The following is a 1,044,132-nucleotide window of genomic DNA, read 5'->3' on the forward strand; positions in this document are numbered from 1 at the left end:
ATAGGCCAACTAAGAAGCCAAAAAGAACTGTTCTAGCACATTTATTTTCAGAAATTATGTTTGGGTAAATTGTTTGACGTAACTGACCAAGTAACTTGAAACATGTGCAGCTTTGTCTCAATGTGCCTCCTTTTTCAAACCCTGTCTTCTTACTTAGCATATTTCTTCAAGTTGCTGGAACTTTTTGTTGCCCTTTATTCTTACATTTGGACCACATTTGGACACAGGTGTTTGTTTTATGTTCTCCATGGCGTTGATGGGTAATGCATGGGCTTCTGCCTATTTCAGAAATGCAGGTGGGCACCACGGGGACACTCAGAACACCAGAAGAACTCCCCTGGCTGCCTTGTGTGACTTGATCACTCTCTCACTGTGTCATTGTGTTTACATTAAAAATTCTTCCATTTGCTCCTGCCAATAATATTATATAGATTCTTGGATGACTTTTTTATTATTATGTAACATCTTTATAAAACAATATTGTCTAATTTCAAAGCCTGATCAATGAAACCAGGCAGAACTAGATCTGAACTTTGGATATTATCACCCATGAGTTAAATGACCTTGATCAGCTCTTAAACCTCACAGGTCCTCAATTTTCTCATCTGTTAAAGGGTGACGATAACTCTCAGAGGGTGGTTGTGAATTAAATATGGGTTTATATGGGCAGCATCTGGCAGTTGGTAGGGAGGTCTTAGGAAATGGAAGTTTAATTATTAGCACACAGTCACTAATGACTGTATTCTGCGATTTTATAATAACTTCCTTATTTTATTACAGAACTTTGTAGTTTACTTACCTTTTTCAAACTCAAGGTCTCAGCCTTAGCATTATACAATTATTAGGCAAAGTAGGTATTATTTTCATCACTCAGATAAAGGGGTCAAATCTTATATATTAAGCTTTAAATTATAGATAAAACATTATGGGGGATCCCTGGGTGGCGCAGCGGTTTGGCGCCTGCCTTTGGCCCAGGGCGCGATCCTGGAGACCCGGGATCGAATCCCACGTCGGTGCATGGAGCCTGCTTCTCCCTCTGCCTATGTCTCTGCCTCTCTCTCTCTCACTGTGTGCCTATCATAAATAAATAAAATTAAAAAAAAAAAAGAAAACCTTTAAAAAAAAAAACAAAAAAAACAAAACAAAAAAAAAACATTATGGGTTTGGGAAACTAGTAAAGCAAGGCCCAAAGCCTGGCCTACCAAGTGACAATATGTCTACTTACGGTGATAGTGAAAAGAAGTGATGATAGGGGTAATGTTGATATATGCCAGGTGTTTGATAAACCTTAGCAACAGAGTTGGGTAGATTTGCTAAGACTTGTTTAAAGCAGATTGAATTCATCGAATCATTCAAAAGGTAAGTACCAAACATATGTATCAGGCACCAGAGGGAGAGCAGAGAACAAGAAAAGCTCAGCTAATGCAGCTTAAATTCTAGAGGGTAGACAGATGACACGTAGATAAATGATACTTATAAGGGTTATCACTACTCTAAAGAAAGCCTGGATAACAAATGACCAAAGGAGAGAACTACTGTAGATAGCATGATTAAAGAAGAATTCTTTAAAGATCTGACATTTGAGCAGAGACCCAAGCAATAAGAAACCAGACAAGTAAAGTTGTAGAAGAAGGGAGTCCCACCTCTGGAACTGTGTGTCTGGGATAGAGCCTTGCTAGCCCATGGTGGGGAGTTTGCTTGCTACTCAAAGCGTAGTGGAAAACTGGTTCACCAGATCTGGGGTTGCATTTAAAAATATGAGTCTGCCTCCTGTGTGGAAGGCAGGAGGAGGATGGGTTAAGAAGTTACTGCAGTGCCCAGGTGAGGAATGGTGACAGGATGATCTGGGGCAGCAGGAGCCGACGGGAAGAGAAGTAGTCTTAATTCAGGATCCGTTCAGGTTAGGAGCGGGGGTAGAACTGATGGTATTTCCTGACAGCCTGGATGTGGGATTGAAAGATAAACCAAAATATTTGGGAAGTAATTGCAAGGGAGGATGCTGAACTACTTCTAATTCAGGCCAGTCATTCCTGGAGGGATTTCCTGCCCTCCACAATATAAAGACAATCCATTTATTCAATTTAAGCACATGGTAAATGCCAGAGAGTTCTAGGGAAATAAGACAGTCTTTGACTTTAAGGACCCCAAAGCAAGACTTTCTCTGAAAGTTCAAGTTATCCTCTAAGAGGAAGAGAGAATTAAAGCCAATAGAGGAGAAAGTTCTGGCAGAGAAAATATCCAGGGGGAGGTATGGTTTGAGAATGGAGAGGAATAGGAAACACCATGGGTGCCATTGGCTTTTATGAATGTGTTCCCCTATAATCCATGGAGTGAAGAATAAAGTTACTTTTTATCATCTTTGTCAAACATTACATGTTTGAATTATGTGGATTTTTTACATCATATGCTTATATTTTTGTTCTCTGTACACATTGGCAATGATAAAGCTTAGAGATGCATGTCCTATGAAATGTACAAAAAGAAGGAATTTACATAAATAATATTTCAGAAAATTAAAGTTGAGAAATATTTTCCTCATCATTAAAGTTCACACTATTTAAAGTAAATCAAGCTTTCCCCCTTGGATTTCATACTATATTGTTTCAGCAGAAAGTGGTAAAAATCTAATCAGGAATAAAATGATCAGGTTTGTTTTTTATTCAGTACATGAGTATGATACATTGTTTTGGTATCTGGTATCTGCTTGTGTGCTGAGGTTACTGCACTGCTTCCACCTTAGCCCTGGACTAGGTAAGGCCATGATTGCCCTAAAATAGGTTTTCAATAGAGAGAAAGGTATTACCAGCCATAATAGAATTTCAGTATATATGCTGTGGCCAGGATGATGCCTCCAGTCAACTGCTTGGCCCCCTGACATCTTCTGTGCACTCTGCCTCAATGCCTGGAAGTCTCTGGGTCAAGATTTGTCTGTCTTCTGAAAGCACAGATCAAGGTGGACCTAGCAATCTGTTGAGAGATTAATGCAACCAGCGGGGAAGAGAAGCAAGAGTGGGAAGGGTAAAGGTGCATAGGAAGGTGTGCTCACAAATGCAGGAGCTGGGGAAGCATGGGGAGGCAGGGTCCCAGCATGGGCCCTTCTGTGGCTACTGTCTCCTATATGTCGCTTCCCAAGTGAAGAAAGAATTAGGAGCCATGGGCGTCACACTGTGATAAAGAGAACTGACCTCGTTCAGCTGCTGCAAATGGTCCAAGAGGTCCCAAGTTTGAGTGATTGCTGCAGCAGTGAGAGATGAGGCTGGACAAGGAGATGTTTGAATCTAAGCAACACCTGATATAGTCTGGGGAATGAGGTTTAAATAAAGCATCTCTACTTACAAAGATTTGAGGCAATACATTTCAAACCATGTACTTGAAAAGCAGTTGTGCTTTATTTGCGTTTTTCTTAAGAAGTATGTCTTATGGGGCACCTGGGTGGCTCAGTGGTTGAGCATCTGCCTTCCGCTCAGGATGTGATCCTGGGGGCCTGGGATCAAGTCCTGCATTGGGTTCCCAGCAGAGAGCCTGGTTCTCCCTCTGCCTCTCTCCCTCTGTGTGTTGCTCATGAATAAATAAATAAAATCCTAAAAAAAGAGAAATATGTCTTAAGAAAGGGAATATAAGGGAAGGGAGAAGAAATGTGTGGGAAATATCAGAAAGGGAGACAGAACATAAAGACTCCTAACTCTGGGAAATGAACTAGGGGTGGTGGAAGGGGAGGAGGGCGGGGGGTGGGGGTGAATGGGTGACGGGCACTGAAGGAGACACTTGATGGGATGAGCACTGGGTGTTATTCTGTATGTTGGTAAATCGAACACCAATAAAAATTAATTTATTAAAAAAATAAAATTAAATTAAAAAAAAAAGAAAATAAGTTCCAATAACCTTATCCCTTGCTCTGCCAACTAGCTTTGAGGGCCTTCCATGTGTGTCAGGGCTGAAGATCGAAATTGAATTATTTCCTCACGGAATGTGTACTTCTGATATTGGCCTTGTTAAACACTTGGAGAGCTTCACTGGTGATTTGTCTTTCTATTCCTGGATCCTCTGGATTGTGCCTCTCTAGGGTAAATGGGATGGTCTTTTTATTACTGGTGCTCGATCCTTTGTTGCCTGGCTATCTCTTTGCAAGTACTGTGTATTTCACTTTGCTGTTGGTACATATGTCAATCCACTATATAGCAGTTCAGCCATTGCTGTGATTATTCACATGAAAGCAGAAACTGCTCTTTCTGTGAATGGAAAAATGGAAGTTGCAACCAGGGCACACTAGATCTAGGGACCATGGACACTGAGATGGGGTTAGGAGTAGAAGAGGTTTCTAAGGGGCAATGCCTCTGAAAGATGAAAGTAGACGTGGGGTGGCATGGGATTGAGCTGAGAGAGCCTTCTTACAGCAGTGTTGATCTGCTGCCTGTCACAGAAAAGAAGGAAGGCAGCAGAGTTGGTATGGAAGAGCTGTGATGCTGGTCCAGTGGGAACCTCTAGAACTAGGCTTGGCAAGTTCCAGCCTGTGGGCCTGTCACCATCTTACTGGCTTGGACTAATTGCAGAATTTTAAGAGCTATTCAGATCTTAGTCACATCATATTTACTGATCTTTTGGAGAGCTATTTTTTTGTGGGCCTTTCCCCCCATTTTATAAGTCCACTTATCTCCTTGCCAAGAGGTCTATTTCAGAGGAGGTCCCTAAATTCTTTAGTGGTATGGTCCCTTGAATAGTGTTCTCTCCCTCTCCCCAACATCTTCAGCCACAGGTATATATAGAACTGAGTTGGATTGTCAGCAGAGTAAAAGGTAATAAAAGGAAAGCCCTGGAAACAATACAGGATTTTGGTTGTGACCACCTTTGCTGCTAATGCATCGGCAAAGGATTTGCAAGCGGAGTATGCCACAGAAACTTAGTTATGATCCAGGATTGTATGTCAGATGTTAGTGAGAACTTGGGATAATTCTGGCAGGTTTTTGTACTACTCAGTCTATTTAAATAATGCTTTTGGTAGGTTGAACTCTTGTCCAAGAGTAGTATGTAATGCTTTTATTACTTGGGCCTCAAATTCTCATCTTTATAGATAATCTTATCTGGTCATAAGGATATCCTACTACACAGGTAGTGTATTTGATTGCATTGACTTTACAATTTAATAGTCAGTTGTGAAGATCTTTTCATTCAAGGGGGAACTAATTGCTTAAATGGTCAGAAATCCATAGGTAAAAAGGAAGAGCAGCAGAAATTGGCAAGCCTCTGGTCTTTCCTTCTCCTGTCATCCAGTCACTTGCAAGGCTTTGTTCATTAATTTCTTTAATCTGCTTCTAAAATCAGCTGTTGTCCTTCTGGTGCCCAAGGCTCACTAACTGACAGCTAGAGACCCTTCCTCTGTGTGAACACCTTCCCCAATGTGTAGCTCTATTACAGCATTTTTTACTCTCCACCTGTGTACTTTTGTATATGTTTTCACCACTTGGTCATTGAGCCTCTTACACCTTGTCTATCAAAATGGTCTTTCCGGGGATGCCTCGGTTGTTTAGCCCTTGCCTTCGGCCCGGGGTGTGATCCTGGAGTCCCAGGATCAAGTTCCTCATCGGGCTCCCTGCATGGAGCCTGCTTCTCCCTCTGCCTGTGTCTCCTCTTCTCTCTCTCTCTCTCTCTCTCTCTCTCTCTCTCTCTCTCTGTGTCTCTCATGAATAAATAAATAAAATCTTAAAAAAAAAAACAACACCAAAAAACAAAATGGTCTTTCCATTCCCTACTCTTTGCTCTGGTCTTCAGAGACAGTGTTGTATAGGGAAGCAAAACTAAATGCTATTGTTGTTCTTCTGTATCTGTCCAGGTATGGAGGGGAATAGAACATAATCCTAAGAAGACATCCCAGAAGGCTGCATGAATGCTGCTTACATCACATATTTACCCATGGCTTTGTCTTACTCTGTGGACGTCCTTCTCCATCGTTTTACCCTTTAGAGTCCTTTATATAGAGCTCAGTTGCTGGCTTTTCAGTGAGAGACCTCCTAAATCTCTCCAACCAATACCACCCCCCTTTCTACTCCACTCGGAAGTACTAGTCTTTCTCTTAGGCCCCACATACCCAAGTGTTCACTGTTCCTTCTTTCCCTCCCACAGATGCTGAGGATAGTAATATCAACAAGTCACAGCCCATACTTTTCCAGTTGGAGACCTTTCAGTCAGAAAGATCCATAAACAGTGATTATAACATGGAAAATGCACAAACTAAACAGTTGCATATCGTAATATAGGTTGTGTAAGACTGAGAAAAATGCCCTCCTGGAGGAACTGAATTCCTTGCTTGTCTGTATCTGAGGAGGGGCATCTTACCCAACCTGGGGATGTGTGAAGAGCGAAGACTTCTCAGAGGAGAGAGACCCTGAGCTACAGCTTAAGGATGAGTTGTTGGCAGGTGGAGAACACCCCAAAAGGAAGAAAATCCAGGAGAAAGGAAACCGTTCACATTGTGCACTGTGTTACTCTGCATCCATTTGTTTTCATCAGATCACAAGTTCTCTGAATGCAGGGAGAGAGTTTGACATTGGCATTGTGCACATAGAATATTCTGAACCTTGGATGTATGAATGACTTCCTGTCTGCCTCAATCTTTTTTGCTTGCCTGCTTGATTTACTGCTTTCTTGTATATATGTTCCTGCCTTTGGGGCACTGGAATCTCTAGAGACTTGGCTTTCCTAGTTTAAGCACCCAATCTCATAATCACTATTGTCACCTCCATGCTGCCTGTGAACTTGGCATTTGGGGGAGTTTTGTTTTGCTTTGTTTTATGTATAGACTCTGGGGATGTACTTTCAGTTAAATAAAAAAAATAATAACCCAAAATCTATTCAGGGTAAGACAGTCAACAAATATTTGTCTATTTTAGGAAACTCCTTGAAGCCCCCTCCCCAAATTATTTACAAGTTAGGTCCAATAAATGACTCGTATAGTAGGGAACAAAATTCAACTCATAGATACTGAGCTAGTTGGTAAATTACCTCATTCTCATTATTTCCAAAAGAAACACACTCCTCATGATTGTTTTGAGAATTATATGGGTTAACACATATGGAGTGCTTAGACCAGGCTCAACAAGATATTGTTGTGCTTCTTACCATAACTATTTATGACCTCTCAGTGACATGGCAAAGACAGCTGATTGGTTTGGCAACACAAATTGGTGGAGGATGCTGGGGATTTAACGGACTCCATCTGCATTTCTTTGGCATTACTCCTCCTTTTTAAAGATTTTTCCGTATTTGGAACTTTCTCACTTCTGTGTCTGAGAAGAAACGTGATACACAAAATGTCACATCAATAAGAAAGTCAGGAAAAGCCATCACACTGGAAAAGAATGTTGTTTTAGTGGAAATAGGAACTAAGTTGGCCTCTTTGTTGGCTCTTCCAAATCTGATTGCGGGTAATTTTGAAGGTTACATTAAGATTGTTGATAGAAGTAAAAGGTGTGGGGTTCACATGACCAGTGGAGAGAAGCAAACATGACAGGCAGATATACATGTGAAGCAGGATAATAGTTGGAGCAAATGAATGTGCCTTTCTCTTGTTCTTGACATTTGATTTCCATGCACTTGGAGCCTCCATCACCAAGAGAAATATCAAGGTGTCTTCACTTTGTGCAGTGATAAGCAAGCTAGCCTTTTGTTTATAAAGAGACTTAAATAAATTTTTTAAAAAATATTTTATTTAAATTCAATTTGCCAACGTATAACACCCAGTGCCCATCCCGTCAAGTGCCCTCCTTAGTACACGTCACCCAGTTACCCCATCCACCCAACCTCCTCCCCTCTGCAACCCTTTGTTTGTTTCCTAGAGTTAGGAGTCTCTCATGGTTTGTCTTCCTCTGTAGTTTTTCCCCACTCAATTTCCCTCCTTTTCCTTATAGTCCCTTTCACTATTTCTTATATTCCACAGGAGTGAAACCATATGATAATTCTTTCTCTGATTGGCTTATTTCACTCAGCATAATACCCTCCAGTTACATCCACGTTGGTGTAAATGGTGGGTATTCATCCTTTCTGATGGCTGAGTAATATTCCATTGTGTATTTAGACCACATATTCTTCTGTCTAAGGACATCACGGCTGCTTCCACAGTTTGCCTATTGTGGACATTGCTGCTGTGAACACTGGGATGCAGGTGTCCCATAGTTTTTCTGCATCTGTATCTTTGGGGTAAATACTCAGCAGTGCAATTGCTGGGTCATAGGGTAGCTCTATTTTTAAATTCTTGAGGTTTTGTAGATTAATTTTCCCTCTTTTTACAGTATTTAAAATAGAACTTAGAGGGCTTGACTTTGAGCATTTTCTTCATTGAAGAAGAGCTATCTCAGTGGGTTTGTAAAGGATTGTTTAGAATCCAGAAAGAGAATGATGTCAGGGATGTACACTAAAAAGCTTGCCTGTCCTTTTGATCTTTAGGAGGTGAAAGAACGAAAGGTGGGGAGAGAAGAAATCAATCTGAGAAGAAACATCTTAATTTTTTCCTCTCTGAGGGAAGTTTCCCCAATCAAAGGGGAGACATATGACATTCATGGGGATAAAACAGGAGTAACACGAGCTCTCATTTTCCTGAATTGGCCACCTATACTTCTCATGTGGTCTGGGAGCAGATTTAAAAGCCATTGGGCCTTCCAGGGGCTGATCCTGTCAGGGCTTCTGAGGTGGCTGATGACCTCAAGCAAGAAAGAGGTTGGTCACTGATGACACCGGACAGGTGAGCTGGCTGTGAGATAATGTTCAGTGAATCTAAACACCCCTGGCCAAGGTGTTGTGTGTCTTCCAAATGCTGTGGAGAGGCGAAGCAACTTCAGAGAAAACTGCACCTCTCCTAGGATTCACTGTTCAAAATCTGCATTCATGCATACTGAATTGTGATTTTTAAGGTTGGTGTCCTTAATTTGCACCCTGTTTCCTGGCCCCAGGAGTAATGAATATCTATCCTAGCAACACAGGGAGCTGCTACAGAGAACCCACTGGGCTTGTATTTTTGAGCCGTAGCCAATCCAGTCCATACAGAAAAATCCTCTGAATTGAGTATTGTAAAACCTAGGATGTCTTGTGGGTTGTTTATGCTTTTAGATATTAAAGATATTTCCTTAAAAACACATTTGCCTTCACTACATTAGAATTCCTCATTTGTGAATTATCTAAGGTATAGAATGGGTTTTGAGGAACAGAAGGCTGATTTGTTCTCCTGTACTTACTGGAAACAAAACCTCAAATTACTGTGGCTCCACTTTCACCCATGGTGCTGAAGCCAATGAGGTTGTAAATAAAGTATCGCTGGCACGTGTTTTTGCTCACATGCCATTATTGCTGGAACACTCTTTTTCCACACAACCAAATTATACCATCATACTCGTTTTTGTAAGCCCAGTTCAAGTGCTTCATCCATGAAGTCACCCAGTTCTTTGGCCCTAGATGGAACTGGCAGTCATCTCTGTCCCCTGGATTCTCCTATTTCTTGGTCTCTCTTGTTTCTTTTGCTTCTACCAAAGTGTAAGTCCATGGCTATGCTGTGCACCTTTCCCTCCCACTACCTGGCAAAACGCCCTAGATCTAGGAAGGGCCCAATATGTGCTTACATAAATGTAGCAGCCAACAATATTTCAAATCCTAAGTAATTCAGGGCCAGTTACTTCCCCCTCTCACTTTCTTTATCCCTGAAAAAGAGAAAAGAGAAGCCAATAAGTATTGGCAGTAAAAAGTGTCCCTCTCTCTTTGTTTTTCTTTTCAATTCTTGGGTGGAAATGGATCACAGATGCTATATTTGGAGAGATGTAGTTTGTGCAAAGTGGTGTCTAGAAAAGACCTTTGAAATGTGTCCGCCAGGGCTAGAATAATCACATCTTGCCTTTGCACTGCATTTTCATTTTGTTCGTTTGATTAGGAGAAATAACCAGCTCAAGTGCTTCCCCAGCTGCTGGACTGCTTTGTGTCTGTGTTCTGAAGGATTATGAAGCATCTTTGTAAATATAGAGTAGAGGCCAGAGTTGAACTTGAAACCCTTTTGGGAAAAGGAGGTGTGTGTGTGTGTGTGTGTGTGTGTGTGTGTGCATACACCCACACCTGTGCACACACACGTGCTTCTTGTTATGAAGCTCTATGATGATCATACTGTTTTTCTGGAAATTTTTCTGGAGGCAAAGAGAATAACCTTTTACATACCTTTAAAGTACATGCAAAATTAGGAGATAATGCATAATCAACTTAACTCCAGTAACCAAAGTCCGAAGAATCTGTTTACTAGGAATTTTATGCTCTGTTTTGTTGATAGGGGAGATATTTAATATTTCCTTAAGGTATCAGTTAGGATATAATCGTGTTGTTAACTGTGAAGAACTTAGTTTATGTGAAGGTTCAGCAAACTATGGCCTGTGGCCAAGTCTGGCCTGTGAGTGAAGAATGGTTTTTATATTGTTAAGATTTTTGTGTCTAAAAAAGAGAGGCTGTATGTAGCTCAAAGCCTAAAATATTTACTGTCTGACCCTTTACAGAAAATTTGCCAACCCTTGATTTATATCATTGATTTCTGTTTGTGGATGAAGAAGCCAGGGCTCAGATGGTGTCCTGACTTGCCGAAGCTCATAGAGGCAGCCTGTCCTAATGGAAGGAGCATTGGATTCAAGTTTCTGCAGATCTGGCTTTTAATCCTATCTTGTGTTTGACCTGATATACTTCTGTGATTATTCATAAAGTTTCCCTTTTTGGTTCTGTCATTCTAGAGTTCACAGAGAGAGTAATGTCTGCCGTTCAGTTGTAATACTAAGTACCCAGAGTTAGCTCAGACTTCACAGGTTAAGGGCATAATTTTCTAGAAGACTTCCTTCACTTCGGACAGCAGCTTCAAGCTCTGGGATGCCTAGACTTTTTTTTTTTAATTTTTATTTATTTATTCATGAGAGATACAGAGAGAGGGGCAGAGACACAGGCAGAGGGAGAAGCAGGCTCCATGCACCGGGAGCCCGACGTGGGATTCGATCCCGGGTCTGCAGGATCGCACCCTGGGCCAAAGGCAGGCGCCAAACCACTGCACCACCCAGGGATCCCGCCTAGACTTTTTGTACTTGTGGCCAAATAGTTACAAATTCAAGGATTCCCATTACCTCTTCAGTTTGAATAATAAGCTAGAATAACTGAGAACTCAGAAAAGCACTATATTCAGGATTACAGTCTTTATCCTAAGGATACAAATCAGGACCAGCCAGATGAAGAGAGACACGCAGGATGAGGTCTGGGAGGATCCCACATGGGAAGCTTCTGTGTCCTTAGGGCATCTCACCTGAGCTTTGGTGTCCATAGTTTTTATTGGGGTTTCATTACATAGCATTATTAATCAGATCATTGGCCACACGGTTGAATTCTAGTCTCCAGCCCTCCTTCTCCCCAGAATTGGGAGGTCAGACCCCAACCCTCTAATCACATGGTTGGTTTTTCCACGGCATGGTCACCCCCCATTCTAAAATGGTCTAGGGGCCCACCAGGGTCACCTTATTAGCATAAAACTGAGTGTGGTCCCAGGGCCTCACCACAAATAACAAAGACACTTGTCACTGGGGCATTTCTAAGGGTTTAGAAGCCTCCCCAGAAAGCAGGACAGAGACCAGCCAAATTCTCTATTCTACAACAATGTCTAGCCAAGGTCTGACTTCCCACAGAGCTAGTTATAGAAGTTCTGGGGAAAGCCTCCACACTTTAATGGGTTTCTCATTTAGGAAGCCTAGAGCATTTCTTTCCCAAGAGTTTCTACTGTGAGATAGTGAGACTTCTTTGCAAGGGATGTGGACTAGATAAGTCACCAGTATATTCTGAGTTAGAGAAAAATATGGCAGCTCAGAGTAAAGGATTTTATTCCTATGTTGCTTAAGGCAATGAAATGCTTAGTAAAAATTGACCTTATATTAACTCCCCTTTTGTGTTTGACTCTCTGAAGTTCTTAACTCCCTGGATCAATTTCATTCACACTGATATGTATAATATATAAATAATCATAAAATAACATATAATTAATTAGATAGGAACAAATTTCAGAAACCTGTTAAGATTTTTCCTTCTCTTTCCAGAACTCTCTCCATGGAATTAATTTATGTAATGAGTAGACATGAGGCATTGTCCTCACTTTTGTCTGCTGCCTGCCCGTGGGAGGCCTAGCATTGCCCTGCTTCCTAGCTAGTGACTGCCCATCCCTATGTTATGTGAATGAAATGAGAAATTTGGGCCATTTAGTAAAATGAAAATACTCTAAGGACATGAACAGAGTGAGTAGGAAGAGATTAATAGGCAAGCTAGAGCCACAGTGTGGCTGGGGCCTGTGCAAGAGTTGTTGGTGTCAGTGGCCTATGTATTAGAACTAGTCTGGTTTTCTCTGCCCCTTCCCTATTCTTTATCCATCCTCCTTGAGAATGCCCTCCACCAGGAGACATGCCTGTCATCTATGTCTGTTTCTTAGAATTGTTTCTCCTATCTTGGCAGAAAGTCTGAAGGGAGGAGGGTCTTCTTTATTTAACCAGTCACCTTCCACCAATTTCTGGGCCTTATCCAAACCAACCAACTTAAATGTTGCCATGAAGATGTTCCACTGTTGGGTCTGGCTTCCCTGAGTGTGGGTTGTGGCATCTAATGGCATCTGTGCTAGAGGCACCTAAAACCTTGTCCCCCACCCTAGGGTGATCTGTAAGTGAATACATATTTATTCTTCCTCTTTAACCTTACTCACTCATCTGTCTTAAAAGGAAAAAATAGGTTCTCTGTGAGCACCCTTACAGTATTGGTTGGCATTTCTGGTTATTCAGGGGTGAGTCATGGAACCCCTGGCTAGGGTCTAGGAGGGGATTTTACCCAGAACCCAGGGAGTTGTTGGGATAGTTTCTGTTGCTCTCCATGAAATTGCTTCATCTTTATTCCAAAAGAAGGCCTTTATTTCCCTGCCTACTCCATGGGTAGAAGATGTCCATTAGAGACCTGGAGTGTATATATTAATAGAGCAGCCACATGTAGAAACCATCTTCCTTAAGTCCCCCTTCAAAGTTTCCAGAAGACTCCTAATGGTCTAGCTTGGGCCAAATAATTGTCCCCCGTGCAAAGAGCTGTGAATGGATGAAGGGGACTGCATTTTTAGACCTGTCTGGGGGCTCCCTGGCCTGTATGTAGGAGGGGAAAGGTTCAGTTACCAGACAAGGGAGTCTGAGGTTCATTAGCTGGGTAGGCAACCTCAAAAGGCACCTGCTACATTAGCCCTTTATCTGTGTTTACAGACTGCCTACTGTGTGCCTGGTATTTTATTCAGGATGATGGTGCTAGAACCATGAGCAAGGCAATATTCCTGCCCTCGTGCCCTTGGTCAGCAGCTGTCTTGTCTGCATTTCTATTTTGTAACAGGCAAGCTTAGTGCTTGTCCATTTGCCTACTCTTGTTTCTCTTTATCCTTTTTTCTTTGGTTTCTTTCTCAACAGATATTTATTGAACTCCCACTGTCTGCTGACACTGTGCTTGTTTATATGGGGGAGTTGTAAGCATCTCCTCTAATTTTGCATGGTGGTATTTTCAAAATGCATTAGCTCAGAATTCATCTCATGAGTCTGAATTTGAAACCTTAGTCATAACGTGCTTCACTATATATGGTATAGTGTTTTCTTTAGGCGATACATTTTCAACAGATGTGTGATATTTTGAAAAGATTAATGTTTTTCTCCAAAGGAGGATTGGGTCAAGATGAGGCCACTGAGGTAGAAGACAGTTATCAGAGTCTTAGGGAGGGGGGAACTATAACAATTGCTACCTAGAATAAAACTCTAGGGCTGGCCCTGTTGTAGTGTAGAAAGGTGAGCTGGCCTCATGCATGGTAGGTGCTTGGGAGATATTATTTCATGTAATTCTATCACTAATTGTGTAATTATCTTGCACCCCAATATTTGTTATCCAACACTTAAATTCTTGTTTGGGAAAACTGTTTCCATTCTCATTTCTATCAGAAATGCTTTTTTTTTTTTTTTGTCCCAATCCTCTCTTATTCAAATCCCAATTACCCAATGTTCTTTTTTTTTTTTTTTCTGGCCCACACATTTAATCCAAAAAAAGTCTTGCAGGGTTTTCTTTTGAGATGGTTCTCCTATTTTTTTTTCTTTTTACCCATTCTCCATTTAATTTTTGCTTTTTAATGTCTTGCTTCTAGATGTAGAATTAATTTCCTACCTGGATCTCCTTATCTGCAAATTCTCCCCTCTTTCTGCTCCTACTTGTATATCCCTGCCAGGTGCACTTGTTCCCTGCTTGGAGACTGTCTGGGGCTTCATATGACCTTCAGGATGGAGTTGAAGCTTCTTTGCCTGGCATTGAGGTCCTTCCCAATCTTTCCCCCCTCCTATCCCTCAATGGCCCTCCCCTCTCCTCCCTGCCAACCTGAGCTTTCCTTCTATTTCCCACTCTGGACCTTCAGTGCTGATTTTAAGTTTGTTTATTTTAATTGGCTTCTTATACATCCTGTCTACTTGGGCTTTGGCTGAAGCTCTTTCTTGTTCTGACCCCAACTGTCTTTGTCCTCCTCTTTCCTAATAGAAACCTTACCCATACATTAAGGCTTTTATATCCGTCCTCAAACTCTGTTCTGATCAGCTCCCCTCAAGCACAAACAGGCTGCTGACTCCTGACCCTCCTTAGTGCCTTCAAGCCTGATCTTAGTCACTTGTCATAAACCGTGACTTACTGGTAACCATGGTTATGCTTTAGCACCTTAAAGTTTTTGAGAGCAGGAGCCAGGTCTTTTATTTTATTTTTTTTTGCGTTCCCAGCAGCATTAACAAGTGATTCTCAACTGTGGCTGCCCACTTATAAGCCTTAAGTAACATTATTATTATTATTATTATTATTACTATTTTTAAGTAGGCTCCATGCTTTTAAGTAGGCTCCAGTGTGGGGCTTGAACTCACAATCCTGAGATCAAGACCTGCGTTGAGACTAAGAGTCAGCATTAAACCAAGGGAGCTAAACTGAGGGAGCGACCCAGGCCCCCACCTCTTAAGTTACTTTATTTTATTTTATTATTTTTTAAAAGATTTTATGTATTTATTCATGAGAGACACACACAGAGAGAGGCAGAGACATAGGTAGAGAGAGAAGCAGGCTCCATGCAGGGAGCCCCATGTGGGACTCCAAGATCACACCCTGGGCCCAAGGGAGGTGCTCAACCACTGAGCCACCCAGGCATCCCTTAAGTTACTTTAAAACAGAGTAAAACAAATCGGAATCTGTGGGGGTTGGGCCCAGGATCTAATTCATTATGGGAGCTCTCTTGGTGGTGATAATGTGCAGCCAGGATCGAGAGCCACTGAGTGAACACAGTCTAAGCAATGAACTATTCTGACCCATACGAGTATATGGCATTTGAGCCCTCTGTGCATATCACTGCATCTCTGCCTGGAGAATTCAAAGTGACCCTTGATAAGACTTGGGTGCAAATGGTTTATTCAACTAGCAAACATAAATGCCCATTATGTGTCAGGCACTGTTGTAGGTGCCGATATGACTGTAGCGAACAAAACACGTCCTGTTGTCCTGGAGCCATGGGAAGACAGATAGTAAATAAATAATGTCAAGTAATGATGATAAATGCTGGAGATAAACAAAGAGGGATAAGTGGGCAGGGAGAAGAGCAATATTTTTATATAGGGAATATTTTGAAACTAGCCTATCTGCCTTAAATCAGAAAATGCTTTAAAACAAAAACAAAAACAAAAACCTAACCTTTTCTGACTGAAGTGAGCTCTCAGGCCAGCCAGTCTTGAAGTGAGGACTTCTGCTCCCTGCTGCCCCTTGTCACTAAGCAGAGGGCAGAGTAGTGCCCTGTGAAGTCAGAGGAGCCTGGGAGAGTGGAGGCTGGAGGCAGGGAGTGAGGATCTGAGGTTGGAGTCCCAAAATGGGGAACAGCCAGGGTGCTGTGACCAGGGACCTAGCTATGAATACTCTTCAGGATACTATGTCAGCTCTCAACCGATTTCATGTTTTGGTTGTCCCTCTCTTGTGATAAAGATTATAATAGGATTATAATCTCTTTAAAACGATGACATACTTAACTAGCCAAGACATTCTATTATTCCAAGATTTTTCTCTCTCAGTGAATATTCCTTGTAGCTGTGAAGTAGATGTTTGTTGAAATGAGATGTCCAATATTAGAGTGAAAATACACGCAAGGAAAAGGAGAGAAGGCTGCCTCTGCAGGGGATTTATTTTTCTGTGATCCTGTACTTCAGACACCCCTCCCTGAAGGTCCCTTCTAGAGGTGGGTTGCCTTGTGAGGAGGGACAGACGTTGTAGCTGAAGCATGTGTGTCCTCAGGTGTGGTAGTGTGAGTAATGGGGGTGTCATTATTCTCCATGCAGACACCTCCCTACCTGAAGGTTGTGGGGACGTTGAGCTCACCGAAAGCCTTGACTATAGAACTGAAATCAACTCTTAAGGAGACAGACTTGCTTGTATCCTAACCACAGACGCCTCACCGGAGCCATAAGTGAAAGATCCCGCATCCCCCCTGAGCTGGGATTGGTAGCGCTACCGCTCGCTCGCAGGTGGCCCGCGCCCCTGGGGGAGAGGAGCTGGGGCGCTCGGGCCCGCGGTGCAGCCGAGCCCATCACCCTGAGGGGCGGGCATCTCTCCTTTGTGGGCACGGCGATGTGCTTTCTCCATCCTTTTATGCGGCGACTGAAATGCAGGGCGCATCCCCTCTGCTGGTATCTTCGTCCTAAGCGCAGTCGAAGCCGCCCGAGAACCGGGCTCCGGAGCGCAGTCCCTGGACCCAAAGGGGGAGCCCGCCCGGGCAGGTGGGGCGTGGGGGGAGGCCGCAGCCCGCGGCCCCGCCGTCGCCCCCAACCCCCAGCCGGGCCTCGCGCCGCAGCCGGGCGGGGGGGGGGGGGTGCGGGGCGGAGTCGGCCGCGGGAGAGCTCCGCGCTCGGCGCCCCGGGGGCCCGGGCGGGGGCGGGGGCGGGGCGAGCCGGGAGCAGCTGCGGCGGCGGGTCTCCAGGGGGAGCCACGGTACGTCGGCGGCCCGGCCTCGCCCGGAGCATCCTTCCCCGGGGCCCCGCCCGCTAGCCCGTCGCCCGCGTCCGCCGCTCGCGCCTGGCCTGACTTCTTTGTGTTTGGTTCTCTGCCCGCGCCCCGTCTCTGCAGGACCTGTTCGTCCTTCTTCGGGCTACAGGAAGGCAGAGGATGAGATGTCCCGGGCCACGTCTGTTGGAGACCAGCTGGAGGCGCCGGCCCGCACCATTTACCTCAACCAACCGCATCTCAACAAATTCCGTGACAACCAGATCAGGTAGGGGAAGGCGGCGGGCAGACGCGGGGCAGGTGGCCGCGCCAGGTGGACGGGCCCTCCCCGCCGCGCGGCCCCCGCGCCTGTCTGCAGCCCCCTCCCCGCCCCCGCCCCCTGGCGCCCCGCGGTCCCTCTGCCTGCGCTTCGGTGGGGTCGGTGGGTGCAGCCTCTATCTGGTCTCCGTGGGATCCCTTCTGGGCTCGGGCTCGCCGTGAGCCCCGAGGAAGTTTTTATTCTCGCGCTCCTGACAAAAATGAGGTCTCTTATCTTTTCATCCCTGGGCTCCCTTCCAAGAATTTCTCCTAGACCTGTTTTAAGCCAGATGATAGCTCTCCTTATCAATTCGCAGACCATAATAAGGGGGAATGCTTTATTTTTATTTATTTATTTATTTATTTATTTATTTATTTATTTATTTATTTATTTATTTTGGTGGTGGTGGTGGTGGGGAATGCTTTATAAAGGAATCCCATAGGTCACGAGGACTCGCATTCAGCCCTAAATGGACCCCAACATCGGTTATGAGGTCTCTGTTTGCTGGGAAACTTTGCCCAGAGTTACCTTCCATCCATCTTTCTGTTAACATGCAAGTGTCTGCTTTTTGCTGGCTACTGTGTCCAATGCTTTAGTTTTACTAGATCAAGGAATCCTCGTAACCTCTCGAAGGCATTACCTTCAGATCAGGAAACTGAGGTAGAAAGATGTTCAGTAATGTACTGGTCATGTGGTCATGTGGCTACTAACTAGCAAGCTGTGAGTGGCAACCACCTTTTCTGACTACTATAGCTAAAATTCTTTCTGCTGTGCAAAGCTAGATCTTTAGGCATGGGTGTTAGTACTTTTTCAAATTTCATTAAACTTTCTGACTTAGACAACTTTATGTGAGTGACTTCAGAGGATATACTTCTGTGAGTGGCTCAGAGCATCATGCTCAGGTGTAGAGAAGTTAAATGATCAGGTTACACATAGATTATTGACAAGCTTGAATTTCAATCCAGTGTTTCTTGAAAGCCCTGATTAAAACTTCATTGCATGTTTAAGTATTCCACTACAGCATTAGCGCTTACATAGGCTGCTTAGGCTGACATCTTTATTGAAAAAGGATTGGCTACTGGGCATGACTGTAGCTTGATAGAATTTATGGTAGAATAATGATGCATTTTATATGGAGATGATACCTTCATTTATTAAGGGAGTATTAGATTATCCTGGCTTTATTTTGGGTTTTAGGAACGACCATTAGGGCACATTCTTCACCTAAAAGTGTAGCCTAGAAGAGTAGCTGAGGTCCCATTCAAGAATGTGTGGGCTTGGTTTAAAATACAGAACAGCAACCACAATGAGTTACTACTTCACACACTCACATGGCTCTAATAAAAAAAGATAACAGGCATTGGGTGTTGGTGAAGATATGGAGAAATTGGAGCCCTCCATATCTTGATAATGGGAATGGATAATGGTGCAGCTGCTTTGGAACACAGTTTGGCAGTTTCTCAAAAGGTTAAATGTAAAATTACCATGTGACCCACCAATCCTCCTACGCATGTCTACCCAAGATCAAGGAGAACCTATGTGCATACAAAAACATGTACACAAATGATCAGAGCAACATTATTCACAATAGTCCTGAAGTGGAACAACCCAAATATCTATCAACTGATGAATGAATAAATAAAATGTGGCTTATCCATGCAATGAAATACTATTGGCCATAAAAAGGAATGAAATACAGATACATGCTACAATAGAGGTGAGACTTAAACATTTATAAAATGAAAGAAACCAGTCATAGAAGGCCTCACTCATTCCACCTACAGGAAATGTCTAGAGGCAAATCCATTGAGACATATATTAGTGACTTTTAGGGCTAGGAAAGCGGGAAGAGGTTGAGAAATGGGAGTGACTGCTAATGTACATGGGGTTTCATTCTGGGCTGGTGATTGCACAACTCTGTGAATACACTTAAAACCATTTGGAATCCTGCATTGCCAATACAGTTCCATTTCTTCATACCTTATATATGTTTCAATTACTTTTAAAAAGATGGAAAGGTTCCTTTAAAAAGGATTTTATCTTGTCTCTTTTTTGCTCGATTTTGGGATTCAAGAGATTTATATGTAGTACTGCTTTTTTCACTGTCTTATATGCTTTATAAACAGTAAATGTATTAGGCCAATTTATATATGTATACATATATGTATTTATGTACACACTACATAAGAAGGATATAGAATTGAAGATTTTTTAAAAATCTTAGGATATTTTCTTTTTTTTTTTTTAATTTTTATTTATTTATGATAGTCACAGAGAGAGAGAGAGAGAGAGGCAGAGACACAAGCAGAGGGAGAAGCAGGCTCCATGCACCGGGAGCCCAACGTGGGATTCGATCCCGGGTCTCCAGGATCGTGCCCTGGGCCAAAGGCAGGCGCCAAACCGCTGCGCCACCCAGGGATCCCTCTTAGGATATTTTCAAGTAGTATTTTATCTTAGTTCTTCTTAATGTCTTTGACTTTGGTATTCATTTAAGCATGCTTAAAGTTGGGAAAATAAGGGTCTTTGTTTTGTTTGAATTATATGGAAGATAAAGATGTGGCTGCCCTACATTAGTGCAAAGCTGACTTTTGAGGCTGATTTTATTATCTGACTTTTTCAACTGGCTACCTGTTGTATAGCTTCAGTTGTACTTTTTTGGAGTCGGGGGAGGAATAAGTATGGAAATAGACATACAGTGGGGTTGGCCACGAATAAAATAGGTAGACACCAACTATTCTATTTAAAGTTTTGTATAGGAATATAATTCCATTAGTTAAAATATATCATTAAATATTAAAATTCATATAGTTTCTAAGTTCATGGCTTATACTGTGAACATGACATACTCAGACCCACTGAATAGGGTCTACAAAATTAAAATGTGGCCCTTGCTATTTTGTAAAATGGCTTTTGAGTATTCACTTCACCTCAACTCTATATTTAGGGGAATTACTAATGGTAATGTGAATTCTAGTTCATTAAGGAACTGATTATAAAACTTCTTGACATTAAAGCATAAGGATTTTGCAAAATGTTGAGCCACATTATTTTTGTACTTTAATATTGCTGAGGTCAAGTCTTATAAAAATATTGTCTTTTTTAAAAAAAAAATATTTATTTATTTGACAGAAAGAGTAAGAGAGCACAAGCAGAGGGAGCAGCAGAAGCAGAGGGAGAAGTGGACTCTCTGCTGAGCAGGGAGCCCAATGTGGGGACTCAATCCCAGGATCCTGAGATCATGACCGAAGCCTAAGGCAGATACTTAACCGGCTGAGCCACCCAGACACCCCAAAACATTAATTCTTTTAATGACACTTTTAGGGATCCCTGGGTGGCTCTGGGGTTTAGCACCTGCCTTCTGCCCCGGGGCGTGATCCTGGAGGCCTGGTCTGAGTCGGGCTCCCTGCAGGGAGCCTGCTTCTCCCTCTGCCTGTGTCTCTGCCTCTCTCTGTGTCTCTCATGAATGAATGAATAAGATCTTAAAAACAAACAAACAAACAAACAAAAAAACACTTTTAGTCTTGGCCATGAAAATTTGCTAAAAGTTGATAAAGGACTATTTTCATAAAAGGAAGTTGATAAATTTTTTTTTCTTAATTTTTCTTGAGAAAGGGTTAAGGTTTTGTTTTTTTGTTTTTTGTTTTTGAGGCAGGGACATGGAGTATTTATCCTGGATTTTTTGCTTCTAAATCAGTTTTTGAAAAGAAGGGAACCGGGGGGACATATTAGACTCATTCTAGTCGAGGAGTCAAGGGTGCTGACTTTGTGGCTGCTCTACACCTCAGGAGGCTGGTGTTCTTACTTCCACACTCCAGGCCCTTTATGGCTCAGAGCCTTGGATCATGGCAGTTGCTCTGTGACTGCATTTACGGGCACCTGGCACTTTGACTTCAGAAAAGAGATCAGAGTTTGCTAAGGAGGGATGTGGTTGTCCAGCATTGGGGAAGGTTGGTGAGGGGCTGAATGGTACAATTTAGGACAGGCAGTGAAAATCTAGGGCTATTGTTTCAACTAATGTATCCAATAAAGAGGCTGGGTCTGATGAGGAGGAGTAAGGTCACTGCTGGAGTTGACTGTGGCCTTGGCACCCCTGGGGGAATATCAGACACGGTAACTCCAAATCCCAAGCAATTCCTTGAAATTCCAGGAGGATCTGCCCTGTGTCAGTAGATGTCTCTTTAAACCCTGTTCTTGACACTGAAAATAATAACACTAGTGATTGATTTGAAGCTGTGGTAGGTGTAAGGTGTAAGTCAATTTTAGAATTATTGAAGCCAGTGAATTTTGATTATTGTAATCATGAGAAAATAGGTCTTTTTCTCCTAAGCATTGATTTTTCTAGGGCCTTAATTATGAGTAGTAATTAATGGAATTTTATAATGTACATACAAACATGTGTAGGATTCTGTATATGTCCACCTAACAAGATCCCTTTTTTTCTGGTGTACAATCTCCTTGTAAATATTTATAATAGCTCTATTGAGATATGGTTTACATACCATGTAATTAATTTACTAAAGTATACGGTTCATTGCTTTTTAGTGTTTTTCAGAGTTATACAACCATCACTACAGTCAATTTTAGAACATTCTCATCACTTCCAGAAGAAATCCCATACCCTTTAGCTGCCCTCTTCCTACCTCTTCTTCCAGCCCTGAGCAACCACTCATTTCCTTTCTATCTCTGTAGATTTCTCTATTCTGGACATTTCATATGAATGCTATTATTTCCTCTTAAGTGTTTTAACTTAAATATTAAATGCTTATGGAAAGCTTATTATTTAGAGCAACCCGGTGGTGAATCTTTAATTTCGTATATCTAAATTTTAAATAATGATTAAGATCTAAAAAAAAAATTTTCTGGAAAATACCTTGAAACTTACTGATCAAGAAACAAGGATTGAAAATTGTTTCAATCAAGATCAGGTGTATGCAGTCCTTTTATGTGACTATCAGCATGTCATTTGAAATAGTTCCAAGGCTGTGAGGCAGTTTGAAGTGAGATCTTCAAAGCCAGTTAGGAATGTTTACAGATACTCTATTTCAAATGAATCATTTAAGGTGGGAGTTCTAGCTAACAAAAATCTTCATTAAAGCAATAATTTGAGCTTTGTCAAGCTTTGCATTTCTTCTTGGTTTGTCTTAAAGGAAAATTGCTTAATATTGTTTTTGCTAAGATAAGTTTAAAATGGAATTTTGCCTTTCTAGAAAAAGGAATTGAGCATTGTGTGGTAGGTTTGAGAGTATCAAAGTTTTATGGTATTGTGCTGGGATCCTAATGTTTGAAGGTGCATGTTTGTCTTAAGGAACGAGGGGCACAGAATCTTGAGATGCCAGTTTATGCTGGAATAGCCATGATAGATGACATACATTATTCTAGATCTAATATTACTGAGTGCTGAAAGGATGGAGGATTCTCTTCCAAAGCTTGAAGAATTTAGGTAGCATCTGGTTGCAACACTTAAGCTTTTAAAAGCTTAGTGGAAACAATGCTAAGGTCCTAATAAGAATTATAACTTCCTTTTGATTCATGTAAAGATGATTGTTTGAAAAAAAGCAAACTTTAGTATTTATTCCTGTCAAGTTTGGCAAAAGTAAAATGTGTAAAATATTCATCAAGAGTAATTTGTGGGGCACCTGGGGGCTCAGTCGGTTAAGCATCTGCCTTTGGCTCAGGTCATGATTTCGGGGTCCTGGGATCAAGCCCCATATCAAGTTCCCTGCTTGGCGGGGTTTCTGCTTCTCCCTCTCCCTCTGCCCCTCTCCCGACTCATGTTATCTCTCAAATAAATAAATAAAATCTCTTTAAAAAAAGAGTAATTTCTGTTGAGGGCATTCCTGTTACCTACCTCGAAACAGCTTCAAGGTGTTCTGTGTACACTGTTTTTATTGACTTATTTATGTATTTTTAATTTGTGTATATTGAAGATGTACAACATGATTTGATGTGTGTATACATAGTGAGATGTTTAGTCAAGCTAATCTCATCTCCTCACTTAGTGACCATTACTCATTTCTTCACTTTTTAGTTTAGAGGTAGATACACTTGGTTAATCTCCAAACCAGGCACTGTATTTTCTGCACATGAATGTCACTGCATGTTGGGAGTTCTTAATTTGTACATACCAGCAGCAACTAATGCTGTAGAAGATTCTTGCTATTAGAATGTTATCAAGTTTACACCCTTGGACGAGGCTTTTGAGGCATGGTACAGGTAAAAATATTCAAATTGAGGAAACTTTAGCACTGTATTTCAGGTAACCATTGAAAGCATGAGCTTTCCTGAAGTGTATTTTTATTTTTATTTTTATTTTCATTTATTTATTTTTTCCTGAAGTGTATTTTTAGAGACAGAAATGCGTGTCAGCCTTGGGCCAGTTTTGTATTTGATGTTTGTACAGAAGCAGCACGTGTCTAGGAAAACAGACTCACATGATAATTTCTTTATCAAGCTGACCCTTGTATGGATGGATAGGGAGCATACCTTGAATTCGGCCCAAGACACGTCTATGCCATTCTTATTGATGAAAGTATGTAAAGGCATTTGGCTTGAGAGTTTCAGTTAGTAACTTATTTCCCTTCTCCTCTACTCTCAAATTTTATCAAGTCTTACTGCCTTCTGTGAGCTTGTGAGCATTTCTGATTCTTACCAATACAAAGAATTGAATATCAGGATTTGTGAAAAAACAGGTTAAAATTGAACCAGAAGTAGAGGAGACTAAGGACCTAGGGCAACTAAATGTAGTGTGAGTTCTGAATCAGATCTTGGAGCAGAAGAAGTACATTAGTGGAGAAACTGAACTTTGAATAAATGGTGTAGCTGGATTAGTATTGTGCCAGTGTTATTTTCATATTTGTCTTAGTAATTTTTTTGAGGTAGGTGACATCCAGTGTTATTAGTTTTGATCCTTATGCTTATGGTCATATTAACCTTGTGGGGAACATGGGTGAAGGGTATATGGCAACTCTTTGTACTATTTTTGTGACTCTTCTGTAAAGACAGTTACCTCAAAATATTTGAAAAACTAACCAGAAGTGTCTGGGAGAATAGGAACTGAATACTATAGTCCTGTCTTTGTGTTGGTGCTTTGGGACCTGTTTAGGTCCTCTATTGGAGACAGACATAGCTTTGAAGGGTTGATGGTCAAGTATACTGGACCCATCTCTTGACATGTTTGTTGTGCTAATTAGATGGGAGAATACTTACTCCTTGGGTGTCAAACAACATTCCTTTGATGACAACACTGAGAGTCTGTTTGCATAGCATCTGACTTACTTGTAACAGAAGTTGAAAAGTAGGTAGCAAAGAAAATGCAGAAAAGTCTGTGGTCAGAGTTTAGTCACGTGAGCCTTTGTATAGTTCTCTAGAAAGTAGCATCTAAGTGCTTATTCCACTTAGTGGCTGAGTCACTCAACAGACAGCAAAAGCTTACTCAGAAATGCTAATCAGCATCCCTTTCAAGAGGGACAATGCTTACAGAGAACAAAAGGAGAGGTCTGACCATTGTTGGGGTCAGACATGCAGGGCTGTTTTACAAAGAAATTTCCTGAAATCCATGAGGTTGGGTTTGATCATTTAAATGCTGATCGACCCTTTTCTCTTAAAGCAGCTCTTGAATTCTATATTTTTAGCTACCCTTATTGATTTCTATTACATACAGTTAAAAAAGGATTTGGGGTTGAATTTGGGATTTTGCTGGTCATTTTGAGAATTATTCTATATATCTTTGGTATTTGTTACATAAACTATCACTCCAAAGAAGTGTTGGCCAGTTTTAGTTTCAGGACTGCCTGAGAGAAGACATCCACTTGAGAGTGGGCTTAGTGTTCTCATCGAAGTTCTAGGTTTAGGTCCATGGTCTCCAGACTGTTTTGATCACATGTCCCATTAGTAAAACACTTACCATGAAACTTTAATATGTATATCAAGTATCTGTACATATATTACTATCGCTAGTTTTTATCTCAATACTTAACATGTATTTGCGAAGGTTCTCAGTTAAGAATTAGATGTAAATCTATGTTAATAATTTTGATTATTTTGAATACTTTTGGGTGACTTAATCAGATTTCATTAAATTGTCCCAATGTTTAACCTGGTAGAATGGATTTGAAGAGCTTTTATTAGAAAAGGGACTATCAGGTCAGTTTTTGTGTTTTTGTTTGTTTGTCATTTGCTTATTTTCAATCTGTGGTTAGTTTCATTGCATGATTCTTAAGCCACTTGTCCTTGTGAGGGTTAGTTGAGCTGAAGTTAGCTAAATTACTCCATATACACACCTAACTGGACACAGAAATGGAACTATATAGTAATAAGTGGAGCGAACAGACAGGAGAGGGTACCACTGTCACTCCCTCGTTAGTCCTCTGAGGTTGCCGTGAGTATGTCTTCTGAGGTTGCCGTGAGTATGTCTTCTGAGGTTGCCGTGAGTATACATAGCCTAGGTGGCTTGAACAACATTCTCTCCTGATAATAAGCACTGTTTTCCCTGCAGTTCTAGAGGCTTGAAGTCCAAGACCATGAGTGGCAACATGGCCAGGTTCTGGTGCATGCCCTCTTCCTGGTTTGTAGATAGCTGCTGCCTTGCCATGTGCTCATGTGGTGAACGAGAGACCTGGCTCTCTGGTGTCCCTTCTGATAAGTGCATGAAGCCCATCATGGGGCCCCACGCTCATGACCTCAGCTCCACTTCATCACCTCACAGAGACCCCATCTCCAAGTTCTATCACATTGGGGGGCAGGGCTTCAACATATCAATTTTCAAGGGACACAATTTAGTTCATTGCACCACCAACTCCCTCTCTCCTCCTTTGAGAGCTTTCCCTCAAACCACATTACATAAGACCATGTTGGGGCACCAGTGCCAATCCCTTCAATAAACGTTAAATCTTACTTGTTTGGAAGTGCATATACACAGAAAGCTGATGACCTCTTCCTGCCATCTACTTAGGAACCACCAGTTTTAGGTTATCTCCAAAGAAGATAGTCTATCTGGTCTGACCCATTCTGGTTTTGACTTCAGACCCCAGCAGCACTGAGACTGGTCACAGCAGTGAGACTTAGCACCATATCTGGCCCTGCATTTGATACATACTAGAAATGCACCTCAGTCCCTTTTACCAAGCATACTTAATTGGGGCTGGGTGCTTGACTGTGCTGCAGGGAGAGGCAGGAAGCAGAATGGGGGGAAGCTTGCAGGTGGGTGATTGGTGAGCTGGGCTGGAAGAGAAGTTTGAGGTCAGCCTGAAAGACAAGGTGTGGTTCATGTGGGGAGGGCGTCCTTGGCATGGGGCACAGCACATGTGAAGGTGCAGAGAAGTAGAAAAGCCGAGTGTGTGTCTTTCCAGCAAGGATGTGGAAGCAGTCAGGGATGATGGATGATATGCTCTGAGAAGCCTGGCTACTAGAGATGGGTTAGGTGTAGCCAGGAGAAGCTTTGAAAAGCACAGTAAAGTATTGTATTTGTGTTTGAGAACCTTTCAGCACGCTGTGGTATTTAGGGCAGAGTTTAGTGTTGTAGTTGTCCTAGGCGAGGTGTGGGGCTGTAGTGTCTTAGAAGCACAAGTCACTAGGGGTGGTCAGATGGGAGGTCATGAGTGTGTGGCGGAATAGATAGGCATGGTCCTCAAGGTTCCGGTTTAGCGACAGAGAAAGTGCTAACAATGTTTCTCATATTCCTGAGGGTTTTTTTTTTTTTTTCTAAACTCTACTGAACTGAGTTAGGGCAAGGTCAGTGACCTCAAAATAGCACAAACTTCCCTTTTGCTTAGTTACTCCACTCCAGGGGATCAGAGGTATATGTGGTGACCTCTGTTGGCTGAGTCAAGGCATAGAGCTATCTTTTTGTCTCCCTCTTTCAGCAAGGTGGGAGTGGCATCAGCTCTACCAGAGTCACTTCAGCTTCTGACAGATCTTTCTCTACCTTGAGATAATGTTTGATTCCAAGATATTTGACTCAGTAAGCAGAAAGTATAGTGCTGTACCTCATAGACTGGTAGGAATTTGATGAGAATGTGTGTGTGTGTGTGTGTGTGTGTGTGTGTATAAAACCCAAAGTGTATATAGATATACTGTGGTGGTAACCAAGGTGGTATTTATACCTAATACAGTATACCTCTGTGTGCAAAGAGTAGCTGAAAATCTTAGTTATTACTAATGTTCTTTTATACAACTTATGTTGCTCACTATCCAATTATTTGAGAGCCAGAACATAACTGGGGGGGGAGGGGAAGGAAGGTGTACTTGAGTTCTACCCTACGTAAGGGACTAACGGTACTTGAGGAGTGAACATGCAAGTTAAAGAATAACAAGGTGGATTTGGGGTGTGAGGGGCTTCTGTATATGTTTCCTGGTCTGCAACTTCTACAGGCAGGCATGCTGTCCTGAGAGCATAAGACAGGGCTGAGATGTGTTCGTGTGTATGTGCATGTGTGTGCGCGTGTATATCATCATTACATTAAGAAACGACAGCTGCTTTTGGCTGTATGGAGAGAACAGAGTCAGGTTCTCACTAAACTCATTGAGGCATCCACCTGCAACCAAACACCAATGAAGATTCTTGACCACAGAATGGCGAAAATCATATTCCTGGTCCAAATGGAGAAATAGAATGTTACGGAGTTATGAACATAGAGTCTGTATCTTTCTCTCCCTCCCTTTCCTTCCTTCTTTCCTTCCTTGTTCTGGACAGTCAGCTTTTCAGCCATTTGGACTCTGCTTCGAGTCTCCCTAAGGAATGCTGTGTATCATATTTAATTTGAACACTTCATTGTTATTCAATTATATAAAGGAGTATTCTTATCCAATCAAACATATTACTCCTTTGTTTGTATTCCAGGAAAGGTGGAGGTCTTGAAAATATTACTGTCTCATATATGAAATGCGTTTCCAAAGCCCTGACAATTTAAAAATAGGGCTCTTTATTTTGAGACAGTTAGGTTGTTTGCTGAGTAGTATCGTAATTACTTACCTAGTATTCCGTCTTTGTTAAAACTGCCTCATATTAATTTTTAATGTTACCTTTATAAATTAGAGTTCCTTAATCACTCTATTGTTGATGTATCAGTTTAATTATTTCATATAATGACTATGCCAAGGGCAGACAGAGACATTCACTTCTCTCAGTATTACTGTTTTGCCTGCTACCAGTTGTCAGTTTCAGTGACATTTATATTTTTATAAAGTTTTGTTTACTACATAAGCCGAGACATTATGAGAGAAATAATTTTAAATACAGGAGGGAGTGTGTGTACCATATCACTGGTATTCTCGATATGGAGATCTTGACCTGGGTTAGCCATATTTGTAAGCCAAGCATTGTAGAGATTATAAAGTCGTAGAACTACAAAGCAAAAATAAACTAATGAGAGGTTCCTACTAATGCTTTGACCAGTTTTCTTCCCCCACTGTTTAAATGTATTCCCACATTACATACCCTGAAATTCTTAATGCTCATAATTCGTTTGTCCTACAACATGAACATGTGTCTATTTTGGGAATGCATTAATTTACCTGGTAAACCAGTCTAGACCATGCTCAGCTGATGGGGAAGTTCTTCCTTTACAGTGAGGCTTCTTGTGATTCCCACGTGTAAAAAGCAGCAACTGGCCCATAAGCAGCCATAAATAGTTTTAGTCACTATAATAAAATATTCTAATACTACATCTGAATTAGTATTGATAAACTGTCATGCATTTAATAGTGCCCTTAATGTTTAGTTAATAGTCATAGACTCATCTGTAGAGATAAGGTTTTTAGTATCATTTGATTTTTGGGAAAATGCTGAGACAGCTGGATATGGTCAGTCAGCAACTGACAATATTTCCGTGTGTTTCTCTTCTAGTTTCTCAGGACCACGTATTTCTAGTTTTGGGTCCATTTGCTAGTATTTTCTTTGGGTGGTACAAGGGCACAGCACAATGTTTCAAAAAATACTTTATCATATGTCATATACTTAATTAGACAAGCTGTTTTTAATACAGTGCTAGCATTTGCTTGAGAGTAAAGTAAGTGTCTTATAGAAATCAGCCCATCATATTTAAGGATTTTGGAATAGTAGACTACTTTAGAAGGAACTTAGACTTTGATTTTAAATCCTAATACTTACATAAATAGTTGGAAAATATTGATTTAACATTCTTCACAGTCCAATGTTTTCTCACACAGCAGTTGAAGATAAATTGGTTTTTGAACTATTGTGCCAAGAGACCTCATGATTTTTGATATTTTGAGATATTACCAGTAGAAAAAAAATATAATAACTGGGGTACTTGGCTCGCCCAGTTGGTGGAGTGTGCAATCTTGATCTTGGGGTTGTGAGTTTGAGTCCCATGTTGGGTATTGTGATTACTAAGATCTTTAAAATATATAATATCTGGCCTTTTAAAGAAACTCCTATGCTATTTATTTTCTGAAAATACATTGAGTATTTAAAAAAATTAGAACAGCCTACAAGTGAGTCCATATACATTCATGGAATAATTTTTATGAGATAATAGAGCTGTTGTTGAGTTCTATAAGAGTGCTGTAGCTATGTAGTAACTTCTAAGATGTACTCTCTGCTTGTTGAGGTTAAAGATAGTATCTGATAAAAAGTGCATTGTCTTAAAATCTTTTTGCCAAGGTTTATGTACCTAAAAACTATCAAGCGTATTTTTGTGGAATCCTCATAAAATACTATCCATGCTGATTATTCACTTTTGCCCTCAATTTGTCATTCTTGTCATGTTTGCACGCCACAGGCTGTGCTGTGCTTCTCCTTTCCTGTTGCATGAATGTAAAAGTCACTCGGTTGGTGAGACCCCAATTGATGGTTCACTTTTTCTAAACCTTGCATTGCATAAGAAAAATCTAAGTTTAATTGGTCTGGGGCAAGGCTGATTTCTAGGGGAAATTAACACTCTAGGGGATTTTGTTAAAGATGGTCCTCATTTCTAGTCATCTCCGTCCTACAGTGCATATTTCATAGGATTATTGTGAAGATTAGTTAAGTGAGTTAATATGTATAAAGCACTTTAAACAGTGCCTGGCTGAGTGCTCTGTAGCTTTTGAAGTTACTGTCATTTGTTTTTTATTTATTTATTTATTTATTTGTTTGTTTGTTTGTTTATTTATTTATTTATTTATTTATTTATTTATTTATTTATGATAGTCACAGAGAGAGAGAGAGAGAGAGGCGCAGAGGGAGAAGCAGGCTCCATGCACCGGGAGCCCGAGTGGGTTTTGATCCCGGGTCTCCAGGATCGCGCCCTGGGCCAAAGGCAGGCGCTAAACCGCTGTGCCACCCAGGGATCCTGTCATTTGTATTTTAGATTACATGTTTGGCAATAACTCTCTCACCAAACTTGTTACATATCACTTGAGTTAAAAACAACCAGGTTTTGGAAAGCATTCATAGGGATTAAAAAATAATGTGCAAATTGAGTAGAAGGAGTGTATTTAAGGAACAAACACATTCTCTTTTTGCAGCAGCTGGATTAACTTTAGTATTTGCCTGAGGTTATCATGGATAATTTTAAATTGTTCAGTATTTACTGGAAAAACAGCAGTGGAATAAACTAGCAGTGTAAACTGTTTTGTTTGTTTCTTTTTTTTAATTGCCAGAGGGGGAAGGTAATTGGGTGAAGTAAAAGGGTAAAGGAAAATTGGTGTAGAAGTCTTAACTCCACCGGTGACTAGCTGAATGACTTTTCACTTGTAATTTCTCTGAGCCGTGTTTTCTCACTTGTTGAGTGGGAAGCAGACTTTCTTTGATGGCTTATCATGTAGTGAAATGAGGTTATAAATGTGAAAATGTCTAGAATGTACTGTACCATGGATATTGTATATCCCATCTTCCATAACCTGGCAGATAGGATTATTGTTCTTTTTAATGGTGGTAAATACATACGACATGAAAGTTACTATCTTAACCATTTATGAGTATAGAGCTCAATAGTATTAAGGACATTCGCATTGTTGAGTTACCAATCTTCAGAACCCTCTTCATCTTCTCACAGTGAGACTTAATGTCCTTGAAACAAGTCCCCATTCCCCCATTTAGCTAGCTGCTGGTGACCACCATTCTCCTTTTGGTTCCTATGAACCTGATACTCTGGTACCTCATGCAGTAGTCCTGTTGCTTTTTGAGATCGCAGTTCTCCACCACTATGGGGAGTTCTGGTTCTCTAGCAAGTGGTCAGTTTCTATCCTTTAATTCTTGTTTGATTTATCTCCTTGCTTGCTGTGTACCTCAGTAAACACCATTAAAAAGACAGATCTAGGGGATCCCTGGGTGGCGCAGCGGTTTGGCGCCTGCCTTTGGCCCAGGGCACGATCCTGGAGACCCGGGATCGAATCCCACGTCGGGCTCCCAGTGCATGGAGCCTGCTTCTCCCTCTGCCTGTGTCTCTGCCTTTCTCTCTCTCTCTCACTGTGTGCCTATCATAAATAAATAAAAAAAATAAAATAAAAAAAAGACAGATCTAAAGGTTTAATGGAAATTCATATTATTTTTTCCCTCTCCACTTCAGCAGTGTGGTTGATTTTATCATGCCCATCCTTCCCACCCTCCTGGGAAAGGTGAGAGATTCTGGGACCAGGAGAACCAGAGGGCTGAGGAGGGAATGTGGTGGTAGGGATGGGCAGGGGGTTGGCATGGGGTTTTAAGCCAGATCTGCTTTGTCAAGTAGGTGATTTCTATGGCACTGCTTCAGGCTCTGACTTCTTCACTCCTACATGACCACTGGCCTCCACACCCTTTTCCCTTCCATCTAGATTGTTGGAGGTTACGGGTCTGCAAGTGGTCAAGGTGCTATGCTTGTCCCTGTTCAGTGACCATTGCTACTTATTCTTTTGTCTTTGGTAAGACACATGAGGCTGGGATGCCTGGGTGGCTCAGTGGTTGAAGGTCTGCCTTTGGCTAAGGTCATGATCCCGGCATCCAGGGATCGAGTCCCGTATCGGGCTTTCTGCATGGAGCCTGCTTCTCCCTCTGCCTGTGTCTCTGCCTCTCTCTGTGTGTGTCTCTTATGAATAAATAAATAAAATCTTTATTTTAAAAAAGGGCACGTGAGGCTGTTCTCCTTCTATCCACATTGACTGTTCCATGTCCCCATATCCCTACTCATCCGGCATTCTGGCAGCAGGGAGTACCCCTGGGCCTTGACTCACAGTAATTTCCCTAGAGTTCTGTCTTCTTCTACAAAGCTTTTCCACCTAGTAAGATCTGTCTTTTAAGGCTCAGGTTTCCTATCTTGTAAGCATTTTCTTCTTGCCCTGCATCCACATCCTTTACAGGTTGAGCAGCTCCTATACAGCTGCGCACAGCTTTGCACAGACTCTTGTTGTGGAACTTAGCAAGGTGCATTGTGTCTATTTTTATGTCTCTGACTCGCCAGCTCTGCTGTATCATCCTTGATGGCAAAGTCTGTCTGTTTTATGTTGTGTTCTCCCAGCACTGAGCACAGTTCTGGCCAATAGGAAATGGAAAATCTTGGCCAAATGACTTTGCCCTACAGGTGAAGGTCAGAATTGCACAGAAAATAGGACTTGGCTTAATGTGTTGTTCTAAGATTTCCCTTGACACTTAATTGCTTATTGAACAAAGCAGAACCCCCAAAGCAGTTACTTAAGCCTCAAAAAATTGATGTATTGTGTGGTTTGGATGTGCTTTTATAAATAAAGTACTCTTGCAAGGGGGCCACTGAGTTAAATGCTTTTAATGTCATTTTTTCAGATTTAACAGATTGATGTCTGCCCTCAAATGCAGGTGCCTTTGGGACTTAATGTGATTGCTGGCATCCTTAGTCATTTGTATTAGTAGAAGTTTAAGATTTGTTCATTCATCAAATTTATTTTTAGTACCTAGTACACACCAGTCACTGTGTTTGGTCTTGGGGATATGGTAGCGGGAATGCAAGGCAGCTGTATTTATGATCCTAATTCTCTTGTTACTATTTTTTCTCCTCTTTCCCCATAGTTCTCTAGCTTTTTGGGTAGGTTCGAGAAAGAGAACTTAGAGAACACATGTGTAGCCACTCCCCCCTCCCGCTTTTGAGCCCAGGCCCTCAGCCTCTTAAAAGAGGAGTTACAGTACAGAAAGAGCAATGTTCAGGCATGTTCTCCTCAGCCATAGGTGGGGCGTGCCATTCCTCAAGGGCTTGCCCTGTTTGTACTTTCATTCCCATGGCACTTTCTCTTAGGCTGACTTTGGGACGCAGACAGATCCCAGGCTAGAGAGACAGGGCTCCCACACCTGAACCTGCACCCCCCTAACAAGAGGTCAAAAGGGAGGCGTGGGCTAGGCTGAGCTACTCTTGCCAGCTGGTGTTCTCACCTCACAGCTGGGGAAACTAAGAAGAGGTTACATGACTTGCCCAAGACCCCACAGGCTGCCCAGGACTTGGGAGTGACCTACCTGAGGTGTAAACAATGAAACTGCCTGAAAGTCAGCATGCCTTTTATTATCCTTGTGCACCAGAAACTGTAAGCAAGGTTGGCAATAAAAATACTCTCCCTCAAAACGTCTTCAGTTGAACTGAGTTAAACCATTGCCCTGGTTTTTTTGTTTTTTGTTTTTTTGTTTTTTACAGATTTTATTTATTTATTCATGAGAGACACAGGGAGAGATAGAGACATAGGCAGAGGGAGAAGCAGACTCCCTGTGAGGAGCCCGATGTAGGACTCAATTCTGGGACCCTGGATCACTACCTGAGCCAAAGACAGACACTCAACCACTGACCCACCCAGGTGCCCCAATTGCCCTGGTTACTGTTAATATGAAAGATTTTATATGTACGTGTATAGTATATACATATATATGCTTCAAATGAGTATATTTTTATTTTAAATAGGTTTTGTACTCTAGATAGAAGTCATTTAGCAAATCCAGGTAACCCTCTGGCCCCCAGTATACATAGACTATGTGTAATAATCTTAAAATTGGGGCACTTGGGTGGCTCAGTCAGTTAAGTGTCTGCCTTCAGCTGAGGTCATGAACCTGGGGTCCTAAGATCAAACTCCATGTCAGGCTCCCTGCTCAGTGGAGAGTCTGCTTTTCCTCTGCCCTTCTCCATACCCAGTCTTGTGCTCTGTTTCTCTCTTAAATAAATAAATAAAGTTTTTTTTTAAAAATCTTAAAATTGAACTTTTTTTCATAATTGTTCATGGTTTTGTTTCATTTCATTTTTACTTTTTTATAGAGAGGGGAAGTGGGGCAAGGGAAGAGAGAATCTCAAGCAGGCTCCATGCTCAGTGTAGAGCCCGATGCAGGGCTCAGTCTCCCAATCCTGAAATCAAGATCTGAGCTGAAATCAAGAGTCAGATGCTTAACTACCAAGCAGCCCTATTCATGGTTTTAAAATAAAAAACTCAACGAGGGCAGTAAAATGTAACATTAGTGTTATTATTTAGTAGTTGTCTAAATTACACCTTTTGTAGACATTTTGGTTTTGTTAAATTTCATTTATTATTTTCTTGATAGTTATTGACATAAATATCCCAGTAGACTATGACCAAAGGATTAAAGTTTGAACTTTTATGGTAGAAAGATTTAATAAATCTTTTATGGTAAAAAAGATTTCATAAATAGTTTGAACTTTTATGGTAGAAAGATTTAATAAATCTTTTATGGTAAAAAAGATTTAATAAATAGTTTTGCTTTTTTTGGTGCTACAATAAAAATTTATTGATATGAGTACATAAAATTTAATATAGACAATGTGTGATATCTGGTCTTTTTTTCCTGGTAAAGTTTTGTTTTTATTTCACGATTGTTACTGAAAGTAATTTTGTGTATTAAGGAAGGGAATGTTTTAAAAGAAAAACAAACCAAACCAGTCTCCTCCAGGTGTCAGACACATTGGTAGGTGGATCACTGCCTGCAGCTGACATTATGGTGAGCCAGCCTTGAGCCTTGACCTGGCTCTGGACTTTCATTAACTATGGAGCTGCAATTCCCCCTGCCCCTGTGTACGTATATTTATATGTAGCACCCTATCTTCCAGGCCTCGTTTTCCTCCAGACCTTTTCAAGGCCTCTTCCAGTTGTGAAGTCCTGTGGCTGAATGGATCCTAAGCTGGGGGACATGGCACGAGTGGAACAGTGTTTAGGTTGACCTGTTGGCCAGCTCTTGCTATAACACCTTCCACTCCTGCTGATCCCCAGTGTCCAATGCAGTGGCAGCCAGTTTCTCTTGCCCGTTGGCAAAAGTTCAACTTAGTTCATGGATGTGGTCATCTCTTCTCTGCTGCTTTAATCTCTGAGACTAAGCGTGAGGGAGTTATTCTAGGTTTCCCTCTGCACTTGGCAGGAAGATGTATTCTCTATAGGATCCAAAGTTCATTTGTCGAGGCTTCTTAATTACATTTTCCAAGTCTATATTCTTAGTCTATTCAGTTAGTCTAGTAATAACATTAGTCTCTTGTTACAAGGTTTTTGGTCAATTTGCTTATCATTTTTGTTTTACATGCTTTTCCTGCTGCATAATTTAATACATAGAATTTGTCCTGCTGGTGGTAACATGGCTATAATTAGTATTTTGGCCTTTGTTTGTTATTTTGGTCTTAAATTTGATTGTATGTTAATATTACTATTATAGCCTTTGCTTGCTTTATTTTCACATTTGTGTTGTATGGTTTTGCTCATAAATATTTCTGTATTGAATAACAGAATCCCTTCAGAGATCCTTTTTCCATTCAGGAGGGGCACTTGACTTATTTTCATAACTTCCTGACCATTCTGTTATTTTTGTTTGCTTACTTTGTCCTTGACTCTTGGGCTTCGTTGATGGAATTCATTGTGGGATTACTAAACCAAGAAACTGCGGGCAGAGCCATCCATTTTGGCCACATTGACCTTGCATTCTGTGAGCTAGGACTCAGGCAGCTATGTCCAGAGAGGCCTTGTGGTAGAGGTTGGGATTGGAAGTGGATTCAGTGACCGTGGGCATAATAGTGGTAATTTGAACTGTGGAAGTGGAAAAGATGGGTTGGGATATTGAATAAAGCCAAGGGCAGAGCCTTAGGGAAGATCCCTGTTCAGGGATCCAGCAGTGAAAGAAAAGGAGCCATCCAGGATGGAGGTGGAGAAAAAGAGGGCTGCAGAAGCCCAGGATGGCCCCTCAAGATGGGAAGTAATGGTGTCAGATGTGGGCAAGAATCCCTCCATTGTGACATTCTGGTCATTGAGTGATTTCTGTTAACAAGAGTGTCCGAAGCCAGGTCGTGGTAGGTTAAAGGTTAAATGCTAAGTGGAGAGAGGGCAAGGTAGAATTGTCTTCTTGGATGAAGTTGGTAATGAAGAGAGATGTGGAAAAGCTGAAAGAAGCAGAGAAAGGGAGATATTTTAAGAACTGTCTTTTAAAAAAAAGAACTGTCTTGCTGAGAGTGGTGGACTAAGGATATTGGGCCTGGGATGTCAGATCCAGAGCTTGGGTACAGAGTGGATTTGTTTCCCTTTCAAAGATAGGGTGGCTCAGTGGGTCAAGCATCCAACTCTTGGTTTTGGTTCAGGTCATGATCTCAGGATTGTGAAATTGAGCTCCATGTTGGGCTCCGCACTCAGTGTGAAGTTGGCTTGTGATTCTTTCCCTCTGTCCCTCACCCTTGCTTGTGCTTTTTCTCTCTTTCAAATAAAATAAATGAAATCTTAAAAAAAAGGGGGGCACCTGAGTGGCTCAGTGGTTGAACGTCTGCCTTGGGCTCAGGTCATGATCCCAGGATCCTGGGATCAAGTCCCACATTGGGCTTCCTGCGGGGAGCCTGCTTTTCCTTCTGTCTATGTTTCTGCCTCTCTCTGTGTGTCTCTCATGAATAAATGAATAAAACTTAAAAAAAAAAGATAAGATGGAAGGAACTAAGGCGGAACATGCAGGCAGGTTGCATATATTATGGGGATCCAGGTGAATCACGTCCAATTGACAGGTTTCTGTATACACCAGACATGGGAGGGGGTACAGATTCTAAGTGAGGGGGGTGAGGGTAGGGTGAAGAGTTTGAGGAGGTGGAAGGGTTGGATCAGTGATTAGTGATTGAGAGAGGGAGCTATCCAGGCTCCTTGGCACAGAAAACTTAGGTGATGTTGGAAAATAAGCATAGGTTACTCTATGTGAAGGGGCCCACTTAATTTTGCTTTGTTGAATAATATACTTTAGTTTTAGGATCCCTGGGTGGTGCAGCGGTTTGGCGCCTGCCTTTGGCCCGGGGCGCGATCCTGGAGACCCGGGATCGAATCCCACGTCGGGCTCCCGGTGCATGGAGCCTGCTTCTCCCTCTGCCTATGTCTCTGCCTCTCTCTCTCTCTCTCTGTAACTATCATAAACAAATAAAAAAAATTTAAAAAAAAATATATACTTTAGTTTTTAATCTTTTGGTGGGAGGAAAATACCAAATGTAATCAGTTGGAATCTGTTGCTTTTTTGTGTATTGTAGGTATAATCTCCAAATGGGGACTTTGTGTATATTGGGGTATGAGTGAAAGCTTTGACCTTTCTGCCATTGAAGAGAATTCTTGCTGCCAATATTGAATCATTTATAAATATTTTACTAGGTTTCCTAGGAGCAAAACCATGCTTCAAAGGGTATAAAAGCTTGTTTGGCAGAGATGAATACAGGAAGGATTTATGATAAGAGGGGGAGAATGTAGGGAACACAGCCGATTGTTTTTTTTATTATTATTATTATTTTTTATTTTTCTGTTTTGTTTTTAAGGGGCAGGAATGAAAAAAAATAAGGGGGAGGAATGCTTGGTATCTGCTGGTTTTTAGAAGAGCTGTTCTGAGACTCACTCACTGGTCCTTCATCTGTGTTTAAAAAACTGAAAACTTAAGGCTAAAAATTGATCCCAAGTTTCTGACACTTTTATAATTGTTCTTAAGCACAGTTCACTTTTATCCTATTATCTTCTCAGACGTCTTCTGCCTGAATCCTTCTAGCAGTAAGGTTGAAGATGATAATTTCGATAGTGATGTCAGCAAACACACAGACCTATGGGTTTAGCCTGTAAGTGCTACCATGTTCTACCAGTCCCCTAATGGGTCTTTGCTAAGTGGCATCCCTGGGGTCAGTCTTCCTTTTTTTCAGAGCTTTACCTCTCCTGTCTGTTTACTGTTCTCTTTTACAAAATGAGTTAGGTGTTTCCTCAGATGTCTCTTGAGCTAACTGTCATCCACATGTAACACCAATGTGGGCCTACATGTTAATGAAATATTATTGTTTATATTCTCTATGCTGTGCCTGGCATCCTCATGACTTATTTATTTAATAACTGGAAGTTTGTACCTCTTGATCCCTTTTACTTATTTTGTCATTGCCCTCCCCACCATTTCTGGCAACTACCAATTTATTCTGAGGAGAATAAAAGCATCTGAGTCTTGATTTTGTTTTAAGATTCCAAATAGCAGTGAAACCATATGGTATTTGTTTTTCTCTGACCTATTTCACTTAGCATAATATATCCTCTAGGATCATCCATGTTGTTGCAAATGGCAGGATTTCCTTTTTTATGACTAATACTCCATGATAAATAAATAAATATATGAAATATATATATATATCTCACATCTTTTTAATCCACTCATTTATCGATGGACACTTATCTCCATATCTTGCTTATTGTAAATATTGCTTCAATGAAAATTTCTGTTTTTTTTTTCTTAAAAAAACTAGACTTTTTCTTAAAAAAAGTTTTAGGTTTTATTGTAAAAGGCTAATTCTACAATTAAAGACAATGCAATTGCATGATGTCCTCCAAATGAAAAGTTGTTGAAGAGAAGACTATATGGGGGAAAAAATTGAGAGTATCTTCGAACATGGAACCACCTTGAATATGTTATGCAGTCCAGTTGACCTCTGTTTCTCTGGACCTGCTAATTCTTTGCCATCTCCCACTTGATTGTTAGACAAATGAATAGTTTTTCTATTGATTCTGACTTATTTCAAATCCCTGCATGGGGGGATCCCTGAGTCGCTCAGCAGTTTAGCGGCTGCCTTTGGCCCAGGGCGCGATACTGGAGTCCCGGGATTGAGTCTCACATCGGGCTCCCGGCATGGAGCCTGCTTCTCCTTCCTCCTGTGTCTCTGCCTCTCTCTCTCTCTCTGTGACTATCATACATTAAAAAAAAAAAATTAAAGAAATTTGAAAAAAAATAAAGGCAGCTTAATCTGAATGGACTTCCTCACTAGAGAAAATGAAGTTGATTTCATTTTTGAAGGGATTTTTAGAGACTAAATACATGATGTAAAAAACATACACATGCAAACATGCACAGAGAATAGTCCCTGGGACACTTGGGATCTTCTGTCAATGCTGTTGTTACTAGTAAAATGGAAGACGATGGGAGCTTGATAATTCTCTAACAGTCCTTTGAACAAAATTCCATTTTTGAGAGATGTTTCTGTCAAACTTTAAGACAAAATAGTTATTTTATTAGCAAAATGAGTTTATTTGGGAATAGCAGAGGAATTGTAATATGGGATAAGCAAACCATAGGCAAGAGACAAAGGGAGGGTCAGCTTTTAGTAGACGTTAGAGATAAACCAACCCAGATTAATTGCCTGCTTTGAGAAATTCTTTGAACTCCAAGGCAGACCTTTAGTATCAGAAAAAGATGGAGGGAATATTATGTGGTGATTAGAGACATTGAATGATCTTTTATTTCTTGTGAAGAGTACAGGCTTCACATTTCAATGTAACACCTATTTAGATTGAATTAAACATAGAGTAACTAAAGTTACCACTTTCTAGGTTTGGTTTAGCCATTGAAAATAATGGTTAGTGTTAAGATGAATCATTGCCTACTCAATTTCTGCCTAGGGAAAGAAGTTTTAACAGCTGAATGAAAATTGAATTTATAATGCCTTATTTGGTTTGGACAAATGTTTATTCAGATTTAAGGGAAGAATAAAGTTTTCTTTCCAGATAAATTCTTAGGAATGTTTTTAATTTTATTATATTTTTTCCTTTAATGGGAGAACTTGTGGGTGTGCTAAGCCAATGAAAATGAGTATCTGTAGTTTAGACATTGGTTTTTCCTGGTCTACTCTCCCTCTTGATGATAGTGATATAAAAATAAAACTTTCATTCTCTGGTACTTGTTCTTCATAATTGTTTCCTATTTTACCTGACTAAAGCTGTATACCCACACACACAAATATGCACGGTGAATACAAGTTGAACATGGTGGGTGCCCACTATGGCCAAGCATCGTGCTCTGCACTGGGAATCCAAAGGTCAAAGGTCAACAGGTTGAGACTGGCATGATAGGAGGGAGAAGCAGAAGCTTCAGCCATGGTGTGATGGATACTTGTGAGAAGAGTGTCAGTAGGAGGTCAGCAAATTTAGCAGTGATATTTGTGTGCCTGACTGGAATTTTAGATGGCAGACTTTCATTAATAGAATTTGAAATTTTATCTTTAGAATTTCCCATCATAGAAATCAGTAAGCTTCATAATTTGTAAAAGACTCTCTTTCTTCAATAATCATCCTTCTCAAAAAGATGTTCTTTTTATACACATGAGTGTTTCTGGTAATCACAAATTCTCAAATGATACTACAGATTCACTCTCTCAGACATGGGCTCTACGTTTTTCTTGTATTGATGATGTGCTTGACAGTTAAGCTTCTCTATAAAACTTTCCTTTTTGGTTATGGGATTAGCTATGTGGATAATGGTGGCTTTGTCAATAATATACCTTAGTCAAGCTCAGAAGATGATGTTAGGTAAATGAAGCTAGTTTCAAAAGGTTCTTTTTTTTCTTTCCCTCTAGGTGTGTTAGAGTCAAAATTTGAAGGTAGAGGTTTTGGAGAATAATAGTAATAATAGTTAACATTTGTTGAGAACTTACTGCATGCCAAACACGATTTCTATTGAATCAGTATTTAACTATGCTATTTTATAGATGATGAAACTGAGGCACAGAGTGATCAAATGATGGGCTCATGGTTCTTTTACTGTTGTGGAGGAAAAAATTTTCTTCTACTCTCTTAGATACTTTGGCTGGTCTAGTTAAGTTGACATAATTAGATTAACAGGAAAAAAAGCCCCAAATTTAATTATGTACTTATGGAAGACCCATAAAATATGGTGTTCAAGTGTAAGTCAGGCAGTTGAGGCTTATATCCCATCCTGAGGTGAGGAATGGGATAGGGGCTTGGGGCTTCAAAGGAAAAGAGGGTAATCCATAGGACAATAAGAGCAGGTGTTTGATAATTAAATATTTGCCCTGCATGCAAATAGGTCATTCAGATAAAAGTTATCTCTAGTAATAGTTCTCTCTCTGAGCCAGGCCCCCTACCTAAGTTTTTTTAGGTAGTTAAGGGAGGAGAAAGGTTTGATTGCTTTCAGCTCAAAATAATCTATATGCCCAAATGGCGTATTTTGGGGTCATATCTTCTGCTTTCCTTCACAACAAACCCAGCTGTCTGGCTCCAGAGCTCATGCTTTTAGCCACTATGCTGCATCCATTACTAGAATAATACTGAGTCCTGTATCCAGAGATAATTCATATATAGGCAATGCTGATATTTCATTCAAATCAGAACATGAGAACATGGACACTTTGTTTAAGGAAAATCAGGAATAAAATAATAGTACCACATGGGAGGGGATAAATGTACCTCAAGATCCATTCCTCATTGCCCATCCCCATGCTAACTGCAGCGCCCGTATTTGGCCTAGGTAGGTGGTATTACTCAGTCCAGCTAGGAACACAGACCCTAAAATATAGTAATTGCCATAGATTAAATGCTTATTTCCTTCGAAATTTACATGTTGAAACCTAATCCCCAATGTGATGGCATTTGGGGGTGGGGCCTTTGAAAGTCATGAGGGCCTTAGGGATTTGTGACCTTATAAAAGTGGCCCCAGAGAGCTCCCTCATCCCTTGTGCCTTGTGCAGATACAGCTGGAAGATAGCTATCTATGAACTAGGAATCTGGCTGTCTTCAGACAATGAATCTGTGAGTGTCTGAGTCTGTGGTATTTTTGTTATAGCAGCCTAAGTGGAATACGACAGTGTTGCATCACTGAATTGCTTCCATAATGTTTAAGGAAGTCCTGGTGCAAAGGCCAGTGTATTACAACACAGCAAAAACAAACAAACAAACAAAAAACTCACAAAAAACCCACAAAGGAATATGGACCTTGGTTGTGGCTTAAGAAGGTGTAGGTTTTCGACCCTACTACAGACGTAGTTCCTAGTTCTTTTTTTTTTTTTTAAGATTTATTTATTTTTTCATGAGAGAGAGAGAGAGAGAGAGAGAGAGAGCATGTACATGAGCAGGGGCAAAGGGAAAGGGAGAGGGAGAGAATCTCAAGTAGACTTCCCATTCAGTGTGGAGCCTGGTGTCGTGATCAGTTCCATGACCTCACGAGATCATGACCTGAGCTGCAACCAAGAGTCAGATGTTTAACTGACTGAGCCACCCAGGCACCCCTGTAGTTCCTACTTTTTAATCCTTGTCTATGTATTGTTTCAGAATATGAGATTTGGAACTAAACATACTTGGTTTGAATCTTAGGTGTTGACTAGCTATGTGATCTCAGGCAAGGCCAGTACCTTCTTTGAGAGTATTTCTATCTTAAAAGTTAGCACCCAGAGAATAGATTTGTTCTAAAGGTTAATTACTTGGCATATGTTAATTACTGATGGCAACAATTTCTCATATGGGCATTGTCTTCTATTATTCAGGAACTACATAGCTACTTTCTCACCCTGCCAGAAAAGGCACCCATTCTCCTCTCTGGGGTATTCTTTAATATTTGCTGAATACTTAAGTGTCTGATTTGGTTAGAAATATACAGTAAATGATAAGCTTCAGATTGAAACAGAGGCTATCAGGAAAATAAGGGAACGTAAGGAACAGTGAGGGTAGGGTGGGGGATGATCAACCAGTGTCTCTCTGGAGGCAAAGTGTTTGTCAACATACCAGGAAGAGAAAGGACCAACCACCTAGAGAAGAGTGGTGGGGAGGATACTGATCAAAGGGTAGGAACAGAAAATGAAATAACTGAGCACGGTGAGAGTGGGCGAAGGGCAGGAAACTGGGGAGCCTCTGTCACCTTCAGGGTTACCCCAGCTGTTCACAGCAATGTGTTCTTGCCCCCATGGTCCTAGTGCAGGAGAGCCAGCACTCCCGAGTATGACCATCCCTTGGTCCACCAACATGTATGTATCCTGGTGGGGAAGAGTAAATTATTTCATTACAAACCTATCCTTTTAAAGATATCCAAGTGCCCTCCAAAAGTGCTTTTCCTAATGGTATATTACTTTGCAGTATGGTAAAGATAAGATTTCCTTTTCTTTGAACTTGAAAAGAAGACACAACATAGTGAATGAGATGCCACATGAGCTATTAAAAATTACTAGAGTGTCCAAGCCCCTTATTCCTGTAGAGAAGCCAAATGAACTCAATTATATTATGATAGAGCTTTCCTGAAGGTGTAATTGAAATACTTAGGTGTAACATGAAAGGACACGCATAGAAGTTTTATCTCATTTAAAAAAAAAAAAAAACACTGTTAGACTTGCCAAAGAGATTTAAATGGCTCAAACTCAAAAAAAAAAAATTCCTTGGTGTTACACTGGGTGCACAGATCAGCTCTGAGAGATTGTTTCTGCAGAGGGCTCGTGCGGCTCTAGAGAAGAAAACTAAAGTGGAATTAAAGCAGAAATAGACTCTGAGAGTAACACAAGGTACTTGAAGTCCAATATAAAATATTGGCTTGAAATCTTTATATTTTGATTCTTTTGAGGCATAGATATATTCCATGTCATCCTTGATTTGTATCCTTTAGGTATATGTTCACATCTGAAAACTTAAACCTTCAGATCTTTTTGCCCCAATCCGTGTTTGTATTCCTTTGACATATTTGACTCCCCCTCTGACACTTTTAGTTGTATGTTTGGGTAGGAAGGGGAAGTCCGTAAAGCGACACAGTTTATGTGTTTTAGTCAGGTATGGTGAGACAGGCAGACACAGAAATGATGTGAGAAGGAAGATGTTTGTGCTCACAGCTCTCAAGAAGCAAGAGATGGGGTGTGCCATGCGGGGCCACACAAGGAATCACCGATGTCATTCTTGTGGCAGTCTGGTTGCTCTGTGTAGTGTCCCTGGAACGGGGTACTGGTTGAGGTCAGATTGGTCATATATCCAAGTGGGATAGTCCCCTAGAGAGCTGAAATAATCTTACCAAGTGTAAGGTTGGAGAAGGAGGTCAGCATATTAATAACAAATGAGCTATGGAATAGTACTCATAAAGAGCTTTCCAGGTTTGTTGTGTTGAGGTGGACGTTGGCTTTTTGGGTGAAATACTTGGCATTGATTCTGTCCTTAGACAATTGGACCCAAATACATGAGAACTCAGCATCTATTTACACATGGAGCCAGGGCAAGGTTTCATTTGCTCAGTAGAAAGACATAACTTCCTTTTGGAAGTAGTAAGATGTTCAGAAAAATAATTAAACACTCTGGCTACCTTCTCTTGTGGATCTTTCAGAGTTTGAATGCTTGCCACCCACCCTATAATGCTGAAATGGATAGTCATGCAGTAAATTTTGAAGAAAATTTAATACCTCAGGTCAAAAAGCAAGTTCACAAGGATCAAGACTGAATACTTAACTAATTTAGGGTGCCATGTAGCTATGAGCCTGTTGCTAGGACTCCGCAAATAATGGCATGAAGATGAGCAGGTATATGCATAATGGGCACAATAGAACAGGGCATGGCCAAACAAGGTGTGTAGGTCTTTTAAAAATATCTTCTCAAATAGGATATTGAGATCATGGATTTGTTGTGCTATAAGAGAAGATGACTCCATAGTGCACACAGGTATACCTCTATACTGGAAAGCATGTTAAGAGCATCTGATGTGGATTTGTGGTCACATTCCTCTACTTCATGCCAATGGAATGTTGTTCAGTGGTATATTTTGTGTGCCTAACCACCTCCTCCATAGTCAGGTTTTGGACTGAATATATTGTCACTATTCCATATTGTGTATATGAAAGGTATGAGGATTCAGTATTGGTAGAATTTTTCAAAGATTGGTGTAGGATTTTGAAAGGGCATGACTGAATTGGTACCCTACTCTTTTAAAATTCTTCTTCATCTGACATCTATTCTATATGGTTTTTTTTAAAGTTGTAGTTACAGGAAATCTCTTGTTAATTAAGTGTAAATTTTATTTTCCTGTGCTTTAAAAAAATATTTGCTATTCAGACTGTCACTTTGTGATATGATGAGAAAGGCCACGTGTAATTTATAACCCCCTTGTTAGTAAGGGCATGCTCAGAAATTCAGCTGTTCTCATTACTTCTAAAATCTTTGCTTTGGTTGGCAGCCATGAGGCCCTCTGAAGCTATTAACTTTGGCCTATGTTCTTAGAATCACACTGTGATTGAGGACTGATGGTTAGTTATTAAAAACACTTCTCTGTCTTCCCATGTGGGGTAATATCCTGATGGTAGTCACTTCACCAAGAATAGTGTGTATCAGTTTTAGGATGATCAGATTGATTGTGTCTGAGATTGTCTTGTTTCAGGCCTTGGTCTCAAGCTTGCAGCAAATAAGACTTGTTTTCTTTAGTTTAGCAGGATTTCTCTCTCTCGCTCTCTCTTTTTTCAGTTTCTTTTGTTAAAGCCAAAACATTGATTTACATTTCCTCATAAGACCATTGTTTTCCAGCACATAACGTTAATGTCTGGAGTTAGTTATAAAGTCAGAATAGTAAAACCACCTTGCACTGTACAGCTGGTAATGTGTGTCAAAGACCCCCTCTCACATCTGATTGTACCTCAGGCTTCTTAAAATACAACCTACTATGAATTTTTTATCTTTTTAGTTCATTCTCTGCTCTTTATAGTTCTTACTTTCAGTATATCTAACCTAGAGATACTTTATCTGCAATATATGCTTTTCTGGCTCTTAGCTCCTCAGGTCTAGTGAACCTTGTTCATGATGAGAGCTTGTCCATCTATATCCCAATGGAAGCCAGCCAGCTTCCATTGTTCTTGTTCTACACATCTTATTTTATATGACATATACTACATAAAACTCTTATTTTTCTTTCTCTTTTCCTATACAGGTATTCTTTCTTGCCCTAGAATTATAAAATTAGCCATACCTTCCTAAGGCCTGTGACATAGAAAGGGAAAACAATAGTCTTTATTTTTGTTTTAAAGATTTTATTTATTTATTTGACACAGAGAGAGATAGAGCTGTAGAGGGAGAGGGAGAAGCAGATTCCTCGCTGAGCAAGGAAGGAGCCTGATATGAGTCTTGATCCCAGGACCTCGGGACCATGACCTGAGCCAAAGACAGATGCTTAACTGACTGAGCCACCCAGGCACCCTCATAAAAGTAGTCTGTGCTTACAAGTGTAGAAAGGTCAAGTGGCTTTTCCTGGCTGGAGATGGGCTTAGAAACCAGCTTTCCATACTCCCTGAATGGGACTTTTCCTCCTTTATTATTCAGAGGAAACTAGATCTAACAAATAAATGCTTGATGACTTTTCAAAATAAAGGACAATGGCTTTTAGTTTTTTTTAAACTCTAATTCTGTGCTTATCATAGATAATACCTAATTATGACGTCCAGAGCTTTTCCTGCTTTCATCACTGAAAGTTGGTTATTTTCTAGCTCAGTGCTCATTTGAGGGGATCAGACATATTATTTTCACCCCTGATTTCATTGTATGGATATGGGCATATGATTTTTGTCATTCCCCAAACCCAAACCACTAATATTTCTACTCTCTGTTAATCTAATCATTATATTGAACAGTCTCAGTTCAATTCCAAACCTCAGTCCATCCTGACTCTCTTATTGGGCATGGACTGGGGACATGTGCCACCTGGCCAACCTGCCATTTAAAAACCAAAAGGCTACGAAATGTCTCAAGACTTTTGTTTATCTCAGAAAATGGCATTAAGATGAATACCACCTGCCAGTTTTGTTCCAGGTGTGTAAAAATACTTGGAGGTAGGAATGGTTGTGAGATGCAGCTCTGGCCAATAAGAAATGGACTGAGGGTGCCCAGGGATGTTCTACTTCTCCATAGAGGTGCAGAGTCTTCTGTGTGGAACACAGATATGAATCTGAAGGGGGAGTAGCTATTTTGTGACAGTAGGGTGGCAAAATGTGAGAGGACACCCAGGACGTTGACATTTGTGGAACTGCTGCACCCCTACTGGATTGCTTACCTCTGAAATTTCTGTTCTGAGAGGAACTCCCTCCCCCCAGGTGACTTAGGTGGCTTTGGATGAATCTTTGCTATAAGGAGAATTCAGTTTCTAATTAAGAATATTTTTTATTCCAACCAAAATATCTGTTCCTTTTCTAAGAATTCACATGCATTCATGGTTTACCTTTTGAAAAACTTTTTTTGGCAGTTTTTCTTCCATTTTCCTTCATTTTCAATACAAAGAATTTTCTTAGTAATGGTATATAATGTGGCTTACATTTGAAAATTTGCAAGATTGAGAAATTGGCCATATTATTGTATAAATATTGTGGATTGGTCTTAGAGTGACTTTTTGTTTTATGACCATGACCATGTGACTATTTTGCCATTTGCTCATAATAACTTCCATTCTCCAAAATATATTCTATTTATCAAAACATTACTACTAAGTGGAATTATTAATCATGCAAAAAAATTCTAGAGAAATGCAGGTGTATTTCCTTAAATGACGACTTAAAAGATCAAGGAACTAAATCTGGGAATTTGTACTACAGCACAATGCATATGTTTGTATGACTTGAAAAAAATCATAAAAGGCACTTAAGATGGAATCACTTTCTCTGTATTATTTCATCAAGTGATCATGTTCAAATCTGCAGTAACCGTTTTTTTAAAATAGATTGGGAGGGGCACCTAAGTGGCTCAGTTAGTTAAGTGTCTGCCTTTGGCTCAGGTCATGATCTCAGGGTCCTGGGATCAAGCCCCACATCTGGCTTCCTGCTCTGCAGAGAGTCTGCTTCTCCTTCTACCTCTCCCTCAGTGATCTCTCTCACTCTAGCTCTCTCTCAAATAAATAAATAAAATATTTTTAAAAATTTAAAAAATAAAACAGGAAAACTAATGCTCTTCCTTTTGCATCTTTCCTAATGCATTTCTATTTGTGGTGTTAATTTCCCAAGGACAGCAAGACAATTTTGGGAAAGAAGAATATCAAGGAGGAGTTACCTTAGCAAATATAGGAACATATACAAAACTACTGTGAATCAAAATGGTATTGGTTTGGAACCGATAAATATATCTGGAGAACTAAATACATGCCAGTGTATTACAAAGTGATATTTCCATTAGGTGGAATAAATAATTGTGCTGGTGTCATTTATTAAATAATATGCCCATCTATAGGGATAAAGACAAAATTGAGCTCCTTGCTGTATCATATGTAAAAATAAATTCTGATTACAAAAAGATTGACATTAAAAGAATTTAATTTCTTTTCTTTTTTCTTTCTTTCTTTCTTTCTTTCTTTCTTTCTTTCTTTCTTTCTTTCTTTCTTTCTTTCTTCCTTCCTTCCTTCCTTCCTTCCTTCCTTCCTTCCTTCCTTCCTTCCTTTTCTTTCTTTCTTTCAGAATTTCCCAATACTAAACCAAGATGCTATAAATTTTGGGGGAACATTTGCATTGTCCAGTACCTCTTCATATGTTAGAGATTCCTTTAAAAAAACTCACCATATAAATGAGTGGTCTGGAAATCTATTTTATATAAATTAGACTTAATTTATACCAAGAATTATTTCAAATGGACACTGCAAATATCACCAGGCTGATAGGAAAATTGGCAAAGTGTCTGAGGAAATGATAGTGGAGCAAAGCCCCATGGCCCACAATGTATGAAAATATGTTCAACTTTATTATTATCGAGGAAGTGCATGTAATTCTAACAATGATATGTTATTTGACAGAAGACCGATGCTGTAAAATTGACTGTTGATACCTATTATTGGCAGGGATACGAAGATAAAGAATATTACTATATATTGCAGGTAGAAATATGAACTTTTAAAATGCTTTTGGGAGCTAATTTGCCAACTATTGAAATTAAAAATTTATGATTCTCTTGGAACAGAAAAGGCACATTAGGAGCAACTTAGGAAATCTGAAGTGTGGGCTTTGGTTAATAATTTTAAAAGGTACATGATCCTTAGATTCTTGATCTCTCTTAAGGTAACCTATCTCCTAGCAGTAAACTCACCAGCAATCATGGGTATGCAAACATGGCTATTTACCATGACAGTTTTAGGGCATGAAAGTCAAGAAATAAAGTAAATGCTCATCATAGAATGATTAAGTAAATCAAAGAATATTTTATAGTCATTAAAAATGAATTAGAGCAGGGGTGCCTGGTGGCTAGTCGGTTAAGTGTCTGACTCTTGGTTTCAGCTCCAGTTGTGGTCTCAGGGTTATGGAATCAAGTCCTGTGTCCGGCTCTGTGTTCCACAGAGTTAGTTCGGGATTTTCTCTCCCCCTGCTCAGGAGCTCTCTTTCTCTAAAATAAATAAATAAATCTTAAAAAAATAGAATTAGAGTTGTACCTTTGACTTTCAGGGATTTTGCCATTTTGAGAAAAGCAAAATTCAGAAGATGGTATATTGTTCCATTTTTGTGGAACATGGGCAACTGTACATGTGTGGCTATGTGTCCATGTCTGTATAGGATTTTATAAACTTGGAGAAAATTATGAAAGGGCATATAGGTTGTTATTTAAGTAAACAAGTGTAGATTGCTTATGTATTTGTATTGGATTATGTATATATCCTCAGAGGCAGATTTACTTAAGCTAATGGAGTTTAAGCTTCAGGACATCTGCTCATTCCCAGGCCTGGGGAGGGAGCTTACCACATGTTTACATGGCCAGTGACTTTTGTATAAGACATGGATTTGGGGGCACCTGGGTAGCTTAGTCGGTTAAACGTCTGCCTTCAGTTCAGGTCATGAGCTCAAGGTCTTGGGATCAAGCCCCACATCAGGGTCCCTGCTCAGTGGGGAACCTCTTCTCCCACTCCTTCTGCTGCTCCCCCTGCACAATTGTGGTTGCTTACTAATAAATCTCTCTCTCCAATAAATAAAGAAAATCTTTTTTTTTAAAGATTTATTTATTCATTCAGAGAGAGCGAAGAGAGAGGCAGAGAAACAGGCAGAGGGAGAAGCAGGCTCCATGCAGGGAGCCCGATATGGGACTCGATCCTGGGTCTCCAAGATCACACCCCAGGCTGCAGGCGGCGCTAAACCGCTGCGCCACCGGGGCTGCCCAATAAATAAAATCTTAAAAAAAGAAATAGATTTGAACTCTGATCAGATAAGACCACTATCTCTTTTTATTTGGACATCACCCTTTATGACACTTCTTTTGTTAGATGGCATTGGAGTGGCATTGTAGGGATCTGGGTAAGGAAAAGTAGGAAATAACATTTTGTGTGGGTTTAGAGATACATTTATGTGGTGTGCAGTCACTTTTGTGAATAAATTATCAACTGTCCCAGCATAGGAGAAGTATCAGAAGTGTTCCTACTGCCACCACCTCACCTGGGGTTGTGGGAGGACAGTGTAAAGTTAGAAGTATCAAATTACACAAAAGTGTGTGGGTCATATTGCAGGAACAATGTCTGAAATGTACAGGGCCAGAAGCTGGTCTGTATATATAGCTTCCAGATTTTAAATGTCATTCGCAAAATAAGTTTGATAGAAGTTTCTTTGAATTTGACAACAATCATACACATTTTGTGATATTACTATTATTCATGAATAGTGAAATAGAAAGAAACATTATCAAAAGATCAGTGAAAAATAACTTATAAGCCATAGAGGAAAGAATGAATTATCTTTCTACAAAAACTATTTCAAAATTGCCCTGTAAGAAATTATCTGAGCCAAAAGAAATAAAAGAAATACAAGCAAAAAAGTATTATAGAATGCCAGACAGATAATAAAAGTACTGTGTTTTCTGGACACTGCAATATAGTATATTTCAGGTTTTATGAATTATGTTGTGATTTTTCCCTCATTCTAAATATTCTTTTTTTTTTTTTTTTAATTTATGAGAGAGAGAGCGAGAGAGAGACAGAGACAGAGATACAGGCAGAGGGAGAAGCAGACTCCATGCAGGGAACCTAGCATGGGACTCGATCCCGGGTCTCCAGGATCACACCCTGGGCTGAAGACAGCACTAAACTGCTGAGCCACCCGGGCTGCCCTCCCTCATTCTAAATATTCTACTTGGTTTTTGTCATTCCATATTTTTCTTAAAGTGAGATCCCTAAGTTGTATACATATTGTATACAGATTACAACCAGGCCTCCCAAAGTCTGGATCTAACTGTGGATATATAATGAGTAAACTAATGAAAAGATGAAAAATGTTTCAGGATTACTTAGGAATAACTACAGTGCATTGTGTGTGTGTGTGTGTGTGTGTGTGTGTGTGTGTGTGTGTGTGTGTGTGTTTTAAGATTTATTTATTTTCTTGAGTAGGGAGCAGGGGCAGAGGGAGAGAATCTCCAGCAGGCTCGGGGCTGGATTCCATGACCCTGAGATCAGTGGCCTGAGCCAAAACCCAGAGCCAGCTGCTCAACCCGCTGGGCCACCCAGGCGCCCCTATATATGTTGTATTTTTATGTAACATGTCCACAATTATACAAGGAGCAATTTAAAAAAATTTTTTTAAATTTATTTATGATAGTCACACATGCAGAGAGAGAGAGAGAGAGAGAGAGAGAGAGAGGCAGAGACACAGGCAGAGGGAGAAGCAGGCTCCATGCACTGGGAGCCCGACATGGGACTCGATCCCAGGTCTCCGGGATCGCGCCCTGGGCCAAAGGCAGGTGCCAAACAGCTGAGCCACCCAGGGATCCCAAGGACCAACTGTTAAGAATGAAATACAGCTTTAATATTCTTCCTTAATCATTGCTTCTCTGACGGTTTGCCTTGGAAAATGCCGAGGGACTTGATTTTTCTCTGGCCCCGAGGTGCAGCTCCAGTGGTTTTCATTGCAAAAAACATTGCTATGAGGCCTGGCCAGCAGGGGGCACCATGCTGCCAGTCTAGGTGTGCTGTGAGCTCTGCCTGCCAGGCCCATTGAAGTGTTTAAGAGAATAAATATTTGATGGGACCCTCCAGAGCTCTGTGTGCTTGTGTAAGAGGAGAAGAAATGACTTTCTCTTCCTGCCCCTGCTCCTGCTTTCTCTCTCTTTCTCATGCACACACACTGAGTGTTGAAGCGCATGTATTACAGATCGTGCATTGGGTAGACATGATCAGGGAAAAGCTTGCTGGAGATGACCCCTTGGGCTGTTGGCTTAGAAGTGGAGAAGTGTGTGGTTTGATGAAAAGAGGAAAGAAAGATGTTGTAGAAATTTGGCAGGGGACTAAAGGAGGCAGGAGAGCTTAAAAAAGCGAATAGTCTTCACCATAAAGTGATTCCTATTTAATGTGGGGAGGAACTTTACTCTCATTTTTCTGGTAGGCTGAGTTGCAGGGTAAAGACTCGCGTGCTGAAAGCCAGACTGCTGTTTCCAAAGGAACAACTGTGTAGAAAGGTTATACTCTGAGTGTCACACTGATTTTTGTTTCTTGTTAGATTCAAGTAGGATGGATTAGAATTTCCTTCCTTATCACAGGGCCTGGCTATGGCTGGCAGAAGAAAATGACCGTAGAGATTAATATCAGATATGGGTGGTTACTACAACATTTGTGGCAGGAAGCACTGTAAAAATAAATTAAGGCTTATGCCTAATTTCATGTTCTAAATAAACAGCTCCTTATGTGTGCCATTCCTGAAATTAGCTAAAAACAAAAGAACTAATGGTCGCTTGGCAGTTACATCTAGATGCTACTAATTTTTATTTAAAATATTTAGTTATTAGTAAAGTAATACAGGTAAGTTGTTAAAGGTTGAAATAGTGTGGAAGTTTACCATGAAAAGCTGTAGCCTCCCTCCCCATTGCTGCCATTCTGGTTCTGTTCTGCCAAAAGCAACCACTTCGAACTCATTCTGTTTTTAATTCTTTTATGGTTTCCACCATATTGCTAAATGAGGTTTAGAAATGAATTCTAAAGGTGAAGATTTAACTTCTGGGCTTTGGTGCCAAGTAGTGACATGGTATATCGTGTTTGTTTCTTTCCTGGTAGAATGTGCTTTTTCTGCTTCATTTTTCTACTAGAACACTTTTTCACATATCCTTGTTTCTCCTCTCAGATCACTGTCTATTATATAATCTCTCTCTATATATATATATGAAAAGAAGCTCTCAAAAGAGTGTGTCAGTTCTACTTTTTTTCCCCTGGAGACATCCTTCCCAGGTAAAGTGGCTATTGTGTGGATGTGTTGCAAAGCTATCATGCTAGAACTGTCTTATTCTTTTGTTGAGTTGAATTCTTGTTTTTTTTTGGATACCATGTGAGAGTGTGTTTTATTTATTGATTAATCTCTAGTATTGTTGAAGCCCATCTTGTAGTAAGCAGTTTCCTAAGAAAGCTTACATGAAAATTAAATTTAAGGATCTGATAGTTTGGCTAGGTATAGAAATATAAAGTATTTCTTTAGCTGTTTGTTAAGTTCAACATGATATTTTCCCCCTTTATAAAGACATTCTTTTTACAATCTTGTGTTTTTTTAAAGAAATATTTGGTATTCTGTAATTTCAGATTTTGGTATAAGTCTGTTGTTTTATATTCTTGGGGAAACTTTTCAGTCAGAAAAAAAATCTGAGGAGTTTTCTTGTATGTTTTTAAAAAATGCTTTCTTTCTCTGACTTTTGTAGAGCTCTTAATGGTTGGATATTGACTTTCATATCAATATTATTAGGTCTTCACTTTTCATCTTATTCTTTTTGTTCTACTTTTTTGGGGAGGTTTATTTTATTTTTTATTTTATTTATTTCTATTTTTCACTTCTATGGTTGGATTATCTGAGGCTACCACACTTCTAGCTCCTAATAGCTCTTTTATTCTTTTATATTTTAAAAATAGCATCTCGTTCTGGTTTTGTATGAATGTATTAACCCCTGATAACTCTGAAGATGTGAGCATTTTAGGAAATGTTATTTTTAAAGTTTGATGCATTGTGTTTCCTCTTCTTTTTTCCCTGTTTTCATTTTTGAATCTCTTTTTCATTACGAGAACTTTCTGCACTTATCTGATAGTTTTCCACAGAGCATAGAAGACCAAAGGGAGCTCTCTGAGCATGGGTCAGATAGCAAGTTCGACTTTAGGTGAAGGACTTTGAATGTCAGTATGGGGAGGATTTTTTTCCTGTCTTCCTGTGAGGTTTCAACATTTTCCCAGGGCATGATTTTTGGCTCTCTGGCCACGAGTGTAGAAAGTTTGGCCATGTGAAGTTTCTGTGCAGCCAGAAGAAGGGGGGCTTATGAGAGAAGAACAGTGCTGCTTTTCTTATACCTTTGCTTTTAGCCCTTCATAGTTTATCTCCTGAATTTTCCCCAGATTTTTAACCTTGATCTCCTGGCTTGGCTCACCTTGTTTTCCCTCCTGGCCTCCATTCTTTATCAATTGTTGGTGTTTCCACCTCCTGAGCCACCTCTGTTTTGTAGGCGAATGCCTCTCTCTTCCTGTCCACAGGCCCCTCTGACACACCGGGGTATGCCTACCTCTGCCCTGCCTGCTAAGTGATGACGATTGCTTATTTTATGTATATGCCACGGAATGCCCAGATATTTGGTCAAATATTATTCTGGGGGTTTCTGTGAAGATGGATTATATTGACATTTGAATCATAGAGTAAAGCAGGTTTCCCTCTCCAGTGTGGGTTGGCTTCATCTAGTCAGTTGAAGACCTACATAAGAAAAAAAGGCTAAGTGAGAGGGAACCTGCCCTCACAGCCTTTGAACTGGGACAGTGTCCTTTCTCCTGACTTTGGTCTGGAACTACACTACCGGGTCTCCAGCTCGCTGACTGCGAATCTTGGGACTCGTCAAAATCTATAATTGTTTGAACAATTTATAATCTTACTGTCTCTTTACATATACATTCTATTAGTTCTGGTTCTCTGGAGAATCCTGACAATTGCAGAGATGCTCTTACTTGTACTGAATTACTCTGGATTAAAAAATGGATTGACTTATCTCTTCAGAACGGCATTGTCTTTCTGTTCTGAATTTAGACCCTATTCTTCTCTCAGCCTTTCCCCAAGTGAGGAAGTAGGAGTCCCCTCTGGAGATTTCCTCTCACTGCAGGTCCTGTTTAGAGGGTGTCTTAGGGGCATGTGCTCAACTATCTTGCCAAAAGCAGAACGGTGTAAATTTTAGGGGGGAGAATCTCCTTTGCTGATGATTCCATTCCTTGTTTGTAAAACCGTGATTGTATATTTTTATATTACTTTCTACTAATTTATAGTCCCTGAGTGGATGAAGATGATAAATGTGTGTGTCCATCTTACAATTGTGGGTCCAAAGCCAGGTACTTTTTAGGTTAGGCCTCTATTGCTATTAGAGCCCCATGCATAAAGTCTTATCTTCCTCATGTCTCTATGTGAAATTCCAAGTAGACAACTACATGTCTCTACATGAAATCTTTCACTTTATATTCACTTTATGAAAATTTAAGCTATATGCTTAGTTCCTCATGCATATGGGAAAGGGCAGAAAACCTAGCAGAAAAACTTGAATTAAAATTAAAAATTTGTGTTGGTGAGGATGTGGAGGAAGGTGAACTGTCTTGCACTGTTGTTGGGAATGAAAGCCAGTGCAGCCACTCTGGAAAACTGTGGAGGTTCCTCAGCAAGTTAAAGATAGAGTTACCCTATGACCCAGCAATTGCACTACTACTACTCTAAAGATACAGATGTAGTGAAATGATGGGACACCTGCACCCCAATGTTCATAGCAGCAATGTCCACAATAGCCAAACTGTGGAAGGAGTCCTTTGGCAGGCAGATGAATGGATAAAGATGTAATATATATATTACATATATATTATATATTACATATATATTATATTATATATATATATTACTATATACATATTACATATAATGGAATATTACTCAGCCATCAGAAAGGATAAATACCCACCATTTGCTTCGACATGGATAGAACTGGAGGTCATTATGCTGAATGAAGTAAGTCAATGAGAGAAGGACAATCATCATATGGTCTCACTTATACATGGAATATAAGAAATAGTGAAAAGGACCATAAGAGAAGGGGGGACTGAGTGGGGAAAAATTAAGAGGAAGACAAACCATGAGAGATTCCTAACTCTGGGAAACAAAGAGTTGCAGAAGGGGAGGAGGGTGGGAGGATGGGGTTACTGGGTGATGGGCACCAAGGAGGACACTTGATGGGAAGAGCACTAGGTGTTACACTATATGTTGGCAAATTGAATTTAAGTAAAATTTATTTAAAAAAGAATAAAAACTGGTAAAAAATAAATTAAAAATTTGGGGGTGCCTGGGTGGCTCAGTCAGTTAAATGTTTGCTTTAGCTCAGGTCATGATCTCAGGGTCCTCAGATCGAGCCTGACATTGGGGCTCCCTGCTCAGTGGGGAGTCTGCTTCTCCCTCTCCCTCTGACTTTCCTTTCCGTTTGTGCTCCCTGTCTCAAATAAATAAAATCTTTTAAAAATTTAATTAAACATTTGAATAAAGCTTGGCAATTACATGTGCTTATAAAAATGACACTGCTTATCTTGGGTTTTGATATCTATAAACTCCTTGGACTCTATATAGCACACGGGACTCACAGATTTTGCTTTATATACAGACCTGAATGGAATTTCTGTGCATTTCACAGTAGAGAACTCTGTACCTCCTGCTAGTTTCCCAGTTTGTCTGCTTCGGCTAGCATCCCATGTAGATCTGGTTCATCAGTGGAGTTCATCATCAGGCTCTGCCTGCTTAGGAAGTGAGGTTTTTTTTTTTTTGACTAGTTTCAACCTCTGCTTGCAACCAGCTGTATAAGAGCAGCAGCCACTGTGGAGCATGAGCAGGATGTAGGCACTTCTACTTTGATGTCTCTATTTCAGAGTCCTGTCACACTTTGTTTGACTTGTAGTTTGTTAGCCTCCAGGACAGCCTTAAACTTTCCTTTCGATTGGGTTTACTTCCTGTGTACGGAAAGAATATATTGAATTCGGAGTAAAGGACCAGAAGTATAATTAAATGCAATAGATTTTGCCCTGTTTTGCTTCTCCTGGGGGCAGTAGCAGGATCGGGCTTCATTTGTGACTCTTATACCTGTTTGCCTTTAGCCCAGGCATTTTCATAATATTGTTTCTTTTTATTGAAGATAGAATCTCATCGAAAATGGTCCTTTTTGCTTATTTTGAATGAGAGTCTCACAACTCATTTTCATTTGATTTTATATCCTTGAATTCACAAGTTTTCTTATTAAAGCAATTGAACAAAATCTGCTTTTCAGTGGTGCCATATTTAAAGATAGTAGCTATAAAAGTCCAATGTCTTGCATTTTAGAACTTCTTATCTAAGAGTTATGCATGATGGAAGATTTCCCTGGCAGCATGCCTTGCACTCAAAGTGTTGTTGTATCTTTATTCTCTTATTCCTTGTCTGCATTTTTTTAATGATTTCATTTATTTATTCATGAGAGACAGAGAGAGACAGGCAGAAACATAGGCAGAGGGAGAAGCAGGCTCCCCACAGGGAGCCTGGTGCAGGACTTGATCCCGGATCCTGGGACCACGACCTGAGCTGAAGGCAGGTGCACAATCTATGAACCACCCAGGCGTCCCTCTGTCCTCATTTCCATGAAAGTATTGAAATAAATGCTTGATGTCCAGGGTATTTATTGAATAATACATTATCTGTAATAGAACAGATTGGAAAATATGATAGGAACAGTACACTCACACTATTTAGTAGGAATTATAGAGAATCTTTAATTGATGCAGTTATGTTCACAGGTGTATTTATAAGTTGATTGATTAGAACTCAGCTCGTTTTTTCTCATTGGATGTGTATTATAAAGAATATGCTAAAAAAGTCTGTGTAAGCTGTAATAAAATGCTATAAAGAAGTATATTACTAATAACACTAGTCTGGTCCAATTATTACATTCTGGGAATAGGCTATTAGATAAGGCAGTATTTTTTACCAGCTATAGACTAAGAAGCAGGAAAAGTGTTGAAAATAGTATAATTGTTTTCAAATGAGCTTCTTTTTTTTTATAAATTAATTTTTATCGGTGTTCAGTTTACCAACATACAGAATAACACCCAGTGCTCATCCCGTCAAGTGTCCCCCTCAGTGCCCGTCACCCATTCACCCCCACCCCCCGCCCTCCTCCCCCTCCACCACCCCTAGTTCATTTCCCAGAGTTAGAAGTCTTTATGTTCTGTCTCCCTTTCTGATATTTCTCACACATTTCTTCTCCCTTCCCTTATATTCCCTTTCACTATTATTCATATTCCCCAAAAGAATGAGAACATATACTGTTTGTCCTTCTCCGGTTACTGTGGCCAAGTTCAAAAAGGGTGTTGCCTGAGTTCTCCTCTGGGATTTTGATGGAATCTTGTCTCACATTTAGATCTTTCATCTATTTTGAGTTTATCTTTGTGTATGGTGCAAGAGAGTGGTCCAGTTTCATTCTTCTGCATGTGGATGTCCAATTTTCCCAGCACCATTTATTGAAGAGACTGTCTTTCTTCCAGTGGATCTTCTTTCCTCCTTTATCGTATAATAGTTGACCATAAAGTTCAGGGTCCACTTCTGGGTTCTCTATTCTGTCCCATTGATCTATGTGTCTGTTTTTGTGCCAGTACCACACTGTCTTGATGAACACAGCTTTGTAGTACAACCTGAAATCTGGCATTGTGATGCCCCCAGATATGGTTTTCATTTTTAAAATTCCCCTGGCTATTCGGGGTCTTTTCTGATTCCACACAAATCTTAAAATAATTTGTTCTAAGTCTCTGAAGAAAGTCCATGGTATTTTGATAGGGATTGCATTATACGTGTAAATTGCCCTGGGTAACATTGACATTTTCACAATATTAATTCTGCCAATCCATGAGCATGGAATATTTTTCCATCTCTTTGTGTCTTCCTCAATTTCTTTCAGAAGTGTTCTATAGTTTTTAGGGTATATTTTGAGAACCATTTGAATGGTAAATGGTTCTCCAACCTTTTATTTTCAGGTTGTAGGTGTCCTTCTGTCTAAAATGAGTCTCTTGTAGACAGCAAATAGATGGGTCCTGCTTTTTTATCCAGTCTGAAACCCTGCGCCTTTTGATGGGGTCATTAAGCCCATTCACGTTCAGAGTTACTATTGACAGATATGAGTTTAGTGTCATCGTGATATCTATTTAGTCCTTGTTTTTGTGGATTGTTCCACTGAACTTCTTCTTAAAGGGGAGTTTTAAGAGTCCCCCTTAAAATTTCTTGCAGAGCTGGTTTGGAGGTCACATATTCTTTCAGTTCCTGCCTGTCTTGGAAGCTCTTTATCTCTCCTTCCATTTTGAATGAGAGCCTTGCTGGATAAAGTATTCTTGGTTGCATGTTCTTCTCAAATGAGCTTCTTAACCTTTATTTGCAACTGGTTAAATTACAGTAGTTCAGGCAAACAACGTGAAAATTTCTAGCGAAGTGGTCGTATCCCTTTTTATCAGCAGGAATTTCTATATTGGAGAGGATTTCCAGAATATAATTTGGGAGTCCATGCTAGATAGACAGGGAGGGCCACAGGCTTTGCTGTCCATTGGCACGTCCTCCTGGGTGACTCCCAGGTGTTCACTGATGTCCATTGTCAGCAGGCGTGGCTGGGGCTCTGCTGGCTTTTGCATTTAGTGTCTCACTCACTCTTGCTCTTTGCTGTGAATTAGTTTCATACACTAAGTGATAAATGAATGAAGCTGTTTATGCAGACATGACTCTTAGGACACTGTGTTTTCTTGTTTTCTGTTCCAATAACCCAGAACTCCTTACTGAGTGAATACTTTGAGAGGAGAAAGGTGGATGGCATCTTACAGGGCCTGAGTGGAATGGAAATTTCCAGAACATGATCATGGAGGACTGGCTTAGCTCATAGTCCGCCTTCCATGGAGAGTTATTTAAAAGAGCCCTTGATTCTTTCAGTCAATATTGAACACTTACTGTGCATTGGGCACGCAAGAAAAGTATTTGCTCGTGTAATGTAGGAGAATAAAAACAATGCTTGCTTTTTGGCTATATGTATATGTCAGGTGGATTTTCCGCTTACATTTCAAAGATGATGTTAAGCTAGTTTAAGTTCTGGGTTACGGGAGGCTTGTTTTAGGGGGAGGTTACGCTTTGAGCAGTTACTGCATTTTAGGTTTGCCTTTGGAGAATACTTACTTGTCAACTTCAGTTTTTCTCACTGCAAGAAAGTCAAGCACAAGCATCATGTCTGGGTTCTTGCTTTGTGCTGCATCCTGGAGATCAGACTTCCACATTGTTTCGTGATTTGTAGCAGGCGGAGCCCCAGACCCACATTTTTGCCAGTCCCTATTTTCTACATGGATTGTTTCCCATATTCACCAGATCTTTAGAGTATCCAAGAGGAGCATGCCTACCATACATATAACTGAGTTCCACCCCTGCTGAGCCAAGTTCCCCAGAGGAGGGAGTTTACTGGTTGCTGCTGTTGTCAGGTTTTGTCTTCTTAGAATCTGGAGGCTTCTTGTTCCTGAGAAGAAATGGCCAGCATGTGACCATGCTGGTCTCTTCATACTTCTCCACATAGCTCCATCCACATTGTCCCTTTCCTGTCCTTCCCACAGAAGGAACAACTCAAGCTCTCCCACTGCGCACTTTACGGTTGCTGTTCTCTTACTCTGTGACGCTCTTCCCCTGTGTCCCCACATGGAGGTTCCTGATTATTCACCTCCTTCAGTTCTTAGCACACCCATCACCTTCTCAGTGGAACATTCCCTGATCATGCCATTGAGAATTGTGCTCCTTCCCCCAGCCCCATACCCCCACCCCTGGACCCCTCTGTATCCTCCTTCTCTGATTGATTTTCTTCCACACTATTTATCATATCTATCCTCTAGTATATTTTTTCCAAACCTATTTTTCCTCTAGAATGTAATTCCCTTGAGGATATATATATTTGACTGGTTGATTCTCTGCAGTGTCTGGCACAGTGCCTAGTACATAGATGGGGCTCAGTAAATATCTGTTAAAGGCAGGATAGGTGGATTTTGACAAACCCCTGGCCATTCCTCATGTCACTCAATTTCAGGAAACACTGGTCTAACATGTTTAGAGGGAACCTGAGTGAACCACAGGAAATGCTTGTTTTCTCCTGGTCATTTGTTCCCCTTTCCCAGGCTCTAAGATGTGCTAAATACCAAGGACTGCTTGCACCCAGAGCCTGTCCTTGTTGTTAACAGCCATGCCGGCAGGCTTGCTGACATATGTGGTTTGAGTGGGAATCTTTTGAGGGTGACTCATTCCCTGTGAATATTTCTTTCCCCTGATACAGTGGATGGTAAATGGCTCTTATCCTTTTATGTCTTAATAGTGTTCAGCTGGATTGACTTCAAATAGGAGATTTGGACAGATTTACCTGTTCAAGGATGGTCAGAGTGTGGTCCTTGGGCCAGCAGCATTGGCTTCACTTGGAACTTTTTAGAAATCTAATAAAAATCTCAGGCCCACTCAGAATGGGCCTGAATATACATTTAATGGCTAATTTCATATGCAACTTGACTGGTCATGGTGCCTGGATGTTGGTCAAACATTATTGTAGATGTTTCTGGGAAGGTGTTTTTGAATGAGATTAACATTTAAATTGGTAGACCTTGAATGCAGCAGGTGACCCTCTGATGTGGGCGGACCTCATCCAGTCAGTTGAAAAGCCTGAATAGAACAAAGTCTGACTGTCCTAGATAAGAAGGAATTCTGTCATCAGGCAGCTTTGCTGACATATGAAAGGCAACACTAGATCTTCCCATGGGTCTCCAGTCTGCCAGCCCACCCTGAAGATTTTATACTTGTCAGGCCTCCATAATCGTGTAAACCAACTCCTTAAAATCTCTCTCTCTCTCTCAATCTCTCTCTCTCTCTCTGCATATACATTCTTGTTGGTCCTGTTTATCTGAAGAACTCTAATAAATTTTAACAAGATCCCCAGGTGACTTGTATGCATCTTTAAGTTTGAGAAGCACTATCCTAAACTCTTCTGGTAGAATGATGGGTGCTGCCTTTAGCTGATTGTAGTTTTGTGTGTTTTAAACAGGACACATCAGGTTGTATATCAAGATTATTATTTTACTATACAGTAGCCATCTCTTGGATGAATGCCAGTTTCTCTAAATTATTGATTATGCTCATTCTATTTCAGTTTGAAAATATTTTAGACTCATTTTTCTATTTCAACTAGAATAAAAGTTAGTATGCTTTCCTTCCCCATCTTTGGTTTTCTCACATAAATGGGATCTCTTTCTGCTCCTTTAATTTTATGGCATTTCAGACATGTGGGTCCCATTAAACACATTTAAGCACACTTAGTACTTTACTCAAGTGAGAAATGTTCGCACATAGATGGGGTCATGTGCCAACTGTATGTGTGCGTGTCTGTTTTGTACAGATGGAATGTAGGGTTCAAATATTATAGACAAACTGCCATATAAAATGCTTTCTAGTCTTAGAGTGTGTGAATTTTCATGTTTTCTTTATGATAAATGTTGTTTGCTTTATTTCAATGGTCAGTACACCATAAAGGAATGCATAGAACTTTGTACCATGAGCTTATTATGTACATGAATTTGATATATTTTCCCTACACTTTAATAAGCTTGATTTGAGCCAGTTTCTTCTGTCTGGCAAAATTTTACAGTGTTGGGATGCCTGGAGGGCTCAGTGGTTGAGCATCTACCTTCAGGTCAGGTCATGATCCTGGGGTCCTGGGATTGAGTCCCACATTGGGGTCCCTACAGGAAGCCTGCTTCTCCCTCTGCCTGTGTCTCTGCCTTTCCCTCTGTGTGTCTCTCATGAATAAATAAATAAAATCTTTAAAAAATTTTTTATAGTGACATCTTATACCCCAAAGGCTTCCTAAGTGAGTAGGGGCTCCATGCAAACACATTTTCTAGCTAGTTAGTGATATCCTTTCAAGTGTCAGAATCTTTAAGTTTAAACTGTCTTAATAGTGGTTTTAATATATTTTTTAATATATATATTTAATACCTTAAGCAAAAGAAGACCCTTTGCTCTTCTATTTTGGTGCTTCTAATTTGTTGTGTATTTGAAACCTGCTAGGTAATCTTGCTACCATCTACTTCAGTTAGGGCTTGGCTCAGAATCATGTCCTCAGAAGGCAAGCTAGGAGTCAAGCAGGTATTTTTATGGATAAATCTTTGAGCAGCCAAAAGACGAATGGTTTATTTTGCCCCTTCAGATTCTCAGTTTATGCCTTTGGATTATTTCATTGTTCATTGATTATCTGCTGTGTGGTGGGAACATACAAAGTCGAAGTAAGCATTCTTAATGTTCCCAGAATCTATTCTGGGGATAGATAAATAAAATACAAAACAAAGCAGAGACCAGTTAATGTCTGGTCGTAAATACCACCCTGTGGACTTAGAGGAAGAAGAGTCTTTGTGATTTTATCAAACTTAATGGAAGATATGTTTGAATGGGAGAGTAAAATGGGAAGGGCAGTTTAGTTATGGAGAGACCATGTAGATGAGAGAGGATGTCCCCAAGCAAAAATGTGAACATCTATAATTCAACATAAGCTCTATCAAGATTCTAACAGCATTTTTTTACAGAGGTAGAAAAAACACTGCTAAAATTATGTGGAACCACTAAAGACCCCAAATAGCTAAAGAAATTCTGAGAAAGAAGAACAAAGTGGGAGGTATTACACTTCCTGATTTCAAATACTATAAAGCCATAGTCATCACAACAGTATGGTATTGGCATAAAAAAAAAACAGACAAATAGGCCAACAAAACAGAATCAAGAGCCCAGAAATAAACCCAAGCTTATATGGTCCCCTGATACTTGGAGAGGGAGCCAAGAATCCTCAAGGGAGAAAAGACAGTCTCTTCAATAAATGGTGCTGGGATAATTGGATTTTCACGTGTAAAAGCATGAAACTGGATCCTTATTTTACACCATTTACAAAAATTAATTTGAAGTAGATTAAAGACTAAAACAGAGGACTCAAAGCCATGAGACTCTTAGGAAAAAACATAGGAACAAAGCTCCTTGAATGGGTGTTGGTGATGATTTTTTTGGATGTGACATCTAAAGCACGAGCAACAAAATAAAAAGTGGGACTACATACAACTAGAAAGCTTCTGCCCAGCAAAAGAAACCATCAATAAAATGAAAAGAAAACCTTTGGAATGGGAAAAAGTATCTGCAAACCATATATCTGATAGAGGGCTAATATGTAATATATATAAAGAACTCATACAGCTCAATGGCAAAAACAACAATCTATTTAAAAAATGGGCAAAGTACTTGCATAGACATTTGTCCAAAGAAGATATATGAAAAGTCAAGAGGCAAATGAAAAGATGCCCAGCATCATTAGTCATTAGAGAAATACAAATTAAAACAGTAGGATCTATCACATCATGGTTGAGATAGTCATCATCAAAAAGATAAGAGATAACAAATGCTGGCATTGTTGTAGAGAAAAGGGAACACTATTTGTGGGACTGTAAACTGGTACAGCCACTATGGGAAACAGTAAGCAGTTTCCTCAAAAAATTACATAGAACTACCCTATGATTTAGCGGTTCAATTTTTGGGAATATATTCAAAGGAAATGAAAACGCAAACTTAAAAAGTATCTCCACCACCACGTTCATAGCAGCATTGTTTACAATAGCCAAGACTTGGAAACGGCCTAAGTGTCCATTGATGGATTGGAGAGGTTGTAATATATTCATAAAGTGGAATAATACTCAGCCATAGAAGATGAGGGAATCCTTTCATTTTCAACATGGGCAGACCTTGAAGACATACTAAGGAAATCAGAATGGAAAGACCTGTCTCAAACATGGAATCTAAAGAAACAAAACAAAACAAACCCAAACTCATAGAAAAAGATAAGACTTATGATTCCCAGAAGTGGAAGGTGGGGTGGGGGGTGGGAAGGTGATACAAAGTACAGCTTTGAGTTGTAAGATAAATACGTACAAGGAATGTAATATACAATATGATGCAGTAGCTGCCCCTACTGTATGATATATATGAAAGTTAAATTCCCCCCCCCCTTTTTTTGTACCCATGTGAGAAGATGGATATTAGCTGAACCTGCTGTGGTAATCATTTCACAGTTATGTAAATCAGATCATCCTGCTGTACACCTGAAATTATGCAATGATGTATGTCAATTATTTCTCAATAAGACTGGAAAAAAATTCCAAACAAGCATGAGCAAAGGGTGTGATAGGAATAGAGTTTATTCGGGTGTGGTTGAACAAAAAAACACCCCTGGTAGGTATCTGGAGGGACACATTGACCTGTTATACATATGCCTGGGACCCAGGGCATCCTTTATGGAGTTGACTTGCTATATTGAATCAGTGGCTTTATATTAAGAATTGTTACACATCACAAACCCTAGAATAATTCTACTTGCTTGTGTGAATCACTCAATTGGTGTTTCTCTCTCACTCTGTTTCAGTGTTCGTGTCTTTTGCTATATTTGGAATGTGTACCTCTTTCTGTTTTGGGATTCTTGAAGCATATCTTCCTTTAACAAATATTCTTTTTTAAAAAAGATTTATTTATTTTAGCGAGATAAAGAGAGCAGGTGCAGGGGGAGTGGCAGAGGGAGAAGGAGAGAGAAAAAAATCTCAATTAGGCTCCTGCTGATCACAAAGCCCCACATGGGGCTTGATCTCACAACCCATGAGATCATGATCTGAGCCAAAACAAGAGTCGGACACTCAACTGACTGAGCCACCCAGGCACCCTAACAAATATTCTTGATATGCGTACTGTAGCTCCTGGAAGGTGGGTAAATCTCTCTGCTTATACTGTGTGAATAGTAAATATATCTAAGTTTGAAAACTTAGAAGATTTTCTTGTCAGGTGTGTCCTTTTACTAAATCTTTGAGGGACAGGGCCAGCATAGCAATTTTCTTGTCATGATTCTGAAATATTTTATTCTTAAAACCACTTGTAAAACTCTTGAAACTTTTCATTTTCTTTTAAGAATTTACATCTGTAGCTGATAGTAGTATTTTTCTTTATACTTCTAGTACGGCCAAGTACAGTGTGTTGACATTTCTACCTCGATTCTTGTATGAGCAGATTAGAAGAGCTGCTAATGCCTTCTTCCTCTTCATTGCCTTATTACAGGTAATGTTTTTAAAGAAGTTATTTAAAATTCATAAGGTTAATTACATGCAAAATGAGATTTTGCTAAAAGGTCGCTTAACTGAAAAAACGTCATAATACTTAAATGTAATTTGTCCCCTCATCCAAACATCTTTTTCATGCACAGACATGATCTCTGCATAAAGGCTGACTTCTTTAGATCTTGCCATAAGGATAATTGCAGTTACTAAAAGAGGCATTGAAAAATTACCATACAGTCATAATTTTAACCCCTTTTCAGTTCTAAACAGATATACAATATTAGATAAAATTTTTAAGATATGTAAAATGTGTAGCTAGTTTTTAAAAAGAAGATAATTACTTTGGTATAACAGAAATGTAACAGAATTTCCAAAAAGTGAGTGGTGTCATATATTTTTTTGTAGGGAGGATTTTGATTGAAAAATTTTAATTTGTCAACTTCCCTCTTTTGGTCTCTTGTCTTACAGCAAATTCCAGATGTATCTCCAACAGGAAGATATACCACCCTGGTGCCATTGATCATTATTTTAACAATTGCAGGCATCAAAGAAATTGTAGAAGATTTTGTAAGTTTTTGCTTTCATATAATAAAAACATTGTATTGAACATAACTTGTAACTTATTTGTTGCTTTGGTTTTTTTCATTGAAGTTAAGAAATTGGTCAATAGCTTAACTGACTTCTCAAGGCTCATGATGACATTTTAGGGGAAGGGACATGTACACACAGTGTCTTAAATACTTAGATAGTATTTCAGTAGTTCAGACTGTGTTTTCAAATGTTAGCTCTGTGAACCCTCTTTGGTTTTTATTACTGATGTTCCTTATATCCTTCTTTACAGCTTGCTAATTTGGGTAGCAAAAGGATGGTATTGCTGCCTAGTATCACAGCATTGGGCTGGCTGTGCCTGAGGTCATTTTATGAGTCCTGTCTCCCCTCAGACTTATCTTGGTGTATCTCCAGGTTCATTGGCTACAACCATATTCGTGCTTTCTTCCCTTTTTCCTATCTGTGGTCTTGTCTGCAGGGTCTTTCTCTTCCTCCCTACCCCTCCCTCCTTCCACCCTTTCTCTCTCCCTCTTTCTCTCTCTCTCCCTCCCCCACACTGTGTCTCTCTTTCTGTCGCTGTGTCTCTCTTTCTCACGCACACACATACGCTCACACACATACATACATTTTTCTGGGAATAGGTGAATAAATGGAATGCAATTCAAAGGTACTTTACGTCCAAAATTCTTTACCAATAAAATGAATTCAGTTGTTGTTGGGTTTATTATCCTGAATAATTCTTTTAGTCTCATCTTAAACAAATAAGGAGTGAAAAGTTTCATACTTCAGAGTGCTTGTTCCTTGTTGGAGCCAAAATGTCATGGTTGACACTAGCGTAGACTGCATCCATGTTTGCTACATTTGTTTGTGGATTAGTGAGGCTGCTGGGTCACAGACCTCTAAGTTGAGTCTTGCAGCCTTACCATTGCTGCTAGTCCATTTCCTTGAGTCCTGTTTCTTTCCTGATCTGTTGTTGCTATTTCAGTTATTCATTTGGAACTTTTGAATCTAAGAACTTTCTTTTTTTTTTTTTCATAACAGAAGCGGCATAAGGCAGACAATGCAGTGAACAAAAAGAAAACGATAGGTAAGACACCAGGCTGAATCACTTTTTCTGCTAGAAAACTTAAGGCATTCTAAATAAGTAGCTAATGATATTGAGGTAAGTTGAGGGAAATGATCTATAAAATATTTTAAAGAAATAGCAAAAATTACAAACCAGTCCAACAAAATGTGAGTCCTGTCTGTGAAGCTTTGAATGGAATTTGTGTCTTTTAGAAGTTTGGAAAAGGTGGAATTTTCAGGCCTATTTTAGGTCTATAAAAAGTCCATGCATTCACATCCTCGGTTTATAATTGCTCCTTACCTCTATTTTTTATTGTATTGATTTTTAGGTCTGTGTTGTGTGTATGTATTTAATCTTGTAACAATAGGGTGATATTTTTCTTCTGGGATAAAAATAGCTAGATTTAACTTATATGCATATACCTATATTTATGTGTATGCATTAATGTATATATGGTACATGGCTTGGGGTTCCATTTTGGGGACTGCTGTGGTATGCCTTTATGTCACAAGATATGGTATGTTGGAATTAATAAGTGGAATTTTGAAAGGAGCCTTTTAGATTTTGGAAAGTTGATTTATTTTAATTGTCACCAATATTAACTGGTACATTGTTTTTTCTTTTTCAGTGTTAAGAAATGGTATGTGGCATACCATTATGTGGAAAGAGGTAAAAATTAATTTTAAAGATCTGCAGAAAGTACAGGTTTGGGTACTTGTAATTAATTGCTAGTATTGACTGCAGTAGATAAAGCTCGAGTTAAGACATTGGTCATCCCTAATGTAAATTTTACATTGTGGAGATTCCCATGAGATTTAGGTAGAACCACTGCATGTTGACTTGGTTTCCCTGCTTCTTCTGGAAAGTGCTTACTGTTTCCGTTCACAGTTGTGAAATTTGTTGCTCCTTGATGGATATTTCCGAAATATCAAAGCATTCTCTAGTTTCCAATTCCAGTCCAAGAAATCTTTTCCCTGGTCTTCTCTTAGACTAATCTAAATCAAGTTTTTAAAAGATTTTCTAACTTTGGAGAACCTCACTTTTTTTTTTAATTTAAAGATTTTATTCATTTATTCATGAGAGACACAAACAGAGAGAAACAGGGGCAGAGACACAGGCAGAGGGAGAACCAGGCTCCATGCAGGGAGCCTGATGAGGGACTTGATCCTGGGTCTCCAGGATCAGGCCCTGGGCTGAAGGCGGCGCTAATACCACTGAGCCACCCAGGCTGCCCAGAACCTGACTTCTAATGTTTTTGGTGGGAAGAGTTTTGGGTTTAGGATTACTGTGAAATGTAAGCAAGGGTGAAATAGGCTTGGAAACCATCCTGTGTGGAACCTGAAATTGGTTGTTATGACCAGCTGTCACTGCTCTTTACAGTAGTGAGAAGGGTTTGCCTCCACGTCCCTGGAAACATGAGGTTTGGAGGGCTTGGGGATGGATGAGGGTTTTTTTGTTTTGTTTTATTTTGAGGTTTTTTTTGGTTGTTTATAGTGATGAGTAGAAAAGGTGGAAGAAATATGCTTGTGACATCTGGGTGTCTTGTATCTGATAAAGTTAGCTTTTTAAGTGAGCCTCTGTTTTACCTGGACTTTCTTAATGGTCACAAGGTTTTTTTGGAGAGTGACTCTAATGACTTCAGTATTTGAAGCTGATTAACATGATTTTGAAAACAAATTTCTTTTTGAAGCCTCACTTAACAATAGTTTCTCTTGCTAACCATTTAATAAGCAGCAATTAAAAATGCTTCTATGGTCTTTTACTCTGCAAAATGCCTGTGATACAGTAACTACAGCCCTTGGTTTAGTTTTGTTTTGTTTAAGAGAATTATGAAGTCTCTTTATAGTGTTTCATGATAACACCTTAACCTTGATAGCAGTCTTGAAGTCCTATAAGGCAAATACTTATTGACCTTCCTCTTATTTGGAAGTCTCTGGTTCCTGGTCAGGTGGTTGGAAATTCTTGACCTCACAGAAGTTAGAAATGCTTCCAGTGCTATGAGGGTTCAAGGATTCCCACTGCATTTAGGAATGGCCTCTGTTTCTCTAAGTTCTTCCTGCCACCCTCATGCCCAGAAAGGTATGAACAGTGGTAAGAGTAAAGAATGATTTAGATTTGGGATGTTTGCACTCTTTGAAACAGTAGAAAATGGAGTGATAATCTCTGAATTCTGGGTTGAGGAGTTGATGGCCTCACAGACTCCTAAGGCTCATTACCACTTCCCACATTTGAAGTTAAAAAAATCCCAAACTCAATACCTGTTATATGCTTTGTCATGTATATTTTTATTTCAACTAAAATGCTTTTGTTCATTTAAATAGAACTGTTAGTATGTCCTAGAGACAGTGTTAGGTACTGGAGATGCAGTAAAGCATAACTAAATAAAGCACGGCCCCTGCCCTTCAGAAGCTGCCTACCGTGGTTCTCAGCCTTCGCTGGGCATCCCATCTGCTTGACTAGCCGGTCTAACAATGAATGCTATGTGGGCTGATTTTGGGAGTTCCATTGGGCCCTAAAATTTGCATTTGTAACAAGTTCCTAGGTGAAGCCGATGTTGCTGGTCCAGGGATTACACCCCTAAACCGCTGATGCAGTGGGAGTGGCAGGCGGCTGGAAAGAATGCAGTGCAGGTGCTGAGCTCTGGGTAGGGGCATGCTTCAGGTGCTTTTGGAACATATGGGAAGGACGACCAGCCTAGACCCATCAGTTCAGATGAGCAAAGGCTTCCCTTGTGTGATGTTCTGGTGTTCTTTTGAAGGATGAATGAGGGGTAACTATCTTAAGGGAAATGCTATTCAAAACAGAGGGAAGTGGGTGAAAGTCTGAAGTGTTTGGGAAGGAAAGCCAGGCACATCTGCAGGGTGGCTTGAAACAAGGATGAGAATATGGGAGAAGACAGGCGATGAGAGATATCAAACACCAGAGATGTCAGGCAAGGTGGACCTGGCTATCTTTAAGCTTCCTAAAGTGATACAGCTCTAATCTGAAATGCTAAAGCTCGAGTTGGCAATCCCCTGGGCTATAGCGGGATAGTTAGTGAATGCTGGGAGGCAGTTCTTTAGTGCAGCTCGATAGCTTTGCTTGACTTTGAGAAGACCTTTGAGCTTATTTTTCAAAATGAAGAAGCTTGAGAAATCCTCTGAGGCTAGAGTGGATTCAGGGATCTAGAAGGGGCTCCTTCTCACCTTTAGGAATTCTCACTCGAGAAAGTTCACACACTCAAGGGACAACCATGCCCAAGAACGCCAAATAGAAAATCATTTTCAAAAATGTTTCCAGCTAAGTAGTTTTTTATGCACATGAAACTTCTTAGTACTTTGTTACTGGGATATGAATATTTCTTTATTCAAATAACTAAGATGGGAGAAAGCCATAATTTCCGTTGTCCTCCCACTGAATTAGCAAAAAATCCACTGCTCTTTTTCTTTGGAAAACATGACCAATTTTCCTTTCTAGTTTTTAATTAACTGCTTCTTCTGATTTTTCTATGTAATTAAACTATTCACATGAAATATTTCTACATTTAAAAACATTTTCAATTTTCCTAAGCATTCCTTGCTTTTGTACTGGTGGTTGTTAAGATAGCTCTGTAGCTTCTATTCCCTGATATTCTCTTTATTGTAGAATATGGAATATACTTATGTACCTTCTTTTTGCCTTTAAGTTGATACTAACTTCAAATGTACAGTGGATCTGGAATTTAATACCCCCCCCTTCTAATATCAAGCCTAATTCCTGACTTCCCTACATACATGCTTTGATAAACGATTCAAAGCACTAGCAGGAGATCTTTTTAGTAAACCTTCCTTTTTCCTAATAAAAAGTTAAATATAGGCACCTGCCAGGCCCATTCTCCTACCTTACAAGATCCAGTAGTCTTTCATAGATATTACTTTCATAAGTATTTCATAAGTATTCTGTTTGAAATTCTTGATTTCTGAGAGAATAGTAACTTGTGTTAGAATAAGAAGCAAGGCCTAGATGCCCATTTTGAGTTTTGAACTACTCCTGTGTGGTGAGAACAGCCTTTATTCTTGTGCTGAGAATCATGGCCTCTCTTTCACACTCCTAGTGTCCATTTGGTTACACTCCTGCTGGTAGAGACTAGCAGTTAGCACATGCCTGTTTCATTCCCGGTGCTTGCATATGCTTCCTTTATCACTGCACCAGGCCTACAGGTAAGTATTGATATTTCTCCATTTTATAAGTGAGGACGCTGGAGCTCAGGGAGGTGAAGGGCTTGCCAAGATCCCAAGGCTAGTGTGTCTGTGAAGCTTGGATTTGAACCTAAGCCTGCCTGACTTGAAAGCTCATATTCTACCTAACTGGGTGCTTCTGTGATGTCATTTAAAGCATTTACAAACCCTTGGCCACAGTGTTCATGTTCAGCAGGTTAAGGCTTTTTTTTTTTTTTTTTTTTTTTTTTAAGCACCTATGCTGTTTCCCTAGGTGGTCTCTGACTTTGGCTGTGACTCTTTTTTTAGGCAAGTTCTTGATGCTGTACAAATCTTCTCTGTTTTAAGAGGTGTATTTCCAGGGGACCTCTTAAATGCACTGTTGTTGGATGAATTTAGTATTGCCGTATAATCGACCACTGGCTAGTTGCTTGGTTTTGAATCTTGGGCCTAACACTCATTGGCTGTGTGACCTTGATCAAATTCTTTCTCTTTGAGTCTCAGTCTCAGTCTACCCATTTGTAAAATGGAGAAAATATATGTGTTAACTCAGTTGATCCTTGCAATCACTGCATGAAATATGTGATGTCAACCTTTTTTTATATATAGATGAGAAAACTGATGCACACAGAGTTTACATAACTTGCTCCGGGTTACACAGGACTAGCAAAGAGTCCAGCTGGGGTACTTGAGCCCAGCATTCAAGCTGGCTCTGGAGCTGTGCACTTAACCACTCTCCCCTACTGTGGACAGCTGTAGGATTGTTCCAGAGTTCCAGAGTGGAATTTGCAAGTGGATGGAATAACCGTAACAAAATGAAACCTTAATAGTTGTTCTGATTCTCCTTTTTTCTTGCTCTCCTTTTCTGTTTTTTTGTTTTGTTTTGTTTTTCATTCAGTGTCATAGCAGAAAGGCAGTGTTACCATTTGTACTGAAATATTTTCCTTCTGTTCTTGTCAAGGAAAATATTTTGGGCTTCTGTCTTAAGCTTCATGACATAATTATATAGAAATTTTTTCTTCAAATAGTTAGCCCCCTTAATCACTGTGCATTCTTGTTTTTCATGCTCCTCTGTCCTTGTCCCTGGTTTTCTAGGTGGCCGTGGGAGACATTGTGAAGGTCATCAATGGGCAGTACCTCCCAGCAGACATGGCCCTGCTTTCCTCCAGGTCAGGTGTGCGAGCGGGCACAGTGTTTGAAATAAATGTGAAGAACAATTAAGCATTAGATGGTGACTACAGGAATCACAAGCACCTCTTTTCTTTCCAACCCCCAGGCACCAGTTTTCTCTCTCTGGAGGGTTCTTCTGTTACTTGTCATTTGCCTTTTTGTTCCCACCTTTCTTTCTCCCATTCATTCCCTTGTGCTTTGGTAGAACACTTAGATTTATTGATTTATTTTAGTCTCATAGGGCTTCTAGGCTATTCTTCATTCATGTGATGCTCCAGAGCAGTGGAGTGAGTCCATCAGTAACACGGGATGGCATGCAGCTTTTCTGAGGCTTGAGAACCAGTCTCCTGGTGGGTCCAGCTAGGAGACTTCCCATGGAGCCAGGGACTCCTTTACTAACTGCTCAGAGATCTGGGCCATGTTTGCAGGCTAGACATGACCTGCAGTTGGTGTTCTCCCTTCATTCGTCCACTCTGTGTCCCCCTTTATGCCCAAGGGCTATTGCTATGTTCTCCAGGTAATTTTGTGCTGCAAAGGTATCACCAATCACTAAGTGACATGAATAATGGACCGTGCAGTCCTTGACTTTTCCTTGGCTTGATATATAAAAGTATATATCAAAGAGGGTATGCTACAATTAGGACATGAATAAACTTCTTTTTATGAGTTCAAAATTAAATTTTATGCTAAGACTAAAACTTCTGTGTTTATATGCTGCTGGGAATCCTAGATACTCATACTGTTGGCATTTTCTTTGAATGCAGACAGTGTTTCTTTCATTGGATTTGATTTTACATTTTTTTAATGCCTTAGCATGAATTTTCTGCTCGAGATAAAAGGTTTAAAAATAGGATCCCAGGCCTATAAAGAAGGAAAAGCACCATATACATACAGCAGGACTCATATTTATCCCTATTGATTGGTAACAACAGAAATAGTGAAATGTGGATCACTTGACAGTTTGGTGTATGAGTTTTCACTGTAACCCTCAGAAAACCTAGTTCTAATATGAGTTTGTTTGAGTGGATAGGGTGTTTTCAGGATGCTTATTAGTGTTTGAGTCTGTACATTGTGCTAAGCAGTCCGCTGAGTACATCATCCCATCTAATCTTCCTCCAAACCCTTGCCATCCCTACTTTATGCACGAGAAAATAGATATTAAACAACTTCCAAGTCCATACAGCTTATAAAGGTAGCAGTAGGGGATTTTTAACTTAGCCAGTGGGTTGCAAACTCCATTCTCTTAACCACTAACTCTGCATCTAACCTCGATGATTGGAGGTAGCAATACACAGTATCTGCCATTATTATTGCTTTTCTTAAAAAAAATGATTTTTTTATTTATTTGAGAGAGAAAGAAAGCATGAGCAGGGGAAGTGGCAGAGGGAGAGAGAGAAGCAGACTCCTCGCTGAGCAGAGAGCCTGACAACATGGCTCTATTCCAGGTCCCTGAGATCATGACCTGAGCTGAAGGCAGACACTTAACCAACTGAGCCACCCAGGCACCCCTGTCATGCTTATTGTTATTCTTCGAGTGTTCTGTCCTTAAAATTAGGCGTTTTGATTAAAAAAAGTTACCTGTTGACATAGTAGAAGGTGCCAGGAAGACAAAGCCTGCCAAGCCTGTGTCTTCATTCCTGAACTCTGGCTGTAATGTTTTTCAAAGGATGTGTTTGTACCAGCTGTGTCTAGGGTAGCTCTTTTGGTCAGGAGCAGGCCAAGTCTCAGACTCTAAGTGTCACTCAAACACAGTAGTGGGGTCTGAGTTGGCACATACTGTGTTTCCCTTAACCCACCAGTCCTCTTCTCATTCTTTTTCAGTTATTTCTGCTACCTAAGTTCAAGTTGCCATTATATGGGGGCCATAAAGGTGGATCATGGGGCAAACAACTTTGTGTTGGTGTTGAGCCTCAGAGACGAGTGTCTTTCTGGTCACTTACTACAAAGGTTGTTGAAGGCCAGTCAGCAGACACAATTTCCATGGTAGAGACTTTGTGAGCTATGAATTTGTGGAGGAGACATTACTAAACTTTGACTTTTTAAATTTCTCTCTCCATAGTGAACCTCAGGCAATGTGTTATGTTGAAACAGCTAATCTAGATGGGGAGACGAACCTTAAAATACGTCAGGTAAAGTAATCTTTTATGACTTGTGTTGTTATGGAGGTCCAAGCTGTGAATTTGGTCTGCTGTACTAGTTAGTCTTTTTCTAGAGAAAAATGGTCTGTTAGAGTTATGCCTTAACCGTAATGGAACCCATGGGAAGCACGTGCCTTTAGTATGATGGGAACCCCTTGAGAGGGACAGCAGAGTTAGAAAAAGTGAGCTTCACTCATGTATGGATTACAAAGGGTATCTTGCCTTAATTTATGTCTTAGATCTGTGTCTGTTAGTGCAGGGGGAAAGAGATCCCATCATCTAGGTTGAGCCATGTGGTGAAAAAGGCATCAGCTATATGGAGAGATGCTCTAGACAAGCTCTGGACACCTTACTTTACATTGTTGTTGTAACTGAGACTTTAATTCTAGAGAGTAATGTATTAGACACAAAATTTCTATATAGAAGTACAGCCTTAAAGCTGTTCTTACTATATATTTTAATTCTAGAATGAAAAATGTTCTTTACTATAATATGAATTTTAAGCACTTGGCATTTAAATTTTCTGTTACATAAAGTTGAATTTGATAGTTCTGTGCACCTGTCTTTCTTTTCTACCTTAGATACTTGATTTAGGTAGATTTTGTTTGTTTGTTTGTTTAAAGAATTGCTAAGTATTAGTATAATACTGATATGAATAAAATACTATATTAAAAGAATTCTTTATTCTGTTTTTATAAATGTTTTTGTGTTTGTATTAAAGTAGAGCTAATAGAGTGCTCTGTGCAAGGTGCTTGAGTATGTGGTTCCTTGAACATGGATGTTCCCAACATAGTGGGAGGATCTTTGCACTTCATTAAATTCTTTGTAAACTTTTACATTAGGTGCTGTGGCAAAGGCTGCCTGGAAGTCTATATTGAGGGTCTGTGAGCTTGATTTGTTAGCTTTCCCAGTTACTCCTGTTTTAGATGATACATTATTTCCTTTGGATTAGCAATGGGGATGCTGAATGTTGTCTTTAACCCTGGAAGATTGTATTCAGTTTCCTCTTTTGGTTTAATGTTTTAGGGTTTAAGTCACACTGCTGACATGCAAACAAGGGAAGTATTGATGAAGTTATCTGGAACTATAGAATGTGAGGGACCCAACCGCCACCTCTATGACTTCACTGGAAACCTGCATGTTGATGGGAAAAGGTAATAACACTTTAGTTTTTCTTCGTTTTATTTATTTATTTATTTATTTAGTTAGTTAGTTAGTTAGTTAGTTAGTTAGTTCTTAAATGGGACCAGGAATTACGGGAACCTAGGTAAAATATCAGTTTGTTTTTTTGATTTCATAATATTTTAAAACTGTGAAATTTCTTGGTTTAGCTTAGATATGAGAGACTGAGCTTTTCCTGAAGCACAATTTCCATCAATATAAACCTTTTTTCCCTTAAATTTAAGGAAAAAACTGATTTTTGTCAATAAAAACAGCCTGGGTCTGTAATGAGATTATCGGCACTGACTGTTTTTCTGTGTGTATTTACCTACCAGGAAGGAGAGGTGGTTTGGGCTGCATAAAACTTTCTAGAAAAGCAGAAGGGAAGCATGTCAGGTCTATAAGAGCTAATCTGTTTATTAGAGAAATATCTTTTTTTTCCTTTGGCTAGCATTCTTCTAAGAGCATTTGTTTTTATTGAGTGGAAGGAACAGCAATTACTCTTCCTTTGGAATATTCACTGCCCTGTGGTCTCTATTCTGTTGTCTTCGTCCTCTTGGCATTTGTTTGATTGTTGGAGAGTCATTTTTGTCATTATGTTGGGGTGCAGTTTCTTCCTTCTGCCTGTCTTTAATCTGTATGCTCCTTACCGATTCTTCCCACCTTTATATTTTGAACAGACCCAAAGGGAAGGACCTGACTGTGGGAATCAACCCAAAATAACTATGGCAGTTGTGACTGCTTTCTTGGTTTTCATTTAGCATGCAGAGCCATTTTGAATTTCTAAATTATCACTCAGCCCTTTATTTAACCATTAAGTCATCCTTGACAAATTTGATATTCTAGCTTTATAGTCTAAAAACTAAACTGAGTTTTCTAAATGAATAAGCTTCTGGTTATTTTAGCAATTTCTTTTTTGGGTGTGGAGTTCTATAACTAGGTTATAAAAGAATACAAATCCCTCTAACATTTTCTAAGAAAACAATATATGATAATAATATATACATATATTTTTTTTGTAGTGATGAATTGATAGGATAAAATATTTTTGTGGGTCTTTTTTTTTTTGGTAGATGAAGGCAGTGGTAACCTTTATTGCTCCTATGTCTCAGTGAAACAGTTCAAATTTGACTAAAAGATATGATCGAATTAATTGGTTAATTGTGGGTTTATGTTTAAGGGGGAAAGCTCATGCTCATTTATCAAACTATCATTAAATATAAATGTTGTTTCTTATTTTTAGCCCTGTTCCCCTTGGGCCTGACCAGATCTTATTAAGAGGTACACAGCTTAGAAATACTCAGTGGGTCTTTGGCATAGTTGTTTATACTGGACACGACACCAAACTCATGCAGGTAAAACATTTCTATGCTGAAAAACAATGCTGATTTCAGTCTTTATTTTTTTCTTTCCATTTTTATGGAGTAGAGCGTGCAAATACAGATACTGCATTTAGGGAGTTCAAGTTTGTCTGTGAACCTAAATTTAGAAAGGAAGTACCTATTATTTCTGATGCTGGGGTAGTTTTTCCTGGATTTCCATTATTGTATCAGATGTTTGTTACCTCTTGCTTGAAATATCAATGGTCTTAATTTTTCAGATTTAGGGGGACAATCAGTTCTAGCTTATCCTCTGGACTTAAGTGGGGATTCATTCTAACTTCTTTATTTCTCTGCTTCTCTTCCTCACCCCACAAATTAGGATTTTATAGTACAGTTATTTTAATTGAATCATCGGCAATTTAAAATCAGTTATTTTTGAACTAATGTTTATTCTTCATACACACAAAAAAATTAAGTTAAAATGATTTTGCTCTTTCTCCCTGTTAATGATTTTTAAATGATTTGTGAATTTATAGCAGCCCTCATTTGTATTATGATATATTTTGCCAGACAACTTTTGAAATTCTGTATAAATCAGTGTCCCAATGTGTCATTTCTTATATTTCTTTGGTATCTTTTGGATCTTATTTTGCTAATGGTTGCTATTCATGAGAATCAGCTTTTGAGCTTGTCTGCTCTCTCTTTTTTTTTAATCACTTCCAAAGCATGTATTTGACTGTGTTGAACCAAGTCTTGAAGTAGGCTGTGTGGATACAGTAGTGAAAGGCTCAGCTCTCAACTTCTGGGAGCCACGCAGAATAAGGAATTACCATGTAGAATGATTACTGCAGTATGTGTCATGACAAAGTGCTGTAGATGTTTACAGAAGGGCCAAACAACCCAGGGTTGGGGCTGTTAGTTGACTAGATGCTCAAAACCCATCTTAGATGGAGTGTTATAGAGGGAGGTTCTTGTGTTGGTACACTGTTTGAGGTAAGATGATGGAGGAGGAGAGAGTTAAATGTTCATTATTTTAGATGAGGTGATAGACCCTATGTTTACCCCAGCTTGGAAATGCAATATAGACAGGGTGGTGAGTGGTGGGGAGTGTGGGAGATGGTGGGCATGAGAAAGCTTCAGAGACTTGTGACATTTAGACTGTTGGAGTTGCCTCACGACAGGTTGATCAGTGTGTAAGGTGCTTGTCTTGGAGTTTCTGGGGGTGAAAAGACCAGGGAGTGAGCCATGGGAGTAGAAGCTAATGGTAGAGCTAATGCTAGGAGGCCATTTCATGCTGGGAAGTAAAGGACTGAGAAGACAATGCATCTGTGCTCAGTGCTGAGATTTTGAAGATGGATAATGGCAGAGCCAAGGCCAAGATGGATACCATAAGCTAACTGCTCACCTCTTCAGAGGGTGAGGGTTGTGGCTGAGAGGTTGGTAGCTTTATTGAGGGAAGAGTCAGAAGGCAGTGTAGCCAAATGGCATGAATTTCATGAGTGAATGTTTTAACACGGCATCAGAGGCATAAAGTGTCAGAAGTACTACCAGCTTCAGATTCCAAGACATGTGAGTCTTCACTGGAACATCTTCTGCTCAAGGGGCTTCAGGGAAAGAGTGCCCTCAGCAGGATGAAAAGCTCTGGAAGGAGGATGAGGACATGGAGAATTTTTGGTCCTGGGATGGGAGGGTGTGTTGGAATGGCTGCAGAGGGAGTCTGTGCGCCAGGGTGGAGATCCATTGCATCTGAGAGAACAAATAGTTGGTGAATGCTCAGGCCCCTCTTGGTTGGATCAGGATGATTGAGTATATCTGAAATGTGTCTCATCTGTCCTTCCTGCTGGTTCAGAGCTGATTGGAAAGTTTAAAATTTGTTGGTTCTGAGCAGCTTGTATGTGGAGGCTTTATCTTGAATGGTTTAGTGCTCTCCATCTAGTAAGAATTCTCTGACCTCCCAGGCCAGTGCCAGCAGCTATGTCTGATAGTTGGAGCTCCACTCACATGTCACTTCAGTTTTTATGATGAAGTGTCCGACAAAGACTTGGCTTACATTTAAGTGGGCCACAAGACCTGTTTTGAGATTGTGCATATTACAAATTTAACCACTCTCCAAGGTTCCTTGTATACCAGTTGTTTTTTTCAGGATGACACTGGAAGTACAGCTTTCTAGCTAAGGTGTAAGAGATAATTAAGTCACACCTAAAAATGATCTCATCATCTTTTCAGTGAGCAAGGCATGCACAGAATTACCTCATGGAAGTTTATATCTCGTGAGTGAGATAGGCACTTCTCTTTGCACCTGCATGTGATAAGCCTGTGCAAGGCTTATATGTATAGAATTAATAGTATATAGAATGACGGAAAGCCCCAGAAACATCTGCGCTAAACTTGCTGTGCCTTTAGAACTGAAACACGAAGTAAAAATAATGAGCTTTCAAGAGGAATATAATAGAACATGTAGAGCTGGAAGCTATCCTGTTTGTGAAATAATATTTTTTTTGTCTGTACTTGTTCTGCTCAACCATGGAGAGGAAGCACCATTACTTTAGGGTTCTTCTACTTTTTTTGTTTGTTCTGTAAACTCTTACCTGTCTTCTACTCTTCAAAGTTCCCTTATTTCAAGTTCACTGTAGTTACACTTGGAAATATTTTTAATATTACTGTTTCTACTGGTTGATTTAATGGGGAAAAGGTATCATCACCTTAATTATAGCAAATATTTAGTGCCCACATACCTTGTTCTAAGTAATCTGCATATATGAACTCATTTATTCTTCATAGTGGCCCTGTGAGGAAGATGCTATTATTGTGTTCCTTTTTAGATGAGGACAATGAGACCAGGTGTCTAAGTAAGTTAATGAAGTTATACACCCACCCAGTAAGAGTGATTTGGGATTCAAACCTAGGCAGTCTGACTCTTTTTTTTATTATTATTAATTTTTATTGGTGTTCAATTTACCAACATACAGAATAACACCCAGTGCTCATCCCGTCAAGTGTACCCCTCAGTGCCCGTCACCCATTCACCCCCACCCCCCACCCCCCACCCTCCTCCCCCTCCACCACCCCTAGTTCATTTCCCAGAGTTAGAAGTCTTTATGTTCTGTCTCCCTTTCTGATATTTCTCACACATTTCTTCTCCCTTCCCATATATTCCCTTTCGCTATTATTCATATTCCCCAAATGAATGAGAACATACACTGTTTGTCCTTCTCCGGTTACTGTGGCCAAGTTCAAAAAGGGTGTTGCCTGAGTTCTTCTCTGGGATTTTGATGGAATCTTGTCTCACATTTAGATCTTTCATCCATTTTGAGTTTATCTTTGTGTATGGTGCAAGAGAGTGGTCCAGTTTCATTCTTCTGCATGTGGATGTCCAATTTTCCCAGCACCATTTATTGAAGAGACTGTCTTTCTTCTAGTGGATCGTCTTTCCTCCTTTATCGTATATTAGTTGAGCATAAAGTTCAGGGTCCACTTCTGGGTTCTCTGTTCTGTTCCATTGATCTATATGTTTGTTTTTGTGCCAGTACCACACTGTCTTGATGAACACAGCTTTGTAGTACAACCTGAAATCTGGCATTGTGATGCCCCCAGATATGGTTTTCTTTTTTTAAAATTCCCCTGGCTGTTTGGGGTCTTTTCTGATTCCACACAAATCTTAAAATAATTTGTTCTAAGTCTCTGAAGAAAGTCCATGGTATTTTGATAGGGATTGCATTATACGTGTAAATTGCCCTGGGTAACATTGACATTTTCACAATATTAATTCTGTCAATCCATGAGCATGGAATATTTTTCCATCTCTTTGTGTCTTCCTCAATTTCTTTCAGAAGTGTTCTGTAGTTTTTAGGGTATATTTTGAGAACCATTTGAATGGTAAATGGTTCTCCAACCTTTTATTTTCAGGTTGTAGGTGTCCTTCTGTCTAAAATGAGTCTCTTGTAGACAGCAAATAGATGGGTCCTGTTTTTTTATCCAGTCTGAAACTCTGCGCCTTTTGATGGGGTCATTAAGCCCATTCACGTTCAGAGTTACTTGAACTTCTTCTTAAAGGGGAGTTTTAAGAGTCCCCCTTAAAATTTCTTGCAGAGCTGGTTTGGAGGTCACATATTCTTTCAGTTCCTGCCTGTCTTGGAAGCTCTTTATCTCTCCTTCCATTTTGAATGAGAGCCTTGCTGGATAAAGTATTCTTGGTTGCATGTTCTTCTCATTTAGGACCCTGAATATATCCTGCCAGCCCTTTCTGGCCTGCCAGGTCTCTGTGGAGAGGTCTGCTGTTACCCTAATATTCCTCCCCATGAAAGTCAGGGACTTCTTGTCTCTTGCTGCTTTAAGGATCTTCTCTTTATCTTTGGAATTTGCAAGCTTCACTATTAGATGTCGAGGTGTTGAACGGTTTTTATTGATTTTAGGGGGGGATCTCTCTATTTCCTGGATCTGAATGCCTGTTTCCCTTCCCAGATTGGGAAAGTTTTCAGCTAGGATTTGTTCAAATACATATTCTGGCCCTCTGTCCCTTTCGGCGCCCTCGGGAACCCCAATTAAACGTAGGTTTTTCTTCCTTAGAGTGTCATTTATTTGCCTTAATCTGTCTTCATGGTCCCTTAATTGATTGTCTCTTTTTTCCTCAGTTTCCCTCTTTGCCATTAACTTGTCTTCTATGTCACTCACTCGTTCTTCCACCTCGTTAACCCTCGTCGTTAGGACTTCTAGTTTGGATTGCATCTCATTCAATTGATTTTTAATTTCTGCCTGATTGGATCTAAATTCTGCAGTCATGAAGTCTCGTGAGTCCTTAATGCTTTTTTCTAGAGCCACCAGTAGCTGTATAATGGTGCTTCTGAATTGGCTTTCTGACATTGAAGTGTAATCCAGATTTTGTAACTCTGTGGGAAAGAGGGCTGTTTCTGATTCTTTCTTTTGAAGTGAGGTTTTCCTTCTAGTCATTTTGCTCAGTGCAGAGTGGCCAAAAACAAGCTGTATTGGAACACGGGGGAGTATCACTGGTCCCTCTAGCTGGTCTTCTGGGGGAGGGGCCTGCTGCGCTGATTTTCAGGTGTTAGCACTTGGGGGAGCTCCTCTGCCCCTGCCTGCTGCAGGGCTCAGCGGGGGTTGTTTACCCCGTCGGGCCCCAGGAGGAACAGCCCCAGTGGCTATGGCAGCTCTGGAAGCCTGGATTCAGCCTCCGCAGGAACTATGGGGCTCGGGGCTCTCGGCTCTCCGTCCGCAGGGCCTGGAGGCTCCGGGGCGGGGCCGCTGATCTGCTCAGCTCGGGGCAGGAGCGTCCTCGCTGTCCTGGGCCCTCCCGGCCTCTGCCTGTCCCGGGGGAGGCCGGATCCTGGGCTGTGTCCCGGCGCCCTGTGCTCCGGGGCCTGCGCTGGTGGATTCGCGCTCCCGCCCTGCAGCTCCCTCCCTGGAGCCGCTCCCGAGCCCCTCCGAGCTGCTCCGGTCGGTCCCTCCGTGCGCGCTGCAGCCCTTAGGGAGCTCGGAGCACTCCCCTGCGCTCGCAGGTGTCTGTCAGTGTCCCCGGGAGCCCGAGGGCATCCCCGCCCTCCTGGGTCCTGCTCTAACTCCCAGCGAGCCCCTTTCCGCCCGCCCGGGAAGGTTGGTGCAGCTCCTGCTCCTCCGGGACGGGGCTCTCCTGTCCTGGGGACACTCGCCCCGGCCTCAGCCCGGCTCCTCGCGGGCCCCTCCCCCTCGGAGGCCTTTTGTTCCTTTATTTCTTTTTCCCCGTCTTCCTACCTTGATAGAAGCGCGAACTCCTCTCACTGTAGCATTCCAGCTGGTCTCTCTTTACATCTCAGGCCGAATTCGTAGATTTTCAGGATGGTTTGAAGGTTATCTAGGTAATTTGGTGGGGACAGGCGATTTGGGGACCCTGCTCTTCCGCCATCTTGCCCCTCCCTCCAGTCTGACTCTTGAGTACACGTTCTCACTACTCTACTGACTACTTTCTTAGGAGGGCAAAAGTGTATAGAATTCAGATCTGTTATAAACTTTTCAGCCTCTAACATTTTTGGCTTTTCTTTTTTTTTTTGTAACTATGAGTAAAGTTTTAATTAAATACGCTTATAAGCACTAGTTTAATGGCTGTTTGTAATAGCAAAACATTCTAAGAAACCTAAATGACAATAGGGATGATTCTGGAATTATATATAGCCAATTAATTCAAGTTTTGATTACTTTTATCACGATTAAAATTTTGTTAAATTAACAAACCATGAATTTTAATAGTGATAAAAATAATCAAAACTTTTTTTTGGCTATATAACTGTATGTGGGGGGATCCCTGGGTGGCGCAGTGGTTTGGCGCCTGCCTTTGGCCCAGGGCGCGATCCTGGAGACCCGGGATCGAGTCCCACGTCGGGCTCCCGGTGCATGGGGCCTGCTTGTATCTCTGCCTCTCTCTCTCTCTCTCTCTCTCTCTCTCTCTCTGTGACTATCATAAATAAATAAAGAAAAAAATAATTATAACTGTATGTGTTTTAACATGTGTATAGATTCACATAATTACTAACATATTCATGAAAGATGTTATTCGAAAGATGCTTATTTCTATTAAGAACTCCATTACTCAAAAGCAGCAATATTTTCTAAGAATTGTATAGAAGAATTTAAAATGCTAGTCTGAATTTAACATTACCTGCTCATCATTGCAAGTTGAAATGTTCAGGGAATGGGAGTAAGTAGGCAGAGGTTGATTTTCTACAAAGTGCATGTGATAAAGTTTTGGGCTCTTACATTGGAGGAGTCCTAACCTTGTTAACTGGCCAGGACTCAACCACTGGAAAAGATCAGAAGCTGGTGAACTAATGGAGTCATAGAAATGATGCTTATTATAATTTTTTTTCTACCTGTGCCTACAGTGAATGTGTGTTAAAAATGATAAGATCATGTGTTTTAAAAGCTTGGGATAGGCACTCTTGGAACTGGTATGTTGGCTTCTTCCGTGAGAGCAGAGGTAGTATGTTGTCCCCATCAGCCTGTAGATGGGATTTGATTGAGGGATCAGCCTTCACTAGTAGATTTCCATTTAGAAGTTTAAAGGACTTTTTAAAAAAGTCTGTAAAGGACAAATAATTCAAAGAACTGAAGTGAAAGGGAGAAAAGTGAATATAAAGAAAGATGCTGTTGTTCTGTTTAAATGTTGAAACATTTCAAAACTGCCATTAAACTGGTTCTTACATGTCTCTGCCCCTGCAGAAAACTAGGCCACGATTGTAGTATTTGTGGGTTTGGGGATAGAATTCAGGTAACTGTTTCAGTGATGTGGTATGAGCTTCTCGAAGGAACTTAGGGATGAATTCTTCTCTTTTTTTATTTTATTTTATTTATTTAAAGATTTTATTTATTCACTCATGAGACACACACACACACACACACACACAGAGAGAGAGAGAGAGAGAGAGAGAGAGAGGGAGAGAGGGAGGGAGAGAGGCAGAGACACAGGCAGAGGGAGAAGCAGGCTCCAGGCAAGGAGCCCAACGTGGGACTCGATCCCAGGACTCCAGGATCACTCCAGGATCACGGCAGAAGGCAGGCACTAAACCGCTGAGCCACCCAGGGATCTCCACTCTCTTTTTATTTGATTTTATTTTCATGTTGTGACTTTATTCATATTCTTAATTTTTGGAGACATTTTCATCCTAGCTCTTTTAACGATCAGACAAGTTGAGAACAGTGAAGTGTGCTGACTTAAATTTTGCCCAAGGCACCATTTGTATGACTGGTTAGTGCCTTTCAAGCTTTCAAATCACCTGATTTTTGCAAATCGGTGTTAGTAGTAGAGAGACCAGTTTGTGACTCCTGTAGACTGAAGCTCCTGTGTCCATCTTCCCCTATCCAGTTCTTGGCTTCTGATCTAATCCAGGCTCTGTTCACCTCCAGGAGTGGATTATTACCATCTGGGTTACTGTGTTAGTTTCCTATTGCTGCCATAACAAATTATACAAATTGATAGCTTAAAATAGCACGAAGTTGTCATGCTACGGTTCTGTAGGTCAGAAGTCTGATAGGGGTCTCATCCATATCACGATGCCCATAGGGCAGCATTCCTTTCTAGGATACTCTAGGAGGTTCTAGAGGAGAATCTGTTTTCCTGCCTCTTCCAGTCTTCTTGAACCCTGCCCGAATTTTTTGGCACATGACCGTCTTTTTCCATTGCCAAAGCTGGCATATTGCATTTCTTGGGCTATTCTTGTGTAACCACATTTCCCTCTGACTGTAGCCAGGAAAGAATCTCTTCATTTTCTGTTTTTAAAGGTCTATGTGGGTTAAATTGGACCCACTTGCATAATCCAAGATAATTTCCCTAAGTCATATCCTTAGTTTTGTTAATTTAAACTTTCTTTTTCTTTTTTTTTTTTTAATGAGAGAAAAAGTGACAGGGAGGGAGGAACAGAGGGAGAGGAACAAGCAAACTCCATGCTGAGTGTGGAGCCTGACACATGGCTTGATCCCAGGACCCTGAGATCATGACCTGAGCCAAAACCAAGAGTCAGATGCTCAACCTGAGCCACCCAGGTGCCCCAGTCGTACCCTTAATTTAATCACATATGCAAAACCCCTTTTATCACGTAAAATAATGTATTTACAGGATCCAGGTATTAGGGCATGGCCATCATTTGGGGAACCATCATTTTTCCCACCACGGCAATCAGAAAATTTTTAGTAAAGTGACTTCAGGTGCATAACTATTTAGTGAAACTAATTCCATTGACTTTTCCAACACTGAGAGGATATAGTTTCAGATTTTCCACCTATGTGCAGAGGTCCTTGAATCTGGCTTTAATGAATCTTTCTGATTTCACTTGCCAATACTGGATTCTCTTTCAGCTGGGATTGTCTCCCCATCTGCCGTGAGAAATCAGCATGTATTTTTATAGATGGTTAGGCTGTCTTCCATTTTTGTTTTACTTTCCTGTCAACATTCTGTTTATAATTCAAGAATGCACTCATATTTCTCACAACCACTAGAGCTTTCCTGCTTGTTTCCTGTTCACACACATTTTTCCAAATGAACTTTGTCCATTCATTTATTTTGATACCTATTGATGTCAACACCTATTTTGCATTTTTTATGTGTATGTGTTTGTGTATGTCTTTTTTTCTCAATTTTAAGAGGAAACTATACTGCAAAAATAGTTCTTTCTATATTAATTATAGAATTATATTACTTTGAAGATTCAGTCTAGATTTTTATGGTACAGAATCTTTAAGTTTCTAATGTCTCTTGAATTAATAACATTCTGATTTCTTTTAAACTGATTTTAAGTAATTTAGAACTTGTTTTCTGTGATTGCAAAAGTAGCTAATTTTATACTAAAATGTAAATAAGTACAGATTGAATCATGAGGAGTCAAAATGTGTTCTTTATTCAAAACTAACTGTTCATTCAGGAGTATGGTGCATGTTTTAATTTCACTGGTTATTTGGTAAAAGTACATTCTTTCATTTTTTATTTGTTGAATTTGGTTAACTTACCTCCTTTTCTCTCAACTCTTTAACTCAAGCCTGTTCTATGACTCTTATTCACTTTCAATGCTATTGTACAGAATTCCACAAAGGCACCTCTCAAAAGATCGAATGTTGAGAAAGTGACTAATGTGCAGATCCTGGTGTTGTTTGGCATCCTCTTGGTCATGGCCTTGGTGAGCTCAGTGGGGGCCCTGTACTGGAATGGATCTCAAGGTGGAAAGAACTGGTACATCAAGAAGATGGGTAAGTGTGAGGATGGAGTGACTGTTGAAGTAGGATAAAAGTAGGACCACTTTTGGAAAAGTATGGTTTATGTGTGGTGGCCATGCCATCCTTCATTCTTTTGGCTACTGTATAAAAGGCCAGCCTCTTGAAAGATTAGGAGTTGTGGGATGAAATGAAGATGGACATATGGAGTTGTTTTATATTCAGATGATTGTATTTTTAACAATTTTAAAAATTATTTTCTTCGTAGTTGCTCTTGGGGTTGCAATAAATGTCTTAATTTATCGGCATTTGCTTCAGATGAATACTAACTTAATTACAGTAAAATACAGAAAATTTACTCCAGTATAGATTCATTTCTTCCCTTGCTTTATGTTATTGTCATATCTATTACATATATGTTACCACCCCAGTATAAGTGTTATAATTATTGCCTTATATTTTATAATGTCTATTTAAGCAAAAAGAAAAAATATCCTTACAGAGTTATTTTATATGAACATACTTATCATTTCTAGTATTTTTCATTTCTTTCTGTAAATTTAAGATACCAGCTTGTGTCATTTCTTTGCTTCATGTAGCTTTGTCTTCTCATTCGTTTGTGCTGTCATTGCTGTCATATATATTACATCTGTATAAAGTCCAATGATGTACTTTTATATTCATTTTTGCCATATTTTTTAAAGTCAAAGGAAAGGATAAAAATATGTAATTGTCTTTTATAAGTGATTGTGTTATTACCTTTACTGATATCCTTTGTTTAAGTGGATTTAATTCCCATCTAGTGTCATTTCCTTTCATCCTGCAAAATTTCCATTAGTATTTCTTGTAAGGCAGATCAGATAGCAACAAATCCTCTATTTTTATTTTGGGATGTATTAGTTTCTCCTTTTTTTTTGAAGCACAGTTTTGCTAAGACAGTGTTCTCAAGAATTTTAGAATTCTTGGTTGATGTTCTTTTCCTTTTGGTACTTTGCATATGCCATCCTACTGCCTTCTGGCCTCCATTTTACTGATGAGAAGTCAGCTGTTAATCTTACTAAGTTTTTACCCTTATATGTAAGTCATTTTTCTATTGCTGCTTTCAAACTTGTCCTCAGTTTTCAGTAATTTTGAGTTTGTTTAGAGTTTAGTTGAGCTTTTTGGATATGTACATTAGTATTTTTCACCAAATTTGGGAAGTTTTCAGCAATTATTTATTCAAATATTGTTCCTGCCACATTTTCAAACTCCTTTCTCTTTCTGGTAATTCCATTATGTACACTTTGGTCCACGTGATGTGACCTTAGTTTGTGTTAATTTTTCCTTATTCTGTTTTTTTTTTTCTGTTCTTGAGATTGAGTAATCTCTTTTGATCTATATGGAAGTTTGTCTGTTTCTCTCTCCTGCTAGCTCACATCTACTCTTCAGTTCCACTAGTGATTTTTTTTTCTTTTCAATTTCAGAATTTCTGCTAGGCTCTTTCTTTCATCTCTTTATCAGTGTTATCTGATCAGTCATTGTCATCATAATTTCTTTTAATTCCATAAAGAGTTCCTTTTAGTTTTTTTTTTAGGATTTATTTATTTATTTATTTATTTATTTATTTATTTATTTATTTATTTATTTATTTATGAGAGAGAGAGAGAGAGAGAGAGAGAGGCAAAGACACAGGAGGAGGGAGAAGCAGGCTCCATGCTGGGAGCCCAATGCGGGACTCGATCCTGGGACTCCAGGATCGTGCCCTGGGCCAAAGGCAGGCGCTAAACCCCTAAGCCACCCAGGGATCCCCTCTTTTAGTTGTTTAAATGTATTTATAATAGCTTCTTTGAAGTCTCTGGTCCATCATTTGGGTCCCCCTCAAGGGCAGTTTCTATTGCTTGTTTTTTCCTGGTTCTTTGTATGTTTCATATTTTTTCCTTTTTTTTTTTTTTTTTTTGTTCTTGAAAACTGGGCGCTTTGGATAATATGTTCTGGCAATTCTGGATTCTGTTCCTCTTCCTCGGGCTTGTTGCTGTTTTTGTTTATCTGTTTAGTGACTTGCCTGGAAAAATTCTATGAAGTCTGTTTTCTCCTGCAGTGTATAGCCTCTGCTGTTACTGCTCAGTTTTATTTCCATTTTGACTTTTTAATGCCTTTAAAATGTATAGTTTAAAGTATAGAGTGGGTTTTAGTGTTTTCACAGATTTGTGCAACCTTTACCCCTTACATACTTTAGAACATTTTCAGTGCTGTAGAAAGAAACCCTGTCCTCATTAGCATTCTTCTTGATTTTATTTTTTAAGTCTGGATTCCTAGGGGTAGGCATAGCTTAGAGGTTAGCCAGTGATTGGTCAGAGGTTGTTTGATCTATGCATGGCTTGTGTAGTGCCTTCAGCTTTTGGGGAATTTAAAGTCTGCTCACATTCAGTCAGGGAGTAGTAGTTCATAAGTACCCTGTCTGGTCTCTCCTAAGCAGCTACAGCCTTGTGCATGGACATGACCTTTGGGACTACCAGGATTTGGTGTGATCTTACCAAGGTTTCTTTGGCCATTTCTTTCCATGGATATCCCTGTTTAATTTCTGGCTAGTCTCCTCTTGTTTGCTCCTACTGATTTTGTAAGATATTTGTCTTCTCTGATTATTAGCCACTGAGATCTCTATTATTTTTGACAGTGCCCCCGGCATGTCTTTTTTTCATGCTATGTTCCAAATAATGTCATCTTCCTCAGGCTGTTCCTGTCCTAACAACCTGCCTTACTCTGGAGCAGCAGCCTGCCTCACCTTGGGATAGAATTTCTGCAATATGGAGCAGGGGTTGATGGGGTGGGGGATGCAAGCTGCCAGTCACAACCACCCATCCAGAACAGAACTTAAGCATCATGGCTCAAGGGGAAAGGAGAGAAAAATAGCTTCTGACATAAATGCCAAAGGTTTCCACTTACATTAAGTAGTTTTTTTTTGAATACATGCTTTTGAATTTTTTTGTACGCACTGTGATCAATTCTCAAGCACCTTAACTGCTAGTTTTTGATAATTTTGTTCAACTTTATTTCTTCCTTTTTGGAGAGATTTGCCAATCTCCTTACACAGCAATTCCAGAAAATAAATACTATTTAATGACAAAATATTTTGAGAAATAAATTTGAATTTTAAAACTTTGGAATCTTTGAGGTTTTTGTTACTCTTTAAGTATATTTTGGTTAAACCGATCAAAACAGTTTTTCCCTTTTCTATTTATTTCATGCAGAAAAATCAAACACTTTTAATTGCCTGGGAGAACTATTGTTGCCACTTTACAAATATGTCTGGGACTCATAGGTTGGATCAAAACCTTTGGTTTTGGTCCTTAAAATTTGGATTTGGACCATGTTATATGTCTAGCTTCAGATATGCAGACTAATACTTTGTGTACATATATAGTTTCATAGTTTTGACATTAGGCAATTTCAAATTCCAGTATGAACTGCATGATTCGTGATGAAAGAATGGTCTTTTTGTCCCACCCATCATGCTGTCTGCTTTGTTTTCTCATGGAAAAGTTGGAGTCGCTCTGTTATAAAGCCATCAGACTTCACGTTCTCATTGTCACTGTTGGAGCTTTGACTTCAATTTCTATCATATTCTGTCCTCACTCATCTCTACTTGATTGTTCTTGTTTAGCTGAATGAACTTTTATACATAGGGTCTTTCCTGAATATACTTTGCTTATTGATCACCTGTATGATGGCACAAAGCTATTTTGGGCCTGTATTCAAACCTGAAATTTTAAATTTCTTAATACATAATTCTAATTGGCAGATACTTGTTCCTAAGCAGATTATCCCTCAGGGACATTTGTTAACTGTGGTACTTAGAGATCCTATTTAGCAACCACTTAATTCAAAAAAACAAGATAGCAAAGTAGCATGTCAGAAAGAAAAGAAGCAATCAGCAGGAAGCCTTAGTAGATGAAAAGTAAATGAAAGGATGGTAGGAAAATAAAACTACTGACTAGTTTTTGCCTATTTTACTTTCCCAGCCTCTTATCTTGCCATCACAACTACCCTCCAGAACTCTCAGGCTGTCAAACAACCACCATTTGACTAATTTCCTGGGGGAGAAACTCAACTGTGGTTTGAAAAACTCAACTGTGGTTTGAAATTACTAATTTCCAATCCTTGCCTTTTACTATCTTGAAATACCAGTTTCCCTGAAGAGGCATTGTTAATACTCAAACCTTTAGTCAAACCTTTAGTCTTCAGCAGTCCCCCCTCCTCCTGCCAAGATCCTACTACTTTTTCCTTCAACTAGTGTGTCATGATCATCAGGAAAATAACTTTTCTCTTTTGATATAGACCTTGTACCTCTTTTCCCTCTCCTGGTTCCTGTTCCTGTCTAAGCTGACCCACTTCTGTTTTGGATTCTGCCCCCTAGGGGTCTTGATCAATCCTTAGGGATCCTCTTATATTAAAATTTTCTTCTGTTATCTTCAATAAATAGGCTTCAGTCTTCCTGCCTCCCTCTCCTGCTACCATTGAGACTTTTGGGAGTATCCCAGATAGACTCTGACCTTAGTGAGGTTGTAGATATTCCTCACAGTCATTTGAAATGCCTGTATTCTTTTTAGGCATTTTTTTTTTTTTTTTTTTTTTAGTTAGCTGTCTTCTTCTGCCAAAACTAGAGTAAAGCCTCTGTTCTTCTGGCTGGCCTTTGGTGACCATGCTTTCCCGTTAAAAAAACCCTCCTGTCCTGGTTTCAGCAATGCCCAACGAACTTCTCCTCAGTAGATGTATGCTGCTGCATGGTCAGTGAGGGGCAGGCTTGCTCCTGCTTACTCCCCTCCCCTACAACCTCCTGTTTGAAGCCAACTCTTTATTAGGAGAGATTGTATTAATAGTCATTGTATTCACAGGTCATTCCACATAGTAAATAGTCAATAACTGGTTTAATTCAAATCTCTAAATTTCTACATAAGCAACTCAGATCTCTAAAATTTCTATGTAAGCCAGTAGACTTTTTTTTGTGAACATCTTTTAGAAAAAGTTCCCAATAATAAAGTAAAAGGAAACCAAATGAGACAAACTGAAGCTATACAGTTACTCTGGTTTTTGTCCACAGACACAACCTCGGATAATTTCGGATATAACTTGTTGACATTCATCATCCTATACAACAATCTTATTCCCATTAGTCTGTTGGTGACTCTTGAGGTTGTGAAATACACTCAAGCTCTTTTTATAAACTGGGTGAGTATCTCAGCAGAGCTTCAAAGCTGAGCTGCCGGAACAATGCCAACCACGTTTTCTCATATTCTCTCAGAGCATCAGTCCTACAGCTGAGCCCCCAGAAAAGGAGGAATATAGATAATTTATGATTGGGTCTAGGACTTGAACTAGCCAGAGAACTGGCAAGGGATCTCTGGCAAAGCTATCATTGAGCTGGTGATGGCAATGACTAGTTACCTGTCACCTCAGCTTCCTGGTCAGTGAGACAAGAGGATATTGGTGCCTGTTTATTCATGGGGTTCTTATGAGGATTAAATGAGATGATGGAGGCAGAGTGCTTAGCAGATGCATGCCTTCTGGTGAGTGGGGATAAAATGGCTGCAAATGCTTCTCCTGCTTTTACAGTCTGATTAGTGCTGCACAAGAGGTCTCATAGGTGTTGTCTGTTTCAGTGTGCATTATATATCAAAGGTTATGAGGACCATAGACTTGGATTTGGATGCAAGAGTGGAGGTGGAATTTTAAGGGAACTGCCCTGGCCATTAAGCACTGGACCTCAGCAGCCAATATTGGTAGACTGGGCACTTCCATGTGCATTTTTATTTGATCCTCACAACAATCCCATGAGGGAGATATTGAGCTCAGAAGTATGGGTTAGTGTAGGTCATGCAATAATCATCTAGAAACCAAATCTTCTGTATGTAAATTACATGTTTTCTTCTATTACGGCATTTCTCTATACTAATAGCCACTGTACTATCACCCCCAAATTAAAAATGAGCATTAATATTAAGTTATCTGTTGTAGCTTCTTTTCTGTGTTAGTCTAAATGAAGGATTAATTGTATATATTTTCTGAAGCTCCCTCACCCCTTCTCTCTCTCAGGACACAGACATGTATTATCTAGGAAATGACACTCCCGCAATGGCCAGGACCTCAAACCTTAATGAAGAGCTTGGGCAGGTGAGAGCCTCTTTGGGACCTGTGGCAGTGGTGGGTGACTCTAGCATCAGGGGAGCCCACTGCTAGAACCACGAAACATTTTGGAAAAATAGTTCTCTATGTAGTTTTGATGTCTAAAGAGCTATATATATAGCATTTGAAAGTTTTGTGAAATAGAAATGTTAGTTGGCTTTGACCTGGTTTTTGAGGCATTGATGTGTTTTATTATCTAGAAGGTGCCTGCAAAAAAATACGAAAAATAAAGTACAATATTATTTTAGACATTAAAATTGTTTATCAGGAGTAAATGATAGGGAAAACAGTGGTTCAGATCTGTAGGTATTAGGTAATCTTACAAAACATGGAGGAGCTAATTTGAAGGACATAAATCTACTAAATTTCTCACATGCTTTAGATTTTGTTTCTGGAAAATCCCAGGGAACAAGTTTCTTTTTTGTCATCACCCTTGAAACCCATGTGTCCTTTAATGAGTTGTTTTGCATTATATCTTCATCTTCTGTTGAAATTACTGTAAGGACTATCCTTTTGAATGCACTCAATTAGAGATGATAATTTCATTTTATACATCTTATTTAAACCTCCCAACAGCCCTACAGGGGTGGGTGCTATATATGTCAGGCTAAATTTGTCTCCTCTTTGAACCCTTTTTCAGTTTTTCGGGTAGAGTAAATTTATCTTTCTTCTAGGTCCCCGTACCAGTCTCCCAAAATATGAATACTGTAAAATGAGAGACATGATAGTGATGTGGTGTCTGTTTTCTCCTGGAGCCTTTTGAGCCCATTTTGAGGGTGTGGTTGTGCCTGGGATAAGGTCTTTGGCTGCCTTGGTCTGTCTAGCATAGTGCTCAGTATACTATTGTTCTCAGGACCCATTCAACTAGATTCCAGTAATGAAGGATTAAAAGTGCTCCAGCTCAAAAAACAAAACAAAACAAAACAAAAAGTGCTCCAGTTCTACCCAGGATAATAATTCATCCTAATTGGGAATATGGGAAAACTTTGCTTGCTCCAAAAGTTTTGAATTGGAACTTAAGGATAAGTTAAAATTCAATAGGAGAATGAGAGCAAATCTGGATAATTCTGTATTGGAAATTTTGCATTTTTAAACATTTGATACAATCTTATAATTTTTTCTAAAAAGGGGCAGAAAGACATTGTTTATTGGAAAGCTGAATCTATTGAATTTTTTTGTAGCCCTAGACTTCATGTAAAATTCATATAAAAACTTATTTATAGTTGGAGCGTTAATGACCCATACTTTTTATTTCTATGTATTATTTGACTTCTTTAGGAACATTAATAATTTTCCTTTACCTGACAGCCCTTTGATTGCTTTAAAATACTTAATAGCATATTTGCCTATATTGTCTCATTAAAAAAAGTACAGAATAAATAATTCACAGTATTAATCGCTCTTCCATAAATCAGTAAAGCATAGCTTCCATTTGTGATTTGTGGAGTACATCCAGCAGCAATCATGGCCTCTCTTTAGAAAACTGTGAAGAAACTGGACATATTTTTCCAGGATGTTACACATAAAATGATGTTCTGTATCTTCTGGCAAAACTCTTTATTTCCTAGATGAGGAAATTGGAGCCAAGAAGGATGAGGTGACTTTTCTAGAGTCCGTATGATGCCTTAGTATTCGGAACCTACCCTCTTGTGATCTTGAACTCTTCTCCTTCTTCCCCATCACATGATCCACTGGAGAGAACTTAATTCACACAGCACATAAGCATTTAGATTTCATTTCTTTTGCATTCAGTTAATTATGTCAAAATGCTTAGATTGTTGACCTCTAGAAATTTTGTCTTTTCATCTTTGTATATTGAGAGCTTTGTGTATTAAATTTGTAAACCTTTGAGTTTCAGAAAGTTATATATAATCTATAGCAGTCCTATGTTATCTTCATGTCATCTTAATTGTTATTGTGACGGGGGAGCTTTGTTTGCTCTGTGTTGTTTTAGGATATGCTTTCTTAATCCAACTAGGAGTGGAGTGATAAAAAATATTTTAAGAGTTGCCAAAGCCTGAGCTTGTTGTCTTGATATATTGAACACTAAGAGTGAGGTATGAGATGGTGGGAATAGCTTGGAGACTGATCTGTGTCTTTGAGCTACCTTGTGGCAGAACTTAGTGCTTATGCTTACAGGTCGACATGACTCCAGGGCTGTTTCTGGAGCCTCCTTTGCACATTTCCACACAATTCGATTCTAGGCTTGGTTAGTGGAAAAGATTTTTAAGTGGTCTAAGCATTAAAATATATTAATTTTATAATAACATAAAATTGTAACATATATAATTATAAAATTTATTTTACTTTAAAGAAATTTGCCTTTTAAAATTAATAGAATTTTTGAAAAATATAGAAGGAAAGACTGTCTATTGGTCTCTGCATCTTAACTACATTTTTTTTCTTTTTAACTTAACTACATTTTTGATGCATGTTTCTTCCATTCTTTGATGTAGGTAAAATACCTATTTTCTGATAAAACTGGAACGCTTACATGCAATATCATGAACTTCAAGAAGTGTAGCATTGCTGGGGTAACCTATGGGTAAGTATATTTATCACTTACTAAAAATTTGATTTGTATTCTTCTAATAAAATGAGTTTATTTTTAGCTGCTAGCCAAATGCCTTTTTGATATTTTTGAAGGATATTTATAAGAGGTTTAGATATGTAATTACTACTGAATGTATTTAAAATTTAATGGATCCTGGGGATGCCTGGGTGGCTCAGCAGTTGGGCGTCTGCCTTTGGCCCAGGGCATGGTCCTGGAGTTCTGGAATCGAGTCCCACATTGGGCTCTCTGCATGGAGCCTGCTTCTCCCTCTGCCTGTGTCTCTGACTCTCTTCCTGTATCCCTCATGAATGAATAAATAAAATATTTTTTAAAAATTTAAAAGATAAAATAAAATTTAATTGGCCCCAACTTTGAACAGTTAGCCAGTTTATTCTGCAAATATTTGCCTAGTGAGAAATCCTTGGATTTAATGCTATAAATTTAATTTTAAAACCTTAATTCTATTAATTTAGCTTCTATATATTTATATTTATAATCTAATAATTATAAATGCCTTACTCATATTTTGATCTGAATGCCTGTCTTTTTTATTGATGTTTAATTGATACGTAACATTATTAGTTTCAGATGTACAACATAATGATTCAGTGTTGGTATATACTGTAAAATGGTCACTACAATAAGTCTAGTTAGTATCTGTCACCGCATACAGTTACAAAATTTATTTTTTCTTGCAGTGCAGCTTTTAAGGTCTGTTCTTTTAGCAACTTTCAAATATGCAATATAGTATTTATTATTAACTACAGTCTCAATGTTGTTTGTTAAATCCTTGAAAGTTACTTATTTTATAAGTGAAAGTTTGTACCTTTTGCCCCTTTCTCCCTATTTGACCACTTCCTACCCTCTGCTTTTGGCAACCACTAACCTATGCTCTGTGGCTATGAGCTGCCGCCGCCTTTTTTTTCTTTTTTGAGTCATGTATTAAGTAAGATTGTATGGTATTTGTCTTTCTCTGTCTGACTTATTTCACTTAGCATAATATCCTATTATGGATATTGTCACAAATGGCAAGGTTTCCTTTTTTATGGCTGAATAATAATATTCCATTGTGTGCATGTACCATGTTTTCTTTATCCATTCATCCATTGATTAGAGATTGAGGTTGTTTCTATATCTTGACTATTGTAAATAATGCCGCAGTGAACATGAGGTGAGTATATCACATTGAGTTAGTGTTTTCATTTTCTTTGGATAAATACCCAGAATTAGAATTGCTGGGTCATATGGTAGTTCTATTTGCAATTTTTTGAGAAAAAAAAGAAAAAAAACTCCATATGGTTTTCCATACCAGCTGCACCAGTTTACATTCCCATCAACAGCACACAAAAGTTTCCTTTTCTCCACATCTTTGCCAACACTTGTTAATTCTTCTAACATTTTAACAGGTAGGAGTTGATATCTCATTATGCTTTTGATTTTCATTTCCCTGATGATTAGTGATGTTGAACACATCTTAGTGTACCTGTTGGCCATCTGTATGTCTTCTTTGGAAAAAAGCCTACTCAGATCTTCTACTCATTTTTAATCAGATTGGCTTTTCTTTCTTTTTCTTTTCTTTTCTTTTCTTTTCTTTTTCTTTTTTTTGCTATTGAGTACTATGAGTTTTTTATATATATATTTTGGATATTAATCCCTTATGTTATCAGGTATAGGATTTGCAGGTGTTTTCTCCTATAGGTAGGTTGCCTTTTCATTTTGTTGATGATTTCCTTTGCTGTGCAGAAGCTTTTTAATTTGATGTAGTCTCACTTGTTTATATTTGCTTTTTCTGCCTTTGCTTTTGGTGTCAGATCCAAAAAATCATTACAGTGTCTGGGAGTTTACAACCTATGTTTTCTTCTAGGAGTTTTAGGTTTCAGGTCTAACATTCAAATCTTTAGTCCATTTTGAGTTAATTTTTGTATATGGTTAAAGATAGTGGTTCAGTTTGGTTATTTTGCATGTAGCTGTCCAGTTTTCTCATTTATTGAAGAGTTCATGATTTTCCCATTAAAATATTCTTGAGACTTTTGTCAGAAATTATTTGACCGTAAGTACATGGATTTGATTTTGGACTGTCTTTTCTGTTCTGCTGATCTATGTGAGTCTGTTTTTATGCCAATACTGTCTGGTTTTGATAACTATAGCTTTGTAATAATAGTCTGAAATCAGACTATGTGATGCCCCTAGCTTTGCTTTTGTTTCTCAAGGTTGCTTTGGCAATTTGGGTCTTACATAGTTCCATACAAATTAGAGTTATTTGTTCTATTTCTGTGAAAAATGCTGTTGGAATTTTGGTAGGGATTGGATTGACTCTGTAGATTGCTTTGGGTAGTATGGACATTTTAACAATATAAATTCTTTTAGTCTAAAAGCATGGAGTATGTTTCCATTTATTTGCATCTTCAATTTCTTTCATGTCTTACAGTTTTCAGTATACAGGTTTTTCACCTTCTTGGTTAAATTTATTCTAGGTATTTTTTTATACAACTGTAATTGGGATTTTAAACATTTCTTTTCTAATAGTTCATTATTAATGTATAGAAATACAACAGACCTTTATGTATGGAGTTTGTATCCTGCAGCTTTACTGAATTCACTTATTCTAAGAGTTATTTGGTGGATTCTTTAAGGTTTTCTACATATAGTATCATGTTATCTACAAATAGAGGTAGTTTTACTTCTCACTAGTTTGGGTGCCTTTTATTTTTCCTGCCTGATTGCTGTGGCTAGGACATCCAGTACTGTGTTGAATAAAAGTGGCAAGAGTGAGCATCTTTGTTTTGTTCCTGATCTTAGAGGAAAAGCTTTTAGCTCTTCACTAATGAGTATGATGTTAACTGTGGGCTTGTCGTATATAGCCTTTATTATGTTGAAGTATGTTCCCTCTGTACCCATTTTGTTGAGAGTTTTTATCATAAATGGATGTTGAATTTTGTCAAATATTTTTTCTGCAGCTAGTGTAGTGATCATATGATTTGTATCTTTTATTTTGTTAATGTGGTATGTTACATTGATTGGCTGCAGGTGTTGAACCATTCCTGTATCCCTGGAATAAATTTCAGTTGATCATGGTGTATGATTTTTTAAATGTATTGTTGCATTCAGTTTGCTAATACTTTGCTGAGAATTTTTGCACCTATGTTCAGCAAGGGTATTGGCCTTTAATTTTCTTTTCTTGTGGTATCCTTGTCTGATTTTGGTATCAGGGTAATGCTGACCTTGTAAAACAGATTTGGAAGTTTCTCTCCTATTGTTGGGAAAAGTTTGATAAGGATTGGTATTCTTCTTTGAATGTTTGGGAAAATGTCACCCAAATGAAGCTGTCTGGACCTGACTTTTGATTGTTTGGAGGTTATTGATTACTAAATTAATCTTCTTACTAGTAATCAATCTAAGATTTTCTGTTTCATCATCATGATACAGTGTTTGTTGCATATTTCTAGGAATTTATCCATTTCTTATAGGTTGTCCAATTTGTTGGTATATAATTGTTCATAGTAGTGCCTTATGTTCCATGGTATTTCTGTGTTATCAGTTTTAATATCTCTTTTTTCATTTCTAATTTTGAGTTCTCTTTTTTTTTCTTATTTGTGGATCTAGTTAAAGGTTTACCAATTTTATCTTTTCCAAGAACCAGCTCTTAGTTTCATTAATCTTTTCTATTGTTTTTTTTCTCTTTTTCATTTATTTCTACTCTAATATTTGCTACTTTTCCCCTTTTACTAACTTTGGGTTTCATTTGTTCTTCTTTTCTAATTTTTTAGGTGTAAAATTAGGTTGATATTTTTCTTGATTTTTGGTGTAGGCATTTGTCACTATGAATTTCCTTCTTAGAACTGCTTTTGCCTCATCCCATAAGATTTACTATGTCATATTCCTATTTCCTTTGTCTCAACATATTTTCTGATTTTCCTTTTGATTTCTTCTTTGACCCATTGGTTGTTCAGTAGCATATTATTTAATCCCACATATTTGTGACTTTTTGGTTTCATTCTGGTTGATTTCTAGTTATACTATTATAATTGGAAATGACGCTTGATAGGACTTCACTTTTCTTAAAATTATGCAGACTGTTTCATGGCCTATGATCAATCCTGGAGAATGTTTTTATATGAGTGCCTCTTTTGATCACAGTTTTGTGACCACTCTATCTCCCTCTTTCTGGCAGTCATTTTCCAGAATTGACAAGAGAACCATCCTCAGATGATTTTTGGTAAGTAGATTCTAGCACTTCTTGATGTTTTAGTGGAAAAGAACGATTCTGTATTGGCATTTTTACCTGAATATTTTGTAAATAAAATTTCATTTGTTATTCTAAAAGAGAATCAAATTAAAATTTTTAATATGAATGTGGTTTTAAAAGCATAGTGGAACTACAAGGATTTAACAAAAAAATAGCCAGTCCTTGGTTTATTACTTCCTGCTCACTTCCCATTTCTTAGCATAATATCTTCAAAGTTGTATTGTATGTATTGTAGCATATATCAAAATTTTATCCTCATTAAAGGCTGATTAATATTTCATTTTATGTGTATACCACATTTTGTGTATCCGTTCATCTGGTGATGGGCGTTTGCACTTTTTTACTTTTTCTAGTGTGAATACGGCTGTTGTAAACCTAAGTATCTGAGTCTCTGCAAAAATAAGTATCTGAGTCTCTGCTTTCAGTTCTTATGGGTATATACCTAGAAGTGGGATTGATGTGTTGTGTGGTAATTTTATGTGTAACTTTTTGAGGAACCACCATATTGTTTTTCACAGTAGCTGTACCATTTACATCCCTGTCAATAATACACAATTTGCCCGTATCCTCATGACACTTGTTAATTTCTGGGTTGTTGTTTTTTTTTAAATAGCCATCCCAGTGGGTGTGAAGTGGTATCTCATTGTGGTTTGGATTCACATTTCTCTTGGGATTAGTGATGTTGTGTGTTCATGTTTTAAGATTTATATACTAACAAAGCTGATTGGTAGGGCTGTGTGTGTAGGGAAGACAGTGTATTGATGACTGACTGGACTCCCTATGGGATGATCAGTCAGGACCTACTGTTTTATTAATGGATCCTTAAATGTCAGCATCTGTCTTTCTTTGTGAACTGATAAGTCTTCTTCTCATGAGAAGAACTCTCCAGGCTATACATCTGGCTGTAGCTGTTATGGGAGCTGAATGGAGGCAGAGGGCTGGTGATCATACTTATCAGAGTATAAAGATTTCACTTAAAACTCCTATCTTGGGAGAATTCCCTACCCTAAACCTACTTGTATGCCCAGTGTTGCTGGGTCCAAGGTTACTCTAATTTAACTTCTCTAAACAATAAACCTTCTATGGCTTCCTGGGTGCAAAAGTTTCGGTTACCTGGCTACAAGAGATGAGGGAAGGTTTCTGCGGGCTGAATCTTCCTCAGATGGATCTAGAACCCCTCCTGCTTCCCACTTTCCCCTTATCAGACAGGTACCTCAGGCTGCCATTTCCTCAGCATTCTCAAAGTTCTGCTGGGGACATCAGCTTGTGTTCTAGGTGCTTCCTCTCGTAAACTGCTGATTTCTGCTGCACTAAACTCTGACATCCAGAGTTCAGATTGATATCACCTTGACTGTGGTCATTTCTTCCATTGTCTTTGTTCTGAAGTAGGAGTTTTAGGAAGGAGTGGAAATATAGGAATATACTTAACTGTTCACATTTTCTCCAGTTTGTTAGCTCACAGCAATCATATCAAGCTTTCCTTTTCACAGTTATTTGCCTCCTTTTCTCTCCTACATATGAACTCTGACCATAAATGATTGCACAGATGTGATGCAATCATTCCTCTTATTTTTCCTGCTTTGAGCAGAACTCAGAAATTTTCCCTGGTAGGAGTTACACAGAGACCAACCAAAGTGACAAAGTGTTGACTCCTGCATGTTTCTTCTCCTTGTAACCATGTTGTTGTTTATAATAACTTATAAAATATTTTGCTTATAGTACGGCTAAATTTTTCTGTCTCATGGTTTGAAAGAATATAGAGTATTCCAAATCTTTAAAAGTTTAATATAAATTGATGGGCTTTTTAGGTGTACGTCTTCTTAAAGACAGATTCTTACAAGGTTTGGGCTAATTTTAAAGGACCTTCTGAACTGAATTAGTATTTCCTGTTTTTTTCACAGCCGGATGCCTCCTCCCCCCAGTGACTCCTGTGACTTTGATGATCCCAGGCTCTTGAAGAACATCGAAGATCATCACGTAAGGCCATCATTTTGCTTCTAGGACATTACATAGCTTATGATGCACTTTTATTTATGTGTACATGCAGTGTCTTGAAATTTGCAATTTGGGACCTTAGGGAAGATGTGCAGTTTTACTTTTCTAGTGTTAATATTCAGGGAGGTGATCTTAAATAAATGCTGTGTGGTTAATGCTCAGTGTAAGTTAATGAAAAGCTGACTTAAATATGTGGTGAAGATTGAAAGTCTCACCTCAAGATTAAGATGAGTCTTACCATGGAATACTCTAACATTGTGAATTCTTTAGCTCTTTAAGATTTCTGCAGTACTATTTCTTCACAGTTGTGAATTTAAGAGGTCATGCATTTTGAAAAACAATCACAGTGTGCTTGGATCAGGATAATTTAGGGAAGAAAAATATGGCAGGACATGTAGCATTTATAGCATTCTATTGTGTGCCAAACATTTGATGTGTATTTCCTTTAGCACTTGGGTCATACCAGAGAGGTGATAGGAAGCTGCGTGGAAATACTGACTTGGCCAAGAGTTACCAGCAGACAAATCTAGAAATGAGACTCAGAACCTTCATCTGTTGGATTCTTAACTAGGACATCACATTATCTCAACTATTCTAACAAACCAGGATTAATTGTAGGATTGCCTAAATTCATTTTAAAGGGTACTTTGAAAAATATTGACTTAGAAGAGTATTTAATGATCAAAATGTTTTGCAACCAGTTTAATCAGTATAAATTAGATCTAATATTTTTTTCTGAAAAAAAATTAAAGTTAGGTACACTTGAGCAAAACTAAAACTTAATCATTCCAAAATGTCATTAAGATACAAATATATATAAGGATTTCTCTGAATTCTCAGCAAGGAGATTTCCTGTTTTCTACTGCAGTTACCCATTTGTTGATGCTAGAACCTTCCCAGCCATGGTTCTCAAATGTGAGCATGTAAGGTACCTATATCCACAGGCCAGGATCCGGACATTCTGTCTCAGCCCCTGGGGATGCTGCTGATGTGGTCCCAGACCACACAGTAGGTGCTGCTGAAGTCATTGTTTTGTGTTGCAGTCACAGGCATCGATGTGGTCTTTTTTTTTCGTATTTCAATGTTAGAGGTAGGTTCAGCTATGAGGCTAGAGGTTCTTCAAACAGAAGAGTGGTATCTGAGAAGAAACTTCTGTGGAGGAGGGTAGCTTTAACCAAGGATGTCAGAGGACACTTGGACCTTGTGACAATTTGCTTTTTGAAAAGAGGACTTAGGTATTCTCAAATAGTATTTAGATAGTGTTCAGGTTGACTAAATGTGTCCGTTGAGGTTGGGGTGGTGAATAGGAAAGAAGGTGGAAAGGCATCCTAGAGGCTTAGGAAACTGCTCTTAGTCTCCTTTCATGAATTTTGTTTTCTTGGCCCAGATCAGTAGGTGAGAAAGCAGCAGAGGAAGTGAGGTGAGCCTAGTGCACAGCCTAGAGCCTCAGAATCCCAGTGTAAGCTCAGGAACAGTGCACACAAGTGGATTCTTGTTTAAATAAGAGACTCATTTATCTACTCATTCATTTAGTAAACAGTTTAAGGGCCTAGTTTATATCAATCACCTTGCTAGGAAGTAGGGGAAGAGATGAATAAAAAACACTCAAGGGATTTCTACTAATTTGCAAAACAGATGTAAAATCATTAGGAGCCATGGTATACCTTTGCATCATAGGGATAGGTATGATACCACACCCTGAGAAAGCGATTTTGTTTTGTGTAGATAGAAGAGTCTGATCTCTTTTGTGGGTGTTAGGGCTAACATAATTGTTGAAATGTGGGCATTGTGGGCACTGCACTGAATGGTATTTGCATTCACCTAAAATTCGGGTATAGAAAATCAGTGGACGGGGCAAATCTCATTTGGAGTAGAGATCATTGAGAGATACACTATTTGCTGCTGGGATCTCCATTTTTGAAATCTTGAAATACTGAGTTCAGTTAATTTATATACACATACAGATGTTCTCTTCAAAGCTGGACCCATGAGTGTGTGCTGGGTTTTTAACCACTGTTCACATGCTCCTCTCGAGCCTGTCCTCTTTTAACCTTTGAATGGAGAGGATCTTCTAATGAGCATTTCCTGCCTATGGCCAATGGCAGGCATTTTAGGAAGGAATCTCACCTTTAGAGAAGTTAGTGAGCTCCTTTCTTCCTTTTCCTTTCACCTACCCTGCTGAGCCAAATTTCCTTTTATTCCAGTGGGAAGGCTATCAGGAGTAGGGGCAGATGCAGCCATTATGAAAAGGAAGCCCTGACTTAGGTTATCATAAGTATTGATGAAAACATGGAAACTTTAAAGGTATTTTGATCATCTGGACACTCACAGTTGATTAAATGCATAATGTGGCTATGGATTGGAGAACTTATTTTCTAATTTTTTAGTAAAAGCCTGCTTGCCTACGTTCAACATTTTTTAAGCAATGCTTGAAGCTTTCTAAGGTGGTCTTCATCTTGGCTACTATGTGAATGATCCCATTGACATTTAGCATTTAGCTCAACTATAAATAATGAAGACTATAGGCTCTAGTATTTTTCTTTCAGAAAATGTGAGATTGGATTAAGTGTACCTAATAGATTTTTAAAACACTTTAAATACAGAGCTTGTTAGATCACATGGTTATTTTGCCAAAATATGCTTGAGGAAAGGGAAGAAGCATTTCCGGATTTTAGCCTATGGATATCCCACATTCTTATCTAAACTGTCTTGAGACCATTGACTGAAATTAAAACATTTGGACCAAGAAAATCTTTACTTTCCTCCCAAGGGAGTACTTCCATCTGCTACAGAATTTTTGTTTTTCATGGGTCATCATTTTTGATACTCTGGGCTCTTTAGGACTATGTTTTAAGCTTTGTGTGAGCCGATAGCCAAGATGGAATTTGCCTATTAAAGAATCAACCTATGGAAAATTTCAAGGAACAGTTCACGTGGTCCTTTGGTTACATTGCTAACCCATGACTTCCTATTTGTGGGATAAGTTCCCGAAGATTTACCAAGGAAGAACACACAACCTTTTTCTTTTTTTAATCGTTATGTCTGGAACTTCTGATGAGTCTTCAAGAATAATTATTTGTATATGTATATATAAATACTTTATAGGTGTAATTTGTTTACCAATTTTATACATGCCTAGTTTTCTATTTTTTTTACATTCATCACATAAAAAGTACTTTTTTCTAGATATATAAAGCATTTTGTGTAGATTAAAATCTATTAAATGGAAGACAAATATTTTATGATTATGAGGTACCTAAAATAGTAAAATAGGCAAATTCATAGAGACAGAACAGAATAGAAGTTATTAGGGGCTAGGGGAAGCTGAGAACAGGGAGTTACTGTTTGATAGATACAGATTTGTTGGGAAGATGGAAATTTTGGGTATAGATATAGTGGTGGGTACAAAGCAATGTGAATGTTTTTAATACCCCTGAGTCATGCACTTAGAGATGGTTAAAATGATAAAAGAGTGTATGTATATTTTTCTACACATAAAAGCTTTAATTTATATACATTCTCCAACAATCCGTTCTTTCAAGTTATAAAAGGTTTTTCTTGTAAGTTATAGAAAACAAAGCTTATTTTCAAACATGGAGCACTTGTTTAAAATAGATTACAAACATCCATAGGCTGCAAATGGAATTTGTCTCCTTTCGTAATTTATTATAGAATGTCAGATTAACTAGAGAACCAAAGTTAGAATGTTTTTGTCTGAGGGACTTTTTTTAATCTTTAAAGAATGTTGTCTGGCCTACTACTCAAAGTGGAAACTTAATTTGAGAGTGTGTGCAACTCTTCTTTATAACTCTCAGAAATATTTTACTATTTGCTATGAAATCAAAGACTCTCTTTCATGTTTCACTGTGGGATGAGGTGATGTGCTAGCTCCATAGCTCTCAGATGCAGGAGGAAGCAATTTCCCCCCCCCACATACTACATTTTTATATATGTGTTTTTTTTCATTGAATTGTCTGTGGAACTGGTTGTTACTGATTACCATTTATGTCAAAGAAAGAAAACAATAAGCCCAGGTCAATTAATTGCCTATGTAAGGCACAGTATGGAAGCCAGAGTCATCTTTGGCAGCCTTTAGAGATTTCCTTCAGCTCCTGCCACTGAGGCCAATACAACCAAAGACCAGGCCCAAGATCTAATTGTAAAATTGGCAGAACTTCTTAAAAGGCTGAAGTGGCAGCCTCATGAAATCATCTGCACCAAAGTCTAGTAGGAAGGAGACATTGGGACTAGGGTTGGGGTCTTCTGGTAGATGCACTCAAAAACCTGAGAACCCGTTTCTTCTGGAACTTTGGAGCCAGTGGGTATGGTCTACTGCCCTTCATAGAAGATGGTAGCTTTCCTTGCTCCCATGACCAGGTCTCATCTAAAGCAGATGTCTGGCCAGAAACTGCTCATCTCCTTCACGGTCTGTCTCCACCTTAGCCACTAGATCAAGCCTAAGGCACATTCAGCATGGAGACTGGGGTGAGGATGGCCACTTTGGAAGAGGGATTATTCACTGAAGGAGCTGCAGGTACTGGTAATTCATACCAGCAAGGACTGGGAGAGTGTGCCTGAGAAAGGGGTGTGATAGCTACACAAGGGAGAGTTTGTTGAAGGTAGAATTCTTCTCTTGTTGGCAGTCAACAGAATGTCCCCTCTTGTAGAGCCAGTTCTCTAGGCTGCTGTGATGACTCTCAGAAACTTGGAAGGAGTGGTTGCCTCTACATAAAAAGCAATTTAGTTTCACTGTAAGGAAACTCTGAGAATGAAGAGAAATATACTTTTTAATCCTGTAAATCTCTTTTTATCCTTTGCTGCAAAGTACTGTTAACATTTCAATCTGTCCCTTTCCATATACATGTGAACACTCACAAAAAAACACACTACACATATTGAAATCATACGGCATATAAAGTTTTTTTATCCTGCCTTCTCAAGAAATTAGCATTCTGTTGTAAATATGTCCCCCAAACACTAATAACTAATATTCCTGGAGACTGTCACTTTTAACTTTAGCAAAAGATTCTACTACCCAATGTCAGGGTCACCGTGGCTGATTCTCCAGTACCCTGTTGGAAGAGACTTGGGGAGTTGACTCCAGCACCAGTGCTTAGGTCAGGGGTGTGGATGTTTACACAGTTTTGTCCAATGAGATATGAGGAGAGGCTTGCAGGTGGGGAAGGCTATCTGGAATCAAAGCCCAGGTGCCACAGTGCTTTTGGATAAAATTTCTTGGCATTTTGTAGTGTAGACCTTGGGGAACTTATAAATAAACTTATTTCACTGAACTGTAATTGTGCATTTCCTTTTCCTGAAAGCTGATGAGAAGTGGCCACATGAGCAGCTGTATTTGCTTCCATACAGCTGCTCTTAAATCACATTAATAGGTCAGAGGAGAAACTAGAATGTGTAAATATTAGTCACCATCCATTTGTGACTAAAAAGCAAAGACAAAAACTCTGCAAAAATTAGAAAACACAGAATTGCTTCCTGAATGTGCAAATACAAAATCGATCTCCAATGCATAGCCAGTTGCCTGTTGAAAAGTGAACTGTTAAAGACTTTGGTGTTAAGATAACCTGAGGACAAGGAAGCATGGTGTCACCCTTGGCTTTGAACATCATCCTGAAAACATTAGACCAAGTGGACAAGTGAGAACTCAAGTGTATATATTAGAAAAGAAAAGGAAAAACGTCCTCATCTGTGGATGATACAATAATTGGCTGCCTTAAAACCCCAGAGAGTCAGCTAAACTTGGGGAACCAGTAAGAGGTTAATTACAATTGGATATGAAATTCATTTATAAAATTCAGTATTTTTACTTACATCTGAATAGACTCTTGTGAAATATAATAGAAATAAGATTCTGTTCATGATATGAAAAGCAATAGATAAAAAGCCTAGTATGATAGATAAAAAGCCTCACGTATGGTAGGCATGTAAATATTTTTTTAATAAAAGATTAAGAAAATATGCCATGACTATATTTAGAAGTATTAAAAGCCTTTAATAAATAGGAAGGCATTCTGTATTCTTAGATGGGGAAACAGTATTAAGATGTCATATTTTGATCCCAATGAAAACTTACAAGGAATGTGTGTGGAGATGGGAGAAATATATTAAATACATATCCAGGATGATTCTTTTTAAGTAGTAAGTGAGGGATGCACTGCCTTATAGGTTTTAAGCTATTACCAAGTTAAAGGACAGACATGATGTAGAGTAAGTGCCAGGACAATGGAAGAGAAAGCCAGAGACTCACCTGGCTTTTGGTGAATCCATTCTCGGTATATTGATCCAACATAGATCTGGGTGCCTTCTGTCTGTGGGGCCTGGGGTTACACTGGTGAGGAAGGCAGATGACCTGCTGGCACTCCTGGAACTCACAGACATGGGAAGAAGCATGTGAGCAGCAAGACTGAAATGTTGGAACAAGTGGGGCCAGTGCTGGAGGAATCCTGGGAAGGGCACATGCCTCCTTGTTCTCACATGACCCCAGGGTTAGCAGGTCAAGAACAGTATTCCAAGATAGGGGTGATAGTGGACTTCTCAGAGGAAGCAACCGTTGAATTGAAGCCTGGAGGATGAGTAAGAATTGGCTGCATGCAGGTGGAGGGTGGTGATGGAGCAGTGGGACAGGTCGAGCCTTGTTTGAGGAACTACAGAGCAGAGTGGCTGGTGGAGCTTGCAGGAGGGAAGAGGCAGGAGAGCTGGAACTGTGTGGTGAGCAGCTGCCAGATCATGGGGAACGTGGAGTGCGTGCTAGGATCTCGACCTTTGTTCTAAAGGGAGGGGGAAGCCAGCACAGGGTTCTAAGCAGAGGGTGGCTGAATCTAACTCTGGTGTATGTCAGCCATGTTTTAACAGATGATCTTACCCTTTTGTCTGTAGCCCACGGCTCCATGCATACAGGAGTTCCTCACCCTTCTGGCTGTGTGCCACACGGTCGTCCCTGAGAAGGATGGAGATAACATCATCTACCAGGCCTCCTCCCCAGGTGAGGGCTCTGGGCTGCGTGTGCCCCGCTGTCCCCTTCTCTGGAGACTTGGATGTTTGCAGTTACTTGTCGGGTGTGCTGGGGAGGCATGCCCCACAAAGACCCCACTGTTTACCTTTGGCCTCATACAGTTTCCAAATGATAAACCCACAGAAAGGTGATGATGAGCCCTCCTGACTCTGTAACACTGGGACCACAGGAGGAGATCCCAGGCCAGCTTGCATCTCCTAGCAGAAGACACTGTTCTAGACAAAACTCTCAGGGGAGGGTGGACTGGCTTCTTTGTTCACTCAGAGAAGATGTTTAGTCAGCAAGTCATGGGAATGTTACTGATATTCCTTAGGGAGAACTTGACCCCAACCGAGAATAGTAGGTATGCCATCACTCTTGTCCAGATGACTTAGTTTTAGGTCCTGTCTTCCCACCTAACAGAGGTGCTGCCCTCAGGACCCTCGTGGTGGGAGTGAGTGAGTGCCTCCTAAATCCTGAATCCTTACCATTGTGCATTTAGGCCAGGCCACTCCAGCTGCTGCAGATCTGGTTGATTTGAAAATAATAATAATACATGCTCAACAGGATTCTACTGTTACCTGTGATTAGTCAATGCTTCATCAACTCTATTGACAGATGAAGCTGCTTTGGTGAAGGGAGCTAGGAAGCTGGGCTTTGTCTTCACAGCCAGAACACCATACTCCGTCATCATAGAAGCCGTAAGTGACAAGCCTGGGCACCTCTTGATGTGGTACATCACCTGCCTTTTGAAGACTCTGTGTTTGAAATAGCGTGTCCGATGTAAATACGATAGCCATATTTCTGTGTTTGTTTTTTTCTTTCCTGTGGGAAACCAGATCCATTGCAAAGCTGCAGGTATCACATGATTATATCAGCTTATTCATGTTGTGTTTGTGTTGCAGGCAGTTTTCTCTCTCTCTCAGAGATGCTTCTCCATGAGGCTTTCATACGCTGGTGTGACTTGTAGTAAAGGGCCTAGCAAGCCTGCTCTTTGTTCTGTAACAGGACATGGGAATAACCACATGGCCCACTTGTCTTGAGGGCAGGATCTGCAGCTCTGTCTTTGCAGCCTTAGCACCTGGAGCACTTGCTCAGTGAAGCCCTCAATGCTTTGGCTTCAGTCTTCCCAGCTGGGGAAGAAGTGAGGTGGCACTGAAGATCTTTGTTATCTGTACGAGTTTTTCTTTTCCCTAAGGTCAAAGGGTTTATTTATTTTATAATTGATTTTTGAGTTTCCCTGCTCAGGAAGCCTGAGAGAGAAATGTGGTGATTGGAAAAAATGTAAATCAAGAATAACATCCAGTAAGAACCATTGAGGTGGGAAGTGGGGGAAATTGCTGGGTTAGGACTGGCAAGGCGCTGGCGTGTTTCGTGCTGGCCAGTTAGAGGGGCTGCATTTTGCTATAGGATGGGTTGATGAGGGCTTGGAGGCTGTTACTGCCTTCCCTCACTCCTGCCTTCCTCTACCTCTCAATTTGGGGAGGATTCATGGATTTTAACAGTTTTTACGTTCATGCATCCTTGTGTCTCTAGGCCTTGGTAATGCATTTGAAATTCACTTCTAACTTATGTAAAAGTTGTTACTGTTTCTGACTCGGCACAGTGCTCCATTTTTCTTGTACTTATTTGCAAAACCTAGAAAATATCAGGCTTTATACAGTGTGCCCATTTCTTGGCACTTTCAGGTTCTTCTGGAGAACAAAAATCAAATCATAATTGTTTTTACTTGATTTTAAAGTGAAAGAAAGTAACTGAGTATCGAATCTCCCTCATAGAAGCTTTTCACAAATGAAGTCTTTACCCCCTTCAGTATGAGGAGACTCATTAACATTTGCTCTGGGATTTTCTGTTGTATGGATGCTACTGTTTTCTCTGCATTGCAGTGATAGGGACTGGGGGTGGGTGTGGACTGACAGGCCACAGGAGAGCCCGAGATGAGGAGAACATGGCTGTTTCTGCTTTGCTCACAGTACCAGACAAATATGGAGAGCTAGGGAGAGAGCCCACTGGTGTCATTATGGCAGTAGATGCTGACAAAAAGCGAATTAGCATCCCTTTTTGTCATTTTATTAACTTATTAAGGCCATGTTTCTGGGAGTAAATAAGACTACCTGACTAGTTAAGGTTCATAATAATAACTTTAAAATCCTATTTAATCATTAATACCAGAGTATCCTCAAACTATGCATTCTTGAGTTGGTTACCAGCTGTTTACACGGTGTGGCCCTCTTTGTCATCCTAATGGCTGAGTCTGTGGGCTGCATGTGGTTGCCTGGTGGTTGATGGGATGGCAAAGAGGGGTTGGCTCCTGGCAGTCACGGCACTCGTGCCCATTTGTGGGGTGTCAGTGGGCACATTTCTGAATGAGCGTCTGACCAAGTTGAGCCAGACTGAGGAGAAAGAACTGATGATTGCAGAAAGAGAGGAACAGAAGCCTATGAAGGTTGGATGAGGTGGTTCCCTGAGTGTATTTCAGGATGTGAGGAGAAAGGGTGGGGAGTTGTTGACAGAGCAGTAATGGTGACCTGGTGCCGCTGGGTGTCAGTAGTGCACTTGGTAATTTGCGTGTTGCTTCATTCATTACTTCTCTCAAACCCACGGGACAGGGCTACCACCATTCATAAGGAAGGCACATGCTTAGTGGCAGATACAGAATTCGAACTCATATGGAACTCCAAAGCCCATATTCTTTCCACGGTGATGTACTGGGGAAATAGAGAGCAGGTTTGATCAAGGAGTTTGAAAATGGTACACACATAGTCTAGAACCTAATGGAAAAATTGAGGATGATGAGGTTCCAACTTTGAAGAACCTGATGTAACATTAGATTAATTGCCCTAGGATCTTATGCAGATCCATCATCTTTATTTCTAAATCCAAAATCCAAGAAGCTTTGAATTCTAAAAATTTCCCGCCCCCATATTTGGGGAATTAGGCTTTTTGCAGCAAAATGTAAATGACATGAGGCCGTTTGTGGTCTTAGGAATCTCAATGTTGCCCCAGACCCCTCTGGATAATTATGGCACATGATGTATGCGTATATTTTTATAAAATGTGTAAAGTTTGGAATTTAGAAGCATGACCTGTCCCAAGGTTTCAGGTGGACCTCTGTAGCTTGTGTCCTGAGTTTTCCTGTCCTGGAAGGGACTGTGTCAGCCAGCTGTTGTGACGGTCTGGAGAAAAATGAGAAGCTTCTACCAGAAGGGGGAGCTATGACCCCACAAACTGGCTTGTGGGAAAACCCATACCTGTTACAAAGGCCTTTGCAGAGGGAAAGAAGATGCAGAGAGAATGAGGTGGAGAGGGAGAGCTGGAGAGAGAATATATGTGTATATATTGGATAGGGAGAGAGTTATATACATGTATCATATACAGAGAAAGAAAGTTCTGGAAGGGGGGGGCAGGGAGATGTATGTATAGAGAGGTTTATGACTGCGGAAACTGTTGTTTTGAGATTTTAATCCTTTGCACCTCAGGTAAGAGCCTGCTTTTCTTCCTTTAGATGGGACAGGAACAGACATTTGGAATCCTTAACGTCCTGGAATTTTCTAGGTATGTTTCTCTTTTGTGCACTTGAAATAAAATACTTCCATATATATTTAACAATGTCATCACCGAGTTTGAAAGATTGTATAATATGGTTAAATATAGTACCTAAGTATTCAATTTAGTAACTATATCTCCACAAGCCATTTCCTCTCTGGAATTTGTGACTTTCATTAAAGAAAGTAAAGTAGGTCATCTATCTTTCTTTCTTTCTTTCTTTCTTTCTTTCTTTCTTTCTTTCTTTCTTTCTTTCTTTCTCTTTCCTTCCTTCCTTCCTTCCTTCCTTCCTCTCTCTCTCTCCTTCCTTTTTCTTTCTTTCTTTCTTTCTTTCTTTCTTTCTTTCTTTCTTTCTTTCTTTCCTTCCTTCCTTCCTTCCTTCCTTCCTTCCTTCCTTCCTTCCTTCCTCTCTCTCTCTCCTTCCTTTCTCTCTCTCTTCTTTCTTTTCTTTTCTTTTCTTTTCTTTTCTTTTCTTTTCTTTCTTTTTTCTTTCTTCTTTCTTTCTTTTGAAACGTTCCACGTCCATATCCTTCCTTTCCTTAGGTTTCCAGACCCTCTGACATCAGCAGCTACAGACACGTCTGCATAGTTTGGAGTATGTGATGAGGGCCTTATTTCTGTTGTTTTTTTTCCCATGTCCCATGAGGTTGTGCTCATGCTCCATTTGAGCGCTCTCATGCCAGGCCTGGGAAACTGACCAGCAGAGACCGATAAGATCAGTCCATCCCATCAGAGGCTTTGTCCAAGTTGGGTAGTTCTCCTGTATATATTCAAGCTTGTTCTCCCCTAGTGTGGTTTATTTAAGGCCCAGGAATATTTGTTGGATTATTTGTTTCCCTTGTCATCAAAAAAATCTTAATGTTTTGTTTCTTTCCTTCTTATCATTGAACTGTCAATACTAGAGCAAGGTTCTGTTGCTACCTCAAAGGCATGTTTCCCCTTGATTAAAATCGGTTTTTCCAATAACCATTGTTAAACAATTCACACATTATTTTTGCTATCTGCTTTATAAACTATCTGAAAAAGATCAACTTTTAACCCTCTTGTGGGAAATGCTTTCCAGCCCTAGTCATTGGTTGTAGGACTGAAAACTTGAAGCTTTGGTGGGTCAAGAGCCCTTGAGGATGGGTGTTGAGATGGAAAACATGATGGTTGATAACAGTAGTGGTTCCTGTAGGGGAGTAGGGCCACTGTCCTTGTGTGTATAGGTAAGGGACATTGTAGACATTTTTCCAGACTTGTGCTCCATCTCTTGTTGATGTCCTGATGACTGTGCTGTTATGTGGCTGTGGCAGCTGGGACCAGCAGTTATTACAGGGAGAAGGAGTTAGATGAAAACAGGTGAATCCAGATAAAAACATGAGGATGTATTAAAAACTTCTGGGAGAATATGAGGAAGTAGAAAGGTCATTGGTAGTTATAGCTGTGGTTCTACTTCTTTTTAGTTAACTCCACTTTTTCCAGATGCAACCTCATGCTGACAGCACTCCTTCACAGTACTTAGTGGCAGCCTTGCTTTATAGATTCAGGAACTGAGATGCCAGGTGAACAACTGTGTTTGAGAGCACCTGGCTACTAGCTAGCTGAGGGAGGAATTCAAAGCCAGGCCAGACAGAGTGCTATGGGTTAGGATGTGGGGATTTATACAAAGCTGGAGAGAGAATCGCTCAGTCTTGGGAGCGAAGAGTCCATTGGAAATCCTGTGACTGGGGTGGTTGGTCTGGGGCCCACTGTGGTTGGGATGTGTCTCAGGAGGATGAAACGTCTGCAAAAGGCAGGGACAGGATGTAGAGGAGGAGTGTGGTGTGTGTCCTGGTGTGCTGGAAGTCTGCAGATGAATGGGAGGGTAAGTGGGTGGGGGGTTGAGGCCAGGCTGCAGAGGTGAGTGGAGGCCAGCAAGAGTTGGAATCTGTAGGCAGTGGGGAGCCATCGAAGGCTCCATGAGTGAGCATGGGTCACAATGAAAGAAGAGTGCAGGAGTGTCCGTGTTGCAGTAGGGAGGGCAGTAATAAGGCACACCTCCGTGCTGAATCAGGAGTGTTCTATACATTTCTAATTTTTTTTCTACTCCAGTTAAAAGAAGACACAGGGACTTTTGAACTAAGTGGATTTATATTGAAGCTTCCACTCTGCTACTTACTGGGCAGATTACTAACATTTTGAGCTGTAAAATAATACCTGTATAGAGTATTATCAGAAGTAAATTAGATGTGCATAGTAAATGGTCACATTTTCCGTTTCTGCTCTTCTGCTATAAATAACCATACTAGCAAGTTTTCATGGCAGGGAAAAAAATAGGTTTATGTCCATTATATAGAAATAAAAAGAGTAGTAGATATACACTTAAAGTTCAACTTTGAAGGAAAAGGTAAGGAAATTGGAGTTTTGCCATTTTTAGGATGGCCAGATCATCTTTAGATTTGTCTGGTGCTTAATCATAGGGCATGGGTCCTATAATACAGACCAATGACAACTATTCTCTCTCTCTCTCTCTCTCTCTCTCTCTCTCTTCTTTTTAACCCTTACAGTGACAGAAAAAGAATGTCTGTAATTGTTCGAACTCCTTCAGGCCAACTTCGACTCTATTGTAAGGGGGCTGTAAGTACCAGCTCACATAGCAGGACACCCCTGTTGGCTACTTTGTTTATCTGCTGCTTCTCCTGACCGCTGTCCTCATTACGCCCTGAGACTTTGCCCAAAGTTGAAAGACTCTTTCAGATTGGCCATAAAATTGACTTGAAGTAAAAGCCCATTGAAGGGTAGTAGTAGTGGTAGTTCAGGCCAGTGTAGCAATGATGGCCCATGAAAAGCTTGCTTTTAGCCAATAGTTGGTTTCAGAAATAGCAGTTTTCTGTGTTGTGAGAAATCCTTGGATCATGATTTCTGATTCTAGTTTCATCACCAGTGTGTTATGACTTTGGAAAGATAGAATAATTCATAATGACCTGTGATAATCTTCAAGTACTTTCAGATTTTACGTATATGTGTGTGTACATGCATGTGTGTGTGTGTGTTCTCTAGCAGCTCTTCTTAGTTGTGGTTTGGTTTTTCATCCTGAGCTGTGTTCCTTAGCTGAATTGTGTTCAGTGGCTAGTGGGTTGTGTACTCCCTGGTTATGAGCTCCTGCAGTGTCAGGAAGCAAGAGTATATTTGAGCAATTTAGGATGTGCATGTTACTCTTCCCATTTCTGCATAAAGATGTTATAAACATAGGCATGTATTATGCAAATTTAGGTAAATGTAGGCACCATTATGTCCCCGATAATTCTTTTGACACTTAAGGTTCTCCCCAAAAAGTTTTTGTTTGGACACATCCCTATCCAGTGTGTTTTCCAAAACTCGACTGAGTCTGGTCAAGGCTGTATTTCTACTTGCCCACTCAAGTATTCTCATGCACACTGTATAAGCTCCATTAAAACAAAGCTAGGTTTAGAATACTGACTGGAAGGCTTACTTAAGGGATTGCCAGTCACAATGTTTCTCTATTTTATAGGATAATGTCATTTTTGACAGACTTTCAAAAGACTCAAAATACATGGAGGAAACACTGTGCCACCTGGAATATTTTGCCACAGAAGGTAAGTGAAATTTGGAAATGTTTTTCCATCGAAATTGTACTTTCACGTGTTTGTAGCTGATGCTTGGGGTGAGCAGTCATGTTCTGAATGGATGTGTTCCTTTTTTGCAGTACTTGGTTTGCTTCGTAGGAGTATACTTTTCTAGTGCCCCCCCCCCGCCCATGCTCTGTGCCTATGACAGTGACAAGATGTGCACCAGAGTCTACACTCAGCTACCTATATGTGACTCTGCTAACTTCATCAGAAGTATGAAAGGAACGAGCAGCCCAGCTCATGATGGGTAGAATCACTTTGTAGTTATTCCTGTTCTCAGAAAACTCATGTGCTTGTTTCCCTGTCCTCCTCATGTTATCCTTATGACACTGGCTTATCCATGACTTGAGGAAACAATAATTCATTGAGCCCATAGAGAACAGGAAGGGAGTTCTGTGAAAGGCCTCAAATAACACTGATGTCAGGGTTTCCAGCAAGTGAATATGATGAAAGCTGGAGCCTTGCCTAAGTGCTGACGGCCGCTTTCTCAACTTCGTGCGGTCCTGCAGCTATGTGCGTGTGTGTGTGCATGTGTGTGTGCGCGTGCACATGTATATCTGCTTGAAAGCCTGGATCTTTCACATAATGGCACACTGAGCTTTTATTACTGTCTTGAAATGTACCTCCTGCCTCCTCTACTTGCTGCTACCTGCCCACTGCATGTAAGGGTGCATGTGCATAAGGCTCATGCCCAGCTCCTGTACTTCTCTGCTGTGGGGAATTCACTCTGTGGCTTCTCACATACTCTCAAATTTATGCACCAGGGGCTTTATAACAAAATGAAGTAGAGCTCTTTTCAACTCCCTTTTTAGATGTGTGAAAGTTGAATTAGAGTGACCTAAACAAGCAGATAGTTTCTTCAATTTTTTTGAGCATGCTGGTATAAAATGGAGCCTCATGATGTCACCTAGGAGGGAAAGTAAACTGCTTGCTTCCATTGCTGGATACACTGTGGCTGTTTTGCAGGCTTGAGGACCCTCTGTGTAGCTTACACTGACCTCTCCGAGCATGAGTATGAAGAGTGGCTGAAAGTCTATCAAGAAGCCAGCACCATATTGAAAGACAGAGCTCAACGGTTGGAAGAGTGCTATGAGATCATAGAGAGGGTAATTACATGCGATACAGTCATTGCATGCCCAGTGAGGGGCTCCATCAAGGACTGAACAAAGTCTTTGGACAGGAATCATTTTGCCATATGGCCACACTCCCTTTTCCTGTGCAGATCTTAGCCATTGGCTTTTAATGATGTCTTTCTTGCTTTAAGAAACACTTAGTTTTTATGGGCTACCTGAGAGGTCGAAGCACCTTTAGCTAAGCGTTAATGGTATCTTAAGAAGTATCAGGTCAAAAACAGTGTCAGTGACTTTCAGGGCTTACCTCAGGTTAGGCTTAATGAGATTGCTCACCCTATTGAGTTACAGGAGCCTTCAGAATGTGTAGGCTGGTTGGACATTGTTCGTTCTAAGCATTTTCACACTTACTCTAATAATAGCCACCTTTGCCATAGCTACTCCACATTGCTTACTTTGAATTTCCTTGTTGTTGCTGCTCTTTGCAGTTTATCCCAAGGCATTAGGTAGCTTTCTAGGTATCAGATTCCCTCAAATCTGGCAGCTGGACTTTACCTTTTCCTGTTTCATATCAGCAACCACTGGCCCATTCATCTTCCTTCCAGTTTCTAGAACTCTATTATTCCTTGTGTTTTTTAAAATTACTCTTGACTTTTTTTATACTACATTTTTAAGTTTTATATTTACTTGTTTGTCACTTTAATGGAATTTGGTAGGAGTAGAGCTGGATTCAAGTGTTCGTTTGCTCCGCTTCACTGGAAATAACCAAAATTACTTTTAGAATCAGAAAACGATTGCTTAGGTGATGGTCCCGTGCGGCACCAAGCCTGTGGTGGCTGCTCAGGAGGTACTCTTTACCCACAGTTGGGAAATCAAGCAATGATGCCCTATCAGAGGAGGACTCGGGAGGTAGGTGAGTGCTTAACAGCCCTCTGTGCAGGGGCTCTGCAACCTGTCAGACCAGCAGGCAAGGTCAGGGCTGCTGATGCATCTCCATATCCTTGTGAATCCATACCCATCCTCACTGTGAGCTGGCCCTCCATGGGCCTGGAAGAAGTATAACAGGGGCCACATTTGATGGCTCCTCAATCTTAAGATAATTTGATATTTTCTTCTCTGCTGTTAAATTGTTAGCATCACCTGTCTCTTAGGCTTGTATTGTCAGATGAGTATTATCATGTAGAATCAGTTTTTCTCCTGTGTCAACCAGAATATAATATGTATGTTACTCATCAGTGGAGTGAGAGGGAAGGGCTTACCTACTGTGAATGTCCTTGGGATGACTGGCCCATAGTCTTTACTGCTAGGTGATTTCTCTTCTAACATGCCCAGGGACCAAGAAATACATGATGAATGCTGGGTTGCCTATGTGTCTCGAGTGGTTCTAACATTGCAAATAGTTTTGAAATGCCACACATGAAGTTATCAGCAAATTAATTATCTGCAAACAAAGTTTTAATGTAGAAGAAATAAGAGAACTGTTAGAATATTTTGACTGCCTTTTGGCATCAGTTTTGTCATTAATGTTGCTCTTAAGTATGGACCAGTCATTAATTTAAGTTCTTTTTCTATCTAGAATTTACTGTTACTTGGAGCCACAGCCATAGAAGATCGCCTTCAGGCAGGTGTTCCAGAAACCATAGCAACGCTGTTGAAGGCAGAAATTAAAATCTGGGTGTTGACAGGAGATAAACAGGAAACTGCAATTAATATAGGTAATTAATTTTAAAATTTCCTGATGCTGGTTTTGTATTGTTTTGAAAACATCTTTAAAAGTGCCTAAGGTTTCCTCAAATGCATTGACAGATGATGTTTTAAGGCCAAGAAAAGTTTACCTAAATCAAATGAAGATGTTTTAGTGAGCATTATCTGCCTGTAACATTAAAACTATTGTATCTCCCTGAAATGTATTAAACAAATTTATTTATATAGGATACAGAATTCAAGATTTGATGACTTTTTCTTACTGCTTTCTTCACAAAATTCTAGTCTGAGACTGAGATCATGTTTTTGCTAAGTTTAATATGCATTATAATTTTAAATAATTATAAGTACTTGAATTATTTTACCAGCTAATGGGTCTTCCAAGAATGTTGTATCTTTCCTTCCCTTCCCTGTCTGGATTGGTAACCTCTTTGCTTGCTAAACATCACAGAAATGAGAATTGAAGAAAGGGAATTTTAAGACCAGATAACTTCATTGATGTTAAAGAGGCACATTTTCAGCGTGAAAGGAGTTGAAATGACTAATTTGAAAAGATCTCATTTTGGTTATTTAAGTTACTCAAAAGTTATCTGGTACTTCTAGCACCATTATGGCATAACAACCCCGGGTGCATATGTGATAAAATGAGTATGTAAGGACCCTACCCTCTGAAGTGAATTTTTTTGTTGTTTGTTTAGTAGACAAGAGTCATTTAGTCATTTCTTAGCAAGGTTGGGCTCATGCAGTTGGGCTCCCATACAACCAAAATTAAAGTCATAGGCGAGTGTTATGTGATTCATAAACAGTCTCTGAAGCTTCAGGTACAGACTTTGTCTATTGATTTGTATTGTCTTTCAAATGCATGTTTCTGGACAAAAGTCCATGTTTCTGGGCAGATCCCTCACTACTACTAGAAAATAAAAACCCAGAGTGTGTAGCCCTTTGGTGATGTCAGTGATGTTTTGTAAAATGAAGGTGAACACCTGCTTTTCGTATAATGGCCCCCTCTCTATGTATATATGTTGTCTCTTCAGGTATGATTTCCCATATAAATTTGGGCTAAAACACCTGCTACTGATATGTGGCTCCTGTTGTTCATATAGGGTACATAAAGTTGGTCGCTGCCCTGAAATGCTGGAAATTTAGGGGAGTGCTTTCTGCTTCTGAGAACAATATCAAAGAAGTGAGTAATGCCTTGAGTTAAAATTGCACTGTAATGATAAGATCTGGAAAACAGAGCTTGAATGTTCCTGCTGGACTAACCTTTTTATGCATCTAGCCCCAGATGCCTTCCTTAAGTGCTTTCTTGTGTTTGTTGTAAGAAGCAAATGTGAGGGGCGCCTGGGTGGCTCAGTTGGTTAAGCGGCTGCCTTCGGCTCAGGTCATGATCTCAAAGCCCTTGGATCGAGCCCTGCATTAAGCAGCCTGTGCAGCGGAGAGCTACTTCTTCCTCTGCCCCTCACCCTGTTCTCGCCCCTCTACCAAATAAATTGTTTAAAAATCTTTTAAAAAAAAAAAGGCAAATGTGAGTGCACTGGCATTGTACTAGCTGGAAAAAGGCCACTGTCTCATGGCCTCTCTGCCCTTGGGCAGCACACACATCCCTTTTCTTGCTTGTTCCCTTTGTCATACCTGAGTGTATCAGAGTCTGGAGGAGTTTGGAATGGACACAAATGAAAGCAAATGAATTCATGGGTTTATAATTCATAAAGGAAAGCTTGACTCGAATGCCATGAGGCTTCTCTGAGCCTTACAAGATAATTGATACCCAACCAAAGACTTTGTAAAAATAATGGTTATATTATTCTGTACTTTTTTTTCAAAGAGAGTATAGCAACATTTGTAGTTTGAGTACTGGAAGCATTCATGGCCATTGGATATTTTAAAATTGAGCTTTCTTAGCAAATACTCTGTGCAAGACTGCAAGAAGTTGATGCTTCCTGCTTATATATAATAATATAAACCTTTATATTATATAAATATAATGAAGCTGATGACTTTGCTGAAGTCTTGTATTCTGAAGGCTTTTTTCTACTCCCATTTTTTTTTCTAGTGTATCAGGATTCAGACATATCTTTGGTGTTATTAAGTATGCAGCCAACAGCCAGGGAACTGATATTCTTTGAAAGAGCTTTGCCTGAATTACTTTTTCCCTTTGTATTCAGAACTCATTGGTAATCCTGGGCAGTGTCAAGGAATTAAATGTCATTTTCTGATTTAGGATATCTGTTGAGCCTGCAAATTATGCAGAAGGCTCAGCAAAGTGTAGACATCCAGACGTTGTATTAGACTTGTCCATGCCAGACCACAGGTGACAGCTATAAGCAGCATGAGGTCATGCTCCAGATACAGTATGGATTGTATGCCTGTTTACTAATCATGTTCCCATATCCTGGGTAATATGAGCCATTATTGATCTGTCTTCCATAATACTGGATATTCTGTACATTGTAGTGCATTCTATCTGCAGTTTTGAGCACTCAGAAGATACTTGGGAGAAAGATCAAGTGTCTGGCAGTTCTACTTCTCCATGAAAGGAGGACAAGAGAGCAAATTCATGGGATGTCTGCTGAGTGCCAGCACTCTGCTAGGAGTGCCTTCTGAATTCCTTCTTTAGTCTACATACGAATGGTCTTACAGCTCAAGGGGGGAAATTAAGTGTTTATAAAGGTTATATTCTATTTAATGACCAAGTTGGTATGAGGTCTCAGGACTCTTCACTTCTGCTGCAGGGCTCATTTTAAACAGAATCACATGGCTTTCATATAACTGTTCTCTGAAATTTGAAGACTGGGAGACAATGGTCTTGTGTTTCAGCCCTTCCAGGATGCACATTGTTATCATATGTCAACGTCCCTGAAATAGGAATGTCTTATGACTGTTGACTCTTACAACTTAATCACATTTTCTTAGTGTACGTATAGTAAGAGTTCACCTTTAGAGGTGACAGTATGTTTGTTGTTTGGGGTTGTTGACTGTCTTCAGCATTGCATTTATCTATCATAGTTTAAGAGACATTTATAAAATGTAACTTTTAGTTGTAGCTTGGAAATATTTAGTCAAATTAAGTTCCAGGGTATTTGTGTGTCTCTTAGGAGCCAATGAATACTATGTAGACAGTCCTCTTGCCTGTGGGTTTTAGGTAGTTTGGAACTGGCATGATGCCAGAATCCTGCTGTGCTGGGCTTGAATGTATGCTAACTAGCTGTGTTTCAAGGAGTTGGCAATTTTCTTTTTTAGCTTAAAAATTTGGCATCCGTTAGTCTAAAGTGAAATTTCAGATGTAGTGAATCGTGTCATTTCCTTATTACCACTGAATAAAACATCTATTAAATAGGTATACAATAGATGTGAAGTCTATGGAATCTCTAATTTTTTGTGAATCGTGTCATTTCCTTATTACCACTGAATAAAACATCTATTAAATAGGTATACAATAGATGTGAATCGTGTCATTTCCTTATTACCACTGAATAAAACATCTATTAAATAGGTATACAATAGATGTGAAGTCTATGGAATCTCTAATTTTTTTCTAATGGATGTAGGATGAATGAGAAAAAAATCCTAGTGTGTATTTCATTTTGGAGTCATTAAGTAGGAAAGAGCTTTTATTATAAACCATTTCTAAATTGTTGTTACTCATTTAATACTTTTAAACCACATCTTACAGTCTTAGAAGTTTAATTTTTTAAAAAGTGAATAAATATGGTGCCTGCTCCTCCTATTATTGCCTGTAGCTTGCCTTGCCCACTGAAAGGAAGACAAATTTCTGTTTTTAGTGAAGCTGGGACATTGGTGGTGGTCTCAATCTGAGTGTTGCTTTTCACAAAAAAGTCAGCCCCGTTATTTCTTGATTACCTGCAGCTGGGGCATTGTTGCCAGATGCTGTACTCTAGGCTCAGGGAACTCACATTCCCTAATTGGGGCAGGAATTAATTCTGAGACAAAGCAGAGAGTCAAATAGATGAGACAGTACTAATTGTGCAGGATAGATATTAAGCATGACTAGTGTTAATAGTGAATGTTGGCTATAATGTGCCAAATACTGTGCTCAGTTCTGTCAGTTTTATATTTGATTCCTTGGAGATAGCCATCAACCCTTTTTTAAAGATAGAACTGAGGCACAGAAATACCAAGCAACTTAGCCTAGATGACAAAGACTATGAAAGTGCTGAACATCTGAGCATGTACCTGTGACAGTTGATATCGACTTCCCAGAAGGAGAAATATATGAGTCAAAAAAGACCAGGGAAGCTTCATAGATAACATAGGTTTAAAACTTGAGCCTTCAAGAATTTATTTAAAATAAAAGGCATTAAGGAGGAAATGTGATGTGATGAGCACTGGGTGTTATAGGCAACTAGTAAATTATTGAACTCTACATCTGAAACTAGTGATGTACTATGTGTTGGCTAATTTAATTTAAATTGAAAAAAAATGAAGTAAAAAGTCTGAGCATAGAATGGGTCAGGACAGTCTAGTTTGGTGGGGGGAGTGGGTTCGTGAGGCAAGGCTGAGGACATGTGCTCTTACCTGTGATGCAGCTGTACTGAGAAGGATCTGGAGGGAAAGCTGCCTAGATATGTGGTTCTGTGGATGAGTCCTTAGCTTCCTGGCTCTCTGGATAATGGAGAACTCTTTGTACTGAGCCTCTTTGACCCTATCTGGAATAGATTAAGAATACCACCTTTCATTACCCATTCCTGATGTCTGGCAATGTGTTTCATACCTTTATCCTCAAATATTGATCAGACTGTCTCTGAAAATATTTAGGACCAACACACTTACTGAAGGTTTAGAACCATGCTGAAGCCTAGCAATTGGTAGCTTTTTTAAACCGACCCTAAGATACATGGTTAGTAAGGATAAACTATTCCTAACCCTTCCAGAAATGTCTCCAAAGAAGTCTGGATTTGGGTATCTTTGACAATGTGAATTTATCTCAAAAGAGAGAGAGAATGACTGCGAGATCTGAGAGATTTGGTTTGGTGATACTTTCTAGCATGGATGATTATTTTCTTAAAATGAAGTCCTGTTCTAAGTACCATTAAGTCTGTAATGTTTTGATTGCTTTGAATATTGGTTATACTCAGGTAGTAGAAAGACTAAACACTTTTGTAGTATGCTGTTAATTTCAGCTACAGTAAAAAGTGAAATCCCAGAGGTTCTTCTCTCATTGATTTTTATGGCCGTTTTTTTAGATTGCAAGATTAAAAGAACTAGACCTCAATTTACAAGTGTGGATTGACATTTCATACCTGGCTCTTCTCCAAGAGTTGATCTCATTTTATCCACAAACATTAGAAATCAAGCACACCAAACTGGGGTTGACATAATTTAATTTGCCACATTAGCTAAGTCACAATTAACTGTGTTTAACTTCCATGTTCTGTCACTGCAGGTGTTCTGTGTGATAATTCTCTAAGCAGAATCTCACTTCATTTTCCAAATTAAAAAAAAAAAACAACAACACAAAACCTATTTCCAGAAACCTTTAGTTTTGTGTTTTTAAATTCATGGATGTGTCAGTGGTTTTATTTCTTGCCTCTCCTGCAATGACTAGAAAAATACTTAGAGTTTTTCCATAATATCTTTGTGCAGCTTCAGTTGTCAAGCAGCATTTTGCTGAAACTGAAAAATAGAAAATAAAGCAACAAGCTAGGGTTTAAAAATTACAGCTCACTTCTGCAGCTGTTGTTCAAATCTAAAACTACTAGCAAATCCTTTTGCGTTAGTTATACTAAATTTGTAACATTCTATGTTGCATGAAGTTGCTTGAGGTCTCTGGGGATATAAAGAAGGAGTAGTCCTCCCATAGTGGGATATAATTAAAGGTGCAACATCCCCTATTGTAAATGAAAATAAAGTGTAGACCTCCCTTCTGGACCTGATCTAAGAATTGATAGGAAAAAAGAATACATTTGTAAAATTTTAATGGTAGACAAAGACTTCAATTATGTCAGTCCTATCAGGCAGAACTTTGAATGGCATTGTGGGAAAGTCTCATTTTTACTCATCATTATTGTTAAAATATGGACTTGGACAAGTTTGAAGATGTATAGAAAATTGTTTAGTCTTTCTTCCCTTTATTTTGTCTTAGAGGTTAAACAGGCATTTGCCCATGTGGCATTATGATTTTAAATTATTCAGTTTGTTTTGGTTTTTAAGATAATGTATAGTGGTTTTAACAAGCAAAATAATCTCATTCCCTTGAGGTAACTACTGTTAACGGTCTGGACTATATATGGTATTGCTTTAAAAAATATTTGAATGAAAAACCGTAAGTTTGTGCTTAAAGACTTGTGTTCTGAGGTGATCTACAAAGTATTCTTCTGAAATGGCAGTTGTTAGTGAAGAATATACTTTGTACATTCCAAAATAAACAAATATTTATTGTCTCTCTCCTTCCTAAACAACAACAGCAAAACAAGGTTTTTCTTGGTCTTAATTTTTGTGTGTCTTGAATCTATTTGGTGCCTTTTAATAGGGTTTCCTCAGCATAGCAAAAAGCCCTATTGAGTGGAATTGTCACTTAAATGCAGCAGCTCTTGGACTTGCCATTAGTTAAATGCCTGATTCCTTTTCCACTTAAATATGCCATCTGTAGGAATGGATATTTTAGCTGTTCTGTGGAGGAGGATCCAGGGTCCTACTTGCCTTAGGGACAGCACTAGTTGAGCCCCTTCCTTGAGATTGTCACCCAGATAGATACTTGCTCAGAGGTTGTAATTCTCCGTGCTGATGATTCGTTTCATGTTTCTGAGAATCATTAATCTTTTATCTTCAGGTGCTGAGGGGGAAAAAAAAACCTGTGAGTGCCACTTTTCTAGGTGGAGGGATTCTTTTCTTGCAATGATATAAATTGAGATTGGACATTGGTGAGAAGTGCCAGCTCTCTCAAGGGACACCGAGGGTAGCTTGAAAGAAAGAGTCCAGTCCTGACAGACATCCCAGGTCTTAGGATTTGCTGGACCTGCTCTTTTCTAGTATGCTACTTTGAGGGGGGGACCTCTCATCCTGGTCTGTGGTATCACACAGTGTCTCTAGGTATTTTGGAGTGGATTGCAAAGCCTGAGTAGGGAAGTGGTTCAGAGGAAATATGTTCACCTTCTGAGAGGAAAAGTAGAAGAGTATCTTCTTTAGCCTATAATGATAATTATTTTTAAATGTGATGGAAATTATTGATAAGAATCAGTTTTGGAGTATGTACTTTTGTTCTAAAGCTTTTTTTTTTTTTAAACTAAGGTTTAAAAAACTTAGGTTTTTTTTTTAAACTAATTCTTGAAGTGGGGACTGCTTTGAACCTGGGTAGGAAAAGTGATTCCCTTGATGTACGTAGTATTCCTTTGAAATCTGTTGTGAGAGTTACCTATTTTTTAAACAAACAAATGAATCTTGATAGGGTAGACTTGTTTATGCTGATTTGGAAACACCATTAGATTCCATGTATCTTCCTAAAGCGTTAGCTGTTTTTAAAAGATAATTCAAAACTTACACTGATGTTATACAAGCATAAATAAAAATCCACAGAAAATTGACAAATACTTGTTTTAGCCAATAGTTATGAAGACTTCCCCAGCTAGCTCTATTCAAGCTGTCTGCAAGAATCAAAATCTACTTAAAGAACTTATATTTCCTACCCTGCCGCTTGTCCAATTCCTTTGTCTTCCCCAACAGGCTTAAAAAGGTAATAAGAAAGCTGTAAGAAGGGAGGCTGAATTTAAATAGCTACTGAGGGACGCTTGGGTGGCTCAGCAGTTGAGCACCTGCCTTTGGCCCAGGGAGTGATCCTGGAGTTCCGGGATGGAGTCTCACATCGGGTGCCCTGCATGGAGCCTGCTTCTCTCTGTGTGTCTCTGCCTCTCTCTCTTGGTCTCTCATGAATAAATAAATACAATCTTAAAAAAAAAGCTATTGAAAAGTGATGAATTCATGGAAGGAATGATAAACTAACTCACTTGTGTTGCTCTTTCTCCAACTCTAGGATATTCCTGCCGGTTGGTATCACAGAATATGGCCCTTATCCTGTTGAAGGAAGATTCTTTGGATGTAAGTGGTTTTTCAAAAGTAGTGTTTGTTTTTCCTGTATTAAACTCTTCATTTATTTATTTCTATTATATTATATATATTTATATAGGAGTAGGCTACATATACACTTAATTCCCCTGACATTCCAATGCCACATGGAGGATTGAACAGCATGGTTCTCTGAGCATTTTGTAAGCCTGTACAGGCCCTAAAGCCTCTGATGAGACCAGGGGTGGGAACTGATTTGAGGTTAACCAGTGACCTGGGAAGTAGTTTGATATGGAGAAACTATCTGAGCAATGAGATTCCATTTGTCAGGATTCATCACAAGGGCTTTACTTCTTGGAACCCAGGACCACCCTTCAGGCAGTATATTTAAAGCCTCTTCTAAGCGCAGATGACAGGGTTAGTGAAAGGAAAGAGATATGGTGCAGGACATTTATACTTGCAGATCTGGGAGGCCCCGAATCCAACTGTGAAGGCCAACACAGGCTCTACCTCTTCAGGACTCCAAAGGCAGGAGTCAGGGGATGAGTCTGTGTACTTTCCAAAGCATCATTGGCAAGATACTGCTCCATGGCTTGGGAGCTTCACCCTTGAATGAATCTACATAGCCTATGAGCACACCCAGAATATCTGTGCCAGGAGCTCCCTTGTTTGCTGATGATGCTCTAGTTCCAAGGCATCCACAATCTTAAATTAATTCTCATATGGTCGTAAAGTGAGGCTATAGTTTCCTTTCATGCCAGGGGTTCTATGGAATCCAAGAGATGGACTTTGATGTTACATAGCACTCTAAGGCCATAGGTTCAAATTTGGACTTTTGGTTGACCTAGATCAAGGAGTAATTTGTGAAACCAAATAAGTTTGGTTTCTCTTGGCAACCTGTTAAGAATTCTTCTTCCTAACCAGTGTTAAACATCATCTTTTTGTATAATGACTTTCATGTACTCAGTATATGTTGAACAGAGGCACAATTTCTATGTACTTTTTTCTGTTCCATACTCCAAAGGGTATTACATATTTCTAACTAGAGTCCTTTGCTTCTTTCCCCTTCCCCTCCTCCCCTTTCATTTTGTTCCCTGCCCCTCATTCTTTACTCAGGGTGAGGGCATTCCTGTTCTCAAAATATTTCATTTGGTAGGAATGGAATAAAAGCAGAATGCTAGGGAAATAAATTAGGTATATAGTAGATCCTTGTGAAGCTCCCAAGTTGAGCTTTTTAGGTTGTAGAGCTCTGAGATTGAAGCAGATGAGAGAGAAACAAAGGAAATGACCCAAGAATTAGAAACATTGGATCTAGCTTCTCTCACTTCATCTCACATATAAGTGCAAGCTCATCTCATTTACTTCACTTCTTAAAAGGATCCTAGTCCTGAGTTTCCTATTGTCCAGTGTTTCATATTTATTGTTTCCAACTTTCTAGCTGTTTACAAGTCTGGTGTCGCAGTTACTTTTTGATGTCTAGAAGCAGAATTTGATAAACCCACTTCCTCCTCTGTCAGGTCATCTTTAATAAATACTAATCTCAAGTTTGAAGGTCTGCACCACTTGAGTTTTTCTTTGCTGCTCCTGGAACTTGGCCAGTTGTCTCTGATTTTGAGAACTCTAGGGAAACAGCTGGCTCAGAAAAGAAAGAAGAGTAGGGTGTTCTAGGGAAGAAGCAAGAGGATGGCTGGAAAAGCAGAGAAAAAATATCATAGATGATAATTTAAATAACTGCTTTGATGCTGCTTGTCATAGATAACTGGCATTTTTTTCCCACTGGTGGTAAGATCATCTTCTTCCTTGATGATCCTTCACTGCCTTGAAACCCAAGCAGGTGAGGAAATCACTACTGATCTTCCAGCTTCCCACACCCATGCAGCTGGTACTGCGGGGGTAGAATGTGGTATACTTCCCCTGGTGAAAAGGAATAGCTCTCTTTTTTCTGTCTTCCAAATCTTACACAAGTGTATCTTGTTGATAGAATCCACCCTGAATCCTGTTAATAAGGGGGTCTGGGAAATGCTGTCTTTAGCTTTGCAGTCCTTGCAATATAGAGAAAAACATAGAAGAGGATGGAAAAATAGATGTGAAAATCCGTCAGCAAACAATATTTAGTACTGGCGAATTTGTAGGCAAGAAGGGGGAGTCAGGAGTACCCAGAATGCTATGGGACCTCACTGATGTGGTTGATTTTATAAAAGGCCTTTAACATACAACAGATCCTTTACTTTGTAATGACATGTAGAGTCACCATGAACACTTTGTGTGCCACTCAGAAGTTTGTTTCTGTTGTTCTCATGGCAAAGCACAAAACAGTTGTCAGACTTAATAGCATATAGTGGTTAAGGAAGCAGGTTCTGGAATGCCTGACTTCGTTCAAATCCTGATTGATGTCTGTGCTTAGAGAAGTCTTTGACTCACAGCAAATTCTCCTAGTAAGTCATAGTTACTATTTATTTTCTATTTTTCTTTTACAAAAACCTACTTTTCTAGTTTGGTCTCTTTTCTAGTGACAGGTGGCTCCATCGTAAGTTACCTAAAGTACATTTACAATATGTAAGCATATGCACACATTCGTACCCACAGTATATACCCACAGGTATACTGTCATTTGCTGCTTCCAGATGAAGGTGAAATTACATTCTTTTTTTTGGCCAAGTATGGCCAAAATATTGGTTTGTGTGTGTGTATGTACCACATCTTCTTTATCCATTTATCTGTTGATGGACACCTGGGTTGTTTCCATGTCTTGGCTATTATAAATAATGCTGCAATAAACATAGGGATGCATTTATCCTTTGAGTTAGTGTTTTTGTTTTCTTTGGGTAAATGCCTAGTAGTGGTTTTATTGAATAATATGGTATTTCAGTTTTTACTTTTTTGAGGAATCTCCATACTGTTTTGTATAGTGATTGCACCAATTTACATCACCACCAATGGTTCATGGGGGTTTGCTTTGCTCCATATCTTTACAAACACCTCTGTCTTTTTGATACTAGCTATTCTGACAGGTGTGAGGTGATATCTCCTTGTGATTTTGATGTACATTTCTCTGATGGTTAATGATATTGAGCACCTTTTCATATGTCTGTTGGCCATCTGTAAATAAGTCATAGAGATGAGAAGTCCGAGAAATAGCATAGGGGATACAGTTAATATTGTAATAATGTTGTTTAGTAACAGATGCTGACTACACTTATCATGGTGAGCTTGGAGTAACGCATAGTATTGTTGAATCAGTGTTATATACTTGAAACCAACACAATATCATATGTCAATTATACTTCAATAATTAAAAAGAAGATGAAGGTAATGTTTTAATGCGTGCTATGATGGTGGCTTTTTTTTTGGTAGGAAGAAAACACTCGAGAAAGATATGTTTAGAAATGCTTGCGTTGCAGAAAATGTGGGTTGTATATCTTAAGCTGTGGACAAAACCGTTTCTCCAATAATTAAAGCTCCTGTGTGTTGAATGCTTCTTTGTGAGTGCCAGACGCTCAGTGTGAGTTCTTGCTCTCAAACTTCCTAGCAATTCTTAAAAGTAGTGAAACTTTCTTCTTTCTAAGGCTGGTATTAAGATATTTTTTTAAAAATTCCTCTCCCTTTTTTTCCCCTGCCATCCCAATAATACTTATGTACTTGGTAAGATCATTTATAACTATATTTGTTCTTCAACATCTTTTTTGTGGTATACTAGAAATGTTGCATGAGCAAGTTTTTATCTGATTTAATTTAGTCATGTTAAATTAATAATTATTTTAATCCTCCAGAGGTACTTAACATTTAAAGGGCAGAGAGAGGGATGCCTGGGTGGCTCAGTGGTTGAGCATCTGCCTTCAGCCCAGGACCTGATCCCGGAGTCCCCGGATCGAGTCCCACATCGGGCTCCCTGCATGGAGCCTGCTTCTCTCTCTGTCTCTCTCTGTGTCTCTCATGAATAAATAAATAAAATTTAAAAAAAAAATAAAGGGCAGAGAGACTGTTAAGTTATTGAGAAATATAAAGCAGGATGAAGGGAACATGAAAAGCAGAAAGAGCAGACGTTACTCTGTTACATAGGTTGGTTGGTAATTCTCTCTGATAGGATGGTATTTGAGCAGAGGTGGAGGGTGGGAGCCTGGGTGCTTGTCTGGACAGGGGACTGCACATCTCCCTTTGCCTGGGATAGTTTCAGTTTATACCTGTTGTCCTGCCATATCATCATCATTCTATATCTGGGGACTAGTGTCCCAGGAAGGTGGTTCACCCAAGTTCCAAGGCTGGTGCCTTCCTACTCTCTTGAGCAGCAAGTTCAGCTGTGGAGTGTGTGAGGGAGTCAGAGAAATGACAGGAGCTTCACCTTGTAGTTTTGTAGGTTGTTGTTATGACTTGGATTTTATTCTGAATGAAATGGGTGGTCATTGGTGGAGTCCGAGCAACAGAGTGATAGGATGTGATTTACTTTTTGACAGTATCTGGCTGCTAGGATGGGTGTAGACCTAAAGGGAGGTGGAAGCAGGAACAGAGTGCCCAGTTAGCAGGCTGTTGTGCCAATCCAGGTAGGAGGTGATGGGGAAAGTTGGATCCGAACATTGGCAGTGTTGGTGATGGGAGGTGGTGAGGTTCTGGGCATATAGTATTTTCACAGTAAAACTGACAGGATTTGTTAATATATTGATGTTGGGATTTAAGAAGATAGGACTCTAAGGGTTTAGCTCTGAGCAACTAGAAAGATTGAATTGCCATTTCTGAGATGAAGACTGTAGGAGGAGCAAGTGTAGTTGGGGGAATCAGAAGTCTTTTCTGGGTATGTTAGGATTGCATGCTGATGAGATATTGCCAGGAAGTTGAACATACAAGTCTGGGATTCAGAGAACAGGTCCAGGATGGAAAGAGATTCTTGGGAGTAGTCAATGTGCCATTTTAAACTCTAAGACTTGATGGGACCCTCAGTATTGATTAGAGATGGCAGAGAGGTTAAGAATTAAGCTCTGGGGTTGGAGGGAGGCCTGGGTGGCTCAGTTGGTTAAGCATCTGACTCTATTTCAGCTCAGGTTATGATCTCAGGGTGTGGGATCAAGCCCCCCATCAGGCTCCACACTCAGCGGGGAGTCTGCTTGTCCTTCTCCTTCTGCTCCTCCTCACCAATCTAATGCACTTTCTCTGTCTCTTTCAAACAAGCAAAGAAATAAATACATTCATTCATTCTTTTTTTTACATTCATTCATTCTTTTTTAAATATTTTATTTATTCATAAGAGACACAGAGGGAGGCAGAGACATAGGCAGAGGGAGAAGCAGGCTCCCCGCAAGGACCCCGATGTGGGACTCGATCCTGGATACCGGGATCAGGACCTGAGTCAAAGGCAGACGCTCAACCGCTGAGCCACCCAGGCATCCCGCATTCATTCATTCTTAAAAAAAAAAAAAGAATTAAGCTCTGGGGAAGTTTATTGTGTAACAGATTAGGAGATGAGAGCCAGCAAAGGAGGCCAAACGGGTGTGGCCATTGAAGTAGGAAGAGAAATAAGAGGTTGGTATCTTGGAAACCAAATATAGAATTAGGGCTTTAAGGGGATCCCTGGGTGGCTCAGCGGTTTAGCGCCTGCATTTGGCCCAGGGCGCGATCCTGGAGCCCTAGGATTGAGTCCCACGTCGGGCTCCCGGCATGGAGCCTGCCTCTCCCTCTGCCTGTGTCTTTGCCTCTCTCTCTCTCTCTCTCTCTCTATGTCTATCATAAATAAATAAAATCTTGGAAAAAAAAAAGAATTAGGGCTTTAAGAAGGACAAACAACTGTATCAGTTGCTACTTTACAGATCCAGTGAGATGAGGTCTGAGAATTTGTTACTGGATTCAGCAAGTGGAGGTCAGCAGTGACCTTTTAAGAGTTGTTTGGGGGGTGTTATAGAGGTAAATGCCTGATTGGAGGAGGTTCAAAGAGTTGGGTGGAGAAGAATGGGAGAAAGAATGTATAGAGATTACTGTGAGTTTTAATGGAACTTTTGACAGAACTCTGGTTGGTATGGTGACCTCTTTCCTTATTCTGATAAGCAAGTTTATGGGTAATTTATTCTTCTATTAATGTATCATAAAATGTGATATAAAAATAAATTATCAACAAAAAGAATATTCTTTTAACATTTTCTGTTTAAGTGAAAGTGGTGGGTATTTGTCACAAATGGTCTTGAAATAATTGATTCAATCAGAACTTTAAACCTACTTTTTTTTTTTTACAAAATAGAGTTGGTAGTACTCTTTTGTTCTACTGTAGCTATGTCAAAAATCATTCCCATCCAATGAGTTTATTTATGGTGATCCATGTCTATGCAGTCCAGCCTTGATGGGAGTGAATGAGAAGGCTTTGTCCACCTCTATTGCTAATGGTATCCTTGAAAGCATCAACAGCATAGAGAACAGGAAGACATAACCTGTCAAGGTCCCTGATGACTCTTAACTACTGCTGACTGCCTAAGTGGAGATAATCGGTAATTGCGTGGTGTATCATAAAGGTATATCATGACAACTGCTTAATGATGGCATTCTTAGCCTGAGATAACAACTTTCTTTGCTGTGACAGTGCAGCCAGAGTATCATAGGAGGAAAAATTACATCAGAGGTTTAAGTCTGTCAAATTCCTCCATCAACGAAGTTGATTCTGTGTCCGGTTTCTAAGTATTGTTGTTCCATTATGAGGTAACTTAGATAGACCTGAGCATGTTTTGCTTGGAATGACTTCCAAGGTGTATCTAAGACAGAATCTTTGATGAAGTTCACTTGATTAGTGGGAGTGTTTAACTATCACCCTTTGTTCTGAGGCTAACTTAGATTTTATGGTAATCTAATAGTTTTAAACCTCATTTATTCCCTTTCTAGAATCAATCCATTTAGTGTAGAAAAATAGATATAAACAACAACAAAAAGATAGCTTGGAATCCCACTACCCAAAGAATTACAATTAAAAATTTGGTCAAGAGTCTAAGAACTTTTCTGAGGCAAGTAGAACATCTATTTTATTTCTGCATACACATATATTTACACCCACATAAATCTTTATTTATTTCTCTGTATAGATATATACTTATATATATATGTGTTTATATATATTGGTAGACTATATCCACATATTTGTATATTAATGTATTTATGATATTTATATTTTTGGTTCTTTTCATTCACAATGCAACATACGTGTTTCCTGATTGTTGTTGATTTTCTAAAACATGTTTTGAAATGTTAAGCATTATGGAAGAAATGGGATCTGTGGCTATTTTGGTGAGATACAGAGTTAAAATAACAGATTTCTCTACTATAAGTTTATGCAATCTTTAATAAATTTATTGTACTGTAAATCTTAAAGAATTAGATATAGAATATTTTGTTAACCAAACTTATTTGGATTTCTTTTTTGTCGAGTAACTCTTGTGACAGGAACACAGATTTAAAAATGCTGCTTTTAAAAATAGGGGGTTTTCCTCTTCATTGATATAAAAATAAAAACCACATGAAAGAGAATGCTCAGAAAATAGAGAAATGTATGTTTAATTTCCAAACTTATATCAACAAATATTTGAGTGCTTTTAATAGGCCAGATTGCTGTTATTATAGACATAGTTATAAATGACAGCAGGCAAAATACAAAACTGTCAGCATCAGATTGAAGGAAATCGAAAACCCCCACAACTATTAAAGATGTGGTATCACTACCTAGAATCTTCCCTAGGAAGAGAACACCAGACAGTCTTGCAATGTTTATAGTCTAGTTTTATCAAGCATTAAAAGAAACAGTTGCAATTTTATAGAAAAATCCTCCAGATAAAGAAGATGTGGTTTATGTATACAATGGAATATTACTCAGCCATTAGAAACAACAAATACCCACCATTTGCTTCGATGTGGATGGAACTGGAGGGTATTATGCTGAGTGAAATAAGTCAATCGGAGAAGGACAAACATTATATGGTCTCATTCATTTGGGGAATATAAAAAATAGTGAAAGGGAATAAAGGGGAAAGGAGAAAAAATGAGTGGGAAATTTCAGAAAGGGAGACAGAACATGAAAGACTCCTAACTCTCGGAAACGAACTAGGGGTGGTGGAAGGGGAGGTGGGCGGGGGGTGGGGGTGACTGGGTGACAGGCACTGAGGTGGGCATTGATGGGATGAGCACTGGGTGTTATTCTATATGTTGGCAAATTGAACACCAATAAAAAATAAATTTATAAAAATGAAAAAAAAAAGAAAAAAAAAAGAAAAATCTTCCAGAAAATAAGTCTCACTACCTTTCAACGTAGTTTGATGCTAATGTAACCTTTGAGTCAAAACCAGTAGGTGCAGAATGGTAAAGAAAAATTATAGGCCAATCTCAGCTGTGAACTTGAGAGGTAAAATTCTTTAATAAAACAATGGCAAACCCAATCCAGGAATGTAAAAAAAAAAAAAAAAAGGAACAAAAAAACCGTACATTATGATCTAGCTGGGTTTAATTCCAGAAATGTAAATGTGTTTTCTTAAAAAAAAATCTGATAATATACTTTCATCTCATTAACAGATAAAAGAAAAAAAACCCATGCAATAATCTAATTAGATACAGAAAAAAATTTTAATGAGGATTTATCAGTAAGCAACAAACTTTTCATCCTGAAATAGAAGTAGCCTTTCTTTTTTTTTTTTTTTTAGAAGTAGCCTTTCTTAAACTGATAAGATGTATCTACCAAAACCAATGGTGATAGAATATTCCTTTTAAAGTAAAGATGAGGGCAGCCCTGGTGGCCCAGTGGTTCAGCGCCACCTTTGGCCCAGGGCATGATCCTTGAGACCCCGGATCAAGTCCCGCATTGGGCTCCCTGCATGGAGCCTATTTCTCCCTCTGCCTGTGTCTCTGCCTCTCTCCCTCTCTCTCTCTCTCTGTGTCTCTCATGAATAAATAAATAAAATTTAAAAAAAATAAAGATGAGATAGTCACATTCCTTGCTAACAGTCCTTTTTAACATTATGTTAAAGGTGGTATCTCCAATGTGACAGGATAAAGAAACAAAGGATGAAAATAGATAACTTTCATTAATAATATAAAATGATTGTCTACATATAAGATGCAAGAAATCAGCAGATGAATCATAACTAGGAGATAAGACAGATTGCTAAAATGATTTTAAAAGAAACAAAACATTATAGATAATTGAAGGGCTGTTAGTTCTCTTCCTTTATCCCAATTGCCTGAGAGGAAACCACCCTCTGGAATTTTTTCATACATTTGCCATACTTGTGTATATATCCATATGCTATATGTAAATTTATTTGGCATTTTTTCATGTTTATGTAAATGAAATCCTATTGTATGTATCTTTGTGCTTTTTGCTTTTTTCACTCATGTTTTTCACACTCACGTTCATATATTTAGTTCTAGTTAGTTGCTATTTGGGATTTAAAACTTGGTGGCAGACATTTTGGATTGCTTTGCATTTTTTATATTATCAGAAATGCTGCCAAAAACATTGTATATACTTGTCTCTTAGATACATGTGTAGGAATCTCTCAGGTATGTGCCTAGAAACAGAAATTGGGCTAGTCAGTATTACATAATTTCTCACCAGGATGGTTCTACCAATTTTATTTTCTGCAGGAGTGTGAACAAATTTTTATTGCTCCATATCCCTATCAACATAGGTGCTCAGTCCTTAATGCAAAAGGAAGAAAAAGATGTCCATTTTCTCTGCTATCTGTATAAGGACTGAGGGTGAGTTTTTAATGAAACTTACTCCTACTGCTTGTTGGCTACTTGGGAGAAAAATCTGAAGCAGGTTACTTCACCCTGATTTACCAGAAGTTTACTTGCATTTGTATGAAGAATTGATATCATTGTTTGAAATGTTATTTTCTTCTTATGGGTCTTGAGCCCAGGATGCCTGACATAACTTTTTGTTGGCCTTCCCTCTTCCATTTTTTGTGGGTAAAATTGTTCTAGAGCAACCCTCTTTCCCCAAATATATGAATGTGAATCCTTTCCTTGTTTTCTATTCTTTTTTTAATTTAAATTCCAGTTAGTTAACATATAGTGTAATATTAGTTTTAGGTGTACAATTTAGTGATTCAGCACTTCCATATATAACCTGGTGCTCATCACAAGTGCCTCCTTAATCCCCATCACCTATTTCACCCAAGCCCCACCCACTTCCCTTCTGGTAACCATCAGTTTGGTTTTGTATTCTATTTTATAGTGACGACTTAATGAAATATAAATTTTCAGAGCAGTAATATTTGGTACAGCTTATTTGTCAGATTCTCCCAAGTCCCTAAATAGATACCTGTTTTGGGATTTCAAGAGAAAGTGCCACTTCTAGGATGCCTCACTTCCATAACATTTATTTTGTTTCTGAATCATGAATACTAGGAATCACCCTTTGTTCCTTGAAAAAAACATTAGCAAAATCTGATAGATTGAATTAGCTCATAGGGTACAAATTGTTGTGGCCGACTGGCACATGTGGCTCCTATTGAACATAATAACCAACCCTTTGACATGTGTGGCAGCTGCTGCCAGAGTCTGCAGCCAGGATCTGAGCTGGAGGGTGGTGCATGTGTAATTTAAGCAATAACATAGAGATTAAATATGTAATTGAAAATGATTTTGCAGAATAAAACTGAAGTCTGGTGTATCTTGAAAAGGAAATCATTGCAGACATATAAATAGCTTACTGTTCAGTTTCATTATAGTTTTAGTAGTAGACAAGACTGAATTGATAAATCTCCACAAAGGGATTCAAGTAGGACTAAGAATCCTACTGCATTTATGTAGAAATAACAAAAGCTATAATGCCAAACTGAATGTAAAAACAGTTTCATTTCATTAAAGCTAATTTTTTAAATTATAATTACATTGTAAATTTTTATTTCATTGCTATATACAACTACTTTAGCATTGTCTGAGTTTGAAGGTCTTCTATTTGTTATTTATGTGGCATTTGTAGAACTTAGATAATAGATTTTAGTTTTAGGGGCTGATTATTTTTATATATCTATTTAAATTTAGGGATTTTCTGTTCCATTGAATCCATGAGTTATAGTTTTTGTTATTTCAGTTCTCTCCTTAGAGAATTGACAGGATAGCTTTGTGTGTGGTAAATGATTTGAAAAGTTTAGCAGAATAAAACTAAAATCTGATTTATCTGACAAAAAAACACTTAGGGACAGAGAAGAGAACTTAGATATTGACCTTGCAGACTCAATTCTTAGTCAAAATATGACCTTGACTTTGTTGTTGATGGTGGTTTTCTTAAGAATTTCTTGAATTTATTTTTGTTAGAATTCCATTATGAAACTTACTGAATTGCTTCTATTTATCCATGGTTTCCTTTCATTCCTGCAGAATTGGAAAGATCAGAGCAGTTCTGAGGAGCATGTTAAGAAACACTCTTCCTTTTTTATTCTTCCTTCTGGACTTGCCTTCATCAGTCTCAATATCTACACTTAAAATACACACAACAGATAAGCAAGTCCTAGAGGGAAAGAGAAGAGAGGTCTTCTTACATTTTTGCAAGATAGCAATTGGTGATGTGATATGTGTGTTTAGAATTTAATATGCCAAGCCTTTTTTTAATCCATTCAATCTACCAACTCCTCATGACACGTTGTTTGTATTAGCTAATTTATGGGTTGCCATGTTTATATTGTTAACTTAAATCATGCAGAAATTTATTATTGGCTTGTAAGTTATGTGCAAGTACTCAGCAAATAAGCATGTTAAGTTCATGAGAGCAGTGTTAGAATTTGTGGCAAGGTGCTGACCCTATAAAAATCTCTTTAGAAGCTGAAAGACCACATGGGCATGTATAGATACTTACAGTTTTGTAAGGAGATTTCTCAACATACTCAATATGTGGATGGCATAAGTCCCTATATTTAATTTCACTTAGATTTCTGATTTTGTCCCTCAGTACATGGGCATCAGTGGCACTGCCCTGCTCTCTAGGACTTCAGTAATTTTAAATGTTAAAATAGAACAGGTGAGTTGAAAGTGACTTTGGTACCTGGCCCAGAATTAGTTAGGAGCATATACTTTTATATCTGTGAGTGTAATCACGTGAGCTTCCCTCTGCATACTGAGCTGAGGAATCTAGGGGGGAAAATGTTAGAAGACACTGGAGTAGATGGTCCTTTTTTTTTTTTTTAAGATTTTATTTATTCATGAGAGATGCAGAGACATAGGCAGAGGGAGAAGCAGGCTCCCATTAGGGAGCCTGATGCAAGACTTGATCCCAGAACCCCTGGATCATGACCTGAGCCAAAGGCAGACACTCAACCACTGAGCCACCCAGGTGCCCCATGAAGTACATGGTTCTTCATGCAAGATTTGATACTGCTTCCGAGATGACCTTGATGCTATCTGGAAGATTTGTCATCTTGGGGGAGGGAGTGTGCTGGAATGGGTATCAGGCGGGGAAGTGGCATGTGATTGGCAAATGTTGGCTAGCTGTATGTTTATCTTGTAAGTATGCTCATTTAGGATACTGGAAAAACAATCTCATTAGGAAATTTGTTTTAAGCTCTAGAGCAATGAATAATTACATTAGTGACAATAAAATTTGTCCAAAAGGGAGACCATGTCCTTCTTTAGAGATTGTAGGATTTAAGGTTTTGTTAATAGTTAAAATTTCCTTTTTCTAGCAGGATTCCCTATGTGAGGCAGAGAGATTTCATGCTGGTAAAAAGGTGATGCCTAGTGGTAGTCAGTAGGTGCTTTAAGACTTTGCAGGAACATGTGGAATAACATTCTCCTGGACTACATCCAACTTGCATTTTTATTAGGTTCTTGGATGATGAGAAGGAGCTTGCTTAACCAGCCTCTTAACATTAAAATGGAAAGAACTCCCAATTCTCTAAATGTAAGCCATGTAATTAAAGACTTGCACTCCAGTTTGTTTTGCAGTAATGGTAGGTGAGGTTACCATAACCAGCTCTCCTACTGAAAAAATCCAACAGTTTACTACAAGTAAAACTGTTGGATAAAATATTTTAAAAATATATTTTAAAAAGTACTGAAGAGAGGACAAGATAGTAAGGGATTCTCAGGAAAAACTGAAGGAATTGTGGGAGCCCGGAGAGGCATGAGGAGTACTGGAACAATGAAGCTGCTTTGTGTTGGGGCCCTTGGAGGGCTACAGCCCCAGGATGAGAGTGAGGCACAAGTAAAACTGGCTTCCTGTGGATTTGACACCTGGGTTCTCCTTACAGTGTAGAGAGGAGGAACGAGAGAAAATACAGAAGAGGCTGAGGGATAAAGGACAGAAGGAGAAACTTTGCCATGTGCTTAATTAGTCCTAGAAGGTAAGAAAAGAAAGAACAGGCCAGAAGAAGTATCTGAGGAAATAATAACTAGGAATTTTCCAGAAGTGATAAAGACCTCTTTCCATAGATTTGAAAAGCCTAGTAAACCCTCAACAAGATCAGTGAAAACATCCTCACCAGGATACATCATTGGGAAACTACCAAACACCATTTGGTATTTCCAAACACCAAGCACAAAGCAAGATTTTGAAAGCAGGAGAGGGTGTTAGGGGAAGGGTAGAGATTACTTCTTTAGGAGAAACAGGTGACTTTCCACCAGCAACAGTGGGGCTAGAGCATAGTGGGATGGTGTTTTCAATGCTGGAAGGAAATACCCGCCAACTGAGAGTTGTAAAGGCAAAAATTCAAGAATGATTTATTTATTTTTTTTAAAAAGGTTTTTTATTTATTTATTTACGATAGTCACAGAGAGAGAGAGAGAGAGAGGCAGAGACACAGGCAGAGGGAGAAGCAGGCTCCATGCACCGGGAGCCCGACGTGGGATTCGATCCCGGGTCTCCAGGATCCAGCCAAACTGCTGCGCCACCCAGGGATCCCTGTTTTTGCTTTTCTTTTAAAGGAAGGATTTGAATGATAAAGGAAAAAATTGTATAAATTCACTAAATATATATTGTGCTATAGAGTTTTTCTAATTAACTAGTCTTATTTTTCTGATTATGTTATTATCTGTTATTCTGTTATTATCCCAAGTTCTTTGTTTTGGATTCATCACCTTCATGGATTTTTGGACATTGGTGGTTTTTACCTTGATGGAAATAATATTGCTCTAACTATTCACATAGTGTAGGAAACTTACCAAAAGATGGTTTAAATCTGTCTTCCCTTGCTTTTTCTCTACAATTCTGTTTAGATGGTTCATTAAACAGACCCCTCAGCATCTAGCACACCGCCTAATATGCTGTTAAGTACTCGATAGATTGAAAGCATGAATTTATCACTTTGTAAGTTCTGTTTTCCAATTCCCCTAAAACACCAGCCCTAATCCTGCTCATGGGAAATATTATTTCTTTCTGACTTATTTTGCTATGCCTACCCATCTCTCCAACTAGATTTAGATCTTCATGTACTTATCTTAGGGGGTATATTCTACCCTCTATTAATGATACAGTGGAGTTTTGCTTCATTCCTTTCCCTGAGCTGAAAGCTTGTTTAAGACATCATTCTTTTTGTATTAGAGAACTTTAAAATAGTTTGCACATAATTGGTGCTCAAGACACACATTGAGTTGAATTCCTAAGAAGCATATTGTCTTTTTTCTTTAAAGATTTTTATTTATTTATTTATTTATTTATTTATTTATTTATTTATTTATTTATGAGAGAGAGAGAGAGAGAGAGAGAGAGATAGAGATGGGCAGAGAGAGAAACAGGCTTCCTGCAGGGAGCCTGATATGGGACTCCATCCTGGACCCTGGGATTACCACCTGAGCCAAAAGCAGACACTCAACTGCTGAACCAACCACCCAGGCATCCCAGAAACATATTGTCTAATGGCAAACTTTCTCTACTTGAGTAGTTCATATATCCTTCATGTTTTTTTCTTCTGCTGGTCCATGTGAGTCCCTAGAGTATGGCATTTAAGGCTTTGGAAGAGATCACAGGTTAGGCCAAGAGGCTAGACTTCCTTTACTACCTGTTTATAGCTCATGATTTAAGAATACAGACAAGGAAAAGGAGAGAAATTTGGAGGAAATTTAATTATTGAAACTGCCTCAGACTGATTGAGTTATAAACTTAAGCCTCTGATTTTTGTAACTGTAGGCTAGTGCTTTACCTTTTAAATTTCAACTCAGTTTGTGTTTTACTTTGTTGTTAGGAGACCTGGTTAACTTTAACAAGATACTGAATGTTAATTTTTCAATGTATTTTCAATGGCACCTGTATTCTGGAATATTGCATGAAGGTTGAATGACATACTTTCCAAGCACAAATTACAATATTTCCCCAATTATATGCACTAAAGGCAATTAAAGTATGTATGCAATTATGTGTTTATCATGTTGCTGATTGGCTATTAGTTGGGTAAGTACAAGCTGTGTGAATTATACTTGCCCAGAGGTGGTCTTGCTAATGTGAACTGCTTTCCAGAAATAGTCAATTTACCCAAATAAAGTGATGAGTATAATTTTCCTGATGACCACCTCTGTGTTTTTCAGCTCCTGGAAGTTTTACAATGATATCATTTTATTTATTTATTTTTTTATAACAAGTGTTTTTTTTTTTTTTTTTTATTTATGATAGGCACACAGTGAGAGAGAGAGAGGCAGACTCAGGCAGAGGGAGAAGCAGGCTCCATGCACCAGGAGCCCGATGTGGGATTCGATCCCGGGTCTCCAGGATCGCGCCCTGGGCCAAAGGCAGGCGCCAAACCGCTGCGCCACCCAGGGATCCCCAATGATATCATTTAAAAAAGAAATCCCTTCCATTTGCTTATTTGTACTGCTTATGACATACTTGAATCAGCTGAGATCCATAAGGTTTTTGCGTTGGAATTATTTCTAAAAACATAAAAAGGTTATGTTTTTATTTAATGGCCCAAAGAAAATGTACAGCAACAATGGATTGTGTGCAACCTATTATAGGTCTTACATTTGGGAGGGATAAGAACTCTAAGTAAGCAAGGTGGGTAATGAGACAATAGACATTTAGTGATGGAAGGCAAAAGACTAGTTTTCAATCCAAAGATGGCTCTTGCTTCAACAAGCAGAGAATTGGAGACACTGTTCGTCAGGAGGGACACAGTAATCAAGAGATGTGAGACGTGTCCTATAAGAGAAAACTTTTTGTTCTATCAGATCCCTTTTTGAGGAAGGACAAAGACAGTCTTTGAAAACATCAAGTGTTCAGAAAAGGGTGCAGAAATGCAGTGGTGCAAATGTGACTTAAAATACATGCTCTTTACATTTGTAGTTTTCTATACAGTGTGAAGTAATTGTCTAAAATTACAAGTGCTACTATAGTGATTGAACTGCAGCTGCTAATTGAGCCTTCAAGTTTAAAAATACACAGGCCTCAGCAATTCAAAGATTATTAAATTACACCTTCTTGTGGGAACCCATATTAATGCATTTGAGCAGTGTGTAGCGAAGGTCTTTGGGGAACAGGGGCGACGGGTGTCTCATTACAGCTTTGCTACTGCAGAGTTCTTATGGGTTGTCGCTCCCTCCTACTGGAGATTTTTGTTAGCACTTTATTCTATAGTATGCTTAAAAAAGCAGAGATCTGTTGGATCACTTGATAGTATTGTTTTGTGTTCATCTCCGAATAACTAGAAATTAGATAAAAATTACTTATGAGCTGAAGATGTTCATTGGTACATAACTCAGTTGTTTCTAATGCTCACCACAGCTTATGGCATAACTGGCTCTGTCTCTGTTGCACACACAGCTCTGTTGGGCTCAGAAATGACTTATCAGAGGTCACACAAATTAATAGAATTGCTGAGACTAGCTCTGCTGGCTCCGAATGTTTGTTTTTGTTTTTACTATATCTGAGCTGTTCTGATGTTTCAGATATTTTATAGTCAAAATTGTATCTGAAGCGATTTTGATTTGCCATTCCAAGCTCAAAGAATAAAGATTGGACACTCATTAAACAGGAGGTTTTATTCTTTGGTTCAACAAATGTATTGAACACCTGCTGTACTAATAAGCACACCTACAGGCAACTGGGAGTAAGTGGTTGAAAATGGCATAGACAGTCCTTTAAGTGGAGCTCCAAGTTTCGTTGGAGAGTTGTGGACAAAAAACGAATGAATTAACAAGAGTGGCGTAAGTGCCTTGAAGGACAAGTAACAGGCTGGTGTGTTAAGGAGTGGTTTGGAGATAAAGGAGAGTGCCTTCTGATCAAGGACTCTGTAAGGAGGTGACTTTTGGCCTGAGAACTAGTGGAGATGATATGGGGCCAGGGGAGGAGCCTGCAAGACAGGGAAATGGCCCGTGAACCCTCCCTTCTCCAGATAGCACACTGGATAGAACACGGAGGCTGTGGTGAAGCAGAGCCTAGTGAGCAAGATCTCCTAGTGCTGGAGGAGGTCAAGAAGCAAGCGAGGGAAGAGCATATAATACAGGTGACTATAGGACATGGAAGGAGGCTAGGCTATTCTAGATGCAGTGTGGCCTCTAATTGTTGGGTACTGCCATGTACTGAGATGGGGAAGTTGCTGGGGTGAGATGGGGAAGTTCCTGGGGTGAGTGAGCCTCCTTTGGCCACTCTGGCTGAATGTCTAGATGTCAGTGTTCTGGTTGGGTTCAGACATGGCCATGGCTCACAAGTTCTTCGAGCCAGGATGAAAGTGAAAATTCTTTGTTGAATGAAGAGAGAAATCCAAATATATCACTAAAGAAAATCAGCAGAATATGAAGGAGAGACAGAAAGGATAGAGAAAATCTTTATAAATAACACAAAACAGATAGTAAAATGACATAAAATACATACCTATCAATAATTACTTTGGGGCAGTCCTAGCGGCTCAGCGTTTTAGCGCTACCTTCAGTCCAGGGCATGATCCTGGTGACTTGGGATTGAGTCCCAGGTCGGACTCCCTGCATGGAGCCTGCTTCTCCTTCTGCCTGTGTCTCTGCCTCTCTCTCTCTCTCTCTCTCTCTCTCTCAATGTGTCTCTCATGAATAAATAAAGAAAATCTTTTAAAAAATTAGTTACTTTGAATGTAAATGGACTAAATGCTCTAATCAGAAGACATAGAATGACAGAACAGATAAAAATCAAGACCCATCTATATGCTGCCTACAAGAGACACATTTTAGACCTTTAGTTATTTAGACTTGAGGACTCATTTTAGACCTAAACCTGCAGGTTGAGAGTAAGGGGATAGAGAAACATTTATCATGCGAATAGATGTCAGAAGAAAATTGGAGTAGTGATAAAAAAAACAAGAGAACAAATCAATGAAACCAGGAGCTGATTCTTTGAAAAAAATCAGTAAAATTGATAAACCTCTGGCCAGACTTATCAAAAGAGAGAAAGGACTCAAAATCACAAATGAATTGGGAAGAAATAATATCCAACAGCACAGAAATACAATTATAAGAGAATAATATGAAAAACTACATGTCAACAAATTGGACAGCCTAGAAGAAATGGATGAGTTCCTTTCTCAGAAAGCAAAATTGAAACAGAGATAGAAAATTTGAACAGACCAATGATGAGCAAGGAAATTGAATCAGTGAACAAATAAAAGTCCAGGACCAGATGTCTTCACAGGTAAATTCTACGAAACATTCAAAGAAGAGTTAATACCTATTCTTAAACTATTCAAAAAAAAATACAAAGAGAGGGCTAACTTCCAAATTCATTCTGTGAGGCCAGCATTACCCTGATACCAAAACCAGATAAAGGCAGCACTAAAAAGAGAGCTACAGACCAATATCCCTGATGAATACAGATGCAGAAATCCTCAATAAAATACTAGCAAACTGAGTCCAATAATACATTAAAAAAAAAAAAAAACACGATCAAGTGGAACTTATTCCTGGTTTGCAAGGGTAGTTCAATATTTGCAAATCAAACAATGTGATACATCAATAGGAGAAAGGATAGAACCATATCATTTCAATAGACACAGAAAAAGCATCTGACAAAAAGCATCTGACAACATCCATTCATGATAAAAAGTCTCAATAAAGTAGGTTTAGAGGGAACGTATCTCAACGTAATAAAGGCCATATATGAAAAATCCACAGCTAACATCCTCAGTGGAGAAAAACTGAGAGATTTTTCTTTAAAGTCAGAAACAAGACAAGGATAGTCAGTTTTCATGTATGGTGTAAGAAAGTGGTCCATTTTTGTTCTTTTGTATGTGGCCGTCCAGTCTTCTCAACACTATTTATTGAAGAGACTCTGTTTTCTGCATTGTGTGTTCTTGGCTCCTTTGTCATAAATTAATTGGCATATGTGCATGGGTTTATTTCTAGGTTCTCTATTCTGTTCCATTGATCTATGTGTCTATTTTTTGTGCTGTACCATACTATTTTGATTACTGTAGCTTTGTAGTATAGTTTGAAATCAGTCTGTTGTCCAGTTTTGTTCTGGTTTCTTAATACTATTTTGGCTATTTGGGAGTCTCTTGTGGTTCTATACAAATTTTAGGAATGTACTATTTCTGAAAAACATGCCATTGGAATTTTGGTACGGATTGCATTGAATCTGTGCACTGTTTGGGGTAGTATGGAATTTTAACAGTATTCTTCCAATCCATGAGCATGGGATATCTTTCCCTTTATTTGTGTCATCTTCAGTTGCTTTATGACTGTCTTGTAGTTTTCAGTGTACAGGTCTTTCTTCTCCTTAGTTACTTTTTTCTAGATATTTTATTCTTTTTGATGTAATTATAAATCGGATTATTTTCTTATTTTCTCTTTCTGATAGTTTGTTATTACTGCATAGAAACATCGTATGTTTTTGTATTTTTCTGTAACTTTTCTGAATTTATTTATTGTAACTTTTTTTGGTGGAGTCTTTAGGGTTCTCTGTATATAGCATCATATCCTCTGCAAATAGTGACAATTTCACTTCTCCCTTTTTTATATGGATCCTTTTACTTTTTCTTGTTATTTAATCTTGTACATAGTCTTCAGAAATACCTTTCTTCTAATAATCTTTAGTAATATTTTATTTTTTCATTTTGAAATAACTCAAAATATCTTATTTCATCTGATATTTTAAGAGCTGCCAAATATTTTGTATTAGGCTACATGATCCATATAATATGTTGAAAACCACAATGGGTTTTGGAGAGTGTTTGCTAGTGTTCTAGTGTAAATGAGATGGTATAAACTAGTAAGAGGGCCCATCCAAGTGTTCTCCTATGTTCTTGCCTTTCCTCAATGATCACCCAACCCCTCTCCCACTCACCCACCCATTTTCCCTCTGCTTTATCTCTCTGCTTACGCTGGTGTGGCTTCAATTTTCTCGTATAAAGCCGCTGACCTCAAAGGAACAAATGCTGGATTAATACACAGCATAAGTTGGTCTGTTTTCTATGACAACTTTATATTAATACTTTTATTTTGACAATTGAGAGAGAACTTAAGATGTGGGGAAGATGGGGTAATATAATATTGCAGTTCACATGGCAGCCACAGTTTAATTTTATGGCAAAATCAATGACTTTAGAAATGGTGACGTATTTATAATACTGAAAGCTTTGTGTTGGCAACTACTTTCAAAGAAAGCAATTATTATTCTATCATAGACGTGCACACCACCCTCATGTTGTTAAAGACAGTTTTTATTTTAACCTTCCCTGGGCAGGGGACAGGGAGGGAAAACCAGGCCTAGGATTTTTTTTGTGCTTGCTTCTAATGTTTTATTTCTAAGTGAATTGAGACCATATGGGCATATAAACCCAAAGCTAGGGGGTTCAGAGATTTAATTTTGTGGCCTTGAAATGTTTCTAGTTTTGCTTGCAATTAGTGGAAAATAATGTGTTCATAGAACAATTTATAACTCACACAGACCCATTGGCAAAAAAGGCCCAGTCCAGGTACAGTCATATATCCGAGAGAAGTGGCTGATCTCCATAGAGATGACTAATCAATTGAGAATAAGCTCTTTCCCTTGTTCATATGACAACATTTATTTGGTGTGACACTTACTTCACAGTGTCAATTTTCCCTGCCAATATGCTCAGCCCTAATCCTCATTTCACATGCATCCGTGTTCATCCCCTCATTGATGAAGCTTGGCTGCAGGCTAACAATTTTAAGTGACGGAGCTGTGGTTTGCTAAATGCAGCTAGCTGCTGCTTATGTTCGCTTATGAATAGAAAGATCTTCCAAATATTTCCTTGAGGGAATGGTTCTACAGGAAATCTTGAGACAGTTCTTATGTTGATACATGTAAAATATGCTTCTTAATAATACATGTTCATGATAATCAGATAAATGGAGTGTTGACTGATAACTTGAGCAATGTGATTGGCTAATGAGCAGGATGTTTATTCTCTATTAGTACTCTGGACATACCAAAGCAAACTGCATCATCTATTGAAGAAAAGGTCCTTAGAGTCCTATTTCTCATTCTTCATTTTAATTTACAAAAACAGTGATTGCTTCTGGGACTGACTTTGGAGTATTTTCTGGGGATTATGTCTGATTCAAAGACCTTTGGATGTGCCAGAGGCTATAGGCTTCACCTGTGAAATGCCAGGGTGCTTCTATTGTCATAGCTTAATTACATTATTTGCATCTTGAACTGTTAACTGTGGGTTTCTGTGACTTTGAGAGACTTTTGGTTTTCAGTTTCTGACCAAGCAAGCACATAACTTTTACCAGTTAAGCAAATTGTTAGATAAGAGAAAACTTTACTTGTGTCTTCTGCGTGAGGAGAACTAGTTTTCAGAACTTAACAACAGTGCTGTCCAATAGGACATTCTGCAGTGGTAGAAATGATCATTTGTGCTGTTTAATATGGCAACCTATGGTCAAGTGTGGGTGGTACAACTGAGGAACTCCTATTTTTTTTTTATTAAATTTAAATTTAAGTATAACTAGTCTCATGTGGCTAGCAGCTACCATATTGGACAGTGTAGATTTAGAGTATTTCTACCTGGTGGTTCAGAATAAATTTAGCGCACTTAGCTCTTCTCCAGGATAACTTTATATTTGCGGTCTTTTTTTTGATATTTTATTTTATTTTTTTAAATTTATTTATGATAGTCACACAGAGAGAGAGAGAGAGGCAGAGACATAGGCAGAGGGAGAAGCAGGCTCCATGCATAGGGAGCCCGACGTGGGATTCGATCCCGGGTCTCCAGGATCGCGCCCTGGGCCAAAGGCAGGCGCTAAACCGCTGCGCCACCCAGGGATCCCTATATTTGTGGTCTTAAGCTGTTTTGAGAAGAAGCTTATGTTTTCCAAGTCACCTAAACTTTATATTGATGCAACATCATTTTGTCAGTTGCTGGTTGATGATTACATTGACCTTAACAGAAAATGCTGGCTGCTTATGTGTGAGAAATAATTTGGTGGTCTCTGGCTTCATTTACAAGGTCAAGAGGACAAATGGTATACCTGTGTTAGGCATTATGCTTTCTCAGCTGATGCTAATTTACCTTATAGTGACCCATGGGACATTATCAGTGTTTTTTAAAAGATTTATTTATTTGTTTGAGAAAAGAGAGAGAGAGAGCACATGAGTCGGAAGAGAGGGGCAGAAGTAGAGGGAGAGAAATCCTGAAGCAGACTCCCCACTGAGTGTAGGACCTCCCCCACCCCTCGCCCCCTGCAATGTGGGGCTTGATCCCAAGACCCTGAGATCATGACCTGAGCTGAAATCAAAAGCCAGATGCTTAACCAACTGAGCCACCCAGGTGCCCTATTTTTAGTGTTTTTAAAGGTATCTTTAAAATATTGCTACCATCAACATAGGAGTCATTCCTCCACTTTCAGCTTTATGTAATATTCTCAACTAACCTGGCTTTTGCCCTAAAGCTCCCATCCTTCACCTCATGCTGTGTTTTGCCTGGTTGGCTTCTGAAGGCTGTGTATGAATCATAGCACAAAAGTAGCTCATTGGGTAGGGTGAGAGTTACATGAAAGGTAGAATCCTGAACCTCTATGTGGGGTACCTGGTGGGGGGTATCTTTAATTTAACAGAGATTCAGAGGAAGAGTGGGAATCGGGTGTCTTCTGTGATGAGGCACCTTATTAATTCTCCACCTCAGCTGGGAAGCTGCTCTTGTCTGTGGAAGAGGTTGTGCTCTGCTCACCTCTCCAAGTTTTTTGTCACTTCCGCAGTGAGAAGGCTCTGGAAGTCACCCTCAGAACCACATAGCTTAATTACTACTGGTAGTTTGGTTATGCTGTTATGTCTGAACGATAAACTGCTTTTTTAAAATTTTTATTTATTTATGATAGTCACACACAGAGAGAGAGAGAGAGAGGCAGAGACATAGGCAGAGGGAGAAACAGGCTCCATGCACCGGGAGCCCGACGTGGGATTCGATCCCGGGTCTCCAGGATCGCGCCCTGGGCCAAAGGCAGGCGCCAAACCGCTGTGCCACCCAGGGATCCCGATAAACTGTTTATAATTCAACCGCACTGAGTCATGGGACTATAGTTCTTATCTAAGAATATTTCACTGGTTCTCAAAGTACTGAAGAAGATCCTGGTGATGTTTTCAAGCCTCTACTTATTCCCATTACCAAAGAAGAATGAAGTTAGATTTCTCTTGAGCCTGGTGATAGCCTTTATAGTAACCTTCAGAGAGTGATGTAGATCTGGCCAAATATGCTCTGTTTTACAGAATCAAGATTTTACTTCTCAAGTATACCCAGCAAGTAAGTAATCACTGCTCTTTAAGAATGGCATGCAAAGAAATTCTTCCTTCCTGGAGGATTCATTGTATATTCCATATTCACTGTTTGGGAGTATGTTTTTAAGGGGAGTCATCTTATAGTATGATTTCTAAGAATCTAAGGGTAAATAATATACATCATCAGCCTCAGAATACCTCATTTGAATTCCAGCTTTGCTTTTTTTTTCCCGTCAAAAGAGAAAGAGAATGCACCAGAGAGTGTGCATGAGATCAACCCTTTGTCTTTTTAGAAGTCTTACATGTGGGCATCAAACTTAATTTCTTACTATGCCCTTTCAACCACAGCAATAAAATAACCATGATGACAATGAATATGACGATGATGTAGCAGCCACTTTATGCAGACAAGTCTGTGGGAAATCTCTGTATCCCGCGAATTTAGGTGTGAGAGAAGGTGGATGTAATATAGCCAACTAAATCAAGATGGGAGTGAAATCAAGAGCACTTTGCAAATATTTTTTTTTTGTTGATAGAAAAGCCACCTGAATATTAAAAGTAGGTAGGGGAAAAATGAACTTAAATGCTGTATCTACAAATCTACTGAAAATTTCACTAGAAAAATGTAAGAATTTAAAGTCGATTAACTCAGTCAAGCATGACACACACATGAGCTGTCTCTACTTTAGGGTTGTTTCAGGAGACAGCATCTCAAAATGAGTTGTCAGAAAAGCCGTCAGGTTCTCCCGAGGGACTCTTGCTACAATCAGGAACTGTGCTCCTGATGGAGGAGGCATCAAATAAATTAGACCCATGAATATTAATGATTTCTTAAAAGTAAATATCTAGTAACTCAGCATCACTAGCCCTTTAAAATGGGGACATTATGTTGTGTTGTAAGTGCTGTTAGAGTGTGTGTGTGTTCATCAGGCCCAGAAAGTGATCATTTGCAAGTAAAGTTCTAACAAGCCCTACACTCATCCTAAAACTAAGCTATACAAAAATTCAAAATGTAGTGAGTCATAGTTTGTCTTAAGGCTTTTAAATATGACTGAAATGATCTCTTAAGACTCCCCTAGGAAGTGTGAACTGATGAAGTTTTCTTTTAAATTTTCCTGTGCCAGGGGATCACTGGGTGGCGCAGCGGTTTGGTGCCTGCCTTTGGCCCAGGGCGCGATCCTGGAGACCCGGGATCGAATCCCACATCGGGCTCCCAGTGCATGGAGCCTGCTTCTCCCTCTGCCTGTGTCTCTGCGCCTCTCTCTCTCTCTGTGTGTGTGTGACTATCATAAATGAATAAAAAAATTAAAAAATTAAATTTTCCTGTGCCAAATGGTGATGTTGAAAATAAGTCTATGCAGCTTTGTGATAAGTCTACGCATCCTTGTTCTGCCCTTGCCTCCCGGGGTGGTGGGGTTGGTTGGTTGGTTGGTTTTTAGTGAAAGACATCTGAAAGAAGATCTGTACCAAACATTTCTTCCATTTGCCTCCTCTAATTTGGTTTAAGTTTATTTAGAATTGCCTTTGTAACTCTCTGGTCTCTGACCATGCATAGGCCTCCCAGAAGGTTACGGCCATGAAGGCCGATCGCCTTAACGCTTACCATAGTGGTTAGCAATTGGTTTAGAAGCCATAAAAACCATCATCAGATCATTAGTGAGCACTTTTTTTTTTTTAAGAGAGCCTGAAGAATATCTCCCGAAATTGCTCTGAGGAATGTTCTTTCTAATTTAAAAGAAGTACAGGAGCAAAACTAGGGGGAAAAAAGTGAATCCCCACAGAACATTAGGGAGCATTCTCCTTGTTTAAAGAATCATGCAAATGTATGTGTGCTATTTCAATGTCACTAGTGTTTGACAATTTGTGCTATGTGCCAGGAGCTTTGCTCTGTGCTGGGGGTGCAAAACCAGAATTAGCCCACTTACAGAGTTCAGTTGAAGGGAGGAGGATGCACATAACATTTTAAAAGTGAAAACTCATAACCAGATATTTAGAATGCTGCGGGAATAAAGGGAGAATTCAGGACAGGAACCTTAGTTGGGGAAAGTGAAACCTGACAAAATGAATTGGAGAGAGAAGCACACAGGGAAAAATGAGGAACAAGAAGCCATTCCTTAAAGGACATTGAGTAGGTTGGGGGGGTGTTTTGCTGGATATTTGGACTGCAGGCTATAAATATGTGTTCTGTGTGAAAGGGTGGCTGTGGTTAAGTGAGCTTGAGGGTGAAACATCTCAGAGTTCCTTTTTGGAGATGCTCAGAGTACAAAACCATTTTAAAGTCTCTGAGGTGTCCCCTTGCCAAGAAACCAGCTTACGTTGATTTAATCCAGCGTTTTCTAAATTTAGTTGTACATGGAATCCTTGTAATATTCCACGGAATGGTTTCTGCTCAGTGGCTCAGGAAGTACTGTCTGCTGGTGGTGGAAGAGGGCTGCAAAACTTGGCCCAGGCCAGACGATAGCAAGTCTTATAGGCCATGCTCCAAGTTTGAATTTTTCCTTTGTGTAAAAATGTTAGTGTCTTCCCATCCCCTATCAGAAAGAGAATTGCTGTAATTACTCTGAGGCTCTCTGCTTTGGGGAGACATAAAAGGAAGTGGCTGGCCTCTTGATTCCCTCCAGGGACTTCCAGCTTAATGGAGAGTCAGCAATGTAAGATATCTTGATACTAGGGTCTGTTTGTTGTAAATGGAGCTTTTGCATGATTCTCTAAGCAAAGAGAGAGCTCCCTAATGTTCTGTGGGGATTTGGTGAAGCTTCCGTGTCCTGATTTGCATATGCCTGGAGGCTGGGTCAGAGCAGGCAGGATGAGGACCAGGTGGTACCAGGATTACCAGATGATGGAGCTCCAGTGCTAAAGCCTCAAGGACTGATGGGAAAGATGTAGAAGGATTGGGGAAATGGATTTGGAGGCTAGAGAAGGAATGTCTTGGAATTCTGAAAGCTTTTTGTCTTGAACAACTTAGTATCAAATATTCTTACTTGGAGCAGGGCCTTTTTAGAAACTCCCTGCCGTGTCTCTACCTGGATGCTTGCCTGGCACCAAATAGATATCAAGAAATATGAGTTGACTGGTTAAATTATATTTTATAATGTATAAGGGCATTTTGCTACCTCATATCAATGACTACTTTCAGTTCACATGAGTAATGTCAGTGTACGGATATGCTTGTGCAAACCTCATAAAAGTCTCATGGTGAATATTATTGTTGCTACCACCAAGCCACATTTAACCTCGCTTATAGGTAGCCATGTTGATTTTACCTCATGTTTTTAGTTTTCCATCTTGCTGTTTTTTTTTAAATTATGGTATCAGTGGGCACAAAGTAGATATGGCAAGTTGTGAGGTCTAAGCAGCCCTGAACCCAGCACCCAGCTAGGGCTCCTTCTGAATCCACCTGTGTGGTGTTCCCCACCACCATCTCCTCCTGTATTTCTACCCCTATCCTGAACTCTGTGTTTGTTTTCAAAAGCCAGAGAATGATAGTTTCACCCACATTATATATGTCTTCCTAAGTAACATATTGTTAGCTTTGCTTGTGTGTGACCTTTACAAAATAAGTTGTATGGGCTCTTCTGGATTTGGCTCATTATCAAAGTTAGGCTGAAAAATGTATCTGTGTTTTAAAATAGGTATAGTTCCTTTTCCCTACTGAATATTATTATTGCATTGTAGGATAATGTTTTCACACTTTCTCCCATGATGGACATTTGGGGTGCTTGCAGTTTTTTGCTGTTATGAACAATGTTTTCCTTGAACATCCTTATATGCAGCCCTTGCTGTGTACAGGTTTCTCAGTGTAAACCCATGAGTGGAATTGCTGGGTCATCATGTTTGAGTGTATTCAACTTTGTGAGATGATGCCAATGGCTTTTCAGAATAGCGGTAGCAATTTATATGTTTTCCTGTATTAGAGTTTCTGTTGCTTCTTTTCTCCAGCCCTTGGTATTGTAAGATGACTTAATTTTTGCCAGTCTGAATTTGGCAGCGTCCTTTGTGAAGTGCTTGTTACTGTTTTTTTCTGGTTTTTCTCTTGGGTTGTTTGTAATTTTCTTACCAATATATAGAGATTCTTTTATATATTTTGAATATAAAATTTTATTAATTTGTACATGTGGCACCTTTTCCATCCTTGTGGCTTGTCTTGTACTCTGTGGTTTCTTTTGATGGAGGAAAGTTTGTAATTTCGATGCAGTCAGAATAATCAATGGTTTTTCCTTTTATGACTTGTTCTTTCTGTTTCTTAAGAAGCCCTTTCCTTGAGATCCTAAAGGTAGTTTTATACGTTGTTTTTGCTGGCTTTGTTTTCCACATCTAAATATTGAATTGATTTTTGCACAGGATGTGAAGATGCAGTCTGATTTTATTCTATGGGCACAAGCAATTGTGTGGAATTGTATGAGCACCATTAATTGAATAGTTATTTGTTCTTTCTCTGATTATCCTAAACACCAGCTTTCTTATCCGTGAAGCGCCCATATGTGTGCATATGTTTCTGACACTTCTGTTCTTTTCATTGACCCTTGTCTCTTCTTTTATATAAGTATTCTATTGAGATTTCACATATAATTACACTTAGTCTATAGATCATTTTCTGAAGAAACAACATCTTTGATTTAAAGTCACATAGTGCATGACATTCATCTAAATATTTAGTATTTCCTTAATGCCTTTCAAATAAAATTTTATGGTTTCTCCTTTTTAAAAAAATTTTTTTATTGGAGTTCAATTTGCCAACATATAGCATAACACCCAGTGCCCTTCCTGTCAAGTGCCCCCCCTCAATGCCTGTCACCCAGTCACCCCAACCCCCCACCCACCTCCCTTTCCACTACCCCTTGTTCATTTTCCAGAGTTAGGTGTCTCTCATGTTCTGTCATATGGTTTCTCCTTAAAGGGCTCCCATATAGTTTTAGATTTCTTTTTTTTTTCTTTTTTAGTTTTAGATTTCTTTCTGAATACTTGCTGTTCATATGCTATGATAGATAATAACTTTTCAAGAATTTTATTTTCTACATGTACATTGCTGGTATTTCTAAATGGAATTTTACTATTATTTTCTAATCCAGGAACTTGCTAGACTCAACAATTTTAATATGTAAATTCCTTTGGAATTTTAAAAGTAAATAATAATACAGCCTTTGAATGGTATTTGGGTACATCTTTCCAGCCCTGGTGGTTTATTTCCTTCCTTGACTTATCTTGCCAACTAGGGCTCTCCTGTGCATTGCCAGGTACAAGCAGTCATGGGGCTACTTTTGCTTTTCTCTGATCTGAATTCTTCTTATGTTTTAGTTTTAGAAATGATGCTTATTGTAGATTTTCTATATAATGTTTAAAAAAAATCTTTTGATATTGGAATTACATTTACTAGTTTTCCAATATTGAACCAATCTGGCATTTTCAGAAATGGTCAACTTGATCACGATGAATTACTTTTTTTATTCATTGTTGACTTCTGTGTGTAAATATTTATTTATAATTGTATGTCTGTCTCTGGGTATAATTTGTTTATAATTTTTGTTTTCCTGTGTTATCCTTATTGGATTATGACATTGGACTTCTGTAACTCCCAATGGCTTTGAACTTGTTTTCTGTTTTTGTCTGCTCTGACTTCTTTTGGATAAAGCTGGGATTATTTCTTTCTAGAACTCACCTGGAAATTTCTTTGTGGAAAGATTTAAACTAGAGTCAATTTCCTTAATCCTTATAAGATTATTCAGGTTTCTTTTTCTTTGGAAGTCAGGTTTTTAGGCTATACTTGCCTCACCCCCTCTGGGTTTGTTTATATCATTAAATTTTCAACTTTAGTGACTTGAAGTTGTTTGAAGCTATGATCCTCAGCTTTGTGATGGTAGCACCTCTCATTTTCTTTCAATTTATTGTTTATTTGAGATCTTGTTTATTAGAACAGTATTACTGAGAGAATTTGTTAGACTTTTTAAAGAACAAACTTTTGACTTTATTTGAAAGCTGTTTGGGGGCTAAATTATACATGTCTATTTCTCTTTTGCCAATTATGATATAAGTATTTTTCTTATTTCTTACAAGTTATGTCTTTATATATGGAAGATATTCATCATCTAATAGATAACTTGGGTATGAATGATTTTCTCTGGTTATCTTTCATTTTTATTTTAGTTAAAGCTTTTGTTTGTATTTTCTTTCATTGTTTTTAAACTTAGAAAAATCATCTTCTATCTATAAATTCAAGATTTAAAAATTTCTTCTAACTTAATTTATTGCATCTCTAATAAAACTCTATTTTGAATTTTAATCTGACCTATAATGTGAAATAAGACTCTAAATAGTGATTCAAAGTTCCAGCTTCCTATAAAGAACTTCACCCAGTCCTTTTCTAGACTTACTGAATCCTACATTTGGGGATAAGGTGGGGTGGTAAGATCTTAGAATGTTTGCTTCTTAAAAATATCACAGATAGTTGTGATATGCAACCAGGGATGGAGATGACTGACTTAAATGTATATTTCTAGATAAAGATGTATTTTGTTGTTCGAGCAACAATTATGAAGCAGTCTTTTCCTTCATTGCTGGTATAAGATTCCTCCCTTCCTATGTGTGTTAAACTCCAGGGTATCTAGGGACTATTATAAGGCTCTGTTTACAGTGTGATCTTATACCAGCATCACAGACTAAAAGAGGAGGAGAGCTTTAGAATACATTTGCCCATTTGGTGAGGCTGCACTGCCCTTTTCCTCACTCTTATTTTTTAAAAACATTTCTCATTTCTCCACTCAGAATAGTGTAGTATGTGTTCCCACTTACACATGTCATTCAAGACAGGGTCTGTTATACATTATCACCTTTTTTGTGTGTAATTTTCATTCCTTTTTTGTTAAGATTATTTCTTCTCCATGTGGACAGTCATTGTCATGGAATTTTCTTTCATTTTCTCTTTGAGTTTATGAAAAGAATGACATTTTATTGATTTTAACTGTCTATTATTGGTGCATAGGAAAGCCATCGATTCTCTTTTAGTAGAACGATGAAAGTACATGCTGCATTTGGGTCCATTGGAGTCCTTTCAGTTCCTGATCTGTGTCACTTGTCCTTGAATTGTGCTAATGCTCCTTTTATATGTGGTCCTCTCCACTGCTTCCCCTACTCTCATTCCTGATTATTCCTCAAGCTCTAGATTTCAGCTGCACTGTCACTTTCCCTAAGATGTCATCTTAGAGCTTTTCACTAAGTTCTGTCTTCTGCCTGTATACTTCCTAACAGCCTATGTTCCATCCTGATGGTTTATTTCAGTGCAAACACTCATCCAGCGTCACTCGTTCCTGCTAGACTGTAGCTCCTTGAGGGCCAGGGAGATTCTGGTCTCTTTGCTGCCATCTCTCAACACATAGTGCCCAGCACACAGTGGGCACTCAATCCGTTGGTTAAATTAGTGCACGAGTCAGTGTCTTTGCAGCGTCCATTTGGCAATGTGGAGACCGTGATAGAAGAGGAGAGAGAATGTCAGGAATCCTGGGAAGGTCTGCTGCAGTTTTCTAGGCAGAGGAGAGTGTGAACATTAGATAGACTTCCTTAGAATGGAGAGTAAGGATTAGATTTCAGAGTGAAGAGGTGTGATTGACATTTTGGTGCCATTTAGATGCAGGTGTAGGAGAGAGAGCTGAGTGAATCAGGGTAGCTGCAGAGGAACTGGCCATGGGGGACCATAGGAGAAAGGTGGTGATATTTGCTTTCCCCCCATATCCCCTGAAGATAAGGCATGAAGCAGCATACTTTAGGAATTGGTGTCTACCTCAAAATCTAACAAAATGGTTTTCAGGTGCAAAAAGAGAGCAGTTCTGCTTTGCTCATACTGCTTTTAAAGACTATGACAGTGTTTGGGAAGCCTGGGTGGCTCAGTCAGTTGGGTGTCCAGCTCTTGATTTGGCTCAGGTCATGATCTCAGGATCCTGGGACTAAGCCCGGAGTTGGGCTCCCCACACAGCAGGGAGTCTGCTTGAGGATTTTCTCTTTCTCCCTCTGCCCCTCCCCATATACTCCCTCTCAAATAAATAAATCTAAAAAAAAAAAAAAAAAAAAGACTGACAGCATTTTGAAAATAGTTCTTATGATGTTAAGCCACTGCACCAAATCATTAGTCTATCCTTTGGCCTTAAGATAGAAAATGGTGGAATTCCATCTTCAGACCCCCACTAATGTATGGTTTCATCTTGGGTGGACAGATCTTTGAATGGAAGAGTTTGTTTCTGCCCCTCATCTGTGCTCATGGATTGTAGGCATAGAAGGATGTCTCTCTTTTTCTTTTCATTTTCTTTCTCACTGGGATCCACTTTTAAGTCTCTCTGCAAGTGATGTTGTACAGGTGGTTTATTGAAATCCTCATCAGTGGAATGGTTTCGATGATTCTATGACCCTGAGGAATTTTCAACGAACATCTGCCCTATTTAGGGTACCTTTTGGCACCCCGCTGTATTCAAGAGAAGCCCCCAGAATTGGCACCAGTTCAGGATTACATGAATTGCCTGGTTTATCAACAGTAATGTAAATGGGTGGAAGGAGATTAGGATTAACTGCTCAATGAACCTACATGTATTATAGGTGATGTCTGAGGTGAGGGAAGAATTGGAAAAGCTTCCTATTCTCCATTGGTGAAATGCGCTATCACTGGTGATGCATCTCATTTCCTTGCTTCCTCAACAGAGTTCCCAACGTCATTAGAATATTACTTGTTGCAGTTGATACCAGCAGGACTAGAGATGGTGGGAAATAGTGAGGTTCTGCAGTTGGTGAAATCCACGCTCCTCCCTACCTGCCTCCCCCGAAATGATCCCTCATGGTAGACAGGTGAGACGCAGCTGGGGAGTGGCTGAGCAGCTCTCAAATAGTTCTGACTGGAAAGAGATCCCTTAGATTCCTTAGAGCTAAACCGGAGCATCAGTATGTTGCTTCCCAACCTCATGGCCCCAAACACATCACTAATAGAAATTGCCAATTGTATTAGTAATTATTTGACTACCCATTTTTTATAGTTTAAATGAGTCCTTGCCAAACTTCATTATAGTGAATGCGGTATGCACCCTATGTGATTTATATTTTGTTCTAGAACTACTTCTGTACAAATGTGCAGGATGAACTGGGAGTTCCAGCTGTTGGGCCAGCTCATCAGATGTCACTGCTTAGGTCCCTTGATTTCAAGGAATGTTATAAACAGGCCTTTCTTTCCAGGTGCAACACCCCTTGCTAATTTCTAAGAGTCTTTCAACAAAAGGAATAACAAACAGAAGGTAGAGTCAGTGCCTGGATTGAAATTGTGACTCCATGCTCTGTATCTTGGAACCCATTACTTCAATGTTCTGTGCCACAGTAAACTTTTTTTTTTTTTTTTTTTTTTTTTTGTAAAATGGGAATAATATTGGTACTCTGGGGAAGCTCTGAGGACTAAACAGGTTCATGGAAAATCTTGAAGAATTGTATCTGACAAAGCATGAATGCTGAAATGTTACAGCTTATGTTATTATGAAGTCGTTCCTAAAATGTAGCTCTCACTTAATGACCAGAATGCTAACTTAAAATAAGTGATTCTTAGTGAATTGTATTATTTAGATTTTGATTATTTGTTTCATTAAAAGGCCTATTGGGTTCAGATCCCTGAAATCCATAATCTCTTATTAAAGTATGTTTTATTAGTTAATTCAGGATATTAAGTGTCCAGAGAGGTTGGGAAAAAGCTTTGACATAGGAGCTATACTGCTTTTTAACCCTAGAGAGCCATATAAAGTGAATTGAGAATTGATCATTGGCATTTGGGTCAAGAAAGCAAGGTGTGGACACAAGAAAAAGTGCTTCTCTTCCAGATGCTTGGTCTGGAGATGTGCAGGGTGCTGAGAACAGGGAAGTCCTAGAAGCAGCATGATTTAAAGAGTACACAGTAACACTGGAGAATCTTATCCCTCCCATCCTAGAAGCTGACTTTTTGCCTCAGTGTCCTTTTCTGCAAAGTGAGGGAGTTCCCATGCTCAGACAGCTTCCAGAGCAAGACGGGCAAAGTATATGACTACAGTGGTCTGGGACAAGAGAAGACTGAAATCCAGATTTTTTACATAAAATCTTAGATTTTGACATTTTGGAAACCAAAGTTTTAAGAGTTCTGGGTGGTCCAAATAAGTTCTGTCTTTGGATTAGGCTTAAGGCTGCTAGCTTTCAGACTCTGAAATGAGAAGAAAATGTTTATGATACCTGTAGCACACCAGTATTGAAGGTGGTAGGGAATTTTGCTAGAATCTCTAAGTAAAAAGATATCTGGTGGACTAGTTAAGGTTGTTGTATGATGCTTGGTTTCAGTGATTCAGGGCATACCTACTGTAGGAATCACTGCCTACTATAGGTAGCATGTTCTTTGGAGGGAATAGACTTGGCCCAGAAGCTATAAGTTATCATTCTGTAAAATATTTGGAATGGTTATCTTTTGCCTCTTAGGTACTATTCGTTTGATAAAGGAAACCTTACTTCTGGTTCTTCTGTTCTTTCATATTCAGATGATAATGTCATCTCCTAAAGAACATTAGTTTTATGGCTTGGGGGTCTAGAGTTCAGGAAACTTTAGGAACTAATGGAGGTAGCTGAATCTGTTGGATCACTGGCCCCCAGCCTGCTGGTATGGATGTGCCTGTTTTCTTCTGCATAAGTGAGAGTCAGTTCAACTGCTGAAGCATATTACTTGCAAAAGTTCTAAGAATTTGTGAGTTTACCATATAGGCAGGTATACATCTAGAATCACCCATGTCCCAACCATAAAAATGACCATTCTCGTTTCCCAGCTGATATGAGTGATTACTACTTCTTTACTCATTAACAATTTAGTTTTTGTTTGGTCTTCCCATCTTCTAGATGAAATTACCAAACACCCAATCACAGGTTTTATTACCCTGTTTTCTGATAGTTCCAGTCCAGAGCAAATGATGCTTCTGTGAATTTTTCCTAAACTCACGTAACAGAACCCAAATCGGTAATAAGCCACCCCACAGGCCCTCACAGCCTGGCTTCCTGATTGCAGCAAGCCAATAAGCCCAGCGTGGTTCTGCCAATCTGTCCTGGTGATCTGTGGATGAAGGGTATTAATACCTATGTAAGATTTCATGATAATATGCAGTTATTTACTTTTTGATAAAAGCAGAAGACATGGGAAAGTTTATAAAGGGGGGCTAATGCTAAAGACTGAATGATCCATTGGAATCAAAGCTGTTTCACAAATTGTATTCCTTTCCAAGTTGGGTATATGGTACTGCTAAGGCATGTGGGAAAGCCTGTCTGTCTATGGGCAGATATAATGTGATTCACGTTGCAGATTAGGAGGACATGACCCTTTGAAACCTAGTTAGAATAAGCTCTTTCCAAAAGCTATAGATTGTGCTGATTATGATCCTAGCAGGCTTCAACCTGCTGTCCAAGTCTGGAACTTTAGACAAGTTAAGATCAACAAGCATTTTGTGGTCAAGTTTCATTTAATTAGAGTTTGCTGCCAAGTCATGGTTTGGAGCCCAACTTCCAAGCCAGGTGCCTTTCGACAGTCTTCAGTCTGAGCTGTGGAGAACCCGCAAGGAGGCTCTGCTTTTTCTCCAGGCCAGCTTTGTATTAGACCAAATCCCAGGGCTTTGCTCTGGGATAAGCTATCTCTGTGCCACTGGATATAGATAGAATGCTTTGCTGCTAATGCATGAAGGCAACACAAAGCATATAAGGCAGAAGTTAGGAGTTCCAGTTTAGTAGGCTTTTCCTAAAAGTGAGAGAAAAGCATTTTCAGTCCTTTATCAGGACAGTTAAAAAAACATAACGTAAGCGTATTTTTTCAGGTCACTCTTCTAGGAAACATGCAAAGTTCTCAGGCACTGCTCTCTCCTTTTGTGAAGCAGACATGAAGCTTTCCCTTGCCAGCTTTATTATGTCATTGAATTAATAATGTTGTAAAGACTAGATCAGAAGTCAATTTGGCAGCTGTGCCTTTAGGGAAATTTTTGGAAGAGTGACCTTCCATTTTTAATAAGCATGTTATTACATTTAGAATTAAATTACCGAGAGCCAAGCTACCCTCTTGAATTTGCTATTAGCCAGTTTTTCCCTTTTATTTTTAATGAACTAGAACAAGTTGAAGCCAGTTGTTTCACAGTACGCAGTAAGAAAGGAACTCACCATCTTTTACTATCAGGCCCTTTATTTTAGGCCAGATTTATTGTACTAAATATTGGCATTTTAAGCCTTCTCCAAGGTATCAAGTTTTTTGGGTTATTTTTTTTTTTCATGTAGATTGGGAAAATCCATTATGTTCCACTTTTATATGTAGATGCCTCTTCATGCTTGGGTTTTCTTCCCCAAAGTAAAATGTACAGTTTTCATTGAAATTTTCTGATTCTAAAATTTGTGCAGAAAATAAGTAGAACAGGAGGTCCAATAACATATAGCAACAGATCTGGGGAACGGGTTGTGTCCATCAAATATTAGAACTCAATGTAAATAAAACATTAATCCTTAAGTGCTGGGGCTGACATAAAATAATAGAATCCCAGAGAACAGTAGAGAATCACCAGCTAGCAAATTTGGTCTATTTTATTATCAAATAATACTCTGAGCCAGACCCAAGAATTGTTCACGTATGATGTTGGCATAGATAAATGGCAATTAGGAGCCAAAGTTTGGATCCCACAGTATAAACCTAATACAAACCAAGAGGATGCTCCAGATTAACTAAAGATGACAAATTTGTAAAGTGTAGGAAACATAGTAGAACAATAAAAAAGATACCATGATCTGGTTGAGGCAATAGGTCAAGTCACAAATCCAGAATTTTTCCCTTGTTGCAACAAGGCCTCTTTGAGAGTTGAGCCTGTCAGGTTGTCTTTTGATTTCTGGCACCTAACACAGCCACTTAGTAAAAGCCCACACCTTTGCTAAGGTAGGTTAATGAATACTATAAATGAAAGTAGCAGTGTATGAACTGGTTTGTGTGGGTGTAAAGAAAAGGTACAATTTTTTTTTTTTAAATGAGCTAGGGTGATTACATTATGGGTGCTTTTAAAGAAAAATCCCTTTAACATATTTTCAGCAAATCAGGGAAAACAGTAGACTTCTATTATATGATTATATATGCATTTTAGCTGATAGAAAGTCTTTGGCCCCAGCAATAAGTATGTATTTCTATGTATTTCTCAGTTTAATGGTAACAGCCCTGTTATAGTAATGGACATGATTTGTTGAGTGCTTACAACATGGTGGGTGCTTTTAAAAGAATTATCTTTACTCACAGAAAGTGTATGAGATGTATTGCATTTTTTAATATATGTTAATAATAAATCTGTAGTGATAGCTAGTTTGTGGGTCTGGGGATATGGGGAGAGTTAACTTTATATATATGTATGGTATTTGCATTCCTCTGCTGGAATGTGAGTTCCTGGAAATCTAAGAATATTATGGTACACAGGTTCTCTGACAGAGGAGTGTAATCTGGCCTACCTATCAGATGTTGTCTATAGGAATCATGTGTTTTACTCTGTTTCCGAAAAAATGTGCTGCTGCCTAAGGCTATCCCCACCTAGTTTAAATGTCTATATAAACTGAAAAGAATGCATGGCGGTAAGGGTCAAATTTATTTTTTTACTTGTACCTTTCATGATTCAGATGATATTCATTCTTTTTTAATTCATATATATTTTTGTGTTTTAAAATTTCATAATTTTTTAAAGTTTTATTTAAATTCCAGTTTGTTAACATATGTTGTTATATTAGTCTCAGGTGTACAATACAGTGATCCGGCACTACCATACATCACTCAGTGCTCATCACAAGTGCCCTCCTTAATCCACATCACCTATTTCCCCCATCCCCATCCCACCTCCCCTCTGGTAACCATTAGTTTGTTCTCTATAGTTAAGAGTCTGTTTCCTGATTTGCTTTTCAGTCTTTTGTTTTGTTTTGTTTCGTTTCCATTAATTAGTCTTTTGGTCCTGGTTAGGATAGATGCACAATTTTTGGTTTTGACTATAGTTACACATCATTGTGTGGAACCTAAGATTATTTATCTTTTCTCTCTTGCTCATTAGCTTGTGACAAATCAATTATATACTAAGTAAAATGAAATTTGCTTAAGAAAACAGTGGGGAAATGATTAGGAACTTAAACAGGATTAAATCAATTTGCATAGTTCTGGAGAGACTATCTTTCCTTGTATTACTTGTGTAAAGCGAAATTTAAAAGATGTGAGACCTAATATCTAAATCATGACTTGTAAGGCCTACCTCTAGGTATTTTTAACACCCTGATGGGCACTGAAATTTGAGATTTGAGTAAGCACGTTCTTTAGGGGTGATGAGTCACTTTGTTGTTTGTATAAAGATAATTTTAAAAATATGGCATCAGATTTTAAAGTAAAAAGAAAGGTTCAGATGCTAATTGGAGTGATTGTGTGAAGCTGTGATTTACATGCAGGAAATCATTTATTTGATGGGTGGTGAGAACAAGTGCAAACAATGAAGATTATTACCTTGAGCATTGTTTCCAGAACTCTTGAGGCAGCACAGGGGAATGGTTAACACAAGCATTCTAATTTGAATCCTGGTTCTGTTGCTTCCTTTCTCTGTGACCTGGGACAAATCACTTAAATTTTGTGCCTAGACTTTCCTGACTGTGAAACACCTACCTCATAGGATTGTTGTGAGGAGTAAAGTGAGTTAAGATACCCACATTAAAAGAATGCATATCATATTGTAAAAACCATAGTTGTTGGTTTCCATTACTGGCTATGATTAATGGACAGAAATTTACTAGGACACAGAGGAGGCTCACAGCCTCAGAGATGAAGTTATTTTGGGGCTACATTCTTGGCAAAGTTTAGAAGGTGCCCCAAGATGGTTCCTCATGTTTTAGAAAGAAAAACTTTAAAGGTTAATCATGTGATTGACTTCAACCTCAATTCAGACCACCTCTGAATGGGATTTTGATTCCCCAATTAACTTCGTTGTTCTCTAGCTTTATCTATAGAATTTTTCCCCTTAATTTTATTGAGTAGGAGAGAGGTCTTACCAATTTTTAGGTTCTTCTGTATAAAAATAAAAACATTCTTGAGATAGTCTGTGTAACTGACAAACACCTGACTGGAAATTAGCAGTGAGCCACTTCAGACTGAAACAATTATTCTGGGAAACACCAGTTCACAATATAAAGTGAATTAGTGATTAATCTAATCTGGAAGAAGAAAATGAGCCCTTGGCAACAAATAAACCTTACACATCAGGGTATTTATGTGTAGTTGTATTTAGGCTTAGGCTACTGCAAATGTCCTCTTAAAACTATTAGCTAGTGGATCTAACTAGGTGCACTTGAAAGTCTTAAAGAAACCTATGTCTGTGCTAAGGTTGTATTCAGGTGCAACGTAATATTTGCATGCAACATCCTTTTGTTATGTAGAAGAAAATCCTTAGACACAAATATTAACTTATTGCCAAGCACCCTGTCAGTGAACAGAGGGCAGCAGACCAAATACAAAGGAAAAGAGATAATCTATGAACTTAAATAGCAGGCATGGAGTGAAGTGGACATTTAACTGCTTGCACTGGCCTGAGCTTTGTGCTGGGTGCCATTAGGTGATCATCCCAGTGAACATGCATAGGCATCCAAAATAGGGCATGGTTTCTTCATTTGGCCCTTTGAAGAAATCGAGACTTAGGGGAGATAAATACCTTGGCCAAGATCACAAACAGTAAATGATGGAGTCATGATTCAAATTCAATTCCAGAGTTGATGAAGTTCCTGAATATATGGGTTTAATAATAGTCGACTAATGCCTCTAAAAGTTAATTTGGGGGATCCCTGGGTGGCACAGCGGTTTAGCGCCTGCCTTTGGCCCAGGGCGCAATCCTGGAGACCCAGGATCAAATCCCACGTCGGGCTCCCGGTGCATGGAGCCTGCTTCTCCCTCTGCCTGTGTATCTGCCTCTCTCTCTCTCTGTGTGTGTGTGTGACTATCATAAAAAAAAATAAAAAATAAAAAATAAAAAATAAAAAAATTTTTAAAAAAATAAAAGTTAATTTGGTGCAGATGGACTTTTACATCAATATTAATTCAGTTTTTTATTATGCATTATTTCAGTTTCATTATATTATAAAATTTGGATTGAAGTTTTTTTTTTTTCCATTACTAAGCAAGTCTCATTTATGAGTTTAGGGAGAGGTATTCTTCAAGTCACCTTTGCAATAGAAATGGAGTAACTAGAGTAAGAATGTCTCAATTTAACCTCATTACCTGATGTAATATTCAAATAGCCTTGTAATCCACTTTCTTTTATGTTTCACTGAAAATAAATTGGGCTACTCGCTTTTATCCCTTAATCTCCAGAGTTGTGTCCTAAATTCTCTATTTCAAGGTTGCAGACAAGCTTCTTTTTCAGGACTAGAATCCTCCTTAGTCTAGACCCATTATTTGGTAATGTAAAGAGATAAAGCGTCTTTGACCTGGTTCACATCTGGCAGTAGGACCTTATTGCAACCCATTCTGTGCAGAACTAATATGACTTTTGCCTCTATTGTAGCCCTTTGCTTAAGGTCAAAGACATTTTTGGAGGTCTCTTTAAATAGGAATCTTTGCTAACCACAGATAATTGAAAACCATCGTCAAACCTCAAACTTTTAGGAATTACCATAGGATGAGAGGGGAAATTCTGAAGTTTAATTAGAAACTACAGAAGTTACAAGATGAATGATTAAAATAGTAATTTACTTTCTTGCATGCTGAGTGAAAGGCCTGAAATGCTGATTAGGTTGTAGGGGAGAACATGAAATTAGAATGATGCTAATACTTGAGATTGTTTTGTTGCCTTCCCTGCCCCCACCTCTCCAGGGTGACAGTGAATCACATGACTCCTGTCCCAGTAGGATCATGGAAATCACTGTAAGGAAGTGTCTGTAGTCCTGCTTGTAAGGGTTCTGATGTAGTGACTCAGATGAACCATACCATCAAGAGTGCCCTGAGGTGCCTGGGTGGCTCAGTGGGTTAAATAAGCACATGCCTTCTGCTCAGGTCATGATCTCAGGGTCCTGGGATCCTGAGCCCCACATTGGACTTCCTGCTCAGCAGGGAGCCTGTGTCTCTCTCTCCCCCCCCCCACCCTCTCTGCCCCTTCCCACTGCTTATTCCCTTTGTCTCTCAAATAAATAAATAAAATATTAAGAAAAAAAGAATGCCCTGAGATACAGACTTTCAGTTACAAGAGTAACTTCCTAAGGATCTAATGTACAGTATGACAACTGTAGTTAAGATGGTGTTGTATACTTGAAGGTTGCTGAGATCTTAAGCATTCTGACCATACAAAAATAAAAAAGTTAATTGTGTGAGGTGATGGGTATGGTAGCTCTCTTGATCTTGGTATCAAATCATGTTGTGCACTTTAAATATATACAATTATATTTGTCAATTATTTCTCAGTAAAGTTGGGAGAGAAAAAGAATGCCCAGAGAAACTGTTCAAAACCGAGTGCAAATGCCAGGGGCAGGGATTGGTGGAGTTGGAAAGCCAAATAAAGGTTGGATCTGTTTGGCTATGATGAGTCCTGTGAAACCAAAACTGGGGTGGGTGGCATGGAGAGGGAACCCCAGGTGATCAAGTAGATATAGAGACAAATATCACCAAAAAACTGTGAAAGGTTTGTCCACATTCCTGTTGCTGCCTCTAGTTATTGGCTTCCTGAGGTTTGGCATTCATCTTCTCCTGCATATCTAGTGACTGTACACCCTTTACCTTGAGGGAACATGTGACAGCACCCACATGTTCTTGGATGGTAGAGACAGCCTTAATTGTGAGGAGAATGACACTTAAAAAGACATCTGTTCCATGCACTCAAGAAAAAGATCCACACTCTGGTCTAGAATGTTGGAGAATTAAGAAAATAATTTCTTGTGGCATTAGAGATAACCAAAGTCTGAGATCCTGGGAGCAGCATGGTCATGCATTCTTCCAGAGCTCAGCTGTCCAAAGCAGTAGAAACTTCAAAGGCTGTGTCCAGCAGAGTCCTGGGTGATGGAAGTCTCTATGCTCTGTGAGGTGTTTTCCCTCTCAGGACAGGGCAACTGTTTTTGGGTAAGCATTGATTTTTATTTTATTTTTATTTATTTATTTATTTTAATTTTTATTTATTTATGATAGTCACATAGAATGAGAGAGAGAGAGGCAGAGACACAGGCAGAGGGAGAAGCAGGCTCCATGCACCGGGAGCCCAACGTGGGATTCGATCCCGGGTCTCCAGGATTGCGCCCCGGGCCAAAGGCAGGCGCTAAACCGCTGTGCCACCCAGGGATCCCGATTTTATTTTTTTTAAAGATTTATTTATTCATTTATTTATGATAGAGAGAGAGAGAGAGTGTGTGTGTGAGAGAGAGAGAGAGGCAGAGACACAGGAGGAGGGAGAAGCAGGCTCCATGCCGGGAGCCCGACGTGGGACTCGATCCCAGGTCTCCAGGATCACGCCCTGGGCCAAAGGCAGACACTAAACCGCTGAGCCACCCAGGGATCCCTAGCATTGATTTCTCAAGTTAATATCCAGCTCTTCAGGATTATGTCATTATACCCAGAAATTGTGACTACTCATTCATTCAACTCTTTTGAGGATTTTAGGAAAAATAGATCAGAGTTGGAACAGTTTATTATTTTTATCAATCATAGAGATGCTATAGGCAAACTTTAATTCACTGGTGCGTAACTTTGATTCTGGCCTCAACAGCATGTGGGAAATGTGGACACATTATGGGGTTCATGGAGAAGAGCACTAATGTGTTTGCACAGTCTTACTGGTGCTTACTTACTTACTGAATCCATTCATACCTCCTGTCATTCAGTCTTGAATTCCAGAAATCATAGATTTTTAAATTGCATACAATAACTACATTGGCTAGGTTCTTTAATCCAGAGCTAGGTTTTTAAGCTTATATATTAATAAAATGTGTGGCAGAGACTTTAAGATTATTAATGGGTGTTTCTATCCTTTTCTTTTTATTGGCCAATGGGAAGGGCATCAGTGAGTTGCAAGCCAAAGTTATAAAATGTTTATCCTGGCCATGGTTGTTTTGCCTTTATGTTTCCAAATACTGGCATGGAATCACATAGGTTTTAAACTTAATGGTAAGATGCTTTTTCTTGGCACATTTTGATTATTGAATCTTAAAAACATTAGTTTCTATATTAAAGTTCAGGTTAAACTTTGCTATCTGAAATATTGGGGTTTATTATAGCAATTATTTGAATTTGGAGGCTTAAAAGGAAGTATTTTTGGTATTTTCTCTCTTTTCATTGTTATTTATGTGAAACTCTCGGCTTGATGACACCAAGCTTCAATATGACAAATGAACATACATTTTAACTTTGCTTTCAGGAAGATGAGGGCAAAGGTGTAAAACTTCCAAATGGATTTGCATCTAACCTTAATCTAAGGTTTTCTGGGTAGAGGCAAGGCTGAGATGATTCTAAAATTACTATTAGTGTCTCATTCTTTAGAAAGACCATTTTGTTCAGTATGTTCTTAAAAGGGATAAGCTTTGGTTGGTTGATTTTTACTACTGGCAGAATGAAAACAAAATTAGAGGTATTTTTCTTTTTCCACCTGACTTTTCCCCCCCACCAAGGTAAAATTCACATGAAATTAACAATTTTAAAATGAATAATTCAGTTGTGTTTAGTACATTCACCATGTTGTGCAACCATCACCTCTGTCTAGATCCAAATTATTTTTATCACCCCAAAATAAAACCCTATGCTCATTAAGGATTTATTACTCTCCCTCATCCCCTGCCCTGTGGGAAGTCCACTTTGTGTCTCTCTTTACTTAGTAACCAGTGCTGCCCTCTTTTGTGCTTGATTTTTTTTTTCTAGTGTATCTTTTTGATGCCATCCCTGCTCTGGTCTGAAATTTTGTGTCCTCCTTTCTCCCATCCCAGGCCTCCTCACCATTCATAGGTTGAAATCTTAATTCTCAATGTATTGATATAATGAGGTGGACCTTTGGGAGATGATTTGGTCCTGAGGATGGCGTCCTCATCATTGGACCCAGAGGCCCTCAGCCAACCATGTGGGCGCCCCCAGAACTGTGAGAAATAAATTTCTGCTTTTTTATAAGCTGCTCAGTCTATGAAATTTTCTTACAGCAACCTGAGAAGACTAAGATATGTCTCATTTACCTTTCCATTTCCATATATTATTTGCTTAGTGACTACTGTGGGGATTACAACCATCATCATAAATTTGTAACAGTCCAATTTAAATTGATAGCAATAACATAAAAATTTCTCCTAGACAGCTCTGTATCCTGTCTATATTGTTCTTATCGTAAATTTCATCTCTGGATACTATATACTCATTAATATAGATTAATAATTATTTTTTGAATTTACCTTTTAATTAGGAAACAAGAAGAGCTGCAAATTAAAAATATGCTAATATTGGATTTTATGTTCTACCTGTGCAGTTAACCTTTTTTGGAGACCTTCTTCATAAAGCCTCAAGTGTCCTTTTAGAGCCAGCCTGAAGCATGGCTCTTTAGTAATTCTTGTGGGGCAGGTATAGTGATTAATTCACTTTTGTGAATTTTGTTTTTCTGGGCATGTCTTCATTTTTCTGGTTTAGTTTTTAGTTTTTGGTTTTTAGTAATCTCTACACCCAATGTGGGGCTCAAACTCACAACCCCAAGATCAAGAGTAGCATGCTCAACCAACTGAGCCAGCCAGGCTCCACTTTCCTTCATTTTCTTTCCTTCATTTTTTTATATTTTTTTTAATAATTTGTTTTTCATTTTTATTTATTTATGATAGTCACACAGAGAGAGAGAGAGGCAGAGACACAGGCAGAGGGAGAAGCAGGCTCCATGCAGGGAGCCAGACGTGGGACTGGATCCCCGGTCTCCAGGATCATGCCCTGGGCTGAAGGCGGCACTAAACCGCTGAGCCACCCAGGCTGCCAGGCAGTTAGTTTTATTAAAGATGCCTTATGCATGATGAGTAACTTCTCTTTTGCAGTTTTCAAGATTCTCTTTGTTTTTGTCTTTGACGGTTTGATTATACTGTGTGTTAATGTAGATCTCTTTGAATTTATCCTGCTTGGAGTTTGTTGAGCTCTATGGACATTAGGATTTTTCAGCCATTATTTCTTCTAATATTTTTTTCTTCTCCTTTATTCCTCTCTTCCCCTCCTGAGACTCTCAAAACCATATGCTGTTGTGCTTGATGGTTTCCTGCATGTTCTTCTGGCTCTGTTTATTTTTATTCATTTTTTTTTTCTGTTCCTCGGTCTATGTCATTTCAATTGTCCTATTTTCAGGATTGCTGAATCTTTCTCTGGCTTATTCAAATTGACTATTAAACCCTTTCAGTGAATTTTTATTTATTTATTTATTTTTTACAGATTTTATTTATTTATTCATGAGAGACAGAGAGAGAGAGGCAGAGACACAGGCAGAGTGAGAAGCAGAGAGAGAGAGGCAGAGACACAGGCAGAGGGAGAAGAAGGCAGAGGAGGACTCGATCCAGGTCTCCAGGATCACACCCCGGGCTGCAGTCGGCGCTAAACCACTACACCACCGGGGCTGCCCTCAGTGAATTTTTAATTTCAGCAACTATACTTTTCAGCTCCAGAGTTTGTATTTGGTTTTCTTATTACAGTTTCTACCTCTTTGCTGATATTCTCCATTTGTTATACCTTTTCCTGATTTCCTCCACTTCTTTCTCCATGTTTCCTTTAGCATTTTGAGCATATTTAAGACAGTTGAATTAAAGTCTTTGTCTAGTAAGTTCAGTGTTTGGGCTTCCTCTGGGATGATTTCTTTCCTTCTGAATGTAACATTCTCTCTTGTTTCCTTGTGTGCCTTGTTATTTGTTGTTGTTGTTTTGTTGTTGTTGTTGTTGTTGTTGAAAACTGGTTATTTTAAATATTGTAATGTGATAGACCTGGAAATCAGTTTCTCTGCATAACTAGGTTAGTTGTTAACTGTTGAGTGCTGCAATTTGTTTAGTGAGTTTTCTAATCCATCTTGCAAAGACTGTGTTCCTTGTCAGGTGTTACCACTGAAGTCTCTTCTGCTGATGTGTAGTTATTGAAGTCTCCACTCTATTTTCTTTGGTCATCCAGATACCTGTTAGATATCCTTAAATGTCTGGATCCAAAAAGAAAATAAATATTTTCTCTGTATTTGCAGCTTAGCTGTGAGCTGGGGTAGTCCTTTAATGTGAAAGCTAGGTCATCTACAACTCTAACTTTACCTCTTGTTTGTAAAGCACTGACAGAATTGCTAGAAGTACACACTTTGGTCCTCTAACATCTTTTCTGATTGTACATCTGTTGTGGGTGGCCTTTTCAAGCCCTTACTCATTCAAGAGACTTCCTCATTGGCCCTTTGCTTCCCAGGCTATTGGGTCTATCTGCTGCTTGCCCCCTCTGCTGTTGCTTATCCCAGGTAGGCATGGGGAGTATATCTTTAAATCTTGCAACAGATGCCAACACCACCTGGAAAGCCATTCCAGCCCAAGGGAACAGGGTGGTGTGAAACAAAGGTCAGCCTATACACCAGTCCCTCCAGGGAACCACAGGACCAGTCAAAATGCACAACTGCAGTATTATATGAATAAAATTCACATGAGCTCCTTGACATCACCAAGGTGTACTATGAATGTGGGCCATCATCCTCATGGCCACAGCGTGGTGCCAGGGAATGGGGACTGGCAGGCAGGGAAGCAAAAAGGCCACAGTGCTCTATTACTGAAATTCAGCCACCTTTATCTTCACTAAGCACTCCCTAGTTACTGTAGGTTTTTAAATTAAATCCTAGAGTTCCCAAAACTTGATCATGTCAGTATTTTCATCTTAGTCTTTGCTTCAGTGGAGGAACGATTTCTATGAGCACCCTATTCCATGGTTTTCTGGGACATAACTTGGGAGTAACTTTCTTCTTTGGTCATTTTTAAAAGCTGATACTTAAAAATTTTTTAGAGCAGCTTGTGGTTCACAGGTGAATTGAAGGAAAGGTACAGATTTCCTATATATCCCTTACCCCTTCACATGCAGAGCCTCCCCTACTATCACCATCCTTCACCAGAGTGGTGCATTTTGCATTTGTTACAGTCAGTGAACCCACATTGACCCATCCTTGTCACCCAAAGCCCATGGTTATTTTAGGGTTCATTCTTGGTGCACATTCTATGGGTTTGAACCAATATAGAATATCAAGTATCTGCTATTATAGTGTCATATAGTGTCACTGCCCTAAAGATCCTTTGTGTATCATCTGTTCTTCCCTGCCTTCCCCAACCCCTGGTAACCAGTGTGGTTTTTTTTCTGCCTCGGTAGTTTTCAATGTTTCCAGATGTCATATAGTTGGAATCACACAGTATCTAGGATTCTCAGATTGGCTTCTTTCACTTAGGTAATACACATTTAAGGTTCCTCCTTGTCTCTTTATGGCCAATAAGTAATTTCTTTTTATCACTGAATAATATTCCTTTGTCTTGATATATCACAGTTTATCCATTTACCTACTGAAGGACATCTTGGTTTCTTCCAGATCTTAGCAGTTATGAATAAAGCTACTATAAACATCCAGGTGCAGGTTTCTGTGTGGACATAAGTTTTCAACTCCATTGGGTAAATACCCAGGAATGCAATTGCTGGATTTTATGTAAAAGTATGTTTAGTTTTATAAGAAACTGCCAAACTGTCTTCCAAATTGGCTACAACGTTTTGTATTCCTACCAGCAATAAATGAGAGTTCCTGTTGCTCTAAATCCTCACCAGCAGTTGATGTTGTCAGCATTCCAGATTTTGGCCATTCTAATAAGTGCAGGTAATTACTTTTTGAATGATGATATTCCCACTTCAAACAAATCTGAGTAATAATATTTTTATCTAAACATGCTGTTATTAAAGCTGCCTTTCAGAGCCTGGGAATCTTTTCCTGCCTAGCAGTTATTAAATAAGCTGTTTTGTACAGCAGCCTCTCACCCCACTGTCAAGGCCCTGCAGCTGTGTGGATTGAGTCAGAGGGGAAATGTGTTCTTTTCCTTCTCTCTTGCTGCTGTGTTCTTAGTTGACTCTCCCTCACCCTTCTTCCTGTGTTGTCACTATAGCTTCAGGCCCCTTACTTTTCCATTCTTTACTGTTCAGTGTTTTAACCCATCTAATATTTTTAAAACACTACTTTGATCTGGTGACTTTTAAAATACATTTTAATAATTTTAGAAGGAAGCTTCAACTTCTGGAGCTCACCTTCAGGATGCTCCAATAAGCTAGCCTTGTCTTATTTGCCCACCAATTCCCATTATATTTCTTTCTACTCCCACTAAATGAAGATAGTGACCATTTCTGGTATAGAAACTGAGGGTGCCCATTTTGTGGTTTCTTTTACTCCAATTTCCCTCTTTCTCATCTTCTTTTCTTCCTGTGCTCATAATCTACCACTCTGTTAAAACGTAGCCCAGATGTGAAGGCTTTGTTAAGTTAATATCTACTTTAAAAAATCCTTATTACTTAACTTTACTTCTTTTTGGCTCTTAGTACTTTAGTACTTTGTATTATAGTTATTTTTGGTATATATTCTATTTCTTAGACTTTAAGATATATGAAGATAGCATATATTGGTTGATATTCTTTTTTTTTAAGATTTTATTTATTCTTGAGAGACAGAGAGAGAGACAGACACATAGGCAGAGGGAGAAGCAGGCTCCCCACAGGGACCTTGATGCAGGACCCTATCTCAGAACCCAAGGATCATGCCCTAAGCTAAAGGCAGACTCTCAACCACTGAGCCACCCAGGCATCCCTGGTTCAATTGACATTCTCTGAAAATCTTGGCATGGTGCCCTACTGTTTTAAATGTTTACTATTATTTGCCAAATAAGTGAGTATTTGAGTTTAGCTACATAAAAAGAAACTACTTTTGGAAGAATGTTTTACCATGTTTTAGCTGTCAACTCTGTATTGCCAATGGTGTGATTTTAAATTTAAATAAATTTGCTGAGCCTGACTGGGAGAGCTCTTAGTTTAGTTTGACTTCCTGAGGGGAAAACCTGGTAACTAGCAACTCTCAGTGTCTTTAAGGATGTATGTGTTCCGGGATCCCTGGGTGGCGCAGCGATTTGGCGCCTGCCTTTGGCCCAGGGCGCGATCCTGGAGACCCGGGATCGAATCCCACGTCGGGCTCCCGGTGCATGGAGCCTGCTTCTCCCTCTGCCTATGTCTCTGCCTCTCTCTCTCTCTGTGACTATCATAAATAAATAAAAAATAAAAATAAAAAAAAATTAAAAAAAAAAGGATGTATGTGTTCCTACTTATACTTTAATGAGAAGCTTATAGATTTCCTTGCAGTCTGTGTGCTTAGATGCATTATTTTATTCAAGTGCTTCACCTGGATTCACAACCTGATGGTTTTCCAACTTGCATTAGGTCCCTAACACTGATGGCTTGGACCATATGTGAAATCATAGTGCTCTTACCTTGTCCATTTCATTACTGAAAGTTGGGTTGTGTTTGTTTGTTTGTTTTTTGGTTTTTTACTTCACTTCTTATTCATAGTCTATTGTATGTCATGCCTTAGTTGTGCCTCAGCCTCTGGGGAGGTACCAAGGAGCATGGTGCAGTTTTGTTCAACAGGGGACTTTGTTGGCCATAGCACGCATCTTATATGGGCATCTACTAGGAGTTAGTGTCTGCCTGTTTTTCTGTCTCTCATCTCTTTCTTTGCTGCTTTGCGTGGTTTTGTCTTGTTTGAGGATTTTAGTTTTTTCCTAGAAGGGAAACACAAGATATCCAGGGATACTGATTCCATTTCAGCTGTTCTTATAAGGTACCCTAAAAAGGCATCCCAAGTCTTTGTTTTTTCAGACTGTAGCATCATAAACTTTTTTCTTAAGTATTGGATACCTCCTATGGCATCATCTTTATGTGTTGGTGTGCTAGCAAAGTCTTCCCATTTCTCTTTGAGGATGGAATTGAGGGTGGGAAGATAGTTTTTTTCTAGCACATTAAGCAAGGGAAGTTAAATCCAAAACTATAAGAAATTCATTTTTTTGAGGTTTATTTATTTATTTATTCATGAGAGACACACACACACAGAGGCAGAGACATAGGCAAAGGGAGAAGCAGGCTCCATGCAGGGAGCTGGACGTGGGACTCGATCCTGGGTCTCCAGGATCACACCCTGGGCCAAAAGTGGCACTAAACCACTGAGCCATCCGGGCTGCCCAAGAAATGCATTTTTTAAATGTATACCTTTTTTAAAACAAAAGCACTAAATTTTCCTCTTTCCTAACTTTTAATTCTAACTCCCATTTATTTTCTTCATTTTCTAAGTTTGTTTTGTAGAAATTCTGGAGCTGCCTATACTGGTTGGCAGGCGCTGGTTTTATTTCTCTTAGAGTAAAGATAAAGTTGACTCTAGGACAGGGTCAAACTCTGTACCAGTACGTCTCAGTTCTGCTGTTTTGCACTAATATATTCAATCTAATTTCCCTTGCATATGATAGCTATTAAAACATTTCAAGACTGTGAACATGCTTATTTAAGACCGGAAAAGCCCAGGTCACAGAGGAAGAAGGAGGCAATTACAGAGTAGGAGTGGACAGACTTGAGTGGTTTGGGAGACTCTGGGAGACAGAGATAATATAAGGCATTGCTGGCAAAGATGAAAGGAGCAGGACAGAGACAAAAATGTTTGTTCATCTGGTAGGTTTTATGATCAGTATTCCCTGAAAATAATTTTTGCAGGTTCCTTCTTCAGAATGAAAATATGAAGTGTGTTTTAGCTTGAAAAAGCCCAGAATTCCTGCATTAGCACTGCCTTTCCATTCCAGTCCTGCCTCTTTCCCACCAGGACGGAAGAGGCAAGAAGAGGAAGGAACAGAATACATTCTTCTTTACCTCTGGTTGCCCTGTGGCTTCTAGATTGCACTGTTGGCAGAGTTCTATAGGAGCTATTCCCGGTTGCCCACTGATGGCCTTCTATATATTTGTATGGGACTGTACATGATAATTATTGCTTAACTTCACATAGATTCTGGATGGGTTACAAGATCACCATGATGTGGCAAATGAGACCAATTGCTGTAGCTGCAAAGCAATGACTCTGGTTTCTATATTCCACACAGGAAATCGAGTCTCATTACTGTAATCCTGTCCTACATAAAACCGATGTAATTATAGAGCTAGAAGTAAAAAAAAAAAAAAAAAAAAAAAATCCCAACAAATGTGATACCAGAAGTCCTGCAACCCTACTAATTTACCCTAATTTCATGATATTTTACAAATTAGCATTTATTGCTCCCAGTCTACCCTGCTGGTTCCTGTAGTAAGTTCACTTCTTACCCCAGACACTAATTTAATTGTGCCCCTCCATCTATCTCATCAAAACACCTATCAGTGAGTAGAGAGAATGATTTAGTCTGGTAAAGGATGACTCATGACAATGGAGTTTAAACACCTGGGTAACTTAGTCATTGAGCATCTGCCTTCGGCTCAGGGGGTGATCCTGGAGTCCCAGGATCGAGTCCCACATCCGGGTCCCTGCATGGAGCCTGCTTCTCCTCCCTCTGCCTATGTCTTTGCCTCTCTCTGTCTCTCATAAATGAATAAGTAAATAAAGATCTTTAAAAAAAAAAACTGGGGGATCCCTGGGTGGCGCAGCGGTTTGGCGCCTGCCTTTGGCCCAGGGCGTGATCCTGGAGACCCGGGATCGAATCCCACGTCGGGCTCCTGGTGCATGGGGCCTGCTTCTCCCTCTGCCTGTGTCTCTGCCTCTCTCTCTCTCTCTCTCTCTCTCTCTGTGACTATCATAAATAAATAAAAAAAAAAAACTGAAAAATAGCTACTGAACTAATGTATAAGAAAAACCCCATTATCCAAAATGTGTATTTATTTGCTTGTGTGGTCCTAGTTATATTGGGTTTCACATAGGGACAGGAGAAAAAGATGAAAAGGATTTTAGGGGAAAAAATGAAAGATGGTACAGAACGTTTAGTTGAAAATTATATAGTCAATGTGCTATTGTGTCATCATTAAGCTTATGTTTCTGAAACACATTGTGGTTTGTTTGTTGTTGTTGTTGTTGTTGCAGTTTAGCAGATCATAGTCAAGAGCTTGACTGCAGTGTGGAATCAATTTGATTCCACTGCAGCTACATCCCCCCAATAGAATGAATCTGTGGAATGGTTTAGCAGTTTTCATGATGTTGATGTCTAATGTTGATGCCCAACCATTAGAGGATCTGCATTTTCTTCCCAAAGTAATGTTTCAGCACTCAGAGAAGCCATCAGACCTCTGTCTCTTTTTGGGTTATTGTGAACAGTTCATCCTGCTCATGGTGTCTTTTCTGGGTTCCCAGTGAGGGTTCAGATGCTTGCCCCCAAGAAACTGTTTGTGAGGATCTAGGGCACTTTCTTCTGTCTTCAGTTGTGAATGGGATAAAGCATGCAAATTCAGCATTTTTATAAATTATGCCCCGCAAATAGTATGTTGTTTCCATTCCAATTAGTTTTAGGCTCCCAAATCAAGGTATTAGGCCTTGAATTATTTGAAAGAAATTGGTATTGAAATGTCTCCGATTCCTGTTGTCCCACATTTTTCAGCACATGAGGGTTAGAATGGGCTCCCTGCCACACTTGTCCTCCCATTTCTTTCTTTGAATAGTTATTAGTAAATTGTCGCTTTACAGTCCCTGTAACAGACTTGAGTTTCTTATTTATTCTGTCTCTAGACTATGAAACTCCCATCAGACTTGGAGAGTAAAATGAGAGTAAAATTTCATGAGAAAGAGTGTTGATTGACTGTTCTTCCTCACTTTCAAGTCCTGACCAGTACATTTCTTTCCATGTCTTGGCTATCAAGAAAGTGAAACTTGAGTAATTTTTCAAAATTGCAATATGACTACAATAGCAAATAGAATTGAACTGGGAGACATGGTGAAGCTAACAGTTGATTGTGGGCTTTAACCATGTTGTCTTTGTTTCCCTCTGGTCCCCAGAAGCTGATCTTATTTTTGAGGTTTTTTTTAATATTTGATTGCTTGCTTGATTGATTTGGGAACGTGTGTTTGTGTGTATGCGTGCACACATGAGAGCAAGGGGGGTAGGCAGGGGCAGAGGGAGAGAGAGAGAGAGCATCTCAAGCAGACTCTATGCTGAGCATGGAGCTTGATTCCAGGCCCAGTCCCAAAACCCTGAAATCATGACCCGAGCAAAAATCAAGAGCTGGATGCTTAACCAACTGAGCTGCCCAGGTGCCCCACTAACAAGCTCTTGAACATACCAGGTTCAATAATTCTTCTGAGTAATTTAAAAGCAAACTGTAGTCACCAAGTGAATATAAGACAGCCTTAAAGGATGCTTTATTTTTTTCTCTTTTCTCTTTACTTCTCTGTTTTCATGGGAGTATTCTGTAACTAGATGGAATAATCCTGTTTTTTCTTACTCCTCTGTCCCTAAATTCTGATCACTTCACCGAAGTGTGCCTTACAGCTTATTAGCATTCAGGTTTTATAATAAAGGTGAACATATAAAGTAAACACAGCCCTCTTGAGGTGACAGAGAGGCCCTAGTGGGACAGAATTTTGGGAATGGCAACAGCGTGTACGTCTGTCATGTTGGCTTTGTCCTTAGGATTTGCATCGTGTGACCTGTAATGCCGGGTGGCTGAGCAGGAGCCAAGTTAAATTTCTCTGGGGCCACTGTCCTGCAGTTGTCAAACTCAAATGCTTAAAAATATCTAACATTCTTCTTTTCCAGAGGGCATCCTGTGTTTACACATTTATGCTGTTGAAATAAAGCCTGGTCGATAGAAGAGTTGTAGAACAGGACAGACAGAAACAAATCAGGCCAGGTGCAGAGCAGTACCTCGGGAAATACCTCCAATTATTTTCAGATGCTGGCAACTCTGTGGAAGTTATATGCTTTCTGAAGTAGCTTTCTCATTTTTATATTTTGGGAAATGTGATGAGACAACCTTTTCTAGTTAATATCTTCTGTGTTTCTGATAGAAAGTGAAAACATTCCACTATAAATAGGGAAGAATTATGAAAGCATATCATACACACAAATTTTAGAAGATGTGGGCAAATAATTTTGTTTTGATGAATATATTTGAGAGAGTGAAGGTGTTTGAAAGTAGTTCCTCAGGCTCTGCTGGAGTTCATGAGCTGGATGAGCTCACCTTTAGAAGGCAGGTGGGCCAGATTGCTTCCAATGGGTTGATACAGAGGCCACAAAAAAAAAATTATTTTGTCATTTATTTTATTTTATTGAAGTGCAGTTGACACACAACTTTACATTAGTTTCAAGTGTACAGTATAGTAACTGGAGAAGTCTACACATTATGCTACACTCACTGCAAGCATAGCTACCATCTGTCACCATACAACACTATTGAAATACCATGGACTCTACTCCCTGTGCTGAACCTTTCATCAAAAAAAGAACATTTTAAATGGAAATTCCCTGATTAGTATTTTTTCCTTTTGATTTATATTATATAAATCAAATTGATATGATTAATTAAGTTATCTATTTATTTAAAAAATCAGTAGTGCCTTGGAGGATAAGTAATCTGACAAGTAGGTAATGATTATCAGATAATCTTATTGGCAGTACAGATCAGAAGATTGAAATTTCAAATTAAGGAATATGTTTCTAATTTGAGAGCTTAAACATATCTTCAAATGTCCTTACATTTCACAGATATCTGAGGAAGGATGAGCTAGATTGTTCTTTTTCCCATCTGGCTTAGATATTTCTAAATTGGCTCTATTCAGTAGCTCTCCCTCTGAGTTGAATTGCATTGGAAAGGTACAGACCACTGTGTGAGGTGGAGGATAGAAAGGAAATAAGCAAGTCATTTCAGGGCTCTGTCGAGAAGTCTGAGATGTAATCTGGTTCGGAGACCACACGTGAATTCTCCCCTAGGACATTCTAATCATTTCCCTGGCAACAGGTTTATTTTTTGTGAGCATATCGTAACACCCTACTATCTCTCCCTAGCCTCACCATGCTTCATCAGATATCTATTGTTTTATATGTGCCTGAACAAAAAGTTTTAATTTTGCCAGAGTGAAAAGGAAAAGGTAGATAGCATATTAAATGATTTTACATTTTATGCATTTTTCTCCAGAAAATAATTAGTTTTGTATTTGACTTGATGAAACTATGAACTTCTCATTGGTAGATAGATATTCAATAGGAAACTCAATTTGATGAGTTAAAACTTGCAAACAAAAAGATGTTTTCTGTAGGTTTTTTTTTAATGGGATTTAGAAGCCTCTTACTCCTTTTTTGTGTATGTGCTTTTCTTTTCCTAGTGCTTTGGTGATGGGGCAGAGTCATGTATTTCTTCTCCTTTCTAAAGAAAGGAAAGTATCCCACCCAGATCACTTCCAGGGATTCCTAGCTAGGTAGTTTCCCTTGCTGTGCACCCAGCACACTGTCTTCCTTGCTACTGCATCAGACTCACCTTTTTAAACTCTTCTACCATGGCATCAACTTAATCTAGAAGTCTGCTCACTATGGTTGCCACTAACCACATGTGACTATTTAAGTTAAATTGAAGTATTTGTTTCTTCATTGTCCAAGCCACATTTCAGGTTCTCAGAGGCCACATGTGGACAGTACAGAAGAATATTTGTATCATTATAGAAAGTTCTATTGGGCAGTGCTGGTCTAATACCCCTAAGAGTTTCCTCCTTTTTAAGACCCTCAGCCTGGCTTCCAAGCTTCCCAAAATCTTGCTTATGTGTGTACAGATTGAATATAACTGATTGGAAGGTTGTCACAAAAATCCTTGTGATCAGGGAAGCATTGGTGCAAAAGGAGAGGCATTTTAATCCTTTTGGAAGAATGAATGGTCTTCCAACAGGCAGGAGGTGGTAGAAGAAGGTTTTGGGAAAATATATGAATGTGAAGATCATTTGGAGAGTGTAGAGGATCTCTGTCTTGGTGAAGTATAAAGTGAATAAAGGGAAGCAGGTGAGAGACAGGTGGCCAGTATCCTCTATTAGGGGTTTATATAGGAAAGTGCCTCCACATGGTCTTTTGCCAATGTTTGAAGTGAACCATCTTTAACGATCTTTAATTTCCTCTGTCATCAAAAAGAGAACATGAAAAAGATAATTCAATATTTGCAAAGAATATGGGGACAAGGGTGTTAGTGGATAAACAATGTACTTGAAAGGAAGGAAAGATGATGGTGGGAGTTTCGAGGTCGAAAGGTTCTGGAGAAATCACTGTGCTGATGTGGTGCAAAGGGGATAAGAAGTGCAGGAGAGACAGAAAATGTTACAGGAGTATGAGGCAAAGTGATATCTTGAGGGAAAGTCAGATTCTAATCATGACCACAATGAAGGGATTTAAGAAGTTTAAGATGAATGGAATGGAGCTCCCCATGGTAGCTCAGACCACATAGGTTGCAATGGATAGGGAAATGGAGGTACAGGTAGTTCCTGGTTGGCCCTTAACTTTGTGTTCCAAGGACCTGCAAAGCACTTGATGATTACTGGATTGCTATTAAATGTTTGTTGCCTGTTGCCAAACTGAGTAGTCATGGAGTATGCTGTCAAACACATATCCATACCTGGGGTGGCAATTGCAGTTGTGAAATATGGAGGTGGGAGAAGAGTAGAGGTCTTTAGTGATGGGTCTGGTAGCAGGTGGAGTATGTGGCTGGGAGTATTGCTGAGTTTATGGACTTAAAAGGCCCCATTGGAGAGTTGTTGAGTTTATTGCATTACCTAGACCCAAGGTGCCAAAGTAAATGTTGCTGGTTCAGCTACTGGCACTTCCCTCCCAGCCCTGGCTCTGGCCTGAGAGCAGCTCCAATGGATGGGGTTCTTCTGAGGCAGGAGGGCAGGACTGGTGGAACTGAGTAGAGGTGACAGCTGCTGTAGCCATCTCTGGAAGACATCTCCTAGAGGGTGGCTGGCTTGTGAGCTCATGTTTTATGAAGAGAATCAGAAAAACTCTTTGGGAAGATGACTTTGGCAGCAATGTGGCTGGTGATCTCTGCATTTGAAATTAGTATTGAATGAATGGTTGCTCTGCTGCTACTTGCTTGGCACTTAATGTCTCAGGTCATTTCTGAGAAGATTAATTCTTACTCTGTCAATCAATGTAGGCTGATGTGGGGATGAAAAGAAATTTTTGTGAAAGTATTTTATAAGCTCTAACATGCTATAAAAATTTAAGTTAGTTATAAATTGTATTGCAGTAGTAGAGATCTGAGCAAAGGAAATTTGGTGAAGATATCTTTATAATAATCACAGTGAATTAATGAGAACATGGATCCAGTCTATGGAGATAAAAAAAGAAACAAACAAACAATGAATATAAATTTTTCTAATAAGAATTTAAAACTTGAACTTGGAAGCCAGTTAAGCACTGGGTCAAGGCAGCCAGATGAAAGAGAAGGAGGATACCAGGATTCTGAGTTTGAATGACTGAAAGCATAGTGGTAGTGAGGACAATAGTGCAGGGAAAGACTGGCAATTGAGGGGATGGTCTTTGTGTTGGGCTTACACGAATTCCAGGTACTGCTGGGACATCCTGCCAGAAATAGCCAGGAGAAATCTAGTTTGAAAGCACAGAGGGAAAATGGAGGCTAGGGTTGAGTGCCAACCATTGGAAACAGCGTTGGCAGTTTTGGAATTGAATGCTATCACTAAGGCAGAAGTATCAAAAGAAGGCCAGGGTCAGACTCTTGGGGGAGATAATTTAACTTCCTTTGATGTGGGTCTTCCCTACATGCCTGAGACACTTAACACTACATGTTTACTTGTTCATATTCCTGATATACACTTAATTTTGGGAGGGAGAGTATATTAATCTTGTGTACTATTGATCTTGAACATAAGCTTAAATGCCTAGATGCATACAGTATTTGTAAATATTCTTTTGAATGAATGAATGCTCTGAAACTAAGGCATGATGATGGAAGATCAAGAGAGGCCTGGCTCAAGGTTACCATACTGGGCCCATTCCAGGTCAAGTGATATTAAGTGGGACCAGTTGGTATTGCTAGTGTCTTTCTCCTTTGATGGTCTGTAGATTGAGAATGAGTTGAGAATATAGATTGTTGATGGTGGATTAGGAAATGTAGAAATATGAAGGCCAAGGGGATTGGGACAGCATCAATATTTGTGAAATCCAGGTTAACTAGAGAACGACCCAAGCCAAGAAAGGCCTAAGAGGAAGTCTTCAGGGGCTTATGGAACAAAACACATGTTAAAAACAAGGCAGGCAGTGTTGAGGGGGGTAGAAGAAATTGAGTAAGAGGGAAGGAAAGGGAAATTTCATGTTATAATTTCTTGGGTGTGGCTGTGCTAATTGTGAGGTTTAATGGGTTGAGGTGTGCCTACCCCAAAAGATATGTTGAAATCTTAATCCTCAGGGCCTCAGAATGTGACCTTGTTTGTAAATAGGTTCATTGCAGATGTAATTAGTTAAAATGAGGTCATGTTAGAGTTAAGCAGGTCCTGTGCAATGACTGGTGTCCTTATAAGAAGAGAAGAGATGAATGCATACAAGAAAGGGAGCGGTGGCAGAGACAGAATTCACTGCAGCTACAAGGCTGAAATTTCTGGCAACCCACTAGAAAATAGGAAGGACCTACGGGCTAAGAAGTATTCACCCCTACATGTTTTAGAGAGAACATGGCTGTGCTGACACCTTGCATTCAGACTTCTAGCCCTGAGAACTGAGATAATTTTGTTGTTGTTGTTTTCAGTCACCTCATTTATGGTCAGTTATGGCAGCCCTGGGAGACTTATAGTGACTAAAGGGAAGTTAAAATGAAGGTCATGGAAACCAGGGTGGTATGAGTTATGGTTGCAGTGTTCAATGTTTGGAGAATAGTGGCGAGAGATGGAGCGAAGAAAACAGTGTTGAGTGCTAAACGCCTCTAGATGAGGGAAGTATTCTGTAGCCTCCATAGCTAACTGGCCATGCCATCATGAGCTCTTCCTACCTCAGTTTTTTTTGTTTTTTTTTTTTTTTTTAAATAAAGCAATGAACTTGCGCCATCCTCATGAAGTTCCTTCTACATTTCAAGTTTTATTCATCTCAGTCTAGGTTTGTCAGTTCCTGGCTATTTGAGTTTGGGTTGCACTCGGTATGGACATTTGGTTTCTTTGAAGGTATTATGAAGGGGGCTCTATGCATCTAAATAGGACTGAAGTCTTCAGGTTGAATGGGTTCAAGGTGCCAATCACTCCCTGCCTAAATTCTCCTTGCAGAGAACTCAATCTAGCAGTACGCCCTAGTACATATTCTGAAGAGAGGAAAACAGTTGGTATTCAAGTGACTGATTCTTCTTGAAAGGGTATCCACGAAAACTGGGAATTCTAGACTGCTTTCTAGATAAAAGAGTCTTTGAAGATTGGGAAACAGGGGAAAATTTTAAAAAGAAAGAAAAAGCTATGCCCAACTTAACCAATATTAAGAGCAGAGCAGTGGCAAAAGGCCCTACGGGGTTCCATTGCCTGTGCTTTTAAGACTCCAGACAGTGTGGGTATGAGGAAAATGAATGTCTTTGATCTGTTACCCTAGAGTTCTTGTATCAGAAAATGAACTTGGGATTAGTGCTAATGTTTTAGAATATATTTCCCATGTTGGAGGCAGAATGAAATGTTTGTATGCCCCTCACTTAGTGCCTATTTTGGTATTTCCACACTCCTAATTTTTGCAGATTGACAGGTACATAATTTTAGGTAATGGCATGACCTGTGTGTATTCCTCCAGTCCTGACTGCTGTGGGGTTCAAGATAGTGGTTCCTGTTGCTCAGTCCATTGCCAGGGAAGTAAAGCTGCAGGGAGCCCTTCGTGCAATTTCCAGTGTACTTATAGGAATGGTGGTTGGCTCCTGGTGGAAAAGAGAAATAGTGCCAATGTGAACTGTGGACAGGTTTGTTTCCTTCTCCTCCTTAGATACAAGTATTTAGTTTTTTGCTTTTTACCTCCCTCCTGTCCCTTATTAAAACAAAGTAAACACATCTTTGAGGACACCTCAAAATGATTTATTTGCTGAAGATATGTGAAAACCGTGATCTAAGAGATTGGAAAAAAGAAACCTCAGTGGTTGCATTTTGTGTACCTTTTTTAAAAAAAAAATTTATTTTTTTATTTATGATAGTCACAGAGAGAGAGAGAGAGGCAGAGACATAGGCAGAGGGAGAAGCAGGCTCCATGCACCGGGAGCCCGATGTGGGATTCGATCCCGGGTCTCCAGGATCACCCCCTGGGCCAAAGGCAGGCACCAAACCGCTGCGCCACCCAGGGATCCCTCTTGTGTACCTTTTAAAACACATGGGAAAAGAGGAAAACTTTGGACTGACTGCTTGGGATGTGATCTGCTTCACCTTCTGATAGAAGAATGAGTCTTTACCAAGTGACTGTGTTTGGATATAATCCAGGCCAAAAAAACACTCTGGTCTTTGGCTAGCATGTAGAAGAAAAACGTCAAAATGAAGCAAAATTACTGCATATCAGTTTCCACGTGTAACTATATGTGTGTAACTATAGCTGAAGCAAAGTGAAGTTTGGAAAAAAAATGATTGCCACTCCTTGTAATTTAGACCCTATTAGTAAGAAGTACTTGGAGTATTAGCAAAGACTCTAGAAGATTTAGTCAAGAGTTTGTATCAGCCACACTCCATTTCCAAAGTATGTCTTCTCAACCTTCCCATGGGTTCCTATTGTTAGTTGGATCCTCCCTCTGTATTCCTCTCCAAACACCATATAGTTTTGAGAGGTGGTAATCAGGCACAAAATCCTTTCCCGTGGTCTGGCTCTGGGACCCTCATCACCTTCCAGACTGAGTGACTGGAGCAGCCTGGTGCACTGGCCCACAGTTGTTTTTCTTAGTTGTATTGCTGCTTTAATTGGCCACAGTTCTCTTCATCTGTCATGAAAACTCTTAAAACTCATACGAGAGTCATTTTCCCCACCTTCTTTATTGCAGGCTCTTTTCTCTCCATGGGGCATACTGCTGGTGATTAGGCCCGCACCCTCTGGTACACTCCTCTGCTAGCTTTCTTCAGAAAGCAGTCGTTTGTGAGTTTGTGCAGGCTGACTGATTGAGTTACACCCTAAGGAATGTGGAACCTGGTTCTCAGCTGTAGTATGTCTTTCCCAAAAGTTCTTGTACTGTGAAGCCCGCTTTGAGGATTCACATGTGTGTATTGGTTTACAGCAACATTAAAGCTTTCTCCCCACCATAGATGGCTAAGATACTTAGGGAATATGAGGTAGTGCTCTCCTGGGGCCAGGAGCTCAGGGTTGGCCTGTGGTACAGGCTAGGTCCCTTCTGGCTGGTTTCACATTCATTTATGACTTTCTTTTATATCTAATAATCTTTCCTTGGTTTTGAAGGAAAAATTCTTAATGCAATGAGAGAGATTCTGTGGTTGTTTGCTGTAAAAGGTTGGAAGCTCTAATACGGTAAACCATAAAACAAGAAGAGGAAACATTAAATTGGTCTCCAAATATTGCATTTGATAGGACATAAATTGATACCAAAAGACCACAAACAGAAAAATGACGAGCTAATAGTGCAATTTGAGGTTATTTTAGTAACGTGTGTGGGATAAAGTAGACAAAAAGATTAGGAGGAAAACTCTATGTAAACACATTGCCCTGAGGCATGAAGCTTGTGAGCATAGCAATGTCCAAGGTGAGGCTCTGGTTGATAGTGTAGGTGAGTGGTTTTTACTCCGTCTCTACATCAGGCCTGGGTGTATGGGCTACAGTTGGTCCTTTTGCTTGTTGTCTTCTATATACATAAGGTTCTCAAAATGCTTGAATTGGTGGAGAGTAATATTCTTCTATTGGATTCAGTGTGTACTTTTGTGGGTGTGTATGTTAGTTCGTATATTTACTCTTTGTTTTAGTCGACTGATTTTTTATTTTTAAATTATTTTTTAAAGATTTTATTTATTCATTAGAAACACACACACACACAGAGGCAGATACATATAGAGAGAAGCAGGCTCTTTGCAGGAAGCCCAATGTGGGACTCGATCCCAGGACTCTGGGAGAATGCCCTGAGCCAAAGGCAGATGCTCAACTGCTGAGCCACCCAGGCATCCCTAAGTCTACAGATTTGTATTTGATTCTTCTCATTAGAGCTCTGAAATGATTATAGGTATGAGTCCTCATCTCAACTGAATTGCCCAGAAACCATTCCTTTCCTATAACCACTAAGAGGGTGATGTTCCATCACAAGTGGTGGCATCTGGGAAAGCATGTTGTGATGTTTGTTGTTCAGAAAAATTGAGTACACTTATCATGATGAGCACTAAGTAACATGTAGAATTGTTGAATCATTGTACTGTACACCTGAAACTAATATAACTCTGTGTGTTAACTTTACTAGAATTATTATTTAAAACTTTTTAAAAGATTTTATTTATTTATTCATGAGCAACACACAGAGAGAGAGGCAGAGGCATAAGCAGAAGGAGAAGCAGGCCCCATACAGGGAGCCCAACATGGGACTCGATCCCGGGACTCCAGGATCATGCCCTAAGCCGAAGGCAGGCGCTCAACCACTGAGACACCCAGGCGTCCCTATTATTTAAAACTTAATAAAAAATAAATAAGATACACTAGCTTGCATAGGAAAAAAAAAAGAAACTTTCATCATTTTGGAAAAATGCTGTATGAATCATTTCCTTTTTTTTAGTTGTGAGTCTCTGATCATGCTTGATTTTTGTGTCAAATTGATAGTGGGCCAAATGCAGCATGTAGTAGTGTTCTGTTTGGATAGCACTGTGAATATTGGTGGGTGAGACAGACATTTCCCAGTTGGTTATAGACCCCACTACTTCTTAACGTTGTAGCTGTTCCTTTATTACCTGTTTGGTGCCCTGAGGTCCTTTATCTACCTGGTACCCAAAGTGCATTTTCAAATTCTTCCTCAAACAGAAGCAAATAGCTTGTAAGGCATACATCTGTTTGATATATATTTGTGTTTTGTCTCTCTGTCTTCTGACAATGGTTTAAAATGAGCAGTGAAACACTCAAAATTGCTAAGAAATAGATTAAGAAGGTTTAGGACCAGGATTATATATTAACTGCCTAATTAGCCCTTAAATCTATGGCATTGATCTTAATGACTGCATTTAGCTGAGTGGGAAAGCTTGTGTGTTTCCCATTTCCTGAGTGAACAGTCCTGGTATTGAACAATTCTGGTTTAACCTTTTTCAATCGGACTGGAAACATTTCTGCTCCTAGGTCTCCCTTACTCCTCAAACGTTGCTAAATTAACATGGGCTTTAGAAACCCCTGAAGAGTCATCTCCATTTCACATACTTCTCATATTTGTTCTATTGAAAGTGTTGATCACAAGACAAGCTGAAGTCTGAGCCTGGATGGCATTGATCTGATTGATTCCTCTGTGTGCTCTCTCTGTGGCCATGGGCCTTCTTCTGGAAAGACCATATCGAGTTCATCCACTGTTGTGAATGAAAATAATCAGCTGGCGAAAGCATAGAATTAGAAACCTCTTGGTATATTTATTTCTGTGTCTCAAGAATTCTGATTTAAAGCAGACTTTATTTCAAGTAATGTGAACAGTAGGTCGTTCAGGAGTCTCCGATGAATCAATGTTTTCTTCCCTCCTCTCCAAGAAAATCTATTTAAAGCAAAGGTCAAATCTGTGCTGGATTTAGAACCTATTAAATATAAGTCTGGAGAACAGAGCCACTTCTTTTTTATTCTCTACATAGTTTCAAGCACTAGGGACACTCTGGTCTTCTGCAAATCATCATTTCCCACATTTTTCTGGTGTTTGTAATTTTGTTGTTGTTGTTCTGGATGATAGAGTGTTACCTGTAACCTTTATGCCTAGTGAATTTGAGCCCCTGTGAGTCTTTGGGCTTGTGAAATTTAGGAGTAACTTAAACTTTAGCAGTTACTTTGGAGGAGTTTATTAGGCTCTGAGCTGTTTCTAAGAAGGATATATTAGTACATATGTTAATGTGCCTTAATTAACATGTTCAGAAATTGGACTGCTGTGCCCACCCTTCCTCTCCCTTCTCCTTCCCTCATCCCTCTGGCCTTGTCCATCTCCATGAAGGTTGTCAAGCTTCGCCCATGTTACTGACTCCCACCCACGCCCCTCACACTGTTACCAAACCCTGTACGTTCTACTCCTGAAAGGTCCTCAATCCTGTCACTTCCTCAGTCCAGGCCTCACTGTAGGTGTAGGTGTTGGCATGGTGTCTAAACTTGTCCCCCAGTTTCCCATGGCCTTTTACTCAAAGATTTGGACAAATAAGTGCCCTGAGGGAAACAAAGCAGGAGAAAGAAATGTGTGTGCCCAGGAGAGTATAACTTATAGTAGGGTCTTTAAGAAGGATCTCATCGGGAAGAGGGGAGGGGCCACTGGAAAGCTCTTGCTTCTGCTAAGCTTTCCAGTATTAAGGGCTGGAAGGTAGCAGCAGGGCATATTGAGTAACACCAAGTTATCAGTAGGTGCTATGGCCTGAGCCATGGGAGAGGGGGTGCTTTGCCCTGTGGGCATGGTAAAGCCCCTGGCTTTTCAGAAGCTTCCAAAGATGGAACAGAGTGACAGGATCTGCCTTGTTACCAGGACTCTGTTACATTAGGAAGAGAGTGCAGGGTGTGCGTGGGGGGTGGACAGCAGAGGGGAGGCAGTTCAGGAGCCTGCTCTGATGGTCTGGGGGTGATGTTAGCCAGGCCCTAGTGGGATGGCGCCAGGTTCTACATGTGTTTCAAAGACACAGGTGATGTTGTTGGCTGATGGATTGATTATTTAGGGTGTGCAAAAAAGAAACAAGAATAACCCCCATATTTTTGGCTTGGGTGCCTAGAAGGTTGGAATTGTCCCCGCTCTGTCCCCATTTTTTATATTCTCAAAAGAGTTAATGCAGGCTCGGGAAGGAGAGAATCAGGAGCTCAGCCTGGGCATGATCTGTTTTGCAGGGCCTCATAAGACAACCAACTAGAGATACCAACTTAGGTGGTAGATATTCAGGTCTGGAATTTGGGGGAGAGGTTCCACCTGAAGATATAAATTTGTAAGTCTAGGGGCACCTGGGTGGCTCAGTGGTTGAGCATCTGCCTTCAGCTCAGGTCGTGATCCCGGGGTCCTGGGATCGAGTCCCACATCAGGCTTATCTCAGGGAGCCTGGTTCTCCCTCTGCCTATGCCTCTGCCTCTCTCTCTCTCTCTCTTTGTGTCTCTCATGAATAAATAAATAAAATCTTAAATAAAAAAAGAGAAATGTGTGAGTCTAACATATTTAAGGACATAAGACCAGCTGAGATCCCCAAAGATACAAGTAGGAAAGGTCCTTGGACCTCATGAGCCCTGAATTGTTTATCTTACAGAATTCAGAAATTCAGCTTTCTTACTGCAGGATTTTCTCCTTGTCCCAAGCCCAGCTTTCTTGAGTGTCTCTAGCTGTTCCTCTTAGATACACTGACAGGTGAGGTCAGATATCAAGCTGCAGTTCTTTTGCAGAATTGTTTTCCTTGACAGAGTCCCTTTTGTCCAGTTTTCCCTGCTCTTACTATTAGAATCTATGTCTTTGTCATGTACGTTCTCATTCTTTTCTTCACAGTCTTACATAATATAGTACTTAGCCTGGTTTTTCATTCATGTGCACCTGGTGGGAGGTGAGGTGGTTCTCCATCTTTTTGTCCCGTACTTTCACTATCACCTGTATGTCACAGCGTAGAGTTTGTAGAATTGAGTTTAACTTCTTAAGATTCACAAAAGTGATTTCTGCTTTATATTATACACACACACACATATGTATGTAATATATACGCATATATACATATATACATATATATTTGGTAGGGTAGATAATATGTATTTTATAATGAAGATTTTATATATTTTATGCCTTTTTCACAGTATATCAAATACATAGTGTATGTATGTATATGGGTATATATGTGCATGTGTGTGTGTATTCATATGTATTTTTTTTCTCAATAACTTTCATCTCTTCTCTCAAACATTTAGGACTAAGACTTAGGAGCCCAAAAATGTATACATGAATGAAGAAGTTCTCATAGGCAGAGTCAAGGTTATTAACTCCATGCAATATGCCATCTTATTAAAATTTTCAGTACTAAAACTGACACCTTGTTTTTCCCTATAGAAATGCTAGTCATCTGGAAAATTGTGTGTGTGCATGTGTGCCTTTATGTGTTAAAAGTGAAATCTCTGCAGAAAGCAATTTAAGAAGCTTCAGGAAATCCTCATTCCTCTTGATAGCTTTTGGGTTTTAAATCTGGGAATTTGTATGTTCTCTCAGTATTATTTGTTTAATTTTAGGGAGTGAACCTTTATCAACTGGATAGAATAAAGGCTCCGGCACCATGTCTGTATTAGCAACTGTCCATGACAACCCTAATGAGAATCTGCACAGAGCCATGGTGGGATCCAGAGTTACGTTCCATTAGAAATTAAAGAACAAGTGCTCACAAACTTGGGAGGCTATGGCACAGGCCCACAGGGCCAGAGACATGGTAGGAATCCTAATGGAGCTCTGTGACCCCTCACCAGGAAGCTCTGGTGTGCCCTTGCACTTCTTATTTCCACTTTTGATGGAGGTGTGGGTCAGAGCAACAGAGTAGCACATTCCCGGTGACCAGTGACACTTGGCATTCCAGTACTGGCAAGGCAATAGGGACTGGGGCACTATGGCCAGGGTGTACTTGTTGAATATAGCTGGGTATTGCTTTGTAGGAACATGGGCCAAGGGTCCCAGGTACTGTAATTTTTCAAGAGAAGTTGAGTATCAGAGTTTTCATGTGAAATCACCTGGCTTTTAAATTTTGGCTAAAAAAGTTTTTTTTTAAAAAAAAAATAGGAGATGAATAACTAACCTAAACTCAACCTATTGATTTTATTTCCTGGCCATTCAGATTGACCGTTGAGACCTTTTGTCCAGTTAAGCATAAACTGTTGTAGTTCTGCCTACAATCCAGTCACGGCCTTCTTGAGACCCATCCTCCCCAATTCCTGATGGACTCCTGCTTCCTAAACCCTACCTGACTTTCTTCCACGGCATGTACAACATGGCATGTATTAGTTGTCTATTTGCTTCATACCTGTTTCCTCACCAACATGTAAGCTGCTTGAGAGGGGGGTCTTCATAGTTCTATGCATGGCTGTGTCCTCGAAATTGGCATGCACAGCTACTTACCATGTGAGTGGTCCAACAAGCTAAGGTCTCAAATACTTTTAAAAAATATGAATAGAAGGCCATTGTCACAAGGCGAATGCAGTGATGTGCAAAAGGGACCAGCAGAAGCAGAGAAGAGATGATTCACAACAGACAGTGAGCGATTGTTCTGGTCAGGGTCAGGAGTTCAGGAAGCAGCAAATATCTCCCAAACAAGGGGTGGCAAGCATTTTCTCAGCACCTGCTGTATGCTGAGTGATTTGTTTGTTTGCTTTTTTCACCCAGAGGGAGTGGTAAGGAAACTACCCAAATGGTTTCTTTTTCCATTCTTCAACCAGCATTGATTGAGAGGTTATATGATCCACAAAGGACGAGTGATGGCTGCCGGATGTTCGCTCAGAGCTCTGCAGACATTGATGGGGGTGCAGAAGTTGGAGGGACTTCTGAGTAGCAGTGTCCCTAGAGAGCAGTGTTGGGTGGTCCAGGGCCGGAGAGGCTCCATAATCCCCCACTGTTCCTGCAGGCCTTTTCACCAGTTTTGCATGGACTGGTAGCTTGCTCTTGAACAAAAGAGCCAACTCTGTACATGAAGTCAAAATGAATTATCTTCTGACCCCCCAGTCATAGTCTCCCACCCCTCCCCCAATCCTGTTATGTCCCCTTCCCAGCAACTGACCTCTTTTACCTACCAGGCCAGACACTGCTTATCCCCATACCCTCTCTCTGCCCTCTGACCACTCACCAGGCACTGTGTCTCCTTCTGAAATGCATTTCTTGGTGTTGGTCTCTATTATCCCAGTCAAAGCTGAGACTCATCATCTGAAGGCTCCTTGCTGGTCTGTTTCCTATTCCAATCCATCATCTCTACCGTTGGTGGGGAGCTTCCACATAGGGACGTCTGAGTGTGTTATTTTCACGTAGAAGCCTCTGCTGGCTCCCTATGGGCTCTGACAGGATGTGCAAATGCTTCCTGTCCTGTCCCCTGTCTTCCCAGCCTGCCCACCCCCAGCACCTTCCTCACTGTGCCTGTTTCCTCATGCCTTACGGGCCACATCAGTACCTGCTAGGGTATTCACGGATGTCCTGGGCACACAGCAGTCTTTGGCTATTGGGTGCCCTCCTCGGAGGAGTCGCTCCTTCCTTGCCTGTGGGCCTCTCCACCCCTAGAAGTCTGTGCACATTATAGGCTCTCATAGCTAAAGGTTAAGTGAAGGATTTTTTTTTCTTTGCTCTATATTTCAATGTAAACTTCTGTCTACCTCTGTAGCCTTGAATCTTTGCCTGGACATGTAGAGAAGAGAACGGTGAGGTGTATTCCAGCCTGACTCTGAGCCTGCCCTCACCTACCCTGGTTGGCTATGGAGTCTGCACAATTAGGGGAACCTTCTGGCCAGGTCCATATGTTGCAAGTTCCTCCTTGCTCATTCATCATTGTGGTGGTCTCCAGTGAAAATGGGACTTTCTCTGCACTTTCTGGCTTATTTGGTTTCATTTTGAAAGTCTGTATGTGTATATATATACATACATACATATATACATATATATATGTATATATATATGTACATATATACATGTGTGTGTATATATATATATACACATATATATATAATGTATGCCACTGGCTTTTCCCACTGGAAACTATCATTTAGAAAGTACTCCCAGTTTTAAATGTGCTAACAGTGTTCCACATAAACATGAAATATTTCCTAACACAGCAGAGGATTTGTATACAGCTGTTCTTTCCTCTCACATAACTCTCTCTGTACCCCTAACTCCTACTGATTCAAGGAAAATAGAAGAGGTCACACTGGCAGGTGCTTCTTGGAACCTGCCCATGGTGGCTTAGCTGTAGCCTGGGGAGCTGTGGGTGGTGGCCAGTCTCAGCCCTGTGAGTGCAATCTTTTTGATTTGGTAGGTACTAGTGGTGAGCCCAAGATCGCGTTTTCTTCATGTGGCTACACCCTTCAAGATATTCTGTTATTCCCTCCAACAGCTGACAGCTGCCACACATGGATTTGGGAATTTTTTTTTTAATGACCTGCGTTCACTGTCTCTTTCAGAATTTTTTTACAGTTCTCATTTGTTGTTTGCACAAGTTGAACACAGTCTGGGCACATTGTAATTCCTCTCAGAGTCAAGAAGACTTTAGTAGAAAGTGCAGTGACTGTATTATTGAAATATTAAAGTTAAAACTTTAAGTCCTTAAGGGCAGGAAATTAACTAATTAAGATTATTATGTTTATTTTTTTTCATGGCATCTGTAAGGATTGTTCAGAAAGTGAGCATATTTTTTTTTTAAGAAACTGATTTATCATAAAGCAAATAAGTAGTTCAGGAATTGAAATGACTTTACATTGCTTATGCTGTACTTTCTAGGGTGACATAACAGATTCCAGTGTTTGTCACTGTAAGCCAAATGTAGATCTCTGGTTTGCAACTGGTAGTTTTATCTTTCTGTGTGAGACCAATAGCACTCCATATTCCTTTGCTAAAGTTTATCTGACATATGTAATCACATAGTTCGTTAAAAACACTGCAAATTTTAATTGTCTAGAGATTATTTTCTGTAGTCATTTCTTTTTTAATTTATAAACTCGATCACCATTGTGTTTGGTCTGGGCACTTTATAATAACCCCAGGAATCAAGAAGATTTTAAAAATAGTGCAGTGACTATAACATTGATACATCGAAAGTTAAAAATTTAAATGCCTAACGGTCAGGAAATTAATTAAGGTAAAGTGGTTATGTTCATAGTAGAATTATTCGTAGTTAGTGTGATATCAACTGTGGCATTGATTCATTGTTGTCTCTGAAGTATACAGTGACTCCCAAAGATCCAGTCTGGACAAATGTGTGACAAGCATCTATTCCATGGAATTATGGAGGGCCATTTTATACAACAGCTGACTGATCACTTACAAATGCTGATTTTGCATTCTTCTCACAGGAGGGTCACACTTCGAAATTGTTTTCTTATAGGAAAAGGGTTATCTCCTTTAAGAAGAATTCCACATTTTTTTAAAAAATTGCAAAAAAAAAGATTCATAGTCAAGATTGGAATAAGAATGCTTCTTAAAGCATATAAATTATTTTTTATTCAAGAATATATTTGTTCAGCATATAAAAGGATTCCTAGTACTAAAATCAAAATCTAGTTTCTTGAAAGAAAATAAAGTAAGCCTAGTAGGTTTGCTATTTAATCTTCTTTGTGAAAAGGAAAATACATATTTTCAGGGATTTTTATGACGTCAATGACTTGAACTCAGTCACAACTGTTAGTCACATTGTCTTTCAATAAATAGCAGTGATTTCAGGTTTTCAGACTTTCTCTAGGCTTTGAAGATTATGTGAATAAAAAGTCTCTCTCTTTCTCTCTTTCTTCCAATAAATGATACTTGCTCATTAACAGCTGCTGCCAGTTTTCTTCCATATCCCCCACCTCCTGACTCACTCTTCTCATACTGCCTAAGACACCTTTCCAGGAAAATGTGTAGATCTTTTAGAGATGTGAGATGTAAAAAGAAGTTGCAACATAGGGTATCCCAGCTCCCCTGAAGAGAGGTTATTGGGGCTTGTTTGTGAGTTCACAGCAGTTATCACTCTGCACAAGGATGACCCCATTTATACTACCTGCATTATTCCACTTTGCTTACTTGTGTGTCTTAAAATCTCAGCAAACAAAATCATTTAATTTGTAAGCATTAGAAAAATATTCCACACCATTCATCATTTGGGAAATGCAAATACAAGCTATTAATTGCACACCCATGGGAATGTCTAGAATTGAAAAGACCAATGTGCCAGTGTTGACAAAGATGAGGAACAACCAAAGCACGCACGCAGGACTGGTAAGAAAGCAAAATGCCATAACCACAAATTTTTTTTTAATTTAATTTATTTATGATAGGCACACAGTGAGAGAGAGAGAGAGAGAGAGAGTCAGAGACACAGGCAGAGGGAGAAGCAGGCTCCATGTACCGGGAGCCCGACGTGGGACTCGATCCCGGGTCTCCAGGATCGCGCCCCGGGTCAAAGGCAGGCACCAAACCGCTGCACCACCCAGGGATCCCCATAACCACATCTTTTAAAGTTAGAAACAGCCTCACCATCTCTATAAAGTTAGACATACACTTGCTCTGTGTGTCTGTAGAGGTGGCATAACAGAGTAATTCCAGTCTTAGGTGTCTACTCAGGAGAAATAGGAGCATATGTCCACACAAAGGCTAGTATACTCATATTTATAGAATTATTCACAATATTCTAAAACTGGAAACAACCCAGATGTGTAATGGCAAGTGAATGAAATAATTTGTGGTATATTTATACAGTGGACTCAGAAACAAAAAGGAATTGATAAGCACAGAAACACTGGACAGATCTCAGAGCCTTAGGCTAAGTGAATAGGCCAGGCAGAAAAGACTGTAAAGTCTGATTCTTTTTATACGGCATTCTAGAAAAGGCAAAACTGTAGTGACAGAGTGGATAGGTGATTGCCAGGGGCCGGATAGGGGAATGGGATTGCCTGCAGGATGGCAGGAGGGAACATTTTGAGGTGTTGGAAATGTTCTGTGTCTTGGTTATGGAGGAGGTGACGTGACTGCACACCTTTGCCAAAACTCATTGAATTATACGCTTAAAATGGCTCAACTTTATCGTATGTTTAATTATAACTCAATGAAGGTGATTAACCAAAGCATGACTTCTATAGAGGCTTATATATATTATTGAGAATTCAGTAAATTGGGTAATATCAGTAATCTAAGAAGATAAACAATTTTTTTTTATCAGAAATAGAAACATTTTGTGGGGGTGGGGGGTGGAGGCAGCCCATGTAGAGAATGCCTGATTGAGGGAGAGAGGGGTTAAAGGTGACCTGAGGGTACCAGCTAGGTATGTGGGTGCTTGGTGACAAGAGGCCAGATTATCTTTTAAGAATGTTTGCTCAATGCCTGTGACATAGCATCCCATCTTCCTTGAAATTATTAGTATTGTAGGAAATCCTTGAAATATTACAAACTTAACAGAGATTCCTCTTACTTCCTAATGAACTTTAAGTTTAGAGATATTCATTGATTAGAACAAAGCAACATCTAAAGCGAAAAGGTCGGCAACAGCTGCCAATAGGGGCCATGAGTAATTTGCTTGTTTTCAGCCTTCACCTTCTTTATTTGCCTATAATAGGTTTGCTAGACTTGTGCTTTGTCTTTAGCTTTACAAAATTCTGTGCCCATTAGGGTTTATAAATGCAAAAGTATTGAGACTGATTTTGCTGTCAGGAAACAGGTGTGATTATATTGGAAATGGAAATGATAGTTTAAAAAAATGGAAGTGGCAAGAATAAGGAGATTGCCACTGTGGCCCATCTGGGAGGCTGGACGGTGGGAATGACAGGAGGAATAGTAGAATAGAATACAGTGGTGAGAGAAGGCACACCTGACAGTTGGCCAAGGACAAGAAAAATGGATGATTGGAATGGAAAAAAAAACAACAAAACCATTTTGAATCCATGGTCTAGAGGGTGAGCATTATGGTTAGATACTCATTAGCCTAAGGTTAATTCAGGAGAAAGGAGTTTGCTCTCCAAGGCGAAGTAAGATTTGGCTGAATTGCTACTCATGAAACTTGAACCATCCTGGCTTTCAGCATCGTCAGCTCTGAGCCCGTTGGAATTTGCAGAACATCAAAGTGAGGTCTGAGGCAGCTGCTGCTAGCTCAGCGTTTAAGAAATTCCTTATGACACTGCCAAGCTCGTGGAGGGAGCGGGTCACCTGCCTCGACAGATTTCAGTGTTGCTGGAATGGTTTCATTTTGAGGAAAGATTCCTGCTACCTGCAAATTGGTAGGCATGCATCCAGATTCTAGAAATCTCCATCTTTCCAGTTTATTAAATCCACAATGACTGACAGTAGAGCTACCTTTCGGGTCCCATCCGCACATAAGTTGGGCAGGCTGAACTTCCAGTAAATCTCTTATCTCTGAGCAGACAGCAGTTTCCTGAACTTAAGTGTGGCACTATCTGTGGTGTTTACGTGATCTTGTTTAAAAAACTGGAAATGCAAAGGCAAATACTGAGCTTGCTGCTAAAAAATGTAGGGTTCCCAGTACGGCACAAGCAAGGGAGAGGTGAGTGTTCGGTGTGGCTTTGGGAACAGTCTGTCATTGCACTTGCTCATTTTGGCTTTAAGTCGTGTGTGTTTTTAATCGTGAAGGAAAATAAAATTGTAGAACACGTATGAAAACCTGGAAATAGATTTTTTAATATTCATGCCTAATAGGCAAATTCTAATGAAGGATTTTGGAATGCTCTGTATCTTTCTGGGAATGAAACTCCCGGTCCCAACTCCCTATGCCCCTCGTAACAGCTAAGTCCATTGTAACTTTCAGTAATTGGTTTTTTATTAAAATAAGAGACTGCAGTATAAATTTTAGCGACTAGGCTAAGTAGGCATTAACAGGTCCTGGGATCCAACCACAATTTGTAACATCGTTCCTCTGGGAAAATAGATTCTAAGTGCCCAATAACTAACTTACAAATAGACTTTTGAATCATAGTCCATTTGAGAATAAGGAACTGTTTGTGATAGTAATTCCTTCGATTGGCTTGCTTGAGAACTGCACAGAAGGGACCTATATTCTACCACACATGTGCAGGGAACCCAGCTAGTCTGGGTTTGATCAAAGATTATTGCCGACCGGGCACTGGAATGAAAACCAAAGCAGGGGCTGGAGAAAAGTCAAGGGTGGAGCAAGAGGATGGATCTGGAGAGGTTCTGGTGGTAGGGGAGGTTTCCAATCTCACAGGCAAAGGTGTGATTCTGCACAGACAAAGTGAGAGGAGAACAGGATGGTTCAGGTAGGAGGTGAGGAGCAGAAAACATTGCAGGCAAGAGGAATGAGATATGAGGAACAGGAAGGATCGACCAGGAAACAGACTCTTAATGGTAGAGAAGAAGCTGAAGGTTACTGGAGGGGAGGCGGGTGGGGTTGGGGGATAGAGGAAATAGGTGATGGGGATTAAGGAGGATACTTGTGATGAGCACCCGCTGTTGTAAGTGATGAATCACTGGGCTGTACCCCTGAAATTAATATTATACTGTATGTTAACTAACTGGAATTTAAATAAAAACTTGGGGGGAAAAAAAGGAAAATGTAATGCAAAATGTACCAGGAAGGCTGAATGGCCCACATAGTAACCTAGTAATGTCTGGTGGTTTCTCTGCAACTGGTAGCTTCTCATAGGGGCACTAATCTCAGGTGAGTGCTTCCCCCTTGTAACCCAGTTACCTTCCAAAGGCCACACCTCCAAATACCACCACACCAGGGATTAGGGTTTCAATATAGGAATTTGGAGGATACAAACATTCAGTCTATAGCACTTTTTGTGGTTCAACCTGAAAACATTTCAACTTAGTATCCTCCATGTTCCCCAGACCACTGTTGGCCTTTGCATACGAGTCTCTCAAGAAGAGGGGCCATGTGTGCAACTCTGTGTCCTGCCTCCCACAGTTGAAACTCCAGTTCCCTCTTGAGGTCCTTCCCTGCACAATTTGTTGGTTGACCAATCGTAGAGGGACAGGGAAGATTGTATTTGTCTCAGGAACTTGGTTTCCTCAGTAGCTACATTTCTGCCATTCACATTCCCAGTACTGGGCACCCTCTCTGCTCCTGCCTCAGAGCCTCATAGGTGGTGAGCTGCCAGCACTTGGGCTGAGGAAGAAGGGTCCAGTCTGTCTTCATGATTGGGCCAGAAATAACCCTAAGTGGAGAAAGTACCCTTCATAATATTACTACTGCTGCATATCTTCATTTGTACTGTGCCCCCTTAGAAAAAAAGCCACAGACAGGGGTCTCCTCATCTCAGGGATTTGTATTCTTTAACCTTTTCCTCCATAAATCCATGGGGAGGGGGTGGCAATTGGAAGTGTCCTTCGGACAGTAGGCTAGATTGTGCTTCCATGACAATATTGGCATGTTGTCCACAGACCAGGTCTGCATAGCTTGCCTCATCTCTTTCAGTAAAATATTTCCCAGGAGGTTTTTCTGTCTACCATGACTTGACCCCTGGCAAGCACACTCTTCAGAATTGCCCAGACTTGTCTGAGTTCCCCCATGAGTACACCCAGGATGCCCCACCGGGATTTCCCTGGGTGGGTGGGATTTTCTTCTATCTACCCAGATTCTAAAGGGCAGGCTGTTTGCACAGATAAGGTAAACATAGATGTTTTGTTTGAGATTCAGAATTAGGCAACTAATTAAGAATTCAAAAAGTATAAAGTTACCTGTAGTTTTACTAAAAGTCAACTTTTATTCTTAGGACAGTATTCTATCAATTATGCTTCTGTTATTACCTTGACAAAGAAGGCATTGTCAGTGATAGCATTTATTCACTGCCTGAAGTAGCGCAACTGTGTATTTTCCTAGATGTAGGAAATTCTTAGTGACTAAATAGTAACCAGAGGAAGAATGAGCTTCATTGAGTGCTTATTATGTCCCGAGACCAGTGTTAAGCAGGTGGCACTGATGAGCTCATTTGTTAGAGACAAAAGTGCTGTGAGGTACCTATTCTTAGCTCTGTTTTACACTTAAGAATTGCTGTTTAAAGAGGTGAAGTAACTTGCCCAAGGTCACAGAGGTAATAAGTACAGAGTTAGGACCAGATCCTGGGCCATCTGACCACAGAACAGGGCTCTAAACCACAGTTATGCCTCAAATACATCTTTCCGATAAGTGTTGTCTCAAGTCTCTTGTTGAGAATGGAAACTGAGCAGTAAGACAAAAGAATCTGTGCCTCACTTTGTGATGGTAGCTGATCCTCAGCTTAACTAGGAATAGAAAGATTCCTGTTCATGCAACATATTTCTTTAAGACAGTAATTCATGTTATCAGGTGGATAAATTATTTGTAAATGTAGCTTAATAGCCAAAGGACAGTTGTCCAAACAGAATAATTTCAGCAGACTTTTGTGCTTCTCTGATTAGCTTAAACCATATCTTTTATTATGATCCAAAAATTTAATTCTTATATTTGAACCAGATATCCTATTCATAGTCATAAATTCACTGGGAAATCAGACATACTTTTTTTTAAAATCCAAAGAATGATTCTGTGCTTTAATTGCATAAGAGACATCATACCAACGCACTTACTTAGGCTGGTAGTAATGTTTTAAAAAGTACTGTTTTAAAATGTTTAATTTTATTAGATATTTTCTGTAACATGGGAAAAATGATCAATTTGTGTCTTCTTCTGGTGACCCATGGGGAGAAGTGATTTAATCTGTACATTTCAGCAGAGGATAGAAATTAATTTTTTATGTTAATTTTATATCCCCTAATACTTCTTGGGGGCTTTTAAAGATTATCTTTAGCAAACTGAGAAATGTTTGCCATTTTTTAGCAACTTTATCTTTTGGAAAAAAAATAACATCACACATTTGTTTATATGGAGTTTCCTGTTCCAGAGGCACCATGAAGGGAGAAAAAGAGTCATGAGAACCTTAGCAATTAAAGTTCCAAAGGAGAAGAATTTGGATGCTCTAGTTCAGCCTGGACTGTAACCAGACTAGGTTATTGTAAATATCAAATGTAAATATCATTAAAGGGGATGTTTTCTTCCATAAAACAGACCTAGCAGGCAGTTCAATGGAATTTTAATGTGCATTTATATATACTCACAACAAATTGAACGCTATGTGTTTTACATTAGAATGGGCATGTTCTCACTTTAAGGAACTTGTGATTTTTTTCTTAAGTTCTGTTTTTGATATATCAAACACATAAAAACATGATCCCCTCCCCCCTTCCACTCTTGTTTCAGGCGACAAGGGCAGCCATTACCCAGCACTGCACTGACCTCGGGAATCTGTTGGGCAAGGAGAACGATGTGGCCCTCATCATCGATGGCCACACCCTGAAGTATGCTCTCTCCTTTGAAGTCAGGAGAAGCTTCCTGGATTTGGCGCTTTCATGTAAAGCTGTCATATGCTGCAGGTAGGCATGCACAGGCTTTTCGTGGTTCATGTTCCAATGTGGCTGTATCCTGTGTTTTTATTTTTTAAAAAAATAGTGCATTAAAAGTATAGGGATAAAGTTTCATTTAAAAAAACTAAAATAGGGGATCCTTGGGTGGCTCAGCAGTTTGGTGCCTGCCTTGGGCCCAGGGCATGATCCTGGAGTCCTGGGATCAAGTCCCGTGTTGGGCTCCTTGCATGGAGCCTGCTTCTCCCTCTGCCTGTGTCTCTGCCTCTCTCTCTCTCTCTCTCTCTCTCTCTCTATCTCTCATGAATAAATAAATAAAATCTTTTAAATAAATAAATAAATAAAATTTAAAAAGCAAAATAAAAATACTAATTTAACCGTCCACAGATTTGGGGGGAAGAAGCAGTTAGTGATTTTTGCAGTTTTGTTTATTGTCATCTGAGAAAAGAAGAGCCAGGGCCTCTCTCCAGGGAGATTAACTAGAATAAGTCTGCCACGAGCAAGTGTGGAAAGTTAGAAGAGCCCTGCATACTTGGTTCCTTGACTTTGTGTATCTGAGCTCAAATTCCAAGATTTATGGGATATACAGTGGATATTTCTATTCAGTCAATAAGGAGCTTTGGTTGGCAATTTTTGTTTTAGGACCTACCCAGACAACTTTGTTGAATTTTTTTTAATGTTTTATTTTAATTCCAGCTACTTGACATATGGTGTTATATTAGTTTCAGGTGAAGGACTTTGTTGTTCTTTTTTTTTTTTTTTTTCATGAAATCTGGGAAGGTTTTTGTGGGTGGACATTGCAACATTCCATTGACTACTGGCTATGCGAGGTCCAGTTCTCATAGAGATTTGAGTCAGAATTATAAAGAAAATAAACTACTAGAGCAATGAGCAGCATGACCCCAATTATGCAGCAAACAACTTAAAAGGTGAGAAGAGCTCTGTCCATTTCTGAAAACGCTGTGCTTAGGCGGTACCTGGTATGTGATTAAATACACAATCCGTATCGTTGGATTAATAATCTCATTTGTGCTTGCTCTTTTATGTTATACATTTTTTCATACCTTGTTTTCTTGGATATTTTGTCAGAAGTCAGTTATCAGGATGCTTTTAAATTCCTCACTTGGGCATTAATCCTTTTAGAACTCCTCTTTTGGATTTAATCATGGTCTATTCAGAATAATGGTTATTACATTGACAAGATGGTCTTGCTCTTTCTGCTTTACTAAAAGTCCCTTGGAACATCATCTGCCATGCTACTCTACCCAGACCTCTCATGACACTGCTTGTTTGGGATGACCAATAAGTCTGGGGGAGAGCTAACAGGAAAGTCTCTCCTTGTCTCTCTCTCTAACCTTGCTTCCCACTCCCAGTTGTTCTTATTTTAGAGCAAACAATTTGTTGCCATTTTTCCATCAATACACCTCCCTACTCAGAACCCTGAAACTGTTCACATGATGATAGTTCTCTATCATTTTATGCTGCTCTCTTGATCTCTTTCCATAATTTGGCCTCATCAAAGGCCAACGAGAGCTGGAATAGTGGCTGGTGGTGCCCTCATGGTCAAAAGGAGTATAAGGAGTGTAGCTGTTGTGCTTGGTTGTAGGTTGTTCAAGGACCTCAGGGTGAGGAACAAATTCAAATGTGTTTGAAACAATGAATAAGAACTTTGTGTTTCTTCTAAATCAGGAAACTTAGTACAACTAAATGGGACTTGGGATAGTGAGGAATGACCAGAGCAACTAGAAATGAAAGACCATGTGTCCTGGTTTTCTCTCATTCTCTCTCTCTCTCTCTCTTTTTAAAACAACTTTATTGAGATATAATTTACATATCATACAATTAACCCATGTAGAATGTGTAGTTCAATGGTTTTTAGTATATTTAGAGTTTTGTAATAACCACAACCAATTTTAGAATATTTTAATCACTCCCAAAAGAAACCCTCTTATCTATTATTAATCAATCCCCATCCTCCTCTGCCCTCCCACAGTGTCCCTCAGTACTAAACAACCACAAATTTGCTTTCTTGTCTGTACAGATTTGCCTATTTGGGGCATTTCTTATGAATGCAGTTGTATAAGATGTGGTCTTTTTATGATTTCTTTAACTTAGTATGTTTTCAAGGTTCATCCATGTTGTAGAATATATCAATACTTCATTCCTTTTCACAAGTAAATAATATTCCATTGTATGGATATACCACTGTCATTCATCCATATTGATTAGCATTTGGATTGTTTATAATTTTTGACCATTATGAGTAATGCTGCTATGAGGATTTATGTACAAGTTTTTGTATGGCCATCTGTTTTCAATTCTCTTGGGTATATACTGAGGAGAAAAATGCTGGGTCAGCTAGTAAGTCTATGTTTAATGTTTTAAGAACCACCAGACTGGTTTCCAAAGTAGCCACACCCTTTTATATTCCCACCAGCAGTTTGTGAGTGTTCTAGCTTGTCCACATCCATCTACTTGTTATTATCTGTCTTTTCATTGTTTAGCCTAGTGGGTGTGAAGTGGTATCTCATAGTTTTGATTGCATTTCCCTAATAGTTAATGATGTTGAATGTCTTTTCATGTGCTTATTGGCCATTTGTATATATTCTTTGGAGAAATGTCTATTCAAGTTCATTTTTAAATTGGATTGCTTGTCTTTTATTATTGAGTTTTAAGAGTTCTTTATATATGCTGGATACAAGTATCTCATCAGAAACATGGTTTACAAATATTTTCTCCTGTTCTGTTGGCTGTCTTTCCATCTTCTTGAAAGTATTATTGGCCGCACAAAAGATCCTAATTTTGATGAAGTCCAATTTATCTGTTTATTCTTTCACTTTGCTTTGTTGTCCTGTCTAATGGCTTCCTTTTTTAAGTAGCTGATACTGTGCTTTCTTTGCTGTGTTCCATTTGGACAGGTTAGCTCAGGGACATGCAAATAGCAAGAAGGGGATGAACTGTAGTGAAATGCACTTTTCTCCTAATTTCCTCTTTGTGTCTGTGTTGTGAAGCTGCTGAGTAGGTACCTTATTTCTGTGAGGTCCTCAGCATAAGAGGTTGTCTCACTCAGAGCCAGAAGTCATGGGTGAGGGAGTCCCTCTTCCTGCCAACTGCCAGTTGGTCAAGAGGCCGTCACCCTGACTTGTTGAGCAGAAATAAGTAACAAGAAACAACATGGAAAAGTCTGGTAAACTGTAAATCAAAGCAAACGTGCTCCAACTTCATGGTTTTTCAAAGGGAAATCAAAACGAGGCCGTTTGGATTCTCAGGGGAGAGCAGGAATGCCTTCAAGGCTTTACAGGAACACGCTCTTTGCTTGCCAGGTGCTTGATACTAAAGAAAAACATCTTTTTCCCCCTTCTTTCTTTGGCTGCTTTCAGAGGGCTTTGTGTGTCACATAAAGCTGTACACTCAAAGACTTCACAGGAAGGAGTTCAAACTGGAATTGGCACAGAAAGAGGAAATTTCAAATTAAATACTGTTACTGTCTACAAAATAGAAGCGCTAATTGAAAAAAGGAATCTAGGATAGTGTACTACTTTACCGCTCCAGGAGACATTTCTTGGCTGGTCTCACACTCAAGATTTAAAAAAAAAAAAAACAACACATACTTTTTTTTTTTTTTTTAATAAAAGCACTCGTGTACTTCAGATGTTGCTTACTATTCATTGAGAATTTAAACCTAAGTTAAATTTAATATGACTTCAAACATAAGGTTGACCTTAATTCTCACTTTTCATCTTTAAAACTCAGTCATTGTTAAGGTTACCCTTTTCTTTAATAATAGAAGAAAATAATTTCTTTTGGGAAATAAATCAGTGAAATCATGAAGCACTGTCTGCCATCAATATTGATTCAGAGACTGGTGAATGTTTTATAAAAACTGATAAATACTTTTAAGCTAAAACTATTTTAGGCAGAAAATAGAGGAAATAATGTAAGAATTTGTTAAATATTTTGCTGACATTAGACTCAATTTAGCTAATTATATATTATTATACCCAAATATTTTCCATGTAGTTAAAATCCTAGAAAGGTCATAATATGGTCAGCAAAACAGGTACTGGTCAATACTTTAGTGTGGTTTACTTTTGTAGCTGTCAGGGACATTGCCACATGATTTGTTGAGGTATAAACCGGTTGGTCTAATAACATTTTTGTTAAGCTTGATATCTGCACTGTATGTTCCTGAGTGTCATGGGATAGTGAATAAGAGTATATTACAGTTCTCACCTCTCTTCTACTTTGCATCTCATATAGGCCTCAACTCCTTGAAAGCAGGGCCTCAGTAAAGCTAGCAGATCCCCAGACTCTAGTGACCTCCATCTTGCCATATGCAACAATCATATTCTTGATTTCTCCTTAGCATCTGATGTCAATGGCTCCCCCCACTGGATTCTCATTTATTTCCATGACACCTCTTTTTCCTCCTATGTATCTTCCTTATGCGATCTTCTCAGCAGCCTTTGAAATGTATTTCCAAGGTTTTTTGCCTTTGGCCTTTTCATATTCCCACCCATATCTTCTCCTTGGTGCATTCCATTTATTTTCATGACTTCATTCATCTTCAACATTAATGATTCTCAACACCAGATTTACACTGAATCATCTAGAGAACTTAAACAATTTTTTCCTCAAAAATTTAAATGTGGGGGGGGATCCCTGGGTGGTGCAGCGGTTTGGCGCCTGCCTTTGGCCCGGGGCGCGATCCTGGAGACCCGGGATCGAATCCCACGTCGGGCTCCCGGTGCATGGAGCCTGCTTCTCTCTCTGCCTCTCTCTCTCTCTGCCTCTCTCTCTCTCTCTCTCTCTCTCTGTGTGTGTGTGTGACTATCATGAATAAATAAAAGTTAAAAAAATTTTAAAAAAAAATTTAAATGTGGGATTATCATATGACGCAGCAATCCCACTGCTTAGGTATACAACCCACAGAATTAAAATTGGGTAATCAAACAAATATTTGTATTTCATGTTCATAACAGCACTATTCACAATAGTCTAAAAGCGGAAACAACCCAAGTGTCCACTAGTAGATGAATGGATAAACAAAGTGTAGTATATTCATACAGTGGAATGTTATTTGGACATAAAGAGGAAAAAGCACAGGTACACATGCTACAATATGGATGGACCTCAAACATATACATAGTGAAAGAAGCTGTCAGAAAAGATCACAGATTATGTGTGATCACATATTCCATTCATAAAATATTTCACAATAAGTAAATCCATCCAGACAGAAAGCAGATTAGTGGTTTCCAGGGCCTAAGGGATGAGGAATGGGGAATGACTGTTTAATGGGCACAGGGTTTCCTTCTGGGATGATGGAAATGTTTTAGAAGTAGATAAAGGAGGGGATCCCTGGGTGGCTCAGCAGTTTAGTGTCTGCCTTCGGCTCAGGGAGTGATCCTGGTGTCCCAGGACCGAGTCCTGCGTCAGGCTCCCTGCGTGGAGCCTGCTTCTCCCTCTGTCTGTGTCTCTGCCTCTCTCTCTCTCTGTCTCTCTCTCTGCATCTCTCATGAATAAATAAAATCTTAAAAAAAAAAGTAGATAAAGGTGATGATTGTACAACATTGTGAATATACTAGATGCCATTGAGCTGATAAACACTTTAAAATGGCTAGTTTTATATTATGTGAACTTTATCTTAAAAAATGAATAAAAGAATTCATCTATGTAAACGAAATATTTGTTGAATGAACAAAACAGAATGTTGAATGAAATCTGGGTAGAAAGAAATAAAAAAGACACTGATTCCCAGGCCCTTGCCCAGGACAATTATTTTTTTAATTAAATTTATTTTTTTACATTTTATTTAAATTCAGTTTGCCAATATATAGTATAACACCCAGTGCTCATCTCATCATGTGCCCTCCTTTATGCCCATCACCCAGTTACCCATCCCCCCACCCATCTCCCCTTCTGCAACCCTATATTTGTTTCTCAGAGTCAGAAGTCTCTCTTGGTTTGTCTTCCTCTCTAATTTTTCCGCATGCAGTTTTCCTCCTTTCCCCTATGGTCCTCTGCACTATTTCTTATAGTCCATATATGAATGAAACCATATGATAATTGTCTTTCTCCGATTGAGTTATTTCACTCAACATAAATCCTCTAGTTCCATCCACATTGATGTAAATGGTAGGTATTCATCTTTTCTGATTAATATTCCATTGTATATATATATATATATATATGTGTGTGTGTGTATATATATATATACACACACACACACAATGGAATATATATATACAATGGAGATATATATATACATATATATAATGGAGATATATATATATACACAATGGAGATATATATATATATATATATATATATATATATATATATATATATCTCACATCTTTATCCATTCATCTGTCGAAGGACATTGTGGCTTCTTCCACAGTTTGGCTATTGTGGACATTGCTGCTATGAACATTGTACCCCAGGACAATTAAATCAGAACTCTAGGGATTATACAATACTCCTGGCTGATTCTAATGGGTATTGATATTCAGGGTTGTGAATAGATGGCTTCCCTAGTCCATCGGCAAGTCTAGCATGACCCCTGTCTTGAACTTCACCTATATCTGAGACTTTTTCACACTGACGTTCTTTTTACATCTTAAATTCAAAATGTATAAACTGAATTAGTCACAATGCCCTCATCTGTGCATATCCCCATTCTTTCTGATCTTTTCCACTAGTTTACTAGTTTACTGTCTCAGGTGATGGTACCATGCACCTCTCAGCTGAGAGAGCCTTTTGGTAGCTTGATTTTGTATTTAAGGAACCTATCAGAGACTAAATCATATAAGCAAATTATAATATTGAGTCAGAAATTATACTCTCTTAATTTGTTGATCCTTGGTAAAAATTTGTTTTTGTTTTTTATAAATGAATAAATAGAGGCCTCAGAAAAATTACATTGTCTCACCCATGTCTTCACCGAGTAGTAATGGAGGCATTGTCAATTTATCCTAGGTATGAGTAGTATGAGGGCCTGTGTTCTTATATTATGTAGCTGACTGTGGCAGCTAATTTATATAAATATGTGTTTATTACTGTTAGTACTTGGGTTTTATATGAAGTTTTTGGTTTTAATGTATTTTTCAAACTGTAGAATTTGTTTGAACGTGTTTTAGCATAAAGTCTTATAGTATCAGAAAGGGAGACAGAACATAAAAACTCCTAACTCTGGGAAATGAACTAGGGGTGGTGGAAGGGGAGGAGGGCGGGGAGTGGGGGTGAATGGGTGACGGGCGCTGAGGGGGGCATTTGACGGGATGAGCACTGGGTGTTATTCTGTATGTTGGCAAATTGAACACCAATAAAAAATAAATTTATTATTAATAAAAAGTCTTATAGGATCTGTCTTTCTACAAGAAGTCATGTAGAAAATGTGTAAACCATTTTTTATGTGTTCAAGAAGGGGTTCTCTCTTCTGTCTTCCTTGTGTCCTTGGAAATACCGTCTTTCATGTTTTCTCATTTTTCCTTTTTCTTTGAAGTTCTTTAGTTTTATTAAAATGGAGATAAATTTTATAGGCGCAGACTTAGGATGGTGGGGTTGGGAGGCAGTCTTTGACCTCTTGAGAACGTTCAAAAATCTTAAAAGTCAATGTGTATTGTCAGGAAAAGAGTCATGAAAGCATCATCAGGGTTCCCCTTTTGAGGAAGTTGGTTCACAGCTCCGTCACAGTTCCCTGCAAACACAGGTGATGCTCATTGTCCCCAGTGCTGCCATATTAACAGACATGATTTATGGCTGTATGTCTCTGGGCAGGAGATGGAGTAGGAGGAAAACACCACAGCAGGGATTTCCACTGGATGTGCAAATGAAGGGTTTCATAAGACATCATTTATTTTCTTGGATGTATTTCAACTTCTGTCTTTCAGGGTAGATTCATAGATAAACGTATGAACCTACTGTGATACCATAGAAATAGTCAAGAGAAGAAAAAAGAGTGGGCACAATGAATGTTTCTAAAAACTTTTGGGGTTTACTTTTCTAACTTTAAGAGTAATTTCTATTATAGAAAAAACTAGAAAATTCAGATAAGAAGAAAGAAAAAAAATTCACAAATCCCATCAACCAGAGTTCATCACTGTTAGCAATTTATATTTTAATCTAGATCTCTTTCAGTTAAAATACTTTTTTTGGAAATAGGTTAGATTATTCACAATATATGAAATGAAAAAGGTTATAAACCTTTAAAAAGGTTATAGGGGAGCCTGGATAGCTCAGTCAGTTAAGCATTTGACTCTTGATTTTGGCTCAGATCATGATCTTAAGGTCTAGGGTTGTGGGATTGAGCCTCACAGCAGGCTCCGTGCTCAACAGGGAGTCTGCTTGAGAATTCTCTCTTCCCCTACCCCTCCCCTTCATGCTCATGCTTTCCTTTCTCTCTCTTTCAAATAAATAAATCCTTTAAAATAGGTTATAAAGGTTTAATTTCTGTGTCAAATAGCAGTATAAAATGTTTTTAAAAAGCTTGCTACTATTCTGTTATATGAAAACACAATCATTAATCTCTTCCTAGTTGTTGGATATTCAGGTTAACAAGTAATTTTTTACTAGTATAAATATCACTGCAATATGATTTTTATAACTTATTCTTTGCAAAGACATTTGATGATTTCCATAAAATAATAATGGATTCAAGAGCAAGCCACAGAGAAATTGGCAGAAGGGTTTGTATCCTTCACCTGAGAAAGTGAAGTTGTTTGATTTGGAGTGAGAGAGCTGTGGTCAGTAGCTCACTCCCTGCTGGGACAAATGTGTTCTCCTCCATTTAGTCAGCAAAGGCTGGGGTTTATTATCCTCACTAAGAAAGAGGAGCAGTTAAGAGATTACCTTGTGACAGGATATGTATAGGAGTAGAATCCGAAAAGAAACCAACACAGCATTTTTATACACTGGTGGTATATCATTTCCATAGCTGGTTCAATCTTACACTCATTTTCTGGACTCTCTTAAGCCTGTGACTCACTTCTTCTGTGTCCAAAAACCTGCACATCAGTCTTACCTTCAAACTACGTAGGGTAGAAAAGAACTGGTTCTTCCAATTTGTTCTTCACTCCAGCTTAGCTTTTTACATTAATGAGGCTTGATGGATAATAAGAAATCGTAGAACATTGTGCATTTTGTGTGTGGTATCTTTCAGCCTGTGAACCACACACAAGAATGATATCAAAACAGAGTTCAGACACACTAATTAGAATTGTACCACCGATTGTGTTTTGGTTGGCCTCCACATTGGTAAGGAGTCCAGGCATATCCTTGCAAAAATAAAACTTTTCTTTAGTTTCTTTCATGATATGATTTCTCAGCATCATACATGTTTTAGTTATAAGTCAGCTTCCTCCTTTGACACTTTATTCCAGAGAACATTATTAACTTGTCGAGGTTGTAAGCCTATCCTTGGATTGTTTGGATTACAGCTTAGCATGTTTGCCCATTTGTTGATTACATGCAATTAAGGTAGAATTCGTTCTTAGACGAATTCTAAGGGTTGTTTTCTTTTTTTTACCCGTTTAGCTCTAAAATGAATGCTATTATTTGAATGATTGCAGTGATTTCATTTGATACTAACTGGCCCTAATGTTGCACTGCTAAAGGTGAGTGGGCTCAGATGTAACAGCTCCTTAGCATCATGTTGAATAAAAACAATATCCAAGAGCCCACAGTTTAAAAAATGTTCTTCCATCCACAGGTTTGGCCATTTTTTATTCAGAATGAAAATTATATTGATGTAAATTCCGTGCTATGTAGAAATAGCTTACCAAATCATTGTATAGACTGGCATATTTGGAGACTTTGCAGTATTAATACAAAGTAGAACAAGGAATCCCTAAGTAATTCTTTCTAGCTTAGAAAGAAACATTTTATTAAACTTTCTGGAATCAAAGCCAATTTTGATGATTACTTATGTTTACAAATGGAGGAGTATTTTCATCTTAAATAACTCTTGCAGGAAATAATTTATACCAATCACTCTATAATATCAATGCTTGACTATTAAGAATTTCTGACAGTTTTGATCTTTCTCCAGCCTTTAGAAAGTTACATATTATCACAATTTATATAAAACTCCTTCAGGTGAGAAATAGAAAAATAAATTAACCCGTCACCTTTGTTGCTTGCATCCTGAACTAGCCAAATACTTTGGTGGGGAGATACCGTATATGTTATGAAATGCAGGCACACATTTTAATAAGATTGAGAATACAGAAAGCTCTTCTTTAGGAAAATCCTCTGTTAAGTAATCCACATTAAAAGCTAGCACTTGTTTGTGGCATGTTAACATGACAGAAATCTCTACCAGGGGGCATTTAGTAATATGATTTGATAAATGATGGATGATATGCTGTATAACTGGGAGCACATTTCCTAGGAAACTTTTTTTTGGGGGGGTTATAAAACTGGTATTATAAAACTGGTGATAATACCACTCTTGCTCTTATCCTTCCTAAGAGTTCTGAGAAGTGATTTCTGTGCTAGAAGTTCCCTTTGGTTGGCCATCCTCACACTAGTGGGTGGTTGGTACAGAAACCCAGATACAAAATGGACTTCGGAAGTAGCAAGACCCTCTCTTCTTCTAAGGCAGTAGTCTAAGGATTATGGTAATAAGATCTGTGTGATCTCCCATCTATCCACTCAGATGCTCTCAACACATTGGAAGCCACAGGAGATGCCAGAAGAGCTCGTAGACACATCACTTTTCAAGTTTTTTCCTGTGTTTCTTCCTCTTCCTCTTTTCATGAATGATTAACTCATCAGTGCGTGTCATTTTTGACATCAGTGCCTGCCAAATGAAACAAGGTGATGTTAGGTCAAACTGAGGTCCAAAATTTTGAAGTAGAAGCTCATAACATTTGGCATCTTTCCTACTAAAAAAACAAACCGTGAAAAAAAAAGTCAAGAATAGAGCCTAACTAAACATGCGGATTATGTCATGAATATTTATATCGCCATGTCTTGCCTTGTGATAGTATTTGTATTTAAGGTGCCTTTTTTCTTTTTCCTGTAAAGTAGTTCAGAATGTGTTTCATTAGTACAAGTGCCATGTTAACTTTCATTAGGAAAAAATTCACTTCTTCTGACAACATTGACACCTTTCCGATGGAGAGTATGCAAAGTAGCTCTTACGTTAATTGGTCCCAAAGAAAATTATGTTTTCCAGTTTCTTGTCTATACATCTGACACTTTCCCTCATTTAGTACTTGCTGAATTATGGATGCTTTCCCTTTCCTGATTTTGACAGCTAGTATTCCTCCTATGACTTTGAGAACCCTGAGGAAGCTCTAGAAGCCCTGCTGTCCTCTAGTGTGAACAGGAAGAAGCAGGATTATAGTTAGCAACTACACACAGACTGAAGCCTTCTCTGGCTTTGTTTGTTTTTCTAGCTTTACTGAGGTATAATTGGTATACAAAAATATTGCACATAATCAACATATACAATTTGAGTTTGAATACACACACACACACACACACACACACTCTTGTTACCATCACCACAGTCCAGGTGATGGGTCCAAGTAATGACCATAGCCATCACCTCCGAAAGTTCCCTTGTGTCCCTTTGGTTTGGGTAGTGTTTGCCTTTTTTTGTTTGGTTTTGTTCTGTTTGTTTTCGGATGCAGTAAGATGCATGAGATCTACCCTCTTAACTTTTTTTTTTAAGATTTTATTTATTTATTCATGGGAGACAGAGAGAGAGAGAGAGAGAGAGAGAGAGAGAGAGAGAGAGAGAGAGGCAGAGACACAGGCAGAGGGGGAAGCAGGCTCCATGCAGGGAGCCTGATATGGGACTCCATCCTGGGTCTCCAGGATCAGGCCCTGGACCAAAGGTGGCGCTAAACCGCTGAGCCACCCAGACTGCCCCCTACCCTCCTAACTTTTTAGGTGCACAACACCTTAGTGTCAGCCACTGGCCCTATGTTGTACAGCAGATCTCTGGAACTTGCTCTTGTGTAACTGTACCTTTCTACCCATTGAGTAGCAACTCCCCGGATCCCTCTCCCCTACTCCCTGAGGACCATTTGTCTACTTGTATACCTTTGACTATTTTATATTTTAGATGCTTCATGTAAATGGAATCATGCAGTATTTGTCCTTCCATGACTGACTCATGTCACTTAGCATAAGATCTTCCAGGTCCACCCGTGCCATCACAATGGTAGGAAGGCCCATCTGCTTGAAGTGTCTCTGATTCAGTCTCTTACTTATTTAACTTTCAAGAAGAAACAAATGACAAGAAAGGAATGTTTCCATCTTTGGTTTGTCAGAGTTTTTAAATAATACATTTAGCCCCATTTTGGGCAACAGGTAAATTGTCAACAGGAAGTATGTCACATTGATGGAGCTAACTTAAGTTGCCAAATTTTGGAAGCTGGACTTCGTTTGAGTTTTATGGTTGGTGATTCTTAAGCTTTATTTCATTGTCATCCACACAGCTTTGCTGGGTCAGCAGAGACCAAGAGCATCTGCTGAAAGATTTGGTTTCTGTTGTTTCTTGTTAATCAGGTAACTGTGCTCTGTTGGAGTTCCAGGGCCATGCTGGCTTTCGTGGCTTAGTTCCTGATAGGCCAGCAAATGCAAAAGAGGTAGGCAGACAGATGGATGGACAAAAGGACAGCCAGCCTCTCTCCCACTATTCCATCAAAATCTTGACACTTGGGTCATTTGAGAAAAACAGAGCCAGCATTTTTCTCCTGCTAAGCAAGTATTCATAGCAGTGTCCTTTCACCACTTGGACATACCAGCCATTAAAGACCAGAGTAAATATACCAGTTTGAAGATAATCCTTTCTCAAATATACAAGTGCCAAGTTAAAACCATCTGTCAATCATTTGTGCATTTTTTTCCTTACTTTTATTTGTTTTAGTGGGTAGGTGTTGTTTGAAAATACTGGAGCTTGAGAAATTAGCAGTCCTATGTTATCACAGTATTTTGCCAGTTCACAGATAACTGAACCTTGAGTTCGTGTTTTCTCTTTGTGAAATCATGACAAATACACATTGAATTTTTTTCCTCACGGGGATTGATGCTTATTTGTAGATTATTTGAGTATATGGATATAGAGACATACATGTTCAATGGTTTTTCAAACTCCGTACTCACATCAAACTATGAATTTTGAATGATCAAATCTGGAAACAAATATAAGAATATCATAGAAGGTAGTGAAGCCTTTTAAAAATGAAAAACAAATAAGTGCTGAGTGATGTTCATTTACTTGAACAACACTCGGGATCTGAATTTATATTGTTGTGTAGCTGTAATTGTATGTTAACACATGTAAGTATAAACATAGCTACATAAAGAGTAATAAATGATGGATGCTTTAGTGCTAATACCAACATCTCATCAAGTCTGAAAATATTTATAATCATAGAAGTGAAAGAAATAAGGTAGAAGTTTGCTGGGGTTCTGCTTGTATTTCCTTTGTTTGAAAACCACTGCAAAGAGTCTCAGGTATGATTCAATTGTTGGGGATCTTGCATTTCTACATTTATACTCAAGACTGTCTCAAGTCAAAGATTTCTTTATATTAAGTATTGAGTGTGTTTAGATAAAGTGTGGAGAAAAACAGGACTTTCCCCACATCTTACAGGCCTATTTTTAGATCTCTTTTGCTGTATTTGATCCTGTTATTATTTGGGAATAAGCCGGTATCTGTGTGATGGACCACATAATGGCACCACCCCAGGTCAGCTCATTAGCCTGCCCAGGCTCTGTGCTGTGGCCTGGCCGAGGATGTGTCTACTGATAAAGGTGGATGAGTGAATGCAAATGGTACAAACTTTTCCTGCCAAGAGGATTCAGAGTAATAGGAAGGCCAGCCAACCCATCAAAGACAAATGGTAGCACAGATCATAGTGTGAGGTGCCGTAAAGTCAAATCTAGGAAGACGAGGGGTATCATTAGCACAAGGGCTGGCTTTCTGGTGGGAAATACTGATGATATTGGCAGTAACACTCAAGTTGTCTTTGTGTCCAGAGTGTCTAGAAGCATTTAATATTTATTACTTTGGAGAATCCTTAAAGTGGTCCCACAGAGAGGAAACTTAGGATCCTTACCTTATGGTTTGGTGAGCACAGACACAGAAGGCTAAGGACATTACCCTGAGTCCCTTAGCTGTAATGAGTAGGTTCGAGGTGTGAACCCTGGTAACCTAACTCCAGAGTTGATGGTGGAAAACAACTCTAAAGATAATGGGGAGGATCTGCAGTGTTTTATCCAGATGAGCAGAGCTCACATGTGTTTAGGGAAGACAACAATATGAAGGTCAGCATAGACCGTGTATGCGAGACATGAGGGCCTTTCAATTCTTCAACTTCGCAACAATGGGGACATCAAATAGGGTGGTGGTAGCCTGAGTCTCTGACACAAAGTAGGTATTCATCCAACTGTTGGACTGAATTTCCAGATTTTCTGGAGTGGACTGTGATCCAACTTAGCAGCCATTAAGGAGTTAGAATCAATAACTCCTAGTGAGTGAGTGAATGTAGTTGGAGCTGGTAGGATGGGGGAGACGTTAAGATCCACTGTAAGATAGGCCATGTCAGAGGGGATACTAGAGGAGGAATTAATTTATTTCCAGCCTTTCTAAGTGCTGTATAATCTCTAGCAGCTGCCAAGGGTTCAGATCTGGTACAGGTGGGTGACCGCCAAGTCCAGATTCCTCCAGTGACAGGCTCTTGATCTGTATGAAGCTATAGAAAATGCCTTCTTGGCTATTTGCTTTTAGCTAGCATTTATAGAAAGACCATTTTGGATCAGTCCCTATAGTCTGTGCTGCTATGGAAGAAAAATGAGAAAGAGTCAGAGATATGGTCTCCCTTAGCCTGTGGTTCTTGTGGAAGAAAGTAATATACCTTTAGAAAATACATAAAACCACACATGTAGAAGACAATAACTGATTGAAAATTAAGTACTATAAAGCTGTAAGTTCTAGTATTTATTATTGGAATTTGTCCAATCAGGGAAAGTTTTCCAAATGCAGGTGAGCTTTCTGCCTCGTGCAGATGGCGATGGAAGTTTTCAAACATGGGGAGAGGCCCACACTTGCCTCTGAACCAGGCTGGATGAACCAGGCTGGATTTGAGAAGGGCAAGCCTTTAGAAGGAATAGAACTGTCACAATTGGAGCAATCTAGGAGCCTGGATGACGTGTCTTTTGGGGGCACTAGACGAAGTGATCATCTTCATTCATAGAACATATTTGTTACCCTTTTTTTTTTTTTACAGGCAAAGGAAATCTGAATGTTTTGCAGTTGATTTTGAGGAGGCACTTCCTTTCCCATGTTAATTTTCTTGTGATGTGAAATAGCACCTATATGCAGTCACTCAAAATACATGCTCTCCTCTATCAACTTATTTTGATGTTTGACTTTAGGTTCTGAGCCAGGGCTGTGTGAGCAGTTCTCCCATTAGAAAAAGATTCTTGAACCCCTCTTAGTTTGCACAGACTGTGTAGGTCTTCACCTTCGAAGTGTTAAGATGATCTTCACTGGTTAGTGCTGTGGCCTCTAGGACTCCGAGCCCAAAAAATGGTTTTGTAGGAAATCCCTCTTTCTAGGGACACATTCAGAACAGGAAAAAAAGTTGAGGAAAGAGAAGGTTTTCACATAACTCAGACCCTCTGTCAAGGTGGCTGAGAGGCAGGGCTTTAGGTGAGGTCAGACTTGCTTGAATAAGAAGCCCACTCAGGGTAGAATCCATATGCTGCCATAGCAAGGCCAATCATGTTTGTTTGTCAAAGCTCTGAGGGCTCAAAGGGTCTAGATGATACTAAAAAGGATCTAAGGGACTCCCCTAGTGCTTGCCCAAGACAAAAAACACAGTGAAAGTAAATCTGATACTAAGTGCTGTGAACTTGAGGCACCTGGGTGGCTCAGTGGTTGAGCATCTCTACCTTTGGCTCAGGTTGTGATCCCGGGGTCCTGGGATTAAGTCCCACATTGTGCTCCCTGCAGGGAGCCTGATTCTCCCTCTGCCTATGTCTCTGCCTTTCTCTGTGTGTTTCTCATGAATAAATAAATAAAATCTTTAAAAAAAAAAGTGTTATGGACTTAATTGTGTTCCCCCCATATTTCTATGCAGTATTAATCCCTAATGTGACTGTATTCAGAAATAGAGCCTTTAGGAGGTAATTAAGGCAAAATCCGGTCTTAGTGATGGGGTCCCGATCCTATAGGATCAGTGTCCTTATACTAAGAGACACAGGAGAGCTCCCTGCCATGTGAATACACAGTTAAGAAGGCAGCCATCTGAAAGCCAAGAAGGAGAAACCAGAAACCAAACTGGTTTTTGATCCTTGGACCCCCAGCCTCCAGAGCTGAAAAAATAAATTTCTGTTGTATAAGCCTCCCAGTCTATGGTGCTTTGTTATGCCTGCCTGTGCTAATACACAAGCTTGGGTTTGTTTCTACATTGCCTAAGCTAATTAATAAAATCCTCACTTCTTTTTAATCAGCTGGAATTACCTTAATGAATTCTGAGTTTGTGAATCTGGAAGGATTGGAAAGGGGGCAGTGAGTGACAGGTGGGAAGAATTGCATGAGCAGATGATAGCCTTAAGAATATTTCCTTGCAGAATAAGCCTGGGAATGCTTTGTATTTAAAATTGTGCCATTCCAATAAAGGTTAAGTCCTTTTACATGATAAAAGCAAAGGTAAGGAATATCTTTATGGGGCTAAAATCTTTAATATTATATTTAGTTTACTACACCCATTTTCCCTTAAAACTATCCTAGGATTAGCCTGATTGATTTTGCTTTAAAATAAGTTTAGCAACTTAATCCCTAAAAAATATAGATGGTGACCATTGTACAAAATCCTCTTTTCCCAAAATTATGTCTGTTTCTCTTTCATTAAGTTCCCAACTTTGTTCATTCCATATCTCAGTTTTGATGTAAGTTTTAAAAAGCAGACATTGCTTCTTTTTCCAACTTGAAAGGCATTTTTTTTTACAATGGCATGTAACAAATTTCATCATTCTCACTAAGTCTGTTGTTTTAGATAGGAGGAAGAGGCAAGTTTTATTGGCTTAGAAATGTTTGCTGGTTTTCATGCATCATACTGTTTAAGCAGGTCTTTCTCTATGGAAGGAGAGTGATTTAGAATACGTGTATTAGCCCGCTTCTGAAAATCCTTAAGTTAACCAGTGTTATAATGAGTGCTACAGCTTTTATTTGGATATTCTATAGAAAAATTTTAAAAGGTCCTCATTTCCCTGAACAGAGATTCTCAGTCCCAATTCTAGAAAAGCCCAACTTGAACCCAGTAGCTGTTAGCGATTTGTTAATTTTCCTGTTTAGACCTTAGTACATTCTCTGCTGCTATTCCAGCAAATGGAAAAGTCTCCTAAGGATTATTTCAAACGTAGGTCACACTGTGCTTCTTGAAATGAAAATCAAAATGAGATCTGCATATATGCTAAATGAATTAAAGGTATGTGTTACAAAAATGTTTCCTCCCAGATACTTCTATGGGCTCCTGGTTTGTCCCGGGGAGATAATTATCCTGTGGGGACCAAGATCAGCATAGCCCCTGTCTCTATGGTACTTGTGGTCTGGAGAAGGAAGGGCCAACCATAAAAACTAGGTGGATTGTATAATTCTGAATTTACTACTTAGTCTCTAGTATTTCAGCATATAGAAGCTTTTGATCTCTGGTAGATAGAATTCTTAACTACACCAGCTTCTCTAATGCTGTAGGCCCATGTCGGTTCTGTGGCTACCCTTAATGATCAGCTTTGATTGGTCCAAAGCTTGGCTAAAAAGAAAAAAGCTATATGCTTCTGCTAAACAAAACAAAAACTCTTCTAGAGGCTTCTCATCTCTCTGAGAATAAAATTAAAAGGCCTTAACAGGATATTGCTTCCCCCTCGCTTCCCATGCCCCAACCACATTAGACTCTCTCTCTACCTCTGCAATCTAGACAGGCCACCAGCTCAGGACCAATATAGGGTCATTCTCTTTGTCTGTAAAGCCCTTACCCCAGGTGCCACATGGCAAAGACACTCCCTGATTGAGGTGTCTAGTCAAATACTAGCTTTTCAGTAAGAGTGTCCTTGAATTCCTGGTTGGATTAGTGCCCCTTCCTTTTTCCTTAGCTTTATTTTGCTAGATAGCATTTATTGCTACCTGACTTACTCTACTTTTAATTATCAATACTCTCTCTCCCCCCAACAGAATGTAAGTTCCATTAAAGCAGGGATTTTTTTTTTTGTCTTTTTCCCCCTGCTCCATCAACAGTGCCTAAAATGATGCCCAGCACATAAGTGAGTACTCAATAAATATTTGTAAATGATTGAATGGTGTGATAGCCTCCCTAAACCTTTATTTTCTGGGAGGCAGCTCACTCCCTTTTTGTAACAGTTGCTGAAGTTAATGCTGAGAACACTGATGATGTAACAATGAAAAGAAAATATTTATGGTATCACAGTCAACTCTTTTCTCCTTCCATTAATTTTCCAATTCAGGGCACCTGCTTAGCAGGTTCACCTACCTGCATATAGAAAATAGAGGGATCCCTGGGTGGCGCAGCGGTTTGGCGCCTGCCTTTGGCCCAGGGCGCGATCCTGGAGACCCGGGATCGAATCCCACGTCGGGCTCCCGGGTGCATGGAGCCTGCTTCTCCCTCTGCCTGTGTCTCTGCCTCTCTCTCTCTCTGTAGCTATCATAAATAAATGAAAAAAAATAATAATAAAATTAAAAAAAAAAGAAAATAGACATCAGTGTAAGAGAATATAAAAGCCCTTGGAGAAAACATAACCTTTTATATCTGAATTAGCATGTGGTTCTGAGTTCAGCATGCTCATGGGATCTCCACTTGGGCACTAGAAATAGGAAAAAAAAGCATTGACTGGACATGAATAAATGCTTCTTTGAAGTTACATTATTATTTTTCCCTTCCTCATGTACACATCCCTTCCTAAGGGTGAAGTTAGCTTCAATGACAGCTGGTACCACTGAATGCTACCATAAAATTGGTTCATTAAGCTAAAGTTTATGAAGCAGCTGCTAGGTGCCTGCGCTGTGTTGAGGAGAGTGAGGCAAGATGAGGCTGGAGAAGCAGGCTGGGGCACAGTCACATGGATCTGTCAATCACAGTGGGATTTGATCCTCAGCACAGTGTACGGCCTTAAAAAATTTTAACCAAAGAATGATGTGATCAGATGCATATATTTTTTTTTAGAGAGAGAGAGAGGGAAAGAGGCAGAGGGAGAGGGAGAGAGAGAATCTTAAGCAGGTTCCGAGCTCAGCGTGGATCTCACACTGAGATCATGACCTAAGCTGAAATCAGGAATTGGACACTTAACCAACTAAGCCAATCAGGTGCCCCAATAGGTACTTTTTAATAACTGTTTTACTGAGAAGTAATTCACATGTGGTACAATTCACACATTTGAAGTGTACAATTCAGTCCTTCTTGGAATATTCAGAGTTGTGCAGCTATCACCAGAATCCATTTTAGAATATTCTCATCACCCCCAAAATTTTCATCACCTGTTAGTCAATCTCAGTTCCCCTCCACCCTCAGCCTTAGGCAACTGCTGGTCCACTTTCTGTCTCTATATATTTACCTATTCTGGATGTTCCATATAAATGGAATTATATAATATGTGGTCTTTTGTGGCTGGTTTCTATCACTAAGCATAATGTTTTCAAGAGTCATCCATACTGTGGCATTTTACTTCTTAGGATGGATAGACCACATGTTGTTTATCCATTCATTAGCTGGTGGACATTTGGATTATTGACACATTTTGACTGTTATGAATAATGCTTATATGGACATTGATGTTTGTATGAATGTATATTTCCAGTAGTTAGGAGTACATACCTAAGAGTGGAATTACTGGGTCATTTGGTAAATCTGTTTTCTAAAAATAAAGGAACTGCCAGATTGTTTTCTAAAGTAACTATATCATTTTATATTCCCACTAACAATGTCTGAGGCTTTAATTTCACCACATTTTTGCCCAAACCTATTAATCGTTTTTATTATAGCCATCCCAGCAGTTGTGAAGTGGTATCTCATTGTGGTTTTTCTTTGCATTTCTGAAATGATTAGTGATGTTGAACATCGTTTTATGTGCTTATTGACCATTTTTATGTCTTCCTTGAGAAATATCTACTTAAATCCTTTGCTCATTTTTAAATTGGGTTGTCTTTTTATTATTGAGTTGTAAGTGTTCTTGATATAGTTTGGATACAAGTATTTTATGAGATACATGATTTGCAGATGTTTTCTACCACTCTGTAGGTTGTCTGTTCACTTTCTTGATGGCATTGTTCACAAAATAAAAGTTTATAAATTTGATAAAACCCCATTTTTCCACTTTATCTTTTGTCCCTTATGCTTTTGATCATGTCTGAGAAGCTATGGCCTGATCCAAGATCATGAATATTTACACCTATGTTGTCTAATAAGAGTTACAGTTTAGCTATTACATTTAAGTCTTTGATCCATTTGAGTTAATTTTTGTATATGGTGTGAGGTAAGGTCCAGTTTCTTTCTTTCTCATGTAGCTGTCCAGTTGTTCCAGTACCACATGTTGAACAGACTATTCCCTACTGAATGGTCTGGGCCAGATTTCTATTTTTAGAAGTGTACTCAAAATGGCAGCAATGTGGCTTAAAAGATGGTAAGAGTAGAGAAAGGGAGGTCAATTGGACAAATACTTGTTTAGCTTTTATCCTGTGTTAAACAGGTACTGGAACTGTGGTGATAAACAATATGGTCAGATGTAGCCCAACCTCGTGCTGGTACTGAGGACAAGGGTGCAAATCTAACAGGAAAAAGACAAAAGGAAATGAGATGATTCTAAACTGTGAAAGAAGAAACAGGGATGTTGTACACAGAAATGATGTGGCTATTGAATTGGTAAAATGTAAACTTTTCGAGTTTTTTTTTCCTTTTAGTTTCAGATATGACTCTATACTTTGGTTGAACATGCCAAGTCACATGAGTTGGGTGACTATGGAAAGAAAGATGTCTTTAGTGTCGTTGCGCCCTGTGTGCTACTTTCCCCTCTGAGTTTTACTTAATGTGTGTATCCAACTGCTGGCAGCATTGCCAAACTGACAGATTGAAAGAATGACCACTCTTTCATTCGTTCATGTATATTAGATTAAGGAGGTGAAAAGAAACAGATTTGAGGAAGGTCTAGATATAATATGAAGAGGACTTTGTAATCAATTATGAAAGATAAGAGTGAAGAACAGGGAATTGTCAGGAATGGGATCAGGGATTCAGTATTTTCATGGTGATGATAGCTACTTAATGCTGAGTGTGGGCTCTCTGTTGAGCACTTTCCAGGCATTGTGCCATGTAGTGCTCAAAAAATTCCTCTGAAAGTAGGTACCACCACTACCACTGTAGACTTGCCCTTGATCACAAAACTGTGAAATTTAGTAAATAACATGCCTTTTACTACTGTCATAAATGCTTTTACTTTGTCAAGCTTTTTTCAAAAAGTATCTGAATATTGAAAGAAAAAGGATATAATAGTCCTAATTAAATATTTAACAAAGAAAATTCCAAGGGAAAACTGATCAAAGCACTTAAATTTCCCATAATCTCACTGACTCTATATAACAAGTGACTATCTATTGGTGGATATGCTTCCTTTTTGAGAGAGAAACCCTCTTCTGAACACATTTTGTGTAATCGATCCTAGTCGGGTTTTTTAAAATATTTTATTTATTTATTCATGAGAGGCACAGAGAGAGAGAGAGGCAGAGACACAGGCAGAAGGAGAAGCAGGCTCCATGCAGGGAGCCCGATGTGGGACTTGATCCCGGGTCTCCAGGACCACACCCCGAGCTGAAGGTGGCGCTAAACCGTTGAGCCACCAGGGCTGCCCTCGATTCTAGTCTTACAGCGTGTGCTGGATGGACAGGTCCTTATGGTGTGGTGAGTGCCTCATGCACACAAGTTGAATTTAAGAAATGAGCTTAACCTTGCTTATCTTTGGCATTTTAATTTCTTTCTCTTACTACATGATGTATGCTTTTTATTACAGTGCTTAAAAGTCTAGGCTAATGAAAAAAAGACGATATTATCAGTAATACCTGGGGTTAGGTGGGAGAGGTGACAGGAGGACTCTGGGGTGTGGTGCATGCTGCCTGTTCATAAATTGTCACATTCATCCTGGCACTTTACTCCCTCGATGTTGGAACTGGTTAGGTCATCAGATTTTAATTTGTGTAGTGGTGTACTTTTTTTAGAGCAGGGTAATGACATAGGAAAGTTGGATTGAGATCACTCTTTTGTCATATTAATGAAGTACAGCAACTATTTTAAAACTGACATTTGTGTAATTCCTTAAGTTGGAGCCATTCTCTAATTATAAAATGTTTTAAGGAACATTTTAAATCTCTGAGACTAGGAGCAGAAAAAATACAAATGACTAGAAATATAAAAGTCTTTCATTTACTATTTTTTGACTTTCATTTCCTTTTTATTGCCATATTTTTCTTAATCTTTTGGTTCTTATCTGTTAATCACTTTTGTGGTTATGGTTGCCAGCTGGTATACAAAACTGAGAGCCTATTTGTTGTTATCTTTATGCCAATCTGTTGTGTCTAGAGGAATATAGATTTTTTTTTTTTTTTTGCGCAATGAGCTATGAAAATCAATATGTACTAAAAAAGAGAGAGAGAGAGATGCTGCTAAAAGTCTAGCAGCCATCTAGGAAACATCTGCCAAGGACACCAATACATAGGCTCAGCCTCCTGAGACAGAATATGAATCAAGAAAAGAAAACTAGGTTGTTGTTGTTGTTGTTTTTTTTTTTTTTTTTTTTTTTCTGAACCAAGTGGCTTTATTGGGGAGAGCCAGGATTACAACGGACTTAACAGTTGGCATTGGGGCCCTTCTTCTTGCCAAAGGTGGGCACAACGTTGACAAAGCATCGGTTGTACTGCATTTGTCGCTTGGCTCGACCTGTCTTCTTCTTTTTCTCCTGTTTGGCCACCTTGGGAGTCTGCCCTCTTACTTTCCCAGCACGGGCCAGGGAACCATGGACTTTACCTCCAAGCATGTGGCCAGCTACCTTCAGGGTGGTCAGAGCCTCCAGTCCACACTGACTAGGGTAGCCTCATCCTCTAGAGGCGAGCCTGCCAGGAGCAGGACTTGATCATCCAGGGTGATGCCCTCCAGGGAGGCTACATGAGCCTTGCCTTGATCTGGGCGACTGTCTCCTGGCCGATCATCTCGAGGGTGTGTAGCTCCTGGGCGCGGACAAAGAGCTGCATGTCGGTGACAACCGCGGACACCACAGCAGCTACCACGAAGATGGAGTCGAGCGGTTTGTTTTTATTAAGCCAGAAATTAACAATGAAACATCAGCAAATGAAACAATGAAATTAACAATGAAAACCATCAGCAAATGGTTTTAAGCTATTTTTAGAAGTTTTAAAAGTTGTTTAAGAGTAAAGGTTTACAAATATGTACCATTTTGTATAGTAACAAACGAAATTTGGGATTCTTCTGTTGTAACTGGCTTTTGGCGTTGGTCAGAATGAATGAATGGGCAGATGGACAAAGTTGGTGCAAAATGGCAGAGGGACTCAAAGAGAATGGGCCATCATTCATATAAAACGTACCTGCATGCAGTGGATACCCAGTGACATGTTCTGTGTATTGCAGGGTTTCAAAAGACTTTTGCCTTGTTTTGCCTTTTTGAATTTGAACATGTGTGTGAAGCTCATAGGTCAATTTCTGTGAATGCTTTTCCACATGGACTTCCTCAGCTAAGCACTTAGATTTCATGAATCCGATTCAGTGCCAGGGAAAAGCTTCATGATTTGGCTCTAGGCTTTAATTTTGAATGTCTTCCCATTTCATTTCTTGCAAAATAAAGCAGTTCCACAGCATCACACCCCTGTGCCTGTTGGGCAGCTGCTCGTTCTCCTTCAGAGATTGCCAAAAACATTTTAATTAGTCCATTCACGAAGGAGAGGGAAAATCAGATTAACTGTTTCTTGGCACGATTGACTTTCTCAAGCCCAGGGAATGAGTTTCTTTAGGGGGCCCCAGCCTGCCTGGATTTATGTGGACAGTCAATGAGAGCAACTGGCCTATCAGCTCTGAGGGTGAAGTGAACATTGCCTCTTAAATGGGAAAAACTGATAGGTTATGTAGGTACAGGGATGGACAGATGAATGATTCCCAGGAAAGCATTCCAAGAACATTTACTACCTCGCTGATTTTAGCTGTTGTAATTTTAAGATGTTGCTGATGACAGTCTCATTTTACCTGCACACCCCCCATCACAAGTCCTCAGTGTTTTGTGTTATTCCTTTTTCTTATTCCGTTAGCAGTTCTTGATTCTTGTTTTTTTTTTCTTTTAGATCTAACTTTTCCTATCTATTCATTCAGTCTTCAGTAAATGTGCTATAGCCTCCTCTAAGAAGTGTATGTACATTCTCTTACTAAATCCTCATCCTAACCCCGTGGAGGCAAGTGTGGAACAGCGTGTCCCAGGGCTGGAGAGCAGAAGCTCAGCTGTGTCTTCTGTACCAAACAATTCTGCCCTTTTAGGTGTACTGTTCAGTGGATTTTTGTGTATTCACAGATATGAACAACTACCATCACAGCCAATTGGCAAACATTTCCATCCCCTCAAAAAGAGATCCTGTATACCTAAAATCCCAGCCTTTAGCCTAAGCAGCCCGGAATCTACTCTCTGTCTCTCTAGATTTGTCTATTCCAGATGTTTCATGTAGATGAAATCATGAAACAATCTTTTGTGACTAGCTTCTCTCACCTAAAATGTTTTCCAGGTTTATCCATGTCACTGTCACTGTGTATGGTGAAGTCATATTCCATTGTATGGAGACAACCCTGTTTGTTTATCCATTCATTGGTTGATGGATATTTGAACTATTTCCACCTTTTTGCTATGACAAATAATGCTGCTGTAAACACCCATGTTCAAGCTCTTATGTGGGCATATGTTGTCACTTCTCTAGGATGTGGAATCACTGTATGCTTCCCTCTTTGAGCACCCATCAGAATGCTTTCCACAGTGACCACACCATTTGACACCCTGCCAGCAGTGGGCAAGTGTCCCACTTACTCCACGTCCTCCCCCACACCTGTTATTATGTGACATGGTCACTGCAGCCATCCTGGCGAGTGTGAGTGGTATGGCCCCATGGGGCCTGTGGGCTCTGAACCCCCACAGTGCTCCCTCTGCCTCTATGTGCCTTCCCCTTCCTCTTCCACAGTCATGGGAGTCCGCATGGCTTCCCAGCACTGCATCAAGATCGCCCTCTCAGAGCCTTACTGACATACTGTGTGGTCCCAAGAGCTTCCCAGAGCAGGATGCTCAGGGGCATCCCCATTTCCTGCAGGGTGCTGTGTGTACTTCTTTGGGGTTACAAACACACTGCTGTTGACCTCGGCCTTGCATTCCAGTCTTCTTTTAGGCAGAGTAGAGACTGTCTAACTAATGAGACTGGTATATTTATTATAACCTGCCTGTGCTGAGTATGTTCATACTTCTGGACCTTTTTTCCTGCAATTCTTCTGTTCCATGAGACCCTTTCTGCATCTGCCAGATGGAATGGATTTCTTCCATGTTCCTTCAGTGTTTATTATTACCAACACTCACTTGGCACCAATTTTTTGCTTGGCATTTGTTATCTATTTGGGCTTTTGTGTGTACATACCAAAAATGCATATCACATAGAACAGCCACAATAAAGGCCACTATTTGTCACTCCCTGGTTAAGAAGCCAGGCCTTACCAATGCTGTCGAAGACTGCTTTGTACCTAGGATCACATCACCCCTTTTATCCCACAGAGGTGACTATTCGCATCAATTTTTTTGGTCTTTCACTTGCTTTCTTTCATAGTTTCTACCCATCTATGATTCATATTGTTTTCCTTACATGTATTTGAATATAGAGGAAATGGAATTGCACTGCAGTCTCATTTAGTTTGTTCAAGGTGGTTTAGTTTTAATCCATGTTAATTCATGTGGCCTTAGTGTGTTCATTCTCACTGCTACATGAAGTTCCATGGTGTGAATGTTACCACAACTTACTTTATTATTCTCTTGTCAGTAGGTATTTGGGTTGTTGCCAGATTTTTATTATTACACACAACATGGCTGAGAAAATAGTAAATGTCTACTTGTGCATATGTGCAAATATTTTTCTAGGGTATAATACTTGGGAGTAGAATTGCTTGGTAGTGGGGAATGTGCATTTTCAACTTTACTAATAATGCAAAATTATATTCTTAAGTGAACTGCCAACAATTTATAAAAGTTTTCCCTAATCCACATCTTGGCCAAGACCTGTATTTTTTAAGTATTTTAATCTTACCAACCTTGCAAGTGTGAAACGGCTTATCTCCTGGTTTCAATTTTATATTTTCTCACTTGTTCATAAGAGGACTTTATTATTAGCCATGCTTTTTTGCCTTAGTCTCATATCTGAATTAACTTGCCTATGATGACTTTTCTTTTAGTTAGCATCCTCCTAGCACATCTTTTCGTGTCTTTTTACTTTTGGCTTTTCTGTATTCTTTTTAAACATCATCTAGCTGGATTTTTGTTAGTTTTTTGTTTCTAATTCCAGTTGGAGGTTTCTGTGAAGCTGGAGAATTTTGTCCATTACTACAGAGACTCTAGTGATTGATTGTTGTTTGGGATTCATGAATAATGGGAGAAATGGGTTTGCATATGGCCATAGTACTAGGCAGCATTCCAGGATGATCCTAGGATTCTCTGCCCCTCTGATGGATACTCCCTACATAATCCCCAGGACTGAGAATATAATGGTTTTACTTCCATGATTAGGTTATCCTTTATGGCACAGTCAACTTTAAGAAAGAGAGATTATCTAAGTGGGCCTGACCTATCACATGAGCATTTTAAATCTGGTTCGAAAGGTCAGAGTTGGGGCAGTTGAAGAAATTTAAAATGTGATGAGGATTTGATGGGCAGTTGCTTCTTTGTAGCTGGAGGGAAACCACAGAGCAAGGAATATAGGTAACCATCAGAGCTGGGAGTGTCCCCACATGCAGCCAGTGGGGAGATACGGACCTCATTCCCACAACTTCAAGGAACTGAGTTTGCCACAGACATATGAGCTTAGAAGAGATCCTGAGCTCCACAGGAGAACCCAGCCTGGCCTATCCCTTGATTTTAGTCTTAGGAAATGCTGCACAGAGAATCCAGTTATCCTGGGCCTGGACTTCCCACCTCCAGGGTAGGAAGGATTTGTTATACAGTAGTAAAAAACTAATACAATCACGTTGCAGTTGAGAGAGCTTCGGGACACTGTTCAGGCATTTTCAGAAGGTAATTGGGGAAAAAACACCTGTATTTGAGAGGAAGATCTAGTCTGGGATAGATTTACAACTGTTGCTATAGAAACGTGAGGACAAACAAGGTGAATCAGAAAGTGAATAGGTGAAGAGCATCTAAACAGAGCACTTGGACAGCACCCCCATTTCCTACCGTGGAATTGTGAAGAAGGGTCTGATGGGCAAAGAGAGCTCAGAGCAATGTAAGTTACAGAAACTGTCTAAGCTTTATCTCAATGGCAAATTGTCACTGCCTTATGAGCTGAGCACAGGTTATGTACTAACCACTTTCAGAAATACACAGTGGTCTCACTGTTTTTTCTCCATTTAGAAAATTCACATTTTCTGGTGACTTTGGTGAGAAAACTCACCAGCATATACAGACTGCTGCCTTGTCCACAGGTCGTTTCCTGGGGGGTAGGGAAGAGAAACAAATGTCTATTGATCTCCCTTTTGGTAGGAATACCTTATGTTAGGAGTGGAAAAAATGAAGAAAAGCAGACCCGTATCTGTTGATGTCCTAGGATGGTAACTGGAGGGTGAGTGTGCAAAGGGTCAGGATGGTCAGGTAACCAACATAAGGAGAGTGGATGTAAGGTTCAGATGAATTTCATCCTATACCAAGCCCAGGAAATGATTGACCATCCTGGTTTCCAGGTGTCTTAAATAAACAGGTGTTCTCAGAATGAACAAGTGATTGAAGTACTAATTATTCAGCAACCTTTGTGCTAGCACCTGGATATTAGATGTCACCCAATATAGGTGTTTCCCTGCCGTCTCCCAACCCCCATCCATCCGGTTGGGCAGCAAGCATGCCAGTACCGTATAGAGGCCTTGCAGTGTGCTGGCATTTCTGTTACATCACCTTTGAGGACCATTGCTCACCTGGAGAAACAATCCTCCTCTACCAATAGGAAAAAACACAAGAACAAAACTAGCCTGGAACTAAAAAACTTTCCCTTAAACCCACAATTTTTCTTAAATATTTTATGCTCTACTTGTTCTCCATGGTCATGTCTGGTACATCAGACCACAGGGATCCCCCCCACCTGTTGCCATGGAGGATGGACTCAGATGTCTGCAGCAAACTCTGAGTATAGAGCTACATGCTGATCTTGCACACCAGGGTTAGAAGCAGTGACAGTTGACCAGGGTGGGATCTTAGGTCCTTTACAGGCCAGTGTTCAATCTGTGCTGACGCTGGCCCTCCAAGGTGGACCTTCCTAGACCTGAAGGACCAAAGACCAGCAGGAAGGATACCAGCAAACTTTCTCTCACATGGGTGTGAGGGTGGAGGGTGGAAAAAGTGAGCCAGGTCTTCTGAACCCCTCTTGTCACTTTGTGCTGTGGGTAGATAATTGAGAGTCTGCCTGAGGTAGCCAGGCTCCTGAGTGTGACTCCCAGACAAATCTGGGTAGACCAGGGCAGCCCCCGGTGTTGCAGTGGTTTAGCACTGCCTGCAGCCCGGGATGTGATCCTGGAGACCCCAGATGGAGTCCCACGTCGGGCTCCCTGCATGGAGCCTGCTTCTCCCTCTGCCTGTCTCTGTCTCTCTGTGTGTCTCTCATGAACAAATAAAAATAAATAAAAATAAAAACTTTAAAAACAAAACAAAACAAAACAAATCTGGGTAGACCAGCCTGGTGACCCTCTGCTTGACCAGAACTATCAAACACCTTGGTGCATTAGCCAACCCTAGCTGTGTACACTCTGAGCCTGCCTCACTGAATGCTTTTCTGACTTTATTACTGGGACGTTGCACTTTTGCTCGGTTAACTCCTGGACACTGCTCCCAACCTTGCTTTTACTTTCTTTCTCTATATTGTTGACTCTACCCCGGTTTTGCTCCTAATGTCCACAATACCCATAGGTCCTCATTCTTGTTTGGGTTCCTGCATTGTAAATGACATTTTTGTTTCTCATGCAAAAAGAATTATAATAAGCCCAAGGGGAAAAAGAGCCCGAGTCCACATGTGGTAAGACTAGAAAGAAATCAGACTGGTTTTCTTTCTGACTTAAGTCCTATCTCCATAAGGAACACAGAAGATCAGTCTGAGGACCTTGTGGCTGAATGTCACCTGCTGTGGCGGTACTGGTACCAGTACATATTGAGCACTTATTATGCGCCAGGAGTTTATACTAGGAGTTTTATATGTGGGGTTTATTTCATTCACATGGCAACACCAATTTTCTGGTAAGAAAACTGAAGTGTAGGAAGAATAAGTAACTTGACAAGCAAATACTGTTGCTAAACATATGTTTCCCCTTGGGGTATAGAGAGAAATACACTTACTAGAAAGCTAAAGGTAAAATAGTGTAGACTTATTTATCTCAAAGTCATCAGTGGTATTTTTCAGTTAAAGAAACCCTTTAATGAGAATTATTTTCCAAAGAGAATACTTTTCTGATTTGTATAAAATAAACTATAATGTTTTGTGTACATGAGCCAAAGTACCCTTGTGCTTGAGAAGGCAGATGAGAGCAGCAGAGCGTGTCTCTGTAACTAGATGTATGAAATGTGGCGGGACTGGGGGCAGGGGTGGGCAGGGCGATGCCTGGGAGGTGAGAGTCCTAGCTGCCAACTGCCACAAGCCCAGTAGCTGAAAACGACACGAATCTATTCTCTTACAGTCCTGGAGGCTCCAGGGGAGAATCTGTTTCCTTGCCTTTTGCAGGTTCCCATAGATGCTGAATTCTAAAGGATTTCTTTAAATAATAAATTCCTTGACTTGTGGCCCCTTCCTCCACCCTCTGCTTCTGTCATCACGTCACCTCCTCCTCTTCTGAAGTAAAATCGCCCTCTGTGGACACTTGTGATGACATTTAGAGCCACTCAGATAACCCCAGAAAATCTCTTCATCTCTAAATCCCTAATTATATCCACAAAATTCCTTTTCACCGGATAAGGTAACATTTGCAGGTTCTGGGGGTTCAGACGTGGACATATTTAGGAGGTTGTTCTTCAGCTTGGGAGCACATGGCAATTGATCACTTGCAAGGAGTCCTTTTCATGGGAAGGCAAGAGCTTCAGGGGTCTGGAGGAAATCCCAGCCACTAGGCAGGAGTGCTGGGGGGCTCTACAGGGAAAAGCTTACAGAATGGCCCTGAGAAGAGGGTGCAATGGCTTCATGTGGCTATCTTGATTTTCTTTTTCTTTGTTGATTTTCAGTGTAGTAATCTGGTATCTTTATCATCCCCATCCTTCTCCTGCTGGGGCACAGTGTGCACATACCTCTGTGCAGAACTGAGGTAAACAAAACCACAAAATCTGGGGCACATTTCTCCCCCAGATCTCAGAGTAAAGCTTTTTATATGTAGATCAGCCTAACCCTGTGGTGTGATAGAGGATGTAGAGGTCACTGGAATTTTCAGGATAAATCATTAACCTTGAAAAATATTCAAGCTCAACCTGTGAACAAACTTTGGTAATCTGCGAAACATTGTTTACTGGAACATTACAGAAAGAAGTTTGGAGCTTTTGGGTTTTTTTTGTTTTTTGTTTTTTGGTGGTGTTTAGTTTCACAGGAACATTAGTCACCACACAGTGCTGTGGACAACCAGGGAGGCGATCTTGTCATTGTCATTATTTGTATTCTCTCTTGTCAAAGCCACAGCATCCACCAGACGGTAAGAGCTGTATTTGCAATACTGAAATGCAAATAGCACAGGTCTTTGGACAACTTGAGAACTTGTGTCCTGGCTGATTGGAAATGCTCATGGCTAAAGTCAGCCATCATCCGGAATAAACTTCCCCAGAGGGAATTGTTCAGACTTACGCGGGGACTGCTAATAAAACACAAACTAGAAAGTGTCCTCCAGCAACAAAAACACGTGGGATGTTTTTCTATATAATATTTCACATTAAATGTAATTGTAGATTAACTTTTATAGAGAAAATATTTACCCAAGCCAGATATGCTTAAATCCTTTCATTTCCTCAAGTATGACAAAGCACTGGGAATATGCTCCCCTTTGTAATTTCCTACCGATTTGCCCCAGTTATGGATAGAACATTAACTCTGCAAAGTCTGCATATGGGAAACTACCCCAGACGGAAATCTTAAATTGGCCAGACCCTGACTCTGGAGTTGAGGCCTCTGTGCTGCGGTCCCAGCATTGAGGCCCACCCGTGGTACATGGCCTGCTCACCAAGCACAGCTTCCCTTACCTTGCAGTTCTGTCCCCAGGGTGTGGTGAGGGCCAGGTCATCCACAAGGCTCTTTCCTGCTTTTAGCTCACATACGGCTCGGCTTCAAAGAACCACATGCTGGCTTTAGTTAAAGCCAAAACCTGTTTTTATAGTCTTTATGAAACGTCAAGACTTGGAATAATAGTCCTTAGTTCCTATTTTATTTAATCTGTTTATTAATAAACAAATTACTAATAATTTCTTATGGAGAATTTAATAATATCTAAATTCCTGCTGTGAATGGACTTTGAAACCATAGCGATAAAAAAAAAGACAAAAACAAGATTTTGAAGTGAAACACTCCTGGCTTTCAGTCTGGCCTCTACCATTTACCAGCTGTGGCCTTCATCCAGGAGTTGGCTAGAATCATGCCTTTTAAATGGTATGAAGTGGGGACATCTACCTCAAGGACACATCCTTGCAAATGGTCCTTAGTATAGGTCCTTAGTATAGTACTTGGCTGATAACATTACCTGTTTAATAATGGAAGTAACAGTAGCATCGAGTTCTTGCCCGCTATTTCATCTATGCAGGGCCTTGCATCTTGAGCAGAAGCCACCAATATGTAAAGGTCATATTACTTTTCAGGATAACTTAGGATATTTCTTTGATCCATGAGATGGATAGATAAAATGTCTCTGCCTGAGGGAGAAAATAGACATTTTATGTGGTCAGGACTGCATCACACTATTGCTAGCAGACATGTGAGATGCTCATCTGGAAATTGTGGGTGCAGCATCTGAGCCTCCAAGAAGGGGTCTCCTGTGTCGCAGGCCCTAAGGCTTTGTGTGAACAGAGCCACTTCTGTCCTGTCTTCCCTCTTGTGCTGTCTCCACAACTGTGGGCTTTCAGGTAGACATCCTCACCGCATCCACTGCAACAAGTGTGGGGAAACTGTGTAATTAGCACATAAATGTGGGCAGAGAATGGTGTGCCTGAAACTGTTGTCCAGTTAGTTGCAATTGCATTCTCCCTGGGAGGTGATAGCTGTTAATACTGCCTCGGAGAACTCTTTCAGAATGCAAATGTCACTTCATCTCAGATCCTGTCACATGGGTGCCCTTCCTGTTGTGTCCATATACCCTCAGTGCTGACCCTACACAAGATTTTAGTGGGTTTATTCAGTTACCCTTACACAAGACTACACCCTTGAATTGCCTCTGCTGGTTCCACTGTGCTCTTCCTCATTTTCTCCTCTGTTTTAGGACTCCAATCTAAGCATATTCACTTATTACCTCATAAGGCAGGATCTAGGTGACCTTGCTTTGATTCCCGCTCTTTCACTTTCCCTGTGCCTCTTGGCGCTTCTGTCCTACAGAGTACTGGGAAGGGAAGGGGTGAGATGCCACCCGCAGTGTGGCCAGACTAGATGCTGTGCAGGTGCTTTCAGGTATTCTCATTTGACCCTAATTATCACCCCCTTGACATTCCCACTGAGCTGGAAGTAAGTACTTTGTCGGCTGTTTTACAAGTAGGCAGTTTAGGATCAGAATTCGGGTCTGAGTCCAACTTACTACATCATTACTTGGAGTCTGTTGTGACACCAGGATCTTTTTCTTGGCTTGGTATTATTATTACTATTATTAGCATTATTGCCCTAGCAAGGCTTGGATGAAGTTGGTCCCGTCCTAAACTTGTTTGTCTTCTTTTGTCTGATTTGTTTCTTCCCCTTCACTTTTAGATGATTTTGTTAAACTAAAAAAGAATTGGTGATAAAAGATCTATAAGAGACTTAGGAACTCATCCTCCTTAAGCATTTCATAAATTACAATTAAGGGAAGATTGTTCAAAGTGCTAATAATGGCACTGTGAAAGAAAGTGTTAAATTTGGTGGCTCTTCCAAGACCTTGAGTGTTTAGTATGCTCACATGCCTTGTGTCAGAAGGGAATGCAGTATACAGGCACTTCTCGAATTTATTTTTGTCTGTCCATATCTCAATTTATTAGAAAGCAAACATCAGATTAAGACAGATTTGTCTTCAACTCCATCAAATTGCTTCTAGTTTGGAAGAACAAAAGGGAATAGTGGTTTGCAAGTCTGGTAGGCTTGCAAGTGTCAGCTGTGTGTCAGGATTACCTGCTATTATATTGGTGTTCTCTGCTTTTACTGCTGGTGTTTAAAATGTAGTAAACGTGTGAAAGAGGGCTCACGTGGTAGCTTCTGCCCTTCTCAGAATTTATAGCCTCTGGTGGTATGCTACTTCACAGACTCACAAGTACTACCCAGTGCTCCTTTCTCTTTATGGGCTGAGCTTTTTTACTTTGCTCTGTATTCTTACTTTGCAGTTTTTTCAGGTTTAATAGACCTAACATGAATGCCATAAAGAGGGCCAACTGTGGACTCGCTGCTCAATTTTCTGATCTGGGAAAAGCTTACTACATAAGGTGGGATTTGACAAGGAGTTCTTGGGTTTTTATGGTTTAATTGGTTAAAGAAGGGACTACAGATAATTATTAAAGCCATAATAGTTAAAATATTGTCCAGTTAGATTCCTGTGCCTGTGGTTTTCCGCATCCTCTTCCTAGATGTTTTTGGCCATACAGTGTTTTTTATTCAGAGGGACCCCTGTACTAAGTTACTAAGGTACTAAGTCCTTGAGAGCCAATGTAAGATATTTGGCATCACCCAGCCAATGTAAGATATTTGGTGAGTGGAACATCTCTGTTGGCATAATCAAATTCACAAAAAGTAGTATATAATGCTCTAGTCAGCTTTTTTTTTTAATTCAGATTTTTTAAAAAGTGGAGGGATGTGTAGCAGAATCTAACACACGACACACATGAACATGAGAAATGGGGCTCACTAGATGACTCATATGAAGGTGTCACTTAGAACTGGGAAAACACTTTGTTTCATGTACAGCAAACTTGTTCTTTCTACACAAAACTGTGAGCAACTACATCTGAAACTTGATTTCATTTATATGAAAGTCTGTGAAAAACTTAGGCTCAGAAATAAAAGTGATTTATTTGTAAGTGACAACATAAAACAGGAAAATGTCTTCCTTCATTGGTGGGCAGAGAATCCTCCCAGTTCTGGTGTCCCTGAGACATCCCTAGCGCTGTGTTCCGCTTCTCTGTGCTACTGACTTTTCACCTTCCAGCCTTTTCCCTTGCCTGTCCTCTTACGTTCCTCAGACATATTGCTCTATCTCCCTCAGGTCAGGATAAAACCAAGCTTTTCTCTCCCCAGCCCAAAGAGCTGGGCTTTTCCAAGAGGAAAGAAATCCTTACTCCCAATCATTGGAATTAGAGGAAAGAAGCAACCTTTCCCCAAAAAATAGTGTTTGGAAGTGGAAGTACTGATGGTCCCTTGCCAGTTGTTCCTTCCAGTGTCACGGCAGAGGTGAGCAGCATTGCACTATGGGAAAGGATCTGGACCAGAACTCAGAAGATGTGGTGGTGGCCACACAGTGATCCCATCACTAGCCACCTCCAGTGCCTTGAGCAAACTGTTCACACTTCAGGCCTCCACTTCCTGTTTGTGAAATCAGAGGGATAGGCTACATGATCTCTAAGGTATTATTTGTTGTTGTTCCAAAAGTCTAGATACTATTTAAATTTTAATACCTAAGATAAATAAATTAAATGTCTCCTGAATTTATTTTTAATATATTGTTTGTGGCCAAAAATATTCACTGATGTAAATTAATCTTTTAAAGAAGTGTTATTTTATTTCCTGTGAGACTATTTTACTTGAAATGTTTTATTTTTCATTGTGTCCTTTCAGTGGATTCCAATGCGTCTATGAGCTGAGTTGGTCTAACTAAGTGATAACAGAATGGATATTATGTTTTATCAAATCAATCAGTCAAGTCTCAAAGGGATAAAAATTGTGAAAAAAAATACATGATTTATTCCAGTAAAAGAAGTAACTTATGGCTGAAAAAATATACCCTGTATTACTGTATTATGCTGATTCATCCCACAGGTGTAAAGAAACCTGGAAAGCATAAACATTTGGAAGTTATTGAAAATTTATTGAAAATGGAGTACAAAACTTCCATCCTTCCTTTGTTCCTGTCCCAAATGTAGAATTATTGTAGTTGGCTATGGTTTTTCTTCTATCTCAGAGGTGTGATTTCCCTGCATGTGAGAAAAGTGAATGGGTTGGATCTAAGAATAATAGTACATGCCTTTATGATGAAATATAGACAGTGGGAGATGTGTGTCATGAAAGGCTTCAGTGCCTAATAAGGAAATAATCGGACTAACAGCAGGTGTTTTAATTAACAGAGAAGTTAGTTTATAGCATAATAAAGAATGGCATGAGGGATTATACTGCCCAGAAAACCAAGACAAATTGGGGGGGGGGCAATTTTTTCCTTCCTGCCCCTGTAAAAGTAATAAATATTGTTGATTTTGAAGAAAAAAAGAAGGAAATAAAAGTCACTAATGGTGTCACCATTCTCAGACAACTACTGTTATTTCCTTGTAACTCTTCTTGTTTGCATGTACCTGCATGTGAGTGCACATGTTTTATTTTTCATGGTGTACTCTGTGTATTATGCATTTTTCACAAAGTCTACTAGGTCAGAAATGGCAAGTGGAGATTAGAAACCTAGGGCAAGAGAGCTCCAAACTTATATTCTTTCCATGAGGAATCTCTGCCTTTTAATTCATGCTAATTTAATAGTTATTTGTTCTGTTCTTCATACTCTGTTTACCCTCTCACTTACTGGATTTTAATGGTTATTTTTCAAAGGTATGCTGTACAGTACTTGTGAGTGTTGAGTCACTTAATCTATTTTATCCATGGGCCTACTTAAAAAAAAAAAGAATCAGCTGTGGTCCAAAGAAGTAGCTTGAGAATTTATCCATTCTATCTCCTTTCTTCAGCTACAACTGCCCAGATGCTCTCTGTTTAAGGACCTCCTAACAATAAAATTGTAAACCACAAATAGTGTTTAATACCCTTTGATGTCAGCAAATTATTCCTTCTACCTAATTTCAATACCTTATGGCACAGCTTAACCCCTTTCTCTTTTGATTTTTCTCCATTGGAGATGAGGAGCAGCTGGTTACCTCTTTTGTAACATTGCCTTTTCCCAATGAACAAACAAGATCAAGTTACCCTCTAACTTTCTTTTCACGTTAAATTTCTTCTCTGAGTCCCTCTTTTACCACAACAAGTTTGCTATGAAGACTGCAAAAAGCACCCAACATGTGGTGCACGTTCAGAAATGAAGTTTAATTGGATAAACTTCAGTATTGATTGTGAGTTGCTGTATACATGAAGCATTGCCTTCCTTTCTAAACCCTTCTCCCCATCCTGGTCCCCATTTCTGTTCCTGGTTAGTACTACTTGGAAAGGCCTCTGTGTCCAACTGGGAATAGGAACAAGGCCCATTGCTGAGATAACACTTGGAAAGCCTGTCTGTAAGGACTTGAAGTTCTTAGCTAAAGGCTTTTCCTCATCTCTAGTCTATGCCTGTAGTATTGGAAGTGGGGAGTAAACTGAACATAAAACATTAGGGAACATTGGTTTATCTCTTCTGCAACTGATGTTCATGTAGTACTTTGCCATTTATAAACACATAGGATCTTTGCAAGCTTTTATTGAGCATCTCCCATTCGTGGCCCTTTACCAATGGATGAGATACTGGAGCTTCAGGGTTGCTTAAAGCAGCTCTTACCTTCAGAGAGTTCACAGACCCATAGAAGGGACAGAATGTAACAGATCATCATGAGCCATTGTGATAAGCTTTCTAACAGAGGTAAGATAAAGGTGTAGTGGTGGCAGAAAGGAACATGTGATTAGTTCTTTCTGATGGTCAAGGGAGACCCAAGAAAAGGTGGTTGACCTGGGTTCTAGCATGACACCTAAAGTATAACTTCATTTGTTGAATTCCATGTTTCCATTCCCCCACTAGAAGCTGGGTATTAGATCTTCCCTCTTGGAAATCCTGGGTTGCTGGTTGCTGGCTAGCTGGAGTATTGGATGTGAAAGGAGACATAAGTTTAGATATACCTGAAGAGTTAGGGGCTGTGTCTTAGAGGACACTGACTGAGAAATAAAAGTCAGAAATTTTTAAGTGAGAAAAATAACTGACAGGAGAGGAAGGATGAATGAGAGGAGAGGTGAATCAAGAAAGTAAGGATACCAGGAAACGTTTTTAGCCTTCCAAGGGAGAATAGATGGTAGCCCAGGAGATGGCTGACAATAGTGGGCTGGGGCCCGGACAGGGATTTTGAGAGCAGGAGTAAGGATGACCTAACTATCACAAATGGATGTGGTTTAAAGATGGCCCTTTTAGGGATGTGCTGTCATATTTCCAGATGTGAGTTGTGTTTCTGTGAGCCCTGAGTGCAACACAAGACCTATGAGACGTGAGACATGGTCTGCAGGCTGAACCGGAGCCACAGATACAAGTGTGACTGAGGATACAACCTGCACCAGGGGCTGGCAAATGTGTCCTGGAAGGGCTAGCTTGTAAATACCCCAGACTTCATGGTCTCCCTGCACTCAATTCTGTTGTCGCACAGAAGCAGCTGTGGACAATGCCAGTGGCTGGGTTCCAGTACAACTTAGTAGCAGGAATGAGCAGTGAGCTGGATTAGAACCATGTGTCTTCTGACCCCTGGTCTAGATAGTTCTCAACAGGGAGACTGTAGTTGATCGTAGGAGTGGATCAGAGTGTATGCTGTGTAGATATGCCTGATCTAGAGCTCCAGGGAATGCAGACCAGCAAGCGTAAAGGAAGACAAACCAGCAAATGAGATGCCTGTCAAGGAGAGAGGTTTTCAGTGTTTAGGGGGTGTGGGTCAGAGTCCACTGAGATGACCTAAGTGCTGGAGTAGTGACATCATGGTATCCATCCGGCAGGAGGGTGGCATCGTAGGGACAGGAGCACTTTGAAGAGTAAACAGAGGGTGAGTAAGTAAGGGTGTGGGGTTTTATCCCAGTTTAAATATGAAGGAACAGACTCTCACAAAGGTAAAGCAGATTACTCAGGCCTAACCCAACACACACACTCAGGAATTTGCATCTTGTTCCTGTGTGCAATTTCTAAAAACTATGCCCACTGGGGCCTGAGGTAATTCTCTTGGTTATTTTGTAAAATCTCAAGTTAAGAGAATCCTTTCTGGTTTGACCAAGGAGTTACCTGTTGGTCTACCAGTATGCAGGTAGTAGAACCTCCCTTCTAGAAGTAACCCACAGCCGACTCTGCCCCCAGGGACTATCACGTTCACTCGCAGAGACCAGACAGCACTTTCAATCAGTAAGGATACCACTTGCTGAGTCTGAGGACTGTCTCCTACCCTGGGCCGAGAGCATCAGGTGTGCTAGCTCATTTAACCTGTGTATCAGCCCTCTGATTTCAGAAGTATTATTTCCATCTTACCCATGAGAAAACCCTAGTAGAGTCCAAGATGACTCCCCCATCCCCGCCCAGAGTAAGTGGTGGGCTGGGATTTAAACACCCCTATCCCAGAGACTTCTCACAAGCAGAGGGGCACTGACTGCAAATCTGAAACACACGTGTGATGTCCCTATAGTCTCTAATCCTAGGGTCTCTGCCCCTCTCCCCCATCTCTTTCTCTGATAGTTACTATGATTTAATCTTTAGGAAGGTTGCAGGGCTGTGGAATTTTTTTATATCCTGTATTTTCATTCTGAGGTCTACCACCATGGCTGGACATGAGAACTTAGTCAGTAGTAAATGATAAAAACGTGTTGTGATGGGAGGAAGGTGGGGAGGCAAAGGGTGTGGGTGTGGGGGGAGAACCCAGAATAGGAAGGAGCAGGGATTTGTGGTGAAGGGTGGGGAGGGGGCCAGGCCTGGAGGGCCCCTCGAATGTGTCTGTGTACCCTAAACACATCTGTTTTTAGCTGGCTTGCTTCTGCTAACAGTTTCTCAATTTACATATGTAAGAACTACAGGCAAAAAGACTGGAATCAAGAAGGCATGCCACTTGGATCCCTGCCAGCTTTTATTTCAAGCTGACAACTTTTTGGATGTAATACAAGATTTATAGTTGTTTGTTTCTCCTAATGAGGTGGCAAGATAAGGCTGCATCTGTTACAGCTGTTCAGCACAGGATATGTGAATATTGGTTTCTTTTTTAGAAAGAAACATAAAAACATAAAACTTTCAAAATCCAAAATAGTGTAAATTAGCGAGCTGGTAATTGGACTAATCTCAAGTAAAAGTCTTTTACCTGGCTGGTGAGTGTGGGAGGGAAAGAGAGATTGACACGTGAAATTGGTGAGTAAAAACTCTCCCTTTCTCTTGAACTTCTGGAGCAGGAGAGTCACATCGTTCATTCAAGGAGGGGAAGAAAATTGTCTGGAGTTCTCTCAGATGTCTGAATGATCCCTTCCTGGTCAGGGCCTGAATGCTGGAGTGCCAGCCCTCCACGGTGCTTGTAAGCCCGGGACTCTGGGCATCTTGGTCATGTGTTAGGGAGGCAATGGGAGCAGCTGCTGCTTACTCATCAGAGGCTTTCACCACATCCCACCTGACTCCTCCTTTACCCTGAATGGAGCTTCTTGACCTTATGCTCTTACTTGCAAGAGAAATTCTTTTCTCCTTCAGTCAAACTGTATTAAAATGGGAACAAAAAGGTTTAAAGAGTGAAACGCATGGCTGTTAACCTTCTTACTCTCTCTCTCTGGGTAAACTGAGAGATGAAAACAGCCTTTATATAGTGTGGAAGGAGGTTTTCTTTTTCTTATTTTCTTTACAATATTTTTTGACCTTGTTCCACTGCAAAATAAGTCCAACTTGGCTTGGAGCAGAGCCCCACAGATGGAAAATAGTAGAGAGACAGTAAATAAAATATAAATGGCAAGGTTACCACTTGTAGCTTGATGTTACTGGGATTGTATGCTGTATCCCATTTTATTTAAGGAGAAATAAACTTCATATTAATGAAGTTGGCAGATGATCCCAAATCAGAGGAGATTTCAAAAACCTGGAAGGACAGAAATATTATAATTATACCTTTAGGAGATTAAAAATATGGGCAGGAAATAACAAAATGAGATACAGCTTGGAAAATGCATACTCATACAACTGGGGAAAAATAATGTGAAATGCAGAATCCAAGTGAATAGAAGAAATGTGTACTAAAATGCCAAAGAATAGCAATCTTTGGAAGTATCCCTGGACCCCCACAATATACTACGGTGGACGGGCCATTAGGGGCCACCTACGTTGCTCATCCTCAATAAAGAGATGGCTTGTTTTGTAGAAAAGATAACCAGCAGTGTTTATTTTGGTTTCCATAATTTTCCCTGTTGAAGAGCTAAGGAGACTAGAAGGCGGTCATTGGTAGAAAGTGACATAACACCAGGGAGGATAGGAATATAACAGCAGAAGTGAGGAAAATCTAAAATGAGACTATGATAGTGAGGTTGATCAAAATAGATGGACCACAAGGAAACCTAAGAGGCAAAATCAGGTTGAAGATCCAAGGGGGAGGCAAGAGAAGTTGTAGATTGCTTCATCACTGGAGCTTGGCAGAGTGGATGGTCATTGTAATACCCACAAGAGGGATTATAGCAAGCAAGTCCAAGTTGACAGGAGAGACAATGAATCTCCTATTTGTTGATTTGTAGAAGCTACAGAGATACTCAACTAAAGGAGTTTCTAGTATACAAATAGATGTTTAGTCCAACTGGATTAATCTATAAGCTAATTTGCTGTGTCAGTGGTTGATATAAAATGTCAATATATCATGTAGACCTTTAGATTTTATCCTAGAAGGCTGAAAAATGTGAGAATCTCAGACACCTTGACAAAACAAGAAAGCCAATCTTTAAGTATTCCTTTTTGTCCATAAGTCTGTACTTATTCACCTGTCTTATAACTATAGTAAATCTATTTTAAAAATCAGACATTTACAACACATAGTTTTTCAAAACTACATAATAAAATAACTTCTTAAGGATAAAATGAGTTCTCATATTTTAGTTTTTCTGAAAAAAGTTTAAAAATCAACTAATTCTAGAAAACCATGGAAATTTGGATGAGTATTAGATATAATTTTAACGTTCTAAGACTGCTGATGAAGTGTGAAGTTGAAATAGATTGTTGCTTAGTGTCTCAAAATAGTGGGAGTGATGGTCTCCCTTGGTAGTACTTAGCAGTTAATGAGCAGAGTATCGAGAATAGGAGTGTCCCTAAGATAGCTGAATCATACACTCAGGCAAAATTTTAGTTCTTAAATTTAAAAGCTTAGAAAAGTTTAATTACTGATTCAACTAAAATGCAACTTCTGTGAAATGCCGGCTCAATGTTGTGACATGTGCAGGAAGGGCACTGGACCCAGGAATCAGGAGAATTGTTTTCTGAGGCTGGATCTGCCCCCTTGGATGTGTGACTCTGACAAGGCTCTGGAGATGCCTGAACCCGAGTCCACCATACCTGAGGGCAGGTACCCGCCTTCATTTCATTATTTGTTGTAAATATTCAAGAGATGTAGATGATTATTGATGGAAATCTCAGCAATCTTTCTTAGAGATATTTCTAAGAGTCAAATTGCTCGATGTGCATATGAGCTATATAAGATGAGGTACATATGTAAAGTACATTGTTAATGTCAGCAATGACTGACCATGTGACCAAAGCCGATAACAAGGAGGGACACATGTGTTTTGTCACCAGATAAGTTGTATGACAAGGTAGGGACTAATTAGGAACCAAGGCTTTGACTTATTTAAGTACCCCCTACTTTTCTTATTGGTGATGAATCTTTGGACAATTATCCTGAGGAATATGCATTGGGACCTCATAACCTGGGTTTTTTAGAGCAGGTGGAATAAGCAGTGGTTTGGAAATGACCTTTTTAAAAGAAGGCCATTGCTCACTTTCTCTGTCTCAAGTAAATGGAATGTGGGGCAATGTGTAGTGCACACAAGAGTTGTAGGGGGGGCTTTCCTGGGAGAGTCAAGTTCCTTTGGGAGGTGGAGGATTTTTGAAGAGGTGGAAGTTCTAGGGGTGTTATGGGTTGAATTGTGTCTCTCATCCAGTAGGACTCCCCTTATATAAAGGGGAAGCTTGAACCCAGATACACAGCAAAAACACTCCAGTAAAGGTGGAGGCAGAAGTTGGGGTAATGTTTCCACAAGCCAAGGAATGCCAAAGATTGCTACCAAACTACCAGGAGCTGAGAGAGAAGCATGGAACAGGTTCTCCCTCACAGTCCTCAAAAGGAGCCTGCCAAGCCCTTGATCTAAGACTTCTAGCCTCCAGAACTGTGAGACAATAAATGTTCCTGTTTTAAGCCAACCAATTTAGGGCATTTTTGTGGTGGTAGCCCTAGGAGATTAATACAAAAGGAGATGCTGTCACAAAGGAGAAATTCTTATAGGATTCTAACAGAGTGGTAGATGGTCAGGTCACAGGAAAGGAAGGAAGCACAGGGAACTCGAAGTAGAGGAGATAACAGGACTTGCTCCCATTGTGGGTGGCCACAAAGTCTGGGAACATTGCTTTGCTTTTACATATGGAATTTACCAGTCACATTTTTCATTTGTAATGGTGGAAGCTGCATCAGGTTTTGGCAGATGTGGGACTGGAAAGGCTTAGAGAAACATCAGACAAATGTGTCTTGAGGTGTCAAGCAGCACCACTGAAAGAGTTCTGCAGTGATTTGTTCTGAAGCTTTCAACAAGTTGATCAATTTCATCCACTTCACCTGTTGCTGAGTTTTTCTGAACCTTAGCAAGAATGCTAATTAGTTATGAAAACCTATATTGATGAATGAGGTGAAGGTCCTTTGAGGAACGTGAACACCATCAGTTAACAGTTGATTTATTCGTTGGTGGAATGTCCTTGGAAAGCATATTGCAGGTTATGAGGGAAGTTTTTGAAACGTTGTAGGATGTAAGTTAATCCTGTGACTACATCTATTACTTATGAAAGAAAAAGTATACGTTATCTTTTAATATAGGAGGAACTTTTAAAAGTCATTAATTATCTTCTTTTATGGCTCTGGTTTAGTAATTTTTATAAACCACCATCCTCCAGTATGTGCCTTGATCCTGGGAGTGGGTAAAGACTGCAGTCCATCCACCCCAAGTATGAATTTTCTCGGGCAATTGCCCAATTCTTTCTGGTTCCTCAGCTTATAAAGTGCTATGAAGGCAGGAGATGTTATTTAGCCCTGAAGCTGGAGGTAGAATATTTTTTTTCATTCTCATCTGTCTTTACCCATAGTAAAATAGATGGTGATACTTGCGTTCACCCTCCTGCTTGCTCTTTCCTGCCTCCGCTCCATGTGTGCATCAGCCAAATATGCAGGTTTGTGGGGTCAGAGATGCTAGTGGGAAATGCATGCTGTACATACAAATGAGATTTGGGACATTTCATTTAGAATGCACTTTCCTTGGTTCTTTTGAAAGGACTAAAATGGAGAAAGGGCAGAGCTTCATTTTTATACACATGGTTTCATATTTTGAGAGTATGAGATCATTTCAGTTCCGTCGGTGATATTAACAATTAGGAAATAATAGCAGGCTGATAATTACACTGAGAATCCAGATGTGAATCCAGCTCAGCTGTGTCCTTATTGTGTGACCTTGGTTAGAAAACTCAAAAGCCACTGTGGTGACAGTAACCGGTCCCAGACAGTACTTGTAATAACACGCTTCTTACAAGGCATGCCGTGAAACTAAAAGTGAGTTCCTCCAGAGGGAAATACTGGAGCGTTCTTATACTTTGGAGAAAAGTATAATGATTTCTGGTTGTATTATATGATTGAGAGGAGTATATGTAGGAGAGCACTAGAGTAAGGGACCCACCTGCTCTGATTTGGCTTTGAAATTGTAGGTATTAGGTGGGAGTATTGATAGTACATAATTCACTTCCCTACTTGTTTTCCTGAGGCTAATGACAAGCCATGTGCCTTATGCTGCAAGCTGATTGATGTCAATGGGAAGTGTCATACTCAGGTGACAGAGAAGCCAGCCTAGAATTTAAAGTAAACTGTACAATTAACTTGTCTTTCTTTATATTCTGTTCCAGTTCTAAAAACCCGATACAAGATGTTGGCATTTGATCTGGCATTATTTTCAGAACTATCTCATGAGCACTTAGAGTATCTCATTTGCTTTAGTCCATCTCTGCTCTGAACTCCATATCTGCCCTGTGACTGAGTGTAGAATTTTCCTGGGGACTAGGGATATGCTGGGGAGTATACATATAGGGGTAAATATGAATTCAGCCAAGATACAGTCAATACAAAAATAGCATAATTTGGTCATATTTAAGGAATGAAATTAATATCGCATGAATGAAATAAGTGTCAGGATTATGCTAATGCTAGTAGAACTTTATTATTTATGCTTTTTAAAAATAAGATGATTTTTAAGCAGATACACACCTACGTTTCATCCTCTAGTTTAGTTTTCTAGGGTTATCGTGTGTGTCTGTGTGTGTGTGTGCACACATGCCAAAAATGGTATTTTATTAAAAGAGAAATAGTGTAAGAATAGATTTCCCTGGGTTTGACAGAATGCTAAATATATGGCTGACTAAATCCTACATTTGTGCCCTATATTGTCTTCACCATACTCTGGATACCTTAGGGGGTGACTTCTCATCCTTCTCCTATGAACCTTTATAAAAATGGCATTCAATACCCACAAGGATCCTCCCTTGCAAAAACTCTTTGGAAAAGACTTTGAAATCCAGATAATGAATTTGTATTCCTTATTTTTCCAGCTGAAATTGGCATGCTCAATAACATTCTCAATGAGCTAATGGTAAAAGCTCACTCAAGACTAAAAACCTAAAAACAAACAAAAACCCCAGTGATAACTAGAAGGGCTTGTGCAGAGCATTCAGGCGGTTGGAATTTGCATACTGAAAGAAACTGCAGAATGGATGACGGGCTTGGGCAACTTTCTTGGTTATTTAACCTGGGAAATAGGAAGGGGGATAGCACACAGGGAAATAAGTAATGAAGCTTTTAAAAGAATTTGAATTTGAACTAGGGCTTTTTACGGTCCCTTTTTTTACATGTAATGATCTCTTTTTTAAGGAAACTATTTGAGGTTACTTTGTATTCTAGAGTAGCACAAATATCTGTGAAATTTCATTGTAGTCAGAAAAAAAAAATTAACCCAGGTTGAGTCGATAATGTACCCGGCTCATTTGTTGGGGATCTGATGATCAGGTACTGAAAGGGAACTTTACCAGCACAATCTCTCTCCTGGACAGATGTTACATATGCCTCCATAACATTTCCTCAATAGCTAAAAATCTGACCTAATATTCCAGCTGAAGAGTGTTTAGAGAGAAGTACTTTTAACACTAAGCTGTATAAACAGGTCAGAGTGAAAGCGTTTTTTTGTTTTTTTTTTTAACAACCAGAGTCAAAATCACTGTGGAGCAATTCATAAGCATTTTTTAATTCTACATTTTGATGTTGTGGTATCATCTACAGCTTTTCTGCCTGTGCTTTCAAAATACCCCTGTGACCAGAACTTCCTAGATAGGATGTCTGGTTCCAGCTGGGGGATCCCAGAGCCCACTGAGGCTCGTGTTCACTCGCACTACAGTCCTTTACTTCCCCTGTAAAATGAGACCCTCCTTCCTTGTGTTTTCTGATCCTACCCAGGAGTCTTCCAAGTATTTTTTTAACAAGGGAAGGTGTTACCATCTTTGAGAGGACTTAGAATTGTGATTTTTGTGTTTCTGTATGTACAGAAGAGATCAGAAATGGGGATCAGTTGAAACATACTTCAACTACGACCCATTTATCCTCTCTATTAGCAGTAATAAGGGATCAGAGCCTATTAGAGCCAGAGTGAGTAGGAAAATATACCTATATGTCTGTGTTCTTTGGGCTCATCTGTCCTCATAAGAGGGAAAGAATTGTGGGAAGGTCAGTAGAAGAGTTGGCTCTCAGGTTTGTATTTCCCAATTTTTGTGGTGTTTGCACATAAAAGTTTTAAAAACATTGAAGGCATTCAATTTTCATTTTTTGGCAGAAGTAGTAAAGGGTATCATAATGTCTTCCACATACCAGAGAACCTTTGCTGAACAATATTTGCCCTTAAGGCTGCTTGTGAAGGAGCCCTTAAGATACAGGGAGATCAGTGTGAAAATAGAGGAGATGAGCCCCAAACATGGAGGGGGAATTCACCACGTAGGGTTGCATTCTACACAGAGGGAATGCTCTGTAAAAAATCCAGCATAGACTAGAGAGGGAGGTAATATGGTGGTAGTGTTTAAAGATTTATCCTTTATATATACTACACCATTTAGTCTTAAAATCCTACAAGGCATGCACCATCATCCCCATTTTATAGATTAGGAAAGGATAGTAGGGAATAGCCCCAAACACACCAGTAAATTCATTAAGATAATATTTAATTACCTAAGAAATGTTCCTTAGGGATCTAAAATTAGAAAATTGTGACTTTTCAGCAAGATGACATTTTTAGCTGGGTTGATTCAGTTATTTTTCTACAAGCATATATAATAAATTAAGTTTTTTTTTACAAACTAAAATAGTTTCTTACAAATACATTCATTGGGTTTTTAAAAAACTGATTCAGAAAATCTGAAGGTTAACTACTAACATATTTGTGGTTCATTCTGATTTGAGAGTCAAGTTTTAAATTCCAGTTAAAAAAATCAAGTAAAGATACATTCGTATTATATTTTGACTCTGTTTTCAAAAACAGTCTGTATAGATATTATTGAACATTGTGAATGGGCTAAATAATTAAGCAAATCTCAGAGAAGGTATTTTTCGATGAAAGGAGGTGTTAAGATTTTTCCCTGTGCTATTCCATGTGGAAGATTTTTCAACAGACTGGTCAGAGTTCCGCCAAACTGTGTTGAGGGTTCTTAAGGACTGACCTGATTTTTCTCCTCACTACACAACTAAATTTTCTTAAGCTTTTGGAACTTTTTTCTGTCTTAAATGTTATATAAACTCTTCAGTTTGATCATTGAATGAAATGTTATGACATTTAAGGGGAAAAAATCCTATAAGCATTAATCAATGTAAGATATTTGTTGCTTTTTCATTCGACCCCAACGAGCTTTCATCGTGACATACACCATCCTGGAGGCATCGTCTGCTTGTTTAATTGTTTAGTACAGAACGTGGTTTGATCTCTTTCTTGTGCTTTCAGTACTGGTAAATTAATCAAAAGAAGTTACTGCTCTGCTGGGCATTAGCATGGGTTTAGATGTTTCTGCTTTAGGGCCTGTTCATCAACGAAAATGCTTTTAAGACCCAAATGGAGAGTAAACAGTCACATTGCGGCTGCTTTGAGGTGAGCCATTACTTGTGACCCGCTTACATTTGGGAAGGGGCCTGTTTGTATTAGCAGCTATGCTGGTTTGGGTTGTAGCATTTTCAAAATGTTTTTTTCTCCTCTTTATTATAATGTTTTTAGCATTCACAAAGAGCCACCCCTACCATCATTACTGCACATGCACACCACAGGCATTTCCATCTCAATATATGGAAATATGGAAATCAAAATGGGGAAAGCCAGTTTGGTCCTATGCCAAAATTTCTATGAAGTTTGAAATCTGAAATACATGGAGGAGAACCAATGTTTGTCATTAGAGGACAATGAACTTATAATGCCAACTAAGAGGTTCTAAGAGCAGTTCTTATCAACAGAAAAGTGTAGTTGGGTTTTTTGTTTCCATTAGATGTTGACACTGTTACTGTCATTGGGACTATTTGTGCCATGCATTGTACTAGGCACCAAGAATACACAAGAAGATAGTCTTTGGTTTCCAGGAATTAGTCCCTTGACGCATAAATGGTCATTTCAGGATGATGAGGTGAGTGTGCTGCTTAAGGGATTAACCGGGGGGGGGGGGCTCCAGAACATAGGGGAGACTGGCTAAGTTAGTTGGTGGGGTTAGGAGAGACCTCCTCTCCCAAGGAGAAAGTGACTTTGAAGCCAGTCTTCAAAATGGAGTAGAAGTTAGCGGAGGGGAGAGATAAAGAGTTGGAGGAGGATTTGTCAGGAGGAAAGGCAGGGCTGTAGGACCATGAGTGGTTAGGGATGGGGCAATTCAGAGAGGCAGAGTCTGGAAAGGAGCCTTGTTAGGCACAGGGTGCTCAGGAAACCTCTTTTTTAAAGAAATGAGTTTGGAGAAATAAAGGGGAAATTATGTGTTTGAATTATTAGTTTACTTTGCAGCCCAAATGTGGAAGAGGCTCAGAAAACCAGAAAATGAAGTTTAGGCATACACAGGAAAACAGACAATTCTAGAGATGGACATAGTGCTCCCCTCAGCGTCCATTACTATTAAGTGTTTTTAGCAGCTTTTTTGAGGTATGATGCATATTCTAAAATGGCACATACTTAATGTGTACAATTTGATGTTTGGACAAATGCGAACACCCATGAAACCATCACCATGGTAAAAATAATGGACATATACCCATAACCTCCTAAAGTGTGATCAGGAAGCCTCTGGAATGGTATCTACTAAGCTTAGGCTTGTTCCTGGAGGAGGACCCTGAGGAATTCAAGAAAGTGCAGTAGGAAGAGTGGCCTTATGAGTAGGGCAAGGCTACAGTGTGGACAGGAGTGGAGACCAACAAACCCATGGTATTTCTTCAGATTTTCTTTAATAATGAAGAGGAAATTAAGACAGTTCTGATCATTACTGAAAAGAATGAATTACTTAAGGTAACTGTGATATTGTCTCTTTCGTTTCTGATCAGTGACATCTAAGTTTACTTTTAAAATAATTATTGATGTGTAAAAAGAGCTCCTCCTCATATATATAGAATTTCTTTTTTGAAACAGTTACCCTGGAGAACCATAGAAGTCCTTTTGGGATTATATTGGCAGTCTGGTGGAGTAATGTAGTAGCAACATAAGGTCTCAAAGGGTATTTAATCAGCTTTTGTTTTTAAGAACTTATTTGCTTTCTCAGTATAATAGCAGTACCTATTTTCAATGTGAAACAGAATAAAAATGAAAGACTAATTCTAAATCCGTTCTTGTCAGAAAAAACTACTTTGAATCATTTTCTCCTGCACTTTTATCTCTGCATGCCCACGTCTATTTAGTGCGTGTCCCACATGGACACCATTGTACGTGCAATCTCTCAGCTTGCTGTCTTCGTTCAACAGTGTACATTGGATATGTGTCCATGGTCCATGGGGACATATTTTAGATCTATGGCATTCTTAGAGGCATTGTACTTATGGATGGTGCTCTTGGGGCTGTCTTAGGTCTGGCAGTTCATCTGCGGATCTGCTTACTTTCTTAGCATAAATTCTCTCTGTTAAATTGCCTATTCAGAAGTTATATATAGTCATATATATGTGCATAGTAGATTAGGGTGCTCATTTACTCACACATCAAGATGTGTATATTTGGTGTATTTAGTTGTTGTTGTTGGTTTTTTGTTGTTGTTGTTGTTGTTGGTGGTGGTGGTGGTGGTGGTGTATTTAGTTTTTTACAAACTCTGTTCAAGCTGTTCCTTTCTCCTGAACGACTCTTGTCTGGTTGACCCACCATCTCCTTCCATTCTCCTCGAACTAGCTCAGAGAAAGATATCTATGGTTTTTGTTTTGTTTTGTTTTTCTGACTCACCACCTTTCAGTGTGTCATTGGCTGCTTGCTTAGGTTCCAGCTGTCTTCATGTAATGTGCAGCTGGTTGGAGTGGTGCATAAATAGGTCTTAGTGCTCTTATGGGAGCACGCAGTACCAGTCACAGCATGTGTAGGAACACTGTGTGAGCAACAGAGCAGGTAAATCTGGGAAGTGGCATCATAAACAGACCTGGATGATGCACATTGGGACTTGCAGACTGAGTGATGACACCCAGGGGCATGGCCCCTTGACTGTCTTTGGCTCCACCCATCCACATGTAGAAAACCATTTTTAGCTTATTCAGCCACCCAGCTCAGTACTGATTCATATGAATGTGGGCCAGACACTTCCTCTTATCCTTAATGAATACAGTGCTCTGCCTTTTAGAGCACTGTGTTAGCTATAAATTTGGAGACTCATTCTAATGGGGAAGGAGTTTCCACAAATTTTGTCTGAGTGCCAGCCATGTGCCAGGTCTTGAGGTGAACATTGGGGTATGTTGCAAATCAACGAATGTGGTGTGCTGACCTTTGTGGGGGGATCACAGAGGAAAAATTATCCTCTGCATGGAGGAGGGATGGTCTCTGTGATGATGTTTCCCAGCTTCTGTCTCAGAGACATGCTGTCATGAGAACCGGCAGCCCTGCAAGACTCACGCAGTAACATTCTGGAGTGAAGCATCTCCCTGACTGTGTGAAGGGTCTCCTTTGCCACTGTGCTTGGTCGCTGGGTGAGAAGAAAAGGAGAAGAGAGGAGGAGGAGAGGAGAGAAAGGAAGAGAAAAGGAAAGGAAAGGAAGAAAAGAAAAGAAAAGAACCACCTGCATCAACACTTAGCTCTCAAAGTTAAAGAAAAGTCTGTTTCCTTAGTTAACATAGCATCTAGAAGAAATAGGGAATGGCTATTTTTGAATTACCATTAAAGTGTATTAAGCCAGCCTTCATGCATACTTTTCTCTCCTTCAGTCACTCAAGGACTTGAAAAAAGAAATTGCTTCCCTTGTAGTCAGCATCACGTGTATATGACTTACTCCAAGAACCATTAGACACACTGCCGATACCTTTTGACTCCATCAAGATTGAGAGCCTCCAGTTTATCACTGTAGTACCTAAAAAGCATTAGGCTAGTGTTACAAATCTAATTTAATTGCCAATGCATTTATATTGGTTAACTAGTATGCTGCAGTCTATGTGGCTGGATTATTTAATATATTTTTCTTTGTTCTATTAATGACCTGGACTTCATTACCTGCCAATAAAGAGTTCCAGAATGTACAAAGAAAGCTGACAAAGAGTATTGGTGGCTTATTAAACTAACTGGCCCTGACCTCTTATCGCTTTACTACTGCTCAGATTATCAGAGAATAAGTCAAACAGAACATGCTCATTGCCATGCTCACTGCCCAGACCCATCAGACCATTATCTTTTCAGGGAGCAGTGGCCTTCTATTTGCTTCTTAGGAAAGTTTCAACTTTAAACATTTCAAATGGAAAAAACTCTGTGATTTTTTTTTTTTTTTTTAGCTTTTACTAATCTGATTGAATGGGCTTACAGCTAGCTTCTTAAAAATCAGCCAAAACAAAAACAAAAACAAAAAATCAGCCAAAACTATCTTTTCAATAATGTTGAGAAATACTTTTCTTTGAGTAAAAATTAATATGTACAATTTTAAAAGAACTTTACCTAGAGGTTTGGAGCTCACATAAAGCCCTAGGTAAGTGAATGTCTCAAAGAATTAGCTGATGTCAAAAAGTAGGCAGAGAAATCATAGCTTTAAATTTTGTGCAGATGAAATATAAACAAGTTCAAATTTTAATTTAATTATTTTGTAATATCATTTGAGAGATAAAGTGCTTTTTAGATTCTATTTTTTTACTATAACAACAGATCATCTGTGATGTGATGCTGACTGAAAATGGTCATCTGTTGGAAGGGCTAGTTCTGTTTTTGACTTATTCATTGGTGTTATTTTACATGGGTAGGCTTGTTTGAAATTTGTCTTCTATCAATTTCTATACCTTTTCTTTGGGAAGAGTAAAATGGATTATAGACTTCCATTTTATTAATTTATCCCTATTGGGTTGTTTTCTGTTTTGTTTCACTTCGAGAGACCAGAGGAAGAGGAAAAACTGTTTCTAGTACATGAATGAGAATCATACTTCCATGTTTGATACTGTTTGAGGGGGGATCATGCTTGTGGTGGTGGTGTTTGTAACGTGTTCTGATAAACAGCTGACATGATTTTACGGTATGAGGGCAGACTAAGCTAATTACACAGTTCTAATTATTCAAAAAAACCCTCTAATATTATTACAACTCCATCTTCAGAGGTAGGCTTTCCCCAGTTTAACTCCCAACTTCACCTAGGGACAAAGCTTCTGAGAATGATGTGTTGACCATTGTTCTCTGTTCCCATTTGCTTGCTGCTCTAAGCCCCTGTGTGCTCCATTTCCCTCCCAGCATCTAGCAGAACTGCTTCTATTATTTCTGCAATGTGATCCGTGGAGGTAAACTTAGCAGTAGCCATTGTGCACTGAGCACTTTGTTGGATGTATGGACAAGTAAAAACTGAAGACGTAATCTTTACCCTGCAATAACGCACACTCTCATTTTGTTTACACACATTCATATTCAGTATATATGAATATTAGTGTGAGTCAGTATGCAATTTAACAGTTTTGGATATAAAGAAATTATGTAAAATTATATGTGAAAACAATCTGATACAGGACTTTAAGGGAGTTGGTGGTAAATTCAAATAGGGACACATGAGCCAAAATGTTCTTTGCTTTTTCTCATCCCACCTCCATCCAGAAATCCTGGGAGGCCCTGAAGCCGGTAACTTAGGGGAGGACCTTACTAGCCAGCACAGGCATGAAACCTGGATGGTGTCCTCAATGGGAGAGGTGATGAAGGGTGGTTGGCATTTAGCCAAGAGTCAGGTAGAAGCTAGATGTGGGGTTTTTTTCCCCATCTTTCAAAATGGTTCCTCACCTTCAGCATTTATTCGGTCTTCATGACTATCATGTGAGGCATGTGGCAGTGGCGAGACCTTCAAGCTAAAAGCAAGAACCTGATCCTTCAGGTAACTTTATGGGGCTCTTAGAGTGCTGGGTGTAGATGATTCCTTGCCTGTGCTGTGTTCCCCAGCCTGGCCTGGCCCAGCGCCTGATTGCTCAGCAGAACTCTGTGAGCTTCTCTAGTGAGTGTTTGTACAGTAGCAGAGTGGCTGAGCAGAGAGACCCTGGGTGAGAGAGCTGCGGTTAGGCACTGTCTTGGCCACTTGTTGGGTTCTTTGACCTTGGGCACACTGTGCCAACCTCTTTGAGCCTAGTTTTCTTGCCCTTGAGTTGGTCAGGATGACACCACTGATTTCTCAGAGTCAAAATGAGAATTAAATTAGCTGGTGCATGAGGGGTGCTTACCTCGGTTACTGATGAATAGGTAATGTGTGTTAAATCAGCACTTGCTGCTGCTGCTCCTTTATTATTATGTATTATTATTATTATTATTATTTATTATATTTATTACTTTATTTTTATTATTTTATTTTATATATTATTTATTATTATATATTTATTATTTTATTTTTATTAATAATAATAATAAAAGAATAAAATATTTTTGCTTTCAGCCTAAAAGTATAGGTTTTTTTTTAAGATTTATTTATTTATTCATGAGAAACACAGGCAGAAACATAGGCAGAGGGTTTCCCTCTCCGCAGGGAGCCGATGCAGGACTTGATTCTGGATCCCAGGATCATGACCTGAGCCAAAGGCAGACACTCAACTGCTGAGCCCCCCAGGCATCCCAGAAAGTATAGGTTTTAATGCTTGCTTCGGCAGCACATAGACTAAAATTGGAAAAATACAGAGATTAGCATGGTCCCTGCATAAGGATGATACATAAATTTGTGAGGCATTCCATTTAAAAAAAGAAAAAGCAGTATATTTAGAGCTTAAGAAACATTAGAAATCTTCATTGTTGGTCACAGAGGAGAGAAAACAGAGCCAGGGAGGGTGAGCAGAGGCAAGGATGCCAGTTCTGCCCTATCTGTGGGTTCCTCTCACTTGAGGAATTCGAGCATTCTCCACCATCCCTCTGATCACACGTGGTCATTGTTCCTCTGATCACAAGTGGTCATCACCTGAATTATGTCCTCCCTTCTCCACAGCTCAAACTTGGAGCACACTGAAAACCTGAAATAGAACTAACTCAGGGATGGGGAAGATGAGAACTATTATTTTAAGAAGGGTAGAATTTTCTTAGCAACCCACAGGATCATAAAAGCTTTCCCCCACGTGTAGGTTAGTATCACCTTGGACCACAGGCCACAGAATCTGGGTGTGGGGTGTATGATTGGGGGGCGGGAAGCAAGCTTTCTTGGGCACAGTGCATACTTTTATCACCAGTATGTCCCTGGAGCCCAAAGGAAGGCCTGGCATGCCTTTGTCACTTTGTCTTGGAAACTGGGTCACTCTAAGTGGGTGATAGGTCATTTTGTTATATTGTTTAAAAAATTATGACACCAAGGGTATCACTACTTTAGATTCTTTCTATAGTATATACCAATGCAATTTAATGATGTACTATGCATTCGTGTGTGAGACATAAAAGGAAAAGAGGATATTCACCCTAACTTTGCTATGACACTGCTTTAGCCTTTCCTATCATATTCCCTTAGTTGAGGCTCAGTTTGTTGATGACTCCTATTCTCAACTTGAGGGTGGGTATAATTGCAAGATTTAAGTATTTCTCACCTTCTGCATTGCATTTCTAGACTTTTATGCCTTCTGCATAAAGCTGGGAACCCCTGCTAAAAGTGTTCCTGAAATGTCCCCTTGACTTCTCCGGTTTCTTGGCTGGAACTTTCTTCATTCTAAACTCCCCTCTGGTTGTAGATCTAATCCAAGCAGGCATGTGTGTAGCTAGCTCTGGTCTTGAGCTCCTCTACAAGCTCAGGATTGGGCTCTCTGCCCTGACAGCAGTGTGACCTTGCTCTCTTGACCACTGCATGCCATTCAAGGTGAATGGGGCAGGTGTTGGTAGCACTGACCCCACCTACCAAACCACATAATTGGCAAACTTGATTTTTAGGTGGTGGCTGTTGCTTATAGGAGGTGGTAGCATGGTAAAGGTGGTAGTTAGTATACTAATTGCCTCTGAAAAGTGCAGCTACCAGGTGAACTTGAAGGTTGAGATTTGGGCTTCTCTGAACAGGCATTGTAATGAACAAATACTTTAACCTTTCTTTTTCTTTGATCAAAACTGAAAGATGATCATTATTCATTTAGTATGATAAGTATATTCTTGAACATGAAATACAAACAATTAAAATTAAGAAGGAAAACAAGGAGAGCTATGTTTGAAGTCCAAAACAATCATTGAAAAATTGGTAATTCAACAGACATTTGTTTGTTACCTACCATATTTGATGCTATAGGTTTTAAAGATGAGTAATAGAAATCCCTAAAGCCAGGTAGCTAATAGCCTAATTATGGAGACAGAAATACACAGCCAACCACATTTCAGACCAGACTTTATCCAAAGAAGTGTTACTGTGGTAGTCTTAATCAATTAGAAGAGCAACTTACAAATTAATTAAGCTTGCAATAGATTAAGTTGACTACTCCTATACTTAGCTGTTATCATTAATTTCTCCTGTGGGTAGAGTGTCTTGGGGCTCGTGTTCTCTCCTAACATAGACCTTCATGTGATTGGTCACTGTGCCTATACTCACTCCTTCCTCACCCAGGCCCCAATCCCATCCACCTGATGTCTGTAGATCTTTCTCTGTCACTTTCCAGGACTTTAGCTGATGTATAGAACCAGTAGGAGTCATTTGCGTGTTCTTCTGTGGCAATGGTAGAATGCTGATGCTTCCCCCACCCCCAATAGACTTTATTTTTTAGAACAGTTTTAGGTTCACAGCAAAACTGAGTGGAAGGTACAGAGATTTTTACAACATGCACAGAGCTTCCCCCACTATCAACATCCCCCCATACAGTGGTACATTTGTTACAATCAGTGAACCTACATTGACATATCCTTATCACCCAGAGTCCATAGTTTATATTAGAGTTCACTCTTGGTGTATATTCTATGGGTTTGGACAAATGTACCCCCAGAAAACCATTCTCATTTCCTGCTCTTGAGATCAAGAATTAGCAGCTTATTAAGTACAGGCTCTAGGTTTGAGTAGGAATTTATGATTCTTAGAAGAAGGAGCTTTGTTTGACTTCTCTGCATTTCCACTCAACAAATTCCACTCTTAGATTTTCCAGTTTGAGAGAGTGGGGCACATGGTGTTTGTCACTGCCATCCCTGTGGCTTTTAAGGTTCTTGGTTGCTTGGATTAGGCCTGGAGTAAAAGTCAAGAGGCAGACAGGCTGCCCCACTTTTTCTGGAGTACAGGTAGTTACAGTTTTGCTTATGTATTGGATTGGTAACCAGATGACCTTTGTGACAGGTGAAGGGCAGGTCTAATTAAAATCATTCTATTAAGCATCTTGGTCGTCATTTACTTTCAGTGGTGCATGAGCTCATGATGCTTGGTCCTGAAGGAGCCATAAGCTTGCTCTGAAATGTCAAAACTCAAAGCCTTCTCAGGTTTCATCTTGGTTCTATTTCCTATTCCCACCATCCCCACAGCAGAGGCCAGGCACGCTGTTTGGAAATACTAGTGAAATTTGCAGTGGAGAACAATAAATGTATGTTAACTCCAAGGAAGGCAGACACTCCTGAGAGAGTTTTGGGGGCTTTAATAAAGCATTTCAAGGAAGCAGAGTATCGAATTAATGCTTTTTGTGCTAAAAACATTAAGGTATTTAAATGTGTTATTCTAATCCCTGTTTCAGCCTGGGAACAGAAGGATCTAATATCTTTTATTTAAATCCCAGCCTTCCTAGTCTGGGCCCTTCTTTTCAGCCTAGTACAGGAAGAAACCGACTATAGCCAGTTGACTTCAGTGAATATAAACTCATATGTAATTCACAACATACGACCTATTAAATTTTTACATCAAATGTGGTTGCCCTGATCTTAATATATTCTATATCATTTAGTAGAGATGTTAGATTTTCAGAAGCTAGACTCCTGTCTGAGCGCCACTTTAATTGTTCTGTTTCCTGGACATGCAATAAAATTGTCATGGACACAAGTACAGATGCATAAATTCTGAACCCCCAAGCAGGGGATACTTATTTCAAAGTGAGCCCTTTCTAGTTGTGGAGTAAACTGATCTTGGGCAGACAGGGTGTCCTCCCTTTCTCAGAGAGCCACTCTGAAAGCCTCAGCTGCGCGGGCAGCATTTATGGCCAAAGTGCAGGCAGGATCAGGTTATAAGGTTTTTGTTCAGTGAATAAAGAATATCAAGTTCCCTCACAGCTCACAACAGTATGATGGTTGATCTCTACCTCCTAGGTTGGATAGAAGAGAATGCTCACAGGACAGTGGAGGCAGTCAGCAAATAGTAATTAAGATCAGTGATAAATATATTGCCTCATCTTCAAATCCGTCATTAGGGTTTTACCCCCTTGAAAATTCTTGTTTGTTGAGATGTTTTCTAGATTTTGAAATCAAGATTTAGGGGCCATAAAAAGGTGACTTCAGGTGACTAGAATATCTAATCATAAAATCATTCATATTTAAACTCTGGGTAATGCATCCAACATGAAAGTGTGGAATACTTTGAGTAAGACATTGGCAAGGTTGTTTTTCAAGGCTCGATACTAAAAGATAGGAAAATCAAGACCATATTTTGTGCAATCTGTGTGTGTATGAGTGTGTGTAACACTGAGATAATTAGTGACCCCTTAAGAAAATAGTATTGTTAAATACTGTATGAGTCAAGCAAACCTTTTAAACAACAAGGAAATTATTACTAGTAATTGTTAATATATTGGTATAGTGGCAAATTTATATAAATCATACTTTCAAGAAGCTCTCACATTCTATCCCACTCCCAGCCTGTCTGGCTGCCCCTCCGTTTTCCTCCCCCTTTGTGATAGAGTGTGAAGGAGAGCTCATCTCTTGTTTCTGAAAGTTGAGGTCTCTTCTGGAGTGTGGCAACATTTAACCTTAGTATTTTTTTAAGTGAATTCTTATACCATATTGAAAATAATCTTTATACTTTTAGGATGCTATGGAAATTTTAAGCTTTCTGCAATTTGAATTTAATAGATGCCCAAATATGCATGTTAAATTCTAAAATGACTGTGGAATTACACCACCAAGATATAAAGCAAGATGATGACACAGCTACCTATTTGTCACCTCACCTGGCACAGTCAGACTTGTGACATTGTGCCAGCAACATGTATTCAACCTTCAGTACATCTGGGCTCTTCAGTTACTCAACAGATCTTGTGGCATATTGGCCTGTATTTCTCTAGGATGGTTGGATCATATCAGAGTTCATAGTTATTTCATGCAGATTTGTATCACCAATAATGAGATAGAAGTCCATCATTTTACTCAGCCAGCAAATTAAATGCCTATTCTCCTAGGCACTATGTTGAAAAGTTATTAATAGTACAAAGGTATATAGGTATTCAAGATTGTGATAGAAGGTAATTTTAGACTGAGTTGCCTGTGCAAGAAGCAAATATGTGGTGAGGTGCTTAAATATAAAGACTTTGTTTGGATGATTTGCATCGCCGGACATCTCTGAGTCCATTTGAAAAGACTTGGTAAGCCAGTATGTGTTAAGCTCTCAAAGTACTTATGCAAGATGATATTCAGGGGCTGTTGGCTTATTGTAGTCAAAGCATTAGGATCGAAAGAGGCAGGGGGAAAAAAGTCCAGGCTTATGTAGTAGCCCTTCCCAAGAGAGCCCTATGTGAAGCCAAGGATTGTTGCCTGCTACATGTCATTAAGAGCTGTCACAAAAAGCCTATAATAAGTCTATAATGTTTTTAAGGATATTAGAAAACAGAATCAAGACCACTGGCATATTTGGTTAGGAAGTTTGCAGTGTCCATCCCCAGACCACGGGAATAGTGGGCTGTTTCTAACTCCTTTCCATGGATGATAACTTTAGATCTCACAGAGGCGCATATTGTTTTTATATTGCTTTCATTGTTTCCATCTGTGAACTGAAGAGATCTCTCAGAATTACACACCAATAGCATTGTTCCCGTTTATATGAAAGTTAATGTATTTTTTTTTAAGATTTTGTTTATTTATTCAGGAGAGACACAGAGAGAGAAAGACAGAGAGAGATACAGGCAGAGGGAGAAGCAGACTCCCCTTAGGAAGCCCAGTGCGGGACTCCATCCAGGTTCCCGGGATCACGTCCTGGGCATAAAGCAGACACTCAACTGCTGGGCCACCCAGGTGTCCCAAAGTTAATGTATTTTTAAGTAGAATTATATTTTTTCCTATTCTTCCTATCATTAGAGATATAATTAGTCTTAGAATCATGACTTTGGGAGTTAGTCACCATTTATTGAACATTTGCCATATAAATTGACTGGTTTAGCATTTAGGTTTAGCATGCTAAACCAGATGGGAAAGGAGGGGATGTAGATGGGGAGGGAAACAAGCACATCCCCCATAGTGGGTATAATCATTACACTGGACACATTGAGTTTATTGAAAGAGATGTATCTGCTAAATAATTCTGGGATCAATTCCTGAAACGTTGGTGTCCATGATATTCCTGCTTATGGTCTGTCATCTGTCTGCTCTTTTATGAGGCAGCTTTTTTTAATAAGGTAGTGGAAAGAATGGTAACATCAGTCATGAAGCATTTTGTAGGAAACCTCAACTTTTATATTACCAACAAATGTGGTTTAAACTTTTCAAGGATGGAAAGAAATCCTTCCACAGGAGAACCTCCACAACATCTGAAATTTTGTAGGAAAAGCTGGGGTGGAATAGAACCCTTCACTGCTGAAGCAACCAAAGCCAGAGACACTCATCCCTGAGAGTCTGTATGTTGCTCATTTAGCAACTAGGTGTATGGTGCTACCCTCTCAAACCCATTATCTCATGGGTGATTTTTTTCTCAGTAAGCACTCAGTCTGTTTTTGAGAAGGTGTTCTCCTCCAGCCACAATCCTATGAGGCCGCCTCTTGGTCAGGAACTGAATTTTTTTTAAGTTTTTTTAAAATTTTTATTTATTTATGATAGCTACAGAGAGAGAGAGAGAGGCAGAGACCCAGGCAGAGGGAGAAGCAGGCTCCATGCACCGGGAGCCCGACGTGGGATTCGATCCCGGGTCTCCAGGATCGCGCCCTGGACCAAAGGCAGGCGCCAAACCACTGCGCCACCCAGGGATCACAGGAACTGAATTTTTAAAATAAAACCTGAACCACATCTTCAGTTACATCTTTGTGAGGCATTGAGACACTATCTTTTATGGCTTCTTCACATATAAGATAGCTCCTTTCTATGTGTACATTTTTATGAAGGAGCCCTTGAGTCTACCTGAGAACCACTGAGTGCGTGAGTTTAAATTTCACTTCTTTGTGCCTGTGGATTAGGTACCAATCCAGGTACGTAATTGGGTTTGCCCAGACACACCCTTCTGCCACCCCCTCTCCCCTGCAACCTCCCATCTGCCACTCTGCTCTAGGGACTGTCCCAAGCTGCCAACATGATCTGCTTTTGTAGCTAAGGCCTATGGTAAGATGCAGTAAGACTGAGACATGAGATTAAATTTGAGAGTCACATATTTTGGGTCAGAGCACAGGGATAGAATGTTCCTGAAGGGTAAACTGTCCAGGAGGCCTGGACAACTGGCCCTGCGTCAATGCACTAAATGCGTCTAAGGAAAGAACATAGAGTCGGAGTAGGTGTTGGTCAGTTACAGAAGCACTTATTAAACAAATACGTAGGAAGTTTAATTGTTTTTAGATTTTATACCTCTATATTAGGTGTTCATATATCTATAAACTAAGATTTTTTAAGATGTTGCAATCTTTGAAACATCTAGGATTATTTACTGCTATGAAAAAGTATATTTTAATTTTTTTAATGAAAGAATCTCTTTCATAAGGATGCTTTCTTTAAGTTAATGGGAAAATGGAAATTTTCATAAATTAAATCATAGGTATTGGTTTCTGTATCATTAAAAAAATAAAAAATATAAATAAATAAATAAACTTACAAAATCCTGTAGACCATATTTTGGTTAGTACTTTCACCCTCTTATGTGGAACACTTAGATTGGAAGACTTTTATTTTATTTTTATTTTTATTTTTTTAAAAGATTTATTTATTTATTCATTCATTCATTCATCATTCATTCATTCATTCATGAGAGACACAGAGAGAGCAAGAGAGAGGCAGAGACACAGGCAGAGGGAGAAGCAGGCTCCATGCTGGAAGCCCGACGTGGGACTCGATCCCAGGTCTCCAGGATCACACCCCGGGCTGAAGGCAGTGCTAAACCACTGCACCACTGGGGCTGCCCCTTATTTTATTTTTTGAAGGATTGTATCATCTGACACACACGCACACACACACACACACACAGTGCACAAGCAGGGGGAGTAACAGGCAGAGGGAGAGGGAGAAGCAGACTCCCTGAGAAGCAGAGAGCCCACTATGTCACTGGATCCCAGGACTCTGGGATCATGACCTGAGCTGGAGGCAAACACTTAACCAACTGAGCCACCCAGCCACCCCTGGAAGATTATTTTAAGTGAAATTCCAACCTTATTTTGTACTTCCTAGATGGGAGTTAAAAGCAAAAAAGAACCTGTATATACAAAGCTTGAAAGAAGGGGATGAGATTCAGTGTTCCTGCTAATTGTTCGATGTCGCTTTATGAAAATTTTGCATGTACCTTGTGCTATAATAAATGTAAGCCTAGCTAATTAAAACATTTGAACAAGAGAGATCTTGTGATCTTGTCCAAGTCAATGTTGACTACTTCAGCGTTGTCCATAGGCAAGCAGCATTGTTAAATGTGCATTTCTGAATCAGAAGCTATATTTTTACAAGTTCTCTAGGTGATTCTGATGCCCACTTAAAATTCGAGACTTATTGATTTAGGCGAATGGTCTTCATACTTCCTTTTCTGTCATAAAGACTTTCTATATGGAATAGAGAAGTTTGAGAGTCCAATTAGTAGAAGTATTTAGTGAATCTGGTTACTGAGTAAGTGTTGTGGCTCTAGTTGAAGTTCTCTTGGATAGCCCTGGGTGGAGTTTCTTATGACTCCCTTGACCGAACTGAGTTTAGTCTACAAATCAGTAATAGAAGTCTACCCCTCTTTGACAAATGAGAGCTCTGAGACGGGAAGGGATTTACTTAAGTTTGCTCACATGACATTGCAAATTAGAATTTAGAAACTTATTCTGAGACTAGGGCTTTTATAGATCAGACAAATTAATGCATGATTGTTAATTCTAGAAAAGTAGTTATCAAAGGTCCTACTTCAGCATTATATTTGAAATAATTTTATTTTATTTTTTTTAATTTTTATTTATTTATGATAGTCACACAGAGAGAGAGAGAGAGAGGCAGAGACACAGGCAGAGGGAGAAGCAGGCTCCATGCACCGGGAGCCCGACGTGGGACTCGATCCCGGGTCTCCAGGATCGCGCCCTGGGCCACAGGCAGGCACCAAACCACTACGCCACCCAGGGATCCCTGAAATAATTTTAGAAAATAAGTTTTAAAATTTCAGGAACACAGGGGTTCCTGAGTGGCTCAATCAGTGAAGTGTCCAATTCTTGGTTTCAGCTCAGGTCATGATCTCGGGGTTGTGAGATCAAGCCCCACGTGGTGCTCTGCTCTCATTGTGGAGCCTACTTAAGATTCTGTCTTTCCCTCAGCTCCCCCATCCCCCATGCTTGGTGTCTCTTTCTTTCTCTCTCAAATAAACAAGTAAATCTTTAAAAAATTTCAGGTACACATATCCCATAAAATTAGATTCTCCAGGACTCTGAATTTTTTCAAGTCTCATGAGGAAAACTTATTTTTTTGTGTTAGAATCTATTGTGTTAGCCAAAAAAGTAGGTAGAATATCTCTCCAGTTGATTAGAGATCTTTGATTTTGTGTTTTTATTCATAAAGCACTAAAACAGGTATTAGAACTGTCCCAAGTGCCTAGCTTAACTCAGATGTGGTCTGGAATTCTTATTTTATAGGGTGAATGTATTATATTCTGGGAATATTTAAGTGTGGCATGTGATTCCAGGTTACAAATTAAGATTAAAAAAGAGCTGGTTTGTGCTTCATGGCAACTTGGCATACTAAAATACTACGTATGGTTGAAGCGTAATGATGCCTATTCAGTTCTGTAGAAATTAGCTGTTGGACATCTGTTTTTGAACCCCTCGTGTGTGCTAGAATTATATTTTCTCAAGGCATCACAGCCGAGGGCATAATAAATCCTTGATGAGAATTTCATGCTTCTAAAATGCTGGGATATGACTCAGTTTATATACCCCAGTCAGGTTCTCTCTTTAGTCTTGCTTTTTGGGAAAAGGCAGCTGTTGGACTTTCAGAGATTTTGCTGCAGCAAGCCATCAGAACCATGACTCGATTTGCCAGAGATTCAAATCCCAGAGTGGTAGATGTATTGAGCATATTTGACTTGCTACTTGCTTGTTGGTTGGCTTATTGCTAAACCCCTTGACAAAATAGCAACATCTTTAACCTCAGAGAAAACCATGGATTTGTTCAGCAGCTTCTCCATTCTACCACCACAGCTCTTCCAACCTCCCATAGCACCATGTTCCCATGGTTGAACTTTCTGTCCTGTGGACTCCCCTCTTGCCCTGTAGACCTCCTGTTGCTCTACATCACTTCAGGCCACCTGATACAGAGACCAGCTTCCTCAATTACTGGGGTGGCATGTGGGCTCTCAAGAAGTCACAGCCGCAGGCTACCCAGTGCTATTTAAGTGTTGGTCTACTATGCCCTGTGATATGTCAGTGGACACAGAATAAGAGTTCAAGATTAAATGGTGGTGAAATTCTGCTTCAGCGCATGAATGATTGTACCTGAAGACTGAGCAATGTAACCAGGGAGAGAAGTGATCAACTCAGAGGTTCCCAGATCCTCTGCATTCACAGTACCCCAGTGTCTCAGTAATTCCTTTGCAAAGCCCCCAGGCCAAGAAATAATATGGAATAGTTTCTGTTAGGAAGGGGAGGTCAAACAATTTAAGAATTATTTATGTCCTAACAACTTAGCAGACATTTGAAACAATAATGCATGTAGCTGGAAAGAAATAATACTTTCTTTCGTCCTTAAATAGCCATTATAACTTGCCAGTGCTATGGTATGTGCACCTGTTGAGCTTTGTACACCTTCTCAAACCTTGGAGTAAGCATGAATGCTGCATCCCTCATTTCCTATTCCACGATGATTTTTCACAAGTTATTTGCTTTTTATCATAGCAGCCATGAAAACTCAGTGTCACAAAGATGTGTCATAAAAAGGAATGTAGTTGGGTGCCTGGGTGGCACAATCAGTTAAGCGTCTGACTCTTCGTTTCAGCTCAGGTCATGATCTCATGGTCATGTGATCGAGCCCTTTTTCCAGGCTCCATGTTCAGCAGGGAGTCTGCTTGAGATTCTCTTTCTCTCTGCCCCTCCCTCTGCTCACTCTCTTTCTCAAATAAATTAATTAATTCTCTTTTAAAAAAGAAATGTAGGGGAATCCCTGGGTGGCTCAGCAGTTTAGTGCCTGCCTTTGGCCCAGGGCGCAATCCTGGAGTCCCGGGATCAAGTCCCGCGTCGGGCTTCCGACATGGAGCCTGCTTCTCCCTCCTCCTGTGTCTCTGCCTCTCCCTCTCTCTCTATGTCTATCATGAATAAATAAATAAATCTTAAAAAAAAAAAAGAGGAATGTAGGGGCACCCGGGTGGCTCAGTGATTGAGCATCTGCCTTTGGCTCAGGTCGTGATCCCGGGGTCCTGGGATCAAGTCCCATATCATGTTCCCTGCGGGGAGCCTGCCTGTGTCTGCCTGTGCCTCTGCCTGTCTTTCTGTGTCTCTAATGAATAAATAACAAAATCTTAAAAAAAAAAAAAGGAATGTAGCATGATTTAACATTAAAACTATGAGCTACTTTGAGCTAATGTGTTGTACTCCTAGCTGAGAAATGTTGCTGTATTTTGCTTGAATATCAATAATTTCCCCTTGCAGCACCCCAGGATACTTACTGAAGTGCTGGGATGCAGGGGTTAGATGGTATGCAATTTTCAAATGTGTCCAAATTTTTTTTCCAGTAATCAAAGTTTTGCAGGTAGGGCAGGAGATAACATGTGTCTCATACTGGCAAGTTAACAATGATTTCACATAAATACATCAACCATCTCATGAGATTGGTGGTTCTCATTTTTCCAGTTTTATTCATAGAAAGACAAGAACTCAGAATTATTTCCTCTGTTTAAATAGCAGAGGGAACAGGAGAAGGTCATGCTCAGTTATGTCTTCTCCACACCATATTTGGCCTCTGCTTCTGTTGAGCTTAGAGATGAAATGGGAAATCACTTTTGTGTAGCAGATTAGAATTGTGAGAGGTGTGTCTGCCAATCAGAAGTTTAATGAGAGCAGAATGTCAAGGTCAGCCCTTGGCTCCAAGTAGCCCTGGTACAAATGTGGAAGGAAGAGCTACAGCAGTGTATGTTTAGGTGCCTGAAAGGTCAGTGATGGACAGAGTAAAGCTTTCAGTGATTTCATGTTAGGATACATTACAATAGGTGTAGTAATCTGTTCCAGGGAGATGGGAATCCTTTTTTTTTTTTTTTTTTTTTTTGGAGATGGGGATTCTGTTCTATTCTGCTCTGCTTGTAGCTGTCTGGAAGATCATACTTGGAAGTTATTTGTAAGTTCTGAAGCATGCCTGTTAAATCATGGGTGAAAGACCTGGGACTATTTAGCTAGCAGACACTGAATTTTTAGAGGAAGGATGTGATAAGTGTCTTCCTTCCTTCCTTCCTTCCTTCCTTCCTTCCTTCCTTCCTTCCTTCCTTCCTTCCTTCCTTCCTTTCTTTTTAAGATTTTCTTTATTTATTTGAGAGCAAGAGAGAGAGAGAACAAGTGGTGGGGAGGGGCAAAGAAAGAGACAAACAGACTCCCTGCTGAGCAGAAAGCTCAATGCAGGACTCTGTCCCAGGACCCTGAGATCATGACCTGAGCTGAAGGCAGATGCTTAACCAACTGACCCACCAGGTGCCCCTAGGTATCTTTCTATTTCAGCCTTTCCAAGAGTTTGAAAGAAGAGTTATACTTGTTCTAGCCTAACCCAGAGGACGGAATTAGTACTTTGAAGTATGCTTAGTCTATCAACCACAAAAAAGTAATAATAATAATTTTTAGTGGTTGCAATTGCCCCAGGAGGCAGTAAATTCCCATTATTGAATATCACTGTGAAAAAGATAAAAAGAGATCATTCAACATCTATTGTAAAGGCCTTTCAACCTGTAGATTCTGTTTTTCTAACTTGCTAATTTTTATTTCTTTGAGCAAAGGCTTCCAGGGTACCTGTGCTTTAAATTCAGTTTGCCATCTCACCAAACAGATAGGTCTGCAGGTTGGTAAAATTAAATATAAGGTAAATTTTCAGTTTTTTTGTTGGAAACCAGTATTTTGAAGGTCAGAGGTCATATAAGAAGTCATAGTTGTACTGAGTCTTTGAATGTCTCTCTTCTAGTTTACAAGTACAGTATCTATATGGGTGCAGCCAGTATACCTCTGGGAAGCCTGGACAGGCCTTTTACTATGAGAGTGCACATGTACATACATGTGGTGTATGTGTATGTGCATGAGTGTGTTTTAGTTCTTCAAGAATTTACCTATAGGGATCCCTGGGTGGCTCAGTGGTTTAGCGCCTACCTTCGGCCCCGGGTGTGATCCTGGAGTCCAGGGATCGAGTCCCACGTCGGGCTCCCTGCATGGAGCCTGCTTCTCCCTCTGCCTGTGTCTCTACCTCTCTCTCTCTGTGCCTCTCATGAATAAATAAATACAATCTTTAAAAAAAAAAAAAAAGAATTTACCTATAAATTTCCCAAAGTGACTGTCAGCTCACTGGTTCAGAATTTAAAACAAATCAGTCCTGAGGTACTAATAGTTTTCTCAAGTCATTGTATTATCATCTTATACTCTAAGCAGACACTTCATTATAATTAATTAACGTTGCTAGGACACCTGGGTGGCTCAATGGTTGAGCATCTGCCTTGAGCCAAGGGGGTCCTGGGATCCGGTCCCGCATTGGGTTCCCTGCAGGGAGCCTGTTTCTCCCTCTGCCTGTGTCTCTGCCTTTCTTTGTGTGTCTCTCATAAATAAATAAATAAAATCTTTAAAAAGAAATAATTAATGTTACTGTGCTTTAGACACCATAGATATATTGGGCCTTCTTTCCAGATGACTGGAGGACTTTTGAAAAATAACCCACATTCTTTGATTCCTTGCAGAAACAACCCCTTTTCAGCAAAAGCAATCTTATCTTCCCCTTTTGGACTGTGCTTTTGCACAGTGGAGCTTGGGTAGACTTTATGTCCCTGTGACCCTCTCCGGCCCAATTCTTAAATCCTTCTGCCTTGGCTGCCTTCAGACACTGCCTCCATTTCTGTGGAGAATGGGAAGGCTTTCTTCTTCTCTCTTACTCTGGTCCTCTTTCTGTATTTCTCAAGCCCTGCCAATTTTCTTTCCCTTTTGTGAAAGCAAATTTTACAGAAAATTCCCTTGCCAGCCCTAGGTTGTGTGTGATGTACAGCAAAGCAACAATAAGCTCTCTGCTCATTTTTTGTTTTATTTGGAAGACAGTTCCTAAGACCTCTGTAACCAGCTTCCCTCCTTTATCATTAAGGGGGGTAGTGGGGCACACGTGCCCCCAAGGAGTTTACATGAATGGTTCCCACTGGGCAGAGCGATTACAAACAGGCTGTGTTTTAAGTTAGTTTTGACTTGGGTATTTCATCTGTGAAGTTGGCAAATACTTGAAAGCCACAAGCTACTGTTTTCTGAAAACTTCTTTGCACATGAGCATAAAATGTATGTATTGGATTTGGAAATTGTCCAATAACTGCCCTTTTAATGCATCTAAATGTAGATTACAGCTGTTTCCTCTGGAAAGATGCATAGAGTTATCATTTCTTTCTTCTCTTACAGGGTGTCTCCTCTGCAGAAATCAGAGATAGTGGACGTGGTTAAGAAGCGGGTAAAGGCCATCACCCTTGCCATTGGAGACGGTGCCAACGATGTTGGGATGATCCAGACAGCTCACGTGGGTGTAGGAATCAGTGGAAATGAAGGCATGCAGGCGACCAATAACTCGGATTATGCCATTGCACAGGTCAGAGGTGTGGTTGACCAGCTGTCCTATCCTGTTGACAGAGATGTCCATTGGGCATGAAGTCCTGATTAATGCTTGACCTTCAGTCCAGCCCTATGAACTCTGCCACCCCTTTTGATGTTGTGTGTAAACACAATCATCAGAGTATTCAGATTTCTCTGTGGCCTTGATGCTGTGCATTTTGAAGGCCCTGTGGTGCTGGTTGTCATGGTGGTTGTGGGGTTTTTTTGCCGGCTGTGAGTTGGCCAAGCTTTCTGTCCTCCAGGCAGGGCGTCATGCCTGACAGATAGGTCTCTGATCCTGCTAATAATAGTCTCTCACTTTCAACTCCCACATCTGGTGCATGTGCTTTTCCTGGTGCCATCCCATGCTAAAGAGTGGCTGTGCTCATTACATCCATTCTCTACCATCCCCAGCCCAGAATCTGTCATCTTTGAAGAAGGTGCTGGAACATTCTCTCATCAGGCATTTAAGGTTAGGGGAAAGCAGTGGGCTTACAACTGCCACCTTCTCTGTAGCTATAACCCACAGTCAGTAGGAAACAGTGTCCTGCTATTGGGTCAAGTTCAACCTACTCCTCTCTGGATCAGATGTTGCATGCAGAGGCTTCTGATGTGCTTTGTAGTTACTGAACAGATGGCCTGAGGATGAAAGAATTGCCTACTCCTCAATGATGGCCAAAAAGTGAAGGAAAATAGCCAACCTCCTGACCTTAGGTGACATATCTAAATCACTTGGCCTGCTTGATCTAGATTTTAATCTAGACCTCACAATGGACACCGATCATTTCCTCCTGTCTACAGATTGCAGTATGTGGTGATAAAATGCCTGCTCATTTGGTGGCTAGCTAGGGTCCCCCCATCATGCTCTTCCAGTGTTTTATCATTTGAAGAATGTGTTAACCCTAATCACATAAGCACAGGTAACAATGGCTTTTTATCCCTTCAAGCTGAAATCAGGGGCTGTGTATAAAATGTGAAAGAGCTTCCAACAACCCCAGGGCTACAAGCTGGTGCTGTGCGACTTTGGGGCTCTGCCTCCCCAGAGGGGGGTTCTGCATTAGATCACCTCTCAAATTCCCTCACAGCTCATGGTTCTGCAAACACAGGGAAGAATTACAAAATCCTCATGGCTCTGGAAAGTACGTGAAATCAATCTTGTTTCTCTGTTAATTTCAAATAAATAAATCCTCAAGATAATTGATAAAGTAGGTAGGGGAAGGAATTCTGATTTTACAGGCAGGAACGCTGGGGCTCCTTCACATTAGGTGACCTGCCTCGGTTCCGAGCATCCAGGATCAGAGAACGCCAGACCTGTACGTGACCTCGGGGACCAGCCCCACACACCTGCCCATTCACTTTCCCAAGTCAACCACTTCGAGGCCTGTGGGACTCATGCTTCCTGTAGTCTGTCAGCAACTGTAGATGTTATACACCCCAGCATTATTAAATACTTGAGTTATAGCATCATGTGGCTGGAAGGGATCTTTAGAGGTTTCCTAGGAGTTCCAGGCAAATATTTGTCTGTCTTTTTCTTTAAAATGTCTGGGGAAGGGAGATTCCATGACCTGCTTTATTGAAACTGCATACTGATAGGCTGTGGAATCTGGAGCAATTGCTCTCTACAAATTAAAAGCATCAAAGAAATGTAGGGAAGAGAGAGTTAGAGTTAAGGATTTTCTCGCCCCTCCAATGGAACCGTCTCCACTGCCAAAAGGAGTGATGAATGGCCGCGTGTGTCTGTGGTTCTTCGTTTCTCCTGTCTGTGGTCCTGCCTGTGATTACGCGGGGGCCCTGCTGTTTCAGGTAGCATTGCTTCCTGCCTTACACCTTTTCTCCCTGACACTATGCCTCCCCTACTTCAGTGAGAAGCGAGAGATGCCACACTTTCCTGAGTCCCTCTGCCCCAGTGAAATGATAAACGCCTCTGCTTGAAGTCAACATCTTGTGCTTTTGTTGCCTTGTTTCCTGTGGATGAATACACTTTTGATTGGATTGTTGAGGAAGTGCCCTCAAAGGTTATATACAGAAGAAAACAATTGAGCTCACAGTCCTTGGGGAAAATGATGAAATAGGCAAAGCTCCGGTTCTGCTTCTTTCCTGCCTGCGTGTGCTTTTATCCAGCAGGGCAGCCCTGGGACGGCCAGCTGCCCCCTGATCTGCTGCTTGCCTGTGGGCAGCCCATGCCTGGGGCCATATGACCCTGTGCCTGCAACCCCAGCTGCCTGTTCTCCTCAGGAGGCCATCATTCCCGCCCCCTACCTTCTTAATGTTTTTTTGAACGACGTCATGAAAATAGCATTTTGATTTAGGGTAATATGTATTTTTTTTCCTAAAAACAAATCATTGTAGTGCTACAGTTGAGTCATTCTGGATGACTCCAGCAGATGTTCTGTGTGCCCACTGAAGTCTAATGTCAGGGGGTCCGGGTCAAACGTAAACTTCCTTTTTATTTGTTTAGTCAGTTATTTTATGATTCCCCATTCCCCTTTGGAATCCTTAATGAGCTTTTATGGGGAGTTTTATTTTTCCATATGCACCTACTTCTGCCATGTTGAAGTGGCCATTCAGCTTTTGGACTATGTAGTTGAGTGACCTGCCTTACCATTATCTGGAAGAACTCATGAAACGTGATGTCATGTCAGATCAAGCTCCCTTCTTCAGGGCTAATGAAAATTATTATGTGGCTGCCTCTTGAAAAAAGAAATTTTTTAAATATTGCATTTCCAATCAGAGTCCTTCTTTCTACTGATAGTTAAATGTAATTTCAAAAGTAATCAGAAATTAATAGGAAGTTTGCAACAGCAGAATTTCTAAAGTTTATGGATGTTCTCCATTGGGCCCAATGATCTCTTCTAAGAGAATGAGCCCGAGGACTGTCCTGTGACTTGAAACTGGGAAAGTTATGTTTTAGTTCAAGGAAACCCAGGGGGATGTCAGTGCAGGTACAAGGCTAATCAATGAGTAGAAATCATGAATTTAAACATGATTGGCCTTCATACCGGAGTGCAACACCGTCCATAGAATGAACCACAACCAAATCCCCTCATTTCCTTCCATCCAGCTCATGTTCACACTTTGTGGGGTCCTTTGTTGAAGTAGGACACAGAAAGCCCCAAGAGGATTCAGGGATTTTATTGAATATGGCTCAATATTTCAAACTGCAAGAGCTGTTCCATCACTGTCACCTTAGTATCAGTTAGCTGCTTGTTGTTTTTTTGTTTTGTTTTGTTTTCCTTGACTGCATAGCACTCTAGTAAGAGGTACTCTGTACTAGCTGGAAGCAAAAACAGGAGAACAAAATGGGTGTAGCCGGTAAGGCTGTGTATTTGGGCCTGAATGTTTGTGCATCTCTGTGCATGTGCAGTTGCTTTTAACCTGAGGACTGACAGTGGAAATAGGCCGTGTACATATGTGCATTCCTGTTTTAAAAAGGGGTATTGGTGCATAAGTGTTCCTGTCCCTTGTTTGTGAAGTCATCATCAAAGCTGATTGAATAGAAGTATCTGGGGGCCACTGTGCTTTTCTTTTCTTGCAGTTCAAGCGACCACCTTCTCCTAAGAGTTAAGGCCCTAAAAAAGTATTTGTGTAAACAGAATTCATGAGAATAGCAATGAGAAGCCCACACTTGCATTTGGGAAAAATATTAAGTACATAGATGTAAGAGGAGATTTTAGCTGTCCTCCCTGGACCTAAGAACTCTCTCTGCCTTTAGTTTCCAGAAGTGAATGGTTTTCTTGAATTATCTGCAGAATCTGGTTTCCTCAATGACCTTATCTGTCTCCAGAGGAGATTATGTGACTTTGGCTCCTAAATGATGGGCAATCCTGAACTTTGACGTTTTTTCCCCTTCAGTTTTCCTACTTGGAGAAGCTCCTGTTGGTCCACGGTGCTTGGAGCTATAATCGGGTGACCAAGTGCATACTGTACTGTTTCTACAAGAACGTGGTCCTCTACATTATAGAGGTGAGCAAGACCAACTTCTTCCTTGAGGGGGAAGAGGGCATCTTCACATATTTAAGGTAATTTTGAGAAAGGATTTTGTCCTGTAAAATTAAAAGGTGCTGCTGCTGGGACAGACACACATGACCTCTATGAAGCGAGAGATACTTGCAGATCAAGGCCTCAGGCCAAGTAACCACTCAGGGAACCTTTTCGTCCTTGGTCCGGGTAGAATGTTGTCATTTACACTCTGCTCATCCTTGGGAGGTCAGAGCCTGGGCAGCTGATGTTTGCATCTTTCTTGTGGGCACTGAGATGTTTCCAGGCAACCCAGTCATTCTTTTCTGTCCTAGAATGAAAGGGCCTCATTTCTTGCTATATTTCCCATGGAATCTGCAAGTTACCCAAGCATTGATTCGTTGCCTCTGGGATATTTGGATGATACTCTTTAAATGGGGAAGATGTGGGAGTAAGTGGGGAGTAAACAAATAAGGTAATTAAAAATATCTCGGTGAACTTATTGGGTCGTCAAGCTGGTTTTCAAGATGTTGATTCAAATATAAGCACATTTATTTTACTTATTAGAGGGACTAGGGCAGGAGAGGGGGCGGGCCCAGGAAAAAGTGGAATGGGTACTTGCTGTTTGAACTCACTAGAAGTGCCAGCCACCTTTCTGCTCCTCTTTAGGGACCGCTCTGCCACAAAGGTGTAGCTTTTGAGGCCAAGGTGGCTACTAGATTTCCATGTGTGTTTAGAAAAGAGGAAGCAGGCAGTCACTCTGTGGAGAAATAGAAAAGCAGGGATAATTGCATATGGGGTTAATATCTCATTCTGTTACACATTATTTTGTGTCTGATTTCTGAAGTTTTGGCAGAAATAATAACCAAGACATAGATCATCTTTATCTGATGTGATCCTTTAAAATACACAGCTTAGGGAATTTAGCAAGTGGTTTGCTAATGTGACTGTGACTAAACATTTCTTTATGTTCAAATTGTCTACTCTTTCCTATCAAATATTCAGGTGAAACATAAAGGTTCACATCATTCAATCTGTAACCAAACTACTAATGAATAGTTTTCCTGAGTTGTGCAGGTTGTTTACTGCACAAAGCTGCCCAGCCAAAGGGGTAAATGGGACAGAAATGTAGGAAAACCCAGAAGAAGATATATATTACTCTAATTTACACAAAGAATAGCCTACTTGCCTTGTCTGCTTGTCTTGTGCTGTAATACTCAGCTCAATCCACTCTGAATAAGAACTTCTAGATGTTATTTGTAAAGGATTTTATAGTTTCTACTTTCCTCCCGTCTACATTTTTTACAGTCTTTTTTGGCACCTAAATATGTTTGTCTTTCTCTTTTTGTGACTTTTTTTGGTCTCCATGATAGCAGTAACTCCTGAATGTCACTTGGGGTCATAGATAATTAGGGCTGTGGACTAAAGGAGTGTGGGAATCCATGCTTCCACGTGCCATTCCATGTTATACATGCATTTTCAGCTCCTGTAGTGGTTGGCTTCACAAGGTTTCTTAATAATCTGGTTTTCCTCAAAAGCAGCAAATTACAGATAGTCTAGACGTCTTATCAAGACATTTTACATGAAGCTCCCAACCCTCTAGCTTCCCAGAGCTTCCTCTGGGGCCCTTCTTAGTCATTTACACCTCCTATCTTGCCTTTTTTTTTTTTTTTAACTTCAAGAGGGCTAAGGATGAGAAGAGTACAATTTTTGTCTGTCTGGAAAATTCTATTTGGAATGAGGCCCTGAAAATGCCATGTGAGTTTCTTAAATTAATTAAATTAATTTTTCAATTGTAGCTGAGCCATAGTTGTAAACGGTCCTTTGTAAACAGCCTTTAAAAACATTCTTGATAAAATTTAAAAATTAAATAAAGTCCCCACCACTGTGGTCTCAGTTTTCTACTTAGTGTTGCTAGGAGATTTAATTTGGAAACCGAGAAAACAAAATCCTCAACTGAGCCCAGAGCACTGACTCAGTGTCTATCAAACCTCTGTGGCATCAAGATGTACTCCAAATATAATTTTAAAAACAGGAAAGTACACTTGCATGGTATCTTATTGTGTTTTGAACCAAAAGATCAAAGATTTTTGTCATTTAATTTGCTCTTCTGCAGTGAATATTTTGCGATCTAAAGGTTACCTTGTAACTAATTGAGAATAAATTGTATTATATATTATTCTTAAATGGTTTTTATTCTTAAACGGTTTTCTTGTAACTCAGGGAGAAACCCTTTGCAAGAGCCAGGATGTTCTCATCTCAGAGGTCCTCTGATATATGTAACTGTCAGTCACTTATAGATGTAGTCTAAAAGCAGTTTGGCAGATTAAAAAAAGATGCACAAATGGGTATGTGCACATACCAATAGTCTTGGCAATTATGAGGATCAGTATGATTTGAATTACCAAGAAAGATTGTATGGAAGACCTATGAGCCTGTAATACAATCTACTTGCTTGGTTCACTGACCTATGAAACTTGTTTTTTCTGCAGAAGGAATACATGGCTCTATCCCCACTGCAATAAGGAACACCATCTGAAAGTTCTCTCCACTCTCATCCCTAGCCCCCTTAGGTATATTCCTTTATGACCTTTTCCTGTGTTTATGGAGCTGTTTACATATACAAACAAATCGTTGCTTTTACATAAATGTCCTCATGCTTTGTAATATGTTCTGCCGTTCATGATATACCTACCATTGTATTTGGGAGATCATCCCCATGACTACATATAGATTCATTGTGTGATGTTTCACAGTATGGTTTCCTACAGTCATTTAACCATTCCTATATTGACAGATGTTCAAGTCATCTCCCTTCTTACCCACTAAAAGCCGTGTGGAATAACAGCTTTCCCTCTCAGTAGACCATAACTCTTCTACCAGAATGACAGTGATCTAATTCAAGCATTACCACCACTGCACCTTCAGCACCTTGAACATAACACATGATCAGGGTTATGCATTATCATTTGTACCCCTGGTTCCTTGTTGCTGACAGACCTCAGTGCTATTTGATATGTCATAAAATTTGTTCAGACTGAAATAACTGTTGGTTCAAGTGATTAAAATAGGAACAAAATGATGGAATTGGTGATTTCAGGTCACCCTCTCAGTAGGCAAAATGAAAAATGCATAAACCTTGACTCTCCATTCTCTTCCACTGCTGCCTTAATTTAGTACTTCTTACCTGCATGATAGCAAAGACTGCTGGCTTCACACCGACCATCATCTATAATGCACCCAGGATGAGGTTCCTGAACAAATACATACATGAGTGACTTCAGTGGCTGGCACAGCTTCTAGAACCGAAGTGCTCAGACCTGATGGCAGGGAGTGAACGAGTGCCACCATCCTCTTCAACTCTCCAAGTTCCTATGGCCTCTGATGAAATCCCCATGTACCCCTGCCCATCGTGGATCCCAACTGCCATCAGCCTCATCTCCCACTCCATCCCTTATTCTGTTTTTAACCAGTGCTCTGGAAGTGCCACTAATACACAATTAGATACACCTTTATTAATTATACAGTTCTGTAAATTAAAACTGGATTTTATTATTAGAAACTAACTGGCAGTTGTCTGTTTGCCTCCCGTAGGAGGCACAAAGTGTTTCTGGAGATGGATCACAAATAGGGTTGCCCAACAGTATGAACGTACACTTAAAAATGATGAGAATGGTAAACTTTATGTTATGTGTATTTTACCACAATAAAAAAATGCTGAAACAATTTTTAAAAGAGTATCATAAGTACCTTGGACTTGAATCACTGGAGGGAAACAAAAATGAGCAGCCAGACCACATGCTTTGGAGAGCTCCCTGAAGGTTTGAAAAACAAACTTGACATGTAGTTTTGTTTTGTCACAGCAATTAAATGCTAAGTTTTGTGGCTGTGACTAGATGGACCATATTTCTCAGAAGGTAAAATTCTGTTGTTTAGCCCATGCAGAATCTCCAAGTCTTGTGGGGCTGATGGGGTTCCCTGTGTGTCTGAGGTGGGGGGCAGGTAAAGGAATGAAATTAGCAAAGGTAAGGAGATAGGGCTGGGTGGAATGTATAAATGGCTAGGGATGGGGATCTAAATAACTAGACAAGAGTTTTCTTGCTATTGGAAGCTGGAATTCCTTTTTCATTCTGAAATAAGCAAGTGACACAGTAAAAGCAATTTCAGAAAATGTGAATGTCAATATGTAGGGCAGATGGTAAGCAGAGACCTTTAATGTAATTTTGTAGTTTTAACCTTTAATTATCTCCCAGCATAATTCATAAGCAGAGAGGAATGACTGATTTTTAAAACTCTCTGATTTTGACAATGGGAGGAATTTATCTTAAATGTAAGATATCTTAAATGTAAAGATTGGAGAAATATTTCTTTTTTTTCCTTTCTTTTTTTTATTTTATAAATTAATTTTTATTGGTGTTCAATTTACCAACATACAGAATAACACCCAGTGCTCATCCCGTCAAGTGCCCCCCTCAGTGCCCATCACCCATTCACCCCCACCCCCCGCCCTCCTCCCCCTCCACCACCCCTAGTTCATTTCCCAGAGTTAGAAGTCTTTATGTTCTGTCTCCCTTTCTGATATTTCTCACACATTTCTTCTCCCTTCCCTTATATTCCCTTTCACTATTATTCATATTCCCCAAATGAATGAGAACATACACTGTTTGTCTTTGGAGAAATATTTCTATATATTTTTGAGGTCCTCATTTGACTGCTCTGTGATAATTCCCAAAGAGAGAAGGGTCGCTTAAATTCCTTAAAGTTCCTATGCTAATGTCCACAATAGCCAAACTGGAATGAGCCTCAGTGTCCATCGAAAGATAAATGGATAAAGAAGCTGTGGTCTATGTACACAATGGAATATTCCTCAGCCATTAGAAACGACAAATACCCACCATTTGCTTCGACGTGGACGGAACTGGAGGGTATTATGCTGAGTGAAGTAAGTCAGTCAGAGAAGGACAAACATTATATGGGTTCACTCATATGGGGAATATAAAAAAATAGTGAAAGGGATTATAGGGGAAAGGAGAGAAAATGAGTGGAAAATATCAGCAAGGGTGACAGAACATGAGAGACTCCTAACTCTGGGAAACAAATAAGGGGTGGTGGAAAGGGAGGTGGGCGGGAGGTGGGGGTGACTGGGTGACGGGCTCTGAGGTGGGAGGGCACCTGATGGGATGAGCACTGGGTGTTACACTGTATATTGGCAAATCGAACTCCAGTAAAAAAATACACAAATAAAATACATAAAATAAAATAAAATAAAATAAAATAAAATAAAATAAAATAAAATAAAATAAAATAAAATAAAATAAAATAAAATAACAAGCTCATTAAAAAAGTAAAGTTCCTATGCTATTTAACAAGCTAGGAGTTTGTTATTCAGAATTTCCTGAATAGCATACAGAACATAACAAGAAGTTTCAAAGCATAACAGCCTCAGCATGTTAAGCATTGTCTAGGTGTGCATTTGTCCAGTTCAGACTTTCTGAACACCTAGGAAAAGGTTATTTGGAATGGAGAAAATTTTTAGTGATAATAACACAAATAGGAAAACAATAGGAAGTTACTTGATTTTAACCTGTATTTAAAAAAATTATGATACAGACCCCTTATAAACTTTGGTTTTAACGTCTTAAGAAACGTAAAAAGATGCCAAATCATCTGTGAAATAGAGATGAGACTTTGAAATTATGATGATTAGTTGGTGGCCATCCTAATAAAGAGAATAATTGTAAAATAATTGTAACATATAGGTATTAATGTGAAAAACTGAGAACTTTATACCATGTAGGGTGTCTACTTATTTTTGGCAACATATATAAGAAAATCTACTGTTTTCATGGGACCATTAAACTGGTATGGGATGCTGGCCAGGAACTGGGATGCATATTTAGCACGGAGGGCTGGAAATATTATCACTGAATGAGACAGTGCTTTAAGCCACAGCAATTTGAGACCAAATGCAACCCAACCAACAGAATTTTGTTGAAAGCTGCTTAAGACTTCTCAACATCTGACAAGACTAAAACAAACAAACAAAAATCCTGTACTCTGGACTCCAAAACGTTCACCAGCATTTCGTTTTCTATGTCTTAAAACTGAAACAGTAAAATGAACTATGATTTGCGTATAAACTGTCATTCTAATCCAAAATGTTCTCAGAAAAGAATTTTGAATCTAGTTTTCTGAAAACACATATGCAGTCTTTTCAGTTGTATTACAGTTTTTTGTTGTTGGACCTCTGAGTGGTTTTGAGGTTTTTTTCTCCATTTTTCAGATCACTATTGTTTGAAAATAATTATATCTAAATTACTTGTAGGCAGTAATTTCTGTCTTTCCTTTACTGTCTGACCAGCTTCTTATTTGTGGAGGCTTAATTTAAATATGTAAATGTGCAAAGATGCTGTGGATTTGCTCAGCTGTGTTCCAAACTGGCTTTCCCCCACTCCCCCACCCCACCCCCTTGAGAATAACCCAGACTGCATTGTAAATGGAGGGCAGAAAGCACTGGCCTTGGGTAGATTTTGCTTTAAGTGTTAGACTCCATAAAGAATAGATGTTTTAAAACTTTAAAATATTATCCGATAGCTTTTCCCCTTTTTTGCTTATAATGTACAACTTAAATACATCTCAAAAAATGTTTCATTCTTAATATGCAAAAGATCTCTTTATGGTAGAAGGCAAAGCTCCTGATAGGTAGGCTTCTTTCTGTCTTTTGTCTTCCTAGCCAGAGTTGGCTTTATGTTTCCTGATAAGGAGTCCTTATTTGAGGGGCTAGATTGGAGTTATAAGGCTAATGGTAGCGTGTTAATAAATGAAGGTGAGCTGAAAAGCATAGTCAACATATGAAGCTATCTGTAGAGATGGTTTCAAACATGAAACCATCCGTTTTTTGGTGAAAGCTTTAAGCAGATGTTGACCCACCTCCTCTGTGGCAGGTGAAACACGAGGGCCAGGAGCCCTGGGATAAGTTCTGCAAAGTTCTCCAGTTGATGTGGGTGGTGGTGGTATGCACAACCCCAGTGATTGTATGCACAAGTCTGTGCCAAACCCTTTCCAAGAACATCCCAGCATGTAGAGTTAGTAATTACCTAGGGGGTTCCTATTTGGGGCTGATAGTTGTTGAGAATAATTACAATTTAATACATTGGAAGGGAAACCATTTTTAGAACATCTTCCCAGTGGGCAATTTGCAAATGGGAATTAACTAGAAGTAGGAATATTCTGAAGAGTACTTTCCCCTCCTCGTGCATCCTCATTCTCCAGGTCAAGCGCTCTTGGGTTATAGGATCCAGATAAAGGAACAAGACCAATCCCTTGCCCTTGGAAGCAAGGAGGGGATACAGATAAGACTGAGTTACAGTACAGCTTGCTGGGTGCTGGCTCACAGGAAGACTGCATGTAGTACACAGAGCTCTCCAAAGTGGTGTTTTACAGCCGTGGGAGCCTCAGCTTTCCAGGATGAACTGAGCTAAGACCTGAAGGATGAATAGGAGCTGATTAAGTGAGGGGGACTGGAGGAGAGCAGGTTGGTGAGCCAGAGAGAGGCCCACACCTCTCTGCCCCACTTAACCCTCTCTGTTTATTCCAGCTCTGAGATAAATGTCAGAAGTCACCAGGCCCTTGGTAAACAAGAGGGAAGAAGTGTCGTTTGCTGGGGTTTATGTTTCAGTAGGAAGATGGCTGCAAAACTGGCTGCACATGGGCTTAGGAATGTTCTCTCAAAGCTGACTTGGTTGCTGCCCATTTATGGAGCTGGAAGTTTATCAGCAAATGGGGAGGGAGGGGTGACAGGGAGGAGTTGTTACGAAGCCAGAGAAATATTCACAGTCTGGAGGGAGTCCCCTACAAGATACACCATCACTTTGAACTTTATAAAAATAGACTCTTGCTTGCTCCCTTTTTACATGTGACAATATATGCTTTTTTAATGATGTTTTTGCAGCTGTTTTACCTGAAAGGATCATTATAAAGATCCAACATTATAAAAAAATGTATTTAGGCATTGATGTTTTAAAAATTGAGTCTCTAACTCCATAAAACCTCCCTGAGTGGGGAGAAAAAGTGCAAGTCTAAAAACAAATCAATGCAAAGGACTCAGGGGGTAATGTGAACTTTGAGAGGTCTATTGTGTCTTATTCTAGGGTGCCCAGTCTTTCCTCCCCTCCTAGTGCTGTGGCAGAAACGTAGCAACCCTAGCAAGGGGGAGGGGGGGTCAGCTCATCACCATGTGCATTAAAGCCCTCACTTATTCCTTTCCATTAAGTTCTATTTCATTCAGACATTGCACCTGCATAATTTAGCATGTGTGCTTGTCATGGTGAATGTTATTTCTATTTACCAAATTTCTTCTGACTTCCCTAAGGGCAGGAACCCTTTCTTTCTGACTTTGCCCCCAGACAGGACTAAATGCACAATGCTCAATAAGGAGATAATCAGTTGAACACATTTCAGTAGAGGCTGACATGTCAGAATCTATTGGATTGTGTCTGTGTGTGTGTCTGTGTGTGTGTGTGTTTAGAATACAAGAGAAGATTATTTAAGTAGCATATTGTATTTCTGCTTTCTTTTTAGGAAATACCTTTCTGATCTAACTTAAGTCATTCCTGGTGGAATTTTCATACAAAGAACTATACCCTAGTATTAGGAGATTAATTATTTATATTTAGAATTGTTTAACTTTATCCTTTGAGAGAGAATGAAAGATAATTTTGATTGTATTCCTACCTTAGACTACCTTTTATGTAGGTGAAACTTGTAGATTTTCACTCTGGTGTAGTTGATTTTACCAACTAGGTTTTTCTTGCCATTTTGCTCCATTTGTGTTGCTCTTCTATATTTCTTCTTGCCCTTTCTTCTGCTAGTAGAGACTAGCTTTCCTAAGAATTTTGAAATCAGTTGTCCTTTAATTCTTAAAATTAATTTTGTGAAAGTGTCTAAGCACAAATCCCCTGATCATGCCTATCTATCCATTTTGATCTCCATGTACAGCCATGAGCACTCTTCTGAGCAGGTAAATTTTAGCAACATTTGATTAAGGGTGGTTGAAAGTCCAAAATCAAGAACAGAGACTTCAGTTATAGGCTGTGGAAAAGATAAGGTGACAACAGAAAGAATACCTTCTGTAGCAGATAAGGGGAAGGCAGTGGGAAGAGGCACCTCTTTCTACCCTCCCACTATGAATTCATAACGTAGTGCTCCAATGATGGAAAATAATCACATTTTTTGAACAATCCCGCATTTGCTTTGAGAGGATCGGGAGCAGGTGCTTTATCTTCTCCTTTTTTTTCTAAATTGGTCAGCCTAACTTAAGAAGAGAAATAGATTCTAGCCCATAGTTCTAAAATACTTTTTGGCAAGCAAGTAAAATGTTTTTGTGATCATGAAATTCATCCTTCTTTTTCTTGGATTTAGGAGTCTTCTGGATTTGATCTTCAGTTAAAATAGCTTCTGTGAATAAGTATCACATCAGAGAGCTCATCTCTCCACTAGTAAATGCCTGTACTTTTAAGTGGTAAATAATCTTCATTGCCTTCTGACAACTCATTGGAGCCAGTATATTGGTTTTCATTTGAGCCAACATACTGATTTTCCAACAGGTGTTCTGGAAGTTTAGAGTGCCCTTCATTCCTTAGTTGCAGTGCCCTGGCAGATTAAGTGAACTATTTAAAGAAGGCTCAGGAAGTGATGTATGTGCTTTCTTGCCTCATCTTTCAAAGTGAGGAGAGGCAAAGTAGGTTAGTGTTATTACATACTGCTTATACCTCTGGAGCATGCCGATAAAAGAATATTGATTAAAATGTTGACCTCTTTTATCCAGGGATTATAGGATAAGGTTTATTATTGCTCCTTTAACTAAGCTGCATGTTGTTTTGATGACCTTTTTGTCAATCACTTGTCAATCTGCAACTTACTTCTTTGTAATATTAAGTACTAACAAACTTTTACCTCCTCGTTAGCCTTGCCTTATTGGTTTCCTTTATTCCTTTGAAGGTTTTTATTAGTACAGTATACTGGTATACCACTTCCTTTTTTTGTTAGGCATAATTACATGTAATAAAATAATCCCTTTCTAGTGTACAGTCTGAATCTCAACAGATGCATACATACAATAGCATCATTGCCACTACATTCACATACAGAGCAGTGCCAGTACTCCAAAAAACTCCCTCAGCCCCTTTTGTAGTCCTGACCCTAGCTCTACATCCTGTCCCTAGCAATGACTGGCCTGTTTTCTGACTGTACAGTTCTGCCTTTCTTAGAAGGCTCTGTGAGTAGAATCATACCAGTATGTGGTCTTCAGTGTAACACATTTGCAATTGTCCACATTGCTATGAGTATCAGTGTTTATTGTTTTTAGTGCCAAGTAGTATTCCATTCTGGAAATAGGGATTCCCATGGTTGGGGAGTTTCTGGAAGCCTAGTCCCAGGGGTTGTGAACCAGGGACCAGGATGTCATTGGACTGCAGATAATATAGTTTAAGGAATAACTTGAGTAAAATTTGACTGGAATAATACTGATCATAATAAGGCAAGATGATGGTGGTGGAGGAGTGAGTTGGCCTGCTGAATACTTTCTGCTAACCTTTCTGGGGAGGAGAAGGGCCAGGCACTCACAGACTTGTTTTCTTTCAACCACTCTTCCATCTGCTGTCTCACTGGCAGTAGCCATGAATAGACAGCAGCAGGGTTAGGGTGGGGTGAGGCTCGGCAGTCAGGCCACCTGGGGGCTTTTCCTCTCCTGCAACTCTGCACATGCCTTCTCAGTGTCCACTTCTCTGTAAAACAAGGACAATAAAGTACATACATCAAAGAGTTTGTGAGGATAAAGTCAAACCATACAGGAAAGCCTTTAGCATGGCGCCAAACCATAGAGTCAAATTAATCCTTTAGCATTATTTTAAGGTATTTAATATTTGACCAATCTTTTGACTATAGTGTTATAGGTTTGAGGCTTTTCTAGTTCGTCCTTCATCCCAGAATAGGATATCCTACAATAGCAGACAGTCATCCAGTCCACCCTGTACCAGGAACCTTTCAGGATGAGGTAAGTCTCACTTTTGCCACCTCCTTAGACAGTTCTACCTTAAATGTAGCCCCTCTTCTATGCTGTGACTGTCTATAATCATTGTAGAGCAAAATAACCATGATTCAATCTGGTAGACTAATAAAGTTTGCTTGCCTCTTGTCTGTGTATTGCTAACAATTCAGGTGTTAATAAGTGATTGTATTCCAGTCATGTGGTCATCTGTTCATAACTGAGGAGTAAATTTTTCTAGCATCATCTGTGGCTGGATATTCTCCCCTGACCCCAGAATGGCCTTTATGGATTTCATTAATTAGCCTAGAATCCTTGATGCTCTCATACTTTACCTGAGTTCTATCAGGAACATTTAAAGGAAATACTGAAACTGATGTACTTGTCCCTTAAAACTCCAGCCCCTAAACAGTACACTCTCTTGGAGTTTGCTGGAAGAAGTCACATGAGAGAGTATCCTCTGCTACCAGAATAAGAATTTCACCAATTTCTTTCAAAGCCAAGCCATCTCATGTTAACTGAAACTAGTCCTCCAGACTGCGGTGGACTGAGATACATGCCCGTGTTAGTGTCCAGAGAGGGCACTTTCTCCAGATGCCTGCTGGTTACCTGAAAACACAAGTCCCTCTCTCTCCATGTGTACAAACAAGGTGGGAACTGTGCTGTCCACAAAGAAAATGTCAGTACTATAGAGGGTAGGTAAAGTGCTGTGCTGATCTTGGATATTTTTTACCTGGGCCAAGTATAGCCTTAAAGTATCCAAGAGTTCTATCAATTACACCAGCCTTCAGGGTGCTTTGAAATCCACCTGTTTTGGAACACTCCACCATAAGAACAAACAACAGTGAAATATATCCAGGCCACTAGCATGTGTTGATATGAAAGTGGAAAATGAGTTTTCCTGGACTCACTGCTGTTTCTGTTCCTGAGGTTATTTGAATCTGTAAAAGCTGGGTGCATTTAATAAATGCTGCCTTTTTTTTTTTTTTTTTTTTTTGAGGAAAGTCTTGCCAGAGAAACTTACCCAAAAAGGCAATGCTGTGAAAAATTCCTTTGCTATTTGATAGGTCACAGTAAAGGCTACTGGTATCTCTCTTGTTCTTGATTTGTTCATAGTATCATTAACTGATGCAAAATATACATTTGGCTTGGTCATTCTTGCTGGAAATTTTGAAAGCTCACATTAAGTCTTCCTAATACATTGATGCATTAACCCTAAATGCATCTGAAAAGATTGGTGTAAGTAATACTCACTACAGGGAAGTTCTAGAGGAGCTCTGGATTTTTCTTCCCACCTGAATGACACCAAGCAGATGGCCTTTGTTTTTACCCTCATCTCCTGGGCCTATCTTTCTAGTAGTGCTTCCTGGATTAAGCACTGCTGAATACTTACAGGAACCATGTATATATACATGCTCTTGGGGTTTTGTTTTGTTTTCCTCTGTTCGTGTGGTTTCGATAGAAATCTGTCTGTGATGGTAATACTTGGGGTGCCTCCCAAGGGAGCTCTCAAAGGATGCCTCTGCCTGCCTCCCTCTCCTTGTCGGCTACTCTTGTAACTATAGCCAGCCCCCTGGTTCACTTGCCTCTAGCTGGAGCCCACACAAATAGGAGTCATGATTAATCTTTCTGCTGCTTCTCCTTATCTTCCTGCTTCTATAGCATCTGTCACAACATTAATCTCACAAGTGATAACTGCCCATATCAAGAAATGCTAATCCGTGGTTTCAAAACAATAAGCATAAATGGGGGGAGAAAACCCTAAATTCTACTTAAAACAATCAAGTCTTTATTGTTGCTAATTAAGTTGGTAGAATCATTTCAGAACAATAAAAGTAAAATAATAATTAAAATCAAGCTTTTCTGCCTTCCATAAATCAGAAATGATTTAATTTGAATATTAATCAAAAGTATATAATACTTAAAATGAACTTAAACATATTAGAGTTATTATAAGAAAAGCCCTATTGTAAAAGTGTGAATAAATAGAAAGACCTACCCCACTCTGGGATAGGAAGAAATATGTACACATACAAGCATCAGAGTGATTATTTAAGCAAGGAAATGCTGAAGATCCTAAGGAAGTATATGAGAAGATAGCCTGGAAATCTTCAAAATAAATGTATTAATAGGATTTGTCATGCCAGATGTTACACATAGTACAAGGTGTAACAATAAAAGCAGTTTGGGGCTGTACATGGACAGATCAATAGAAACAAGTAGAGAATACAAAAACCAGTCCAAATACAGCTGGCTCTTTGGTTCATGATTAAACTGGTATTTGAAGTAAGTGAGTAAAAGTATTTTATATAAATGGTGAAAGTCATTTGGAGAAGATATTACTTTGGATTCCTAATTCTTACTTTACTCTTTCCACCAAAATTAATTCCAAATGGATTTGAGGTTTGTTTTTATTTGGATGTTTTTTTTCTTAAAAAAACAAAAACAACCCTCCATGTTGTAAAAAGGTAATGGGTTTACATGGTTCTATACTATAAAACCCAGTGAAAATTAAACATCATAAAATCTCCTGTCTCTGGCTCCATCCACATCATTGCCCCCTTCTCTCTAGAGGTGCCCCTGATACATCCTTTCTACATTTGTTCATGCAGACACCAGCTTGTGTGATTATTCATCATGGGCCTCTTTCTCACACAAAAGGCTGCAGTCTAGACACCTGTTCTTCCCTTTCCTTTTGTGCCCTAACAGTATATCCCAGGGTCTTTCCACATCAATGCTAGAGGGGCTCCTTGTTCTTCTTGCAACTGTAGAGTGTTCAGTTAGGTAAGTAGTTTATTTAACCAGTCCTTTATTGATGGACACTTGGGATATTTCCAACTTCAACATTTTCCTTCAACAAATTCTGCTGCACTGTTGGATAAATTCCCAGAAGTGGGACTTCCATGTCAAAGGGTAAATGCATTAATAATTTTGATAAGTACTAGCATTTCCCCTCTTTTCTTTAAATTTCTTGAAGTTCTTTGTATATTGGAGGAGATCAGCCCATTGTTAGTGGCATGAGTTGCAAGTATTTTACTTTTCCTTGTAGTAAAAGTCTGAAATAGTTCTAGACTGTTCATCACAGCCTGGGAAGGAGACTTAGATGGAGTTTAGCATGAGGGATTTTGTTAAGGAGTGCCCTTGAGATCAGTGTGTACCAAGGGGAACACATAGAAGCATGGAGTAACTGGCTCAGGTAAATGAATGAAATCCTAGGTCAGACGACTGGCCTTGGGCCAAAGCCAGGGTGAGAACACAGGTTCCTCCTCTTGGCATTAGCACAGTTACAGGCTGCTGCTTTCAAAGAGAGCATCCTAAGAAGACCATGGCTCAGGATAAGTGGTTTCTAAAGAAATGAGTGAGGGCAAACAAAGACAAGCAAGGAAGGAAGTTTTTCCTAGGAAGAGGGTATACAAGTGAGTCTGCAGAATTGCAAGTAGCTCCGAATGCTTGAAGGTTGGATATGGGAAGTGTAGGAGAGAAAATTGGGGTGACATCAGCTAAGCCTTGGGTATGTGTAAGTCATAGCATTTTAAGCACAGTAGTAGTGATGTGATGATACTTGTACTTCTGAAAGATCATTCCTGTAGCTTTTCATCTTGGCAGCTCATTACAGAGCAGCAGATTATATCTTCCAAAGATGGCTACACCAATATACCTTTTAAGTCCCATGCTCATCACAGAAAGTGCTTCTGACACTTTTCTACTGAACAGAGAGTCTGTGTTCCCATTTTTTGTGTCTAGGTGGACCTTTGTAACAGCCTCAAGCAGTAGACACCAGATGACTTCCAATGAGTAGGTTCCCTTGGAACCCAGCTGACCTGTTGTAGGAAGACCAGGCCACACGCAGAAGCCACATGAAACTTTGTGGCCAACAGGTTCTCTCTCTAAGGTCTCAGCTGCCAGCTTGTGTGAGTGTGCAAACTTCAAAGGACTCCAGCTCCGGTCTTCTAGCTGATACTGGTGGATGAAAGATGCATGATCCCTGTTGAGCCCTGCCCAGTTCTAGATCTGTGAGCAGAATCATTCATGTCATTGTTTAGAATCACTAAGTTTGGGGGTGGGGGAAATAACTTGTTAAGTCATAATCCCTAGAACATTTGGTTATACCAATTTTGATTCAAGTAAATTAATTACTGTCCCATCAGGCTGACAAGTTTATCTTTTGGGTCATATACCTTTGAGCCATGCTTTCTTTGTTTTTTGTTTTTGTTTTTGTTTTTTTCCATGCTTTCTTTGTACAGATGATAAAGTCATTGAAAGGAAACCTAGTTTCAAGGACCTTGTCACCATGAGGTTTAATGATCAGGCACCAGGCACACTGCTCAATGCTGTGAGCACAATCCACTCTCCCTACACTGGTATCTTTTTCCCCACCTGACCATGACACCAAAACTATTGATTTTCTGGTGAGAGAGAAATATCAGATTTTGCTGTTGCCATGCAAGTATATGCAGTTGTCAAAACTCCTAGAACTGTACACTAAAAAGGGTGAATTTAACTGTATGCTACTTATATCTTAATTTATATCTTAATAGGCAGAGAGAGATTCTGATCATTGCTCTTAGATATTTGAATCAGGCCTAGTGCCACATCTATCAAAAGAGTCTTGTTTATATTGAACTTCTCCCCTTTCCTTCCCTTCTCTAACTGCCCCCCACCCCCATACACACACATCCTCTCTCTCACAATCTCACAGTTTTTTGTAACTTGGTTTTGGAGTAGGCCTGCTAAAGGTGATTCATACATCTATGCCCAAGTTGGGATGCAACGAATAGAGCTGTGATCAAAATATTGGTTCGCTACTGTAGAGACTTGGGGAACATTTGACAAAACTAAACTTAGTCTCCCTCGATACACTCCAGCCTGGAAAAGTCACACAGGCACTTTATGTGTGCATATGTGAACAGCAGCAAGGAGTCTTCTCCCACTTGGTTTTCTCATTCGTATGAGGTTAGGTGGCTCAAATGTGTGGGGGCAGGAGTTTACTTATGGATCACTGGGCTGTCAGAGCCTCCCTCCTATTCCTCATTATTTCTAAATTGTAAGAGTATAATTAAAATGCTTGTGTTTCTGTAGCTTTCCTTAACCTTCAAATATGAATACTAGAGTAAATCATAAACCACAATTCAAAAATGCAAACCCCTTCTGTGCCCACATTTAGTATATTTAGCCAGTTTCTTTTCCGTATCCACTCAATGACAGCTGACAGAATTGCTTTGAGATGACAGATTGTCAGCACATTGACACAGATTGTGTTAGATGTATATTTTTAGTGGGAATGAATGATTTTTAGCTGAGCTTTTCTCAGAAATATAATAGGGAGAACTGTTATTCCGTGTGTCAAACCTATAGAATGTTGTTGGTTAGTGGTCAACCTACTTTGTAATTATTAACAAGTATTTTATAAAACAAAGAGGAAAATTGGAGTTTACTAAAAATATTCTAACATCTATGAAAATAGGTTAATAAATAGGAAAGGAAATTATTTCCATCTTCTTGGCTCAAGATAGAGAAAAAAATAATTTAAAGTACTTTAGAATTGTTCCTGGTTCTTAATCATGTTTTATTACTGAGATAATGTTTGGGAAAAGAGACTGATGAAAACTTGGTAGATAGGGCATTTCTCTACATTTATTTGTGAAAGTGAACTAAAATCTGGAGTTCACAGAATAGTATTTCCCTAACATATCTAAGAACTATGATCACTTAATGAGATCCTGGTTTCTTATGAGTACTTTATTGGGATCAGAGGCTAAATTGTGTGCTTATGACCTAGCTTCTACCTGCAGGTACTGGAAATCATTCAGTAAGGAGGCTGTGTGTTGCTTTCTGACTCTGAACATTTGGGACCATCTCTACCATATACGAGCCCTGAGGACTTGAGATAGGAGAGTGGGATACATGTTAAATCACTTTTAATGTAAGGAATGCCCACATTGGTTCCCCGGGGATAAAATTAGTCAAGGACTTAATGGGGAATAGAATAGGCCTGGCTTCCTAAGTAACTATCTCTCTTAAATCTTCAGCATTGGCCCAAAGCGATGAATTTCTTCATACTCACTTTGAATGGCCATTGTACCACACAACAACTGGCCTGCCTTAACTTGATTCCTTTTAAACTGGGAAGATTTTCAAGGAGAAATCTTTAAGAACCTGGAGCCAGGGAGGAGAAAACACTATAAAATCACTGAAGAAAATAAATTTTATTATAAAAGAAAGCAGTTTTAATTTTTCTCTGAAAATAATTAACAGCTGCTAAGGAACTCTCTCAGTCCTTCCAGTGCCTACAAAGAGTACTGTTTCCTTGGTGTGATCATTAGCGGAGTCTTTTCAAGTGAATCCATAAATGTCCTGTGGGAAGACAAATCTGGTTCTGTAGAACCCTAGCCCTGGGTGGCTGAGGTGCACCCATGAGATTTCAGGTTTCTTTGTACCTGTCCTGCACCATCCTGAGCCTCACCTGGCTGTCAAACCAGGCTTTTTCCTACTCCTGATGGAAGGAGGCCCCAGGGCATTATTACCACAACCTGCTGCAGGGATAGTATGGTAATATAAATAAAGATGATAATAGCAAATCCAAGAAGAATACATAAATAAAACTATTAAAACATACTTGCAGATACAAGTTCCATTCATAGCTTCACTCAGACCCTAGAAATGGACCCCTTGGCCAGATTATGCCTTTGGTCGTAGCCTGCGTTGAATCCTTTTTAGGATGAAGAGTAATATGGGTAGGACACATTTTGAACCTTGACTTGCAGTTACTGGACCACTATAAATCTGTATTTAAAAATCTTATTACCAAACATGTTTAATGACCAAGAAAAAGCTTTTTTGAGATAAATAGTGACAATGTTTTATACCAGATAAACTCAGCTATGCAAATATATGGGCATATAAAACAGACCAGGACAAACCCAATATATTCATACTTATATTTGAGTCAGTAAATGTATGGATGATTTTTTCTATGTTTTATAGATATTTTTAAATGTTCCAAAAGGAGTATGTTGATTTTATATGCAGAAAATGTCAATTTATACACATGTGAGTATGCTATAAATGACGGGGCTTAGGAAAAAGACAACTGGAAGTTAGAGTTGACATGAACATTAAAAAACAAAATCACCCAGAAAACCCACAGAAACAAAAGTTAGGCCTTTGCAACAAAAAATCAGGATATTATGGGAAAAGCATCACTTATGGAATCTTACATTATTATAACATAATACCTTTTGCAGTCAACAGGACATATTTATTACAAATAGTTCTCCCTGAAAGATAAATAATAGTTTTCCAAAATGCCACTCACTTAGCAGGGCTTCATGAACTATGTCTTCGAGAGTCTTTGTGAGTTCAGAACACACCCAAATAATAATACAAACTTACCATGATGCAGGAGAAACAAAATAGCACTGTAGTAAAATCTGTTTCAGTCACAAATTTCATATTTCTCTCTTTGAAATTCAGGTACAGTGCTCATCAGATACGGACATCGCTCCCAGAACAGCTTAGTTCCCATTGCAGTCAGAGTTCTATATTAATTTGTTCCTTTCTGGTTTAAAAATGTGTACTGAAAAATTTATACTTGAGTGGTAATTGATCATCATAATTGGCGTGAAAAAAGCTTTAATCCAAATAACACTTTGCATTAACTAACCTGAAAGGAACTATTTCATCTATAACATATATAGACTCTTCTATCAAGTACACATGCACTTTTTTAAAAGCAATTTGTTGTATAGGTTGCCTTATTGCCATAGGTTTTATTTATGTTCTACTTTCTACTACATCTCTAAGTTTTGGAGGGGCTAGACTAGTTTTATTTGCTGACATGGGTGCAGTTTCCAAGGGCCACTAGGTGTTTCAGTGCCACTCATAATGGCACACTTTTGAAGTGTTAAAGTTTTGTAACATCCCATGCTGCATTCATAAGAAAGTAAAGGTCTTGATACTTAAGTGTATTCAAACGGGGAAAAAAATGTAGCCTTGGCAAACTGATCCTGTTGAACTGCAAATGGTTGTCCATGGGAAGGGTGCCTTGGTAAATCTGACACAGATGAGTGAGTTGTAGATGCCTAATTTATCCAGATTGGATCTATATCCAATAATAACAGATCCCTTTTCGTGTTCCATGGTTAATTTTATTTCAAGAATTCCCTAGCACCTGTGTTATTTTTCCTGTTTAATTTTGCCGAGACTACGTTACCCTCAGCACAAGGTACTTTTACCCTTGAGGATCTCCAGTTGACGCACATGACTGCTGGCCACCATGTCTGGCTCATGGAATGAGCTTTCAGATTAATTTCAAATCTTGTTTGTTTCAATAGTAGTCATTCTCTTGTGAAGACACTTATCACAGAATGATCAGCAATTCACATAACTCTGAAACTCCCTCCAGGAAACATCTATTATTTGTGGAAAATGTCACCTGGTTTTCTAAGAACTTCTTCAGCTTTCTCTGTATGTTTTGGGGCGAGGCAGAGGAACATGATGGAAGGTATCTACACATTGTGATTTGGTACACACAGCCGTGAAGCAGTCTTGTGCTTCAATGTGACTTTTGTCTACTTGGCCCACAGAAGGTAGAGGATTCTTTTTGTAGATTTTTTTTTTTAAAGACTGAATGTCCAATCCTCAGTGGAGAAGGAGTATTCAAGCAGCTTTAAATGCTTAGAAAATAATATCAAATGTCTGTGCATTAAGACAGGATTTAGGAGTATTATAAAAGCTAGTTGTTAGAAGGAAGAGACTGGGAAGCATAACTTCTGACTCAAGTGCCAATTGTGTATGTAATCTCTCTGCCCTTTGGTGTCCTAATTATAAAATGGGACTTAACCAACCTCTTAGGACAGTTGTGGAAGTTCAATTGTAACAGCAAATGAGCTCTTTCCAGAGTCTAAGTACTAAATGCACCCCTCTCCTAAACAGTCCTATTAGTGGATGATTATATTGGGTATGATGGATGTTCATCACTTGAAAATGATTTTAAACCAGTCTGCCTCCTTGGAGGGAAGATGTGGACCAAAGGGTGCCTGCACAGAGGAATCCATGTGAGTTGCTCCCAACCGTATGCAGAAGAACAGGGAACTTTCTCTCTGAATGTATTTTTAAGGACTCCTTTCAATGCAAGCTCTCCAGTTAAGGATTCCAGCGGCTCTTACTGATGCCAGATGAAGCCAATTTAGGGCACAAGAATGTTCTTAACGGGAGATTACCACTCCTCTTTTGAGTGGCCCTTCTTCATGAAAACAAAATTTGGACATTTCCGATAGAGAACCCAGATCTTCAGGAAAATGTAATACATTTTCTAAAGGAAGTTAAAAAGGTGAAATATTATCTGATGACTGTACTGTATTCTATAGTAATTATAGTAGCTAACAAAATAGTAGCTAACATGTACTGAGACTTTTCATGTGCCACCCACTGTTTTAAGTGCTTTACACATGTTATTTAATACCCACCAATGCCTATTAGATCTTTACTGCCATTGTGCCCATTTTCCATGGGGAAACCAAGGCATGCACAAGTTAAGTAACTTGCTCATGATCAAACAGTGGCCAAGCCAACATTTTAAACCAGGCATTCTGATTCTAGGGCACCAGCTTCTATCTATACCATATATTTCTCAACACAATGGGAATGAGGACTGGACATCTGCACTGACTTGGTCAGAGAAAAACTCAGGTTAATTGTTTACTAAAGGGAACGGTAATAAGCACAGTTACCAAACACAGGCACATGATAATAAAATCTCAGATTGGATCACAGGTCCATCCTAAGAAGTCAAGCAAAAGATATACTGGAAATTACCACGTAGTCACCTGAATCAGGCCCTGTATCTAATATAATCTTCTTTCCAGTGATTTTCAAAAATCTTGCATATGATTTATGGTACAGCTACTTATTTTGACTTTTGAGGTTGTGTAGAAGGTTTCTGATCACCTGGAGACACTATATGGATTTTCTCCCTAAAAACTTGTCCCCAGGGAGAAGATTGCTCAGTTGTGAAATTGAGCATTTCACAAAGAATGTGTATGTGTCTCAGTGCCAAGCAATAGTGCCCCAACTATGACTGTTGTGTTGTGTTTTTCTGTCTCTAAGCCATGCTCTGCCTGCCTCCCCATCTCCATTGATGCTGGAAAAACTTAACCTTTGTAAAATTCTCATAAAGCAGCAGCAAAAATAACCATAGAGTGTGATTGGACCATTGTTTCAGCAGCACAGGGACTCAGGATTTTAAGAGTTTTCATAAAAACTAAGTTGCCCAAATCTGTATTAATCCTGAGCAAAAGCAGCAAAAAAGCATCATTCAGGGTCCAGAATTGTTGAGATTTTGATCCTGGGTGAAACTATACTCCCATTCAGCCATGGAACCTAAGTCTGAGCCCTAATCTTGCATAATTTTCTGATGTCTGTCTATAGGAGTATATTGGGCAATTGTTTCATAAGGCACATATAGTTACAACCAGAAAAGGGATCTGCCTTGTGGAAAGAGAATTACAATTTGTTGGATGAGGATTTTTCTAGGTTCTTGTGGAATCTGTGCTCTCTCTTCTGGGATGGCTGAGGAGCTCAGAGTATCTCTCTCTAAGATGTCCTCTGTGTCTGGTAGGCTGTCCAGACATGCTTACCTAGAATGGGATAGTGTTCTGACCCGAATAGAAATCCCCTTGTTTCTCAGTTTCAAGCCAAATTCTTTAAGGCTTCAGTATTGCTCCATCCTTCTAATCTATTGGCCAAACACATAACTCTTTTGGAAGCTCATACAGGTAAACTTTACCCAGTGCTCCTCTTAAAATCTACCTCCCACGTCCCTGCCTGTGGGTGGGACTCTCATGAAGATGGCAAAGAGTTTCAGATCAATCAGAGAGGAATTGCTTCTGGATATTCTTCCTTCCCCTTGCCAGAGTAGTTGGGATATATTAAAAAAAAAAAAAAAACACCTTGAAACTTAAGATAATTAAGTACCTGGACACAAATGTTACTTGACTATTAGTGCAATCCCCATTGTGACCTACATTAATGACAGATGAATTATTTGGATAATAGAACTTTTGAAACTAGAGACACTTCCTGTTATTAAAAATAAGCATACATCATTTTAGAACTTGTCTTTACAAATGTACATGATGAATAGTTGCAGTGAAAACAAAACAAGGGATCGACCAAAGTACTTGAGCACCATTTTCATAGCAGCCACTTGCCTGAGACCTTGCAGACCAGTAGCTCCCCTGTCGATCCTCTTCCCCAGGAGTAGGGAGAGACACAGGAGGACTAATTGTACTTGAGAACTTTCTCAAGTCAGACTGAAAACAGCAGACTGAGAATAGAAAATGTAACCACTGGAATTCTGCTTTCTCATTCATGATTTTATTAATTTGAGTCTTTTCTCTCTTCTTTTTAGTAAGGCTGGCTAATGGTTTATCTATCTTATTAATTCTTTCAAAGAACCAACTCCTGGTTTTGTTAATCTGTTCCACAGTTCTTCTGGTCTCTATTTCATTGAGTTCTGCTCGAATCTTTATTAATTCCCTTCTGCTGGGTGTAGGATCTATTTGCTGTTTTTTCTCCAGCTCCTTTAGGTGCAACATTAGCTTTTGTATTTGAGTTCTTTCCAGTTTTTGGATGGATGCTTGTATTGCGATGTATTTCCCCCTCAGGACTGCTTTTGCTGTATCCCAAAGATTTTGAATGGTTGTATCTTCATTTTCATTTGTTTCCATGAATCTTTTTAATTCTTCTCTAATTTCCTGGTTGACCCTTTCATCTTTTAGCAGGATGGTCCTTAACCTCCACATGTTTGAAATCCTTCCAAACTTCTCCTTGTGATTTTGTTCTAATTTCAAAGCATTGTGGTCCGAAAATATGCAGGGGACGATCCCAATCTTTTGGTATTGGTTAAGACCTGATTTGTGACCCAGTATGTGGTCTATTCTGGAGAAAGTTGCATGTGCACTTGAGAAGAATGTGTATTCAGTTGTGTTTGGATGTAAAGTTCTGTAAATATCTGTGAAATCCATCTGGTCCAGTGTATCATTTAAAGCTCTTGTTTCTTTGGAGATGTTGTGCTTAAAATACCTGTCGATTGTAGAAAGCACTACATTCAAGTCACCAAGTATAAGTGTATTATTGTCTAAGTATGTCTTAACTTTGGTTATTAATTGATTGATATACTTGGTAGCTCCCACATTCAGGGCATAAATATTGATGATTGTTAGGTCCTCTTGTTGGATAGATCCTTTAAGTATGATATAGTCTCCTTCTTCATCTTACTACAATCTTCAGGATAAACTTTAGTTTATCTGATATAAGAATGGCTACCCCTGCTTTCTTTTGAGGACTATTTGAATGGTACATGGTTCTCCAACCTTTTATTTTCAGGCTGTAGGTGTCCTTCTGTCTAAAATGAGTCTCTTGTAGACAGCAAATAGATGGGTCCTGCTTTTTTATCCAGTCTGAAACCCTGCGCCTTTTGATGGGGTCATTAAGCCCATTCACGTTCAGAGTTACTATTGAAAGATATGAATTTAGTGTCATCATGATACCTATTCAGTCCCTGTTTTTATGGAATGTTCCCTTGGACTTCCTCTATTACAGAATCCCCCTTAGTATTTCCTGCAGAGCTGGCTTCATGGTCACATATTCTTTCAGTTTCTGCCTATCTTGGAAGCTCTTTATCTCCCCTTCCATTCTGAATGAGAGCCTTGCTGGATAAAGTATTCTTGGCTGCATGTTCTTCTCACTTAGGACCCTGAATATATCCTGCCAGCCCTTTCTGGCCTGCCAGGTCTCTATGGAGAGGTCTGCTGTTATCCTAATGCTCTCCCCATAAAAGTTAGGGATTTCTTGTCTCTTGCTGCTTTAAGGATCTTCTCTTTATCTTTGGAATTTGCAAGCTTCACTATTAGATGTCGAGGTGTTGAGCGATTTTTATTGATTTTAGGGGGGGATCTCTCTATTTCCTGGATCTGAATGCCTGTTTCCCTCCCCAAATTAGGGAAGTTCTCAGCTATGATTTGTTCAAATACATATTCTGGACCTCTGTCCCTTTCAGTGCCCTTGGAAACCCCAATTAAATGTAGATTTTTCCTTCTGAGGCTGTCATTTATTTCCCTTAACCTATCCTCATGATCTTTTAATTGTTTTTCTCTTTTTTCCTCAGTTTCCCTCTTTGCCATCAACTTGTCTTCTGTGTCACTCCTTCTTCTACCTCGTTAACCCTTGTCATTAGGACCTCTAGTTTGGATTGCATCTCATTTAATTGATTTTTAATTTCTGCCTGATTAGATCTAAATTCTGCAGTCATGAAGTCTCGTGAGTCCTTAATGCTTTTTTCTAGAGCCACCAGTAGCTGTATAATAGTGCTTCTGAATTGGCTTTCTGACATTGAATTGTAATTCAAATTTTGTACTCTGTGGGAGAGAGGACTGTTTCTGATTCTTTCTTTTGAGGTGAGGTTTTCCTTCTAGTCATTTTGCTCAGTGCAGAGTGGCCAAAAACAAGTTGTACTTGATAGAAGCGCGAACTCTTCTCACTGTAGCATTCAAGCTGTTCTCTCTTTAAATCTCAGGCCAAATTTGTAGGTTTTCAGGATGATTTGAAAGTTATTTGGTAATTTGGTGGGGACAGGTGACTTGGGGACCCTACTCTTCTGCCATCTTGCCCCCTCCTCACCACTGGAATTCTGTTATCCAGTGCATGCCAGTAGTGATTTTATTTGTTAAATAGGAGGCTTACATGCTAGATATTAACTTAGCAATAGATGAATCTGAAACTTGGTTTCTTTGGACTTTTTAAAGATTTTATTCATTTATTTGAGATAGAACAAGCAGGGAGCAGGGAGCAGAGGGAGAGGCAGGATCCCTGCTAAGTGCGGAGCCCAGGCAAATGCTTAACCGACTGATCCACCCAGCCACCCCAAACTTGGTTTGTTTTTAATTTTGACATAAAGATAAACCTCTAATCTTCCACATGGAAATTGTTTCTCTTCCTGTTATGAGAAAGAAAAATGACGTTCTGTTTCCCTTTCGTTCCATGTGTCCCTTCAGTGGTACCTTTCTCCAGGAGAAAGTTGTTATCATCATACGGCTATAAACTATTATAGGAAGTGATGAGATACATATGCAGAAAGTCAGGGAGGTGCGTTGTTTTAATGAAAACTAATTTGTATGTTTTGGAAAGACTCACAGGTGAGGGGTTTTGTTTTGTTTTGTTTTGTTTTGAAAGCCAGTTAGTAAGACAAATGAAAAACTTGCAAATTTTTTTTAAAAAATCATGAATGATTTACATTCAAATTGTCTCTCAAGTCTTCCCCTTTACTAAAAAAAAAAAACCCTGAAACTTGGCATTTTGTAATTGAATATTATTGATAGTTTGTGACATTAAAGTGTGATGGAGAAAATGGAACTTTGAACCAGGAGAGCCATCATGCCTGTGGAATCAAGTTTCGGTGAAGGAATTTACATTTATATATTCAAAGTAAAATATTTATTGATAAGGTTTGACTACTTTTTTAATTAACCGACTTCCTGCAAACCTCAGCTAAATCAGATGAGGGGATTGTAATAGATTGCTGAAATGAGCTTCATAATGTAATTGAAACTAAATATCAGAATTTCACTTCAGGGGTACCTAGGTGGCTCAGTTAGTTAAGTATCTCTTGATTTCAGCTCAGGTCATGATCTCATGGTCATAGGATCCAGCCCTGCATTGGGTTCCCCTCTCCCTCTGCTCCAACCCCACACTCTCTTTCTCTCTGGCTCATTCTTGATCTCTCTAAAATAAATAAGTAAATAAGATTTTTTTTAAGATTTTATTTATTTATTCACAAGAGACACACACAGAGAGAGAAGCAGAGACACAAGCAGAGGGAGAAGCAGGATCCATGAAGGGAGCCTGACGTGGGACTTGATCCCGGGTCTCCAGGATCACACCCTGGGCTGAAGGCGGCGCTAAACTACTGGGCCACCAGGGCTGCCCAATACATTTTATTTTTTTAAATTACACTTCAGTGTTTGGGGTACAAGTAAATACATGGCATAGTAATTTTTTTAAAGATTTTTATTATTTATTTATTCATGAGAGACAGAGAGAGAGGCAGGCACCGTGCAAGGAGCCCGATGTGGGACTCAATCCTGAAACCTCAGGATCACGTGCTGGGCTGAAGGCAGATGGCCAACCCCTGAGCCACCCGGGCATCCCGGCATAGTAATTTAATAGAGATTCATGCTGTCATTTTATGGGATATCCTGTACTACATGAATTTGTATATGTATTTACTAAATAATATATTTGTGAAGACTTGGCCCAGATATAAGTTTTCTTTAGCGTCAGTCCTTTACTAAATAATTATCACACAGATTATATATGCTATTTTGCTCATGCTTTTGTCTATATCAGCACCTGGAACCAAAATGCTACTTACCTCTTCTATCTTAGTATTGAAATTTTACCATCTTTCAGAAACCAGCTCCATTATTACCTTTTACCAAAAAGCTTTCCTAAAAAAGCATTTCCTACCAAAAAGCGTTCTCTGTGTGAAGCCGCATTAGACTCCTGAAACGTGTTTGTTGATAATACATTGTAGTACTGCCTACTATTTTCCTTAGAGTTGGTCCAGGTACTATGATTTTTGGAATCTTATTAGTGATGATGTACTCGTACTGTGTGTGTGTTTGTGTGCAGTACAGCATCTCTTGTTGTTCCAAACACAGTCGTTGATACTTTGCCTAACTTAGGTAAGAGCACACACATTGGAATACTGTGAAGAGCCCCCAAGAACTTCCATTTATGTATCAGAAGAGATAACAGATAATTATCACAGCAAACATAAACAGACATTTTTCTGAGGGGAAAAAAATACATTACTAATATTCTCTTGGGAAGTGACTGCCTGTACATATGGTGCACTAATTGCTTTGGCAAAATGTTCTGTTTAAACTTAGAGTGCCTTTCAGATTTTGTTAGGATATTCAAAAATGCTTATCTTAACTTATGATTATTTCCTGGGAAGCATGAGGAATGGTCACTTGAAGAATATTACCATGGAGAAGATTTTTGTTTGGGAAGAAGTGTTAGTAACAATTGCAATTTATACTAAAAGTGTGAAGATAGAAATAAGTGGTACCTACTTGGGAAGCTGTAAAATTCAGAAACGACCTGATCTAACAAGGGATGGAGACACTAACTTTAACATGTGTTTTGGGGTTATTTTTCTATGATATTAACCAATTTCACATGGCGTGTTTTGTAGTTTTGTAACTGTATTGATCTAACAGTGAAATAGAAATGCTTGTGTCTCCATTTATAGGACTGTATGTGGCTAGCTTCTCCATTATTACTGGGTCCCCAAACTACCAAGAACTTCCGTAAACACATTCTAAAACTAACAATATCTTTAAAAATGAACTTTTTCCCTTTTTCCTTTAAGGTAAAATTTCAGTTGGCCCGCATTTTTCTTTACTATAAAGGGGAGGCTCCTTAGGGAGAAATACTCTGAATGGAATGTGGCCTTACCACCAAGCTGCCACAGTCTGGATTTGGTGGCCCTGTTAAATGACTTCCTTACTTTGTGTGTAGAAAAATGGATTCCACGACCTTAAAATCAGAGTCTTTACCCAAGGGAACTTCCAGCATAAAGAAAAAGCAGAAGTTAGCTGAGGTTTAAGATGTTTATTTAGGAGAAAAATGAGGTGTTAAACAGTTAGACACTGCCATCAGATTTTTCACATTGATTAATAGTTCCAAAGTATTCAGGTCTTAGGTCCAGAATGTAACAGTTATCCAACTCACAGACATTAAACATTCAGTTGCCAGCTTCTGTTTTCTTGATTGTTAATTTTCAGTCCATGTGGTTTAGGTGTTTGACTAAGGATTTTGTTAAATATCTTTTTTGTTTTTGTTTGAGTTCATTTTTCTGCAAATCCCAATTTTGCGTTAGAGATAGCTTATGTTTTTCTTATTTACCCTTATTTAAGGATAATGAGGTCATGCCTTTTATTTTGTTATTAAAAAGCTGTAATATGTATAATTTATTCAAAAGCCAGGTTGCTTTTGAAATTTCCACATACTCGAAATCTTTTTTTCTTTTCCACTTACTTGAAGTCTTAACTTAAGCATGTAAAGTCTCCACAGGTATTCCACAGTGAAAACCTTAACTGGCATTTCAGAAATTAAGTACAAGTATGTTTATAAAATGGCATGTGGCACTTAATTTGGAAACTGTGGAATTATTAAGTTACTGTCTTTATGAAGGCTACAGCTTTTACAACCCTAAGTTCTTAATGTTGATTTGAAGGTATTCATAGATACTAAGTGATTGGGAATATAAGGATTCATTTTTCTGGACTACTTAACCCGTGCATATATATCTTAATACTTGTAAAAAAATTGCAAAAAAACAGAAACAATACACTCTTAATGTAATATAGCACTTGCTACTTTGGAGAACAGATCACAAGATCAAACTCCTAGTGATGCCATGGGAGGTCATTTTTCATTTGTTTGAAAACTGAGTTTATTTCAGACTCTAGAGATATCTGCTTTCTAGAGTAAACAGGCAGAGCAAATTCCCTGCTTGAACCAAATCTTATAATTTACAGTAGAATAGAACAACAAAGAAAACTGTAGGTAGAGGAAACAAAAGATACACCACAAAAGAGAAGAAATGAGAAGGGAGCAAGGAGGAAAGACATCTTGAACTCAAGATTTTAAGCCTTCCAGTGGGGACATCTAGAGAGAAATCTGGTTAGGTAAAAAGTACCAAGATAAAATTGCAGTGTTGGGTTGGGAATTGGGATGTAATGAAGAGGTAGAGCCCAAGATTTCCAGGGCAATGAAAGTATTCTGCGTGAGACTGGAATGTCATGTGGTATCTTTGACTTGTCAAAACCCACAGAACCATGTAATACAAAGAGTGAGCTTTAGTATAAACTGCGGACTGTAGTTAATAATTATACATCAGTATTGACTCATCAATTGGGACAGATCTACCACAGTGATACAAGATAATTAGAGAAACTGTGTGGATGTGTGTGTGCCGTTTTGTGGGTAGTATGGGCCTTTTGTGCCTCCTGCTCAGTTTTTCAGCAATTTTCTGTAATCTCAGTTTTTCTACATCATAAGTCTATTAATTATTTTTTAAAAATACAATGATATAAGAAGATGGGTGGTAAGAGTTGCTGTTAGAAACACAGTTTGAAAGACCTCAATATAGAGGGACTTTGGGGGCTTAAGGAGTAGATGAGCTCTAACAGGGAATGACGGAAGGAAAGACAGAAAGGCCCACCCACCCTTGTGATATTCCCATGTAGGTGGGAGTCTGCCCTATGACAAGGAAATAGAGAGGGCCAAAAAGGAATGAAACTAAAAATTAGAGGAATACAAGTATCATATCACATCACAGCACAGTGCCAAGAAGGAGATGACCCCAAAAGGTCAGAGGTAAGGGATAATAAGGACTTCAAATAGCCATTAAATCTGATGATTAGGTGGAAAGGAATTAGAGTAATTTTAATACTATCCTAGTTACATTTGAGGTGTAGAGGTTAAGACTCAGTTGATCTAGAAATGGGAGCTACAAGTATAGGTTCCTTTTAGGAAGGAAACAGCTTTCCTTTTAGAGAGTTGAGGAATGGTTCTTATTTTTTAAGATAAGTGGGAATGCAAACTGGTGCAGCCTCTGTGGAAATCAGTATGAGTGAAAGAAGTGAAGGGAATTAAGGGTAGCTTTCCCATGATCCCTGAGTGATGTATGGAATTGTCAAGTCACTACATTATACACCTGAAATTAATATAACACTGTATGTTAACTATACTGGAATTAAAAATGAAATTAAAAATTAAAAACTAACAATATTACAAAGTCCTACAATAATAATACTAAGCCAAAAAAACAATGAAATATGCACAAAGAACATATATCATTGGTTGTAATAAGAAAGAAGTAAAACTTAAATATTTTTAAAAATGTTTACATTGATAAATGTCATTAAAAACCTAAATAATTAATTAAAAATCTCTGGAAGAAATTGTGTTTGCAGGAAGAGCCTAAAGAGCCAAAATTCTGGTAGAGGCTGCATATTTGAAATGGTAGAAAAAGATGAAAATGGACCCAAGAACTTGATTATCAAAAAGTAGCCCAGAAACTGGAAGGAATTGAAAAATGGATGAAACAGAAAAATATATAAGGTGATTTAATGTGCCTGCCATTAGAGACTTGGGCTTACAAAGAAACTAGATGGGGAGATTAAAGTTATATCATCTCTATGTCTTTTGTAAAGGAGGAAGAGTTCAGCCTACCTGACAATTATTTGGTGTATTATTATTTGGGCCAAGTGGAGCAGCATGGTTAAGATGAAGTTTTGAAGCATTTACATTTGAAATCCCCCACAGTAAAGTGATCTGAATATACTGCATAGAGACATCATTTTTTTTAAGATTTTATTAATTTATCCATGAGAGACACAGAGAGAGAGAGAGAGAGAGGCAGAGACACAGGCAGAGGGAGAAGCAGGCTCTATGCAGGGAGCCCGATGTGGGACTCGATCCCAGGTCTCCAGGATCACACCCTGGGCTGAAGGCGGTGCTAAACTGCTGAGCCACCCAGGGATCCCCTAGAGACATCATTTTTAATTCAAAAAATCCCATAGAAATTATCAGGCCCAACCCATTCCAGTTCCAAAGGAGAGCAGCATACAGAATGGTTCTGTAGATTGCCTAAAGTCACATGGCTGAACGTGGATGGAACTGGAGGGTATTATGCTGAGTGAAATAAGTCAATTGGAGAAGGACAAACATTATATGGTCTCATTCATTGGGGGAATATAAAAAATAGTGACAGGGAATAAAGGGGAAAGGAGAAAAAATGAGTGGGAAATATCAGAAAGGGAGGCAGAACATGAGAGACTTCTAACTCTGGGAAACGAACTAGGGGTGGGGGAAGAGGTGGGCGGGGTGGGGGTGACTGGGTGACGGGCACTGAGGGGGGCACTTGATGGGATGAGCACTGGGTGTTTTTCTATATGATGGCAATTTGAACACCAATAAAAAATAAATTTATTTTTTAAAAAAAGTCACATGACTGCTTAGGGGCAGAATCAGGACTACCATAGGAGTCTTCTCTCAGGCAAATCTTGTATTTCTCCTACATTACTGCAGCAATGCAGAATTTGAGCTGCTCCAATGAGATGTCTGGTGAACAGCTGTAGATTGAAATATAATCACATATCATAAAATTTGCCCCTTAAAATAAGAGTACAATTGAGGAGTTTTAGTATATTCAGAGACTTGTACAACTATCACTACTATATAATTCTAGAACACTTTTATCACTCCAAAAAGAAACCCCATACCTATTAACAGTCACTAGTCATCCCTCCAGCCCATCACCCCTGCCACCAAAAGCCTCTGGAAGTCTCTAATCTACTTTCTGTCTCTATAGATTTGTCTATTCCAGGCATTTCAAATACAGGGAATCATGTAGCTTGCATTGGTGTGTGGCTTCTTTCATTTAGCATAAGGTTTTTAAGAGTTTATCCATCTTGTAGCATGTATTAATACTTCATTTATTTTTATGGCAAAATAAGCCTCCATTATATGGATCTACCACATTTTAATCCATTTTTCAGTTGATAGACATATGGGATGTTTCCACTTTTTGTATATTATGAGTAATACTGCTATGAACATTTAAATATAAGTTTTTGTATAGAGTGATGTTTTCAGTTCTCTTGATATATACCTAGGAATGAAATTGCTGAATCATATATAAAATAACTATGTTTAACTTTTTGAGGAACTGCCAAATTGTTTTCCAAATTTACTGCACTATTCTACACTCTTACCAGCAAAGTACAAGGTTTCCAATTTCTACATATCCTCACCAACATTTACTATCCTTCTTTTGATCTATAGCCATCCTCATGAGTGTGAAGTAGTACCTCATTGTGATTTGGGTTTACATTTTTCTAATGATTAATGTTGAGCATGTGCTTGTTACCCATTTATCTATATGTCTGTTTAGAGCAATGTCTATTTAGATCCTTTGCCTCTTTTTCCTTTGCCAATTGGATTATTTGGGGTTCTTTTATTCTTGTGTTGTAAGGGTTCTTTATGTATTCTGAATACAAATCCCTTACAAGCTCTGTGATTTTCAAATATTTCTTCCTTTCTGTGAGTTGTCTTTTTACTTTCTTGATGGTATCCTTTGAAGCTTAGTTTCTAATTTTCATGTAGTCCAACTTTTTCTTCTTTTGTCTTTTATGTTTTTGAGGTCCTATCTAAAAACTGTTACCTAACCCCAGGTCCCCAAAATGTATTCCTATGTTTGTTTTCTTCTAGGTATTCTGTAGGGTTAGCTCTTAAATTTAGGACTGTTGTCCATTTTGAGTTAATTTTTATATGGTGTAAGATAGATGTCCAACTTCATTCTTTTGCATGTAGATATCCAGTTGCATCACCATTATTTATTGAAAAAACTCTCCATCATTGAATTATCTTGGTACCTTTGTTGAAAATTAATTGAACATAAGTGAGATGGTTTATTTCTGGACTTTCAATTCTATTCTATTGATCTATATGCTTAAAGTAAAAACTCTTTAAAAACAAATAGTGAGACAATTAACTTAGTCATATTAATAAATCCATGTGGAAAACAGAGAATGGAAAAGTATCTATAACCTCTCACTATAAATGTTTTGCCATATTTCCCTCAAGTGAGACTTAGACCATTTAATTCCTGTATAGTTGTTATTCTTCCCCCACCCCCCAAAAAAACAACCCTCTGCTCACAGTGCTCATTTCTTTTCCCATATACTGTAGAAGGCAGAAGACAGAAGGAATGGGCAAAGCTGCAGGATCCCTAAAATCACTTTACACACACGCACAGAGGAAGGGGTAGAGGTTAAATTTCCTTTTAATATTTTGTATTTTGTTGTTCCTGTTTCTATCATAAGCCACTGATTTACTGAGTGTGGTTCTAAGGCTCTACACCAGCTGTGCACATGAGTGCCCTTTTATAAATACTTTCATGAAAACTTTGAATCACAAGTTACCTTAATTTAAGAGCAAGAAAAGAACATTCTGAACAAAACATAAACCTTTTTTGAACCCAAGTTCACACTGGATTCTTTGCTCCCCAAAGACTTTTTTATACCTGAAATATCTATTTAAAGCATATTTCTACTTGAAACATATTTTTTTAAATCCTACAGATATCTGTCCTTTAATTCCCATGATTTAACTTTTAAAAACCTCTGTGACCTTATAAACAAAGAGATCTCCTGAGAACCAAACTGGGAATCCATATATTCAGAGAACCCAGAGATTTTCCAAAAAGTTGAAAGAGATCTAAGGAATTGAAATCTCAGAAGGAAGGACTGTGTCCTAGGTAAAAGGTAGTCGTGAAAACATGTAATATTTCAAAAATTTATGGTTCCAGTGAATATTCACATGCTACATTATAAATTATCAGATTTTGACAATGACTTGGCTTGTATATGAAATAATATTAGCTTAAAAAGTATTAGACAGTGGATGAGACAAAAAACCCAGACTCTTAACTATAGAGCACAAGCTGATGGTTACCAGAGGGGAATGGATGAAATAGGTGATGAGGATTAAGAATACACTTATCATGATGAGCACTGAGTAATGTATAGAATGTTGAATCACTGTATTATACACCTGAAGCTAATATAATACTGTATGTTAACTATACTGGAATTAAAGTCTTAAAAATTATTAGACTGTGAAATACCGCTTTTTAAAATGAAGTTTCTTATTTAAGAATACTTTGGGGGGGGCAGCACCTGGATGGCTCAGTCAGTTTACCATCTGCCCTCACCTCAAGTCATGATCCCATGATCCTGGGATCGAGCCCTGCATCAGGCTCCCAGCTCCTCCCTCTCCTCCCCGCTCATCCTCTCTCACACTCTGTCTCTCTCAAATAATTAAATAATATATTTTTTAAAATTAAAAAATAAAATAAAACTACTTTTTTATTTTTTAAGTTTTTATTTAAATTCCAGTTAGTGGGACACCTGGGTGGCTTAGGGGTCAAGCATCTGCCCTCTGGCTCAGGGCATGATCCTGGAGTCCTGGGATTGAGTCCCGGGTGGGGCTCCCTGCATGGAGTCCACTTCTCCCTCTGCTTATGTCTCTGCCATTCTCTCTCTGTTGTCTCTCATAATAAATAAAACAATAAATAAATAAATAAATAAATAAATAAATAAATAAATAAATTCCAGTTAGTAATATTAGTTTCAGGTGTACAATGTAGTGATTCAACACTTCCATATATCACCCAGCGCTCATCACAAGTGCTCTCCTTAATCTCCATCATCTATTTAAAATCTACATTATCTTACCTTCTCAAACCTGACATGTCCAAAGACAGCTGTTGATTCTTTCTTCTCAGAACCTATTCTTGTCCCCCACATGCCCTTCCCTTGTGATCTGACCTTAAAAAAGTTTCAACCTGTTTGTGCTGCTCTGCCAGTTACTTACTAAGCTTCAGCCCAAGTGCCCTCGTTACTGTTATGTGAATAGACCAAACTCTTCTTTCTCTCTGAGCCATTCCATTGCCCTTTGAAAGAAAGGCTTGTTGTCCTTACCTCCAGCTCACATCACCCTGCTTATTTTCCTCAGAGCCCTGATGTTCTGATCTGTGGGATTCTTCTACATTACCTGTGTCCCTCACTTGTCCATAATTGCCTTGGAGGCAAAGATCTATCTTTTCCCCTAAATATCCAGTACCTGTGCCGAGTGCACAGGTGGTTCCCCATAAATATGTGTCCAATAAATGATCGAATAGTAGTGAGTTATAGCCCAGAATCAAAACCCTGGAGAATCAGAGAGGACATGCATATGTATAGAGCCATAATTAGTATATTGCCACAGAGTGGGCTCTCTGAACTCACTTCATAAGGGGAGTCCACTTCACAGCATCTTTGACCATTTGAATGCAGTAAAGGAAAAAGTTGTTTTCATTTTCTTTAGTTGCATTTTTCACTATGCTTTGAACCCCAGAAAAGTAATTGTAACAGCTTTTGTTCCGCTCCTATAGGTTGTGGCCTTCATTCTGCATGTACTGTTGTAGGAAAAGCACTTTCTCTGAATGAGGCTTCCTGTTGTTTCTGAATTCACCCCTATTTTTTATCTTATTGCTAATGAATTTACACAAGATTCTGTTTCTTTAGATAGAAAGTTAAAAATCGCAGTGTGAATGGAGGGTGCTGACCCTACCTACTGATCCTTGCAGCTGACTACTACCTTACCACTCAAACCTCAGCTCAAGTGATCTTTCCTCAAGGAAGCTTTGTTTGAGGTCATTATCAGCCTTTACTGTCCTTAACAGCATTTATCACATTCCAGATGACAAAGTTAACGGTACATTCTGTTAGGCCCAGGCCTAGTCTAAAAAGTTCTTTGAGGCCAGAGACATGTCAGCCTTTTTTTAAACACCTGTATCTCTAGAAAGCATTCAATAGAATAAGTTGAATCAATTAATTTTTTACAGCTTTAAAATGCTGATATCTCTGATCCATGAATCTATTTTGCAGCAGCAGTAATATGTGACTTTGTAATATTAGGTAAATTTCCAGAAACCTCAAATACAGGGGTGAATGAAAGGCTCAATGAGAGGAACAGGATAATGCACACTTGCCGGAGAAGCCAGATTTAACCTTAATTGCAGAATTCCAGGCAGGTCATTTGTTTCCTGGGTTGACCATTTGATTTTTTGAAAACAATTACTGAAGTGATTATGGTATATTAATACCATTAAATTGTTGATGAACTTTGCCAAATCTTTGGAAAGTAAATATTAAAGGAGAGAATTATGATCATGTTTACATTTTATTTCATCATTTTGTTTTCAGCTTGTCCTATAAATTTTGTGCATGATGCTATAATTAAGGATCTTAAGGGATGAATTTAATAGAGAGTTACACAAAATTTTTGCCATTTACTTCCCCTAAAAGAAAAAATATCCATACTATATTAAAAGACTCTGTCATCTTAATTAAGAGGCAGCTCTTTTCCTGTTTTTTTTCCCCCTTTTAATTATATAAGCTACGCTGAGTGGGATGTAATAACATGATTTTAAATTGATAATTAGTGTGTGGAAGGCATTTGGCAGTGAAATACAGAGCTGTATCAGTGGCATAACTTTGGCAATAGGAAAATATAAATATAATCCAAATGTCAGTGCAGAAATAAAACCAGGACGAGATAGTTGATAATTTGATAAAATGTTTTGGGGAAATACAGTTGAATGACATTTAAATTTTTTAATCAAAATTTAAATTTTTTAATCAAAACAAAATATGTAGTTTATTTAAAAGTTATAGGACCAAAAAAAAAGTTATAGGACGTGGAGGCATTGTATGTGTGTGTGTACATATGTTTATACCTTATATGTATGTATATATTTCATATCATTGAAAGTAGTGATCCTCATCCCTACTTTACCTCTAGTTATAATCCCAAAAGAAAACCTTTTTTAGATGTTTCTTCTGGAAGTTATCTTCTTATCTCTAAAGAGTAATATCCTTGTGCTATCTGTTATTTTTCTATTTCTCTATTTCAGACGTTAACTTTCAACTTCCTGTTTTGACAAGTAAGGATTTCCCTCCTGTACATTAATGTTTAACCTCTCCTCCTATTCCCTTACAGTATAGCTTAAGCTATAGCTTATAGCTATCATTTTAATTAATTAATTCAGGGATTAATTAATTAATTCAGGAATTATCCTCTTTAACAATATGTAAATAATGTTCACTGAAGAGCCAAAATTATGCTATGATAATTTTTCCTTCCTTACTCAGGTTTCAATTTCTCCTTTCTTTTTGTCTCTTACCCTAACTGAATTCCATGTACCTTTAATACTCTCCAGAAGTTTCATTATATTATGTATTTTCTTAAACTATTCACCTCCCACCTCCCTGCTGAAGCCCCCTCTCCCTCTGACCCCATCTGGACTGCCTATTCCCTAGGCCTTCTGCCTGCTACTGAAGTTTGCCTCTTGGATTCCTTGTTATCATTATTCTTGACTTCTTCACTCATGTTTCTGTACCACATATGTTGGTGGATCCTTGAAGTGTTACATAAGAAGTATATTTGAGACATTGGATATCTTTATTTTATTATTATATTTGGTAGAAGATTGGCTGGGTATAAAATTCTAGGCTGAAATTCTTTTTTTCTCTCCAAATGTTCTCTGTCTTTACCCTCCTTTTGGCTGGCTAAAGACAGTGCAATTCTGATTCTCAACCCTTTGTATTTACACTCCAGAATATTATTCTGTCTTCTCTTTGTTTAGTGTTCCAAAATTTGCAAAGGTGTGTGTGTGTGTGTGTGTGTGTGTGTGTGTGTGTGGCTGTCCTTTCCTTTTATGCGCCTTTTCAACCTAAAGACTGGTTTTTTTTAGTCAGGGAAATTATGTAATATACTTCTTTTAATTTTCTGCATTTTGTCTTTCTAAACTAAGTCATGTATTGAACTTTCTGGGTTTACTTTCTGGGTTTATCTCCCAGTCTCCTTATATTTTCTGTAATTTAACTTTTTTGCCCTCTTGGAGAGTCCTCTAGCCCCTCACTATTGAAACTTTAGGGAATTTTCTAATGTTTTTTTCTTTTAAATTCACAAGTCCTTTATTTTTTTTCTTCCTATTCTTATAGCATTCTGATCTTAGTTTATAGATGTAATAGCTTATTAGATCTCCATGAGGATACAAAATAAAATTGATTTGAAATTTTCTTTTTCTCTCCATATTTATCTCCATTTTATCTGGGTTTTCTTTTTTTTGAAAGTTCTTCTTAAATTCTCCAGTATATGCTTTTAGTCCTTCTGTAATTAGGTTTTATTTCTTATTTACATGTTTTAACATTCAACTAATAATGCAAACATTGAAATGCTGAATAGTTAATACATTTCAGATTTTAGTAGAATTAACATGTGCTTATAGTAATTTGGCCAAGTGATAAAAGGTTACAATTTCTCCCATTGTTTATCACATTTTCTTTTCCTCTCCTAGAAGAATTTCCAAAAAAAAAAGTTATGAAAATATTAGAAAATTTCTGAGCACATCTAGATAATGACAGGCAATATGCTTGCTTCTTCAGATTCTATTGTAAAAAAGAGCTTTACACCATCCAAATATAAAGAACACATCATTAATACTATATATGTTCAGACAGACTTGTATAATAACTAAGAGGACCTTCTCTGAGATGAATTCTGGAATTTTTCCCAGATGTGAATAATTAATTGTGTTGTATATACCATTCAGGTTAAATTATGTATTAGCTTATTTAGTAGAAGTCTGAGATTGACAAGTATCTGTAGCAAGAAAGGATATTTTGAGAACTTAACTCCTCGTAAAACATGTACCATGCAGTAATTAGTGCCTTCAGCAACCACTGGTGTACTGTCTATATTAGTATTCTAGGCCTTTTGGAAAGATTGAAAATATATTTCTGCCAGTAGTTAAACTATTACTCTGAAACCATAAATATATACACTTAAAATGGACAAGTTAGCTGTATCAATACCTTAAAATTACATGAAATAAATAATGTTTTATTCTAAATATTAATAATGCCTATAATTGGGCATAAGGCAGTAAAATGGCCACTGCAGTAGCTTGATGGACCCTGAACTTTATGGTCAACTAATATTCGACAAAGGAGGAAAGACGATCCACTGGAAGAAAGACAGTCTCTTCAATAAATGGTGCTGGGAAAATTGGTCATCCACATGCAGAAGAATGAAACTAGACCACTCTCTTGCACCATACACAAAGATAAACTCAAAATGGATGAAAGATTTAAATGTGAGACAAGACTCCATCAAAATCCTAGAGGAGAACACAGGCAACACCCTTTTTGAACTTGGCCACAGTAACTTCTTGCAAGATACCTCCACGAAGGCAAAAGAAACAAAAGCAAAAATGAACTATCGGGACTTCATCAAGATAAGAAGCTTTTGCACAGCAAAGGATACAGTCAACAAAACTCAAAGACAACCTACAGAATGGGAGAAGATATTTGCAAATAACATATCAGATAAAGGGCTAGTTTCCAAAATCTATAAAGAACTTATTAAACTCAACACCAAAGAAACAAACAATCCAATCATGAAATGGGCAAAAGACATGAAGAGAAATCTCACAGAGGAAGACATAGACATGGCCAACATGCACATGAGAAAATGCTCTGCATCACTTGCCATCAGGGAAATACAAATCAAAACCACAATGAGATACCACCTCACACCAGTGAGAATGGGGAAAATTAATAAGGCAGGAAACAACAAATGTTGGAGAGGATGCGGAGAAAAGGGAACCCTCTTACACTGTTGGTGGGAATGTGAACTGGTGCAGCCACTCTGGAAAACTGTGTGGAGGTTCCTCAAAGAATTAAAAATAGACCTGCCCTACGACCCAGCAATTGCACTGTTAGGGATTTACCCCGAAGATTCAGATGCAATGAAACGCCGGGGCACCTGCACCCCGATGTTTCTAGCAGCCATGTCCACAATAGCCAAACTGTGGAAGGAGCCTCGGTGCCCATCGAAAGATGAATGGATAAAGAAGATGTGGTTTATGTATACAATGGAATATTCCTCAGCCATTAGAAACGACAAATACCCACCATTTGCTTCAACGTGGATGGAACTGGAGGGTATTATGCTGAGTGAAGTAAGTCAATCGGAGAAGGACAAACAGTGTATGTTCTCACTCATTTGGGGAATATGAATAATAGTGAAGGGGAATATAAGGGAAGGGAGAAGAAATGTGTGGGAGATATCAGAAAGGGACACAGAACATAAAGACTTCTAACTCTGGGAAATGAACTAGGGGTGGTGGAAGGGGAGGAGGGCGGGGGGTGGGGGTGAATGGGTGATGGGCACGGAGGGGGACACTTGACGGGATGAGCACTGGGTGTTATTCTGTATGTTGGTAAATTGAACACCAATAAAAATTAATTTATAAAAAAAAAAGATTGCTATGAATTTATTAAGGAAATGCTACTTGTTCATTTTTTTTTTTTTAATTTATTTATGATAGTCACAGAGAGAGAGAGAGGCAGAGACACAGGCAGAGGGAGAAGCAGGCTCCATGCACCGGGAGCCCGACGTGGGATTCGATCCCGGGTCTCCAGGATCGCGCCCTGGGCCAAAGGCAGGCGCCAAACCGCTGCGCCACCCAGGGATCCCCCTACTTGTTCATTTTGAAATAAAAGCTGAGAGCAAAGAAAAGGGAGAAAAGAAGGGAAAATGTGTTCAAGGATCGTTTTCCACATGAACCTCTAAGTTTAATTGACCAGCATCATTCTGCCTTATATTGGCAAATTTGTAAGGCCTGGGACAGACTGGTGGTACTAGTGGAGAGAAGTGTCACTCCTGACATTGTCTCCCATTTTAATTCATTCAGGGACTGTATAGCTAAGCCTACTGAAGCAGCTCACAATCTGAGGCCTTTGAAGATGCTGCCATTTCTAAGGACCAGAAGTTCATGGCCAGAAGCATTATGTGTAACATCTAGAAAAAAGGGCAGAGTGAGTGGGAGTTTTTCAAAGTATGGCATGGTTTTAGCTTTTATTGTGTCATGTAGTTTTGCTCTGATGGGACAGACAGGGTTGTTGGACTAGCTTGACCTTGAATGTCACCTCATTTCCTGTAGCCACTCTCAGTGATTATTCCGGAGGTGGTTGTGTGACCTTGTTCTGGTCATCATGTATAAATGGAAGTCTCTGGGTGGGACTTGCAGAAGTGCCTGGCCCATGAGGAGATATTTACTTAGGGTTAAAGTAAATGAACTATAAACTTCAAGTATCATTTATAAAATTTAATGCAAAGTGCCCTTTTTTGCTTCTGTCTGTGTCCCCTGACCTATAAATGTTGCTGTCAGGCAGAACCCCATCCATGGATTTCTTCTGTCCTCCTGCATGGTTCTCTCACTGTATAAACTTCTGTTCTTGTTGATGTGATTATTGTCTATTTACTAATATTGCATACATTTCTCTTATCTAAAACTCTCCCCTGCGCATCAGCCTTGGACTTTGAATTTCTTCCTGGAAAGCCCACATGTAATGCACATTTCACATGCCCCCAAAATGACCTCATCTACTGCCCTCTCATCACCAAGCTTTATCATGACTGTGGCTCCAGTCTCCCTTCAGGGGACTCTCAGAATCCTCTGTGGCTGCCACTCCATATTAATTCCATCAAACATGACCTCTCAGGATCTCTAAGATTGTTACCAACTGATTCCTTCCCTTCATGACTCTCCAGTCTACAGTTTTCTATTAGGTAAACTTTCAGAAAGGTGAGTGGCTTATGCCACATTCCTGCCTGATTGCAGTTGCCAAGCTTCCTAGTTGACCTGAGAAAGCATGTTCTAGAGCAGAAAGTACTCTGGGAGCATATGAAGACTTCCCATGGGAGTCCATTTCCAGAGGTCACTTCCAGGGCACTCTCCTTCCCCACCTCCCTGTCCATAGTTAACATTTCCTAGTTTATGAAAGAAAAACATACATCTCACCTCTTCTGAATTTCACTGTGGGGCATGCACCAAGGTACAAAAAGATTTCAGACACAAACCAATGAGACAGCATTTATTGAAAAAGTAAAACCCTACCTTCTTCTACCCCCCACACAGTGGTCAGTGGCACATAGCTCCTGAGGAACTGTCCAGAGAGAATCTCAGTGTGAAACATAGAAGGCAACTGTCCCATATTTCATGTGGATACCATATTCATGGCAAGGCTCAGTTCATCCCATTGATCTGTATCTGTGTCTGGAAGCTCAGAAGTGACATGCTCATCATGGAGATATGAATACTAACATGTATATTTTAGGGCAGCCCAGGTGGCTCAGCAGTTTAGCACTGCCTTCAGCCCAGGGTGTGAGCCTGGAGACCCGGTATCAAGTCCCATGTTGGGCTCCCTGAATGGAGCCTGCTTCTCCCTCTGCCTGTGTCTCTCTGCCTCTCTCTCTGGGTGTCTCTCATGAATAAATAAATAAAATCTTTTTTAAAAATGTATATTTTAACTGAATATTAAAGCTAGAATTTTTTCTGAGTTAGTTAATTAGTTAAAAAATGAAGATAGGTGTTGCCAGTTAGGTTTTATGGCAAAAATCTTCCAAACCTTGAATCACCTAAATTTCCTACTCTGAGGTTTGGAAAAATACTTAAAGGATGTGATAAAGAGTGACTGTGTCATGCGCTCAGAGGACCTCATGCACAGAAAATGCAATATAAGGTAGCCCCATGTGATAAAAGAAAACTATTTTATCAAACAATAATATAATAGCAATAGTGTATTAAAAATTAAAAATGTTTTTATTTTTCCCCAAAATAAAATATTGTGTCTAAATGAAAACATAGCAGGAATATTAAAAGTTACTTGAAAATTCTTGGTATAGTCTTTAGGTATACTTCCTAGAAATTAAGATAAAGTAAATTATTGTGATGAATAGTTAACAAAATCTTGGGCAAATCAATGTATTTTGTCTCTTTGCTCTCAGAAAACTTTAAAAAAGGACCTAATCAAAATGTCAGCACATAGATTATATCCAATAACTTTAGTATTAGAGCATTGTGTTATTTTTTAGCAAATGGCTCAGAGATCCAAAGTATTGATGGATATTGCTCTAATAAAACTTTACATTCTCATTTATTATGTGAATTAGATTTCTCAGGACTTAAATCTATAAAATACAAATGATGCTGAACCCTGTCTCAGTCTAGCAATAGGTGATACTCTTCCACAGTTACATATACTAATGGGTAGAGGGGGTACTTGGCTCCATCTATCTCATTAAAAGATGTATTTCCAACAAAATTTTTTTATTATTTAATGTTTATCAAATGTATATTTTTTATCAATTGTATACTCTAGTACTTGTAATGAAAACTGAATCCAGAAGAACTTTTTAGCACTTAGAGCTATATAGCCACAAGAAATTAAAAGAAAATTGATTCTGATTTCTATTCTTGTGCAATATTATAGGGTGATCAATGTAAGATTTTAAAACAAAAATACATTAAATTAGGATTAAATTATATCTGAGTCAAGTGGAATGGAAAACAAGTTCAAGACGAAAAGAATGATGTAAACTTTCTGACTGTTAGGTCTTTTTTCATGGCTTTCTTAAAGTGAGTTATAATGGGCATCCACTTGTATGTAGTACTTAGAATCCATTGGATACATTAAAAGAATGATGAAATTTGTTTTAAAATGTCAATATTTACATTATGCCAGAAATTATTTTTCAACTGCTTGTCCTTATCATTAAAAATTACATTACCTTAAAAATATATTGAGACCAAAGCACTCTGCAGAGTCAATGCGATCTCTATCAAAATCCTAATGACAGTTTTTACAGAAGCAGAAAAACCCATCCTAAAATTGTTATGGAATCTAAAAGGATCTCAAATAGCCAAAGCAACCTTGAAAAAGAAAGACAAACTTGGAGGAATCATACTTCCTGATTCCATACCTTGCTATAAAGCTACAGTAATCAAAATAGTGTGGTACTGGCATAAAGACAGATGTATAGAGCAATGGACTAGAGAGCCCAGAAATAAACCCTTATGTGTATGACCAAGTGATTTTTTATAAGGATGCCAAAACCTTTCAATGAGTAAAGGGTTGTCTCTTCAACAAATGGTGCTGGGAAAATGAATATCCATATGCAAAATAAAAATAGACCCTTACTTTATACTATATAGGAACATTAACTCGAACTGGATCAAAGATCTAAATATGAGTTAAAACTCTAAAACTCTTAGAAGAAAACATAGAGGGGAGCATGAAATTGGATTCAGCTATGATTTCTTAAATGTGGCACCAAAAGCAGAGACAACAAAAGAAAATACAGATAAATTGTACTTACTCAAAACTAAAATTTTTGTGCATCAAAAAATACTACCGATAGAGTGAAAAGACAGCACACAGGATGGGAGAAAGTATTTGTAAATCATGTGTCTGATAAGGGATTAATATCCAGAATATATAAAGAACTCCTACAACTCAACAACAAGAATACCCAATTAAAAAATCAGTAAAGGACTTGAATAGGCATTTTTTCCAAAGAAAGTTTACAGAAGGCCAAGACGCATGAAAACATGTTCACCATTTCTATCCACTAAGGAAATGCAAATCAGAACCACAATGAGATGTCAATTCACACCCACTAGTATGTCTACTATTAAAAAGAAATAAACAAAATAACAAGTGTTAGTGAGGATGTAGAGAAATTGAATATTTATGCCTTGCAGGCGGGAAAGTAAAAAGATACAGCCTCTGTGGAAGATAGTATGGAGCTTCCTCAAAAAGTTAAGCATAGAACTGTGTTATAGTCCAGCAATTCTACCTCTGGATATATGTCCAAAAGAATTGAAAACAAGGATTCAAATATATGAACACCAGGGTTCATAGGTACATTATTTACAGTAGCCAAAGGGCAGAAACAACTTAAGTAGCCATCAATGGATAAATAGCTAAGCAAAATGTGGTTAATATGTGCAATGAAGTATTATGTGGCCTTAGAAATTCTAATAACTGCTACAATATGAATAAGTCTTGAGAACATTATGTTGAGAGATAAAAGACAAACACAAAGGACAAATACTGCACAATTCCACTTATATGAAATGACTAGAACAGCTAAATTCACAGAAAAAAAAATTAGAAGAGTGGTTACCAGAGGTAAGAGGGAGGGAAAATGGGCAGTTGTTTATGGGAACAGATTTTGTTTGGGATGATGAAAAAACTCTAGAGATAGTGGTGATGGTTTTACAACAATGTGAACGTTACCTAATGCCACTGAATTTTACACTTAAAAATGGTTTAAATGATAAATTTTAAGTTATATATATTTTGTTACAATAAAGTAAACAAAAATCTATTAAGAGAGTTGTTCAGGTTTGGAAGTACATTTTGGCAATACATGCATAGCTGTTCACATACTTGAAGAACACCTGTCCAGTGTCCTTCACAGTCTGGACCAGCCCTCTCCTCTCACTTCATTTTCTTTGTTCTAGCCACCTGGAAATTCACATCTGCTATAATTATGCACAAGTTGTTCCATCTACCTGTAACCCATTCACCCCTACCCCCACCAAATTGATTAATGGAATCTGATACTCCAACTACCCACCACCTTTGGAAAAGCTGTGGTGACTCCTAAAGGAGTGCTCCCTCTGTAGTGTCCCCAAAGAGCATTTTCGTGCCTCTGATTCACCCCAAACCTGTCCTCAACCAAGCTGAATTCTTTAATGGCAAGGATGATATATGCTTCATCTTTGTTACTCCCGACGAATGGCACAGAGTGTAATTTGAAGCAAGATCTTAGTAAATAGGTCAATAACTGAATTTTTAAAAGTACATGGGATTATTTCCTCATAATTCCCTGAGAGAGAAGGCATACCTTTTCCCTACTTTCCAGAACAAGAAAGTAAGAAAATGTCACACCTTGCTCAGGCTACAGACGTCAGGTGGCTGATGGGGGTGGAGACACAGCATCAAAAATCTGCTTTCTTACAACCCAGGTCTGTGGAGCCAGGCATTAAATCTTATCGCCAATATGTTAAGAGCATTACTTTATTGGTTATAAAACACATGTTTTTGAATTTTTGCCATAGGTTTTGTCCATAAATGAAATGATCTTATACATATTCCTGCTACTCCTTCCATAATAAACCCCCCGCCGCTGTTCCAACACCACGGTTTGGAAACAACTGTGTCATTAATGAACGATACCAGATCCTAACCAATGACCTCCAGATGAAAGGCTCATTATTTCATTACTGGTCTCCAGAGCTATTTTGTTCCCTAACACTGTAGCACAGAATTTAGACTGAAGAGTTTAAGCCTTGAACTATAAAAAAAATAAAATGTAAGTAGTCCTTGACATAATTTGGAGTGATTACATTCTATTGTGCCAAGAATTCCTTATTAAAAATCAATTTAATTGTGCCTATACCATCTGGTCGGTATTATGGTCTTTTATGGGAGGGAACCATGATTTTGTATTTACCTGGTGCTCTATTGGATAAGCACGTCATTTCATAAAAAGGGGGGGAGTTTAAAAAAAAGGGGGAGGGATTTTGTAGCACTGAAAAGTTAATGATTAAAGAAACTTTAAAAGTGTTTACTAGATTTTCCTTCACTAACTCTTGTGACTTTTGGGTTGTAAGATTTAATATTTTGTATCATTTAGGATTTTAATGGAAAATAAAGTAAGAAATGTGTGTGTGTACATCATATGCTAAATTTATTTTCATGAATAGTTTCTGTCTTTTATTTTTGAAACTCTAGTTCAATTAAGCAAAACTTAGATCGTCACATTAGTATTTGTGTTGTCTTTTTATTCAGAGACGAATAATGAAGTGCAAGAAATTTGCTTTTGATTGTCTACTAGCTTGGTTTCAATAATAGCAAAGGATCACAATATTTTAGCTCACAATATTGCAGGAAAATGTTTCAAACCAGAGTGACTGCATTTTATTATGCAAAATGGGGAAGATTTTGCAGCCCTTTTTTCAAAAACACACTATATATATATATATATATATATATATATATATATATATATAGTTTTTATACATATAGTGTGTGTATATATATATATACATACCCTAATGTAAAAAGGGTCCTTTAGCTTCCTTACATGGCATTAGGAGGCTTAAGATTTGGATAATTTTCTCAAGTTTTTTGATTTGCTTATATGCTTATAGTTGTGAAATATTGTGTTCATGTTACAATCTTAAAACATCGATGTTGTAAATTAGTAGCCATAAATGTTCGCTCAATTCTAAATTGCCTTAACTTCAATGTTTTTTTAAAAAAAAATCACGTTATACAGGGTCTGGTATTAACAACTACCTATTTGGTACCAGCCCTAATATCTCTTCCCTGTGCCCTGATTTCCTCATTTGTGAAATACAGACAATGCCTACTTGTTAAGATTTCTATGAGAGGGGATCCCTGGGTGGCTCAGCGGTTTAGCACCTGCCTTTGGCCCAGGGTGTGATCCTGGGGTCCTGGGATTGAGACCCATCAGCCTCCCCCCATGGGGCTTGCTTCTCCCTCTGCCTGTGTCTCTGCCTCTCTCTGTGTCTCTCATGAATAAATAAATAAAATCTTTTAAGAAAATTGCTATGAGATTTAAATGAGATATTCATTTGGAATGTTGTGAAAATTCTTGACACAGAACGTATGTTAGCTTTTATCATCATCAAAAATACCAAACTGACCATTCTGCAGTTTGTGGCCTTTCCATTTGTTCATCAAAAAAATAAAGCTAGGGGATTAAGGAAGTTGCCTGTGCTCACGTAGCAATTAAATGCTCAAATTAGGATGAAATATCTTTGGCCGATTTCATGATCTGTCCTGTGCTCTGTTTGAGTGACCTTACCTTTTTAATGTTAAATGCTAATATTCTTCATGTATTCGTTTAATGAACTCCTGGACTGTGCAGATTCTGAGTACATAATAGTAAGCAGAATTTTTATAATCTCTGACCTCATACATCTTACACAAGGTGGGACAGACCAGACAGGCAGCAAGCAGTGTGACAAAAATTATAGATGTGACAAGCTAACAGAGAAATGTACATGGTACAGTGATAGATATTAACAAGGTCTTTTTTCCTACATAATTCTTTAATGTCATACTGATTTGTTGTAATAATCATAGAGATGTATAAAGAAAAATAATTTCTCATCTGCCTCCATTCCTGTCCAGGTACTCAATAGGAACAGTTTAACTAGGCTACCTTCCTTTGCACTCATACAAAGACATTAAATTTATGGCATCTTTCTTGTGATTCTACAAAAAAAATGGATTTTATACACTGGCTCAGTTCAACAGAGCATGTTACTTTTGATCTCATGGTTGTGAGTTCAAGTGCCACATTGGGCATGGAGCTTACTTTAAAAACAATTTTAAAAAATGGATCCTGTACACATTAAGACTTTCTTTTTGTTTGCTTGCCTTAAAAAGTCCTTATGAGTTTTATAAGTATATAGTGTTGGCTGTTAGCATTGTACGTATCCAGAACCAACTCAGAGAAAAATCCCCAAAGATTTTAGAGCTGAAGCCCTGCCCATTTATTACAGTAGTTACTATTTATTTTTTTAAAGATTTTATTTATTTATTCATGAGACACACACACACACACACACACACACACAGGCAGAGGGAGAAGCAGGCTCCTGCAGGGAGCCTGATGTGGGACTCGATCCCGGGTCTCCGGGATCAGGCCATGGGCCAAAAGCAGCACTAAACCACTGAGCCCCCCGGGCTGCCCAGTAGTCACTATTTAATGGGGACCACTCCATCCCATAATTCATTGGACTGAAACACTTGAGGGGGAAGTTTTTAGAGTATCTTGCTGTTACTACTGTTATTATTATTACCATTATTATTTCTGACAACCCTTGCTCTAGAATAGCTTCCTTGAATTTTTTCTTTTAATTTCCTTTCTACATACCTAACTACCAACTTACCTGTTTATTTTGCCTTTTCTTTTGTCAATCTATACTATTTCTTTGTCATACATTCCCTCACTTACATACCTATAGATTTAAAATTTTAAAAGGTAGGTGCTTAATATTTTACAGACTTGCTACATTCACTCCCTAATAAAGAACTTTCAGGACTTTTTTCCCTGCACTATTTGCTTTGTTTTATCTTTTGCTTTCCACTATTAATAATACCGAAAACCAAGAAAGGTTTTTATATGGAAGAGCTTTTATTTATGAGAATGAATTTCTAAAACTAGGAACTTTTAGATGAAGTATATGCTTATTCTTTATCCTACTACACGTTGCCAGATCAAATTCCAGAAAGATTGTGGCCCTTTGACTTTTAACAGGTATCTTTAATGCCAGTTAATCAGCTCAGACCCTGACGTGCAAATCAGTAGATCATGATGTTATTGCCACTTCAGCAAGAAACCATATGGCTAATTTATTTAATTATTCCCTGTAGGGTACTTTCCCACCTCAGTCTTCTACCCTGGGTCTTGGAAGAACAGAGTAAATCGAGGAACAGGTCCTCCCTTTCCCAAATGAGGCAATCATCTAACTATGTCGACTGTTAGTTGAGAACCTGAGTGGCAGCAGGTACAGCCCACTGAGATTGTGCAATGCGGCCAGGACCTCTAGACGGGAGTCTGTGCAATTAGCCAAGACAGTTACTGCATTTTTGGCAGTGAAGCAGCAGTTAAAGCAAAGAAGGATCTTTTTCCAAGAAGGAAAAGCCATTTAATAAGTTTGAGTCAGTTTGCTCATAACAGCCCTACATTTGAGGACCAGAAACCCCAGGAGCTTGGCAAGTCAGTGCTTGGCAGGTCTTCCCACCAACTCACCAAGTCTGAGGCCGGCCAGGCAGAACTTGGCTCCCTCTGCTTTGACTGTATTCATTTAATAGCATTCCTAGTTAACAAGAAAGTGAAGGCAGGAATCTTTCTCCCCATTAATCCAGAAGAGCAAAATGTAGTGGCTCTAAGCACAGTCCAAGTAACTCCATCAGCAGGGAAACAGGCTGTCTGTTTGCCTTGTGGGGTGTATGCACTGTTGGATGTATGCAGCTTGGAGGTTGTGGTCCACCAAAAATGACATTAATGTTTAGGAATCAGGCAGTGGTTTCTTTTTTATATATGAATTAAAATTTGGATATGGCTACCCAGTGTGAAAGTCTGATTTTATAGTGTGTCAGGGAGCCACTGATACCTGTCTCATGAATAAATAAAATAAAAACTAAGTACATTTGTATGAATTATTTTAAAATACAGTGTGTTCTCTTTCCTTTTTCCATTTCACCTATGGAACTCTTGCCAAAATGAAATCAAGTTTGAGTGTTTACAATGTAAGAGAAAACCAGTTTGTGGATTTTGAAATTAGGAGATGGATTTTTTGTTTGTTTGTTTCATTTATTTTGGTTTTAATTTCTTTTTTCTCTGCAAATATTTCTGATGAAATAAACAGGTCTGATCATCTAATGATGGATTATTTGAATGAAGATTGAAATTGAATTGGAAATGTTGAGAACGAGCGTGTTTATACTTCTCAAAAAGCTGCAGCACCACCTGCAACTGATAAAAATTAGTACAAACATATCAAAAATCTTTAGAGAGACATGTGGCCAAGCCAGTGCCAACTTGGACAGAATCAGAGCACTGGCTGCTTAGAGGAAATATCCCAACATTCAACTAATCAAGATGTTAATCCAAAGTAAAGATTAAAATGTTTTACATGGTTCAGGATTGCTTGGAGCAAAGGTTAATGCTGAGAAAGAAATGGTTGATTTCCTAGGATTTTTTTCCCTTATTGTCTATTTTCCACAACATGAGTGTCTTAGTTACATGGAGTTCACTCAGTCTTTAGAATAATTTCTCATTAACAATTTATAAAGATATGTTTCTGGTATAAGGATCTCAGTGTGTGAAGTTCTAGATTCATAACTGGTGCTACCATGGCCTCTACAGAAAAGAGCCTATGGTTCTATGTATGAGATCCGTCCAGGGGGGCAGGAAATGAAGCTTTCTCAACCCACAGCCTGTAAACACAAATATAAGTTGCCTTTATCTAATCCGCCACATACCATTATTTTGCTTATAATAAACGTGTTACACTGAGATTTCTAACTTTATCAGGTTGACTTAATAAATTTATTTTTCACCCAGTGGTGGCACTATTGACATTTGAGGCCAGATGATTCTTCGTTGTAGGGAGCTATGCTGGGCATTGGAGGATATTTAGCAAAATCTTCGGCCTCTACCCATGGAATGCTAATAGTACCCTCACGAAGGTGTCCAGCCATTGTCATTGCCTTCAGAGGAAAAATCAATCCTAGTTGAGAATTACTGCTTGAAATAGTTTTGTAAATAAAATATGAACATGTTTTGAAAGGTTCAGAACTGTACAAGAAGTATGAGAGTCCATACTACCTCCTGAAGAACACTTCTGCTGCGTAAAAATAATGAATATTATGTTTCTTTTATGTCTTCCGGAAAGTTGCCATGTAAAAGTATGTACAACTATCCTGCACAGTCATGACCCATTTAACATATACCTTGATATTTTTCATTTTAACATATCTATGAGTTTTATATTACTTTTTGAAATGTCTGCCCAGTGTTGCATTGTTAAGGATGAACCATAATTTGTTAGACTTGTTTCCTTCTTTGATATCTTATACATCTTATTTTAGCTCGTTTCATGAGAAGCCACATTTTCTTTCGCTCTTCTGTGTTTCTCAGGAGCATTCAAGATATTCTTCTGCCCTATGACCTAGTTCCTTCTGTAGAGATCATTTCATATTATTGTCATTTATTTATCTATCATACTATTTCATATACATATATATTTGTTTTCCTTCTTATTTTCTGATGCTGTCGAGGGAAGAGGGGCTGCAGAATTGTCTCAGAACACTTTCTCATCAAATATTTGCCTCTTCCACCCTGGGCAGCTGTCACTTTGCGGCAATAAGTACCTCCCTCACCACCATTTCTTCTCCTTTGGCGAGTTGGAGGGCCCCGTATCTCACAGTGAATGCCTGTATGTTATGGGTTTTCTGTTGGATGAATTTGCATTTATTTCTTTCCAGGTTCCCTCGGTCAGTCACCACCCAGTTTACGGTCATTTAGGCTCCATGCTTTACCTACCATCCTCCTCACTTGCTTCTTGGGGGAAATGGTGTTTGCGAGTACATAGCGCTTCACCTTCATTTTGCTTGCTGTGCTGAATAGAGCAAGGGACCTAGGCCATGTCTTGTCCCTGCTTCTAGATTTCACCCTTTAAATAAGAGTTGGTTCACCTGTTTCTTGGATTGTTTCCTATTTCCTGGAAAACTTTTTACTCTGTAGGCTTTGTCTATTGGCAGTCCCCCTTGTTTGAGGTAATCTTGTGTTTATTATTTCTGTTCTGTGTCACCTGTACTTTAATAAAGACTGTCCCATAGTTTCATTGAAAATAGCTATTTTCTATTTTCAATTATTTTTTCTTTTTTCAATCGATAGTAGGGGAAGAGGAGAGCTATAGAAATATCACTACTCTACCTTCAACAAAAGATGAATTAACTGAATTAAGCAATAAAATAGTTTGGTGTTCACTAGACATTTATTAGTGTTTGTTCACTTGTTTGAATAGGAGAATATAGAAGTAAAACGTAATTGTGAGGAAATAAGGTTAAAACTCTTAAAACAATTTACAAATATGCTTGAGTCAGATGTGGATTCAGGTTCTCATTGCACCAAAAGTTTGGTTGAAGTGTTGATTGTCAAGGCCTCAAGTGGTTAGAAAGCTGTGCGATCGGAAATGTTGTTTTAGGGGACAGCTAATATTTGAACAGATGTAAAAATATTCTGAATGCAGAATACAGCACAAACTTCTGATTCTTAGTTCCCCATCAGTATTTTTTGACTGAGAACGGCCATGCCTTATGGGGACCTCTTGGGAGAAAGTTGGATTTAAGAGTGAGTTGGCATATGGACAGATTTTTGAAGGTCAGTAAGGTCAGCAAGCTTATCTTAGGTTTAGGGGAGAACTGTATTAGTATTTTGAACCAGGGTACAAGATCCTGAAAGCTGTGCTTACGAGAACTTCATCTGGCATTTGAATTGAGTTGTATTTCATTTGATCCCACTGGAACTCGGTGAGTCCTTTATGTTAGGTATCACACTCAGTACAGTTATACAGTGTAGGGAACAGTTCCTCTTGCAAGAAGGAACTTGCAAGAAGGAACTTAGTCTGGTGGGTTCAAGAAGCTGATTTGAAAAATTCTGACTCAGTAACATTGCAGTAGCAGAGTGGATCTCAACTCTTACTATCATGGAGTAGTTCCTCTGTGTTGTAATTGTAGTTCTACTATAGTAACAGATTCAGTCTGTCATGCTTTTTACCACTAAGGTGGATTCTGTGATTCACATGGGATGCTTTAACGTCTACCCCCAAATCACTGGAATCCTGTTGTATCCCATAAATTTAGATGACTTTTAAACAGCAGCATTTTGTATTCCATTTTTCCATATTCACTGCCTTCTAAATCACGTTTTCGTTCATCCTCATGATGGCTCGCCCCTCTTCTGTTGCACTCTTACTGCTCCACGTCTTCTCCTAATTATGCCTGCCTGATGGCTCCTTCTCTAAAATATTTTTATTCCCTGGCATTTTGCTCTGCAGTTGTTTTTATGTTGGTCCTGCTTAATCAATTAGAATTATAGTCCACTTGAAGACATAAATAATCGTCTACATTTTATTTATTTATACATCCCATGTTACTCCAGATGATTTGAGCATGTTTCTTCAATATTACCACCTTTGACCTTTGCTGAAGTGGTGGACATTCGATTAAGGAGGGTCGATATTTTATGAGCTAAACACACAAATGACCAACAAAGGAGTTTTTGTTGTTTTTTATTTATAGTTTTTATCTGTTTGAAGGTCCAACAAAGATAAATCATATTAAGTCAACTTTATAGGGAAAAAGAGCATGAATTTGAGACTCTTCCAGTCAATGAGAAAGTGTCACCACAAAACATATTCAAAATAAATTAAACATAAGTTGCTTTTCCGTAAATGTGTGCACATTAACAAATTGACATATGCCTTAAGATACATTTCCCTTAAAATATCGGTACATGTGATATTGGGAACTTACATTTTATGAAAGAACGACCGCCACGTCCTGTGGCTCTTTATCCCTCAGCAGCTGTGTCCAGCTGGTGGTCCTCATTCCCCCTGCTACTTCTTCAGTGAATGGAAACATTTAGGTCAATATTGATATAAAACTTCTTGAACTTTCTTCTCTTTCAGCTTTGGTTCGCCTTTGTTAATGGATTTTCTGGGCAGATTTTATTTGAACGTTGGTGCATCGGCTTGTACAATGTGGTAAGCATTCTCCATCTCTATCAGATAGCATGCAGAACTTCAGTGACATTCCTTTACTGTTTATGTCTGGGAAGTGTATCTAAGTCAATCATCTGTATACATAGCAGGCAGCACAAATATATCTTTAGAGCCTTTGTTGCTGTGACACATCCTGCAGAAGCCCGTGCTCTCCACACATGGTTTCAATCATAGCAGATCATTCTTGAATAACCCCATGAAATTATTAACCCATATATCTTGATAATAGACCCTTGTTACCTCCTTACTAAATGCCTGCACAACATTTCCATGTTTTTAGCTCAAGTAGAAACTTCTGAGCTACATCTAAACCTATTTCACTTCATAATTTTATTTCTGAACTCTTAAACATAGATACACATATATAGTATGTAATCTAGTGTCCTTTCTGTCCTTCTTAAAAGAGTATCTGTCCTTGTGGAGGAATGTTTTCTTCCACAGCTAGTGCTAAAATAATGAATGCTGACTCCCAGCTCCCATGGTGAATGGTAATCAGCTTATTAGGTATTTTTCATGATTTCACAGTTCTTTTTTCATTGCTTCACTATCATGAATTCAAAAACTGGAAACAAACATAAACTGTAAGCCAAAATGATGAAGTATAGCTACTTAGCTTCTTGTTTGGCAGGGATAACTAACTGAGGGACTCACAGCTTGGTGCTTTAGAGACCCCAGCATGCAACATTTCAAGTTGTACTTTCTCATGTGTTTTGGACACTAATTCTGACATTGCCTGCCCTGGGGGAGTTTATAGTCAGAAGCAGCTATCATAGGTAGAAGTAGACAGAAGTTACCAGACATACAGTACACATAGTGATGCTATAAATATTTACAGCTTGTGTATACATTTGTGGCTGGATGTGCAAGTCATCTATCCACTCAATCCTTTTTTTTTTTCTTTTTTTGGTAGCTACAAGGCTAAGATGCTGTGTATAAGATGCTGCATGTGATAGGTTCCCCAGCCCTGTGGAGTTTGACAAGTTAAGAGGGTCAAATGGATAGACTAAGCTGCCACTGAGCCTGAGTTCAGATTTTAAGCAGCCTGAATTTAGACAGTGTTGGTCAGTTAATAAGTGTGCTACGACCAAGCATTAGTGAGTCTGTTGCTAATACTTAGGCTCAAAAGGCAAAGCTGACCATGGTGAGAGCAGGGCTGAATCAATGCCCATTCATCACCTGTGCTGGAACAGCTCCCCTGACTCACCTGCCACATGGATAGAGGCTCCAGGACATTCCCTCCAACCAATTGTTCACTTTGCAGAACTTAACTGTTTTAGTAGATTAAAATTATGCTCACTGTTCCATAATGATTTAGTGCCAGAATGGGTCAAATCCATGCTCATATATATATTTATAGATAGGAAGCTGAGACCTGTGAGACTGTGCTTTAGAGCTCAGGAATGAAATACAAATCACCTGGTCACATGATGCATGGAGGTTAGCCCTACTTTGATGCTCAGCCATGAGAGCTAGATTCTTTTCTTAGTTCTGTGCAGCCTTGGGCAATTCAAATAAATCCAACAAACTTGTATTGAGGACCTGCTCTGCATAAGGTGCTGAGAGGCTATAGAACAGTGTTGGTCAAAATATGGTCCACACACCACTTACATTAGAATAACCAGGATTTGTTTGAAGATGCAGATTCCTAAGCCCCATCAGAGTTTCTCAGAGATAGCGAGAAACAACATTTTAAACACATTTTTTTAGTAATGACTGTGCATGTGAAAATTTAGGACCTGCAATGACTTTTGATCCCTGAAGTTGGGAATGTGTTACATGTTCTTTGTGTCCCCCAGACTTTAGAAAAGACAATATTGTGGTAGAGAAGTGAATTTCAAGGTGAAATGACCCTCTGTCACTCCAGTCCACAGTACAGGTGTTGGAGTGAGCTGCCAGCAAGTGGTGGCAAAGTTGGCATGATCAAGGATCTGTAAAGTGATGTCAGAAAGGTGTTAGCCTTCAGAAGTTAGTCATGCTGAAAGGGCCGAACCCTTTGAGAACATGGAAGCTTATCCCCACAGAAATGGTTTGGTAACTTTTATTTGAAACTCAGAAATATTGCCAAAAGAGTACGAAGAACTATATTAGATTCCTCAGTTATTAGCATTTTGTCCTCATTTGAATTGTCTCTCCACGCATGTACATGTGTGTGCACACCTCTCATGGGCAAATATGCATACACCCATAGACATGCATGTGCGTGCACACATAGGCACGGGCACTCATGGTGCACACACACCAACACAGTGATTTCCGAACTGCTTGAAACTAACAAGACATCAGGCCCTTTTACTGCTTAATACTTTGGTGCATAGATGCTAAGACCATTCACCTATATAACCACAGTAGACTGATCGAAATCTAAAATTTAGCATGGATACAGTACTATTGTCTGATCCACATTAGTCCATATTCCATTTTTGCCATTGCTGTTCCAATAATACCTATTTAGTAAGTTTTTTGCACTCCAACCTCATGATACAAGAGACAGTTTGGGACATCCAAGACGTTCACTAGAGCCTACCTCTTCTGGGCTGGATTTCCTCTTGCCATTTTCTCCAGACAATTTTTCAGCCTTGCTTTGTCTTCTTCTGTGCTTGCTCTTTATATTTGATTCCCCAGGCCCACTAAAGTAGCAAGTCATCATTTCTCACAGCAGATTAAATGGCATTAAAACTGACTTGAGGGCAGCCCATGTGGCTCAGCAGTTTAGTGCCGCCTTCAGCCCAGGGTGTGATCCTGGGGATCCGGGATTGAGTCCCATGTCAGGCTTCTGACATGGAGCCTGCTTCTCCCTCTGCCTGTGTCTCTGCCTCTCTATCTGTTTCTCGAATAAATAAATAAAACCTTAAAAAAAACTGACTTGAAACTCTTAAATCTCTCAGAATAATGAATGAATGCCATCCCATTGGATTCTCATTGTATCCATAGTCAGATTTCTCCATCATTTTATTTAATGGCTACAAGAATCACCATGATCAGATAGATTTCAGTAAGATTTAAGCTCTTATTTTATTAAGAGATAATTCTTAATGTGTTTTAAGCTGTTTCAAAAATTTATCCCATTTAATCTTATCAAGCCAGCATAATTTGAAGAAAAAAACTGTGAGCCAACCTCACTCAAAAACAAAATTAGAAAAATTCTAAAAATAGCAGCAAATAGAGTTCATCAATGTATCAAAAGAGTAAAATATTTGACCAAGTAGGTTTTTTTCAGGAATATAGGAGGTTTAAAATTTTTTAACTTTTTTTATTTTTAAACCTTTCTAAATATCATCATATCAACAGAAGAGAAAAGAAAAACCTCATCTCATCAGTGGATGCTGAGAAAGTATTTGAGGCAAGTCGGCTGCCATTCCCAAAATAAGAACTCTAAGTAAATTAGGAAAGAAAGAAGCCAATTAACTATAAGCCTGACTATTTTTATATTTTAAAAAATGGCATATTGCCATAAATGGTAAAATTCTTAAACAATTTCATTTTAAATAAGAAATTAGTCAGGAATGCCTGAAATCACTATATAATTCAGCATTGTTTTTGGAATTTTCAGCAACTCTCAAGAAAATTTATTACAAATACTAGAAAAAAATGACATCTGTGCTTATATAAATATGCACACAAAAAGTGGCCTTTTAAATGTGTTCATATGTGACTGGATATCTAGAAAACCCAAAAGATACCTGTAAAGAAATACTAGAATTATAAGAGAATTTATAAGGTGACTAGATACACAATAGATATGTAAGAATCAATAGCTTTTTTCTATCCTAGCAATCAATAGCTTATTTTTTTAACTCTAGTTGTGAGCACTTATAAATACAAAGGTGTAATAATTCCTTCATATACATCACATAGGAATAATTTTTATAGTACCAAATAGAAAAAAGTCCAAAATTTTATTGAAATATACAAAATAGAGTTGAATAAATAGAAAGGCATATTATCCTTTTATATGAGAAGATAGTATCATTAGAAAAAACTCCTCTAAATTGATATATAAATTTATGTATTCCAAATAGAATCCCAGTGATTGGTAGGGGGAATGGGAGTTGCATAAAATGATATCAAAGTATAAAGAGAATTAACACGTACCTGTGAATAAATATGTAAAGTACAAAAAAGAACAATTTTAAGGGTCAACTTCTCTTTCTGAAGCATCAGACTATACTACAAACCTGTAGTAACCAAGTTAATGTGGTGCTGACAGGAAATTGGACTAATAAGTTAGAGAATCCAGAAGTAAATTCCAGTTTTGGATTCCAGATCTGTAATATGTGAGAATTTAATAAATCTTCGCAAAATTACAAATCCAAATGTCCAACAAATAAAAACATGCCTGAGCACACTGGTAGTCAGGGAAATGTAAATTTTTTTAAAGATTTATTCATTTATTTTAGAGGGAAAGACAGAGTGTGTGTGTGTGTGTGTGTGTGTGTGTGTGTGTGTGTATGAGCAAGTGCAGAGGGTCAAGAGGCAGAGGGGGAAGGAAATAGAGAAACTCTTAAGCAGACTCCACACTGAGCACAGAGCCCAACTTGGGGTTTAATCCCAGGACCCTGAGATCATGACCTGAGCTAAAAACCAAGAATCAGACGTTCAACCAACTGTGCCACTCAGGTGCCCCAGGAACGTAAATTTTTTAAACTAAGAGTTAATATCTTTGATTTTTTTTTTTAGTCTGGAGAATATTAAATATAACACCCATTGCTGATAGGGAAGAAGGGACAAGATTATTGTTGTCTTTTGTGAAGAGAAAGGTAAACTTTTTTTGAAAGCAACCAAGCAGCATCTTTTAAAATTTAAAATAAATGTATCTTTTAACTCCACAACCCTGTTTCTGAGAATCCTTCCGATAGAAATAAAAGATAAAGTATATATGTTATAATATATTGTGGATGTTTATTATATAATGTTTGTGGAAACAAACGAATGCCTATCTATAGGTGAATGGCTGAAAAAATACAGTGCATCAATTCTTATGTGGGCCTGAAAAAGATTGCATTAGTGTCAATCCCAAGGGACTTGAAGCACATCCCATAATGTATTGTTTTGTGAGAAAAATATGATGAAGAAAAATGTATATAATGTCTTGTTTCTGTAAAAACAAAGAACGATCCCCAAACACTATGTGTACATGATATATTGTAAGCAGGGTGAAAATATGGTAGATCCTACTGATTGGTTGGCTACTGGTAAAGGGTGAGAAGATTTGAAGTGAGTAGAAAGTCAAGTGGAAAAGGAAAAAAAAAGTAAGTATAGCAGTATAAAGTATGCATTATAGCACCTTTAAGCAAAACCACAAGGGTGAGTTGATATACTGAGTGTGCAAAGCTTGTGAGATGTTTGTTAGGAGCACTTCCCTTAAACAGATGACTTGTATTCCTATGAGAGAGACAAGTACCACCACTCTTGATCCTTTTATCCTGGAAATCAAGAGAAGGCTGAAAGCCCAGGGCTGTTTTCCTTTTTGCTCTTGGGTGAAAGAGGAGCCTGCAAGTTTTATTGGCCTTTCTCCACCACATCTCTGATTGTTTTATCCTAAGAGATTTAGAAGAGGCTTATTTATCTGGACTCAGGCTCTCTGTAACTGGTGTACACAGAGTTCTCAGAGGCACACATCCAGTTCCCACGGGCTTGAGGGCTAGCTGGGTTTGTGGATAGGGATTTTCCCGAAGCATCACATGCTAAACAGTGAGTGACCCAGTCTCTGACCCATTCCCAGAACCAAGTAAGAGAATGACCTGCAGGACGGCTGCACCCTAAACTAATGGGCTTATTCTAAACCTCTTCTCCAGGATCTAGCTTTCTTTTTCCAAAACACAAATATAAGCGTGTCAGTCCCTGTAGATTACAGGTAAAGGTAAAAGTCTCAGAAGGCAGCATCTTGGGTAGTCAAGAAACTCGTGGTCATGTCAGGTTGCTCTGTCTCCTTCCCAGTCTTGTCTTGTTCCATGGCTCAGCCAGCCACCATCCTGGATGTCTTAGAGGTGCAACCCCCACCCCTAAACGTCCCACAGGTGTTTATACCTGAAGCTTTGTTAGGGGATGCTTGTTTCCCAGGAGTGCTTCCTGCTGCACCCCTCTCCCCAAAGTCCCTTGTTATCCAGTCCCTTACAGGCCAGGCCCTCTTTGGTCCCAGAAGCCTTTCCTGACCCCCCCTTCCCCTTCTCCATCCTCTCCCCCATGAGTAGTTTTGCAGAGCTCTATGTTTTATGTGTTTATTTATACGGCTGCTGCCGGCTGCCCGTCTCCACCTCTGCAGTAGACCGAGTTCCTGGAGGTCAGGGACCTGCTTCTTTTCCTTCTTCTTCTGTCTTTAAATCTCTGTGCGTGTTCTTGGTGCTTATCGCAGTGTCTGGCGCGTAGTTCATTCCCAATAAATGTTTGTCAAATGAAGAAATGGAAAAAGTACCTCGTGCTTCCTGAAATTTGAGTATAAAATCAGAATGAGAAGGTGTAAAACTGTGCCACAGCAATGCTAAGGGAAAGCAGGTTGCTTCACAAAACCACCTAAATCACCGCTAAAGCCACCTAAATCACCGCTTGTTTGACAAAGGAAGGCACTTGTTCATTAAACGTGATTTCTAAGCTAATCGAATATTTACGGTGGTGTTTTTCATGGTCAATGGATTCATTTTATGCTGATGAAGTAACAATTAAAAACAGTCTTTCATGTACTTGCTTTGTGTGAAGGGTGTCTGGGGAATTGTGAATCATTGAATCTCATGTTCGGACTTGACCGAAAATTAAGTCATCACTCAATAGAACGGAAACACCTAAACTTGCTTGAATCGGGAAGTCCTCTTTTAATGGCTCATTGTTCTCCACACAGATTTTCACCGCACTACCACCCTTCACTCTGGGAATCTTCGAGAGGTCTTGCACCCAGGAGAGCATGCTCAGGTTCCCACAGCTCTACAAAATCACCCAGAATGCAGAAGGCTTCAATACAAAGGTATATGGTGTTATTGCAAAATTGTCCCCTCAGAAGGGCGTAGGCACTGCTTGATGTCTTCCAGCTCAAGTGCACCTCCTGTGAGAGAGCTAATGGATTAGAGAGAACGTTTGAGAAAAGGTGAAACCCCAGCCCTCTCCCAGTAGACCAAGCTGGTGAATTCAAGATGCCCACTTGGAAAGGAAGCTTCCGTGTTGCACGTTCAGTTCCTGTGTGTGGACTCCTTTCCTCTTGTCCACATGTACCTCTGACACTAGTCTGGCCAGAAGTACCCATGGCCCCACGTACCTTAGGATCAGCTGTCAGAGACTCCCCTTACCCTTCAGAAAGCCCTACATGAGGCGGGCTGGAAGCTTGCCTAACAGAGCCTTCTCACCACCATGGCTTGGGTTTTTCATTGAAAAGAAAACATTTCTTTAGCTAGCGAGTCAAATTGGCCAGATGTCAACACAGGAATCAAGTCAGTCATAGGTATTTTCTTTTTCAGACTGGAGAACCAGCAGAGAGAAATCCTCTAGACCTAAAAGGTATAAGCAATCCTACAAAGGGCCAAGCAGAAGCTGGGTTAGGTGTTACCAGGATTCCGCAGTCAGGACTGGTGAAGGGGAATCTCACAGGGTCTGCCAGTCATAGCTAAGTGGCAAAGTTGGTTGAGGGCCACTGGCCAGAAGGGAAGACATGTGCCTGGCTTGGTGCAACACGCCTGTATTGCCATGTTTCTGTCTTAGATTTTTGTGCAGGAGGGAATTAGGAAGTTGAAACAGGTTCATTTAAATATTTTAACATTTTGAGAGAGGTCGATTAAATTACTGGGCACGGGTTGTGTGCAAGATTTGCTTGGTTAGCCACCGTGGCCTGGTAAGGATGACAAAGGAAGTCCTCCGTAAGAGAACAATCTATGAAGCCATTGTTTTGAGCCAGCTAGTCTCCCTTCAGAGCTGCCTTATTTTGAGGAAAGCGTTAGGCACATCCAAGACAGGAAAAAAACAAAATGGATACTCTTGGTCCTAGTGTCTTCCATACCAGGGAAGACTCAGATGAATAATTGTATCAGTCCTTGTTTACTATTATTTTATCAGTGGGAAGTATGGCCTGTTGGTTCTGCATTCTTTACATAAATCCATTTTTTACAGAGCTTGAATTCAAAAGCCCTGTAAGATGGAAAGTAGGGAATGGACCCACCTAAAAGGTAGTAGAGGCGAGAATGCTCCAAGACTTATTTACAGATACCTTGGAGATTTTTTTTTCTTTTTTTTTGGTGGGGGGTGGGGTGGGTTAGGAAGTCAGGGAGAAGGAAGAAAAACATGAACATTTAAAATGGGAAAATCCCATTGTCTTATAATTTTTTTCATTACTTTCCATTTCCCCACCACTACTTTAAGATCAAACTATATGACAATCCCAGAACAATCTGTAGATTTTTTAAATAAATTCAAGCTGGCTTTAGTATCATAGTTCTGTCATCTTAGTATTTAAAAAGATAATTAAAATGCATTTATGAAACTATAATTTAGAAGAAACTAAACTTGTACTCTTTTGTTTGACCTTTCAAGTGTTAAAGAGAATTTTTAAATGTGCATGATATTAACCAAACTTCTAGAAATTAACAAGTTGCTCGGGAGGGATTTTAAAAAGCAAAACAAAGAGAGAGAGCGCCCTGTAGGGAATCTACACTTAAAGTGTTTTTAATGCTTTCAAAAAGTCCACAGTTTCTGTCTCTTGTTAACAACTTTGACCTAATACCTTTCTGTTTCTAGATGATTGTAAAAGTTTGTTGTCTTTCTTTATGATTCTAAAAAAAAATTTTATAATTCATTTTTTGGATGTGGACAGATTACATACTGGTCTGTGTATAAGTGCATATACATTTAGGTCTTTGCTGCAAGGTAATATTATCTGGAGATAGTCCAGTCATTTGTATGTAAAAATGAGGAAATAAGTATTTTTTTAACTTCAAGAATAATACGTTACTTCTGGAGCTACGCAGCACACTGCCAGTATCCTTCACAATGAGGCATTTGTTGAGTTGCACAGAGGTCAAGAGTTGTGGGCAGCTCCTGACTCCCTTGGTTTGTTTTCCCTTAGGTTTTCTGGGGTCACTGCATCAACGCCTTGGTCCACTCCCTCATCCTCTTCTGGTTTCCCATGAAAGCGCTGGAGCATGGTAACGGCTTCATGATTTCAACTGTCAGCAAGTAGTCCCTGTGGTGCCAGTTGTTCACAATTTTTTTTTTCCTGGTTCTGCAGACTGAGAGATCACAAGAACACATTTTAGAAGGAAAACATACCTAAAATCTAATGAGAGCTAGGGCTCAGGTTTATAGCTTGTAGGTTTCATCCATTCTGGCTCTGAGAGCCTATTTTCTTTCCAGTTGCCTGGAGAGTTTAAATGCTAGGAATTCTAAACTTTATTTTTAATAACTGTTTGAATCTTGGATCTTGAAGCAAAGCACTGTACTGCAATGGAACGTCGATGCCACTTGTCCACGAGCTTGACATTTTCTGTTAATTACTTGGGCTTTCGTTTTCCAACCTCACACCCCTATATGCAGAATAACTCAAATCTTGTGAGTGTCTAAACTTACGCCTAGTTCTTTGAAAGAGTCACCCTTATTTGACATACACTTTTCAAGAAAACTTAAAGTTGGAGGACTGATTCAACTGAGAGCTGGACTCTCCTCCAGCTGAAAGACAATGTGTGTGAAATGTGACTGTCTGTATTTGCTCACACTCCATAGTACATCCAAAAGGTTGCCTCCTAAAGAGATACATCTTTGAGTCTTAGAAAAGGAAAATGTATCATGAGAATGCTACTCTTTCATCCCTCTCAAATAGTAATAATCCCCCTGGGAAAAATTACTCTAAATGTTGACTAGACAAGGCCTTTTATTGTTCAGAGAACCGAAGAATATAAAGCTTCCAAGCCTCTTTGTTTCTGAGTCAATGTGTTTTGTGCTTCAAACAGAATGATTCATCCTTACTGATATTCTTTAACCTATTAAATCCTGACAGAGAAAATGCATGCATAGCCAATTTATTATACCCTATGATCTGTTCTTCGAGTTTCATCTGACCTCCTTTTCCTTCGAGGGTCCCTAAGTCTCTAGATCAGGAAATAAAATTTTCTGCTTCTAACCCCACCCCTACAAAGGGCATTCTAGCAAAATCGTGTTCTTTGAACTCTAAAGCTTTTCTGTGATTCATCTTTACTCAGTGTGGATTTTTCTGTATTTTGACAGAGTAGGGTCTACAAACAGAAGAATGTTGAATGTAGTTTGTTTTAGAAGCTCTGCCAGTTCGGTGATAGAAGCAGCTATCATGGCAGCACGATGGACTGGTGATGGGAAGCAATTTGTCTGATGAGTAAGAACAATTTGGGCAGTTGTCCTCTTGTCCCTGCTCTAATACTTAGGAAGACACAGGGAATAGCCTGGACTGACCACAAGTACTCTCTCCGGGCCCCTTACCCTTCTTATCTAGACATTGCACTCTGTTCCTAACTCTGAAGTGCTTGCGTTTGGACTCTCAGATGATTTATTAAATGGTCATTTCTTGCGTGCTTCAAAAAACACTAATGTGGCCCATTCTACAGTAGAGGTGATGGTTTTCCAATCCTGGAGTTAGGATTCTGCACTCCAGGATTATAGCTTGCTGTATATGGTGGAATTGCTATATAGTCTACTAGATGTCATTATGTAAATCTTCATTCACCCAGAATAGCCTATGCTTAAAAGCAGATAGACTCCCAAAAGTTACTAATTTAGCTGAGAGATAGCCCCAAGTGAATTTCAAGTTCATTTCTTCCACCCTTATCTGCTTCCCTCAAACTTAGCAATTTGCCTAGTAGCCAGCCTATAAGATGAGTTTTTCCAGTTTGCATTATCATCACTATCATCATCGATGCCATTATTTACTAAGCTTTCAGGATAGAGATTTTCTTTTAATTGTGTTGTAAACATTAGCCTCTTAAGTGAAACTATATAAATGAAATAAATTGCAAATATTAAGTATATTTGGCAGAGAATTAATTTGTGTTCTTGTTCATTAGTCTATGTCCTCTAACAAATAAATATTTTAGAATTAATTTCTAAATTCTCACTATTAATGCATAGCAAAAATGATTGCATCATTGCCCATTAACCTTTTTTGTGTAATATTTATGTCTAAGAAACTATGGTGGATTCTAAGGGTATTAGGTGAATGAATCAATATGGGTCTTAGCATCAAAGAGTTTATAGTTTGGTTAGGGAGTCCAGATTCGTGCATGGAAACTTCTAGTACAAAGTAGAAAATAATCGCCTCAAGTAAAATACAGATAATACGCTATGGGATTTCAAAGAGCTGAGAGAGAAATGCCTTTCATTTGGGATTATTAATGACTGGCTAGAAGAGATAACATCTAAGCTTAGTGTGGAAGTCCAAGTAGGATCGAGATGTATAGGAATGGAGTCAAGAGCTGAACAAAGTGGGGAATTTCAGGGCAGATGTGGAAATTGCTGTGAGGAATTGATGCCTTCAAGGGTGGAAGACAAGAAAAGGTTTGATAAGGTGAGTGAAAGCTGGACAGCACAAGCTTTTGAATGTGAGGTTAAGAAGTCAGAAGTTCAGTGGAGTCAACCTAGACTTTATTTTTTTAAAAAAAGATTTATTTATTTATGATAGACATAGAGAGAGAGGCAGAGACACAGGCAGAGAGAGAAGCAGGCTCCATGCCAGGAGCCTGATGTGGAACTCGATCCCAGGTCTCCAGGATCACACCCTGGGCCAAAGGCAGGCGCTAAACCGCTGAGCCACCCGGGGATCCCCAGCCTAGACTTTAGATCAAGGAGAGTATCATGATCATAGCAATTTGGGGGAACAATTGTATCATGTCCGGTAAAGTGAATGGTAGAAGGAGAACTAGTGGCAAGAACATTAAATGTGTCTCCAGGTATTTCAGGGAGTGTGTAAGGAGAGTTACATTCAGGAAATGGGAAAGTGCTTAGATAGGAGGGAACATGTTTGGAGAACCTCTTGATTCGCAGAATCATGGCATGTTGGTGATGTGCCAGGCCCTGAGAGTGCACACATATAATATATTCTCTTTCTCACCCCCTGGAAGCTTACAGAAGGTCAGAGCTGATGATCAAGGGGTGCATATATCACTGCTTCATGGCCAGTGTACTGTGTGCTGCAAGGACACAGTCTAGTCTAGTGGGCTAAGGAAGAGGCTTCTCTGAGGAAGTGACATGTATGTTCTTGAAAGAGGAGGAGGGTATGATCAAGCAGGGCAGGGGAGGTGTGGGAAAAGGGGGAGAGAGAGCATTTCTGGCCCAACAAGGCAAGCACACAAGAATCCGAAGAGGTCACAGGCAGTATTTCCCAATATAGGGCCAAGGGGACCTGGATTCCAGACTTTGTTCAACCGCTGATGAGCATTTCAGGATCCTGGACAGTAAATGTCAGTAACCTTCCCTCCTCCTTTCCCTATTCTTGTGCACTATGATCAATCTAAATATGTCTTCACATATTCCCATCATCCCCTCTGAGGTCAGCAATGGCACCCCTAGGTGAGACAGCTACAGCATAGAAGCGAGAGGAGTAGCTGGAAAAGAGGGCAGAGAGGTTAGGTTTAGGTGAGGGTCAGATCAGGAAAACCTAGGTGTGGACTTTTTTCTCGGGAAGGGGTTGGAGGTAGGAAGACTACTGTGTAGAAAAACACATAATGTTTGGTAAGAGCATGAGTTATTTTGGGAGGAGGAAGTAAGTTAGTGGTGGAAATCAAGAAAGATTGCAAGTTTGAGAAGACAGGGATATGATAGCAGATTGGATTATTTGTTTATGTGTGCTGATTTACTGTCTTACCTATAAATGAGTTCTTATTACACTTTGAATTACCACTTAGAATGATGTATCACCCCACCCCCAAAGAAACATTGGAACATGGTACTGATGTGTGACAGACTTCAGGCTGTCTGCCTCTAAGTCCCACCTGAAGCTGTCCCCCAGACTCCACCCCACACCCAGGGCCCTACAGGAGTTTTGCCTGATGCGCTACAGACCCTAGAGTACTTCATTTCATTTTTCCACACTTTGTGGGTTATGTCACAAAGATGGTGAATTTTACTAGTTGGTTCTCTCTCCACTATCCACGAAGAGAGGCTTTGATACATACCAGTGTTGTTCACTTTGGGCACATAATGGCTGGGAAGAAATACTTTTGAGAAGGTGTGAGTCTGTCATTCATTCCTTAGAAAGGTTCCAAGAATTCTACTTTGCTTATTTTTGCGTGGTTTTGGATAGACCTTTCAAAGCACTCCTTTGCTGATGGAGTTTGTGATGATTCATTTCAAGTTTCAAAATAAATTTTTCCACTCAAGCAATTCAGCAAATCAGATTTCTTCCAACCATCACAACCTTATGCTCAGTCCCGTGGCCTGTCTACAGCTCTCACCCTTTGATCTGAAAGTGATTCCAGGTTAAAACCAGAGATGCCACTGTTGCGGGGACCAAAATTCATCAAGACCCGTGGTGTCAGGCCACACTCGGGTTTTCCACTAGTGGATCCAATCTGCATATTTGAGTAATCCTCCTTGAAGTGGAATGTGGTTATTGGCAAAAGAAAGTAAAATCAATTTTGACTTTAAAAAAAAAAAAAGGAAATTTTCAGATTTTTCTTGATGAAATTTAAGAGGAGGGTGATGAGAAAGAAAATATACTTACCAGCAGAGAAAAATTCCTAAAACATTTGTTTCTCAATTCTTCACAGTCCACACCCTGGAAATCATTCCCACCCCTTTTCAGAAGGATATGGATACTCATTCTGTGGGCACTAATTAAGCAGCAAGGGCTTTGGAGAGTTCTGGAAAAGGCCATTTTATACTTTTTAATAAATGTGCTGCCATAAGATATGGTCTCACTCATTTGGGGAATATAAAAAATAGTGAAAAGGAATAAACAGGAAAGGAGAAAAAAATAAGTGGGAAATATCAGAAAGGGAGGCAGAACATGAAAGACTCCTAACTCTGGGAAACGAACTAGGGGTGGTGGAAGGGGAAGGGGGCAGGGGTGGAGGTGACTGGCTGAGGGGACTGAGGTGGTCACTTGACAGGATGAGCACTGGGTGTTATTCTATATGTTGGCAAATTGAACACCAATAAAAAATAAATTTAAAAAAAGATCAGTTTCATAAACTGTGCACATGTATAAAACGTAGCCTACTCTTCTCTGCTTATGGAATTATTGGATCGTTTTAACTTGAGCTTTTTCTGATCTGTACCTGGTCCTGCAAATTTAGCTATTTTATATCATGTAAATCCTGATGACTTGTCTTGCTACACATTCGGCTAAGTTTGGGCAAGGCTGCCATTGTTCTCTGAGATTGCAACTTCTTAAACTCAGTTATTTATTCTTTAAAAAGGAAAAGCTAAGTGAGTCTATTCTCTGTGCCAGGCCAACACTGGCTTCTGGGCATCCAGTAGGAGCCCAATATTGCATTAGTGAATATTTCCCTAACCTGCCTGATGGTGTGACAGCCTGGACCTGCCAGGAGAATGTGCTATTGTAGTCACAACATTTCCCAACCAAAATGCTGTATTTTGGGGATCCCTGGGTGGCGCAGCGGTTTGGCGCCTGCCGTTGGCCCAGGGTGCGATCCTGGAGACCCGGGATCGAATCCCACATCAGGCTCCCCGGTGCATGGAGCCTGCTTCTCCCTCTGCCTGTGTCTCTGCCTCTCTCTCTCTCTCTCTCTCTCTCTCTGTGTGTGTGACTATCATAACTAAATAAAAATTTAAATAAATAAATAAATAAATAAATAAATAAATAAATAAATAAAAATGCTGTATTTTCAAAAGAAGGTATGTGAAACAATAAGCCAACGTTTTGTTCCACTTTAAAAGTCGCTACCGCACTGCACAGATTTACAGACAGAGAGAGAGGCAGAGACATAGGCAGAGGGAGAAGCAGGCTCCATGCAGGGAGCCTGATGCGGGGCTCGATCCCAGGACTCCAGGATCCAGCCCTGGGCTGAAGGCAGCACTAAACCACTGAGTCACCTGGGCTGCCCAAACAATTTTATTTATTTATTCATGAGAGACACAGAGAGAGGCCAAGAGAGAGAGAGAGTGAGAGAGAGAGAGAGAGAGGCAGAGACATAGGCAGAGGGAGAAGCAGGCTCCTTGCAAGGAGCCCGATGCAGGACTCGATTCTGGGACTCTGGGACCATGCCCTGAGCCAAAGGCAGACATTCAACCACTGAGCCACCCAGGCATCCCGCACAGATTTTAAAAGATCGAAAATTAAAAGATCTAGGGATGAACATTAAATGCTGAATGGGACAGAAGAGGGAGTGGTAAGGCCATGTGGCCTCCACCATCTGGAACTCTTTCTGAAAGGAGAGCCTAGTGGAACATCTTCACAAGACCCTGAAGCATCCCAGTGAGGTGAATAGGACGTGCTCACCAAAAGTTAGAAAGACAAAATACTTTGGAAATGTTTTCCCAGAGCTACCTAATTCCTAGAGAGAGCAAAGGACTCCCCTGCAAGAATGTCTCTGATACTCATATTGACCAATCCAGAGACCACACCTCAACCATCTCCTCTGTTAACTCACACACCGGGGACACCTGGGTGGCTCCATGGTTGAGCATATGCCTTTGGCTCAGGTCATGATCCCGGTGTCCTGGAATTGAGTCCCACATTGAGCTCCCTGTGAGGAGCCTGCTTCTCCCTCTGCCTATGTCTCTGCCTCTCTCTGTGTGTCTCTCCTGTTAACTCAAACACCAATACAATGTTCTCCCTGTCCTAAATCACCTTGGGGCCAGATACCAGACAACTAGGGATCACCTCTATAACCCAGAGCCTGCTGAAATTATTCACACCATCCAATCCATACCTTCTCTGATTTGTCCATTCCATCCCCTGAAAACCCCAGTAAAGGCTCTGGACTGTGTTCTCCCTTTGTCTCTTCTGCCTCCTTACTGACCCTGGTGCTTCCCCTTGTAGCCCTGCATGACATTCATGCCTCCTGTTTCTAGGGATCTATAAGTATAAACTTCTTCCTTCATGACAACTATTTCCACGTCTGCCTATCTTACCACATACCACATACCACATCCATTTCATGCATGACCGCTGAATGTATATTCAGCCTTAACATTAGTAGGGGAAGAGCCAGGAGAAGGAGTGGTTGTTCTTAACCATCTCTGGCAGGAAGTTATCCCTCACTTCTGCTCATGTCTGATTGGCAAGGACTGGTCACAGGGCCCTACCCAGGAACAGGGAGCTAAGGATACAAGAGCCACACAGGTGGCTGTTTGGCTTTAACATTCAAGCTCACTCTTCATCATTTTTACCACCTTTTTTTAAAATTACCTTTCTAAGATCCATTTTTAGTAAACAAAAGTGAAAAAAAAAAAACAGATGGAAGTTAAGTTTCATACCCTTGACTTTCTCCAACAGTAATGGGAGTAGAGAGGAGAAAATCCAGCAAAAGGCTTATATAACCAGGAACTTAACCCAGCACTGGTTATGAATGTAATTATAATCACTAACACTTGTATAAACTCTACCTTCTATAAACTCTTTCCAGTATTTTATACTACTCCTTAACAGAGAAAGGAAAAAATAAATTTTCTCTATGTGCATACATAGCTTTGGAAGCAGAAAGAATTGTTTCAGTTACAGTCCAGGCATCTGAGTTGTAAAAATTTGTTTGTAAATTAGTTACTTGAAACTTGGAATACATCTTCACTCTTGGTGTTAATCTAATAGTACCCAGTTGGTGTAGTACCTCCTTCAAATGTCTGCAGTCTTGAGAGGCCCAGAGAGCAAGACGGGGAAGAGACACCCTGTTCATATTCTGGAATAAGGGCCACTCTGAACCAGAGCAGCTGAGCCTTTTGAGGCCAAAGGGAGGGAAAGGGAAAGCAGGAGAAATTTGGCATATGCTCTCCAGCCAAAATTCTTGGCAGGTGCCTGGATGTCAAGGGAATGGTACCCCTCCACCTCATTGCTCCCTACTGAGTCATATGTGAGTGAGGTGCCTGTGATTTGTAATTCAGGTGTTCCATGGATTTTTACTTCATTAAAAGTGCCCACATAAGTTCACCCCATCTGTTTTCTTGATTATTAAATCCTGTCTTCTCTGACTGTACCATACCATGCTATATCTTTTTCTTCAGATTTTGCTTTCTGTCAGAGCCGTTTCTGGATGCATTTATGTGGTTTAGCTGGGTCATGATGTAATGCTTTTAATGAGCATCTAATTGAAATGGCATCTTTATAAAATGTCACCAACCTAGCCCTTTGGAATATTCTGAAGTTAGTTCCTTGATCATTCCGTCTGCTCAGAAAATGAGACATACTTTCCTTACAAATCGTGGGTTTTCCCACAAATATTTTCAGAGAGTTTTTTTTCATGCAGCATTTTTGGACTGTCACTACTAATGTGGAGGGTCCGTGTGGTTTTGTCCCAGTTGTTCACAATCATCTGTTTTAGTGACTATTTTTAAACCACATTTGGCTAATCCTGCTTTGTGCTGGCCCCTGTATCCAACCAGATCTTGCAAATAATTTAAGTCTGGAAGAACAGTGTCATCCGCTGCTGTGGGTCAGTGGATTCTGAAACCCTAGCGTTACGTGGGCCTCTGAAAGAATGAGCTGACTACCTGGGACAGTCAATTTAACACTTTTGATGATATAGTAAACACCATCATTATATTGGGTTTTACATCACATGAAGCCACAGTAAAATCATTCTAAATGTGACTCTGTTTTATCAAAGTAGATGGGGAATATTTCCTACTCTTTTAGGTTCTTCACTCTATGGAAACCTTCCTGTAGACGTTGGGGAGATGCATGCCCTCCTCTCTCATCTCATCTTTCATCTGGGTGAATCTGATTCTCAATTTGCAAAAGGCTGACTGGTCCTAGTTCAGTTAAGGGCCAGCTGTTCTAGTGCAATAGGCAGCTTAATCCTTACCTCTCTCCTTGCTTATTTAAGCCTTTGTGTGCTAATGACGGGTTGCTGTTAGGAAGTGCTCAGCATCATGCTGGTTAAGATAGGAAAACAAAGGTTTGGTGAGATCATATCTCTCCACCTGCATTTTTGACGGTTCTCTCTTATGAAGGACCTTTAGAGAGCCTTGCCTGGTTTGGCCCCTGCCCCCTCACCATTCTAGCATACACCACCATGGTCCCACTCCACCTTGCTCACCCCTCCACCTGGCTGGGCGGGGGTCCCCCTCCATGCCTTTATGCAGGCTGATTTCCTCTTTGCATTCCTCCCAAATAGCTGTCTATACCACCCCATACTGCTTTATGTGTAGCAATGTTCTCACTCTCATTTACACAGATGGTGATCAAATAATATTCTGAAAGCTGGCTGGGGGAACTCGACCACTCATCTGGGTTTGAGGGTTACTTTTTCCCTTCCAAAAAAAAATTTAAAAATCACTTGCAATTTTAAATATCTGATTAAAATAACAGCTCAACTATAGAAAAGATGTTTTCCTTAGTGGATTGTTGGATTCTTAACAGTGCTAATAAGTTTAGGCAAAGTGGGAAGAAGTCATTTGTCAGCAGCATGCTTCAGGAAAACACTGGACAGTCTAAATGGGCTTTTCCATATTTGAACTACCAGCAAGCTATAGCCCATTGATACATTCATTCACAAATGTTTTCTTAGGACTTCTCATCTTTTCTTCAGTAGTATGTTATTGGCAAGATTTAACAAAGACGATGCCCACAAGTATTCGCTTCTAACACAGATGAAATATAACCCGCAAGAGAGCAATCCACTCCATGGGTATTTCCCCAACAAGGCGTGCAGAGTGAGGATTTGTGACTTGTATAAGGGATGCTATCTTTTTGAGGCTTTTGGCGGTCCCAAGTTGGTTTAGGGGTTTCTCCTTCATGGAATAATTTCTTTCCTGATGGTATTAGTTTGGAGTGGGGCAGGAGGTACTCTTTCCTCAGCAGAAAACAAGAATGCAGTCTGAGTTATCCTTCCAAAACGATGAACAGAAATAAAAGGTTGATCCTGTCTTCTCTAAAAGTTATTTTAAGCGAATTCAGATGACCGCAAGTGTAATCATCGTATATTAAATACCAGAGTAAAATGCCAGTGAGCATTTTACTCTCTTGACAAGGTGGAAATTAATGCATTAGAAAACCCTAGAAGCTACAGTTGGAAAATGTCTTTTAGTCTTCTCTGCTTTCTCTCTACGCCAAGTTGCCTGCAGAGTGTTCAGCAGTCTTAAGGGTCCCTATGGAGGTCCTGTCATCCTGGGTGAGCTCTCAGAGGCCCACAGGTAATCCCAGAGTTGGCCCACTTCTAAAGGCCATCTGGCCTTGTGGGTTGCCTCACTTTGTGCTAAAGCCTGGTGCTGTTCCATGTGCCCATGGTGGGACAGCTAGGTGTTGCCTCGTCCTCTCCTAGTCTGACCAGAGAGAAGAGGGTTCCCTGGTATGTTAGACACTTTCCCTTCAGGGTGTTTTCTGTATACCTCTATATTTCCAGTTCCTCTTTTGTCTTTCTATCATTGCTTTGGTTCTCACACCAGGCTATTTGACCCCTGGGAGACATTTGGCCATGTCTGGAGAAGGTTTTCATTGTCACACCTAGGGAGTGGGTAGTCCTAGCATCTGCTGGGTGGAGGCAGGGGTGCACCAAGCATCTGGCAATCCGCAGGACAGTCCCTCACAACAAAGAATAATCAGGAAAAGTGTCAGTAGTGACTAAGTTGAGATCCTCAGGACTGATGAAGTGCCCACCCTAACTCAGGTTTTGGAGGTTGCTACTGTTTCTCAGGTCTGTACACTGTGCTTATTTCCTCTGTGGTCACAGAAATCTAATTTTATGTCCTCCATAATTCTCACCTCATTAGGTTTTGACATTTCAAAGGAGTACCTTTTTTTTTTTTAAGATTTTATTTATTCATGAGAGACAGAGAGAGAGAGAGACAGAGACATAGGCAGAGGGAGAAGCAGGCTCCATGCAGGGAGCCCAATGTAAGACTTAATCCCGGGACCCTGGGATCCAGCCCTATGCTGAAGGCAGATGCTTGACCACTGAGCACCCAGATATCCTGCAAAGGAGTACTTTTTAATATAATTTTTTTTCCTCTCCAAGTTTTCTTTTATTCTTTGGGACCCATTTTTCTAGCTCAGTAATGAAAACAAACTCTTATTTACAGTTCTTTACCAAGTGCATGACCTTTTTCATGTCATTTAACTCCTCTTTGCTGCCCTAGTTTTCTTATCTAAAGTATGCAGGTATGTTTTTGTATGTGCATCAGCCAACATTAGAAATATTAGTACTAAAAAGATATTCAAAAATTGTCAAGTCACGATTGTAAACTTTGATTTTCAGTTTGGTCTCATACCCCTTCTAACTCTAACATCTGGTCAGCATTGACTCTGGACTCTGTTGGGGCTTAGTGTACATAGAACTTCAGGGCACTCAGGTCATTGTTCTTCATCTGTGAACATGGGCTGAGACTAGGAAATCCACCCTGAGCTAAAGTGAACAAAAAAAGATCTGAAACTTTCTGATTTCTACCACTACACACCCTGATGTACCAGTGAAGAGAGCAGACCTTGTAGTCTTAGAATTTTCTGTCTTAGGGATCCCTGGGTGGCGCAGCGGTTTGGCGCCTGCCTTTGGCCCAGGGCGCGATCCTGGAGACCCGGGATCGAATCCCACGTCGGGCTCCCGGTGCATGGAGCCTGCTTCTCCCTCTGCCTGTGTCTCTGCCTCTTTCTCATTCTCTCTCTCTCTCTCATAAAATAAAAATTTAAAAAAAAAAAAAAAAAAAAAGAATTTTCTGTCTTAGAGCAACTTTGGTGATAATTTAGTCATTTTACCTAATAAAATCCCCATCTTATAGATGTGGGAAAAGACTTAGAACCAAACATTTTAAGGAACTAAATAATGGCAGAGCTGGAACCAGAGGACAGGGCTGGAATACAGTCTTCTAAGGCTCATTGCTGGGATTTTTTCCCCACCAACTTGAGTCCTTCTTACCACATAATTTTTCTCAGTATACTTTTGTTCCTCTCTTAATAGCATCATGCTTCTTCCTTATCTGTTTTTCCAATTGTGAATTTAAAGTGTTGACCACTTGGTACCAAGTTTTAGTGTCACTCTTTTAATCAATATTCCTGTATTAATATGACCAGAATCAGGTAAATGCTATCACTGTTGACCTAGGTAGGTACTCAGGAAAAAACTTTAAATTACCATTGATTCCTCATGTTCTTTTCCATCCCACATCCAAATCCTAAATCCTATCATCTCTACCTTCAAAATATGTGCCAATTCCTATCACTTCTTTCCACTTCCAACATAGCCACTCTGGCCTGCAATGTCCAGTAGAACTTTCTGTGACAGTGGAGATGTTCTGTATCTGTGCTGTCCCATACAGTAGTCGTAGCCACCTGTAGCCATTGAACATTTGAAATGTGACTAAGTGTGACTGAGGAACTGAATTTTTTTATAGCAGTTTTATCAATACATAATTCACATACCCTACAATGCACTCATTTAAAAGGTACGGTTCTGTGGTTTTTAATATATTCATGTAATTGTGCAACTGTCACCTTAATCAGTGTTTGAGCATTTTCATTGCCCCCCAAAAGAAACCCCATAACTATGAGCAGTTACTTCCCATTTCCCCCCCACCAAAAAAATTTCCCAGTTCCTGACCATCACAAGTCTACTTTCTTCCTCTGTAGGTTTGCCTATTCTGAACAGCTCAAGAAGTAGAATTCTACAATGGGAATCACAAAAGATGGGCTTTTGTGATTGACTTGTTTCATTTAGCCCAAGTTTCTCAAGGTGCACCCATGTTATAGCATGTTTCAATATTTAATTCTTCTTTATTGCTCAAGAATAGAATAATAGGCGTTTTGAACTTTTTCTCTCCTTCCCTTTTAATGACATTCTGCCGGATTTTCAAATCTCTTCCCTATGCTTCGAGATCATTCCTTTGTAAGTCAGTGGCCATCTCTCTCTGTTCTCCTTGGATAACTCTTATGTTCCCCAACAGCAGTCCCATTAGGTGTATAACTAATACAGCCCGTAATGTTGCTTTGCAGTTCATCTTTCCTTATAGTCACAAATTTACCTACTAGAATCAGGAGAAAGGCCATGCCCTGGAGCTCAGTCTATGGCCCAACAATGACCAGATTCTGCCTATGATGCTACGTGGTCATTTTGGTGTTTTAGAAAACTAAACAGATCTTGAATCTTTAGTTAAGAGTCAGATTCTTCAACAAGCAAATGGGTAAATCAGTCAGGCCAAATATGTATGTATGGCAGCTACTGGGTTGGAAATTCGAACACAAAAATCCATATAATTCTTGGCCTGTAGGCCACAAATCTAAATTTGATTATAAAAGGAGATTAGCAGTGTCATCTAAAGAAACCATTCCTGGGGATCCCTGGGTGGCGCAGCGGTTTGGCGCCTGCCTTTGGCCCAGGGCGCAATCCTGGAGACCCGGGATCGAGTCCCACATCAGGCTTCCGGTGCATGGAGCCTGCTTCTCCCTCTGCCTGTGTCTCTGCCTCTCTCTCTCTCTCTCTGTGGCTATCATAAATAAATAAAAATTAAAAAAAAATTAAAAAAAAAAAAGAAACCATTCCTGATATCAAAACAGGCTCTGATCCCTCAAGATAATAATCAGAATTTTCACAGCAGGCTAGTTGATGGAAGTTAGACAATTCTATTAAAGCTCAGCCTTAGTGATTGTTTTATACATTGTAATAATCATCCTTAAAAAGAAAAAAGTGGAAAAGATAAAATTAAAGCTTCAAAATCCTAGTTTGTATTTTCTAGATGTCTCACATTAGATTGTTTGCATTCTCTCAATTTGTAGACTTCAGAAGTTCTTGCAGTTGCATATGAGAACGTGAATAATGAATATCCCCCCATATTTTCTGAGTTCAATAATTATGAATTGATTTGTATTCATGTAGTTACCTTCTTTTATTAGCCTATAGTTCCAGTTTGCAAAATAAATAGTAAATAGTAAAAGAACACTCAGAAAAAGTCTAATATTGTTATTAATAAGGATAGATTATTATGTTCTTACTCTTCTCTTTGTTTAAACTAATCTTTATAAAAATGTAAATTTCAATACAGTTTAAGTGTTTGGTTCAGTTTGTTGGAAACCTGATTTTGTTTGCTTCATTTAGAGAAAATATAAGATGAAAAAAATCAGTTAGAAAGAAGAGGCATTAGAATGACAGATAATGCAATTTTTGAAATTCTCCTACAATTTGATAAATGTTTCTAAAGTTCTGCTTTTATGTTCTGAACAAAACAGGTTACAGTGCTCTTCCCCAGAAGTTAGTAATAACTTCTTTGTTTTTCAGATACTCCGTTGGCCAGTGGCCATGCCACAGACTATTTATTTGTTGGAAATATTGTTTATACGGTAAGTTTATCTCTCTTTTTACGGAACCATTCTTAAGTGGCATATGTGTGGGCTCTGCCTCTGGAAACCTTTTATATAAGGTCTTCCTTCATATTATTTGTTTTAAATCTTTAAACTATATAGTGTAGATTCCTTAAAGCTCAAAATGGTTGTGAAATGCTTACCCTCATTCCCTAGCAAAGATTTTGCAGAGTCCAGATCTCTGGACAGGTGATTGATTACCAGATAGATCACCCCATTCTTCAAATGACAGTTTCACATCTACCTGTGAAAAAAGCAACACTGAAGAAGGTGATTTTCCCCAATTCTTTCCAAGCTAAGAAAAGCACAAAAGTAACTCCCACTGCCTCTGGAGGGAGACTTATGATTTCTCCTGGAAAGTAAAAATAAGTCACCAAGAATAATACATTTTCCCCAATTCCTGTTTGTTTTCACAGTATGTTGTTGTCACTGTGTGTCTGAAAGCTGGTTTGGAGACCACAGCTTGGACTAAAGTAAGTTTTCTCTGGAATTGTTTCTTTATCCACTATAGATATTTTGATAGCATGAATCCTTTTCAGCCTTGGGAAACCAATCAGCACTATGTAGCTATCTCATTTAAGTTTTGCATGTAAAAATTGTCATTTGATCTTTATCAGGGCAAATTTGCAATCCAAAATTTTCTGATGATTCATTTGCTTGGCACTTACTAACAGCTCTAAGCTATTAACAGTCCTCTCATTTCAAATGTATACACATGTTGTAAAACACACACACACACATACACACAGAAAATACAGAAGGACAAAAGGGAGAATATTTAATTTCCATAACTTGATAGACAAGAGACAGTTACCGTTAATGCTTTTAATATTACAGACTTTGCTCCATGTGTGTATTTTTAAGAAGATAGTGCATTTCAGAACATATAGTTTTGTGATCCTTTTTTCAGTTAAAAATATATCATGAACAACAACAAAAAAATATATCATGAACATTTTCCCATTTTTTTATACCTTAAAGTATACAACTACAAAATCTTTGTTCATGATGCAGGAGTATTAAGTTTGATCAGTATCCCATCATTTAATTATTCCCCAATTTTAGACATTTTGGTGATTTGCCACATTTCAGGGTCATAACCCATGTTTCATTTTTGTCTATCACTGCTGCTTAAATAGGATCCTAAATCTATGCAGGGAAGGTGAGGGAGAAGGCTGGAGATGAATGTGGAAATAGGGAATCCATTAAGTGACAATGGCAATTAATCCAGAGGAGAGGTGATGGTGGCTTGGCCTGGACTGTTGCAGGAAGAGGTAGTGAGAAATGGTCAGAACCCAGAGGTATTATTTTTAAAAAGCTAAAAGACCTTGATGATAGATTATATCATGGAGTGCAAAAGAAAGGAAGAAGTCAAAGGTCATCATATTAAAAGAGCAAAGAAGAAAAAGCCAGCAATTCAGCAGATTTTTAAAGGATTGTTAAGATGTAATATCCAGCCCAGATTTGTAAAAAAAAGTTCTTTGGAAAATGAAAGTAATAATTAAAGTCTCAATAAGTAAGAACATCTTGTTCTTTCTGTCCATTCAGTGCATTCTTACTGGATTCAGGAAACATAGCTCCAAGTTAGAGCAAACACTGGTGAGGAACAGCAAGGGGCTGGCTAAAACTGTGGGATGGATCTAGAAGGTCAGCTGAGGTGGTGAAAGCACCTGGATCTTCAGGGTAGTTTGCAGCCACCAGTTCTTTGAATTCATCGTGTAACATTTTGAGACAAGATAATTACAAGATGGAACCTTCCAATGGCTGGTGACTAGTCAAAATATTCCCATAAAGAAAAGTGGCCTGGCCACAGGGATTCTGCTGCAGGTGGAGTTCAGGTGGCTCTCCTGTATAGCAGAGAAGCCCCACCTGAGTGTGTGTTTCCTTTGCAGTTCAGTCATCTGGCTGTCTGGGGAAGCATGCTGATCTGGCTGGTGTTTTTTGGCGTCTACTCAACCATCTGGCCCACCATTCCCATTGCTCCAGATATGAAAGGACAGGTCAGTGCTACTAACTGTGAGTGGGCTTTCCCTGTCTCATGACACCAAATGAACTTCAGGAGTGGTTGGTGTGGCCTGCTTCCATCAAAATTCATCAGGAGGGAAACAGACCAAATCAAAACACCTGGAAGAGGTTGTCTTGTCCTCAGACATGGCATTTGAAATTTTAACTATTGGATATTATCAATTTAAATCGTCTGACCTACCTGGTACATCCATATTTCCATAATGAATTATATGTTAATTACACACAGTTCTGTTGCATACAGGTGGTTTCATGGTCCTTGGAAAACTGGAGATGTTTGAATTTTTCACAGTCCAATGACTGTTGATGGTGGTTGTGAGGTTAAGTGTATTATTATGCTCTGATAATTAGTCACCTATGAAAGATAAATCTAACAACTCTATTAACCAGATCATTAATTAACCAGACTATCTCATTATTCATCACTTGAGCTAGAGAGGCTAAGACTGAAGACTGATATACTCATTTGAATTTTTTTAGTATTTTCTTTTCTTTTGTATTATCTTTATCCAGTGCTTGAGACTGAGCTATCAATAGTGACAAACTGGATCTTTGAATCCCCTATTGGGTCTGGGGAGGAGTTTGACAGTCCCAGGTTCCAAACCATCTCAATTTACAAATGAAGCTATGCAGGCCCAAACACTGTAGGCCTACCCCATAGACCCCTATTTTGGGGTCTGCTCATAGCCAGCACTGTCCTAAGACCCTGGGAAGTGGCTGCCCCAGGCTCTGTGCTTTGGAGGCCCCTGAGCTGGCCATCCTTGGCTGGGTATGTTTCTCTTCACAAGATGAGAAGCCCATGGTACAAAGAGCCAGAACCCTCCTTCTAGTCCCTTTGCTGGATTCTTAGGATCTTAAGTTTCCTTCCCCAACAGCCACAAAAGCCCACTTCCCAGGCCTTCCTGGTCCTCTGCCCCATATTCATGCCTTTGTGAGCACCCTTGGCCCAAAGGGCAGCTAGTTGCAAGGATATGCATTGGGCCAATTGTATGTTTGTATCTATATACCCACCCCCATTTGCATGAGGACACTCATACTATGGAACAGAACCAAAAATAAGAAGAGAAGGTCTAGGGTCAGGGGCTTCCTCTGGTGTTGTTGATCTAGAAATGCATATTTTAGGGATGGGCCTGTGCATGGCACATCTGGGTATCACCTTAGCCTCACTTACTCTGCAGAAATAAGCCCAAACTGCTGGGCCTCCCCAACTCTAAATATATGTGCAGCAGCTGTGTCATGTGAGACAATCCAGGGGTGGAACTTCTTGCCTTTTTCCCTTGGCAAATCAGTAGCTGACATAGCCCAGGATGTCCTGGACCTCCTCAAGCATGGGTGCTGGGCAGGACAGACACACCCATGTCTGCAGAAGCAGACAAGTGTGTCCCCTGATGCATCTACACTGTCTGGAAGGAATGAGGACAAACCCATAACACACTTTGCAGTTCCTTTCTAAACGCAGGTGATAGAGGAGATTACAGTGCACTGAATGAGTTGAGAAGATTGTGGAGCATTTAAAGAAATCAGTTCTATTTTAAAGCAATAGTGATTCCCATCAAAGTGGAGAGCCTGCCCTTAGAGGAGTGGCCCTCATCGTGTTGTCCATCAAAGAGGAATCGTCTCATTCCTGGGAGGGCTCATCCCACTCTCCCACTCCAAGGCCCAAGAGGTCCTACAGCAGGCTACCCAGTGCATCTCGGAAATGCTCGTGATTAAACACGGAGGGAGGGAGGTGAGCCGGTCTTGAAGGAAACAGCACCTCCTGCTCCTTGCCTGGATGAGCCAGAGCCAGAGCTGCTCTTCTCAGAGGGCCCCGGGGCTTCCCAGCGAGCTACCGAGCTCACTTTGCCCGGAAAAGAAAAAAAAAAATCCTACTGCAGTCAGTTTTTTACATGAGAGGAGAGTGACAGCTGGCAGAATGGAATCAGTCCCTGTGTGACTGGCCAACAGGACCCATCCTGGGGCCCTCAATAGAGAGATGCTCTAGTGTGCACCCTCTGTGTGCATTTGCAGCAGCAGCAGCTCTAATTCAATGATGCGCAAGCGAGGCAGGTCTCTGACTCTCACTCCAAGCAAGAAGTCACTTGCCAAGTGCAGACAGGCCACGTCTGCAAGGCAGACACTATTAAGGTGCCACATATTCACTATCCAGGTTGGATGCCGGTCCGTGGGGTGTTAGGGTTCAGCTTAATGGTGAAGTTTCTGTGGTTGGGGACTTTTTGAACACATTTAACAAGGTATTCCTACCATCCCATCCCAAAGCAAAGAAATGGTAATATCAAGTCACATTTCACTTTGGTATAAAGTTTTTTATTTTTTACATATTCCCCGTCATTCTGACTTTTTTGTTTGGTTGGTTGGTTTGCACAAGGCAAATGGTGTTTTGAAATCGAAAATAGCTGACTGAGACTGAGGTTCTCATTAGATGTTGAATGAGATGATTAATGTAGTTAATACCCCCCAGGACTTCCAAGTGGGTATTCTGCTGTCTCCGTGTAAAGAGCTGTTTATTATCACTAGTCTTCCTCCAGAGGAGACCTCTTAGTGGGGACAGAATATCAGAAAACAATGTCAGAACCAACTGAACATTCTTTCACCCGGGTCTGCGGCCCAGTGGTTCATTCATTCTTTAAATATTTTTGAAGAAGCCCTTACATGGAGAGTGGCCAAAACTAGCCTGAGGTCTCCCAAAGACTTCCTTCTGCCTTAGGAGGAATTACAGGCTATTGTAAAGAAAGATGGGAGCTGGGCTCAGGTACAGGCAATAACAGGGCTTCTTGGGATACGGTTGAAAACCTGCCCAAGCCATGGTCATCCCTTTGGTTTAGGTTGGTATTATGAACTCAGTGTTTATGTCCTCACCTCAAATTCATGTGTTGAATCCCTAAGCCCCGGTGTGGTGGTATTTGGAAGTAGGGCCTTTGGGAAGTAATTAGGTCATCAAGAGGATTTGTGCCCTTATAAGAAGGGGCTAGAGAGCTGGCTCCCTCATTTTTTGCCATGTTGAAGATAACAATGAAAAGTTAGATGTCTGCACCTGAAAGAGGGTCCTTGCCATTACCGGACCATGGCAGCATCCTGATCTCAGATGCCCAGCCTCCAGAACCATGAGAAATGAATGTCTGTGACTGATAAGCCACCCAGTCTATGGCATTTTGCTACAGCAGCCCAAGCTGAGACAGTTGGTGAATGCTTAGGAGTGAGGGGTACTCTGGGAAAAGACTATTTTTATTGTTGTTGTTGTTGTTGTTGTTATTGGATGTTCCCAGTGATTCATGTAAATCATTTTTTGTAGTTCACAGAGCAGTAGGATTTTGGCAAATGAACACAGTCCTTAGGAGCTTTAGAATTAAACTAGTGTCTAATGGCAAACAGCATTTCTCACTTGGGAGCCCAAGACAGACTCCCCACACAAAACATTCTGTCTATTCATAACATCTTCAACTGTTAAAAAGATGCATTGTTTCTGCTAGGGTTTCTTAACGGATTTGGTTAAATATGTCTTTCTTTGTCTCGTCCACTGTATCTGGACTCTTTCTCAAGAAGGAGAAGGCAGGTTTTCCCTCCAGGGCACAGGAGGAGAAGGCTCTAGATGAGAGTGATTTTCCACTGTCAAAGAGTCTTTATCTTCCCTCCAACACCTCATGATATGATACACAAAACCCAGCCAGACAGTGAGCCAAGATGTCCCAATGGAAGTTTGTGAAATCAAAGAAGTCTGTGTACTTCCTCTCCTGAAAGTATGCAACATTGGTGGGATTTTAAGGGACACCTGTTTTTCCATTTTTCTAGGTCCAAGCTAGATCTAAAGTGAATTAAAAACTCAAGTTGTGTCAATCCTGGTTAATGCCAAAGTCCCCTACCAGGGAAAATATGTGCTGATGTTTTTCCATAGGGGACCATATATTTTTCTTTCTCCCAATAGCATAACCATGGGTTACAAGCATCTCCATAATGGGTCCCCAGAGCCAGTGCTTGAAGGTAGAAACTTAGAAACTTCATTTAGCTTAGAGTTGCCTGCTGAAGGAGAACTTTCAATTAGAGAGATGAGGAAAACTATCTAAACCTAGATCGGGAAACATATTTATATTTTCTTCACATACTTCTCAAGGCTTTTTGACTTGAGTATCTGAAGGGATGCCATCTCATTTGAAGTCTGTATAAAAGTCTAGAGACCTGACCCAACTAGCTTTGTAATAACCTTTGGTAAATTGCTTAACCTATGTTAATTTCCTTATCAACAAAGTCAGGATAATATTACCCCCCCCCCCTAATTATCTCAGAGGATGTGTTTCAGATATAATAAGAAAACCTGAGGGAAATAGGAAACATGCCTGATCTTTTTCGTGGAGTAACCAATTATTTTTTAACTTTTACAAATAGAAATATTGTGACTTCAATTCCTAATTCTTTTGGCCAAGAATTTTAACATTGTATAGGTTCTAGATATGCTGTTTCTCAGTAAGGTCCAGTGACCTACCTGCATCTGAGTCATCTGGGTTGCTTGTTAGAAAACAACCTTCTCCCCACCCAGAGAATATATTCTTGCAATACACACACACACACACACACACACACACACACACACACAGAACCACAGTCCCTGGGTACATAGCCCCAGCCTCTGAAAGTTTAATAAAACTCCAAGCTATTCCTCCCTTTAATGTTTGAGAACCACTGCTCCAAAACACCTAAAATATTACCCTATCGCAGTGTTTGAGTCATGCAGGGTGTTCTAGGAGAAGATGGTATATTGAAAATATTCACAGATGATTTATGTCCTCTGGGCAGTGGTTATGTAAGACATGGCAGGTATCTACGCCAGTGACTGCTTGAAGGCACCTAGCTTTCTAAATAGAGAATTCTACTGAAAGACATTACATCGTTCACCATGGAAAAATATTCCTCATCAACTTTGGTGTTTTTCCTTTAACGTTCTTTTCATTGCTAGTAAAACAGAGAGGAAAAAACTTTCACTTCAAAGCCTACAAACTGCTAACTTTGTCTGCAGTGCCAAGCTCTAGGCTCCAGCCAGTTTCTGGCATATGACAGGCTTTTTTTTTTTAATCCTAAAGACAGGAGTGGGTTTACATTTGAATTTTATACTCACCCTTGTGTATACAGTACAAATCCCAATGGACTAAAAGTACACAGAAAGAGGAGTGGTTGCTGCTTGGCCATCGTTGGTCAAAAGGATCCACTACTTTTCTTCCCTAAGTGACTCCTTGCTCCTGGAATTTATAGCCTGGTAAGATCTCAGGCCCAGGTATTTTCCACACAAATGTAAAAAGAGGGGTTTTTGTTTCCAGGTGGCATATGCTCTGGGAGATGAGAGAGGAGAGTAATGGCCCCATGAATCACCATCTTTGCTCAGCTGGGGTTCCAGGACATCTCTATAGGATAAAGTCTGACCAGGGTCAGGAGAGGACTTGTGCCCAGGTTAACCTTCCTGGTGTGAGATATGGTTGTTTCACCCCCACCATCCATCCTCTACCACCCTTTCTGAAGGGGCCTAGGATGTAGTCAAATACCAGACCTTGTGTAAGAGACCCAGCACCTTTGGGGAGTCATTTTCACCTCTGACTCCAGGGGAGAGCTTGATCCCAGCCCCTTCTGTAGTAAGTGATTCAGAAACCTTTCAGGAGACACAGGAGACATTCATTGGCTTCTATGTCAGAAGTCCATTTGCTCCTGAAAGAAGTCCATCAAAGAGATGGGCTTCTCTTATGTGTAATGTAGTTGCTACTGTGCTGCCCAGAGCTGTTCAATTACATGGAGGGAAGCTACCTCCAGTGTCTTGCTGCTGCCATGAAAGATGTGATCTAAAAACAAAAAACAACCAAAGTCTCTTATGTGATTGTTGAACCACCAAAAGAAAATAGCCTCAAGTCCCCCCGACCCCACACCCATGCTTCTTGCTGCCTGTCATCTGAGTAGCAAGTACCTAGGAAAGATATGCCACCCACACATAAGATGTTAAGATGTTTCTTTTATAGTCATCAGCATATAGTCAATCAAGGAAATAGGTGCTTTTAAAAAAAAACAAGCTTAAGGGTTAACATTATATTATACTATTGTATTATATTATACTATATTCAAAGTTGGGGACTTACAGATTTATTTAAAGATATGGTTAAAAAAAAAAAAGTAAGATACCCAGCAATAAACCTAACCAAAGAGGTAAAATATCTCCAAAAACTTTAGAACACTTGTGAAAGAAATTAAAGAGGACACAAAGAAATGGAAAAACATTCCATGCTCATAGATTGGAAGAACGTATATCATTAAAATGTCTATACAGCCCAAAGCAACCTACACATTTAATGCAGTCCCTATCAAAATACCACTAGCATTCTTAACAGAGCTAGAAAAAACAATCCTAAAATTTGTAGGGAACCACAAAAGACCCCGAGTAGCCAAAGCAATCCTGAAAAAGAAACAAAACTTGAGGCATCATGATTCCAGATTTCAAGCTATATTACAAAGCTGTTGTCATCAACAGTATGGTAATGCACAGAAAAAGACACGTAGATCAGAACAGAAGAGATAATCCAGAATCAGACCCGCAACTCTATGGTCAACTAATCTTTGACAAGGTAGGAAAGAGTATTCAATGGGAAAAAGACAGTCTCTTCAACAAATGGTGCTGGGAAAACTGTATTGCCACATGCAAAAGGATGAAACTGGACCACTTTCTTACACCATACACAAAAATAAATTCAAAATGGATGAAAGACATAAATGTGAGATAGGAAACCATCAAAATCCTAGAGGAGAACACAAGCAGAAACCTCCTTGACCTTGGCCGTAGCAACTTCTTACAAGATACATCGTCCCAGGCAAGGGAAACAAAAGCAAAAATGAACTTTTGGGACTATATCAAAATAAAAACTCTACACAGTGAAGGAAATAATCAACAAAACTAAAAGGCAGCCTATGGAATGGGAGAAGATATTTGCAAATGACATATTAGATAAAGGGTTAGTATCCAAAATCTGTAAAGAATTTATCAAACCCAACACCCCCCAAAAAAAAAATAGCCCAGTTAAGAAATAGGCAGAAGTCATAAACAGACATTTTCCCAAAGAAGACATACAGATGGCTCACAGACATATGAGAAGATCTTCAGCATCACTCATCATCAGGGAAATGCAAATGAAAACCACAATGAGATACCACCTCACACCTGTAAGAGTGGCTAAAATTAACCCAGGAAACAACATGCTGGTGAGGGTGCAGAAAAAGGGGAACCCTCACGCACTGCTGGTGGGAATGCAAACTGGTGCAGCCATTGTGGAAAACAGTGTGGAGGTTCCTCAAACAGTTAAAAATAGAACTACCCTGTGACCCAGCAATTGCACTACTATGTATTTAGACCCAAAGGATATAAAAATGCAGATTTGAAGGGATACATGCACCCTGGTGTTTATTATAGCATCATTATCCACAATAGCCAAACTGGGGAGAGAGCCCAAATGTCCACTGACTAATGAATGGATAGGAAGCTGTGATATATATATATATATATATATATATGCAATGGAATACTACTTGAGCATCAAAAAGAATGAAACCTTGCCATTTGCAATGGTGTGGATGGAGCTAGAGAGTATTATACCAAGTGTAATAAGATAGAGAAAGACAGTTATTCTATGATCTCACTCATATATAAGATTTAAGAAAGAAAACAGATGAACATATGAGAAGGGAACCACTGGATTGCCACAGTGGTAGAGAGGGGTAGAGAGGGAAATAAACCATAAGAGACTATTAACAATAAAGAACAAACTGAAGGCTGATGGGGGAAGCTAGATGGGGATTAAGGAGGGCACTTGCTGTGATGAGCACTGAGAGTTCTATGTAAGTGATGAATCACTGAATTCTACTCCTGAAACCAATATTACCCTGTATGTTAACTAAGTAAAATTTAAATTATAAATAAATAAATAAATATTTGGTAAAGAATTACTTTTAATGTCACAGTTACTAGTATTTTAGGTAATAACATCCCAGAAACATCTAACATGAATACCACAAGCTTGTAGGAATTATCTTATTGGAATAACACAGCAGCATTGAATAGAGCAGGTTCTGTTTTCCTCAAATAATGTACACAAGCCTATGACCTAGCTTGTGTGAAAAGTGGTCAGCCTGATAGGTAGAAAATCCCATCAGTAGAGACTTGCCTCTTGGCTTGAAATAACTTTCTGGCATCTTCTTTGTACAAGCTTTCTTGTTTATTGAATTTGGCCAAATTATTTGCTAAAGCCTGATTTTCATTCTGGCTTTTAAACTCATACATTTTGTGTAATGATAAGATTGACTTGCTGTGTTTCTGGATGCCGTTTTTATCTGAATAAATAACAAAATGAGAGCAAAATGAAAAAGGACTCTGGTTTCTCCTGTTATCTGTTAACTCTTATCACCTGTGATGACCAGGGGCTCCTCCTCTCATGTTTGCCTTCCTTAAAGGCACCACACACTAATTCCTGTCAGAGACAATCTCTACACCGGGAAAAATTTGAAACTATAACCAAAAATTCTTTATCGATAATGAAAAGAAAAACAAACCTTCCCTTGATCAGAGATATCAAGATGAGTTCTCCCAGGCCTATAAATATTTGGGCTCTAAAATCAGAAAATTCAGGCATCGAATAACAGTTCCATCCGAACATGGCCTTTGTATTTGTTTCATGTCATGCCAAGTTGTTTTTGTTTGCCTTTCCCTGATTTCTGAACAAGGGGGAAAGTACATTTTTAAAGATTCTTTCCACAGGCAGGAATGGGGCCAGCACCACTTTCTCCTGGTTACTTCTGTGCCAAGCCTGACGGGATCTGCAGAAGTAGTTTGAGTTTTGGGGTCACCAGAATCAAACCTCTCTCTTCAGTGCAAATCCTGACATTGAAAGTGGAATTTGAACCCTGTTAACCTAATGCCTAAGAATACATAAAGTTGAGTCCATTGTTCGTACTGTCTGCAACTGTGTTATTTTGAGCCTCCTTTTCATCAAGTATATGGAGTAGATAGTATCTACTTTGGAGTTAATAGGGAGATTGAAGGCCACCTGGATGGCTCAGCTGGCTAGGCATCTGCCTTTGGCTTGGGTCATGATCCCAGAGTCCTGGGATGGAGCCCACATGGGGCTTCTTGCTCAGCAGGGAGCCTCCTCCCTCTCCTTCTCTGCCTGCAGCTGCTTGTGCTCTGTCAAATAAATAAAATCTTTTTAAACAAATAGGGAGATTGAAGAAACCAAGGCAGGTGAATAATGGTCGGTGATGTTTACCGAGAACTATGTCTCAGACAGATGTACCTTCCTGTAAATACAGGAATAAATTGCTATACGTTGGCAATTACACAGTGAATCACGTGTTAGCTCACCTGATAAACCTACCAGCCCTAGGAGAGTACAGAGGGTTGGGAAGAAAGCAGCAGCACTTTGGTCCGGCTATGGAATGGAGTAGCTGAGTCTTGCCAAGTCTGCTAGACTCCAGGGTATGGATGCCCACACGTGGTCACCATAGAGAGCACCCAGGGTGATGCATGGTCCAAGCCAGGTGTCAGTTGAATCCCCTTAAAATTTTACTCTTATTCAGTTGCATCTGAAATCACTTGCCCTGCAGTGTAGTAGAATTTTTAAAACATGATCATAGAGTCAGAAGCATACACATACACTGAGTTTGAGCTGCAATCTTCTGGCCTCGAACCCCAGGAAAGAAGGTTTCAGACTATGTCTTTTTTTAAAGTACCTCATGGAAAGCCTAATTTTTTAGTTCCTGCCTCCTTCCCCCCCCCACACACACACACACACATCCACCCACCACAACTGTTCTCTTTCTTTTGGCAGTTTATTTTATTTTGGCCTCTTGTTTCAAGGATGCTGTGTGCTAATTAGAGACCAGGCGGCTTTGATTGTGAGTTATTTTTCTCTTCAGTGAAAGGTTTTGTTGTGGTGTTAGCATTTGCCATTCATTCGGATGTTAATTTTTTTAAATATCTGTCAGCAAATTAAAGTACACATTACATGCTGATTTTGTTTGTTTGTAATATTTATACTCCGTGGTCACAGAGTACATTTGATGTGGTTTTGAACTTTTCCTTTCTCCAAACATGTGGAAATGTGTATGTGGGGCACTGGAGTTGAGAGATTCTAGGCAGGGGTTGACTTGCCCCGACATCTGCAGAGGAAAATAGCTTTGTCTGGGTGACCATCGTGGGGGAGCATTGTCCTCCTGCCCAGAGATAACAGGGTTCTTCAGGTTTGTTCTGTTTAGGAGGTGGAGAGCTGCCTGAGAAAGGCCAGCACATAATGGATTTGTGCAAGGAAAGATAACCTTGCAAGAAAGGTTAGACTCCATAGAATCACCACGTGCTATTAAGGGCAGGCCAGGACCTTCCTCTTTTGTATAAACAGTGATATAAAGCTGCTGTTGACAGAACCTAAGAAGATGAAAATAGTGAAAAGATTTAAAGTAGGCAAGATCTTCAGTTACGCTTGCGGCCACTGACATCACAAAATATCAGAATTCGGGGCACCTGGGTGGCTCAGTGGTTAAGCATCTGCCTTCGGCTCAGGTTGCGATCCTGGGGTCCTGGGATCAAGTCCTACATCGGGCTCCCTGCAGGGAGCCTGCTTCTCCCTCTGCCTATGTCTCTGCCTCTGTGTATCATGAATAAATGAATAAAATCTTAAAAAAAAATCAGAATCCATCAAGATTGTATGCTTTTTGAACCAAGACTAACCAGTTATACTAAGTGCTTGGCATTCCTTTGGCTAAATATGAGAAAAGAGAAACACAAGTTTCCTGTGTCTGTGCCTATAGTGCACATTCATTCATGAGTTTTGCTTTAGTTTTTTGATTACCACAACCTGATTGTAATATAGGATAGAAACTGAAAGAAGGACATGTTTAAATATGTAGACTTCTGAGCAAGTCCCACCCACTCGGCTCAGCAGCAGCAAACATGCCTTTTGCATCCTAGGTGCCAGAGCATCTTGCCACCAATCCCCTGCCCTACATCTGCTTCCCATTTTTCTGGCCCCTAAATCCCTTCCCCCTTTTCCAGAATGTGTTGTTTAGACAGTGCTGGTTCTGCCTCTGCTCCACCTTGGGGTCTGAATCTGCCACCTAGGACGAGCCAACCAGGATATTCATATCATGGGCCACGGTGACTGATCCAGGAATGGGCATGATGACCCACACTGGGAGTTTTATTCTACAGAAACTAGTAAGGGAAGAAGAAAGCACTCTTGCTGCTGGGTTTGTTATACAGGGATGATGTCAGGCTGGAACTGCCAGTGACCACCACAGAAAGAGAGCCTGGCTGGGGATGAACAGGGCACAGAGGAAAGCTGAACTGAGAGAACATGGCACTGAGTGCACTGCTGAATCTAGCTCTGCTTGAAGCTGTATAAATTGATATATTCCCATTTTTGCTCAAGATCATTGGAGTTTGATTTCTGGTACTTCTGAAAATGAAGAAATTGCTAAGTCACAGACACAAAAGGTAAAACTGACTGAGTCAAGTTAAGATGAAACTCTCATATCCTTCTGGAAAATCGGCAGTCATTCTGCATATGATGCAGAAAAGCAGCTGGTGAACTTTTCTACTTTGTCTCTACATTGAGCACCAAGGGATATTGCCTACGTGTAGCTTCCCTCACCTCCTTCCCCACCAAAAACAAGAAGACAGCCTTGGGTAGGACTAATTGTTTGAGACAGAGATGTTAAGAAACGGAAGTTTTTCTGAGAGAGGTCTTTTCCCCTTGACAGCCAATAATTCAAAATGTGAGAGTTGAATGGTCCTGAGCACTGCCATCCAATAGAAACATAATGGGAGACATATGTATAACATTCAGTTTTCTAGTGGCTCCATTAAAAAAGTAAAAAATCATAAGTTAAATTAGTTTTATTAATATACTTAGCCCAACATTGAAAGAAATTATTGAGATAATTTATGTTCTTTTTTTGTACTAAATCTTTGAAATCCCCTGTGTATGTTAGACGTATGGTACATCTCAAGTCAGATCAGACCTGGAGCCACCTCTGGCCAGTGGCCACTGTACTGGACAGCACAGCTCTTGACCAACTAAGAATTGGAAATACAGCTTCATTTTCCAAAGCTCAATTTAGTGCAAGTAAGATTAAGAAGTAAGGAAACCCAGCCTTAGATAAGATTGGGACCTGGGAGAAGCTTGGTCCAAGTCCCTTCCCTACATGCAGGGTAGTGACTACCTAACTTTCATTGTAGCTGCTTGCTCTTAAAAGGGTCTTGACTCTTACATAATGCTTTCCCTAAAAATTAAATCAGACAACCAAGCTCTTAATCTATGCTTATTAATTGCTTTAAGCAGAGTTTATAAACCATGATTTATAAAGTGTGGGTCTGATTTTAAGTAGTTTTTCCAAAGTGTTGGCCAGACATTTCCTCCTGAATGTGGGAGAGAAGGGGTCAGGATCCAGGACTCTGGTCACATTTATGTCACACTGCAACCAGCTGAGCAATAATAATCTATGGCACCAAAAATAAATTAGATCTGTTACTAATAAATGGTTAATTTGTTCAATACGTGGCAATTTCTAAGTAGGATTATTATGTCATTTCTTTTTTTTTTAAAGATTTTATTTATTTATTTATTTGACAAAAAGAGCACACACAAGTACACAGAGTGGTGGCATAGGGAGAAGCAGGCTCCATGCACTGGGAGACCAATGTGGGACTCGATCCCGAGTCGCCAGGATCGCGCCCTGGGCCAAAGGCAGGCGCCAAACTGCTGCGCCACCCAGGGATCCCTATTGTGTCATTTCTAAGATCATGTGAATCCTGTGTCCTTTTTTCCTTATAGAGTTCCAAGCCCCTTTTCTCCATCATGATACTTAATACAAGCCCTCTGTCATTTTAACCTCCTAAATATCTCTTACATATATCTTTCTCTCTCCATTTTTAGCCCATCCAGTTAGTTGGTCCTATAGCATTTTTTGCCTAGACTATTGCAGTAGCCTTCTCACTAGCTATCTATCATCCAGTCTGTCTGGATCCATTGCTCTACTTATAGTCAAAATAGGCTTTCAGGACACAAATCTGATGTGGTTGTTCCCCTGCTTCTTGTTGCCTTCAGGATAAAGTTCTAGATTGTTTACCTGGTTCCCGAGGCCCTGTGAAGCCCTGACCCACTCCTGTCCTACGGTTCCTCACTCCATCCCCGCCGGTTTCTCACTTCCTGGAGTGCTTTCACAGTGCTTTTGCACCTACTTCTCTCCTTCTGAATAGCCTGGTCTCTGCCTTCCACCTAGCTAATGTTTATATACTTTTCAGACCTCACATGAGTCATTACCTCATGAGGGTGCCCTTCCTTGCATTCCTGACCAGAATTAAATCCTCTTAGCATATGTGCCCTTAACATTACTTACCTCTCCTTTTGTTGCACTTAACCACAATGAAAAATTTACACGTGTACACAAAATAATACCTTATACCCATTAGGATGACCACTATTAAAAAAAATAATAACAAGTGTTATGAAAATGTAGAAAAGTGAAATCCTTGTACACTGTTGGTAGGACTGTAAAATGGTGTATCACTGTACACCAGGTACAGTAGGTAGTATGGAAGTTCTTCAAAAAAATTAAACACAGAGAGGCACCTGGCAGCTTAGTAGGTAGAGCATGCAGTTCTTGATCTTATGGTTGTGAGTTCAAGCCCCACATTGGGTGTAGAAATTGTTTAAATAAATAAACTTTAAAAAATTAAACACATAATTGCCATTTGACCCAGCAATTCCACTTCTGGGTATATACCCAAAAGAATTGGAAGTAGGCTCTTGGAGAGATATTTGTACAACCTTGTTCATAGCAGTAGTATTCACAACAGCTAAGAAAGAGGAACAACCCAAATGTCTGCTGACGGGTGAATAGGTAACCAAAAGGCAATCTATATATACAATGGAATATTATGCAGCCTTCAAAAAGAAAGAACTCCTGTCATGTGCTGTAATACATATGAGCCTTGACATTATGCTAAATGAAATAAGCCAGGCACAAAAGGGATAATCCATTATGATGCCACTCATATAACTACCTAGAAAAGTCAAGTTTATAGAAATAGAAGGTAGAATGGTGGTTGCCAGGGGCTAGAAAGCCAGGGGAGAGACGAGGTAGTGTTTAATGGGTATAACAAAGTGTCAGTTTTGCAAGACAACAAAGTTTGAGATATATTGCCCAACAGTGTGAACACAGTTAATGCTGCTAAACTACATACTGAAAAAGGGTTAAGATGATAAATTTTGTTATGTGTTTTTTTGCCACAGTTTTTAAAAATGTGTTTTAAATACATTGATGTGATTTCATAGTTTATATCAGTTTTTTCCTCTAAACTGGAAGCTATAAGAGGAAAGTGAGTGCTCTTCAATATAGCCTTGAAACCTGTCTCCTGTCTTTCCTAGCATTCAGTAAATATTTAAATGAGTGAATTAACAAAATTAAATGAAACACCTCTCATATTGAATTGGGGAATGGATTTGGCTTTGTGCAATAGGTTCTTAATATCCATTTGCTGAATTGATAATGAAAACAGATGCCACACATTCAAACATTTGGAAATAGCCTAGAAAGGATCTGTGCGTAATAAGTGATAGTTTAATGAATTTAGCATTTTTCCTTAAGTGTGCTAAAAAAGCAGTAGCTAAAAAAATGTGTTTTTCCCACCCAAAGAATAATTTCCAGATTATTATATTTTTAGAACAGGGTGCCCAGGTGACTCAGTCAGTTCAGTGTCTGCCTTTGACTCAGGTTGTGATCTTGGGGTCCTGGAATCAAGCCCCATGTCATCGGGCTCCCTGCTCAGCGGGGAGTCTGCTTCTCCCTCTCCCTCTGTCCCTCCCCACTGCTCATGCTTGCTCTCCCTATCAAATAAATAAATAAAATCTTTTCAAAAAAAGATCTCTAGAACATCTCCATTTAAAATTGTAGCCAGGGATCCCTGGGTGGCTCAGCGGTTAAGCGCCTGCCTTCAGCCCAGGGCATGATCCTGGAGACCAGGGATCAAATCCCACGTCAGGCTCCCTGCATGGAGCCTGCTTCTCCCTCTGCCTGTGTCTCTGCCTCTCTCTCTCTCTCTCTCTTTAATAAATAAATAAAATCTTTAAATAAAATAGGGATCCCTGGGTGGCGCAGCGGTTTAGCGCCAGCCTTTGGCCCAGGGTGCGATCCGGGAGACTCAGGATCGAATCCCACATCGGTCTCCCTACATGGAGCCTGCTTCTCCCTCTGCCTGTGTCTCTGCCTCTCTCTCTCTGTGACTATCATGAATAAATAAATAAAATCTTTAAAAAAATAAATAAATAAAATAAAATAATAAAATAAAATAAAATAAAATAAAATAAAATAAAATAAAATAAAATAATAAAATTGTAGCCAGGCTACTTTAGCTTACGTGGGTGATATCTGGGATATAGTATTTATTGATACTGGTATTTGTAAAGGATTGATAGTAAGGTTAAATTATTTCATGGCAAGTGTTTGTTTTGGAACTGCTAGTAAAGGAAAAGCAAAAATGGATAAAGATGAATTCTTGAGTACACAAGTGGAGAAAGTGCTAAGCTAATCATTATCCAGTGGTCTTAATATGGGAGATAAAGCTAAAGATAGTGCATTTGGCAGAAATGTAAGTTCTCTAACCCACTATATCAGTGGATGGCATTTTCCTTATTATATTTTTTTTAATTTTTTTTTAATTTTTTATTTATTTATGATAGTCACAGAGAGAGAGAGAGAGGTAGAGACATAGGCAGAGGGAGAAGCAGGCTCCATGCACCGGGAGCCTGACATGGGATTCGATCCCGGGTCTCCAGGATCGCGCCCTGGGTCAAAGTCAGGCGCCAAACCACTACGCCACCCAGGGATCCCATTTTCCTTATTATATTGAAGGGACTAATATATTTGGAGTAATAAATATAAGTTCATAGTTAGGTTTTGGTCAAAAAAAGGTCAAGGTTAGGGAGAATTTAGGTGGCAGCTGGCCTCTGATAAATCTGGGATGATTTCATGGAAGAAATAGACCTTCTCTGTGGGGACTGGACCTCAGCCAGATGGTGGAGCATTCCAGGCTCCTTGATTGCCTTAGAAAAGAGATTTAAAGCATGAGTGGATCTGGAACCAAGAGCCAAGTTGGGGCATAGAATTTTAGTGTCAAGTAAAGTGATGTTACAAGAAAAGGAAAAGTTTATGATTTGAAACTTTTTGTCTCTAACAGAGCATCATAAGTAAAGGAAAGAAAAGCAGTCAGTAAAGTGATTCTGTATCCAGTAAAACCAAAAGCGGAAGAAGAGAGGAAGAAAATGAGGGAGGGAAATGTGATTGATAACAGGGAGCACCAGAAGTCTTAATGTGACAGAGAAGGCCAGGTGGGACAAGGCAATCTGGAGGGGGAGGGTTTTCACATTTCACTGAAGGAAATTGCAGAGTTATTGAGTTTCCTAGTCATAGCATCTAGAAAGAGAAAAATCGACCATGCATAAAAGTTCTATAAGACAGGAAGTCAGGATCTTCCCTTTTTATGATTAATGTGGGAAAATTAATTCTTAGAAACAAAAGGAAATAGAGGACATATGAGTTATTTTGTGTTAACTTATCTGACTACTAAATCATTTAAAGTGAAAAAAAAAAAAAAAGCCCTTGCCTGGGTGGTAAAACACATACACACACGTACACATTGAATTCTTCCATCGTTCAAAGAGAATTGCATTAGGGCATTATGGTAGTTTTCTGTAATATAAACTTGTTGATTCTAAATGCGATTTTTTAAAATATGAGATGACCATGATTTTAGAAAACAACTTATTATGTCAGAATAGTTTGTTTTGAACAGGAAATATAAAATCAAGAAGCAATTTTAGAAAACTAGCAAAATTGTCTACTTGGGGATTTGTTCATTTTGTTAAAAGAAAAACTAATCCTTTTCTTCCCCAGTGTTTTTGATGGTTCAAACATAGTGGAATAACCTAATGAAGGCAGTATTCTCATATACAGCATGAATGTGAATTCTGCTCAAGCTTTTTTGAAGTCCTTCTAACATAGGTCTTAGTGATAGGCTGCCACCTACCAGATAGATGCCATTTTAGGGCTACTTTCTCCCCAAAACAACCTTTTTTTCTCTTAGAGAAATGGGATTACTCCTTTATTTCTCAATGTTGTTTATGTACCTGAAATATTGGGTGGTTGTTCTAGAAAGTTGCAGTTTGGGTTCGGGTGGTCTCCAGAGCCCACCTCTTCATTCTCTAAACTGGATGGGGTGAGATGAGCTTCCAAAACTCAACGCTCTAAACATTGAACATCTAACTAATAATATGATGTGTTTGAAGATGTATTATTTCGGAATTTTCCATGTCATTTTGCTTTCAGTTTCATAGAAAGTTGCTTGTCTTCCTTAGTTTTATATATTTTTTGCCTTCTTTGAAGCTAGTTCTTGACTCTTTTTCCCTCTGATGTTCTCTGTTATTTCCACCCCCTGCTCTTCACTTTCTCTTAACTCAAGATCCCTTTCAGTAGTAGTTTCCTCCAGGATATCTTTTTTTTTTTTTTAAGATTTTATTTATTTATTCATGAGAGACACAGAGAGAGAGAGAGAGAGAGAGGCACAGACACAGGCAGAGGGAGAAGCAGGCTCCATGCGGGGAGCCCGACGTGGGACTTGGTCCTGGATCTCCAGGATCACACCCTGGGCTGAAGGCGGCACTAAACCGCTGAGCCACCCGGGCTGCCACCTACAGGATATCTTCTCTCCTGTTCTTTAGCACGAGGGTTTTTCTAAGCTTTTGTCCACCACTATAATGGCTTAAGTTTACATTGTAGTTTATTGATCACAGTTTTGCCGAGAAAGCCCTTCTCATGCTGTTTACTACTAACATCACTATCTCCGTGAATTCTCAAACCATTTTTACAAGCCCTTCAACCCTTCAGACATGGCTTGGAAAGTAGTTTTGTTCATTAAGAGCTCATGAGGACATTACTCGTTGCGTGCAGTTGCTATCAAAGGAGAAAATGCTCCTTTTCTAATGGCTTCCTAACAGAGCCCATACTGTAGGTGGAAAGACAGCCTTCAAAACCTGAAATACATGTCAATCTTAGAAGATTACATAAGAAAATAATTTGGTAAATAGATTATAAGCAAAAGGTTGATAGTTGAGCCACTCACATCCACTTAACATTGGAGAAAACTAGGTTTTCAGTTCTTCCCGTGGGTTGGAAAACTTTTGAGGAAAGCACAGTCATTGGCATGTAGAAGACATTTCAGTAAGCGTTGAAGGAACCAATGACTGAGGTGGGAGGAAAGGGCTGGAATATAAGCTAAATGATTATATTCATCCTCCCCAAATCATTGCCAATCAGGCTATCTCAGACATTTTGGGTTGTTATTTGTTGTACAATCTGTATAAAAACCAACGAGTAATATTATAGGATGGTACCAACCATATGGTGAATCTAAATAATTTTGACCAGTTCTGTGTCAGCCACTTGCTTAGCCTCTGAAATCTTCATTTTCTTCCTCTGGCTCTCATGCCTTCCCTGGTTCCTCCTCTGCAGGGGTATTACCACCCTCCACAGTCACACAGGCTTCAACCTTAAAGCTACCTTCCCTTTACTCCCCCTCATCACCAGAGTTCCACCCAACACATCTAGAGATGCACCTAGCATCATTAATTTTCACTTGTGCTGGTGGGCTTGCATTACAGCATTTATAGCATTGTCCCACCAGTCTCATGACATATTTTATGTTATTTTCTCCAATAGGACACAAGTGGTCTGCACACGATCTATAGGCCATGTTGAAGTGGCAAAGGAGGAAAGGGTATTTGGCATTGAGGACAAGATTTTAAGTTAACTCAAAGAATCAGGACTCTGGATATTATCTTTTGTTGTGGCTTTATTTCCATGGGAAAAGAAATCTTAAAACTTAAATTTCTTATTCCTTGCTAGTGTCTCTTTCTTAGAAATTCTTTTCACTGAACACCCAGGAAAATATCTCCAGTAGTGGCACTGAATGAAGTCTTCTGAGGGAGAGCAGGCTATTCCATTGGCCATTAGACTTGACCTTGCCTGTTTGGGGCTATAAACCAAATATGCTTCACTTTTTTTTTGTTGTTGTTCATTACACCAGTCAGGGTCCTTGGTTGCAGTGAACAAAGGAAAAGAAAACTGACTTTGACATGATAAACAGAAAAGGAATATGTGGAAGGAAGTGATGCAACCCACAGAATGTACGGAAAGGCTTAAGAACTAGGCTAAGAAGGCTGGTAGAACCCATGGAGGCCACCCTGGGACCATGTGGTCAGGACACCACCTGGCACCATGGCCATTAGCTATGTGCCTCTTCTAGTGATGGGCTCGGGACTCAACTTCTCCAAATAATCCTTGAGGTACCTGAAATAATCCTTGAGATACCTGAAGTGCAGGCAGGAACATGTGATGGACCACCCCAGTCTGCTGCTGTGCACCAGCCATTTCCTTTCTGTGGATGGTTTTTCTAGCAGATTTATTATCAGCTGACCCAAATGTATTTTATAATGATCTTGGCAGTGCCCACATTCTCCTACAAATAACAGGAGGGAAAAACATCTTTTCCATTGGGCTTCCATATGGGAAAGGAGTGAGGGGAATCCTAGACCTTTTCTGGCACAGCTTCTCTTAGAAGAAAAGTTGCTTAACTCAACAGGTAATTGGAGTATTTTTGAGAAGTACAGTCACACTATATCATACTCAGTAATGAGTAGAGACAAAGCAAGAGTCCTCCCTGTAAGAATACTAGAGTTTGGGGAAAGGCAGACCTGAGCTTAGCATACTTAAAAATGTAGATGGTAGGAGCACCTGGGGGGCTCAGTCGGTTAAGCATCTGCCTTTGGCTCAGATCATGATCTTGGGGTCCTGGGATCGAGCCCCAGGTCGGGGTCCCTGCTCAGTGGGAAAAATGCTTCTCCTTCTCCATGTGTTCTCTCTCTCTCTCTCTCTCTCTGTCTCTGAGACACCACACACATAAATAAGTAAATAAATAAATAAATAAATAAATAAATAAATAAATAAATAAATAGTTTTTAAAAATGCAGATGGTAAAGAGGGGGTGGCATCCAGGACAGAAGCTGCAGGGACTGTCCATGGTGTGGCCTGTTTGGAACAGAGGCCTGTGATGGATAATCAAATCTCAGCTAATCCTAAAATCAGAAATTAATGATCTGTAGATAGATAATTACCTAAAACTTATCTATAACAATTCAAATAACAATTTTCCTCTTCCTAGTGCATCAAGAATATCCAGTAGCCGATCCATAGGAGGGTTGCCCCTTGTCACAAGAGCTAAACTTTCCATCAGATTAAAAAGTGTAATTTCTTTGTTTTCTCAGGTTACTATCCAGTCAGGAGCAACCAAAAAAAAAAAAAAAAAGGGAGAGAAGAGAAAAAAATGTGGTTAGCATTGTTCCGTCATATTAATTAAAACACTGTGGCAGGTTCAGCTTGAGAGACTTAGTTACTAAAACCAAGGGAAGTTGCTACCCCATTTATAATCCTGACAGTGAGGCTGTAAGTGGTAACAAAGTTAAGTTTCAGATGAACTTTGTTTTTGCAGAATTTAGGCATTTTGAAGATTCTTCTGGAATACATTCAGGTGAATACATATGCATCTGCTGGAAGAACTTTTATAGTCAGGAAATAGTATTGATAAGCTACCATTCTTCCCCCTTGCAGTAGCTACTATTTGTCATTACATGTACACTGAAAACACAACCACATGTACCCTTGCATGCCCCCAAAGCTAGTCAGCATAAGTTAATCTTTTCAACAGAAGCAGCCAGCTTTTCTAGCAAAGGAATTTGCAGTCTTTGTGGTTTAGGTAAAAAGGTGGTTCATTTTACTGGTTTCTCAGTGAAAAATGTTTCGTGATAAATTCAATCTTTTCTCAGAAAAAAAAATTCCCCAAATCTACTTTTCTGTGCAAAATTCAACGTGAAAGCCTTTCTCTATTGAAGCAGCCAGATATGGAGTTGTGTGGACCTGGACAAACAGTCTGGGGTCCAAGGTTAAGGATATTTATTGCTGGAGGTATTACATGCATTCGTTTCCAGGAAGAATAAAATCCAACCCATCAACAGCGGTTTTCAAATATATTCATTTACCTTCTTTTGTTTTAGGGGGATGGTTTTCTCTTTTCCCTTTTAATCCTTTTCCACACTTGGTAGAATTTGGAAGGATTTTTGCCAGGGATAACTAGCAAAGGTATACAATGTGTGAATACACAGGAGAGCTCCTGGTTTCACTGCACAGACTTCAGAGAAAGTTCCTTGCGCTCTGACTTTGGCATAGCATGCAGGAAATTCCTTATTGGTCTGCCCAATGCAATAAACAGACCTCCTGCATCTAACCACATCCACACTGAAGTTTCTTAGGTGGGGTTACTTTTGCTTTTTGGGTAAAAGTTAAAGGTCCCAGGATTCCAATTCTGCACTTTCTTTAGCTCCTAAGTTTGGAATTTGTGTAGGGCTGTGTTTAGGAGTTCATGGGACTTGTGGTTTGACTTACTCTGTTTTCTCTGTACACACATGGGAAAGGTAGACAAGGTAAACAGATCCCCTATGGGGAATCTTTTGGTAAACCTCCCCTGACATCAGACTGATGGGAAAGATCAGAAGTTAGCATTTGCCTTTCGATGACTCATTGAGGACATGGCTTGTTATATTCAGTGCAGGTGAGGCCTTCAGTAACCCTGCTACTCCAGGTGTGGCCCCCAGACAGGCAGCCTCAGTATCATAGAGAGAGGCTTTGTTCAAATGCTGAATCTCAATCCCCAACGTGGAGCTGCCAGACTAGGATCTACATTCTAACCAGTGCCCCACGTGGTTCGTAGGACGTTAAAGGAGAAGTCTGGAGTTCTGTCCATGCTAGCAGAGGGCCTGAATCCATTCCAGTAAGATCTCCATGGGAGGGTGTGAGGGAGAAAACAGGCTGGCCAGTGGAGCAGAGGAAGGAGAGCCAGGGAGGACATCGCCTGAGTTAAATTATGCTCATTAATTCAATTTGAGGCAGGAATGTGTGTAAATAAACGCTGGCAGCTGCGGAGGCTCTGTTTCCTGCAGGGCTCAGGCAGGAATGCAGGGGCCAGTGGCCGCCAAAACCTGACTGGGGATCAGTCAGATAGCCCTGCAACCACGAGATAATGACGGAGAAGATGGCATTATCATTATCGTATTAGGGAGGTTTTAAACGCAGAGTTAAGTGCCAAACCAGGGAGAACAGGAGAGGCTGTGCAAGGCATAGATAAAATCTTAATTATTTGAAAAGATTAAGCATGCCTGACTGTTCCCTCCTTTTTAAAAATCAGTACAGATCAGATTTCCAAAGGGGTTAAATGAGAAGGACAGTGCCACAGTCCTATGCAGCCGGTCTGAGTTTCCAAATAAATAACCTATTCAAGTCCACCTTTTCCCTATAAAACCGAGTCCGTGTGAAACAGGGAAGAGAAAATTGAGTTTTCTAGGCCGAGAGCAACTCCTATGTACCCTAAATCTGTAAAATGTTCATAGGTTTGATTTTTGGCACTTTGTGCTTGTTAACTGTTTCAGAGGCTGAGCAATCATCTCTAGTTAATATTTATTAAACCCCATGTGGCATGCTAGGCAAAGATGCTTGCCTAATCATTAAAAGATGGTTTGCATACTGTCACTTTTAGGAGCTCATTCAATGTTATTTATTCCGAAGAAACATCTGCTTTACAGCTTAAAAAAATCAGCCGCAAGTCCCTTGTCCCTGTTCTCTGAAGGAATGGCAATACTGAGAAGAGTCCTCTTCTTTCTGGTCGTGATCCCAGGGTCCTGGGATCGAGACCCGCATTGGGCTCCCAGCAGCGAGCCTGTTTCTCCCTCTGCCTATGTCTCTGCCTCTGTGTCTCTCAGGAATAAATAAAATCTTAAGAAAAAAAAAAAAAAGCTAACCAAGTGCTGGGTGCTTTATCGAATGCTTTATATATTTGTCAGTCCAATTCCTATTTTAGAGACGTAAAACCAAGTCCTGGCGAAGTTAAGGAACCTACCTACCCATGGTCATATGATCAGAAGGGTACCAGAGATTTGACCTTAGGCTGCAAGGGGGGGCTCCTAACAGCAGCCATTCACCCAATGCAAAGCAGTGCCTACTCTTTGAATCCCCCCCCCGCATGCTGTCCCCCAAGTGCTGTGTGTTTCCTCTGCGCTTAGAGCCTTCTGCATAATTTTGTTATGAGAAAACATTTTTATTATTATTATTACAAACCAATGTGTACGCAAGTCTCTCATGCACTCGATTGTTAGGAATTTTAGAAGTGACTGGCCTAGACAAGGCTCTCAGTGAATGAGAATTAATTCCTCTTGAATGACAAGCAGTGTCTTCCACCCTGTGCCTTGTTCTGGTCCTGCAGGGGGATTCACAGGTAATTGGGCTTTACCAACTCTGAGTGGCATTCTGGGGAAAAATGGAGGAGAGCCCTTGTCTCTCCGCTTTATCCCTTCTTTAAAAGGCTTGAGAAAAGTCCTCCCCCTATAGGCCATGGTGGGTAAAACCAGAGACCACCGTGTGGGCTGCAGCACCCACATGGAACTCCCATTAACTTGGATGGATGCAGGCTGCAGGTGTAAGTCAAGGGGACACACAGAAAAATCTGGCAAGTCATTGAGGCCTTGATTGACAGTCTTGGCAGACATACTGCTTTTAGCTCAGGATGGATTTAAACTCTGAGAGGGATAGGAAGTAATGCAAGGAGTTTTCATTTCTGGTTATTTCCTCGCTTTCATACACACTGGCCTTTCTCTTGGGGGAGGGGAGAGTGGAGGCAAAAAAAGATGAGAAATCAAGTTCTTTGGGCCCATCTGTCTTGCCCACTCTCAGTGTTCTCACTTCCACAAGATTGTGGGAGGCTGGTTAGTGAAAGGACAGTGGGCATCTTGCTCTGACCTGCTGTGAGTAGCCACCTCTGAGAAGGTGGGTGGCCTTCAGCAAACGGTACAAATTGAAGTCGAGTTGGCCTTTGCTCCCTTGGCCATCACAGCAGTATTACAGAGGGACTCCACAGATTGCCTCTGTCCTTGGGGTTTGGGGATGGCAGTTGAACAGTGTTGGAGGAAAAAAAAATCATCTCAGGATTTCACTGTCACTCACCACCCACACGCCCAGCTCCCAATATTCAAGGACCGATTTCTTTGTGGAGAAGTGCCATTCCCCTGCTCCTGCTCCCACTCTCTTTGCCTGCCTGTCTCTTCCAGTCTTTCCTGCTCATTAGCAGAATCTCAGAAAGCAGGCTATGGGGGGAAGCAAGAAGATGATTCTAAAATCAGTGGCTGTGCTGGCTCGCAGTTCAAGCCATCTTCCTTGGGAAGGTAGTGGGATCTTGTGTCCTGCTCACCTGAGCCGGGTCTGTGGTGAGCCTCTCCTGTCTGTTGTTGTTTCCTCTGGTGATATGGCTACTCCCACTCGCAAGCTCTTGCTCCTTACCTTGGCCTGAGAAAGTCCTGAGCATGCTTTGAGAAGTCTGATGTTTGAGGAATGAGGCCCAAGTCAGAGCAGTCGGGTCAACAGAACTCGATTGCCCTAAGGCCTCTGCTTCTGTGTCACCTGTTGACCACCACCCTTGAGCCTTCTCAAGTCCCCGGGCCCCTTATTCATCTCCTCTTATGTCTCCTCATCCCCCCTTCCCTGTCCTACTGGCTGTTTACTCAGTTGAGACCAAGAGAACTTTCTGAGGAGAGGAAGGGGACTTAGCACTGTGTGGCCTTTGCCTGTCTCTCCCAGGCCCTGGTCTTTGCAGCAAGGACATCAGAGAAGGTCAGGCTGTCCCGTTCCTGCTTCTCCCAGGACTGCCTTCCCCACCCCAGCCTATAGCCCTGCTTCCTTTCATCGGCATGTTTTCTCCTGTGTCTCTTTCCTGGACCCTGCTCTTCCATCCTTCCATCCTTCTGTCCTTCCATCCTTATGTCCTTCCATCCTTTTATCTTCCCTCCTTCCATCCTCCACCCTGCATGAGAGGCATGCTCCTTCAAGAGGGGAATGGAGGGGATCCCTGGGTGGCTCAGTGGTTTAGCACCTGCCTTTGGCCCTGGGCGTGATCCTTGAGTCCTGGGATCGAGTCCCACGTAGGACTCCCTGCATAGAGCCTGCTTTTCCCTCTGCTGTGTCTCTGCCTCTCTCTGTGTGTGTGTGCCTCTCATGAATAAATAAATAAAATCTTAAAAAAAAAAAAAAGAGGGTAATGGAAAGGCTCATACTGTCTCTGGTAATGGTCTGAGGAACAGAATAGATGGTGGTGGCTGGTGGTAGAGTCACCTACAGCCTGAAGAGAGCAGCCCTGACCCAGAGCCATCTTAGTGGCCCGCTGTTTCCCATGATGCCATTATCTTCCGATTAGTTCTATTAGTCTGGTTTCTCTTACAGTAAAGCAGTCACAATCTGATAGGAGGGGAATTCAATCAGAGCAGGGTATTTGTCGAGTCAAGGCATTGTTTTTCTCTTTTAAAATTGACCTTTTACTGAGTCACAGGGATTGTTTCCATGCATTACTCCTTAATGATATGTTTATTTACCTCGACCCACACAATTCACTCTTGCCCTATAATAATCCAGTATTAACTTGTAATAACCAGGATGCCTGTTGAAGGAAAGGATGTTTCAAAGAAAAGCCAAGGGAATTGCAGGTTCAAAATTCTTGAGAGTAACTCTGAATAAAACCCTACCATAGATGATGTGGGAAAAGAACTAAATTAAGAGGGTAGTCTTCCAAGGTAGCAGCACTATCTCTGCTCACTCACCATTGTTTGAAAGTTATCCTTGGTCTGAAGGAAGTTTTTAAGTCTGAAAATACCACAGTAGCTAGTTCTGAAATTGGCTGGCAAAGTTATATCATCTCTTAGGTAAGGGGTATGTTTTTATGTACCTGTAACTAATCAGTAATGACACTGAGGTTTCCAGATTACCTAATATGGCACTTACTCCCCTACAACAGAAGTTGGGATGTGGGGGTGCTGATGGAGGAATAAAGCACTTCTCACTGGGATTTAGTCATAAATCTAAATGAGCTCTTTTTCTGGAAGATTCTGAGTGTGGAAATGGTGGCATTTGGCTCAAGCTGGATTTGACTGCACATGTTTTGTGTGTTTTTATAATTAGAAGGGGATTCTGTGCTTCTGGTTTATATATAGTGCCTGTCATATGTTGCCTACCCTTTTGGCCTCCCTATTTTTTGTCACATCTGCAAGCGCAGTCTGACTTTTGTAAACAGGTCACTAATTCCAGACTAGTGGCGTGAAATACAGCTGACGTCACACATGGCCTTATACGCTCCACAGGTGCTGAATGCCAATAGTGAGAGAGGGAAGGCCCCGAGGGCTCACCCTCATGGGGCAGGGTGCCTCCTTGGGCCACTCCAGGGAACTCCATGCCAAGCAGCAGCCCTGTGTGCCATCTGGTAGCTGTTGAGGGCGTTCTGAGACTCGGGACCTTCTCCAGAGGGACTGTCAGAGTTACTGCTGAGAGAGCAGAAAATTATGAGAAAAATATGATGAAGCTTCCAGTTTCTAACCCCTTAGTGTTTCCTAGACCTTGTGTATGTGGTATTGCTGGTTCATTCTAGAATCACATTTACAAAGAAAAAAGGAATCAACTTACACACATTGAGAACATCTAGTCGATGATCAGACACAGAACATTTTTCCATATGCTAGTCAACTATCCATAATGTCTAAGTGATCCCTATAAATGTCCACACTGTATGATTACATCTTAGAAAGTTCAAAAACTTGCAAAACTAATTTATGGTGTTTAGAGGTCAGGATAGTAGTTCCTGAGTGCAGGAAGGATAATCAGGAAGTGGAAATGGCATGAGGAGATTTCTGCTAAGCTTCTGGGTAGTTTGGTTTAGATTTGGGTTTAGGTTTTCATCTGAGTGCTGTGTCCAGGTACTGACTGTATGAAATGAAAAATCATTTGAGATGTACACTAATAACGTGTGCACCTTTTTATTGTATACATATTTTACTTTGATAAAAAAAGTTTACACTTAAAAATATGACAAGCACATAAGGAAAACTTTCTTCTTCAATCTAGCTTTCATTAATTAATAAATTCCGTCGAAATGAATGAGAAGGTGGCCACAAATCAAAGTGGGTGTTTCCATGGGCAGCCCCCTTTTTAAGATTTTTTAAAAAGATTTTATTTATTTATTCATGAGAGGCACACAGAGAGAGAGAGAGAGGCAGAGACACAGGCAGAGGGAGAAGCAGGCTCCATGCAGGGAGCTCGATGTGGGACTCGGTCCAGGGTCCCTAGGATCACACCTGGGGCTGAAGGCGGCGCTAAACTGCTGAGCCACCAGAGCTGCCCTTAAGATTTTATTTTTAAGTAATCTCTATGCCTGACGTTGGGGCACAAATTCACAACCCTAAAATCAAGAGTTGCACACCCAACCAACTCAGCCAGCCAAGTGGGTCTTTGCTTTTAATAACTCTTCTCAAGTTTTGCTTTGTCTATTGGGTTTCCCAGTTTGCTTTTTTTAGCTTGCCTTTTTTTTTTTTAAACAGGATAATGATAAATAAAATATATCACTGTGTTTTTGAATCTCAGAAGAATGCTTTTGAAAAGTGTTTCCATTGCTGCTTATGCATTGAATAATCTAAAAAAATGTAAAAAAAAATTATTTTAGTATACTGAGTTGGAAATTACCACTATTTGAATGGTAGTTAGAGTCACAGGAGTAGATGGTACTGCCCAGGGTAGGTGGGCAAAGAGATTTAAAAAAAAAAACAAAACCCCAGAACAGAGCTCCAAGCCCCCAGGAATGCTGGCATCTATAGGGTAGGTAAATAGCCTTCTGCTCACCAGAGGTAGCACAAGTTAAGTACACGGTGTACAGTGATTACTCTATAAAGACTGCCTAAATGATTCAATCTTGTTTTCTCTGTAAAAAGTGAAATAGCTTTGGGGCGCCTGGATGGCTCAGTCAGTGAAGCATCTGACTTTGGTTCCGGTCATGATCTCAAGGTCCTGGGATCTATTGAGACCTAAGCTGGGTTCCCTGATAGTGGGGAGTGTGTTTCTCTCTGCCTCCCTCAGCACCTTCCTTGTGTTTTTCTCTCTCTTTGTCTCTCTCTCTCTAATAAAAAAATAATTTAAAGTGAAATAGCTTTGGGCTGCTATAAAATTCCTTGTCTGAAATTTTAGGTCAGAACCAAAATAGTACCCCAACTAACAATTTAGTACCATTTCAGTTTTCCTCATGAACGGACTTTTATAATGTGCCCATAGATATTTTATATAAACTTCATGAAACTGACAAAAAAAATGTCTCTTTGTTTTATCAAGCTCAGAAAAAGCTAAAAACAAAAGGGAAGGCAACCACATATGGGCTCTGTGTGCAGAACATAATCGAAAGGATCACTGCTTGGCGAACATAGTGCATTCAAGTGTTGCTACCACGCTGTTCACACAGGGCATGTATAGAGTGCAGGCTCACGGGCTCTTTCTTTTGGATAAAAATTCTGTTGCAACGGGTGTGTTTCTTTCCACATGTTTAAGTTTATGTGAAAATACTATTTCTGAAGCTTTTTTTCCATCCACTTTAACTGGCATTTTTTTCTATGACCTCTCAAGGACTATTGCCAGTAAGCAAACACTTCAAGTTCCACTACATAATAACTTCCTTCCAACATATAAAAACTTCCTTTTTATAAATAATTGTTATTTGTAGACCATCTTCAGACAATTGTTTTATTGTTTTGTTATTTTTGTCTTATTGTTGCTTCAATTCTTTCTTCTTCCTCATTTCCCTGCTAAGACCAATGTCTATTTGTTGCTGTTAAATTTGTTTTGTCATCATTTGGCATATATATAATTTAAATTATTAAAAAAAAAAGGGGGGGGGACGCCTTGGTGGCTCAGTGGTTGAGCATCTGCCTTCAGCTCAGGGTGTGATCCTGGGGTCCTGGGATTGAGTCCCACATCAGGCTCCCTGCATGGAGCCTGCTTCTCTCTCTGCCTGTGTCCCTGCCTCTCTCCCTGTCTCTCATGAATAAGTAAATAAAATCTTTAATAAATAATAATAACAAAAGGTCTCATGATTTCAGGAAGTCAGGGGCACCTGGGTGACTTGGTCAGTTATGCATCTGCCATCAGCTCAGGTCATGATCCCAGGGTCCTGGGGTGGAGCCCCACATCAGGCTCCGTGCTTAGCAGGGAGTCTGCTTCTCTTTCTTCCTCTGCCCCTCTCCCACTTATGCTCTCTCTTGCAAATAAACAAATAAGCTCTTTTAAAAAGAAAAAGATTTCAGGAAGTTGAGAATCCCCTGGGTAGAACATTGTATGAATAAGTTTTGTTTAAATCACGTTCCCCCTACCCCCTACCCCATCTTGGCTACGGGACTCTTTAAGAAATGACTTCACTTCTCTTAAAAAAAAAACTCTGAGATGTGGTCTGATCATAACTCTCTTCATACTTGCTTAAAGCTCAATGGCAGATTAATAAAATATTCTTTAAGAAGAACTATTATTTTAGGCTCAGCATGGAACCTTAGCTCTTTTCCTGTTGGATATTATCAATACCACTTTCACATCCTTCCTCCCTAATGCAGTAACCTCTTCTTCATTTTCATAGTGGTTGATCTTCTGGCAACACTTGACACTCATTGCTTCTAGAAATTCTATCTTTTGGCTTCTGAAACATAATCTTTTCCTATCTCTCCTGACTGTGACCTTAATATATTTCATTGGTCTGTCCTACTCCATGTCCTATTCCTTAAATGTAATTAGTCTGAAGGATTATTTTACTCACCGTTTTCTTTTCTTTTTTTTAACTTTTTCCCTATGTTACATCATATGCACCGAAGGCTTTCATTTCTAGCTAAGAATAATCAACTTCCAATTATATATCTTTAGACCAATACTTTATTGTTGCCTACAACTCAATTTACTTTGAAAATGAAGACAGATCTTTTCATCTTCTGTATCTTTTTAAATACTAATAGACTACCTGGTACATAATGCATAATAGAAGGATGAAAAGCATGCTCACAACAATAAAGTTTCTAAATTTCTGTGCTCAGTTTTGTGATTTCCTTCTAAGGAAAATAACCCTCAAACAAGGGTTTACCAGCAGAATGAATATAGATATTACCTTTCCCTGATACTTCTGTCATGGTGATCAGCAGGCCACCGTCACCATTGGTGCATTTTTAGCAAAAGACTCTGCCTATCAGACTTCTTGTGGAAGTATATTTTAGGGACTGAGATGACACTTTGCTGCATTTTTTCCCCTGATTCTTTTGGGACAGACTGATTTTGAACTTAAGTCCATGGAGCAGAAATGCTAAAACATTTGAGAATCTTTTTTTTTTCCCCTAGTGGGAGCCTTTTATTGCCAGAAGTGCATATCCCATAGAGCTGAAGAAAGTCCTACGAAAGTTAGCTTTTAAAAACAAAGCTGTGTTTAAGTTCTGTGGAAACAGAAGGTATTGCTTAAAAATGACATGGCAGATGTTATGAAAATTTGTTTTAAAGCATTTCTCTCAGGTTAAGTCATGTTTGCCAAGTTATAGCCTGGAACCCATTTTGACAACTCAGCAGAGCTCCTTGGTTGAGGGTCTGCAGTGACTGAGAGTGCTGGCATTGTGCAATGGGCTGGGGAAGCGGAAATGGACTCCCATTGCTTGAGAAGTAGCCTGCTTCTCTTCCTGAGTCAATTTAGTAAAGCCAAAGAGCGATGCTGAAAATGCAAGCAGTGTAGTCTTTGAGATTTACTTTTATTTAATGAAAAATGTGTCTTAAAAGATCCTGTACATTGCTGTCACTCAAGAAAACCTGTGGTTTTCTTCAAAGTGTGTTTGAAGTTTCTTTAGGACAAAGCTGTATCACTCTAAAATGGTCATGTTCAAGCCTACAGAATTCAGAATGGAGTGGAATTGGGTTGCTTCTTAGATCTGAACCATTTTATTCCTGCCACTACCCGCCATTACCCTTATGAGTTAAAAATTATACATGAATATAATTTACATTTGGGGCTCTCTGGTGGGTTCTAACTGTGGAGAGGACACAGTTAGAACCCAGCTCTGTACTTAAGTGTAGAAGTGTTTCTCCGGGTAGAACCAAAGTGTTCCATGCTGGCAAAAGGACAAAAAAAAAGCAAGAAGACAAAAGTTAAAAAAAAAAAAAAAAAATCCCAAGGTAACCTCTCTAACATAGATTTTGATCTGGCATTTTATTGTTGTTTGCTTGATTTTGAGGCTGCACATCCTTTTGAAAAATGGAGGTGTGTGGCCTTTTAAAATCTTTCTCTTATTTTTATTAGTAGGGTGTGTGGGTTTGGGTAGCCTACCATGCAGAGCCTATCTTGGCATGGTACAGCATCTCCTTGGTTATGTGATACTCATTTTGGCTTTAGGGGTGGAATTTTCTTGATGCCTGTGGAAAATAAGTTAAAGGCAATGGAAACAACGACAGAAAACTTTGTTTTCACGTACCCCTTAGTGACTCCTCTTATTTCTTCCACCTGCGTTACTGAGATACTCAGGCAAATTCTGTGCATGTCTGGTGCAGAGATCTCTCTTCTTAAGGGCTGGAAGCTCACTTCTCCTCTGCAATGGTGTGTTCAGTGCTACAGGAGATTTGTACAACGTCACAGGCTAAGTTGCCTCTGTGTGAAGCAAATAGGTGTTTTGTTTGCCGGTTGCTTCTTAGCATAGAAATGAGGACTAGATCATTAAGTGACCCCTAATTGAAAGTATTCTTCAAACACTACCCAGGGCTGAAAGCATTCAGTATTAAACACTAAGTATTAAGTGGTAGTTAATATTAGATTGGCCCAGGTTTGGGACTATTTCCATCAAGCTTGTTGGACATCTTAATCAGATATTGACTTCATACAGGTCTGGGGAAGCTTATTACTGGCAAGCATGATGCTCATTTTCCTCAGTTCGTGATGTGAATGCTGGAGCTCCATAGAGCCACAACACCTCTGGGATGGCCCACTAATGTGCCCCTGTGAGCCTGTTTAAGGAGGGGCCACTATTTCAACCCTGCTCGGGAAGCTGCCCCTTGCTGTGTGACATGCCACAACTTACTTAACCTCCTGAGCATGTCTGACAAATAGAGGATTTAGAACCCAAGCTATTATGGATATTATGAGATAACACATGAAAGTGTCTGGTAAAGTCCCTATGATAGTTTCTTGGTACATGGCATTTATTATGAGATTCTTCTGTCTTCACAATATCAACCTGTCAGAAACGGTTTGGGAGTAATTTTTCATCAAAAACTCTGTATGTAGCCATTCAGCACAAATTCATTTATGCCTATGATGTACCAGATACTGTTGTAGGACCTGTAGATACAACCAGGATGAAGACAAGGGCCTCTGTTCTCATGGAGCTTCCATTCTGGTGATGTCAGGCAGAAACTAATGAATAATATATAAACAGGAGGAAAAACTGTATCATAGTTCTACAGAGAATTACAGCAAGTGACTGTGTACTTCCTTCGGATAGGGTGGAAATGGAGACATCTCAGGGGAGCCACCATCTTGCCTGGGATCCGAGTGGGAAGCAGAAGCCCATGGTGCCCAAGGTTGGGAGAGAGGTGCCGATTAGAAGGTGCAGAAAGTGGTATGTTCCAAATACAGAACATCAGTCAGTTTGGCTGGAGTGGGAATAGAGGAGGGTGGCAGGAAAGGAAAGCGTGGTGTGAGTAGTGACCAGACCATGGGGGTCTTTATAAAGGACAAAATAAGAAACTTGGATCTTAGTCTAAATGGAATGAAAAGTCTTTCAAGAATTTTAAGCAGGAAAATTGGATGGTCTGATATACATTTTAAAAGGTCAGCTTGGGGATCCCTGGGTGGCGCAGCGGTTTGAGCGCCTGCCTTTAGCCCAGGGCGTGATCCTGGAGACCCAGGATCGAATCCCACGTCAGGCTCCCGGTGCATGGGGCCTGCTTCTCCCTCTGCCTATGTCTCTGCCTCTCTCTCTCTGTGTGACTATCATAAATAAATAAAAATTTAAAAAAAAAAAAAAAAAAAAAAAAAAAATAAAAGGTCAGCTTGTTGCTACATAGGATGTAGGTGGTTCAATGGAAAGCGTGAAGCAAGAAGGCCTTGGAGAAGACCCAGGATCAATAGGAAAAACTTGGAGTAGGGTGGAGGGTGGAGGTGAGAGAAATGTATTCAGGACACATAGAACTTGCACAGGGATTGGATGAGGGGCTTAGAGAAAGGGAAGAATCCAAGATACCCTCTAGGTATTTCATCTGAACAAGGGGGAGACAGTGTGGTGCTGTTTAGCAAAACAGGAAACGTTGTGAGAGGAGGGGGTTTATGGGAGAAATCGACTCTTCTCTTGTGGCCAGGTTAGCTGCTAAGACAGGAGGTCTACAGAAGAAGCAAGAGAATCTGGGAGTCTTCCTGGAGTGTGGATCTGGATGGGAGAAAGGGCTAACTCCCCGTTTGATACAGCACTGTGTGGAAGCATGACCCGTCATAGAGTCAGATGAGTAGTACGGCTAGTGTTGTGTTCGGAGGTGGCCCCGCGTGTAGTGAAGGGAGACAGAGAAATGGGGACAGGGCTGGGAATGCACACAACTGTCTGAGGAGCTGTACTGGAAAACCAGCCCTGAGAGAAGAAACTCTTAGGCATGATTCTGCCAGCCTGGGTAGTTCTGGAAGTGGCTGATGAATGGCCCTGGGCCAAGGGATTTCATAAGTAGACTTGGGGTAAGGGAGCCTGGGAGTTGGTTTGAAAAAGAAAAAGGAAATGACCCAAACTGAAAGGGTCTTGCGAGTTTCCTGGGATTGGAGAATATTTAAGTAGGGAGCTCCAGCAGCATCTGTGTATGTGCAAAAGAAAAAAAGAATCCCTCAGTTCTTGGGGTTAAGTGTTACATGATGTGTATGCCTTTAGAGTTAAATTTTATATTCAGTAGATGGCATACTTTAATGTAAAAATTGATCATGGCTATGAATACAAACTCATAGGTATATTATATGCACATAATTTAAAGTGTGCTTTTTAGAAGAAACTAAACTAGAAAGGACAAATTTTAAATTTTCATTATTTTTCCATTATTTTCATATATAAATCTTAGAAGCAAGAACAGGGCAGTTTCAGAAGTCAGTTTCTAGGTGTAAATAGGCATGCTTTAAATGTGCCACTAATACCAAAGATACCTGGCAAGGAGGGCTGAGGTTTCAAAATTAGATTAGATTTCACTCTTGAGCTTATTAGCTAAACTATAGTCATTCCATAGCCTGTTAGCTGGCAAACTATCTCCAACAGGATATGGTGATTATTTGTTAATGATCAGTGCTCTGCTGACAATAGCTCATCACTGGGTGCTCAGGGGAACCACTCCTTTTAAACATGCATATAAAGACAATTTGAATGAAAATAGCATATGTACAGAGCCTTTAAACACCAGCTGATCTACCAAATTGGATGATTCCCAAATAAGGATAATTCACAATAATTTAGTTATAATAATGTAGATTAGGGATCTAATTCAGTAACCAGACTAGTATTTATGGAAAAGGATAACAAAATAAAAAATTCTTGGCAATCAAATGAAACAAGAGCATGGGGTTTGAAAAAAGGATAATGAAAAAGTTCACTTAGCAGGAAGGAAAGCTTGCTCAACAGATCTGCAGGAAACCATTTTTCCCACCATCATCTCTGCATTTCAAAAGGCAAACATGATTCCAGCCAGAAGACATCATCTGACTGTAAAGTCAGATGCTAATAGTCTTATCTGGCTTTTTTTTTTTTTTTTTTTTTTACTTGCAGCAAAGCTTCAGTAATATCCTTACTCCCTTCCCCAAAGCTTTGGGGGATATTGGACATTGTACAAGCAGATTGGGTTATTTGTTTGAATCACCAGCATTTTCAAAATAGAAAACCCAGCTTCCACCCATAGGAATCCCCATATCTGGTGGGCAAAGAATAAATTCTACGTATAGATACTTCCATTTTGGATCATTTGTATTTGAAATAATCATTCGTAACTGTTTGACATGCTTGGCACATCACAACCATAACTATATGAAGTATCCATTCAAAAAAAAAAGATTCTCCAAAATGTGTGTGTGTGTGCGCGTGCGCGCACGCACACACACATCTCTGTAAGCATTTGGCATCAGGCTAATAAAAGGTCCTCTTCCTCCATTTTCCCTTGAATGTTGAAGTCCCAGGTGCTGGTCTTCAATTTCTTCTGTCCCTCTGCTTTTCCCGTGCTTTCAACCAGGGTTCTTAGTGACCCTAATCCCGTGTCCAGCTCAGACCCCCCCCCCCCCAAGCCTCAAGCCCACATTTACAGGATAAATTTCCATCTTTTTGACCATTTCCTCCTAAATGTCTCTTGGTCTCTAGGCCTCTCAAAAACAACATATCCAATCACTGACTAACTCAATGGACCTCCCAAATAGAGGAGGTTTGTGTATGCATGTGAGCACCAGAGGTGGGGGGGGGGGGAGGAGTTGGTCAGAGCAGACTGAAACTTGTTTCTCCTGCTATAAATCTGTTCTTGGTTTCAAGTAAATCAAACCAGGAACCCAACACTCATTCTTGACCTTTGTGCAAGTGATCCTCAAGCATGGCAATGTTAACTGTGATGCGGCTTTCTGACTAGTCTTCCCCAGCCTACCACCCTTGTCTCTTTCCTCCTCAACCATAGCATTGACCTCATGACTGGTCTGGTTGATGCTTCTCTCTTCCTTCCTCATCTCAGCCCTCCCTGCAGTATGTATCCAGTCTCCGTTGCTTCCCACCAATTCCACCACTACCCACTTTGTTTCCCTACTTCCATCTATTCTCAACACAGCAACCCAAATGATCCTTTAAGAACCTAAATCACTCATGTTATTCCTTTCTTCAGAAGCCTCTGGTGGCTTCTCACCTCGTTCAGAGTAAGTCCTCATCATAGTCTATAAGGCCATTCATGATCATCCTTTGCTACTACCCACCTCACACATTCTTCTCTACTACACTGGTCTTGTCATTCAACTATCAAAGATAAACTCCAACTTAAGGTTTATGAACTAGCTGGTCCCTTTGCCAACAGCCCTCTTCCTCAGAAATTAGTGTCCTGGTACTGTCACCCCTTCTAGGTCATTACTCAAATTCTCACCAATGCCCTCCTCAACAACACAGTATACATGTTGTGCTACACACCCACCTTATTCTTCCCATGCTTAATTCCTATTCATGGCTCTGCTCACCTTCTGATATACCTTACAATTTACATATGTCTTTGACTTGACTTCCTATATATATAAGCTCTATGAGTCTGCAATTGTTGTCTGTTTTATTTGCTATTGAGTTCTCAGCTTAAAATATTAGGAATTAAATAGTTTCAGAATCAATGAATGAGAGTCATCTGGGAAGCATTTAAAAACACTCTTGTGCAAATTCTACCTCTGTCATATTGAAACAGAACTTCAGGATAGGAAGTCCAGAAGTTAATATTTGTACAAGGTCCTCAGGTGACCCCATCCCCAGCCTAGATTGCAAGCCATTGCTGCCAGAGAAATTTCTTAAACCATAGATGGCCCCAGCTTCAAACCCTCCACAGCTCTCCATTTTCCTATGGAGGCCTGCCCAAACTCCTTAAGGTGCCAGTCAAGACCCTGTGCCAATCAAACCCCTGGGAGACTTTTCAAATGGAGACATTTGTATCTTCCCTAGCATGTTACATGCTTCATGAATATTTTCTCTGCTGAAGTGTTTTTTTTTTTTTTTTTTTCACAATCTCTTTGGGTGAGTTGCTTCTGGTTAACATTTTGATTCAAATGTCAGTGGTTAAGTATAATATTCCCTTATACACTCACTTCTCTAGAACCATCCCAATAACTGTGGGTCACTTTTGTAGCTCATTGTCCACCCTATCCATATCTTACACTGTTAGAATTGGACAGCTTCTTGGGGCACCTGGCTGGCTCAGTTGGAGGAAGGCATGACTCTTGATCTCAGGGTCATGAGTTCAAGCCCCACATTAGGTATAGAGATTACTTAAATGAATAAAAGTTTTAAAAAAAAAACTGGACTGCTCCTCATTAGACTCTAAACTCCTAAAAGATTACAGGGATATCCTTTGCTTTATCTTCAACATCTGACAAATTATTAGATACAGTTCTTTTATGTACCCAAACAAAAATAATCTTAATGATGTGAGATATCTATTTTGGGTTTTCTTGGTTATTCAGTAGCTAGATACTTGAACAGATACACAGAGATATCTAGGCAGATCTCTGTGTGTCCAGCCCTGGTCTCTTGGTCCTGTTCTGTTACTGCCGATTTTCCACCTTCTCTTACCCTTAATTTAATCTCTACTCTTTCTTTCAGCAGATGACTTCCTTAGGCACTTAACATTTTTATTTTATTCTTTATTTATTCATTCATTCATTCATTCAGTTTTTTTTTTTAAGTAGGCTCCACGCCCAGCATTGGAGCCCAACACGGGGCTTGAACCCATGACCCTGAGATTGAGACTCAAGCCGAAATCAAGAGTAAGACACTTAACCAATTGAGCCACCCAGGTACCCCACTTAAAAAAGTTTTCTAAAGGAAGAGTGCCTAAGTCTGTACTCCTTTCTAAACAGATAAGATTTTCTCTTCTCCAGATTTGCTTTCTTCCTGTTCTCTGATTCTGTCGTCCATCACTTCTTGGTAGGCCTTGATTCTGTTTTAATGCCCACTCACCTTCTCTCGTATCTCTCTGTCTCTCTCATGTTTGTCTCTCTCTCTCCTTTTGTCTTTTAATATTTTGGTCTCTTCTACCATTTAAACAATAAGAACAGTTAAGAAAAAAAAAAAAAAAAAGGCCTGCCTGATCCTCTCGCTGAGCTTGGCCTGTTTCTTCCCTTTGCCACTTCACCCTCATCAGCTGGTGAGCTTCTGCTTGCTGCCTCTACTTCCTCATGACCCTGAATGCGGAGGTCACCAGCTGCCATTGCAACCCAGACTCTACACCCATCCCCATCCTGATTCTCCCCTGTCTACTGGCACACAGCCTCAGCCTCTTGCCTTCTGCTTCCCCAAAGGGCACCTGGGAGGCCCTGGTTCCCCTTCCCACCTCTTCCATCACGTTCCCTCTGCCAGCCCTCCCAGCCCTGCCAGGCTGCTGGACGACGAATGACAGAACTGGCAAGAAAGCCTGCGGCCACCTAAGCATTCAACACCCTCCTGTGTCTTGTTCCCAAATCTTGCTCCTCTCCTCTCTTTGTTCCTTGTTGCCCTGCCTCAGGAAAACCTGTCTCTTATAAGATGACAGTTACCCCAGCTTTCGGTCTGTACTTTCCAACTGCGTGCCTGATGTCCTCTCAGCTTTGCATGTCTACACCTTTTCTTCTCTATCCCTCACCCCCTTCCAGATAACATCCTTCCTAATGTCTCTGCTTCTGTCCTTCCTCTCCTGACTCCTGTCCGTGTCCCAAGCCTCTGATCATGTCGCTGGCCCCCTCCCCTCTTTGCCCTTCACAGTTGATCCATCTCTGCACCTCGTTGACTTTCCTTCCCTCCCTGCACTGTAACCTTCAGATCCTTTAGTGCTTCCATCTTCCTGCTTTCAATCTCTCCTTTGCTGGTGCACACAATGACAGCCATGCCTTTTCTAAGATCCCATTGTCACTTGGTTGCAGAGACTCCCTTATTTTTCTTCTAGTAACTCTACCCAGTTTTAGGCTCTCTACAGCCTGTCCCACTTTAGGGACTCCCCAGAACCCTGCTGCCCCAGCAGTGGGGTCTCCTTCCTGGCCTTTCTTCTCTGCCTTCCTATGAATGCTTTTGTTCTTCCCATATAAAATGCTCTCCCTCCTTCTCCCCACCTTTCTTCTGGTTCATGTTCCTTTGTGAGTACTTTCTCCACAGGTTTTTGCTTTTCTGGTGCTATTTCTACTTCATTATTGAGATGTCGAGATGAGAGTCTTGGGATAGGCTCTCTTCTGCAACTTGACAGTCCTGTACACTTTCCTGACCTGGCCTCAGACCTTCGTCTGTTTCTCCCACAGGGTCCTTAATAAATATGTTTTGTTGATGAGCAGTCTAAATAGGGCAGGGAACATCTAAGGGACTGGTATTGTTGCATTTCCAACAAATGATAACTTTAAAAAGGAGGTAAATTACAATCAGTCTGCCAGTTTGATAACCATTTACTAACAATCATTTGGAATCCTGGCCGTCTCCATGGGTTTCTCCATGACAGAGGTCTTAGATTTCTATCTCTTGCTTTTTTTTTTTTTTTAAGATTTTATTTATTTATTCATGAGAGACACAGAGAGAGAGGTAGAGATGTAGTCAGAGGGAGAAGCAGGCTCCATGCAGGGAGCCCAACGTGGGACTTGGTCCCGAGACTCCAGGATCACACCCTGAGCCAAAGGCAGACTGAGCCACCCAGGTGTCCCTATCTCTTGCTTTTTCTTTTGTTTAAGGACTTATTGACTCAGCCAATCAAGCAATCATTTCATGAATCCCTGGGGTGGGGATGTGTTGATCTCTAAGGACCCTTTCAGCTGCACAGTAGTGATGACATTTTCTTACCACAAAGACATTACTTGATTAGCAGGCCCCTCAGAGATTTTTTTTTTCCAATTTTCTTTTTGCCATTATAGTCTTTCTTTATCCACACCCTTCATGACTTTTTTTTAATCCTTACTTTATGTCTAATCCAAGGATAGGCCTCTGTGCTTTCAGCCATCATATATCGTACTATACTCTTAGATAACCACTGTAGAATATAGAGCCAGTTGTAGATTTTGTCTGAGTTCTGTGATAGTCCAAAGCATGATATGATAGAGCCAGCTCTTCATTCATTACTCTACTGAATGATCTCACCTGTTCTTTCCAGGAGTTAAACTATCCTATTGCATTGCTTTTTTAGTCTAAGCCTTTGACTTTATTTCTATATCCCTGGCAGATTTTTTTTTTCAGATAAGATTCTGTGATAACAGATCAGCTCTATGGTCTAGTATCTCCCCTAACAGACTCTCATAATTAAAGTAATTTATATAAATATCGTGATTTGAGATCAACCTTAGAAATCTCGTTGAGAAATAACCCCTCAATGCCTAACGGCTGCCTACTGAGATACACCATATTTGTTCCTGTGTCTGTTGCAGCAGATCTTCTAATGTCATGGTTCTGATGATTTCTGAAAGTCAGCCACTGCTGTGCACTGGCAACATGTGCAACTCTATTTTGAGCACGTTGGGCTGTGGTAACAGTGACTTAGGTATGTTGAGCATAGTTTCACTCATCACGTTGTCTTGTCCAGACCTGCACATGGGTACTTTCATCTCGGCAACTTCTTGTCTCATGAGGAAGTAATGAAGCAGTGATCTGCCTCCTTATGCAGAATATACAAGGGTGTCCCTGAGGCCTCAAGTCCCCCGTAGGTGTCTTGTAACAGCATTCCACAACAGCTGTTCTGTTTTAAGGCTCAGTACACTCAACAAATTCCAGACACCCCATGGCTGCTGCAGTTGCTTAATGGTTAGCTTCGGGCTTCACTTGGTTCAGGCCTCAAAGGAACTGAGTCAAAGCTGACATGACTTACTGTTCAGGCAACAATTTCCAAAGAGAGAAAACATTTCAAATGCCAACTGACTGCTGCTTTCTTCTGAAGAAATGGACTTTAGAGGAACAGCTCTTCCAGGCAGTCACAATCTTAGTTCCATTTACTTGAACAGCATTTTAGTTTCCTGGCCCTTTCATAGTGGGGATATTTGGCTCAATGATTTTGATTTTGTGTGTGTGTGTGATGGTTAACTTTTAAATAACAAGCAATAAAGTAGAAAATATTATTTGGATGATAAAAGGAGCAAACAGTGTTAAGGAGTGTTTTAAAAATTAAATATCTTAAAAAAAATTAAATATCTTATTCAGGGCTTGCCTTGAACTTTGAAGATATTTCTTTACCAGTAATATCCATAGATTAAATCTTTATTTAAATCTGATACATTTTAGCTGAGTATGAAAGCTTTGCAAATGTACATTAGAGCTGTTGACTTATTTATCTTCTCATTTATTTAGTTTATGTGAAAGAAAACTCTAAATACATGTTGATGTTATGATAGCAATAATTATTCCAGGTAAGTAGTTTCACAAGTTTAATGATGTGAGTTCCCAGAATAATGTAGCTAATAAAAAATATAATTATGACTATCCATGTCATATTTTAGTTTATATTCTAATCATTTCCATTTGTAAGTATACAATTCATTGACATTAGGTATATTCATCATGTTGTACAACCATCACCTCTGTCCATCTCCAGAATTTTTTCACCATCCCAATCAGAAAATCTGTACATATTAAATAATAATTCTTTATTCCACCTTGTCCCCAGATCCTATTATACTTTGTGTCTCTCAGAATTTGCCTAGACTAGGCACCTCATATATAAAGTAGAATTTTACAATACTGGTCCTTTGTGTCTTACTGATGATTTCACTTAACATGTCCATCCATGTTGTAGGACGTGTCAGAATTCCTTTCCTTTTTAAGACTGAATAACATTACTCTACTGAATGGTTTGTAAAAGAGGAAACAAGTTTTCCTTGATCTTCTTAGGGTCCCTGGCTAGGTCTGAAAATTAAATTGATTAACAGGATAGAAGCATACAAATTCATTTATGTAAGTTTCATGTCACATGGGAGCAATCATAAGGACATAAAGACCCAAAGAAATGGTTCAACCTGAGTGTTTCTCTGCTAGGTTTGGGGATGAGTGAAAGATTAGAAAGATATGATAGGGCCCAGAGTATGAGCCAAGTGTAGTAAACTGGGGGGTATTTAACAAGGCTGTGTGTTTGGATTCTTTGCAGCGTGTCCATGTTTCTTTACTCTGGATCTAGGGAGGACACCTCTCACATGAGAGTCCTATGACCTGCTTCAGGGGAGAAGGGTAGAAGGAGGTCAGAAAGAACCTCTCTTCTACCATTTTCTCAAACTCCTTCAGCTTAAAATATTTACTATGCCTAGATGCCATATTTTCCAGCCAGCATTTCTTGAACCCCATGACTGTATACCACATTTTGTTTATTAACTCATCCGTAGATGAACATTGGTGTTGTTTCCACTTTGGGGCCATGGTGAATAATACTGCCATGAACACTGGTGTGCAAGTTTCTGTTTTAGTGTCAATTTATTTTGAAATGTGCTTTACTCTTTCCCTTATGATAGGAAATACTAAAGATTTCTAAAGTGGTCCAATATTAGCCTTTTTGTTCTTTTCAAATGAAATCATCATTCAGTGGGCCTAAGCTTCCTATCTGAGGGTTTAGGTTGACTAGTTAAGAGAACTGTGTGTGTCTTCGGGCCTCATTGTAAACACCATCTCAACATGATCACAGGACCATTCTCGGCACCCAGGAATGAGTAAGTAAATACGAAGAGCAGACTAATTATCCCCCTTAGATAACACTGGGAGATTTGTGAAAGAGGTGTTTATGTCAATGTGGTGTCTTGCTTGTGGATAAAAGATTCCCCTGTTTTCTGGGAAGTTTGCCTCCCAGGCACTGTCAATCCTGAATCGTCCTGGGGCCTGGGCCCCTTGAATCGCTGTGTCCAGGCTGTGGTGCTGTAGACCATGTGGCCGCCAAAACACATGCCCTGGGCTTCTGAGGTTCTGTGCAGAAATGCAGTCTCCTTGAGGCCCGACCGTCACATTCCCAGCCACACGTGTGAGCCAAGCCTGAGTTAAGTGGAAAGCTAGTAGAAGGAGTTGGCAGCCTCAGATTTCTCTCCCTCTTAATTCCTGTGTTTGAAAAACATGGAATAAAACATGTTGTCTGGCCTTAGCTTGTGATTAGGTCTGTACTGGGGCCTGATGAATGTGTTTTCTGGTGTTGTCTTCCAGTCAGGGAAACATACTATTTTGCTCCCAAGGCTGAATGAAGGTGGGGGTCTTTACTCAATATCATCGAATATTAATACAGTAATAACAACTGAGCTTATAATAAAGAATTGTGACCTTTCAAATTATCTGGACTGTCTGCTGTATGTCACATTTTACCTTTCTAGAGAAGTGCTAATTCATGTTAAGTCCGCCTGAGAGATTTGTTTAATGAGCAGATTAAACGGATGATTATCCTTCTCTTCATTTTTTTTTTTTTTTTTTTTAAAGGAAGGGCTTCTTGTGATGCCCCTCCGCTATTTGGCACAGGAACACAGAGGGGTCTTTTTAAAATTACCCCTGCAGGGTCACTGGGACCCAAGCTGTTTGCTTCATTAAACCCTGGTGGCTTCCTTAGAGCCAGTCCCTTCCAAACAGCCCTGACACAATTGTATCTAAATTAGCATCTGACTGACCCTCCCCCCCCACTCTCCTTTTTTTTAAGCTCCAGCTGACAGGGATTGGCAAAAGATGTTAATTGGTTGGGCCTGGCTCAGAACAATAGACTTGCCAAGATGACAAAAGGACTAATGTTTCTTTCAATATGCACCCAGATTCACATTAAGTACCTCTTTTAATTACCAGGAATTATTGTAATGCCTGGTCAATGGAATAATTGACCCTCAACAGCTAGTGCTTATTCTGTAATAAATAATGGCACAGGCCTCGTCAGAGTAGCAGGTACTAGGGTGATTTGTAGGGACTGAAAAGGGATTTTCTCAGCCAGCATTCTGTGATGTACCAAGACAGCCCAGTGGGAGTCTGAGACGGGACTAATTTGGGCTTACCCAGGAGGAAATGTGCTGAGAGCCATTAGAATCTATCCTCAGAAACAGAAAGGAGCACATAAAGGAATGAGTTAGGAATTTGAAAGAAACTAGTTAGTAGCTTGGCAGTTTAGGACTCATGTGGTCAGTGAGAAGATCTGGGGCAAAAGGCCCCCCCACCTGGCCCAGGTAGAAACGTTCCAAAGCTTCTACACATGAAGGTTCATTTCCAGCCCATACTTCAGTCCTCCCCTCCCCCTCTTTAGAAAAAGGGACATTTGACTTCAAATGTTGGGTCAAATGAGTCCCAAAACTTGGTGTCACCTCCTTCTCTCTTATCATAAATCATAAGCTATCTTACAGGTAATTTTGTATGGTACTGAGGTTGTTAGGGAATGTGTTTTCTTTTTTAAAAAAATTAACTGTTGGGATGGGATGGGATGGGATGGCAAGGTATATACTACCTCGTAAAATCTACTTTGCAGTTTATGTCCAAATTTTAATCAAGGTTAGATTTTAAACTAGCAGCCCTTTATCCCCATCATAAATGCCCACCAGACACTACCTTGTGCTTGGCATTTCACATGGAGCTTCTGTGTAGTGATTGTAACAGCTCAATCTAAGCATGAGTGTTTGTGAGACCCCTGAAAGGCTATAGCTGGGTCCTTTCACCTGTGAGGTCAGTCAGAACCAGGTCCTCATCTTACTTGAGTTACAGTCAACCAATGTGACCTTCAAAGAAGTTCCTATGGGATCCCTGGGTGGCTCAGTGGTTTAGCACCTGCCTTTGGCCCAGGGCTTGATCCAGGAGTCCTGGGATCTATTCTCACATCGGGCTCCCTGCATGGAGCCTGCTTCTCCCTCTTCATGTGTCTCTGCCTCTCTCTCTCTCTCTCTCTCTTTCTCTGTGTGTGTGTGTGTGTCTTATGGATAAATAAAGTCTTTTAAAAATTTTTTTAAAAATTAAAAAAAAGAAGTTCCTAAAACTTAAGTTTCAGCCTTAAAAAGGAAGTAAAATGCCTACCTCATAAATGAGCTCATCTATTATTTTATTTAATATGGCACCAGGTAAGTAGTAGCACACCCTGCGCCATCTGTTATAATTATTGTCCCAGGATTGCAACACCAGGCAGGGAGTGATGGAGATACAGACTGTATGACTGTACTGCTGCTGTTTGACTCTTTAAGCCTAAGCTTTTCCAGGATGCTCCATTGTTTGTTAAGCCATCCCTAAAGTTTCAGAGAAAATGTGACAATACTTCAAAAATGGTGAAAAATAAAATAGTAATGCTTACTTTCATCTTTAAAAACAGGAGAAGAGGGCAGCCCCTGTGGCTCAGGAGTTAGCATTGCCTTCGGCCTAAGTTGTGATCTTGGAGACCTGGGATCGAGTCCCACATCAGGCTCCCTGCATGGAGCCTGCTTCTCCCTCTGCCTGTGTCTCTGCCTCTCTCTCTCTCTCTCTCTCTCTCCCTCTCATAAATAAATAAATAAATAAATAAATAAATAAATAAATAAATAATCTTTTAAAATAAATGAGTAAAAACAGAAGAAGAGAAAAAATGTCAAATATAATTAAAAATTCATAAGTACATTCTCATCTTGGTCAGGAAATTATTTTCCTTTCATAAAACTGGAAATTCATTCATTTCTAGCAAGTTTCTTTCTTTTTTTTTTAAGATTTTATTTATTCATCAGAGACATAGAGAGAAAGAGACAGAGACAGAGGCAGAGGGAGAAGCAGGCTCCCTGCAGGGAGCCTGATGTGGGACTCAATCCCAGGACTCCAGGATCCATGACCTGAGCCAAAGGCAGATGCTCAACCACTGAGCCACCCAAATGCTCCATCTCTAGCAAGTTTCTATCAGGGAAAGGAAAACATTGAAGCAGAGTATTAATTGCTGGTTCTCAAGGTAGCTGTATGTTTCCCATGAAGAAAAGGTACAATTTTTGAAGAGATTGCATAGGCATATGCTAATGCCTGAACATGATAGAAAGGATCTTTTAATTTCAAATGCCTCAATTGGAGGTTGATTTTTGTATTTGTTTGGATGTTTGATCTTCAGGTTAATAGGTTCAGTCTTTAAGAATTAAGTTTTCTTAGGTTCTGTGGATAAATATAAAAAATGACTAACAAAACAACAACAAAAGCACCTGAATTTCTTGAAGTGACTTGAGTTGGGGAGATGATGTAGAGTACCAAGTCTTTCTGAGATTCTCTATGAGAAACCTTGGTTTTTCTCATGGAGAGCAGACTCTTGGGTGAAAAACATTCTGACTGTTCAGCAAAATCCAAAGTTCTGGTCCAGCTTTACATTCAGCAGTTCTGAGTCCTTGGGCAGTATAGCCAGTCACCCAGGCTCTGTTTCCTCAACTGTAAAATGAAGGGATAGAACAAGATGACCTCCTAAAACTCAAGTTGATGTATAAAATAAATATCACAGCACCAGACCAAAAGACATTCCAGTCATCATCTCACTTGACATTTATGCTAGTGTATATTCATGGTCACCTTCTACTTCTTAAAACTCTTCTCTCTTGACACCCAAGTTATGTCTCTTGCCTAACTTCCTATCCGTGTCTTTCCACCTCATTTGCTGGTTCTTCTTTTCCTTTCTGGCCATTATGTGTGGTGTTTTAGTTCAGTTGCATCCTTCATGGGCTTCTTATCACTTCCTGTGACCATTTCTTCAATTGCTGTGCTCCAATCAAATATAAATATTTACATTGCAAATGTAAATCCCCGACCCTCACCTCTTCATGGGTACCAGACTTACATTTTTAAGGACTTCTCACACTTGCCCTCTATGTGTTCATATGGTCACCTAAGATTCAACATACTCAAAAATCAAACTCATGGCTTACAACTTCTGTGCTTAACACATCATTATTCATCTCTGTGTTTAAACATGGAACATGGGATTTTTCATATACTCTTGCTACTCCCTGACCTACACATCCATCTTTTCCCAATCCCATGCTTCTCTTCACCAACATGTCTTGCAAATCCACCTCTCTTCACATTCTCAACTACTATCATGATGATTGTCCCCCTCATCACCTTCTGTTCAATTCTAGCAGTTACTCGGGATGATCCCCATGTTATAACCTCCTTCACTCCATGCTTTACCCTGGAATGCAAACTTGTCACTGCTTTAAAACTTGTTAATAAGGGTCACAGTTATCTACAGGTTGATCTAAGACTCCTTGGAAGGATTTCCAGGAGCCTGACAGTCAGCCCTTCTGTACCCTGTTTACTACCTCTTTTTCTCACTATACCCTGTGTAGAAACATGCTATTCATTTCCAAGCTTTGGATTATGCTATTTTCCCTATGGAGTGCCTGTCTTCCTCTTCCCTCAATTGCAAAGGTTTGGCTCACCTTTCAAGGTCCAAACCCTTATCATTAGTGTTTTACCATGACAGGAATTTCTACCTGGGTGGAGTTTTCCAGACTTCCCAGCAAAATTCAGCTTTTTCTCTATGCCAGCCCATAGCTTGTAAGTGTTTTTGCTGGAAGAATGTCTGTTATGCGTTGTTATTATTAAGAGGTTGTGTATCAGGGTCTAACCAGGAATACAGAAGCCAAGCTAATTATTTAAAATAGCGTATTTTAATTCAAAGAATTGATTGTGGAAGTAATATAGGGTCTGAGAGAGAACCCAGAGGTGAACCACAATAGAAAGTCCCTACCACCCTAGGCTGGAAGACCAAGGGGAAGAGGCCTTTAGTATCAGCTTAGGAGCTGGGTCACTCTGCAGAGGGGGATTCCTGATGGGTCTGTCCAGCTGGAGCCATATTCCTAGTGGAAGCATGGCCACTTCTGGAGACCTTCAGGCAGAGAAGAGAAACCCTGACTTATCTATCCCTTCTTCCCACTCTCTGATCTCTTGCCAGAAGCTCCCATTGCAGAACCCAGTTGGAGCTACCAGAACTTGCAGACTGCAGGGGTCAGGCCTGTGAAAGACAGCAAAGCAAGGCTGTGCAGAGGGGTTTAAGTACAGGAGAGACCAAGCACAGGCACAGGTTGTATTTTGTCTCCTTTACATATATAAAGTTGCTTAAAAACAGATTTCAGTTGACTTGCTTTTGTAACCCTAGTGCCTAGCACGAAGAAAGGTTTAATAAATATTTAGTGAATCAAAGTGAACTCTACAGTTTCCTTCCAAGACTAAAATTATGCTTTCACTACCAGTGTATTACCTCCATTTATCATATTGTTGAAACAAAAACATGAAATATTTCCATGAAATTTTTCTTTATAAAATCATAGATTTTGTGTAATTATTTACTTAAACCCAGGCTTTAGTTCAATCTCAACTCTGTTCCTTTATTAACATTAAGCCCATGCTATTTATCAGCTCTGGGTTGGTTCTGAAAACTTTTCCACCAACTGTGAGTCAGATTAAAATACAGGAAGGGAAATGGAGACATTGATTTAATAAATGCTAACAATGTGAGAGAAAAAGAAAAAAATGTTGTTGTGGGCAATTTTCACATAACTCATCCTAAATATGCCTTTGAACAGGCTCCTACACTGGTCTGTGGCCAGGCTCCCCTGTGCCACTCAGGATAGAGCTTCAGGAGGAGTGTAGCATCCTCATGGAGGGAGGTGGAAGGCTGGCTGGCCAGTCCCAGTGTCCCTTTTTAAGTTGTCTTGCTTTCCCTCAGAGAGTCATTCCAAAGAAGAAAGGCCATCACCACAGCACCCGTGGCCGTGGCATTCAGACGCATGTGCCTTCAGAGGTCACACTCCTGCTTAAGAAGCAGCTTCCAGTGTTACTCTTCTGGTGACTCCTGCTTGCTACAAAATCCTATTGATTGGATGGGCTGGACATAGGGTTAGAACTTCAAATGTGTTGCAGGATCGAATATTCGAGGCATATGGCCAAGCAGGGTCAGAGGACATCTTAGTGAACATCCCAAGCCCTTTGTTTCCACAGGTGGAAATGGAAGCTCAGGAGAGGTGAGGGTTACTCACAGCCCATAACTTGATGCAACATACCAGGCCTGGAAGAGAGCTCATGCCATGCCTTGCCCATGGTTGTTTTTCTTTTGCCACACAAGTTCCAGAAGTTGTGTGAAACCCTCACCTTGAACAGAATGTTGCAGTGTTGTCACTGTCCATATTAGTGAATTAATTTGCTTTTCTCCTTTGTATGTGTCTCCCCTTATTTCTAATCGAGTTGTTTTCTGTCCCTTTTATTAACTTATTTTAGTTTTGGACTCTGAGACTATATATTGAACACTTGCTGGGCTCCAGACAATGTCCTGTGTCTGTGTTTCCTGTTTTTTTTTTTTTTTTTTTTTTTTTCCCAGCACCATGTCCTTCCCTTTCAGTCCAGTTGCTCTCATCCCCAATTCCTTAAATCCCACACTCCCTCTGACTCCTTGCTGCACGAACAGGCTACTAAGCTCAGAAGGGTTGCATCTAGCCACCCTGCCTGGTAGCAACCTCTACATGTAGGTGGAATTTGTGTGTCTTTGAGATTGTCATCCAGTTCAACTCTTGGCCAAGAGCAGTGGTCTCCTCTGTCCCAGGAGCAGTATGGGTGGAATTCACCAAAGCTGAGCCCAAATGTTTAACATGATGACATTATAATATCCTTATATTCTTCCTTCCAGTTTCTTCCCCTCCTTTCCTTTCTTCCCCATGTAAAGACTTCTAAACCTGCCGAGAAACAACTTTAATTCTACAGGTTACATTAGTAGATGTCTAATTCAAGCCAAATACTATACTAGTTGTTTTACGTTGATTATATCTGTTCCTTACAGTAACCCTGAAGTGCCAGTTTTAATTTCTGGACTTTATGAAGAAATTGAGAGAGTGCTTAAGTAATTTACCCAGTATCACAGAGATGTTAGATGCACAGCTCTGGTTCAGTCCTAGATCTGACTGACTTCAGACCTGCTCATGACTACACTATGTTATCACTGTACAGTGTTATGATACATATGATTAACTGGTAACTATACCAATCAGAATTCATATAAATCACCATAATTTCAGGAACAATCCCTAATTAATGTTGACATCAATTATTTGCTAGAAAATTCTATCTTGGCAAAGCTTAAAAACAGCATGGCTTCTACTGTGCTGGCAAGTATTTAAAGAAACCTGTATTCCGCCCCGCACCCCACCCCATAAGTATAAAAATAATTTCTTCATAATGGAGTGTATTTTTGTAAAATGTTAGTTGATATTTCATAACAATGGACTGTAACAGAATAAGATAACTTATTTAATTCTAAAATCTCTTAAATATCATAGGATACATTTTTAATCTTTGAGTATTAGAGGCCCCCTAAAAATTGTTGACCATGAAGAAAGAAGATGAGAGAAAATAAGAAAAGGCGGATGTTTAAAGAGAATAATTATCTGTAGAAGGACATATGTTTTTAGATTCAGTGAATTCATCTTTTATGAAGTGGAAATCCTGGCCAAACCACATAAATGGAGTTGAACTGACTGCCAGATAAGGAGCGTTTTAGAAATGAAAAGTCACTGGTAGAGCCTGAAGGATAGGTTTCCCAATACATTCCGATAAAAACAAAATACTTCAAGATGCTAGAGGTACATGAGTGATAGATAAGAGGTTTTCTTGGGAAGAACATCAATCACTAAAATAGGAGGGAGAGAAATTTGTAACAGGAAATGAAGAAGCCAAAATGTTATATTTGTTGATTGGACTATGTATCCTTCCAGCTATGTGATGTTCCAATTACAAAGTTACTTTGTGGGTGACTACATTGTTGCACAAAGAGCAAGATCCACTGGAGAAAAAGACCAAGGTTGTGTAGACCCTTCAACAGAGTGAAAACTCTGTCTGTGGCATCAAAGGGAAACCTAAAAAGAACCTCCTCTCATATCGGAAGGAAACGTTTACATGATAAAATATTACAATGGCGTATTTTAAAGATTTGTTCTAATTTGTGGAAGTTTGAGTCCTCAACTCCCCTAAAATTGATGAATCAGTACCAAGAAGATTTGGGCACAGTGAAAGCAAGGATAGCATGAATTCCTATATCACGATTGGCACTTGTTTCCTATTCATTCCAGCAGCCTGTCGCTGGACATTTCATTTCACTTCGGATCCCACTTGTAACCTGATGTTAGGGGCTACTGTATTTGTTACTGAGATGATTTTAAATTAACTTCTCCTGTTATCATCTTAAAAGAATTATTTAAGAAAGCAAATTGCTATCTAGGGTTTGGCACTAGAAAGGAAGTTAAGCAGCAGGAAGAAGAGATTTAAAATACTATTCCTCTTAGGCAGGGATATTAATACATATGAATCCTGAAAGTCAGTATGGGTACCTGTGTTGCTTGAGACTTTATTGAATTGGAGGACAGAGCTGGTTAAGATCGGAAATAATGACTTTGCTTTTTAAAACTGGACTGAGTGCTGCCTGGAAAGTAAATGAAATTCACATTTAAAGAAATGTCTATTTTTTCCAGATATGAAGCCATTCGTGTTTTAAAGTATTCTCTTCCAAAACTATACATTGTCCTTTTTACTGGAAATGTTCAGGTGAGCTCATAGTCAGGACTTAGATGTAGGGACAAAAAAACAACACACAAAAAGATCTTGGCTAAGACATTCAGCATTATGGCAAATGACTCATTCTCCTTTTTTTGATTCCTTGTATTTGATCCTTGAGCTAAGGGGTAGACAAAAAGAACTTGTGAATACTTTTCAAGAGTAAACTATAGGATCTGAGACTACAGGCACATCATGACATCTATCTCTTGCTAGATACTCTGAAAGTAATATTTGATGAACGCTGTACATACACACACCCTTTAGTAAGGGACAGGAAAGCTAGAGCTGGTCCATTTCTTGAGAGTATTAATATCTTTACAGGTATTCATAAAAGGCGGTCATCCCCATGAGATTGGCTTCCTGTATCCCCAGGAAGTCTTGCCTGTTGGTATGACCCTAGAAATAGCTTGAGGACTCAGAGCTTTGCCCACAATTAAAATGATGTCCTAGAATGCACTTTATTTTTTTTAAAGATTTTATTTATTTATTCATGAGAGACAGTCAGAGACACAGGCAGAAGGAGAAGCAGGCTCCACGCAGGGAGCCCAACATGGGACTCAATCCCGGGACTGCAGGATCACTCCAGGATCACTCCCCGGGCCAAAGGCAGACGCCAAACCACTGAGCCACCCAGGGATCCCCTAGAATGCACTTTAATAAACATTTATTGCATATCTACTATTTGCAAAGCTCTGTGCTTACAGTTTAACTGACCAAGGGTTAATTTTTAAATGTAAAACTTTATTTGGTTATTATTGTGACTATTATCTTGATCACAAACTTCTTACTATGCTTTAAATTTCAGTTTTAAAATATTTTTCTTTCAAATACTTAAATGTACTTGTTATAATATGTATATCACATATTATAAAAATTACCTAAAGCCATTGGCCAGGAATAACAACTTTTAACATTTGAGGTTGGCGTGATTGGGTGTACCACCTCCTTTTTAACTATATTCTGATCATTATACCCAGGAGATTTGAGATATTTAGATTTTATTTTTGTTTTAGGATATAAAAAATAATAATATATTTCTGTCCTGAGAAAAATGGTCCAGTAGAGAGGTGCATTCTCTAAGCTCTAAGCTCTAAGTTAGAAAGTGCAGTAAAATGGGTAGCCAGCCCTCTGGTTTCTCTATACCCCCTAACCCTGCTATAGTCCTAATAGACCCCATGCTGTTAGAGGAAATTCACCTTATTCAACTTTCAATTTAGCCCTTAACCTGTCAGATCAGGCTACTCCTCTCATCATTCCTGTGAAACTATTCTCACCAAAGTTTGGAGCCAGTTCTTAATTACAATTTCAAAGAACATTTTCCCTTTCTTATAGACCTCTCTGTAGTTTGTTGGGTTTTCTTTTTAATTTTTTTTAAATTTATTTATTTATGATAGTCACAGAGAGAGAGAGAGAGAGGCAGAGACACAGGCAGAAGGAAAAGCAGGCTCCATGCACCGGGAGCCCGATGTGGGATTCGATCCCGGGTCTCCAGGATCGCGCCCTGGGCCAAAGGCAGGCGCCAAACCGCTGCGCCACTCAGGGATCCCGGGTTTTCTTTTTAAAACTCCCTTTTTTGGGGCTGCCTGGGTGGCTCAGTTGGTTAAGCATCTGACTCTTGATTTCGACTCAGGTTATGATCTCAGGGTTGTGAGATCAAGCCTCGCTATCAGGCCCATGCTGATCATGAAGCCTGCTTAAGATTCTCTCACTCACTCTCCCTCTGCCCCTCCTGTCTGCCCCCTCCCCACACTTATGTGTGTGCACACATGCTCTCTCTCTCTCAAAATAATAATAATAATAATAATAATAAATAAATAAATAATAGAATAAAATATTAAAATAAAATAAAATTCACTTTTTTTTCCTTTAGAACCATTTTCTCTGGAACTCTGTCTATACTTCAGCCAGGCCTTTGCTTCTTCATTCTAGACTTCCTTTCCCCCTTGGTAACTTATGTGCTCAAGTTCCCCAAAGTTCTGTCCTTAGCCACTGGCTCATTCTTAAATGGTCTTACCTACTCATCTCATTTCCTCGAACATCTCACATAATACCTATGTATTTAGGAGCTCCAAGTCTAAATCTCTGAAAGGTTAAATCACTGGTCTAAGTGCCAGACTCTGGGACCCAGAGTCTTCCAGACTTCCCAACTTGGATGACACACCCATACATCCTGAGTTTAGCATGTATGAGACATCTTCATGTTCCCCTGCACACCCCCTCACCTGTCTGTGTTTCTGTCTCTGTAAATGGCACCACCATCTACCAGCTCACATAGCTAGGAACCAGAATCCTCCCTTTTGTCAGGCTCCTCAATCACCAAGTATGGTAATTCTACTTCTGAAACTTGGCCAAGTCTCCCTGCATTCTACTCTGCGTGGCCTCATTGGAATCTCACCATCTCTGGCCAATTTGGCCATAGGAGTCCCCGTTCTACAGCTTGGTCACTGGCTCCAGCCTTCTTGAGCTGCCATGCCCTTCCTCTGCCTTTTAACAGACTCCTTTTTTGAATATTCCTGAATATTCCCAACATTTTCTTATTTTACTTTTACTTATTTCTGCTCAGAACAAAACTATAAGGATCCAGAGGACAGAAACTCTGTGTCTTTCTCTTATATTCCAAGAAGTAACTCTATCCTGTTTTCACTCTCCATATACACCTAAAAGCAATATCTAATGAATAAGATCTAACAAAACTTAACAGAAAGGCTAAAAGACTTTGACTGCAACAGAATAAGCTAGTGTGAGCTTTTTCATGCTTTGAGCTTTTTTCCCCTTTAAAATGTGTAAAAGATTATCAGATATTTGAAAAAAACTGAACTGAAGGCAAATTCATATTTATGTGTTCCATTTAATTTATTTACCTGTAAAATCTTGTGCTGGCATGAAAGATTTTATTTATTTATTTATTCATGAGAGACAGAAAGGTGTAGAGACATAGGCAGAGGGAGAAGCAGGCTCCTTGCAGGGAACCCGATGTGGGACTTGATCCCAGGACCCAGGATCATGACCCAAACCGAAGGTAGATGCTCAACCACTGAGCCACCCAGGCACCCTTGGTGTGAAAGATTTAAGCCTAAAGGCCAAGATATGCTATTTTGATTGATTATATATCAAAGAACAGTATAATATTTATAGTTTGAAGTATAGTTTTGGTGTTTATTTGATCAAATGTGTGTAAAAGCAAAAAGTATATTGTAACACTTCTAAGCTAGAAATAAGTTAATAAATTAAATAATTTTTAAAGGATTTATTTATTTATTTGAGAGAGAGAATGCATGAATGGAGGGAGGGGCAGAGGGAGAGAATTACCAAGCAGACTATACTGAGTATAGACTGTGATGCTGGGCTTAGGCTCATGACCCTGAGATCAGGACTTGAGCCAAAACCAAGAGTTGAACACCCAACCAACTGGCCACCCAAGTGCCCTAATAAATTAAATAATTTATTGAGGTAAAGAATATATTTCCTTCTGCAATTTAATTTCTTAATGCTTTTGAAATCTAAGAAGAGTGACACTTGTCAAGTTCGGAGAGTAAGAATCAACTACATTTAATTTTGAAGAGTAGGAATTAGTTGCATTTTCAGAGTTGTAGAATATACTAGGAAAATCCTGGCACAGCAATTGCATATATAACAGGAAAGTAGAAGTGTGCCACATGATCAATAAGAGTTCTTCAACTCTAAAATTCTAATGGGTCCATCATCCTAATCAGTAACATGCAATCTTTTAAAAATCTCAATTCATTGTGCTCCTTAAGAGTTTTTATTCTAAGCATTAAGAATTTTATTCTAGGGGCAGCCCCGGTGGCTCAGCGGTTTAGCGCCACCTAGGGCATGATCCTGGAGACCCAGGATCGAGTCCCGCGTCAGGCTCCCTGCATGGAGCCTGCTTCTCCCTCTGCCTGTGTCTCTGTGTGTCTCTCATGAATAAATAAATAAAATCTTAAAAAAAAAAAAAAGAATTTTATTCTAGCATTCAGAATCTGGGTATCTCAAGTGAGCCTGAGCAGGGTCACCAAGTGATTTGTAGGAGTTTAGAATAAAGGGATAATTTTACAAGAATAAGTCTGATTGGAACAAAATGGCAGCCCCCACACCGCGGGGTTTGTATTGTTTATCCAAAGCCTTAGGATGGTGGTCTCGGCAGCCTGTCCTGGTGACTCAGTCCACAGTTGTAGTTCCAGTGAGAACTAAAAAACGTTTCACACCTCCTACTTATGAACCCAAATACAAATCAGAAAAGGAGTTTATGGAATATGCCCGGAAAGCAGGACTGGTCATGCCTCCAGAACGTTTGGAGCGTCCACTACATCTGGCCTGTACAGCTGGTATCTTTGATGCCTATGTTCCTCCAGAGGGTGATGCTTGCTTGTCATCTCTTGCAAAGGAAGGACTAGCACAGAGAAGTGAACAACTGAAGAAGAAGGTGGCATCACAATTGTCAATCCGGAAGATAAGAGAACATGATCCTAATTTTAAAATAAAGGACTTCCCCGAAAAAGCTAAGGATATTTTTATTGAAGCTCACCTTTGTCTAAACAACTCAGACCATGACCGGCTTCATACCTTGGTAACTGAAAACTGTTTTCCGGACATGGTCTGGGACATCAAGTATAAGACAGTCCGCTGGAGCTTTGTAGAATCTTTAGAGCCACCCCAGGTGGTTCAGGTTCGCTGTTCAAATCTGCTGAACCAGGGCAACATATACGGCCAGGTCACTGTCCGCATGCACACCCGACAGACTCTAGCCATCTATGACCAGTTTGGCCGGCTAATGTATGGACAGGAAGATGTGCCCAGGGATGTCCTGGAGTATGTTGTGTTTGAAAAGCACCTGGTAAATCCCTATGGGAGCTGGAGAATGCATGGCAAGATCACCCCTCCATGGGCACCCCATAAGCAGCCCATCCTTAAGACAGTGATGATCCCTGGGCCCCAGCTGAAACCCTGGGAAGACTATGAAGAGCCACAAGGAGAGGCCCATAAACTTTAGCTATCCTGGTGGCATAAATGACTCCTCGGATGTGAAGCATGGTGATGAGGTGGCTGGATGCTGTGGAGTCTGGAAGCTGTGAAGTCAGTCATCTCTCCATCATGCTGTAGAAGCATCTATGTTTGACCTTTCCTCTCCTGCTTGGGTGTTTCCAGCTGTCTCCTCCACAACCACGGCTGATGGCTGGGTCCAGGTGGGTGGCTGGCTAATACGTACAGCCATAAGCCCACTTCGTCCTATTTAAATTGTATATCTAGCTTTTGAGTCTCAACAAAAGTATGCTTCAGATACCTATTTTTCCTGTAGTAGAGACCGTCAGGAGCAAACTGGCAGAATTTTCTTTTTAATTATAGGCAGGGATCAGAGTTTGAAATAAAACACTGTCAGGGTATTGGACACACTGTGGTGGGTTATGTACTTCTCCCCAGCTTAGGCTAGAAGTAGACCAGCCTTCAGAGAGCAGAATTGGAAGATGGGCTGAACTGTGAATTATGTGGCTTCCAATAAATCCAGACTTGGGAAAAAAAAAAAAGAATAAGTCTGATTGGTCTTATTATTGCAGCATTGTTTCAGGCACTAATAGCAGCTGATGACAGGATGACAGGATGATGAGATCTTTAGATTCTGAAGTTTCAGTGAACCACCAATAGAAGGAAATAAGTTGACAACTATCACATTATGGAATTGCAACTATTCCCAAAGGTGACAGAAAGGAGCATGTGTTTTCAGTCAGTGGGCAGGGCAGTTGGTTTCCTGTAGGCAGCTGCTTGCTCTGTCCATGGAAGGCCACCAAGTGCTCAGAGGTTATAAATAAGCAATTATTGGAGCCCCTTCAGAAAGCATTAAGAAGGTTAGCAACTCCTCATATTCTTTTTTTGGCCTGCTATTAGAATTAATATGCCACGTCTAATATGCCTGCATGTGTCCAAATATCCCTGACTGGGGTGTGGTTTCCCAAAAAGGGGGAGGTTTGGTCTGCTACACACATTTGCTGCTCATCTGTTCGCATCATAGGCAACTGCCCGCCAGCCGCACTTTCCGACTGTGACATGCACTAATTCTAATCCTTGTAACCTCATTCCCATAATTGTACACAGAGCCTTGCCTGTTAGAAAGCTCCGGGAACGCCTTCTTTTATAGGGAACCAGTCTTGGGCTCTATGCTGTGTTGGTCTAGATCTGAACTGGAATCTCTTCGTTTTATTATCAACTTGAAGGGAAAGGACAGGTGGGGTTAAACAGATCCAGACTCAACTACCCTGTTTACTTTAGAAAGCAAGGGAACAACCTAGAAACACATGTCTTGGTAGGAACACAGAGTAAAAAGTAGTGCCCCTCCTTACATCAGAAAAGGTTGAGCAGTTATCATATTTGGCTGAACAGTATAGTAAAGTTTTCCCATAACCAGATCCACCAGCACAGCCCTGCCAAGAGAAGCAGTGGTGTTCTTGCCAGCTCATGGAGTCTTCTAAAATAGTATTTTATTAAAGTCTTTTATTTCACTTGCTGTGAACGTTTATTCTGTTTCCCTACTATAAGCCAGCGCTTCGCTAGGTGCTGCAGGCAGCAAGGGTAAGCCATGGTCTGCAGCCACTGGGGGCTAGTCCAAGCCCTAAAGAGCATGGAATGCACAATGCATGAAATCTTTTTCTGCTTTTTACCATTACCATTTTTAAGTTAAGAAAAAGGACTCTCAATGTTGATGTACGTCCAGACAACATTTATTTTAGGAAAATGATTGAGACTGAAGTCCCAGTGATCAGGTCCAGATTCTATCCTACCATCTGCTAATATGGTAACAACACAACCTCTAGCCTGAACTTTCCTTCAGGGGATGATCCTAAGTCCTCTGGTCTCTAGAAGCTACCATACTAATGACGATGGCGTTCCTGTGCTGTACTCTCATTAATGGCGCTGCCCACAACCACGATAGAGTATCTCCTGAGGGCTTTAATCTTCGTTTTTCTGTACACAGAGGGTTGGACGGTGTAAATCCCCTCTGGTTTTCTTTCTCTAAAAATATCATCTAGTCATGATTATGTAATTTTAGCATTTACCGAGAAGTTGTTTTCTGGCTGCGTAAAACACTATAGAAATTGTTGGTATAGTTTCAGTGTCTGGCTTTTTAATTGATGGATTTGTGTCATTGTCAAAGGGTACTTCTTTTCCAAATAGCTGACATGGACAGGAGAAATAAATACTAGCCAGTAAGGTGCCCTTTAACTTGCTTTCCCTTGTCTTTGCAAGACAATATATACATCCCATAAAATAGTTTCTATCTACCCTCTCTTCCCTGTTTGCTGTGCCTTTCCTCCCATCCAGAGCACAGTGACTGAAGGCCTGGTAAAAGCCATTAAACTCTGAACAATTGACCATCTATTAATATCTGTACTCGTTTCGTAGGGCTGCTCTAAGAAAATACCAAAAACTGGACAGCTTAACAAAATTTGTCTCCCAGAGCTGGAGTCTGGAAGTCTGAGATAAAGATGTTGGGTGGGTGGGTTCCTTCTGAGAGCTGTGAAAGAGAATATTTCCATGTCTCTGCCTCCTAGCAGTATCTGACAATCTTTGATTTTCCTTGGCTTGCCCAAGCATCACCCTGATCCCTGCCTTCATGTTCACATGGTGTTCTCCCTGTATTCATGTCTGTGACCAAATTTTTCCTTTTGTGACCAGTCACTGGATTAAAGGCTCACCTTAATGACCTCATCCTAAGTAATTATATCTGCAGTGAACCTATTTCCAAATAAAGTCACATTCTGAGGTAGTAGGTTTTAGGACTTTAAGAATTTGGGGAGGGAGATAACTCAACCTATAACAGTATCATAAATTGATCTTTCATTGAAGTATTTTGGGTTCCTATGATATATAATTCTCACTAAGAGCTAAGCAGGTAAAGACTGGATTGCACTTGTTTTGTAAATTGTTTAGCTTTCTGTAGCCCAGATGACAGGAGAATCATCTATCATCTAGATTTGGAGAGTCACAAGGACTTTCAAATGCTTGCTGTTTTTACTAAATTCAGGTGGAAAAAAATAACAGGTCTCATTTCTCTCAGGCTTTGAGCTTGGTGCTGAGAATATAAAAATGTGTGGCTATTGTCCTCAAAGGTTTAGTGAAGAAAGCAACTAGTACAATATGTTCTGTGTAATGAATGATGTATGGACTCAAGCTACAAAAGGACAAGATCAGCTTTGAGGTGGAGTAAAAAAAAAAAAAAATTTGTGGGGACTCCTTAGGGATAATCCTGACTCCCCTCAACATGTTCCTGAAGAAAAATAGAGATCCCTCCCACCCCTGACCCCTTACCCCCACCCCTCCTACACCCCACACCCCCACACTCAACCACCATTTAAGAAGTGGGAAAGCATTTCAGTGGGAAAGAACTGTTCTGATAAGATATGGGAAGGAGTGGCTTACGGCAAGATAACGAATGGACTCAAAGAGAAAAATGTGGAATTGAGCTTGGGACAAAACAGTGGCTTAGGACAAGAAGAGAAATACCTTGTATCTAAGATTAAAATGAAAATAGTTAATATGGGTGTGGTTACAGATACATTTAACAGTGTAAAAAAGATTTAGAGTTGAAGATTTCAAGCTAAAATGTTCCATTGTTACAGGAAATTTCCATGGTTAAATCATCTTTCTTAAATGTAAATTGGAGTGTGTCATTTTGCTGCTTAAAACCCCGTAATAGCTTCATCTTGACATTTTGATATAGTCCAGGATACTTAACAAGATTTAAAGACCCTCCACAATCTAATTTCTCTTTGCGTCAGCTCTCCCTTGCTCTTTCTGCTCCGCCATATTAGCTCCTGGAATGTTCCAGCTTTCTCCAGCATCTGGGCCTCTGCCCAGGCCTGGAACAGGGCCGTCTGTTCCTTCCAGTGGCATGCCCCACCACCGGCCTGTTACCTGATCCATTCCTCCTCCTTCAAGCTTCTTCCAAAAAGTGGCTCATTGGGCGGGGGGGGGGGGGGGGGGGGGAGTTTGGGGGGTGAGGTAGTTTCTGAGGGCTCCCTACTCCTGCCACAGCTGCCATCACCCCACAGTGCGTGCTGTTGTCTACTCTGTTGCTTCTGTGGCACTTATTTCCTGAATATCTTTCTTTTTCAATAGACAGGAGGCTCTGGAGGGCATAAACTGTGTCTCCCTTATAGTCTACAATATTTCTGGCATACAATACTATGTCTGGCATATGGCAGGTGTTCAGTGAGTGTTTTGCTAAATGAATGAATGAGAAACATGTAATTGATGGATCATGTCTCAGAAACAAGTTCAAAGTTAGAAAATAAAAATATTTATTACCAGTCACAAAAAAAAAGTTAAATTTTAAATTCTTGCAAAACTAATGCAGTTTGAGAATGCCTGGGTGGCTCAGTGGTTGAGCGTCTGCCTTTGGCTCAGGTCATGATCCTGGGGTCCTGCAATTGAGTCCCACATCAGGTTCCTTACAGGGAGCCTACGTCTCCCTCTGCCTGTGTCTCTGCCTCTCTCTCTCTGTCTCTCATGAATAAATAAATAAAATCTTTAAAAAAAAAACTGATACAGTTCATATTTAGTTAACTCTCAGAAATATTTGAAAGAGTAAACCAGTGAGCTGAAAGATGAGGTGGTCTGCACCTGCCTTGAAGCCAGAAAGCCATAGACGACCACAGAATAGCAGCAGATGTGTGCTCCCTAGACTCTCCAGGCTTCCTTCTTCTCCTCTCCCATCTCTCCTCTGTGTGCATATTTTGTATTTTCTCTTCCTCCTGCCCGCTCTCCACTCTTTCATTCTCTTCCCTTTCCTGGGGGTCCGCTACACAGTTTGTTCTCATGCACGTGCATAAACCCCACTTCAGTATTACTTCCACCACCCCAAATGTGTGGTGGTCCTTGTGCTGGGGAATCCTATAGGCCCCCTGTACTACTCAACACATTGGGAAAAGCATTTAATTAAAAAAAAATAGGTTAAAAATCTGCATTTTATCACCTTTGTTGGATGAATTTTAATGGTTCCATTTCAGAAGTGACTTAGTGTTTGGTTTTTCTCTTTAAAAAACAAAGACAAAACAAAACAGAAATCTTGACTTTTGCAGAACCTGAATCATTCTCAATCCCAAAATAAGCTGGTAGCTGTCTCTGTCAGCGTTCTCAACTGTTTTTGTCATAATGCCAGTTAGTATCTCTCCAACTGTGGGGCTGCTCTTGTGCCAGCAGAATCGGGAAAGAAATAATATGCTGCACGCTGTGGCACACGGGTTCATGTTGAGAAATGTGTGTCTTGGCACTGGAAGATTTAAAGGGCTTGAATATTCATAAGGCTTCTTATCTAAGCCACTCACTGGTTATTAGTGCTTCACATTAAATTGAAGATATGTAAATCCTCATGGTATATCCGGGCTGAATAAATCTGAACCTTTGAGAACGAAACAGCGCATAGAGTTTCCAGGAGGCGTCTGTTCACTCTTCTGGGTGGTGCCTTGACGTAACAGCTCCTCTCTTGCTCCGGCTGCCTTCCACCACGGAGTGTGGCAAGAGCCCAGATACAATTGTGACCACTTCGTCTCCAGAACTATATTTCAGTCTAGCTTTATATGTACACCATTTCTCTTCTTTTGCTTCAGACATTTTACGTGGATGAAGACGACTTTGAAGGCAGAACACCCACATTTGGTATCACTGCATTCGTTTTTCTTACGTTTTGGCTTCACTTATGGTGCTTTTAATATTCATGAAGTCTTGAAAAAATAAACATCCTAGGCTATTTCCTCTGAATGGAAATGTTATGGTTTCAAACCCCAGAGAAAACAATTGGTGAGTTCTACAAGCCCACATTTTCTCTGCGTCAGTTAGAAAGGAGCTCCAGCTTGGCGCAGGTAGCAACCGGCCCAACACTTCGGGCTTCCCACAGCAGATGGCCCCGGGGGCCTGCTTTAAAGATGAGGCAAAGAGGCAGCAGCCGTGCATTATTTAAAGGTTCCCTTTGGAATAGGAGATATTACAATCCTTTCAATTGACTCAAAATTACATCATTTCCGTCTTTGAAGAATGTAAAAGAATTATTTATTCCATCTACTTCTCTGTTCAAATGAAAACATTGACCGTTTTCCTCTGTTTTCTCTCCCTACTTTACATTAGGCCCATACTGATTGGTATTTCCTTCTCTAGTAAAGGGGCTCAACCAGTCCCTTAAATATTTTCAGGAATTTTAAGTTCTTGCAAACAGGGCAAGAACTGCCCACAAAGTTAAGAGCCAACCTTTTAAGAAAAAAACAAAAAAAAAGAAAAAAGAAAAAAAACAAAATGATTGTTCTTAATAATAAAAAGAAAACTGATATCCAGCAGCCGCGTTTCGGTGATACAACATTGTTCTAGGCTTTGTGTGCTAGAGCTGGGCAGCTCCTGGGGATTCCCCATTTGGCCAACTCTCTGTTTTTTTACCACAGGTGAGATTCCCATGTCAGCAGTTCTCTTCCAACTGTGTAACCCTACTCTTCCTCCCTCCCTCGTGCTTGCTGACAGGACAGTCCCATGTCCCACGGTGATGACCCACCCATCTCACCCACACCAGGTGCATTGTTCCCTGTCTCAGGACACCTCTGTATCCCCTGTCTTCTCCTTCCTTCTCGGGAACTACACTTTCTCTATGTATGTAGGATAACTACCTCTTGCCCAGATCATATTCTTCATCTCTCTGGCTAATTTCAAATGTCATTAACAAACCTTTCATTTCTACCACTTCCCACTAGCGGTGCTGAAAAGACAAATGTTTGAGTCCCCAGCCTCCTTTATACTGCTACATGGCCACGTGAGCCAGAAATGGCCAGCAAGCACTAGGGTAACTTGACCACAGGCTTCCTTCGTGAGAGTGGAGCTGGGTGGGGCTACCTTCTCTTCCTTCCTTGAAGGCAGCTAAAAGTCTTGCCACAGCAGCCACTTTGGGACAGTGAAACCAAAAGCAAGAGGACAGAAAGCCAACACTAAGGGTGGTACTACTACAGGATGGAAAAAGCCTGGGAACCTGACAGCACAAAGGAGCAAATACCTACTTCCAGAATTATTTTGGGAGAATGGTCGCGACTGTTTTTGTTGTTTGAGCACTGTTTGTGGAATTTTTAGTTATGCATGGACAAGTACAACTTAGGGGTACCCCTTCTCCTCAAAACAAAGCAAATATAAAAACCTGGCCTAATCCTGGGACTTCTTGTACATTTCTAATTTTTCTATGTTTACTAGCTATTTCCGTAACGTGAGCTCGCCAAACACCTTCCCCATCCTTGGTTTTCCCCTTACAGTACTCTGTGCTCTATTTCATTCCCAAGCGTGGTGGAAGAGTGACCTATACTTGTCCTCCTATGTCCCTCACATTCCTTTAGTCCTGGCAGTGGACTTAAGCCCTCACCCCTTAACCTTTTCTCTCATAGGTCATAAATGCCTTTCTAGTCTCTGGAACTATGGGTCTTAGTCTTGCTATTCCCCAGGCTTTCTGCAACATTTGGTACTGCTGTCTTCTCCCACCATATTGAAGCTCTCTTCTGATCCTCTAGTCTTCCTGTTGTCTTTCTTTGTTCCCTGAAATGTATGGGTACCTCAAGTTTCTGACATGTTTCTCTTCTCTCTCCCCACCCCCTTTTTTTTTTTTTAAAGATTTTACTTATTTATTCATGAGAGAGAGAGAGAGAGAGAGAAAGAGAGAGAGGGAGGCAGAGACACAGGCAGAGGGAGAAGCAGGCTCCATGCAGGGAGCCCGACGTGGGACTCGATCCCCAGTCTCCAGGATCATTGAGCCTTGGGCTGAAGGCGGCGCTAAACCGCTGAGCCACCCGGGCTGCCCTCTCTCCCCTTTTTCTCTGCCAGTCTCATCTATTCTAAACCCAGTTGTGATCATTATTTCTGTAACTGTGTCTCCAGTCTGTCCCACTTTGGCCCAGTGTTGAAAGTGGTGGTCTCTGTTTCCAACTGCTAGATTATAGATCTTTACTTCAAGTCACCCTAGCATCTCCCTCATCCTCTTCCCACAACCTCTGCATTGAAACATCAAATCTTACGCATTTTCCCTCAGCAAAAATTTCTCACACCTTTGCTGCAGTTTATATTTCCAGTGCTATCTGCTGATGGTAGCCTCTAAGTGTAGGAATATCCTAGTTGGCTTTTCTGTGTGAGTCTGTCCTAGTATAGACCACCACCTTGGCACCTCCCTCACCCCAACTCACACTTAATCCATCATTAGTCCTATCCATTCTTCCTCCCAAATATCTTCCCAGTCCTCCCCTTTACCCTCATTTCCATGCCATCCCCCTGGCACAGGACACCACCTTTGGGCTGGCTCTTTGCTTCTTGTCTTGTTCCTCCCTATTTTCTGCACCAGATCTGGAATGTTCTCTCAACAGTATAAAATTGTGCTCCTCCCCTCTTAAAAATCCTTTAATGATTTAGAATTTTATGTAGAACCAAAATCTTTTACATGACAGACAAGGCCCAGCCTGACCTAGCCCTGTGCATCTTGTCAGCTTCAGCGTAACACACTGTCTGGTTGTACCGTTCATCTTTCAGTGCTTTACATTGACAAGCTTCCTCCTCCCCCTCCCCCTACCACAGGGCCCTTGCATGTGCTGTTCTTTCCATGTACAGTACTCCAAACCTCATTGCCCAAACTCTCCTGGAAATTTCAACCCCCTTGTTTGGGCTCAGCTCAAATGGTACTTCTTAAGAGAAGCCCTAGGCCCCCTCATTATTCTTTGTAATCACATCAGAACACTTTCCTTCATTGCCATGAATGACAAGAAAGTGAGTTATGCTATTTGTGTAACATTTTATCCCTCCCACCTAGAATGTCAGCACCTTGAGATGAGGAAACTTACGTGGTTTTTTTTTTTTTCCCTTCATTGTGTGCCCGGCAGCTAGCTCAGTGTCTTACTCATAACCTGGCCTTAAAAATACTCTTTGCATGAATAACAAATGAAGATGGTCTTACTGTCTATGAAATGAAATCTCAGTTCTTCAGGGTCCTGCTCCAGGGCCTCTAGAGGCTGACTTCCACCAACCTTTCCCACCTCTTCCCTCACAACACCCATACATGATGTGTGATTGAGCAAATGGAGCTCTTCACCACCACCTGCATCCTTTGTTTCTCCCAGCCCTCCACCTGGACGTCCCTCCCACTGCCATTTTTTTACATCATAACCCTACCCATCCTTTACTAGTGCAGTACGTGCCACTTTATGAGGGATTTTTTTATTTGTCCCCAACTAGAAGTGATCTCTGCCACTCTTGCTGTCCCACAGTACATTGCTATGTTATCATTTCTGCTTTTATCCTATAAGGAAATGGTCTATGTTTTTTTCTCTCAAAGGTGCTAGAGAAGAATGTGACCCATTGGCCTCTGCACCCAGCACGCTGCTGAACACAGGGCCTGGGTGGTCAGACTGCTGGATAAACAGGTGGGCTGGAGCAGCGGTGCTATGCCTACTATCGAGGCTGGGAGAGCAAGCCAGGCTATCTGTTTGAAACACAGATACCTAACTGGGGTAGAACTGGGGAATCATCTTGAAGTTCTTGGCCAACCACAGAGAAGATACTTGATAAGAAGCCCCAGGTGTCATTCAAAATAGGGTAGAGCCAGAGAGCTTAGGGTTTTCTAATAAACTTACCCTTAAGGTGTGGGCATGAACTTCATTCCTCTAAAGTAAGAAAAAAGCATTAAAGTATCTTGGCTCAGCTGGCTGAGTAGATGTACTGCATACGGATCTCAGAGAGGAACAAAGAGGGAAGAGTCCCCTGTGTTCATTGAAAGAAGAGCACCCATCCCCAGTCTCTTGGGATTGGTCAAAGAAGAAACGCTGGTCTGCCTGGGGATTCCCTGGTGCCTGTTTTGTTGCAGCTTCCCACAAGAAAGAAACCTTTTCATCACTTGAGTAATCACCGCCCCCTCCCCACAAAGAAAAATAAACAGAAAATTCTCCCTTTGGGCCGGCTCTGAGCATCAGTTGTAGCTGCTCTAGCACAGATCAAACCAGAATACTTGCACCTTGTGGTCATTGGCATCAAAGGCCGCAGGTTTTTCTTTCCGCCTCATTTTAATATGCTTGTGAGCCTTGGGAGGCTTAATTAAAACTGCAGGGGAGCCAAAGTCAGCATATAAAGGAACTGTTTTGATGCTTCAAAACCCAAGCAAACAGAATCTGGATTATTCAATTAGGTATGCTTATGGGATTTGTCTTGGGTGTTTTGATTGCTCAAAGCCTGCTGGGGAAGTCAGTCATGGGGTTTAGACCTGAAAAGAACCATATTTAATACCCCCAAATTTCACTTTTTATCTTATTTGGGTTTCCCATTACCAGTGCGTTATTGTGAGCTGTACATGAACTATTCTGACTCCCGTTTACTCAGCTTCTTCCCCTGATACCAGATTACACGGCAGGGCCAGCCAGATCTTCCTGCCTGGTTTGGCTGGCAGTCATGCTCTTGGATCCCTTTCCTGCCTTTCACTGATGGTCTTTGCTTTAATAAGACCCAGGGTTGCCCAAGAGGCAGTGCAGAGCACAGGGCCTCCCCACTAGACCACTTCCTGTCTATGTGGCCTTAGACAAGTTACTGAAATCTCTTCCTCTGTTTTTATATCATTTACAAAAAGGAGATCAGGGTGGTGGAAACTGCTGTGTTTACTGTTCACTGTGTTAATTTGATAAAATAATTCATGGTAATGCACTTAGTACTGTGCCGGGCTCAGGAGGAGTGTTCAATAAATGGCAACGATTATCATGGTTCTCCCAGGACATAGGTAGACATGTCTCCATTAGCTGCAGCCAACAGGTGAGGGAGGACTGGAAGCTTTGTGCATGTCAGCTACTCCCAGAAGCATGCAATAGATAGACTCAGCTTCTATGCTAAGAACAAGCCTGCCCTGAGAAGCCTCGGGTCACGTGAGAGATTGCATACCCTGCTGAGGTCAGTGGAACGTCTGTCATGTGACCAGCTTTCCCAGCAGTCATTGAAGTGACAAGAACTACTACAGTAAGTTAAACTGGAGCCACTTTGTCTACACTATGGGACTTTTGCTCTGAAGTTACCAAAGTCAGGTCTCTGGGGGAATGTATTGCCAGGATCCTGGTGGTGGCAATAAAGGCAAGCAGCCCTATCTCTGAGGGCTGAAGCAGGCTGGCCTGATTGTGGGCATGCTGCACCTCATAGAGTGTATGCTTCTAGCTAATTAGCTTAAAATCGACCCATGTGCTGAGAGCCAGCTCTAATCCCTAACTGTTAGAAACCTTCCCCAGGAGGGAAGGTTACCTGGTGTTGATCAAAGAACTCATAAGGATCCAGACAAAAATATTTAGTGTCAGTTGGTAAAGATTTAAAAACAGGTGTTCCCTGGATGGTACTCATGTGCTAGGCTTTAACTTCCTTTCCAGGTGTTTATACCCCAACAAAGCAGGCAGTATCAAATATATAGTATACATGGATAGCCTGTGCAGAAAAAAGGTTCCCCTTCACTGTCTCTAGTGAGTCTGTTAATAACTGGCTGCCTGTGACAAACCAACTGCCCAGATACAGGAATGTATAGAACACATCCCTACCATTAAGAGGCTTTCAGTCTAATGAAGATGGATAAGCAATAAGCATAATGTTGAACATAATGCAATATCATAGGGTACAGGGGAAAGAGCAGGCACTCTGGGGTTGATGGACCTGGAGCAAACAGTGATTCTACCTCTGGCCAGCAGCATGACCTTAAAAAGATCGTGTGACCTCTCTGAACCAAACTTTCACATCTATAAGATGGAGGATAATGTGAATTTTATAGGGCCATCCATGTGTATTAAATGAGGGGAGGGCAAGTTACTAGTACAGTGCCTGACAAGTAGTAGCCATGTAAAAAGTGGTGGTAGTAAGATTGTTATCATCATAGAGGTACGCAGGGGAGGAAGTATATAATCCTTCTGGAGAAAATGAGGAAGTGATATTTGAACTGAGTCTTGAGGGGAGGAAGAGGAATTCTCAAAGTCAGAGCAATGGCAGAATGGGGCATTGTCAGCTGGGCAAAGAACAAGATGAGCAAAGGCCGAGAAAAAAGGACTGTTGAGGATTCAGAGACATGCAGATGGTTCAACATGGCTGGAGTGCAGGCTTCTGGTGATGAAGGGCCAAGAGCAGGGTCTTGGTGATAGACAGGAGGGGCTGGACCATGAGTAACCTCACATTCCATGCCAGAGTTAGATTTTGCCAGTTTGCAGTGTACTAAAAATTCCAGTGCCAAGTACTATACACTAGGCTACTTATATATGTTATTGGATGCCCAGCAAACACCTTGCAAGAATAAGATAGCCCCATTTTGTAGGAGCAAACTCAAATTCAAGGAGATTGTTAATCATTAAACTCACCACATTAGCTTCCAGTAAGTTAGGCAGTTTGTATATGTGAAGAATGTGTTGTCTCATTTGATATTTCATGTTAAATTGTGTTGCCTTATTTTCCTTTCTGTTCCATTATTCTCTATCATTCTCTTCTGCATATGTCTGGAACAAAGCAACACCACAAATAAGTAGAATGCCTCTACTGATCATCAGACTTGAGTGAATTTGGTCACTTTTCCCAACTGGGCAGTTGATGAAGTAGAAACAGAGACATGGTTCATCATACAGTGTAATTCACTAATATACAAAGATCCAGTTTTCCTTCGGTCATATTGTTCTCCCCACATAAATCAAGCATTCTATTAAGAACAGCACACTATATTTTAATTTTTTTAAATGATAGATGTTAGACTTGAGTCCAAAATAAGGTAATATAGGATATTTGTTTGAGGTTGATGCTATGAATTTCATGAAATTTTGTGTTACCAAAAAAGGAATAAGATTCATCCTAACTTTAGATGGACCATCCTCACTCCAAATATTGGAGAAGTACATGTTAACATCAACCCTAGGGATCTGAGGTACATAATGCACCCAAGTACCCAGAGCTCTGCAATCTGAACTCTTGCTATCAACCTCAACCTCTCCAATGACTCAACACCATTTATTTGGGATGACTTCTAAACAGGTGTTTCCTCTGTGTCACAAATGGTTTAAACTAGAGCCGAGCTTATGTCCGGCATGTTCAGCTGAAATCACAGGGCCAGCTGACGCTCTGTGAGCATGTTTGCTCATCTGTGTCGATGCTGACAGCCAATACTTGCCGATTCCCACGTTGGTCAGTACTGGACATAGAACAGATGTTGGGGATTATGAGCAAGGATTTGGGGAGGCTGTGGGCCTGAGTGTCCACGGAAGTAATTCATTGTGGAAACGCAGACAGGACCTGCTGAACCTTCAGTGAGAAGTTCTATGAAATAAGCCTCAGTGGGCCTGCATATCAGGACTGAAAACAAATGTTTTCCTGGTGTCCTTTAATTAAAAGAAAAATAATAAATCATCTTTAAATGGAGAACGGTGGGAGCCTAATCCCACAAATTTCCATTGAAGTTCTCATCTATGATTACTTAGTGGGATCATGACACTGAAGTGTCAGAGCAGAATCCTCTAATGGGTCCCACGGGAAAGCAGTGGAAGACCATTTGTAGAATGCTACAAGGTTGGCTGTTCCCTCCACCCCCATCTGACCCCACCTTCCAGCAAAATTCCTTCAAGGCTGGACTCAATTTACCCCCATATAACATGAAGCTATTTCTTCCTGGTTGTTTTTGGCTGTCCTGGAGTTTGTCTAGCCAACCCACCGATGGTACTGTCTGCCCAATGCTCAGCTCACTGTCCAAGACCTTCAGAGTCAGAGGTCCAAACTGTAGAAGGCTGTGGGTTATGACAGTTCATGTGTCTGTTCTGCAGAGTACTGTGATCCTCAGCTCTTACTCTAGCAGTGCTCTGCGGAAAGCTAACCAGAAGGTAACTTCCTTTTTTCTTAAGTGTTTCCAGATAGCATTCCGTAGATTTAGTGAACTTTAGCCTGATCCCTCTCGTAGCAATCCAGCTGTATTCGTTGGTACATTGTATTCGTTGGTAAGCATGCTATTGGTTAAAAATCACATTATTTCAAGACCCAAAAAGAAAGGCATGATACAATAAGAACTGTTTCATCCAGGGCACCTGGGTGGCTCAATCGGTTCAGCATCTGCCTTGGGCTCAGGTCCTGATCCAAGGGTCCTGGGATGGAGCCCTGCTTCCGGCTCCCTGCTCAGTGGGGAGCCGGTTTCTCTCTTTCCATCTGCTGCTCTCCTTGCTCATTCTCTCTCTCTCTCTCTCTCTCTCTCTCTCTCTCTCTCTCTCTCTCTCAATAAATAAAATATTTTTAAAAAATTAAAAAAAAGAACTGTTTCAACCTGTAGGGATCATCAAAGAAAAATGTAGAAATCAGGTGTAGTGTTTAAATAGGGTTTCTAATAATAATAGAATTCAGCATTGTCTCTTTTATTGGTTTCATTGCCAACTTATTTATAACCTGTTAAGGATATCAGTAGTGATCATTACAGACAAAATGGAAGTTCAGCTCTTACTGCCTTAGACTTGATTTGAGTTTTTTGGTTTTTTCCAAGAATGTAGTATATATGTTACTTTCTCTGGGTATAAACAGAAAAATGTTTCTGCTAACAAGAAAGCACATTGTTAAAAGGGAGAACAGAGAAACTGACAATAGGTTACTAGTGAATATTTTTAAATAAAAAAGAGATAAAAGAGACATAAATTTGTGTATCACTGGCATTAAATACCATACTGAATAAGCAAGTACAGTCAAAAGTATTCATGTTTGATTGCATCTAAAAATTTTTAAATGAAGGAAGCTGTACTGAAAAGATAAATTGAGATCTATGGGAAAGGAAAATGTAGCTGAAGTGCTTCTATTAGGGTATGGTGAAAAAAATTGGATCTGTTTTATGTAAATTTTCAACAGTGACCTGGTAAAGAAAGTCAAAGTACATTAATTAAATTTACAGAGCCAAAAAAGGCAAAGACCCAGGAGGTTAGATGTAAAAAAATACAGATGGACTGAGAGAGATGAGGGGAAATAGACAGACTTTTACAACGTGATATTCAGCTTGGAAATATGCAAGCTAATACGCTGGGGGATACCAGCCAAAAGACAGATAGCTGGTTTAAAGAAAAAGTTAATAAAATGTCGAGTCTGAAAAACTATACAGACCAAAGCCAGGAAATTACAAAGTTATGGATCCCACAATAACTGTAAATTAACCCCAGTGCACATATGTAGTATTTCATATTACTGTATATGGTGTTAACTTTCACGCCTGAACATGCAGGCGTGTGTGTGTGTTTCGTCTGAATTACGGTTGTAATGGGAACAAAGGTGCAAACAGGACACGTAATGGATTGCCTGCTCCTTTCACAAGTCACCCAGGAGCACTGGAGTCCAGGCCAGTCTAGCATCTTGGAGTCAAGTGGAGGAGGAGTCAGGCTTTGAGTCAAAGGCCAGTTGTTCGCCAAAGGCATTGGGAAGATTCGCACATTTCTTAACAGCTGTAAAGAAGTCATGAGTGTCCTGGGTACATGGAAGGAAGTCTATAGGACGTTCCCAAGACAACACATTGGATTTAAATGTGTCTCCACTCTGATTTCTCCTTTCCTTTCACTCGCCCCATGCAAACTTTTTTATATCTCTCTAATAAGCTCCTTGTTCCTTTTATCCCTATTTCTTGCACAATTACCATCCACTTTTCCCCTCTGTATACCTCTTCTCTTGCTGGGCTCATTACAGGAGCTAAAATGAAATGTTTTCCTTTTAATGTATCCAACCTACTGACCTAGGTTGTCATTTGATATGTTATTGTTGTTATTTGCTTTTTTAAAAAAGTGCAGTCAACTTATATGCTGTATATCCCAATATATCTCTCTTCAGACATAGGACCAGGAGGGAGGAATCCACACTCTTCTTCTTGCAACGTTGTACAGGCCATTTCTCTTCAACCTCATGTGTCTCCTTCTACCATCTTCTGCCCTCATCATAGCCACACACTGATTTTTCACTCCTGACTTTGGCTCCATTATTAGTAAGTTTTCTACCTACAAAGATGATTCTTCTGTTTATCTGGTCTTCGTAATCCTTTGATCTACCTCCTCAATGCCTGTGAGGTTCTCTGTGGCCACCTTCCCATTCCTTGGCCTTGCTCCACCTCCATGACTTGGTCACTGAAATCTGTGTTTTCTACAAGATCTTCGTGTCTGATTGCCCTGGACTTATGCAAGCCCTTGTTCTTCTACTTCCTCTAGATGCCTGAATCATTCCCACTGACCCTGTTGTCCACTGTCACTGTCATTACCAATCTCTTAACCTTGTAGCCAATGTCCAGTAAATACTCTATGAATGCTCTCTTCCCCATTCCCCCAGCCTTCATCTTTCTTTTTCTCAGCTGGACTCCAAAATCAATTATTTAAGTGATTTGAACCTTCTTGTCCTTAATTCCTATGCCCTCTTTTGTTCTGAGAGTTCCACCTGTCTCTTCCCACCATCTGCTTGCTCAGCTCTGTGCTCTTCAGCTTGTCAACAGTTTTAAAGAAAGTCAGATGGTTTGTATCCTCATTAGATTCCACTGTTTATGCTCATAGTTGACTCTCATTGGTACTGCAAGATCTGTTTATCTGAATTGCATTCTCCAAGCAGCATTTTTCTAAGGTTTCTTGCCCCTCTGTGGCCACAGACTGCTTTGTTCTATATGTATGACTCCACCTTCTACTTACAGACATTGAGGTCATTTCCTACCAGTTTCTTCAGTCTTCTTGCCACCCAGAAATCATGGGGTTCACCTCTCACAGTGGTACAAGGGACACCTAAATACATAAGACTTTCCCACCTCTCTTGTGACAGAGCCTGGGCTCTGGGGTCAGGCAGCTGGGTTCAAATCCTGGCTGTGCCACATGCCAGCTGTGGGACCCTGGCTGAGTCTCGTGACCATTCTTGCCTGAATTAGTTCACCTGTGTATAAGACAGGAATGAACAACAATGCCCCCCCTGCAGGATGGCCGGGAGGATGGAACGCGCCACTCTGTGGAGAGGGCTGAGAACACTGCCCCGCACAGGGCAAGCACAGAATAAGTGTAGTTCTTCTCTCATTGTCATGGCCATCCTCATCAGTGGCCCTGTGTTCATCTTACTGAAAGCTCCACAGCCTCATTTCTCAGCCTCCCTCCAAAACCAACTAGAGCCAGTTAGCCTCAGAACCTTTGGTCCTACCTTCCCCTTCATTGCTGGCTCCTGCTGCTTCTCCACACTCCAGAAGCTTCCACCTCCTCTGTTGTGCCTCCTACCCCTGGAGGTTCTCTTTCGTTTCCTCAGCTACTTCTGAGGCCCTGTTTTGGTCTTCCAGCTTCTGCCCTCACTCCGATGGCTCCTATAATCCTAGTTTATAGGGAGCCATCAGAGTTTGCTGTGATTAACGTCCCCTGTTCCAAGCACCCTCTTGTGGCTTTTTCTTGTCTCCTGAATTAGATCTAAACCCCTCAGGCCAACATGCAGGCCTCCCTCGCTACACATGGCTCAAACCCACACACATTTTTCTCTTGCAGAATATACTCCTATCACTCCCAGCTTGACTCTTTGTTCCAACTTTTCTGGATGGAGGGTTTCTCATTACTTGAAAACTAAATAGAACCTATTTATTGAACCTCACACAAACTTCCCTCTTATAAACTACTCTACTTTGCCTTAGATACGGATATCCTCTCCTGCTCTGCCAACCAGAAGCTGCTAGATGACAGGCCCATTCCCTCTTGCTCCCCACGCAGCATCAAACACTGAAATGAACTTTGTGAATTCATACCTGGATACTACCCCCCCCCCATCTTTAAATCTAGTGATTTGTACAAGCCACACACAGCTGCACCATATGCTGCTGCCACCACAGCCTAAAAAATGGAATTTTCAACCTTGTGAAACTTTCCCACGTAGAGACAAAGGACATGGAATAAATACCCAGCCTACTTAAATATTAATATGGCACTCGCTTCATCTCTTTCTGAAAAGAAACAAAATGTTATCCATATTGTTGAGTTCCCCTGGTGGCCCTCCAAATCTCATTCATATTGAGCTAGAAATACTCTCATGACTTTAATGTTTACTATTTTCATGCATGTATTATGTATGTATAAACCTATAGGAAATATAAACAATCCATGTTGTTGCATTTTTCAGGGTTTTGAAACTTTAGATAGATTGTATCGTATATACCCTTCTCATCAACACTGGGTTGTTTTGGGGTTTCTTTCAAAATTACTTTTGATGTTTATCCACAGTGACATAATTGTAGTCCATTCATTTTAATGCTGTTTACAGTTACATAAATATGCCAAAATTTATTTATTCTCCTATTGATAAACACTTTTTTTGCCATTATCAAAAATACTTCAGCAAACTTTCCTGACCATATCTGTGGACATGTATAAGTTTCCCTGGAGTGTATACCCAGGAATGGAATGGTGCACTGGGAATCTCTCACCCTGTGGCTTTTCTTGAAACTTGTGTCTTTTAATGTAGAGGTTTTCATTGTAATGCAGACAAACTTCTCTCTTTCCTTCATGGTTTCTACTGTCTTGTATCAAATTTTCTAAAAGCTAGTCAAGGTCATAAAAGTATTCTTCCACATTTTCTTCCACAAGTTTTAAAGTTTTGCTTTTTCACCACTTGAAAGTGACGTGTGCCTTGATATGAAGCAGGTACAATTGGAAGTTTGGCAACCAGACAAACAGGGCCATGCACTAGTGAGCCCTCCTTCCCCTGCTAATGCACAGGACACCCGACGGCTAGGTTTCTAGTATTTTCATATGGGATTCTACATGGCCAGCCTCTCTTGTGTTGCCTCTCAGGGGCAGGATCTGAGCAGAGTGGGGCTGGTGATACCCTGCTAGTCACACGTAGAGGAACATGAGCATGTGCCTCCAGGCAAATGGGTTTGAACCTAGAGAGCATCTGAGATGCTCCATTATCCCTGCACAGGAGACTCTCTCTAGAGAGCCTCAGAGTAATAAGACCTCCAGTATAGTTAAGCCAAAAATAGTACATATAGTATAACATATACTATATAAATATAGTTATTTTTGGAGAACTGCTGGGCCATCAGCTAGAGGCCTGGAAGCCTCCTCTCTTCACTGACATCACTTCCGTTATATAAAAATGATTATTTTCTAATCTTTTAATGCCTCTGGCATGCTTTGAAGGCCAAGATATTATTTTTGCTTCATAGATAACAACTTTATTAAGACTTGTCCTACTGAGGAATAATGAGGAACCATGAAACCCCAACAGATCCTGAAGCCTACTTATTGTTTGTTTGTTTGTTTTAAGTAATCTCTACGCTCAAGGTGGGGCTCTGACTCACAACCCTGAGATCAAGAGTCACATGCTGCACTGACTGAGCCAGCCAAACTCCTGCAGCCTGTTTAGATTGTGGGCCATCCATTAACAGACATTACTTGCACCATGTTGTTTGGTGCAGCAACACATGGCAGCTTTTACTTGAGTGAAGATACATAACTGCTTGCTCAGCGCAACTGCACTGTGCCAGGGAAATGACAAATTCCCATGAAATAGGTCAATTATGTAAATTATTTAAATGTATTATTTTAAAATGTCACATTTCAAGCAAAATAGAAAAAGATAAGGGTCCAAAATGTGAAAAAGAATTAATTTATGTACTGTAAAGTTAAAGTAGGGTTTCTGAGCTAAAAATGGAAGCTGGATTAGATAAACATAAAGGATTGCAATTTATTAAAAGGAAAGTTATTGAAATGTGAACAGATCGTCACAGGATACTAGTCAATTATGAGTAGATAGCACAGCCAGTGTTTGTCAGGAATATGGCTCTCATACCATGGGACAGCCAGGCCCTGGCTCTGGAGTCAGAGAGACCTAGGTTCAAATTCTGACTTAGACCCTCACCATGTGACCTGGAGTTGGTTGCTTAACCACCAAGTCTTAGCTGCATCATCCGTAAAATGGGAACAATTAGTTTCTCACTTGCAGGTGTTTTTGTGGGGCTTGGAAATAATATACATGGGGGTACCCAGGAAGAGGTGCTCCATCAAACGGAGTAAAAGCTCAAATAAAGTCATACTCCCCCACTTTTGACCGAGGCCAGTGGTGTCTTTAAGGAAGATAGAAAATGATAGGGAAGGGTTGGGAAGAAGTGAGGGTTGGTTTTAGAGTGATAATGTACATTTCTATTGCTTGGGATACCCTCGCTGGGAGGCTGGAGTTATTGCAGGTTATGCTTGTGAATCGACAAGGGCATCCAGTAGCGTATACATAGAGAAGAATACGTAGCTGAACCAATGCTCTGCATTCTGTCAGTGTGCATAAGATGCCTGTGGATGTAGCCATGACCAGTGCAAAGGTTGATACTAATGAGTGCTCAAAAACTACTGGAGGAAGGAAGGCAGGTTGGTTGCTGCTGTGAAGCTTGTAGTTTTGTGAAAGAAAGAAATCCACTTGAAGAGTAGTAGAAAGCATTATTTTAATTTATTTATTTGGTACTCAGGATGGGTATTTTGCAATACTAATTTGCTTATCATGAAAGCTTGATTAAACTTTCCCCTCCAAACCCCTTCCCCCAAGAACATTTTTTTCTATTAAAAAAAGGAAATCTGAACTTTGGTGTGGTGGAGCAGTGAAAAGTAACAGCAAGAGTGAACAAGAGAAAGAGAGAGAGAGAAATATGCAGAAGGCGTCCCTGGGGGGCTACACGCTGCTGCTAAATTTCAGTTGCAGTTGTCAGAGTTAAAGAAAACATTGGAGAAAATGTCTCATCGAGGGGTCACTGGATTGTTCTGCTGTAAGAAGGCCAGCTGAGGGGTGGACCAAGGCCAGCTGGCAGGGGCTCAGAAGACTGGGTGCCACACACCAGCCACTGAGCTCATTTGCTCCACCTCAGTCATTTTTAGTCATGGAGCCACTTCAAGATCAGCATGAGGCACTGTGCACATGTTTGGGGGTGGGGGAAACAAGGCAGAGTTTAAGAAAGGAAGAATACATACTTGGTTCTGAAGGGTGAACCCAGGCCTCCTTGGGGATTCAGGTGAAATTAAATGTGGATGAACACAGCTAACTAGATGCTGGGCACAATTGCCCTGGGAGGGAGGCGCTGCTGCTCTCTTAATCTACGATGTAGGAAATTGAGGCAGGGAGAGGTTAATTAACCCCGTTTCAGTGTCTTGGTCTGAAGCTTAGAGGCACAGTTCCGTCCCAGGTCCATCTGAATCTAAAGTCCTCATTCTTCACCTCTGTACTCAGCTGCTGGGAAGGACCCCGCAGGAGCAGTTAGGAGTTAGCCCAAGGCTGCTACACTGGGTTCTAGAACTCTGCTGCCTCAGTGACTGTTCATTGTGACTGTGAGGCAATGGAGCACAGCATCTGTATCCCCAAGAAGACATCGCTCTTTCTGTGAGAATCCTTCTGATTGTGGATCTCCATTCTGGAATATAGATTGAGAAGCACTCCTCAAGGAGGCACTTGGGTGGCTCATCTGCCTTGGACTCAGGTCATGATCCCAGGGACGTTAGGTCGTACATCAGGCTCCTTGCTTAGGGGGGAGTCTGCTTCTCCCTCTCCCTCCCCCTGCTCATGCTCTTTGTGCTCTCTCTCACACACACATAAAAATAATTAAACTCAGGATGCCTGGGTGGCTCAGCGGTTGAGCACCTACCTTCGGCCTAGGGAGTGATCAGGCTCCCTGCATGGAGCCTGCTTCTCCCTCTGCCTATGTTTCTGCCTCTCTCTCTCTTTCTTTTTTTTTTTCAAAGATTTTATTTATTCGTGAGACACACACAGAGAGAGGCAGAGACACAGGCAGAGGCAGAGGGAGAAGCAGGCTCCATGCAGGGAGCCCGATGTGGGACCCTATCCCAGGTTTCCAGAATCATGCCCTGGACTGAAGGCGGTGCTAAACTGCTGAGCCACGGGGGCTGCCCTCTCTCTCTTTCTGTGTCTCTCATGAATAAATAAATAGAATATTAAAAAAAATAATTAAACTCTTTTTTAAAAAAATATTTTTTTAAAGTTTTATTTATTTATGATAGTCACACAGAGAGAGAAAGAGAGAGAGAGAGAGAGAGGGGCAGAGACACAGGCAGAGGGAGAAGCAGGCTCCATGCACCGGGAGCCCGACGTGGGATTCGATCCGGGGTCTCCAGGATAGCGCCCTGGGCCAAAGGCAGGCGCCAAACCGCTGCACCACCCAGGGAGCCCCAAAAAAGATTTTTTTAAAAAAGGAGAAGCACCTCAACAACTACCCCAATAGGGTAGGGAACAGAGAAACCTTGATCCACAGCAGAGATCAAGAACCACTGGATCTGAGCAAAAGTGTGATGTAGTGAAAGCTTAATGATTTAAGGGGTTTCCATGTCTGCCCCCACCTCTGCTCCCATCCCCAGTAAGCTCCTGCTTACAACTTCTGGAAATGTCCTATGCCTGCTGATTGGCCGTCTAATGTACAAATTATTTTCAAACCCAGATATGTTTTAGTAACTGCTAATTACACTTTTCCTTAAACTTGTTCATGGAACACCCCTCACAGTGGAGGAGAGAGGAGACATGCATCCCTCAGGGAAGCCTGGGGCTATATCCTCTGGCATTGTATCTCAAAAATGATACTGATTTGAAGACTCTGGTTTTAGGGAGAAAATCATTCAAATCTATTGTAAAAATGTTCTTGGTTTTATTTTCTATATCATTTATTTCTGCTCTAATCTTAATTATTTCCTTCCTTCTGCTGGTTGAAAGCTTCATTTGTTGTTGTTCTTTTCCTAGTTCTGTGGTTTTTTTTTTTTTTTAAGATTTTATTTATTTATTCATGAGAGACACAGAGAAAGAGAGAGAGAGAGAAAGGCAGAGACACAGGCAGAGACAGAAGCAGGCTCCATGCAGGAAGCCTGATGTGGGACTCAATCCCAGGACTCCAGGACCATGCCCCGAGCCAAAGGCAGATGCTCAACCGCTGAGCCACCCAGGCATCCCTTTTCCTAGTTCTTTTAAGCATAAAGTTAGGTTACTTGAAATTTTTCTTGCTTCTTGAGGTAGGCCTGCATTGCCATAAACTTCCCTCTTAGAACTGCTTTTCCTGCATCCCAAAGGATTTGCACCATTAAGTTTTCATTTCCATTTTCATTTGCTTCCATGTACTTTTTAATTTCTTCTTTTATTTCCTGGTTGACCATTCACTGTTTAGTAGCATACTATTTAACCTCCATGTATCTGTGGTCATTCCAGGGCTTTTCTTATGGTTGGCTTCTAGTTTCATAGCATTGTAGTCAGAAAAGATGCATGGTATGATTTCAGTCTTCCTGAATTTGTTAAGAATTGTTTTGTGGGCTAATACATGATCTGTTCTAGAGAATGTTCTGTGTGTATTTGAAAACAATGTGTAATCTGCTGTTTTGGGATGGAATGTTCTGAATATATCTGTTAAATTCATCTGGTCCAGTGTGTCATTCAAAGTCATAATTTCCTTGGTGATTTTCTGTTTAAATAATCTATCAATGCAAGTGGTGGTTAAAGTCTCTCCTACTAATATTGTATTGATTAGCTCCTTTATGTTTGTTTTTAATTATCTTATAGATTTTGGTGCTCCTATATTGGGAGTGTAAATATTTACAATTGTTACATCTTCTTTTTGGATTGTTCCCTTTATTATTATATAGTGTCCCTCTTTATCTCTTGTTACAGTCTTGTTTTGTGCTGTTTTTTAAAATATTTTATTTATTTGATAGAGAGAAAGAGAGCATGAGCAAAGGGAGGGGCAGAGAGAGAGGGAGAAGAAACTCCCACTGAGCAGGGAGCACGATTCAGGGCTCGATCCCAGAGCACTGGGATCATGATCTGAGCCGAAGGTAGATGCTTAACCAACTGAGCCACCCAGGCACCCCTACAGTCTTTGTTTTAAAGTCTATTTTGTCCAATATAAGTATTGCTACTCTGATTCCTTATTATAATTTGCTCACATGATTGGTGTTTCTCCATTCCCTCACTCAATCTGCAAGAAGTGTCTTTAGGCCTGAAATGAATCTCTTGTAGGCAGCACATAGATGCATCTTGTTGTTTTTTTTTTTTTTTTTTAATCCATTCTGACATCCTATGTCTTTTTGTTGGAGAATTTAGTCCAATTACATTAGAGTAATTATTGATAGATATGTATTTATTGCCATTTTATTACTTGTTTTGTTGGTGTTTCTGAAGATTTTCTCTGATCCTTTCTCTCTTTCATGGTTTGCCAATTTTCTTTAGTGACATATTTAGATTTCTTTCTGTTTATTCCTTGCATATTTATTAGTGGTTTTGATTTGTGGTTACCATTAGGTTTGTATACAGCATCTTCTACATATAGCAGGCTATATTGAGTTGATGGTCATTTGAGTTTGAATCCATTCTTTGCTTCTGTCCTTCCTGCATTTTAGGTATATGATGTCATGTTTTATATCTTTTATTTTGTGAGTTCCTTGGCTGATTTTTTATGGAAATATTCATTTTTACTGCTTCTGTGTTTCCTACATTCATACTGTCATTTTTGGTCTTTCCTTTCTACTCAGAATCCCCTTTTGGTATTTCATGCAGGGCTGGTTTACTGGTCATGAACTCCTTTAGTTTCTGTTTGTCTGGGAAACTCTTTATCTCTCCTTTTTAGAGAGAGAGAGAGAGAGGCAGAGATACAGGCAAAGGGAGAAGCAGGCTCCATGCAGGGAGCCTGACATGGGACTCAATCCCAGGTCTCCAGGATCAGGCCCTGGGCTGAAGGCAGTGCTAAACCACTGAGCCACCCAGGCTGCCCATTTATCTCTCCTTCTATTCTGAATAATAACTTGGCTGGATTGATTGCTCTTGGCTGCAAGCTTTTCCCATTTAGCACTCTGAATACATCATGCCATGTCTAGCTTGCGAAGTTTTTGTTGAAAAATCTGCTAATAGTCTTATGGGGTTTCCTTTGTACGTAACTGTCTTCTTGCTGCTTTCAGTATTTTTTGTCACTATATTTTGCCATTTTAAGTACAATAGGTCTTGTTGGAGGTCTGCTTTCATTGATTCTGTTGGTGGTTCTCTGTGCTTCCTGGATCTGGATTTGTTTCCTTCTACAGATTAAGAAAGTTTTCAGTTATTATTTCTCCAAATAAATTCTCTGGCCCCTTTTCTCTCTTCTTCTTCTTCTGGGACTCCTATAATATGAATGTTAATACATTTGGTGGAGTCAGTCACTTCCGTAAGTCTATTCTCATTTCCATAATTCTATTTTTTTTCTCTTTGGTTCAGCTTGCTTACTTTCCACTAACTACTCTGTCTTCTAGGTCATTAATTGTTCTGCTTCTTCCAGCCTGCTGTTCATTCCATCAAGTGTGTTTCTCATTTCATTATTAAGCCCTTTATCTTCTCTGCTATGTTATTCCTTATCTCTGTGTTAATTGTTTCACTGATGTCCTCCACTTTTTTCTCAAGTCCAGTGCTTTAAGTTCTCTATCAAGCATGTCACTAATATCTGTTTCACTTAGGTCTCCACCCATGGCCTTGTCCTGTTCTTTCATTTGAGGCAAATTCCTCATTCCTATTTCTGTGTTAGGAAAGTCTCTTATTGGGGATTCCTGGGTAGCTCAGTGGTTTAGCGCCTGCCTTTGGCCAGGGCGTGATCCTGGAGTCCTGGGATTGAGTCCCACATCGGGCTCCCAGCATGGAGCCTGCTTTTCCTTCTGCCTGTGTTTCTGTGTCTGTCTGTCTGTCTCTCTCTCTCTCTATCATGAATAAATAAAATATTTTAAAAAAAATAAGTAAAAAGGAAAGTCTCTTATTTTTCAAGGTAGTAGTTTTATGAGGAAGAGGTCTTATAGTGCCCTGCCATGTAGTGTCCCCTGTTCCCCAGGGCCTGGTACTTCTGGAAGTGTCTCCAGTGTGTGCTGTGTACATTCTGCTATCGTGTCTTGACCACTTTATCCTTCAAGCTAGCCATTTCCAGAGTCTCTCCCTGCCTACTGTGAGCAGTATTTGGTCCCTGGCCTGAATGTAATACACTTTAACTAGGTGTGCTCTGGTCTGCTTGGGAAGTAAGACCTGTTGTCACTGCCACTGGAACTGAGGCCTTGCAAAACTCCCTGGTCAGCAGATGTGGTGTTGGCAGGGGTTTGGACCAGTCTTCTGGGGAAGGGCCCCCCACCATGCTGGGACTGAGGCAATCATGATTGAAAGGAGGTTTTCCAAGAGAACATTGGGGGCGGGGCTTGGTGTAAGCAAGTTAGACAGTGAGTGTCAGCACTCTGCTGGTTCCTGCAGGTGGCCCTGAGCTTATGCTGAGGGGTGGGGCGGCGGGGGGGGGGGGGGGGAGAGGAAATGGCACTGGCCAGTTCCTTTGTTCTCTGAGCAGTCTTTCATTAATGCTGTCCTCTGAGATGTGGCCTGAGATGAGCAAATAATCTCCCAACTGTGTGCTCCAGGGGCTCTTCAGATCCATGTTTCCACGCTGTTTGTCTGTGGGCTGTTTGCCCTGCCTTCTGTCCAAGAGCAGTGCAGTACCCTCTGAGCTCTCCCAGGACCAATCTTGCTGACCTTTAAAACCTCAAGCTTTAAGCCTTGCTGGGTACAAGAACTCATGAAGTTCAGGCCCTCTCATTCTCCAAGCCAGTTGCTATGGGGGATTCTTTTTCACCATGCACTCACTCCTCTGAGGGGTAGTCTTTCTCTTGACCTTCCCTGCAACTGTGGCTCCTTCCCCACCATAGTGGCCACAATCTGTTTCTCTCCTAAGCTAGGTCTCCTCGCTTCCTACCTTCTTCAATTTGGCCTCTTCTCTAGCTTTAGTTGTGGAATTTGTCCTGTCAATCTTTAGGTTAATTTCTGGGGTATTGAGGATGATTTCATAGTTATTTAGTTGTGTTTGTGAGATGAGACAAGCCCAGGGTCCTCCTACTCTGCCACCATCGACCTCTTATCCTCTTTTCTTGGTTTTAACATGAAGTGATCTATTTTTCAAATCTTTGAGTGAGATTAAAGATCTAGGATGATGTGTCTTGTTTATCTGTGGTTTTTACTATAATTTAGACCACACAAATCTTTCAGGTCATATTAGCATTTTTAAAGGTATTCTAAATGCACAAAGGAGTGATTAATGAGGACTTTTTAGTGAGATAAAATTTCTCACATTTAGGATATGTGTGTGAGAGTGTATACATTCTATTAATTATGCAGTTCCCCATTGTCTACCTCTTCATTAATTTCAAGTACAAAAGCTGGAGAGACAGTCCATCCTAGGATCACTCCTATCAGGCCATGTGAGTGGCTGCTGGCCTTATGTACTCATAAGGCCATCTCCTGGGGTAGAAGTTTTTATCACCACCCGAAACAGTGATTTTATGTTTTTAGTTTGTGGTTCCTGCCACCAAGGGGCCTACAGAAAAACCTAAAGGCTGACAGGATCTCCAGGATCTTCCAGCTCTGAATTCCTTTCCATTTATGCTAAGGATAAAGATAGTTGTTGGCTGATTATTCTACAGCAGTTCAATTCTGTATCACTGGGGAGACCTCACTCCTCGGCCCTTTGGAAGCATCTTAGGCTCTTTGACACAGTCTGGGTTGAGAATTTCCCCCAGCTTCATGGGCCAAGACTCAAACAGGCACCATAGTCAGCATTATGACATGCACCCATATGGAGAACATTTTCCCTGAACAATTAGCAGCCATTCTGTTTTCTACTCAGGCATAAAGTTATCAGTGGACATCTTTCATCATTGTAGAATGACAGCTGAGTCCATGCACTGAGTGGTTTTCTATAGAGATAAGAGGAGTGCTTGGCCTGGTATAATGATAGGAAGTTCACCTTGATCAGTTAAAAATAGAAGGCACCCTATCAGCAGTAAGCACAAGTGAGCAATGCTTGTACCTGAGCATAAAGAATAGAGTTTGGCTATTTCACTATTTAGCTATTCTCACTTGTTAACACTTGCTGCCTGTCACCATTAAGCAACCTATTTGCAATATAATTTGGGAATTCTGCATCATTCAGCTCAACCTGTCCACCCACCCGAGGATAGTGGTGGGTAAACCTCCTGACAGAGCAGAACATCATTACCCAGCTCACCCTCAAAGCTCATTCAGGAATCACTCTGTATCACTATTGTCCACTTTAAGGATGTCCAAGTGAGATTTGGGCTTATAGCAATAGCATTAAAAAAAATCAGTTAAAGAAATGTGTATAGTACTTACCATGTGCCCGGCACTTTTTGTAGTACTTTACATTTATTAATTCATTTAGACCTCATGGTATCCCTAATAAGGTATTACATTTTTACCATTTTACAGAGGAAGAAACTCAGGCATGGTGGTTAAATAAGAGTAACTGGCAGAACTGGGATTGGTGTCTGGGCAGGCTGTCTGTGCTTGTTATGGATTGAATGTTTGCGTCCCCCTAAAATTCATATATTAAAGCCCTAATATAGTGATATTTGGAGATGGGATCTTTGAGAGGTGATTAGGTTTAGATGAGGTCATGTGGCAGGGGTGGGGGCCCTTATGATGGGAGTAAAGCCTTTGTAAGAGGAGGCATTAGAGATCTTGCTGCCTCTCTCTCCCTCTTCCTCCCTGTCTTTGCATGTGTGCATGCTCATGCACACACACACAGCTCATGTGAACATAGCAGCCTTCTATGAGCCAGAGAGAGTGCTTTCATGAGAAACCAGCCATATTGGGACTCTGAGGATGGATATCCAGCCTCCAGAACTATGAGGATAAATGTCTGTGGCCTACACCCACGGCCGCTGGCATGCTGTTATGGCAGCTCAAGCTGACAAACAATGCTCTTCAAAACTCTGCAATCCAGAGGTGCCTGGGTCGCTCAGTGGCTGAGCGTCTGCCTTCGGCTCAGGACGTGACCCCAGGGTCCTAGGATTGAGTCCCATATCGGGCTCCCCACAGAGAGCCTGCTTCTCCCTCTGCCTCTGCCTCTCTTTTTGTCTCTCATGAATAAATAAATAAAATCTTGAAAAAAAAAAGACTGAAATCCAGCCTCCCACAGCCCCTCTCCCTTTCAAGAAACACCTGCTGGTCACTTTCTTTGGTCCTTCTGATGCCTTTCCTCAGCAGTGGCTCCACCAAACTCTTGATTCAAGACCTTGATTTTATCCACCTCTGTGGGAAGAGGAATGAGTGACAAACCTCTTTATTCTACCATAGGAATAGCATGTGACCCATAGGTTGTGTCACAAGGGTGTATATTCCATTGGCACCATAGCAGCCAATGAATGAATGCAGTGAAAGCAGCCCCTGTCTGTTCCAGAGCCCTGGGCTCTGTGGAGGCAAGAGGGCAGTTTTAGCTATACCTGGAGCCAGTCTCTGTGTCTTTATCTGTGATCTTCTAGATTCAGGGCCCAGCTAGTCATAATTATGATGAGGGAAACTTACCTCTCTTCTAGGGGTTCATTACTCAGATGGTGAATAGGTGAGATGGGCCATCTTTATTGATATCTGTCCTAAATACTTTGCTAATATTCTAAATTACCATAGTGGTTGCAACTGTGAGGCATCTGATTTTTCTCTCAGGAAAACAGATAACTTTCTGTGACAGCACAACGACTCTTTTGGCTTTATGTGCAACCACATGAGAATCTCAATCTAGAAATAGTGATTGTTGAAATTGTAAACACATGAAAGAAACACTGTGCTGCAGACACTCAGAACCACAGCATAATTTCTGGAAGCCAGCAGGCCCACCTCTATGGAAGGAGAGTCAGAGCTGGTACTGTGGAATCCCTGCGGCCCTCCTCATCCACCCTGCAGGACAACTGCCCCAAGACACAGAAGACAGAGGCTACATGAATGTCTTCGGTGAATGTCACTTCTTTTGTTCTTGAAGGTAGAAGAGTACAGATTACATATTTTAAAAATTATACAGAACCAGTTTTAAACCTGACCTCTTTTCACCTTGGACATGAGTCCCACATTTCTGAGAAGAATAGCCGATTTCCTGCCCTTAATTTCACACACCAGGCCCTTGCAGAGTGGTAAGAACTGTCTTCTCATCCAAAAACCCATCTCAGGAAATTAGTGGTCTCTAAACTGGGGTGCTAAAGAGCAAAATGAGAAATAAAAATGACCCCTACCTGGAAAAGGATAAGTTAATAATCCAAGGGACGTCAAACCTCAGCTTTCTAAGTAAGCGAACTACAGGAACAACATTGCCTCTTTTCAGTCAGTTTGGGAAAATTTGGAGCTGTTGTCTCATCACTGGCTGGGGAATAAATAAGAGTTTAAATTTCACCACAAAATTAAAAAAAAAAAATCACCCTGTTCTACCTGCCCTGAAATAAGACTTCCTTCCCTTGAATGGAAGTGGAGTGTGGTGAGGGACATCTGTGTTGGCTTCAGAGTTTTCTTTCTGGAACTTTTAACTTTGTCACAACTGCCCTGCCATTCAGTGGGGATAGGCCCCCAAGTCCTGTGGCTTCTGTCATAAGTAGTTCAAGTGATGATGATAATATCAGAGTAGACCCCTCAAGCAAAATGAATGTCATTACCACCCTGAGCCACTAGAACAGCTCAAATACTGACAATACTAAGTGTGGTGAAGATGTGAAACAATAGAAATGCTCATACATTCACTTCACTCCTACAACTGCTTCAGTGAACACTTGGACTATTTCTTTTTTAAGATTTTATTCATTTATTTGAGAGAGAGAGAGAGCATAAGCAAGGGGAGAGGCAGATGGAGAAGCAGACTCCCCGCTGAGCAGGGACACCACCACCACCACCATCCCACTCTGGGCTCCATCCCAGGACACTGGGATCATAACCTGAGCCAAAGGCAGCCACCCAACTTACTGAGCCACCCAGGTACCCCTATGTGGGCCATTTCTTATAAAGTTAATCATATAACCCCACCTTGTTTTGTTGTGCTTTTACTGTGTCTTTACATATTGAAGGTCTGTGGCACCCTTGCCTTGAGCAAATCTACTGGTGCCATTTTTCCAGCAGCATTCACTTACTTTGCATCTGTGTCACATATTCACAATTCTTGCAATATTTCAAAGTTTTTCATCATTATTATACTTGTTATGGAAATCTGTGATCAGTGATCTTTAATGTTACTATTGTAGTTGTTTGGGGGCACCACAAACCGCAACTGTGTAAGACCATGAACTTCATCCATAGATGTGTGTGTTCTGACTGCGCTGTCAACCAAATGTTCCCCTCTCTCTCTCTTCCTCTCCTTGGGTGTCTCCCTATTCCCCGAGACACAGTATTAAAATTAGGTAAATGAATAACCCTACAATTGTCTCTAAGTGTTCAAGTGAAAGGAAGATTGGTACATCTCTCACTTTAAATCAAAACCTAGAAGTAATTAAACTTTGTGAGGAAGGCAGGCCAACAGCTGAACCAAGCCAAAAGGTAGCCCTTTTGCACCAAACAACCGAGCTGTGGATGCAAAGAAAATGTTCTGGAAGGAAGTTAAAAGTATAACTCCAGTGAACACACAACTGATAAGAAAGTGAAACAGCCTTATTGTATATGGAGAAATTTCAAGTGGTCTGGGCAGAAGATTAAACCAGCCACAACATTCTCAAGGCAGAGGCTAATCCAGAGCAAGCCCCTAATTCTCTTCAATTTATGAAGGCTGAGAGAGGTGAGGAAGCTGCCAAAGAGAAATTTGAATTTAGGAGAGGTTGGTTCATAAGGTTTAAGAAAAGAAGCCAGCTGTATAACATAATAGTGCAAGGTGAAGCAGCAAGGGCTGGTATAGAAGCTGCAGCAAGTTACCCAGAAAGTTCAGCTAAGATAGTAATGAAAGTGGCTACACTGAAAAACAGATCTTCTATGTAGATGAGAAGGCCTTCTATTGGAAGAAGATGCCATTGAGGTCTTTTAGAGCAACAGAGAAGCCAGTGCCTGGCTTCTTAGCTCCAAAGGACAGACTGACTCTCTTGTTAGGGACTAATATAGCTGGTGACTTAAAGTCAGTAAAGTGCTCACTGACCATTCTGAAAATCTTAGGACCTTTCGAAATGATGCTCAATATACTGTGCCCATGCTTTATAAATGGAAAACAAAGCCTGGATGATGCATCTTTTTTACAGCACATCTGTTTACAACATGGTTTACTGAATATTTGAAGCCCATAGTTGAAATCTGCTCAGAAAAAAAAAAAATTCTATCAAAATATTGCTGCTCATTGACAATGTGCCTGGTCACCTAAGAACTCCAATGATACGCAAGATGAGTGTTGTTTTCATGCTTGCTGATGTAATATTGATACTTGCAATTCACAGATCAGGTAATAATTTCAACTTTCAAGTCATATTGAAGAAATACATTTTGAGAGGCTCTAGCTGCCATAGAAAGGAATTCCTCTGATGGATCTGAGCAAAATCAATTGAAAACCTTCTGGAAAGGATTCATCATTCTAGATGCCAATAAGAACATTCATGATTCATGGGAAGAGGTCAAATTATCTACATCCACAGGAGTTTGAAAGAAGTTAGTACCCACCCTCAGGGAGGACTTGGAAGAGTTCAGGATGTCAGTGGAGGCAGTCACTGCAGAGATGGTGGAAACAGCAAGAGAACTAGAAGTGGGGCTTGAAGATGGGACCATATTGCTGCCATCTCATGATCAAACTTGAACAGATAAGGAGCTGCTTCTTATGGATGAACAAAGAAAGTGGTTTCTTGAGATGGAATCTACTCTTGGTGAGGATGCTGTAAAGACTGTTGCAATGACAACAAAAGATTTAGGATATTATATCAACTTAGCTCATAAAGCAGCAGCAGGGTTTGACAGGATTGACTCTTGACTCATTTTGAAAGTTCTATTGTGAGTGAAATGCTATCAAACAGCATCACATGCTACAGAGAAATCCTTCATGAAAGGAAGAGTCACTCAGTGCAGCAAACTTCACTGTTGTCTTCTAAGAAACTGCCGCAGCCACCCGGCCTTCAGCAGCCACCACCCTGGTCAGTCAGCAGATCAATATCAAGGTGGGACCCTCCACCAGAAAAAGATTACAACTTGCTGAAAGCTCAGATGATGGTTAGCATTTCTTAGCAATATGGTAATTTTAAATTTTAAATTAAAGTATGTAGCAATAATGCTATTGCTCACTTAACAGACTACAATATAGTATACACCTAACTTTTATATACACTGGGAAACCAAAAAAATGCATTTGACTTGCTTTATTGTAATATTCACTTTATTGCGGTGTTCTGGAACCTAACCCATAATACCTCTGAGGTCTGCCTGCACTTTCCATATGACAGAGAAACCCCACTCCCAGGTGTTTACCCCAAAGAAAGAGACATATGCACACAAAAATGACTTGTACAAACATGTGGAGAGCAGCCTTATTCTTAAATATAGGCCCAAACTAGAAATAGCACAAATGCCCATTCATAGGAGACTAGTTAAACAAATTGTGATATATTCACATGACACAATACTATTCAAAATATTTAAAAAGAGTGAGTTATAGATACATACAAGAACATGGATGAGGGGCAGCCTGGGTGACTCAATGGTTTAGCACCTGCCTTCGGCCCAGGGTGTGATCCTGGAGACCCGGATCGAGTCCCACATTGGGCTCCCTGCATGGAGCCTGCTTCTCCCTCTGCCTGTGTCTCTGCCTCTGTCTCTCTCTCTGTGTCTCTCATGAATAAATAAATAAAATCTTAAAAAAAAAAAAAAGAACATGGATGAATCTCAAAGGCATCATGTTGGGTAAAGGAAGCCAGAATCAAAAATATGAATACTTTCCCCTTATATGAAATTCTAAAGTAGGCAAAAACTTAATTATAGTGAAGAATCAGGGCAGGGATTGCATATTCCATTTGCACATACAGATGTAGTTATATAGTTATACAGTTGTAGATAATTGTTAAAATTCTTTGAACCAAATCCATAAGATTTATGTTTTTGAGTTTCTTGAAGTTATAACCCCATCGTGAAAGCATTCTTTTATCCTCCTGGAGGGTGAATACACTTTTTTGAGAGCAAAAGGGGATACTTTTAAAAAATCCGTGTCATGTGACTATGTTAATCATCCAGCACTCACTTTTCAGGATCTCAAAATAATAGTGTCCACTGATAAGGCTACCTTATGCTTTGGTGACAAAAAAAAAAAAAAAGTTAATGAAGTCCACTGTCAGAAAGAAAGGATTTGTTATACATTTTGTTTTTAATGACCAAATTGTAGGAATGATAAATTTAGGTGGCTGCCTATTCTCTCCTACCATCAGGTACAGATCAGAGGGAGGCTGAGGCAGCAGATTTTTGTGCTGGAGGTTATGGTTTCAAATCTCCTTTTGTGCAGGTGGACCTAGACATGCCATGGATTGGCATTTTTTTAAAAAGATTTCATTTATTTATTAGAGAGAAATAGAACAAGCAGGGAGAGCAGCAGCAGGAGACAGAGAAGCAGACTCCCTGCTGAGCAGGGAGGCCCATGCAGAGCTCAATACCAGGACCCTGAGATGACCTGAGCTGAAGGCACATGCTTAACCGACTGAGCCACCCAGGTGCCCCTGGATTGGCATTTAACTATCAGGATTAGGCGTGTGGGGTAGTTTCTGAATTAGCGCAGGCATGGAGGTGCTTCTGGGATCACTTGGTTGTTTTTCTAAAAATTCATTTGCATTCACAGAGTGCTCAGTAGGGTAATCTTAAAATAATGTTCCATGGAAGACACCTGAGAGATCTCTTCCCCTTCTCAGTAAATCCAAGCTTAAAATTGGCACCAGGCCATAGGCATTTTGTACAGGGGAAGAATGGGCATGCAAAATTACAGGAAAGGAACCCGATTTCACCCTGAAATTGCATCCTCCATCCTGCGGCAAGTGAATGAGGTCTCGCTCTGTCCTTTATGGGGCCACGGAAAATTCTTTCCTTCTGCACCACAGAATCCACACCTGTCTGTGTTCACGTGCTCCAAGAATTCCCCATGGAGACTGGATGTGTGCAGCACACCTGCCTCTCAGCCCAGGCTTGGGAGGGATGAACCGCTCCCAAACATATCACCTGTTGCATGGTCACCCAGAGCGAATGATGTTAGAAGGTACACTGCTGCCCTTCTGAAAAGGGCTCCTGTGAAGAGAAGACTGGATTGAACTTCCTTCATGTACATTCATGGAAAACAAGGTTTTCAAAAAGCCAGAGCTCACAAACAAAACTAGGGCTCCCTTGACTTTGAACGGAAAAAACAAATTAGGAAAGGTGAGGGGTAAGCCAGAGTCGAGAGAGGAGCTAGGGATTACAAACCTGTTCCTACCAGGTCCTTAAAGTTTGGTTAAATTTTGTTGTAGTTGTGGCCAGGTGAGGGTGAAGGGCTCAGGGTAGTTTTTCCTTGTTTCTGTTGTTGTGACATTGCAAGTGTCCAGATTTTTTTACTCACTTTTTGAATTTAGTGTTCTGTGTCTCTGATGTTGAATCGAAGTCAGACTCCTCCCCGGAGCGTGGTGTCACATCTGTACTTGGAGATGTTCTCTCCTGCTCAGGGACGGGTTGGAGTGGCGGGTCGGGGAAGAAGGAAGCTCCTCGTACCTCATGCTGAGGAGAGGAAGTAGAATTTGGGGCCAACCAGCGTGTTTGAATCTGGCAGCAGGTCCTGGGCAGGGGGCAAGGAGTTGCAGACTTCACTTTTCTTCTATGAAATGGGAACTGTGAAGGATCGAATGAGAAACCCTGTCACTTAGGGGTGTGCAAAGAAAGCCTAGTTCCTTCTTCTGGCAGGTGAGCTGTTTGTTGCCTTCTCCACTTTCCACTCATTGTTTCCCCTGCGCCCCACACTGGGAGCACAGACTGCCCTTAACTGGCTCTGGTTACTTCTGCTTCCGGTTTTAAACTTCTCTTCTATCATCACGTTCTTGGGTGGCTGGACCTGGGGGGGTGTGTTTTGTGTGTGTTTGTGTGAGTGTGTGTGATTAGTAGCACGCTGCAGCAGAGGAATGCGCTAATTCCTGATCACTGGCGTAGTGGGTGCCCCTGATTAATACTTCTGGTTTAACTCAAGGCTGCCCTAGGCAGCTCATTGCAGTCAGACAAACCTCCAGTCCTGTCAGGGCTCTCACCTCTTCATGCCCTAATGTGTCAACCCGTTTCACCCACCTGAGCCTCAGTTTACCTGCATTTGGGTTCCTCTGCACTTGGCATCTGAATGGTTCAGGTCAGTGCCAGTGAAGATGTGTTAACTGAGGGGTGCACTCTTCCCAATAGAGGGTCAGCACATCAAAAGGATGCTTTTAAAACCCCACTCAGTAGTATTTAGGAGGGGTGAGGGCAGAGGGTAATTTAAATGCCATTTGTTACCCAGCCCAGCTCAATAAACATTTTTTTGTTGTTATGCTAAGAGAACAAGAAAAATGTAATTAAATTTGAATAACTAAAGCTGTGGCCTTAGGGAAACTCTCAGGACTTTGGGCCTCAGTCATTCTGTAAAAATCTGTAGAAACCTTCCTGGAGACACAGCTTTAGGTTCACATACATGAAATCTTCCCAGCTCCAAGCTTTGAAAACCAACAACAAAACAATATTTCCAAACCTCTTTGTAACTTTTGTTCATTTAGGAAGGGGCTTCATATTGCCAACAGGGCAGTTCAAAGTTCATTGAGTTTCATAATCTGTTTTAAGTAGTACCTTGTTGTAAAGTGTAATTTTCAAATGACCCTACTTCTTGATAAATATACCTGGTGGATGATCCAGGATGTATCCCCATAAGTATAGCTCGAAGGAGTCCCTCTTCCATGGGCCACTGACGCACCACCCTAGCCGTGTGTGCATAGGAGAGCCAAACCTAAGATGCCAGCTCAGCTGCCACTGGACTGACCCCAGGGTAGGGGGCTGGGGGTGGAGGGAGGTTGGTGGAAGGTTGGGTTTGCAGAGGGAGCTGGCCAATCAGCTCCTTCCCATGGTGTGCTTGGGGGATGGAGGGTGGGCTTGAGTTAAAGGTTTCTTCCATGTGAGGAAGACATGTTTTGTGCGGGGGGGGGGGGGGGGGGGGGAACAGGAAATGGAGATAGCCTCAAAGAGATATGCAAACAACAATCAGCCATCATCCTCCCCCTGATTATTTCTGAACGTGTCAGCATGCACCTGTGAAAGGGGGTGGTGGTCCCAAGGCAGAGGGCTGGGACCACAGACAGTTTTTGAAGTCCCAGAATGTGTCTGTGAAAGGTCCTAAAGCAGGACTTAACAAAAATTAGAGTCTGTATTGACAGGAAGAGTCTGTATTTAGAGGAAGTCCTAAAGCAGGACTTAACAAAAATTAGAGTCTGTATTGACATCTACAGACATATGTATAATGCTCAACATTTAATGACGTGCATCAGGACATGGTGTCTCAAGTTCAGTTTTGAGATTTGGCCTAATTATGTCACTTTTCCCACCTCTCCTCCCCCCTCCCCATTGCCATGGTAGGTCTGCTGTAAGAGGTGTCAGGACCTGGAGCTTTCCATAGCAGTATACCCTGACATTTCTCTCTGTTAGCGGATGTAATGCTCCATCACTTGAATTGCTGCTTGGAGGCCCACTGTGTGTAGGCACCCCTCTACAGCTAAGTTCTGTTCTTGAACACTTCTTTCCTTCTTTGGTGGCCGCACTAAATGGAAATTCTCATACTTACCTCTTTTGACATTCTCTTCCTTCCTGAGGATGAATCGACAGGGCACAATGTACTCTACTCAAATGGTTTTGAGGTTTAAAACTGTTCTTTTAGGAGGCTGGCTCTCTTGTTTTAGAAAATGAAAGCCAGTCCTCCAATGCCAGGGTGGAGTCCGGCCTTACCCCAGACCTCACTGCTTCTCAGATTCATTGTCATGAAGTTCTGAGTACCACGCAGAGCTATGTGACGGACTTCAGAGGCAAGACCAGTGTGGACAGTTGTGGGCTTTGCCAGGGCCGCTGGGGATTGGGGGTGCAGACAGAGAAGCTGAGATGGCAGAGACAGGAGCCATGCTCAGGTACAAGCAGGGACAGAGCAGGGCCCCAGTGGGTGTGGCCTGCTCCCAGAAGAGAAGGTAGAAACCAGAATGAGTGGATCCTTGCGTGCCACTGCCACCCTGGGGTCAGGGTGAACCCCACCCTCTCACGCTTGAAGAGAGCTGCCCTGAGCCACCCATGTTCTCAGCCCTACCAAGTCCCTGCAGGTGTCCCTCACCTTACAAGTGCCCCAGCCCCACCGCCCACCTGCCCCTGGAAAGCCTCATACTGCTTTGTAATGAGTTTTTGTGGCAAAACAGATCTATTCCAGTGGAATCACCTGGTGAGGCCTCCAGAAAAGCAAACCAACGGATGTAAAGGGTTCTGTCACTTTGGTCCTTTTTGAAAGTAGCCCACCCTTCCAGGCCAGCCTGCCACTTCCCAGCCAGCTCCATGCTCTGGGCCTTGCTCACTAAAACTGAAAACTGAACTCTAAGGACTCTGTACTCCCCAGCCCCTGTTTTTGTTCAGAGCAAACTTGTCCCTCCCTCTGCTTTGGCCCTAAATTCTCTTTTCAGTTCCTCGCCTAACATTATAGTTGGCTGTGCAACTCTATTCCTTAAAACCCTCTGCCCGTGATTCAGAATGCCAGGAACGAGTAAGTCGCATCAAAAGCTGTGCTCTTCACTACCTATCCCCATCATTCATTCTGACCCTTGGAAAGCTCTCCCTCCACCCCTCTTCAGCTGTGGAAATCCCATTTATCTTCCCAGCCACATCTCACATTCTGATGTCTTTAAGAAGTCTTACTAGCCTTCTAGCCTTGTGAAACCCCGTAGAATATGATCATGATACATATTATACTCCTCTGTCTCGTGTACAGATGGTCCCTGACTTCAGATGGACTTTCAACTTAACAATTTTTCAACTTTGTGATGGCGTGAGAGTGATATACATTCAGTAAAAACCATACTTTGAGTTTTGAGTTTGGATCTTGTCCCTGGCCAGCAATATGTGCCATGATTCTCTCTCATGAGGCTGGGCAGTGGCTGCTCCCAGCCAGCCATAGTGCTGTGAGGGTAAATAAACAACACACTGACAACCATTCTTTTTTTTTTTTTTTAAGATTTTATTTATTTATTCATGAGAGACACAGAGAGAGAGAGAGAGAGAGAGAGGCAGAGACACAGGCAGAGGGAGAAGCAGGCTCCACGCAGGGAGCCCAACGTGGGACTCGATCCCGGGTCTCCAGGATCACACCCTGGGTCGAAGGCAGACACTAAACCGCTGAGCCACTCGGGGATCCCCTGACAACCATTCTACACCAAGACAGCCATTTGTCACTTTTAGTACAGTATTTAATACATTACACAAGATATTTGACAACTTTATTATATTTTTAATCTTGCTTCTTGTTTCCTTTTTATTGAAGCATAGGTGATACATGTTACATTATTTTCAGGTGTACAGCATAGTGATTTGACAAGTCTATTCATAGTGTAGCTACCACATGTCATTGTACAACATTTACTATACTGTTGACAATATTCCCTGTGCTGTGCATTTAATTCCCCATGACTTAGTCATTCCATAACTGAAAGCCTATATCTCCCACTCCCCTTTACCTATTTTGCCTATCTTCCTACCCCTCCCCCCCGCCCCCTGCCGGCAACCACCAATTTGTTCTCTATATTTATGGGTCTTTTTTTTTTTTGGTGTTTTTGTTTGTTCATTTCTTTGTTTTTTAGATCTTACTGGTAAGTTTTCACTTAGGCTATTTGTCTTTGTCTGGCTTATTTCACTTGGCATACTTTCTAGGTCCATCCATGTTGTCAGAAATGGCAAGATCTCATTGTTTTTTATGGCTGAGTAATATTCCATTATGTGTGCATGACTTTGTATATATACACGCATGCACACACACACTGTATCTTCTTCGACCATTCATCTATGGACAGATACTTAGGTTGCTTCCATTTCTTAACTATTGTAAACAATGCTATAATAAACATAAGGGTGCATGTACCTTTCAAATTAATGTTTTGTTTTCTTTGGGTAAATACCCAGTAGTGAAATTACTGGATCATATGGTATTCCTATTTTTAACTTTTTGAGGAAACTCCATGCAATCTTTCACATTGGTACTATATTATAAAATAGGCAAAAGCAAAAGCCTATTTTATAATAGATGGTTTTGCCCAACTGTCTATGATGTTCAGTAGGTTAGGTATATTAAACACATTTTTGGCTTAGGATATTTTCAATTTATGGTGGGTATATCGGGATGTGACCCCATCATAAGTCATGGAAGATCTGTAGATTGTATTGTACAATGGTGTGTATGCATGTATGTTTGTACTTATAATTTTAAGCTCCTTAAAGGCAAAGACTATAACCATACATTTTCCTCTGAATCACCATGCCTTGGACCAAGGCACCGGTTCCAAGAATGAATGAGCAGTGAAGGAACATGAACTCATGGCTAGGGAAAGTGGACATAAAAAGCCTAGTAGAGAAAAGTTCATTTGATAGGAGTCTGGCTCTAGCTTTTCCAAAGGAGGGCTTTAGGGTCACCATTCTGATCAGAAGGGGGGTTAAAAGCACTTTATAGACAGAGGGAGACAACACTTGTTAAAATAAAAGGAGGCCAATGCTGATGGAGATCAAGAAAGAGGCATTCACCATGTCAGGTCCCCTTGACATTCTTCCTGGGTGTATGTTTTCACTGTGATTGATTTTAATGCTTTTCTGTTGGTTTTGTGTCATAGAATGTTTCACATTCTATTTAATCAATTCTATGAGATTAAATTACATCTGTGTTTGAAAGAACAAGCATTCATTCAGGTGTCACTTCTATTTCTTGCAGGCAACTATGGTCCTGAGCTCCGCACACTTCTGGTTGGGATTATTTCTGGTGCCCACAGCATGTTTGATCGAAGATGTAGCATGGAGAGCGTAAGTGAAAAGTGAAATAGTCACCCTAAGTCTTGCTCAGCCGTCCTTGCAATCACCTTTCGTGAACCCTCGCCATACGGTTATTTCATGCTGTGGGAGTTCTGAAGGAACAGGTATCCTGCTTCCTGCCAGCAACAGATGTAAAGAATGTTGGGGGTTTGGGTTTCCCGTGTGTGTGTGTGTGTGTGTGTGTGTGTGTGTGTGTGTGTGTTAATTTTAACCTGTGTTTCACCTTGATATGAGAATAGAGACAAAAAGGAGTCCTGAGACAGGTTGTGTAGGTCAATAGGTATGGTGCTTCTTGTACATGATTTTTAAGGAGGGTTTCTAGGTACAGATTCATTCCATCAGGTTTAAGAAGCTTAACTCAAAATTCACTTCCCCTTATATCTAAAAATCAATACCTAAGCGATCACAAATAAAACCTGGCTTTAAATCCCAAATTTAAATGAAAATTGTATATATGTAATTTATAGTAGGAGTCTTTCAAATATAATTTAGTTTGAGTGTCACTGTACAGATCTATGAGAAGATTAATCACAAAGATGAAATTATAATGTAGGTTAAAGAGGAAATAATTAGGATCATATAGGTTAAATAGGAAATAATTCATGCTCAATTTTTGCTTATATGTTTCAAAATACAATAATATGTTGTTTCTGAAATATCTTGTACACAAGGTTAGCTAAGCGACTAAGTTCTAAGGTAATGTTAATTTTAATTTCATCCATGAGAAAGACATGGAATACTCCAAATGAGATAATAATGATTTTTGTTTGGGGTAGGCTGATTACTCCTACAAATAGTTGCCAACTTCCCTGAAAATTGAGACTCCTGGATTGGTTTTACTTTGGGCAAAGCATAATTATTTTGGGGCCCTGAGGTAGAGAATTGCGACTTTAATACAAACCTTCCAGGAAAAGACATCAGATTTCATTTTTATCTTTCCCCCTTCCTCCCACAGTCAATGTGAATTGTTCTTGCCTGACAGTTAAGGATGCCTTTTGAAAAAGTCTTCATTTTGGCATTATCTTGACAACTGGTGATGCCTAATACAGAGAGAGAGAGGAAGAGAGAGAATTGTGTAGCACATATTTTGGGTGTTTTTTTTTTCTCTTAACTAAGTTTTGCAACTATTAGTAAAAATTAAACAATTCTAATTTATTAAATGGCTTGATTTACCACTACTTCCCTTTATCTGCTAAAGTTGTGTTCTATAAATAGCTAGAATCCTGGGAAATAAAATTATTATAGCCTGGAAAGATGTTTTCGTAATATAATAAATGCTCTGAAACAAAATGCTAGTTCTATTATTTGTTCTTAAAGCACAGAGCCCAGTTGTGGCACACTGTATTACCTTGCTAAATTTCTTCAATTTTATATACCAATCAGGTTAGTTTCGGGTAAATACAACATGATACTGGCTATATCAGATCACTTTACAATTTATAGTGATTGAGAATAGGAATGTGATTATAAATTAATCTCAGCCTATTTTAATTCAACTATTTTGATTAATGTCATGAAAAAAATTTTATTGAGCCTGTATATTTGCCAAGCAAGACTTGAGCAGAAGTATCTTATCTTTCTACCATTTCAAAAAGTGTCTACAGATTACAATGTCTCTACCTCCTCATCAGTCTTCTGGATCTTTCCCAATCCATGCCAAGTAAAAGTTACCAGTCACCAATGAAGCATATTATTCCTCCAAACAGGACTTGTTTCTGGTTTCTCCTGACACTGTAAAATTAGCACCATTTACATTTTTAGCAAGGATAAATCAAAGGACACTGCCTCCAGCTCCACCATATGGAAAGAGTTAAAGTCACTTGTTTCCAAGAAACTTGGCAGCCAGGTGGGAAAAGGGACCATGAGCTAAGAAGAAGGTGCTGGCCTTACCTGCTGCCCCTTGCCCCAGATAGGCCCAGAAAACAGCCCTTCCCAGGAGCAGATGGTGCCTCAGCTCTGGGCTGAGCTGGAAAGGCTGCTACTGAATTCCAGAGGCACTTAGAGAAATGTACTTTTGCCTCTTTTTATTTGGGGAAACCAGGGAGGATTGTATATATTGGCTCTCCCCTGCAGTATTTTCCCAAAGTATAGGCTCAATTTGTAATACACGGTTAAAGTCTAAATAACAGTCACCTCTCTCCTCAAAGACAAGCATTTTGCAAGCTGATTTGATCTCCCTGAGATCATGGGGCCCATGTTTTATCTTCTGTTATACTCCTAGCCTGAAAGAGATGTTGTTGAGTCCAGTAAATTCAGAGGCTTCTTCAGGAAGTGAAAGCAGACTAAGAGTTGCATAGTATGGGACTGTGATTTCTCTTTCTGAGCTTCAGCTTTCCAGAATGTGTTCTGTTTTTCCCTTCCTGCACCCTGAACAAAAAACATGAATCCTGACTGTCCACAACCACCCTTCATTTGGTTCCAATTGTCAACGATTTATTGAAACATGATGTGCTGTGGCTCTCCTTGGACTTCCAAGGAGAGTTTTGAATAAAGTGAACCGGATTCCTGGAGCATGTGAAAAGCCTGTGCTGTGACGGTGACATGGGGCAATGTTTGGAGTCTTCCATGGTGCAGTTGCATTCTCTCATCTTGCCTTGGACCGATCTTACAGACCTTTTGCTTTGTTTTGAATTTTAGTGGTTAACTCTATTTTCAAAGAGCTTTTAAATCACAGCAGAAGGCAGGCCCGTGTTTTCATGTGTATCTCTATGAGTCCTTAGGAAAGTGAGCTGCTCTTTCTGCATTTTCCCCCACTTACTTACAGTCCCTCTCACCCATTTTAGGACCTAGACCGTTCAGAGTCAGAGGGAAAAAAAAACCAGCATGAGGTCATTTAGTCATTTTTTCCATGAAGTCTGTCAGCTTTCTGCTTGAAGATGCATTACTCGACTATCTTAAGTCAGATTTGGATGCCATAAAGTACCTACTCTGTTATCCTGTTAACCATAATTTTCATGAGGGACAAACTAACGCATCTTTTACTAAAATAATTGATTGATTATATGTGATACCTGGCTAATGAGTATTTTTATTAGGAGCATGAAGTTTAAATTGCCCAGAACTATTTTAATATCCTTTAGCTTACACACTTCCAAAATGTTTACCCATGACAGCATTCTTAGGTAAGCTGCCACATACTTATTCTCATTTAGGAGAAATCCACTAGTTGCTTTATAAAAATAATATAAAGCTCAAGGCCACTGAACACAGGAACCAGTCTCTTTTTATCTAACTGTATCTCTTATTCTTTACCAGTCAGCATACAATACGTTCAGCAATTCCAGAATGACTTCATTTCCTTATTATAATCCCAGATAGGCAGTTAAAAGGAAATAAAAGGTAATAAGAAATTTCTGTATACAAACGAGTCTTGATTTTTTTTTGAAAAAGAAAAACTTTAAAAAAAAAAAGAAAAAGAAAAACTTTCTAATGAAACTAAGTTCATGTGAAGCACATTGTATTTAGGTTTTCATCCATATTTAGAATTTCATGTTTCCTTTCGACTTGCTACTTTTCCATGCAAAAGAAAGAATTGAGGAAAAAAGTTTCCAGGGAAAAAAAGGATGAAAATTTCAAGATTCTAAGCTAATGGATTTATTTTAAAAGTCCCTAATAACCTGGAGTTACCCACAACTATACCTGGAGGTTCACAGATGATTCTTAACACTGACAGTGGCTAAGCATCCCTATGTTATCCCTTCTGTAATCATCTGGTCTCTGAATGCGGGGTTAGATGGAGCAGCCCTGGACCACCAGGCATAAGCCACTCATGGATAATGGAGCTCACTCTGTCAGCTGTGACTCCGAGTAAGCCAAACCTCAGCTCCTGGTGAGACCTAAATTGCATGCCGGTGGCTAATGCTTAAAGATTGGCTTTTCACAGGTGGACTTTGATGGGGGAGGGATCCTTTATCTAATTAAGGCTTTATTAGGTAAGGTCTCTTGAGAAAGCAGTTTTCCATTGCTATCATTCTACCCCTGTGCCACATTCAGAAAGACTCACAGAACCACCCCCAACACTGGGTGTTGCCACCTGGTGTTCCCAAATAGTGGTCAAGTCTCCAGGCTAGCCCATGGGAGTTAGCCTAGTGGAAAGACTGAAAAATTGCCAAATAACTCTTAGACATAGGAGTTTAATCCACTGAGAACATGTACAGTGCCTGGTAGCATCAGCATGCTCAGATGATTTCCTTCTGCAGTGATTTTATGAATGAGCCCAAACCAGCAGCTTTGATGCAGTGGGTCACATTCTCCCTTGGCCTAAGGTATAGACTTCCAGTGTCCTGCACCCACTAGTCCAGCCCTTCCTGTTCTTAGCCTACTTCTTGATGATGCCCTTGTCACCCAGCCCAGGAGATAACTCCAAGGGCTGTTCTAGAGGTTGGTGAGCTCTGCTTGCTCTGTGTGGGGAGGAAGACAGAAGAAGGAGAGGAGGAGGATGGTGGAGGGAAGAGGGTCCTGAAACAGAACACACACTCATCCTCAGGATGCGCAGACAGATTCTCCTGGGGAGAACAAGTTCTCCTTGCTGCTCAGTTGTCTTGTTATCATTCTAGCCCTGTAAGCCCATGGGATGAAAGCTGGAGGCCCACCATACAGGACAGTGTAAATTTTAACATCCTTTTTGACTGTCTCCAGCAAAATGATAATGTTTTCTTATTTCTTGTTTAAAATAAAATTCCACAGCCTCTGCTTTGAACTGCAGCATGTTATCTCTACCGAGTCCTGGGACTTGGCTTGATATAATTAAGGTATTATGTGTTAAAACCTGTGTGGCTAAGTTCTCCTGTTTACTTTGGGGGAAAGGAATGGCAGGCACATATACGGTGTTTTAGGACTAATACTCCATTATAGATTAATTTGGAGTGTTAGGGGATGACTGGGCATTATCTTAACAGACTTTCTTCCCTTGATGGTGGGGGGTGGGGGGGTGGGACTATGTGATTCCACTAAAACAGCTTGAGTCCTGTTACATTGTTTTTCACTTCCTTGCAGAGATGCTCCCTTTTTGTTCTTCTGTCTTTGAGTCCTGGTACTTAGCAGGATCTTCACATTTGTTTACTCTTGAAACTAATGAAAAAGCTTTTCATAATAAGGAAAACTGCCCTGGATTGATTTCTAAGCTCAGAGCCTTTTTTCTTTCTTTTTTTCTGTGTGTTTTTCTCTTCCCATTTCATACCTGTGTCTAGTTAAATGCCTCTCTTCAACTGTATCATTTCCAGCCGGTAGCTCTGTGTTTAGTCTCAATTTTAGGAAGACCCTGAGATCAACTGTGTATTTGAACGTTGTAAGGTATTCTTAGTTGAACCGGAAAACGGGTGCAGGCAGCTCTTCCTAGAGTTCAAGGGGAGTGACCCAACCAGGCTGACGGTTTAAACTGCAGTGGAGAGTCCAGCATGTTTTTGTTCTATCAGTTGTTTTACACCTGTGGAGGCCCACGATTATGGGCCCTGATGAGAAGTCTCTGCAAGAGAAGGCTGGAAAAGCTGTGTCTGAATATTTGTGTTGACCCTAAAATTCAGGTCTAGGATTTGACTTGAAACCATGAACTCCAGCATTATAAATCCCATTCCTGCTGTGACAGTGGCTCTTTTCATACTAAACAGAGAACACATTGCTCACCCAGAGCTCTGTGATCACAGCAGCAGCAGGGGCCAAGGGACCTGTACACATCCACTAACGTAAGAATTTAAGCATCTTTTGGGTTCTTAGGTCCGACAGTGAAAAGCTTTAGAGATAGACCCCAGAATATCCACTGACCCCAGTCTTTGGTCTGAATGGCTGAGGTCCTCAGTTAGATCCCCAGGCTTTCAGGAACAAGCAGTGTTCTCCTCCTTCTTTGGAGGAGATGCCAGGTAACTTCTGAGGTTCCTGGCCCTAATGTGTTCTGCAGGACTTGTTTATGTCCTGCTTCCTTGTTTATGAGAGTGGAACCCTGCCTGTTCACAGGGACTGTGAATGTTTGTGATGTCTGAAGCTACAGCCACAGCCTCAAAGGGCATCCAGATATGGCCCAAAATGGGAGCAATCAGTCTCGACCGCCATGGAAAGTTCATGTGTCATGTGTTCTTTATCTTTTCCTTGTGACACAGGGCCAAGCATACCTGCAAAAAAACGCTACTGGAGGAGGTACAAGAGCTGGAGACGAAGTCCAGAGTGATGGGGAAGGCGATGCTTCGGGACAGTAATGGAAAGAGGTGGGCCATCTGCAGCCAAATGTGGGGAGTGGGGGCCAGTTCTCCCGGCCCATCTCCCTACCTTTCCTTCCCTGTTTTCTCTTCTCAGTATTCTATGCAAGCAAGGACCACTTAGTTTTACGTGTTTGGGTTATTCTCTAAGAATACAGTCATAAGGAGATTTAAATGACATTTTGTCAGTGGCCACATGAAATCTGGCCTGTCCCCAGGGGTTTCTATTGGGTCCGGGCATGGGTAAAAAACAACCCACATGCAGAAAATGGAAATAGTAGCAACACTAGCCTAAGGTGGAAATGTTCTGTTTTAGTAACATTACCAAAGAATTTTTAAAAGCTAGGCCTTTTGATATCAGGGCCAATATTATACTAAAGGATGAGCATCTACCATGAAGATTTGCATGCTAAATAATACATGTTGTTCATGTAAATCTTGTTACAGTTCACAGCAAGTATACATGGGTTTTTTTGTTTTCCTTTTAATGAATTATGATTTTCTATTGGTGCCGAAAAAACTCATGTCACGTGCAGGCTAGTTCACAGAAACATATGCTGCTGTTCCCTCTCATTATTTGTGGTAGAGCATGAGCTGCCTCTTCCCCATACCTAAAAGTTTGGCATATGAAAAGCTTTTGATTAATCGTGTATGTTATAATGTTACTAGATTGCATCTAGTTAAAGCCCATAAACTACCAAAAGAAGTCTACCTGGACCCAAGAACAAATTGCTGTCTTAGACACATGGAATGTCTGGAAAATTATGAGTACAACTCTTCTATAAATGCTTCAAGGAAATCTGTAGCTAAATGCCAGGGCAACAGAAATCTACAATTTGAATACTTTTAGACATTGCTACTATGTGTCTTGTTTATGTTGTTTATTCATACCATCTTTCAAAGCAATGAAGACAAAGCATTTTTTTTGAAGGAAAGAGAATCCAGATTGTGAGAAGTATTAGGAATATAACTTCAAATAACTGCGTATGTTTTAGGGAAGGGGTTGTAGAGTACGGAGTTGAAGTTGTGGTTTTTGTGTTTGTTTATGACATTTTTTAACAAGTGAGTCCATTAGCATCCATTACATGGCAGTTGTGCTCATCACTCTAAAAATAATCTGTCAACAAGACAAAAATCACTGTCTTCAGTAAGCTGAAAGCCATGAGTTTGTGGGGACAGCAGCAGGGCTTAAAGCAGATCTATATATAACTGTTACACAAGGCAGCACATGGCTAAGGCCTGCTCTGTCCGTTAGATGCTTTAGGCACAGTGCTTAGCACCTACTAGATTTTCAAGGACTTACAAAATTCTTAAGACCTGAAAAAAACATGTTCATAGATTCTAAAAATAGGGAGAAACCACTGCAAATTGAAAAAAATAAACACTTAAAACTCTACAAAATGCCTATCAGTCATAATAACTGCTCAGCTTAAAAAGCACAACAAGTTTTAGCACCACTGAAAACAATTCCCAGGGCATCCTAGATCTCAAGAATACTCACATATACACAGTAACTGCTGAGAGATCACAGGTAGTTTCTAAGTAAAATGAGAGTTTCCTTTTTTTTTTTTTTTTTGCAAGACTTTATTTATTCATGAGATACAGAGGCAGAGACGCAGGCAGCGGAGGGAGAAGCCAACAACCTGTGGGGAGCCTGATGTGGGATTCAGTCCTGGGACCCCAGGATAATGACCTGAGCCAAAGGCAGATGCTCACCTAATGAGCCAACCAGGTGTCCCATAAAAGGAGAATTTGAAAGCCAAACTATCAAACTCTTCTCCAGCACTTGAAAGGAAAACCTTATGTCTAGCGTGGCCTAAGAATGCTCTTTACCATGTTTGATCTGATGCGGGTCAGGGTCTCGTTCTGGCCCGTGAGGTTACAACAGGGCCAGGTCTGGGGTCCATAGCATGGAGGCATTCAGAGGAGGCAGCAATCCAGGAGGCCATCTAGCTTGAGAGACCAACAGCTTCACATGGGAGACAGGGCGTGGAGGCAGTGAGTAGACGGAAATGATGGAAATGATGCGTGTGTATTTCCAGCAGAGGGAGCAGCCCATGCAGAGGCACCATTGGGATTGCTTGTGGTCATACAGTCCATGGGGATCCGGAGCCTGGGTTTGAATTCTGGCTCAGCTGCTGCTCAGCCACATGACCTTGGACATTCCATTTCGTACAGTGAGCTGGTCCCTTCCTGTGTAACGAAAGACTAATACGTGGGGGTGGGGGTGGGGGTGAAGTGGGAGCTGGGGCTCCTGCAGCAATCTGTACACCCAGGCCTGGTGCCTGACACCCCCCACCCCCCATCCCCCCCCCCGCAGGAATGTGGAATGTCAGCTGCTGGTCTTCAGTTTGGCCCCAGGAGGGGTGCGAGCCCTCCTGACCATTGATAAAAAGAATGACATTTTTAAAATTCACTTATCCTATTCAAAGTTCACTTTTCAACATTCACATGTGTATGGGAAGATGATTAGAGTTTAGATGTGGTTTCCTCCCGTCTGCATTTGAAAATCTGTTTTCTGATCACCTTGTCCATGTTCCAACTTCTGTAGTTGCGGGGATTGCGCGTGAATGTAAGTGCGCCGCCCCCACTCCAGTCTCCTCCAGGCCCCCGGTCTCGCCTCCGCTTGGTGATCCCTGCCTCCCACCATCCTCAGATCCTCAGAGCACCCTCCTCACCACCACCACCATTTGTTTTTCTGTCTCCTAATTGCTCCCAGATTTTCTGGGTGGTCTATTTGCAAACTAGATAGTGGCGACTGGGCCACTCAGATTTTTGTTCTGCTTGGCCTCACAACTGTTCCTTTATCACCTTTGTGTGCTTCTTTCACACCTGCCCGGATTCCTGTGAGCCTCTGGTGCTCCTGAGGAGTCAGGGAGGGGAAGCCCAGGGTTCGGGTGGGGGTGGGGCCGGGGGTTTTTTCAGCTAGGTGCTTCCTTGTAAAGATTTAGGGACACCCTCCTGAGGGACCCGAGTCCTCTCCCCTCTCCTTGCACCTCCCGGCTCCTTATTCCCAGCCCCCCACCCCAGCCCGTCTAGTATTTCAGTGTGCTTGTACATCTTGCTTCAGTTGTTAGGCTGGCACGTCATAAAAGCTCTGTAAATATTTGTTGACTGACTGCAAATGCAAAAGCCCGGTGAGTTGCTGGTGACAAAGGGAGGGTGAGTCTGCATTGTCTGTGGAGACCTGTGGTGCCTGTTGCATTGGCTCCTGTTGAGAGTGGCCACAGAGAGATACTGGGAGAGCGCCAGGCCGCTGCTAGGCCTGCAGTGAGTGGCCACCTACTTCAGAGCTTCAGAGTAGAGCCAGCAGACTCACAGACGGACAGACACGTGTCCTATTAGCATCGCCCTACCCCGCAAACAGGAGTAGGCTGGGAGCCCGTCCTCCCACTCACCCTGCCTTCCCCTGCCGGCAGGGCCTCTGCACGCCAGGTGTCCTCAACATCCCCAGCCGCAGGAGAGCCCCGCTGCTCCACTCTGAAAGCCTTCCTCCAGGACATCCTGCCAAGTCATAAAACCTGGGTCCAAGTCATTGGCAAATATTCTAGCAGTTTTTCTCAGGAATGTGCTCAGAAGAAATAGAACAAAAATTTTTATGCAGTAATCGAAAAAAAAGCACTTTGCTGCCAAATTTACAATTAAAATTTTGAAACGGTAGCTACGAATTCTGAGTGTCCCTCTATGCTCTTTCTCTGTTCAATAAAATACTTCAACTTCCCGTTTTATTGATCTTGTCCAAGCCCCAAACTCTTTTTTTTTTCCAAGCCCCAAACTCTTCTATTATTTTGGTAAACACAATAATGTTATGATAATCTCATTAGCATGCTTCTGCACTTTTGCGTTAGGAAGTCTTGTCTTCTGAAATGAAGCTGTGTTATTTATGCATAATTAAGCCTGTGCTCATGACTTAGAGAAAACAAGCTGAGAAAGAGAAAAGATGAGATCTGAGAATAAGATGCCCAGAAACTACAGGGAAGTAAGAAAATGCTTCAACTGGCAAACAGAAATGTTTTTATTTTTTCTTTTCCTAATGTATGTTTTGTCTTTTCCTTGATGTATTGTCTGTGTACCTCACAAACACCAGACACTTGTTAATATTTGTATTGTTCAGAATACCTTTCCCCAAACCATCTTCCCCAGAAGTCTTGACCACGAGATATCCCTGCTGTTCTGTGCGTAGGATAGAATCTGTCTTGCACGTCAATACTCTGCACATGTCTAAGAACATGAGCCAAAGGGAAGAATTCTTTCTTTCAATCTTTTGGGAGTATTTGCTCCCTCTTTATTCCTAAAGGGTAACTCAGGCAATTTTTGCTTTTCTCTGGTGGAAGAAGATCTACCGGTGGCCACTTACCTTACAAATGTAATTTCTAAAAGTGCCTAAGATGTCACATAGGAGTGGCAGACTAAATTGTTTTCTCCTTTGGTGCAAGGCAGAGGGTGTTCCGATGTTTGGGTATTAGAGCAGTCGAGAGGTGAATGTATTTGATGAAAACATCTAGTTTCCCAGTTCTGCTTTATCTGAATAAACCACAAGGAGACCCTTGTTTTGTTTGAGAACTTCTTTCTGTTCATCGCAGTGGGTGGGGGAGGGGGTGCAGGGTAGGCCCTGGGCTGATTTTCTCCTCTTGCAAGGTCAGGGAGTTCTGGTTGCTGCTCCTCTCTTTCACCAGCACAGCGGTGGGATTCTCTTTCACTTAAGTGCCTCCCTGGAGTATAGTTTACTCTGTGCCCTTGGTAAAGGTAGCCAGGTGACTGGTCTTCGCCTTATGGTAAGCGATCACTGAATCTCTTACTTGGTTTTCTGTCCTCTGTGAATGCTGATACACGGGCTGTGTGACCCCGGGGCGGAGCCAGCATGCACAGGGTAATCTAGACAGCTGCTCTGCCTTTCGGGAATCCAGGAGGGAAATGTGATTCTCTCCCGAGTCAGGGTGCTGCAGCCTGTGCTCACCAGCTCCCATGTCATTGGGGCCTACCTCTGTGCAGATAGGTGGGGCACTGGTCCAACCTCGCCATCTGGGAATCCGAATGGAGGGTTATCAGTGGAAAAGTAGGGGCCAGAGCCTGAAACAGATCAGCCCAATTTTCAAACATGCCAAAGATGATTCCTCCACTCCAGGCAGCACTCACCTGATGCTCTTTTAAAAAACCAACTATACCAAAACACAACTCCCCAGTACATTTTGAGGTGAGTACACAACTCAAAAAATATCCATTATGCTTTGGGCTTTAAACAGAGATCCTTTGATCTTTAATGTGTAAAAGCTATTTGGTGTTGTCACACCTCCAAGTTAAAATTGTACAACTGCTGAGTCAAAGATGAGTGTAAGCAAGCCTCAAAATAGGAGATACTCCAGCTTGATTGCATATCATTTCCCTAATACAGACTTTCTATCATTTCAGGAGAACTCCTTTTTCCTCTTCGCAGTGGCCGTTGGCAGCACATCCTCTCCATTTTCCTTTGTTTCCCCTTTCTACACTTGTCCTCCCTACAGTATCTACTAGGTTTTTATTAGCTAGAAGGATAGGAAATTATGGCATCATTTTAGCAAACCTCTCCAGGCCAGGTGGCAAATGTCTGCTTCCAACACCTGGTTAAGATTTATTTCACTTCCAGCTGCATTTTTTCCATCACTGTGTCATGAAGCAGAGGAAAGAGCACAGAGCAGAGGCAGACAGACTGGAGTTGGGCTCTTAGCCCCGCCACTCGCTCAGCTGTGTGACCTTTGCTGGGTTATTAACTTCTCTGGACTTCAGCTTTCTCAAGTTACTTGGAGGTTTAAATGAAATAATACATATTAAAGCACATGGAGACGTTTGGCAAGTGTGAACACCCATGTTGTCCCCCAGTGTAAAAGCTGAGTAACAGGTTTCACTGGCCATTTATAACACATGTGGGTTTTTCCCAGAGCTCTTAGAGTGTGAGCACAGCGTACTCTTCAGTTTGTGTCATCAGGGTACACTCCCGTGACTGGGGGGGAAGGACAAGGAGCTGGCTGGGCCCCAGGCACATGAGAGCAGTGTGAGGAAGCAGTGGTGACTCTTGGGTCAGGAGCATGGGGGAGAGTTCACAGTCCTGACAGTTTCCCAAGCCAACCTTGGATTTTTGCTTTACCTAACTCCACTTTGCAAAGAAGAGTGTGTTCCCAGCCAGGCTGCGTGCCCAGTCCAGACTGTCTGCTCGCAGCACGTCTATACCTGAGTGCGCCATCTCTCCTGAGGACCAGCCCTTCCTTCAGAGTTCCCTGCCCTCATCAGTGACAGGTTGCTGCATTACTTCACACACAATGCTGGCATCATCCTGTCCCCTCTTTGCTGCCACATGTGGCAGGGTGCCAGGACTCCTAAATAGACCATCTTTCCAGCCCCTGGATCAGCATCCTTCCCGAGGTCAATGGCAGTAGCTTCTTTGCCACTCTGTCTCCCTGGCTGGTCTCCCGGCTGGGGTGTCTTCCTGCCTCGCTCCACCCTGCACACAGCCAAGACTATTTCCAAAGCACAGCCCTACTCATGCCGCTCCCTGGTCTAGAATCTTTCCTATTAGCTTGTCCAGGTAAGTGCAGACCAGAGCCACACCATGATTTCCGCCTTCTCTCCCTCTTTTCACCTGCATGGATCTTAGCTTCCCATCTCTCCCCTTGCCCTCCCAGGCTCCTCCTCCCCGAACTTGGTCATACCTTTCTGCAGCTGCTGCTGCCTCTTGGCCCTTCTCGGTTGGTTGGTTTTAGACAACAGTGTCGTACTGGGTCAAGCTCTGGGTGCTCAGGACAAATGAGGCAGACAGACTGTTGTCTTGGAGGGACCTGCAGCCCTGAGGACAAATGCTGCCACCCCCCAGACACACCCCATGACATTACTAAGTTGTCTCTGACTTCTCACCACTGTGATCACATCAGCCTGCCCTGAATATATTCATTTGGACAAGTTTTTTCAGTTATTCAAATGTTCAACATACACTACAGTAGAGCAGCTAGGACGAAGAACTCCCATATCCTCACTGCCTGGATTTTTAACATCTACCAACGTTTTGCCACAACTGCTTCATCTGGCTCCTTCCTGGCCCCATTTTGGTTTTGCTGAAGCATATAAAGCAAATCTTCGACATCATATTTCACCCTCATGTACTTCAGGATATAATTCTAAATATCACATCCTCCATTTTAACATGTATTATCATTAATACATGTTATACTTGTTTATGCTATTGCATATAAACATGGTAACTCATGCCTGTTATCAGGTAAAAAATTAATAATTCCTTGGTATTAGTTGATACCCAGTCCACAAACAGATTTTCTGGGTCCTCCCAACCTTTCTTTTTAGAGATTTATTAGGTTTATATGAGGATCTAGGCAAGGGCCACAGGTAACCGTTGGTTGCTATGTTTTTAAGTTTCTTTTAATCTCAAGAAGCATGCCCCCTTACCCCCACCCTGCCTTGTTTTTAATGCCATGGCTTAATAGGAGTTATGCCCCATTTTCTTTTTCTCACCATTATTATCACCACATGCTGTGAATGAATTGCTCCTCTGCAGAAGAGGGAACTCAGCCTCAAGGTGATGGTGTCACCAGCACCCCCAGCATCACCTAAGTAAAGTCAGAGGCCACACCCTCATCTTTGACTCCAGGCTTCCTTCCACAAAGGCAAGGTATTGAGAGCCACCCAAATGCTTCCATTTCCAATTGCATCCCAGAGCATGTGGAAAGCAGTGGAGCCCCCAGAGAGACCAGGAGGGGTGGCCACCTGAGAGCAGGAATCTGACTGGAGGCCTCAGGAGAAACTCAAAGCCTGCCAGTATGATAAAGTCACTTGCAGAACTCCAAGGAAACCAGAAAATAATGCTGGATGTTGGTGCCTTATGCATCCCTTAACATAGAGAACATGGAACCCACATGGAGACTCTGCCCTCCCCTACAAGAATACAGAAGCCAAATAGTCTGTCGACTTCAGAGAAAGAAGAACAAGAGTTCACAAAGGCCCCCAGCTGTTTTGATCCGATTCAAAAAAGAAAAGCCTTATTGAGGAAGATGATTTCCAGCTAGAATCACCTTAATGGAGACTAAGATGGTCTATCAAAGAAATTAATTGAGTGGATTTAATCCTGTGTAGGGAAGAACCCACAGTGAGGCCTTAGAGGGCACACACAGTTGAGACCACAGGGAGAGTGTGTTAGAACAGTGCGGAATCTTTCGCACCCCCATGCAAGCCCAGTGAATCCTGCCCCGTTGCTGACAAACAGTACAGGTGAGGAAATGCATTAGTAGAAGAAAGGGAGTAAACAGTCCAGGAAATTACCAAAAGGCTCACTGGATTACCCAAATGGGGATTTCTGGATTGTTTGCATCCTGGACACAGGAAAGAGAGAGGATGAAGAAAAGCAACTCCTAAGGAAATAAAACACCTAATTAGCATTTACCTAATACCTAATCCTCCTGTGTCAACAGAAAATCATTGGTTCTCTGTTATTTTGTGGATGGTAAATCCCGAGTGCCTTGATGGTGGTGGTGGTGGTGGGTTTTTTTTTTTATAAATACCTTTTGTATTTAATAATTTAAGAATACTTTTATAAATACCTTTTATATTTGTTACGAAGCAAGAAAAGGAAAAGGACTTCTAGTTCCCCTTTTAGTGGCTCGTTAGCCATGCTAGACATCCCAGGAGCTGAGCCCCTGGCCATTGCTGTAATGATAGGATTACTGAATCTTTATGCAATCTCTGAAAGAGGATGAAGAAATCATGGTCTAATTCGTGTTGCAGGGAGGTTAGCTGATAGGCGTGGAGGCAGGTTAGTGTCCAGCCCTGGTGTGCTGGCAGTGCATCCTTAGACTCCGTTTCCAGAATGACTTGAGTAAATTTGTTTTTCCCATCGTGGCTTCCATTAGTTTAATGTCAGTTTTCTCTATTTGCCAACAAGACCCCTTTTCAAAAATTATTTTTACTTGAGAACTTAATGTCAGTAACTAGTGCTGATGGCTCATTACAATGCCCTGGAAAGCAGTATGAAAAACTCTAATCCCTTTTTTTTTTTGAAAGTCAGTTTTATTTAACCCATTTGAACAACAATAGAAACATGCAGAGGTGAATTTTTAAATAAAAAAATTTTTTTCACAGTGTGGTGTAGGTCTTATCATTTGAATAGCGATATTTCACATTCCAAGCAGAGATTAGTTCTTCAGGAGTTTTTTTAGAAGATCTTGGCTAATCGCTTTTCTACTTCATTATCAGTGAGTGTCTGCCTTTTACTTTGGCTCCCTTTTCCTCCCTGCCTCCAACTGTGATGGTGAAGCATTCCAGCCAGCAGAAAACAGATGACCAGAAGCATCCATCCTGAAATCCAGTAACAATTTAAACATAATCCAGGAACAGCCAGATTCCTCCACTTGCTTCTCAGTGGGGCCACTTCTAAATCCTTAGGGAGGCTGAGGAAAGAAGTGTAGACCTTCTAGCACCCTGGAGGAACAGGTACAAATTTGCTCTTCGAGTACATTTAAGAGAATTACTGGATCTCCTGGATCTATTGGACTTTTAGAGGAAAAAAGAACTTGAGAAGCAGGGTTGGACATTTTTTGTTTATTTTTGGTGTGTTTTTTTCCTCAGTCAGCCCACACAGGTGCCAGGTGTGGTGTTTGTGGTAGGTCGCGGTAGTTGCCATCTCTATGCCTGGCACCTGGGAAGCCCATTAAGGGTCATTTGGCCACAGGTGAATATGACATCATTGACCTTGGAGTTGAGAACTCAGAGAATTTGTAAAAGTTAGTGCTCAGAGATGATCCTTGTAGTGGGAATTGCTGCATTTAGCAATAGATTTGTTGAAATTTGGGGGAGATTTTCTCTATGAATAAGAACAGAAAAAAAAGTGAATGTGTCTCTCTAGAGCACAGAAGAGTAAATCCCTCTGTAGGACAGAACATAGGAATGCCTGCTTATCTTAGAGCCTTGGTGGTTTAGCCATTCAGTGAGGTGCAATTATGTCCTTCCTCCCTTGCTAACAAGGCAGTGATAATATAGTTATTCAGTGTTTATTCTCCTGCCCTAGCAATTAGGATTGGCTCAAGGCACCTTAGGTGGTGGTAATTGGGAATTCACACTTGCTAATGAGTAAACATGTTGGCTTCATAGCAAATAGAATCAGTGATTGGCTTAATACGGGACAAGTCATTTACTCATCATGCAACAGATATTTATTGAAAACTGAGGATGTGCCAGGGCATGGCGTAGGATGAGACAGACAGGTCCCCATCATGTTAGAGCTCCCATTCCAGTGAGGGTAACAGACATTGAACAAACAGCGAATAACAAGAGAATCAGTGATAACTGCTGTGAGGAACATGGATCAGAAGTTTGTCATGGGGGAATGAATGGGTTTGCATGTCAGAAAAGCCTCTCAAGATGTCACTTAGAGACCTAAATAAAACATATAGCCAACCCAACAAAGATCTGGGGAAGATGCATTGTAAATGGCAGAAGAGGTGGTTGTGTGGCTGGTGCCCACAAAGTACAGGGCAAAGTCACCTGAGAGGCCAGCTCACGTGAGAATTTGCAGGTAAGGTTAGGGGATCAGGATTTCAGCCACCACAAGCCATAGAAAAGGCTTAAGCAAGAGAAATGCATGAACCAATATTGTAAAATACATGATTGTCATACCGTTTTCAAGCCAAAGAGTCCCATTCTTAAAATGTTAAGTAAAATATATATATATATATGAAAGTACAAAAAAAAGTAAAAAAGAAAGTATTTTTAGTATGAATTTATTTTTTTAAAAGATTTTATTTATTTATTCATGAGAGACAGAGAGAGAGAGAGGCAGAGACAGGGGCAGAGGGAGAAACAGGCCCTGTTTGGGCCTGTTAAAGTGTTGGGAGCCTGACGTGGGACTCCATCTAGGGTCTCCAGGATCATGCCCTGGGCTAAAGGCAGCGCTAAACCACTGAGCCACCCGGGCTGCCCATGAATTTATTATAACATTTAAAATCAACACATTTGTTTTAAAGCTAATTAGTAGTAACAGTGAGATTATTTTTTATTTTTTTTTTTCTGTGCTCCTAGATGATTTTTTAAATGACAGAAATTTGAACTAAGTGTTATAGAGGACAGATGTCTTATCCAAATTTTTTCTATTTTCTTTTGACTGTATTGAGAAAAGCCCTGATGTACGAAGATCAGTTGCCATATTAATAGTGTTTCATGGGGCCCCTGGGTGGCTCAGTCAGTTAAGCATCTGTCTTTGGCTCAGATCATGATCCCAGGGTGCTGGGATGCAGCTGTGAGTCAGATTTCCTGCCCAGGGGAAGTCTGCTTCTCCCTCTCCCTCTGTCCTTCTCCCTCTACTTGTGCTCTCTCACTTGTTCTCTCTCAAATAAATAAAAATAAAAGTTTTTTAAAAAGTATTTCTGGGTTTACCTTGTGACCTCAAACTATTTTCTTTGGTTTTTATACTTAATGTAATAATATATTTGCTTAATATATAAAACAATATAAATAATAATATATAAGTAGTGTTAAATAATTGTGTAATTATTATTAAATATAACTACAATTAATATAGAAATAATTTATATCAATAATATAAATTTGCCTATGTATCTTCTAAATGTCCCAGTCACATAAAGAAGCAGCCAATGGTTTGTATAAGCATTAAAATTCTCCAGAATAATGTCATCTGATATTGATTGTTCTCTTGTTATATGACTGACTTATGCAGACAGGAATATGGTCAAGCAATGCACTTGGAACAGAATAGATTAATTGCGTATTATTTTACATACAACAGACATATAATGCTTTTTTAAAAATAACAATATATAATTACCACTTTTCTAAGAAGTAACATATTTATAAGATTAAAGATTAAAAAAACTTTAATCTGAAATCTTTATAGAAACAGGTTAACTTGAAAACATTTGTGACTTTTAATATATTAAGGTTTGATGTGCATTACATGAAATATTTAAAGGCTCTTAAACATTTTTTCAAATATTTAATGCATACAGAAAACATTTTAAAAACTAATGGTTGAGGAGCGCCTGGGTAGCTCGGTCAGTTGAATGTTCAACTCTTGGTTTCAGCTCAGGTCATGATCTCAGGATCCTTGGATCTAGCCACCCACTGGTCTGTGCTCAGCAGGGAGTCTGCTTGTCCCTCTCCCTCTGCTCCTCCTCTAACTCGCACACATGCTCACTCTCTTTCAAATAAATGAATGAATGAGTGAGTAAGTAAGTAAATAAATAAATAAATAATTTTAAAACTAGAGGTTGAAAATAGTAAACAGTGCCATAACCTTAAAAGCATACATTACCCCTGTATTTTAAGTTAGTCACAATATCCACATGCATACATTCATCAAAACATTTGAAGACTTTGGTAAGAATATATACTTTAGAAAAAGTAAAACACAGGTAGTTATTTTATATCACTTACACATCTAGTTTAAGGAATATAAAATGAATAACAAACTTCTGGCATTTCAATGAAAAAGTATGACAAGAGTTTCACATGCACTCTTTGAATTTATGGATAAATATAACTCTTCAGGAATGGAATAAAAAATTTTCAATTCTGCCATATATTTATTTTTTCCAGTTCATCACAAATAGTCAAGATTTCAGGTGGAAAAAATTTTAGATTTTTTTATGTATTTTTCCTTTTTTTATGTATTTCTAAGAATGATAGTTGTTTTGTTTATTAAAGTGTTGGTATGTCACCCAGACCTTCTGTCATCTCGACTATATCCTACCTGTCCAGAAAGCATTTACTTTTGTGAAAAGAGCTAAGGACAGGAACTTGCTGATAGCACTTTTGCCATGTGCAACTTTCGGATCATTGTCCATGCTGTCACCATCTTGTTGCCCGGCTCACACATCTATTGAAAACTGAAAAAATATCCAAATTGCCACAAATTTGTCTCCACAAATTGGAGACAAAGCTCTTTGCATGTTTTCAGTTCATGCAATGTCTTTCACTGGCTGCAGAAGATCAAAGACCCTGAAGTGCTCAGACAAAGCAAAAAGGCATGGGGCCGGATTGTGAGCAAGCCTGGTTGCTGCCATATTGCTGGACAAATTGGTTGTATTCTTTGACCAAACATCCACAGATATCCCATATGCAGGAGCACTGGAGACACGATGACTTTTCGGAGTAAAAGCCAAGTGAGCTTTTTGTTTGACAACCCGGAGAAATGCTGCAGCCACGTGTTTCTGTTCCATTTTGGCCTTCTCTTTTTTACACCCATAAACCATGCGATCCTAGGTCAACTAGCTGAAGACCACATTGCTGCTGTCCCTCAAAGTTTTTCACTTTAGCTTCTTCAGTACAGGGAAATGAAAATCCACTTAGAGCCTCAAAACAGTTGATTTGTATCTGTGCTGTTTTGTGAGGAATGTCTCTGGGAAAAGTGCACCGTCTGATTCCAGATACAGAGCTTTCTTGAGGCTCCTTAGGGATTTCTTCCATGAGGCCCAGCATACGTCCTCATTTATGTATTTTAGATGCTTGCTTCTTATTCCTTTAGGCAACTTTTTCTTCTTCCTTTGTATGTAGTATTCTCAAAGGACATAACCACATCATTCCATCAAGTTTACTTCATTGTTCTGTCACTGCTGGATTCCTTGCATTAATTTCTTTCTTGAACACAGCAGCTTATACTCAAACCACACGTAGATTTTGTATTTTCCAACGTTTGTTCTTTTATAGCTCTGTTGGAGCATGTCCAACTTATGACATCATTAGAAATGCTGCTGCACAGGCTCTGAGATGCACCTTCTGTTTACCCATCTTGATTTTCTGTGCTGCTGTTCATGTTAGTGTCCACAGCAAATATTTTCATCTTTCTAACAACTGAGATGTGTGTATATAATGTGTGTATACAGAATTTCTCACCTTCTACCATTTACAACAAAAGAACATCTACCATTTATAAAAATGACAAAAGAAAATGAAGTTGCAACAAAAGAAAAATCTGATCATTGAATTAATTCATAGTGAAGTTTATCATTTGTTCTCCCAAAACTGTCTACCCATCTGTGAGAAGGACAGGACATGGTGCTCCTTTCTTTTTTTTCCCTTCTTTTTTTAAAAAAGATTATTTTAGAGAGGGAGAGTGCACATGCATATCTGTGCTTACTAGTAGGAAAAGGAGCAGAGAAGGAGAGAGAGGGGGAGAACCTTTAAGCAGACTCCCCACTGAGCACAGAGTCCAACACAGGGCCTAATCCTGTGACCCTTGAGATCATGACCTGAGCTGAAACCAAGAGTCAGATGCTTAACTGACTGAGCCACCTAAGCGCTTCTGGTTTCTTCTCTTCTATAAACCATTCCCCATTTGTATCAAAACTCTTAAAACATTTTGTACAAAACTCCTGCTAACAAGTAGTATCATGACTTTTTAAAATGTCTGTGAGTGGGCATATCCTGTTGTTGAAGGTCTCCTTATAACAGTAGATTCCTCTGACAGAACCTTGGTGTGTTCTCTTCTAAGCTTCAGGGGTCAGCCTGGATAAAAGTGGAGTTTCTGAGAATTTTCCACACATGGTTGCTCATTCATACTCACTCACCCAGAGATACCAATGTTGTCATCCTTTGTGGTGATGCTAATCCAGGCAAGAGCATGTATTAAGCCTTGCATTTGGCCAGAGATCATGCTAGCTGATGAAGAAATAGGAAAAGAGTAAAGTGATGATGTCAGATGAGCAGATACAGAATGGAAATACAGTGTGAAAAGTGGTTTAAAAGAATGACTGAGACACTGTCAGGAGAGGAGAGCCCAGTGCAAATTAGAATTTGTTCACAGGGAGCAAAGGAGGGGAAGGGGATTTTGGCTGCAGGGAATAACTCTGCAGAGTTCTCCCAACACAATGAAAAGCTCAATATGATGGGCCGGGAGTCCAGCATGGTGGTGAAAGGTTAGGTTGGACAAGTAGGGAAGGACCAAATCATATGACCCGTGATGAGGCTGAGGTTTTATTCTGTGAACCACAGGGAGCCATTAAAAGCCTCACTAATTAGAAATAGCTGTGGCATTAGATCTCAGGAGTAAGGAATATTAAAAAGAACCATTTGGCCTTTCTTCACCAAGGTCTCTACAGTTTGTCCATGCAAAAACGAGGTATAGCTGTCCCCAGAATTCCTCTGTCATACAGAGTTGTGTCAGGACATGCACATTGGATCCCCTGCTCTTGAATGATTTACATTACAAGAAGGCTTTCATATAGTGGTTTCACACCCTTTTTGAGGAAAAAAGGAAATTATAGGTTACTAGCCCCCTGGCAGATAAGCACTAAGCAACCAAATAAGCAAATTTAGGGTAATGCCCCCTTAGGCTGCTCTCCAGCCCTGGGAGCTTTCTGGCACTGCTGATGTGGGGAATGTTGTTTCTCACACAAGACCTAATGGGTGGCTGTTTATAGAACATACATGTTTTATATGTCCTGTAACAGCTAGAAATAACATATGCTGTTATAAGAATGAAAAAGATGGTAAAACCTAGATTAACCTAGATTCAAAAAATAACCACAAGATGCACCTCGAGGTCACAAAGCCGAGAATATACAGCCAAGTCCCATCTCCTCTCCATACCCTTTCAATTTACTCTCCCAGTCACTGTCCTGGGCATACACTCTTGGTTCCTTAAAGTCTGTCCTTGGGCCAGTGGCTCACAATTGTTTCGGAACAAGAAATCTATCACTAGAGGCTGCTTCCAGTTACAAATCAGAGAGACCCCATTTCAAACCACTCTTCAGGTCATGAGAGGTCCCAGCTTGTACAATTTGAACATCGTGCTGGAGGGCAGTCATGGTTGATGGATCCCTGGCCAGGAATGTCACCAGGACCCAGAATCTTTCCATCTTTTTGCTCCAACGCTTTATACAAAATCTGCTCCAGCCCCTGTCATGGTCACAGGGAGGTCATCCTACATGAGACTTGTTCACAGCCATTGGAAGGAGAGTTTGCCCCTGACAAGCAGTTCACAAGTTTCTGCTTTTTTTTTTTTTTAAGATTTTATTTATTTATTCATGAGAGACACACAGAGAGAGAGGCAGAGACACAGGCAGAGGGAGAAGCAGGTTCCACACAGGGAGCCCGATGCGGGACTTGATCCCTGGTCTCCAGGATCACGCCCCAGGCCGAAGGCGGTGCTAAACCGCTGAGCCACACGGGCTGCCCAGTTTCTGTTTTTCTGGAAGGGGATGGGGCCATCCTGTGCATATCCTATGGTCAGGGAAATGCCATGGTGGCTTGGTTTAAGTTTGGATTACCAGAATCCATCCATAGGGGAGTGTTGGGGTGGTAGGGTATCACTCTGGGAAGGCATGCTCCTCCGCAGGGGAGGAAAGACGTGGATGTTGGTGGAAACAGTAACATGTCCACTTCAGGTCTCTGATAATCTAATGAAAGTTCTGTCCCATCCCTCTACATGGCAATTTTGCATTAGATTTTTAGGGGATTTGCTAACCTTCTGAAGACTATTGTTCTTCATTTCAGAAAAACTACATCACTTCCAGATGCACCTTCTTAGTTTTTAGCATTGTCTTGTCCTCTTTCTCTATCCTGGAAAAACACCATCTGACACTGGAGATACGTTATGGTTATAATTCACTATTTCCCAATTCTTATGGATGACCCAGAGAGAGGCCAAGTAATAACACATGAATAATTAATTGCAAACATCCAATTCATTTTTTTTCTTTTTTTTTTCTTTTTTTTTTTTCAATTCATTTTTTAAAAAATTCACAATCCAGAGGTTTTTTCCTACTGGGAAAGAAAAGGCAAACACATTTTCCCTGTCCTGTGCCCCACGTATTTTTATTTTCTACCACATCTTTCCTAATGTTATCCCAACACTATTTGCCATGCATCTTTCCACAGACTGCTAGGAACCAAGAATAAGGTAATCTGGCCAGACCTGTCAGGACAGCCACACACTGTAGGATCCAGGTGAACCTTTTCAGTGAGTGCTCTTCTCTAAACTGGAAAACATGAGCAAGCAATGATGTGGACAATCATCTTATTTTGAAATTTGAAAAGAAATGGTTTGCCAGAAATGCCAGGCAGGTTTAGCAGCTGTTTTACCTGGGAGAAGGCAAGGACCTAACCTCTGGAGAGCCCCTTCAGCCTTGTCTATCCATGTGCTTATCAGTTTTCAGTAAATCTTGCTTTAAAAGTAGTGAAAGAAGGCCCTGGCAAAGTCTGTGTGGTGTTGCCTCACTCCCCACATTCTCCCTGAAAGATGCTTCTTTAAAGAGGAGACCCAGAGAGGATTCAGTGGGTTGCCAAGACTATCTGTGGCCACCAGCCAAGTGGAGTCGGGAAGTCACGTTTCCCAGCCCTCTGCAACCCAGGCTGTAGGTCTGGTTCTCAATCTGGACAGTCTTCAAAGGGCACCAGATAACCGAATGTTAATTTTCCTTTTCTGTTTACCTTAACAGTCAACACACAGATTTGAAAAGGCAGCTGCAGTATAGTTCCTGCTTGTTGCACACAGAATTTTTCAGCAGGTGTGACCTCACTGGAACACTTACTGCACCCCTGTTCTCTTCAAATTGCTGATTTGAAAACCCACTCCTTATAGTCACGTTCTGCTGAAGAGTGTGGGCTTTGTTTTGTTTTTTTGGATGAAACAGACATTTTTCAAGAGATGCTTTCAGATACTAGGCCAACTACTTGACCACAAGAAACAAAATTGTGAGTATCCATACAGGATTATGGAAAATGAGATTTTTAGCTCCAACTCCAAAGCAACTCAGCTAGTTAATGGAGACCTAACTCAGGTTAGTGCCTGCAGAGGGCCCAGCTGACCCTCCTGCATGTCCAGCCCTGGCTAACTAAGTGTGGGTGTCTGCCTCAGGGGGCTGTGTTTGCTGCTTGTCCTGCCATGTCCTATGCCTCAGATGCCTTCTCTGCCCTGAGAAAGAAGAAACTGGACTCCAGTGCTTGCATGTGAAGCTAAGAAAAGGCCTTGACTCACAAGTGATGAGAATGGCAGCCACACACATGTAGGAAGGGCTAGGCTCCATGCTACATCCTAGTTACAATATATTCATTGGAAAAGGGAAGGAAATTCTGATGCACACAAATTCCTTTTTCCAAAAGCTTTGTCTGAGTCTACCTAGGACTTAATTGATAATATTATATTGCTGCCTGAGCGATGAGGTAGAAGGATAGAGGAAAATACTTCCAAAGGTTGGTGGTGGCATGGCTGGACTCCAGAGTACTCACAATCTTGAATTCATTTGCCCTTTATAACATCTTACTTACACACAAGACCCCACCTTGTTCCAGAATGGACTTTAAGCCGCTCAAAAACATAAATCAGTTGTTATAGTTTAAAAGATAATTTGTTGAAGCCCTCTAGTTCTGTCCAAGGGCTGTGCCCCACTTTGAGTGACTCACTCGTGGTCTGAAGTCCTATAAACAAATACCCTAGGCTGAGATCTACACATTTTTCTCCTTGTAATTCTCATAAAGAGACTTTATTGTATTTCCCCCATTGGGCTGTGTGTGTTTCCCAGGGAGACTGTATGATGTAGGCACCTGCATCCACTTTATCCTTTCCCTCTCTGCTGAGTCTTACATGGGCCGTCAGACTCTTGTGAATTCTGGGAGGACACAGAGGTCAGGCTGTGCCACGTACCTTGATCCCTCATTATCTTTAATTAGTGCTTAGGAGGTTAATCGGTAGTGAAGCTTACCTTTCCTTATTTCAACAATTGAGTCAGGGACGTTGGGGCCAACTTTGAATTGTTTGGATTCTTACTTGAATTTGTAAAGTCACATGTTTACTGTCCAGCCCCAGACCGTGTGTGTGTTGCAGGGGTGCTAGGAGAAGAGGACCAATCATATGGGACAGCAATTTTTACTGTAATTAATTTGCAGCTTAACAGGCCTGCTAAAAAGTTTGCTATTTTAAAAGAAATTAACATTCATGAACACTCTATGGTTTCAAACTTGACCCACATCTTTTTAAGCTGAAATAGGCACATTTGTTTCATTTTACATATAAAGGCAAGTTCACATTCAAGGAATTTAATTGATTAAAATACTATTATTAAGTCGTTACCCCCGTGTCTTTTCCTTCATATATTAGATGCTCTGTCAAGTCACAGCTGATTTTCAGTCTTTTACATGATAAAGCTGCTAACTATATTCTCGCCCAATAGGCTTCATTGTTCAAAAACTGTCCTTAATACCTGGCTAAAATTTCCCTCTGCTTGTTTCCAGCACCCTGTGCTATTTCTCTCCAGATACTCTCTATAAGCACCAAGCCCTTTAAAAATCATCATTAACTTTTTATAAATATTCTTTCCACCCTCCCAAGTGTGCATCTTCCCTCCTTGGCCACATTCACATACTTGCCCCTTGTTAAAAGCTAAACTGAGGCATACTAAAAATGGGAAGAGTTTGAGCAAAAATCAATTTGAATCAGAAGCAGCAAACCTGAAGTGGTTTTAGGAGCACTCCACCAACAGGAAGGAGCTCAGGGAGATACTTTTATTTATTTTTTTAAAAGATTTTATTTATTTATTCATGAGAGACAGAGAGAGAGAGAGAGAGAGAGGCAGAGACACAGGCAGAGGGCAAAGCAGGCTCCATGCAGGGAGCCCGATGTGGGACTCGATCTCGGGTCTCCAGGATCACACCCTGGGCTGAAGGTGGCACTAAACCAGTGAGCCACTCGGGCTGTCCAGGGAGAGAGTTTTATACAGAAGAGTCAGCTGCAAATGAAGGATTGGCTATCGCCTAAGCCCAGTTGGGTTTGTGATTGGTTGTCCTTAGGTTTCAATTTCATAACTTTGAGGTATTTACAAGCTTAGATTTTGGATCGCCTACATAGGCCACCATGGAGTTAAAACCACATCAGTCTAAGGGCCTCCTTGTTTCATTAATTTAACATCCTTAAATGAGGCCATTGTTTCCTGACTTCACGTAAGGGAGAACTTTAGACCTGTGCTAAAATGCTTGGTTTCCATTGTCCAAGAAAGAAACTCTTAGCTGGTCTATGCATCTGTCTGAGAAGCATTGATCTTTCTTTGGCAACATTCGAATGTAGACTTCATAGTTCTGTGGCCCTGGAAACACTTTACAAAGAAGCTCCTTGTGATGAGATCCCGGCAGGTCACACCAGCTCCCCTCTTCTTCCAGGACGATGTGCTAGTATGGCCTTTGGAAGGAGAAAGACAGAAGGCCCTGTGGCCTGGCGGTTTTCATCTTTGTCTTTGCTTTTGTACTTTGGCCCACCTGCACTTCTTCATCTCTTAATCTTTCCAATCCTTCCACAAAGAGTGCTTAAGCATTTTCCTGTACTGGGCACTGGTTGTGGTGAACTAAAGCCATAGAACTTACCCTCCGAGAACACACCTTCTGGTGGGGAACTGAAAATAAGCACAAACTCTAGCATGATAAGGGAGATAAAGAGAAATAAAGCAAGGTTTTGGTGTAGGAAGTGAGGAGGTGGGGAGGTTTTACAGCAAGCTGCTTTGAGGAGGCTGCTCTGAAAGAGAGAGCCACTGTGGGAAGAGTATCTCAGACAGAGAAACAGCCACATGCAAAGACCCTGATGTGGGAAACTGTTTGGTGTTCCGGGAATGGCAAGGTAGGCCATGTGGCTGGAGCAGAGGGAGGGAGGGGAAGTATAGTAGGGGACTGGGTTTGAGAGGAAGCCAGGGTCTTACATTTAGTGTATGATTTGGAGCAGGGACATGGCATAGTCCAATGTGTAGAAACAGAACTTGAACAGAACTTTATGCCAGGAAAGCTGCATCTTCCTGGCCAGCATGAGGGTGTACCCCTGAGTTCTTTGGCCTTGTTGTTTCCCAGATGCCCCATCAGGAAATGCACAGAGCCTAAACTATTCCTTACTCACTCTAGCATACCAGGGGCTACCACACAGCATTTGTCCGGGGCCTCTCTGGGTCAGCCAGGTGCCCTGCTAATTTATCTGTTCCTAACAACCCCGTGACTCCAACCTGACCTTTTCATAGGCTTTCTGACTGGACCACGGAACTCAGCCTTGTGTAAGGGGTGCCTCACCACCTCGTTACCAGTCGCAGAATGAGGTAATGGTTTCCATATGTGCCGGGCCTGTCATTCAAATTGGACTTTGCCTGCTCTGCTAATGAGGTCAGACGGCTCTGCCTGGGGTGGACGGCCTCTCCCTGGGGTAGGCGGCTGCAGGAGATGGATGAGACTCTCCTACCCCCTCTCGAGGAGCTCAGCAATGCAGTATTTCTTCACCCTGCAAAGGAACACAAAATAGAAGGAGATGCATACTTTGGTTTGTTTGAACTTTTTGTTTTGAGATCATTGCAGCCTCAACATGTGGTTGTAAGAAAGAATAAAGAGAGAACCCATGTAGCCTTTACTCAGTTTCCCCCGATGGGGACATCCTGCAAAACTAGAACAGTATCATGGCCGGGGAATTGACATTGATGCAGTTAAAATAGGAAACATTTAGTCACCATGAGGATCTTCATGTCTTTTTATAGCCACATCTACCTTCTAGATAGCTCCTGGCAGCCTTGAATCTACTCCATTTCCATAATTTTGTCATTTCAAGAATGTTATGTAAATGAGTCATACAAAGTATAGTGACCCTTTCTCAGCATAATTCTCTAGGGACTCAACCTGGTTCTTGTATATTATCAGTGCTTTCTTCCTCTTTCTTGCTGAGTAGTATTTCATGGTATGAAACCATTCACCTGTTAAAGGATATCTGTTGGGGGTGGGGGGCAGGTTCCAGCTCGGGGCTATTATGAGTACAGGTTTCTGTGTGAACATAAGTCCTTGTATTTCTAGGATAAATGTCCAGGAGTGCAAATGCTGGGTTTGTGGTAGTTGCATATTTAGATGTTTTTTTTTTCTTTTGTAGAATAAGAACCATTTTTTAGCTTCCATCTGTGGGTTGGTAATTTGGACTGCACATTAGCTCAGGTTTATCTGATCTTTTTTTTCTTTTTACATATAATTCAAATATATAAACTTTACCTTTTGAAAATATATAGTTCAGTGGCTTTTAGTTTATTCACAAAGTTGTGATATGTTTGGTTTTTTAAGTAAATGACAGACTTTTTCAGAGTGGCCATACCATTTTATATTTCCACCAGCAATATGTGAATGATCCAGTTTTTCCACATCCTTGCCAGCATTTGTTGTCACTATTTTTTTTTATGTTAGCCATTGTGGTAAGTGTGTAGTAAAAGTGTATTGTGGCTTTAATTTGCATTTCCCTAATTGCTAATAATGCTAAACATCTTTTCATGTGTTCATTTGCCATCTGTGTATCCTTTCTTTTTTTTTTTTTTTAAGATTTTTGTTTATTTATTCATGAGAGACACAGAGAGAGGAGCACAGAAATAAGCAGAGAGAGAAGCAGGCTCCCTGCAGGGAGCCTGATGTGGGACTTGATCCCAGAACCCCGGGATCACAATCTGAGCCAAAGGCAGATGCTCAACCACTGAGCCACCGAGGCACCTCTCAAAATTGTTTTAGCTACTCTAGCTCCTTTGCTTTTCTGTATACTTTTTAGAGTAATCTTTTCTATACTTACAAAATATCTTGTTGGGATTTTGATAGGAATTGTATTAAACCTATATATCGATTTAGTAAGCATTAGTATTTTTATTATATTGATTCTTCCAATCCATGAAAATGACATGCCTCTCCATTTATTTAGACCTTTCTTTTGTCAACATTGTGTAGTTTTTGGTGTGTAAGTCCTATATGTATTTTGCTAGATTTACACCTAAGTATTTCATATTTTTTAGCAGTCATAAATTGCATCATATGTTTCCTTTCAGGATTCATGTGTTCATTGCTAGTACATAGAAATACAACTGACTTTTGTATGCTGATCTTATAGCGGATTTTTTATGCATCTTATAACCTTGCCAAGCTCACTTATTCATTCTGGGAGTTTTATATGCATGTGTATATGTGTGTCTGTATTTTCTTATTTATATTTCTTGGGATTTTCTAGACCATCACATCATCTGCAAATGGAAACACTTTTATTACTTTCTTTCTGATCCATATTTCTATTATTCCCTTTTATTGCCATATTGCACTGGCTATAACTTTCAGCACTATGCTGAGTAAGAGTGGTGAGAAGGGAAAACCTTGCCTTGCTTCCTGCCTTAGGGGGAAAGTATCAGTATCAGTATCTTTCATCAGCAAGTATGGTGTTAGCTGTGGGGTTTTCGTAGATGTTCTTTGTCAGGCTGAAAAAGTTCCCCTTTATTCCTAATTTGCTAGGAGGTTTTGTTTTGTTTTTTTAAATCATGAATGGGTGTTGAATCTTAAAAAATGTTATCTGTGGCAACTGGTATGATCATGTGTTTTTTTCCCTTTTTAGCTTATTAATATGGTGAATTACACTGATTGATTTTTGCATATTGAACCAGTGCTGCATCCCTGGATTAAAACCCACTTGTTTATGTGGTGTTATTCTTTTTTTTTTTTTTAAAGATTTTATTTATTTATTCATGATAGTCACAGAGAGAGAGAGAGGCAGAGACACAGGCAGAGGGAGAAGCAGGCTCCATGCAGGGAGCCCAACGTGGGATTCGATCCCGGGTCTCCAGGATCGTGCCCCGGGCCAAAGGCAGGCACCAAACTGCTGCGCCACCCAGGGATCCCTATGTGGTGTTATTCTTGCTATATATTGCTGAATTATGTTTACTAATATTTTGTTCAGAAGTTTACATCTATATTAATGAGGAGTATTGGCTGTGGTTTCATTTTTTCTTTCTTTTTTTATATCTTTAAATGATTTTGGTATCAGAATAATATTGGTTTCATAAGTGATTTGGAAAATGTCCTTTTTCGATTTTCTGGAAAAGATTGTGTAGAATTGGTGTTAAATCTTATTTAAATATATATGGGATCCCTGGGTGGTGCAGCGGTTTGGTGCCTGCCTTTGGCCCAGGGCGCGATCCTGGAGACCCGGGATCGAATCCCACGTCGGGCTCCCGGTGCATGGAGCCTGCTTCTCCCTCTGCCTGTGTCTCTGCCTCTCTCTCTCTCTCTCTCTCTCTGTGACTATCATAAATAAATAAAAATTTAAAAAAATCTTATTTAAATATATTTGGTAGAATTCTCCAGTGAGAGTAGAATCCAGTAAATTCTCCATTTTATCTTTTGTTCTCTATTCTGGTATTCATTGCTCTGTTTTGTTTTTTCTTCCTTTTTGTGGGCTATGTGAACATGTTTTAGAATTCCATTTTAGCCAATTGTAGTTTTAAATATGCTTCCCAATGTAGCTTTTTTTATTGTTGTTCTGTGTATTATATTTACATAACTAATCATAATCTACTGGTGGTGTTATTTTACCAGTCTGAGTGCAGTACAGAAACCTTACTTCCTTTTACATTTCTTTACCCACCCCCACTTATAATATGCTGTTCTTCAATATTTTCTCTATATACATTTAGAACCACATCAGACAGTATATAATTTTTGCTCTAACTTAGTCAAACATAATTTGGGGAAATCGAGAGGAAAGGTAAAGCCCATTTTATTACCCATATTTTTGCTTACCGTGTTCTTTCTTTCTTCTTGATGTCCCAAAAGATTCCTTCTTTTATCATTTCCCTTTTGTTTAGCTATTCTTACAGGGTAGTTCTGATGGTGACAAATTCTCTTAGTCCCTTCCATTTGAAAATGTTTTGATTTCTTCATTCCTGAAAGATCTTTTCACTGAGTGGACAGTTCTTTCAGCACTTGAAAAATATTAGGCCACTTCTTGCCTCAGTAGTTTCTGATGAGAAATCCACCATCATTCCATTTGGTTTTCCCTATGGGTGAAGCATCATTTATCTTTGGCTGCTTTTGAGATGTTTTCTTTGTCTTTAGTTTCCAGAAATTTAATTATAATCTATCTTGGGCTGAATTTCTTTGGGCTTATCATATTTAGAATTTGTGCTGCTTCTTGAATCTGTAGGTTTATGTCTCTCACCAAATTTGGGAATTTTTCAGCCTTTAGTTCTTTGAGTGCTTTTTCAACCTCTTTCTCTTTCTCCTCTCCTTCTGGAACTCTGAAGATGTGAATATTATATCTTTTATTCCTGCAAGTCCCTTGAGACTCTGTTAGTTTTTTCCTCAGTCTATTTTGTCTGTTTCTCAATCATTGCAACTGTTCTTTCTATTTACTGATTGTTTCTTCTGACCTCTCCATCTTGCTATCGAGCCCATCCACTAATCTTTTTATTTGTTATTATATTTTTTAGTTCTAAAATTTATAATTCGTTCTTCTTCATATCTTATATTTCTTTTTGAAGCTTTCTTCTTTTATTTTCATTTGTTTTAAGCATATTCCTAACTGCACATTGAAGCATTTTTAATCACAGCTACTTTAACATCTTGCCAGATGATACCACCATCTCTGTCATCTTGGTGTTGGCTTCAGTTGATTTTTCTTTTACATTCATTTGGACATCTTCCTAGTTCTTTTTATGACAAGTCACTTTCAAATGAAACATGGATATCTTAGGTGTTGTGTTATCTGACTCTGGATCCTGCCAAGTAGAAGTCATCCAGATCCTCTGTTTGACCTCCATCAAAACCTACTAGGTGGGGATGGGAGTTTCTGTTGTCCACATGATCTCCACTGACACGGCTATGGGTAGGTAGGTGGGGGACAGGGGAAGAGGCAGGGGTCTGCTCCTGTTACTACTGGGCAGTCATGAAAATACTAATTCTCTTTTAGACCTCTTCTCATATCACCCCAGTGAGGAGGAGAAGGAATGCCTCCTTTCTCTGGGAAGAACATTCTTCCCATGTTCTCTCTGCAGACACCACAGTGGGCCTGAGACCTCATTATCAGCTGGCAAGGTTGAAAATCCCAGGTCCCTACTTGGCCTCCTCTATCACCACCTCAGTAGGGCCATAAGGTGCCTTTTAGCCTTGTAAGGGTGGAAGTCTAGGCTTATCACTTGGTCTTTGCTGGCATGAGTGGGAGCAGAGGCATGGGTCTTTTTTTTCTTGGGGTGTTAGGCTGGAATAGAATGATTATGTTCTAAAAGGGTATTTTTGTCTTGCTAGGATGCCTCTTTCCTGCTCCTTTGGCTAGAGAAAATAGGCTTTTTTCTGGACTTTCTTGGTTGTACCCATGGCATTTCTGGGTTGCCAGGCTTTTCAGCTCCAAGTCTTGGATCTGTGACACCAAAAGAAAACTGAGGTTTCTCATACTCTGAGGTTCCTTCTTCTTCTATTCACTTTTTAGTGTCTTCTTCTATTTGTTTTATATATAATGGCAGGGTTGTCAGCTGTCCTTAGCAAGAGGAATGGGGAAGATACAGCTATTCCATCTTCCTAAAAGTAGAAGTCTCTCTGGATAGAAATGTCATTTAAATGGCCTTTTTTACACTAATTGAATGGCAGTGGGATATGGTAATATAGTACTAATTCTCAGGAGAACCCATTTTCACCAGTGTCATCCAAGTTGCTGTTTCAGGTAAAAGGACAATATGGTTGCCAGCTGCTAGTTTCTATTTCTTCTTGATCTTTCTTCCCAACTGCATTGGTTTATTTAAGTTATTACTCCTGCTAGCAGACACATTAGAAAAGATCACATGTTATCTGTTTTTGCTTTTAAATCTTTTCAATGTCCTCTGCTCCTCTTTTTGTTAAAGGCTTCCCAGACAGTTCTGTCCAGCAGCAGGGTTGACTTACGTGCAACACCTGTGTTCTGACCCAGAGTGGTTCTCAACAGACTGATCCCATCTATCTTGAGGCTGCAAATCTGTTTCCTCTTGCAAATTCACTGCTTAATTTGGTACTACAACTCCTTTGAGGACAAACTTGTCTTTTTGATAGGAAATCATCTAACCCACATTGTAAGAGAGTGACATTTCTTCTAACACCTGGAATAGTCCACTTACCCCTTATCCCATACCCCGTTTCCAAAACTTTGTCTGAACAGAAGAAAATAAGTTCCTTGCTAGTATAAGCCTTTCTTTCCTCTAGTTCCTCATTGTGGTGGTCAGAGGAGACTTGAGACCAGGGAAGACAAGAGGGATCTATCCTTTTATTTTTTTAACGGAATTTGTATTAAGTTAGTTAACCTTGAGTCCTCAGCCAGACTGTCTTTCAACTGTTCCATGTAATCTGAATTCTTAACAAAACACAATGTCCTATCTCTGTAAAGACCATGGAGTTGTTTTGTTAGGTTTTGTTTCTCACAGTCTAGAGTTTAGAAGGGGCTTTCCTCTTCTGGAAGAGAATTGGGATGATGTCCCTATTCTGTTAATTGTAAAGAATAATATAGAGGAATTCATCTTGGCTGCTACTGGAAAGCCCACTGTGTGCTAACCCAGTGTTGGGCATTGTGACAGATGGAGAGACAAATGATGGCAGGATCAGGCTGTGGAGACACAAGATAATAAAGACAGAATAAGACATCCCAAATCAGTAAATACAGAGCACAAATGCAACTTTATGTATGTAACCACACTGTTCTCAGCCCAGGGTGGGTACTGTGAAGAATGCCAAGACAGTATGACTTGGTCCCTGAGAGAACAGACCCTCTGGCCGAACACTCACATAGCATGTTAGTGCTTCTAGGAATCACCCCTTATGGTGCCTCCTCACCTGCCTAGTCTTTGTGGGTTTCTACAGGCTGAGGAATCCAAAATGGCATCTCTGGCTTGGATCTCTCTAGATCCCAATATTCCATGGCCTCCTGAATGTGTCAGAGGTAATTTGAAGCCTGACATCCAAAACTGGACTCATCGTCTTTCCCACTAAATCTGTTCTTCGGTGTTTCCATCTGGATGACCGACAAGGAGTTGTCCATTGTTCAGGATGCAGCTTCAGTGTTGATTCTTCTTAAAGCCTTCCTGAACTTTCTCTGAGTTATCACTCCTCAGTTTTACCACTTTTGAGGCCCATATAATCTCCATTATGGCACTCATCACCTTTGCCATAATATACGTCTACATGGCAAGGTCACTTCAGAGACTATGAGCATCAGGAACAGCACTGGATCTCACACATAACAGGTGCAGCATAATTGCACCATAATTGCTAAATGAAAGGAAGTCATGTTTTAAAAGCAGATGTGTATGGACTGGCAGAAAGAAGGAGAATGATTCACTACCACCTAATGGAACAGAATTTATAAAAGCCCCCTAGCTCCAGGGTCATAACTCCTATATTATTGGAATCTTAAGCTAGAAAACCTATTTTGTTTTTATTCTTGTTATTTCCCTCATTACATTATTCTTACTAAGGCAACATGTGTAGGTCTGGAATGTACATGAGCCTATAAGGTTCGTAGTTTTTGATGTTCAGATTATAAGGCGTAAAATAAGTTACCAATTAAGGCTATGAAATCTCATTCTCTAGGGATCCTTAAAAATAGGTTAAAATTTCAGTAGTCTGATAGATTGGTAGATGTTAACCTCACCTGAAGGAAAAGGAACTTTGGAGACTAGCTTTTTTCTTGAGGAACCTGTCAGATTTGTTTTGAATATGGTCCAGTAACTTAAAAATAAGTTTCTAAAAATACTTATTTGTTTTTGGCTTTGTATGTCAGCTGTGATTCCTAGCAGCTGTAACTCCTGACAAGATCCAAAAACAGATTTGCAATTATTTGCTATATTCTCCATGTTCCTGCTCTTTGGCAGTTATGCACGTGTGATTTTTGCAGGAATAGCCTTCTGACAGAAATGTGATATTAAGAGTTTATTATTCCCTGACATAATGCTTCTTAGCTCCCTGCTTCTTCCTAAACTGCTCATTTTGTGAAACAGGAGGACACTACCACCTCTAGGATATGTCGGCTTCTAAACAGAGCCTGTCTGGATGGAGTTGCATGAGGTTGGGTTTCACCATCATTACTGGGGAGGCACCAAGATTGCATTTACGTTTGGTGAAAGTACATAATATACAGCTTTTGTATCCATAAGTCACAGTTGGCATGCACACTTCAGCTAGGATAGAACACAATCAAAGAAAACACATTAGCTTCAGCATCCCCCACATCATTAGCAACAGTTCATGGTATGGGAGGGAATTTACTTCAGTTCAGGACTCATTCCTTCTCTTTTCCGTTTAATTGAATTTTCTTTTTTAAAAATTGTGATAAAATTCACATAGCGTAAAACTTACTATTTTTTTGCAATCTCTGCACCCAACATGGGGCTTGAACTCATGACCCCAATAACAAGAGTCTCATGCTCTACCAACTGAGCCAGCTAGGTGCCTCATGCTTACCATTTTATTTTATTTTATTTTTCATGCTTACCATTTTAAAGTGTATAATTCAGTGGCATTTAGTACATTTACAATGTTGTACAGCCATCACCACTGTCTACTTCCAGAACATTTTCACCAAAGGAAACCTCACGTGCTTTAAACAGTCATTTCCCATTTTCTTCCTCCACCTATCCACACTATAGTTCCTGGCAACCACTACTCTTCATTTCTTTTTACATACTTATCAATTCTGGACATTTCATACAATCATGTGATATATGGCCTTCGGAGTTTGACTTCTTACTGTAATGTTTGGCACTTACCATGATGTTTTCAAGGCTTATCCATGTTGTACCATGTCTCAGTACTCTGTTCCTTTTCATGGCTGAGTAATAATCCACTGCATGGAATATACTCGGTTTGTTTCCATTCATCAGTTGATAAGCATCTGGATTATTTTCATCTTTTAGCTGTTGTAAATAATGCTGCTATAGATACTGGTATACAAGTATCTATTTAAGACCATTTTCAATTTTTTGGATGTATACATTGGAGTGGAATGGCTGGGTGATACAGTGTTCTATGTGGAATTTATTGAAGAACAGTGGCTGCACCATTTTATAATCCCACCAGTAATGTGCAGGGCATCCAAATTCTCTACCTTGTCTCCAATACTTGTTATTTTCTGTTTTATGTTTGTTTTTTAATTATAGCCATCCTAGTAGATGTTAAGTTCTCTTTGTGATTTTGATTTGTATTTCCCTAATGACAAATATCTTTCCATGTGCTTGTTGGCCACCGTATTTACTCTTTGGATAAATGTCTATTTAACTCCTTTGCCCATTTTTTAATTAGATTGTTTGTCTTTTTTGTTGTTAAGTTTTGGGGATCTTGATATATTCTGGATACGAGGCCTTTATCAGATATGTGTTTTGCAAATACTTTCTCTAATTTCGTGGTTGCCTTTCTACTTTCTTGATAACGTCCTTTGATGAGCAAAAGTTTTTAATTTTTTTTCCTTTTTTTTAAATTTTTATTTATTTATGATAGTCACAGAGAGAGAGAGAGAGAGAGAGAGAGAGAGAGGCAGAGACACAGGCAGAGGGAGAAGCAGGCTCCATGCACCGGGAGCCCGACGTGGGACTTGATCCCGGGTCTCCAGGATCGTGCCCTGGGCCAAAGGCAGGCGCTAAACCGCTGCGCCACCCAGGGATCCCCAAAAGTTTTTAATTTTGATGAAATACGTTTATTTTTTCTTTTGTTGCCTGTGCTTTTGGTGTCATATCTCTGAAACCGTTACCAAGTCCAAGGTTATAAAGATGAATAGTGGGGATGCCTGGGTGGCTCAGAGGTTGAGCATCTGCTTTTGGCTCAGGGCATGATCCTGGGGTCCTGGGATGGAGTCCCACATTGGGCTCCCCGTAGGTAGCCTGCTTCTCCCTCTGCCCATGTCTCTGCCTTTCTCTCTCCTCTCTGTGTCTCTTGTGAATAAATAAATAAAATCTTTTTTAAAAAAGATGAATAGTTGTTTATAAAGATTAAACAACTCCTCTGTTTTCTTCTAAGATTTATATAGTTTTAACTCTTATGTTTAACTCTTTTATCCATATTTAGTCAATTTTTGTATATGATTGCAGGTAAAGACCCAACCTCATTCTTTTGATTTGGAAATCCATTTGTTCCCAGCAGCATTTGCTGAACAGACTATTCTTTCCTCATAAAATGATTTTGGTAACCCAGCCAAAAATCAATTGACCATAGATATATTTGAGTTTATTTCTAGGCTCTTAATTACATTACACTGATTGTCTACCTTTTTTTTTTTTTTGATTGTCTATCTTTATGCCATTGCCACTATTCTTATTATCATAGCTTTATGTTAAGTTTGGAAATAAGGAAATTTGAGTCCTATAACTTTGTTCTTACTTTTTCAAGATTATTTTGGCAACCTGGGTGTCCCTTTCAGTTCCCTATGAATCTTAGGATAAGCTTTTCCATTTTTGCAAAAAAGACTATTGGAGTTTTGCCCAACTTCTTGATTAAAACTTCCAACAAATGCTTTGAAATAGAAGTGGTGAAAGCAGGCTTCCTTTGTCTTGTTCCAGGTTATAGATATATAGCTTTCAGTCTTTCACACTGAGTATGATGTTAGCTATGGGTCTCTCATAAGTGGCTTGTGTTGTGTTGATTAATTTCCCTTCTATTCTTAGTTTGATGAATATCTTTATCATGAAAGGGTATTGGATTTTGTCAAATGCTTTTTCTGCATCAATTGAGATCCATCATTCTGTTAATGTGTGGTATATTACATTGATTGATTTCTGTGTATTGAACCATCCTTGCATCGCTGGGATAAATCCCATTTGATCATGGTGTGTAATCCCTTTATTATACTGCTGAATTCAGTTTGCCAGTATTCTCTTAAGGATTCTCTCTCCTTTTTTTGAACCAAAATCTCATAGATTTAGATTATCCTTCCCGATCTTAATTTGTACTTTTTATTCTTCTTTCAATTATTCAAAATTAACCAAATATTTGGTTGTGTTTCCTTTACCTTTTTTCCATATCTTTGTGAGTAGATAGCTTCCAAAACATATATAGATGATAGAATACTATAAAGGGAAAATGTTCTTATCACCCCTTTCTATTTTGAGCTTTTTCAATATTATTGTTCATGAGAAATTTTGGTAATGTTCATTCATGATGCTTCTTTTCCTTCACAAAGAAGAAAAAGAGAAATTGGGAAAATAATATTCCTTTACATTTCAACATTGGAGCACATAGAGAAGACAGTTTCACAAACATCTCCACTAGAATGTTTAATAAGCTCTAGGACACTTTTCATTACCTTAAGCTTTGTCAAACTTGTGGCTATTTTAAGGGTCTCCAGAAAAGGTTTTTGTAAGCATGGCAAGACTTGGAAAGGATAGTTCTGTGATGTTTTTCTTTGTAGCCATAATGTTTTCCAGTCATTAGGTCAGGGAAATATATACATTATTCACAGAAACCATGTAAAGTCAATATGGTAGGGCAGCCGGGGTGGCTCAATGGTTTAGCGCCTGCCTTCAGCCCAGGGCCTGATCCTGGAGACCTGGGATCGAGTCCCGCATCGGGCTCCCTGCCTGCTTCTCCCTCTGCCTGTGTCTCTGCCTCTCTCTCTCTCTCTGTCTCTCATAAATGAATAAATGAAATTGTAAAAAAAAAAAAAAAAAGAATTTAAAAAAATAAAGTCAATATGGTAGACTGAGCTGACTCAAGACTTTTCCAGATGCATAGAAATTCTCAGTGAAATATGAGCAAAGAAAGGGTTTTATTTATTTATTTATTATTTATTTATTTATTTATGATAGTCACACAGAGAGAGAGAGAGATTGGCAGAGACACAGGCAGAGGGAGAAGCAGGCTCCATGCACCGGGAGCCCGATGTGGGATTCGATCCCGGGTCTCCAGGATTGCGCCCTGGGCCAAAGGCAGGCGCCAAACCGCTGCACCACCCAGGGATCCCAAGAAAGGATTTTAATACGTAATCAAGTTCAAAAGAAACACATAGAAACCCAGGTATCAAAAATGAAGAGACATAAGAGCCAGTAGGCTAAGAGGAAGATGAAGCCAAAGAAGAGGTATCAGACTGTATAAAAGGCTCAGGGACTGATGGTTCAGATTAATGTAGAGATAGGAGATAAAACCTCAGTCCCGTGTGAGATGGAAAAAAGCTCTATGCATAAAGCTGCAAATTTGACAGGGCTGTTATTTTAATGAAATAGAGACTAGGAACAATTAACCTATTAGATTGACAATGCAGCAATGTGGAGGAAAGATTTATCCACTAGAAACTGGAAGCCTATGCTTATGTATGAGGTCCAGTTTTAGACTATTCCCAATGCTATAGGAACTAAGCTAATATAAAAATTGATGTAACCCATAGGATCCTGGCAGAGGCAAAAGAAAATCATTCTGAAGAATGATTTCATAACTAGAACACATATAGTAAATGAACTACAGTGAAGGAGAGTCATGGAATACTGCAGACATTTATTAGCTTCCCCTCTCCACCAAAGCATTGGAGATGCAAGGAATGTCTGAAAGAATCTATAAAATACTGAAGAAAGAAGATACAGAAATCAAAAAGCAAGAGTAAGACCGTATGTAAGAACAGATGGGTCTGGAAAATAAACATGAAAAGGGTATTAATCTAAATTAAAGCATGCCAGTCAGCTGAATAATAGTTTCAATAAAGTTAAAGAAAGAAAGGAAATGGATAATGTAGAGGAGATACAGTGATGTGGAAGATAGAATTCTATATGTAAGAAGCTCCTGCATAAGAAAAAACAGAGAATGGGGCACAGTCAGTATTGGGAGTGTTTTGCATTAATGAAGATAACTTTTGAGTTATAGTGGCTTTCCAGGTCTGAGCAGCTGAGCAGGATATAAATCTATATACAAATATATAAATATATAAATATATAAATATATATACAAATCTATACCTAGTCACACTAAATGTTGTAATGAAACTGCAAAACACCAAAGACAGAGTAATTAGAAAATTATCTAGAAGGAAAAAGATTACCTGCAAAGAACTAGTTCTGTAAATGAGGAGATAATTAAAAAGAATATAAGATAGGAAAAAAGAAGGCACGAAGAAAAATGATACACGAGAAGCATAAAATAAATGACACCAGTTAGACGTATTTTAGAATATATTAGTTGTGTAGCATATATATGTAAAATAAAAGTATGAAACACAGAAGATTATTTCTAATCATATTATAATAGAAGGGAAAAGAATGGGATCTGGGAGGAATATAAGGGACTTCATATTTGATATTTTATTTTTGTTAAAATTTGAAGTAGGGGTGCCTGGCTGGCTCGGTCGGAGGAGTCTGTAACTCTTGATCTCAAGGTCATGAGTTCAAGCTACACATTGGGTGTAGAGATTACTAACAAAATAAATACACTTAGAAAAAAATGTGAAGTAGTTCCCACAACCAGGACAGGACTTGGTGCAAGAGTGCAAATAGAGACCAAGTACCACGTCTGTGTCTGAGTGTGTGAAAGTTACAAGTCAAGCTAACAAATAGCCATATACCTTGATCAATATACCTTCATAAAGAGGGTGGTGCTTTGTGATTCCCAGATCCTTTGGGATTGGAGCCAGAAAGTGGTGGCATGGAGAATAGTTAGCTGTGCTGTTCCCCCCACCCTCTCTTCCAACCCCAGCTCTGTGCTGCACTGAGAGGGGTTTGCGCACATTTGTTTGGACATCTCCATCCATACACACCCCATGCAAAAAAAACACTCATTGGCCACCCACAAGCTGAGGAGTGTGTACACTGGCTATAGGATCTGCTCTTATGAGGATAGAGCTAGTGAGGAGGTCAGGTTGGCCTTAGATAACTAACTTGGAGAGGTATCACTCCACAGAGACTTCTGATGTCCCAAATACCGGGGCCAGGTGACAGGCATGGGCTTGGTGAACATGTCTCCTTGACCCTATGGACCCTTTGCCACATGGAAGGAAGGGCTGGAGGAAAGAGTGGGTCCCTTTAAAACAAGGGGTCAAGCAGTGGAACTACCATTTGCTAAAGCTGAGCAGGTTGGTGGACCTTTGCTGTATTAGTTTCTGTGTTTGGAGTGTTTCATTATAAAAAAGAGAGAAAAGCATATAGTATTTCACATGGGAATTAGGGACATCTGCCTAGCACAGAGGCAGGGGCAAGAACACAACCAGCAAAGCATCCTGTGACCTTTGTATTTGGTACAGCTCAGTCTCTGTTTCCTCACCTGCCCACTGAGGGACCAAGATGTGTGATTTCCCACTTGTGTGGTCCTGTGAAGTTCTCATTCGCCCCACAGCAAGGTAGAGCTTCTGGACCTAAGCATGGAGGGATGAGGATGGCCAGGGCAGAGGAGGGGTATGAGAGCAGAGCCTAGGCTGCATCTGTGCACTAGGTTCCTGGGGAGGGAATTCCTTTCCCTTACCACAACCTGGCTGGGAAGTGTGCCCTCCAGAGCTGCGGCTCAGCCCTCAGGAGCCCCCCCTTCATGCCCTGGGCAGAGCCTTGGCAGTGCCTTCCATTGAGGAATCCTGGCCAGAGCTGGGTCAGACAGGGAGGACAGCCCTTCATTACCCTCCCCCCATGTCCTAAAAGTAGCCAGTGCAGGGGGCACCAGCCTGTCAGGGGGCAGTGAGCTCACAGAGGGTCAGCACAGGGCACGCTAACGGGCTTGTCCTTGTTCATCTGCTCCTCTCTGCCTGCTGTCTGGGGCAGTTGCTCAGCAGGGCCCAGTGAGAATAATCGGCACATGGAAGAAAAGGCATGAGAGAGAAGGGAAAGCCAGTGTGAACGGATAGAAAAAAGTGTTTTTCCTCATCATCCATCAAACATTTTGCCAAGCTTAGCTAGTTGAGGCTTACCTCTAATTGGTGATGAATTAAATGTTGTCCTTTCAACCAGCATAATCAGAAAAATGCTCTCTTCTGGCAATGCAAGTGCAAAGCGAACTTTAGCTCGAAAACTCTTGAGAATACCTGGGCCCTGTTCTTCTTTCAAGGCCCTTGAGGTTGCTGTGAAGTGGACTCCGGTCAGGAGACCATCCTTCTCTGGCTCAAAGCCCATAAGACAGGGTACTGGGGGAGGTGCTCAGGTCAGCAGACAACCACAGCTTCTGTGCTTTCACGGACAAACAACCCGTCACGGGTGGATTTGTCTGCTAAGGCTGCCATCGCAAAGCACCACAGACTGAATGGCTTAGCAGGAGTTTCTTTTCTGACTCTTCTGGCATTCTAAGATCAAGGTGTTGGCAGTGTTGGTTCCTTCTGAGGCTCCTCCCCTAGTAGATGGCTGCCTGCTTTGTCTTCATATGGTCTTCCTTCTGTGGGTGTCTGTGTCCTAATCTCCTCTCCCTAAGAGGGTACCAGTCCTATTAGATGAAGACCCACCCTAGTGACCTCATTTAACTTAATCACCTTATTAAAGATTTCATCTCTTGGGGTGCCTGGGTGGCTCAGTTGGTTAAGCTTCTGCCTTCAGGTCAGGTCATGATCCCAGGGTCCTGGGATCAAGCCCCACATTGATCTCTCTGCTGATGGGGAGCCTGCTTCTTCCTCTTCTCCCTACTTGTCTTCTCTCTCTCTCTCTCTCTCAAATTAATTAATTAATTAATTAATCAAATATTTTTTAAAATATAAAGATCCCATCTCCAAATACAGTCCCATTCTAGGTAACTAACTGGGGGTTAAGACTTCAACGTATGAATTGGGAGGGAATACACTTTAGCCCTTATCAGAAGGCATTGGCAAACTCCCACACTCCAGGAATCTCCTGGAACAAGTGACATTGTAATGATAAGAAAACAAAGACCTGTGGCCTACCTGGGCAGTTTTAAAGTACCCCCCCCCCCTTTTGCTATATAGGAATAAACAACAGCTGTGCTCCATAGTTCTTACAGGGGCAGCAAACTTGCAGGGAATCATTTCAGGAAAGGCAAGAAGAGCTCCTAATCCTTGTGTTTTCCAAAAAGACTCACCTTGATTTTCACTGTTTCAAAATTAACAATCAGGTTGTGCAGAAAAAAGTCTCTTGCTGGGGACCCAAGGCTCTCACCCTGGTACAGCTGTTGGCTTGGGAAGAGGCGGCTGCAGGTGAAACAGAGGCATTAAGACATTGACCATAGAAAGAGATCACTGCTCACAGAAGTGTTCTGGAAAGCCAAGGGTGTGCCTGGTATAAAAGTGCACTTGTAGTGCACTTCAAGTAAGAGGAAGACAGTGTGGAGAGGCGTTACGTACAGGACAGACTGGAAACAGAGCGCCTCTTAGAAGAGGGAGTAGTGCACTCAAGGTGTCAAGATAGCATCTACCGTAAATAATAGAGCTCTTCACCAAACTGGACGTTTTCCTTGACATGAGGAAGCCTTTCTCCCCCTGATTTATTTTGCAAACTAAAGTCACTGGGTGAGGCCCTTTGAGAGGTGTTCACGTGAACCGAGACTCACTGTGTTTGATCTACCCACAGGATGAATGAACGTGACCGCCTCCTGAAGAGGCTAAGCAGGAAGACGCCCCCCACTCTCTTCCGGGGAGGCTCCATCCAGCAGTGTGTTCCCCGTAAGTACCCGCGCCACATTCTGGTCAGCCTGATCCCAGCCATGCAGGGAAGGCAATGGCTTCATTAAGGCTTGCTGGTGCTGATAGGGATGGAGACCGCTGTCCAGCCAGAGCCCCACACTTGGGGGTGGAATTTGTGTGTTTGGCCCAAGGCAAGTGAGGCTTGAGTGTAGGTAATTCCCTAGGACCCGATCAAATGCCTGAATGATAAAATCCTGAAACTTAAAATCTTGATGTGGTCGAGATCCTTCTGTCAGCCTCCCAATAGGATTTTGAACTAGGGCTGAAGTGATCTTACTTTTGAATTATTGGCCCCAAAGATAGCAATATGCCCTGTCTTACTTAATATTAGCTTATTAATTAAAACAATGACAAACACTGGGGAAAAAAAATCTCTGTACATTTCCCAGGAAGGCTGCCCTGAGTCCAGCAAGTCCAGCTGCTCCACAGTCCACTTGACAGTGGAGGCCAGGCCTGATTTCTGCTGAAGGGTCCAGACCCAAGCCAGGGACAGTGGGAATGCACCAGACCCCAGGGGAGGGGGCAGGAGGCTATGAAAAGAGATGGGTGGCAGAGCTCAGGGGGATTGTGGGGCCATTTCAGCAATTCAGCCACTTGGCTCCCTGCAGAGGGGCGTTGTTAGCACAGGTGTCCTTTAGGAGGCAGTCACCTACCTTCCTCAAGGTGAGGCCTGTTGGCACAACATCTGTCACCTGCTTCTGCCCCTCCAACTCCTGCTTCTTTTTCCAGCGCCCTCTCTCTCTCACATTGCATCTCTTCTCTTCAACAACACTGCTTCCTGCTTTCTCTTCTTTTCCTGAGGTGTTCAGAAGGAAACAGGGATGGTTTAGGAGAAGTAAAGAATCATTGTATCCATACTACAAGTACTGAGGGGTCTATATCAGGCTCAGTTGAGCTCTACCCATCAATAGATCTTCACAGACTTTCTCACAGAGGAAGGAAAGGGATGGACTCCCTCTCCTCACTTTCCCACGTGGAATATCAACATGACAGAGACCAACTCCATATGGCATCCCACGTGCTTTGTGTCCCGTCCCAGGGAGTAGGTGGTATCAGCCCTGAGAGCACCTGCAGACTCAGGTCAGCATAGTAACTGGCCCCACAAGGCCCAGCGATCTGGGTCATAGCCATGATCTCTCTGATCCAGTGTCCAGGGAGTAAGTCTGTGGGGCCTGCTTCTGAAGCAGGGCTGCCTGGGGGTCTTGCCTCAGCTCTGTCACTTTTTTGTGAACTTAGGTAAGTTAACCTCTCTGTTTCTGTATCTGTAAAATGGAGAAGATGTAAGAACTGAGTTTTTTGAGAGAATTAAATTAGAGCATTTATACCAAGTGCCTAGAATAGTACCTGACAATATAGAGTCCAATAAATGTGAGGTATTACGGGTGGTTTTTTTTGCCACTAGTTGAGTAACTTTGGGTGACATACATATTTCTCTAAACTTTCCTCCAGTGGGGGAAAAAGGAAATCTAATAATATACATCTAAAAGGAAAAAAAATAATACACATCTTACACAGTCTTTGTGAGGCTTCAGGATGGTGTATGTAAAGCACCTTCTCCATAGCAGGCACAGAGAAAATGAGTACCGATTCTGTAAATGGTGGGGTTCATGCCATGGAGCCCTGCTGCTTCCCTAACAAATATTTCAGAATAACCCTAGAAAGAATATATAAGGTACATATATTGAGATCAAAGACTGAGTAAGAACTTTTGTGAGAGAGTCATAAAATGTCTTGAAATAACTACTAAAATTTTTTTCTTAACTCTTAGGATTTTGAAGGACAAAAGAAATTGATAATGAATGAGTATAAGAAAAAGCCTCTAAAGTCACACCACATTTTATTTTTTTTAAGATTTCACTTATTTATCTGACAGCAAGAGAGAGAGGGAAGGGAAAGCACAGAGGCAGAGGGAGATGGAGAAGCAGACTCCTCGCTGAACAGCGAGCCCTGGAACTCGATCCCAGGACCCTGAGATCATGACCTGGTCTGAAGGCAAATGCTTAACCAACTGAGTCACCCAGGAGTCCCTCACCACAATTTAAAAACACCCACCAACTAATAGTAAAAAGCCAATCACTAACCAAACATTCTGTCAGAAATAACTAGAGAAGGCCATGGAGCAATGAGAAGTGGCCCTGGCCTATGAGATGTTCTGTGTTCTCCTCTCAGCCTCTGCCTAGCTATCCCTCCTGGGTCTGTCCTCCACTGTCCTGCGCCTGTCTTCCCAGGAAACTGGAAGGAAAACTCTCATCTTGGCAACATTTTTGAGTTCCTTACAGGCCACCAACACACAGTATTTATAACTGAGATCAGCATTTCCTATAGTTTCATTTCCTTGTTGTCCTCATGGTCGCCCCATCATTTCTGTTGCTTTTAGGAATCTTTTTCACAGGAAACTTCTACTCTCATGAAGATGTTATCAGAGCTATTTAAGAGGAGTTTTATTAAAAACAAAAACAAAAAAAAAAAAGAGGAGTTTTATTCCAAAATAATGGGGGAATAATGACATGATTTTATGGACTTCACCAAGTGTTCTTTGGGGAGAACAAAACCACTAAGACACTCGGCTACCCCTCTGCGTCCTTTCACTTACCTCGTTCTGCTCCAGGATTCTGGCTACTGCTGAGCATGTAGGAAGCAGATGCACTGGGAAGTCAGCCCGGGGAAGTTCAGAAGTTCGGTCCATCCAGGGCTTTCCCTAGGCCCCATCACTACTTTGTGGCTGCCAGGACTTCCTGAAAGACAAATGAAAGTGGGAAAGGCTAAGAGCTGGAGGCTTCCTCTGAGTTCCCCATTTGGATACAAATGGTATCTAAATGTTCACCAGGTAGAAGCTGGTGACCTGATGGTGGTTGTCTTTGTCAGGCTGAGGGGTGCTGGCTGGACAGGAAGAGGCTATTTGGGTGGTTATAGTCTGTTGTTCCACTAAAGTTTTCCCATTACAGCCCTAACTTCTAGCAGGCCTGCTTTCTGAAAGGAAAATACTGTATCTGAACCAGTGAGATACCCCTGCCCTAGGATAACCCTACCAAGCTATCCTCCTTTTCTTCTTGAGTTGCAGAGTTCACTTTAAGTCTCTGCTGTGGCTAAGAAAGTCTAGTGAAGAAAGTCTTAGTGCATAACATTCTGGAAACATGATGGTAGATGCAACCAATGGGAACTGCTGGCACAAGCCTTTTGGTAGTAACTTCGGGGTGTTCAGCTTATCCCAGGAGAAGAAACTGCTATTGGGAAGGTCCTCTCAGATGGACACCTGCAAGCCCTTCCCAGTCTGGAGTGGCTGAGGAATCCCACCAGAAGGCCCTTGTACCAGTGAGACAAATACAAGCCACAGAAGCCTTACAGCTACATGCTCTATTCTGTCACAGTAGGCAGAGGCAGGATGTGAATGAAAACGACTTTTGCTCCTTCTGCTTGAACAAGGAGTAGACTGTTCCAAATGCTAAGATACCTTTCCCCAAAGGACACTCCCAAACGTGTTTTTTTGTGTGTCTCAACAAGTCCCCTGCATTTCTTCCTCTCCACCAGGACCCTCCCTCCAAAAAACCCACCAAAAAAGACAGGTAGCAGTTGTTCTGTTTAGATGGGTTGTTGCACCAATTTCCCTTCTTCACTGGTATGAAGGTAGAGGCTTCCTCCCTTGGTGCTGAGTGTGAATTGGCCCTGAATGAAGGAGAGGGTTCTGTGACCTGGGTATAGTTAGCCTTGGAAAAGCTGGGCACCCATTTAGGGGGTTGGAGCTCTGAGGGAACTTCGACCTCACCTGGTCCAGGCCCTTTATATTACAGAACAGTGAACTAAGGACACTCAGAGAAATTAAAAAATCCATGGTCCCATGGCCAAGTTACTGCCAAGCAAGGATTAGAACCACCTTTCTTGCCTCAGGCCCTGGGTGCCAGGATCCAAGATGAAAGCAGAGCAGATGGAGAAAGCCGCCTGCAGGGTGGAGAGCTCAATAGTCATGGGCCTGCCACCAGAAAGGCTCATGAAGAGCGCTTGGAGGGTGCCCCCACTGGGCCAGAGCCACTTCTGCCGGGCTGAGGAGTGTCCACCCGGGGTGGCACGGCGGGCCACGGACTGCCCCGTGGCCCCCACAGGAAAACATCAGGTGTTTACTGGAAATGTTCCCTTTAGAAGAGTGCAGAATAAAAACTATCCTCAGTGACCACAGAGCACAGCCTGCGACTGGAGGAGCCAGTGTTGTTTGCTAGATTGTGCTTTGAGACATGCCAGGGAAAGGCATCTGGCCTAGGACTGCAGTAAAAAAAACACTTTGTGCTAGAGGGGCACCCACCTCAGAAGGCAGACACAGGACGTCTGCTCGTCTCCCCCTCTCCCTGGGCTTCCCTGATCAGGCACAGGGAAATCTAAAAGCTGTCAGAGAAACAAAGGAGAGAAGAGGCATTTCCTCTTCGGATCCCTCGAAGCCTCTGAAGCCTCGTGGTGTCAGAAAGCCATCAAAGGACGTTCAAGGGCCCTGCACCCAGCACCCCCAGGGCCCCCCTCTATAGGCCTGTGCCCCACATTCCAGCCCCAGGACATAGGCCTCCGCCAGATGGGGCTCACCCTGGCCAGGGGCTGCTGCGCCATGGCTGCCACATGGTGCCATCTTTTGGTTTGTGGATTTGGTTCTGGTAGAGATGGAGGTGAGCCAGTAGATGAAGATCTCCAGGGAAGATTCCTTTCTGTGCTTATCCTTCCCTAGTTCTTCCTACGCTCCCACCCACCCCTGCTACCTAGCCCGTGTCTTCAGTTGCCTTGCAGGTACCTGTGCTGAGAAGCCCTCGCCTCCCGGGGTGGCCCTCCTGAGCTATGGGGTTTTCTCAGGCGGTGGCCAGGAGAGCTGGGAAGCCAGCCCAGGGTCAGACACTCTGGTTTACGAGCATATGCAGAGTACAGAATCACCCTGCACATCCTCTGTCGGAGCCTCTTCCTCTTCCAGCCCCACCACAGCTGTGTTATACATTGCTGTTAGATGTCTTTGTAGTTCTGAAACTTTCCTTTGTAAGCCAAGTGTCCGAGTAAAATAATTAGCAATCCAGGAGGTGATACATGGGCACAATTTCTGATTTCTTGTTCTCCTTTAAAGAATGTGACAGTGGACTAACACATCCATTGACAAGTCATGTATACACATGGATGGGATTCGTCCTTTTCAGACATTTTACTGTGTGGTCTTTTGGTCAGAACGTCTAATCCAGCTGTAGGACGTTTTCTTAGCCCTGGCCCAGAAAGATTTGCCAACAGAGAGAGAGTCTTGTAAATAAATGCTCCTTTGGTGGGAAGGACCCTTGGGCTTTTGAATGCTAAACCTCTCTTAGAACTAGAGATGCAGAAAGAATGTTGGTCCTACAGAAGCACTGCCTGGGTTTGGCTCTCAGTTCTGTGACTCACTAGGTCTGTGACCCAGTGCCTCAGTTTCCCCATCTGTGAAATGGGAAGAATACCATCAGCTGTCTCATAGGGCCATCGGGAGGAATGAATGAGCTGTTTGTGTATAGTACATAGAACAGGCCTGATACACATAGCTTTTACTAATTGTTGGCAGCTGCTGCTAGTATTATTCTTATTATTATTGGAACTGATTGTAAGAGCCAGTCTTTCTGCGGCCCTGTAGCCTCTTGACTTTATCTTGCGATCTTTTCTTTATTTACACAAGAATAAACCCACTGTAATTTCTTATTAGCAGTCCAAATCAGTCCAGCTTAAAAGCAGGAATGCTCCAAGCATCACGTGCACATTGCCAGTTTTCACCACTAGCGTTGTGTGTGTGTTCCCTGGCATGTTTACGGCTTCATAAATTACCCAGCCAGCCTGTAGCTTCAGGCAGCTTGGGCCACTTCTGCAGCAGAGCAAGTCGCCTCTCCTCTTGATTGGTGCTGGGAAAGTGCAGACACAGACCAGTGACCCACTGTTTATGCTTCCCGGGCTGAGCTCAGCTGCAGGGAGGCTGCCCCCTGAATCCCTCCCACCCCAGCATCGGGCTTCAGCAGCCAGAACCAGTCAGGCCCTGTCTGGTCAGGCCTTGTCCTGCCCGACCCCACACTCTGCCCATGTTTCCCTTCTGAGCCACAGGTCTGTCTGTCCCGGTCCCCACCTCCCCGAGGCTGGTGAGCCCAGCGCATGGCAAAGGTCAGCTGCCTGTCGCCCACAAAAACATTTTTTCTAAACGCAGCGCGCTCCCTCGGTGGTCCTCTTAACCAAGCCCTGTGTGTGCTCCCCTTGCAGATGGGTATGCCTTCTCTCAAGAAGAGCATGGAGCCGTTACTCAGGAAGAGATAGTCCGTGCTTATGACACCACCAAAAGGAAATCGAGGAAGAAATGAGACGTGAATTGTCCTGATGGGTCCCAGGAAAGAGATGCAGTTTGTTGCACCCAGTGTTAACACATCTCTGTCGGAAGAGACTGGTGTCAGCAGCCAAAACACCACGAAACACATTTCTGTGGCCTTAGCCAACCAGTTTGTTAGATGCCCCTTCCCTGGCAAAGCTGGAGTAGACTCCGCAGGGGAAGCCATTCCGATCCCTTCCAGTTCGTCGGCAGTGCTTGGCCTAACTTCTGTGTATGTTATCATGAAGCAATCGGCTCTGCTCTGTGAGGTGTGAAATTAAAAGCGTTACGTTTCACCAATATTTAAACGTCAGTACTAGTTGGTCTGGGAGAAAGGTAAGAGAGTTTTCTGTTGCGTGAGAAGCCCGTCTTGCGGACTCGGAGCAGGGGCACGCTCGCTTCCTGCGTTGTCGACTCACCGCTGGAGTCCGCCAGGCAGCACATGGGCTTCACGGCAGGCAGCTTGATGTCTCACTTTGATTCCTGTTTTGTTTGTCTGAAGTTGGCATAAGTCTCTTGATTGCGGTGAAATCACAGCCATGTCTGTCATCGGGGTGAGAGCGCTTATTCGAACCCCGTGGCCCCATCCCCAGCGCGCGGGTGCCTCCGGGGCTGTCCGGGCTTCCCTCATCGCAGACCTTGCGCATGGCAGACGCTGTGCTCCGTGCATGGCAGCCGGTGGGCAACCAGCCCAGATGTGCTCCACGTCTTGTCCTAGCACAGATTCACATGTGGATGCGAGCAATCGCTTCTGCCACCGCCCTTTCCCCTCCACTAACTAAAGAGAAGAAGCATGGCTATCCCGCCTAGACCCAAGTGTTTACCTGCCTCTTTCCGAGGACAGGGAAGCCTGCAGGGCAGTGCACTCCTGCTCTGATCAGGCCCTCAGTACGCATTTCCCGACCTCCAGCCCACTGGACCTTGGGCATCGCTTAAGTCAGACCACACTTGTTTTCTCGGGAATTCAGAGCCCATTTTGGATCTTCACTGTGGGGAAACCAGTGAATTAGTTTAGTGTGTCTCCCCAGCGAAGGGACACGTCTGTCCCTCTGTGACTCTAAAGTCAGAGAGGAGGAGGAGTGAACCCAGTGGGAGAGTAGGGGCCCTTGAGGCTGGTGGAGGAAGATGACCGTCAAAGGGGAAGGCAAGAGGCAAGGAACACGGAGACCGCGGGAGGAGGACACAGAGGACGCCTTAGCCACATCTCCTCGGTAGAAACTGAAATGAAGCCCAGGCAGTTGTGATCATTCGTGCAGGAGGCTAGGCAAGACATTGACATGCAGTTTTAATTGGAAAGAATTCCAAACGTTTCTATATGGATGAGGTGTCCTTCCTTATCGTCAGTGGTAGATACGGGTACCTCTGAAAATAAAGTGTCCCGAGTCTAAGACAGGAGGAGAAGTGCTGCGTCACTGACTTTCCAAACTGTGGAGTCCCACCTTCTAAATTTGGATAGAACTTGTGTGCCCTCAGGCATGAATGTGAGCACCTGGAGCCCTTAATAAATGGCCAGCCTGGAGGCACATTCTCTCCTCTCCGCTTTGGTTGCCAAACCAGATTTTTGGATGGCTTAACATAAATACTTCTGGGCAGCTGTTACTACTTAAAATGGCACAGTTCTTCTGGGGATGGCTGTGCTAAATTGGGAAATAAAACAATAGTGCACTTTGCTTCCTCATCCTTCATTTTTTGGAGCATCCACATCTTATTTGGCATTGTAATGACTTAAAGTATGATTTGCATTGACTGAGAAAACTAATCCTTTACTTATAAAGTGACCACGATCCAGGGAGGGCTTACAGGGAAGCAGAACAATGAATTGAACAGGTGAGGCTTAGAAAATTGCCATTCCTTCCTGCCCGAGGTGGTAAGCCATTTTTAAATACTAGAGCACTCAGCAAAATGAATCGCTGAGACTGTCATGCAGGAATTACAACCCCCTCCCCTAAAAAAATGTGCCTGGAATTACAATACACAGAGGTTTAGGTCTTTATTGGACACCCAGAGAGATGATGTCCTAAATACAGAGGAGAAACAAAAATTTGAATCAACTGTGTGGTAGGCATCCCGACTAAATGGTTTCATTTGGAACTAAGCCTTCTGGCAAGGGGAACTAAAACTCATTCTTTGTCTGACACTTAGCTCTTTCTTAAATTTAAAACCTTCTGATTTAGATTTTCAGATTACAGCATGTATATGTTTTGTTTTGGGCTTTTTGTTTTTTATTTTGTTTTTTTTTATGTTAAATGTGTTTTTTATGTTAAATGCAGTCACATTTTCTGAGACTGAAGTCTATATTCCAATTCTTTTGAGAACCAGACTAAACAGTGTTTGCAATACTGAAATATGTACACAGAAGGAAGCACTAGATGGGATACCTTTCTATTAATTCTCGTATATGATTAAGCTATCTGGTAAATGACTAAATTGGGCTTCAAGGAGGAGCAGCTGTCAATCTGTGCGATGTATGACAGTTAGCTGTGACCAATTCGGGGGCCGTGTCATTTGTCCTGTCTTCAAATTGAGGTCAGAGTGTCACACAAGCCCCTCCCCAGGGAGCAGGGTGGACTGGAGTAAGTTGCGTACTCTAGCTGTCAGCTCAGTGGAAACGCCACATGGGACTTGTCACTCTGCCACATGGTAAGTGACATGCAGGCTGGCAGGTCATACTTGGTCAGCACTCTAGAGCCGGCCTCTGGGTCGGGCTAAAACAGCAGGATCCACAGAGGCCCAGCCTCGGCCTGGTGTCATACGCAGATTGCCGATTCTTGAATGTGTGCTCCGTTCTGGCTGAGTCTGCAGAAGGAAGAGAGCAGCCATCGCATGCGCGTCTCTCTGAGTTCCCCTACGTCCTGGCACCCCAGCAAGGGTGGCCGTGAAAAGTGCACGTTAAAAAGGCAGGGTAGGGAAACAGAATGGACCAACCATTTCTGCCTGGTTGCCCAGATTAGCACTTCATTGCTAACCAGAATGGGCGTGATCATAATTTGGGGGTGCGGCTGATGTGTCCACCTTTTGTCTCTGCAGAATGTTCAGGACTTCTCGACCAGTGTTATGTTCACCCATCTCCCAGCACACATGTGATCATCTAGGGAGGGGATCGGTAGAGCATACAAAACCCGTGCTTTGGAGAAGGGAGATGCTGTTACTTTAATATTCGTGGAGTAATATCCTAAAATATGAACCTGAGTTTTGGTAGAGCATGGCTGGGAACTCTGTTGATGTTTTCTTTTCCTTGACAAGGCTGCAGGTCTTGCTGTAGGGAGCTGGCAGTGAAAATCAGTGATAACTTGTCAAGAAGCAGTGAAATGCAAAAAAAAAAAAAAAAAAAGTGAGTATGAGTAACTAATGTCTGAAAATGCATATAGACATATATATTATAGGCTTAACAATTGAATTTTTAAAAGAAAGCTAGAGTCTGTAATCTCCATTTGTTATAACAATGACCCTTTATCTCATTTTTTAAAGAGAATTTTCTATCCTGTTTCCGTTTCTAGAGGTTTATGTTTTAGACCATAAGTTGAATAGGATGTTTGCAAAACTCTGCTAGAGGGTAAGGTAGTCTTTCGTCTTGAACATGTGAAGGAAGTGCACACATTCCAGCTGGCGTTTGGCTTACTACCAAGAGTCATTGTCCCAAGGTAATTCAAGGAGTGATTCAGCCTCAGCATTTGAAATGTAGACTTCATCTCCTGGGGTCCATAAAAAATGGGAACAGGGAAACTGTGGTTAAGTAGAGCCTGAAATAATAACCTGGCAAACAAAGGAGTTTATTAGGTCAAAGTAAAGGATGGCATCCCCTATCACATTCGTTGAATGCTTTCTCCATACCAAATCTTGTAGTAGCAAATTTAGTAGTGATGGGGATAGTGAAAGAAAGCGCTCCCTCCTCAAAGGGAAAGCATACATCAGTTGGCTTTGTTGCTGGTTCTCCATTGGCCCAAGACAGTTTGCTGGTCTCAGTATAGCCTTGGGGGAGATTATTTAGCCTCATCCTGGCCACTTTCCCATCCTCAGAGGCAACGAGGATGGTGACAAAGGTTTCTAGTGGGTTGTAGAGGTGAGAGTTTGAGGTCCCCAGAATATATTAATAAGTATCCCCAAAAGGAATAGACATGGAATACTCTACCTTAATGTGTCATACTCTCTGTTTATTTTTGTCTCGGCATCCCACATTGTCCCACAGTACACATTTCCTTTGACATTACAAGAGCTGCATTGACTGCCAAGCCTCCACTAGCAGTCTGTTGAAAGCTCTCTCTTAGCTTGTTGGGTCTGAGTGTGGCAAACCGGCATGCCCTCTTCAACGGGAAGAAAAGGCTATATGGAGCCAACACAGGGTTGAGAAGCTGTGAAACAAAAGGGGGCAGAAAAGAAGGGCGAGCTCACCCTGTTACCCCACCCCAAGCATAATCCAGAGCTGTTAACTCTGACAAACACCTCTGCTCCCCTGACTGAGGGGAGACAAAAGAGTGATTCTTTTACACCCAGGCTGGCTCGTTTTCAATGACAATCTCTTGCCCTAGTTGCCTTAGAGACATCCACTCTGCTCTTTCTCTCAGGCTCCAGACCAAGAAAAACATGCTCACAAGATTAGCCCATCGGCATTTCTTCTGACCTGGCTAAAGAAAGAAAGGAGACCTGTTCCTTTTAAAAGTCAGGAACAAAGTGTCAGGTGGCTTTGATTTATGACAGAAATAGGAAGAAGAAAGTTGAGGTAATAGCGCTATCCAAATAACCCTGCCCAGGAACCCAAGGGGTCGAGAGGGCTTATCAAGAGCCTTTTGTAGGCAAGCTCTTCCGTATGGCAGAGAAGGGGCCAGAAGGAGGGGGACAGCCTGGAGATGAGGCTGTGAACTCACTTCCAATGGCACTGGACCCAGTCATCCCTAAGGACAGCCATGCACCTGCGGGTGGATCAGTAAACACCAATTAAAACATGGAAAAAAGAAAATCTGCCCTGTCATAGGGTTTCTCTGCTTCCCACAAGATCCCTGCACAAGTAGATGCTTTTCGGGTTTTTCATTAATGAAATCAGTGTGTGTGCTGACACGTGCATTCCTCCGCCGTCCTTCTCCCGCGTTGCCAGTGACTGCTGAGTTCGGAAGTGTGCCTGCTGCTTCCCAGGAGCCTCCCACTGAAGGGCCCCGCTACCAGCTGCAGCCCGGCCAGCTGCAGGGGTGGGGCGCGCAGGGCTCTGCCAGGAGCAGCCAGGTCTGCAGCCCAGGTCTGCAGCCGGGTGCCTCATCCTTCCTGCAGGTCACTGAATTGCTGTTTGAATGCAGCATCTTTGTGGTGTCTTTCCCATGCAAGCAAAGCCATGTGCCCTCCTGTCTGCTGTCACATCTGTGCTCAGATTGCTTAAATATTGTTTGCGACAGGGAGGTTTTAATCTGGTTATGCAGAGGGAAGCGGGGCTGTGGGGGCACGTTTAATTGGCTCCCAGCAGAGTAGTGAGCGCGTCTATGGAGTGTGGGGTTTTTTTGTTCCCTCTCTCTCGAAGTGTTACCATTTTCACGTCCTATTAATGTCCTCTGGTTGTTAAATTACGGCAGCACATTATAGCGGAGCTGGGTTCCCTCCTGGAGTGAATACAAATGAAGGGCATTTACTTGTATTTTTAGAGGTTTTGGAAAAATGTAGTGATTTGTGGCTTTGATCAATCCTGTTGACTGGTATATGTCTGCACAAATCTGTTTCAAATAAATCTTTTGTTAAAGTAAATGATTGGACCGTGATTTATTTTGGAGTTTTGTCTTGCACTAATAAGCTGTCACTGCCATAGGGACTCGGGACAATAGCACAGAGGTTTTGTCAGCAGGTACAGGCCATGTATACTCTCTGCCGCAAGAGCTGATGGCCAAGGAAATGCAGTTCAATGGCAGGAGCGCAGGAGAATCTGAATTGTAGATTAACATGAGCTGTGCAAGCCCCGGTCCCCTTTATGGGAGCAGAGTCCGAGAGGCCACACTGAATTGGATTCATCACACGATGGAAAGAACTGTACGGAGAAGGGCTTCTCCCACTGATGAGTGGTCTCCCCTTGGTTTATCTCAGCTTCCCTGCAGACGCAGATGTGAAAAGTTCAAATTCTATCGTCAAGCATGAAATTACAAGACCGTCACTGAAGGGGCACAGAACACGCCCCCCCCCCCCCCCAACGGTGCCACTCTAACATACTGATTCTTTTGAACTGGAGGCCAATGAGGAGCTGCAGATGCAGGGAGAGCTCTCTCACCTCCCCCTTCTACATAATGCAGGTCCCAGCACTGCCACCGAGAAAGGTACCCTCCCTGCTCGGGGAAGAGAAGAACATTCTTACCACTGAAGACTGGGGCATCCACGCTGGAATGGATCTGTACAAACAAACCTACTAAGATAACCCGACCTTCCATTAAATTACCCCGGATCTCTCCCAAGGGCTGTCCCATGGTTTACTGCCCCAGCCCAAGCCCCTCTGTCAGGTCCCATCCCCAGCTTATCTTTGTGTAAAACCGTGTGTAAGCTTCTGGACCTAATGGCTTCTTGGGGTCTTCATCTTCCTGCTGAAGATTCCCATGTACATGTAAAAATGTACTTGTATGCTTTTCTCCTGCTAGTCTGTCTTGTGTCACTTAAATTCTTAGGCCAGTCACAGAACCCAAGAGGGTAGAAGGAAAGAAGTTCTCCCTCACATTATTTTATAGAGAGCAAGGAGGGGCACCTGGGTGGCTCAGTCAGTTAAGCGTGTGCCTTCCGCTCAGGTCATGATCTCAGGGTCCTGGGATCCAGTCCTGCATCAGGCTCCAGCTCAGTGGGGAGTCTGCTTCTCCCTCAACCTCTGCCCCTCCCCTCTGCTCATGCACTCCCTTCTCTCTCTCACACATAAATAAAATCTTTAAAAATAAAGAGTAAGGAGACACCTGCCCATTCCCTGTAGACACCCTGAGCCACATTTAGAAAATCATCCACTGCCTTGAAGTTCCCTGGGATACACAAATCACATGGCTGAGGCCACACTGAACCTTGGGTAAAGGGGGATCTGGGGGCCCAGACGTTGGCCTGGGAAGTGAGGATGCAGGGGCCTTCCGCCTTGCAGACCACCTCGGGTGGGCTCGGCATATCACCTGCTTGCCTGGCTTTGTGTGGGCAGTTCTACACTTCAGCCGCTGCAGTGAGGCCAGAGTCTAGGGGTGAAGGACAGAAAAGAATGAAAGCCTGTGAGAGATGGTTCCCTGCACGGGCTGAGCCTGCAACCCCCAAACCTCTTAACAGCCCACTTCAGATCCACTACAGATTCCCAGAGCGGACTCTCATTCCTCCCAGACGGTCTTATTATCGCTGAATTTGGCCGGTCTAGGGCAGTCACGACCTTGGTGGCCACATCCTGGGCACGGGCAGGGACGGGAGGCAGGGCCCCTCCCCAGGCAGAGCTCTGCAGCTTGGGGCAGAACGGGGAAGGACCTTGTTCTGCTCTCCACAGGCCCAGCCTTATTTTTCATAAATTGTGCAAAACTGAAAATGATTGGATACAATCAATAGCAAAGTGTTATATTCCAAATCTTTGCCACTTCTCGGTCATGTCTACAGTATCTGCCTTTGCTGCTACGCTGCTTTTTTTCGAAATGCCATCCCTCACTTGTGCTCACCAGAATAAACTTGCATCTTCGAGAGGCTGCTAGCAGCTGAAGACACTTGTCAGACCCTCCATTTCTGCCCACAGCAATACTCTTTAGAACAGCTTTCCCTGTGAAAAAGACTCCAGCTACCTTGAAAAATCATTCAGATTATATTTATTTTCCACATGTTTGTGTAAGAGACACATAGACTGTGAGGGATTGAAAATGTCTATCAAAGCCACAGGGCACAGGACAGGCACCCACCTCAGCCTCTGATCTTCTGCCTATGTTCCAGTTCCACGTATGACTCTTTCAAGGGGACTTTCCAGCAATTGTTGAAAAGACCAGCGACTGCTGTAACTGGAACTATGGATGAAGTCTGGGACTTTATGTTTTTCCCCAAAGAGGACAAAAGAAAATCCCTCCACCCACCAATGCTAAAAGTACCAGACATGCATAGTCCAGCTCACAAACATTAAGCTTTCATTTATCCGAAGCAGGCCAGACGCATAAATAAAATGGCTTACGTTTCTTGGTGGGGGGTCCCAAAGTTCCACCTTCAACTGTTTGCCTCTTCTGGCAACTGTACTCGTCCTTGGCTTGATTGCAGAGCGATGGAAGTTTAAGGAACGGTGCATGGGGACTCAGAGCCACAGCCTTGGCCTGAGCCGAGAATTGGCAGGGTCCGTCTCAGGGGCTTCTGGGTAATTGCTGTTAGAGTTGTTGACGTTGAATACTACCTGTACTCTTTCCTCTCCTTTGGAGAAAACATGTTTTGATTTGAAATACTCTAATTGCCTAGAAATTTCCTGATTTTCTCCCAACTTTCAAAATAGCAGCCGTGCCTATATTAAGTTTCGTTTGATTTAAAGCTCCTCTGCTGACCTAACGCACCTTGCCCGTGGCTCAGGGGGACCCATGGTTGTCGCTGTCGCTTTCCAAAGGGCCTTGGATGGAGGCTGTGGTAGCTGCTGTGAGCCGAACTAGAACAGCCCTTAGCCACCGACAAAGCTGTTCATGCCACTTTTTCCCCTTCCCCATGTCAGGAGAAGCTGCCTGCAATTACTTACAAAGACAGCTGCAGGAAAAGGCCTGGGATGCGTTCCACGGATACATTTAAAGTCAGATGGGGGTGGGATGAGTGGGGCTGGGGGAGACCCTTCCTCGGCTATAAAAGAATCCACCTCTGAGCAAATTTCTTGAATACTTCAGCTGGGAATATGTGAGGTTTTTAAAAAATTTATTCATAAGAGGCACAGAGAGAGAGGCAGAGACACAGGCAGAGGGAGAAGCAGGCTCCATGCAGGGAGCCCGATGCGGGACTGGATCCCAGGACCCCAGAATCACACCCTGGGCCCAAGGCAGATGCTCAACCACGGAGCCACCCAGACGCCCCTGGGCAAATGTTTTAATGGGATCCCACTTTCCTGTCAATGCAGTGACAGGCCTGCTGACAGGCACTGAGGGGCTGGGCGCTGAGGGTGCCCCCCAAGGCACCTACCCTGGTGCGTGAGGGAGATTCAGTCACACATGCAGGAGGCCCGTGAAACTGTGTGTGTGTAGGAGCATGTGTGTGGAATCACACATACACACCAGCTCTGTGGAGAAAATGAAGCAGACGCAATTGTTCAAGAACACAACAGGAAAAATTTCTTCTGGAGAACTTTGTGAAGCAGGTTGGACAATGCCGTGGAAAGGGTGGAAAGGCTTACCACGGTCCCTGTGTCAGGAGACAAGAGAAAAGCCACTCCCTGCCACCATATGCTGAAGGGAAAAGTTGCAGGGCTCTGTCAGTCCACTGACCAGACAGCCGGAAGTTTGAGAACCCGGGGCCTTCACTGCTAAGATGCTGATGGGGAGAGCATGGGTGGTGCCGCCCGTGTGCGCTCCTGCGCTGGGCTCCAACTCTGCCCGCCCCAGGGGCCCGGGCTGGGAGGGTATCAGACACCCCTTCTCGCTGCCCTTTGGAACACAAGCTGTCCTCCAACACAGAGGGAAGATGTGTTGAGATGGAGAGCTGAGCCAAAGTCCTGGCCACACGCAGCTTCTTTTCTAGAGGGAGAGGCAGACAAACAAAAGAATAGGGCAGCCCTGGTGGCTCAGCGGTTTAGTGCTGCCTTCAGCCTAGGGCGTGATCCTGGGGACCCGGAATCGAGTCCCGCGTCGGGCTCCCTGCATGGAGCCTGCTTCTCCCTCTGCCTGTGTCTCTGCCTCTGTGTGTGTCACTAATAAATAAATAAAATCTTTAAAAAAACAAAAACAAAAAAACCCAAAAGAATATATAAGCCGATACCATGTTGTGCAGGACAGATGGCATCTTAGCTGGGGCTGCTAGAGCAAAAATGCTGTTGACTGGGTGGCTGACAAACAGCGAACCTTTATTTGGCTAATAAGCAACAAACATCATCTAGAGGCTGGAAGACTGTGATCAGGGTGCCTGCAGATTGGGTCTGGGAAGAGCCCTATTCTTGGTTCCTTAAGGGGCCTGGGCTGCTAACCTGGAAATGATTGCAGCAACATGTGGGGAGGTACGCATGTGTTTCGGGAAGCACATGCCCTGTGGATGATGTCAAGGGGGCTCCTCATTCTGCATTCTACTCTACGGCAAATCCAGGCCACTAGGTGCACTGAACACCACCACGAGCAGTGCTCCAAAGTGAATTGTAGCCATGAGGTTCTCACATAGTTCTAACTCACTTTCTATTAATCATAGGCTGGATGTGGGCTGGACTACTGTTTGCTGAGCACAGTGTGAGAACTTATAACTATACTGTGAAAAACAGCAGTCATTGAACTACATGAATTCCTCATACTTCTCAGTAAAGGATTCCTGAATGCATATTGATCCTTAGATAGTCAACAAAGGAGTCCTGTTCTAAAACACCTTTCACTAGATATAAAATTTCTTGGGGCATCTGGGTGGCTCAGTGGTTGAGTGTCTGCTTTTGGCTCAGGTCGTGATCCTGGGGTCCTAGGATCGAGTCCCGCAACAAGGCTCCTCACAGGGAGCCTGCTTCTCCCTCTGTTCATGTCTCTGCCTCTCTCTTTGTGTCTCTCATGAATAAATAAATAAAATCTTTGAAAACAAATTTCTTAAAATTAAAATGAATACAGAAATATTGTACTGATTTTAAAAAAGAAGAAAATGAAAACTTAGAGTGATTAATACATCACTACAGATCACTCTTAGCCCTCCAATTTATTATCAGGAGAAATTGTTTTAAGATGGCTGTAGTGACTTCAAACTTTTGCCGTCCTCACATAATTCTGTTGGATCAAATGTTGGGAGTCAACCTGTCACAAAAATCTAGATGGGAGCAGCAAGTATTCTTACAGAGGTTGCCACGAGAAGGATCTAAAACAGGACTAAAGTTCTCTTCTGTCTCAGGCATTGTTAACTGAATGGCTACTTGAAAATTTTTGTGAGCAGAGAAAAATCTGTGTGCCAGTCCATAATGTCAAGTTATATTGGATGCTACTTTTCAATAAATATGGCATTGCCTTGGCCTAAGGATGTCTCAATAAATTCCTTTTGAAATGCTTAAAATCTCCATGTCCAAATACATTTTCTACCTCTACAAGCGTTAACCACATGTGCACTGGATGCAGGTATTGTGCTGGGTGCAGAGGCGTCATTTACAGTTGAAGTGTTAGTCTCCATCCTTGAGAAACTCGCCATCTCAGGGGACACCTACATAATTCAATGTGGCACCAAGCAGCGTGACACAAGTGCTGTAGAGAACAAAGGGGAATTACACCCAGTGTGTGTGAAAGGAGCAGAGAGCAGCACTGTGCCCTCCCCGGTCTCTACCTCCCTTAGTTCCCAAAGCCCAATCTCTAAGGTTTACTGGATAACATGAAGAAGACAGAAGAACAACAAAGGATCAACAAAGAATACGGCAAGGTGAGGTTTTAAAGATAGTTTAAAATTTAGACAAAAGACCCCCACTTACATAAAAGCAGAGCTGCCGAAAGGCAGCCTACAGAACCAGTACCACGATGGAGAAAACTGAGGTAGCCAGCACTGCCGTATTATGTCAACCCACATGACTGCCCCCTGAGCAGACGTGATGCTGAGTCCCATTTTGACCAACTGAAGCTCCAAGAGGCGTCCTGGCTTGCCACACACTTGTCAGGGGTGGAAGAAGAACTTGGATCCAACTCCCACCTCCTCCCAAGTCCGTGCTTTATAAATAAAACAAAGGACTATGCTCAAGCGGGGCCCTCAAAAAGACACCTGCAAAGTCCCGACCAGTGCAGCTGCCCAAGGAATGCTATTAAAACCAGTTCTGATGGAACATTGAGTTTTTATTTCTGCCTTGAAATGAGACACACTGAGTTCTCCCAGTCACTGACTTGATACACAGCTGTCATAAGTAGATTAATATATTTGCAACATGTACATCAGAAAGAGGAGGAAAATCCTAAGACCCATTCAGGTCACAAAGCCTAGTGTCAGCTTGAAGGACTCCAGTTGCTGACTTCCACCCCCACCCTTCCCACCCTACTGTGTGGGACTGTGGTGGGGCAGCTGAGCCCCCGCTGGCCATCTAGGCTTTGCCAACAGGGGGCACTAGAGGGAGAGCGAGAGGCTGAGGGAACACAAGGGCAAGGTCCTGCCTGTCTCCTGACCTATCCGGGTCCACAGACACAGCCTTCACCTTGATGGCAGTTGGCACCAGTGTCCAGCTTTGAAAAAAATTTGGCATTCCCAGAGCCAACCACGCTGTGTCCCAGTCAGCAGGTGCCCCCTCTCAGCATGACAGGGCCTTTCCTTCAAGCACCTGGATTCTAAGACCCCGCCTGCCCCACCCCCACTTCTTCCCTTTGTTCCTTTGGCCCTAGAGGTAGTAACTGCCTCAAGTCATTGCCTCAGTTTCCCCTTTTGCTGTTTCAGTTCCTTAACACCTGTCTAACCATCTCTTTTTACAAATTCTCTGTCGCACATAACTGGTGTGACAATGGCCATATCTACTAAAGGCAAACATCCGTATATCCTGACACAGCAGTTCCTCTCCTGGAGTTCCACCCAAGAGAGCTGAGTGCTCGTGTTCACCAAAACACGTGTTTAAAAATGTTTGTAACAGCCCCAAACTGGGAGTAACCCAAATGTCCATCAACAGTAGAGAGGACAATTTGGTATATCGATGGCATTTTTTATGCTAGAATACTACACGGCAGTGAAAAGGCACTGCGGCTCCCTCCAACGTCAGTCACAACACAGAGCGAAAGAGACTGGACATGGAAAAGTATGTGTTGTGTGATCCCATATGCATGAAGTTCAAAACCAGGCAAAGCTCACCTATGGTGAGAGACTGCGGCAGAGCCCTTGTCTTTGAAGTGAACTGTCAACAGAATTCTTTCTGCCTCTTGACCTTGATGATGGTTTATTGAGCTGTACGCTGAAGACTGTGTGCTTTACTGTGTGTAGAAAATGATGCAGTGAATGTTCCTGACTGAGCCCCAGCTGGTTCAGAGGGATGCCAACCGGCAGTCTAGAAAGGCTCCACAGGTACAGCCAGAGCTAGTGGAGGTACAAGGAGGAGAGAGATCCTGTGAATTTACACAGCAACAGCACAGAGAAATAAGACAGGCCATTTCGGGCATCACAAAAAGTGGTATTGATTTGAGGGTCACAGGAAACCAATTCTGTGCAAATCTCTTAGGCAACACTAGAAATACTAACGCAGGTAAAACTGGTTATTGAGAGAAAAATAAGGAAAACCTCCTAATGCAGTTATAAGGATCTATCTATTCATCTGCGACATATTTTGTCAATATAAATTATGTATTGCTTTGTATTGGGCAGGTTAAAAGTATCTGAAAAGAAATTAAATTATATGTGTATTATAAAAGCCTATCAGATGCCACTAGCATCGCTCTACACTATGTCCTTTGTCTCCACACCAACCCGAGGGGGTAGGTGTTGCAGATCCCCTTTTCCAGAGGGTCAGAGACAGGAAAGCCTCTGTTGAAGGCACACGGCCGGTGGTGGAGATGGGTTCTAACTAGGGTCCATTCATCTCCAGAGGAAGTGCGACAGAACCAGTTGCAGCTGAGACAGGGAGAGATGAGCGCTGCAGACCAGCTCCGGTTTTAAAAAATCAGTCAAGAATTGAGACCAGAGTTGAATGAGATAGCCTCATAGAATAAGTTACTTCTGTTTCAAATTTTCCTGTGATCATTCTGTACACATATGTATACACATGTGGTAATTTTATATACATGTTGCAGATGGCAATCAGTCTTCTGCAGCTATTATGTCTGAGTAAATAATGTCTTGTGTAACCTATGATTTTTCTAAATGAAAAGACCTACACTTCAAGATAGTTGAAACTGGGATGCAAGGTTTCTGTTTAAAATCAATCTTAAGGCTGCCACCATAAACTTTTTACCCCTTTTATCATCCCTCATTTAAAAGCTTTTTTTAAAGCATTAATTTTAAAATTCTTGTTCTTGATTTGAGTCTAGTTCCTTCAATTTGGTGTAGAAATGTTGAAGGCATGCTAAAGCTTTAAACTGTGAACAGCACAGTGACCCTCACTGCCAACTCCCTGCATAAAACTGTAACGTTATCTCAGAGTTATGCTGTCATGGTGCTGTGGGGTTATAGTCAACAATCAAAAACACTGAACTTCTTGGACAGGAGTAACTGTTTCTCTAGGGTTTTTAATTCTTCCATCTCTCACCGATAAAGGATTCTATCCGGAAGAACAGAGGGCAAAGAAAAGCAAATGCAAATCATGCACTAAAAAAATGTTTACCTAGCATATCTCTAATTTTTGGGAAAAGAGTTAATAATTTCTAACTCTTTGTCATCTCTCACCGACTCAACCCCTCCAAGGCACTTGAAGCCCAGTAACATTCATGTTTTCAATTAAGAAAAACATTTCAGAAGGCAAAAGAAATTTTCTATATAAGTATTTTGGAATGAATAGGCTGAATGAAAATAGCTGATCTCTGGCTCTTAAAAAAAAAACAGAGAGAAAGGGCGAGGGGTAGCAGAGTGGAAATGTCCTCAAGGCTCTAGCATCTAAGAAGGAAAAGAAAAGGAGGATTAAGGTTGAGTGATGAGGAATGGTGTTCTTATTTGTATGCATGATTTATTCCTCCTTGCAATATTTAGGCTGCTCCTTTTAAAAATGAAAGGGGCTCAAAGTTGAACACAAAGGGTGCACCTTCCCCAGTGGCCAGGTCCAGACCTACTGCCGGCCCCCCGGGGAGCCCACGCACTTCCCTGGGTTGTGAAAGCCACTACCACCACCTCCCCCCTGCCTTGAGCTTCCTCCATTCAAGATTATACAGCTTGCTCGGACGCTTTGTCTCCTGCTCCAGAGGCAAGGGAAATAAGCAGAATGGGGAAGTGATCACAGGTTTTAAGAATCCTAGAAGGGATCCCTGGGTGGCGCAGCGGTTTGGCGCCTGCCTTTGGCCCAGGGCACGATCCTGGAGACCCGGGATCGAGTCCCACGTCGGGCTCCCGGTGCATGGAGCCTGCTTCTCCCTCTGCCTGTGTCTCTGCCTCTCTCTCTCTCTGTGACTATCATAAATAAATAAAAATTAAAAAAAAAATTAAAAAAAAAAAAAGAATCCTAGAAAGTTCCCTTCGCTGTTACTGCTCATAAATTCTTGGCTTAGCAGTCACTCAGCAGGTCCAGAAGGGCGGCAAGTTCCTGGGCTGCTCCTTGTCCATCCTAATGACAGGCGGGTTAGTGGACTTTCTCTGTCTGCACGTCATAAGCCTTCTCCCCAAATTCCGACAAGCTTCGCCAAGCACATACCTCCAGCAGAGGTCTGCAGTGGACAGTGTAGGAAAATACAGAGTACACATTTGCGCCAGTTCTGACGGAAGAAGCCCAGGCTAAATTAGTGAGAAGTCTGGGTTCTGAAGTCCCTTCAACAGAAACAAACGTATTCCTTTTAAGCATTTAAAAAGCATAAGCAATCAAAGGCAAGTAGGCTGCTCTTCCATTTAAATGGCTTTTACTGAATCACTGAGGGTGTGCGTGGTAGAGACAGAATGTGAATTTGCAGGAAACAGGGCCTCTGACGCAGACAGGGAGTACGTGCGAGTGCTGTCACCAGGCAGGGGCCAAACCCTTCCCTGTCCTAACTGTTCGCGCCACTGAAACTTTTCTCCCGTGTCCAGTCCATTTGCCGACATCTGCCCTAACTTTCCTCGCCAACCTGGTTCTGATTGTCACGGTTTCTTCAGGCAGAAGGCACTTCTGAAGGCAACTTAAACCCTAATTTTTATAAAACAAGGAGAAAAGATCAGTCATAGAATTCATGAAATAAAACTGTGCAGTCTTGAGAAAAATGAGCTCGTGGTAAATTTAATATGGGAAATATTAGCCAAGCAGCTAGAAACATAATCAGAAGTGGAACTCTAGCCTGAAACTAGGAGTATTGCAGAGTAAATACGCCAGACCTATGTGCATTTGTCTTAATGGTCTTTTTTGCCACTTTGGATGTTGATATTATTGTTAAATTGTAACTTTTTCAGCCACAGCAGGAAGGATAGGAGATACGCAGCTTCCCCGAGGCCCTTAAATGGACAGAAAGAGCTGGCTAATTACTTCTTTCAACCAGAGGGTCTTTCTGTCCCACACAGAGGAATACAGAAATCCCCAGAACCATCATGATCCAAAGGTTTAGATACAGAAGAAACTGTACAGTAACAAACTATTCTGTCTGTAACTGCTCCTCCCCCCCTCCCGGGCCCCCGACATTGAAATACTTCTCCTGGGTGCAAACTATACTTTACAGATTCTGATTTCATGATAGGATGGAAGGTATCCTTAAACCAACTGTCTGACCTTTTACTTTGAAAGCTCAACTTCTTGAGTGTTTTTACCAAAACTGAAAAGGCCTGAGGGTGCTTCCAATGATGTTATCTATACTTTTGGAAAGACCTCGGTAGCCCTCACTCACTAGGTGAAGAACTCATTAAAATGCACTTTTGCTTTCAGCATATTTAATACCACATAGGAAAGGAATAGTCTCAGAGAAGCCAGCACTCCCCGTCCCTCTCTGTTAAGAAAGGCCTGTCAAAGATGTCACAGAGCAACTCCTAAGTCAGCTAAGGGTGGACTAGACTACGGATTGATGAGCAAAGACCAATGGCCAAATCTGGCCCACCGCCTGGTTTTTATGGCCCGAGAGTTTAGAACGGTTTTTACATTTTGAAATTGTTGAGAAAAAACAAGTATTTTGTGACGTATGAAAATTGTATGGAATTCAAACATCAGTGTCCATCAGTAAGGTGTTAATTGGAACACGGCCATACTCCTATGTTTATGTATCCCCATGGCTGCCTTGTGTGACGATGGCAGAGTCAAATAGTTGGTAGAGACCATCTGGCCTGCAAAACCTAAAATATTTACTCTCTGGCCCCTGCCCAGAAAAAAAAAAAGTTTGCCAATCTCTAGGCTGAGTGATCCCTGAGGTCCTTTTTGTCTTCACATTTCTAGGAATTTTACTTTAATAACCCAGAATCCTCCATCAAGGACAAGGTTTAGAACATGCATTAGCCACATACTACAGTAATCCCAGAAGACTGAATCTTTTGTGTTGTCAACACTTTCCATGGAATACGTGAAATAATACTAATAGAATGTACATAAAAATTTTGCTGATATTGATTACTTTTAAAGGTAGGCTCTTGGTTCTAGAAAGCAATATTTATCATTCTTTAGCCATTTTATTACGTTACTAGTTTTAATAAACCATCTGAAAAGTTACCAAGTAAAACAAAAATGAAAAAAACCCAACTCCCTTGGAATTCATACCATAAAATATTTATTAGTAAGTAAAATGATTTCCCCTGCCTTTGTTGCTTAAAAAAATTTGAGCATCTTCATTGACACCACTTGCCAACAATGGTTTTACATCATTCAGTCATGAGAGAGGGGGATGATAGAGAGGAGAGAACAGGGTAGATAATGAATGGATGGACGGGTAGATAAATAAACGATAGATATAAATGTGTCTAAGACCATACCTTACAACGTTTTTGTTTAATTGCAAATCTCGGTTTTGCCAGCAGTTGGAAATTTGCTTGCACATACTTAGATTTACTTCTTTCAAGTAAACAATACAGAGACTCACTTAAATTTCATAATTCAGAACACTAGTAATGAATACAGTGCTTGTTGAGAACTAAGAGAGGAAAACAAAACTAACCTCGAGAGGAAAGAAAGGCAGTATTCTCTTTGAAAAGCTGTTCTCTTGACTCAACAGTCCTCACTGCCTGAAAAATAAGCCATTTTGATAACAAGACTATAAAAAGCCTTATGATTTGCAAAGTGAATTCTATTTGTGGTTTAAATTTCATCCCAAGTCTCAGGTTATGGCTGAGAAGCTATATGAAGTATCTTTGTAAACCATTTCTTTGAATTTTTATAGGAAAACAAGAGAATGTTTTTATCAGATCTAGGCAGAAATGCTGATCTTCATTAATAACAGTAATTACCTGCACACAGTACCATACAGACATGGGGATCCTGAAGCCAAATAGAATGAATGACAAGCCATACCACACGGTAAAATTCAAAGTAACTTGGAGAAGTAGCAGGTGACTGTTTAGGATTTCAATAAAAAAAAAAAAAAAAAAAAAATCTAATTACTTCTCAGATGTCACTCTGATGCCAGAAAATTAGATGATATGATCAAGAGTGAGATGAATGGTTGTATTACTACGCCACTGGCTACTTCCAAGATTGAAATAATCCCAGAGTTCTGAAATGTCATTAGTTAAGTAACTATACAATTTCTTTCAGTCTCTTTTTAATGTAGAAAATCACTTTGTAATAAGATCTCTACACAAGGTAAAAAAGCACAAAATAGACCCCCCCCAAAGCACAAAAATAGACAAAATATATATATCTTTTTACAATGTAATGAAGATGTGCCTGTGAAACACTGAGATAGAGGACTAATCTCAGGGAGTTCCTACTGGATTTCCCTTTATAATAGTTTTGTTCTTTACATCTTCCCCTGAAACTTGGATGCTTATAAAAATCTTACCCAGGTAAAAGGGAGGGAACAAGTATTCTGATCTTGTACAGTAAAAAACAAAAAGAGAAAATAATAAGGATACAGTGAGAACCCTTAGTCTATCCCGTCACAAAATTCTTCTGACAGCCAGACCTCAGGAGCATATAAGGCCCAAGCATCTGTCACACAACCACTGGTAACAACATGGGCATCTCCAGATGCTTTTTTCCATCGGAAATCAATCATGCGCTGGGAGGAAACATCCAGAAAGGCTAACTTGGAAAGAAATGTTTCATACACTTGGGGGCAAACGAAGCCATCGAGGAGAAGGGGGGTGTCCGCACCAGCAACGTGGGCAGACCTCCGCTTAGATCCTTTGGTCCAAGTGCATAGCTTCTCCGTGCTCCTATCTCATTAGGAGCCTGGTCGCGCCCCGGGTTACACAGTCACAGCCGGGTACATCTTCTGTTCGCTGTTAGTGTGAGGGAAGGGTGCCTGGATCTGCCTGTAGCCCGTCTGCAGGCTGTCCAGAAAAGGGGGCACAGGAGTCATAGGCACCGAGTCATGCTGTACCGTGTACCCCACATACGGGGGATGTAGGTACTGCCCTTGATGGGGCACAATCTGGGTGGCCTGCTGACAGTTCAGCACAGAGAAATTTGTGGGCATGTTGACATACACGTTGTTCATGGTCCCCTCGGGCAAGCAGCAGTTGGTCTGTGACCTTGTTGGGGGCGCCCTGGCCCCCGAGTTGGCACTAGAACTGGAGCTGGCAGCTGTGCTGGACTGGCGGGAGGACGAACCCCTTGAAGTGCTGGCACTGGGGATCATGGGGATGGTCTCCATCAGGCGGTTCCCTCCGGGGGCGCGGCTCTGCTGGGGCTCCTGCTTAGGCCGGAGACATCTGCAGCAACAAGCAGCCACCAGGGACCCCAAGATGATGAAGGCGACAAAGACGGACCCAACAATGAGGAATGGCACGTAGATGGGGACTAAAGGGTAAAAACACATCATCATGATTTATTCTAAGAATGCAGTAAAAATAGGTGCTTGGCAGCAGAGATACATAAATGAGCAACACCCACACCTTGCACTGAAGGACCAGAGCTGGGCCTCCTTGGCTGGGCCTGTCTGTGTGCTTCTTAGCAGCCCATGGGATGCCCTGTCCTTTGTAGGCACTCAGGGCAGGTGCTAGGGCCCCCTCGGCACCACCCAGAGCAAAATGGTTAACATTCGCAGCTAGGCTGGCCCACCCAACACGGCTGAGACAGATGTCCAATTTAGCAAAAATATGAATTTTATGTCCTGAGACTTCTGAGATTCCTACAATAACTAAACTGCTCAAACTTAAGTCTGCCCTCACAAATAGCTGTAGGACCTGTATAGAAATGAATTACATTGTTTAAGAGTCTTTTTCCCCCCCCAGAAAATTATATTCTTTACAAACCTCTTTTGCCACTTTTGAGCTCTTCTTTTAGGGGCACCTGGGTGGCTCAGTCAGTTAAGCATCTGCCTTCGGCTCAGGTCATGATCCTGGGGTCCTGGGGTCCTGGGATCAAGCCCGGCATTGGGCTCCCTGTTCAGCAGGGAGCCTGCTTCTCCCTCTCCCACTCCCCCTGCTCTTGTTTTCTCTCTCTCCCACACAAATAAATAAAATCTTTAAAAAATAAATAAAAAATTTAGGTCTAGCCATGACCTAAATTTGACCAAACCTGTAATGTAAGGCACAGAGGTCAAAGGGTAAAAAACAAAAAAACAAAGCACCCTCTACACTCACTTGCCTCTGAGGACTGGTCCTTGGGCCTACCACACACGCTGCATGGTAGGGGAGGAAGTGACTTCCCAAGAGGGAAGTTATTCCAGGCTACAGGTCAGCACGAAACACTGGACCAAGGAGAACAAATGTTGGGAGCAATGAGACCTTTGTTCCAGGAAGAGCCACCCCCAGTGATCAAGAAGGCACCCAGGTGGGACCAGGGTGGCCGAAGTGGACTGGTGACACCTGGACTTAACAGCATTGGGTTGTGTGTGAAGAGCCACAGGGAAAGCCTGCAGACCATAGAGCAGTAGGCATTATATTTAACAAGTGAGGTTTATTCTGCAAAAGCAATGTGAAAGATGAAAATAACATCTTTCCTTAGTTGGTAGCTCCACTTTTACTTAAAGCATGCTTTTGGAAGCCATAGGGCTAGCACTCTAGGGCTTCCAGAAGCCAGACACACTGGCTGATGGGGGCAGAGAGGAGGCTGCAGAATGCCTCAGGGCCACTGTTGCAGGCTTCCACCCTATGTTACAAAGAATCAGGGTTCTTAAAAGATTATATTTATTTGAGGGAGGAGGAAGAGGCAGAGGGAGAAGCAAACTCCTTGCTGAGCGCTTGATCCCAGGACCCCGGGATCATGACCCAAGCCGAAGGCAGACGCTTAGCCCTATGAGCCACCCAGGCACCGGTATTTTGGGTGTGCTCCCGCCCACTGCCTTGACTATTTGATCGGAAAATACATAAGGACAGGAACCAGGGCTCCCCAGTCCCAGCCAAGCACAGGGCCAGCGCAGTGTACAGGACAGCACTTGGGGGAAAGGCCCATTTCTCCTGCACCTCTGAGGTCAAATTCATCAAGTACCCTTGAACCGTGTCTTAGAGCAGTGGCCTTTCTAATTATCAGCACTCCGATATTCCTGACGGCGGGGTTTTGAGAACATAGGGCCACACGGAGTCCTGGGAGAATAATGCCTCATGAAGTAAAACTTTGCTTGGTATTTCACCAAAGGCTGGCATTTGAAGATTTCCTAAACCTTCACTGCTGAGGAATAAACACTGCATTTACACAGTGCCCCCCCTTAACAGATAGAAACACTTGCTCCAGAGCTCGCAGCACAGCAGGTGTTCAGACCATGGTACCGTTCTATCAGGCTAGCAGTAACACACTGGAGCAGGGACGCAGGTGATAAACATTTCATTCTCCAAATACCTTATTAGGATGTAAACAAAAGTAAAAAAAAAAAAAAAAAAAAAAAAAAAAAGCTCCAAACATAGCAGAAACTAGCTGAAAGCAGTGTAAGTTCACAGAATGAGTTTGGGGCAGAAAGAACTATTTCTCCTTCCAGGATTTTTAACGAGGAAAGTAAATAACTGCACAGAGGTGAAGAATGCAGCGCTCCCCATAAACTCTCCGCACCACTTGATTAGGCATGTTGTCCTTCTGGACTGTAGGAGAGAAGTGAGAAGAACAGACTTTTCAGGAAAAAGATTTAAAACTAGAGTGAAGAAGGCACCCACGCACATCATGAAATGTGCCTCATGAAACGTCAGCTGCCTCCTGCTTTGTCCAAAGTCAACCCCAACTTTTTAGAGACTGCTGATGAGCCCAACTTAGCAGACACTTCAAGGGAGCAGTTCTGTCTTTGGCTCATTTCTCAAGGTTCTATCCCACCACCACACACCCTGCAACAACGAGCTCGAGCTTTAAGATGGCACCTGTTCTGGAATTACTACTCTCGGTTCTGTACTCTTCAGAGTCAAGGCCGGGGGACAATAGGAGTAACTTGCTCATAAAAAGCCTGACTGCAAAGGGAACAGCCCTGAAGAGTGGCCTCTTACCAGGCCCAGGAGACAGTTCTGTAAACACGGGCCACGCAGTGCCAAAGCTCAGGCAGCTTAAACCCTGGCTCAGCGCACTGATAAGAAGTCCTCTCCTTAGCAGAAGCAGCTGCAGAAGGAGACCTCCATCCATGACGCGTCTGCCATTTGACCTCCACCTCTAGCCCGATGCTAAATCCTCCCTTCTGTCCTCAAGCACACACTAGTGCAGACCGTCAAGGGAGACAGTCTGTGAGGTTTCTGAAGAATGAAGGAAGTGCAATCTATCAAATTCGTTCGTGGATTTGTTTAGGTTTCCAGCTCTGGCTTTGGCAACTTGAAAAAAATATAGAATTTTAAAAAGAAAAAGAAAAAGAAAAAAAAACAACTAAAACCACAAAGAGCAAGCTTGGGCATGGCTCTAATGTCACACCTACCAAGTCTGAGCGGTCAGGAGAACCGCCCAGAAACCAGAGAGGCCCGGGGCCCTGCAGCCAAGTGTTCCAGGGGATGGGAATGCCCCGGGGTCTGGCACAGCGCAGCATCCCACGGGAAGGTCCTGAGGAGCTGCCTGCCCTGGACGAGGCGCCCTCGCCATTTCCCCAGGTACCACCACGACGCTCACCCTTACTAGGAGTTAGACCCACGAAGGCAGGAGGTGTGGCAGGGGAAACCGAGGTCCCCGGCCAGGAGGCCTGCGGGAACGTCTGCACCCCCACGCTGCCTTACGTGGGTGGGTGGTTTTCTGGTCCAAGCCCAGCCAGTCTATGGGTGACGGACGGGGAAACCGAGGCTCGGTGCACCGCTCAGCACGAGTTGACAGCTGGGCCGGGGTGCGCCCGCGCCCGCCCCGCCGCGCTCCGAGCCGCGCGCCCTACCTGCCGCGCCGTCGGGGCCGTCCTTGTCCGCGCGGCCCGGCTCGCCCGCGCCCTGCTGCCGGTCGTTGTCGCAGCCGCCCTGGTCCAGGCGCGCCTCGGCGCTGGAGCAGCAGTAGCGCAGCGCGCAGCTGCCGCAGCAGATGGTGGCGTCGCCGCCGTCGAAGCGCTCGGGGCACTGGAAGCCGAGGCGCCAGACGCCCTGCGCGTCCAGCCAGCCGTGGCAGTACTCGCCGCTCGCCCGCGCCCCCGCCGCCAGCAGCGCGGCCAGCAGCAGCTGCAGCAGCGAGGCGGCGCTCCGGGGCGCGGCGGCGGGCGAGCCGCGTCCGCCCCACATGGCACCACCCCGGCGCGGGCGGCGCGGCTCCAGGGGGCGCACGGCGGGCTCCGCGGCGGCGCCGACCCGGCCCCCGGCCCCTGCCGCCGAGTCCGGAGCGGAGGACGCCCGAGTCCTAAGCCATCCCTCCCTCGGCCGGGCGGCCCGGCGCCGGGGGCGCTGCCTGGAGGGCGGGCGGGCGGGCGGGCGCTGCTGGGGCGCGCGCTGCTGCTGGGGCTGTCGGGGCGCGCGGTCAGAGCGGCCCCGGAGCGGCCGTGCCGCAGCCCCGGGAGGCGTCACCCGCGGCCGGAGCCTCCCCGCGCATCCCCGAGGGGACGCTCCCTCCCGCTGCCCACCCGAAGCCGGGGCGCTGCCGCGAGCGGAGGCCTCGGGGTCCGGCGCCCGAGTCGAGTCCGGGAGCGCCTCCCTCCCTTACGCCCCGCTCGGGCGGCGAGAAGGGGCCGCGGAGGCGGGCAGCGCGCGCAGGGCTCCGGGCAGCAAGTGCAGCGACCGGCCGCGCTCAGCCCGCCCAGCCCCGAGCTCCGTCCGCATGGCTCCGGCCGCGCCGCCGGCGCAGCGCTCCCGTCCGCGGGGCGTCCGCGGGGCCGCGGGCCAGTGCCGCCGGCGCAGCCCCGGGAGCCGGCCGGGCGGCTGCTGCTGGGCGCGGGTGCAGGCGGGCGGCTCGCCCCCGGCCCCGGCCCGCGGCCCCTGGCCCCCGGCGGCAGCTCGCTCCCGTGGGAGCCGGGCAGCCTCCGTCCGGCCCGCCCGCCCGGGCCGCCGCTTCCTTCGGGAGGGGCGCACGGGCCGGAGCCTCCCAGGGAAGTGTCGGCCCTCGCGGCCGCGGGGAAGCGGGGAAGCGCGGAAGCGGGGAAGCGCGGAAGCGGGGAAGCGCGGAAGCGGCGCCCGGCTCCGCGCCAGCCCCCACTGCGCTCGCCCGGGCGCTGCGCGGCGCTCTTAAGAGGGGCCGGCCGGGCGGCTGCGCATGCGCGGGGCGGGCTGCCCTCCTCCCCGCCGCCCGCCGCCCGCCGCCCGCCGCCCGCCGCCCCGGACGCCGCGAGCCCGGGGCCTTCCGACGCCCGCGGGGCCGCGGGAGGACGCGGGGCGCGGAGGAGCCGCCGGGGCGGGGAGGCCCCCGGCTCTCGATCCGACCCTCAAAACTTCCCCCAGAGGAAGGATTAGAATCGCTTCCCGTTCGGGCGGCGCAGCTGCCACGCGGGCCCAGCGTCTCCCCCGCTTCCCGCGGCTCGTGCGGGCGTCGGCGGGCCCGGGCCGCCCACGGGGGTGTGCAGGGCGCGCCCCGGGCCTGCGCCGGGGCAACGAGGGGCCTCCAGGATCAACGCTGCAAACGCGGCCACCGCCTGGAGGATCTGGGCGAACTCTCTCTTCCCTTACTCGGCCGGGGCCGCTTACTACTGGGCTGAGGCAGAAAGGTGCCTCCGTTCAACACGTGCCTCACGGGAGCAGACAGCTGCAGCCAGGAGGAAGACAGGGCTCACGAGACCCGAGACGCGGCTTTGGCGAAGGAGAAGTTAATGGCTTCTCCCTCGCGGAAGCTGAAACCACAGGTGCTGATGCTATTGACGCAGCAGCGATTATTTTTGAAAGAACGAGTGACCCCTCCGACACGGTCTGGAAGGTCAGCAGACCCGGTTCTTGGGCCCAGCCCCACCAGGAGGGAAGCACCGCTCCCTGTTGGCCGCGTCTGTAAAGCGGAGCCTGGGATGCGGTGACCACGAAGGTCCGGTCCAAGCCCGCGGCCGCAGAACCCGAGGCAGTTTGCGTTCTCGGCAAAGGACCGCGCGGTGCGAACAGCCCCTGGGCGCTGTGCAGGCCGGCTCCGGGCGCCGACACAGACGTGCTCGGTGTTCTCCTCCTCGGCCCAGCAAAATCCACTCAAAGGAGAAAAACCTGCCCTCTTACTCACCCCCAGTGAAGACCTCATTCTTTTCACTAAGCCTCTCTCCAAGGACTGCACGTAATTTCATTGTTGGGGGGGGGGAGGGGGCGTTTTTAGCTTTATAAAATTATGTATTGTAAACGCACCCGCCACCAACTTTTCTTGACCCCATATGTTGACAGAATTTCAGTGACAAATTATTCATCCAACAAACACATGTTAAAGTCTTCCAGGAAGTATACTCTGTTGGGTGCTAGGGATGAGAATCCAGACATCATGGATATTCCCTTCAAACAGAGCTCCGAGTCCCTGGGGCAAAACAAATTGGACAGAGAGACAAAAGAGTTGAATAAACAAAGATAATGTATGATAAAGGCTGTGCCTGATAGTGTACAGGGTCGATTTAAGCATATAACCTGGGGGTGACCAGGGTGGGAAGGTCAGAAAAGTTATCAGAGGAATGGCACTAAGTTAGACCATAAGAGGAGCGCCCGGGGGGCTCAGGTGGTTAAGCAGCTGATGTTGGTTCAGGTCATGGTCCCAGGGCCCTGGGATCCAGCGCAGCATTGCCTCCCCGCTGGATGGGCGCTCTGCTTCTCCCTCTCCAACGCTTGTGCTCTCTCTCTCATAAATAAAATCTTTAAAAAAAAATTAGACCAGAAGAAAGTGAGGGAAGACCCAATTATTTCAGACTGAGTCATTTTCTTCATAGATCCTATTAGCTAAGTTTACTGAGGGCTTATTCTGCACCAGACACTGAGCTGAGGCTTACCTGCATAGCCTCATGTAATCCGGGCAACACACATATGAAGACATAGTCACTATCCTCATTTTCCTAGTGAGGATAACTGGCCCAACCCATGCACATAGAAATTGTCCATTTGCCTGGACTGCATCAGAGTTCTAGCCCAGTCCGCCTCACTGCTAGTCTCCCCAGTCTCCACCACAGTAAACCCTGGATTAACTATGAACTCTATGCCAATCTCCAGATGTTTAGGTATCATTATTTTCCTGTGGCACCATAAATTAATTTCGGTGGAGTTCAGAGGGTTAATACCCTTACCTTTTTTTTTCCTTTGGGGAAAAAAAAGTGACTGCAAAACAATTGTACATTTCTCTAGTCAGTACCTATACCGTACTCTTCTTCCACTGACCATTATTCTCTTGTCCAAAACATGACAGTTTGTCAGCATTTATTTATGAAGAAAGCAACATTGAACATTTTCATGTTGGAATTGATTCGGTGACCTAGTAGTGCCACAGTTTCAACACAATATATTTTTCCCAAACAGTTCACGGTTTGGTCACCGGTAAGCTTCAAAGTGCAGAGCTATGAACAAATTCATTGTCCTTTTTATTGATATGTTCCTTTGTTCCTTGAAAATTAAAGAGACCTGGGGCACCTAGGTGGCTCAGTTGGTTGAGCTTCCAGCTCTTGGTTTTGGCTCAGGCCATCATCTCAGAGTCGTGAGATCCAGTCCTGTGTCAGGCTCTGCGCTCAGCCAGCATACTGTTTGAGATTCTTTCTTCCTCCCTCCCCCTCCTGCTCTGCTCCCCCGCCCCCCCCCCCATCGCGCTCACTCTCTCTCTCTAAAAAAATAAAATAAAAAAATGAAATCTTTAAAAAAAAATTAAGGCCGGTTTCTCTCTTTTTTTTTTAAGATTTTATTTATTCATGAGAGACGCACACAGAGAGGTAGAGACAGAAGCAGAGGGAGAAGCAGGCTCCACACAGGTAGCCTGATGCGGGACTCGATCCCAGGACCCCGGGATCACGCCCTGAGCCAAAGGCAGACGCTGAACCACTGTGCCACCTAGGTGCCCCTAAGGCCTGTTTGTTTCATAGTTACTTTATGTGGTGTTGATTGCTGATTGTCTTCAAGGCTTGGATCCTTTAAATCACCTGTTCCTCCCTCTGGCTTGTTTTTACTTTTAATTTGTGTCTCCAGTATGTTGTATTAAAATTGTATAAAATAAGTTGTCAAATACTTATTGTGCTTCTGTCTGGGAGGTGCTACTGGGAGATATTAAGTTGGTCTTGCTCCTTCCATAAGAAATAAAAAGAAATTCCCTCACTGTCCTTAACAGAGAGCCTAAACTAATTTTACTAGTCTCTTCTGAGAAACTATAACTAGAAAACATAACATACAGGTAGTTGTAATAATAATTTATTATAATCAAAACTAAATGTCAGGCCGACTGCCAAAATATATTTAAACACATATGAAAGAGTCCCCTCTTCCTTTTCAAAAAGTTTAATTCTATAGACGTTCACTGCAGAGGTATCTTTTCAGGTAACCTTGTCTTTCAGTCTGTGCCTTTATATATGAATAAAATGCAATTGATTTAAATGCAAACTGCTGACATATCTTTAAAAGTACAAGTAGAAAGTCCTATAACTAAAGAAATGATTACTTATACCTTTGCTAACTGGAGTTGACACAAATCATATGGAGGTAATCATATTTCATTTGGCTGGCAGTTCTAAATGCTGCAAGAGCTACAGTGTTGTTCTGGAAGTTTCAGCAAGAGCAGAAGGTTCTTACCATCTGTACACCAGTCAGCAGTCTGTTTAGGAAGAATGGCTTTCACTGGGTTCATTCATTTTTTTTTCCTTTCTCTTTTATAAATACGAGTAGTACTGAAAATTCACATTTGGTTTGCCAGAAGTTCTTTTAAGTTAAAGTGTTTGTGTTAACAAATGAGACCTCAAACCCAAACAAATATGCTAATTTACTTTTCTTTTAATTTTGCCTCATGGTTACCTAACCTCATCTGAAAATAAAAATTGTCATTAAATTTTGAAAAAAATTCTTTTTTTTTGAAAAAAAATTCTTTCTTGTTGATTTTAAATTTCTCATCTTTCATCCTCCTATTTTTTTCCCTTGTAATTAATATACTGACTTTCGCAAAGTAATTCCCATATTTTAAATTCTTTTTTTTTCCTCTGGATGCCTGGGTGGCTCAGTCAGTTAAGTGATAGACTCTTGATTTCGGCTTGGGTCATGATCTCAGGGTTGTGAGGTTGAGCCCCGTCTCCAGACCCTAGTCCAGCTGGACACACAGTAGTGAGTCTGCTTCTCCCTCTCCCTCCACCTCTCCCCCTGCTCATGCCGGTGTGCTCTCTCTCTCAAATAAATAAATAAATAAATAAATAAATAAATAAATCCTAAAAAAATCTTTTTTTTCTCATCTACCATTGACTTTAAACATTTGACATTCTTCTTTCCCTCCCACACCCTTACCCCTAACTCCAGAGTTTTAATGAACCATTTTTATATTGATTTTGATGTTTACTATTGTTATTATTATTTCGGGGGGAAACAGAGTTACAAGCCAGCCAGGACGTCTTCCAGTAATGCAGGAATATCTAAAAGGGTGGCATAAACAAAATCAACCTGGCATCAAAAGCCTACAGCAAATATTTGCCAATTGCATACCTGGTAAGAGTCTAGTATCCAGAGTATATATACAAATCAATAACAAAAAGACAAATCACTCAAATAGCAGGCAAAGGGCTTGAATACATATTTCTCCAACAACTAACAAACACATGAAAAGATACTCAACATTGTTAGTCATTAGGAAATGAACATCAAAATCACAATGAGATGCCATGTCACACCTGCTAGGATGGCAATAATAAAAATAATGATAATCAGAAAACAACAAGGATTGGAGAGGATATGGAGAAATGGGAACCCTTACACATTGCCAGTGGGAATAGAAAATGTTGCAACCACTGTGCAAAACAGTTTGACATTTCCTTAAAAAGTTAGACATAGAATTACCATATGAGCCTGCAATTCCACTCCTATGTATATGTACTCAAAAGAATTGAAAACATATGATCCTGGGGGCACCAGGATCATTGACGCAGTCAATTAGGCATCCAACTCTTGATTTTGGCTCAGGTCATGATCCCAGAGTTGTGGGATCGAGCCCCATGTCAGTCTTCACACTCAGAACAGAGTTGGCTTGAGACTCTCCCTCTCCCTCTCCCTCTGCTCCTACTCCCACTAGTGCACACACACACACATGCGCGCACACACACACTCTCTCTCAAATAAATAAATAAATAAAATCTTAAAAAATGAAAGCCTATGACCCTGTATATATTTGTACACAAATGCTCATAATAGCCAAAAATTGGAAACCATCCAATGTCCATCAACTGATGAACAGATAAACAACATGTAGTATATCCATGCAATTGGAATATTATTCAGCCACAAAAAGGTAGGAAGAACTGCTACGTGCTACAACATGAATGAATCTGGAAAGTATTATACTAAGTGAAAGAAGCCAGACACAAAAGGCACATATTGCATTATTCCCTTTATAGGAAATATCCAGAATAGGGAAATCCATCATAGAGATGGAAAGTAGATACGTGGTTACCAGGGAGTGGAGTGGGGGAAGAAAGGGAGTGACTGCTTCATCGGTATGAGGTTTCTTCCAGGTTTGAAGATGTTCTGGAACTAGATATTAGCTATAGTGGCACAACACTGTGAATGCGCCAAATGTCACTAGTGGCAAAATTTATGTGTGTTTTACCACAATAAGAAAGAATCTGGAACTGAAAGCAGAAGACTGCTCCTGTGAAACTAGTCATCTGCCCATGGTGTCCCACGAAGGTTCTGAAGCAGGTTTACCGATGTCAAGTCTCTATTCTCTTAGAAATGAATAGTACGGAGGGACAATCAGTTAAGAAGTCCTGCGCCACATCCAGGTACTTCTGAGTATAATTCCGAGCCCCTAAGTTAATGCTGCGAATCTTCTGTTACTGACTGAATTGCATCCCTACTCCCCACACCCCCAGGTTCATAGGTTGAAGTCCTAATCCCTATACTTAAAGATAGGGCCTCTAGGAAGATGATGAAAGTTCACAAGAGGGGAGCCCTAATCCAATAGGACTGTTGTCCTCATAAGAGGAAGAGACAGCAGGGATAGGTGTGACAGAGGCATGATCCTGTGAAGACATAGCAAGAAGGTGGCTATCTGCAAGCCAAGGAGAGAAGCTTCAGGAAAACACAATCCTGCCAGCACTTGATTTCAAGCTTCCAGCCCCCAGAACTGTGAGAAATTTCTGTTGTTTAGGCCTCCCAGTCTGTGGTATGCTGTTATGGCATCCAGAGCAGCCTCATATACCCTGCTCCCCCTACTCCCTCCAACTGACTAACCATCAGGAATGCCCTAAGACAACTGTGAGGTCTTCTTTAAAATGCAAGGCAGCCCGGGTCAGAGCTCTATCTATGGACCATAGAGGGATGACTTGAGATGACAGGGATATGTGCTAAAAACAGTTTGAGAAAATTGCATGTCCATGTGGAATAAGATACGGTAAATGTGTGCTGATTCAAAATGGTTGGCAGATAGAGTATGGCAGATAGACTGATTGCTCAAAGTGAATATCCCACAGATCCATGTTTGACTTAACCACCAAACATTTTATTCCTGTCTCTGTTGATATAACTGACATTATGATTCCTTTTGTCTTCTTTTCTAGAAATAAATCCCTGAAGGCAGAAATCAAATCTTACTCATCTTTGAGTCCCCCCAGTGTGGGACATAGAGTGAATTCAGTCTGCCCAGTCAATAAACATGCACTGAGCATGTGTATGTGGCAGGCAGAAAAACACTCAATATTGAACTGAAGTGTTAATTGTAAGGAATTTGAAACCAGTAAAACTTAACTAAATATTTAAGCCACTCTGAGTATTGAAGCTTGAATATAAAATATCTGGTAGGCTTAGGCTTTTAAAAAGTGAGGCAGGGCATCTGGGTGGCTCAGTGGTTGAGCATCTGCCTTGGGCTCAGGTCATGATCCCAGGGTCCTGGGATCGAGTCCCACATCAGGCTCCTTGCAGGGAGCCTGCTTCTCCTTCTGCCTGTGTCTCTGCATGTCTCTGTGTGTCTCTCATGAATAAATAAATTCATTCTTTTTTTATTATTTTTTTTAAAAGAGCAATCTTTTTTTTAAATTTTTATTTATTTTATGATAGTCACAGAGAGAGAGAGAGAGAGAGAGAGAGAGGCAAAGACATAGGCAGAGGGAGAAGCAGGCTCCATGCACCGGGAGCCCGACGTGGGATTCAATCCAGGGTCTCCAGATTCGCGCCCTGGGCCAAAGGCAGGCGCCAAACCGCTGTGCCACCCAGGGATCCCAAATAAATTCATTCTTTAAAAAAAAGTGGTGCTTAGGAAAGAATCCTTGGACAGTGAGTTCAGAGAAAGGGAATTCCTCACTAGAGCTCCCCATGGCCCCACCTGCATAGACCCTTACTTGAGACTTAAGGTGAGAGGTGCTCCACAATGGGGGAAGATGCAAGAGAGGAACAGGCTGTTTCTGGATGTCACCATGTAAAAATCAACACACGAGCTATCCACAGAAACGTGCCAGCAGCTTTCATACCTCGGTAGGAGAAGCTCCACTGTGCCACCATTGGTGGTCTTGACTTTGCTTTTGCAGGCACGAGGGGTATCACTTCTGTCCTCAGCATGTGAGGTGGTGCTGCCAAGGGCTAGAGGTGCCACAAGGAAACCACACCAGCCTTGTGGTCACTGGAAGGAAGAAGGAGTTTGCCAAGGGGACACTCTAGAGGGATTCCTACAACTAAGAGGAACTGCTGGGTGGGGTGGAGCTTCTCCCTGCAGAACAAGAGACGGTGGAGAAGTGTCTCATCTTGTCATGCAGTAAGGAATTACATTGTTTCACATCCAGGCTACAAACCTAGGTTCCTTGAATATTGTTTCATATTATTTATGAAAATAATTCAGAAGACACTTTAGATCACAGGTTCCTTGGGATTTCACATTATTAAGATCATCGTTTTTATGACCCGGTCAGGGTGGGGGGGGTGGGGGGAAGCCCATTTATCCTGGGTGTTTAGATTTGATGTAAATAGGAATTTCCTTCATCAAAGCTGCCTCACCAGTCTCCTGGTAAAAACATAAAAAGATAAAAGGACCATTGTGCTGCTTATTTTAGCAGAAGCGGAATGCTGGAATTCACAGCGCAGCCTCCCAGTAATTATCCCTGTCCAAAGACTTTAACTTTTCTAAACCAAGCTCTCCCCCGTTTTATGGTTTCAACCTTCTTTTTGTACCTTTTGGATTAGTAAGAGATTTTCTTTGGCTTTTGCAAGAAGTCAATCTCTCAGGAAACAATTGAATTAAACTTCATATTTGTTTAAAAGTCCTTGGGTAGTGCCTCACATCTGCATTTCCTCAAAACGTCTCTACCGAAAGAATAAAGAAAGAAGGTTCTGCATTGCGTAGTATTCAAATGAGCAGAAAAATGTGTAATGAGTTCCATATCCTAAAAATGTTAGCGTCCTAATAACACCTTAAGACTTGTTAAGTATTTCAGGCCACTTCCCAGCTTTACAGCGTTGCTTGATATTGTGAATTCTATACAATGTAACTATTATCTGGAGAGTCTCCAATTTACTAGCTTTCATTACTTAATTAAAAGGAAATTCTTTTTTTTTTAATGTTTTCATGTTAGGAAATATGCTTGAATAGCTCTAAGACTGAAGTCCAATCAGTTAATAACTACTATTTATTGAGCGTCTGGTATGTGCCAGGTATTGTGCTGAATTCTTTGATATCATTATAGTGTTTCTTCTAATGAATATGTTATTAATAAGCTAAACACGATTGAAATTCATCCACTTTTCTAAATTTCCTAATGAGTTAAAAAAAGAAAGCCTATGCAGAATGTCATCCAATTAATTTTAATACAAGCATTGTTGGTACTCCTTTCTCAGCTTTTCTTCTCAATGAACCCGTTTCTAATGTTACACAAATGAGATGAAATGTCTTAGAAACAATACACAAATGACTGGCATTCTTAATTTGTTACCAATTTCCTTTTTGGCACATGGTGGCTTGATTTTATAAGGTGCACATATTTTTAGTTATTTTATTTCTGGAAGTAGGTCAGTTTCCTTTGGAGATACAAGGCTGGGAAGAAAATATCAGAAAAACAGAAAGTAGAAAAGTGCAGGAAGGTCTAAGATGATGAGGATATTATGCCTAAAGAAAAGAAGATGAAGGAGGTTGTTTCAAAAATGTTTCAGTATGAGAGATTATTTCAGGAGGGTGCTTAGCCCTCCAGTACAGAGAAGAGAGACCGAGGGAAGTGGAGTTACATTATAGAAAGTGATATTTAAAGAGCACTCTCTAGCTAGTGTGGATGATGAAGGAAAAATGGAAACTCCCAACTCCTATCTCCTTAGGAACCTGTTCAATAAACTGTAGCCTTGATAGAAGGAGGGGTGTCTCAGGATAACTGGGCCAATGGACATAGCCAGGACTAGTTAAATTCTTGAGATTCCTCACTAGTAGTCCTCGAATGTTACTGTGCCACATAAAACTTTTAGGCTTATAAAAAAGGAAACAGCAAACAAAGTTCACATTTGTTCTTTTGACATTGATCAAACTCCCTGACTTCCTCAAGCACATAAAATATTTTAAAACAAGACAAGATTATTGCCTCTATTAATGCATCTGGTATCCACTTCCAATAATATTTTAAGGTTCTGCAATAATGCGCCTTTTAGTGCTTCTGAGAGCAGCAGCAAAGGGAGAGTGGGAGGTGACTTGCTGCCTATGGGGTATCTTGAGACCTGGTCTGGTCTGTGGCAGTCACACAGTTCTAGCTCCCGCACACTCAAAAGCCATCCGGGGTGAGTTTCAGATGTAGGCAATTTACATTTATAGACTGGGTCAAGCAAATTCGACAGTTTAAGTGAGCACCAAATGAATGGGAACATAAATATGTTGGGGCCAATAAATGGTCATATTTATAGAGTGCAGTAAAACCCGTATCTCCTCACTCCACTTGGAGAAATCCTGCCAACTGGATTGAATGCGTGGTCATGATATTGAGTGCTAAAACCACAGGAGAGGTGAACTCAGCCCTTTAAATCGAACTTTCAACTTCTCTAGTACTATTTCAGCTGCACTTGAATATTCAATACCCCCCTGGTAGGGAATGAATAATAAGTGCTAAGATACAAGACAAATTAAACAAATAATACAACTGAACAAACAAGCAAAAACAAAACAAAACAAACAAAAAACAGTTCCTTTTAAACTCATTGATACATTTCCAGAATCTACCTGAGGCTGCCAAACTCTGCCTAATTTGGGGGAAAATATAATCCATATGTTGCTTGATAGGAAGAGAAGGATTAAGTCAGCCTCCAGGTAATAAAAAAATTGGTAACTGGTTCCAAGAAACAGCACTCACGGCTGTTTTCTTCATTATGGTGAGTCCTGTTTTGGTAGTGTTGGAGGTGATGCTGAAGATCAGGGCTTGGTCTACTTTGAAGTCTGGGTGTTGGGATAGGTTTAGCCTCCCAAATATAAGGAGCACAGCCCCCCACTTGTTGCGTTCGGTGTGAGGAGCAGAGTGCTCCGACACACACTGAAATTACAGGGGCTGAGTCCTGAATCAGAGCAAGCTCACTAAACGGAAGATTCCTCCTGAAACACCAGCAGAGAAGCCTCATAGCGGTCTCCTCACCCTTTCCACGTGTCACAGAAAGTGAACATTGCCTCTTTATGGAAGTATTTTGACCCTATTTACCATGTCTCTGGCTGACTGGAGATTCCAAGATTCCTCGGATAATGAAAACTTGGAATTCTGATAATCGACACACCAAATCTTCCAACTCCCTTAATTAATGTTCACTGTGTTTAATTTCACAATTGGCTGTAGGTGTCCGCAAACTCCGGTATTTGACTGTTTTTTTTTTTTTTTTTTTTTTTTTTCCCAAAGAGGTAGGATCAGGGCAATCTATGAGTTGTTGTTTTTAACCAAATGATAAAATCATGCCATGTTCGGTTGACTGAATAAACTGTGAAATCTGGGAGGTTTTTGTTTTTACTTTTGACTTGCAAGTAATTTCAAACTTGGAGAAAGGGTCGTGAGGATAAGAATCACGTAGAGAACTGTGTACTCCTTCACCATATTCGTCATTTCTTAACATTTGAGATATCTGTTTTATGTCCAAACAATGACTCATAAAAATGGCTTAACCATTCATAAGAATGGCTTCTGATTTGAGACTATCTGTCCTACAGACACGTAGACAAAAGTATCAACAGGACTAATTGTACCTTGCTTGTTAGAACAAAACCAAAACGCGTCTCTTATGCTGGTCTTTGATTTATACACTTTCCTTCTTGTCAACAAATTATTAAATCTAAATGATATGCTTGTTAAAATGCACTTGTTTGGGTAGCCCGCTCCTAACAGCTTGCCTAATTTACATGTATTACGATGCTAAACTTTGGGCTCTAAGTGTCACAGCAAAGAATATAATTTCAAACCTTTCACTATAGAGGAAAGTCTATGACAGCCATAACAGGCCCAAGATTTCCCGTCTTTGGCTCTTGGACTCCATCTTCTGGCTAAAAGTTGGCTGTGAGACAGTTGAGTTGAACACCCAACCATTACAAACAATTGCCTAACGGAGCCTCGAGGTACTAGATTTAAACAGAAATAAACATTGACATTATGCCAGCAAAAATGTACTAAATCCACAGGAAAAAGAGCAATATACAAGAAAGAAGATGACCAAAGGCTGAAACGGCTCTGCTGCTTACCTGGAATGTCAATCCCATAAACCTACTCCAGGGGCTGATGATTCAGTGGATGATGAAGGTAGGAGAGAATGAGGTGCAAATAAAGTCTGGGAGGTCAGGTATGGGGAGCAATCAGCTGGTCATCATGATTTTACTTTAAATTTTAGGTAAGTTTTCTCCAAGTCACTGCTCTGACATCTAAGACTTTGAAGGCAAGGACAGTGTCCAATTTACCTTTGCATCATCCATAGACTGTATACTTTCTTGTTGAAGGAGGGAAGAATGAGAAACTAATGTCTGCTTTTGTTTAACACATGCAGGTATTTGAACCTGAAATACAAATATTAAAGAAATAAATTATTATAGTATACAAAAGCAAAATCTCTAGGAATTAATAGCTTTCCTGTAGCCAAAGTTATACATGCCTATTTATAGTCACATTTTCAATATCGATCCAACCTATTTGCAGAAACTAATTATCTACTTAGAATCCCAAGATTCTAGACTTGGAATGGGCTCTAAGAAGTATATACTTTAATTCAAAGATCAATCAGTTATCCATTTGGTTTTGAAACATTATCATAAGTAATTCTACAGATTCCATACTCTTTGAAAGCTTATTCTGGGTTTAATCATATTTGCAACATATCCTTAAAACAGGCAAAATAGGGGCATCTGGGTGGCTCAGTGGTTGAGCATCTGCCTTTGGCTCAGGTGGTGATCCCGGGGTCCTGGGATCGAGTCCCGTATCAGGCTCCCAATAGGGAGCCTGCTTCTCCCTCTGCCTGTGCCTCTGCCTCTCTCTCTGTGTCTCTCATGAATAAATAAATAAAATCTTAAATACAAACATGGTGCGACACTTGCATTAGTTGTTAATAGTGAAATACAGCATTTGCTTTCAAAGATAGGTAAGTGCTTCTATGTGAAACTTGACTGAAAATCACTTTTGTGGATTTGGAATTTGGAATTCTATCAGTCTATCAGTTGAAGTTTAAATCTATATTTATTTTAGTAAGACTATGCTGAGTATGGAAATCATTAAGATTATGTAAAATAAAGTGTGTCTGCTTCAAGATACATCCTTTTTTTGAATCAACAAATGTTCATTTCATGCATATTGAAATGATAATATGAGGCAGAATAATGATTATCAATTTATTATAATTGTAGATTTTGTAGAATTGTCTTTGTGCAGTAGCACTCTTAACCTTAAATAAGAATTGTATTTATTTTTTCTGTTTGAAAAAAAATTCTATGTAAGCCATGGCCCTTTTAAGGAAGAAAACTATTTAGGAATTCTTCAATTTTCTTGTATGTTTGCTTTAAAATAGCATGTTAACCTTACCACTAAAAATTTCACAGGAAAACCTCCCACATTACTCTACAGCAAAATCCAGGATAAATATCTCTGCTCCAGCCATAATAAGCGCTAAAAGAAGAAGAACAGAATATTTACTTAGAAATGAGCTGCTCAAATCCCTTGCTTCTCTACCAATCATAGGTGAAAACGAATTCTAGCTAGTATTGTAAAAATGTAGGTAGCCACTAGAAATCTAGAAGCTGACAGTGAAGAAATTGTTTCTTTTCCATAATGTTAAATTTGTAACATTTGGAGTGCCTGGGTGGCTCAGTGAGTCAAGCATCCAACTTTTGGTTTCAGCTCAGGTTATGATTCAAGGTCATGAGATTGAGCCCTCCTTCAACCTCAGCAGAGAGTCTGCTTGAAATTCTCTTTCCATCTCCTTCTGGCCCTCCCTCTACTCGCACATGCTCTCTCTCTCTCTCTCTAAAGTCTTTTTTTCTTTAATTTTTTAAAAAAGATTTTATTTATTTATTCATTGGAAACACAGAGTGTGGCAGAGACATAGGCAGAGGGAGGCTCCACCCCCATGGGGAGCCTGATGCAGACTCAATCTCAGGACCTGAGCCAAAGGCAGATGCCCAATCACTGAGCCACCCGAGTGCCCGGATAAAGAAAATCTTTAAAAATGGTTTATTACATTTGATTGATAAAATCTTAAAAATAAATCTTATTAATATAGTATGTTGACTGAAAAAAAAATGACACATTCTCTGCCCCAACGTTTATTCATAGCCTTTGCAATGTGACTTTGAAGACCCTCCCTTGAAGAGATGGAGTCTATTTTCCCACTCTGAATCTGGGCAGCTTTGTGATTTACTTTAGCCAACAGAATGCAGCAGGAGTGACTTCTATGCCAGGTCTAAGCCTAATCTCTAGAGACCTCACTGGTTTGTATGCTTCTGCTCTCACTCTTTGAACCCCTGTTGAGCCCTGAGAACAAGCTCAACTGTCTCCTGGAATAGGTAGGAGAGGCCACTCAGAGCAGAGACTGGGTGTCAGAGGGGATGGCAGCCTTGACCAGTCAGCCCCCAGCTGACGGGCCAGGTGACTACAGCCGTATGCATGAGCAGACTCAAACCTAGCTGAGATCCTCTAGCTCTGACCCAGAGCAGCACAACCACCCAGCTGACTAAGAGAATGGTGAAAGATGAATGTTTATGATTGTATGCCACTTTAGTTTGTGGTTGCACTGCAGTATTGTGACAATACATAACTGATACAGTTAATGATTACATTTTTAGAACAATTCAGGCTTACTCTTTCATTCTAGAAATCTATGTTATGATGGTGATATTTGGCTTTGGCTTCGGTGATTACCACTCGACCATGAAGAATTCAACCAAGGCATGGATTTGGTACTTCTCCATGAGTTAAGAGTTGTCATCTCCAATTTATAACTTAAAATGCATCCACATGCACAAAACAGAGGGTTCAGAAGATTTCTCAGGTCCAAGTCAGATCTGTCTGCCTCCAGATCCAGGTTTTTTGTTGTTGTTGTTGTTTTTCCAGAACCAGGTTCTTAACCACTGAGCTACACAGTCACTGGGATGGGCTCCAGCAAGAATGGAGATGTTCACTTACAAGAAGTCACCCAATGGCCTGATGGACAATGTATTCTGGGTAGGAAATGAAGAAGTCACCTTCCATTTGGAAACTGCTCTTTGTGCATGAAATCGATCTTGATTTTCTGGGTAAAGAGAGTCTGGGTCACAGGAAATGCTGTAATCCCACCACAGACCAGCACAGATGCTCAGCAAAAGTGTACAGTGTTCATGAAACTTATCAATGAAATATGTTCTGCAGCCTAAGGAGAGGAAATCTGTTAAAATTATGATTCTTTATTACAGTCCTTTCTGTTATTCTCCTGACACATTTACTCTGAAATTAGGCAAGAATGATTATTTGACCATATGCTTGTTAGTCTACCGCCCTCCTCTGATTAGTCCAAACTGACATTTGAAGAAATGTGTTGGGAGTGAAGCAGTGTGTTTGTAGGAGAGACACAGCAGAAAACTCTTGTGAGTAAATATTCGAGGGAAAGACAGTAGACTGGGCAGAGAAGAGCAGTGGCTCTCAGGGTGGCTCCAGGGTCAGCAGCCTCAGCATCATGGGAGGAAGTGTTAGAAGTGCCCATCCTTGGGTCTTTCCTCAGACCCATGGAATCAGAGCCCTGAAGTGTTTCAACAAACCATTTAGGTGGTTCTGATGTCCACCAAGGGTGAAAACCACCAGAGAAGAGGAAATGTCATTCAAAAGGAGAATCTTTCTTCCTTAGACACTTTAAGTTGGGTCTTGCGCACTGTTCCGGGAGGTGGAACCGAGCAGCAGCTCTGACCCTCCCAGATCTCTGCTCCCAGGGGCCGGTGGAGGATTTGGAGTCTCCTTGTTCCCTGGCTCAGTTTGTGAACAAGGCAAGTGGGGAAGGGAAAGGTACCGAGCAGAGGAGCCCAGCCCACCTATGGCCTCCCTCTGTTCCAGCTACCTTTACTCCTTTGGCTTAACCCTCTGGCTGCCCCACAAGGTCAAAGCACCTTGTCTGTCTTGCAGAAAACATTTCCCAGCCAAGTGCTTTGCCTACAGCTGTGAAATTGATTAGTGGCCTCAAAATTCCTGGGGAAGGGTCTCTCCTGGCAGCTGTAGTTGCTATTTTGAAACTGGAGCAGAAAAGACTGTGGCGCAGGATGAGATTAAGTATTATGTACAAGAAAAGAGTTTTAAAGTATCTTTTTCTCTTGAAAGTTAAGGAAGGATTTACCCGGTAGAAGAAATGCAACATAATCCTACTTCCTGTACTGGAGTTTTTTGTTGGATTAGCCTAATTTTTAGTTAATTGTTCCAAAGCTACTTCTGGAAGCAGCATCAAGAAATTTAGCTTGTAGGTATTTGAGAGATAGTGGAATTAGAAGACGAAAATTAGCCGGTGCAGATTCTAGGAAGGTGTGCTCCTTGGGGAATGAAGAGTGGCTAGAGCGAGCCGCCTGTGTGTACTCAGGAACACTGTCTGAAATACGGAACAGAAATCAAAAGCACCTTATATAGTAGACATGATAGATTGAAATGATTAGTCAGATCTGGAATTCTCTCCTTTAAATCCATTGCTTTCCGTAAGAATGGATTTTGAAGGCCTGGTTAAACTCTTTGAATCACTCATGGGATGTAAGGATACTAAACCTGCAGAAAAGTTCAGCCACAGATGATTCCATTAACCTAGCCATAATTTTATTTACCTAGTAATCGTTGATTTTCTACTATGTGGAAGACCTGCATTAAGCAGTGGGAACAGAGGAGTAAAAGGCAGTCTATAGGATGAAGATAAGATGTGATGAGCGCTAAAACAGATCTGGTTCAACTGAGCTCAAAAGAGAAAGCCAATGAAGGGAGTGGAGAGGAGGCTTCTAAGCTGAGTGAAGAAGAGGTGGTGGGCATTTCAGGCAGGGAGAGGAGACTCTGAGAGGGCAAACCCATCTGAAAAGGGCCGGTGAGAAGGCCTTGTGACTAGAAGAGCATGGGAGGGGGTGCAGGGGACTGAGGCTGGGAGGAGAAGTCAGGCTGGATGGATTCTGCAGGTGGGGGGATGGAATTCAACGGTCACCCCCGTAGTTTGCCAAGGTTACGTAGTTGGATGATAGATAACTCTACCAGAAGTCTGAAGACGGCCTGGGCAGGTGGATAGAAAGGGCAGGGAGTTTGACCTGAGATGACAACAGAAGCAAACTCAACATTTGTCATTTGTCTCCTGTCAGTAACATGATAGAGTCCTGCTGCTCTCAGTACCTAAGCTGATTACTTCCCCAACCAAAACAGGCAGACCCTCAGAATCTCTAAGGGGGCAGGTAAAAAATTCATTGTTATAAGAACACTGACAATTTGGAAAATGAAACAAATTGCTTTTGAAATTCTCCAATATTATTCAAGAAAGGACAGAAAAATTATTTTTAATCCTAGGGTATATGTGGTTCAAAGTGTCGAATATTACTGATCCTAAAGCACCTCTTATAAATGCATCCAGGTTAACTAATATTTATTGAAAACCATATCATGCCTGTCATTTACATTTTGTTTGGGTTACTGGTGGGCTTATTTCCCCAGTAAGTATTTTCTAGGAAATACTCCCTACTCCATGCTAAGACTACCATATTTTTTTCCCCATAAAGCACCTTTTGAATATCCTAATATTCTGAAGTAAAAGGATGCTGTTTGATACAGGAGAGAATGTATGTCCAGGCTTCAGCTACTGCTTTGGGAGTAAATTATGTGAAACAGACAAATATTAATCTCCTGGCCCAGATATTTTATTTTTAGGTAATATGTAACCAGTTAGATTTGTGCACTGGGCAGGTGGATGGGGGAAAAAAGAAGATTCATAATAGGAAAATATATAAACTATGAAAAAAACAGAGGTCTCCTAGGTGGAAAGGTCACAAACATAACATTGGAGGGAAGTGTTTTCTTCATCAACTAGGTGATTGGGCTGGCCAGAGGGGGGAAAAAGTATCTCACGCCCCCTGGTGTCTTCTCGTTGGACTTGTAGCGTACCAAATACTTGAATCAGTATTTCAGGAGAAAAGATCCCTGTAGATTTCTTCCTAACTCAGAACAATTCACATCACAGTGAATGAATTTGAATTCCCTGTTCTTATTTATGAGAGATTTTATTAATTATAAAATAATTCAAATATCTATCTAAATATGAGAGACAGGAAGGCCCGGTGTTTGCTAATGACTATCACTGAGTTAACTTCAGCTGTAAAATGGGGCTAATCAAGAATGGTTAGAGCATGAGGTCCTGACCAGATGGCTGCCATCAGCTGAACACATATCTGAAATAATTACTAGGAGGAGACAGGGACAAAGACTCAGTGCCTATAGAAAGCAGTAGTTTGGTAAGCAAAGGAACCACAGCCACGGAGGAAAATCAAGAGGACAGGAGAAGAACCAGAGGTAGGAATTTCTGGGAAATACATAGACTTGACCATGGGAGGAAGAAAAAAAAAACATGAATGGATTGGAGTTTTAAAAGATTTTATTTATTTATTCATAACGGACACACAGAGAGAGGCAGAGACATAGGCAGATGGAGAAGCAGGCTGCCCATGGGAAGCCCGACCTGCAACTGGTCCCAGGACCCCAGGATCAGGATAATCATGAACCAAAGGCAGATGCTCAACCACTGAACCACCCGGGTGCCCTGGATTGGAATTTTATTTTATTTTGATTTATTTTTTTGGAAGATTTTAATTATTTATTCATGAGAGACAGAAAGAGAGAGAGGCAGAGACACAGGCAGAGGGAGAAGCAGGCTTCATGCAGGAAGCTCAATGTGGGACTTGATCCCAGGTCTCCAGGATCACGTCCTGAGCTGAAGGCAGAGGCTTTAACTGCTGAGCCACCCGGGGTCTCTCCCTTGGACTGGAATTTTAAAGGTTGCTCCAATATAGTTTAGATCTAAAATAGACAATCAAATAAGCATCTATCAAAACAAAAAGAGCGGGGGGGGGGGGAAGAAATCTCATTTCAGAGAAATAATCAAAATAATGTGATCAAACAAATGAAGAAAGTGGTTTATATACATTTGCTCATACCAGTTTTACTAGAAGCTTCAGAAATTTATTTTAAAAGTTTAAATATAGGGGCAACCCAGGTGGCTCAGCGGTTTAGCGCCGCCTTCAGTCCAGGGCCTGATCCTGGATTCCCAGGATGGAGTCCCATGTCAGGCTCCCTGCATGGAGCCTGCTCCTCCCTCTGCCTGTGTCTCTACCTCTCTCTCTCTGTCTCTAGAATAAATAAAAAAATAAAATAAAATAAAATAAAATAAATAAAATAAAATAGATAAAATAAAATAAATAAAATAAAATAAAAAACGCCCTAGTTTGGGACGCCTGGGTGGCTCAGTTGTTGAGCATCTGCCTTTGGCTCAGGGCATGATCCCCAAATCCAGGATTGAGTCCCATATTGGGCTCCCCACAGGGAGCCTGCTTCTCCCTCTGCCTATCTCTGTGTCTCTCATGAATAAATAAATAAAATCTTTTTAAAAGACAAAAAAAAAAAAATAAAAGTTTAAATATCTAAAAAAACATGAACAAAATAAAGACCAGACAACGGACTCTGGAAAAATATTTTTTATGCACGTGAGTTTGGGCGGGAAGAGGAAAGAAACACATGGCTCAGTGACTCTACTGGTTTACCTGTGGCTTGAAAGCCAAATCTCCCGCACAGTGTAATGTGAAACACAAGAATGCTCTTGTCGAGTTTTTCATCATCCAAGTGTCTGGGAAAAGAATTCCCAGGGCATGGCTATCCACAGTCAGCCCTCCGCGGGACCTGGGCTTCTATCTGAACAGCTGGTTAAACTGGTAAAAAACGAAACACATGAAGGTGTGGCCAGTGTGTGTGTGTGTTTGAAGGTCCTGCGTGTGTGCTCCCCGCATTCAGCGATAAAACCCAGCGGAGGGTCCCTGTGGGCGCCAGTGGGCGCTCCTAGCCTGCTGGGAACCACCTGGAGACCTTGAGGAAACAGCTCGGGTGGGAGAGAGTCAACCGCTGGAGCGGCTGCTTCCAGGGATGGGGAGGTGGGGCCGAGAACCTGCGTTTCTAGCAAGTTCCCCAGCGCCGCTGGCGCCGCGCTGAGAACCACTGCCCCGGGGGAGGTTCATGAGCAGCTGGTCGGGTGGGTGAGGAAGGAGAAGGCTGCATGTGTCCAGAACATTCCCCATGACGCTTCATCCTCCTTTGAGCTCCCAGGGAACCCGCTACACAGAGCCGACCCATCCCCAGGCCGTCTGGAACAAACAGTGCTCCTCGGGCTTTCTGGGGGGCACTCTCCTTCCTTTAGCGGATTAAAATGCGCGGGCAGGCGCGGCTCACACCCGTAAGCACACCCAGGCAAACTCCTCCGCTCACCCCTGCGCCCTACTGTGCACCTGCCACCAGAGATGCAAGGAGACGCCCAGCCAGGGCGCCCGCCCACGCCCTGGTACCCCGCCCCCAGCCCCGCCCCCACCGCCCCACCTGCGCAGCGCCCGCCCACCTGCGCCGAGTCCCACCTGCGCGCCGCCGCCTCTGCCCGAGGCCCGCTCCGCGCTGCGCAGGTGGGCGGGCGCTGCGACCTACAGCCTCGGGAGGGCGGGAGAGGAGCCCAGGGTGGTTGAAAGGCGGAGTGGGACCCACGAATTCTGGCGGCCTGGCACGTCTACCTGCGGGGGCGCCTCAGGAGGCTTGTTCCTTCCCCTTGTGTGCGGTGTTCGGCGTCTGTGGCTGTTTGGCAGGTGGGATGAGTGGAAGACACCGTGAAGGATGCTTCGGCACGAAGGGAATGGTCCTGGGCCCCACGTACTCACAGGACCTCCTCCCTCCTCCCTCGGCCCAGCTCTCTCTCTCTCACACACACACACCCTGGGAGGTGCTGCGCGGGCGCCTGGCTGTGTGTCCCCAGGTGCAGTGGTCCCGTGTCTCTCCAGATCCCCCCCCCCCCCCCGTCAGCACAGAAATGAAGATTCCTAGATGTTAAAACTCCAAGACACCCTAGGGGCGGCCTCCTTGTTCTGCAGAGACAAAATTCTTGAAACGAGACTCGTCCAAGGGTATCGTCGTCAATTTTTATTTGCTTTTAGTACTTTTTTAAAGTTTTGTGTAATCCCTACGCCCAACATAAGACTCGAACTCACGACCTCCCCCTCCCCCCCATGGAGAGTGGCATACGCTTCCCACCGAGCTAGCCAGGTGAGCTTGTTTTTAGTTTTTCTTTTAAGATTTTATTTATTTATTCATGAGAGACACAGAGAGAGGCAGAGACACAGGCAGAGGGAGAAGCAGACTCCATGCAGGGAGCCTGATGCGGGACTTGATCCCAGGACCTTGGGATCACGCCCTGAGTGAAAGGCGGAGATTCAACCACTGAGCCACCCAGGTGGCCCTGTTTTTACTTTTCAAAGCATTACGCGTGGCTGGTCTCTCTGGACAAGGCACGTAAATAGAATCTTTAGGATAACGGGACAAAAATCCTGACTTAAGGGATAAAATGAATGCAGGGAAAACCTTATTTATGTGTGATCATCTACTTTTTGGTGAATATTGCATTTCATTCTGTCTAGGGTGGGGGCCAGTAGTGGCCCGAGAGCAGAAGTCAGAGAAATGGAACAGTGGAGGCCACGTGAGGCTGTGGCTGGCCTGTTTAGAGAGGACATGGACAGAACACAGGTTCCACCTAGTGTCCTGTTTCTTAAGAAACCAAACAACCACAGACAGAAAGTCTGAGCAATCAGCCTTGAGAGATGCAGTCTGGCAAGGGACAGCAGATGTTTTTCATAAGTTCCTTTCCATGAGGAAAGATTTCCTGAGTGGAAATGAGATTTTTAACAGGGAGCTTTGGGACAAGAAATCTTCCCAAATGATTTCCATAGGGTGGTCCACAGCTGGGCTAGTTTGTGTGTCAGGAAATCTTTTCTCAATGAGCCTCAATGGCTGGGAAATGCCAGTTTTTAGGGAATAGGCAAGACTCTGTCAAAGTAAATTGTATTTAATGTTTTTTCCCCTAACCAGATAGTAACCTGTGTGCTGTCCAGGTAATTGGTTTTTCATGTTTCATGCTGTCACCCTAAGGCCTAGCAAAATGTGTGTCCAGTTGTGGCTGCATGATAAATATTTACTACAAAGGCATGTAAAAGCATCAATGAATCATAGAATGAGTCCAGCATTCCTGAAAATCCCCTCGTGTAACCTCCAAGGCAGCCAGGGCACCTTCCTTCTTCCTTTGCATTGAGTTCACATTGACTCGGTCCTCTCCCATCCCTCCCCACCTCCTGCTGGGAGCACAACCCCCTTTCAGAGATGTCAGGGAGGTGTTCCTACTGATTTTGAAAAAGTTCTTTTCACTTAAGACACTGTGTGTGCCAACCCCAAGACAGAATCCAGGTATTTTCATCTGATTCCCCAAATGCTGGTAAGGTAATAGTGTGTTTTGGACATTTTCTCAAGATTTGGGGGTTAAGACATCAAGTGAGTTAAGACCTCCCTGGAGGTGCACAGCTCGGCTTCCTTCTCATTTCACTCAGCTGTCCTCTAAGCAAGGTCCTTCCTCTACGTACCTGGAGACCATGACCCAGATTAGATCTCCATCTGAAGCCCCTTTTCCCAGCGATCCTTCTGTGTGCTCAGCTGCTTCCCTTATAGCTCCATTTGGCTGTTGTAAAAGGCGCCTTGTAGGGTACTTGGTGCATCTTTGGCAAAACGCAAAATAGTAGAGTTAATTGCTGGAATGTGCCCAGACCCTTGCAGGCTCTGGCTGCTGTGTGATGTGGCAACCATTGAGGGAGTTCAGTCAGTTGTGACAAAAGGTGAATCCCTTTTCAATATGTTCTGCAATTTCTTGGTTTCTACTTGGCTCACTTCATACACATTGTTTTTATAGCATTTTCCAGGATGCTATAAAAAAAACACATATATATAGGGGGGGGGGATCAATACTGGTTAGATTTGTTGTCTATGTTAATGGTGAATACAACTCTGAGGAGTTACCAAGAATGATCGTGGATGGAGTTGAACAATAGACCTTCTTAACCTGAAGATGATTTGTGTGCTCAGGCACATTGGCATGATGTGCCCATGAGGGTTTTGCATCTGTGGCTTCCCGGCCCTCTTGGGAGCTTTCCTGGTGTAATCTGAGACCTGCCCCCACACACAGAGAGCGGGAGACACCAAAGAGGCAGGCCACTCCAGCGTGGTAGGTAGCAGTTTTAATCATAGCAAAAGGAACAAACATTTGAGGCCTGTCTTTGGTGGCAGCAAGACGAATGGATCCCCACACCTGCTCTCCAGATCTTAAAAGCTCTTAAAGAGGCCCTAACTGAGCTCAGTCACATATACTGTGCAGGTGTTTTCAATATCACATCACCATCTCGAGGCTCTGCTCATGAAGCAGCCTTTGGCAGTGGGAAAGACTTAGAACCCATGTTCCAAGGACAGGGGATGAGTGGGGAGCCTCTGAGTGTCCAGGTCCATCCCATGGGTTAGTCAGTAATCACATTTCCCAACACACCACTTGTTCCTAGTTTTCATCTTTACATTTAGAAAAGGCACCTAGAGATCATGGCTTCAAACTGATTACGTTAAGTTCAATTTAACAACAGCCATGAGCCTACCTAGAAAGGTGAGGTGGGTCAGTTGGTGAAAGAACTTGAATACCACCCTGAAGAGCTTGGACTAAGTATTTCTGAGTAAGAAAGAATGACACAGAGCAATCCAGATAGCTCTGTGGGGCAACCCGGATGGCTCTGTGGTCTAGCACTGCCTTCGGCCCAGGGTGTGATCCTGGGGACCCGGGATTGAGTCCCACATCGGGCTCCCTGCATGGAGCCTGCTTCTCCCTCTCCCTGTGTCTCTGCCTCTTTCTGTGTGTCTCATGAATGAATAAATAAAATCTTCAAAAAAAAAGAATGACACACTACATCTACCAACAGGGTTAGTTGAGGAAATTCAGTGGGACAAAAACTGAAGAGCTAGCACCCATAAAAAAGGAGGCAAATAATATCTTAACAACTTGGTGGTAGATGGTGAAGATTTGATGGTTTAGGTGGGAAGAGACTATAAACAAGGAGATGGTTCTGCTCTGCATAAGTGAATAGGAACTTTTGAGCGTGGAAGAGTACAGAGGGAAGTGGGGAGAAAGGAAGGAGGGACTGGACCCTTTGGCTGTGACTGGAAACCCACAGAGGGATTTGTATTTAATCCTATATGCAATAGAAGTCATCCAAGATTTTAAGCAGAGCATGGCTAATCTAAGTCAAATAGAAATTTAAAAGGTCTTGGGACACGTGGGTGGCTCAGTCAAGTATCTGCCTTCAGTTCAGGTCATGATCCCGGGGTCCTGGGATCAAGCCCTGCTTCTTGCCAAGCTCCTTGCTCAGTGGGGAGTCTGCTTCTCCCTCGGTCCCTGCCCCTACCTTCTTTGTGCACGATCTCCCTCAAATAAATACAATTTTAAAAAATAAATGTAAAAGGTCTTTTGGAATTCCCATGGCTTATCTGAAAACTTCCCTGATAGCATCTGTATTTCCTACTTATCAAATTATTTCCCTAAGGAAACCTAAGTTGAGAGTGGAAGTGGAGTTGCCATGCTGAAGGTTATATATATGCTATATATACTTAAAGCACAAGATATGTATTGAATAATTTATTGAAATATTTTAATCCTTTATTGAATTATTGACTAAGGACCATAATGGGTGTCATATCTTGCTACAGTATGCTGACAGTCTCTGAGTCTATTTTCTCCTATACTAAATGTCCTAGAAATATCATGCTTTTTATAATAAACAGGAATTTGTGTAAAATAGAAAATAAGTTTCTTCTGAGATAAATCCTCCTTTCTTTTTTTTTCTTTTTTTTTTTAATTTTTTTTTGAATTTATTTATTTATGATAGTCACAGGAGAGAGAGAGAGAGGGGCAGAGACACAGGCAGAGGGAGAAGCAGGCTCCATGCACCGGGAGCCCGATATGGGATTCGATCCCGGGTCTCCAGGATCGCGCTCTGGGCCAAAGGCAGGCGCCAAACCGCTGCGCCACCCAGGGATCCCCTAAATCCTCCTTTCATAGGAGATATCAGTAGATACCATGGATCCATTATGTATGGCAGAAGGAATGCTTTTAAATGGTGAGCTCAGGTGGCATTACCTATGTCTCAGCAGGCATGCCAAGAACCTGTGTATGACTTAGGAACTAAGTGTGGCTGCAAGTAACTCAAAGCAGACAAACAATGGCTTAACCAAATTAGTGGCTCTATGGTAGTCAGATCAGGGCTAGTATACATTTCCAGGATGCCATTGCAGATTGGACTCCTGTCTTTCTGCTCATGCTTTTATAGCATGTGCTTGTTGCCTCACAGTACATCGTGGCTGCTGTGGCTCCAGCACTGGGTTCATGTGGGAATGAAGCAAGAAAGGACGAGCAGTAAAAACACATGTGCCAGCTGGGTATGGTCCTTTTTTCAGGGTCTTTCCTGGATGCCCCCTCCCCCAAACTGCTTTTAGATTGTTTAGCCTAAAGTATATGACATGAGCATCATCAAAGGAAGTGAGGTAAGGTGGTAAATATGAGCAGACTGTGTTAATGGGGAAGATGAGGAGAATGATTATTGGTAGACAAATGGCAGTCTCTCTCATACCCCAGATGTGAGAAGGATGGTGCAGTGACTTTGGCCACAACTCTGAATGAGAAAAGTAAATCATCATTTTTTACAAATAAAAAATTATTTCCTATTGCTGTGAAACAATTTACCTCAAACATTAGACTTAAAAACAGCAAACATTTATTATCTCACAGAATCTGTGGGGCAAGAATTCAGGTGTGCGTTAGCCATATTAAGGTCTCTCATGAGGTTGCAATCGAGATGAGTGTCTTCTAGGGTTGCATCCCATCTGAAGGCTCAATTGGAGGATGTCGCCAAGCTCGCTCATGTGCTTTCTGTCTGGATTCAATTCTTCACATGCCGTCAGACTTAAGGCGAGAAGTCCTTGCTGGCAGTTGGCCAGAGGCCTCCCTTAGCATCTTTCTGGGTGACCTTTCCCTCAGGGTGGCTCACAACTTGGCAGCTGGCATTCACCTGAGCAAGCAAAAGAGAACCAGAAAGATGGCCAGATGAAATTTGGAGTCTGTCACTTAACCTCATGACATCTCACATGCCTTTGACCACATTCTATTTATTAGAAGCAAGGTGCCAGGTGCAGCCTATACTCAAGGGGATAAATTTTTTTTTAAATTTTTATTTATTTATGATAGTCACACAGAGAGAGGGAGAGAGAGGCAGAGACACAGGCAGAGGGAGAAACAGGCTCCATGCACCGGGAGCCCGATGTGGGATTCGATCCTGGGTCTCCAGGATCGCGCCCTGGGCCAAAGGCAGGTGCTAAACCGCTGCACCACCCAGGGATCCCACAAGGGGATAAATCTACACAAGTACTCGAATACAGGAGGCAGGAACCACTGCCTAATACCTTAAAGCTGCCAATCACCATGTCTGTCTTGGGCATGGGTGCACAGACCCCATTTCCTTGCAGATCTCTGAGGACGTTGCCCAAGAACAAGGCCCATTTATTCTCCTCCCTCCTGATGCCTTTTCTTCTGCCTACTTGAGATAAGCAGTCATTTTGAGAGCATACACATACATACTTATTCCTCTTTTTTGTCTCAACTTTTGATAATTTAAAATTTTTCTTTTGGTTATTGACCTTCATAACTTTATATTTTTATTTTTGCTTTCTATCCCAAAATTTTATTTGAAATTCTAGTTAGATAATATATGTTATATTTATTTTATGAGTAGAATTTAGTGGGTTCATCATAACTTTATATTTTTAAATCTCTACCCTTCTACCATCAACTTTAGTCTCTTGACTCCTATGTTAGTTGGCTTGAGCCACCATAACCAAATACCACAGCCAGGGAGGCTCAAACAACAGACTAATTTTCTCACTCAGTTGCGGATTCCAGGAGTCCACAGTCACGGTTCTGTCAGGTTTGGTTTTTGGTGAAGATTTTCCTTCTGGCTCACTTCCTCACTGTGTCCTCCCATGACTTCTGCACAGAGATCTCTTCCTCTACTTATGGGGACACCAGTCCTAGTAGAGGAAGACCTCACCCTTCTGAACTCCTTTAACATTATCTCCCTAAAAACCTTATCCAGATACAGTCACATCAGGGGTTAGAGTTTCAACACATGTATTTGAGAGAAACAATTCAGTCCATAGCAACTCTGTTATATAAATGGATGCTTTATTTTCCTCCTTCTGTTAACTATATCTTTACCTATACCTAGCTATTCCTGTCTACTCTTCTATTAACTACACTTTTGCTTTATATTTTCATAGCTGTTAATATTTGTATTCTAAGCATTGTGTGCTTCATTGCATGTTGAGTCTATGCATTGAAAGCCAATGAACAGTATTTACATTCCTTTTATCCTGTTGAGTCAAGTAATACTCTAGGATTAACTTTCCTTCTCTACAGTTCTCTGTTCAATTTCACTGGCCTTGGATCTTCCTTAATGAAACTATGACAGACTTTGAGGACAAATGGTTTCTTTCTATTCCTCTTTCTATCTCTTTATATTCCATCAACTGTTCAATGTCATGCAACTTTTTATTTTCCTTCATATTCAGTGCATAATTTTCTTTTTTTATAGATTTTATTTATTCATGAGAGAGAGAAGCAGAGACATAGGCAGAGGGAGAAGCAGGTTCCATGCAGGAAGCTTGATGTGGGACTTGATCCTGGACTCTGGGATCATGCCCTGAGCCAAAGGCAGATGCTCAACTGCTGAGCTACCCAGGCATCCCAGAGCATAATTTTTTTCTATAGCTTTTGGGTTTTCTGGAGACTTCTAATTGCCTTTCTTTTTTTTCTTAATAGAAGAAATGCATGCCTTATTCATGTCTTCAGTGTAATCCCACTTCTCAATCATAGTATCTACTGCCAAGCTTCCTCTGATGCCTTGCTCTGCAAAATTGAGGGTATTGATAATGAGGACTGGGAGAGCCCTCAGCTCTGCAGTGACTATGTTAAGGATAGCTACCAGTATCTACGGCAGCTTGAGGTTCTGCAGTCCATAAATCCACACACACTTCTTAGATGGAAGAGAGAGAAACAGATGCATACGCTCCATCCTGGTGGACTGGCTGGTGCAAGTCCACTCCAAGTTTAGGCTGCTGCAGGAGACTCTGTATATGTGCATCGCCACCATGGACCGAGTTTTACAGGTTTAGCTGGTTTCTTGTAAGAAGCTTCAGGTGGTTGGGATTACAGCTCTGCTCTTGGCTTCCAAGTATGAGGAGATGTTTTCTCCAAATATTGAAGACTTCGTTTACATCACAGACAATGCTTATACCAGTTCCCAGATCCAAGAAATGGAAACATTGATTTTGAAAGAACTGAAATTTGAGCTGGGTCGACCTTTGCCACTGCATTTCTTAAAGCAGGCATCAAAAGCTGGGAAGGTTGATGTGGAACAGCACACTTTAGCCAAATATCTCACGGAGCTGACTCTCATTGACTACGACCTGGTGCATTATCACCCTTCAAAGGTGGCAGCGGCTGTTTCCTGCCTGTCCCAAAAGATTCTGGGCCAAGGAAAATGGAACTTAAAGCAGCAGTATTATAATGGATACACAGAGAATGAACTATTGGAAGTCATGCAGCAAGCACATGGCCAAAAATGTAGTGAAAGTTAATGAAAACTTAACGAAATTCATCGCCATCAAGAATAAGTATGTAAGCAGCAAACTCCTGAAGATCAGCACAATTACTCAGCTAAACTCAAAAGCCATCCAAGAGCCTGCCTCACCTCTGATGGGACCCGTCCTAGGCTGCCATGGCCCTGAGGGGAGAATGCTTCGTCCGTGCACTTTGTCTTGCTGATTTGGAACTCTTCACTTTGTATATAGTCCTCTGGTCTATTTCATGAAACCTTTTCTTAGACCTATTTTCTAAGTGTATATTGAGGGAAAATAAAGCTATTAATTGAAAAAAAAAAGTCCTCTTAATTCTTTAAGTCTTTATTTTCAGAACGATATGACCTCCTGCTCCAATCTGTAACTGCTTTGGGAAAGCCAAAGCTATGGGTCCACCAAATTGTTCCAGTTTCATTCTTGTGACATAGGAAGATGATATTTTCCAAGCTGCTGCTGCTTTTTAAATTTCTCGGGCTTTTTGTAGCTGTTTATGCCTAACGTCTTTGAATCTAGTTTAGGCTAGTATGATTAGTTTTGGTAAAATGTGAGCAGATGCAATATGCACTATTTGCACCTATAGTCCAAATGGAATTCCTACACATGGTCTTCTTCCAAAACAGCCTTGGAAGCCCTGTGTTGAAGGTGGGTCACAAGATACAAGAGATCTAAACTTTTGAGCTTCAAGAAGCAAGTTGTACAAAAGCTACCCAGGATCATGACCTTTGTGTGACTGAGAAATGAATGTTACAGTTTTAGGAAATTGTTGGATACAGCAGTTGGCCAATCCTGACTAATTTAGAAATTGGTGCTGCAAATAGTAGTGCAGGCTAAAACATGCAGCAACCCTGGCTCAGTGGTGAAGTTGTGGGCTGCAAGGAAACGGGTACCAGGCTGTGAGAAGAGGGAGGCTCATGTTGTGTGTGCCTGACAAAAGTGTCACCTGTAATAACTTTGCAAGCAGGTCATGTGCTCAGGGAGCCAATGGCTCTAGAGGATGTGACAGGAAAGAATATTATCAGCAGGTGCATTTGGCAAGGTGTTGCCAGAAAGTGAGGAGCTCCGAGTAAATTTGCTATTTTGCAAGCAGATAGGTAAGAGAAGGGAGAATGCCAAGATTAAGGATCTGAAAGGATGGAAAAGCTAACCTTAAGTAGTGAGACATAGGATTTAAAAGGCTTCAACTGGCATAAACTTAGATTTTGCAGCTGTACAGAGTGATGGAGCCTCATGGCAAAGATCTAATTAACAGTGTGGTTTTCCCACTTAAACTAATAACTTCAAGTTCCCTAGTATTAAGAGAGACAAGTTCAGGAATGAAAAAAAGCAGATCTGAGGACTGTATCTAGCAAAAAATTTGGGTGTTAAGACATGGCACTGACTAAAGGCAAGTGTATTAGGAACCTCCTAAAATTTTGATGGAGTTATATTGTCAAAGAAACTTTGAAGCAGAATTGTCCACAGATTTAGGCTGAGACCTAAAAGAAGCTTGTTCCTGTAGGAAGCAGGTTATGAAAGTTGTGTTGCCCATAAGAAGGACTTATTCCCCAACCCCCCTTTATCCCAGGATCATGCTCTGAGCCAAAGGCAGATGCTCAACCACTGAGCCACCCAGATATCCCTCCCTTTTTTTTTTTTTTTAATGGGAGATTATATTGCAGCTTTCTTGTCAATGCTTCCCCATTGCATTCTGTGTGTTTGGTGGGGAGGGTAGATAACTGGTCTCTTAGATCACAGGTGACTGTAGTAGGATGGGCCATGTTTGGAACTGATGTAGAAAACTGAACATTGCCTACAATACTTATTGTAGTAAGTAGACACTTTGAAAAACTAGTATCAGGGGATGCAGTGCTTGGAAGAAACTTTGGATTATCTCCTCTGGGGAGAGGCAAATGTATTCTCTGTATAGGGAAAAGAATAAAATACTTAAACAGTATATGTCCACAAAACTGTTTTGTTTTCCTTCTAACCATTGACAAAGACTACATTTCAATAAACTACATAGTCCATTTCGGTAATGGCAAAATTGAACGATGACAGAGGTGATAAACAGATACATAGCAGTGCTTCTGAATGATGTATGCACATAAATGCCCTGGAGATCTTTTTTTTTTTTTAAGGTTTTATTTGTTTATTCATGAGAAACACAGGCAAAGGGAGGAGAAGCAGACTCCGTGCAAGGAGCCCAATGTGGGACTTGATCCTGGGACTCCGGGATCTGTCCTGAGCCAAAGGCAGAGGCTCAACCACTGAGCCACCCAGGCATCCCTGTCCTGGAGATCTTAATAATCAAGTTCAGATTCAGTAGGTATGGGTGGGGCCTGAGATTTATAATGGGCATTTTTTTTTTGTTTTTAAATATTTTATTTATTTATTCATGAGAGACACACAGAGAGAGGCAGAGACACAGGCAGACAGAGAAGCAGGCTCCATAGAGTCAGCCTGATGTGGGACTCCATGCTGGAACTCCAGGATCAGGCCCTAAGCCGAAGGCAGACGCTTAACCACTGAGCCACCCAGGTGTCCCTATAACAGGCATTTCTAACAGGCTCCCAGGTAAGTTAATGCTCCTGGTGTGTGGACCATGCATTTTGAGTAGTAAGAGTATATCCCATTTCCAGGGCTGGATCACAAAAATATCCCCATATCCTCCTCCTTCAAGGACACATGTTGAAGATGGTTTCATTAGATGGAAGGATCCTGGATCTTTGGGTCCCTACTTAGAGAAAATCAATCTGTAAGAGCTCTGACTAGAAGCATGCACATTGGACTTTATTTCACCTTTACCCCTGAAAAGTATTTTCATGGATTGTAGGCTTTGTGTTGACAATTTTCTTTCAGCTCTCAAAAAATACTGTGCTGCTTCACTTAGGACTCCATGGTTTCTGATTTGTCATATTTGCCTCATTCACATTTTTGTTGTGCTTTGGATATACTTAACCAGTTGTTTTTTCTTTTTTCATTGAAGTAAAATTAAAAAACAACATTATATTAGTTTCAGTTTCACAATATGATTCAATAATTCTATACACTATTCAGGGCTCATGAAGATAAGTGTACTCTTTTTTCCCCTTTAATTGATTTTTTTTTACTTGAGTACAGTTGATTCTAATATTACCTTAGTTTCAGATGTGTAACATAGTGATTTGACAAGTTTACGCATTATGTTATGCTCTTTACAAGTGTAGCTACCACGTCACCATACAACACTATTTAATAAGAGAGGTGTACTCTTTTTTTTTAAAAAAGATTTTATTTATTCATGAGAGACACACAGAAAGGGAGAGACAAAGGCAGAGGGAGAAGCAGGCTCCCCATAGGAAACCTGATCCAGGACTCAATCCCAGGACCCTGGGATCACAACCTGAGCTGAAGGCAGATGTTCAACCACTGAGCCACCCAGGTGCCCCAAGATAGGTGTACTCTTAATTCTCTTTGTTTTACCCATTCCCAATGCACCTTCCCTCTGGAAAACACCAGTTTCTTCTCTATATATGAGTCTATTTTTTTGTCTTTTTGTTCATTTTTTTGTTTTGTTACTTAAATTCCACATATGAGTGAAAACATATGGTATTTGTCTATATTTGACTCTCTCACTTAGCATTACACCTTCTACATGCATTCACGCAAATGGCAAAATCTCATTCTTTTTTTGTGGCTGGGTAATATCCCACTGCACACATATACCACATCTTCTTTATCCATTCATATATCTATAGATAGTTGGATTGCTTCCATATCTTGGCTATTGTAAATAATGCTGCAATAAATGTAGTGATCCATAGATCTTTTTGAGTTAGTGTTTTTATTTTCTTTGCATAAAATAAATATGCAGTGGAATTACTGGATTATATGGTAATCCTATTTTTAATTTTTTGAGGAATCTCTCTACTGTTTTCCACAGTGGTTGCACCAGTTTGCATTCCCACCAACAGTGCACAAGAATTTGTTTTTCTCCACATTTTTGCCAACACTTGTTATGACTTGTATTTTATTTTTTTAGTTGCCTTTTTAAAAGATGTCATTTATTTGTTGTTTATTTATTTATTGAGAGAGTGAGATAGCTAGCTAGAGGAAGGAGGAGTGGGGGTAGGGGAGACGGAGAAGGGAGCTGAGCAGGGAGCCTGATCCCAGGACCCTGAGATCATGACCTGAGCCAAAGGCAGATACTTAACCAACTGAGCCACCCAGGTGCTCTTCTTGGTTTTAATTATACTCATTCTGCCAGATTTAAGGTGATAACTCATTATGGTATTGGTTTGCATTTTTGCTGATGAATAGTGATGGGTCTGTTGACCATCTATATGCTGTTTTTGGAAAAATGTCTATTCAGGTTCTCTGCCATTTTTAATAGGATTATTATTTTTTGGTGTAGAGTTGTATAAGTTCTATGTTTTGGATATTAACATATTATATATATTATTTGCAAATATCATCTCCCATTCACTAGGTTGCCTTTTGTTTTGTCAGTGGTTTCCTTTGCTACACAAAAGCTTTTAATTTTGGTGTAGTCCCAATAGTTTGTTTTTGCATGTTTCCCTTGCCTTAGAAGACATATCTAGAAAAATGTTGTTGCGGTTGATGTCAAAGAAATCACTGCTTCTGTTTCTTCTAAGAGTTTTATGATTTTAGGTCTCTCACTTAGGTCTTTAATCTACTTTGAGCTTATTTTTGTGTATGGTCTAAGAAAGTGATCCAGTTTCATTCTTTTGCATGTAACTGTCCAGTTGTCCCAGCATCATTTGTTAAAGAGACTGTCCTTTCCCCATTGTATATTCTTATCTCTTTTGTTGTAGATTAATTGACCATATAAGCTTGTATTTATGCTTTGGTCTATTCTATTCTATGACCTATGTATTTATCTATGTGCTAGTACTATACTGTTTTGATTACTATAGCTTTGTAGTATGCCTTAAAATCTGTGGTTACAATATCTCCAGCTTTGTTCTTCTTAAGACTGTTTTGGCTGTTCAGGGTGTTTTGTGGTTCCATACAAATTTTGGGATTATTTGTTTTAGTTCTGTGAAAAAATTGTTGACATTTTGTAGGGATTACATTAAATCTGTACATCACTTTGGGTAGTATGGACATTTTTTTTTTTTTAGTATGGACATTTTAACAATATTTGTTCTTCCAGCCCATGAGCATGAAATATCTTTCCATTTGTTTGTGTGGTATTCAATTGCTTTCATCAGTATCTTATAGTTTTCATAGTACAGGTCTTTCACCCCCTTGGTTAAATTTATTCCTAGGTATTCTTTTTGGTGTTTCCTCGCTTCCTCTTTCTACTTCATTATTAGTATATAGAAATGTAACAGATTTCTATATATTAATTTTGTATCCTGCAACTTTACTGAATTCATTTATCAGTTCTAGTCATGTTTTGGTACAGTCTTTGGGGTTTTCTTTATATAGTATCATGTCATCTACTTATTGTGAAAATTCTACTTTTTCCTTATTGCTTTGGATGCCTTTTATTTCTTTTTCTTGTCTGATCGCTGTGATTAGGACTTCCAGTACTATGTTAAATAAAAGTGGTGAGAGTGGACATCCTTGTCTTATTCCTGATCATAGAAGAAAAGCTTCCAGTTTTTCACCACTGAGTATGTTAATTATGCGGTTTCCCCATATGGCTTATTATGTTGAGCTATATTCTCTCTAACCTCACTTTGTTGAGAGCTTTTATCATGAATGGATATTGAATATTTTAGTGTTTTATCTACATCTATTGAGATGATCAGTTTTTATTCCTTCTCTTCTTAATGTGATGTATCATGTTGATTTGTGAATGTTAAACCACTTTTCCATCCCTGGTATAAATCCCACTTGATTATGGTGAATGGTTTTTGTTTTTTGTTTTTGTTTTTTTTAGGCATTGTTGAATTCAGTTTGCTAATATTATGTTGAGGATTTTTGCATCCATGTTCATCAGAGCTATTGGCCTGTATCTTTCATTTTCTGTAGGGTTTTTATCCCCTTTTGGCATCAGAGTAATGCTGGCCTCATATAATGAATTTGGGAGTTTTCTTCCTCCTCTATTTGGAATAGTTTGAGAAGAATAGGTATTAATTCTTCTTTAAATGTTTGGTAGAATCCACTTGTGAAGCTATCTGGTTCCAGACTTTTGTTTGTTGGGAGGTTTTTGATTACTGATTTAATTTCATTACTAGTCCTCAATCTGGTCAGCCTAGCTGTCTGCAATTAGCCTCTCTGCCATAGCTGCCAGTGCACTGAAGGTCAAGGCTCACCCCTTGGATAGCCAGCCAAGAGGCCTAGTTGCAGAAACTGCAGGCATGCTGGCATGTGGGGTTGTATCCCTCCCCCATCTTAAGGCAGGAGTCTTTTGGAGAGGCACTTGTTCTGGCAGTGGCTCCTGCTGGGTGTGGCAGGGCAGAAGCTGTTTTGGAAGGACACATCTGGAGTCCGGTGGGAATGATGGAGCAGGTCCATAGGGGAATGTCTGGCAGGCACGTAGTGCTAGCAGGGTAGATGGAGAGCACAGTGTTGTCTCCCACAAATGTCCAGCTACCTAGGCTGGGAGGTGGGGAAGAGAAATGGCACTCACTAGCACGTTTGCTTCTGGAGCAATATCCCATAGATGTTGTAAGATTACTTGCCTCTCCAGCACATGTTCAATAAATCTTTCATGTATACTCCAGGCATTTTTAAACTAGTGCTTCTGTGCTGTGTCTCAGGCTGAGTTATTTAGTATCCTGGCTCTTTCAGGGTTGGGATTCCATTTCCTGTTGCCCTCTGGCTTTCCCAGAGTTAAGCCCACTGATATTACAATACCCAGAGTTAAGCCCTGCTGATTTAAAATCTCCCTGAGTTAAGTCTTGGTGTTTTCAAAGCCAGACATTATGGGGACCAGTCTTTCCAGTGCAGATTTCCAGTGCTGAGACCTGCACTCTCAAATCTTCATGCTTGTAATGTCCCTCCCATTTCTGTTTAGTCTCCCGGGGGTGGGAGGGGGGTTAAGTCCCACCCCTGTCCCTGCCCCTCCTACCCTTTGGGATGTGCCCCCCCTCTCTATGATTAGCTGCGCAAGGTCTGTTTTGACAGTCTTCAGAGTTAGTCACCTACTTGTAGCTATTATTTTGGTATTGTTCATGGGATGGGGTGAGGATCCTTCTACTTGGTCATTTTCCCAAAATTCATGCTAATACAACACTTTTTGGACGTAGATACTATTTTATCCTCCTTTTACAAATCAGGAGACTGAGGCACAGAGAGATGCAGTTAACTAGCCTAGGTCACATGATGGTGCCACTCTAACAGTTATTTCTGGATGACCTCTTTTTCCTCTCTGGGTGCTTTCAGCATCTTTTCTTTATCTTTTGGTGGGTGAGGTAGTGTATACAACTGTCTTTTTTTCTCTTTCATCTTGGTCCCTATTAAGTTGTTTTCTGTGAAGACTGTGCCTTTCTTCAGCTTTGATACTCTTCCAGATGCTCTCCCTAGATTGCTATCTTCATTGTCCTCCCTCTCCCTTCTTGTACTCCTCTTAGTTGGATGTTGGACATTCCAGATTGATTCTCTATATTTCCTTTCTCTTCTTTCATAGTTTGTTTCTTCCTTTTTCTCTACATCCTAGGAACTTGCCCAAACTTTATCCTCCAAACCCCCTCTTGGAGGAATATGTATTTTATGTTAGCAATATTTTTAATTGTTAAGGACCCTTTCATGTTCTTTGATTTGTCCTTTTCATGCCACTCTTTCCTTGTTTTATGGATGTATTCTCAAAAATATCTGAATATATAATTACCAGTTTTTTTGTTTAAAAAATGTTTTCTTTTGCAATGTTTTTCTATATTTTTTGAAGTGATTATATATACATCTATGTATGTACATATATATATATATATAAACCAACTTTGTATTCTATGCTGTTGATTTTCCAAAATACTATTTACAAGTGGCAGGATGCCTCTGGAGAGAAGTGCTTGTGAAATAGCCTGATGGGCCATTTTGGAGAGTACAGTGAAATGTGTAAAGAACAGCTTGGAATTCTGACTTCCAAGTCCAACTTGAGTGAACTTGGGAAAATTACTGAACTTCTTTGTTTTACTTTCTTTGTAAAATGGGGATATTAATACTACCTACTTTGTAACACTGTTGTGGTGATTAAGTATGAAAATATGTGTAAGGCGCTCAGGGCCTGGGGCAGAATAAGGCCTATAGTAAGCATTGCTACTGCCATTCCTGTTGAAGTTATAGTAATTATAATGTGAAGAGGAGGAGGAGGATGAAGAGGTGGGACACTGCTTGAGAACTTGGAGTAAAGCAAAGTGAATCAAATCGCTTTACAAAGTAAAATATGAAGAATTTTTAGTTTGTGCAGCATGCTGAGGAATAAAAAGGCTAGGAAAACAAGAAAGCTATGTTGGAAATAAGAAGTAAAGACAGAAACTGGGCTGAGATTTCAGTAAGGAAGCAAGAGTCCAAGCAGAGGCCAAATGGAAGCTTCCTTTGACAGGAAAAGCCAAAAGACTTATGATTAAAGCACGTACCATTCTATTTTAAGCCTCTGGTTTTGTTGATCTAATATGAGCAGTGAGGGTTAACTCCAGCAGACCTGGAACTTGACCTGATCTGTGTTACTAAAGTCCATGCAGGGCATTAACCGCTGGTCAGTATATGTAATGTACCGAGTGATAGCGTTTCTTTGTAACTGTGGGTCTGCTAAGTTGGTACCAACTTGTCAGCATTGTTTATCGATAACAGTAAGAATGATGATCTACACCTTGTCCCAAGGAGGTCTCCTTGTCCCTAGAGAGCCTTGCCATTTAGATTGGTTATCTAACAAGAAAATGCCTGGAGGGTATAAGGAACAGCTGAGATTACATTTTGGACTCTGGTTCTGAGGAATTCCATGCACAAGTCAGTGGTTCTTGATCTGAGATAGAGAAAGGGGTCTATGTGGGCCCTCACAGAGGGAGGATGCTGGGAGCAGGTGCCTGACCTCGGTGGCCCTATTGCTACGGGGCAGACCTCTGACCCTGATGTATCACCTTACTTTACTGCTGTTGCTAGACTATATCCTTTTCCTGCAATAAATTGTAAATGGGAACGCATTGTCATGTTGAGTCCTGTCTCTTTAGCAGTCAAACTTTGGATGACCACTTCATCCTACTTCCCCCAAAACTCTTCCAAGAAAAAACCCCTCAGGGAAACTGGGATAGTTGGTCATCCTACCATTTGTGCAAATGTAACTCCCTTTCTTCTTTTCTTCTCCATTTTTACTCCACATTTCAAATACTCACCCGAGGTCCATGAGTAGGGAACTCCCACGGCCATGGCTACAGACATGGACCTCTGGTCAGCAGAAAAGATTAATATCCCTAACGGGGGTGGTCCCCTCCTGGATGCATTGCAGATGCATGGGCTTCAAGGAGTTCCTGTTGCTCATGCCAGGGGCAGATTTGGAAAGTCAAGGTCAGGTGAACCAGCCTCTGAGCAGTTTCCCTACCTGGCTCAGCAGGGGAGTTTACACTCCACTTGTTCTCCTTAACAAAGAAAATTACAATTTTCTAAAGATAAAGGACACATAAAAATGGGAGATAACTCCTTTTTTCTAAGCAGGTTTTGGTGTTGTTTCACCCAATGGCAAACAAATAAAATAGTGACTAAGTTGACTTATCAGGGTGTCTTTTCTGGGTCTAAGTTTATAATTTTGTTTTAGAGGCATAAACTGGTTAGAGTAAGGTTGTTCTTATTTTCTTTTTCTTTTTTTTTAAGATTTTATTTATTCATGATAGTCACAGAGAGAGAGAGAGAGAGAGAGAGAGAGGCAGAGACAGGCAGAGGGAGAAGCAGGCTCCATGCAGGGAGCCCGACATGGGATTCGATCCCGGGTCTCCAGGATCACGCCCTGGGCCAAAGGCAGGCGCCAAACCGCTGAGCCACCCAGGGATCCCGGTTGTTCTTATTTTCAACTTGGAAGTCCAATAAACTTTTCTGTAATGGGAAAATATAGATATTCAAATAACTGGAGACTTCTTAATCCTGTTCCTTTTTCAAAGTTGAGATATAATTGACATAACGTATTAGTTTCAAGTGTATGGCATAATGACTCAATATTTATATATATTGTAGAATGATCACCATTATTGTGACTTATTGATCTAGTTAATATCCATCACTACATGGCTACAATTTTTTTGTGTGGGATAAGAACTCTTAAGATCTACTCTCTTAGCAACTTTTAAATATATATAATGTTAAGTATATCATGTTGTACATTATACCCCCAGGACTTTTTTTATGAGATTGGCCTTTTTTTTTAATCACTTATAAAATTCAGTAAGTTTTGAGTAAAATAATCTTTTTTCCAAAAGTAATTTGTAGAAATACAAAAGAGACTGATAGGGTAGCCACTTATATAAAAATAATGCCGTTCCAGATGGCAAACAAGTAGTTTCCCATTTTTCATAATGATCACTACTTAATGTATCATTTGACACAATGTCATAAAATTTATGATGGGTGGGAGCATTTACACCCCTCTAAAAAACATGATTTCTTCTTCAATTAAAAATAACCCCTCTTTCTTGTCAATTTTTTAAAGCTTTTATTTAAATTTCGGTTAGTTAATATATAGTGTAATATTAACTTCAGGTGTAGAGTTTAGTGATTCAATACTTCCAAACAACACTTGGTGCTTGTCACAAGTGCGCGCCTTAATCCTCATCACCTGTTTAATCCGTTGCCTTACTCACCTCCCCTCTGGTGACCATCAGTTCTCCATAGTTAAGAGTCTGTTTCTTGGTTTGTCTCTTCCTCTCTCTTTTTCCTTTGCTTGTTTGTTTTGTTTCTTAAATTCCATGAATGAAATCACATGGTATTTGTCTTTCTTTGACTGACTTCTTTGCTTAGCTTAATAATATCTAGCTCTATTCACATCATTGCAAATGGCAAGATTTCAATCTTTGCATATGTGTGTGTATATATATTATATATATATAAGAACTATAGTTATACACTAATACTGAAATGCTCATATTAAAATGTCTTACTAACGTGAATCACATTGAACGTGTAGAAATAATGGACAATGCAAGATTTGCTTGTATTTTCATCATCCCAAAGAGAATTATTGTTAACATTTCAAAGTTAACATATGGGGCATATGATTCCAGTTTTGTCAGATGTACCTATAGATGGGTATATATACTTACATACACATAAACAGGATCATAGTAAACATGCTATTTGGAAGCTCATTTTTTTCCCCTACCTTATAAAGTATGAACACCTTCTCATGTGGGTAAGCATTCTTTTATAACATGATTTTGAAAGACTTCTGAGTGTTTAAAATAAGATTATATATAATTTTTTAAATCAGTGATCTATTGTGGGAATTAGATCTTTCTCCAGTTTCTGTTTCTTTACAATTTTTTCAACTGAAAATCCTTGTACTTGGATTTTTACCTGCAACTTAGGCTATATGCTCAGAATAAACATCTAACATTAAATTGTTAAAAGGGAAAGTACATCTTTGAAAGTTTTGATATATTTAGACATTTTGCTCTGCTGAATGTTTCATGAGCAGTGAATAAAAGGACTTGGTTTACCACACTCATAAACACTGGTTTTCCTTTCCCAGCCATTTCTAGTTAGATGAAAAGTAGTAGCTCAGTCTTTCTCACTTGTTTTCCCATTGATTACAAGTGAAGTTAACTTTTTAATTTTTCATTTTTAAGGGTCATTTTTTGTGTCTTCCTGCATCTGTAAATGGTTCTTTGTCCTCCTCCCTTTTATCTATTAGGTATTTCTTTTCTAATTGTTTATCATAACTGTTATAAATCTTATAACCAACTTTAATTTGCCTTTTAATTTAATTTATGATCTCCCACAAATTTGTTTTCATTTTGCATTAATAGGAAATAAGACCTTGTCAGAAAATTATATCAATCAAATGTTGTGGAGGAAAAATAGACACAAAATCAGTCTTTAGCTTTTTATTGGCCCAGTGACTATGGAATTTCATCACAGCAGGTGCTGGAACTCACTCTAACAGGTGGGTACAGCCCTTGAAAATAAGGAAGGAAAAACGAACTGCAGTAAGGAGTATCAAAAGTTTGATTTATGGATTTATCTTGGTCAGAATCAAGTTCTGAAAATAGCCGAGTATTTGAAAAAGAATTGAATTTTGGCTCAATTTTCAAATGGTTTGGATCCACAAGCGAAATAAAATATTTACAGTGCTAAAAATATCGTCAAAAGTAGACTTTTAAGATCTTTGTTACAATTTTGTTTTCTCCCATAAATATGCTCACAGACAGCTCCAGAATATGAATACTAACATGTTGATTTATGGGGTTGACCATGAATATATTATAATTTCTCCACAAAAGAGTTAACAGATGTTTCTAAATGATCAGCACTTTGCTTGACCCAACTGCTCTTAATCATTTAGCATTAAAACCAACCAATAGACCAAACTCTTTTTTTCTAGGATAGGGTGAAAAGGAGGGAAAGTTTCATTTCATTCATTTCATTTCTCTGCTTTCCTCTGGTATCTCTTCAAATCTAAATCTAATTTTCTTGAAGAGTTTAAGGTATCTTTTCCTCGTTAATTGCAAATATTACTATAAATCATGTGTCCTTCCTTCTTAAAATTTCTTCTAGAAATTTGGAGATCAGCCTTTGGCTTTTACATCTGTCTACCTTTTCAAATTAATTTCACATTTGATGAGGCAGAGGTTGAAGTTCAATTTTTTTTACATATGGGTATTCAGTTGTCTCCGCAAGATTTACTGAAAGCATTTAAAGGTTATCCTTAAAGGTTCACTCATTTTTTTGTATGGTGGTACCTCAAAATGTTTGTCTAATTTCAATTGACCATATATATAAATGTGGGCCTATATTTGGACTCTTCTGTTCCATCAATCCTATACGTCTAACCATATACACTATCTATATTTGATTACTGTATTTGGCTTTAGAATAAGTCTTGAAATTAGGTCATGTACATTCTCCAGATTTATTCTTTTTTCCCCAAATTCTTTTCACTGTTCTGAGTCTTTGATAGTCCACAAAAATTTTAGAATTAGCCATCAACTTATCCTAGAAAAAGCCAGCTGGAGTATTATTTAGAATTATAGTGCCTATAGATAAATTTGGAAAGAAATGGCATCTTTATGATTTTTAATAAGAATTACCCAGTTCATGAACATGATATATCTATTTAGATCATCTCGAAATTCTCTTAACAATATAATACACAGTATTCAGTAGCACTTTGTAGAATTTATTCCTAAAGATAAATCTTGATTGTAAGTGGTATTATTTATTATTTTGATTCAGATTGTGTCGAATCTGTTGATGAGTTGGGGTGATTAACATCTTAACAGTAGTAAGCTTTCCAATCTGTGAACAGGATATATTTCTTTATTTATTGCCTTCCTAATATTTTCTCATGAGCGTCTTTAAAACTTTCAGCATACAGATCTTGCACATTTTTTAGATTTCTATTTATTTCCTGTCATTTGGTGCTATTGTAATATGTTATCTTAAAATAAATTTCATTTTCTAATTATTGCTACTGTAAAAATACAATTGATTTTTGTATATGGACCCTGTAGCTTCAAATTTTCTGAATTCCCTTATTAAATTTTAGTAAGTGCTTTTTTAAAACTTAGGTTTATTGAGATATAATTCACATACCATAAAACTCACCCTTTTAAAGTGTGCAAATTGGGATTCCGGGTGGCTCAGCGGTTTAGCACCTGCCTTCAGCCCAGGGCCTGATCCTGGGGTCCTGGAATCGAGCCCCACATCAGGCTCCCTGCATGGAGCCTGCTTTTCCCTCTGCCTGTGTCTCTGCCTCTCTCTCTCTGTGTGTGTCTCTCATGAATAAATAAAGAAAATCTTTAAAAAAATAATAATATGTTAGCTGTGAGGTTTTTATAGACACTCAATCATTTTGAGGTTTTTTTTTTTTTCTTTGTTTCTTTGGAGTTTGAGGGGGTCACAAATGTTCTTGAATTTTGTTAAAAGCCTTTTCTGCATTTTTAGAGATGTTCATATGCTTTTTCTCCTTGAGTCTGTTAAAATGATGAACTAGAGTATTGATTTTCAAGTTTGCCTTACTGGATTAAATTTCAGTTGCTCGTGATGTATTATACTTTTTTTATATTGCTGATTTTAATCTGTAAATATTTTGTCAAGGATTTTTGTATTTATAGTCTTGAAGGATAATAGCCTATAGTTTTATTATAATGTCTTTCTTTGGTTTGAGCATCAGGAGAATACTGTCCTTACAAAATAAGTTGGGGAATGTTCCTTTCTCTTTTATTTTTATTTTTTTAAAGATTCTACGTATTTGAGACCTTAAGAGAGAGCATGAGTGGTGGAGAGGGGCAGAAGCAGACTCCACACTGAGCAGGGATCCAGATGTGGGGCTCAATCCCAGGACCCTGAGATCACAACCTGAGCTGAAAGCAGATGCTTAACTGACTGGGCCACTCAGGTGCCCCTTCTCTTTTATTTTTAGAAAGGGTTTGGGTAGAATTGATATTTCTTCCTTAAATATTTTATATATTTCATCGATAAAACTGCTTGGATTTGAAATTTTCTATAGGCGAAGATTTCAAACTATATATTCAATTTCAAGTTCTTTAATAGGTGAAAGACTATTAGGATTTTTGTTTCTTTTGTGCGAGTTTTGGTAATGTTTTATTCAAGAATTTATCCAATTCATCTAGGTTTTCAGATTTACCAGCTTAATGTTGTTAATACTATTTCTTTATTATAAAGTTTGTAGGATCTGTATCGATGTTCCTTCCTTCATTCCTGATATTGATAATTAGTGTTTTCACTTTCTTTTCTTGATTGATCTAGACATACATTAATTTCATTGACGTTTCCAATGATCTAGGTTTTTAGTTTCATTTATTTTTTCTATTGTTTTCTTGTGTCCGGTCTATTGGTAGTGATGCTATCAGCTAGGAATGCCTGAGGCACTTGCCTGGCCTGGAAGACTCACACTGACCCCCACAGATATTTCCCCAATCCGGCCAGTATTGTGGCTGGATCAGCCCTTGGGTTTTTATTGTGATGTGGGATGCACAACAGCAAAAACCATCAGGGAACTTTGAGGAACAAGATTTATGACTCACAAGTCCTGGAGGGCACACAGCTGAGGGCTACACACTGCGGTCATGTTGAGAGGGTTAGAGATAGACAAAGATAAAAGATCTGATGTTCTAGGTGGCTTGTCTAGTTTTTGAAGTTTCGGTCTATTTTTTTTTAAGATTCTATTTATTTATTCATGAGAGACATACACAGAGAGGCAGAGACACAGGCAGAGGGAGAAGCAGGCTCCATGCAAGGAGCTCAATGTGGGACTCGATCCCGGGACTCCAGGATCACATCCTGAGTCAAAGGCAGACACTCAACCACTGAGCCACCCAGGTGTCCCAGAAGGTTCAGTCTTTGTTGACTAATTTAAAGCATAAGAGTGGGAATTAGAGCACAGGAAGTGAGAAGCGGAATCACTCAAGTAGTCAGTTGTGTAGGTTACTTGGGCTTTCTGAAACAGGGACCTTCATGTACAGCCTAATTCTTTTTCTGGTTGTTTTGCTAGTAGCTGACAATATGCTTACTCAAGATGAATGTCTTTTGAAATGGATGCCTTGTCAATTTAATCTTAATGTCAGGCACTTATAGTACATTTTTCCATTTTTTATTTTAACTACCTTCGTTTTTTTAAAGATTTTATTTATTTATTCATGATTGAGAGAGAGAGAGAGAGAGAGAGAGAGAGAGGCAGAGACATAGGCAGAGGGAGAAGCAGGTTCCACGCAGGGAGCTGGATGTGGGACTGGATTCTGGGACTCCAGGATCACGCCCTGGGCCAAAGGCAGGCGCGCTAAACCGCTGAGCCACCCAGGGATCCCAATTTTAACTACTTTCTAATAAATTTAAATTTATTTATTTTTTAAAAGATTTTATTTATTTATTCATGAGCGACACAGAGACATAGGCAGAGGGAGAAGCAGGCTTCCTGCAAGTAGCCTGATGCAGCACTTGATCTCCAACCCCCAGGATCATGTCCTGAGCCAAAGGCAGATGCTTAACTACTGAGCCACCTAGGCATCCCTCAATTTAAATTTAATTTGCTCTTTTTTTCCTAGGAAACTTCGTTCATGATTTTGAACTTTTCTTATCTATCTTATCTATCTAGATATGAAAAGCTATAAGTTTAAGTTTAAAGCTATAAGTTTCCTTCTAAGCACTGCTTAGGCTGCTTCCCACAAAATTTTGATGTGTTGTCTTTTAACAATCATCCGATTAAAACTACGTATTTTTTTCATTTCTTGTTTAACTAATGAATAAGTAATATGAATGTGTATTTAACCTCCAAATATCTAGGGGTATTATAGCTAGCTTAACTGCTTTCAACTGAGATTGCTAATTTAATAACATTATGTCCAGAGAATATATCCTATATAATTTCACGCTTTTAAATTTATAGAGTCTTATTTTACAACTTAGTATATATTTTATATTGGTGAATATTCCATGTGCACTTGAAAAGAATATGTGTCCTATTGTTGGCATGAATAGTGTTCTATGAACTTTAATTAGATCAACTTTAACTGGTAGTGTTCAAATCCTCTATATTCTTCCTAACTTTTTACTTATTTTATCTATAACTAAGAGAGTAGTGTTGAAGTTTTCAACTATAACTGTGGATTTGTGTATTTCTCCTTTTTTTGTGTGTGTGTATTTCTCCTTTAAGTTTTATCAGTTTTTAGTTTATGTATCTTGAAGACTTGTAATTATGTGCAAATACATGTAGGATTGTTACACTTTTTTGATAAGGTTGATTAATGTCAATTTAACCCTAAACTTTCTGATATTAATGTAGGTAGTCTACCTTTTCTATTATTAGTGTTTCCATGGTTTATCTGTGGTTTCTATCCTTTTAAACTATTTAATATATGTATTTCTTATCGTGGTAAAAAAAAACCCACATAACATTAAATTTACTTTTTCCTTTTTTTTTTTTTTTTTTGAGAGAGAGAGAGAGAGAGAGAGAGAGAGAGAGAGAATGTGTGAGTGGGGGTGGGTAGGTGGGGGCAGAGAGGGATAGGGAAAGAGAAAATACCAAGCAAGCTTCATGCTTAGCACAGAGCCCAATGTGGGGCTCAATCTCATGACCCCAAGATCATGATCTGAGGCAAAATTAAGAGTCAGACACTCAACCGGCTGAGCCATCCAGGCGCCCCAAATTTACCATTTTTAAGTGTACAGTTCAGCAGTGTTAAATATGTTCGTATTCAACAAACCTCTAGAAATTTTTCATCTCATATGTTGTATTTAAAGTGCATTTCTTGCCAACACCAGATTGTTTTGTTTTTTCTTATTTTTTTATTTTTTTATTGGAGTTCAATTTGTCAGCATATAGCATAACACCCACTGTTCATCCCATCAAGTGCCCCCCTCAGTGCCCGTCACCCAGTCACCACCACCCCCCGCCCACCTCCCCTTCCACCACCCCTTGTTCGTTTCCCAGAGTTAGGAGTCTCTCATGGTCTGTCTCCCTTTCTGATATTTCCCACTCATTTTTTCTCCTTTCCCCTTTATTCCCTGTCACTATTTTTTATATTCCCCAAATGAATGAGACCATATAATGTTTGTCCTTCTCTGATTGATTTATTTCACTCAGCATAATACCCTCCAGTTCCATCCATGTCGAAGCAAATGTTGGGTATTTGTCGTTTCTAATGGCTGAGTAATATTCCATTGTGTACATAGACCACATCTTCTTTATCCATTCATCTTTTGATGGACATGGAGGCTCCTTCCACAGTTTGGCTATTGTGGACATTGTTGCTATAAACATCGGGGTGCAGGCAACACCAGATTGTTGATCTTGCTTTTTCACGGAGTCTGGTAATCTTTGATTTTATTTAGAGTATTTAAACCATAATGTAATTGTCAGTGTAGTTGGGTTTAAATCTACCAGCTTTCTATTTATCTTTTATTCTTTTTCCCCACTTTTTATGACTTTTTTTGTTTTGTTTTTGTTTTTAAATTCAAGTGAGTTTACATATTGTATCATGTTGGTTTGGTTTAGTTTGGTTTGGTTTCAGGAGTAGAATTTAGTGATTCATCACTTACATATAACACCCAGTGCTCATCCCAGTAGGTGCTCTCCTTAATGCCCATCACCCATTTAGCCCATCCCCCAACCCACCTCCCTTCCAGTGACCCTCAGTTTGTTCTCTATATTTAAGAGTCTCTTAAGGTTTGCCTTCCCCTTTATTATTTTTGATATTCCATTATCTTCTATAAGCTGTTTTATTAGACATACCATTTTATTTAGTGATTTCCTACAATTTGCAGTATACTTTTAAAATTCACCACAGACTACATTTAAATAACATTAAATCATGTACATATAGTACAAAAACTGTATAATAGTATACTTCCTCTCTTTCTCTGTGCTACTGTTGACACAATATTTTATTCTACATATGTTATAAACCCTGCAATACATTATTACTAATTCTGCATTAAATAGAAACAAATTTTTAATTAGAAAATAAAATTCTTTTTTATTCATCCAAGAATTACCCTTTTTGAAATTTTTGTAAATCACATTCCCCATCTCTTAACATGTTCTTTCTGCGTAACCAACTTCCTTTTATACATCTTCTTTTAGTTGAGGATTGTTAGTGGTAAACTGTCTCAATTTTTGTCTGAAAATGCCTTATCTTCCCCTTTCATTTTGAACAATATTGTCATTAGCTATAGAATCCAGTTTGACAATAGTTTTTCTTCTTTCAGCAAATTTCCTTTTGGCTTTTCTGAAAAGTCAGTGGTCATTTTCAGTGTGCTTTTCCTTAACTTTATTTAGAGTGTGTGTCTGGCTACTTTAAAGATTTTTCTCCTTATCCTTGATTTGCAGCAAATTGATTATGCTTTGTGTGTGTTTAGCCTGCCATGGGTTGACTTCTCAGATCAAGCTTGAAAAATGTACTGCCTTTATTTCTTCAATGATTATTTTTCTATCACTTTCTCTATCTGCAACTCTAAAGAATGCATATAAAACTGTTTAGTATTGTCCCCAGGTAATTGATGCTCTTTTCAGTTTTTGTTCAGCCTTTTTCTTTGTGTTTCAGTTTGGATCATTTCTACTGCTTTGTTCAAGTTTTTATTTTTATTTTTTATTCTGCAGTGTCTGATCTGCTAAACTGATTCAATAAAATTTTCGTTGTGTATGTTTTTTTAGCCCTAGAAGTTTCATTTATTTCTTTGTTTATGGTTTTCATTTCTTCCCTCATTGTGTTCATGTTGTCCTAAATCCTTAAACATATTTGTAATAGTTGTTTTAAAGTTCTTGTCTGTTCATTCCATCATCTCTGTCAGTTCTGGATCATTCCATTGACTTTTATTTTGCTTATGGATTAGGTTTTCCTGCTTTGAAAATCTATTTCATACTAGATGTTGAACATTGTTACTATTATACTGAAGTGTGTGGATTTTCTTCTCTTAGACGGGTTGGTTGTTTTTTCTTCCAGGCAGCTTAGTTAACTATGGATCCACCTGATGCTTTGGATGCTTCTTTTCAAGCTTTGCTAAGATAAACTTTGTTAAAATAAGATTATAGGTCTAGAGTAGTTCTTGCTCTAGCACTAGCTTAGCCTTATTATTCAGGTCTGACTCTTTTGGGGTCTCTGAATATCTCAAATATTCATCAAGCCCTTCCACCCTATTTGCTTAAATATTGTGTCCTGTGAAGTTCTGGGAATTGTCCACCCTACAACTGGACAATAGAGACAACTGTCTCTGGTAGTTGTCTTTGCCCAACTTTGCTGAGTTTCACTCCACATATATATAGGTTGTCATCTAGCTGTTCACTCTGTCATATCCCTAAGGAAATGTCTAGAGCTCTTTCTGAATTCAGTTTCTTTTTCAATAGTACTGTACCCAGCAAATATCAGCTGCCTCAGCCTCCCCAAACTTTTAGCTAGGTCTCCCCAGTTCATTGAGAGTACTGTGCTTTGCTTGGGTACTACTTTTTTGTACCATGGTCTGGAAAGTGCCTCTAGGAAGAAAGCCTGGGAAACAGTATGGCTTACTTTAATTCTTTTCTCTTAGGGATTATGTTCCTGTGCTGTCCTTTGTCCAATGTCTGAAAATACATTTTTCATATCGTTTTCTAATAGTTTTAAGCAGGAGGGCAAAGTACATTATAGTACATTATAATTAGAAGGAGAATTCTCCTGAATAATTTTTGAAAATAGATTTACTGAGATTTAAATCACCAATTCATCCATTTAAAGTATACAACTCAATGGCTTTTTAAAATATATTCACAAATATGTGCAACTATTACTGCAGTCAATTTTAGAACATATTCATCAGCTCAAAAAGAAACCCTGTTACCCTTTAGATAGTAACCCTTTCCCTCTTCATCTTCCCAGTAGACCTAAGCAATTACTAATCTCCTTTATATTTCTATAATTTTGCTTATGAACTTCCCAATAGAATCATATTATATGTGGCCTTTAATGACTGGCTTTTTTTTTTACTTAGCATAATGTTTCTAAGTTTCATCTGTGTTGTGTGTGTATCAGTATTTCATTACTTGTTATAGTCAGATGATATTCCATCCTGTGGATATACCATATTTTGTTTTTCCACTCATGAATACATTTTTGAGATATTGGTTAGGTTTTTCTCCCTCTCCTCCCCCTCCCCAATGTTGTTCTTATTGCCTTATCTCTATTCAAATAGTTATTAGACTTTGGGGTTATTTCCTCAGAAAAAAACATTTGGATAGAAGAACAGAAAAGAGGGTTCTGCCTTCAAGAATTCCTGGTTTTTGCTTTTTTTTTTTTAATTTTATAAATTAATTTTTATTGGTGTTCAATTTACCAACATACAGAATAACACCCAGTGCTCATCCCGTCAAGTGTACCCCTCAGTGCCCGTCACCCATTCACCCCCACCCCCCGCCCTCCTCCCCCTCCACCACCCCTAGTTCATTTCCCAGAGTTAGAAGTCTTTATGTTCTGTCTCCCTTTCTGATATTTCTCACACATTTCTTCTCCCTTCCCTTATATTCCCTTTCACTATTATTCATATTCCCCAAATGAATGAGAACATACACTGTTTGTCCTTCTCCGGTTACTGTGGCCAAGTTCAAAAAGGGTGTTGCCTGAGTTCTCCTCTGGGATTTTGATGGAATCTTGTCTCACATTTAGATCTTTCATCTATTTTGAGTTTATCTTTGTGTATGGTGCAAGAGAGTGGTCCAGTTTCATTCTTCTGCATGTGGATGTCCAATTTTCCCAGCACCATTTATTGAAGAGACTGTCTTTCTTCCAGTGGATCGTCTTTCCTCCTTTATCGTATATTAGTTGACATAAAGTTCAGGGTCCACTTCTGGGTTCTCTGTTCTGTTCCATTGATCTATATGTCTGTTTTTGTGCCAGTACCACACTGTCTTGATGAACACAGCTTTGTAGTACAACCTGAAATCTGGCATTGTGATGCCCCCAGATATGGTTTTCTTTTTTAAAATTCCCCTGGCTGTTTGGGGTCTTTTCTGATTCCACACAAATATTAAAATAATTTGTTCTAAGTCTCTGAAGAAAGTCCATGGTATTTTGATAGGGATTGCATTATACGTGTAAATTGCCCTGGGTAACATTGACATTTTCACAATATTAATTCTGCCAATCCATGAGCATGGAATATTTTTCCATCTCTTTGTGTCTTCCTCAATTTCTTTCAGAAGTGTTCTATAGTTTTTAGGGTATATTTTGAGAACCATTTGAATGGTAAATGGTTCTCCAACCTTTTATTTTCAGGTTGTAGGTGTCCTTCTGTCTAAAATGAGTCTCTTGTAGACAGCAAATAGATGGGTCCTGCTTTTTTATCCAGTCTGAAACCCTGCGCCTTTTGATGGGGTCATTAAGCCCATTCACGTTCAGAGTTACTATTGACAGATATGAGTTTAGTGTCATCATGATATCTATTTAGTCCTTGTTTTTGTGGATTGTTCCACTGAACTTCTTCTTAAAGGGGAGTTTTAAGAGTCCCTCTTAAAATTTCTTGCAGAGCTGGTTTGGAGGTCACATATTCTTTCAGTTCCTGCCTGTCTTGGAAGCTCTTTATCTCTCCTTCCATTTTGAATGAGAGCCTTGCTGGATAAAGTATTCTTGGTTGCATGTTCTTCTCATTTAGGACCCTGAATATATCCTGCCAGCCCTTTCTGGCCTGCCAGGTCTCTGTGGAGAGGTCTGCTGTTACCCTAATATTCCTCCCCATGAAAGTCAGGGACTTCTTGTCTCTTGCTGCTTTAAGGATCTTCTCTTTATCTTTGGAATTTGCAAGCTTCACTATTAGATGTCGAGGTGTTGAACGGTTTTTATTGATTTTAGGGGGGGATCTCTCTATTTCCTGGATCTGAATGCCTGTTTCCCTTCCCAGATTGGGAAAGTTTTCAGCTAGGATTTGTTCAAATACATATTCTGGCCCTCTGGCCCTTTCGGCGCCCTCGGGAACCCAATTAAACGTAGGTTTTTCTTCCTTAGACTGTCATTTATTTGCCTTAATCTGTCTTCATGGTCCCTTAATTGATTGTCTCTTTTTTCCTCAGTTTCCCTCTTTGCCATTAACTTGTCTTCTATGTCACTCACTCGTTCTTCCACCTCGTTAACCCTCGTCGTTAGGACTTCTAGTTTGGATTGCATCTCATTCAATTGATTTTTAATTTCTGCCTGATTGGATCTAAATTCTGCAGTCATGAAGTCTCGTGAGTCCTTAATGCTTTTTTCTAGAGCCACCAGTAGCTGTAGAATAGTGCTTCTGAATTGGCTTTCTGACATTGAAGTGTAATCCAGATTTTGTAACTCTGTGGGAGAGAGGGCTGTTTCTGATTCTTTCTTTTGAGGTGAGGTTTTCCTTCTAGTCATTTTGCTCAGTGCAGAGTGGCCAAAAACAAGTTGTATTGGAACACGGGGGAGTATCACTGGTCCGTCCAGCTGGTCTTCTGGGGGAGGGGCCTGCTGTGCTGATTTTCAGGTGTTAGCACTTGGGGGAGCTGCTCTGCCCCTGCCTGCTGCAGGGCTCAGCGGGGGTTGTTTACCCCGTCAGGCCCCAGGAGGAACAGCCGCAGTTGCTATGGCAACTCTGGAAGCCTGGATTCAGCCTCCGCAGGAACTACGGGGCTCGGGGCTCTCGGCTCTCCGTCCGCAGGGCCTGGAGGCTCCGGGGCGGGGCCGCTGATCTGCTCAGCTCGGGGCAGGAGCGTCCTCGCTGTCCTGGGCCCTCCCGGCCTCTGCCTGTCCCGGGGGAGGCCGGATCCTGGGCTGTGTCCCGGCGCCCTGTGCTCCGGGGCCTGCGCTGTTGGATTCGCGCTCCCGCCCCGCAGCCCCCTCCGCGGAGCCGCCGCCCGAGCCCCTCCGAGCTGCTCCGGCGTCCCGCCGTGCGCGCTGCAGCCCTTAGGGAGCTCGGCGCACTCTCCCGGGGCGCAGGTGTCTGTTAGTGTCCCCGGGAGCCCGAGGGCATCCCCGCCCTCCTGGGTCCTGCTCCAACTCCCTGCGAGCCCCTTTCCGCCCGCCCGGGAAGGTTGGTGCAGCTCCTGCTCCTCCGGGACGGGGCTCTCCTGTCCTGGGGACACTCGCCCCGGCCTCAGCCCGGCTCCTCGCGGGGCCCCTCCCCCTCGGAGGCCTTTTGTTCCTTTATTTCTTTTTCCCCGTCTTCCTACCTTGATAGAAGCGCGGACTCTTCTCACTGTAGCATTCCAGCTGGTCTCTCTTTACATCTCAGGCCGAATTCGTAGATTTTCAGGATGGTTTGAAGGTTATCTAGGTAATTTGGTGGGGACAGGCGATTTGGGGACCCTGCTCTTCCGCCATCTTGCCCCTCCTCCTGGTTTTTGCTTTTAAAAACTAAGTAGAATGGATTTGAGAAATAGGACTTTAGACTACATGGGGAATTTGAAAGCTATCTCCTCATTCCCTCAGAGTGCCCTGGAATGATGGTGTGTTCCAAGAGAGGAATGGCTTTGCTGGTGATGTTAGACCACAGGTGCAACATTATGATTTATAAGGAATATATATTTGGTCAAGATGGTCATCTGAATGACCAAAACATATTTCTCATATATATTTGGTCTTTGTCCACTCACAGCAAGAAACACCCTTGGAATTTCCTGAGTGATAAGAGCAATGAGAACATCTTTTGTTATATTTGGTCTCTTGTCATCAATTCCTGAAAATGCTTCAGACACATAAAGGTGAAATGCTTATCTTTTTATCCCTAAAAAGTCCCTTTCTATGGCAACTGGGTTTATGTTAATAAGGTAGCTTTTGGAATGCACCTTAGGAGGGGGAATTAACACTAAATAGAGGGTTGGAACTTTGAGCCCCACCCACTCTTTTCTGGAGAAGGTGAAGGAGTGGTTGAATCAATCACCAATGGCCAATGATTTCATCAATCAGGCCTATGCAATGAAGCCTCCATAAAAAACCAAAAGGAAGGGTTTTAGGGAGTTTCTGGGTTGGTGAACCAGAATTTTCTATGTATTACTGTGTAGGCCCAAATTCCACTGGGACAGAAGTTGCTTTGGGTTTGTTTTTTTTGTTTTGTTTTGTTTTTGTTTTGTTTTGTTTTTAGTTTTTTTTTGTGTGTGTGTTTCAAAGATTCATTTATCTGAGAGAGAGGGAGAGAGAAAGCAGGAGAGAGAATCTGAAGTAGACTCCACACCAAGGGCAGAGCCTGATGTGGGGCTCGATCCTATAACTGTAAGATCATGACCTGAGCCCAAAACAGATGCTCCACCAACTGAGCCACCCAAGCACCCCCAAAAGCTGCTTTGTTTGTGACCTTTGCCCTATGTATCTCTTCATCTGGCTATTGAGTCATATTCTTTCATATTATTTAATATCTTTTGTAAATAATTGGTATCTAATGAGTAAACGGGTTTCCCAAGTTCTATGAGCTGCTCTAGCTAATTAATTGGACCCAAGGAGGGTGTCATGGGAACCTTTGACTTATAAACAGTTGATCAGAAGCATAGGTGACAATCTGAACCTGGGATTGGCATCTGAAGTGTGTTTATGGGGATGAGGGGCAGACTTGTGAGACTCAGTCCTTAACCTTTGGGCTCTGATGCTATCTTTAGGTAGAAAATGTCAGAATTGAGTTGAACTATAGGATACCAGATGGTGTCTGAGAATTATTTGGATGTATAGGGAATAAATCCTCCTACACATCAGAATTAGTGACCCAGAATCATTCATAGGTATGGGGATTTCCAACCTCCACAAAGGTTCCAGTTTCACTTGGCACAGAAACCTCATAAAGTGACCAAAATCAACCATTAGCTTTAGTGGTGACTTAATGTGGGAAGATGACAGAAGAAGAGGGTGCCCCGATGCTGTGCACTGTGTGAAACCCCGGAAAATTAGTATAAGCCTGAGGCACAGTCCCAAGAATAATTGCAGTTGAATTTCCTACTAAGTCCTAATGCATAGGGGAATCAGAATAGAGAGTACATTGATGTCCAGAAAATAAGGAGATATGTTGATTTTTGCACAATAATTTTGAAACCTGAGATTACCAGTATATTACACCTATTATTTGAATTCATCAAAATCAAGAACACTGTGCAAATTTTATACAAATATGATTCAAAGTGACAGGACATTCTACTTAAGAAAAATACTTTATATGCAGCCTTCATATGCCAGCCTTAATCTGTTGAGTTTTCAAGATACAAAGTTTCTGTGTGACTCCTTTTCAATTAAGATAGGGTTGTTAAGCATCATGACCTTCTTTACCTTTTCTCCCAAAATAACTTGTACTAAAGCTTAAATTTTGGTGAAACACAATGCTTTTAATTTTATACTTAAGACAACTGATAAATTCTCACAACTACAGAAAAGTAAACAGGTCAGGTGAAACATTGAAGACAAATTAAGGAAAAGCAAATAGGCTTCCCCCATTATTTATATCAAGGGATTGTGATCCATACATAAACCAATACATAAATAACTGGCCAGAGCCACAAGAAAATTGTGTTCAGGAGTGTTGGCATGTTCTGCGGTTTAGGGGAAGGACATAAGAACACAGGATGTTGTGGTCCAAACCTCACTCATAGTTGGGGCCAGAAGAGGCCTTATTTAAGCTCTTACAGCCTTGGCTTTTAGGAGTGTCATAAGAACAGATTAGTTCTTCATGAGTAATCACAGCTTGTTCTACTTGAGAAAATGCATACCCATCTGAAAGAGTAAAGCACAGGGGAATCTGTTAGGAGCACTAATGTACAAGGAACATTCTGACAGAAAGCAAGACCCCTACCTAACTGGCACACATTGGCCACATTAGCCAGGCTAGTAACAGAGGCAAGGAGAATGGCGAGGTGTGGTAAGAGAACAGTAATGGAGCAGCTTGCAGGTTTGGCCATATTAAAGAACCACTTAGAGGAGCCCTTTAAACATACCCATTTCTGGAGTCATCATTGAAAGAAGAAAAGTAACTTATATCCATGTGGCATATACTGAATTATTGGATTAACTGCAGTGCTTCTGTGTGGAAGGAAAGACGAGTGGTCCCAGAATTCTCTCCTCAGTAGAATCACCTGAAAGGTGGTAAAATCCTGGGATCCAGCACTAACACTGGACCAGTGGTTCTCACACCTGAGTGTGTGCCAGGATTCACTTGGCGACCACTGGCCCTACCTCCAGAATTTTGGTTTAGTGAGTCTGCTGTGTTAGAGCTGATATTTCTAACAGCTTCCCAGCTGATGCACCAGCTGCTGGCCTGAGTGCAAGGTATGGAGAACCACTGTTTAGGGCAATTGAACCACAACTGTCAGGTGGATGCTGGAATCAATAGCTTCCAACCCCTGGGGGCGTCCTTCCTCCTCTTACCTTCCCACTCAGAGGAACTCGATCACAATCTCAAGGTGAAACTTTGGCATTTTTTAGAACCACCCAAGTGTTTCCCATGTGTATCCATGGGATGTTCTTAGTGGCTGTGAAGGACAAGATACCGCAGGACAGGGCCTACAGGTTTGGCAGGAAAACCCACAGGCAGGATTTCTGAGCATTCAGGGGCCACCTCTTTCTGAGTGTGGGCCCACTTCATGTCAGCCACAGACAACCAAAGGTAGAAAAACAACTGTCCCTTCATTTTTATATCAAATGTTCTAATCCTAACAACAAGGAGGGCTCTAAAAATATATGAAACATCCCCCTTCTCCTACTTATCCCCCTGCCCTTTTTACATGGAAGACATGTTAGCATTTTAAATTGTCTCCTCCCCACTCAAATGGAGACCTCAAACCTTTCTTTCCTGTTTTTAATTCTTGACCTAAGACTTCCAGAGAGCAGGTGGGTCTGAAAAGAATATTTCTCCCTGATTCTTACAAGACACATACACAGAGAAGGATCTTTTGTGAGCTGATGAAATATCAGCCACATTACCCTCATTAAAGGCTCTGGGTGATGTTTTAAATTTTTCTTTTGTATTCTAGTGATATGTTGTGATTTTTTTTTTACCCATTCTAAATATTTGCATTTAAACCTAATTTTCCTAAAAAAGGTCCCCCCAGTTGTACAAAAATTTGGCCTCAGAAAACCAAAATCTGCGGCTACTCAGAGATTAAATGGTATCTTCTGGAAATCTGGGCTGGTTTTCCTTTCCAAACTGTTCCCAGGGAGGAATGATAGCTGAAAAGCGACAACTGGACCCATGACCCTCAGCTTGTCCAGCCAGCACCCCTCAGCCTGACAAAGACACACCCTCAGGTCACCAGCTTCTACCAGGTGGACATTTAGCCCGTATTTGCATCCAAATGAGGAACTCAGAGGAAGCCTCCAGCTCTTAGCCTTTCCCACTTTCATTCATCTTTCAGGAAGTCCTGGCAGCCACAAAGTAGTGATGGGGGCTTAGGAAAAGCCCTGGATGGACCCAACTTCTGAACTTCCCCGGGCTGACTTCCCAGTGCATCTGCTTCCTACATGCTCAGCAGCAGCCAGAATCAGGGGGATGGGGGAGAGAGGCAGGGAAGGGGCCTGGAAGCTAGAATGAAGTATGAGGGAATTTTTAAGTCACTTTTTTTCTCCAACCTGGTAAAACATTTAACAGATTTCAGAATCAACCATGTCATTTCTCATTATTTTGGCATAATTGTCTCATTTAATTCACTTTATTATAAATTTAGGAGTCTGATAAAATCTTAAAGTCAGAATTTTCTGGCTCAAGAAAGAGTTGTTAATTGCAATTAATAGAGAACCTATACGCTTATTTCTTATTTGAAGAGCTCAGAGCACTTTACAAATTAATATTGTGTACAGCAGAAAAACACACAGAACCTAAAAACCTACAAACTGGCTGAGGAATTTTACCTCAAGCAACAAAAGATGATGTCGTAGAGAAAACAACTTAGAACCTCCTGTACTCCTATAAGATTTCTTTTTTTTTTTTAAATTTTTTATTTATTTATGATAGTCACAAACAGAGAGAGAGAGAAAGATGCAGAGACATAGGCAGAGGGAGAAGCAGGCTCCATGCACCGGGAGCCCGACGTGGGATTCGATCCCGGGTCTCCAGGATCGTGCCCTGGGCCAAAGGCAGGCGCTAAACCACTGCGCCACCCAGGGATCCCCCTCCTATAAGATTTCTAACCCTCCAATAGGATTCCCTATTTTAATATTTTTACAAAATGAGTCATGAAAATAATTTCTCCTTATACAGCATTTTTTCAAGTAATTGAAATATATTTTTTCTATTTCTCATATACAGCCAATAATGGTTTAAAGTCATTCATGTTCTCATATATTATTAAAGGTTTTGTAGTGGTTTTAGGACCATCTGCTGCAAAGGAGAGCAACAAAATGAAGTATGCTCTAATGGGTAATGTGTGGTCCAGAGAAAGTTCTACTTTTTAAGACAACCTTTTGTGTGCTCATGAGAATGATCTAATAGAGCAGAGTAAAAAAGTGGTGATGTTAGGAAACAGAGGAAAGAATGACCAGAGTGGGGTTCCTGGATGAACATGAGCAAATGGAGTCAGTGGCCATGCACTGGCATGAGAGCCAATCTCATGGAATCTGTGGAAACAAGTGGGAAGGCAGTGCATGTGGATGAGGTGGCAGGTGAGGTGGTGGTGAGAGCCCCTGGAAGTTCATTTCTGGCTCATTTTTTCTTGGGGTGTAGGGATCAAGGTCATCATTTGGGAAAGAGGATCAGAGGGATATTAACTCAAATCCTTAAGACATCTGCTGTACTTAATGTTTTCTTGTCCTAGTTCATTTTTTATCTTTGCTTACCTTTCAGCTGTTGCTTCTTAGACCTATCTAGCGAGAGGGGGAAGAAAAGTGCTGGGCACAGGAGAAGAGGAAGTAAGAGTGCATGTGTGCAAAAGAGAAAGAGTGAACAAACCTCAGAGATATGAAAAACAAAATAAAAGAATCTAGAATTTTAAAATCCTACAACTCTCAGTGAACACCTTGGTCACAAAAGAGGGACAGTTGGTTTTCATTCCCCACAAATACTCCACATTCCTTTGTAGTACCTTTTTGTTTGACTTGTTTCCTTTCTCAGAATCGTATTCAGCACTCACATTATCAGACATGAGTCACATAGGAACTAAATCTTTCAACCAGGCACTTCTTGGATGCATTTCTTATTGAAGGAAGGGAAAATGAAATGACTTTTAAAGGTTTTTGAGCCCAACGTGGGAGATGTTAACATCACACTCCCAGAAAGGGTACATAAGTTTCCTATGAGTAAAAATTACTCGGCACCAGATACCACTTTTCCATTTTAAATGGCATGTTGGGAGTCTGTCAAAGGATCTTGAAAACATGAGGATGTTAGGCTTAAGGATGTTATCATTCAAAAATGAAAAATCAGGAATTATATATTCTTTGAAATTGCACTTGCTTTTCAAGATCATTAATTTCATGAATCCAGTTGAGCCCTCCTGCCCTATGAGAACTACTTTACCTCTAAAAAAATGTTTAATACTACAGGTAGTTTTGTTTTTTAAAAAAAATTGTGGTAAAACACATGTAACATACAATTTACCACCTTGGGGTGTCTGGGTGGCTCAATAAGTTAAGTGCCTTTGGCTCAGATCATAATCCTGGGGTCAAGTCCTCTGCTCAGCTGGGAGCCTGCTTCTCCCTCTGCCTCTGCCCCTTGCCCCTACTCATGCTCTCTCATTTGCTCTGCTCTTACTCTCTCAAGTAAATAAAATCTTTAAAAAAAGTTTACCATCTTAGTGATAACTATACGATTCAGGGGCATTCACAGTGCTGTGGATGCATGACTAGCATCCACCTGCACATCTCTTGCCATCTCACCAAATTGAAACTCCATACTGATTAAACACGGAGTCCCGATTCTCCCACATCACCCCCCGCCCTTGGAAACCCCCAGCCCCTTTCTGTCTCTATGAATTTGATTACTCTAAGTACCTCATATCAGTGGAATCATACAGTACTTGTTGTTTTGTGTCAGGCTCATTTCACTTGGCCTAATCTCAAGAAGCACCTGACATTTAATGACTCATCCTTCATGTCTGTAGTCTCTGCTTGTGGCCTACATTAGGGCAGGTTACTTACGTGGGGTGCTTTGGTCAAAAGATTCATGCTGGAAGACAATCTTGTGTGGTTGGCTGGCTAGGGACATTTGGACATTTTTTGCCTCCACCCTGTGGGTAAATCAATCATAGCCTCGCTTTAGTTAATTGGAACAGATTTCAAAGAACTTTATTGGGGGAAATAACGTTACAAAGCAAAAGAAAAGAGTCTTCCTCGTATTTTAGAGAGTGTTCATATATCTAAAGTAAAAAAGTTATATTATCCAGACACTCAGCAAGGTGCTTCTGAAATAGGGGTTTTGCTTGTGAGCATTTCTTATATACAGCTCTCCTGTCTCTCCCCAGTAATTGAAAGGAATGATGCATGTCCTGTCAGTCTTCTGGCCTCCCAGAGCACCTTACAGGTTTTATGGTGTGTATTTTAAAAATCTTTGTCACACTTCCTGTTTCAAGACTCTGAACAACACGTATCAGCAAGGATCAGCTCTAGGCATGAGAGATTGCTTCTCTAGATCCCAAGCTTTTTGTGGGACCACACTGGAAGCCCCAAGTTCAATACTTTCTAAATTCCAAAGAGTGAGGTCATTGTGTGTAAATATAGCAGTGTAATTAGGGAAGTCCATAGTTTCTTTTCTTTTTTTCTATAAGCCTGAAAAATGGGATAAAAACAAAATACCCATGCAGCCTAAATTTCTCTGTCTTCTCGCTTCTGAGATGTCACCAAACCATAAGAGTCTTTTGCTGTTTTGGCATTTGTCATGTATCCTGGTATTTCTAGGGATTTGAGGGGCTCAAGGCCTGTGTAACAAATTGCAGCTTCTTTCAACAACCACCTATACCATGCCTCCTGTGGGAAGAGGGCCTACTCTAGAGCCAGCTTCCCTTTCGTGGCTCAGAAGAAAGTTTCTAAGAGCTGCCTGAAGTAGCGTCTATTGGGGTAGTGTGGCTCAAAGTTTATCACACAATGGAGGGGCCTTTGGAATAGTTGGCTATGGACTTGCCCCTCTGAATTCCACTCTAGAATGAAAGTGACCTCTTGAGAATGTTCTGAATGAGATTTTTAAAAATTAATCATAAAAAGGTTGAAATTTCCAAAGTAGTTGACTCAGAGTAGGATTTTACTTTTGCTTGTATATCTAGGAGCTGAAGAACATTTGGCTCTGGGCTTTTCAGAATCCACTTACTCATTTGCATTCTCTCCTCTCTCTTCCTCTCTCCTGCTCCTTCCCTTCCTATCTCTGTTAAATTTGTCACAGATAAAGCATTTACATGGTTAAAATTTTAAAAAGAAAATAGAGAATAACTATTCTACTGTCTTTTCCCATCTTCCTGTTTTCCTCAACTCTTTTCCTTACTGGTAGTCATTCATAGTGGTTTCTTAGCTATTTTATAAGAAAAAGCATTCATATATTATTATACCTCCCCTTTTACACTAAAGGATGCATATTGTACACAGTGCTTGACATTTGACTTTTTCTATTAATACATCCTGGAACCATTGGCATCTCAGTTCATAGAGAGCTTCCTGACTCCTTTTCACAGCTAGAGAGTATTTTAGTGTGTGAATGTACCACACAGATATGGTTATTCCTAAATGTTTGCTGTTCCAAATACAGCTGCTGTCCCTAACACTGGGACATATGTGAGTATTTGGGGGATGTAGGGGGGTGGTACATATCCCAGAAATGAAATTACTGAGTCAAAGGCCATATGCAAATGTATTTCTGATAGATACTGCCAAATTAACTATCATAATTCTTTCCTTTCTCATATTTTCACAAACCAAGGGTGGCCAACAATGATAGATGATGAAAAATATTCTGTGTACTTAGCATTTTTCACTTCTTACTGTAAGTGAAGTTGAGAATCTTTTCATATGTTTAAGAATCTTTAGTATTTCCTTTTCTGTGAACTGTTTATACTTTGCCTATTTTTCTTTTTTTTTGGACTTTATTTATTTATTCATGAGAGACACACAGAGAGAGAGGCAGAGACATAGGCAGGGGGAGAAGCAGGCTCCATGCAGAGAGCCCAACGTGGGACTCGATCCCGGGACTCCAGGATCATGACCTGAGCCGAAGGCAGACGCTCAACCACTGAGCCACCCAGGCATCCCTACTTTGCCTATTTTTCTATTGCTTGGGTGTGGTCTTGCTGATTTGTGGAAATAATTTATCTATTTGGGATGTTAGTCCTTTGTTACATGAGCTTTCTTTTTGTACATTTCCATTGTGTTTATATTTTTGGTTTGGTTTCTTTATTATTGAGGTTCATTTTGCATGTGATAAATGGATAGATCTTAAAAGTACAGTGTAATGAATTTTAACAAAGCTATTTACCTATGTATCAATCTCCCAGATCTGTTTTTTGTACCAGTAGCATATTGTTTTGATTGCTATAGCAATATACAATAATACTTATAATAATAATAATTTACTTTATTATGATAGCTTCATAACAGTTTGAAATCAGAAATTGTGATGCCTCCAGCTTTTTTCTTCTTCCAGATTGCTTTGGTTCTGTGGGGTGTTTTGTGATTCCATATAAATTTTAGGATTTTTTTCCTATTTCTGTGAAAACTGACATTAGAATTTTGATAGGGAGTACATTGAATCTATAGATGGCATTGGGTGGTATGCACATTTTAACATTGACTCTTCTGATCCATGAATGCAGGATATCTTTCCATTTATTTGTGTTCTCTTTAATATCTTTCATCAATGTATTATAGTTTTTTTGTATAGGTCTTTCACTTCCTTGGTTAAGTTTATTCCTAGGTATTTTATTGGTTTTGATGCTATTATAAATAGGATTATCTTCTTTATTTCCTTTCAGATAGTTCATTGTTAGTGTATAGGAATGCAACTGATTTTTGCATGTTGATTTTGTATCTTAAAGCTTTCCTTAATTTATTAGGTCTAACAGTTTTTTGGTGGAGTCCTAAGGATTTTCTTTTCTTTTCTTTTTTGGTCTTTTTTTTTTAGGACTTTATTTATTTATTCATGAGTGCCACAGAGAGAGGCATAGACATAGAGGGAGAAGCAGGCTCCATGCAAGGAACCCGATGTGGGACTTGATCTCAGGATCCCAGGATCACGCTCTGGGCCGAAGGCAGGTGCTAAACCGCTGAGCTACCCAGGGATCCCAAGGCTTTTCTATCTACAAGATCGCATCATCAGCAGACACTATTTTACCTCTTCCTTTCCAGTTTGCATTCCTTTTTTTTTTCCCTTGCCTAATTGCTTTGTTTAGGACTTTTAGTACAGTGTTGAATAGGAGTGGTGAGAGTGGGCACCTTTGCCTTTTGGTGATTTTAAAGGAAAAGCTTTCAACCTTTTACCATGAAGTGTGATATTACATGTGGGTTTGTCATATATGGCCTTTATTATGTTGAGGCATGTTTCTTCTGTACCCAGTTTGTTGAGAATTTTTATCATGAAAGAATGAATTTTGTCAAATGCTTTTTCTGCATATATTGAAATCATCATGATTTTTGTCTTTCATTCTGGTAATGTGGTATGTCCCATTGTTGGTTTGTGGATGTTGAACCATTTTTGCATTCCTGAGTACATTCTACTTGATAATGATTGTGTGGTCATTTTAATGTGCTATTGAATTTAGATTAGATAGTATTTTTTGAGAATTTTTGCATTTATATTCAACAGGGATATTTTCTTTTTCTTTCTTTTTATTTTTATTTTTTAACAGGGATATTTTCTTGTAGTATCATTACCTGGGTTTGGTATCGGAGTCATGATGGCTTGGTAAAAGGAGTTTGAAAGTGCTCCTTCCATTTCTGTTTTTTGGAAGTTTGAGACGGACTGGTAAATGTTCAATATATTTCACCAGTGAAGCTATCTGGTTCTGGACTTTAATTTGTGGGAGGTTTTTCATTACTGATTAAATTTTCTTACTTGTTTTGGTCTGTTCAGATTTTCTTCATGTTTTAAAAAATTGAGATAAAATTGACTTATAACATTAGTTTCAAGTGTACAAAATAATGATTGTGTGTGTGTGTATGTGTGTGTACAAAATGATCACCACTAATCTAGTTAGCACCCATCACCACACATAGTATAATTTTTTTTCTGGTGATGAGAATTAAGTTCTACTGTCTTAATATTTTAAAATCTATAATGCGGTACTATTAACTATAGTCACCATGCTGTACATTACATCCTTATGACTTAATTATAACTGGTAGTTTTCATCTTTGACATCCTTCACCAATTTCACCCCATCCCATCCCTAGCTCTGGCAACCACCAGTCTGGTCTCTGTATCTATGAGTTTGGTGTTTTGTTTTGTTTAGATTCCACATATAAGCGAAATCATACAGTATTTGTCTTTCTCTATGTGGTTTATTTCATTTAACATAATGCCCACAGGGTCCATTTATGTTGTCACTAATGGAAGGATTTCCTTGTTTATTATGTTTGATTAGTATTCCATTATATATAAATAATATATATATAATATATATAAATATATACACACATATTACATTTTCTGTATCCATTCATCCACTGATGGACATTTAAGCTGTTTTCATATCTTGGCTATTGTAAATAATGCTGCAGTGAACATGGGGGTGCAGATATCTCTTTAACATAGTGGTTTCGTTTCCTTCGGCATTTCTAATTAATTTTTAGAAAACTACATACTGTTTTCCATAGTGGCTGCACAAAGGTTTCCTTTTTTCCACATCCTTGGCAACACTTATTTCTTGCCTTTTTGGTAATAGCTGTTCTAACAGGGGTGAAGTGATATATTAGTGTGGTTTTGATTTTTATTTTCCTGATGATTAGTGATCTTGAACACCTTTCCATGTACCTGTTGGTCATCCCTATGTCTTTGGAAAACATCTCAGATCTTCTGATCATTTTTTAAATGGAACGTTTGGTTTTTTACCATATTGAGTTGTAGGAGTTCTTTATATATTTTGAATATTCCCCCTTTATCAGATATGATTTGCAAATATCTTCTTCCATTCTGTAGGTTGCTTTTTCATTTTGTTGATGGTTTCCTTTGCTGTGCAGGAGGTTTTTAGTTTGACATAGTCCTACTTGTTTATTTTTGTTCTTGTTGTTGCCTTTGCTTTTGCTGTCAAATCCAAAAAATCATCACTAAGATCAATATCAAGGAACTTACCCCCTATGTTTCCTTCTAGGAGTTTTATGGTTTCAGGCCTTACATCCAATCTTTAATCCATTTCGAGTTAGTTTTTGTGTATGGTGGAAGACAGTGGTCCCATTGTATTATTTTGCATATGGTTGTCCAGGTTTCCCAACACCATTTATTAAAGAAAATGTTATATATTTCTGGTGCCTTTGTTGTAACTAATTGACCATCTATGTGTGGGTTATTTCTGGATTCTCTATTATTTTTTATTGATCTATGTGTTTTTATGCCATATCATAGTGTTTTGATTATTATAGCTTTGAAACATAATTTGAAATCAGGGAGTGTGATGCCTGTAGCTTTTTCTTTTTCAAGATTGCTTTGGTTCTTCAGGGTTTTTTGTCATACCATACAGATTTTTGGATTGTTCTAATTCTGTGAAAAATGCCATTGGTATTTTGATAAGGATTGTATTGAATCTGTAGTTTGCTTTTAGTGGTGTGGACATTTTAACAATATTAATTCTTCCAATCCATAAGCACAGAACAGTTTTCCATTTGCTGTATTATCTTCAGATTCTTTCACCAGTGTCTTATAGTTTTCAGTGTATAGTTCTTTACCTACTTGGTTAAATTTTTCTTAGGTACTCTTATACAATTATTTTATGCAGTTACTTTTTTCAGTGCAATTGTGAATGGGATTATTTTCTTAATTTCTCTTTCAGATACAACTGAATCAGACACAACCCATTTTTTTCGTATATTGATTTTGCATCCTATGCCTTTACTGAATTCATTTATTAGTTCCAACAGTTTTTTGATGGAGACATTATGGTTTTCTGTGTGTAATATGTCATCTGCAAATAATAAGTTTTACTTCTTCCTTTCCAATTTGAGTGAATTCCCCCCACTTTTTTTTTTTTGGCTTAATTGCTCTGGTTAGGACATACAATATTATATTGAATAAAAGCAGTGATAATGGGCTTCCTTTTATTTATTTATTTATTTATTTATTTATTTATTTATTTATTTATTTTTATTTATGATAGTCACACAGAATGAGAGAGAGAGAGGCAGAGACACAGGCAGAGGGAGAAGCAGGCTCCATGCACCGGGAGCCCGACGTGGGACTCGATCCCGGGTCTCCAGGATCGCGCCCTGGGCCAAAGACAGGCACTAAACCGCTGCGCCACCCAGGGATCCCGATAATGGGCTTCCTTATCTTGCTCCTAATCTTGGGGGAAAAAGGTTTCAGATTTTCACTATTGAGTATGATGTTACCTGTGAGCTTGTCATATATGACCTTTATTCTGTTGAGGTACATTCTCCTTACACCCAATTTGTTGAGTTTTTATCATTTGAAAGGATGTTGAATTTTGTCAAGTGCTTTTTCCATATCTGTTGAGATAATCATATAATTTTTATTCTTTATTTTGCTAATGCGGTGTATGGCATTGATTTGTGGATGTTGGACCATTATTACATCCCTGAAATGAATCCTACCTGCCTGTGGTGTATGATCCTTTTTAGTTATTGTTGAATTTGGTTTGCTAATATTTTGTTGAGGATTTCTGCATGTATGTTCATCAGGGATATTGGCCTATAATCTTCATTTCTTATACTACCCTTATCTGGTTTTGTATCAAAGCAGTGTTGACCTTGTAAAATGAGTTTAGAAGTGTTCTATTTTTTGAATGAGTTTGATAAGGATTGGTATTAATTCTTCTTTAAACATTTGATAGAATTCACCAGTAAAGCCATGGTCCTGGGCTTTTGTTTGTTGGGAGGTTTTGGATTGCTGATTCAATTTTCATACTGGTAGTTGGTCTGTTCATATTTTCTATTTCTTCATGATTCGTCTTGGTAGATTTATGTGTTTCTCAGAATTTATCCATATCTTCTAGATTGTCCAATTGTTGGTGTATAATTGTTCAGAGTAGTGCTTTATGATCCTTTGTATATCTGTGGTATTGGTTGTAATGTCTCCTCTTTCATTTCTGATTTGAGTTCTCTCTCTTTTTTTTCATTAGTCTAACCAAAAGTGTTTGTCTATTTTTTTTTAAAAAATACAGCTGTTAATTGATCTTTTCTACTGTTTTAGTATCTATTTCTGCTCTGATCTTAGTTATTTCCTTCCTTCTGCTAACTTGAGGCTTAATTTGTTCTTTTTTCCCCCTAATTCTTTAATAAAAGTTAAGATTACACTATACTATAGTGTCTCTTAAGTGTGTCATTGCATTATGTCTAAAAAACCGTACATATCTTAATTAAAAATAATAGATTTTTAATGTATGTTCACCGTCACCTGAACTTTTAGCAAGTCACAATCACTGTTCACAGATCAACATAAAAACATAATAATGAAAAAGTTTACCAAATTGCCAAATTGTGACACAGATATGAAATGAGCAAATGCTGTTGGAAAAATGATACCAACAGACTTGTAGATACAGTATGATACAAACCTTCAATTTCTAAAAAAGAAAAGAAAAGGGGGGGAAACGAGAAAGCACTATTTGTGAAGTGCCATAAAGAAAAGCACAAAACAAGATATGCCTAGGTGTACTTATTGCCATTGTGTTTGTTGTTTCCTGCCTGTTCAGTAATTCCTTTGTTCTTTCATTTCTTCTTCTGTTTATTTGTGATTGGATGATTTTCTGTAGTGGTATGTTTAGATTCCTTTCTATTTATTTATTTATGTGTGTGTGTGTTTACTATAGGTTTTTGCTCTGTGGTTACCATGAAGGTTACATAAAATTATTTATATATTTAAAAAATATTTTATTTATTTATACATGAGAGACACAGAGAGAGAAGTAGAGACATAGGTAGAGGGAGAAACAGGCTTCCTATGGGGAGCCCCATGCGGAACTCAATCCCAGAACTCTGGGATCACGACCTGAGCTGAAGGCAGATGCTCAACTGCTGAACCACCCAGGTGCCCCTGCTGCTTATATTTTTAGGTTTATTTTAAGTTGATAACAACTTAAATCCAAATGAATGCTAAAGGTCTGCATTTTTACGCTCCTTACCACTCTTTGTTTTCGATGTCACAATTTACATTTTTTTGTCTTGTGTATCTATTTACAAATGATTGCAACTATAGTTATTTTTACAACTTTTGTCTTTTAACCTTCATATTAATTAGTAATTTATCCACCACCTTTACAATATTAGATTATACTGAATTTTATTATGTATTTACCTTTACCAATTAGATTTATACTTTCACATTTCTCTGTTACTGATGAGTACCCTTTCATTTCAGTTTAAAGAATCTCTTTAACATTTCTTATAAGGGCAGGTCAGTGGCGATGAACTTCTTTAGTTTTTGTTGGTCTGAAAAACTTTCAATTCTAGCTTTGTTGGATACCGTATTTGCGGTTGGTCGTTGTTTTCCCTTCAGCATTTTTAATATAGCATCTTACCCTTTCTTGGCCCATGAGGTTTGTTCTGAGAAATCTGTTCATAACATTCTTTTGTGTGTGGTTAGTTTCTTTTGTTGCTTTCAAGATTGTTTTTGATTTTTGACAGTTTCATTATAATATATCTTGGTAAGGTCTTCTTTGGGTTGTACTGACCAGGGAATCGTTCAACATCATGTAACTGGATGTGTGGAAACATATTTTAAAGTCTTTTGGATAGATACCTAGAAATGGAATTGTTGGGTCATGGGGATAAGCATTTCTTTAAACTGATTAGAAATGGCCAGTTGTCCAGACTGATTATTCAAGAGTTATAATTGCTCTTCATCATTGCTAACACTTGGTACTGTCAGTGCTGAGTACTCAATAGGTACTAAATATGTGGATGTTAACTAATCACCCCATTCATTTAATTTAGATTTGCCCATACTTCCAATTTTACTTCTTCCTAAATTAAAAACAAAAGAGTACCTTTGGATCTCTTTACCCAGGTCATACTATCCATTGCTTTTGACCCTTTCCTTCATGGTTAACAAAGTACTCCAAATATAGTAGGCATTCAACATAGTTAAAGACTGATTCTTTGCTTTATAATTCCTTTTTTTTTTTTTAACATTTAAACAGAATGTTTTATTGACTTTAAGTCAGCTGGGAACAAAAACCTGTATTTATGTTCTAAGACATTTCATCTCATTGGGAAAAAAAAGATAAATGTTATATTAGAGATTTTTGACTTTCATGTGTTTTCTGCTCTGGGTTGAGAAAGCGAACAGCTCTTCCCTGAAAGATGTGTTTCAGTATTACAACTCATCAACAAAAGGTGTATGGCCCAAATTTCCGCTTGCTGCCATGGACTTCTGGCCAGAAACAAACTTCTTTGCAGCATTTACGATATCAGCGTCAGCTACGGAATCAATCTGCTGAAGGACCGTGGCTGGCGGCGTGTACAACCCAGCAACCAGCGCCTGGGACCCGACTTCATCCAGGAACCCCTCAGAAGACTCCACTGACATTAGGTAGGCAGCTTTCAGCTTGTTCTTGGCAACCTGGACATCTACACTGGAAAGGTTTCCTTGAGCAACTGTTTTTACTTGATTATAGGCAGCCTTGATAACATCTCCAGCTGCAGCAGCCTGTGAGATAGTGTAAATCCCAGAGAGGCCGGAATCAGAGTAACTAGCGTTAAAAGCAACAGCCTGTCCCTTGGCAACAGCCTGATATAGGGAACTGGTGGGATTGCTGCCCCTCTTGACGTGTGGTCCAGCACCAAGGACATACTGGGGAACACTAAATGCATTTGCTTCTGTACTTCCTATGGCAGCACCTTCTGCTACAAGAGCCGCATGAACAAGACTGTCTCCATTCTGCTCTCGGATTTCACCTCCACCGTATCTGGCCTTTGCACCAGGTAAACCAAGCCCGCCCCTCATGTTGAGAAACTGTTCCGCAACTTGCTTTAGAACAGGGTGACCCACACCAAGTCCAATCAAAGCCATTCTTGCATTTGTGAAATGGTTCTGAACATAGTAATGCAACTCATCTGGTGTCACTTTTCCAATCCTGTAGTCAGGACAATACAGGGAATTAGCCAAGGCATTTCGGTAAGCTGCAGCATGCATATTTTCAAGGACATGAGCCTGTGGGTTCTGAAAAGCCACAGCTTTGTCAATCCTTAGCTGAGACTGAAGGGCAGCCACTTCCCAACGATGAAATTCTGGTGATGTGGTGACATTGAGCAGGAACTCCATTAGAATATCAACATCATCCCACAGGCATTCCACAGTGTAGGCCATATTTTCCCTGGTTGAAGTCACACTTAATTTACCACCAAGTGCTTCAATTCCACGGGTTATCTTGAATGATGAAGCTCCTTTTGTAGTCAAACTGGATGCAAGACGAAGCAAATGAGAGGTTCCTAAGTGGTTGGAGTCCTCATATCTACTGCCTGCTTTAATAAACAAACCAATTCTTGATGCAGGAGCATAGTTTTCCAGAGAAGCAATCACTAAGCCATTTGGTAATTTGGTAAACTCAAGGTCCTGAGGATGTAAAGGCACTCCTGCAGGGGCAGCTGTGGCTTTCACTTTGGGAGCAACTTTCAGGGAATAAAATCTCAAGAGGGACCCGGCTCTCCTCAGCAGCTTCGTGGCTCAAGTTTGCTCTGCTCCACAGGACCCACCGGCTTGAAGGAAAGCAAGATGGTGGCCGAGCTGCCTTATAATTCCTGTACAAATATTCCAGATCCAGGGAGAGCCCACTTAAAACCCCAGGATATGCCAGGCTTCATATAAGTGTCTGAAATAGAAATCTGTTGTTACTGAGAAGGACCATGGCACTTTCACTCAGAATAATACCCAGGTTACGGCAAACAATTGGTACTGATCTCTCCCTGGAGATAGTTTGGGTATAGAGATTAAAAATGTTAATACACATTAATTTCTAGCAATTGGCCTGTTCTTCTCTCAAGGCCATCAGATCAAGACCAGTGGGAACAAGGCAGCAACTGTGAAAGCCAACACTGTAACATGTTGTCTTCTTCTCAGGCAGTGGGAGAAAGGGAGCAATTCCAAAAGAAGCCCTGGTCCTTTTCTCCTTCAGTGCACTTTCCTGACTTCCTGTAGCCACAGCTTCATCTAGTAGGGAGGATGCAGAGAGAGGAGCTTCTTTACCTTGCATGTCTAAACCTATTTGCAAGAATCTGCAGGGGAAAGTGGCAGAAATTAGCAGATTCTCGGGCCCAACACAGATATCTAGATGTCTGTCCACCAATTACTAGAAGTTAAAATAAAGTTAGCAAGGAAGGTTGTGAAAAGGGCAAAGTTTTCTTTAAAAACATGTGGGGTAGGGGATCCCTGAGTGGCTCAGAGGTTTAGTGCCTGCCATCAGCCCAGGGCATGATCCTGGACTCCCACGATTGAGTTCCGCAACAGTCTCCCTGCATGGAGCCTGCTTCTCCCTCTGCTTGTGTCTCTGCCTCTCTGTCTCTCTCTCTCTCTCATATGAATAAATAAAATATTTTTTTTTTTAAAAAACATGTGGGATAAAATGAAACACAATTTTTTTTAAAGTTCTGCTGACCTTTTTTTTTTAAAAAATATTTTATTTATTTGTTCATGAGAGACCCAGAGAGAGAGAGAGAGGCAGAGACCCAGGCAGAGGGAGAAGCAGGCTCCATGCAGGGAGCCGGATGCGGGACTCAATCCCAGAACCCTGGGGTCATGACCTGAGCCAAAGGCAGATGCTCAACCGCTGAGCCACCCAGGCGTCCTTAATTTTTCAAAATGAGTCATTTAAAAAAATTTTGGTGACCAGACATTAGAAGAGAATGCCATAAGGAAATATGTCAAACTGATGCATGCGTGCACGTGTGTGTGTGTGTGTGTGTGTGTGTGTGTGTGTGTGAAGGGGCAGTATGTAGGGCACTGGAAGCCACTGAAAGAGTCTTGTCTTTCTCTGAATGAGAGGAGAGGTCATAGGAAGGTGGAGAACAGGGAGTGATTTGGTCTAATTTACACTACCAAAGCCTCCTCCCACTGCTATCTATGGGAAGGGCAAGAGGCAGAGATACCTGTTAAGAGGCTACTGAAATAATCCAGAAGAAAGATGATAGGGGCTGGACCAGGGCAAGATAGTATAGATTGTTAGCAGTGATCTAATTCTCAGTTTACTTTGAGGTAATAGCAATAGAGTTTTCTGACACAATGGGTGTGGGATAGTAGAAAGAGGAAATGAGAATGACCTCAAGATTTCTGGTCTGAGAAACTGGAATAATGAACTTGCCATCCACTGAAAGGAGGACCTTAGGGGAAGCTAGTGTGACAGAATAGGGGCCTGTGGGGATATGAAGTTCAAGATATCTATTTGACATGCACCTAATAAGCTTGAGGAAATCATGGAAAATATGCAAGTACCTGGGAAGGAAAAGTGGGAAGAACAAGGAGAACAGGGGTGCCTAGGTGGCTCAGTTGATGAAGCATCTGACTCTTGATCTTGGCCAAGGTCATGATCTCATGGATTATGGGATCAAGTCTAGCATTGGGCTCCATGCTCAGCAGGGGGTGGGGTGTTCTGCTTGGGGATTCTCTCCTTCTGCCCTTTCCCTACTTGTACATACTTGCTCACTCACTTTCTCTCTCTGGAATAAATAAATAAATCTTAAAAAATGAAACAGGAGAACAGGTTTTTAACAAAAATCAGGATAAAGAAAACAGTCTCACCTCATTTTAAACATTATAGGATTAAGTTCTTGAACTCTGTTACTTTCCATCTCCCGAACCTCCTCTAGTAATGTTCTGTTGCAGGTATTTTTAATCCTGTAATATGTGGGAAAGATAAAACATAATACATAAGCTTTACACACTCTAAGCAACAATTTCTCCCCTCTTGGATAATACTGGACATCCATTGCCTATGGGCCATATGATGGGATGCAATGTAGCAGTCACTCTCCATATGAAACTAGACTTTATTTTCCTAGTAGCTATGAAACATTACCAGAGGCATACTGGACAGAGCTGGATAGTGCCCATTAGCAGCCAGCCACCCCAAACACTGCTGACTTTTCATGCAAGTCTGTAGATCTCAGTGTGTATCTATGCCATTGAGGGCCCTGACTCTGGAGGAGTCAATCTGTATGAATGCATCCAGACAATTGAAGATTCACAGGACTAACATAATTCTGTATGACTTTTTCTAGCATGGTCAGTATTCTACAATCTTGATTCTCAAATTTTCAGCTGTATGATACCTCTAATCCTTTCTTCAGTCAGAGAGACCTGGGACTAACTTTGCCATTTATGAGTTATAATGGCAGAGTGGATGTGTCAGAGCTTCATGTATCAGGTGTACATATTTCACTTGATATATGCAAGGCAGCCTAAACAAGATGCTCTCCATTTCTGTGGCAGCTTGTTTTCATTGGGTCCTTTCATGCTAATGGATGTCAAAAGAAAGCCAATGTAGTCATACTCGTATCAGACAAACTAGATGTTAAACCAAAGACTGTAACAAGAGATGTAGAAGGGAACTCTATCATAATAAAGGGGTCTATCCAAAAAGAAGATCTAACAACTGTAAATATGCCCCCAACTTGGGAACACCCAAATATAGAAATCAATTAATAACAAACATAAAGAAATCATTGATAATAATACAATAATAGGGAACTTTAACACCCCACTTACAGCAATGGACAGATAATCTAAGCATAAAATCAACAAGGAAATAATGGCTTTGAATGATACATTGGACTAGATGGACTTAACAGATATATTCAACATTTCATTCCAACGCAGAATACACATGGAACCTTCTCCAGAGTAGATCACATACTGAGTCACAAAGCAGCTGTGAACAAGTACAAAAAGATTGAGATCATACCATGCATATTTTCAGACCATGACATGACACTATGAAACTTGAAGTTAACCACAAGAAAAAAATTGGGAAGACCACAAATACATGAGATTAAAGAACATCCTACTAAAGAATGAATTGGTTGACTAGAACATTAAAGAAATTAAAAAATACATGGAAGCAAACGAAAATACAATAATCCAGAACCTTTGGGATGCAGCAAATGTGGTTATAAGAGGGAAGTACATAGTAATACAGGTCTACCTCAGGAAGCAAGAAAAGTCTCAAAGACACAACCCAACCTTACACCTAAAGGAACTAGAAAAGAGTAAATAAAGCCTAAAGTCAGCAGAAGAAGGGAAATAATAAAGATTAGAGCAGAAATAAATGATATAGAAACAACAACAACAAAAAAACCCCCAGTAAAACAGACCAATGAAACTAAGAGCTGGTTCTTTGAAAGAATTAATCAAATTGATAACCTCTAGCCAGACTTATCAAAAAGAAAAGAGAAAGGACCCAAATAAATAAAATCACAGTGAAAAAGGAGAGATCACAACCAACACCAGAGAAATAGAAACAATTATAAGAGAATATTATAAATAATTATATGCCAACAAATTGGGCAATCTAGAAGAAATGGATAAGTTCCTAGAAACATTCAAACTACCAAAACAGAAACAGGATAAAATAGAAAATTTGAACAGACCCATAACCATCAAAGAAATTGAATCAGTAATCAAAAATCTCCCAACAAACAAGAGTCTAGGGCCAGTGGAATTCACCAAAGTAAAGAAGAATTAATACTTATTCTTCTCAAATTGTTCCAAAAATAGAAATGGAAGGAAAATTTCCAAACTCATTTTATGAGACCAGCATTACTTTGATTCTAAAACCAGACAAAGACCTCACTAAAAAAGACAAATATCCCTGATGAACATGGATGCATTAGTTCTCAACAAGATACTAGCATATTGAATCCAACAGTACCTTACAAGAATTATTTACCATGATTAAGTGGGATTCTTTTCCTGGGCAATAGAGGTAATTCAATATTCACAAATCAATCAGTATGATACACCACATTAACAAAAGAAAGGATAAGAACCATATGATCCCCTCAATAGATGCAGAAAAAAACATTTGACAAAATACAGCAGCCATTCCTGACAAAAACCCTCAATGAAGTAGGACTAGATGAAATATACTTCAACATTATAAAGCCTATATATATATATATATATATATATATATATATATATATATATATGAAAGAACCACAGCTAATATCCTCAAAGGGGAAAAAACCAAGAGCTTTCCCTTTACTTTCAGGAACAAGACAGGGATGTCTACTCACAACATTGTTTCTAACACAGTACTAGATAGAAGTCCTAGCCTCAGCAACCAGACAGCAAAAAGAAATAAAAGGTGGGGTGCCTGGGTGGCTTGGTCAGTTAGGTGTCTGCCTTTGGCTCAGGTCATGACCTCAGGGTCCTGGGATCAAGCCCCACATTGGGCTCCTTGTTCAGTAGGGGAGTCTGCTTCTCCCTCTCACTCTGCCCCTCCTTGTGTTCACTCTCTTGCTCACTCAAATAAATAAAATCTTTTTTTAAAAAATAAAAGGCATCCTAACTGTCAAGGAAGAAGACAGGATACTCTATGTCGAAAATCTGAAAGACTCCACTGAAAAATTGCTAGAGCCAATACACAAATTCAGCAAAGTCCAACATATAAATTCAATGTACAGAAATCTGTTGCATTTCTATACACCAATAATGAAGCAGCAGAAAGAGAAATCAAGGAGTTGATTAATTTACAATTGCACCAAAAAGCATAAGATACTCAGGAGTAAACCTAACCAAAGAGATTAAAGATCTGTACTCTGTGAACTATAGAACATTTAAAAAAGAAATTGAAAATGACACAAAGAGAGGCGCCTGAGTGGCTCAGTGGTTGAGTGTCTGCCTTGGCTCAAGTCGTGATCCTGGGGTCCTTGGATCAAGTCCCACATCAGACTCCCTGCATGGAGCCTGCTTCTCCCTCTGCCTATATCTCTGCCTCTCTCTGTGTGTCTCTCATGATAATAAATAAATAAAATATTTAAGAAAAAAAAACCGACACAAAGAAATGGAAAAACATTCCATGCTCACGGATTGGAAGAACAAATATTGATAAAATGTCTGTACTACCCAAAGCAACTTACACATTTAATGCAATCCCTATCAAAATATCATTTTTTGGGCAGCCTAGGTGGCTTAGCGGTTTAGCGCCTGCCTTCAGCCCAGAGCCTGATCCTAGAGACCCAGGATTGAGTCCCACGTCAGGATCCCTGCATGGAGCCTGCTTCTCCTTCTGCCTGTGTCTCTGCCTCTCTCTCTCTCTCTCTCTCTTTCCCTGTGTCTCTAATGAATAAATAAATAAAACCTTTGAAAAAAGATATACCATTTTTTTCACAGAGCTAGAACAATCCTAAAATTTATATAGAACCAGAAAAGACCTCACATAGCCAAAGTAATGTTGAACTGTTTATGTGAGATGACATTTTTAAATGAACTGCCATATATTCATAGTACAACCAAGTTCATTTGTTAAGGTTCCTGTAAAATGCTGCCACTAAAGCCACTGAGCTTTTAGGGGCAGTACTTTTGGCTCTGTTTTATTTTCAGTTTCAACATATCATTTCCTTTACTAATCTATTTGTATTTCCTGCTTATATTCTATGATCCAGAATGATTTTAAAATCTTGGTACAATCCCAGGAAGACACTTAAATGAAAATTTAGCAAAAACATGAAATAATTCAAATGTACATATAGTTATATTTTAAAAGACTATATGTACTACTAAAATACTGTTTTTTTAGCTATGTAGCACTTACACTAAAGTATAAATTTCAAAGATTTCATAGTCCCCTTTTGATTTACGGATTTTCACACTTCTATTTATCATCTAACAAAAACAAAAGTGTGCTAAATTATCTTTACTTACAGGATAAAAGTGGCCTCAAGTAATTAAAAAGACAACAAAAAATTCAGGATAACTATTACTTGCCTTGAAAATGCAGTTGGGAACTTGCAGACCACCTTGGCCATACTCAGTTATATAGAAGATGCTTACAGACTGATAAAATAATTTTTTAAAAGATTTTATTTATTTGACAGAGTGAACATGAGAGAGAGGGTACAAGCAGTGGGGAGAGGTAGAGGGAGAAGCAGACTCCCTGCTGAGCAGGGATCCTGAGATGCAAGACCAAATCCTGGGATCTTGGAATCATGACCTGAGCCAGAAGCAGACGTTTAACTGACTGAGCGACCCAGGCGCCAGGATAAGACAATTTTAACATGAGCCCCTCAGTACCCATGTACCCTTATCTCTCTTTTTGGCAATCTGGAATCTACACCTGGATAAAGACATCACTGGGAAATCAATTCACAGAAGCCACAAGTTTTAAAAAATCCAAATTAAGACCTACATTCAATATCATGGATCTCTTCCCAAAAAATTTTCTAACCACTAATATTAAATTTTATCCCTCTTGCAGTTACACATTATCAAGAAAAATTTATTATCCTTACATAACTATGGAATTTACTAGGCGAAGTTTCCTGGAAAACAGTAGAGACAGATGCATCTCGAGGGAGGGGCAAGATGGCAGAAGAGCAGGGTCCCCAAGTCACCTGTCCCCACCAAATTACCTAGATAACCTTCAAATCATCCTGAAAATCTACGAATTCGGCCTGAGATGTAAAGAGAGACCAGCTGGAACGCTACAGTGAGAAGAGTTCGCGCTTCTATCAAGGTAGGAAGACGGGGAAAAAGAAATAAAGAAACAAAAGGCCTCCGAGGGGGAGGGGCCCCGCGAGGAGCCGGGCTGAGGCCGGGGCGAGTGTCCCCAGGACAGGAGAGCCCCGTCCCGGAGGAGCAGGAGCTGCACCAACCTTCCCGGGCGGGCGGAAAGGGGCTCGCAGGGAGTTGGAGCAGGACCCAGGAGGGCGGGGATGCCCTCGGGCTCCCGGGGACACTAACAGACACCTGCGAGCGCAGGAGAGTGCGCCGAGCTCCCTAAGGGCTGCAGCGCGCACGGCGGGACCGGAGCAGCTCGGAGGGGCTCGGGCGGCGGCTCCAGGGAGGGAGCTGCGGGCGGGAGCGCGAATCCAACAGCGCAGGCCCCGGAGCACAGGGCGCCGGGACACAGCCCAGGATCCGGCCTCCCCCGGGACAGGCAGAGGCCGGGAGGGCCCAGGACAGCGAGGACGCTCCTGCCCCGAGCTGAGCAGATCAGCGGCCCCGCCCCGGAGCCTCCAGGCCCTGCGGACAGAGAACCGAGAGCCCCGAGCCCCGTAGTTCCTGCGGAGGCTGAATCCAGGCTTCCAGAGCTGCCATAGCAACTGCGGCTGTTCCTCCTGGGGCCTCACGGGGTAAACAACCCCCGCTGAGCCCTGCAGCAGGCAGGGGCAGAGCAGCTCCCCCAAGTGCTAACACCTGAAAATCAGCACAGCAGGCCCCTCCCCCAGAAGACCAGCTGGACGGACCAGTTCCAGGGGAAGTCAAGGGACTTAAAGTCTACAGATTCAGAAGATACTCCCCCGTGTTTTTTTTTTTCTTTTTTCTTTTCTTTTTGATTTCTGATTGCTTCCCCCACCCCCTTTTTTTTTCACCTTTCTTTTTCTTTCTCTTTTTCTTCTCTTTTTTTCTTTCTTTTTTCTTCTTTTTTCTTTTTCTCTTTTCTTTCCTTCTTTCTCTCTCTTTTTCTCCTTTTCCCAATACAACTTGTTTTTGGCCACTCTGCACTGAGCAAAGTGACTAGAAGGAAAACCTCACCTCAAAAAAGAATAGAAACAGCCCTCTCTCCCACAGAGTTACAAAATCTGGATTACAATTCAGTGTCAGAAAGCCAATTCAGAAGCACTATTATACAGCTACTGGTGGCTCTAGAAAAAAGCATTAAGGACTCAAGAGACTTCATGACTGCAGAATTTAGATCCAATCAGGCAGAAATTAAAAATCAATTGAATGAGCTGCAATCCAAACTAGAAGTCCTAACGACGAGGGTTAACGAGGTGGAAGAACGAGTGAGTGACATAGAAGGCAAGTTGATGGCAAAGAGGGAAACTGAGGAAAAAAGAGACAATTAAAAGACCATGAGGATAGATTAAGGGAAATAAACGACAGCCTGAGGAAGAAAAACCTACGTTTAATTGGGGTTCCCGAGGGCGCCGAAAGGGATAGAGAGCCAGAATATGTATTTGAACAAATCCTAGTTGAAAACTTTCCTAATCTGGGAAGGGAAACAGGCATTCAGATCCAGGAAATAGAGAGATCCCCCCCTAAAATCAATAAAAACCGTTCAACACCTCGACATCTAATAGTGAAGCTTGCAAATTCCAAAGATAAAGAGAAGATCCTTAAAGCAGCAAGAGACAAGAAATCCCTGACTCTTATGGGGAGGAGTATTAGGGTAACAGCAGACCTCTCCACAGAGACCTGGCAGGCCAGAAAGGGCTGGCAGGATATATTCAGGGTCCTAAATGAGAAGAACATGCAGACAAGAGTACTTTATCCAGCAAGGCTCTCATTCAAAATGGAAGGGGAGATAAAGAGCTTCCAAGACAGGCAGGAACTGAAAGAACATGTGACCTCCAAACCAGCTCTGCAAGAAATTTTAAGGGGGACTCTTAAAATTCCCCTTTAAGAAGAAGTTCAGTGGAACAATCCACAAAAACAAGGACTAAATAGATATCATGATGACCCTAAACTCGTATCTGTCAATAGTAACTCTGAACATGAACGGGCTTAATGACCCCATCAAAAGGCGCAGGGTTTCAGACTGGATAAAAAAGCAGGACCCATCTATTTGCTGTCTACAAGAGACTCATTTTAGACAGAAGGACACCTACAGCCTGAAAATAAAAGATTGGAGAACCATTTACCATTCAAATGGTCCTCAAAAGAAAGCAGGGGTAGCCATCCTTATATCGGATAAACTAAAATTTAACCCGAAGACTACAGTGAGAGATGAAGAGGGAAACTATCTCATACTTAAAGGATCTATCCAACAAGAGGACTTAACAATCCTCAATATATATGCCCCGAATGTGGGAGCTGCCAAATATTTAAACCAATTAATAACCAAAGTGAAGAAATACTTAGGTAATAATACACTTATACTTGGTGACTTCAATCAAGCTCTTTCTATACTAGATAGGTCTTCTAAGCACAACATCGCCAAAGAAACGAGAGCTTTAAATGATACACTGGACCAGATGGATTTCACAGATATCTACAGAACTTTACATCCACTCAACTGAATACACATTCTTCTCAAGTGCACATGGAACTTTCTCCAGAATAGACCACATACTGGGTCACAAATCAGGTCTGAACCGATACCAAAAGATTGGGATCGTCCCCTGCATATTCTCAGACCATAATGCGTTGAAATTAGAACTAAATCACAACAAGAAGTTTGGAAGGACCTCAAACACGTGGAGGTTAAGGTTAAGGACCATCCTGCTAAAAGATGAAAGGGTCAACCAGGAAATTAAGGAAGAATTAAAAAGATTAATGGAAACTAATGAGAATGAAGATACAACCGTTCAAAATCTTTGGGATGCAGCAAAAGCAGTCCTGAGGGGGAAATACTTCGCAATACAAGCATCCATTCAAAAACTGGAAAGAACTCAAATACAAAAGCTAACCTTACACATAAAGGAGCTAGAGAAAAAACAGGAAATGGACCCAACGCCCAGCAGAAGAAGAGAGTTAATTAAAATTCGAGCAGAACTCAACGAAATTGAGACCAGAAGAACTGTGGAACAGATCAATAGAACCAGGAGTTGGTTCTTTGAAAGAATTAGTAAGATAGATAAACCATTAGGCAGCCTTAATAAAAAGAAGAGAGAGAAGACTCAAATTAATAAAATCATGAATGAGAAAGGAGAGATCACTACCAACACCAAGGAAATACAAACGATTTTAAAAACATATTATGAACAGCTCTATGCCAATAAATTAGGCAATCTAGAAGAAATGGACGCATTCCTGGAAAGCCACAAACTACCAAAACTGGAACAGGAAGAAATAGAAAACCTGAACAGGCCAATTACCAGGGAGGACATTGAAGCAGTCATCAAAAACCTCCCAAGACACAAGAGTCCAGGGCCAGATGGCTTCCCAGGGGAATTCTATCAAACGTTTAAAGAAGAAATCATACCTATTCTACTAAAGCTGTTTGGAAAGATAGAAAGAGATGGAGTACTTCCAAATTCATTCTATGAGGCCAGCATCACCTTAATTCCAAAACCAGACAAAGACCCCACCAAAAAGGAGAATTACAGACCAATATCCCTGATGAACATGGATGCAAAAATTCTCAACAAGATACTAGCCAATAGGATCCAACAACACATTAAAAAAATTATTCACCATGACCAAGTAGGATTTATCCCCGGGACACAAGGCTGGTTCAACACTCGTAAAACACTCAATGTGATTCATCATATCAGCAAGAGAAAAACCAAGAACCATATGATCCTCTCATTAGATGCAGAGAAAGCATTTGACAAAATACAGCATCCATTCCTGATCAAAACTCTTCAGAGCGTAGGGATAGAGGGAACATTCCTTGACATCTTAAAAGCCATCTACGAAAAGCCCACAGCAAATATCATTCTCAATGGGGAAGCACTGGGAGCCTTTCCCCTAAGATCAGGAACAAGACAGGGATGTCCACTCTCACCACTGCTATTCAACAGAGTACTGGAAGTCCTAGCCTCAGCAATCAGACAACAAAAAGACATTAAAGGCATTCAAATTGGCAAAGAAGAAGTCAAACTCTCCCTCTTCGCCGATGACATGATACTCTACATAGAAAACCCAAAAGCTTCCACCCTAAGATTGCTAGAACTCATACAGCAATTTGGTAGCGTGGCAGGATACAAAATCAATGCCCAGAAATCAATGGCATTCCTATACACTAACAATGAGACTGAAGAAAGAGAAATTAAGGAGTCAATCCCATTTACAATTGCACCCAAAAGCATAAGATACCTAGGAATAAACCTAACCAAAGAGGTAAAGGATCTATATACCCTAAAAACTATAGAACACTTCTGAAAGAAATCAAGGAAGACACAAAGAGATGGAAAAATATTCCATGCTCATGGATTGGCAGAATTAATATTGTGAAAATGTCAATGTTACCCAGGGCAATTTACATGTTTAATGCAATCCCTATCAAAGTACCATGGACTTTCTTCAAAGAGTTAGAACAAATTATTTTAAGATTTGTGTGGAATCAGAAAAGACCCTGAATAGCCAGGGGAATTTTAAAAAAGAAAACCATATCTGGGGGCATCACAATGCCAGATTTCAGGTTATACTACAAAGCTGTGGTCCTCAAGACAGTGTGGTACTGGCACAAAAACAGACACATAGATCAATGGAACAGAATAGAGAACCCAGAAGTGGACCCTCAACTTTATGGTCAACTAATATTCGATAAAGGAGGAAAGACGATCCACTGGAAGAAAGACAGTCTCTTCAATAAATGGTGCTGGGAAAATTGGACATCCACATGCAGAAGAATGAAACTAGACTACTCTCTTGCACCATACACAAAGATAAACTCAAAATGGATGAAAGATCTAAATGTGAGACAAGATTCCATCAAAATCCTAGAGGAGAAGACAGGCAACACCCTTTTTGAACTCAGCCACAGTAACTTCTTGCAAGATTCATCCACGAAGGCAAAAGAAACAAAAGCAAAAATGAACTATTGGGACTTCATCAAGATAAGAAGCTTTTGCACAGCAAAGGATACAGTCAACAAAACTCAAAGACAACCTACAGAATGGGAGAAGATATTTGCAAATAACATATCAGATAAAGGGCTAGTTTCCAAGATCTATAAAGAACTTATTAAACTCAACAGCAAAGAAACAAACAATCCAATCATGAAATGGGCAAAAGACATGAACAGAAATTTCACAGAGGAAGACATGGACATGTCCAACATGCACATGAGAAAATGCTCTGCATCACTTGCCATCAGGGAAATACAAATCAAAACCACAATGAGATACCACCTCACACCAGTGAGAATGGGGAAAATTAACAAGGCAGGAAACAACAAATGTTGGAGAGGATGCGGAGAAAAGGGAACCCTCTTACACTGTTGATGGGAATGTGAACTGGTGCAGCCACTCTGGAAAACTGTGTGGAGGTTCCTCAAAGAGTTAAAAATAGACCTGCCCTATGACCCAGCAATTGCACTGTTAGGGATTTACCCCAAAGATACAGATGCAATGAAACGCCAGGACACCTGCACCCCGATGTTTCTAGCAGCCATGTCCACAATAGCCAAACTGTGGAAGGAGCCTCGGTGTCCATCGAAAGATGAATGGATAAAGAAGATGTGGTTTATGTATACAATGGAATATTACTCAGCCATTAGAAACGACAAATACCCACCATTTGCTTCAACGTGGATGGAACTGGAGGGTATTATGCTGAGTGAAGTAAGTCAATTGGAGAAGGACAAACATTGTTTGTTCTCATTCATTTGGGGAATATAAATAATAGTGAAAGGGAATATAAGGGAAGGGAGATGAAATGTGTGGGAAATATCAGAAAGGGAGACAGAACATAAAGACTCCTAACTCTGGGAAACAAACTAGCGATGGTGGAAGGGGAGGAGGGCAGGGGGTGGGGGTGAATGGGTGATGGGCACTGAGGGGGGCACTTGACGGGATGAGCACTGGGTGTTATTCTGTATGTTGGTAAATTGAACACCAATAAAAAATAAATTTATTAAAAAAAAAGATGCATCTCAACCCTCACTTCCACAGGAATTCATTAAATGCATGTAGGTGGTACCCAAATTCCAAACAAATTATGTTCCAAATACTCATTTGCACATCTCCTTGGATCTAAAGGCACATTTTCTCAAATAATTATGTTTGCCTTGATACATAGAAGAATTAGACATTAAAAAGCAAAATAATATTATTCCTTCTAGAATAGTCCTTTGTCTACTTTTTAGTTTGAAATTTGTAATAGTTTAGAGCTCTGTTGTTTACATTGCAGATTATGTACAATGATACTATGTAAATTATTTCTGGTTTTGAAAGCTTGTAATTTCATGTATTCTTTATCCCATATTAGAGATTTCAGGGATTTGTAGCACCTTAGTTTAAAGCTCCACCCCCCAACCCTGTTGGAGTTGGTAAAAAAAGAAAAGGGGGGGAATCTAATATTTACATATTCTGGGAGAACTATATTGGACAGATTCTTACTCCAAATTTTTAAAAAGTGAAGAATGTCTAATTTGAACATCTCCCTCCTATTTCTTATTTTATTTTTAGCTTTTTTTTAATTTTTAAATTTATTTATGGTAGTCACAGAGAGAGAGAGAGAGAGAGAGAGAGAGAGAGAGAGGCAGAGACATAGGCAGAGGGAGAAGCAGGCTCCATGCACCGGGAGCCTGATGTGGGATTCGATCCCGGGTCTCCAGGATCGCGCCCTGGGCCAAAGGCAGGCGCTAAACCCCTGCGCCACCCAGGGATCCCTTATTTTTAACTTTTAATCTGTGATCCTCTGTATCAAGTTTTGGTTCCTCTAAAGTGGATAGAAGTTATATAAGTCCCACTTCTAAAGAGTAAACAGATGACCTTTTAGAAAAAAAATCACAGACTAGCTAATATCACTACAAATTCAGCCTCTCATAAATCTTGATGCCATCTTTTTCCTGCCTAAATCAATTGCTGGTAAATCTCCAGTGGCAAAGGCAGTGGCCATTTACTTCCCCTAAAAGTCCCATGACTTTTAATGTTCATAAAATGGGAAATTTCCAAATTTATTTAGAAAGCCATATAATTAGAAGAGGGCAATTAACCATGACAACATATCTTTTGGCAACTACTTCATTTTTCAACTTACGATTTCCATATTAAATTTAGAATCATGCACACAATGGGGACTATGAGAAAACCCAGCCAGAAGTATGGACAAACCAGGATCATATTGACCTGCAAATAAACAGAGATAAAGAGTATTTGCATAGGAATCTTTTAGTTTGTCAGTATTGGGTACCAAGTGCAACATTCAGTTTCCTTTTTCCTCCACAAAAACCTGGAGATGCAGGCATAGTCTAGAACCACTAAATCAATGTAAGTATGTAAAACCTAACTAATAATATTAGCTATAACAACAAATCAAATAAATATTTTGATCAAATAAGTTTTATTTCAGGAATGCAAGAATGGTTCAACCTTATATTACCTAGCAATACAACTTTAACTTCCAGACATTGTGTGTAAGGCAAATGCCTTATAGTCCCTGGAAAAATTCACTCCTCTCTGTCTGACAGATTAATTGGTAGCCAACTGATCACTTTAATTCAATCAAGACTGTACTGACTTGAGATTAGGTTAGGCTCTGTATTGCATATATTTTTAATTTTCTGTATATTCCGACACTTCAACATCTTAAAAATTTTCTATCTGAAGACTGCCCCTCCCAGGGCTAGTCTGTACTTAGAGATAGTAAGATCTCAACTGGGATGATGCCTTTGATCTGCAAACTAAAGGGCTAAATCCACAGCCCCATCTTCTCTAACTGGCCCAGGAGACAATATTCCTCTGCTGTAATCATCCCAGAATCAGGTACCAGGCAACTAGAAACCACCTCTATCCCAAAGCCTGCAAAAATCATTCAGACTAGCCATTCCTGGGCTATTTGCCCTTCCCTGCCATGCTTTCCCCAGGGAAGTCCCAATAAAGGCAAGGTCTTAGTGCTCCCCAGCTCCTGTGTTCTGCCCACTGACCACCCTGGTATCTTTCCCATGTGGCCCTATATGGTATTCTGTGCTTTATCTTTAGGACCTGTGAGAATAATAAATTTTGTTAAAATGGCAATAGTAAGTTGTTACCTATCAGTAATTTAAGTGTAGATAGATTAGATTTTCCAATCAAAAGACACAGACTGAATAAAAAAAATCCAATATGCTGCTGCTAAGAGACTCACTTCAGCTTTAAGGAAACAAAGGGACAAAGTAAAGATATTGAAAAAGATATTACAAGTAAATTGTAACCAAAAGAGAGCAGGAGTGGCTATACTTCTATTAAATAGACATTCTGCCAAATCGGTCATAAGAGACAAAGGAGATCAAAATATTGTGGGGCTCAATTCATTAAGAAGATAGAAGAATTGTAAATTTATTTGCACCCCGCATTGGAGCACCTAAATATTTAAACAATATTCACAAAACTGAAGAGGGAAAGTCATGGCAATATAATAATAGTAGGGAATTCAATACTCCACTTTCAACAATGGATAGATCATTTGGAGAAAATCAATAAGGAAATAGCTTACCTGAATAAAACAATAGACAAAATGGACCGTATAGACATATACAGAGCATTCAATCCAACAGCCCCAGAATACACATTTCTCTCCAGTGCACATGGAACACTACATGATTGATCACAAGTTGGGGCACAAAGCAAAGAGACAACCTACTAAACAGGAGATATTTTCGAATCATATATCCAGTCAGAAGTAAACACCCAAAATATTTTGGATAAGAAAGAAGTCAACACCAAAATAAAAGGAAATATTTCAACTAAAATGGGCAGAGGACCTGAACAGACAGTTTTCCAAAGAAGATTTACAGATGGCCAATAGACACATGAAAGGATGCCCAACATCACTAATCATCAGAGAAACGCAAATCAAAATTTGTCAGGATAGCTAGAATTATACTTGTCAGGATAGCTAGAATTAAAATTTTAAAAATAACAAATGTTGGTAAGAATGTGAAGAAAAAGGAATCCTCATGCACTGTTAGGAATGTAAATTGGTATAGTCACTGTAGAAAACAGTATGAAGATCCCTCAAAAATAAAAAGACATAGTGTAGGGACACCTGGGTGGCTCAGTTGTTAAGCATCTCCCTTTGGCTCAGGGAGTGATCCCAGGGTCCTGGGATTGAGTCTCGCATTAGTTTCCCTGTAGGGAGCCTGCCCCTCCCTCTGCTTATGTCTCTGCCTCCCTCTCGGTCTCTCATGAATAAATAAATAAAATCTTAAAAATAAAAAAGATATACTGTATGATCTAGTAATTCCACTACTGGGTATTTACCCTAAGAAAAAGAAAACACTAATTCAAAAAATATATACACCACTATATTTATTGCAGCATTGTTTACAATAGCCAAGATATGGATGCAATTTTAGTGTCCATCAATAGAGTGGACAAAGAAGGGTGTATATATACAATGGACTATTACTCAGCCATTAAAAGAATATCTTGCCATTTATGACATAACAGGTAGACTTAGAGGGTATTATAAGTGAAACACATCAGACAGCAAAAGACAAATATATGATTTGACTTACATATGGAATATAAAAACAAAATCAAATGAATAAACAAAAAAAAACAGACCCATAAATACAGAGAACAATCTGGTAGATGCCAGGGGTTGGGGGTAGGAGGATTGGCGAAATGGGTAAAGAGCAATGAAAGGTAAAGGCTTCCAGTTATGGAATGAATAAGTCATGGTATTAAAGGTAGAGCACAGTGAATATAGTCAAGGTTATCATAATAGCATTGTATGGTGATAGATGGTAGTTACACTTGAAGTGAGCATATGTATAGAGTTGTTGAATCACTATGCTATACACTAAAGCTCAACAAAAATAATTCAGAAACCAAAAAGGAAATTGGAAAGTATCTTTAGACAAACAAAAATGAAAACACAATATACCAAAACTTATGGGGTGTGGCAAAAGCAATTTTAAGAAGGAAGTTTATACAATAAATGTTTATATCAAGAAAAAATAATTTCGGGGCACCTGGGTGGCTCAGTGGTTGACTGTCTGCCTTTGGCTCAGGTTGTGATCCCGGGGTCCTGGGATCGAATCCCACATCAGGCTCCCCACAGGGAGCCTGCTTCTCCCTCTGCCTATGTCTCTCCCTCTTTCTCTGTGTCTCTCATGAATAAATAAATAAAATCTTTTTTTAAAAAGGAAAAAACCCCTCAATCTAACAACCTAAGGAACTAGAAAAACAAGAACAACCAAGCCCACAGCCAAAAGGAAGGAAATAATAAAGATTAAAACAGGATTTTAAGATGATGGCAGAAAAAGAAGCAACAGGGATCTGTCTCCCCACTACACAATGCAATTGCACTAATGGAATATCTGATGTAACTGTTCTTGAACTCTGAAAACCGTTGAAGGCTTATATACCCAGGGGGTGACTTGCATGATAAATTGTGTTGAATTTTGGTCAATTACAGCTCTCAGCACAGTAGCAGCTACCCATCACGTACTTCCCGTCAAGTGGTGCATATTTCTGGAGCATTCTGCATACCAGTTAGGGAAAACTGATTGGGGGAAAGAAACATGTTGTCCAAATATTGGAGGTCTTTGCTCTGATCACTGATTGCTGCTTCTGATCACAGAGGTGCAAAGAGGCAGGAAGTTAGTATTGTTGTGCATTCTCCCATTGTTCCAAGCCTCTCCCCTCTGGCTGAAGAGACTTCAAGGTGCCTTAAAGCACCACCAGAACTCTTTTTCCACCCCATTTTTCACCTTACTTTTCCCCTTTTAGGATCCAGACTATTTAAAACTAATAAATTAAAAAATAGCTGTATATATAAGTAAAATTATAAAGTGACCACATGTGCCCAGGAGGAGGTCCAGAAAAGACCTAAGAAGATATTAAGTTTATGCCTCATCCTCAGCACAGAGGCAACCTGCAACAATAAACAAAAAATAAATAAATAAAACCCAGCAAACCCTGGAGAAGAGGGAAAATCTTATTTCCAGAGTTGCCACATTATTAGATTTAAATTTCCAGTGTTCAGCAAAAAATTCACAAGACATACAAAGAAATAGGAAAGTATGGCCTACTCAAAGGAAAAACACAAATCAACAAATTGCCAAAGAAAAAGGCTTTGGAACGCTTGGGTGGCTCAGTAGTTGAGTGTCTGCCTTTGGCTCAGGGTATGATCCCAGTCCGGGGATCAAGTCCCATATCGGGCTCCCTGTGAGAAGCCTGCTTCTCCCTCTGTCTATGTCTCTGCTTCTCTCTGTGTCTCTCAGGAATAAATAAAAAAAATCTTTAAAAAAAAAAAGATCTAATGGCAGATATATATGACAAAGACTTTCTTTTTTTTTTTCTTTTTCAAATTCATTATTTAAATTCCAGTTAGCATACAGTGTAATATTAGTTTCAGGTGTAGAACTTAGTGATTCATCACTTAATTCAAAATCCAGTGCTCATCAAAGACAGAGACCTTAAAACAATTATCTTCAAGATGCTCAAAGAAATAAAGTATAAAGTCAATAAAATGATGTATGAACAAATATCAGTAAAGAGATAGAAAACCTAAAAAGAAATCAACAAGAAATTCTGGGGCTTTTTTTTTTTTTTTTAAATTCTGGGGCTTAAAAGTAGAATATCTGAAATTTAAAATTCAGTAAAGTGAACTAAAGGCAGACTTGAGTATGCAGAAGAACAAACCAGTGAGGTTGAAGATAAAAAATGGAGATTACTGAGACTGAGGACCAGAAGGAAAAAAGACTGAAGAAAAGTGAACAGAGGCTAGGGAAGATGCCAGGATAAGGAAGGAAACAGCTTCCCTTCTTTCAAGAATCGTACCCTCGAGTATTATCTCTCTTGATTTCTAGCCAGTGTCTTCAAACAATTCTTAAATCTTCTTCAGTTTTTAGAGTTGTTTTTGTCAGGCTCCTCCAGTACTGGGCGCTTAATTGTGGCTGAAACAGGAAGTCTCTTAAAAGTCTTGTTTTCCTGAGAACTGGGTTGACATGGGCCAGGGTACAGGAGTCATCTCCCATTTCCACAGAGCAAGAGAATATGAAGGATGACTATGTGATAGATAGGGATTGAACTGGGCAACTCTGGACCTGTCTTTATCCATTTGGTAACTAACTTTGGGCCAAGGCTATTTCTAGTTCTATAATCATGTAATTCTGTGATCCATTTTATAAGCATCATAGGCCAAATTCCCCATTATAAGTATAGACAAAGTAGAATTTAGAAATATGTAAATAATTGTAAAAGTTTAAAAACTATATCACCTCTGAGATTTAACATAAGTGAAATATCAGTTTCATGAAACTTTAAAATATTTAGAAGCTGGAGCTTCTGGAGCTTCAAGGAATGTCTCTTCTGGTTAAACATTTCAAATAAAAATGTTTTCTTAGTTGCCATGCATGCCTTACCAAGTACCAAATAGCACATAGCACATTACATGAAAAATATAATTATAGTATTAGCTATTTTAGATGATTCTGAGGTGATTATAGCTTTCATCAGTTATGCACAAAAGATAAAAACTTTGGAAACCATGGTTAACATATATATTTTAAAGTAATGAGGTTTTAGATTAAAATATTATAACTACAACATCAACCATAATTTAGTTGGATCACCAACTATCTAACTGCATTGAATTTATCTTTCCAAATTCCTTTGAAAGTAGATAACATAAGCTTTTCTTATTAACGAACATTGGTTTTCAAGAGGAGTGTAAAGTATACTCACCAATGACAATTAATAAAACTAACCTGTCCTGTCATTTCAGGAGCAACGGGAATGGTGGGCCATACGAAAGAGTAAATTGCAAAAAACACCAGCCATATAATTATGCTTCCCCAAATGGCCAAATGACTAAACTGCAGAAAGAAAAATATTACAGAGGCACTTCAGCCTTTTCTATTTATTTATTTTTGCCTTTTCCATTTAAACGAAAAAAAAATTCTTTATGAACTGACAAAATCATTTGTCTAGGCCATGTGTTCTCATATGAGGAAAATTATAATCTTTTGATTTCTTGAGACTTCCTTTCTAACGTCCTTCTCCAAATATTTTGCTGCAAACTCAAGGAGCCATTGTTTAAAGGATCCAAAACAACTGTACCTTGTCACCTAAGCCAAATGATATTCAGTGTCTTCAGTGAAATTGTTAATTCTCAATCAGAAGTGGTTTATACAATTGATAGGTTATTCAATGAGACTTCTGCTTCTGCCTACTTATTAAGCCAAAGCTCTCTTCAGAAAAAAAAAATTTTGAACAGAAATCATTCAAAAGGGTAAAAATGTGACCCTGTCATATCTGTTCTGGATGAATAATTTTGGGACAACGGCAGACGTTGTGACTCTTAGATTGAAACTGGAGGGGTTTTCTGTGCATATCAAGTATGGATGTCATTAGATTGAGGATGTTGGCTGAAGGATCACTGTCTGTGCATGGGGCTGGAAACTGTGCCAAATTCTTAATGGTAAATGCTAAGAAGGTCCTTCTGTTGATCTGACCTGTTACCTTGTATGATTTGTGTTAGCAGAGCAATCATAAGGAAGATGAGTAGGAGACCTGCATTCTAAACTGTGCAGGGTACCTCAGAGTTACCATCTATGTATAAATCAGTGATTTGTGAGATGAGATGATTTCTTAAGGGTTGAGTGCTCTCATCCTATTGAGTAGGTACTTCTCATTACTTAATCCAATCTGAACAACAAAAATATGGAGGAAAAAACTCTAATTTGCTATTTCTTCAACTATTTGTTTTTTCTTTATGAGTCCTTTTCAAAGGCAGTTTTTTAAACTCTTTAGAAGTAATCTCTAACTCAGAGGATTTCTCTCTCTGATTTAATAGAACTGGTCTCCTAAGGGATCATGCAGGAGATGATGGAGAAAAGAATCAGCTCAAGACTGTGAGCTTTAAACTTTTCAAACACTTTAGTGTATTTTCATGTAACCATTCACATTTAGTTGGCATTAATACAGGAGTGGCAATGCAAGGCTTTCTTTGTGGCTTAAAGAGTATTTTCAGGTGGGTTTCTGTTGGGATCATCCCCTTGGGGGCAGCAGCAAACTGCCATTGCTGCTCTGAGATATATTTCCTTCTCTCTCCCTGCTGGGCTCACTCTCTGTACCTAAACAGTGGCTGCCAGCATCCTCTACCTCAATGAAGAAGCCTGGGCATCCTCCTCAACCCTACCAACAGGGCAGAGTAGCCTATAACCAAAAGTGAGAACCAGTCCCTTTTTCTTGCCCCAGCCTGCCGGCTCCTTCCTAACCAACATGTGAGCTGGAGGGCAGGCATCTGGTAGCTCGTAGGCCAGACAAGTTTTGTTAAGTCCACTTTGGCTCTGAAATACTGCCTTATTCATAAATGAGATTCACCACATGCAGATAGGGTAGGTGGTTGTGCATTTAAGAAATACTCTTACTGAAGAGAATTTAACAATAATTAAAAGGAGGAATGGAAAATAATTGTTTATTTATATGTTACCTTAATGTGGTACAATACCACACAATTGTGCCATATGAATTACTAATAAAATATCTTTGTTCAGAACACTGCAGTTCCAACTTTGTGTTGATGCTCCCTGCTGGGGACAGTAGCAGTGAGAACTCTATGTTGTTTGCATTAGAGAAGAAATACAGGATATGCTAAGTAATTTTATTTATTTATTTATTTGTATTTGTATTTTTTTTTATTTTTATTTATTTTTTTTACGCTAAGTAATTTTAGCTCTCCAAAGGTGACAGGCTGATAAAAATTCATTTTCTCTCATAAACTTTTGAGTACAACTTGGAAAAAAACTTATAAGTGTGTATATGTGTATATGTACACTTAAATTATGGATCAGTTCATAAAAACATTCTACTTATCAGAAGTTCTACCTTTAATAATATTCTAGGGAAATTATTACTAATGTCTTTAAGTATACAAGTACATCTGTGTTCATAACAGTACTGATTATATATTATTTATAGCAACAGAAGTTAACACAATTATTCTAAAAACAATGTAAATAATAAGCATCTAGGTGATAAAATATTATAACACAGTCATTAAATAAAATATAAATATTAAAGACATAGGAAAATGTTAAGGACCTACTATTAAGTGAAAAAAGCAAATTATAAAATATTAGTTACCTTAGAATTCTATTTTTATGAAAAACAAAACAAAATCAGTCACATAAAACAAAGACTGAAAAAATAGAACATAAATCAAAATATCCGTATCATTGATATTGAAAGGTATGGGCTATTTGTATTTCTTTCTTTTTCTGTATTTTCTAAATTTTCCATTATAATTCTGTGCATTGATAATAATAATGAATTAAGGATCTCAATTAATGTCATGATAAATTGAATCTATTGCTAAGATATAAGGCAGGGAAATGAATCTTTTAAAGACATTAGCTAGCTAGCATGCCACCATCCACTTTAAATTAACAGTTGAATATGCAAAACAAAAGAAGGTAAAATATGAAGACCAGAAAAAAAATGCTTATTACTTTTTGAAAGCTTAAAAAGTTAACCAACATGCAAACAACAACTGTACAGGATTGAGGAAGTACCCTAAAGAATACTCACTTTAGTCCAAGATAGTGTGTCCAAACCAGCTTTCAGACAGACAGTAACAACCACGTACTATGCAAGGAGATGAGAAGGGGAAATAGATTGGAATTTCCATTATCATACACGTCATCTCACTCCCTCCCTGATTCCCCCACCCAATCCCTGTTCTCCACATCCAGTGAACTCTCGTGTCACAGGTCACTAACTGTTTTGGTAGGTGTTAATTGAGGAGAGAATGTAGTACTTTTCAATAAATGTTATCATATTTAGAAGCCCTTTAACATGACAAAAATCATGCTTATATTTACATTCTTTATAAATCAGAAAGATTTCTTTCTGATTAGGAATCCAACTGCTATTGATAAAAAGCACAGTTGAACAGGGTAAATTGAAATCGTCATAAAGAACATTTTGGCTATTCTTGGCCTTTTGCATTTTGATGTATACATACTTTAGAAATAGCCCATCAGGTATCTGGGGCTTTTGATTGGGATTAGAATAAACCTATAAATCATTTTGAGGAGAGTAGACTTCCTTTTAGTATTGAGTATTCCAATTAATGAGCATGGTATATTTCTCCATTTAGATGTTCTTTTTTTTTTTTCCATTTAGATGTTCTTAATGTCTCCAATATAGTCTTATAATTTTCCTCAGAGGTCTTGAACATTGTTCATTAGATTTGTTCATGTTAAAAACAAAAAGATTTGGGACACCTGGGTGGCTCAGCAGTTGATTGTCTGTCTTTGGCTCAGGGCGTGATCCTGGGGTTCTGGGATCGAGTCCCATGTCAGGCTCCCTGCATGGGGCCTGCTTCTCCCTCTGCCTGTGTCTCTGCCTCTCTCTCTGTCTCTCATGAATAAATAAATAAAATCTTTTAAAAAAAGACAACAAAAAGATTTGTTCACGTTTTTCCTTTGATATTATGGTAAAATAGTATATAAATTATTTTCTAAAAAATATTTATTTTCTAAATATTTATTGCTATTATGTTGAAATATAATTGGTTTTTAAACATTGGCCAATATCCAGCAAACTGCCAACCTCTTATTAATTACAATATTTGTAGAATTTTTTGTATTTTCTGTATACACAATTATGTATGATTTAATACCAATTTTTCTCCTTTTCCAAGGCTTGTGCTCCTTTTTTGTCCTCTTGTTGTGTTGGTTAGTAACTCCTGCACAATGTTGGAGAGAACTGACAATACTGAGCAGCTTTATTTTTCATCTTATTCTTAATCTCAAAAAAAAAAAAAAGCTGTCAGTGTGTCACAGAGTATGATTCTGTCAGTGTGGTTTCCTGTGCAACAACAGATGTGTGGTATACACCGGGTGTTTAACGTCCTACTTTCGAAGCAGACTTTATGTCCACTCTCTCGCTCTAGACTCAGCATTCCAGCTAGCATCCATCATCTCTTCTAAACTATTACAAAATCTTAAAGCCTCTGCCTACTGCCTCTGTCTACTAGCCTCTGCCTACTGCCTCAAGTTCACCTTTGCCATCATCCTGAACCTCCCTTGCCCAACATGCAGTTCACACCGTGCTCTAGTTCCATTGGGCTTCTTTAATTCCCTGAAAGCATTAGGGTGGACTCTACCTCCCTGGAGGTTTACTGCATTCCTCCAAGCACTATCTTTGGGCCTATTACTTCCTCCAACACACTGGCACTGGGAAGAGCATATCAGGAAAGCCGACTTAATGATCTCACCATGCTGACCGTACTAACTCTACAATTTTTTCTTTGGCTTCTCATTTTGAGGTATTTAGCATGGGTCTAGTCCCCTTTCCTTCTTCAATTGCTATGCTAAATTTATTTTGCTATTGTTTATTGGTGGTGGTTTTACTATACTTTTTTCTTTTTCTTTCTTTCTTTTTTTTTTTTTGCCTTGGGAGATTGAGATTCCATGAGATCAATTTACTCTGGCATCTTAACAAGGATTATTTTATATGTTTGCATATATACACACATGCCTGTATGTGGTAAGGTCTGAAAAGAAGGTAATTGCTGTATGCATATGTCCAAATAACTAAGAAACTACTACCTAACCACATTTGGTGTTTAGGACTATATAATACAGAATTAAAAGCCACAACCAATAACATGAAATAATAGACAACCAGCTAAAGTGAAAAGAGATAATATGCCCATAAACTGCTTCTTACACAGAAGAAAGCAACATGTGTTGCTAAATGAAAAGGAAAAACATGCAGAGGAGTATGTTTCTACTTGCATACCAACAGGATAACATACAATTAAATACACACCTATAATTTTTAGAATCATGAGTAAGAAATTAGTGGCAGACGCAAAACTCAGAAGCCATAAAGCAAAAATATCAATAAATTTAACTACATAAAACTAATATGCAGAATATATGCCATAACCAAAATGCCATGAAAAGTGAAAATGTAAAACTGGGAGTATATTTTTGTAACAAATATGAGGAAAAAAATTAACATCCTTACCACATAAAAATCTGCTAATAATAATAAAAAGACCAACAAACTAATGGAACTGGTAAGGTAATTCAACAAGCCTTCATTAAAGAAGAAACAGGGATCCCTGGGTGGCGCAGCGGTTTGGCGCCTGCCTTTGGCCCAGGGCGCGATCCTGGAGACCCGAGATCGAATCCCACATCGGGCTCCCGGTGCATGGAGCCCGCTTCTCCCTCTGCCTGTGTCTCTGCCCCTCTCTCTCTCTCTCTGGGACTATCATAAATAAATAAAAAAAAATAAATAAAATAAAATAAAAGAAGAAACAGAAGTGGTTTTTTACTTCAAGCAAATATGCTTATCTTTGCTTAGGCAAAGGCAATAACTGCAATAGAATACGTTTTACTTACGAGATCAAAAGTATGAGAAGACTACTGCCCATAGTGGCTTAGGGAAACTGATATTCTTTTTTAAAATTATTTTATTATTATTATTTTTTATTGAAGTTCAATTTGCCAATGTATAGCATAACACCCAGTGCTCATCCCATCAAGTGCCCCCCTCAGTGCCCGTCACCCAGTCACCCCCACCTCCCCTCCCACCTCCCTTTCCACCACCCCTAGTTCGTTTCCCAGAGTTAGGAGTCTCTCATGTTCTGTCTCCCTTTCTGATATTTCCCACTCATTTTTTTCCTTTCCTTTTTATTCCCTTTCACTATTTTTTTTGTGCCTCTTTTTTTAAATACATTAATTTTTTATTGGTGTTCAGTTTACCAACATACAGAATAACACCCAGTGCTCATCCCAAGTGCCCCCCTCAGTGACCCTCAGTGCCCGTCACCCATTCACCCCCACCCCCCGCCCTCCTCCCCTTCCACCACCCCTAGTTCATTTCCCAGAGTTAGGAGTCTCTCATGTTCCGCCTCCCTTTCTGATATTTCCCACACATTTCTTCTCCCTTCCCTTCTATTCCCTTTCACTATTATTTATATTCCCCAAATGAATGAGAACATACACTGTCCTTCTCCGATTGACTTATTTCACTCAGCATAATACCCTCCAGTTCCATCCACGTTGAAGCAAATGGTGGGTATTTGTCGTTTCTAATGGCTGAGTAATATTCCATTGTATACATAAACCACATCTTCTTTATCCATTCATCTTTCGATGGACACCGAGGCTCCTTCCACAGTTTGGCTATTGTGGACATGGCTGCTAGAAACATCGGGGTGCAGGTGTCCTGGCGTTTCATTGCATCTGTATCTTTGGGGTAAATCCCTAACAGTGCAATTGCTGGGTCGTAGGGCAGGTCTATTTTTAACTCTTTGAGGAACCTCCACACAGTTTTCCAGAGTGGCTGCACCAGTTCACATTCCCATCAACAGTGTAAGAGGGTTCCCTTTTCTCCGCATCCTCTCCAACATTTGTTGTTTCCTGCCTTGTTAATTTTCCCCATTCTCACTGGTGTGAGGTGGTATCTCATGGTGGTTTTGATTTGTATTTCCCTGATGGCAAGTGATGCAGAGCATTTTCTCATGTGCATGTTGGCCATGTCTATGTCTTCCTCTGTAAGATCTCTGTTCATGTCTTTTGCCCAGGAAACTGATATTCTTATAACTAAATGTGTGCAACCTCTTTGGGGTATAATTTAGTAATGATTTTTAAAATTCACAGTACCCTCTGATCCAGCAATTACACTTCTAGAGATTTGTCCTACAGACATACTTACTCATGGGTATAAAGGATAATACTTGCAGCATTGCTGACAATGGCAAAGGACCCAAAACAATTTTAGTGTCCACTAATAGAAGACTGAGTAAATAAATAATGGTGAGATAGTCATATAAGCAGCCCTGAAAGAATGAAGTAGATATTTATGGGCTTATTTGAAGTCATCACCAAGGCATACCGTATAGTGAAAAAACAAGATATAGAAGAGCACCTCTCTACCTGTACAAAAAAGGGAAGGATATATATGTTTGTTATATGTATTTCATATTTATAGAAATTATATATGCATGCATATATATACACCCGCACATATATACACATGCATATGCAACCATTATAATAGTTCATTCTTGGAAAAGGTACTGAAGCATGTAAAACTTATGAAATTCTTATAATGCTTGAATTTTTCAATTAAAAACTAGAAAAGGCAATTTAATTATATGGGGGATCTTACCGTATAAATAAAATTTCCAAGAAACAAATAGTCTGTAGTGTGACCCCCTTGTAAGACCATATCTGAAAAATGAAAAAGTCATTTTTAAAAATCTCTTATAGAGTCTGAAACATAGATTTGAATTTATTTTTACCAAAGGAACCCATACTAGCCACCAAAAATGTTTCTCAATTATTGGTCATATTTCAAAAGTGACAACAATGTTTCCATTGTTGCCTGTCACAATTCTAACATTTTTCCATTTCTTATTCTCTCCAAAGATATATTAAGCAAAAAATGGGTAAATAAATTGCAAGGAATACATGAATGTGATTATGAAAACTAGTTTCAGATGCATAAAGACCATCTGGCAAATTGAAAATCCAAACCATCTCATGAGTGATGTTAGGACACAAGGCTAGGATTTTAAGCATTTTAAAATCATACTTTTCACTTTATTTCTTTCCCAGGATTACTAAAATAATAAACCTAACAGATAATTTAAATTTATAATGGAATTTCATATTCTCTTATTGCTAAGTCTACTAGAACTTATGAATGTCATTCTGTATGAAGGGTTAAAGCTATCTCAAGATTAGGGTGATTTTTTCACTTATAAAAATTCTCAAATATATAGTTGTCCTTTTGGCCCTGGTTGATATAGAAATTTTGAGGGATGTAAGTTCCTGATCCCAACACTGAGTCAGAAGCTCACTTATTCTATTTTCTCCTGATTTATAACCCACTAAAATACACAAGGCTCATAACCCTTTCTTAAAATTATCTACAGTGGAATATTAAGGCATCTCATTGACAGAAGCTATAGGTAAATATTCGGGCCAGTTTAGAACAGTTAGAGAAGTGACAATCGAGTCTGGATTGTGTATAGACCTAACTTGGTGAGTTTTAATGGGAATGGGGTGATAGTATAGATGAGAAAACTGAATAGAATGGCCATATTGAGTTATGTTGTCTAGATGCATATTCACAAAGGGAAGAGAGAAATTATAAGATTTGTTGGGACAAAAGGGAAACTTGCAGTTTGCACATGGTGATGTAATACAGAAATTCTTTTCTTTCTTGATATTGTACAAAATCAATGATGCAAACAGAAAACTTCCACAGAATCTATGTGAGGAAAACCGTGAGACAAAAAAATCCAGTCTCAGAAAGCTTAATGAGGGTTTTTAAGCAGCTAAGATGAACACAGAAGCTATACTTGGTGATAGTAAAAGCACCAGAGCAAAGTAAATATCAACTGCCCAAGGGCAGCAGACCTCAGAAATATCAGCAAAAATACTCTCCTTAAAAGAATATTCTTCCATTAGCTGGGAAAGAGAAAATCTAATTTCTTGAGGAATGATATAAAAAGAAGCAAGCACAACATCCATAAAAAGAGACCATAGGAAAAAGGCACGGTATTCTATTCTATGTCATTTGTGCGGTTACCATTCACTATACTAGAAATTTGTCTAATGTATAAAATATGTTTGAAAATGGTTTGAAAGCAGAGGTACCTGGGTAGCTCAGGTGGTTAAGTGTCCCACTCTTGATTTCAGCTCAGGTCATGATCTCAGGGTCATGAGATGGAGCGCCACATTGAGCTCTGCACTCAATGTGGAGCCTGCTTGAGATTCTCTCTCTCCCTTTCCCTCTGCCCCTCCCCTCATGCTCACTCTTTCTAATAAATAAAATCTTTAAACCAAAAAATTGTTTTTTTAAATTCTAAAAAAAAGGTTTGAAGGCAAATGAACAGAAGGGCACCAAAACTTATTAAAGTATACTCACCAAGGAATTAAAAACAAAAACACCTATTATAACCAGCCAACAAAGAAATGATTCAGAGAAGCCAGAGCAAAAAGACTTACTGTGCGAATTTGATATATTTGACCATAGAATTAAAATAAAGCAAAATTAAAAACATAGTGCTAGAATGACCAATCTGATTGTAATTATTCAATGGCCTAGACAATGTGGGGATGATGAAATTTATATAATATCTGAGGATAGGTGAATTCGATGGGAAGTACAGTAAGTTTGCAGACTGTCTCATCTAAAATTGGGAGTTAATAAAGAATATTCAAAGTTAACAAATGATGGAATTACAAGTTTATATCAAGTGTAAAGGCATGCCATATGCAAGATAATGGGTTGCTAGAGGAGAAGGAAGGGAGATGGAAGGATGGGGAACATAATTCTTTTTTTTAAAGATTTTATTTATTCACAAGAAACATTTTTATGTTAATTCAAACTTTACTATAAAAATGAAAAGGGAAATGATGATGCACAAGATGATCATACACACTAGTGAACACGTGTTGGAGGGAAGTGGGAAAGGCAGTAAGGCAGTCCCTTCCCATGCGCCATGAGGCAGTACCCACCACAGTCCTAAAAAAAAGGCAGGAAAGTATCATCTGCTGATGTAGGGAAGGATCAAACTTTTCATAGGGAATGTAACTACCTGCCAAAACAAAATCCAAGTATTTAAATGTATACAACAAAAAACATTCAGCAGTATAAAATTCACAATGTCCAGCACCCATTATAAAATTATGATATATGAAGAAGCAAAATTATGACCCGTAAGCAGGAGAAAATTGGCAATAGAACCAACACAGAAATAACATACATATTGGAATTAGCAGGAAAATTTCTAAGATAGCTATTGTAAGTTTTACAGTTACACTCAGACATTTGAAAGAAAGCAATGAGAGAAAGGAAAGATGTAAAGAAGAACTAATTTGAATTTCTAGAGATGAAGAATATTAATACATGGAAGGAAAACATCACTGGGTTGTTATTAACTTCAGAGAGACTGCTAAATAAAAGATCAGTGAACTTAAAGACAGGGCAAAAGAAACTAAAAATGAACCAAAAGAGAAAAAGATGGTATAAATAAAGAGGTGGGAAAATATCAAGAGTTCTAATAGGTGTGTAGCTGGAATCCCAGAAGAAGAGGAAAAAGAGTGAGAGAAAAAATATAAAAAGAAATGATGAGTAAATTTTCCCATATTTGAGAAACTATAAACCAGTAGACCCCAAACTGAGTGATCTCAAGAAGCATAAATGCAAATAAAACCAGACCAAGGCATATCAAAATCGAATTGCTGAAAATCAGCAATAAAGAGAAAAATCTACAAATCATACAAAAATAGAAAACATAATAGAGAAACAAATAGAAAAAATATCAGACTTCTCAACAAAATAATACAAACCAGAAGATACCAAGCATTTTCCAAGTGTTGAAGAAAATGAACTATCAACCTAAAATTCTTTATACAGCAAAACTTTTTTTTTCAAAATTGAAGGAAAAAATCTTGACAAATAAAATTTGAAAGAATATTAATTTGCTTTAAATTTAAAAAGAATTTAGATTAGCTTTAAATGCTTATGTTAGAGTAGGAGTCTATAAAATCAGTGACCTAATCTTCCAACTTCAACAAGTTGGAAAGAAGAGCGAATTAAATCTCAGTTAAGTAGAAGGGAAAGAAATAATAAGGGTAGAAATTAATAAAATATAAAAAAATGGTATATAAAATCAATGAAACCAAAGTTGGTTTTTTGAAACTATCAATAAAGTTATTCAGCTGCACTTATCACCACAAAAAAGATAATTCAAAATTACCAGTATCAGTAAATCAAAGAGAGAATATCAGTAAGTTATGAGTATCACAGATAATAAGGGAGCATTATAAATAAAAATGTATGCAAATAAATGTGACAACTTGGGTCAAAATTAAAAATTCCCTGAAAGATAAAAATTAACAAAATCAATTCAATTAAAAAACTGAATATCCTTATATCTAGTAATAAGATTAAAGTCATAATTAAAAATTTTCCCATGAAGAAGACTCAATACCCAAATGACTTCATCAGTAAAGTCTATCAAATATTTGTGGAAGAAATAATACTAATCTTAATCTTTTTCAGAAAACAGAGGGAAACACTGTCCAAGTCAATTTAACAAGCAAGTACTACCATGATTCAAAATCCAGACCAAGACTATTATGGGTAAAATCAGACAAATATCTCTTACAAATATAGGTGCAAAATCCTTAGCAAATATAAACAAATCAAATCTAGCAAATTGTAAAAAGGATAATAAATCATGACCAACATGGGCTTATTTCAAGAATGCAATGTTGGCTTAATATTCAAATATCAGTGAATATAATTAGTCATATTAGCAATAAAGGAGAAAAATATGATCTTAATAGATACATTTAAAAATAATTTCATCAAATCACAAATCTATTCACAATAAACTAGCAAACTAGAAATAAAAAGAAACTTCCTCGCGATGTCTGGGTGGCTCAGTGGTGGAGCATCTGCCTTCTATTCAGGTCATGATCCTGGGGTCCTGGGACAGAGTCCCGCATTGGCTTCTCCCTCAGCCTAGGTTTCTGCCTCTCTCTGTGTCTCTCATGAATAAATAAATAGAATCTTAGAAAGAAAGAAAGAAAGAAAGAAAGAAAGAAAGAAAGAAAGAAAGAAAGAAAGAAAGAAAGAAAGAAAGAAACTTCCTTGATATGCTAATGGACGTCTGTGCTAATATCATAATTTATGGTAAAAAGAATTTTTCCTCTCAAGAGGAAAAAAAGCAAACATGTCTACAATCATCATTTCTATTTAACATAGTTCTAGAGGTTGTAGACTCTGCATCAGTGCAAGGGGAAAGGAAAAGGAAAGAAAAGGAAGAAAGGAAAAAAGGAAAAAGCAAATCTCTATTCATAGACAACATGGTCGTATATATAAAAAATCCTAATAAAGCAAAAAATAGCTACTAGAAGAATTAGCAAATTTAGCAAAGACACAGGATGCAAGTTATTGTAAGAAATAAAATGTATTTCTATATAGTAACAATGAAATTTGGAAAATAAGATCTAAAAATACTACTTAGAATACCATTCAAAACTTGAATACTGATGGATAAGTTTAACAAAAGATGTGCAAAGACACAAAACATGCCGGAGAGAAATGAAAGACAAGTTATTCAAGAGATATGTTTATGGATTGGAAGACTCGATAATGTTAAAATGTCAATTCTCCAATTCTCCTGAAGTTAATCTATAGATAAAATGCAATTACAATCCAAATGCCAGTATTTTTCATTAAAATTTGAAAAGCTGATTTTCAATAATTTATATTGAAATTCAAAGGACCTAGAATAGCCAAAATTTTTTCAGATAAGCTATACTACCTGGTTCAGGATTTAAATATGAAGTATAGTTATCAAGACAATATGGTCCAAGAACAGACATGTAGATCAATGAAACAGATTTCAGATACAGATCCATACATACAGTTTCAAAGATGCCACTTTTCATGGGAAAAGCATAATCTTGTCAACAAATGGTATTAGAACAATTGGATGTCAATATGCAAAACTAAATCTCAACTCCTATCAAATCATAAACAAAAATTAGACCAGAAAACTAAACATGAAACCTAAAAAGAGAAAACTTCTACAAAAAAAAAAACAGAATTAAGTCTTTATAACCTTGGGGTGGGAAAAGATTTCTTAGGACAGAAAGAAAAGCACAGACCTTAAAGATGTTTAAATAAATTGGACTTAAAGTTGAAAACTTCTCATTTTAATAATGTTAAGAAAAATTGATTAAGGGAAAAAATTACAATGTATACATTTAAAAGGATTCTTATCCAGAAAGAGCTCTTGCAACTCTATAAAATGTTGACAATTCAATTAAAAAATGGGCAAAGGACTTGAAAAAAACTCCCTCAGAAAAGGTATATATATGGCAACCAATCATATGAGGAGATGGTCTATATCATTAGTCATCAGAAAAATGCAAAATAAAATCACAAAGAGCTAGTGTAGAATATTTCAGTGATGTTGCAACCAGTCAGTGAAATGTTTGGGGTGAACTTATTCACACTGAATTTCTAAATTAAGATTGTTTGATAAGAAATCATCATACAAGTAAAATTACAGTCCCTGATTTATACATATCCAGGTTGCAAATGGCCTCCCATACAATGGGCTTCTATGGTCACAAAACCTCTCCAAGACCTTTCTGTGAGGATCTCAGGCCCAGGTCTTGATCCTTGCCCTGTCACCACTCCGACCTTCCTGCCCTAAGAGCCTATATTACCACTGCTGCTGGAGATACCCAGCTGCAGCTTGCACAAGACCACCTCAATATCTGAGAACTCCAAGAAGGAAAAAAATCATGATTATCTGAGCCGGTCAGTAACACCATTGTAAGTAAATTAAAAAGGGAAAATATGTCCCAAATTCTAAATAATGTTTAATGAGCTTTTAGAATATAAAATTTTCATTAGCTGTAAATCACCAGAAATATAATTAATATTATAGAATACAAGCATATTAAAGCCTTAAAAACAATGCAAACATTTTTAGAATATGGAAAATCACCATTCCTTGCCTGTTTGCACTTGTACTAGAGTAATAATTCCCAAACTTTGTATTTCGTAATCTTCTGGTGAGCTTCATAAGCTACTGATGCCTGTAGCCTAACCAGAGATTGTGATTCCGTTGGTTTGGGGGTGGTCTGGGCTTTGGATTTTTTTTTTTTTTAAATCTTCCACTGATTCTAACATACTAGTTTGGGAACCGCTGTCTCTTTTAGAAAATGGTAGGGATGATGAACCTCTCTCTCTCTAATTATTTTTAATGTCTTCCATTAACAGATTTCATGTGATACAAGTTAAAACATAAAGAACACTATGTAGATAATGTAAACCTGGTCAGTTACATTTAGTATGACAAATTTAGGCTGAATTTATAAAGTAGGAACCTAGAAACAACTGGTTGTCACTTCACGTATCTTTGCCATGGTGAGTGAGAGTTTGTGATTATGTAGTTTGCTTGCCTGTTAAATAATTCAGTCCCATTAACTTTTAAGTAAATTTGTAAAGATTAGTTTATTTAAGTTAGTCCTCTGTCCCACCCAGAAAGCACAAATAATTAGTAATTGTTTATTCCTTATAAAGAATGTGAGGGTGTTGTTGCTGTGTGTGTGTGTGTGTGTGCCCCATTTTAAAAGTTATGAGTTGAAAATTTTAGTGAATCTAAGAGAAAGATGACAAAAAATGAATTTTAAAAAAATTCATTAATTTTTAAAATTAGCTTATTTAATACTTGACATTAACAACATAACTTCTGTAAAATACGAATTTAATAACTGTGGTATTCCTGGTTCTGGGTTTGCATTCATCATTACCACAGTGGTTCAGATCCCTTTCTATATTTTAAGGATGATCTATGATCCTTCAAATATATTATATGTATTGTATAGTGAGCATTATTTTCTCTGGGCTACTTGATATATTATGAAGTTAAGTCTTCATTAACTTTTTTTATCAGATTTATTTAGATATACTTTACATACCATACATCAACACACTTAAAGTGTACAGTTCAGTGGCTGTCAGTTTATTAACAGAATCTTGCAACTATCAGCATAATCAATTTTGGAACACTTTCATTTCTCTCAAAAAGAAATCCCAGACCCCTCAGTTGTCACTGTTCATCCCTCCATCCCCTCAGCCTTAGGTGAACACTAATCTACTTTCTGTTTCTATATATTTTCCAGTTCTGGACATTTCATGTAAATAGACTCACACAATATGTGGTCCTTGTGACTAGCTTCTTTCATTTAGTATAATGTCTTCAAAATTCATCACTGTTGTAGTATGACCAGTACTTCATTCCTTTTTATTAATTAACATTATTCCATTGTATGGATGTAGCACATATCCATTATACATTCATTCATTGATCAATGAACATTTAGGCTGTTATAAATAATGCTATGTGTACACATTTTTCTGTGGGTATAGATTTTACTTTCTCTTGGGCAAATACCTAGCAGTGTAATTGCTGGATGGTATGGTAACTCAATGCTTAACCACTACAGGAAATTCCAGACTGTTTCCCAAGCAGCTGCACCATATTAACATTCCTGCCAGCTGTGTATGATGAGAGTTCCAATCTTCACGTTCTTGCCAATATTCATTGCTATCTGTCATTTTGATTATAGTATCCTAATAGACATGAGGTAGTACCTCATTGTGGCTTTAATTTGTATTTGTTTAATGATTAGTGATGTTGAGAATTTTTCATGTATTTATTAGTTATTTGTATGTCCTTTCAGGGGAAATATTTATTCAAATATTTTGTATATTTAAATAACTGGGTCTTTCTGTCTTTTTACTGTTGAGTTGTAAGCATTCTTTATATATCCCAGATAGAAATCTGTGTTATAAATATAATGTGCAAATGCTTTTTTTCCATTCCATGTGCTGTATTATCATTTTTTATTGAAGTATAATTGACATACAATGTTATATTAGTTTCAGATGTAGAACATATTGATGAGACAATTCTATTACTCATTGCTCACCATGGAAGTGTTAGTCACCATCTGTCACAATAGTAGGTTATTACAATACTATTGGCTACATTCTCTATGCTGTATATTTCATCTTTATAACTTATTTTTTAAAAGATTTTATTTATTTATGCATGAGAGATATAGAGAGAGGCAGAGACACAGGCAGAGGGAGAAGCAGGCTCCATGCAGACAGCCCGACGTGGGACTCGATCCAGGGTCTCCAGGATCACACCCTGGGCTGAAGGTGGCACTAAACCGCTGAGCCACTGGGGCTGCCCTATAACTTATTTTATAAATAAAAGTTTATGCCTCTTAATCCCCTTTATCTATTTCATCCATCCCCCGTATACCTCCCATCTGGTAACCACCAGTTTATTCTCTGTATTTGTCTGCTTTTTGTTTCTTTGTTCAATTGTTTTGTTTTTAGATTCTACATGTAAGTGAAATTCCCTAGAATTTGTCTTTTTCTGTCTTATTTCACCTAGCATAACACCTTCTAGGTCCATCCATGTGGTCACAAATGGCAAGATCTCATTCTTTTTATGGCTGAGTAATATTCCATTGTGTGTGTGTGTGTGTGTGTGTGTGTGTGTACCACGTCTTCTTTATCTATTCATCTATGGGTGGACACTTGGGTTGCTTCTACATCTTGGGTATTATAAGTAATGCTGTAATAATCAAATGGGTACATATATCTTTTCAAATTAGTGTTTTTGTTTTCTCTGGGTAAATACCCAGTAGTGGAATAACTGGATCATATGGTATTTATATGTTTAATTTTTAAGAAACCTCCATGTGCTTTCTACAATGTCTGCACTAATTTACATTCCCATCAACAGCGCATGAGGGCTCCCTTTTTACCATATCCACACCAACACTTACTTTTTTGTCTTTTTCAGATTAGCCATTCTGATTGGTATGTCTCATTGTGGTTCTGATTTACATTTCCCTGATGATTAGTGACCTTGAGTATCTTTTAATGTGTCAGTTGGCTATTTGTATGTCTTCTTCGGAAAAATGTCTATTTAGTTCCTCTTCCCATTTTTTAATTGGATTGTTTTTTTTTTATGTTGAGTTACTTAAAGTTGTTTATAGTTTTTGGATATTAATCACTTACCAGATACATCATTTGCAAATATCTTCTCTCATTCATAGGTTGCCATTTGTTTTGTTGATGGTTATTATTGTTATGTAAAAGCTTTTTATTTTTAAAAATTTATTTATTTTGGTGTAGTCTCAATAGTTTATTTTTGCATGTTTCCCTTGCCTGAGGCGACCTATTGATAAATATGTTGCTAAGCCTGATGTCCAAAGATTACTGCTATATGTTCTTTTAAGAGTTTCATGGTTTCAAGTCTCACATTTAAGTCGTTAATCCATTTTGAGTTTATTTTTATGTATGGTGTAAGAAAGTGGCCCAGTTTCATTCATTTGCATATAGCTGTCCAGTTTTCCCAACACCAATTATTGAAGAGGTTGTCTTTTTCCTATTGTATATTCTTGCCTCCTTTGTTGTAAATTAACCATAGAGGCATGAGTTTATTTCTGGAGTCTCTATTCTAATCTATTGTTCTGTGTGTCTATTTTTGTGCCAATGCTGTATTATTTTATTATAGCTGTATAGCATCTTGAATCTAGGATTGTGATACCTATCTCCAGGTTTGTTCTTTTTTAAGATTACTCTGGCTGTTCAGGATCTATTGTGGTTCCATACAAGTTTGAGGATTATTTGTTCTAGTTCTGTGAAAAATGCTATTTGGTATTTTGATCAGTATTACATTGAATCTGTAGATTGCTTTGGATATTATGGACATATTAACAATATTAATTTTTTCAATCCATGAGCATTGTATGTCTTTCCATTTGTGTTGTCTTCAATATGTCAATGTCTTATAGTCTTTGGAGGATAGGTCTTTTATCTCAATTAATTTTATTTCTAGATATTTTATACTTTTTTACACAATTGTAAATGAGATTGCTTTTTAAATTTCTTTTTCATTATTGTTTAGGAATGCAACATATTTTTTTAATTTTTATTTATTTATTCATGAGAGAAACAAAGATAGAGGCAGAGACATAGGCAGAGAGAGAAGCAGGCCCCCTGTGGGGAGCCTGATGTGGAATTCAATTCCAGGACCCTGGGATCATGACCTGGGCCAAAGGCAGATGCTCAACCACTGAGCCACCCAGATACCCCCAAACAGATTTCTTTATATTAATTTTGTATCCTGCAACTGTATTGAATTCATTTAATACTTCTAATAGTTTTTTGATGGCATCTTTAGGGTTTTCTGTGTATAGTACCATGTCATCCACAAATAGTGACAATCTTACTTCTTCTTTACAACTTTGGATGCCTTTTATTTCTTTTTTCTTGTCTGATTGCCAAGGCTGGGACTTCCAGGACTATGTTGAACAAAAGTGGTGAGAGTGGACATCTTTGTCATGTTCCTTAGAGGAAAAGCTTCCAGTTTTTCACCATTGAGTATGATGTTAGCTGCTGGTTTTGTTACATATGGACTTTGTTATGTTGAGGTTTATTTCCTCTAACCCTACTTTGTTGAATTTTTACTATGAATGCTGTTGTATTTTGTCATATGCTTTTTCTATATCTACTAAGTGATCAGGCATTTGGTTTTTTTTGTTGTTGTTGTTTTGTTTTGATTTATTTTATTTTTTTTTAATAATAAATTTATTTTTTATTGGTGTTCAATTTGCCAACATACAGAATAACACCCAGTGCTCATCCTGTCAAGTGGCCCCCTCAGTGCCCATCACCCATTCACCCCCACCCCCCGCCCTCCTCCCCTTCCACCACCCCTAGTTCATTTCCCAGAGTTAGGAGTCTTTATGTTCTGTCTCCCTTTCTGATGTTTCCTACCCATTTCTTCTCCCTTCCCTTATATTCCCTTTCACTATTATTTATATTCCCCAAATGAATGAGAACATATAATGTTTGTCCTTCTCCAATTGACTTATTTCACTCAGCATAATACCCTCCAGTTCCATCCACGTTGAAGCAAATGGTGGGTATTTGTCATTTCTAATGCCTGAGTAATATTCCATTGTATACATAAACCACATCTTCTTTATCCATTCATCTTTCGATGGACACCGAGGCTCCTTCCACAGTTTGGCTATTGTGGACATGGCTGCTAGAAACATCGGGGTGCAGGTGTCCTGGCGTTTCATTGCATCTGTATCTTTGGGGTAAATCCCTAACAGTGCAATTGCTGGGTCGTAGGGCAGGTCTATTTTTAACTCTTTGAGGAACCTCCACACAGTTTTCCAGAGTGGCTGCACCAGTTCACATTCCCACCAACAGTGTAAGAGGGTTCCCTTTTCTCCGCATCCTCTCCAACATTTGTGGTTTCCTGCCTTGTTAATTTTCCCCATTCTCACTGGTGTGAGGTGGTATCTCATTGTGGTTTTTTTTTTTTTTTAATGTTTATTTATTTACGATAGTCACACAGAGAGAGAGCTAGAGAGAGAGGCAGAGACATAGGCAGAGGGAGAAGCAGGCTCCATGCACCGGGAGCCCGACGTGGGATTCGATCCCGGGTCTCCAGGATCGCGCCCTGGGCCAAAGACAGGCGCCAAACCGCTGCGCCACCCAGGGATCCCCTCATTGTGGTTTTGATTTGTATTTCCCTGATGGCAAGTGATGCAGAGCATTTTTTCATGTGCATGTTGGCCATGTCTATGTCTTCCTCTGTAAGATCTCTGTTCATGTCTTTTGCCCATTTCACTATTGGATTGTTTGTTTCTTTGGTGTTGAATTTAAGAAGTTCTTTATAGATCTTGGAAACTAGCCCTTTCTTTATCTGATACATCATTTGCAAATATCTTCTCCCATTCTGTAGGTTGTCTTTTAGTTTTGTTGACTGTATCCTTTGCTGTGCAAAAGCTTCTTATCTTGATGAAGTCCCAATAGTTCATTTTTGCTTTTGTTTCTTTTGCCTTCGTGGATGTATCTTGCAAGAAGTTACTGTGGCCGAGTTCAAAAAGGGTGTTGCCTGTCTTCTCCTCTAGGATTTTGATGGAATCTTGTCTCACATTTAGATATTTCATCCATTTGAGTTTATCTTTGTGTATGGTGAAAGAGAGTGGTCTAGTTTCATTCTTCTGCATGTGGATGTCCAATTTTCCCAGCACCATTTATTGAAGAGACTGTCTTTCTTCCAGTGGATAGTCTTTCCTCCTTTATCGAATATTAGTTGAGGCATTTGGTTTTTATTCATCCTCTTGTTAGTGTGATTTATCACACATTGATTGATTTGTAAATATTGAAAGACACTTGCATCCCTGGAATGAATCCCACCTGATCATGATGAATGACTTTTTTAATGCATTGTTGAATTTAGCTTGCTAACATTGTGTTGAGGATATTTGCATTCATGCTCATCAGAGGCCCATAGTTTTCATTTTTTATAGTGCTGGTTTTGGTATCAGGGTAATGCTAGCCTCATAGAATGAATTTGGAAGTTTTATTCCTCTATTATTTTAGACTAGTTTGAGAAAAATAGTTATTAACTCTTCTTTAAATGTTGGGTACAATTCACTTGTGAAGCTGTCTGGTCCCGGACTTTTTTGGAGGGTGATTTTTGATTACTAATTTAATTTCATTACTAGTAATTGGTCCGTTTAAGTTTTCTATTTCTTCTTGATTCAGTTTGGAAGATTGTTTATTTCTAGGAATTTATCCATTTATTCTAGATTGTCAAATTTGTTGGCATGTAATATTTTATATTATTACATATAATATATATTATTATATATGTATAATATTATATTAATATGAGAATATGTAATATTCTCATATTTTTGTATTTGTATGATGGTGGTTGTTTTATCTCCCCCTTCCTTTTGGACTTTGAGTCCTTTCTTTTCTTCTTAAAGAGTGGCTAAAGGTTTATCCACTTTGTTTATCTTTTCAAAAAAGCAGCTCTTGATTTCATTGATCTTTTCTATATTTTTACTTTCTTAATGGTGTCTTCTGATACACAATTTTTAATTTTTGATTAAATCCAATTTATTTATTTTTGTATTGTTTCTGTTGTGGTGTCATACATCTAAGAACCTTTGCCTAACCAAAGTAAAAAATATTTATCCCTATAAATTCTTCTAATTATTTATACTTTAACACTTTCATTTAGTTCTATTTTGAGTTCATTTGTATATTTCGTGTGTGGTATATGTCCAGATTTATACTTTTGTATATGAATATCCACTTGCCTCAGAACTATTTGTCAAAAAGAGTGTTCTTTCCCATCCTTCACTGAATTGCATTGGCACACTTGTTAAATATCACTTAATAATAAATATGAGGGCTTATTTCTCAATTTTATTCATTGAGCTATATATATCTATGCTTATGTCAATATTGCATTGTCTTGATTACTGTAGCTTTGGAGTAAGTTTTGAAATCAAGAAGTATGAGTTCTCCAACTTGTTTTTCTTTTTAAAGTTCGTTTTGGCTATTCTGAGTCACTTATATTTTCATACACATTTTAGAATCAGCTTATCCATTTCTGCAAAGTCAGCTGGTACTTCAAAAAGGATTTAATTGGGCCTTTAGACTGATTTGGGAAGTACTGCCAGCTTATCAGTATTACATCTTCTAATCCACAAGCATGGGCTATCTTTACATTCATTTAAGCCTTCTTTAAAGTCTTTCAGCAAAGTTTTGCAATTTTTAAAGTATAAATTTTGCACTTCTGTTAAATTTATTTCTAAGAGTTTTCATTTTTATTCAGTACTTAATAGAGTTGTTTTCTTAATGTCATTTTCTGTTTCCTTATTTCTGTTGTATAGAAATAAAATGGATTTTTGTATATTAATCTTGCACTCTGAAACCTTAATTTATCGCTTATAATAGTATTTTAATTTTAGCATTTTATAAAAATATAATTTTAGCATCACATATATGAATTTTATATATAAAATTATGTAATATGCAAATAGAGATCATTTTACTTTTGCTTTTCTGATCTGGGTAATTTTTATTGCATTTTCTTGCCCAACTGTACTGCTTAAAATTTCCACTACAATAGTGAATAGAAATGTTAGAAATATCTTTGTCCAGTTCTTGATTTTAGGGGAAGGCATTCTGTCTTTCACCATGAGGCAAAATGTTAACTATGGGGTTTTTGTAGATGTTTTTTGTAAGTTGAGGGAGATCCATTCTATTTCTACTTTGTTGACTGTTTTGGGGTTTTTTTTGTTGTTGCATTGTTGACTGTTTTTATCATGAAGATGTATTGGCTTTTATCAAATGCATTTTCTGAATTTATTGAGATGATCATGTAGTTTTTGTCCTTTATTGTTATGATGTATTAGATTAATTTATTGTGGGATGTTAAGTCAGCTTTACATTCTTGGGGTAAATCACATTTGGTGTTTATGTATAACCTTATATATATTTCTAGTTTTGGTATGTGGAAATTTGGATGAAGATTTTTCATCTATACTATTTTATGACATTTCTTTTTAAATCACTTATGAAAAGAAAAGAAGAAAAAATATAGATTTACATTATCATACCTGATTACATAATTACCTTTTACCAAGGCTCTTTGTGGATTGAGTTTACTTATTTTTAATCTGAAGAATTTCCTTTATTATTTCTTGAAAAATATGTAGTAGAGTGAAAAAATCATCTCTTTTTCTGTTTATATGGCAATGTCTTTATTTTGCCTTCATTTTTGAAAGATTATTTTGCTCGGCATAAGACTCTTGGTTGAAAGTTTTTTTTTCAGCACTTTGAATTTGTCATCCCAGTGCCTTCTGGCCTCTATTTTTGTGTGTGTGATGAAAAGTCATCTATAATCTTACCCCTTGTACATGAGTAATTTTTCTTTTGCTGATTTCAAAATTATCCCATGGTTTTTGGCTTTCAACATATTTGCTCCAATGTGTCCAGATATAGATCTCTTTGCAGTTATCTCACTTAAAGTTCACTGAGCCCCCTGGATGTGCAATATTAATGTTGTTAAGCTAATTTGAAGTTCTTTAGCTATCATTTCCTTGAATATTTTTTCTACTTCATTCTTTTTCTGCTCTTGTTCTAATACTCCCATATGCCTATATTGGTGTGTCTAAAAGCTTCTTAAATTTCTGAGTCTGTGTTCATTTTTCCTCATTCTACTTTCTCACTGGTCTTCAAATTGTATACTTTCTATTAATATAAGATCAGGTTTCATAATTCTTTCTTCTTCCAACTCAACTCTACCATTAAGCCACTCTAAGGAATTGTTCTTTATTCTTTATTAAAAGTTTTCAACTCCTGAATTTTTATTTGGTTCTTTATTATAATTTCTATCTCATTATTTACATCTGTTTGATGTACCTTCATACCTTCAAACCTTTAAGCATTTCTTTTGGTTCTTTGAACATGTTTATATGGGCTAATTTGAACACTTTGTTAAATCTGGCATGTAGGCCCTCTCACAGGCAGTTTTTGTTACCTACTTATTTCTTGGTGTATGGGTCATGCAGTCCTATCTTTTTTTGTGTATTATACTTTTTGTTTATTGTTGAAAATTGGAAATTCTACATAATATACTCTGGATACTAATTCCCCCCTCCCTTCAAGATTTATATTTGTTTTGATGCTTGTTTATTTGTTTTGAATTTGGCTGGCTATTTTAGTGAAGTCTATTTCCCCAGTGTCAAACCTTGATATCACTTAGAAGGTCCAGCTCTGGGAAAGCACAGAGTTACCTTGGTTTTATCTTGTCTGTCTTGACTGTCTTTTTCTCTTATTTCCCCATTAAACTATCTGACTCATTTGGTATTACACCAGTTTTTTAGGCTTCACTAATTACCCATGGATTAGTCTATTGTTTTTGAGAAAGTTACAGGACATAAATTGTACAGCAGTCTGATCCAATTAAATTCAGGCTGAGAAAATTTTGAGACAAATCTTTGAGGTTTGTTCTTACCTCAGGAGAGCTATTTTTATCTGTTTCTGTCCCTGGTTTTCTCCGGTAAATTAGGAGGCCTATGATTTAGTTTATTGGTCTCAATTAGGAACATCCCTAGACTTGAACTCTTCCCCTAGTCTGTTTCAAATAGTCACTTCCTTTGGGAAGAGTTTTGGAGTCCTCTCTTCTTAAGTACTACCTCTCACCATAGGCAAAATCTTATTGCTACTACTCTTGAGGATAGTGAGGTTGTAGTCACTGGTAGTGGCTTGCCTTCCCAACAATCTTTTAGAGATTCTCTGTCCTACAAGCAAGCTTTGGTGAGAGTGATAAGGGACCCAATAATCTTAGCCTGTCACGCCTGTAGTAGAGACTCTGTCCTATGGATATAAATTGATTGGAAAAGGGGACCTCTAACCTCTTGTTCATACTCATCAGGAATTTTGCCTCTGTAACTCAAAATTGTGGGGGATGAGAAATGCTGGTGGCTGCCTTTCCTGTGAAATATAGTAACCCTGATGGGTAATTGAGAAGACTAGTAGTACTACACTCTTGACCACATCTGCTTGCAGTGGAGCTTCCACCAAGCTAGGTTGTGAATAAGAGAGGGAAGGAGTAGGTCATAGCTACAATTCCACAGACTCTTGATATTCTTACTGAGTTGCAGTAGACTTGCTTGAATACATATTTCTTCATTTGTCTTTGGGATAATATCCAAAAAATTTGCAGAGCTGTTTTTTTTTATAGTTTTGACCAGTTTAGCATATTTGAGTGGAGAGTAGATCCAAAGAGCCCCTCACACTTCCATCCCAAAAGGAACTTTTTGTAAGCTTGTTACTTTGCTATATTTGTTATCATTTGAAAGTTTTGTCTATTGTTTTTACAAGGAAGGCCTTTAGCTATATTAATGGCAGATCCATTCATTTAAATACCAACAAACACAAACACATGCAACTCAAACTCAATGTTTAAAAAATATATCCACAATAAAGGACATATTGCTAGTAATACCCAATGAAAATTAAATCTTGTTAAAGAAAAGTAATTACATTTTACACCTTAATTTGTGGCTGTGAACCCATTATACAGCAATAGCCTACTTCATAAATGTATCTCCTACATTTAGATGTACTGAACCCAGGTCAGTCTGTAGAAAAACTTCACACATAATGTTTGTTTTGAAAATGTACATCAGGAAAAGGAGACTTGGTCCAATATATTGGTCCAATATATTGAATTTGCGTTAAAGTCTAAACTAAAGCATGAAGTTTGGAAGTGAAACAAAAAATAGACATGAATTTCAAACTTACTAACAGAAGGTGTCTATAATTCATTAGAACTGTTGTGCTTTCTATCAGACCTGCTGACTCAAATATTTATTACAAATTAATAATAAAAGCACTAATTCTCAATTTATATATGTCAAAGACAAAGAAGATGGGTTCTAAAATCAACTCTTAAATGTCAACCAGATTGTAATATTACATATAGGGGAATATCTTTAAATTCCATTTTTTTTTGCCTTCAGTTCTATCTATGAGGACACACACACACACACACACACACACACAGAGAAATACTGGCTCCAGTGAGAAGAACATGCTTTGTTGAATATATGAAACAATGAAGCCATTACCATGCTCCAACATTTTCATGGGCATCCAGAACAGAATAAAGGAGTGGACCAAAGCATTAATACATTGAAACCAAAACACCTAAAAGAAAGGAAAGCAAGAAAATTATGATAGTGCATTGGTCTAAATCTAAAAACGTGACATTATGAAATATGCTTGAAATAGTTATAAAGCCAAAATGTTTTCCTGGATATGGAAAAACTCCATTTCTTCTACTTCTAAGAGAAATGACTGTGAAAATATGAGATATTATTTGAAAAGAAAACTCAAATATAGCATACGTGTTGTATAAAATTATAGAGATCTAAATTATCCAATGAAAAAGAACCGGAAGTAATTTAAAAAAATATTTTCAATATTTAAGTTGTGGTATTTTAAATATAATTCCATACTGTATTTTATATGATACATTCTGCACCTTTACATCTACATCCAACTCTGGTCAAAATACATTTTAATAAACCACATACAATTTTCTTAGAGGAAATCTTAATATAAAATCTCTAGGGTCAAAAAAAAGTGCACGTTGGGATTAGGAGATGGTCGAACAACAACAAAAACAAATCTTTGTTCTTTTGATTCTAAATATATCACTTATTTTTACGCTTGCCAGGAAGACTTACAGATAAAGGAGAAGAAAAAAATGTGGAAAAAAAACATACTTTGTCCTGTGACCTAAATTTCCTGGAGCAAAGCTGTTTTTAGGAAAGAATGTTAGAAACTGGTTTAAAAACAGAGCTAATGCCAAATTGGAAAACCTCAAGACTCATGGAACATTGGGTAGAATACATAGAAGTTTTTGTCTTGGTAGTGAAGAAAAATTATCCTTGGACTTAGCACAACTCCTGTCCTTCCTAATAAATATTAAAATGCAGATCCAAAAGGATTGTTTCCAGTTAACTTTCTTGTTTTCCAGAAAAAAAAAAACTCAAGAATAATCATGGTAATACAAAATAAAAAGTTTTTGCACACAGCAAAGGAAGCCATCAACAATACAAAAAAGTCGGGATCCCTGGGTGGCGCAGCGGTTTAGCGCCTGCCTTTGGCCCAGGGCGTGATCCTGGAGACCCGGGATCGAATCCCACGTCGGGCTCCCGGTGCATGGAGCCTGCTTCTCCCTCTGCCTGTGTCTCTGCCTCTCTCTCTCTCTCTCTCTGTGACTATCATAAATAAATAAAAATTAATAAAAAAAATTAAAAAAAAAACAATACAAAAAAGTAACTTATGAATGGGAGAAGATATTTGCAAACGATACATACTATTTGGAGCAAATATCCAAAGTACATCAAAAAACTTCTACAAGTCAACACCAACAAACCAAATAATTTGATTAAAAAATGGGAAGACGGGGATCCCTGGGTGGCGCAGCGGTTTGGCGCCTGCCTTTGGCCCAGGGCGTGATCCTGGAGACCCGGGATCGAATCCCACGTCGGGCTCTCGGTGCATGGAGCCTGCTTCTCCTTCTGCCTGTGTCTTTGCGCCTCTCTCTCTCTCTCTCTGTATGACTATCATAAATAAAAATTAAAAAAAAATGGGAAGACATTTTTCTAAAGAAGACATACAGGTGGCCAACTAACACATGAGAAGATGCTCAACATCACTAATCACCATGGAAATACAAATTAAAACCATAATATCACCTTATATCTGTCAGAATGGCTAAAATAAAAAACACAAGAAACAACAAGTGTTGGAGAGGATATGAAGAAAAATGAACCCTTGTGCACTGTTGGTGGCAATGCAAAGTGGCACAGCCACTGTAGAAAACAGTATGGAGATTTCTAAAAAAATTAAACATAGAAATACCATGATCTAGTAATTCCACTACTCAGTATTTACCCACAGAAAACAAACACACTAATTCAAAGAAATATATGCAACTCTTATGTTTACTGCAGCATTATTTACAATAGCCAAGACATGGAAGCAACCCAAGTGTCCATTCATAGATGAATGGATAAAGAAGATGTGGTAATATATATACAATGGGATATTACTCAGCCATTAAAAAAAATGTGATCCCACCATTGGCAACAATATGGAGGGACCTAGAGGGTATTATGCTAAGTGAAATAAATCAGGCATAGAATGACAAATACCATTATTTCATTTATATATGGAATTTAAAAAATACAAGGACAAACAAAAAGTAGAAACACTCATCAATACAGACAACATACTGAAGGTTGACAGAGAAGTGGAGGAAGTGACAGTGGGATGGGGTGGCTAAATGGGTGAAGGGGTGTGAAAGACACAGGCTTCCAGTTGTGGAATGAATAAATTATGGGGATAAAAGATATAACATAGGGAATATGGTATTATAATGGTATTGTATGGTGACTGATAGTAGCTACACTTGTGAGCATAGCGTAATGTACAGACTTGTGAAACACTATATTTTACACTTGAAACTAATATAGCATCATGTTCCAACTATACTTCACTAAAATTTTTTCTAAAACAAAGAAAAACTATTCATAGTTATACAAAAATATCCAACACCTAGGTATCTAATTCAGGCATCCAATTCAGAATTACCAGGCATGCCAAAAAGCAGAAAAATACTACCTAAAATAAGGAAGTAAATAAATGAATTAAATCCAACCCACAGCCAAAATAGACGTGAGAATTTGCAGGCAAGGATGCTGAAAAAGCATAACTCTATTCTTCATGTTCAAATGGTAAATAGGGAAATAGAAGATATATAAAAAATTTCCAGGTAGAAATTCTACAGATTAAAAGCTACACTTTTTGAGATAATAAATTCACTAGATAGAAGTAATGCAGATTCAACACTGCAGAAAGAAAAATTAATGGCATAGATATTGCACAAGTAAATTGAAGACAAAATAATTTTTAAAAATACCCAAAATTCAGCAGAGAGGAGAATATATGAAACAAAGATATAGATTCAATAAGGTTTTGGACAACTTCAAGTGTTTTAATATATGTATAATTGGAAGCAAGAGGAGAGAAGATAAGCCCAAAAAAATATTTGAAAAAACAATGGCTGAAAATTTTCTGTATATGATGTAGACTATAAACTAGGAAACTTTTCTTGTAAAGTACAAAATGGAAAATATTTTATATTTTTGGGGTCCACATGATCTCCATTATAATTACTCAATTCTGCTATTGTGACTGTAAGGTAATTACAGGGAATTTGTAAATGAATGGTTCTGGCTATTTCCGAATAAAACTTTATAAAAGCAGGCAGGAGACTAGATTTGGCCTATAGACCATGGTTTGCTGATCTTACTATAAATCTACAGATCCAAGAAGCTCAAAGAACCCCAACCACAAAAATGATGAAGAAATGAGACATCACAATCAAATTGCTCAAATTTGGTAATAAAGAAAAAATCTTCCAAAAATCCATAAAAATCTTAAACATTTACATACCTAATAACAGTACTTCAAAATACATGAAGCAAAACTGATAGAACTTTAAAGGGATATAGATGAATCCATACTTTCAGTTGGAAATTTTAGTTCCTCTCCATAATTGATAGGATAACAAACAAAATTAATAAGAATGTAGAAATTTGAACACTATGAACTTGACCTAATTTAAACATTCTGTACAAGTAAATATTAAATATTTATAAGATAGACCATATTCTGAGCTGTGAAGCAATATATTTAAAAGGCCTATGTTTTTTCCAAATGTCTATATTTTTTTATTGAAGTATAATTAACATACAATGTTATATTTGTTTCAGGTATACAATGTAAAGATTCAATAATTCTAAACATTACTCAGTGCTTATCATGATAAGCATGCTCTTGATTCTCTTTGTCTATTTCACCTATCCTCCTACCCAACTCTCATCTAGCAATCACCAGTTTGTTCTGTTTTTAAGAGTCTATTTTTTGACTCTTGTTTTGTTATTTGCTTCTTAAATTCTATGTATAAGTGAAAGCATATGGTATTTGTCTTTCTCTAACTTATTTCACTTAGCATTATGTCCTCTAGGTCCATCCATGTTGTTGCAAATGGCAAGATCTCATTCTTTTTATGGCTGAGTAATATTCCATTGTAATATATATAAATCACATCTTCTTTGTCCATTCATCTTTGATGGACACCTGGGTTGCTTCTCTATTTTGGCTATTTCAGATCATGCTGCAATAAATATAGGAGTGCACAGGGATTAATATGTAACCTATGTAAAGAACTTCTACAACTCAACACCAAAATAATAATAATAATAATTAATAATAATATGATTTAAAATGTGCAGAGGACCTGAGTAGACATTTTTCCAAAGAAGACATAACAGATGGCTAACACATCAAAAGATGCTCAACATCACTAATCATCATGGAAATGCAAATTAAAAACACAATGAGATGTCCATTTATACCTGTTAAAATGACTGAAATTAAAAATAAAAGAAATAACAAGTGTTGATGAAAATATAAAGGAACCCTTGTGTACTATTGGTAGGAATGCAAATTGCTACACCCATGGTGGAAAACAATATGGAAGTTCCTCAAAAAATTAAAAACACAATTATCATTGATCTAGTATGGCACTACTGGGTATTTGCCCAAAGAAAACAAAAACACTAATTTGAAAAGATACTTGCAGTATCTGTCTATATTTATTTTAAAGCTTCACTAATGATTGAGATACAGTTAGGTTTACTCTTAGGACCTGTAAAATCCCTTTAATTCTCCTGTTAAATCTCAACTCCATGATCCCAGAAAGAAATCATTCCAAAAGAATCACTCGTCTCATCTAAAAATAGGCTTACGTTCCTCTTTTGTATTTTTCCAGGACTGCCCATTACACAAAATGCCTCTTGAAGCTGCTCAGTGCAGTTGGTTGGACCATACATGGTGCCTTGCTTCTTTTCCTTAAGGCTTCTCTTCCCCACATACTGTTATTTACCCCTCAATTCCCTGGATAAACTAAACTACAAGGTAAATGATTGCACAGGGCTGCATCCCTCGGTTTGTTAATTATTTGTTTAAGCATCAAAAAAAGAAAAGACCAAAGTTAACTCTGGCATTGAGCTGAGATGAAAGACCTGCAATAAATCTCCTGTTTACCTTTGTGTTGAAAGTTTTCCCTGTCTGAGAAACTGTGTAGAGTTGTGGATATGTAAGCAGGCTCTTCTGACTGCAACACTGTTCAAAGATCCCCAGAGTAAAAGGTGGTAATGAAGTGAAAATCTACATAGAAAACAAGGATTTATTAAAAAGAACTTTTAGTCTCTGAGTTAAATAAAATTGTAGCAATGTCAATTTCATGACTTTGATAATGTATTGCAACTATTAAGATATCATTATGGGAGAAGCTGGTTGAAGGATAAACAGAACTATTTTTGCATCTTCTGGTAAGTCTTAAGCTATTTAAAAATAAAAATTATTTACAAAGAAGATTTTAATCAGTCACATAGATTCAAATATTTAACAAATCATGGCTTCATTTTTCTAATTGATTTGATTCAATGGGTTATAACTATGTGCATATTCCTTTATGAGCTTAAAATGAATAATATTTTCTTCTGTTTAATGACCATAAAAATAAATTGAATATCTAGATATTTAAATAATAGGCATAATACTCATCAATGTATCTACCAACAATGACATCTGTATCCCTCATAAGAACCAACTGTTTTATAAGCTAGTTCACTTGCCAGGACTTGGCATGTAGTAGTTATGCAGTAAATAGTGTTGTGAATATTAGATTAAACAAAAATACATTATATAAAAATTCTCTATCTTGATCATTATCAGAAACAAAGAGATGTTTCCTATTCCCTTACTCTTCAAATATTTTGTTAACAATCATTATGGTAGCAACCATATTATATAAAAAATACACTATCCTTTAAAAAGTTCTGGACCTTGTCATGGAGAAAACCTTGTACAGTGATACAATAATATGAGAAAAAGTTTAAAGGGAGAAGTTTAAAAAAGAGAAGGAAGGAAAAAAGAAAGGGAAAAGAAAATGAGAGGAGGAAAATAGCAGGAGAATAAAGTGACATATTTCTGCTCCATTTGGTTTCTGTTCCTATGGCAGGGACTGGTCACAAAGAGCAACGACATGGTGCAAGCTTCAGTGAGCAATTATTTTTCACACCTCTGCTCTTCTTATGTCTGCTTTTGTCTCATTGGCCAAATCAATCACATGACCAAACCCAGAGTCAGTGTGGGTGGGTAAACCAAAAGCTGTGGATACAGAGGGCATGAACAAATTGGGAGACTTTTATTATAACAATGTAACACAACACATGACTTATGTAGATTTTCTAGAATTTTATACAGAATATTGACAACTAAAGTAGGCATTATACTTTGTCAATCTTTTTTTTTTTCTCATTGTACTGGCTAGGACCTACAGATGATGTTGAATAGAAGTGGTGAGAACATACATTCTTCTCCTGTTCTTGATCTTAGGGTAACAGGCTTTGCCATCAGGTATGATGTTAACTGTAGGTTTTTCACTGAAGCACTTTCTCACTGCTCATCAGAAATAAATGGCTGGTGCTGGTGTAGACTAGGGTCCCAGGGCTCATGCAGGTGGTAGGCTGGCTAGGGCACCCAGATGCTGTTCATGAAGGAGAGTTTAAGTCTCTGAATGTTAAGAGTCAATTTACTTAACTTGCCATTTAGTTACATCAATATCTGCTTCATTTCTTTTTTTTTTTAAGATTTTATTTATTTATTCATGAAAGCCTCAGGAAGAGAGAGTAGCAGGCTCCATGCAGGGAGCCTGATGCAGAACTCAATCCCAGGCCTCCAGGACCACACCCTGGGCCAGAGGCAGGGGCTCAACCACTGAGCCACCCAGGCATCCCTGCTTCATTTCATTTTTTTTAACATATTATTTTATATCCTTCAGTAGTATCTTCTATCAAACCCTTCCATTAGAATGGCTATGGAGTAGCAACACTGATTTTTTTTTTTTTTTTTAATTCATGAGAGACAGAGAGAGGCACAGACACAGGCAGAAGTAGAGGGAGAAGCAGGCTCCATTCCCTGAAGGGAGCCTGACGTGGGACTTGATCCCAGGTCTCCGGGACCACACCCTGGGCAGAAGGCAGCACTAAACCGCTGAGCCACCCGGGCTGCTTGGCCCCTGCTTCATTTCTAATTAGTTTCTAATAAGCTATGTTGTTCTTAAATAGTTAGGATTCTAATGTGTTATTAATAAGTTAATGCTTTGTAATTAACAAATATTCATCTTCATCACTGGCCATATTTATTTTTCTGAAGGCTATTATTTCTGTTACTGATATAGCCACTTTGCCTTTTTTTAAAATTACTGTTTACATGATAAATCTTTTTCCATCCTTTTCCTTTTTACCTATCTGTGCCTTTATATTTGAAGTAGGTTTTGATTTTGTTAATCCAAGCTGACAATATCTGCCTTTTAATTGGAAATATTTAGACAACTTGCATTTTGGTGTAATTATAAATGTGGTTGGATTTAAATCTCCCATCTTCCTATTTGTTTCCTATTTGTTGCAGTTAGTCTTACTTTTTACCTTATTTCCTGACTTCTTTTGAAGTAACTGAATATTAAGATTTTATCTCCATTATTGGTTCATTAGCCATAACTTTCAGGGTTTTAGTTGTTCTTTAAGGTTTATAGTATACATATGCAATGTTTCACAAAATTCAAATAGTACACCCCCCAATCCCTCCTCTCATTCTTTGTGCTATAGTTATCATACATTTCTATATCATACATTTTAATTCTAAATTAATGACAAATCCCAGAATACATTATTAATTTTGCTTTAAACAGTTATTTGTCATCATGAGTGAATATGAGGAGAAGTGGGTAAGTCTCTTATTAATTCCCACATAGTTAACATTTCCCTTCTTTATTTCTTTGGATAGATCCAAATATTATCCCAGTATATTTTTTCTTTTGTTTGAGGCACTTCCTTTAATATTTCAGGTATTACATGTCTTCTGGTGATGAATTTTCTATTTTCTTGGTTTATTTTCCAAAAGACATTTTTGCCGGACATAGAGTTTTGGGTTAATGGACTTTTTTCTTTCAGATCTTTAAAGACATTCCATTTTCTTCTGTCCTGCAAGGTTTTGAATGAGGAATCTGCTTTTATTCCTACATTTATTTTCCATGCATAATATTTATTTGATTGATTTCAAGATTATTCTCTTGGTCACTGATTTTCAGCCATTTGGTTGTGTGTTTTTCTGATTTTTCTCTGTGCTTCTGTAATTGCTGTTTTCATATTTACTGATACTATTTCTGAAGTTTCTAATTTGCTCTTAATCCCATCCAGAAAAACGTCCATTTCCTATTTGTATTTTTCATCATAAGGTTTGATTTGGTTCTTTTCTATATCTTCTGTTTCTCCCCTCATTATGTTCCTTTATATTCCTGCACATTTGTCTTCCTTTATATTCTTGCACATTTATAAGATTTAAAATACCTGTTTTAAGTCCTTATCTACTAATTCCATCATCTTTATAATTTATATATCTACTCTCATTGACTTATTTTTCACATTATGGATCTTATTTTCCTATTTTTGCATGACTGAGAACTTTTGTTGGATGTACAACTTGGAATTCTGTGTTGTTGAATACTTAATTTTGTTCTTTAAATATTGTTTGCCTGTGTCCTGATTTGCAGGTAACTAACTTGCAAATTAGTTTGATTTTTTTTTAGAGCTGCTTTTAAGTTTTGTTATGATGGGCACAGAATAGTGTTTATTATAGGTCTAATTTATCCCCGTTTTTAAAAGTGTGACTTAAGTTTTCCCAATATTATGTGTAACTAGTTATCCCTAGCCCTGAATAAGCTCCAATAATTCATCCTACTGCATTCTGGTAGTTCTTTCCCTAGCTTTGGGTAGATTTTTCTCATGTATATACAGACCAGAACATATAGATCTCCAGAGTCACTCATTCATTCTCTCTCTCAGTATGGTTCCTTCTTTGGCATTCCAGCTACCATGGCCCACTGAGCTCCAACTTCTGTGTCTTTAATTCATTAAGACACCTGGGCTTTCTTTTGGATCCATCTTCCTGTAACTGTGGCCTGGAAATAGGACTTCTCTCAAGGATCACCGCCATGGGCAGCCTGATGTTTAATGTTTGAAAACTATTGTACTATATATTTTTTCTGACATTGTAGGTATTTCTGGTAGGAGGGTAATTCCTGTAGCAGTTAGTCATCCGTAGGTAGAGCAGAAATAATATATAACCTTCAGAAACAGTATGACAACCTATTTAAATGTAGTTATTTTTTAATAAATTTATTTTTTTATTGGTGTTCAATTTATCAACATACAGAATAACACCCAGTGCTCATCCTGTCAAGTGCCCACCTCAGTGCCTGCCACCCAGTCACCCCCACCCCCGCCCCCCTCCCCTTCCACCACCCCTAGTTCGTTTCCCAGAGTTAGGAGTCTTTCATGTTCTGTCTCCCTTTCTGATATTTCCCACTTATTTTTTCTCCTTTTCCCTTTATTCCCTTTCACTATTTTTTATATTCCCCAAATGAATGAGACCATATAACTTTTGTCCTTCTCCTATTGACTTATTTCACTCAGCATAATACCCTCCAGTTCCATCCACGTCAAAGCAAATGGTGGGTATTTGTCGTTTCTAATGGCTGAGTAAATGTAGTTATTAAATAAGAAATCTAGCTCTCTTATTGCCAGTAACTATTTGAAATGTCCTAGGCTCTATCTTTTTCCCATCTGTAAAATATATACATAATTAGATAAGATTTAATAAGTCAATGGATATTAATGTCATCATATACTATCCTAAAATATCCACAATTTTAAGTTTCCCACTAGCCCTCATTTACTGCTTATTTTAAAAAGCCAGTCTCTGAGCTCCCCTTTATTATAATTTTTAAAGATTTCATTTATCTATTCATGAGAGACACACAGAGAGAGGCAGAGACATAGGCAGAGGGAGAAGCAGGATCCCTGCAGGAAGCCTGATGCAGGACTCGATCCCAGGACTCTGGGATCACACTCTGAGCTGAAGGCAGATGCTCAACCACTGAGCCACCCAGGTGCTCTCCTTTATTTAAAAGAAAAAAAAAAGGATTCCAATGACCAATATCTGTGGCCTATGCATTCACAGTGAATTTTCTCACATGGAGGAGAGACTCTGCCACCCTAGTCTGTAATGAAACTCTAAAAAAAATATTGAGTATTGTCATCTGTGACCAAAAGCCTGGTAGAGACAAATATGTATATGACCTCAGGTTCACTGGTATAATGCTCTAGCCAAATACGTTTAGAATTGACTTGCACACAACTATAACTATTCATAGCACTAGACATTTTTGTATTATTGGACACTCAATGACTTCTGTCTGAGGACTTCTGTCTATGCTGTTTCAGAATTCAAGCTCCTAGAAGACAGAATTTTAGAGATTAAAGCACAGGGTATCTAGATTGTAATATGCTATGATAATGGAGTACAAAAGAAAGGCCATGTAATAGTCACTGGGAGCAAAATTTTTATGCTAGGTTTCCCTAACCTCTCATTTTTAAAGTAGAATAATAAACAAGAAAAACAAAACAAAAATCTAAAGAGTGAATTAAAAGGCCACTTAACAATACTGTTATTTTTAGTTTTTTAATTTAAAATGAGTTAAGTGATAGTATGGGATTGTTTAGTTTCAGAAAATTCTGTTTATTTATTTATTATATTTATTATTGATTATAGGACTTCATACCAAAATTCATCATTTCCTACAAACATAGGGTGAAATATTTACAAAAGGACAAATTTTCCACCAGGAGGTTTAAAAGGCCAGGAAATTACCCACATTTACAGAGGTAGATAAATATTAATTATGTGTATTAAATGGACTGGGTAGAGGTAGAGTTCAATAATAATTACTTGGCTTAAAAGCCTGAAAACATTGTACAGGCATATAGTAAGGAGATTTTGGATGTATTATCAAAATACACTGCATACAAATTTATTGTAGTTGCTGTAGAATGATCTCCTATGATTGAAACCATGTGTGGAGAGTATGGGCTTCTGCAAGATGTGTCACAGCAACAAAGGCTCTAAAGATGTATCTGTGCTGCCTGCTGTGTATACAGATGATTGACTTAGATACACGTCCCAGACATAAATAATAAAGAAATGTCACTGAAGTTCTGTATGCTATCAGATAGAGACTGAGAATGCTTACCACATTGTACAAGCTAATGCACCAATGTTCAAATATAATCTGGCCAGAAAATCCATTAACAAAGGCAAACCAAAGCTGAAAGAAAAGAAAGTTCAAGAAGTTTTATATCAATATTGACCTAAATGTTTCCATTCACTGAAGTACTTAAAATATTGTACTTTATCATTCTTTTTTTATGTCATCAAATGGGATTTTGCCAAAATGTAAATAAAATCAAGCTTGAGTATTTGAGCTTAGCAGAAAGCCATCTGTTTATTTTAGAATTTTTATTTCATTCTCTATCAAAAAAATAATTTCAATGAAATATTTAGATCTAACTGTCCAATAATGCATTGTATCGTAAAGAATGATATTGAACTGTAAAGGTTCAGAATGATTTTGTCCATGGCTTCAGCAAATTGTACCGTCTGCAACTAATAACATTTGTAACTGACCCAGCCAAAAAAAGGAGAACTCCTAATTCAAAAAGACCTATGCTCCTCTATGTTTATTGTAAGATTATTTACAATAGCAAAAATGTGGAAGCAACCCAAGTGTTCAGAATAGATGAATGGATAAAGAAGAGGTGGTATATATATCCAATGAAATATTGCTCAACCATAAAAAAGCATGTGATTTCGCCATTTGTAACAACATGGATGGATTTAGAGGATATTCCTCTTTGATGTGAGTTTGTGTTATGTAACTTTTTGGGAAGAGTTTGAGAAAGATTAGTGTTAATTCTTCCTTGAATGATTGGTATAATTTGACAGGGAGGTGTTGATTACTGATCTAATTTCTTTCCTATTTATTATAGTCTGTTCATATTCTCTATTTCTTATTTGCTCAATTGATTTTTGACAAATGTGGAAAATCAATTTAATGGAAGGATAACTTTTTCATCAAATAGTACTGAAGTAATCAAATTGCCATGGACAAAATAATTAGACAGTCTAAACCCTCCACTGTACACAAAAATTAACTGAAAATGGATCATGACATTAAGTGTAGAGTACAAGACTTTTAGAAAACTACATGGAGGAAAATCTTTGGAATCTAGAGCTAGGAAAAGAGTTTTTTGACATAGAACCAAAAGCATAATCCACAAAAGGAAAATTTATAAATTGGACCACATCAAAATTAAAAACTTTTGTACTCTGAAAGACTCTATTAAGATGACAAAACAACATGATACAGACTGGAAGAAAATATTTGCAAAGATGCCAGAGGACTAACATCTAAAATATGTGAACTCTCAAAAACAATTCAATTAGAAAATGGACAAAAAATATGAAGACACATTTCAATGAAGAAGATATGAAGATAGCGAATAGGTACATTAGAAGATGTTCATTAGCTCCCATAGAAATGCATTTAAAACCACAATGACATATCACTACCCATCTGTCAGAATGGCTAAAAACATAGTGATAACATCAAATGCTGGTAAAGACCCACAGAAACAAGATTAACAGATGCTTTGCTGATGGGAATTAAAAATGGTAAAGTCACTCTGGAAAATAGTTGGGAATTTCTTTTAAAACTAAACACGCATTTACCATATGATCCAGCAATTGTACTCTTGGACAGTTGTCCTAAATAAATGAAAACTTGTGTTTGCACAAAACCTATATACAAATGCTCTTAAACAGGTTGATGCTAAAGGTTATGGTAAGAGAACAAATGATCCAGGGAACAACTTGTATCAATCTCAAGGGAATTATTCTGACCGAAAAAATGCAATCTCAAACAGTTATATACTAGACGATTCTACTTTTATAATATTCCTGAAAGAACAAAATTATAAGGATAGGGAACAGATTAGTCAGTCAGGGATTAAGGGTGGATGTGGATGTAAGGGGCAGCATGAGTGGGATCCTTGTGATGGAACAGATCTGTATCATTGGGGAAGGATTGAGGAGGGAAACAGGGCTCTGTCTCCATTTCTGTGGTGTTTATATCAACCTACACTTGGATAAAAATACATAGAATCACACACACAAGTATGTGTAAAGCTGGTGAAATATGAATAAATTCTTCTGGTTATATCCTGCTGTTGATATTGTCCTGGATTATTCAAGGTGGAGTTTCGGTAAAATTGGGTGAATGTTTCACGGGACCTCCTAAAAATATTTGTTGTAACTTCTTGTGAATCTATAATTATTTCAAAGTAAAATATTTAAACATATATTTCCATAGCCAAATTAAAGGTTTACACAGGTATTTTTTAAGTCAGTTTGGTAGTTAGAAGATTCAAATTTACTAAATAACTTTGGGTGAATACCTAAAGCAGTTTTATGTAATTTTAATTTAAATGACACAAAGTTGGCCAAGAAACCCCCTAGACTACCAAGCCTGATGTCAAAGAAAGATCTAACTTTTCCATGAAAGAAAGCGTATCTCTTTTCTTACCTCAATAATGTATAACACTACATTTTTGTAGAAACAATACAAAATGCATTTTGTTACTCGAAAATAATTCCAAGCTCCATGAACCAACAGAAGCTTCTCCAAGTAGCTAAACTAAAAGAAACAACAGTCAGTGCAAGTTCAAATGAACCTATCATTTAGTAACAAAACCCACAAAATGTCATTTTCTCTGCATTTCACACCTTAGAGTTCCCACTCTAGAATAATACAACACAGAAGGAAGCAGAATGAAACCAGTTTTGCAGACAACCTGACAGTTCTCTAGAAAGAAAATGTTTAAAAAGCTTTATGAAATTAACTTCTCTTATCACTTAAAAAAAACCCTTTTTTAACATCACATTTTTTTTGCCCAGTAAATACTGCTTGGATTTTCACTTGGAATAATCAAGGCTTTTTTTTTTTTTTAGAAGCAAATTTTTTTTAATTTTTATTTATTTATGATAGTCACACACACAGAGAGAGAGAGAGGCAGAGACATAGGCAGAGGGAGAAGCAGGCTCCATGCACCGGGAGCCCGACATGGGATTCGATTCCGGGTCTCCAGGATCGCGCCCTGGGCCAAAGGCAGGCGCCAAACCGCTGCGCCACCCAGGGATCCCAATATTCAAGGCTTTTAATCTGATAGTCACCTAGGACTTTAATCATAGTAATGGGACAGAATTATTTAATGAAAGGAACATACTATTAAAAACAAAAACTCAGGGCAGCCTGGGTGGCTCAGCGGTTTAGTGCCACCTTCCTCCCAGGGGGTGATCCTGGAGACCCGGAATCAAGTCCCACATCAGGCTCCCTGCATGGAGCCTGCTTCTCCCTCTGCCTGTGTCTCTGCCTCTCTCTCTCTCTCTCTCTCTCTCTCGTGTCTCTCATGAATAAATAAAATCTTAAAAAAAAAAAAAAACAAGAACTCAGGCTAAATCACTCATCTTTTTTTAATTTCCGATCAAGTATAAGTAATTATGTCTTATAGGAATCAGTTCCCCACTTCCTATAATAAATAAAAAGTTAAAAGTGAACGTTACATGCAGCCTCTGCAGTGTAGATGAGCCTCCTTACCCTCATCTACATACATACTTTCATAGCAGTTATCATGTAACAAATGATAGACATTACTGTATATTTTTGTTTCCCACAATGAAAACTCCATGGGAGTAGGTCTCATTGTTTATGATGAATCCTAAACACCCAGAAACATGAATAGAATTTGATATTCACTCAATGAACATTTTTTTGAATAAGTGGCTATTTAGGAGTGTCATCCCACAAAATGAAGTAATTCAGTCATTGAAAGACTCCTAGAATTTAGTACTCACTTGAAAATGACACAAATTGATACATATGAAAAAAATTTCAACTTTCAAAAAAGGAGCATTTAAGATTTTGGACCATAAGGGAGCAGAATGTGGAAGAAGATGCTCAATCATAAAATGCAGAGCTAAACAAAAAAATAAGTGAATTAAAGAAAGGAGTCACTAAAGACAACATTCCTCTTGCCTCAGTTTTAGCTTTGTAGTAGTTTAAAGTCAGAGTTCCATTTCTTGGGATGATTCTAAAATATTAAGAAATTTGGGAAGAAGGATGTGAATAATTTGCACTTTTCAGAGAATAAAGTGATCCATAATAAACATTATAGGTAGAATGTCATACTGATATCCTCTTAGAAGGTGAGGTGCATTGCCCAGGAAGAGCAAAAGTAAAAGGCATCTGTTTGACCACTGCTGCAGAATGCATACAAAAGACTGGTAGTACGTGGGGCAGCAATGGGCAAATTTCCACTTATAGTTCTGGGGATAAGATTCATTCTGGAAAAAGTATAAAATGGCACGCATCATGTCAGAATACCTCTGCCCTCTCTGCGGTCAAAGCTGCTCTTGGGTCAAAGTAAGATGGAGGGAAAAACAAAAAACAAAACAAAAAAAACCAGTGGGGCGCCAAGTATTATCATTGACATGAAAGAGCCTTTTAATGGGGGCCTGAGCATGAATCAAATTAATCTCCTCCATTAGTCTTGGTGTGGCACTTTAGGGTTGGGTGGAAGGAAGAAAAGAAAACTTGGAAGGTCCAATCCAAGATGGTGTCACAGGAAGACCTTCAACTGACCTCCTTCATAGACACACCATATTTACACTTATTTACATAGGAATTCCTCCTGAGGGCTAACTGAATAGCTTCTGCACAACAAAAGATGGAGACTCAGTAACAGAAAGAATCCCCACCCAGGACACTGCAAACTTCAGTAGGGAGGAACAGGAGTTCTTAGGGACAATGAGTAGATTCCTCTGCCTTGGGGCACAGAAAAAAAGGCACAGTCTGAAAGGGCAACTAGAATATAAAGGAACCAACCCTAGAACATTCCCAAATAGCAGAGGAATGCCCTAGAACTCTCTCCAGGTTGGAGGAGCTAATGAGTACCATGGTTTGTGTTCTCCCTCTACCTTGATAGTTACCAACAGGAACAAGGTCTGGGTGGCATAGGCAGCCTGCCACCTCAGCAAGCTCTAGGCCACTGGCCCATTCCAGCCCCAGATACCAAAAAACCCTCCTAAACAAACAAAAAACAAACAAACAAAAACCCCACAGTTTAAAAGAGCAACTAGAATATAAAAGATCCAGCCCTGGAATTCCACCAAATGGCAGGGCAGCTGCTGGAACTCATTTTAGGTTGAAGGGGCTGGCAAGCACCACTGTTTGCACTCCTCTCCCCCTTGATGACACAAACAGGAGCAGAGTTCAGGTGCCCTAGCCATCTATCCGACCTGCCACCTGAGTGAGTCCTGGGCACCTAGCCTAGAGTAGCCCCAGACACTTTGGGCCACAGGATTTTAAAATGAAGATGGGTTAAGGGATCTCTTAGACAATATCAAAGGAAGTAACTGTGGAGGCCAAGAAAAATTAAGGCCATTCCACCTAAAGTTTAGCATTAGCACAAGTACAGCCATCTTAGGCCCCTGTGAGTAAGAGCTGAACTTTACAGGAAAAAACTGCAGAATGTCCTCAATGTCCTTGGTGGGGAATCCCATATCAGAAAGACAACAGAGCCCACACAGCCCGCCCGCCCGTGGTAGAAAGTCCCATATAAGAATGAGAACAAAGCTCAATGCCCTTAGGCCCCATATCAGAATGTAAACAGAACTTCAGAAATCCCTCCACCCCTTCTGAAAATCCCCTAGACCAGCCTATAAAAAACCCAGCTGTAACCCACTTCGGGGTCCAAGTCCCTGCTCCCCTGTGTCGGGTATACTTGGACCCAAGCTCGAGCTTGTAAATAAACCCTCATGTGTTTGCATCAGTGTCGGCTCCTTGGTGGTTTCTCGGATTCGCAATCTTGGGCACAACAGTAACATTCACATTATACAGGTCTCAGAGGGAGAAGAGAGTAAGGGGCAGGTAAGTTTATCTGAAGAAATAATAACTGAAAGCTTCCCTAACATAGGAAGGGAAACATATCCAGATTCAGGAAGCACAGAGAGAGAGAGAAAAAAAAAATCTTTTACACAGCAAAGGAAACCATCAATAAAATGAAAAGGCAGAGAAGACATTTGAAAGTGACACATTTGATAAGAGGTTAATATTCAAAATATATAATGAAGCTATTCAACTAAGTGCCTGAAAACTGCAAGTAATCCAATTAAAAATGGGCAGAGGTGAGGAGGATGAGTTTAATGGGTGATCGGGATTAGGGAGTACACTTGTGATGATGGGCATTGGATGGAAGTGTTGAATTACTATATTGTACACCTGAGGCTAATATTATACTAATATTAACTAACTGGAAGTTAAATAAAAACTTAAAAAAATAAAAACTTTAAAAAATGAGGAGAGGACATGAATAGATATTTTTCCAAAGAAGATACATAGATAGCAAGCAAAAATATGAAAAGATTCTCTTTCTCTTTTTTTTTTTTTTTAGTAAAGATTTTATTTATTTGACAGAGAGAGTGAGCAAGCAAGCAGGGGAAGAGGTAGGCAGAGAGAGAGGGAGAAGGAAGCTCCCTGAGGGAGCCCTTGTGGAGCTAAGCCAAAGGCAGACATCAAGCAACTGAGCCACCCAGGCGCCCCATATAAAAAGATTCTCAACATCACTAATCATCAGGGAAATGCAGATAAAAACCACAATGAGATATCACCTCACACCTGTCAGAATGGCTAGAATCAAAAAGATAGATACCACATGTTGGTGAGGCTGTAGAAAAAAGGAACCCTTTTACACTTTTGTGGGAATACAAACTGGTGCAGCCACTGAGGAAAACAGTGTGGAGGTTCCTTGATATTAAAAATAAAAATACCAAATAATCTTGTAATTCCACTGCTGTGTATTTACCCAAAGAAAACAAAAACACTAACTTGAAAAGCTATATATATATATATATATATATATATATATATGTATATGTATATATATATATATATATATATATACCTTTATGTTTACTGAGGCATTACTGACAATAGCCAAGATACGCAAGCAACTTCAGTGTCCATCAATAGATGAATGGATAAAGAAGATGTGGTGGAGGGGGGATGTATAATGGAATATTAGCCATAAAAAAAGGATGAAACCTTGCCATTTGTGAAAACATAAATGGACCTAATAGGTATTGTGCAAAGTAAAATAAGCCCAAAAGAAAAAGGTAAGTGCCTTATGATTTCACTTATAACGTGGAATCTAAAAAACTAGACCAAAAAATAAAACCCCAGAAATATTTCCCTGGATCCCCAGAACACCTGATACTGGCCAGGGTGATGTGTCTATAATGTTGAATAGTTCAAGACTTATGTCACATAAAACTGCTGAGATCACTGGAAGCATGTGTCCCAATAGCATGTAGCAGTTTAGGACAGGATCAGGTGAATTTGATGTGGTCATTTCCTTGTTTACACACACAGGTGCTTTGATCATAGTTTACTGACACCCCATCCCAGATACTCTAGCATCCTTAGTTTTCCCTGCTATAAAACCAGAACAGTTCATCTATGAGTGAGAACAAGGTTTTCAGAATGGATCTGATTCAAACACTTGAATCATATGCTCTTCATCTATGCTGTAGAATCCTAGGAATCCATTTTGTTACCACTCTAGTTTCAGGCATCTGTTTACATGTGGACAGGGTACTAAAACATCTACCCTCTCAGAGACAGCTACCGTAAGAATAGCCCCAGCAGGGATGACCTATTCAGAGTATGGGATTATACCTCAGGAGCTGTTCAAGAAATACAAGTGGCTCCTGAATTCAGCAAGAGTGAAAAGTGTTATTGTTAGTTACTCAACTGTGATGAAAATACTATATCCATTAAGAGCTGATCTTAAACTATTGATTAAAATACTATATTCTTCAAAAGTCAAACTGTCAATATATAGAAGGAGGAGATATTCTTGTTAAACATCCTAGGATATTTTATGAATATGCAGAGGATGTAAATCACAGGCCACACTCTACTTAAATACCTTCCAATAAATGGTACAGCCACTGTGGAAGGCAGTTTGGAAGTTTCTTACAAAACTGAACATATTTTTATGCTTTCACTATATGATCTAGTGATTACACTCCTTGGTATAAACCCAAAGGAGTTGAAAGCTGATGTCCACACAAAAAACCTGCACGTGGATATTTATAGCAGCTTTATTAATAATTGCCCACACTTGGAAATAACCAAGATGTTTTTCAGTAGGTGAATGGATAAAGTATTGTACATCCAGAAAGTGGAATATTTTTCATCACTAAATAGAAATGAGTTGCCCGGCCATAAAAGACATGGAGGACACTTAAATGCCTATTACTTAGTGAAAGAAGCCAGCTTGAAAAGTCTACATACTGTATGAATAGGACATTCTGGAAAAGGCAAAACTAAGGAGATAGTACAAAAATAGTGGTTTCCAAGGCTTTGTGATTGGAGGGAATAATGAATAGGCAGAGTGCAAAGAATTTTTAAGGCAGTGAAACTACTCTATATGATACTATGATGGTGGATACTTGTCATTACACATTTCTCCAAACCCTTAGAATGTATAATCCCCTAATGTAAACTCTGGACTTTGGGTGATGATGATAATGTGTCAATGTGGGTTCATCAGTTATAACAAATATACTGCTCTGGTAGGGGATGTTGATAATGGGGGAGTTTTTGGGGGAGGGTAGGGAATATATCGGAACTCTATATATTTTCTCCTCAATTTTGTTGTGAAGCTATAACTGCTCTAAAATATACAGTATTTTTTTTAAATGCATGCCTAGAGGCAATGCCTACTTAAAAAAAAACTGGAAATGGAGAGATTACAAGTCCAGGAAATCTTATTTGAGAGACACCATAAAGCAAAGTACATATTACAGTTTGATGAGACTGGAGATTTAGAGATTATATTAGCAGAGCTATAGATTCTTGATGGCATCAGTATGACCAACTCCATAACTGCTCAAGGAAAACTTTTGCTGTAAAGTGCATGAGGACAAAACTAAAGAAAATCCCTAACATGCTGGTAGTTTCATATGAAAACTAACAAGTGGGGTAGGTCTCAGGGATGGACTCGCGGTATTCAATGCTCATGCCTGCACTACTGACCTGTGCAATGGAATAATCTGAGTTGTTAGCAGCCTGCATGCCTTCATTCCCACTGATTCCCACACCCACATGGGCCATCTGGATCATTCCAACATCGTTGGCACCATCCCCAATGGCGAGGGTGATAGCCCCTACATGCTTCTTAACTAGGTACACAATTTCTGCCTTCTGGAGGGGAGATAACCTGAAAAAGAAGACAGAAACCACCACTCTTTTAGTGCTTTGTTTTTGTTCATTTTACTTCACCTTTAATCTACACATAACCACCTTTAAATGGTAGTTACTAGTAAATTTCCCAATGCACTATTTACACTTGTTACATACGTAAAAACATTCCACCCACTAATCTGAAAGAACAGATGAATAAACAAGCAAAAAGCAGAATCAGAACTATAAATATGAAGAACAAACTGATGGCTGTTGGAGGGGAAGAGGATGGAGGCATGCACAAAATGGGTGAAGAGGACTTAGAGATACAGGCTTCCAGTTATGGAGTGAATAAAACATGGGAATAAAAGGTACTACATAAGGAATATAGTCAATGTTATTATAATAGTGTTGTATGGTGACAGATGGGAGCTACACTTGCAGTGAGCATAGCATAACATATAGAGATGTACAATCACTATTTTATATTTCTGAAACTAACGATGTGTCAACTATACTCAATTTTTAAAAAAAAGTTCCCTCCCACCCTCAACCAAAATAAAAAGAAAAGCAAAGAAACCATGAAGTAACTTCTTAAACATCCCAAAAGAAATATACAATATCAGTTGCCCAGTTTACATGGAGATAAACTCTTCAATTTGCCTTTCCCTCTATCACTTCCTGTTGTCTAACACTGGCCTGCTATATTAATTTTTATCATCTACCTAAATGAGAGCAAGAAGTGAAGATTTTTGAAACTATATGAAGGCATTTATCCAAAGGATAGCCTGTAGAGTAGCCTATGAAAATCTACCCTCAAGTGAACTTGAAAAATACCAAGATATATAAAACCATGAAGATATCAGTCAGGAGAGTCTGTGGTAACAAAAACAAAAGCTAAGTGATGTAACATAACAAATGCTTGTTTCTTTCTGTGGTATGTGTCCAACACAGATGAGGATACTGTTGATCCTTATTTTCCCTCAGATAAGCTACAAAAGCAAATTTTTAAATATTTCAGGCTAGCCAACCCTGTCTACACAAAATATTTACAGATATCCTAAGGAAAAAGACCAAAAGTTTTATCTCTTACTCATCATTTACTAATGAAGCATTCATTCACTAAATAATTGAATACACACTTCTATCCAAAACGACAAGGGACACACAAAGGTTTTATTTTCTAGTAATCAAATGATCATCCCCTTCCCACAAAACAGATCCTAAAAACTAATTTAAATTTAAGGCTTTCAAATTTTAGGTGAGATTATTAGAAACTGGAGAGGTTTCCTTGACACATTCCAACTTTTAAAACAGAAGCACAGATAGAAAAACTTTTGCTTCATAGTGAAGAAAATATAATGAGTTAACATTACTATATTGTAGTTATAGTATGAAAAGTCATTGCAATAGAGGATGTTCCAGAAACTATTTGTAATTTCATTTCAATCAAGAGATGTTGGTTGTTTTGCTGGAATGCCCACAATGACAATAACTTCATCATTTAGTCTGGCAACTACTTTTAAATTCAGACTGATATTTGTGGAAAAATGAAAAACTATCTCATATTAATCCCAAATTAGACTCTTCATACTTTCAAATCTTAATTCTATCCTCTGGGCAAAACAAGCTCTCCAAATATGAGAAGAGAACTATCAGGTGCCCACTAAACCTTTTTCTCCCCTTGCTAAACATCCTTGGGTGCTTCTGTCCTTTGGTAAATGTGGTTCTGGGCCTTTCACCAAAGCTCCAAATCAGTTCTGACCAGTTAATAATAGAAATGGATCATCACTATACTGATTTTGGATCCTCCCCGCCCATATATGAAAATAAATCCTAAAATAATATTAGTCTTTTATAACCATCTGTTAACTGACCTTCAATTAATAAAACACTTTAGGTCATGTGTCCATGTGTAGGCATTAAGCCAGATTTCCCTAATCCTGGAATTTTAGGGTTATATCCAATTGATAGTATTTACATTCATGTCTGGCAAAGTTCATCATTTCATTCTATTGGCTGAAACAACACAGAAGTCCCATAGCCATCTATTCACTAAAATTGAAAGGGGAGAAGTCTACTTAGGGTAGGAAAAAAATAAATATGCTCTTTCAAAGCATAAAAGTGATAAGAAAACACAGCCCTAAAACACAGTTTTAGGAATTCAGAACAGACATTAAACAGCTAATTTCTATTCTTCTCATCCAAATGGACATTTTTACCTTCCAAAAATAGTATTTCACATGTCAACTCTCATTGTGATTTATAATCTATAACATGGAACCAAATAACAAATTCAATAATAATTTAGAAAGAATACATAATATATTATAATCCTTAAAACTAATTATTGAGTCACATTTGACTTAATGTAAAAATTGCAGTACGCTTGTCATTTATTTTCATGGATTAAAAATATACAAGGATAAGTAACACACAAAGATAAGTAAACCAATTGACTGGAATAATGTCACGGTTTTCCCATGGGCACATACTATTGACTTCCTTATCAATATAATCAGTGTGAGGAATAAAAAATAAAATGGTTTCCACTCAAAATTTGGGTTACATAGGTGATGAGTATTAGGTAGTGTACTTGTGATGATCACCAGGTAATGTACAGGACTGTTGAATCACTATGTTGTACATCTGAAACTAATATTACCCTGTATGTTAACAAACTAGAATTTAAATAAAAGCTTTTTAAAAATTATAAAATAAGTTCAACATATAGTATGGCATAGATATATTCTTGGATTTATAAGCAAGCTTTCTTGCTATGTTTGTGTTTTGAATTTGCTGAGTAAGCTACTTAAAGGTAATCTCATATTCATGTATTATTCTTCATTCAAGAAATATTTATGTCCCTAAAATGAGCTAGGCACAATTCTTGAAACAGATGATAGAGGAGAAGATAAAATATATAAACATCCCTGCCTTCATGAAGTTTACATTGCAGTAGAGAGGAGACAGACAATAAACTGAGTAAGTAAAACAAAAATTATGGCCATACAGTGATAAGAAATTTGGGGAAAAAAAGTCTACAATTTCATAATTGACTTTTAAAAATTAATTTTTCTCTTTTAATTATGTTCCCCCAAGTACCAATGATTAAGAAATTATAACCAATACTATATGACACTCTCCAAGTATCTAAACTTTTATTTCTAAATGACATCCAAATTGTTCATCAAAATTTTAAGAAAACTTTCTATACCTTTTAATGGTTATAAGGACATTGGGAAATTTCCTTCAGCGAGAAAACAAGTATAAAACTGGAAAAAAATGATTAAAAACAAACATTTCAGCTCACCAGAAAATGACCAAAAGTGGAAAAGAACTAGAGACATGTTCATTCATGAAAAGATGTTACTGTATCAGCTAAGTGCAGCAAGTTTGTGACCTTCTTTCCTGGAGGTGTTCATATTCCCCTAACCTGGGAGTGTGGCAAGAATCTGCAGATTTGAGACCAGCTGGAATGCTACAGTGAGAAGAGTCCGCGCTTCTATCAAGGTAGGAAGACGGGGAAAAAGAAATAAAGAAACAAAAGGCCTCCGAGGGGGAGGGGCCCCGCGAGGAGCCCGGCTGAGGCCGGGGCGAGTGTCCCCAGGACAGGAGAGCCCCGTCCCGGAGGAGCAGGAGCTGCACCAACCTTCCCGGGCGGGCGGAAAGGGGCTCGCAGGGAGTTGGAGCAGGACCCAGGAGAGCAGGGATGCCCTCGGGCTCCCGGGGACACTAACAGACACCTGCGAGCGCAGGGGAGTGCTCCGAGCTCCCTAAGGGCTGCAGCAGGCACCGGAGCGGAGCAGCTCGGAGGGGCTCGGGAGCGGCTCCAGGGAGGGAGCTGCGGGGCGGGAGCGCGAATCCACCAGCGCAGGCCCCGGGGCACAGGGCGCCGGGACACAGCCCAGGATCCGGCCTCCCCCGGGACAGGCAGAGGCCGGGAGGGCCCAGGACAGCGAGGACGCTCCTGCCCCGAGCTGAGCAGATCAGCGGCCCCGCCCCGGAGCCTCCAGGCCCTGCAGACGGAGAGCCGAGAGCCCCGAGCCCGTAGTTCCTCCGGAGGCTGACTCCAGGCTTCCAGAGCTGCCATAGCAACTGCTGCTGTTCCTCCTGGGGCCCCATGGGGTAAACAACCCCCGCTGAGCCCTGCAGCAGGCAGGGGCAGAGCAGCTCCCCCAAGTGCTAACACCTGAAAATCAGCACAGCAGGCCCCTCCCCCAGAAGACCAGCTGGACAGACCAGTGATACTCCCCCGTGTTCCAATACAACTTGTTTTTGGCCACTCTGCACTGAGCAAAATGACTAGAAGGAAAACCTCACCTCAAAAGAAAGAATCAGAAACAGCCCTCTCTCCCACAGAGTTACAAAATCTGGATTACACTTCAATGTCAGAAAGCCAATTCAGAAGCACTATTCTACAGCTACTGGTGGCTCTAGAAAAAAGCATTAAGGCCTCACGAGACTTCATGACTGCAGAATTTAGATCCAATCAGGCAGAAATTAAAAATCAATTGAATGAGATGCAATCCAAACTAGAAGTCCTAACGACGAGGGTTAACGAAGTGGAAGAACGAGTGAGTGACATAGAAGACAAGTTGATGGCAAAGAGGGAAACTGAGGAAAAAAGAGACAATTAAAAGACCATGAGGATAGATTAAGGGAAATAAACGACAGCCTGAGGAAGAAAAACCTACGTTTAATTGGGGTTCCCGAGGGCGCCGAAAGGGATAGAGAGCCAGAATATGTATTTGAACAAATCCTAGCTGAAAACTTTCCTAATCTGGGAAGGGAAACAGGCATTCAGATCCAGGAAATAGAGAGATCCCCCCCCCCCAAAATCAATAAAAACCGTTCAACACCTCGACATCTAATAGTGAAGCTTGCAAATTCCAAAGATAAAGAGAAGATCCTTAAAGCAGCAAGAGACAAGAAATCCCTGACTCTTATGGGGAGGAGTATTAGGGTAACAGCAGACCTCTCCACAGAGACGTGGCAGGCCAGAAAGGGCTGGCAGGATATATTCAGGGTCCTAAATGAGAAGAACATGCAGCCAAGAGTACTTTATCCAGCAAGGCTCTCATTCAGAATGGAAGGGGAGATAAAGAGCTTCCAAGACGGGCAGGAACTGAAAGAATATGTGACCTCCAAACCAGCTCTGCAAGAAATTTTAAGGGGGACTCTTAAAATTCCCCTTTAAGAAGAAGTTCAATGGAACAATCCACAAAAACAAGGACTAAATAGATATCATGATGACACTAAACTCATATCTGTCAATAGTAACTCTGAACGTGAATGGGCTTAATGACCCCATCAAAAGGCGCAAGGTTTCAGACTGGATAAAAAAGCAGGACCCATCTATTTGCTGTCTACAAGAGACTCATTTTAGACAGAAGGACACCTACAGCCTGAAAATAAAAGGTTGGAGAACCATTTACCATTCAAATGGTCCTCAAAAGAAAGCAGGGATGGCCATCCTTATATCAGATAAACTAAAATTTACCCCAAAGACTACAGTGAGAGATGAAGAGGGAAACTCTCATACTTAAAGGATCTATCCAACAAGAGGACTTAACAATCCTCAATATATATGCCCCGAATGTGGGAGCTGCCAAATATTTAGACCAATTAATAACCAAAGTGAAGAAATATTAGATAATAATACACTTATACTTGGTGACTTCAATCAAGCTCTTTCTATACTAGATAGGTCTTCTAAGCACAACATCGCCAAAGAAACGAGAGCTTTAAATGATACACTGGACCAGATGGATTTCACAGATATCTACAGAACTTTACATCCAAACTCAACTGAATACACATTCTTCTCAAGTGCACATGGAACTTTCTCCAGAATAGACCACATACTGGGTCACAAATCAGGTCTGAACCGATACCAAAAGATTGGGATCGTCCCCTGCATATTCTCAGACCATAATGCGTTGAAATTAGAACTAAATCACAACAAGAAGTTTGGAAGGACCTCAAACACGTGGAGGTTAAGGTTAAGGACCATCCTGCTAAAAGATGAAAGGGTCAACCAGGAAATTAAGGAAGAATTAAAAAGATTCATGGAAACTAATGAGAATGAAGATACAACCGTTCAAAATCTTTGGGATGCAGCAAAAGCAGTCCTGAGGGGGAAATACTTCGCAATACAAGCATCCATTCAAAAACTGGAAAGAACTCAAATACAAAAGCTAACCTTACACATAAAGGAGCTAGAGAAAAAACAGGAAATGGACCCGACGCCCAGCAGAAGAAGAGAGTTAATTAAAATTCGAGCAGAACTCAACGAAATTGAGACCAGAAGAACTGTGGAACAGATCAATAGAACCAGGAGTTTGTTCTTTGAAAGAATTAATAAGATACATAAACCATTAGCCAACCTTATTAAAAAGAAGAGAGAGAAGACTCAAATTAATAAAATCATGAATGAGAAAGGAGAGATCACTACCAACACCAAGGAAATACAAACGATTTTAAAAACATATTATGAACAGCTCTATGCCAATAAATTAGGCAATCTAGAAGAAATGGATGCATTCCTGGAAAGCCATAAACTACCAAAACTGGAACAGGAAGAAATTACCAGGGAGGCCAATCACCAGGGAGGAAATTGAAGCAGTCATCAAAAACCTCCCAAGACACAAAAGTCCAGGGCCAGATGGCTTCCCAGGGGAATTCTATCAAACGTTTAAAGAAGAAATCATACCTATTCTACTAAAGCTGTTTGGAAAGATAGAAAGAGATGGAGTACTTCCAAATTCATTCTATGAGGCCAGCATCACCTTAATTCCAAAACCAGACAAAGACCCCACCAAAAAGAAGAATTACAGACCAATATCCCTGATGAACATGGATGCAAAAATTCTCAACAAGATACTAGCCAATAGGATCCAACAGTACATTAAGAAAATTATTCACCATGACCAAGTAGGATTTATCCCCGGGACACAAGGCTGGTTCAACACTCGTAAAACACTCAATGTGATTCATCATATCAGCAAGAGAAAAACCAAGAACCATATGATCCTCTCATTAGATGCAGAGAAAGCATTTGACAAAATACAGCATCCATTCCTGATCAAAACTCTTCAGAGCGTAGGGATAGAGGGAACATTCCTTGACATCTTAAAAGCCATCTACGAAAAGTCCACAGCAAATATCACTCTCAATGGGGAAGCACTGGGAGCCTTTCCCCTAAGATCAGGAACAAGACAGGGATGTCCACTCTCACCACTGCTATTCAACAGAGTACTGGAAGTCCTAGCCTCAGCAATCAGACAACAAAAAGACATTAAAGGCATTCAAATTGGCAAAGAAGAAGTCAAACTCTCCCTCTTCGCCGATGACATGATACTCTACATAGAAAACCCAAAAGCCTCCACCCCAAGATTGCTAGAACTCATACAGCAATTTGGTAGCGTGGCAGGATACAAAATCAATGCCCAGAAATCAGTGGCATTTCTATACACTAACAATGAGACTTAATTCAATTGATTGAATTAAGGAGTCAATCCCATTTACAATTGCACCCAAAAGCATAAGATACCTAGGAATAAACCTAACCAAAGAGGTAAAGGATCTATATACCCTGAAAACTATAGAACACTTCTGAAAGAAATCGAGGAAGACACAAAGAGATGGAAAAATATTCCATGCTCATGGATTGGCAGAATTAATATTGTGAAAATGTCAGTGTTACCCAGGGCAATTTACACGTATAATGCAATCCCTATCAAAATACCATGGACTTTCTTCAGAGACTTAGAACAAATTATTTTAAGATTTGTGTGGAATCAGAAAAGACCCTGAATAGCCAGGGGAATTTTAAAAAAGAAAACCATATCTGGGGGCATCACAATGCCAGATTTCAGGTTATACTACAAAGCTGTGGTCCTCAAGACAGTGTGGTACTGGCACAAAAACAGACACATAGATCAATGGAACAGAATAGAGAACCCAGAAGTGGACCCTGAACTTTATGGTCAACTAATATTCGATAAAGGAGGAAAGACGATCCACTGGAAGAAAGACAGTCTCTTCAATAAATGGTGCTGGGAAAATTGGACATCCACATGCAGAAGAATGAAACTAGACCACTCTCTTTCACCATACACAAAGATAAACTCAAAATGGATGAAAGATCTAAATGTGAGACAAGATTCCATCAAAATCCCAGAGGAGAACTCAGGCAACACCCTTTTTGAACTTGGCCACAGTAACTTCTTGCAAGATACATCCACGAAAGCAAAAGAAACAAAAGCAAAAATGAACTATTGGGACTTCATCAAGATAAGAAGCTTTTGCACAGCAAAGGATACAGTCAACAAAACTCAAAGACAACCTACAGAATGGGAGAAGATATTTGCAAATAACATATCAGATAAAGGGCTAGTTTCCAAAATCTATAAAGAACTTATTAAATTCAACAGCAAAGAAACAAACAATCCAATCATGAAATGGGCAAAAGACATGAAGAGAAATCTCACAGAGGAAGACATAGACATGGCCAACATGCACATGAGAACATGCTCTGCATCACTTGCCATCAGGGAAATACAGATCAAAACCACAATGAGATACCACCTCACACCAGTGAGAATGGGGAAAATTAACAAGGCAGGAAACAACAAATGTTGGAGAGAATGTGGAGAAAAGGGAACCCTCTTACACTGTTGGTGGGAATGTGAACTGGTGCAGCCACTCTGGAAAACTGTGTGGTTCCTCAAAGAGTTAAAAATAGACCTGCCCTACGACCCAGCAATTGCACTGTTAGGGATTTACCCCAAAGATTCAGATGCAATGAAACACCGGGACACCTGCACCCCGATGTTTCTAGCAGCCATGTCCACAATAGCCAAACTGTGGAAGGAGCCTCGGTGCCCATCGAAAGATGAATGGATAAAGAAGATGTGGTGTATGTATACAATGGAATATTACTCAGCCATTAGAAACGACAAATACCCACCATTTGCTTCAACGTGGATGGACCTGGAGGGTATTATGCTGAGTGAAGTAAGTCAATCGGAGAAGGACAAACAGTGTATGTTCTCATTCATTTGGGGAATGTGAATAATAGTGAAAGGGAATATAAGGGAACGGAGAAGAAATGTGTGAGAAATATCAGAAAGGGAGACAGAACATAAAGACTCCTAACTCTGGGAAATGAACTAGGGGTGGTGGAAGGGGAGGAGGGCGGGGGGGTGGGGGTGAATGGGTGACGGGCACTGAGGGGGACACTTGACGGGATGAGCACTGGGTGTTATTCTGTATGTTGGTAAGTTGAACAATAAAAATTAATTTATAAAAAACAAAAACAACAATAGCTGAGGAAAGATATCAGTAACTGCAAATGAACAGGGAAACAGATTTCACAGTCAAGTTACTAAAATACTGAACCAATAAAATGCAGAAGAATAAACTAGAATCAGAAGAATTACTATTGTATTTTTCCACAATATCCACTTTTACTTAAAATAAAACAAAATCACTAGATGTGCCAAGAAGCTTGAGAGCATTGTTTCCATACAAAGTAAACAAATCAGTCAATAGAAGCTGAGAATCAAACCGATGTAGGATTTAGCGAAGATTTCAAAGTAGCATTATAAAAATGTTCATAGAATTAAAATACATTCAAAGAATCAAAGAAAATTGTGACAATTATGAGTTAGCAAATGGCATATCCCAACAGAAGAATTGAAACTATTAAAAAATAAAAACTCTAGGGATGAAGTGAAAAATATACTTCATGAACTTAATATCAGATCTGAGATAATGGAAAGAATCAGTCAATTTGAAGTTACATCAATAGAAAATATGCAATTCAAAAAGAAAGGAGGGGAAATTAAAGGAAAATGCAGTGGCAGTGCCACAAGTCTATAGTCAATATCAAGCATTCACTCATATATGTGATTGGAGTCCCAAAAGTAAAGGAAATCAAAAATAAGGGGGGGGAAAAAAAGCCCTTGAAAAAAATAATGATTGAAACTTTCCAATCTGGTAAAAACAATACATTAATTTAGGGATCCCATGAATCCAAAGTAGAATAAATAACAATAAGAACCACATTTAGAGCCAACATAGCCAAACAACTGAAACCCAATAACAACAACAACAAAAAAGCTGGAAGGCAGGAAGAGGAAAATGATACATCACATACCGAATAACAACAGTGAAAACTTGTCATCATAAACAAGGGAGCCAGAAGACAGCAGAATAACAAAGTATTAAGGGGAAAAAATCAGCCAAGTATTTTCTCTGACAATAGCTTTAAGTTAGAAATCAGTAACAGAAAGGGATATAGGAAATACCCAAATGTATGAGAATTAAATAACACACTTTTAAATAGCCTATGAGATAAAAAAAGAAATCAAGAGAAATGAGAAAATACTGTCCTTTGAACTGAATAATAATGAAAACACAACATATTAAAATTTGCAAAATGTAATTAAATCAGTGCTTAGAGACTTATGGCTTGAAACTCTTCTAGTAGAAAATGGATTTTTTTTTTTTTTCAGATTTGCTCTTCACACTAATACAGGGCCTTTGTTCTTACTGACAATGTCTTTCATCTGGTCAATACATCAATAAACAATTTATCACTGAAAAATTATAATCTGCTTTCTAGTACATCTTAAGCCTGACAATTAGAATTAAATTCAGACATTTCTCAATTTGAGCATATATTTTACCAATAAGGAACTTTGCTTCTATGAAAACTTGTATTTCCATATCTACATTTTCTTTATATATACAGTGTTAAAGATAGCAGAGAGGAGAAAAAGAATAGTGACTATTTCCTTACCTACAACATAATACTGCTCTACATGAGAGGGCCAAGTTGAGGAAACTCCTCTCAACTTCAAAATTGAGGGCATACTTCAATGTTTCACCATCAATGATGAGGGCCAGGTCATTTTCTTTACCTATCAGAGTTCCAAGAGCTTCACAGTTCTGAGTAACTGCTTGCTGTGTTGCCTAAAACAAAGCAAGGAGGCAGAAATCACTTTATTTTTTCTAATTTTATTTATTTATATATTTTTTAAAGATTTTATTTTTTTATTCATGAGAGACATACAGAGAGAGAGAGAGAGAGAGAGAGAGAGAGAGAGAGAGGCAGAGACACAGGCAGAGGGAGAAGCAGGCTCCATGCAGGGAGCCCGATGTGGGACTCCATCCCCGGACTCCAGGATCATGCCCTGGGCCGAAGGCAGGCGCCAAACCATTGAGTCACCCAGGGATCCCCATATTTTTTCTCATTTTAATATAAATGAAAAGACTTTCTGAATCAATATAGTAGACTGAGGCACATTTTTACCTCATTCTTCCCTTCAAATACCTCACTGAAATTAAAAAGTAAATAACATGAAAAGAAAATTGACATTATTGGTCATCAGTGAAATGATAATTGAAACCACAATGAGATACTACTTCATACCAATTAGCATGACTAGAATCAGATTAAGTCATATAATAAGTATTGACCAGGATATTAGAGAAACCTAAAATTCTCATACAATGCTGCTGGGAATGTAAAATGGTGTAGCCACTTTGGAAAATAGTCTGACAATTCCACAGATGGATAAACATGGAGTTTACCAGATGACTCAGCAATTCCATTCATATATATATATATATATATATATATATTTGACAAATGAAACATGTGTCTACACAACACTTGTACTTGAATGTTTATAGCAGCACTATTCACAATTGCCTAAAAGTGAAAAGAACTGGATGAATGGATAAACAAAATATGGCATATACATATAATATTCTTGAGCCACAAAAAGGTTTTGAGGTATGAATACATGCTATGACATGGAGAAACCTTGAAAATATGGTAACTGAAAGAAGCCAGTCACAAAAGACTGTATGCTATTATTATTCTACTCACATGAAAGTCGAGAATAAACAAACCCATAGAGACAGAAAATAGATTAGTGGTTGTTTAGAGTGGGGGCAGGAGGATGAGAGAGATAACTAAAGAGTATAGGATTCTTTTAGAAGTGAAGGAAGTGTTCCAAAAGTTGGAACTTCCAACTTCCAAAGGAAGTGTTCCAAAAGTTGACTGTGGTGATGGTTGCATTTATATGTGAATATATTAAAACAGATTGAATTGTACACATTAAAACATTTTTTTAAAGATTGTATTTATTTGAGAGAGAGATAGAGACAGAGACAGAGATAGTGAGAGAGAGCATGAGCAGGGAGGAGGGGGAGAAGCAGGTTCTCTGCTGAATAGGGACCCCATGTGGGACTCAATCCCAGGACTGGGATAATGACCTGAGCCGAAGGCAGACACTTAACTGACTGAGCCACCCAGGTACCCCAAATGTAAATTTTATGTGATGTGGATTATGTCTCAATAAAGCTGTTTTTTAAATGGTATATGAGTAAGAGTGAATTCATATCAGTTGGAAAATACAAGTGGATGCTAATAGCATACCAGAAAGCTCAGAGAATTTTTGAGAAAAATGTCAAAGGTGGGGACAAAATAATGGTATGAACTCTATAAAACTGAGTCTCAGGTTTCTAAGGGAGAAATATAAAAGTTGTAGAGACTCATCACTCAATAGAAGATGTGTGGGAGGCACTCCCTTAGCTTATTTTCCTCATCCCAACCACTTTTTCCTTCATAATTCACATAAACGATTGAAAGCTCAAAATTTTAGAGAAATGACTCCCCATGCCAGTGTCAGAGTGGAAAACTCATGTAGCAGAGTATTTTAGGAAAAATATGTAATAAAAATTTTTTTTATGTAATAAAATTTTAAGTCATACAGATTAATGCTAAGGAAAATTCTTTCATCAAATACAAGTGGAATTTAAAAAATATATCTGTTACCACTTTCTATTGAAAGATTAGTGAACTAATAAGTGTGTCAAAATATTTGATTCTTGCCAACTGTTTCATTTCTATGACTATGTGAAATGAATGCCATAAAATACTAAATCATATTTTAAAACTTATTATTTATTTTATTTAACTATAATTTTCAGTTATATTCAATGATCTATAGAAATCTGATTTTTTTATGATCTCCCCTAAACATACTAATAAATGAAATTTTAACAAATTTGCCACCTGGGGAGAAATTTTATTTTTTTTTATTTTTATTTATTTTTTTAATTTTATAAATTAATTTTTATTGGTGTTCAATTTACCAACATACAGAATAACACCCAGTGCTCATCCCGTCAAGTGTCCCCCTCAGTGCCCGTCACCCATTCACCCCCACCCTCCGCCCTCCTCCCCCTCCACCACCCCTAGTTCATTTCCCAGAGTTAGAAGTCTTTATGTTCTGTCTCCCTTTCTGATATTTCTCACACATTTCTTCTCCCTTCCCTTATATTCCCTTTCACTATTATTCATATTCCCCAAATGAATGAGAACATACACTGTTTGTCCTTCTCCGGTTACTGTGGCCAAGTTCAAAAAGGGTGTTGCCTGAGTTCTCCTCTGGGATTTTGATGGAATCTTGTCTCACATTTAGATCTTTCATCTATTTTGAGTTTATCTTTGTGTATGGTGCAAGAGAGTGGTCCAGTTTCATTCTTCTGCATGTGGATGTCCAATTTTCCCAGCACCATTTATTGAAGAGACTGTCTTTCTTCCAGTGGATCGTATTTCCTCCTTTATTGTATATTAGTTGAGCATAAAGTTCAGGGTCCACTTCTGGGTTCTCTGTTCTGTTCCATTGATCTATATGTCTGTTTTTGTGCCAGTACCACACTGTCTTGATGAACACAGCTTTGTAGTACAACCTGAAATCTGGCATTGTGATGCCCCCAGATATGGTTTTCTTTTTTAAAATTCCCCTGGCTGTTTGGGGTCTTTTCTGATTCCACACAAATCTTAAAATAATTTGTTCTAAGTCTCTGAAGAAAGTCCATGGTATTTTGATAGGGATTGCATTATACGTGTAAATTGCCCTGGGTAACATTGACATTTTCACAATATTAATTCTGCCAATCCATGAGCATGGAATATTTTTCCATCTCTTTGTGTCTTCCTCAATTTCTTTCAGAAGTGTTCTATAGTTTTTAGGGTATATATATTTTTTTTTAATGAAGTTTTATTTTTTTTTATTCATTTATGATAGTCACAGAGAGAGAGAGAGGCAGAGACACAGGCAGAGGGAGAAGCAGGCTCCATGCACCGGGAGCCCGATGTGGGATTCGATCCTGGGTCTCCAGGATCGTGCCTTGGGCCAAAGGCAGGCGCCAAACCGCTGCGCCACCCAGGGATCCCTTTAGGGTATATTTTGAGAACCATTTGAATGGTAAATGGTTCTCCAACCTTTTATTTTCAGGTTGTAGGTGTCCTTCTGTCTAAAATGAGTCTCTTGTAGACAGCAAATAGATGGGTCCTGCTTTTTTATCCAGTCTGAAACCCTGCGCCTTTTGATGGGGTCATTAAGCCCATTCACGTTCAGAGTTACTATTGACAGATATGAGTTTAGTGTCATCATGATATCTATTTAGTCCTTGTTTTTGTGGATTGTTCCACTGAACTTCTTCTTAAAGGGGAATTTTAAGAGTCCTGGGGAGAAATTTTAAAGCATAACTAGTATCAAGCACCAAAAGCTTTAATGAAAAAAATCTTCCTCCCTATTTTTCTCAGAAGGCCTTCATTACTCATTACTCAAATGAAATAATTGGCTTTCCTGAAAGAAAAGGTATTTAATAATCCTTGAATTACTGAGGGCTTTATATAAACCTGAAGGTCTAATAATAGATGGGATTCAGGCACTTAAAATTTGATTTCACACTGTATAGGAACTATGATGTATGATATATGTATCATATTAAACATTTCTACTTCTGCTTTTTCCACACAATGGACTGCATATTCCATCAATGATCTCAAGTGACTGTAATTGTTTTGTTGCCCTCAAAACAATCTGCCAAATTGAATTTTTCCTCTATTTTAATCATTCTTCTCACATTTCTTTTAATTAGTGAACACAAAACTTGGTGCTTTTCTATCTAATTAATATATTGTTTTTGATTTTACAGCTTCTTAGAATAAGTAAATGCTTGGAGCTAAAGCTATAAGTTTTAATGTCTTCTTTTTTGTCTTCCATTCCTAAATTGTTTCTCTTTACCATTCTTCTATTGCCAATGTTAACAGTGTTAAGGTAATTCCACCCACGTGGTTCACTCTAGAACATGACTACCTGCTTATTTCCTAACATTATGGGAAATAATTATGTAAAATCCTACAGCACAACCTACAGTACATTATATGAGGAAATTGAACTATATGCTTCATCTATAAAGCAAGTCTATCAGTAGTTAAGTAATAATTATTTAAGAATAATGAGTTTTGAAAATGACATAACACTAAAGTTTACAGGAAATTAAAATATAAGAGAAAATCTTGGAGAAACAATGTACCAAGGTCATTATGTAAATCATAATGTTTAAGTGGCATAGAGTTTTCCATAGGAAACTTCATTAACAAGATTAGCTTCTGGAAAATTCTAACTCATTCATCTAATTACTTATGCAACTTTATTCCTCTTAAAAACTTGAATACAGTCCACTGTACAAACTTAAATTGAAGGTCAGAAGTTAGTCTAAGGCACTGAAATTTCAACAATGACACATAAAGAGCTTGAATTCACCACTGCCATCCTTATAGAAAAAAAGCTGAACAAAGTGAAAACCAATCTTCTTTAGGCCTATCAGAGACAGGTGAGATCACAGGACAAACTTCCACCCAGAAATCTAAAGAGACAAGTGAATACAGAGAATCACAGCTGTTTCACTGGAGCAGAAGGAACTAGAGTCACAAACTGATAGGAACACTTAATTGGTAATTTTGAGGAACTGAGGCTGAGTATGGATTACCACAAAAGTGAAACTTCTTGAGTTGTAGTCCTGATGGGCAAAGACTCACATTTTTGTGGATTTATTCTAGAAACCTCACCAGGTTCTCATGGTGAAAAGCCAACAAAACAAAATAAAACAAAACAAAAAAACAAAAAACCTTCCCTCATGGTTCAGGCAAGAGGGGAAAAGTGACCATTTGATATATGCCCAGAGCATTCTCCATAACAAAAGCCTCATCTCCAAAGTTAAAGACTACCAGAGTTTTATCCTATCCAAATGGAAGGGTGTTTGCCCAATTCTAGCCCCCTCTAACCTCCGTGTCTCACCCAAGGGAAGAAAAATGCTAAGAAATACTTAAGAAGACAAAGTAGCACAGGTTCACTAAATGACTGAGTTTTAATCTTAACATTTCCCTTCCCACACACCTAACCACACACCAACAGGGCCCCAGTATAGTAACAGTGCATTAAACATAAAAGAACTGTGAGGCACAGATCTACCTAAGGAGGAGTTCTTGGGAAAACCGAAAGACAACAAAGGGGAATAAATAAGAACACTAGAGGAATGTGAGCATCTCATGTGTATAGCTGCAGCAAACATTAAATACAGTGAGATTACCATAAAACTTCATATTACAGGCCTCTACAACAATTTCTCTTACCAGATTCATCATATCCAGCTTTCAACAAAAATTTCAAGGCCTGCTAAGTGGCAAAAAAAAGCACTGTCTGAAGAACTAAAGCAAGCATCAGAACCAGATTCAAAGAAAACAGATTTTGGAAGTATCAGTGAATTTAAAATAAACTATGATTAACATATTAAGGTCTCTAATGGAAAAATAGACAATGTAAAAGAACAAATGGGGAAGATAACCAGAGAGATGGAAATGCCTAAGAAAGAATAAAAATGAAATAAAAAACACTGTAATAGAAATGAAGAATGCCCTTGTTGGGTTCAATGATAGGGTGTGCAAAGTCTAAAAATTAATGAGCTTGAAGATATGTCAACAGAAATTTCCCAAACTGAAATATAAAGGAAAATAAGTATTAGGAAAAAAACAGAATGGAATATCCAAGAACTGTGGGATAATTTAAAAGGTCTAACATATAGCTAATGGGAATACCTGAAGGAGAAGGGAAAGAAAACAGAATAGAAAGAAAATTTTAAGTACTAATGACTTAAGAATGTTCCCAAATTAATGGCAAACACATAAGTATAGACCCAGGAAACTTAGAAAACACCAAGCAGGATAAATACCAAAAAATTTATATCTAGGCATACCACATTCAAACCACAAAATCAAAGGCAAAGAAGAAATGTTTAAAAAAAAGCCAAAGGGAAGAATAAATAAGAAATATCAGGTTCTCATCAGAAACCATGCAGTCAAGAAGAAAGTGTTAAAAGAACAAGAGACAACAACCAAGAATTCTATATCCGGTGTAATTATCCTTCAAATGTGAAAGAGAAATAAAGACTTTCTCAGATAAAAACTGAGGAAATTCATTGCCAACTGATCTGCCCCATAAGAAATATTTTTAGAATTTTTCAAGGAGAATAATTATTATATGTGTCAGAAACTCAGATCTACATTTTAAAAAAAGAAGACTGAAAAGGAATAGATGAAATCTGTTTATATTTTTTAAAATATGTGTAAGTAAATTACACAGTAAAAAAATATTTAACATAAAATAAATGGCTATAGCCATTTAATTTTTAAGGGCAAAGAGGTCCAATATTAGATTATATTCCTTCAACGTAAATGCCACTGATCAACTCAAACTTTTGATAAAGATTGCTATATGCATATATTTTTTTCTCTCTCTCTTCTCTTCTTCTTCTTCTCCTTTTTTTACATTTTTTTTAATTTTTTTTTTTATCATTTATTTATGATAGTCACAGAGAGAGAGAGAGGCAGACACACAGGCAGAGGGAGAAGCAGGCTCCATGCACCGGGAGCCCGACGTGGGACTCGATCCCGGGTCTCCAGGATCGCGCCCTGGGCCAAAGGCAGGCGCCAAACCGCTGCGCCACCCAGGGATCCCCTTTTTTTACATTTTTAAAATAAAAAATCTGAGAACTGGATTTGGCATAATGCCAGAAGCAGAGTTGTTAAAGGATTACCCTATGACTGAGACAAGAAGTGGGGACCAGAGTTAATGTTCTAATGGACCTGAATGGGAGTTCAAGGCAACTTATGTAGATTTTAAGATGTGGGGGAAACACTCTAGTAAAGTTGATTATATTCATATTAAATCAAATTTTAAAAAATCACTTACCTCAAGTGAGTTTGTATTCAATTGAATATGAGGCATTTGAGCTGATATCAATTTACAGGAATATGCTACCAAAAGAAAAATAAAGATGTCACATATTTGAAGACTCAATGCCGTCTATGAGTTCATTTTTTTAAATTAAAAAAAATCTACTTATATTCATTCTTCATCATACTCTATGTCTTATGACTAGGTCAAAGCCCAGTAGCTCACCACAAATACTGAGCAAGAGATTACAGAGGGAAAAAATTGAAACACTAGTTCATTTAAATCTTAATTGGCAACCTAAGTAGAAATGGTTGGGAAGGTGCATATAACTAATGCCTAAATCTGTACTTTCAAATATCTGTGGATTTTTATTTTTATTATCTTTCTATGACACGAGATTCAGTTTGCTTTATAACAATTCCAAGTCTTGAGGAAGCCAAGTTTTGTTGTATCAAGCCACTATATCAACAGTATTATGCCTACTATGCTAATAGAATCCTAGGTACAATTAAAGGAAATAAATTCACCCAATGCTCATAATAACGTTCAATGTGATGATCAAGTTAGACACCTCAGGAAGCATTTTCCAATTTTAAAACTAAGTCATTCTCACTTTAGAAATTAGACTAAGAATATTTTTGTAACTAGAGGATTTAGCCTATATAGCCCAAATATACAAAATTATATCTGTATCTACAAGAATTAAACTATCTCTGAGATAGATGAGCCCTTATCAAAAAAAGTTTGAGTCTTTGTAAAAGCAGTCATTTTATTTATTTATTTATTTATTAAAAGCAGTCATTTTAAAGTTCTGTGAAGCAGAAACTGTGTTTCTGAGGAAACATCCACTGACGAATAACAAATCATCCAAAAATAGTTGCTTTCCTTTCGTCCCATAGGCTCACAGGGGCAATTTGAAAGCTGCTAGAGAGGAATGCCTGGGTGGCTCAGTGGTTGAGCATCTGCCTTTGGCTCAAGGTCTTGGGATCAAGTCCTGCATCAGGCTCCTCACAGGTCTCTGCCTTTCTCCGTGTGTCTCTCATGAATAAATAAATAAAATATTTAAATTAAAAAAAAAGAAAAAAGAAAAAAGAAAGCTGCTGGATAAATGAAAGGAATTACCCTTGCTGTGAAAATCATGGGAAGTAGTGATTTGAGTGAGTATAAGAAGAGAACCCTGCAAATACTGAGCTAGTTAGGACAATATTTCTCTTCTTATAGATTCAGTTTTGTCCCTGGGAACTAAGGGCTGTCCTAAAGAGATGGTGTGCAGGTGTTTTTTTTTTTTTTTTTTTTTTTTTTTTTTTTTTTTTTTTATGATAGTCACACAGAGAGAGAGAGAGAGAGAGGCAGAGACACAGGCAGAGGGAGAAGCAGGCTCCATGCACTGGGAGCCCGACATGGGATTCGATCCCGGGTCTCCAGGATCGGCCCTGGGCCAAAGGCAGGCGCCAAACCGCTGTGCCACCCAGGGATCCCCGTGTGCAGGTGTTTAATTCAGCAGCTATACACAAATCTGGGAGACACCCCCCCCCGCCCCCAATCTCCAGAGTACCCTTCTCTCCCACCAGAATGGTCCTCTCGGCAGAGTGAAAGTATGGGATCTCTCTTGTTCAAAAACGGGGGAGAACACAATGCCACTGCAGATTCTAAAATATAAAGCTTTTCTTTAACAATATTTTGTACTTGTGAAACATAACAGGGGTAATGGTGATACAAAAAAAATTACAAATTGCAAAAAATATATGGTTTTGGTGCCATAATCTTAGATGATGTGATAAAAATAAAACTATTAATGTGATATCTTGTTTGATCATAAGATTTTTATGCCTTACATTTCTGCAAATTCATTTATTCGATTGTCAAAACTTACACTTTTAGCAATTTTATTTTCAAACAACATATGTAATTAAAAGCAATGTAAGTCACTCTTGGAAAATGCAAGATTGTCAGTAATTTTTGACCATTTCAAATTTTGAACAAGATCTTTCTGATGTAACTATTACTGGAGCTATTAAGATTTTTTTTAGGCTGTGAGGACACTGTGATAAATTTCTGATAAATTATTTTGAAAATTGAATTTTTATACATTTGTAACTAATGATTTCTATGGGTCAAATTTTCTAAAACTATTCATATAAATCAGTTTCATTAAATTGGAATTTAAACCTAAATTTATACAATATCATTTTAACATTTCCTTTGAAGTTTCCTGAAACTTGTGGACATCATACAGAAAAGCAAAAATAGCTTCATGATTTTTACATAATTCAAAATGCCTACTTATGTATTCTATTGAAAGCCTGTCCAATTACAGGAAACAATCATTTTTTAAATGCTCTTCTTCAATGTGTGGGAAATATCAGAAAGGGACACAGAATATAAAGACTCCTAACTCTGGGAAACGAACTAGGGGTGGTGGAAGGGGAGGAGGGCGGGGGGTGGGGGTGAATGGGTGACGGGCACTGAGGGGGACACTTGATGGGATGAGCACTGGGTGTTATTCTGTATGTTGGTAAATTGAACACCAATAAAAATTAATTTATTAAAATAAATAAATAAATAAATAAATGGTCTTCTTCATCAATTATTTGTTCATCTGATGCTTCCTATGTAGACAGTGTTTTCCCCCCACAGAATGTAATGATCTTTAAATTTAATTTCTATTTCAAAATCTGTGGATATTTGCTTTGCCTTATTGCAGCAGTATTTCAAAACCAGAGATTCTAAACTTTTCAAAGAATTCTAAAGATTTCCTGATACATTTTATTGCAATGTTCATGCGTGCACTTTTATTTTGTAATAAGTTACTGACAAAGTTAACTGCCTAATGCTGACAGTTTCTGTAGCAGCACCCCGGTTGGAGAGTTAATATTTGTGCCTGACACTGACAAACCAGCCTCCCACTGACCACTGTGGGTTCTGGTGCAGCCCCCATGAGGAATCTTCTTCTCTCCTGAATCTGTTGCTGCTGCTGGCTCTATATAGACAAAGGCTAAAAGTCTCTATATATTATGATGAAATTCAATCAGTATGCAAGTGCTGAGTGCTTACTTGTACCCAGCATCATGGTGGGCGCAAAGGAAGATTTACAATAGATATATGATAAGCCTCTTAAAACCTAAAGAATCAAAGCTAATGCAAAAGAAAAAAATAGCATATTGTTAAGTGAAATACAATAACATAAATGCTGCTGAGTTTAGGAAGCAGCAGATTATGTTGAATCATGTTATCAGAAAGCTTTCAGAAGTTAATAGAACTAGCAGTCTTAGAAAATAGGCCAAAATGAGACAGCAGTCCTTATATAATCACTTGTGGCTATTGTCTAAAACCAGTCTTGACACACTGATTCCTAAAAGTTACCCTCCTGCCAAATCCTTAGTCAAATTTTGTTTGTAACCAGAATCAAGACTATCTTTAATCTTTTAACTGCAAAAACATTAGCCAACTTGAGCTCCATGAGAGGTGATGGTAATTAGAACTGTCACAACATTCATAAAGGCAGCAGCCAAAATTTTCAAAGCCCTCACTGTGCCCAATACTTCGGAAAAAACTTGACATACACATCTCATTTAATCATCACAACCACCAGAGATATCATGGTTATCTCAATTTTACTAATCAGAAAATTAAGGCTGAGAAAACTCTACAGAAGTACAAGCTCATAAATATAGAGGCAAAAGATTCAGGTTCAAAACCGGGTCCTAGTTAACTCCAAAGTCTGTGATTTTCAACCACTATGTTCTACATTCTCTTCTAAAGGTGTAAAGATGTCAGCTCTCAGACATAGCTCAGTCTTTTTATTTTTGAATTCATTTCCCAGACATTCAAACCATGAGTGTAACACGAGAGCTCTCTAACCAAAGGCTATTGCTTTTCTTGGAAAAAGCTAGAGCTCAGAAAGCCCCTAAGAAACAAATTATGTCAGCACGGTCTTCGGTTTATACTAAGGTTCACTGATTCCATCTTCTAGCTTCTAGGTCTCTGCAGGGATGATAATAAAATTCGATCTGGGACCCAGGACTCCAAAGAGGTCAGGGGATTGTAGACTGCTTTCCACTAACAGACGTGTTTTGCTTTGCTCTTGCGAAGTTTTACACATTTGAGGCAACATCTCTGCATCAGGACATTTCACATCAGAAGACAGAATTCTCAATTGTCTTTAAAAAACTAAAAACCTAGGTCACCTGGGACTCATTCAGTTAAGTGTCTGACTCACAATTTTGGCTCAGGGTTGTGAGATGGAACCCCACATCAGGCTCCATGCCTATTGTGGAGCCTGTTTAGAATTCCCTCTCTCCTTCTCTCTGCCCCTCCACCCCCTAAAAATTTTTTTGTAATTAAAATTTTTTTAAAAATAACTTTTTAGTTAGCAGACACTCATTTCCAAAAGGCAAGGATGCACTGGTTGCCCCTTCAGGGGACAGTCCTCCCCTTGTGACCTCCCCCTCCAACATGTATATATTGCCCTTCTTCCACACATGTGCATTGCCCTTCACTCTTGTCCTGCCTGGTTCTTCCAGATATTTCCAAGTTCTGCTTTAGGAAACTAAAGAGATTGTTTCCTTTCTTCCTTTAAGTCCACCACAGTTACTAAATAATTACTTTTGGAAATGACTGCAGTTCAATATTGCAGTTATCTAAGAATCCAGTTATTTTGAGCAAAGAATCCTTCAAGTGAATTATAGACTTCTGCTAACAAAAATAAGTCTCATTCAATAAGAATTAAAAATTCCCCTACCAACAATGACTGTGTCTCATCAACATTGGGATTCAGTCCTGAGCTGAGGAGACAGTCAAAGGCTTAGGTAAAATAAACAATCCTCAGGTTGTGGATCTGGAAAAAGTGACTAGGTGCAATTTAGGAAGGTGGTGAGAGAGCAGTTGTCCTCTCCTGTGGGGCTGTCAGCTAAGTCCCTTCACAGGATATACTCTGAGAATATACATCATGTTACTGTGGTCACTGAGTTCATAGTTATCAAGAAACAGCAAGTCACACTAAAGCCAAAATATGGGAGAGCTGGCGAAAGGAGAGTATATGTGTGGTATGTTCTCAAAAATTGGCCAGGTGGTGAAATGAATGACTACCTCATGGTTGCACTCCTTTTTGTGAGTCCTTAATAATTATGTTAATATCTAGCATTCATGAAGGACTTGTAAATGCTTCACACCAAGCTAAGCTCTTCATAGGGATGACCTCAAGGCATCCTCAGAATAACCCTATGAGGTTAAAACTATTATTTTATCCCCATTCTACAGACATGAAAATTGATGCTTACAGAGGGTAGGTAGATCCTTCAAAAATAGCCAACCCTTCACTGACTATGTGTTCTCTTCCAGCTATACCCTATTTCTCTGCTCCTCTTCACAACAAAACTCTGACTCACCACACTCCCTCATCAGTGAGGCCTGAGAGATCAATCTACCAAATGTACCCCAAATTTAATCCCTCCCTCACACTTCCCATTACATTCTAGTACAAGTCACCATCATCTCTTGTCTAGACTTTGATGAAGGCTTCCTACCTCATCTCCTGACTTCCGTTTAGTCCAGTCTTCATACAATAGCCAACAAATATTTTTAAAACATAAATTAGATCCTATTACTCTCCTGCTTAAAGCTGTGTACATTTCTTATTGTGACCTGACAAGCTCTCATCTCCTATCTTCTCTACCTTGCTCCCTGTACTCCAATTACTCTGGTTTTTCATTTGTTACTCTAGTATGCACACCCTCACACCAGGGCCATTATGCTCATTATACTCTGGCTGGAACACTTGTACCAGAGATCTTCCCAGCGCTTGCTCCCTCTTTCCACTTGGGTGTCAGGTTCAAAAGTCATCGTCTTAACAGGTGTTCTATTTGATTACCTTGTCTACCTCTTTTTTTTTAATATTTTTTTTTTATGATAGTCACACAGTGAGAGAGAGAGAGGCAGAGACACAGGCAGAGGGAGAAGCAGGCTCCATGCACCGGGAGCCCGACGTGGGATTCGATCCCGGGTCTCCAGGATCGCGCCCTGGGCCAAAGGCAGGCGCTAAACCGCTGCGCCACCCAGGAATCCCTACCTTGTCTACCTCTTGCTATGTCTTACTGTGTTTTTATTCTTAGCACTGACTGCAATATTACAAAACACAGTGATTGGCTTATTAATTTTATCTTTTCCACGTGGATATAAATTTCATGAGGACAGAGATTATTACTCACGTTTTCATTCCCAGCTCTTAGATTCTCCTGGTACCTGGCAAGTATTGATTCAATATTCATTAAATGAATGAAAGTAAACTAAATAGGTGGTGACAACATTTAAAGGGGGTGTCTAGTGCATCGTTTTATCATATACATTAATCTAACTGGATCTGCTACCATGATGATTATTAAGAAAATAATAATTTCAATTCCTTCTATCAAACTTTGAATATTTGCAGCTAACAACTGATTTTTCAACTCTTATTCTGTACATCTCAACCCTAAGATACAATCATACAGTAAAGTTACAGGGGAAAAAAACAAAACAAACAAACAAACAAACAAAAAGTGATACTGGAGCTTGGAAAAAACAACCAAATATTCTCACTAATAATCAAAATTTTTATGAATAAACACATATAATACAATGATAAGTATATATGTTATAGGGGGAAATATGCCCTAACTTCTTCAAAGGAAAGCAACAAGAAACTACGTATTACTCATGTAAGCATTCTCCAGTTTCTATTTCAACAATGTGAAGGAGACAGAATTGTTTGCTTTGCTTAGTTTGTTCAATTTTCCTGCCATGTAATGGCAAGATTCCATTGCACTCCGTTTTGCCAAAGACATATGAAACAATTACTTGAAGGAAGCTCAATCATTCCTTCTTGATACTAGGATTTATATACCTGTCCAACCAGATTTTCTAAAACTTTGTATCAATTACCTATGTTAATTGCAGTTTCTTGTTTATCTCCTGTCAAGACCCATATTCTTATGTTTGCTTTCAGTAAAGTTGCTATCGTTTCTGGAACACGTGCTTGAAGACGATCTTCAATGGCTGTGGCTCCAAGCAGCAGAAATTTCTAGGTATTTTTTTGAAAAAGATACTTTTAATACTAGTTAGTATTAAAAAATATTTTAGCATGGAATAAATAAATAGGGCAAATTTTGACAAATGATATGCGGTCTACCTCTTATGTGAAGTCCCATACATGTTACCCACACACACATTTTTTTTCCTAGTCTCTTCCATTGGTCTATTTGTCCCTATTCTGCTACAACATGAAGCAGTATAACATGACAGAGTAGACTCATGGGAGCACCTAGGTGGCTCAGTTTAGCGTCTGCCTTTGGCTTGGGTCATGATCTCAGGGTCCTGGGATCCAGCCCCACATCAGGCTCCCTGCTCAGTGGGAGCCTACTTCTCCCATGGCCTCTGTCTCTCCTCCCCACTTGTGCTCTCTCTCTCTCAAATAAATAAAACCTTAAAAAGAAGAAGAATGTCTAACAGATTATAATTAGACAATTAGGTCTAGAGAGGTAAGCCTCTTTCCTTTATTAGTCTTTAAAAAGTATGATAATTCTCTGCCTCCTTCTACTTCTATATGAATTTTGGAACAAACTGCTCAAGCTCTATAAAAATCCTGTTGGGAATTATATGTATCTCCAAATTATTTCCTGTATTACATTGAATTTATAAATGACTTTGGGGAGAATTGCCACATTTATTATACTGGGGTTTTCTATATATTGTATAAATCTATCCACTTATATAAGTCCTTACAAAAAAATTTGTATTCTTTCCTTAAGCTTCTTAGCACCAGAAAGTTTATAGTTTTTGTTCCTATTGTAAATTATTTCCCTATCACTGTAGATATTCCAGCAGAAGCTCTATGATAGATAAAGAGGTGTATATAAAGCATAAGTTTTTTCCCAGAAGCCAACACAAACTAAAGGTTCAAGGGTTTTTTACATTGCTATTTGTCATTAAAAATGAAATTAAGAAATAAAACAAGCTGATTCTGTGCTGATCATTAGAATTGAAATAATTTGAGATACTATCATATATAAACTATAAATTAAACTTTAAAATAACCATAAAATTTTTAGTCTTCCCAATGACCAGCTGAATTTTTAACTGATAAATATCCAAGTATACCAATCCTATTAGATATTCTTTAATTTTATTATTCTATTTGGGGCCATTTCTACTATAACACTTCCAAGTTATTTCTGTATTAAAACTTTAGATTTTAATGTAAAATTTTCCATAGCTAGCAAAAAAGTATTTTTAGTAATGATTTATGTTTCCATGTATGAAATATGGATTTTTAAAAGAATGATTTAAACATTTTCATAATAAAAATACATGGCTAATTAGGAATAAAAGGGATCCCCTTCCTGATTATGTTGGAGGGGGAAGCAAACATTTTGAGATACTCCCAGATTATTCTGCTCTCTTCACAAAGGCCTTTACTCAAAGGAAACTATCTTATCAGAGGCTTTTCACCTTGGGTTTACCAGAGCCTTCCAAGCTAATGTAGGGGAAATACTCATCTCTAGCACCTTCTAGTTTTTGATGTGGGGGAAGAGAAATAACATAACTCAGGTTCACAGAAGTCTAAGATCTAATCATAAGACTATAAAATAATTCTCCTCTCCTTCACCTTACCACATCACTGTCTCTTTCATGAATATGTGGGACTGCCAATGAAAGAAGTGTAAGACTCAGACTCTATTTAAGAAGGAGTCTCTAGGGAAACCTAAAGACAGCAGGAGGATGAAAACAACGACACTAGACACAAATTTAACCTCTACTACCACAGCTCCAACAAACAGTAAACAGATTATTTCTAGTCAGAGAAACATGAAACTTCACCCAAAAGCCCTATTTGCCTCATTCCTTTTACCCAATACATCATGTGTGGCTTTCAACAAAAAGAACAGGGCAGCTCAAGACAAAAATCACAGTCTGAACTGACAGAGCAAGTGACAGAACCAGACTTAGATATGACAGATATTTGGGAATTACCAGACTAGAAATTTGAAATAACTATGATTAATATACTAAGGACTCTAATGGTAGAAGTGAACAACATGCAAGAACAGATGGATAATATAAGCAGAAAAATAAAAATGCTAATAAAAAAATCTAAAGGAAATGTTAGCAATAAAAAAAAAACACTGTATCATAAATAAGGAATGCCTCTGCTGGGGTCATCAGTTGCCTGAACAACTGTAAGGAAATAGTGGACATGAATATTTGTCAATAAAAACTTCCCAAACTGAAAAACAAAGAGATGAAAGAATGAAAAAATAAAATAAAATGCCAAGAACTGTGGGGCAGAGCAGCCCCGGTGGCTCAACGGTTTAGAATCACCTTCAGCCCGGGATCAAGACTGGGATCAAGGGATCCCGAGACCCAGGATCAAGTCCCACGTCAGGCTCCCTACATGGAGCCTGCTTCTCCCTCTGCCTATGTCTCTGCCTCTCTCTCTCTCTCTCTCTCTCTCTCTCTCTCTGTGTGTATGTCTCACAAATAAATAAATAATAAAAACAAAATCTTAAAAAAAAAAAAGAACTGTGGGGCAATTATAAGAGGTATAACATATATGTAATGGGAATACCAGAAGTAGAAGAAAGAGAGAAAGGAACAGAAAATCCTTGAAATAATTATTGGTGAGAATTTTCCAAAATTAATGACATATATAAATCCTTAGACCCAGACCTCAGAGAACACCAATTATGGTAAATACTAAAAATTGACATCTACATATTTCATGTGCAAACTGTTTTCCAAAGAAAATCTTTTTTTAATAATAAATTTATTTTTTATTGGTGTTCAATTTGCCAACATACAGAATAACACCCAGTTCTCATCCCGTCAAGTGCCCCCCTCAGTGCCCGTCACCCATTCACCCCCACCCCCTGCCCTCCTCCCCTTCCACCACCCCTAGTTCGTTTCCCAGAGTTATGAGTCTTTATGTTCTGTCCAAAGAAAATCTTGAAAGAAGCCAGAGAAGAGGGGAAAAAATAAGCCTTACCTATACAGGAACAAGAATAGTAACTACATTGGACTTCTCTTTCAAAACTATGAAAGCAAGGACAGAGTGGAGTAAAATAAAGTGTTAAAAAGAAAAATACACCAAGCTAGAACTTGTGTCCAGTGAAATTATTCAAGTGTAAAAGAGAAATATATCCTTTCTCAGACAAACAAAAATTGAAGAAATTTGTTGCTCACACACCTGCCTTGCAAGAAATGTTAAAAACTCTCCAGGGAGAAGTAAAATAATGTAGGTCAAAAATTCAGATATTCATAAAGAAAGCCATAACATCAAAGAGGGAATTGGCAAAGATTAAGTAATATCTTTTTTTTCTTATTGGCTTAACATATATGGTTTAAAATATAATGTAACAATGTATTAGGTGATTAGGGTTATGAACAAATGCAATGTATGAAAACAATATAAGAGATAGGAGGGAGGAATTGGATAAACTATCATAAGGTACCTGCCCTTCCCATGACATGGTATAGTATTACGTAAAAGTGGACAATTTAGTTGTAAAAGTAAATTCTGAACTCTAAGCCAACCATTAAAAACATTTAAAAAATATATAATTGAAATGCTAAGAAAGGAGAGAAAGTAGATCATTAAAACCAGAGAAGGCAAAAAAAAAAGTGAAGAAAGAGTAAGAAAGTGTTACAAATAGGAAATAGTTATGAATATGAAATATACTAACTAGTAATCACTGTAAAAATGTATGGCCTAAATATATTCATTAAAAGACAGAACTGTGTGAGTGGATTTAAAAAAAAGACTATGTTCTTTGTAAGAAATGCACATTAAACATGAAGAGACAAATAGATTAATAATAAAGGGATGGAGAAAGATACACTATACTAACACTAATAAAAGAAGCTGGAGGAGCTATATTAATTTCAGACAAAGCTGACTTCAGAATAGGAAAATTTTCAGGAATAAAAAGAGGCATAGCCTAATAATAAAGGAGTCAGTTCTCTAAGAAGACATAGTAATCCTCAGTGCACCTAACAACAACAGAGCATCAAAGTATATTAGACAAGAACTCGTGGAACAGCAAAGAGATGAATGTACTCTTATAGGTGAAGACTCCAATACCTCTCTGTCAATAATCAACAGATCCAACAGACATAATCTGTAAGGATATAATTGAACAGAACAGAGCCATCAATTCATTACATGTAATTGACATTGAGAGAATGTTTGTTCAATAGCAGAATACACTTTTAACTCAATCTCACATGAAACACCAAGATAGACCACGTTCTAGGCCATAAAGCACACATTAGCAAGTTTTTTGAAAAATAGAATTGATCAAAGTATGCTATCAGGTCACAATGGAATTAAACTAGAAATCAATAATAGAAGGATAGCTGAAAGAGTCCCAAAATATCTGGAGATTAAGCAAAACTATTTCTAAATAACACATGGGTCAAAGATGAAGTCTCCAAAGAAATTTAAAAATATGAACTAAAATAAAATTAGAATGCAATTTATCAAAATTTGTGGGAACCTAATACTCATTAAGTTTTAAAGTTCCTAAAAAAAAAAAAAAAACCCTCAGGAAACCTAGAACAGGGGGAGACTTCCTCAACTTGATAAGTAACACTTACTAAAAAACCTATAGCTAATATACTTAACGGTGAGAAACTAGATGCTTTTCCTCCTTAAGACAGGGAACAAGGAAAGGATGTGCTTCTTAACACTCCAATTCAACATCATACTGGAAGTTCTAGCTAGTATGATAAAATAAGGAAATAAAAGGTAAAAGGATTGGGAAGGAAGAAAAATGACTTTGTTTGCAGATAACATGATTGTTTATGTAGAAAATTCTAAAGAATCAAATGTAACAAGTGATTATAGCAATGTTATAGGATATGTGGTTAATATACAAACATCAATGAACAATTGGAATTTGAAATTAAAAACAATACAATTTACTTTAGCATCCAAAGGGGGTTTATAAGTATAAATCTAACAAAATATTTACAAGTTATATATGAAGACAACTACAAAACTCTGATGAAAGAAATCAAGAGGACCTAAATGAATGGGACGATACATCATGTTCACAGATAAGAAGACTTAGTATTGTTATGATGTCAGTCCATATCAGTCTTAACAATCAAAGAAAGTTATTTTGTGGATATCAACAAACTGATTCTAAAGTTTTTATTGAAAGGTAAAAGACTCAGTTTAGCCAAGACAATACTGAAGAAAAGAACAAAATCAGGCAACTGATATTACCCAACTTCAAGAGTTACTATAAAATAATAGTAATCAAAATACTGTAGTATTGGTGAAAGTATAGACAAATAGGTCATTAGAACCTAAAATAGAAAATCCAGACAGAAATAGACCCCTACAAATATAACTAATCTTTGACAAAGGAGCAAAGGCAAGTCAATGGAAAAAATATAGTCTTTTTCAAAAAATAGTGCTATAACAGCTGGGCATGCACATTTAAAATATAAAATGAATCCAGGAGAGTCCAAGATGGTGGAGGAGTAGGAAACCTTAGTTTCACCTGGTCCCAGGAATTCAGCTAGACAGCTATTAAATCATTCTGAACGCTTGTGAATTCAACCAAAGATCTGAGAAAAGAATAGCTACAACTCTACAAATACAAAAACAACCACTTTCTGCAAGTTACATTCTACCCATTCATTGTATTTAGTTTTACTTTTGTTTATATATAAGCTCTTCTTTCTTTACAATTTTGGGATGTCGTTTCTTCTAACAGACCGAGAATCTAGTGTATGGCTCTGTTCTCTTCACCTGTCTGATCATATTCACTTTCTTTTCTTCTTCCTTTTTTTTTCTATTTTGTTAAAATCTTTTTAAATTTTCATCTTTACAATTACATTCTAGCCTTTCAATGTATTTAATTTTATTTTTGTATATTATATATTTTTTTTTCTTTCTTTACAATTCTGAGATGTAGTTTCTTCTAACAAACTGACCAAAATACACTCAGAATATGGTATTGCTCTGTTCTGTCCACCTGCCTAGTTATATATCTTCTCTCTTTTTTTTTGTCTTTCAATTTTCATTTTTACAGTTACATTCTATCCTTTCATTATATTTAATTTTTTCTATATATCGAAGTTTTTCTTTTGTTACAATTTTGGGATTTAACAAACAGGCCAAAATACACCCAGGATCCAGTGTATTGCTCTAATCTGTTCACATGTCTGATATTCTTTTTTGTATGTTTGTTTCAGGTCTCTTCTAATTTGTTTAGTGTGTATTTCTCTGGGGTCATTGTTGCCATCTTAGTAGTTTATCGTCTCATTCATATATTCTTCTCTGAACAGAAAGACAAGATGGAAAAACTCACCTCCAAAAAGAGAACAGGAGGTACTGACTGCCAGGGACCTAATCAGTATGGACATAAGTAAGATATCAGAACTAGAATTCAGAATAATGACTATAAAGATATTAGCTAGGCTTGAAAAAAGCATAGAAGACACTAGAGAATCCCTTTCTGGATAAATAAAAGAACTAAAATCTAATCAAATGGAAATCAAAAAGGCCATTAATGAGATGCAACAAAAAATGGAGGTTCTAACTGCTAGGATAAATGAGGCAAAAGAGAGAGTTAGTGATATAGAAGACAAAATGATAGAGAATAAAGAAGCTGAGAAAAAGAGAGATAAACAACTACTGGATCACAAGGGAAGAATTCGAGAGATAAGTGATACCATTAAGCAAAACAATATTAGAATAATTGGGATCCCAGAAAAAGAGGAAAGAGAGGGGCAGAAAGTGTTGGAGCAAATTATAGCAGAGAACTTCCCTAATCTGGGGAAGGAAACAGTTATCCAAGTCTAGGAGGCACAGAGAAGCACCCCTTAAAATCATTAAGAATGGATCAACAGCCTAATATATAATAGTGAAACTTGCAAATCTCAGAGACAAAGAGAAAATCCTGAAAGCATCTCAGGACCAGAGATCCACAACTCAAGTGAGTAGAAACATTAGACTGGCAGCAGACGTATCCACAGAGACCTGGCAGGGCAGAAAGAATTGGCATGATATATTCAGGGTGTTAAATGAGAAAAATATGCAGCCAAGAATACTTATCCAACTAGCATGTCACTCATAATAGAAGGAGAGATAAAAATATCCAAGAACAAACAGAAACTAAAAGAATTCTTAATCACTAAACAAGCCCTGCAAGAAATATTAAAAGAGACACTTTAAGTGAAGAGGGAGCCCACTTTAAGTAAAGAGTCTTTGGGCTATGAACAAAGACTATATAGAAACAGTGATTTTACAGAAAATACAATGGCATAAAATTTGTATCTCTCAATAGTTACTCTGAATATTAATGGGCTAACTGCCCCAATCAAAAGACATAGATTATCAGACTGGATTTAAAAAAGCAAGAACTATTGATATGCTGTCTGCAAGAGATTCATTTTATATCCAAAGACACTTCCAGATTTAAAGTGAGGGGGTGGAAAGACATTTATCATGCTAATAGACATCAAAAGAAATCTGGGGTAGCAATCCTTATATCAGACAAATTAGATTTTTTTAAATAAATTAATTTTTTATTGGTGTTCAATTTACCAACATACAGAGTAACACCCAGTGCTCATCCTGTCAAGTGTCCCCCTCAGTGCCCGTCACCCATTCACCCCCACCCCCACCCTCCTCCCCTTCCACCACCCCTAGTTCGTTTCCCAGAGTTAGGAGTCTTTTTCTTCTCCCTTCCCTTATATTCCCTTTCACTGTTATTTATATTCCCCAAATGAATGAGAACATACACTGTTTGTCCTTCTCCAATTGACTTACTTCACTCAGCATAATACCCTACAGGTCCATCCACGTTGAAGCAAATGGTGGGTATTTGTCGTTTCTAATGGCTGAGGAATATTCCATTGTATGCATAAACCACATCTTCTTCATCCATTCATCTTTCGATGGACACCAAGGCTCCTTCCACAGTTTGGCTATTGTGGACATTGCTGCTAGAAACATCGGGGTGCAGGTGTCCTGGCGTTTCATTGCATCTGAATCTTTGGGGTAAATCCCCAACAGTGCAATTGCTGGGTCGTAGGACAGGACTATTTTTAACTCTTTGAGGACCCTCCACACAGTTTTCCGGAGTGGCTGTACCAGTTCACATTCCCACCAACAGTGTAAGAGGGTTCCCTTTTCTCCGCATCCTCTCCAACATTTGTGGTTTCCTGCCTTGTTAATTTTCCCCATTCTCACTGGTGTGAGGTGGTATCTCATTGTGGTTTTGATTTGTATTTCCCTGATGGCAAGTGATGCAGAGCATGTTCTCATGTGTGTGTTGGCCATGTCTATGTCTTCCTCTGTGAGATTTCTGTTCATGTCTTTTGCCCATTTCATGATTGGATTGTTTGTTTCTTTGGTGTTGAGTTTAATAAGTTCTTTATAGATCTTGGAAACTAGCCCTTTATCTGATACGTCATTTACAAATATCTACTCCCATTCTGTAGGTTGTCTTTTAGTTTTGTTGACTGTATCCTTTGCTGTGCAAAAGCTTCTTATCTTGATGAAGTCCCAATAGTTCATTTTTGCTTTTGTTTCTTTTGCTTTCATGGATGTATCTTGCAAGAAGTTACTGTGCCTGAGTTCAAAAAGGGTGTTGCCTATGTTCTCCTCTAGCATTTTGATGGAATCTTGTCTCACATTTAGATCTTTCATCCATTTTGAGTTTATCTTTGTGTATGGTGCAAGAGAGTGGTCTAGTTTCATTCTTCTGCATGTGGATGTCCAATTTTCCCAGCACCATTTATTGAAGACACTGTCTTTATATATATATATATATATATATATATATATATATATATATATATATATATATATTAATTTATTTATGATAGTGAGAGAGAGAGAGAGAGAGAGAGAGAGGCAGAGACACAGGCAGAGGGAGAAGCAGGCTCCATGCACCGGGAGCCCGATGTGGGATTCAATCCCGGGTCTCCAGGATCGCGCCCTGGGCCAAAGACAGGCGCCAAACCGATGTGCCACCCAGGGATCCCGAAGAGACTGTCTTTTTTCCAATGGATAGTCTTTCCTCCTTTATCGAATAGTAGTAGACCATAAAGTTGAGGGGCCACTTCTGGGTTCTCTATTCTGTTCCATTGAGCTATGTGTCTGTTTTTGTGCCAGTACCACACTGTCTTGATGACCACAGCTTTGTAGTACAACCTGAAATCTGGCATTGTGATGCCCCCAGATATGGTTTTCTTTTTTAAAATTCCCCTGGCTATTCGGGGTCTTTTCTGATTCCACACAAATCTTAAAATAATTTGTCCTAACTCTCTGAAGAAAGTCCATGGTATTTTGATAGGGATTGCATTAAATGCGTAAATTGCCCTGGGTAACATTGACATTTTCACAATATTAATTCTGCCAATCCATGAGCATGGAATATTTTTCCATCTCTTTGTGTCTTCCTCGATTTCTTTCAGAAGTGTTCTATAGTTTTGAGGGTATAGATCCTTTACCTCTTTGGTTAGGTTTATTCCTAGGTATCTTATGCTTTTGGGTGCAATTGTAAATGGGATTGACTCCTTAATTCAATCCAATTGAATTAAGTCTCATTGTTAGTGTATAGAAATGCCACTGATTTCTGGGCATTGATTTTGTATCCTGCCACGCTACCAAATTGCTGTATGAGTTCTAGCAATCTTGGGGTGGAGGCTTTTGGGTTTTCTATGTAGAGTATCATGTCATCGGCGAAGAGGGAGAGTTTGACTTCTTCTTTGCCAATTTGAATGCCTTTAATGTCTTTTTGTTGTCTGATTGCTGAGGCTAGGACTTCCAGTACTCTGTTGAATAGCAGTGGTGAGAGTGGACATCCCTGTCTTGTTCCTGATCTTAGGGGAAAGGCTCCCAGTGCTTCCCCATTGAGAATGATATTTGCTGTGGGCTTTTCGTAGATGGCTTTTAAGATATCGAGGAAAGTTCCCTCTATCCCTACACTCTGAAGAGTTTTGATCAGGAATGGATGCTGTATTTTGTCAAATGCTTTCTCTGCATCTAATGAGAGGATCATATGGTTCTTGGTTTTTCTCTTGCTGATATGATGAATCACATTGATTGTTTTACGAGTGTTGAACCAGCCGTGCATCCCGGGGATAAACCCTACTTGGTCATGGTGAATAATTTTCTTAATGTGTTGTTGGATCCTATTGGCTAGTATCTTGTTGAGAATTTTTGCATCCATGTTCATCAGGGATATTGGTCTGTAATTCTCCTTTTTGGTGGGGTCTTTGTCTGGTTTTGGAATTAAGGTGATGCTGGCCTCATAGAATGAATTTGGAAGTACTCCATCTATCTTTCCAAACAGCTTTAGTAGAATAGGTATGATTTCTTCTTTAAACGTTTGATAGAATTCCCCTGGGAAGCCATCTGGCCCTGGACTCTTGTGTCTTGGGAGGTTTTTGATGACTGCTTCAATTTCCTCCCTGGTTATTGGCCTGTTCAGGTTTTCTATTTCTTCCTGTTCCAGTTTGGTAGTTTGTGGCTTTCCAGGAATGCGTCCATTTCTTCTAGATTGCCTAATTTATTGGCGTAGAGCTGTTCATAATATGTTTTTAAAATCATTTGTATTTCCTTGGTGTTGGTAGTGATCTCTCCTTTCTCATTCATGATTTTATTAATTTGAGTCTTCTCTCTCTTCTTTTTAATAAGGTTGCCTAATGGTTTATCTATCTTATTAATTCTTTCAAAGAACCAACTCCTGGTTCTGTTGATCTGTTCCACAGTTCTTCTGGTCTCGATTTCGTTGAGTTCTGCTCGAATTTTAATTAACTCTTTTCTTCTGCTGGGTGTAGGATCTATCTGCTGTTTTTTCTCTAGCTCCTTTATGTGCAAGGTTAGCTTTTGTATTTGTGTTCTTTCCAGTTTTTGAATGGATGCTTGTATTGCGATGTATTTCCCCCTTAGGACTGCTTTTGCTGCATCCCAAAGATTTTGAACGGTTGTATCTTCATTCTCATTAGTTTCCATGAATCTTTTTAATTCTTCCTTAATTTCCTGGTTGACCCTTTCATCTTTTAGCAGGATGGTCCTTAACCTTAACCTCCACGTGTTTGAGGTCCTTCCAAACTTCTTGTTGTGATTTAGTTCTAATTTCAACGCATTATGGTCTGAGAATATGCAGGGGATGATCCCAATATTTTGGTATCGGTTCAGACCTGATTTGTGACCCAGTATGTGGTCTATTCTGGAGAAAGTTCCATGTGCACTTGAGAAGAATGTGTATTCAGTTGAGTTTGGATGTAAAGTTCTGTAGATATCTGTGAAATCCATCTGGTCCAGTGTATCATTTAAAGCTCTCGTTTGGGCAGCCCTGGTGGCGCAGCGGTTTAGCGCTGCCTGCAGCCCAGGGAGTGATCCTGGAGACCCTGGATCGAGTCCCACATCAGGCTCTCTGCATGGAGCCTGTTTCTCCCTCTGCCTGTGTCTCTGCCTCTCTCTCTCTGTGTGTGTCTCTATGAATAAATAAATAAAATCTTAAAAAAAAATAAAGCTCTCGTTTCTTTGGAGATGTGCTTAGAAGACCTATCGAGGGTAGAAAGAGCTAGATTGAAGTTGCCAAGTATAAGTGTATTATTATCTAAGTATTTCTTCACTTTGGTTAATAATTGGTTTAAATATTTGGCAGCTCCCACATTCGGGGCATATATATTGAGGATTGTTAAGTCCTCTTGTTGGATAGATCCTTTAAGTATGAGATAGTGTCCCTCTTCATCTCTCACTGTAGTCTTCGGGGTAAATTTTAGTTTATCTGATATAAGGATGGCTACTCCTGCTTTCTTTTGAGAACCATTTGAATGGTAAATGGTTCTCCAACCTTTTATTTTCAGGCTGTAGGTGTCCTTCTGTCTAAAATGAGTCTCTTGTAGACAGCAAATAGATGGGTCCTGCTTTTTTTATCCAGTCTGAAACCCTGCGCCTTTTGATGGGGTCATTAAGCCCGTTCATGTTCAGAGTTACTATTGACAGATATGAGTTTAGCGTCATCATGATATCCATTCAGTCCTTGTTTTTGTGGATTGTTCCATTGAACTTCTTCTTAAAGGGGAATTTTAAGAGTCCCCCTTAAAATTTCTTGCAGAGCTGGTTTGGAGGTCACATATTCTTTCAGTTCCTGCCTGTCTTGGAAGCTCTTTATCTCTCTTTCCATTCTGAATGAGAGCCTTGCTGGATAAAGTATTCTTGGTTGCATGTTCTTCTCATTTAGGACCCTGAATATATCCTGCCAGCCCTTTCTGGCCTGCCACGTCTCTGTGGAGAGGTCTGCTGTTACCCTAATACTCCTCCCCATAAGAGTCAGGGATTTCTTGTCTCTTGCTGCTTTAAGGATCTTCTCTTTATCTTTGGAATTTGCAAGCTTCACTATTAAATGTCGAGGTGTTGAATGGTTTTTATTGATTTTAGGAGGGGGGGGATCTCTATTTCCTGGATCTGAATGCCTGTTTCCCTTCCCAGATTAGGAAAGTTTTCAGCTAGGATTTGTTCAAATACATATTCTGGCTCTCTATCCCTTTCGGCGCTCTCTATCCCTTCAGGAACCCCAATTAAATATAGGTTTTTCTTCCTCAGGCTGTCGTTTTTTCCCCTTAATCTGTCTTCATGGTCTTTTAATTGTCAGTCTCTTTTTTCCTCAGTTTCCCTCTTTGCTATTAACTTGTCTTCTATGTCACTCACTCGTTCTTCCACCTCGTTAACCCTCGTCGTTAGGACTTCTAGTTTGGATTGCATTTCATTCAATTGATTTTTAATTTCTGCCTGATTGGATCTAAATTCTGCAGTCATGAAGTCTCGTGAGTCCTTAATACTTTTTTCTAGAGCCACCAGTAGCTGTATAATGGTGCTTCTGAATTGGCTTTCTGACATTGAAGTGTAATCCAGATTTTGTAACTCTGTGGGAGAGAGGGCTGTTTCTGATTCTTTCTTTTGAGGTGAGGTTTTCCTTCTAGTCATTTTGCTCAGTGCAGAGTGGCCAAAAACAAGTTGTATTGGAACACGGGGGAGTATCACTGGTCCGTCCAGCTGGTCTTCTGGGGGAGGGGCCTGCTGTGCTGATTCTCAGGTGTTTGCACTTGGGGGAGCTGCTCTGCCCCTGCCTGCTGCCGGGCTCAGCGGGGGTTGTTTACCCCGTGGGGCCCCAGGAGGAACAGCCGCAGTTGCTATGGCAACTCTGGAAGCCTGGATTCAGCCTCCGCAGGAACTACGGGGCTCGGGGCTCTCGGCTCTCCGTCTGCAGGGCCTGGAGGCTCCGGGGCGGGGCCGCTGATCTGCTCAGCTCGGGGCAGGAGCGTCCTCGCTGTCCTGGGCCCTCCCGGCCTCTGCCTGTCCCGGGGGAGGCCGGATCCTGGGCTGTGTCCCGGCGCCCAGTGCTCCGGGGCCTGCGCTGTGGGATTCGCGCTCCCGCCCCGCAGCCCCCTCCCTGGAGCCGCCGCCCGAGCCCCTCCGAGCTGCTCCGGCCCCGCCGTGTGCGCTGCAGCCCTTAGGGAGCTCGGCGCACTCTCCCGGGGCGCAGGTGTCTGTTAGTGTCCCCGGGAGCCCGAGGGCATCCCCGCCCTCCTGGGTCCTGCTCCAACTCCCTGCGGGCCCCTTTCCGCCCGGGAAGGTTGGTGCAGCTCCTGCTCCTCCGGGACGGGGCTCTCCTGTCCTGGGGACACTCGCCCCGGCCTCAGCCCGGCTCCTCGCGGGGCCCCTCCCCCTCGGAGGCCTTTTGTTTCTTTATTTCTTTTTCCCCGTCTTCCTACCTTGATAGAAGCGCGAACTCTTCTCACTGTAGCATTTCAGCTGTTTTCTCTTTAAACCTCAGGCCGAATTCGTAGATTTTCAGGATGATTTGAAGGTTATCTAGGTAATTTGGTGGGGACAGGTGATTTGGGGACCCTGCTCTTCCGCCATCTTGCCCCTCCCAAATTAGATTTTAAATCAAAGACTGTAATAAGAAATGAGGAAAGACACTATATCATAATTAAAGGGTCTATCCAACAAGATCTAACAATGGTAAATATTTATGACTCTAACATGGGAGCAGCCAATTATATAAGCCAATTAATAACAAAATTAAAGAAACATTGATAATAATGCAATAATAGTAGGGGACTTTAATACCCCCCAGTCACAGCAATGGACAGATCATCTCAGTAGAAGATTAATGAGAAAACAAGGGCTTTGAATGACATACAGGACCAGATAGACTTTACAGATATATTCAGAATATTCTATCCTAAAGCAAAAAAAAAAAAAAAAATACACATTCTTCTCAAGTGCACGTGGAACATTCTCCAGAATAGATCACACATTGGGACATACATCAGGTCTCAACTGGTACCAAAAGACGGAGATCATTCCCAGCATATTTTCAGACCACAATGCTTTGAAACTTGAACTCAGTAACAAGAGGAAATTTGGAGAACCCAAACACATGGAGGCTAAAGTGCATCCTACTAAACAATGAATGGGTCAACAAGGAAATCAAAAAGAAATTCAAAAAAAAAATCATGGAAACAAATGGAAATGAAAACATAACTGTTCAAAATCTTTGGGACGCAGCAATGGCAGTTCAAAGAGGGAAGTATATAGCAATATATAAGCCTTTCTCAAGAAATAAGAAAGGTCTCAAATACAAAACCTAACCTTACACCTAAAGAAGCTGGAGAAAGAACAGCAAATAAAGCCTAAACCCAGCAGGAAAAGAGAAATTATAGAGATTAGAGCAGAAACCAATGAAATAGAAACCAAAAGAATAGTAGAACAGATCAACGAAACTAAGGTAATTAATAAGGTTGATAAACCCCTGGCCAGATTTATCAAAAAGAAAAGAGAAAGGACCCAAATAAATAAAATCATGAATGAAATAGTAGAGATTACCACCAACACCAAAGAAATACAAACAATTATAAGTACATATTATGAGCAACTATATGCCAACAAATTAGGTGATCTGGAAGAAATGGATGCATCCCTAGAGATGTATAAGCTACCAAACTGGAAACGGGAAGAAATAGAAAATCTGAACAGACCCATAACAAGCAAGGAAAGTGAATCAGTAATCAAAAATCACCCAACAAACAAGAATCCAGGGCCAGATGGCTTCCCAGGGGAATTCTACCAAATATATATATATATATATATATATATATATATATATATATATATATATAATTTTTTTAATTGGAGTTCAATTTGCCAAAATATAGCATAACACCCAGTGCTCATCCCATCAAGTGCCCCCCTCAGTGCCCATCACCTAGTCACCCCAACCCCCCGCCCACCTCCCTTTCCACCACCCCTTGTTTGTTTCCCAGAGTTATCTACCAAATATTTAAAGAAGAATTAATATCTATTTTTCTGAAGCTGCTTCAAAAAATAGGAATGGAAGAAAAACTTCCAAACTCTTTTTATGAGGCCAGAATTACCTTGATCCCAAAACCAGACAAAGACCCCAGCACAAAAAAGAATTACAGACCAATATCTCTGATGAACATGGATGCAAAAATTCTCACCAAAATACTAGCTAATAGGATCCAACAGTACATTAAAAGGATTATTCACCATGACCAAGTGGGATTTATTCCTGGGCTGCAAAGGCTGTTCAACATTCACAAATCAATCAATGTGATACACTACATTAATAAAACAAAAGAGAAAAACCATATGATCCTCTCAATCAATAGATGCAGGAAAAGCATTTGACAAAGTATAGCATCCTTTCTTGATTAAAACACTTCACAATGTAGGAATAGAGGGAACATATCTCAATATCACAAAAGCCATCTAGGAAAAGCCTACAGCAAATGTCATTCTCAATGGGGAAAACTGAGTTTTTCCCCTAAGGTTAGGAACGTGGCAGGGATGTCTATTACCACCATTGTTGTTCAGCATAGTACTAGAAGTCCTAGCCTCAGCAATCAGACAACAAAAAAGAAATAAAAGGCATCTGAATCAGCAAAAAAGAAGTCAAATTGTCACTCTTTGCAGAGAACATGATACCCTATGTGGAAAACCCAAAAAGACCTCACCCCAAAATTGCTAGAACTCATACAGGAATTCAGCAAAGTGGCAGAATATAAAAATCAATGCAAGAAATCAGTTGAATATCTATACACAAAGAATGAGACAGAAGAAAGAGAAATTAAGGAGTTTCTCTTCTTGAAGTGAAAACTAATTCACAGCCAGACTTCAGCAGAAGGGAGCAACTGTCATAGCTGAAGGCACTTTAATCAGGGTGCACACCCAATGCCAGAGTTTGTTTTCCTTCTGGTTACTCTGATAAATCTAAATGCCACTCTGCTGGAGAACCAGCACCACAGGCAGCTGGGTTAGTGTGTTAGTCTAGTGAGCAAGGTGAGGGCCTGCTCACTAGTAGAGCTTCTTGTTAGCACTGTTCGCGTGGTCAATGAGCAGCTGGCATGGGGTGAACTGTTTTCCATAGGCAGCCTCATACTTCCTGAGCCGGTCCACTATCTTCTGAGCACCATACAGATCCACAAAGCAGAAGGGCCCACCCTCCAAGACATGGGGGAAAGCCAAGTCCAAACACTGCTCTGATGTCTCCCTCTGTGGGTGTGGCCAAGATTCCTTCCTACAGGCACATGATGGCCTCATTCACAAATCTTGTCACCAGGTGGTACTGGATGTCTTCATCCAAGGAGACGCCATACTTAGGGTGCACCTTCAGACTTGACAAAATACCATCCATGTCAGAATTCACATTCTTAGTCTTCACACCCTCCTGGTAGATGTAAAAGCTCTTCCCAGACTTGTGACGCAGGAAATCCCTGGACACCATCTCCTTCAGCAGTTCTATGTTTCCACCTTCAAACCGTTCCCCAAAGGCTTTGCCCAGATCTTCTGATATATATTTTGCTACATCCACACCAACTTCATCCACCAGTGTGGCAGCACCCACAGGAAAGCCAAAGCTTGTGGTAAGGGAATCCAGCTTCTTCGGCTCAATTCCTTCCTGGAGGATTCTGAGGACTTCAGACATCATGGGTGCAAGGCACCTGGTGGTATGGAAGCCAGGTCCATCTTTCACCACAGTGATGACCTTCCCCTGCTTGAGCCCGACAGCTACCACTGAAGCAGTGGTGTCCTTAGACATTTTATCTGTTGTAATAATCTCCAGCAGCAGCATCTTGTCCACAGGAGAGAAGTAGTGCATGCCAATCACCTTCTCAGATCTTTTGCTGGCAGCAGTAATTTCATTGATCGGGAGAGCAGATGTGTTACTGGCAAAGACAGTGATCTGGAATCACTACCTCTACTTCTTTTAACACTCTGTGCTTAAGACTCAGGTCCTCAAAAACAGCTTCAATCACCATGTCAGCCTTTTCAAAACCCTGGTAATCAAGCTGCCTAGTCAAGTTGCTAAAAATGGAGTCCCTTTCAAATGATGTTAGAGCTTTCTTCTTCACTTTATCATTCAATCCTTTGAACACCTGCTGCTGTCTTCAGCCCAGCCCAGTTGGCATAGCATCTTTAAGTATGGTCTTCAGGCCCTTATCCACAGAGACCTGGGCTATGCCAGCTCCCATCAGCCCTGCATCAAGAATGGCTAGGTCCTTTACTTCTTTCTGCAGAGCTCCAAATTTATTCTTCTTACACAGGACCTGACTGTGATAGTCCCATCAACACCTTTGATTCTTTGGTCATTGCAAGCTCTCCAAATTTCTGAGATTCAGAGAGATAGCCAGCATCGTTCCCTTGCTCAATTCCAATCTTTACCACATCGATCATTTTCAGAGGTGCAGGATAAACGCCTTTGGTCTGTTTTCATACTTTTTCTTCCACCTTTTTGTAAACCTCAGGGCATATGATGTCAATTTTTTTACTAATTCCTTGTTTCTTTTTATAGAGATTTTCTTTTTTTTTTCCTAGAGATTTTCTTATCAGATAGTCCTTTGGCAAAATTAACTGCAACTTCTTCTAAGTATTCAATTGTCCATCCCTCTGGAGGTTTTAATCCTGGTCTCAGGAGTTCAACCAGATCCATTTTCTTTGCTCTGTCTGCAGTCAACATCATGTCAAAAGCAGAAGGCAGGCCCACCATTTTGGGCAGCCTTTGTGTGCCTCATGCTCCTGGTAAGATCTCCAGCAAGACTTCAGGGGCACCTAATACTGTTTTTCTATCTTTGGTTGCTATTCTATATTGGCAGGAAATGGCAAGCTCAAGTCCTCCTCCTAAACAGGCTCCACTGATGGCAGCCACAATAGGCTTTCTGGACTTCTCAAGTTTCTCAAACATTCTCTGTCCTTCCTGTGATATTTGTGTTATCTCTTCATGGGTCTTACAAGAAGCTAACATGTTGATGTCAGCACCTGCAATAAAGCAGCCTGGCTTCATAGAGATAAGGACAGCACTTCTGATTTGATCACTAGCCCAGATTTCATTCATTACTTCCACGAATTCTGTTTAGTTCTTTATTCAGTGTATTTACCTTTGAATTGGGCGAGTTAATTTGAACAACACCACATCCCCTTTAACTCCATAGTTAATATGGGTTCTAGATCACAGAGCAGAGGACCCTGTAAAGTTGCAGCATACATAACCTGGGCAGCGGAACATCCGGGAGGCGGTGGTGCGGCTGAGGCTGCCTATAGCTCAGGAGGGAACCATCTTGAGCTGAAGAGGACGAAAGTGTCAAGAAATTTAAATCTTATAAGTGTCCAAAGGAAAAATACTCAGGAGGCAAAGAAGGGCAACTAGTCTCAAGAGCTAGGAAGAAGATCAGAAAATAACTCCCTATAACTGAAAACAAGTAGGATCATAATAATGTACATGGAATTATCTATAAGAATCAATTTCATAGAACTACTTGACCCTGACAAGTCTTTGGTGCCAGATTCCAACACTTACCTAAAAATCTGCAGAGAATAGCCATATAACTGTAACTAATAAAAGATCAGAACTGTGGAAATTAACACAAGTCAGAAGGCAGAAGATTAGATGCTCTGGTGGCTAATAAAAAAAATAAGAAAAATGACAATTGAAGGACAAGTTTTTCTAGATGGCATACATTTGTTGCAAGTCCAGAGTACTAGAACTGATGACATAAATTTCAAAAGAAAGAAAGAAAAAAGAAAGAAAGAAAGAAAGAAAGAAAGAAAGAAAGAAAGAAAGAAAGAAAGAAAGAAAGATAGATCAAGAATAAAAATTATTTTAGGCCATTACATCTTGAAAGATAGATCTTTTTTAAAAAATCCAATTTTCTCTGATCAAAATCTATGTACACTTGGCAATCCTCTCATGAGTCATTTGCCCTCCTAATGTGTCCATTTTTCATGAAGTACCCTTCAGTGGGCTACCTAGTTCCCAAGACAGGTAGGTCTCTCTGGACAGAGATGTAATGAAGAACAAGGTCTAGTCCCCAGTCCCCCAGAAGTTTGGTCCATGTTACTCAATCCCCAGGAGCTCATTGCTCCTGGGTGAACTGGAAAACATCCTGTGTGCAAAAGGGAAGGGATGATAGTAAAACACAAATGAATACATTTGACAATTTTCACTGTGATTTTAGCATCCCAGAGCCTGTCATTTGTATAAGTGACTCAGGCTAAAGAGATATCCCAGTCATACTAAACACAGACATTGAGTATTCTGACTCTTGTACTTTTTAGCCTCAGTCATGGAGAGAAAATTCAGTGTTTTCTTAAAGAGCATGACATTGTTTTGTTAAAGTCTCTAAAACTGATTAGATCTCCATTCAGACCTTCCAAGTGCTGCATGCTACTCATTGCTAGCTCTGAGTATACAGACAATCTTTAAAATGTAATATGACACTCACCTAGGTCAAAAACCACCAAGATCAGAAAGGAAAAACGGGGCCATTTATTACTGCCCTTTGAAGTTTAAAGAAAAGAAAAAAGCAGTTAACACCAAGCCCTACCAATTATACATAGTTATCTACCTTACTGGGAAAGCAGAGAAACTTAAAATATTCAACTCCCAATATTTCATTCGTTTATTCAACTAATATTTGTTGAATACCGACTATGTGCCATTCACTGTGTATATAGTGTGCACTCTGTACACTGGAGACTAGCATTCAACTGATGAATGAACCAGTCAACATAAGACCATGACACTCACCACCCATCTCACATACCTGGCCAAGGCAAACTTACTTACTCTTTTTCTTTTCCTATGACTTCCTTACTCTTTGACTTTGTTACCATGACTTCCAGGTTAAAACTTAAAATTAAAATATAAAATATATCAGTTTAATTGAAAAAGAATTGTACAATCTTTGAAGTTCAAGAAGCCAATTTTCCTTTTTTTTTTAAGATTTTATTTATGAGAGACAGAGTGCATGTGGCATAGGGTTGGGGGCAGGGGAGACCAGGGGGAAGGGTAGAACCAGGCTTGCCACTGAGCATGGAGCCTTATGTGGAGTTCGATCTCAGGACCCTGAGATCATTACCTGAGCTGAAACCAAGAGTCAGAATCTTAACCCACTGAGCCACCCAGGCGCTCCTAGAGGTCAATTTGCAATTGCCCAGATTTCTTCCTAGTATGGGAGAGCAATAGACAACCTGCTGGGAACATAAGGAATAGGAGGGTTACATAAATCAGTTAGTCTCTTCATGTGCTGTGTCAACAGATGCTGAATAATTATCCACGAGGGCTGCTGCAGCACATTCATGCACTTGGTGTGAAGCAAGGTTAGGTTCCTAATTTTTCAATACATGACTTTGAAAAGAAGATGGACCCAATGATGTAAAAAAAAAATCCTCCACTCTAAATCTGTTCTGGCTCCTGCAGGAATGAAATGCAGAGTTCATGGAACCCAATGACAAAAGAACTCAAGCCAAGAAACTAAGATAGCAATTGGTTCAGGAGCTACAGAGCCTGAGGCCCCAACAAGCAAATTCACAATGACCCTCCGGTGACACTCAGGAGTCCAAGGTGCATGAGATCCCTCTGAACAGTAACCACCAAAGAATGGCACAATAGAAGTGTACTCATCCATGTAATAGAATACCATGGATTAATCTAAGAAAATAACAGAAGAATAATCAGTGCTATGGAAAAATATTTCCAGTTTATTACAACGTGAAAAATTTCATGATTTGAGCAATATTTTTAAAAGATTTTATTTATTTATTCATGAGAGAAACAGAGAGAGAGGCAGAGACATAGGCAGAAGGAGACTTGATCCCAGGACGCCAGGATCACTTCCTGAGCCAAAGGCAGACAACCACTGAGCCACCAAGGTGTCCCTGAACTACATTTTTTGGGGAAAATTTGACAGAGATTTTGGATGGGGGAGATTTTTACATTTAACTTCTATGGGAAAAATTCATGTATGTGTATTAAAAACCTACAGTGGAATACTACATATGTGAAGAAAGACATTGGAGGATTATACACCGGAACTTAGTCATTAGCCCAACATTAAAGATGATTATTATACTATTTAGCTTAATTTTCTGTGATAAACATGTATTTCTTTTGGAAGGGAAAAATTATAAAAAAGTGTAACAAAATTGAAGGGATTAGGATATAATTCAGAAATGAAAGAAATACTTTGAATATTTTAAAAGACGTATTTTATAAATTTTCAGTATAAGACAGATTTATTCTTTTTTAAAGATTTTCTTTTGTTAAGATTATTTATTTCTTTTACAGAGAGAGCAAGCACAGGCAGAGGGAGCAGCAGAGGGAGAGGGAGAAGCAGGTTCCCCGCTGAGCAAGGAGCCCAATGTGGGGCTGGATCTCAGGTCATGACCTGAGCCATAGGCAGCCACTTAACCAATGAGCCACTCAGATGCCCCAAATTTATACTTCTGAAGGAAAAAAATATTTAACTGAGTTTTTATAATTTCATCAGGATATGAAAACACTAGTAAGTCTATATTTTCACATATTTCACTGGGCAAGTAGAGTACATATCAGGTATGTTACCTTTTCAATTTTATCATAACATTCTTCCAAACTTTGCATCCTGTCTTGTATAACTGAACTAGCTTTTTTATACTCTGTCAACCACTGCTGATATTCTTCCTCAGTTAAATCTGTATAGGCAACACAGAGAGTTCTCAGCCCTGTAAGATAGAATGAAATTATAAACAGATCAAGCCACCAACAATCAGGGAGATCGGGGAAGAATACAGAAATCGAAAACAAAATCCAAAAGTATTTTAAAGGTCATGGGAACTCCTTCACATGGCCTTACCTGATCTGTCCCTGGCTACCTTGCTGATCTTATTTCCTCCTCTCCTCATTGCCTATGGTCCTATCCCTGCTGATCCTCTCACTTCTGGACACTTGAACTTGTTCCACCCTTGACCTGGAATACTCTCCCCAAGAGAGCCATGTGGTTCTCTTTCCCTTCCTTCAGTCTCTACCTAACTCACCCTATAGAGATAGCACCCCACACTCTGTTCCCCGGACCCTGAGTAATTTTTTTCCATAGCACTTACTACCCCCTGACATTATCTATTGGCTAATTCCTTCAGGGGATGAGCTGTCTATGTTTTGTTCACTTCTGTACTGGAACAGTACACAGAATTGTACTGTACTGTACACAGTACACTGCTTAGAACAGTGCACAGAATTCAATAAATAATCAGTAACTATTTGTTGAAGGAAGGAAAGAATGAATGTGGCTCTAGTTTTCCAATTTCAAAGGAAGCCACATAATTGTTAAAATAACAGAAAATTAATCTGGATCCCATTTTGCAAAGAAAAGATTTTAGAAATCATATGGTACTTTAATATTTTAGGCTGACTGACTCCTGCAAAACATTCAGATAGTTGAGGATCCCCTAGAAATTAACTCTCCACAGATAAGCTATAGAAGTTGTTATCCTGTTTTGAGCTCCATTATAATACAGTTCCTATATGCTTCTACCTGTTTTAACCTGCCTATATCTCACACATATTTTAAGATGGCAGCAAAAGGCCCAAAGTGTAACCTTGCAAAATATCGACACTTTCAGGCAAGACACACATAACTATAGGAAGCAGTAGTTTATAAACTAGAAGGACAAAGTGAGATACAGCTCAGGTATTATTAGCTTTACTTTTACATTAGCTTTTTTACTTTTACTTTACTATTACACCTCACTTCTTCAAAAGTTCTGTAAACCTTTTAGTGAGTATTGTTCTTATTCAAAACTCACTCATGGAATTTTATTTCTTGAGAGATAGATGACAAGTCAAAATCAGGAGGATAATAAGAGAATGGCAGGAAAACATCAACTGTCAGGTTTCTGAGTTATATAAACAAAGTAATTAACTTTGAAATATATAACACGTCATTTCCATTATGGGCCAAGTTCCTAGTACAACAAATAGAGATGACAGAGGTCTTTGAATACACTGCTTTTGGAGTAAAGGAAGAACTGCACAGTAAAAATGTATTTTTCAGTGTTTGCTCATAAACATAAAACACTGGTGGAGAGAAGAAGAAAGGAAAAATGATATCTCAACAGGGTTTGTTTGAAGAACTATTTATTTTTAAGCAGACAGAAGGCATTACAAAGTCACATATAGAAATGGGTTCCCACATATAGGCATGCATCAGTGGCATGCATTCAGGTTTAATTTCAATATTTAAGAACAGCATTTCAAAAGGAAACAAGATTCTGAACAATTGTCATTTACCTCCTTTGGCAAAATGTTCCAGATGGGTTAATGTCTCCTTCATAAAGAGAGAATCTTCTGAAAGTCTCTCATAAATCACTGTATCCTATCAAAAAAAAAAAAAATTCTTGTGACCAACATCTTACCTAAGCCTGAAAATCTAACTTCTAAATACTGTGTTATAATTTTATATTTATATCTAATACATGTGAAGGAACACGAGCAGCCCCACAGAAGGCATGATTCCAAAAATGATACATTACATACAGAGCAACAGAGATAACAGATTTCTCACTGAGACAATCAAAATAAGCCAGTGAAGCACAATCTCTAGAGAACTGAAAGAAAAAATTGTCAACCTAGCATCCTATATTGAGCAAAAATTTATTTCAAAATGAAGGTGAGAGAAAATAAAGATGAAATAAAAATCTTTTCAGACATGAACATATCACCAACAGATCCATGCTATACGATATGGTAAAGGGAATCTATCAGACAGGAGATTATAGTAAATGGAAATATGAGTCTGAAGAGCCCTGAAAAATGATAATGAGTAGTCTGTGTAGTGTGTGAATGAATGTGGCTCTCTCTATATGTGTATATATATATATATATAGATATAGATATAGATATAATATTTTTCTTATATATTTTATTTAAAATAAATTATTTATATTTTATATACTTATATAAACATATATATTTATATTTTATTTAATATAAATTTAATATTAAATATTAAAATATATATAATTGCTTGAACAGCGTGAAGTTGATAACATTTGTAAAATTAAAATGTCTGACGAGAATGCAAAGATGGGGAAGAGAGAGATTGAAGTTCAGAATTGTAATTCTTATATTACACATGAAATAATATATTATCACTTGAAAATAGAATGTAATAAATTGAAAATATAAGACCTAAAACAACCACTAAATTTTTTTTATAAAGGAAATAAATTGGAATTAAAAATACTCAAGTAATTATTGGAATAAAGAAAAAAAGAACTGGGACACATAGAAAATAAATGGCAAGATGATGTATTTAAACTAGCTGTATCCATAAGCACACAGGTAAATGGTCTAAATATGTAGTTAAAAGGGAGAGATTTCCAGGATAAGTATGAAGTGAATGAACCAACTACATGCCCTCTAGAAATCACACTTTAAATATACAGACACAAATGGATTAAAAAGAAAGAAAAAGATACTCCCTACCAACACGAATCAAAAGAAGCCTGGAATGGCTATATTACAACGACAATAGAGATTTCAGAGTAAAGAAAATTGCCAGGGATAAGGAAAATCATTTTGCAATGACAAAGGGGTTGATTTATCAAGAGGAATTAGCAATTCTGAATGTTTATGCATCTAATAACATCGTTTTAAAATGAAGATAAAACTAATTGAAGCAAATGCAATGAAGTAAAAACTAACAGAACTTCAAGATGAAAAACACAAATCAACAATGACAGTTGAGGGTTTCAATATCCCCCTTTCAATAATTGATAGAACAAGTAGACAAAAAATCATTAAGGATATGGAAGATTTGAATAACACTATCAATAAACTTGACTTAACTGATAGTTAATAAACTACTTTACCCCAAAACAGCAGAATACTCAGGTTTTTTAAGTGCATACAAAACATTTCCCATTAGATAGGTCACAGTCTGAGCCATAAAACAAGTTCCAACAAAATTAAAAGGAGTCAAGTCATACAAAGTATGTTCTGTAATAAAATGGAATTATGTCATAAGTCAATTAAAGGAATATTTCTGGAAAATTCCTAAATATTTGAAAACTGACCCACTTCAAAATAACTCATGAGTCAAAGAAGAAATCAAAAGAAAACTTAGAATATTAGAATATTTTGAAGTGACTGAAGATGAAAATACAGCACAAATCAAAATTTGTGGCATGCTACTAAAGCAATAATTTGGAGGATATTTATAGCACTAAACATTGGTATTAAAAATAAATCAAGTTTTGCCTTATGAAGCTAGAGAAAGAGGAGGAAATCAAACCACAAGTAAGCAAAGAATGGAAATAATAGAGAGTAGAAACAGATGAAACAGAAAACAGGGAAACATTCAGAAAAAATCAAATCTGAAAGCAATTTCTTCAGGAAGATCAATAAAACCAAATAACTGAAAAAATGAATAAATAAAACCAATAACTGTCTAGCTAGCCTGCCCTCATGTTCAGGTGGCTTTCTGGTAAATTTTAGCAAAGATTTTAAGAACAAATAATATCAATTCCACACACACTTTTCCAGAAAACTGAAATGCAAAGAATACTCCCCATTAATTTTACAGGGCTAGAAGTGAAGAAAGAATAAACAGTTTAATAAATGGTGCTGGAGGGCAGCCTGGGTGGCTCAGTGGTTTAGCGCTGCCTTCCGCCCGGGGCGTGATCCTGGAGACCCCGGATGGAGTCCCACGTCAGGCTCCATGAATGCAGTCTGTTTCTCCCTCTGCCTGTGTCTCTGCCTCTCTCTGTTTCTCATGAATAAGTAAATAAAATCTTTTAAAAATTAAAAAATGGGGGATCCCTGAGTGGCGCAGCAGTTTGGCGCCTGCCTTTGGCCCAGGGCGCGATACTGGAGACCCAGGATCGAATCCCACATCAGGATCCTGGTGCATGGAGCCTGCTTCTCCCTCTGCCTGTGTCTCTGCCTCTCTCTCTCTCTCTCTCTATCATAAATAAATAAAAATTAAAAATAAATAAATAAATAAATGGTGCTGGAAAATTAAATATTCATCTGTAAACATGAACTTATGTCTCATACTATATCCACAAATCATTCAAGTTGGTTTCCAGAGGTAAACATAAACCCTAAAACTATACAAAGGAGGAGAAAACAAGCAGAAATCTGTGTGACCTTTAATTAGGCAAAGATTTGTTAGATGGGTTGCTAAAAGCATGACCCATAAAGGAACAAACTGTTGAATTGGACTTCATCAAAATTACAAATGTCTGTTCTTCAAAGACACTGTTAAGAGAATGAAAAGATAAGCCACAGATATTTGCAGATCATGTATTTGATAAGGGACCTATATCCAAAAGTTAAAAAAGAATTCTCAAAACTCAATAAAAAGAAAAACAAACAGTTATAAAAATAGGGCCAAATATTTAAACAGACGTTTCACCAAAGAAAATAATTGGGTAATGTGCAGAAAAGAGTTATCATCATAGGTCAGAGAAGGCTATCCTTAGAAAGACCTACTTATAAGGTTGGCTCTTGGCTGGTGTCTAAGGAATTTGGCTTGTATTCAATTCTCTGAACAGATATGAACTTCCCATGTGAAGCCTGCACATGGATTCCTCCAGACTCTGCTTGTGACTTTTCCCTTATAATCTGGTTGTGTATCCTTGCTACATTACTGTAATACATCTTAACCATGCATATAATCATGCATCCTTTTAGAGATCCACTAAAAAGATATGGGTAGTCTTGGGAACCCCAGCACAGATAGAAAATAAGCACATGAAAAGATGCTCACTGTCATCAGTCATGGCATGGAAATGTAAATTAAATTCACAATGATATACACACCTATTAGAATGGCTAAAATTAAAGAGAATAACCATGTCAAGTGTTGGTGACAACTGCTGGTAGGAATGTGACCACAGTTTGGTGGTTTCTTAAAAGTTAAAATACACCTTCCATTGACCTAGCCATTTTACTGCTAGATATTTACCAAAGAGAAAGGAAACTATATGTTCATACAAGGACTTGTACACAAATGTTTATAGGAACATTGTTTGTAGTAGACAAAACTGCAAACAAAAAGTCCATTAACAGGTGATGGATGAACAAACTGCTATATCCACACAATGGAATACCACTCAGCAAAATGAAGAAATGAACTACAATGTTTATGAATTTTAAAGTAATTATGAGTAGAAGAAGCCAGAGAAAAAGCCATACAACCTATATGACTTTATATAAAATTTAGTAAATGCAAATAAATGTATAGTGACAAAAAGCAGATTGGTGTCAAAACTTACCAAATTGTACACTTTAAATATGTGCAGTCTATTTTATGTCCCTTTTGCCTGAATAAAGCTGTTTTTCTTTTAAGTACTTATGTCTGTGAACATATACACAAGTCTTAAAAAAAAGAAAAAAGGATTTATAGAGGTAAAGCCATTTCCTGAGATTCACCAAATCTAAGCACTTTGGGCTTGAAACTGGGATCAAAATTCCTGTTTTAAACCCTTAGCATCAACAAGTTAATCATTAGTTTTCCACAAAGCAACTTAATAACAAATATTTCACTAACATTAAAGCTTAATAAACACTTTGGTGTGGGGGAAGCCTGGGTGGCTCAGCGGTTTAGCACCGCAATCAGCCCAGGGCCTGATCCTGGAGACCCGGGATCCAGTCCCACGACGGGCTCCCTGCCTCCCTGCCTGTTTCTCCCCTCTGCCTGTGTCTCTTCCTCTCTCTGTATCTCATGAATAAATAAATAAAATCTTAAAAAAAAATACTCTGGTGTGAACCACCATAAATTTCAATGCACTTGACTCTTGGGGAAGCTTTGAGGCTACTCTATTTCACTCTTGGATGATGCTGTCAACAACCAGTGGCAACAGCAGACACAAAGTAAAAACATTTTAAAATATTCTGAAGTCATAAAAGGCTTCCTACAAGTTGTTGAAACAGTGAGAAGGAGTTAATATGAATAATGAATCCCTATACTTACAGCCCCTTTACAGTAGAGCCGGAGATTTCCTGTAGGAGTTCGCACAATTACAGACATCCTTTTTCTATTACTAAAACAATATGAAATGTATTATTAACTTCTATGTTCCTCAGTACATGGTGCTCACACACACATTCAAAATCAAAGTTACAAGAATTCTCAAAGTCCTCAGCTGACCATTAGGGAAAAGGCCAATATGTTTCTTGCTAGTCTCCGTTTCTTAAACTACTTTCTACCTATTTTCTACCTACTTTCTCAAACTGAGATTCTAATACAAATGTCCACCTTCTACTACTATTTCCCAGTTACTCTCCTTTTCCTCCAGGGAAATGTATTGGCACAATACATTTGTCTCTATCAGGTAGACCTTCCTGTTCTCACCCTGCTGCATAGAGATATTAACCTGCTGGCTTGTTACTTTTATGTATAGTTATTTTTATGTATAGTTCTGTCTCAAAGTCCTTTGGATTTTTTTCATTTTGTTCTTGTTTTTTTTTCTGATGGTAGAACCTAAACTCATGGATTTTATTCCTGATTTAGCAGGCCAGATAGGCTTGAAGATCTACCCTCTCCACCTTACCCCCCACACTGCCAAAGTAAACTGGTCAAAATTGGTTGTTGTTTTTTTTCCTTCTTCCTCATCTTGTCATTCCCTGACCATCACCCTGGATGGCCTATAACCACTTTTCAAGAGACCCAAACAAACTACCAGCAACTCAGCACTTTCTCAGGTATTTATCATATCTCGCGACACAATCCAAGGAGGGTTCCAGTGAGTAGTTCTATACCTGAACATATGAGCTAGAAAGTACTTGTCAAAAAGATAGGGACTAGCAATTGCTTTAACTACTTAGCTGTCAGAATACTACTAAAGACAACTGAGTCATTTAAGTGTCACCTAGCCAGAAGCTTATCTTTTAAGGACAGGAAATGAGTGCTCCAATAATAGTGATAATCAGATATTAAGTAAGGGGAAAGCTAGAATGAACATCAAAATACATTTTCTTAAAATAAAGTTTTTAGAAAAACCTTTCCTAGAGAGAGGAAAAAAATGGTAACAACTTTTCTGAGATTTAGAGCTTTTTTTAAAAAGATGTCATTGGCTAACAAGCCTTTAAAAAATATGATTTTAAAAAATCATCTGGTCTTGAAAAGAATGAATTATTCTTTTTCTAATTTTCTAGAATTTCCTTTTCTAATTTTTCAGATTCCACATTAGAAATGCTCAGATAGTCTAAGCGATAAGACTTCCTGAGTATTCAAAACAGTACAAAGAAAATAAAATCATCGCCAATATCCTCACAATAGGCTTCGGGGATCAGGCCATAGTGGCTGAACCAGGAGGCCTTCTGAAGTCTAAGGGAAAAGAAGGATCTGGACATACATTGTTTCCTTTGGGGGAAAAAATGAATTAATACACTGTCTATTTTTAAAGAAATAGTTTTGGGTTTATTGGTTAAAATAATGTTTACTATTCATCCATTCATCAAATGTTTATCAAGCACTTACTAGATACCAGATTCCATAGAAGGTGACTCTGGCCCTCCTGGAACTTAGGATCTAGTTGGCAACATAGTCAATAAGTAGTAACCCAGATGTAAAATCTCAAGTGTGACTCTGACAAGTGCTAGGAAGGAGAGGCGTGGGAACCCCTCTCAGCTACAAAAAGGGATTTGGCCTAATGATGAGCGAGCACCACGCTCAGATAAAGGGTGGAGGAAAGCTAACTAGAATTTTTGTGATTCTGCATTCAAGTTTTGATTTGCATTATCAAATCTCAACTGAAGAGTCACAGAAGGAACCCTGGAGGATATGTGAACAGAATGAAAAGGTATCTTACCTAGAAAATTCCAGAATATTAAGAATTTCAAATGTGAAGTTTTCTCCCATCTACAGGAAGATAAGACAACGTCTTCTTACCCAAGGAAAAAACTACTCATCCTGCAAAATAGTTCACTCTCCCAGTCAGAAACAAATTTTACCCTACAACTACACATCTTTTTCAAAATAGAAATTTTCTTGCAAACCTGATGAGATAATGGTGCCCTCTTCTGGCAAGAACATTGTTTGCAAACTGTGGAATATGCAAAGATGCTTCTCACAGTACAAATTTAAAACTAAAACACTCTTTTCAACATTTTATGAACTCTAATGTTGCAAGGGCATATGGAGTCAATGAAACAGTCAACAGACAGAAATTGGAAAATAAATCTTTTCATAAAATCGCACCAATCAAAAAAAATCCTTAACGCTTAGAGAATTTGAAGAGGTGTACATAAAGAGATGACATGCTATAAAACGTTATATCAATAAAACTTGCATTCCTTTCTAAATTGTTCCAGCTACAGCCTCTTGACTTCCTATAGCCAGGATCAATTCACTAATAAGGTAATGTAGAATTTCAAATAATTTGAGAGTTCTCCATGTGGCATATACTATGGATATAAAGATGAATAATAGTGAAAGGGAATATAAGGGAAGGGAGAAGAAATGTGTGGGAAATATCAGAAAGGGAGACAGAACATGAAAGACTCCTAACTCTGGGAAACGAACTAGGGGTGGTGGAAGGGGAGGAGGGCGAGGGATGGGGGTGAATGGGTGATGGGCACTGAGGGGGGCACTTGACGGGATGAGCACTGGGTGTTATTCTGTATGTTAGTAAATTGAACACCAATAAAAAATAAATTTATTAAAAAAACCCTTAAAAAAGATGAATCAATCAGTCCATTCTGCTCAGGATGACTGTCTAGTAAGCATCCTTAATGACTGCATTATTACTAGAAAAAATTAGTATGTTGGGCATCATGTTTACATTCTTCACTTCTTCCCCATAATATCAAAAGCTGTGGTAAATAGTCATCAAGACAAAGCAAGAAAAATATATACATAATATACATTACATTACATGAAATGAAAAATTCAACATAATAACAACTCACCAAAAAATAGCTTGAAAATTTTTAATTTTTCATTAACAATAGTATCTCTCTTGATGATCTGTTGATTGTAATTCTTTGGAATAGTTCACTTTTATTGAGTACTTTCTCTGCTCAAAGCACTAATTCTGATTACTTTACATATATTAACTCCTTTAATCCTCACACAAACCCTATGACATGCATGATAAGAAAACTGGGGCAAGCAGAGAAGTTAAGGAATATGCCTGAGAACAATGGTTGAGAAGGTGGGGGAATCCCAGGTACTGTGATTCTAGAGCTCCCCCATTCAACTACTCTATTTGTGTCTCTCTGAAAGGGGTGTGTAAACCATGAGAAAGTGTTTAAGATGCTACTCACAGCTTCTATGGTGACAGAGGTTGGTGTTCTTGTAGTAAAAACAAAACCAAGTTTCTTCACCCATTTCACTAAAGCTGCTTCATCTGTGAATAAAAAGTCTGTATTAATGGAGATTGACCAAATACATTAATACCAAATTTAATTTAAAACAGATCTCCATTCTCCAGCACTAAAATACCATGACTTTTTTTTTAATTTAGCTTTTTTTTTTTTTTAATCCCAATGCCCTTATCTAGGGACCAGAAAATATTCATGAAAGAGGAAATTTGGCTAATAGGCCTCTTTCATCAGGAATAAGGTATATTTACCAGTTTAAAATCCTTTCTTAGTACTCATTATGATTTTGTTCTATTAGCCATTAATAGAATCATCACAAGATGTTGCAATGCCTTAAACTTACTCCTGCCTAGTGACTGGTTTTAACTAAATGTTCTATTGAACCCCAGCTCAGAGAGTGCCCCTCACCAGCCTCCTTATGGCAGCCTTTGAGGGTATAGGAAGCAGGAGCCCCAGAGCTACAGAGCAGCTCAAAACTGCACAGTACCATGAATAGCCCTGACCCATGAGAACTCTAGGGAAGGAGCAACACGGAAACAATCCAGGGATCAGGGGCAGCATCACCTCTTCTCAGGGTGCATCACAGGCCGGGTGCTTTAGGAAAACACAGTACCTACCTACCTGGGGAGGAAGCCTGGTAGATTATTTTATCTTCATCTCTCTCAGGGACAACAGTGTGGCACACGCATAATAGGGTAAGAAATTCCTTTATATAATCTTTTGTGGGCTACAAAAAAGGCACAAAGCTAATGAGTCTCTGCCAACACCAGTGACATAAGTGTTATATATAGTCTGCGATTAGTATCAAACAGTGGGTTTTCACTTCAGGTACCCACAGAATCTGGCAATGACTAAAAACCATGTCATGCATTCAAAATGTTTGTAGAGTGGCCACCAAGGCAGGGACAGTGCAGGGCTGGGGAGGCCTCAGTGAGTAAGATGACCCTGCTCTCTTGGAGCCTCTGTGCTCACTGGGGCAATGGGTTTTCTCAAAACTGAAAGAAACAAAGAGGGCTTGTCACAGAGAAAAGAGGGGCATATTTGAGGTAGGTGATCAGGAAAACAAAAAACAACACATCGAAGAGATCATATTTAACTTCAGACCTAAATGGAAAGGTAGTTGGCAGTGTTCGTTGACATGTGACTGTGGCACACACAGTCAAAGGGAAGAGCACTTCAAAGGCCCCAAGGCAAGAAGCTGAGTCATGGGTTTGTGAGCTTCAAGACAAGTGTGACTCCAACATCTTGAGCAAAGGAACAATGACACAGAATGAGGTTGGAGAGAAAGTCACAGTAATGAGATAGGATTTAATCTGTAGGGGGTGGGGGTGCCAGTTCTCTGAAGGTTTTTAAGCAAAGGGAGGAAATGTACACCTTTATGTTTTAAAAGATCACTTCTATTTTTGAGAAGATTTCAAATCACGTGGATAAGTATCTTAAAATCGGTTAAGTGAAGATCTTGGTGACATATAATAGTACCCAATAGCTTGGAAACATTTAGAGACTTTCTTACAGAGATTGCTACATGGTAAAATAAAATGTTCTTGTACAATGTTTGGATTCATTCGCACTAAGTTTAGCAACACACGCCCCCCCCCCATGATAGCAGTACAAAATCTGATGTTTATGATATTAACATCAAAAAAAAATTTCAAGACCCCTTCCTGGCTCATAAAATTATACCTTATGATAAACCATATAGATGTGTTAAAGTTGTGTAGCATTACCATTACCGTGTCAACTTTGAGTGAAAATAGCAGACTTACATGACCATTCTCAAAGTTCTGCAGTAATGTTGGGTCATTAAATTCGTGGGACTCTGTGAGGACAGAGGGTGACAGACTGAGGAAGAACAGAGAAGATTTGCTGTAAATAAAAGTTCCTGATGGTACCAGTCAGCAATCACATGGATCTTAAGCAAACACACAGCCCCTTGTCCTGTTTTCAGTAAGTTACACTACACAGTACATAGAGCTACTGCTGACCCTTCAACAACATGGGTAGGAACTGGGTGGGTCCCCTAATACAGATTTTTCTTGTACAGTAAATGTATTTTGTCTTCTTTGTAATTGTCTTAATGACATTTCCTTTTCTCTAGCTTTATTGTAAGAGCACAGTATAATATATATATATATATATATATATATACACACACACACACACACAAAATATGTGTTAATCAACTGTTTATATTATAATCAGTAAGGCTTCTGGTCCAACAGTAGTAGCCTCTTAGTAGTTAATTGTGGAGTTAAAAGCTATACATAGATTTTTCAACTTCATGGGAAAAGTCAGTACCCCTAACCTGTGTGTTATTCAGGGGTGAACTGTATAATAAATATTTTAAATTCTGTCCAATTATAATCCTCTCAGGCCTCAAGTTGCAAAATGGCACTAGAAAATGCCTAAATTAAAAAAAGAAAATGTCTAAATGTTTAAATTGAATATCATGTAGTTTAAGGCACAGAGTTTAAGACAGAGTAACTAAAAAATCAATAAATCAAAGTCTGAATTTTGGGTTCTTTGAATAACACATGGGGAGATTTCTGGGAACTGCCTTTGGAGGTCTAGGACAAGGGACAGCTGTGTTATACATCAGAACACTAGTATTGATTTTTTTAAAAAGTCCATTGTGGGGGGGAAGGAACATGGGCAAAGTAGAAAAGAATGTTGTCTAGTTACCTTAATTTTTTTATATTGATATCACTTTTGTCTGACTGATTCCTGAGGAAAAATGAAAGAGGAAATATAATGGTTTTAAGACTGTAGCTATAAAATGCCTTAGGGATCCTAGCCACATATAAAAGCAGATATAAGCCATATATTTTTAACAACTGCAAATTTTCATTTAGGTTTAAGTTTTAATCTCATTCAGTTATAGCTATGTTATTAGAAATTCATATAAGTTTTGAAGTAAATAAAGGGTAATTAATTTGTTAAGAAAAAAAATGAGAATTTTCAACAGAGCATGGCAATAAAAACACTTACCCATATATTATACCTGCAATGGAACATTTCTTAAATTTCATAATATTGCAAGTAAGGGTTCCTGTTTTATCAGAAAATAAGTATTTTACCTAAATAAAGAAAAAATAAACATGATAAATAACATAAATATAAAATATATTTAGAGAGCAAAGACAAAATTAAGTTCTTTCTTGAAATCCTCAAAATATTTGAACTTTAAGGAAACAAGAAGTTCAATCTATAAGAATTCTACCTTTAATAATTACACTTCTTTTAGAGATTCTATTCTCTGTTTTATACTACAGGTGAAATTCTATGTTAATATGCAAAGTAAATTTCAAGCCATCAAACCTAAGAAAATCAGAAGTTCAAGTTCATTTTTTTTTGCCACAAGAAATTTCATCAAATGTCTCTTGAAAAAATTAAGATTTATAGACAGACAGATACACACATCCACACCCCAAAACCAAAGACACCATAAGAAAAAAATTACAAGCCAATATCCCTGATGAACATAGATGCAAAAATACTTGACGAAATATTAGCCAATCAAATTCAACAGTACATTGAAAGGGTCACACAACATAATCAAGTGGAATTCATTCCAGGGATACAAGAACAGTTCAATAAATCAGTCAATGGGATATACTACATTAACAAAATAAAGAATATAAATCATATGACCATCTCAATAGGCACAGAAAAAGCACTTCACAATATTCAACATCCATTTGTGATAAAAACTCACAATGAAGTGAGGCTAAGGGAAACAAACCTCAGCATAATAAAGGCCAGTATAACAAGCTTGCAGCTAACACTAAAGGTCAATGGGGAAAAGCTGAAAGCTTTTGCTCTATGATTAGAAACAAGAAAGATCATCTACTCTCACCACTTTGTTCAACATTGGAAGTCCTGTCCAGAGCAATTAGGCAAGAAATTTAATTTCTTCCAAATTAAAAAGGCATCCAAATTTAAAAGGAAGAAGTAAAACTGTCACTATCTACAGGTGACATTCTACATATAGAAACTTAAAGAGGGCAGCCTGGATGGCTCCACGATTTAGCAGCGCCTTCAGCCCAGAGCGTGATTCTGGAGACTCGGGATCAAGTCCCATGTTGGGCTCCCTGCATGGAGCCTGCTTCTCCCTCTGCCTGTGTCTCTGCCTCTCTCTCTGTGTGTGTCTCTTATGAATAAATAAATAAAATCTTAAAAAAAAGAAAATCTTAAAGATTGCAACAAAACCCCATTTGAATTAATGGATTCAATAAAGTTGCAGGGGGCAGTCCCGGTGGCCTAGCGATTTAGCACCACCTTCAGCCCGGGGTGTGATCCTGGAGACCCGGGATCAAGTCCCACATCAGGCTCCCTACATGGCAGCTGCTTCTCCCTCTGCTTGTGTCTCTGCCTCTCTCTCTCTGTGTCTGTCATGAATAAATAAATAAAATCTTTAAAAAAATAATAAAGTTGCAGGATATAAAGTCAACATACAGAAATCTATTGTATTTTGTTCTCTTTTTTAAAAATTAGTTATGAATTTTTTTAAATAGACTTTTTTATAGCAGTTTTAGGTTCATACTAAAATTAAGTAGAAAATACAGAGTTATCTTCTGTACCCACACATGCACAGCCTCCCTTACTATTGATATCCTGCCCCAGAGTGGTACATCTGTTATAATGGATGAACTTACACTGCCTTATCATTATTACTGAAATCGATAGTTTACATTATGGTTAACTCTATTTTTATTTCAATTTTTACTTTTATTTATTTTTCAAATTTTATTTAAATTCTAGTCAGTCAACATATAGCATAATGCTGCATTTCTATACATTAATACATTCTGTTGCATGAACTACCAGAAAAAGAGAAATTAACAATTTCATTGACAGTTACATCAAAAAGAACAAAAAACCTAAGAATAAATTTAATCAAGGAAATGAAAGACCTATACACTGATGAGAGAAAGTGAGAAAGACACAAATAAATGGAAAGATATTCCACATTCATGCATTGGAGGAATTAACATTGTTAAAATATCCATACTACCCAAAGCAAACTACAGATTCAATGTAATCCCTATCAAGATTCCAATGGTATTTTTCACAGATTTAGAACAAAATGTATATGGAATCATGAAAGACCCCAAATAACCAAGGCAGTCTTGAGAAAGAAGAACTAAGCTGGAGGCATCATGCTTCTTAATTTCAAACTACATTACAAAACTATAGAAATCCAAATGTATGCTATTGGCATGAGAACAGACACATAGATCAATGGAACACAATAAAGAACTCAGAAATAAGCAATGCACCTCTTATCAATTTAGAACAAAGGAGCCAAAAATAAATGATAGGGACAGTACAGTTTCTTCAATAAATGGTTTTCAATAAATAAATGACAGTCTCTTCAATAAACTAGGCAACCATATGCAAAAGAATAAAACTGGACAACTTTCTTACACCATATACAAATTAACTCAAAATTGATGAAAGACTTGAACAGAAGAACCTGAAACCATGAAACTAGAAGAAAACACAGGTAATAGCTCTTTGACATCACTATTGGTGATGATGTCTTGGATTTGACACTAAAAACTAAGGCAACATGGAGCGCCTAGGTGACTCAGTTGGTTAAGCAACTGCCTTCAGCTCAGGTCATGATCCTAGGTTTCTGGAATTGAGCCCCACACCTTGTGCTCCCTGCTCAGCTAGGAGCCCATTTTTTCCCTCTTCCTCAGCCTCTACCTCTCCCCCCAGTTCGTGTACTCTCTCTTGCTCTGCTCTCTCTCTCAAATAAGTAAATAAAATCTTTAATAAATAAAAAGCTTCTGCAAAGCAAACCACCTACAAAATGACAAGGTAACACAATGAATGGAAAAAAAATATTTGCAAATCATATATTTGATGAGGGGGGTTAATATTCAAAATATATGAAGAACTTCTACAACTCCACTACAAAATAACAATCCAATTTAAAAAATAAGAGAACGTCAATAGACATTTTTCCAAAGAAGACATACAAATAGCCAACAGACACATTAAAAGAATGCTCAGCATCACTAATCATCAGGGAAATGCAAATCAGAACAGATAACCATCAGAACCATAATGAGACATCACTTCACACCTATTAGAATGGTTATTAACCAAAAGACAAAAAATAACAAGGAGCACCTGGGTGGCTCATTCAGTTAAGCATCTGTCTTCAGCTCAGGTCATGATCCCAGAGTCTCAGCATGGAGCCTGCTTGTCCTTCTCTCTCTGCACCACCCCTACCTCACTTCTGCTCGCTCTCTCTCTCTCTCTCAAATAAATAAATACAATCTTAAAAAAAAAAGACAAAAAATAACAAGTGTTGGCAACGATGTGGAGAAAAAAAGAACACTTATATACTGTTGGTGGGAATGTAAATTGGGGCAACCACCATGGAAAACAGCTTGACTCCTCAAAAAATTAAAAATAGAACTACCATATGATCCAGCAATTCCACTTCTAGGTATTTATCGGAAGAAAATTAAAACACTAACCCAAAAAGATATATGTACCCTCATGTTCATGGCAGCATATGTACAATAGCAAGATGTCTGTCGATGGATGAATGGATAAAGAAAATGGTATATATATAATGATACATAATTATATACACACATACCCACTTACACAAAAATTCAGCCATGAGAAAAAAAAGAAATCTTGCCATTTGTATAACAGAAAAAAGACTTTGAGGGCATTTTGCTACCTGAAATAAATCAGACAAAGAAAGACAAATACTACATGTGTGATCTGAAAAAGAAAAATAACTAAACTCATAATTACAGAGAACAAATTGGTAGTTATCACAGGCAAGGAGTGGTAGATAAGCAAAATGGGTGAGGGGGGGTCAAAAGGTACAAATTTCCAGTTATAAAATATGTAAATCCTGAGGATCTAATGTATAGCATGTTGATTATAGTTAAAAATACTATATTGCATGTTCAAAAAAATACTATATTGCATATTCAAAAGTTCTCATCACTAGAACTCTGTAAATAATGTATGGTGATGGATGTTAATCAGATGTATCATGATGGTCATTTTCCAATATTTATAAATATCAAACCATTACATTGTTTTCTTTTGTCTTCTTCAAAACATTATGTTGTATACCTGAAACTAATATAATCATAAATGTCAATTATACCTCAATAAAAAAGGAAAAGAGGCAGTGTTAAAGCATTTTTTATTATTGTAGAAAAATGTACTTGGATAGAATTTACCATTTTAGCCATTTTTTAAGTGTTATTGAGCACATTCACATACAATCATCACCACCATGCATCTCCAGAACTTTTTCATCATCCCAAATTGAAACCTCCTACCAACTCAACAATACAGTAACTCTCCATTCTCTCTTGTCCCCATAGCCCCAGGTAACCACTATACTGCTTCCTGACTCTATAAGTCTATTTCAGGTACATATAAGTGGAATCATATACTGTTTGTCCTTTTGTGTCTGGCATGTTTCATTTAGTGCGATAGGCACAGTCTATCTATGTTGTAGCATGTTTCTGAATTTCATTCATTTTCAGGGCTGAATAATATTCTATTGGTATGTATTTAACATATTTTGTTTACTCATTTATCTATTGATGGACATTTTGGTTGTTTCCACCTTTTAGCTATTGTGAATAATGCTGCTAAGAACGTTTGTGTACAATAGCTGTTTGAGTCCCTACTTTTAATTCTTTCATGAAAATATCCAAAAGTAGAATTGTTGTAACATGTGGAGTCCTTGGTTTAATTTTTTGAGGTTTCACCATACTGTTTTCCACAGTGACTGCATCATTCTACATTTTCACCAGTTTTACACAAGGGTTCTGCTTTTTCCATCTCCTCTTGAATACTTTTTGTTCTCTGTTGTTATTATTGTTTTATAGTAGCCATCCTATTGGGCATGAAGTGGTGTCTCAGAGTGGTTTTCATTTGCATTTCCCAAAAGATTAGTGATGTTGACCACCTTTTCATGTGCTTATTGTCCATTTACATATATTCTTTAGAGAAATGTCTTTTAAAATCCCTTGCCAATTCTTGAATTAGGTTATTTGTGGTTTTGCTGTTGAATTGTAGGTGATTTTAAATATATTCTGAATATTAAACTCTATTGTCCTGTTTTCAATATCACTGATTTCTGCTCTTACCTTTGTATATTACCTACATACACAACATAATTAATTTTTAAAGCTTGAGTTCCACAGGCAGTTTTATTATATTTAATTACTACCCTAAAAAGGCTAGAGTCAACTGACTAGGCAAGGTGGATAAAGTGATCTTTTCCCAACTGTCAACTGAAATCATATGTTCTAAAGAATTAGTAAATAATCAGATTTTCATGAGCAGAAAAGTTGCTAGAAAGCTGATGGTTCCATCCTCCTTCAACTTTAGTTGTCCAAGGTAAAAAGGCTGTTCATGTTCTCAGATCAATTATTTCCAGGTGCCAGAAACCTTCTAAAATAAATATTTCCTGAAAACTCACTATTCAAATGATACTACACAATGTAATCATAAGTTAGAAATCATATATGCAAATTACTGGTTATAATTACTAGCATTAATTAAACCCCTTCTTCATACCAGGTACTGTGCTGAGTGTATCACAAATACATTATGTCATTAAATCCTCCAGGAGCATGGCCACCAGTGCCAGGTTCCCAAGCTCCTGTGACTCCTGAAAGCTAACTGAAAATTTGAGAGCCAACTGAAGGCTTCCCTGCCTGCCTCTCCAGCTCCTCTATTCTTTCATAAGTACATGAATAACCTGCATTACTTCCATTCTACTTGCAACCCATGTTGCATTATCAATATTTTTAACAAACCACACTTTTGAAGCTCCATATGGATATCATATTAACTATAGCCTATGGCTGAATTCAGCACTTTGACCTTGCACATGCTCTTCCTAGATCCACTTTCTTCAAAGTTCTTGTCACATACTCAGTCCCTGAAGAGACCCTCACCTGCCCAAGCTCTTCATTAAGGTTGGATGTTCTAGCAATGGCATAGATATTATTTTCTTTGTAATGCATATCTTCATCCTGCAAGAAATGAAACAAAATAGCCAAGCCACAGTCAGAACAAGGCTCAAAATTTCTTCAGGTCGACTGTACTACCACTGGTTTTCTGACATGACTGACATAAGAAAATTCAAAATGGCAAGTCTAGAATACCTAGAGAGTCTTGGGTGCTAGTTTCTCATATACACTGGCAGAGCTAATTCAGAGAGACAATGCTATATAAAAACAAATGTTAGTATGTTGTTGGTTTGGTATTAGAAGACTTGGCTTCCAAATCCTGGCTCTAACTCAGATACTCTATGGGATCCTGAGTGTGATTTGCAGCTACTACATCTACAAAATCAGAGCAATAGCACAGATCTCATAGCACTACTGTGAAAATTGAATGAGAATAGACTTAAAAGCACTCTGTCTCATTTTGTGGTTGTTAAAAATAACAGTATCCTTCAAGTGATGGTAGTTCATTGACATATGGAGATCATTTTAATGAGACATCTAGCAAAAATTTTATTTCCAGGAAAAGTCTTTTAAAATATAACAAAATTGCAAACATACATTCAAATTGGAAAATTCATTCAGTCACATGTTACTAAGTATTAAGTGAATGCATGGTTTTCACTTAAGAAATCTTTTCCTTAATTTGAAATGATTCTGGAATAGCTGTTTCTGTCACTCTTGCCAAGATAAATAAATCTATTATAAGTCTACTGGACCCTCCTCCTCTAGAGTATCTTAAATTTTAAGGAGCTATCTCTTTACAGTTGCTCTAAGCCACTAGCTCTTAAATCTTTCCTCTCAGCTAGAAAAAAATATATTTTAAAAAATTGTGTCTTCAAGAGTGACTGAGAGAGGTACAAGGCATGGCTGAGTTAGGCTGACACCAATGTTTGGCTTTCCTGTCAAAAGCACAACTGTCCCATGTACTAGCATCGTGGTAAGATTATACTGATTTTTAAAACCGAAGCCACAGACCAAGAGAGAACTGTTTGTTAAACTTTCCGATTTCAATACTCACCCAGTTTATAAACATGGCCTGAACATATTTCACAATTTCCAGAGTGACCAGTAGACTAATGGGAATGAGATTGTGGTATAGGATGATGAACACCAATAAGTCAAACCCTAAGCTGTGGGAGCTGTAATCTGTGGAAGAAGATCAGAGAAAACATGTCACAGCTTCAGGCAATATCTTTATTCATCTTTGTTTGCATTATTACTTTCTAAAATTGTGAAAATTTCTCCATGAAAATTATTAGAAGCGTAATTAAATGGATACATCAAAATGGTTTTTAAAGTATCAGTTAAGCACCAACTATGTAAAGGATGTTTGACAAGTATGAACATACAAGATCTAGTAAGAGTAGACCCTGCCCTCAAGGAACACTGGGTGCAGCTTGAGAAAGTAAGATGAGTCAATAATTATGGCACAATGAATTCCACAATGGCCTTGAACATGGAGAGTAGCAACAATAACACAAAGTGGAGGGCCCAGAGGGAGGGCACAGCAAAGTTTTGAAGAAGGGAGTTTGTTAAATGGAGACAATGAAGTGAAGAGAATGATGAAGATCTTTTATTTAGCTGGAACTATGTAGCTTGAAAACAGAAATAATTAATGATTTTGAAAACTCAGGGAATGAAGGAAAATGAAACCAAAAGGAAAAGAAAAAAAAAGAATATACTTTGTAAAACCTAGTGATAAAAGCTCTTCATTAAGGTTGGATTTTAAAGAGATAAATATGTTTGAGAGAGTAGTTTTTCAATAAAAATTCATTCTAACTTCACAGAAATTTACTGAAAAATACCTAGAAGGTATTCAGGGGACATATACCTACTGCTTTATATATGTCATTCTGAAAACTTACATCTCAATCTTAAATATTAAATTTATATGTTGAGTTATGGGAGAAGGAGTAATAACTGAAAAGATTCCAGTTATAAAAACACAAATTGATTTGTAAAATTTAATTAATTAAACACAAATGTGTACATATGGGGACAAAATTAAGTAATAATTTAACTTAAAATTTTATATTCATTTTTCCTGTTGATTTAGAACAACAGTAGTTAAATATAGATTTCTAAATTTACCATCAATTTAAAAGTCGAATTTAATTCACTACAATTTCTATTCAAATTGTTATCACTGTGAGTTTTCTAGCTTTCCCTTCCTTGCCATGATTATACTTTTATACTTACTGTATAATTTTAAGATCATGAATTATTCTTCTAGGCATACTAGAGGCAGATATTATTATGACTGTGTTAATAATAAACAGTCATGAGACAGAGAAGCAGACAGGAGATCTTTAGTGCTTTCCTACATTTTATTAATTACTGAAAATAAGGTTATACTTTAGTTACCCAATACCATTTTCTTCTTTTGGAATAGAATATCCTGGGTAGAGAAATATAGTCCAGAGTCAATTACGGGTTCTCATTCCAAACAAACCACTAAGTTCCTCTATACTTTTTGGTAAAAATACAGAGTCTATTTTACTTTCACAAAACAAGGGACTGGTCTAGAAATCTATACAGTTCTGCTTCTAAATATAAAATTATTTCTTTTAGCCAAAAAATTAATTAGTGAGTTTCTATTATGAAACGGCGCTGTTCTTGGAGTTAAAGATTACAATGCTTCCTGTCTTCAAAAATTCACAATCTAGCTGGGGGCAGGAGACATAGCAATAATAATAAAACATGGAAATGGAATGATATCTATTAAGGATATTACAGAAGCCAAGAGGGTTCCTAATTAAATTAAGAGAGAAAGATAAGATATGGGAAATGCTACAGGAGAAGGTAATATCTCATCTTGGACTGAAATGAGAAATGACAGGTATCCAGTCAAGAAGGGACCAGAGACACTTTTGAGGCAGAAGGAAGGAACACATGATAAAAGGCATAGAGATGCTGAAGCAACTGGTAGATGGAAGGATCATGAAAGAGAACAAAAGTCAGTCTTCTGTGAATAGAGACTAAGTATTCAGGAAGGGGTGGTAGGATATCAGGTGATGGAGTTAGGACCAGGTTATAAAACTCCTGAGTGCCATGCTATGGAGATTTATCTTGACCCTGTAGGCCAGGAATCTACAGCCAGAGTGTAAATATTTTAGGTTTTTCAGGACATACAGTCTCTGTTTTTAACTACTCAACCTTGCTATTGTAGCGTTAAAAGCAATCACAGATAATACATAAATGAATGAGTACAGCCATGTTCCAATAAAACTTTATTTACAAAAGCAAGCAGTGGGGCATCAGGCAGTAGTCTACCAAGCCATTATAGACAATAGGATACACTAAGGCTACTACATGTATTCTTAACTACTTTTTATCTACATCTTTCTAGAAACTGTATGAAGAATGAATTTGAGTGGAATTTGACTGAGGGCTGGAAAACCAGTTGGAGAATTGTAGCAGTAGTCCAGGGATGAAAAAGAGGGTGCACACAGAGAAAATATTGAAAAAATGAAATGAACAAGACTTTGGAACTGATTGGATGAAGAAGACCATGAGGGTATGAGTGGAGAAAAGAGGAGGAAGCTGAGAAGGAGGGGTAAGAGTGACCTTTATGTTTCAGCGTGGATGATGTTTGGATAGCAGTACCTACAGTTTACATGGAGAATACTGAAAATAGACACTGATTTGCGGGGGGGGGGGATGAATTTAGTTTTGTACATGCTGAGTTAAGAAGTCTACATGATACCTGGAAAGCAATGTCCAGGAAACAATGTTAGTAATTCATAGAGTGATCTGAGCTGGAGGCAAACAGGTAGAAGACATCAACTGATAGATGGCAGTTGAGATTATTAGAGTGAGTGAGCTCTGTTAGAAGGATCTAGTTGGACAAGATAATCCCTAAGAAGCTGGTGAAGGTCCTTCTGCAGGAAAAAAACAATGCAAACATACATAAATGAATGAAATTTTCACAAAATTCTCAAGATTTATGGACCCAAGTTGAGACATTCTTGGTTAACCTAGGATCCTGAAAAGCACTAGTATTTAAAAGGTGGATCAATGTTTCTACAAATCAAATAGAGAAGAGTGGTTTGTTTTTTTTTTAAATAAGAGGGTGGCGTAGGTCCAAATGGATTCCACTTAAAAAATGACCATTGGGTTTGGCAATTACAAATTGATTCCTACCCTTGTGCCACAATTCCAGTAGACGGATTGAAGTGGCTTGCAGATGGAAATGGACCCAAGAGTGACCAAGATGTAAGAAAATAGAAACAGTGAGGGTTGTGTCTTCTTTCAAGAAGTCTGATCAGAAGGTAAGTACAGGTCATTTGTAGGGTATGCAGAACTTGACACATTTTTATCGACATCAAAATATCAGTATGGCTGTGTTTCAATAAAACTTTATTTTTGTAAGACTTTTGTAAGAATTTATATCTGTTTCTAAATAAGATAATATTCACAGCCCTGGGCTAGGGCAAATTAAATAAGCATATTTAAATTGAGATTACTTTTTTGGAATCACTGAAAATCTAAAAGCTTGAGATAGAAACTGAACAGGTACCATTTAGAAACTCAAACTGCATAAGAATGAATCTTTTATTTTTTTTTTATCCAACCTACAAAGTATTTATCTTAGCTTCTATATTTTTAAGATGCTCCAGACAGATCCTCTCAAGGGAAGTTAGAACAATAAAATCTCCAGCTGATAGATGAGAAAAGGCAGAAAGATGCATGATGGCTAATTCTGAAAACATGGAAAGAAAGAAGTGGGAAAAAAAAAAAAGACAACTTTGAATGTCAAGTATCAGTTTACCTTTAAGTCTTTTGCTGACCTTCTGGTCAATTTAACCACTGAATCCCCTGTGGGGCCCCTTGTCCTCATTTTCTTGGCATCATTCATTGTGTGCAGAGCACTGTACTAACCCAGTGAAGTGGGTATTATCCCCATTTTCGAATGAGGGAAGCCAAGCTCAAAGAAATAAAAAGCTTTGTCCAAGTTCTCCTGTTGACGAAGAAGTGGGCCTTGTCTGTCTGGCTCCCATCTCTTTCCTCTGCCTGTATTCTCCCTCTCCTTTATTCTGGAAAGCCAAGATTATGTGGAACTGGCAGAACAATGTCAAGAAGGAAACACTCGGTTTCTAAATTCATTAATCCTCTGCATCTCAGAAAACAAACAATAACAATAACAACAACAAAAAAACCCACCACCAGTTAAAACAAGGACTTTCCCTTTCAAATAAAAACGTGGAAACAAGTGTTTAAAGTCATTTTAGAAGCACTACAACTCCCCAAATGGTAGCTCCTTACCACCCCCAGACACTTACCTTTTGTCCCGAAGTACCAAGTGCCTTCTACATTCCAGAGTATGGCTCCCAAGCAGCTCACCAGGGACATGGCCAGAAGCAGCACGAACACCACCAGGATCTGCACATTGGTCACCTTCTCAACACGTGATTTCTTGAGAGGCGATTTAATAGAATTCTGCAAAATAACACATGCACACGCACCAAAGAGAATGAAAAACCATCAGAGGAATTATCATGCATGAATATTTTGGTGGCAGGAAGAAGTAAAAAATCCCAACAGTTGAAAAGGAGAACATATATTTTGCCAAATAACTGCCACGACTAAAAGTGTGCCACAGCGTTGAATGACATGGTTTCTCCACATTCAGTCCTTAAAGCATCTGTTACTAATTCACAAAGAACATATTCATGCAAGCAATCTATCAACTGAGAGTTCTAGGATATAAAAAAAAATCAAATGTATTAAATCAGACAGCTAGGTGATCTTTGGTACAGAACCCCCCCCCCCCAAATAAAAAGACAGTACTAATTTATTGGCTTTGGTATTTATAGTTTTTGAATTATTTCTGGTTTAAAAAGCGTAGAAAGGGCAGCCCCAGTGGCGCAGCGGTTTAGCGCCACCTGCAGCCTAGGGCGTGATCCTGGAGACCCGGGATCGAGTCCCACATCGGGCTACCTGCATGGTGCCTGTTTCTCCCTCTGCCTGTGTCTCTGCCTCTCTCTCTAGCTGTGTCTCTATGAATAAATACATTTTTAAAAAAAAGCATAGAAAGATACCTTCCAAAATATTCGAGATTTTACCAGTGCAATAATTGCTCTGACACACGCATATTTTAGGGAAACCAAAGCTTTGGGTTAGGGCTACATTGAGAGTTTCAAATAATAATTTTCTATTACCATTTCAAGTTTGCCCATAAATTCCTGATAATTGCCTGCAGAAGTCTACTGAAATGCTGGCAATAAATGTACATTTAGTTTTTAAATACATAACACATAATTGGCAAGCATATAGAAATATACAGATAAAGAGATATTTAACTTTTCAAACACACTTTGCCAGATTGTTTGCCATTTCTACATTTTTTTAAGGTGGAAGCATAAATCTTCAAAATCTACAAGCTTTGAAAATATGAATTAGTAATCTAAATTACTCAACTTTTTTTTACAAAGCATAGGAATAAGATTTTTATGATCCTAGGTTTAACTGCATTAAGCATATTATTAGTGAATGTCTGTGCATGTGTGTGCACATAATTTAAAATATATATACTTAAGTATATCATCTCCAAAGCAATCATGTCATTCCTTCTCTTTTGTTAACCTATATAAGTAATGTCTTCAAATGTTACACAATATAGAACAGATTCCAGCTAAGTGTGTTCTACTTAAAATCTTACAGTAAGGAAATATTGACATTTACTAGTTCTTTCTTTCCTAAAGTCACGAAAAAGCCCTCTTTGAAATTTCTGATATTCTGAAATGACACAATCAACATGTATAATACACATTTGCAATGATTTACATCCATAGAATAATGTGTTAGAGAAGGATGCACTTTCTCACGAGCTGCAGCACAGATAAGCCACACTGGGAGGATAATGGAGCGGTCTTCTTAAATTAACAGGAGGACATTTAAACCTAAGATGCAATGTTGTATAACCAGGTGTACAATTAAGTAATACAGCATAATCATTTGAAGTGTACTGTTGGAGGGTTGTCCATTTTACAACTGAATCATGGGTCATGATTATGTGGGTTCTATGTTGCCCTTGGTTCCCTGTCCAAATACAAACTTCTGTTTGTAGATAGTGTTTATATCATTTCTTAGTCTGGGGTTCTCAATATACAGAAGACAAGGAAAATGTACACGTTAATGCATCATTGTGGGGTACAATCCAGGGCAGGAAGAATGGAGGAAAAAGAAAAGTGAGACAAGAAATCAGGAAGCAAACAGAGTGGGATGTCACTGGTCATAGCTTTGCAAGAAAATGTATCCAAGTCCTCAGTCATGCAGCCCCCCAACTTTTCCCAGACTAGTCTGTCACCATTCTATGCCTTTTTCTCTGCCATTTACAAGACAGTCACACTAAATTGCATTCCTCAATTGGATACATGCCAATTCTTGGTCTACTGCTCTCCTATCTGCCTCCCTTTTTTTCTGAACCTCACCATGCCCTTGATACTTCCATGTATTCTACTCAGCCTTCAGGTCTTGCTTTACATGTTACTTCCCCACAAGAGCCTCAACATCAGGTCAGATGGAGCTCCTATGTAGACACAGAGCATCTTATAATTACCCCTCCTGAGTGACCTCTTGCTATTATTATCTTGACCATCTTTCTTCACACACTGCAAGTAACTCAAGGGCAGTCAAGTGCCCTTGAGTCAACTATACCCCCAAGTTCTTAGTACAGTGTCTGGCATTACATAGGTACTAAAGAGATATTTGTAGAATGAACAGTCCAAACCAAATGTTGTATTTTAGTGGATGGCATAATGGGTAGACTTATTGTTAAGTTACTTCTCATTAACAATAAACACGCAAAAAAGTTCCTACTCCAAAACAAAGTTGTCTTAAGGGATTCTTGAAACACAATGATTGATTTTTAGGCACACAATTTAGTGATTCAACACTTCCATACAACACCTGGAATACATCACAAGTACACTCTTTAATCCCCATCACCTATTTAATCCATCCCCTCACCCATCTCTCCCTAACTGGATTTAAATAAAAACTTGAAAAAAATATGCTGCCTTTTTTATTTTCAATACTTTCAATGCCAGAGATTTATCTTCTATTAAAAAAAAGCAGCTATCCATGTTCACTGCAGTGATTTTTATAATAGTTTCTCTCCCCTAGACTTTTTAATGTACCTATGTCATTTCCAACATCAAAGATTGATTGATTATTGATTTCAGAGAGAGAGAGAGTGCATGCATGCACATGAGCAGGGAGAGGGGCATAGGGATAGAGAGAGAGAATCTCAAGCAGACTCAGCTCTGAGAATGAAGCCAGGTGTGGAGCTCGATCCTACTACCCTGTGATCATGACCTGAACCAAATCAAGAGTCAGAAGCTCAACCAACTGAGCCACCCAGGTGTCCCTCCACATGTTTATATAGAATGTAATTTTAAGTCTTCAATAGCAATTCACATAGTATTCTGTACAGATTGATACTATTTTTGCCAACACAAAATGTTTTCCATACATTTATGTGTCTATACACATATTATTAAATATTTGTTCATTAAGCAATAAAAAAGAAAGAAAGAGAGAAGAAAGAAAGAAAGAAAGAAAAAAGAAAGAAAGAAAGAAAGAAGAAAGAAAGAGAAAGAAAGAAAGAAGAAAGAAAGAAAGAAAGAAAGAAAGAAAGAAAGAAAGAAAGAAAGAAAGAAAGAAAAAGAAAGAAAGAAAGACAATTGAGAGGAATGGTACATGATGGTAAGAATTTACACAGAACTTCTTTTTTTTATTTTTAATTTTTTTTTATTTATGATAGTCATCACAGAGAGAGAGAGAGAGAGAGAGAGGCAGAGACACAGGCAGAGGGAGAAGCAGGCTCCATGCACCGGGAGCCCGACGTGGGATTCGATCCCGGGTCTCCAGGATCACACCCGGGGCCAAAGGCAGGCGCTAAACCGCTGCGCCACCCAGGGATCCCCTACACAGAACTTCTAATGTCATTTTGGCCAAAATAATCTTATCACAAATGGGAGGCATATAGACTGAAATGAAATATGGATCTCCCTTCAAACTTCAGGTTAGTAAACAGAAATAAGCTTCCTAAATTTAAGAGATAAATGCTAAACCCCTCACTTCATGAAAAAAGAAAAAAATGTAGAGGTAATACTGTCATCACAAATTATTTTACCTGCATGAATTTGGTTTCAAATCCAGTGTAAACAACTATGCCAAGGACCCATTGAGTATCTTTAAGTTGTGTACCTCTTAGCAAGACCTGATCAGGCCCAATTGGAACGGGGCTAAAAATAAAGAAGAACATTTATAAATTACCAAAAAGTTTTTTTTTCTTTTTTTTCTTTTCACAATGCATAGCAAGCCTAAGCTTTCATCTTATATATATTTCCTTTTGTCAAGTCCAACTGTAAGGGGAAGTAGCAATAAAAACAAATGTGTTTTCATAGAAAGTACCTACTTCTAAAAGAGGATGGAAAAAATTGTGTTATCATCCATTTCTCACTAACCCAAAGTTATGTCGATTAAAATTTGAGAAAGAAAATATCTCTTATACCTAGAGAGCCTACAAAACTTACTGTCAAGTAAGAAGAAGAATAAACACCTGTGTGCCAGTTTGGTAATCTATAGAAAAGATTAGACGTGGTCATTCAGAGCACACAAAACAAGCTCAGTCTGCCATATTTACCTGTCCTCCTCTGCTCCCGCACCAGGCTGACTCATTATATAAAAGATGTTTCTATAAAAGTCTTAGGTGGAAGCTAAGTAGAAGTGGAGCAGAAATTAGGAAAAATCCTTCATCATTGTCAAACTGAATCCTTAATGGATTCTCTTCTTAGATGACTTTCAAAACCTTATTCTTCCCACTAATTGACCCCAAGAGATGTGCTAAGTGCTTGTATGCAAAAGGAACTTGGACCAGACTTCTCAAGCCCTTCCATTTGCAGGTACACTGATTAAGAAAATGCCATCCTTTTTTTTCTTTTTATATCAATATACTGATGCTTCAAGTAAAAAAAAAATGAAAAAGTATAAAGGTTTAAAATGTTACCAACCAAGAGAACAAAAACTGCCATATTTTCTGTTCCATTAAAAAAAATGTTTGGGGCAGCCTGAGTGGTTTAGCGGTTTAGCACCACCTTCAGCCCAGGGCCTGATCCTGGGAGCCCAGGATCGAGTCCCATGTCAGGCTCCCTGCATGGAGCCTGCTTCTCCCTCTGCCTGTGTCTCTACCTCTCTCTCTCTCTCTCTCTCTCTCTCTCTCTCTCTCTCTGTGTGTGTGTGTGTGTCTCATGAATAAATAAATAAAATCTTAAAATAAAATGTTTGAGGAGAGAAAGATGATACCTTTCATCCTTTAGATACAAGGTTCCAATGAAGGTATTAAAATGACGATTAGGTCCTTCACATTCTATTTTTCCAGATAGGCTTGACAATTGCCTTTCTGTTTGCATTTGAGCTGTTTCTAACAAAGCCTGTAAAATAAAGTCAAAGTTAAAAAAATGAAAATAAAAATTTAATGGCAAATTTCAATGTCTCTAGTAGTTAATAAAATAAAATTATGAAAATCAGGATCTAAAAATGTATTGCACTTAACAGATAATAATGTATATCAAACTTTAACATAAACTTTGTTAGAAAACTGCCATACCAGAATTTTGCAAATAACTTTAATAAGGTTGAAAGGAGTAGAAAAGTTAAGTTTTCATCATCTCTGTATGAAAATAACACTTTTGAAAGTGAAGTCACTATAACCAAACATCATATCACATTTGATACATTTATGCCTTCAGTTGATGATGCTGAACTCTGGACCACGCTAAGAGCAGCAAGGATCTCAAATAGCAATTCCAGATTTTTGCATGCATCAGATTCACCTGGAAGTCTTATTAAAATACAGATTGCTGAGATGTACACCCAAGGTTTTTATTCAGTAGGTCTGGGGCAGGGCACTAGAATTCACATTTCCAAAAGGATGGTGATGCTGCTGGTCCAGGGATCACTTGGAGAAACACTGACCTAAGGAATTTCTCATTGCAATAAGATGATCTCAACTTTCCAGAGAGAAAAAGTAGATTATCTTCGGGAAAACAAGAATCAAATTGTCATCAGTCTTCTTAATAGGCAATACAAGATACAGGAAGGCAGTGAATTTTTAATTATCTAAATAAAAGACCCTTTAAATTTAAATGTTATATCTTCCCAAATATCAAACAAAGGTGAATATATAATGCAAATATTCTCAGGCATGCAAACAATGTCTTAGAGGTTTCGATGCTCAGAAACCAACATTGAGACAGTCTGGGATGAACTTCTGTTAATCAAAAGATGCCTTAAAGAAAACATAAGAGCAAGTTACCAACTGGGTAAGTGTCTTCTAGATGTTTGTAACACATATAACTGACAAAGAATTGGTATGAAAAATATGTAAAGAAATTCTATAAACCAATAAAAATTACAAATATCTCAATATATAAGTGAACAAACCACATGAACAAGTACTTCCTAAAGAAAATTTGTATTGCCAGTAAGCTCAAAAACAGATGTTCAAGTGATATATTAATGAATTTAAAAAGAAAAAGCATTATTATGTCAGTAGAGGCTGAAAAAATTAGTAAAAGGCTTAAGATGTATACTGGAAAAATAAAACTCTTAGCAAAACTTCACAAATTTGATAAAAAGCAAACAAAAAGCAACTATTCACACTTAGCTATAAAATGTTAAAGCATTTCCATGTTCGTTAGGATCAAGAAGAGACTAGGTTCTATCACCAAATATCTGTAACTGCTCAGGAGTTTCTGGGTAATGTCAAAAGATAGGGGGGGGATTCTTTTACCCAAAAAATCCTATCTCCTTGACTTAAAAATCATAAACATGTGTAATAGAGTGGAAGGTGGTTGGCTTCAAGATCAATAAACAAAAATAAGTGGATGTATCACAGTTAAACATTCACCCACTAGAGTGTCCTCTAGTAAAGCTGCTATGAACATTTGCATGTTTATTGTTGTCATGTGAACCTAGGTTTTCATCTCTCTGGGATAGTACAATTACAGGTTATATGATAGTTGCATGTTTAATTTTATACAAAACTGCCAAAATGTTTCCCCAAGTGGCTGTGTCATTTATATATTGAATATAAATATATATTTATATTCAAACCCATAGTGTTTGAATGATCCGGTTTCTCCACATCCTTACCTACATTCAGTGTTGGAACTATTTTCAACTTTGGCCATTCTGATAGGTGTGTAGTGACGTTTCACTTTGATTTTAATTTGCATTTCCCAAATGGCTAATGATGTAGAAAATGTCTTCATGTGCTTATTTGCCATTTTTATACCCTGTTCTATGAAATATCCCTTGTGCTCATTTTCTAATTGAATTGTTTTGTTTGGCCTTTTTTTTTTTTTCTGTAGAGTTGGAGAGTTCTTTATATATTCCAGATACCAGTCCTTTGTCAAACGTGGTTTGCAAATATTTTCTCCCAGTTTTCAGCTTGTCTTTTCATCCTCTTCAAAAGCGAAAGCCTTCCATTTTGATAAGGTCCAACTTCTCAATTTTTCCTTTTCTGGACCATATTTTTAGTATCGATTTTGAGAAATCTTGGCCTACTTACTCTAAATTCTGAAGATTTTTTTCCAATTTTTTTTTCCTAAAAGTTTTATATTTTATATTTAAGTCATGATAAATTATTATTTAGCTTTTATATAAAGTATGAGACTTAGGTCAACAGTTTATTTATTTTGCCTATGAATGTACAAATGCTCCAGCACCATTTGTTGAAAGGATGATCTTTTCTCCAGTGAACTGCTTTTCCTCTTTTGACAAAATCATTTGGGCACATTTGTGTAGATTTGTTTCTGGGTTTTCTATCTGTGGCTTTGAGCTATGTGACCATCCTTTTACCAAAACTATACACCCTTGATTACTGTAGTCACAGAATGTCTTGAAGTCAGATAGATTTACACTTTCCATTTTATGCTGCTCTTTCAAAGTTGTTTTAGCTAAAGTTTTTTTTGCCTTTATGTACATATTTTAGGATAAACTTATCTGTCTCTACAAAAAGTCTTGCTGGTATTTTCATAGGAGCTGCATTAAACCTATATGTCAATTTGGGGAGAATTAACATCCTTACTGCGTTGAGTCTTTCAATCCATGAACACTGTTTATCTCTCCATTTATCTAGATCTTCTTTCATTTCTTTCATCAACATTATAATGAAATTTTTGGCATTCAGGTCCTGTCGGTATTGTTAGATTTATACCTAATTTATATTTTGAGCACTTATAAATGAAACTATATTTTCAAGATTGTATTTACTTATTTGAGAGAGAATGAGTCGGGAAGGGGCAGGGGGAGAGGGAGTGGCAGATTCCCCACTGAGCAGGGAGTCAGGGGCTCAATTTCAGGACCCTGGGATCTCGACCTGAGCTGAAGGCAGATGCTTAACCAGCTGAGCCACCCATGTGCCCTGACCCTGTATTTCTAATTTCAGGGTCCACATGTTTATTGCCACTATAAGAAATAAAGTGGTTTTGTATGTTTATCTGGTATCCTGCATCCTTGCCAAAAACACATTATTTCATTTTATTTTAGATTTCTCAGGAATCTAAGTAAACAACTTTCCTATGTAGACAACTATGTCAAATCAAATAGACAGTTTTATTACTTCCCTTCCAATCTGTAGGCCTGTTTTCTTCTTATTGTACTTCCTACCTCTTCCAATGCTATGTGAACAAAAGTAGTGAGAGCAGACATCCTTGCCTGTTTCCCATCCGGGGGGATGCATTTAGTCTCTACCACTTATATTTTACCACTTATTTTTAATATTAGCTTTAAGTGTTTTTGTAGATGTTCTTTACCAAGTTGAGAATATTCTCCTTTATTTCTACATTCTCTAAGTTTTTATCATGAATTGAAACTGAATTTTGTCAGATGCTTTTCCTGCATGTATTGATATTATTATGTGATTTTTCTTCTTTAGCCTAAAATGGTGGATTACATGAATTGATTTTCAATTATTAAACAAGCCGTAACTACATGGAATTAACCTTTATAATTCTTTTCATATATTGCTGAATTCTACTTACTAATATTTTTAAAGAGTCTGAATGTCTATTCCCATAAAGGATATTGGACTGTTTTCTTTTTTTTCCACTGTCTCTGTCTGATTTGAGTATCAGGGTAAAAATAACAGCTTCATGAAATGAGTTGGGAAGTGCTCCCTCCTCTTCTGTTTTCTGGAGGAGACTGTGTATAATTGATGTTAATTTTTCTTTGTATGTTGTTAGAATTCTCCAGTGAAACCACGTAGGTCTTGAGATTTCTTTTGGGGGAGTTTTTAAATTATAAATTCAATTTCCTTAGTAGTTATTGGGCTATTCAATTTACCTTTCTCTAGCATTTGTAGGTTCTGTTATCTTTATCACTGATTTCCAGCTTTATTCCATTGTGGTTGGAGAACACATCCTCCATGGTTTCAATTTTTTTAATTTTATGACAAAGGTATTGTCTATCTTAGTGTATGTTCCTTGTACACTGAAAAGACTGTGTGTCTTTCTTTTGTTGGGTATTGTTGAATGTTATATAAATATAAATCAACAGATCCTGTGGATTAATGGCACATTGTTCTGTATCTTTGACAATGTTCAAATCCAATCCAGTTGTTCTGTCAATTAATGAGGGTAGCTGAAGTCTCCAAGTGTAAATGTGGATTTGTATATTTATCCTTTAAATTCTATAACTCTTAGCTTCACATATTTGCAGTTCTGTTTTTTGATGTATACACACATCAGCATTACTATGTCTTATTGGTGGATTGACTCCCTTATCATTGTATAATGATAAAAAATGTTCCTTTCTGTCACTAGCAATTTCATCTGCTCTGATGTTTATTTGACCTGATATTAATCTAGCTATTCCTGATTTCTTTTAATTAATCTTTACATGATATATCTTTTTCCATTTTTTTTACTTTTAACCTTACTACACCATTATAAATAAAAATGTTTTTTTAATAAATAGCATATAGTTGGATCATGTTTCTAACCCATTAGATGATACTTTAACTCAATACTTAATGGCATATTAATACCATTTATATTCAATATAATTATTGATATTTTTATTTTTCCTTTCTGGTTTTGCTTTTTGCTTTTTCCTGCCTTCCTTTGGATTACTTGAACATTTTTTAGAATTCCACTTTGGTTTATTTGTTTTAAAATATGTTCCTTTGATATAACTATTGCAGTGGTTGCTCCAGGAATTATGTTATTAATAAGCAACTTCTCATAGTTTATTTGTATCATCATTTTACAAGTTTAAATATAGAAGCCTTGCTTCCTTTTGTCTCTTTACCCTCATCATTATATATCTTAAATTTCTCCCACACATTTAGAACCATATCAGATAATTTTATGATTTTTGCTTCAACCACCAAACATAATTTAGAAAACTCAAGAGGAAAAAAAAAAGCTTATTGTATTTAGCTTTATTTTTGCTTATCATGTTCTTTCTTCCTTCTTCCTTATGTTCCTTTTTTATGGTTTCCTTTCTGTTTCAAAACCTTCCTTTAGCCATTCTTTTACAGTGAGTCTTGTAGCAACAAATTCTGTTATTTTTCCTTCGATCGGGAGTGTATTAATTCTCTCTTCATTCTTGAAAAGTATTTTTGCTGGATACATGATTCTGGGCTGACAGTTCTTCCCTATCACCATTTTTAAAATGTTATGCCATTTTTTTTCTGATCTCCACGGGTTTTAAAGAGAAATTTTCTGCTATATGAGGGGTCTTTTCCCTATAGGTAGGATCCTTTTTCTCTCACTGCTTTAAAATATTTTTTCTTTGTTTCCAAAAGTTTTTAGTTGGTATAGATTCTTTGGGTCTATCCTTTTCGGCTTGCTCAGCTTCTTAAATTTGTAGTTTATGTCTTTTGGCAAATTTGTGAAGTTTTAATCAACGTTTCTTCTAGTAGTTTTTCAGCTCTACCCTCTCTTCACCTTCCAGAATCTCATGCCATAAATGTTCTGGCTTCCTACTTGGTTTTTCTGACACATTCTTGTGGGGGAGTTGGGTGCCTTATTACAGCTGGGTAAGGGTGAAGGTCTAAGGCTCCACACTTAACTTTTGCTGGCATAGGTGGGAGTGGGACCAAATACTCTGGTGTTTTGCTGGAGTAGAGTGGCCATTGTCTCAAAACTTCTATCCTGCTGGCTGGCCCTTTTCTGGTCCTTTGACTAAAGAATGGAGGTTTTATTTTATTTTGTTTTTTGTCTGTGCCATTGGTTTTTCTGGGTTTTTGGTTTCTTCAGTTCCAAGCCTGGTATATACGAGGCAAAAAGAAAACCCAGGGAACTCACCACCCTGTTGTTCCCTGGGTTCCATGGTCCCATAATATGTTGTCTTCAACCACTCTTTCAGTGTCTTCTCATATTTGCTTTCTATATAATGTCCAAAGGTTTTAGTTGTCCTCAGCAGGAAAAATAAAAGAAAGTATGTTAACTTCATTTCCCCTGAAACAGAAATCTGTAATTGCATTTTTAAAAATCAGGAAGGTACCACCAAACTATTACAATAATTAGTACTGGGAATAAAGATGGGATTTGGAAGGAGGAGATAAAGTTTAACAGACAGCCAAAGTTTCTATATTATTTATATTATTTTTACAAAGATGATATATTACTTTAATAAATTCTAAATATGTTTTTTTCATTTTTCATTTTTTTCATTAAATCAAATTAAAGTTTGTGAAAAAGATTAGCAGACATGTAAATAGTCAAATGTAAATTCAGGGACTTCCTTGCTGAAGCAAAGTGATAAAGCAGACTCAATTATCTTAAAGATTGTCTCTTTTCCATTAATAGGAAGTTAATTGGAAAACTATCTCTTTTATAATCACAAGTTACTCTGAAATGCAAATGATAGTTTAAAAAGCAGTGGTTATATGCTCAGAGCTCATTTATACCCCTTTAATCTAGTTATGATATTTATCATGACGGTTGTTTTATCACCAAAGCATTAACAAAAATATCCTCAAAATAATATGCACAAAGGCATGTCATCCTTTATATGACCTGAATTTTATAGGACATTTTTTTCTTGCACTAGTGACATATCACCTAGTTCCTACTTAACTTTTTAAAAGTACCCCTCTAAATAATTAGTGAGAATGAATTGCCTCTATACAACAGCAGAGAGATACTTTTCTTCATGAGAAAAATAATAACTGGTACCTGGAAAAAATTGGCATTGTGAGCTTAGACACAGAATTAGGATTTAAAAAGGTGTCTTGGGATGCCTGGGTGGCTCAGCGGTTAAGCATCTGCCTTCAGTTCAGGGTGTGATCTCAGGATCCGGGATTGAGTCCCACATTGAGCTCCCTGTGAAGAGCCTGCTTCTCCCTCTGCCTATGTCTCTGCCTCTCTCTCTCTCTGTGTGTGTGTCTCTTATGGATAAATAAACAAATCTTTAAAAAAAAAAGTGTCTTTACCTGCCGTAATTTTAGGTTTGTCTCCCCATCCAGATTAGATGTTGCAACATAGCATGTTACTTGAGGTTCACTAAGGAGGATAAAGCAAATAACACTGAATTAATATCTCTCTAAAAATTAATTTCCCAATAATGTTAACAATGAAATAAGACCTACATCAACAGCTGAAAGGACTGTTGAAAGCTGAAAGAATGGGACACCTGGGTGGCTCAGCAGTTTAGCACCTGCCTTCAGCCCAGGGCATGATCCTGGAGTCCCGGGATCAAGTCCCACATCGGGCTCCCTGCATAGAGCCTGCTTCTCCCTCTGTCTGTGTCTCTGCCTCTCTTTCTGTGTCTCTCATTAATAAATAAATATTTTCTTTTAAAAAATAATAAAGCTGAAAGAATTACAATTACTTTTTCAGGAGACATTAGCAGTCTCATACTACAAGTCTAAAATTCATCTTATGGTAGAAAACTTTCTACCCCTACAAAGCCCTTTAATCCCAAAAAGAGAAATGGCTGAGGGTGAACAGAAGAGGTTATATAGCTCAGAACAGACCAGTGTCACAGCTAAGGTCAAATCTAAAATTCTGTTATTTTCTAAAATAGGTCCATTGTAGTTCCAATGGCTCAGGCTCTATGGTCTTTATATAATGAGGGTAAAATCTTTAGGATAACTCTGGACAGCGCAGAGGCTCTCAAACACTACACTTGGGCTTCTCTATTTCTACCTAACCTCATCATTTAAGAAGTCAAGACACTAAAGTAACGAACATTTGCCTTGCCAGATTCTACTCCATGTCAAATGCAAGTCATTCATGAAAATTAATTGTTTTGGGGGGAAATGCCACAAAGAATAACAAAAACTGTCATTAAAGTTTACTTAGTTTTGATTTCAGTCTTAACTCTTTTGACTGTATTTCACTTACTGATTATCAAGTTTAAAGTAAAACAATCTGTATCAATTTTGCCAGATAAGACCATATACCTCCAAAATAAAAATATATCTTTATTAAAGATATCAGTGATGTAACAAAGTAAGAACTTCCAAAAATTTTCTCTTCTATAAAACAGTGAGATAACTGACAAAAACTATGAGAATCAACTTTCTTAAGAACTTGGAAAATTAATTAAATACTTAAATCAACCCAGGGAGATTTTACTCAAGAAAAAAAAAGCCAAATATTGGTTTTTAAAAAGTTCCACCTCTTCCTTTTGACTGCTTTAAATATAATAGTACACATTCCTGGTAATGAGGGAGCATAAAACAGCAAGACTTCTTTCAAAGTATGTTCCCATAAAGTCATTATTTTACGATCTCTGAAAGGTTCCCCTTGAAGGGCTTGTTTTTATTTGACCTGACCCAGAGTTTACCCAGTGCTAAAATCCTGGGTAAACAGTGGCGGGGATGGGGAAAACATTTGTTGAGAACATCATGAAAGTGTTTTAATATTGCAGTGTCTGAGGTGATATATAACAGGGGAAACAACAGACTAATCAAAGGGCCTATAAGAAAAATTTGTACTGAGAAGCAACACAAATAAATCCTGGGTGGGGTGCCTGGGTGGCTTAGTCGGTTAGGTATCCAAATCTTGATCTCAGCTCAGGTCTTCATCTCAAGGTCATGAATTCAAGCCTGCTTTGGGCTCCACACTGGGCAGGGATCCCTTAAAAATTTTTTTTAAAATAAATCCTAGGTAAGAGAAAGAATCTGATTGCCAGAGATGCCACATTATATTACTTAAAATGTCCCACTTTCAATAAAAAACCACAAGACATGAAAACCATGAGAAGTAAATATGATCCACACACAGATTAAAAAGCAATCAATAGAAAGCTTCCCTGAGCAAAACCAGACATTGAACTTACTACACAAAGATGTAAATCAGACATGCTAAATATGTTCAAATAGCTAAAAGAAATTATGTTGAAAGAAATAACATATTAGAATATGTCCCATCAAATAAAGATTATCAAGAAAGAAATAAAAATGATAAAAATGATACCAAATAAAAACTCTAAGTTGAAAAGTACAATAAGTGAAGTGAAAAATTCATTGCTTAGATTTGAGCAAGCAGAAAAAGACTCAAACCTGAAGATAGATCAATTGAGATAACTCAGTCTAAGAAACAAAAATTTTAAAGAAAAATAAACAAAGCCTCAGAAACATGTGGAATACAAACAAACATACCAACAAATGCATAATGGGAGTCCCAAAAGGAGAAAACTGAGAAAGGGGCAGAAAAAAATATTAAAGAAATGCTGTCCCCAAACCTCCCAAAGTTGATGAAGAGCATTAATCTATACATCCAAGAAGCTCAACAAAATAAGCCTTCAAGTAAAATATTCTCAAAGAAACCACACCTAGACAAATAATAATCAAACTGTTAAAAGTTAAAGCCAAAGAGAAAATCTTGAAAGTAACAAGGGGAAAGCTACTCACCACTTTCAAGAGATGCCAAATAAGACTATAAATCATTTCTCAGCAGAAACTTTGGAGGATTGGGGCACCTGGGTGGCATAGTCGGTTAAGCACCCAACTCTTGGCTTTGGCTAAGATCATGAACTCAGGGTCATAAGATCTAGCCTTTCATTGGGTTTTGCACTCAGCATGAAGTCTGCTTGAGATTCTCTCTCCCTCTCCCTGCTCCTCCCCCTCTCTCTGTATCTCTTTCATATTAATAAATCTGAATGAATGAAAGAAAGAAATAAAGAAAGAAAGAAACAAACAAACAAACCTTGGAGGATAGAAGGCACTAGGAGGACCTATTCAAAGCAGTGAAAAAAAATACACATTCTTTGAATATTCTCCAAGATTGATCACATGCTAGACCATACAACAAGCCTCAATAAATTTAAAGGATTGAAATCATACAAAGTACATTCTTAGATCACAATAGGATGAAGTTGGAAATTAATAGGGAAATAAATTTGGGGAATTCCCAAATAAGTGGAATTTAAAGAACACACTACTAAATAACCAATGGGTCAAAGAGATATCAAAAAGGAAGTTAAAAAATACTTTGAAGTGAATGAGAGTTAAATTTATACCTGTAAATGACTACATTTTAAAAAATTAAAAAGAAAAATATCAAATTAATAACCTTGACACCTTAAAAAAAACTAAAAAAAAGAAGATATTTTAGATACATTTATAAATGAAAACATAAAGCTTGCAAAATACAAGGGGGGGACGTATATAGATGCATTTGTCTATAAACATAAAAGATCCCTGGAAGTATACACAGGAACATAATAGCATTGCGTACCTGATGGCAGGGAAACAGAAGGGAGGGAGACATCACTGGATGTCTTTTCCTAACTTTTAAAACTTGAAACACATGTGTGAATTAGCTATTCTAAAAAATTAAAACATTTAAAAGCCCCATGAAACTCCTCTTTCAAATTTGAAATACTCTAATGTACTCAGTCTAGAAATCATATAACCATGATTTTGTTCAAGCCCTGACTGGCTTAGAACATTGTATTGGTGTTTCTCCTTTCAAAGCATATTTTCACTCTTCTTATTATCTTTCTATTTTTACAACTCCCACATGGAAAACATAAAACAAACTATTCTTTTTTCTGAGAGAAGTGAGAACCAAGAATACAAATAGAAAAGATCTGTTCCAAATGATAAAGCTTTTCCATTAGACCAATAGCCCTTATTTAAAAAAATTTTGTCTCTAAATTTGATCATGAGATATGCATATCTAGGGCCAATAAAGTGATACCTGCTTTTAAAATTTTTTAATACAGAAGACAAATGTTTCAAAGAAAGTGAATTTTAGCAAATTTTTATATGTATCTCTTACAGATTTGAAAGATAGCAAAAATTAAATTTTTTGTGTGTGTGAAATATATCATACATCCAAAAGTTTATAGAATGTTTATAGTGTGAGAACAACAAAATACTGTTGTATTGCTATATATATTGCCAGATAAGAAATTGAGCAGAAAGGCCTCCCAATTGCATTTTCCTCTCTTCCTCCTAGAGATAGCTACTATATTAATATTTGTGATAATTATTTCCTTTTCTTTATAATTTCATTACTACATTTGTGTGTATCCTTAAGCAATATATTGGTTACTTATTATCTATAACAATTTGGGGGGGTTATGTACACAATAATAACATCTACAAATAATGAGAATCTTGTTCTTTTATTCTACTCCATATATACCAGTTTTTTCCTTTGATTGGGTTAAAATAGTTTCCTTTTATTGGTAGTTTTCTAGGAGTTTTTACCACAAATGAATGTTGCATATTTTGAAATGCTCCTATTGATATAATCATGTTTTTTACCTTTTAATCTACTAAAATGAAAATGCATTAAAGTGCGTTCTTTGGTTTCCTAATAATGAAACTGCTGTGGTCACTCTTCAGAAGTAGGATCAAGCCCCTACCCAAGATTTGGTTTGAGTGTCAAAACTGATAATGCCACAAACACACCAAAATGATGGGAAGGTTATTATTTATAAGGTGCCGAAGGAAGGTGCACACAGGCTTTCCTGTTAGGCAGCCCAGAAGTGCACAAAGGGGATGAGGAAGAGAGGCTTAAAAGTTGTCAGCAAACATCCAAAAATGGAATCAGACTCCTTATCAGACTCCTTATTATAAAAATAAATTGTATTCCTGTGATGAACCCCATCTGATCATTACATATTACCATCTTTAATATTGTCAAGTTTTTGTATTTTTATATTATAATTAACAACACACCTGTAAATTTACTTTATCATCCCATCTTTGTTCATTTTTTGTATGAAGGTTATATATATCAGCCTCAGAAAATTAACTAGAGAGTATTCTTTCTTTCTATCTCTTTGAACAGTTTATTGGAAGATTGGTATTTCCTCTACATTGATCATGTGACAGAATCTTACAATGTCTGGTCCTGATAGTCTCTTTGTGGTTTTTTTTTTTTAATACTTTCATAGTATTTTTAATGATTATATGACCACTCAGGTTCTATATCCTTTCTAAAACAACTTTTGGTAAGTTATATTTTTCTATGGATTTATGCATTTTATTTAAATGCTAAAACATGATTATAAACTTTCATAAGATCCTCTCTTTAATCTCTGATGCATTTCTAATTATATCAACTTCTCAATTTTTTCATATTGTGTACTTGTGCCTTTCTTTTTCTTCCCTGATTAATCTTACCAGAATTTTATTAGTCTTTTTCTAAGAAATAACAGTAAGCTCTTTTGTCCAATAGGTTAAAGCACTGGTGGCAAGAACAAATTACATCTGGTAGGAATAAGAGTTAGCGTTGGTATTTCTGCTTTTCCAGAAGCTTTGATAATGGCTGTGAAACAAATCTCTCTTCCCAATAAATCTCTCCATGCTCCAAGATGATCTGTGTCTAGAAGGCGAGGAACATGTTTTTATCACTTTGAGATGATTATGACTTGATCTAGGGAAACATTTTACTCAACATATCAAATGCAGCTGTGTTCATGACTATAGCCACTCTTACCTAGAGATGCCCCAAACTATGTTCTCCTTAGAGGGAACACGAGGACAGAGCTGAGCTCTCCAAGGGGCCCAATATAAAAACAGATGAGGAGGTGGTCAGACATGACCTAATGGGAAGGAAATACTGATTGTAGGGAGTCTCTGTATAAATTTCCTCCAAAACAGCCAATGAATAGTTCTATATAAAGAACAGAGACTGTGTTTTTAAATTTGAGCCTCACACGAGCCCACTAAATGCTACTGAAAAATCACTTACTCTCGTGTGAGTCACTGTTTATAGAATAGAAACATCTCAGTATTAGCATGAGATTAAAATATGATAATAAGTGTAAATATTTTAAATTTTTCTGAATGTCTGTAAAAATTACAGAAAAGATGGAATTAATCTAAAAATTAGGATGGAAGAATATATGTCCAGGGAATTAAAGAAAAGATAATAAAAGGATAGAAAAGCAGTCAGCAAACTATGGCCCACAGGCTATAAAGAGGCTCTGACTCTTTTTATAAATAAAGTTTTATAGGAACATGGCCACACCTATTTGTTTACATATTGCCTATGGCAGCTTCTGATGCTACAACAGAGTTTGCATGGCCCTCAAAGCTGAAAATGTTTACTATCAGTCCTTTCACAGTAAAAGGTTTTGCAACTTGACTTTGCAGTAAAACTTTGCTGGTCTATCATATAGAAAGAGATGGAGAAAGGGGTGAAAGGGAAGGCCTTTGGTTTTCTTAAAATTTCTTTTTTTTTTTATAAACTTTGTTTTTTTTTTTTTAATCTATATTTATTTATGATAGTCACACAGAGAGAGAGAGCGAGAGAGGCAGAGACACAGGCAGAGGGAGAAGCAGGCTCCATGCACCGGGAGCCCGATGTGGGATTCAATCCCAGGTCTCCAGGATCGCGCCCTGGGCCAAAGGCAGGCGCCAAACCGCTGCGCCACCCAGGGATCCCTTTCTTAAAATTTCTAATTCAGAATAAGAATTCCTTAAATGGGGGTGCCTAGGTGGCGCAGTCTGTTAAGAATGTGACTCTTGGGTTTGGCTCAGGTTTTGATCTCAGGGTCGTGAGATCAAGCCCTGTGTCAGGCTCCATGCTCAGCACAGAGTTTGCTTGAAATTCTCTCTCCCAGTCTGCCCCTTCCCCTCCAAAATAATAAGTAAATAAATCTAAAGAAAAAAAAAAGGTTCCTTCAATGCCCACTATCATAACCAACCTGGAAGAAATCAGAACCATGTCTGCAGGAAGGAACTGTCCATTTGAGGCTTTCACAATATCGCCCACAATTACCTTTGAAACCATGAGAGAAATCACAGATGCATCAATTTTAAAAGCAAACACAGAGTCAAAATGTGTCAAATATTTTTAAGAAAAAAGTATGATCTAAAAATTCTGGAACCATGCTAAGAAACTCTAGATATTTTAGAACAATTTTATTCTTTGAGGGATTCATTCCTCTAACACAGTTGTTCTTAACCAGGAGCTATTTGCCCTGCCCTTCCATCAGGGATGGAAGTGTCTGGATGGAAATGTCTGGAGACATCTTGAGTTGATACAACTTTGGGGGGTTTTAGGAGATGATGCTATTGGCATCAAGGGGATAGAGCCCAGGGATGCTGCTAAACATTCCACAATGCACAGGACAGCCCCCCACCTCAACAAATGATTTTCTGACCCAAAATGTAAATAGTGCCAAAGTTGAGAAATTCAAGCAACTGTTTTTGCAGTGATGTGCAGTTCATACACTATCACACTGTAATTGCTTGCCTAATGGTGCGGTTTCTCTCTGCTCGTCTGGAGCTTCACGTAGAACAGAAAAAAATGCCCATCTCAATCAATCAAACAATCAATCAATATTTGTTTACTGAATGTATGAGTGAATTCTACCTTGTAAGTAAGAAAGAGAGATCTAAATACTAGGAACAATACATGAAGAAAGCAGTATGAGTTTACGATGCTTCCTTCCTGTGTGCTTTTCTTGAACAAATGCCTTAAGCATTTACACTGTGCTAAGTTATTGAGGACACAACTCTCAAAATTCACAGGCCCTTCCTGGGCAGCTAGAAAAGCTGAGGGAGGAGAGAGGATTGAAATCCTTTCCTAAACTAATTCTGGACCTATACTGAAAAAAATAATTTCTTTCTGAAGAGGAAAAGAACAAGGAGACTCTATTTTTCTTTTTATAGTATGATTATATAGATCATTTCTATCTTCATTAATTGAGCAAAGATTAATTAAATATTTCAAATCAAAGTGAGAAGAGAATCTTAAAAGCTGTGTCTATAAATGCTGAGAACACATGTAATAGTAGAGAAGAAAAAAGAATTGTTAATTAAACATTCACAACTTATATCAAGTTCACAGTGCAGTAAACAAGGCATTTGTAGCTTATATAAACAACTAACTTACAGCCCAATCTAGCAATGGCTAGAATGAGACAAGCTGAGACTTTGTGATTAAAACTAGATTTCCCCCCAGAAAGAATATTAAGGCAGAAGATTATGTACCCAGGGAACTGACAGTAGGCAATCATCACCCTAAGCGAGGTCATGAACAGCACGTCTCTTACAAACTCTTATTTCTATTTTGCCCACAGGACCCCAAATCAGCTCCCTTTTCCTTTTGTAAGCACCTGTGTAAAGTGCTCCATTTGGTTAGACAGGTGTAAAAGGAGTCAAGAAGGATAAGAATTCCTGGTCCTTGGCTCTAGTTGTTTGACTTGTTCTTTCAGTGGAAGGCACTGGAGGTAAATTAAACTCAATCATACAATTACCTCTGCTCAGAAAGAAGCCTGCCATCCCCCAACCTCCTGCAACCTCACTCCTCTCCCCTTGTCTCTCACCAACCCTCTCCCCTGAGACTCTGCCACCAGGGATGGAGTGAATCTCTCAGGGACTTCTTTCTCTTGGTCCAATGAGAGGAGCAAAATTGCAACCATGACTGACTCGTCTGTTTTATCTCTCTCAGGGCAAGAAATACTAACAATACTTAGAAATGAAAACACTTTTATAATTAGTCCTCAAAGGAATTTTACACTGGTCAGCAATGAATTATTGAGGAAGACAAAGTATCTAGCCCCACTATGCCTTTAACTTCTATCATAGGGCAAATATTTATGAAAACATTCCCTGCTGTAGTCTCCATGTGACGATTGTCTTATACCCTGATCAACAGTTTGTGAAGCATCATCCTTAAAAATTCCAATGACACAGAGGTTAACACAGAGGCACATTAGAAAGCATGTAGTCTTCCAACCAAATAGACTTAAATTCAAAGCCTATTTTCAGTACTTTCAGGCTGTGTGACTTTAAGCAAAATATTTATTCTCTTTGATCCTCTACTTCCTTACTCATCTACAAAACAGGATAATATGACAGTTCTTAAAGGCATATTTCATGGATAAAAATCTGTTTAAATATGGTAGGTGTTTATTACTAAGTGAAAACTTATAATACATTCTTACCTCTTTCCACATAATGATTTTCCACACATTCTCTCTTAACACTGGAAAACATATAGCTACGTATTAACTGTAACAATTGCATTAGGTAAAGTCCAAAATCATAAAAGATACTTTTCCAAAAAAAACCCAAAAGTGTTTCTTTATAAAGTTCTGTCTTTATTAATTTAACCTTGGTATAAACTGGAAAAATATGGAAACTCTGTTCACAGGCACTGCACCAAAATAGAGTGATATGCATAATACAATGCAACCTAAACTAACTTAATGATAGAGAGATGACCCATAGGTAAAGCTACATTAAATTACTTCTTTTTTAAAAAATATTTTATTTATTGATTTGACAGACTGAGAGAGAGTGTGAGAGAGAGAGAGAGCACAAGGAGGCACAGTGGCAAGTAGTAGGAGAAGCATACTTCCCACTGAGCAGGGAGCCCAAAGCAGACTCAATCCAGGACTCTGGAATCAAGACCTGAGTCAAAGGTAGATGCTTTTTTTTAAATTTTTATTTATTTATTATAGTCATAGAGAGAGAGAGAGAGAGAGAGAGAGAGAGAGAGAGGCAGAGACACAGGCAGAGGGAGAAGCAGGCTCCATGCACCGGGAGCCCGATGTGGGACTCGATCCCGGGTCTCCAGGATCGCACCCTGGGCCAAAGGCAGGCACCAAACCGCTGCGCCACCCAGGGATCCCCAAAGGTAGATGCTTAATCAACTGAGCTACCCAAGTGACCCTACGTTAAGTTACTTCTGATTCTAAAGAGAAAACCATTTGCTATTACATGCTAAAATACTGGCTGATAGCCTGAAAAGCAACATTATACATTTCTAATCAATTACAAAGAATAGCACATTTCAAAGCTAGGACTGAGAGAGACTATGTAACACCCAGATTGTTTTTATCAATATAAGAATTGCTCATATCCCAAATATTCCAGCTTCCCATCTTTTTTCTTTTCTTTTATTCTAATTAGCATAGCTGACAATTTTCACATATAAGAAACAGTTTCCTTATGGTTGTTGTTCTTTGTTCCTGTATTTCTTTAAATAATAAAACATTATGAAACAAAGTACATGTATCTATTTGGTCAATTTGGGTTTTTTTTAATAGTAAAGAGGGATAAAAACTTAATCTAGTATCTTACCTATTATATCCTTTGTGTTAACTAATTTGTCTGCTATATGTCGTTTCTGTTATAGAAAAAAAAAATCCAATACGTCAAAAGTTCAAAGTGAATAATTCACATCATAATACAAGTCATAGGTTTAAAGAATAGAGGCAGCAAACCTACTTGTAAAGGGTGGGTTTTTTGTTTTGTTTTGTTTACTATAATTGATTACAATTTTGTTTTGCCCTTATCTGACTTTCTACATTGAAATGTGATCTAAGGGAGGGTGTATAGCAAAGTGGTTAAGTGTGTGGCCTATGGCAACAGCTTCCTTGGTTGACATAGGCATAGACATAGATGATGCCATCTCTGCCTCTTACGAATATAGCCGTGTCAGGTCACTAACCTGTCTGAGCCTCAGTTTAAATGGATACACACACACACACACACACACACACACAACATCACATATAAATACAGACAATACAGGGTCTCCTACATAGTGAAGCACTACTTGAAATGCCAGTATATTATATGCTGCTTTAAACACTAATTAGCAATCTTGAATTTTGCCCCAATTCAGCCCAGGGCTTTTGATTAAGTTTGAAAATTTTCTTTCATATTACAAACCAATCAAAAGACCAGCAACCAAAGAGATTTTACTGATGATCTATCTTTATAAGATAGGAATGAGGCAGAAACATAGGAACAGCAATAGCCAGCAATTTTGGAAAATGAGCATTAGGATTGTGAGTGAGGAGGAAGGGGACTCTATTAGAGTGACCTCAGCTGTACCTGGGAGGGTCAGAACAAACAGAAAACAGTATTATATATCTCTCTTCTTTTCCTTCACTGCTAAAATCTGTAGGCTCATGTGAAACTGTATCTGTGATAAGGTTAAAGAAGAAATGAAGTCACTGCACAATTTCTGAACTTTCTAGCCAGTTAGGACTTTCTAATTGCATTATATCATCCAAGATACATCTTATGATCACTATTAAGTGCCACTGATTTCTCAAACACACACACACACACAATTTAAAATCTGAAAACTTAAAACCTTAATGTGCTTTTCACATCAACTACAGATTTAAATAATTATACCAGCTCCAACTAGAAGCTTGAAAGAAAAAAAAAACATACCCCTTCTACTCGTGACAGTAGTTTTGAGAACATTTCACTAACAGTAAACTTACATAATCTTCTACAATCTCTTTGATGCCTGAAATTGTAAGAATAATCATCAAAGGCAAGAGAGTTGTATATTTTCCTGTTGGAGACACATCTGGAATTTGCTGCAAAAACAGAGTTACACTATGAATCTTATGATAAATCTTTCTTACATTTTGCTAACACTAAAAGTCAGGCAGCTAGTGACATACTCAGGACATAAGAACAACACACGGTGTTAAATGAGACTCTTAGCACATCAAAAACCACCCTTAAGCATGATACTAAACATTACATTATGGAAAAGTCACCAGTGTGACTGCTTAACACTTCAGTCCTTATGTCACCTTTCCAATAGAATACTTTTATTACATTTCGAAGACACTAGTTCAGAACTTAAGTGTCTAAAATAGCATCCTTTCAAAAGAGTTAAATCCAGAAGGTCAGTTAACTGAATCTTACTTCTTTTTTGAGGCAGAAGAGAAATTTTTTGGAGGCACATGAGAACAACATTTGTTGTAAATAACAAATTACCTGTGGAGAGTGCTTGCTATAGGTCTACGTGCCACTCTTTAAAATATGAGAAATACAGTGGGGTGCCTGGGTAGCTCAGTCAGTTAACTGTCCGACTCTTGATTTTTTCTCAGGTCATGATCTTGGGGTTGTGAGATCAAGCCCTGTGTGGGAGCCTGCCTAAGATTCAATCTCTCTCCCTCTGCCCCTTCCAACTCCTCCCCACCCTGCTCACACTCAATAATTAATTAATTAATTAATTATGAGAAATAAAGTGCTAAACAGGCTGTGGCAGTTTCCTGATAGATGGAAGGGTAGCTGAGGTCCTAGATTGGACCCTTTAAGTTTTCCAGATTTAGACCAGTTTTTAGGCTTGTATTTCCAGGCGTGGGCCTGTGTGTACTCTCTATGCTGCCTTATTTCCTGCTGGCTTATTATTTCTTTGTGGAGCAAAATAGTGTCTATTGTGAAGTTCTTGATAATTCTTGTAACTACTTTAAAAGCAGTCTGAGAACCAGAGGAAGAAGAGGAGAAATTTTAAGATCACTTAGGCTATCAATTAAATCTGCCTTTCAAATAACTTCTATCTGTCCCTCTTCTCTATCTCTCTGCAATGCACCTCCAAGCCAGTCTTGCTGCTCACAGGCCTCTCTCTGTCTTTCCCTCAGTTAAGCCTAGCCAGAGCTGGTCACTTCACTTTCGCTCCTGTCATTACCTTCTCACTGTCCCTAGAATACAGTCTGAGCTTCTGAATGTAGCATGCTAAATTTCTTATAACCTGATCTCAGATGACATCTTCAGCTTCTTTTCTACTTTATGCTCCAAACAAATTTTTTTCCTGTTTCCAGAATATTTCAGACACTAGAAAAAAAATTAATACTTTAAATTTTCACAATTCAAAATCTATAAAAGCTTCCCAGAGAAATTTTTACCTCTTTCCTTTCCCCCCTTGGTCCCTGGCAACCAGCGTTTCCCATTTCTGTGCCTATATTCACAGTCTCCTGAGCCCAAAAGACCTTCTCTTCTTCCACTGCCCCTCTGCTTACTGTTAAACTCCTCCTCCTCTATTCTTTGGCTCAAATGTCATCTTCATTTTCAGCAGCTTTTCCTGAACCATTCACCCTCAAGCCCAAAGTAGTCTCTGTTTCTCTAGCATTTTATAAATATGTCTTAAAGTACTTGTATGTTAAGACTACCAGCTCTCCAAAGGTAGGAACTATGTCTGATAATTCATCCTTGAATTCTTAATTCCACGCACAGACTTTGGTACATACTATGGGACCTCTATAAATGTTTACTAATGCCATCTTCTGTTTAAGTTCAATTCAACCGATATATTAAATTCTTATCTCAAAAGTTGGCCATTTTGAAGGCATTTTTTCTATTCTCTAGGAACTTACAGTTTTCCAGGAAAAATAAAGCCAATTATAATGTATAGAATAGATCACTGCTACAGAAGAGAAAGATGGGGGAAATCAGCATGGAGTATGGCATTTGGTGAAAATGAGAGGAGGGTGATTTTGAGTTGTGCTTTTAAGAAAATGTGTAGAGTATAGCCAGATGAGTGCCTTCTGGGTTAGGTAATAGAATGAACCAAGGTCTAGAGATAGGAAGAAAATTAGGGAATTGTGAGAGGACTTGCCTCTTGGATCGCATTGGATTGTAGGGTTCATGATGAAAATAAGGTTGAATAAACAGGAAAAAAACAAATTATAGAAAGCCCTGAATTTAACTGTTTTGAAAAGATGTTATTCCTAAAAGAAAACATAGAGGGAAAGCTTCTAGACATTGGTCTTGGCAATGATTTCCTGGATATGACGCCAAAAGCACAGGCAACAAAAGCAAAAATAGACAAGTGGGACTACATCAAACTGAAAAGCTTCTGCACAGCAAGAGGAACCATCAACAAAATGAAAAGGCAACCTACATAATAGGAGAAAATATATGAAAATCCTCCATCTGATAAGGATATTTAAGGTACTCCAACCCAACAGGAAAAAAATAATAATAATCCAATCAAAATGGGCAAAGGACCTGAATAGAATTTCTCCAAAGACAACATGTAAATGGCCAAGAGGTACATGAAAAGGTGCTCAGTATCACACATCAGGCAAATGAAATTCAAGACCCCATTGAGATATCACCTCATACATGCATGTCAGGATGGCTATTAGCAAAACACAAAAAATTAACGAGTGCTGGTGAGGATGTGAAAAGATTGGAACCCTTGTACACTTCTTGTGGGAATAGAAAATGGTGCTGAAATTACAGAAAATAATATGAAGCTTTTTCAAAAACTTAAAAATAGAACTACCATATGGTTCAGCAATCCTACTTCTGGGTATTTATCCAAAAGAGTTGAAATCAGGATCTTGGAGAGATAGCAGCACTCCCATGTTCATAGCAGCATTTTTCACCATAGCCAAGATATGGGAACAATCTTAGTGTCTATCAATGGATGGACTGGATAAAGAAAATGTGGCATACATATAATGGAATATTATTCAGACTTTAAAAAGATGGAAGTCTTGCCACACGTAACAACATGGCTAAACCTTGAGAACATTATGCTAAGTGAAATAAGCTAGCCACAGAATGATAAATCTGCATAAGTCCACTTCTATGACACATCTAATATAGATTCATGGAATCAGAGAGTAAAATGGTGATGTCAAGGGCTGGAGAGAGGGAGAGATGAGGAGTTGTTATTGAACGAGCATAAAGTTTCAGTTATACATGATTAATAAATCCTAGAGATCTGCTGTACAACAGATGTCCATAGTTAACATTGCTGTATTGTACAGTTAAAATTGTTAAGGAGGTAGATCTCACATTAAGTATTCTTACTGAAATACAAAAAAAAAGATAGAAAACAAAATTAGTTATTTTCAACTGGCATTTGGACTTTCTTCAAACTATTCCTTTAAAAATATTAAAATTATCCTATCATGGAGGTGGCATAAATTATAAAAGTCAGTCCAATAATAATTCATTAGTGATCTAAATCAGGAAGAACTGTGGACCAGTTCATATATTGGGCATCAACATGTTTTTTCAGGCCAAAAATGGGAGTTTGGATGTCTTACTGAATAACTTAATAATTGTAAGAAGAGAGTTCTGTTCTTACAGTGTTTGAATTTATTCTCTATATCAAATTCTTATTTCAGCTAAGTGAGCTTTTTATATTTTCTTTTTTAGAAAGCTTATTCTAGTAATGTGTTCAGAAATATTACCTGTAATATAGTAATGAACAGGAAGAAAGCATTAGCAGCTTTGCTAAACTGCAGATACAAATATCGAGGGAGGAATGACCACATGTTGTACTTGGCTGTGCTGTAGATAAAAAGAAAAATACCACTGTCAATTAACACTATAAACTCTAAAAACATCAAAGAAAAACCCAGAAGTGGATAAAATATTGTTGTAAAACACTGACTCTTTTCTAAAGATTTTTTTGTCATTTTTAAAAACATTCATTGTTATCTGAAAACAATGTTAGGATAAAGAAAGAATTTTCCCCATTTCAGGAACAGTAAATACAGTAGATAAGCAAGATGTATTCCACATTTTCTAATGGCCTATAATTCTTTTTTTTTTAAAAGATTTTATTCACGAAAGACCGAGAGAGAGAGAGAGAGAGAGAGAGAGACAGAGACAGAGACAGAGACAGAGACATAGGCAGAGGGAAAAGCAGGCTCCTCACAAGGAGACCAATGAGGGACTCAATCTGGGATCCCGGGATCACACCCTGAGCCGAAGGCAGATGCTCAACCACTGAGCCACACAGGTGTCCTGAGTGGCCTATAATTCTTGTAACAAAACTTCTAAGTAACATTTCTCTTATAGTTCAAGGATGGTAAGAGCCACCATTTTTTCTCCCTTCTCTCCCTCATGGGCTCTTTTTTTTTTTTAATTATTTATTTATGATAGTCACACAGAGAGAGAGAGAGGCAGAGACAAGGCAGAGACATAGGCAGAGGGAGAAGCAGGCCCCATGCACCGGGAGCCCGACGTGGGATTCGATCCCGGGTCTCCAGGATCGCGCCCTGGGCCAAAGGCAGGCGCCAAACCGCTGCGCCACCCAGGGATCCCCCTCATGGGCTCTTTATCACTAAAAGTTATCTTAAATGCCTAAGCCATGTCATGGACAAAGAAAATCATCACCAGTGTGTTTTGTGTTTTCTAATTAATCTACTATATTTTTAAATCAGAAAGACCAGGAGTTTTGGGAAGCCAGCAGAATAGGAGGATCCTGAGTTCAACTTGTCCCACAAACACACTGGGATAACTGCTCCATCCCAGAGAAGCCACACCAAAAAGGGCAGGAAGGGCAGAGTTGTAATTGGAAACCAAATTCCCTGCACAAGTAGCCACAAACAGGAGAGACAGCATAAGCCCCAAGAAGTGAGGGAGTCTGACCCTACACAGGGCACCCCCAGACCTGGGGACCCACACTGATGAGTCCCCAAAAATCTGGCTTTGAAAACCAGGAGGGCTTCAATCCAAGGGCTGTAAAACTCCGCAGACATAACCGTGGGAAAGCCAGAGAGTGAGAAAAAACTGAGTCCCGGCCCTTAAAGAGACAGTATACTAAAAAACTCAGTCCAAGACCTAACACAGAAGCATCAGTTTCAAAAGCACAGGGAGTATACAGGAAGGATATTTATTTACTAATGTTAGAAGGTATGCTGCAGGAACAGGAATCTGCATGAGAGTTTTCTGGGAATAAGAGTGCTGGAGGAGGCCATTTCTCTTTCTAGCCTAGGTAGCCAGATGTTTGTGGGAGCTAGAAATACTGTTCGTCTACCTTACTAGCATTTGGTGCCCCAACCCAGCATTCCCCTGTGAACCCACCCTATCCAGCCAGCCTGTTTCCTCAGCAGGCATCCCACCAAAACAACTCCTGCCCCACCACACTCTGCAAGCAACTCCCACAGGGAACACCAACACTTCAAAGTGACTCCTACCCTGGAGAGAGGGAGAGATAACCCCACATACTAACATACCCAGTTTCTGCAGTCGGGCCTCTTAGCTGGTTACACAGAAAGACGTACTGTACATCTGCAGCTGTGGCAAAGAGGCTATTTGCAGACAGCTAGGCTGACTTCTGGCCCCACTCACCAACAAGCCCACAGTAGCCACAGATAGGCCTCTCCACAGTGCAGGGAGCAAATCCTACCCAGTACACAAACAGAAGGAAAAGTGGGTCATTGCAGATGGCTGAATTAAGGGTAATTGAGGCCTAACCATAAGAGGAGGGTGCAAGCAGCCCAGTCAGGAGACACTCCTGGAGGATGTGGCTCTGGTGACCAAGGGAGATTGCACTATAGGGCAACTCTTCTACAGAAGGCCATTATATTTAAGTCTAGGAGACATAAGTAGCCTACCTAGTATACAAAATTAGACACAGAGAGCTAGACAAAATGGAGACAGAAGAATATGTCACAAATGAAAGAACAAGATGAAATCACAGGAAAAAAATGAAACAAAATGAAACAAAAATAATATGCCCAATAAAAAAAATTTTTCAGGGATGCCTGGGTGGCTCAGTGGTTAAGTGTCTGCCTTTGGCTCAGGGAGTGATCCCGCAGTGCTGGGATCAAGTCCAATATCAGGCTCCCCATGGGGAGCCCACTTCTCTCCCTACCTCTTTCTGTGTGTCTCTCATGAATAAATAAATAAATCTTTTTAAAAGTTTTTCAAAATAATTCTCATAAAGATATTCATGGAACCTAAGGAAAGAGTGGATGAACTCAATGAGAACTTCAACAAAGAGACAAAAAAATCTAAAAAAAACAGTGAGATATGAAGAATTCAATAACAGAAATAAATACACTAGAGGAAACAACAAGCAGATTAGAGGATGCAGAAGAACAGATTAGCAATCTCAAAGACAGGGTAATAGAAAGCAACCAAGCTGAACAGCAAAAGGAAAACCCGATAATGAAAAATGAGAATGGGTTAAGGGAACTCATGACATCATCAAGTGTAATAACATTCACTTTATAGAGATCCTAGAAGAAGAAAAAGAGAAGAGGGCAAAAAATTTATTTGAAGAAATAATAGCTGAAAATGTCTCTAATCTGAGGAAGGAAATAGACATCAAGATACAGGAAGCAGATATAGTCCCTAACAAGACGAACCCAATGATATTCACACCAAGACATATAAAATAAAATGGCAAAGAGTAATGATAAAGATAGAATTTTTTAAAAAGCAAGAGACAAGCAGAGAGTTCATACAAGGAAAACCCCCATAAAGCTATCAGGTGATTTTTCAGCAGAAACTGTAGACCAAAAGGAAATATGATATATTCAGAATACAAAACCCTGGGTGGCTCAGCAGTTTAGCACCTGCCTTCTTTGGCCCAGGGCGTGATCCTGGAGTCCTGGGATTGAGTCCCGCATCAGCCTCCCTTCATGGAGCCTGCTTCTTCCTCTGCCTGTGTCTCTGCCTCTCTCTCTCTCTCTCTCTCTCTCTCTCTCTCTCATGAATAAATAAATCTTTAAAAAAAATATATATATATATATATATATATATATAAAAGAAAGCCTACAATTAAGAATATTCTATCCAGCAAGATTACCATTCAGAATAGAAAAAGGGGTAAGGAGTTTCCCAGACAAAAGTTAAAGGAGTTCATCACCACTAAAGCAGTCCTATAGGAAATATGTAAGGAAATTCTTTAAATGGAAAGAAAAGGCCGTAATTGGAAGTATGAATATTATGAAAGGAAAAAATTTCACAGGTAAATACAAACATATAGTAGATTAATGACTTATAGTGAGTATGAAGATTAAAAGACCAAAGTAGTGGGGTGCCTGGGTGGCTCAGTTGGTTAAGTGTCAGACTTAGGCTCAGATCATGAACTCAGGGTCCTGAGATCAAGCCCTGCATCAGGCTCCCCAGTCAGGGGGAGCCTGCTTCTCCTTCTCCCTCTTCTGCTCTCTCTGTCTCTGTCTCTCTCTCTCTCTGTCTCTCAAATAAATAAAATCTTTATTAAAAAAAGACAAAAGTAGTAAGATTACCTACAAAAAAGTAGTCAAAATAAAAAGACATAAAATATGACATCATAGGCATAAAACATAGAGAGAAAAGTAAAAATGTGGTGCTTTTAGAATGTATTTGAACTTAAGCAACTATCAACTTAACATAGAGCACTATATACATAAGATGTCATATATAGGTTCCTGATGGTAACCATACATCAAAAACCTATAATAGTTACACAAAAAATAAAGAGAAAGAAATGCAAGCATAACACTAAAGGAAGCCATCACCCACAAGGAAAGAGAGTAAGAAAAGAAAGGAACAGAGAAGTACAAAAACAATCAGAAACTGACAAAATGGCAGTAAGTAAATACCTATCAACAATTAAACGTAAATGGATTAAATGCTCAAATCAAAATACATAGGGTACTGAATAGATAAAAATAAAATAAGACTTATCTATAAGCTGCTTATAAGAGACTCATTTCAGATCTGAGAACATATACAGACTGAAAGTGAAGAGAAGAAAAAATATACCAAGCAAATGGAAACCAAAATAATAATAATAATAGTAATAATAATAATAATAATAATAAAAGCTTGGGTACCAATACTTATATAAAACTAAATAGACCTTAAAACAAAGACTGTAGCAAGACACAAAGAAGGTCACTACATAATAATAAAGGGATTAATCCAACAAGAGGATAGAACAATTGTAAATATCTATGCATCCAACATAGGAGCACCTAAACACAAAAAGCAAACATTAGCAGTAATAAAGGAAGAAACTGACAGTAATACAGTTAATAGTAGGGGACTTTAACACTCCACTTATATCAATGGTTGGATGATCTAGACAGAAAATCAGCAAGGAAACAGCAGCTGTGAATGGCAGCTGCTGGACCAGGTGGACCTAACAGATATAAACAAAATATTCCATCCAAAACAGCAAAATATACATTCTTTTCAAGTACACATAGAATATTCTCTAGAATAGATCATATGCTAGGCCACATAAACAAGTCTTGATAAATTTAGAAGATTAAAATATCAAGCATCTTTTCTGACCAAAATGATAGGAAATTAGAAATCAATTACAAAAACGAAACAAAACAAAAAAACACCTGGAAAAAATACAAACACCTGGAGGCTAAATAAAGTGCACCTAAACAACCAATGAATCAATGAAGAAATCAAAACATGCATGGATACAAATGCAATTGAAAACACAATGATCCAAAAATCTTTGGAACAAAGTAAAACCAGTTCTAAGAAGGAAGTTTATAGTGATATAGATCTACTTCACAAAATTAAAAAAAAAAAAGAAATCCCAAATAAACAACCTTACACTTAACAGAGCTAGAAAAAGAAGAATGAATAAAGCCCAAAGCTAGTAGAAGGAAAGAGACAATAAAGATTAGAGTGAAAAATAAATAAAATGAGACTAAAACATTAGAAAAAGATAAATGAAACCAAGAACTGATTCTTTAAAAAGATAAAATTGATAAATGCTTACCAGAGTCATCAAGGAAAAAAATGACTCAAGTAAATAAAATCAGAAATGAAGGAGGAGAAATAACCAACGCCACAGAAATAAAAGGATTATAAGATAATATCATGAAAAATTATATGCCGGGATCCCTGGGTGGCTCAGCGGTTTGGCGCCTGCCTTTGGCCCAGGGCGCGGTCCTGGAGTCCCGGGTTCGAGTCCCGCATCGGGCTCCCGGCATGGAGCATGCTTCTCCCTCTGCCTGTGTCTCTTGCCTCTCTCTCTCTCTCTCTCTCTCTCTCTCTCTCTCTCTGTGTGTCTATCATAAATAATAAATAAATAAATAAATAAATAAATAAATAAATCTTTAAAAAAAGATTATATGCCAAAAACTAGACAACCTAGAAGAAATGGATAAATTCCTAGAAATATATAACCTTCCAAAATTGAAGCAGGAAGAAATAGAAAATTTGAACACACAGATTGCTAGTATTAAAGTTGAATTGGTAACCAAAAAACTCCAAAGAAACAAAAGTCCAGGGCCAGATAGCTTCACAGGTGAATTCTGCCAAACTTTTGAAAAAAGTTAATACATTGTATTCTCAAACTATTCCAAGAAATAGAAAAAGGAAAACTTCCAATTTCATTCTACAAGGCCAACATTACCCTAAAGCTAAAACCAGGCAAACATTGCTAAAAAAGAAAATGACAGACCAATATCCCTGATGAGAATAGATTCACAAATCCTCAACAAAGTATTACCAAACTGAATCCAACAATACATTAAAAGAATCATTCACCATGATCAAGTAAGATTTATTCTAGAGAAACAACTGTGGTTCAATATTTGCAAATCAGTATGATACATCACATTCATAAGTAAAAGGATAAAAACCATATGATCATCCCAACAGATGCAGAAAAAGCAGTTGACAAAATATAATATCCATTCTTGATAAAAAAAAAACGCTAAATAAAATAGGTTTAGAGGAAACATACCTCAACATACTAAAGGTTTTATATGAAAAACCCACAGCTAACATATTCAACAGTGAAAAACTGACAGCTTTCCCTCTAAGATGAAGAACAAGAAAAGCTGTCCATTCTCATGAATTTTATTCAAAATAGTACTGCAAGTCTTAGTCACAGCAATCAGACAAAAAAAGAAAAAAAAGAAAAGGCATACAAATTGGTAAGGAAAAAGTAAAGCTGTCACTATTAGCAGATGACATACCATATATGAAAAACCTCTTAAAGCTCCACTCTTAAAGCCCATTACTAGAATTGAGAAATGAATTTAGTAAAGTTGCAGAATACACAATTAACATATAGAAATCTGTTATTTCTACACACTAATAACAGAGTTACAGAAAGAGAAGTCAAGAAAAAAATCCCAGTTACAACTGCACTGAAAATAATTAAATACCTGGGAATAAACTTAACCAAGGAGGTGAAAGAGCTTACTCTGAACACTATAAAACACTGATGAAAGAAACTGAAACAAATGGCAAGATATTTCATGTTTATGGATTGGAAGAATCAATATTTTTTAAATGTCCCTACTACCCAAAGTAATTTACAGATTTAGTACAACCCCTATCAAAATACCAACATTTTCCACAGAACTAGAACAAATAGTTTTTAGATTTGTATGAAGCCACCGCAAAAGATCCCAAATAGCCAAAGCAATCTTGAGAAAGAAGAACAAAGCTAGACATGTCACGGTCCCAGATTTCAAGATTTACAATAAAGCTATAGTAATCAAAACAGTATGATACTAGCACAAAAACAGATTAAAGAACATAACAGAGAGCCCAGAAATAAATTCACACTTAATTGGTCATTTAATCTATGACATAGGAGGCAAGAATACACCATGGGAAAAAGACAGTTCCTTTAGTAAATGGTACTGGGTAAACTGGACAGCTAGCTAAATGCAAAAGAATGGAACTGAGCCACTTTCTTACACCATACACAAAAATAAACTCAAAATTGATTAAAGATGTAAGCCTGAGACCCGAAATCATAAAACTCCTGAAAGAACACATAAGCAGTAATTTCTTTGGCACTGGATGTAGAAACATCTTTCTAGAAATGTCTTCTCTAGCAAGAGAAACAAAAGTAAAATTAAAGTATCAGGACTACACCAAAATAACAAGCTTTTGCACAGTGAGGGAAACCATAAACAAAACAAATAGGCACCCCACTGAATGGGAGAAGGTATTTGCAAGTGACATATCCAATAAGAAGTTAACATCCAGAATATATAATAGGTTTATTTTTTTAATTTTTATTTATTTATGATAGTCACAGAGAGAGAGAGAGAGAGAGAGAGGCAGAGACATAGGCAGAGGGAGAAGCAGGCTCCATGCACCGGGAGCCCGACGTGGGATTCGATCTCAGGTCTCCAGGATTGGGCCCTGGGCCAAAGGCAGGTGCCAAACCGCTGCACCACCCAGGGATCCCACATCCAGAATATATAAAGAACTTATTCAACTTAACACCTCCCCCAAATTAATCTGATTAAAAATAGGCAGAGGACCTAAATAGACACTTTTCCAAAGAAAACATACAGACGGCCAACAGACACATGAAAAGTGCTCAACATCACTCATCATCAGGGAAATGCAAATTAAAGCCACAATGAAATACCACTTTACACCTGTCAGAATAGCTAAAATAAAAAACACAAGAAATAACAAAAATGTGGAGAAAAAAGAACCCGGGTACCCAGTTGGTAGAAATGCAGATTGGTGCAGCCACTATGGAAAACAGCATGGAGGTTCCTTGAAAAATTAAAAATACAAATACCATATGATCTAGTAATTCACTACTGGATATTTATCCAAAGAAAGCAAAAACACAAATACACAAAGATATATGCACCCCTATATTTACTGCAGCATTATTTATAATAGTCAAGATATAGAAGCAAGCCAAGTGTCCATCCACAGTTGAATGGGTAAAGATGTGGTGTATAAATACAACAGATTATTACACAGTCATAAAAAAGAATAAAATCTTGCCATTTGCAAAAGCATGGATAGACCTAGAGGGTATAATGCTAAGTAAAATAAGTCAGTCAAAGAAAGACAAATACTATATGATTGTAGTCACATAGGGATTTAAGAAACAAAGAAGAAAAGAGACAAACAGACTCAAATACAGAGAATGAACTGGTGGCTATCAGAGAGGCACGAGTGGGGGGACAGGTGAAATAGGTAAAGAGGATTAAGAGTTACAGTTATCTTGATGAGCACTGAAAAATGTATAGAACTGTTGAATCATCACATTTTAATTCTGAAATTAATATAACACAGTTTTATTTATACTTCAATTTTAAAAAAGCCTAATGCTCAATTCTCCAAAATAGGATATTGGTGGGGAGCTCAGCAGATCTGTGAGGTTCCACTGGAAAGCACTTTCCCTCATAGGTAGGTATTACTAAACAAAGCTCTCAAATGGCAGAGGGCTGCATAATATCGCTATCAGCAGGAACCAGTGAGAGGAGAAACCAACTCAGAGACAGAAACCTTGAAGGTGAGGTGAAAACACAGCCTATTCTTGGTAGTGAACTTGAGAATTCAGTTTCTCAAGGTTTGAGACAATTATTATAGCCTGAAACATCCACATCCACAAGTGTTTTTTGCAAGTGAGGACCACATCTTCTTCCTCCTTCCTCTCCTCCCAGCTACACACACTTCTCACCTGATCGAGTTTTTGCAGAAATTGTTCTTAAGGGGTTCATTGAGGTAAATGGTGCGGGCTTTGGACACTTCTGATCCTTGCAGAGACTTTTGCCAGCCCATCTTTTCCTCCACCTTCTGACAGCCCACAGAGAAATCAGCAGGTCCTGCATCAAGAAGGCACAGGGATGTTACACAGAAATGCAAATGAAGCTAGGCTCCAGGGAAAGTAGGAAATGCACTGTGTGTTCTGGTTCAGCACTTTAGTCTCTGTGAGTCCCCTGGAGTCAGATTGCTTCCTAGCCCCAGGCCCTCATCTGCCGGATCCACTTCTCCAGAAACCACACACCCTAGGCCTCCACTGCCACCCTGCATTGGAGGGGCAGTTCCAGTTCCTTCATAGTTCCCACAACCCCACTCTCCCCAGCCCCAGAGGCTCTGGGTAGGCACGGACATTCTACCCCAGGAGGAGACAGTGGACCAAACAGTGATATAGGTCCCAGCAGCTGGGTTCAGAAAGAAGAGAGAGGAGGGGAGAAACTAGAGAGGGCTGGGGGAGGGGAGGGGCTGGGAAGAGTGTCTTGGCTGAAGAGCAATAGTTCCCTGACCAGAGAGCAGCCCCCTGGCCATGATGGCCTTAACATTCCCCTCACTTTGACTAAATTTTAAACAGAGGTCTTAACTATAGACCCTTAAATTCCCTACTTTTTTCTAACATAAAACATTTACTTTAGAAAACATAATTGTAAATTTTTACTCTACTCTCTTTGGAATGTATATAAACATCCTTAAAAGCCCCTTGCCAGCTTTAAGATCCAGGGAATGCCTTTCTCAAGGACCTGGGATATATCTGAAATGTAATCATCAAAGATCTCCATGGTAAGGTGGGAGCCTAACTTCAGGGGGTGCCTTGCTCTAAGTGTAAAACCCCCTCCTGTCATGAAGATAAGAGAAAATGTACTTATTCTTTGGGTGAAGTCAGTTATCAGACACAAGGGGCCAATGACAATCCCCATCTTCCCCACCCCATCTCTTATAAATTCTCCCATCTTTTGTTTCAGCTGAGGTGAATTCATTTTCTCTCCCCTATTGCAATAGGCTTGAATAAAGTCTTCCTTGTCTGGTTAACTTTGCCCAGGCAATGTTTACTTTGATATCTCTTAAGACAAAATTGAATGAGATTTTTGGCCAAGGGGCCAAGGAAAGTCTCATTTGTTTTTGATGAGAAATAGAGGCTAGTATGTCCTCAACAGTAAGAAGCATCTTTGTGCTAGAGTCCATGTGCTCAAATTTCCTCAGATCCTTCAGTAAAAGAACTTTCTGACCATTATTGTATGTTTAGCTTAGCTATTTCTCTTCAAGCATCTCCCTAACAACACATCCATGTGTGAGGGTGAAGAAACAAAAGGTGAGTGATAGTTAACTAAGGAGATGCTGATGCATATAATGCTCAAATCACCTCACTAAAGACCTAGAATCTTCAAGGCTATCTGCTGACTTGCTACCTGAGAGAAGGATGCTGGTGGCCAAGTATCCTAGTTGAAAGGCCTAAGCTGATGTCCCAGCTCAAATACTCAGTGCTTTCTGCCACACTAACATGTCTCTTCAGCAAATAACTGGTCTGTTAGAGTGGCCCCTTTAAATTTAGTAACAGTAAAAAATGAGCCAGCATAGAATCTATGAAAAAATAATGCTGCCATTTGCCCAAAAAATTACAAAGTATAAGGAACAAAAGACAAAGGAAATTCTTGTTTGCACATCAAAAGAATTCTTCCAAAACTCACAGAAAATGCATTTCCTGTAAAAGATATTAAATATGTCCATTATTAAACAAGAGGTCAAAAAAAGAAATACAAAATTATTTTTTAAAGTGATAATGAAACTGCAGAAGAATTTTTAACGTGACCTGAAAGAGCTCAAAGAGAAATGAAAGAGAAATATCTTAAGAAAAAAGAAAGCCACATTAGAAGCAACTACAATAACAAACAGCTGGAAAGAGGGATGTCCTGCCCAGACCACAGAAAACTAAGCAAAATGAAATGAAAAAGAGCACAGAAGATAAAGAACTGAAGAGAAATTATAGATGTGGGACAACGGATATCCAATGTATGCATATCCTTAAACAAGAAATAAAAAATAAAACAAAAATATTGGTGAAATAGACCTTTCTTTAATGAGAACATGACTAAGAAAGATCTGACACAAAATAAATGCCAAGACACTTCTTGGCAAAGTTTATTAGACTTTAAGCATAATGAAAAAAATCAGTATAAGACAAATCAAATCATTTATGAAGGTTGGAGAGAGAGGGAATATTGGGGCCATACTCAGACATCACCATTGAAACATTCAAGCTAGAAGCAGGAGACTCAGATATCCTGTCAATAAATGAATGAAAAGCTGATAAACAAGATGTAGAAACCAGTGATTTATTTATATTTATAAACAAGGCTTTAGATAATGGTACGCCATCCTATTGTGACCAAACTTTCTGTTGAAACAGCTTCAAATGCTGACTTTAAAGGATGAAGAAAAGCTTTTTAAATTCATTAGGCAAGATAGTAGTTATTATCAAGTCAAATTTTAGCACCGCCTTCAGCCCAGTGTGTGATCCTGGGGACCCGGAATTGAGTCCCGAGTCAGGCTCCCTGCATGGAGTCTGCTTCTCCCTCTGCCTGTGTCTCTGCCTCTCTCTTTCTCTCTCTCTCTCTCTCTCTCTCTCTCTCTCTCTCTCTGTCTCCCTCTCCACCACCCGCCTCCCTGCTCATATTCTCTCTCTCTCTCTCTCTCTCTCTCTCTCTCTTTCTCCCTCTCTCAAATAAATAAATAAAATAAAATAACACATTTCAGATAGGCTAAATGTCTAAGTATGAAAAGTAAAATTTCAAATATTCAAAAGAAAATATTAATTAAATCAGTGTGATATCAAGGTATGGAAAAGATTACTTCAAAAAGGTTCAAAACCACAAATCATAAAGGAAAATACTAATTAATCTGACTTACCTCATGAAAACAAAGAACCTTTGGTACATTAAAAAGTGAAACAGAATTTAAAAACAAACTACATACCTCCAGAATATATTTTAATGTATATAACTGACACAGGTTTTCTACCCAGATGATTTAAAGAATTCCTACAAATCAATAAAAAATATAAAAACATGATCAATATACAAATTGGTGATTAACTTATAGAAAGAAAAAAGCAAAATGGCCTATCAATACATGAAAATATGCTCAAGTTCAATCAAGCTAAAGCTAAAAACTAAAGAGTATGACAAAGCCAAGGCTGGTGAGGACATGGGAATTAGAAACTAGTAGAGGACAGGTGGGAGTACAAATTAATTCAACCATTTTGGAGTCTAAGTTAGCTTCAGTGTCCCACAATCCAGTACAGTAGTCATTCCTCATCCATGGGTGATATATTCCAAGACCCGCAGTCAATGCCTGGAACCACAGAGAGTACTGAGCCTTATAAACACTATGTTATTTCCTATACCTACACATTTATGATGAAGTTTAATATATATAATGGTATTAGTCATGCTAAGAGAACAACAGCAATAATAATAAAATAGACCAATTATAACAATATACTGTAACAGAAGTTATGTGAATGTGGTTGCTTTCTCTCTCAAAATATCTGACAGTATTGTAATTCACCCTCTTGTGATGATGTGAGATGATGAAATGCCTGTGTGAGAAGACAAAGTGTAGTGAATGATGTGGACATTGTGAGCTAGTGTTAGGCTACTATTGGCCTTCTGACCATATGCCAGAAGGAGGATCATCTGCTTCTGGACCGTGAGTGACCCTCCGGGGTGATTGAGACTGTGGAGAGCAAAACCGTGGTTAATAGTGGACTACTGTACTTCTGCTTCTAATTATAGCTTTTAAAAAAATCTCATACATGTATACAAGGAGGTGTGAACAAGAATGTGCATTTCTACTGTTTGTAACCATGAAAAAAAAAGGAAAAACCTAAATACTTATCAGTAGAGGAACAATTAAATAAAACCCATCTTAATCATATGATGAAATATTGTGGAGACATTTAAAAGAGTAACTATGTCCTGGAGACCCGGGATCGAATCCCACGTCGGGCTCCCGGTGCATGGAGCCTGCTTCTCCCTCTGCCTGTGTCTCTGCCTCTCTCTCTCTCTCTGTGTGTGTGTGACTATCATAAATAAATAAAAATTAAAAAAAATAAAAATAAAAAAAATACAAGAGTGACTATGGCTAGATGATCAATATGATAGATTCTTAGATAGAAATCTAAGAATGATGTGAAAACGATTAAATCATTTATGTAAACTTTTCAGAAACATAACTACAATATTGTATCTTGCTTATGGCTCTATATTTGTAAATGTAAATGTATTATAAATGTATGTATATAAATGCATTTTTAAGCCACTGAAATCATACACAACATAGAATAATAATTGCCTGGAGCAGAGGCAGAGGGAAGAGAACAGGAGGACTGAGCCTTGAGATAATGGTTAAAGGTGATTTTTGCTTTGCCTTATCTCCAATGATTTCTTTAAAAATTTAAATTTAAATTTAAAAACAAAAATTACTATATATATAAGTTTGTTTATATACTATATATAGTTATACAGTATATACTATGTATAGTTATATAATATATATATGATATAAATATATAGGATTATTTTGTGTGGTGAAAATACGCGTTTGTTGAATTTCATTCACGTGCATTGACATACATCACACAGCCTGACTGCATTGGCATCTGCCAAACAGTGACAGTCCAAACCACTAGAGTGTTTTTAAGCAATAAGTAAACGACATATGAATTTATCATCTCAGTTTACTGCCTCTCTGGCCATTTAGGGTATGGGACACTGATTCTAGTTTCTTGACACCTGTTCCACAAAATTTCAAGGGCAAGACCCTAGAATGAAAGGGAAGGACAGCTCCCTGGGTGAGCCTGGGACATCCGAGAATGGACCTGAGTTCAGTTACTGGAACAGTTGCACAGCTGCTGCTTAAAGGGGCCACACCCTGAAATAGAGGGCTTCCTAGTTACTCACCAGTCAGGCTGGCGACACCACCTTTGACTGGAAAACTGGCCTTTTAGGGTTAATATCCTGAATGTCTTCACTTAGCACCAACAGCCCTAATCCTGACGGACCTGGCCCCGGTCTTGGCCCGGAATGAGCTGTAACCTTCCCAGCTTGCCTCTGGAAATTCTGACAGTTGGCTCAGCACTGCCCTTGCACGGTGCTCCTGAGACAGAGCTGAGCTGCAGCACTTCTTGTCCTTCTGACTCACCAAGGCTGCTAAGTATGAGTAGAGGGAGAGATGAGCTATGGTATGTGAATGCAATAGAATATACACCAGTCAGAAGCATATTCTAGAAAGTAACATGAATAGGTCCTGAAGACCTAACATTTTATAAAAGTTAGGAGAATGAGATTCATAGCACAATATCCTTCACATAAAAAAATTTAAAATGTATACAAAATAAATACCAATATGTAGTTTTTCAAGGAAATATATTGGAAATGCTGAAGATGGCTTGGGGGTAGGGGACAAACATTAAATATACAAGCAAGTGAGGAGTATGGACATGCAGTCAGGAGATGAAGAAAAATTACTCATGAGAGGAAAAAAAAATCAAAAGACAGATTACTCGGTAAAGCTGTCTGCCACAGATGGACAGAAGTTTTATAGGTCTTATTTTTTTTTTTTTTAAAAAAAAAAGGTGATTTAGGTTTCATCCTCTTCCTGTGCCCCATCATTTCCAGGTAAATTCCACACATGTGCATGTACACTTTTTATGTCTTCTTACCACAGCATTTAAGTTATTAGAGTATCAGTTGGTGAAGTGATGCCCATGCTTCATGTGCCATGAAACAGCTTATTTCTTATTCACTATCATCCTCTCAACTGTAGGTCTGCTTCCCTGGATGAATCTGAAAAGGGAACATTTCATAAGTTCAATTGCACTTGGAAATCAGCACGTGAACTAGAGTTAGCCTTCTTCCCCTATTTCTATTTTTAAAGTGAAGCATCTCTTGCGGCAAATATGTTAACTGGATGAATAGTAACATAAACCCAGGTAGCAGAGACCAAGAACTAAATCTGCTCAACTTTCTATGTTTCTCCATACCATACCCAGCTTAGAGCCCCTTATCAGCTTTCCATAGGATGCTATGACCATATGATGGGTTACAGTCTAGGGAAACTGTGGGGCAGGCCATGCTTCTAGACTGTCCACCAGGAGACTTAATAACACCCATTCTCATATCAGTTTGGTAGGACTGTCATAACAAAATGCCACAAACTACATGACGACATGATATAAATCCATTTTTTCATAGTTCTGGAGGTTAGAAGAGCAAGGTGCCGGCAGGTTAGATTTCCTGAGACCTCTTTCCTTGCCTTGCAGATGGCCACCTTCTTGCTGTGTTCTCATGTGGTCTTTCCTGTATGAACACATATCCCTGGAGGCTCTCTGTGGATTCTAATCTCTTCTTGCAAGGATACCAATCATACTGGATTAAGGTCCACTCTAAAGGCCCCATTTTCACATAATTACCTCTTTAAAGGCCCTATTTCCAAATACAGTCACATCCTGAGGCACTAGGGATTCATATGAATTTTTTGAGGGGACATAATACAATCCATAACAATTTCCAAAGAGTCTTGCTCACAATGAGGTGCCTCTTGATGCTTTAGTAGCCAAGGAGTTCAGTATTAACCAAGGTATTCATTTTCTAAATCAGGTGTATTTTTAAGAGAATACCCTAACCCAAAGAATAAGGAGCTTCCTTCTCCAGCCCCCAAGTCCTCAGGCACATTCATCATCCCCTCTTCTCTAAGATAACCCCTAGTGAGTAACTGTGGGATATCCTTAGGGCTTATCACATTGCCCTCCCTAAGGTAAAGCTTGGCTTATTAGTCTTTGGTGCCTGGTTACCATAACAGCTCCTGGCATCCTAAGAAATATTGTACGGATGTACCTTGTTTGCAGGCCATGAGCAGCCTGAAAGTGAGGAACACTGGGGAGGGCGGGAGAACCAGAAGAAGGTGCCAGGGATTCAGAGGGTGGGCCAGAAAATAAACCATCACCCCTTCACTTTTGCAGTGACCACCCCTTCACTTTTGCAGTGATGTCCCTGTACAGAAGCATGCACTTCCAAGTTATAGCAAGATGCAACACAATTTCTATTTGAAAATGTGCATGGAGGGATCCCTGGGTGGCGCAGCGGTTTGGCTTCTGCCTTTGGCCCAGGGCGCGATCCTGGAGACCCGGGATCGAATCCCATGTCGGGCTCCCGGTGCATGGAGCCTGCTTCTCCCTCTGCCTGTGTCTCTGCCTCTCTCTCTCTCTCTCTCTCTCTCTCACTGTGTGCCTATCATAAATAAATAAAAAAAATTTTTTTAATTAAAAAAAAAGAAAATGTGCATGGAAAACAAAAATGCTAGATTTCTTATGGTTCTCTCACACTTATTTAAAACTTATGATACTCAAGGCATAGTGTCTATGTGTTTGATCAGGGAAAGATAGGAACACAGTATTCTCACATTCCAGGGAAAGCCAGCAGTGGACTTTCTCTGGACAAACCTAACACTTTGTGTTCTAAGAAGTGAAACCTTAGATCTGACCAAGAGGAGGTGAAATCACTGAACGGCAATGATGGTTGTCTGGGTTGTGAGGCCTGATGTGAAACAGAAAGAAGGGTTGGCTGATAAACCCTGAACTGAAATTCCACCTTTCTGGTCAAGACAGGCCATTGTTGGGTCACCTGAGTGTCTCAGTCAGTAAAGCACCTGAATGTTGGTTTAGGCTCAGATCATGATCTCAGGGTCGTGAGATCAAGCCCCATGTTGGGCTTTGCATTGGGCATGGAGCCTGCTTGGGATTCTCTCTCCCCCTCTCCCTCTCCCTCTGCCCCATCTCTCACCCCCACCCCTCTCTCCCTCTCTAAAAATAATTTAAAATAAAAAAAAAAGACTGGCCATTGTTATATAGGGAAATTTGTCTTCAGTTCATTTCCTGGATTACCTAGTCTATATTTTTACTTTAAGCACGCTCTTCCCTGCCTCCCCTTTAAAGACTGCTATGGATTGGACTGTGCCCCCTAAAAAGATATGTTGATGTCCTAACATTTAATATTTAAGAACATGCTCTTATTTGGAAGTAGGGTCTTTGCAGACGTAACCAAGTTGAGAAGATGTCATTGGGTAGATCCTAATCCAACAGGACTGGTGTCCTTATAAGAAGAAAATGCCATGTAAAGACAGAAACACACAAAGAGAATGCCATGGGATGATGGACAGAGAGAGATTGGAGTGATGTGTCTACCAGCAAGGAAACACCAAGAATTGACAGCCACTGCCAAAAACTAGGAAGAGGCAAGATAGGGGATTCCGGGGTGGCTCAGTGGTTTAGCGCCTGCCTTCAGCCGGGGCGTGATCCTGGAGACCCGGGATCAAGTCCCACATCGGGCTCCCTGCATGGAGCCTGCTTCTCTCTCTGCCTGTGTCTCTGTCTCTCTCTCTCTCTCTCTCTGTGTGTGTCTCTCATGAATGAATAAATAAAATCTTAAAAAAAAAGGAAGAGGCAAGATAGGATTTCTACTCAAGATCTGAGATAGAGCATAGCTTCATAGATAACCTTGATCTGAGACTGTGAGAATACAATTCTGTTGTTTTAAGCCACCTGGTTTGTTGTGCTCTCAGAAACTGACACAAAACTTCTGGATACAGCAGTTTTAAGGAGCTGATACAAAGACAAACCTCTTGGAAGTAATGTCTATACCAGCTGACCCTGCTTCATCAACTCCCATTAACCACTCAACTTAATGAAATCTGGCTACTACCACTCCATGGAAACTACTCACAAAGATCACCAATGTCCTGCTGTCAACAGCTCCAACAGACTCTTCTTAGACCCCCGTGTCACTTCCTGGCAGCATCCTCTTCCTCTGCCTACCTCCTAAACATCAGTGGGCAGAACTCTATCTTTTCTTGTTTGAAGCCCTGTCCGTGTGAAAGTCTATCCATTCTTCAACACCCAGGTGATAATCATAACTATGAGAGGCCCAAATTCAAGTCACTCCAAACCCATTCCATCTTACATTTTCTATAAGTCGAGAAATAGTTGTACAATCTATCCTGCTGCCAGAAACTTAACTAAAACCCTTCAGCTTACTCTCGGACTTTCCACATCCAACTAAAAAGCAACCTCCACTTAAATACCTTCCCCCTCCACCACCATTGCCAGAAGTTAGCCACTTGTTTCTCACCTGCACTGTTGCAAGATCCTCCTGCCTCTAGTTATGTCTACTCTACAATGCTTATTTCTTTCCAAAATACAAATATGATGATGTCACTCTCTGCTTAAAGACACAACTGCCCTCAAAATGGAGCCAAAGCTCCTTAACAAGAGTGTTCTATTACCTGACCCCAGGTTACTTAGTCTAGTCCCTCACCCTCTATGTTCCAATTACATTGAACACTGAAATAATTTCCAGGTCCCTACACACTCAAAAGTCATTTCCTTGCCTATAAACTCTAGCATGTGATACCCACTAGACCACAATTTCCATAAGGAAAAGAACTTGCAGTAAATGAGAAATTAAATAAGAAATTATAATGTATCGGGGTGCCTGGGTGGCTCAGTAGGTTAAGCAGCCGAGTCTTGATTTTGGCTCAGGTCATAATCTTGGGGTTCTAGGATCCCGCCCTGGAACCACTGGCTCCCTGCTCAGCAGGGAGTCTGCTTGAGATTCTTTCTCTCCCTCTGCCCCTCCCCCCTCGGCCCGCACCTGCACACTCTTACACTGTAACATAAATAAAACTTTTAAAAAGAAAAAAAAAATCAAGGTATCCGCAAAGCACCGTTTTGCTCCCTTTGGAGGCTCTGAGGAAGAATCTAGTCCTCAGCCCATCCAGCTCCTGATGGCTGCCAACATTCCTTGGCTTGTGGCCATAAAACTCCAATCTCTGCTTTCATCTTCACATGGCCTCCTTCTCTATTTCCTGTGCCCAATCTCCCTTTGCCTCTCTCTATTTAAGGACACCTGTGATTGCATTTAGGGCCCACTCTGCTACTCCAAGATAAACTCTCCATCTGGAGATCCTTGTTTAATCACAGCTGCAAACTCACTTTTTTTTCCAATTGAGGTGACATTCACAGGTTCCAGGAATTAGGATGTGGGTATATTGGGGGTAGGTACATTTTCAGCCTACTACAATGGGCTCATACTTCCTAAAACATAGCTAGGTACTCCATCAGTCTTCTTTCTAAGAGGTAAAATGGGCCCCTCTATTCACAAATACATCTTTACCATAACTTAACAGAAAATGCCTGACAACCCAACCAGGATCCCTAAGGGTCTAATGTCTGCTCCCACGGTTCTTCATGCAATAATGCTGGCTGTCTGGTGAGTTGCCTTCTCCCCAACCATTTAATACTTCTCCGAAGAGTCTCTTCATATGTATGCCTTAGATTACTTTCTTTCCTCTAGCAGGGGAACTAGTGAATATAATACAATGTAAGGAATATACGGAATATACGGCCGTATCAAGAAATGTCTCGTGGGATCCCCAGGTGGCTCAGTGGTTCAGCACCTGCCTTTGGCTCGGAGCGTGGTCCTGGAGTCCCGGGATCGAGCCGCACGTCGGGCTCCCTGCATGGAGCCTGCTTCTCCCTCTGCCTGTGTCCCTGCCTCTCTAGTTCTCTCTCTATGAATAAATAAATATTTTTTAAAATGTTTTGCAACGTGTAGCTTAAAAGAACAGCGCAAATGTCGTAAATGACCGGTCTCTGGGCAACAAAAGCTGCCCCAGCACAGCCTTCCAGACGCTGATCCTCCAAAGAGGGAGAGAAGGAGGGAGCACAAGCACCAACAACCGGAGCTGCCACCAGAGCGAGGGGTCGCTCTTCGCAGTCGCAGGTGATGGGGAAGGGCATCCTCCCCTTCCCGCTCTTGGTCCAGCCCTCGCCACCCCTGCAGCCCTCGGTGAGGGAAGCGCCGGCAGCGCGCGCGGTAGACCGGCGAAGCGCGCGCCAGAGGCCAAGTCGGCAGCCAGTCACCCAGCCCGACGCGGTGCAGCCAGCCCACTTTCTCCGCGGGGCGCTCGCAGCTGGCCCGGCCGCGGGTGCGCCACGTCAGAGGCTGAGTCGGCCCCGCAGCCCGGCTTCGCCCCGCACCGCAGCCCGCGGACCGCGCACCGCACGCGGCTTCCGGGCCTCGGCGCCCCAGGCGCGCACGCGCACAGCCGTGGGGGGGGGCGGGGGCGGGGCGCTGATCCGCCCGAGCCCCGCGCGTGGGCCTCCTCGGCCGCCGTCGCGTGGTGCGCGGTCCCGCCGTCGCGGAGTCCTGGCCCCTTGTGGAAGGAGGTTCGGGCTCTAAGCCTCCAGCGCTCCTCCTTCGCCCGCGCACGGGCAGGACTTCTCCAGAGCCTCGCCTGGTCTGCAGCTGCGGGCGGCGCGGTCCCGCCACCGCCCCCCCCGCCCGCCCGCCGCAGCGTGCAGGCCCCGCGGGCTCCTCTGGCCCTGGCGATGCCGGAGGCCCCATCCTTCGGCCGGAAACCCGGCGGGAGACAATAGGACGGAAACTTTTCAAATTTTTTTTTTTATTGGAGTTTAATTTGCCAACATATAGCATATACCCAGTGCTCATCCCGTCAGGTGCCCCCCCAGTGCCCGTCACCCAGTCACCCCCACCCCCCCCCGCCCTCCTCCCCTTCCACCACCCCTAGTTCGTTCCCAGTTGAGTCTCTATGTTCTGTCTCCCTTTCTGATATTTCCCACTCATTTTCTCTCCTTCCCTTTATTCCTTTTCACTATTTTTTATATTCCCCAAATGAATGAGACCATATAAAGATACATCCATGAAGGCAAGAGAAACCAAAGCAAAAATGAACTATTGGGACTTCATCAAGAAGCTTTTGCACAGCAAAGGATACAGTCCACAAAACTCAAAGACAACCTACAGAATGGGAGTAGATATTTGCAAATGACGTATCAGATAAAGGGCTAGTTTCCAAGATCTATAAAGAACTTCTTAAACTCAACAGCAAAGAAACAAACAATCCAATCATGAAATGGGCAAAGGACATGAAGAGAAATCTCACAGAGGAAGACATAGACATGGCCAACAAGCACATGAGAAAATGCTCCGCATCACTTGCCATCAGGGAAATACAAATCAAAACCACAATGAGATACCACCTCACACCAGTGAGATTGGGGAAAATTAACAAGGCAGGAAACAACAAATGTTGGAGAGGATGCGGAGAAAAGGGAACCCTCTTACACTGTTGGTGGGAATGTGAACTGGTGCAGCCACTCTGGAAAACTGTGTGGAGGTTCCTCAAAGAGTTAAAAATAGACCTGCCCTACGACCCAGCAATTGCACTGTTAGGGATTTACCCCAAAGATTCAGATGCAATGAAACGCCGGGACACCTGCACCCCGATGTTTTTAGCAGCCATGTCCACAATAGCCAAACTGTGGAAGGAGCCTCGGTGTCCATCGAAAGATGAATGGATGAAGAAGATGTGGTCTATGTATACAATGGAATATTACTCAGCCATTAGAAATGACAAATACCCACCATTTGCTTCAACATGAATAAGTCAATAGGATGGAAACTTAATGCTGTCTCAAGGAGGGTGAATATGGACGCCTGGGTGGCTCAGCGGCTGAGCATCTGCCTTTGGCTCAGGGTGTGACCCTGGGGTCCTAGGATCTAGTCCTGCATCGGCCTTCCCCCCCCCCCCCCGGGGAGCCTGCTTCTCCCTCTGCCTATGCCTGCCTCTCTGTGTCTCTCATGAAACAAAAAGAAAAAAAAAAGGTGAATGTTTGGTGGTAGGACAGGGTAATAGCCTTGGGGATAGCAGGAATATAAGAGTTCTTGGGGTGTCTATGTAGCGGGAAGAATATCAACTCCTGCGAGCAAGAAAGGTCACCCCTCTTCATTCTCTGGGTCTCAGTTAATTTCTGACTCCTCTGAACCACATCCACCTGCTCTTCCCTGCTCCCATCTGATAGGCTGGTTAAAAAATAAAAATTACCCCAGTCTTTGGAGTCCCCTTACCAGGGATTAGGCCAGATTCTGACTTGCTGGGTAAATTAATGGTTTAGTAACTTATGCAAGGTCACATTGCCAGCTACAGGATTCACACCCCGATCTCCTGGACTCCAGAGGCTGTGCTCTCAACCCAGATGCTACATCTCTTTATGAAATGTTTAGCCTCAGCCCTGTTTGAACCCAGTTTGGATCGCGGTGCTCTGAAGCATAAAACACCCTGGACTAGAAGTCAAACAACAAAACCAGAAGTCAGAAGGTGACCAAAAACATGACTCTACAGTTCTCTCATCTTCAGTTTCCTCTGGACAAAATGGGGTTAATGTCCCACATCTGGGAATTGTAGGGAGTGTAACTGGTCATTTGAAGGCCACCATCCAGCCCATCATAATGTCTTCTTGCTGACAGATTTTCAAGAACAGATGCAGCATCTAGGTAAAGTGGCCTCATCATCACTGATGCAAAACTAGATTCTATACCACTAAACTGGTTGGTGGCAGATGAGACATGATGACGGTGCAAAGGAGGTAATTATGACACTATCCACCCCCTACTTCCACTCCCTTTTCACCTCCCGGCAAACAGACTCTGACAGGAACTAGGCCACATGGAGAAGGGAGACTGACTTTGAAACAGTGAATCTGTTGTCAAAATGCCACTGGTCAGTTTGAGAGAGATACCTCACATCACATAGGGCTGAGTAGCTCCTGGAATTATCAACAGTCCTGCTGAATTCACATATCACTTTCCCAAACAAGTGTAGTCCTCCCCCCAAAAAAAGCAGGAACCTCCAGACGTTGCTTAAGTCACATTTGCAGACTTCCTTGAAGCCAGAGGCTAGTGACACATGAAAGCATAGACTAGGGGGAGGTTTTTTTTTTTTTTAAAGATTTTATTTATTTATTCATGAGAGACACAGAGAAAGGCAAAGACATAGGCAGAGGGAGAAGCAGGCTCATGGCAGGGAGCCCGATGTGGGACTCAAGCCCCAGACTGGGATCACACCCTGAGCCAAAGGCAGATGCCCAACCACTGAGCCACCCAGGTGTTTTAAGTGAAATCTGCAGCAATTCTCTCCCTCTCTGGGGAGGACTTTAGTTGGCAAGTCACAACAGATTCCTGAAGAGGGCTCTAGTTGTATGAAAATTGATTTTCGGGCTCAAAGGCTTGCATTTCCCTGAGATAAAAGGGAGTTTTCTTAAATTTAAGATATAATCAAAATGGTTCCTATTGTAACATACCTTTGTATGGAAATAAGCAGCCTTGCTCACTCATTCAAAATCATATGGCAGGCTCATTTGAACATATCAGTGGCTGTGTTATTTATGTATATGTTTGTGTGATATTTTATATTTCATTCCAAAAAGGAAATTTTAAATTGCTTCAATTTGGACATTTTCACCTAAAACCCAAAGCAGTCAGAAGACAAATTCCATTTAAAGGCCATCTGAATGAATGAATGAATGAATGAATGAATGAATGAATCAGTGAGCGAATGAATGCAGTTTGTCCCAATCTTATAGAAACGCTACCTTTTCTGAGCCCTTTTATAGACTCCAGGGAATAGGAATTCATCTAGCTTATTATCCCCAGAACTCGGGTAATGGAACTTTAGACTGAGTTCTAGACAGATCACATTCACTCATTTTGATCTTTAAGCTTCTGGGAGATAGGGATTTCATAATCTACTTGATAAACCACCTCCAAGTTTAAAAACTCTCACCTTTGGAATTGTTTTCCTGTTACTAATCCAGTCCCTCCTCTAACACTTTAGTATTATGGAAACTTAGATCTGGAAAACAGCCTTAAAGGTTGTTGTATTAGTTTTCCAACAAACTTGATTAAAATACAAACTTATTACTTTACAGTTCTGTACATTAGAGTCCAACAGAAGTCAAAACAGAAGTCAAAATCAAAGTGATAGCAGGGCTGTGTTCCTTCTTTGGGGGCTATGTGTGGAGGCAAGGGGACTCTTGCCTTTTCTACCTTTTAAAATCCAGCTGTAGTCCTTGGTTTGTAGCCCCCTTCCTCTTTCTTCAAAGCCAGCATTTCTCTGACTGTTCTTCACATCATCCTTTGACTGTGATGTCAGCCAGAAACATTGTCTGATTTTAAGGACACATAATTAGATTATTCCCCCCATAACCCAGAAAAATCTCCCTATTTTAAGGTCCTTACCTTCATCACATGTATAAAACACCTTCTGCCACATAAAGTAACACTGAAAGGTTCCAGGGATTAAGATGTAGACGTCGTTGGGGGCCATTATTCCACCACAGCCTAGCGACATTTGTAAAAAGTATTTTTAATATTGCATCTGCCCTGGCTCCCTGGGTATTTCACTTTTCTGACTCAGGTTAGACCTTGGCTAAGTCTCTAACATCCTCAGTAGCTCCCTGATTTTAACTACATTAGTTGAATGCACTTGATACATCAGTGGCCTTGTTTCTACAAAGGGCATCCCCAGCACCGTGAGGACGGGACACGCCCACGTGGTGTATCCAGCTATTAACGCGGAAGCTGTGATGTGTGGCTGTGGAATATTTCTAATAAATATATTGTTTCGAAAAAAAAACTTTTTTTTCAAATCCTCTCTTCAAACTCCTTTCATCTCTTCAAACTCCTTTGTATTAGAAGGAATTCCTTAATAGATGCTTCTCTAATCTGAGTACTTCCATTGATGGGAATGTTATTATTTTACAAAACCACAAAAGGCAATGTTGACCAACACTAAATGTCACAAAATTCTTATGTTCAGTCCCAGTAGCCCCCATGCATAGGTCCTTGTCTTAAAAACCACAGGAGGAAACCAGTATCCCCACCTACACATCCCACACATGAAGTTCTTTATATGCAGACAGCCAGAAGATTTCCTTTTTTTCCTTTAGTTGAACAAATTGAACACCTATTGTATGTTGATTCTATTCTAGGTTTCAGAGATACAGTGACTAATCAGCTAGAAAAGTCCCCAGTCTCATAATGCATTTCTTCCACTGAAGGAAACAGGTGGATAATCCAATAGACAGCCTTGGCATCACCTTAAATACCACCAAACCAGGGGTACCAAAATAATTTTTGAGAGAATTTTATATATATATATATATTTTTTTTTTTTTTGAAAAATCACCTGCTGGGGCACATAGGGGGCTCATTCTTTATTTCAGTTCAGGTCATGATCTCACCACATCAGGCTCTGCGCTGGGCATGGAGTCTGCTTAAGATTTTCTCTCTCTCCCTCTGTCCCTTCCTGCCACTAAAATAATCTCCCATCTAGCAATTATGGGTGGGTAGTGGGTAGAACCAGTTAGATCTTTGTATACATATTTTATATTTTAGAAATGTTTACATTTTGAATAATGGAATAATACCAAAACCTTTTCAGAGCCATGGTCCTCTGAAGATCTTACTCTGGTCTTGAGGGAAAAACAATTTTAGGGCAGCCCAGGTGGCTCAGTGGTTTAGTTTCTGCCTTCGGCCTGTGGCGTAATCCTGGAGACCCACGTCAGGCTCCCTGCATGGAGCCTGTTTCTCCCTCTGCCTGTGTCTCTGCCTCCCTCTCTCTCTCTGTGGGTCTTTCATGAATGGATGAATAAAATCTTAAAAAGAAAGAAAAACAACTTTAAGTGAGGCAGAACAGTTTCTATTAGAGTAAGCAAAGATGACTTCCTAGGAAAAGTAGAGACTTCCAAGATGACTTTCCAGGATTTCAATAAGACTAGCAGGGAGAGGGATGCCTGGGTGGCTCAGTGGTTGAGCGTCTGCCTTCGGCTCAGAGCATGATCCTGAGGTTCCGAGATCGAATCCCACACTGGGCTCCCCACAGGGAGCCTGCTTCTCCCTCTGCCTATGTCTCCGCCTCTCTATTTCTGTGTTCCTCATGAATAAATAAAGAAAAATTAAATCAAATTTTAAAAAAGACTAACAGGGAGACATTCTATAGATTCGTATTGACCTAGGCAGCCAGGTGAGAGGGAGAATCAGGGCAGATGAACCTTTTAGTTTGGGCATATGGTTGAGGATAGGGCATAATCTGATGTTTTACTTTAGTTGTTAAATAGAAGTCTTCTCAGAGGCACAGAGAAGACTAGGAATTCAGGGATAGAAGACTAGGGATAACACAGTTCTGGCAGCAACCCCTGCTATCTGCAAACATCCTGTAAAGCAAGAAGGAACCAAAGGTCAGACTTAGAGGATAAGCAAGGCACTTGGGAAGTTCGTCTCCCCAGTCCAAGGATAATTTCTCACATGATTGGCAACACATCAGAATGGGGAAGTCTGACTCTGTAGTGCTCAAAAGGTAACATGAGCCCACCAATGAGCTCTTTAGAAACAACATGAAGGTATTTGGAGCACAAGGGCCACTTCATGCGGTTTCCATCTCTACAGGCTACAAAATCCAGACCTAAGCACGTTCAACTTGCTGTGGTTGAGTTTACCGGAGTCACTTGAAACTCCAGGTTGTGACAACCTGTAAAGCAAAAGCTAGAGGATGCTCCAATGAATAAGGTCATCAAGGCATTTGTTCTTATTCATTCAACTTAAATTTTACCTTTTTCTTGTGGTCTAAATTCAGCCTCTCCACATTCATTCTCAGAGCTGGCAATAGGAACATGTCATTTCCACTCAAATTCTGTGCTGCTGTTTCTGAAATATAGATGTAACTGAAATAGGGGCAACTGGGTGGCTTAGTCAGTTAAGTGTCTTGCCTTTGGCTCAGGTCATGATCCCGGGGTCCTGGGATAGAGCCCTGCATCAGGCTCTCTGCTCAGCGAGGAGCCTGCTTTTCTCTCTCCCTCTGCCCTCCCCCCACCCCCCGCTTGTACTCTCCCTCTCTCTGTCAAATAGATAAAATAAAATCTTAAAAAAAAATAGATGTAAGTGAAATAATGTAAGTAAATCTAAACAATTTTTATTCAAATTTCCTGACATAGAAAATGAAAAAAAAATGTTTATTTTCAATTCAACTTTTCCAGAGGCTCTGATGTTGACATTATAATATTGAAAGTTCATTGGACTAAGTTATCTGATGACACAACTTCTCCATTGTTGGTAAAGTGATGCATTCTGTAATTAACATTTGAGGTATCTCCTTCGATTTAGCTTTCTGATTAGAAGGCTTTGTTGCAAAATGATTGTTTAAGTTTGTGTATTTATTTTAGGCATGTTTGCCTTTAAGACTCAGAAGAATTCTGACTTTTGTTTGGCTACAGATTGACATTAGTCATAGTTTTGAAGACCTTAAATGATTGCTGGAAGTGTTTCAGGCATTGTTTTTATTGGGACCAAATTTGTATCCTGTGATGATACTCTCATTCTCAGTGTTTCTTATTTTTAAATTTTGTTGGGTCCCTACGTGGGTATGCTTACTTGAAACTAGAAATTCCACTATAAGTGGGCAAAGTGTAAAATGAGAACAAAAGAGTAGTACAGTGCTGGCTGTCTGAGTAAATAATGGTATGACATTGGTATCTTATCCCTTTTTGGTTCCCCACAAGGTTCTGGATAACTCTGATCACTCCCTTCTATTACTACCTGTATCCTCCCAGAGAACTTGGGCATGACTGGTAGTAAAGATCAGTGGTTCCCATTCCTGTGGAGCAAAGTATAATCTTTCTTACTGGGGCAGCCAACTATGACTTGGCTTCTTTCCTTATTCATACAGAGGTTTAGCTGTTTAAAGATATAACATGATTGAGACAATTTGAGTGAACCAAGCTCTGCTCCCTTAATGTCTACAAATACAATGGAAAATATTCCAAACCTCAACATCTACTCTTAAACAGGAAGTTGTCTCTTGGCAGCTCCAGGGTTGACAGATCTAAGATATGACCTTTATAATATCAGATCCTTACTGACATGTAGACTTAGACAGTGGTGGGTGGGAGCTGAGAGAACTTGTCTTCAAGCACACGTGAAATACTCTGAGGAGTCTCACAGAAAGAAACGGGAAGACTGAGAGGAGATGGAGATCATACACTAGCTGGTGAAAGTAAGGGCTGTAAAAAATGGCTTACTACTGTCCATTTTATCTGATTTGTCATTATTCACCACTTCTCTTACCCAAAGGATGTCATGGCTGGTGAATTCATGGGTTCTTCTTCATCATCACCATCATCACCAATGTTTTGATGCATTGTTCATTTAGCATGAAACAGAAAAATCCAGAAATCCAAAGGGGGACTGAGTCAAATGAAAGGTCAGAGAACTAGAGTGAAAAATCAACAAATTCTTTTTGAGAATACATAATCATTACCCAGCTCCACTGTTCATGAGGCCAACCCTCATTAAAGCTTGCCATAAAGCTAGAATATTAAAAAGCTGGTAGAGAAATGGATAATGTTCTATGGAACGTTACTCTCTATTTAGACTATTTCATTCAAGTCAGTGGGAGAAGGGGGTGTGTCAGATTATTAAGTAAAAGGTGCTGGAATAATTGGTCCTGTTTATGGGGGGGAAGTGATTAGGGTTCATTCTTATCTCCAACCATTCATAAGAACTAATTCCAGATGGATTAAATATGAAATACATTTACTCACTAAACAAATATAAAAATATTATCATGTTTAAGTTACTATAGATACAGCAGTAAACCAAACAAGAATCTCAGTTCTTGGGACACCTGGGTGGCTCGGTCGGTTGAACATTGATTTGGGTTCAGGTCATGATCTCAAGGTCTTGGGATCAAGCCCCATATTGGCTTCACACTGAGCGTGGAGCCTCCTTGAGTTTCTCTCCTTTTCCCTCTCCCTTTGCTCCTCCCCAACTTGTGCACACTCTCTTTCTCTCTGTCTCACTAAAATAAATAAATCTTAAAAAAAAAAAAAGAATCTTGGTTCTCAGGGAGGCTACATACTAGTGCAGAGTGACAAACAGTAAGTTTATTAGTAGGAATATGTGTTACGGAGAAAAACAAAGAAAGCAATGGGAATAGGGTATAGGAGTTTGCAATTTCAAATAGGATATCTACAGAAAGCTATACTATGAAGATGACATTTGGGTAAAGACTTAAATAAGGTGAGAAAGTTGCCATGTTGTTCTGGAGCAAGGACATTTCAGGCAGAGGTAGCATTTAATACAAAGCCCTAAAATGGGAACATACTTGTTTCAGAAATAGCAAGGAGTGGCTGATGTGCAGTGAGCACAGGGGAGAATAATAGGAAATGAGGCCAGAGAGGTAGCCAGGAGTAGAAGGCTGATGGCCATTATAAAAACTTTGGCTTTTTCAGGTCAGATAGGAAGTAATAGGATCTAATTTTTTTTTTAAGATTTTTATTTATTTACTCATAGAGACACAGAGAGAGAGACACACAGGGGAAAAGCAAGCTCCATGCAGAGCGCCCTGGCGTGGGACTCAATCCCAGGTCTCCAGGATCACGCGCTGGGCTGCAGGCGGTGCTAAACCCCTGCGCCACTGGGGCTGCCCAACAGGATCTAATTTTAATGGAATCTTCTCTAGTGTTTGTTTTGAAAATAGTCAGTGAAGGCTAATTCAGGAACAAGGAGACCTGTTAGGAGGCTATTGCAATACTCTAGCTGAAAGAGAGCAATGGCTCGGACCAGGGTGGTAGCAGTGAACATGGTGATAAGTGCTTGTTTCTGAATATACGGAAGGTAGAGGCAATAGGATTTGCTGATGGGTTGTGTGTGCTGGCACACACAAGGAAAAGAGGAGTACCTCTGCCTCCTGATAATCATGTCGTTTTGTAATCCCCTCCTCTGGAGGGTGAACTGGACCCGTAGCCTGCTTCTAATCAATAGAAGACGACAAAGATAATGGGATGTTACTTCCATGAGTAGATTACATAATATTGTGACTTCTGTTTTATTAGCAAACTCTTTCTATTACCTTCTTAGCTTGCATGCTTTGATGAACTGAGCCGCCATCTTCTAGAGGCCCATGTAGCAAGGGACTGAGGGTGACCTCTGGCCAATTGCCTGCTGGGAATGGAGGCCCTCAGTCTAACAGCTATAAAGAGAAATATTGTCAGATTTTATTTCATAATAATTGTAAATTTCTTTAGAAAAAAAAAGTTTTTAAAAGTTCAGTCTGGAATAAGAATTTATAACATATATAATCAACAGAATAGCAATATGAGTAAAATACAGTTGCAATAATACATACTAATATTTTAACTTCATAATATAATCTAAAGTAATAAGAAAAATCTTATAACCCAATGAATATTAACTCAATGAATATATGTAAATGCACAACAATACAAGCAGGTAATTCACAGGGGAAAATATGATCTATAAATACATTAAAAGATACTTAACCTCACTAATTTTTAAAAAATGCTAATTCAAACAACAAAATACCATTTTTCCTTCTTACAACTCCATAAAGTAGGTACAAGCATACCTCATTTTATTATACTTTGTAGATACTGCAATTTTTATAAATTGAAGGTTTGTGGCAGTCTTGCATCAAGTAAGTGTGTCAGTGTCATTTTCCAACAGTATTTGCTCATTCTGTGTCTGTGTCACATTTTGGTAATTCCTGCAATATTTCAACTTTTTCCATTATTATATTTGTTATGATAATCTGTGATTAGTGATTACTACTCGCTGAAAGAGGATGGTTAGCATTTTTTAGCAACAAAGTATTTTTAATTGAAGTCTGTACTTTGGGTTTTTTTTAGACACATGCTATTACACACTTACTAGACTTCAGTATAGTATAAATATAATTTTTATATGCACTGTGAAACCAAAGAATTCATTTGACTCATTGCAATATTATACTTATTACAATATTAGCTTTATTGCAATGGTCTGGAACTGAACCTACAATATATGCCTCTGAGGTATGCCTGTACTAATACTGTCCTCATTTTATAGATGAAGAAACTGAGGCTTCAAGAAGCTAAGTAACTTGCTCAAGGTCACACAATTATTCAGCTGCAAAACCAGAATTTGAAACCAGTATGTCTGTCTCCAGAGCTAGTAGTCCTAACCACTGTACCATCAGGGGGTGATATGCAAACTCTCATTATCTCCCCTCTTATACGCACACCCCCTACACACACACACACACACACACACACACACACAAAACACACACACACAGATGATGTTATTATTTATTTGAACCTAATCTTCCTTGGACATGTTATATGGGTTATTCTTTTCAGTCAAATCCTGATAAGGTAAACCCAGAATCCTGTGGGAGGAAATACCAAACAGATTAACAGACATATAGTAGGAGACCCAGAAGAAGAAGAGAATTAGAATGAGGCATTAAAAATATTTAAATATATAATGACCAAAATTTTCCAAAATTTGATGAGATCTCACAGATCCAAAAGTTTATTGAACCTCAAATAAAATAAATTCAAATGTTCCTACCTAGGAACGTTGTAGTCAAACTGCTGAGAACCAAAGATAAAGAAAATGTCTTGAAAGCAGCAAGAGAAAGAAGATGTCACAAACATACATTGTTTCTGATGAGAAACAATATACGGCCAGAAGTCAAAGACAGAAAATCTCCAAAGTGCTGAAAGGGAAACATTACCCAGAATGTTATGTCCAGAGAAAGGATCCTTCAGAAATAGGAAAGAAATAAAATATTTTCAGATAACTTAAAGTAATGAAGGTCCCAGACAGTGTTACAAGTCAAGAAAAAAAAAGAGGCATACATATTGGGGGGGGGAAAAAAAGAAGAAGAAAACTTTTATTTGCATTTGAAATTATCGGTATACAAAATATAATTAAGAATCTTTTTTTAAAAGATTTTATTTATTTATTCACGAGAGACACAGAGAGAGAGAGAGGCAGAGACACTGGCAGAGGGAGAAGCAGGCTCCATGCAGGGAGCTCGATGTGGGACTCAATCCCAGGTCTCTAGGATCATGCCTGGGGCTGAAGGCAGGTGCCAAAGGGCCGAGCCACCCAGGGATTCCTATAATTAAGAATCTTTAAAAAAGCTACTAGAATAAGTGAGTTTAGAAAAATCAGAGAATATAAGCTTAAAATACAAAAAACCAATTGTATTTCTATACGCTAGTAATAAAGAGCTAGAAATTAAAATTGTACAAAAATAACACAATAACTTCAAACAATGTGAAAAACTTAGGCATAAATTTAACAAAATATGCAAAATACAAGTACACTAAAAAAGTACAAATCATTGCTGAAATTAAAGAAAACCTAAATTAATGGAGATATATATAATATTGATAGATTGAAAGATTCAGTATTTTTAAGATGTCATTTCTCCCCAAATTGACTTATTGATTCAATGCACTCCCAACCAAAATTCCAACATTCTTGGGGCGAGGCTTAATAGTTTTTTATTTAAGTAATCTTTACAACCAGCTTGGGCCTTGAACTCATGACCCTGAGGATCAAGAGTCAGATGCTCTTCCGATTGAGCCAGCAGGCACTGCCCCCCACCCCTCAATATTCTTTTACATAGAAATTAACAAGCTGATTATAAAATCTATACAGTGACACAAAGGATCTGAAGTAGCCAAAAGAGTGTGGAATGGCACAAAAATAGATATATATTCAACAAGAGAATAGAAAATCTAGAAGTAGACTCACACATACACACTCAACTAATTTTCAACAGAATTCAATGGAAAGGATAGTCTTTTTAGCTTATGGTGTTGAAACCAGAGAGAGTATCCATATTCAAAAACAGAAAAATTAATCTGGATTCTCACCTTCCACCACACCAAAAAGTAACCTCAAAACGGGTCATGTATTTAATTAAATATAACAGCTAAAGAAGACAAAGAGAAGGGGGTTGGGGGGGAGACAAATTACAAGAGGAGGAGAAGGAGGAAAGAAATCTCTGTGACCTTGGATTAGGTAAGATTCTTAGGTAAGACACAAAAAGCATAAACAATAAAAAACAAACACTGATAATTTGGACTTCATCAAAATTAAAAATATTCTCCTTCAGCGATGCCATTAAGAAAATGAAAAGGGAAAAAAAAAAAAGGAAATGAAAAGGGGCCACCTGGGTGGCTCAGTGGTTGAGTGTCTGCCTTTGGCTTGGTCATGACCCTGGGGTCTGGGATCGAGTCCCACATCGGGTTCCCTGCAGGAGGCCTGCTTCTCTCTCTGCCTATGTCTCTGCCTCTCTGCGTCTCTTATGAATAAATAAATAACATCTTTGAAAAAAAAAAAGAAATAAAATGAAAAGGCAAGTCAGACATTGGGAGGAAAAAACATCAATAATGTGTATATAACTATATATAGTGTGTATATATATCGATACATATATAGTATAGATAACTACATAGGTACACACATAGCATCTATGTATCTAGTATCTCATATCACATAGATGTAGATCACAAATGACTGATACTCAATACATAAAGAACTCTTACAACTCAATAATAAAATAAATCAATAGGGGGATGGGCAAACATACAATTACATAAAGACAGAATTAAAAGAAGATGTATAAAGAGCCAACAAATACAAAGATAGTCAACATCATTAATCATAATGGAATTCAAATTAAAACTACAATGTGATACCATTTCACAACTATACAATGGCTAACATCAAAGAGCCTGGCAATAGTGATGTTAGTTAGGGAGAATGTGCAGCAACTGGAAGTCTCATGTAAGGCTGGTTTCCTAGGCACCATGCTCAGAAGGTCTCCTCACTTGAATTAATGCTCTGCTGTCACTGTCCTGAAATTCTCAACAATGTTAGCTTTGAACTAGTGTTTTCTAGGTGAAGTCCAATGAAACAATGGAAAATGTATGTGAGCAGAGGAGACGCTAACATACATGCCTGTTTGTTCCTTGCTGCCTCATTCAGGTATGGTGTTTGCAGGGTCCCATGAGCACAGAATTCCAGTGAACACAATGTATCGGGGTTCAGGAAGACTCGGAGCGAATCATGTTGTTCCTCAGAAAATTAAAAATAGGATTATCATATGATCTAACAATCCCATTTCTGGGTATATATACCCCATAAGAAATGAAAGCAGAGACTTTGTACACCTGTGTTCACAGCAGCATTATTTGCAATACCTAAAATGTAGAAGAAATGCCACTATCAATCAATGGATGACTGGCTGAACAACTGTGGCATGTACGTACAATGGAATATTATTCAGCCTTAAAAAGGAAGGAAATTCTGCCACATGGTACAACACGGATGAACCTTAAAGACATTATGCTAAGTGAAATAGCCAATTGCAAAAGGACTTTGAAATGCTGCAAAAAAAAAAATACTATATGATCCCACTGATTTGAAGTACTTAATGCAGCTAATTTTATAGAGGCAGAGAGTAGAATGATGGTTGCCAAGGGACTGGAGTCAAGGCAGAAATGAAGGAGTTTGCGTTTAATGGGTATAGAGTTTCTATTTTGCGAGATGGAAAGAGTTCTGTGGGTGATGGCTGCATAACAATATAAGTGTACTTATAGCCCCTGAATGGATATTTAAAAATGGTCAGTGGTCATATGTATTTTACCGCAGTTTTTAAAAAAGTAATTATATTACATCTATGACTGAGGGAGAAGGGGGCAGTGACAGCCCTAAGATATAGAGTTGCTGGATAAAATAAAATGTGTCCCATGCAGTATTTGGGATGTACTTTTTCTAAAGAAATGACAGTGGTTTGCCTGAGGCCTAGCTTTAATTGTTCATCTCCTAATTTTATTTGCTAACACTGGCAATCCTACTCAAGAAGCCACACTTTCCATTTGAAACAGAACTTGCTTTGGATGAAGAAAGTGGCGATAGCCTTCTAAGAAACACAAAACTCCAAAGAATGCTATTGTTTCCTTGTTCACTTGGGTTATCCCCTGTGTGAGCCAACTACTTACACTGAGAACGAAGCTCTAAGACATTAAAGGAAGAAAAAGCGTCAGGAAGCCTAGAGTTCCTTTTCCTTTCAGCTCTTCCTTACTCATCAGTAAGCCTAAGGGAGTCTCACTACAAAGTGCATGTGTCGAGAAGAGAAATAGAGACAGCTGAATCAGTTTTCTGCAGTGTTCCTACTGTCTTCCTAAGAGTTAAATACATGAGCTATGAAACCTAAACTGTGTAATTTCAGTGATTCCTCATACAAGCTAAAAGCTCTTGTATTTGCACCCAAAACTGGCTGTTTTGGATTCTTTTATGAGACCATTAGTCAGGTGCAGACACAAGAGGAGAGAGAGGAAAGGCTCAAGACAAAACAAAGGTAATTATACTTACAGGTCCTAGAGACAGGAGGCACACAAGGCCCTATGAGAAAGACACCAGAGTGGTCAAGAGGCAGAAAACAGGAGTCGGGGCAGTTATGTGCGCTGCCAGGAGTGGAGCTGGGGCTGGGAGTGGTGCACTCAGGCCATGGTCTTTATTGGTGTTTCCTTGGAAAAGTCAAGACAGGGCAAGAGAACAACATAGGATAGAATAATTTGAATAATTTCTGTGGGCCTTAGACTACAGGGCTGGTCCCTAGTTTCCTGGGATGATAAAGTCAGAGGAATGAATATAGCCTACGAGGGATGCATGGGCAAGAAAGAGGAAGTAATTCCTTGCTGTCTTTAAGAATCAGCTAGCCCAGGAAGGCATGCTCTCCCCAGTCAGACAGGATTTTTAAGATTTCAAAACATGATAAGGTATAGGAGGAAAAATACATACACACACACAATGCAATTGGTGCTCTGATGTTTTGACATCATATTAAGGAAAGTTTGGGATGATAGTAGTGGAGGATTTTAGACTGGGCATAAGTTGCCTTAAACAGCATAGAAAACATTTTATTATTAGAGTAGAGAGGAAGAACAGAAGTCAAACTACAAGGAGACTGGTCCACAGGCTGGTCCATAACTACATTTCCTATCTCCATGGCAGGAAAAATAGAGCTGAAATTTTGAGGATTTTAACAATATCTTGGTGGAATTGCAAAGTTTGTTAGAAATATGTTCAGTCAAGGTGGCAGGTCTGGCAGTTATGTTGTTGAAGGGTATGAAATATAAGTTAGTAAAATATATATTAAGACGAGTGGTTCTGTGTGTAACCATGGAGAAACAGTGGTTTGGTGGTCATGGTCTGAGATGCAAGGTGGAAGATCATGACAGAAAGCTGGAAGTGGATAGTAGGAGAAGGCAGTGGGAGGGTCAAATGTTGACTAATATGGAGCAGGTGCCTCCTGGAGAAAACAATAATTTCCATTAATTCTTAGAATGGTACAGATAGTAGTAACTTCTACCAGATTCCTCATTAGGAATGGGAATATAGGGATGTACATTTGAGAAGAAAGCAAGGAATATACAAGGATCATAAACTCAGAAACAAAATAGAATCCCTAATGTCAAAAGAAGAAAAGCAAACATGCGTTGTGTCCAATTTGTACCTAAGGAGAGGCAGACCTGGAACATGGTTTGGGTGAAGAGCTTAATATCCAGGGCAAAGTATCTGACACAGTGGCCAAAGTCCTCTCCAATGGCTAGTCTTGGGCAGAGACCATGTCATCTGAGGTGATATCATCTCTAGCAGTGAGCTCCTTGGGCCAGGGGTATTCTTTTCAAGTGAGTACTTACTGGAATTGATGTGGGTCTCAGCATTTGCCATGTTTGGTCAAAACAAATGTTTATTGGAGTGTAAATGAGTGAAAGCACCCAGACCAGGAGTAATTAGATCAAGACTTAACAGAGTTTTGTGGGGCTTTTTTGTTTTTGTGGAAGTTGAGATTCAAATGGGTCCCACGTCAGATGGCAGGTGCCTGGCCCAGGGGACATTCTATGACTAATTGGTCCTAAAAGAGTATAAATTGGCTAGCCTAGGAGGGTAGCCAGCCAGGAAGGCTTTTGAGATATCTAAACATCATAATACAAAGAAAATTTTCCATATACATATTAAATCCCTTGACATTAAATAATATAAAGATGAAATAGCAGTGAACTTTATGCTCATAATTAATAACATGAACAACAAATAAAAATCACCATGACAAGTCAAGAGAGATTACAAAAGAAAAGAGCTTTATATTTCCTGCTTTTTGAACAGTGAACCACTCATTTATTTTGCACTGGATCTAGCAAATTATGCAGCTGGCTCTGGCTTATACATTTCTGGTAGGAATGTAGATGGTATGACCATTTTGGAAAATAATTTGGTGACTTCTTGTAAAGTTAGCCATGCATTTACCACATGGTCTGGAAAGAAGCTAACTGAGCTAATAACTTGGTCATATTTGTACCCTTCTGAAGAAAAGTGAAAGAGATCTTATGATCAGCAGCCCTACCAGTAACACATAGAATGGAGGAAAACTAATTCCCCTAAAAGAATGGAGAAAGGGATGCTAAGCAAGCAAAAATAATGGAGGCAGAAAATGAATAGAGAAGCAAGAAAATTCTATTACAGATGGGAGGGCTCCAATTTCAGGTTGCTGCTTTGATTCAATTCCTTCTTTGATTCAAGCCTATATTAAGACATTATCTAGGAAAATGGCTGGTTTCTGCAAATAAGTGCTTGTAAATTACACCTGAGGCAACCAAACAGATTAAATATATTGAAACACATATGGGCTACTGATCCCTAGGAGCATACGTTTGCTTAAAAGTAGTGTAACTAAGAAGCAGGCTTCAGCTCAGATTCCTAAAATAGTAATTCATAATTCATATGAGGCCCATCAAGGGCCTGAAATTTTATGTTGCTACCCAGAAGTTTGGTTTCATACCTTGAAAGCCAGTTGACTGATACCCAGTGACCCAGCTGTGGGACCTGTCTAGAAGCTTTGGGGACTGACTACTTACTACTGGGAGGACAAAGACAAGCTGCCTGTGAAGGTCTAGTAGTACTAGACCCCAGCATGGTGGAGGAAAGAATGCCATTCTGCCCTTATTCAGAAGGTATAGGTCTATCCTGTCATGGGTAGCAGTCTGGCCCAAACTGAAGAGCCTCCACTGTAAATCTGGAGAACCAAGGTCTGTTTTTGGCACCGCCACTGGCCTTTTGGTTGACTTGGGCAAATTATTCACTTCTCCATACTTTAGTTTCTTCCAAAATAAGCATAAGTTACTCTTACCCAACCTACTCTCTTTGTGTATAAAATGAGATAAGCAGCACAAAATCTCTTTGGGCAAATGAAATTTCATTGAGAATTAAGAAGACTTGTTAGTACTCTAGTAACACTAGAGAACAGAGCTGGTACCCTCCCCTTCCCTTCCAGATTATTGGCAATGGGAGAGGATCAAATAAGGATCATGTTTGGATTTGGAAAATGACCTTTCAATATTTTGCTATTCATGAAACAAGGATCAAAGAGTTTTTTTGGTTTGTTTTTGTTTTTGTTTTTGTTTTTTTAGGATCAAAGAGTTTTGTGGCTATGCCAACTTCCTGAAAACCCAAGGACTGCTATGAATCCAGAAGAGGCATTAGTTGTTAAAACTCAGAGATGGAATAGTCTAACAGTGATACAAGGCAGCTTCTTATCTCTTGCCTCACAGCATCACTAAAACAAAACAAAAACAAAAACAGAAATGAAAACCTTTAATGGATTCCCCAAAGCACAGACTTTACAGAAAAGCTGAAGGAGAGAGTGAGTCAGTGAGCAAGAATAAAAACAGTCTGGTACATTCAGGAAGGAAAAATAGAGACATTATCACACTGGCAGATACTGAGAATAAATAATGAACAAAAGTACCTCAAGGCTTAGCCAAATGGATCACAAAGTGGATATGAGTCAGCAACACAAGTCCTTTTATTAGTAAAGGTCAAGACTGAATACAATGCTAATATTTTATGATGTTTATGAAGCACTTAGTATGTGCCATGGACATTTAGTATATACATGCTTTAATCCCACTGTGTAGGTGTGATGTTATTCAATTTCACGAATGAGGAAAATGATGATCAGAAAGTTAGCCTTCAGTCCAGGGCGTGATCCTGGAGACCCCAGATGGAGTCCCACGTCACGCTCCCAGCATGGAGCCTGCTTCTCCCTCTGCCTGTGTCCCTGCCTCTCTCGCTCTCTCATGAATAAATAAAATCTTAAAAAAAAGAAAAGAAAAGAAAGAAAGAAAGAAAGAAGAAGAAGAAGAAAAAGAAAGAAAGAAAGAAAGAAAGAAAGAAAGAAAGAAAGAAAGAAAGAAAGAAAGAAAGTTAAAGTATTTCCACAAGTTCCTCTAGCCCATATTGTGGCAAATCGGAGACCCACGCTGATATCTCTGGTCACCAAAGTCTGTGTTCCTAATCCCAATATTGTAAATCGACTCCAAAAGAGCTCCCTGCCCACAGAGAACATGGGTTGCAGTTCTGGGCTTTGGCAAAGGGGCTTGGCAAACCTGATTCAAAGGATAGCAGTGAAAGAAATAAGATTATTTAATCTGGAGAAAAGAAAGCTAAGATCTGAAGCAATGTTAACTTATCTGATAGCAATTGGAATAAAGGAATGGAAAACCATACAGGTTTCCAGGAGTCAGAGTAAACCAAGATCAAATCGTGATTGTTTCTAGAAGTGAAGAGTGCAAATATCTGTTGCAGTCATGAAGATGCACCCCTCAAGAGAACCTTGATAAGGGGAGCATAAGTGACTGAGCCTTCAGGTGTCACAGCTTTTGGGTCTGCCCTGGCACTTAGGCCCAGGACATGCTCCCCCAGGCTACCCCTAGCCAGTGACTGAGCCGGAGGAGGTACAAGAGCTGGGCCATTCCTCCCCAGTGAGGGACTCCTCTATCAGCCTTGACTTCCCACCTGACAGTCATACAACTCCACTGCAATCTGAAGCTTCTACCCAAGCCTCCTTCTACCCACTTCCTTTCTTAGGTAGCATACCTATATCCTAGCCTAAAAGTTCTCCTTACCTACTCCTGCTCCCTCCCCATTCTCCTTAACAGGTCTTTCTGCAGTAAATCCCTTGCATATAATCCCGTGTTGGTTTTCACTACTCAGAGACCCAAACTGATACAATATTGAGTGTGTAGTGAAAGACAAATAATACCTTTGTCTTTAAAAGCAGGTGTGGCAATTAGTGATTGAGAAATTTTAAGTAAGGCTCTCAGGGCCCATAGAGAATGTGCTTAGAAGATGGCCCATCTTCCCTTAGACCTGAAATTCTAGGAGTCTGTATTTGGGGCATAAATATAACAGGTTGGATGTTCTAAGCTTTTTAAATTAAAAAAAAAATTCACCGCATTATTTAAGTAAGAATTATGACCTTAAGGTGTTATCTGAATAATGAGAAATGCCTGAAATGACACCTTCATTGCACCTGTCACCATCTGTGATTTGAACCTGCACTGCTCTAACAGATGCTTTTAAAATTATTGCAAAAGTGAACAGGAACCAATACTCATTAGTAGCAGACAGCTGCAGATCTGAGGCTTGAGCCCTCACAAACCAGCTTTGGAACTCTACTGAAGCCCTGGAGCAGCATGACTCAGCTCAAACTTCCCCAAAGTCTTAAAGAGTCAGAGCCCACAGCTCAGCATTTGTCCTGACTAGGTTAGAAGAGGCCTTTCCCTATATTGAGTCATCAGCCTTATAAGACCAATAAACATATTTTGGCAGTGAATACATGGGGTCAGAGCTTTGAATAATTCTTCGTAATAAAGACATCTAAAAAAATTACAAGGCTATTATTATGTCTTGCTTTAAAAAAATAATTCTTCGTAATAAAGACATCTAAAAAAATTACAAGGCTATTATTAAGTCTTGCTTTAAAAAAATTATTTATTTATTCATGAGAGGCACACAGGGGGTGGGGTGGGGTAGCAGAGACAAAGGCAGAAGGAGAAGCAGGCTCCCCACAGGGAGCTGGATGCAGGACTCAATCCCAGGTTCCAGGATCACAACCTGACCCGAAGGCAGGGGCCCAACCACTGAGCCATCCAGGCATCTCTTATGTCTTGCTTCTAACCAACTGTGTGACCTTGAGTTATTGAAGCTATCCAGATTCTCTCTCTCTCACACATACACCCACACACACGCACGCACGCACGCACACATGCATGCATGTGCACACACACACTGCAAGTTAAGGGGGTCAGCATTTTAAGATCAGTGAAATTATAATCCTCACCCCCTATTAAGGGGTTAAAGTTATTCTTTGTTTCCCTTGAGGACTGAACATTTAAGAAAATACCTTTTCATTGGGATATTGTACACTTCCTTTAGATATATGTGGTAATTATCCCTCTCTGTATACTAAGTCAAGAAGGCTAAACCTCTGTTCTCACCTGAACAAACTGTTTAAAGAGCTTCATGATAATATTACATTGAATAAGGCATTTGCTATCATCAGCTCCAAAGACATAAACAACTCTACTATCAAACAGTCACACAAAATAAACATTTTAAGACTAAACCTAAAACCTTTTCTTTGCAAGAAAAAAAAATCTGAGTACAGTTTTGGGTGAGACACATTCAGAATTAAACTATAAAAGGGCTAACCTGTTCTGCACTTGCAACCACCAAATTCCTCTCCCACTTGGCTATGTGGTTCTTCCCACAATCAAAATGACCAGCCTGTCTGCTTACTCTTTGGCTGCTTTACCCTTTGCCCCCTCCTGGTTGTTAGGGATGGGAGTCAGGAGAGAAGATGGAAGCTGGGAGAGACAAGAAAAGCAGAGTACACACAGCCAAAGCGACACTTTACCAAGCAGGGTGGCCCAAGGCAGAAATTCCATCCAGTTTAGCCACTGTGGTAAGTGAACAAAGCAGCTGCAACAGGCCAATGAGGAAAGGGCAATTTGAAATTTGAGAAAGGCATCCTAAGGGCACCTGGCTGGCCCAGTTAGTAGACTTGTGACTCCTAATCTTGGGGTCATGCGTTCAAGCCCCACTTACATTAAAAAAAAGGTGGGGGGGGAGGAAAAAAAAAGAAAGGCATCCTTTTTAGAGTCTCAAACACTACTATTTGAGATAAATTTTTAAAATACTTCTTCACTTTCATTTTTGTTCTGTTAACTTGCAGGAATATTAGGTTTTTCTGCTCTTGCCGGCACTTATATTTCAGAAACATTCTAGGTAAGGTAGATTTTATCTGGGCTGGCTTGGGAGCCTTTCCTCTCTTGCCTAATCACAAACATGGCATTGTATCTATGGTAAATGTGTTCTGAGTTAAAAAAAAAAAAAAACTTACAAACAAGCTTTTAATGTAAAAGCTATTTGCAAGCCAAGGCCTACCTATATATGGAACTTTTATTCATTTACTTATTAAATATATACTGAGTGACCTACTATAGGTACCAGGCATCATGCCAGGTGCTGAGGATAACTTCAAGGAACTCTCAGTTCTTTGCAGAAGATATAGTGTAGCTGAAGGACATAATGGGGAGATGAGAAGGGCCACATCGTTACTTTCATGGGCTCTCAGCACTTTTGCCTTACTGGGGTCTGGAAGTTTGGCACATGCCAGACAGAGGTGCCTATGTGACCAATCCCCAATAAAAACCTTGGGCACTGAGCCTGTAATGAGCTTCCCTAGTAGACAACACTTCCCTCATGTCCCATTTGGTGCTGGAAGAATCTAAGTGTGTCTTGTGTAACTCCCCTGGGATAGGACTCTTGGAAGCTTGCCTGGTTTCCTCCAGACTTAATCCCATGTGCCTTTTCCCTTTGTCTCCTTTCCTTATAATAAATCTTAGCTGTGAGCTATATGCTGAGTCCTGTGAGTCCTCACCAACCACTAACCTGAGGGTGGTCTTGGGATCTTCCAACACAGAGTTATCAGGAACACTGGGCACTTCAATGCTGGGACTCAGAACAGAATTAACCCCTCCCAAGCTACATGCTTGCGGTGGATGGGCATGTGACCTGAACCCACTGATCAGAATAGAATGGTCACTCTGCCTCATCCTACAGACAAAAATGAACACATCTCCTTCCTATTGTAAAGCACACTGAAATGCAGCAAAGGGACATGGGGCGATTAAAGAAAAGCTCCCAACTACAACATAAGCAAAATCTATTTAGCTAAGAATTAGAGATAGGAGTCTAAAAAAATGCTTAAAAAAAAAATCCCTAAAGGTGTTATAAGGGCCAGGACTATTCCTGCTAGCAAATCAAGAACAATAAAAGATTTCTGGCATGTGATACAAAAACCCAAATGAAATTGTTAAGATGCTAATTAAAGTTTTAATTAGATAAAAAAGCCCCTAACCTGTTGTACAGAGACTTAGGACTGTTCAACATTAGGGCAGTCCCCAACATCAAAATGCTAAGATCAAAGCTGGTCACTAACATTTCTTCCAACCTTTGAGCCCCTACCACCAATAGGGAAATTCTCCATGGAGGTCTTTCTGAAAGTGGCCCCAATTCAGGATCGGGGCCAGCCAAATTGGCTGACCAAATAACTTATTCTACATTCAGATAAGAGTGTCAACAAAGAGATGCTTACAAGACTCATTATTTCTATCATTCATCCTACTAAGCTTGTTCAGCAAGATGTGTGTACATTCCCTACCAGTAATCAATGTAATCAAGGACACTTGCTTCCCCCTTTTTTGTTTGACCTTTATTCTACTTCACTCTATCAGGTAGGTAGAAGCTACATTTATCATTTATCCCATAAACTGGATGGTAAGGGGTCACAATTAAACCTGATCAAATCCAAGCTAATGGAAGGATGTATACCATCCGGAGAAGCTGAACTCTTTTAAGAGTTGCTGAATAGTGTCACTTCACAATATAGAGGCTATAAATAAATTTAGATTATTTCCCATGGGGGAGAATGTGAAAACTTTGCAATTGCACAGAAGAGTTTGATTAAGTAGGGGTAGTTTTGCAGTGAGTGTGTGTGTGTGTGTGTGTGTATATATACATATATATATATATATACACACACATATACGTATATATATACTGGGCAACGAAGAGCTTTCTTGGTCTTCAAATGAGACAATACAATAGAGGAAAAATACACCTAAAAGCTTTTTTTCATTTTGGAGAAGATAAAGGATTGTATTTAAAAAAAAAAAAAAAAGAGGAAAAGAAAAGTATAGGGGCCAACTCTTCAGAGATTTAATGCTCAAAATAAAATAAAAACCTTGCTGAGAATAATTATTGCTCCCTAATTATTCTAAGGGCAGCTAGTCAGGGCCTAATACATCCATAGTAACTGAAAAGAACTCACAATCTGCCTGTAGAGATGGAGGAAACAATCACCACTGACACTTGCAGTCATGTCCTCTGGAACATGGGGCATTTGGCCTTCTCAGTGATGGATGGCTCTGGCTTGCTGGGAAATCATCTTCTGTCCTAACAGATAAACCAGCGCTCTGACTTCCAGTGTTATAAAGGATTGTGGAAGTGACCCCAAATGAGCTTACTGGCACTGCAAAGGGAATAATTACCCCCCTTCACTTGGAGCACTATTTCTACATAATTTCTTGCTCCTCTGACCAGACATTAGTCTGAAGATTAGAAATTCATTAGAACTTCTCGTGTAGGAGTAATATTTGTGAAAATGCCTCAGACTCCGCTTACAAATTATGATCCTTAACACGGGTTCTTCAGATGCCTTATTCATCTCTGTTCTGGTTACATCCTTACAACACAGATTCTGCTTTATAACTTTCAGGAGCAGTCTGCCCATCGTTTGTGAGACAGAAAGTATGTATTTGCATAGGAAGATTAGGGTAATCACAAAGACATGCCATCACAAAGTCACAAAACTAGAAAAACATGTTTAGGAAGGAGTAAATTAGACTGAAAACTTCCCAAAGCATTTCTGCTCTTCCAGAACACAGTTGAGAGGGAAAAGCACAAGCTCTGTAGGCAAATGGTCCCATGATTGACTCTAAACTCTGCTGCTTATTATGTTAAATGGCAGTAATACTTCAACAAGATCTTGGGAGGCTTAAATTATAAATTCATTTTAAATACTGAAAGGAAAATAACCTCAGAATGAATAAAAGATATTCAAGTACGGGCCAGTGCTAGGTGAAACTACACAAAACTGGGATACAAGAGGGAAAGCAGCTGGGAACCTGATGGTTTTGAAATAGAAGTTTGCAAGACAGCCACACTATAAAAAACAAGCTCTCATGACATGACCTGGAACATAATATTCAAATGAAGAGTTTTAAGCCATTGTTCCTTTCTATATTGGAACCGTAAGGGGTACAATCATTGCTAAATAGAGGCTATAAATAAAGAGCCTTTGTATTTGTCATCAGCCTCGTTTACTGGGAAATGAGTGAAAATATGATAGAATACACTTCTTTGTTCCCAACAAGGGTACCAATTTACAAAACACATTAAGCCTTCCCGCTGTTTTCAGGGAACTTTCCATATAGTATAGAATCTGGTATTATTTCAAATGCCTATTTGGGATCCCTTTACATGCCGGTGCTACCACATCTTACAAAGGACTAAATCAAACAAACAATGTGCTTTTATTTTTCTTCTTTATCCCTACTTTTTTCATTTCCCCCTTTGTTCTTCTCTTGATCTTCCTAACTGACCAAACCAGGGGAGGTAGAACTTCCTGAAGAATATTCCATATGAGCAATAAAGGCTGGATTTAGTCTCTTATACTGGGAACAAATGGTAACACTGAAATGAGTGCAATATACAAATAAGGCTATGTTCAAGATAAATGTCTCTTCTTCTATTCAGGTGATTCTCCATCTGTGAATATATCACTCTCCCACTTCTTCATACTGAGCAAGAAACCAAATAATGTCCTTTTTTCCAACATTTTTACTTCCTTCTCTTTCCAGTTTCACTGCCATCTCTCTAGGATAGAGAACTTAGGATGATGGTAACTGATAATTAAATGATCACAATAGTTCTTTTATTCGTTTCTTTTCACTCTCCTCAGCCCCCATTCCACTGAGTACTACACTACACCAATTTTCCTGAAACATGAAAGATGATCTTATCATTCACCACTAAAATTCATCAAGAGACATCTAAAACCTGTAAGGTAAAGTAAAATTTCTTAGTGGGGTATTGAAAGCCTTCAAATGTTAGAGTCCCATGTCCCATAACTGGACTATATAAACCATTTACTCCAAGTCATGACTCTTATTAAAACCTTTCACTCCAGGTGTTAAATGCACTCCCTAAAAATTTCTGTGTTGTATCTTACCTGGTGAATTGAATATAGTTACTCATCAGAAAGAAAAACTAAATCTTGAGATACATGTAAATCTTACAGAACCTGGTCTTGACATATTTGTTCTTGTGATTTTGCTCAAGCAGTATCACCACAGGAAAACTGTGTCATATTTTCATAAACACAAAAGTCATGTAATTCATTAATTCATTTTATCAACTGATTTTCAGTTTCTAAGAGCAAATATCCTCTTGCCTATGAAGATAGAGACTGTCCTCAATAAATCCTCAACACCTGTAACACGGCCTGGCACCTTGTAGGTGCAAAAAAAAAAAAAAAAAATTTTATTTTTTAGTAAATAAACCACAGTGGACCAAAAGAAAAGAATAGTTCACATACAGCTTTGTTTTAATATTTATTGGTAGAAATAGATCTTCAATGCATACTTTTTGTGTTTATATAAATTCTACATTCTCTTAAGGGTTTTTTGTTTTGTGTTATTTGGAGTTTTTTCACCTCCAAGAGAACTTAACATATTATCTATGCATTTGAGATTCTTCATAGACATTTTTTTTTTAGATTTTAAAAGTAAATTTAAGAAACCATGCATATTGTATACCTTACTTAATATAATCCAAAGAATTGTCTGCACGTTCAAAAAATTCACAAAAAGGCTGAACTCAAGTTAAATAATCTATATGTACTAAAATGTCCACGTTCCGTTTCTGAGTAAAGAAATACTTGTTCAGTATTACATATTGCTTGCTGTCTAGTAAGTAAGATTGTCAGAGACGCTTCAGTAAATTATCTCTATTTTTAAATATCTTAATCTACTTCCTCCCAGAGATGATCCTGTAAATGTTAAACATTGTGCCATATGCAGTAATAACCCAAAAACTTAAATAAGAACCAAACTGGTAGTTTTTTAGATTGAATATTTTAACCTTAAAATTATATATCTATATATACATATATGGTATGTGGCATATTAAATTTAACATTTCAAGTAACTTAAATATATTAAGCAAACATTCAGCAAAACACTCTTTCGTGAAAAGATATTGTCCTTAGAACAAAAAGTGAAAGGCTTATTTAAACACCGATGTCTGGACATGGTACTAAGCCTATGGAGCATGAAAGTCCAAGTAAAGTCTGCTGTGCTATTAAGAAAAGGAAGATTTATTTTTAACCGACTGACTTGTGCAGATACAAAAGTGCTTAGCATGACAAAATTACCAAAATAAAAAGATTTTAAAGATTATTTGGTTCTAGCAATATTAACTATTCTGTACTTGTGGGTAATTTAACATTTGCCATTTTAAGTTTTATATAAATTTTCTCTTTAACAAGTTAAAAAAGCACACAAAAAATAGTTCAAACTATAATAATCTGTTCTTTTTCATCCTGGTTAAGCTCATCACAAATAATTCAACAAAAGAGCGCTTAAATACTCAGCTCTACTAAAGTGTAATATTTTAATAGACCCAACACCTCACCCATTGTTTGCTATGCTGGACCCTAAAACAGGCTGCCGACAGATGGGGCAAGTGCAATTCTCTGAGAGCCATCGGTCAATACAATGAATGTGAAATTCATGCATGCAAGGTAATTGCCTGAGCTTGTTTCCAGTTACATAGTCACTGATACAAACACTACAGATTTTACCTAGTTCACTATCAATACTGTTATGCTCATAGTTCCGGGTGGAAAGATTGTCAATCTGCTCTTTGGTTAAACCACGTATGTGATCATCATCATCACCTTCATTTAGTAAAAAGAAATGAGCAAGGCGAAGGATAGGTAGTGTTCCAGTTTCAACTAAGTTATTTGAATTTCGCAACTGCCTGCCACCTCTAGTATCACTGTTTCGGGCAGGAGGCTGGGTAGTCTCATTTTCACCATGCATAGCAGTGCTGTCTTCTTGGGCCCGCCTGTTTTGAGAGGTACCTTCACTGTGCTGGCTGATGTCATTAACTGCACCTATGTTACTCAGACCTGAGTGCCTCTCTGGAAAATGCTGACCATGTCTCTGAATCTCTGACTCAGATTCGGCCTCCATTAAAGAACTCAATTCTCCAAATCCAGTCATGATCTGCCTTAAAATTGACCGAAGAGCCACTGATGACGGTTCAACAAGCTCATTCTCAGAAATCCTACGAAGAGGAACTGTGATAGTACTAACATAGGTTTGAATACCCGATCGCTCTAAACGAGAGATAGTTCGGCGAAAGCCCCCACTATTGCTTTCAATAGTGACTGTATTTTCTGCTAGCCCTACCCTAGATCGAGTTCTGCTTGCAATACTATCCCGATCTCTGTTTTCTCCAGGACGAATCCTTCTCACTTGGAGGTCCAGTGTGATTGTTGGATGTCGTCGTGCAGCAGTTGAGGATCTGCTGGATTCTTCTCCTTCTTCTACTGTTATTCTTGACACAAGTCTTGAGTTAGAGAATGGAGCATAGGCAGTACCTCTACGTTCCCTATCTTGCTCTAAAAAGACACGCGTTATACCTCTCCGCCTAACAGACCTTCTCATGTTTTGCTGTAAAGGTCTACTTTCCCTCTGTGAATTACGATAAACAGTGCCACTTTGTCTCTGAATTGGTGAACGGCTTCGACTACTGAAAGTAGACCGTAATCTTATTGGCTCTAATCTTTGGTTTGTATTCCTCACTGTAACATTAGTTCTAGCCCCATTTTCCCAAACATGTGCTGCTCCAAACCGTTGCCCCTCCCTTTGCCTGAGTTCACTACCACCTGACTGGTTTGTGTGACCACTGAAATTGTGTGGACCACTAGTTCTAGTAATGCCAACTGCTCCCCCGATTCCATTTCTTAATCTTCCTAATGTTGAGAAAGATCCTTCTACTGAATTCTGCCCCCTTGAACCAAGCCTAGTCCTTGGGATGTTGGAACTACTATCACTGAAATTCACTGAGGTTTGGCTTCTTGTTCGCCTAGCCACAGGACTAGCTGATCTTTGTTGCCTACCTGTAGTATGATCCCTGCTAATATCTGAGAGTGGAATGCCTGTATGATCTTCACCATGAATTTCAATTCCTCTATTCTCATGATTTATGTGTATTTCCAGACTAAACCGAAACTCTCCACTGTTTGGGTTTGTTCGACTCACAGCTCTCCAAGTTTGGTTCCCATTTTGTCCACTTCGAGTTGCGTTTCCTGTGCGTCGAAAGGTGTTCAACCATTCTAGCAGAGAATCTTCATTTGAATTTTCTCTAGGGACTTCTGAGTCTGGAAAGCAAACCAAGTTAACTTAAGATCAATTCCAAAAATTTACGCTTGGACTTTTATTGAAAACTTACAAGATAAAATTTTTATCAAATTAAGTTATATTTAAGAGCATCTGTGCATTTTAATGAATGAAAAATGGGAAAAAAAACTGAACTTTCTAAAAGGTGTATACTGTAAGCATATTATAATACATTCCTATGTATTATAAAAATATAAATTCTCTTTGCAAAGCCATGGAGAAATCCTTACTCTTACTTTCTATATGCCTATTACTGGGAAAATATTAAGGCAAATGAGAAATAGATCCAATACTAAAATTACATATTTAAATTGCTTTACTTTAAAGTCAGTAAAATATAGTGGCAAAACTTCTATATAATTCATCTTGAATTTGTGGAATCCTTCTAGTAAAAGTAACTCAGCATTTTTGCAATTACATATTTTTGTAACCTCAGGAATTTTATCCTATTTCTCAGGAACTGCCAAAAATGTTTATCTCAAGAAATATGGTTTTCTGAATACAATATTAGAACTACATAGGTCTTTATGTAAAGCTGGGAAACTTTAGGCATGTTATGTAATGACTGTATCCTTATCCGTAAACTGGAGATAACAAAAGCATAAACGTCATAGAGTTATCATGAAAATAAGATACCGTATATAAAACGATTAACATCACCTGGCACATAGGAAGCATTTGATAAATGTCAGCCATTACACATAACATATTTTCTGTTCATTTAGAATGTAAGCTCCATGAAGATGAAAGGTTTTGTCTTGTTTACTGTTAAATCCCCAACTTCTACAACAGTATCTGGTAGAAATCAGACTCTCAATATTGTTGAATTAATCAATTTAGAAATAAATGTGCCCCTGATATACTTTTTTGACTATAATTCTGCCTCTATGGGAATTTTTAACCAGTAGATTATATATATAAAGGAAAAAACTCAACAAAAAGCATTCTAACGCACATGAACTATACAGACTTTAACCTCAACATTTATTCTACGCAAAAATGGCTGTTAAATGAGATTGCTTTGGTTTCACGTCATTACTGTAATCTTTTATAAAAACTCTTTTTTTTTTTTTTTTTTTTACATGTTAAAGCTATTAATCAGCTTCTGGTGTCAATAACATAAAGAACAACTTTAACCATATCTAAAGATACAAGCTCTTTTATGTATGGTTAAGTACATTTTCCATTAAAACATAGTATAGTAAAAGGACCAGTTTTACCAGCTATAGCAATATAGTACAACTCTCATACCTACATATACAGAAAAAAAAGAATTAATATCCAATTTCCATTTTAATTTGGAGACAGGAATAAAAGGCAGGTAAAAAGCATTCTAAAGGTTATTTCCTTCTTTAATTCCTAGAACATTGTGATGATACGTATATGTAAAAGAGTTCACTAATTATCTAACAAAACCTGTCCTGCCCTTCTCCCATTGTATGCATTATAATGGTCACATGGGCAGCTGGGCAGCTGGTGTGGCCATGTGACTAAACTCTCATCAGGGAAATGGGAGTGGAAGTGATATATCTCACTTTCGGGCTGGTGCCTGACTCTCCTTCTGCAACCTAGACCTGCCAGGTAGAATCTGTGTTGTGACTGAGCTTGGTCATGCAAACAATACTATGGAGCAGCAGTGTCCAGTGAAACTTTCTGTCGTAGTGGAGATGTTCTACATCTGTGCTAATACAGAAGTCACTAACCACATGCAGTGACTATTGAGCACTTGAATGTGGCTAATATGAGTGAAGAAGTGAATTTTAAATGCTATTTAATTTTACTTAATTTAAGTTTAAATGGTCACCTGTGGCCAGTAGCTCCTGCACTGAATGGCACATTTGTAGAACTACTCTGCTGGCTTCTGGAGTCAAGTTTGCCTATGTTCCCTGAACTATTAACATGAAAGAGAAATAAACTTCTATCTTATTAAATCATTGCATTTTTGAATTTTTAATAGTCTTTGCCCATCTAATACAATAATCTTGATATAATATGTGAAACACCAAAAAAAAAAAGTGAAACTACCAATAATAAATACCTCTAGGGAAGGAAATGGAACTGGTAAAAGCTACATTAGATTGGCTCTACTTTTAATTCTTTATACTTTTGTTTAGTTTGGGTTTTTTTTTTTTACACTTTATTTTTCGTAAGGACATCTATTATGACTTAGTGTTTGTTCAATAAAATGACAAAACAAACACAAAAACAGTAAAAACAATAGACAGGTTTCCTCACTTAGTCTTTCTGGTATTGCTCTGTATAAATTTTCAGAAGCTAAGTTTTGTTCTACTACATTAAAATAAGTAGTGTGTACATTCTAAGATTAAAAAGAACTATGCTGGTAATTAACTTAATTGTATACTAAGAGCTCTCTAAAGGCAACCTGTGTGTAAAATGTTTGTATTCAACCCCTGTCCTATATTGCCTAACTATGCTGTTTGCATATTATGGGTAAATACTATCTGAGTACCACATTAAAATTGGAAGACATGAAGGACAAACATACAAAAGATCCAGTAAGTTCATATCCACAATTGCTCCAATCAAACCTGCTTCTATTGGAAAGGGGTCCACAGTACCTCTGGTATTTGTCCCATTTCTCAAGTCAGGCTGATTTGCTAGTTGTTCCTTGACTCCATCTAACCGCTGTTGCAGTTCTTCTGACGTTATTTCTCCTAAAACAATAAAAAATTGCTCACCGAAAGTGACTATTGTAACCTATTGTTTTATGAGAATTCATGAAGGGTAAGACTAATCCTCAGCAATCTATTAGAAGACACTCTATTATTTTCATGTTCTATTAAACTGAAGACAGTTAAAAATATTTAAGAGATACAAGCATATATCATTTTGGTTGTGTTTCATTTATTGTTTTATTGAAATGAAAAAAAAAAAAAAGATTTGATTTGATTAATTTAAAAAGTCCTCTCAGCTGATACACTTAGGAATCTATAAGCTTGATTCATTGATTCCTGTCAGAGTTAAAAAGAAATTTAAAGGGAATATTTTGAGAAAAAACTCTGAATCTTTATTTGCTTGAATTTTACTTCAATAGTTCATTATATGGGTTATCAATATACAACGTGTAAATATGCAATTACAAATATATTCTCTGCAAACATACAAGTTTCAATTAGTTCATTTGTGAGATGAACTTACAAAAAATTCATGGAGCACATTTGACTCTTGGAGTGTTATTAATTCAGCTGAATAAGTTATAAAACCTCAAATGAGTTAGAATTCAGTTTTAAATATTTTATCTGTACAAGTATCACTTAAAAGAGAAATAGGACCATATATGTAAATATTTGACACCATTATGTATAATAAGCTATTTGTTAGCATGGCATTGTATAACAGTGCCTCATGTCTAAAATTCATACTTACTTATAAAATATAGAAGTAAGCCAGTGATGTTCTATTTTGTTATATTAAACAGTCCTTAAATTCAAAAAATAGTGCATAATATTTTGGGAGAGGGAAGAAGGGGAAAAACTCTTATTTTGAAACTCCTTTCTACAATGATAACAAAGGTGTCTCCTCTTTTACCCATCTCTTACCAGGGGTGCCTAAAAGATTGTGGTCTCTCATTAGCCTATAATCTTCATCACTGAGTTCATTAATAAACTGATAATAGGCTTCTTCTCTGTGGAGACGCTCTTGCTGCCATCTTCTCTCACCTTCACGATGATTATGGTCTTGAGATGAGGCTTCTTCACTACCATCATGCGATCTAGATCTAGACGGATTCATACTGAGATTCCTGGCTTTCTTTTCAAACAATATATATGAGATTCAAACTGTTAGTCAGGGACTACACATGGCTTCATATTTTTAACTTACATCTATTTTCATTTTTAAATTTCATCCTCTACCCATATATCTCATATGCCAAACCTTGCAGTGAAGAATACATGTCAAATGAAAAACAGCTTCTGGGCAATAGAATTCAACTGGACCTACTTCTTTGCTCAAAGCCATTGTTTAAGTCAGAATGGGTCTATTTTATCACTCATTTCTAATATCTGAAGACCAAAGTGATTATTTTTTTTTTTTTTTTTTTTTTTTTTTTACCTCTTTCACTCTGGTAAAGTTGATCTAAAAGCCCTCACATTGATGTTTCAAATATCTGGCTACTTCATGTTAGCATACAAATTTTAAGCTGAATTACACACTTTAAGCCTAATTTTAAATTATCCTCTTTACTCCGTAAGCAAAGAGCTATTGGGAGGCTATCATCTACATTTATTTCCAGCAAAGGTATTCTTCCTAAAATAAAACTCATGTTTGTAATATTATCCTCCATTGTACTTTGTTGAGGTAAAAATAATTTAGCCTACTGTATCTACTGAACAGATTGGGAGTTGGTCTCTTACACCTAACAGGACACAGTACTCAATGCATGGCTCTGAGGGCTGGAAATGTACAGCAGAGCACTCTGTGTCTCCCCACAGCAAATCTCATCCCTGGGCCTCGAACTGTTAGTCCCAGAGGTTTTTGAGGGCCCGTGAAACTTCCCGGCCTTGCCTAGGCAAACCTTGTATTTGGATTATACTTCAATGCCACTCCTTAGGGGCTTAAACTATAAAGAAACTGATGGGGAAAATTATATTTGTTTCATAAATACTTTAGAATTTCTTAAACATGTGTATTTAGTGAGTCAACAGTTCTCACCTGGTAACGCACAGCAAACTTACTTGAGGGAATTTTTGAAAATACAGATGCCCAGATCTCATCTCTAACCCTAAATCAGAATTTTCCAAGCTAGGGCCCAGGGCTACCTGTAAGAGCTAATTTGAGTTTTCTGTGGATGAAACAATCTATTCCTTGACAATGTCTGGATGTTAATAAAGGGTATGTGTAATATGGCACACGACTTAATCGAGGCTGGAGGATCAAATAGCTAGGTGGCCAGTGAAGCAATTGTTGCAGCTCTGACTCACTGCTGAAGCAAATTACTTTACATATAAAGTAAATTGGTCTACAAGTCTAAACTACACCTGAGTAAGCAACTCTCCAACTTCACTTACGTTCTAACATTTGATTACAAATTCAAGGATTTTATTACATGATTTATATACAAATACTAGGACTTACTGAATGATTTTATTACGTGATTATTATATATTTTTAAAGGAAAGATCTAGTAGCACTACCCCCATCGTTTAACGCCAATTAACATGTTTTAAAACTCAAGATTGCTTTCCATTTTCAGAGCAAACAAGATTAGGCCATCACGAGCAAAGACCACACTCGATAGGAACAGCAGTAATAGGATTTTTGTACTCCACAACCCAAACATTTGAAACCTATTCTAAAATAGGTTATTATTATTAGGTTCTATTCTAACTATTATTAGGTTCTATTCTAAAATAGGTTATTATTATTAAATAAATAGGTTATTTATTCTAAAATCAAGCTGGCCGAATATTACTCAAAACTTTTAAGAGCTGCTCCTCGAAATGGTAATTTTCTTGTACGATGAACCACAACGAAAGAAAAGGAATACCTTATTTTCCTTTCGACATGCTTTTAATATATGCCATGGTATCCGTCCTTCAATTGTTTGTGCTTTTTTTGAGAGCTGCCCATCTGAAGCAGTAAGAGAGAACTGAATTATTCGAGAATTGTGGTCTCTCTGAAGGACAGGAATGGCTAGCAAAGTCAAAGCTCTGCTGCAAAGTCAAAGCAAAATCTTCAGTGGATTGAGAGACACTCCCCTAGAAAATTAGATCCCCAAACAATTAGGTCATCCGCACCTCCCACAAGGCCCCCTTCCCCACAACGGAAACTAGGCCTTCCCTCCTGCGAGTCACGGCTCCCGGACCGCGGCCGCCGCGCCAGGGCCTGCCTGCCTTCCTAGCCTGCTCCCATTCAGACGTTACCAGGCTTGGGGGTCTCCAGCTTCCTCCTGAACCTTCACTTTCTCGCCACCCCCGCCCTCCGTCCCGCTACTGGTTCCTCTCCCGGCCGTTGCGACGGAAGCTCGCGCCAGTGCACGGTTCGCACTACAATAAACAAACCGGGCTCCGCGGCCCAACCAACCTCTTCCCAACCCAGCCTCAAGTAACGCTTCCCTTAGCGACCTGGATGCCCACAGGGAGCAGGTGACGGACGGCGCAGCTGAGCCAATCAGCGGTGAGGGGAGCGCATGAAGGGCGCAGCTAACCAATCGGAAGAGAGACGGGGGGTCGAGCGGGGCGTGCTTTCCTCGGCGTCTCCCGGAAGTAGTGGCCGGGCCCCGAGCCCCCCCCCCCCCCGCCCCAGCCCACCTCGTCCGGAGCTGGGCGGTCTTGCTCCCGCCCACAGGAGAGCCGGCGGCGGGCGGCGCTCCGCCGGGGGTCCTGGGAGGCTGTGACCGAGAGGCCAGAGGGGCGCGCCGCCGGAGCCCGCTGCGCCCCGTAATCATCTACCGAAAGGAGAAGCCGGAAGTCCGTGTGGCAACTGGGGGTCGTCCAGCTGGCGGGGCGGCTCCGGAGGAAGGACGCAGGCCCCAGCCCTTCTGCCCCCGCTGCCAGGGCCCCCCTCGGACCAGCAGAGACGCTGCACCGCCGGCTGGGCGCTCGCCGGTGCTACTGAAAATTGCGTCCGGCGGGGTGTAGGACGCTGGCGTTCCGCGTTCCGTCCGGTCAGTGCTCGAGGCCCGGCGGGTGGTCCCAGGGCCTCGTTGTGGAGAGCCAAATGCCGGGCCGCTCAGCGCTCCTGCAGCTGCTTTCCACCCTTGGGAAGGCACAGCTCCTACTCTGCGCTATGCTGTGGCCAGTTTGTCGAGCCTGGCTACGGAGTGCCCCCCCCCCCCCCCAGCCATCTGTTCCATCTCCCTCCTGCCCGGGTACCACGTAACTCATCAGCCAGGCTCTTCTCTTGATTGCTCACGGGCACCTGGAAACTACAAATCCCAGCCTTTCCAGAGTGCTTTTGTGTTTCTTCACTTTCCCGCTAGGAACGCACTTGGAAACTCCTCGCCTTCATGGCCCTCGTTTTATTTGCTGAGATGTGCCACTTAACCAAACTCACTTCACCATTAAGGAAGCCCTTGAGTAGGACTGCCCGGCCTGGTGCACGCTCCTTCCCTGACAGCCCGACCATCCAGGAGGCTTGATGTGTGCACAGAGCGCCGCTGCTGTCGTTCTTCATGCACTCGTTCATTAACCCGTTCATTCATTTCTGTCTTGACTTTTGAGGAGCTAGTCTATCCCCACCATTATGCTGAACGGCTGGACAAATGATGTAGTCTTTTTTCTTCTTTTTAAGATTTTATTCATTCATAAGATACACAGAGAGGCAGAGACACAGGCAGAGGGAGAAGCAGGCTCCCTATAGAGAGCCCCACGCAGGACTCCATCCCAGGACCCTGGGATCACGACCTGAGCAGAAGGCAGACACTCAACCACTGAGCCACCAGGTGCCCCAGATGATGTAGTCTTAAGCATGGATGAGCTATGGCTTTAGTAGGGATACACAGACAAATTAAAAAAAAAAAAAAACACGTATCATTATAGATACTAAAATGGAAATATATGAATAATGCAGTCTGCAAGGACCTTTGGGACATCTCTACTGCATACCTCTATAGACTGATCTCTTCTTGAACTACTTGAAATTCCTCAACAATCGTATAGGAACTCCTAAGCAACCCCCAACCCCACTTTTACCTAATTTATTTGATCTCTCAAGACCCAGCTCATTCCTCATCTTCAAGGAACTTTTTCTGATACCTCTGAAGTGACACCCTCACTCCACCCTCCAGCCCAATATTTACACATAAAACTAGGCAGATGTCCCTTTGGGGGCTCCCATAGCTCCCTCTGTATAACTATTCAAGCATATATTTATTTATTTGACCAATACGGGGTGCCACTACATATTAGGTGCTAGTAATAACAGCAAAGAATAAGACAAAAAAGGTCCTTGCCCTCCTTTTCAACGGAAAAAGATAGCCACTGAGCAAATACAAGGATTTTCTGTTAATTTATACATCTCCTCCAACTAAAAGTCTAAAATCTATAAATTTGAACAAATGGTTTTATTCATTTTCATAGTCCCAGAATCTAGCATAGCTCCTGGCACACTAGTCTTGGCTTACCGCATGGGTGAGCAGAGAAAAATGCAAACTTTCTGCACACAGGATTGAAGCAATGACCTCAGAAATTGTGAGTACAAGTCAGAGAAAGCCACAGGTGAGATATCCAAAATTCAAGCAGAAGTCATTTGAAATAGTCTACACAAGTTTTTTTATTTTATTTTTTTTTAAACTTTATTCATGAGAGACACTGGGGGGCGGGGGGCAGAGACACAGGCAGAGGGAGAAGCAGACTCCATGCACGGAGCCTGATGTGGGACTCGATCCCAGGACTCCAAGATCATGCCCTGAGCCAAAGGCCTACATTCAACCGCTGAGCCACCCAGGCGTCCCTACACAATTTTTTAAAAGAGTACTAGTCCATCGAGTACAAATACCTTTAAATGTTCAACTGAAAGACATGTATATATCCTAAGAGTCAAAAAATGTAAAATCCAGTCAAGTGATTTAGCTGGTGAGAAGCTGCAGATTTTTGTGAGTAAACAGATAATGTATGTAACTTGAATCCAACAGTTTTTGTAGTTAACTATAAAACGAGTTAACTCTCAAGGGAGATGAGATCTGGTAGTTAGGACAGACAGATAAATCATGGATATTTGTATTTCAGGTCTCATAACCTGCCAAAATCTCTGGTCTGATGAATCCGAGATTACTGGAATGGTACCTGACCTCTTTTAACTTCAGGGCTTTTTACAATTAAGAATAAAAAGGTGTTAAGAGAATTTAAACCATGACCTTAAAAAGATGCTCTGTGTATTTGTTTTTTTGTGTACTTACAATGTTTAAATAATTTGGGCTTCTTACAATGGTAGCCTTAATTAAAACTTAAAATGCAAAATTGAATAGTTGATTTAGACATCTAAGTTTTGGTTGAAATCTTACTGAGTTTGTAGCCAGTATAGGAACAGCTGAGAGAAATTCAGGTTCATCATAGAAATGTTTATGATTAATTTCAATATTATTATTTAAGGATTCAGGAAGGCATTAAATCCAACCCTTGAAGTACTTGTGGAAGGAGCATCTCTTACAGAACTGACCGAAGAGGAGAGCTACCACCCCTAAGGTGGCACCTGGAAGTCCTGAGTCAAAGAGGTACTGCATCAGCTGCTGTAGTACAGTGATCTGGAACCCAACCTCTGAGAATCTCTGCCACCACAGCCTTCAGTTGTCTCTTAACACCATCAAAGCTGATAACTGGGTGCTGCATCCTACTGCAGAAAATCCTCCCCTCTCTATAACCTCACTTACCATCAGAGAAATAGCCTCAAATGGGTAGAAATACAGCCTCTGTGTTGGCTCCATTTTCCACATCTTGGTGAATGCATTTTAATTGGCAGAATCTAATTTGCATTAGAACTGTAGTTGCAGAAAAGTCTGGGTCAGGTCACTTTTAGTGTTCCAGCCTTTCTACAAGATGGCACACTAGAAGAAGGAAGGAATGGAGGTTGAACAAGGAAATCCAAAGTATCCGAAACTGGTCTCATCAATTTTCACCCACCCATCAATTTCACCATCCATCCAGTAGGCCGGAGACTGTCTTGGTTCAGGTTCTCTAGAAATAGAGCCTGAGGGATCCCTGGGTGGCGCAGTGGTTTGGCGCCTGCCTTTGGCCCAGGGTGCGATCCTGGAGACCGGGGATCGAATCCCACGTTGGGCTCCTGGTGCATGGAGCCTGCTTCTCCCTCTGCCTGTCTCTCTCTCTCTCTCTCTCTCTCTCTCTCTCTCTCTGTGTGTGTGTGTGTGACTATCATAAATAAATAAATAAACAAAATTTAAAAAAAAAGAAATAGAGCCTGAGACAAGGATGCGTATTCAAGTGATTTATTAGGGAAGTGCTCTCTGGAGAAGGGGAATGAAGGAAGCAGGATTGGCCAGGAAGACAAAGAAATAAGAATGAACCTCAGCTGATCCCACAAAATTGACAGCAAGTGTTATCCAAGAAGACCAATGGTTTTGTACCCCAATGCCATTGGATGAGGCATTGCAGGGGCAGGAGTATAATTCTCTAGGAAGGCAGCATCCTGAGTTGTTATCCAACACTCAGAGCAGCTGAAATATAAATGAAATAGCTTGTCAAGTAGATTTGGGCAGAGCACACACAGAATCCACTCTAGTCTGCCCTTTGTAATGCTTAGAGCACTTACTTTGCACATTGTTACTCCATACAAGCACAATTTTTCCAGAATTCGTATTAGTCACAATCTCTGGGAAATTTTTTATAAGAGGAAGGTAATGGGACAAACTACAGTCCCTACTACTACAGTCGACCTCAAGGCCATAACTGATAGTTGTTATCTCCCTCCTCCAGCACCCTCCTAGATTCCCCTCCACTTGGGCTATCGCTTCTGCTAGCATAGGTTGGTTGACTGATGGATTAACCCAGGTACTATTCCCTAAGGGGTTTCATGCCTTGGTTATCATGTTCTTATCAGGCTGCAGTTGCTGTATTTAACTGTTCAGAGTTACAACCAGGCATGTGAATACCAAGAAATGCCCCTAGAGGACCTCCTGAGCACCAAGCACATTCCTCTCTGTCTCCATTATGTAGCAGTAGCCCCAACTCCCAATGATTTGTAGTCTTCTGGCATTAGGAGCCCAAAGTGACCAGAGAGCAACCATAGCTTTAAGTTTAGTGGGACTCTCACAGGAGGAAGCATCCCACGTCTGAGTATCAGGATCTCTAGGTTAGCAGGGCCTGAAGTTGCAGACAAGAAACATAAAGTCTCTGAATGGATCCTTGGGAGTGATGGGAAGCAGGCCACTCCTACTTTTATCCCTTGATCTCTGGATCCATATATTCTACCTACTAGGGACACTGGCCCCTTTTACAGCCATTGCTTCGCGAACTATACTGCATCCTGAAGGATAATGCTCCAACCTTACAAGGGGTCATTTCAAACCTGGAGCCTCAGCTATGCCTTCCACAGGGCCATAGTTTCACCCCATCAATCTGACAGCTCTCTAGCAATGTGGTGTATGGTATGTGTTATGGTCAGTGGAGCCTCTGGTCAAGTGCCCGCCACCACACCCACTTGCTGTAAAGTGAGCCCCTCGGTCAGAGGCAGGGTTATGTGAGATCCCATATCAGAATATCAGACTTTGATCTGAGGCAGTATTATGTGAGATTCCCTGTCAGTATCCTTGGATAGTGGTGCTGGATGAAGTACTGCGGGCAGAGCCATACTTGGAATACATGTCAAACCCAGTCAGGATGAAATGTTACTCTTTCCAAGTTAGAAAGGTCTGATGTAATCACCTTGCCACACAGCAGCTGTTTGGCTTCCTTAAAAGCTCAGCGTTGGTGTCTGCTGCTGACAGGTCATTTAGTAGCAGCAGTGGTTATGTTGGCTTTGGAGAGACAGTGCAAGACGTAAGGTCCACACATCCCTTCATCTCTGCCACCATGGCTACTCCATCAATAAGCCCACTGCATAAGAACTTGGGTGGCCACCTACCTAGGCTGACATCTGCTGGCCTACACAGCCTACCTGCTTGGTTGTTTAGTGCCTCTTCTGCAGTGGACACTCTGCATTATGGGCATTATGTACTATAAGAGATCTTCACACTCTATGCTCTCCCACAAATCCAACTCTCTGTCTCTTCTGTAACCTTCCCCAATCTTTCTTCTTCCACCTCCTGACAAACAAGCTAAGATAACATTCCTCACTATAGAATACACCCTTGCCCTGGCCACTTCTATCTCCAAACAAAGTTAATGACTAAATGCACTGCCTAAAGCTCTGCCAACTGGGAAGATTTGCCTTCACCACTCTCTTTCAGAACCACCCCCAAGTGGGGCTAATTCACAGTAGCAGATATTTTCAGCTTGTATCCATACCAAGGTGACCCATCCATGCATGAGCCAAGCTTAGGTGTGTCAGCTGGTCACAGGGACCCTCCACCCCTGCCATACGTGTTGTGGGAGAAGCATTGATACAACAGTGGTGGGTGACATGGGGGTCTCAGCCACCTGCTATGCAGCTCACTTGTTCTCTCTGGACTTGCTTGAGCCTAATCCCAGATGTGTGAAATATACTTACAGCACATTGCTGCTACAACCATCTGGCCCTCTGACACTGTAAGTCTGGCAGAACCCAACTTAGGATCACTTGGGGTCTCATGTTAGATGCCGGGGCCCAGTAGCATGACAGGAGCTGCTTTTCAAATGCTGAATAGTTCTGTGCTGCAGATGGCATGGCCTTGCTCTAGAACCCTGGAGCCTGTGCTATGTCTTGCCTATTGGGGCTTGCCAGAAGGACCAAACATCATCTTTCTCTACAACAGATACCTTTACCACCAGAGAATCTTCTGGCTCAACTGGCCCAGGGGCAGGGCTGCTTGTGCCATAGGATGCACCTACCATAGAAACCTTTACTGCCCTGGGCCTTACTAAAAGATAGCAACCTTTTAAATCACTTGATAAATATATTCCCAAGTGCAGTTAATATGCAGCCTCCCAAGTCCAAAGAGACCTCTGAGCATGCTGCTGTTTTCCTAGCAGTAGGAATGCACAGTCCAATACCTTGCTCCATACTTTAGAGATGTTCTAGCATGCCCAGACCACTGGACCCCTAAAACCTTCACTGATGTGGCAGGCCCCTGACTCTCTGTTGGCTTTATCTCCCACTTTCTAGAGCAAAAATATATTACCAAGGCATGCAGAGTACTTGGTTAAGTTTGTGGTACTCCACTGTCATATGTCATGATCCATCAAGTTTTTGCAAGGTCAGAGTCACAAATTAAATAGGACTATGACAAGGAGCAACATATCTTCATTTTTAAAGACTTTGGGGATGGTACTAATCTCTGCCATTCCCTCTGGCCTGCAATACAGTTTTTTATTTACTATCTTGGTGAAGAGGGATGGCTTTAGGGACTACTTCTTGGAGTTTCCTACTATAGTAGTTCAAGCAACCAATGTGAGAATTCTACCAACAGCTAAGCATTCTAATTCTGAGGATACATTTGAGAACCAGGGAAATCACTGAGGCCATGGACTCAGTTGACCCCTTTGAGAAGGACAGTGGCCAGAACTCCAGTTATTACCTGACTCGCTATTGGTCCCTCCTTATAAGAATGCAACTTCCCTTTCAGCTGGTTGGTTCCCAGCCTAAGAAATTACTCTAGTCCAGAAATTGCACAAGATCATGACTTTCCATTGTGATGCCTGACCTTAACATTCTACTAGCCCATTATTAATTAAGAATCATATTATATTGGGATCCCTGGGTGGTGCAGTGGTTTGGCGCCTGTCTTTGGCCCGGGGCGCGATCCTGGAGACTCGGGATCGAATCCCACGTCGGGCTCCCGGTGCATGGAGCCTGCTTCTCCCTCTGCCTGTGTCTCTGCCTCTCTCTCTCTCTCTCTCTCTGTACTGTCATAAAAAAAAAGAATCATATTATATTTACTTACTTTTAGCACTATTCTTCCTACCTGCCCATCTCGCTCTCTGTGGAGTCCTCTCCATGGATCCTCATGGTCCATGAGTCCTGTTGGTCCATGGATCCTCCATGGATCCTCATGGCTGAGGTCAGGCCCCTCGGCCAGCATTCTGACTTGGCCACCCATTCCAGTAATTAAGTGATTCTAATATTTAAGTGCTTCTGATGGCTAAATGCTGTCACCTGGCCTCTGCTGTTCTGGTATTCTCTAAGCCCCTTTGCTACCAGGAAGCCCATTTTTGTAACACCATCTCTTATCAGCCTCAGCCTACAGGGAACAATCTCAATGATGTTGGTAGCCCTTTCACCTGTGAATTTCTTATTGCCTTAGTTTTTTCTGGGACCTCTTAAGAAAGATAATCAGCTGGTGGGCTTTCTGACCTTCTATAGTAGATCCATTCTATCATGGTGTTATGGACTATTTGTATTCCCCTCAAATTCATATGTTGAAGTCAAACCCCCATTGTGGGAGTATTAGGAGGTGGGGCCCTTTGGAATGATTAGGTCACAAGGGTGGGGCCCTCATGAGTGGGATTAGTGCCCTAATAAGAAAAGGCTATAGAGCTAGTTTGCTCTCTTTCTGCCATGTGAGGATATAACAAGTCAGCATTCTGGGGCACCTGGGTGGCTCAGTCGGTTAAGCATCTGCCTTAGGCTCAGGTCTGGGACTGAGCCCTGAATCCGGCTCCCTACTCAGTGGGGACCTGCTTCTCCCTCTGCCCCTTGCTTGTGCTCTGTCAATAAATAAAATCTTTTTTTTAAAAAAAAAGTTGGTATTCTGCAATCCACAAGAAGATCCTCACTAGAACCCAACTATGCTGGCACTGTAATCTCAGAGTTTCAGTCTCCAGAATTCTAATATCTGTTGTTTCAAAATCACATAGTCTATGGTGTTTTGCTAAAGTCCAAGCTGACTGAGACACATGCTCACTTCTAGCCTTTTGATCTCTTCCTCCATAGTTCTGGCATCTCTACTTCATTTAATGTATGTAAGCCACTGTTCCTTCCAACCTTCTAAGAGCCATTAGCAGCATAACATAAACATTCTTGAGGTGCTTTCCAGGGAATTAAATCCTGTTTCATGGGGAAATGCCTCTATACTTACAAATTCTCTTTTCTCCAGCTTTTTGGTCTACCTGCCTTGCTCCAGGACAACTGTGGTCCTGTCTCAGAAATATTTCTCATAGTTGCTGATGAAAAGTTATTTAGAGCCGATTGCTCTTTGGCTTATAAACCCTCTCTACTTACAGCACAACCAGCACATCTGTAATTGAATCACGGTAAAATGCAACCCCAGGTTTTTGGTTTGGTATCCAGAAGTGGGTGATGGAAAATCCTTGTCTTCGTCTAAGAGTTCTGCATGGCAAGGGAGGGAAGATTCTATCTTCTAGCAAGAGACGAGGAACACTTCTGCGTGATGATTAATTCAGGGGAGGATGGGAGTTTATATGCTGTATCTACTCAACAATGAGATCTGTATACCTCAGGGTCCCACTCCCTCCCTCTCAGGGTTCTGCCTTTGGCAGAGCAGATCTACCTTGACCGAGCATTGAGCCTTCCCGCAGTTCTGCTGCTCTGGCAAAGTTAGACCTGGACCTGCTGTCAGGAATGCTCTCTGACTCTCACATTTCACTTTTAATTCATGATTAAGTGACTTGAGCCTGCCATTTTCTTTCCTCAGTACATCAATGGTGCCCAGCAGTAGCCATCCAACTCTATCGCCCTTATAGTAACTACTTCCTCCATATCTCTCAAATCCCAAACAGCCAGGGCATTCTCTTTCACTTGCAATACATACCAACTCTCCACAAGTGAAAACCTTAGCAGCTGCACTTTTCATGTGCCAGGACTGTCAAAACTCCACTAAAGGCTTTATGGCCAGTCACCTGGCAGATGATTCAGCTCCAAAAGGTCATCCTTGCTTCCTTGGATTTCTCTAGGTATCAGGCCAATCTTATATCTTAGAAACAGAGCATGAGTCAGTGATTTATAGAGTATTCTTCAGGAAAAATCTTTTGGTAGTGAAGGAGGACAGGAAAGGGAGAAGAGTTGAGCAAGATTGGCTAATGTCTAGCCTAGTAGCTTGCTTCTTTTATTTGGGAAAATCAATCCTATCACTCTCTGCCAAGATAACTCTTAGGACTCATAAGCTCTAGCATCTCCACTTCTGGAGAAGATTCACTGACTTGTTGACCTTGATTATGTTTTCCTTCTATGTGATCTTATAGGAACCCATAATAATTTATGTCTCCCACTTATCACATAATTGTCTTCCCACTTGTTTGAGGAAAAGAGAAGCATTTTCCAAAACACCTGTGGTACTCCTCTCTCTTGAGGGTTTTAATATGCCTTAGGGTGAGGGAAGGGGTAAGTAAGGAAGGTATAGGTATATAATATGCAAATTTCATATCATACATACATACATTTAACTCTCTAAAGTGATTAGGTTATATTTATAGCTCTACCCTCCAGGTGAATAGGATATATTTTATAGCTCTATCCTAAATCCCCTAATATCCGCTAGCCCAGTGGTTCTCAATTCTGGCTAAATTTAGAATCTAAGGCGCTATTAAAAATTCTGGAATGTGGGCCTGATTGCCAAAACATTCAGATTTAATTAGTCTAGGACCGGACCTGGGCATCAGTGATTTTTTTTATAGCTCTCAGATTATTCTAATGTGGAATTAGGATTGAGAAACACTGAGCTAGACTGTGATGTGCATGGGGCAGGTGTCTGGCCCTATTCCTCTAGTATATTTCCAGGGTTTACCTCAGTATCTATGGAAGATAAACAGTAATGTTTAATAAATGACTGATTAAAAGAAGTAGAGAGATAAATGCAATTTCTTCCCTATTTATGACACAAACTGACATTTAACAATACTAAATCACATTTATAAATAAAGTTGACCTAAGCAGACTTTCCATTCCTATGGTCACAAATATCCCCAGAAGAGGTTAAAAGTCACCAAGTTCTACTCAGGCTTATAAAAAGACAGCTTTGGCATACAAGGGGAAGATTAAAGAATATCTTACTGGAAGAGGCAAGAGGACAGGGATGGACAAGTTCATAAGAAGGTCAATGTCAGTGGGAAAGGAAATAAACATTTATGAATACCCACTATATTCCAGACACCATACCAGCTGTTTTCATAGCAGTCAGAAGGACACAGCATACAATAGTAGCTCAGTAAGCAATGTCAGAAGAATAACGGAGTGAGGATGGAGCAGATGATGGATGAGAGAGGGAATGACTGCTGTGTAAGTCCACACATGCCCTGCTGAGAACTGTTTTTAAAATATGAAGGGAGCACCTAGGTGACTCAGTCAGTTAAGCGTCAGACCCTTGATTTTGGTGCAGGTCATGATCTCAGGATTGTATGACTGAGCCCTGCATTGGACTCTGAGCTCAGCAGGGAGTGTGCTCAAAATTGTCTCCCTCGCAGGATCCTGGGTGGCTCAGCGGTGCCCCTGCCTTTGGCCCGGGGCGTGATTCTGGGGTCCTGGGATCGGGTGCCACATCGTGCTCCCTGCATGGGGCCTGCTTCTCCCTCTGTCTGTGTCTCTGCCTCTCTCTCTCTCTCTGTCTCTCATGAATGAATAAGTAAAATCTTAAGAAAAAAAAAATCTCTCCCTTCCTCTCACTCCCAACTCATCCTGCCAGTCTTTAAAACAAATAAGTCTTTAAAATATGAAGGATGTCATATCTGGAAAGAACTACAATGAACTGGGCTGGGAATGAGAATAGGAGACAAGAAGTTAAATCTGGAGGTGCTAGAAATTCATTTCAAAAAGCATTGTTGGGCAGCCCGGTGGCTCAGCGGTTTAGCGCCGCCTTCAGCCCAGGGCGTGAGGCTCAGCGGTGCCCCTGCCTTAGGCCGGTGATTCTGGGGTCTTGGGATCTCGGGTGCTACATCAGGCTCCCTGCAGGGAGTCAGTTTCTCCCTCTGCCTGTGTCTCTGCCTCTGTGTGTGTGTGTGTCTCTCATAAATAAATAAAATCTTAAAAAAACAAAAACAAAAAAACATTATGATTCAGAATGCATATTTTAGAGGAAGCATGCATGGTAATTCCCAGCCTAGTCCAAAAATACACATTTAATCAGTCGTGGATCTAAATTATTAATTGTCCAAATATGAGTTTTACTTCCTGTGATCAGATGTGCATACTATAAAGTATTGCAGGGGGAGAAGCGGGGAGGAGAGGAAGAGTATTTTCTGATAGTCACAGAAATGAAGTTTCTGATCTAAAAATCAATTGCATTTGAAAATTTGTAAATTGTTTATCAGGAATCAGAATTCATTTCATTAAAAAAAGTATACATGGTGGTTTAGTTTCTAACTAGCCCAAAAGCTTAACTGGTAAATTGCTTGAAATTAATTTTTTAAAATGTGATTTGATTCTCCTACTGTACTTGACCTGGAAGTTTATTCATCTCTTTTTTCAGTTCCTTCTCTTATTATCTGTGACCTTGGGCCAATTACTCAATCTCTATATGCCTTCATGTCCTAAAGTGTAAAATGAGGATAACCATAGGACCTACCTAATTCTGAGGATTGAATGACTTAATACTTTGCACATAGAAAATATTCAATTAAATAATAGCTGTTATTTCCATTATCATATTATTGTCTGTCAATGGTTGGCTCTCCTCCCTCTACCCCCTGCAGAAAAGCAAAATCATAGACAGGGATTTGTGTAAAAATACTTTACGAAGTATTTCCTGGAAAAACCAGAAAGGGAATAGGGGAGTGGAACTGCAAAGGAAAAGAACTTAGGTAAATGATGCTAAGTCACCTTTGACCTAAATTCATAGAGGACACAGGAGACAATGCAGGTCACCCCAGTGTGGTCCCAATCAGAGGTTATGAGAGCTAGAGCATTCATACTTGCACCTATAGTTGTTAAGGTGGGGTGGCTTAATTCCCAGATACATCAGCTTTGCATGTGAGAAGGAAGATGGGTTCCAGTAGCCTAAGGGTAGCGCTACATGTAGCCCCACGTCAGCGCTCTGAAAGGTTATGGTCATCTGCTTGACCTGGCATCTGCTACAACATCTTCCTCATCATCAAAATCATCATCATCACCACCTCCCAGAAAACACACCATGGCAGATAGTATAAAAGGCATAGCCAATTCTAGACTAATTAAATCTGAATGTTTTGGCATATGTCCCTCCACACATTAGAATTCTTCTGAAAACACAGGATAAATACACAAAAGCAGAAGTATATGCTAAATAAGTGTAGACAAGGAACTTGCTATGAGTGTATAATATCGGCTTGGAGTGACAAGGAAAGTTGCTAGTAGTATCTGAGTTGGATCTCAAAGAATGGGTAGGATATAGAAGAGTATAGAAAAAAAAGTGGGAGGTGTTGATGGGGAAAGGAGCGGAATGATGAATGCTTTAGGGAGAATCAATAAACTTGTTCTAATGTGGTGGTTCTCAACCTTGAATGCTCATTAGAATCACCAGGGAGCTTTAAAGGTCCAGATGCCCAGCTGTAGCCCAGATCAATTACGTCGGAATTGCTGGGGTGATTCCCCAGGTATTTCCAATGAACACCCGAGGCTGAGGACCACTGTTTTAAGTGGGATAGGATACAGCTTATGAGAAACTGGCTAGGAGCTACACTAGAGATACAGAAGAGCTCAGATTGTGGAGGCATTAGCTATGCAGGGCTAATGATTTTAATCTCCTTCTGACATTTCCATGTGAGCTGCCTTAAAGCATTTTCTTTCCTATGTTAGGCAAAAGTAAATACAGCTCCTGGAATATTAGATGAAGGAGTTTGAACTTCATGCTGTCGGCAATGAAAGGTCACACAGGGTCCTTGAAGATTTTTGAGCACAAGAATGATATAAATAAAACAACATTTTAAAATTTAAACAGGATGTAGTGTTTTAGAGCAAGAAGGACAATATCTGATGGAACTTGACCTTGGGTGGGAGGGGGAAGGGCTACTAAAGGAAAAAAGTTCCAGAGGTTCTGGAAGCATGAAGTTGCATGGAAACAAAGAGCCCCAGGTGTCAAGTATCAGGTGGTTGCAGAGGTGACCCAACCATGTTTATGTGTAAGAAAGTGAGGTCTGTGGCTCACAGGAGATCCATGTTTGTACAGGAACCAGCCAGAAAAAACTTGGCTTTTCTGGTGACTGGGGCTGAGTAACAGTCCAGCTAGCTAGAGGGTGAAGCATAGTAGAATGAGAAGCCAGAATAATATTTTAAGTCTTGAAAAACCGAACACGGAACTAAACTGTGTTCCTACAGATTACTTGCTACATGGTTGTGTAGTGAAATTTATTTCAAACTGAAAAACAGTACTATGCTTATTCCAAGACAAAAAAGGCATCCAATAGAAGAAAAAGGGACATGATTATAATACTGTTTATCAACTTAAAGAGGTAAATTTTCCTTAATACTTAGAGAACACAGAGCAGAATTCATAATTGATAAATGGGAGATATTATCAGTTTGGGATGCCCCTATCAGTCACTGTAATGGGAATCTATTAGATAAGAGAAAAACAAATTCTTAACCTGTTATTTATATTATTTTTTCAGCTGTCTGTTTTACTTAGTATTTGATGGGGTCTTGCTCTCATACTGCTTCTCATTAAAGAAGCAAGGAATGAGTATAATTATTTTTTTAAAATATCCTACAAAAAATTAAGTTAAAAATTCCAAGCTAGTGTTATGCTATAAAAGGGAAATCCTGTTCTCATTTTCCTCCTTTCCCAGCTTAAATGTCATGGTCTGTCATTTTAACTACTCTATTGCCAATAATTCTAACCTCTGTCGCCTCATCTTCTTTTCATTAAACCCAGCTGGCAAGGCTCTAACCCTGGATGAATCTAACATCTGTCTTTGCCAGGCCTCCACCTGGGCTGTTGAGTGCTGGTGATGAAAATCTCACAACAGGGCAGATGGATATTGATATAAATGCATGGCTGCACCTGCAAATGGACCCGCGACATTGGCTAGAAGTCCCACGATGATATCCTTGCCAGCTATCTCTCTCATTCTGCCCAAAGCTTGTTTTAAACCTGAGTCTTCATAGACAGAAAAGATATCACTGCTTTCTCCTTCCACTCCTGTCTCCTCACTCAGAGAGGTAAGCATTTTTTGTACTTATGGAGAAAACCGAAGCCATTTGAAGAGGAACTGCTTCAACTTTCACCAAATCCACAGATTCATGTGTATCCATGAAAGAATTGAAAAACATGGCCACAATATTTCACACTTCCTATCACTGAGAAGTGGAGTCTACTTGCTCACTCTTTTTTGGTCTTGCATTTTGCTTTAACCTAAACTTGTTCCTCTCAAAGTCTTTCTCATTTCAGGAACTGGCAACCTCTTCAGGAATCATTTCAATTCCTTCCTTAACTTTACTTCCCATCCAACTGAGCAGCAAGTCCCACACCTACTTGTCTGTCTGTCTGTCTGCCAATCTATCTTTCAATATTGTCTCCTGTGATCCATTGTTAACATAGCAGCCAGGATATTCTTTTTAAACTATAAATCACATCTGGCTGCTCCCTTACAACCTTCCAATGACTCCTTATTGCCCTAAAAGTAAAATCCAAACCTCCGACTATGGTCTGAAAGGCCCTATTATAATCTTATCCCTGCCTACCTCTTTATCTTCACGTCACACAACTTCCACCCTTACTCGTGACACTCCTATCATGCTCCTATCCTTTCTCAGCTTAAGCCTTTGCACTTGAGGCACACCATTCATGTGGATTACCCTGATCTTTCATTTTTGCAGGCTTTTTTCCTTATCTATCAGGTCTCACTTAAGCATCACCTCAGAGAATCCTTGACCATCCGTCCAATTTGAAGCAATCTCCTCCCAGTTCACTTTCCATCACATTGCTTTGTTTCAGAGACTTCATGGTATTTAGAGTTTTTTTCTCCCTTTTCTTGTGAGCTCCTCACCCCATCTTCCTCATCCTTCTGAACAAAGGAGCTCTCATATTCTTATCCACCCCTGCCCCTGTGGGCACACTTCATGGGCCACTGACCTAGCTGGACCCAGAGCCCTTCCTGTGATTTTTAGAACTGGAGTTGAGAAACAGAGTCAGTTCTTCTCTAACGATAGGCATCTGATGTCAAATTCAGCAACTGTTAGTGGTCATCTTTCCAGTCATGTGGAAATGAGTCTATAAGAACAAATGACATTCACATGATGAAGGGGAGAAAGAAAGTTATTTTTGAAGTGCTTTTTGGTTCTGGTTGCTTCCAAGTTTTAAATGATATTCTGGGTGCATATAGGGTTAATTGAGAAATTTTGCATTAGTATTTTCTTTGAAAAAATTTAAAAGGCAGAGTGTTGATTGATCTAACTTGTTCTTTCTTGTGCCTAACACTACTCAAATGTAGATGTTTAGTATGTGCTTTTTGATGAAGATGAACATTCCACCTGCAGAATGGAAGATTTAGATACTTTCTGCTTAAAGCATACTTTAATATTGAACAAGAAAACAAGCTGTAGAGATGAGAAGTGATCAACCTGGAGATTAATGTCTCTCCCCCCCCACCCCGCCGCCTTAAAGTCCATTTCAACCTTTACAGAAATCAATCCAATTAAACACATTCTAATTAAATATAATTATGCAAACTATGTTCTGGGCACTTTAAGAGATACAGAGATGAATAAGTCAGACTCAGTCATTAAGGTGTTCATTAACGGACAGATTTTTTTCAAGTATATAAAAATAAATGACTAAAACACAAAGTAGCTGTGATGTTTCCACATGAGTTACAAATTAAGTATAATGGTGCCAGGGCTGAGGTAAAAAAAAAGGGGGGGGGTCATATTCAGTTGCAAGAACCAGGAAACGCTTCATGACTAAGTTAAGCATTTGAGCTGTACCTTGGAGGATGGGTAGGACTACAAAGGTCAGAGATGGTATGAGGAAGCATCCAGACTTTGAGGACAGGCCAGACAAAGGCATATTTGGCATGAGTATGAAGGACAATGTGCTGCTAATGAAGCCCTGGACTCGTAGGATTGGCAGTAAAACAACAGAATGTCTGTCTCCTGGCATTGTTCTTCACTGGATTTGGGAGGTTTGGGGGCACGGTATGATCATTTTCAGAAATTTTAAGTTTGAGATGACAGCAGAATATCCTCTTAGGTTTAACAGGAGGCAGTTGAATTGTGGGGCTCGTGTTTGGGAGGCATGTTAAGACTGGAGATATGAAATTTATAATGTAAATAAAACCATATTTATGAAAAGCATGAGCATTATTTGCACACTTTTTGGAATATGAACTAATGAAGGTCATAGACTTTGCACTCTCATGACCTCCAGTGACCACATAAAGAGACATGTGATACCAGTATAACCTGAAATTGAAAATAAAATTGAAATACCAGCTCCATGTTCCTGATATGCTCAATTCATTTAAATAACAATTAAGTATGAACTATCATCCTTGACCTATAGGAAATCCATTCTAAAAACAGATTCCATTCCTCAAGTTTTTGGAAACCTAACATGTGTCCAGTCCTTCCTAGCTCATTGCTTTGACTCTGTAGGCCACTTCCTGTCTTTCGTAATTGAGTCTTAGGCTAGTGCCCTTTCCTTTCTTCCAAGTATGGACACAGTATAGACCAGGCTATTAGCCTCGGTATAACAGAAGGGAACTCTCACACAGAAAAGAAAAACCTAAAGCTGGATATTAGATATTACTGCTCCTAACACATTAGCCAAGCTTCCCAAAAAGGCTCTAATGTCTATCTTTTCCTTAGCCTCCCCATCCTGATATTGTGTTCAGGGGTCTGTTTACCTCAAATGACCGTATTTTCCCAACCTGGCATTCAGATCCCTAACTTTCACCCTAGCTTCAGAGAGGGAAGCAGGCTTTCTCTGCCCTACTCCAAGGCTGGCTTCCTTTCCTGCCCCAAGATTACTGATAGTAACAACACTGTTACTTAGCTTGATTATAGTAATAATTTCACTATGTCTGTTTATATACATAAACACATGTTGTATATTTTAAAACTATACAATTTTTTAAGAGTGGGGGGGAAGGATTGAGGGAGGGGGAGAAAATCTCAAGCAGGCTCCATACCCAACGCAGATCCTGGCCTGGGGCTCGATCTCACGACTCTGAGATCATGACCTTAGCCAAAATCAAGAGTTGGATACTTAACCGACTGAGCCACCCAGGTGCCCCCAAACAATGCAGTTTTTATTTAAAGAAATCCAGTCTCTTCAGGGGGGAATTCATACCTTCATCCATAGGGTAGATCAAGTCAAAAGAAATCTGGGACCTTCAGTGTTTTGGAATATCATATTCAGGTGATACGGGAGATGAGTGGAGAGCACCCATCCAAGTGCACAGCCAAGCCCAGTCCCTTGCTTCTTCACAATCTTCCCCAGTGTGGTGCTTTGGTTTCTCAAGATCTATGAGTAAATAGTTGGGCAAAAAAGCACAGCCCTTAAGAAACACAAATATATAGTTTTCTGAAAGAATCTATTCTAAATCCATACTTGGGGGACACCTGGGTGGCTCAGTGGTTGAGCATCTGCCTTTGGCTCAGGTCGTGATCCCAGGGTCCTGGGATCCACTCCCACATCTTCCTGCAGGGAGCCTGCTTCTCCCTCTGCCTGTGTCTTTGCCTGTGTGTCTCTCATGAAAAAAAAAATAAATACAATCTTTTTAAAAATCCATTATTTGGGAAAAGATTTAATTCTTTATGCAAAGAAACAGTCTTGCTATAGAATCACCCAAATTGACATCACTGACTAGAACAGGTAGCATTCTCTAAGGGCCTTTTATTGCTCCCTTTCCCAAAGAAAGCAACTGAGGGTTCAGAGGCAGGAGGGTAATAAACAGCAGGGCAGGATTCAAACCTGTTATGGGGGTTTAAAGGTGGGAGAGATTATATGTCCCTTGGAGAGTGGGGAAATTTGGTGTAAAATACATACAAATATTTTTTATTTTTTTAAAGATTTTATTTATTCACGAGAAAGAGACAGAGAGAGAGAGAGAGGCAGAGACACAGACAGAGGGAGAAGCAGGCTCCACGCAGGGAGCCGATGTGGGACTCGACCCTGGGTCTCCAGGCTCAGGCCCTGGGCTGAAGGCAGCACCAAACCGCTGAGACACCCAGGCTGCCCCCTACATACAAATATTTTTATAAATTAAAAATACACATCTAAATAAAAGGGAATAGACAAAACGAGAGATTATTATCAGACATGAGGACTCCTTTCCTACCTTCAGCTGGCACCTTTCCTACTTAAAATGATCAACAATTTAGTTTCCATGCATTTATATTCATTGCTGTAATCATGGCTAAACTTTGCTGTCCTTCTAGGCAGTGGTGCAGAAGGCTGTACTCAAAATAACGTTCCCTCTGAATGGATGGGAAGCATTCAGATGCTCACCTGTTACAGGATCAAAACTATGACCACTCGGGCTCATTGACTCACTTTTACCGACGCTTGTAATATGTGTCATGTTGGTATCATTGTGCAGCCCTTATCAGATTGTGAGCGACAAGAATACAGAACAGTCTGTGAGATGAGATGTTTACAAACATACAGACTTTCGATAATGATAATGCCCTTTAATAATATCTTGGAGTTCGGAAGTGGCATAAAATGTGGTTCTAATGCAAACTAGCTTCCCTCGCAAAAAATTTCTGGTTGTGTTTATGGCCCAAGTCTCGCTCCAGCGATATTGCTGTAAAAAAAAAAAAAAAAAAAAAAATTTTTTTTTTTCCTCCAAGCGATTGCCACTAATTTCACCTGGGACTACTGATCCCATCATGCAACGCTCCCGTATTACCACCGTGTGGGGTGGAGTCTTAGAAGGGGTGGCAACGACGGCCGCCCGTGCATTCTGGGCATTGTAGTCTGGGGCCCTGGCCGCCGTCGGGACAATCCACGTGGTTCATCCAGCGGCAGCTTTGGGCAGTGGCCACCCCGCTTCCTCCACCCGGTCCTCGAGGTGCGGGCCCCAGCGGGGCCGGACCGGCACCGCGGAGCGGGCTGCGGGGAGGCCCGGAGGCAGCCGGAGCCTTCGCGACGTTTTTGCGACAGCCGTGGCCGTGTTCCGCGCGTCCCCTCCCTCCCTCCTCTCTCTGAGGAGGTACCGGCTGTTGTGCGGCGCTGCCTTTCTGTTTGAGTGTATGAGGGAGAGAGTGAGTGAGTGAGTGTGAGCGTGTGTGTGAGAGCGGGTGAGGCGTGAGTGCGAGTGCAAGAGGAGGAGAGCCCGCCGCGCGCCCGCCGCCCCGCCGCTCCCCGCCGCGGGAGCAGAACGCGCAGCAGGAGCGAGCCGGAGCGCCGGCGCCCCGGGAGCCCGCGGGGACAAGGGCAGAGACGCCGCTCCCCACCCCCAGCCCTCGTCCCTCCGCTCCGCCGCGCCCGGGGGAGCCTCCCCGTGCCCCCCCCCTCCCGGCCGGCCTCTGCCCCGCCGTCCCCCTGGATGTCCCCGGCGCTCTCGCGGGGCCTCCTCCTGCTCCTGCCGCATCAGTCAGGCTGGTGCTGCGGCCGCCGGGCGTAGAGCGGGCGGGTTCCCGGGGGCTGCGGCTGCCGGTGCCTCCCCGGTCCCCACCCCTGCCCCCCGGCCCGCCGACCCAGCTCCCCGGCCCCGGAGGCTGTGACAATGGACTATGACTTTAAAGTGAAGCTGAGCAGCGAGCGGGAGCGGGTCGAGGACCTGTTTGAATACGAGGGCTGCAAAGTTGGCCGCGGCACTTACGGTCACGTCTACAAAGCCAAGAGGAAAGATGGGTGAGTGTTTGTGTCGGGGCCGGTGTCCGCGCTGGGCGGCGCTCCCGCAGGCCGGGGCAGGTAGCCCGGGGCGGGGGGGGGGGCGCTGGGGCGCTGGGGCGCCGGGGCGCCGGCGCGCCGGTCTCCCACTTCCTCGGCACCAGCGTCGGGTCCTGCCAGCCAGGTTTGGGGAGGAAGTGCCGTACGAGGGATCCAAGCCCACGCGAAACCCTGCCTGCTGCCGCCGCCTTCGTCCTCTACTTTGCTGGCTAATAGGGAGAAGCGGCATCTACTCCATGGGCTGTACACTTTTCAAGGATTTCGGTTATAGATTTTCAAAGAATCGTAGTAAGACGTCAGCTTAAATGATTTTCGTCGTGGGGGGGGGGATGCCTCGATTTATTATGGTGACCTTCTGGGGGATTTCCTCACGCCTCTGGAGTGAGATCCGTCAGTCTGGAAGGGCAGCTGCGATCCTTGCCCCCACCCGGGTGTGACTGATTTATTACCAAAATCGGATTTTATTTGGGGGGGGGGGAGAAGGCAGCAGGTAAAGGTGATGCTGCAGAGTTCTTCGTCGTGATAATCGGATATGAATGTAGCAGTTGCTATTTAGAGATCATTAACCTGAGTTTTACATAGAACAATGGGGGTTTGGTGCAGGGTGGGTGGTGGGGAAAAAAAGGCAAGGGACAAATAGGGGACTATCTCGTTCAGGCCTGTTCCCCCCAGAATGTAGCAGTCGGCAATGAACTGTAAATAGTCCCTTTGCTTTAAATATTTTCCCCTAGAAATAACTTAATTAAGTCTACGACTGGTAATGCTCTCAATTTAGTTTCTTAAACAGGCAAGTGAAGTGTTCATTTTTCCTTTGTCAGTAGATGAATGTCGTGTAATATTGACAAAAGAGAAGGCAATTCTTAGTTGAGGGGAAAATATATTTTATTGACTCCCTGTTTTCCTCTTGTACAAACGTATGTTGTCTCTATCGCCTTTGACCGTACGGAAAATTGCTGGAAAGATAATGTCAGAGCTTATTATATAATCTTTAGATTTCAGTGTAAACAAAGTAGGTTTATTTGAATATCACTGTTGATTTCTTAGCTACCTTTCAACATTTAAAATGATTGCTTTTTTTTTTTCCCCTCCCCAAATTAGGTAGGAGGGTATGTTCAGAACTATATTAGCGCTAGAAAAATGAAACCATTCATAAAGCTGAAGTAAGTTGGGGGGAGCCATATTTATAAATACTTTAATATTCTGGATATTGGAAAAGGAAGTGTATATTCGACATTTTTCTTAGATTTAGTAAGATATCTTTTTAAAATAACTTAAAAGGGACTCTTAGAGAAAGATAGTGATTCTAATAAATTTAGTATGGTGCATTTCAGTGCTTATATGCAGCAATTAAAGCAGTACAGATATCTGCAAAAGGTCTGGATTTGAAAACTTGATACTCTGTGTGCTGCATGTATTTAAAAGTACTTAGTGGAAGATAATCTGGTGACATTTGAGAAATCATAGACTGGAGATGCCTGCTGTTGACTCTGTTGTTTATATTTTTAATTGAAAAATTCTAATAACATTTTTTTAAAATCACCTTTCTCATATAATATTTTTCAAAATCCTTAAACCATCTCCCTTTCCCCCAATATTATGTAATTTGGGGCATATTCAGAAAATCCCCAATCCCATGAGAGTAGACATGAGAGTAGGACATCTAACTAGCCTGTCATCTGCTTTATAAAATTATGGTGACCTTAAATTATTTTTAATCTCTCTGAGAGAAGCCAGTTTTATTTTCATAAATTAACAGTTTAAGCTAATAAAATGCATAAATTTATTAACTTTGATTTTATATTTTATTTTAAACCTATGATACTGTTTATTGCCAAGAGGTACTTTTAACCACATTTTATACCTCATGGTTAGGTTTTAATTTAGACTAAGAATAGTTTTAGAAGAATTATACAATTTGAAAATAGCTAAATGTATATAGTATATGAACATTTCTTAGGCATTTGTGAAAGCTGAAAAGTAGCATTGCATTTTGGAAAAAAAAATGACTTTATTTATAATTCTTTGGGCTTGTTTTTCAGCAACCTTTAATGATTTTGTTTATAGGATGAACTTTAAAAACATACAGAAGGATCAAATGTCAAGAGAGTTTTAAAATTACTTAAGACAGCTTTGTTTTCCAGAGGGAATATTTTTAGTTTGGCTTCTTATAACCTCCCTCTGGTAAAATACTGCATTTTATTTATGAGGTTCTTTTGATCTTATGTCAGTGAAATGTAATTTAATGCATTTTAGTCCTGGTAAAATAAAATCTGTGGCTGTTTAATCTTTTGTAAAAAGATGATGATGAAATAATTTGTTTCTAGTATTGATTTACTTTCAAATTAAATTATACATTCTGTAACTGAAATTTCTGAAACTGAAGTACTCTAGGAACCCAGACAATTACACCTTCAAAGAGAATCCTGAGATTTACAATAAAATAGGTTTTGTTTAGACATATTTGCCTATTGAAATGAACGTATGTAAATGTTGTATCCTTTCGGTTGTTCAGCAATCATCACAGAACATGAGTACGTAGTAAAAGAATTTAGACCAGAGGAGTTAGCATCTTAAATTACCAAGTTTTAGGAAATAAAACAGCTCTCAGGGTCATTTCTTTCACTTAAAGAGTTATTAATACAGTCCTGCCAGGATCCTACACTTATGTTAAACTTCACATTTTAAGGAATATGGGGAAGGAGGAAATATTTTATTTGAGGCATGATTATATATATGGAAAAAGGGTCTTTTATAATTGTGTTAATTTCAGATTCTAATAGAGTTAAAACATAAATGCACAATAAATCTTGGAAATAATTTGCTCTAACTGTCACCATAAATGAGATAGAGAGTGTCCTTTGTGTCTGAACACCAAAAGGGTACGGTACTCAGTAGGAAGCAAGGAGATTCATTTTCTTTCTGAGTCAGTTGCATTTCCTCTTTGCAGAATTTAGGCAACCAAACTCATTTTGTTCGAAAGAATGGAAAAGTGCAAGAAGATAGAAAACAGTTTGTATTTTTAAATTTTAAACTCTATTTGTAGGGACTGGACATTTCTAGAATTTAAAAATCAATTTGAGATAAGAGTGATCTCTAAAAGAGAAAAGCAAAAGAAATTCTCTTAAATAGTATTCTTAGTTTGCTGGACTCTGTTCAGAAGAACAGATAATATATAATTGGGGTTGTATTTGTGAGAGAGTGAGAAATACAAAGAAAACTTTTGTTGGGGTACTTTTGTAGGCAACGCAGAGATTAGTAGGCAGTAATATTGATAATAGCTAAATTATTGAGTAAGAACGAGGTCCTTGGCAAAGCCCTTTATATTCATCATCCATTTAATCCTCACAAGTACCGTATCAGGACAGTTCTGTTTTGCAGTTTTACAGGTGAGGAAACTCTAAGAAAGGTTAAACTGTTAGAAAGGTTAAATTTGTTCATGGTTATACGACTAATTAAATGTCAGAGCTGCAATTAGGGGATTACAAACAGGTCTCTTACTCCAGAGCCCATGCTCTTAACCATTATGCTTCATATAATACATTAAGATAAATGTAAACCTAGACATGGTGATTTGGTGTTTTAGTTGGTCATTCAGAAAACATGAATACCTTATCATAGTACTAGTCTTTTCAATTAATTTAAAAAATACTTTTTGAATACATTTCTGAACAGCCCTGGTTTTTTCAAGTGCAGCAAGTGTGTATGTAGATATGTGGGTGTATCTTTATGTACACACAAACATGTGTATGTCTACAGATATACACGTGTATTTATGTGTGTAGAGGGGAAACCAAATCTCTAATAAGGGATGTTAAGATAAGAAAGTTCTTTATCTAGTGGGAAAAACTCTTAAGTTGGAGAGACTAGAAAACGGAGTTTGAGTTCAGATTCAGCCTTTGATTGATTACCAGTATGACCTTGGGCAAGTCACTTGCCTTTTGTAAGACCTTGGTTTCCTTATTTGTAAGACTGGAAGATTTGAGTTGATAATTTTTAAGATCTTTTCTAGTATTATGATTTCAGAAAGTAAAAATTATGAATATGTAATACTTTTGCAAGATGAGATAAACAACTACTAAAACAAATTTTTCTTTAAACAATGATACACTTTTATGTTTCTTAAGTGTTGTGCTTTAACATGCGTTCTTACCAGCTTCCTAAAAGAAGTTAACTTCCAAAGACTTGCCAGCTACTTTACCTGTCTTACTACCGTAGCATTCCATCATCTTTATTTCTTCAGATGTCAGGATTTACTGGCTAGCACTTGCTCCCACTCCTGTGAACCATTCATTTGATAGCTAGCACAAGGAACTCTTCTGATTCAGTCTGCTTTGGAGCTTTAACTCAGTTTTAATTCCTTAATTGTGATCAGAACTTGATGGGACCCTTTATTTCCACTGACAGAATCTAATAGTTTTTCTTCTGAATTTTGTTGAACTCTATATCTGTGTTCAATTTGATTTAAGTATTTCTTTAGATGTCAAAATGCCAGATACAACATATATACCCATTACTGAGGATTTTGCATGCCCAATAAGGAATATTCCTTTTAACTTCTAAAAAAATATGATTGAAAGGAACAAGCAGAATATTTACTATGCACTCTGTGTTACTTGCTGTTGAATTCATCTACCTTAGATATTCAGTGCATTCAGATCCACTGTTTAGGCCACTTGGAGGTTTCATGCTTAGATCTCATTTTCTTAGTAGCAAGACTGGCACATTCATTCATTTGGGATTTGTTCATTTGACTTTTCCTTTTCTTTCTTTTTTTTTTTTTTTTTAAGATTTTATTTATTTTGACAGAGCACAAGCAGGGGGAGAGGCAGGTAGAGGGAGAGAGAAAAGCAGGTTCCCCGCTGAGTAGAGAACCTGACATGGGGCTCGATCCCAGGACCCTGGGACTATGACCTGAACCGAAGGCAGACACTTAACCTACTGAGCACCCAGGCGCCCCTACTTTTTGTTCTTCAATTTTTTTTTTTGTTTCTTTCAATATTTGAAGAAACCCATTCAGTCATTCATTAACCAGTATTTATTGGACCCTTTTACATGCCAAGCACTGTCCAAAATATTGGGAATACAAAGATGAGTAAAATATTCCATTAATTGAGGAGGTATCTAATGGGGAAACAAATGTAAAATAAACGAGGCAGCCCGGGTGGCTCAGTGGTATAGCCACCTGGGCCGCCTTCAGCCCAGGGTGTGATCCTGGAGACCCAGGAATCGAGTTCCGTGTCAGGCTCCCTGCATGGAGCCTGCTTCTCCCTCTGTCTGTGTGTCTGCTCTCTCTCTCTCTCTCTCTCTCTCTCTCGATCTCTCTCTGTGTGTGTGTCTCTCATGAATAAATAAAAATCTTAAAAAAATGTAAATAAACGGCAGCAATTTAATAAGCACTATAATAATTAATACAAGGTGCTGTTGGAACACAGAGATGGAAAGTCCCAACTGCTTACTTAGGGTTTTTAAGGAAAGCTTCTCAAAGAAGGCAACATTTTGTTTGACTCCTAAAAGATGGGGAAGATCTCATCAGGAAGGATGTTTTAAGAGGACTGGGATAAAAAGGAATGCTTTTGCTTTTTTATTATGCTCTTACAGACCCCAGCAAATTTTGTGCATTTGAATTTTTTCTTCTCACGCCTTACTTCTTCACATCTTTCTGCCTTTGAACTCCTGCTGTATGTGTTGTATTATGTACATGCACTACAGATGGTCCGTTGTACCCACTGCACACGATGAGGTTTCTGTTATTTCACAGTGAACACCTTAATTCTTTGTGTGGCAGTTTTCCATCGGAAGAGTGTTGCTGAATCAGAGTACAAGCAGCCTCTGAAATTCAACTGTCTGACATAAGAATTTCTCTCTCATGTGTAAAGCTGTCATGGCAGAAATCCATTTTGGTTACAGCTCTGGAGAGCAGATGATTCTACCTTGGTCTCACCTTCATGAAGAGCAGGGAGCCAGAATTTTCTATGCTGCAAGATGGTGGTGGCAACAAATTGGAGGGGAATTTCTCTTGTTGGAATCTGATGTGTGAAGAAGAGATGGGAGGGAGGTAGGGGAGATGGCTTCCAGCATCCTGGATTTCAGCTAAGAAAATAGAAATAATGAAAGATTATTATAAATTATTATAGGCTATTTGCAAACTTACCTACTTTTAAAAAAATTATTTCTCTTAGCAGATGTGTTTAGAATTATGATTTATAAACATTTAAAATGTTACCCATATGTAAGTTGGGAACTGTATATGCCAAATCAGTATATGCCAAATATTATCTCCTATGGCTGGTGTCATCTTTCTTGTAGTGCCTTTTGTTGTTGAATCTAGTCCTCATTCTCTCTTTATTCTTTTTTTATTGTTTTTCTGTTCTTAGTTGCTGCTAGAGAATGAAAATCCTTTGCCCTTTCCTTCTTCAGAACAATTTGTAAATCCTTTCCTTCACACCAGCTTAGGTAGGCCTTGGTCATCTCTTTGTTACTTAGAAACTACTAAGATATTTTTTGTTTTTACATATGGCTTGTTACTTCAAGGTGGTTCTTGTCACTAAAAAATGACCATCAGCTGTTATTTTGATCTTAATACTTGAAGACCCTTTAGTGTCATGATTCTTAAGATTCTTCAGTATGGTTGTTGTCAAAGTCACCAAACCAGTCCGTGCTGTAGTAAGCTGCCTTTACTGATGGAATTATATCATGTCCTTCAGATGTGTTATGGCAGAAAAAAAATGTCTGAGAACCCCCTTTTTAAAATTGATATATATTACATACCATAATATTCACCCTTTTAAAGGGTACAATCTACTGCTTTTTGGTACATTCCCAAGGCTGTGCACTCATTACCCCTCTCTAATTCCAGACCATTTTTATTGCCCCAAAAAGAAACCCCATATCAGTTAGCTGTCACTCCACATCCCTTGTCTTCCCAGCCCCTGGCAACCACTAATACACTTTCTTTTTCTATGGATTTACCTATTCCAAACATTTCATATAAATGGAATTATACAGCGTGTGGCTTTTTTTTGTTTTGTTTTTTTACTTAGCGTAATGTCTTTAAGGTTCATCTATGTTGTGTATGTATTAGTATTTCATTCCCTTTTATGATTGAATAACACTGAATCGTATGAATATACATTTTGTTTACCCATTCATTAATTGGTAGATATTTGTTTTACTTCTATTTTTTGGTTATTATGAATAATGCTGCTATAACATTCATGTTTGAGTTGTGTGAGTATTTGTTTTCAGTTCTCTTGGGCATATACTCAGGTATGTTTAACTCTATGTTTAGCTTTTTGAGAAAACCGCCAAATTTTTTCAAGGCAGCTAAGAACCACTTTTGAGTAGCTTTATCTTGTCTTTAGTTTAGGACCAAGATCTTTGTCGTTTGTGAGACCTGACTATCCTATCTTATTCCCAGAATATTGTTCACACCTTTCTCCATTGTAGTGATTCTGAAATAACAGATTAATACAGGTGCTCCTTCATCAAATCAGATTATCATTCTGAACTTTGTCTCAGGCAGGACCTTGTGCTGGAAATTTTTCCCTCCAACTGAGGTAGGTTCTAACATTTAGATTCAGAAATCCTAACTACTTTATCTTAACATACAACTCCAATAATTACCTCTTCACTCATCACCTCACAAAACATATTTAGTCCTTCATAGATGTATTATGTAACTACTTCAGTGTATATGTGGTTAATGTTTATATGTCCTTTGGGTCTATCTGGTGAATGTTTATGGGTTAGATATTATAGATTTCCTCTAGGGCAGTATAATTGTGTTCCCCTCAGTTCCTGGCACATTGCCAAATGTTGACAGGTATTTAATACTTTTTTTTTTGGTGTACATGAAATTCATGTTTGAAAGCCTTCCTTTTAAGTTTGCTGAAATTAAAAACTTGAGCATATTATAGGAGACTAAAAAAACATCTTGTGAAAATACTCAGAGAAGCAGAATTTGGTACCAGGAGCAGAATTGAAGAAAACCAAAAACCAAGGGCAGGGCAAACTTTGTTAATCAGCTGAACTAAATACAAATCATAGGTATTTAGGGATCCCTGGGTGGCTCAGCTGTTTAGCTCCTGCCTTCGGCCCAGGGTGTGATCCTGGAGTTCCAGGATCAATTCCCGTATCGGGCTCCCTGCGTGGAGCCTGCTTCTGCCTCTGCCTGTGTCTTTGCCTCTCTCTCTCTGTCTCTCATGAATTAAAAAAAAAAAAAAAAAAATCTTTAAAAAAAAAAATCGTAGGTATTTGAAACATTGAACCATTACAAAGAATAAAGGTATTTTCTGAATTAGACCTAGTAAATAAATCAGTTTAAATGGGCATCAAACTAGCATTTCTAAATTTAAGGAAATTATAATTAGTCTCAGAACCAAGTTGACATTTTTGTTTAAACTCCATGGTGGTTTGATATTTGAAGTTTACTTTTGTTATGTGAATACAAAATTATTTAGACTACTACTCGAGGTAATTCAGTTACTCTTTTTCCTAGACAGCTCTTTAAAATCTATAGCTTTATTATAGCTCATGAATTCTAACAAATAATCATCGTAAGGAGAGGAAATCTTTATGTCATGATGCAAGGCCCAGTCTATGTGTTTCTAGACACTTGGATTTAGAGGTTGTCCAGAGAACTAAAGGGATTAAAAAAACCTAAAACTTGTCCATCAGTGGTATGTTTTATGCTAACTGGGTCATATTTCTGGGGAAAGCAGTTAAGTATTGAAAAATGATTTTTAAGGCTTCTGCTTTAAGGGGTTTCTATTGTGAAAATTAAGTTCATGTGGAATAAAATTGTTTGGAGTTTTTTTCACTTTGTGAAACCATCCTTTTAAGCACATAAACTCTCCTAATATATTTATCACATGACTCAGTCTCCAAAAAAATGTCAAGCATAAAGTCAAGAATACTTGTAATTTGTTTTCGAATGTTGACTTAACATTAAAGATTCTTTTAAATGTAAAATCAAATCATTTAAATATTTGACATTTCATTATAGTTTCCCTTTAGCTGTAGTTTTTGTTTTATTTTTGGTAAAAAAACATTTTTAATGTGTTTAAAAAACATTATTTGCTTAATATCTGTAATATGTCAGGTTCTGTGCCAGAATGAGTGAGGGTTGGGGAGTTACAGTACAGGCTAGAGGGGCAGCATCTGGTTCCAGAATTGTTTATAAAGGAAGGGTTTCTATCTGGTTGAAAAGGGAGTGTGTAGGGGTTGTATGGTGTGTAGTAAACACGTTTTAATTTAAATTATTTATTTGAAGTGATTTCAGGAACTTTGATGTCGTGTTGTAGGAGGGAAGGCTAAAGTTCTCTCCACAACCCTTTGGAGCCACTGCTGAGCAGCATTTATGAAGGAAAGATAGTATGGTAAAGAAATTGAAAGAGTTCCAATGCCAGATCTTAGTAGTAATGGATGAGGTGAGAGGTATAAAAAATTCAGTTGGAGAAGTGGGGTCTTAGAAATCACGTCAGGGTCTTCGTTTTTCTTTTTCTTTTATACTGCAGACAATAGGACCATTTGTAGGATTTTAAGCAGCTAGTAACAAGTTCAGATTAAGTATTTTAAAAGATTGCTTGGCAATACATTCAGAATAACTTCCGGGAACTGGGGTTAGGAGAATGTAATAGTAATCTAGGTGGGAGATTTTGGAGGTTTGAATTAGGATATGATCAAGGGAACGAGGAACAATTGATAGGATATGTTAATTTACTGGATGTGAGAGAGAAAGAGGTAAGGACTGAGGAGAAGGCTCTCGGTTTCTGGTATGAGCTGTGGGATGTTGCCATTCACACAGCCAAAACAAGAAAAGGAGCAAGTTTGAGTTTTGATGTATTAAATTTTGTGTACCTGTTAAACATGTAAGAAGAAATGTCCATTAGGCAGATACATGAGTCTAGTGCAAGAGAGAGAGCTGGGTAGAGATAAATTTGGGAGTTACCAGGTACTTGAAGCTTCACAAGATCTTAAAATTGCCTAGGGAAAGTGTAGAGTGAGAAGTCCTAGGATAGAATGTAGGAAAAAAGATGGTTCATCCAGGAGGCCAGTAAGTTGAGTCCTGAGGAGGACAAAACTCAGGATCAACCACATTGTGCAACAGGATTTGTGCAGTGTATAGCTTATTGGCTATAAACTTGGAGAAAAACCAGGACCTTGTCAGTAGAAGCATAATAGCTAAGGAGAGAGTGTTTTCAGAAGGAGTGGTAGGCATACCTTATGCCACACACAGAGCAGGGGAGATAATGGTGTTCAGGCTAAGTAATGTATTTTAAACAAAAGAAAAATTCAGTGAAAGATTTTTGGACACTAGACCTGAAATTATATCTCACTTTGTAGATTTTATCCAAAATGTTTTGTGGCACTTTTATGGGTAGCCTTATCATTCAGGGCCAAGCAGTGAAAAACTTTACTTCCATCTTTGTTCTATATTAGCTGTATTATTGAAGCTAAATGTGTAGAAACTAGCTTGCTATTTCTTTGTTAGTTTGTTCTTTCATTCCATACTCTTCAAGACAGTTTATTTTTTAAGTAAAATAACTTTTTTCCCTCTGATTATAAAAGTGTAAAGTTCATTGTAGAGAATTCATAGTCCAGGGAGACCTGGGTGGCTCAGTGCTTGAGCATCCGCCTTTGGTTCAGGTTGTGATCTCGGGCTCTTGGGATCGAGTCCTGCATTGGGATCCCCACAGGGAGCCTGCTTCTCCCGCTGCCTTTGTCTCTGCCTCTCTCTCTCTGTGTCTCTCATGAATAAATAAATAAAATCTTAAAAAAAAAAATTCATAGTCCAGAACTGTATACAGAAACTAAAAGCCTGAACTCTACTACTAGGAGACAATTACTATTTTCTTTATCATCTTCACAGATAACACTGTAAGTAGAGATTAATGAAATCTATTATGATCTTGCTTTTTTATTCAAAAATATTATGCATCTTTTCCTGTCAATAATTACAGCTTTAAATAATCAGTTTTAATTATTGCAGTCATTACACATGTATGAATGTAAATATATATCTGGTGAAACAGTTCTCTAGTGATAGAAAAAATTTAACTAGTCTCCAAATTTTACCCATTAGTTATCAAAGGATCTCCTAGAAAATGTGTCTGCAGTTCTCCAACTGTAGCAAGTCCTTGAACCAGTTTCAGGGTCAAAGGTTTTATACTTCAAACAACTGTCTTTTTATTATAAAATAAGATTGGGCTATATAGGTCATATATCCTCATGATAAAAACTCAAATCATATATAAGGATAACTAAGAAAATCTAAGTCTCCCTCTTTAGGACGATCATTGTCAGTGGCCCCTTAAATATATGCATATAGAAGCATATATATGTATGGGTAGACTTTAAAATTTATTATGATACGTCATTCATTTTGAGCAGACAGTACATGCATATGAAAAAAAAATGTAAGTACACTGAGGAAGTTTAAACTGAAGAGTTCTCACTCTGTCTCCTCTAGCCACTCAGGTCCTCTTTCCAGAGCTTTTCACGGATAGCTTTCTTGTGTATGCTCTCCAGTTTGTGGAAACAAACATCTTTTGACTTTGTTTATGTTACTGTTTTTCATGTACAACTCTTATTTTTATGAAGACACATTTATCATTCATTTCTTTAATGGCTGCTGGGTTATGTGTCAGAATTAGTTAGAAAGGTCTGTATGTCATTATCTTTAAACACAAATTGTATGGTACTGTGTATATAATTCTGTGCCTTTTTCCAGTTTTATGTTTTGGTGATCAGTACCTGCACATATGACACAGTTCATTGCATCAGCTCATAATCTCGTTTTTTTTGTTGTTTTTTAAAGATTTTATTTATTTATTCATGAGAGACACAGAGAGAGGGAGAGACACAGGCATAGGGAGAAGCAGGCTCCCTACAAGGAGGTTGATGTGGGACTCAATCCCAGGACCCCGGGATCATGGCCTGAGCCAAAGGCAGACACTCAACTGCTGAGCCACCCAGGCATCCCTCATCATCTCATTTTATGGATATAATGAAATATATTGGTCTACTTGAAGGACATTTAGATTCTTTCACTTTTTTGTGCTCCATAAAAGCACTTCAATAAATGTCCTTTACATCTGTCTGTGCACACAGCATTCTCTCAGATGGGAACAGAGCTTCTCAAGTCCCCAAAATTTCCCACAGAGATATTTGCTGTGGCTGATACCCCTGGCAAAGAGTAAAGTTTTCATGAAGCAAAAGAAGCTCCTTTGCCCTATCTACAGAGACTTTCAGTCCTCCTGGCTTTCTCTCAGTGGTCCTAGAAGCTGGTCATTATGCCCATACACAAGTCACTGGTAATAACTCTGGTACATCACTGCAGGACTGGTGAAGTGCAGGTCAGTTTCTCAGGAATAAGTCTTAATAGACGTGGGTTAAGGTTCTTCTGTGGGCCAATCTTAGTCTTCTAAAAAGGTTCCACCAATTACATTCACATCAGACTCCAAAAGCAAAACTTATTTGAAAGAAAGAAGTGGGAATAGATACAGTAATGATATGTTTGAATCATGGGGGTTAAACACATTGTAAAGTTTAGATTATTTTTTGGGAACTTTTGCTTTGAGTTTTCTTTCCCCACATAGTCCTGTGTATTTTAGATTATTTGTTGGGATAGAAAAATTTAAGAGCCATGTGGATGTTTAAAGTTATAGTCCTTATTATGTTTACATTTTATTTTATGTTCATTTCATCAAATTTCTGTATTCCCACTTAATTCTGCTGGTACACTTTGTTCCTATTACAAGTTACTAATGCTCTGGATGTGTTCTACCTCTAGCCACTTCACACTGACTTACTTTTACTAGAAGATTCCTTCCATTTCCTGTTACTTGGCTTTGGTCATCCTTTCATTCTTGCCCAGCACTGAGCTTCTCCCAGTCTTTTCCTTTCTCCCCCTTTTTTGGCTTACTTTTTCTGTGTGTGTCTGTGTGTTTTAATTTAATTTCATTTTACTTAAAGTCAGTTAATTAACATATAGTATATTATTAATTTCAGAGGTAGAGTTCAGTGATTCGTCAGTTGCACATAACACCAAGTACTCATTCCATCACATGCCCTCTTTAATGTCAATCACCCAGTTACCCCATCCTCCCACTCTTCCCTTGCCCCCCCCCCCCCCCAGCAGCCCTCAGTTTGTTTCCTATGGTTAAAAGTCTCTTGTGGCGGATGCCTGGGTGGCTCAGCAGTTGAAGGTCTGCCTTCAGCCTGGGGCGTGATCCTGGAGTCCTGGGATCGAGTCCCACATTGGGCTCCCTGCATGGAGCCTGCTTCTCCCTTTGCCTGTCTCTGCTTCTCTCTTTCTCTCTCTCTCTCTCTCTCTCTCTCTCTCTCTGTGTGTGTGTGTGTGTGTGTTTCTCATGAATAAAGAAATAAAATCTTTTTTTAAAAAAGATGTAATTAGAGGAGACAAACCACAAGAGACTTTTTTAAAAAGATTTTATTTATTTCATTTTTTCTGATGGCTGAGTATTCCACTATATAGATAGATAGATAGATAGATAGATAGATAGATAGATAGATAGAAGATAGATAAACCCCATCTTTTCTACTCATTCATCTGGGCTCTTTCCATAGTTTGGCTATTGTGGACATTGCTGCTGTAAACATTGGGGTGCAAGTGCCCCTTCGGATCACTACATTTGTATCTTTTGGATAAATACTTAGTAGTGCAATTGCTGGGTCATAGGGTAGCTCTATTTTTAACTTTTTGAGGAATCTTCATACTGTTTTCCAGAGTGGCTGTACCAGCTTGCATTCCCACAAGCAGTGTAAGAGGGTTCGCCTTTCTCCACATCCTCACCATTTGTTGTTTCCTGACTTGTTAATTTTAGCCATTCTGACTGGTGTAGAGTGGTATCTCACTATAGTTTTGATTTGTATTTCCCTGAGGTCAAGTGATGTTGGACATTTTTCAGGTGTCTGTTGGCCATTTCTATGTCTTCTTTGGAGAAATATGTTTATATCTTCTACCCATTTGACTGGATTATTTGTTTTTTGAGCGTTGAGTTTGATAAGTTTATAGATTTTGGATACTAGTCCTTTATCTGATAAGATATTTGTAAATATCTAGTCACATTCTGTAGATTGTCTTTTGGTTTTGTTGACTGTTTCCTTCCTGCGCGAAAGCTTTTTATCTTAATGAAGTCCCAATTTGCTTCTGTTTTGTACTGATTCTGGTGTTGGTCTTGTGCTTTTCCTGTCTTGGTCACCTGTCTTGGTGACCTCTTGGCTTGCCTCCATAGACTGAGAAACTGGAGCTCATTATGCTGCCAATGGAATTGCTTGACTTTGTGTGTTCAGCAGAGGTAATCATTCATGGTAGATAAGCAGGCAGATGATTATCTGTAAGATAATTCTGATGCATTTAAATTTTGAAGTGATTTTTATTAAAAGTTTTAAGTACTGTAAAAAATAATTCTTCTTTATAGATTTAATTTCTGCTGAACAGAAGTTGGGAAGGTATTTACTCTGTATACAGAGATACAAAGCTAAGAAATGCACAAACATTTTATTTTATTTTTTAATGTATTTATTTATTTGACAGAGAGAGAGAGCATAAGCAGGGGGAGCACCAGAGGGAGAGGAAGAAGGAGACTCCCCACTGAGCAGGGAGCCTGACATGGGGCTCAATCCCAGGATTCTGGGACCATGTCCTGAGCCAAAGGCAGACACTTAACCGACTGAGCCACCCAGGTGCACCTATCTTCTTATCTTAAAATCTATTAGTATAAATGAGTCCAGCTCTACTTGAAAACTTAGACCAGATATCATGAAGCTGAAAAGTTGCTATTGTCCTGTTTTAGCCAAGACTAGCTGACCTTTGCATATCTTTAGCCTTGTGATGAGTTAGACTTGGAAGTACATAAGTGGAAAAAAAACAAAACAAAACAAGGAAATCTATCAAAGTAGCATGCACATCTCATAGTTCATCTGTTTGTCTTCTGGGTTTTTGTTTTTGTTATTTTGGTTTGGACCATTCAATTCTAAAAGGTATTTCAGCCTGATGTTCTTTAAGTACTTTAGGTTTTCAGAGCAATCAAAAACTAAGTATAACACTTTTAAACCTTATTGATTCTGATCATGGAAAGTCTTTGTTTCTATTGCACTTTGTGTAACTGGACTCACTGGAGTGGAAATATGTTTGCTGGTTCTCACATCAAAATGCGGTACAATTACATTTTGCCTTGGTGAAATCTTGTACTATAATTATCCCAGAACATTTTGGAATGTAAGATAACATTTGCCACTAGTTATTTATTTTAAAAGTGTTTAAAAGTACTTTTGATTAAGTTGCAGTGTACTAAGTAGGGATATTAAATCCCAGTTATCTTTATGGGGAAAATATTAATGATACCTTCCAAGAAGTTACAAATTTATAGTTCGTATTTTTTTTTTTAAAGTAGGCTCCATGTGGGGTTTGAACCCACAACCCTGAGACCAAGACCTGAACTGAGATCAAAAGTCAGACAAACCGACTGAGCCACCCAGGCACCCCCATAAAAGTTTGTTATAGCTTTATGGAGATAAAATTCACGTACTATACACTTAACTTATTTTAAGTGTACAATTCACTGTTTTTTAATATACTTAGAGGGTTGTGCAGTTATCACCACAATCTAATTTTAATTAGAATTAAAGAATTAAAGGGCCAGAATGTTTTTGGCCCTTCTAAAAGAAACCTTGTACCCATTAGCAGTCATTCCCCTTTCCCTTCAGTCCTGTAGCCCTTTGCAACCACAAATCTGCTTTCTGCGTCTTGATTTGCCTATGGTGGACATTTCATTTAAATGAAATCACACAGTATGTGGTCTTTTGTGACTGCCTTCTTTCACTTAACATAATGTTTTCAAGGCTCCTCAGTGATTTAGCATGTATCACATTTTGTTTAGTCATTTATCAGTTGATGGATATCTGAGTTGTTACCACTTTTTGGTTATCATGAGTAATGCTAATACAAACATTGGTGTACAACTATTTGAGTTCCTGACTTCAGCTCCTTAGGTATATACCTAGGAATGGAATTGATGGATCATATGGTACTCTGCTTAATTTTTGAGTAACTGCCAAACTATTTCCACAGCGGCTGCACCATTTTTACATCCCTACCAGCAATGCACTAGGGTTCCAATTTCTCCACATTCTTGGCCAACACACATTTTCCTTTTTTTTTTTTTTAAAGTATAGCGATCCTTATGAGTATTAAGCGGTATCTCATTGTGGGGTTTTTTTTCATTGTGGTTTGATTTGCATTTCCCGAATGACAGTGATGTTGAGCATCTTGTCGTGTATTGACCATTTGTATATCTTTTTGCGAAAACATCAAATCCTTTGCTCATTTTAAGATTCAGTTATCTTTCCATTATTGAGTTATAGGAGTTCTTTTTAATATTCTGGATACTAGATCCTTATCACATACATGATTTGCAAATATTTTTCCCACTCTGAATTGTCTTTTTACTTTCTTTTTGGTGTTCTTTATAGCACAGAAGTTTTTAATTTTGATGCAATCTAGTGTATTTATTTTTCCTTTTGCCACTTGTGCTTTTGGTGTTGTATTCAAAACCTACTGGCCGACCCAAGGTCACAAAGACTTAATGTTTTTTCCTAAGAGTTTTATAATTTTAACTGTTAGATTTAGATCTGTGATAAAATTTGAATATTGTGGGATTGGGGTCCTAACTTTGTTCTTTTGCTGCTTGTGGACATCCCAGGATCTTTGAATTGGGCACCTTTGTTAAAAATCAGTTGCTCCTAAATGTAGGATTTTTTTCCTGCACTCTCAGTTAGTTTTACTGATCTGTATGTTTGTTCATAAGCCAGTATTACACTACATTGATTATTGTCCGTTTTTAAATTGGGAAGTTTGAGTGCTCCAATTTTGTGCTTTTTTTCCAAGATTTTTTTTTCATTTTTTTATTTGCAGTAAAATACGCATAATAGAAAATTTACTATTTTAACCATTTTTAAGTATACAATTTACGGATATTAAGTACATTCTTATGTTCAGCCATCTCTCATCCATCTCCAGAACTGTTTTCATCTTACAAAATAGAAATTTTGTATCTGGTCAAAAATAACTCCCCCTTCACATCTCATCCCAGCCTGGAAACCTTCATTCTACTTTTTGCATCTATGATTTTACTGCTTTAAGTACCTCATATAAGTGGAATCATACAATATTTATCTTTTTGTAACTGGTTTATTTCACTTAGAGTAGCCTCAAAATTCATCTATACTTTAGCATATATCAGAACTTTCTTTCTAAGGCTAAGTCATATCTCATTGAACTTATAGACCACATTTTACTTACCAATTCATCCATTGAAAAACACTTGGGGTAGCTTCCACATTTTAGCTACTGTGAACATAGCTATACGGATAGTCCCTCAAGACCCTCCTTTCAGTTCTCTTGAATGTAAAACCAGAAGTGGAATTGCTGGATCATGTGGTAATTCTGTTTTTAATTTTTTGAGGCATTGCCATACTGTTTTCCACAGTGACTCTACCATTTTACATCTCCACCAATAGAGCATAGGGGCTTGTTTCTCCACATCCTTGCCAACACATATTATTTTCTGGTTTTTGTTTGCTTTTATAGTAGCCATCTTAATGGGTATCAGGTGATACCTCTGATTTTCATTTCCCTGGTGATTAGTGGTGTTGAACATCTTTTCATGTTTTTATTAGCCATCGTGTAAGTTCTTTCGAGAAGTGTCTGTTTAGATCCTTTCCTCATTTTTGAATTGGTGGTTTATTTTTTGTTGTTGAGTTTTAGGAGTTCTCTCTCTATTCTGGGTATTGATTCCTTATAAATGAATTGTAAATATTTTCTGCCATTTTACAGGTTGCCTTTTTACTCTATGGATATTATCTTTTGATACACAGATTTAAAAATTTTTTATGAAGTCCAATGGCTATTTTGGATTTTCCTTTTTTTTTTAAAAATTTTTATTTATTTATTAATGAGAGACACACAGAGACAGGCCCAGACATAGGCAGAGGGTGAAACAGGCTCCCTCTGGGGAGCCCAATGCAGGACTCGATCCCAGGACCCCGGAATCATGACCTGGGCCAAAGGCAGATGCTCAACTTCTGAGCCACCCAGGTGGCCCTATTTTGGTTTTTCTATTTTCTATTTGTTGTTTTGTTTTCTGTGTCTTTGGTGTTATATCCAAGAAATTACTGCTAAATCCGATGTTGTGAAGCCTTCATCCCATGTTTTCTTCTAAGAGTTTTATAGTTTTAGGTATTACATTGAGGTCATGGATCTATTTTGGGTTAGTTTTTGTATATGGTGTTAGGTGGTGGTCCAGCTTCATTTGCATGGATATCCACATTTGCATGTGGATGTCCATATTTCAACCACTTGTTGAAAAGATCTTTTCCTCCATCAAGTGTTCTTAGCACCCTTATCAAAAATCATTTGACCATACATGTAAGACTTTATTTCTGGACTCTTTATTCTTTTGGTGTATGTTTGTCTTTATGTCATTACTAGACCATTTTGAGAACTGTAACATTGTAGTAAGTTTTGAAATCAGGAGTGTCAGTTCTCTCTAGCCTTCTTCTTTTTCAAGATTGTTTAGACTATTCCGTGGCTCATAAAGTTTAAATTCTGATTATATTTGGTATTTTTAACTTTTCTGATAGGTTAGGATACCTTAGACATGTATGTTTGTGAATGGGTCTAGGTTATTACTAAGCTTTCTGGGTAACTGGTTCACTTTTTATTTGCCAAACATTTTTTTTTAATCATTGCGGATGAAAATCCTCTTAAAATGTATTATTTAATTTATATGTATTTCGTATGTATTGGCTTCTGTACCAAATAGTTGAGTTTTCATAATTCATCTGCCTGTGTTGTTTTCTTTTATTCCTCTCTTGTCAGCTCTCACCTAAAAAAAGAACTTAATGCTTTTTAGATTATGGGAGTAATGGAGTATCAGTTGTAGAAAATGTGGATAAATTTTAAGAAGATAATAAAATTCACCCTAATTTAGCCAGACTTTTTTCTTCTAAACATGTTTTAAAATCAAATTATATTGTGCCTATTATTTTAAAACCTGCTTCATTCCCTCACCAATAGATTGTGCATATTCCATGTTATTAACCATCTTTCTGTTAGGGTTTTTTTTTTAACATTTAATTTTTACATTCCAGTTTTTCTTTGCAATTTTGAAATTTTGTTGCTACATCTTTGTAGATATCCATGATTTTATCTGTAGGAAAATTTCTAGAAGTGGCTTTGCTGGATCAGTTTTTAATGTTTTTGATATATAAGGCCTGATTTTCTCCAATAAAGTTTGAACTTATTGGTAATCTCATTCACAATAAACAGGAGTTAATATTTATCACTTTCTTAATTAGTATCTTTATTGTTTAATTTTAAAAATAACTTTCTTTAAATCTTTGCAAATTTAATAGGAAACCTATGGAATCATCGTTTTATTTACGTTTGTTTCATTAATATTTAAATTTATACCTTGTTAGTCATTATTTAGTGTCTTGTGAATTGTTGATATTTTGCCTGTTTTCCTATAATATTCTTTAAAAATTTTTTTTGTAAAATGTTTTATTGGGATATCAACTCTTCATATTGCAAATATTTCTAATTTTTGTCTGTTTTTACATTTGTGAAATTTTAATTTGTAATAAAATTTATTATTGTCTTATTGCTTCTGACTTTTCTCCATTATATACATTTTTTTTATGTTTTCTAACATTTTTGTGGGTCTTAAAATTTTTGCAGTTGAATTTTTATATAATCTTCAATTTGTTATAGCACGTTATATAGGGTTCTAATGGGTGAATTTTCTAGTCCTTTTAATGCTGTTAAATAATTCTTTCACAATTGATTTGAAATGCCACCTTATCATTACCTTCAATTCCCAACTATACTTGTGTTTTTTTCTGAACCTTCTCTGCTAGTTCATTGATCTCTCTATTCTTGTGTTACTCCCCTCTTGTTTTAAGTCATAGATTATAATAGCTGGTGAGGTACCTTTTCATTACTCTTTTTAAAAATTGTGGTTGTTTTTGCCATTTATTCCAAGTAAACTTGAAAATCAGTAATTCAAGAGGCTCCTGAATGGCTCAATTGGTTAAGCATCCAAATTCTTGGTTTTGGCTCAGGTTACCATCTCAGTGTCCTGAGATCAAGGCCTATGAGCCGCACATCAGGCTCTGTGCTCAGTGTCTGCTTCTGCTTGAGATTCTCTCTCTCTTTCTCTCCTTCTGCCCCTCCCCCTCATGCTTCCATATATGCTCTCTCTAAATAAATAAATAACTCTTTAAAAAAATAAAATCAACAATTCAAGTTCTGAAAAATATTTTTTGGCTTGCGTTTAAATTGTGTTGTGTTGATTAATTCCCATATTCAGCATTATGGATATTTTTTTATTTGTTCAAATTGTATCTAATGAATGTTGATAAAGCCTTGTAGTCTTATTTATATAGATCCTACTTGTTTATTACTAGATATTTTATTTTTATAATTTTATGTGTAGCTTTGTGAGTCACATGCTTCATGCAGTATTTGTGACATACTAACAATTTTTCATTAACTATTTGTTATGGAATTTAAAAAACATATTCAGAGTAAAGGTAGTTCCTTGAATCCCCATTAATCTACCATGTTGCTAAAAAAGCCATAAACTTTCTGTCCTGTCTACTTAAAATTTTTTATTCCATTTGTGACTCTTTCATGTTACATTTTTTGCTTTTATTACTAATTTCTTTATAGTACTTCAACTTTAGAAAATCTGATGTTACTGCATTGGCTATAACTTTTTAATAATGCCAGTGTTGGGGGTGGAATATTTTTGCCTTACTTTTTATTTTAAATGGTAATATTACTAGGTTTTTTTGTTAGGTGAGACCTCTTATTAATTTTTATTTTCATAGCATTATTAGATATCAGATTGATATATGCAATATACTATCTTTATGAGCTTGAACAATTTAATCTGTCAGAGCACTTCAGATTTCTCATCTGTAAAATGAATTCATCCCACAGAGATCTTTTGTATAATATGGTAAGATAAAGCATGGAAATGAAGTTTTCAAGCTCTTGTAAGGCCATCTAGGTTTCATGTATTTTAATATATTTATTAAATTAATCTCACTTGTTCAGTCATTCGTGATTCTCTATTTCTCCAGCACTCAATTATGCTAATTCATGTTTGTGAAGAATTTGAGGTGTTTATTAGTAGATGATTTTCCTAGATATGTCTGTAGATAATAACCTGTAGTGCTTCTGCAATAATGTCACGGTTGTGTTCCTAAGAAATATTTTATTATGAAAAATCTCTTATAAAAACAGCTGTTTCATTAGGGAAAGGAGGGGGCTGCTGGGATTCTGTTGTCTTGCAATAATATGCATATTTTTATAGCTGTAATGTAAAAGTATTATGTCTATTGACTAAATAGAAACAAACCATATGTTTACTCCTTTATCATTTAGTCCATTCACTTAGAAGGTTCTTAGATACCCCTATCTCTTTTGCCCTTGACCATGCATTCTTTTGTTTACTACTGGCATAAAACAAAACAATGCTTGGGTAAACAGAACAATTCTATTACAGAAGAACTGCCATACACTCAAACAGTGCATCTATGCATGCCTATTGTTTGCACACAACTATTATTTTTCCTACTTATTCGATGCTGATTCCGTTTTGCATTGTAATAACCATGGCTTTGTGTACTGATTTTTTTCCCCTAATTAATTGGTGATGTTATAATCATGTTGTTACAAAAAAACTCATGCAGTAAGAGAATTACCTGTATTTGCTAGTACAGAACAAATAATAAGTACTGTCAGTACTCATTGACTATAATTGGCCAGGTGACCCATTTCATATATTGAGATACACTGTTGTTGCTCTGGCTCAGTGCAGGTGTTCAAGCTTGGCTCAGTAAACTGTGCCTATTGAATGGGATCTGGGTGTATAAATGTTTGTTCTTGGTATAAGCATTTGAATGGGTTCCAGAAAATTGTAGAGGTAGCGTATCTCTAGAAAACACATGTGCAAGGGTAGGAGTTGGGCAGATGAAGCAGGTACTCACTGTTATCACTTGGACCATGTATTAAAAACAAAGTAGAGAATGTAATTCTACTATTGAACAAAATCGTAGTACCTTTTTACTTTTTACAAGTATTGTCACTTTGTAGGAAGATAAGAACTAGAACAGGTTTGGAGAAAGGCAAGTAAAATTATTGAGAGAAGGATGTTCTATAAACTGAGAGGGTTTGGGTCTTTCAGCTTAGAATTTAACGGAATGGATTTAAAGTATAGAAAACTGACTATACAGGTAAGTTGAATATGACCTTGTTTCTGAGTGTCAGGCTTATGAGCTCTTGTTTCTTCCTTTTCCAATCTTGAAATAGGACAATTAGATAGAAGCTCTATAATACTTTGTTTTGCTGCCAAAAACATAATGAATTTCTAGAAAAATTTAGGTATATTCATGAGTGATAGATCTACAACTAGTTACTAAATGGAACTTAAGGTTTTATCCTCAGTCTTCTGATGATCCAGAGGTATAAGCATACCTTCCCATATGGGTGCTACTTTAAATATGTGGAAGACTAACAAAAATTCTTTGTGACCCAATATATAGAACTATGACTGATAACTGAAACTGAAGAAGACACACACACTTTGGCACCATAACATAAGGAGCAGTTTAGTAACAGACAAAGTTGTCCAAACATAGGAGGCAGAGAATTCTTTCTTTATACACATGGTTTCAGCATACCTTAAATGACAACTTGATGGAATTGTGATAAAGGAAACTCAAGTATTGGGTGGATGTTTGGACGAGATAATTTGTCCAATTTGTATGGTCCTATCAGCTCTAAGATTTTATTATAAAATACAAGGAATGATGAAAAGAACATTGGACTGAATGGGCTAGATCTAGAAAATATATAGTAAATTATGCTGAAACCTGGAGATGACTTGTTTGCCCTTCAAAGTTGATGAGCATCACATTTTTTAAAGATTTATTTATTTATTAGGGTGATTGCATGCGTGTGCTGGTGCATGAATGCATGGTCTGGGGAGCAGAGAGAAGAGGGGGAGAGAATCTTAAGCAGACTCCACACTGAGTGTGGAGCCCAATACAGGGTTCAGTCTCAAGACCCTGAGATCACAACCTGAGCAGAAACCAAGAGTCAGATGCTTAAGTGACTGTGCCACCCAGATGCCCTACACTTTTACATTTTTTAAGCAATTCTTTAAAAATTTTTAAATTAATGAAGTGGTGATAGAAGTATAAACAATATATACATAATACATAGAAGAATATGAACTGGAAAGTAATAGTGCTCCATTCTTCCAAACACTCTTATTTCCTTCTCCAGCTAGTGGTGAGGGAAAGGGAGGGTTGAGAATTATTCTGAGGTTTCTGGCTTTGAATAATTGAGTTGCTGGTGGTGCCATTAATGGAGAAATGGAGTAACTCTTGGAAAAACAGGAAGCTGTGTGGGACAGTCTTACTGAATTGTCTAACATTGTTTGTCTTATTTAATTATTTAGGCCTCAAATTTTATTTGCCTTCTACTGACATTTTGTCTTCAAAGATGTCAAATTATTTCAAAAGGGATAGGAGCAGAGTTGAAGAGGTTTTTACTGGACAAATTTGGTGCAATTTGAGCATCAAAAATAATAGATTATAATATGTCAAAAAAAGAATCCATGAATCCCTACAGACGGTAAAAAAGGGAGGAAGAAGGAGTTTTTTTACAGAAGAATGCCAATTCATAAATGTAGAAGGAGTGATGGAATCAGAAAAAAAGCATTTTGAGACTTCCAGTATAATAATTGATTCAGGCAAGAATCATTTATGGATACTAAAGTCATTTGATGAAAGTTTGTTGGAATATAGAATATTCCTTTCACCTTCAAGTATTATCTCATGAATAATTTACTAATTGCAAAGAAGAAAATATACCTTTATGTATGGAGAGATCTGGTAGTCACCAGTTTAACAAAATGATCAATCTTAGCATCAGAAATAGTGGGAGAGCCCATCCCTATCTGTTGTGATACAATTAGAAAATTTAAAAAAATCATCTCTGAATTATTCTTGCCTACAATGTTTAACTCAAATCTATAGTTGTTTATTACACTTCCCTTCAATTTTTCATTAGGTTTAAGCATTTTTATTTTTATTTTTTAAAATATTTATTTATTTATTTATGATAGAGAAAGAGAGGCAGAGACACAGGAGGAGGGAGAAGCAGGCTCCATTCCGGGAGCCCGACGTGGGACTCGATCCCGGGACTCCAGGATCGCACCCTGGGCCAAAGGCAGGCGCTAAACCGCTGAGCCACCCAGGGATCCCCGGTTTAAGCATTTTTAAATAAATGTTTTGAAAGAATGATTTTTAACGACCATCATAAATCCTGTATGACAATTTGTTAATTAATTAAATGTAAATCTGCCAGTAAGATTATTTAGGGGTGATTTTTTAATAAATGGTGATTTAGGACTTAAACTCAAATATTCATTTAAATCTGTATCAAAAATACAGACGTAGTAATCTTGAATGACTCCGTAACTTTGTGAACATTTCACCTATTGCTCTTTGGAGCTTTCATTGGAGACTCTTTATTAAGAGCATTTCAGAAGACTGAATGGATGAGGAAGGATATGGAATAGTGAAATGGAGACACTGGCAACTCTACAAGTCCTGTGGTTCTATAATAGTAAGTAACTCAACGTGACTCCCATGGGAACTTGGTGTTAGCTATTTATGAATTAAGCCATTAAAGCCACTGGTGGTCTATAGTGCTGTACCTCTCAGTGTAATCTTAGTTTTCTTTCACTGATAACTAGTGAATGTGAGTATCCTTTCATATGATTGACGGCCATTTGAATATCTTCTTTTCTGAGATAGTGTTCAAATCTTTTGCTCCTTTTTCTACTGGGTTGTGTCTCTTACTGATTTGTAGGAATTCCTGTGCTTTGTTGAAAATACACACATTACAGAAAGTTTGTCATTCTGTGACTTGCACTTTTGCCTTCATAACAATGTCTTTTGATTAAAAGAAGTTGATAATTTTAACACAGTTTAATTAATTTTTTTGGTGAGCAATCTTTTTTGCGTCCTATTTAAGAAACTTTGTGTCCTAGCACAAAGTTGCTTTTTTAGCATTTAGATGATTCCGGATTGATTTTTAAATGTTTTGTTAGCTAAAATCAAGATTTATTTTACATAGTCATAATTATTGTGACTTTATAATAAGTGTAATAAGTCAGATAATTTAAGTCTTTCAATTTGTTTTTTAAGATGATCTTGGCTGTTCTAATTCCTTTTTATTTATTTACACATTTTAGAATTTGCTTATCAGTTTCTGCCAAGCATGCACACACATCTTCCAGTCCATGACCATGGTATACCCTCCATTTATGTAGGTCTTTAACTTCTCTGCTTTTCATACTTTTCAGTGAAGTTCTTAAACATCTTTTTAAGAATTTTTAAATTTTAATTCAATCAAAATTCTAAATTATGGAAACATAATTGATGTACACAATGTTCTGTTAGTTTTAAGTGTACACCATATTGATTTGACAGTTCTTTTCCTTACTCCATGCTCACCATGATAAGTGTAGTCACTGTCACCATATTATTACAATATCATTGCCTATTCCTTATGCTGTACTTATCAGCCCTGTGACTTATATATTTTATAACTGGAAGTTTGTGCCTCTTAATCCCCTGTATCTATTTGGCCCATCCCTCTACCTGCCTCCCCTCCGGCAACTACCAATTTGTTCTCTGTGCTTATGGGTCTGTTTCTGCTTTGTTTATTTGTTCACACATGTCTTGTTTTTTAGACTCCACATATAAGTAAAGTCATGTGGTATTTGCCTTTCTCTCTCTGACATATTCTAGGTTCACCCATGTTGTTAAAAATCTCATAAAGCACCAAAATATTAAAATATCTGCTGTGGAAGCAGATCTTTTCTTGTAAAAAAGATCAGGAAGGAATAGGCCATTTTTTATGGACCTCCTAGATTTTAATTTCTGTACATCTTTTCTCATGGGCTTTCCCAAAAGATGACTAAAGTGTGTGGGAGTTATCTAAGAGTACTGTAACATTTTGATATCTCTTCCCAAGATGGTTCCCATTTCATTACCTGGTTCCCATACCAGGTAATGAAATTTTCAGTGTCCATATCATCAGGTAGCTCTAAAGTGGAGGAACTTGGGGTTGAACTTAAGTAGTGGGGTCTGTGAAAATTAGAGAGCCTTCACATATACACACCCTCTATTCTCTTGTCTTTTTCCAAGGTTTATTTCTGTGAAAGTTAAGTTACAAAAGCTAGCCCCCGTGAAAGATCCCTGAATAATGTTTTGGTGAAGATAGGAACCTCCTATCCTATCCCATGAAAGATATGATAGATGGTCTTTTGTGGAACATACCATTTAAAAAGTTACTTAAAAATCAAGCCCAGGAATGCCTGGGTGGCTTAGCAGTTGAGCATCTGCCTTCGGCTCAGGGCATGATCCCAAGATCCCGGAGTCCCACATTGGGCTCCTTGCAGGGAGCCTGCTTCTCCCTCTGCCAGTGTCTCTGCCTCCCTCCCTCTCTCTCTCTCCCTCTCTCTCTCTCCCTCTCTCATGAATAGACAAAGAAATCTTTAAAAAATAAAATTGAGTCCAGTTACCCTTACCCAGAACACAAATTGATTCATTAACAAGGTACTGGTACTGAGTGAAGCTGCATGAATATCAAAAGAAAGTGTATAAACCCAGTAGTCAGTGCTACAGACTGAATGTTTGTGTCCTCCCTGAATTTATACATTGAAACCTAATCCCAGGTGTGTTTGCATTTGGAAGTGGATCCTTTGGGAGATGATTAGGACAAGGAGGCAAGCCCTCCTGAATGGGATTAGTACCCTCATAAAAGAGACTCCAGAGAGCTCACTCACCTGTTTTGCCACGTGAGGACATAGCTGGAAGACAGTTGTTTATGAACCAGGAAGCAGGCTCCCAACAGTCAGAATCTTGATCTTGGACCTAGCTTCCAGTATTGTGAAAAATAAATATGTGTTGTTTGTAAGCCACCCAGGCTGGGTTTTTTTTTTTTTTTATTCAATTAATTAACATAGAGTGTATTAATTAGTTTCAGAGGTAGAATTTAGTGATGAATCAGTGGTCATTACGTCATGTGCCCTCCTCCTTAATGTTCATCACCGAGTTACTCCATCTTCCCACCTCTTTCCCCTCCAACAGCCATTTGTTTTTTAGAGAGTATGTGCATATGCGTGCGCAGGTGGTTGGGGGGAGGGGCAGATGGGGAGAGAGAGAATCTTCAGTAGGCTTCACACCCAGAGTGGAGCTGGATGCAAGGCTCAGTCTCAACGACCCTGAGATTATGACCTGAGCCAAAATCAAGAATTAGATGCTTAACAGGCCCTCAGGGCAATGGTATTTTGTTACAGCAACTGGAATGGACTAAGATGGTCAGTTTGTATGCTTTAGTCAAATCAAAAGTAAATTTTAGCCAGGTTTTGGGTTTATAAGAGGAAGTGACTAAAAAAAATGGAGAGTTTTAAGTATAGGTCCTTATGGGTAACATAGTTAAAGGTAACCTTAACAACAAAAGAGGAAAGAAGATAGTGAAGAAAATAAAGAGCAGAATACTAGAGACGATAAAGCCTGACAGTTAATAGTCTTGTTCTGTGGATCTTGGTCTAAAGGTCTTTGGTTAAGTTCTCTCCTTCCAAAGACCTGCTTCTAGAAGGAGTGAACCTTCTGTTGAGGGATTTATCTAGTTCTAGAAGACTCCTAAGAATCCTCAGCTTGAGGTTTCTGGGTGCCAACAGTCTTCCAGTGATTCAAGGCTGATTTATGCCTACTGAATTGAGAGACATGATTCCAAGGAGTTTCATTGTACTAGTTGTTAACAGTAGATAGTTCTTTTTCTCAGGGCCAAAGACTATTTTTCTCTGTCTTTTCCAAAAGACCATGTCTCTAAGTTTTAAGTTAGATAGGAATTGTTTAGGAGGATGTTGAGGAAAGACTGGGTACATTGCATGAATTCCTGACAAATAGTATTTGGCCATGTCTGCTTATAGTTGTGTAGAATCTAGTATCAGAGATAACGTTCCTAAATGTATAGGCTAGTCTTTATTAATTCATAATTGGAGAGTGGTTGAGCCCCAGAACGAATTGATTTCATTGTCATTAAAGCCAGTGGCAGTATCTTGGGCCTTGGAAGTTTGAGAGTCTCTAAGATCTTTGCTAATAGGTAGCAAGTATAGTTTCAGAATTCCCTTTGTTCTTTCTACCTTCTTGAAGATTGGGCAGTAAAGTTTCTGAGCAAGTGGAAGGGCTTTGAAAACTCTAATAATAGCTTCAGCAAGATGGGTACCTCTCATCAGAGAGAGGTTGGAATTTCTGAGGTTGGAAACACATTGAATAAAGTATTTTATTTTATTTTATTTTATTTTATTTTATTTTATTTTATTTTATTTTATTTTATTTTATTTTATTTTATTTTATTTTATTTTATTTTTTATTTTATTTTATTTTTTTATTTTATTTTATATTTTATTTTATTTTATTTTATTTTATTTTAGGTAGGATGAGTGAAAGAGAGCGCTCACACAGGAGCAGGGGAGAGAGGGAGAAGTCAGTTTTCTGCTGAGCAGGGAGCCTGATGCTGGGATCATGAGCTGAAGGCAAATGCTTTACTGAGTGAGTCACCCAGGTGCCCCTGAATGAAGTTTTTGCTACTATTTGAGATGTAGATTTCCAGCAAGAAATCTGTGTCTATCCCAAGAATAAGCAAATGATGACCAGGACATATTCACAACCCTTGTGTGAAAACCATTTGGAGGTATTCAAAGAGACCTTGAAGTTTGACTCTTGTCCATGTTTCACTTTTATTATTTTTAACCAAGGATTATGCTGGTGAGAGGTGAGACATAAAACAACATGCTCAGCAATTTTAGTAAAGTTTTCCCATTGAGTGAGTTCACTAACCAAGTTTGTCTTTACCAGAGTGTATAATTTTATGTAAAATATTTCTGTTTCTTTTGAGAACCTTTGATGCCATAAAGAAACTTTCTTGAGAGCACCAGAAGCTAACGTGGGTAATCACCCAGATTTCTCCCCCAAACCCTTCCTTTTCGAACTCCGAAGGTAATTGCTGGCATTGTAATGTAGCCTCTTTGAGCCTATTAAAAGACTTGAATTTTTCCTGTCACGAGGGCTAAGATCTTAGTAAGGGATACCTATTGCCATAATGATCAGCCAGGGCATTTTCTTTGATCTTTATGTTATCTATCTCTCTCTCTCTCTCTCCCTCTCTCTCTCTCTCTTTAATGGGCTTCTATCTTTATAATCATTATCTCTTTTAGGAAGTATTAATGCTGAAGTCAAGAACCCTCATTGTTTCCAAAGCATTTCAAAATTATGGACTATCCCAAAAGTGATCCACTCTGGACCTATGTGTATTAACCCTTTTAACTCCAGCTAACCAATTCACTAACTGGCAAACTGGTGACTTCATGGTGAGTTCTGTCATCTGGGAGTGTCTTATCTCTAGCAAAGGAGTCACATTTTAGGGGAGAATTGAGATCTGTTTCAGCATACTGTTTTTAATAATCATTTAACAGTATAAAAATTATTCTTAGCTCATAGGCCATCCTGTGGGTGGAATTTGGCCCATGGGCCATATTTTGCTGACCCCTTAAGTATTACAATGAATAGAAATATGTGAGGGATAAAGTAATTGGATTTTATGTGAGCTAAGCCTCCTTGCTGAGACATGTTCTATCTTTGCAGTGAGCAACAAAGATTGTACAGTATGAAGGACCTTGGGGTTGGAAGAATATCCTTAAATGAAGTGAGCAGAAGTCTTTAACTACTGTGCCTATTTTTAGATAAACTGGGTAGTCTTTTGCCACTGGGTCAAGAGAAATTTCAGTAACCTCTTGATTTCTGATGATTCTCATGAAGTTAAGTCAGAACACCAATGGCTTGTTCAGATCTCTCATGGATGAATAGGTAGAAAAATTCATTATAATTAACTCAGTAGGAAGTGACTGAGGTGCTCATTTTATATTGCAAAAGATCTGTTCATGTTTAGGCTTACATGGAAGAGATTTGGTTATTGAGGTCTTGGCTAAATTATTTAATAATCACACCATTTTGGAAAAGTTGGGACCCATTGCCTGCATTGGTCAGTGAGATCTAGGAATCCTTGTAATTGTCTCTTAGTTATTTGTGTTGGAAAGATTCGAACAATTTGTAATCTGTCAAGAGTAAGGGATATCTCCTTAGGATAAATCATGTGCTAGTTAGTATACTTGGATAAAGTTATAACTTCTCTTTGGAAATCTTATGTCTTTTCTGAGCTAAAACCAAAAGATAAAACAGCCTTTGGCCTTACCATATCTTTCAAACACAACAAAAGATCATTCACATATTAGACTACAGTAGAAACCCAGGGAAATTTAAGATCCTTGAGGTACAGTTTGAGGACTTGTTGAAAAATTGGGGGTACCCCAGGAAACCTCTAGGACCTAACTGTCCAAGATATATTATTGATTTTCCCGAGACAAACAAGTATGGACTATTTTGATCTAAAGAAACACCATGCACTGAGTGGGGCACTTGACAGGATAAGCACTGGGTGTTATGCTATATGTTGGCAAATTGAACTCCAATAAAAAGAAAAGGAAAGAAAAGAAAGACCACAGAAAGACACAGATACGTAGGTGTGAAATATGTACCCTCAGGCAGCAGTGAAGATAAAATATTATTTTGATATGGCTCTGTATGAAATTGAGATGAGGGGCACCTGGGTGTCTCAGTTGATTAAATGTCTGCCTTTGGCTCAGGTCATGATCCCAGAGTCCTGGGATTGAGCCTTGCATTCATTGAGCTCCCTGCTCAGCAGAGAGCCTTCTTCTCCTTCTCTGTTTGCCACTCCCCCTGCTTGTGCTATTTATTTGACACAGACAAATCAAGTAAATAAATAAAAATAAAAAGCAAAATCTTGAAAAGATGAGAGGGAAGATGTATATTCTATTTATGGGCCTTAAATCCTGAATAGATCTATATTCTTTTTTATTACTCTTTTTTTTTTTTTAATAATGAGGACAGGAATATAATGTAAGTACGATGAGTCCTTTCTATGTAAAGTTTTCAGATATGTTTTTTAGTCCTTTCTGTAGCTGCTGCTTTTTGAGAGCATGTCCAAATGTGAGTAGGTATTTGAATGGGTCAGTGGAGCCTTAATGGCTTCAGCCCCAATAAATCTGCCAATGTCAGTAAACTTTTTGTTTTTCCACAAAAAGGCATACTTCCTGGAGATGTTGAGCTTGGGTTTGATTTAAATAAAGGGACACTAGTAAATCAATGTCCCAATTAGCTGTGACCTGATAATTGAATAGGAAGACCTCAAGATTTCAAGGAAAGGGCCATTAGGAGAACACTTAATATGGTAAGTGTTTTGTGCAGTAGGTCTTTCCCTATTAAATTACCTGGAGTGAGATCACAAAAGGAGGAAAAAATGTTCCTTTGTTAAAAGCCTGCTAGTAGACTGAGGTTAGTACTTGAGAATGTCTGAGGTTTATTATAGATGCCATCACTGAAGTAGTTTGTCAACTCCAAGGGAGAGGTTCTGTAGTAGTGGTAGGGTTTAAGGTTGGTATAGGATCAGTATTAACACAGATCTTACAGGGTTTCCTTTCAATATTATAGAAATTTGTCCTTCTGAGTTTAAGGATAAAGTAAGATATTCTCCATCATATCACCTTCCTTGATCACCTATTTTATTTTTTTTAAGATTTATTTATTTATTTATTTATTTATTTATTTATTCATTCATTCATTCATTCATTCATTCATTCATGATAGACATAGAGAGGCAGAAGACACAGGCAGAGGGAGAAGTAGGCCCCATGCAGGGAGCCCGACGCGAGACTCGATCCTGGGACTCCAGGACCGCGCCCTGGGCCAAAGGCAGGCGCCAAACCGCTGAGCCACCCAGGGATCCCCCACCTATTTTATTTTTTTCCTTCACTTTGTTAGCAATGGCAGAACTATTGTTTTTCCATTGTCTTTCCTGTTTATAGTATCTACAAGTGTCTGTATCAAAAGATACACTTTATTAATTCAGAAGTTCCACATCCTGGCTACTCCTTTTTAATGGTTATCCTAGAAATTAAAACATGCATTTTTTACTCTATCAGTGTGTAATTCTGGTGTATTTACCCTTTCCCAAACATTGAAAGAATATTAAAATGTTTCAAATCCACTTACTCCTCTTATCCCTGACTTATTATGACTGTATTGTTGTATCTTTTAATGCTATATATTAAGATATTATCATTGTTGTATATAGATATAAGATATTATCATTGTTGTATATAGTCAATATTCATTTAGAATTACTACCATTGTTACCATTTCTTATTCCTTTCTGCATTATTGTACTTCCTTTTTGGGTCATTTTTGTTCTACCTGAAGAATACCTTTTTTACTTATGGCTCTGTGATTCATAATGTTTCTTGAATCTGTAATTTGCTGTCATTAGTTTTAGAAAATTCTTAGCCATTGTCTCTTTAAATATTATTTGTGCCGGCCTCCTCTCTTGTTTCTCTCTCCTTTCTCATGGGATCCAGTTATATGTATGTTAGCTCTTCTCATCTGTATTATCTATGTTTCTTATCCTGTCCTTCATGATTTTCATCATTTTATCATTCCAGTCTTTATTTTGAATATTTTCCTATGATATCTCTTCCAGTTCATTAATAATCCCTCCTGTTGTACTTCTGTGTTTTTAAACCCATCCATTGTTACTAAATACAGTTTTGTTTTGTTTTTTAATAATTTATTTTCTCCTCAAAAATCTGTTGTGTCCTATTCCTGGGCTTTTGAGACTTTCAGAATTCTGAGTGTTTTTTAATTTTTTTTTAAGATTTTATTCATTTGAGAGAGTGCACATGCAGGACTGGCAGGAGGGGCAGAGGGAAAGGGAGAAGCAGACTCCCCACTGAGTGGGGAGAGAAGCGCGAGGCTTGATCTCAGGACCCTGAGATCCTGACCTGAGCTGAAGTCAGAAACAACCAACTGAGCTACCCAGGTGCCCTTTAGTTTCTTGTTACCTTAAGCATTCTGTGCGTAGTTAAAAATGGCAGAGACTATCTGGAGCCCTTACAAGTCTATTTCTAGTGCTTGTGGTTTTTGCTAATTGTCTTGTCTCCTTAGTTTCCTGGTTTTTGTTTTTGTTTTTGTTTTGTTTTTTTAGGTTTCAACCTTGTATTTGAAATCTTTCTTTAGAAATAACTTATACCTAGGAGATGGTATCTTCTAACAACACTTCCAGGAGTGCCTAAAGGAGCTAGCAGTCTACGACTATATTGATCTGTTTTCAAGCTTTGATATTTGAAGCAGGCCCCATGAGAGTCGGTATACTTCTTGTTCATATCATTCTTAGATTACTGTTCTTTATGGTATTGCCCAAAGTGCATGGGCATTTCCTTGCAACCTTTCCTTCTTTCTTCTTGGCTTCAGTGGTCCTTAGACTAACTATAAGCTTAATCTCCTTAGCCCTGTAAGGTTATCCAAAACCTCATTCGGCTCCCCAGTAGCTTCACTGTAGGACTGAACATATCTCTTCGACTATCATTAAATCCTGAGTTACCTTATTAATTGTTTATTTTTTATACCATATGTTATATTATAGTTTTTTTTTAGAGTCACATGCCAGTTATATTCTCCATTTTTTGTTTGTTTGAATAATTGGAATCCTTTTTTCTTTTCAAGTGAAATGTTTTATAGAAAAGTAAAAGGCAATAAAAAGAGGATCTGTTTAGGTTGAGGCAGGGCTAATGCCTTGATTCTTCCATATTTTTCTCCCTTTACCCCTTACTGCTCCTGAGTCATCTCATTAAAATTTTAAGTCTGTATGCAAGTTTGAAAAACTTACCTTGCAAGAGAATTTCACATCAATTTTAAATATATTTGAGTCATAGAAAGACATATAATAAAGAAAAACATAATGAATACTTTTATCTTCTAATTAAGGAATAAAACATTACAAAATTAAAGCTTCTTGTGTACCTTTTGTGGGAGAATAATGGTCCCCCCAAAGATATCCATATCTTAACCCCTGGAACCTTTGGATATGTTAAATTATGTGGCAAAGGGATATTAAAGTTGCAGATGGAATTAAAGTTTCTAATCAGCTGACCTTAAAATAGGAAGATTATTCTGGCTAATTTGAGTGGGCCCAGGGTAATCACAGTAGTACTACAAGTGGAAGAGGGAGGTCCCAGTGTTAGAGAAAGAGATGTGACAATAGAAGCATGGTCAGAGTAACGTGACATGAGAAGGATTTCACCTGTTACTTCTTGTTTTGAAGATGGAGGAAGAGGTCCGTGAGCAAAGAAACGTGGTTGCCTCTATAAACTGGAAAAGGCAGGGAAACTCATTCTCCCTTAGGGCCTCTAGAAAAATATTGTCCTGTTGGCACTTTGATTTTAGGTACCAAGACCCATGTTGGCTTTCAATCTACAGATGTGTACCATAAAAAATTTGTGTTGTTTTAAGCCATGTTTATGGTAATTTGTTACAGCAGAAGTAAGAAACTAATATACGCTCTCTGATCAGATTTACATCTCTCACCCTAGAAGTAACCAACACATTGGTGTTACAATTCCTGTTGAATGCCTTTATACGGCTATTACCACATGTATTTTTTTTTAAGATTTTATTTATTTATTCATGAGAGAGACAGAGAGAGAGAGAGAGAGAGAGAGAGAGAGGTAGAGACACAGGCAGAGGGAGAAGCGGGCTCCATGCAGGGAGCCTGACCCAGGACTGGATCCCGGGTCTCCAGGATCAGGCCCTGGGTTGAAGGCGGCGCTAAACCGCTGAGCCACCTGGGCTGCCCCACATGTATGTTTTTTTAAGTACAGTATGTATGTTAAGTAGTGTGCATATGTTTAAACTTGATATAAATGGTATTGAATGGTACTTTTTCATTCTTTGCCTTTTGGTAAACATTGTTTTTGAGATACAATATGTTGAAACAAATAGTTATAACTTATTTATTTTATTGCTGTAAAATGCCATTGTAACTTGTGAAAATTATATATTCTCTTAATATACATTTGGATTGTTTGATAAACATTTTTTTAAGGGAACTAACATTTTAAAATTAGAAGATTTCACATTAAAATCTATTGCTGGAGGGTGCCTGGTGCCACAGTCAGGCCATGGCTTTTTTTTTTCTTTTTTAAGATTTTATTTATTTATTCATGAGACACACACACAGAGAGAGGCAGAGACATAGGCAGAGGAAGAAGCAGGCTCCATGCAGGAAGCCCCATGTGGGACTTGATCCCAGGACTCCAGGATCATGTCCTGAGCCAAAGGCAGATGCTCAACCGCTGAGCCTCCAAGGCGTCCCAAGGCCTTGGCTTTTGATTTCAGCTTAGGTCATGATCTCAGGGCCCTGGGATCAAGCCCCACATCGAGCTACACAGTCTTTGCGGAGTCTGCTTGAGAATTTCTCTCCCTCTGCCCCTATCCCATTTTGCTTGCTCTCTTTCTGTCTAACATAAATCTTTTTAAAAAAATCTATTTTTGGCTCACCTTTAAAAAATTAGAATATTCATAAACAATGTTTTGAAGTTGTGCTATCCAGTATGATAGCCACTAGCCACATGTGGCTGTTTAAATTTTAAATTTGTTAAATAAAATTTAAAGTTCAGTATCTGTCATACCACCTTTATTTCAAATACTCAGTTCTCATACAAAGCTGATAGCTACTACCTTGGACAGAGCATAGAATATTTCTGTCTCACAGAATGCTCTATTGGATGCTGCGTGGCTAGTGGAGTCATAGATCCCAAAGCTCCCATATCACATGTACATTTTTGGCCCGCTCTCTAATAGAAGGTCCTTGCTCAGGAAGGTTTGAATCGCAGTCAGTTGTGTGACTTTGGTCATACCAGACCTTTTGGTATATCAGTTTTCTCATCTGTAAAATGGAGCTAATTAGCTGTCCCTGGCATTACATGTATTAATATATAAGAAATGCTTAGAAGAGTACCTAGTACATTAAATGTATTTAAGTACAGGTTGTCCTTATTATTGTGTAAATTACCTGTCTGATCTCTGTATACTTGAGTGTGCTGCCTTGCCTTTAGTAGCAAGTTCAGTAATAATGAAACTTTGTAGATGCTGAATCCCCTTCCAGTTACCACCCTATCTTTCACCTTTCTCATAGGCATTTTTTTGTCCTTAAACAGCAAGGGGAAGGAGAGAGAGAGAGTCTCTTAAGCCAGTCTTCACGCCCAGCACAGAACCCATTGTGGGGCTTGAAGTCACACCCTGAGATCATGACCTGAGCCAAAATCAAGAGTCAGATGCTTAATTGACTGAGCTTATAGGCATATTTCTTAAGAGTTATTTGTTCATATTACCATTAATTCCTCACTCTCCACTTACTCTTCAGTGCACTCCAGTCTGGCTTTTGCCCCCGCCATTCCATTTAAGTCCACTTGGCTAACATCCCCGATCTGTATGTTGCTAAACCCAATGGACACTTATGGAGCCAGTATCACACAGTGGTCACGAATTCAGGTTCTGGATTCTCCCTAGTTTGCTAGATACATTGTCCTGAAAAGTTACGTGCTTTCTCTAGGCCTTAATTTGTTCACCTTTAAAAAGGGGATAAAGCAGCTTTCTCATAGGGTGTTGTGAAAAATGAATGAACCTTTACGGTGCTTAAAATAGTTCTGGGAATATTGTAGTTATTTAATGAATACCTCCTACCATTATCATCATCATTCTTGATTTTAACACATTTTCTTTTTCTTCTGTAAGCTCTTAATTTATTATACTTTTATTTTATATGTATGGCTTCTCTTTTTCATTGATCTGTGGGAATTTCTTATCTTTTCTCCAGTGTAAAAGTGAGAGTTACCCATAACTAGGTCCTTCAAAGCCTGTATTTCAGGCCTTTTTTTTTTTAACTCTTTTTTTTTTTAAATTTTTTTTTAATTTTTATTTATTTATGATAGTCACAGAGAGAGAGAGAGAGAGAGAGAGAGAGGCGCAGAGACATAGGCAGAGGGAGAAGCAGGCTCCATGCACCGGGAGCCCGATGTGGGATTCGATCCTGGGTCTCCAGGATCGCGCCCTGGGCCAAAGGCAGGCGCCAAACCGCTGCGCCACCCAGGGATCCCTTTTTTAACTCTTATATTCTTTTTCCAGGTAATGTCATCAACTTGTAGGCATCAGATGCCTTTGAAATATTGAGGACTGTGTGATTTACATCTCCAGGCCAGACATCTGTTCTGAGCTCAAGACCCATTTATACTCTCATCTACTCACTTTCATTTTGATGTACGACAAGTTTCTCAAACTGAACATACTCAAATTTGATTTGTTTCTCTGTATTCTCCTTTACAATTGGCAGTTTATCCACCGAAATTACTATGTCAGTAATTTGGAAATTAATTGTGGATATCTTTCTCTTTCAGCCTCTAGTCAGTCACGAAGACCTGTCAATCCTTATCTTCAAAATATAATTCCAGTCTGTCCACCTCTTACTATCCAGTCAGTTGCATCTTCTCTGCTGTTAATCTAGACCAAGCCACTATTATCTCTTGGCTAGAAAATAGCTATAGAAGTTTTTTTTTTAATTGTTGTAAAATATACATAACATAAAATTTAAGTATACTCCACTGTACAGTATTTTCACATGTACCATTCAGTAGTATTAAGTAGATTCACTTGTGCTACCATCACCACCATTCATCCGCAGAACTCTTTTCATTCTGCAAACTAAAACTCTGTACCTATTAAATAGCAATTCCACGTCCCCCTCCTGCCAGCCTTTGGCAACACCATTTTACTTTCTATCTCTTTGAATTGGATTGTTCCAGGTACCTAATAGAAGTGGAATCACAGTAATTGTGAGCTATATGTAGGTTTTCACCTTAATTTTTGGTAGAATACCTGTTAAATATCCTCTTTATTCTTTATTGTTTCTTTCTATTCTCCTTATCCTTTCTCTGCATTCTTTTTCTCTACCCCTTCTTCTCTTTGCCCTTTCTTTTAATCCACAAATACATTTTTTTTTAAGATTTTATTCATGAGAGACAGAGCGAGAGAGAGAGGCAGGGACACAGACAGAGGGAGAAGCAGGTTCCATGCAAGGAGCCCAACTGAGACTTGATCCCGGACCTCCAGGATCACGCCCTGGGCCGAAGGCAGGTGCCAAACTGCTGAGCCACCCAGGGATCCCCCCACAAATACATTTTTGAAAATATGGATTAAATTCTCCATTCAAAAAACATAGAATGACTAATGTAAGAAAAATAGACCCAGATGTATTTTGCCTACAAGAGACTCACTTTAACTTCAAGATATTCATAGACTCAAAGTGAACTGAGGGGAAAAAATATGCCATACGAGAGGAAACGAAAAGAGAGCGGAGGTAGCCGTACTTAATGTCAGACAAAATAGACTTTAACTCATAAGCTATAATATGAGGTAAAGAAGGCCATTGTATAATGATGAGGGAATTATGTCTTTAGAGAGTCATAACAATTGTAAATATATATGACCCCACTGGAGCACCCAAATGTATTAAGCATATGCTAACAGATGTGATGGGAGAAATGGACAACAATATAATATAGTAGAGAACTTCAGTATTTCACTTTGAACAGTGAATACATCATCCAGGCAGAAATCAATTAGGAAACATTGGATTTGAATCAATGTTTTATATATAATGTATGTAACATATATGTGTATTATATAAGTATATGTATATCTATATAACAATGTTTTATATATATATATAGCATTCCACCTAACAACAGAATATACATTCTTCTCAAGCCCATGTAGATCATTCTCCAGGATAGATCATATGTTAAGTTGCAAAACACGTCTTAGCAAATTTAAGATTGAAATCATACCCAGTATCATTCCAGATCACAATGGAATGAAATTAGAAATCAACAACAAGTAGAAACCTGGAAAATCCAAAGTTATATGGAAATTAAACAACATACTCCTGAGCAACCAATGAAACAAAAAAGATCTCAAAAGGGAAATAAAGAAATATGTTGAAACAAACAAAAATGGAAGTAGCATACCAAAACTTTGGGATGCAGCAAAAGCAGTTCTGTGAGGGAAGTTTTATATTGATAAATGCCTACATTAAGAAACCAGAAAGATCTGGAATAACCTTCCTTTATAACTCAAGGAACTAGAAAAAGAACAAACTACACCCAAAGTTAACAGGAGAAAATACCAAAGATTGTTGCAGAAGTAATGACATGGAGACCAAAAAGTAATAGAAAATATCAATGAAACTAAGAGGTTTTTTTTTTTGAAAACTAAACAAACAAACAAAAAATAGACAAACTTTTAACTAGACTAACTAAAAAAGAAAGATTCAAATAACAGAAATAAAATAGGAGACATTACAAATGATATCAATGAAACACAGAGGTTCATAAGAGATTACTATGAATGATTATATGCTAACAAATTAGATAGCCTAGAAGAAAAGGATAAATTCCTAGAAACATACAGTTTATCAAGACTTAATTCTGGAAGAAATAGAGAATCTGTTCATAGTGACAAAGGAGTTTGAATCAGTAACCAAAACCTCTCAACAAAGAAAAGCTTAGTACCAAATAGTTTTCCTATTTAAAGTAAACCTTTAAAAAAGAATTAACGCCAATCCTTCTCAAACTTTTCCCAAAATTTGAGGAGGAGGGAACACTCTTAAACTCATTTTGCGAGGCCAGCTTTACCCTGAAATCAAGCAAGATGAGGACACGACAAGAAAAGAAAACGGGCCAATATCTTTCCTGAATAGAGATCCAAAATTTCTGGACAAAATATTAGCCAACTGATTTCAGCATCACTATTAAAAGGATCACATGCTATATTCAAGTAAGATTTATCCCTGGGATATAAGGATCTTGTAATATGCACAAATCAATAATTGTGATACATCATGTTAATGGAATGAAAGATTAAAATAGATTAAAGAAATAATCATATGATCATCTCAATAGATAGAGAAAAAGCATTTGCCAATTGCAACCTCCTTTCCTGATTAAAAATTGTTGACAAAGCAGATATAGAGGAAATATGCCTCAGAATAATAAAGGACATAAAAAACAAGACCATTATACTCAGTATAATATTATACATTATACTCAGTAGTGAAAAGCAAAACACTTTCCTTTAAGATCAGGGTGCCTGCTCTTACCATTCCTGTTCAACATACTATCAGAAGTCCTAGCCAGAGCAATTAGGCAAGAAAAGATAAAAAGGCATTCAGTTCAGAAAGGAATGAGTAAACTTGTTTCCGTTTGCAGATGACATGATCCTACATATAGAATATTCTAGAGACTCCACCAAGAAACTGATAGAATTGGTGGATTCAGTCAAATTGCAGGATACAAATCAACATACAGAAGTCAATTGCAGTTTTAAAAATATTTATTCATTTTATAGCACGGGAGCAGTAGGGGCTTGATCTCAGGACCTGAGCTGAAACCAAGAATCGAGGCTTAACCAACTGTGCCACTCAAGTGCCCCAAGAAATAATTTGCATTTCTATGTACTAAGAACAAAGCATCTAGAAAGAAATAAACGAAACAGTCTCATTTAAAATAGCATCAAAAACACTAAAATACTTAGTAAATTTAATGTGAAGATTTGTACTATGAAAATGATAAAACTTTAATGAAAGAAATGAAAGAAGACACAAATAAATGGAAAGATATCCTATATTGGGTAAATGGAAGAATAAATATTAAGATGTCCATACTACCCAAGCAATCTATAGATTCATTGCAATCCCTGTCAAAATTCCAATAGCATTTTTCATGGAAATAGAAAACGGTCCTGAAATTTGTATGGAACCACAAAAGACCCCAAAGAGGGGTCAAGAGCTGGTTAAATATCTGCTCCTGTAATTCAGAAGGGAAATGATATGGACAAGGGGTGGCAGTAAAGCTGGAGAGCAGGGCTAATAACTGGGTAGGTGAAATGAAGAGAAAAAAATAGAATAATTTCCTAATTGGACAAATGGTAAACCACAGAGTTTGGTGAGTTGTGAAGGTCTAAGGATCAGGACTGAGGGTGATAGTGGGGATAGGACAGTGGTTTAGAATTTCCAAGCATAGAAGCAGATCCTCTGGATTCTTGCATCTTTTCACTTCACCTGCTTTCTTCGGTAGGCCAGCATTTACAGGAGAGGGGAAAGATCTCAGAGCTTTCACAGGTGTACATTTTCTGATTGGTTTTATGTGTCCATCACCTTAACCTCTTATTCACCAGATATTTATTTATTTATTTTTTCCTTATCTCACATTTCATTTTGGAGATAAATCTGAGGTAATTTTATCTTAGACTTTCTACATATAACTGTCAGTATAGATCTCTTCTGAGAAATATAACGCAGAAATACAAGCCAAAGAACATTTCCAAGTTTCTGTAAACATTGTCAATTTAAATACTTTTGCTTTTAATTCATCTTAATAGTATTTATTTTTTTAAGATTTATTTATTTATTTATGATAGAGAGAGAGAGAGAGGGAGAGAGAGGCAGAGACACAGGAGGAGGAAGAAGCAGGCTCCATGCCAGGAGCCTGATGTGGGACTCGATCCCAGGACTCCAGGATCGCGCCCTGGTCCAAAGGCAGGCGCTAAACTGCTGAGCCACCCAGGGATCCCCTTTTAATTCATTTTAAAGAAAGAAATCAAACGTTAGAATCCCAGTTAACTCTAAAGCTATGGCTACTATGTTTTGGAAAATTGGGTTACTAGGATGAAATAGCTTATGTGTTTATAGCTCCTTATAAGTCTGTTTCATATCTAGATCACTGCTTCAGACTCAGAATAGATTTATAATTATGAAATTGGCCTTCATGCAGGTATTCTCATTCTTTGATGTCAGATTTATAAAGTATATGTTATTATTTTCATCTTAGGACTTTATAGTAGTACGAATGAAGACAGAAGTTATCCATAGAGTCACCAAGCTAAGTCTTGCAAGTGCAGTGATGTGTATGTAGAGAAAATTTGTCATTGCATTAGTGCCTGCTATATCTGGTCTGCAGTCATAAAAATATATTCACTTTTCATTATCAGATAACTGATAATCAGATAACTGTCTTCTCACAATTGATCTTTTCTCCAGATGTCTAATTCAAGAACAATTTTATAGGTGATTAATTACAGAAATTGTATCAGCGGACATGTTACACGATACAGATTATTTCACAAAATGTTATGAACTATTTCATGTGATGTGTCATTTAGAAGTATTTAGCTCTTTAAAGGTGTAAAAAATCAATTTTTCTGTTGTAGCAAAGCTTATCTAACATTTAGGAGATGTTAAGAGTTTATTAGAATCTAAATTTGTTTGTACCTCTCATTTTGTGAGTTGGAAATTGGTTTTCCCCACTAACTTTATTTACATTTTGTGATTAATCTAATTCTGATAATCGTGTTTTCCCTCTTTTATATAGTCTTTTGTGCCTTGTCTCTTAGCTTCAAATCGCTCAAGTATATAATTTGCTAAATCATAGCTTTTATACACAGTTTACATTTTTTTTACTTCTTTGCTATTTTTTAGTTTTATGTAATAAATTAAAAGATCGTAGATCTGTGAATGCTACATGTAAAACTTTAAACTTCAGGTAGTCTTTTAAGATCTTTTCGTCCTCCTTGCTTATATAATAACGGCAGCTTTAAATGAAGAGTTTCTGATAGCTCGTTATCTGTGCTTTGCCATATGAGTTATTAGGCGGGAATTTGAATGTGTGTGTGTAAGTAAAAAGCAAAAATAATCTGTTTATTAGCTCACGTAGGTAGAGGAGATTTGTTCATTTACATATGACCCATTTATTGCTGTGGTGGAAAATGCCTAAGAGTGTTTTACCTGGAAGCAAATGTAAAAGAGTTGGTAGTCATAATTTCCTGAACAGAGCTAATGTAGTGTGTGGTTGAAGATGCTTTTGGAATCAGACTGCATGGATTCGAGGTCCTGGTGTGCTGCTCTCTAGCCTTGTGACTCAGATTCTTTGTTTCCTTTTGTGTAAAATGGGATACTGATAATGCATTGTGATGTCATTATTAAACAGTGCTTGCACATAAAGGACAATCTGTGTCATAAGCTATATAAACTACATAATTGATACTTTATTTTTTGTAAGCCACCTATAAAATTCTTCTCATTACTATCTGAGTTAAAACAATACTGTGGCAGTCAGTAACTTATTTATCCTAAAAATGATTTCTTCTTCTTCTGTGTGTATATATTTAGGTGTATATCTGTATATCTCTATGTATATGTGCAGACATATAAGTGTACATGTGTATTTGTATTTATGTACACATACATAAATATGTTTTTGAAATGTGCTTATGTATATGTTTATAAATATTTTTGCAGAGAAAGTATGTGGTTATGCTGTCTATACATAACTACATACATGTAAAATCATATTTTGTATAAATCCAGTGCATGTGTGGCATGGACTTTTAATTTTAACATTTATTTCAAATGCTTAATGTAGTACTTGGCTTGGAAAGTGCTTGGTACATATTATCATATTCTTCTAGGAATCCCATTCCTTGTCTGCCTGCAGAAGTTGCATTTATTGAATATTCACTTGTGGAGAAAGGGCTTTCTGGTATTTTGGAAAGTTGGAGGCAAAGGTATATAGGTCCCACTCCTGGGAAATGATTCTGCTTTTTCCCCTCAGATTAACACTGAGTTTGCCCAAGAACTAGGAAAACCCAGGGCTTATAAATCTACTAATAGAGTAATTCTTAATAGAATGCTATGAAAGTGTCAGATATAACAGGTTAATGTTAATATTGCTGCAGGACTTAAACTTCTCTAATCTGGCAGGAACCTGCTTTGTGAGGAGAGACTCACTGGCAGCTGATAACCTCCCCTTCACCTTTCATCCACTCAGAAATATTCTGCATATTTTATTACTCTGTGTGGCCCCTGTTTCTGGTAAGAGGATATGTATTTACCTAATTACAATGAGACTCTATCCATTTCTACCTTATGTGTAACTGGTGTTGGAACAGTGGGTGGAAGGAAACAGGTAAGAGGCAGGTTTCTTCTTGCCAGTTTTTAACTCCTGTGAAGCACTGTGCCTATATGTAGGACTGCATTAGGCAAAGTGAGTTTATTACTCCCTAATTTTACTCCTGTTAATGTATTGAAAGTAGCAAAATTTTAGTTTGGGCACTTGTTATTCGACTTTTAGATTATTGACAATAACTTCCCAATTACCCTTCTTGCCTTGCTTTGACCCTTCAGTGTGTGCTGATGTGTGATCGTCCTTAAGTTTAGTCTAGTTACATCTTAAATTTTATTGTTTAATACTGTCAAATATCTATGTAATTCTGTTGAAATTTTCATAATATTTTTTTATCTTTGGCATATCCCAAATTTAACTCTTCTCCCACTATATTTTTTTTCCTCCAGACTTTTAGGAAGTCCTATTTTTGTACTTGAGTAGGGATAGTTCCATTTAACTGGTTGTTTCTTGGTTTTTGTACATGCAATTGAATTGAAAATACTGGTTGGGGGCAGCCCGGGTGGCTCAGCCGTTTAGCACCGCCTTCAGCCCAGGGCCTGATCCTTGGGTCCCGGGATCAAGTCCCATATCGGGCTCCCTGCATGGAGCCTGCTTCTCCCTCTGCCTGTGTCTCTGCGTCTCTTTCTTTCTCTCTCATTAATAAAAGAAAAAAAATACTGGTTGATACATGGCATACTGTCATTGTCAATCTGTGCAAGACTCTGTATTCTTTATTTTTCATTCTCCTATTTCGGCCCCATTCTCTTTTCCTAGTATAATCAGCTCCCAATCTTATTTTTTCAATTTTATCCTTTCATCCCCTATTTCAATCTAAATATCTTATACTTAAATCCCTGATATTGTTTATGTATGGTTATGTTTTTTTTTTAAAAAAGATTTTATTTATTCATGTGAGACACAGAGAGAGAAGCAGAGACATAAGCAGACTCTCTTTGGGGAGCCTGTTGTGGGACTTGATTCCAGGACCTCAGGATCATGACCTAAGCTAAAGACAGATGCTCAACCACTGAGCCACCCAGATGCCCTGGTTATAAGTTTTTATGTAAAAAAACTGGTATAATTCTCATTCCTTTTAAAAATTATCTGTTTCTACTTAACTATACATAAACCCCATTCATTGCTTTTTACCATATATTCTCAATATGTGCATACACCATGTGTTACTTCTCTGTTCCCAGTGATGCACACATAGTATACCTCTATTTGCTTCTATAACTATGTCATTTTTTGTAGCTATCTGAAACCCTTCCTGTGGTATACAGTCAGGAGAGGAATTGCTGGTGTAGGAAGTACACATACTTAATATCACTATTCCAGATTGCTTTCTAAAATGTTTGTGCCAGTTTATACTCTTAGTAATAGTACACAAGGGTTACCTTTCCTTTATGTTTTCACCAGTTTAAATGAGAAGCATTAAATAATGCTAAATTAATTAAGCATTAAATAATGTTAAATATTAGTCTTTAAAAATACTGAAAACAAAAATAGAATGCAAGAAGAGAGGGTAGATATTTATTAACTTCTGTAGAAGAACTTTGTGGCCAGATTTTTCTTTATAAATTCAGGTTTAACACTGTGTTACTAATGATAGAATTAAGACTCTGCATGTGAGAAACCGAGCTGTAATGTAATGACTTCAGATCCCATCCATTTTATTTGTTCAACAGTGAGCATTCATAACATTCTTTTCACTTACAGAGGATTGTTGACAGGGTAGAGTGTAGATTGAGGGAGAAAAAGACATTTTTACGGTATCTTAATAACACGAATCTTGAATATTTATTGACAGTAATAAGTGGAGTATAATATATGAACATTTAAGAAACATTTGGGTATATTCACATGCCTGATGTAATAGTACTTTTAAGAAAAGAAATATTTAGGGCCAAATCGGAATAAATTAGTGGATATGTGAAATAGGAAAGACCAACCATTTGGGAGAAAAATACTATGCATTAATTTCTGGTCTTAGTGTTGCTTATTTCTTCGACCATGATTATTAAGGAGAAGAAAAATGATTATAAGTGGCTATGCCAAGATACAGTTCTTGAAATCAAGATGCAATGACTATAGTAACTTTACTCTTTGTAGAGTAGTGCTCAGAAAAATATGACACTTTGGGAAGATTAAGAAAGATTGTTAAGTAATCTGTTTCTAAGCAAAAAGCCAAGTCCCAAATGTGTAGACAGAAACTTTCCTAGGTTTGACATCCCAGGGGCTACCTGTCCTGTTTATTTTGAGTTTACTATTTCAGGAGTTGCTTAGTAGTTGAGTATGATTGCCCAGGAACCAGAGTGAGCTGAGTTGCACCCAAAAGAAGGTGGCTACAATCTTAGTAATTAGTTTGTTTGCATATTTTAGTGAAATCATGAGCAAATTGTAGCCAGGAATTGGATTCATACAAAAAGTAACTAGGGATACAAAGAGCAGTATTATGGGTATTGTTATTGACATAATAGGTGTCTGTTAACAATTCAGAAATATAAACCAGCATAGAAGATAGAAAAGAGACTGGAGGGGAAAATGAGAACATGCAGATTTCAGCCTGTCTTTGGTTCTGGCCATTTAGATCTTGTTCCGTGGGTCCTGGATAGAAGCTATCTCTAGAATCATCTTCTAGAGGATTCTTAGGAATCCTCAGTGTGAGATCTTTGGCTAGGATGGTCTTCCAGTAATTTGAGGATGTGTTATATCACTGTAATTGAGAGCTGTGCATTGAAGGAGTTTTACTGCTATTTTAGTTGTCAACAGAATATGGCAAGGTCATTTCCATGGGGGGTTCACGTGCAGTTTTCCCCTAACGATGCTGTAAAAATAGCCAGTCACCTAATCTAAGAGCATGTGAGGCTGATTAAGTATCTAGCAAAAGAAGATAAGATTGAACAGTTCTGGAAAATTATTACGTTAACCTGAATTATTAGAATGGCAGAGAACAGCTTCTCTATTGACATATATATATATACATATATATATAATACACAATTAATTTATAAGGATTCTGTGATTACCCACAGAGCTAGAATGTATTGTGAACTGTGAGGATTTTAACCAACCTGCAAGCCTCCTTGATTTCTACCATCAAGGGTGCTATGCTTGTTCCTGATTGATAAGGATATTAAAACCTAGAAGCAAAAATGAAATTGAAAGTTATTGTACCAGTTTTTCATATAAATATGTTTAATATATATACACACATACATGAATATACTTTATTTGCATTTAATCTATAAAGATTGAACTTCTCTTTGGATTTGTCAAATCAATTTAGAGACTGAGTTTTCAGAATAGGAAATCCAAAGTTATTTTAAGTGTAAAAGATACCATCAGTTTTATTATTTTGATTTTGGGACTTAAGTTCACAAAAGATAAAATCAAGAATTTTAAATGATAATAATACATGAACCTTAGGGTATCTAAAGGTAAAAAGTAGTTCTAAGGAATATTTGAAAATCCTATAGCAATAGGAACAGTAATTATTAGGACCTTTAATCTTTTTAAAGTAGATTTTATTAAAAATGATTTAAACTATGGTTATGGCCCAATGATACATATTTAAGAGCATTCTTTCCTGAATTGGAAATGTTAAGATTATTAAAAATACCTAAGATGTCACACTAAAGCAAGTTAGGTTGTTGAGTTCACATCTCTATAGCATTTGGCCAGGTAAACTTGTTGTCTTGCACAATCACTAAGATTCCATGCTGTGTGTAGTCTGGCATCCTCCTAGACGTTTTCCCCACAGTAACCATCAAACTGTAGCATTCAATGATAGTTGCTTATGATCTGCTTCCAAATTATTGCATAATAAAGATAATTACATCTTTAACACATTAGATTTTATGTAATTCACAATTTTAACTACATAACTAAATAGTGATTAGTTCAGCGGTTTCTTTCTTTTTCTTTTTTTTTCTCCCCCCTAAAGCATGACTTTCTCCATGAAGGAAGCAGTGCACTGATTTATATTCTGGCTCAAGCTCCTTGATCTGGCTGACTACTCCATAATATTTTCCTGTCATTGCAGCTGACAGTATAATTTTCCAGAACAGACTCTTAAACTCCAGACCACATCTATTGACACTGTAATCAATATTCATGATTTCATGTAATCCAGTTAGATTAGAACTTCTAACTTCTGCTATTGAGAAGTCCACAGATACCCTGATTTCTGATCCTTTTTTAAAATTTAGTTTTATTGAGATATAATTTACATATAGCATTGTGTAAGTTGAAGGTGTACAACTTGACTGATAAAATATATATGTTGCAATATGATTACCACTGTAATGTAGCTAACACTTCTATCATGTCACATAATTATCATTTCCTTTTTTGGTGGGGAAAATTAAGATCTAGTCTTTTAGTAACTTTGTATAATACAGTGTTGTTGTCTATAATCACTGTGCTGTACGTTGGGTCTCCAGGACATTTTTGTCTGCTGGTTGCAAGTTTATACCTTTAAACAAATCTCTCCAATGAGCTCAGACCCTGGTAACCACCCTGTACTTTGTTTTTATGAGTTTTGGAATTCCACATGTAAGTGATACCATATAGTATTTGTCCTTCTCTGATTTCTCTCACTTAGCTTAATGTCCTCAGGTTCATCCATGTCACAAAATGGCAGGATTTCCTTCTGTCATAGCTGAGTAATATTTACTATTTCTAAGTGACCCGTTCCCTATCTCCACTGGAAGCTTGTAAAATCTACTCATCTCAACTTTTCTGAAATGTCTAAATATTGTGTCTTGATGGCTTATTTTCAGCTGTTTGTGATGGGAACTCATTGGACCCTTTCGGTTTTATAAATCCTGTCATTCTGTTTAGGAAGTTTCCTTGAATTACTTTATAAATTTTCTTTCTTTTCTCTTTTCTTTCTTTCTGGAACTCTTAATTATTTGTATATTGGATTTCATGGACTGGTTGTCTAATTTTTGTTTTTCTTTCATGTTTTTCTTACTTTATTGTTCTATTTTCTAGAATATCTCTTCAATTTTATCTTCCATCCAACCAGTTCTACTTCCAGAGATATCTTCTTCGTTTGCTGCTTTTGGAGGATTTTGCTGTGTACATCTAATTTGTTCTCTTCTTTCTTCACTGTCAGCTTCTGAGTTAGTTTTCTTGGATCCTCTCAATCAGTTAGTGTCTGTCCACTTACTTTGGAGTTTCCAAAATTTTATGCTGCTGCCTTTCCATTTTTTACCCATATGAGTTTCTATCTTTAAAACATTTCTTTACCATAGTTTTAGCAGGGTTTTAGGAGGGAAGTGAAATTTCATACGTGTGTTCAATACTCTATTTTACCAAAACACTGCTCATTTTTTTTTACTACTTTACAGCCATTTTATATAATTGACTTACTCCTCCTGATGATTAAAGGCAAGTGTTCATCATGGTTCCATCCTCTTCTCTTCTTTTGGTTTTCTCACATAACACACTTTTCCTCAGCTTTATTTATTATTTTTCTAATGTAATATTTTCTTCTCATATGTTTTCTATTCTCCCTGAAGTGAAGCTATCACATATATTCTATCCCCCTCTAAGGAGACAGCTGACCTAGAAGGCCCCCTCCCATCTTACTTCTGCCTGTTTCTAAAATCACATCTGTCCTCAGGGCTGTCAGCATGTTTCATGATGTTAAATTGCTACTGCTACTCTCTGCTGTTCCCTGAGTATGTCTCACCTTCCCCATGCTTCTGTATTTTTGTACATGTTGTTCCTACTTTCTGGGATGTCTGCTCTAACTACTGATTTATCTCCCCAGCTCCTCCCTCCTTTCCTGACAAACTTCTGAAGTCTTAAGAATCTCTGCTTATGAAGCCTCTCTCTGAAGCTTGCTTTCATCTTGCTTCAACCCTTCAAGCTATAGTTGTTCATCCTCTCTATTTATAGCACTTAGAACACTGTATTGCAATTATTTATTTATACAGTCTACCTTCTTCAACTGGATCATGACTGGAACTAGGGAACAAATCCTTTTCCTCTCCAATGTGCCTTTTTACTAAAAAGTGACTGTGTGGATGGATATATAAGTAAATGTGTATTATAAACCACAGGGCACTATTATATTATGATGGTAATTATATTCAATGATTTTCAAGAGGAGGTTGCCTTTTTGCTAATCAAACATCTTTTTTATTCTCCCATTTCACCTTCTTTCTCATCATTTACGTTTATAAAATATAAGACATATAATTGCTTGGGTTGAGGGAGAGGACTATGCAGATGAGAATTTTTCAGTTCAGTGAGAAGACATTTGCATATAGCAACTTGGCTATTATTAAGTGAGAGAAATTCAGGGTCATTGTTAAGGAAGTAGGTAAATGGGTAAGCCTTTGGTTTAATATTTTTTTCCCCACCACTCTCTTTCTTAGGGCGCTCAGATCTAGGATGCTATCCTCAAATAATACATATAAACAGTCTCTTACGCTCCTGGGTTAACCATCTGATTAAATCAGTAACATGCACGTAAAAGTGTCTAATAGACTTATTCTGACCCTGACTTCATTTTATTTATTTGTTTTTAAAGATTTATTTATTTTGAGAGAGAGAATGTGTGAGAACAGGGGGAAGGGCAGCAGAAGAGGGAGAGACAATTTCAAGCAAACTCCCCACTGACTGTGGAACCCCACTCAGGGCTCATTCTCATGACCCTAAGATCAGGACCTTAGCTGAAACCAAGAATGAGTTGCTCAGCTGACTGAGCCATGCAGGTGCCCCTCGACTTCATTTTATTTTTGTGTCACCCTCTTTAACTTTTTTTTTTTATAAATTAATTTTTATTGGTGTTCAATTTACCAACATACAGAATAACACCCAGTGCTCATCCCGTCAAGTGTCCCCCTCCGTGCCCGTCACCCATTCACCCCCACCCCCCGCCCTCCTCCCCTTCCACCACCCCTAGTTCATTTCCCAGAGTTAGAAGTCTTTATGTTCTGTGTCCCTTTCTGATATCTCCCACACATTTCTTCTCCTTTCCCTTATATTCCCCTTCACTATTATTCATATTCCCCAAATGAGTGAGAACATACACTGTTTGTCCTTCTCCAATTGACTTACTTCACTCAGCATAATACCCTCCAGTTCCATCCACGTTGAAGCAAATGGTGGGTATTTGTCGTTTCTAATGGCTGAGTAATATTCCATTGTATACATAAACCACATCTTCTTTATCCATTCATCTTTCGATGGGCACCGAGGCTCCTTCCACAGTTTGGCTATTGTGGACATGGCTGCTAGAAACATCGGGGTGCAGGTGCCCCGGCGTTTCATTGCATCTGAATCTTCGGGGTAAATCCCTAACAGTGCAATTGCTGGGTCGTAGGGCAGGTCTATTTTTAATTCTTTGAGGAACCTCCACACAGTTTTCCAGAGTGGCTGCACCAGTTCACATTCCCACCAACAGTGTAAGAGTGTTCTCTTTAACTTTTTTTTTTAACTTTTTCAGAAATCATTCAGATTTAGTGAACATTAAGCATAGATTCATTTAATGTAGTTTTAAAATAATGAGTGCCTATGGTGCTTTACTAGAAAATATATTGTAAAGCTGGTTGTGGTACAACAAATCTTTTTTTTCAGAGAAATAATGTTGGTATTGGGATTTTTTTCCACAGCTAAGGATTTGGTATAAATATGTTGTAAAAACAAAGATAAAGCTATGTGAGTCTTAATAATTTAAGATAATGTAGTATTAAATGAACTTAAATGAATTGGTTTTATATGAGTTATTCAACCAAACCTTCTTTTACTCTGTTCAGATCTTGAACTCTACCACCTTTGCCCTTACTTTTAGTATATGACCTAATTTCCAACATCAGGAAAATAGGAAGTCCATCATGATGAGAACTCTTCCTAAAAGCATTTCTCCTTCTAGCCCTATCTGATTTTCCTCCAGCATTTCAGTCTTTGCTTTCCTAATTTTTACATCTCTCTCTCTTGTATCAGCAGCTCCGTTTCTCTGGATTCTTCCTGTCAATGCTTAGCCTATTCAAGTCTCTTCCATCTTAAAAAAAAAATAGTAATTCTTTAACCTTGTGTATGATTCCAGCTACTGTTGTACTTTTCCCCCTTCAAATACCTACACTTATTGTCTTAGTTTGCTTTTATGCCCCAGTCATTCCTCAGCCTTCTGCAATAGACTCTGCCACAACATCACTCCCAACTATTTTTGCCTAGTCTACTCTCTGGTGACTTCATCATTGCTAAATTCAGTGAACACTTCTCCGTCCTCACCTTACTAGCCTTCTCTGCACCTTTTGATACTATTTACTATTCTGCCCTTTTTCAAAATCTTTTTTTTTTTGGACAGTCCTCCTTTTTGGTGTCACTTTGCTCTCATGGCTTTGATTGCTGTGTATATGCTAATTATAGTAAATCCGTGTCTTCAGCTTTTTCTTGAGCTTTACATGTGTTTATTCAGCTTGCCATCCTCATTTAGGTGTCTCATATGTATTGCAGACTTAACCTATACAAAACAGACTTTTGTGTTCTTGTTCCCTCAGATCTTTTCTTCTTGCTACTTTTTATTTCAGGTAGTAATGTTGCCGTTACCCTGTTGCTGGGGCAGAAATCATTTTCTTTGACTCTTTCTTCTGCCCAATATCCAGTCACCAAGTGCTCTTGGTTCTAACATATATTCTTCCAGTCTGTCTGCCCTGTGTGACAACCACCATTCTACAGCTACCGCCATCATCTCTCACCTGAGTAATTTTAATGCTGCTTACTTTTAATTGGCTTCTCTGCCTCTGCCTTTAACTGGCTACTCCCCTTAAGCATTCAAAAGGCAACCAAAGATACTTTTTTTCAAACAAAATATAACTAATATTTTCTTTTTAAAGAAATCTTTAATGGAGTGCTTCCTGTTATTCTTGGAGTAAAAAAGACTTTTATGTTCTGATTCCTAATTAATGTCGTCAGCCACGTGCCTCATTGTTTTCTGTGTCTCTTCTCCCTCAAATGATTTCTCTCACCTCATTTGTTTTCACATTGTATCCCCCTCATCTCTCTCTCTCTCTCTCTCTCTCTCTCTCTCTCTCTCTCTCTCACACACACACACACACACACACACACACACCAGCAGTTCTTGAATCTGATCTGGGAACCACTAGTTACTCCACAATCTTTCAGAAGGTCCATAAAGTTGATACTTTTCATAGTAGTGCTATCATATTACAGTTGACCCATGAATAGTGTGGGGGTTGGGGGAGTATCGACAGCCCACTACTATGACTACAGTCTAAAATTCACATATAACTTTTACTTCCCCAGAACTTAACTACTAATAGCCTTACAGATAACATAAACAGTAGATTAATACATATTTTGTATGTTACATGAGTTATATACTGTATTCTTATAATAAAGTAAGCTTGAAAAATATTAAAATCATAAAATACATTTATAATACTGAATTGTATTTATCGAAAAAAATCTACGTATTAAGTGGACCATGTTGTTTGGGGATCCCTGGGTGGCGCAGCGGTTTGGCGCCTGCCTTTGGCCCAGGGCGCGATCCTGGAGACCCGGGATCAAATCCCACATCGGGCTCCCGGTGCATGGAGCCTGCTTCTCCCTCTGCCTGTGTCTCTGCCTCTCTCTCTCTGTAACTATCATAAATAAATAAATTAAAAAAAAAACTTAAAAAAAAAACCCATGTTGTTCAAGGGTCAATGGTATTTCCTTTTCTTGTTGTCTCATGAATGTACAGTGGGTTTTTTCCCAAAGATATCATAACGTGATGAGGTCATTGCTCTGGTCGCTAATAGATACATGCTTTTGCATTCTGTTTTTAAAAGTTCTCATTTAAAGAATATAATAGGGTAAATAGTGATAGATACAACAAATAAAAACTCTTGAGGGTGTTCAGTAATATCTAAAAGAGTAAAGGGATCCTGAATCAAAAAAGTTTGAGAATTGCTGTTTAGGCTTCATTTGAATGGTGTTATGGTGTTTGTTTTGAGAAGTTTTTGCTTAGATCCTCCACTAGAGTAACCGTTGAGTATCCTCTGTGGTTTGCACTTGCCCTATCATAGCACTTACCAAACTGCGTGTTAGTTATTTATCTGTCCAGGCCAGCAGACACAGAAAGCTCTGTAGAAGGAACAGTGCTCTATCCCAGTACCGAGCACAGTTCTGAATACATAGTAAGTGCTCAATAAACACATGTTGAGCGACTCTCTTCAAAGGTATTTGGGGGATATGAGGACTATAACATGTTTGAAATTATAACCATTTTGTACTATAGTAATGCATTTCTTTCTTTCTTTTTTTTTTTGACCCTAGTGTTGTTTTTTTTTTTTTTTGACCCACCAATATCTGAATGGGTTTTAGAAAGTAAGCTCTGTGTGTGTGTGTTTGTGTGTGTGTATTTGTGTTCAGTGCATAGTGTATAATACACACATGAGCATATGTAGAAAGGAAATGTGTACATGTTAGAGCAGAAAGAACCTATTTCTGAATCTTTGTCTTCCCAAACCATGGAGCCTTGAACAATTCTTTTTATTACTTTGAATCTAACTTTCTTCATCAAATAGTGGAATTGAACTAGATTATCTAAAAACGTTTTTCCTTAAATAAATACTTTCCCCATATGATTACATATGAAAAACATCCGAAATGTATTAAATGTTACTTATGTATTAAAAATGCACATAAATTTAGTTTTGTCTGTATATTAAAATAACTTTGTTTTTACAGGAAAGATGATAAAGACTATGCTTTAAAACAAATAGAAGGAACTGGGATCTCTATGTCGGCATGTAGAGAAATAGCAGTAAGTGAAGTTCTTTTTATAATCGTTATTATCAATTGACTTACAAGTGTCAACTGTGTAAGTCTCTGAATTGTATTTGTCACATATACACATTAATTGAAAGTTGGTAAATATTTTTCATATTGACTATGGAAAAATGTATTTGTTTCCTAAGAGAAGTAAAGGTGGTATGTAGTTCTATCAAAAGATCTATAATCATTTATTTGGGAGTTAGTCAATCTTAGTTGTTTATATAAATGTATATTTTGCCAATAAATGTCACTGAATATGAAGGGTCCAGTTATTATTTCATTAGGTGCAATAAAAGTAAATTTGTATGAATCTATATGTAGTTCATTAAAATTAATATTTCTATTTTAATAAGATGAGATTATGTCATTACTTAAAATGAGATTATTTGATTTTCATTGTATTTGTTTGTTCATTTGAATATGTAAAAATATGTGCTGTTTTCTTTTGGAAACAGCTTTCCATGTGGTAGCTGTGGAATTTCATTTTGATTCCAAAGGAAAATATTCATGTTAATGCATTACTAAATAATTATTCACACATTTAAACAGAGTATTGCTTCCATGAGATATTACTTTTTACTGTTGTAACACTATGGATCCAAATTTATCTTTTCTGGCTATAATCAAAATATTCTAGAATATATATTATAATCTTTGCTTTTGTGGCTTTTAGCCCTTGTATCTATCCACAGATCATAGGCTTTTTTGATTTAATTAATTAATATATTAATTTAAATAATTTTACCTGTTTAACAGAATCTGTGCTGTTGGGTTTTCACTTAGTAGCCATTTGTGTGTCATATTGATGGGAAGTAGAGTAGGTAAAAATAAGAAAAACAGAACAAGTGAGGATCCCTGGCCTTCAATATTTACACACCGATGAGGAAAAAACTCATCAATTTTTTATTAATAATGTACTGATCACAATGATAAAAGTCTGTGAGAATAAGAACGTGATCTACATCTAAGCAAGAGAATCAAAGAAGGTTGCAGGTTTTGGAAGATACGTAAGAATTACTTACATGAGGGCAGAGGAGAGGTGAGGTGGAGAGCGTTCTTTCTTAACCAAAGGTATGCCATGTTGGAACTTGTATTTCATGTAATTGATAGATTTTTATTGCTCTTGAATCTAGAGGAAGGATATCTGTACCTTTTCAGTTCTTCAACATCTACAGTTCTACATATTCTAGTTAGTTTTAAAGAATTAAAATCCATCACACCGTGATTAGTGATATTAGATGTCCTGTTAGAGATCACCTTTGGAGGGGTCAGGGAGTGACAGAAAGTGGAAACAAGGGAACTTGCAGGATTCTAGTAATGTTCTGTTTCTTGATTTTGTTCTGGGTCTGGTTATATAGGTTTATTGTGTGAGAACTCACTGAGCTGTGCACTTAGGGTGTGTGTGCTTATCTCTGTTTATTAAATTTCAACAAAATATTTTAAAAACTAACAACTCTTCATTTTAGGAACAGACATTCTTCATGTATATGTTGATAATTATGTAAATGCAATTAAGCACAGAAAGAAATATGAAAACTTATTTTTAATGTGTTTGATTATGGCTCTTCTAAAAGGAGCAGAAATTTTTATTTTTAATGAAATTTACTAATTTTTCCTTTTTATGACTATTAATTTCTGTTTCTGGCTGAAGAAATCTTTACTTATTGATTGTGAAGAAATTTTCCCATGTTTTCTTCTAAAAGCTGGGTAATTTTGGTTTTACTTTTTAGTTTATGTTATACTTAATTCAGTTTTGTTTGTATGGGTGTAATGTTAGGTTAGAGCTTCTCCCCCACTTCACCCTATGTAAGTGTACAATTGTGGGATCATTTTTTAAAAAAGATTCTTCCTCATTGAATTTGTTTGGCACCTTTGTAAAAACTTAAATGAGTATGTAAGTATGGACTATTTTTGGTCTCTATTCTGTTCCATCTCTTTGTCCATCTTTACGCCAGTGTGAGGTCACTCCAGCTTTACAGCAGGATTTGAAAGCCACCAGCCTTATACTTCTATTTCAGGATTGTTTGGGCTATTTTAGGTCCTTTGCATTATCCTATAAATTTTTGAATCAGCTAGTCAATTTTTACTTCTAAAATATGCCTACTGGGATTATGGTTTGGATCAGTTCAGGGAAAATCGATATCTTAATAATTTTGAAGCATCCAAACCATGAATCTAAAAAGATATACTTTCTATTTTTAAAGATTTTCTTTAATTTTTCTCAACAATGTTTTGTAGTTTTTAGTTGTAGAGATTTTGCATACCTTCTGTTAAATTCATGTCTAGGGACTTCATGTTTTCTGGCGCTATTGTAAATGGGATTATTTTAAAAATTTTATTTCCTATTTGTTTGCTTCTATATTTAGAAATAGAACCTTAAAAAAGGAAACAATTTAAAATATTACACATTTCATATATATTGTATGTCTAAATTCACTGGTAGATTTTGGTGATATATGCAGATTTTCTACATAAAAAATTATGTCATGTGATTTGAAATAGTTTACTGTTTTCCACTTTTTAATTTTTATTTCTTATTGCACTGGCTGGGCCTTTCATATAATGTTGAAGGGTAGGAGTGCCTGGGTGGCTCAGTCAGTTAAGCATCTGCCTTCAGCTCAGGTCATGATCCCAGGGTTCTAGGATCAAGTCCTTGCTCACTGGGGATCCTGCTTCTTCTCCCTCTGCCTGCCTCTCCCCTTGGGTATATGCATGTGTTCTCTTTCTCTCTCTCTCTCTCAAGTAAATAAAATCTTAAAAAAAAAAAAATGTTGAAGATAATGACGATGAAGGTCTTTGACTTGTTCCCAGTCATGGGGAAAGTGTTTTCAGTGTTTAACTATTAGGTAAAATGCCAGCTCTACGTTTTTTATAGATGGCATCAGTCAGACTAAGGAGGTATCTCCTTAGTTTTTTTCATAAGTTTTTTTCATAAGTGGTATCAGATTTTTTTGGATGCTTTTTTCTATGTGTACTGAAATGATCCTATAGTTCTCTTTTATTCTGTTATATTGATAGGCTACATTGATTTTTAATGTTTATCCAATTTTGCATTCTCAAAATAATCCCTACTTGGTTATATATTGTTAGATTTGATTTACTAGTGTGTTATTAAGGGGTTTTAAGTATGAGTTTGAAGGATGTTGGTCTATAATTATCTTTCCTGTAATATCTTTGTCTTTGGTATCAAGATATGCTGCCCTCATGAAACACACTAGGCAGTCTTTCTTCATCCCCTACATTCTGACAATTTCTGTAAGAGTAGTAGTTTTTCTTCCTTAAATGTTTGATAGAATTCACCAACCAATATTATTTACTTAATAGATAAAGAGCTCTTCAGATTTTATATTTCATCCTGTGTTTGATATATTGTATTTTTTATGGAATTTGTCTATTTCATTTAAGTTGTTGAATTTATTAGCACAAAATTGTTCATAATATTTCATTAATCTTTTCACATCTGTAACTTCTGTAATGATGTCCTATTTATTGCAGGTTAGTAATTTGTGTTTTCTGTCTCTATCATTGATCTCTGCTCTTAAATCTTTATTATTATTTTTTTTCCTTCTATTTTTGGCTTACGGTTCTTTTTTATCTTCTTAAGGTAGAACTTTAGGTCATTGATTTTAAATTATTCGTTTCTTTATTTTTTTTAAGATTTTATTTATTTATTCATGAGAGATGGGGGGGGTGTGGGGGGGTCGGGAGGAGGGGCAGAGACACAGGCAGAGGGAGAAGCAGGCTCCATACAGGGAGCCTGACGTGGGAATCTATCCCAGGGTCTCCAGGATCAGGCCCTGGGCTGAAGGTGGCGCTAAACCGCTGAGTCATCCGGGCTGCCCTAAATTATTCTTTTCAGTAAACAATTAAACTATAAATTTCCCTCCAAGCTGTATTCTACTTTCATTCTGAAGTTTTATTACATTGTATTTTCATTATCATTTAGTACAGAATATTTTCAGTTTTGTGATTTCTTTTTCTTTTATTCCTAGACTGTTTAGAAATATATTGTTTAATTTTTAGGGCCGCCTGGGTGGCTTGGTTAAATGTCCAACTCTTGATTTCAGCTCAAGTCATGATTTCAGGGTTGTGAGATCAAGCCCTGTGCCAGGCTTCATGCTCACTGTGGAGTCTGCTTGTCCTTCTTCCTCTGCCCTTCTAGTTTGTGCATTGTCTCTCACTCTCTTTCTCAAATAAATACATTAATTAAATATATTCATTTTTAAACATGAAGTAGAATAGAAAAACCTAGAAATGATCCCACAATATTATATGGTTAGTTAATCTTTGACAGAAAAGGAATGGATATGTAATGGGAAAAAGTCTCTTCAGCAAATGATGTTGGGGAAACTGGACCACGTTCTTTCACTATACACAAAATAAACTCAAAATGGATTGAAGACCTAGATGTGAGATCTGAAACCGTAAAATTCCTTAAAGAGAGCACAGGCACTAATTTCTCTAACATTGGCTATAGCATCATTTTTCTCTGTCTCTCGAGGCAAGAGATATAAAAGCCAAAGTAATCTATTGGGACTACATCAAAATAAAAAGTTTCTGCACAGTGAAGGAAGCAATCAACAATACTAAAAGGCAACCTACTTAATGGGAAAAGATATTTGCAAATCATATATCTGATAAAAGATTAATATATCTAAAATATATAAAGAACTGATACAACACCCAAAAAACAAATAACCCAATTAAAAATTGGGCAGAAGACCTGAAACAATCATTTCTCCAAAGAAGACATCCAGATGGCCAACAGACACAAAAAAAAAGATTGCCCAACATCACTCATGATCAGGGAAATGCAAATCAAAACTACAGTGAGATATCACCTTATACCTGTCAGGATGGCTAAAATCAACAACACAAGAAACAACAGCTGTTGGTGAGAATGTGGAGAAAAAACTGTTGGTGGGAATACAAACTGGTGCAGCCATTGTAGAAAACAGTATGGTGGTTCCTCAAAAAGTTAAAAATAGAACTACCCTACCATCTAGTAATCACACTATTGCCCCAAAATGCAAAAACATTTATTCAAAGGGATGCTTGCATTCCTCTGTTTATTGCAATGTTATTTACAATATCCAAATTATGGAAGCAGCCCAAGTGTCCATCAATAGATTAATGGATAGAGAAGACGTGGAATGTGTATTGGTGTGAGAGAGGAATATTTAGTCATAAAAAAAAGAATGGAATCTTGCTGTTTGCACCAACATGGATGGAGCGAGAGAGTATAATGCTAAGTGAAGTAAGTCAGTCAGAGAAGGACAAGTACCATATGATTTCACTCATGTGGAATTTAAGAAACAAAACAAATAAGCAAAGGGGAAAAAGAGAGAGCCAAACCAAGAAACAGACTCTTAACTATAGGGAACAAACTGATGGTTACCAGAGGGGAGGTAGATGGGAGATGGGGAAAATAGGTTATGGGGATTAGAGTACACTTACCATGATGAACACCGAGTAATGTATAGAATTGTTGAATCACTATATTGTACACCTGAAACTGATATAACACTGTATGTAACTATACTGGAATTAAAATACTTAATAAAAACATTTTTTTAAACATGTGAGTCTTGAGATAATTTATTGTCATTGATTGCTATTTCCATGTGGTCAGAGAAAAGAGATCCTATATTTTAGAGATATGTACTGAAATATTTACAGGTGAAATCATATCAGTCTAGGATTTATTTAAAAATAATCCAGGGGTGGGATGGGAGGAGTGGGTATGAATGTTGAATAAATGAGATAGACTGAGAGTGGATGTTGATACATGGGGGAGGGTCTGTTTTACTATTTTATTTACTTTTGAAAATTTTCTATAATAAAATATTAAAAAAGGAGTCCCATCTATTTTGGCCCATCTTATCAGTCTTCTCTCCCTTCCATTTATTAAATCTACCTCTGAGAAGGAAGAAAAGATATTTCCCCACCACTCATTTCCTTTTTTCTCTTACGGTCTGCCCCGGTTTATTTTCTTTCATAGCACTTATAGAAAATTATAAGGTGTTTCTTTGTGTTAGTTTTCTCTTTTCACTAGACTGTAACTCATTTCTTCACCAGGCATGACAAAGTCTTTGCTCAGTAAATCCTTGTAAAATAGAGGGAAGAAAGAACTCTTGAGCATTTCTACTAAAGTTAAAGAGCATTGCATATCTTCATCCTCATTGTATTGTAAGTGGTTCGTTTGGTATTTCCACAATCTTTTGTGAGCTACAATCCCTTTAGCATAGTGCTTTTCAAACTGCTTGGGTGGACTGTCAGTATTCTAAGAGGCAGCCTTGTAGTTGGGGTAAGGGTAAGGGAGCAGAGAGGTAAAGCTCCAGGCTTTACTTTTAAAGTTCACGTCTACTCTAATTTAGGCACCTCAGGGTTTGTTTTCAGTTTTGTTTTTATCGACTTGTAAAAATTTGATTGAAGAAAGTTTCCACAGCTTTAACAAAATAATTGAAATAATTTAAGAATAATATTCTATATACTTTTGTGGTAATTTCAACTTAGCTATCATCATACCATGGCATAAATTCAGAATATTATTTTTGTCATGTTGTAAAATTTTAATACTAGAAATCAGTGTCATTTAGAAGATATCAGAGGTTTTCTTTCTTATTTTCTCACTTGCTCTAAGTGATATTTATTGACTAGATACAGTTTTATTTTTTAAAAGATTTTATTTTTTTGAGAGAGAGTAAGAGAGAGCACAAGTGGGAGGAGAGGCAGAGGGAGAGGGTGAAGCAAACTCCCCATTGAGCAGGGGGAGCCCAATGCAGGGCTCAATCACAGAACCACGGGCTCATGACCTGAATGAAGGCAGATGTCCAACCAGCTGAGCCCTCCAGGGGGCCCCCCCAGATACAGTTTTATTTTATTTATTTTTTAAAGATTTTATTTATTTATTCGAGAGAGAGAGAGAGAGAGGCAGAGACAGGCAGAGACACAGGCAGAGGGAGAAGCAGGCTCCATGCAGGAAGCCCAGTGTGGAACTCCATCTCGGGTCTCCAGGATCAGGCCCTGGGCTGAAGGCAGTGCTGTCTGCCTTCAGATACAGTTTTAAATGTTATTATGTTATTTTTTATTTATTTGTACTTTAAGAGTTCAGATTAAATGTTGTAATATTATATGGTACAATTAGAATGAGTTAAGTTTATGATGAATGATGTATTAAGATATTTGTATTTTTAGCAGTGATCTTAATACAGGAAATTATAAGATTTTATTCCCAGTAGAATTAGAAGAATTTAGGTGGTTTCTGTGTTGGAACCCATTGCTTAAATTAATTTAAACCTGGGATGCCTGGAAGGCTCAGCGGTTGAGTGTCTGCCTTAGGCTGTCTGCCTTGAGTGGTGATTCCGGGCTTCTGGGATTGAGTCCCACATAGGGCTCCCTGCAGGGAGCCTGCTTTTCCCTCTGCCTTGTGTCTCTGCCCCTCTCTCTGTGTCTCTCATGAATAAATAAATAAAATCTTTAAAAAAATTTAATTCAAACCTTTTCTTTAAATTCTTTTTTAACATAAAATCTTCAAAAAGGCAAAAAAAAAAAAAAAAAAAAAAAAAAAAAACCACATCCCCCAAAAACCTTAGAAAGGTCCTAGGTAAATGTTAGCTACTCTCAATAAAAATCAGTTACCACTACTGGAGCCACAGCATTAGGATTGTGTGCTACTTGAATTTGTCTCCTACTAGAGGACTTCAGCAAGTCTTACTTAACACATTTTATATCCCAGGACCTAGTACTTCTACCACAGTGACTGGCATGCAGGAGGAGGCATTTGGTTAATGTTAGCCCTGCTAAATGTAGCCCAGCTCCCTGGTTTTTTGGAAGTGCTTCAATAGAAATATTTACTTGGACCTGATTCCCCACCGAGACTCAGTTCCATCTTTCACCCCACAGTGACCCATCTCCTGATAAATCTCCCTTAAAAAAATACCCAACATAGTGTCTTTTACTTACTCAATAATAGTAGTTACTTACTGTATTGGTTTACCAAGGCTGCTGTAACAAAATACTATGGACTGAGTGGCTTAAACAACAGAAACTTCCTTTTTCAGGGATAGAACCTATTAAGTCCAAGATCAGAGAATCTGCAGAGTTGATTTCCTCTGTGACTTCTCCTGGGTTTGCAGACAACCACCCTCTTGTGGCCTCTTTAGTGGTCATCTATCTGTACAAGCTGCCCTGGTATCTCTCTGTGTGTCCCAACCTCCTCCTCTCTATAAGGTCACCATTCAAATTAGATTAGGGCCACCCTAATGACCTTGTTTTAACTTAATTGCCTCTATAAAGGCCTTATCTTCAAAAACAGTCACATTTGGAGGTACTGGGGGTTAGGGCTTCAACGTAGGGATTTGGAGAGAACATAAATCAGTCTATAATACTATTACTTACTTACTATGATAATGATTATCTCTTACTGCTAGTATATTACTAAATGATTATCCTCAGAGATTTGTTGTCTGACTCATCAGATGGATGTTTATAAAAATAGAAGTGGGTTAGTTTTTTTAAGAAATAGATTTTTTTTAAAAGAAGTGGATTGTTCTTATGAGGAAAGCAGTGATCTTAGTCTACAGATCAGAAGCCAAAGGGTGTGTTGTATGATGCCTTTTAATTTGTATATTTTGTTTATTCACAAATTCATTATTCACCAAATACTTAATGTGTGCCTACCAGGTGCCCAGGCAGGGTGCTAGAAGGTAGCAGTGCCATTGTGAGCAAGACATGGTGCCGCTATTGTCCATTTTGCAACTTAGTACATACTTAAAATATCTGTGCCTCTGGAAAGAAACGAGAAATAGTTCCCCAGAGTATTATGTCTTGGAAAGTGTTGGTACTAGACCTTAGAGCACTGACTTTGTATTTTAAAAGTCAGTTAATTTTAAAAGCATTAAAATTCTGATTTGAACCACTGTCTAGGACTATGATCATAAGCAAATTATTTAATCTCCTCAAACCACTATTTCCTCATTTATAAAATAGAAGTAATATAAATATTTCATAGGGCAGTTCATGATTAAGTGAGATAATGCACGCTATATGCTTAGTCCCATACTTGGCCCTTAAGAAGAACTTAATAAAATAGTTGCTGGGCTTTTTGTTCTGTTTTGTTTTGTTTATTCAACACAGGAGCTAAGCCTCATCTTGGAGGTGAAATTGAAGAGGCATCTAAGAATAGCTTTATATGTAGGTTTCTAATAATTTGAAAGAACTTTTGCCAGAGCTTTGGAGTTTGTTATAATTTCTACCTTGCCAGTTTCCAGGAAGGATTTGAAATAGTGCCTGGAAGTGTGTTCCAGTCATGAGGTAATGGAGAAAAACACTGACCCAGAAGTAAGATGAACTTAGCACTAGGTTTAGCTCTGGAGCCAGCTGGATGATCCTAGGTGATCCTGGAGTCTAGACTTTCTCTATCAGATTCTTTGCCTTGTTTGTTTATGAGGAAATGGTTAATCTTAGATACTGGCCTTTAGGTTTCTGAGGCTTTGTGTATAATCTCTAAAATCTCATAAGTTTGAAATTCTAAAAGCAGAAATATATAACTTGAATTTAATCTTGCTCCTGAATAATTATTACTTTCTAGAGAATAATTGTTAATAATATAAATGACTTAATAGGTAGTCCATTCATAGTCTTTCCTTGGCTGAATTCATTTCAGTGCCCTTGCTATATTGTTTTTTTTTTTTTTAAGATTCTATTTATTTATTCATGAGAGACACACAGAGAGAAGCAGAGACACAGGCAGAGGGAGAAGCAGGCTCCATGCTGGGAGCCGGATGTGGGACTTGATGGTGGGACTCCAGGATCACGCCCTGGGCCAAAGGCAGGCACCAAACTGCTGAGCCATCCAGGGATCCCCTGCTATATTGTTAACATTGCATTTATATTCTTGTTTTGATAGCAGTGTTCTTATAAAAGGTACTGAAGTCATAAGTTCTAAGACCTTGACTTTCTCACATGGCTGTCATGTATTTGGAGCACATTTGGAAGGCACTATATGTAAGTCAGTTTTAACTGATAAAGACATAATATCTCAGAGGCCTCATGAGAAATTTTTTTTTCCACTGTTACTAATGTTTCTTTCTTTCTTTTTTTTTTATTCAGTGGGGTTGGAATACTTTTTAACTGATAGATTATTAGGGCCACTTTGGTTAGTAAATGGAATAAAATAAGGAGATAAAAGATTTTAAATAGAAGATTGTCCTTTTAGGAAATGAGAAAACTTAAACCCTAAAATGTGTTCTACTTAGGTGCTTCTGTCTGTAACTTATTTATTTTTTTATTAAAAGTTTGCAAAATTTTAATCGAATGTAAAATTTAAGTGCCTGAAAAAAATATCTCACAGAATTACAGATCTAAATTCTCATCTGATATTTGGTATAGACAAAGGTTATATTTTCTGATGTTACAGTTAGTTTTTTAAAAGCTATTGAATTGTACACTTAATATTGTTAAAATGGTGCTTTTGATGTATATTTTATCACAAAAAAACAACGAAACAATAACAAAATAGATTTACTCACTTATATCTTTCAGAGTTTGCCTACATTTGTTACTGAAGCACCTATATGGACACTTTCAAAACAGTTTGGGTGCATATTAGATTTTTAGGATATTACCATTAGGTTTGTATTGCCTGTGAATTATAAATGGTGTGGTTTATTTAACATTATTTTCATGGCAAAGATTTTTTAATGGATCTTCCTTGTTTTGCAGTTACTTCGAGAGCTTAAGCATCCAAATGTCATCTCTCTTCAAAAGGTATTTCTGTCTCATGCTGATAGGAAAGTATGGCTTCTGTTTGACTACGCTGAACATGACCTCTGGGTAAGGTGAATTACTGGTAGACATTGAGCCATTGGTTTCAGTCGGGGATTAAGAGTGACTAAAAACAATTTTAGGAGTTTATCTTACTGCGAGATTTACATTTTTAAAATAAAAGTACCTCATAGAATGTGGTTAATGAATTACCAAGGCTAGGGCATTTTGCTTTGTATTATTACATTTTGATCGTATCAGTTTGAACTTTGTAACATACTACAGAAAATAGTAGAATCTAAAGAGTATAAACAATTCAATATTGTTTCCTAGCTATAGATTGTTGATAAAATTTTAAAAAGTAACTGTTATAGCTGTTTTGTTAGAGAATTTCAAAGTAGCATGTTTCTTTTTACTTCTATAAAGGAATATAAAATGAGAAAATAATATCCTTGTGTAGGAAGACAAATATATTTAGAAGACTAGACTGAGATCTAATGGTTCTGTTACTTGTCATATGATATTAAGCAAGTTTCTTAATAGCTCTGAAGTTGTAGTTCTCCTATCCCCATCTGTAAAATGTGATACTTTTCCTGCCTTTTTAATGAGATTTTTCTGAGAAGCAAATTGTATTTGAAAAACTTTATTGTAAGTGTACTATACAAATATAGTATACAATTAATCATTTATTGGATATTATTCACAATTAATACTCCATATTCTAATGTATTTCTTATTTCCATCAGAAATTCAATATTGTACTTACTTGAATTGAGCATATTCTTGTATAGGAAGAATTATTTTTGGAAGAGAGTCCCCTATTAAATCCTTGATTCTCAAAGTCAAGTAATTACAGCCTAGTAGATTAGTTTTATTAGATTACCTAATATAATGACAAAAATGATGTTACACTGATAAAAATTATTATAAACTGAGAATTTATTTTGGCTAGGTAGCTGAATTATAGACAGTTAACAGTGCTTTGCATTTGCTCAGTGGATTGTTTTTAAAATTTGTATTTACATAAGTTTTGGGTAACTATAAAATTTACTCCTTTATTAAATGTAACAGTTATATTCTTTGAAAGTCTGAAATACCATCTTGGGAGTTTATGATACATATGATGAAAATCTATAGCAGGATAGCCAAAATAATTTTGAAATATATTCACAAAACTTATATCCTGATTAGTCTTGTATAAAGAATATGTTAATACAGACTATAGTTTAGAAAATGAAACAAGTAAAAACCAGTATTACATTGAATTAATTAATTAGCAAGTACTTCACTTCTGTGAACTATATTTTTTCTGGTATTTAATAAGTATTTAATAAGATCTTGAAATATTTCACTATGTTTTATTTACTAGTCTATATTTATATTTGTTGGTTGTGTATTTATTGAGATAAATAAAAGAGAAAACATATGTACAGATCTTCCTTGGCTTACATGGGGTTGCATTGTAATAAACTCATCACAAATTGAAAATATAATTAAGTCAGAAATACATGTAATACACCTAACCTATTGAACATCATAGGGTAGCCTAGCCTACCTTAAATGTGCTGAGAACATTTAAATCAACCTCCAGTTGGACAAAATCATCTAATACAAAGCCTGTTATATAATAAAGTGTTAGAATATCTCATGTAAATTATTGAATACTGTACTGAAAATGAAAAACAGATTGGTTGTATGAGTATGGAATGGTTGAAAATGTGTTGGTTGTTTATCCTTACTGACTGGGTGCAGTAGCTGCTGCTGCCCAGCATCACGAGCAAGTATTGTACTGTGTGTCACCAGCCTGGGCAAAGATCAAATTTCAAAATTCAAAGTATGGTTTCTGCTGAAATCTTATTGCTTTTACTCCATAATAAAGTAAAAAAATCACAAGTTGAACCGTTATAAATCAGGACCATTGATACTGATATGCAAGGGATTATAATATTCTGGCTCAATTTCAGATATCTTCAAAATAATTTACATTTTTCATTCAGCTATAGTTTGTAAATAGAAATATAAAATTTGAAATAAAACTAGTATAAAGTCCAGTAAAACTCCTCAGAAGTAAGTTCATCTTCTAAAAACAGTCAAATAGTTTTAAACTCACTAATGTCCAAAATTAGCCTCATTTACGGAATTTTAACTTCAGATTTCAGAAATTGAAACTTATATGGGTTTCATATACTTTCAGGTTTACAAGAAATATTTTCACTCTGGGGCAGCCCCTGTGGCGCAGCGGTTTAGTGCCGCCTGCAGCCTGGGGTGTGATCCTGGAGACCCGGGATCGAGTCCCACGTCGGGCTCCCTGCATAGAGCCTGCTTCTCCCTCTGCCTGTGTCTCTGCCTCTCTCTCTCTCTCTCTCTGTGTGTGTGTCTCTATGAATAAATAAATAAAAATCTTTAATAAAAATCATCTTCTAAAAAAATATATTTTCACTCTGTAGATGCCTGTTTTCCACGAGTAAATGCAATTTGATTCAAATTGTTTTTATAAGTTATTTGGAAATAATGTTTTAGAACTGAAAATAGACATCAAATTTTCTGTTTTATGAAACTTCTGTCCAAGGTCAATGCTGGTAGTAAATATTTTTGTTATTGTTGTTAGCTTCTGTTCTTTTAAAATAAATCTAATCAAATTGAATTGGGATTCTGTTAATAAAATTGTTAAATTAGGGTGACCAATATTGATACAACCCAAACTTATGAGAAATTTTCTAGGCTGGTTGATAAACATGATTTGTATTAAAACATGATTTGTAATAGTTGGACATAGGAGATAGTACTATATTCAGTATAATTCCTAGCAGGCTCATATGTGATATCTAATTTTCCATGTAGGTATAATATTTATGCTTTTACAAATTATGCTACATGCATTGTTGCCAGATACAAACACATAGTCCTCATTGGCTTTATTGTCATCTTATTAATACTCGTTTGAGTCAAGTAAGTACTTTTAATGTTCATTTTAATAAAAATCAAATAATTCAGTTTACTGAAAAACCTCCTTTATCCATTTTACTTTCTTATTTTAATTGGAATATTGAAATGAATTAACTGGGGTAAGGCAGCAGAGGGTAACAAAACAGTTCTAGTAAAAGGAGTCATTTAAAAAAAAAAAAATCACTAAAGTGCTGGTGAAATTTCATGGTGAGCACACCACATATTTGTTAAATAGCCCTGGAATAAAAATGAGGGTAAGAGATTTCTTACCCAGTGTAGTTTTTGTAGTTATAAAATATTAGTATAAAACAGTATTTTGTTAAATCCTAATGAAAATGTTAACTGAAGAAATGCATATGGCATTATTTATTGTACCTCCCCTACATATTATTTTATTCTGGCAGATTTTAATTTTAAAAAATTAATTTTAAAAAGCTGTTTTTATTAAGCTCTGAGAATCACTGGTTCTTATTAAGGTAAACAGACTTTGAGAATCACTGGTTCTTATTAAGGTAAACAGACTATTGTCATACCATTTCTTAGGATAGGTGACAGAACATTTTAGATTATTGAGTTGTAGTTCTGTTTTGTTTGACTGCTTTTAAACACTTTGGAAAAATAACTGAGAAGAAAATTAAAATAGTGTAATGCTGTACTAAAGTATAGATTAATCATACTGCATGCATCCTGAATAATACACTTTACCTTCCCACCAGGTAGTCTTTGCTGTATATTTTTTCTTTGGAAAGTAAAAGTTCTTCACTCATTATTAGTTATTCCTTATTCATGTTCTACTTTCTATTTCAAAAGAAAGTAGGAAGTGGAAATGTTGACCTCTAATATAAAATATGTCACTCTTTTATTTTAATTATGTTTATTAATTTCAAGAATATGTTTTCAGTCAGAAATACTGCTCAAGAGTCTGTTCATGTTCACATAAGATGCCACATATATACCTCTGTGTTACATACAGCAGAGTTGACTTCAGCTGACTTTAGGTGTTCTTACAGTTTAAAAGTGCTTTAATTAAAATGAAGAAACCTGTCAAGAGAGTTTGAAACATTGGATCTGATTTCTGTTGAGGTATATTTATTTATAAAGTGATTTTTCTGTTTATAAAGTGGTATTGTGTTTACCAGATGTCCATTGATACTATCCCTAGAAAGCTCTTAGTGGATAGTACAAGGCTGTTTTTTTCTCATCTGATTCATATTTCTAATATTTTCAGTGTGAACTGGTCATTTACATGTTATTCTTTAAGTTTCTATGTATTTTATTGAAATAATTTTCCTTTTTGCTTTTGTTTGTAACCCTTGTATTATAAATAGTTACTATATCTATGCTGGATCAGCCAACTGAAGTATATTTGAAATTTGTTCTATTCTTTTTCTTTTCATTTAATCACTACAGATAAAAAAGATAATATTCTTGAAAATTTTCACCAGGTAAACAGGAGTCAAATAAATTCTGAAAGAAATTTTTAATTATACTTTCAAAATAAAATCACATTATTCTCTACTTCTCTGTTGCAGTCATTTATTCTCTGAGACATGATCATATGCTTAGGAAATGAAATTTTAGCTCCAGTTATTAGGAAATTTTAAATTTGTGTTATCCAGCAGAATGTGAAATTATATTTTCAACATCTTTGGGAATCCCTGAGTGTTTCTTTTTCTGTCAGGAAATTATTATACTTTAAATTATCTTTCCCTCTTTTCTCTTTTAAGCTTCTGGTGATATTTCTCTTTCTTTCAGCATATAATCAAGTTTCACAGAGCTTCTAAAGCAAACAAGAAGCCAGTTCAGTTACCTCGGGGAATGGTGAAGTCACTATTATATCAGATCCTAGATGGGATTCACTACCTGCATGCTAACTGGGTGTTGCACAGGGATTTGGTAAGTTGATATGTAGCTTGGTCTAAGCAAGAAAGATGCATTTATAGTTGGATGATTTTCTAGTTGTCTAGATATTAGTGCTGCATAGAACTGCAAACCTTAGAGTGAGAGTGCTGTAGTCTCATAACATAGTCTAGCCTTGTGCTTTTTTATATGATGCATCCTACTTGGACATACACTGACTGGTGTTCACTGACGAGGTGAAAGAGGGCACATTGATTTCCCTAAGCTTTTGTTTACTTTTAAGTCTACAAATAAAGTATTGACTTGCTTTGCATTGCTGATTACATGGTAGGCAAACTCTAGAAATTGATATATTTATGAATAACTTGAAAATGAAACTTTTGGAGCCTACTGCATACTAAGTTACATATATTAGAAGAGGAGATGCTAATTCAATCTGGTTATTTTTAAATCCTCACTATATTAGTACATTTATTAATCATAATTGAGTACATTATTCAGAAGCCTTGCCATATTAAGGTCCATTAAATTTTTGAGAATTTAGAAACTTCAGAAATTGGCTTTCTGATTTTTTGTTTTACATGGCAGAATAATTTATGCCTTTTTAAAAACCTATCTAGCATTAAGTTTTGCATCGTTCGTTTATCTTCATGGATGTAAGTTAATTAAAATATCAAATTCCCCTATTGAATGTAAGTACATTGCACTTTTGTTGTTTTTTTTTCGTTGTAGAGATGATAAAGTATATGGTAAAGAGATGGTAAAGATGGTATAGTAAAGTTTATAACAATACCTTCATTCTGAACAACTATAGACACAATGCTGGAAATGATGATTTGGTCTCTAATCATATGTGTTACATAGGAAAAAACCCTGTAGACTTTGAGGCAGTGCTGATCTGCCCCTTGCACATATTCTTTCCAAGCTGCTGTATATTTAATACCTTCAAATCAGATGTTCCAGTTTCATAGTTTCTCGTTCTTTCATCTGTCTCCAATAAATCTCCTTTCAATATGTTTAATGGTACTTATTTTATCTCCCATTCTCATACCTAGAAAGCATTTAGATTGGGACCAATAAAAAAAAATAGTTAAAAGAACTTTTTCCCTTGTAAACTTTATTTTTAATATTATTAGAATATTTACAGTGAATTTATAGAACAGAAGTAGGACAAATCTGTTGGCTCTTTATGAAGCTGAAAATAAATTTCAACCTTTAGGGGTGGAGTCAACTTAGGGAAACCACTATTACTACTTTTGAGCTGCTGACCATTTCTTGTGATAGCTAAGAAAATAAATTCTGGCATTTTTCCCTAATTATGCTGAAATGACACTACATTTTCTTTTACATCATTAAAATATGTATGTTTTTTAGATGAATGCAGATAATACAAACCAGCATTTAAAATAAGTTAATGTATATTAGACTTCAACCACGTACAGTAATGTTACCTACAGTACTGAGGATAGTTATAAAGTAATTTGTTTTTTTATTTCTCTTTTGGGAAATCTTTCTATTGACACAACCTAAACAAGTTCTCTTTGACCTAGGGATAGTGTAGGACATGTCACTTCAAAGGTCTCTGTCGGTTGTGTGCCAACGTGGGGCGGGGGGGCATTGGGAGCAGTGCACTCAAGATGCCAGTATCAAAGGGATGCAATGTGTGTAGATGATTTAAAAATAATAATGAGGGCAGCCCGGGTGGCTCAGCGGTTTAGCGCTGCCTTCACTCCAGGGCCTGATCCTGGAGACCTGGGATCAAGTCCCACGTTGGGCTCCCTGCATGGAGCCTGCTTCTCCCTCTCCCTGTGTCTCTGCCTCTCTCTCTCTCTCTGTGTCTCTCATGAATATATAAATAAAGTCTTTAAAAAAATAAATAAATAGGGGATCCCTAGGTGGCTCAGTGGTTTAGCGCCTGCCTTTGGCCCAGGGCGCAATCCTGGAGTCCCAGGATCGAGTACCACATTGGGCTCCCAGCATGGAGCCTGCTTCTCCCTCCTCCTGTGTCTCTGCCTCTCTCTCTCTCTCTCTCTCTTTCTCTCTCTCTCTCTCTCATAAATAAATAAACAAACAAACAGATGAAAAATAGTTACTTTCTATTGGCATGATATGCTGGCAGTTATGAACAGTATCAAAGATAAAATATTCCTATTCACTAAGCAAACCATTCCCACCCCTGTTACCCCCCTTATTTGCCACTGCTATCTGTTTGATAGTCAATTTATCAAAAATATTTTCTGAACTGTAATATATTGTGTACTGCTACCTCCTTTGATTTCCCCATTTGGAGTGAGAGTTCTTGTTTTGTCTGGGTGTGACTCCTTACACCTAAATCTTTTGTGCATCGCAGGCACATAGCAGCACATTGAACCATTGTGTCATTAAAGTGGTAACTTCCTCTGCCCCCAGTCTGGATCTTACTGGTTCAGGTGCTTGCTTCTTGAATTTGTTCTCAAGTTTTGAAAGAAAGATTCATTATCACGGTTTGTTTTTTTTAAATGTGCCTACCTTCTGTTAATTGAAAACTAAATTTTGGAGATTTGATGTTGTATGATGTTCAACTGTAGTTACATTAAAAATTCATATGTATACATATATAGCAAGAAAGTATTTACTTTGAAAAATGTTCTTCAGAAGCTGTATAACATCACTTTTTAAAACTGTACCTCAAATACTTGTTATTATTTGCAGATGAAATATGTACCCTATAAGAACAAATATAATTAATAGTTAATTTCATTCCTTGCTGCTTTTCAGTCTGGTTTATTTTTAAAATTTTTTTTTATTTTTATTTATTTATGATAGAGACATAGGCACGCCCTGGATCAGGATCACGCCCTGGGCCAAAGGCAGGCGCCAAACCGCTGCACCACCCAGGGATCCCTTCAGTCTGGTTTAGATTAAATGTGGCAATATTGATCTTAAAAGACCTATATAGATTTATATATATATATATAGATTATATAGATATATATCTATCTTATAGATATATCTTATAGATATATCTTATAATATCTATATTATATAGATATATATCTATATATATCTATATATAGATATATATAGATATATATATATAGATATATAGATATATATATAGATCTATATAGATATAGATATATATATATATATATATAGATATAGATCTATATATATATAGATTTCTAACGTCATGAATTGGACCAATGGGTTGAATTGTTGACTTGCCAAAGAAACATCATACTAAGATGGTTAGTTGCCACAGACTCTCTAAAAACATCATTTTAATAATGCCCCAGAATGTTTTTGAAGCTTTTGCTTAGTAAAATTGTTTTCATTATTAATACACATATTGGTTTGAGATGATAGTTACAAAATTCTTTGATATATGTAGTTGAACTTTAGCAATAATCCTATGTAATAAATATTCATTTTGTCATTATTAATCATCACATAGTAGCAGATTAGTAACTGGGGTCTGTCATCCTTCGTAGGAAATAGAGATTCATAAACTCTGGAACTGGAACTGTGGTTGGACTGAAGTCCATAATAAATGCATATGTGTGTGTGGATGTTTTAAGAAGAATGGGCCTGAAAGGAAGCACATGCAATATTTATTTTTGTGACATAATTTATGAATCTAAGCAAACGTTTTTAGTTTTATTTATTTTTTTTTATTTTTATTTTTTTTAATTTTTATTTATTTATGATAGTCACACACAGAGAGAGGCAGAGAGAAGCAGGCTCCATGCACCGGGAGCCCGACGTGGGATTCGATCCCGGGTCTTCAGGATCGCGCCCTGGGCCAAAGGCAGGCGCCAAACCGCTGCGCCACCCAGGGATCCCCGTTTTTAGTTTTAGAACATTAAAATATGTATGTATAATTTAGTTTACATATATACTTTGTTGTAAGCACAGATAAATAGAAACAAAGATGTTTGCTTTATTTTTCCCTTGGCTACACTCTTTCCCTTTCTTTTATTCGCCTCTCCATGGGAAATGAAAATAGTCTGACCAAGAGGCCATAGTCCTGGTTCTATCATTACCATATGTATTGGGATTCTCCAGAGAAACCAAAGTGTGTGTGTGTGTGTGTGTGTGTGTGTGTGTGTAGACAGAGAGGGAGATTGATTTATTTTAAGGAGTTCGCTCATGCAAATTGTGGAGGCTTCGTAAGTCCAAAATCTGTAGGATAGGCCTGAAGACTGGAGCCTGGAGGGAAGAGTTGCAGTCAAGTCCAGAGGCAGTCTGCTGACAGAATTCTCTCTCCTTGCTCAAAGGGCATCAGTCTTTGTTCTATTAAGGTCTTCAACTGATTGTATAAGGCCCACCAGTGCTATGGAGGGTGAGCTGCTTTTCTCAAAGTCTACCAACTTAAATGTTAACCTTATCCAAAAACACCCTCACAGAAACATTCAGAAAAATGTTTGACCAAAAAAAAAAAAAAAATGTTTGACCAAATATGTGGGCACCATGGCCCAGCCAGGTTGACATGTAAAATAACCATCCTATACAAATGAGTAAACAGGTGCAAAATTGAAACAATATGGGACCGGGCAGCCTGGGTGGCTCAGCGGTTTAGCGCCTGCCTTCGGCCCAGGGCATGATCCTGGAGACCTGGGATCAAGTCCCACGTCGGGCTCCCTGCATGGAGCCTGCTTCTCCCTCTGCCTGTGTGTCTGCCTTTATTTCTCTCTCTCTCTGTGTCTCTGATAGATAGATAGATAGATAGATAGATAGATAGATAGATAGACAGACAGACAATATGGGACCAGTTAATTCATTTTTTACCCCCCAGTTATCTGCTTTTATAAAATAAGAGTGTTGGGTTAAGGAATATTAAGTTTTTTACCTACTACTCTAGAGAGGAACTAAGTTTGAAATCTTAATGAAAACTTCAAAAAAAGATAATATTTAAGTGACTCAAAATAAGGAAATGTTTGAAGTCTTTTAGCCTGAGTGGGTTGAGTTTGGGTTTTTTTCTGAGCACAAATAAAAAGACAGTAAACAATCAAAATTGTATTTGATACTTTTTTGTGTAGAAGCCAGAAGGCAGTGGTGTCTGAAGTTTTTCTCTGAAATGGTAGTCCTCCTTGATTGAGTTAAAGCACATTGGCAAGATCATGAGAAGCTGTCACTACTAGTGCCTCTTCTATGACCATTTTAGGACATCCAGCCAGTTCACTCGCTTGTCTGTCTGACTTCTTTCAGTAGAAATGATTGTTTTTTATATAACTTTCTAAATTTAGGATTTTTTTTTGTACAGTCATGAAATAAATTTGAAAAGTTTTTTTTTTTGTTTTTAAGAGTTCTGTGATTAGATTAAAATTTGAAAATCTATCGGGTGTATGCATGCCAGTATATGAATTGAAGTGATAGCCGGTTTTAATCTTTTTCTTCCTTCTCACTCAGTATACCTACTTCCAGCCAACTCAGAGATTGCCCTGCCTACTTGAATCCTTTTTTCCCTTCCTCTCTAGTGTTTAAAATTCTATTCAGCCTTTAAAGCTCTGCTCCTACTACCTCAGCAATAAAGTCCCCCCATATCACCCTGGCTGGAAGTGAGAGTGTGTATATCTAAAGTCCTGTAGGAGTTACTTGGAACTTCTCATGGGTACTTAAACTAGTTTTGGTAATTTTTCTATCTGATTATAAGTTCCTGAGATCAGAGACTGGCTTAATATGTTTGTATCCTTCCCAGTGACTTAGCAAAATACACAATCAGTGTATACAATACTGCTTATATTTGTTGAATGAACAAATTAGCTCATTTGTAACAGAAACAAAGTGGCTTCCAAGGTGATTCTCTATAGGTTATTTCTGCTACTGGATGTTTGTCTGTAGATACAGACGTGCATACTCTGTTGCATTTTTTTCTACTGCCCACAATCTTAGCACTACTGTGATTTACTGCAGTGGAGCTGTGCAAAAGTACTTCCTCTCATACTACATCTTTAGTTTTCAGGAGCCTACCTCTTTCTACCTAAAAGAACTCCGCTCTTCTCAGTCAGTCCAAAGACCATTCAGCTAATGATATTGATCTGTTGATTTCTTTTTTATCACACTCTTCCTCTACCTAATATTTTTGTTACACCCAGTGAAACCTGTTTCCTGACCATTTACCTGTTTGTTCACGTTCTTCTTATGTCATTTGTTTTTTCAAATGTTTTTCTTTAATCTTAATGTTAGAACATCTCCATCATGGGTCCCTTAGTTTTTTCAAAAACATCTTAAGAGTCCCTTCTGTGTGAATTATTCTTTAATTGTAATTAAGGCAGCAGTACCTGCCTTTTGAACAAACCAGCTGTTCTGAATTTGCAACTCTTATTTCACTTTTATATTACATTTAACACAGTTCATTACTAGTCACAATGTAAATACTTTAATTTCTAGCTAATATTTATTCATTTTTAATTTTCTAGTGCACTCAGTGCTGGCTGAATTTTATGCTTTTGGTTGAAAATATTCATCCTTGGGATGCCTGGCTGGCTCAGCAGTTGAGTGTCTGCCTTTGGCTCAGGACGTGATCCCAGAGTCCCGGGATGGAGTCCTACATTAGGCCTCCTGCATGGAGCCTGCTTCTCCCTCTGCCTGTGTCTCTCATGAATAAATAAATAAAATCTTAAAAAAAAAAAATTCATCCAGCTGTATCAGACACACTATAGAAGTGGTTTACACTTAAATCGGACTCTAAAGACGTGGACTTTAAACATATTTGCAGAGGAACATAGGAAAGTAGAGTAGTAGTTAATAAGACTGGCCAATTGACCATTAATTTTTGTTAAGTGTGTATCAAGTTCTCATATGGTCATTAATGTGTCCCACTTTAAAAAAAACTGATACTCAGAATTTCATTTTAATTAAGACTTTAATGGTTTTATCATAGTGGTAATTAACTTGAAACTACCAGGCACATAAGGTTGTATTTTCATCCTGTTGCACTAAGTGAAGTGTAATATTAAGTGAGAGATTCTGTAATTTTTCATCATAGCTATTATTATTATTATTCAAGCTGAATTACAAGGCTGTATATGAAATTTGGAGTGCTTTGTTGTAGTATTGCAACTGTCAGCTGTAAGCACTCCTGCCCTAAACCAATTCAGAATAGTTCTTTATGCTTAAAGTTTCTTAGAAAATAAATCTCTACAGAGATTTCCTTTGGGAGTATGCCAATGGAGATGTGCTACTGTGAGAAGTGAAATAGCCCAGTGGGTCACTGTATATACATATTTAAAAGAGGTGCAAGCCATTTCGAAGTTTTAACATGACTTAAAAAAAAATGTCTGATAGTGCTGCTGCCCTGCAGTCCCAGTAACTTGGAATCAATTGGTGGGGCTTCATCTGTTCTTGGGGAAGGATGGGGTTGGTTTCCTAGCAATCGTCACATAAGATCAAAATCTCTGAGTGAGCCATGGACTCAAACTCAATTTCAGAGAGCCTTCTTTATTAAGGCATCTTATCATGTATTGATGGTAGCATAATGAATTATGGGGGTATTCTGGGTCTGATTCTCTTTATTTGAGAGAAAGAGTGCCTGGTTTATTAGTTTTGTTTACCAATACTAATATTTGCTCTTGGTGATACGGTTTGTTTTGAGGTGGATGTTTTATTGTCTGTTGAATTCTGTCACTAATAAGTGGAGAAACTAAGAAGCAAAGACGTTAAATACCTCGGTTCTGGTTACTTGGAGAACTATAACACAGCAGGATCCCTAAATGTAGGGGTTTTTCTTCTAGGTTAGTGAGTTTTAAATTGAAGGTTGTAAGCCATAAGTGAATCAGGAAAGCACACAATTCAACCAGCCTTTTTATTTTTTATTTTTTTAATGGAATAGAATAGAAAAAATATCAGAGTACATCATACATATTAAAGGCAGTTATTGTCATGAGACTTTTGTTTCATATATATTTATATGTGAATATTGTCATTTAATATTAAATGATTTTTTTCCTGTGGGTTGTCTTAAGAAAGGTTTGAAAGCCACTGCGCTATACAGTTTCCCAAAAGGTATTTGATATAGTTAGGAAAAGAAGAAAAAACTTGCTTAAATCTTTAGAAAATACTTAGTGAAAACTGAAGTTTTACACAAACTTCTTGACAGTGATTAAATTATTTTAAGTAGTAGTCGCCTTTTGGGAATAAATTTTTCTAAGTAGGATTTATTTATGGGTGGGAGAATTTCAGGCAAGTTTCACTTTCTTTAATAACTTTTTAAAATTGAATAGTTTGCAGTTAACTTATTGTTATAGTGAGAAAAAAAGTCTTTCATCTGAACTAGAAACAGGAAAATGTCTCTTTAGTCTTAAAGAGTTCACACATGCTATTCAGTGTGGCTTGGGATGTTTTTAAGTGTGATGTTTTCTTTCTGCCTAAAAAGAAGGGCCAGCTAATTCATTTTTTTAAAGATTTTATTTATATATTTGAGAGAGACAGAGTCCGAGCAAGGGGACCCAGAGATCAAGACCCCAGCTGAAGGTGTAGATGCTTAACCAGCTGAGCGACCCAGGCACTCTTGGGTGGGTAATTTCTTTGGTGGTGGCGGGGAACAAGCAGAACGGACCCTGAGATTTACTCATATGCTAGAACAGGCAAGCAACAAAATAATTGAACAGTTGGGAAGAAAGGAGCTGGCATTCGCAGCCTCTGTTGTGTTTTTTGCCCCTTCTGTATACTTTAGCTTCTGTAAGATGAATGTGGGGGAGATGTTAAGTGTATTTCTTTAAAACAGAACTTTTGCGAGGGGTGGCTCAGTTGGTTAAGGGTCTAACTCTTGATTTCTGCTCAGGTCATGATCTCAGGGTGGTGAGATGGACCCCCCCCCTTCCGGTTCTATGCTGGGCATGGAGCCTGCTTGAGATTCTCCCTCTCCCTCTGTCCCTTCTCTCCTCCCCTGCACACTCTCTGTCTCTCTCTCAAAACAAAACCAAAAACCCAGAGTTTTGGGGAAGAAAAATACTTTGGGAAATGTCAGGTTTAATCATGCTTATTGCTTGAGATTTGCTTCGTTTATTGGGAACTACCAAGAATTTACTCTAATTTTCTTGTTTGTTTAATTGTGTAGCATTAATGGGATCCCTGGGTGGCGCAGCAGTTTGGCGCCTGCCTTTGGCCCAGGGCACGATCCGGGAGACCCTGGATCGAATCCCACGTCGGGCTCCCGGTGCATGGAGCCTGCTTCTCCCTCTGCCTGTGTCTCTGCCTCTCTCTCTCTCTCTCTGTGTGACTATCATAAATAAATGTAAAAAAAAAAAATTGTGTAGCATTAAGATTGCATTCATGAAATTTAGGCTTGAGTATAAAACATGGGTTTTACTGATGATAACTGATTAAGGCAAACAAATGAGGTTTGCATTGATTTTAATTAATATTGTGAATTTTGTGCTATTCTAAAGTATGTTTACTTAAATGATCAACTGGGCAATTTTCCTTGAAAATATTTGATTGTAAACAGTCTGTTTGGTTTCTTGACAAATGCTAGATTTGCTTGATTTTGTTCTTAATATTGAGTATACCCAATGGACTGTATTCACTTTTTCATAAATAATGAAAAGTAGCCTATTTATTTTTACTAAATGACACAACTGCAAATACACATGTTTATATGTGCAGGTTACAAGTTGGTAATAAAAAATATTGTTATTTGGTTTGCATCTTGCTTGTAGACTACTTTTTCTTAGATTCTGAATGAGTCCTTTCAGACACTTTATCAACACACTACTAGAATATTGTTAGTCAAATTTCTCACCAATCAAGAATGGTTATTCTAAATAATCTCATTAAGGTTGTCATTTGTTTGTTTGTTTTAGGATGTGAGACTTTTTGAGTGATCCTGAAAATTTAGAAGTAGAGGACCATCAGTTTTAAGTCAGAAATATCTTTTCACTACTTTCAACATAATTGATGTGATAAATCATTATATCATTTATATAACCACTTACATTTTTATAAACAAAATTTACTATCATCCAGAGCAGTGTATTTCCAAAAACAGGACAGATTTGGGAAGGTTTTGTTTAAAGGACTTTTGAATCATATTAAAGACAAGAATTTATCAGGTCTCGGCCTGCATCAGATATAAGTTATTACTACTGTATGTAGTATTAATGTTGAATTCCTAATTTTTTTTGCTTGTGGCCTTTAGACTTTTACATGTGGAAGAGAGAAATACACTGTAGTCAAAATATCAAGAAACAGCTTTTCCAAAAAAATAGTTTCATAGTTCTCTGAATTATACTTTGAAAGAGCATATAAAAATTAATATTCCAGTCTGATTTTCTAATGGTAGACTCAGGCCTTGAAGTTTTGGAGTATTAAATTGTTTTCTAGACTGGTGAAGATTTACCAAAGTATTTTAAGCTTTAAAGATAGAATATATTATATAAGGTTTTGTCTTATGTCAGCTATAATTGTTACTATAAACCTGTTTAAATCACAGGCTCCTGTGGCCACGTATATTTTTAAGTAAGTCTTTTTCAGTTTGACAACTGTATGTCTTTAGCAGATATAAGCAGATGAGAAGCGGTCTTATCGGAGGGGAAGAGGAAATCTTCCTAAAGAAATAAGCATATGCAGTTAGCCACATTTCAAAGTCAGTTCAACATAAAAGGTCAAGATTTTATGTAAATGCTTGTAAATGTTCTAATCAACACATAGGAATTTTTTAGTAAAAATGAAAGTTCCCTCAGGTAGAATAAGATATTGTTAGCGATAGTTATTAAATTAACTATTGAAAAATATTTCTTTATTAAAGTTTCTTACTTTCAGTACAGCTGGGATTTTACTTTTTCTTCATAGGGTATCACTTTGTTGTAATTACCAATGTCCGTTTTTATTGTTTAATTTATATATAATTTGCCTTCAGATAAATACCATGTCATAGATATACTACTCTTAAATAGTTACATAATCTGAGGATTCCTAACTCTGTGCTAAAATACATGGCTGAGGGTTGCCTGGGTGGTGGTCAGTTAAGCATCTGGGCTCTTGTTTGCAGGCTCAGGTCATAATCTCAAGGGTGGAGAGATGGAGCTACAGGCTCCAGGCTCAGCAGAGAGGCAGCTTTAGGATTTTCTCTCTCTGCCCCTACCCCCACTCCCACGACACACATGGGTTCTCTCTGTCTCCCTAAAATAAATAAATCTTTTTAAAAAATAAAATAGATGTCTGAATTTCTAAGATTCATTTCTTTTCTCTAGAATGTATGGTCTTCTCAAATTGTAGACAGGCTTGTATAATTTAGGTCAGTGCCTGTTAAGATGCCTGTTTAATAAAAATGTAAATGATGGGAGATAAGACGGCTAATTTTTTTTAATCATTAGTTTTAAAATGTTTTTATGTAAATACCATGTAGCATTTGAAATGAAGACCATTTCTTGGTGTTCCCTAATTTCATAGACTAGTAGACCATAAAGTTGGAAAGGCTCTTGGAACTGACCATTCCCATTCCTTACATGGTGTGTTAATTCTTGGTAATGCTTGTAGCAGTTAACCATCCCGTCACCATTCAACATTTCCAGGAGTGACTAGTGTTTTTATTATGATAGACTTGTTATTACACAGATGTATGCCTTAGAAGAGGTAAGGTAAAAAACTTGGAATGCATTAACACTCATTCTTTGGCCCCTCTCTTCTGATTGATCTCCCCTTTATTTTTTTCCCATCTGATGAACACCAGCTGGTAAAATCAGATGTTGTCTGGGCCTTCATGGTAAGGAGGAAGAGGGGAGTCTACAAATTAAAAAAAAAAGTAGGTAAAAGGTAGGAAAAAGTAAAAAATAACAGGAAAAGTTAAGAAGAAAAATAAGAAAGAGTTGCATGTGGCAAGAACCAATAAGGGATCTTGGGTTATGCCTCCTAAAAAAATTAAGCCCCTATTATTGTGGGCCTAAGATTTGTTTGAATCTTGACTCCACCACTTAATTATGTAACTTTTGGTAAGATTAACCTAAGTGTTACTTTTCTCATTTATAAATGGAGCCAAACCTATAGTTTTATCTCTTGTAAATTGAGATTCATTTAAAGTTAGGACTGTGACTGACATATAATAATGTTCATTTTACTTCCAATTCATCATCAAGTTGCCCTGGGAATATAAGTATACCTTAAGGGCAGGAACTTTATCCATTTCCTTTAGTGCTATATGATTAGTACCCAGAATAGCACAATAATTATTTATTGAGTAAATAAATGGATTCTTGTCAAGTCCCCCTTTCAAACATATCTCAGATCAAACTACAATAAGACCGTCTAGTAACTCAGATTTGAATATAGCACATTGGCCATTGGTCCCACTCATCTGACTAGTGCCATTTCTCAAAGAAGAGTAAACTGGCGCTTATTGTCAGGGAGAAGCAGTTGTGGAGAAAATTAACTATGAAGGGAAGGGCAAAATTCGGCAGAGATTCTGCATTCTTGTAGCTCAGCTATCTCTAGATCAATCAGGAGCCACAAATAGTTTCCAAAATTCTTTGCTGGCAGGACATGGATTTGTATTTTCTAGGTGGACTTCCAGGACTACTAGATGTATAGGTTCACTTTATTTCATTAATTTCTGTTTATTTACCCCACAATAACCTGACTTTCCAGTTTACACTATTGAATTTTTTGGACTCCACTTATTGCCTTGTGGCTTTGCTTCTTATCATTTCTTTTACTGCTCTTCTGATGCAGGGCGCCTGGATTACTGTAAAAACTCCCAAGCGATCTAACATTGTAGTCTTGTGGTTTCTATGGTCTAATATTAGTATAGCCGTGAGAATAATTCCTATAAAAAGTAAATCAAATCCTATTCCACTACCTAAAATGCCTCTGTAACTTTCTCTGAGACTGATACACAAAATCTGTCCTTCACATATCATATTGTGTCTTTGTACTGCAGACTGGAAAGCAGAAAGCTTCAGCGTTGTTTTATATATCACTAAGAAAGAAAACATTTTGCCAACGTGACTGTCACACAGAAGGTATAAGATAGAACCCAGTTATGGGATACTAAAATTTTAAAGGAACATAAAAATATCAAGTTAAAGATGTTTACTTCTATATCTAATTGTTCCTAAAACAAAAATGGATTTTATTTAGTACTTTCTCTGTACCTTTTGAGATGGAAATAGAGCTATTTTAGTAGCTATTTTAGAAACTTAATATTTATATGGTTTTGGTTCTTTTTGAAGTTGATCCATCTTTACATTCTACTTGGTCTTGATTGTATTTTCAGTCACTATTGGATTCCCTTTGCTAATATTTTATTTCGTCTTTATTGACAAAGAGATTGATCTTTATCTTTTGTATATTGTCTTTGTTCTGTTTTGTTTTCATGATTATCAGCTTCAGAAAATGATTGTAGTCCCTGGGATAGTGTGTGCATTGTAGGCATTATTTATTCTTGAAAGATTGGTGAAAGTCATCTGTAAAACTCCCAATTCTGGTGCACTGAAATGGTGATTGATGACTTTTGACTACTATTTAAATTTTTTTAATGGTTATTGAACTATTCTAGTGTTCTACAAAGCCCTAGATTAAATAAGCATTTTAAAATAAATACAAATTACCATAATCGACACTGGAAGAAGTAGAAAAACTAAAGAGACCAATAATTACGGAAGAAATAAAGACATTTGTCACAGGAATATCTCTATAAAATACAATTGTGAATCGTTTCACAGTTGCTTCAACCCTCAAACAACAGCTAATCCTACACTGTATAAACTATTCTAGAGTAGTGCAAAAGAAAATTTCCTTAATAACTTTGTAGGAAGAAAGCATAACACTGACACAAAGCTGGTAAAGATAATGCATGTAGCCCTGGACCCAGTATCATGTAAATATTTGTGCATATTTCTTTTTTTTTTTTAATTTTTTTTTTTTATTTACTTATGATAGTCACAGAGAGAGAGAGAGGCAGAGACACAGGCAGAGGGAGAAGCAGGCTCCATGCACCGGGAGCCTGACGTGGGATTCGATCCCGGATCTCCAGGATCGCGCCCTGGGCCAAAGGCAGGCGCCAAACCGCTGCGCCACCCAGGGATCCCTTTGTGCATATTTCTTAAGTAAATTGTTAGCAAATAAGATCCAGAGCGACATTAAAAGAATACTATGCTCTAAGTAAATGAAGCTCATTTAAAGAATGCTAGGTTGATTTAGTATTTGGAAACCTATTAACAGAGTTCAAAATACTAGTGCTAAGAGAACACTGATTATTTCAATAGTTGTAAAACTTTGGCAAAATTCAGTATGGAGTATTATTTGACAAAATTTAATATTCATTTCTGGTTGAAATTCTTATAAACATAATAAAAGAAGGAAACCTCCAAACACGAGAAGTACGTATATCAAATCAACAGCCATTAACCTTCTGACCTTCTGTCACTACTTATTTAACAATGTTCTGGAGCTGTTCTGGACCAGAAATAACCTAGATAACTATTATAGGGGAGGCTTCATAAAATAGGGTAAATGCAGTAGTACTGTGCATTTATTATTTGTTCACTTAACAGTGAACAGGAAGCAAAAGAGCTTTATAAGATATTTGTATTAAATCTAAATAATATAGATTTAGAGATATCTAGAATTATGTCCATCAAGATGTTTGTAATGGTTTAACTCTATAAGATGAGATTTCAGGTAAATTTCATATCCTCTCTACTTTCCTATATTTTAATTTTCTACAACACTGTGTATTTTTATTACTTTAACTTTTAAAAACTGATACTAAGAATAAGCATTTTTTTAATGTCTAAAAGGTATAAATGACTAAAATCTAGAAGATCAAAACTACCAGGGGTGTTTCATAGGGCCATTTAGAAAAATAACTTTGGGGGCACTGTCCACTCAAGAAGGGCAGCCTAACCCCAGGAAATTTTTACTTCAGAATCACTATAGCAGTGAATCACTGTTGACAGATTATAATGCTAGCTGCCATCGTAATTCTCATTATAATATATTTAGGACCTTACATATCAGGCATCATGCTTATAAGCCTTTTATGAACATTTGTCACACTTAATATCTGCAATGATAGTTGTCATTATTTTTATTCATATTTTATAAATGATGAAGTGGAGGTTAAGGCCACACAATTTTTTTTTTTTAAATTTTTATTTATTTATGATAGTCACATAGAATGAGAGAGAGAGAAGCAGAGACACAGACAGAGGGAGAAGCAGGCTCCATGCACCGGGAGCCCGACGTGGGATTCGATCCCGGGTCTCCAGGATCGCGCCCTGTGCCAAAGGCAGGCGCCAAACCGCTGCGCCACCCAGGGATCCCAAGGCCACACAATTTAATGATTGGTGACACCCCTGAGTTTTTTCAGCCTTATTCTTAACCACTTCCTCATTTTCTAAAGAAATCTATCATATTCAGAAAATGTTTAGGGGAAAAAAAAAAAGTTTGGTCTCAAATCTGTGTCTGTTCAAAAACAAAATTATAGTATCAGATAAAGTATATTTTATTTCAAAAGATTGAAACGCATTTTTTAATGACAGTGATTAAAATACAGCAAAGAATTTATGGTTTGTTCAATTTGACAATTGTACAAAAGGATATAGAAATATATATAATTGTATACCTTGCCCTTTTTCCTCTCAGATTATGAGAAAATTTATCAAGTAAAGAATGAACAAATATTGTAGAATAAAGCAAGTGATGTGATAGAGTTGCTTGGCAATTAGAACTGCCTAAAAATATATATTTTTTAAATAAACATTCACTCACAAAATTATACTTCTAGCCATTGTGTACTAGAAGATAAAGATTTGTGGTAAGTACTTACAAAGGCACAAATTCTGCATCAGTCTTTGAGAACACAATAAGATAAAGTTAGAAATAAAACCAGAACTATATTTCCTTAACTATTAGACATCATCAATTGAAAAAATATGCTGTTTAAGACACAGAATTTGGAAGTACAAAAGATACTCTTGAGTTAAATGTATACATCCATCGCAGATTGCAAGACACAGTCACTGTCAGAATTTTTGAAATCATACAAGCAAGCAGAAATACATCTTTTCATACCAATTGTTTGAAAGGCAAATAAAAAAACCAGAAAAACTTTTGAAACATGTTAGAAAAGTGAGTAATAACAACATTATATAAGTTAAAAACACCAAGATTAACCAAAAATCAGACCACAAATGACATTAGCAGTTAATTCACTATATATACTTAGCACACATATATATGCAGTTTGTGTATAAACATTTTTAAAAGTCCAGTTTCACTGGGAAAGTAATGCAACAATATTTAGAAGCTGCCATTTTTGCCTATCAAATAATAGTGCTCAGTTGTACACTAGCAGTCTAATGTAGTGGTTTCAGAGGACAGACTCTGGAACCAAACTACCTGTATCTTAACTCGTGTTCTATTGACAAGTCAGTATGAAATGGTTAACATGAACTAAGTTCAGCTGAGGCTTTTATAGCCTTTGTCATCTCATTTATAGATTGGAATAATAATACATGCTGATATGGAGTAATTGTGAGGATTAAATGAGTTAATCTATGTAGAGGACCTAGCATATAACTAACATGTATGTTGCTGTTGTCATACTGTTGCTTCTAATACTATTGTCATTTTAGAGATAAAGATATTTTATCTTCAAACTAGACCATATATTAATTGGCCCTGCCTTTATAACTACCTTTCCTGCCAGTCTGCCCCTGCTTATCATACTCTACTCACAAAGGCCTTCTCAAGGTGCCTGGGTGGCTCAGTCAGTTAAGACATCTGCCTCTGGCTCAGGACATGATCCCAGGGTCCTGGGCTCAAGCCCCATATGGGGCTCCCTGCTCAGTGAGGAGCCTGTTTCTTCCTCTCCCTCTCCCTTTCCCTTCTACGTTCCCCTGCTTGTGGTTTCTCTGTTAAAGAAATAAATGCTTTATTGAATAAACCAAGCTATAGAGTTACCTCAGAGACTTCTTGTTTTTCCTTTGAACTGCAAAGTTCATACATAACATAACACCTACATAAATAATCCTTTCTTCTCATCCTTCAAATTCCAGCCTAAGTGTCACCTTGAAAGGCCTTCCCTCACCATCCTATCCAAAGTAATGCCCCCATTTGTCCTTCCCTCACCACCTATTCAGAATAGGACCCTCATTCTCTCTAATGGAATAGTATTTTTTTTCCTTTTTTTTAATAGCATTTGGTAAATTTCTAATTTTTTATGTATTTGTTGATCTTTATCTAATGTCTGACTTCCCTATAGACCCGGACCATGTCTATTTCTTACTATCTCATGGCAAGGATAGTGCATGATAGGTGATATGTCCTCAGTATGTTGAATGAATGAACATTAACTGCTATGACATGAGTTACAACCTAGAATCTATCAAGAGCTTTAAAAAATATTCATTCCTTTTGATCTAGCAATCCTACTTTTAATAAACTCTCTTAAGGAGATTATAAAAAATGGTGAAAGGCCATCACAGCATTATTGATAATAGTGACAAATTGAAAAAAAAAATACATGTCTAACAGAAAATAATTGTGCAAATTATTACATGGAGGAAAGATGAACTGTTGTTGCCATTTAAAATTATGTTTATGGTAAGTTTAAGTAATATTGTTATGTTGTTACAAGAAAAAGCAGACCACAACAGAGTGGCAATACTGAATGAAAAATACATCAACAAAAGAAAATGTACCAATATATTATGATTAAATATGGATAGTAAATTGTGCTTTCTTAATCATATTTGAAAAAGAATAAACTTTTCTAAAAGATCATATATTCTAGAAGGAAAACAATGTGTTTTTCTTAAGTATCAAAAGTATTTAAAAAATTGAATGAATACATTCACACTGTTATAAGAACTTACTATGTAATAAACCAGAAGTTATTTACAATAAACAAAGGCATCACTCCTTAGTATACTAGGGAGAAGTATTTTCTTGTCTATAACAAATTTTTTTTGTTACTTATTTCTTAAAACTACACTAAAACCCATAGAGATCATAGGATGTAAAATGTATATTTAAAAATTAGGGTATTTATTCTAGCTTTAGCTGGAGGTAAATTCCTAACAATAAATTTGTAACTATTACTAAAGATACAGTAGACCTGCTGAAATGTAAAAAAACACTAGTAAAAATACTCTTAGAGAATATAAAATGTACAGTTTTTAGCAAGAGGAAAGCAATATATTAGAAAAATGGCAAAAATAACAATATAACTTTACTATCTAGAATAAGTTACTATTATGTATCACTTAAGCTAATAAAAATTATAAAATCTTACAGGCACACATTGCCTTTGGTTTTGCAGATTGGTTTTATCACACTTAATGGTATTGTTTTTATAAAAGAATGTTTATAAAACCGATACTTAAACCCTTAAAGGGCAAAATTTGTTAATGTGTATCAAAAAACTTTAAAAATGTTTATAACCTTTACAAAGCAATTTGACTTTCTAGGAATCAATCATAGGCAGATTCAGAAATGTTTGTTATGGCATTATTTTTCTTTTAATAAGGAACTAGGAACAACCTAAACATTTAATAGGAGCTAATGGATGTAAGTTACAGTGAATCCATAGGATTCATAAGGATTATGTGAGAAAAGTAATTTCCAAATTAAAAATCTTCATGATATATTAGTGCCGAAGGGGTACAAACAATATATTTAGTATGATGCTATTTTTTAGTTTTATAAAGAGGAAAAAAACCCAAAAAGGTAACTTGAAATGTTTGTGGTGGTCAGAGACTATAGATGCTTTGTTTTCAGTCATCTGTTATCAAGCACATTGTCCTTTTTCTTCATTTCCCAGGTTATGTCCATTGAGCACATGCCCACTTTTGAAATTTAAAAAACAAAACAAACTTCTAGTTTTAGAACAATAACGCTATTGATATTTTTTGATCTGATAATTCTGCTTTGAGATTTCATCCCAAGGAAATTACCTGATGTATATGTCAGGGTGTTTTGGGGGTAGCAGGGAGGCAAGTATAAATTATACAAATACTGTCAATGAGAGCATCGTCAGGGTTGGTGCCAGAAGTGGAGGTTTGGGGGAGATACAACCAGCTGTCTAGTAATAGAGGAATACAATTTAGTTAGTAAAAGTAATGTGCAAACATCCAGATTTGTCCAGAAAATAATACTTGAGAAGACAGAACACAAAACAGTACAAACAATAGTTTGTACTATTCACTGATCACTGTTATACTAGCAAATATATAAATTAATATTGTTTAGAATAGTTTTTGGAGTTAGTGATTTTCAGATTTGAATACAAACTATAATTTTTTTGGTAAAATTTGGTTAAATTCTTAATAATGACACTGGAACTGTTCTGAAAAGTAAGAGATTTTTGATATCCTGTCTCTGCCACTTAATCTCTCTCCCTTGAGATGTGTGATCTCAATATTATTCAGCTTTCTAGTCTTCAAGATTACTTAAAGTTATCTTTTTTTTTCTTAGTGGACATTTTATTAGATTTTTTGCTTGAACTGTGTTATGCCTTACCTTACACCTATTTTTGTTTTACAAAATACAATTAAATAAATCTAACTTGGAAAATATATTTCTATGTACAAGAAAATATACATGTATATATTAATATGTGCACATTTTTATTAGGAATAAATATGGCTGTGCCTATAAATTTAGTATTAGAGGTGAAATTCATAGCTCAGAATTCATAGCTCAAGAAATTCATAGCTCAGAAGAATAAGGGAAAACTATTACAAAGACATCTTCCAGATCTCATTCACTGGGTTTCCAAATTTCTGACTCAACTACTTAGAACATTTCATTAAAACAATTTTTTAAATTACTGAATATATGCCTACTTAAGTCTTTGTTGCCCAGGTTTGAATCTCTCATATGTATGTATCACAGTTCATTTTTTTCAGCATGTATGATAGTAAAAAATGATTAACAACCGAACTGAAAGTTACTGAGTATCTAGAAAATGTGCCACTAGGTTGTGGTGTTTACAATGTTTGTGAAAGTTAAATTCTGAATAAATCTTAGAGAACAGCACTAATAATGGTTTCTTTTTTTTTTAATTTTTTTTTTTTTTATTTACTTATGATAGTCACAGAGAGAGAGAGAGAGAGAGGCAGAGGGAGAAGCAGTCTCCATGCACCGGGAGCCCGATGTGGGATTCGATCCCGGGTCTCCAGGATCGCGCCCCGGGCCAAAGACAGGCGCCAAACCGCTGTGCCACCCAGGGATCCCTAATAATGGTTTCTTATGGATTGCTGTTTTTTTCATAGATCTATCAAGAATGAAATTTTCCTGTTGACTCCAAGTTTCTATCTTGCCTTGACACCTTAGTGCACATATGAAGACCCCATTTTCACTCCCAGAATAAAAAGGTCTTAGTAGTTATCTAGGTTGTATGCCATCATTCTCCACTTCTGCATCTAAGTCAGATATTTCTGATTGATAATGGTGGCTTCCTGATCAGCCCAGTTCCTATCTTTCTCAAGATAGAGCTCCCTATAGTCCTTAACTTTTTTTTAATGTGGGAAAGTATTTAAGGTTTTATTTATTTATTCATGAGAGCCAGAGAGAGAGGCAGAGACACAGGCAGAGGGAGAAGCAGGCTCCTCGCAGGGAGCCCGATGGGGAACTCAATCCCAGGACTCCGGGATCACGACCTGAGCCAAAGGCAGACACTCAACCGCTGAGCCACCCAGGCGTCCCAACTTTTTTTTTTTTTTTAAGTCAGGATTGACCCCTTAAATGAAACCACTTTGCCATCACTGCTGCATGCCATGAAAATAACAGGAGGAGGGACCCATTGTTTATAAATAGTGTCATTGAAACAACATAGCACCATTCTCCTTTGTGACTATATAGCCTGCCCAAACTGAATTTTAAATTCACTTATAGAAGTGGTGTTGATGTTGGCTTTTAGCCCTGAGCTCTGCTTCTTATCATACAAAAGGCAGCAAGTTGCCTAGGAAAGTGATTTTTAGCTATTAACTAGCTCTTTGGCCCCAAATCCTTGACAGAGAAACTGTTTATTCCCCCAACCAGTGCTAAAACCCTGGTTTGGAACTTGACAGTCTGGTAAGTTACCCAACAAAAGGAAGAACAAGGGAAGAAGTTTTCCACCTATATCTCGTAGTAAACTCATCTATACCACTCACCCTAGGGCTTCTTCGATATGGGCCCCGCTACTGAATGAGTAGGAAAGCAGAAAAGAAGAAAGATGTCCATGTTGTGCTCTGCTCTTGCCAGATACAGAGATAGTATTTTAGAATTGAGCACTTAAGTCCTGGAACAGTCCATCACAGCAAACCAGTTAATCAGTTTATACCTTTGGAGAAGGGAGTAGGATTTGGGATGTAGTGGAAGAGCAATGGGTGGCAGAAGGGTCTTTAACTTTTAATTATATGTGACTTTATAATTTGAATTGTTTATAATCAGAATGTATTCAAGTATTATTTATGTCATTAAGTAGGGGGACAGAGAATCAAATTATGCCAAGTAACACAGAGGAATGATCTTTGGGGGCAGAAATAATGGGATACCAATGACCTGGTTTTGAAAGGTCTAGTCACAGGACTCGGAAAATGGCAGGGGGATGTGGGTGGTGGCAGGGGGGTGGAACAAATTGATGGGAATAAGCTTGCAGATGCCTTGCATCCCCTCAAAAGGACATTGGATCTTATTCACAGGTGGTGAGAGACCAGTTAAAGTAGAAATAATGTTTTAGTAATAATAAAGCATAGCAAGAGCATTCAAAGACATTTTTGAAAAGGTTCATCCATACCACTCTCACTAACTTTGTTCTTCTACTCATGGTACTTTTTTTTTTTAACCTATTGGTAATCACAGTCTTTATATCATTTTGTGTTCTGTTTTCACTCAATCTTTCAGTAATTTTCCATGATAACTACTATGGAAGATTTTAAGCAAGGGAGTGATATGATCAGCTTTGTCTTTTTGAGATGTTACCTTGGCAACTTTACAGAAGATAGTTTGGATGGAAGAAGAATCGTAATGAGGTTAAAGAGTAGAGAACGTGTTCAAGAGATATTTAGGGAATTCTACTCCAATAGACCATAAGAAGAGAGTTCTAGCAGAGAAATGGAAGTTTCCCCCTGATCCCACATTGGTGGTTGAGAGCAAGCTCTGTTTCTCAGCCGAATAGAAATGCTGCCAGATGCCTCTTTGGAAAGCCCTCCTCTGCCTTCAATATTGTACGCTAGTCTCAGAGATATGATTTCATTTTGAAGTAGGCTGAGCTGAGAGTCTCTGCAGAGTCTAACCCAGTGGTGACTAACAGTGCACGAAAGCAATTTTACTTGTGCTAGGCAGCACTTGCAGGTAGCCCACAAGGAATAGCATTAATGCTGTACTTCCTTTAGGTATTTTGTCAGTTATTCTAGTGGCCAGGAGTGTGTGTGTGTGTGTGTACAGTCTGATAGAGGTTCTCAAAATTTTTTTGAATGAAACCGTTGTTGACTGAAAAACTTGCTATGTAAAGTTACTTTCAAAATGATATATTAGGAAGGGAGCACTTGCCTTAAAACATGGGATAGATTCTGCTGCTGCCTACTCTTATAGATGATTATACTTACAGGGCAAGTCATGTAATGTCTCTAGTGCCCAGTTTCTTCACCCTTAAAAGCGTAGGAATTTGTAACCTCTGAAATGTATATGCTACCGTTTCAGCAATTCTTTGCTTTTTTGCTAGGGACAAAAAATTTTTTCATCTGTAAGTTACATTTTGTCAGTAATAACATCGAGGCTGTTACTGAATATGGCTAGGGAAGCCTATGAACTAGTTACCACTGTAGATAGTCTTCATTAACATTTTTAATTTTAAGGTTGCTTTGAAGGGCATTGTAATCTAATTTCACTGTTATTTAGCAGACTGGTAGAATTAAAGACCAAATAAACAGGCTAGCAGAGTGAGAAAGGTTTGGGGGTTGCTCTCCCCCCACCACTTCCTCTCTGTCCCACCCTCTTCTCTTCTTCCCTCTTCTTCCTTCTTGCTGAGGAGGGCACAAATCTCACATGTCAGTGTAGTAGATACCACATAGCAGATTGTAGATGATAGTTAATCCTGTATATTTTTAGAGACTTTAACACTGTTTGAAATTTTACTTCTATAAAATCTTATTTTAAGTTTTAGCTTCTTTTTTTATTTAAACGTAAAAAATCTCAAAACCAGATCATAGAAAATTCCTCTTCACTAATCCATTTAGAAAAGACTTTAGTAAATTGATTTTTCTATAATTTATTTGTTTAAACATAGGTGCATACTTTGCATTTCCAAAACTAAAAAGATAACCAGCTGGCTCCTTCCTTTGCTATTCAGAATTAAGCCATTTGTGAAGATACATTTTCCCTTAAAATTGCAGGACATTTTATATAATTGAAAGAGTTGGAAGTAACCACAACATTATAGCTTCCTGTCAGATGCTTCACAGTAGTGAGCACAGACTAAAAAAAGGGCCAAGAAAAGCCTTATTAACTCTACCTGGAGAAAAGTGCTATCTCATTTGGGCCTTCATGAAGTTTGCATATCGCTTTGCATAAAGTTTCTTTGGTGACTTCCTGTGTTTGATTTTAATTTTTGAGTAAATGAGATTTTGTAAAGGTGGATTTATGTTATATTAATATATTGTCTGTTGTAAAGCAACCACTACTGTCTACTGAAAAAAATCACTATTTTGTTTCCACAGAAACCTGCTAATATTTTAGTTATGGGTGAAGGTCCTGAGCGAGGAAGAGTAAAAATTGGTATGTTTTATCTTTGATAAGTCACAATGTAGCACTCTTGTAAAACTTTTGCAGGCACCTATATCATTTCTAACTTTTGCTGTAATAATATGTGTATATTCATGTAGTTCCTGCTTGATCAAAGCCATTTCTAAAGAGTTTATGTTAAAAATGAAAAATGTTTCACACTCTTAAAAGGTGTCAGACAATCTTTAGGGCTTGAAGTGTTCTAATTATAAAACAAGCTGTGGATGTTTCTTAGAAACCTTTGCCTTCATTAAAAATAGCCTATCAAGGTGAGTGGCTTCTATCCAACATTAGAGGCCAGCCTCACCTTTAGTCACAAGGACTTATACAGCACATTAGTGATTATAGCATCACTTCTGTTCACCTGAGCCAGATTACATCAGAACATGTACTTCTGTTGACCTTGTCAACATTGGAAATTATAAACTAGGAAAACCACGAAGGCTGGATAGGTATAGACTCTCAAGTGTGAATGAGCCTGCTGATAGAGGGCCTCTGCCTAATAGGAAAAAAAAAATAACAAGCATTCTGTACCTTGGCATATTTTCTAATAGCTCTGTTTCTTTATATATCAAAACAAAATTTTACCCAGTTCTGGCCTGGCACCTATAAGGATAGAACTGAATTTATTTATTCTAACTGGTTTTTTCCATTGTCATTTCTAAGTTGTGTCTGTTACATTTATTTAGTTTGTTTCCTGTGTGGGTAGAAGAAATGTTGTAACTAAATTATGTTAATTTAAAGGCAGCAGGATTCTGGGAGTACTTTTACAAAGTAATTTCTGATTGCAACATTTAATATAAATTCAAATTATCAGTTAATTTGTACCACTTCCCCAACAAAGAAAAACCTAGGTATTCCTAACGCCTCCTTCCTCTCCTCCCCAGTAAATTTCCCAAATCTCACTTTCCACTTAGACTCTCAGAATACTCTTTTATCATACAAACCTTGCAAATTTTAAATATCACAAAAATTTGATGCACCTCAAAGTACTCCTGGGTCATTGACTCCCTTTGAGAGCCAGGCCCTGTCAGTACTTACTCTCTAGAGTCACCAGATGCCTGTTAAGTCCTTATTTGTGTTTTTAAAAAGTCCGATTTGGTTGCATCAAGTTCAAATGTAAGTTCAAAGTGTGCAAATTGGAAAAGACCTAGTCAAACAGTAGTTACAGATGTATTTTTACTATAAGATTTGAGGAAATTTTATACAACAAAATCTAGTTTGGAATTATATGATGTTAGCAGGTTTGGGGGGATATTCATGCTTAAAGCATTCACATTTAAGAAGAAATACTATTTTTTATATAAACCAATATTTAGTAATCTGAGTCATGGTTTTATCTTTACCAAATTTCTGTGGTTTTTCTTTTAACCTCTATAATTAAGTAGATTAGACAAGGGCCTACTTCATTAAAAATACGTATTAAGAAAGCAAAACTAAACAAATGATTGATGAATCTCGAAATTTTTGATAGATGGTATGAATAAGTGATTATTCATTCATGTGTATTTAATAAAAGCGATGTGTAATGACACTAGATACTAAGATGAAGACTGTTTTTGCCTTTAAGATTACAGTGTAATAGGATGAACAGCCATGCCTGAATAACTACACTATATATTAAACTGTGTCAAATGCCACAGCTCTAGTTGTGAGCTAGGGTTTTTTGACATTTGTCAAATCATTTAATTTCTTCTTCTGAAAAAAACTTTTTTTCCTCTAGAAAAAGGAAGTGATTGAACTATAATGATCTTTTAAAAGGTCTTTTCCAGCTTAAAAATTTTACTATGATTCTTTAAAGTTAATAGTATTCAACCCAAATAAATGGGGGGAGATAGTGGTGTTAACTTACTGTATAGTCAATGTCTGATTCCCCGGCGAACAGGCTTATTGATTCAAATAATGGGAAGCTGTACTGTAACGGATGTAGTTTGTCAGTGCTTGCAACCAGTACAAGGAATGGACACGCACCTTAACTACCCTGTCTCCAGTAGTGGCATGACAGGTGGGAAGAAATCTGCCCAAGGGCAAAGGGTCACCCTGCCTCTAGTAGCAGAGCGTGTCCATAAACCAGGTTGAAGAGTTCAGCAGTTTCCCCATCTTCCTAAATAGTAGTGGTAAAATTAGAGTAATCAGTTATATTGGTAAAAATCTGTTGACTTGACCTTATTATTATCTGTTTTCCAGCTGATATGGGCTTTGCCCGATTATTTAATTCACCTTTGAAGCCTTTAGCAGATTTGGATCCGGTGGTTGTGACGTTCTGGTACCGAGCCCCAGAGCTACTCCTGGGGGCAAGACACTATACCAAAGCTATTGGTGAGTGCAGCTCACGAAAAATCTATCACCTTTCAGAAATGACTTTGTTGTTGTAAAATACACATATTTCTATATATGTGTATATAGAAATAAGTCAAATAATACAGAAGGTTAAAAAGTACAAGCAAAATCTGTCCTACAATTCCACTGCCTATAAACCCCACTATTGCATTAGGAATGTATTATTCCAGGCATCTCTCTCTGATAGATAAATAGATGTTTTAAAGCTTTTTAAACATATGGGATCATACGATGCATGCTAAGTAAAAATGTATTTTAAATTTTACTTGAAAGAGAAATAAGCACAGTAAAATTTCTAAGCCATTAAACTGCAGACTGATGTTTGTTTCACCAAAAGAAATATTTATTTCTAAAAGATCCCCTTAGAGTTAAGGGGGAAAAATTATGGGAAACAGTAGGAATTTAGGATATCTTAATTCACTTTTCAATTTTTGATTGTGTTGATTACCTCCCTCTAGGAAGAATTAGGAAATTAGTACTCTTTAACTTCCCCACCTGCCTCTCAATTTATAAGCTATGTGAGAAATATCGTTGTCATCATTATTATCATTACTACTACTTTGTTAATGTTTACGACACTTATTTTCTGTTTGCAAACTGTAATTCCCACAGTTCATACTCATATTATATACTGTAATGGACTCGGTGTTCAACTACCACAGTCCTTTTACCGCATCTTTCCCATTACTAACATCTTTATTCTGCCTCATGTTATTTCATTGAACTTTATCATTGCATACTTAAGTGCTTTGCTTTTCTTTTTCCCTGTGTTGTATGTCTTTACTGTTTACCTAACTTGTTCTGTGTTCTCCAGAATGGCATTGAGCCTGCTTTTGTTTTTTTTTGTTTTTGTTTTTGTTTTTGTTTTTTTTTTTTTTTGTTAACTCCATCCTGAAGTCTTCTATGGTTTGCTGTATTATGGATTGATTTTTATCCTGACTTTTCTTTTTTTTAATTCCTCTGAGTTGGATATAATTCCTTGCAGGCTTTATTATTTTGCTATAACAATATCTCAGCTTGCTTTGGAAGGGTGTGTTGGAAGTAAATTTCCTAGTTCTTATATTTCTGAAAAATGCCTTTGTCTTACTATATCATGCAGTTTGACCAAGTTTAAAATTCTAAGTATAAAAGGACTTTCCCTCAGTATTTGGTGATGCTCTTCCATTGTCTTGTAGCATCAGTGTTGCTAATGAAGACTCCTGCCAATCTTATTCTTATTCCTTGATGGACTACCTGGGTGGTTTTTCTTTCTAAAAACAAGTAGGATTTCTTATCTTTATATCTCACAGTAATGTGCTGGCCACTTGGTAGGCACATTCAGTCTGAAGGTCATATCGCATATTCCATGTCTGTGGAAAACTCCTACACTAGTCTTTTGATTTCCTCCTGTTTTCTATGTCTTTCTTTCCTAAACTGAGTGTGAGCAGATGTTGGATGCCTCAGGTTGACCCTTTATACCACTTTTCTTTTGTTCTTCTGTCTTTGTTTTGTTTTGTTTTTTTAAGAACCCCTTCTTATGCTCTATCAGTTTTTTATATTATTTTATGTAAAGAAAAGCTTCTCAGATGTCTGTGAGGACAGTGGTAACAGTGCTTTTTAATTGTAATTTGCTGTATTCCTGGAATAATTTTTTGTGTTTTCTTTATAGGCTCTCTTTTTATTTATATGGCTTGGTCTCTCCCTTCTACGTGGCAAGTGTTCTTCCCCTGTTTCTTGACCCTTGATTGTCTCTTGATATTTAAGAATCAGGTTACAGAAAAGTACTTAGGAACTTTGTGTACATAGATCATAGGGCTCGTTGGCTGGCAGATTTTCGGGTGATCTAGCAGAGAATACCATTAATGAGGGGATCCCCAAATGCTTAGCATGCACAAGTCTTTGTCCTGAGGACATTCAGATTCCTTAAGGGAAGAGTCTTCCAACTTTGGGCCTAAGTTTCATGTACCTGGTAGCCCCAGGGCAGTGAAGGGAGCGTTGGGGAAGGATCAACTGTTCAAAACACAGACTTTATAGCTGGTCCTCTAAGGACAAAATCTTCCAAATTGTACAGGACAATCCTGCTTCACACTCAGTGATGATACTGTGTCTAGGGCCTTCTCTGAGCTATTCTGTCTGCCTTCCATCTTCCTGAAGTAAAGTGTTCTTATGTATCTCTGCCTAGATCAGGTCTTCATATGGCCAGTCTCTTTTTTTTCTTTTCATTCAGATCTTAATCAAAATACTACCTCTTCAGAGAGAACCTTAGTGATCACAGTCTAAAGTAGTCATCCTGCCTTCCCTATCCCACTTCTATCTTACTGCCTTAAAAGCATTGACTAGTATCTAAAATCCAGTAAAATAGATAGACCTTGCCTCGCTGGTCACCCTAGTAGGCCAGTGCCTACATGGTACACAATGATAACTTAGTACTCTGTTGAATGAATTAATGAATGAATCTTGTCCTCAGTAATCTCCTGTTCTTTTTATTACTATGGATATATGCCTTTATTATTTTTGCTGCCATTTCAGTGTATACCCAAGAAGGGAAAAGAAGAAATAAAGAAGAAATACTTATGATCATTCCCCCATCAAAAAAAAAAATTATTTATTTATTTATTTATTTATTTATTTGGCAGAGAGAGAGAGAGAACACAATAGGCAGAGTGGCAGGCAGACAGAGAGGAGAAGCAAGCTCTAAGCAGAGAATGTGATGTAGGGCTTGATCGCAGGGCCCTGGGATTATGACCTGAGCTGAAGGCAGATGCTCAACTGACTGAGCCACTGAGGCTCCCCTCATTCCCCCATCTTAATCTTGAACCCAACATGTCTTTCTTAAGAAAATCTTTATATTCACTAATCTTCATAACTACTTTGAGATCACATTTCATTTTATAGAAAAGTAAAGGTAGATAAAGTTAAGTCAGTTAGATACAGGACTTCTCTGTACTATATTTACAACTTTTCTATAAATCTAAAATTACTCCAGAATAAAATGCTTATTTTTTAAAAAGTCAACCAGAAGGAAAAGTGAAAATTATTAAACTAGTCCTGTTTTTGAATACATATAATTACCTGTGTATACATTTGGTTATCTTTTTTATAAGTATATTTTAAGGGATGCCTGGGTGACTCAGCAGTTATGTGTCTGCCTTCGGCTCAGGGCATGATCCTGGAGTTCCAGGATCGAGTCCCACATCAGGCTCCCTGCATAGAGCCTGCTTCTCCCTCTGCCTGTGTCTCTGCCTCTCTGTGTGTGTCTCTCATGAATAAATAAATAAAATCTTAAAAAAAGTATTTTAAGTCTTTAGCATATAAACTAATACGATGTATAACTATTTTTTCAACTTAAAAGTGAGTATTTAAAAGCATTGTTACTTTTGATAAGACATATTAACAGACTACAAAGATAAGGAAGTGATTGCTTAATCTTGGCTGTTATCAACTTGAAAACTTGAGACTTTGAATTGATTTAAATTAAGTAAAAAATATGCCATCTTAGAAGCTTGTGACTCTGTTTATCTTTTTCTAAAGAAACTTATATTTTGAATATTGAAATTCCTATAACTTGTTATTCACTAGGACAATCTGCAGTCTAGCATTTTTGATGTGGGGCTCTTTCTCACAAAGCTACACTAGCAGCAATTTAGTAGATCCCCTTGTTCAAATGGCTTGGTAATTTGGAAAAGAGAAGCTCTTTCTTCATATTTTTCCTCTCTTCCTCTTCCTCATCAAAATTTATTGGATAACTATTAGGTAAACTTTTTAAAACTTAAGAGAAACTGAAATATACACAAATTAATCTGATTTATAGCCCTAGCTCTATCACTCAGGGTGTGTGCACACACGCATGCTCACCCTCATGCAAACCATTTAGTTCTTTAGCCTCATTTTTTGAAAGTGAGAATTTAGCCTCAGTCATCTCTTAGATCCCCTTCAACTTCAGAAGTTCTGTGACCTTGGAAAAACAACTGCTTCTGAGGTAGAGAGATTACAGAGGACACTAGGGTGCAGATTGAAACCAATCAGACCCTCTGCAGTGGTGATCCCCACCCCATGTACACCTGACTTGGCCAAGAGCAATCTTGGAAAGCATTTTCTCTTATGAAGACATTGGCTCAAAAATGTCTCGAAAGCACTTTTCTTTTATGAAGACATTTGTCAAAAATGTCAAAAATATCTTTTAAATCACTTTTTTTGAGAGAAAAATTGTACATAAACCATTTTTAATATAAATATTTAAAAACAGAATAAAGGAATAAAAATGAAACTTCTTCCTTAAATCCAGTCTCTCCCACACAATCCCATTCTGCGTATTACTTATGTAAGTAGCCTGAGGGTGCATTAAAGTATTCAACAAATTCCCCAGCCACAGTGAAAGCTGCTTATCAAGAACTTGCTTAGCATTTTTACTTACTTGTCAGATAGTTGTGTAGTTTGAGTGGCTGATAGAAGAACCTTTGTAGTTGAATGCACAGATTACTTGTTCAGTAGTTGATTTTAATAGCATCATTTAGAAGAGTGAAATCTGCTAGTGGAGTTTAGTGGATTATGTTAAACTGAGGCTACTAAGAAGCAGCGGAAAGAGCATAGGAGAAAAATGTTCCTACCCTCTATTACAAACAGATTTTAGTGCTGCAGTTTTTTATTCACTTGTACAAAACTGCAAGCCAAATAAGCCAAAGAGAGTCAATAATAGACTAGTAAACATTGTACTCCCAGTAACAAAGTTTAATTCAGTTTTGAGTGTTTTGGGGTTTTGTTTGGTTGACTTCATAGAGGCTGAAAGAGGAGTTTCAGTTTTTAATTAATCATCACTAAAGCAGTTTTAAAGTTTTATGGACTTTTAAACTCAGATGTTTGTTCTCAAATAACTGAATGCCCACTAATTATGTGGCATTCTATTAAGTGGGAAGTATACTATAAAATATCAAGCTCTACTCCCCGCCGAATTTGGATCTACATAGCATGCTAATTGCTGTCTACTTTGCCTAGTTAGCTCAATAGCTACACAAAGCGTCCCAGATTTTGAGAAATAGATGAGATTTATGTATTTTTATTTTGGAAAGTCTTTTCCCGAAGGAGGTAGGCAGGTGAACAGGGAAGGACTTTACCATGAAATTGGCACATTCTGGAAAAAAATAGGCAAGATAGGAAAGAGAGACTTATGTACACAGATTTAAAAATTGGTCTGAAATAATAGCCTGCTTAGCTAACTTAACTTCCTGATTAATGTCTGGATCAGGATTTTGAAGAAAGGAAGGATGATGAGATTGCTAAAAGTAAGAGATAATAAAAAAGATGCAGAGAAAGAGGTTATGAGGGCAAGGTTAATAAGCAAGGTTTAATAAACTATTTCTTCCTATTGTCTGACCTTTTATTTTAAAAGCAATATCGCTTTAAGGATAGCTACACCACTTACGTTTCATCTGCCTTTACATAGTTTTCTTCTTTAGAATTTTTCATAGCTAACCAGAATGTGTTGTTATGGTGTCTTTTGGGTGCTAGGAGTAGAGTTTTAAACATGCAAACTGACCCATAGGCTCTCTTTGTGATGCTCCTTAGCTTACCTTTTAAGTAAGATTATCATAAGTCAAGTTATCATATGGGGTACATATGTAAAAAGAATAATCACAAAATAATTTTTCTGTTACTAAAAACAAAATAGTTTGGCTTGTATCTCTTGATACTTTTCCATATGATGGTATTGGCTAACTTGGTTCTCTGATGTGGGAGAAAACTGATATGCAAACACAGTGTCCTTTTTAAAAATCACTTGCTTGTGCTCAGGGTGTTTAATCTTACTAAAAAGATTACTGACTTGTTAGTATGAAATAGAAATGTGATAATTTTACATTAAAGATCTATATTCCAATTTTAGAGTTTAGGAATTCTGAGTTATTTTATAAATTAACATTTTTTTCTCATTTTCTATGTATGTGACAGTTATTAACAGACCTGGGTAATTGGCTTTAATAAAATAGTGGTTTTTATTTTTCCCTCTATAGTTATTTGTATTTACCACAGGTTTTGGTTAGATCAGTCAAAACACACTCAAACTCATTGAATCTCTGCTGTGTGCACACCATTGTACTTAGTGTAGAGAAGTTAACTTTGTTGGTTTAGGACTTTGTTAAAGTAGAAACTGAGTAATTTCAGTTTTAAATTCTAAAGTGGCATGTAGATTTTTTCTCTGTTAATAACAGTTCTATTGAGTAAAAGTTTAATATGAATGAAAATTAGCTTAAATCTTAAAGTGAATGAAAGTTTGTTGTACTACAGAGGAATCCATTTGCCTGGCTTTTTATAAGTAAGTCTAGTGAATTTGTACCCTTTTCACCTGTCTTAAGGTAGGATTTTGCTCCCTGTTTTCTTGTCCTTATTAAATTGCAAAATCTGACACTATCGTTTCATAAAGAAATACGTTGAAGGAAAAACTGTTCAAGTAGAAATGCATTTTGATTAGGTGAGGCATTGTCTTTCTCCTATTGGAATAACACCTTGCTAATTAGTGCTAGCATGAGGGGATAATTATTAGACTTCACAAATTAGCATGTACATAAACTAAAGAAAAAATATTTCTACCTTAAAAAATTGGTGCTGATTGTTTTTGGCAAGTATGCCCAATTTCAAAGGCTATTTGGGTTTTCTGTTTTGGTTTTATTTTTTTGTTTAATTTTGTTTGTTTGTGGTTCCTATGCTCCATATGCAACTTTGTGTGTATTTCATAGATAAGGTATGTTTGAAGCATTTAAAAATTGCCAAAAATTTAGCTAATAAATTTGATTTGAACTTGGAATGAAGCCACTGGGTATAATGGAGATGTAATAGGGAATGAAAAATTGGGGTGGGTGGGGTGGGAATATATATTTACAAATAATATTCCATGATATTTTAATTATAATTGCTTTAGAAATTAATATGACTTATTAGGAAAAGAAAAGAAAGAAAAAACACTCCCCACCAAGATAAAAATGCATTTTCTTTTGGAAAGAACCACTTTATTTTCCTCCTTTCTTTTTCTTTTTTCCTTTCCTTTTTTTTCTTTTCTTTTTTTTTTTTTTCTTTTTGTTTTAAAGATATTTGGGCTATAGGGTGTATATTTGCAGAACTACTAACGTCAGAACCAATATTTCACTGTCGACAAGAGGACATCAAAACTAGTAATCCTTATCACCATGACCAGCTGGACAGAATATTCAATGTAATGGGATTTCCTGCAGGTACACATTATGTTTTTGTTTTTGTTTTTAAATCACTGTTGTTTGAACCTAGATATCTTCATTGGAAAGGTGTATATCTTTAGCTGATGGAAGCTACTCTTACTCAATTCTTTATATTTATGACTTGCATTAATCAAAGATCCTTAGGAATAGCAAAATTTATAGAGTTCACATATTAACATAAAGATATTTATGGGTTTTTTGAATTTGAGGAGTATATTTTTGTTTCATTTTATTTTTGTTTTGTTTTGTTTAATATTTGAAATGATAAAATATTTACGATCTCTGTATTAAAAGGTGCCTTTAATTCTTACAAAAGGAAACTAAATAAAATTCAGTGGTACGTATTTCTGTCTGGCAACACATATAATAATGCCAATATTTGGGATTTCAATACAAATTTTGAACATTTTTTATATTTAGGGCACTGTACAGAATCACATTATATTGAATAATAGAATTTTTTATCCTATAACCCTTGTTGGTAAGAACATTCTTTTAAGTGTTCTGTTAGAACAGCAACCTTGCCTGTACTGATTGGCAGCAGGGAGAAAGTTATTTAGGTGTCTCATCACAGGCGTTAGACCTCTCCAACTATATCCCCGCCCCTTGTTATGCCATAGCATGGTAGTTCATCAGTCACCAAAACTCTCCCCAGAAGTCTAGAATAATGAAAATGGCTAGCCAGGTATTTATTAGAAATTGTTTCTTATTAGGAATTATTCTCAGGTCAGAATAACTCTAGACTAACACAGAAATACTTGGGAGTTACATTTTCATGTTCCTTATAGGAGTGTTAACACAGATACTACCTTTCTGCAGAATTGGTCAATGGGTCTGTGAAGACTACTTTATTGTGATGAGAATTTTATTTGTTCACTGAATATTTGAGGACCTGCCATCATGTGCCAGGCACTGTGTTATGCATAAAATAATGTTGATATAACAGGCATGATTCTTGCCTTGTTGGAGTTTATATTGTACTGCTCTAAATAGAAATGTTTAAATAATAGCTATGGTTTGAGTAGATGGAGAAGAATGACCTTTTCTTTCCACTTCTGAATGTGTCCACCATTTCTAAATTCCGAGGGAAAGGAACATGGTTTACAAGGGGATGGAAGAGGGGGTGGCCTCTGTAGGGATGATTCTTAATGTGTAGTTCAACAGTTAGGGGAGGCTCAGCTTATAAGAAATTTGAAAAGCAGACAGTAGGGTTTAGATTTAATGTGCAGAAGAATGAGAATCCATGATAAGTTCTTGAGAACTAGTGACATGGTTTGTTATATTTTAGATTACTATGCTAATGGTAGGTACAAATCAGTTAAAGAGAGGTAACTGAAGTCAGGGAAGCCAGCTGTTTGCCTGTATTATAACAGTACTCCAGGTGTAAAGTGATAAATGAGATGGAGAATAAAGGACAAATAGGGACTTTTTTTTAATAGGAAGTATATAATTGAGGGAAAAGCAAAAGATTGCTCAATCTAGCTTGAAAAATGTCTAGCTTGAGAAATTGACAAAATAGAGAAATTGGAGCAAGGAAATAATTAAGGAGAAAGCCCCATCGAGGAGTTTAAAGTATATATTCAGTTGACTTTACAGTGTGATATCTTTGGGGGAGAGGTAGCACATATGTGTATAAGTAAGTCGAAGGCAAACTTCTAAAGGCCATTTAAAGGCTAGTGGTGTGGTTAATTAAGCTACCTGTTGTAGTACCACTGCATCAGGTAGTCTTTCAGTACAAGTCCATTGATAGTAATGGAGAAAAGCAGCCATCTAGCATGAGCAACTCTAAGGCCAGCAAGACTAACTGGAACCTGTTCTACCTAATGTAAGGAGCTGGGGTTGTTTTTGTTAATGTTACTGAAACTAGCCAAGCCACCAGCGACTTATTTACATACTAGTTCTGTCCTGCCCTGTTCTATTCCAGACAGTTTTTGCTTCTTACATTGCTTGCTGATGTAAAGCAGTATATTTAGTAAAGTGAAAGTAAGGAGAGCCATGTAAAAAAAAAAAAAAAAAGAAAAAAGGCAACTTACACCTATGGAGAGGAAAGATACTACATTTGTCATTGAAGAGACTGGATGTTGATTTAACCAAGAAATTGGGTGGAAAGGGGGAAAAAGTGGTTTTACAAACAAAAGTAGAATTATTTAGTAATAGAAATACTTATTAATAACTTATTTCTCTCTACTTATAGAAATTGTGGTAACTTATAGTAAATTACATAGAAAGTAGGCACTAAAAAGATAGACTTATAGAGATCTAATCAGGGATCAGAATTGTATTTATAGGTCAAGATACGATGTTTACTATAGTTAATTATTTATTTGAGGTCTGTGTTTTCCTGGAGGTTCAAAGTATATAGGACATGTAATGAAAATTGAGGCAACTTTTGTTAAAATTCTTGAGAATAGGAACTTAGACAACATAAAATTTTATCAATGTATTTCACAGATAAAGATTGGGAAGATATAAAAAAGATGCCTGAACATTCAACATTAATGAAAGATTTCAGAAGAAATACGTAAGTTGGAAATAAAGTAGATCCTTTGTTGGTTTTTGCTTTTCTAGAATATTCAATATAAGTTGAATACTCAAGAGAATACTGAACATAAGCTTATTCTAATAAATAATTTTATTTATTAACAAATATTTTCTTTTTTAAGATGTTTAAATGATATAAAGAAGGTAAACAGCTGATTTTAGCAGCTGATTGGGATATGAGAAAAAAAACTTTCCATATTTATTACTTTCTGAAAGTGAACATCAGTGGAAAGGATCACAGCAGTAAGAGACTAGAATAAGCAGCCTTGCTAATAGTCACTTGCCCACCCACCTGAATTGTGTAGTGATTTTAAGCAAGTTGTAATAGAGAATAAGAAATGTTTCATTTATTTACAATGCAAGATCAGAACATTGGGAGAGGATAGTTTATAGGCCTATAACAAATTTTTAAAAATTTTACATTCATTTTAAAATTCCTAGTAAGGCTGAATTAAACATCTAACCCATATGTTATTTAAGAGAATTGTTGAAATAGCAGTCATATTAAAAAAATGCTATTTAGTATACATTATATATTAAATTATCTTGTGTTTATTTAGTGGCATCCATTCATAGGTGACTAGTGTGAATATTGAATGAAATATGAAACTGATAATGCTATGCTGATTATTCCATTTTCAATATGTATATTCTGTATTGGTTGTGATTAAAATAATTGTTTGTAAAACCTTCGGCCAATGTAAAATTAACTTCAAAATCTAATATAGATATTTCATAGTATTTCTCTTTCAGGTATACCAACTGCAGCCTTATCAAGTATATGGAAAAACATAAAGTTAAACCAGATAGTAAAGCATTCCACTTGGTAAGCTTTAGAGAACAATAATAAATTTTTTTCCCCCTGGTTAGCTAACCAGAGGTTTTTTGGGTCATTTACATGGTTACTTAGCACTCTTAGAGTACTTTAATGCGGACATCTTGTTGGTACATATTAGTAAAGGCATGAAAATACTTGTTTTTCCAAACCCATAACATGGTTTAACAGACTAATGTTTGGTCATTTGATTTTTAGAAGATATTTATTGTACCGTGTCTGTCAAGAATATTTTTAAAATTACATTTATTGGTTTTCACCAGTTATTTAAAAATTTCAAATATTTCAGAGAAGAATCTAAAAGAAAACCATCCCATTACTCAGAAATAGGTTTTACAGATTATTTTGTATTTTAACTCTTTGAAAGATTGTTTATAAAATTTTTAACTCCTATGATACTCTGACAAGCTTGGTTATTAGAAGTCTGTCAGTGATGGTGTGTGCTACTTGCTTTCTCTGTAAGAATATGAGAGATTAGGTATTTATTACTGTATAATGAAAAAATAGTTTGACCTAGAATCTAAATGAATCCATGTGCTATTGTAATTTATGAGATTGTATTCAACTGTTGCCAACTTAAACTTGTTTACAATAAAATTTCCACTTTTATATTTTAACAGTTAAAAATGATTTTTGGTTTTATGTTTTCTTAAAAAGTTATATAACATACAATGGGGAAATTTCAGGGAGCTGGTTGTATTGTATTTGGTTTAAAATTCTTTTAATCCTTTATTCTCAGTATTTTTAAATGAATTCATTAAATGGGAATTTTTTTTGCCTTGAAAGTATTATATTTTCCTTTATTACAGTACCAGGCCTCTTGCAAACATTACTTCTCCCTCTGCTTTTTTTCTCTGTCTACTGCTTCTACACCTTCTATTTATTTTTATATCATGTCATATATTTCATATCTTATCACAACTTAAAAAGCAGTGCCTAAAAAAAAAAAAAAAAAAGGCAGTGCCTAACCTACCTTATCACCACACAATATATTATCCAAATAATGGATTCTTTTAGTATGCTTACAACAGGACCCAAATAGGAAGGTAAGTTAGATCCTTCAAAATTATGGACTTATTTATTCTAACAAAATAACAATAATAGTGGTAGACTGAAAGTCAAAATTTAAGGGCCTTCCTCTTACTTCCTCCCAACTTACCTGCTATTCAGTGTAGTCTAAAGGGATTCTCACAACCATCAACATTGAAATTCCAGAGATTCCCTCACAGCTTATTTCCTTTTTTACTGGGGTGACCTAGCTTGTGTGGGCCCATCTGAAAGCTCTAATGTAACTCCATTAAAACTGTTGAGCATTTTAAATGGTAAATCCATGCTTTTCCTTTCAACTCTAAAATAAAGTGCTTCCACTAAAATATCAGATCATCAAAATTAAATTTAAATCTCACCATCCCAGCATTTCTTCTGTATTTTTAAATATTTCATGTCCTTCTGTCCTCTGATTGTATCTTCTTCCATCAAGTCTCAACACATCTGTGAGTGTTCAAGAGTGGTCCTAGTCCACGCACCATAGTACTTGGTGGAAAGGCAGCTTCTCGGACTCCTGCCCAGATATCCCAGTCAGAGTTCTGAGAGTGGGGCCTAGCAGACTGTTTCAGAAGTGCTCCAGGGGCGATTTTGATGTACTCTGAAGTCTGAAAAATTACCATGTTAGCTCAAAGAGGACAAACTAAGAGACCACTATTTAGATTAGCTCTTAAATCCCCTACTAAAATCAAATGTTCTGAAATAAATAAATAAATAAATAAAATAAAAAATAACCTCAAATATTTTTGTTCATAAAGTCTTAAATAAACTATGTTTTAACCAAAAAAATACTGAATTTTCACATTAGTGTGACATTTTTATAGGTAGCAAAATAATAATAATACATCATGCTTTCTTTGTGTCAGGTACCCTTAGAATTGCTTTCCATATATTAACTCATTTAATTCTGAAAACAAACCTATGGTAGTTGGCACTATTTTTAATATCCATTTGACAAATGAGGTTGCAAAGAGATTAAGTAACTTGTCCAAAGTCACTCAGATAATAAAGGTCAAGTCAAGACTTGAACCCAAGTAGTATTCTTTGAGTCTCCATTCATAACCCCTTTGTACTTCACAAGTTCTGTATCAAGCACCATATTTATTTAGACAGGGATAACACTGGCCAGGAGAGCTTTCTCTGATGATCTGTGCTGTGCAATAGGATAACTCCTAGCCACATGTGGCTCTTGAGCTCTAGAAATGTACCTGATATGATTGAGAAATTGATTTTTTTTAAGTTTAATTTGGTTTTAAATCTAAATAGTCACATGTGACTAGTCTATTATTTGTGTTATAATAGTTTTTTTCCCTTTATAGAAAAAGAATAGAAAATATAAGAGTTTAGTCTTGTTCTAAATTGGACAAAACAATTTGCATAATGTAGATCATTGGTTTAGAATAAGGTAAGGTTTTGTTTACTTCTTAGAACCAAGTAAGATCATGATTATTAGAATTACTAAATGTGAATTACTATGTTAAATGTAATAATCCAGTTTTTCTCTTGTTAATTTGGTGGAATAAATACCTTTCAAATTGTAGTGTTTCATCAAAAAACATGTACATCCCACATATAGCCAAGGATATAACTATGAGAAGTAACACAATAATGTTTTTATGATTTATTATTTCAGCTTCAGAAGTTACTTACTATGGACCCAATAAAGCGAATTACCTCAGAACAGGCTATGCAGGATCCCTATTTCTTAGAAGATCCACTTCCTACATCAGAGTAAGTGATCAGTTTATTAACTCATCAGCATGATAGAATTTTCTGGAGTGTGCTTGTTTGAGTTGTCAACTCCAGGTTGCCACTCGTATTACATGGGGACCTAGGGAAATCCCAATGACATGAGCTCTGGTGACTGAGGTGTCATTTAGGGCTTTTACAGTGAAAAGGCATTCCTGTTCATGTCTTGCTTTATGAAACATTACCAGCTTTATTTTCAGCCGTGCCCCAATTATTCAGTGACAGGTTAATTATGCATGCTGTAGCTCACTCAGACTCACTGAGATGGCCCACTGCTTACAGTTACCATGTCATCTCTTATGTGTAGAAGGGAGAGTAAAAAAAAAAAAAAAAATTGGGTTCAAATAGTGACATTTCCACTGGAATCTATATTTGGATTGTAATAATAAAAGAGTGAGTCTGGGATAAAAGAAAGTTGAGTCATATTCGATGATTGTTGATTATTTTCACACAATGAAAAACCTTCCCATGGCCTGCTACAATGTCCCTGGTTAGAAGAAAAGATTCATTTTGGCACAGTTGCATGAAGGGTGCTCATTTTACAAATAAGGACACAAAGTCCATCTTAAAAGATTAAAATGAAGCATCTGAGATACTGATTAGCATACTAGAAATTTTCTTTTTTTGTTGTGAGCAGCGTTTTTGCCGGTTGTCAAATCCCTTACCCAAAACGAGAATTTTTAACAGAAGAAGAACCCGATGACAAAGGAGACAAAGTAAGTATTAAAGTACATTTGGCTACTGCTTGTTTTATTCCATCTATCGTAACATTTTCTTGTTTGTATTTGGTTCTCCTTCTGAGTTGAACTTTATTTTTCTGTTTAACCAATTGAGAAGAACCAGCAGCAGCAGCAGGGCAATAACCATACTAATGGAACCGGTCACCCAGGGAATCAAGACAGCAGTCATACACAGGGACCCCCATTGAAAAAAGTGAGAGTTGTTCCTCCTACCACTACCTCAGGTGGACTCATCATGACCTCAGACTATCAGGTATTTCCAGTTCATTGTGTATTGACTGGCCATATCAGTATTTGTAGATGGGTTTGTGACCTAAGAAAATGCTGACCTTCATGTCCCCGGGGAAAATATAGTGATGTGAGTGTTACTGGCACAGCAGAGTACTGACTGTGGTACCGGACAGGGGGCCGACTTTTGAACTAAACAGACCTGGAATGATCAAACTTAAATTATGCCATTTATGAACTGTGTGACCTTGGACAAATAAAATTTCCTGGCCTTTTCACCTGTAAAATGAGACTAGCCAAGCCTTGCTTGTAGTTGTTATAGGAATAGACATGATAAGTCCTAGCACCTGACTTATAGTAGGAGCTCAGTCAGTATTGTGCATTGTTTTGAAACAACAGTATATCAAGAATGATTAAGAATGATTAAGAAAGCTACATCTAAGGCTTTCAGGGGCATCTGGATGACTTGGTCTGTTAAGCTTCTGCCTTTGGCTCAGGTCATGATTCCAGGGTCCTGGGATTGAGCCCGTATCAGGTTCTGTGCTCAACAAGGAGCTTGCTTCTCCTTCTCCCTCTCCCCTCTGCTCATGTTCTCTCTTGGTTGCTCTCTCTCAAGTAAATGAATAGCATCTTTAATAAAAAAACACAGACTTTCAGATCCCAGCCTAGCCACTGACTTTGGGTAACCTTGAGTAAAGTAATTCAGAGATGTTCTCAGTTTTCTCATTTGTAGAAGTGATGATGGCAAGTGTGAGGTGGTAACAAGGATTAAATGAGAGGACGTACACTAAGGCACAGTGGCTAGCATGCCATAGTGCTTAACAGATGTTACCACTTTTTATCATTTTTATTATCATTATCATCAAAATTATTAGTAGTGTTCATAGTATGCAGTAAGCATTTACTAAGTGGTGGTGGTGGTGCTGGTGATAACTAATAATAAGAGTTTGTTGAGTGCTTACTATGCCAGCTTTTTTACTGAACATGAAACTTACATTATTTCCTTTGATCATTATGGGAACTCTGTGAGTAAGGGTTATTGTCATATCAGAGATGCTCAGAGAAGTTAAAGAACTTTCACATATTTACCTGTTGAGCTGGGGGTAGACCCAGGATACAGGCTCAGATCTGACAACCAAGACTGCTCTGTTGCCTGCCTGTAGATCCCATCAAGTGGTATTGTCAGTTTCTTTGCAGAAAGACAACTTGGAAAATCATATACCACCTCCCTGCTTAATTCTAACCATATTGCCAACTTACGGATCTCAGTGTGGAAAGGACACTGAAAACTCAACCACTTAGAGTTATTTACCTACTGAAAGACAAAAGATCTTCCTGAACTAGTAAGGTTCCCAGAGCTTGCTCCTACCCATCAGGAGTCAAATCTTAACTCTTTGCTTTGGTTAAGGAGAGGTCCAGTCTACCAAACCATGAAATTCTTGTCTGCCTGGGTAGTAAGTCTCTTCCAGGAAACTAAACAAGGTAATCAAGGACAGACATCTCTGGAGGTTGATGTTTGTTCTGGCATCTCTTTCTCCCTATCCAGATGGGAAGAGTGTATCCCTTTTGGCTCAAGAATGTATTTGCACACTAAGATCATGGCATCCTTAGAATGAAGCAGAGCAGTGCTTGGCCTTTTGCTTCTGAAACCAAAAAATTGCTCTGCTTCTTTGTTTCTTGATGTTATCATTATGGTTGGTTTTTGTAGGTGATTCCAAAAAGTATTTCTGACTATAATTTCATGTGTCCACTCTTCTTAAAATGTTATTTTGCTAGAGTTGGCAGAATTTAGAATTATATGATATGAATATACTTTAAAAGAGGAAGGTAATAAATTATGGTAAATCAGTTATCATATTTGTCTTTATATGAGCGAGAGGTGCAGGAATGGGAATAACAATATAACAGACCAAAATCACGGGACTCTTATACTCACATTGTTCTTTCCCTTTGTGCTCTTTTTAGAACTGAGAATACATTCTTCTTACATTTCTATAATTATAAACCTATTTTTATAAACTTATTTTGTACGTAATTTGTAGCAGAAAATAAGATTCATTAAAGGGCATAAAAATATTTAATGCCAAAGCAAATGATTCTGCGGTACCTTTCCTTGTCCTGTTCATTTTTATCCTTTAGTGACACGTGTGTTGGGAGGTTTCTGTTGAAGAAACTAGCATGTAAGTTAGCTTTGAATTTCTTAGGGTATGTATCATTAAGTTCATGTATAAACATCTCAACCGAATTAATTATTACTTATCAGGTAGTTACAAAACAGCTTAAAGGGAGGATTACTGCTGTAGAAAAACAAAGAACTGCACAGCAGGGTCATGAGACTCAGCTTAGTATTGTTTACTGGCACTACTTCTGACCATCCTAAAGAAAACTGGTATTAAAAGATTTGGGGTTTTTGTCATTTTCATTCTAAAACTAGTACATGGCACAAGATTTTTAAATTCTCACTGTCTTGAAATAAATGACATTTCAAACCTATGCCTTGCTAGCTTGAGGTAGAGCCAACTTGTAAAAACACCTGACTCTCATTTCTCCTTCGTTCTTCTTCCCCAGCGTTCCAATCCACATGCTGCCTATCCCAACCCTGGACCAAGCACATCACAGCCACAAAGCAGCATGGGATACTCAACTACCTCCCAGCAGCCTCCACAGTACTCACATCAGACACACCGGTACTGAGCTGCGCTGGACTGTTGTCAATGCACTGTTGCTAGCGCTGCAGGACTCTGACGGTGCAGCTCTCTGCAGGAACCTGGGATGGGCCATGGGAATGTACTGTACACCCACATCCTCAAACTGTCCAGTAGCCAAGTTCCACCACTTTTCACAGATCGGGGTAGTGGCTTCCAAGTTGTACCTATTTTGGAGTTAGACTTGAAAGAAAGTGCTAGCACAGTTTGTGTTGTGGATTTGCTACTTCCATAGTTTACTTGACATGGTTCAGACTGACCAATGCATTTTTTTCAGTGACAGTCTGTAGCAGTTGAAGCTGTGAAATGTGCTAGGGGCGAGCATTTTGTCGTTGTATGTGGTGAATTCTTTCAGTGTAACAACATTATCTGACCAATAGTACACACACACACAAAAGTTTAACTGGTACTTGAAATATACAGTATATGTTAACAGAATAATCAAGACTCAAAATGAGATTATTTTGGTACATCCTTCATTTTAGTGTCTTATCAGTGGGTTGATTCATTTTCTACATTAATCAGTGTTTTTCGACCAAGACTATTGCTTGGGTTTTTTTGAAAGTATAAAAGCCACATAGTTTTTCCAGAAAGGTATCAAAACTCCCAAAGATTAATTTCCAACTTATAAGTTTGTTTTTATTTTCAATCTATGACTTGACTGGTATTAAAGCTGCTATTTGATAGTAATTAAATATGTTGTCATTGATATAAACCTGTTTGGTTCAGCAAACAAACTGAAATGATTGTCATAGACAGTGTTTTATTTTTCCTGTTGGTGTTGCTGATTAGTGAGCATGCTTTAAGACGAAAAAAGCATGAATGATAACTTCCTCTGAAAGGTGCGGCATCCAATTCAGATATTTTGTCCTGATTTTAAAGCTGGTTGGTGTAGTGCTATTAAAATTTTGTTCAGTTAATTTTCTTTTTTAAAACTTGTTCGCACGTTGTTTAGGGTGCCCTTACTTCAGCAAAGGAGAAAGAGTAGGAGAGCCTTAGAATTTTTGAGGAAAAAAAAAAAAAACCTATAACATACAATGTACTGTATCAAACTATTTTACATGAATGACACAAGTATTCTGAATTTAAAAAAAATTGAACATTGTTAAAAACAAGGTGTTATGTAATAAATTTATTTTTCATAAATCAAAATATGGAGTCAGCTCTATTTTTATATACACAAACGTGTTTTATTTTAAAGCATGTCTTACCAAGTGGCCTCTAAGTAAATCTCTTCAGTTGTTTTCCTTAATAATGTCTATATTTTCTGCCTCCGTAGTAGAGTGGAGTAATGAGTTACATGATTTAGATATGGGTTCTTTTCTCTCTGTTCTATAATAGATGTGGAATAGACACCTTTCTAATTGAAAGAGTTATGATGAACCTTCCATTTCGAGAATAAGGCCTAATTCTGTGTTATACTGAGAACAGTTTGTTTTAGCCCAAATAATTACTTTTCCTCCCTCCTTCAGCGTAAGACACAGAAGATTAAAAAAAAAAAAGCTAACATAGTTTTTTTCTTAAAAATTCAACTCATTCATATAAAAACATTCTAAAACATTTGAAGCACAGAAGAGTTCCAGTCCTGATAAGTCTGACTATAGCAGCAAGGATAATTTAGGAGCTGAATATGCATTTCCATGTTGTCTTCCCACTGCAGCTCCTCCACACAGCACATGGATCTGATCTTAGAGCTTCGTTCTCAGCACAGTCAGGAGCTCCCCTCTGATCACAGACTGAGTCACAGTCTCATTTTTGCCGATCTTACCCTAACCATGTCTTCTTGTTTCCCTTCACTCAAATTGTCTTCTGTTTTTCCTCCCTGCCTTTGATACAGTGGCTTCCAACCTTAGTGGGCATGAAAATCATCTGCAGTTTGTGGCCTCTGGGTCTAGTCCCAGAGGTTGAGTCAGGGGAATAGGGAGGGACATGGAATCTTCATTTTTATTTTTATTTTTTTATTTTTTTTATTTTTTTATTGGAGTTCAGTTTGCCAAAATATAGCATAACACCCAGTGCTCATCCTGTCAAGTGCCCCCCCTCAGTGCCCATCACCCAGTCACCCCAACCCCTCCACCCACCTCCCTTTCCACTACCCCTTGTTTGTTTCCCAGAGTTAGGAGTCTCATGCTCTGTCACCCTCTGATATTTCCCACTCATTTTCTCTCCTTTCACCTTTAATCCCTTTCATTATTTTTTATATTCTCCAAATGAATGAAGCCATATAATGATTGTCCTTCTCCGACTGACATACTTCACTCAGCATAATACCCTCCAGTTCCATCCACGTTGAAGCAAATGGTGGGTATTTGTCATTTCTAATGGCTGAGTAATATTCCATTGTATACCTAGACCACAGCTTCTTTATCCATTCATCTTTCGATGGACACTGAGGCTCCTTCCACAATTTGGCTATTGTGGACATGGCTGCTAGAAACATCGGGGTGCAGGTGTCTCAGTCTTTCACTGCATCTATATCTTTGGGGTAAATCCCCAGCATTGCAATTGCTGGGTGGTAGGGCAGGTCTATTTTTAACTCTTTGAGGAACCTCCACACAGTTTTCCAGAGTGGCTGCACCAGTTCACATTCCTACCAACAGTGCCAGAGGGTTCCCCTTTCTCCACATCCTCTCCAAAATTTGTTGTTTTCCGTCTTGTTAATTTTCCCCATTCTCACTGGTGTGAGGTGGTATCTCATTGTGGTTTTGATTTGTATTTCCCTGATGGCAAGTGATGGGGAGTATTTTCTCATGTGCTTGTTGGCCATGTGTATGTCTTCTTAGTGAAATTTCTGTTCATGTCTTTTGCCCATTTCATGATTGGATTGTTTCTTTGCTGTTGAATTTAATAAGTGCTTTATAGATCTTAGATACTAGCCCTTTATCTTATAGGTCATTTGCAGATATCTTCTCTCATTCTGTAGGTTGTCTTTTAGTTTTGTTGACTGTTTCTTTTGCTGTGCAGAAGATTTTTATCTTAAGTCCCAATAATTCATTTTTGTTTGTTTCTCTTGCCTTCATAGATATATCTTGCAAGAAGTTTCTGTGGCCAAGTTCAAAAAGGGTGTTGCCTGTGTTCTCCTCTAGGATTTTGATGGATTCTTGTCTCACATTTAGATCTTTCATCCATTTTGTGTTTATCTTTGTGTCTGGTGTAAGAGAATGGTCTAGTTTCATTCTTTTGCACGTGGCTGTCCAATTTTCCCAGCACCATTTATTGAAGAGACTGTCCTTTTTCCAGTGGATAGTCTTTTCTGCTTTGTCAAATATTAGTTGACCATAGAGTTGAGGGCCCATTTCTGGATTCTCTATTCTGTTCCATTGATCTATGTGTCTGTTTTTGTGCCAGTACCAAACTGTCTTAATGATCACAGTTTTGTAGTACAACTTGATATCCAGCATTGTGATGCCCCGGCTCTGGTTTTCTTTTTCAATTGGAATCTTCATTTTTAACAAATTCCTCAGTTGATGCAGTAGCCTGAGGAACACACAGTAAGAAGAGCACCTTCAAGCTGCTCTAAAGATTGAGCAGACAGTAGCAGTTGAGTCAGTGGCTTGGAGAGACGGCTGCCCTGTTGACAACCCACCTTCTCCTGCATAAATTTTTAAAAGCAGAGCCCATTACAAGTTCCACTGTAACTGTTGGAAACTCCAAGGGCACAGTTCTCAGATTTTTAAATTTCTTTATCAACCCCCATTCTTGGAGTGATCCTGGATGGTCTTGAGGAGTTCAACTTGTTGGTGTCCATCAAATTTACATATCGAGCCTATTTCATATATAGTTCCAGATTCACGTATTTAATTGCATCTCTGACACATAAATAACATAACCCAGACACACACCAACCATCATCCTCTAGGACATGCCTTGGCTTTATTTCTCTACATTGCACCTGTCACCTGTTTGACTATTTTCTGTGTCTTCCCTGTAGAATGGAAGCTTCCTGTTCCATCTCAGCCTCTCCTCTTTCCACTTGCCCCCAGGTGATCTCACTCAGGCTTGGGACTTGGGGAGGCTGATGGTTCCCAGATTTCCTATCCAGAATTACCTGCTGTATCTGACTCATTATACAGATTGTCTCTAGACTGAAGATACCTAAAGTGGATTCCTTGCTCTACCATCACCCTGCTCCTTTTACAGACTTCATTGTCTCGGTGACTAGAACCCTTATATCCTAGTCATCCAGGCCACACAGAATCTTGGCATCATCCTCTCACACACGCATCCATTCCACATGTAAATCTTGGGTGCTTTCCCTTTTTAGCTCCAGCCCAACTGCCCTCACCACCTTTACTGTGCCACCCTACACCAAACCACAGCTACCTCTTCCCTGGCCTGTCACAAACTTCCTGCCTGTTTTTACCCTAAACTTTCTCAGCCTCCTAGACACAGACTCAGCAGCCCAAGTGACACTGAACACAGGTCATGCACTTCTCCAGGGCTTCTGGCTTAGTGTGAAAGCCAGGCAAATCTGCGTATCATAGCCTCTCATTTCTTATGACTCTTATGTCACCATTCATGTGCTTCACTCCAGAGGCTCTGCTGGCCTTCACTGATCCTTGAGCCTGCCAAGTACGTCTTGTCTCACAGCCCTGAGGCTCATTCTGTCTGCATTTGTCTCCTGCTCTCCTCAGCTAGTTCTGGGTTCACTCCCTCACTTCTTCAGGCCTGCTCAGGTCTTCTTAGACTTTTCCTTTCCACTCTGAGATAGTATCCTGTTCCCTACCTCCCACCCCAACCATATCCCTTATCCCCTCTACCCTGCTTCACTTTCCCTTCCTAATATTGAGCACCACTAACTTACACTTGCTGCTGTTTCTCCCCACCCTACCAGAAGATAAACTCCACAATGGCAGCCTTTCTTCCTTGAGATGTACTCAACATGTAACATTGTGTCTGTTAATGGATAAGAGGTGTTGATTGGATACGTGTAGGTATTGCAACATGATTACCACCCCAGTTACCTAACACTTCTAGGCAGGCTTTTTATGTACTATAATAATCCCAGCAACTGGAAGAGTGCCTTGCACACAATAGTGTTTATAAATATTTACTGAGTGAATGAGTAATTAAGTGACTTTGTGTTTGGATGACAAATAGTATCTCACACCCAGCATATTCGAAAGAGAACTTCTAATCTTTGCTCCCTAGCCATCATCTAGCTTCCTAACTGGTTCCTGGGTCTCTCACGCTTCTACTCACACCATTCTGTAGCCTGCCTTCCACATAGCAGTGGTCCTTTCTCTTCAGAAGTGATCACTACTTGACATTTTTATACATACATGCTTTTTTGTGTGTATTTGTTTATTGTCTGTCTTCTCCATGGAGTAAGGACTTTGTTGTCCTTTTAAAGAATAAACTAGAATGTTCATTGTACATGCCCCTAATCCTTCAGTGGCTTCCTGTCACACTTAGAATAAAGTCAGAATTTCTCAACATTGCCTCATTTCCTTTCTGTCTCCCCACCGATGACTCTAGTCCAATTACTTTAGACTCTTTCATTTCTCTCGCTATGCCTTCACTTAGAATTATACCCTCCATGTTGTTGAAATGACAAGATTACATTGTGACTGAGTAATATCCATTTTGTATGTACATCTCGGCATTTATCCATTCAACTATCCATGGACACTTGGGCTGCTTCTGTAGTTTGGCTATTGTAAATAATGCTGCAGTAAAGTGTATGTGTCTTTTCAAATTAATGTTTTCGTATTCTCTGTGTAAAATACCCAGTAGTAGAATTGCTGAATCATATGGTAATTATATTTTTAACTTTTTGAGGAATCTCCATATTGTTTTCCACAGTGCTCACACCAGTTTGCATTCCCACCAACAGTGCATGAGGCTTCCTTTTTCTCCACATCCTTGCCAACACTTGTTTCTTGTATTTTTTATTTCAGCCATTCTGACAGGTGTAAGGTCATATCCCATTGTGGTTTTGTTTTGCATTTCCCTGATGATGAGTGATGTCTAGCGCATTTTCGTGTGTGTGTGTGTGTGTGTGTGTGTGTGTTGGCCATCTGGATGTCTTCTTTGGAGAAATAGCTATTCATGTCTTTGCCCATTTTTAAATTCGGTTGTTTTGGGGGTATTGAGTTTTAATTGTTCTTTATAGATTTTGGACACTAGTCCTTTATCGGGTATGTCATTTACAAATATTTTTCCCATTCTTTAGGTTATCTTTAGTTTTGCTGATTGTTTCCTTTTTATTTTGATGTAGTCTGAATAGTTCATTTTTGTTTTTGTATCCATTGCCTCAGGAGACAGATCTAGAAAAATGTTAAAAATGTTTCTATGGCTCATGTCAGAAAATACAGCCTATGTTCTCTTCTAGGACTTTTATGGTTTCAGGTCTCACATTTAGGTCTTATATCCGTTTTGAGTTTATTTTTGTGAAGAGTATAAGAAAGTGGTCCAGTTTCATTCTTTTACATATGGCTGTCCAGTTTTCCCAACATCATTTGTTAGACTACCTTTTCTCATTGATATTCTTGCCTCCTTCGTTAAAGATTAATTGACCATATAAGCATGGGTTTATTTCTGAGGTCTCTTTTCTGTCCCATTGAACACTGTGTCTATTTTTGTGCTAGTACCATACTGTCTTAATTAGGATAGCTTTGTAATGTATCTTGAGATCTGGGATTGTGATACCATTAACTTTGTTCTTTTTCAAGACTACTTTTGCTATTTAGGGTCTTCTGTGGTTCCATACAAAGTTTAAGTTCTGTAAAAAATGCTGTCCATGTTTTGATGGGAATTACATTAAATCTGTAGCTTGCTTTAGTATGGACATTTATAACAATATTGGGTCTTTCGGTACATGAGCATGAAATATCTTTCCATTTGTGTCTTCTTCAATTTCTTTCATCAGTATTTTATAGTTTTTGGAGTACTTGGTTAAATTTATTCCTAGGTATTTTCTTCTTTTTGATGCAAATGTAAATGGGATTGTGTTATGTTGAGGTATGTTCTCTCTAAACCTACTCTGTTGAAAGTTTTTACCATGAAAGGATGTTGTACTTTCTCAAACACTTCTTCTGCATTTGTTGAAATGATCATACAGCTTTTATCCTTTTTTTAGTTAATGTAATGTATCCCATTGATCGATATGCAAATATTGAACCGCCCTTGCATTCCAAGAGTAAATCCCACTTGATTGTGATTGATTTTTTTAATGTATTGCTGGATTCAGTTTCCTAATATTTTGTTGAAGACTTTTGCATCTATGTTCATCAGAGATATTGGCCTGTAGTTCTCTCTCTAGCTCTTTCTTTCTATCTCTCTCTGTCTCTGTAGTGTCTACTTGGTCTTGATAACAGGTTAAAGCTGGCATCATAGAATGAATTTTTCTTCCTCCTTTATTTTTTGGAATAGTTTGAGAAACATAGGTATTAACTCTTCCTTAAATGTTTGGTAGAATTCACCTGTGAAATTGTCTTGGTCCTGGACTTTTATTTCTTGAGAGGTTTTTTTTATTACTAATTCAGTTTTATTGCTGACAGTCCCTCAAATTTTCTGTTTTTCCCTGGTTTCAGGAGGTCATATGTTTTTCCAGGAGGATAGGTGGTAGATATCAATAAACTTTTTTTCATGGAAAAGCAAAAGAACTAGGATAAGGGAGTACCTTAAAGGTGCATAACCTACAGTAATCAAGACATTGTGGTATTGGAAAAGAATGGGGATATAAATCAATAGAATACAGTAAGTCTAGAAAGATACTGATACATATAAAGGTAATTGATTGTCCACAGAACTGTGAAAGCATTTTAGCAGAGAAAGGATAGTCTTTTCAGCAAATGATGCTGGAGCAATTTGATATCCTTATGCACAAACCAACTGAACAAAGCTTCTATTCAGACTTTGCACTCCTACAGAAATTAACTCAAAATGGATCATAAACTGAAATCTAAAACTAAAAACTTATGGGCAACCCGGGTGGCTCAGCGGTTTAGCACCACCTTCGGCTCAGGGCCTGATCCTAGAGACCCAGGATCAAGTCCCACGTCAGGCTCCCTGCATGGAGCCTGCTTCTCCCTCTGCCTGTGTCTTTGCCTCTCTCTCTCTCTCTCTGTGTGTGTGTCTTTCATTAATAAATAAATAAAATCTTTAAATAAATAAATAAACAAACTTATAAAACCTGCCAAATAAAATAGGAAAAAACTTATGACCTTGTGTTAGGCAAAAATTTCTTAGATATAATATCAAAAACATGATGCAGAAAAAGAAAAAAAATTGGTAAGTTGGACTTTATCACAATTAAGAACTTCTCTTCAATGGACTATTTAGAGAATGGGACAAACATTGACTGGGAGAAGATACTCAATCACATGAAAACTTGAATCTAGAAACACAAAGAACCCTTCAAACTCAAAAGATTTGGACAAACATTTCACCAAAGAAGATAAACAGATAGCAGATGAGCTCATGTAAAGATGCTCCACATCATTGCTAATTAGAGAAATGCAGATTAAAGCCACAATGAGATACTACTGTGTACCTTTAAAATGGTTAAAATTAAAAATAACTGAGCACCAAATGCCAGTGAAGATGTGCAGTAACTAGAACTCTCACATTGCTAGTGGGAATGCAAAATGACAGTCATTTTGGAAAAGGCTAAAAGTTTCTTTTAAAGTTAAACATACTCTTGTCATATAATTCAGCCATCCCAAGTGAAGCAAGAACATGTTCACACAGAAATCTGTACACAAATCTTTACTACGGCTCTTTATTTATAATTGTTAAAAGCCAGAAACCTATCCATACATTCTCCAAATGGTGAACGGATACAGTGAAATAGGAAGTGCATTACTGATAGACGTAACATGAATGATTCGCAGCTCCCTATGCTAAATGAAAGAAGTCAGGCTCAGACTCCATATTGTGTGATCTCATTTATATGACATTCTGGTAAAGGCAAACTTAGAAGAACAGTTGCCAGGGGCAGGAGGGAGGAGAGGGATCAACTGAAACATGTAGGTATTTTTGTCATAGCTACACAAATGTATGTGTCAAAACTTGCAGAATTCTTCAGGTGAATTTTAGTGATTTTAAACACTATCATAGTAAAAAGCAAACAACAACAACAACAAAAAAAAAACAGAAGGGGGACCGAAGGACCAACAACACCTAGTGTTGGCTAGGACAGGGAACAACTGGAACTGTCATACATTACTGGTAGGAGTATAATGTAGAACAGTCACTTTGGAAAACAATTTGACAGTTCCTTGAAAGTTAAACATGTATTTCCCATTGGACCTTGCAGTTGTGCTCTTGTGTATTTACCCAAGAGAAAAAAAACATGTCCACACAGTATTCAGATCACCTTTATTTATTACGGCACCAAAACAGATGTCTACCAACAGATGAATAGGTAAACAAATTATAGTACATCCATGCAGTGAGATATGTTACTCAGCAGAAATAATGGATGTTCAGTAGAATCTTGATTGTAGTGATGGTTGTTACATGGGTATGTGTATACATTTTTCAAAATTCATGGAACTGCACACTTTACATTGGCAATTTGTATTGTATGTAAATGATGCCTTAAAGTCCATTTGTTTAAAATCTAATAATTCATCAAGCATTTAGCGCACGCCTAGCATGTAGGCATTCATTAAAGTTAGCTATTATTAGCGTTCTCTCCATATGGAGATAAAATTGTTCGGAAGACTTACAACATGACCTAGTTCTAGCAGGTAGGTTGAACTTTCTGGGTCATTTCATGACCAGATGTTTCATAGCCTTTCATGAATCAACTTAGAGCAATTAAATGAGCGCAAGCAGAATGCTAGACATAGTAACTACAGGGCTGAAATATTTAAAGGTACCCTCTGACTTCAATAGCCTTCTTCATTAGGTATTTTCTTTAAGATTTTATTTATTTATTTATGAGAGACACCGAGAGAGAGAGAGGCTGAGACACAGGCAGAGGTAGAAGCAGGCTCCATGCAGGGAGCCTGATGTGGGACTCGATCCCGGGACTCCAGGATCACGCCCTGTGCTGAAGGCAGGCGCTAAAACGTTGAGCCACCCAGGGATCCCAGTTTTTTCTTTTTAAATTCTGTGAACGTTAGGGGCTCCTGCCTTTCAAAAATGTTACCGAACAATTAATTCTCCTCAAAATATTCATCTCACCTAGGGACAGCTATGAATTTTCTTATAATTTGAATGTGTTTTGAGAGAGCAATAGAACTGAATTCACGTTTCCTGAGCATTCAAAGTTGCATAATTAACTTTATTATCTCAGCTGGACTGTAAAGTAACATGGACTGCCTACCACACTGTAGGCACTATGTGAAGCATTTTACACGTTATTCCTCACAAAAATTGAGGGAGTTAAGTATTATTTTCCCCATTTTACAAATGAAAAAAAAATGAAGTTTGGAGAGATTATGCCCTCTTCAAAGTCAATCAGTTATATGATAAAGTCAGATTGCCTCAGCTTCCAGGCCCCAGAGAAGGGAGTAAGGCTAGAATTGTCATACATGATGTTAAGTGGCCACTCTGTTCAGAGCACAAAACCTGTCCTGGGCAGCAATAGCCAGAGATGAAATTCATAAGCTTGTGGCTTCCCAGTGAGGACTATTATTTATAAATATATAAAGTTATATCTTAGGGTGTTTTTTCATTTAAGTTATGAAGTACAAAAACTTTGTATCTTAACCAGTTAACCGATAATATCTGTTGAAAGTGTATTTAACAGTGCTAATGGATATAAAAACTGATGCTGGCTTAATAGAGCCTAAAATCGGGTTGATTCATATGCAGTAGCTGCTTTTCCAGTTGAGTTTCTTCATTGGCAGAAAAGATGCTCTACGTAGCCAAAAATAGGCAACTAACAATTTCCTCTGATTTAATCAGGGGCTCTTACTGTACCAGATTATTACACTGGACTCTTCTTGTGTGCCTTCAAAATCCTCTTGGCCCCATTCTTCCTCCAGTACCACACCATTTTACTCTGAGCTTGTAGTATAAACTGAAGTCAGGAGGGGTGATGCCATTTTTGTCATTCTTTCTCCTTGTTATTTGGAGTCTTCTGTGGTTCCATACACATTTCAGGATTGTCTTCTCTATCTCTGTGAAAAATGCCACTGGAATCTTGATTAGGGATTGCATTAAATCTGTAGATTTCTGAAGTAGTATGGACATTTTAACAATATTTATTCTTCCATTTAACCAACATGGGATATCTTTCTATTTATTTTTGTCATCCTCTGTTTCTTTCATCAGTATTATAGTTTTCAGTGTATAGGTCTTTTACTTCCTTGGTTAGATTTATTCCTGGGTATTTCATTCCCTTTCATGCAATTGTAAATGAGATTGCTTTTTAAATTTCTTAACCTGGGACACCTTGGTGGCTCAGTGGTTGAGTGTCTGCCTTCGGCTCTGGTCATGATCCCAGGGTCCTGGCATTGGGCTCCCTGCAGGGAGCCTGCTTCTCCCTCTGCCTGTGTCTCTGCCTCTCTCTGTGTGTCTCTCATGAGTAAAGAAATGAAATCTTCAATAAATAAATTTCTCAACCTGTTAAGTTTTGTTTGTTTGTTTGTTTTGTTTTTGATGCTGGATACTGTGAATTTTGCTTTGTTGGTAGGTAGAACTTGTTTATTTAATGTTGGATTTTGTTTTGGCGTACTGTGAAATAAACTGGATCCTTTTGATGCTTGCTTTTAAGCATATATGTCCAGTCCAGAACTGCCTAGGGCTAATTAAGTAGTGATACTAAAGAAATATCCTTCTGAAAATACTGCCAGGTGCCCCACCTAACTGCTCTGATTGGTAGGAACATAGACTATTCTCAGTGCCATGTGAGCTCCACGAAGTGGTTTTCTCTGACCTCAGGTAATCCATACACAGATCACTACTGAGCAAGATTTGAAGGACTCCTCTATAGATCTCCCAGGCTCCCTCTCTTTCCATTCAGTCCCTCATTCCAATACATTGCCCTTAAATTCTAGCCACTTTAGCGTCTGTCTAGTGCAGCTTCTATCTGCTCAACACACCAAGACCATTGGACTTTATCTGGATTCCCCTTTCTTGTGTTGGAAACTGCTTTCAAGCAGTAAGTCCATGCAAGAGTAAAACTCACTTTGTTTCTCAAGGATCACAGTACATACCGTGCTGCCTATTTTCTGATGTTTAAAAACTAATTTTTGGATATATTTGGTCCAATTTTCAAATTGTTTAAGGAGGAAAAGTAAATCTGGTCCTATTTTCCTATTGTGGCCAGAAGCAGAAGTCACAGCTAGATACAGTTTGTTAGATGGGTAAAACATAAAGCAGCTTCACAAGATTTATTAGCATTGTGATCTAAGTGAGCTTGATATTGATAAGACTGTCAATATATTTTCCTAAAACTTAGGTATATGTCCAAACATCTGGTTTGGCAGTCTGGTATATAATGTGATCCTCTGGTTTCCCAATGAGAAGATTAAGAAAAAGAAAAGTTTAGTGGTACCTGGGTGGCTCTGTCAGCTGAGGTCATCATGTCTCAGGGTAGTCCAATTGAACCCCACGTCGGAGTCTGCACTGGGCGTGGAGCTTGCTTGATTCTCCCTTTCCTTCTGCCCCCCACACCTCCTGCTCATGAGCTCTCTCTAAAATAAAATAAAGATCAATTTAGTCACAAACATTTAAAATGACACATTAGATAAACTAATATTTTAGAATACTGCCTTTCTCACTCATATGAAATAATTTTATTCATTCTGTTGTATGCATTTTTTACTTTACTAATTTTGTCATTACCATAATCTCTTTTTAAGGTATCTAAAATATCATTTTCATGTCATTGAAATTGTATGAGTTCTTTTTCTTTTTTTTTGCTGAAGTTGTTATCAGCATTTTTCTCCTTCAATATATCAATCTCACTGAAAATTTTACCTAAGGTACAAGTATTTGTTCACATTATAGGAAATGTATATCAATCTCACTGAAAATTTTACCTAAGGTACAAGTATTTGTTCACATTATAGGAAATGGCTTATCCTGTGCTTATTTTTGTTTATTTGTTAACTTGTTTTCATTTAGCATCACCACATGCAAAACTCTTACTTTGTGGCTTTTGTAAGTGACTTTTGTAAGGCTTGTTGACCATACATCCAACAGTTATAACTGGGTGTATCATACCACCCAGATAATTACTTAATGCTAAACCTGGTCAATTTCTTTGTCTCTGTTTTTAAAAATCCATTTCATCACATGATCTCTGTAATCATCCAAGATTAACATTTTAAGGTCATTTTAGACTAGAGTTGCAAGATAACATACAGGTGTCCACTTACATTTGAATTTCAGATAAATGGTAAATAAATTTTAGCATAAAATGCCACAAATATTTTATGGAACATACTTATATTACAAAAAAAGGTATTTATCTGAAATTCATATTTACCTGGGCATACATTCTTTTTATGGCTGAGTAATACTCCATTGTATATATATATACCACATCTTCAACCATTCATCTGTTGATGATACAACCTATTTTAGATCCATGTCTTCCTCAGATAATCTTTATAAGATATTGCTTATCAGATTCCTTCTCTTTTGAGTGATAATATTGAAAGAGAATCTTACTTTATATCTGGGCATAGCAGTAATTTTCACCATTTTCTTCTAAGTAGTAACACCATAAGCACTCCTGACCATATTTCCAAGTATCTTCCCTTGGTTGGAGCAGGGGAGGGGTTGTTGATTCAGAGAACCAAATATTGGAAGACTGTGTTCACCAGTTTTCTGAGCATGCCACCAGAACCCACATTACTAATTAAAGTAATTATGATATTCATTAAATGGGTTTGGGCTAGATGCGTATATTCATTTTTCTTTTCACATTCTTGGGCTTATTTTCTCTGAGTTTTTTGGCATCCCAGCATTTTTCAGAGGTAAATGTTATCTTTTTTACTACCATCCTGACCCCCCAGATTGTAGGTAACCCCTAAGCCACACATGCTTGTGAGGCAATTTACATGGCAAACGGTTTTATCTACAAAGAAATCTATGATTAAAGAATCCCTTTGATCAAATCGACTGTTTAAAAAAATACAGAAGTCTCGAGGAGTGAATTTCTTCATAAAACTAAATGTGTTTTCTTCATTGGTTTTTAGCATAGTAACAATAATGCTTTCATTTTCCCCTGCTGTATTATTTAGAAAGGGTAATTCAATTTAGCTCAGTACTATGGAATCCTGGTGGGGTGTCAGATCTTTAATAACTTAACTTGTTCTGTCACTTTATTAAATTAGGGGGGAAAATAACGGTTGCTACTTTGGATCCTATTTTAGAATCTATGAAAAAGTGTTAAGTTCCTTTGTGGCTCCTGGATATCCTCAGTTAATATCAAATTGTACCCAGCTTGAAGCATTTCCTATGATTCAGAAAAGCATTTCTGTTCTGTCCCCAAGGATACAAATTGGAAATAAAGTGATAAAAACTTGGAAGTTACCCAATAAAGCATCCCTAGGAGGCAGGAGGATCTTACATTAAGCCGTTGATAAGTTTAGAATCCTGCCCAGATGTGCTGAAAATATCCTTTCTGCACAGTGAAAATATCCACTGCCCTCTTTAAGTCAGTGATTTTCCCCTTTCTTTCTTTCTTTTTGACACAGAAAAGCAGCTGCTGCTCTTGTTGGCAGATGACTCTGCTGTTCCAAGGGAAATGAGAGCGCTCTCTGCCTTTGAGGCTGATGTAATGGGGAGGTCAAGAGTGCTTGCTCCAGCAACTCCTTTATACCCTGGCTTAAAAGGAATTTCTCCCAGCACATTCCTATCCCTAAAGAACACCCTTGCTTCCCTTCCAGAACAATGCTTTCTCCACCAGCCAGACCATTGATATGAACCAGAGCTTGACCAGCCCACAACCCAGTTCTGCACCCACATAAGTTTGTTTTTACAGGAAAAATTTCACGTGTGCTGAGTTGAGCATCCTGAAAGATAATTTTTTTAAACATTAATTTAACAAATGACACTCCCTTCAGGCTTGGCTTTTCCCATTCTTAAGGGCAGGTGCACCTGGAGCCAAGATGTTTACAGTATCCTCTCTCATCCAGGAACTACCAAGCCAACTTGAAAAGATGCCCGATGGTCTTTCTTGATTTATTTCTTTCTTTTATTTTATAGTGAATGATGATGTGTGGTTTAATCAAACTAAAAATGGGCCATTATCTCCTAGCCTGAGGAACTGGTGGGTTCTGAAGAAGTGTGGAACTGTAGTCTGACCTAAGGTGGGCTCCTGGGGCACATTGGGGCAAATCAGCCTGATTCGCTGTGTGCTCTTAGACTTGTAAGCATTTAATAAATTTAATAAATTCCATAAAGACAAGGGCTGAGTTCTTAAATATACTAAGCTCTTAGGACCCATACATTATTATTATTCTGATTTTCCAGATGAGGAGGCTAGTACTTAAGTGGTTCGCCTCTTGTCCAAGACACACAGCTCTCAGGCAGAGCCAGGATTCTAATTAGGCCCGTCTGCCTCTACAGCTTTGCTCTTTACCTCCACAGTGATTTAGTGAACGCACACTGCTACATTAGGTCAATGAAGGGAGGTGAGAAGGGGAGCGGCAATCTTTGGATGAAGCTGATGCTGAGGGGGACAGAGCAGAGACCATCACAAGTCAGGGTTGAATGTCAACCTACCAGCCTAGAAGTCTGGCCCCCTCTGGATTTTCAAGTTACATAAATAATAAATAACCTCACTCTTTAAGCCATTTTGAGTTGATTTTTTTTTCTATTTGCAGTGGAAAGTGCTCATTGATACACTGGATAAGCTAGGTCTGGGATTTTTCACCCACTGGGATTCTTTCTGCTTACTAATTACTTACAGATATGCTTCTTTTCTGTAGGAACATAGTCTTTAATGAAATTTTAATTCATATTTATCATGTACCAGTTGGAACTCAGACGACAATAAATTGGCTTTCTGATTTTTAAAAATGAGTTCACATGCCTTTGTTTTTATGAATTTTCTTTTTTCAACATTTAACTTGTGTTTATGTCATGCCCCTAAGAGTTTATGCAAGTATCTGGCTCTCTCATTGAGAAAGAGGTAACATTTATTTCTTGATGGTGCATTGCAAGCATACTCTCTGATCACAAAGCCCTTTATCACTCACTTCCAAGCTAATTTATTTCTTTGAGAGCTGCACAATCCCAGCCTTGTGGGAAGAGAGTCTCCCACATTAGGAGAGCAATGGCTGGTTTAGAAATGCTCTGTCTTTGTCTAAGACGAAGTCTCTTCCGCATCCTTGATTATGTCTAAATGATGCTCTTATGCTTAAACAGAGTCCACTTTCTCAGTCTACCAGGAAGCGCTGATTTGTTTACCAGCCCCGGGGATGGGAGGAAGCAGTAGTCTGCAGGGCAATCGCACAGCCAGGTGAGCACCACTGAGCTCTAGCCTGGAAGAAAGTGATTTTAAAGGCTGTGAGGATTTGGTGTCATGCCAACTTTTACTAAGGAATTTGCACAGCCTGCCTGGGAAATTAGATGGGCAGGCAAGGATTCAGAATGCTCCCAAATGGGGACACTTGAGGTAGCTATAATTGTCCCCAGCTGGGGCAGGAGGGACAACAATCATGAGAGAACAGTGCCCAGGGTATGTGTGACCTGGGTGCCTGCAGGCCTTCACAGCAACCACAGCACCCGGGAGTAGACAGCACGGGGCTCCCATGCCACAGAGGATTACTTCCCTAGTACTTTGGCTTAGATGAAGTCACTAGAAGGACAGGTACTGCCACCGAACAAGATGACAGGACCTGGTGTGTCAGGGAGGACAAGTAGCCTGGTAGAGTCTTGACTGAGAGAGTTGACCTGGCCCGTGGAGTCTTGATATGCCTGCACCACCAGGAACTTAGGAAGGCACTGTCCCCTGAGGTCAGCTGGGGTTCACGCAGGGCCATTGTAGGCACAGCTGTGATACTAGAGTTTAATAGGACTGTTCTTAAAACTTCATTTACTCATTCACTGAGACCTACTGTGTGCCAGCCAGACACTGTGCTAGGTTCCAAGGATTAATGAGAGTAAGTGTGTATGTTTGTTGGGTGGATGGATGGGGAAAGGAAAATATAAGTCTATTCTTATATTCTAAGTATATTAAACTAGCTTTTTATTCAAAGGAATATTGTAATTCCTTTCCTAAAATGAGAAAACTTATAATTCAAAGTCATCCTGTTTGTAAACATTGGGGGTTCAAAAAACATCTGAGGAGCTGGGAAGCCTTAGAACAGCTAGACTCAACTTCTCAGATTCCTTAAAAGGAGCCCTACAGATGTGGGACCAGATCCCACTCAACTCCTGGAGAATGACAGGATGGCACCTTTAACTTCCTGCATCACAAAGTCCTCTTCCTGGCTTGTTCTGCATGAACCTCCCCACTCACTGTGACGTGTCCTCCCATGTCCAATTAAGGTCATGCAGTGGGCCCATACCTCTGTGGATGAAAGAGGGTAAGAATACCCTGGAGGAATTAGACCTTCCTTGGTACAATCATCTGGCAAGAGGCAGGCCCCAAACCAGGACAAGGACAGCGGGCTCTCCTGGAAAGGCCAGGTCTCCAGGTCTCAGAGCTTTACTCACTCAGGTCTGTACACTGGAGCCTATGGGAGCACCAGGCTACCCTGTGCTCCAGGAGCCTCATTTCAGACACTTCAACATCATCTGTCACATACTCAGTCCCAGAGAAAACGGACGAGAGCAGAAGATGTTCATCCCACAACCTTTGCATTGTGTCCTACTCCCAGGCCACGGCTCTTGGTGCACCAGGAATTAAGACATTTTGTGACTGACCCAATTATACTGCATTGTATCTGTGCAGGCATGACGAGTTCACTAATCTGTTAAACTGTGAATGTTTAAAATATGCCAATGTTTTTGTAACTGCCTTGGCGTCTCTTTTTTAATATATCGAGTGATTTAAAAAAGAAAATGACAAAGAATTGACCCTGGGCTCTTTCAGCCTGAGAGAGGTTCTGCTTGGCCTGGACATCAGGGTTCCCGTGTGGAAGGGGCCTTGCCTAACAAGGTGTGGTCCCTGGGTTAGCACATCTACATTACCTGGAACTTGTTCAGAACACAGACTCTGCCTCTCAGCAAGGTCACCACCAGGTAGTTTCTAAGCACTAGGAAAGTTCAAGAAGTGTAGATGTAGGGAAGACAAGGGGAAGACGGATGAACAACCATAGGCTCGGCCCAACTGCAGCACTCCATCCTCTGTGTGCGCCCTGTGTGGAGCACAGTCTTTAGCTTACCTGGTTTGGGTGTTCTGTCTGCTGTGTTTGTGGTGAAGAGTGAGCACCTTCTGAGGCCACACACCTAGCTCCTCCAGAGGAAGCAGAAGGCCCTAGATCCAGCCACCCATCTAGTTTACGCTAGTATGTGTTAAAGTTCATCAATAGAAATTTTATGGAAATTAGTCTTTCTTGTTTTATAAGTCAAATTTATAGAGACAGGAAGTAGGAGGGTGGTTGCTAGCAGGGGTGGCCAGTGGGGTGGGGTGAGTTGGTGTTTAATGAGGACAGAGTTTCTCTTTGGAAAGATTATAAAGAGTTGTGGAGAAGGATGGTGGTGATGGTTGCACCACAAGGAAAATGCCACTTCTAAATGGTTGATGATACTCATTATTTTACCATAAATAAATGAAATAGTAAGGAGGTCCAATCAGTGGGACGCCCTAGCTGATTGGATGTGGGGTGCGGGCCAGAGAAGAGGGGGAGGTTGCTACACTGCCCAGCCCCAAGGGCCATCCACACCACCAGCCTCCTGAGCCCATCCTGAGACACATAGGAACCCTTCACTTTCTCTGCCCGGACCGCCCCTGGCCGGTGCTGAGCCGGAGGCTGTGGAGAGCACCCTCACAGCACCTTAGCAGCGGCACAGGCCGCACTACATAGGTCCTACCACCCAGAGAAGGCAAGCACCCCGGACGAAGTGAGGTTAGAGCACTGGAGCAGGAAGGAGGTCCAGGCAGCCTCTGAGCCTGGGGCCCGCCGACAGCCCAGAGCGGTCAAATGCTGCCTCCACTGTGTAGAGAGAAGGCACCAAGTGTGTGTAGAGCCGCTGACTGGGGGGCAGGGGGCGCTCCTGGATGTGGCCCCAGGGCCCACTTTGACCTGGGCCCACACTCTGAGACGTGACTGACCCTCAACTACACTAGCCTGCCCCTGTCTTTCTCCCGAGGCTCCAGCCTCTCCAAAGAGGGGCAGGGGGCGAAGGGCAGGAGCCACCAGGCTGGAAGTGACATCAGGGGGAGCATGGGCCTTCCTCAGGGAGCAAGGCCATAGCACAGCCACACCCAGGCAGGGCCCTCCACGCCACTGACCTCCACCAGCCAGCAGCCGCCGGTATCAGGAGGTGTGACAATGAGTTAAGAACACCTACCGAACTCCAGATGGAGTTGGGAAGCAATGAAGGGTAGCTTATTTTACAGGCCCCGGCAGGAAGGAGAGTTCTCTTTAGCTTGGCAACGACTCAGCCAATAAGGAGCCACCACAATCCAGAACTCTGGCTCTCCTCTAAGGAGCTCTTGCTCTGAAGCACCCCTTCCAATGCCTCTCTCTCCTCTCTGAAAGGATGCTGTTTCCTTTGTGCTGCCGGTTTCCCTGTGGTTTGCATACCCTGAGCTATAAGTCCTCTGCTCTTCCTGAATAAACTCGTGTTTGCCTGTTAAATAACTGGCTAGTTTATTTTTAAGGTTGACAGTAGGCAGGCAGGTGTCGGGTGGGTTGGTGAGAATCAGGCCAGAGCCTCGGGAGTGGGTTCCCGGGCTCCTGCCTCAGGGCTGCCGTGAGGAGCTCGTGAGGTCCCAAGCCAGCTTCCCCATGTCCCAGCTCCTCCTCTGTGTACAACCACCTCCACAGCCGTGCTTGTGCACGGGCCCAGGGAAAGAGGACCTGAGGGGGTGTGACTGCTGAGCCCCTGAGAGGCAGGTGGGGAGCGCCCTCAGAAGATGAGCATTGGAGCCACCGCCCTGCTGCTCGGGTCAGGACACAGTTCCTGAATCTTGGCTTCCAGAACGCTGAGACAGATACCACCTATGAGTTCCTGAAAGGAATGTGTGGACGGGGCTCCCTTGATGATACTGTGCCATCTGACTGTGAGGTGAGAGGAGGCAGACCAGGATTAGCGCAAGAACTCCACCATGTTTGCAGCTGCTCAGGCAGCTGGATAGTCTTCTCTTTAGGCGAAATGGGTCATGGAGGGAGCCCTTTTGTGTGACTCTCAGGGTTGTGGGGATCCAGTGCCTCAAATCAAAGAATGAAATGCTCAGAGTCCCCATCCTGTCCCAGGCTCTCACTGCTCACATCTCCTGCGTCCTCAGCCATCTCCCACTGACTGTTTCCTAGGTGCTGTGGGGTCTCATTAAACCATTTATTTGCTTGGTTTTCCCAGGAGATAAAAGATCACAGCATTCTTAAATGTAATACACTTTTCAGCTGCTCTGATTCGTTCAGCAGAGCCTGACAGGACAGAGGGATTGTTTCCAGGCCAGGCAGAGCAGTGGCGAGTCCAGCCAAACCAGTGACTGCAGCGTCTCTGAACATGCCAGACGCGCTCAGGAATCTGCCCTTTTACACTTACAGTCCTAGCATGCTCACCCCTCAGCCCTTCCTCTTTGCCTTAAAGACTTCTGGCCCAGCTTTAAAACACTTCCAGTTACTTCTCTTTGCTGACACCAGCGATCCTACCCCACCCCTGCCTTCCAGGCCATCAGCCTGTTGGCTACAGCACCATATTCTGGATTGTAATTGTCCATACATTTGCCTATCTGCCAGACTCTGAGCAATTTGTGGGTAGTCTAACCTGCTTCTTAGTTAGGGGGATGGGGGTCTCAGGCCTGGTATGGAGAGAGTATCATTCTTTGCTTCCACAACATGCAAGCCCTGAGACTCTTAGCCAGGCATTTTCAAGGGCAGGCACCGAGGACACTGTGATGGGCACAGAAGGTTGAAGGTTGGAGCTAGCCTGTCTGCCTTCCCTGAGGCTCTCAACTCAGTTCAGTAGGCCAGGGTGGCCTGGAGCACTTAGGAAGAACCAGGAGGGGCCTAGCAGCCAGCCCAGCCTGTGGGAGGGACTCGGGTGGAACCTGAGTACACAGAAGAGGACATTAGTGAATGTTTCCCTTAAGAGCTGGCACATCTTAGGGAGGCAGGTGCCTTCAGGAAACCACTCTGCTCAGGCCCTTGAGTGGAAGGTGAGGCAGAGGCCACAAAGCAGGGGGCAGAGTCTCAAGTAGGAGACTTGAGTGAATAGGGTGGGAGAAAGGGTGCAGAGAGGCAGGAGGGGAGGACGGCTAGTGGAGCTACGGGGCCCAGGGATGTGGGGGGGGGGGCAGGGTGAAAGCCACTTAAGAACTAATATGCTTGAGTTTGTCATTGCTTTGGTGTAATGTAAACCTCTTCTCGGGGTTCCCACCACCCCATCATTGTGTGAGTGTGTCTAGGAGGGTGAGAGAAGGGTTTCACTTCTGGGCCTGGAAGCAGGAACTTAGAGGCCAGAAGCCCCTGGGCATATGGTCTCCCTGTGCCCGCAAGGGATTCCCAGAAATTGTAGGTCTAAAGCGCTGGTTCTCACCCCAGCTGTACATTATAATTGCCCAGAAAGCATATTTTAAAACACAATGCCTGGAGCCCTCTTCCTTCCCCTGATTCTGGTCTAAGCCATGTAACGAGGGGCCTAAGGCATTGGTGCACTTGAAAATGCTCCCCAGGTTCTTCAAATGTGCACAAGGGTTGAGGACCACTGATTTGAAGGAGTGAGTCAAGAATGAAGGGAGGGAGTTCAGTGAGGCCCCCAAATGGAGAGTGGAAAGCGGGGAAGGGGGTCAGGGCGGCAGAGAGCAGACAATCAGGACACCCCTGCAAGGAGGGCACTTCAGGGACACGCAGAGACCAGGGGACAGGGCACTTGTAAACACTCATGCTGACAGCCCTTGTGTCTCCAGCACAAGCCCTATTGTCTGTCCGTAGGCCTTCACAGAGCTTCACAAGCGCTGACTCATTGAAGCTGTGCAGCTGTGCAGCTGTAAGCTGTCCCTTCTGCAGGTAAGGACAGAGGAGCGCTGAGAGCTGACACCCCAGAGCAGTAGCAGCATGGGATTCAAACCTGGGTCTCAGATGCACGCACTGGGGTGGGAGCAGGGGGAATGGGAGCAGTGCCTACCTCCCTTAAATCCCTGCCTGCCCTGCAGAGCAGATTCACAGGAACTGAGGCAGATCCTGTTTTTCCATTGTTGCCCAAAGCTCTGGTCTTGGAGTTAGCTTTTCGGTGGCCTTAAAATGATTGCTATGTCTGTATTTTAGCTCGTGGAAATGAGAAAAAATCTTGATTGCATAAGTCTACAAATCTTGTTCACTCCTAATTATGCAGTGAGGCATAGACTTTCCAATAAGTAAAATTCACAGATAATCACCAAACCTAGGAATTTCCGAGCACTCTGGTGTCAGACCTCACCAGACCCTGGAGTTCACAAACACTAAACAAAACAGGCCAAAAGGGAGTGAGGGAGAAGTGAATGGTTCGAATCAAATTCTAATCCCCAACCTAAAGATTTGGATTCCAGGCTGCACTCAGGAATCTTTGTTTTAAATTTCTCAGAGGGGTTATTCTGATGGCTTCAAAACTTGGGAGCCATTGGTGGGAATGGCCCATGAACTGGAAAATCAGGCTCTCCATCCCAGTTAACCTTTACTTCCCCATAAAAAAGTGAGCCACTGGCCTAGGCCACACAGAGAAGTGGAAAGAACCCCCTAGGGAGCCAGGGCTCTGACTTCCAGTTTTGACTTTGCTTGTAGTGGGTGGACAGGCTGACAGTTGTGTCAGCATTCAGATACTGGTTTTCTTATCTGTGAAACACAAAAATTGGATAAAATCATCCCCAGCCCTTTTCTGTGATGAATTTATCTGATTCTATGCCAGTTGAATTTCTTATTCAGTAAGGGTAAGAATATTTTTTGAAGGAATAGGGATCAATTCCCCCAAAGGGGAGTTACCATAATTTTAGTATCTTTTCTTAAATCTGCTTAAGGAATTTGGTGAGACCTTCCAGCCAGCTCTCTCATCTTCCTTCCTGCCCATCACAGGGACCCTTTATGCCAGTGACCCATGGGCCTTTCACTTCTTGCCCAACTCTCAGAAATTTCCTCTCTGACTCTGGCTCTTCCTTTCCTGGAAACCCCAGAGTGACGTTTTCAATCCTGGCTATATATTAGCATCACCCAGGAAGCTCTTATAAATTATTGATACTCAGACCTTATCCCCAGACAACTGAATCAAAATTTGGGGGTCATGACATTTGTAAAGCTCCCCAGATGATTGTGATGCATGAGAAGGTTGGAACTTAGCCCCTGGAGCTGATGTGAAAGCAGGGGTGATGGGTCTCAAGGTAACTCTTTACCTGAGTGAAAGTGTAGGGTTGAATTTGCAGTTTTGGCAAGTCTTCTCTGTCTAGGCCTACATGCCAGTATTTTAGATATACTGCATGGGTATCTGCAGGAGCAAGCATCAAATACACTGTAGAAGCGAAATGAAAACACCAGGCCAGCTGGGACCACTGTACACCCACCAGTGGACCTGAGTCAAGTCTCCAGAGATTTAGTCTTTTCATTTGTAAAATGAGACCAGCATTTCCCTCTGACTTACAGGGTTGCTAGGTGAATTGCATGCATGGGAATTGGCTTTGTAAACTATAGAGCACTATACAAATTGAATGGGCTTAAGAACCTTACATGTAGAAAAGGAATTGACATATTCAACAAAAATATGTCAGTTTTTACCCAGTTAATGTATAGATTCCATGCAATATTGATACCAATCAAAATGCCAGCAAACTTTTTTTTACAGAAATCAACAAGCAGATTTAAAATTTGCATGGAGGGATCCCTGGGTGGCGCAGCGGTTTGGCGCCTGCCTTTGGCCCAGGGCGCGATCCTGGAGACCCGAATTCGAATCCCACATCGGGCTCCCGGTGCATGGAGCCTGCTTCTCCCTCTGCCTATGTCTCTGCCTCTCTCTCTCTCTGTGACTATCATAAATAAATAAATAAAAATTTTTTAAAAAAATAAAATTTGCATGGAAATGCAAAGGACCTTGAATAGTCAAAACAGTTCTGAGAAAGAGGTACAGACTTGGAGTATTCACAGTCCCTGGTTACGAAGCAACAGTAATCAAGATAGTATATCAGTGTAAAACTAGGCAAGTAGTTCAATGAAATAGAGGCTTAAATCCCAAAATAGATCCCCATATATATGGCCATGTGATTTTTTACAAAATTGACAGAGCAGTTTAATGGTGAAGGGATAATCTTTCAACTAATGATGTTGAAGCAACTAGATAACCATAGTTGAGGTATACACACACACACACACACACACACACACACACACATCTCTCCTATGAATGAATAAACAACTTATGAAATTATGGCATCTCCATACAATGGAATACTACTCAGAAAGAAAAAAGTATGAATTAGAGACATATCTACTAGAATGTGTGCATTGCTAAAATATACTAAATGAAAGAAGCCAGTCACCAAGACTATATATTTTTTGATTTCACTTATGTGAAATTCTACAAAAGGCAAAACTATACTGATAGGAAGCAGATCAAAGGTTGCCAGGGGGTGGGAAGTGGGGATTAAATACAGAGGAGCCTGAGAGAACTATTGGAGAGATGGAGATATTCTATGTTGTGATTGCGGTAATGGCACACAACTGTATATATTGGTCAAAACTCAGTAAGTAGTTTAATTGAAACTGGTAAGCTATATTGTATATAAATTATACTTTAAGAAAGCTGACAAAAAAATATCGGAGTCTTTGGCTTACCAGGCACTATGCTAGCAATATCAGGATGAATCAGACATGGTGCCTACCTGCAAGTGCTTGTAAATTAAAAAATAATAAGTGTGACATATTTAAAATGCTGTGACAGAGACTGTACACAGAACAAAAAGAAGTTGATTCTCACCATAGGAGGGAGAGCAAGCGAGATGGTATTTGAGACAAATCTTGAAAGATAGGTAGCAATTTGCCAAGTAATAAAGGAGAGAAAAGCAATTCCAAGCAGCGAGAACCCAAGAACAAAACCTCACAAGCTGGAAATAGCTAGACATGTTCCAGGAAATACAAGTAGTTGTCAAAACATAAGGTTCCAGAAAGAGCATGTCTGGAGATGAAAATGTTGAGGGTCTCATACCACATACTTGGGCACTCAAGTTTCAGCCTATAAAGAAAGAGAAATTATTGAAAAATAATTTCTGATAAACAGGTTCAGTTTGGTGTTTTATAAATATTATGCTGAAAGACAGATTGGAAGGTGGTGGCAGCTAGATCTGAGGCTAAGAAACCAATTAACAGACTATTGCAGTCACTCATAGAAGATAAACCATGAGTTTTAGTCTGTGGAGTAATGTTGAGGTAAGAGTCATGACCGGTATTAAGGGAGCCTAGCTGGTTGTGTTGGAGGATGCTGCCTAGAGAATGATGGAGAGTCAAACAGGACTCCTTGGATTCTGGCTTGGGTTCTGGGTGGCTGTGATGACATTTTTCAAGATGGCAGATCCAAGAAAGAGCAAGTGTGGGAGGGAAAGATGAATTTGGCTTAGCTCATGGTTGTCTTTTATATGGTCCATTCTGGTGGAGTGTCTACACGGACACTGAATACCCAAAAGTAAAATTCAGAAGAGATCTAGACTAGATGTGTGGTTCAATATAATGCTCACACAGATGGCACCTGAAGCCAAGGAGTGAATGAGGGGTATCACACAGAGTGACAAGGGGGGCTTGTAATTATGGAAGGGATGATCAGAGAATAGGAAGCCTTAATAGAAGCTGAGAAATAATGGTCAAAGAGATGGAGATGGCCCAAGAGAACGTAGAGCAGAGAAGCGAAGGAACAAGTGAGCTTTTAGAGAAAGAGATGCTCAACACTGCCAAATGCCATTTCTAAGTCAGTCATGATGAAGACAGGAAAGAGTCTATTAGAATTGCCAAATGGGAAACTGTCAGTGTTATATGCCAAGGTAGTTGCTATGAAGTTGTGGCAGCAGGGACCGACTAGAAAGCCAAGCAATGAATGGGATGGAAAGACATGGAGGCAGTGAGCAGACAGTTTGGCTCTGAAATGGAACACAGAGAGAGTAGCGGGTAGCTAGGGAGAGATGTAGGATCAAAATACTTATTTTTAAAAATATTGAAAAGGTATGTCAAATTTGATAGGCTGTTAAGGAAACACCAGTGGAATGGAATAAGTTGAAAATATGGAAGAGTGGAAAAATGAAGAAAGATTGGAGCCATGAAGGAGATGAAAAGGACTAAAATATGAAGAGAGGACCCTTTCCTCTGGGACTTCAGAAAGGACATAGAGGGCAGGTCCAAATAGAGGTAACTTTAAGGAAATTGAGGGAGTTTGTGGCTGAAGATTCATTTCTCAATGGCTTTGAGAAAAGAAATGAAAGTTGGATGCCATTACAAAATATTGGAAAGGGAGTAAATCTGTGAATTTACAAGGACACTGGAGGTCATACCATATGTCCATAGTGTCATCTGTCTATAATGGTTATGATTTTCCTGCATCAGTACTGAACTCCCTATGTGTAGCTACCAGGAAAACAGATTGCTGGATTGACCCAAGATATGGATGTAACAAGATGGAAGTGGTAGAAGGCAAGGTGGTGAGGACACTTAGCATCTTCTTTTTTTTTAAGATTTTGTTTATTTATTCATGACAGACAGAGAGAGAGGCAGAGACACAGGCAGAGGGAGAGAAGCAGGCTCCATGCAGGGAGCCCGACGCGGGACCCGATCCCAGGTCTCCAGGATCACATCCCGGGCCGAAGGCGGTGCCAAACCACTGGGCCACCAGGACTGCCCTTTTTTTAAAAAAAAAAAAAAAGATTTATTTATTTATTTTTATTTATGATAGACAGAGAGAGAGAGAGAGAGAGAGAGAGAGAGAGGCAGAGACACAGGAGGAGGGAGAAGCAGGCTCCATGCCGGGAGCCCAACGTGGGACTTGATCCAGGGTCTCCAGGATCGCGCCCTGGGCCAAAGGCAGGTGCCAAACCACTGAGCCACCCAGGGATCCCCCCCTTTTTTTAAATATTTTATTTATTTATTCATGAGAGACAGAGAGAGAGGCAGAGACACAGGCAGAGGGAGAAGTAGTCTACCTGCGGGGAGCCCGTTGTGGGACTCGATCCTGGGACTCCGTGATCATGACCTGAGCTGAAGGCAGACAGAACCGCTGAGCCATCCAGGCATCCCAGCATCTTCTTAACAGAATGGAGTAAATGATGAACCCCAGGAACTAGGCTGGAAGGAGCAAAAGTGGAGGTATGTTGGTAAAATTGGCAGAAAAACAGGTCAGAGGTTTACGGGATTCTGGTGAGCAGAGCAAACAAACTGATAGAGCAGGATGATAGCAGATGAGAGTCAAAAGTAAGGTCCTCAGGTGTAGGACTTCAGAGGGAAGACAGTTCTGGGCAATGCCAATGTTTAAGGTGTGTGAAGTGAGAGAGAGGGAAGATCATTGGTGCCCAATCTATGATGTTGCGTGAGTCTTTCCATGAGTGCTAAAGTCCCCAGGATGATGTGGGTAGAAAGGGAGTATGATGAGTGAGGCATCAAAGTCCTCAATGAATGAGAGAAGTGAGTATAAGGCCAGCAGCTGACAGCCATAGGTCTGGTGAATGTGACCTGGACCTCAAGGTTTGTACCTGAGAGTAGGAGAGTAATGGTCTGAAAGAAGTAGTAGAGACCAGGGGTGCTGCTGCCAGCTGAGGACTCTATGACATTCAAGGCATAAGGGAAAACGGGATCTCCACTTCAGAGAGTGGGTAGGGGATTTTCTTGGGGTTCAGTCCGGTTTCCTGAAAAGCTAGGAGGTGGAAGGGTTGGAGATGAGGATATAACTAATCTGGGTGATAGCAGGGTATCTGTTAGAAGGGAGGGAGTAGCTGCTGGAAAAATGAGGGAAGAGGAAGCACTGCATTGTCTGGGCAAGAGAGGACACTTGGAGGCCCACACCTGGGCTGATGACAAGATGGCGGGGATGAGAGACAGGGGCCTGCGTTGTTGGCCTCAACGTTCTGGGCAACTAAATGTGGAGATCTTTAGGGGTCTTAGATCCAAACAGAATACATGAAAATTAGTAATGGAGAACCTCACTACAATGGATGTGGGAGTTTTCTGGCAGGGGGACACTCACCCCTACTGCTTGTAGCCAATTGCAGACCCCACAGGAGTAGCCAGACTTGACCTTACATGGACTTGAACTTGATCTTGCACGGACTTGACCTTGCATGTGGATACCACTGGACTCCTCCAGGCCACAGTTCCCCAGTGAAAGCCAACACACTTCGGAGTTCCAGTTAACTCCAGTTAACTCCAACAGGCTTCTTAAATTACCCCCTTTCTCCTTAAAAACAGGTGGCTCTCTTTTGTTCCCTGAACTTGCATACAGGTTTGCTACAGCTTGTTTGTCCCAGATTATAATTATCTTTCATCCCCGAATGAACCCATCTTTTACTGGTAAAATAACTGGCAGTTTCTATTTTTAGGGTTAACAAATGCGTTGGGGAGTTTTGCTCATGTCCTGGAGGAGGAGGAACAGGAAACTCTCCAGGGATCATGCCCGGAAAAGATTCCTGCCCAGGAGGATTGCAGAGCCTCTAGGATTTTTCCCACTTGCTGGAAATAGTTGTTTATGGTTAAGTTAAAGGGCAAAGATTTTACCTGTAGACTTAGGAAAGGGTGAAGATTATACCTATAGGTCCCTCAATAGATATTTATTCAACTGAATTGAAATACAGAGTTCAGCTCATGTGTTACTTGTGGAATAACAGCCCATCAGAGCTGGAGAGACACATATTGTGTATGACAGTCCACTCCACAGCATGCACTTTAGTGACCTCCTTTAGTGACACATGCACCAGCCCCCGCTCCTGTTTGTCTCCCAACCACTGCCCCCAAGGTTGCCTTTCAGCTGTCTCAGACTGTTGTTACTTCCTCAGATTCTTCTAGCTCTTTCTATCTCCCTGCATTTGCTCTCATGTCTTCTTGGAAGGAACCTTCCCCATTTCTGTCTGGATACTTCCATTCATTTTTCAAGCTCTTTCTGGCTCTCCCAGGCACACATAGTGCCTCCTTCTGTTAGTTCCTGCTACGCTCTCTCACACTTCCATCAAAGAATAATCATGTCACAATAGAGTTGCCTGCTGAAATTTTGTGATTTATAACAAATATATATTTGGTCATTCAGATGACCAGGATATATAGTTCTAATTTTTTTTAAAGATTTTATTTATTTATTCATGAGAGACAGAGAGAGAGAGACAGAGAGAGAGACAGAGACACAGGCAGAGGGAGAAGCAGGCTCCATGCACCGGGAGCCTGATGTGGGATTCGATCCCGGGTCTCCAGGATCGCGCCCTGGGCCAAAGGCAGGCGCCAAACTGCTGCGCCACCCAGGGATCCCAGGATATATAGTTCTAATATGTATTTGGTCTTTGTCCATCGTTCCTGGCTCACAGCTCCCAGGACCCTCAGTCTCTTGCTATTCTGTGTCTTTACACCCAGTTCTTTTGAGCCTCAGGATCTCAGGAAGTGATTAAGTGCACGGATTTCAAAGCCAGATAAACCCTGGACTCAAATTCCAGGTCCACGACTTACCAGCTACAAGCTGCTGTCTTTAGGCAAGTTACTTAAACTTTTGCAGCCTCTGTCTCATTATTTATGTCATGGGAGTGATGATGGAGGTGGCGGTGTGATGGAAAGGTAAGCGATAATGTTCTGACATTCAAATGAGACCATGTATACAAAGTTCTTTGCATGGTGCCTGGTGCACAGTAAAGTCTCTTTATATATAAACCATCACTTTTCCTGATTTTTTTAAAAAAATAGATTCAGAAATTTCCTTACAACCTAGATTATTCAAGTCCTGGTGAAAAGATTCATACCACTTGAGAAACCTGGATGCCAAATTATTAGTTCATGATAAGAGTACCAAACAGACCAGACACTATGTTACCCTCCCTACCTCCTCCCTGGGGACAGTGCCAGGGACATATTGAGAAATTCACCTCACATTTTTTAGATTCTGTCATGACTATTATTCCTGTCTTTGCCGTGTCATTTTAACTTCTTTCCACAGCATGTCACATTTCCAAGCTAATTCCCACTGAGCTGTGATAGTGAAAGTCTCCTTAATTTAAACCTTCAGCCAGAGAGAGTGACCCCCTCCCTATTTTTGAGTCCAAGATCTGGGGCTCTGTCCAACTTTGAGAATGAACCCTCCTTCCCCACCCCACCCCCACTCTCACTGCAGCCCATTGATGACACTGTTTATCCTCAAAGGAAAGAAAAGCAGGTTTTTATTTATGGGCCAGATGATGTATCATATAGAGTTGCAAAGAATTCCCCACTGGACGTCTCAGCAGCCAAGGGCCGAGTGCATTAGTCAAAGACGCTATTGATACAAGGAAACAGCACCAAGTGTCCTCAGCTGCCCTGAGAATGTCTTTCCTGAGATATTTGTCTGGAAGTAGGTTTGACATTTCTGACATTTGCAAGGGAGCCTGGGGGACTGCCGTCTTAAGCAAGGAAGCAGCTGGTAGCTCTCTCCCACAATCAGCCCTGAAATGTTGTGAAATTCCGTTGTTTTTGGACAGCCAGCACAGGGGCCCTGAGACGTGGGACAACGGGTCATCAGAATGCTTAAATCACACCTGGTTCCGGGCCCCGAGAGCCGGCCAAGCACATTCTTGTCTGTCCTTCCCTCTATCTTTCTGTCTCTCTCTCTCTGCCACCCTCCCTTGTACTTTCTTTTCTTGTGTGTGTACCCACACAGAACTCTAATAAAACCTATAATGAAGGTTAAATATGTTTAGGATAAAATGTACTTTTGTGGTAACCCCTTTTAAATTAAATTAAAGTTCTGAAAGGTCAGGAATGTATCACAGCAGCATCAGGGAAGAGCGAATCTCAAACATCTTATTTGAGAAAAGAACCTTCAAATCTGGTTTTGAGGGTACAGCCCCCGTAGAACGAAGTTTCAAATTTTAGCCCCAAATTCCAATGATGATGGCTGTGTTTAGCTGGATTGTTCACTTTCTCCTGAGTAAGAGAACACAGAGCATGATATTTGGGAGTCATGTTTACCCAAATTCATAATGTACTTTCTTGCCCAGTTCTAGTTTGGGATGACTGAAACACTCTCGTGGGTCATGAGATTGAGTTATCCTACAAAACACAGGCTCAACGTTGATGAAACTTCTAAGACATGAAGCTCAACAACCCAAAGAAGTACAATGTGTGGTTTTCCGACCTCAGTTAAAATGATTTTTTCCTCAAGGATATATTTTGGGTCTTTTTGTTGTTGTCGTTTGACTAATTGCCTTCAGCTGCTGCAGTATGGAGGTGATACTTATCAGCTCCGTTGAGACAGGTGGGTCAGGCAGTCTCTTAGCTCTTTCCCTCAGAGATCATGCAGTGATGCTGCCAACATGCTATGCTGTCCTCCTCCACAGTCTCCATATCCCTGCCTGGCATGGAGGCATCTGGACTTCCCAAGACCCTGCAACTGCTTCCTCTCCCTTCTCCCCACCTCCTAGCCCTCTACTGAATCCACTTTTCAATCTCCTGGGCTAGAAACACACTTGCCTTCTCCATCTTACCAGAGGTGAAGTGTTTCACCACTGGCTGGGGGTGAGGGCAGGTGGCTGGTGGCTAGTATTTGCTGTTGTCTGTAGTGTAAACACACCCACTGTGGGAGTATTTTAAGTCAGTTTAACAAGAAGCTCACAGGGATCCCTCAGTGGCGCAGCAGTTTGGCGCCTGCCTTTGGCCCAGGGTGTGATCCTGGAGACCCAGGATCGAATCCCACGTTGGGCTCCTGGTGCATGGAGCCAGCTTCTCCCTCTGCCTATGTCTCTGCCTCTCTCCCTCTCTCTCTCTGTGACTATCATAAATAAATAAAAATTAAAAAAAAAAAAACAAGAAGCTCACATAATTCCTGAAAATTCAATAACCAGCTCTCCCAAAGGTAGAGGGTTCTGGGGCATCACTGCAACCTTCCATTGATTCTGCCCTTAACTTTGAGCTATCTTTCTCCTTCTCTGTATTGTAGACCTTCTCAAGGAGCGATCCACAATCACTGCTTATATTTCCTAACACTGAAGTCTCTCTTGGGCCCTTACAATCTGACTTATACCTCTTTGAAATCATTAGTAATTTTTTGTTGTTGTTGTTACTACAAAAGCTATCCATGTGAAATCCAAAAGCAAAACCAAAAAGAATCCATCAACACAAATGATAGTATAAAAGAGACACCATCAGTGAGCTTCGAATTGCAAACCGACACTCTTATTCCTTGTCTACTTTAGCCTCTGCACCATAGGTCACTAGTGGCCTCCCCCTCTACTGGGACCTCTTCTTTCTTCTTTTTTGGGCTTTTTTTTTTAAAGATTTTATTTATTTATTCATGAGAGACAGAGAGAGAGAGAGAGAGAGAGAGAGAGAGAGAGGCAGAGGGAGAAGCAGGCTCCTTTCAGGGAGCCCGACATGGGACTTAATCCCAGGTCTCCAGGATCACGCCCCAGGCTGAAGGCGGCGCCAAACCGCTGAGCCGCTGGGGCTGCCCAGGCTTTTTTTTTTTTTAATTGAAGTATGGTTGACACCCAATGTTACATTCATTTCTGCATGTTATGCCGTGCTCACCACAAGTGGAGCTCCCATCTGTCATCATACAACACTATTACAATATCATAGAATATATTCCCTGTGCTCTGCCTTTCATCCCCCTTACTCCATAACTGGAAGCCTGAACCTCCTGCTCCCCATCACCCATTTTACCCATCCCCCCACTTCCTCACCTCTGGCAGCTATCATCTGTTCTCTGTATTTACAGGCGTGTTTTGGCTTTTTGTTTTTGTTTTTATTTATTCATGAGAGACACACAGAGAGAGAGAGAGGCGGAGAAGCAGGCTCCACACAGGGAGCCGGATGTGGGACTCCATCCTGGGACCCCAGGATCAGGCCCTGGACCGAAGGCAGGCGCTAAACCGCTGAGCCACCCGGGCTGCCCAGGTTATTGTTTTTCATTTGTTTTGTTGTTCATTTGTTTTGATATTTCTCTTTCTCTGTCTGACTTATTTCATTAGCATAATACCCTTTAGGTCCATCCGTGTCACAAATGGCAAGAGCTCATCCTTTTTTATGGCTGAGTAACATTCCATTGTATATACCTACCATATCTTCTTTATCCACTCGTTTATGGATAGACACTTGGGCTGCTTCCATATCTTGGCTACTCTAAATGATGCTGCAATAAACATGAGGGTACATATATCTCTTTTAGTTAGGAGGTCTCCTTTCTTTGGCTGTGCCTTCCTGTCCTTCCATCTCTCCAATATGCCTTCCTCCTCTCTTACCTCTTCCTCCCCTGTCCCCACAATGTCTATGTCCCTAGAGCTCTCATCCACCTTCTTCTCTTCCCTTCATCATTTCCATCAACCTTGACATTGGTGACTCAGAAGCAGATCTCTCTATCTGGGGCCTCTCTTCAATATCCCATTTGCCTCCAGTTCCTTTTCCTCCCAGAAATGGGAGTAGTCCAGAAAAAACTCCACCAGCTTGGCATCTTCTCTGCTGTTAACTACAAATACCATAGAGTTCCTCTGCACTCTGCACACATATATCTTGCTTATTGAATCTCCCAACTACCTCTTATTCCATTTCACCTCTGCAGTTGAGACCATCATTACCTATTGTCATACCTCTGGCCTCTGGAATTGACAAGGGGTCCTCTTCAGTTGAAAAGAGACTCAGCTATAGGATCTTTATTTATAAAACATAGCTTCAACCAACCTCACCTTCCAGCTCCAATACCTTTGATTATATGAGGTTTCACCTTAGCCTAGCATCAAGGTCCTCAATGACATGACCAACCGCTGATTATCTCCCAACATTATCTACCACTCCAGCATTCACCTGCTCCTGGACTTGTCCATGTTGTTCCCTCTGTCTGCAATTCCTCATTCCCTGTTTCTACATATCTAAATCCACCCATTTTCAAAACCAGGTTCAAATGCTACCTCTCCTCTGAACTTTCTTCTGAGCTCCACAGGTGTAAATAATTGCACTTTCATTCTCTGAACTCAAAACACCTTTCTTGTGTCACATCACTTTCTGCCTTGCATTAGAGTAATTTGTGAAAGAAAGGAGGAAAACTAACATTTATTAGCTCAGTCATTGCATTAGGACTTTTTATTAGCTCCTTCAATGTTTACACAACCCTGGGAGGTGGATACGATTACCTCTCATTACAGAAAAGGAAACAGTGGTTCAGAGTAGCACCATGAAATTGAATTTATGTGGCAGCCTGTTCATACAGGCTATATATCCATGCTATTACCACTCCATCATGTCTGCCTTAACTCTCCTCTCATGGTAACCTCCTTGAGACTAAGGACTATATTTTGTTCATCTATATACCTCAAGACTCCCAGTGCAGGGCCTGGCACCCAGCCAGCACTCTGAAAGCTGAGGGACTGAATGAAGGATGGATTGACTGATGGGTTTGCCCACTGCTCATTTCCCAGCTGTGCTGTGGATTGCAGCTGTGCATTCCAGAGTTACAGACACTATAAATATCTCACCACCCATTCACATTTAGATGTTTCTTCCTGCCCTCTGTGTCCTACTTCTGGGTCTCTCTTTGATTGGCACGCTTTGAAGGAGGCAGAGATTGAATCTGTGGTTCTTTTTTGTCCAGATTCTGAGTGTAACAATCAACAAATGATTTCTGGTGATGGAAAAAAGTTGTTTTTCAGAATGATTTTATGCTGCTTTCTAGATCAATTCTACTTGCATTTCCTCCACGTCATTGTAACAGATAGAAATTGCATGCTGAGTCCACTGTGACAACACCTCTGTTATGACAATTATTTGGTCTTTTTTTTTTTTGAAGATTTTATTTATTTATTCATGAGAGACACACAGAGAGAGAGAGGCAGAGACACAGGCAGAGGGAGAAGCAGGCTCCATACAGGGAGCCCGATGTGGGACTTGATCCGGGGACTCCAGGATCACACCCTGGGCTGAAGGCAGGTGCTAAACCGCTGAGCCACCCAGGGGTCCCCCCAGTTATTTAGTCTTAATTTATTCTTAAGATCCCCAGCCTATTGTGACCTATGCTATTCCTCCTGCCCCACCCCTCATCCGCCCCCTGCCGGCCGCTCAAAGCCCTCATTCTTTACAATTCTACAAGTGCAGGTGAGTCTACACAGTGCCTGAGCCAGAGCTTCCCACAAACCACACCTATGGGCCTGACTCCCCCACCAAATTCTTACCTGTTCTTGGTTTCTTCTAGATCTACTTATCTTAAACTAACTGAGACTAGACAACCTTTCACGGAATTACTGCATTATTCCCTACTCCTTCCATTAAGCAGTAGCATCGTGGAGTACTTTAATTGAAAAACTAACTGATGGTGGGAACTCAGGTACCCTGGTCTCCTATTGAAAAAGGTATTTTATTTAGAGCAAGGGGACTTCTCTAGGAACATCCTATTGTGCCAGCTACCTGTGTGCTTGGCCCTAGCCACACACTGTCTCCCAGAGCCTGCCTCCAACTCTCTCCATGCTTGATTTGCAGCCAGGAAGTGATGATGAACCAAACTCTCATTGTTTGCAATCTGATTCACAGACCAGGCTGATGAAACTGGTGACAAACATAGATGGGATTCTTCAAAGAGCAAGAGTGATATATGGCCCCTGTGGAGGTGGGCATTCCCCAGCCTAAGGAAGTGGTTGATAAGCTGGCCAAGGGGCCTTAAAGACCAGCAGGGACAGTGTTTCTGCTCTTTTGACTCCTCTATCAGTGCTGTCTCTGACAGAATGTGATATTAACCCGTCTTCTGTACTATATTTTCCAGTGCTTTCTGACATAGACAAAGGGGCCCCCGAGGGAAGGCCCAGCCCCTTGGCAGGGTCAGAAGGGGAAAGATACCACACTCTCACTGTCCTGCAGCTGGTAGGATGAGCAGGACTCTGCACATTCCTTTGCTTGTTCAAAAGCACCAAAAAGCCTCTGGCTCCCTTGGTGTGTTGCTTTGATATAAGAAAATAATTCTTGGGATCCCTGGGTGGCACAGCGGTTTGGCGCCTGCCTTTGGCCCAGGGCGCGATCCTGGAGACCCGGGATCGAATCCCACGTCGGGCTCCCGGTGCATGGAGCCTGCTTCTCCCTCTGCCTGTGTCTCTGCCTCTCTCTCTCACTGTGTGCCTAACATAAATAAAAAAAAAATTAAAAAAAATCTCTTAACTTTAAAAAAAAAAGAAAATAATTCTTCCTCTTCCTTCTTCTTCTTCTTCTTCTTCTTCTTCTTCTTCTTCTTCTTCTTCTTCTTCTTCTTTCTTTTCTTTCTTCTTTCTTCTTCTTCTTTTCTTTCTTCTTTCTTCTTTCTTCTTCTTTCTTCTTCTTTCTTCTTTTTCTTTCTTCTTCTTCTTCTTCTTCTTCTTCTTCTTCTTCTTCTTCTCTTCTTCTTCTTCTTCTTTCTTTTCCTCCTACTCCTTCTTCTTCTCCTTCTTCTTCCCCTTCTTTCTTCTTCTTCCTCCAAATTAGTGCATAAATTCCACCGAGACCTCAGATTTGTGGTGGATAGATTTCATGGGCATCCATGCACTGAGAAGCTGTTGTGGGATTTCTGACTTTTGAATGCACATTCATTCCCATGAAGAACTCCAGGGACATCTAAGCCCTTGGATGCTCCCTCCTCTGCTTGTCCTCTCTCTCTGTCCCCAACACAGAAGTTACTGTAGCTATTACTGCAACTGTTTGGAGCTGTTCAGTAAAAAGTCTCTTTTAATCCAGCGTTACTAAAATGTGTCCTAGTTTGTTCGCATGTATTTATTTGAATCTCAGTGTATGGTGGGATGAAATATAACACTAAGAAGTAAAATTGTTCTACTGTGACTATGAATAATGCTATTATTAGCCTGTTTGTGGATATTGGAAAAATTTTTTTTGTGGCAAGGTGATATACTGAAAAAGAGAGAGCATGTGTCCCTGATATAAGAGCTAGGAATTGGCCAGAAAAATGTCCAGCATTATAGGTAGACAGGTATGTAGGTAGGTAAGTAGGTAGGTAGATAGACAAATTATACATACATACATTACATGTATATATTTGTATATGTGACACATATATATTTAAAACTATAGAGAAATGTTTATCTCAAGTACTGAATGATGGGAGTTCAAAATTCCTTTTTCTTTAAGGAGAAGGAAAACAGAGGTCAGGCTGTGAGACAGAGGAGGATAGGTTGATTTTGCAATGGAGATGGGGGGTCTGATCTCCTGCACAGTTAGCCAGAACAGCATTTTGTCATGTGCTGGCTCCTGGCCCTGACATCGTGGGTGCACCTATTGGGCTCACCAGTTCAAGAGGATGTTCAAGAAGCAGATGTTCAGGGATGTCCTCAGCATTGGCAGAGGCAGCCCTTGGCCAAAGCTGTGCTCCCAAGGCAAGGCCAAGACAGTGTCCAAGGGAATTCTTCCTGAAACACTCTGGGGATGCAGCCTTTGGAAAGATCTGGCACTCATGCACTTGACTTATTAGCTGCTGTACAACCAGGAAATAATCCCCAGAGGCAACGGCATCCTCAAATATGAACAGCGATCCTGAATTTGCCTGCAGTGTTAAGGAATGAGGGACTCTGAAACTTAACGTTTTAAACTCTTTAACATTTTGAACAATTTCTTGATGTCTCAGAATCATCATTGTGAAAAAGCACAAATTCACTTTAGAAAAAATACTCTAATCCAGATGCTAGTCTCAGGCCCAGCTGCATCAAAGGGTCAGGTAAACTTGCTGAGAATAGAGTCCTGCCTCAAGCTCTGAATTCTAACATAGTAGGTTTGGAGTGGGCCCTGGAATCTGCACTTAAACCAGCTGGTATATAGCCAGATTTGGGGACACTGGCCTGCTGGTTTAACTCCCTATAACCTTTGAAATCCCTTCCACAATATCCCCAAGCCAAAGAGTCTTTACAGCATTGTTTCTCTTACTGAGCTGGAATCTGCCACAGAGGAGTGTTTACCCATCTGCCCTGGTTTACCTGTTGGCACAATAAATCAAAGCATTCTGAATTCAGGAGTTGAGAGAAGAGCCAAGGGCAGGGGAGCTGATGGGTTGTGAATAGGAGTGTATTTGAGTGTGCAGATATGTGTATGTGTACATAAATGCATGCTTGCATGTGTTCAGGGTAGCTTAAAGCAGACATAACGCAGAAGTGAAGCTAACATTTAGAGATCAGCTGGGGACCTGGCACATCCAGGTCCAATAGTCATCAAGATCCAAGGAGCAGGGGTGCCTGGGTGGCTCAGTTGGTTAAGCATCTGCCTTCAGCTCCCAGGGTCCCAGGATTGAGCCCCATTCCCTCTCAGCAGGAAGCTTGCTTCTCCCTCCTCCTTTGCCACTCCTCCTGCTCATGCTTTCTCTCTCTCTCTCTCTCTCTCTCTCTCTGTATGTCTCTGTCTCTCTCAAATAAATAAATAAAATCTTACAAAAAAAATATCCAAGAAGCAGAGCTTGGGGCAGCCTGGGAAGGCATGCAGAAGCCGAGCAGAGTGAACATGAGACTACCTAATTTAAGGCAACATTATTGGCTTGACCTTCAGAACCGTAGGCCAAGAAGAGGGGACAGGAAGCCAGCATACCAGTTAGAGAAAATGGTATGGGGAAACCTCAGAATACCCAGGAGACTAGAGCAAAAGGAAGTCAGCCATTCCCCCTTGTAGGGGCTTAAAAAGGAGCTGCTGGCTTACAGCATCAGCGTGGGGTGTGGTACCCTTAGTTCAGAACTAAAACTATTGCTAGGTCCCATTAGTGCATGGGGCAGGAGCTGTCGTCTGCATGGACTCTTCCATTCTGAGGAAGGGCAGGGACTGTGCAGAAGGATGGGTCTCATTTGAAGCTTCTATCGTGACGCTGGGATGGAGCAGACCCTAGATACTTGGGTCTCCCAATACCTTCCAGTTTTCATGAATTCTTTGCCACCCTGGTTGAGTGCCTTTAATTAATAAAGTACGATATTCCAGAAGTGGTCTAATCAGCTTGGAATAAAGTAGAATGAATACCTTCCTTGTTCTGGATATCAAACTGCTGTTTTTATTTTTTTAAAGCTTTTTTTTAATTTTTAATTTTTTTTATTCATGAGAGACACAGACAGAGAGAGGCAGAGACAAGGCAGAGGGAGAAGCAGGCTCCAAGCAGGAAGCACAATGCGGGACTCGATCCCAGGACCCCAGGACCATGCCCCAGGCCGAAGGCAGGCACCAAACTGCGGAACCATCCAGGGATCCCCTCAAACTGCTGTTTTTAAATAAGCTCCCACATTGCTCATTCACCTGTAAGATTAGTTTGCATCGACCTTGAAGACATCCAAACCCTCTAGAACCTTTTTAAATCTGAATATAAGTCAAGACTTTACATTTTTCTTTTAAAAAATTAATTTATTTGATAGAGAGCATGCACACAGGCCAGGGTGAGGGACAGAGAGAGATGGAGAGAGAGAATCTCAGGCAGACTCCCTGCTGAGCATGGAGCTTGACGTGGGACTCCATCTCACAACCCTGAGATCATGACCGAAATCAAGAGTTGGATGCTTAACTGACGGAGCCACCTAGGTGCCCTGAGACTTTACATTTTTTCCTTTTCAATTTCATCTTTTAGTGTTGACATACCTTTTCCAAATTTTGGAGGTTTTTCTGAATCCTGCTCCATGGTCAATGTATTAGCTATCTCCCCAAAAGTTGATGTCATTGGCAAATTTGATCAACATGACTTTGATGTCTTCATATACACTTTTTTAAAGTTTGGACAACACAGAATTGATATACATCTTTGTGGTACAGAAGAGACCTCCCTCTACCTTGATGTTGAATAATGAATCTTTTCCAACCAACTACAAAGTCACCTGCTTGTCCCATCACATATAGCACTTCGCAAATGACTGAATTACACATTTACCAAAGTGTATCATAATTACTTCTTTACATAGCTGTCTCACTCACAAGGCTGAGTTTCTCCAAGGCAAGGACCATGTTTTATTCATCTTTGTGATTTCAATGCAGAACACAGGAAGTACATGATATGAATGACTCGTCTGGCCAACAGTTCCCCAAATTGTCTACAGAGATAAGTATCAAGAAGACCCCTAAATCATCTTGCCAAAATGAAGGCACTCTTTTATCCTGCAATTCAATCAATCAAGAAACTTAATGAGGTATGAGGCTAACTGGACACAAGTTAACACCCCAGAATCATTCATTCTTCTCCTCAATTTGCATGAAACATCAGCTGAATGACATGCCATCGGTTTGTTAAACTAACCTAGACATTGTTTGTACTCAAGGTCACATTCATTGGGCCTTAGTTTCTAGTATCCACCTTGTTCTGGGTCCCCCACCCCAACTTTGAATATCATAGTCCTTTTGCCTCTTTCCATTCCTCATAAAGCTCAAAGATTCCTAACCATCTTTTTGCCTCCAGTGAGTCTTGCACTCACTCCCTGAGAGGTCCTCCCTTGGACCTGCCTGTCTGAATTATTGAAAGTCTTCAGTGCCAACTGCCAACTTCCTCACCTTTCTCGAACCACACACTTTCCTCTTAAGCAGGACTTGGCATGGGTTTCTGCAGCCAGCCCTGGGGAAAGAGTGAGAGTGTTATTTGGGGGTGCCCTCTCATGCATGGCCTGGTCAGGGCAAGGAAACACCACAGAGTGTCATGAGGTCGCTTTAAGCACCCCTCACCAAGGAGTCGTGAAACCTTAGGGGGAAAAGTCCTCCATAAAATCATGGTGACTGGATTTCCTGCCAGTTCTGGAAGGAGGGATAGGAGAAGGTTTGATGTGATTGAGAAACATTGAAGAAAGTGTTTTGTCTTCCCTCATGAATATCTCAGAGCTAACTGATACCATTACATAAGTCTTCCCTCCCTGTCTTTAGATCATTTCCACCGATAGAAAAGACAGAAGAGAAAATGAGGATGTATTTCTGTCTCCACCCAGTCCTCTTTTACCATCAGGCCAGCAGCCAAGCACAGCTTCAAAGCTTCCAGGCTTCACACTTCCTGAATCTAGTCTCAAAATTTGCGCTACTGTGTCCTGTGTGTCCATTCTCAGTGATATACTTCAATCTTATACATTCGTTCAACAGAGAGTTATCCAGCTATGTGCCAGGCCCTGGACTCGCTGGGGTGGTACAGCCCTGAACAAAACAGGAAAAAAGCCAGAAACCCTGCCCCATGGCCCTTGCAGCATACCAGCAGACAGACAATAAACAGACAAGTAAGTCCAATAATTGGTATGTTGGATGGTACTAACTGCTGTGGAAGAGAACTGAGCAAAGAAGGGGATTGGATGCTGGGGTGTGAAGGACAGGAGTTGAGATTTGAAATAGTGCAGTCTGGGAAGGTCTCACTGAGAGGCATGTGAGTACCCTTAAAGGTGGGGGCAGGGGCAGCCATGCAAGTGCCTGGGGAGGCAGCCACCTACTTGCTTGTTCTTGGAGGCCAGAGTAACCAGACCAGAAAATTGGAACATGTCCTATTAAAATTGGAATTCTGCAGAGAACCTGCTAGTTTCTTCTTCTCTGTGTCACAATAGACCATTCTGGACTCCGATACAGGAATGCCATAGAAGCCATGGAAGTAAGTAACCAGGGATCCTGGTCCCATACAAGGTGGCCTCCGATGGCTGTGCTCTCTGAGTTCTTGATATCAGGCCATCCACTGCCATTTTGTTAGTTTATTACATAACTACTGAGTGCCTGTTATATGGCTATGAATCAAACATTCCCAACCTTGATGTCATGTGCTCCAGGATGTACAAGAGTACAAGCAATTGTTCTGATAGAGGACAGAAGAGGTAAGGGGGTACACTGAGAGATCCAGGTGGCCTCTGGTGGGAAAGCATGTCCAAATCCCATCTTGAGGAATGGAAAGGAAGGAGTGGGCCAGGAAAAGAGGTGAGGTAGAGCTTTCCAGACAGAGCATCCCTAGGATACCAGAGATCCCTGCACATAGTCAAGACACTCTCAGAATGTCCAGTTGTTTGGAGGGGGGTTGGGGATGTGGGGTTGCTGGGGGTTCGTGGAAAGAAGGATGGCAGAGACATGAGAGTGGAGAGGTCAGCCAGGCCTGGTCATGTCTGATCTTGGCAAGGAGGACTGGATTCTAGCTGGACTGGAAGCCATTGAGCAGTTTGACTCGGGATGTGATGTGGTCCAATGTGCTCTCTTGACGACATGAGGACAGGGTGAGAAGCACAACAGGTAGCAAGCAGCAAGACCTGTGGGAGGCGATGGTGGCCTGAACTCAGCTGTGTCACAGGGCACAGAGACAAATGGACAGACTCAAGGTGAGGTGCCCAATTTGCAGGTCTTGGGGTCGATTTGTTGTCTGGTGTGAGGGAGGGGTCAGAGATGACGCTCAAGTGTTTCACTTGGTAACAGTGGGTTGTGGGAGTGGGACCATTTCTGCTAACAGAACATAACACCTCTCATTTCTAGCCCAGGTTTCCCTGAGACAAGGATTCTGACACCCAAGGTAGCCATCCTTTTGTACCCCTATGTCAGACAGCTATTGGTAGTGGACTGCCTGGGCATGGTGGTATGAGGCAGGGGTACTCCCAACCTCCCGGGTGAGTTGGATCTTCTTCTGCCAAAGACAGTTCTCCCAAGAAGGGGACATCTGGGAGTCCACAGGAGCCAATATTCCCAGGTGCTGTGGGACAAGGGGACAATAAAAGAGGCCTGGGTGGTAGTGGTGGTGGCATCCACTCTGCTCCCAGGCTCTTCTCTTCTGTTGGCTGAGAAACCAGACAACCAAACTGACTTGGAGAGTGCTATGGATGGAATGTTCTACCCACCCCTCACTCCAATTTGTATGTTGCAATCCTAATTCTCAATGTGATGGTGTTAGGAGGAAGGGCTTTGGGAAGTGATTACTAGGTCAGGTGGATGGAGCCCTCATGAACCAATTAGTGATCTTATCAAAGGATCTCAAGGAGTTCCCCTGCCAGCATCACCATTACCATGTGAGGATACAAGAGAGTGATATACAACCCAGAGGAGGGTCCTCACCAGAACCTGACGTGACTGGCACCCAGATCTCAGACTTCCAGCCTTCAGAACGATAAAAGATAAATTTCTGTTTTTTATAAGCCCTCCCAGGCTATGGTCCTTTTTAATAGCAAGCAGGAGATACACAGGAGAAGAGCAAGTTGCTCTGATTGAGGGCCCGATTTCACTTGCTAGTGAGTGATTTTAAAACCCTGGCTTACAAATCTACATTTCTACCTCAGCCTTTTCTGCTTCCCATCCATTGCTTGGTTGTGTTTGGTATAGCTGGGCTTACTAGAAGAGTGTGCTCTGGATAAAGAAGCTGTTGTTTGGGTCCTCAACACATTGTCCTAGTTTTAGCTTACTATGGGCCAGTCATGGGGAGTCAGTCCCTCTGTGACCCAACACTTCTGAAGGCGACACCCACATCTTAGTCTGCAGGAACAGTGTCTCCGGAAGCTCAGAGGGTGGTATAACTTGCGCAGCCCTGCACAAGGGGGATGTGGGTAAGGAGGTGGGGAATGACAGGGATGCTCTGAACTTGCCACCAAAGAAATGCACACCAGCATCCCCCTTAGTCGGCTCCTAGTCCTTGCATTTTTTTCTGGCTGGGGTGCAGTCGGCAGAGTAGGTGGGGAGGGGCTCTGGGCCCGGGTCCGGCCAGGCTTGCCACCCTGTGAAAACGCAGTGACGCCAAACACGGATTACAAAGTCCCAAGTGCTTTTCGGAAGGCCTGTGCCAGGCTTCCCTCCCACGGCATTCAGTGCGTGACCATGACCTTGCCCTCCAGCTGGACGGTGGCTCTTTCACAGCATTGCTGGGATGCGTCCAGGTTGCCATGGGAATGTGCAGGGGTGCTGCTGGTGGAAACCCAGACCCCTCGGTGGCGCTGCTGCAAAATAAACAACACAGACAGGGCCAAGTGGCCAGCAGCACTGTCTGGGCGCCCATGGAGAACCAGAAGGGTCTGGAGGGATCCCCGGGCCTGGTCTGTTGCTGGAGGAGGTGCCCCCTCGCCCCAGAGGAAGCTCTGCCCACCCCCTGGAGGAGCATCCTTCCCAGCAGCTAGGAGGCCCTAGTGAGGGGCGTGCAGAGGCGGACTCTGGGACGGGGAGGCTGGGATTCAAACCCACACTCCAACACCCATCAGCTGCCCCACCGTCAAATGGGCACCCTAGCCATCTCCAGGGTTATCGTCCGGGGTAGATGGGACAACACGCAAAGGCTGAGCCTAGTGCACACCCAGGACCCCTTAACGTGCCAGCTAGTGAGGGCAGAGGGTGAACCAATTTTCTACCCATAGGGTGGTGCAGTTTGCGGATTCCCAGTGTCTTCATTGGCATTAGCTGCCCCATATTTCAGTAAACACCAGGGATTCTGTTTCTTCCAAAGGGATTGCTGCTTCCTTGAATGGCTCATCCTTTGACATTCAGTCTAATTACTGCTTTTTCAGTTTGCAGGCGGTGATCCCACAGTATACAAAATCTCAGCCTGGTAAACACCTTTAATCTTTGCAACTATGCTTTCTTGTGTGTACTCCTTTTTTCTGCACCAAAATGGGAGGTTAAAAAAAAAAAACAACTCTAGTAATACATAATCATAGAGAAAAATTAGATAATACAATACAGGTAAACAACCAGAAATACAATTAAAATTACCCAAATCTTTCCACCTAGAGGCAACCACTGTAACATTGATTCTAGACTTTTTCCATGTAAATATATATGTCATTTTATTTTTTTAAAGATTTTATTTATTTATTCATGAGAATACACAGAGAGGAGAGAGAGAGAGAGAGAGAGGCAGAGACACAGGCAGAGGGAGAAGCAGGCTCCATGCAGGGAGCTCGATGTGGGACTCGATCCCAGGTCTCCAGGATCAGGCCCTGGGGTGAAGGCGGCGCTAAACTGCTGAGCCACCGGGGCTGCTCATATGTCCTTTTAAAGCAAATTTGACTCACATTATATAGATGGCTCTTTAAACGGCTTTTCTAACACATATATGCTGAACATCCATCCAAATAAGATAGAAGTATAATCCACAGCATCATTTTAAATGGTTGTATAACTTTTATCTGGATATACTATACTATACTATACTATACTATACTATACTATACTATAATATATCTTACCAATTATTCAAGAAATGTGGATTATTTTTGCTGCTCTAAACACTACATTGAGTAATCTTGTGCATGTATCTTTATGCTCTTAAACACTTTTTGTAAGAAATAATTCCTGGAAGTGGAGTAATAGGAAAAGAATATTTTATGAAGGTTTCCTGTTGTATATTGCTGAATTGCTCCTTAGATGTATCTTTTACAGTCCCTCCAATCTGAGGACATGGGTTGTTTTCTTCATACCTACACCAACATTGGCTATTGTTCGTTTAACCTCTGTCTAACCCGTTATAAAAAAAAATGCATTCTTGGAATGTTTTCTTCCTTTTGTTATTACTAATGAGAATGATCACTTTTGACATTTACTGTCCACTTATCTGTGTTTCTTATTTTATTTAATGCCTCTTCAATACTACTCTTAGCCATCTTCCCTCACTCTTTGTTGATTTGTATGAGCTTTCTATAATAAGCTCTAACACAAACCTCTGCCCAGGAAATAACTCCCTTAGTAGGGTGAGAAATGACTGCGTGTTTGTTGTTGAAACGGGCACTAACCAAGAGGGCGGAGCGAGGCAGGCAGCAGACAGGTTTGGCCTTCAAAAGACTACATTATTTCTTGTAGCCTAGTGTCTTTAAGGGTCATCCATCCTATAGCCCAGGTCAGAATTTCCTTCCTTTTTAAGACCAAATACTACCCCGTTGTATGGATAGATCACATTTTGTTTCTCTGTCATCTGTTCCTGGAACTGAGTGCATTTCAAAGAGCAATAATATGCACAGGATTCACTGGGGATGGCGTAAACACAGATTTTCATCAATATTTCTGGGATGAGGCCCGAGACTTGCAGCAAGCTTCTGGACTACTTGTCCTCCCAAGCCAGTTCAATTCTTCATCTGTTGTGTCCCATCCCACTTGTAAAAATAAGCAACAGCACCAAGGGCTGATCTTACAGGCAGCTTTTAAAAAATATAGATTATCCATTCTCTCCAGCCAGTTCCAAACCCCAACTTCCCCCTCCCCCGCCCCCACAACCGCCCTCCTCTGCCATCTGACAGGTCTGAGCAGCCCAGCCTGGATCTAAGCGCCTCTCAGCCATGGGGCCATGGTCAGGCCTCCTTAGCTGGCCAAGCTCCCGACTCCCTGCAGGCTTCTCCCTTGCTCCAACCCCCAGCCTGTTTTTATCTGTTATATATACTTGACTTCTCTCATTTGGAATGAAGATCCTGAGGCCAAAAGTCTGTATCCTGTGTTCATTCATTCAACAAATATTTATTGTTACTTTGTGCAAAGCACTGTTCTTTCTAGATACAGAGGATACAGCAGAGAACACAAGAGACCCAAATCCCTGCCCATATTAGCTTTCATGCTGATGGGGACATAGATAATAAACAAGAGAAACCAGCAGAATTTTAGATAGTGATACATATTAAGCATGAAAAATAAAGCAGGGAAGAGAGAGGTTGAGGGTAATGCTGAAATTTTAGGGAGGGACGTCAGAGTAGTCGTCACTTGGAGATGAAGTGGGGTAGAGATGGGGTGGGGAGTATCTAAGGGGCTCATTCCTGGAAGAGAGAACAGCAAATGCAAAGGTCCTGGGAGCCTTTGCATCAGGAGGAGCATCAGGAGCATCTAAGGAGCATCAGGAGGCCAATGTGATGAAGCAGAGGAGGGAAGAAGATGAAGCCAGAAGGGTAGCAGAGTAAGATCATGCAGGGCCCTGTGGACCAGGGTTGTCCAATAGAGATAGGAGAGGCTACAAGTGCATTTTAAGATTTTGTAGTAGCCATACTAAAAAAGTAAAAACAGGGGCACCTGGGTGGCTCAGTCGGTTAAGCGTCTGCCTTCAGCTCAGGTCATGATCCCAGGGTCCTGGGATAGAACCCTGCATCAGGCTCCCTGCTCAGCCAGGAACCTGCTTCTACCTCTCTCTCTGCCTGCAGCTCCCCCTGCTTGTGCGGTCTCTCTTGTGCATATACTCTCTCTCTCTCTCTCTCAAGAAAAAATAAAATAAAATCTTAAAAATAAAGTACATAGAAAAGTAAAAGCAAACAGGTGAAATTAATTTTAATATAGCTTATTGAAGACAACATATCTGAAATATTGTTATTTCAACATATGGTCCATATAAAAATGATGGATGAGCTATTTTACCTTTTTTCAGTATTATCTTTGAAACCCAGTGTATAGTTCACATTTACAGTCCATCACAGTACCAAGAAGCCACATTTCAAGTGCTCTGCTGGCATAGTGGGCAGCAGAGTCTAGATCGAGCAAAGATCTTGACTTTTCGTCTGAGTGTTTCAAAATGTGGGTTTTGGGATCCCTGGGTGGCTCAGTGGTTTAGCACCTGCCTTTGGCCCAGGGCACAATCCTGGGGTCCCGGGATCGAGTCCCACATCGGGCTCCCTGCGTGGAGCCTGCTTCTCCCTCTGCCTGTGTCTCTGCCTCTCTCTCTCTCTCTCTCTCATAAATAAATCTTAAAAAAAAACGTTTAAAATGTGGGTTTTATTATTATTATTCAGTTATGGCAAAGCCAATGGATCAGGAGACACCAAGTCATCTAAAAATGAGTGGGCTACACATATAGCTCCCAGGAGAAGGGGCACACACTCCGTGAGGGACCAGGCCAGGAGCACCAGGGGTGGGTGGGAGGCAGAGGGGGAGGGGAAAGCATCAGGTATCAGCTTTTTTGTGGTTTCTCTGGGAAGGAACAGGAGAGGCAGGATAATTCCAGGGGACTCTGGCCCTGGGTGACTAGGACAGGGAGTTAGAGGCTCAGAGTTTAACAGTTCCCTAGAGGAGGCTGGCTGGCTCCGGACTGGTTGATTTGCAGCTGAAAGTGCACTCCTAGGTGGGTGGCTTGCTCTCTAGAATCAGCCAGTCCCGGGAGGGGCAGTGTCTCCAGGATGTGCAAGTCCCCAGGATGTCAAAGCATCAGAAAGGCGAGGTTAGTTCAGAGAGAAGCAGGAGCCCCTCAGGGTCGGAGCCAAGCAGGGCTGTGATCCGGCTACTGCGTGTGGACTGGCTTCCAGGACAGGAGCCACGGAAAGGGGGCAGGGGGGACAGGGGACAGGTAGGAGGCTGTCGTAACCCCGAGGGGCAAGGAGGTGGGCGCTTGGCTGAGGAGGGAGCCTCAAGGGGGACAGTCAGATCACTAAAACCGTTCCTCATGGAGCACACAAGCATCTACATGAAAGAGGCACCGGCCAGGGTACTCTTGAGGAAGGACAGGATAACACGTTTGCTGAAATGCTTGAATTCAACAAAATTCCAGAAGTTTTTAGACAGTGAAGTAATACCGACGCAGACACGGAGGTATTCTCAGTTGGCTCCCCGCCCCGTCAGGACGGTCCCCCTGCCAGGCCTGGTCGGGTCACTATGTTTCCCAGGTCAGGGCTGGGGGTTAGATGCCCGTCTGTCCCCAGAGTAGGGTGGCACCCGGCGAGGGCGCGGCATCAGGCCCGGGGGAGCCCCTCTTACTCCCACACGCCTTTATGTAACAGGAAGTCCCAGGGCCTTGCTGCACGGAAGGCTGTGGTCAGAGCCACTGGCCATTCTGTGCAGAAAGCAGCTGCTGCTCACCCAGGGTCTGAGGCTCAGGAGTCCCCGGGGCTCGTTCTGCCCAACCGTCCCCCCCACGGTTCATCCCAGCATCCAGCCGGCAGACACCACAATGACTGGCTCATATTTTCTTCATAGTCTAAACAAAAATGCTTTTGATTCCTGGGGTCTCACATCCTCCGAGCGTTGCCATTAACTCAGCTGCAGGAAGCACAGCCAGTGGGGACGGTTCCCCTTCGCATATTAAAAAGCAGAGGTGGGGTAGGCCATACCTAGAGCTCACCCGGGCAATAAAGATAAAAGCATTAAGTCAAACAAACAAACAAACAAACAAAAAGCACGGCTTTCCTAGCAGGCAGGCGACACAAGATGGGGACTCTGTCTTTTTGCCAGGTGTGCCTATAAAGCAAGGTGGTTGATCTGCTAGCCCCTGTTCCGGAAATCCCAGACGTCAGGGAAGTGTGCTCAAAGTCGCTCCCTGAGGAGTTATAACTTATTCTGAAGTTTTTCCCACCTCCAGAACACACCTGGGACTCACTTCTCCTTGGCAATGGCCTTAAGAGTCCAGTTAAGTCACACTGGAAATCCCATCTCATTTTTTAGAACAAAAATAATGGTATTACTCATTTTGATCTCATCTGTCATCTACCAGACTTGACTCTGAATTACTGTTTTTGTTTTTGGGTTTTTTTAAGATTTTGTTTATTTATTTGCAGAGAAAGAGAGAGAATGATGAGGGGGTGGGGGGGTGAGGAGCAGAGGGAGAGGGAGAAGCAGACTCCCCACTGAGCTAGGAGCCTGCCCTGGGGCTCCATCATGACCTGAGCCAAGGGCAGACCGTTAACCAACTCAGCCACCCAGGCACCCTGAATTTTTTCTTTTTTGGTTAATTTCTGAGCTTATTTTTAAAAATGCCCACATTCTGAAAGCCATTATATTCAAAGGCTACCAAAAATTTCAATTCATTGTTTCATCGCTGAGCACCACATGGTGTATCATTCCAATTGCATATGTACATAATCTCTTACTGAGAAATTACTTATTGAAGGATTAGTCCAAATTATACACAGAAAAGTTTCTAAATCGTTCGTGTACACATGGATGAATTTGTGAGACTGAACATCCTGTTGCAACCAACACCCAGACTGACACACATAACATTAACAATGGCCTGGAGGGGCCTCTCATACTCCTTCTGGGGTAAGGGTCGTCCTGCCCAAGGCCAGGAGGGCCAGGGCAAGTGAGGCAAGTGAGGCCCCTAGGAGGCACTCACTCTCAGGGTAGCATGAAAACGTCCTTACATCTTGCCCTAGGCACCTTACTTCCCTCACCCTAGTCCCCACCTTGATCCTGACTTCAAACAGCAGTGATTAGTTCCTCCTGCTTTCGAGCTTTGCAGAGATGGAATGATCCAAAATGCTCTTTTGTGTCTGACATCTTTTGCTCAGCATTATGTTTGTGAAATTCACCCACATTTTTGCTTGGAGCTGTGGTCTGATCACTCTTGTTGTTGTGTAAAGCAGTGATTCTCAAACTTGTGTGGACACCTTCGTCACCTGGGGGCTTGCTAAAACACAGATTGCTGGATTCCTAGAGTTTTGGGTTCAGTAGGTCTGGGGCAGGAGCTCAGAGATTGCTATAAGTAGCCCCATGATACTGATGCTGCCCTTCCTGGGACTATACTCAGAGAACCACCGCTGGAGAGTGTGGGAATATCTTACCATGCATTTGTCCATTCTAACGCTGCTGGGTAGGTGGGTTTCCAGTTTTTATTAAAAATAGTGGTTCTCCAAACAATTTTGTACATATCTTTTGGTGAACTGTGTTTGCATTGCTGTGTCCCTGGGAGTGGAGTCACTAAGTCTTAGAGTACGCATTGTGATCAGTAGTAGATAGTTTTCCACAGAGGTTGTATCAGTTTACATTCCCATCAGCAGATTATGAGGATTCTTGCTCCACACCCTTGCCAACCCTTGATATTACCTGCCATTTTTCTTTCAGACATTCTGGTGAGTATGTACCAGAATCTCACTGTGGCTTTGATTTGCTTTTCCTGGATCATGAATAAGGCTCAGCATCATTTCATATGAATACTGGCCACTTGGCTAGCTTCCCTTAAGAAGCATCTATTCAAGTCTTTAATCCATATTTCTATTGGTTGTCTTTTTTTTTCTTACTGATTAGCGGGAGTTCTTTATGAGTCCTTTGTCGGATGTGTGCACCGCACATACCTTCTCCCACTCTATCTCTGTGTGTTCCCATTCACTGTGTCTTTTAATGACTAGAAGTTCTTGGCTCTAATGTAGTCCAATTTACTAACTTTTTTCTTTAAAGTTAGAATGTCTGTGTCCTGATTAAGAAATCTTTGCCAATTCCAAGGTTCCAGATAAATATTTTGAAATAGGTATCTAGTACTCACTTGGAAATGTAAGTTTGAGTGCTATGGCACCTAAATTTTGAATCTAGAGCTGTCAACTATGGAAGGTATACTTTCAGCAACCATGGCATATGTTACATGTTGTCCTCAAGTCTTCCCATTTATGGCCCATCCATATCTTCTCTGCTCCTACCCTGCTCCTTCCCCTCTCACCCTCTCACCACTGGTTCTTCCATGTGGCCTCTCACAGATCCTGCAAATAACATGTCTTTCAAGCTGACAGCATGCCTCCTCTCAGGTCTCCGGAGCTCATGATGAGGCTCCTATGACCTGCTGAGTGCACTGGACCAGGGCACCATCCCAAGAATAGCCCACTGGACCAGGGCACCATCCCAAGAAGCCTGGCCGAGGGGTCTCCTTCTTAGACCAGAGTCCTTCCTTTTAGGGAAACATCTCTGTGTCTGCTGAGTAGCACTCATTCATTACTTTTTTTCCATCTGGTTGTCTGAAATCTCAAATACCACAGCTGGATTTTTAGAATGGCTGTCAATCTCTTAAAGTTGGACTTAAATTGAATTCAATTCTGCGGATTGCATTTATCACACGGTAAACATGCCTTCCCCATCCCCTAGGCCAGAGCAACATAGATCCTGGGAAGAGCCCAACCCCAGGGGTGAGTAGGACCCACACTGGCTGGTGGATTCTGCAATTTTGTGTTTGGAGGAAACCGTTGGTGGCCATAAGTTCACAACAGATGGTTAAGAAGAGTTCACAGAAAGATGAGGAGGCTGGTAAGGAAGCCCTGGGAAGCATAGTCGTGGAAAGGACTTGGGATCAGGAAGCACGTGTGGCTTGAAAAATTCTCTTAGAATGAGCTTTGTGTACCTAGGATGTCTTTTACTACCATTATGTGGTCTTTACCCACAGGGGTCTTTGTCCATTTCTGACACAAAAAGCATCACTCTCCTAATGGTTAATAGAGCTCATCAACACAGCCCTCCCTATTCCTCGACAAAGTGGTAAATGAGGAAGTAGCCTAAACTGAACTCCCTGAATATATGTCCATTAAGGATAGTTTTAGATTTCCATTAATGGGCAACCAGAGGTATAAAACAAAATACCAGAATTTATTTAAGTTTTGTCTTGTAAAGAATTAGATAAATTTTATTCCCTCAGCAGATCTGCCTCTATTTTCCTGGTCAAATGTTACACTTTTTTTTTTTTGGCATTTCCTGAGCACACATCAGTGGATGGGGTGCTGTTGGCAACAGTGGGGAGACCAGTTAGATGTTTTAAAATACAATGCACAGTGTACAGTAGACATGCCAACTAGTCTCGCAGTAAGTATAAATATTGTGCTTACCAGTCATATCAGGTCATCAAACTGTGCCTTTTCTGTCCTCTCCTCTTTAAGGATCCTTAGCTCTCTTTACTTGCCTTTTTATTTCCTTACTTGTCTTCTGGTGGTTTCTTTTTCAGCCGTCCTCTGGAAAGATGTGGACATCGCTCTCATTCCTCTGTCCTGGTTAATTTCCCCTCGTCCTCCGTGAAATCATCATCCTCACAATCCAGTTCTAAAGGTGAATACTTCAAGACATAACTTTGTTCCTTCTACCTGTCTGGTTTTGTCTTTTATCACTTGGGAGCATGGGGATTTTTTCCCCCTCGTCACCAGTAGTTAACGTTATACTTAAAAATGAAAATTCAGCATTCTAAGAAAATAACCATGGATATATGAAAAGATTACCAGGTGGTTCATCACAACACTGACTAGCATAGCAAAGAAAATTAGAAGGAAGTAAATATCCATCTATGGAGACTTGATTAAATGAAGATGTGTTCTTACGATAGAGTAGTAAAAGCTATACAAATGATGCTGTACAAAAATCCCACAGACTGTATTTCTCATAGTCCTGGAGGCTGGAATTCCAGACAAGGTGTCGGGGCAGGTTTGGTTTCGCCTGAGGCCTCTCTCCTTGGCTTGCAGATGGCCACCGTCTTGCCGTGTCCTCACATGGCCTTTCTTCCATGCATCATGATCCTGCTGTCTCATGTGTCAAAATTTCCTCTTGTTATAAGGACACCAGTCAGATGGGATTAGGGGCCACTCTCATTTTCACAAACCCCTCTTAAAGGCCCTATCTCCAAATACAGTCACATTCTGAGGCTCTGAGGGCAGGACATCCACATACAAATCTGAGAGGATGCAGTTCAGCTCAAGGCAGCAGCTGTCCTGTTTCAGGTGAGCTCTGAAATGATGACGGGCTGCCTTAAGTAAGGCATGTTTTTTTTTTTTTTTTTAACATCATATGCATTTTTACCACTGTCCACCAGAGGGCAAACTTTTAAAGTGTTCATTTAAAAATGTGAGCCTTGATTTTTAACTCTTTGTAAGCCTAAATAGTTTTTTTTTTTTTATAAAAGATAGTTAGAAACAGACAACCTGTACTACTTATGAACATGAGTTATTATCAGTTTGAATCTCCCTTTCTTTGAAAGTTCAGGACTAGGGGACAAAGATAATTTTCCATCAGTGGGTGTGAATGTCTTGACAATTTCAAAGTCAGTTGTTCAAAAAAGCAATTCTTTGCTCATATTACATTTTATTATAACTCCTATCATTTCAGTTTCATTATCTCAATTCCTCAGCACCTTAGGAGATAATTAAAGAATTATGCTGTAAGAACGGAAAGAAAATGAATTTTGAAGTAAGGGTGCTTCAGTTCATTTAATCTGTTTGTGTATTCAGTTATTCATCCAGTTAACAGACATTTGGTATTGTATGCAAGGCAGTGGGATTCAAGACCTAATTCTGCCACTTGGTGGCCATCAGGACTGTGGGCAAAGTTAGTCTCCTGGGATTTCCACTTCCCCATTTGTCAAAAGGACGATATTGACCTAAAAAGACGGTTCCGGGACCCAGTACAGTCAGGTACGGGGAAGACGTTTGGAAAGCCTTAGAATGCAAAGCCTCTGTCAGTCGTTACATACTCACCAAGTCTAGTCTCCACTTTGTAGAGCAGTTTCTTGGAGTGCCAGGGTCAGGGGGCACCTGTTTCTGAATCTCTGGGGTATGTTGTGGGGGAGGGGTCTTACCCAAAAACTTCCTGATTGAGAATCTCGGGGCAAAGGGGTAGTGCCCAGGAAAACCTGCCTGTTAATAAGTTCACCAGCTGAATGTACCGAGATCCACAGCTTTAGCCAGCCAGGGTTTCTCAATGTGAACACTACTGCCGTGTTGGGCTGGATAATTCTTAGCCGTAGGGGCGGTCTGGTGCATTGCAGGATATCGAGCTGCATCCGGTCTCTCCCCTACATGCCAGCAGCACGTCCTCCTCCTCTCCTGGTGTGACAGAGGTCTCCAAATTTGCCCCTGGTTTTGAGGACTACCGAGCCAGAAAAATAGAATTGGTCACAATACCATCAAGCAGAGACTCAATACCATTCCAGTTCCTCTCTGGGTGCAGCTCCAAGAGTTCAGCCTCTGTCACACTGTCCACACCATTATTTCTAACCTACTCATGACCAGAGCCACCCTTCACTGAAAGACCACCATGCAGCAGGGATGCTTTACAGAAATGAACTCAAGGAACACTTACAGTGCCTTGGAGGCAGACGTTATTCTGAATTCCAGTTTATAAGCGAGGAGCTGGGGGTTCAGACACCCATGCCCAAGGTGGCAACTGAATCCAGATCTGCCTCTGAACTCAGTGCTTTCAGTATCTATACACCCACTGGCAATTAGTTATGCCCTGCCTAGTCACTCTCCTGCGTCACTTACCTAGTCCAATGATAGGCTCTATGAGGACAGGATCCATGTCCTGGGGAAGCTGTGGAGCACAGCTATATGGGTGACTTTCTTGTCACTTAGTGGGCAAAATGGAGGTGGCATTGCAAGGCTTATACCAGAGTTACATCTTTTTCTATTTGGGATACAGAAAGTCATGCATATTATCAAGAGTGAAGCTGAACACCAGTTGGAATCGACTGTGAGAATCTGCAGGCCAAAAAGAGAATAAGCATGGCTTCAGTGGAGAGGAAATAAGAGCTGAGACTTACTGGGGAGGCCCTGAAGCCCACACAGCACACTGGTCCTACAGAGTCTAATGAGGGGTGGGAAAGGGTCGCGGGCCTCAGGGTTCCCATCTGGGCAATGGCCACACCACTGGTCCCAGTGCAGCAGATGAGCTATGAGGCATCTCTAAGAGAGGTGGACTTGTGAATCCATGGCATAGCACATGGCATGTGTTAATGTATCCACATGATTTCTCTTCCCTTCTTCTGTCTTCTCATTCCCGTTCTTTCCTTCAGCCCAGAAGGGCTTTCTACCTTATTTGTGCCCAGGGAAGGAGAATTGTGTGGAAATCCACATGGCGTCATGCTTCACGCTGCAAAAGTGGGAAGGACAGAGGGTGTCATGGGGTCTCTCACTGCCGGTATGGGTTCCCTTGGACTCTGGGGCTTAGCCACACTCGGGCTGATTGACGGCAGGCCGCCGGTTCTGAAGGCAGGCTCTCCCAGACCTCACCAGGACTTCAGGAGGAATGGAGAGGACGAGCCCAGGCCTGGCAGCATCTGCCAGGGCCCCTTCACCGTGAGCCACCTCCATCACAGGGGCTCCAGAAACTCCCTCTTGGCTCTCTATCATTAGCATCTTATTTCCAATTACTTTAGCCTTGAGAGCCTCCTTTTGTTTTGCACTGTTTGAAAATATCACTTTGCACATCAACTGGTGCTTATTTTAAGGATCTGAGTATCGGAGGTTTCTGGTCTTTGTTTTATAACTTTATCCATTTTTGACTGCCTTAATTTCCTTCCTGCCCCTGTTTTGAATTGTTCTCTTCTATTTATTTTTGTCTAAACTTTCTTTAAAAAATTTGTACTCTGGCAAACTGATGTAGCTCTGGAAGACAGTATGGAAGTTCCTCAAAAAAGTTAAAAATAGAACTACCCTATGATCCAGGGTTGCACTATAGGTATTTATCCAAAGGACACCAACAGAGTGATCTGAAGGGGCACCTGTACCCCAATGTTTATAGCAGCAATGTCCACCACAGCCAAACTGTGGAAAGACCCCAGGTGTCCATCAACAGATGAATGGGTAGAGAAGATATGGTATATATAATATATATATATGATATATATATTATATAATGGAATATTAGCCATCAAAAAATGAAATCTCACCATTTGCAATGACATGGATGAGCTAGAGGGTATTGCACTAAGTGAAATAAGTCAGTCAGAGAAAGACACTTTTATGGTTTCACTCATATGTGGAATTTAAGAAACAAAATAGATGAACTTAGGGGAAGAGAAGTAAAGTAAGATGAAAACAGAGAGGGAGGCAAACCATAAGAGATTCTTAACCATAGGAAACAAACTGAGGGTCACTGGGTGGGAAGGGGGTAGGGGGATGGGGTAACTGGGTGATGAAATGAGCACTGGGTGTTATACGCAAGGGATGAATCGATAATTTCTACTATGAAACTAATAATACACTATAAGTTAATTAAATTGAATTTAAATTAAAAAAATAAAAATTTTTTATTCTGTTTATTGTGACTTATAAATCATTTTAATTTAATTTTTATCTATCTTCATGCTTTTTTCACAAAACAAATTATTTTATCTTTTTAAATTTCCTTATATTGTGTCTTTTTTAATCTCTTTTTGGTTGTTTTGTTCCTCTTGATGTCTTAGTTTTAGGGAGCATCTGCTTTATTTATTTATTTTTTAAGTAGGCTCCACACCCATCATGGAGCCCAATGTGGGGCTTGAACTCACAACTGTCACATCAAGACCTGAGCTGAGATCAAGAGTTGGATGCTCAACTGACTGAGCCACCCAAGTACCCTGTATCTGCCTTATTCTTAACTCTAGTTTATAAATGGCAGGCAGGAGGTGTGTGTGTGTGTGTGTGTGTGTGTGTGTGGTGAGGAAGCTGGAGGGGGAGCCCAGGCCAACAGCAGAGATGCCTGGTGAGCACCATCTCTAGCTCTGGAGATGACTGCCTCTTTGGCTCCTCTTGATACAACTTCCAAACACACTTATGTTCACTGAACCGGTCTCAAACCATGTCATCCAGAAGCACCCAGACTGCATTGCTTCCTGGGATCATGATGGGTTACCAGTGATAGAGCAATTAGATTGCACTATTTAACATATGCTCATCAAGCACAACCTGAGGGCTGCCCTTGAGGGAACCCGACAAGTGGCCCGCTTTCTGGAGGTCTTCTGGATGTGGGCAGAGCAATTAACAAGCTTCCAGAAGTAAGAAAAGCCATAAAGAAAATTTAATGAGAAATGGAGGTAGAGGCTGAAGAGTGACAACATGACTACAGATGGCTGGGGATTTCAGCGAAGAAGGTGGCAGTCCCCTGCTCCAGATTTTTTTTAATTCTAAAGATGGGGTCGAGTCTCTTCTTGCAGCAGGTGGTTTTATCTGGGCTCTGGGAGCCAGAGAAGGTCTGAGGCAGGAGGCCCAGAGGACTTTTCAAGGAACTTGCAATTCTGTGATTGTACAGTTAATTCATCATCTATTTTTTCTTTTTCTATTGTTTGTTTTGTATACACAGGACTGCTGGAAACAAAAATTATTGGAAATTCCATTCAGAAGGAATTATTGGAATGGCATTAATGTGCCATATGAATGGTACCCATGTCCCCTTATGAGGCACTGAGAGATGGAAATCCCATACAAACAAGCAGAAGTGGCCTCTGCCATCTGTAATGATGGGCAAGCCTGGGAAGTGATGTGCCCCAGCAGGACGGGAACTGGGACATGTTCTTCCCTCTCCTCTCACGGGGACGCCAGGCAAAGCTGAACCTTTAAGAACAGGGAGCCATATAAGGCCTCAGGAAGTCAAGAGGGGTGATCAGGTCGAAAAAGGCCCCACCTTTCTTGGGCAAGTTTACTGTAAGTGTCATAATCATTCGGCAAAGTCCATGGAATAGTGAGTGCTGTTGGTCCTCCTGGGGCATTGCACCTGTGGACAGCTTGTCTAGGGACACCTGAGCTGGGCAGGAGTATGGTCCCAAAGCCCACCTTCAGATCCTTAGGTGGGGCCACAAACCCAACCAAGGGTCTGTATGAGGGGCCCTAGTGGGTGAATTAATCAAGATGTTATCTGCGTCAGCAGGGGGCATCAGAAGCTGGCTGCCCTCTGCATTCTTGCTTTATCTCCTTCTCGGGCAGGGAAGTCGGCACAGCTGGCCAGGCCGGTGCTGCCCGAAGGAGCTGGAGTGAAAGGTAGGCGTCCTCCGCCTCAGCTGGCGGTGCCTGGAGCCCGCAGGCAAAGACCAAGTGAGGTCCAGTGAGCTGAGCCCAAGACGCACGCCTGCAACAGGTGATGGGGCTGGGGTGGGCTTGGCCTACAGGCCCTGGGAGGAGGAAAGAAGATTGGGATGGTCCCATAAAGATCAGGGACAGCAGCTCCCAGTGAAAGGCTCTCAGGACTAACGGAGCTGCCTGGGGAAGGCTCCACCTGGGCTGGGGTGAGTGACTGGTTGGACTTTTTTTTTTTAATTTTTATTTATTTATGATAGTCACACAGAGACAGAGAGAGACAGAGATATAGGCAGAGGGAGAAGCAGGCTCCATGCACCGGGAGCCTGACGTGGGATTCGACCCCAGGTCTCCTCCAGGATCGCTCCCTGGGCCAAAGGCAGGCGCCAAATCGCTGCACCACCCAGGGATCCCGACTGGTTGGACTTGAGCAGGCAGCCTGGCGCCGAGTCTTCAGGCGGGCTCCAGGGAGGAAGGGCAGAGAGTGGGCAGAGGCAGGACTGGAACCTTCTCTACAGAGGCCAGCTGTGGCTGGGTCTCTGCCTCCTCCTTCCCTTGCAGGCCCTTAGAGGGGGCCTCCAGGAGCGGGGCCTCTCCCGCTCCTTCCCTTTATGACCAGAAGCAAGTTGGGGTTGAGACCAAAACAGCGCAGCTCTCCTTTCACTTCACTGTTCCGCTAGGCAAAGGCGGGAAGCCCTGCCGGCCTCTCGAGGGCTCTGGGAGCCGAGGGCAGGGATTCCTGCTGCATCTTCTGACCTGCTTCATCTCCCCTGAAAGTGCATCACCCTTGCCACATGGCATCGTAATGGTCTTTTTGCAGTTGAGTCCTGTCGCATGGCCATAACTCAAGCGAATTCAACTGCAGGTGCTCAAAGAAAACTTTTAATAAAAAACAATGTAAAGTGCGTGATTTTTGCCAGTCGATCCCACCACGTTACACATATGCCCCGGGGGTGTGAATCTGTGAACATTTGTATCCCAGTTCGGATCCTCTATTGCTGTGAGCATCTCACACACCAGTGTTTAAAGCTACGATACATATTTTTCATACAACATGACCTCAAAACACAAGCCAAGCCAAGTGCTTCCTCTGGTGCTCAGCCACGAAGCAGCCATCTGTTCCAGCGCTGCAGGGAAACTGGCTATGTTGTGTTTATTGAGAGGTTGCATTTCCGATGCCAACGTACCACCTCCCCGAGGGATCTTTTTTCCCCAAGAATAATTTTGATTGTATTTGATTTTCTTCTTGATGTTGATGTGAGGATCTACCTAGCTGCCTCCAGAGATGCAACTCCATTCTGGCTTTCTTCCTTGCTAAGCTGGGAGCTCCCCGAAGGCTGGGCCATAGGTAATCCACGTGTCTATCCCCGAGTGCGTGCCTGGCACACAGTGGACAGGCCACCATGCGTGAACAAAGCAGCCCGAGGGCAGCCAAGGACGGGTTCCTGGGCAGCCTTGCCCGTTTCCCGGAGGGTGGGCAGATTGAGATTGCATGATGATTTGGCCATGTGCCGGATCTGGGCGAAGGCGATGAACTCCTGTGTGTGCTGGGCTCACCTGCTGTACCTTCCAATATTTCTTTGCAGGCTCTGTCTTCGGTGGGTAAACCCAAACAGCTGACACACGGCACCCTCTGCCTCTGGTGAGGGACTGCAAGCTGGCACGCAGTAAGTGCTTTGTGCTTCTAGGCTTCCACACTCTCACTTCTCATTTGCTCATTAGACACTTGGTCTCAGGCTCTGATTGCTGGATCCTCCTTCTCTTCCTCACTTCTAAACATTTGAGAGTCTTCGTTTCCATCTCTGATTCTGTTCTCTCCTCTTCTCCACCTACATCTGTGTCTTACTCCGTCCTGCCCCATCCCACAGATCTCAGTACCATTGTGTGCTGTGCTTTCTGGTGTGGCAGCCACCAGCCACGTGTGGCTACTGAGCACATGAAATGTGACAAGTCCAAACTGAGACGTACTGTCAGTGCAAATACACACCGGATCCTGAAGACTTAGTATGGACAAAAATGTACAATATCTCATTAGTATTTTCATATTGATTATAAGTTGACATGAGAAAATGTTGGCTTTGCTGGATTAAATCACATTCATGAAAATTAGTGTCACCTGATTCTTTATGCCTTGTTTTTAATGTAACTACTAGAAATGTTTAGATTATCTAAATGAACCACACGTTATTTCTATTGGACAACTCTGATCTATACAGTGATGCCTCCAAAACTTCTATGTTGAGCTTCTTTTCTCTGAGCTTTAGAGTGGCATATTAGTCTGGGTTCTCCAGAGAAACAGAATCGATAAGATGAGTTTGCACATGTGTGTGTATGTGTGTGTCTGTGTGTGTATTTGGAGAGAGATTTTAAGGAATTAGTTTGCGTGACTGTGGGCCTGGCAAATCTAAGATCTGTAAGACAGGCTGGCAGGCTGGAGACCCAGGGCAGAGTTGATGTTACAGTCTTGAGTCTGAAGGCAATCTGCTCGCAGAAGTCCCTTCTTCCGTGAAGATCTTCAGTCTTTTCTCTCAGGGCCTTCAACTGATTAGATGAGACCCACCCACAGCAGGGAGGGTAATCTGCTTCAAAGTCTACTGATTTAAGTGTTAACCTCTTTTTTTTAATAAATTAATTTTTATTGGTGTTCAATTTACCAACATACAGAATAACACCCAGTGCTCATCCCGTCAAGTGTCCCCCTCCGTGCCCGTCACCCATTCACCCCCACCCCCCGCCCTCCTCCCCTTCCACCACCCCTAGTTCATTTCCCAGAGTTAGAAGTCTTTAACCTCTTTTTTTTTAAGATTTTATTTATTTATTCATGAGAGACACAGAGAGAAGCAGAGACACAGGCAGAGGGAGAAGCAGGCTCCATGCAGGGAGCCTGATGTGGGACTCGATCCCAGGGGATCACGCCCTGGGCCGAAGGCAGGCGCAAAACCTCTGAGCTACCCAGGGATCCCTAAGTGTTAATCTCATCTTTAAATACACCTCCACAGCAGCATCCAGACTGGTATTTAGTCAAATCTCAGCACCATGCCCAGCAAAGTTGACATGAAATTAGCCACGAGAAGTGGTTTGGCCAACTTGGTGTCCCCACATAGTTCATCTATGGCCATCTTAGACTTCCTGTGCCCCAAGCAGACCTCTCTGCTCCTCCCCCACCCCAGTGGATAGGATTTCCATTCACCCAGTTGCTCAGCCCAAACCCTAGGAGACCTCCATGGCACCTTTCTTTCCTTACCTTTCCCTCCTGTCCATCAGCAAGCCCTGCCAGCTCTGCTGTTAGATCAGATCCTGGTTCTGATGCTGCCACACTGGTCCAAGCCTGCATCATAGCACCTGCATGTGATAGTTCTCCAAACCATCTGCCCATTTCCCCTGCCACCCATCTATACACAAATCACACAGCAGTTACGTTCTCCTGTTTAGCACATCAACTTACCCAGTAATCCCCAGTTTCAAAACTCCAACCACTTTCTATCACATTCAGAATAAAATAGGAAATCTTTATGGAAGTGCACAAGATGCAAAGACCAGGCCTTACCAATTTCTCTGAGCACTGCTCCCCCCTGGCCAAACTGGCCCCCTCACAGTTTCTCAGATGTGTCAAGGACATTCCTGTCTCAGGATCTCTGTATGCTTGGCCCTTCTCCCTGGTCTCCCTCCTTCCTTTCCTTCCTGCTAAGGCATCCTGCCAGGCCTGCCCACTGCTAAGAACCACCTCCCTTGAGCTGGTAGGTGGCTTCTCTGCACCTCATCAGGTGCTGACTCCACCGTGCGACCTTCCTGACCTCACCCGCCATGTACCCACGGGACTTCTGGGCTTCTACGCCCAGCCACGCTAACCTCTGCTGGTCTCACTGTCTCATCAGGAATGACAGCAACAGCTTCCGTTTCATAGGTTTGCTTGGGAGATTGAAGTGACACTCTTCATAAAGTGCCTGCTCACAGTAAATATTCAACAAACGCCAGCTAAAACATTGCTGATTTTCATTGTGAAACTTAGAAGTTAAGGAACTGAGAGCCATGCAACAGGACAGGGACAGCCAGCCTATCATCCAAATTTCTGGCTATTTGTACCTCCCCACCCCTGACTAAGAGCCTAAGGAGTAGAATTATTTGAGAGGTGGGTACAGAATCTGTAATTCCATTTTTAAAAGAGAATCAAGTTTTGCATTAAATACAAAGTTAGCAATGGCTACAGAGAAAGGGTTCAGTATTTTCCCTTTTACTCTGTGTCAGCTTTATTGGGTTTGAATCATTCCTACCTTTCACTCTTCCTTTCTTCCAAATCAGCACATTTGGCCCTATGGTCCCAATGAAGGACATACAGATTTTAAAGTGAAATTTGTTATCCTGGCAAGTTAAGAATACATTGGGAGAACAGGCTTCTCACTGAAGCCGGTACATAGAACAGGAGGTGCAGCCCCTCATCAATGAAAAGAGAAGCAAACAATACCCTACTTTCAATGAGTTTTGGTCTCTAGATGTGAAGGAACTCTAATTGCAAAATGCTAATGGGATTTGCAGATGTCATCTCAGAATCTTCCAGAAACACAAAGCTGGAGGAGTATCAGGGACTAGAGGCAGATAATGTGGTAGGAATTATCAAAACGTGGGAACAATAAAAATAGGGCAGCCTGGGTGGCTCAGTGGTTTAGTGCCGCCTTTGGCCCAGGGCGTGATCCTGGAGACCTGGGATCAAGTCTCACGTTGGGCTCCCTGCGTGGAGCCTGCTTCTCCCTCTGCCTGTGTCTCTGCCTCTCTCTCTCTCTCATGAATAAATAAATAAAATCTTAAAAAAATATATTTTTTAAAATTAAAAAAAACAATAGAAATATATTGAACTCAGTTTTGCTTTGATGATCCAGAGGGTGATTTAGAATTGTGCATTGCTTCAGGGTCATTACACTAGACAAGCTCATTGTGTACTGTAAATGGACAGATGTTCACATTAACACACGAACTGCTAACAGCAGCTTCCCAGGCAACAGGGGTTGGTCTGTTAATAATCTCTTCCATTTATTGGCACCCTCTGTGCCAGGAGCAATGTTAAGTGCTTTCTTTAGATTTTCTTATTTAATCCCCTCTGCCACCCTATGAGGTCTGCGTTTGGAGGAAGTTGACACAAAGTGAAATGGTGTGTGTGCAGCTATCTGAGGAAAATGATAAGATCTGAGTCTCCAGCACAGATGTATTTGTGTTGCAATTGCTCCTAGCCACTACTCTATGCTGCCCAGAAAGTACCCAAATTGTGTTTCGATGAAGAGGCCAAAGAGAAGAAGTCAACAAAGGAGATGGAGATAGTCAGTCATGAGAACAGGTAAGTGAGGCTTCTGTGAAATGCCTCACTTCACAGGAAGGGCGAACTTTCCATGTTGGAAATAATAATGTTCATATGGGATGAACGCTCTTCTACATGAAAATACCATGGGCTGCTTTAAATCAAGGGTTCAAAGTCATGTCATGTGACATGAACTTGGCTGGATTACATGAGAATCTAGAAACTCACCCCGTTTGTATTGGAGTGGCAGTGGTTTCCCAACTGTACTACCAACACCCATCATCTGAAACCAATATTATTTATATTCAGTTCACAAAAATGATTCTCCCATTTTCCCATGTTCTGCTTTGAATCACTTGATAGTTTATGAGTCACAGCTCTCACAGGATGCAAATGGGACCCTCAAAGTACGTAATTAATGAGAGTTTAGTGAAGGGGCCATTCACAAAGATTTGGACAAGGTTGAAGGAGAACAACAGATTATGGTGAAGGTCTCAAGCCTCCTCAGCTCACATGCCCTAGAAAGGCCAAGAGGAGGGAACAGATTCCAGAGCCTGGAGAGGGTGGCTATAGCAAGGCTGCCTGACCTGAGCCTGCTCCTGTAGAAAGATCAGCAGAGCCAGGGGCGCGGGGGAGACCTAGAGGGGATATGTGTTCTCAACTCTTTTTCTTCCCTACCCTTGAACCCTGCCAGTGTGCCTTAATGGAAGCCACTGAGCAGGAGAGGCTGTTACTGTTCCGAGCACACAGATCAAGGTGGAGAAAGATGGAAAATGGTTTTGCATGAGGATAATAGAAGACACCTACCACAATCCCCTACTTCCAAAAATGAAAAACTGAAATGAAAACAGTTAAAACAAGAACAACAAGAACAAAAAGAAAAAAATCCAAGTGATGAAATGATTAAAAAAAAATCAAAATAAAAAACACCCACTGAGAGGTCACAAATAGGCTGTTGAGCAGAAATAACCAAGACTATTTGATTCGGCCTAACACACGCCTTACACACATTTGAAATTTTTGTCAATATTTTAATATTGGGAGATTTTACACAGACATCTGGATTTCCTGTTTTCCTTTATTTTTTAAAAAATTGAAAAATAACTGACATACAATATTGTATTGGTTACAGGTGTACAACATAGTGATTCAACATTTGTGCATGTCACAAAATGGTCACCACAATAAGCCTAGTTACCATCTGTCACCATACAAAGTTGTTATATTCCCTGTGCTGTACATTACATCCCTCAGTCTTATTTATTTTACAGTGGGAAGATTGTACCTTTTAATCATCTTCACCTATTTTGTCCATCCCCCACCTCAAACCCCTCCCTTCTGGCAACCTTCTATTTTTTCTCTGTATGGATGAGTCTGTTTTGTTTATTCAATTGTCTTGTTTATTTTTATTTTTTAAGATTTATTTATTTACTTACTTATTTGAGAGAGAGAGTGAGTGCATGAGCAGACGGAGGGGCAGAGGGGAAGCCGACTCCCCGCTGAGCAGGGATACCAGCCCAGAAGATCATGACCTGAGCAGAAACCAAGAATCAGATGCTTAACTGACTCATTTGTCTTGTTTTTTAGAATCCTCATTATTTAACTTAGCATAATACCCTCTAGTTGCATCCATGTTGTCACAAATAACAAGATTTCATTCTTTTTTATGGCCTGGTAATAGCCTATTGTGTGTGTATGTGTATGTACACATCCACATACAGACAGACACATACTGACTACAACTCCCCTAGCCATTCATCTATCAATGGACATTGTTACTTTCATATCTTGTCGATGATAAATAACACTGCAATGAGCATAGTGGTGCACATGTCAAATTGGCTTTTGCTTTCTTGAGGTAAATAGGTAGAAGTGAAATTGCTGAATCATATAATATTTCTATTTTTAGTTCTTTGAGGAGCCTCCATACTGTTTTCCACAGTGGCTGCGCCAGTTTGCATTCCCACCAACAGCACATGAGGGTTCCTTTCTCCACACCCTCACCAACACTTATTTCTTGTCTTTTTGAAACTAACCATCCTGACAGGTGTGAGGGGATATCTCATTGTAGTTTTGATTTGCATTTCCCTGATCGTCAGTGATGTTGAGTATGTTTTCTTTTCTTTTTTTTTTTTTTAAGATTTTATCTATTTATTCATGAGAGACACACAGAGAGAGGCAGAGACACAGGCAGAGGGAGAAGCAGGCTCCATGCCCCGGGAGCCCGACATGGGACTTGATCCCGGGTCTCCAGGATCACACCCCGGGCCGAAAGCAGCATTAAACCGCTGAGCCACTTGGGCTGCCCAAGCATCTTTTCATGCATCTGTTGATCATTGGTATGTCTTTTTTTTTTTTTTTTAAATGTCTAGTCAGGGCCTCTGCCCATTTTAAATCAGGTGGGTTGTTTTTTGATATTGAGTTGTATGTGTTTATATATATATATATATTTGTGAGATTAGCCCCTTATGAGATTTGTCATCTGTGAATATTTTCTCTCATGCAGTAAGCTGCCTTTTCATTTTGTTGATGGCCTCCTTCACTGTGCAAAATCTTTTTAGTTTGTTGTAGTCCTATTTGTTTATTTTTGCTTTTGTTGTCCTTGCCTGAGGAGACTGACTCCACGCCCCTCCACAAAATACTGTGAAGACCAATATCAAAGAGCTTACTGCCTGTTTTCTTCTAGGAATTTTATGGTTTTAGGTCTTACATTTAAATCTTAATCCCTTTTGATTTACTTTGTGAATGATCCAAGAAATGGTCCAGTTTCATTCTTTTGCATGTGGCTGTCCAGTTTTCCCAACACCATTTATTGAAGAGACTCTCTTTCCCATTGCAAGTTCTTGTATCCTTTGTCGTTAGATTAATTGACCATATAACCATGGATTTATTTCTGGGCTCTCTCTTCTGTTCTATTGATCTGTGTGTCTGTTTTTGTGTCAAAATCATACCGTTTTGATTACTGCAACTTTGTAGTGTATGGTTCCTTCTGCATGGAACACAAACATACCTGCCTTCATTTGCATCCCTCAGGTATTACCTTAGATATCACCTCACTTCCTTTGGGGAGCTTTGTCTCCAGAAGCTCCTATAGCATCCCAGGCTAGTGATGATCATACTGTGTTATCACCTCCAGACTAAATCTAAGATGACAGAGACTGAGCCTGTCTTGCCTATTGTATCCATAGGACCTCTGCATGATAGCCGCTCAATACTGTTTGAGGAATATACGGGCACACCCTAATCTCTAATAGTTTTAAAGAAACCAAAGTCAAGTCCTCTAAGCAGCTCTGTTTCTGTCTCCAAGATAACAAGTATGAAACAAGCAGCTCCAGGGAGAAAGTGAATGAGTTTAAAGAGTCACTAGCTCACTTCCCAGCAAGAGCTGGCTCTGGCAAGCTTTTACAATTCCACCTCTCACGAGAAAACATTTGGTTTATAGGTTGTTCTGACTTGGCTTTGAAAAACCAAGAACACATTCAATTTAATTACCATTCAGCATTAGTCAGCATGGATTCACAGAAGTCCTCACTCTCCATATTTATTAAGAAATCCATCGACCCTCATTTTTCTAGACAGGGCAATTTCAGACACTTCCTGTCTCCAAGAAGTCATTGCTAATATTGAATTCCAATAGTATGTGAAACTGTGGCTGGCAGCCAATAAAAGATGCTTTAAACCCCAGCCCTCCCTTGGTAGATAGCCCGGCAATTTGTGAGCAACCTAACAGGCAGTGGAATTCGTAGAATTCTGAAATCCAAGCCTTTCTCTTTTGGTGGCAAGAGCCAAGGGAGGATGGATAGCCCCAATGCAGCTGGTTTTGGAATCAAAGTTGCATGCATTCATTCACCCTATGTTCATGATGAAATATTCTTTTTCCAGAAGACTTGAAAATGTACCCTGACATGACAAAGGAAAAATGCTAGAATGTATTTACTTTCTCTAACTGGAAGGCAGATGCCATTTCCAGACCTGACTCAGGCAAGGCAGGTGGGAGTTAGTGCCAGCCAGCTTGGGGCCCTGCCTGGTGCCGGACCTCAGGTCCTCAGGAGATGAGAAAGCCCATCTGCTTGCCCAGCATGGCCTCGCTGTAATGTGTGCAGCAGGTACCTTGTATTTGCTCTCTGTGGGGATTTAATGTAATGTCTGTCGAATGCAACCAGAATCTCAAAAGCATGGAGCCGTAGGGAGAGAAAGGCCCACAAGCTGTAAATAGCAGAGAATGAAACACCATGTTTTTTGTTGACAGGTGTTCCCTGGGGAAGGTCCCTCCTCCCAGGAGAAGCTACATCACCAGAGTCTTCACCACCCCCCACCCCGACATGACAGTCCACAAAGAAGTGCAGAAATGACTGCTCTGTTATTACAACGAGATAAAATGTGACTCGTTGTCAGGAACAGAAACGAGCAGCAGTGATGCTTTTCTTTCTTTCTCTGGAAAATGGTATGAGCTGCTGAATTGCGTGTGGCCTCTAGAATTAAGTCCATCGTGTGATGAACAACTGGCTTCACAGAATCGCAGGCTGTTACAGTTCCAACAGAGCTTTGATGCCACACATCCGAGGTACCGTGAGAGGTGTCTTACAGGAGAGGCATCCCAAACTCAGAAGGTCCGAGTGATTTCCCTGAGGCTGTGCCAGGCATTAGAAGCAGAGAAGGAACTCAATTTCCTAATCCAACCTGTGACCTTTCTAATTCTTTTTTTTTTATTTACTTACGATAGGCACACAGTGAGAGAGAGAGAGAGAGGCAGAGACACAGGCAGAGGGAGAAGCAGGCCCCATGCACCGGGAGCCCGACGTGGGATTCGATCCCGGGTCTCCAGGATCGCGCCCTGGGCCAAAGGCAGGCGCCAAACCGCTGCGCCACCCAGGGATCCCCAACCTGTGACCTTTCACACGATGCCACTGTCCCGGGGAACACAGCCCTGCATCCGCGGGGTTTAGGCAACAAGCAATGGGATTAAGTGTCTGTCTTAGTCGGCTTGGGCTGCTATACCCAAACTACCATAGACTGGGTGGCTTAAAGAGTGAATATTTATTTCTCACAGTCTGGAGGCTGGAAGGTCCAAAATCAAGGCTCCAATAGATTCCGTGTCCCAAGAAAGCCTGTTTCCTAGGTCAGAGATGGCCATTGTCTCAGTGTCCTCATAAGGAAGAAGGAGTAAGGGAACTCTCTGGATTCTCTTTACAAGGGCACTAATCCCATTCCTGAGGGCTCCATCCTCATGACCTAATCACCTCCCAAAGGCCCCACCTCCTAATACATCACCCTGGGAGTTCAGATTCAGCAGAAGACTATCCTGGTGGACCTAAGCCTGCACAGATGCTCAGTGGGAGGTAATTAGGCATCTTACTGCCCCTGATCTGCCTCCTCCCTACTTCTCCCCACCTTTCGTGTCCCCCAAAACAGACATAAAAGCACAGAGCAGGAAGGTTTGCAAGACCGCAGACCACACCGCACTGGGTCCGTAAATCACAGGTGGACTAAAGTTTCTCCCACATTCGCCCATCCTGCCCGCTTCTTTCAGACAATGGGACCCATGCAGACCAGAAGTTAGCCATTTCCTCTTTTCAAAATAAAATACTTGCGAAGGGGACAGTGTCAAGGGGCCTAAGGGGTTTTTTTTTTGAGGGGGGTGTCAGATACCCCAAGATGAAAAGCCAGACTGAAGAGGAAGAATGGAGCCGGTGAGGTTCTATTCTTAGAGGAACAGATTGCAGGACAGCTCGTTCCCAGCCCCCAGCTCCGTGTTCATTTCCGTGGCCAGTCAGTGAAGGGAACTCCCAAGTCATTACAAACCATCCCTGATGACCGCAGTGATGGGCTTTTTCTGCAGCCCAGATTTTCTACCTAATGCTTCAGTGGACTAATGAGGTGCCAGCTCCTTGGCCTCGTGGCAGATCTGGGAGGGATGAGCAGGGCAGGGGAAGGGCGATTTGATCCCCAGGACTTCATGCACCGGAGGCAGAACTCCAGCGGCCGGGCAATCCTGTCCTCTGGCCACTAGGCTAACAGGACAGAAGGGGGCTATTGAAAATAAGATGAGGGAGGGCTGAGCTGGGCGATGGGCTCATAGGAGCACTCAGTTCTCCTCCCTCTGCAACTTGACATGGGGCACAGATGAAAGATCTCAGAGTAATAAGAGAGAAAAAGGCACATTTATTCTCTCACTTCATTTGCTTGCCAGGCAGGAGTGGGGCCAGCAACCTGCTCCACGAGGTTTGGCTCTCCAATACGTTGCATTTTGCCTCATCGCTGGCTTCCCTAAGAATATTTGCTTTTTGAAAAAAATATTTTAAATAATAATTGCTTTAGGGTCTACTTAAAAATAAGTAACTTGATTTTCTCGCAAAACAGCTAAGCCTGCTGGTCCCTGGTAAAAAAGTCAATCTCTTCTTTATTGCAGTGTGTAAGCCAATCTGCCTCTGGGAATTTGCCAAAGTAAATAATCCTAAATCCTGAGAAATCTACACTCAAGACTATGTTTATTATGGCACTACTTATTAGCATGAAGAAACAGTAAACATTTTAAATATTTAATGATAGGGTGATAATGGTTAAGTAAATTGTGTAAATTCCCAGTAAGGAATATTATTCAGTCATTACAAGTGATGGGAAAATGCTAAATTCACTGAAAAGAAGACAATAAGGTTATAAAATTAAATTGTGGACCTCTCTAGAGACATGGAGAAAACCTGCCATGAAATTTCCTAAAACATTAACAGTGATTGCAGAAAGGTGGCAGGATCATAGATGATTCCTTTTCTTAAGTTTTTAGTTACATAATCATACTTTTGTAATGGAAAAATATGAATATAATTTTCCAAAAAATTATTGCACTGACCCACTAAGACATTTCGTTCTTCTGGACCTAAGAGGCAGGTGTCTGACTTGAAAGAAGTCTCTGTGCAGAGGACTGAGGAGTTTAGTGACTCAGCATGAGTCACCTGTGAGTCAACCTAGTGTGAAGCATGTCAGGTAGTTAGTATGACAGCTACTGCTTGTTAGGTGGTGTTCATAAAAGTGTGGTTTCTAGAACTCCTGCCGTTCTCTCCACTGGCCGCGTGATGCAGACTCTGCTGTCCAGAACTGTGTGTTACCACAACCAGAAAGTGACTGAGGGTGAGGGGTCAGGGCAACAAGGCACCTGAGAACCACAGGATAGGGAAACGGAAGTTTCCAGTTGGGCGTATGGAACTGCAGAAAGAGATGTAGCTATGGCCCGTTGGTTGTCCTCTAATATTTGAGAAACTGGAACATTGTCTTGTTCTTAACATCTATTCCCTCTTCACTAGGAAGTTGGTGTCTTTATCCATGAGTGATCAAGGAAAAGGTCACTCTTCATTTGTCACCCTGGTTCTGATTCTCTATGTGCCATGTGCTCTTCCAAATCCAGTGGCAGGGATCTATCTCCTTTGTATAGGGTTGATTTGCCAATCACTGAGTTCTTCCTTCGTAAGTGCTTCAGTTCAGACCTTAACCATAAATCCCTTGCCATTATTTCTGTAGAGTTGCTGCTATTCCTACTTTGCTACTGTACAAACCCATGCCATGCTGTTATTTGTTATTATTATTCATTCATGCCACAAATATTTTCATGAGCACTCACCACATGCCAGCCCCACATGAGGCTCTGGGCCATGAAATTACCCAAAATAGACGAAAGTTTTGCCCTCAGTCAGCTTAGTTCTAGTGAGGTAGAAAGAGTTAACAGCAGGTATTTGTGTGTACTAACTTTACACTCATCCCCATCCTGTTAGATAAGTACTATTATTATCTCCATCTTAGAGATGAGGAACTGTAGGTAGAACGATGCTGAGCAACTCATCCAAAGAGAAAAGGTTGGAATGCCTGGGTGGCTCAGTGGGTTGAGTGCCCAACACTTGGTTTCGGCTCAGGTTATGATCTCAGGGTCATGAGAACAAGCTCCGGGTTGGGCTCCATGATCAGCGGGGAGTCTGCTTGAGATTCTCTCTCTCTCCCTCTCCCTCTGCCCCTCCTTCTGCTTCTCCCTCTGCCTGTGTCTCTGCTTCTCTGTGTCTCTCATAAATAAATAAATAAATAAATAAATAAATAAATAAATAAATAAATACAACCAAACAAAAAAAGATGCCCAAACCCCAGAGAAATAGCTGTCTGTAGGGGGACAAGAGAATGGGCTGGAAGGCGAAAGAGACAGGACCCAGACTTTCTAATATATATATATATATATACACAGTGCTTGGATTCTGATGTGTGTCAACGGTTATCCGTTCACTAAATGAAGAGGAGGAAGGCGGAGAGGAGGAGGAGGAGCAGCACCCTCTGCCGCAGGCCCCGGAAGGCTCCCTGGAGGCAATGAGGGTGGGGCCGGGCCCCAGCTGCCCTCCCCTCCCCGTCCGCAGAGCCCGAGGCCTCAGGGTCACGCGCCTCCTGAGCTGCGGGGAGGGGACGTTCAAGGCGGAGGGACCGTGGGTCCGCTGACTGAGCGATGAGACCTCTTTGGCTTCTTCCCCTGCTGCACCTCGGGACTCGGGACTCGGGGCTGGGCTCACTCCCCCACCGCAGTCCAGCCCCCGGGCGTGGAGCAGAGGGCTTCGCGGCGGGACAGGGACGGACACCCCAGCTCAGAGCAACAGCTGGCACGCCCGAGAGCGGCCTCCGTGCCCCCGGGCTCTGAAGGCTCTCCAGGGCCTGGCCCACGACCGGTGCCTGCACACTCTCCTCTATTCCCCGTTTGCACGAGGGAAGCACACGGAGGGAGACTTTTGTCAGGATCCTCCTGCACTGAGGGGCAACTCCGCCTACACCACTCATCACACCTTTGCTTTGAACCTTCAAAACGACCCTTACAATTTCCCTCCTTTTTGTGCTCCTGGGCTTGGGGGAGGGGTCCATTAGTATTTTTTTAATACCTAAACTATTTTAGACTCCCCGCAAGATTGAGCAGGTCCACAGCCCTGCCCCCACGCATGCGCAGCCTCCCTGGTTGTCAGCCTCCCCAGCACCGCGGTACCTTTGTCACAACGGATGAGCCTGCGTCCACACAGCATCACCACCTAAGTGCACAGTTTACCTCCAGGTTCACTCTTGGTGCTGTACCCCCTGCGGGTTTGGACAAATGTATAATGACATGTATCCCCCGTTAGGCGTCACACAGAGCAGTCTCACTGCCCTAAACACCCTCTGGGCCCCGCCCCTGTCTCCCTCTCTCCCCTGGCCCCTGGCCACTGACCCTTTCACTTCTTCACAGGTTCCCCCTCTCTAGAATGCATACAGTTGGAATCATAATTCATATTTTTAAAGTAATTTTTATTGTCTTACTGTTATCTTAGCAGGGTTTGGGAAAATGAGCACATCAAAAAGTTAACGATTGGGGCGCCTGGGTGGCTCAGTGGGTTAAGCGTCTGCCTTCGGCTGGGGTCATAATCCCAGTGTCCTGGGATCCAGCCCCCAGTAGGGTTCCCTGCTCAGCCAGGAGCTTGCTTCTCCCTCTTCCTTTACCCCTCCCCTGCTTCTGTTTGCTCCCTCTCGCTCTCTCAAATAAATAAAATCTTTTTTTTAAGTTCATGTTTAATGGAAATCCCTGTGTTTCTACTAATTTTCCCTGAAACATTTAAATGGAAATCCCTGTGTTTCTACTAATTTTTCTTTTAAGATGGAAGATGGTTGTCTTAGGAAAAAGAAAAATCTTCCCTACGTTGAGTTCAAAAACTATGAGTGAGGGTTCAGTGTGAACAATCTCAAGGCCTGTGGGGATTTCAGTTCTGGCGGAGCTTCTGGGAAGGTGCAGAGTTTGTGCTCAGGGTGGTCACAACTTCCAGGGGAATTAGTAGGCAACAGTGCCATGTTCCCCGACTACGCTGCCACCAAAAACCCTGTTATGGGTGGGACTGTGTCCTCCTGAAAGAGCTACGTTGAAGTCCTAACGCCCAGTACCTCAGTGACCTTATTTGGAGATAAGGCCTTTATAAATGTAATCCAGTCAAAATGAGGCAGAGAGGGGGCTCTAATCCTATATGACAGGTGTCCTCATGCAAACGGGAAATGTGGACACAGGCGACAGAGAACCGAGATGATGTGAAGACTTGCAGAAGACAGCCAGCAAGACAGAAGACAGAAGACAAGCCAAAGAGTGTCAGAAGCCACAGAAGCTGGGAGGGAGGCCTGAAACAGATTCTTCCCTGCAAGGTTTCGGAGCGAGTATGGTCCTGCTGACAGCTTGGTTTTAGACTTCTAGCCTCCAGAATTGTGAGACAATGAATTTCTGTTGTTGCAAGCCTCTTAGTCTGTAACTAGAAGCCCTAGGACTTCTAGTTACAGTTGGAATTCCACATGGTGAACTTTCCAGAAAGAGATTAGTTGGTTCTTGGTTTGAAAATCAGATTAGCTTAAAGAGGTTTTATTTTACTATGTTTTGCATTGGCTTTTTAAATATAAATGTTGACCTGGATACCCTCCACCCCCACCCCCAATCTGAAGAATTCCTTATCATTTTGGCTACAGCAGAGTTTTTTCCTGCTTTGGAAAAAGGAGAAGAAAAAAAAAAAACCACAAAAAAACAGGTAGTTAAATTTTGAGGTCTGTCTCCTCCAGGGCTTTGAAGATGAAGAAAAGCAGCTTAATTGGCTCTGGACTGTCTTGGGGGTGATTTGATATTCTTTTTAAAAATAGATAGCAAGGAAAATTGTCTCATATTGAAATGCAACTCCCTCAGACTCAGTTTTGAAGGCTCCCTTGCAGGCATCCCTCCCGGCTTCCTGAGAGCCCTGCTGGCTCACTCATCTGCTCCCCAGGGCCAGCTGGAGAGAGCTCTCCCTGGCTTCCCCTCTGCTCTGCCTCTGCCAGCACTTCCTCCATTTCCTCATCATTTTTAGGATTTCCCCTTTTCAAGATGTATCTGAATCTTCAAGAAATTTGGAAGAGGAAAAATGCCCTGCTTTGTCCTAGCCATACTGTCACTAACCCTGAGTGGAGGAGAGATGGCTGTGTCTCCACGTTGGCTCAGAGGGAGTCTGTTTCCCCCTCCTAACCTACCCCAGTCCCAGCAGTGGGGCAGACCCCTGCCTCTGAGGCTCCATTCGAATGTTCGGTGTTGACACGGAAAAGGCCACGGCCCTCACGGTAGTGCAGCGCTGCTAAAGTGTGTTCCACATCATTAGCTTCCAATTGCCTTGGCTTCTCAATTCATGTCATTTATTCCAAACCATCTCCGGTGGATTTAGCGGAGCATAACCCTGGAATCTGAAGAGGAGGTGAATATTTTGAAACCTTGTTAACTGTTAGGATCTTTTCTATTAAAACTCTAAGCCATAAAATTGCCTCATTTGGGTATTTTTTAAATGCCAACCTCCTCTATTCTGATAAATTTCAGGCCACCTCTCTCATGCACAGGTGAGCTGTACTCTGACAAAGCACAGGCACAATTGTCTGACCAGGTTTATTGGTAACTAAAGACCATCAGAAATACCTTCTTTTCACTTTGCTTAGTTTAAGACTGTCCCTGAACCTTCTGGTGGTGTCTGTTATGGTCAAGCACTTGACCAAAATGGCGAGATTGAGGACCTGTGGGCAAATTTTAAATTCTTTGGGTCTTTCACTGAGGTGCTAATGGATCAAAACATGGAATTCTTTATGGAGGTTTGTGTTAAAGAGAAGGGTCTATATAAGGAAAGAATCAGAGTAACGGTACCGTTTTCACAAATTACAGACCTCTTTGGAATTGTGTTTGATGTGAAATTATAGTCTGTCTCCAGCTTCCTTTTCGCAGCTGTGAGTTGTTTACTATTTAACCATGTAACCTCAAATTACAGAGAAGATGGGGGAAAAAAATCCCTGTTTGGGGTATAGTCTATGCTCATCTTCACAGATATCTTGGAGTGTGCGTAGCATAAGATTCCTATTAGTTGTCATACAGATTCATTTTAACACCCATCTCCTGGTTGCTCGTGTAGTTTTGAAAGTGGTGTGTTCATAAATAAGGAAAAAATCTGGAAAATCTGGAAAAATTTCAAAACTGAGCTAAAATGCAGCGATCTGGTTTTAACCTTTAAGAAAATCAACTTCATTATTAATTTCCCCTCAGACATCTCCTGGGATCTGGCAAAGGCAAATTGCAAAAAGGTTAGCCAGATTGCATTTGGGCAGAAAATCTTATTTAGATCATATCATCACAACCAACTAGCAGTATTTGGAAATCAGACATGGATAATGCCAAGGAATGAGGGAGGTAGGAAGGGCTTGCAGCTCTCACAGGGCCTGCCCCATACCCTGAGTGCTCCTGGTACCCAGTGAGCATCTGCTCAGAAGCAGCATAGGGATCCTGGGGCACTTCCATCAGCCAAAGTCTGGCGGTCCTTAGGAAAACATTTAGCTTTTAAAGCTTTAGTTCTCTCATCTGTAAAAAGAAGGAGTTAAAGAGATGACCTCTAAGAATCCTTCCAGTTCAAAAAAAATTCTGATTCTAAGCCATTTTTGACTCATTGCTGACACTGCATGCTTATAGGAAGTTTTCATGGGAGAAATGAAATCTGAGTAGTGCCATAAAAATTTAGTTTAAGAGTTTTGGGGTATTCTAGGCTACAGAGTGGTGTAACTGATGCCCTATGGATAAGTGAGGACAGAACACCCTAAGACAGGTAGATTGAAATTCTGGCTCTTCCACTTCCTTAGCTGTACCAATACCTAGAAATAACATCAAACACCTAGTACAGTATCAGGAACTTTGTAGATAAATAACAAATTGAAGCTATTAATGATGTTGGAAGGTGGCTGCCCATTGAAGCAGAAAGAGTGTGTGTGTGTAGGGGCACCTGGGTGGCTCAGTTGGTTAAGTGTATGACTCTTGATTTTGGTGCAGGTCATGATCTCAGGGTCATGAGATTGAGCCCTATGTTGGGCTCCACAACCGGGTGTGGAACCTGCTTAAGATTCTCTCTCTCTCCCTCTCCCTCTGTCTATCCTTTCCTCATTCTCTTGCTCTCTTTTTCTCTCTCAAAAAAAGAAAGAAGAAAGAAAGAGAGAAAGAGAAGAAAGAAAGAAAGAAGAAAGAAAGAAAGAAAGAAGAAAGAAAGAGAAAAGGGTGTGTGTACAGAAGAAGAATGTGTGAGAGCGAGAGTTGTTGAAAAATCCTGAAGCGTTTAGTCACAAACTATAAATTGTTGTGAGCTCATGGCAGTTGTGACCATCTATTGATCTACAAAGAGAATCTAGGAGTCAATGCTTGAAAAGGGGGACCAGGTGGACAGAAGTGAGACAGGCGACCAAACTAGGAGACATTTGGCATGCTATGGTTTTATCCTAAGATGCAGTGGCTCTGAGAATTAACTCTAGAAATTCCCATGAAGTTGATAGTAATGAAAATCATGCAGACAACCACACAAGGAAGCCAGGGCCAACACACAGCAGAAAAGTCTTGGGAATGGAAGCTCGGAAGCCAGTCATGGTCAAAGTGAAAGGACGGGGTACAGAGAGAACAGACATAAATCAGTAAGAGGACCTCAAACAAGTTAGGATGGCTCCTGCTCATATGGGACACAGTACCTATGCATCCATTGACTGGCTAAATGGATGGATGGATGGATGGTGTCCTTGAAGCTAAAGACAGAGAAGCAGGAAAGTGCTGAGGAGCAGGACAGAAGACAGAGTCTATGTCTGAAAAAGCACCATTGTTTCCTTTTGCTCTGGTTATTTTTTTTATTTTTTATTTTTTTCTCCTCACCCCCTTACCTGTTCAGGGACTATCTCAGGTGTCCCTGAACCCAGTTAAAGCCCAGCAGGTCCCTGACTAGGGCCTTGCAGAAATCTTTAATGCATGGTAACAATAGTCATTGTGCCTTTTTCCATCTCCTTTTCTCTAGTTATCCTCATTGCTCTTTCTCTGGGCAGGTTCTCATTCTCTGACTCCGGGGGCCAACAGTCTCCTAGTGGGTCAGTCTGTATATCCAGGTTCACACGAACATATGCCATTTGATCATGTAGTGTCACTGCTCAAAAATTTTCCAAGGCTCTGCATTGTGCATAAGTCAGAACCCCAGTCACTTTGTTTGGCTCTATTTTTGCCCAGCATGACTGTTCAAGCTCCTGCTTTCTTCCAGAAATGCTCCAGGCCATTCAGGACTCTGCCCTCAAACCTCAGCTCAGCTTTGTCCCTGTGCTAATGCATTTCTCTTGCCTGCGAAGTCCTGGGTCTACCCACCCACCAGTCCTGAGGTGCTGGTCTGTGTGTGTGTCCCTGCTCATCCCTGCTCACACCTCTCCTTTTTCTGTCTGGCTTTCATTCATCCACTCTCTTCTCTTTTGGTGATTGTCCTGACAATTCCAACTAGATAGTAAGCAGCTTGGAGGTAAGGATTACATTTTATTTTATTTTATTTTATTTTTAAAGATTTTATTTATTTATTCATGAGAGACACGGAGAGAGAAGGGCAGAGACATAGGCAGAGGGAGAAGCAAGCTCCCTGCAGGGAGCCCGATGCGGGACTCGATCCCAGGACCCCAGGATCATGACCCAAGCCAAAGGCAGATGCTCAACCACTGACCCACCCAGGTACCCCAAAGATTACATTTTATATTGCCTTCCCCACAGCATCATCTGATTAATGGGAAACACTATTGGCATTCATGGGATTTCTAAAGCACTTGTGAATTTACAAAGTCATTTCAAGTAAGTTTTATTAGTTAAAGTGAAGGAAACCTTTCCAAAGGCCATATAAAAATAGACTTTTAAAATCAGACTTCCCATCTGAGTAATAAATTGAATTAAATTTTTGGATTAAAAAAAAAGATGTGATATTGGCTTTTCATTTCTTCCACTAGTTGTTTCCAGGCAACCTTGAACTTGTCAAATAAAAAAGTATAAACAGAAGATGGAGATGTACGACCTTACCTTGAGAGTCCTGCGTTTGGTAGGCTGAGCGCACTATTCAACATTGTAAGTAGATATTCCTTAAAGACCAACCCTCTTTTCTTACGTTCGGTTTTCTTAGAGGATTTTAGGAAGAAACCCTGGTGTAGTGAAGAACCTAGGATTTGGAGTTACATACCCTGAATCATTTGAATTCTGACTTTATTTCTGTGAGACAGGGAAAAATCACTTAAACTCTCTGAGCTTTGATTTGTCTCTTAAATAGGTATAATCATCCAACCTGCCTACCACATGACACTATGTGTGCCATGTGACTGGACAGTTGACAGAATCATAAAGGTGCCTTTTGTCATCATCATCATCATCATCATCATCATCCATAGAAGCTCTGTAAAAAGGACAGGGAGGAAAGGTGGCACGTCCTCTTGGCCAGGCTTTCAGGAGCATCCCTGTAGCTCTCCTCATCTGCTATCCCTGCCAGGGCCAGCACACAGGTGGCCAGCTCCTGAGGTACAGCCACCTACCACACAGCTCCACCTTCACACAGCCAGAATTAGACCTGGCTTGGCTATACCTTCTTGACTTCCATGTCCTTAATCCACGGCCAACGATGGCTGACTCCAGTTTCCCAACCACTTTGGCTCTTGGCCTCTGTTTCTAGTCTTTCCCAGCCACTGAGACCAATTTGGGTAACCCAGGCATGGCAGTGGAAATGGCAATCCCAACCTGATTTGGGGGCAAATCAAAGAGAAGGCTTTGCTGCTTGTTCTGGATTTGGTTGAAGCTCTGATCACCCTTGAGCCCTGCATTTGCCATCTTTTCTTTCCTTGTTCACACAAGGAAGGAAAAATCACTGTCCCTGTGAAAATGAACAAGCCTCTGCTCCTCTTCCCTGTTCTCAAGCAGCAGCAGACAAGGAGAGAGGAAATAAAAAAGTCATAGCAGAACCTCTGACCTGTTAATTTCTCCAAACCTCTTTAGTTTTCAGAGACTAATTCTGAGGATCACCAGGAGATAATTTCTAAATGAAAAGAGGGAATACTGGATTTATTTAAAAACAAAACAAACAAACTACTTCCTCTTTCCAAGGTAGAAGGAGCCTCCTGTCTCATCACAAAATATGTCATTTCAGAAAAAAGCCTTTTTTTTCTATTATGACAAAATAAAATGTTCCTTGGTCAGGAATGAATAAACCTCGGAAGAGGTAGCTCTTCCCTCCCCAGACACAAAGACTGGCTTCTGTATTTTCTGTCTATTTTAAGATCAATTCAAATCCCTCACACATGATTTGAGGGCAGCAGTAGAGAACAATTCTTTTGAGGAGAGATTTTCAAATGATATTTTATGTCTTCAAGTGTAGCTCCCAAGGCTGGTTTGGAACTTGCTTATTAGTTATAGCTGGGACATCATTATTCTAGAATAACATGCTATTATGAAACATCATTATTCTTCATCCTGACCCCATGAAGCTAATGAGACAGGCCCAATTATTAAGTCATATGGCAAAGAGATATTTGGGTAAACAAATTTGTATTTCAATAAAATTTAGCTGTCCCGTAAGATATAATAATTAAAATGTAAATGACAGTAGGTACACTTGCTTAAAGCTGACTTCGTAGCTTACCAGATGGTACATTGTAGGTGATTTGTACTCCACAAACAGAGGTTTTTAGGCAAATAATAATTTCAGTTTTCTCTCCGTCCATTTTTATCTTTGGTAATAGTTCTGGTTTGTTGTATCACCCCCTGAGGTCAGGTCTATTTTGCAGAATTGCTTAGGGCATGCATCCAGTAGACCAGTATATTGAAGGGTTTTCTTGGTTTTGTTTTTTGTTTTAATTTTCTTGTTTCCTTGCATGAGTTCTCTTTTCCAAGATTGGAGGAAAGAAATAAGAGAGCACTTTCCCCACATAATTCCCCTGTTTTCCCATCTCTACTTCAAAAGGCAAAGGCTAAAAGCAGCTTTGTGGGGAGGAACATTTTCACACCCTTGCCAGGGTGGGTAGGGTTAAGCTGTTTTTCAGCTGCAGGGCCTAATTGGAGGAGGGAGAGCTCAGAGCTTTCTCCTCTCTGCACTCACACTATCCCCATTCTGCTCCTTCTTCTTCATTTCTCCACCCCTCCTGAGTCTATGCCTGGACCAAAGCTATTGGGTGGGGGCAGGGGGCGCAGAGGGTAGGGAAATGAGAAGATCAGGAAATGAAGTTACTGCCTAATTCTCTCTTGCTTGGACTCCCTTTTGCAAGCAAAGGGCCCCCTCGCTCTAAGCCTCCGTAGACCACGTGAATATCATCTTCTCTCCCTCTCCTTCAGACACACGCAGTAGCCTGCAGCCTAGCTTCGAGCAGTCTGTTTCTGAAAGTAGCACTAACCAGCAGGGAGATGTTAGAAGATCTAGATTCTAATTAAGGTCGCCTCTGATTGCACTAGACAAGTCCCTGCTGCTTAGAAACAGGCTGAAAAATCTCAGATTAAGAAGGTTGTGGAGGATGGCACAGATCCAGAGCAGGGTCTCGCACAAGCTCTCTTCTTGTGAACATTCTCTAAAATGGGAGCTTGTAGGGGTGCCTGGATGGCCTTTGGCTCAGGTCATGATCCCAGGGTCCTGGGATGGAGCCCCAAGTCAGGCTCCCTGCTCAGCTGGGAGTCTGCTTCTCCCTCTCCCTCTGCCTGCTGCTCCCCTGACTTGTGCTCTCTGTCAAATAAATAAATTAATTAAATATTTAAACATAAATAATAAATAAATAACATGGGAGCTTGTAGAGGCCATCAAATAAAAATTAAAATAGTCAACAATACCACCCCTTGTTAAACCATGAATTAAGCTATAGCACAGGACAAATAGTGACACCCAACGTGACACACAGCTATATCTGGTAAAGGTGTAGAATGATTCCGGGCCATGAAGAGGACGGTAGGGTTAAGGGATGTGTGTAGGCTTTTCCCTTAAACCGGCAGTGTAAGAAGTTTCTAGTTTCTACCATATGAATGCACAAAGTAAAATGAAGACCGTGCTCCTCCACCTGAAGAGGAAGAGCTAGGATTTGCCTCTCCATGGGTGGAGGCAGACAGAGCCTGATGGCCTTCTAGAATATCCTCACCCCTTCCCTTCAGTGGCCACACTGCTGGCCTGAGTTAGGGCCATGAAACCTGGCATCCTGAGTATGTACTTTGTGTCTGAAATCATCCTGGTAGTATAAGAGGGACAGGCCAGGTTCACCAATAAATGTTGGATTAAATTAAATGAATACATGAATGAAGGGTTGCTTAAATGAATGAATGCCGAATTGCCAATGGCCTAGTCCTTACCTTGTTGGGGTTCAACATCTAACAGAGGAGTCAAGACAAACGCATGTGAAACACAAAGCTCATAATTTTATCCCTCTGGCACTGCTCTCTAACCTGAACTAACCAGTGGGGAGAAGGAGTATGTCTGCTTTTCTATTAGGTTATCAAGAGGGGCTGGGCAAACATGGGGGCTTCCTTTGTATTAGTGGAAACCCAGAAGCCCAGCAAGGTTATATGGTTTCTCTTGGGCCGCTGTCACCCATGGGTAAACATCAGGTTAATATACTCTTTATCTACAAGGATAAATATGTCTATATCAGAATTTCTTTTTCAGTAACTTTAAATTTGAAAATATGTAACTTCAAATATACAGAAACATTGCAAGGATAAGAATAGTACACAGAACACCCATACCTCCCAGATTCACATACTGTTAATACTTTGTTCCATTTGTTTTGTTATCTATGTAATATATGTTTATGTTATATCATGTATTATATGAGCGAGAGACTATTTTTCTCAAGTATTTGAGAGTTAGTTACATACAGTTGACCCTTCAACAACATGAGTTTGTAATGTGCAGGTTCACTTATAAATGGACTTTTTTATAAACACAGTACAGCATTGTAAATGTATTTTCTCTTCCTTATGACTTTCTTAGCAACATTTACTTTTCTCTAGCTTACTTCATTGTAAGATTACAGTATATAATACATATACAGAACATGTGTTGATCAACTATTAGGTTATCAGTAAGGTTTTCAGGCAATAGTAGGCTATTAGTAGGTAAGTTTTGAGGGATCCCAAATCTATATGTGGGGTTTCAGCTGCTTGGGGAGTTGGCACCCCAACTCCCATGTTGTTCAAGGGTCAACTGTATATTCGGCCTCTCAGTGTCTAAATATCTCAGTATGTATATCCTGTGAATGAGGTTAGGATCAATATCCTGATCAGCATCCTTCACAGAACCTCTTCTCCATGTGGCTAATTGAGCTTCCTCATAGTTCAGCAGGCTCAGGGAAGTTGAACTACTTTCATGGCTTTTAAGAGGGAGCATTCTAAGCAGCAATGGCAGAAAGTACAGATCTCTTGAGGGCCAGCTTAGAAATTACACAGCTTCACTGTCATTCTTTTTATTGGTGCAGACAGCCCACAGGGTCAGTTGGATTCAAGGACAGGGGAACGCAACCGCAACTCTGGTGGGAAAGAATTATTGACCATCTTGAATCCATCCATTTTCTATTTGTGGTCTAGACATTTATGTATGATTCTCTATTCCCTGCTAAAGTCTAAACAGCAAGATCTTTGAATTTTTTTTTATGATAGTTACAGAGAGAGAGAGTGGCAGAGACACAGGCAGAGGGAGAAGCAGGCTCCATCCACCGGGAGCCCGACGTGGGGCTCGATCCCGGGTCTCCAGGATCACGCCCTGGGCCAAAGGCAGGCGCCAAACCTCTGCACCACCCAGGGATCCCCCAGCAAAATCTTTGGAGGCAGGATTCTAGTCTGTCTTGTCTTTGCAACCTCTCCCATGGTACTCAGCTCATTGCCTTGCCCATAGTAGGTGCTTAATATTTATGGAGTCAATATTGATTAGAAACAGACTCCTCAATGGTCCAACCTACCTCCTCACATTATTTCAGAGGCCTGGAAACCCTATGAAAGCTCTATGATAGTCTCAAGGTCACAGAGTGCCATTTTGTTAATCTCAATGACAGTCCTGTGAACCAGTGTTCCAGTAGAGAGGTGTGACTGGGACCGAAGGCTGATGGGGGTAGTAGGAAGGTGGTAGGGAAGGGACTGTTGGCTTTCTCATTTGGTGCCTGTGTTTTTGAGTAAAAATCCTGCTTTGAATAGGTAATTGGCTTACCTGGATCTGACTGTATCCATAAAATAAACTGGAAACTCTTTTTTTCTATATCTTTTGGCAGAGTAAGGATGTTAGATTTAAAATATCATGGGAAAGACATGGAGGGGAGACAGGTTAATGGCTCTGGAATTAGCAGTGGGGATGCTCAAAAGGATGACCTGTCCACCTTGTTGCTCCCTGGTCCTCTGTAACAATACTTAGGAAGCCATGGCATGAGTGTGGTCAGTGTATAGGCAGTTAGCTGGTCCTCAGTGACCTTAATGCAGCTCAGCTCAGAGCTGAACAGGAGGCTTGAGCATTTTTCCTTCAGTCTGGCTGTGCCAAATCAGAACTAATACCCATGGCCTCTGTCTCATGGGCCACTTTGCTCAACTTTAATTTTGGTCCTCAAGATTTTTGTTTTGACATTTAAAAAATTGCCTCATTGGTCTATGGGCCCTGATTTTTGTGATGGTTCTGAATGAATTCTAATAAATTGGTGTATCTTTCTGGATCTTTATAGAGATGTAGGAAGATAAATTGCATCTGTCTTCCAGGAGAGTTACAAATTCAGCAGAATGTCAAGCTGGGAAGGCAAGAAGGGAAGCATCTCTGAGAGCAGCTCCACAGAGCAGCCTGCACACGCTGGAAGACTGCAGGCTTCTGGAAGAGGCAGACAGGACACAGGTGAAAGATATAAATAAACCACACATTCCAGACCCCTGGGAAACCATTTGTACCTCTTAGGGAGGATTCTCCATCATTTTGGCCCAAAATGTAACATCTCACATACCTGGCAGTCATTTAGATCACCATCTCAAACATGTGATGCTGCCAAAACCTGGGAAGGAAGTCAAAGCATCTTGGAGGCACCAAAAGAAATGTCCCAGGATTTTTGACAAAACTCCATGAATATTTAGACAGAATTGCAGCAAACGTGATTATCTGGTGTCCAAGTCACAGCCAGTAAGAAGCACCTTTGGAGAATGTGGGAGCTTCTAGAGGCAGAACATGAAAAGGCAGAAGAAAATACAACCTGGTGGGGGAGGAGACCAAGACAAAAACAAAACCAGCCCTAGAAACACCAAAGTCCTCAATAAGCACAGAATGCCGGGGCCACCCTGGGAGGAAGCAGATAACTCTGCTCTCTCAGCTACCTGAGGCCATGGCAGCGCCACATTATCACCTGATTAGAAACAATGAAGATAGATGGGGTCTGCACATATCAACAAGGGGTTAAATATGCTCATTACATTGTCATTTATAGAAACAGCTTAGAAATATATCTCTCCAAAATGATTAAACATTTTAAAAGTTTTTAAACTTGAAGAGATCTTTGTTATCTGGAAAATGTGTGAATTAACTATATTAGTCTGCTAGAGCTGTTATAACCAAATACCACAGATGGGGGGCTTAGACAACAGAAATCTGTTTTCTCACAGTCCAGGAGGCCAAGAGTCCAAGATCCAGAGGTCAGCAGAGTTGGTCTTTCCTGAGCCTGGAGTGAACCACATTCTCCCTGTGTCCTCACGTGGCCTCACTGCCCTGTGCACCTGCATGTCTGGTGTCTCCTCCTCTTGTTATAATGACAACAGGCATATTGGATTAGGGTCCCACCCTTCTGGCCTCATTGAACCTTCCTTACTTCCTTAAAGACCCTATTTCCAAATAGCATCACATTTTGAGGTACTGGGGAAGGTGTTTAAGACTTCAGTGTATGAATTCAAGGAGACACAATTCAGTCCATAAGACTAATAAAACTTTATTTCTTTATTTGTGCTTTATTTTGCATCAACCCAGCTAATTCAGCTTTGGTGGGAAAATTAGCAGAGCTACCAGGAAATCTTTTCTAGTTATTCTGAAGCAACTGACAAAAGGATTGAGGAAACAACTGTTTTTATGTAACTCTTTCAATTTATCTCTTTCTGTGTCTCGTCTCTCTGTCTCTCTTACACTCACACCCCTAGGAGATCAAGTCTTATTTATTCTATTCTTACACATCTTTGAAACTTCTCCTGCCACTGCTTTCATTCAGACCCTCATCATTTTTTTCATGATTTAAAGCATCGTCACCAGTCCCCCTGAAGAGGAGGTGATTTTCCTGAAACACAGGTCCCACCATGCCACCTTCTGCTTACATCCCTTGAGCAATTTGCCTATTTGCTTCCAGGATTAAGTTCAAACTCTTCAGCAGGCTTAAAAAGAGGCTGGCCACGCCGATGTTATCAAGTGCTGATGATGGTGTGGAGCAACCAGAACTTTCACATGTTGCTGGTAACAAAGGAAAATGATACAGCCACTTTGGGAAACAGTTTGGGAGTTTCATGTAAATTAAACACACATTGACCATATGACTGACCCCATTCCTATATAACTACCCTCATAAAAATTAAAATCTATATTCTCACAAAAGTCTGTGTACAAATGTTTATAGTGGTTTCATTCATGATTGCCAGAACCAGAAACAACCCAAAAGTCCCTTAATTGGGGAATGGATAACAATCTGTGGGACATCTATAATATGGAATATTCCTTAGCCATAAAAAGAAACACATTCCTGATACAAGTAACAACATGTGTGAATGTGCATTGTGCTAAGAAATCAGATTCGAAAAGCTACAGACTCGATGAATCCATTTACTCACACTCTTGCAACGGCACAAGGGACAGAAAGATCTTCGATTGCCAACAGCTAAGCCAAGGGAGGGATTGATTACAAAGAGGCCCAGGGGTATATGGGGGTGTGTGGAACTGTATCCATATCTTGACTGTGGTGGTGGCTACACAACTGTATATATCAGTTGAAGTTCACGGAACTGTATACTGAAAAGAATGAGTTATACTATGTGTAAACAGCTCCTTAATTTTTAAAAATGAGAAAACAAAAGTACTAATCATATGTCCCTATGAGCCTGGTAACATTCAGTTTCATGCCTAGTGTCCCAGGGTAATTTGTTCTAGCTTCCTCCTTTTACTCTAAAAAATATCCCAAAATTGTATGATCACAGTCTTAGGCCAGGAGAAACACAGAAAGCAGTCCCTGAAATAGGGACTTGTGGACAGATACTTTGTTTTGGGAAATGATTCTGTGGAGTAGGAATGGAAATGGGGAAATAGTGAAGTAGGGAAAGAGGCAAAGCTGACACTAAGGGGTCTCCCTCTGTGTGTAATGGAAGCTTGTCTCCATGGGTTCTTACCCTGTGTGATTTGGAAAAGAGGAGCATTTCTCCATGGCTGTCATCCTGCATTGGCCCAGCATGGCTCATGGAGAGCTAACTTCCAGGCTGTGCATCCCAAGGCCCAGGTGGGGCAGTGCTGGCATCCTATCTCCTAGCAGAGAAGCCCCAGTATACAAAGGGAAGGTATAGGCAGAAGTCGAGAAGTGGTTCTGTCACCTACACCTGAGGATGCCTTTTTCTGACTTGCACCAAGGCACCTCATAGCCTGGAAGCAAGCCTGCTCCACTTGGAATGTGCCCTCTGATTTCCACATCCTCGTGTCTCATGTCCTTCTCTGCCTGCCAACTATTTATCCTCCCAAATCCACCCTGGGAGACACATCTGGGAAGCCTTTCTTGATCCTCCTCCACCCCACCACCAAGTTATTAAATAAATACCCCCTTGTTATGGACTGAATTGTGTTCTCTCAAAATTCCTATGTAGAGGCCCTAAACCTCGAGTACCACAGAATGTGACTCTATTTGGAAATAGAGCCCTTAAAGAAGTGATTAAATTAAAATGAGCCTCCTCCAGGGTGGGCTCTAATCCAATTTGACCAGTGTCCTTATGGCAAGAGGAGGAGACACCAGACTTGCAGGTGCACAGAGTAGTGAGACCACATGAGGACACCAGGAAAATGTGACTTTCTACAGGCTCAGGAGAGAGGCCTCAGGAGAAACCAACCCTGCTGACACTTTGATGTTGGACCTCCAGCCTCCTAGACTGTGAGAAAACAGATTCCTGTTGTCTAAGCCCCCAGCCTATGGTATTTTGTTACAGCCACCTGTGCTGACGAATACACCCCTGTTCTGTGTCCTTGTAATCCCTTGAGCATATGTGTATTAGCTTGTATTCTGGAATTTGAAAATGACTGGCATTGCTGCTTCCTCTCCCCCCTGGACCATGGGCTCCTTGAGGGTGGTGTGATCTTGTTAGCATTCACTATCATCCAGTGAAGAGCTTGATGTCAGTATTTGTTTGTTTGGTTTAAAAAAAATTTTTTTTTACATCAGTATTTGTAGAATGAATGACAAGGCAGAAAAATCCTTCTCTCACTTGGCATCCTGAGAAACTGTAGCTGCTGGTGCCATCAGAGGCTCAAATGAAAGAGGCAAATTTTAAGAAAAATACCTTCAGAAATAGAGTTTCATTCCATAAAATGTGTACAAAATAGATAATACAGTGTCACCAGCGGGAAATTATGGCTTCCCAGTAGCTGTGGGGTTGGCTTCTATCTGTGCTCCAAATTTGACTGCTTTCACTCTTTACCTGGATCACTGTGCTGTAACAGAGATAAACACTTTGCTGCTTCCTCTCCCTGCCTCTCTCCCCGGCCATCCCAGCCCACCACACACATACTCAGCATGCTGGATCGGATTCCTTGCTGCTGTCTGTGCTGCTCTTCTGGCTGGTTCCCCACCTCATTCTGACAGCTCTCATTCTTCTCCTAAGACTGTTCTAAGGCTTCATCTCCTCCAGGGACTCTCTCGTGACTGCTTCAGACTAGATCAAACACTCCTGAATGCTGTCTTTACACCCAGGAGTACAGCTATCATATCATTTAACGTAGCATATCATAGGTACCCATTCCATGGTTGCCCCCCCCCCCATATACCATAAGTTCCTTGAAAGCAAGGACCTTGTTCTCTTTCATTAAAAAAAGGGGGGGACAACTTCATCATGGGAGTCTGGCAAAATGCCCGGTATAAAACTCACTCAACCCGGGATAGCTGTTAATGATAATTTCTAACAAAATAGTAGTAAATCATGGGAAGGACAGTTAGGTATCATATAAGTTAGTATGAGTTATTTAGAAACTATATATTTTTCTTTTTAGTTTCACTCCTTTTTCTTCTAATTTCTTTTTTTTTAAAGATTTTATTTATTTATTCATGAAAGACACACAGAGAGAGGCAGAGATATAGGCAGAGGGAGAATCAGGCTCCCTGTGGGGGAGTCCGATGCAGGACTAGATCCCAGGAGCCCAGGATCATGCCCTGAGCCAAAGGCAGATGCTCAACCACTGAACCACCCAGGCACCCTAATTTCTTTTTTAACATAAGTTTTTTTCTAACTGCTGATCTCTAAGATTGGGGAGTAAAAATAGGAGGAAAAAAACAAAAGTTAAAGAGAGTGAGGGAAAACATACTTAGACACACACGCATCCACAAGAACACAAGTACAAATGAGGACAGGGATTTTCTGTGCTTAAATACCCAGATTGTAGCACTGATTCCCTTAATGCCCTGAGGTGAAGTGTACATAGTCCTTAGTCTCTGAAGCTAGAGATGCAAAACATATCTCTTTCAACAAAGGGCTGAATGGATTAATTAATGCTTACAAAGTTCTGTAAAAATGAAAATTGGCACACAAATCCTTATTAGTATTAGTTATGCTCTGTATAATAAGACTTAGATGGGAAATTTATGTAATAAATCAAGTAACATGGCTCAAAAGTAGAAAAGCATGTATAAAATACACATCCACATTAATCATATAATCAACAACTCCCAAACACCTCACTGATCTATCAATAATCTGAACTTTAATCCTTTGTGTGCTTTCTAATGTGATTATTGGCCAGTGTTGAGCTTTGTGATGTGTATTTTAATGCACTTCTAGAAGATTTCCTTTTGTGTCTTATATATATTAGAAAGATTCCATTCTGATGTTATTTTTTTCCAGTGGAGGAAAAAAATGACAGCACTAAGAAAATTCATATATTTTCTTTTATAAGATTTGAAATGCTGGGTTTTGCCATTATGCATCTATTGTAGAGGAGACAACTGGGCCATTATAATAATAATGATTTCTTCTGTCACTTTTCTTCAGTTTGGATGAGAGTCCTTAAGCTCTTTATAAGAAAGAGCTACTTTTCACTACTCTGAAACAGGGAGATCTTTATAGGTGATAACACTCCTATCTTACTGTAATTGCTTTTTTAGTGTCTGTCTTCTCCCTTGGATGGTGGCTTCACAAAGCCAGGAACTATGCCTGCCTTCTCACATGGTATTTGGTACACAGCAGGTGTTCAGTAAACACCCCACGCAGAGTGGAAGGGTTAGGTGCAGAGAAAGGGGACATGGATACTGGTGATATTAACACTATCTAAGAGAGAGAGACACATAGGATGGGAGAGACTGATGCAAAACACGCAGTCTAGAAGGCATTAGAGCAAGGTGTTGAGATTGCACGGAAGGTCCCAGTTTGCTAAGGTGATAAATGTGGGTTCCAACTACTCTATTATGGACATATGGTTTTGCTAATACTTAAACCTTGTGATTTGAGAAAAAAAAAGAGGATAAATGATTATCTCTGAAACTGCTTGCCCTAAAGAGCAGATATATGGCTTATAAGTCAGATAGAGCTCCAAGCTCTCTGGAATTCATAGTCTTGCTGATTTGGGCATGCCAACAGCCCCTTGGTGGTATTTTGCACTTAGCTGTTTCTTAGTAAGGTACGTGGACTGACTGTTGACATTATCATTAGCTATCATTAGCTATGACCAATCTTGGTCAGGTTGGGCTCAGAATTTCCCATTGTTTATCTCCGGCTCACTGCTACACATCAGAGACATCCTTAGAGCCATTTTACAGCATTAGGAAACTGAAGCCCCAATTCCACACAGCTATTAAGAGGCAGAATGTGGATTTAAACCCTCTGCCTCTAATGTTCTTTTCTTTATGGTGTGCTATGTTCGGGGAAGGACTGCTTTCTGGACATAAGCGTGTCACTTAAACATGTCATTTAACTTTTATGAGCATCCATTTCCTTGTCCAGAAGGTGGAGGTGTGAAAATAGTTAATCATTCAGGTCTATTTTCCTCTAAAATTCTACAAGTAGGAGACAGAGGAGACACTCCCCGCTGCGTTAGAGCTGTCCACGGTCCTGACAAGACTGGAACCGATAAAGCCATAATCATCTTATCAAAGGAAGAAGCACAACAGGCCAGAAACGCCTCCATTAATAAAGATCCTGCTCTTATTCTCTGGGTCTCTTAAGTAATTAAGTATGCTTTCTCTTACTGCTGAGCGCATGGATTATGCCAAGAGCCAAGCCACTGCAAATTAAAGATGCAGGTAAACATGCCCATCCTCTTCACCTGCCTGACACAAACACCATGTGTTCTAGCTGAATGAGCTGTTGTCCATCTTGTCTTCATTTTTTTTAAACTCTTTTATCTTGAATTACAGATTCTTTTTCTGGGCAATAGATGTTTTTGAGTCTGATTTTCCAAGCTTAGCCACCCTAAGAACCAAGTGAGATTAATCGAATGAGTGATTTAAGAAACCAAGAAAGTTCCTTTGTGTTAGTACATTTTCATTCTTCTTTCCATTTATTCATAGGGATGTGTATCTTACATGTGTTTGTGTCAAGGGACATATATTTAATTGTGTAAGCGGAATTCCAAAAAAAAGATGTAGTGGATACATTAAGGTGAAAACATAAAATGAGTGCCTACTCATATGTTTTCTCTGTTGGTCGTGGCTACTCACTGAATTTTATACCATAATTTTTCATCATTTACAAGTCATCCTGAATGTATTATGTAAAATAGCATTAATAATAAACCTCTGGTGTTTTGAAATCTTTTTACTCTCTGATGGCCTTTGCATGATTCTTTTTTTTTAAAAATAGCAATATTTAAAGGCATAAGGAGTTTTTTCCAAACATGTAAAAATAGTGTGTCCCATTGAGAATTAATTATGAGCTGGAACTATATTAATAAGGATATATTGGGCCACAGTAAAAGTAAAATTCTGAAAACAACAAGAGGTAAAATTATAGCGAGGCACTACTTTTAGCGGTTGCTTGAGTCCCTTTTTGATTTCTGTCCTCCTTTCTATATCTACATATATAAATATGGTTTTACATTTTCAAATACACACACATATATTTCCTCACATGCATGTATAAGTAAATATATAAGGCCAAACCTAAGCTGTTTACATATAAGGCCAGAGGGGATTCTTTTTTTTTTCTCCTCCAAATTATCTTCCTGAATGATTTGCAAAGGGAAGAGGGTCTTCAAAGAGAATGTTTTTAAGGTCCTTGAAGCAAATGATGAACATGTGAATTCCTGAGTCAAGTCAAGGAAAAGAGTCAGAGAGCCTAGACCCAATATGGTGCTCATCCCAGCCTCAAAGACTAAAATCAATCTTAGGGAGAGGAATGTTTCCCCCCATATCATGCACAAAAAGACAGGTTCTAGGGCTGGGAGATCTGAAGGGAACTGAAGTCTATTTGGGATCATAGAGAGTCTGAAGCTCTGGGGGTGTTGGAAGCAGCCCTCTGGGCATGGGCAGCTTTACCCCACAAGGCTTGGCAGAAATCACTACCAGGAAATGTGGAGTGCTCAGCACCCTGGGTGGCTGTGCACAGGCCTGGCCAAGCAGCAACAGCAGAAACTGTGCAGACTGAGTGAATTCATCAGTAGGGAGCAAGGACCCAGGGAAGACATCAGTTCAGCTGAGTTTAGGGGAATCAATAGCAAACTCCAAATCAGTTACGATGTGCTTTTGCCACATTATTGTTTATACTTATTTACATTTTAATTTTTAAGTAAATTAGTAATGCATAAATATATGCTTCTTTAGAAAATGTTCAACAATTAGAGAAAGGCTAAAATCCCATTTGCCATCACCCCCAAACCTGGTTTCCTCTACCTTTTATAAAGAAATAACTATGACTTAGTCCTGTCATATTAATGAACATCTTTCCAGAAGAAAAATCGTAGACCAGAAGTCAATGAGAATACAGGTTCTAATATTGCCTTTTTTAAAATAAAAGAAATACATGAAACACCAAGAATATAGGCAATATAAACAGGGGGGAAAAAGAGCTTCTGATCAGATGCCAGAGATATTTACCTTTGTAAGCCTAGCCTCATAAATACAACATTTCTCAATGGAAGGAAAATGGAGTGAAAGGTTGGGGCCCACATGGCTGATTGATATACCACTCCAATGTGTTTCCAGAAAGAAAAGTAACATTCCCAAGGTTGTAGCTACATAGCGCCAGCCTTTGCTGGCAATATCTAATCATCTTCCCCAAAGCTGTTTTATCTTCCATATTGATGATTCAAAGTAGTTAAGAGGTAAGAGGCTGGGCTGCCTTTCACAGGGTGGCCTATTAACAGTTTATCAGTGGAATTCCCTGACTTGACATGTTTCATGGAGCAAACATGATTCCTAAGGCACAGAATATAATTCCTAAGGCCTCCACGTGCTAGTTAATTTCTTATTCACATGTTTTAATGGAGCCATGTGATTATCACTATTTAATTTAATGAGGCAGGTGCTCTGATTGCTGTGAAATAGTAATCTGGTAAATGGCACTTTCATGGCCTATGAGAGTTAATGCAGCTTCCCTCTGGTTTACCGTCTGGGGACAGAATCCCTGACACTGGGGCATCTTGTTCTTTGTCGACACAGTGCACTGAGTGACAGTGGATGACTTGATGGTTTTCTGAAGTGTCAGCCAGGTGAGGCAGGAGCCCCTTCAAATCTAGGGAAGATAAGTTGAAGATGAGTGAGCTGGATACCTGCGACCCCAAAATTCTAGTTATGTAACATTCCCTGCCTTTGTAGCTGACTTCTTAAAATCACCTTGCAGGACACCTGGATGACCAAATCTTCATGTGCTTCCCTTTCTGCAAGAAAATACTCTCTGGGCATTTAAAGAAGAGGTCACCACTTTCTCTCCCAGTCACCGATGCTCAGGAAACTTGGTTTATGACAAGTGTGAGCAAAGTAGTTCATAGAAGTTATTTGGCAGCCCAATATTTTTGGTTCAGAGGGTTGATTCAAAGAAATGATAATGATATGACTTGTTCACTTCACTGTCACGTGCACACCACACAGGCCTGGCCCATAGCAGGTGCTCAATACCTGTGCACTAACAGTAGTAAGCATGACCAGGGTGCTGTGGAGGTGAGTAAGCTAAAGTCACAGAATGTGCCTGCACATGGGGGGCAGGGGTGGTGGGATCAAGGATTGTTATTCGTGGTGGGGTAGTGTGAGTAGTGTCTGAGAAGTACAACTTGGTCATATGGACAGTTCATGTTTGAGAGCATTGGCTTTGGAGTCAGGCAGGTCCGATGCAAATTCTGACTGCCACTTCTTAGGTCTGTGCCCATGGGCACATTCCTGCATATTTCTGAGGCTCAGTTTCCTCATCTGTAAAATGGGATCTGTAATAGCTACCTTGAAAGATTGCTCTACAAATGAAGAAAGAGAACATATGTTCAGCATTTTTTAAAAGATTTATTTATTTATTTATTTATTTATTTATTTATTTATTTATTTATTTATGAGCAACACACAGAGAGAGGCAGAGACCCAGACTGAGGGAGAAGCAGGCTCCCTGCAGGGAGCCCCATGCGGGACTCGATCTCAAGACCAAGGATCATGACCTGAGCTGAAGGCAGACGCTTAACCACTGAACAACCCAGGTGCCCCCATATGTTAAGCTTTTAACCCAGTGCCCAGTACAGTCAATAAATAGGGTTGCTTACTATTATGAAAAAGATATGAGAAAGTGATGTGTGGTGGGAACTACAAGTAACTTAAGGTGGAACTGG

General features: G+C 39.6%; 8 protein-coding genes, 1 non-coding gene and 2 pseudogenes across 17 annotated transcripts; 6 read left to right on the forward strand and 5 right to left on the reverse strand.

Annotated features, from left to right (window-relative positions):
• The first annotated feature begins 17,183 nt into the window (after positions 1-17,183).
• On the forward strand, positions 17,184-508,758 carry ATP8A2 (ATPase phospholipid transporting 8A2). Its single transcript, XM_055317488.1, has 36 exons — positions 17,184-17,320; positions 66,504-66,603; positions 67,071-67,169; positions 68,193-68,238; positions 68,846-68,886; positions 73,488-73,561; positions 75,622-75,691; positions 76,727-76,854; positions 78,105-78,216; positions 87,738-87,903; positions 92,945-93,072; positions 93,937-94,014; positions 96,483-96,571; positions 100,752-100,796; positions 102,728-102,803; positions 109,716-109,821; positions 110,449-110,531; positions 113,336-113,385; positions 115,905-115,974; positions 116,870-116,954; positions 117,954-118,093; positions 119,634-119,772; positions 127,749-127,813; positions 204,374-204,546; positions 272,680-272,863; positions 276,718-276,828; positions 330,702-330,776; positions 337,627-337,749; positions 339,835-339,913; positions 354,110-354,171; positions 354,609-354,665; positions 356,085-356,192; positions 453,148-453,236; positions 459,338-459,442; positions 496,642-496,733; positions 502,983-508,758. Exons 1-36 carry the CDS (start codon positions 17,220-17,222, stop codon positions 503,078-503,080), a joined length of 3,447 nt encoding a protein of 1,148 aa, XP_055173463.1. The 5' UTR covers positions 17,184-17,219; the 3' UTR covers positions 503,081-508,758.
• LOC129504653 (FAU ubiquitin-like and ribosomal protein S30) lies at positions 227,346-227,806 on the reverse strand (annotated as a pseudogene).
• Positions 258,432-258,535, forward strand: LOC129504667 (U6 spliceosomal RNA). The gene has a single exon (XR_008663400.1). It is a non-coding gene; the product is annotated as a U6 spliceosomal RNA (small nuclear RNA).
• Positions 411,526-412,437, forward strand: LOC129504477 (39S ribosomal protein L45, mitochondrial-like). Its single transcript, XM_055317205.1, has one exon. It carries the CDS (start codon positions 411,526-411,528, stop codon positions 412,435-412,437), a length of 912 nt encoding a protein of 303 aa, XP_055173180.1.
• An 11,703-nt stretch (positions 508,759-520,461) lies between the features above and the next one.
• On the reverse strand, positions 520,462-526,553 carry SHISA2 (shisa family member 2). Its single transcript, XM_055317460.1, has 2 exons — positions 526,140-526,553; positions 520,462-522,673 (listed from the first exon to the last, which is right to left on the reverse strand). The coding sequence occupies exons 1-2, from the start codon at positions 526,471-526,473 to the stop codon at positions 522,120-522,122; spliced, it is 888 nt and encodes a 295-aa protein (XP_055173435.1). The 5' UTR covers positions 526,474-526,553; the 3' UTR covers positions 520,462-522,119.
• Positions 526,554-526,592: 39 nt separating this feature from the next.
• Positions 526,593-527,873, forward strand: LOC129504491 (translation initiation factor IF-2-like; the record flags this gene model as incomplete). Its single annotated transcript, XM_055317213.1, has 2 exons — positions 526,593-527,415; positions 527,620-527,873. Coding segments are annotated over 2 exons (1,077 nt in total), but the record flags the coding sequence as incomplete, so codon positions are not given.
• A 15,548-nt stretch (positions 527,874-543,421) lies between these two features.
• Positions 543,422-555,717, forward strand: LOC129504492 (G2/mitotic-specific cyclin-B2-like; annotated as a pseudogene).
• Positions 555,718-595,386: 39,669 nt separating this feature from the next.
• Positions 595,387-603,100, reverse strand: LOC129504493 (cytochrome b-c1 complex subunit 2, mitochondrial-like). Its single transcript, XM_055317214.1, has 4 exons — positions 603,060-603,100; positions 598,872-598,967; positions 597,324-597,352; positions 595,387-596,803 (listed from the first exon to the last, which is right to left on the reverse strand). The coding sequence occupies exons 1-4, from the start codon at positions 603,098-603,100 to the stop codon at positions 595,455-595,457; spliced, it is 1,515 nt and encodes a 504-aa protein (XP_055173189.1). The 3' UTR covers positions 595,387-595,454.
• Positions 603,101-610,942: 7,842 nt separating this feature from the next.
• LOC129504494 (phospholipid-transporting ATPase IB-like) lies at positions 610,943-769,827 on the reverse strand. The gene is made up of 33 exons (XM_055317216.1): positions 769,668-769,827; positions 769,394-769,538; positions 760,437-760,536; positions 756,717-756,815; positions 755,557-755,602; positions 754,416-754,456; positions 752,169-752,242; positions 745,486-745,555; positions 738,345-738,472; positions 737,173-737,284; positions 733,316-733,472; positions 729,052-729,179; positions 727,980-728,057; positions 722,008-722,096; positions 720,786-720,861; positions 719,641-719,746; positions 718,963-719,045; positions 717,507-717,556; positions 715,667-715,736; positions 710,977-711,061; positions 709,273-709,412; positions 687,254-687,392; positions 680,351-680,415; positions 673,036-673,208; positions 662,079-662,262; positions 655,506-655,616; positions 653,115-653,189; positions 647,006-647,128; positions 641,950-642,028; positions 624,032-624,093; positions 619,430-619,486; positions 616,606-616,713; positions 610,943-611,035 (listed from the first exon to the last, which is right to left on the reverse strand). Exons 1-33 carry the CDS (start codon positions 769,825-769,827, stop codon positions 610,943-610,945), a joined length of 3,306 nt encoding a protein of 1,101 aa, XP_055173191.1.
• Positions 769,828-790,383: 20,556 nt separating this feature from the next.
• Positions 790,384-816,218, reverse strand: RNF6 (ring finger protein 6). 6 transcript variants are annotated; one of them, XM_055317455.1, is made up of 6 exons: positions 815,956-816,217; positions 815,193-815,275; positions 813,244-813,454; positions 812,263-812,358; positions 809,546-809,664; positions 790,384-790,410 (listed from the first exon to the last, which is right to left on the reverse strand). In XM_055317455.1, exons 3-6 carry the CDS (start codon positions 813,434-813,436, stop codon positions 790,399-790,401), a joined length of 420 nt encoding a protein of 139 aa, XP_055173430.1. In that variant the 5' UTR covers positions 813,437-813,454; positions 815,193-815,275; positions 815,956-816,217; the 3' UTR covers positions 790,384-790,398. The 6 variants fall into 6 exon arrangements, with proteins under 6 accessions (XP_055173430.1, XP_055173428.1, XP_055173425.1 ...); XM_055317453.1 differs by lacking the exon at positions 790,384-790,410 and having other exon boundaries at positions 806,815-809,664; positions 813,244-813,450; positions 815,956-816,218; XM_055317450.1 differs by lacking the exon at positions 790,384-790,410 and having other exon boundaries at positions 806,815-809,664.
• A 19,090-nt stretch (positions 816,219-835,308) lies between these two features.
• CDK8 (cyclin dependent kinase 8) lies at positions 835,309-950,735 on the forward strand. Of its 4 annotated transcripts, none has more exons than XM_055317346.1 (13): positions 835,309-835,961; positions 890,855-890,930; positions 901,667-901,777; positions 906,410-906,550; positions 930,142-930,199; positions 932,393-932,524; positions 939,601-939,744; positions 942,199-942,268; positions 943,042-943,114; positions 945,801-945,898; positions 946,554-946,632; positions 946,751-946,909; positions 949,453-950,735. In XM_055317346.1, the coding sequence occupies exons 1-13, from the start codon at positions 835,834-835,836 to the stop codon at positions 949,576-949,578; spliced, it is 1,395 nt and encodes a 464-aa protein (XP_055173321.1). In that variant the 5' UTR covers positions 835,309-835,833; the 3' UTR covers positions 949,579-950,735. The 4 variants fall into 4 exon arrangements, with proteins under 4 accessions (XP_055173321.1, XP_055173322.1, XP_055173323.1 ...); XM_055317347.1 differs by having other exon boundaries at positions 946,754-946,909; XM_055317348.1 differs by having other exon boundaries at positions 939,616-939,744.
• Positions 950,736-1,044,132: the final 93,397 nt, after the last annotated feature.

Source organism: Nyctereutes procyonoides, unplaced genomic scaffold (genome assembly GCF_905146905.1).
Source record: "Nyctereutes procyonoides isolate TBG_1078 unplaced genomic scaffold, NYPRO_anot_genome, whole genome shotgun sequence".
In the NCBI taxonomy this organism is placed as follows: domain Eukaryota; kingdom Metazoa; phylum Chordata; class Mammalia; order Carnivora; family Canidae; genus Nyctereutes; species Nyctereutes procyonoides.

Excerpts from the sequence above, each read along its gene's own strand:
- LOC129504477 (XM_055317205.1), top strand. The coding sequence starts at position 411,526 with ATGGCAGCCCCCACACCGCGGGGTTTGTATTGTTTATCCAAAGCCTTA.
- CDK8 (XM_055317346.1), top strand. The coding sequence starts at position 835,834 with ATGGACTATGACTTTAAAGTGAAGCTGAGCAGCGAGCGGGAGCGGGTC. Across the intron at positions 932,525-939,600 it reads ACACTATACCAAAGCTATTG|ATATTTGGGCTATAGGGTGT; the intron begins GTGAGTGCAGCT and ends TTTGTTTTAAAG. Across the intron at positions 942,269-943,041 it reads AAAGATTTCAGAAGAAATAC|GTATACCAACTGCAGCCTTA; the intron begins GTAAGTTGGAAA and ends TTTCTCTTTCAG.
- SHISA2 (XM_055317460.1), bottom strand. The coding sequence starts at position 526,473 with ATGTGGGGCGGACGCGGCTCGCCCGCCGCCGCGCCCCGGAGCGCCGCC. Across the intron at positions 522,674-526,139 it reads CGGCCCCGACGGCGCGGCAG|TCCCCATCTACGTGCCATTC; the intron begins GTAGGGCGCGCG and ends TTTACCCTTTAG.
- ATP8A2 (XM_055317488.1), top strand. The coding sequence starts at position 17,220 with ATGTCCCGGGCCACGTCTGTTGGAGACCAGCTGGAGGCGCCGGCCCGC. Across the intron at positions 113,386-115,904 it reads AACGTCCTGGAATTTTCTAG|TGACAGAAAAAGAATGTCTG; the intron begins GTATGTTTCTCT and ends TAACCCTTACAG. Across the intron at positions 204,547-272,679 it reads AAAGCTGTCATATGCTGCAG|GGTGTCTCCTCTGCAGAAAT; the intron begins GTAGGCATGCAC and ends CTTCTCTTACAG.
- LOC129504493 (XM_055317214.1), bottom strand. The coding sequence starts at position 603,100 with ATGGCCAAGGTGGTCTGCAAGTTCCCAACTGCATTTTCAAG. Across the intron at positions 598,968-603,059 it reads TTCCCAACTGCATTTTCAAG|GATTAAAAATACCTGCAACA; the intron begins GCAAGTAATAGT and ends CACATATTACAG. Across the intron at positions 596,804-597,323 it reads AATAGGTTTAGACATGCAAG|CCACGAAGCTGCTGAGGAGA; the intron begins GTAAAGAAGCTC and ends AGCAAACTTGAG.
- RNF6 (XM_055317453.1), bottom strand. The coding sequence starts at position 813,436 with ATGAATCCGTCTAGATCTAGATCGCATGATGGTAGTGAAGAAGCCTCA. Across the intron at positions 812,359-813,243 it reads CAATCTTTTAGGCACCCCTG|GAGAAATAACGTCAGAAGAA; the intron begins GTAAGAGATGGG and ends TTATTGTTTTAG. Across the intron at positions 809,665-812,262 it reads AAATGGGACAAATACCAGAG|ACTCAGAAGTCCCTAGAGAA; the intron begins GTACTGTGGACC and ends TTTGCTTTCCAG.
- LOC129504494 (XM_055317216.1), bottom strand. The coding sequence starts at position 769,827 with ATGTCCGTGCCTACCCAGAGCCTCTGGGGCTGGGGAGAGTGGGGTTGT. Across the intron at positions 754,457-755,556 it reads TAACACAAAGGATATAATAG|TGTTAAGAGAGAATGTGTGG; the intron begins GTAAGATACTAG and ends TATGTTTTCCAG. Across the intron at positions 624,094-641,949 it reads CATGAAAATGTTGGAGCATG|ATATGGTCTTACAAGGGGGT; the intron begins GTAATGGCTTCA and ends TTCATTTTTCAG.